Below are 972,020 nucleotides of genomic sequence, written 5' to 3'. Positions count from 1 at the left end.
CCAAGTTCCTATTACAGAGGCCACGCGGAGTGCAACCTGGTGCCCATCACTTTTGGGCTATTGGGTTAACTCCAGTTAAGACTATTGTCTAAGGAGTTTAGCCCTTTCTTTTTTTTTTTTTTTTTTTTTTTTTTTTTTTTTGAGATGGAGTCTCGCTCTGTCGCCCAGGCTGGAGTGCAGTGGCGCGATCTCGGCTCACTGCAAGCTCCGCCTCCCGGGTTTACGCCATTCTCCTGCCTCAGCCTCCCGAGTAGCTGGGACTACAGGCGCCCGCCACCTCGCCCGGCTAGTTTTTTTGTGTTTTTAGTAGAAAAGGGGTTTCACCATGTTAGCCAGGATGGTCTCGATCTCCTGACCTTGTGATCCGCCCGTCTCGGCCTCCCAAAGTGCTGGGATTACAGGCTTGAGCCACCGCGCCCGGCGAGTTTAGCCCTTTCTGTGGCTCCGCTCTGGCCTTGCCTTAAGAGTGGAGAACGGCTTTCCACGCAAGCCTGTGTCTTCATGTCCCTCCTTTCTAACAAGAGGATGTCAGCCTGGCTGCTTGCTAGTGCCTGGTAGCCACCTTCCACATCACTGTTAGGAGTTCACCCACAAACCCAACTGCAAACCATTTACCACCCAAAGCTCAGCTGAACCCTGCTAACTCAGCGTGTGTGGGGTCACTATAAAAATGCCAAAATCTAAAAAATAAGGCAAAATCCACTCTACACTTAAGCTGGACAAGCAGATGACCATTTACCTAGAGTGGGTAGTAATCACTCCCTGTAGAGCTGCCTTTATCCAATTGGACCCCGTTTAGACTGGAGAACGCACTACGAAGTGGCTCTATGCAGCTCATTGTATCTGCTGTGTGTTATTGTATGAAACAAGGTCCTATTCATGTGGGATAAATATGGTCAAATGCTAACATTAAAAGATGTAAGGCAGGAAACATTAATTTATCGACACATATGGCTGGAGAAGTATGCAGGATCAGAAAGCATTTGACTGGTGTAGTATATTATGAAACGTGACGCCAACAAGACCTTTATCCCGGTTGGGTTTTCCCTAGAAGCAGACCCTTGAGCCAACAAATTGGGTGCAAGTCGCTTGCTAGGGAGTGACCCCAGGAAGGACAGTGAGGAAGGGAAGGGAAGCAGGTAAGGGAGTCAGGGTGAAAATGAGCACTAGGCTCTGTTCCCCTAGGGGTCCTTGAGAAACAAGTGGAAAAAGTCTCAGCACCTTCTGGCCAGAGGGCAGGAAAGCTGACTTTACCCATGGACTCTGGATTGAGGGCCGCCCCCGGCAGTGACCTCTGGTTCAGCAGAGCCCACCGTATCTTTTGGGGGACAATTCAACTGCAGGCATTAGCGTTATTTCATGAGCCAGCGCCTCCACTGCACCTGCTCCACGTGCCAGTTCCGCACAGGTGAGAGGCACAGTCACTCTGATGGTACAGAATGGGCATGGGAGATTGACACTCACGGTGCATCAACAATGGCGTCTGTGACAGTGAGTTTTATGTGTCAACTTGACGAGGCTACAGGGTGCCCAGACATTTGGTTAAATATTATTCTGTGTGTGTCTGTGAGAGGGGGTTTTGGGATATAATGAACGTTTGAGTAAAGTAGATGGCCCTCCCCAATGTGGTCAGCTTTATCTAATCAGTTGAAAGCCTGAATACAAAAAAAGACTGACCTTCCCCAAGTAAGGGAGGATTTTTCTCTGGCTCTTCAGCCTGTGGGCCCCCTGCAGAGCAGATGTGCCCACCTCCATAGTCACATGAGCCAATTCCCTGTAACAAATCTCGCTCCCCTCCCTCTCTCTCTCTCTTTGTCCCGATTGATCCATTGGTCAACAGAGAGAGATTCTATTGGTCTGTTTCTCTGGAGAACACTGACTGACACAGTGTCCTAAGGCCATGCCATCTGGCTGGGGAGAGATGTGCCTTGGGATTCTCTTCCTGGGCATCTGCTTTCCAAGGTCTCCTCTGATACCATCTGCCTTGGTCTGTCCTCTCCTGTCCCAGAAGGCAGACCCTGAACCAGGGCTTCAGTGCAGGCTGCCTATTTGGGAAGAGACCATGAAAAGCACAAAGGAGAAAGTGGGGAGATGGGACAGGAAAGGGGAGAAGCTAAACACAAGGCTGCCTTGATGGCAGGGTATTGCTATAGGCACATGGGATGCAGTCCTGCTGGGACCTATGCATTTCTGGGAGCTGCCATAACAAAGTCTCACGAGCTGGGTGGCTCAAATAAATATATTCTCTCCCATTTCTGAAGTTTGGAAGTCTGAAGCGAAGGTGTGGGCAGGATTGGTTCTTTCTGGGGCCCAGAGGGAGAATCTGCTGCAGGTTTCTCTCCTGGCTTCTGTGGGTGGCCAGCCATCTGTGGGGTTCCCTCCTTGGATTGGGTATGAATCACCCTAATCTCTGCCTCTGTGTTCACATGGTCTTCTCTCCCTTTCTGTGTCTGTGTCCGAATTTCTCTCTTCTTATAAGCACGCTAGTCACTGGATGAGGACCCACTCTGACCTGGGATGGCCTCATCTTGACATGATTGTATCTGTGAAGAACCTATTTCTAAATAAGGTTGCATTCACAGGTAGTCAGAGTTAGGATTTCAACATAACTTTTGGGGGACAATTCAACTTACAATAGTGCCCTTTGAGAAATCAGGACCCTGCCCCAGAAATATTACATGAGAGGAAGGGGAAATGGAATTCCTATCCCATCACTCAGGAGGCACGTGGTGTCCTGGGATCTCTGTGATACTATGATCGATTGGTGTGTTCTGGTGTTTCTATCCAGATGCATCCATTACGATTCCACCCATCATCATCCATTTGCTTCAGCAACTATTCATAATTCCTACTGGATTCAGTGTTTCATTCGGAATTGCCGTATCTTGATAGTCCTTCAGTTATATTTCAGCTACAATTCTGCAAGAGGTGCTGTTCTTTATCAACTATATGTGTACTCTGAAATGTAGTCCCTGCAGGAAAGGCAAAATAAATGCTCACTCATTTTCTGTTGTTTACCACTTTTCAGCATCACAAGTTGGTACTCCAGCATCCTACAGAGGAGACCAGTGATTTTTCTGAATATCATTATGAATTCACAGACTTTGAAAAACACATTTGATGCATTTCCATTTCTTATTTCCCTCTTCCTAATTTCTCTTTCTGGACTTCTTGGGAGACCTTTCTCCATGAGTCTCTCCCACTTCTGAATATCTGAGCGGAGATAATGACAGCTTTTGTTGCAGACTGTCTTTTCAAAAGACTTTTAAAGTGAACAGCCTTGGAAAGTAGATATATTGTTCCCCTTTTGGGCAGGGGACAAATGTGCTTGCCAACCAGTAGATTAAAAAAAAAATTCTGTCTCTAGGAGAGTTTGAGCAGATTTGCTTGCAGTGCCTTTAAAGACTAGGGTTGCCCAAGCTTGGAGTCCCTTAGCTGTGACACAAGCCCACCATGCCTGCAGCCTTCCCCTGGGCCACCGCTGCATGGCCTCAGGGGACTCAGAAGCAAGGAGCCTGGTATGAACCTGAAGCCCGTGCTGCCTGCCCAGTCAGGGCTCACATGGTCCTTTGTTTCTGACCCAGAAGTCTCATGTCTTCTTCCAGCATCTGTGAAACTGGCTGACTGCATTAGTCTGTGAGTAGGGTAAAATCTCAGATCCATTCTAGTTCTTCACAGTGCCTTTATTCATTTCTCAAGATGAATGCTTAATTACCCTTTTCCTTCTAAATATAACTTTCACTGTGTCCCACGAGTTTTATTAGAAAGTACATTCTTTTCCGTTGCTTCCAAGGGGATTTATAAGTTCCCTTTTGATTTCCTCTTTGGCCAAATCCTTTCAATTTTTTTAATAGATAAATAATGGATGTACATATTTTGGGGTTACATGTGATAATTTAATACATTCATATAAAGATTTGTTGTAAAGATCAAGTCAGTGTAATTAGGATATCCCTAACCTTAAATATTCGTCTTTCCTTTATACTAGAAACATTTGAATTATTCTCTCCTAGCTATTTTGAAATATGTAATAGATTATTGTAAATTATGGTCACGCTACTGATCTATCAAACATTAGGTCTTCTTTCTCCTATCGAACTATATTTTGGTACACATCAAGCACCTCTCTTCATCCCTCGCTCCCCTCCACCCTTCCTATCCTCCGCTAACCACCAGTCTACTCTCTCTCTCCATGAGATCCACTTTTTTAGTTCTCACATGTAAGTGAGAGCGTGCCATATTTGTCTTTTTGTGCCTGGCTTATTTTACTTAACAAAATGACCTCTAGTTTAATCCATGTTACTACAAAAAATTGTCATTCTTTAGTATGGATGAACAAAATTTAAAATTTCATGGTTGATATATACCACTTTTTTAAAAAATTCATTCATCTGTTTTTTGTTTTGTTTTGTTTTGAGACAAAGTCTCACTCTGTTGCCTAGGCTAGAGTACACTGGTATGATTACAGCTCACTGCAGCCTTGACCCCCTTGGTTCAAGTGATCTTACCACCTTAGTCTCCCAAGTAGCTGGGGCTACATGAATGTGCCACCATGTCTGGCTAATTCTTTTTGTATTTTTTGTAGAGATGGGTTTTTGCCATGTTGCCCAGGCTGGTCTTGAACTCCTGACCTCAAGCAATCTGCCCACCTTCGCCTCCCAAAGTGTTGGGATTACAGGCGTGAGCCACTGCACCCAATCTTATTCATCTGTTGATGGACATTTAAGTTGATTCCATTATCTTGGCTATTGTGAACAGTGCTACAATAAACATGGAAGTGCAGACATCTCTTTGATATATTGATTTCCTTTCTTTTGTTGTTTTTTTTGTTTGTTTGTTTGTTTTTTGTTTTGTTTTGAGGCAGAGTCTCACTGTGTCACCCAGGCTGGAATGCAGTGGTGTGATCTCAGCTCATTGCAACCTCCGCCTCCCAGGTTCAAACAATTCTCATGCCTCAGTCTCCTGAGTAGCTGGGACTACAGGTGCCCACCATCATGCCCCGCTAATTTTTGTATTTTTCTTAGAGACGGGGTGTCACCATGTTGGCCAGGCTGGTGGAACCCCTGACCTCAGGTCATCAGCCCACCTTGGCCTCCCAAAGTGCTGGGATTACAGGCGTGAGCCACCGTGCTTGGCTCGATTTCCTTTCTTTGGGATATATACCCAGCAATGGGATCACTGGATTGTATGGTAGTTCTATTTTTAGTTTTTTCAGGAACTTCCATACAGTTTTCCACAGTGACAGTACTAAATTACATTCCCACCAACAGTGTATGAGGGTTCCCCCTCTTTGACCAAATCTTTATCTAGGAACGTGTTTTCTTAATTATCAATGAATTCAGAGTTCCTTGGCCATTGATTAAGATTAGGCAATCAAGCCTATATATTCCTACTTTCTAAAACTTGCTAGGATTTTAAATATTTCATGAAGTTATGAAAAAATGTGTATACTGTGTTCAGGATAATATGAAATTATATTATGAAAAGTTTTTATACTTTATTAAAAAACTTTTTATCCTGAAATAATTTTATATTCACAACAGGTTTCAAAAAGTAGAGAGAGTTCCCATGTGCCCTTCACCCAGCTCCTTTGATGATAATGTCTCACATAACCAGAGTATGCTTTCAAAATAAGGAAATTGATGTGGGTACAACACTATTAACTAAACTATAGACATTATTTGGACTTCACCAGTTTTTACATGCACTATATGTCTATGTTTGTAGATAGTTCTATAAATTTTACCACATGCATAGATTCTTATAACAACTACCACAATCAGGCCACAGAATTGTTCCCAAAACTACAAAAACAAAAACAAAAAACCTCCCTTTAGTTACTTTTTCAGACTCACACTGTGCCCCATTGAGGTTTTTTTGTTTTGTTTTGTTTTGTTTCTGTTTAGACAGTTTTTACTTTATTGCCCAGGCTGGTCTCAAACTTCTGGGCTCAAGCAATCCTACCATTTTAGCCTCCCAATAGCCAATTGAGTTTTTAAATTTTTTCCTGTTCCCACCTTTTTTGTCTATTAGAAATGTCAATTCTCATGGACATACTTTTTTTTAACTTTTATTTTAGGTTCAGGGGTACATGTGCAGGTTTGTTACATATGTAAATTACATATCATGGGAGTTTACAGATTATTTCATCCCTCAGGTAATTAGCGTAGTACCTGATAGGCAGTCCTTTGATCCTCTTCCTCCTCCCACCTTCCACCTTCAAGTGGGCCCCAGTGTCTGTTGTTCCCTTCTTTGTGTCCATGTGTATTCAACATTTAGCTCCCACTTACAAGTGAGAAAAAGTGTAGTATTTGGTTTTCTGTTCCCACATTAGTTCCCTTAGAATAATGGCCTCCAGCTCCATCCATGTTGCTGCAAAGAATGTGATCTCCTCTTTTTATGGTTGCACAGTATTCCATGGTGTATATGTACCACATTTTCTTTAACCAGGCTACCACTGATGCACATTTATGTTGATTCCATGTCTTTGCTCTTGTGAATAGTGCTGCAGTGAACGTGCATGTGTATGTGTCTTTGTGGGAGAACGATTTATATTCCTTTGGGTATATACCCAATAAAGGCATTACTACAACAAATGGTACTTCTGTTTTAAATTCTTTGAGAAACCATGAAACTGCTTTCCACAATGATTGAACTGATTTACATTCCCACCAGCAATGTATAAGTGCTCTCTTTTCGCCACAACCTTGCCAGCATCTGTTATTTTCTGATTTTTTAATAATAGCCATTCTGAATGATGTGAGATGATATTTCGTCGTGACTTTAATTTGCATTTCTCTAATGATTAATGATGTTGAGCATTTGCTTTGTATCCTTGTTGGCCATGTGTATGTCTTCTTTTGAAAAATATCTGTTTACATCCTTTGCCCACTTTTTAATGGGGTTGTTTTTCGCTTATTAGTTTAAGTTCCCTATAGATTCTGGATATTAGACCTTTGTCAAATGCATAGTTTGCAATTATTTTTTCCCATTCTGTAGGTTGTCTGTTTACTCTGTTGACAGTTCCTTTTGCTGTGCAGAAGCTCTTTAGTTTAATTAGATCCTATTTGTTGATATTTGCTTTTTTGCAACTGTTTTTGGCATATTTGTCATGAAATCTTTGGCAGGGCTATGTCCAGAAGGGTATTTCCTAGGTTATCTTCCAGGGTTTTTAGTTTTAGGTTTTACATTTAAATCTTTAATTCATCTTGAGTTGATTTTTGTATATGGTGTAAGGAAGGGTTCTAGTTTTGATATCTTGCTTATGACTAGCCTATTTATTGAATAGGGAGTCCCTTCCACATTGCTTGTTTTTGTCGACTTTGTTGAAGATAAGATGGTTGTAGATGTGTGGTTTTAGTTCTTGGCTCTCTATTCTGTTCCATTAGTCTAGGTGTCTGTTTTTGTACAGTACCATGCTGTTTTGGTTATTGTAGCCTTGTAGTAGAGTTTGAAGTCAGGTACAGTGATTCCTCCAGCTTTGTTCTTTATGCTTAGGATTTTCTTGGCTACTTGAGCCATTTTTTTGATCCATATGAATTTTAAAATAGTTTTTCCTGGTTCTGTTAGAAGGTCATTGGTAGTTTGATAGCAATGGCATTGAATCTATAAATTGCTTTTGGCAATATGGCCATTTTAACAATATTGATTCTTCCTGCCCATGAGCATGGAATGTTTTTCCATTTGGGTCATCTCTGATTTCTTTGAGCAGTGTTTTGTAATTCTCATTGAAAAGATCTTTCACCTCCCTGGTTGATTGTATTCCTAAGTATTTTATTCTTTTTGTGGTTATTGTGAGTGGGATTGCATTTGCTTTTTTTTTTTTTTTTTCCTTTTTTGAGACAGGGTTTCACTCTGTCACCCAGGCTGGAGTGCAGTGGTGTGATCATGGTTTACTGTAGCCTCAACCTCCTGAGCTCAAGCAATTCTCCCATTTCAGCCTCTCACGTAGCTGGGCCTACAGGCACAGGCCACCACACTCAGCTAATTTTTAGTTTTGTAGAGATAGGGTCTCCCTCTGTTGCCCAGGCTGGTCTTGAATTCCTGGGCTCAAGCAATCCTCCTACCTTGTCCTCCCAGAGTGATGGGAGGACATCACGCCTGGCCAGATCATGTTCTTGATTTGACTCTCAGCTTGGACATTGCTTGTGAATAGAAGTGCTACTGATTTTTGAATGTTGATTTTATATCCTGAAACTTTGCTGAAATTGTGTAGCGGATCTAGGAACTTTTGGGCAGAGACTATGGATTTTTTAGGTATATAATCATATTTTCTGCAAACAGAGAGAGTTTGATTTACTCTCTTCCTATTTGCATGCCTTTTATTTCTTTCTCTTGACTGACTCCTCTGGCTAGGACTTCCAGTACTATGTTGAATAAGAATGGTTAAAGTTGGCATCCTTGTCTTGTTCTGGTTCTCAAAGGAAATACTTCAAGCTTTTGCCCAGTAAGTATGATATTGGCTGTGGGTTTTTCATAGATGGCTCTTATTCTTTTGAGGTATGTTCCTTCAATGTCTAGTTTATAGAGGGTTTTTAACATGAAGGGATGTTGAATTTTATCAAAAGCCTTTTCTGTTTCTATTGAGATGACCAGGTGGTTTTGTTTTTGGCTTTGTTTATGGAGTGAATCACTTTTATTGATTTGCATATGTTGAACCAACCTTACATTCTAGTGATAAAACCTAATTGATTGTGTTGGATTAGCTTTTCAATATGCTACTGGATTTGGTTTGATAGGATTTGACAGAACATTTCTGCATCTGTGTTCATCAATGACATTGGCCTGAAGTTTTCTTTTTTTGTTGTGTCTCTGCCAGATTTTTATGTCAGAATGATGCTGGGCTTGTAGAATGAGTTAAGGAGGAGTCCCTCCTCCTCAATTTTTTGGAATAGTTGCAGTGGAATGGTACCAGTTTTTCTTTATACATCTGGTAGAATTTGGCTATGCATCCATCTGGTCCTGGGCTTTTCCTGATTGGTGGCCTTTTAAATATTGATTCAGTAAGAACTCATTATTGGTCTGTTTAAGGATTCAGTTTCTTCCTGGTTCAATCTTAGAAGGTTGTATGTTTCCAGGAATGTATACATTTATTTTAGATTTTCTAGCTTGTGTGCATAGAGGTGTTCATAGTAGTCTCTGAGGGGATTTTGTATTTGTGTGAGTTTAGTGGCGATGTCCTCTTTGTCATTTCTCATTGTGTTTATTTGGATCTTCTTTATCCTTTTATTTATTAGTTTAGCTAGCAGTCTGTTAATCTTATTATTTCAAAAAACCAGCTCATGGATTCATTGATCTTTTGTATGGTTTTTCGCATCTTGATTTCCTTCGCTTCAGCTCTGATTTTGCCTCTTCCTTGTCTTCCACTAGCTTTGGGGTTGATTTGTTCTTGTTTCTTTAGTTTCTCTAGGTGTGATGTTAGGTTGTTAATTTGAGATCTTTCTAACTTTTTGAGGTGGATGTTTAATGCTATCGACTTCCCCCTTAACAATGTATTAGCTATGTCCCAGATTGTATCTTTGTTCTAATTAGTCTCAAAGAATTTCTTGATTTCTGCCTTAATTTCATTGTTTACCCAAAAGTCATTCAGGAGCAGGTTGTTTAATTTCCATGTAATTATATGAGTTTGAGTGATTTTCTTAGAATTGATTTCTATTTCTATTTTTATTGTGGTCCAAGAGTGTGTTTGATATTATTTCAGTTTTTTAAAATTTTCTGAGGATTGTTCTATGGCCAATTGTGTGGCTGATTTTAGAGTATGTGTTATGTGCAGATGAGAAGAATGTACATTCTGCTGTTTTGGTGTGAAGAGTTCAGCAGATATCTATTAGGCCTATTTGGCCAAATGTCAAGTTCAGGTCCCGTATGTCTTTGTCAATTTTCTCCCTCAGTGATCTGTCTAATACTGTCAGTGGGGTGTTGAAGTCTGCCACCATTATTGTGTGGTCATCTAAGTCTCTTCATAGGTCTGTAAAAACTTGCTTCATCAATCTGAGTCTTCCTGTGTTCAGTGCATATATATGTAGGACAGTCTTCCTGTTGAATTGAATCCTTTGCCATTATCTAATGCCTCTGTTTGTCTTTGTTGACCGTTGTTGGTTGAAAGTTTGTTTTGTCTGAAATTTGAATTGTAACTTCTGATTTTTTTCTGTTTTCCATTTGCTCACTAGATTTTTCTCCATCCCTTTACTTTGAGCCTATGGGTGTCATTGCAAGTGAGATAGGTCTCTTGTAGACAGTATATGGTTGGGTCTTAACTTCTTTATTCAATTTGCCATTCTGTGCCTTTTAATTGGGGCATTCAGTCCATTTAATTGGGGCATTCAGTCCATTTACATTCAAGATTAAATATTAATATGTGCAGGTTTGATCCTGTCATTGTGTTGTTAGCTTGTTATTATACAGACTTGATTGTGTGCTTGCTTTATGTCAGTGGTCTATGTATTTAAGTCAGTTTTCATGGTGGCAGGTAATAGTCTTTCCTTTCCATATTTAGCATTCCCTTAAGGACCTCTTATAAGGCAGACCTGGTGGTGGCAAATTCCCTTAGCATTTGCTTGTCTGAAAAGGATCTTGTTTGTCCTTTACTTATGAAGCTTAGTTTGGCTGGATATGAAATTCTCAGCTGGAATTTATTTTCTTTAAGAATGCTGAATATAGGCCCCTAATCCCTTCTGGCTTATAAGGTTTCTACTGAAAGGTTTGCTGTTAGCCTGATGTGAATCCCTTTGTAGGTGACCTGCTCCTTCTCTCTAGCTGCTTTTAATATTTTTTCTTTCATTTTGACCCTGGGGAATCTGATGACTATGTGTCTTGGGGATGGTCATTGATATCATTTAAATATTTGTCCCTGCCCAAATCTCATGTTAGGATATAATCCCTAATGTTGGAGGTGGGATCTTGTGGGAGGTATTTGGATCATGGGGTATAAACCCCAGTGTTGGAGGTGGGGTCTGGTGGGAGGTATTTGGATCATGGGGGTGGATCATTTTACTCACCATGAGTAAAAGCTTCCTGAGACCTCCCTAGAAGCAGATGCCGATGTTATGCTTCCTGTACTACCTCCAGAAACATGAGCCAGTTAGTCCCCTTTTCTTATCAATTACCCAGTCTCAGGTATTTCTTTATACCAATGCAAGAACCACCTAATACAGTCATCTTGTATACTATCTCACAGGGGTTCTCTGCATTTTCTGGATTTGAATGTTGGCCCGTCTAGCAAGGTTGGAAAAATTTTCATGGATGGTATCCTCAAATAAGTTTTCCAAGTTGCTTGCTTTCTCTCCCTCTTTCAGTGATGCCAGTGAGTTGTAGATTTAGTCTCTTTCCATAATCCTATATTTCTTGAAGGTTTTGGTCATTCTTCTTTGTTGTTTGTTTGTTTTTTGTTATTTTTGTCGACTGAGTTATTTCAGAGAACCGGACTTTTCAGATATTTTAGATCTGAAATTCTTTCCTCAGCTTGGTCAATTCTGCTGTTAATACTTTACATTGTATTATAAATTTTTTTTGAGACAGGGTCTTACTCTGTCACTCAGGCTGGAGTGCAGCGGTGTGATCTCAGCTCGCTGCAACCTCTACCTCCCAGGCTCAAGTGATTTTCCTACCTCAGCCTCTTGAGTAGCTGGGACTACAGGTGTGTGCTACCACACTTGGCTAATTTTTGTATTTTTTGTAGAGATGGGGTTTCTCGATATTGCCCAGGCTGGTCTGAAACTCCTGGGTTCAAGTGATCCACCTGCCCCAGCCTCCCAAACTGCTGGGATTATAGATGTGAATTACCATGTCTGGCCTGTATTATTGTTATTATTATTTGAGATGGTGTCTCACTCTGTTGCCTAGGCTGGAGTTCAGTGGCGCAGGCTCAGCTCATTGCAACCTCCGTCTCCTGGGTTCAAGTGATTTTCCCACCTCAGCCTCCCAAGTAGCTGGGACTACAGGCGCACACCATCATGCCTGACTAATTTTTGTATTTTCAGTAGAAACAGGGTTTTACCATATTGGCCAGGAAGGTATCAAACTGCTGACCTCAAGTGATCCACCCGCCTCAGCCTCCCAAAGTGCTGGGATTACAGGCATGAGCCACAGCGCCCAGCCATGTAATTCTTGAAGTGAGTTTTTTAGCTCTATCAGTTCAGTTCAGTTCTTTCTTAAGACAGCCATTTTGTTTTTTATCTTCTGTATCATTTTATTGTATTCCTTAGATTCCTTGAATTGGTGGTTTTCAACTTTCTCCCGAATGTCAGTGCTTTTTATTCCTGTCCATATTCTGAATTCTTTTTCTGCCATTTCAGCCATTTCAGCCTGGTTAAGAACCACTGCTGGGGAACTAGAGCAGTTATTTGGAGGAAAGAAGACATTCTGGGTTTTTGAGTTGCCAGAGCTCTTGCCCAGTTTTTTTTTTTTTTTTTTTTTCTCATTTGTGCAGCCTGATGTTCTTATAATCTTTGAAACTGGTGTCCTTTTGATGGGGTTTTATGCTTTTATTTTCTTTGATGCCCTCGGGGGTTTGTTTGTGGTATAAGGTGGTTCCGTCAACTGGCTTCGATTCTAGTCCACTATTGGGTCTTGGTGCAATCTTACTCCTCCCAGGTCCTGCAGCTGTGGCTCTGTTGGAGCTGTGGCACCAGTGCTGGTCTGCTCTGGGACCCAATGCTTGTAGAGGTGCCCTTGGACTCAAGAGTTGTCCCCCACAAAACGTTCAGGTGACTCTCTGCCTGACTCTAGAAGCACAGTGGGGGTGTTCGGGGGTACCAGGGGGATTCTCCCATTTCCAATCTTAAAAACAGGTCCCTGTGGAGAATGTGAATCCCTCGGGGGTCTCCACTCACTCACTCATCTTTTCCCATATTGGAGAGTTTCTCCTGGCTACTCACTAAGCCTAGACTGGTTGGGGCCCAGCTTTGCTCCTCTAAGCTCTCTGTGCCCCACTGCTGTCTTGATGGACCCCGACACGATTTCTCAGATGATCGACCTGCAGGGTCAGTGTTCACCAGCCCTTTTGTTTCCTGTCCGTGAGAGTTGCGCACATGAGCTGTTTCTAGTTCACCATCTTGACTCCTCCTCTCACGGACATAAATTTTTAAATCATTTTCCCTAAATTCCAAATTATTTTAAAAATTACATAAGATGTTTGATGAACAGGTTGGTTGAAAACTTTTACATCTTTCTCATAAGTTATGCCTTAAATCAATTCATGATGTCCCTTCCTCGTTCTTCTGTTCTTAATTTCAGCATGTCTGATATTTTTCTATCCTTGTTTTCTTTTTTCTTGTATTTACCTGATAATTTTTTGTCCATATCTTTATTTTCAAGCTTTTTTCGAGACTTGGTTTTAAATGAGAGTGCATAAATAGCATGAAATCGGGCTTATTTTGTGTACTTACTTGACAGTGTATTTTTTTAAAGAAAAATAGTCCATCCTGTATTGACTGATACATTCATTTTATTCTCTTTTTTAATAAATTATTATTTATTTTACAGTGTTGTTTTCTATTTTCATTTCCCATGTTTTAGTTCATTTGTTCAAATTACTCTTCTTTTCCATTTTTGTCCTTTTGTTAAAACTTAAAAACAGCATTATAATTTTCCATTTAGAAAATGGTTATCTACCCTTTATTGGCTTACAGTCAGACACATATTCCTTTAGTTTTAAAAGTGAGATACCATAATGCACTGCTTTTCCACCAATAGGTTCTTTCTTCTTCCAGCTCACCACCCACATGAGCAGGAAGAGACATGCAGAGGGCCTTGACCTGTGCTCCTGGCACCACCTCACCCACATCCCAGAGAGACCACTGGAGAGCTCTGGCGTCCCCTCCTCTTTGCCCCCAGTGCCTACATTTTGCAATCAGTTTTAGTCATTTTAGTTTTCAATTATTGTTAGAGTTTCACTTGTAGAATATCCCTTCTTTTCCAGGAGTTTTAATTTAGCACTTATATTACACATGCTCAGGGAATTTAATCAAATGTGCACTCTCCCCTAATCTATGTAAATAACATGGGTGGGTGGGTGTCTGTCTACTGGTGCTCACATCATTTCTTCTTCCTCATCCTTTCATACATCCTAAGGCCCCGGTTCTGGTTTGTGTGTTGTTGGTGTTATGTCTCAGAGATTCACCTCCAGTGGGACATATGGGTGATGAACTATTTAATTTAATCCATGTTTGCAAAACTGTTTTTATCACCCAACCAGTGATTGCTATCTTGGCTGGATAGAGAATGACTAAGATGCAGTCTGTCTTTCTCAGTAATGGCAGGATATTATTTCATTATCTTACAGCTTCTGGTGTTGCAGATAAGGAGTCCTATGCTAGTTTGATCCTTTCATTCTTTGTGAATAACTGGTTATTTGGTCTAGAAATTTATAATATTCTCTCCTTATCATTAGATATTAGAACTTTCATGAGGCTGTGATTACCGTGTACATGCATGGGTGTGCACGTACACCTGTGTGTACCTGCATGTGTGCACATATCCATGTTTATCATCGTTTTTGCCTGAAACTTCATGAGTCTTTTCAAATTCCTGACCCAATTTCTCTTCAGTTTAGAAGTATCTTCTTTGATTATTTGTTTAATACCTCTCTCCTTCATGTCTTCTTTGTTTCTTTTAACATTTTAGAACTTTTATTGTATGGATGCGAATTCTTTACGTGTTTTCAGTGTCTCTGATATTTTTCCTAATGATTTCCATCTCCTTCTATTTTCACTCACTTTTAAAGAACCAGGGAATATTTGTCAGCAGAAGAGGTGAAGAAACCCATCCCGAGGACAGAGAAAACAGAAGAGGGATGGGAAGGTTAGCAGAATACCATCCAGAGGACAGGAGCGAGAGTTCTGGTGTGATAAACACACTCACCAAATTTGAGATGGGCAAGGTATGTGTGTTTTGATAAGCAGTAAATGGGGAATTGGACAGATGAAATTATATCATTTATCACCCACATGTCCCACTGGAGGGAAATCTCTTCAGACGTCACACCAACAATGCACAAACCAGAACAGGGGCCTTAGGCTGCATGAAGGGATGAAGAAAACAAAGCGGTTGTGAGCAATGATAGATGGACACACACACACCCATGTGATCCGTGTAGACTGGGGAGAGAGTGAAAGAGAGCACGCGTGCACACATTATGTTATGAATTGCTTAAACTGTCTGAGATTTGTGCTTTGAGATTTGTCTTCTCTTTTAGATGCTAGTCCAATCATTTGGATGTTCTCCTCTAATTCATCAATGATTTTGTTCTTTTAGCTTCAGAAAGTTGTGTGTGTGTGTTGCACTTAAAACTCCCTAAGCGTATTTTTGTCTTGTGTTTATAATTTCAGGAATAAATGTATATTTGCAGAACAAAAATTCTCTCCTTCACAATCAGGGGTTTGTGGGGGTTAAAACAATTGTTCCATTATTTTATGGCCAAAGTAGAGGGAAAGAAGGCTCAGGAGGCTTAGGGCAAGTGGCAGCCCCTCTCCTATTTCACAACACAGCTGCCCCCAGCGTTTCTGCCCTCCCCAGACCCCACACTCCAATTCTTCACTTCCTTCTTTCCAAGACACAACCCAAATTTGGTGAGTACGTTTATCACACCAGAACTCTTGCTCCTGTCCTCTGGATGGTATTCTGCTAACTTTCCCATCCCTTTCTGTCTTCTCCGTCCTCTGAATGGGTCCCTTCACCTCTTCTGCTAACAAATATTCCCTGGTTCTCCCCATCTCGCCTTCCACACCCCTACTTTCTCCACCTTCCCTGCCTCCACTCCCAACCTTTAACAATGTCTCCACAACCCTATCAACTTCTCTTCAAGTTATTGTCCTGTATTCTCCCTCCCCTTCCTAGTTCCTCAGCCCTCAATCGCGCTTGCGTTGAGTAAAACTCCTTCACTAGTTTGCTAAACGAGCCTCAGAACTAGGAATGAAGCATATTTTTTGTGGAAGTTATAATTACCCAGCAGGTACCAGAACCTCCCCAGGGCTAAGTAGGAAAGGCTCTCACACCATTTTACTTCCAGAAAGAGCATGAACAAGAAGGTCCAAAACAGGATTATAATACTCATTCTTAATGGTCTTGGGCTAAGAAGCCTCTTGAGAATCTGGTAGAAGCTAAGGAAACTCTCCTCCCTCGCAGAATGTTTCACAGGGCACTTGGATGCCCTGGGGTATAGCCATGGGCTTCAGATTAAGCAGGTGCTAGCTTAGGAGCAAATGCAAGTGGAGGACACATGAGCCTGAAGGATTCCATGGCCCAGAAAACCTACTCAGGAGAAAGCAGCAGGCACTGGAAGATTAAACCAGTCCAGTGAGCTCTTGTTTCTATGCGTCATCAGGTTGCCATGATAGACAAGGCTTGCTGGAAAGTCAAATGTTTTACAAATAAAATCTGTTTTCTTCTCCATGTGAATGTACCTAAGAGAGGCTTGCAAGTGCTGTCCTCAGTGCCCTTGCCTGGGTGTAAAATAGCAGAGACCGAATCCGGGACTGGGTGCAAAAACTGCTTTTCTGTCGCAAAGCCTGAAACAAATCCTGCTTTAGAAGTGAGCGGTGCTGTGATTCTTCTTTTAAAATGCCTGTTAATGCTTTATCTATATTCTGTGCAAAACTAAAAAAAAAAAAAAAAAAAAAAAAAAAAAAAAAAAAAAAAAAAAAAATTATACTGGAGAAGTACTTTTTGAAGCAGAACAGAAGCAGATACCCACAAATAAATATTTGGTGACAAAATTAGTTCCCTGCCATATTTTGTACCTGGGCAGTAAATCAATCTTCCATGAACAGTTTTTGTCTATATGGCTTTGGCCATTAGAATGTAAATTTTACTTCCAAAGGGAAGCATTTTTAATTGCCCTGGTTACTGTTTTGTTTTTATTTTTATTTATTCCTGGAAAAAAAGGCACATAAATTAAATTACGAGTTTGATTAATTGGAAGCTAATTTCAGAAGCCGTGTCTTATTGAATATACAGAAGACCCTTAAGAAATAGGGATTTTTGAGCTTGTCCTGGTCCTGAATTTCATTAAGCGTCTACCTAGACAGTGTGAGCTAATTAGCCCGGGATGAGAAAGCCTCATCCCCACCAAACAACTTCCGGTGGAGGGGGTTCCCTAAGCTCAGGAAACTGGTTAGAGATGAAGGCAGTAAGATGAAACGGAGGGTTCAAAGAGGAGTTAAGAAAATAAGGAGTGGAACAACCAGCCCAATAAAGAAGTTATCAGTCAAAAGGGTTGAGAACGAAACGCAGAAAGGACAGAAAGAAAAAGAGAATAGGCTCACGGTGATATACAAGCACAGGAGGTTCCCATAAAATGTGAATGTGGAATGCCAGCTAATTCAAATGTAAGGCTAAAGGTGATTTAGAAGTAAAGTGTTAGGATAAGGAAATACATCAAATGAAGAAAAGGCAGCACACAAACCTGTGTTCATAGCGGTGTAATTACTTCATGTGGGAGCCTGGAAATATTTGTGTCACTGGGAAAGGGTGTGGTAAACAGGGTAGAACCTTTACAGACCGTTGTGAGGTCAGCGTGAACGTGAAGAGTGTGAGGTCAGTGTATAGAAAATAAGCATGACTGTTTCTACTGCAACTACGGCCACACCACAGAAAAGCAGGGGTCCGTGGCCCCCACAGCCGGTGGCCACATCGAGCCCTGGGCATAGGGGAGAGTTTGATTTGAACGCGGTCCAGGAGCGCGCTTAATCCTGTCAGGGCTGGAAGACAATGCAAGTGTTTCCCATGGCAGGACGGTGACTCTCCCCAAACACGAATACTGATCTGAATTACAAAATCCCCTAAAAGGCAGGTCATACCTGTTCTGGCGCTGTTCTCTCTCAGCTCCCAACACGCCCTGCTGTGCTCTTCTTTTCCAGGAGTTTTAATTTAGCACTTATATTACACATGCTCAGGGAATTTAATCAAATGTGCACTCTCCCCAGTGTGCTCTGCTGTGTCACACTGCGCGGGGGCCTCGCAGCTCTGTTCCCCTGAACCCTGGCCAATCCCATTCCTCCCCTGTAAGTGCTACCAAGAGTGGCACCCAGAGGGACTGAAGCTGCGCTCCTCCTCCAGGCTTGCTGCCCTGCTACCCTACTCCGGCAGAGCTGTCTGTCTTCTTTTCAGTGCCCCCCCACCCCATACTAGCCCTTTGCAGCCTCTGGAGGCCACACCGCCAGCCAGCAGCCTCCTCTCCCAGGCCGGCCCCATGGACTGGCCAGCACCCCCTGGGCTCCAGCAGCCTGGCAGTCCCTCCCTGTCGAGCCTGGGCTCCAGCAGCCTGGCAGTCCCTCCCTGTCGAGCCTGGGCTCCAGCAGCCTGGCAGTCCCTCCCTGTCGAGCCTGGGCTCCAGGTCCACAGGGCCTGGCCCCGCTCTCAATTCTGATGGCTACCTTTTCCCTCCTGCCTGCCCTGTAGGCGGTGGCCTCCTGTGGGTCACCCCATGGAAGCTCAGAGCCCCCTTCACCTGTGGCCTCCGGTGGGTTCTATTGAACAACCGTTCCTCGGTGCAATCCTACCTGGCAGACAACCATGCCGCTTCCCAGGGGACCCCAGCCAGCATGGGCATTGAGGAGGGGACAGCACACAGAAGCCAGGTGAGGGCTGGGTTAGATACAAAGAGCTGAGGAAGATGTTTAGTGAAATGAGGAGTCAGGGTTATATGGAACGGGGTAATCAGCTTTGCCAGAAAAAGTATTAGGCAAGGAAGAGAAAAGGAGAGAAGGGAGTAGAATTGCTCACAGAGACGGCATGAGGACCAGGAGCCGTGCAGAGTGCTAACAGTCTATGCAGTCGTGACTGTGCTAGTTGATTAGCTAGCAGTCTATGCAATCACAACCACACTAATTGATCAGCTAGCAGTCTATGCAATCACAACTACAGTAATTGATCAGCTAGCAGTCTATCCAGTCACAACTACACTAATTGATCAGCTAACAGTCTATCTGGTCATGACTGCTCTAGTTGATCAGCTAGCAGTCTATGGAATCAGGAATGTTCCAATTGATCAGCTAACAGTCTATCCAGTCATGACTGTGCTAATTGATCAGCTAACAGTGTATCCAGTAACGACTGTGCTAATTGATCAGCTAACAGTGTATCCAGTCACGACTGTGCTAATTGATCAGCTAACAGTGTATCCAGTCACGACTGCTGTAATTGACCAGCTAGCAGTCTGTGCAGTCATGGATGCTCTAATTGACCAGCTAGCAGTATATCCAGTCACAACTGCTCCAATTGATCAGAATGCCATGAAGCACAGAGCAAGAGACTCAAACCATGCTGAGTAATCAGATGCACAATTAAAAACCTCCCTTCCTTCTCCTCTCCCCAGAAAGAATGTCTGCTAAGATTTTTTCTTTATCCTTCCATACACTTTTTCTGCATGTATACAGGATTAAAGGACTCTCTTCCTGCCTTGAGTTATATGAATAAAAACAAGCGCTCAGAGACCCCACATTCTAAACTAAAGTGCTGAGGTGCCCCCATGAGAAGAGTCTTCCAGGCTTCCCTCCTTCCCCAGCTCCAGGTGACATGGGGGCTGGGATAGTCAGGGGAGCAAGGTCTGCAGGGCAGGTGCGCTGTGGCTCTCTCCCTTCTTACCAGGAGGGGGTGCTTCACCCTGCCAAGCTAAGAGAAGGGCTTGAGGGACCCCTCAGAGCATCACACCACCCCCCAGATCTGTAGGGGGTTCAGGGACAGGTAGCAGGGAGACATGAGGCTGCCTTGGGAATATGGTGGGACGAGGTGTGCTCGTGTCTCCCTGGGGCTGGACGTGGACCCTGTAAGAGGGATCCAGACCTGAGTCCTCCTGAAAGGGACATCGGGAGAGATGCAGCAACTCCAGAAAGAGTAGGGGGCATCCCTGATGCCCAGGGGCTCAGGGGCATGCAAGGCTACTTGGAGGAGGCTCCATCCTCATCAGGGAACCACAAGCTGGAGATCCCTGCAGGGACGTCTCAGGAGAACCTACAGAAGCTCTGCGCTGGCCCGAGATGCCAACTCTACAGCAAGGGAGAACCTTCCTGCCTTCACCTCTCTCCCCTCCTGTCCCTCTCTGGAGAAGCCAGAGGAAGCATGTGCTGGGGGAGGTGAAAGATGGGGCTGAAGAGGCCAGTCACGCCGCACCCCCTCCCCACTGCGTCTGGAGTCAAGGTCGGAGCTGGGCGGGGAAGGAGAGAGGAGTCGTGGAGGTTTCACATCGGGTGACTGGGTGGTTTCATACCCAAACGCTGTGATGCTCGGCTCATACCTGACAGCGACCAGCGAGGCCAAGGCTTGTGCCCTAGATCTGCTCCAAGCGTTTCTGGGATGCCTGCAGAGAAAGAGTGGACAGATCTGTTTAAAGGGGCTTTGGAGAGAAAGAATAAAGTAACGTTCTGTTTTCATCCCATTGAGGGCAGCGTATTAATAAACTGGAGACTCTTTTCTGTAGAAAGAACATCCTGACCAAATGGAGAAGTCAGCATGAAGCAGGAAATGGAGCCAAGGTGCAAAAAGCCGCCTCGGACACCAGGAATGGTCGGGGAAGACATATCCAGGCTCACAGGCCACCATCCACTTGGCCGGCCCGTGGGAGTGTGGGCACCTGGTGCCTTCAAAGCCTGATGACACCCACTGGGGCCCATGCAGGTACCGCTCCTTGTGCTGCAGCAATGCTTGTGGCAGCATCTGTGCTGATGCAAGGGGGGGTCACCGTGCTGGCAAGAGACCTCACTAGCTGGTCCCCAAGACCCCTGTATTCTTAGTTCAGAATTAGCGATCTGATTTTCACATCAGTCTGTTGGAGGTTTGGTTCACTTAAGTCCTCACCTTCCCACACAGTACCAGGTTGTAGCTCCTGGTCCTGAAAATTTCAGGTCTAGGCTTTGAAACAACATTTCTGCACATCAGTTACCACCTGTCTCAGTCAAATACCACAGCCTTCAACAACACACATTTACATCACACAGTTCCGGAGGCTGGAAGTCCTAGACCTAGGTGTCTGCATGGTGGGGTTTTGGTGAGGGCTCATTCCTAGGTGCAGACGGCCGCCTTCTCACTGTGTCCTCACAGAGGGGGCAGGTGGGGCTGGATGGGGGGAGAGAAAGGGGGAGAGAGAGGTTGGTCCCCTTGTGAGAAGAGGAAGAGAGGGAGAACTTTCTCTCTATCTGTCTCTCTCTCTCTACCTCTTCTTATAAGGCAACCAAGCCCAAAGAATTAAGACTCCACCTTAATTCTCTGGGCTTGGTTGCCTTATAAGAAGAGGTAGAGAGAGAGAGACAGATAGAGAGAAAGTTTAATTTTAACCTTAATTATCTCCTAGAAGCCCCATTTTCAAATGCAGTCACACTGGAGATTGTGGCTTCAACCTGTGAATTAGGGGGACGCCCTATTGGAAACACTGCTTCCCAACGGTATATCTCCTGACACCCTGCCCCACCTCGGGCTGAAAATACCCCACCTCCTCCTGTGCCTCCTCCCAGCAAACTCGTTTACCTGGATTTTGTGGGTCAACTACAAGCCAAACCTAATGTTTGTGGCTAGGGATCAAAAATGAGATCAAGACAGGGATCAGCTCTTTCCTTGGCACAGGCCTCTCCCTGATTCCAGTCGACCACAGCATCTGTACCCATGAACTGAGAGGGGCAGCCTCTCTTACTCTCCTACCTCTAGGCTGGCAATTTCGGAGGGCCAGTGGCCGGTGGAGACAAGAGCTTCAGGGAAAGTGTGGTGGCAGATGCAGAGCGGGGCAAGCCCAGGCACGATGAAATCAGTTTTCAGATATATCAACTTCTTCTTCTATTCCACATATCACAATTACCTCGGCATTCGGGACAAGCTGACAGAATGGATAAAAGTGTTGGGAGGGCTTACTCGTCAATTCCATGATGCTACTGTTACATAGAAAATGCTCAAGCTTTGTGGACAGTTTTCATAACAAAGATATAGCAAAGTTAAGATGGGTACGCAGGTTTTTACATCAGAAATTTATTAGCAACCCATGTCTGAAATGCAGATTCACAAACAAAACATGACTTTTAATTTATTTATGTTGACACTTTACAATTATTCTTGGCATGCCTGTATATTTTACATCTCAATAATTTTTAATGTTCTGCCCCCCAGCTAACTTAGTAAAACCTTGCTGCAATTTACTCTTGAAAAACAACAGAAGCATCAACACAGGTCCACTGCCACCTTGCTGAGGCTGAGAGCCGCCCAGGGTGGTTATCGGAGTATAAATGGAGCACTTATATTTAGCTGGGTGACTCAAGCTACATCCCCAAATACAACAACCAAACTCATGAAAGTTGGACCTTACAGCAGTGCTTCCCCAGTGTATGTGTGTGTTTAGAGATGAGGTCTTGCTATGATGCCCAGGATGGCCACAAGCTCCTGGATTCAAAGAATCTTCCTTCCTCATCCTCCCTGGAAGCAGGGATAGGTGTGCGCCACCACACCCAGCTTTCTTTAATATTTTTTACTAATGGAAAGCTACTATAGCTTTTCATTTTTTAAATTGACATCTAAAGGCTTTCATCATAAGTTAAAATAGTTGCAAAGGATTTAACTTTCAGTGTACTATAAACATTAATGTATCAATCTTTTAACTGTATTGAATTTTTATACTATAAAAATTTTATTCCCACCATTATCCATTTTAAAATGCACCAAGTTCTTCTTTAAAACTTTGAACTTTACATTTTACCTTTTTCCCAAAATTGTATTTTAAATTTTCTCCATCAAATTTATCGTAATGTAATATACTTTTATACTTGCAGGACTTTTATTAATCAGTCTAGCATACTTTGCAGCCAAAATGCATATATAAGTAGAAATATATATCTTTTAAAATGTGATCGTAAAGTTCCAAGTGTCAAAAACATTTCTTTTAGATTGTTATCATTATAATTTTTATCAGGTCCTGACTGATAAAAACAATGTAGCATACCAATTTTACAACAGTATTAACAATAAAAATGACTCTAGAAGTGATTGTTTTAATGAGATAGGGCTTTTTTACTTTTCAGTTAGTTCACATGTCCGTGGGTAAATATTTCCGATGGCTGATGTGAAACAAAGTTCAGCTTTTATGTTAAAGTTTTTCCTTCACTCTAGAAACCTGACCTTGCGCTGACTTCCCAGCTCTGCCCCTGAAACCCGTATCCAGGTGCGTGTCAGCTGCGTTGTCGCGAGACGAGGTTGCCCGCGATGAAAGTGGCGCTGGTTGGTTCCCTTCATCTGAACCGGGAAGGTGTGAATGCGGGAGGCTGCAGTGCAGTGAGACACCCACCCAGCGTGCTGCACCCTGTGTGTCGTGAAATGCTCTGACTTAGCATCTTTGAGCCTCGCAGGGCTCCAAAGTCCTCACCAGATGTGCCTCCCCTCCCGAGGGAAAGGCTGCCCGCCTGGCGAGTCTAGACGTCTGCTAGAGCCCAAAATGACCGCTGAGCACCATTGCAATCACCAATTTTGTCCCTTTTAACATTTTTATCAACGTTAAGTGCTGAGAAGCCTTGTTCACAGAAAGAAACAGCAACACAGGAGTTATGTGCCAAAAATAACAGATTAAATGGACAAATTCCTTGAAAGACTCAAACTAACAAAACCCATTCTAGAATAAACAATGAGTATCCCTATATTCGTTAAATAAATTAAATCCCTAATTAGAAACCTTTCAAAAAATAAAACAAAAAACAGAAAAACTTCAGGCCCAGATAGTTTCAATGATGAATTCTAGCAAAGGTTTAAAAATAATGCCACTTTTAAACACACTCTTCCAGAATACGGGAAGAGGAGAAAACACTTTCCAACTCATTGTATATCAAGCTACCATTACCCTGGTGCCAAAGTCACACAAATACTTTATGGTAAAGAAAAACTTCAAACCAATACCCTTTCCTGAACATAGATCATCAAAATATTAGCAAATCAGATCTAGCAATATGAAAAAACAACAATATATCATGACCAAGTTTGGTTTATGTGTTCACACAAACCTTGGAATGCAAGGCCTGTTTAGCATCTGAAAATCAAACCATTCAATCCATTCTACCAACAGACTCAATAGACACAGAAAATCACTTGACAAAATTTCATCGTTCAATCTGTCAACAAACTAGAAGGCAATTCCTAAATCCAAGAAAGAATTTCTACCTACAAATCCACAGCTGATGTCATACTGAATGGTGAAAAACAAACTGCTTTTTCCCTAATATCAAGAACAAACACTTCTTTTAATATAGTACTAGATGTCCTAGCCAGTGAATAAGAAAGAAAAAGAAATAAAAGGCATACAGATCGGGAAGAAAAACTAAAACTCTCTCTACTTGCAGATGACATGTTTGCATAGATAAACCAAAAAAATTTGCCACTGTGTCCCCACCCCCAAAAAAGCTCTGACATAAAGAGGTTCTTTAAAAGAAAACCGTATTTCTTGGGGAACAGACATTGCAACAGGCGTAAGCATGCTTATCACAGTAAACTATGTGCATATCTAGGGAGGTAAAGGAAGGCAAAGGTTTTTAAAGGAAAAAAATGAGGAAGCTTACATCATTTTATTATTATTTTTAAAGACAAAGTCTCGCTCTGTGGCACAGGATGGAGTGCAGTGACATAATCATAGCTCACCGCGGCCTCGACCTGCGAGACTCCAGCGATCCTCCCACCTCAGCCTCCCAAGTAGCTGGGACTACAGGCAGCCACCATGCTCAGCCCTACCTAATTGTTTTGGACAATTATCCTTGGCTGCAAGGATACAGGATGACTCCAGTCCAAGATTGAACAGGCAGTTGCTGGACAGATGTCCTTAGAGAAGCATTTTTTTTTTTATAAGGTTGTGATGGCCTTTGTGCAAGGTTGTGTTTTTTGTAGAATCTTTTGTGATAGTTTTTGTGATTAGTCATTTATGCATGAGAATCTTCTCTTCATGGCCTTCCTCAACTGTATTTTTCAGGGTTTTCTTTTTTCTTTTTTTCTTTTTTTTTTTTTACAGAAGTGACTCCATTTTGATCCTGACAACTTTCACAGCTCTTACAACTCATATGTGAGTTTAGCAAGAATACCAAACAAAAGGTCAATACAAAAACGTTAGTCATATTTCTATATCTAGCAATGAATAATTGGAAATTGAGATTTAAAAAATAAGGCCATTTATCATAGCACCAAAAACTGTGAAATACTTAGGGGGATAAAATATATATGAAATACATTATATATAAATTTTACAAAATATGTATAAGATCTGTGTGCTAAAAAAAATGACAAAACAGTGATAAAACATGCAAAGGATAAAAGAAAACCTAAATTAATGAAGAGATAGTCTCATACTACATGAAAACATCAACTCAAAATGATCATAGGCCTAAGTGGAAAACCTGAAACTATAAAACTTTTCAGAGAAAACTTTGGGGGAAATAATCTTTGCAATCTTGGGTTTAGGTGAAGATTACTTAGATGTGGCACCAACAGCCTTACTAATAGTAAAAGAAAAAAATTAATAAATTTAGGAAAATTAGAAATTTTGTTCTTTGAAAGACACTGGTAAGAGAATGAAAAGACAAGCCACACACTGGGAGTTATTATTTGCAAACTATATACCTGATAAAGGACTTGTATCCAGAATATATAAAGAACTCTACAAAATCAACAAGAAAACACTCCATTATTTTAAATGGGCAAAATGTTTGAACAAACACTTCACTAAAGAAGAAATGTGGGTGGCAAATAAGCATGTATTCAAGATCGAGAGTCATAAGGGAAATGCATGCTAAAACCTCAATGATGCGGCCATAACATAGAATGAAATTATGTCCTTTGTAGCAACATGGGTGCAGCTGAAGGCCCTTATCCTAAGCAAATTAACACAGGAACAGAAAACCAAATGCCATGTGTTCTCACTGGTAAGTAAGAGCTAAATATTGGTACATGTGAACACAAAGAAAGGAACAATGGGCCGGGCGTGGTGGCTCACACCTGTAATCCCAGCACTTTGGTAGGCCGAGGCAAGTGGACCACGAGGTCAGGAGTTTGAGACCATCCTGGCCAACATGGTGAAACCCCGTCTCTACTAAAAATATAAAAATTAGCTGGGTGTGGTGGCAGGCACCTGTAATCCCAGCTACTCAGGAGGCTGAGGCAGGAGAATTGCTTGAACCTGGGAGGTGGAGGTTGCAGTGAACCTAGATCGTGCCGTTGGACTCCAGCCTGGGCGACAGAGTGAGACTCTGTCTCAAAAAAAAAAAGAAAGGAACAATGGATACTGGGAACTACTAGAGGTGGGGAGGGAGGGAGGGAGGCAAGGGCTGAAAAACTACCTATTGTGTACTATTCTCACTACCTGGGTGTATTAGTCTGTTCTCTCACTGCTAATAAAAACATCCCAGAGACTGGATAATTTATAAAGGAAAGTGGTTTAATTGACTCACAGTTCCACCTGGCTGGAAAGGCCTTGAAGTCATGGGGGAAAGTAAATGGGGAGCACAGTCACGTCTTATGTGGCAACAGGCAAGAGGGCTTGTGCAGGCGAACTCCCATTTGCAAAACCATCAGATCAGATCTCATGAGACTTATTCACTACCACGAGACCAGTATGGGGCAAACCACGCCCGTGATTCAATTATCTCCACCTGGCCTCACCCTTGACATGTGGGGGTTATTACAATTCAAGGTGAGATGTGGGTGGGGACACAGCCAAAACGTATCACTGGGTGACAGGATAAATCATACCTCGAACCTCAACAACAGGCGATATACCCGTGTAACAAACCTACACATGTACCTTGAGTCTAAAGTAAAAGTTGAAATTATTTTTAACAAAAGCCCCACAGTATCTACAAAGCACCGTAAAACAACATAGCTATACCTGTACTTTAAAAGGGTGACGTGACTTCTATCATATGTGAATTACGTATCATCGATAAACCTGTCACAAAAAACCCACCATGAGTTGTCAATGAGAAAACACACAATGAGTGATGAGTGTGTGCCTATTCCAATGGCTTGAAAAAGACAGTGTCAGTGCTGAGCAGGGTCAGGTGCACTGGTGCTCTCGAATGCTGCTGGTGGGGGAGCAAAACAGTGCTGCTACGTTGGAAACCACTTCGGCAGTTTTTTTCCAAAGTTACACATACATTCCCCAAAAGCCCCAGATTAACTCACTCCTAGGTATATTTACAGTGAAATGAATACAAGTCTACACAAAACCCATCCCTAAATTGTTTTTTGGTTTACTTATATTTTATTCTTTTTAGAGAGAGAGGGTTTTGCTCTGTCACCCAGGCTGGAGTACAGTGATAACACCATAGCTCACAGTAGCTTTAAACTCTTGGGTTTAAGTGATCCTCCTGCCTCAGCCTCCTGGGTAGCTAGCTAGGGCTACAGGTATGCACAACTATGCCCAGATACTTTTTAAAATTTTTGTAGAGTTGAGGTCCTGCTGTGTTGCTCAGTTTGGTCTTGGAACTCCTGGCTTCGAGCCATCCTCCCACCTCAGCCTCCAAAAGCGCTGGGATTACAGGCGCGAGCCACCATGCCCACCTGCATACATGAATGTTTATAGTGGCTTTTAATCACCCCTTCCTGGAAATAACCCAAATGCCTTTCAAGTGGTGAACTAGTAAACACGTTTTGGTTTATCCATACAATGGAATACTAGCCAGCAATGAGAAATAATGAGGTATTGATACGAGAAAACCGTGAATCTCAAATGCATTTTGCTGAATAATAGAAACCAGTACCCCCCTCACCCCAAAAAAGGAGTGCATGCCATATGATTCCATTTATATGACAGAGAAAAAAATATGAGCAGGAACCAGAGGTGTGTCGGGGAGCTAAGGGAGGGGAGGGGTCAGCTACAGAGGCACCAGGCTACAGAGGCTATAGAAGCCTGCCCTGTGTCTTGATGTCAGTGATGGCTAAATGCCTGTATGCGTATGCCAAAATTCTCAGACTAGACTACAAAAGCTGAACTTTGCTATATGTGAATTATACCTGAATTTCAATAATAAGGAAGACAATACCACATTCCTTCAGGAATGTCAAAGACTGGTGCCGTCATCAAAGATCCGATGTATGCTTGGGCTGTGATTCCTAGCACATCCTTAGTCACTTCTACCTGGACTGAGCCAAACACAGATACATCTCAGAAAATGACAGTGGATTATCTTGAATGGATAATCTGTTGACCCAAAGGTACCTAATGATCCAGATACAGTCTCTTTCTTCAAGCGTATAAACACAGACCATAGTAGGCAGCTATTGATCTTGCAAATTTCTTTTTCTTTTCTTTTCTTTTTGAGACAGGGTCTTGCTCTGTCACCCGGGCTGGAGTGCAGTGGTGCAATCACAGCTCACTGAAGCCTTGACCTCCCTGGCTCAAGCAATCCTCCCACCTCAGCCTCTTGAGTAGCTGGGACCACAGGTGCAGGCTACCATGCCTGGCTAATTTTTTTTCTTTTTCCTCTTTTTCTTTTTTTGTAGAGATAGGGTCTCATGTTGGTCTCAAATTCCTGGACTCAAGTGATCCTCATGCTTCAGCCTCCCAAAGTGCTGGGATTACAGGTGTGAGCCACTGTGCCCGGCCTTCTTTTCCCTAACGCACATTAGAAACGGTCTCCGGAAGCCATTTACTTATACTCAGCAGGAGCACTACTGCCTCTTCACTTGCACTCAGTGCCACGGCAGCTGTCCAGCTTGGCCATAATCTAATCTCGGGGCCCTTCATTGTTTTGAAAGACATCAAGCTGATCCTCTATATTGATGACCTCACTGAGTGGGTCTTTTGGGTGGAAAATAGCAAATGCATTAAACCAACTGGTAATGTTCATTCATGCCAGAGTAAGTGAAATAAACTCCATGAAAATTTCAGAGACCTGTGATACTGATGAACTTTGTAAGTGTCCACTGGTCTGGGGCACCCTACAAAAGATGAAAAAAGAGTTGCTACATCTTGTCCCTTCTAACACCAAGAAGAGGCACGAAGCCCAGCAGGCTCCTCTGGATGCTGGAAACACAATATACCACATCTGGGCATGAAGTCTCACACTTTTTCCAGGGAAACCAGCAGTGCTGCCAGATGACACCCCCTGCAAGTGGACGCCTGCAGCATCAGGACAGCTTCATTCGGGGCAGCCAGGAGGTGCTGGGGGAGCTTTTCTTCTCTATGGAAATAATTGAGAGCAGTGCACCTAGTTTTTCACTTCTCCTGGTAAGAGATAAGAGATGCAGAGATACGGATTGATATGGATTCTGGGAACTGGAAAGGAATAAGATTGGGACTTTGAGGACAGGGAAGTCTAAGGTAAAGGTAATACAGACGGTTTTTCCAGAATGGAATGAGTGTGTGAAAGAGATACGTGTGTCCCATGGCAAGGGTCTCCAAGGACAAGCCAACCATAGTAGGCAGGTGCCCAATGATGAGGTGGACATGGCAATCCATGTTAGGGGTGTCAGCCTCTCTCTTTAGCCCCGGGTCCTTATTGAGTGGGCTCACAAAAAAAAAAAAAAAAAAAAAAAAAAGGCCTGTGGTAGCAGGGATGGTGGTTATGCACCAGCTCAATGCCACAAGCCTTCCTTCATCAAGGCCCATCTGGCTGCAGCCCCTGTGGAGGGGGCCACCCATCAATACTGTGGGGCACCATGCCCTAGGAGGACTGGGTGGCTACCTGATTACAGTGGTCCACAAGGGAATGGGCAGTGATCTGTCCTCACTGGAAAGACAGCTTTGTGGGCCGGGCATGGTGGTTCACGCCTGTAATCTCAGCACTTTGGGAGGTCAAGGCAGGTGGATCACCTGAGGTCGGGAGTTCCAGACCAGCCTGATCAACATGGAGAAACTCTGTCTCTACTAAAAATACAAAATTAGCCGGATGTGGTGGTGCATACCTGTAATCCCAGCTACTTGGGAGGCTGAGACAGGAGAATCGCTTGAACCTGGGAGGCAGAGGTTGTGGTGAGCCAAGATGGTGCCATTGCACTCCAGCCTGGGCACCAAGAGCGAAACCCTGTCTTAAAAAAAAAAAAAGACATCTTTGCGGATGTTGATTTGTTATTTCTGGCTATTTCTACCAAAACATCGTCCCTGGACTTATGGAATTTTAAATAAATTCAAAAAACCTGATTTTCTAGTGAGTTCATTGTGAAAACGGGTGCCTGCCCTGCAATGCACTGGTCTGATCATGGACTCCAACCCCGAAAGCGCCTAAAGTAACACAATGGCGAAATGGCTTATTGAAGACCGAGTTACTGAAGGTGGGTGGCCATCCAATGGGGCTGGAGGAAAGTCCTAGAGGATGTGTTACGAGTCAGAGTTGAAATATGACCAGTCAGCCTTGGTGTCGCATGCCTGTAGTCCCAGCTATTTGGGAGGCTGAGATAAGAAGATCTCTTGAGCCCAGGAGTTAGAGTCCAGCCTGGAGAACATATGTATATATATCTCCAGGAGGTGGTGCTGTTTTCCCTGCAGCCAGAAAGTGTGGGTCCAGGAACCAAGGGATGAGGTAGGAGGGGTCCGTCTCACTCAGTACCCACCTCGCGATCCACTCACAGGGGTTTTACTTCCATTCCTGCAACTTTGGCCCTGCTCCATCAGGGTCGTAGTTCCCAGTCACAGAAGGAAGACACGCCCTTCCTCTACCGGAGGACACACATTCATGTGTTACAGCATTGGAGGACACTGGCCCTGGCCACTTTGGGCTCCTCGTGCCAACGAACCCATGGGAAAGAAGAGGGTTCCAGTTATGACTGGGGTGACTGATCCTGACTATCAAGGGACATTAAGACGACCATTCCACACAGTGAGCGGGGGAGGGTGTCTGTCTCGCAGAAAGTTGTCTGTGGCAAGATTTACACTTCCTGCAGTCTGGTCTCCTTGGACTTGTGCAAAACGGGAACACTCCCCACTCATATGATTTGTCTAGCATCACTTTGGCATCTGAACCCAGCAAGGATTTGTGTGAGAAGGGAAATTTGCAGACCCACGTCACTCCCAAACACGAGCATCAAAACTGTACAGAAGGCCGGGTGCGGTGGCTCACGCCTGTAATCCCAGCACTTTGGGAGGCCGAGGTGGGCGGATCACAAGGTCAGACGTTCGAGACCAGCCTGGCCAACATGGTGAAACCCCATCTCTACTAAAAACACAAAAATTAGCCAGGCGTAGTGGCACTCACCTGTAATCCCAGCTATTCAAGAGGCTGAGGCAGGAGAATTGCTTGAACCCAGGAGTCAGAGGTTGCAGTGAGCCGAGATTGTACCACTGCACTCCAGTCTAGGCAACAGAGTGAGACTCTGTCTCAAAAACAAAAACAAAAACAAAACTGTACAGAAATCATTTGCAAATCGATGTATACAAAAATAGCAAACACAAGTATTCAGGTTTATCCCTTGAATTCCTGGTCAGTTTAATAGGATGAACTTCAGTGGGTGAAAAAATAGATCATTAGCATTCAACATTCATCATAAAAACTCTGCAAATTATGAGTGGAAAGAATCTCCCTTAGCATGTGAAAGGGTATTATCTCCCTCAGCTTGTGGTTGCTATCGCAGAACACCTGAGACTAGGCCATTTACAAAGAACGATCATGTATTTCTCACAGCTTTGGAGGCTGCAAGTCCACGATCAAGGCACTGGAATTTGGTGTCTGGGGAGGGCTGCGTCCTCTGGAGAGGAGGAATGCTGTGACCTTGCGGGGCAGGAGGAACAAGGCCAAGGGGCCAATCACTAAGTGAAGCCTCCTTTTCAAGGGTTTTAATCACTTCCAGGAGGAAGGAGTTCTCATGGCCTAATCTCTTCTCAAAGGTCTGCTTCTTGGTATCACCACATTGGTAACAGCTGAATTTTGGAGGGGACACATTCAAACCAGAGGAGACGTCTACCAAGAGTTTACAGCAAAATCATGCATATCTGTGAAAAAAAGTGGAAATTACCCCATGTACAGGAGGGCTGAAATATCCATTGTCTCCAATTCTATTCAACAATATATAAGAGATTATAGCCAATTATAACAGGCAAAAATAAAAAGAAATAGAAGGCATAAGATTTGAAAGAAATAAATAAAATTGTTTCATTTACAAATGATATGATTATCTACATGAAACACCTTGAAAAGTGTTCCCATCCCCCAAAAAACTCTCCGCCACCCAAAAAACTAGGAATAAGTGAACAGCATAAATAAAATGTCTAAGGTTACTGAATAGAAAATCACATAAGGAAAGTCAATTTTATTTGTATATTCCAGTAACAAAGATTTAAGTATAATCAAAAGGTATAGATAGCTACATTGTGATAAAAAATATTTAGGACAGCCGGGTGCAGTGGCTCACATCTGTAATCCCAACACTTTGGAAAGCCGAGGTGGGTGGATCACTTGAGGTCAGGGGTTCGAGACCAGCCTGGCCAACATAGTGAAACCCCGTCTCTACTAAAAATACAAAAATTAGCTGGGCTTGGTGGTGGGCGCCTGTAATTCCAGCTACTCAGGAGGCTGAGGCAGGAGAGTCGTTTGAACCCTGGAGGTGGAGGTTGCAGGGAGCCGAGATCGCACCATTATATTCCAGCCTGGACAACAGAGCAAGACTCCATCTCAAAAAAATAAAGAAAAAAATACCTCCGACTAAATGTAAACAAGAGATGTGCAAGAATGTTCTGGAGAATAACCTATAAAATGAGTTGACATTAAAGAAGGCTTAAATGGAAATATACCCTGCCATAAAACTATCATTTTCCCCAAATTGATCCACATAGTCAAAGTAATTCCACTAAGAATCCCAGTTGGAAAACTGATTCCAAAAGTCAGGTGGAAAAGGAAAGGGTGGAAAGCAGCCAGGACACACAGGAGGGAGGGCAGGGCGAGGCGCTTGCCTCTAGGGCTGTCAGGAATGAGTGCAAAGCTGCGTTGGTTAGCACAGCAGCACTGGTGCGATTGCAGCCCCGCAGGCCAGGCGGACTGGTGGGGTCTCAGCTCACACTCACGGATGGGCCCCTGATGTGAAAGAGGCACTCCAGGCCAGAGAGGGAGGTGGCCTGTTCAGCAGATGGTGCTGGCCTTGGTTGTCCATGTGGAAAAAAATCAGAACACAACCCCTATCTCATTTCACAACCGAAAAATAAAATTCCTGAGGGATTTAGAGCACACTTGAGAAAGGCAAACCCAACATTCAATGAGGGAATCCTCAGTGGCTCAGGAATTGAAAAACAGTCATATAAAGGCATTTTTGAGACAACTCAAAGAATTTGAACATGAACTGTCTGTTAGATAATATTATTGAATTAAAGTTAGTTTTTTTGTGTATAATAATGACATTGTGGTTCTGTGAGAGAATATTCCCATTCATAGAAAATGCATCCCTGAAATATGTAGGAGTGAAATGTGATGATGTCTACAAAGAATTTCACGTGGTTCAGGGAGAAGAAAATTACTGGAGAGAGAGAAGGCAAATGTGCTAACACATTACTGACTTGGGAAACTCGGTGAAAGGCATATGGTGCTCATTGTGCAATTCTTTCAACTTTTCTCTAGTTTTGAAATTTTTTCAAGATAAAAATATGAAAGTTAGAATGGATTTTAAAAGAGTTGTGATATATCCACACAATGGAGTACTGCAAAGCAGTGAAATGTGAATATGACACAGTTCTACAAGCAGAATGCATAAATCTCAGGCATAAGATGAGCAGAAACAACCATGTCACTGAAAAAATATGATATAATTCCAGTTAAATGTAGGGTAAAATTAGGAAAAAATAAACAATATACTGGTTAGCATTTCAGATATATTAATACAGCTCAAATAAAAAGGAAGAGAATAACAAACCCACAGTTTGGGGTAGGGTTACTCCTGGTGAGGTCAGGAAGGCCGCGATGGGGTCAGGGAAGGGCACATGGGGAGCTCCATGCATTGGTGACTTACTGCTCTTTACCTGCATGGTGACTGTTGACTCCTCTGTATTGGAATTCTCTGTGACTTAAATATATGCACTTTGGGAGGCCAAGGCGGGAAGATCACTTGAGCCCAGGAATTTGAGACCAGCCTGGGCAACATAGTGAGACCCTTGTCCCTACAAACAAAATTTTTAAAAAATTAGCTTGGTTTAGTGACTCACACTTGTAGTCTCAGCTACTTGGGAGGCTGTGGTGGGAGGATCTCTTGAGCCCAGGAGCCCAAGAGTTTAAGTCTACACAGAGCTATGATCACACCACTGCACTTCAGCCTGGGTGACAGAAACCTTGTCTCTAATAACATTTAAAAATCATGAAAAAGTAAAATTTCATTTTGGCACACCTGAGTTTGTGGCTATAAAATGCCTGTAATCGATACACTGTATAGCTGCAAGTTTGCAAACTGCTCCAGCATTCACCCCAAAACCCAAGTCCGTGCATTTAGATGGTATTACTTAGAGTTCATTTATCAAGAGAGATGCTTAAGTTTAAAACGTCTCATGAGTACTTTAATAACTAAAAATCTCTAATATCCATTCGTGAGACTGAAATTTACAGAATGTTTAACTTCTTAATAAAATGTCTATATTTAAAAACAATAAAATCAAATTTTTATTTTTGCCTAAGAGTCATACCCCTTGGTCAGATTTTCTTTGTAGTCCTAATCCCATGGTCAGCCCAGGATACAGTGGCTGAGATCAGTCACCGGACGTGTTTTCTTGGGGAGAAGAAACACTCCTCTCAGCCCTGAAGCAAGTGCAGGACCTAGTGGGCAGGGCCATCACTTGGCTCATCACACCACATGCCAACAATGAGATGGTGTTTCTTCCCTCTCTTCTGTTTTTCCAGAAGTGTTGGCTGCAGATGCAACGGGCTCACACTTGGGAGGAGTCAGAGGGAGCTGTGCCTTGGCTTCAGAAAGTCAACAAAAAATGTGATTCTTTGCAGAACATAGGGATGTTTCTAAAATGCCAAAGACAAACACATTTTGTTACTTGATTTAATCATTATGTTTAGTTAATGTAGTGTGCTTGCTTTTTACTATGCCATCTATAGATGTCTGTAAAAATCAGGTTCAAGAATGCCATACCAGGGCCGGGTGTGGTGGCTCATGCCTGTAATCCCAGCACTTTGGGAAGCCAAGGCAGGTGGATCATTTGAGGTCAGGAGTTCGAGACCAGCTTGGCCAACATGGTGAAACCCCATCACTACTAAAAATACAAAAATTAGCAGCGTGTGGTGGTGCATGCCTGTGGTCCCAGCTACTTGGGAGGCTGAGGCAGAAGAATTGCTTGAACCCTGGAGACACAAGTTGCAGTGAACCGAGATCATGCCACTGCACTCCAGCCTGGGTGACAGAGTAAGACTCTGCCTCAAAAAAATAAAAAAAAATAAATAAAAAGAATGCCACACTGGCATTCTGACATTTTGTAAATACGACTTTTAAAGAAGGTTCTAGAGCTGCTTCAAGATGGCTGACTGGAGGCACCTGGCACTTGCCTCCTCCACTAATAAACAAAAGAGCGAGTATAGACTCACACTTAGAATAGATCTCCCAAGACAGAACACTGAGATTCAACAGAGAAGTGACAGGAAGCACCAAAGGCAAGGGAGGATAGGGACCAAGGCAGCCTGCTCTGCCAAGACTCCCCAGGCAGGGGAAGGGTAAGTGAGAGGCCCCGGCAGTCCACATTCTCTCCATGGACACCTGCAATCCTAGCCATAGGAGACGCCCTCAGCCCTCTTGGGCCATGATACTAACATAGGGAGCTGCCTGGAGACCACGTGAGGGTCCCGCTCCAGAGAGGAAGGTCTTGCTGGGTCCTACGCCCCCCACCTTCATAGCCGTAAGCAGCTACAGCACAGTACCGTTTTAAGAGGCTCAGCCCCCACCAGACTGCATCCTGCCTGAGGGCCCAACAGCTCCTGTATCTCCACATTCCTGGAGCCCCACTGATAGCCTCCATCTGTGGCCACTGCTACCGCTGCCTGCTGCAACCAGGGTCAAAGTGCAAGCCCTGGTGACTGACTCCACCACCCCCAGTAGTGGGGCTGTTGTGCACTTACAAGCACCAGGAGGACAGACTCCCCACTCACAGCCTGCGCCTGGGGCTGAAGCCCGCACCACCAGCTGCTTGTCAAGGGCTGCTGCCACTGAAAGCAACCCTGCCCTTCCCAGCAGCAGGGCCACAATGCAGCTGCTGATGCTCCCACACCAGCATCCCGCAGGGGGGTTGAGGAGCACCCTGCCCCTGCCTACCACAGCGAGTGCCCACATGCACCACCGGGCGGCCTGAGGACAGATGCCAACTCCACTCTCCCATAGTGCCTGAGCACACTGTGCTGGGGCCTGGGGATTGCCCTGCTCCATTCACCATCATTGGCACCTAAGCACTCTTCCCAGGGCCTGAGGATGGACCTGCCCAAACTCCCACTACCACCACCACACACTACCACCCCTTCTCACATGCACCACATGAAGGCCTGGGGACTGGCCCACCCCATCGGTCTCAGCCACTGCCAACAGCAGCACAGATCACTTGGGAGCCAGAGGGTTGTCCCACCACTGCTACTGCCGTCACCAACACCTCACTCACTGCCAAGGGGTCCAAGGATCTGCCCACCTTGCGCAGCCTACTCTGCCACTGCTGGCACCCAAGTAAGTCACCTGGAGGACACCAAGAATCAGCCCAACTGGACCTGCTAACAACAGTGCCAGCATGCACAACCCAAGCCCAAGGACAGACACACTTGGTCCATCACTATCACCACTGGGTCCCAAGCATTGGCCCACCTGGCATCTCCAACCCCAACAAAACTTAACCATAGCATCCACTAACAACCACACCCTAAGCCACTGAGGAGATCACAGACACCAATGACACTGTTTACAGCTGAAGAAACCATACAGAGACTTCACTACGGCACATACTCAGAATCAAAACCAAACTTCCCTTCCCAACCTACTCAACAAACCATAAACACATCTTCAGGAAAAAGTCCATCCCTACAAAAGCAAACTCAAAAAATTGGAAGAAGTAACTGTTATACCAGATGTGCAGATAAGGACACAAGAAACATGAAAAAGCAAGGAAATATGACACCTTTAAAGAACACAATAATTCTCCAGCAACACATTTCAATAAAAAGAAATGTACGAAATCCTGGAAAGAGAATTGAAAATAATGAGATTAAAGCAGCTCAGTGAGATATAAAAGATCATAGATAAACAATACAAAGAAATCACAAAAATAATTCAGGATATGAATGAAAAATTTATCAAAGAAATATATATTATTAAAAAACAAACAAACAGAAATTTTGGGCCAGGCCTGATGACTCACACCTGTAATTCCATTGGTTTGTAAGGACAAAGCAGGAGGATGGCTTGAGGCCAGGAGTTGAAGATCAGCCTGGGCAACATAGCAAGATCTTGTCTCTTCATAAAATGAAAAAAATTAGCCAGTCATGATGATGTATGCCTGTAGCCCTAGCTACTCAGGAAGGTGAGGCAAGAGGCTTGCTAGAGCCCAGTAGTACAAGGTTACAGTGAGCCATGATCACACTACTGCACTCCGTTCTGGGCAACAGGGTGAAACCCTGTCTCTAAACAAACAAATAACAACACACAAAAATAAAACTGCAACTGAAGACTTTATTGAATGAAATACAAAATACATTTGAAAGCATCAACATAAACTAGATAAAGCAGAAGAATTTCAGAATTTGAAGGCAGGTTTTTGAAATAACCCAGTCATATGAAAAGAAATAAAAGAATGGATAAAGCCTATATAACATATGGGACTCTATAAAGTGACAAAATATTTGAATTTTTAGTGTCCTAGAAGGCAAAGAGGAAGCAAAACAGAAAGATAATCTATTTAACAAAATAATAGCTGATAACTTCTCAAATCTAGCCAGACATTTAGACATCCAGATATAGGAAGCTCAGAGATCTCCAAATAGATACAATTCAAAAAGGTCTTCTCCACAGCACATTATGGTCAGGGTAAAAGCCAAAGACAAAGAAATCTGAAAACAGCAAATGTGTCTAGTCACTTATAAGTTAATCCCCATCAGACTAACAGCAGATTTCTCCGCAGAAACCTTATAGGCCAGGAGAGAATGGGATGATATATTCAAAGTAACAAAAAAAAAAAAAAAAAAACCTGGCATCCAAGGATACTAGACCCAGCAAAGTTCTCTTTCAGAAATGGAGGAGAAATAAAGTATTTCTTTGACAAACAAACACTGAGAGAATTCATTATCATTAGACTAGCCATTAAAAAATGCTTAAGGAAGTCCTAAACCTGGAATTGAAAGGACAATATCTACCATCATGAAAACACACAAAAGTATAAAACCCACTGGTAGAGCAAATACGTAAGGAACAGAAAGGATTCAAATGTTACCACTATAGAAAACCAGCAGACAACAACAACAAACAATAAAAGAGATGGAAAGGAACAAAAGATATACACAACAGCCAGTAATCAATTATAAAATGACAGGAGTAAGCTCTCAGATATCAAAAATAACCTTGAATGTAAGCAAATTAAACTTTTCAATTAAAAGATATAGATTGGCTGAATAGATTTTTTAAAAAATGACCCAACCATATGCTGCCTACAAGAAACTCATCTCACCTGTAAAGATACATATGGGTTGAAAATAAAGTGATGGAAAGATATTTCATGCAAACAGAAACTAAAAGTGAGAAGGAGTAGCTATACATAAATCAGACAAAACAGACTTTAAGTCAAAAACAGTAAAAAGAGACAAAAAAGACTCTACAGTGACCACAAGTACAAGCAAACTTGCATGACTTCTAGATTCTTAAACTGCAGAAATAAGGAGGTGATTATGTTTCCAGTACGGACCTGTCACTGCAGAAATTTACAATGGAAGTTCTTTAAATATGCACCTTTCCATTATATTATGATTGTATACATTGCAAAGACTTCATTGTGAATCTCTTGAATAAAATGTGATCAGGAGACCTAAATACAATTAGATTTATTTTCAATCTAATCATCAAGCTGGCAAATAATCCTTTTATTTACCAAAGCCATAGAAATTTAGACCAAAATAAGCCCCCATGTGCTGCTCCAATCACAATTCCCTTCTCCCTCTCTCAGGAATAATCAGAATCCTGACATGATAATTGATTGAAATAAATAAATACAACTATGTGCAACAAAGTGGAAAAACTTTATAAACATGTTGGCCAAAATAAGCAAGACATAATAAGTTCAATATGATTACATTTCTATAAAATCAAGCAAATTTCTCTAGGCAAAATTAAGCTATATTTTTTAGGAATGCATACACAGTAAGTTCTAAATATTTTTAAATTTTCATGATGATTGTTAATTCAACTCGAAAGTTCTTCTATATTGTGTTTGTGAGGCCTCAGCCTCACAAACATAAATTGTGAAGATTTCATTTTAATATGGACATTTATCAGTCCCCAAATAATACTTTTATAATTTCTTATGCTTCTCTTACTTTAATCTCTTAATCCTGTTATCTTTTAAGCTGAGGATGTATGCCACCTCAGGACCACTGTGATAAGTACTGGGATTACAGGCATGAGCCACCGCACTGCATAATTGTTTTTTAAAATGTTTCACATGTGCTTGGAAGTGTGGCCCTCTGCACATCTCTACGGTTTGCTTTGCTTTGAATTCTGGTTACCCATCTCTCTGGGTCCTTGGCCTTCTTGCCTGATGCTCACTATCTTGAAAATGTTTTGTATGTTTTTATTTTTAGGTTTTGGGTTTTTTGCCTCATGGGATGGTTAATCTTGCTCTTGTTAGTTCATCTTGGTCAGAAGCTGAAGTCTCCTATTTGCCTTTCATTTCTGAAAGATTATTTTTGCTGATATAGAATTCTAGCTTTAAAGGCATGCTGTTTTAAATGCTTTAAAATGTTCTGTCTTGGATGGTTTCTGATTCAAAGTTTGTGATTTTCTCTTTGTTCCTCTGTTTTGCAGTGTCTGTTTTCTGTTTTTCCAGCAGCAGTTGTACTATGCTTCATCTAGGCAGTGTTTATTATTGTTGTGGTTATTAGTATTATTAGCAGTGGTTGTCCTCCTGGGTGTTCTCTGAATAGTGGTTTGGTGTCTTCCATGAATTTTAAATATTCTTGGACATTAACTCTTCATGTTGCAGGAAGTCAGGGACCCCGAATGGAGGGATTGGCTGGAGTCATGGCAGAGGAACATAAATTGTGAAGATTTCATTTTAATATGGACATTTATCAGTCCCCAAATAATACTTTTATAATTTCTTATGCTTCTCTTACTTTAATCTCTTAATCCTGTTATCTTTTAAGCTGAGGATGTATGCCACCTCAGGACCACTGTGATAATTGTGCTAACTGTACAAATTGATTGTAAAACATGTGTGTTTGAACAATATGAAATCAGTGCACCTTGAAAAAGAACAGAATAACAGCGATTTTTAGGGAACAAGGGAAGACAACCATAAGGTCTGACTGCCTGTGGGGTTGGGCAAAAACAGCCATATTTTTCTTCTTGCAGAGAGCCTATAAACAGATGTGCAAGTAGGGAAGAGATCGCTAAATTCTTTTCCTAGCAAGGTATATTAATATTAATACCCTGGGAAAGGAATGCATTCCTGGGGGCAGGTCTATAAACGGCCACTCTGGGGGTGTGTGTCTTACACGGTTGAGATGAGGACTGAAATACCCCCTGGTCTCCTGCAGTACCCTCAGGCTTATTAGTCTGGAGAAAAACTCCGCCCTGGTAAATGTGTGGTCAGACCGGTTCTCTGCTCTCAAACCCTGTTTTCTCTTGTTTAAGATGTTTATCAAGACAATACATGCAGATCTGAACACAGACCCTTATCAGTAGTTCTGTTTTGCCTTTTGTCCTGTTCCCTCAGAAGCATGTGATCTTTGTTCTGCTTTTTGCCCTTTGAAGCATGTGATCTTTGTATCTATTCCCTGTTTCACACACCCCCCCCTTTTGAAATCCTTAATAAAAACTTGTTAGTCTGAGACTCAGGCGGGCATCACGGTCTTACCGATATGTGACGTCACCCCCAGCGGCCCTGCTGTAAAATTCCTCTTTGTACTCTTTCTCTTTATTTCTCAGCTGGCTGACACTGACGGAAAATAGAAAGAACCTACATTGAAATATTGGGGGAGGGTTCCCCCAATATCTTCAAATATTTCTTCTGCTGATTTTCTTTTCTTCTGGAATTCCAGTTACACATCTGTTAACATGTCCAATAATTTCCCAAAGCTCTTGCATGCTCAGGGTTTTTTGTGTGCTTGTTTTAAAAATCCCTGTTTCTGTTTGTGCCTTGCTTTTGGTCACTCCTATGGCCCTATCTTCGTGTTTGCGGATTCTTTCTTTGCCTCTGCAGAATCTCCTGAATTCTTTGTTCACCTTTGCAGAACTCCCCATCTCGGCTATCACGCTTTTCAATGCTCACCTTTCCACCTCATCCTTCCTCACGGTCTCCATCACCTCTGGATCAAAGAGTGGGGTGTGGGGTGTCCTAGAGGCCAGAGGAGCCATCTTTTTGCCTTGGATCTTGCTGTACCACCCATTTCTAGGTGTAAAACCTGTGAAAATCTCAGCCATGCTGGCATCGCTGGTCCTGACTTCTTTTGAAATAACTCTGAAAGCCACTTGAGAATGTACACAAGCCATAGCAAATGGAAGGTCCCAGTGACACAAGGAGAATTCTTCACCACTGTGGAAGATAGTACAGCAGCTCCTGAAAACAATTAAACCTAGAATTATCATAGGATGCAGCAATTCTGCTTTTGGCTAATTGCCCAAGAAAACCGAAAGCAGACTCAGAAAGATCAGTACACCCATGTTCCTAGGAGCATTATTCAAAATAGCCAAGAGTTGGAAGCCACCCATGTCCACCAACAGAGGAATGGATAAACAAAATGTGGTCCTTCATACAATAGGGTGTTATCCATCCTCAACAAGCAAAGATGCTGTGACATGTGCCATAGCATAGGTGAACCTTGAGGATGTTATGCTAAGTGAAATACACCAGCCACAAAAGGACAGATACTGTATGACTCCAGACAGATGAGATCCATAGGAGGCTCAAAGTCACAGAGACAGAAAGTAGAATGAGGGCTGCCAGGGTCTGGAGAGAGGGGGAAGGCGGAGTCAGTGCTGAATGAGGACAGGGTTTTAGTCTGGGAAGAAGAAAAAGTTGTGGAGAAGGAAGACAGTATAGTGATGGTTGTGCAAGAAACAATGTAAATGCACTTAATACCACTGAACTGTGCACCTAAGAATGGTTAAATGGTAAATTTCAGATAATGGACATTTTACCACAACAAAATTAAATGAAATCTTCATTACAACTAACTTTAAAACAATAGGAACAATTCATTTCTTATTTTGGTTCCAAAAAGCATGCTCTAATCAACTCATCTAGGTAGCACCTGCTAGAACCTGGCTCTGCTCGATCAGATCTTTGTGGGCCTGCATTCAAGCTGGGAATCCTGCAAACATGGCCCTGTCTACAAGATGAATGGAGAACATTTGAAGAGTAACACTTGGCTTGGGAAAACCAGCCTAAAACTCCTGAGAATCTCCAGTTTAGTGTTAATTGGCTCATTTATCACATGGGGCAGAGGCCAGGAGCAGCCCGTGATGAGAGGTGGGGTCTCTTTCAGAAGACCTGGCAGAAGATTCACCTCTACTCAGAGAACATCTGGAATTCTCAGAGGAAGCTGGCCTAGGAGAAGTGTGACTCTTGAAGTCCAGGAAAGACATTCTTCATTTGTATTAAAGAAGAGTGAATTTAACCATTCTGCTGATTCTAGAAGTTTCTGTAACTCTCCAGTGCTCATGAGCTGAACCTGAATAGAAAAGACAGCCTTGTCATCTGTGTCAAGTCCTGCTTGCTTAGACACTGTCAACCTTACACTCTCCCCTCCCACAGCTCCATCACCTTCTGGCTTCATTTGAGGACAGAATTGAAACAATGTTGGAATGGGTATACATAGGCCACCTCTGAGAGGGTGAGACATGACAGGGACACTGGGTGCAGCCTCCTGTTGAGCTCTGAGAAAATGAGGACTTGGTTCAGATGCGTAAGGTTAGACTCTTTGTCATCCCAACATTGACAGTCAGTTAGGACTTGGGGATAAATTGCTGCAGCAATTTAAACGTACTATGAGATTACTCTGTGCAGAAATAAAGCAAAAGAATTTTATCCACAACACCTTCCATGCATCAAGAATAGATCTTCCTAATTTGAACAGCATCTTAAGATTTCTGTGAGAATCCTGCGTGGTAAATACATATTCTGAGTGCTTACAATTTACATAGTTCTTACATCTTAATTACTCTTTTGCTAGTATCTGGCTAAGATTATCCTCTTTGGAAAACCCTGGAAAAGCTATACATCAAGTACTATAATAATTCCATGCAATAAAAATACATTTATGGTAGCAAATGTGAGCAACGGAGCTCTCATATGCAGCCCGTGGGAGTGTAAATTCGTACAACCATTTTGGAAACCTGTTTGGCAGCATCTTCTGAAGTTTAGTATGTGCACACTCTATGGCCCAGCAATTCTACTCCTAAATACGTGCCAGTCAGAAATGCATATGTGTGTGCCTAAAGACATGCACGAGAAGGTTCATAACAGCATCCTTCATCACTGCCCCAAGCCCAAAGCAGCCCCGATGCTTGGGAGCGGCTGTTTGGAGATGACCCTCCTGGTGTATGCATACAGTGGAGTGCTGCATTGCAGGGCAGTACGCACAAACTACACCCCCATAATATGGCTGCACTCAGAATAGGGACAGTCTGACGAGCAAACACTGAGCAAAAGAATCCAGATACATTATATAATTCATTTATATAAAGCTTAGAACAGGCAAGGTTCATCTACGCTGGAACAAGTCGGAAGATGGCTACTGTCTGAGGTGGGATAAGAGCTGGGAAGTGTGTGAGGGAGTCCCCTGGTGAGATTCTATGTCCTATCCGGAGGCCTGGCCCCATGGATGTGTGAGCCTTTGTAAAAAATATATCCAGCTGAACATTTATGACTTGTGAACTTTTCTATATATATGCTATACTTCCAGTTAAAAGTTGGCTGAAAACGACATCCATATCCTTTAAAGTTTATTTGTAGACATTTAGGTCAACTAGTTTTGAGACTAAAACCAGTATAACTGGAAGCCCTGAGAGTGATAAAAGTCCTATAAGATTCAAGGAGTTAGTTAAATCTTCGTTTTAAGAATTGAGTTGAAACTTGAGCTTTTAGGATTTGCTGTCGTCAATGGGCAGAGTATCGATTATAACTAACAATTAACACCCCCTATTGGTCACCAGCAGCAAGAGCAGCGGTGGAACCAATCAATGAAATTGCACAAATGATTGCTAGCTGTAACACTTGTCTTTTTGCTCATAGGCGCGAGAAACCGGTATTAAAACTTAATAGAAAATGTAAAAAAGAGGTTGGAGCTGTAATAATTTCGTCTAGTACATGATACGGAGCTGTCATAACTGCAGGTTTCAGAACATTCCGGGTACCTCCTCGGACATGGAACTCTCTGGGTTCTCATGGGATCAGAGTCCTCCTGTTCCCCGCCCTGGGGGGCAGGTCCACTGCCTCTAACGGGCGGCAGCGCTGTCCGCAGCCACGTCTCCGGGACTCGGCGCAAAGCAGCTGCCCGGGACCGCGTGGGCTAAGACGGCAGAGCCGCCGGGGAGCCGCGCACCTGCGCTGTGAACCTGGGTCCCCTGCGCACCGCTTTGTTCACGGCCGGCGGCCAGGCTCCGCGCTGCGTCCCCAGTGTCCGGGCTCCGACCTCAGCAGCTTTGCGGGTAGCGATCAGCCCGGCGCCTCCTAACGCTGGGTCAGCCCGTGAACCCGGATCTCACCCGGGCGCTCAGCAGCGGCAGCTTTCACCCAAGGGGACCGAGGCGGCGTCCTTCGTGTGGGGATGAAGGTCGTCCTGGTTTAAAGGCACAGTTTGCTTTTTCCTCTGTCCTTGACTTTTTTTTTTTCTTTATTTGAGACGGAGTCTCGCTCTGTCGCCCAGGCTGGAGTGCAGTGGCGCGATCTCGGCTCACTGCAAGCTCCGCCCCCCGGGTTCCCGCCATTCTCCTGCCTCAGCCTCCCGAGGAGCTGGGACTACAGGCGCCGCCACCACGCCCGGCTAATTTTTTGTATTTTTAGTAGAGACGGGGTTTCACCGTGTTAGCCAGGATGGTCTCGATCTTCTGACCTCGTTATTCGCCCGCCTCGGCCTCCCGAAGTGCTGGGATTACAGGCGTGAGCCACCGCGTGGGGCCTGTCCCCTAGCCCTGACTTCTTAACCGGCAACACTGTAGACAGGTCTCCCACGAGGACCGCCTGCCCCAGAGCCTGTGGAGGGGGTGAATGGGGGGGGGGTGTCTGGGGCCCCTCTGAGCTCCCGCAGAAGCTCCGCCTCTGACCCCGCCGGCCCCGGGGAGAGCGGCCTCCCTTCCCGCGCCTGCAAGGGCTCTTCCCCTTGGATACCACGTTCGCTTTCCATCGAATAAAACAGTCCCTGCCTCCAAGCTGGCCCCAGCTGCTGTGCTGGGACTGGCCTTGACTCCCCAGCGTTCTCTCCCGGAGGCTTCGGAGAGCTCCTCTTCCGTGGATAGGACTGGGGTGCCAAGTTCTCCACGCAGCACAGAACCAGAAACACCGAACGGGGCTCTGTCCTGGAAAGGTAGGCACAGAGGCCAAGGCCACGCCGCTGTCTGTGGACCTGAAGAACGCGTTATACGTTTATTTACTCAGTCTTCTTTTTTACGTTTTTAAATTGTGGTAAAAGACACATAACAATTACCATTTTAACCATTTTTAGGCATTTCGGTGTATTCACATTTTTGCAGAATCAATAGAACGTTTTCATCTTGCGAAACCGAACTCTGTCCCCCTTAAATAACCACTCACTCCCCATTGCCCTCCCCAGCCCCTGGCATCCACCATTCCACTTTCTGCCTCTCTGAATTTGATTGTCCAGGGGCGAATACTGTTAGCAGCAGGGAATCCCGTAGGGTCTGCAGGAACAGAGAGATTCTCTACAGGAACAGAGAGCAGGACTGAGAGATTATTACAAAGCTTTAGAGCAGGAATTAAGGGAAGTAAAGTACACTTGGAAGACGGTGAAGTGGGTGACTTGAGAGATCCAAGTGCGGGGTCCAACCCCCCACCCTGGGTTTGATACATTGGCATGGTTCAGGGTTTCGGTTTCCCCTCCCTTGATATTTCCTTGGGGTGGGCTGCCCGCATGCGCAGTGACCTGCCAGCGCTTGGGAGGGGGCCGCATGCGCAGTGTGTTTACTGAAGTTGTGCACATGCTCACTTGAAGTATTTTGCCCTTACCAGTCTCGTGTTTCTGGAGGAAGGTCACGCACCAGTTAAAACTCCATTTTGCCTCTTAGTGCACATGCCTAAGCCACCTCGCCCCACTCCTGAGATCTTATAGAAAGCTGCTGATCAGTTTCAAGTGTTTTCCAGCTATTGGGAGACCACCTTTCCCTGGCGGGACTGCAACCAATTACTATTTTAGAGAAACAGTTGAACCACCGCCTGAGTATCACCTGATGGTCTCTAGACATTCCTGGTGGGTTGGGCCCTCTCCTGCCCTGCTCATGTCTGCCTAGCCACCGACTCTAACAATGAGTGGAGTTCCACAGTACTTGTCTTTCCGTGACTAGCTAATTGCTTTATGTTTATTTTTAACAAAAAGTCCTGGACAGTGTTTTGATAAACAATTTTCATGCAGCCTGATTTATAAATTCCTTGGTTCTTTCTGTGATTGCTATCTTTCTCTTCCTCTCTGCTTAAATGTTTCATTCTACTCTTTCTTCTTACTTCTTGCTTCAGTGCATTTTGTTCTTCCTTTCCTGTTTTTCCTCTTTCTTCCTGTTTTCCATGATGTAACTGGAAGGCAATGTTAGAAATCAATGAGCAGGAGATCCCCCCTGAGAACTAAGCACTGCAGCAGGGAAGCCACCCGGGCATTGTTTTCCGCCACCGCAGACTCATCTGGAAGAATCAGTGTTTTCTCCTCCTCAGCTAGGTGGCCACCTTTGCATTTCTGCCATGGGCTTTCTCTTACCCATGAGAGTCTCTTTCCTGCTTTGAGGTAGAGGAGACCATGCCAGGACTGCCATGTAGGCTGCCCTGAAGAAAACTGCATGGACTTACTGAGGCTGCCACATGTTTTACTTTCTAAGAAGATGAGATGAGCCCTCCATGTTTCAAGGCTGAGAACAGGAATGTGACCAGGAGCTGGAGCCTCCAGGACAGTGAGAAAAGGGGTTTGGGTCCCTGCTCAGCCCTGAAGGAAAAGGAGCAGCTTCCAGAAGGCAGGAGGATGTGGGTACTGTGACGAGCCATGCCAGCTTGGTCCTTCATGTGGTTAGAAAACCAGGAGCCTTGGCCACCCAGATGGAACCAAAATCTCCCATCCCTGTCTTGTTCTCTTTGCACAGTGTGGACAAAAAGAATCAAGCTCTGTAAAATATTTGAAGAGGTTTATTCTTAACAAATATGAGGGAAAAATGACTCGTGACACAGCCCCAGGAGATCATGAGAACATGTGCCCAAGGTAGTCGGGCTACACCTTGGTTTTATACATTTTAGGGAGACTTAAGACATCAATCAATACTTGTAAGGTGAACATTGGTTGGGTCAGAAAAGGTGGGACAACTTGAAGCAGGGGCTTCCGGGTCACAGATAGACTCAAAGAATTTCTGATTGGCAATTGGTTGAAAGAGTTTTTATCTAAAGACCTGGAATCAATAGAAGGGATTTTCTGGGTTATAATAAGAGATTATGGAGCACAAGGTTTTATCATGCAGATGAAGCCTCCAGGTAGCAGGCTTCACAGAGAATAGATTGTAAATGCTTCTTATCAGACTTAAAGTCTGTGCTGATGTTAATGCTGGTCAGCTGTGCCTGAATTCCAACAGGGAGGAAGGTATATTGAGGCATGTCCAATCCCTGCTTCCCATCATAGCCTGAACTTGTTTTTCAGATTAACTTTGGAATGCCCTTGGCATTCCAAGAAGAGGGGTTCATTCAGATAGTTAGGGGCTTAGCATTTTATTTTTTATTTACACCAGAAGCTTCCCTGAGGGGCCTGGGCCCTGGGCTTCAGGGCCTCTGCTCTCAGGCCTTGCCCAGAAGAATGGATGTGAGGGACCTGGAGGAGAGTGGACTGCTGTGCGTGGGCTTTGCGGCACATAGGGAAAGCACAGGCTCTGGGTGAGTTTAAATCCTGGCTCTGGTGCCTGCAAAAGATGTAAGACACCAGCACATTATTTAATCTTTCTGCGCCTCTGTCACCCCATAAATAAAATGAGGTAATTTCTAGCACACAGGATCATTGACATGAATAAAATAACTGATGTTTACATGGCACTTGCTACATCAGTGGCACTGATTGCTGGTCATATAACGCAAGGAAAAAAGATGTTTTCTCTTTTTATTCATTTCTACATCCTGCCAGTTTCCCTACACATACGCATTATGGACGAGGAATAATTGCAAAAATCTGCAAGGACAAAGCTAGCATTCTTCCTGACCCATTTCTTGTTCAGAGTATGAGGTAACTTGTGCCGCATGTGTACCCAACATGCTGTGGGGTTATAGGATGTTAAATCGGACATTTACATGATACAATAAATAATGACATTCCAGAGTGATATTCTAGACCAAGATTCAAATCTTTAAGGAAGGGATTTAACCAAAAGTTGATTACATAAATATTGTTAGAGTGACCCACACTTTGTTATGCACGTCCATGTGAAGAGACCACCAAACAGGGTTTGCGTGAGCAATAAAGCTTTTTAATCACCTAGATACAGGCAGACTGAGTCCGAGAAAGGAGTCAGCAAAGGGAGATGGAGTGGGGCAGTTTTATAGGATTTGGATAGGTAGTGGAAAATTACAGTTAAAAGAGGTTTTTCTCTTGCAGGCGGGGCGAGGGTCACAAGGTGCTCAGTGGGGAGCTCCTGAGACTCATTGTCCAGGAGAAGGAATGTCACACGGTCAATTGATTGGTTAGGGTGGGGCAGGAACAAATCACAATGGTGGGATATCATTAGTTAAGGTAGCAACTGACTATTTTCACTTCTTTTGTGGTTCTTCAGTTGCTTCAGGCCATGTGAATGTATATGTGCAGGTCACAGGGGATATAATGGCTTAGCTTGGGCTCAGAGGCCTGGCACACTTGAGTTACATCCCCAAGTGGGTAGGAGACCAGGAATATAGTCAGGAGTTCCATTTTGTTTAGGATAGGATGGATGTTTCTACAGGGGAAACCAGTATCTGATTCATTATTTAGAGTAATAAACAGGTCATTCAAAAGATCATCTATAAAGCACAACTTTAGATACTTATTACTTATAGATTTGCTTCTTAGGTACCCTACTTGGTCATCCAGACAACTAGAAAAACACGTTGATTTTCTAATTGACTCAATTAGAAATAAAAGTAGGGCAACTTGATCTTTAGGAAAACAGAGTGAGCAGAGATGGGGCAGAGCTTCACCCTCAACAGGGATGCTTGGCATCATCAAGCCTGGTGCACTTCTGCTGAACCAGACAACAGGCAGCCTGCAGCCTGCAAAGCCCTACCAACGAGGAGAGATGGACCACGAGGCAGTGACCACCACTGCCTGCTCTAAACTGTGGGGAGGAATGGAGCAGTGACCACCGTCTGCTCTAAACCCCAGGGAGAGATGGAGCTGTGAACCACTGCCTGCCCTAAGCCCCAGAAAAGATGGAACAGTGACCACCACCTGCTCTAAATCCTGGTGAGAGATGAAGTCATGATCGCCAGCTGCTCTAAACCCCGGGGAGAGATGAAGCCGTGATTACCGCCTGCTCTAAACCCCAGGGAGAGATGAAGCTATGATTGCCGCCCACTCTAAACCCCAGGGAGAGATGAAGCCGTGACCACCGCCTGCTCTAAAGCCTGGGGAGAGATGAAGCCATGATTGCCGCCCACTGTAAACCCCTGGGGAGAGATGGAACAGTGACCACCACCTGCTCTAAACCCCGGGGAGAGATGAAGCTCTGACCACCGTCTGCTCTAAAGCCTGGGGAGAGATGAAGCCATGATTGCTGCCCGCTGTAAACCTTGGGGAGAGATGAAACAGTGACCACTGCCTGCTCTAAGCCCCTGGGAGAGACGGAGCATGACCACCGCCTGCCCTAAAGCCTGGGAGAAAGGGAGCAGTGACCACAGCCTACTGTAAACCCCGGGGAGAGAAGGAGTAGTGACCACCACCTGCTATAAACCTTGGGGAGAGATGGAGCTGTGACCGCCGCCTGCTCTAAACCGTGGGGTACAGACTAGTTGTGACCCAGCCTCACAAGTGCAGGTATGGTAGGCCTGTGGGGTCAATGCAGTTCAAGGAGGTGCCTTATAGGGGCAAGCTCTATGCTAAAGTGACCAGAAGACTAGGGCAGCCACTTGCAGGCTGGGGACAGTGAGTGAATGCTGCCACTTTTATTTGGTTCCAGGGTAAGGATGAACCCAGCCAGCCTTTCTAATTTAAGAGCCCACCTGGCTTCTCTGAGAGGTGAGCTGTATTCCCAGGGCACTCACACCATGGCCTTCCCCTCTGAGTCAGGCCCCACATGACCAGCAACAGAATCCAGGGACCCGCACACAAGCTGGGATATACACTTCCTCACTTGGATTAGAACTTCGGCATTACTAGCAAATGGGAATGGGGTTTCCAAGTCTGCATGACACATTCTTGCTTCATGACTGTGTTCTCTGAGATGAGATTTGTGATGCATTTTTCCATAAATAAAGGGTGCAGTAGCATGTAAGCCTGGATATGCAGACACTTGACAAATGCCCGTTAACTGACCGACACAGCCACATGGTGTTCTTGTGGCTGGTGATGGCCAGTGCCCAGAGATGGTGTGACAAGTCTGAAAATAACGTGTGGCCAAGAGGAGATTAAGTGCTACGTTCCTAGTCATTCTTTTTCACATTTAATTTATATTAGTACATTCACATGCAAAAAAAATCCCCCAAACATGAAAAGGTTTAAACAGTTATTCTTCCTCTAAGGAGGGATTCCCTCTCTCTTTCTCCACAAACACCACACAGTAGACATGCACGCTGCACCCTGATTTGGCCACTAAGACACAGCGCAGACACTGGGCCTCATCAGACCCTTAGATCAACCACATTTGTCTTTTTCCCTCTCAATACTCATTATTATAAAATATTTTTAAAACTCTGGAAAGTAAAACACATGAAGCTTAGTTTCACTGGATACAAAATTCTTGGCTGATAATTGTTTTTTAAGGAGGCTAAAGATAGAATCCCAATTCCTTGTAGTTTGTAGGATTTCTGCTGAGAAATCTGCTGTTAATCTGATAGGTTCAGGAAAAACACAGTCTTTTTCACACAAACAAATGCTGAGAGAATTCACCACTACCAAATCAGCACTACAAGAACTGCTAAAAGGAGCTCTAAATCTCAAAACAAATCCTTGAAATACACCAAAATAGAATCTCCTTAAAGCATAAATCTCACAGGACCTATAAAACAATAACACAATGCAAAAAAGAAAAAAATAAGATATTCAGGCAACAAATAGCATAATGAATAGAATAGTACCTTGCATCTCAATACTAACATTGGATGTAAATGGCCTAAATTCTCCCTTAAAAGATACAGAATAGCAGAATGGATAAGAAGTCACCAACCAAGTATCTGCTGTCTTCAAGAGACTCACCGAACCCATCAGGATTCATATAAATGTAAGGTAAATGGGTGGAAAAAGATATTCCATGCAAATGGACACCAAAAGCAAGCAAGAGTAGCTATTCTTATATCAGACAAAATTTTAAAGCAACAGCAGATTAAAAAGACAAAGGGACATTATATAATGATAAAAGGATTAGTCCAACAGGAAAATATCACAATCCTAAAAATACATGCACCTAACACTGGAGTTCCTAAATAGTTACTACTAAACCTAAGAAATGAGACAGCAACACAATAATAGTGGGAGACTTCAGTACTCCAATGCCAGCACTAAACAAATCATCAAGACAGAAAGTCAACAAAAACAATGGACTTAAACTATAGCCTAGAACAAATAACTTAACAGATATTTACAGAACATTCTACCCAACAACTGCAGGATATACTTTCTGTTCATCACACATAGAACATTCTCCAAGATAGACCGTATGATAGGCCACAAAACAAGTATCAGCAAAGTTAAGAAAACTGAAATTATATCAAGTACTTTCTCAGACCACAGTGAAATAAAATTGGAAATCAACTCCAAAAGGAACCCTCAAAACCATGCAAATACATGGAAATTAAATAATCTCCTGAATGATCTTTGGGTCAGCAATGAAATCAAGAAGGAAATTTAAAAATTATTTGAACTGTACGATAACAGTGACACAACCTATCAAAACCTCTGGGATACAGCAAAAGCAGTGCTAATGTTACCAGGGGGTCCTTGCTCCCAGAGCTTCCAAGATGGTGTGGGCCACTTCCAAGATGGTGGCAAGCCTCTTGTTCTCTGACCTAGGGTTCTTGGCCTCACAGATTCCAAGGAATGGAATCTTGGGCCATGCGGTGAGTGTTATAGCTCTATTAGAAGCTGTGGGTCATGGAAGAGAACCATGGAACCCAGTGACTGGTGTTCAGCTCGATTAGGATGAACCCGGGCACTTAGCCATGCAGGAACAATGGTAAGCCTTTAGCCCGATCAGGAGCGGCAATGGGCACCTCGCTGGATCAGGAGCACAGCAGACACCCTGCCAGATCTAGAGGGATGCAAGTCAGCGGTGGGTCTGCAATGACAGCAAACAGCAGTGATGGACAGTGAGCAAAAGCTCAGCTTGAGCCGTAACAAACACAGACCAGAAGAGTGTGCAGTTGCAAGATTTAATAGAGTGAAAACAGAGCTCCCATACAAAGGGAAGGGACCCAAAGAGGGTAGCCATTGCCGGCTTGAATGCCTGGGTTTATATCCCAATCATTGTCCCTCCCACTGTGCTCTCAGGCAATAGATGATTGGCTATTTCTTTACCTCCTGTTTTTGCCTAATTAGCATTTTAGTGAGCTCTCTTTACTATCTGATTGGTCGGGTGTGAACTAAGTTGCAAGCCCTATGTTTAAAGGTGGATGCGGTCACCTTCCCAGCTAGGCTTAGGGATTCTTAGTCAGCCTAGGAAATCCAGCTAGTCCTATCTTTCACTAAGATGAAAGTTCATAGCATTAAATGCCTATGTGAAGAAATCTGAAAGAACACAAATATACAATCAAAGGTCACACCTCAAGGAACTAGAGAAACAAGAATAAACCAAACCCAAACCCAGAAGAAGAAAATAAATAATGAAGATCAGAGCAGATCTAAATGAAATTGAAACCAAAAAGTACAAAAGATAAATGAAACAAAAGATAGTTCTTTAAAATGATAAATGAAATTTATAGACCATTAGTGAGATTAATCAAGAAGAGAGAAGATCCAAATAAGCTCAGTTAGAAGTGAAATGGGAGATGTTACAAGTGATAACACAGAAATACAAAAGATCATTCAAGGTTACTATGAACACCTTTATGCACATAAACTACAAAACCTAGAGGAGATGGATAAACTCCTGGAAATATACAACCCTCCCAGATTAAACCAGGAAGAAATAGAAACTCTGAACAGCCCAGTAATGTGCAGTGAGATTGAAATGGTAATTAAAAAGTTACCAATAAAAAAAATCCAGAACCAGACAAATTCACAGCTGAATTCTATCAGACATTAAAAGAAGAATTAGTACCAATCCCATTGACACTATTCCAAAAGAAAAAGAAAGAGGGAATCCTCTCTAAGTCATTCTATGAAGCCAGTATCACCCTAATACCAAAGCCAGAAAAAGACATAACAAAAATAGAAAACTACAGACCAACATCCCTGATGAACATAGATACAAAAACCCTTAACAAAATACTAGCTAACTGAATCCAATAGCATATCAAAAAGATAACCCACCATGATCAAGTGAGTTTCCTACCAGGGATGCAGGGATGGTTTAACATATGCAAGTCAAATGCCAATCACCACATAAACACAATTAAAAACAAAAATCACATGATCATCTCAATAGATGCAGGAAAAGCATTTGACAAAATCCAGCATCCCTTTGTGATTAAAACCCTCAGAAAAAAATAGCATAGAGGGGAAATACCTTAAGGTAATAAAAGCCATCTGTGACAAACCCACAACCAGCATTACACTGAATGGGGAAAAGTTGAAGGCATTCCCCCTGAGAATTGGAACAAGACTAGGGTGCCCACTTTCACCACTTCTCTTCAACATAGTACTAGAAGTCCTAGCCAGAGCAATCAGACAAGAGAAAGAAAGAAAGGGCATCCAAATCAGTAAAGCGGAAGTCAAACTCTCACTGTTTGCTGATGACATGATTATATACCTAGAAAACCCTAAAGACTCATCCAAAAAGCCCTAGAACTGGTAAATGAATTCAGTAAAGCTTTAGGTCAGTAGCTCTGCTATTCACCAACAGCAACCAAGCTGAGAATTAAATCAAGAACTCAACCCCTTTTACAATAGCTACAAACAAAATACTTTGCAATATACCTAATCAAGGAGTTGAAAGACTTCTACAAAGAAAACTACAAAACACTGCTGAAAGCAATCATAGGTGACACAAACAAATGGAAACACATCCCATGCTCATGGATGTGTAGAATCAATGTTGTGAAAATGACCATACTACCAAAAGCAATCTACAAACTCAATGCAATTTCCATCAAAATACCACCACCATTCTTCACAGAACTAGAAAAAACAATCCTAAAATTTATATAGAACCAAAAAAAGAGCCTACACAGCCAAAGCAAGACTAAGCAAAAAGAACAAATCTGGAGGCATTACATTACCTGACTTCAAATTATACTATAAGGGTGTAGTCACCAAAACAGCATGGTACTGGGGTAAAAATAAGCATATAGATGGAAGGAACAGAATAGAGAACACAGAAATAAAGCCAACTACTTACAGCTAACTGATCTTCAACGAAACAAACAAAAACATAAAGTAGGGAAAGGACACCCTATTCAACAAATGGTGCTGAAATAATGCCACATGTAGGAGAATGAAACTGGATCCTCATCTCCCATGTTATAAAAAATCAACTCAAGATAAATCAAAGACTTAAATCTAAGACCTGAAACCATAAAAATTCTAGAAGATAACATTGAAAAAACTCTTCTAGACATTGACTTAGGCAAAGACTTTATGTTAAAGTACCAAAAAGCAAATGCAACAAAAGCAAAGATAAATAGATGGGACTTAATTAAACTAAAAAGCTTCTACACATAAAAAGAAATAATCAGCAGATTTAAACAAACAACCCCCAGAGTGGAAAGATATCTTTACAATCTATATTTCTGACAGGGACTAATATCCATAATCTACAAGGAACTCAAACAAATTAGCAAGAAAAAACAAACAATCCCATCAAAAAGTGGGCTAAGGATGTGAATAGACAATTCTCAAAAGAAGATATAAAAATGACCAGCAAATATGTGAAAAAATGCTCAACATCACTAATTATCAGAGAAATGCAAATAAAAACCACAATGTGACACTATCTTACTCCTGCAAGAATTGATATAATAAAAAAAAATTTTTAAATAGATGCTGGTGTGGATGTAAAAGGGAACACTTATACACCGTTGGTGGGAATGTAAACTAGCAAAACCACTATGGAAAACAGTGTGGAGATTCCTTAAGGAACTAAAAGTAGATATACCATTTGATCCAGCAATCCTACTCCTGGGTATCTACCCAGAGGAAAAGAAGTCATTATACAAAAAAGATACTTGCACATGCATGTTTATAGCAGCACAATTCGTAATTGCAAAAATATGGAACCAGCCGAAATGCCCATCAATCAACGAGTGGATATAGAAAATATGGTATATGTATAACATGGAATACTCCTCAGCCATAGAAAGGAACGAAATAATGGCATTTGCAGCAACCTGGATGGTATTGGAGACCATTATTCTAAGTGAAGTAACTTAGCAATAAAAAACCAAACATCGTATGTTCTCACTCGTAAGTGAGAACGAAGCTCTGAGGATGCAAAGGCCTAGGAATGATACAATGGACTTTGGGGGCTCAGGGGAAGAGGTAGGAAGAGAGTAAGGGATAAAAGACTACACATTGGGTACAGTGCACACTGCTCGGGTGATGGCTGCACCGAAATCTAAGAAATCACCACTAAAAAAAACACTTATTCATATAATAAATAAATAAAAGGAATAAAATGAGCCCAATAAAAACCATGAACAGCTTTAAACACATTAAATGGTGAAGAAATACATAAGAACTAGAGAAAAAATACCACTTTACCATGAAAAGCCCTGACGTTTTCCTGTGGAAGTGGCCGGTTGGAGTGGCTGCCTGTGACCATTGTGAAGTATGGGGGCAGTTACCGGCTATCACATGGAAAGCTGTGTAGGGGAAGAAAAATACCTGTTTCTTCTAACCACCTTAGGTTCATCAGCTGGGCCCCTGTAACAAAAGACAGATCGCCAAGAGAAAAGCAGAAACACTGGTTTCATGTAAGTTTTACATGACTCATGAGCCTTCATAGGTAACTGAAGATCCTAGCTTTGGTGAAGAGTGGGAAGTCATGGGAAAATGTGATGGGACTAAAAAAGTCTGTGCTGAGTGTAGCAAACTGTGGAAAGCAAAGCATGTTCCTCCAGATTTCCCTTGGTGTCCCTCCAGACATAGGGAGGCCCCTCTACATGAGAGTCTCACGATCTGCTTCTAGGGAAGGTCAGAAAATCCTTCCTGCATCTGCCACCTGAAAACATCCAACTTGAAATGTCCAGTGTGCAAGGCGCCCCAGTGTGTGGGTAGTGTGTCCTGACCCTGTCAGTTGTAACACAGACAGGGTGGGGTGGCTCATAACACCTGCAGCGGGCTGAGGGGGCTGGCGAACGCTTGAGGTCCAAGCACGTGTGTGTTTTGTATTCCCACTTTCACCTAGTGCTTCTAGTGGATGAAATCACACAGAGACAAATGCAAATCTTGTATTATGCTCAAAATGTTTTCTAATTCTTCAAATGTCCTGAGAAAAACTTACATTTTCAAAACAAGTGCTCCAGCAGCACTGACCAGCTGTCTGCCAGCTGCGCTACAGTCCCCACCCTCCTGGCTTCTCACCAGGCAGAGACCTCCTGAAGGCAAAAGGGGTAGACAGGGAAGAGATGCAACCCCTCTCTGTCAGAAATTCTCAAAAATTCTCTCTATGCTCTTCCCCTAATTTCTTCTTGTGGGCAAGAGAGATGTAGGGGTGTGTGTGAATATGTGTGCATATGCCTGTGTGTGCATACATGCATGTGAGTGGGTGCATATGTCTATGTGTGCATGCATGCATGTGTGTGAGTGAGTGCATATGCCTGTGTGTGCATACATGCATGTGTGTGAATGGGTGCATGTGTCTGCACATGCATGCATGTGTGCACACACACATGAACTGCATAGATACATGAAGAAGAGCTGGGCCACTGTGAGCCCTGGCATCATGGAAGCTGTTAGGAGACAGCCTCCCTTGCTCTCGGAGGGCTCTGTGGTGACCTTGCTCATGGCCTGAGTGGGCAGAGAGGTGCCTGGTCTTTAAGGTCTCCTGTACAGCAGGACAGACGACCTGACAGAGCGATGACCGTGAGAATGAGGCCTCTGATGGGTGATGACGTTTCCTGGTTTTTATCCAGGAGACTGATTTTTTGGCCTGAGGTGTCTGGACATATTGCAGAAGGTAGACCCTGAGGATGAAAGTCAGACATTTCCAAAATCGAGAGATGAGGGCTCAAGGTCACCCTTACTTTAATAACAAAAGGACTGTGACCTTGTTTTATAACCCAGGCTGGCTGAGGAATGTTTAGCAAACTGAACACACTTTGCTTCCCCAGTTCCCATCGTTGCCGACAGAAATCTGTTTGCTTCCTCTGTAGGTTGTGTTTCCAGTGAGTAGGATCTTGTTAGAGGCTTCCTTCATTCATAGCCACAACAAATGTCCAAGTCCCCCCAAATTGCCCCAGTTTTCTAAGTGAGTGAGTTTCCAAGTTCTGGGAACTTGGAGTCAGAATAAAAGGTGAGCCACCAGAGGGCACCCCAGGCATAATTAAATTGCTCAGGAATCCCCCCCCCTTCGCCACTGTGCACCCCAATTCTGAACTGGATGGCTGGCCGCCCACCAAGGGCAGGTCTGGTCAAATGTGCAGTTAGAGGTCAGTGCTGGTGTGGCCCCGCCCCAGCTCCAAAACCCCTCCCCTGAGTGTCCTTTGGTTTTCCCACAACCTCAGCCTCTTTGCACCCTGCCACCCCTACTCCACACACACGAACAGGTGCGCACAAAACGCACACATCTGCACACACACGCACACACATGCATGCGCACCCCTGTAATCCCGCCCTTCCGCCTCTATCTCCCGGGGACAGGACCAAAGCGAGTTCAGTTTCTCTCATGGTCCCTTCATCACCAGTGCTCTTTGGGTCAAAGAACCAGGCAGCCCAGCCTCGTCCCCTTGGGCAGCTCGATGTCACAAGAAGATGTGGAGAAGCTCCGGGTCCTCACAGCCTCTGCAGAAGTGTCAGGGGCAGCTGTGTCAACCAAGATGCAGCAACCCACGAGCTGAAGTCAGGTGCAGAGACCAAGACAAACTGCAACTCTGCTCGTTCCATAGAGTTGTACTTAAAATTGCCAACTTTATCAAAATTGGTGAGAATTCTGATGCAGCCCTGCCTTAGAAATGGGTATGGTGGCTGGCTCCAAACATCGTGCCATCCTTGCCCATGGCTGGCCTGGCACCCAGTAATTCCACATGGACCCCTTTGCTCTGGAAGCCCACGTCATGGCAGCGAGGCCATCTGAACTTGACTGTGGACTAGACTGGGCAGCATTATTCTACTCACATTATGCACCTGCAGTCATTAAACTCGCAAACACCGGGATGCTGCAGTGTTGTGCCCAAGGGCACATGGGGCTGGGAGTCAGTTGCAGAGAGATGACTCTTGAGGCCATGCATGGGTGAAACTACTCACAGAGGGTCGGGCACAGTGGCTCATGCCTGTAATCCCAGCACTTTGGGAGGCTGAGGTGGGCGGATCACCTGAGGTCAGTAGTTCAAGACCAGCCTGGCCAACATGGAGAAATCCCATTACTACTAAAAATACAAAAATTAGCCAGACGTGGTGGTGCACGCCTGTAGTCCTAGCTACTCAGGAAGCTGAGTGGTAGAATTGCTTGAACCTGGGAGGTGGTGGTTGCAGTGAGCCAAGATCATGCCACTACACTCCAGCCTGGCCGACAGAGCGAGACTCCATCTGACAAAACAAACAAACAAACAAACAAACAAAAACACTCACAGAGACCAAGTGGAATGGGAAACCTGAGAAGAGAACACAGCTTAAGGAATGAGGCCATTCAAGTCCCAGGTCCTCCACATGCGGCAGGGCCCTCACTGGTGAGAGTTCCCCAAGAGGGAGGCGAAGAGGGTAGACAAACCCCAGGGCTGTGTGGTGAAGCCTTCTTTCTTTCGAAAGGATTTTCTGCAGTTGCTTTCCCTGGAATATTTAGGCTTAAGTTTACATGGGGCTGGTTGATTTGCTTACAGACCCATAGCTGTTTTCCATCATATTTCTGTAGGTGGCATTTAATGACATTTCTCCATGATGCCTCTAGGAGCTGATATTGTGAAGGATGTCCCTACAGCTACATCATTTCTACTTCTGCTGAAAATGTTTTGACAAGGATGTGGTCACTGATGGACTTGTATATCCTTTTTATGGACTGGACATTGCTGCATGTGGACTTATCACTACTAGTCTTCATGTAGACGCCTTCCACTAACACGCCATCTCTCCCACCAGGCTAGCCGTGCCTTCTGCAGTTTGAGAGTGTGCATGGAGCAAGCTGAGGTGGCAAGATGCCAGAGCTAGGTCACAGTGCCGGAGCCTAGCCCACGGTAGCAGAGCTAGCCCACAGGAGATCTGCCCTAGATCCTCTTTCCAGGTTTTCAGGGAGTGACTCTCTGCATCCTGACTTCCCCCAGGGCACTGCCTGGTCACTTGTCTGCTGTCCTCCCTGACTCACATGAGAGCCAGTCTGTTCCCCTACAATCACTTTGCCACTCTAGAAAGAACCTTAAAATTAATTTTATCTAAAGGGAAATAAAAAGACCCTCAGTCCTCTCAATTTTATTAGGAACTTAATGATTTTAAAAATAAATACACTGTCCTCTTTTTCTGATGAAGAGTGAGAACCACAGGACTCCACTTTTCTGAGTCTCACTCTCATTCCAGCATCAGCATGTTTACCTGGATCTCCCTAACTGTACATATTGTGAAGCACAAATCATATTCCTAAGAAAGAGAGAAAGCTGAAGACTTTTCAGAAACTCTTTTTTTCTTTTGGGACAGAGTTTTGCTCTTGTTGCCCAGGCTGGAATGCAATGGTGCAATCTTGGCTCACTGCAACCTCCGCTTCCCAGGTTCAAGCGATTCTCCTGCCTAAGCCTCCTGAAGAGCTGGGATTACAGGTGCCTGCCACCACACCCAGCTAATTGTTTTTTGTATTTTTAGTAGAGATAGGGTTTTTCAATGTTGGTCAGGCTGGTCTTGAACTCCCAACCTCAGGTGATCCACCCACCTTGGCCTCCCAAAATGGTGAAACTCATATTTTAAATAACAAAGTAGAGAAGATACAGACACAGAGCTTAGATTCATCATGTCATACTTTGCATTTTCTCACCTCATTTCTATGTTTACAACCAGCTTTTGACAATGAATTCGTATTTTCTTGTAGATAGATAACAGATTTTATTTTCTATTTGATGTACAGTCAATTCATGAACAAAAGAAACCAAAGTGGTGGCTGGGCTTGTGCTCTGCTGTCTGTTTACCAAGTGATAATTTAACGAGTCCTGATTGGGGATCTACTGCATGCCAGGTGTGGAGCCAGAGCTGTGGACAAGACCCTGGGTGAGGTGGCCCAGCCTGTGGGGCTGTGGATTAGAGGGTGGGCAAGGTGGCCTGGCTGTGCCATCACTGGCCCATGTTTTACTCCCATTGTGCCTTGCACTTCCCTTTTCAGTTCTCACTTTTCTTATTTCTCGTTTAAACTAAGTGCCTTAATAATATTATGTCATATTTTATGTAATCTGAGGCAATTCACTAATTCCTGGTCTTCAGTTTATTGTAATGCAAGAGTCAGCAAGACAATTTCTGTATTTGACTATAGAATCATCTGGGGGCATCTTGGATCATTTATTTCATATTTAATATGAAATGAAGTTGCATAAATACAGGTGATTGGACAAGTGAAGAGATTCAATGCACTGGTTTCCATTTTATGGACCAAGAAGGAAATAGCAAATAAACTGTTATACTCACCATCTTTCAGTTTCAAATTTCTGCTTACTCTTAAGGCAGTGAGATGAAGTGAAAGATGGCTGAGCCCTGTGCTGCCACAAGGGGAGCTTAAAAGGGGTGAGTCATTGTCATGTGGACTTTGTTCTAAAAATATGGGGTGACACCCCCACATCAAAACAAAAAGATCCAGTAAATAGAGAAAACAGAAGCACCAATGAAGTCATGTCTCCGAATCTTCTCTCAACACATACTTGAGGAAGAAAGTGCATCAACTGTTCTAAGGTGACCTAAGTTGACCAGGGGCTATTCGGGGTCTTAGCGAAGAATCCTAAAACATGAATGGAAGGGTCATGTGCCAGGGATGTGGGAGTGAGAGCAGCTGCGACAGCTGCAGCTTATGACGGGACAGCTGTCCCACCGGAACCAAGTCTGCAGAGGCCCAGGAGGTGCCCCTGTTGCACGTGGTCCCTTTGAGCAAGAGCGGGACAGCAGGACAGGCCAGAGCCATGGCCAGTGGTCAGAACCACACCACCAGCTACAAATACAAACCCAGTGAGCAGACCCCTGGTGCCCACACCATGTTCAATAGTATCATTACTCTTTAGATTCCTCTTCTATTCCCCAGTGCTTTTGAGGCATAGTTTGTGTACTATGTTATGCTGGGAACAGCCGGGGTAAGAAGGGGTTCTGTCGGCTGCTGAGTGTGTCTGTTTCACTGATGCTCCCCAGACCCGGGGAAGGAGCCACAAGATGGGGACCTACTGGGCCCACTGGGAGACAGACTTGAGCTAAGACTCCACTGACCACCTGACCTCCATAAGCCCCTACTCTGATTGGGGGCCACAGACATTTCAAGTCTTCTGGAATCAGAGTCAGTTCAGAAGCAGAGTCCAATAGTCCTGGAAAGTTCTGATTATTTCCTTTCCCATGCACAGCGACGTGGGTGAAAGCTGTCCCTTCGGGGGAGTCTGGGAGAAACAGTAACCGTATAAACTCTGGGCAGCAAAGCGGGGTACTTCCTCAGGCTTCTTCTTTCGAGGCCTCTGGGTCTGTCAGCTGGCTCAAGTCGGAATGGATTTAGGGGCAGCAACACTCTGTTTTTATGATTCAGATTCGCTTTCATTCACTTGGTCTAGAACTTCTCTGTTTATGCAGGTCAAGAAGGAATTGAGTAGGCTTCCCTCCATTTCCCTCCTAGGAACACCACCATCACCAGCCAAGGCCACGGGGCCCTGGGAGCCGCCCTCTTCTGGCTGCCACTTGGCCTCTGCTGTGCCTGCAGGCACCACCTCACCCTGACACCAGGTTCTGATGACGCTCGCTGCCTTTAGCTTTCCGACGGTGGCTGTGGCTCTGACTGTGAGGCCTGGCCTGCAGAGAAGGGTTCTTCAACAGTGCAGATCCCCTCCCAGGTTTGTTCTCACAGTCATGTAGGGTTTCCAGACTCTCCTAGGATGAGCAGGTCTTGCATGGCAATCCTCTCTGCTGGTCCACTCTCCCCTCGCTGCTGTGAGCTGCAGCTTCTTTCACAGCATCCTCTCTCCTCACTGCTGTGAGCTGCAGCTTCTTCCAGAGCATCCCAAGGCAGGTCACATGCTGACTTCATTTAGGATGGGGCACCCCTAGGCCCATGTTTTAGCCAAGCAAGCCCCTTAGCCCTTTCTGGCTTAAACTAGAATGCGGAGTCTGCAATCGCCACATAGTGAGCACACACCCATGGGTTCAGCCTGGCCCAGCATCACCCACCATCACCCCACGCCCTCACTGTCCACCCCCACATGGGCTCCCCGCTCCCATTGTGCAGATAGGAAGAGTCACGTGGTCCCTTTGGCATGGCCCCTCCTCGTGGGCCCTACTGGGGCTGGCCTGGCTGCAGATGTAGATGCAGGGAGTGCTGGGGGGCCTCGGGAGTGTAACAGAGCCCACGTTTGTTCATGGAGGGGGCTCCCTGCAGAGGACCCAATCTGTGCCCCTGCCTCTCCAGGACCTGCATGCACGCCCCTGTCCAAGTGCCAGGATTCCATCAACACGCATCATGTTATCCAGTGTGCAGGGGCCGTGCAGAGAAGACTCACGTTATTCCCGGAGCGCAAAGGGGTCCCTAACTCAGCTCGGAGAGAGGCAGAGGAGCATCTTGTGAAGGAGTCCTGAGCTGTGGGCGGCCAGGACTCAGGCAGCCAAGGGGGCAGTATCTGGCCAGGGGACAGAGGAGCAGAGGTGAGGCTGGGGGTATGTGTGTGTGCATGCTGCATATGTGTGTATATGAGGTGCATGTGTACACGTGTATGTGGTGTATGGGCGTGTGTCTATGCACATGATGTGTATATGTGTGTGCATGTTCATGGTGTGTGTTCATGTGTGTGCTGCGTATGTGTGTATACATAGTGCATGTGTACACGTGTATGTGGTGCATGTGTGTATGCACATGATGTGTATGTGTGTATGTGCATGTGCATGCTGCATATATGTGTATATATGGTGCATGTGTACACACGTATGTGGTATATGTGCATGTGTGTCTGTGTGCATGATGTGTATATGTGTGTATGTGCATGATGTGTGTGTGTGCATGCTGTGTATGTGTGTATATGTGGTGTATGTGTGTTCATGTGCGTGTGGCGTATGTGTATATGTGTGTGTGGTGTGTGTGAGGTGTGTATGTGCATGGTGTGTATGTGTGCATGTATGTGTGTGCTGGAGCAAACAAGTATTTCTATAATTGCTGAAGTTTAAACTGTGAGGCAAGAAATCGTAAGAAACAACACTGGCCCACAATATTGAACTCACAGAAGATACTGACACTATTGTAAATTGAACATGCTCATATCAATTCACGTGGCCCTCTCGAAACCCTGATGTGTTTTTCTTCTTGTTGTTGTTGCTGCTGTCACTTGTTACCATGGTACCCGTTTTGAAGATGAGGAAAAGAGCCCACAAGGTGGTTCACTGCCCGGCCATCTGGCCCCAGGGCCTCAGGGCTTTCCCCAGGGGAGGGCGTGTGCAGAGGATGGGCCTGGAGGGCAGAAAGAGGCTGACCGTGGGTCTTCACATGACATGGAGTCTGTGCTGTCATCCATGATGAGCACAGAAGCTCCAGAGACACGCACATCCTCCAGACACTGCACACTCATGGCATGGGACGGTGCACTGGAGAGCAGCGCAACACAGAGGGACCAAGTGAGGCCACGCAGGGGTCGTGTTCCCACAGGGAGGCCACAGTGGAGATGCCAAAGGGGGCGGACTTGCTCAAGATTTAGGTGACAATACTTTCAATACGTTCAATACTGTCATTTGAACATGGAGTGGAAGGAAGGGAGATAGGGTGTGAATCCCACACTTCATGACAACTCAGACATATTTGTTTATAGCCACTAAGACTTTTTTTTTCCCTGTTTTTACTGTTGCTAATTAAAAGTATTATAATGTTTACTTCTTTTCAGCTTCCAAATGTCATAAACACCAGGCTCTTTTATTCTGGGGGGGATCAATTTGACTGATATATCATTTACATACACATACCAACTTTAGGAACATAAATTGATGAGTTTCAACAGATGTATACAGTCATGAACACTGCTGACTGTGCAGTCATGTAACAGAACATTTTCACCACTGTGCGCATCCGTGGAGGCTCATGTATATTTTACTGGAAAGTTCTGGAAACTAGAGGAGAGACTGTTTGGCTGCAGGCCCATTGGCAGGGTAGGACACCGCCCTCAGTCGTGCCTTTAGCATGCATTCACTGACCACCTGTTCTGTGTCAGAGCAGGTCAGATTCCTGAGGGGGCGCGTGCTCCACACCCATTTCATCCTCAGGGCCTGTCTTATCTGCTGAGGGTGAGTTCCACGTGACCTTTCTTTAGAGGAGAGGGCACTGATGCTAGAGCCTGATGAACCCCGCTGGTGCCAGCCCCTCCTCCTGTTTGCTGGGTGCCTAACACTGGGCTGGATGGGTCCCAGCCACAGCCTCACTTCCCCTGTGAACCTGGACTCTGAATGGATTCAGCCATTTAGGTGTCCAGGCAAACAGGGACTGATTGCCAAGATGTTCAGTGTTCAACCACACCCTCAGGTGACAGAGACCCAGGCCGCTTCTGAGCCTCTTGGTGGAAAGGCAGCCTCAGATGACAAATTCCACCTGGATTGGGCACAGATGTGATTCCTTCTCATCCTAGGGACCGAGTCTCTTGGCCACTGTGGAGAGAGACAGCTGTGCCGCTGCCCCAACCTCCGGGGCTTAACTCTCCTCTCCCCGAGACCAGCCCAGGTCCCCGTGTGCCCCACAACCAAGGATGCAAAGTGTGGGACAATATCATAAACACAATCAAAAGGCCTCAGTGAGCAGGTGGATTTGGGGAATAAAGAGAGTAGAAATTTATAGTTATGAATTTCGAGTTTGGACAAGTAGGTAAGAGGAGAGGGAATTGGGGAGGAAAAACAGATGTGGGAGGGAGAGCAAGAGAGGGAGTAGATAATGTTTTCCTAGACAAACGTTCAGCTTGGGACACATTATGCTTGAAGTCTCTCAGGGTAAACAAATGAATATGTTTGATTGGAAGTTGAAAAACTCCACGATGGGAATTTGGAAAATTGAAATGAGAGACCCCTTGATGAAAAGGTGGTATTCATATTTCAAGTCATTGGGATAGATGGGCTTATGGGACGTGGGGAGTGCAGAAAGAAAACTATTACAAGAAGGACCCAGGGGAGGTCCCAACATTTAAGAGATGGGCAACTGCAGGGAATGTCATGGAAATCAGGGAGGAGAGAATGTTGAGAAGAAAGGAGAGGCTGATGGTGTACAATATGGAGAAGGGTTTAAGCAGAATGAGGACTGGGAAGAGAAGCCAATTGGATTGGCAAATTGAGAAGTGATTAGTGCTCTTAAAGAGTGTGGTTTCCATTCCATAATGCATTAGAAGTCACACATCATGGAGTTTAGGCATGACTGACAAGTGAGGAAGAGGAGGGAGTATGCCTTGCTTTTAACATGGGCTGGTGAAGGGTGGTGAGATATAAGACAAGATGGTGTCTTTATTTACCTTACAGACCACATGCTCACAGACAAGACAGCAGATGAGCTCAGCATCAGAAGAAATAAGGCAAAATCATCCACCTGTGGCTTTTTTTTTTTTAGACGGAGTCTTGCCTTGTTGCCCAGGCTAGAGTGCAGTGGCACGATCTCAGCTCACTGCAACCTCTGCCTCCCAGGTTCAAGAAATTCTCCTGCCTCAGCCTCCCAAGTAGCTGGGATTACAGGCACCCACCACCATGCCCAGCTAATTTTTGTATTTTTTAGTAGAGACAGGGTTTCACCATGTTGGCCAGGCTGGTCTCAGACTCCTGGACTCAAGTGATCTGCCCACCTTGGCCTCCCAAAGTGCTGGGGTTACAGGCATGAGCCACCATGCCTGGTCCACCTGTGGCTTTTAGGACAAAGACTAAATAGGAGAAGGCTTGTTTATACCCTGCTGTCTTCCAAAATCTTGTGAAGCGAAGTGTTACAGGGCAAAAGTATGCCTATTTTCTCTTGAACTACTTAGAGCTAAAAGGGTGAAAAAGAGCATCTTATACTCCGAAAAAACACTGTTATGCTTAAACGTTATGAACAAAGTGCTAAGAGTCCTAGGTAGAAGGGGGGTCGCTGTGAGCACGGTGGCCTGCCCCTCCGTGCCCTGCCTTCCCAACCCTTTCCCTGTGATGTGCCCCTCCGGTCACTGTGCTGTGTCTGAGTTAGCGCGTCTAGTATTCTCAGTACTGAGTGACCCCGAACTGTTAGTTACAGCAGCTTTGGCTGCAATTCGTGAAAAACCCTGACTATAAGTGGTTTAAGCAATAAGATATTTATTATCTTACCAACAAGAAGTCTAAACTGGCTGGATGGGGCAGCTCACGCCTGTAATCCCAGCACTTTGGGTGGCCAAGGTGAGCAGATCACTAGAGCCCAGGAGTCTGAGACCAGCCTGGGCAACATGGTGAAAGCCCATCTCTACAAAAAATACAAAACTCAGCAGGGTATGGTGGCGTGTGCCTGTAGTCTCAGAGAGAGACCCTGTCTAAAAAAAATAAAAAAATGTCTAGACTTAGTTCAGGTTGGTTCAGCAGTTCCATTAGGTTACTGTAGACCCTGATGGACCTATTTCTCCCTCTGCTTGTGAGGTTAATGTCATCCAAGGCTGACTTATCTCATGGCCAGAGGATGACTGCCAGAAATAAATAAAAATATGTGATGACAAAGTTGTTTTATATTTTACATAAAGTGGCACAATAATAACTAAGTAGACAGTAGGAATTTACAAACCGATATTGCTAACTTTATAGCAATCACGAAAAAATGCAGAAGGAGCTTAGTAGAACAATTAAAAGATATTAAAAGATAGACCATATGGATGCTGTCAGAAATCTGGAGGGGCTCAGATAATAGACTAGGAACAATGAGCTGTGTCAAAACTGACTTTTCCCCAGTCCTCATTCTACCAAAACTCTTGTGTGTATTTTACACCATCAGCCGCTTCTTTCTTCTTGAAGTTCTTGCCTCCCTGATTTCAGTGGCATTCCTTGCATTTGCCCGTGTCTTACATATTGGGACCTCCCCAGGGCCCTTCCTATAATACTTCTCTTCCTGCACTCTCCAACCCACCACAAGCCCATCTATCCCAGTGACTTGAAATGCTGCCTTTTCATCAAAGGGTCTCTAATTTCAATTTTCCAAATTCCCACAGTGGTGCTTCCAACGCCCAATCTAAGTCCACACCGTCTGCAATACATACATTGCCCGTACAGTAACATGACTAGGTTGATAGTGACAAGACATTAAAAGATCTACCCTGCGGATGGTGTTAGAAATCTGCAGTGGCTCAGGTAATAGACCACAAGACGATGAGTAGTGTCAGACATAGAGATGTTTCGTAGCAGTGAAAGTCACTTATCAAGAAGACATGACCGTCATAAATGTGCAGATGCTTAAGACTTTCCAAATACATGAAGCAAACATTAAAAAAAGTCAAGGAAGAAATAGATGAACTCGCACTTATAGTTGGAGATTTTCACATCTCTTTCACAGTAATTGGTTGATCAATTAGGTGAACAATCAGTGAGGACATGGGAGATCTGGACAATGCTATCTGCTACCTCAATCTAATTGATATTTATAGAATCTTACACAACTGCAGAGCATACCGTTATCTGCAGGTGTATATTTTTGCTTGTATTCATAGTCTTTTGGGTAACTTCCTTTAGGAGATTATCAATTCATTAAAAGCAGAGTCTATGACTTAATCACCCTTTTCGCATCCATAGTTTCTGTCATAATGCTTTGCATACAGAAAACCTCAATAAATACTTGACAAATGAGTGAATGAACTGTCCTTTCTAGGAAGATAGGGAGAATTAGCAAAGAAGCAATTATGTAGGGTAAAATGTCAGGGATTGTCAACAGGTTGGTGATGAGAAACAGGTAAGGAATCATCTTTCTTTCGTTATCTTGAAATAAAAGTTCATAGGAATACATAAGTTCTCAAACACACACACACGCACATACACAGGGCCCAAAACCACTGGCTTATGCGGCTCTATGTGGGTAAACAGATGTGAGGAGTCAGCCCACATTCTCCACCACTGTCTTGCACCTTCATTTCTGGAGGTCAAATACCTGAATCTGTAGAGTGTGCAACCAGACAGCTGTGGGTGCAGGGAGAGGCCCAGGAGATCAGCGTCAGCCTGAACATCTCCTAGATACAGCAGTGCTTACAGCTTTTGATCCAAACGAGAAAGGCCAGTCACTCATGGATGAGCCAAGCCTTGGGTGTCTCCTCTGTTTGGACACCATTGCCTAGGGCTGTCTAGATGGGAGTCACAGCACTGTCCAGATCACAGGGGCCCCGTGGCTGTCTCAGCTCATTTCTATGTTAACTCTCTCTAGACCTAGATAGATACAAGTCTCTCCAAAGGTGCAGCCTCAAGGAATCTGTGTAAACCTAATGTTCATGTCTGTTTTCTTGCTCAGAAACATTAAGCTGTTTCCAGGCCAGTGATATCCAGTAGGATTTCCATGGTGAGCTGGAGCGATTCCTGTCTCCAAGGTATCTCAAATAAGCACTGCTAATTTTCTAAAACACAGATCATTTTAATTAGTTTTGTTGATAGGTCAAACTGCCCTGCAGGAGTATTTTGTGATGCGTTGCTAGGGAAGTTTTAAAAAATTACAAATTGTCACTGCTCCAAAAATTTTTTGGAGCAACTGATCAATGGGGCAAGGATTAGGTTTCTCTTCTATGCCAATAATAATTATACCGTCATTATGGGTTGAATTGCATCCCCTCCAATTCACATGTTGAAGTCCTTAGTCCCCAGTGTCTTGGAATGTGACTCTATTTCTAAATGTAATAGGTCAGATATTCAGAAGCTTTTATAAATTCATCTTTGGGGAGCTTTGCTACCACCATTTATGGACAAAGGTAAGTTACATGAAACCGAATAGAATTAGTTAAGACCACACATTTCAGTCAAAAATTACCTCAGCGTAAAGAGTGAAGCTGCGTTTTGCCGGGAGATGGAGGCACTTCACCACCAACGCAGCCTAAACGCAGTTCCGTGCATCTCAGCCAAGGTCTGGCGCTGATCCGCGTCCGAGCTCCAAGCTGTGGATGATTTTATGTACTCGTTTCCTTCTCTGAAGATCTCCAGGTTTGCATTTGAGTATCAATAATTACCCAACCGATATATCAATGCTAGTCCTTGCAAAGTGTCTCTGGGAATTCCAAATGCAAAGAGGTAAGGAGAGGAGTGAGACCTGCAAAAATCCCATCTGAGCTGCAGCATTTCCTTGGCTTCCTGCCTGTTATTAGAGCTGCCCTCCGTTTCTTCTTCCATTTCCTATCACACGAAGATAAAGCACCCTAGCATGCACCTGCAAAAAATCCGCCCTGATCCCTCCAGTCCCAGAGCCCCTGGGCTTTCCATCCACAGTGCTCTTTCAGCCCAGGAGACCTGCGTGCAGAGCCTTCCTCGAGTTAATTATCTCGTCTGCCAGACAGGCTGGTGAGCTCCACACCAGGCATCTTTAGGGAGGTGGGAAGAGTTTACAGAATTTTCAGAAGTGGGGTTTGGCAAGATGCTCACCACATCTAAATGCAAAGTGTTTCCATCTGAAGGGTTATTACCAGGTGTGGAAACAGGTTCCACGCAGGCTTCCTAATGAACAGATGGTCCTCTGACCCGGTGTGGGGGCTGTGCCTGGCTTGCAGAAATGTGTTTGAGCTGCAGAATGTTTTAAATCTCTTTTAAATTGGTTAGCCACATTTAAAAATAGGAAAAGTTCACATAAAATATGAATTTCTGACTTGTCTTTAAAAATAGGGCCATCTGTCGATATGGGATGCACACTTGTGCATGAATTCCACAGTCCCCAGAGCTGCCCCCACAATCCCTCCCAACTGCCTCGGCTGCTCCCCTCACTTCCCAACCTCACTGGGCCTTAGAGCACTGGAGCCTGCAACCCCTTGTCTACAGCCTGTTGTCTTCCTTTAAGTCAGCACATGTGAAAACCTACAAGTCAGAGAGAGACACAAATAGAGTAAGATAACGATTAAAACAAAACCCAGAGTAAACCATCACACCACAAAGGAGCATGTTGCCAGGCGGGAACCAAGGGTGCAGCAGGGCCTTTCCACATGCACTGACTGCTGCGAAGTTATTGGGTGGACAGGAATAAAACCACAGCGGGGTTACCTTGACAGAAAAGAATGATCTGGTATCTCTTAAGGATGTTTCTCCGACTCCTGCCTTGGGCATTTTTGTGCTCACCGCCAGAAATGTCCTTAGCTGCCCGTCAGAGCCTCATTACTCAACTCTCAGGTTCTTCTTTCAACCATTCTTTCACCTGGAGAAAAGGAACACTGTTTCAGCTGCAGTTCATGTTCAGACCAAGAGTAGGAGATGTTCCTCTGGGCTGTATAAAAACCCAAGTTGTCCACCTGAGGTCAGGAGTTCAAGACCAGCCTGGCCAACAGAGTGAAACCCCATCTCTACTGGAAAAAAAAAAAAATACAAAAATTTAGCCTGGCATGGTGGCATACGCCTGTAGTCCCAGCTACTCAGGAGGCTGAGGCAGGAGAATACCTTGAACCTGGGAGGCAGAGGTTGCAGTGAGCCAAGATTGTGCCACCACACTCCAGCCTGGGTGACAGAGCGAGACTCCATCTCAAAAAAACAGAAACAAAAACAAACAAACAAACAAACAAAAAACAAAAAACCCAGGTCATCATTTTAAAATTTAGTTGGAATACTTTTTACCAAGAAAAAAAAAATTCATTTTGAATACCATGAATGAATAATTTTACCCCATTTTATAATTGCAGGCTGAAACTTATTTCTTAATAATATTCTATCAAAGAGGTCATGGACCTCTCCATCTGATTCTAGTGATGTAATATTTCATGTATTACATGTCTAAACATAAAAGTATTACAAAATTAGGAGTGATTTTGAAAATGGAGTACAAATTAGGTGAAGAAATGGACAAGTCTGCTTCCCTAATTGTGAAAAACAATGCTGCTTTTAGAGCAGTGGTTCTTAACTGGGGGGATTTTGCCCCTCCAGACACCTTTGGCAATGTCTGCAAGCATCTTTGGTTGCCACAATGAGTGCAGAAGGGCTCCTGGCATCGAATAGAGGCCAGCGAGGCTGCTGAGCGCCCGCCAGGGCACAGGACGGCCCCCCGACAGAATTCTCCAGCTGAAAGGTCATCCGTTGAGAGATCCCATTCTAGAAAATTAAGTAGTCGAGAGATAATTATGTTAGAATTTGAAGTTAATCAATCATCTGAATAATGTAAGCAAAGAGAATAATCTTTATTCAAAACTACCCAAATTGGCAGAGCTCTAAATCACCTGATAATCGTGTCTTCTGCGGAGAGGTGAAAGAATGGCAGGGGAAGTTTTCAAGCCAGGGCACTGTTCATTCTGGAGAATGTGGGAGTCGAATCTGACCACTGCATACCCTACGAAGCTGCTTTGCAAAACATACGTGCTCATTAGTGTGTCAACAAAAGTGTTTTTGGATATTTTCAATATTAGTTCAGTCACCTCCTTAAATTTCATTAAAATATAGTAACTTTGTTTACTATTTCATTTACAACTACACTATCACAGCTTAATTTTTAATAATAGTTCTGAACTATTTGTAAGTAATAGTGTTTATCTATTTATAAGTTAAAAAGTGAAAAATACAGTAAAGTCCAAGTAGAAAATGAAAGCATTCATAAGCCTACCTACACAGATAAGACGATTGTTAATACTTTGCATAGGTGTACAGAATTTCTACCTAAAAATAGAATCATGCTGTACACAGTTTTGTAATCTGCCTTTCATTACTCATATGATTAATATTTCCATACAAATAAATATCTGTTTATAAGGATTAAAATATAGATTTTCTAAAATTGTTACAGTCTTCGTCTTACGGAGGTACCATCGTTTATGTTTGACATATTTTATGGATGAATATATAGGTTGTTTTCAACTTCTCACAGACTTGAATAATCTTAATGAGATAACGATAGACAAATCTGAGTAAACATCTTTGTAACTCCTTAGGATAAGTTCCTAGAAGTGGATGTCATGAGCCAGACTTTGGAGATACTGCCAAACTGTTCTCTGAAAGGTCATGTGAGGTACACATTCCCTGGGCATGAATTGCCCTCTCGTCAACAACATGCAAGTCATTGTCTGATATTTGCTACCTCAATTGGGGAAGATACACTATTTTCATTTCATTTGTTTGATTATTTGTGAGAAATAATGTTTTCCATAGGCTTATAGGATGTTTATTTTCTATGCTTTTTGTGTATTAGCTGTTCCTGTCCTTTCCTCATTTTCCTACTAATATATTTGTCTTTTATTGCTCTGTAAGCATTCTTCCTGTGTTGTTATACTGTCATCTGTCATTACTCCTCCAGTGTGTGTTTGTTTATAAACGTAATTTAGGCAATTAAAATTTTCCTTCAATGTCTCTTTGGTCCTTTATGGAGTCTACTTTTACATGTATGCTTAGAACCACTTAGTCTCTTAATACTTTTTACCATAATCCTTTTACATTCTGAAACTGATTCTTCACTGTTTTACTAGATTGTTTTTAATTTAATTAATTGATTAATTAATTTTTTGAGGTGAGATTTCACTCTGTTGTCCAGGCTGGAGTGCAGTGGCATGATCATAGCTCACTACAGCCTCCAACTCCCGGGCTCTAGTGATCCTCCCACCTCAGCCTCCCAAAGTGCTGGGATTATAGGCATGAGCTACCACACCTGGTATTTTTTTTTTTTTAATTATGACTTATGTCTGATTTTTGATGTTTATTCAGTCCAACTTAACAGATATTTTTTTCCACTCCAAGGCTGAGTCTAGCCAGGAGTTGGGGGTACAGAGAGGACTTCCAGGGGAGAAGACCACCTCAGGTTCCTTTGTTGAAGTTAAGTGGGAGAGACAAAGAGGAACAGACCACGACAAGCTTGTCCGGGAGAAGAATTAAGACATGAAACGGCCCACACAAGTGATTTTGTGATCAATTATAAGCATGGTACCTTTTCACTAATGGTTTCAGTCATATTAAAATGCCACTTGATATTAATAAAAACAACAGTTTAAAAATTACTTTAAATGCCCTGAAATCCATCCATGGACCCTGAGAGCTGCCCCCTCTCGTGGGCTCCTCTGGCGGTGGCAGGAGCCCTTGTTCAGCCCGCCCCATGTGGCGGGGCCCGCCTCCTCCTGGCTCAGGGCAACAGGAGGTTGCACAGGCTCGGGGACTGCTTCCAGAAAAAGCCGTTCTTCCCCGTTGTTCTCTTCTCTTTTCCCACCTATAAAGTCACCTCTAGGATGCAATGAGCATAGTATTGGAGCTAGAGGCTTATGGTGGGGAAATCCTCAATCACCTCCAAGGAGGAGTCTATTGACTTCCAAATACTGTGAAATCAAATGTCATAACTTTAATACAAATTGTGACTCCATATTGTGACTCACTATTCAGAGGCAAAGCGGTTTCATGGAACAGATTGTTGGACGCGATTAGGGAGCACAGTGCCCCTTGCAGATACCTTAGTGAGGACCCTGGCACACGGAGGTGACTGTGAGCAGGAGCACCTCCCGATTCCAGCCGCCCGCTGCCCTGTACACGCACTGCCAGGGGAGAGGACCCTCTCCTCCTCTTCTCTCTCTCCTCTCCCACCCTTTCTTCTCTCTCCTTCTCTCTCCCTATTTCCTCTCTCTCTCTCTCTGTCTGTCTCTCTTCTCTGTTATTCTCTCCTTCCTCACCTCTCTCTCTGTCTCTCTCTCTCCTCTCTCTCTCTGTCTGTCTCTGTATCTCTCTCTCCCTCTCCCACCCTCTCTCCTTCCTCTCCTCTCTCTCTGTCTGTTTTTCTCTCTCTCTTCTCTCTTTGTTTCTCTCTCCTCTCTTTCTCTCTCTGTTTCTATCTCTCTTTTCATTTCTCTCTATCTTCTCCCCCTTGTTTCTGCCTTGGCTTGTCTTTTACCGTCCCAGAGCAGCTGTAACAAAGCAGTTTTTTCTCAGGGTTCTGAAGGTCAGAGTCTGTGTGAAGGTATTGCATGGCCGCACTCCCTCCACGGGCTCCAGGGATGGTCCTTCCTGGCCTCTGCCGGGGTCTGCTGTCCCCAGGAGTTCCCTGGTCCGTGGCTGTTTCCCTCCAATTTCAGCCTCTGCCTTCATGGCCTCCTCCTGTGGTGTCGTCCCCTCTTCTTACGGGAACAACAGTCATTAGACTAGGGCCCACCCTACATCTAGGATGGTTTAATCTCAAGATCCTTAGCTGAGCACACGTATAAGACCCTATTTCCAAATAAGGGCACATTCTGAGCTTCTGCGTAATCATGCACATGGGGCTCGAGGAGTATTCAACCCCCCCAGAGCTTGTAAGGCAGACACGACAGCTTGAGGAGGTACTGGGGGAATGCTGTTACCTCCCCCAACTCTAGGCCATTCCTCCTGCAAGAGGATGTCCTTGGTCTGCGGGACCTGCCACTCTTCACACACATGCAGTCACTCTCCCTGTCAGGGACCCCCCTGGGCTGGGGCAAAGTTACCCCACCTGTGGCTCAGTGGATGAGCTGATCTGGGGTGCAGCGACTGGTAGGAAGCTAGTGTGGGCCTGGGTCCAAGCACTGTCCTGCATGTATCTCTCAGAGAGTTTGCACCAGAAGTTGGGGGGATGTGACAGGGAGGCTTGGGCATCCCCAGCAGTGGTCTCTGGTCATGGAAGAGATACCAGCAGTTCCTGTAGGAGGCAGCCTGGCCATCATCCCAGTGAGAGGATCCAGAGGCCCCAGCAGGCCTGTGCTTGCTCAGCCCCGATCTCTCCAGCAAGGCCCAACGACTCAGACGAGGGTCAGGCTAGGTCTTCGAAGGTGCAAGCCTGGGGTGGTCAGGAGCGTGGGGTGTCCTCACAGGACTGGATTATTGGGAGAGGAGTGGGGAAGGGGCACCAAGCCAGGAACCCACCCACCATGTTTCTCTGGCTGGTCCCAGGTTGTTCTACACACATTCCCCTGGAGGAGTAGGGTACATGTTATTTTCATTTCAAACCTTGGGCTTTTGGTGCAGAGTCCTGTGCCCTGAGACCCCGTAACTGTGGATAGATCCATGGAAGTTCACTAGATTGCCCAGTGGTGAGTAGTGGTGTGAAGCTTGGGGACAGCTCTCCATCCCTCCACACTCCCCAGCCAGCCCCTTCCTCCATCCTCGAGCTAAGGCTGTGGGATGCGGCACCAACCCCAAGCCAGACCTTCCAGGAGCTAATTCTCCCCGAGAATAAGTCGCTCGCCCCATCAGCTCTGATCACAAGTAAGAGTTGCTGAGCAATCGACCGAGGTACTTGGGTAAGCTGGTGTGATTCCACGGATTCGACCACAGCAAAGGTGTCTCAGGGCACAGGATGGCACTGCAAGCCCGAGTTCTGAAATAAAGACCACATGTGACAGGATGTTTCCACTGGCTGTTGGGAAGACTCTGGATTCTAAGTCACTGACTCACATCAGGACTAGGACAGCTGGCGGTAGTGCCTGCCCGCCCGCCTCAAGGTTGTAGGACAGGAGTGAGCTGCTTCCTGGGGACAGGTGTCTCCACCACCATAGCTCACTGGCTACAAGGGAAAGGCCAGAGCTGGGCCTACAGAAAGAGCCACTTCACCTTCCAAACGCACCAGTGCCTGGCGTTATCCAGCATGAAGTCATGTGACTGCAGGATTTGTCATTCAGCAAACAGACACTCATTGGTGAAACAGCTGTTAACGATGAATAAATCTATCTTAAGACAACAAGAATGAGCCTGCGATAGCAAGAGCATTTCCAGTAAACATGGCTGCCCAAATGATCATTCGCTTAACATAGCCTGTATTTGAGAAGTGTGACTTCTTTGCAAGAAAGTTGAGATTTAGACCCAGTGTAGCCCACTGTGAGGAAGACACAGAGGCATAGAGAACTGGCCAGCACACAGGAGCTCTCCACAAAAGTTGTCTGTGACGACGCAGAGGGCGATCCCCACACGGGAACTATGACAGCGGCTGGCATGGCAGCTGGGGAGCCTTGGATGACTTAAGTCTGGCTGCCTCCTGGATCACCTGCGTTCCCTAAGCACATGCTGGTCTGCAGGGGAAGCCCAGAGAGTCTAGTGTTCATTCTGAGATTAAAACTTTGATGCATGGAACTTCAAAACTGAGTAATCAAGGCGCAACTGGATATATAAAATTTAAACATTAAACCTTAGATGATTGATTTAAATTCATTTGGTCTACTCAGTAATTTATTCTAAAATTTCTAATAGCTGTTAGTTTTCAGATGTCAAAATCAATTACTTTACTTAAATGAATTGGGCTTTCTCTTGTGGCCATAGTTGTCATTTGCCAATGGGGAGAGAAAAGGAGGAAAGAGATAAAGGATTTAGGAGCAGCATCTACAAAACGGTCTCAATTGTTACAACCACCACATTTGGGAGGGCTTTAGGCCTCCTTTAGAGGCTACGGTTAAGACCTAAAATTGGTCCAGCTGGGTGTTGGAGCAGCTCATTTTTCTACCCCAAGACAAAGAGGAAGAAGAGGTTAAAGTCAGCCTTTATGCCATGTCTATCAGTGTCATCCCAAATGCCACGAGCTTATCAGTGTCCTCCTGGCTACCTGGGCTGGAGAGCATCTGTCCAGAGGAGATGGTGCCCAATGACATTCTTGATCCAACAATGGCATGGGTGCCAGGCTAGGAAGACAGTCTCCACGGGCAGGCTGAGAACCCTGTAGGCAGCATCCTTCAGCACATCCCAGATGTGTTCTCTGTGCACCGGGCATCAGGGCCACCAACTGCTCCAGCCACACTGCTGCAATTCGATGGCACAAAGCAGCAAGTCCACGGAGGCTTTGCCCACGAAGACAGGGAGTTCTGTCCTATAACCATGGCTGGAGCGTGGGGATGGCAGGCACTCTCTGGAGAGAGTGGCGACCCAGGATGGCAGTCCCAACAGCTGAGGGCAGTGAGCCCTGCAGCCATGCTGTGCCCACACACCCAGGGAGTTCCACAGAGCTGGGCAGCCGGCGGCAGGGACTGCTTGAGGCCCATCGTGGCGATGTGGGACAAAGACACAAGACTGAATGTAGGTGTGCAGCCTCCAGCAGAGCACGGGAGGATTCGGAAACAGCCTGTCATGGGTCTTCACCCCATCAAAACATTTGTTGGCACTGTGTTAGAATCATTAGGTCATAGAAGCTGAAGTCATGCCTGTGAGTAAGGAGGTCCCCCAAAATTGAGAAGCGGAGGTAACAGTTGGCTTTTTGCTACATAATAAACAAGCATTGATTTGGCACATAAATCTGTGGGTCAGCTGTTTGGGCTGGACTCGGCTGGATGGTTTTATGGGTCCTGGTTGGGCTCTCTCAAAGGTCTAGGTTCCGCTGCTGGTCAACTAGGTAACTGTATTTCTAGGGCTGCTGGCAATTGGTTGGGACATGGATTGCAAGATCAAATAGCATCTGACCCTGCAATTGCACAGCTCGCCAATAAGCTCAGGCTTGCTCCATTGCTGCTAGGCAGACTCTAAGACAGAGATGATGCATGCAAGGCCTTGGTGCAGACCTAGTACAGAATCAGTTCCTCTGCACCAGCCCTGATTCTAGGAATGAGGAAACAGACTCCACCCTACAAAGTCACACTGTGAGGGCTTTGGGTGGGGTGGGTAGAGGCAGAATTCGGGCCATTTTGGCAACTCACACAGGGACCCAGAACTGAGCTCGATGGACATCAATACTTAAGAAACAGGCAGAAGAAAAGAATAGCAGGTAAAAGAGGCCAAGGAATTCATAGAGAAATAAGAAGAGAGCCAGAGATGCTAGCCTCATAGAGCAAAGGAGGAACTCTCAGCAGAACCAGCGTCTAAGAGAATACTTAAAAGGTCTGAAAAATGGCTCTGAAGTTTGGCAACTGCCATGCCTTTGATGGATGTGGCAGGAGCAATTCCAAAGGCAGAAGTCAGATCACAGCAGGTTGGTGAGCAGCTAGGGCTAAGGAAACCTCTATTTTAAACACACATGACATAGCAATAATAAAGAAAAACAGAGCTGATAGGAATGGGAATGAGTAGAGATTGTAGTTCCAGTTTCATTTTAATGATGGAAGTCCTCATTTGAGAAAAGTGTGTGCCGGTGTCCCCAGAACACCACGTGTTTCAAATTTTTATCAAAGTTCCTCTGGATCCAGTCTGCATCTCACATTCACTGAAGTCCTGAGTTGATCGTACGCTGGTGTGGCCGTAGGAAATATTTCCCTGGTGATAAGAAGATTATCTTCTGTTTCTCCCAGAGTTGTAATAGTTCCCATTCAGACCATCTTCAATGCTGTTGCTACAAGTTGATGTCAGTTGGAGATACATGAAAGGACAAGAATTTGTCCTGTTTTGATCTCTACTGCTTGACAAAAGGAGAGATTGTTATTAAATTAGCCTTTCAGTGACAGAAGCACTGCAAGTGCATTTTAAGGTAATTCAAAAAAAACCAAAACATACTAGATAAAGCTAAAGTTCTCCTTGAATACGTGTGTCTTCCCAGTGCCTGCCTCTGCTTCCCACAGGTACCCTCTTATCAAGTGGTGTGGACTTTTCAGATCTTTTATGCAGTTATATGCTGTATTCTCATAGAAAACACAGTCATGTGGTAATACATTCTGAGAAATGCATTGTTAGTCGATTTTGTCTTGTACATCATAGAGTATGCCTACACAAACCTAGATGGTACAGGCCACCACACCCCTAGGCTAGATGTTACAGCCTATTCCGCCTAGACTACAAACTTGTACAGCATGTGACTGTACTGAATATAGTAGGCAATTGTAACACAATAGTAAGTATTTGTGTATGTAAGCATAGAGAAGGTACAGTAAAAATACAGTCTAAAAGATTAAAAATGGCGCACCTGTATCAGGCACTTACCATGAATGGAGCTTGCAGAACTAGAAGTTGCTCCGGGTGACATGTGAGTGAATGTGAAGTTCTAAGACATACCGTATACTCCTGTAGACTTCGTAAACACTGTACACTTAGGCTACACTAAAATTATTTAAAATACTTTTCTTTCTTCAATGGTAGATTAACCTTTGCTTACTGTAACTTTTTTTACTTTAAAAACTTAATGTTTTAACTTGACTATTGTGAAAATGCTTAGCTTCAAACACAAACACATTGTGCAGCTGTACAAAAATATTCTTTCTCTAAATCCTTATTCCATAAGCTTTTTTTTATTTTTCTTTTTTTTTTTTTTTTTTTTTGCTAAAAATTTGGCACAAACACACACATTAGCCCAGGCCCACACAGGTCAGGATCATCACCGTCACTGTCTCCCATCTCCAGGTCTGTCCCACTGCAAGGTCTTCAGGGGCAGTGACACGTATGGAGCTGTCATCTCCTCTGAGAACAATGCCTTCTTCTGGATACCTCCTGAAGGACCCACATGAGGCAGTTCGACAGTTAACTTTTTTTTTCATAAGGAGAAGGAGTATGCTCCAAGATAATAATAAAATGTGCAGTATGGTAAATACTAGGCAATGGGAATGTTCCAGCTTCATTATAAACTTATGGGACCATTGCCATGTTTGTGGTCCACCATTGACCAAAACATTGCTCTGCAGTACATGACTGTACCTGGTGTAGTCAAATCATGTATGTCATTTTATGATATTGTGTGTTGTTTCTTTAACACATAAATTTAACGATTTTATAGAAGTCATTCTGCACTGTCCGTTTTTATTTTTATTTTTTTAACTAAACAGTGTATCTTCCCTCCACAACTTCATCCATTACAAGGGGAATTTACTGCCTACAGCAGCTCTTTCTCCTGTTCAGAGCATTAGGGCTTCAAATGTATTCGTATTTTGTGTAATACAGTAAGCATTTCTGTTTCTTATTCTTTCAGCTTTGGGGCCATTTCTGAATAGCTAAGAGGAAATATCCAACTTTATTACATTTTCTTAAAACCGGACATCTTTTATTTATTTTCCATTCAGTGTGTTAGGGTTATATCCCTAGTATAGTTTTGCCATTGTGAGGGGTCTTCAAAAAGTTCATGAAAAATGCATATTGTGAAAAAAAACTATACATGAATTCAATTTTTTGCACTAAAATAAACTCATACTGACTTGTTATAACATGTCTGGACAGGATATAGTTTGAGTCACTAAGAAGGACAAAACATCAGTTTGAAAAGAGCTCCCGTCAGAGCAACATGAATTCTGCTAAGACAGAAACAAGAACAAACAACTTTTTAAATTTTTTGGTTTTTTTAGAGACAGGGTCTTACTCTTTTACCCAGGCTGGAGTGCAATAACATGATCATAGCTCACTGTAATCTCAAACCACTGGGTTCAAGTAATCCTCCCACCTCAGCCTCCCCAGTAGCTAGAACAACAGGTGTGTCCCATCACACCCAGCTATTTTTAATTTTATTCTTTGTAGAGGTGAGGTCTTGCTATGTTGCCTAGGATGATCTCAAAATGGTCTTAGGTAATCCTCCTGCCTTGGCCTCCCAAAGTGTTGGGATTACAGGTGTGAACCACTGTACCCAATCTCAAATATTTGGGTGGAAGAATGGTGAAATCATTGATGCTTTATGAAAAGATTTATGGAGATGCTATTCCCAAAGAAATCAGCAGTTTACGAACGGATAACTTGTTTTAAGAAGTAATGAGATAGTTCTGAAGATGAAGCCCTCTGCAGTCAATTTTTAAGGAAAAAAAATTGTTTTCGTTCATGTAATAATTAAACAGGACCAATGATTAACAGCAGAAACAACAGCCAACACTATAGAAATCTGAATGGGTTCAGCTCCACAATTCTGACTGAAAAAATCACGTTGAGCAAACTTTCCACTCCACAGGTGCCAAAACTATTGTTCCCAGATTAGCTGCAGACGAGAGCAGAGCTTTCAATGGGAATTTTAAAGAAGTGGGATCAACATCCAGAAGCATTTCTTCAAAGAATTGCCACAGGAGCTGAAACACAGCTTTCCCCCATACCATCCTGAAGACAAAGCACAATCAAATAAATGGCTACCAAGGGTAGAAGTGGCCCCGTCCGAGCACAAGCAGACCGGCCAAGAGCAAAGGTCGTGGCAACAGTGTTTTGGGATGCTCACGGCATAGTGTTTGTTGACTTCTTGAAGGGCCAGAGAACGATAACATCTGCTTCTTGTGAGAGTGCTTTTAAAGAGTTAGTCAGAGCTTTAACAGAGAGACACCTGAGAAAACTTCACCAACCAGTCCTACTCCACCACAACAATGCTCCTGCTCATTCTTCTCATCAAGTAAGGGTGATTTTGCTAGAGTTTTAATGGTAAATCTTTAACCATTCACCTTACAGTCCCGATTAAGCTCATTCTGACTTCTTTACTTCCTAATATTTAAAAAATCTGTAAAGGGCACCCTTTTTTTTTCCAGTTAATAATGTAAAAAAGACTGCAGTGACATGGTTAAATTCCCAGGACACTTAGTTCTTTAGGGATGGACTAAATGATGGTATCATTGCTTACAGAAGTGTCTGGAACTTGATGGAACTCATGTTGAGAAATAAAATCATATTTTAAACTTTTATCTCTTAAATCCATTTTTTCATAAACTTTTTAAAGTCCTCTCATATGTGAGAAATGTTCTAAATTACATCTTACATTTAGTTATCATAGACATATGGAAAGGCTATTTACTTGATTCTATTAATCAGTATATACATCATCATGCTAAACTTGGGGCTAAGGATTAATGCCAAACTGGGCCTAAGGATAAGATAGTGGTAATGGTTCTGAAATTTATTATTACATAATGTATAATGTAACAATGTTATTTTCCTGACTTGGATAGGCATTTTGTAACTGTGTGGGAGAAACCCCTCATAAAAAATGCATAAAAAATGTACACTGAGGCCATTTGGGGGGGATGGAACATCGTGACCTCAACTTATTCTCAAATGATTGGGGTGGGGGAAAGCATTTTATTGTAGTGTAAGGGACAATTTTTTTATATGTTTAAGATTTCCTAAAGTGTATTAAAAATAATATTTGGATGGGTACAACATACGTCATTCTAGTAATGGATGCTCTAAATACCCTGACTTCACCACTATACAAGGATGCATGCACTTGCACCCTGATATGGTTTGGCTCTGTGTCCCCACTCAAATCTCACACTGAATTGTAATCCTCGGTGTTGGGGGAGGGACCTGGTGGGAGGTGATTAGATCATGGAGGCGGTTTTCCCCGTGCTGCTCTCAGGATAGTGAGTTTTCACGAGATCTGGTGGTTTGAAAGTGTGTAGCGCTTCCCCTTTTGCTCTCTCTCTCTCTCTGTCTCCTGCCCCACCATGCAAAGACCTGCTTCCTTCCCATGTGTAGTCTACCACAATTGTAAGTTTCCTGAGGCCTCCCAGCCATGCTTCCTGTACTGCCTATGGCACTTTGAGGTGATTAAACGCATTTTCTTCATATATTACCCCGTCTCATGTAGCTCTTTTTAGCAGTATGAGAACAGACTAATACATATCCCAGAAACCTACTAAAAATAACAAAATCCCTTTGCAGCGCCTCCTGCTAAGAAAAGGAAGTCTTAAAGAGAGGACAGGAATGAGAGTGTGTAGCCAAGGGCTTTTGAGTGTGTGTTACTGCGAGGTCGGCCAATCCAGGCCTGGTGGGAAGTCTCCCGCTGACAGTACAGTCACCTCTGACTCAGCCTCAGCCAGTGAAGGTTCCAGAACAGCTGCAAGGTCCTCGTGTGCAGCCGTCAGTCCCACAGACAGACTCCTTGCCTTGTTCCCATGGCTGCCTTTGGCCCCTCGTATAATTTCTCCTCCCACTTGACTTTTCTGGAAGTTAGAATCCTCGATCAGCTGCCAAGTAAGATGATTGTGGTCTCAGCGGAACTGCTTAACGAACAATGTAGACATACTCTTCCAAGGAGAGGGCTGGACAAGCCCCTTTTTGGGGTCCTTCCCAATTCTGTGACTTCTGACAGAAGAATCAGGCACCGGGCAGAGAGTGGCCTGGGCACTGAGTCCAGCCACCTGTTCCTGCTCCCACCCGCTGCACTGAGCCGGAGCCTGGAGGACCTCATAGTTAAACCAGCTCAGCTTTCCGGGCAGTTGATTTCAGGGAAATCTTTAAATAGGAGCAGCTGTTGCTTTCTGAAGGCAGTTTCTGGGAATGTGTCTCCTTAGTTCAAGTAATATTTTGGAATTTTGTTTTAAAATACTGTATTTTTAGAAATACTGAACAGTAATGCCATAAATCAGTTTAGTCACATATTAGGAATTATTATTATTACTTTAATACATATGGAGAAACTAAGTGCACACATGGACAGTGGCGAGGGCAGACATAAAAACAGCTTGGACACAGCCTGCAGCTGCTGCCCCGGAAGCCAGCCCTGGGTGGAGACACAAAGCCCAGCCCCAGCAGCCGACTCATGCAGGTCAAACTTGCAGGAAATCAGATTGGAAACAATAATTCTGTAACAATCGGCCTGATGGCCCAGACGTGATTAATAATTTCCCTAATTTGTGTCCCTACTTCCAACTCAGGAGCAAGAATAGAAAGCCAAACACACTCCCTCGCCGATCACACGGCATGCCTCATTCAGCCACAGCCTGCGGCGTCCTCAGACCAGCAGCCACACTAAGGGCATATGCCTGCAGGAGCCTCCCCCTGTCTTCTTCATAAATCCCTCCCACTCCCCTGCCTGCCTTCCAGTACCTGTCAAACTCTTGAGATGGCGGCCGATGCCCTCGCTACAGCAAGCCCCTAATGATATGCTCTGCTTTTCTCATCTGGGTCGTCTCCATTTACTTCCACAATACTTAAATACATTTTGATGCACATTATCCCACCTGATTCTACACACCCCTGCAAGAAGGGTACAGCAGGCATTCCTTGTGCTTTTGAAGGCTTGAAACTTCCAATTACTCAGCTAAAGCTACGGTGAAAGAGAAAAATGATGCAATGACACTTGCTGAAGGAGGAAAGCAGAATTTACTCAAGGGGCAGTGGCCGCAGGTTCCGGGACTGCTGCCGTGGGTCTCACAGTGGAGGGAGATGAGCTCAGCCCTGATGACAGCACAAGCACTGGGAATTTGTAGCCAAGGAGTAGGGTGGGGTCAGTGGATGGAAAATGAGTAAGCAGAAATCTCAGGGCCACGGGGGATTGTGGCCAAACCCACCTAGCAGGATTCCTGGGGAAGGCAGGAGGGGTGCTTCGATGTCACCTGGGGAGAGTAAAGGCTGAGGAGCCCACTCAGACATCGAGGGTGATTGAGAAGGGAAGATGACCCTACATATTGTAGGGAAAGGTCAGAAACAGTCACCACAGACAAGCCCATCAAAATTCAGTGGCCCTCACTGAGATTTTACACATTTCAAGGCTTTTATTTTCAGATTCAGATATCATAAAATCAGGCAAATAAAAATCTTTCCAATTTTTGTCCTTCATGCTGATCCTAAATATTCTGAAACAGATCTCAGAGAGTCTACGCGGTCAAAATTGATTTTGCAATAATACTGAGATTTCATTTACGTTAACATGCAATGTGTTTATTATTGCTGTCTTCCAATGAAACAATAAATATTTTTTAAAAGTTCTCAACCTCTGTGTTGAATGTAATAAATATGGCTATGACCTACATAAACAGAAGCTGAGGTCTTTGTTAAGTTCTAAGAGTGTTACAAGTGCCCAGAGATCAAAAAGGTAAAACCACCATTTGAGGACAAAACTCCCTTTCTCCTTGCCGAAACCACAGGCATGCCTGGATGCGTCTCCCTGCTGTTACCGCTATGAGTGTGTTCACCCGTATTTCAGAATAGACACCTGAGGGCGAGGGTGGTGCTGCATTCTGTGTGCTATCTTGACTGGGCCGCAGGCTACCCCGTATTTAGTCAAACATGACTCTGGGTGTGTCCGTGAAGGTGTTTCCGGAAGAGACTAACATTTGAATCTGTGGACTGGGCAAAGCACATGGCCCTCCACAATGCGGGTGGCCTCACCCAACCAGTTCAGGCCTGAATGAGACAAAAAGGCTGCCCCCCGCCCATGCCAGGTCAGAGGGAACGCCTCTCACTGCCTCCGGCTGAACATCGGTCTTGTCCTGCCATTGGACTCAAACTGAAACATCGGCCCTTTCGGGGTCTCAAGCCTGACAGCTTGGCCTGGAACTTACACCGCGAGGGGCTCTCCTGGGTCTCCCGGTTGTCGACTGCAGACCTTGGGCTCGTCAGCCTCCATGATCACGGGAGCTCAGACAGCTTAGATAGCAGGCAACCACAGCAGTATTGATGGCCGTCCCTCCCCCTACATTTTTATTTATTGTATAAATAAAAATATATACAATTTTTATTTATGATTTAAAATACATTTTAAAAACTAAAAAATGAAAAAAATAATGTTTTTGTCATAAGACATTCTTACTAATATAGTAAGTTTTCTTTTTACAACAGAGAAGAAAGGGAACCTGTCTTGGTCCATTTTGTGTTCTTATAAGAGAATGCCACAGAGTAGATAATTTATAAAGAAAAGAAAATTATTTCTTAAGGTTGTGGAGGCTGGGATGTCCAAGATCAAGGTGCTGGCATCTTGTGAGAACCTTCTTGTTGTGTCCTCCCATAGTGGAAGTTGCAAGGGCAAGAGAGCGTTTGAGAGAGCATAAGAGGAGCCAAACTCACTTCCATAACAAATCCAACCTCTCAATAAGTAACCCACTCACTCCATAAGACATTACAGCCCTCAGATCTAATCACCTGTTATTAGGCCCCACCTCTCAACACTGTTGCATTGGGGATTAAGTTTCCAACACATGAGCTTTGGGGGATACATACAAACCACAGCAGAACTTATTTTAAAAGAAAATGTAACTGATTCTAAAAGTCAAATACATGGCCTTCTGGTAATTAAAGTGGGATGAAATTTTAGATACTAAGATGGAGGCTTACTAAAATGTATATAAGAATTTTATATGCAATTTTCCAATAAAATTTGGCATTTGTAATATATTTAGACTTGAATACTGTAATGATTTTACTCTCCAACTGCTTATATATTTATTGTTATTCTATTTTCAAAATAAGCTCTGCTAATAAAAGAGCTACATCTTCATAGAATAAGGCAGGAAGGTAGCCTGTCATATTAGGGACAAAGGATATATTTTATGTTAAAAAGCAAACTTCTCTGCCCCACGACTGACCAGAGTGCCCCTCACTAGGAAGGGGCCAGGGTCTGTCCCCGGGATTGGCTAGCACCTCCCAGACTCAGGTGGCCCAGGGGGCTCCCAGGCTTCAGTTTCTGAGATGGAGACAGGGAGGGGAGGGTGGTAGCCGCAGGGCCCTGCTCCTGGGCCCACGGGAAACCGGACCGAGGACCCTGAGTGGCTCTGGCTGGCACCTCAGAGCAGAGCAGGGATGGGGGAGCGGGGGTGGCCTCAGAGCCAGAAGAGCCCAGGACCGGAGCAAGCTCCTGCAGGAGGACATTTGCAGGCCCGGGTGTGTGGCCTGTACCGTTGGGGGTGGGGCCAGAGGCCACCATGGAGAAAGACGAGGTGCTTTAAAAGCAGGCCAGGGCCTGCACCGGGCAAGAGACGGGGCGGCGCTGGCCGGGCAGCCCTGCAAGCCTCCGGGCCCGGCTTGGTCCTCCTCGCCGGGAGCCTGCGCTGCGGGTGCAGGGGGCTGGACTGCGGGCGGCCCCTATCTCCAGCAGGCGGGCTCTGCTGCTTCCCACGGTGGAAGCCAGAAGGAAGGACACCTGCACTCCTGCCCCTGGGTCTACTGGAGACCGGCCTGGGGTCCTGCCAACCAGCCGCACCTGCATCCCTGCAGCAGGGCCCCTGCAGTCTCGGCCTCGTTTTCTGGATGAGGACGCGGCACCCCCTGGCCTGGCGCGCCCACCCCTGAGAGGAGCTCTCCTTTATGCACAACCCCAGTGTGCAGTCCCCCAAGTCATCCAAGCTTGGCTGATGCTGGCTGTTGGGGCCCTGTCTCCCTAAGGGGCCTGACTGTGCATCCACAATGACGGGGAGTGGGTCCCACGCAGCTCCTCAGAGGCCTCACCCCTTCCCAGCTCCCACCCTCCAGACCCGCAGGCACCCCCCAGGGCCGCACCTCCCGGAAGCCTTCCATAGTCCACAAATCTGACCTAGGTCTTGGTGACTCCTACACTCCAATGGAGTCGTAATCCCTAAAATCGGGGGGAGGCCTTTGGTAGGTTGGTTTCTACCGAGGATTAATCCCTGGAACAACTCTCTGAGTAGAATAAAATAAAAACTGGCTGCATGGTCAATAACCTTGGAACTTTTCTCTTGGAGACACACAATAAGCCATAATTTCTAGGAAAACTTGCAGTGGAGAAACCTGTTTCAAATTTCTGATTTTATGAATTTTAAAACTAACGTTAAATTGTTTTTATCCTAAGAATTTCTGGCCTTTGCCGTGGAATCATTTCTGCATGGCCAGGATTCCTGATGGCCCCTTAGTTTTAAAGGGAATCCACACCTAAAGGAGTCAGAGGCGGATTCAGATAACTGAAGCACCGCTCCTGAGGCCTGAGTGGTGGCATTGCCTTTGTTTCTACACCGAAAGTCGCACAAAATCTAATTTATTGGTTTCTAATTATGATTAAATAATTCATATGCTGTACTACATAAAATCAAATCCTGTCAATCCCCACCCCCCTGGCAAATGAACTGTCACTTAATAGACTATTCAAAAAAACAGCCAATGCTCTGAAAGATAATTGCTTTCAATTTTCTAAGTTTTCACTTCTACAGCATAATAAAGACAAACTGATACGACCTGACTTTTTACAGACACAGTTCTCCCCAACGTCTGGTCAATAGTATATAAATATTTACAAGGAGACATTAGTTGAAGAAAAAAGCAACCTTCATTATCCAAATCGATTTCTTTCTAATGCTCATCAAAATTTTAAAAATAAAATAATTTGTTAACTTTCCAGTCATTCCTGTTGCCACACTGCTTCAGCTGGTGGTGTCAAGAAATTTAAGTTTAAGGATGTTTTTGTTCCACAACACTCCTACTCCTGTTCTGTACTATTTTAGAAGTTATCTAGAATAGTAAATTAAATATGTAAGTGTAAACCTTGAAAGGAGAGAGAAAAGAATAGATATATGTAAGATACAAAAATTTTCACACTTTACAACCTTGAATACCAAGATAATAAAATGCTCCCTATATTTTCTATGTATTTCAGTTTAATTTAATAATATTGCAAAAAAAGGTTTCTGAAGAGGATACTAAATAATAGCAATGACATTATCACTTTATAAATATACCCTTGCCCTAATTTTTGCTGAACAAACTGTTATTTTAAAGTGACAAATATAAGTTATAACAAGGAGCACTTAAGATTCAGAAGCCTCAGCAAATTGTGGTATCTTTTAGCGATGAAGACTTTTAGAGACAAATGTGAACAGGGCAGCCAGCCTACTTGACTTAGTGATTTACAAATGCATTCGACTCCGACGTGAGAAACACGCGTGGCTTCTCCCGCAGGCCGCTCCGCTGAAACATGGCGCACTCGTGGGCGGAAGGGCAGGACACCCGCAGGGTGCAGGTCCTGGAGGACGTCGATGGGAATTTCGTGTCTAGCGGTGCAACGAACATCATCTGCAGCTCCCTGCGAGGACCGCGAGCTTCACGTGTGGGAGCTGCGCCGCCCCCTGGTACCCAGAGACACGCGGAGCCTGGGCTCCCTGGCCTTCTAATGCTCGTTAGAGTCTAGCCTGAAGCTGAGAAACCGAAGACTGAGTCAGAGCTGCTCTTCAGTAACACCAAAAACTGCTGCACGATACCCTGAAAAGAAGCAAAAGGAGTGAAATATTGTTGCAGAAAAGAACGACCCACAAAGGTATTCCCTCCACCCTTTATCACCTTTGAGTTGGGTTTGTCTTTCCAGATCAACAGGCCCTTAGTAAATGCCCACCAGGGCAGGTGTCCAGGGAGCCAGAGCTGCTGGGACCCTGGAGTGCACACGGCCAGTGCACCTGCATTAGGAACAGGTGCCCTTTTACAAGGATAAATTAGCGATGAATACATTTTATTTGAAACTAACAAATAGCTTTTTCACGTTGTTCTTAAGTTCCACAAGAATAAGCAAAGTAACAGATGTTAGAACATTCTATTCTTTTTATTCTGAATGCAGAACTCAGTGCCACACATTTCATCTTTCACATGACTCATGAAAGAGGATTTAGTCCTAGAGCCCTCACTGGAAGACAAATCGAGAACATTGGACAGGTCTACATTCCCAGCCATGACCTTAAGGTTCAACACTGTTGGGCGTGAGGCTGCAGCTGCCTTCCTGACATTCAGGAGTCTGTCTACTCAGGTCTCTCCTTAACAATTTTGTTAGCTGCAACTTAATGAAATATTTGAGAATCGCTTTCCTAGAATCACTAATATTCACTAGCCTCACTCTTTGCATGACCTTTAACAGCAAATCCATCTTCCCAAGTTGAGATCATTAACTCAGTGATTTTAGGAGTAACAGGGCCTTGTGCTCTGAATGAATCTATAAGTCTACCTGCCTTCACATTTAACTCTAAAGTTGTATTAAAGCATCACTCAAAAGTAGGCTTTCATTTTCTTGGCCTCATAATCAATTCTCTGTAATTATTTAACATTGCCTTTGTGGTATGAGTGGAAAAAGCACACAACATAAAATGAATGACTGGCACCATTATGTTACTCTACACTTAAATTACCACCTGGAAATCTAGGACCATAACATGGGACCACAACAACCACCACCTTTAGCTACACGGTGCATCATCCTACAGGACTTAAAATTACAAAAATGTCCGTCTTCCCCATGTGCATCCTAGAAAACAGCACAAGACATAAAATTCTATCAAATTTATCAAAATGTATTTTGTCATATAACCAGTTAACACCCTCCATGTCTTTACAGCAGGCCAGCAGCTTATGGGGTGAGCTACAGGGTTCCACAGACTTTGTCTTCCCCATTGTTTCCCCAAAGACAATTCAGAGCATTGCTGTCTTCTCTTGGCTCATGTAAATCTGAAAATTTTTATTCCAGTGCTGTCCCAAAAAAGACAATGCGGAAAAGTCTATCTCCAGGATTAAGATCTATGTATTAGTCTGTTCTCACACAGCTATAAGAACTACTGAGCCTGGGTAATGCATGAAGAAAAGAGGTTTAATTGACCCACAGTTCCACAGGCCTAACAGGAAGCATGCCTGGGAGACCTCAGGAAACTTACGATCATCGCAAAAGGCGAAGGGGAAGTAGTTAGTAAATATTATTTCATTCCACTTAATTGAAACCATCGCTTTACACTGTGGCAGGAGAGAGGGACAGACAGTGAATGGGGATGTGCCACACAATTTTAACCATCAGCTCTGGTGTGAACTCACTCACTATCATGAGAACAGCATGGGGGAAATTCGCCCCCATGATCGAATCACCTCCCACTATGTCCTTCCCCCAGCATTGGGAAATATAATTCAACCTGAGATTTGAGTGGGGACACAGAGCCAAACCATATCAATCCGTTAAGATAGAAACCACCAAAAGAGAGAGGCAGTGAATGAGAGGGAGAATGTTTGTCTTCATTATCATTTTCCTTTAGCCTAAAATGATTTAAGCACCTGGGACACAGAGAACCTGACTCTGAGAAGTGCGAAGTGAGGATGTGGCAAAGGAAACCCTTTCGTGCTTGTGCAACAAGACCAGCATTTAGGAAATGGTGGCAGCAAAGAGTTTTCTCCAACTGTAACAAGGACAGACACTGATCGTGTCCAGACTTGGTTTTATGAGAACATGTGCTATAAGAACAAATCTTCAATGAAAATACTGGCTCCTAGCTATAATCAAGCAAATATCTATACATGTCCGTAGATGTACATTTGTACAGAATCGACTTTACTGAAATGTTCTTAGGAAACAGGACTTGAATAGCATTCCTTCACTAATATGTTTAAGCACCTTTCAGTGTCAAGTTTCTGAGTTGAGTGCCAGAGGGAACACAAATTTACCTACCACAGAACCTGTTCTCAGGGAGCTCACCGGAAGACATGGTAAATGAATGAATGAATGCAGTAAGATGAAGGAGGTGATGAATTATGTGTGTCAGCCTGAAATCATAGAAATGATCAGAATCCAGTTTAAAAAGCTTATTCAGGTGAAAAGCTGGGAATGACCATCTGGAAGACAAAGACACCAGAGAAATGGGGTCAGCACTTAGAACTTGAAAGTTGTTTTGCTTTTATATATAGTGTTATTTGAAGAATCGTGAGGTTCATAAATTTGGAAAGGAGAGCTTTATTTCTCATAAAGGGTTGCAGCCTGTAGGCTGGGCATCCTGTAGGCTGGGAAGCATAGCCTCTTTCAGAAGCAGGAAGCAGACACTTCAAGGGAGGGAAGGATAATACAGGATCTTATGTTGAACAGATTGACTAGGTATACATATTCTACAGGTTATAAGAGGAGCTCTGAATATTTACAAAGGGGAGGCATAGGCATGTGTAGTAGAGTAACATATAAGTAACATGTGTCCCACGTTCACTTTGGGGTAGAGACTTATCACTTAAATGTATTATTATAATTAGATCCTATACATCAAAAGGTAAAGCAGACGACCTGAAGGCCCTCATTGTGCAACCTCTTTAAACTGATCAGAACCACTCCATGGTTGGTGGTCTCTTATCAGGAAGGAGTGTTGATCAGTTCTGTCCACCAGACCGGGGTAGTGTCAGGTGGTTGGTTGAAATCAGCAGTCAAGTGAGTCTTTCAAGAGGGCTGGTTTTTGTTTAAACCTTAGGAAAAGAAAGTCTAATGGCAGTTAGCAAAGGAGGGTCCATCATGAGGCCCATCTGACCTCCTATACTGTCATGGCTGAGAGCTGTTTTTTTTTAAAGATTTCTCCAGGGTCCTCTTGGCTAAGAGGGGGTCCGTTTAGTCACGTGGGAGGCTTAGGACTTTAGTTTTTATTTCTCATTAGGCAGAAAACAAAGAAGTTTAGTAGGATTATAACATTTTCTGTGCAAGGCTGGTTTATTAGTTGCAAAAATTTAATCAGTACAGTTTGCTTTTTTCTCCATGTGACACATTTTCTTTTCTTTACAGCTAGTTTTTGTTTCCAATTTAAAAATGTATATTTAACATTTTATTTTAAGCAATGTGATAGCCAAAGTCTTTGTATGAGAAAGGTAAGAAGGATGTTAATCTATAACAAAGATCTGTAGTGAAGAGGGACGGGGTCTTTCTTGTCACTCTTTAGTCATTTGCAGCATTTTACAAAACACTGTAGGTAAGGAAGAAGGCTAATCTATAATCAGAGAAATAAAGATTACAGCTGCCTACATTACAGCTGCCTGTTTGCATGACTCAGATCCCATAATCACATTTCCTTAGGGCTCAAAATATTTCAAAGTTTCAGTAGCTTAGATTTTGAATTACTTATTTTCACATGTGAAGCTAAAGTCTTACAGAAATTCGGAGAAGGAAGCTATGATATTATGAAATACATATAGTTGGTCTTTGCCAGTTTTCCTGGCCTACAACTCCTAAAATCCTTGGAAACTTCAGAGTGCTGTCTTTTTGTTTGCTGATGTTTACTGATAGCTTCAGGGTATGGTTGGCCACCAGAAAGACAAAGGCATAATTACAGGGCTAGGACTTTCAGTCCCACCTCGTAATCTCCAGGGAGGGGAAGAAGCTGGAGGTTATGTTGATCATCAATGGCCAATAGTTTAATCAATCATGCCTACATAATGAAGCTGCCATAAAAACCCACAAGGACAGGGTTCAGAGAGCTTCTAGATGGCTGAGCCTGGGGAGAGTCCTGGAGTGTGATGCCCATGGAGGGCGTGGAAGCTCTGTGTCCTCCCCGATTCCTCACTCTGCATCTCATTATCTGTATCCTTGATGGATGTATCCTTGTAATATCCTGTACAATAAACTGGTAAACACAAGTTGGTGTTTTCCTGAGTTCTGTGTGCCACTCCAACAAACTGAACCCAAAGAGGGTTCTGGGATCCCCAATTTATAGCCAGTCAGTCAGAAGTTTCAGAGCCTGGACTTGCCACTGGTGTCTGAGGTGGGCCGTCTTGGGGACTGAGCCTCAACCTGTGAGACCTAAGGTTACCTCCAAGCAGATAGTGTTAGAACTGAATTAGAGGGCGCCCAGCTGGCGTCCACTGCTTACCATGTGAGGAAACCAACCCTGCCACATTAGGTCACAGAAGTATTCTGCGGTGATGGCTGCTGAGATGTGAGAGGAGAGGAAGAACAGGGTTTGAGAGATTTTCCTAAACAGCTGAACACGTGGAGGTGCCTAGAGGGTGGCACGCCCCTCTCCCACGCCCTGTCCTGTGCACCTCTTCAACTGTAGTCTTTGTAACATCCTTTGTAATAAACTAGCAAACATAAGAGTTTTCCTGAGTTCCATGAGCAGCACTAGCAAATTAACCCAAAGAGGAGGCCGTGGGATCCCTGATTTATAGCCGGTCAGTCAGAAGACAGGTGAAACAACCTGGGGCTTGCAATTGGCACCGGAAGTGGGGGCAGTGTTGCGGGACTGAGCCTTCACTCCGTGGGGTCTGACGCTATCTCCGGTAGACTCAGCACTGACTGGGCTGGAGGACTCCCAGCTGGCATCTGCTGTGGAACAGATTGATTGCTTGGTATATGGGGGGAAAAACGCACACATTTGGCCATAGAAGTCTTCTGTGTTGATTGTGGGGTAAGAGCAGAGGAAAAGCAGTCTGTTTTTTCCCCTGCACAAGCCTAAGTCCAAATGGGAACAGTCACTTATTCACTGAACAAATTCTTAGCACCTATCATGAGCCATGCATTGATCTAGGTACTGAGGATACAGCAGTGAACAATTCAGAAACAGCCACTATCCTCCTGGGCACTGTTCCAGTGGGGAGATAGACAAGCCCATAAACAAATGAAGATGAAATTGGATGCATTTGGCACTCCTGGGCAATGAAAAACAGCAAAGGCAAGCTAGAGATAATACAAACGAAGAGGGTGTATGGAGGGAGGCCATTTTAGATTGGGGGATTCACCTAGAAAGGTTGTGAAGAGTATACATGTGTTTATGTGTCTGTGTGTATATGTATGTGCGTGTATGTGTGTTATATGTGTGGGTGTGTATATATGAGTGTATGTATATGTGAGTATGTGCACACACGCACACAGGGCATGTTAATGATGTCAAGGTCTTATGTTTGATTGCTGTAAATAAAGGCTAGATGGTATCAATTATGTACTGTCAAGCTCCTTTATAAGTAGGCATATGAATACATGTCAAAAATTTTGATGACCATAGGGAAGAGATTTCTACATTTATTTTCAATTGCCATGTCTAATCTTTAGAGAACAATTCAAATTATTAAATCATTAATTGATCTTTTAAAAAATGTTTACTTCCTAGGTTTATAGTCACTTTTAAATTTTAAAGAAGTAAACTAATAAATGCTTTGAGGAATAAACAAACTACTGTAATGAGGTTATCTTTAGCATATAATTAAAAGATTTCTGTTAGAAGCCAAAACATTTTTAAACTCAGAATGAATAATCTGAAAGATTATCCTACCACAATCATTGCTCTGTAATTTGCCACTGAACAGGTTAGACTAATTGCATATATGCTTTTTATCTGCTCTTTAAACAGAAGAGCTAGTTTTACAGGCGACATACAAATGTATCTTGACAGTTGGAATGCAGCCATATTTTTATCCATATGAACAATAAGAAAATGTAAACCATTAGAACCTCAGACCATTCAGGTATCTTCAGAGGTTATGAAAGCATTGCTTCATCTAAGGGCAAGGCAACATACAGTCACTCCAGCAGCATACATGAGGAGCTCGGTATGCTTTAGACTATAATTAACCTGTGAGAAATATATAGTTATAGAAGGAAAAGCCAAGGTCAGAATATAATTGCAATATGCTTTTATTTTATTGATGCGTTTTCCATTCAAGTTTCTTTTTCATCATTATATCAAACACAGAAAGAACTGAGAAAAAAGTTAAATATAATTATGTAATAATTTCTCATTAACTGTTGAACAAATGCCAACGACCCCTCGCAAAAAGCAGAAATGAAGAGGGTACTTTTCTTAGGAAGGGAATTAATCTCTAAGAATCAGATCCATTAATACAGACCATAAAAAATTCCAACTTCAGGCCGGGCGCGGTGGCTCAAGCCTGTAATCCCAGCACTTTGGGAGGCCGAGGCGGGCGGATCACAAGGTCAGGAGATCGAGACCACAGTGAAACCCCGTCTCTACTAAAAATACAAAAAATTAGCCGGGCGCGGTTGTGGGCGCCTGTAGTCCCAGCTACTCAGGAGGCTGAGGCAGGAGAATGGCGTGAACCCAGGAGGCGGAGCTTGCAGTGAGCCGAGATCGCGCCACTGCACTCCAGCCTGGGCAACAGCGTGAGACTCCGTCTCAAAAAAAAAAAAAAAAAAAAAAAAAAAAAATTCCAACTTCAATTTGCCAATCATACAGGCAGCTACCAAGAGATTTCTTCAAAGAGAAATCTCCTAGAGAAAATAAAATGGCAACTGGACCAGGGGAATGGGTGAGTTGGTCAGATTCTCTGTATAACAAAGGATAATTTACAAGATAAACTTACAAATTATAATATTCTAAGATGTATGGTATAAAAATGTCAAGGAAGTAAGATATTTTATATGGTAAACATTTAAATTTTTAAAATTCTTAGCAAAACAATAGAAGAAATAAAATAGCAAGAGTAGCCGGGCTCAGTGGCTCACACCTGTAATCCAAGCACTTTAGGAGGCCGAGGTGGGTGGATCACGAGGTCAGGAGTTCCAGACCAGCCTGGCCAATATGGTGAAATGCCGCCTCTACCAAAAATACAAAAATTAGCTGGGCATGGTGGCACATGCCCATAGTCTCAGCTACTTGGGAGGCTGAGGCAAGAGAATCGCTTGAACACGGGAGGTGGAGATTGCAATGAGCCGAGATCGTGCCACTGCACTCCAGCCTGGGCGACAGAGTGAGACTCCATAGCTAAATAAATACATAAATAGATGAATGAATAAATAGTGAGAGTGCTGAATGAATCCACAGAGATATTCCAAAAAGCAGTAAATGCGTTATTTATAGTTCACTGATCTTCAAATTCAAGGATGTCAGTTTTTTAGGGTATGAGAGCAGTTAAGTAAACACTAGAGACAAATGTAAACATTTTCTAACTTGAAAGCAAGAGTGCTTAATTCTACCTTTCCCCTACTTTTTTTACCCCTGTTTGAAGCACTGATCCTTTCTTGCTCTGGTAACTTTGTCTTAAAATCTCACCACCCTCCTATTTACTTAACACTGAATTAGCTTGATCTGTTTGCTTCCATCAGTTCATAGGGTTCAGAAACAATGTTAGCTACAAAAAGGCATAAGGATATGACATCTGTAGTTAGTTTAGTAATACATGAGAGAAAATGTGGTTTTCTTACATAATACTGCCTTTTCTTCCAAAAGTAATTAGAATTTTTCCCCCAGATTTTGAAAGTACTTTCCAAATTAATAATTTAGAATAATGCTGAATTCGTATAGCCCTCTATTTTTGCCTGGCTTTGCATTTCAACGTAAATACAAATGTAGGGAATAAAAATATATATATTTTCTCACTCTTTGCTAGGTTTATGCCTGAGGCTCTTATAAGACAGAATAACAAGAAGAAAGCGTGCAAGCATATTTAATATAATTTGTAAGTGACGTGGGAGTCTTCAGAAATAAAGACCCAAAGAAACAGGGAAACGTGTTTTTTATGGTAGGTTTGATGAAGAGTGGACAGTCTTGGGGAATTATGGCTTTCTCGGGAGCGTGATCTAACGGTAGTAACCTGGGAGGCATGGGATGGCTCAGCAAGGTCAGTGTGTTCAGATTATTCTCTGTGTCTCTGTGTCTTCAGAGATAAGAATGGTTCTTTTCTTTGGTTATAGGGTATGTGCTTCTTGAGTGAGGGTCTCATGACCCGCTTCAGGGTAGAAGGGCAGAGGAAGAGGAGAGACCTTTCTGCTTCTGCTGTTTTCTCAAATGTCAAAGTGCCATATGCTTTGGGTTATTGTGTCCTGAACCCCATTATGAGACACAAATAAAATATATACATAAAATAAAAGTTGGATATCATTCTCTGCACTATTGCACTAACAGTTCATATCTTTTTTTATATTGAAAAGTAAAACTGCAGATGCTAGACCGAGGCAGCTTTTACTGACACCACACCAGAAATAGCAAAGCCCGGATGCCGTCTGAAAGTTTCTCTTTCGTATTGAGGTTGAAAATCAGCCACGCCCAAAGGGAACCGGGCAGGGAGGCAGTGCAGTGCTCAGCCATGGTCGGTATTCAAAGAGCTTCTGGAAGGACGACAGGAGAAAGCCTTCACAAGTGGAGTGAGCTCTGATGGGCCGTCAACAGAGATACCAAGAAGTCCCTGAGACTGGCAGGAGCCCAATGCAAGGAAGTCCCTAAGGAGCAGCTCTAGACAGAGACAACCAAGAGGAGATGCATCCCTTCCAGTGGATCCAACGGGCATTCGCCAACTTCCAGGCAGGAGGAACTGGAGGTCGAGGTGAATTCAGGTTTCAGGTCACTACAAAAAGTGCAGCTCTCACACCAGCACTATGCCCAATTCATGCATCCCTTGTGTTTGCAAAAGCCCAGGTCAAAAAAAAGCCCTGGGTACTGTTCCCACTTGGGCTTCCCTTAACCAGGGCCCATGGACAGAGAGTGTGGCAGGGGGCAGGAAGGTGGGATTGGGAGGGGGTCTGTGAATTTGGGATAAAAAGTAAACTCATGTTTATTTTTGGTAATTTTTATTTGAAATTTAGCTCTTCCTTTAATTATAAATGCAACTAACAAACTACGGTACCCATATCTGTCACCAACAGAAACCACATATTTCACATGTTAAGCTGTTGCAGGTGTTTTGAAATAGCCACTAATCCTTATTTAATGTGTTAATAAAATAAGCCCACATATTACCACAGCACTGATTTGGTATTAAGTTTGGAAACACTAGATAGAGCAAAGTTAAGCAGAGTTCTTTCCAAGTGAATTTCTTGGAGCCTGCACTACTGCACAGAGGAGTGTGAGTGTGGAGGGGAGATGAGTGTGTGGAGGTGGAGTGGAAGGAGATAGCACTCTGAACTCAGCCCCCTCTCGTCACCTCAATTTTAGAACAAACTTTGCAGGTCCCCACCTGACCCTGGGGGTGCTGCAGAGAATCAGAGGTTGGGTAGGCTGTGGTCCTCAAGTTTCACTGCACGGCAAACATACCATGGGGCTCTGAGAATCCTCATGCCTACATCAGTCCACATTAAAACTCCTGCAAGGCCCCTAAGGGGCCTTCAGATCTGATGGTTTATAAAGGGCAGTTCCCCTCCACATGCTCACTTGCCTGCCACCATGTAAGATGTGCCTTTGCCCCTCCTTCACATTCCACAATGATTGTGAGGCCTCCCCAGCTATGTGGAACTGTGAGTCCATTAAACTTCATTTTCTTTATAAATTACCCAGTCTTGGGTATTTCCTTATAGCAGTATGAAAATGAGTTAATACACTACCCCACTGGAAATTAAGTTCCAACACATGAATTTTGGAGAGACAGATTCAGACCTAACGTTTCTATCAAGTGAATGGTTACCAACCACACAAATTGCTATTTAAAATGGATTGTACACTTGAGGAAATAAGATATTTCAATCCAAGATACCACCCACATTAGCCATATTGAGGAACAACTAACCTACATAGGAACTGAAAAGATAAAATTCTCAAGTTTTAATTATGTAAAGATCAAACATACAATTATCTTTAACTACTAACTTCCTACGGTAAATACATTATTTTGAGTAAATTGAAGAAAAAATTCACTAAAATTAATCAAGACTAAATAAAAGCTTAGAAATGTGGAGCCTATCAGAAACTCAAAGAGCAGAAAATTGCAAATAAATAAGAGAAAGGCTATAGACATTTTAGAAACAGAAGGTACTCAAATTTTATCCAATGTTCTTTTTAGATTAATGCTACAATGGACAACATACTGAACACTTCCTATTTGTCTGACTCAATCTTCACACATACACAAAATCCTATGAGATAAGCATTACCATAGGCACATCTGGAAGATGCGGAAGGGAAGGCCCAGGGAGGTGAAGGTATTTGTCCAGGATTCAGGAACTAAAGCCAGGAGTCAGACTCAAATCATCTGACTTCAGAACCTAAGCTCTAAACAGCTACTTCACAGAGATAAAGCAGTCAGATGAGTTATAACAAGATAAACTGGTAGGTGGTATAAACCCACTGGCATTGCAATACTAAACATAGCAGGCCCATGGCAAAGAACACAATATGCTTTATGTCAAGAAAGATTAATTTTAACTCTATCAATCATGATGCATTTTTGAAAAATCCCACAAGTGAAACTAGTGAGGCAAACATAGCAGTTGAAGTCAAAGGTGTCACCTGAGCAAAAGCCATTTCCAGATAAAATGATGAGGGATCTTGAACTTTCCAAAGCTCTACCTAAACTCAGATCCTAAGTGTCAGGTTCAGTAATTGTACTGAGAGAGAGAGGACGGAGAAGAGAGGAGAGGAGAGAGAGAGGGAATGCTAATGTAGGAATATTTCGGGAATGTAAGTGAAGAGTATTTAGAAAATCTTTGTACAATTTTTGATACCTTTGTGAAATTCTGAAATTATCCAAATAAGCATTTTAACTAATAAAGTTATGACTTTACAGATGAAGCAAGATTAAGATATTTAATTGAGAATTTGAAGTGCTTATCTTAATATTATATTGAATAGATATGAACATTTATATAGTGGTTTATCGTTAAATAACTGAAACCTGAAAGTTTGTCTTACGTTTTCACATGTGTTAAACAATGTGTTATAAGAGTTCAAATAGTCAAAATGAGAGTGTGCACAATACCAACACACGACCCAGACATCACTGAAGAAGAAGGCTACCTGGGTGTGCTGTGTTCAGGACAAGTGGAAGAGTGCACACAGCTGGGTTAAGGTGATCAATAAAGCAGAGCACACTGCCCAGCATGCAGAAAATGGGCGTGATGGGGGGGAAGGGGATGGGAACAGACCTATGGAGATCATACCTCGCGAGTCTAGGATGAGACTAGAAGCATTTGGACATCAATCAAGATTTTGACAGCAATGCTCAGCCAATAATAGTAGTCTCTGAGCTCTCACGGCGTACTCCTCAGAGGGGCATGCAAGGTTGTTTCATTCCCCAGTTGCTCCACAAAAGTGAGTAAAGTTCTATTTCCCGATTCACAGTTGCAGCTCATGTGTCCTGTGGCAAACAACAAGGGAAATTGTCATACAGAGGTGTATGCTACACAAACACAGATACAGTGTGCATTGTAGGGTCGGAAAACATTTTCTCCATCCTCTTTTGTTCAGTGGCTGGAACCTGTGGACACAACTGACAAAAGTCAGATTAACAGGAGAAAAGGCATAGAAATAGTATTAATCTTTTGAATTTTGTGTGCACAAGGGCTTCACAAAAAAAGAAGTAAAAAATTTAAAAAAAAGAAGCAGTTAGACAAGAGATTACATACCATTTTAACAAAAGGCAATGCATTTCAAATAAGAGACTAGACAAAGGAGAGGGGTTTTAGGCTTCAAGGGGTGATGACTTGTGGGAAAGTGATTAGCAAATATATCAGGGAACTAATGAAAGTAAGGGTTATTTTAGTAAGGTCTTTTTATACTGACACATCTTGGTGCTGGCTCTCCATCTGTGGTGACAAGGGTAGCTCTCTTCATCCTGGTTCAGGAGAGGGAAAAATTCATGTCGTTTTCACAAAGATAAGTTTATGCATTGCTTTTAGGCACAAAAGAAAGGGTAGAGAATTTTTCCTGCATCTGTTGATTCTCAGTTGCCCTCAGCTCAAAACAATCCTTATGCCAAAGAGGGTTTTTTGTGGAGCAGCATGTTCTGGACCCTTCAACACCTTTCCCCTCATGCCTGAAACTCCAGGTTCTTTATCCCTAAATGACTGCATTGGCCTGTTTTTGGCATGAGTTTGATTTTGGAATAAAATTAGTTCTTTGCTCCTCAGTAAAGTGAAGTTGTATGGGTCTTCCTCCCCATTTGCTTAATAGTTTCTTCACCGCAAAGCTTCAGTTCAATGACCATGTCAGCCATCTCCAAGAGCTGAAATTAGATGTACCTGGTAAAAATCAATAGAAAGAAAATCAAAAGTAAAAGGCCAGTGTCTTAGTCTGTTTTTGCTGCTATAATAGAACACTATGGACTAGGTAATTTATACAGAAGAGAGATTTGTTTCTGTCAAGGTCCTGCAGGCTGGAAGGTCCAAGACTGGGGCCACAGGTGGTCAGGGCCTTCTTGCTACATCCTAACACGGCAGAAGGCATCACATGGCGAGGCAGGGTGCAAGACAGAGAGAGAAAGGGGCTGAATTCTCGCGATAACAAACTTACTCCTTTGATAATGGCATTAACTTATTCATGAAGGCAGAGCCTAATTAACTCTTAGAGGTCCCATCTCTTAATACCATCACAATGACAATTAAACTGTAACATGAGTTTTGGAGAGGACATTGAAACCATAGCAACCAGATTATTTTTACAGACTTCTTTGTGTAAGACAAGTTTGCATTGAACTCCTGGACTACCTGGAGACTCCAGAACAGCCTGCATTTCAGTCTCAGGTACACAAAGGCAAAGAAGCAAATTTTATAAGCAGAGATTAATGATGAGACCTATTAAAATGGAGTCACTTGGTCTATTCACTCCAAGAGCTACCGGATTTTCAAAAATAGAAAATTCCAAATCGGTTGTTAAATGTTCAATTTCAAATTGAAAAAAATTCTGCATTTGCAATTATGTCTCAGTTACCTCTCATTGCCTCCAGTTACCATATTAATTCATTTCAATGTGATTTTAATGCATTGCTTTCTCAATTAGCCAGTAAGATGTATAAGGAAGAATTGGGTAACATAAGTAATGTTTCTCGAAAGATATTAGATGTTTTGTATCTAGTTCTGATGATTGTTCTCTTAGCACTTAATTAGTACTTAAATCTCTTTTTTCTTTTTAAATTTTAAGCTGCATCACAATATGTTTTGTGTATTATATTCGGTTTTGTCAAAACTATTTGTTAACATTTTTATTGAATTTCTTATTTGTATTTAACAAGAAGAGGCCAATACAAAACAAAGCCCAGAAAAATCAAACTGAGTTCAGTTAACACACCAGTACTGATTTGTCTGGGTAAGTCACGGCTTTCTTAGAGTTCTGCAACTGCACGTAACTTGTTTTAATACTGAGTGTATGAGTTCATTTTCACACTGCCGATAAAGACATACCAGAGACTTGGTAATTTATACAGAAAAAGAGGTTTAATGAACTCACAGTTCCATGTGGCTGGGGAGGCCTCACAATCATGGTGGAAGGCAAGGAGGAGCAAGTCCTGTCTTACATGGCTGGTGACAGGCAAAAGGAGAGAGAGCTCATGCAGGGAAACTCCCCCTCATAAAACCATCAGACCTCAAGAGACTTATTCACTACCACAAGAACAGCATGGGAAAGACCTGCCCCCATAATTCAATTACCTCCCACTGAGTCCCTCCCACAACGCGTGGGAATTCAATATGAGATTTTGGTGGGGACACAGCCAAACCGTATCACTGAGCTTCTAAACTTACTGTTGAGAATAAAAGGGAGATGTCAAAGGCTTTTCTTTTATTGCATATAGAAATTTAAAATTAATCTGATTTCCTGTAACAGCAACATGGTAACCTGAGCTCATAAAACATATTCTATGAGAAAACAAGGAAAATAAATGAATGAACAAAGGAAGGAAGTATGTATGAATGTAGGAATGTTTCATGTATGAATGTATGAATGTTTGGATGGACACAGAAAGCTTTTAGGAGATTTTCTTACTCAGGCAAATCTTCCACTGTTGCTTCCCCAGAATGGAGAGCATTCCCAATTTTGCCCTCTTCACTTTTGTCGCTAACACTTAGAATTACTAGTAGAGAGATCTCTGACCACTGAGGTCAAGGTTGATGAGTCCAAGAAGATGTCATGCACTGAAGTGGCCTTGGTCTGGTCAATAGCAGGTCTTCCTAGATAGCATTTGTGGATTCTCTTGGGCAGGAAGGACCATTGGCCACAACCCTACTGTGGCTCTCCATGATGGATCTAGGTCCTTCTGTCTTTTAAAACAGCAGCATAATATCTCTACGATTAATCTGAAAAGCACTAGAACTTTGAGATTCTGACACAGTTAATCACTCCCAGTATCTGTATTCAATATTTTCTAAAGACAAAACTTAAAAAAGACAATTAGGCCGGGCGTGGTGGCTCAAGCCTGTAATCCCAGCGCTTTGGGAGGCCGAGATGGGCGGATCACGAGGTCAGGAGATCGAGACCATCCTGGCTAACACGGTGAAACCCTGTCTCTACTAAAAAAATACAAAAAAATAGCCCGGCATGGTGGCGGGTGCCCGTAGTCCCAGCTACTCAGGAGGTTGAGGCAGGAGAATGGCGTAAACCCGGGAGGTGGAGCTTGCAGTGAGCTGAGATCCGGCCACTGCACTCCAGCCCGGGTGACAGAGCGAGACTCCGTCTCAAAAAAAAAAAAAAAAAAAAAAAAAGACAATTATACAGATTACAGAGACCAGAGTAAGAGAAACTTGGAGAAAAAAGAGAAACTTAGAGTGCCAACAACAATATAACATAAACAGACGAGCAAATAATAATGCAATTTCCCAGCTAATAGGATTGCTTAACAGCTGAATACATTCACACGCCTGATTAAACAGTAACAACATACACTTAAAAAGAAAGATTGTAAGTTGTAATATGTCTTTTCAAGAAGCAGCATATTAACCACTGTTTATGCTTCTCTAATTACATTCCTTTAAGTTCTTCATTTAGAAAACAGTTTACATTATAATAGCCAGCATCACTTCTGTTTTTAAAACAATTGGTCACATTTACAGTGCCAAATTAAGGATCTACAGGATGTTTTTGTAAGCAAAAACAAGTGCAAATGTGCTTTGAAAATGATGTTTAACTGAGGAGTCTGGTTACATAAAGATGAAGAGTCTAATGATCTCATCTCTTCCCAGTGGTTTGAAACCCTCTATTTTTTCTTATCACATTTTTCGGGAGCAGAGATTTGTTCTACGAACTTAGAAATTCAAAAATATGTGACATTATTACAGAACCTTCTTTGTTCCACCCTCTTTCCTCAACTCCATTTCTTTAGGCCATAGAAAATGAGGCAGCCTACACAACCCAGTCCTCAAACTCTTGCTTAGAACAGGGTATGGGAATGTGAGGAGAAAACAAATATGACTTAAAGAAGATTGGAAGGGGATCAAGTAGTCATTCACTGTTTATCATAATAACATCTGAGAGACCTGCCCAAATACAAGCAAGGTGAAAAGAAATACACGGAATAGCACAAACTTATTAAAACAATAGCAATCAAAGAAAAAGAATACCAGGCAAAAGGCCAACCAAAACAACAACACAGAGGAAACACAATACAAAAGACAGAGGAAAGTCCTCTCAACTCTTCATGGGATGGAAAAATTGACATATTACAAAAAGCCCAAAGATGAACAAAACACAATATATTGATCAATTTTTCTGTTAACCTAAAACCACTCCAAAAAATAAAATACTATGTTTAAGAAATTCTGAGGAAAACACAGCCTGAGTCAAGCGTATCATTCCCAATCATTTAGTTGTTAGAATAAAAACTCAATAGACCTGAACTCTCAAGCATCAATGAAGTCACAGATTATAATATCCATGAGCTCATTTTAAAGGAAATGAAAATGTAATAATAAAACATAAAACCTAGCTAATTGAAATTGAATCAAACAAGAATTTCGAGGTGAGAAATAATGTTTAAAGTGGGAAAGTCTTTTCATACCCCCATATCAGCAATTAAAAAATAGAGTCAAAGATCCCTGATGGTCAAGCCATCCTTAGCATCCTGACCTGGTCTCAGGAGGCACTGTTGTAAGTTCAGGACCACTTCTTTGTCTCTCTCTACCATGGAGCTAAGATTTGAGGGCTGTTCACCCGGGACCCCACTGCTGGCCCAGTTCAAACCAGGTGCCCCACTGTGAGCCCTGGACATAGGAGTCAGTCCAGGGGTGTGATAGGATCCAGGGGAGCCAACCAAAGTGACTCCTTTGGGGTTTTGTCATTTGCTGATGGAGAAAGCTCTAGAAAGTCTAGGAGATCGAGCTGGGAGGATGATAACATGGAAATGCAGCCATGTTCTCCTCTTGTGATGAAAGTCTCACTGCCAGAGAGAGATTGGGGCTGATGCTGGGAAAGAAGGTTTGGGGGAAAGGATGCTGAAACCTGGGTCATCTGTCTCCTGTTCTTTACCACCATGGAACTCTGAGGGTGGGAGAGAGTGGGAGGGGATATGGGGCCATAGGCCTCTGTTCTTCAAGGCTCTGTTCCTCAAGGGGCCTTTAAGAGGTGATTAGACCCTCTGGATCTGTTGGTTCTGGCACTTGCTCTGTAACTCAATGACCTCTCCAGCATCCTTCCACTATGCCTCTTTCCATGGGAGCAGATTTTGTTGGCTTTTAGCCACCGGCACTTAGAGTTCTAATTAGTATCTACCCCTTCAGTCCTCAGGGTCCTCAGGATGGAGGAAGTCACCATAAAAAGCAATGGGAGAGAGGGCATCTGTTACCTTAAGACCACTACCAACCTCCTCCCTCCTTCCCAGTCACAGACTGGATGGAAACTCTGCTCACCCCAGGCAAGATGCCAGCAGCTACCTTCCTGGTCATAATGTCACAGGCCCTGACATTCCACACTGTCCTGGAGACCAAGGCTGGGAAGCTGAAGACTTCTATAAGGTCCTTCTCCCTCAGCTGGAGGGAGCATGGCAGTAAGCCAAGAAGACAGGACCCTCTGCTTTGTCCTCCTGCTGTGCTGCTGGCAGGAAGTGAAGACCTGACCAATAAGAATGAATTCAGATAGAGTCCCAAGTAGATGGTTGGGCAAACAGAAAACCATGGGTCTGAATCAGGTAGATGATAGTCTTTTCTCCCTTGAGTCCTTCTCTGCTGTGGTTTGAATGTGTCCCCTCAAAAATTCAGGTATTGAAACTGATAGTGATAGTATTAAGAGGTGAGAGTTTTAAGAGGTGATTGGTCAAAAGGGTGCTTCCTCATGAATGGGATTAAGGCCCTTATGAAAGAGGCTTTGTGCAGCATTTGGCTCTCTTGCCTTTCACCATGTGAGGACACAGGGTTCCTCCCCTCCAGAGGACTCATCAACAAGGCGCCATCGTGGAAGCTTAGAGCAGCCTTTGCAAGACACCAAACAAGCCAGTGGCTTGATCTTGGACTTCCCAACCTCCAGAACTATGTGACATAAATTTATGTCATTTTTAAATTACCCAGTCTCAGGCATTTTGTTATAGCAGAACAAACAGACTAAGACACCATCCTTCCCTATCTCCCTGAATTTGTTACCATTGGACATTTATTCCTTGGGCAATGGAGGAATTTAAGAAGTTTTTCTGTTTTTGAAGCCCTTTATAATTTCAGAACTCCATGCATACATTATATATTTTAACCTTTTGTTAATTTATGGAAATGTTCTAACTTGCAGGAAGTCAAGGAAGAATACCATGAACAACCACGTAGTCATCCTTCAGTTTTAATAATTGTGCACTTTTTTCCGTCTTGCTTTTTCTACACACACACACACACTTTTGTTGTTATCAGGAATATTTTAGCACTGTCCCAGGTGTCTTATCACTTCATGTAAAATGTTTTCTTGCTAACAGATTAAAGCACTGTTTTTATGTATCCACAATGACATAATCACACTAACAAAATCAACAAAAATCCTTATAGCAGCTAACACTCAGTCCACATTTTAATTTCTCCCCCATCTCTGTCCCTTAGACATACAAAGTCCCTATACAACCATAAACTCTGAGAACTGCATCACACATGGCCTGGGGCCCCCAATGGATCCTCTGATGTAGTTGGGGTAAGAATTCCCTCATAAGGGGTTTATTCAACATTTCTCTCTGGTCTGGCAGTACCCATTTTCCTTCTGAATTCTTTTTAGCGCCTATTTTTATTAGTTTTTCTTTTTCAGTGGAAGAGAAAATGGGGATTATGGTAAGAGGAGGGAGGCAGGGAGTTAAGTGAAAAATACGCATTTCGGAAGACACAGCAGCCTGCTTGGCTATCTGATCTGCTAGGTTATTTCCTCGACTTTCAAAAGAAAGGCTTTTCTGGTGTCCGGGAACATGGACAATAGCTATTTTTTCTGGCAACTGAAGATTATTCAATACTTGAGTGATCAGCTCCTTGTGAATGAGGTCTTGACCTTTACTATTAATAAGACCTCGTTCAGTCCAAATTTTCCCAAATGTATAGGCCACTCCAAAGGCATACCTGGAATCTGTATAGATGGTTCCTTCCTGGTTCTGCAAGTACTTTAAGGGTTGACTGAGTGCAAACAGCTCACACATTTGAGCAGACCAACTGTTGGGCAATTTTCCTGATTCTCTTTCTTTTTTTTTTTTTTTTTTTTTTTGAGATCGAGTTTAGCTCTGTCACCCAAGCTAGAGTGCAGTGGCACAATCTCGGATCACTGCAACCTTCACCTCCCGGGTTCAAGTGATTCTCCTGCCTCAGCCTCCTGAATAACTGGGATTACAGGCGCCCACCACCACACCCAGCTAATTTTTGTATTTTTTTAGTAGAGATGGGGTTTCACTGTGTTGGCCAGGCTGGTCTCGAACTCCTGACCTCATGATCCACCCATCTCAGCCTCCCAAAGTGCTGGGATTACAAGCGTGAGCCACCGCGCCCGGCCTTCCAATTCTATTTCCACAAGAGTTTCTCCATCAATCACTGAATACCCATTGTGTCTTTCTCCCTCAATCACCTGGGAGGAACCATCTATGAATAAATGCCATCAGGAAGGGGGTTTCTCCTAGATCTGGTCTAACCTTTGTACGGTAATCAATTAAATCTAAACATGTGTGTTCCCTCCCTAGATTTGGATTCCCTGTTAGGAAACCTGCTGGGTTGAGTGAATAATCAGTGGTCAATGTTAAATCATCCTTTTCTAACAGAATGGCCTCATACTTTAAGATTCTTGAGTCAGTAAGCCATCTCCCTGCTCTCTGGTTTAAGATAGTTCTAGCTTGGTGAGGTATGCTTACTGTCAATTTGCCTCCAAACATTAACTTTCTGCTTTCCTGGACTAGTATTGCTGTAGCCACGATGGACTGGATGCATTGAGGCCATCCACAAGTGACTGGGTCTAAGACCTTTGATAGGAAGGCTACAGGCTGCCAGTGGCCTCCATGTTCTTGAGTCAGCACTCCTAAAGCTACCCTACTGTCCACATTAACACAAAGGTGGAATGGCTTTTCTAGGGAGGGTAAGGCTAAAACAGGGGCAGTTATGAGCCTTTCCTTCAGCTCCTTGACTTGATCAACTTCCTCAGAAGTCCACAGGAGACGGTTAGGCTTCTCCTGGGCAAGTTTTTGATATAACAGTTTACTGTGTAGTGCATATGAGTCAATTCACAAGTGGCAGTATCAGACTAATCCTAAAAATTTCCTGAGTTCTTGTTAGTTTGAGGCAAGGGTAGGGACACGATTCCCTCAATTCGTTTAGGCCCTATTCTTTGCTTGCCTACACTTATCACGTGGCCTAAATATTTAACTTTGAGCTCTACATACTGAAGCTTTCTTTTTGAGACTCATAGCCCCTCAAACTGCAGATGGTTAAGAATATGTGTAGAGAAGTCAGTTACCTTCTCTGTACCTTCACCAGGTATAAGAATGTTATCCACGTACTGAAGAAGGCTTATTTGTTCTGGGATGACAACTTTTTTCTAGTACTTGGTCTAAAATTTGACCAAAAAGATCAGGGCAGTCTGTGAACCCTTGGGGCAAGACTGTCCATCAATATTGTTGTTTCCGCCCTGAGTGGAGATCCTCCTATTCAAAAGTAAATATATCTCGGCTATTTTCAGCCAGGGGACACACCCAAAAAGCATCCTTCAAATCTATTACAGTAAACCATTGATGATTATATGGAATCTTGCTAAGAATGGTATAAGGACTGGGGACAATGGGGTGGGTAGTCTGGACTATTTGGTTGATAGCTCTAAGGTCCTGTACTAGTAGGTATGACCTATCTGTTTTCTTGACTGGCAGTATTGGAGTGTTATATGGGGACATACAGGGCTTGAGAAGCCTGTCCTTAATAAAGTCTTTGATTATAGGTTTCAACCCCATCCTACCTTCTAGGGGAATAGGATATTGCTTCCTTCTTGTTACTTCTCCTGGGGTTTTTAGCATGATGTGGATCAGAGGGACTTGGAGTTTCCCTCAGTTTCCTTCTTTGGACCAGACATTAGGATTAATTCATTTTTCATCTGCAGTGGTGAGTAGGTTTCATGAAGTGAGGAATCCTCTTGGGCTGACTTGTAGACCCATGCCCAATATTAACATTAAACCCTTGCCCAGTAAATTAGTTCCTGCTTCAGGGATTAACAATAACTAAATATGAGCTGAATGATCCTGGTATCTAACTTCTGGGCTTTCTATAATTTTTGCTCTAAATCCTTCCCCTTTTACCCTGGAAACTAAAAGTTCCTCTGAGGAAGAGACAACATTAGACGGGGGGAAACAAACAGAGGAGTCAGCAGCCCCTGAATCGACTAAAAAGGTGATAAGCTCATATTTAGGTCCCACCTCCAAATTTATCAAGGGCTCCTGGTGGGACTCAAGATAAAAGAGACAGCCCCTGACCTCACTATCTTCCTCAGAAGACATGAGTGGAAGGGCTTCTTTCTCCTTTCTTAGCTCAGGACATCCTCCCTTGAAGTGGCCAGTTCTTCCACAGCTATAGCACCTATCTTGTCCTTCCTTCCTCTTAGTTCTGGGATTCTTTAACCCTGCTCCCCCATACTCTTTAGGGGGCCTGGCAGATGAGGACCTCGATCCTCCAGATGGAGGCTGGGGTCATTTAAAAGAGGATTCGGACCCTTTATAGTTTCTGGCTCCCTGGAAACTCTGTCTAGAAGTACCTGGGTTTGGAGCCATCTGTTGGAAGGTGGAAAACATAAGTTTTGTCTTTTGTTTCTGTTTTTCTTCATCCCTTTTCACATATACTTTCTGAGCTTCCCTGAGGAGCTCATTTAGCAGACGGTCTTTCCAATTGTCTATCCTTTGTAACTTTTTTGAAATGTCTGGCCAACTTTTAGTGACAAATTGGAGCTTCAACATTCCTTGCCCAAACGGATCACCCAAATTGAGGCCTGCATATTGCCTCATTTGCTCCCTCAGTCTGTCTAGGAATCTCATAGGCCCTTCATTCTTTTTCTGTTGTATATCAAATGCTTTAGAAAGATTTTGGGTTCGGGGTACTGATTCCCAAATTCCTTTTATTATCATCTCCCTTAGATGCTGCATATTTTCCCGGTGACCTGCATTGTTATTGTCCCACCAGGGGTCTCGGGCAGGGAATTTCTGGTCCGCGGTAGGAAAGTTTTTTCACCAGGAGGGTGCTCACATTCCTAAACTACCATAGCAACCCTACAAATCATAGTCCTTTCTTCCCCTGAAAAGAGGATGCCCAAGATGGACATTAACTCGACCTAAGTGTATAACTGAGGTCCTAAGTATTGGTTGGTTTGGTCTGCCACTCCATAAGGGTCATCTAGTAGTGGTTTAAGCTCCTTTTAAAAATTCTGGACTTCTGAACTGGTTAAGGGAGTATTTACAAAGCTAATGGCCCTCCCCCCGCTTATGGTATCTCTTTCAAAGGGAAGAGGGTCAGGGTTGACCTCTTAGGTACAGAGGGAAATGGGAAATTCTGAATATCTTTTTTACATTGTTCTACCTCACACTGGAGTCCTTTTAGACAGGGGAATTTAGATTTGGAAGGGAACAGGCTGGTGGGACAGTAATTCCCAAGATTCAGGGTTATAAGGAGGAGGGATAGCATGAGTAGAGGGGAAATTTGGAAAGGGATCTGAGGTGGCAATGGCTGTCTGAGGGAAAAGACTGAGGACACTGAATGGAGGAAGATAGTCTAGGGGATCCCATGCACTGGAGTCTTTAGGCATGAGAGCTGGCTCCTCTGACTTTTCATTTTGGTGTGCTAGATTGGGTTCTTCCCTATTTGTTTTTAAGGGAAAAATGAGGGCAGGTCCTTGCCTCCAACAAAGGGCATAGCCTAGTTTTTCTTGAGACACTGAACTTTTATCATTAACATATCAGATTAGAAGCTGACACATTACATCTTCATTCAAACCAAACTTTGGCCAGAAGATTGAGGGTTTGAGGATGAGTCCCTGAGTCCAAATAAAACAGCATTTTATCATTTGTTGCTTTTTCCTATGTTTAGTCCTTTCATTATCCTTCCAGTATTTTAGCATGAGACCTAGGGGGCTATCTGGGGGGATATCTTTGTTACCATCTTTATCCCTCTTGCTCCCTGTCTTGCTTGGGGTATTTCCCCCAAGCAGCCTGATGGTTTTGGGGTAAAGTTCAAGGTTCAATTTCCCTTACTGGAAATTTCTCGCCTTTTGGGGGGAGGCTCAACTTTCCCCACTGGAAATCTCTTGCCTTTTGGGGTGAGGTTCAATTTCCCCCACCAGAAATTACTTGCCTTTTCTACTACTGGAGGTTTCTGTGAGGTTCAATCCCCTCCCACAATGGGGATGTCTCTTCTCTTTTTAACCTCTAAGCCACCCCAACCAAGGAGTACTTCACCACCCCCTCATGGCTTTCTTACCTTGGTCCCGACCACCAAGGAAATACTTTACCGGCTCCCTTGGTATCTTTTCCTTGGTCCATGCACAGACTTGCATGGCTGTTATGGAGGATCCTTTAAGCTAGGTTGCTGGCCAGTTTCTGTCCATGTTGCTGAGAGCTCGGGTTATTGTTCTCACTGGGTGGGTCTTGATTTCTCACCCCTGAGGCCACCACAGTGGGGCGGGGTACACGTCCTCACAAGAGAGAACCAGAGACCACCCTCGGAGGGGAAAGTAATCCCGGACAAGCCCCCAAATTGTTATAAGTAAAGTTTTGGTGCCGCAAAAGAAATAGCACTTGAATACAAAATTTTCTTTTTAATTCTCAGCAAGGCAAGGGTGCACCCTTACAGATGGAGTAATGGTGAGTACACATCTGGACAAGGGAGGGAAAGGGGTTCTTATTCCTTATGCACGTGGTCCCTACTGCTTTGTCACTCCCCCATTGGCTAGGGTTAGACCGCATAGGTTAACTAATTCCAATTGAGTAATTTAAAGAGAGTGACAGAGTGAGTGATTTGGTGGTAAAAATGGTTATGAAATGAGTCAAGGTGGAGAATGAGTCAGGGTGGAGAATGAGTCAGGGTAGAGTAAGTAATCAGAATGAGTCACGGTGGAAAATGAGTCATGGTGGAGTAGGTAATCAGAAAAGGTTGCTTTACAAGGAAGTTAAGTTTAAAAGTAGAAGGCAAATAATTGAACACACTCTCATATTAATTCTTTGAAGAGAAATTTGTAATTCATATTTAACATCATGATTATACGGCATGCGGCATCTTAAAACTGTGAGGCTGAAGTCAGAGGTGACAGAGGAAGGATATGGCAAAGCCACTCCACTTGACAATGCACTTTAAAAACCACACTGATGATATAAAACCCAAATATTTTACCGCACATGCTTATTGGCTGATTTGCACAATACTTCCATTATAATTATGGGACAGACACAAAATGAAAAGAATATTTTTAACAAAGCACTTGCACGATGCAGCCATACCCATTCTTAATGATCATTAATGTCTTATCCAAAGAGAACTGTACTTTGTTTGTTTCATTTACTGAAGGTCAGTATACTGGAAGCAATTGTCATCACATCTCAGACCTTTTTGCATATTTTTCCACATTGTTCTGAGCCTGCATGTGCGCAGATGAGTCGATTGGTATGCAGATTGTCTGTCATTAAAGCCATTTGGAAATCAGCTTCGTCACTGGTTTAGTGTTGAAACTTCACATCCTAGAAGACACCACTGGAAAGCTCTGTGCACTCAGAAAGGGAAGGTGCGTGGCCCTGCTGAGCCCAACCTCAGGGCTGGAGGAAGAGGCTGACCTTGACCTTGAGCCTAAGCAATGCCCCAGGACACTGAGACACCACACCTCCAATAAAGAGAAACCATGAATGGCAGAAGGAAGAAACCATTGTGTGGGGGCTAACAAGGAGAAAGAAGTGCTCAGAACCACCACTCACTGTCAGGGTCACTCAGCAGGGTCAGCTCCTGTCAGCCAGGCAGTCAAGGTTACAGGTCAGGAGGCCACAGGTCCTGTGAATAATCCACATTCCAGACATCAGCATTTCACCCACATGACTCCGCCTCTTACCTGCAAATGGGACCACCCTGAAATCACTTTGCTTATGAAGGAGGAGAAAGGGGGGTGGCCCATCTCTCTGAGTCCTGCCCCTCCAAAAACAGAGCCATGAAGCCAGGTCTTCATGATGGAGCCATAGCATTGCATACTGTTTTCCCATTTCCCTAGAACATGTTTCTAAGCTTCCAGGTGTTACCAGAAAGGGGTCCCAATCCAGAGCCCACAAGAGAGTTCTTGGATCTCACACAAGAAAGAATTTGAGGCAAATCCATAGAGTAAAGTGAAAGCAAGTTTACTAGGAATGTGAAGGAATAAAAGAATGGCTATTCCATAGACTGGGCAGCCCCAAGGGCTGCTGGTTGCCCATATAATCAAGAAATGGTTATTTCTTGATTATATGCTAAACAAGGGGTGGATTATTCATGCCTCTCCTTTTTAGACCATATATGGTAACTTTCTTATCTTGGCATGGCATTCGTGAACTGTCATGGTGCTGGTGGGAGTGTAGCAGTAAGGATGACCAGAGGTCACACTCATCGCCATCTTTGTTTTGGTGGATTTTGGCCATCTTCTTTACTACAACCTGTTTTATCAGCAATGCGTTTATGACCTGGATCTTGTGCCAACCTCTTATCTCATCCTGTGACTTAGAATTTTTAACCTACTGGGAATGCACTCCTGCAGGTCTCAGCCTTATTTTACCAAGCCCTTACTCAAGATGGAGTTACTCTGGTTCAAACACCTCTGACATTTCCCTCCCTCTCTTTTATAGGAGAACCCTTAATCCCAAGGGTTGTAGAGGGTTGAAGACCATCTTTTGTAACTTTTTTAGGCTGAATAGGGGCAATGATATTCCTGCCTAACTATTGAGTTTCTTGCATTCAGGGTAGAGAGAAGTTTAGTTAGAAAGCACTGGTGTGGCAAGGGCCATTCATAACTTTTGAGTTCCAGCAAAAGGTGATATCTGGAAGATTAGTGTTTAATTTAAGAAAACATTTGGTAAACTTATTCTGCTTTTTACACAAAGAGTATGACGGCAATATATTTTACAACAGTAAAGCAAAATAAGTAAAATTATCCCAAGTAAACTAAATTAGAAGGCTTTTTATGAACTGGGCAATTGTTGAAACTGAGTTGATATGGGGTTGGTAGCTGATTTTAGTACATGCCCAAAATTAGAATATTGATTTAGACTTTTATATTACCCATCCCTCTTGTTTCTTCTGAGCAGCAGTCAGAGATCACTGGTTGGTTCACAAGAATAAGAAAAGTTAGTGTAAATTGCAGGAAAAAACTTAAAAACAACTGATGAGACTAGAATTTAATAACAGGTATACCACAGTTCTTGAAACATAATGCTTTTTCTCTCCAGTCTCCCCATTTTTACCAAAGACAAATTGTGGTATGACTGATTTTCTTTATTATACTAGGCCTGATTATTTGTATAAAGTGCAGCAAGAATAATTATTTTTCACACAGGCTTTTAAAATTGGCTTTGATGGAATTTTGTTCTATAGAAGGAATCTCAGTTAAGACTTTTTTTTTTTGGCAGAGTTCAGACATGGGTTTGTATCCTCAAATATCTATATGAGTTGGGTGAATTTTTTTCTTTTTTTTTTTTTTTTTTTGAGACGGAGTCTCGCTGTGTCGCCCAGGGTGGAGTGCAGTGGCCGGATCTCAGCTCACTGCAAGCTCCGCCTCCCGGGTTTTTACACCATTCTCCTGCCTCAGCCTCCCGAGTAGCCGGGACTACAGGCGCCCACCACCTCGCCCGGCTAGTTTTTTGTATTTTTTAGTAGAGACGGGGTTTCACCGTGTTAGCCAGGATGGTCTCGAACTCCTGACCTCGTGATCCGCCCGTCTCGGCCTCCCAAAGTGCTGGGATTACAGGCTTGAGCCACCGCGCCCGGCCGGGTGAATTTTTTTCTTTTGAGGTTTTAAGATAACTTGGAACTCCTGGGCCTGTCAGAAAGTGACATTTTTTACTTACCACAGATCAGGAACCCTGCACAGGGACTATGTAGACAAGGTGTGAGGCCAGTTTTACCAAGGGGATTTTTCTTTTCTTTTTTTTTTTTTTGAGACGGAGTCTCGCTCTGTCGCCCAGGCTGGAGTGCAGTGGCCGGATCTCAGCTCACTGCAAGCTCCGCCTCCCGGGTTCACGCCATTCTCCTGCCTCAGCCTCCAGAGTAGCAGGGACTACAGGCGTCCGCCACCACGCCCAGCTAGTTTTTTGTATTTTTTTTAGTAGAGATGGGGTTTCACCGTGTCAGCCAGGATGGTCTCGATCTCCTGACCTCGTGATCCGCCCGTCTCGGCCTCCCAAAGTGCTGGGATTACAGGCTTGAGCCACCGCGCCCGGCCTCTTTTCTTTTAAGACAAAAGTCTTGCTCTGTTGACCAGGCTGGTGTACAGTGGCAAAATCTTGGCTCACTGAAGCCTCCACCTCCCAGGTTCAAGTGATTCTCATGCCCCAAGTAGCTGAGATTACAGGCACATGCCACCATATCCAACTAATTTTTGTATTTTTAGTAGAAACAGGGTTTCACCATGTTGGCCAGGCTAGTCTCGAACTCTTGACCTCATGTGATTTGCCCGCCTTGGCCTCCCAAAGTACTGGGGCTACAGGCATGAGCCACTGCACCTGGCCCCCAAGGAGTTTTTATTGGCTCTATAAGTTAAGCTTGATTCCTTAAAGGAAAGCACATCATTCCAGTGAAAGCCTTGGTAAAATAACCAGTTTCTTTAATTCTGCCCTGTTGCAAAAGAAATCAGATTTTTATTGCACTTATGCAAATAACTGTATTACCATAAGAATACTTACAAATAGTTTCCAAATTCTGGAGAAATCAGGCAGAGAGAGACAAATATTCTTCAGCTTTTGTTCACAGGAGTAGACTTAATTGTTAAAAGTTGTAAATAGCTTAAAAGAAAAGTTTCCTTGACTCTGAAAAACAAAACAAGGGATAAAAGACTACTTTAGACTTCTATTAGTTCAGTCCATGCATTTAACTCTGGTTTGACATTTATGAACATTTTAGCTGTCTATGAGTCCTGAAAATTTTTTTCCTCTGTTCTAATGTTACAATATCCAAAGTTATTTGAAACCTGCATTTAAGTGTATCTGTTAAAGTCCTATAGTTGATTATACAACAACCTTTTGAAGGGGATTAACACAAGACAATCGTTTGCGGATGGCAAAGTCTTAGGGCAGCCATGGTCAAAACTACAACTGACAAATATTTTACCTCTGCGTCACACAATAACTTAACATAACAATTATAATTATTACTGATAATGTACACAAAGTCCTATTCAAATTATAGGAGTTCCCCATAATTTTGGAACACATACCAATATTTAGTGCATGTAAGATTTTTCATTTGCCGGTTGTTTAATTTGATTACTGGCTGCAGTGTGGAGCCCTTGGAGGAAAAGGACCAGGAAAACATGCAGTTTCTACAGCCTAACAAGCAGGCACAGCTGGAAGACAAAACAAATCCCCCAAAATTAAAGGTCCCATTTTTATATCAGATTTTTGGATTCTAAAAAGAGAGAATTAGCCCATTCTGTGATTAACCTATCCCGCATGGGAGTCTTATCTCTTAGTGTGTGTGTTAGGGGAGATATTTCCATAACTTTTAGATGGCCAAGAGTGTGCTTCTCTGATCCACATGTGCAAAGAGCATCATATCCCCCCATAACTGCCATTAGCCATTTATAAAATTACATTTTTTACCTAGTTATTATACACCAAAGCTTTTTTATGACGTGAAGTAATTTTTGATACTCCCAAAAGTCATAAATGTCAGATAACACAATGCAAAATAGAATAGAGCCTTAGATTTTGAGAGGGACGTATCCATTCTTAATTCCTGGGGTTTTATGAGAAAAACAGAGAATTTTTCCAAAACGGTATTTGCGGTACCTCCTCTGTTTTTCCCAAGGAGTTCCAGGTGGTTAGAAATTGAACATCTGCTTTTAATTAAGCTGACTTTTAACCACAGAGCTCTTTTTTTTTTCTTTTCTTTCTTTCTTTTTTTTTTTTTTTTCTTTTGAGATGGCATTTTGCTCTTGTTGCCCAGGCTGGAGTGCAATGGCGCGATCTCAGGTCGCCACAACCTCTGCCTCCTGGGTTCAAGAATTCTCCTGCCTCAGCCTCCTAAGTAGCTGTGACTACAGACGTGTGCCACCACACCCGGCTAATTTTGTACTTTTAGTAGAGACAGGGGCTTCACCATATTGGTCAGGCTGGTCTTGAACTCCTGACCTCAGATGATCTGCCTGCCGCAGCCTCCCAAAGTGCTGGGATTACAGGCATGAGCCACCATGCCCAGCTGAGCTCTTAAAAAAAAAAAAAAAACTTTTAAATTTCTTATTACCCAACTTTAGCCAGGCCAAACAGTCAATATTTCTGGCTTTTGAAATTTACCAAAGGTAAACACCCCAGGAGCTTAGAGAAAGGAAAATTTAAAACCATTTGTGGAGGGGAAGCGAATTAACAAATGTTTACACAGATATTAAACCAGAAAGGACTTATTTTTTAAGGCAGGAATTGATCCCTGAACCTGGGCCGCCACTGTGAAGAGACAAAGCCTTAGCTACTGACCTACAGCCTTGGGCAGTCTCCATTGCTCTTCCGAGAAGGAGCTCAGAGCAGCCGATTTTGAGCTTGTAAAGGCTTTTAACTGAGATGATTTTTAGGGCTAACTGACATGAACTCCAACATTCCTGTTCTCCACATGACAGAGACCAAGAGAAAGTACCGCCACATGATTACAAGAACAAGCTCCCAAGGACATGAAACAAGATGAGAGGAAAACATTATTCAGTGTTTTTTCCTCAGGAACCTGCAGCAAAGTTTGTTACTGACCAGTTTGCAAGGCCATTTTGAACAGCAGGCTTATGGCGTCCTAAGCCTGCATTCTATCCTAAGGTACCCCACTTTATGACAGAACAATAGAGAAAGATACACAAAGCACACCAGATTTACTACAGCTTAAGACTAGCCTTACAAATCCCTTTTCCTATTAATCAAAACTTTACAGAAGAGGTAAACTGATTTTTACCATTCATTCAATGGGCACAGAGAGAGAGAGTAGCTTGCAGAGAGAGAGAGAGAGGACAGAAGTCCGACTGGTAAGAAATCCTTTCCCTTTTGCTGGCATGCCAGGTTTCTGTGTTCCCTTTCCCTGAATGGCCCTACTGATCTGGCTCACTACTCCACAGCCCTGGGGGCAAAGCCGCAACACAAAGGAAAATTATCTTTTTCTGTTCTGGCCAGAGCAAAATACGTGTGACAAAACACGGACATTAGCGTCTCTGCTTAGCACTCAATATCAAACTGGCAAAGCTCAAGCTTCCCCCGGTTGGGCCCCATCACTTTTAATCCAACCTCCAACCGGGAGTTTCAACTTGTGGTCTCTGCCCAAGACGTTCGCCCTGAGTAATACAAAAGATAAGAAAGGAAAAGGAGAGAGAGAAAAATAATCGCCTACGGCAGGGTGGGGAAGGTGAAGAGCTCAGGGAGGCCAGAGAAATACCCATCCAGTGTAGGGACACTGAAAAGTTCAGGCAGCCACTTGTCAGTAGCACAGGGATCTTTTCCAGCAGTCCCATCAGCTCTCGAGTTTCCCCCATTAGTGAGCAAAAAGCCCCCCGTGTCCCATGATTCTGTACATGCATAATTCTTAGCCATCAGCAAAGAGTGCAAGGAAGATTAATCCAAAGAGAATAGCAGTTAACATCTCTTCGTGCCAAACACGTTCTTAGCCGAGAGGGACTTTACTGAGAAGGGCCTCTCACCCCCTAAACCTTAGGAAGAACTCTAACCCTCCTAAGTTGGGCCTTGAACCCAAGTTTGGTCAAGCTTTCTTGCCTTTTATTAGGAGGTGCCTTTAACCCACTGTGTCTTAGGAGAGACTCTAACTCCCCTAAGTTGGGCCTCTAACCCAATCCCATCCTTCACCCGGGTAAATGCAACCGACTTACCCAAGGTCAGCCAATCGGTGTGCAGTCTATTTCCTTTGGGTTGGGGGTCTCCTTAGTAACATCTCTTCCACGGTTCACCAGAAAGATTTTACCAGAAAGTGGTCCCAATCTAGACCCCAAGGGAGCGTGCTTGGATCTCACGCAAGAAAGAATTCAAGGCAAATCCATAAAGTGAAAGTAAGTTTATTAGGTAAGTACAGGAATAAAAGAATAGCTATTCTACAGACAAAGTAGCCCCAAGGGCTGCTGGTTACCCATTTTTATGGTTATTTATTGATGATATGCTAAACAAGGGGTGGATTATTCATGCCTCCCCTTTTTAGACCATACAGGGTAACTTCCTGACATTGCCATCGCATTTAGAAACTGTCATAGTGCTGGTTGGAATGTAGCAGTGAGGATGTCCAGAGGTCACACTTGCCATCTTGGTTTTGGTGGGTTTTGGTCATCTTCTTTACTGCAACCTGTTTTATCAGCAAGCTCTTTATGATCTGTATCTTGTGCTAACCTCCTGCCTCATCCTGTGACTTAGAATGTCTAACCTCCTGGGAAAGCACTCCAGCAGGTCTCAGCCTTATTTTACCAAGCCCCTACTCAAGATGGAGTGGCTCTGGTTCAAACGCCTCTGACAGAGGTGCATGCATTGTGGGAGCTGTCACGAAGGAGGTCAAAGTGTTGCTTTCACAAAAGGAGATGTGCCCTCTTACTTTGCTTACCTCAAAACAGCTGGGTGAGCCTAGACATCCTTGGGACCAGGACATTGTCTCGGCCTCTCAAGGGGTGATTCCAGGGACAAGGAGGGCAGGTTCAGCTCAGAGCTCCTGGGCAATCATCCTCCATCCTCACAGCCACCCCGGGGATGAACACTTCCCCCCATTTTCCAGACAAGATGCCCAAATCCCAAAGAACTTTCCCAGGGTCATCTCTCATGGCCTGCAGGAGGGACTGGAACTCAGGCAGGGCTCTGTCAGGCCTCTGAGCTGAAGCTAAGCCATTGTAACCCCTGTGACCTGCACGTATACATCCAGATGCCCTGCAGGAGCCAAGAAGTCTGGAGCAGCTGAGAAACCACAAAAGAAGTGAAACAGCCAGTTTCTGCCTTAACTGATTAACCAACCTTATGACATTCCACCATTATGATTTGTTCCTGCCCTACCCTAACTGATCAGTCGACCCTGTGAGATCAGTCGACCCTGTGACATTCTTCTCCTGGACAATGGATCTCATGATCTCCCCACCATGCACCTTGTGACCCCTCCCCTGCTGACAACAGATACCCACCTTCAACTGTAACTTTCCACTGCCTACCCCAGTCCTATAAAGCTGCCGCTCTCCTATCTTCCTTCGCTGACTCTCTTTTCGGACTCAGCCCACTTGCATCCAAGTGAATAAACAGCCTTGTTGCTTACACAAAGCCTGTTTAGGTGGGCTTCGATAAAGACACGCCTGACAGGCTCTTTCCTCTAGAGGGGGCTGGTGGGCACCCCCAAAACCATATCCATTTAAAGAGAAGCAAATGCAAATTCAACGAACATTGTTAAACTATAGGGCTTTTATTTACCCCTAGGTTCAAGTTCTGGCCTGCCGTCAAGTTTGTCAAGTTTTTAAAAATATGGATGACGATATGGCCACAGTATTTGGTAAGGAAGCCCCTCCTATCAACCTCTGGCCTGTATATGAAGGGGGCTGGATGGTTGTCTGTGGCTTTTTCCAAGATAACCTGGTACAAGCTGCGGACAGTGGAGGGAACTGATTGGTTTGAGGCTAGAATCACCTTCCCATGGCCCATAGATTTAGTGCTGACATCTTAGAGTCAAACTCAAGAAAGTAAGGAAGACAGAATTTTAGACCATTACACCTAAGAAGTGCCTGGGAGCCAAAGTGACGTCCGAGGACCCGCGGCATCTGCATCACCTGGGAGCTTGTTAGAAACGCCCAGCGGCAAGCCGGGCCCAGCCCTCCAGCACCAGCGCCACATTCAACCTGATGCCGCTGATTCCTTGCACCTGAGAGGCCCCGTGGCTGAGCTGTCCCCTCCTCCACTGCCTCAGCCCTACGAGCCCCCTGAGAAGATGGTGGAAACCACCGACCGCCTGGCCTCACCCCGGGGATGCAGACCATGCTGATTTGGCTGGACCTGGTGCCTCTGTGCTTCTCTAGAGTTCTGCAGGTAATGCTAAAATACAGCCGCTGTGTTTCTATTGGACGGCTGGGCCAGGGCCACTCAACAGAAACACAGCGCAACCCACAGATGTGCTTTTCATTGTCTAGCGGCCACATTAAAAAGACATAGATGATGGCCGGGCGCGGTGGCTCAAGCCTGTAATCCCAGCACTTTGGGAGGCCGAGACGGGCGGATCACGAGGTCAGGAGATCGAGACCATCCTGGCTAACACGGTGAAACCCCGTCTCTACTAAAAAATACAAAAAACTAGCCGGGCGAGGTGACGGGTGCCTGTAGTCCCAGCTACTCGGGAGGCTGAGGCAGGAGAATGGCGTGAACCCGGGAGGCGGAGCTTGCAGTGAGCTGAGATCCGGCCACTGCACTCCAGCCTGGGTGACAGAGCAAGACTCCGTCTCAAAAAAAAAAAAAAAAAAGACATAGATGAGGCCAAAGTGGGCAGATCACGAGGTTAAGAAATGGAGACCGTCCTGGCCAACATGGTGAAACCCCTGTCTCTACTAAAAATACAAAAATTAGCTGGGCGTGGTGATGTGTGCCTGTAATCTCAGCTACTTGAGAGGCTGAGGCAGGAGAATCCCTTGAACCCGGGAGGCAGAGGTTGCGGTGGGCTGAGATTGCGGCATTGCACTCCCACCTGGCAACAGAGCGAGACTCTGTCTCAAAAAAAAAAAAAAAAAGACACAGATGAAACTCACTGTAATAACACTTTATTTCGTGTGATGATTTCAACATGTGATCAGTGTAAAATCATTACTGAGATGCTTCAGTCTTTCCATCACGCTGGATCTCCACAGTTTGATGTGTCCTTTGCACTTCACGGCCATTTCCGTGTGGACAGCCACACTCCAGTGTGTGAACGTGTGGCCAGTGCCCGCAGTTCTGGTCTGACCTCTCATTTTACATGTGGGGAAACTGAGGCCTAGAGCGCTGGGACTCAGAGCACGCAGTCCTGACCCCCACTCACATCGATGCCCTTGGGAAGCAGTCAGCTTCCAGGACCTCTCTGCCAGCGTCGCCTGTGCAGTGGGGTCAGGAGTAGGGGCTGGGGGCCACCTTCCACCCGGCCGGGCCTGGGACTGCGGCTGCGGAGGCTGCACGGCCTCGAACAGGGGCTCCCATGGGAACGCAGGGGCCCCCAGGTGCTGGGCCCCTTTCCAGGAGCTGCTGCTGTCAGAAGTCAGGCTTTGCTCCATTTCCACGTCTGGGTGGGAGAGTCTGGGAAAAGCTCTGCCTGCAGCGTTCTGATGGGTTACGTGGATGGATGAGTGAGTGCCCCCGTGAATGAATAGACGTTCTCATTCTCGCTTCTGCCGCCCCGTCCGCTTTCCGGGTACTCAGTGGAACTGCCCCAGGTGGGAGTTAGGCTCCCCAAGGTCAAGGAATGGCTGTGACTGGACTCACTTTCCTGGTGAATCTGGCGGTTGCCAGATTCTGAGTTTTCGTCCTGAGACCAGCACCTGCTCCAGCCAGTGGCTCAGTCACCACCGACGAAACAGCGGCCTCAGGAAAGGACTCAGGAAGAGGAAAGACTGGCTGGAGTTTCTGATCGTTTTCCTGGGTCCTGACCAACTAAACCTAGAAGGAGGCGGCAGCTCCTACCCCCATCTGCACCCCCAAATTTCCTCTAGTTAGAAAGCTGAAAGCGTTGACGTGAGAATTCAAATCCCCATGGACGTCAGCAAAGCCCACCCAGGCAGGCCAGGCCCAGACTGTCTGTCCAGAGCTTGCCTCGGCAGGGGAGTCGCCACCATCACCTGCAATTTCAGAGCCTCCGAGTCAGGCAGGGGATGAGGCCTCACTAGGGCAAGAGAAGCCCAGGTCCCAGGCAGGCTTTGGCCAGGGGCGCTCGGGGCGGCTCATCAAACAGGCAGCGGGTGTTGGTGAGGGAGCGTGTGTGGATTTCTCTGGTCGGCTCTGAGTTGGAAGCGAGGACAAAAGCCAGAGGAGCTGTCGGTGATGAATGCACTCCTGGCCCTCTGGAGCTGGCTGGCACAGGGGTTGTGGTTTGGCTGCCTGAGTTATTACTAGAGGAGCTCTGATTTCCTGCAATTTGACTGTGGAGCAGGCCAGCCCCCTGGACGGGCTGCTGCAGATGTGATCAGCTCTGTTTCAACGGATGCGCTCGTCATTGTTTGTATTTTAGCCTCTCCTCTCTCAAAAAATTCAACCATCAGCAATTAGACATGGTTTTTAAAACCTTGTTCCACCTGCTAGCTTCATCTCTACCTAAAGCATTTTTCTATCCCTGACCAATCTTCCCGTGGGTGGGAGGCCTGTGTAAGGGTCCAGGCAACCTGTCACTGTGGGCAGCTCACCGTGGGTTGGCTCGGCCTCCCGCCTCTCCTTGGCCCCCAGACCTGTGGCTGCTCTCCGAGCAGGAGCGCACCTCCCGGCAGCTGGGCCTCTATCCACCCATCTCAAGGACTCCCAGGGTGTCTGCAGCTTGAGGAGTTTGGGTCCCCAGGAGGCCACTCCCAGCTTCGGCCATGGAGTGGACTGGTTCACACTGGGCCAGGTCATGGACTGTGGGTGCAGTTGTTAGAGATGAAGAGTTGCAGAGAAATCCCATCCTCATGGACAGGAGTGACTCCCAGTAACGATGGGGTAACTGAAGCCAGAATTGGCCAGGAAGTTCAGACAGTGCCCCAGGAGGACCCACTTCTTTTTTTTTTTTTTTTTTTTTTTGAGACGGAGTCTCACTCTGTCGCCCAGGCTGGAGTGCAGTGGCCAGACCTCAGCTCCCTGCAAGTTCCACCTCCCATTCACGCCATTCTCCTGCCTCAGCCTCCTGAGTAGCTGGGACTACAGGTGCCACATCGCCCAGCTAGTTTTTTGTATTTTTTAGTAGAGACGGGGTTTCACCATGTTAGCCAGGATGGTCTCGATCTCCTGGCCTTGTGATCCACCCGTCTCGGCCTCCCAAAGTGCTGGGATTACAGGCTTGAGCCACCGTGCCCGGCCGAGGACCCACTTCTTAGCTAGTCAGCTGAATCCTGTCCTCTGCCTGCCCCCATCTGCCCTGGGGACCCATCTGCCCTTGGTGGGTGTTCTGTTACTGCTGACCTGCTGTGCCTGCTCACAGCTATAGAATCCTGACTCCTGGACATGGCTGGCTGGAGTGGAACAGAGACCAGGGACCAAGGCTGGGCCATCCTTGGCACCCCAGCACCTGGGCAGTGTCTGGTTCAGATGAGTGCCCAGTAAATGCTTGCCATTCAAATGCGTATCCACTCTTCTCCAAGACCCCTATCTCACTGGACACCATGACTGTTTAGGAACTTGGAATTCCTAAGATTGGTGCTTCTGTCCAATCACTGGCCAAGGTCTCCTCAAGGTGGAGGCCAGTGTTGCCAGGGCAGTGCCCCAGCTGAGACCACAGCCGGCCCCAGTGGACAGAGTGGGTCCTGAGTGGTAGCACCCAACCCCCTGGCTGGGATCTTGGAGCACCCGAAGCTAAGAGGGAGGTGGTGCCGCCTCTGGTCTGGCAGTTCCACAACACGAGGGCACGTCCCTGAGGTTGTCCTGGCCTCTCCTCAAGCTCATGCCTCATGATCAAGGATGGTATCCACAGTGCCAGATACCTCATCCACTCCCAGGGCAGGAGGTGGGGGTGCAGGCCTGGACACTGGTTCCCCTTTTATCAGGAGGAGCAAATTCCTCACAGAGCTGGTGGACTCTTGCCGACCTTACAGGGCTGTAGCCCACATGGTTGCAGGGGCCTCACTGGGGGCACACATTGCCAAAACCCAGCGCCGGGAGCGAGGCAGAGGGAGAGTGCGGCTGCTGGACGAGACATCGAGAGCCCAGGACGAAGCATTTTTCTCAGGCGTGTTGGTGGCATCTTCATTTCCAGTGGCATTTTCAGCCTCTTCCCTTTACCCTCAAATTCCGCATGAGCTGGTCCTGGGGTGACCAGACGCCCGCTTTGCCTGGGACTGAGGAGCTCCTCATTGAGGGACTTTCTGTGCTAAACCCGGAGGGCCCGGCAAACCAGGACCCACTGCCCAGGCCAGCACTGCAGCCTGGCCTGGCGACTATGCTGCAGAGACAGCGGTGATTGTCAGGTGCTGCAACACCTGGCCATGGCCCAGGCTTCGTGCTGAGCGCCTCCTGCATACACTGCTTTACTGGACCCTCAGAAAAGCCCACAGGCAAATACAAACCCCTGTTTTACAGACAGAAAACCGAAGGTCAGAGCCGTGAGGACGCTTGTCCAAGATCACATTCTGGTGGGAGCAGAGCCCGTGTGATTTTTCTGGGTCTGTCAGACACAAAGCTCAGGGCTCTCATGGTAAAAGCTCCCCAGGAGGACTCATAGGGATGTAAAAGAAGAAAATGAGGCCGCGTTGATGCAGAGATCAGGAGCGACGTTCGCTCACACGTGGAGGGCAGCTTCGGGAGAGCCTCAGGGATGGGACAGAGGGACCCAGGGCAGGAAGGAGACTTAGGACCACATGTGGGCCAAGCGTCCAGCCTTGTACCTTTGGGGGGCAATGTTCAGTGTCCAAAACATCCCCGTGGTCTCAGTTTTTCTGAAGTTATTGAGGGAGGCAGCAGCCTGCCCACCCAGAGAAGGTTCTTTCCAAAGTCAAGTCCCACATCCCCTGGGGTCCCGGAGTTCCTGTTTCCCATTCACTGTGTGCACAGATGACCTTGGGGGACAGGAGCACAAGGGCCAGCCCTGCAGGGCCAGCTCTAACGTGCTCTTGTGTGCTTCTCCCAAGATGAAATTCTAGTCCAGGAGATTTTGGATCTGAATAAAACAACATGGACCGAAATGCCAAGCACAGCATCGATATTGTCAACAATACATAAGGAAAACCGCGAGCACACCCCTTTCTAACCTGCTAATCGCACTGATTCCTGGAGCTCTGTGCTATTGAGTACATGACCTACTATTTGAGCATTAAGACCAGCTATTTCCGGGGCAAGGGCACATGGAGATGTGAACAATATGGTGTCTAAAACCATTTCTATAGCTTCCCGAGACAGAGGAAGTCAACCCTAGACTGGCAGAGATAATTCCCTTTACTCTGGGATCTCTGGAGTGCAGGTTCAGGCACGTTCTCGCCCTTGGGAGCCACTGCAGAAACGCAGGGCACAGGAACGTGAGAACCCTGCACTAACCAGCAGTTTCCAGTTCCTCCCACACACGCCCATGCTCTCACTTCACGCTCACCTAAGGCTTCTGAGAGAGCAGGGCAGTTATCATTACCCCATTTGACAGAAGGTAAAACCAAGGTCTAGCAAATGACTTGCCCAAGGCCACACAGTGAGTCATGAACAAACACAAAGAATGTGCCTTCACATGGGCAAAGACATATGCAAGTAAATAGAACACCACGTTTAGAACCAAGACAGAGTACTGAATCCATAGTTGCCAAGGAGAGAACTGGGAATCAGAAATCCCCACACAGTGCATGCAAATGTATTCAGCAGCAGGAAAGTTCAGCCCTCTCTTGAAATCTTGCGTCCAGATGTAAATTCCAGTTCCTAGGATTGGTTCACCTGCCATCTGCCAAGGTCCACACTGCTGGTTCAAGGGAGTCAGAGGACACCTGACTCTGTTTACACATTCACTTGCCAACGCACATGTCCAAATAGAGCTTGCAAATCATATTAGCATCCCATCCCTACATTTTAAAATAAAGCATGGGCCAAAAATGTTTATACCTGTGTAATCACGAAAACTTTTCCCCATTTTTTCCACGGTCTTCATCAAAGAAGTCCATATTAAAGAGGATGATGACAACAGCACTTCTCAGAAATATCAGAAAAAGCAACCCTCTTCTGGGAATACAGGCAGACTTTCCTTTGATTGTAATTTCAGCCTTGCAATTACGCCTGCCCAAGTCCAGCTGTAACGGAAGAGGCATGAGGCAGGCAGACGCAGGCAGAAACATCTCCTTTGTGAAGGATAAACCCTTGGTGGGTGAACGTGCCTGCTGCCCCCCGCTGGGCAGATCTCCCGGTCTCTGTCAGGACTGAGGGACCCCTAGCACCCCCCACCTCCTGCCGTGGGGCCAACCCTGGAAAAACCACAGCCCAGGGAAGCACAGCAGAAATGTCTCATGGGCAGGCAGATGTCAAGACAGGGAGGCAGGCACTGCCACAATGCCTGGCCCCCTCTCCCAAAGCTTCAGCTAAGTTACTTCTCCTTCCCAGGGCAGGTGCAGAGAAAGTCAGAGTGTCCCTGGAGGGTTCCCTCAGGAGCAAGGAAAAGCCTCCCTCCAACAGATGAGTTTGCTGCAAAAAATACAAGTGTGCAAAGGCTCAGAGGGTGAGGCACTTAGACTCCATAGGGTGTGAAATATCTCCTCTTTACCCTAAAGATTTAAATCCAGAAAGGACATCAGTGTATAGCCAGAACACATGTGCAGGATGTCCGTCGTATACCCCACACTCAGCACCAGGTCACAGCTCCCGAGCCTAGTCATGCTCCAGGCACCAGGGAGGAGAGCTTACTAAATACACATCCCTGGGTCAAGCATCTCTGTTGGAGCCCAGGAATCTGCATCCCAACCCATTCCCCAAACAGTCTCCCAGTGGGACAGCCTCCAGAGCTGGGAAGGATTGAACTGGAGATTTCCTGGGCTTATGCAAGAATAAGATTCTATTTAAACCTACCATTCTTAATATCTCTGAATTTTTCCCACTCATTGGCTTGTGCAAATTGCCTGATGGTTATCGGTTAAATATCACTGGGCATCTTCTTGCCGGTGGGCCCCATGGCAGGCGAAGTCACAGGCGAGTCTACAGGAGGGACCTCAGGATCCAGCTCTGTGAGTCAGACCCATGAACACACTGAAGGAATGAGAGGAAATAAGAACAGACTGAGGCCCTGAGGCCGAGGCTAAGATGGAGGCAAGGGGGGAAGGTCTGAGTCTGGGGAAGTGGTGGAGGAAGAGGGGACAGCATAAGGCACACCTTGCTGTCAGAGAAGCCACGGAGAAAGAGCCCTCCAGGGCCCCGGGGCCACAGCCACCCTCCGAGGGCACGGTGCTCATGAGGGCAGCCCAGGAAGTCAACCCACATCGTCCTGAGCCTCCACCATGTCGTTGCTGCCTCCTCTGCTCAGCCCTAGAGGCCGCTTCAAGGCCTCCAGGTGGAGCCTCCCTCCCTACGCAATTCCTGAACTCAAGACAGCACCAGACTCCTTTGAGCCCCAAATGCTACACTCTAGTGTAAATGAATCAATTGAATTGAATTGTTTTGCTCCTAACCACCAAGCCAAGACCAGCTGCATTAGGGACTGAGAGAAAAGAAAGGTAAGTGATGAGTTTGGGATGATGGGGAGGGCCAGTCTAGAAGAGGACGTGGGGACACACAGAGGCTAACATGACAGCCTGGTAGACTGGGGAGAGGGAAGGCGTGGTGCCTAGAGATACCAAGCAAAGGGAGGACAGGGGAGATTGGAGAGGAGGCTCCCCACACAGGGTCTGTGGTGAGGAACAGATACTCGGTGACATGGTGTTTCAGTCTGTTCTCGCGCTGCTATAAGGACATACCTGAGACTGGGTAATTTATAAAAGAAAGAGGTTCAACTGACTCACAGTTCTTCAGGGCTGGGGAGGCCTCAGGAAACTTACAATCATGGTGAAAGGGGAAGCAAACACGTCCTTCTTCACATGATTGCAGGAAGATGTGCTGAGCAAAAGGGGGAAAAGCCCCTTATAAAACCATCAGATCTCGTGAGAACTCACTCACTCTCATGAGAACAGAAGCAAAGACCTTCTGAGCTTCCCTCAGTAATTCCTCAATCGGTTTCTCATTCCATCCATCAGTGTTTTGTAGTTTCTTAGTAATTTTACTATCAGGCCAGCTTTTAGTTACAAAATTAGCCTTTAAAACGCCTTGCCCTACTGGGTCCTCTGGATCTAATCCTGAGTATTTTTTCATTTGATCCCAGAGCCTCTGCATTTCTGTCTCCTCTTTTTCTTGTTGAATCTCAAATGCTTTCAGGGCATTTTGTGTCCTAGGAATGGACTCTTTAATCCCCCTGATTATTTCCCTAAGGTCTTGCATTTGGGCCTGATCCCTGGGGTCATTGTTATCCCATCTGAGATTCGCATTTGGGAATTTCTGCTCACCCGGCAGGACTCCTGGCCCGGGATGATGCTGTCTCACCCAAATGGTCATGGCTGCCCTTCTCATTATTGCCCTCTCTTCTTCAGTAAACAGGATATTTGTGATAAACATTATCTTAGCCCAAGTATAAAAATTGGGTCCTAAAAATTGATTTAGCTGTTCTTCTAATCCAAGGGAATCTTCTAAAAGTGGCCTCATTTCCTTTTTAAAATTCCTAACCTCAGTACTTGTTAAAGGCACGCTCGTAAATCCAACTTCTCCCAGTCCCATAGGGCCTTCTTTAAGAGGAAACATGTTGGACATCTCCTATTTAGAGCGAATAGGGAAATTCTTAACGTTCTTCTTACATTGCTGTAATTCTTTGCTTAAGTTCAGATAAGGATTTAAGGGAGCAGTGGGTTTAGTTTCCTCATGGCCCCCAGATTTCTCTTCCTCCAGCCTTCCTGTTGTCCCCTGATCTCACTGTTCCTTATTTTGTGAGATGTATGGTGGGCGCGAGGGGAGGGTGCCCAAGTGTGTTAGGGCATCCCAGGGCTTTTTATCGGGTGAGGGCTCTTTACTATGCTCTTTTTCTTTTTCTTTGAGGGGAGCATGGGGGCTAATTCCCTGACCCAACAGATAGCATAACCTGTCTTTTCTTGTGAGGATAAGGTTTTATTATTCACATGTAGAATTAAACCTTGGCACACCCAATCCTCATCTGAGCCAAACTTAGGCCAAAAGACCAAAGGCTTACGAATGGGATCTTTGGGCTCAATAAGACAGCGATACTTTATCATCTTTTGCTTTTCCTTGTCCCTGGTTTGAGGGTTATACCTGCAAACCTGCAGCATTCTCCCCAATGGACTATCTGTGGGAATGTCAAAGGGAACCTCCTTAGTTCTCTGTTTCCTTTGTTCCCTAGGCCTAGAATTCCTGTTTCCTATTTTCAGTTAGTCTCTGTGTCTTTTCCCTCGCTATGCAGCCCCTGCTACAAGAGCTTTCTTGCACACCCTGAGAATTGCTTCGTCTGTCTCTGGCTGTTTCCCTTTGCGAGAGAACAGAACCACAGATTGGGACTCCACACTTGCTTTTTATTTAAGATACGTCTCAGTCACACACACTTGACCTCCAAAAATGCCCCACCACCAAGGCAATACTTACAGTCCGATTTTCCGACCTTGGCTAGTGCAAAAGGTTGCCTGGTTTCTGAGATGCCTGCTTTTTTCCCCGTGTCATCTCCACTGCCTCCTGGATAACAGTCTTGGGTTTGTCTGTGACTTCTGTGGGGAGCTGCTATCCCCAGACAGAGTGGGCCACCTAAAGTGGGTGGGACGTGTCTCCCCTCTAGGCTGGAGTCCCACTCCATGCAAGCACAGGTGTCCCAGATGAGCCCCCAGGTTGTGAGAAACAAACTCAACCCTTCAAACCTAAAGAATGGACTTAGAGACACAGGGAGCAGCAGAAGTGAGACTTTTAATGACAGTCTTGCAAGATCGAGGGTCTGGTGGACAGGCACACTCAGCACGGTTACCACAAGCAATTTATCCCCTAGTGTGCAGGTCCTTCCCCTGATTCCTCATAAGATGAGTACTATGGGGTCACAGTCTTCCCAGATGTTGGCTATTGGTCATTGGATAGGGGCTTTTAGGTATATTTTTTAGGGTCACCTCACTACATTCTGTTGCAGCCCACAATGCATTGCAGTTATAGTTAGCTCAGGGGCTTTTTAAATATTTGACCTATGACCTAGGTAGGCAAGCTGGTAAGAATAGATAAAGCGAGCTATTTTGGAGGCTAATAAACTTTTATTCTAGACTAAACTTCTTTGGTTCAGGTGAGGGCAACTAAAGGGCCACAGCAAGCAGGCGCTGGCTATCAAAGCAGAGGCCTTATGTAGTGTGTTCTTCAGTAGTTTGCAGATCCAAGCCTATTCAAGGCACTTTGTCTTGGAAATGGACCACCACATACATTATTTCCTTCAATACCTATTAGGACAGCTAAATTAAAATACAGTGATAACACCAAATACTGGTCAGGAGGCAGAGAAGCTGGACCTCTCATGCATTGCTGGTGGGAATGTAAAATCGCACAGACACTTCGGAAAATTATTTGGCCATGTCTTATCAAATGAAGCACACAAATACCATACAACCCAGCAGTCACACTCTTAGGCATTTATCTCATAGAAATAAAAATTTATATTCACACCAAAATCGGTACACAGATATTCAGAGTGCTTTTATTCATAATTGTAACAACCTAGAAATAACTCCAAAATGTTCAACTTTGGTATATCCATACAACGAAATACTACTCACCAGTGAAAAAGTAACAATCTATGATACCAACAATCTGGGTAGATCTCAAAGGCAATTGTGTTCAGTAAAAAAATCACAGGGGCATTACTCTCAGTGGAAAAAGCCCACCTTAAGAGGTTATATACTGTGTGATTTCTACAACATTCTCAAAATGAAAAACCAACAGAGATGGAAAACAGATTGTAGTTTCCAGGAGCCAGGGACTGGGAGTTGGGGTGCAAATATAAAGGGGTATCATAGCCTGGGAAACATGGTGAAACTCCATCTCTACAAAAAAAAAAAAAAGAAAAGAAACAGTATTCTCCTAGCAGAAGAAACAAAACAACTAGTTATGTGATTTATTGATAGATGAGATACACATTAGTCTCCAATATCCCAGTGCCATTGTATTAGAGTTCTCTAGAGGGACAGAATGAATAGGATAGATGCTCGTATAAAAGGGAGTTTATTAAGGAGTACTGACTCACACCATCGCAAGGTGAGGTCCCACAATAGGCCATCTGCAAGCTGAGGAGCAGGGAAGCCAGTCCAAGTCCCAAAGCTGAAGAATTTGGAGTCCGATATTCGAGGGCAGGAAGCATCCAGCACGGGGGAAAGACGGAGGCCAGAAGACTAAACCAGTCTTCTCTTTCCATGTTCTCCCGCCTGCTTTTATTCTGGCCACACGGCAGCTGATTAGACGATGCCCACCCAGATCAAGGGTGGGTCTGCCTCTCCCGGTTCACTGATTCAAATGTTAATCTCCTTCAGTAACACCCTCACAGACACACCCAGGATCAATATTTTCCATCCTTCAATCCAATCAAGTTGACACTTAACTATCACAGCCACCCAATAAAAATAAAATTTGAGATATATATGTTATTTAAACCTTTTCCCTAACCACACACCAAGAAAAGAGAAACAGGTGAAATTAATTTGAATAATATATTTTCCTTAACCCAGTGTATCCTAAGTATTATCAATTTATTATATCAACATATTTACACTTTTTTTTTTTTTTTGAGACGGAGTCTCGCTCTGTCGCCCAGGCTGGAGTGCAGTGGCCGGATCTCAGCTCACTACAAGCTCCGCCTCCCGGGTTCACGCCATTCTCCTGCCTCAGCCTCCCGAGTAGCTGGGACTACAGGCGCCCGCCACCTCGCCCGGCTAGATTTTTGTATTTTTTTAGTAGAGACAGGGTTTCACCGTGTTATTAGCCAGGATGGTCTCGATCTCCTGACCTCGTGATCTGCCCGACTCAGCCTCCCAAAGTGCTGGGATTACAGGCTTGAGCTACCGCGCCCGGCCCTATATTTACACATATTAACATACATTCAACATTTAAAATCATTAATGAGCTGTTTCATATTCCTTCACTTTTACTAAGCCTGGGAAGTTCAGTGTGTGTTTTACAGCACATCTCAATGGGGCACTAAAGTTTCACTGAGAACAGTGGAACCTTACTTAGATTTTAGACCATTACATTTGAAAGAGTTCCACGCACAGATCTAAGTTGTTCCAAACCTACTTAAGAATTTTCCAATAACTGAATCAGGCTTCAGTTTTTAAGTTCACATTTAAATAAGTTAAAATTAAATAAAATTTAAAATTTAGTTCCTCAGTCTCACAGGCCACATTTCAAGCGCTCTAAAGCACCCTGTGGCCAGCAGTTGCTACAGACCACACAGCTTTCTACTGTCCCTTACAAGCAATTGAAAGAGATTTGCAAGTGTTACAGGAAAGGGGTCCCGAACTCCAAGAGAGGGTTCTTGGATCTCCTGCAGGAAAGAATTCAGGGCAAGTCCCTAAAGTGAAACCACGGTTTTTAAGAAAGTAGAGAAATAAAAGAACTGCTACTCCATAGACAGAGCAGCCCTGAGGGCTGCTGGTTGCCCATTTTTACAGCTATTTCTTGATTATATGCTAAACAAGGGGTGGATTATACATGCCTCCCCTTTTTAGACCATATAGGGTAACTTCCTGACGTTGTCATGGCATCTGTAAACAGTCACCGCACTGGTGGGAGTGTAGTAGTGAGGACCACCAGAGGTCACTCTCATCACTATCTTGGTTTTGGTGGGTTTTAGCTGGCTTCTTTACTGCAACCTGTTTTATCAGCAAGGTCATGACCTGTATCTTGTGCCATCCTCCTATCTCATCCTGTGACTTGGAATGCTTTAACCACCTGGGAATGCAGCCCAATAGGTCTCAGCCTCATTTTACCCAGTCCCTATTCAAGATGGAGTTACCCTGGTTCACACGCCTCTGACACAAGGGCAGTTTTGACTGGGAAACAAGCAGCAAATGATTTGAATTTGTCACTCAATCCCTAAAGGCACAACTCCACTGTAAATTTAGTTTTACCTAAATTTATTCGTTAAAGCATTTAGTTAAATTCTGAGTATCCGCTGTGAAGGAGGCCTTGTCTCTCTGGGCCATCCATTCAAGGGGGCCAGGACAGTTAGTGAGAAATCAGATCATTCCAGAGGTATATGCTGGGAAGAAAGCAAAGCAGGCGCTGCAGAAGACGACTCGGGCTGGGGTTCAGGCCATACCGTTCCTCCGAGACGACATTTGAGGGGAGGCCTGAAAAACAAGGAATCAGCATTGTGAGTCTCAGGTGACAGCATTCCCAGCAGATGGAGCCCAGTCCAGGAACAGGAAGCCCGAGGCCTGCATAACCCCAGTGAGGGCAAGAGAGAGCAGTAGAAGGCTGGGCCAGAGGGGCTGCAGGTGCCCAACAGGGCACCAAGTCTCTATGCCGTTTGGATTTTGTTCCAAGTTCAATGAAAGGCATAGGAAGGTTTTAAGCTGGCGCTATTATTAGATTCATATCGTAAAAAGATCCTCTGCCTGCTGGACAGGAAAAGCCGAGAGGCTACCATGTCAGTTGAAGTGAGAGAGAATGGGTCAGGGAGATAGGAGGGGAGAAAGAAAGAGGCACGTGGACTTGAGATATATTTGGAGGTAGAACCCACTTGCAGGTGGTTTGCACGTGGCAGTTGGGAAGGTTTTGACCTGCAGGTGCTGGACTCAAAGCCCCTGGATAGGTGGTGGTGTTATTTACAGAGTTAAGAGAACACTATGTATGTGTGGGATGGGCAGCAGGTGTGGGGAGGGTGACTCAAGAATTTCATTTGGGGCATGAGTAGAGATGCCCCTCAGAGATCCAAATAGAGGTATTTACTAAGCCATGGGATTTGAGTCTGGAGCTCAGAGGTCAGGTCTAGACACATAAATGTAGAAATCACCAGAATGTAAGTAGTGTTTGGAGGTGTGGGATTAAATGACATTGCTTAGGAAGAAAATACAGAAAATGGAGGATTGAGGACCCAGTCCTGGGGTCTTTAAACATTTGGGGGTCCAGCAAGAGAGTTGATGTGTCATGGAAGCCAGGACAGAGTGTTTCAAAAAGGAGCTAATGGTCAACTTGTTGCGTGTTCCAGCAAGATAAAGCCAGATAAGAATAGAGAATTGACCATTTGGTTTGGTAGATTTGAAGGACTATGATGAACTTCCCTGGCTATCCCTGGGAGTGTTGGGGGCTGATGTCCAGTTGGAAAGGGTTGAGGAGGGCCTGGGAGACAATGGCTGCAGACAATTCTTTGAAAGGGCAGAGGAGAGATGGGCAGGAGCTAGAACAGAGTATGATGAGAGCGTGTGCTTATTTTAAGGTAGAGAACCACTGTAAGTGGTTGCAGCAGCTTTGCCTGGTGAGGGTGTTATGCCCAGACCGTTTATTCCCCGAAGAAGACCACCAGAGTCCAGAGTCAAAGCTAAGCAGCAAGGATCTTTATTACAGGTTTGAACCTGGAACTCTCCCTCGCTCGTGAAACGAGACGGGCAGGAGAGCTCCCCCACTCAGCTCCGAACAATGTTATATAGTCTAAGAAAAGTGGGCATAGAGTTATTATACAAATCAGATATATGATTGGCTAGTGTTTGAACAAGGCGATTTGGCTAACTATGATTGGTTCCTGCCATTTCTGATATTTTGGTTCAAACTTTGAGGCGGGAGAGCAGGTTTATGGCAGCAAGAGTTTATCTTACTTAAACACGTCTTGTGACCTTGCCTCAGAACTTACAAAATCTCTGGTATGCGCAAAACAAAATCTCTGGTACGTGCAGAAAACCAGGTACTCACAGAACTTACGAAATCTCTGGTATGTGCAAAGATTAGAGAGCAGAACAAGGGTGTAGCGGGTGGGGGGCGGGTACACATCTATCTTTGTGTCCTTTCATTTCCCCCTTCTCATAAGTAACTGGATGTCCAATCTTGGATTTCCAGAGTCTTATAATATAGCCTCACTTTCTGGGTGCAGGAGAGGCTGGTGATGGCTACGGAGGACCATTAGTTGGATGGTATCAAACCTTTCTCTGACAAATTGTAAAATTTTATTTACCACACAGGGGCCTATAGTGAATAGAAGGAGTAAAGACATTAGGGGGCCTAAAAGGGGTGCCAGAAGGGAAAACATTGAAGAGCTCCACCAATTGTTAGCGGCTGTAGTGAATTGTTGCTTTTTCATTTCTAAGCTTAGTTCGTGTAGGCGTTGGACTCTTTCCTCAACTAACCCTGACTCATTTATATAGAAACAGCATTCTTCTTTGAGGAACATACAGGTACCTCCTTTCTCAGCCGTGAGTAAGTCTAAGGCTCTGCGGTTTTGAAGGGTGACCTGGCTAGGGAGGTGAGCTGCCGCTGAAGGGAGGCTAGGGAATAGGCGGAGTCTTCCATAGCAACAGAGAATTGTTGTAACAGCTTGTCATTTTCTATCATGGAGTGTTGTAGGGCCCCTCCTGCTAACCCCGCTGCGATGACAGAGGTGGTTAAGGATATTCCGGCAATTAGTGGTAGAAAAACTGCTCGTCTATGTCGCACAGTTTTAGTTGGGGCGGTCCCTGCCCAGCCTATGAACTCTGCCGGGGTTAGCAGTGTCAGTCGAGGAACTAGGGTAACAGGGATACACAACTGTCCGTCAGAGATGCTTTTGGACAGAGTTTTTAACAGAGTCATATTACACCAGAAGAACACACCAGGGGGAGCATATATGGGACTATTAGGGTATGTAGCCGATTGGTTACAGAGGCTATTGCTAAATGCCGAATAACAATAGGGGTATTTCTCTTGGTATGGGTCACAGTACAGGGCCACATCGGGTATCGTGACTATCGATGAGTTAAAACCTGTATAGTTTGTGGGAGGGGAGGATAGAGGAACAGCCGTTAATGGTGGTCTTCCTAGGGTTGCACACATAGAGCAAGAGGACAGGTTGCCTAAACCAGTGAGGTTGGCGAATGCTAGCCCTTCCCGTAATAGAGTTAGCCAGGAGAAGGGCTGCAAGTCTTGTGATAGCTTGGTTTCTTGCCTGTGGATTTGTGTGTGGATTAAGGGTTGAATCTGGACTAGACTTCTCCACAGATATAAATGGCTACTGCGCCAGGTACTAGTTGATGAGTAATATACTCCCCCATGTTGTGGTGTTGTCCACCGAGAGTCCTATGGGTCTCTAATTATCCAAGTGTAAGTGACGGGAGACTCAGTTTTGTAAAAATACCACCCTTGTCGTTCTCTCCAGTATCGGACAGAGTGCGTCTTACAGTAACTATATGGGCAACCTGCACTCTGGTGCCACCAATAATTTTTACAATTATATTCAGTTTGATCATATTCAAAACAGATCATGGGTATTGCTGGTTGGGCAATCTGGAACCTAGTGAAATTGAGGTAAACTATAGTATTACACCCTGAGGGGGGGCAGTCTGCGCTAGCTAGCAGTTTACCCGCTTGGGGGGTTTCCCCGGGGTGAGTTTTGTTCTCATAGAGCCAGAACCTCCAGACATAGGGATTAGATGGCGCAGCAGTGAGGAGAGTCAGATGCATAAGGCATAAAAGCATAGGTAAGCTAGACATGGTTACGGCTATGGGGATGACGGCGCAGGGTTAGCTTTAAGGGATTGTTCTTAGCTTTGTCTACAGTCCATGTAACCGGTGCTCCAGACGGCTCGAGAAGGTCGGATGTTGGGCCCACTGGTTTGACGTGTGTGTAGTGGATCCATGAAGCGATGCCTTCTACTTTGAGAGCGGTGGGAGTAGTCAGGAGTACTTGCAGTGGTCCTTTCCACCTGGGTTGAAGAGTTTCTTGCCGGTGGCGCTTGACTAGGACCCAGTCTCCCGGCTGGAACGGATGAGGCGTCGGCGGAGGTCCTGCCTCGTATAGTTCTCGTAGTCTGGGCCAAATTTCCTGGTGAATTTTCTGTAAGGCTTGTAAGGAGAACAGGAGCTCAGAGACATTTTCAGTTTCAGGTTTGAGTAAGTCATCTTTTAGACTGGGGACCAGGGGTGGGGGTCTGCCATACATGATTTCATATGGTGTGAGGCCTAGTCTGTAAGGGGTATTTTGGGCCCTGAACAGAGCGTAGGGGAGAAGTACTACCCAATTAGCGCCAGTCTCCATGGTCAATTTAGTTAAGGTCTCCTTCAGAGTCCGATTCATCCTTTCTACCTGTCCTGAGCTTTGGGGCCTATAAGCACAATATAATTTCCAATTTTCCCCCAGAATGGAAGCCAAATCCTGACTTACCTTAGCAATGAAGGCTGGTCCATTGTCTGACCCTATTTGGACGGGAAAGCCATACCTGGGGAGGATTTCTTCCAAAATTTTCTTTGCTACAACCTGAGCAGTTTCTCTCTTAGTTGGGAACGCTTCTGTCCATCCTGAAAAAGTATCTACAAAGACAAGTAAGTACTGATACCTATATTTTCCAGGCTTTATCTCAGTAAAGTCTATTTCCCAATAGATACCAGGCCTAGTTCCTCTACACCTAATTCCTGCGGTGGTCTGGGTTTGGGGGCAAGCGTTGTTTAGTTGGCAGGCTTTGCAATTTGTTGTGACATCGCTGGCCAGTTCAGCTATGCGCCTGATTCTAAACTTGGCGTGCCTGATTAAGTCCATCATTCGCCGGGCACCCAGGTGGGTTGTCCGGTGGATGTGTTCCAACACCTGCCGTCCTAATTTTTCTGGTAGGATGGTTTGGTCATTTATATCAGTCCACCACCCATTATTAACCTGTTTTAGGGGAAGCGTGTTCATCCATTCGCGATCCTGTTCGGTATAGTCGGGAAAACATGGCAAATTTCGCGGGCCAGGATCGGGGAGCTGGAGCGCGAGGAGCTGACTGGGAGCTTTTGCTATGCTCCTTGCGGTTTGGTTGGCTAAGAAGTTGCCTCGAGCAATTGGCGTAGTTGGTTTCTGATGCCCAGGGCAATGTACGATAGCCAATTTCTTTGGTTTCCACAAAGCAGTTAACAGAGCTAGGATCTCTTGCTTGTTTTTTATTTCTTTGCCTTCGGCTGTTAATAGTCCCCTTTCTCTGTAGATGGCCCCATGTATGTGCGCAGTAGCGAAAGCATAGCGGCTATCCGTGTATACTGTTAGTTTTTTCTCTGCCCCTAGGGTGAGGGCCTGTGTAAGGGCTATCAGTTCGGCTCTTTGGGCTGATGTCCCTGGAGGCAAGGGTTCCGCCCAGATTACCTCAGTCTCTGACGTTACAGCCGCTCCTGCATACCGCTGGCCTTGGTGGACATAGCTGCTGCCATCAGTGAACCAGGTGAGTTCTGTGTCGGGGAGCGGACGATCTTGCAGGTCCTCCCGCACCCTATGCACCTGAGCCAGTATCTCAGTGCACTCATGGGACGGGGCGTCCAAGTCTGGATTTGGCAGCAGTGAAGCAGGGTTTAAAGAGGTTGGGGGCAGAAAAGTTATTCTGAGGGGGTTTAACAGCAGTCCTTGATAGTGGGTGAGCCGGGCGTTACTCATCCATCGGTCCGGCGGCTGCGGGAGGACGCCTTCAATGGCATGCGGGGTTATAACGCGTAACTCTTGCCCCATGATAAGTTTATCAGCGTCTCGGACCATTAGGGCGGTCGCCGCGATTATCCGGAGGCAGGGTGGCCAGCCAGCAGCCACTGAATCTAATTTTTTTGACAAATAGGCAACTGGCCTCTGCCAGGGGCCTAGGTACTGTGTTAACACGGCTTTTGCAACACCCTTACTTTCATCCACGTATAAGTGGAAGGGCTTGGAGACATCAGGGAGCCCCAGCGCGGGGGCTGATAACAAGGCAGTTTTGATTTGCTGAAAGGCCAGCTCAGCCTCTTCCGTCCAATTGAAGGGCTGCCGTTCCTTTGTTGCCTGGTATAGGGGCTTGGCTAACTCAGCAAATCCGGGTATCCATAACTTACAGAACCCTGCCGACCCCAGGAATTCTCTCACTTGCCGTGTTGACTGGGATCTAGGGATGCGTAGGACTGTTTCCTTTCGGGCTTTGGTTAGCCAGCGTTGCCCCCCTTTTAATAGGTACCCCAGATAAGTTACCTCCGACTTGCAGATCTGAGCCTTTGTTGCTGAGGCTCGGTAGCCTAGTTCCCCCAGAGTCTTCAGGAGGTCCTCAGTCCCTTGAACACAAGTTTCCGGGGACCTGGCCGCTATTAAGAGATCATCAACATATTGCAAAAGAGTTATTTCAGGGTGTTGCCGCCGGTACTCACCCAGATCTTCATGAAGGGCTTCACTGAACAGGGTTGGCGAGTTCTTGAACCCTTGTGGCAGTCTGGTCCATGTTAGCTGACCGTTGATGCCCCTCTCAGGATCCATCCATTGAAATGCAAAGAGTTCTTGACTTTTGGGAGCCAGAGGAAGGCTGAAGAAAGCGTCTTTTAGATCAAGAACGGTATACCACTGTTTTTTGGGATGTAAGGCACTCAGAAGGGTGTATGGATTGGGCACAGTGGGATGTATGTCCATGACCCTTTTATTAACTTCTCTTAAATCCTGTACTGGCCTGTAGTCCGTACTGTTGGGTTTACGAACAGGTAATAGTGGAGTATTCCAGGATGAGTGGCAAGCCCGTAGGACTCCCTGGTCTAGGAGTCGGCGGATATGGGGCGTAATTCCTTCTCTTGCCTCCAGGGGCATAGGATATTGCCGAACCCAAACCGGGTCCGTCCCTGGCTTAACTTCCACAAATATGGCAGGTCGATGTTTAGCTAGCCCTAAGCCCCCAGTTTCTGCCCACGCTTCAGGGAAACGCTGGAGCCAAGAGTCAATTCCCTAATCGGGGGGCTTTTGCTCTTGATGGAGTCGGTACTCATCTTCTAAGGTGACAGTCAGGATAGATATTGGCCTGTTTTGGGAATCAGTTATCTTGGGCCCTTCTGGCTCAAAGTGGATTTGGGCCCCCATCTTTGTCAGCAAGTCCCTCCCTAGTAGAGGGCAGGGGCTCTCTGGGATGACTAGGAAGGAATGGGAGACTTTTCCCGTTCCTAAGTCTACAGTCCTCTGGGTTGTCCAGGGGTATTTTTTGATGCCTGTGGCCCCGTGCACCCAGGATGTTTTCTTAGACATTTTTCCAATTGGTTTGGTTAGGACTGAGCGTTCCGCCCCAGTATCGACCAAGAAGCGAACTGGGGACCCCTCCACTTGCAAAGTTACCCTGGGTTCGGGGAGGGGGTCCGAACCCCGTCCTCCCTAGTCAGAGTCCTGGGTAACGAGTACGGAGGTAGGGTTAGCTGGTCTCCGTTTCTTTGGGCAGTCTTTAATCCAGTGGCCACATTCCTTGCAATAAGCACACTGATCTTTTTCTAATCCTTGCCTAGGGCCTTGCTTTTTCTGCTTTCTGTTTTGGCCATTTCCTGCCTGGGGGAAAGCTGCTACTAAGACTTTGGTCATTTCTTTGGTTGCCTTGAACTGTTTTTCTTCTGGAGTATCCCTATTATTATAAACTCGCTGGGCCATCTGAAGGAGGTCCTGAATCTGCTTTCCTTCTAAACCTTCTAATTTCTGGAGTTTTCTTTTAATATCTGGTGTTGCCTGGTTTACAAAGGACATTACTACCGCTGCCTGATTTTCCGGTGCTTCCGGGTCCATAGGGGTAAACTGTCTGAAGGCTTCCATTAATCTCTCTAAATACACAGCGGGGCTTTCTGTCTTACCTTGTAACACAGAATATACTTTAGCCAAATTGGTGGGCTTGCGAGCTGCAGCCCGGAGACCCGCCATTAGAGTCTGGCGATAAATGAGCAGTCGTCCCCTACCTTCTGCCGTGTTGTAGTCCCATCTGGGCCGGGTCAAAGGGAAAGCCGCATTAATGAGGTCAGGATTTGCAGTTGGCTGGCCGTCATCTCCTGGAACCAGTTTTCTGGCCTCAACTTGGATTCTTTCCCGCTCCTCCATTGTGAACAGGATTCGGAGGAGCTGTTGACAGTCATCCCAGGTCGGCTGGTGAGTAAACATGACACTGTCTAACAACGAGGTTAGATCTTTGGGATTATCTGAGAACCGAGCATTTTGGGACTTCCAATTGTATAAATCACTGGTGGAAAAAGGCCAATACATGAGACGGGAGAGCCCGGTATCATCGAGCGATCCTATTTCTCTGAGAGGCAGGGCTACAGTGGAGTCAGGGAGTCGGGAAGCTTGGTCCCGCTGTACGCGGCCTCGTGTTCGGCCGGCCGGCCCCCCCAGGTTACTTTCGCTCTCGGCTGCTTCCGCTTCTTGGTTTCCCTCTACGGAAGCACCACCCTGGGGGACTGGGTCCTGCGGGATAAGGTGCGGATATGGTGGGGGAAATGTGGGTTCTAACGTTAGGGGGTCCTGGCTGTCCGGCAGCACAGGGGCCGAGGGAGCAGAGGGAGTCTTTTGTCTTGTAGGTCGCGTTACTAGGACTTTGCAGGGCTCAGGGATGAATGGAGTTATCCAGGGTGGTGGGTTTTCCACAAGATCCTGCCACACTAGAATATAAGGGATTTGATCAGGATGTCCTGACTGCCCTGGCAGGAAAATCTTAGTTTTTACCTTAGTAATAATAGAGAGACAGAAAGTTCCTTCGGAGGGCCACCCTACGCCGAAAGAGGGCCACTCCGAACGGCAGAAAGTAACTAGCTTTCCCTTCTTTAGTTCTACGCTTAAGTTACACCCCCGAGCCTTCACATCCTTAAAATTGGTAACAAGGAGTGAGAGCGGCGTGCTCTGGTTGTTGCCCATCTTTGGACTGCTCCTACAAAGAGAGGGGGGACGAAAATGAGTGTGAAGCAGAGGGGAGTATCCGACAGGTCCGGTCTTGGAAGGGGAAGAAAAGGTTTTATGTTTCGTTTTGGGCTTACACTTAACACTTAACAATAACGGACAGACAGTAATAACGATGAGCATTCGCGAGCGCGTGTCGGACTTCCGACCTGAGTCAGACGGGGCAACCAAGGATGGAGGCCCCCAGATGGGCACTGGGGAACGTCTCCCACCAGTCCCGAGTGGCTGTCTTCTAGCGCATCCGCCAAGACCGTGCCACTTATAAAACAGACCAATACAGATTACAGATTACGGATTTCGCGAAATTTCAGGGAGACAGACAGAGACAAAGTCAGAGACAGTGACAAAGCCGGCTTACCTACAGATTAAGATCCATTGACTTGGGGGTCTGGTGGGCTTGGGGGAAATCCTGGACGAGCCCCCATTTGTTATGCCCAGACCGTTTATTCCCCGAAGAAGACCACCAGAGTCCAGAGTCAAAGCTAAGCAGCAAGGATCTTTATTACAGGTTCGAACCTGGAACTCTCCCTCGCTCGTGAAACGAGACGGGCAGGAGAGCTCCCCCACTCAGCTCCGAACAATGTTATATAGTCTAAGAAAAGTGGGCATAGAGTTATTATACAAATCAGATATATGATTGGCTAGTGTTTGAACAAGGCGATTTGGCTAACTATGATTGGTTCCTGCCATTTCTGATATTTTGGTTCAAACTTTGAGGCGGGAGAGCAGGTTTATGGCAGCAAGAGTTTATCTTACTTAAACACGTCTTGTGACCTTGCCTCAGAACTTACAAAATCTCTGGTATGCGCAAAACAAAATCTCTGGTACGTGCAGAAAACCAGGTACTCACAGAACTTACGAAATCTCTGGTATGTGCAAAGATTAGAGAGCAGAACAAGGGTGTAGCGGGTGGGGGGCGGGTACACATCTATCTTTGTGTCCTTTCAAGGGGACTAATCCATTCAGTAGGGCAGAGAAATTACTGATTTCTGAGCATCTTGCTTATTGGACATTTAAATCTCTTTCTGGTAAATTGCCTGTCAATATCCTTTGCCCCTGTTGTTCCTCTCTCTCTTCTTGATTTGTAGAAGTTCTTTTTATATGCTGAATAAGAATGCTCTACAGTCACGCCCTTCATGTAACCTTTTGGTCAATGGCAGGCTGCATATACAATAGTGGTCCCATGAGCTGATAATACTATTAATATATTTTGACTGTACCTTTCCTATGTTTAGGTATGTTAAATATGCAAATACTTACCGTTACGTCACAATTGCCTGCAGTATTCTGTATGGGAACATGCTGTACATGTTTGTAGCCTAGGAGAAACAAGCTCCACCATCTAGCCTTGGTGTGTGACAGGGCTGTACCATCCAAGTTCGTGGGGACGCACTCCAAGATGCTGAAATGAGGAAATAGCCTAATGGTGCATTTCTTAGAACGTATCCCTGCTGTTAAGCGAGGCATGACTGTATGTGTTAAATGAATTGCAAACAATTTCCCTTGTTCTGTAGCTTGTCTTTTGCTTTGAAAGAAGTTATGTTATTAATTAGTAACAATTGAAAGACATTATTATATTATTACTTATAACATAGGCAAGTTTGGACATTTCTATGGCTGTGCTTTATGTGTCTTGTTGAGAAATCCTCCACCCCCCTAAGGTCATAAAGATGTTCTGCTATGTTTTCTTCTAAATCTTTTTCCATTTTACTTTCACATTGAAGTCTAATCCATGTGGAACAGATTTTTTAGTGTGTTTGAACTCTAATTGTTCCTCTGTCCTTGCCCACTACTCCTTGGAGTCAGGCTGGAGTGAAGCAGTGGGAAGGCACATCCAAGTAAACAGAAGCAACTCTGGGTTTGTGGCCCTGGTTATTCTCTGTGGAGTGACACATCCTTGCCAGCACACCGAACCTGCAGTAAGTGTGGATCAAAGTCACAGGCTGAGGGCTGCTGCACATTGGAGAATGAAGAGGAAACAGCCATCCTACAGGGATGAACTCCCCACGGCCAGAGGTCAGAATGCTGCAGCCTCGGCAGCCTGTGTAGAGGACAGTGCCAGGTGAAGCAGTACCCCGGGGGCACTGGGTCCAAGGAGCAGGGCACAGGAGCACAACAGGCACTGGGGACGCTCTCAACAGCTGGCCTGCACTCAGTGGTGCCCGTTTCTGACAACAAAGCCCCTAGCAGCCATTACCACTGCAATTTAGCCTTCATGAAAATGCAAAACGAACAAAAAAAAATCTAATAGCAATACCTAGTATCAGAAAGAATCGGGAACTGGGATTTTGGTGAATTGCTGTTGGCGGTGTAAATTCATAAAGGCACTTGGGAGAACAATTAGTACCCAGCATCTTCCTGGTCTAGAGATCCTTCCACACCCAAAAGTTCACCTGACCCTCACAATGACCTTTACCTGGACAGGAAAATTCTTGTCTTCCTTTAATAAATGAGGAAACTAAGGCAGGGCAGGGAGGAAACCCTTCCTCCAGCAGAAGAACCCCCTGTGCAATGTTGTTTGCAATATTCTTTTCAACCCAGCCTTCAGAAACAGGGAAAAGAAAAAGAAGGCTGTCACCACGAGAAACTGAACTGTCCCAGTAGTCGCCCACGGGCTCTGCACCGGGGCCGGAGCTGTGCTGTTTTCTTGTTTCCATCCCTGCTTCTGGCCGCTCCCTAAAACACTTAGTTAGCCAAGCTTATAGAGTCAGCGCTCAAGTTTGGAAGAGCCAGGAGGGATGCAGAAGGTTTTAGGCGCTACAGGAAAAAGGGAGACAATCAAACGTTTTTCTGCTAGGCAGAGCCCACACTGTGACACCAGTGATTTGATCTCTGGCTCCCCACGCCCTGGTGCTTCTGCATGGCTGGGACTGTTCTGCAGTCACTGTCTTATGCTGTGAGGTGTAAGTGGTTTTAAGGTGACATCCACTTCCTCTTATAATGAGACGGGTGGATTATTTTATCCTAGGTCATGAAGATTCCTATCAGGGTAAATGCTTTTGTTTTTAGAATGGTCTTAAGGAATAAATACAATAATGGCAATTTCAGGAAGGGTGAGGAAGATGTAAATCCCTTGAGTCACACAAGGTACCAGGGCCTGGTCCAGCTGGGAGCGGGTCAGTGGGCCCTGCCTCGAGGCTGGGCGCTCGGCTGGTGGAGGAGAGCATGTGTGGGGGGTGGGAGGGCACCAGCACCGCTCCCAGGAAGATTGGCAGAAGCCATTTTAATAACAGCAGTGACTCACTAGGGACTTTCCTCTACGGTAGCCACATGAGGAAGTTAAGGAATCGGTTGAAAACATTTTCAAGGACTGTATGGTTGCTAAATTAAAGGTCAAGATGTCAGCAAACCACCTGCGGGTCATCCTCCCCCAGCAGCTCCTCCAGCGGCTTGCTCTTTCTTTGGGGGGCAGGGACCAGCGGGTAGCCTGTTTCCTTTTCCTTCCTCCAACACCCTCGCCCATCTATCCCTCCCCACTCCACAGTCAGTCTCCCGCAGACAGGCCTGCCCTTGCTTCTGAGTGGAGCTGCGGACTTTTCCTTTTTTTTTTAAATGGGTAATCGCTTTTGCTAACTTAAAGTGATTTTGCTAATCACTTTTTTAACAAGACAAAAGCAAGACACAGGATGATTAGTAAGATTCTAGAATCTTCACATTCTTTATATTCAAGATCCCTGGTCCATGGTGCTTTCTCCCTTTCTGAAGGGAGCTATCAACTGATTTGAAGCTCAGTCTTCCATTTCAATTTCATGCCATTCAGGACATAGGCATTAAGGACTTAATATGGGCTGGGCACTGTCCTACTTCCTACGTTCGAGGGATACAGTAATGATGGAGAGAGAGAGAGAGACAGACAGAGATCCGTCTGTGACACTGCTCAGCAGAACACGGAGCATCAGCCAGAAGTATTTAATATTTTCAGAGCAGTCTCTTCTACCTGCTTAAGGGGCTCACCAAGAGCTCCCCTCCAGAGCAGACAGGGAGCAGCTGGAAAGACAACTGTTGGTTTCCACACTTAAAGCCCCCAGAAGCAAATCTCCGGTATGTTTCTAATCACAAGAGTATATGAATAGGGGGATGTAGTCTCAGGCACGCCTCTCTACTGTCAGGATTTTTTTAAAAATCAATCTCTTTCATGATTAGAAATAAGAGTAACATTTACTTGTCTGGTTTTTTTTTTTTTTTTTTTTTTTTTGAGACGGAGTCTAGCTCTGTCGCCCAGGCTGGAGTGCAGTGGCCGGATCTCAGCTCACTGCAAGCCCCGCCTCCCGGGTTCACGCCATTCTCCTGCCTCAGCCTCCCGAGTAGCTGGGAGTACAGGCGCCCGCCACCTCGCCCGGCTAATTTTTTTTTGTATTTTAGTAGAGACGGGGTTTCACCATGTTAGCCAGGATGGTCTCGATCTCCTGAACTCGTGATCCGCCCGTCTCGGCCTCCCAAAGTGCTGGGATTACAGGCTTGAGCCACCGCGCCCGGCCTACTTGTCTGGTTTTTAAATTGTTTCATTTGGAGGTGACAGGAAATCCTGTGAGGGTAAATGCTTTTCTTTCTAGAACGTTCTTAAGGAATAAACACAATAATGGCAATTTCAGGAAGGGTGAGGAAGATATAAATCCCTTGAGTCACACCAGGTACCAGGGCCTGGTCCAGCCAGGAGCGGGTCAGTGGCTGGGCACCCGGCTGGAGGAGGAGAGCATGGCAGGGCCACCAGCACCCCTCCCAGGAAGATCGGCAGAAGCCATTTTAATAACTCGCTAGGGACTCACTAGGGACTTTCCTCTATGGTACCCACATGGGGAAATTAAGGAATCAGTTGAAAACATTTTCAAGGCTAGACACCTGGATCCTCCCGGGCCTGCCTGCAGGGGACGGAAGCTCCTGTCTTAACATGGGAAACAGCTTTGGAAAGGGCAGTGAACAGCACCGGAGAAGCCAGTGCACAGAGGCACCCAGGGGGTGGCTGGGGCCTCCACACCTCGGGCGAGAGAGATGGAACCCAGTAAGGACCAGCGTGTTATTTCCCGGAGCCGGACGGCTTCACAACAGAAATGTGTTGTCCTGCAGCCCCGCCAGCTGGAAGGCCCAGATGGAGGTGTCAGCCGTGCTGGTTCCTGCTGGGGCTGTGAGAGAAGGATCTGCTCCAGGCCTCTCCATGGCTTCTCGTGATTTGCCCTTGGGGTTCCTTGGCTTGTAGAAGCACCACCCCCATCTCTGCCTCCATCTTCACAGGGTTGTCTTCTCCCGTGTCTGTGTTCAAATGTCCCCCATCCCTTTTGTTTTGTTTTGTTTTGTTTTTTGAGACGGAGTTTTGTTCTTGTGGCCCAGGCTGGAGTGCAATGGCCTGATCTCGGCTCACCGCAACCTCTGCCTCCCGGGTTCAAGCGATTCTCCAGCCCCAGCCTTCCGAGTAGCTGGGATTACAGGCATGTGCCAGCACACCAGGCTAATTTTTTTTTTTGTAGAGACGGGTTTTTCTATGCTGGTCAGGCTGGTCTCAAACTCGTGACCTCAGGTGATCCACCCACCTCAGCCTCCAAAGTGCTGGGATTACAGGCATGACGAATGTCCCCTTTTTATAAGGACACCAGTCATATGGGATTGGGGGCCCACCCTACTTCAGTGTGACCTCATGTCAACTATTTATATCTGCAGTGACCGTATTTCCAAACAAGGCCACATTCTTAGTTCTGGGGGTTAGAACTTCAACACATAAATTTGGGGGGGACACAATTCAACCCAGATCAGAGGGAGTGGACTCTGGGACAGGGCAGGGAGCAGTCTTCCAGGTAGAGGTAGCCCTAGTGTCAAGGACGTGCTCTGGACAGCCCTGGGCAGTGACATAACAAGAAGTCCAAAGACAGGCAGTCGGCCCTGGCTGTAAGGACATCACCCAGCCAAGGGTCTGATCTGGGACTTTGCTTGCTGGGAGCATTTTCCCAGGTGTGGTCTGAAAACCTCAAATGGCAGAAGCCAATTTGGAAGGTTCACAGAACAAACTCTATTTTGATATCTATTTGTTTAAATGAGTAGGGAGAAAATGTAACTAGCACCACAAAGTAATGTTTTATTAATGAGAGGATATGAATGAAGTAGCTAAGTTTTAAAAAGGTGAACCAGTTTTAAGAAAAAAATATCAATCCTATGTAGATATAAAAGTCCACATAGGGCCAGGAGCCGTAGCTCACACCTATAATCCCAGTGCTTTGGGCTTTGGGAGGCCAAGGCAGGAGGATCTCTTGAGCCCAGGAGGTCAAGGGTGCAGTAAGCCATGACTGTACCACTGTACTCCAGCCTGGGTGACAGAGTGAGATCTTGTCTCAAAAACAAAAACAAAAAAACAACAACCCACATGCAGATGGTATCTGAACAAGTTTTGGAAACTGTTCTTGCATCCATTTTTAAGCAGATTTGCCCTCTCAAAAGATGGATCTGCCAGCGTAGTGGATGTGGATAGGAATCGAGAAGGGGCCAAGGAGAAAACAGCAAGGCTTGGAGGCCCACGTTGAGTCCTGAAGGTGTCATCACAGTGGGCTCCCTGACCTCCATCCTCACAGCCAAGCTGCAAGTCTGACCCGGGTCCCCCCACTCCTCCACCCCAAGTCATCACTCCCTCCCTTAAATGGCACAACAAAACCCCTCATTGGTTCCCAAACGTTTTGAAATTAAAAAGCCACTCCTTAGCATGGCATGCTTAGTATGGAACATCAGCTGGGGCTTGCCTTCCTCTCCAACTCCACGTCCCTCAGGGCGCACTGCTCTGGTGTAATAACGACGCTCGAGATGCCCATCAAGGTCTGTCACACGTATGGACACTGTATCACTGTGCCATTCACACAACAGAGCCCTGCCCCATTTCTACAATTGCTCACACAATACAATCCTTTTTTGAAAAAAAAAAAAAAAGAAGAAATTCCAATCTAAAGGCAATCTTAATATGTTTTGAGTTTTCCTGTTTTCTTTCACAGATTTGGATCGTATCTTCAAATGCCTAAGTTGGCTTGTGTATGGTTGCTTCATCAGATGAAAAAGATGTTATGACTCTACTCTTTTCTTCTCTTTGGAGCTTTTTAAAAATGAGAGTCCCAAAGGAAATCTGAGATTGGTAATGATTATGTTACAGGAAAGGGGTCCCAATTCAGACCCCAGGAGAGGGAGGGTTCTCGGATCTCACTCAAGAAAGAATTGAGAGTGAGGCCACAGAGTAAAGTGAAAGTAAGTTTATTAGGAAAGTAAAGGAATAAAACAATGACTCCTCCTTAGTGCAGCCCGAGTGCCTTGGTTGCCCATTTTTATGGTTATTTCTTGATTATATGCTAAACAAGGGGTGGATTATTCATGCCTCCCCTTTTTAGACCATATAGGGTAACTTCCTGATGTTGCCATGGCATTTGTAAACTGTCAAGGCGCTGGTGGGAGCGTAGCAGTGAGGATGATCAGAGGTCACTCTTGTGGCCATCTTGGTTTTGGTGGGTTTTAGCTGGCTTCTTTACTGCAACCTGTTTTATCAGCAACGTCTTCATGACCTGTATCTTGTGCTGACCTCTTACCTCATCCTGTGACTTAGAATGCCTCAACCCTCTGGGAACGCATCCCAGTAGGTCTCAGCCTCATTCTACCCAGCCCCATTTAAGATGGAGTTGTTCTAGTTCGAATGCATCTGACAATTATAAGAGTTGGGAAAACCTGCGTGACCAACCATTTAGACCACTGGCATTGGGAATAGTCAGTAGACACCATCCTATCCACAATCCTCCTGCCACAGTTACAAGATCTGTCCTGGGGATTCATCACCATGTATATATGTCAGTCTACTCCAGTAGAGCTACATAAATATGTATACAGTCGAAATAATCTTTAAAAAAAACCCAGTCATCTGAAGCCAGGAAAGACGTACACTAAGTATCCCATCACTACAACCTATTTTATCTTCCTAGCCTTTAAGACTCGATGCAAAATAAATTCCAAAGTTAAAAAAAATCTAACAGTGGGTTGGAACCTAGGTCTGGATAGTATTCTAAGCTCTGCTGCAGGCATGCAGTTTGCCCTCGGGCAAACTGGCTGTGTTTCACCATTCCCAGAATGCAGCCTAGCCAGTAATCCCTCCCTTTCATTATATGGAGAACAAGATACACTCATGTCCCTTTGCAGAATGGGACGCCTCTTTCCTAAGAAAGATTGAAATCATTATCGGGGGACATATTTTAAAGAGATTAGATTAAAATAAACATGACATGTGAAAAGAAAAATGATTAAGTTCTAGAGTAAACAAAACCTGAAATGAGTTTATAGTCTATTCTCACCCTTTTGGTCCAAACAAAAAAGTATTGCTCGATTATTTTTTCCAGCCTCACTAATAGATTACAAACTCCTTGAGAGAAGATAGATTCTGTGTGTCATACTTTCCATTCATTAGCAATTGCTCACTGAACTGAAATATTTGCTACTTCCTCACTAGAGTGCTTCTCAATGTGTTTCATTCAGCATTGTACTCAACAAATGTTTGCTGTATGAAGAAATGTCTGTGTTGAGTAGTTACACCACTAGTTAACAATTTCCCTTTGTTAAATATTAGGTTTCTATTTTTTGTTTTACTAACCAATGCTGCAATATGCCTTCTCGTGCATCAGTGTTTCCCTATACATCTAATTGCCTTGTTAAAGTTCAATTTCTGTGACGTAGAATTTTGCAAAAAGGAAGGAAATTTACACAGCGGAAAACTATATATACAAATGAAACAAAATACATGATTTTAAAACACCGCATATTTAGAAGGAAAGGAAATATTCATAAACATTGCGGTTATTCCTCAATAATGAAATCACTGATGCTTTCACAATCAGAATAAAATTACATATGTAAAAAAGTCCATGATACTGTCATTCGAAACAGGGAATTTAGTATTCCCTTACAGTTACACAGTTCTCAACAAGCCTTTTATTTTTTGCTCTGTCTGGTCTTCTGGCTCATCTCTTAAAGCTGCAAAAGTATAGTGTAGCCCACTGCACTTCGTTCCGAGGAAGGCGTCCCTCAGACAAAACCGAGGACTCTGTCCTGCTCTGTAAGGAACTAGGACTTGTTGATTCTCAGATTTTAATGCGAAGCCCTGCTCTCCGTAGGCGCTCCATAAATTTTAACCGGACATCTTCACCTCGCTCTACCGGGCCTCGGGGAGACCCGTGGCTCCCATCTGCTCTGGGCGCGGGCCCTCCGAGCCTCAACCTGCGCCCCGGGCAGCCGGGACACCCCGCCCAGACCCGCTCCCACGCTGGAGACATCACGGTCCGCACCCGGGGCGCAGCCGAGACCCACAGCGCGGGCGGCCACCGGCCCCGCTGAGACCAATGCCCGGCCGCTCTACGCTCCCGAGCCCCCACACAGCCAGCCCCGTGACCTCAGAGCCCCGGAAGCCGCCGTAAGCAGCGGCCCAGCCAGGCCCCGCCCCCTGTACCAGAGCTCCAAGCGTTGATTCTAAACAGGCCCCGCCCCCGGCCGCCCCAGGCGTGGACCCAAGCCAGGCCCCGCCCTCTGTCTGCCTACTCCAGGCCCCGCCGCTCCAGGCCCCGCCCCCTGCCCGGACGCTTCAGCCGTCCCCTGGCCCAACCCCCTGCCCCGCTGCTTCCAGGCCTCCTCTGGTCCAGGTCCCGCCCCCTACCCGGCTACTCCAGGCATCCTCTGGGCCAGACCCCGCCCCCTACCAGCCGCTTCGGACGTCCGCAGCTCCAGGCCCCGCCCTCCGCCCGGCTGCTCCAGGCGTCCTCCGGCCCAAGAACCGCCTCCTGCCCGGCCGCTCCAGAGTCCCGCGGCTCCAGGCCCCGCCCCCTGCCCGGCTGCACAAGGCGTCCTCTGGCCAGGCCCCGCCCCCAACCCGGCCGCTCCAGGCCCCGCCCCGCCCCCTCTGTGCGCGCTCCGCTCGGCAGCCTGTGGGACGCGACCGCGGCGCCAGTCTCGTTCCTTTGTGCTTCGGCGGCGGCGGCTTCTCGAGTCCTCTCCGACGCGTCCTCTCGGCTAGACAGCCCCGCGCTCTCCAGTGACGGACCATGTCGGCGGCGGGAGCGGGCGCGGGCGTGGAGGCGGGCTTCTCCAGCGAGGAGCTGCTCTCGCTCCGCTTCCCGCTGCACCGCGCCTGCCGCGACGGGGACCTGGCCACGCTCTGCTCGCTGCTGCAGCAGACGCCGCACGCCCACCTGACCTCTGAGGACTCCTTCTATGGCTGGACGCCCGTACACTGGGCCGCGCACTTCGGCAAGGTGGGCGCGAACGCTTTAAGGCGCCATTTTCCGCGGCTGTCCAGTGGGGGTCGGTGAAAGCGGGTCTGAGGTGCGGAGGGCGCGGGGCGTGCCGGGATCGCGGGGCGGAAGCGGGGTCGGCGGCGCCTGTGCCTCGCGGGGCCTAAGGCGCCTGTGCGGCAGCGCTCGCCGTCAGGGGCCGCGGCGGGGCAGCCGGGGGGCGCGGGGCGTGCCGGGAGCGCTGGGCGGAAGCGGGGTCGGCGGCGCCTGCGCCCCGAGGGGCCTAGAGCGCATGTGCGGCGGCGCAGTGTAGCAAGTTTCTAACAAGGCGGGCTCCAGGAGTCCCGGCGCCTGTCGGCCGGAGCCTGTGCGCGCGCGATGGCGCGGGGCCCTCCAGGCCGGGCGGGTGGCGCGGGCGACTTCGCAGAGCCGGGTATTATGCCGCGCAGTCGCCGCGGCGGCTTACGGGGAGCCGAGGCGGGGTCGGAGGCGTCTTTCGCCCTCGCGGTGCCGGAAAGAGGCGCGCGGGGAATGCCCGGGCGCGGTCGACGTTCTGGTTCGGCACACCCTCGCCGGGAGCCAAGGGCCGCGCTGCGGACGAGCTCAGCCGAGGACCGAGCTCCCTGGCGGGATTGGAAAGCTCGGGCAGTTGTGTGGGATGGAGGCCGGCTCTCCAGCTTCTGGGTTTGCCTTAAAGCTCGTAACTGGCCCCGCTTCAGGAAAATTAGTGACGGCTGTGTTTATCTGGGATCTAAATTACTGCAGAAGTGGTTAAATTAAGCAGAATTCTCTTCCCGTGGAGACTTTACGTTCCCCTCTTTTTTTAAACTGAAAATTGTGAGGGAACACAGTGCTGCTTTAAGGTTTTAAAACATAGCTACAGTTTCCTCCTCTGTGAAGTCGCTGGGGTAGTTGCTCAGAGAAATCTTAAAATGAGATTTCACCGTCCTTTTCAGAAGTGGCTGGTTTTAATGATTTTTTTAATGATTAATATTTTTAATTCACTAAAATTCAGGAATATTTATAGTGTTTTTCTCGTAAATGATGAGATGGGGTTAAATGGTTTTGCAGAAATATGTGGGAGATAATGTGAAATAAGTTATTTTAAGAAGGCCTGGCCCTGGTAATGTCGTTACCAGCTGACAAAGTTGCGCTTTACCTTGCTGCCCCTGGTGCTACATTCACAACGCAGTTGTATCTTTTGGGAAGCAGTTTCTGATTCTCCTTTTAAAGTGGAAAAGTCACTTTTCTTTCAACAAAAGAAATGAGAAGGAGTTTTGAGTATCGGGGTGGGACAAGCAAGTTAATCCACCCTCAAGGGCTGTTAGGTTCCTATGGCACTGTCTCCGAAGTTGTGCAACCGTAGTACCAGCTGGAGGAAACAGGTGCCCAGGGGAAATGAGTTTCTTAACAAACAAAAGTAAAAAAGCCGCCTCCCTGCGCTTCTGCCTGAGGCCTTACATTTCCCGAGGTAGTCAGTAATCTGAGGATTTCCTCTCTCCAGAGTGTCTCTTGCTGTGGTTTATTTTTACACTAAACTTTAGGATTCCGTGCTTGCTATCCTGGTTGAGAATGACACATTACTGGGTGACAGTCAACAACGATCTGTAGAATGCTTAAAGCTTCATTACAGATGGTCACTTACAAAATTTAACCCAATGGCGCCGCCACTTGTCTCTGGGGATTAAAATAGCCATAACTGCTTTAAAATGGTAACTTTTAAGGTGTATTTTATCACAATTTTTATAAAAACACCAACTGAAATCACTTTTCAAAAGTCTGCTTCTATGGGACTTTGAGTAGTAGCTTTACCTTGGTCATCAAATGTTATAACAAGCAGTTACTTCATTGTTTCCAGCTGTCTGAATCATAGGGCTGTTTGGTCTTAGATACCGAAGGGGCCTTAGAAAGCCCCTGTCCGGGGTCCAAACATTCCCTTCTGAGAAGAAGCTGTTAGGACAGAAGTCAGGCCAGGACTCGGGGCTGCCGCTTGCGAAGTCTAGGCTTTCTCCCCAGCCCTGCAAACGGCTGCCCTCTTACACAGGTTTCAGGCTCCTGTGCTTAGAAATGTGCCAGTGCTGCACAAGATCCCTAACCGCTGCTAAGACTCGTTTGTTTCCAGAGGACTAAACGGGTTGTTTAAAATCTCCGTTGTACTTTTTATGATACCATATTGAACAGTATTTTTCCGGAATAACAAATTCAAGTTTCTAAACTAAACCCAAGGGTAACGGGTTTAAGCCCAGCGAGCCCTCAGTGGATGATTTTTGGTACGCCAAGTGATTTTCATCCGTTTTATTTTCATTGGATTTGAGACTTGTTCATCTTATCGCTAGTTAATACTTCTATTTTCACCCAGTAAATTAATAAAGGCAATAAATAAAAATAGACGGCCGGGTGCGGTGGCTCACGCCTGTAATCCCAGCACTTTGGGAGGCCGAGGCGGGTGGATCACGCGGTCAGGAGATGGAGACCATCCTGGCTAACACGGTGAAACTCCGACTCTACTAAAAATACAAAAAACTAGCCGGGCGAGGTGGCGGGCGCCTGTAGTCCCAGCTACTTGGGAGGCTGAGGCAGGAGAATGGCGTGTACCCGGGAGGCGGAGCTTGCAGTGAGCCGAGATTGCGCCACTGCGCTCCAGCCTGGGCCACAGAGCGAGACTCCGTCTCAAAAAAAAAAAAAAAAAAAAAAAAAAGAGAGACATCAGCCTGCACTCCCAGGTCCAAGTTGGTTGAAGAGGGTGTTTTGAGTCTGTGTACCCTTCATCTCACAGGAGTGTGTATTGAAAGCCTGACAGTGCTTAGAGAGATGGAAAAGGAAACCTTGAGGTGGGATGGGAGAGTGTCAGGTGATTTTGCTTCAGGTGAGGTCTCTCCTCTTCAAGAGACTTGCTTGCGGTCAGGCATAGCTTGTTCCCTAACTGCATTGTGATTGGAGTGAGGGAAAACGAGCCAGTGTAGGATCAGAGAAGGTGGGTTGAACAATTGCTTGGCACATGGTAGGCACTTGCTAAATTTGTTGAATGTGGTGAATTATTTTAGCCAGAGGCTATCATAGTATTGGTGCCTGGCCACAAAGTCTTAACTTGCCAGTGTTAGTCACCCACTAGGTGTGCTGCTCACTTATGCTGTAGGCTTTTTTTGGGGGGGTTTTAAAATACAAATCATTTGAAAAGAGTAAAAAAATGTGGAGAATGGGGTCTCAATTGAGTAATCAATGAGTATTCAGTGCTGGCTTGTGTAAAAGTGCACAGTTGTGCACACTATAGAAAATAGTGTTTGACTATGAGGAGTTTACTGTGGCTACACAAAGTTTGTGGGGTTTTTCGTTGTGTTTTGTTTTTTTGAGACAGGGTCTTGCCCTGTTGCCCAAGCTGGAGTGCAGCAGCGTGATCTCTGCTCACTGGAACCCCCACCTCCCAGGATCAAGCGATTCTCCTGCCTCAGCCTTCTGAGTAGCTGGGATTATAGGCATGCACTACGCGCCCAGCTAGTTTTTTGTAATTTTGTATTTTCGAAACGCCAACATGGGGTTTCACAGTGTTGGCCAGGCAGATCTTGAACCCCTGACCTCAGGTGATCCATCCGCCTTGGCCTTCCAAAGTGCTGGGATTACAGGCTTGAGTCACTGCGCCCGGCAGTACACAAAGTGTTTGAGATGGAGACTTGCTCTGTCGCCCAGGTTGGAGTGCAGTGGCGTGATCTCAGCTCCCTGCAAACCTCCGCCTTCTGGGTTCAAGCAATTCTCCTGTCTCAGCCTCCCAAGTAGCTGGGATTACAGGTGCCCGCCACCACGCCCGGGTAATTTTTTTGTATTTTTAGTAGAGACGTGGTTTCACCATGTTGGCCAGGCTGGTTTCGAATTCCTGACCTCAAGTGATCCACCTGCCTTGGCCTCCCAAAGTGCTAGGATTACAGGCATGAGCCACCGCTCCCGGCCTACACAAAGTTTTTTAACCCACCAATCCCTTTAACATTTTTGTTTAGAATAGTCTGTGCAACATACATTTTTGTTGGAATTCTTGGAACAGCGCAGTCTAATATTTTCTGATTTTGGCTTATTCAATTGTAGGGAAACCAAAATATTTAAATCTGTGTAGTATTATTAGTCTTTTTGCATTTTTCTATTTCTATCTTCCATTTTTTTCATAAGGACAAGGGAAAATGTTATTTTAAATGCTCTTTAAAATTTGCACGGCATTGGGAAAGAGTGACTTAATTTGATCTATTAAAAAACTGGTAACAATGCCATTTGTCACCATTATAGAATTTAGATTATTCCTGTAATATTGAACAGTGTACTGACATGTCTGCGTGTCTTCATTACCCCTCTTGTTTTCGAAGTTGGAGTGCTTAGTGCAGCTGGTGAGAGCTGGAGCCACACTCAATGTCTCTACCACGCGGTACGCGCAGACGCCAGCCCACATTGCGGCCTTTGGGGGACATCCTCAGTGCCTGGTCTGGCTGATTCAAGCAGGAGCCAACATTAACAAACCGGTAAGAGTGCTGGTGATGGACTTTTGCTTTTGCTTTTGGTTTTTGCAGTTGTAATTATACATGGTATTGCTTTAAATGGAGGCCTTAATTAGTGATATCTTTACCTGAGGGCAAACTGGAGTTTATGTTTCTTCACTTGTTTGTGAAGGATAATAGACCCTTTCCATAGGAATGCTTTCTGTTCATAGAGTGCTTTCACCTGTTATGTGATAAACTGATCCAGGGTGATGTGCCCAAGGTTATAGCTTGTAATTAAAGGAGCCTGGCCTTAAGCCCAGGTTTCCTGGCTTTCTACTCACAGCTGCCTTAGCCTCATTTCCACAGATAATTATAAAAACACTTTCATCCTAGAAAAAGCATGACTATTAAGTCAGCTCCAAAGTGAGCTTTAGATACAAGTTGATGCCTTGATGCAGATAAGTAGCTAAGTATCATTTACTAAGTGGGAAGAGTAAGTGACTTGAGGACTTGGTATTTAAGATTAAGCATACAAACAGGAACATAATCATGCCAAATTTTTTTCATGGTGTGTTTTCGGTATCAGTTCACCTAAACCATACACCCGAGCGTTCAGATTGTTGGGTACTTGGTTGTGTAAGACAAGCAGCATCTGATAACCATCAGGTTGTCTGACTGGGAGCAGTCCCTGGAATCAGTGTCCTTTGCTGAAGATGGATTAGTCCTTAGACTAATTTATAATTTTCTTCTCTTAAGACTCTGGGAGCTGTTTTTTATGCCTCTTTTACTCCTATTTTTAAATGCTTTATAGTCATCACGGTCTTGTATGCAAAGTCGTCTTTGTATTTTTCTGTCTTTCCCAAAATTCAGTCCTTGATTATAACCAGGTATAAGGTTGTTGCTAGTCCCTCTCCTAAAAACTCAGCTGCCCATCTAAGCAGTAATTGAGAAAGAAGATGTGTTTAGCCATGATTTAAAACAAGGATCAATGGGAAAGTGGGGTAAGTGATAAGAAGGCAGTTTGTCGCCTTAAGAGATACGAAGTGTAAAAAACAATGTAAGGGAAAGTGGCCAAGAGTTTAGGCCTGTTTGTTACTAAACTGAAACTTGGGATGTGGGACAACTCTTAAGGTTATGCTGCCACTTCCCTCTTTCCATCTCTGCATGTATGCCTTTACATAACGTATATTTCTCTGCTGCTCTGTTGCTTGTATTCATAAATTCAAGAGTTATGAATTAACCTACTCTATACCCTACGTGCTGGGCATCGCCTTGTTTTTTTCCTTCTTCCCTACCTCTGTCCCCTGGTAGAAAGGGCAGTGTGGGCTTGATTCCTGGGGCAAGTCATTAACTTGATCTGTGGCTCAATCTCCTTATCAGTAAAATACGGTGAATAATTCCATGAATGGCAGTAATTAGTATGGAATTTGTATAATTTTTGTATGTTAATTTTCATGAAATTGTTACATAGCATCTTATTTAGAAAGGACTAGAGAAATTGTCTAACACTGCTTTCCAGACCGTTTTAAATGGAGAAGCCCCCTTTTCAAAGTGTCTTACGGCAGTTCAGTATTTTCGGTAGATAAAGGGAGTAGGGCAGAAAGTGTGCCGCTGTGTCCCCCACCTTCCTCTCAGATGCCTCTAGATAACACAGATAACACCTTCTGGAAACCTGTACCACACTCTGCTTCTTCCCAGGCAGGATCCTAAAATCTTTTTCTTTGCAGCCCTCCCTGTCTACTCTGGGTAGACATTTCCAAGTCCTCACATGTGCCTAGGGCGTATCATTTGGCATTGTTAAGCATCCTGGAATTTCTCCTTAGTGGGTCTTAGGTAGTTGTGGTCTGCTAGTATGTGGAGTTTACATCCGAATCTCAGGCATCATCTCACTTTATTATGTAGTGGGTGAATTTCGGCACCCAGTGACTCTTGAGGACACAATAGCCCTTTTGTTAGCTCCCCACCCTGCCTACCTGCTGACTCATCTCCAGGCAGATGGTTTCTCATTTCTCATGGAAACTCAGGAGGCCAGATCCAGGTCTTCTTTGTTGTTTGTATCCATTTAATTTTTTGAGCCTGTTGATGCAGTGTTTTAAGACAATTTCTAGTCTGTTAATCTTTTGGAGTGTTAGCTACTAACAGTTCTAAGTTCATTTTCCTCAAGGTTAATACCACAGACTTTTTTGGCAATCTGTAAGGTGAGCCTGTGAGATTACCAAAGCTCATATGCTGCCTGGAGGCCCATGTTCTCGGTTTCCCCAAGAGGAAATGAAGTCAGCTTTCCTGTGATTTTGTTTTTAGTGAATCTATATTGACTAGCCTTGGTGTGTAATTAGCAAACATTCTCTTTCATATGCCTCTTATAGAATTTTGCTGGCATTTGATGTTATCTTTAATTTTTCATGTCTAGATTAGAAATGAAATTTTTCTTTATGAAAACCCAGGGTGCCCAGCCTGTCTTGAGCATTCTGGCACTGCTCCCAGTTCCCTGTATCACTCAATTTGCCGTGGCTGTGATGTGACTGGGCTGAGCTGGAGGCCCGGGCACCTTCACCTGGCTCTTTGCTGGAAGTATCTTTTCTCTTGGCTACCTTCTCTCAAGGTGCCCGGGCTTTTCTTTAGTGTTTGCTCTGCCCTTAAAGATTGTCCCTGAAGAGCTTGGTAGTTTTGCTTTTTCTTTGTCATCTGTTAATATCCCACCATGACAGACCCTTACTTTTTTGTCTTGTTCCAAGGATAACTTTAAAGACCTTTTTTCTTTTTTAGCTTTTTTCTTTTTTGGCAAAACGGTATCTAAGTCTCAGCTCCAGTTTTCCTGGGAATGTTTTTATGTAATTTTTATTTGTCTTTATTTTGTACTGCTTCTCTCCCCTCCCCACCTCTCTTTTGGGGAGGTTAGAGTTAGGTTTTCGCTTTTTAAGAAATCCGTGTTGGCTGGATAGTTTATAGCTGCATGGTTTTCTGTGTTTCTGTCTTCAAAAATGGATTTTTCTGTTTAGAGCTTTACATTGCTCTATATTCTCTTTAGACCTTTGTTTAAATAAATGTGCACACTTTTCCCTCCACCAAGCACTCGAGCCTTTCATACTCTTATTTTTCTGTGAATTAATCTACCGCTGTTTTTTTAACTTTGGGTGGCCCTCACCTCATGTTTTTTCCTGTGAGTACGCGTTGGTGAAGGAGCTTAGCTATTTACTGAGTTTAGGAATGAACTGTTTTCTAAGTGACCCACAATTACTGCACTCCTTTTTATCTTGGTCTCTTAATTGTGTGGTAGTCTGCCCAGTTCAGCTTCCAGTGAGGTTTCTGTGTGAGTATTCAACAGGTGTTGCTGTGGAGCCCCCCAGGATTTCCCAGTCTTCATTTTCCACCAGAAATCACTTTCTTCTCTTGATTGCTGTGTCTGATTGCCTTTCCTCTCTCTTGCTTAGCTGATAGCCTGTGAAGATGGTCTTTCACATTGTTTCATTCATGCAACGTAGACCTGGGTTGGCTGCTGATGTTCCCAGTGGCTTTCCTGGGTCTGCTCGCCTTCCTCTGCTTCTGTGTGTGCTTCACCTCCCCTCCGCCCCAGGGGCGGAAGTGCATTTTCTGAAGCAGGAATTGAAGCTTGGTTTGCTTTGCCTTTGTGTTCTTTTCCCTTTCCTCTAATAAATACTGAAAATAGACTGGGAATATCTACTAACTATTCCCTCTAGTAAATATTGAAAATAGATCAATCATTGAACCTTAAGCCATCTTGTCTAAGTTGTGGTCCCACTTCAAGTTCAAAGCAGAAGATTTATGATCGACATTGATGATGTTGACTCGGGTTGGCCTTAGGGTAGGCATAGGGGAAAGTGGGTAGCTGAGACCATACGTCAGCTCTTACGTGCCATTTCTTGGCCTCGATGACTATTTTAATGTGTGTGTGGTTGGTTGGTTTGGTTACTTATTCTGGGTTTATATAAAATACACATGTGCTAAGATCTGCTAACATCCAGCATAAAGTGATTTATAAATCACTGTTGAGAGCATTCACGCTGTCACTACTGGAGAGGCCCCAAGATACTTGGTCATTGACCAAATTTTGCTTTTTGTTGTTTCAGGATTGTGAGGGTGAAACTCCCATTCACAAGGCAGCTCGCTCTGGGAGCCTAGAATGCATCAGTGCCCTTGTGGCGAATGGGGCTCACGTCGAGTAAGTGTTTTTCGTTTATTCTTTCCAGCTGAAGATGTAGTCGAGGATGTTTTGTTTAAAGGTAGTACCTAAGCAGCAAAAATCCTAGAACTTTGTTTTCAAAATTAGTAATGTAATTTTGCCTTTTAGAACAGTTGGTGTTAGTGAGGAAAATTGTGTGGATTAAATTGATCTCTAGAGGAGGGGGTTTGATTTCACAGCAGCCTCAATATTCTTGCCGAGAGAGTGTATTTGAACTGAAAGAACAGTTAACTATTTAGATTTGGAACTTGGCATCATTACTTTGCCACCATTACTTTGCCACTAACTAGTTGTGTCACTGTGGTCTTTAAACTTTTCTTTGCCAAGTTTTGATTTCAAAACAAGAAGCTTGGATTGGATTAAAATATCTTTTCAGGCCTCTCTGGCTCAAAAGTTTCTGAAGAAAATTCACTTTTCTTTGTTTTGATTTCCACATCTTAGCAGATGTGAGAAAGTTATGTTTTAAAGCCTATTATAACTTAATGGTTGATAGTTCCTTGTAAAATAGGATTATTTCATTAAAGACCTCAAGCTTGCTGTAAGCTTCTGGTACTGGTGGCATTATTTTAAAATATCTTTTGTTTTAGCCCAGCTTACATCAGTTAGCTTATTTATGCTTTGATAGGACAATCTTAATGTTTACGTGTATTCTTTTAGAAGTGAGATCTTATATGCAAATCATTAGCTAGCCATGGCATTATACATTTATTTTAACTATTAAATTTATTTGTATTAACTTTTTCTTAAAGATTTATATTATAAAAATTTTTTTTCTGCAGTTCACAGCATTAACAAAATGGATGCGGTTTTCACCCTTAAATATTGAGTGTAAGCTATAGAGCCATAATAACCAAAATAACTGATATCAGCTTTTTTGTTTTACCTTAAATGTTACGAATAATTCATAAAGATTAATTATAAACCTCATTATTCTAATCAGAAATGTGAACATTTAGACTTTGGAGGAAATAAAACCCACAAAACTAGTTTAACCCTTTGGTTTCCATTTCATTGCTTTGACTCTGTATTATAGTAAATATTGAAAATAGATCCTAGACAGCAAAACCATACAGGTTCATGCACAACATGTGTAGGTACCAGAGGCTGTCAATCATCTGTGAATATCTTAGCTTCTGTTTTGTTAAGTTTATTGGCAAGATTCGCCATTAGTTTGGGCTGTGATCCTTATATAGTGATTTAGTATTATAAACATGGCCTTTATTTACTGTTACATTGCAGGGACTCTCGCGACTTCATGTATAGTTGTGACTAAAGGTAATGTTGAAACAATTGATAGTATGTTTTATACAATAGTAGAACATTGAGATGATTCTCAGTGAATTGCTTTAAAGCAAAGTTGTGCATTTTTCTTAGCTGTAGTTAGATTAAAAACTCATCTTTAATTTTAATAACAGAAGCTTTCATTATAAAATACGGAGTCATATGATTAAATTGCTTGTCATTTATTGAAACAGTGGATAATTAGAAGGTGATATTTTAATGACTTTCTAAATAATACTCTAATTGGTCCTGAACATTTTATTACAAAGGTGTTATATTCATTTTATGGATAGCTTAATCTTTTTAGCCAATAAATATCACAATGTCCTTTTTTCAGTAGGTGTCTTTTTAAAAATGAGAATCTTTTATTTACAATTCTGTCCTTGGTTACAGGGCCCTCAAGTGTCTCTTTTCCACCAGGTGTGGCTGAGATGGGCTCAGGTGCCAGTCTGTTTTTCCTTCTCAGTATAAGAGCCACCCCTCAAGACCCTGCATTATGGTGACTTCCCTGGACTGAGCTTTCATATTTTTTTTACAAGAAATATTTAGCCTGAGCTACCTAGCCAAAAACAATTCTCAAAGTTATAAGCCTTTGGCCTGGAGATAGAGCACAAGTAATCATTATTCATTGCTATTGTATATGTGGTTATTTCATTTTAACATCTAGATAAAATGTCACTTTTGTCAGTAAGTTAATTTGTAAGTTGCTTCTTGATTTCTGCACATTTTTATACTTTACCCCATTTAGTCCACCAACGTGTAACAGTTTGAATCTCCAAAATAATGGTACTAGGTCTATTTTATTCCCTGTAATGCTGCTTATATGGTAAAGTGTAGTCCTAGCAAATCATAACCATTTCTTTTTTTAAGACGTTCAAGGAGCATAGAATTATTTAAAGTTACTTTTTTTTTTTCATTCAGAATGGACCAGATTATTAACTCTTCATATTACATGCTATAATATTTAGGAGATAACATAAATTTTTCCTTGTCCTGTGAATAGATTAAAAGCTGCCTTATATCAGTATTATTAAATTAATTTGCTCTTAATTCCTGCTTTGCTTTTTATATATCTGCTACATAAAGTGCCCAAAGTCTTCAATTGTTGTGCTTTTTTGGACATCAGGTACATAATTATAAGGGCAAGTACACTAAGTGTCTGTGGCTAGAACGGTTTGTTATATAACTTACTTGTTAATGTAGGTTGCATCTGTAAGATAACGCATTTCAGCTGCTGTGCATCGTATTAAATTTTCTAGCACCACACGTGAGTATGTTAATGGACTTTCTTTTTCTTTTCTTATTTTAAATCTTGAGTTTTGGTGCCAAGTTTTCTGTGTGTGAGGCTGTTTCTGGCTTATATGTTGGTCATTATTATTTACCATTGTTTAAATCTAAAAATTAAAATGCACAGGATTAAATCTAACTTGTGACCAAACTCAATGTTTGTATACTTTAAAGGACCTAAATCTCTGTGTGTGGAGTTTTCAGCAAGTACGTGAAGTTGTCACCATCCTTAATCTTGCTTATATAGTAGTTCCATTTTTCCACTACAGCCAGTATTTGAGTGCTGCTTGCTTGATATTCAGGTTTTGACTGGAAGAAGAGGATATATTACAAAAAGATTGTCATCTCATTTTTCTTTTGGACGATGGAACAAGTAACAGTATAACATTAAGTCTTAATGTGATTTTGGAAAAAGACTTGAAAACTTACTATCTGCTGATAATTAAAATCTTTTCACTACTAACATTGTAAATAGCAGAATTCGAGCCTTGGATTAGCTGTACTTTTAGTAATTTGGTACCAATTAATTTTGGCTAATTCGTCTTTATTTTCTTGAGATAAAGTGGAGGATGTTTCCATATCAACCAGCTAGTAAAATAGCTTTATACCACTGAGTAGAAATAAAGAGATTCAGAATGAAACCAGCATTCGTTGCATCTCAGGCAGATTTGTAGATGCATTTTAATACTACATTATACGGATGCCAGTGTTTAATGGCAAAGTCTCAGAACTTTTCTATAGGAGAAGATTTCTTTGGAAGCCATTTATTCTGTGGTAACCAGAGCTTCAGCTGGGCTACCTGTATTTTAACTTAATTATTTTTATCTTAACTGGGATCATTAGATAGCTTGAGAAGCATCAATAGCCTTATATAAGCAAATTCAGTGACTAACTCTAGAAAAGTCTCCCCTGCCTAGTTTAGAAAGTAGGCACAGTTGGCTATAATAACAAAAGCCTAGAATGTGATGTTAGTAGACTATTTTAATGCCACGAAAACTGCTTCACTTGTAGACATTTTAATTAAAATGGAATTGTCTTAGTTTGGATCATAATTGACCATTTATGACCCACCTTTGTTTACCATAGAGCCCGGTCTAGAAATCAGATTTTCATTAGGGCAAATACAGGTGATGAGCATATTTAATACTAGTGTTAAATTCATTTGTGACTTTTGCCCTTGGCAAAATGTAACCTAGATTTACTTTTAGCCGTTCATTTTGAAATTTGTGGTTTATTTTCATTTGTTCATTTTTTTTGCCTGTCAGAATAATATTTTAGTTACAAAATCTACCAGAATTATGACTCTGAATTCATATTTTCTGATTTTAGGTCCTCTGAATTCTGGTCATCCTCACATCCTACTTTTTGCTTCTGTGTTTTTTTTTTTTTTAAAGAGACAGTCTCACTCTGTCGTCCAGGCTAAAGTACAGTGGCATGATTATAGTTCACTGCAACTTCAAACTCCTGGGCTCCAGTGATCCTCCTGCCTCCGATTCTTAAGTAGCCAGGACTACAGGCACATACCACCATGCCCAACTAATTTTTAAAAATGTTTTGTAGAGATGGGGGTCTTGCTATGTTACCCAGGCTGGTCTCAAACTCCTGGGCTCAAGCAGTCCTTCCACCTTGGCCTCCCAGAGCACTGGGTTTACAGATGTGAGCCACTGTGCAGCAGCCTCCTTTTGTCTAGTTGTCACCACAGCACACTTGTCTGGTCTTGGCTATTTTCTGGTTGTTAAAGTATTTCAGGATGGAGGAATCTCTTCCTGAGATAGCTGTTAAGTTCTGCCTGCTAGACAGGGACAGTAAGTGGGTTGATACCATTCCAGACTTAAGAAATTAAGTTTAGAATTTTGATTGTTTTTCACAGCAGCTTGATTAAAATACAGATAAAATTTCTTTACTGCTTTTGTAGATAGTGCTTTCAAATAAAACCAATGATTTCTAAATCCAAATGTCTTTTTCCCTTGCTAAATTATAGCAGGAGCATGCTAAATATTTCATCAAACTCCTGGAATGATGGTTTTACATTTTAATGTATGCAAACATAATTGTGGTTCAATTGCAGTGTAAAACTATCCTCAGTAACTTTGAACTTGAAAACTTGGCACCAAATTTATTTAGGTAGAAACTCTTTAAAATAGTTTCTTCCTGTTATTAACTGAAGGATATATTTAAGAAAGTCTTCATAATTAAATAAGATTTTGGATACCAAAGGGTTAAAAATACACGTGTTTCTTTTGCTGAAGATATCTTAGATGTTTGCTAATGTTTTGTCTGTACAAATGGACAATTTAGTAATGTTTTTTATCTTTTTTTAATGATTCCATGTATTTGCTTATTTCCATCTAGGAATAGTTACTAATGTATTTGAGATACAGCATACCAAATTTTAAAGTAACCAGAATCGTGAGTTGATGGTTTTTAGTCCATACTGTTAAACTTATGTTGAAATATTGACATATTTAAATTGGCTTCATGCTAAAAAAATTACCAAAGGTAATTTAAAAGGCAGTGTTTTAGAGCAATAGCTCATGGTCAAGGTGGTCACATGACAATGGCTTAAGCTCAGTCAGTGTGCTTCTGCACATTATGTGTGTCTATGTATTTTTAATCCAAATGTTGCCTGCAAATATGTGATCCCTTATTATTTAAGTTTCCTGTATTATGAACCATTGCCCGTTTTAAATCACACAGAAGATTCTGAATCTGTAAAAACTACACATGTCAATGTTTTACAGCTACGTAATTCGAATTGACTTGATTTTTTCAAGTAATCCTAGAAAGGGGGAGCATTCCATATAGAAACTGCTGAAACTGCCACAGGTGCTTCTCCGAAAACCTTACAGTTGTGGCATTGAATGTTCAGTATCGCTTCCTTTCTGCACACGAGGCATACTGTTGAGGTATTTGTTGCGGTGATTGGTTTTAACGCTAATCTAGGAATTCAGATAGAGATGCTTTAGATTTGCATGCTTTGCTTACCTAATTTATGATATCTACCTTTCTATTTGTAAACTAACAATAGCTAAGTTGAGATCAGAATTTTAACAGAAATATTATTTATATAAAAATTGTTATCTTTTATTGTCACATGGCATTAACAATAAGAAAACATCCTGGAGGTGATGTGACAACTTGGATTCTAAAAATTAAACTTCAGGTATTTCCTCATCCGTGGTTTTTCAAAATTAAAACAAAGTCGTTCTCATCAGAATGGCTTCTCCTTTGTTCTGGAATTGTGGCACTATAAGTGGAAACTGGTGGGACCCTGGCTGGCTTCAGAGTAGAACCTGATTTTTAAAGTTCTTTGGGGGAGAATTCTTAGATACAAATTTTAGTGAAAGTTCTTTTGGGGAGAGTTCTCAGATATCAGTTTGAGTGTTAGAAGAGACAAGGTCTTCCTGTGTTGCCTAGGCTGGTCTCAAACTTCTGGCCTCAAGTGGTCCTCCTGCCTCTGTCTCCCAAAGCGCCAGGATTATAGGGTTGAGCCACTGTCCTTGGCCTAGAGGTAATAAATTCTAATATTCTATTCAGAATAAGAAAATATAGCATATCAGCATTTGTGTCTTTAGTAAAGTTAATGCCGGTTTGATTTGTTTTTGTCCGTTATTTAACAGAACATGTAATTCACAGTAAAGATGATTCCGTTTTGTCCCACATTTTAATATTCCTGTTTTGAAAGAATAGTAGAGAGCATATGGGTGGCCTGCTCAGTGACTGCTTTTCCTAGTCTTGGTGAATGTTACAGGGAGAGAATTTATAGATAAAAGCCATCATAGTTTCCACAATAAATTGCAGCACATTTAGCTTGCTAGCCTAAAAATCTGATCATGCTGAGTTTCTTTTAAAGAAAGTTAATTTTAGAACTTCAAACTAGAACCAGTTTGAACCGCAAGTTGACCGTTGTCTGAGTTTTAAAAATCTCTTCCCATTTTCAAAGATTTTTCAAATGGATGTTGGAGAGGACCAGGGAGGACAAGGCTATAGCTGTAGAACGACAGACTCCTATTTTCAGAAATGAACAGACACGCATTTTAGGTCAGGCACAGCCCGTGTATCCAGCTGCATCAAACTGGGAGTGCTCAGTTCAAAAGTGCGTGTTTTGAAGATTTCATCTGAAAATAATGTGTACACCTTCATTACCACCAGTTTGCATTCAAAATCGTTTTTGAATCTTTTTAAACTCTTTCTTCTGGGTACTTTAATTTTCCCTTTGGAATAGTGTGCGTAAACACAGTCCAGATGAACTTTTGTCTTTACTACTGATACCTCACTTGAGGTTGACAGGAGTGGCCAGCAGTTAGTGCCTATGGTCACGTAATACACTAAGTCGGTACCTGTGGAGTGAAAATCCGGTCTCCATAAAAAACTTAAAAACAATGGCTGGGCGCAGTGGCTCTTCCCTGTAATCCCAGCACTTTGGGAGGCTGAGGTGGGTGGATCACCTGAGGTCAGGAGTTCAAGACCAGCCTGGCCAACATGGTGAAACCCTGTCTCTACTAAAAATATAAAAAATTGGCCGGGTGTGGTGGTGGGCGCTTGTAATCCCCGCTACTTGGGAGGCTGAGGCAGGAGAACCTGTTGAACCCAGGAGGTGGAGGTTGCGGTGAGCCGAGATCACACCATTGCATGCCAGCCTGGGCAACAAGAGTGAAACTCCGTCTCAAAAAAAAAAAAAAAACACCCCAGAAAAACTAGTTGGGCATGGTGGTGGTACCTGTGATCCCAGCTATTCAGGAGGCTGAGGTGGGAGGAGCACCTGAGCCCGCGAGGTATAGGAGGCTACAGTGAGCTGTGATTGCACCAGTGCACTCCAGCTTGGGTGACGGGAATGAGACCCTGTTTAAAACAGACAAAAAACCTGTGGAGTTGAAGGATAAAGGATGGAGTATTTAAAAAGTACTATGACAGAACAAAGTACTAGAAGTACTAGGTTTGAGTGTAGATAGAAACATAGAACCTGTAAATCAAGTGTTTCATTTATGTGTCCAACTCTTGCTGAATTTTAGCAATTAAAACATGAAAATTGAAATATTGCTTAACAAATAGGAAAGCACATATGATATGAACATAGAATTTAAAGACCTGAACCTCTTTTATGATCTTTAATGATTATTTGCTCTAATCTTTGACTTGGAAACCCAAATTATTTTCAGTCTAACGTATTTGAAATTTAACTATTAAAAAAGTTTGAGGAACTCAGACTTTGAAGTTAGGGCTCCCTTTTTCCAGATAAAGCACATTGCCTGGTTTATTGCAAGGCACTTAGAACATGTAACCAAAAACACTCAATTTAGGAATAGGAATGATTGTTTCACAGCTAAGTGCTCTCTCAGGGTCTTTTTTTTTACACCCCTCTCAAGTTTACCTTTATATATTTTTCTTGTTCTTTAATATTTTGTGACAGATTTGGCAACTTTTAAGAAGTTACTGTTTTATTTGAGTTGAATAGTGCATAAAATTAATAGATGTTTTCAGAAAGTCCATTATTAAGAGTAGAGGAATATTAAGAGGAGAAATATTATTCTAAAGAGAATCAAAACCACAATGAGAGACCGTCTCATCCCCGTTAGAATGACAGTTATGAAAAAGACAGTAACAAATGCTGATGAGAATGCAGAGACAAAGGAACGTTTAAACACTGTTAGTGGGAATGTAGACTTGTACAGCCATTGTGGAGAACAGTATGGAGGTTCCTGAACACACTAAAGATAGAACTACCATATGATTCAGCAGTCTTACTACTGGGTATATATCCAAAAGAAAATTCATATACTGAGACATCTGCACCTGCCATGCTCATTCCAGCACTGTTCACAATAGCCAAGATTTGGAATCAACCTAAGTGTCAGTCAGCACATGAACAGTGGTATGTGTACCCAGTGGAATACTATTGAGCCATTAAAAAAACAAAATTTTGTAATTCTCAGCAAGATGTATGAGCTTAGAAGACATTATGTTAGGTAAGCCAGGCACAGAAAGATAAATACGCCATGTACTGTACTTACGTGGAAGGTAAAAAAGATCTCATAGAAGTAGAGAGTGGCTCATGCCTCTAATCTCGGTGCTTTAGGAGTTTGAGGTGGGAGGATCACTTGAGGCCTGGAGTTTGAGACCAGCCTGAGCAACATCTCTTTCAAAATTAAAAGAAAAAAAAGTAGCCAGGCATGGTGGCACATGCCTGTATACCTAGCTACTTGGGAGGCTGAGGCTAAGGAGGATCCCTTAGCCCAGGAGTTCCAGGCTGCAGTGAACTACGATTGTGCCACTGCACTCCAGCTGGGGCAACAGGGAGATACTCTGTCTCTTTAAAAAAGAGTGGTTACTAGATGGAAAGAGTAAATTCTAGTAGTGTTACCTTGCCCTGTAGGGTGACTAGTTAACGGTAATTTTTTATTTTTATTTTTTATATAGCTAATTCAATACAAATGAAAAGTGTTTGAGGTGATGCATATGCTATTTTGTTTTTTTTAATCCCTGTATGTTGTATTGGAATTTACAGTGTACCCCATAATAACAGAGGAATATTTACAGTATCTATTTGGTTAAATGTTATTCAGCAGTTCTGGCCTGCTGCCTTTTTTTGTATGACCTGTGGGCCAAGAATGGTTTTTACATTTTTAAATAGTTGAGCAAAAATCAATAGAATAATATTTTCTAGTATATAAAATCAGATGAAATTTCAATTTTAGTGTTCATAAATAAAGCTTTATGAGAGCATAGCCATGCTTAATTGTCTTGAGGCTGCTTTCAGCCTACAACAAAAGAATTGAGTAGAACTGAGAATGTATGGTCTTCAAAGTCTAAAATAATTACTACATAGTCCTTTTTAGAAAAGTGCCTTCTGGAAGATGATACTTAATGATCATTTCAGGCCAGTTTCTATAATGTGCACTACACAGTTGAGCGACCACTTGCAAGGTTTTTACTGTGAGCAGGGATAGTGGAGGTGATGAATGTAGGTAAGGAGAGGAAATGAGAATGAAGACTTTCAGGGGCAAGAGATGGTGGTGTCGTTTTGTGTTGTGTTCCTGAGTCAGGTACCAACAGATTTCCTCAGAGAAGAATATAAATGCTATCAAGTTAAACTGTATGTTGTATACATTCAGCCCTTGGTAACAAGGGAAATGATGAGTTGAAATGTTCTTGTACCTCACTAGCAGCAGAGAAAGGGTGCTGGATATTTCTGTTTCTGATAATGCTGCATAGATAGTGCCACTTAAATGTAGAGCAAAATTACAGTCTCCTCTAATTCCTCCAATTACCGTGTATCCTAGATTCTGATACCTGTCCAGTACAATTTCTAGAACTTTTTGATCTCCCCATCATGTCTGCCTTCTAGTGCCCCAAAATTATGTGAGCTGCTAGAAGTTGTTTGACCTGTGATTGTTCTTGCTTCCTTGGTCCTTACACACGAGTAGAGTATATAGCATGAGTGGGCCATAATCCATCTTTTGAGCTCTTTTAGTAAAGTAGGTTTTGAGACCCCATGGAAATTTGGTTGGTCTAAGTAGAGGACAAGCACATGTTTAACTACTTTTGGTAGGGGAAAAAGTGAAGTGGGAGAGCTTACCAGTGCTATCTGTGTGTAGGCTAACACTCTCAAACTTCACAGTCTCCAGGAATCTCCATATGTTGGCACTATTTTGTTGATTATTTTTCTTTAAGGTTATATTTCTTTGGAAGATCAGTAAACTTGCTGTTTTAACCCAAATTCAGTGTAGTCTTCAGCTTCTGAATAAGGAATAAAAGTATTGAATGTGCTTTGGATGTTCTTTTAACAACTTCAGAATGTTGGCATGCCCGTTGAGCATCTAAACTTCCCTCAGCGAATTGGTATTTATTTATTTATTTAGAGATAGAGTCTCACTCTTGTCGCCCAGGCTGGAGTGCAGTGGTGTGATCTCGGCCCACTGCAGCCTCTGCCTGCCAGGTTCAAGCGATTCTCCTGCCTCAGCCTCCCGAGTCGCAGGGACCATAGGCATGTGCCACCACAACACTCAGCTAATCTTTTGTATTTTTAGTAGAGATGGGGTTTCACCATATAAGCCAAGCTGGCCGCAAAGCTCCTGACCCCAGGTGATCCACCCGCCTTGGCCTCCCAAAGTGCTGGGATTACAGGCGTGAGCCACCGCGCCCAGCATGGTATTTATGATTCTAAGTGCCATTTCAAAAATCTGTTTGCTCTTTTTTATCCTCGGGTCCACTAAAGAGGAATCTTTACTGTGGGGTTTGTTTCATATTTTTATTTGTTCTAATACTAAGTAGTAGCTTCTCATGTCTCTATTTCTTGATTTTGGAGAGCAAGTCTGTGCTTATCTGTAGAAATAATCAGTTTATAAACTTATGTTCTCCTTGAAGAGTTTTTGAATTTTCATGTGGAAACTTATTTTTCTGTTCACATTCTTGACAGAGTAGACCCTCCCAGGTCATCTGCACTTCTGATATCTTTTGAAAGTGAAATAACACCATTAATAAAAAGTTCAGCTATATGATTAAGCTGTCACTTAATATTAGTATATTTTCTATTTCAATAACAAGGTGATCTGATTTTGTACAAAGTGTAATTAATGTAATTCAGTCTGCCCAAACTTTGGTGCTTCCTTTTCATTGAATTCATATATCAAAATAAAAATATGCAATACTAGAAAATACGGCCGTTCATAGCCATGAAGTCTTACTGGCTAATAAAAATACCGACTTTAGTCTCTAATCATCCTGCACGTAGCTGCCTGACATTTTTAAGAATTTTGTTGGTTTCTGAGATTCTCAATTCTCTTACACCTGATCAAATAGGATTTGGGTCTTTTTTCAAAATGTGTAATACATTTATGCTTTAAAAAGTAGAGACACGTTTAGTGAGTGTCCATGCCCACTTTTCATTTCTGAGGTCAGAGCTTTATGATGTCCAGAAATAACGAATACAAGAGTATTGTTCTTATAAATAAAATATTACTTGTCCCTAATTCTGTAGTTTTCACTCTCAAATGCAGGGTTTGTTTTTGTTTTTGTTTTGTTTTTTTGCATTAACAGTAACCCCAAGAAAAGCATCAGGGTTTGAGAGACACAGCACAAGGCCTTTATTTTATCATGCTTTTGCTGTGGATGTAGTGTAGCTTGTTGAACAGGTATGGAAGGTGATTTTGCTGTTAAGTACTTCTCCAGTTTGTTTATCAACCTGCAGCTAACAGGATGTCTGCTTTTTTACAGGTTTATTTCACAGAGCAGTGTACATTCTTGTCTTCCAGGGGAACTTCAACATGGAGTTACCTTTGATCCCTCAGTTTTAATTCAGTGTCTAAAGGTTTACAAGTTCAACTTACTCTATTTTATTCAGCTCTTTCACTTATTCTGCCATCACTTCCTACTTTAATCTGAGTTTTAGCTACTGTAGAAATCCCAGACCTTTCCTTTTTAGTACTATTAGCCAGGTAAAACTTTGGTTCTTGTGAGTGATAAGGATGAGTTTTTAGGACAGTATTCAAAGCCTTTTTAAAGGAACCAACTACTCAAATGCTCTAGAATGCCAAAAATGTAATACTCTTGCAAGTTTTTCCAAGCAAGGCCAAAACAATCAAAATCTGACAGAAAAACACAGCTTTTCAGCTCTGGAGTCTGGTGATAGTTACTTCAATGTCAGGACATCCTTCTAAACTTCCACTTACAGTGTCACATATACGCATAAAGGCTGGCCTGTTGGTAAGCCATTACTTTTATTTTTAGGAAGACAGTTATGAATGCCATGGACAATTTCAGTACATGTTTGTTTGTTATGATTTTATTCACGCTAAAGGAATGGGTTATTAAAATTAAGTGCAGATAATATATAATTCAGTTTCAAGTCTGAAGTTAGCATAAATTTAGATTCTTCAGACTAAATTTAAACATAAAACATGATTTTGAGAAGTTAAATAGGAAGATGCCTTTTTAAAACGTTTAGCATATTTATTTTATCTCCCAAATCTTGCTTAGAAATCAAATGTGTATAAGAGAAGTTAGTTACAGAGCTAGATTGATTAACTACTTCTTTAATGAAGATTTGCTATGAATTTGTTTACTCTTTCATACCACCCTCAGATAGCTAGTCAGTTCAGCAGGAGCAGAGACCAGGTGAGCACGCGGACGGGGTGTAATTCAGTGTTTTTGTGTTGTACAGCCTGAGGAATGCCAGTGGCCTGACAGCAGCAGACATTGCACAAACCCAGGGTTTCCAAGAGTGTGCCCAGTTTCTCTTGAACCTCCAGAATTGTCATCTGAACCATTTCTATAACAATGGCAGCTTAAATGGGGGTCATCAGAATGTATTTCCTAATCATATTAGTGTGGGAACAAATCGAAAGAGATGCTTGGAAGACTCAGAAGCCTTTGGAGTAAAGAAAGCTAGAACTGAAGGTGAGACCACTTTGTGGGTGGGAAGAGCACACTTATTTTTCCTTTCTTTAATATGTTTTCTTTTTATGGCTGAACGCACCTTCGAGATGAGACCTTCACTTCAGGTGGTAATGTGCCTGGTGGATTGTGCGGTGACGGTGGAGATTTCTCCTGTACTGCCACTGCGAAGATGGGACACTTAACAAAAGGGGATGTGAGGGAAATATAGCCCAAGTGTAAATGTCTGTGTGGAACTTTTTGAGCACCCATGTTTACCTGCCGTGAATTAGATTTTTTAATCTGTTGTATCTGTTCGAAATATATCTATTAAAGAAAATCTGCCACTGTGCCTGATTTTTTTTATTTTTTATAATTTGTTTCTTGTAAATGTTCCTGGGCTTATAAAAATTGCTGATGGTCCCGCAGTAAAACATTTTCACATTCGGGAAGGTAAATGTTTTCTGTACTATGATTTGACCTCAGCTGGTCTCTGTACCCCACATGGTAATACGTGTTCATTTATCACAGCAAGATCTGGTGTATAATTTGATCTTGAGGATTTAAGTCCCTAAGGTAAGTTATTTTCATTGTAAGTATTTTTCCACCCTTTTTTAAAAAGATAGTCTTGCTCTGTGACCCAGGCTGGAGCGCAATGGTGTGATCTCAGCTCACTGCAATCTCCGCCTCCCGGGTTAAAGCAATTCTCCTGTCTCGCCTCCCAAGTAGCTGGGATTACAGGTGCATGCTATCACGCTGGGCTAATTTGTATTTTAAGGTATGTTTGAGTTTGCAAATAAGCAGCCAGCCAATCACTCTTGAAGTTGAAAACATCTCCCTTTCCTATAGGAAAATCATCTGTATCTATAAGATGTCTTAGGCCAGTTGTCATGGCTCATACCTGTAATCCCAGCACTTGGGAGGCTGAGGCAGAAGGATTATTTGAACTCAGGAGTTTGAGACCAGCCTGGGCAACATAGTGAGACCATGTCTCTTTAAAAAAAAAAAAAAAAAAAAAAAGTCTTAATAAGGTAAATGTGACAGCTTGGCAGGCGTATTTAGTGGACATGGAAAGGGAGAGGTGGGAGTGTAAAGTAATGAACCGGATTGTGAGCTCAGATTTGCTGAGGATAAGCAGTTTTGCCTGTTGGTTTTAAAAAAAATCAACTGTACAAGTTATAGCATAAGAAAAACTGAGTGACTATCAGTTAAGCACTTAAAAATGTCGAGGTCTTGGTTAACTTTAAATTTCATGAACCAATATCATCTTTTCTACCTTATTTTAATGAGTGTGTCCAAGTGAAACATTTTTTTCCCTATAAAGTTGATAAAATGTCAGTATTATGTACTTCACAACTATTTAAATCTTGTCACCATAAAAATTCCTGTGATAAGACTTTTTGTAGTAATGTATAAACTTAACAGTTTTATAAAATTCAAGATTTTTATGAGTTAAGCATTTCCAGAAAGATGCTAAAATCGTAAGCATGACATGAAGATCTGCGTTAAATTCAAAATGGTCTTTTTTAATGGTGATGTATTCAGCATTGTCATTTATTTGTACCATGTTTTAACATATTTTTTCTAATGTGTTTTCAAAGCCTTTTAAAGAGCATCCACTTTTTTAAAAAATCCTTTGTCTTTTCCTTTAAAGCCTGGTTAATATTGTAGAGTGGCCTTGTGCCCTCATGCACGAATTGTACATGTCTGTCCGTGTATGTCACTGTATAGTCCAAATGTCCTTGAAAAATGATTTATGCTTCATTTTCTTATTGCTGATAAATCTTAAATTCTGTTTAGTATTTTTAAAAAGAGATCACTTAACATGCTAATTGGACTCAAAATGCACCTAGAAGAGTTTGTAAAACTAGTCTCAGGGTTTCTAAGGTCAGTTGAATTGGCCAGTACCACGTTGCTTAATTACCCTAAAAAGCATTTCTGAGGATTCCTTGTTTCCTAATCCTCGATAACTACATACATTTGGTTTAAAGAGTCCTGCTGATTTCCGGGGATTTAATTTTCTTCCTTTAGAAGGAGGATTTGTTTTGGTTGACCAGTGATTAGAAGTTCACATTTTGCACATTAAACTCGCCATGCGGCCTTCCCAGACCATACATTCCTGGTCCTAAGCCTGAGGGTGCTAATTTAGACAAACATAGGGTTGGAGCCGGCACTTCTGCTTCAGTGTTGCAGGTAATCCGCAGACCTAACAGGTTGAGCCACTGTTCCAGGTACACAGGACATGACTGATGTTTCTGTGATTATCACAGTAGAAATATTTCAGCCAACATGCACATTACTTTAAAGCCGCTCATCTCTGGTTTTCCTAATTTGCATACTGACTGTGACTTGACTGATTTCCTGGAACTTCTAATGGTTCTGTCTTTTATGTAGTTGACAGTCCTTCGATTTGCCCCGCACGTCACAAGAGTGTGTTGTGTATATTTTTTTATTTTGTGTTTGTGTGAGTAGAGATGGGCATCTTCAGCTTACCCACACTCCCACCACTCTTTTCCCTGTGGGAAAAGGTGATTTTTCCCCCCCTTTTACATTGCATACTGAATGTGGTATGTTAGGTATTGGGAATCATTCTTGATCATTGAAACAGGATTTTTTTTCTCCCAATTACCTGAGTGTTCTGCATGAAATTGTTCTTGGTTTCAATAGATACATAATTATTTCCATTATTTGGCCAGTTTTTTAGTTTTGAATTAAAGATACATTGCTTTAGTTTTAATTGTAATTTCTGGCATCTTGTTTTGATTTTGTTTAAATGTGTGTGTTTTAAGTTTTGCTTAATCTGAATTACTAGGTTTTTGGTTCTCATGCCAGAGTTTAAAAAAAAAAAAAAAAAAAGATAAATTGTTTTTTCCTCATTTAACACATGCATATAAAATACTTTGAGTAACTTCACATATAAAAATATTTAGAAGAATTTAAGCTGGGTTTTTTGTTTTGTTTGGCTTTAAAAACAAGTTACAGGTGCCAGGGATAATATCGTGGCTGCATAACTTTTACCAATAAAACGTAGTCTGTTCCGTTTTCCTAGAATTTAAGAGTTAACAAATATTGAGGCTGTTAGTGTGGAATTTATATTTACAAAAGTAATTACTTTAGAAAGTTTTCTCTCTTGAGGAGATCCCTGTAAAATTCACTCTTAAAAAAAAGCCAAAACAGTTGTCTGAATGTTAACCACTCTTCCCCACAAAAAGTAGTATCTCTGCTTTTAGTAAACTACCTTCAAGTATTTTAAATTGGAGGAATTTTCTTTTGGAAACTGATCTAAAAGATCTCAAGTGAAGAATAAAGACTTGGCCTTTCGTATTGCTTGAATATTACCTGTCTTGGAAGTTATGCTACAAGAAGTCAGACTTTAACTTTCATAAAGTTATTTGCATCTGTATCAAATGCAGTTTAGTCAGAACATATAATAGGTGTAGACATGAACTCTGGAGGGTGAAATACAATCCACAGTTACTTAAGCAGTTTGTTTTGATGGAAAGTATCTTGGGATAATACTTTACCCAGTGTGGGATTTCGTTCATTTTAGATGGCGCAAGGAAGTATCAGTCTTTAAATTTTTGTTTTCTGTTTATCAATCATTTGCTCTGATGGTATGACGCATGGGCGTCGGGATTCCAGCTGCACTGTATAAAACTGAGTTCAGGTTTGCTAGTGTTCTTGGTTAATCTTCAGGAATAACCCAATGCAATTATTTTTATATGTACTCCTTGGAAGCTTGTCAAGTTTTTCAGTGATCCTGGTTAGAAAAGAATGCCAGTCCCTTCCATGAGTGAAAACTTCATTTTGCTGATTGATAATTGTTTTGGATGGAGCTCAAGAGTTGTGGGGAAGAAGTGGGGGAACACAGTGTGAGTTTAAAAACTGACCCAATAACTTCAATTTCACAATTGGGACAACATTTGCCCCAGAAGTAGGCTGTGGTGACAGCAGATCTCAAGCGTTAAATTGACTTAACAGCTCGGTTTTAATCATAGGCATATTATTGATTGTAGAATCTCATTCATACTGTGAAGGTATTGAATATAAAAACACCTTACAGAAAGAAATATCTACAACCTGATGATATAGAGGTAAAGTTACTGGTGGAAAGTGTTAACACTTTCCCAGAATGGATTTAACCTGGATAAAGGATCTCTGCCTTTTGTCCTTAACTGTTCGTGTTGAACAGGGTTAAAGACTATTGGTAAAGGTGGGCAGATATGACCGGCTGGTTTGTTAAATGATAGATGGTAATTGCTTGAAACTTCAGAGGAAATAAAATGCCTCCCAGGGGTAAATTTGTAATTTAGTTCCTTGTAGTTTAGTTACATATTAGAGCACTGTAACTGCTGACATCCTTACTGTTTTCAAATTTGCAGTATATTTGTTTATAAAAATTTGGCCAGGATGATAGAACACACCTACCTAATTGTGTTCAAATAAGGAATGATTGTTTTTTGTTGATCCCTGAAGATGTGACGTCTTGAAATACAGTCTGAATTACTTCCAGTCCAGACAGTGTCTGCGTTTTCCACTGTTAAACGTCTCCATTTGAGCAAACTTAACGGGCCTGAGTTGTCCTCAGCACAGTTGTGGACACCCCAGTGGGAAGCAAAACCAAGACTGGCACACTTGATCACAAGCTGCTTTTGTATTTGAGCCAAACCTCCAGTCCGCCCTAGTCTGTCCAGAGCGCTCACTGCCTTCCTCTGTCCTTGGTTGCTGCTGCTTCCTGCTGCCTGGAGTCATCCCAGCCCTCTGCACTGCTGGAATCTGGGCCCTCGTGGGTCCCACAAAAGGTCACCTTGTAATAGAAAAACATTTTGGTTTTAACAGGACCTTAAAAAGTTGAGTAAAATGTGCTCTACAGCAGAACAAACAGTAGTTCCAGGTAATGACTGGTGGGAAACCGGGAAGGCAAAGCATCTTTACTTGCTGCTTTAATGAGAGGACATTGAGGCTTCCCCAGCGGAAGCAACAGCAGGATGCACTCAGTTCAGTGGAAAGGCCACAGGCGGGAGGGGTCCTGGGCCTTTTGGCCACCATTCAAGGGTTGTGGGTCAACACCTGGGACCCACACAGCACCTAGAGGCACAGTAAAAGGTAGATTACAAGTCTAGGTCATGTTCTCAAGCTTCACCTAAGTTCATTGTGTGAAACTACTTGGCAGTTTTTGACTTGTAACATGTCTCCTGCTTTACTCTTGGGAAATATAACCAGTATGGCTCGGGTCTTGGGAGTAATGTCCTGTTGGCTGATTGGAGCCCCTATATCCCAAAATATGACTGTTCATAGAGTGCCTTTTTTTTTTTTTTTAATGTAAGATTAAAGTTATGATCAGGCATTTTTCCTAAACCTTAGATGTATCTGCAGGCATGCCTGTCAGTTACAGTCCTGTTTCCCTGTGTGTCGGTATGAGTGGTGCCCCCGCAGTGTCTTCACCTGGCCAGCACTCCCACAAGCCTCTGTAGTGGCACGACCTTGATGTCCAGGTGCGTTACTTCTGTAATGCGGCAGACCTTCCCGAACTTGAAACTAAGACTTTTTTCATGGTTTCAAGCTGCTGGATCCTGAATAGCTCATAGTTGCAGTTACTGGGAACTGCCTTTAGGGGTTTTGTGCAACCCCCAAATTTCGGATGAAAATACAAATGCAGACTGTTTAGTTGCCCTGGGCATCAGCCCCAAGTGGAGCATCTCTGTGTGTCCCCCAGGGTCAGGAATGTGGGTTTCTCAGCCAGAGGCATGCTCTACTGGCTTTAGTTCTCACTTAGGAGGTCAGGCAGTGACCACACCTGGACATGGCTGTATTTGTGAGCAGGGAGGCTGGAGGTTTTGAGCTAGTCCTAGGTAGGTTTCCATCCTGAACGTTGTCTCTCAGGTGTACTAGAAGCCTGTCTTCCCAACAGACACCTGCTTTTACAGTCAAGTAAAGACCCTTTGTAAAAAGTGGTCTTGCTAACATTTTCAGAAATAATCATTGTTTAAGAGTCAATAGGAAGATAGGAAAGGATAGTGCTTCCTGAGTAAACTGATGACCTTGGAAGACATGTTTTTCTGAAATTGTACAGGCCACCTTTCTCAAATGCAAGATGTAATTGATTCCTTCAGCAGTGGCAACAGGTGTGTGGGAGCAAATGCCACAGTTGGCAGGGTCTTGGTTGTGGGAGGAAATGGGTCCAAATCCAATGTTCTTCAAATTTTGAGAGGCCAGTTTCAATTTTATGGCTTACAGCATAATTTAAAGAGAAAATTGCAGGCTTAGTATCTGTACCAGCCAATTGAGAACTTATGTATAGCTACTAGGAATGAAGGCGGCACTCATGAAACAGCATTACCCAAGGCTCTGGGACAGCTGGTTGTGGGAACTACACTGTATAGAGAGGCCATATCTATGGAGATAGAATGAAATTCTAGGGTGTCTGTTGGCATGATTCCCACAATCGGAATCTTGCTTGGTAAAAGATGGAAGCCTTTCATTCTTACCCTGTTTTGTTAGAGAAACCATCTGCATTAATAAAAGATGCGGCTACTCAATGGAGCAGTTTCTGAGAGGTCCCTGGCCGCTGTGAGCCTTCTAGTTACAGGATGAATTGCTGGGAGCTAGTGTTTTGCCCACTTTCTTTTCCCTGGGCTGCCCTTGGCGCGGCTCTAACGGCCGCCTAGTGGCGCCTCCTGCACCTGCACCTGGCACGGCCAGGCCTGCCTGGATGGTTGTGATTCCTCGGGTTGTATTACAGGCGGCGCCGGCTACTGATCATTTGTTTTTGTTTACCTTGTGTTTTTGTTTCTCCTGGCTAGTGAGTGGGCTTCATCTGTTGATGTGAGTACTATGTTAGGTACTGGACCTAGTGAAGAAGACAAACACCCCAGCTTTCGTGAAGCTCTTCTCTGTTGGGGTTTTCTAAGCTGCTTTTCAGAGGTGTGAAATTGCAGGCAACCCCTAGTTGTCACTTTATCTGGGGAACATTGGCATCTGAATGCCAATTGAGTGTGTAGGTATTTTAAGCTGTCTGCATTGTATTCCCATCAAAGTCCACCCTTTTGTGCAAACCGTGTTCGTTGTTGGCTTTGCAGGATTGCAGCCTGTGGGAGGAGCGAACGCTGACCTGCTCTTGGCTGCAGGTTCTCCGTGTATGCATGCCATGAAGGCTCCTGGAGGTTGGGACGACTTTCGCACACTTGGGAGATCTGCTCTTCCACCACCCCACGATCCCTTTTTTTTTTTTTTTTTTTTTTTTTTTTTTTAAGACTGAGTCTCACTCTGTCACGAGGCTGGAGTACAGTGGCATGATCTCAGCTCACTGCAACCTCCGCCTCCCGGGTTCTAGTGATTCTCCTGCCTCAGCCTACCAAGTAGCTGCGACTGCAGGCACTCGCCACCACACCCGGCTAATTTTTGTATTTTTAGTAGAGACGGGGTTTCAGCATGTTGGCCAGGATGGTCTTGATTGCTTGACCTCGTGATCCACCTGCCTCGGCCTCCCAAAATGCTGGGATTACAGGCATGAGCCACCACGCCCAGCCCTTTTTTTTTTTCTTTTTTTCAAAAGATGCCCTGCTTACACACTGATCTCTTAAAAGTGCATGCCTGAGTCACAGTGAAAGTGGAGCCTGGCCTGTGGGAGATTTTTTAAAGCTTTGAGTAAGGACTAAAATCCACCATTTGATGCCTCTGGTTTTAAAGCACCTGTATTTTAAGGCGGCTTTTGGCCTCCTACCTATTCAGACTTCTGACTACCCCCAATCCCCCCAGCTACACAAATCACACTGCTCTGTTTCTCTCCCAGATACTAATTGAGAAATCGGGTTTCTCATCCTGTACATTAGCATCTTTGTAGAATAATCCAGATCTAGTATATACAGTATAATCAAAAATGAGTTGTGTGCCTCTAAAATTAGAGCTAATTCAAGCTGCAAAGTTCCGTTCTCCCTATTTTTAAATGTTTATATGAAAGAGGTATTTAGCACTGAAAGTTGCTATTTGTGGTGTGTATTCTTTGGCCCAGAAATAATTCTAAGTATCTGAGTTAACCAGAAATACACACAAAAATGCATTTATGAGTATGTTAATTGTGGTGTTCATGATAGGAAAGAAAAGGGCTAAGCAGCCCAGACAGCTGCAGGGAATTGGGTTAGGTGAATCGTAATACAGTCATAGGGCAGAGGAGAGATTGTTTTGAAATTAACTGATACAACATTTATGCCATGGTAAATGAATAAAGCAACGTGTAACAGTGATTTGTTAGAATCCTTTTTGTTTAAAACACATTTTTAAACACTAGAAGCCGTTCAGACACGTGGAGCTGCTTGTAAGAAGTGAGTCTTGCTAGGATTCGGAGGCGGAGGTGCTTGTGCAGAATGTATCACATGGGGCATTCGCATCTCCACAGTGCAGAGGATGGTAATCTTGTAAGTGAAGTGCCCATGTAGCTTTAACTTCACATTTCTAACTCTTTCTGTATTTTGGTGTAATTATTTTACTGTATTTTGGTGCTCAGATCAAATGCCACTCTGGGATAGTGCTGACATACTAGTCTTGAGTCTCTCAGCCTTTACATTATTTTTTTTGTTAATGGAAATAGTGGATTTTAAAAAAATCAGGATTGTTTTAATTGTATGTTAATTTAAGAATTGTCTTAGTATTTTTGTTTTTAAAGTCTACTGAATTTGAAAATGGAGTTTAGAATTGTTTCCAGGTTATATAACCACTTTATGTCCTCTAAATGGCCAGAAAATTAGAATTTTTGCCATCAAGTAAATCTATAATAGGTATCTGAAATTCCATGACTTTAAAACACTGCACATGTCAATAAATTTTTTTGATTGTGGAAAAGTTTTTCAGTCGTGTGCTAAGCTCATTAGTGACCTGTCAATTTTTTTTTTATGTGATTGTTTAAAGTGTTCAGTGCCCACACAAAATAATGTAAACTGTGTGTCTGAACACGTATCTTGTTACGGACAAAGGAATCTGAAACAGTCTTTGTTTTCTGTGCAGCTCAAAGCTTGGATTCTGCCGTGCCACTCATGAATGGCGACACAGAAGACGATGCTGACAAAATGCACGTTGATAGGGAGTTTGCTGTTGTAACAGGTGGGAGTGGACAGTTTCCTGTTAGCTGCAACAACAATCCAATGGTCGAAGACACCAAACAGCAGGAGAGTGGTTCTGTTGGACCAAAAGAAATAGAAATATATACTGTATCAGCAATGCAGACCCCGTGTCGTTGCAAGAATCAGTATGCGTATTATTTCTAACATGAGTTTTTCTCAGATGTTTTGCACTGTGTTGTCCAGTGTCTTTTTAAAAATGTTACACTATAATTTGCATATCTTGGGCAAGTTTGTAGATACAAGGATCAGTGTTTTGGGTATATTCTATGAACATGAAAAATGTAAGTGCAATCTTTCTATTCTGATTTGAAGCTGTTGCTTAATGTGCCTTGCTTATTTTTAATGAGGTTTGCATTTTTAATTTTCTGACATATGGCCTTTGGGTGAATATACCGAACATGCTACGGTTAATATTTTCAAACCAATATACCGCAAAGAGGACGACTAGCAGTAAACACTGAGAACTAGTCAGTGTGGTTCTGACTCCACCCGCTCACTCCAGCATGGAATCTTTTACCCAGGACTTGGTTGCTTTGGTTTCTGTGGTCTTCATTCTGAGTCTGTTAAAATGGTAAACACTGTGTTTCACAACACACATTTTATACATTAATGTTTTTAGTATATTAAAACAGTATTCCTATTTCCAATTTTTAAAAGGCAGAAGAAGCTCAGTTCTTATAGCATTTAGAATATCTGAAATGATTTGTCCATTTAGCTATTGCTTTTTTTCTGCTGCTCTTTTATTCAGGTAACTACAAAAACATTTTTAGCCATTCTCTTAACATGTAAATATATTTAGAAGTAGATTTTTTTTTGAGTTTATTATGTCTTTATGCAAAATTCATAACTGGGGATGAAAAAAAAAAGAGTATGTATTTTGTTCCCAAACCCACATGAAAAAATCATTTCTGTTCACTAAAGTTAAAAGAAAATGTGTTCATCTTTCTGAAAGCTACAGAATTGCTGGGGTCACCTTTTTCCCAGTAGAGAAATTCAGATCAGTTAGTATATTTAAAATAATAGGTTTTCTGTAGTCAGGGACTATTTGACCTTAAAGATCCATAACAAAACTCAAATCCTGCGTTTTTTAAAAATGACCTTGCTACCTGCTTTTGAATTGGCAGAAGTGGCCACCCTTTATTCATCAGACATTACTTCTTTGTTAAACTATATCCAAGCTGGAACGTACTTTTGAAAAACCCAGCCCATCCCATTTACCAGATGCCAAGTACATACACCCCGTGTTTCCCGTCCTTTGATTTATGACACTCTGACCGAATAAACAATGTGTTAAATCACTAGAGATCACTCGAGGTTTTCCTTATGGGACACGGCACTCCACGTCCACTAGAAGCTTGAGGGAGCTGCCTCCATAGTCCTTTGAGAATCAGACCAAAGGCTGCTCTCCTTTAAACACCTAAGTTCAAATTTTTGTTTGGCTAAAATTATTTCCAAAGAATACATTTTTGAACAACTATGTACAGCTATCTTTGCATTTTAAATGCCCCTAGTTTGAGACTCAGGGGAGGGTCAAGTGTCCTCACCCCTGGAAAGGACTCGGGTAGTAGGGTGCTTGCTTCTAAATCCCGATTTTCTCTATGGGATTGGCTGGAAGGGAAGTAGGATCTTGTCTGAAACCTCATCCCCAGCATTGTGTTTGGATGTTGGTGGGATCCGGGGGCTGGCCAGGCACACAGTGAGAAGGGAAGTGCGGGTCTTGGCCGGCAGCTGGGAGCAGAGGAAGGGAGAGCGTTGGAGGTTGTGATGTGTGTGCTGTGCCTCGGTGGGTCTGAGGTGCCCGCTGTTTTATGCTGTTTTATTAGATTCTCTAACAACATGAGCTTACCAACCAGCCTTGATTTGGAGATTAAATAATAGAACAGATTTAGTTTAACTGGGCACTGAAGTAAAATTCTACTTACTTTATTCTTAGTAAAAACTATACATACAATAAACAACTGTCAGGGTTGCCATCATATTTGAGTTTTGTCACCTAGGAAAACATTGTTTATACTTTGTTTTTGAAAAAAATCGTATGAATTTCCCCTGGAAATAACTTGTTTTATTTCTGTTTTTATTTTCTATTTAGTCCTTGAAACACATGTTTTCTAGTCTAGGATTTTAGCCAAATAGAAAAGCTATCACTTAATTTGGGGGAAAAAAAATCTATTGACCTATGAAGAATTTATAGCAATTATTAAAACTATGTTGCTTAAATATCCAAAAACTGGACAATTAATGGAATATTTAGATGTTTCCATTCACTGAACAAGCCGTGATCCTTTATTGGCAGGAAGACTTGCAGGACGTATCAGAAAGCTCTGTCAGAGGTACGCAGGCGGTGAGATGGAGGGAAGCCCTCCGTGGGAAGAGTCGCGCAGTGTGTGACGTGTTAGGGTAATCGGATGTGTTTAAGCTGCGTCCTTATTCTAAAAGTTATTAGAACTGAGCTCTTCTAGATTTAATATCATGCTTTGCTTTGGTAGTGAAGAACATTGAGATAAAATCTAGTATTACCAAGTTAGAGATAATTTTAGATCATCCCTTATACTGTTATGTGAATTGTTGTGAACATGAATATTACTGATTCTCAAGTTCCAGTATACAGAAGAATGACTTGTCGTTGCCTGTCCTGGTGTGCCCAGATGTTCCGTGATGGACTGTTTATCCCATAAGACATCTCCCTCTTGATAGATGTCTGTATATGCAGATTAAACTATCAACATTTTTTCCAGCAAAGGTGGTTTTTGAAAGTAACCTAATGAAACCCTGGCTGCCATGGTCATTTTAATTGCTGGACTGAGAAGAAGCGACTACATGTTGTGCTGTTGGCCCAGGCCTGCAAGCGTGAGGACTGTTGGCCGTTACAGTTCCTCGCTGTGGTTGCCGGTTTCTCTGTATCCTGCCAGTGCTCTCATGTGGCATTTGGCAGAAGTACGACGTAGATTTCTGTGCTCCTGAAAAAAAATAAAAATAAAAACTTAGGGGTTCCTTTTAATAGCCCTGATTTGAGGCTCAGGGGAAGGGTCAACAGTCCCTACCTGATTTATGAGATTTTTTAAAAACCTCATGTGATGCTGTTGTACGTAGTTCAAAGAGCTTCCTTAATTTGCTTAATTTACCTTTTTTCCCATTTTCGCTTGAGAACTAGAGAAGTTTGTGTTCTATTGGAACCCTCTGTAGAACACTTTACACTCAGTTCTGATGGACCTTTTCAGGGGCGATTTTTAAACCACTCTCGAAAGTAGTCTTAAAATGAGAGCACTTTATTGATGGCTTTTCAGGACTGTGTTGGTATTTTTCATGCAGTGTATTTGTCAGCTTACATTTTTCAGTTGAGCTACCCGATGCTACTGACATGCATGTGATTTTCCTATCTTACCAGGCAAATACTACTGTTAACGTTTTAATATTAAGTCTACTTATGCACATTCATTTTACTTTGAAAAAAACTGGTTTAAAAGGGAAAAAAAACCCAAAAACTAAAATTCTTTAAAATTGTAATGGCAATGAAGCGTTTTATAGTTTCTCCTCTCTCACTGGTTCTGAATTTTGGTGACAGGTGTATTTCTTAATGCAGATATGAAAAACAGTAGCTCCGTATCGAATACATTGACAAATGGATGTGTCATCAATGGACATTTGGACTTCCCCTCCACGACCCCGCTCAGTGGGATGGAAAGCAGGAATGGCCAGTGCTTGACAGGATCTAACGGAATTAGCAGTGGATTAGCCCCAGGACAGCCGTTTCCAAGTAGCCAGGGTTCTCTCTGCATTAGTGGGACTGAGGAGCCAGAGAAGACCCTGAGAGCTAACCCTGAGTTGTGCGGTTCTCTGCACCTGAACGGGAGTCCAAGTAGCTGTATAGCCAGTAGGCCTTCCTGGGTGGAAGACATTGGGGATAACCTGTACTACGGACACTACCACGGGTTTGGGGACACTGCCGAAAGCATCCCGGAACTGAACAGTGTGGTCGAGCATTCCAAGTCTGTGAAGGTGCAGGAGCGGTACGACAGTGCCGTGCTGGGCACCATGCACCTGCACCACGGCTCCTAGAGACACTGGCCTGGCTCTTGGAAATGCAGGAGTCCTTCCTGGTAGCCAGCTCAGAACACCGATGTAGCAGCAATTTGAACGAATGGTCACAACTTGTACTATTTTTTTTTATACTTTAACTTTCTGAAAAAGTAAACTTCGACAAGTTCCCAGCGACTGCTTGTTTGTGCATGAGTAGGGCTTACTAAGTGCATAGCTGTTTCTACAGTGAGGTGTCCTTTTTATAAGATGTACTTTTGGAGTTTTTCTGATGCCAGTCTCAACATTGTCTTTTTAATACTGTCACCAGATATTGCCGTTTTTCCTTTTGTTAAAACATTATATGATCAAGATAAATTGGGGCGGTAAATGAGGTGCCTGGTAATTTATCTCTTTGCACATGGGCATCATTTTAAAAAGCTTTTGCTTCCACTGTTTTCTGTAGAATTTGACAGAACCCAACTATTTCCCTATGCAAGGTACAGCCTTACAAAGATTTCTGCAGTGATTTGTGTGAAGAAGAGAACGTTTGTCTTTTTCAGTGAAGCTTTGCAGATCACCATGTGGTTGAAGGTTTTAGTTGTAGACGGTGGTCCCTCCTTGGTGGAGATCACTGCCTTGGGCTTCATGAAAGCAGGCCCAGCCTGGGGCTGCGTTCTGATTCACTGTTTTTAATTCCACATTTCCTACTTGGTCTCTGGAAATTTTACCACACGTAACAGATTCCTTTATATGTAGTGGAAGTTACTATTTGTAGGAACTGTCAGGTCAAAGTATTTAACTGACTTTTGACATGTATTTTCTTTTTTCCTTGTTTTTGTTTTTTGGGGTTTTCTGCTTTAAGATATATACCACTATGTATATCCAGTTAACTGAGAGAATTTTTACTCTCTTCATAAAACTGCATTAAGTTTTTGATTTTGTAGAAATTAGCTTTGGTCTAGGCAACTAGTGGTTATACTGTGCAAATATTGTAATGAATTTTTACTTTTTTGATTTTTGTAATAAAAATTGGTGCAGATAGAGAAAATGTCAAACGAACAAACCAGTGTTCTAAGAGTGTTACTAACATTTTGTTTTGAAACTGTCCTTCACAAATTGAATAAAAAACTCTCACACACTCAGTTTGTCCCTGGGGTTTCTCTCCGGGCTTGGGGGACAGCAGGGTGTGGATACCTGTGGAAGGAATGGGAAGGGAGGAGGAGTTGACTGTTGTTTCCTTTTGCTTATAAGATTTTACTTGACTCTTCTGACACTCTTCATAGGGTGTTTTTTCCCATTTTTGAGTTTCTACTCTAGTTTTATGGGCCCTGTTGGTGCTGAGCCTCTGTGGAGGAAGGATGAATTGCATGTCAGTTCAGCATCATGCCTGGGTGCTTATTTTCATAAAAGACAACAACCATCATGTTCTAAACTTCTTTGGTTTTAGCAAGTGTTCATTAATGTAAGCCTTTTAGGAATATGAATTACAGTTATAAATAGCTCCAAAATAGCCATTCTGGCATGCCTACCTATGTTATTTAAAACATTCAATACATCATGCATATTCTTGTAAAAACTTAATAGACCACAATGAGAGAGCATTACGCTTTGGTAGTTTTGCAAAAATTACAGTGAGAACAGGAGGAGAATGCATAGTGCTGTCCAGGCCACCGCCCCCATCCTATGGCAGACACTAGTAACCAAGCTTACAACTGAGATTTGGCCTCAGACTGATCCAAGAAGCCACCCAAACTACTGAGTTTTTAAGAGATGAAACTTGATGCCGTCCCGTTTGGACTGTTTTCTAAGGTATTGCAGATATTCTATAGTGAGTTAATTTGCTGAAAAACGTTAAGTGAATCTCTGAAAACACACTAAACATACTTTTGATTAGTCTTGAATTTTTGGACAGAATATGACTGCTTAGGAACAAAAACATTGCACAGAACCTAAAGTAGGGCAACATCCACACTTGAGTGGATGACTGAAGTAGTTTGTCATATTCTAGTTTAGAGTCATTTACACTAGTATATTCAGTTCTTATTTAGCGATACATAAGGAAATGGTGATGATGGAATTAATACTATGCCTGGAATTTGCTTCAAAATATAAAAATATGAGTGGAGCCCATGCTCCCTGGTGAGTGGAGACAAGGATCAAACACAGTTGGTGCGAGCTGATGTTAAAGCTGGGTAGTGGGTATGTAGAGGTGCATTAGTCTGTCTACTTTGTATTTATTTGAGACAAGTGTTTTTGGGGTATTTTTAGGACTTGAAAGAAAAATGCTGTATTAAAAAATATGGTTGTCATTTTAACATTGAGAATAAGTTTAGGTTTTTCTGTGTCCACCAGAATTGACGTAGCATACCTAGGAAATTATCTTAAGATGTTCAAGACCTCTACACTGAAAACTATAAAACATTACTCGGAGATAGAATACCTAAATAAATTTTTGGTTGAAGTGTGTGGAGAAAATCTGGCCTTACACAGATAGGTAATTGCAAAAAGGGATATTTGACTCGTCTTTGCAGTTAATTGTGAGTGCTTGATGCCACGCCCAAACTCTGTAGTGGTCGTGGGGCAGGAGAATAGGAAGTTAGGGTAACCAAGCGCTAAGGCATAAGCAAAAGAACAGCAGGTACAGCCAGTTCTAGGCGAGATGAGGCAGCACTCAGGCCACAGTCTCCTACCTGTGATAAGACAGTCTCTGCTTCAGCCTGATTGGTTGCAAGCCAATCTGTCATAGGATGCAGCCAATTGGAGGCCTCTAAAGGGCACCTAGGGGTGTTACCAAATTCTTTAGCTTAGTGACTCTTGAGCCTGGCTCAAGTTGGCTCCCATTCTGTGGAGTGTACTTTTGCTACAATAAATCTGCGCTTTTTTTTGCTTCTTTCGTTGTTTCCTTCTTTTATTGCTTTGTGTGTTTATTCAACTGCACCAGGAACTTGGACAACTCGCAGTCAAGACCTTCCGTCCAGTAACAGTAGTTTCTTAAAGGCCAGTTGCAATGTTGAATCAGGACCCACATCAGTGAGCTTCTTGTATCAGGTTGCAGTAGAGTCCATCTATCTTTCACTTAGAAAGGACCTTTAACCCATGCGTAATTTTGTAACTTTATGCATTATTTGCTTGGGAAAGATCTTTTAACTGACTTCTGCAAGTCTTTCAAGTGTTGAAACTTTCATTAATATGAAAACATTGATCACCGGCCAGGCGCAGTGGCTCATGCCTGTAATCCCAGCACTTTGGGAGGCCGAGGTGGGCGGATCATGAGGTCAGGAGATAGAGACCATCCTGGCTAACACGGTGAAACCCCATTTCTACTAAAAATAAAAAAAAAAAAATAGCTGGGTGTGGTGGCACGCACCTGTAATCCCAGCTACTTGGGAGGCTGAGGCAGGAGAATCACTTGAACCCGGGAGGCAGAGGCTGCAGTAAGCCGAGATCACGCCACTGCACTCCAAACTGGGTGACAGAGCAAGACTCCATCTCTAAAAATAAATAAAACATTGATCACCAATAATCTCAGGAAAGTCAAAAGTTGGAAATTGTCAAGCACATGGTACTGGATATAAGTTTTACAACATTCTGACTTACACTGAAAAACTCAAATTTTATCACTGGACACAAATACTGTCAGTTTTCCTTGAAGTAGAAGGTTCACTGGGTTAATTTCTTTGTTTTTTTTTTTTTTTTTTTTTTAAGTGGAGGCAGGGTCTCACTCTGTCGCACAAGCTGGAGTGCAGTGATGTGATTTTGGCTCCTTGCAGCCTTGACCTCTTGGGCTCAAGGGATCCTCCTGACTCAGCCTGGAAGGTAGCTGGGACTACAGTAGTGCACCGCCATGCCCAGCTAATTTTTTTTTTTTTTTTTTGACATGGGGTCTCACTATTTTACCCAGGCTGTCTCGAACTCCTGACCTCAAGCAATCCTCCCACCTTGGCCTCCTAAAGTGCAGGGATTACAGGCTTGAGCCACTGCATTATAACCTTGTTATTTTTTTAAAAAATCACATAGCTTGTCAATCATTATTTCAAATGAAAATGACGTTTCTGAAAAAGCGACTGGATACACTTATCGCACAATCAGCCAGAGATGTGCTTTTCCTGGAGACAACCGTACACAACAAATCCTTTACGCACACTTTCTTTACATCACACAGAATGCGTGCTGTCAAAATTTACTCATTTTTGCTGCATTGAGGGCATTCTTAAATGAAATTGACTTTTTTCTTTTTTTGACTGCACAGCAGTGAAGAATATAAAGGTGACCAGGTCGGGGCCGTTTTTGCTAAGGTGCTAGTAGCTTTACCCACAGTTTCTTTTGAACCCTCACAGTGCAGATGTCAACACTGAAAAAGGCAAGTCACATCTTGGTAATGAGACCGTTTTGATCTTGGGGACCCCCTGAAATGGGGTCCTGGGGACCCCGGGGTTCTGCAGGCCACAGTGAGAGAAGTGCTGGAATGTTTCGAATGATGAGATCTAAGCAACTAGTGATAAATACTGGAAAATGTAGACTGGGTATTCATTGAATTACCCTTTTTGACTTTTCCATAGGTTGGGTTTTTGGGGTTTTATTAAGGACGAGAAAAAGGTAGAATAATTTCGAGACAGAACGTGGGACACATTGAAGAGTTTCCCGGAAAAAGGCGAGTCAAGAAACAGGCAGCGGGTGGAAGGGGAGGAGCCATCGGGAGGGCGGGAACCGGGGGAGGGGCGCAGGTGCCGGTGGAGGGGGCTGAGCCGGGCGGTTCCAGCGCGGCTCTGCTTGGGGGAACCGCAGCCGGGGTTGGGGCGAATGGGGGGTCCCGGGGCAGTGGGAGGGTAGTGGGGGCTGCGGCAGGGCAGGGCTGGAGCTGGGAGCTGTAGGTAGACACCACCCCAAGTGTCTGCACTGAGCAACGTGAACAGTGACCCCGGACACAGCTGCAGCCAGGGAGACCCTGAGCGTGCGAGTGTGTGATGATGCGTATCAGTGTGTGCAAATGCATGAGTGAGCATGAGGATGTGTGTCCGTGTATGAATGTGAGTGTGCCAATGTGTGCAAGGACTGTGGGGGTTTGAGAGTGTCAGTGTGGGAATGTGGGGGGAATGTGGAGGGAAGTGTGTCGGGAATGTGTGAGTGTGCAGATGCGTGTATGGGAATGTGAAGGGAAGTGTGAGTGTTGTGAGTGGGAACCTGGTGTGTGTGAATGTGTGAATGTTTATATGTGAATGTACGTGATGTGTGTGGATGTGGATGTGGTGCACGTGTGAATGCTGATTTGTGTGACGTGTGCGCAGATGTGTATGTGTGATGCATGTGGATGTGTGTAAATGTGTGTGGCTGCTGTTCATGTGTAAATGCTGTGTGTGACGTTTATGAATGCATGTGTGCAGATGTGAATGTTTTATATGTGTGGCTGGTGTGCATGAGTGGTTGTAGTGAGACTTGTGTTATATGTGTGCACGTGTGAACATGTGTGTGACGTGCATGTGTGGATGTGAATGCTGCATGTGGGTGTTGTGTCGAGGTGTGGGCATGTGTGCGAGTGTGACGTGTATCTGTGGATGTGTGTGAACGCAGGTATGTGAATGTGTGACTTGTGTATGTGTGGATAAACGTGTGTGCGTGGGTGAATGTTACGTGTGTGACATGTGGGTGTGGATGTGTGAATGTATGCACTTGTGTTAATGTGTGACTTGTACATGTGTGGATGAATGTGCATGTGTGAATGTGACTTGTGTGGGTACGGATGTATGCACTTGTGTGAATGTCGTGTGACTTGTACATGTGTGGATGAATGTGTGTGCGTGTGTGAACGTGTGACTTGTGTGGGTGTGAATGTATGCATGTGTGTGAATGTTATGTGTGTGATGCGCAGATCTGGAGAATGGATGGAAGAGCAGGCGCTTGGGGAGGGGGGAGGATCAGAAGCCATGGGGAAGGGTGGAGGGAGAGGCCGTGAGGGAGGGGAGAGGCAGAGAGGCCATCAGGGAGGGGAGGCCGGGGTGGGGGGCACCTGCACACCATGAAGAGGCCCCTGAGGGCAGCTCGGCCTCCTGTTGGGGGGCAGGAGGGAAGGGCCAGGGTGGGCTCCGGCGGGAAGGCCCAGGCAGTGCAGAATCATGGGGCTCAGGGGCCCTGCTGGGGCCCGCTCAGGAGCCTAGGGGCCTTAGGTCTCAGGAGATGGGCAGGGGAGATGGGGCCGGAAAGGGGCCATGAGGACAGAATGGGTTCGGAATCGGAGTCTGCCGGGCAGGAGTCTCTGGGAAGGTGGGCATCTCAAGCCCTGGAGAAGCTTCCACTCCGCGGAAAGAGGAGAGGACTGCAGCTCCTGGGTGTCTGGGGCAGGACGTGGATGGGGTCACATTTTTCTCTGTTGGGAATAGCACGTGCGAGGCGTGCGCTCGGGCTTTGAAGGTTGCAGGGTGGGGAAGGGAGGCCGGTGAAGCGCTGAAACCATCCCTGAGGGACTCTGAGTGACCACTTTGTGGTCAATCCACAGGGAGAGCTGAGGACAAGGCGGAGGCCCCACAGGTGAGGGCCAGGTGAAAAGTCCTACAGCTGCTGCGTGGCTGAGCCTCGTGGGCGGGCAGGCAGGGAAGGGGTGGGCAGAGGGAGGGGCGCCATGGGTCCCCCAATTCTCTGGGCATTCAGCAGAAAAACCGGCAGGGCTAAGCCAGGGAAGCTGAACTAGAAGTTTCTAACCTGCACAAGCAGAGCCACACAGGTCAAGAGGACTCTGGGAGGTCCCAGGGCTCCGGGAAGTGCAGGCTTGGGAAAGGGGTCTCCACCGGGAGTTCAGGCCTCATCCCAGTAATGGTCGCAGCCCCCGCATGACCAAGTGCCCCAGTACCTGGGCGGGTCCGCAGTGCAGCAAAGAGGGATGTGTGCCTCTTCCGCAAGGTCTGGCAGAGGCTGGGGGGTGGGTACCCGCCCAGTACCTGTGCTGAAAGGTCACCTCGAAGGGGTGCCCGGGACATGACCAGGGCTGCAGAGTCCCCAAGGTTAGAGCTGGTCAGTGCAGCACGGGGCATCCCCCTCAAAACACAGCACTGACAGCAGCAGCAGAGCATTCAGCTTTGAGGCAGGACATCCCACCCGGGGAGAAGCCCCTTCCTCGGGCTCACGTTCTCGTGAGATCGTAGTGCAGTGTCAGCCAGGGCTGCAGTCTCATCTGAAAGCTCCCCTGGAGCCTCTGCATCCAAGCTCATGCCCGTGGCTGGTGACTGGACCCAGTTCCCTCCTGCTCCCCCAGGTCACTGAACTGAGGGCCTGAGTTCTTTGGTGGTTATTGGCCTAAGGCCACCCCAGCTCCATGCAGGGGAGGGCAAGGGCCTCTCCACCAGGCACCCTGAAGAGTGCTCACCCACGGCAGGTAGAGGCAGGAGGGCTGGGGAAGGGCAGAGGACACATCGGGTGTTTCATTTTATTGCCTTTTTTGTTTTCAAACAGAAAGATCTGAAGCCAGTTTTCTTAAGAACATTCAGCAAGTTTTCTTAAGAACAAAATAAAAAAGACAAACTAGAACAGTCCTGCTTGGCTTATCTTGGCCTCACCTTAACCCTCCCTTTCCTGCCATCTTTCTATGGCTCCCCTCTGCCAGGTGCCCCCTGAACTTTAAGATTCCAGGACAGTTTGAGAACTACTTCGATTTTTCTGTTTTCCCATTTATGAAGGCCACTGTGCTCTCACCAGGGAATTTAATTACAAGGTTTTTAGAAACAAAAATTGCAATTCAGATGCATCAGTGAATCAGTCCTATTCCCTGTCTGCTAAAGGATGTCTTTTCATTACCATCATCTACTGTAGGGCTTTTCTGACAGTTCATATAATTCAAGATAATTGAAGCCAACTTTGCAAGCAAAACGACAGGAATCACTACATGAAACAGCACATTAAGTCTCTGATTCATAACAACGGCACTATTTCCTTAGTGGTTTTAAAATTCTCTCGGCTGGGCGTAGTGGCTCACGCCTGTAATCCCAGCACTTTGGGAGCCTGGGATGGGCAGATTGTTTGAGCTCAGGGGTTCAAGACCAGCCTGGGCAACAACGTGAGACCTTGTCTCTACAAAAATACAAAAATTAGCTGGGCTTGGTGGTGCATGCCTGTAGTCCCGGCTACTTGGGAGACTGAGGTGTGTCAATTGAGAAAAATGACAAGTCTCAATCATTTTAAGAGGTTTATTTGCCAAAGTTGAGGACGAACACCCGGGAAACAGTCTGTACCTTTCTCCGAAGATGATTTTGAGGGCTCCAAATTTAAAGGGGAAAGGGTGGGATAATGACAAGTACACAATTTTCATGTAAGAGGCAGGTAGAGAAAAATAGTCACGCCTTTGGCTCATTGAATCTGCATTATTTTTACACAAGATAACGTCTTATTTAGGGACCAAAAGGGGAGGCAGGTTTGCACGACCCAGTTCCCAGCTTGACTTTTCCCTCTGGCTTGAGTTTGGGGGCCCGAGATTTATTCTCCCTTCACAGGTGGGAGGACGGTGTAAGCCTGGGAGGCAGGGCTGCAGGGAGCCGAGATCGTGCCACTGCACTCCAGCCTGGGTGACAGAGTGAGATCCTGTCTCAAACAAAACAAAACAAAACAAAACAAAAAACCTCTCTCTGGGCGAGGGAGGGACTGTGAAAGCAACCGAGGAAACAGGCAGCTTTCATTCCCAGCAGCGTGGGATCCTCGCCCAAGGCCGGGAAAACACAGGAGTGAAATGACAGCTATAGAAGTACACTCCACAGGCTGCACAAAAAGAACAAAAACAGTGCTACACACACCAGTAAGCAACGGCACTGGCATGCTCCACCTCCTGTGGGCAGCCTGGGGATGAGGTCATTTTCCAAAACAGGGAGCTGGTCAGCATTTTCCATGCCCAGGGCAAGTTCCCCTTGATGGGCAGCGCCTAACGACCAGCGCTGAGTCAGTCTAGGAGCAGAAAGACTGGAAACCCTGGAGCAGGAGCCACGTCAGCGTGACTCAAGCAATGGCAAGTTTTCACAGCAACAACATGAAACGCCCAACAGGGTGATGACTATGGGAGGAAGACGGACCGGAACCTGGATAGTGCGTGCACTGCACACCCTCCTGGTTAACAGCCCCACGCCCCGAGAGCTGTTCTTTACACAAATTTCTTCTGTTAAAGCAGCTCGTGTGGCTTCTGCAGCCTGGTGGAGCCAACACGTGCCTGTCACGGAGGTGAGGAGTGGGTGCCCACCAGCATTTCATGCTGACCTTCCAGAAACACGGTGTCCCTCAGAGCCTTCAGCCTGCAGGACAGAGCCACCCCTGGTCGTTCTGTTGGAATTTCGGCGTTCCTGTCTTTAGGCGACATCCGCCAAGCGCAGTTTGTGTGAAGAAACGCATTCTGTCGTGTCTGCCGGAGCCCAGCGTGGCTGCTGTGCACGAACCAGCTTTTGTGGCCCACAGAGCGATGACTCAGTCTGGAGCTCGGCTACTCTCCGGCCCGGGGTGCTGGCATTTCCCTGGGGCCCAGTGCCTCTATTTTCCCCATGAGGCCTCAGCCAAGAGGAGGTTCTGGAAGAAAGGAAAACACTGGTGCCGAGAGAGAAGGGCTGGCCAAGAGGCACCACGCCATCAGTGCTGATGGGGAGAGGCGGCTCCAGCCCGGCACTGCTGTCCTTACGAGGCGTGTTTCCTTTTTATTCAGAGGAAGGGCAGCAGAGGAACACGTCATGGAGACGGACCGAGTGGAAGGAGCCAGGGATGGCGACAAGCAGAAGGAAGTGTATTTTGTCCCCAACCAGGGAAACTTTTGTTTCATGAGACTTACTTGCACACGTCTGATGGCCGCCCTGGACGTTCATGGACTTTTGTTTTCACTCAGATTTTGTGGTTCAAGTGACACAAAGCATGAGGACGTCACTGGGTGAAAGGGCCAGGTCACCCCACCGCGGAGGGGCACGCCCCAGCTGTGGACCGCGGGAGTGGGCTTGTCCAGTCTTCAAACACAGGGACAGGATGTGCCCATCTCATGTTAAGACGTGAATAATAGTAGAAATTTCTGTTACAGGAGAACTCTCTGCATTATCCTCACCATTTTCCTGTAAGAGTAAAACTTCTAAAAAATTATTATGAGCACACTAATTCCTCACTTAAGGTCATCATTAGGTTCTTGGAAACGGCAACTTTCAACAAAAGGACAGACAGCAGGTGCTCAAATAGCATTCTTTCCTTCAACATCATTTCATCCTAAGGAGAAAAAATGGATTTTGTTACATGTCTTTTCATTTAAGGCTGCACTTTCCAAGAACCTACTGATGACATCAAGTAAGGACCTACTGCACCTTACAAGTTGCTGGCATTTGCAGAGTGCACCCCAGGTGGGCCTGGAATTGACCTAAGGTGGAGGAGAGCAGGTGTGCTGCTCCGTCCCGGCTGTGTGGCTCCGTCCTGTGGACTGATACGGGTGGACAGTCAAGAATGCTTTCAGGAGAATGTGGGTGGCCTGCCAATGGGACCTATTCCAGAGGTCTGAGAAGAAACTGTCGTTTAACCTAGAATCCTATGAGGAATCAAACTAGCTTTGACATGAAAAGGAAAAAGAATGACGACTCTGAATAGGTAGAGACTCAGAACAATTCTTACCCACTCATCGTTTAGGAAAAATTCTTACAGCACGTGCTTCACCAGGGTCACCAATTGTCCCAATTTGCTTGGGACTGAGGATTTGTTTTTGTTTGTTTGTTTGTTTTGAGACAGAGCCTCTCTCTCTGTTACCCAAGCTGGAGTGCAATGGTGCGATTTTGGCTCACTACAACCTCCATCTTCCGGGTTCAAGTGATTCTCCTGTCTCAGCCTCCCTGAGTAGCAGGGATTACAGGCACCCACCACCATGCTGGCTAATTTTTCAATATTTAGTAGAGATGGGGTTTCACCATGTTGGCCAGGCTGGTCTCGAACTGCTGACCTCAGATGATCCACCTGCCTCAGCCTCCCAAAGTGCTGTGATTACAGGCATGAATCACCATGCCCAGCCTACTCAGGGGGTTGTATGGACATGGGACTTTTAATGCTAACACTAGCATAGCCTCTGTCAGACTGAGATGATGGTCACTCTTTAGCCAAACATCGCCACCACTGTCCCCCAACATCCACAACAGCAACAGTTTGAGTAAAGACGCAAGTACCACCTGCGGTCCAAATACTTGAGTGTGTTAACGGTGTGTTGGGTGCGCACGGTGGTACCCAGAGTCTCCAACTAGCTCCTCGTGAGCTGGGTGGGGCATGCAGGGGAGGAGGCAGAGCTTCCTGCCTGTCTGGGGAGGCTGCGGGCTCCAGCTCTGCAGACTTTGGGAGGAAACCAGTGTTCACACACTTGTAGTAATGCACGTGTAGTTTAGGGTTTCTTTGGAACTCAGCTGTGGACAAAGCACAGAACTCAGTTGTCTCTGTAGAAAAGGGTGGCCTTTCACCCGGTACCAGCTGAGGGGAGTGCGGTGGTGAGAGCACCTGGTGGTGGCCGAGAGGAGGCACGGAGCAGAGTCAGGGTCCCCTCACAGAGTGAGTGCAGAAGACAGAACCACAGAGGCAGTCGTAATGACATTACTTCATTTGGGGTTAAATTAGGGTGCACATCACACAAAATCCCCAAACCACAGGGAATGAAATGGAAGTTGTTTCTCTCTCGTTCTCTCTCATAAAACAAGTCTGAAAGCTGCAGTGTCATCAGATCCACGGCCCTGCATCTCTGCCACACCCCACCATGCACCTCCACTCCTCCCAGCCTGGGGCTTCCAGAGCTCCAGGAACTCGGGAGAAACAAAGACACTGGGATCTTCTGCCATGGAAGCAGAGAGGAACGCTGGGGAAACACAAGGGCACTTGCTGCCACAAGTGCCTCCTGGAAGACCAAAACCCAATGCCATGACTGCCTCCCTCCAGCAGCGCCAGCATGAGTGAGCCAGATCCCCACCTTTGATCATCGAGGCTGAGAGGTAATATCTGAGGTCGACAGATCAAGAACTAGAGATAAAAGCAAACCACGCTGGTGGTAAAGAGGAGGAATGACCGTAAGATGCCTCTGAAAAGTGGGACTGCGGGGAACCTCCTCTTGGTTTCTGGTTGCACGTGTGAATTTGTTGAAAACTGAACATATTAAGATGTGAGCTTAGGAGTTGGCAGCCTGCAGCATGGGGAGGTGTGGGAAATGGACAGTCTCAGGCCAGGTTGGGCTGGAAAGTGGTGCCACCTCGAGAACAGTAGGTGAACATCTACCCCCAGTGACGACATTCAGACCTTCACCCAGCATCCACTTCCAGGGGAGATTTTCACAGAAATATTCACGAGTGCACACAAAATATACAAAGGATGATGAGGGTTGAACATTGTTATGACAAAACATGGGAAGCAACTTAAATGCCATCCGTGGGAAACGGTCTACTGGTGGAACTGTGGGGCTGTGGGACACTGTGGGTGGGTGAGAAATGGAGAAGCGTCTCCAAGCATCAGCAGGATAAGACGGCTCTATCTGTTTTCAAAGGAGAAAAAGAGCAAGCCCCAAGCTGTGCATTTACACAGGGACATGAGTGCATCCATCTGTAATGCGTCTGTCACCCCACACCAGGAGGGTTTACCTCTGCATGGGGAGAGGGTGAAGAAGGGTTTTCAACTGGTGCTAGACTGCCTGGGTTCAAATCCTGCTCCTACTTAGTGCTGTGCATTTGGGCAAAATACCTAAACCTCTCTGTGCCTTCCTTTCCACCTCTCTGAAGCAGGGTCTGTGACAATGCCCACTCCTCCTTCATAAGATGGTGGTGAGGATTAAATGAGCTGATGCCCTCACAAGGTGTTTGTCCACCAGTGATATGGTTTGGCTGTGTCCCCACCCAAATCTCGTCTTGAATTGTAATCCTCCTAATTCCCACGTGTCGAGGGAGGGACCCCGTGGGAGGTGATTGGATCATGGGGGTGGTTTCCCCCATGCTGTCCTCATGATACTGGGTTCTCATGAGATCCGATGATTTTATAAGGCAGCTTTCCCTGCTCTTGCACGCTCTCTCTTGCCTGCCGCCATGTAAGATGTGCCTTTTCCCTTTCCACCATGATTGTAAGTTTCCTGAGGCCTCCCCAGTCATACAGAACTGTGAATCCATTACATCTCTTTCCTTTATAAACTGCTCTGTCTTATAGCAGTGTGCGAATGAACTAATACAGTAAATTGGTACTGCAGAGAGTAGAGTACTGCTATAAAGATACCCGAAATGTGGAAGCAACTTTGGAACTGGATAATAGACAAAGATTGGAACAATTTGGAGGGCTCAGGAAAAAGACAGGAAAATGTGGGGAAGTTTGGAACATCCTAGAGACTTGTTGAATGGTTTTGACCAAAATGCTGATAGTGATGTGGACGATGAAGTCCAGGCTGCGGTGGTCTCAGATGGAGATGAGGAACTTCTTGAGAACAGGAGTGAAGTTCTCTCTTGCTATGCTTTAGCAGAGACTGGTGGCATTTTGTCCCTGTCCTAAGATCTGTGGAACTTTGAATGTGACAGAGATGACCTGAAATTGGAACATATGTTTACAAAGAAGCAGAGCATTAACGTTTGGAAAATTTGCAGCCTGACAATATGATAGAAGAGAAAAACCCATTTTCTGGGCAGAAGTCCAAGCTGGCTGCAGATATTTGCATAAGTAATGAGGAGCCAAGTGTTAATCACCAAGACAATGGGGAAAATGTCTCCAGGGTATGTCAGAGGACTTTGCAGCAGCCCCTCTTATCACAGGAATGGAGGCCTAGGAGGGAAAAATGGTTTCATGGGCCAAATCTAGGGCCCCACTGCTCTGTGCAGCCTCTGGACTTGACACCTTCTGTCCCAGCTGCTGCCACTCCAACTCCAGTAGTGGCTAAAAGGTGTCACATACAGCTTAAGCTGTTGCTTCAGCAGGTGCAAGCCCCAAGCCTGCACAGAATTCAAGAATTGAGGTTTGGGAACCTCTGTCTAGATTTCAGAAGAAGTATGGAAACAGCTGGATGTCTAGGCAAAAGTTTGCTGCAGGGGTGGAACCTTCATGGAGAACCCGTTAGGGTGGTGAGGAAGGGAAATATGGGGCTGGAGCCCCCATAGCAGAGTACACACTGGGTCACTGCCTAGTGGAGCTGTAAGAAGAGGGCCACCATCCTCCAGACCCCAGAATGGTATACCCACTGACAGCTTGCACTGTGGCCTGGAAAAGCTGCAGACACTCAACGCCAGTCCATGAAAGCAGCCAGAAGGGGGGCTGTACCTTACAAAGCCACAGAAGCAGAGCTGCCCAAGACCATGGGAACCCACCTTTTTCATAAGTGTGACCTGAATGTGAGACATGGAGTCAAAGGAGATTATTTTGGAGCTTTAAGATTTAATGATTGCCTCACTGGATTTTGGACTTACAAGGGGCCTGTAGCCCCTTTGTTTGGCCACTTTCTCCCATTTGAAATGGAATAATTTACCAAATGCCTGTACCCCCATTGTATCTTGGAAGTAACTAACTTGGTTTTGATTTTACAGGCTCATAGGTGGAAGGGACTTGCCTTGTCTCAGATGAGAATTTGGACTTGGACTTTTGAGTTAAGACTTTGGAGGATGGTTGGAAGGGCATTATTGTGTTTTGAAATGTGAAGACATGAGATTGGGGAGGGGCCATGGGCAGAATGATAATGGTTTGGCTGTTTTTCCACCCAAATCTCATGTTGAATTGTAATCCCCATAATCCCCACATGTTGAGGGAGGGACCTGGTGGGAGGCGACTGGATCATGGGGGTAGTTTCCCCCATATTGTTCTCATAGTAATGAGTTCTCACAAGAGCTAATGGTTTTATAAGGCATTTTTCCCTGCTCTTTTTTGCTCTCTCTCGCCTGACGCCCTGTAAGACATGCCTCTTCCCCTTCTGCCATAATTGTAAGTTCCTTGAGGCCTCCCCAGCCATGCAGAACCACGAGTCAATTAAACCTCTTTTCTTTATAAATTACTCCGTCTCAGGTAGTATCTTTATAGCGGTGTGAGAGCAGACTAATACAATCAGCTTCTATGTTGTTGGCAGTTTTACCATGAGCATGGATTCCTGTATTCCTTCTGAAATTTTCTTTAAAAGTTTCAGCTTATATAGAAAGTATATTTGACACTCACAATCCTTCCCAGCCATAAAAGACAGTGGGGTGTGAGTGTGTGGGGTGGGAGGCAGCAGTGGCAGCCCAGTAACAACAGCAGTGTATGCCGGGAACAGCTCAGCAGCAGGGCAGGTCAGGGCTGACCTGAATTGCCAGGCTCGCTACACCGAGTGATTTGGTTTGCAAATAAATATTATTTGTTTCTGTTTTAACGTGTAAATAGAGCACCTGAATTACCCAGTAATATAACTCTGAAAATGCTACATTTCTACCTGACTTTATGCCTAGGAGAAACAGTCTGGGAGCTGAGGACCACTCACCCTACAGGGGTTGCAGCAGAAGGAAGGGCAGGCACAGACATTGTAGGGCCCCACTGAACAAGGGTGCTCTGGCCATAGCACTGCCCCGTGTCAAAAGCAGGAGAGAGGTTCTGACAAGCACTGCTCACAGCGTTATTTGATCCCAATGCTTTCTATCAAAGATGAACTGAAAAATATTCATTTTGTCAAAAATATTTTATCTTCCTATCATTATACGGAGTACTCCACATTAAAGAAAAAAGCCAGGTATGTGATACCGCCGCTGCTATGGCCACTTGGAGAGGAGATGCTGCCCACCAGGCCTGCGTGTGTGACGACGGGTGGACTCAGGTCACAGCAGGAAATGGGAGTGGGCCTGCAGGGTTAGACTGGATCTGCAGGCATGGGCCTGAGCTCAGGGTTCCCAATACATAAAAATAGGCCCAATAATGAATGCAAATGTGCAGACACAAACATTCACACACACAATGGGGCACATGCACACATGTGCCTTCCAGAACATTCCTTCCAGAGGCACAGACCTTGACCCTGACTCAGAGCAAACACCAGAGAAACTCAAGTTGCGACCTTGACCCAGGAACTGGGAGCCTGTGCCAGGGTTGGAAAGGTTAAAAGCGTCTGGGGAGCGTCCCAGCAGCAGGAGACCGAAGAGACCTAACCGTGGTGCTCCCTGTCTTCTGAACCAGGTTCTTTCTTTCATTTTTATTAACTTTTATTTTAGGTTCAGGGGTACATGTGCAGGTTTGTTATACAGGTAAACTCATGTCACAGGGGTTTGTTGTACATATTATTTCATCACCCAGGTATTCAGCGCAGTATACAATAGTCCTCTTTTCTGCTTCTCTCCCTCCCCCCACCCTCCTCCCTCAACTAGACCTCAGTGCCTGTTCTTCCCTTCGTTGTGTTCATGAGTTCTCATCATTTAGCTCTCACTTATAAGTGAGAACATGTGGTATTTGGTTTTCTGTTCCTGCGTTCGTTTCCCAAGGATAATGGCCTCCAGCTCCATCCATGTTCCCACAAAAGACATGATTCCTTCTTTTTTATGGCTGCAATAATGTCCTTTACAGTGAACCAGATTCTTCACTGCAAGGGTTATCTAATATCAACCCCACTCAATGAGTAAAATCTTTGGGAGGATTCACTATCGTTAATTTTGTTCTCAGTATAATTTGTGCTATTGGTTTATTGTTCATGTGTAAAACTGGAAAAAATATTCTTCAATCCAATCATGATCAGTGCCAAGCTATGATTGCTATGGCTCATTTAAATCAAAGAAAAGGGGGAGATGTAGGGAGACCCCCTGAAACTATTGCTATGGAATAAAAGATGAAATGCTCCTGATTATTGTAAATACAAAATTGCATGCAGGATTGTGTAAAAACAATGCCAGGTTGGGCTGCCAGAATGAGCCGACAGCACGAGATGTGCTTCCCCCTGCAGAGAGCCTGTGAATGGACGTGCAGTCAGGGAGGTTTCACATCACCAAGATTCCTATCCCAGAAAAGCAGATGTTCATCGCTCTGGGAATGGAATGCAACCCTTGTGGAGAGCCTATAAACGGACGCATGGGGCGGGGGGCACCTGTCCATATGGATAAGATAGGGCTATAAATGCCCTCATCTTGCCACAGCTCTTCCAGACCTCTTTAGGGTTAAGGCATACTCCCTTCTGAGAATTTCTGGTCTAACCGGTTGTCCAGCTTCACCTCCTATTTCTATGGATTGTTTGTAACCAGCTTTTGCTGCAACTGTTACTGCTGATTAATATCTTGCTAATCACAGGTTATGGAAAGACTGTGTTTCTGTTTTAAGGCTCTGTTAGAAATTACTGATGCACACCCTATACTGTAAATTCTTATCTCTGTATACTGTACTTCTGCATACAGATGTTATGTTAAAGAATTACTTCATCCCCATCTGACCATCTCACCTCATAATCAAAGGACCCCGAATTCCTCACTAACCTACCCCCACCCTCACCCTCACTAAACTTAATAGTAAATGCTAGTATATCCAGTGCACTGGTGGCATTGTGGGACCAGGAGGTGGTGACCCCCCTGGGCCCAGCTTTCACTATTTGTGTGTGTCTATTATTTCTTGACCTGTCAATCCACCTGGGAACAAAGAAAGAACCCTGTTGCATTGTGGGATGCTGGCCAGATCCCTCAATAGAGGACATTATTGTGACACCTGGAGACATGTGAGTAAAGCCTGTAGGTGGGTGGGGTGGTGGTCAGCACAGCTGTCATGCATGGTGCCCAGGGGTGACTATGGAGGAGTGTGTCCTTGTTTCTCAGAATCACACCCCAAACTTTTGGGGCATGATAGAGCAGGAACTTCAGATTGTTTGGGAAAGAAAAATGTGTAAAGCCAGATCAAAATGAATAAACCAGAAGCTGACCAATGAAAAGGGGAAATTTATATATAGTGTTATCAGAAATCAGTAGAGAACGGATTAAATATCATGACTTAGCATTGGGGGAAATAAGTTTTAAATCACTACCTCACACCATGCTCCAAGGTATATTCCACATGGAATAAAAAAATGAATGTCACAAGCTAGACCAAGGGCTAATGTCCTTCCACATATAGAGAATATTTTAAAAATTAATCAGAAAGCCTATCAAATCCCAAAGGCATTTTTGCAGAAATAGAAAAATCCATCCTAAAATTCATATGAAATTTCAAGGGACATTGAATTGCCAAAACAATCTTGAAGAAGAACAAAGTTGGAGGCCTCACACTTTTGGACTTCAAAACGTATTACAAAGCTAAAGTAATTTTCAAAATATGGTATTGGCATAAAGATATACCTATAGACAAATGGAATAAAATACACAGCCAAGAAATAAACCCTTGCGTATATGGACACATGATTTTCAACAAGGGTGCCAAGATCATTCAATAAGGGAAAAGACCGTCTTGCCATCAAGTGATGTTGAGAAAATTGGACATTCACATGCAAAAGAATGAAGTTGGACCTTTACCTTCTACCACATACAAATAGTACTTGATATTAATTACCATATATGTATACATTTAATTATAGTTTAGCTCTTATTGTTATTTTGTAAGATTTAGCTCTTACTAAATGTAACACTAAAACTATAAAACTCTTAAAACACACTTCAACAACTTCATGACATTGCAGTTGGCAGTAATTTATTGAATATGACACTGAAAGCACAGGCAACAGAGGAAATGAGATAAAATTGACCACAGCAAAATTTAAACCTGTGCACCAAGGGACACAGCCATCAAAGGCAACTCATGGGACGCAAGAAAATATGTGCGAATCAGATACCTGATAAAGGGTTGATATCCAGAATATGCAAAGAACTCCCACAACTCAACAACAACAAAACATTTAAAAATGGGCAAAGGACTTAAATAGACATTTCTTCAAGGAACATCTACAAATGGCCAATAAGCACACGAAAAGATGCTCAACATCACTAATCATCAGGGAAATGTAAATCAAAACCACAGTGAGACACCATCTCACACCCATTAGGATGCCCACCATAAAAGATGATTCGAGTTGAAGGACATGGATATTTTCTCTCACCACAATGAATTAAACTAGAAATAAGTAATAAAAAGACACTTGAAAAATCCTCATGTATTTTAAGTAAGATATATACATCTAAATAACCCATGCGCTACAGACGATAACATGGTGGAAATTTAAAAGTATTTTGAACTAAATGATAATAAAAGTACTACATTTCAGTAGCTTTTAGCTTATAGTTAAAGCCTTGCATGAAGAAAAGCATGAAGATAGAAATATGTATTATGGAGTAAAAAAGCCTAAATAAACTGAGTATGCATTTTAAGAAGTTAGAAAATAAAAATAGAAGAAATTAATGAAATAGGAAATAAATGTATAATAGAGAAGATCAATTAAACCATTACTTGGCTCTTTGAAATAACTAAAAAATTTAAACATCCATTGGTGAGACTGATCAATGAAAAGAGGGAAGATATAAAAATTTCAAGACTGTAAAAGGTCATATTGAATCTTTCTTATTAAAACGATAAGAGGATATTGTAAACATTTTAAATCAACAAACTTGAAATTTTAGATAGACAAATTCCTTTAAGAAATACAAGTTTTCAAAATATACACAAGAAAGAAATCTGTATAGTCCTAATTCTAAATTTACTGTCTGAAGATGCAATGTAAAACCTTCCCACAAAGAAATCTTTAATCCCAAATGAATTTGCCTGTAAATTCTTGTAAACATCTAACAATAAAATGGCAAACACAAATTCTTACAGAGAATAAGTAAAGAAGGAGCACTCCATATTTATTTTATGAAACCAAAACAGCATCGATGCCAAAACGTGACATTCCAGGAAAGGAAAACTGCAAGCCAACTGTGTTAGGCCGGTTTGGCATCACTGGAAAGAAGTACCGCCAGGTGCGGTGGCTCATGCCTGTAATCCCAGCACTTTGGGAGGCCGAGGCGGGCGGATCACGAGGTCAGGAGATCGAGACCATCCTGGCTAACACGGTGAAACCCCGTCTCTCCTAAAAAATACAAAAAACTAGCTGGGCGAGGTGGTGGCGCCTGTAGTCCCAGCTACTCGGGAGGCTGAGGCAGGAGAATGGTGTAAACCCGGGAGGCGGAGCTTGCAGTGAGCTGAGATCCGGCCACTGCACTCCAGCCTGGGCGACAGAGCGAGACTCCGTCTCAAAAAAAAAAAGAACAAAACACAGAAATACCTAAGACTGGGTAGTTTACAGAGAAACAGGTTTATTTAACTGGCTCCTGGTCCTGCGGGCTGTAAGGAAGCTTGGCTCCAGCATCTGCTCCGTTTCTGGGAGGCCCCAGGGCGCTTTCACTCAAGGCCGAAGGTGAAGCGGGAGCAGGCACGTCACTCATTGAGAACAGGAGCGAGAAAGAGAGGGAGACGGAAGGTGCCACACACTTTTAAACAAGCAGATCTCGGGAGAACTGATTCACCATCTTAAGCGTGCACCAAGGGGATGATGCTCAACTACTCCTGAGAAATCCACCCTGTGATCCAATCACCTGCCACCGACCCCACCTCCAACACAGGGGATTACATCTCAACATGAGATTGTGCAGCACAAACATCCAAACCACACCACTAACTACTCATGAGCCTAGATGTAAACCACGAGCACGTCAGGTTTATTCCAGGAATACAAGATGGGTTAACGTTTGGAAATTAACCAGTATAATCCATCACGTTAACAAGAAAGAAAAAAGAAAAGTCATCTGATTATCTTAATCCGCGCAGAAAAGTGTTTAATAAATACACATTTGTAATATAAAAATACGAAACTTTCTTATCCAAATTAAGGGAAACTACAAGACAGAGCGAGACTCCATCTCAAAGAAAAAAAAAAGAAGAACAAGAAAACTATATACATATAAAAGCAATCGGAAATCAAATGTTAAGCAAGAAGCCTGTTTTAAAAACGCATCTTCCCCTTGCCTGTGGGCTCCGCAGTTCCGAGGCGCCCTCGTTACTCCCTGGTTTCTTTCCCGAGCCTCCCCAGTGTCTCCTGCAGCCAGAATAACGCCCCCCACCCATGTCCACAACCTAATCCCCAAAACCTCGCCTGGCAGCAAGGACTTGGTAGACTGAGGGAGCTGGGGACCTGGGGGTGGTAGAGCAGCAGGGACTTGGCAGACTGAGGGAGCTGGGGACCTGGGGGTGGGAGATTCTCCTGGGTGATGGGGCAGGCCTCCTGGAATCACGGGTGGGAGGCGGGAGGGTCGGAGGTCAGAGCGACTGAGGCCAGGTCCTAGGCCTGCGGCACCCGCTTAGAAGCTGGAAGAGGCAGGGACAAGGATTCTCTTCGGGAGCCCTGCGGACAGGCTCTGGCCTCTGACCCCCGGAGCTCTGAGATGATAAATCTGTGCTGCTTTAAGTCTGCACAGTTGTGTCATAGCGACCCAGGAAACCAGCACAGGCCTCCTTGGGGCTTCGCCCCGTAGCTGCCAGGCACTGAGCCCCACTGGAATGCAGCCTGGTTTGGACGCGGTTTCGTGGGCTGACCTTAGCGCCCCATCTAGAAGTCAACTGTATTCGCATTGCCTCCGAGTCCCCATCACTCCTCCCCAGCACTGATGTCTCACTCCCATGTGTGGGCGACAGGACGGCAGATACGACCTATTTTTAAACCATTTTCTCCCATCCCCCATGCGAATCTGGCCTCATGGACCGTTTCTGAGTTATACCATGGCAATCCTTAAATGAGGCCTCATGGCTGGTGTGAACACTCTACTGTAAGACGTTCTTTTGGAATGGAGCTGTTTTCTTACTTTCATATTCAGATTGTTCATGACCTGTTTGTGGAAAGACAAGTGAGTTTTGTATACCGACATCGTGTCCTGCAATCCAGCTATACTCATGCATTCTAGGCGCTTTTTGTGGATTTCTTAGGGTTTTCTACATATGGGATCAAATCATCAGAAAATAAAGAACATTTATTATTCTTTTGAAATTTGGTTACATTTATTTCTTTATTTAGCCTTATTGCGCTGGCTAGACCCTCCAATACAGTGTTAACTAGGAGTGTCGAGAGAGAACATCCGACTCCTGTTCCTGGTCTTACAGAGCACACACTCAGTCTTTAATCATTAAGGATGAAGTCAGCTGTAAGCTTTTCATAGTTGTCCTTTACCATTTGTTTTTATTTGGTTAAGGATGTTCTTTTTCACTCCTAGTTTTTGAGAGGTTTTTTTTTCTTTTATCATGAATAGTTCTTTAGTTTGTCCAAAAATGCTCTTTCTCTACCTATTGAGATGAATGTAAATAGAATGTGGTTTTTGTCCTTTATTCTGTAAATATGGTATACAAGGGAATTGAAGTTTGCATGTTCATTCAGTCTTGTAGTCCTGGAATAAATAACATTAGATCATGTTCATCTTTTTTATGTTTTCTGGATTTGGTTTCTAACATTTTGTTAAGAATTTCTGTATCTATGTTCAAGAGGGATACTAGTCTATAGTTTTCTTTTCTTGTATATTTTTCTTGTATATTTCTTTTCTTGTATATGTTTGGTATCAGGATAATACTAGCTTCATAGAATGAGTTGGGACTTATTTCCTCCTCTTCTCTTTTCTGGAAGATGTTGTGTAGAATCTGTGTTGATTTTTCCTTAAATATTTGGTAGAATTGTCCAGAGAAGCCATCTGGACCTGGAGACTTCTTTAAGTTTGATTGTAGCAGTGTGGGGATAAAATTAAAATTTAATTTTCTTAATATTTATAGGGCTATTAAAAACAAATTTTACATGGTGTGAGTTTTGGCAGTTTGCATCTTTTTAAGAAAAATTCTGACCCACTTCTCCTAAGTTGTCACATTTATGTATGTAGAGTTGATCACACACTTCCCTAATGTCCCTTTGATGTCCACATGGCCTGTGGTGATGTCTGTTTTATTCCTGATACTGGTCATTTGTGTCTTCTTTTTTTTTCTGTGTCAGTCTTGCTAGAAGTTTATCAGTTGCATTGATCTTTTCAAAGAACAAGCTTTCTTTCATTGCTTGTATTTATTGTTTTACTGTTTTCAATTTCACAGATTTCTCTTTTCTTCATATTTTCTTTTTTCTCTTTGCTTTGAGTTTATTTTGTTCTTCTTTGTCTGGGTTCTCGAGGTGGTAGCTTAGATTACTGATTTCAGATCCTCTTTTCTAATGTGTACATTTAGTGACTTCAATTTACCTCTCATGGTGCTGTGTCCCATAAATTTGGATATGCTGTATTTTCATTTTTATAAGGTTTATTATATTACTTTTGATGATTTCCAGAGCATTAAAATGGTTGTTTTTCACAGTTTTGTCCAATTTTATAGTAGCTTTTTGGAGGAACAATCTGTTAACCCTCACTCTGTCATTTCAGAAGTGAATCTCCCAACTTTTATTGAACATAACTGTAATCATAGTATACCAGTAACCTGGAATACTGATGAATTTTTAAAATTTTATTTTATAAACATTTTCTTGTGTTATAGTGTCATCTTCATTAAATTATGGAAATGGCTGATTAATGTTTTATCCGCTGGGTAGATGGTTGGCTTACCATTTCCCTACTCTTGGACATACAGCTAATTTCACATTTTTGCTTTTATCACTGTACTCATTTCCTTCCCCACCTTCAGCACTGCGTGGTTTCCCTCTGCACTGTTGGCCTCCCAGCTGCTCCTCCAGCTCCAGAGCCATGGTCCCTGCACAGGGTGCTGGTCCTGCTCCCAGCCCCGTGGCTGAGTGTCCAGTGTGGTTTCTTGTTCTTCCCATCCTGCTGAGCGCACACCTGAGTTCCAAGCAGCCTCAAGATACAGAAAGGCAGGTGGTGCGGCCAGGAGAAGCAGGCACTGAGCAATGGGAAAAGAGATCAGAGGGCGGCCAGCGGCTGGCCCCCTCCATTTTCAGGGCCTGTGGTGCTCTGGGGCGTGGCTTCTTGCAGCCCTCACACCAAGTGGATGCACGTGTGGTGTGAGCTGCAGGGTGCACAGGGCTGCGTCACTCCACATGGCCTCCTCCTCTCCCTGCCTGCAGCCCTGCACCCTCACCCTTGCTGCCCCAGGTCTGTGCCTCCCAAATAAGGCATAGTCTCTGTTTTCAAGGGAACCCAAGCAAGGAGGTCCAGTACCAAAAGAAAACATTTCTACTGAATGAATAGGCACGTACAGAGTTGAAAGGACTCAGAAAATCCTTTGCTACTTTTCCCCTTGAGGCACACCAGCCCACTGGGGCATCTGGTCTACCTTCCTCTTCTCTCATGTTTTTCAATCCCTGTGGTTCCCCGCACCTCCCACCCCCAACATTTTTTTTTTTTTTCGGTCGTCTCCCAGGATCTTTTGTGCTCTTCTCAAACTTGGTTCATGACAGAGACTCTCAGCCAACAGTTTTCTTTCTTGAAGGAGGAGGGCTTCAAGTTCTCCAGTATATGGCATAGGAGGGGAAAAAGAACACGCTCCCACAGGAATGAGATAGCCGGGAAAGGAGTGAATCTTATTGTCAGCCGCAGTGTGTTGTTTCACTAGTAGAGTCTCTGTTGTTTTCTCTCTTTTACAAAAGACCCCATTGTATTATACGCTTTTGGAATGGCCCAGATACCTTGTAGAGGGGTGGATACGTGCTCTGCCTCAAAGGCAAGGGGGGGCAGATGAGACACTTTCTTAGTGCATAAACAATGGAACAGTTTATATCTTTGAACGTGTGGCTTTTTCCATATTTGGTATCAGCTCCGTAAGACAGAACCCCAGAGGTAATATGACTGCATTATAATGTAGGAATATTTCCAAGCCCTTTGACACACAAACTGATTTAATCTCCAGAAGGAAGATGACATTTAAATTCTGGCACACTCATTTTGTGTGTGTGTGTGTGTCAGGAGGAGGGATTGGGAACCAAGGAGTGGGGGAGGCGATCTGGATGCAACCTGTAGAAGGCTGTGATCAAGTAAGGCTACTTTTGTTCTCACAGGCTCTCTAGAAAGGTGACAACAAATTCTTCCTTTCTCAGAGGCTAGTGCCTCAAGGGGAAAAGTAGCAAAGGATTTTCTGAGTCCTTTCAACTCTGGACGTGCCTATTCGTTCAGTAGAAATGTTTTCTTTTGGTACTGGACCTCCTTGCTTGGGTTCCCTTGAAAACAGAGGCAAGGATGAAAGTGGTTATGCCTTATTTGGCATGGCACGAATATCCTGCCATGCACCTGGTCGGTGTTTGTTATTGGAAATTAAGTGATCCAGGTAATGTGCAACTGCAAATATTTAAGTCTTAAAAAGAGACTGAGAGCTCCTCATGCCTCCCCAAACACATAAGGGTTCATCTATCATATACATATATATATATATATATCTCCAAGTCATAAAATAAATCTCTTTTAAAAGACTCTAAAAACTGGCAGAGATAGGGGGAAACAAGAGGACAGAAAAATTAGTATATCATAGGAAGTCCAAGACCAGACGGGTGCCAAAAGTAATTTTGTTCCAGGAGGACAGAGTCAAGGACAAGACCTGTGAGCAGAGGTGTCACTCTCATGATCAAGGATGCTGCCCAGAAAGCCTCGGGGAAACTGCAGTTTCTCTGATTTGCCCAAAATGCCCACCGTGATCTGGTCCACCCTTAATTTCATCATTTTATTCAAATTGCCTCAGATCTCAATCCTGGAAACCAACGTTAATTGGCCCATGGAATGTGTGAGGATTTTAAAGGCCGGAATGGTGATCTTTAAAGCATTAGTGGCTATTTTTGAAACTACCAAGGGAACAACTCATTTAACCTTGAAAGAGGCAGCTCATGGAAAAGAAATTAGAAACACACTAAAAGTGAAATTAAAATGCAATTGATGTCCAACCAGCAGCTTTCCTGATGTGACACATGCTGTCCTACGGTAAGTCTCATGCTCTGCTGCCCCATCCAGCTTTTAATTTCTGTGCTTAGAGAATAGGAACATTTTTTAAACCTTATTTAACTTATGAAATGTGACAAGAATGCGTTTCTGCCAAAATCAGGAGAGTGCTCTTAACATGATGAGACAACTTGATTGATCAATCTACATAATCAATAAAAATTTGCAAATTAAGAAAAAAAAGAATTGTCATTTGTACCTGTCAGACTTGATCAAAATTAAAAGATCAAGTAACAGATCAGGTAACAGCCTCAAATACAGACTTTCCAGAATCAGTTTCTTAAAACTTTAATACTTCTTATCGAGCAAAATATTTTCAACAGAACTGAAACAAGGGCTTGAACAGAATTTTAAGCCAGCCTCAGTACAGGGAACCTTCACTGGCAGTATTTTTATATGCTTATTGGCCATCGGAATTATTTTTCTATGACTTGCTTGTATGGTCTGTCTAGCTTTATGCCAAACTGTCTTTATTGATCTGTGGTTGCTTTCCTAAGCTACTGATATGGTTAGGCTTTGTGTCCCCACCCAAATCTCATCTTGAATTGTAATTCTCATAATCCCCGCATGTCAAGGGAGAGACCAGGTGGAGGTGACTGAATCATGGGGACGGTTCCCCATGCTGTTCTTGTGATAGTGAGTGAGCTCCCAATGAGATGACAGTTTTATAAGGAGCTCTTCCCCCTTTGCTCGGCACTTCTCCTTCGGGCCGCCCTGTGAAGAAGAGGCCTTGCCTCCCCTTTCCCTTCCGCCATGATTGCAAGTTTCCTGAGGCCTCCCCAGCCATGCTTAACTGTGAGTCAATTAAACCTCTTTCCTTTATAAGTCACCCAGTCCCAGGCAGTTCTTTATAGACTGATACAGCTACCAATCATGGCTTACATGTGGCATGTATTCTCACCTTTTCGTCCCTTGCTTTTAACTTTGTTCTAGTGTCCTTAACCTGTACGTTTTTGTCTTCAGGTAGTCAAATCTGTCCCCATCTTCTTTGTGGTTTCTGAACTTAATTTCCTATATAAAATTGCTTTCCTGACCACAAAATTTCAAAAATATGCTGCTACATATTCTTTATTCATTTGTGACTTTGTTTTATGTCAAGTTCTGTTTTTTTTTTTTTTTTTTGAGACCGAGTTTCGCTCTTTCACGCAAGCTAGAGTGCTATGGCATGATCTTGGCTCACTGCAACCTCTGTCTTCTGGTTTCAAGTGATTCTCCTGCCTCAGCCTCCCGAGTAGCTAGGATTATAGGCGCCCACCACCACACCCAACTAATTTTTGTATTTTTAGTAGAGATGGTGTTTCACCACATTGACCAGGCTGGTCTCGAACTCCTGACCTCGTGATCCACCCACCTCAGCCTCCCAAAGTGCTGGGATTACAGGCATGAGCCACAGCACCTGGCCATATCAAGTTCTTAATCCATTTAGAATTTATCTTTGCATGTGGTATGAAGGAAGCATCAACTTTCATTTTCTTCTACATATATAGGCACTGCCCCCAAAATATTTATTGAATGGCTTCTTCACACTCTTGAAACACCTCCTTTACCATGTACTGAATTCTGTGTGTGCTTGGGCAGGCCACTGGGTTCTGCTGTGTTCCTCTGGGTATTTGACTATGTTTGTGCCAGCTTCCTACTCTTTTTTGTCTAGAACATTCTTGGTATTCTTATACATTTATTTTTCCTGCTGAACATTGGAACTAAGTGATCATGCTACCCAAAAGCTCTCCTTGGAGCTTCAATTAGAACTGATCCCAGTACTTTGGGAGGCCGAGGCAGGAGGATCGCTTGAGCCCAGGAGTTCGAGATCAGCCTGGGCAACATAGGGAGATTCCCATCTCTACAAATGACAAATTATTTTCAAAAAGGAGCCAGGCATTGTGATGTGTACCTGTAGTCCCAGCTACTTGGGAGGCTGAGGCTGGAGGATGGCTTGAGCCTGGGAGGTCAAGGCTGCAGTGAGCTGTGACTGTGCCACCGCACTCCAGCCTGGGCAACAGAGCAAGACCCTGCCTCAAAAAAACCTGCATCATATCTCTATATTAATTTAAGAAGAACTGTTAATTTTTATGGAAAATGTCTTCGATATTAAGAACTGGAAATTTTGGAAAATGTCTATTATAAGAAAACAAAGTACCCCTCCCCACATGCATGCGCACACACACACACACACACACACCCCATCCTATTTAAACCCTGAGCGTTTGTGCATTTGTTTCCCGATTAGTCAGATTCTGAGGGAGGAATGTTAAAGTTCCCCACGATTGTATTTTAACAAGTTCTCCTTGCATTTTTGGTATTTTTGTTTGTGTATGTGGTTTGGTGCATGCAAGTTCTTGGTGGTTTACTTTTTTAGTTGATTATTCTTTTTAACTTTGCAAAACATCCCTTCCCTAGTGACACTTGTGGATGTCACATTGGTCCCCCAGGATCCCTGCCCCTGCTGTCTGCCCAAAGAGGCTGACCTGCACCCTGGGGGGCTTTGCACCTCGGCCCACAAATTGTAGAGAGGCTGCTCCTTTTCCAAGGGCTCAGCTCAAGTTGGTGCCAATGTTTCCCCAATGGCTTCAGAGTCCTTCCCACTGACTCTTCCCTCTGGTCCTGGTAGCCACTCCCTTCCCTACCCTGTCAAGCCTTGGCAGAGGACAGTTCCACAATTGCCACTACAGAGTGTCACCTGCGGGATCCTCAACACTACCCCACCCTTGAAAACCCTCCTCAGACCCTCCGAATTTGAGGATGCTGTCTGCTTCCTGGGAAATTTCCCTTTGGCCTTAAATTCCACTTTGCCCGCTGTTCTGTTCTTTCACATGTGCATGTTCCTCTTTTTAGTTATATCGTATTTTTAGGCTGCCTCATAAAAATAATAGAGCTCAGTTTTCTGTTTTCAATAATCTGAGTTTTTGTCTTCTTATAAAGGAATTTACTCACTTCAGATGTACTGTTACCAACTCATTATATACTTCAATTTTAGTCTTTTTTCCTGTTTCCTGATATTTATCAAATTATTCAAAAGAATTTTAATTTAGGTTTTGATATTAGTAGTTGATGTCTTATTAATATAACGTCTCTGGACCAAGAGTGATTACCTTTCTATTTCTGAGTGTCATATCATACCTCTACTTCAATGTCAATGCACCAAAATAAATACTTCTGCCTCCTGCCTTCTGCTGGAGATAAGCTCAGTAGCCAGCTTTGACTTGTCAAATGGTGCTGAGACAACTGGATATTTATACGCAAAATAAAGAACACGACCCCTACTCACCCCACATGCAAACATTAACTCAAAATAGATTAAAGGGCTAACCTGTAAATTCTTAGAAAAAAGACGTAAGTATAAATCTTTGCAACCTTGAGTTAGCCAGTGGTTTCTTCATTATGACACCACAAGCACAACCAACAGCAACCAAAAAATAGACATGTTGGACTTCATCAAAATTAGAAATTTTTGTGCTTCAAAGAACAGCGGCAGGAAAGTGAAAACATAACCCACAGAATGAGAGAATATATTAAAAAAAACAGATATCTGACAATGGTCTAGTGTGCAGAATTTATAATGAATTCTTACAACTCGACAATAACATGATAAATAGCACAATTAAAAATTGGGCAAAGGATTTTAATCCAAATTTTTTGTTTGTGCAAACAATATATGCAAATTGTCAGCAAACACAAGAAAGATGAGCTATGTTATCAGCCATGAGGGAAGCGCAAATCAAAACCCCCATGAGAGACAACGTCACACCCACTGAGATGACTATAATCAAGAAGACGGACAAAATCATGTGCTGGAAAGAGAGGGTGGAAGAGAGAGAATATGGTACAATCTCAACTTGGGTGGAGTCTGGGTGAAGAGTAGGGGAAGAAATACATAGCTGCAATTATTCTTTAAGTCCGAAATTATACCAAAAGTAGAAAGTAAAGAAGAAATGATATTCATTCCCTTATCCTTCTCCAACCTGTGTGCCAGCTATTTTGCTCATGTATCTCTGAAATAATTCTGAAAAGCAGTTCTCTGTACACAATGTTAAGTTGTATATATATTTACATAATCCAATGAGTTTATTTTTGGGATTATGTATTCTATACATGCTTTAAATTGTATTTTTGTCAACATCTTGGAATTCAGGTTTGACTCACTTAGTTCATGCAAAATATCTGCCATATGACCTAATTGGCAAGGCCAGCCCCCACTGTCAAGTCAGGATGCCAATTAGAAAAAGTCTAACCTTGTTTTTCTAACTCAAATACACTCATTACTATTATGTATTTGTGAGGCAACCTTTTTACTTCTGAATTCTAATTTCAAGATGAAAGAGAAGAGGGGAGGGGAGGAGAGGGGAGGGGAGGAAAGGGGAGGGGAGGGGAGGGGAGGAGAGGGGAGGGGAGGGGGGAGGGGAGGAGAGGGGAGGGGAGGGGAGGGGAGGGGAGGGGAGGGGAGGGGAGGGGAGGGGAGGGGAGGGGAAGAAAGGGGAGGGGAGGGGAGGGGAAGAAAGGGGAGGGGAGGGGAGGGGAAGAAAGGGGAGGGGAGGGGAGGGGAGGGGAAGAAAGGGGAGGGGAGGGGAGGGGAAGAAAGGGGAGGGGAGGGGAGGGGAAGAAAGGGGAGGGGAGGGGAGGGGAAGAAAGGGGAGGGGAGGGGAGGGGAAGAAAGGGGAGGGGAGGGGAGGGGAGGGGAAGAAAGGGGAGGGGAGGGGAGGGGAGGAGAGGGGAGGGGAGGAAAGGGGAGGGGAGAGGAAAGGGGAGGGGAGAGGAAAGGGGAGGGGAGAAGAAAGGGGAGGGGAGGGGAGAGGGGGAGAGGAGGGGGAGGGGAGGAAAGGGGAGGGGAGAGGAAAGGGGAGGGGAGGGGAAAGGAGAGGGGAGGGGAGAGGAGGAGAGGGGAGGGGAGAGGGGGAGAGGAGGGGGAGGGGGGAGAGGAGGGGGAGGGGGGAGAGGAGGGAGAGGGGGAGAGGAGGGAGAGGGGGAGAGGAGGGGGGGGAGGGGGGAGGGGGGAGGGGGGAGGAGGTAGAAGTAGATAGTTAGCCAGGGTGAACACAGAACCCGTCAAGGTTTGTAAATTGAATGAGATACGGTTCCTGCACATTCAATTTTTCTTATGGGAGTTCGAGATTCTCCCTCCCAGGAGTGATGAACTTTGGTCACCATGGTTCGTGTCCACGTGTTTCTTATTTCATATTTTCTATCTATCCATCCATCTATTGATCTATCTACCATCTGTCTATCATCTGTTCATCTATCTGTACTATCTTCTGAATCACTGGAGAGTGAGTGGTAGACATAATTTATCCCTACATTTGGGCCTTCTTTTACATAACTCTGGTATAAATATCAATGTCGGAAAATTTAACATTGATATAAAATGAATATCTAACATATAGTCCATATTCAAATGTCACCACTTGTTCCAATAATGTTATTTACAGCAATTTTGAGAAGGCTCCAATCCAAGATTGTGCATTGCAGTTGGTTGCTGGTTGGTTTTTGTTTGTTTTTGTCACTTTCAACCTGTGGGAGGTCCTCAGCCTTTCATGGTTCCTCATGACACTGATTCTTTGTTATGAGTACAGATCAGTAATTTTGTAGAACGTCCTTCAGTTTGGGTTTGTCTGAAGTTCCCTCATGAGTGGATCTGGTTATCTATTTTTGGTTGGCATCGCCAGTGGATGAACATCTGATTTATGGTGTAAATGATGTTGGGCTCCCATCAGCGCATCGTTGTCAGAAGACACGTGGTGTTGATTTGCTTCTTACTGTTGATGTTAACTTTGATTATGTGGCTAAAATGATGTCTGCCAGCTTTTTCCACTGTAAAGTCACTGTTGTTCTATTTATAACTAAGGAACAATTTGTGTCTGTGGAAGGGGTGTAACTCTTGTAAACTGTGGGAGAAATAAAGAGAGATCAGACTGTTACTGTGTCTATGTAGAAAAAGGAAGACATAAGAAACTTCATTTTGATCTGTACTAAGAGATATTCTTCTGCCTTGAGATGATGTGAATCTATAACCCTTGCCCCAACCCTGTGCTTGCAGAAACATGTACTGTATTGACTCAAGGTTTAATGGATTTAGGGCTGTGCAGGATGTGCCTTGGTAAAAATGTGTCTGCAGGCAGTATGCTTGGTAAAAGTCATCGCCATTCTCCATTCTCGAGTACCCAGGGACACAATGCACTGCGGAAGGACCGCAGGGACCTCTGCCCAAGAAAGCCTGGGTATTGTCCAAGGTTTCCCCCCACTGAGACAGCCTGAGATATGGCCTCGTGGGAAGGGAAAGACCTGACTGTCCCACAGCCAGACCCCCGTAAAGGGTCTGTGCTGAGGAGGATGAGTGGAAGAGGAAGGCCTCTTTGCAGTTAAGATAAGAGGAAGGCATCTGTCTCCTGCTCATCCCTGGGAATGGAATGTCTCGGTGTAAAACCCAATCATACATTCTATTTACTGAGATAGAAGAAAACCGCCTTATGGCTGGAGGTGAGACGTGCTGGCAGCAATACTGCTCTTTACTGCACTGAGATGTTTGTGTAAAGTCAAACATAAATCTCGCCTATGTGCACATCCAGGCACAGCACCTTTCCTTAAACTTATCTATGACACAAAGTCCTTTGCTCACATGTTTTCCTGCTGACCCTCTCTCCACCATTACCCTATAGTCCTGTCACATTCCCCTTGCCGAGAGAGATAGCAATCAATAAATACTGAGGGAACTCTGAGACCAGTGCCGGTGCAGGTTCTCACTTGCTGAGCGTCAGTCCCCTGGGCCCACTTTTCTGCCCCTATACTTTTTCTCTGTGTCTTATTTCTTTTCTCAGTCTCTCGTCTCCACCTTGGGAGAAATACCCACAGGTGTGGAGGGGAGGCCCCCTTCAGTAAACTAAAAATAACATCCTAAACCCCCCAACTGACTGAACGGACCCCTTTTTGGCCAATGGAACCCCAGAGAAACCTCAAAATCTGAGTTCCCAGCCATGATTGGGCGGGAGATTGGACATGTCTCATTACACTCCCTCCTTTTTTTCAGTTAGACACAACTGACCAGCATTAATGTTGTAATAGAGATCGTAAGACTGATGGAATGAACTCTTTGTAACAATAAGATATCAAATTATAAACTAGACCTCAGGGCATGCCTGGCAAAGGTTAAGTCACCTACTCTTACACTTAAAGAATAAGTCTATGTTCTAGTTGGCACAGGATTTTTTTTTTATATATAAATTCCTTTTTCTCTAGCAGCTAATCAAGCACTGGCCTTGAGTTAAGCAATGTTGAAGCAGCTGCAGCCCACCCACCACCAGACTCTGACTGACTGTCTCCCAACTCCACCAGCTATAGCTACAGCTTTGACTGGACAAGAAACTGATTTCAGTAAGTTTCTCCTGGTCAGAGACCACTGACCATGGCCTGGTTCTGGTTGGTTTACAAAGGCTGCACACTCAGTGCCATTAAGTCCCTGCCTCAACTTTTGACATACAGGTGAACGTGTGATACATGGAACATACATGTTTGCTCATGATACATGCACAGAACTCCCCTTCATGAATATTCATAACCCCTTCTATATCTTGTTGAATATGTATACTCGGCCAGCCTACCTCACCCCTCCCTCCCTAGAAGTGCTTGCTTTCATTCTTTTAGCCGGAGACTGTGCTTCCTGCTTGCAGGTTGTAATTCCCTTCTTAAGAAATATAGCTCTCCTTTCTAAACGTCTAAAGTGTGTGATTTTAAGTTAACACCATACAAATATGTTGCTTCTCATTACTCTTTGCAGAATAGTTTTAGTATGTATTCATGAATCTTGCTCAAGTTACGTATTAACATGGTGTTTGCAAAATGTTGATTTTCTAACCCCGTCAGTCCTTCCAAATTTATTAATTGGCATTCTACTTTAAGTAATGTTCCCTCCTTCCCTCCTCCTTTACCTTCCTTCTTCTCTCCCTCCCTCCTTCCCTTCTTTCCTCCTTTCTTTCTAAGGTGGATCATTAATTCTTATTTTGTTTAATGGCTTATACTCTATTACTGTTAGCATTCATTTTTATGTGGCTAATTGCCCCAGCTTTAGCCAGTAGAAAACGTCTCCTAGCTGACTTCTATGCCATTCTGACACGTCCCTTTCACTTTTTGAGCATTTCCTACTTTATAGACCAAGACATTCCAGGATTATCTTGTACTTGGCCCATCTTTTCTCTAGAATCAGCCATTTCTCCAAAATGCCACAGTTCCTTTCACTATGGAATGGTGTTTAGAAATCAAGATCTACATGCAAAATGTGCTCACTGCTGCCGGGCTGCCAGTGTTTCTAGGCCCTTCCATCAGAAAATGCCACTTCTGACTCTTATTCTAAAAGTTTGTAATGATACCCATGTATCCTTCCTTGCCTTTTCCCTCCTATAGTTCTCTCTCTCTCTTCAACACTAAGAATGCTGGCTTCTAATACAATCAATATGGTTGCTCATTTTTCTCAATTCTACAACTTACCTAAGAGTTTCAGAATCACTACTGTATCGCAAAATAAACCTGCTGAGATTTCAAGGTTTGCTTGCAGTATTGTTTTCTCCCATCAAATTGAAGACATAGAGTAAACTACTGTGTTCAGAAGTTGTTTAGATTAGTTTTTTTTCCCATCACTGTGGTTATGTTACTCACCTGAAATACCATAAGGTTTGTTTCTGCCTGTATTCAATTTAGAGTATTTCTCCCTATCTTTAATTATTTCATTTTATTTTTGTAAGCAGATGAATCATTAACCACAATTCCAAAATTCAAAACTACAAACAAGATATATTCCCCATCCCTTTCACCCTATTCCCATCCACATTTATACAAAAATCATTTCATTCATTTTGGGTGATCCTCCCTGTGTTGCTTTTTGCAAGAATAGTAGGTATTTTAAACTCCAGAGCAAAGCACCATAGAGAGAGGTGGGATGGGTGTGAGTGGTGGCTGCCTTGTGAATGGCGGCAGGGGCTCAAAAGTGAAAGGAGAGATGTGGCAGGAGAGAGGTGTTCTCAGAACAATTTTAAGAAAGAAAACGTGGCCGGGCGCGGTGGCTCAAGCCTGTAATCCCAGCACTTTGGGAGGCCGAGGCGGGCGGATCACGAGGTCAGGAGATCGAGACCATCCTGGCTAACACGGTGAAACCCCGTCTCTACTAAAAATACAAAAAACTAGCCGGGCGAGGCGGCGGGCGCCTGTGGTCCCAGCTACTCAGGAGGCTGAGGCAGGAGAATGGCGTGAACCCGGGAGGCGGAGCTTGCAGTGAGCTGAGATCCGGCCACTGCACTCCAGCCTGGGCGACAGAGCGAGACTCCGTCTCAAAAAAAAAAAAAAAAAAAGAAAGAAAGAAAGAAAGAAAACGTATGTGTGCAGGGTTCCCCTAAAGCTCTCCATGCCTGTGAGGCCCAAGAAAACTTTGTTTCCCCAGGAGTATGTGGGTGCTCAGCCTAAGGACCCACAAATTAGCAAGAGAGTTGTCAGCAACCAGGGCCCACGATACAGAGGTTTTCTTCCCCTCTATTTGAGACTGTCCTGGCCATAGGGAATTGATTCCACACATTTGGCCTCCCAAGTGCCACACAGGGGCAGAGCAACACCTGCACGCCTAAGCTTCTCAACCTTTAACGTGCACAGCAGTCCCGAGGAATCCTGTTAAAATGCAGGCTCGAATTCAGCAGGTGTGGAGTGCCCCTGAGAGTCTGCTGTGCTAACGAGCTCCCAGGTCGCACTGATAACACTCATCCAAGAACCACAGTTCACATAGCAAAGTAGAACACTGGGTCTCAGGTTTGGCTGCACATTGGAAACATCTGGAAGCTTAAAAAAAATACAATGGTCTCCACAGTCGGTGATTCTGACATAGGTGGTACAGGGTGCAGCCTGAATATCGGAACTTCATAATGGTTCCCCAGGTGAGACCAAGGGGCAGCCAGGTGAGGAACACCGCTCTGGAAACCAAATTTGGGAATTATTTTATTATGTGTAACTTTCCATCAAATGTTGACCTTTGGTGAAGGGAGATGACATGTCAATGATTTCTGCTGAACTGCATTGCTCCCTGAAATTCCTCCCAAATGAGGCTGTAATAGGATCTTCAGGATGGAGAACATCAATTCTAATAAAGGAATATGTTTGGCCTCAAATTGACACATTTTGCAGCATATTGCTGTTAGGATGTGTTTACTGAATCACTTGCCATAGACAACACTTCTTTTATGATGATGAAAAATCTTAAGCGTCTGCCTTTTTGTCCAACAATGAGTAAATTAAATGACGTTTTCATAAGGAGGAAGGGCAAGTGTTCAATGAAAATTCTGGCATGGTTTGTGGAAATAATTCTTGGCTCCACTTCCTAAAGGTGCCCTACCAGGTGTCCCGTGTGCCTGGATAACCTACCTGCATTGAGATTGTGCACACGCACACACACACTCCACAACACACACACACACTCCACAACACACACACACTCCACAACACACACACATACACTCCACAACACACACACACTCAACACACACACTCCACAACACACACACACACACTCCACAACACACACACACTCAACACACACACACACTCAACACACACACTCCACAACACACACACACACTCCACAACACACACACACTCCACAACACACACACACACTCCACAACACACACACACACTCCACAACATACACACTCCACAACACACACATACACACTCCACAACACACACTCCACAACACACACACACACTCCACAACACACACACACACTCCACAACACACACACACTCCACAACACACACTCTCCACAACACACACACACACCCCCCACAACACACACACTCACACACTCCACAACACAGCAACATACATAAGACACACACACACAACACACAAAAGCAATTGTGTTCTAGCCTGGTGGCACAACCCTTGTCCACCAGCCTGGTGGCCTCCTGCAACCCACATTTATGGCAATGATTTGTTGAAGTGGCACCACCAGTATCCTGAATTACCTTGCCTTTAAAGGAAAATGTGCTAGTAAGCTTTCGATCCACCATGGAGGATCTATAATTTGGAACCATTAAATTTATGTCTTTTTCTCAAAACTATTTCATGTTCTTCGTCGTGAGACTAACAACATGACTGAACCTCATGGTTCTAACTCCAGTTATAGATATTTCTAGAAAAATGCTTACAACTTGAAATGGAAGGTAACCTTGGGGCACAGTTACTGTACTGTGCTCGGCGCTGGAATGTGGTGTTGCAGGGGCTGTTTTATTTGCGCTCGGACCTTAGATGCAAATTCCTGTTTAAATAAATATTCTTAACTTTTTGTTACATCATTTCAGTCCTTGACTCTTCATCAAAAGCAAACAAGACTCTTAACCAAAAGTGGAGCAAAACTGTGCATGTGTTAAATAGCAATATCTCTGCATCTGTTACTTTTCATTTTGGCCAAAAGACTCAATTTATGCTACATCCTTTCTCCAGACACGTAGAATTGACTTGCTTGTATGTAACATTACCATGTGGGATGTTTTTAATGCTTTTGAAGTCTGTGCCAGTAAAATGCCCTCAGCTTACAGGCAGGTGTGGGCACAGGGCAGAGACAGCCCGTGCTCAGCGTCCTGTCTGGAGCCTCCGTTTGCTGTGCCCGTTGGGGCCAGAGAGGAGAGAGGCGAGCCACGGTCTCCTTTCCTGGCAAGGTGCTTCTCACCGCCCTCAGCCCAAGCTGGACCACGCACTTCCTCGTATTCTCCTGAAGGGCTCTGCTTGCAACGCAACTTCTAGTGCTGAATTAGCTTCCTGGGGCTGCTGTAACAACGAACCACAGACTAGGGGGCTTCAAACAACAGGGATGTCTCATCCCCGGGTCTGGAGGCTGGAAAGTCTGAAGTCAGCAGGGCCGCCTCCCTGAGACTTGGAGAGTCCTTCACGGCCCCTCCCCAGCTCCTGGGGGTGCCCTGAGTCTCAGGGTTCCTTGGCTTTAGATGCACCTCGTCTATCTCTGCCTCCATCTCAGGACTTCTCCCGTGGGAGTCTCCACACAGGGTTCTCGCCTCCCCATAAGGACAGCATCATGTTGGACTCAGGCCCACCCTCATGACCCCCATGACTTCATCATGTTTGCAAGACCCAATTTCCAAATAAGGTCGCATTCACAGGTACCGGGGTTTCAGGCTCCAGAACCCTGGTTTTCAGGGGACACAACTCAACCCATAACAAATAGCAAGTCTGCGCTTTTCCAAGCTGTGAAAACGCCACTGCCTTGGCTCCAAGTTCATGCAGCGTCCTCCACATGTCAACCAAAAGGGACCCTCTTCAGAGCAACCAACAGACCAGCACCTCTGAGAGGCTCTCTTCAGGGAATGCCAGGGTGGGGCTGCCTCTCGTGTGCCCTTTCTCCCCTGCCTTCCCTCAGCCCTGGGAGGACACTCTTCTTCCCCACGCTCCTCCCCAAGCCCAGCATCCTCCTCAATCCTCAACACCCTTCCTCCCCCAAGGCACCTTTTCCTCCTCCCGCAGAGCCCCCCGGGTGGTATGAATCTCTCCTGTCCCAGCTCACGGACCCCATCTCTGGCTGCTGTGAGGTGGGGAAGGAGCCTGATCTCCCGCTTGGGCAGTGAGGGAGGGAGGAAGCCGTGACTCTCGGGCACTGATTTTTGTCCCTGCCACCCATATCACAGAGACAAACCCTGGTTATTTAATAACGAGGCTGAGGACTCCTCAGTGGGAGGACAGCCCCTCGTGGAGGCTGAAGCCCATCGCTGCCCACTCGGTCTCCCGGCTCCCTCCCTGGACGGCCCAGCCTGCCTGCCACCTCCTGCCGCCTCCCGCTGCCTCGCCTGGGGCCTGCTAGTGTCCACCACGGTCATCACCATGGACAGGAGGGGCAGAGGCATGGGAAGCCCCTTGCGGCCTGGTTTCCCTCTTGGTTTTCCTCTGCCCTCATCCCCTGGGTGAGAAGAGCCTCCTGGCTGCCACCCACCCACTCACAGGCACCTCTAGGTGGTTCCCTCGCTGTGTCTACCGGGACAAGGCACCGCAGCCTGGGTGGTTCACACATCAGAAAGCTCCACGCAGTCTGGAGGCGGGGAGGTGCGATCAGGGTGAGGAGGGCTGCGCTCCCTCTGGCTAGGCCTGGGAGGTGAACTCACCCGGGGGCTGAGAACTGGGCAGAGGCCTCCATGGGGGGCTGGGCTGGGGGCAACTGCATGGCAGGGGCAGGAGCTGGGCTGCAGGATGGGGAGAACCTGTGTGGGGCTGCCGTGGGGTAGATGGGGGTAAACCAGGGGGCCCTGCTTGGACGAGGAGAGCAGGGAGGCTGCCCACAGGGGTGTGCCATGCACAGCGTCTCCAGATGCTTTACACGGTGCTCCACCCGGCGTTAGGTACGTGGAGTGAGAGCCTGGATTAGGGAGAGGAGCAGGAAACACTCTTGTTCCATTACAGCCCCGGCCCGGGACCTGTCCTTGACTGCGGGCAGGGCCTGAGTATTTCGCACTCACCCTCATCTCTTCACTTCTCGGTCCCTTGCTCTGGCAGAAGATGCTCAATGACTAACCCTAGATTGATGGATTTTGCCTACAGTGAGATGATTTCTCTTTAAGCAATTTGTTCCTGTCAGTGGATCAGCTTTAGTCTGTGAAAACTTGATTTGCTTAACACCTTTGTTTGAGAGAGAGGAAACTGTCTGGCATCGCAGGGTTTGACGAACGACAGAGCTGCACAGTCACAGAGGAGAGAGAAACGGTTCTGAAGCCTAACCACCTGTCTGCACCCACCCCTCACCCCACCCGCCGCCAGGTGACCGTCCACAGAGGACAGGAGTCAGCCGTGCATTTGGGACAGCAGAGCCCGGCAGGAAAGCCTGAGTCTCACGGGGTGGGAGTGTTGCTGGGGGTGGAGAACAAGGGCCCCACCCGGAAAGGGCAGAAGTGACACGAGGGGGAAGGCAGATCCGCCAAGGCAAATAAGTTCAAGTCAGGATGGGCAGACAGGCGGCAAAAGGAGCTATGCAGGAGCCACCCCCGGGGTGGGAAAGAGATGACCCTACTGGGCAGCTGGGCTTCTGAGCCCACCGCCTCGTTTCCCTCTTGCCTCATCCCACCCCAGTGAGAAGTGACTCCACTGCTGTCCACCTCACATTTATTCGTGGGTGGACCTGCCTGCTGCCTCTGCTGGGACGAAGCACCATAGACCAGGTATTTGCACAATGGAATCTCTTCTCTCCCAGCTCTGGAGGCTACAAGTCCAAGATCAAGGTGTGGGCCAGCAGCACTTCCTCCAGGAGTCCCTTCCTTGTCCCTTTAGCTCCCACAGGGGCCAGCCATCCTGACTGTGCCTCGGCTTATAGACGTCCGTGCCTCGCTGCAGCCTCTGCTTCCAGTGTCACGCCACCCTCTTCCCCGGTGTCCCTCTGCGTGTCCTCTCCTCTACTTATGGAGACACCAGTCATTTGATTTCGGGCCCACCCTACTCCAGAATGACCTAATCTTCACTCATGACATCTACAAAAACCCTATTTTCTGTTTCTTTTTCTTTTTGAAACGGAGTCTTACTCTGCTGCCCAGGCTGGAGCACAATGGCATGATCTTGGCTCACTGCAACCTTCGCTTCTTGGGTTCAAGCGATTCTCCTGCCTCAGCTTCCCAAGTAGCTGGGATTACAGGTACCCACCACCATGCCTGGCTAATTTTTGTATTTTTAGTAGAGACAGGGTTTTGCCATGTTGGCCAGGCTGGTCTTGAACTCCTGACCTCGGGTGACCCACTCACCTTGGCCTCCCAAAGTGCTGGGATTACAGGCATGAGCCACCACGCCTGGCCAAAAAAACCCTACTTTCAAATAAGGCCAGATTCTGAGGTTCTGGGTAGACATGGATTTGGCGGGGACACTATTCAAACACACTACAATAAGTGATGTCATCAAGGTGGAGAAATAGAAAAACAGAAAGAGAAAACCTCTGTCTCTGTGATCTTATGAGAACGTCCCAGAACAATGTATTCGTCCTTAAATGATGTTAGCTCCAGGCAATTCAGCCCAACTCCGCACCTAAGCATCACAAGACTCAGCGGGACCCATCGCCTTGTGTGCTAAAGACTCCAGTGCAAGCAACTGCCCTATCCTGCTGCCACTGGCCCCACCACCGCCGCTGGCTCGATACACACCAGGGCTGCCCTATCCTGCTGCCACTGGTCCCACCACCGCCGCTGGCTCGATACACACCAGGGCTGGGGCTGGTGGCGTCACAGTCACATCAGTGGAGATGTCCACTGGGGAGTGTGTGGGAGACCTTGGGGGCTGACCAAGGCTGTGATAAATAAATAGGTGAAGACAGTTAGCTCTCAGTCCTCTCTCTGCTGCGCACTAGCTGTGCAGCCTTGGGCAAATCTCTGAACCTCTCAGAGCCTCAGTTTCCTTATCTGGGAAATGGAGACATCAATGGCTACTGTTTACTGGGCACTGTGACGTGCAGCAGTGCTCTAAGGCATTCCCGTATTAACTCGCTTAGTCCCTGTAACAACTGCAGGAAGAGCTTTCCATTATTACAGTCATTTCAGAGACAGGAAAGAGTTTAAGTGACCTGTCCAAGGTCATACTGCCTTAAGCAGTGGGTCTGGGTTTTGAACCAGAAGTCTGAGTCCTGACACTGAGCAGCTACTCCTATGGCTTCCCACGCATGACCATCAAAAGGGGACAACTGAAACATCATGGCACCAGGCAGCCCGAATGAGGCACCGCCATCAAATAGACGCTGATGGCAGACAACAGATGGCCCCGTGGGTGTGCTCACAGCAAGACCTGGTGAAATCACGAAGGCAAAGGTCTCATCGAGTTTGGATGTGTGTCCCCTCCCAAATCTCATGTTGCAACGTGATCCTCAGTGTGGGGTGGGGCCTGATGAGAGGTGACTGGATCATGGGGACAGATCCCTCCAGAATGGCTGAGCACCATCCCCTTGGTGATGAGTGAGATCTGGTTGTTTAAAAGTGTGTGGCACCTCCTGCTCTCTGTCTCTTGTTCCCAATCTTTCCATGAGACGTGCCTGCTTCCGCTTTACCTTCCACCGTGAGTAACAACTCCCTGAGGCGTACCCAGAAGCTGAGCAGATGCCGGTGCCATGCCTCCTATACAACCTGCACAACCACGAGCCAATGAAACCTCTTTTCTTATCAATGACCTAGTCTCAGGTGTTTCCTTGTAGCAATGCAAGAACGGCTGAACAAGGTCCCATACAAAGTTGCTAATCTTTTCTTTCTTTCCCTAGAAGCTCTACCTTCCTCGCCAGGAGTTTGTGTCTCCTGTAAAGGCTTCCAGGTCTAAGTGGTGAGCAGTCTGGACTTTTTGGGGGGTGTGAATGGAATCCTCCCTCTAACTTGTGATAAACATATGAAGAAAAGTTGAGCCATTCATATACCCCAGCAACCATCCATCCATTAACACCGCTAAGGACCAGTGCTAGGAGATCCAGAGTCTAGGGGCTTCAGTGGGTCCAGCCCATGAGCAGCCTGAAGTGTATCAGGGAGGCCAAAAAGACAAACACCTATGGCAACAGGTGGAATGCGGTGAGGAGAAAAGTGTTCTCTGATTGGAGGAGCAGTCACAGAGAGGACTCCATAGGCCAGGCAGCTTGTCCCCAACAGGGCCGAGGTACTCCTGGCTCTTCACAGACCCATGAACAAATGCCCCACCATCAGAGGACACTGGGTAGGGTGCCCATACACCCTCAGCAGACACTGGGCATGGTACTTGTCCACTGTGTTAGACCTTTCTTGTGTTGCTATTAGTAAGCACCTGAGGCCGGGTGCCGGTGGCTCATGTCTCTAATCCCAGCACTTTGGGAGGCCAAGGCGGGCGGATCATGAGGTCAAGAGATGGAAACCATCCTGGCCAACATTGTGAAACCCCGTCTCTATTAAAAATTAAAAAAATTAGCCGGGCATAGTGGCACACACCTGTAGTCCCAGCTGCTCAGGAGGGTGAGGCAGGAGAATCGCTTGAATCCGGGAGGCAGAGGTTTCAGTGAGCCTAGATCACGCCACTGCACTCCAGCCTGGGCAACGGTGTGAGACTCTGTCTCAAAAAAAAAAAAAAAAAAAAAGTACCTGAGACTGTGTAATTTATAAGAAAAGAGTTTTAATTGGCTCACAGTTCCACAGGCTCTACAGGAAGCATCGTAGCTTCTGCTTCTGGGGAGGCCTCTGGAAGCTTCCAATCATGGGGGAAGGCAAAGGGGAGCCAGGCACATCACACGGTAAAAGCAGAAGTAAGAGAGGTGGGGGGCAGGTGCCACACATGTTTAAAGGACCAGATTTTGCAAGAACTCACTCACCGTCTGGAAGACAACGCCAAGCCATGAGAGATCCACTGCCATGATCCAATCCCCTCCCACCAGGCCACACCTCCAGTACTGGGGATTACAATTCAACATGAGATTTGGGTGTGGACATCATCCAAACTCTATTATTCCCCATCATTAGACACTGGGCATGGTGCCTGTCCATAATCATTGGATACTGGGCATGCTGCCTGTCTACCATCACTGAACACTGGGTATGGTGCCCGTCTACCATCACTGAACACTGGGCATGGTGCCCATCTACCATCACTAAACACTGGGCGTGGTGCCTGTCCATAATCATTGGACACTGGGCATGGTGCCCACACACCCTCACTAGACAATGGGCATTGTACCTATCCACCACCTATGGACACTGAGCATGGTGCCCATCTACCATCATTGGACACTGGGCATTGCACCATCCACCATCACTGGACACTTGGCATAGCACCTGTTCATAATCATTGAACAATGGCTATGATGCCTGTCCACCATCATTGGGCATAGCATCTGTACACCCTCATCAGATACTGGGCATGGTCCACCATCATTGAACACTTGGTATGTCCAATGACTATAATCACTGAACAATGGGCATTGTGCCTGTACACCATCACTGGACACTGGGCAAGGCACTTGTACACTTTCATCAGACATTGGGCATGGTACACCATTATTGGACACTGGACATGGCGCCCATCCACCATCAACTGACCCTGAACATACCTGTCCATCATCATTAGACATTGGACATGGCACCCATTGATCATCATAGCACACTTGGCATGGTGCCTGTCCATAGTCACTGGACACTGGGCCTGGTGCCCACCCAGCATCATTGGATACTGCGCATGGCACAGTCCCCACCACTGGACATGGGACACTGTCCATCCACCATCGAGACCCATAGCACTGGACATGGCACTTATCCATTCAGGCCTTTGAGAACACCCAGGGAAACAGGTTCCTTGGGCAGCAGAGCAGCCACGGGACTGAGGGAGCCATGCTCGGTGGGAGTGAAGGGCAGGTGGTGGGCAATGTGGCCAGAGAAATGCCTCACTGGGCTGACCTGTGTTCCCCAGCAGCTGACGGCTTTGTGGGTCAGTTTCCACCCTCTCCATGGGTTCAGCTGGCCTCAAGTGTTGGGAACCACCCCCTTTTAAATGGATTAATCAATAAGCTCACATTAGCAAATTCACAACACAGCAAATTGAACCCTCACTGTCTATAGGGGACATAGTATGAGGAGGAATCAGTTAATTTATGCAAACAGCTAATTACTCCTACAAGTAACCAATTACAAAGCCGCTGTTTCTTTGGATGAATGCTGAGCCTGCCCACTGACATCTGATTAAAGACACTGGACCTGCACTTGACTGCGGTCTGATGGAGGAAGCACCCGGGGACAATTCCAGCTGGTACAAGAGTTCACTCAGGAAAGCAGGGCTTGGAGAAGGGGCTACCTCTGCTCAGGGTCAGTTCCCCTGCTACCAGTGTGACCCTAACCCTAACCCTAGCAGTGACTAATGTGAGCCTGGGCATGTGGACGAGAAGGAGCTTGAGGGGTGGGTAGGAACAGGAGCCCTGCCCCAGAGGCTGTGGCCACAGGTAGAGTTGGGAGAGTCTGAAGGAGCCCTCAGCTCGAGTGTTGTTGCAAAGGATTGTGAGCTCCCTTGAACGATAAGCCACACTGGGGGAGCTCCATTCCACACCCCGGAGCTGTGGGCTCAGCCTCTCAGTACCCCAGGCTCAGCCTCTGAGTCCCGGCATGGGGAAGACGACGCCCGTGTACCACGATTGTTGGCGGATTAAATCATTCACCAGGTGTCCATCTCCATCTGCAAGTCACAACTGGCTTGGTGGAAGTTGTTCTGTCCAAGCCACAATATTTGTGATTCCCCGCTCTTTAAATGAATTAATCAATAACATCATTGTCGGATTCACCATCAGCAAATTGAACCCCAAAATTAAACATCCAAAACACAGACTGACTCAGTGGTGGTGCCAAGGGGGGCTTAGGCAGAGATGTTCACATTTGTCGAGCACCTTCACCAGGGCGTGGCCATGACTGGCACAGGACTTCCAGCCCGTCTGACCTTCTCTGCAGGCGCTGAACACTGCCAGCCTCCTGCATTTGGGTGGGGCCGTGTGATTCCTTTCAGGCCAATGGACTGCAGCCAGAAGTGACAAACCCACTTCCAGGACTGGCCTAAAAACTCTCACAAAACCATCTCCACTCACCGCACCCATCAGTCTGCTGGGAGGTGGTAAACTGCGATCCCCAAATCACCTTGTAGAAAGTAATTTGCAGAAAATCAGACTGGACTGTGATGTAAGCTGGAAATCAGCCTGCACTGGATTCACCCTTTTCCTGTTTAGCAAAAAACAAAAAAGTGCTGATGGCTGCCAGCGCTCATTTAATTTCACACAAACACGCTGAGGCTGAAGCAAATCAGATTTTCAATGTGAAAGTAAAATATAAAAACCGTTCTTGGAGTTATTTCTAAACAGAACTAGCATCAGAATGGTCTGAATCATCGGAATCTTCTATTTTTGAAAAATCAGATTCATCAAATGAATCTTCGGCCAAAAACTGTTTGAGAATGATGTTAACATCACGCGGAGTCATGCTACGTTTTCTAGGATGTGACGTTTTCAGCGACTGAGAATTACTATATTTTGTAAATGGAAATACCATTACTAAAAACAGAATGCTATAAATACAGTGATGCCTTTTGTTTCCGAAGTCGATACACTCGAGCACTGTGAAAATAATAAAAGCAAGATATTGGGTGGCAAAGTTATCTCGGGGTAAACGCAGCCACAAGCACTACCGGTGAGTATTCTTGGGGCAAACAGGAAAGCGTTAAACTGCTGGGATCCGGGGGTTATCTGCCACCAGGGTAACGTCTGCTCAATTCGAATATGGAGCATGTATTTCCAAGAAGTTGCTGCCTGCATGGAACAAGCAACAAGTCAGCTGCGCCCAGAAGCCACCCCCATTAGATTCCACAAAGCCTTAGTGCGAAGGATTGGTCAGCAGGGGAAGCTTAGAAATTGGACCAGCCGCTGGGCGCGGTGGCTCACGCCTGTAATCCCAGCACTTTGGGAGGCCGAGGCGGGCGGATCACAAGGTCAGGAGATCGAGACCACAGTGAAACTCCATCTCTACTAAAAATACAAAAAATTAGCCGGGCGCGGTGGCGGGCGCCTGTAGTCCCAGCTACTCGGGAGGCTGAGGCAGGAGAATGGCGTGAACCCGGGAGGCGGAGCTTGCAGCGAGCGAGATCGCGCCACTGCACTCCAGCCTGGGCAACAGAGCGAGACTCTGTCTCAAAAAAAAAAAAAAAAGAAATTGGACCAGCCTGACCAACATGGTGAAACCTCATATCTACTAAAAATACAAAAATTAGCGCAATCTTGGCTCACTGCAACCTCCACCCCCTAGGTTCAAGCAATTCTCCTGCCCCAGCCTCCTGAGTAGCTGGGATTGCAGGCACCCACCACCACGCCTGGCCACTTTTTCTATTTTTAGTAGGAATGGGGTTTTACTATGTTGGTCAGGCTGGTCTCAAACTCCTGACCTCAGGTGATCCACCTACCTCGGCCTCCCAAAGTGGTGGGATTACAGGCATGAGCCACCACACCCACCCTGAATCTCCAATTTCTTAGCTTCTTCAGAATGAAACCGTATTCCTTAGGCTATTTTAATACCAGTTCTCTTGTGTCAAAATAAAGCACAAACACACCAAGTGACACCACTCCGTTAATACTGGATTCAGTTCACTGCAGCTTGGATGTTTAACTTTTCAAATTATAAGAAATGAGCCAGGCACAGTAGAGTATGTCTCTACTCTCAGCTACTCAGGAGGCTGAGGCAGGAGGATCACTTGAGGCCAGGAGTTCAAGGCTGCAGTGAGCTAAGATCGTACCACTGCACTCCAGCCTGAGTAACAGAGCAAGAAATAAAATTATAAGAAATGATCATTCATCATAAAATTAACTTTTGATATCCAATATTAAGAGTTAGGCCGGGCGTGGTGGCTCACGCCTTTAACCCCAGCACTCTGGGAGGCCGAATTGGGCGAATTACTTGAGGTCAGGAGTTCAAAACCAGCCTGGCCAAGAGGGTGAAATCCCGTTTCTACTGGAAATACAAAACTTGCATGGTGTAGTGGTGGCGGCGCCTGTAATCCCAGCTACTCGGGAGGCTGAAGCACGAGAGTCTTTGAACCCGAGTGGTGGAGCTTGCAGTGAGCTGAGATCACGCCACTGCACTCCAGCCCGGGTGACAGAGGGAGATTCTGTCTCAAAAAAAAAAAAAAAAGAAAGAAAGAAAAAGAAAAAAAATATTAAGAATTAAAGATGTTTGAACGTCCTGACTTCTTACACAGGCATAGTTCTTACAATATCAAACAGACGAGCACCACCTGCCGTGGTCATTCCCATGCTTGGGTTGAAAAAGACAGAAGCACGCTCAGGCTGGAGCGAGGAAAGGACACAGAGAGGTTTCGCATGAGGGCCGTCTCAGGACCCCAAGCCTCAGGAAGTGGCTGCAACCCAAACTGCAAAGACCCCAGCACTCTTGTTCTCAGCGTTCAGCCTCCACCTCTGTGTATTTGCTTTGCTGCCCCGTCTCTAGACGGCTTTCACTGCTTGCCTGGGCTCCAGGCTACACGAAACGGTTCCATCCAGGCAGAAGGCAAACTTTATTCCAGATTTGCAGAGGGTCTAGCCTGAACCAGTCTACCACGGATGGGAAGTGGGCCCCAGAAAGCACACAGGGCATGGGGCTGGGTCTCCCCAGATCAGGGACCCTGAACCAGGAAGCCATTCCCTGAAGGAGCCACCACCCTCAGAGGACACTCAGTTCCCCACAAAGCCCTCGCTGTCCAGTTCCACTGCTGTGTTCCCTGGACACTACGTGCCCATTTCACAACTAAACAGATAAATCCTCGAGGGAATCATCCCTTATTTTTAAGGGTTTTCTTAGGTGGGCAGGATGGATAGGCGGGAAGCAGAGTCCTCAGTGGAAACATTAACTGCAGAGATAACCGCTTCAAAGTGAGGCAGTCCTTAAGCTCCCTGTGTCTACAGAGTCCGCTGACAATGCCATCAGACACCTGGAAGTCATCCCCACAGTAACCATCAGCCGGCAGCAGCTGGATTAGTGGCCCGTCACCAACAACCAACACACCTGCTGGCACTGGAGACGTGTCAGTGCCACCCAAACCACAGGACGCTTTTTGAAAAACAAAACAAAACAAAAAAACCTTAAGCATTTATGTACTGAAAGCTATTTTCAAGAGATATTATAGGAAAACACGGGCATAAATAAGATTATGTTGTATATTGGAATCTGGTTGAGATAATAAGTTTTAGATATGTGGTAATTTTCTACTAAACCCAAAAGAGAAAAATGGAAAGCCACATAGCTAACAAGAAATACGTTGTATTTGTAAATAGAAGTATATAGGCTGCAAGTAAACACAATAAATTTACTTGTAAATTTACAAGTACTTCACATATCATATAAAAGCAAATATAGACATTGTATTTCAGGAAATGTCAGTAAATAGATAGCAAGCCATAATATGAAATGAATTAGAATAAATTTATATAAGATGCATACTGACAAGGTAAATGCATTACTAAGAATGCATACAAAATATGGAGCAAAAAAATAAATTTGAATGAGTCGTTACAAAGGTATCCACAGTACATGTGAAGAAAAACATAGTCCAATAAAAATGAAACAATATAGAACACAAGAATTCATTTGAAATAATTACAATGCCAGGTAACAGAAATGTCACTAAATATTTAATACCTGGTGAGTAGCAGGGAAAAAAGTAAGTTCTGCTTGAACCTAGCAGCAATGTCGCCATTGCTTTAGGATCACACCTCTGGACGGTATTCAGTTCAAATCTTACACATTGTAGGAAAATCTCAGGTTCTGTATCCAATCAACTGTGACCTACAGCAGAGGCTGACGCTGGAGCCTTTGCCCAGGTGCCTGATGATGCTGCCCATCACCAGCAGGGGGCAGTGTTGTCACCCACATCCCAGGAAACTCATGTCCCCAAAGAAAGCCATGGAAGGCAGGGACGTTCCAGGACATATTTTTGAGAAAATAACACGTATGGTACCTAAAACAACATCAAACCTCAGTTCATCCGGGAACGACGCTTGGGGGAGTCACCAATAACTTCGCAGCAGCATTCAAGTCAAACCACAGCCCCTCCCAAGCACTGGGGAGCATGGAGGTCTCTGGAACCTGTACCTGCCTCCAACCGGTCAATCCGCAGAGCAGCCCTCTCCTCCCCGTGGCAGTTGCGGCATCAGTGCCATTGGCGGAGGCCTGCAGTGGACTGTGCCAACCCACCCACCAGCAATTCGTCTGGCCCTTCATAGAATCAAAGACTACCATTCGGCTAAGAGATCAAAATTGTCCCCCAAACTAAAAAGCTGCTCTCAACGCTGAGAGTTTTCATTTCGTACCTGTCAAAAGAGCAGTTTTTACTTATTTAGACACAGGTTTCTATTAATATCACTCCTTTGTATACTTAACTAGGAAAATAAAGCAAAAACCATTGGTCTCGATTCCTCTGAGCTTCTTCGGGGTACGTCTGTCTTCCCAGTCACCGCTCCGAGCAGGACCACATGGCTGGCCTCCTTGTGCCACATCCTCTCCTGTGGCCTCAGGAGCCTGAACTGGGGGCATTGTGAGGGTCCCCACCACCATCTGCCAGTGGCTTCTGTCCCACAAGTTTCTATGCAGACAAGGAGACAATGCAGCTAGTCATGTCCTGAATCCAGAGGTAGTAAAACAGGGACAAACAGGCCTCTTAGAGCTGGGAACACATGGTGTGTGGCATCTATAAATACATGTGTATGCAAATGTACACCATGTATGCATATATTTATTAAATAGATATTTTATATATAATAAAATATATATTAAAGATAAAAGACATTAAAATGCTAGCAGTGTTGTCTGGTGGTGGCAGTCGAAGTGATGTAGTAACTGCTTTTTTCCCTTATTTCACCGTGTTTCACTGTTTTCTACGTGGAGCTTACATTTCTTTTAGAGTAAGATTACTTTAAGAAACAACAATAACAAAGTAGAAACCACCTCCTGTAGAGTCAATACAATTTCATCTAAATCACAGTGAGGTTTCTTTTCTTATGGACCTTGAAAAGCTGATTCTCCAACTTACATGGAAATAAATGAAGGACCAGGTACAGCCAGGACCCTTGTTCTTCAGGAAGGACATGGTTGGGGATGTGCCCCCTCAAAGCTCAAGACAACTCCAAAAGCTAAGTCTTTAGAACAAGCAGCTGGGCAAGACCATGAATACACGGGTGGTGCCACAGAGCAGGCCAAGCCCACTGTCACCCAGAAAATAGACCTCCATTAAAGCAGGCCTGCCCTGTTTAATAATAGCATATGCATAAGTATGTAAGCAGCAAATAAACACTACTCAATAAGTAGTACTGAGGCAACGCACTAAACAAAGGAAAATGAGATTACATCCCTACTTCACATTATATTTTTAAAAATCAATTCCACATGGATTAAAGATTTCCATGTGAAGAAAAAACCACTATGAAACTCTTACACGATGAGATAGAGGCTATCTCCTAAACCTCACAGCAGGGAGGGCTCGTAATACACTCACACACACACACAATCATGAAAATAACCAATAAACTGAACTATGTTAAAATTGAGAACTTCTACTCATCAAAGGACACCATCCCACCAAGAGATTAAAAAGACAAGCCAGGAAGTAGAAAAGAATACCTGGGCATGTACCTGACAAAACATTCATATCCAGCAGATGTGGAGAATTCATATCAGTCAACAAGGTAAATGACAAACAACCTAATAGACAAGTACTCAAAAATCCCCACCAGACAATTCACAGAAAAGGAAACAATAAGCTACCATTTTATACCTAAAAATCGGGCGACAGCGAATGCTGGCAGAAATTTGAATGTAGCAAAATTCTGGGGAAGATGGAAACTTGGGAGACCACCTTGGAAAGAACTGGGCATTATCTGGTAGATGTGAGCATGTCCGTTCCATGGCCCATAACAGCCTTTCTTTGTTGTATGCGTGGAAAAATTCTGGTCCTTATGTAGTAGCGTAGTAGGGATGTATAGAAGAATGTTCACACCAGCATTGTTTGTAATAGTAAAAACATGTAAGCAATACAAACAACTCCATCAGTAGTAAGCTAGATAAATAGATTGTGGTCTGTTCTGTGTTAGAACACTCTACAGCAGTGATGCAGAATGAAATAAAGCCACTTGAATTCACATGATGTATCTTGAGCAAAGAGAAGTCATAAAAGACTATGTAATGTAAGATTCCATTTGTGTAAGTTTCACAAACAACAAAACCGAGCAGGATGTTTCTACACTGAGACATACATAGTGGAAAACGCAAAGGAAAAGCACAGGAACGGTTGCATGCCCTGCAAGTGGTGCCTCCTGTCCAGGGGCAGGTCAGGGTGCCCACAGGTAGGGGTGTGTCACCGGGGGTGCATATGCAGGTGTTTGTCCTTATTCTTTTTCCTTAAACAGATATGCAAATTTTATGTACTCTTTACATATGTATAATCTATTTTGCAACATAAGGGGAACAATAATAAAACATTTGGTAAGGAATATGTATTCTTTTTCTTCAATGTTGAAACATTTTCTGTACAAGAAGAGGAAGAAGAGGCTGATGAAGACTATTTTTAAGGGGATTAATTGATATCCTTGAGGGCTTTGGGGTTTGGTGCTGCTGGTTGCTATTTTTATCTTTTCCAAGCCTATGGTCTCCGTTTGCCTTACTACACCTTAGCAATGACTGTGGACTTCAGGGCATGTGGTTGTGGGAAGCAGCAGGAGGGGGAGCTGCCAGCCAGGCCACACTGGCAGGGACTCTTGTGGGACCTGCCAAGCCCATAAGGGCCTCCTCACAGTGCCACAGAAGCCTCGGTTCTTGTAGAGGGACCACTGCCATCAGAGTTGTCCAGCCTCAGCCCCACCTCCACCCAACTCACACCCAGCAAGCAAACTCCAATCCCACAGCAATGGTCACTTGGCCCTGCGTACAGCTCTGCCTTTAAGGAAGGAGCATGGGAGCCCCGGCCGCTTCTGTCCTGTCCACTTGGTTACCACTCTTGCTGTAAATTAATACTCATCTCAGATTCTTGTGAGTTCTTTTAGCATCCATTCTTAGGTACTTGATCAATTATTCTGTACTATCTACTGACTTACTGGGCCTATAAAATTGAAGCCAAACCCTGAAATGTGGCAATATCACCCTGTCAAGGCAAACATCACAGTGGGAACCTGTGTGGTCCCACACAGGTTTGTACAGGTGACAACTGGCTTTGCTCCCTGCCTTTCCAACGTGTTGGAAGGAGCTGCTGCAACATTTCCATTTTGCAGATGAGAGCACTGAGGTGGCAGGGAGGTTGGGTAAATTGATCAAGGTCTTTCGAGCTGGAAGTGGCCACACAGACTGGTTCCAAAGTCAACATCAGAGTGAATGGCAGATGATGGGGCCCCTGCTGTTCGTGCACCAGGGTTGCCTGTGAATCAGAGCTTTGTGGTTTAGGGAGTGAGGCTGCCACACATTTTTGGTGAATTTGACAGTGGAAATGTTCCAGCGTAGACCCATCTTGTTTTTGCATGATTCCCCCTCTTGCCTTGATGAGACGATGCCCAGCTGGGCCAAAGGCCCCATGACCGCTGCTTCTGGGATACTATTTAGTCACTTCCCAGAGCAATATTTATTCCTTAAGTAAAGAGAAATGGATCCATTTACACATTTGTGACCACAGGGAAAGGCACCTGATGCTCAGGAATAGAGCTCTGCCCTCTCTTTTCACCAACAAGGACACAGAAGGGTCACGAGGCCATGAAATGCACTCACCCTTCTGTCACACTGTTCTGAAAAGCCTTCTTAACCGTAACCTACCCCATAGGCCTCTCAAAAGAAGTCGATGGAAAATCCCGTGCAGGACACGAGAAATTGACTAATGTTGCAAAAACACACCTACTTCTGAATGATCTGGTTACCAGAAGACTTTTCCCTCGGGAAATTCTCCGAGGCTGCCTGGCCCCAGGGCGGGGGTGAATCGTAAAGTACCAAGGAGCCCAAAGCCTTAGAGCACCTGGCTCAGTGATTAAAGAAAGCAAGATGGCGATGACAGGGTTGAGGCTGGGAAAAAGAGGGAGCAATTAAAACAAACAAACAAAAACGCAGAGGCCAGAAAGGTCAGAGACCTAGGAGCAGCTGGCAGAAAAGAAAGCTTCAGATGTGAGCAGCAGGGCAGATGCTGCCGCCAGGAAGCCCCTTCTCAGACACAAAGCCCTCCACAAAACGATGCTCTAGGTGGATTTTCTTCTGCAAACCTTACCCCATCCCCAATTAGAAGGATTCGAAGTACTGAATTAAGGGTTTTGAGCATAGTAATACATTGAATATTTGGAAGAAAACTAATAAAAGCTATCTCTTACTATATTACCCATCGCAGAATGGAATGCATACACACCACTGCAATAGCAGCTTCTCTAGAAACAAGCACAAACAAAAAACCAGAACCAACAGGATATGTGTATACGTATATATAGATTACTTTGAAGGAATTGGCTCAGGCGACTATGAAGGCTGGTAAATTTGAAATCTGCAGGCTGGGCCAGCAGGCTGGAGACCCTGGGAAGACCATGTCTGCAGCTCCCGCTTGCTCAGGGAGGTTAGTTTCTGTTCCATTCAGGCCTTCAGCTGACCTACTAGCAAGCCCACCCACTAGCAAGGGTCGCCTGCTTTACTCAAAGTGCACGGGTTTAAATGTTCATCTCATCCAAAAACATCCCGACAGGGATATCTAGAGTGAGGTTTGACTTCACATCTGGGCCCAGCCACGTGGACACATAAACTTAAGCATCAAAACCATGTAGACGTGTGTTGTTGACACTGAGAGGAAGGCAGGGCTTGGCGCACAGCTGTGACTGCTGTTCGTGGGTTTAGTGTGCTCCAATGTCATCAAAGCTTCATGAGGACAGAGATTTTTTTTTTCTTCACTATGTTTCCAGTGCCTAGCATTTAATAAATAAAACAAAATAAAATAAAACACTGTTGACCACATGACTGTGTTGCTGTTGTTTGGAATTAGTTCGGCTGTGCGTACACTCATTTGGGAATTGGTCCCCCTGCTGGACAGACTAAGGTGGCACCAGGGTCCCCACCTCCTGGTGTGTTCGTGTCTTGCTGGAATTCTCTGTCCTTGATGTGGGGGGACCTGTGACTTGCTTCTGACCCACAGAATATGGTAGAGGGATAGCATGTCTCTCCCATGATCCAGGGACATTCCCTGGCCTCTACCCACAGCTGACTTGCTCTGCTGGCTGATGTAAGAGGCCGCACTGGGAACTTCCGTGTGGAGAGAGACTGAGGGCGGCCACTGACAAGCAAGGACCTGGGGCCCTCAGAGAGAAAGTGAACTCTGCCAACGGCCTGTGGGAACTTCCAAAGAGGTGAATTCTTTTCCAGCCCATCCTCGGATCCTCCACATGAGAACGCAGCCCAGCCAACACTTGACCCTGCCTAGTGAGAGCCTGGGCAGTGCACCCAGCACAAGTGCCCGGAAACCATGAGTGAACGCATGTATGTCTGGCTCCAAGCTGCTCAGCTGGTTACTCAGCTACTGAAAATGGATGCAGCCCCCATACAGTTGCTCCTGTAGGAGTGGGAAGACAGCCGGCTGGTGAAAGAACCCAAAGAAGATCCATGTCTGAGGCCTGGGTTTGCCAATCCGTGTCACCTTGGGCAGTTCTCCGGCTGATTTCTCTGGAGATCTGGGCTCCAGTGGATCTGTCCGAAACGGCCCTCACTTAGCCGGGCAGGAGGCAGCAAGTGTGCACTGTGGGCAGGAGTGGTTTCTGCAGGAGGGAACCTGCCTGAGCGAAACACCCAGAAGAGGGCAGGAGGCAGGAGGCAGGAGGCAGGAGGCGAGACGGGGAAAGGAAGATAATCCGGAAAGTTCCACTGCAGGAAAGACAGTCCTGGTGGCCAGATGGCCTCTCAGAGGCCCCTTAGTACACTGAAGACTTGAACCCTTACGGAAATGGAATTGAGACAAGCACAAAGCAGAGTGGAACGAAACAGAACAGGGCAGACGCGGGCACAGGGGAGTGCAGAGGGATCTCTGGGTGCTTAAGGAATGGAGACTGCGGCAGGCCAGCGGGGGCCAAGTCCCGGGGCCGCAGATGCCTGTGTGTGGGGACAGGTGCTTGCGTGCGGGGCTGACAGAGGCTGCTATCCCGGAGCTCCGTCTCCACGTGTGCTGACTCGTGGCTCAGGCGTAAGTGACCGCCCCAGCCCCTGCTTGGCAGAAAGGCCCAGCATCCAGGGGCCTCTGACCAGAGGAGGTCTCGTCATGTGTCAAAGGACCAAGGCGAGGGCGCTGGGCTTCCCTGTGCTTCGCTGCAGGCCTGGCCGTGGAGGGAAGGGCTCGGAGAGTAAGCGCACGCTCTGGGCACTGTCATGCATGCAGTGGCCCCAGCACCCGTGAGTGTGTCGGCCAGGCCGTGCGGCAGCGGGGACCACACGTTTGCAGCTCTGGCTTCAACCGACCTGGGCTTCAATTCCGAGTTCCACCTCTTTGGAGCTGTGTGGCCATGAATAATGGCTCAACCTTCCCGAATGATTTTTTTCATCTGCAACTATGGAGAAAATTTTAACAGCCACATGAAAGGATTGTTGAGGGCTTGCAGTGAGTTTTTTCAAAGCACTAAGTAAACATCCTACACAGTTCTCAAACCCCGGCTAAATGGGAAAAGCCCCTTAAGGATGGGGCCGTGTTAGTAGGTTACTCTCAGTCCTCAGCACTTCCACATCCATCATTTCTCTTAATGAATATCTGTGAGGCAGGTGTTATATAAATAATATTCCCTAACTGCATTCAAAAGGAGGGCATCCCGGGAATTTCAGGCTTTTGAAGGAGTGTGGCCCTTGTCACCCCAGGTAGCAGGGCCGCTGCCGCCAGAGCTGTCAGCCAGGGTGAGGATCTCTTTTCTTTGAGATCAGGACTAAACTGACGAGCTGAAGCCAGCTTACCTTGGACGTGGATCATTTTGGCAGTGTTCAACTTAGAGACAAGGAAGTCTGCGACATATTGTCAGGGGAGGCTCCAGGCAGAAGGTCACTTCCTGAGATGTCTGGGGAGCACTGCGGCAGGAGACCCCCATTTCCCAGCAAATGCTTCCTTACTCAATCTTTCGGCTACCTGGACTTTACTACATCTACAGAGCCATCATTGGCTTCTAATGATGAGTCTGAGGCACTGGGGCGCCTTCTGAATCATCAGAGCCAGACGAAATTGTGTGTTATTGAGACGTGCTATTCCCATCTTTGTAAAGAGGCCATGGATGCATGCAATGAAAGCTTTTGCTGAGCCAAATACACTGTTAGCACGACCATCTTCCCAGCCCTGACGTATTGCACCAGACAAACACGAGATGTCAACGACGCTGGGAAAGCACGGGCATGTTCAGCCAGGCAGTGTGGGGACAGACCCCCGGTCCCGAGATGAAAATCTCCAGCCAGCCCAGCGTTTCCCAGCAGGGAGCACAGAACACCATGAGGCCTCAAGATGTTGCTTTCCTAAAACAGACCAGCATGGCTCATGGATTTTGGGCTTTAAGTGCCCCCATTTCCCTTCTCCTAGACCTCATCCCCAGCACCGCGACGCTATTCGGGCTTGAGCACCCAGTTGGGAGGTTAAACTTTCCCAACCTGGGCTCAACCTTGGTTTCGTCTCTCAAGTCTTAATTTTGCTTCACCTTGGTCTGTCTTGCTGGTTTATGCTGTCATCTAATAGATGGCCAGCAATGAAGATGCTTAGTAAAAGCTGTTGAAAAGATAAATTTAAAGTTTTTAATTGTTTTATTTTACTATTTTATTTTTGTCACTTCTTGAATATATAACATGCACTGGCACACCCCTCTACTCCTCCAGCACTTATTTCTACTATTCAGAGATGAGCGCGCTTACCAGTTTCTTGGCAATGCAAGTATTATATAATGCATTATCTGCATAAAAATGTCATATATACACATACATGTGTATACACATATATATTATATGAGCGACAGTATCCTAAATGTACTTCACATTGTTTTCATTGTTCTTTTTTTTTACTTCTTCACATTAGCTTTTTAAACTTTCTATATTGGAAATTGTTTCATTTCAGCACATACATTCTCACTCTTTGAAATGGTTTCATAGCATTTTATCGTATGGCAGTACCAATATTTGTTGAACCATCCCCACTAACAGACATTCAATTATTTCCATTCTCTTGCTTTGACAAATACCACCATGCTCAGTGCACTTGTGCAGGAGTCGTTCCGCACCCTTGGGGTAGATCCATAGGCTAAACACGTAGAGTTGCCGGGCTGAAGACTTCATGCATATTAAATTTTGTTAGCTGTCGTCAAAGAACCTTCCATGGAAATTTTACCTGTTTACAGTTCCAGCAGCAAAGATAAACTGCGATTCCCCTCCCCCTGCCCCAACCATCTTTACAAATACAGTGTGGGAACAAACTTTATTTGTACTATTCCTTGCCAATCTGATAAGCAAACAAAATTATATTTCAGTGTTGTTTTAGTTTGCATCCTTACTGTAAGGAGTTTGAGCACCAAGGAACTGGTTATGTATGTGTGTAGTCTTCAGGTACTTTTCCCATCTTTTTATTAAGTTATTGTCCTTTTTAAATATTTTTAGGAATCAATATTTAAAACACACAACACAGTTAACCGTGTTGGCCATCTTCCTCTGATGTGAAACACATGTATTTTTCCTAATTTATTATAATTTAATTTTGTTTCTGGTGGTGTTTGCCATTCAGGAATACTCAGTTTGAGAGTTTGGGGAGTTGATCAAATTTCTCAATCTTTTTTCTGGCTTAAAGATTTTTGTGTCAGAATTAAAAAGGTCCTTTCTGAATCAGAGATCATTTAATAATTCTCCCAGTTTTTTCTGTTACTTTGGTTTCATTTTTTCATGTGTAAATTTTCCATCCATATGAAATTTACTTTGTAAATTTGAGTAGTTGGAATCCAGCTTTCTCTTTCAGATGATCACACACTTCTCCCACCAATTTCAAATGCCACTTTATTACATAATAATATGGCATCATTTTCTGGACTTCCTAGATAGTTCCATCCTTCTATTCACGAACTAATGCCACGTTATAATACGTTTTAATATATGGGATCTTTATTGTTTTAAGTATTTTCCTGGGTTTTCTTGATTGCTTAATATCTATACTACTATTTTAAATGATTTTCTATTTTCAAAAATTATATACTCATATAGTTCAAAACAAATCAAAATGAGAGCCAATGAAATAAATCTCCCAGTCTTTCCCCCAGTCATCCTATTTCATTCCCAGGGAGCAGCCAATGGACTGCATTTCTCCTGCATTTTTCCAGAGACAGTTCATGTAAATCTCATACTTATGTGCCTTATAAAGTTTATAATTGGTTTTTCTCATTTTAAAAAATCCTCAACACTTCTCATATTTCAAATGGGATCAAGCTTAACTTATAAATAAACTACAGAGAAGAGATTTCTGTATGATGAGGTAGATCCCTACCCGTGAACATACTATGGTTTTCCACTTGTTTTATCTTCTTTATCCTGAAGTACTGTGAAGTAGTAGCAGTATCCTGTAGTATCCCGAGTAGTTGTTGTTATTATAAAAGCTGTCCTTTATTCCATCAGGTCTTCTGTTTGTAGTTGGCATGAATGGTTATTAATTTTTGCATATTAATTACACATATAATATATGAGATCCTAGCCACCTTATTAAATTCCCTCAATTGCATGAAATTCTAATTAAAACAAGCTGCCCTTCTAGGGCTCTGATGACTTCTGTGTGGGGTAGCAGGAACAAATAAACAAGGAATGATTACATCTTGGACAATGCAGCACTTTACTGACAGTCATCTTCTGAGAACCACACACCACACAAACCAGGAGACCCCTAGGGACCCCCTGAGATCAAGCCCTCTCTGGCACACATAGCCCACTGCCCACTGTATAACAGGATTTGGTTTCTGCAGTTTAACCATGGTGTGTCTAGATTTCTTTGTATTAAGGCTGCCTAGGTTTTGTGGAGTTTCTTAACAGACCTGCAGTGATTACAGCAAGGTTTGAGAAGAAACAGAAACGGGGACTCTGAGTCATTTTGGAAAAGCTTACCAGGATCCTCTAGTTCTTTCCCTAGAAAGGTCTTGAAAAATCAATATAAATTCTTGGCCACGTTTTTGGGTTATTTCCAACTGGAAAATCAGGTACTTTTTCTGGGCTCTACTGACGCTTTGCTTATTTTATGGCAGTTTTTTTGTCTCTCCATCTGAACCTGTGCCAAGCCACCAGGCACCACTGCTCTCCAATGTCCACTTAACGAACCCCCCACAGCTTGGACAAGATTCCACAACCATTTCTTGGAAAGCGTATCATGACTTCTGCCTAAAAGTAACTTTTTTTGTGGTGAAAACTTAAGCATATGGCTTGTCATTGGCACAGCTTTCCTTGGTCATGGTCTAATGCAGACCAAACTAGAAATAACCGAAGTTAATGATTCTATTTGGTCATCCTCAAATACTCAAGTGAATGAGGTCTTTTAGTGACAAAACTGCCCATGGAGGTAACAGCTACTCGCACATCCTTGACCAACACAGGCTTCCTCTGTCCCTGGCACCGTCATCCTCATTGACTGGTTCTCAGCTTCAGGAGAGACTTCAGTAGCAGAACAGGAGAGGGGGACCAGTCAAGCCAGGGCAGGGCATGGGTTGGCAAATGGAGTTGAACAACTTGGGCTGTCTGTGTGTGGACACTGGCCTCTCCCAGCCACATGTTCACAACTAGTGGCCCAATGCACCCACCTGCCTGGGCCTAGGTCCCAGGTTCCCCTTCAGGTCCTGATGTAGCCACTGTCCAGCACCACATGGGGCAGCCTCCCCAGATCTGGAGGGGGCTCCACATGCACTTGGGAGCCGCATACTCTGTCCTCCCGGACAGTGCGGGGTTTGTGTACAAAAGTGCCAGGGCAGGTATGCCTGTGCTTGTATTAGAGTTTCAGAACAGTCTTAAATATACTCCCTGAGCTGCTCGGAATGGTAGGCATTCATTTATTTATTTTTGTTTATTTTAATCTAGGACAGCTGCAGAAAAAAAAAATATATTCTCAATGCTAAATATACTCTTCCTGTTTAAATATGGGTTAAGTTACAGGAAGCAAACTAAAGTCCTCCTTTATCAGAAAGAAGGGAGAAGAAGAAATGAAAGAATCAAATGGAAATGGGCCCATGTGCTTTAAACACACATATGATCTCATTTAACTCTCTGGATGGCCAAATGAAAAAGGCATTTTACTCTATTTTATAAATAAAGAAACCAAGGTCTAGAGTAGTTTAGTGACTTGCCCAAGAAGGTAGGAGAACCAAGATATGAGGTCAGGTACATCCAATCACAAAAACTTCCCAAGACTCCGTGACAACTTTTTAATAAGTACTTTTGCATGTGGGCAGAGAGATAAAGAACAAAAACTTCCAAAGCAGAAGCAGTCCCAAGGCACCACTGAGAGTTCGGAAAGGGACCTCCGTCCACTTCCCAGGGGAAGTCTGGACCCTGACACCACTGCACAGGGAGGGTCTGAACCCTGGCTGTGCACCTTGGAGAGGGGGGCTCTGAGCGCCCTGCTGTGTTGTCTGTTGCTGAACCTGGGTGCAGCTTTACATTCTAGGCTCAAATACTCACAAGCACAAGGTCAAGTCATTCTGCATGAATGTCCAGCTGGCCTTTAGGAAGCTGGGCAGGTGCAAGGCAATTCTTCCTGTGTGGAGATGCCTGGCACATTCTAAAACCTCCATCACTTCTAGCCCTGCCCACCAGATATCCTACCTAGATACCAGCAGCACTGCCAATAATCAAGATGGCAAAAGTGTCCCCACAGACACCAAACAGCTCTAAGGAGGCAGAACTACCCCTAGTAAGAGCCACCGAAGTCAGGTATTAGCAACAGAAATGAAAAAGTAGACTGATGGCTGGGCACAGTAGCTCACGCCTATAATCCCAGCACTTTGGGAAGCTGGGGGATCACTTGAGCCTAGGAATTTGAGACCAGCCTGGGCAATATACTGAGACCCCATTTCTACAAAAAAAAAAAAAAAAAAAAAAATTAGCTGGGTGTGGTGATGACGCCTGTGATCCCAGGTACCCAGGAGGCTGAAGCTGGAGGATGCCCTGAGCCCAGGAGGTCGAGGCTCCACTGAGCTGTTGTCACACCACTGCACTCCGGCCTGGGTGACAGAGTGAGACCCTGTTCCAAAAGAGAAAAGGGGAAAATAAAGTAGACTCAATGTTTGTAGGGACCTCTTAAGAGTTGTGTGACCTTGAGAAAGTTACATTAGGTTCCCTTCTGAGCCTTAGTTAATTTATCTGTGAAATGGCGGCTAAGAATCACCTCTTCTCCTCCTTCATTAGGTTGGTCTAAATACCAAGAGTGACTTTTGAACTTTAAACCCTGCTGCACCCTCCAAATCCCTGCAAGGCCCCTGAGCCCTGGCCCACTTTCCCTCTCTGCCCACAAGATCATAGGCATGGCTCCTGTCCCATTTTCTTTGGCACAAAATTCTATTCATTTGATGATTTGGAAAGCAACCTAATCGGTTAAATAATACTTAGGCATAAATGGATGATAGCCACCATCTCTTCCAAAGTGTACCTGCGTTCTAAGAGATGACTCCCACAGGCAAATCTACTACACGCAGAAGGAGATTCTCTGAAGTGGCTGCGCAGAAGTAACTAGGTGTCTGCTGCACCTTGGGTTGGAGATACACCATCCAGTGGGCAGAGTTGAGATCAGGGACAGAGAGCTCTAGGATTGGCCGCTCAATGGCAGTCAGCTTCTCTGTGCCTGGGTCTCCTCTCCTGTAAAATGAGGGTAAGCAACGTTCCATCTAAGAGTACCTGTGATGAGATGAGCTGGTCACATGAAGGTGCTCTACAAACGTGAAGCAGTAATTAGGATTCATAATGCTCTCCTGCATGAGGAATGAACTGCTTCGCATGCTAAGAAGAGTGGCCTTGCTTCTCTAGGGAATGGCTCAGAGGAGGACTGTGTGCTGTTTATTTGTTGATGTAAATTTACAAGTACAACTTCTATCTTTTGGACACCCAGCATGTGAAGGCGCATTGGCAAGCATTCCTTTAAGGGTCACTGCTGATTTTACGATTTCAGGCTGCATGTTAAGCAGAAAGTCCTTTTTAGAACACACCGTGAAGCCCTGAGGACGGTCTCCATTCTGAGTCACAACCATGACATGAAAAGAGCCACAAGCTTTGGTTTCCAGTCCTGGAAAATCCCTCACTGCTTTGAAAACACAAATACATTTCTTAACTTCTCTAGGTTTCAGGTTTCCTGAACTAAAAACTAGGCACAACTATTGCCTGAAAAATAGTACCTGCATCTCATTGTTGTGAGAATTAAATGAGATAATGCATGTAAAAATTCACTCTGCGATACAGTCAAGATAGTATTTGGTTTACCACCTTCAGTGCAGTCGTTTATAATGTTTTTTTTATCTTACACCCCCCCATCTGCGAAAATGCTTGAGCAAACCCACCCAATGCACACATAGGTATCTATAAACTATACGTCCCACCATGCTGGCATATGATGTATATTATAAAACAATAAAAGGTCTAAAGTATGATTTAAAAATTAAACAGTACTCTAAAGTAATTTTAGATTATTTGTCATATTAAAACCTTTTATGCTTACTAAAATAGTACTGTTGTTCATACTTTTAGTGGCAAGCAGTGTGATTGAACACACCTCACTATTTTTGAGAATCTTCCTTTAACATTTTCTGATACAGCATCTGAAGGTCTGATTCTCAGTTCTGTTAATTTCAGTACTTGATTTTAGTGGCTGTCAAACTGATCTAAAGTACTTCTCGAAGAAGCACAGATCCAGATAGTAATGCATAATGGACTTATTGAATCGTGTTACTCATGTTTCAATTTCATCTTCCAATTATGTAAACATTTTTTGTTGAAACTCAGCTAGTAAATATTTTTCCTGATACCAATTAGCTGTTCTGGCAAACTAATCAGAAGGTTTACATTTCAATACGGTCATGTACCAGCTAATGATGTTCCAGTCAACAACAGACCACATATACCATGGTGGTCCCGTAAGATTATTAACACTCTATTTTTCTTATTCCTTTTTCTATGTTTAGGTATGTCTACATACAAACTTACCATTGTATTACAGTTGTCTACAGCATTCAATACAGTCACATGCTGAACAGGTTTGTAGCCTCGGAGCCATAGGCTGTACCATCCATACTATGTATGGTACATACTAGTGCAGTGATACACAGCCTACTGCACACCTGTTCAGGTTCGTGGCCTAGAAGCCATGGGGGCATACTAGGTGTGCAGTAAGCTGTATCACTAGGTTTTTGTAAGTACACTGTCATTTGCACAATGACAAAATCACCTAAGGACATATTTCCCAGAATGTATTTCCATCATTAAACAATGCATGGTTGTGTTTTTTAACAAATGGACTTAAACTCACCATTGCTGGGAGGATTGTAAGATAAGATAGAAAATGATAACACTATTTTTTCAAGTATGCAGACAGGAACATTTTCACAGGTGACATCATTTTTGGCAATAAGAAAAATTTTAGCCCATCTGCTTTCAAGAGGTTCTCTCGTTTTTTTCCCCAAAAGATGTTACTTTCTTACTCATTATTTTTTAAAATCACATATTTTGAAGGAACAAATTAACTGTTTATTGTGATTTTTTTTTGCATTTGCCAAGAAACATACTTTTAACAAACATTTGTTTTTCTAATAATACGTCACAAATTTTGAACAACTGGGTTTTTTGTAAAAGAAAACTGTGTAATTCATCTTTAAGTTCAACACCTTTCTAACTACCCTGCTACAATTTATCCAGAATAACTTTGCGTGTTACACAATATTTTCATGGTCATTCCCACCTCATTACAAAGTATTATAAATAGTTTTATATTTAAATGTCTGTTTTTTATCTTTAAATCAACATATTGGTGATGTGTGGCACCTGGCTCACTCTGCTTGCTGTAACTTCATGCAGCACACAATGGGTGAGTTTCACGTGTCTTGTAGCAACTGTGATCTCACCCCAGATTCATTGTTTTGTTAACTTCAGTCCATGAAGCTAATAGTTTTTTCATCAAAAACTTTTTGTTGTAATAAATACTGGTAAGAACATATGTTCTAGGCCGGGCGCGATGGCTCACGCCTGTAATCCCAGCACTTTGGGAGGCCGAGGCGGGCGGATCACAAGGTCAGGAGATCGAGACCACGGTGAAACCCCGTCTCTACTAAAAATACAAAAAATTAGCCGGGCGCAGTTGTGGGCGCCTGTAGTCCCAGCTACTCGGGAGGCTGAGGCAGGAGAATGGCGTGAACCCGGGAGGCGGAGCTTGCAGTGAGCCGAGATCGCGCCACTGCACTCCAGCCTGGGCTGGGCGACAGAGCGAGACTCCGTCTCAAAAAAAAAAAAAAAAAAAAAAAAAAAAAAAAGAACATATGTTCTATGGCACATATAGGGATAAATATATCTTTTTAAAATTTTGCTTTTTAAACAGAATACAGCAAATATCATGAGTCAAGACACATTGGAGATATATACACACACACACACACACACACACACACACACACACATATATATATACATGGCCTTGATTAGAAACAAGATTATAAGATATTTGCAGTCTCAAAGTGTTTCCCCACAAGATACTTATTAATTACAAAAGGAAAAATATTAACTTTATAGGAGAAATCTGCCAGACAGGCCCTTACCCCAGAGATCAAGTTCAACATCACCAGCAGATCCTATCAACCTCATGTACCCGCCACCTCCATGAGAGGAGCTGAGAATGACTGTCCAAGTTGGAGAAGTCAAAGGAAGCCCCACAACCAAACACCACGTGGGATCCAGGATGGGGTCCGGTTGGAAAAGGACTTGAATGGGAACCTGTTAAACTTCAGATAAAGCCTGAAAATTCATTCATAGTGTGGTGTCAGTGTTAATTTCCTTGTTTCAATTGCTGTACTGTGGTTATGTAAGTGTTAACCATTAGGGGGACTGGCTGAAGGGTATGTGGGAACTCTCTGTACTCCTGCAATTTTCCTGTAAATCTGAAATTATTTTTAAAATAAGAAGTTAAAAAGGGAACATCTATACTTTGCTCCAAGCATGTGGCAAATCTCCCACACGATGTAGCCTGTTCTATCCTATTTCCTTCAGTCTTCAGCGACGTTTCCCACATGCGTTCCAACAGTATTTTATGACAAGGAAATGCATTTTGGTTTGCCACTCTGTTATTTTCTTTGTATTTCAGCAATTTGAACCACAGCTGGAAGTGTTTCCTCAATAGTATTCGACTAAAATTGCTACTAAGTCCAAAAACTCAAAAGAGGCTTCTGGAAATTTATCACACGCTTCCTGAATTTTTATCATGTACTGTAGTGAGGATCTTACAAATGGTAAGAGTTTGTCTCCATCTCCAAGTGTCTAGTACTAGACTGTCTTGTTTATCTTGATTTGAGACTGTTAGTATTTCAAGACACAGCATATAATTACGGAGTGGGTCACCCTTGGCGACCGGGCATGTAAATCCAGAACTCAAATAGTCTTGGTCATTGTGATCTGTGCGGCCTTCTTGTCAGACGTGATGAGATTGTCACTGTTGAAACCTGTAGAGCGGCCAACACCAGCTCGTGGGAGGGGTAGAAAGGCCATCTTTGTCGTCCAACATTGTTTGCTTAAGTTTGCATCTTCACAAACAGTGTCAGTCTGTGATTGTATGCAGGTTTCTGTTTAGCTTCCCTTAGCAAGGATTAGTTTTCCTTAAAACCAGATAATTTGTAAATCCAGTAAAACAAGTACCCTTCAGCTATTTATGAGATCCCAAAAAAAGCCACTAAGGCACCACTGCCCCTCTGTGGCTGGGGACTTTCCCCAGGACACCCGCCCATCCGCATGGCAGTGACCACCGAGACACAAATGCAGCAAGGGTCCCAGTGTTGCTCTGAACATCACATATTGGTAACGTTAATTTCCCCATTTCTTAGATGAAAATAAACGTAAATAGTTCAGATTCTTTTCTTCCCATTCTCCAAAGCTGTACTTCCAATAAAGTAGCCATCAGACACATGTGGCTATGTAAATGTGACTGTAAACTAATCAAAAATAAATACAATTAGCATTCAGTTCTACATCCACACAGGCCACATCATGAGTGCCCAACAGCACAGTCCCAACCTGAGGGCCACACGTTGCAGAGCAGATGCGAACCTCTCCACTGCTGCAGAATATCCTGCTGGAAACTGAAGCTCCAAAGCTTGTCCTGCACATTGCCCTCTGAAGCTGTGACTTGATAGTAGCATCCCCTCAGTCGAACACTGGGGTGAGCTGGTGACCACCAAGCGCTAGTGCACAGGCTGTACCCAAAAGCCCCGGGCTGGGGAGCCTGCCATGGCAGAGGCACTCCTGTCAGCCTCCCTGGGCAAGGTTTTTCATGACTTTGCTTCTCCCCGCTGCTGGAGAACCCAGGCAGGCCCTAGGATGCCCTTTTCACCCTCTGCTGTGCTTAGCATCATCTGAGAAAATCATTACCTCAGGTCTAATTCCCCATAAAGGTAAATAATAGCTCAAACTGTCAAAACAGATACAGGATTATTTGCCCTGTGGTGTCTTCTGGGGCAGCTTATAAGAATGTCAAAGAAATACAATTTCTTGGTGAAAATCCTTTAGAAGGTGTAACTACGTCCACAAAATGGGGGAGAGAGAGAGAGAGAGAAAGAGAGCGAGCGAGCGAGCGTGAACACCTTGAAGGAGAGGGGAGGGGCATCCTGGCAGGGGGGAGGAGGGCTGCCACTGCAGGGGAGCGGGAGGCGAGGAGTGAGCAAAGCACTGCAGACAGATGCTGCCCACGGCACAGGGAGCCGCCTGGGTGGTTGAAAGCATCGCGTTAGCATCTGCACATCTGTATTTCCAGCAGCAACTCTTGTTTGCCTGGACAAAAAAGCAAATGCCACTTTCCAACACTGGACAAATTACATGGGTGGGAGCTGAGATACAATCAGTCAATCAATCAGCCAGCAGCCCTGATCCCCTCACACCTAATGACAAAGAAAGTCCTTCCATGAGGCCGGGTGCAGTGGCTCAAGCCTATAATCCCAGCACTTTCGGAGGCCAAGGCGGGTGGATCGTGAGTTCAGGAGTTTGAGACCAGCCTGATCAACATAGTGAAACCCTGTCTCTACTAAAACAAAATACAAAAATTAGCCGGTGTGGTGGTTCACACCTGTGATCCCAGCTACTCAGGAGGCTGAGGCAGGAGAATCACTTGAATCCGGGAGGCAGAGGTTGCAGTGATCTGAGATCGTGCTACTGCACTCCAGCCTGGGCAACAGAGCGAGACTCTGTCTCAAAAGAAAAAAAAGAAAGTCCTTTCGTGAACAGCCTCTGTGCTCTCTGAATGTACGGTGGAGAGGAGTCTTGGAGGGCACCGGCATGACATTTCCAGCTGCTATGGCGAAGGGAAGGGAAACAATGATGAAATATAGTGCAGTAGGAAAAACATGTTTTCTGTCCACTTCTCACAAGGCGAATGACAGAGAAGATGAAGTTGGAATTCTTTCCATTTGCTTTTGCCTCATGGATCGGATCCTGGAGGGAGAACGAAATGCGTGGGCTGCCAGTGTGTGTGTGGAAGATCTACAGCTCATTTCTGTAACAGGAAACAACATCTGTTTCTACTCAGGGACCAAATCATATTTTTCAAAGTCTGGCTGAGCAACTGGGTTTCCTTTTACTGGCAGACCCAGTGTGGCGCCTCATGCGCTGGAAGCTCAGCGCTTTTTCCTAACTTGCCCTGTCTGCTGACCTACCAGGAAACCGGAAGGCTTCTACCCTTCCATCCACTCATGGTCCCACAGTTTCCTCAGCCCTGGCCGGAACTGCAGTCAGCGCTGGCGGGGAGGACTGGGTGCCGTGCCCAGCCGGTCCGCCTCTCATGCTGAGCCCGACAGCGTGATCCACTCTCTGTTCTGACGCTACGCTTCCCTTCCTTGGGTGCCCAAGCTGAAAGAAGTCTTTGTCCATCCAACAGGGAGAGAAAAGTGCGCTAAGTTAGTTTTCTAAACGGAGGGCCGGCACACATACCACCCAGTACAGAAGTGCACAAATCTTAAGTGCACAGCTCTGTGACCTTCCCATGTGTGCCTCAGGTCCAGACCCAGGACATGCCCAGGGCCGAGAGCTTCCTCTCATGCATCCCCCCAGCCCATGACCCATCCACCCAGAGGCAACGCAACTGCGATTCCCAGAAGAATCCATTCTTCCTACGCAATGTTTTGCATCTGGCCTCTCCATGGACCTCCCGGGCAGCCTGTGGTGTGGGGGACTTGTGAGGCTAAGGAACCTGCTCAATGGACCTCTAGGTGACCCCTGCCAGAGCTGACTAGGAAAACGCTACCAGCTGTCACTTACTGAGTGTCTCTATGCACTGGAAAGCGCACTGAGGGCTCTAATCTTTTTAACAGCCCCCCAAGTGGACACTGGCTATTTCTCGTGGCCAGGCTGCATAGCTAGTGCGTGATGGATTCTGACTTGACCCAGGTCTGTGGCTCTTTACTCTGCCCCACCAGCTCCTGCACTTGCTTTCTCCTTCCCGCCTTCTCCCCGTGCCAGGGCTGACCTGTCCACTGCACTTAGGGCTGACCTGTCCACTGCACTTCGATGGGTGCAGAGTGTTCCCAAGGAAGTGAGAGGTAGACTTGAGAGCCCAAACCCTGCCAGGGCACGCCAGCCACAGTTCCCAGGATGGCTAGAGCTGTTAGCCCCGCCTCCCTACTCCAAGTTCAGTGCCATCAGTTTGGCAGCTTGAAATCAACAAACACTATCCCACAAGGCTTCTACTTATCTCAGGACAAAGGTGAACCTGAGGCTTCGGGATCCCGATGGCCACGAGGGGATGCCCAAGCTTTGTCTGAGGATTTGCAGTGGATGCCTGCTCAGCAGGACTACCCAATCGCAGATTCTTCTTTCTTCCATTTTAAGCCTCTGTTCTATGCTGGGCCACATCCATACAAATGCTTTTCTTCCCTCCACTGGGAAACGTACTAGTATTTGTTCCAGTGCAATCTGATCTCAAGACACGGCCCAGTGCTGCATCTTTCTCCAATCTCCTAGGCTGGCTCTGACGCCCCCACCCAAGTCCCAACCTCGAGGCTCCTAGCGTGGCTCTGGGCCCATCGAATCCACTTTGGGCCCCTTCAGTTTTGCAACCCCTCTGGACTCACTTTCAAATGTTTTTCCATCTCAGCACCCACCTCACTCTTCTCATCCAAGAGGTTCCCTAGTCCTTAGAAGAGGACTTGGAAGCAGCTCTAGGACGACCCCCAAGCCAGTCTCTGAATCCCTGCCACGGCAAGAGGCCATAGGGCTTGGAACAGCAGAACAGAAAGTGAGTTTGGGAGGCTGGCATGTGACGAGAACAGGCTTGGGAGGCAAGTGCAGGTGGGCTGGGATCCAGGCTCTACCACTTTCCGGCTGTGAGACCATTGGCAACTTATGTAACCTCTCTGAGCTCCAGGGACTTTTTTTTTAATTTGTTAAAAAAAAATTAGAATAACTGTTTCATTGGATTCTTGAGATGATTAAGATCATCATTAGGATATGTTTAATATATTCTGTATTTTTAGTAAAAGATAGCTATTTTTTCTACCACTGACTTCTCTAAATGTATGTATTTCCTTTCCTATAAGACAGGAATAATACTCTACAAAGTCGTCCCAGAGGAGGAGTGAAGTCAGTCTGCAGTGGGTGGACCGGGTTCTGTGGTGAAAAAGGATATCTTCCTCCCCGTGTGTGGCTTTCACCGGCACGAGTTTAAACACTCGATCACAGCAACCGACTAGGAGCTAATCTCTCAGGGCAAGCACATGTTAACTAAGTCCATGAGGCAGGTGTATGAAACTGTGATGCCAGTTTACTCATTTGCAAATGCAGTTTCCATGAGAACTCGCTCTCCGCTGGCAAAGCCTCTCTCTTGCCTGGATGACAAGAAGTACTCACAGCCCATTTCCTAAGCCGATTCCCCTGAGCAAGGTCAAGGTGAGCATTACTCACGTTTCTTCAATGATTCTCCTTGTTGTAAGCTTCCCTACCCCAACAGCTCTAAAAATGCAATAAACCCTAAACTAACATAAAAAAGACAGACAGTGCCAAGTGCTGGTGAGGAAGTGAATCAGCTGGAGCTGGCACACGCTGCTGGGGGAGTGCAGATTGGCAAAAGGACTTCGAGAAACTGCGTGGCAGTATCTATAAAACTGAACAAATGCCCATCTATGACAAGCAAACCAGTTCTCACATTTCTGGCTAACAAAAATGTCACATGTTCACCAAAGAACATGGACTAGAATATTCACAGCAGCTTCATTTGTGATAGCCAAATGCTGGAAATTGCCAAAAGCCCATCGGCAGAAGAATGGATAAATATAATAAAATACTATTCACCAGCGAAGCACCTAGATGACAGTGACACATCTAGCGAGTGGCAGGGCCAGGGTTTGAGCCCAGGCACAGCAGTGCCAGAACCTTGCTCTTAACTGTGAGATGACCCCCGCCTCTGGTGCAATGTGCCAGCCACAGTACTTACAGCAATGAGCAACAGAAACTGAAGCTGGCTCTAATCAGAGTACAATTTATTCTGAAGAGAAAAAAGATAGAAAAAGAAAAGAAAGAAGAAAATTTAAAAAAGAAAAGAACAGAAAGAAAAGAAAAAGAAAAAGAAAAGAAAAGAGAAAGCAGGCTGGACCTCCTGAGAACTTGGGTGTGGAAAACCATCCCAGGGACCAAAGAGGTTACTCTGACCACACTGGTCCTTTAGCTCTTCCCCGCTGGCCACTGCTCCCTTTGCCTCTCTATAGATTCTGTCCCTCCCCTGGTCATATTTCCTGCTCCCTGCTCACAGGCTCCCAGCAATGCTGGCCCTGGCTCTGAACTTCCATTCATTCAACTAATGGCAGTTCTTAGGACTGACTGGTCTCAGTTATAGTAATTTGTAAATATTAATTTACCCACCTAAATAATTCATACATGCACATGATTTTCTTTAAATCAGAAAGGGATACATAAAAAGTTTCCTGACTGACCCCAAGACACACCTCCCTCCTCCAAGGTCACCCTTATGTTAATGCTTGTTATACCTTTCTACAGGCATTCTGGATATAAAGAGTAATTTTTAAGCATCCAGGTCGGTGAATAGAAAAAAATCCAGAATAGCCAATGAAAATCCAAAGACGTGCCCAATCTCACCAATAATCAGGGAATGGTAAATTTAAAATGTAAGAAACCAGGCTGGGTATGACGGCTTACACCTGAAATCCCAGCATTTTGGGAAGCCAAGATAGGAGGATCACTTGAGGCTGGGAGTTCAAAACCAGCCTGGGCAACATAGCAAGACTTCATCTCTATAAAACATTTAAAAATTAGTTGAGTGTGGGGGTATGCACATTCCTGGCTCAAGTGATCCTCCCATATTCAGCTTGGAGGCTGAGTATGAGAGTCTGGGAGGATCACCTGAGCCCAAGAGTTTAAGGCTTCAGTGAGCTGTGATCATACCACTGCACTCCAGCCTGGGTGACAGAGCAAGACCCTGTCTGTCTATATATACATATACATACACATACACATATACACATACAAATACATATACATATAATGTCATGCATTAGATTTTTTAATGTCATGCATTTTTTAGTGCTTTGTCATAAAACCTAGAAGTTTGTCCACTAAGATATACTCTGACCAACACTCACAGTTTACACAAGACATGTGTGCAAGCGCAGTTGTAATAGAAAAAGGGGATAAACTATCACATAATTATAAGATAGAATGCCATATAGCCATTTAAAAATAGGTCTACAGGTATCTATTCAACATATAAACAGGTTTCTTTCTTGATCTACGAGTTCTACTCAAAAGCATAGGTAGATTTCAAAATCCAAACGCCATCCCAGTTTCTACTTGTGGATGTCGAGAGCTGGAAAGAATATTTATCGCTTTCATCCTTATAACAAGAAGAAAGGCGAACTACAAATTTATGACTCTTCTTGAACCCATGAGAACACTGAAGTCAAAGGACATGGCTTCACTAGGAATTGGAGGAGAAATGGGGGCCCAAGGCAGAGGCAAGAGACAAGACACAGGTACCTGCTTACCAAGGGCAGATGCAGCCAGACACCATGAGGAGAAGCCGCTGGGAGAGCACAAGCCCTTGGGGGCCAGATGTAGACTGTTCCTACCATTTTGTAGTTTTTCCTACATCAGACCAATCAGACACTCAGGAAGAACAAGAGGAGTCTTGAGCAAACTTCCCTCACAGCATAAGCTTAGAAAACTTGTACTGAAGCATCATCAGAACGTCAGCGAACACATGCTCTTGGCCAGCACAGGCTAAAAAAGCGCTCAGTAAAGGCCAACACTGGAATACTTCTGGGCAGCGGGGGAGCAGCCTCTGCAGGAGGAACACAAAACCCCACCCAGACCCTTCCTGTCTCCTTTGGAACAAAAGCCTTAATCTGGGGAGGGGAGCACCAAATTAGTTATATTTTAAAGCATTTGTCAAATCCACTGCACCTGGGGTTAGAGGGAGGGAAGAGAAACAAAACAATCTACCTTTGGGAGGACAGGTGTACATTCTGGGTCCAGAACGACACCTGCTGAAGGGCAGAAGCACGTCTGAAAGCCACACCCGTGAGACCCAGGCAGGCAGGGTCTGGATTCGGTCCAGCCTAACACTGAGCATGATGAGAACATTGCGGGGCACATTCTTTTTTTTTTTTTTTTGAGACGGAGTCTCACTCTGTCGCCCAGGCTGGAGTGCAGTGGCCGGATCTCAGCTCACTGCAAGCTCCGCCTCCCGGGTTCACGCCATTCTCCTGCCTCAGCCTCCCAAGTAGCTGGGACTACAGGCGCCCGCCACCTCGCCCGGCTAGTTTTTTGTACTTTTTAGTAGAGACGGGGTTTCACGGTGTTAGCCAGGATGGTCTCGATCTCCCGACCTCGTGATCCACCCGTCTCGGCCTCCCAAAGTGCTGGGATTACAGGCTTGAGCCACCGCGCCCGGCCGCGGGGCACATTCTTTTCCCTTTCACCAGGTAGCAGGCATCAAGTCAAAGTCACAGTGGGATACTTCTGAGAGAGCTGCAAAGACAGACTCTCACGGAGACCCAGGGCCAAGAAGCCCCACAGCTGAGGGTATAACAGACACAGAGAAGAACCCTCTGGAAAACCAGCCCTACTCTAAAGACAAGCTAATGTCACAAGATCTTTTGGGTGTCACTTTGCCAGCCGGAAACCTCTGTGGCCAGCAGCACCTCTGCTTGGGTTTTGCTCACACCAGCTGGGCTTGTCTTACCCACTCAGCCTAGCAGGCTGCGCTCAGCTCATGATACTGGCCCAGATTCCACACCTGCTAAAGGTGAGCCAGGCGCAGAGTGGCGAGGGGTGTGTGGGCGAGCACACGCAGGGTCCAGCCACTGTACACAGCCTGGCATGTTGGCTGCTGTGGCAGGGCAGGCAGCCCCAGGCGCCAGCACAGATGCCAGCTCTGTGAGAGGCTGAAACTGGACCAGACGTATCACAAGCACGTTCCATTGCAGGCACCAACATCTGGACAAGGGGGATGTGGTGGCACCTTAGCAGGGACACCAGGAACTCCAGAGCCCCAAAGAGGGTGTTACAGCATATCACAGCCCTCAGTCAGGGAGCCCTGAGGTCTGGGCTCCCAGAAGAGCCACAGCTCTTCTCACCTTCTGTTTGCAACATGGGAAGCCGGGGACATGTTTCAGCCCTGCTTGTGTTACAGCCCATTCAGTCCCGCCATTTGGTTGGTGCTGAGTTCTTGTCTTACATCCAGGAAGAATGAGGTATGAGAATAATTGGAGGGCGAACAAGGCAGGGAGGAGCTTCACTGAGCGACAGGACAGCTCTTAGGAGACCTGGAGTGGGTAGCTGCTATCTGCAGGCAGCTCATCGTGATGAGTATCCAGCTCTCAGTGGAGAGGAGACCCAGAGTGGACACCTCCTTTCTGCAAGTGGGTCATCTCAACCAGTGTGTAGCCCTCAGCAGAGAGGAGGCCCACAGAGGGTAGCTCCTTCCCACAGGCCAGTTGTCCTGACTAGTTGAGGAGACCTGAAGTGGGTAGCTCCGTCCCACAGCTGGTAGTCCCAATGTCTCTGAGTCTGGCTGAATCCAGGGTCTTTATGGGCTTCAGAAGGGAGAAAGCGCATGCTGATTGGTCTATGGGTGGCCATGGGTGGGCAAGAAAAAGCACCATAAGTTCTCACTCCAGGCTGTGGACTCCACTCAGAACTGACAGCCAGCCCCCATGCTTCAGGCCATCCCTGACTTGAAGGTAGGGCTTCACCAGGGACCCACCCCTTTCTGCCAAGGAGCCTGTCTGCCTCCTGCCACCATCAACATGTTGTCCACATGCTCACGCTGTTTGTGCTGAAGGGATGCCCAGAGGCCCATACTGAGGTGCCCTCAGCACCTCCTCAGCCTCCCTCCCATACTCGTTGGCACCCAAAGCTCGGAGGAAGCCAAGACAACAGGGGGCTGGCATGTCAGCACAGCCCTGAGTGTGTGCAAACCCAACCAGGTTGTAACAGCACCCAGGCTTGGCCACAACTATGCTCCAGCCCCAAATGGGTGCTGGGAGCAGGGAGAAGCCAGGTGGCAGGAGCAGGAACCTTAGAGCCTGTGGAGGAAGGCGGCTTCCTGGGCCCCCAAGAGGTCAGCGATACCTGGGTCTGGAGCCATGGCTGGCAGGTGCAGTTGCGCCCAGGAGTGCAGGGCTCCCACCCTGCCAACTTGGTAGGGGGAAGGGCTCCCGCCAACTTCACAGAGCATGCAACCCTGGCCATGCTTACCCCTGTTGCAGGTGGTGGTATCTTTGCAGGAGCCACTCCAAATGGGCCACTACTGCCATCCCTAACACTAGACCAATTTGAAGCATGCAGCACACCATGGATAACCATAGCAATGACAAACCTCAACCCCAGCCGAACTGACTAGACTAACCCAAACCACCACCCTCAACACCTAGCCAAAGTAAAGACATCGTCATTTTCTAACTTTAAAGTACTTTCCTTAGTTTCTGACCTCCCGTTCAAGATGTCTAGCATTCAATACAAAATTATGAGGAATAGAAAAAGGCAAGAAAAACAATACACGCCTAAAAGACAAAGCAGTGAGCAAAACCAAATAATTCAGATATGAGTGTCATATGTTGGATGGATGTTGGAACTAAATGATGGGGAATTTAAAGTAACTGTGATTAACACGTTAAAGGCCCTGACGAAATAGGAAGACAATGCAAGTTCAGAGAGGTAATGTTATAATCCGGGTGTTTTCATTCCTCCCAAATTTGTATGTTGAAGCCCTAACCCTCAATGTGATGACATCGGGAGAGAAGGTTTGGGAGATAATTAGAGTGGGGCCCTTGTGAGGGATTATTGTCCTTATATGAAGGGAACAAGATCTCTCCCTCATTTCCTTCCTCTCTCTCCATGTGCATGCACCAAGGAAGGCAATGTGAGAGTGCAGTGAGAAGATGGCCACAGGCAAGCCAGGAAGAGAGCCTTCACCAGGAACAGAACCAGCTGGTATCCTAATCCTTGACTTCCCAGCCTCCTAAACTGTGAGAAATAAAGTTCTGTTGTTCAAGTCATCCAGTCTACGATATTTTGCTATGGCACCCTGAGATGACTAAGACAGGTAATTCTAGCAGAAATAAAGAGTGCTGAAAATTGAATAAGTGAAGGTAAAATAAAATTCATTTTTTCTTGTTTTTGAATGCTCCAAAAGATAATTATCTAAACCAGAAATAGTAGTAGTGTATTGTGTGCTTATTTATGAAATATCATAGCACCAATGGTGGGAGAGAGGAATTTGGGACAAAGAATTACAGATTCTTACACTACACATGAAGTTGTAGACACTATAAGAAAGGATCAATTGGAAATGCTAGATATGAAAAGTGTCACAATAGTGATGATGAATGCCTTTGAGGACCTCAGTAGTAGAACTGACACAGTCAGGGAAAGAATCAGTGAGCTTAAAGACAGGTAGAATTACCCAAACTGAAACACAAAAGAAAAATGAGTAAAAGAAAAAATGGGACAATCTAAGAGCTGTAGGAAAATGTCTAACAAGTACATTATTGAAATAGCAGAAGGAAAAGAGAAAGAAAATGAGACAGAAGAAAATTCAAACAAATAATGCTGAATATTCTAAAATTACCGACTGACAGTAAGGCATACTTCCAAGAAGCTCAGAGATCACCAAAAAAGATTGAAAACAACAATAACTAGGCATATGCTATCCAAATAGCTGAAAACAAAAGGCAAAGAGAAATTTGCAAAGGCAGTGAGAGAAAAAAAGACCTCTAACATACAGAACAAGCAAAAATGCAGCAGACTTCTCATCAAAAGCCATGTAAGTCAGGAGACAATGGGTGATATTTTTAAGTGCTAAAAGAAAGAAAACTGTAAACCCAGAATTCTATACCCAGCAAAAATCTCTTTCAAAATGCAGAAGAAATAAACAAAAACTGAGAGAAATCATTGACAGTGATATACACCACAAGAAATGTTAAGGAAAGTTCTTGAGACAGAAGGACTATGATATCTGTGATTGACAGAATGTCCCCCCACCCAAGATGTCCAGGCCTTAATTCCTGAATCTGTGAAGAGGGTATGTTACATGGCAAAAGGGAGTTTGCAGATATAGTTAAGATTATGAATTTTAAAATAGGAAGATTATACTGCATTATCAGGGTGGCCCAAATCTAATTACAAAAGCCTTTAAAAACAGAAAATGTGGCCAGGCATGGTGGCTCACACCTGTAATCCCAGCACTTTAGGAGGTTGAAGTGGGCCTACTGCTTGAGTTCGGGGGTTCCGAACCAGGCTTGGCAACATGGTGAAACCCTGTCTCTACAAACAGTACAAAAAATCAGCCAGACATGGTGGTGTATGTCTGTAGTCCCAGCTACTGGGAGGGCTAAGGTGGGAGGATCGCTAGAGCCCAGGAGGCGGAGGCTGCAGTGAGCTGAGATGGGGCCACTGCACTCCAACCTGGGTGACACAGCAAGACCCTGTAAAAAAAAAAAAAAAAAACGTAACAGAGAACTCTCTTTAGTCGAGGGCAAAGAGATATGGCAAACAAAAAAAAAAAAAAAAAAAAAAAAGGAAGTCAGAAATTCAAAGCATGGGAGGAGCCTGATCTTTTATTGCTGGACAGGCAACTCATGGCAAGCAGGAGAGAGAATGTGGGCAGCCTCCAGAAGCAAAGTCCAGCCCCTGGCTGACAGCCCACTGGGATCTGGAACCTCAGTCCTACAACCACAGAAATTACATTTGGCCTGCTACCTGAATGAGCTCAGAAGTGGATTCATGCGAACAGCAGCCTTCTGAACCTGCATGGAAAGCTGTGAAATGTTACATGAAGCCACACTCTGAGTAACTAGGGATGTGCATCGTAAGCCCTAGGGCAACCAACCACTAAAGATTTTCTTGAGGGTTTATAAATAATAAGTCGGCCGGGCGCGGTGGCTCAAGCCTGTAATCCCAGCACTTTGGGAGGCCGAGACGGGCGGATCACGAGGTCAGGAGATCGAGACCATCCTGGCTAACACGGTGAAACCCCGTCTCTACTAAAAAATACAAAAAACTAGCCGGGCGCGGTGGCGGGCGCCTGTAGTCCCACCTACTCGGGAGGCTGAGGCAGGAGAATGGCGTGAACCCGGGAGGCAGAGCTTGCTGTGAGCCGAGATCCGGCCACTGCACTCCAGCCTGGGCGACAGAGCGAGACTCCGTCTCAAAAAAAAAAAAAAAACAAATAAATAATAAGTCAACAGTGAAGATATATTGAAATTATAAAAGAGTTAAGACAGAAAGAGAAAAGAAGAAAAGACAGATGGAATGAGTGAGTAGAAAATAGCTAACAAGATGGCGGATTTTAATTCAAACATATCAATAATGATATTCAACATGCACGGTCTAAGCGCACCCATTAAAAGACAGAGACTGCCAGCTTGGCTAAGAAGCAAAGCACAACTATATGCTGTTTACAAGGCCCATTTTAAATGTAGGAATGTAATGATGAGGAGGAGAAAAGCTATTGGCAGAGACAAGATATACTTGTTGTAAATTTTTGTGAACACAAAAAGAAGACATATTGTGTGTCATGCTATACGGGCCGGTGTGTTTTTACGCAGTAAAATTATGATAATATTGACTGAACAGAGATACACATGAGGTTCATGATAGTGATTCCCTCCATGGAGAGGAGGAAAATGAGCTTGGAAAAAGTCACTAAGGAGATTTCAACTATTTAATTACCAGTAATGTTTTATGTGTTTTATTTTTAAACCAAAGTAAATATGATTCATCATTAACATTTTTTAATATTCAGGGTAGTGAACACAAGAATATTTATTACATCTGTTGTAGGTTAAGTTGTGTTGATATCTTTTATTCATACACATTTTAGTGTGTATTTCAAAAAGAACTCCTAAATATAAAAATATGATCACCAAACTTAAAGTAAGAATTGTTCCTTAGAATCATCAAATATCTAATTAGTGTTTGAATTTTCAGTTGCATCATAAATGTTATAACTTCTTTTAACAGTTTGTTGTTTGTTCGTATTAGGATCTTAATCAATTCCAGATATTCTGAATGGTTCTTAGTCTTTCAATATGTAAATCTTTCAATCTTACAATTTATTTTTTCCAGGAAACTAAGTTATGAGTTATAGTTTCAATGTATCTTCACTGCTGACTTATGATTTATAAACCTTCAAAGAAAGTTTTTTAGTGGTTGCCCTAGGACTTATAAAACACATATGAGGTTCTAACTCTTGGAACCTCAGAATGTGTCCTTATTTGGAAATAGGTCATTGCAGATAAAGTTAGTTAAGTGAAAATAAGGTCATACCAGAGTAGGGCTATGCCCAACCCAGTATGACTGATGCCCTTATGAGAAGAAACATGGAAACAGGCAGCACAGAGCAAAGGTTATATGAAGAAACAAGGGAGGAAGCCAAGTGACGGCACAGGCAGAGACTGGAGTGATGCATTTAAAGCCAAGGAATGCCAAGAGGTGCCATAGCCACAGAAGGTAAAAGAGGTGAAGACAGGGCCTCCGTAGAGCCTTCACAGGGAGCACAGTCCTGCAACGCTCTGACTTCAGACTCACGGATTCTAGAGCTGGGAGACAACCCATGTCTGCTGTTTAAATGTTTTTCTCCAAAATAAGAAAACAAAGAAAAACAAATGTTTCTTACTATACATGCTCTTTAGCACTTTTTAACATTTAAGAATGTATGTTGGAAATGTTTCGTAAGTGTGGCTAGAGCTCCATCACGTCCTACCATATGGAAGCACCATAATGATTTAGTCAGTTCCCTATTGGTAGACACATGATTGTTCCCTAGTTGTTGCCATGTAAAGTATTTTTGTACCTCTGGATGGAAGCATGGCTTATTCTTATGTAGCCTTGTCAAAAAATAAAAACCTGCATCTGAGTCTAGCTATCAATTTACAGAAAATCCCAGGGACAAAAGAATCCATCAAATGGAGGATGAAGATGCAATAAGCAAAATCTAAACTGTGGGAAACTCCATAGGGCAAAAACTTAGTTTCCTGAAGAAAGTAAAGATTTATGGATTGAAAGACTAAGAACCATTCAAAATATCTGGAACTGATTAGGATCCTGACACAAACAAACAAAAAACTGTTTAACAAGTTACAACATTTATGATGCAATTGAAAATTCAGAATCTGATTAGATATTTGATGATACTAAGGGATAACTGTCACTTTAAGTTTGATGATCATATTGTTGTTTTTAGGAGTTCCTACTTTTTCGAAATATATACAAAAACACATGGATAAAAGATGTGAAGTCTGTGATTTGTTTCAAAATATTACGATGCACTAGGAGAAGTAAGGAAATCGACAAACCAAGATTGCCTGCAAGTTGATAATTGCTAAAGTTGGGATACAGACACTCACAAATTCATTATTATTTTTTCTATTTTTGAGTAAGGTTAACATTTTCCATAATAAACAGGTTTTAATGTTGTTTCAGTGAACATCCTTGTGGTTCATACATCTGTTGCCATTTGTGTGATTAAATCTGTAAAATAAATTTCTGAAAGTGAAAATGACAGGTCACATTAATTTCAATGTTTATAGATTTTGTCAAATTGCCCTCCACAAGAATATACAAATATAAATTCCCACAAGGCACGAGCATGGGTGAGAATGGTAGGGCATGCAGGAAATCTTTATATATGAGAAACACTGTTTGTCTGTGACACTACCTTTGTTGTATAGGGGTAAACGCAAAACAAAAAATATTTAAAAATTAATTTTTCCTGCCACAAAAAAGGATAAGAGATTCCTCTCTCCCTTTTCTTAAAGCATTCACTTTAGATAATTTGTTATTTTATATTCTCTGTCTGTTTCAGAAGTGTGTAGCTATTTTTTAAATCTGTGTTAGTCATTTTGCATTGCTATAAAGGAACACCTGAGGCTGGGTAATTTATAAAGAGGCTTATTTGGCTCACAGTTCTTCAGGCTGTACAGGAAGCATGGCTCCAGCACCTGCTTCTGGGGAGGCCTCAGCGAGCTTCCAGTCATGGCGGAAGGCAAAACGGAAGCAGGTCATCACCCGGTGAGAGCGAGGGCAAGAGAGATGCCAGGCTCTTTCAAACAACCAGCTATCATGTGAGCTACCACAGGGAGAACTCATTCATTACCACGGGGAGAGCACCAAGCCATTCATGAGGGATCTGCCCCTAAGACACAAACACCTCCCACTAGACCACACCTACAACATGGGGGACCATATTTCAGCATGAGATTTGGTGGGGACAAACATCCAAACTATATCAAACCTAAATAAGCTTCTTGCCAGCATTACAACACAGGAATGTCTTTCCCAAGAACCTGGAAGCCATCTCTTTAAAATGCATCAAGGAAGAGAGCGGTCCCTCTCCCAGTTTCCATGGGAGAGCAGGAGCTGACTGGTGGGTGCCTGGCTCCCAGCTGCAAGCCTCTCTCCTGTCGTGAAGATAGTTTTCTTTTTCCTTTGGATAACTACAATTAGCAAACAGTTGGCCACCCGGTTACCAGGTGAGCTGAAGATGAGCTAAGTGTGACAAGTGGTGCTGTCAAATCCTCCTACCTTGTCTCTCCTGTGAACATGAATGTGCAGGTGGTATCGCCTAGAAGGAAAGGGGGAAATTTCTTTCCATCTTTGCCATCTCTTGGCGAAAGCCTGTGATGCACATCACATTATGGTTTCATGCTTATTCAATTAAAAACACTGGTTTTCTTCTCTTCTACTTTTGTGGCACAATCTTCTGGGTTGGCAGGACACTTTGTTTTTCATTACGTTTTCCCATAAGTTGATGATATTTTTCCATGAAGATCTTTTTAATTTTTTATGAAGTTGACTTATCAATCTATCAAAGCTCCTGCTATCAAATCTTATTTTTAAAGAGAAGTTTTTTTTCTTTCTCCCCTCAACAATTTTTTTCTACTTACAAAAGTAATATATACTCATGGAAAGTGCAATCAGCAGACATAATATATTGACGAATGATACAACGTATGAGGATAGAGGGCATCTGCCTCGTGTCTCAACCCTAGAACCACAATGACCAGCTCGGGGAGAGGCTTCCCATCCTCTGTCCTACACATTTTTGAAAGAAATTGACTGTACTCTTTGTATTATTTAATAGCTTTATTGCAATATGCTTTATTGCAAAATTATTCACCTATGATAACGTTCATTTTCAAGTTTGAAATTCAGTAGCTTTTAGTGTATCCAGAGAGTTGCGTGATATCCCACTATCTAACTTCAGCACATTTTCACCCCACAAAGAATCCCTTACCCTGTAGCAGGCATGCCCACTCTCCCTCTCGCCGTCCCAAGTGCTAGGCAGCCCCTCATCTGCTTTCTGTGTCTAGGTATTTGCCTATTCTGGACATTTCATATGAATGGAGTCATACAACACGTGGGCTTTGGCCTCCGGCATCCCTCCCTGAACACAATGTTTTCCAAGCTCCTCCACACCATGGCACAGGTCAGTGCTCTATCCTTCTTTGTGGCAGGTAATAGTCACCAGATGGACAGACCACACTTCATTTATCCACTCACCAGTTGATATGGTTTGGCACTGTGTCCCCACCTAAATCTCATCTCGAATTGTAATCATGTGTCAAGCGAGGGAGGTGACTGGATCATGGGGGTGGTTTCCCCCATGCTGTTCTCATTATGAGTGAATTATCACAAGATCTGATGGTTTTATAAATGGCAGTTTTTCCTGTGCTGACACCAACTCACTTTCTTGCCTGCCGCCATGTAAGATGTGCCTGCTTCTCCTTCCATCATAAGTTTCCTGAGGCCTCCTGAGCCATGGAGAACTGCGAGTTAATGAAACCTCTTTCCTTTATAAATTACCCAGACTGGGGAAGCTCTTTACAGAGTGTGAGAAAGGGCTAATACACCAGTTAACAGGCATTTGGGTTGTTTCCACTGTTATGAATTGGGTTGTATTCCACTGTTACAAATAAGGTTGCTATAAACATTCATGTGCAGGCTTTTGTGGGGACATGTTTTCAATCCTTGTGGGTATGCACCTAGGAATGGAAATGCTGGGTCATATGCACTGTGAGTGTAGCTGTCTGAAAGCTGCCAGCCAGCTTTCACAGCAGCTGCAAACATAATCATCTCTAGTTTTTTCTCTTCTCACAACTGTTCATGTCAGGGCAGTAGATTCTCTTCACTCTTTTTGACAGCTGAGCTGTATGCCATAGTGTGAATATGCTGTACGTTTTTCAACAGTCCTTGAGTCATAGTTTTTTAATTGCTTACTGCTATTAATGATGCCTCAGTGATTTGAATACACATTCTTGGACAGTGGTACAATGGTTTCAGCAGGACAGAAACCTAGAATTACTGAGTTAAGGGTGCATTTACAATTTTGATAGCTACTGACAGTTTTCAAGTTCCTTATGACTTAAAGTTTCAGATGGCTTGAAAATTCTCTCACTATGATACAGCCCAGGCTTTAATCCTGAGAGTGCATTCAGATTAATCAATTGTCATGATCTGACCACCACGGTTATTCAGAAACTTTGAATAAGTTCATGAGGAGATCATTCTGATCTGAATACAGGTTTCAAGAAACTCAACCAGAAGCTAAAATGTTATGCAATTCTAATATTTTGATATTAGGCTGTATATTAGGTGAGAAAATAGTTGTTTTTGAAGAGAAGTTACAGTGTTTTGATTCTGAGTTAAAAAGCTAGATAAACGGTGAGTCCATGATGATGATCCTCTCAGGCACGGAACATGTGCACCAACAAAACCTGGCTTGCAGGACAATGTCACTTGTTGTCACACATCATCTGTCTGACAGGCAAGACAGTCACACAGCACTCTGCACTTACACACCCAACCTGCCTGAAGCACATTTGGGATTTTCCACCAGAAACTGTATTTTGGACCCATGAGGTATTCTAATAGTTATAAAGCTTCTTTCTTTGAAATTAACTTTTAATTTTTCAAAGACTCAAAATAACTAAAAACAAAGACTAATAAAGTGATTTATTGTACAGAATGAGGCATTTTCTTTGGGACAGGGGAGAAACTTTGATAATAGGGGAGGCTGTGCACACGTGTGGGGAGTAATATGGGAATTCTCATATACCCCCAAATACACCTCGATTTTGCTGTAAACCCAAAGTGCTCTAAGAAACTGAACGTTTTTTTAGAAGAATAGTGTCCTGAAGACTGGCCTGAAAAAAATTTTCCAAGAAAGAACTCCCAAAGCATTGATCCTGGCAGCACCATGAGGTAAATATTCACCTTGCAAGCCAACCATCTGGACAAGAACACGGTGACTTGGATGGGTCTGTACCAGTACCTTTGTTCAAAACCACCTGTACTTTGTGATATGGTTTGACTCTTATGTCCTCATCCAAATCTCATCTTGAATTGTAATCCCCATGTGTCAAGGGAGGGACCTGGTGCAGGTGATTGAATCATGGGGGCGGTTTTCTTATCATAGTGAGTTCTCATGAAATGATTGCTTAAAGTGTGGTACTTTCCCCTATTCTCTCTCCCTCTCTCCCGCAACCATGTGAAGAAGGTCCTTACTTCCCCTTTGCCTTCCGCCATGATTGTAAGTTTCCCAAGACGGCCTCCACCATATGGAATTCTGAGTCAATTAAACCTCTTTTCTTCTTAAATTACTCATTCTCTTGTAGTTCTTCACAGCAGTGTGAAAACAGACTAATACAGGAAATTGATACTGGGAGCTTGGGGAGCTACTACAAAGATATTTGAATGTGTGGAAGTCACTTTGGAACTGGGTAACAGAGGTTGGGACAGTCTGGAAGGCTCAGAAGACAGGAAGATGTGGGAAAGTTTGGAACTTCCTAGAGACTTGTTAGATGGTTTTGACAAAACTGACCATAGTGATATGAACAATAAGTCCAGGGAAGTGGTCTTAGATGGAGATGAGGACCTTCTTGGTAACTGGAGCATACGTCACTCTTGCCATGCTTCAGCAGAGAGACTGGCAGCATTTTGCCCCTGCCCTAGAGACTTGTGGAACTATGAACTTGAATGAGATGATTTAGGGTAAGCTGATACGTTTCAACTGTGTCTCCACCCAAATCTTATCTTGAATTTCCATGTGTTGTGGGAGGGACCCAGTGGGGGGTAGGTGAATCATGGGCGGGGGGCAAGTCTTTCCCATGCTGTTCTCATGATAGTAAATAAGCCTCAAGAGATCTGCTGGTTTATAAAGATGAGTTCCCCTGCACAAGCTCTCTCTCTGCCTGCTGCCATCCATGTAAGACGTAATCCTTGCCTTCTGCCATGATTGTGAGGCCTCCCCAGCCATGTGGAACTGTAAGTCCATTAAACCTGTTTCTTTTGTAAATTGCCCAGTCTCAGGTCTGCCTCTATCAGCAACAAGAAAATGGACTAATACACTGGCAGAAGAAACTTTTAAGCAGCAAAGCCCTCAAGATATTACCTGACTTTTTCTGAAAATATACAGTCATATACATTCAACAAAGCGATGATCTAAACTTGGAACTTATGTTTAAAAGGGAGGGAGACGATAAAAGTTTGAAAAATTTGTAGCCTGACCCTGCGGTGAAAAAGGAAAACCCACTTTCTGGGGAGAAATTCAAGCCACCAGCTATAGAAATTTGCATAAGTAAACAGAAGCCAAATGTTAACAGCCAAGACAATGGCGGAAATGTGTCTAGGGCATTTCAAAAATTTTCAAGGCAGTCCCTCCTATCACAGGCCCAGAGGCCTAGGAGGTAAAAATGGTTTCATGTGCCAGGTCCAGGGCCCTACTGCTGATCTGTTCAGCCTCAGGATTTGGTGCCCTGTGTCCCAGCCACTCCAGCTACAGCCATGGCTAAAAGGAGCCAAGGTACAGCTTGGGCCATTGCTTTGGAGGGTGCAAGTCCCAAGCCTTAGTGGCTTCCACATAGTGTTGGGCCTGCAGGTGCACAGAAGGCAAGAGTTGAGGTTTGGGAGCCTGATGCATGGAAACACCTGGATTTCCAGGAAGAATTCTGCTGCTGGAGTGGAGCCCTCATGGAGAACCTCTACTAGTTTCCCACTTTTGGAATGGAAGCATTTATTCAATACCTGTACCCTCATTTTATCTTAGAAGTAACTAGTTTTTTTATTTTACAGGCTCCTAGGCAGGAAGGACTTGTCTTGTTTCAGATGAGACTTTGGACTTGAAGTTTCGAGTTAACACTGGAATGAGTTAAGGCTCTGGGGGACTGTTGGGAAGGCATGGTTGGTTTTGCAATGTAAGACATGAAATTTGGAAGGGGCCAGGGGTGACATGATATGGGTTGGCTCTGTGTCCCCAACCAAATTTCATCTTGAATTGTAATCCCTGGCCAGGCACAGTGGCTCACACCTGTAATCCTAGCACTTTGGGAAGCCGAAGCAGGTAGATTGCCTGAGCTGAGAAGTTCGAGACCAGCCTGAGGAACATGGTGAAACCCCATCTCTACAAAAAATACAAAAAATTAGCCAGGCGTGGCAGCGTGTACCTGTAATCCCAGTTACTCGAGAGGCTGAGACAGGAGAATTACTTGAACCCAGGAGGTGGAGGGTGCAGTGAGCTGAGATCGTGCCACTATACTCCAGCCTGGGCAACAAGAGTGAGGCTCTTTCTCAAAAAAAAAAAAAAAAAATAGAATTGTAATCCCCATATGTTGAGGGAGGGACCTGGTGGGAGGTGATTGCATCATGGGGGCAGTTTCCCCATGCTGTTCTCATGATAGTAAGTGAATTCTCATGAGCTCTGATGGCTTCAGTGTGGCACTTTCCCCTTCATCCTCTCTCTCCCTCCTGCCACCATGTGAAGAAGGTCCTCACTTCCCCTTTGCCTTCCACTATGATTGTAAATTTCCTGAGGCCTCCCCAGCCATGTGGAACTATGAATCAATTAAACCTTTTTGTTCATAAATTACCCAGTCTCAGGTAGTTCTTTATAGCAATACAAAAATGGACTGACACACTTTGTTCCTTTTTTTATATTGAATATGGACAGTAAACTCCTAAATAATGGGGATTTAAAATGTGTAAATGAGTAATTTCTGCTTCCAGTAATGACTGAATGGGTAATTTGGACCAGGCTGTCTGTGGAACACAACTAGAAAAGCTGGCAAAACATGCAAACATCTGCTTTATGGTTCGAGAGAGGTAACAAGGTGTGTAGAATGGCCAGGCCAATGAGTAGGCCTAGGAAGGGGAAACCGGGGCTCAGGAAGTCGAAAAAACATAAACACAGAGAAGCTAGATGGAAGAACATAATAAAGACCTTAATAAAAATTAGTAAAATATTAATACACAATAAAGAGAACCAAGAAAACTAAAACTTGGTTCTTGCAGAAATCTAGTAAAATAAATAATCCTCTGGCAAAAGTGACCAAGAAACAAGTGGCAGGCAAGTAGGGTGGACAGGGCGCAAAAAAATATTCAACGCCAAGAATGAAAAGGGAGTATTTCTACAAAGCCTGCAGAATCAAACATGGCAACAAGAGGATGTCGTGTGTAATTTTATAATTATTTGAAAATTAAATGAAGTAGACAAGCTCCTATAAAGTTACAAACTACTGTTGGTACAACTTAATCCTTTACCGTTCGTCTGAGAATACTCGCTGGCTATGCTTGCAGATGCAGCATTTACCCCGAGATAACTCTCCACAAAATATCTCACTTTTACTATGATCTTTGCACACCTCAAATACATCAACTTTGGAAACAAAATACATCATTCTATTTATAGCCTTCTGCTTTTAGTAGTGGTATTTTCCATTTACAAAATACAGTAATTCTCAATTGCTGAAAATGTCAAATCCTAGAAAATGTAGCATTCCTACACATGATGTTAACATCGTTCTCAAACAGTTGTTGCTGAAGATTCATTTGATACATCCGATTTCTCTGAAATAGATTATCCTGATGATTCAGATGATTCTGATGTTAGTTCTGTTTAGAAATAACTCCAAGAAGAGTTTTTATATTTTCACATTGAAAATCAATCAGATTTGCTCCAGCTTCAAAGAGCATGTTTACGTAAAAGCAAATGAGTGCTGGCAGTGAGCTGGACTTCATTTTTCTAAATGGGAAAGGGGTTAACTTACTTATGACTTCTATTGAACATTTCAGGAAGAAGCTAAAGCCAATGCTAGGAAAAGAGGGGCCCGATCTCAGCTCATTTTACGAAGCCACAATAGCTTTGTTACTTAGTTCTTACCGTAAACTAAACGTTTGTGTTCCCCCAAAATTCATGTGTTAAACTTAATCACCAGTGTGAGAGATAATGTTCAGAGGTAGGGCTTTTGGGAGGTCCTGAGCTCATGGGGCAGATTCCTCATGAATGGGATGAATGTCCTTATAAAAGAGACCCCAAAGAGCTCCCTCACCCCTTCCACCACGTGAGCACACAGCAGGAAGGCTCCATCTATGAACCAAGAAACCCTCACCAGACACCAACTCTGCCAAAATAATTAAAGCTCGATCTGGGACTTTCCAGCCTCCAGAACCGTGAGAAATAAGTTTCTGTTGTAAAAAGACCCAGTCCATGGTATTTTGTTACAGCATCTGGAAGACATTTAGACAGTCCCATAAACAGTATTAACAAATTTAACTCAGCAATAAATAAAAAGCATAACACACTGTGATCAACCGTTGCCTATAGCAGGAATGCAAGGTTGTTATAGTATTCGGCGATCCAGCTGGGCATAGCGGCTCATGCCTGTAATCCCAAAACTTTGGGAGGCCAAGGTGGGAGCATCGCTTGATGTCAGGAATTCGAGACCAGCCCGGGCAACATAGCAAGACCTCATCTCTACAAAATGTTTTTGAAATTAGCCAGGTTCAGGCCCGGTGCAGTGGCTCAGCCCTGTAATCCCAGCATTTTGAAAGGTCGAGGTGAGAAGATCACCTGAGGTCAGGAGTTCAAGACCAGCCTGACCAACACAGTGAAATCCCGTCTCTACTAAAAATACGAAAATTAGTCAGGCATAGTGGCAGGCACCTGTAATCCCAGCTACTTGGGAGCCTGAGGCAGGAGAATCGCTTGAGTGTGGGAGGCGGAGGTTGCAGTGAGCCAAGATCACGCCATTGTACTTCAGCCTGGGCAACAAATACAAAACTTCATTTTGAAAAAAAAATAGTAATAATAATAATAATAATAAAAATATAAAATTAGCCAGGTTCAGTGGCATGTGCCTGTAGTCCTAGCTACTCAGGAGACTGAGGTGGGAGGATTGCTTGAGCCCATGAGTTCAAGGCTGCAATGAGCCAGAGAGCTATGACTGCACCACTGCACTATAGCCTGGGTGACAGAGTGAGACTCTGTCTCCAAAAATAAAACAGACAGTAACAGAATAAAGGAAAAATATCATATGATTAGCTTAATAGATGTATATATAAATAGATGCCTTTATTAAAAGTCAACATTTATTAACGATTTTTAGAAAATCTCTCAGTAAACTTAAACTGGAAAGAAACTTTTATAATATGACAGTAAGTATTTACAGAAAGCAAGCCTACTGCAGACGTACTCAACTGTGAAATGCTGAGAGCTTTCCCTTGGAGACCGCGAGAAGGTAAGAATGCCTTTTCTCTCTCTTTTCAGCCTTGTTCTGAATGTCCTGCTGGTGCAGAAAGGTGTGAAAAAGATGCTAAATGTATAAGTATTGGAAAGGAAGAAATAAAACTGCCGTTTTCTCAGGAAATATAATTGTGTGTGTAGACCATCCAAAATAATCTATGAATACATCATCAGAACCAATACATTGGTTTATTAGATGTAAGACCAACAGGCAAAAATCAACTATTTCAGTACATCAATAACAAACAGTAAGAAAATCAGTTTTAGAATAGCTAAAACAAGCTAAAATAGTCTTGAAAGAACATCAAAAAGTTAGAAATAAATCTGACTGACACACAGTATCTCTGGACAGAAAACCATAAACTACAAGTGTGACAAATGGAAGAAAACCTAATAAAATGGAGAGTTCAACAAGAGGAAGCCTCATTTTTGTAAAGCTATCAACACTCGCTCAAGTGTTCTATAGATCACTGAAATCCCACAATTCAAACAGATCTGTTTGTGGAATGTGACAAGCTGTTTCAGAAAGCTTATGTGACTCACCGTGCTTGGCTTTCGAACATCATTCTTCTCTCTCAGGAACCTGGACTCTGTGGGAAAGGGGCTGACTTTAGGCCAGGTATGCAGAGAGAATAACGTGGACCTGACACACCCTGAACAAAAACAACAACAAGGCAGGTCCAGAGGACACGGCACCAGCGTGTGGGATCTCCTGCCCCATCTAGGACAATGCAAGCAGCAAAGTCCCCTAAGTTCACACCGATCAAAGTAACTCAACCAATAAGGGAGGCCGAAGAGCTCTTCCTTATCATAGAAAACTGTTTCCTAGGACAGCTGTGACAAGAGATCACAAACCTAGTGGCCTCAACAACAAAAATGTATTATCTCACAGCTCTGGAGGCTGGAAGTCCCAGATCAAGGTGTCCATAGGGTTGACTCCTTCTGAGGCTAAGAGATTGTCTGTTCAAGCCTCTCTCCTTGGCTTGTAGATGGCTGCTTTCTCCTGGGTCTTCCTATCATCCTCCTTGTGTGTGTCTCTCCACCTAAATCTTCCCTTATTATAAGGACACCTGTCTTATTGGATTGGGGCCCACCCTAATAACCTTATTTTATCTTGATCACCTCTGTAAAGACCAAACTCCAAATAAAGTCACATGTTGAGGTGCTAAGAGTTACGAACTTGGGTGCTGGGGTTATGAACACACAATTCAACCCATAACAGCAACAAATAAATGTAGCAACAATGGGGTTAGAAAAATCATCATTTGAAAACCACCATGTTAACAATCAACTCAGATTAGAATCATCAACAAATGCTAAAACTAATGGATTAAAGAACGATGTGTAACAGGGTATTTACATAGTATCAAAGTATCTCCCTCTCAGAATAAATACTAATTTACAAAAGGAAAAAAATATTACCTGTACAGGAAAGAGGACTGTCAGACATCTCCTTAACTGTGTGGCGCTGGGAAGCATGTGTTCCATAGTACAAAATTCTTTGTACTATTCTCGCAAATTTCCTGTCAGATTGAAATTATTTCAAAGTAAAAATTTACCAACTTTTTTTAAGTAAGTTATTCAAAAATGCAAAAGGACTGGAAGAGCCTTGCAAGATCCAGGCAGGAGCTTGCTCTGCTGGGCAGTCACACCGCTCAGAGCTGAAGGTCACAGATGCCGTGGAGGTGGCAGACCGTCTCAGTGTGTCCTAGCTGTTATAACACAGCACCACGTCTCAGTGTGTCCTAGCTGTTATAACACACCACCACGTCTCAGTGTGTCCTAGCTGTTATAACACAGCACCACGTCTCAGTGTGTCCTAGCTGTTATAACACACCACCACGTCTCAGTGTGTCCTAGCTGTTATAACACAGCACCACGTCTCAGTGTGTCCTAGCTGTTATAACACAGCACCACGTCTCAGTGTGTCCTAGCTGTGATAACACAGCACCACGTCTCAGTGTGTCCTAGCTGTTATAACACACCACCACGTCTCAGTGTGTCCTAGCTGTTATAACACAGCACCACGTCTCAGTGTGTCCTAGCTGTGATAACACACCACCACGTCTCAGTGTGTCCTAGCTGTGATAACACACCACCACGTCTCAGTGTGTCCTAGCTGTTACAACACAGCACCACGTCTCAGTGTGTCCTAGCTGTTACAACACACCACCACGTCTCAGTGTGTCCTAGCTGTTACAACACACCACCACGTCTCAGTGTGTCCTAGCTGTTACAACACACCACCACGTCTCAGTGTGTCCTAGCTGTTACAACACACCACCACGTCTCAGTGTGTCCTAGCTGTTACAACACACCACCACGTCTCAGTGTGTCCTAGCTGTTACAACACACCACCACGTCTCAGTGTGTCCTAGCTGTTACAACACACCACCACGTCTCAGTGTGTCCTAGCTGTTGTAACACACCACCACGTCTCAGTGTGTCCTAGCTGTTGTAACACACCACCACGTCTCAGTGTGTCCTAGCTGTTGTAACACACCACCACGTCTCAGTGTGTCCTAGCTGTTGTAACACACCACCACGTCTCAGTGTGTCCTAGCTGTTGTAACACACCACCACGTCTCAGTGTGTCCTAGCTGTTGTAACACACCACCACGTCTCAGTGTGTCCTAGCTGTTGTAACACACCACCACGTCTCAGTGTGTCCTAGCTGTTGTAACACACCACCACGTCTCAGTGTGTCCTAGCTGTTGTAACACACCACCACGTCTCAGTGTGTCCTAGCTGTTGTAACACACCACCACGTCTCAGTGTGTCCTAGCTGTTGTAACACACCACCACGTCTCAGTGTGTCCTAGCTGTTGTAACACACCACCACGTCTCAGTGTGTCCTAGCTGTTGTAACACACCACCACGTCTCAGTGTGTCCTAGCTGTTGTAACACACCACCACGTCTCAGTGTGTCCTAGCTGTTGTAACACACCACCACGTCTCAGTGTGTCCTAGCTGTTGTAACACACCACCACGTCTCAGTGTGTCCTAGCTGTTGTAACACACCACCACAAACCGGGTGGCTTCCAACAACAGAAATGTGTTTCTCACAGTTCTGGGGACTGGGAAGTGGAAGATCAAGGTGCTAGCAGACTTGGTGTTGAAGCCTGGTTCCTGGTTCAGAGAAGCCATCTCTTTGCTGCAACCTCACATGGCAAAAGGGATGTGGGAGCTCTCTGGGGCCTCATTTACAAGGGCACTAATCCCATTTGTGAGGATCTACCCCCATGAGCTCCTCCCTCCCAAAGGCCCCAGCTCCTCATTCTATCACATTGGGAATTAGATTTCAACATATGAAATTTGGGAGGACACAAACATTCAGACCATAGGGCAGACAAACAAAACACTGAAACAGAACAGACTCAAGAAACCCACTGCATGGATGGCCTCCTGCATTGTGACAAAGGAACAGACTCAAGAAACCCACTGCACGGATGGCCTCCTGCGTTGTGACAAAGGTGGCCCCACAGAGCGCAGGAAACGCAGGATTTCTAACACGTGAGATGGGAAAATTAAGTATTTATATGAGGAGAAAGAAAGGAGGAGAGAAAGAGAGGAAAGAGGAAGGACGGGCGGAAGGACGGACAGAAGGAAGGACGGACGGAAGGACGGACGGAAGGACGGACGGAAGGACGGACGGAAGGACGGACGGAAGGAAAAGAGGAGGAAGGGAGAAAGATGTAACCTCCACTTACCACCATATACAAAAATCAATACCAGCTTACCAAAATGTGAAAAGTGAAACAACAATGCTTTGGTAAGAAAACACAGCAAAATACCTTCATGACTTCAGAGTAGGGAAAGACACTTAAAAAGCAGACACAAAAAACTCTACCATAAATGAAAAAGAGTATGTTTTGGATGACATTTTAATGAACAACTCTGTCCATTGTAAGAAACCTTAAATGAGCCAAAATCCAAGCCATAGAGTGGGAGAAGATATTTAACTGACAAAGAGATTGTATCTCAATGATACAAACAACACCTACAGGTAAGAAAAAAACAGACAACCCCATAGAAAACCAAGGACCTTAACAGGTGCTTTGCCGAAGAGAGTATCAAAGTTGCCAATAGCATATAAAAAAGTTCTCACCCTCATTAAGATGAAAATGATTACTTTGAGATACTACAACACACAGAATGGAAAACATTAAAAAGAATGACAGTAGTACATTGCTGTGGTCCAAATGTATTTCCCACCAAGTTCGTATGTTGAAATCCTAACCACCAATTTGATGGCATCTGGAGGTAGGGCCTTTGGAAGGTGGCTAGGTCATGAGGGTGGAGCCCTCGTGAGTGAGACTAGTGTCCTTATGTAAGGGCTGAGGGCCAGGCACAGTGGCTCACGCCTGCAATCCCAGCACTTTGGGAAGCTAATGTGGGTGGATTGCCTGAGCTCAGGAGTTCGAGGCCAGCCTGGACAACATGGCGAAACCCTGTCTCTACTAAAAATACAAAAATCATCCAGGTATGGTGCCACATGCCTATAATCCCAGCTACTCAGGAGGCTGAGGCGGGAGGATCACTGGAACCCAAGAGGTAGCGGTTGCAGTAAGCAAAGATCATGCTACTGCACTCCAGCTTGGGCAACAGAGCGAGACCCTGTCTCAAACAAAAAAAAAGGTGGGAGGAGGGGGGGGGCCTTGAGGGAGCCTGTTTGGCCCTTTATCGCTCATGCCATGTGAGGACACAGCAGTGAGGCACCATCTGTGGAGCAGAGATCAGCCCTCACCAAATGGCCTGCTGGTGCCTTGATCTTAGACTTCCCAACCCTCCAGAACTGTGAGCAATGTTTCCATGGTTATAAATTACCCAGTCCAAGATCCTTTGTGATAGCAGCTTGAATGAGCTGTGACACACCTATGGTGAGGTTGGAGGGAAACAGAAGCTTTCAGACACTGCTGGTGGCCTGTAAATTGGACTACCGCCTTGGAAACTGTTTGACTCTATCTACAGAAGTTAAAGATACACACACGCACTTTCACAGCAATTTCCCTGCTAGGTAAATGCACAGCCAAGATTCATGAACGTGTGTACCAGAGAAGGACACTTCACCTCTATTGTGTTATTTCCAAGAGCCCAGAACCCCACTTCAGTGGTGAGAAAACAGACAAACCCAGACTGAGGGACATCCTGCAAAATACTGACCTGTTCTCCAAACTGTCAAGGTCACTTAAAAGCAAAGAACATCTAGAAAACTGTCACAGACCAGAGGAGGCTGGGGAGACATGGTAACTACACATGAGGTTTCTGAATGGGACTGTGACACAGATAAAGGGTATTTGTGAGAAGCTGACAAAACCCATGTAACGTGCAGAGTGCATAGTCCATAGCAAGGTGCCATTGCCGGTTTCTCGATGCACGATGATAACATAAGATGTTGCCCATAGGGGAAATGGGGTGTGGGCTCTCCATGCGGGAGCGCTCTGTACTATCTTTGCATTCTCTCTGCAAATCTAAATTCATTCAAAACCTAAAAATTTATTTTAAAAACAGGTTAGTGAGCATCCGCCTGTGTATAATTGGCCGTTCTCTTTGGGTCTAACTTAAGGAGATATTTTCTTTTCTCTCTCCACCTCCACCAATGTTGTGTGTTATCTATTCAACGAAATTTCATGGAAATATATTCCTCATCTCACATTAGGATCCATCCTAAAAGTATGAATCTATAGAAGGGATTTCCTACAGGCTCACATTGAGCTGCCATTTCTGTTTCTCTCACCCTGGTGAACCTTCGTAACTTGAAGGAAAGGGGCAGAAACATTTATGGTGAGACTAGTCGAGCGTGTGGGGATTAGAGAAAGAGTTTTCCAAATGGAAAAGGTCTAAGAATTGATCAGTAAGAAAAAAAAGTAGAATTAAGGATGTGGACTATAAAGAAAGCTATAGCAATCTGAAGGTTGAAGCCATCTACATTATAATTATTTCCCAAAGCAAAAAATGTAATAGACAGCCCCATCTGTCTGAATCGACTTTTACAAAACCCAGGGAAGGATTTCCGGTCTGTTTTTTTCTGTATGGAATCTCATCCACAGATGCTCAAATAATTGCAGCTCCCAATATTGTAATCCTGCAGGGGGCCATTTGGGAAGTCCCTTCCAGTCACAGAAACAACAAATCAGGCTATATATTGAATCCGATTTGCTTTAATATGTGGTCATTTCCCAAAGGGATCAATCAGGCTCAGAAACGGCCACAGCTGACTGGGCCATGCTGAAGTCTGACCGGTCGGTCATCAGCACAAGAGAGGCTCCCTGTGCTCCATCCCCGACCTTGAGTCCCAATCCCCCTGGTCTGGTCCAGCAGCCCCTGTTGGAGGTTTAATAATCAAATCCGACAGAGACTGCACCTGAGCAAGCTGGGCAAAGGCGCTATCCCCAGCTCACTTCAGAATGAGGAAACTGAGCTCAGTTTTCAGTTCGGGGCCAGACAGAGCAAAGCATAGCCAAGAGGGGCGGAATTCTCTTTCCACTGTTACTGGAACTTTTTCACCCAACGAGGAGAATCTGGTAAATTAATTTGCATCACGTGCCCTTGCAGGGGTACAGAAGTGAAGGATTTTCCTTGATTTCTGTCGCCATTGAGATACCTTTCATTAAGTACTGCTTACAGAGTCACAAATCTTTTACAGTCACACGACAGTGGGTGAGGAGCCTTCTGTGGCTGATGGGACACCTGCACATTCCCTGAGAGGGCAGCTGCAAACTTGAAACTGGACTTGCTCCAGTGGTTCCCAACTGTGTGCTAAGGAACAGTGGTGGGACCACAGATTCCCAGGAGTCCCACAGGACACTTTCTGCTTTCAGAACACACAACCACATTCCCGGAAACTAGTAGATGATGCCATATCTTTGTGGAGCTGGGTTTTCTTTAGCTGCTACAAAAAAAGCGAGACTCAAACAAAAGTCAAGGTGGACCAAGAAATGAGGGTGACTGTGTCCAACGATTCCAGAGATAGGGAATTGTGCGTGACCAGCAGCTGTGCTCACTCATGAGCAAGTGGCCCTCGCTATTTAAGGATGAAATGAAATATTTTCTTTTATTTTGATTTATGTGTTATTTTCGTAAATTATACCTAGTTGTGAGGACATGGATATTTATTGTCTGAGCATTACTACTTAGTAAACAAAACTGTTAGGTATTACTTTTATCCAAGGGGTGCCACGAAAAAAGTTGCCATGCACTAAAAGGGTGCCCTGACTTAAGTAACCTCGGGAACCTCTGGAGCAAGCAATGTTGTCCTCAAACAAAGAGGTGAAATGACTTATTTCCTTTTGAAATTCTTCCTATTATTTTCTACAAGTTGAATGGCTCATTGAGCTTTAGCCGTCTGTATCAAAACCTCAAAAACATACTTTAAAATGTTATTACAGAAAAACATTTTTTTAAAATGGAAAACATTCCCCATGACTAAAGAACGATATTCAGTATCAGATTTGCAATTTCAATTTCCCAGTCCTCTATTAACTGATGGGTGCCTTGGCTGGCCACTTAACCGGAAGTTCCTTTTGCCACAGATCAGCACATCCTTCTCCTTGTCACATTAACACTCTCTTAGATGTCAGGGGCAGCCGGAAACTCCCCTGTACGGGCAAGGTTATAAATGAAAAGCAGGCACACACACACACACACAAAAAAAAAGCAGTCCAATGGCTGGGCATGGTGGCTCATGCCTGTAATCCCAGCACTTTGGGAGGCTGGGGTGGGTGGATGGCTTAAGGCCACCTTGGGCAACACGGCAAAAGTCATCTCTACCAAAGTTCAAGACCAGCTTGGGCAACACAGCAAAACCCATCTCTACCCAAAATACACAAATTAGCCAGGTGTGGTATCGCGCACCTGTAGTCCCAGCTGCTCAGTAGGCTGAGGCAGGGGGATCGCTTGGGACCAGGAGTTTGAGGCTGCAGTGAGCCGAGATTGTGCCACTGCACTCCAGCCTGGGTGACAGAGAAAGATACTGTCACAAAAAAAAAATAAAAAATAAAAAATAAAAAAGCAGCCAGAAACCATTTAGTGACAACTCAATTAATGAATTGTTTGGGGACAAAAATCTACATGAAAACACTGTCTCTGATTAAACAAAAAGAACCAGAGAGGGCAGCAGACACCTCATGTCACATCCACAGTCCTGCAAGTCATGAGAGCTGGGGCTGAGCAGGGGACTGACAGCTCCTCTCCCACCTCTAGCCTCCACACACCCCAAACATGAATGCGAGCAAGACTGTTGCCTCACCTGCTGAGCCCGTCCCCGTCAAACTCACACACACATCTGCGCCAATGACAAGAACCTCAATTTTCAGTACATTCTACTCTACACCACTACTGCCGACTAAAAGCACTAAAAGCCATCTGAATTCAGCCATGCAGGCTGAGAGATTCTCTCCAGTTTTCTAGGCTCTGTGTTTTTCTTGCCAGAGACATAAGTCAAACTTCTCAACACCCGAGCCGCTCCTCAAACCATCCCAGGAAGGGATGAGAAGCTTCCACAGCCTACCCCTTACCCCTGAGCAGCTCCCCTAACCACCCCTTACCCCTGAGCAGCTCCCCTAACCACCCCTTACCCCTGAGCAGCTCCCCTAACCACCCCTTATTCCTGAGCAGCTCCCCTCTAACCATCCCCTATTCCTGAATAGCTCCCCTCTAACAACCCCTTATTCCTGAACAGCTCCCCTCTAACCACCCCCTATTCCTGAACAGCTCCCCTCTAACCACCCCCTAATTCCTGAACAGCTCCCCTCTAACCACCCCCTAATTCCTGAACAGCTCCCCTCTAACCACCCCCTAATTCCTGAACAGCTCCCCTAACCACCCCCCAATTCCTGAACAGCTCCCCTAACCACCCCCTAATTCCTGAACAGCTCCCCTAACCACCCCCTAATTCCTGAACAGCTCCCCTCTAACCACCCCCTAATTCCTGAACAGCTCCCCTAACCACCCCTTATTCCTGAACAGCTCCCCTCTAACAACCCCTTATTCCTGAACCGCTCCCCTCTAACCACCCCCTATTCCTGAACCGCTCCCCTAACCACCCCCTATTCCTGAACCGCTCCCCTCTAACCACCCCCTATTCCTGAACAGCTCCCCTCTAACCACCCCCTATTCCTGAGCAGCTCCCCTAACCACCCCCTATTCCTGAACAGTTCTCCTCTAACCACCCCCTATTCCTGAACAGCTCCCCTCTAACCACCCCTTATTCCCGAGCAGCTCCCCTAACCACCCCTTACCCCTAAGCAGCTCCTGTAACCAACCCTTACCCCGATCAGCTCCCCTAATCCAACCCTTACCTCCTGGGCAGTTCCCCAACCTGCTCTCTTAACCCTTGTGTAGGAGTGGCACCTCTTTAATTGTGAAAGGTAAGCAATCTCCCAAAATGAGATTTTCTTTTCCCTAGGGAGATAGACTCTTAGAAGTTTGCAAAGACAGGTATAAAAGATGGAAGTCAACTACAGAGCAAGGAAAATGTTAAAGCAGCAAGATCAGGAAAAAAAAAAAAAAAAAGAAGAAGTGATTTGGTAGGCCAGGTATAGTGGCTCAACGCCTTAATCCCAGTTGTTTGGGAGGCTTGAACAAGAGTTCAAGGCCGCAGTGAGCTATGGTCACACCACTGCACTCCAGCCCGGGTGAGAGAGCTAGACCCTGTTTCTATTTTTATAAAAAGAAGTATAGGGGCCTAAGCTATGAGGATGCAAACCATGATGTAATGGACTTTGGGTAATAGGGTGGAAGGGCGGGAGCAAGGCGAGGGCAAAAGACTACACATGGGGTATAATCTACTCTGCTCGGGTGATGGGTGCACCAAAATCTCAGAAATCACCGCTAAAGAACTTTTCCATGCAACCAAACACCACCTGTTCCCTAAAAACTATTGAAATAATAATAATAATAAATGTTTTGTTTTAAGCAAAAAAAAAATTTCAAAGATGAGAAGTTATTAGTCCCTCCCAAATATAGTATTTACCAAGGGGAAATGAACAACTATGTTCATACAGTAAGTTTTACATGACTGTTCACAGCAGTTTTGTAATACTTATCTCAAATAAATACTTGAAAACAACCCAAATATCCAACACCAGGTGGTGGATTCAGACAATGGAATACTATTCCACTATATTAAAAAAAAAAGAAATGGACTAGGATGCAAGCAGTAACATCGATGGATCGCTGGAGAATCATACTCAGTGAAAACAGCAAAAACGAAGGGCTATGTATGATTCCATTGATGAGAACTCCTAGGTAGGCAGAATTGTAGTGACAAAGTGGATGAGTGATTGCCCACGGCCAGGTGTTGGGGAGAGGGACTCTACCACGGAGGAGTTAACAGGAATTGCTCAGAGGCATAGAACCGTTCTTTATCTTCACTGTGATGATGGGGACATGACTGTATCCAGCTGCCAAAATTCATTAAACTATTCACCTAAAATAAGTCCACTTTAATGTGTGTAAATTATGCTTCCAAAAGTCATTTTTAAAGTAATTGGCTAACATTTGTTAAAAGAAAAACCTTTTTATTTAAGATGATATTTATTATTTTAATTAATAAGCTTTATTTTTAGATTGGCTTTAGGCTCAAGGGTGAACTGAGTGGAAAGTACAGAGTTCCCATGTGCCCGCCATCTCCGCACACACCCCACCTCCCTGGCATGGTCAAGATCTCGCATCTCCATGGCATATTTGTTACGATCCATAAATCCACACATCATTAGCACCTAAAGTCCATGGCTTACGTTCGGTTTCACTCTTGATGTTGTACCTCTATAGGTTTGGACAAATGTACAATGACATGTACCCACCATTGCGTATCATGCAGAACAGTTTTACTGCCCTAAAAGGCATCTGTGCTCAGTCTGCTCACCCCTCTCTCCCCCATAACACCTGGTAACCACAGATCACTTTATTATCTCCATATTTTTCTTTTGCAGAATGTCATATAATTGGCATCATACAGTCTGCAGCCTCTTCAAATGGGCTTCCTTTTCTTAGTATGCATTTAACTTTCCTCCATGTCTTTTCAGGGCTTGTCAACTCATTTCCCTTTAGTGCTGAATAGCATCCCATTGCCTAAATGTACTACAGTTCATTCACTCACCTACTGAAGGACATCTTGGTAGCTTCGAAGGTTTGGCAATTATAGATAAAGTTCTATAAACATAATGTGCAGGTTTTTGTTTGGACATAAGCTGTCAATTCATTTGAGTAAATACCAATGAGCATGACTACTGGATCCTGTGGTAAGAAATGTTTAGTTTTGTAAAAAGTGTCAAAGTGTCTTCCAAAGTGGCAGCACCATTTTGCATTTCCACCAGCAATAAATAAGACTTCCTGTGGCTCCATGTCCTTGCCAGTAAAACATAAATAAATATATAAATATATTAAAAATTAAAAAAACAAAATAAAAAAAGAGAAAGCTGAAATGGCAATTTTAAACAGAAAAAATGTGTCTTAGAGAAAGACATCAAATTTAATTAAAATTAAAAGGAGAAAGTCAAGATAAAACAGATGTCATGAAATTTATATAAATAGAAAATGAGCCCCTTTGTGTATGCATTTAAAAAAGAATTACATGTAATAGATGAAGAAATGCTGGCATGTAAAGTGAAAAAAAAAATAAAGTCACTTATAAAGTATTTTAACATTTTATCCCAGATGGTATTATGGAAAAAAGCTGAGGGGAAAGAGGCTTAACCTAAAGAACAAAATCAAAATATACAAGGATTGAGTGAAAACAACCAGTGTCCGGGAAGTGCAATGGACGCTCACCATCGGCTAGCATTTTGTTGAGGGTTTTTATGTCCCTGTTCATAAGAGATACTGGTTTGGAATTTTCTCTCTTTGTAAAATATGTGTTCATTTGGTATCAGGGTAATGCTGGCCTCAGAAAGCGAGTGGCGAGGCATGCCTCTCTTCTATTTTCTGGAAGTGAGTGAAGAATTCATACTAACTCTTCTTTGAATATTAGTACAAGTAAAGGGTGAGCCATGTGAGCTTTTCTTGGGAAGTTCTTAGATTCCTGCTTCCATCTCTTCCTTTGTCCCCTGAAAACCCCCGGACCTTGCCCTCCCCAACCCGGACCTTGCCCTCCCCAACCCGGACCTTGCCCTCCCCAACCCGGACCTTGCCCTCCCCAACCCTCCTGTCCTCCATCAGCCAGCCCTGCCCCAGCTCTTCATCCCAGCTTGGGCTATGTCCTTCTCCATTTGTGATGGAAAGCCAGTAATCTGAGCGCTCACGTAAGCAGGACTCCATGCCTTGCTGTCACTCACATTTGCATGCTGCTGTTTCTGGACCCCATACACATAGGGAAAAATTTAGACATCAACGCAGAACAGTCCCCAGGGGCATATGCTCCCTGGCTTTTACCAATGTGCTTATCTGTCAGTGGGCCTGGGACATGCCACTTTTTGGTTTGAAAAAGCCAGATGGGCCTTTTCACAAGAACCTTCAAGAAATCAGAACATCCCTGAGGCTGAAACCATAGTGGAGAAACTTAGAATCAGTTCCCATTGTCATCCCTCAAAAACTGATTAGTCAAAGAGACAAAAGACTGCAGGCAACAGAGATGAATGTCTCTCCCTAAAGACACAAACTAGACAGTATCTAGAAGGACTGCTCTGGTCTCATTCTGGACATCCAGATGGCTCCTGCTTTGGTCACTAGGTTCATAAATGGCTTACGCCAGTAATTAGGATGTTAGCCAAAAACACTATGTAAATTAGCAAAATGTTCCTCTCTCTGAAATGCGTGCACTAGGCCAAAAACATGAGGATTCCATTGCAGAAAAAGTCAAGTAAACACAGTGCAAACTAATGGTTTCACAACTTAAACACTTCAAAGAAAACAAGCCAGGGCAATCTGTTCCCTCCAAACCCCCCCAGATAGGGATTCTTCAAGTTACTGTAAAGAATTGTAGATATTGTAAAGAAAGACTCTGGATTGCCTAGCCTTAAGATGCAAAAAGGAATAAGTGTCCATCTCCCCACACTATTTTTTCCATGGGAACTTCCCCTGTGTGTCCACACTAACCAGATGCATGAAAGGAATTCATCAGCCCACTGATGGCCACACACCACCTTCCTCGTGGACTCAAGGGCAATGTTCCACCATAAGCGCCTCTTACTTTCCAACCATGCTTAGAGCACAGAAACCACACTTGGTCACCTCCTACTTTACCTAAACCTCTTCCTTTCTGACTAGGACCTCTGAGTGCCCACCACAGCTTCATGCTCAGCTTCACGATCCTGAGCAAACCTTCTGGGAGGAGAGCTACTCCCCAACCTGAATTCCAGTATTCTTGGCGCTGCCAAGGGCCCGCCCCTGAAGTCCCTGACTCCATGTCTGTGCACCTTTGTCCTTGTGTAACTCTCATTGACCACCTACATTTTCTTGCTCCTGTTCAAAGCCCCTGAACCCCCTTTAAACTCTCAAATACAGATTATATTCACTACAGATTATATTCACTACAGATTATATTCACTACAGATTATATTCACTACAGACCATATTCACTACAGATTATATTCACTACAGATTATATTCACTACAGATTATATTCACTACAGACCATATTCACTACAGATTATATTCACTACAGATTATATTCACTACAGATTATATTCACGACGACACCTGACTTCCTTTGGGCTACTTACTCACCTGATATAGGCCAAATTCGAGAGGCTGAAATAGATCTTTCCATGCCCTCCCAACATGTTTGCATAATTCAAGGCTTTGAATTATGGGCTCTCTGTCCCCACGCCCAATCCCTATAATAACACCATCTTGGTGAGGGAAACTACCTATTCCCAAACAAAAACAATAAGCAAAATAGTCAAACCCAGAACTCCTCCAGTTCCTAACTTCAACACCATCCTGGCCTCTAGCTCACCTGGCCACTCACTTCAGTCAGTGATACTCTTCTGACTTTTTGGTATACTTCTTCACCTCAGCTTACAAGACTTGCTGTCTTCACATGGAAAAATCAACAATGCAGATGGACTTTCGTGTCTCAGGGGCTTACTGAGCCCTACTTATTTCTCTTGAACCCTAGATGCAAACCTGAGGGATTTAACCTTTCTCTAAAGCCCTGTCCTCATTCAGTGTGTAGATGTCTTAGTCCATTTTGCATTGCTGTAGAGGAATACCTGAGCCTGGGTAATTGATGAAGAAAAGAAGTTTATTTGGCTCACAGTCCTGCAGCCTGCACAAGAAGTATGGCACCAGCATCAGCTTCTGGGGAGGCCTTGGGAAGCTTCCACTCAAGGTGGAAGGTAAAGGGAACAAGCATCACATGACAAGAGGAAGGGAGCAAGAGAGAGGGGGAAGAAAGGACCAGGTTCTTTTCAATAGCCAGATGTCATGTGAACTAAGAGTGAGCACTCACTCACTACTGGGAGAATGCAACTAGCCATTCATGAGGCATCCACCTTCATGACCCAAACACCTCCCCACAGGTCCTGCCTCCAACATTGGGGATCACATTTTAACATGATATTTGGAGGCGATAAACATCCAAACTGTATCAGTAGATGACTATCTTCTCTGCTTTCCTGATTTTGGCAGCTTGCAGTTGACACCCAGCATTTACTCCAAGCTCTCACCCACAAGGACCACAAGGTCTCTAAAGACAAAATGCAATCATGCAGCATCCACTGCATTACCTGGGACACGATATCTTCCCTTCAGGGGAGAGTGTATTCCCTAAAGAAATTAACACTACCACCCACTCCCCTCTTCCTGAGACCGAACAATGACACAGGCGGGTTCTAAAATTGGCTACTGCCAGAATTGGATCCCTGACTTTCCCCCATCTTATCTTCCTTGGATGCCATGACTAAGGAGACTGTCACTGAATCCTATACCTGGGACTCTCCTTCCATGTCTACATTTCAGACCTCAAATCTTCTCTTTACTAGTCTGTTCTTGCAATGATACAAAGAAATACCTAAGACTGGATGATTTATAAAGAAAAGAGGTTTAGTTGGCTCATGGTTTCACAGGCTGTACAGGAAGATGATGCTGGCATCTCCTCGGCTTCTGGGGAGACCTCAGGAAACACAATCATGGTGGAAGATGAAGGAGGAGCAGGCACATGACACGGCCAGAGTAGGAGCAAAAGAAAGAGAGCAGAAAGGAACTATACACTTTTAAATGACCAGATCTCACAAGAACTCATTCGTTATCGCAAGAACAAAGCCAAGAGGATGATGCTAAACCATTCATGAGAAACCCACCCCCATGATCCAATCACCTCCCACCAGGCCCCACTCCAACATCAAGGATTACAATTGCATGTGAGATTTGGTGGGGACACAGATCCAAACCATGTCACTCTCCAGACTTTCTTCCCCCAGTTAGACTTCCCATCACCCATGGCCAATCTCCCTTTCTACACATGAAAGGGCAGGACCTGCCTCAGTGGTCCTCACTGAAGAATGCAATGGCGGCCAAGGGCCGATTAATCAGGCACTTCAGCCTTGGAGTCTGTGGCTCTGGCATCAGCCTCTTGGCTGTGTGCAGTTACCACTGCCCCAAAGTCAGTCCAAGCCACTGCTGACCAAGTTCTGAGCCATTTACTTGGCCTCAGCATTCCCCATACGGTTCAGACCTGGGAACACCCAACACTTCTGCTTCCAGACTCACTTGCTATGAAATCCCAGTATGCCCCCCTCCTATTGCTGTTCACCACCTTCCCAACCTCAGTGCAGCCCCTCCCTGTCCCCTGAGGGATGGCCTCCCCATGCCTCACCATCCGTCTTCCACTCATCCTCACCCCAGCCTTGCCAGACTCCTCTCAAACACCACAAGTCACCCTCTTAGCAGAAGACTCCAACCTCAGGAACACAAAGAGGGAGTGTCAGACAGGACACACCCCACAGCTCCCCACACCCACAGAGGGCCAGTTCCTGAGGCTACATTAGCCTGAGTGGCCACACAGACACAAGCTCACACCTAGGCATAAGGTGAGAGGGCCAACAGTTACTCAGAGGGCAGGCAGACGCCTGGGCTCCAACTTGATTTGGTATGCTATGGAAACAAAGAAAGTTCAGGACAGTGCCAGGGAGTCCTCAACACAGAGCCCAAAAGGAACCGAGAACAGGACTCAAGCAGGTAACTGCACCCCCACGTCCATAGCAGCATTGTTCACAAGAGCCAATATTACTCAGCCTTAAAAAGGAAGAAAATTCTAGTACCTGCTACAACCTGGGTGAAGCTTGAGGATGTTACGCTATGTGAAATAAGTCAGTCACAAAAGAACAAATACTGTCTGATCCCACTTATATGACATCCCTTATGTTGTCAATTCGTAGAGAGAGGAAGTAGAATGGGGCTGCCAGGGGCTGGGGTCAGGGGAGGGAGACAGGAAGTGAGTGTTTCATGGGCACAGAGTTTCACTTTGGAATGATGGAGAGGTTCTAGACATGAATGTTGGTGCTGGTGGCACAGCAATGTGAATACATTTAATGCCACTGAAGTATACACTTAAAAATGGTTAAAATCATCAATTTTGGCCTTTATAGCCAGGACCGCCATCTTTCAGTAATTCGCCAAAATGACAAACACAAAGGGAAAGAGGAGAGGCACCCGATATATGTTCTCAAGGCCTTTTAGAAAACATGGAGTTGTTCCTTTGGCCAAGTATATACGAATCTGTAAGAGAGACGATATTGTAGACATCAAGGGAATGGGAACTGTTCAAAAAGGAAGCCCCACAAGTGTTACCAAGGCAAAGTTGGAAGAGTCTTTAATGTTCCCCAGCATGCTGTTGGCATTGTTGTAAACCAACAAGTTAAGGGCAAGATTCTTGCCAAGAGAATTAATGTGTGTATTGAGCACATGAAGCACTCTAAGAGCCAAGATAGAGATAGCTTCCTGAAACGTGTGAGGAAAGTAATCAGAAAAAGAAACGAGCCAAAGAGAAAGGTACCTGGGTTCAACTGAAGTGTCAGCCTGCTCCACCCAGAGAAGCACACTTTATGAGAACCAATGGGAAGGGCCAGTGCTTCTGGAACCTCTTCCCTATGAATTCATGGCATAATAGGTGTTAAAAAAAAAGATCTGTGGACCGTAAAAATGTTTCATTGAGTAGAAGTGTGGTGTCCTCTCCCCCAAATTAATATCTAAAGCAAATTTTAATTGTGTCCTAATTCATAGGTAATGTCTTTACTATTCACATTTAATGTATCTCTTGCTGAAAGATGTGATGTAGCTTATTGTGCAACAAATTACTCAATTGGTTAGAAAATGGCCAGATACTATTTATGAAATATTTGTACTGGTTTGAAGATAATCCTGTAAATCATCATGGAAGCAATGAAATAATTTATAAAAATTAAAAATAATAAATTTTCTGTTATATGTATTTCCCCACAATAAAAAACAATTTTAAAAATGGAACCCAAGAGGCTAATTTACAAGAGGCTTTACTGTTACTCAAGAAATTAGCTATCCTCAAATGAAAGTTCACACTAACACCCTGACGCACAAGGAAAGTCCTCGGCTGACAAATATGCTAAGACAGCCAATTGCTAAGATGACTCTTCCTCAATTCACCACTGACTCTGGTGGTGACTCTGCCCCCACTGCCCAGTCTCCTCTAGGGACGGTGGCCTGGCTTAGGAGACTCAAGGCATAGTGGTTGCTGGCACTGAGGCTGAAAGAGGTCCTGGAAACCAGACTCGGTATTTTATCCACTCAGCTGGGGCTTGGAGATACCCAGATGACTGCTCGGTCTCCCAGGTCCCTCCCCTGAAATACGGTTGTAGCAGGTCAGTCTTGCATTGCTATAAATAAATACCTGGGACTGGGTAATTTATACAGAAAAGAAGTTTAGTGCTGGTATGGTGGCTTAAGCCTCTAAATCTACCAATTTGGGAGGCCGAGGCAGGCGGATCACTTGAGGTCAGGAGTTTGAGACCAGCCTGGCCAACATGGTGAAACCCCGTATCTACTAAAAATACGAAAATCAGCCAGGTATGGTGGCACATGCCTGTAGCTCCAGCTACTCGGGATGCTGAGGCACAAGAATCACTTGAACCCAGGAGGAGGAGGCTGCAGTGAGCCAAGATCACGCCACTGCACTCCAGCCTGGGCAACAGAGTGAGACTCTGTCTCAAAAAAATAAATAAAAACAAAAAAGAGGTTGAATTGGCTCATGGTTCCACAGGCTCTACTACAGGAAGCATGATGTCGGCATCTGCCTGGCTTCTGAGGAGGCCTCAGGAATTGTACAATCATGGTAAAAGGCTAAGGGGGAGCAGGCTCGTCACATGGCCAGAACAGGAGCAAGATGCTGGGTTGGGGAGGTGCAGGAGTGCCACACACTTAAACCAGCAGATCTCCCAAGAAGTCATGATCACAGAGACAGCATCAAGCCATGAGGGATCCACTCCCCGGATCCAAACACCTCCCACCAGACCCAGCCTCCACCATCGGGGATGAAAATTCAACAAGAGATTTGGGTGGGGACAACATCCGAACTGTATCAGCAGTCCAATGGCCTCCACAACATTATACATCCCAGCAAAGGAAATCCACAAGTACTGGTGGGGTCCAGGGAACCTCAACTTGCCCCGACTGCCAGAAACAGTCCTGGTCACAAGCAGAGATGGGGCAAGGGTGAGGGGGACGACAGCCAGTTCTCCGGTCCCTTTCCACTGGCAAATGGATTTGTTCACCTCCCGAAGTTTCCTGGGCATGAACACATTCCAATCTCAGCCTGCACGTTTTCAGATGAGAGGAGCTTTTCCCCGCACACAAGCTACTGCCATCACTGAAGCCAAGCTGTTGCTGGAGATAATTATCTCCACCGGGGGAATCTCTCCGTTCCTCTCCAGCAAGAGACTCGCGTCTCCAATACGGCCATTTGAGTGCTACCACTCACAAGAGCAGCACTGGCCTCACCCACTCAACCCTCTGGAAGCACAGAATGAGCCAAGGGAGCTCTTCAGCTCCAAACAACCAAACTCCCAGGACCTCAGCCTGCCTTAGCCCTCGGTCTGCCTCTAGTCCTGAAGATCCCCCAATCCGCCCCTCAGTCAACGCTGACGATCCTCTTATGAAGTAACTGCCACCCACCAGTGCAAGTCTGACTCCTCCTGGACCTTAGGAGACCTGAATCTGAACCAGTCGCACCCTCAGTACCACCAAGTTCTCATACAGTGCACTCATGCTTGTCCCCCCATGGTCCAGGCTGCCTCTCCCCAGATGTCCCACCACAGCCTTCATACATCTCAAGGTTAGAGACCTGGCCTTCCAGAAAAGACACCAATCAAAGACGAACCTTGAACCCAAATGGAAGGGACCCAGTGCTGTCCTGCTGTACTGGCTTCCTGTGGCTGCTCTCACACAGTCCCACACGCTCTGGCTTAAAACAACTCGTTTATTTTCGGACACTTCTGCAGGGCCGAAGACTGAGGCCGTTTCATTGGGTGAATGTAAAGGTGCTGGTTCCTCCTGGTGGTTCTGGGAGGAGCTTCTCCTTGCCTCTCTCCAACCATCACTTCCTCCTGCCTGCTGCTTCCTCCTCTGATCTCCCCCTGTCCCTCCCTTGAGGACCCTGATGACTAGGGCCCACCCAGATAATTCATGACAGCCTCCCCATCTCAAGACCTTTAATTTAATCATATCTGCAAGGCCTTTGACAATGAGTACAGAAACATCCAGTTAAAGGGGATTCGAACTCCCAAGGTTTCCTGGGAATCAATTTATTTCAATCCTAGTCTGCACATTTTCAGAATGGGGAGAGTTTTCCCTGCCATTGGTAGGAGGCATTACTCAGCCTACTGAGTCACTAATGACACAGCAAAGCTACAAGAAGTGCAACCTTGGGCTCATGTTTCACAATATTAAAAATGCAAGTCTTCCTCCAAGTGGAAATCCACCCCCAGCAGAAAACCTTAAACTGAGGTTCTTGCAAGAGCCTCCAGACACAGATGACAATACGAAGTAAACTGACCTCCAAAGACCGGCAGAAGCCTCAGATGACATGAAGTGGTCAGCTTCCACCCAAGACACTGAAACAAGGCCCTCCAAGATTCCCTACTTAATCCCCAGGTCTCCTTTCCAGTCCTTCAGCCTCTGACCCCAACTTCCCTCAACATCCTGCACCCTAAGATAATGTTGCCCTGGACGGGCCTCGGTGTCCTATATCCCAGGCAACCCCACCACGCAAAGAGGAAACAGGCCAGGTGCAGTAGCTCACGCCTGTAATTCCAGCACTTTAGGAGGCCCAGGAAGGCACATCACCTGAGGTCATTTGAGTTTGAGATCAACCTGGCCAACTTGGTGAAACCCCGCCTCTACTAAAAATACAAGAATCAGCCGGGTTTGGTGGCAGGTGCCTGCAATCCCAGCTACGTGGGAGGCTGAGGCAGCAGAATCGCTTGCAGCCGAGAAGTAGAGGTTGCAGCGAGCCAAGATGATGCCACTGCACTCCAGGTAGGGCAACAAGAGTGAAACTGCGTCTCAAAAAAAAAAAAAAAAAAAAGTAAAACCCCCGGCTTCAGATTCGCGGAAGTTGCGCCTCTCATCTCCTGTCGCTGGATGCACTCCCCATCCTCCTTAGCGTCCCCCACTGGCTTCTAAACTACCCCAGATCATCAAGCCTAACACTCACGGAGCCTGAAGTCCAACATAATTCACTTCTCTTGAAGTCCGCAGGGTCCCCGACCCCACATCCTCCGGATTGGGTGTAGAAGGCAGGGGCGCTTTGATGCCTGATAACCACCACTTTCTCCTCCACAATTCTCTGCCCCGCTCATAGACTAAGTCCACACACAGACTCTGCCCTCCAAAGGGTCCACCTTCGGGCCTGCCTTCCACCGTGGTGGGCCGGGTGGAATCATAAGTCTAGGAAGAAAAAGGCAGGGACCTTCCGCCTCCTTTTGCCCGTCCTGAGGCCTCGGCGGTGACAGCAGCAGGTCATCACAAGAAACCGTGGCCCAGGAGTGCCAGGAAGCAAGGTGCAGGGGGCTGGATGCTGGGGGGTGGGGAGGTCTGGCGCATGGGTGAGACAGCCCTCCTAGCTCCACAGGTACCCTGGGGAGAGGCGATTTAGCATGGGTGGGAGAATATCGATATTGGAGTAATGACAAAATAAGACCGAGACTTACCATTTTTTCGTCCCTCCAGGCTGTGGGAGACCAATTAGCTGGTGGTGATGTATCCGGAATGGGTGGGTTCTTGGTCTCACTGATTTCAAGAATGAAGCCGCGGGCTCTCGTGGTGTTACAGTTCTTAAAGATGGTGTGTCTGGAGTTTGTTCCTTCAGACTTTCAGATGTGTCTGGAGCTTCTGCCTTCTGGTGGGTTCGTGGTCTCAATATCAGGAGTGAAGCTACAGACCTTCATGGTGTGTTACAGCTCTTAAAGACAGCGCGTCTAGAGTTGTTCTTTCTTCCCAGTGGGTTTGTGGTCTTGCTGGCTCCAGGAGTGAAGCTTGCAGACCTTCGCGGTGAGGGTTACAGCTTATAAAGGGAGTCTGGATCCAAACAGTGAGTAGCAACAAGAATTATTGCAAAGAGCAAAAGAACTAAGCTCCACAGGGTGAAAGCGCACCCGCTCAGTTTACCGCTGGCTCCGGCAGCCTGCTTTTATTCCCTTACCGGGCCCCACCCATATCCTGCTGATTGGTCCATTTTACAGAGAGCTGATCGGTCCGTGTTGACAGAGTGCTGATTGGTGCGTTTACAATCTTTGAGCTAGAGATAGAGTCACAGAGTGGTAGTTAGCTAGATGCAGAGTACCAAGTGAGTGTATTTACAAACGCTGAGCTAGACACAGAGTGCTGATTGGTGCACGTAGGATCCTCCAGCTAGATATAAAAGTTCTCCAAGTCCCGTCCAGTTCAGGAACCCAGCTGGCTTCACCCAGTGGATCCTGCACGAGGGCTGCAGGCGGAGCTGCCCGTCAGTTCCGAGCCGTGACTGCACTCCTCAGCCCTCTGGCTGTCGATGAGACCCGGCGCCACGGAGCAGGGGGCGGCGCCCGTCGGGGAGGCTCAGGCCGCGCGGGAGCCCACCGCAGGGGGAGGAGCTGCAGGTCCCAAGTCCTGCCCCCGCCGGGAGGCAGCTAAACCCGGCAAGAACTTGAGTGCTGCGCCGCCGCGGGCCGGCACTGCTAGGGGACCCGGCGCAACCTCCGCAGCTGCTGGCCCGGGTGCTAAGCCCCTCACTGCCCTGGGCCGGCGGTGCCTGCCGGCCGCTCCGTGTGCGGGGCCCGCCGAGCCGCGCCCGCGCCCGCCGGAACTCACACGGGCCCACGAGCGCAGCCCGGGTTCCCGCCCGCGCCTCTCCCGCCACACCTCCCTGTAAGCAGAGGGAGGAGGCTCCGGCCTCAGCCAGCCCAGACAGGGGCTCCCACAGTGCCGTGGCGGGCTGAAGGGCTCCTCAAGCCCTCGGCCAGAGTGGACGCCGAGGCCGAGGAGGCGCTGAGAATGAGGGCTGCTAGCACTTTGTCACCTCTCAGTGAGATCAATCAAGTTCCCTGAGTGCCAGGGCTTAGTGGGCACGTGTGCATTCCAACAAGGCCACTGTCAGCCAAAGGCGGGAGCAAGCTTGGACCGCCCCAGAGGGACTCTCTCCCTTGCTGTCCTAGTGCATGAGCAGGGCTCTATGAGAAGGAGATTAGGCCACCTGAGGAGCTCCGTGTTTCCTGAGGAAAGGTGATCAATACAGAAGCATCAGAGGGGACTGGGCTACTAGGTGAAGGCCAGTAGTCACAACCCCTCCTGCTGAGCTGACCTTCAGGTCTTGGGGTCTAGTTATGCATGGACAGTCTGCCTCTGGTTTTCAGGGGTATGTGTCCATTCATTTCTCCTCTGTCGTGTTCAGCATGTTTGATGGCACCCAAGGAACACAGAGGGTCTCCCACGGCGACATTCTTATCTCTGAGCTTGGACTGCTGCTAACCTAAGACTCTGTGGTCTTAAGGGAAAAGGCTTTGCGTCAAAATTCAAAGCCATTGAGTTCCAATCCCGTCAAAGTCAAATTTTTCATTAAAAGTTCTAGTAATCTTTTCCTGTAAGAGTAACTTTAAATTGATTCTTAACCCATTTTGAAATATTGAAAAAGTACTAATTTGATCCAAGGTGTTTCACGTACGTGAGGCCATCCCTGCTACTCTCAAACCCTATCCTAAGGAGCAGTTTCCCCTGCAGAGAAGCCTGCAAGGGCGTTTTAAGAAATGGGAAGCAACTGTGAGCGTGGAGGAGCAACAAGGGTCAGAAAGATCACTCGTACTTCTACTACTTACAAGAAAAATCTTGCTTACAAAACCGATTTTGTTCAAATCATTTCATCTCACTGTCCCTGAGGTTTTCTGCAAATTGCGTTGTACTGATGGACTTACAAAAGGTTAAGGTAATAACTGCAAAATATAATGTTGATTGTTTCGCTCTGATTATAAAAGCAACATACATTTATTTTATAGGCAATTTACCTGTAGAAATGACAAGGAAGACTTTTACTTTTTATAGAAAATTTGTCAATATTGTATTTAAATTTTTTAAGCTGAAAGAACCGCTAATACACCTTTTAAAAACTCATAAAAGCAGCCACAATTGAAACATTAACACACAAATGCAAATGAAAACGAATGATAGTTAGATTTGCCAGCATGGTGGCATGGTACTTAAAGTGACATTTTCTCTGAGAACAATCTGACACTTTATACCAACAAAAATCTGAAGAGCAGCTTGAAATAAAATGACTTTTGGATAAACATGTGGCTACCCATCTCCGCATTATTTCAGAGACAAAATATGTTTCATTATTTCAGAGGCAAAAACGTCTGTAGCCCAGAAACAAGTTGCCCAAACTGGCTGGTAGAACGGATCTTGTATGTGTATGCTGACTCATGGGTTAGTCTACACACCGATGTTTCCTGGCTTTGCTTGCTAAGGGGGCCTGGAAACAGTGATCACCAACAGCAACAGGCACACCCAGCACCCAGATCTTGGTTTCTAAACATCACTCTCAAATAAAAGGAAGCAGGCCCACAAAGTGAGGCTCCGCGCGCCCAGGACACCAGAGTGGGAGAATGTGAGAGGAGCACTGGCGCCAGCCCCAGGAGCAATGGATGGTCAACACGGGAGCGATTTGAGCAGTAAATAAACAGCATAGTCTTGGGTTACAACCGGGAGTATACAATATTTACGTGCTAACATCTCTAGACTTCCAGTTTTTTCTCTGCACACATACACTTCCATGACACACAAACACAAACATACACACACCACAGATTGGTTTTTATAGATTTGGAATAACACACAATATTCTGCACTTGCTTTACTTCATTTTGCAATATATCTCTGAGATCTTTCCATATCAGTAAACAAAGATTTCCTGCATTCTTTTAATGTGGCTGCATATTATTTCAATGTATGGACATTTATATTGCATTAAATATTTTGTTATTGCAAATAATGTATGTGTACATCTACATGATAAATTCCTAGAAGTGAGATTGCTGGCTCATATTTCGAAAATTTGTGACTGTGATGGTGAATTTTTTTTTTTTTTTAACTACTTGCTTTTGTTAAATTTAGCATAAAAAGGCTGGGCACGGTGGCACACACCTGTAGTTCCAGCACTTTGGTAGGCCAAGGCGGGAGGATCACTTGAGCCCAGGAGTTTCAGACCAGCCTGTGTGACATGGCAAAACCTCGTGTTTTCCAAAAGTACAAAAATTAGCCAGGCGTGGTGGCTTGCCCCTATAATCCCAGCTACTCGGGAGGCTGAGGTGGGAAGATCGCTTGAGCCTGGGAGTCAGAGGTTGCAGTGAGCCAAGATTGCGCCACTGCACTCCAGCCCATACGACAGAGTCAGACTCTGTTTCAAAAATAAATAAATAAACAAACGAACAGCATCAAAACAAATCTTCTCCTGTGTCCCTGAAAATACTAATTTGAGCTTGTACAGATTCTCTGCTGGATTAATGCTTCGCACGGCTGTGGCCTCTGCTCGCTTGCCTGTTCCCTGAATGTCTGCCTGATGGCTCATCTCACACAGCCAGCACTCTCTCATTGTCCGGTCACTTTCACATATGAAGGCTACAATTTTATTTTAATTTTTCTTTGGTCATTTAAATTGGTTTTCCAGAGAAAAGAAAGAGATATACAGACCAAAAATTCCATCTTGGAACTGAAATGTTTACATATACTTTTGCGATTAAAAAATCCTGTAAACATGGCCAGGCGCGGTGGCTCAAGCCTGTAATCCTAGCACTTTGGGAGGCCAAGACGGGTGGATCACGAGGTCAGGAGATCGAGACCATCCTGGCTAACACGGTGAAACCCTGTCTCTACTAAAAATACAAAAAAAAAAAAAAAAAAGCCGGGCGAGGTGGTGGGCGCCTGTAGTCCCAGCTACTCAGGAGGCTGAGGCAGAAGAATGGCATAAACCCGGGAGGCGGAGCTTGCAGTGAGCTGAGATTGCACCACTGCACTCCAGCCTGGGCGATAGAGCGAGACTCCGTCTCAAAAAAAAAAAAAAAACCTGTAAATTATGTATATTTGCGTATGTATAGTATTCTCATTATCCTGCTAAGCATAAATTTTTACAACATTTTCCTATTATTATTTAGTTGCTAATTTTTATTTAAAATAATTATCAATAGTAGTATAAATTATTTTAAAAAACTACAATGTAAACATCTCTGATTATTTTCCAATGAAAAACTTTTGGAAGTGATATTGTAGGCACAAACAGGAAGTGCATCCTAAGGGTTTGAAACACAACGGCAAATCGTCTTCTCCATTGATTACATCCATTTACAGCCCACCCCTCTCCATCAGAGCAGAAGGTGGAACCTAGAGGTTTCTCTAAGCTTGTTAAAATAGGATTCTAGCAAAAGATTTGGCTAACAATGGGTCTTGGTGATCCAGAGGGGCTTCTCGGAGTCCAAGGTCTAAGGAAGCTGACGTAGAGCCACTGAAAGGCCAATGAAAGGTCACACTCTCTCCCTCACGCTCATCTGTCTTTCCTGATCTGGAACTCTATTGCATTTAAGCTATGCTTTGGGTGAAAAATCTGAAAATAAGACTAGAGGTGAAAGATACTGAGAATGACAAGTTTCTCGGGGTGGGGAGGTGCTAGTTGGGAGGAGGAAGAGGGTCTGTGGGGTGGACCTTGCTACTTGGAGACGGCAGATTTGGGTGAACAACAGCACAGTGACCCAGGAACTTGGAATTCCCTGCTGAGGGAATTCCCTGGGAAAACTAGGAGATAGTGAGGAAATGAGAGCTCTGAGGCTTGTCAGCTTCACGAAACTGCCTGAGGTTAGGTGCCACCCAAGCAACTGAGCATTAGAATTTTTTTTTTTTTTAATGATCTCAATGTTTTAGAATTATTTGTGCTTGATTGTGATCCAGCACACAACTGATTTTCATAAACATTTCACACATACTTGAAAGGAATCCAAAGCCAGGCATGATGACTCATGCCTGTAATCTCACTATTTTCAGAGGCCAAGGTGGGGGGATTGCTTGGAACCAGTAGTTCGGACCAGCCTGGGCAACATAGCAAGACCCCTGTCTCTACAAAAAAATGAAAATATTAGCCTGACATTGCAGCATGTGGCTGTGGTCCTATCTACTCGGGAGGCTGAGGTGGGAGGATCATTTGAGCCCAGGAGGTTGAAGCTGCAGTGAGCTGTGATCGTGCCACTGCACTCCAGCCTGGGTGTCAAAGACCCTATCTTAAAAAATATATACGTACGTATGAATTTGTCGTTGTTGAGTATAGTTTTCTATGAATGTCAGGTCAAATTAGTTAATTATCATACTATGATCTTCTATTTTTTTTAGATTTTAGGGGTACATGTGCACATTTGTTACATGAATATATTGCTGATGCTGAATTTTGGGCCAAGTATTCGAATTTAACAAAAAATTAGCTGGGAAAAGGCATCTAACTTGAAGTACAATAAATAGCAACTTGAGATTATAAACTTTATAACGTACAAAGTATGTTTGTTCACACCTTTGTCATTTAGTTTTCATAACAACCCCATTAGATTAAGCGTGGTGGGTATTCTTAGTCATTCTTTAACCCATTGTCAGGTTAAAACACGAAGTCTTTGGTAAGAAGCCCCTCTGGGAAGTGGCAGAGGCCCAATCCCATCAGTTGGTTTCAAACTTCACGCTGTAATTCTTCACAGAAGGGCGACTGCTTCAGAAAACCATTCTGTGTGGATCTGATGGAGACTCACAGCCTGACTAGTCACAGCGACTGGTGGCCAGCATCTCCAGGCTCCTGCGTCCCACTGTCAGGACCAGCCCCTCCTACCCAAAGGTCAGGCCTCATGGCTGAGCCATAAAGAGACACTCATGGGTTGGCTGGAAAACTGCTCTGGCTTCACTGAAGGACCTAGCAATGGCGAAATGAGAGCGGAGAGATTCACAGGCGATGAAAGCCAAGGAGCCCCTTCCTGGAGGCGCACTAGCACCTGCGGGTGTTAGCAAGGAGTTGGGGATCAGGCAAGAAGATGAAGGGGCATGGGGCAGAGGAACCAGGCAGTCACTGGGCCCATACAGTTTGCCACGTCCTAGGGTGGCCACACTTTCTTACCTGTAAAATAAAAAATGTGGAAATATGCAAGTTACGTTTGAAAGATCAAAAACCTTATTCAGGAATGACTTGTGTTAGAAAGGCACCTGAACCTAGCTAACTTTCCTTAATTTGACGCAGATTCCAAATCGTAAATGATCAAAGGGCCAAGATTCCAAGACGTCTTTTCCTCGGAACAGCAGTGTAATGGGCTTCAGCAGACGCTTCAGTGTTTAGCCCATTTTAAAATGTGATGAAGAGAACTTCACAAGAAACACAAGAGACCTGTGACCCTTTGGATGAAGTGAGCCTCCATCACCCATGCTGGAATGTATAAGGAGTCACAAAACTCATTCTGAATTCTGAATAAGGTACATGTAACACAAAAAATTCAACTTGACATTAAACTTGTAAAATGTAGTTCATTTCCCACTGAATTGGCAAAGAAAAGCAAAGTAGGCTTTAAAATTGTTCAAACATTTTTTTAAGTAGAGGTGGGATTTTAAAACTTCTAAGCCCATGAAACGATGGTGTAGGCATTTGTGAGGTTTACAAAGAGGCACTTGATTAACTCGAACTAATTATCAGGGCAGAAAAAGGCTTCACCCCTGAGGTCTGTCAGTCAGGAAAGACCCTTCAGTTCCAAGGCCACAAGGAGTCCACGTCAATAAATGCTCAGATGACGTGATTTGAGGGAGGAACTGCCAATTCATGCTGTTCTCAAAGTGTCTCCCCCACCACCTCCCAGGAACCTCCATCCTTACTAAGCAGCTCCGAAATTCTTGGCGTTAGAAAACACGTTCAGAAAGACAGCAAAACTCTTATCACTGAACAAAACGTTAGCAAGATAAGGCTATGTTTATGATTCAGATTTTTCACCCCTTTAAATCTTATGTTAGGCAGAGCTGCTGAGAGGATTACGAAATGGGGGCAGTTGCCTGGTGGAATAGTCTCTAAAACCAGAAGCATTTGGCCTGAGAACAGGATTCAACAAACCAGTCCACCCCACAGCAAGTAATGTCTGGGCACGCACCCTAGCTTAGCATATTCGCTTATAAATTATGCCCATGAAATATACTAACATGTATCACAAAACGTGCACAATAGCCATTCTAAAAAGATAAGATTAAAAAACTACTTTATAAATATTAGTTCTAATATTTTCTTCCTGCACGCAAATGTATAATTTTGGAGAGTCTACCAAAATACTATAGGAATTAATGGAAACCTGCATTTTAATTCAGAATATAAGAAATGCAAGTTGAAGAGAGGATGGATAAGTGAAAACAGGAAGCATGCTCTTGAGGGACTAGAAACATGTTTCTAGTTGGGGACACTGTAGACTGGACATTCGTATTGTGTTTTCTCTTGGTTTGTATTAAATTTTATCCCTTATGTTTCTAAATTGAGACGGCAATTTGAATTTACATTTATTTCAAATATTACATTTCAACTTAGCTCTCATAAGAAGAGAGCTATAGCAAAGAATAAAGTAAAATTCCATATGATATTAAGAGAGAAACGGAGGGAGGAAGAAGAAGTAGGAGAAGAAAGGACACCAAGGCCAGAGGTATGTGAAAATGCACACTGTCTAGGAAGAGCGAAGACAGGAGGCAGGCCATCTGTTAAGCACCTGTCACCTTAGAAGAGTCAGTGAACATAGTCCTGGGAAATTTTCAAGAAAAATTAGGACTTCTTGAGTGGTCAAGAACATCAGAGCACTGGCCGGGCGCAGTCATGCCTGTAATTCCAGCACTTTGGGAGGCTGAGGCGAGCCGATCACTTGAGCTCAGGAGTTCAAGACCAGCGTGGGCAACATAGTGAAACCCCATCTCTACTAAAAATACAAAAATTTGGTGAGTGTGGTAGCATACACCTGTGGTCCCAGCTACTTGAGAGGCTGAGATAGGAAGATTGCTTGAGCCTGGGAGGCAGAGGGTGCAGTGAGCCAAGATCACACCACTGCACTCCAGCCTCGGTGACAAAGTGAGACCCCCATCTCAAATAAATTTTAAAAAAGAACATCTGGGCATGCATGAGCATTCAGCAGCCTTGTCCGTCACAGGAAGGCAACCTGGGACCCCTAATGGGGAGACCGGGCCAGACACTGCTTCCTGCCTCCCTGGTTTCACATTTCTCCAGCTTCAACAAAGGACTGTCTTCTCCAGGGAAACCTTCCCAGCTGCTCCTAAATATAGTAGCCCACTCTCTCCTTTGTGCCACTGTTGTGCCCCATATGTACTTCTACTGTTGTTTTTTTAATGGTATTGCGATTATTAACATGAGCCTCTGACTGGAAGAACATTGAAGGCAGGGAATATGCATGACCTTCGTAGGCCCAGTGTTTAGCACAGTACATGTGATGCACACTCCATAAAAGTTGATTGAAGAAATGAACACTGAATTATGAAGGAATGGACCAATGGGATAATCCAATGATCATGGCAAATATCAACACCAAGGATGAAATGTAAAATATCATTGGAAAGTAGAAGAAGTTAAAAAAAAAATTATGCCACGAATACTTTTCTAACCTTTGCAACCTGATTCATATAATTAGGCAATTTAGCTACAACATAAACTTTTCTACTGTCCTAATGGAGTGAATCCATGTGATTCAAATTAAAGTACAAATTGGGCATATTCCCAGTTAATTTAACTAAAACAGATAGCTCATAAGGATAACCAACTTCCCAAGGAATTCTGTAATCTACATTATGGTGTTGAGTTAAAGCCTTGAGAGTTTTCAGAAAGGAAATTGCCTTGATTGTGTTTAGAATTTCAAACCAATGGCCAGGTGTGGTGGCTCACACCTGTAATCCCAGCACTTTGGGAGGCCAGGGCGGGTGGATCACCTGAGGTCAGGAGTTTGAGACCAGCCTGACCAACATGGTGAAACCCAGTCTCTACTAAAAATGCAAAAATTAGCCAGGAGTGGTGGCACATGCCTGTAATCCTAGCTACTTGGGAGGCTGAGGCAGGAGAATCGCCTGAACCTGGGAGGCAGACGTTGCAGTGAGCCAAGAACATGCCATCGTATTCCAGCCTGGGCAACAAGAGCGAAACTCTGTGTCGGAAAAATAAAATAAAATAAAATAATTCAAACCAATTTCTTGAACTTGAAATGATTGGTTTTGGCATTTATTCAAATAATACCTGTGCATCCACTAATGTGTGTCAGGTCCTAGGGTATAAAGATGAATCAATCACAGTCCCTCATCTCTAGGAACTCAACATTTATTGGGCAGGAGGGAGTTGATAAAAGACTTCTATATACAGCAATATAGCAGGCTACATATCCTGAACAACTCTCAGACTAAAGTGCTTAATATGCTAAAATATGTTTTCTTCATGCATTGCTGAAACGGCAGGTTAAAAAAATCCATAAGGCTGAAACTTTAATGAAAACAGAAATTCTTGTTTGTTAGTACCAAAAGTATCTTTCATCTTAGGCCAAAGCCAGAGCTCCTGGGCTTCTTCCTGGATGGCTGTGCAGGGCCCAAGGTGCCAAGGGGAATGGGGAAGAGGTCGAACCCCAGGCAGAGCTTCCCACCCTTTCTCATGGCTCACAAAGGCTGAGCAACATCACTTGCAAGGCTCTGGCCCAGATCCTGCATCAGTTGGAAAGTCTATGGTAGCCCATGCTCACAAAGCTAGAACTTTACTCTAATATAAGGAAAATGAGAATAAATTTGCCATGCAGAAAAGAACAATAAGGAAGCTTTGTCTTTTTCAACCTCGTCACAACATACTGTGTGATGTGGGAAATTTTAAGACACAGCCAACTTTTATGTGTGTTTACAGTCTGCATTTATACTACTCACTGAAAAACCCCAAGCTAAGATTTTAACTTGGTTTCCAGATTGTTAGTGACCTCAATCAGTTGGTAGAATAAAAGCAAATCCCCAGGGAAGAAATTCACTTTCAACTGAGACAATAATAATCCCTACAGGTGAAATTGCAAAGATATTGGCTTCTCACAATACAAAGAAATAAGCAAATACATTTTAAAAATTGCAAAGCATACAAGGGAACAAGGTACTACAGCTGAGAACCAGATAGACAGTAAAGTAAAATCCTCAAAGACTTCAGAAATTAGAACTAGCAAGGATTATAGAATAACATTTTTAATAGGATTTTTAAATACTAGAAGCTCAACAATACGATCAAAGAAGCAGGAAATCTTAAAAATAACCAAGTAAGCTTTAGAAATAAAAACATAATTGAAAATTTTAAATTGATCGGGCCCAGTGGCTCACGCCTGTAGTCTCAGCACTTTGGGAGGCCAAGGCAGGTGGATGAGTATTTTCTAATGCTGTTGACAGCTTCCAATCTTCAGATCAATGAAGCTCAGTGGATCCTTAGAAAAATTTAAAAACAAAATAGACCAATCAAAGTAAAATTACAGAATTCAAAAGGTAAATAGTTCTCAAAAGCTGGCAGAAAGAAAAAAAATAGATCAGCATAAAGGAAGGGCAATTGAATGAACTATTGACTTCTGTACAGTGGCAATGGAAGTCAAAAGCCAGTGGACGAGTCCCTCAAAGTGTAGAAAGAAATAAAATATGTCACTCTGGAAATCTTTGCCACAAGCAACTGCCTTATAAAAATGAGGGTTTTTTATATATATATATATATACATTTTTTTTTTTTTAGACTGAATCTTAAAGGGTAAACTGATAGAATTTCATTAAAGAAAATCCTGAAGTCAGTACTTAAGGCAAAAAAAGCACTTCTGAGATGCAAGAAGGCATGCTAAACAAAGATATTATTATTATAAGTTTTAATGAAAGCCAAAAAAGTTGACTCTATAAAACAATGTCTGATTTATGAGAAAAAAATATCAAAATACTGGATAACAATGCATATAAATTGCTCTTTATATTATTGGGAAGGGTAAAGATATTAATTTCGGCCGGGCGCGGTGGCTCACGCCTGTAATCCCAGCACTTTGGGAGGCCGAGGCGGGCGGATCACAAGGTCAGGAGATCGAGACCACGGTGAAACCACGTCTCTACTAAAAATACAAAAAAAATTAGCCGGGCGCAGTGGCGGGCGCCTGTAGTCCCAGCTACTCAGGAGGCTGAGGCAGGAGAATGGCGGGAACCCAGGAGGCGGAGCTTGCAGTGAGCCGAGATCGCGCCACTGCACTCCAGCCTGGGCGACAGAGCGAGACTCCGTCTCAAAAAACAAAACAAAACAAAACAAACAAAACAAAACAAAACAAAAAAAAAAAGATATTAATTTCAGGTCTTGCAAGGTCAATGGCTACAGTAACTTCCAGAAAAACAAAGAGTATGTATAACTTCTAAACAATAAAAATTGAATAATAAAATATTTTTAATTTTTTGAAAGAAAGCAGGAGTGATGGATAATATTTGTTTAGCAACATTTTTTCTTCTATACTCCTCTCCGAGTATAGAAGTGGGAAGCCAGGCTCCTTGCTATCTGGCTTGCTGCTAAATTTTGCCAGAGGAAAGCACTTTTGGGGATTGAAGAGTAGGAGGGAAAATTCATTTTCCCCCTAGTGTTTGGTGGCAACAAGAGTGGCAACTGTCAGCTGGGTGGCTCACACCTGTAATTCCAGCACTTTGGGAGGCCAAGGTGGGTGGATCACCAGAGGTCAGGAGTTTGAGACCAGCCTGGCCAACATGGTGGAACCCCATCTCTACTAAAAACGCAAAAATTAGCCAGGTATGGTGGTGCATACCTGTAGTCCCAGCTACTTTGGAGGCTGAGGTGGGAGAATCACTTGAACACAGGAGAAGGTTGGAGTGAGGAGATCGCGCCACTGTACTCCAGCCTTGGCAACAGAACAAGACTTCATCTAAAAAAAAAAAAAAAAAGTGGCAACTGTCAAGTGTAGCAGGCAGCATGGTTTCAACTTCATTTTCTCTTTGGCCTCTTTAGCTCTAGGAATAACAATAATCATTTTTAGTTACTAATTTTGGGGTAACCTCATACTCCCTTTCTGCTCCAGTACTTCTAATATTTTTATAATAATTTCCCTTTATGTGAAATATGTATGGTATTTTCTGTTTTCCTGACTGGACATTTAAATGATATAGTAAGAAAGAAAAAAAAAAAAAAAAACAGAACAGAAAGAGCAGGATAAATAGCACATAAGCAGATGGCATACATAAATACAAATCAGAAATCACAACAAATATAAATGGACTAAACTCTCAAGTTAAAAGACAATGTTAGACTGGATTTTTAAAAAGTAAAGAACATGTAGCTATATGCTGTTAAGCAGAGACATACCTAAAACAAGAAAAGGCTGGGTGTGGTGGCTCACACCTGTAATCCCAGCACTTTGGGAGGCCAAAATGGGAGGATCACTGGAGCCCAGGAGGTCAAGACCAGCCTGGGCAACATAGTGAGAGCCTGTCTCTACAAAAAAAAAAATTATTTAAAAAATTAACCAGGCATGGTGGTGCATGCCTACAGTCTCAGCCACTCAGGAAGCTGAGGTGGGAGGTTCACCTGAGTTCCAGAGGTCAAGGCTGCAGTGAGCCATGATTGTGCCACTGCACTCCAGCCTGGGAGACAAAGCAAGATCCTATCTCAAAAAATAAATAAGTCTCAAAAACTAAAACAAGAAGATAGAGAAATATTAATAAGTATAGGATGGTAAATCATATAATAGAAAAGCAGAAATTGAAAGAAAGTCAGCTACTTGTATTAATATCAGAGAAAATTGATTTCAAGGCAATAAAAGTACGGAGATGGATAGGGTTGACACCTAATGATAAAAGTTTCCATTGAGGCTGGGCGCAGTGACTCATGCCTGTAATCCCAGCACTTTGGGAGGCCAAAGCGGGTGGACCACGAGATCAGGAGATCGAGACCATTCTGGCTAACACGGTGAAACCCCATCTCTACTAAAAACACAAAAAAATTAGCCAGGCATGGTGGCACACTCCTGTAATTCCAGCTACTCAGGAGGCTGAGGCAGGAGAATTGCTTGAACCCAGGAGGCGGAGGTTGCAGTGAGCCAAGATCACACCACTGCACTCCAGCCTGGGTGACAAAGCGAGACTCCATCTCAAAAACAACAACAACAACAACAACAACAACAACAAAAAGTAAAAAGCATAATTTAAAAACAAAATAGAAATAAACAAATCCACAAACATAGCGAGGAATTTTTATATCTCTTAGTAAATGATAAGCCCCCCCCAAAAATAGTAATGATATAAAATAACTGAACAGCTTAAATAACAAATTTAATCCAGTGGATTTATGAGAAAGTTGCGCACTTGCTGGTTATTCTGTGTTCTTCGATCTCAGATCTGTTGTCTGCCCTTCCTTCCATGCTCTGTGTCCTGGGGGTGCTAACTCCACAGACGGCATCACCCTGATTTCATTAAGCTCCGCTTCCATATTGAAATCCATGTTGAAATCAGCCAAGGGCAGTCACTAGTAGATGGTCAGAGAATGGAGAAATAGAAAGGTCAGAATACATCCTCCATTTCCGGCCTACTTCAGCAACACAATTCTGGCAATGTAATGTCTCTATAACAATGGCTCCATCCTTTCACCTCCGCCTTGCAAGTAGCTGGGACCACAAGCGTGTGCCACCATACCTGGCTAATTTTTGTGTTTTGTGGTTTTTGTTTTTGTGTGTGTGTGGAGATGGGTTTTTGCCATGTTGCACAGGCTGGTCTTGAACTCCTGAGCTCAAGCGATCCACCTATCTCGGCCTCCCAAAGTGCTGGGATTACAGGCATGAGTCACCACTCCATGTATTAATTTTGAAAAGGCAAAAATTTTCAAAAAAATTTTGAAAACGTAAGACTCTAGGAACAAAGCTAACAAAATATGTACTAGTCTATTGCAGGGGTGGGGGAGGGGGGAACTAGAAAATTAATAGAGGACCAAAGTAAATTGACAAACATTATATGTTAAGAATGTTTGTCCAATTTATGTATACACTGAATGCAATTGCAAGTAAAATCTCGACAGGGCATTTCATGGACTATAAGAGATTCAAAAATATATATAAAACAGTCAATAACCAGGTGACATAGCAAGCCCTGAAAGAAAGAAAAGAAAAGAGAGAAAGAAAGGAAAGGAAGAAATGAAGGAAGGAAGGAAAGAAAGAAAAGACAATAAAATATCTAAATATCAAGATTTTTTTTTTGAATGTGGAAAAAAAACATTTCTCATGTAAGACAAAAGAGAAGAAACTATAAATAAATTTGACCACATTAAATCTGTAAACTTGTATTTCTGAGTTAGGTGGAAGACATATGCTGTTTTAATACATTACTTCCTCTACCTCTGATATGTTTCAATTAATTCATAGAAAAAAGTGAGGCACCTGTATGCGGAGACGCGTAGTGTGGGTGTAGGATCTTAACAGAGAACAAATAAAGCCTGTTAACTTCAAGCACCTACAAAGGAACATAGCCAAGGCAAGATCAGAAAGACACCAGATTTCTCCCCAAAACTCCTCAAATACATCTCTCATTACATTTATAATGTAATATATAATAATAAATCCCTCATTACATTTACATCATTAAAAATGTAAAAGCTAGCCAGGTGCAGCCATTTTACATTTTGCATTAAAAATGTAAAAGCTGCCGGGCATGGTGGCTCATGCCTATAATCCCAGCACTTTGGGAAGCCGAGGCTGGCAGATCACTTGAGGTCAGGGGTTCGAGACCAGCCTGGTCAACATGGCGAAACCCTGTCTACTAAAAATAGAAAAATTAGTGGGCGTGGTGGCACATGCCTGTAGTCTCAGCTACTTGGGAGGCTGAGGCAGGAAAATCGCTTGAACCCAGGGAGTAAAGATTGCAGTGAGCCAAGACTGGCCACTGCACTCCAGCCTGAGTGACAGAGCAAGACTCCATTAAAAAATAAAATAAAATAAAAGTAAAAGTTGGCCAGGTGCAGCGGCTCATGCCTGTAATATCAGAATTTTGGGAGGCCAAGGTGGAAAGATCACCTGAGGCCAAGAGTTTGAGACCAGTCTGGGCAACATAGTGAAACCCTGTCTCTACAAAAGATTTAAAAATAAAAAATTGGCCGAGCATGGTGGCGTACGCCAGCTACTTGGGAGGCTGAGGTGGAAGGATTGCTTAAGCCCAGGAGTTCAAGGCTGCAATGAGCTATGATCACACCATTGCACTCTAGCCTGGACAAAAGAGCGAGATCCTGTCTCTATTTATTATTTAAAAAAAATTTTTGGCCGGGCACGGTGGCTCAAGCCTGTAATCCCAGCACTTTGGGAGGCTGAGACGGGCGGATCACGAGGTCAGGAGATCGAGACCATCCTGGCTAACCCGGTGAAACCCCGTCTCTACTAAAAAATACAAAAAACTAGCCGGGCGAGGTGGCGGGCGCCTGTAGTCCCAGCTACTCCGGAGGCTGAGGCAGGAGAATGGCGTGAACCCGGGAGGCAGAGCTTGCAGTGAGCTGAGATCCGGCCACTGTACTCCAACCTGGGCGACAGAGCGAGACTCTGTCTCAAAAAAAAAAAAAAAAAAAAATTTTTTTAAGTTACAATATTACAGTAGGTAATGGTAAAGAACAAGTAGGGGATATGGAAAATATAATTGGAGAAATCTTCCAGAATATATAGAGCAGAAATAAGAGAAAATATAAAAGATAAGTTAAACAAAAAAGAATTATCATTATTATTATTATTGGCTTCTGATAACAGTAGATTAGGTAATGCAGATCAGGTCTCCAACTCCTAGGCTGGACGAAATATAAAACAATATCCACTCGAAGCCTTGAGAGAGGCCTAAAGAATTACGGGACCAACCTGGAAGAAGTAAAAAAAAAACAAAAAACAAAAAACATAAAATATATATGAAACAGTAAATAACCGGGTAACACAGCAAGCCCTGAAAGAAAGAAAATAGGAATTAAACAGGAAAATAGGAACAGGAATTCCAGAAGGAATAATTTTTTTTTTTTAAATGCAGGAGAATAAACAATTTCAGACATGCAAGAAACTGAACCACCCAGCAATCATCTATTCTGAATTAACAGATGTAACTGGGAAAGTCGATCGTATGAATTGGGTCATTCTTGTCATGCCCAACTAACCCAGAGTCAAGAAGCCCGGGGTGGGCAGCTCTAAGCACACATGACATTGTTCCAAGAACTGAACTCTTCTCACGCCTGGCAGCTGAACTTCTGCTGTAACCTGAAACCAGTTTTACCTAATAGCTTCTGAAACAACATGCTGCCCCTCTAAGACTGGTTTTACCCACTTCTGTCACTAACCAATCAGAACTTGCCAGCTCCCCAAAGCTTAACTAGTGACAATAATCGAAGGTAATACATAGCATTTCTCCTTTTCATAAAATCTCCAACCTCAACTTTATTCTTCGTGTATGCCCCAAATTGCAATTCCCATATCCCAAATAAAATGTTAAATTTAGAGATTTTTCTCTACCTGTTTTATCTGACTTTATCATACACAGCGTCATCAGTAAAATCCAAAGCTGACTCACCTCAGGAAGAATTACTGGTTCTTGGAACAGCGGCGTGAGGTACCCACAGTGGAGCCTTTTGAACCCTGCTGCATCTGCAGGTGGCCTCTTCTCCCCCGCGATTTTGTTTGAGTTCCGTTTTCTTCGTGATTTGCTTGAGAAGGTTTGTCCCACTCCTGTTTGAAAGATCTCCTGTTGGGGAAAGTTATTTTCTTCCTTGACCTAAGCTCCAAAGTTTGGATGAGGGAATTTTCTCCTTCATTTGGAGAAGGCCTATCGTCCTTCCTGGGAAGTACATACTTTATTTTCCATCTGCACTTGCATTTATTTGGCCTCTGCATATTCAGTGCTTGCATTTAATTGGCTTTGTGTATTTGGCATTAAACTAGAGCACCCATAAAATGAGCTCTCAAAGTGCAAAGGCATGCCAAGATATTTTCTGAGGTTCCAGCTGGTAACATGTTCAAACATTATAGGGATCATTCAAACAGTCTGTTGATCTTAAAATTAAACTAAAAGACTATGGCTATATGATCATACGCTACAAATAGGATATGCATATTTCATTGATATCTTGAGGCTAAAAAAAATTATTCAGGACTCAAAGATTCCCTTGCTACAAAATACTATCAAAGCCAGCTGAGGCTCTTTCCAGAGCTGTCTTTTTCCCTTATAATTCCTCCTCTTAGAGAATTTACCTTCTCTAACCTAAAAGCTTTTCTTTTTTTTTTTTCAAAATTCCTCAGCTATTCTGGCATATTGACTATTTAAGTAAAAACACTTAAAAATCTGCAGATATAAAAGAAAATCATTTTGACCTTCATGCTGTTTCTTAAAAGCAAAAGATGAAATTCCCTTCTAAAAGACACCTTCCCTACACTAACATGATTGTCAACATTCTTATCTTCAAGGACAGGGAATTTACTCCAAGAAAACACTGTACAAACCTTGTTAGAATTAATCTTATCTTGTGGGCCTCCTTACACAACTCAGTCACATTTTCTCAGTTAACTATTCTTTCTCCAAATCAGTATATTGGTAACTGACTCAAACTGCTTTACCTAAATTTGGTCACAGCCTTTATAAGATTGCCTATTTTGAAAAATCTTAAACTGAGAATCAGTTGAGACCAGGAGTTTCAGACCAGTCTGGGCAACATAGCAAGTCCTCCCTTCTATAAAAAAAAAATAAATAAAAATAAAAATCTTAACATTTAGCCTTATCTCATTTTGTTAGAAAAATAATTTGGGTCCAATTGTCTTTTATAAACTGATAGGCTTATATGTTTTACTATCTCAAGATTAAAATTCTAAAATAAAAACTACAAAATCTTCATGTGTGTTTAGACATGTTTATGCATATATATGTATTATATTGCATGTTGTGTCTATGTAATAAAATATGGGTCAGATGCAGTAGCTCATGCCTGTAATCCCAACACTTTGGGAGGCCAAGGTGAGAAGATGGCTTGAGCCCAGGAGTTCAAGAGCAGCCTGGGCAAGATCTCTACAAAAATTGTTTTTAAATACCTGGGCATGGTGGCGTTTGCCTGTAGTCCCAGCAACTTGGGAGGATGAGGCAGGAGGATCACTTGAGCACAGGAGTTCAAGGTTGCAGTGAGCTGTGATCATGCCACTGTACTCAAGCCTGGGCAAGAGAGGGAGACCTTGTCTTTATAATTAATTAATTAATAAAAATCTGTTGTCAGAAATGTCTCAACAAATGTTATTCTGATTAGTTTAAGGAAATGAGCACTCATATAAAACATATAGTAATTAACCCAAATGGTTTTCTTTTTTTTCATTCATGTGACTTAAGTAAATATTTGATAGATTAATTGGTTTTAAAATTGTCAGTAAAATAAGATTAGAAATGTCTTCAAAATTGTCAACATACATTTTTTGCTTGGGTTTATTAATCAGACAGTTTTACATTTGCCTCTACTAGGTGTTTTAAGGTTAAAAAGCTATAAACTCAGCCTAAAATAAATGGTCTTTGTTTATATAATTATTTAATAAGTAAGATTAATTTAATATTGTTGATATGATTAAAATGGCTGCAGTTGTCAACAGGATACCCTTATTTATTTTTTTTTTTTTTTGAGACAGAGTCTCGTTCTGTCGCCCAGGCTGGAGTGCAGTGGCCGGATCTCAGCTCACTGCAAGCTCCACCTCCCGGGTTCACACCATTCTCCTGCCTCAGCCTCCCGAGTAGCTGGGACTATAGGTGCCGCCACCTCACCCGGCTAGTTTTTTTGTATTTTTTAGTAGAGACGGGGTTTCACCGAGTTAGCCAGGATGGTCTCGATCTCCTGACCTCGTGATCCGCCTGCCTCGGCCTCACAAAGTGCTGGGATTGCAGGCTTGAGCCACCGCGCCCGGCCTGGATACCCTTATTTTTAATCTTAAGGTTTTTATCTAGGTAAACACCTGATATTAACAGGTAATCTAGGTGTAACTGTTAAAAAATAAAGAAATTAGATAATTATAAATAAAAATAAATAGTTATAAATAAACTTTTCACGTAAATGTTAAAATTATGTTATATGAAATTAAATAATACTCATTAAATATCTGGATTATAGCTAAACAAGATTTTTAAAAATGGAAACAAACTGCTAAAGAAACATAACGTCATTTTTGGCTTCTTAAATTTTATAAAAAGAGTAAATATATTTAGATCTGTTAATTAAAATATGAATTTAGGAAAAAATAATTTTGCATGAGAATTTTATGTAGTAAATCTTTGTCCTATGACAAAATAATTTGTTGTTTAAAAATAAAATTATGGGAACAAGACTGGAAGTTTTAAGAAAATGATAAATAGTCTAAACAAGTCAGAGGATTTATAAAAGATGGGCCTAATGAAGTAAGTTACATGTATAATCAGGTTGTCTGGGATTGGAAATAAATTATTTTTATAAAAATTAAACATTGGTGTCAGTGGTACAGTGACACAGGACCAGAGTCTAAACCTCTATATTTAAAATGAAAGTTTTCTTAAAGTATTGATCTGCTCTGAATTAAATTTCAAGAGATTTTGATTTTTAATTTTAAAAATCTGTTTCTTTAACAGCCATCTGCTTTTTGAGATTAATTTCCCTAGTTTTAGATTTAAAAGGCTGTCCTCTTCATTTAACATAATTTTTTCATGAGCTAGAGTTTTGTTTTTGAAATTTTTCAAATTTGTATCTCAGAAGTCTAACTTTTGCTGTATTTGCTACACATAATTTGCAGTCACACATCATTGCCTCCAACTTACTCTCCTCTTGAAAAGTCCTAGGATTATAACTCTTTCCTTCAACTTTCTTGCCAACTCCTGTAAGTTTTCCCCCTCTGTTCTAACTCTGTTGCTATGGCCTGACACTGAAATGTTTATCCTGAAGACCCAGAAAAGCAATGTTTTGTTTAGCATAACTTGATTCTGTACTCCTGGCTTTTCTTGATATGTCTGAATTGTTCCATTCAACCAAGAAACTTCCCATGCTGTTACTAAAAGCCTTATATTCCTCTGCTTAAGCTGCTGGTTTTCTTGTTTACATTCCTGCATGATGTAGTGTACACTCATAATCTTGGACACATTTTTCCTCTGTCTAATTAAATTCAAGTACCCTTTTTTTTTTTCTTTTTTTAGTCAAGTTTGACTTCCAGGTTATCTAAATGAGCTTTCCACAAGGAGAAATCATCACGCTGTACGAGGTTCTTTGTCTTTTTGGTAGCTGACCTAAGAAACAAAGACTTAAAGCTTTACCAAGATAATTTCCTGTGTTGCCTTTAGTAGGTTTTTGATTACTTAGGAAAAGTAAGCTTGGAAGGGTTAATATTTTTACATTCATGTAACTTTCCATATTGCTTTTGAAGTCTTTCAATTGTCACTCTGGTTAAATGAATGACTATTATTTTATAGTGACCTCTGATTCTGTTTTGATCAAGTGTTTTGAGCCTTTTTTTTTTTTTTTTTTTTCCCTTTTTGAGACAGGGTCCCACTTTGTCGCCCAGGCCAGAGTGCAATGGCACAATCATGGCTCAATGTAGCCTCAAATTCCTGGGCTCAAGTGATCCTCCCACTTCGGCCTCCCTAGTAGCTGGGACCACAGGTATGTACCACCACACCAGGCTAATTTTTTAGTTACTTGTAGAGACAGAGTTTCATTATGTTGCCCCAGCTGGTCTCAAACTCCTAGGCTCAAGTGATCTGCCCGCCTTGGCCTCCCAAAATGCTTGGATTATAGGCGTGAGCCACTACACATGACCTGTTTTGCACCTTTCGACATCTTTGACAAATGTCCCTAATATCAAATGCTAAATTAAGGTTTTTTTCACCTTGAATTAACTCTGATATTTTCCAGTCAGACCTGTGGAAAGCTTCAAAAGATATACTTCTCATCTTCTAGAGATATTAAATGATTAGGCTTATTTGGGAAATTGTGTGAAAAACATTGTCAAATGATAAATGATACTAGATCTTTTAGTTATATTTATGGGTATGCTATTTATATGTTTCTAAAATTATATAGTCATAGAAATCTAATATGCTATCAGTCAGAATTCTGGTTATCTTAAAATACTATATGTAATAGAAATAACTAAATGTCCTTGTTGATTATAAATGTTTATCAGATTTTTAACCATGACTACTCTAAGTTTTTGTCATCCACAGTTATTCTTTAAAATTCTTCTCGGCCAGGCAAGGTGGCTCACACCTGTAATCCCAGCACTTTGGGAGGCCAAGGTGGGCGGATCACCTGAGGTCAGGAGTTCAAGACCAACCTGGCCAACATGGCAAAACCCCATCTCTACTAAAAATAGAAAAGTTAGCCAGGTGTGGTGCTACTCAAGAGGCTGAGGCTGGAGAATCGCTTGAACCCAGGAGGCAAAGGTTGCAGTGAACTGATATCATGCTGCTGCACTCTAGCCTGGGAGACAGAGCAAGACTCTGTCTCAAAAAAAATAAAATAATACAATTCTTCTCAAAAAATATTTATAATCAGATTCGTGGAAAAGACTCCAGCAAGTACTGTTAAATACAGATTTCTGACACACCTAAGATGAGGATTTCCAGAACTTTAATAAAGAGATGGAGAACTCATGGAACTTTAATAAAGAGATGGAGAACTCACGGAACTTTAATAAAGAGATGGAGAACTCACGGAACTACTAATGGAGATCAAGCAGAACGAAAGTTGACTACATGAGATTGAATAACTGTTGAAGATAATGCTTTTATGACTGTTATTTGAAACATCGTTCTCTACTTAAATGTTTTCATTTATGGATTTAAGAAAATTTTCTCTCTTAAACCATCCATAATTTATAGCAATTTGGTGAAGTATGGATATGATTTGGCTGTGTCCCCACTCGAATTTCATCTTGAATTTTAGTTTCCATAATCCCCACATGTCATGGGAGGGACCCAGTAGAAGGTAATTGAATCATGGGGGCAGTTACCCTCATGCTGTTCTCATGATAGTGAGTTATCACAAGATCTGATGGTTTTATAAGGGGCTTTTTCCCCACTTTGCTCTGCGCCGCTTCTTGCCACCACATAAAGAAGGGTGTATTTGTTTCCCCTTTGCCGTGATTGTGTTTTCTGAGGCCTCCCCAGCCATGCTGAACTGTGAGTCAATTAAACCTCTTTCTTTTATAAATTACCCCGTCTCAGGCATGTCTTTATTAGCAGCATGAGAATGGACTAATACAGTAAATTGGTGCTGGGTAGTGGGGCACTGCTATAAAGATACCCGAAAATATGGAAATGACTTCAAAACTGGGTAACAGGCAGAGGCTGGAACAGTTTGGATGGCTCAGATGAAGAAAAGAAGATATGGAAAAGTTTAGAACTTCCTAGAGACTTGATGGATGGCTTTGACCAAAATGCTGATAGTGATATGGCAATAAAGTCCAGACTACGGTGGTCTCTAATGGAGATGAGGAACTTTTTGGGAACTGAAATAAAGGTGACTCATGCTATGTTTGAGCAAAGAGACTGGCAGCATTTTGCCCCCGCCATAGAGATCTGTGGAACTTTGAACTTGAGAGAGATGATTTAGGGTATCTGGCAGAAGAAATTCCTAAGCAGCAAAGCACCCAAAAGGAAGCAGAGCATAAAAGTTTGGAAAATTTGCAGCCTGATGATGTGCTGGAAAAGAAAAACCGATTTTCTGGGGCGAAATTCAAGCCAGCTGCAGAAATTTGCATAAGTAATGAGGAGCTGAATGTTAATCACCAAGACAATGTGGAAAATGCTTCCATGGCATGTCAGAGACATTCACAGCAGTCCCTCTCATCACAGGCCTCAAGGCCTAGGAGGGAAAAATGGTTTCATGGGCTGGGCCCAGGGCCCGTCTGCTCTGTGCAGCCTAGGGACTTGGTGCCCTGAGTCCCAGCTGCTTCAGCTTCCTGCCGTGGCTAAAAGGGGACAAGGTACAGCTTGGGCCATTGCTTCAGAGGATGTAAGCTCCAAGCCTGGGTGGCTCACATATGGTGTTGGGCCTGTGGATACACAAAAGTCAAGAACTGAGGTTTGGGAACCTCCACCTAGATGTCAGAGGATGTATGGAGACACCTTAATGTCCAGGCAGAAGTTTGCTGCAGGAGTGGAGCTCTCATAGAGAACCTCTGCTAGAGCAGTGCAGATGGGAAATGTGAAGCTGGAGCCCCCACACAGAGTCCCCACTGGGGCACTGCCTAATGGAGCTGTGAGAAGAGGGCCACTGTCCTCCAGACCCCGGAATAGTAGATCCACCAACAGTTTGCACCATGCACCTGGAAAAGCCACAGACACTCAACATCAGCTCATGAAAGCAGCTAGGAGGGGAGCTGTACCCTGTGAAGCCACCGAGGCAGAGTCACCCAAGGCCATTGGAGCTTACCTCTTGCATCAGCGGGGTCTGGATATGAGACATGGAATCAAAGGAGATCATTTTGGACTTTAAGGTTTAATGACTGCCCAATTAGATTTCGGACTTCCATGGGGCCTGTAGCCCCTTTGTTTTGGCCAATTTCTCCCTTTGGAATGGATGTATCTTCCTAATGCGTATACCCTCATTGTGTCTAGGAAGTAACTAAATTGCTTTTGATTTTACAAGCTCATAGGTAGAAGGGACATGCCTTGTCTTAGATGAGACTGGACTTGGACTTTTGGGGTAATGCTGGAATGAGCTAAGACTTTGGGGGACTGTTGGAAAGGCATGATTGTGTTTTGAAATGTGAGGACATGAGATTTGGGAGGGGCAAGGAGCAGAATGATATGGTTTGGCTATGTCCCCACCCAAATCTCATTTTGTAGTTCCCATAATTCCCATGTGTAGTGGGAGGGACCTGCTGAGAGGTAATTGAATCATGAGGGTTGTTACCCTCATGCTGTTCTTGTGAAAGTGAGTGAGTTCTCATGAGCTCTGATGGTTTTTATAAGGAGCTTTCCCCCAACCTTGGCTCTGCATTTCTCCATCCTGCTAGAAGGGCATGTTTGCTTCCCCTTCTGCCATGATTGTAAGTTTCCTGAGGCCTCCCCAGCAATGTGGAACTATGAGTCAATAAAATCCTTTCCTTTATAAATTACCCAGTCTCAGGTATGACTTTATTAGCAACATAAGAATGGACTAATACATGTGTACTTTTGTAAACACAGATAAAAGCATTTGTTTTTGTTTCCTTCTTACTTGATTCCCAGAATTCAAAAACTATTTCTGGGTATTTTTATGGCAATATGATTATTTACCTAACTCCAAGAAAAATCTGCTCTCTCATTATAGCAGAATACAATAAAGAATATTTGTTATATTGCCAAGGCTTCAACTGAAATGTCATATTTGAAAATATAGGTCAGTTGTGGTGGCTTATACCTGTAATCCCAGCATTTTGGGAAACTGAAGTGGGAGGATAACTTGAAGCCTGGAGTTCAAGACCAGCCTGAGCAACACAGCTAGATACTGTCTCTAAATAATAATAATAATAATAAGCTAGGCGTGGTGGCGCACACCTGTAATCTTATCTACTTCAGATTCTGAGGTGGCAGGATCACTTGAGCACAGGAATTCAAAGCTTCAGTGAGCTATGACTGTGTCACTGTACTCCATCCTAGGTGACAGAGTGAGCCTCTGTCTCTAAAAAAATAAATAAAAACAAAATATGCATACACCATCTGACTTCAATGGTTCTCAGCCCCACAGTGAGTAAATAAAAACAATCACTCACTTCCCGGCAGGCCCAGGAACCTTAAGACTATAAGTAAAATCTAAAGTTTGCCTCTGTTTGCCTTCCTAATTTCAAGATGTTTTTAAATCTGAGGTTCCCATAAGATCAATGTGGGGGGGGGGGGGAGTCATGTCTCTAAAGGAGAGCTATAATACAACTGTGATTAAATTGTAGCTCTGAACATTTTCCAAATTCTGTTATGTTCATCTATTCCAACATCTTCTATAAAAATAGTAAAATGGGAACTTCTCTGTTCCTAAAGCCCTATTAGCTAAAACAAGATGAATTTTAAGGAACAAGTCTCATGCCTGATGTATGAGCCACGAAGAAAGTTCACTAAACTGTCAATGCTATACCAAGAGACATTCAAACTGCAAATCAGAGTGAGAAGTTGACATTTTCCACACTGCAAACAGCTCTTCCTAAAACTTCAGAACAAGACTCTGTATCATAATGAGACTTTTACCCACCTTAATACTATCTTTCTCATTTGACAGGATAATGGTATAATTAAAATTTCACAATCAGTAGCTTCTGCTGGTAACTTGACAAAATCTGACCTAAAAAATTATTATGCTCGGTGTGGTGGCTCATGCCTGTAATCCCAGGACTTTAGGACGCCAAAGCTGATAGATCACTTGAGGCCAGGAGTTAGAGACCAGCCTGCCCAATATGGCGAAACCCCAACTCTACCAAAACACATCAGTTAGCTGGGTGTGGTGGCACACACCTGTAATCCCAGCTACTTGGGAGGCTGAGGCACAAGAATTGCTTGAACCTAGGAGGTAGGGGTTGCAGTGAGCCGAGCTTGCACCACTGCACCCTAGTCTGGGTGACTGAGCAAGACTAAGACTCTATCTCCAAAATATATATATATACACACACACACATACATATATATATATATATATATGTCCATATAGTGAGAAACTTTAAAAATATCCCTAACACAACTTTTTGTTCTAATTGTACTAGTGGTCTCTTTTGTAATTTGGCATTCTCTGCATTGATTCAACCCAGTCATAAAATGCTACTGAGTAGCTACAGCAAGTCTCACCAGATATGCCTGGACTTTTTAATCCTTACAGTTGGTTACCTTCAAAATTAGATTCATGACTTTGAACCATTATACAAACTGGATTTATTATATAGTTGCTGATTATTTTTTGTAGCATAGTCTTTAAGCTTTGCTCTTATAGCCTGTCTAATCCTTGTAAAGCCAACTCTCTTAATAGAATAACATTGGCCCAGTGCTTCAAGATGATTGCTGATGCCTATGGAACTGACCATATGGAACTTGATGCTGGATTCCAAACAAACCTGTCCTGAGAGTTTTCCTTCTGGCCTCTTTGCTATTCATATGTGGCCTGGGACCCTCATATAGACCTCCCTATGTTCCCCCTGACATGGGACAGAGACAATTGTGACAGGTCCATCCTGGCACTGAAGGAAAATTAAGCCTAACTTCAAAATGCTTGATCAGTGCTGCGTTCAGAGAAAGATTTTGATCAAAAGGGGGAAGTGTTAAAGTTGATCATATGAATTGGGTCATTCTTGTCATAACCAACTAAAACAAATCAAGAAGCCAGAGGAAAAGACACCCAGGGCACATAACATTGCTCCAAGAATGTAATTTTCTGCAAGCTTGCCTGCCGAAGCTGCCGGCTATGGCCTGAGACCAGTCTTATCTAACTGCTACTGAAACAACCTGCTACAACTGTAAGGCTAATGACTACCATTTTCACTCACCAATCAGAGCTTGCCAGCTGCCCCAAACTTTGGTAGCGCCAATGAACTTTCTCAAAGAGGAATACACAACATTTCTCCTTTTTATAAAACCTCCAATCTCCTTTTTATTCTTCAGATATGCGGAGGACCACCCATCTGTGTGTATGTCCCAAATTGCAATGCTTGTACCCCAAGTAAAACATTAAATAAGATTTGTCACTACACATTTTATTTAACTTCAACAGAACCCAGAACAGAGTGACCATTTAGAATGAAGTCTAAATAATTTTTATGGATATTTGCCTATGGAGAAAAAGTTACAATCTCCCAAAAAGATAAAACAATAATGAGCAGTTAAGCATCTTGCGCGCACACACACACACACTTTACTTTTTTTTTTTTTTTTTTTTTTTTTTGAGATGGAGTCTCGCTCTGTCACCCAGGCTGGAGTGCAGTGGCCGGATCTCAGCTCACTGCAAGCTCCGCCTCCTGGGTTCACGCCATTCTCCTGCCTCAGCCTCCCGAGTAGCTGGGACTACAGGCGCCCGCCACCTCGCCCGGCTAGTTTTTTGTATTTTTTAGTAGAGACGGGGTTTCACCGTGTTAGCCAGGATGGTCTCGATCTCCCGACCTCGTGATCCGCCCGTCTCGGCCTCCCAAAGTGCTGGGATTACAGGCTTGAGCCACCGCGCCCGGCCACACTTTACATTTTATAAATATATGTGTGTGTGTACACCATATACATATATACACCATTGTATTAGTCCATTTTCACACTGCTGTAGAGAACTACCTGAGATTGGGTAATTTATGAAGAAAAGAGGTTTAATTGACTCACAGTTCCACAGGCTTAACAGAAAGCACGGCTAGGAGGCCTCAGGAAACTCACAATCATGGCAGAAGACAAACAGGAGGCAGGCACGTCTTACCATGGCAGAGCAAGAGAGAGAAAGAGAACAAAGAGTGAAGTGCCACACACTTTCAAACAACTAAATCTTGTGAGAACTCAGTCACTATCATGAGAACAGCAAGGAGGAGGAAATCTACCCCCATGATCCAATCTCCTCCCACCAGACCCCTCTCCTGACACATGGAGATTAAAATTCAAGATGAGATTTGGGTGGTGACACAGAGCCAAACCATATCGTTCTGCCCCTTGCCCCTCCCAAATCTCATGTCCTTGTCACATTTCAAAACCAATTATGTCTCCCCAACAGTTCCCTAAAAAGTCTTAATTCATTCCATTGTTCACTTCATAGTCCAAGTCCAAAGTCTCATCTGAGACAAGGCAAGTCTCTTCTGTCCATGAGCCTGTGAAATCAAAAGCAAGTTAGTACTTCCAAGACAGAATGCGGGTACAGGCATTGCATCGATGCTCCTATTCCAAAAGGGAGAAATTGGCCAAAACAAAGGGGCTACAGGCCCCATACAAGTCTGAAATCCAGCAGGATAGTCATTAAATCTCAAAGCTCCAAAATAATCTCCTTTGACTCCATGTCTCACATTCAGGGCATGCTGATGCAACAGGTGGGCTCCAAAGACCTTGGGCAGCTCCTCCCCTGTGGCTCTGTAGGATACAGCCCCCTTGGCTGCCTTCACAGGCTGGTGTGGAATGCCTGTGGCTTTTCCAGGCACATGGTGCAAACTGTTGGTGGATCTACCATTCTGGGGTCTGGAGGACAGTGTCCTTCTTCTCACAGCTCCACTAGACAGTGCCCCAGTGGGGACTTTTTGTGGGGATTCCAGCCCCACGTTTCCCCTCAAAGTTCTCCATGAGGGCTCTGTCCCTGCAGCAGACTTCTGCCTGGACATGCAGACATTTCCATACATCCTCTGAAATCTAAACAGAGATTCCCAAGCCTCAATTCTTGCCTTCTTCTCACCCACAGGGCCAACATCACATAGAAACCACCAAGGCTTGGGACTTGCACCCTCTGAAGCCACAGCCCAAGCTGTACCTTGGCCCCTTTTAGCCACAGATGGAGCTAGAGAGGCTGGGACACAGGGTGCTATGCCCCAAGGCTGCACAGATCAGTGGGACCCTGGTCTCAGCCCATGAAATCATTTTTCCTTCTAGGTCTCTGGACCTGTGATGGGAGGTGCTGCCATGAAGCTCTCTGAAATCCCTTGTAGACATTTTTCCCATTGTCTTCGCTATTAACATTTGGCTTCTCTTTACTTACGTAAATTTCTGCAGCTGGCTTGAATTTCTCCCCAGAAAATTGATTTTTCTTTTCTACCACATTGCACAGGTTGCAAATTTTCCAAACATTTTATGCTTTGCTTCCCTTTTAAACAAAATTCCAATTTCAGACCATCTCTCTGTGAACATATATGACTACTGTTAGAAGCAGCCAGGTTATTTCTTGAATGCTTTGCTGCTTAGGAATTTCTTCTGCCAGATACCCTAAATCATCTCTCTCAAGTTCAAAGTTCTACAGATCTCTAAGGCAGAGGCACAATGCCACCAGTCTCTACTAAAGCATAGCAAGAGTGAGCTGTACTCCAGTTCCCAACAAGTTCCTCATCTCCATCTGAGACTACCTCAGTCTGGACTTCATTATCCATATCACTATCAGCGTTTTGGTCAAAACCATTCAATGAGTCTCTAGGAAGTTCTAAACTTACCTACATCTTTCTGTCTTCTTCTGAGCCCTCCAAACTATTCAAACTGCCCATTACCCAGTTCCAAAGTAACCTCCACATTTTCAAGTGTCTTTATAGCAGTACCCCACTCTGGGTACCATAATCCGTATTAGTCCATTTTCACAGGGTTATAAAGAATTACCTGAGGCTGGGTAATATATGAAGAAAGAGGTTTAGTTGACTCACAGGTCAGCACGACTGAGGAGGTCTCAGGAAACTTACAATCATGGCAGAAGGTGAAGGGGAACCAAGCATGTCTTACATGAGGGAGCAGGAGAGAGAGTGAGCAATGGGGGAAATGCCACACATTTTCAAACGACCTGATCTTGTGAGAACTCACTATCATGAGAAGAGCAAGGGGAAGTCTGCCCCATTATTCAATCACCTCCCACCAGGCCCCTTCCCAAACACATGGGGATTACAATTAGAGATAAGATTTGGGTGGGTACACAGAGCCAAACTATATCCACCATATACATATAGCATATACATATACATATATACACATATATACACACCATATACCATATATATACACAGATGCATACACATATATACATGTATAAAATGTGGGTATATATGCATATGTATATATACATATATATGTATATGCATATAGCACATATATACACATAGAGTAATATATATGTACATGTATATATATAGGACACACACAAAAGTGAAAACTTGTAGAAATAAAAGAAACAAATCCACAACCATAGTAAATTATATGAATATACTTTTCTTAGAAATTGACAGATTAAATAAATGTGGCTACACAATGTCTAAATAATAGGAGATTGACCACGTGCAAGAATATCAGAGGAACAAAAAGATTTCTAAAAAGCAGAAATCAAGCCAGGTATGGTGGCTTATGCCTGTAATCCCAGCACTTTGGGAGGCCAAGGGGGGCAGATCACGAGGTCAAGAGATCGAGACCATCCTGGCCAACATGGTGAAACCCCGTCTCTACTAAAAATACAAAAATTAGATGGGTGTGGTGGCACGTGCCTGTAGTCCCAGCTACTCTGGAGGCTGAGGTAGGAGAATCACTTGAACCCAGGAGGCAGAGGTTTACATTGAGCTGAGATCGTGCCACTGCACTCCAGCCTGGTGACAGAGTGAGACTCCATCTCAGAAAAAAAAAAAAAAAAAAAAAGCAGAAATCATGAGGACCAGAGAACGTCTGGCCACAGCATCATAAAATCAGCGATAAAATTAATAAGATAGCTAGAGGAGAGTATTATACCTATGAAAAATTTAAAACGTGCTTCTAAGTAACTTCTGAATCACAGAAAATATAAAATTAAAAATATAGGCTATTAGAAACAAATGACATTATAAATATGCAGGATGCAAACAAAGGAGTATTTGGATGAAATTTTATGGTGTTAAATTCATGTATTGGAAAACCAGAAAGATTGAAAATACAAGAGGCTTTTAACTCAAGAAGCTATGAAAAAAACTGAAAGAAAGATAAAAATCAGGCTGATGATATAATAAATCAGTAAAAGAAAAACAATAACAAGCCAGGCACAGTGGCTCACGCCTGTAATCCCAGCACTTTGGAGGCCAAGGCAGGTGGATCACCTCAGGTCAGGAGTTCGAGACCAACCTGGCCAACATGGTGAAATCCCATCTCTACTAAAAATACAAAAATTAGCCAGGGGTGGTGGCATGTGCCTATAATCCCAGCTACTTGGGAGGCTGAGGCAGGGGAATTGCTTGAGCCGGAGCAATTGCATGAGGCGGAGGCTGCAGTAAGCCAAGAGCTCACCATCACACTCCAGCCTGGGCGACAGAGCAAGACTCTGTCTCCAAAAAAAGAAAAGAAAAGAAAAGAAAAAGAATAGATTTAATCAATAAAACCAAATACTGGTTTATTGTAAAGATCAGTTAAATGGACTAGTATGTGACAAGCCAATTTAAGAAATCAGAGAGAAGATACAATCGATAATATTAGAAATGAGAAAGGTGATACAACCAGAGTCATCAAGGTGATGAAAAAGTAAGTGATATGTTCAATAGTATGCCAATGCATTTTAAGACCAGATGGAATAGAACATTTTCATGAAAAATATAATACAGAATAAAGAAAATAGAAAGTGATAACACTGAGTCAAGAAGAGATAGAGGCCAGGCACAGTGGCTCATACCTGTAATCCCAGCACTTTGGGAGGCTGAGGCAGGCGGATCATCTGAGGCCAGGAGTTCAAGACCAGCCTGGTCAACCTGGCGAAACTGTGTCTCTACTAAAAATACAAACATTTTCTGGGTGCACTGGCACACACCTGTAATCCCAGCTACAGGGGAGGCTGAGGCAGGAGAATCATTTGAACCTGGGAGGTGGAGGTTGCAGTGAGCTGAGATCGAGCCACTGTACTCCAGCCTGGGCGACAGAGCAAGACTCTTGTCTCGAAAAAAAAAAAAAGAGATAGATAGAGACCCTGAAGAGAAGAAATTGAAAAGGTAGTCAAAGACTTACTGCTAAAGTTATTGTTTGCCTGTTATTTCCAACAAATCTTCAAGGGACAAATAATTCCTTGAAGAGGAATTTGCCCTTGAAGGATAAATAAATGCTTCCAGGGCATTTAAAAAAAAAAAAAAAAAAGGTAAACCTCCTACATTCATTCCATAAGGTTAATATACTCCTGACACTGACACACACACACACACACACACACACACACACACACACACACACACTACAAGAATAGTTTTTTTAAAAGCCCCATCTCAGAGACACAAACTTACTAATAAAATATCAAATCAGGCCGGGTATGGTGGCTCATGCCTGTCATACCAGCACTTTGGGAGGCCGAGGCGGGGCAGATCACTTGAGGTCAGGAGTTTGAGATCAGCCTGGCCAACATGGCGAAACCTCGTCTCTACTAAAAATACAAAAATTAGCCGGGTATGGTGGTGGGCAACTACAATCCCAGTTACTGGGAGACTGAGGCAGAAGAATCACTTGAACCCGGGAGGTGGAGGTTGCAGTGAGTCAAGATCGTGTCACTGCACTCCAGCCTGGGTGACAGAGAAGACTCCGTCTCGAAAAATTATCAATTCAAATACAGTAGTGACTAAAAAAAAAATCTATTACAGCCATGAAGAGTCCATCCCAATAATGCCAAGATTTTTCAAAATTCATTTATTATTATTATTTTTTTAAGCTACACCTGCTGGAATGCAATCAAAATTTATTGAATTGAAAAAAAAAAAAAAAAAAATAAGGCCAGTATGGTGTCCCACGTCTGTAATCCCAACTACTCAGGAGGCTGAGGCAGGAGGATTGCTTAAGTCCAGGAGCTCAAGGCTGCCGTGAGTTTTGATCGTAACACTGCACTCCAGCCTGGGTGACACAATGAGACCCTGTCTCTAAAATAAATAAATAGAGAAGATCTGCACACGTAGCTATCCCCAGCCTCAACCCCAAAAAAGTATTTGATAGAATTCAGCATTAACTTCTGGCAATACTCCAAAAATACCAAAAACAATAAAAGAAACTTGCCTGTACCTGACAAAGCAATATTTATTGGAAATACCTGGCACATCAGAATAATAGTGACATATTCAAAGCATTTCCATGTGAATCAGAACAAGACTCTGATGCCTGCTATTGCCAACTGTACTTAACTTTTCATTGAAGTCCCAGCTCATTCAGTAAGAGGGAATTAAAGGAGGAAAGGAAAGGAAGCAGGAATGGCCACTATCGGTCATGGGTATGGCACTGGCAGTGTTCTACTGACAGTCTTCTACCTGGAAACTCTACAAGAGTCAACTGACAAACTTCTAGAACAAATGAGAAATATCAGCAAGGGGGCCAGATCTGAGATCAACCTACAAAAATTAGCTTGTTATTACATGTAAATAGGAACCAATAGAACAAAGTCATGGAAAAAATGATCCGTGTGTGGTAGCAACTAAAACACAATACGCCAGAAAGAAATGTGAAGAAAACTGTAAAATATAACTGAAGGCTATCATAGATAGCATGAATAAATGGAAATACCTCATATCTTGCATGAGAAGATTCATCTTCCAAATGTATAGGTGTTCTCCAAGTTAATCTATAAATGTTAATGAAAGTGATATTGTTAGGATCTGTGTTCCTGCCCAAATCACAGGTCAAATTGTAATCTCCATTGTTGGAGGAGGGGCCTGGTAGGAGGTGACTGGATCACGGGGGTGGATTTCCCCCCTTGCTGTTCTTGTGATAGTGAATTCTCACAAGATCTGGTTGTTTAAAAGTGTGTAGCACCTCCCCCTTCACTCTCTTTCTCCTTCTCTGGCCATGTAGGACATACCTGCTTCGCCTTTGACTTTCGCCATGATTGTAAGTTTCCTGAGGCCTCCCAGCCATGCTTACTGTACAGCCTGCAGAACAATAGGCCAATTAAACCTCTTTTCACAAATTACCCAGTCTCATGTTGTTCTTTATAGCAATCCAAAAATGAATACAGGAAGCAAACAGAGTGCTTGCCTTATCAAATATTATAAAATACTATAAAGCTAGTAAAATGAAAACAGCGAAGATTTTTCACTGGAATAAATGAATAAATCAGTGGAAACTAATTGAGACGCCCATGTGTCTATGAAAATTTAATATATCATAGAGTTGACATTCCATGAGTGAGAAGGTAAAGGAGTATTCAATATAGGGTTGAGACAATGACCATCTATTTGAGGAAATAGAGGAGTTAATATACATCATTAAGTTACGGCCATTTTTACATATGTTATCTGATATGGTTTGGCTCTGTGTCCCCACCCAAATCTCATCTCTAATTGTAATCCCCGCATGTCAAGGGAGGGACCTGGGTGAGTCATGGGGGTGGATTTTCCCCATGCTCTTCTTGTTATAGTAAGTGAGTTCTGATGAGCTCTGATGGTTTAAAAGTGTGGCACTTACCCTTTGCTCTCTCTTTCTCTCTCCTGCCACCAAATAAGATGTGCCTTGCTTCCCCTTCATCTTCTGCCATGACGCCATGATTGTAAGTTTCCTGAGGCCTCCCCAGTCATGCAGAACTGTGAGTCAACTGACTCTATTTTCTTCATAAATTACCCAGTCTCAGGCAGTTCTTTCTAGCGGTGTGAAAATGGACTAATACATTATCTCATTTGAACTTCATATGAATTAACACTCTGAGGGGTAGGGATCATTACTCATTTTATAAATGAGGAACTGAGGGTCAAAGAAATGAAGAAATTCCACCCAGATCACACAGCTGGTACACGCCAGAGACTGAAACCAGGTCCTCTGGCTTCAGGGCCAGCACTCTTTCCTTACACCACACGGCATCCCTCACATTCTTCCATTTTGTCAAAGAATTTCAGTGACTTCCCACCCTAAAAAACAAAATAAATTCCAGATAGATAAAAGAGATATTTGAAAAACTGTAAAGACTGTAAGAGAATATTTTATAATTTTGGGGGTGGGGACGACTTTCTTAAGCAAAATATAAATTCTATAAAGAAGAGAGCTCAGAGATGATGATCCCAAAATGTAAAGCTTTGTTATGACAAAGATGCCATAAACAAATATAAAATAACAATAACAGACTTGGAGAAAATATCTCTGTAATAAATAGAAAAATGAATCATTTTAGAATAAATACAAATGGCCGATACACATCTGAAAAGTTGTACAAAGGCAACAGAAACAAGGGAAGTGCAAATTATATATTCTTAATACATATGTTTATATACCTAAAATATACAATATGAGCCAGCTGTGGTGGCTCACACCTGTAATCCAGCACTTTGGGAGGCTGAGGCAGGTGGGTCACCTGAGGTCAGGAGTTCGAGACCAGCCTGGCCAAAATGGTGAAACCCTGTCTCTGCTAAAAATATATATATACACACGAAATTTAGCCGGGCATGGTGGTGGGCACCCGTAGTCGCAGCTACTCAGGAGGCTGAGGCAAGGGAATTGCTTGAACCTGGGAGGGAGAGGTTGCAACGAGCCAAGGTTGTGCCACTGCACTCCAGCCTGGGCGACAGAGGGAGACTCTGTCTCAAAAAATGACAAAAATAAAAATAAAATAAAATATACAACATGGATATATATGTATGTACTATATATGTAATTTTTTATTATAAATATAATGTATTATATAACTGTGTATAAATGTTTTTTTCTCGGCCGGGCGCGGTGGCTCAAGCCTGTAATCCCAGCACTTTGGGAGGCCGAGACGGGCGGATCACGAGGTCAGGAGTTCGAGACCATCCTGGCTAACACGGTGAAACCCCGTCTCTACTAAAAAATACAAAAAACTAGCCGGGCGAGGTGGTGGGCGCCTGTAGTCCCGGCTACTCGGGAGGCTGAGGCAGGAGAATGGCGTAAAAACCCGGGAGGCGGAGCTTGCAGTGAGCTGAGATCCGGCCACTGCACTCCACCCTGGGCGACATAGCGAGACTCCGTCTCAAAAAAAAAAAAAAATAAATAAATAAATAAATAAATGTTTTTTTCTCAAGATAGGAAAAATTCTATTTGGTTAATATCCAATGACAGCAAAGGTAAGGAGAAGTAAGTACTCACAGATGCTGGTGGGATGTATCTTAAAGTAGATAACATAGAAATCTTAGAACTGGGCTTAATCAGATGTCAACATGGTGGATTAGCGTCTAAGAATAGAGTTGCCTTAGCCTCTACAGATGGTGTGAAAACCTTTTTTGCTAAAATTTTATTTCTATGTATCAATCATAGAGAAATATTCTTGTGCAGGATGGAACCAATACACAGATATTTATCTCAGAATGGTTTGCCATCAAGAAAAGTTTGAAACACTCTAATCATTAATCAATAAAGGAATGTTTCAGTTACGGCATATCCATAGGACATAATTGTTTGTAATAGTTAATAACATGTCAATTAATTTTTATGTATTGATATGGAATGACCAACAGGGCAAAGTGTTACACAGGAAAAAAAAATTGCTTATTGCAAATCAATACATAGGGTATGATCTCATTTCTGTAAAACAAAAAGTAAAGCAAAACTGTATCTTTACGTAGGTATTGTTCTGGTTATCTACTGCAACATAACAATTCACCCCACAATGTAATGGCTTAACATGATGACATTTAATTTGCTCATGAATCTGACATTTGGGCGTGGCTGGGAAGGGACAGCTTGTTTCTGCTCCACTGGGTGTCAGCTGGAAGCTGGGGCTGGTAGCGCCTTCAAGCTGGCGTGTCCATGTATCTGATGGTTGGCACTAGCTACCACTTGGGACCTCAGCTGAAGAAGTGGCTGGACCACCTGTGTGCAGCCCTTCCAGAAGGCAGAGTCCCAAGTGTGAGCATCCACAAGAGGAAAGGATCAGTCAGAAACTGTGTCTGATTGTTACCCTGCCTTAGAAGTCTCACGGTGTCATGTCCCATGCATTCTCCAGGTCAAAGCAGGCATACAGGCTCATCTGCAGTTAAGGGCGGGAAACCAGGCTCTACTCTTTCATGGGAGAGGTGTGAGGTTTGTGCACATTTCAAAACCACCCTAAAAGTGTGTGTATCATTTTGTAGAAAAAGAGCTATAGGTGTGGTGGCTCAAGCCTGTAATCCCAGCATTTTGGGAGGCCAAGGTGGGCTGATCACCTGAGGTCAGGAGTTCGAGACCAGCCTGACCAATACGGTGAAATCCCGTTTCTACTAAAAATACAAAAATTAGCTGGGCATGGTGGTGCACGCCCATAATCCCAGCTACTAAGGAGGCTGAGGCAGTAGAAGTGCTTGAACCCAGGAGGCAGAGCTTGCAGTGAGCTGAGATCCAGTCTGGGCAATAGAGTGAGACTCTGCCTCAAAAAAAAAAAAAGAAAAGAAAAAGAAAAGGAGCTCTAGAGATAGATGCCCACCAACCGCTGATGATTGTTGACTTGGTGAAGTTGGGAGGATTGGGAAGTAGAGGTGGTGGGTGAATTGGTTAGTATGCAAACCCAGCTTGAACTAGCTTAAGAACAAAAGGATTTATTGACCTCCATAACTGGCAGTTCCAGGGTTCAAGTGACTTCAGGGGTTTCAACAATGCCATCAGGACACTGTATTTCTTTCCATTTTCCAGACTGACTCTCTGTGTGCTGGGTAAGATACCACGAGAAGTCCAGGCATATATCCTCACGGTTTAGCAGCAACAGTGAAAAGACAAAAGGTATTTTTGCTGGTGGCTCCAGAAGAAAAGTCCCAGGAAAGATAGGTAGTGACGGATGTGGGCTAACTGCCCATTCATACGCTGGGCACTGTGGTCAGCAGGGTAGGGCACCTTGATGGACACACCTTGGTCACGTGCCCACCTCTTCAGCAACTACTTGCCATTTTTGCTCTGATTTCTTTTGTTTTGACACACGGAGAATTCTCTTGTGTTTCCTCTTGGGTATGTATTTAAAACCTTTCCCTTCCCCCATATTTCATACAAAATTTGTATGTGTTTGGGGACTAGTGCAGTCCACCATATTGAAAAGACGCCCTTCATGGCTTCTATAAAATTGAGCTGGGTAACATGGTAAAACCCTGTCTCTACAAAAAATGCAAAAAGACTAATTAGCTTGGCAGGGTGTTGCACGCCTGTGGTGCCAGCTACCAGGGAAGCTGAGGTGAGAGGATCGCCTGAGCCTGGGAAGTGGAAGCTGCAGTGAGCTGAGATCTTGTCACTGTTTTGCAGCTTGGGCGACAGAGCGAGACCCTGTCTCCAAAAAAGAAAAAAAAAAGATTGATCATCCCAACTGACTTCCTGCTGTCTGTCTCATAGCCATCGCTCTCCAGATCTTCGTTTCTAGGGTTGACACTCTGCTTTCTCTGCACTAGAAGAATGTTCGCCTGGCACCCTAAAAAAGATTTCAAGTCGCCCCATCACTGAAGAGAGGAACACAACGCCTTTGGTAATGGAACAATATTTTACCCCATGAACACACTCCAGTGACGTAATTTCACAGTAAAGCCAGAAATGCCATTCATTAACTTCTTCCCTATGCTGGATATTAAGAGTACAAATAAAACTGTCGCAAGAGTCATTCTACAAAATAACATTATAGAAATATAAGAGGAAGTAAAATGAGTACATCTGTCCATGTATTTTGATTCCTCAAGACACAGTAATCCTGGTATTATTCAATTTGTTCTTCTATGGTCTGGTCTTATATTTTTTAAAAATTAGGTTGCACTGCAACCTCAGTGGCAGGAGTTGTAACCTCATGTAAGATCTGCCTCACACCAGTGTCCTGTGAGAGCTTGTTACAGTCCTCCTGTGCTGCTTTCCTTTGACCTTTCTAGATCATTCCTGAAATGTGGAGCCACGTGCAGTAAGCCTCACAAGCTGTTTCCTGATTATCTTTACATATTCTATTCCCATTCCTCCCCCTGCAGTGCAATCTAGTTTTCGCTTCTGTAGACTGGGTTCTCAGCCGCTCATCTTTTCATTCTCCACATCCGGCCTGGCACTTTCTAAAGAATTAAACATCTTGGCCAGGCGCAGTGGCTCACGCCTGTAATCCCAGCACTTTGGGAGGCTGAGGTGGGTGGATTACCTGAGGTCAGGAGTTCGAGACCAACCTGATCAACATGGCGAAACCCCGTCTCTACTAAAAATACAAAAATTAGCTGGGCGGGGTGGCAGGCACTTGTAATCCCAGCTACTCGGGAGGCTGAGACATGAGAATAGCTTGAATCCAGGAGGTGGAGGTTGCAGCGAGCCGAGATCATGCCATTGCACTCCAGCCTGGGTGACAGAGCAAGACTCCATCTCAAAAAAAAAAAAAAAAAAAAAAAGAATTAAACTTTTTGGTCAAGTATAGAAGGTTTCAAAATTTGCAAAGTGAAATGGTCCTTACCAGCCTTCCAAGATGGCAGGAAGGTCATCCTCGTATATCTTGACTTTCAACTACCTCATATTATTGAAGATCTTTGTGTCATAAAAGTATTTCATTGTTAGTTGACTTCTAATTTCTCATGTTTATGGAACAGACTGATGGTGCAAAGAGTCATAAATATTTTGAAAATTGTGTATATTGGCCATGGATAACTATAATTTCCCCTCTTCCATCTAATTTTACTTACCTTAAAATACAAAAATTAGGCCGGGCGCGGTGGCTCACGCCTGTAATCCCAGCACTTTGGGAGGCCAAGGCGGGTAGATCACAAGGTCGGGAGATCTAGACCATCCTGGCTAACACGGTGAAACCCCGTGTCTACTAAAAATACACAAATTAGCTGGGCGCGGCGGCATGCACCTGTAGTCCCAGCTGCTGGGGAGGCTGATGCAGGAGAATGGCGTGAACCCGGGAGGCGGAGCTTGCAGTGAGCCAAGATCGCGCCACTGCACTCCAGCCTGGGTGACAGAGAGAGACTCCATCTCAAAAAAAAAAAAAATTAATTTCCATTCCCTGAGCACCTCCCAATTAAAGGGAAAAGAATGAAGCCAGAGCCAGTATTGGTCGTGGTGGCATAACTGTCCATTCAAACACAGCATCTATCAGGGCAAGTGTTTTTTTTTTTTGTTTTTGAGATGGAGACTCTGTGGCCCAGGGTGGAGTGCAGTGGTGCGATCTTGGCTCACTGCAACCTCCGCCTCCCAGGTTCAAGTGATTCTCCTGCCTCAGCCTCCCGAGTAGCTGGGACTACAGGTGCGTGCCACCACGCCCGGCTAATTTTTTGTATTTTTAGTAGAGATGGGGTTTCACCATGTTGGCCAGGATGGTCTCGATCTCCTGACCTCGTGATCCGCCGCGCCTGGCCGGGCAAGTGTTTTTAAAATGGAAACATTCGCTCTAACATAGCACCTGACTGTCCACGACAGGCTCCAGCAATTTAGTGTCCACCACACTATCTACCCCTTGGCCACTGCGTGCCTCACGGATCGATCTCCACCTGGTCCACACTTTCTGAACATATCTGTGCTGCACAGAAAAATCCTTGCTGCGGTGCCGTCATTGCTCTTCTGATTCCTGAATTTTCTGACACTTCTGTTATCTTTCTTATCTTTGCTTGAGACAGAGTCAATTATTGTTACTTGTAACCAAAAGATGCTCAAATAATATAGAAAATAAGTATTTATCAAACAATTTCTTATGTTAAACACTTTGGGAGACAGCAAACTGTTTCCAGGCATCTTTGTAAATGGATACATTGCTAAACTCTGTGAATGATTATTTACATTTGTTTTTATAAAATTTTATAATAAAAATATTACATTAATTGGGCGATTAACATCTAACCACATTAACGTCTTAAATATTAATCATTTAGAAATACTGCATTTCCAATGGCATACACATTTATCCAAAAATATTCCCTTCACACAAATCAAACTGAAATTCTCTTTTAGGTGTGTTTTTAGAACTGGTTTCCAAGTTAGAAAAGAAAATGTTTCATGTTTAAATGTCAGTTATTGGATTCAGTCTTTACTCTACACGTCTTTATTAAAGGCCTATGGCTTAACACGAGAGACCCACAGTTCCTAACGTCTGCATAAATGAGAACAGGTGCACCCACGAAACGGCAGGGCTGATGGAGCGGGGCAGCGGCGCCGGCCTGAGGTAACGGCACTTTATCCTGCTGGCAGCCCCGCCGCCAACCCAGGGAGCACCTTTGAGGAAGCGGCTTCATCACCCGTGAGCCTCAGTTTCCTCACCCACACAGTGACGAGACTGAATGAGATTTTCTGCCTACTCTGAATTCAATCAAGAGGTGAGTCAAAATGAAGTTTAATAGGCTCTGATTGCTGCTAAAAAATAAAAATTTGATGTATTTACTTCTGTGTTCTACAAAGAGAAATGGAATTGTTTACGGAAAAGCAGCCATGGAGGGCTTCCTCCTCGTGCAGCAGGGACCTGGCAGTGACCACTAGAAGCTAAGGGCGGACTTGATTCTCTTCAGCTGTAAGGAATCGCAAGTCCATTTTTTAATAATACATGTGGTAAAATAGAATAATTTGACCAAAAATATTACTCAAATTATTATCTGTACGGTGCTCTAGCATTTCCAAAGTATTTTCAGACATTAACAAGTCTGGGCCTCCACTCATGGGATGGGCATTATCACTGTCCTTATTTTGCTTCTGAGGACACTGGGCTGAGAAGAGTGACTTCCTTGAGGTCAGCCTGTGATAAACTAGTCCTGATTCAAATCTGACTTTGACTCTCATGCTGATTCTAGCACCATGCATGGCTCCTAGTGAACTGCTTAAAACCTTGCAGGTAGGCTGGTCACGGTGGCTCACACACCTGTAATCCCAGCACTTTGGGAGGCCGAGGCAGGCGGATCACCTGAGGTCAGGAGTTTGAGACCAGCCTCGCCAACATGGAGAAATCCCGTCTCTACTAAAAATACAAAATTAGCCAGGTGTGGCGGCACATGCCTGTAATCCCAGCTACTCCGGTGGCTAAGGTAGGAGAATTGCTTGAACCTGGGAGGCGGAGGTTGCGGTGAGCAGAGATCATATCATTGCACTCCAGCCTGGGCGAAACTCAATCTCAAAAAAACAAAACAAAACAAACAAACAAATAAAACCTTGCAGGTAAATTACCATCCTAAAATTCACTGTAAAGCAAAACAAGAAACTTGAAGTTAGCATCCTGGTTTACCTGGAGGAAAATCAGAAGCATGAGAACTTGGTAGTGCAAACATCCATGGCTCCTGCAGACCCCTTCATTCAGGAAAAGAAGCCCAGCAATTACGACTTTTTCGCTCTCTCCTCCCGTGAGACCATGAGCGTTTCTTTCACCTTCTACACCTTTCTCAGTTGTAAGACCTCCGCAGAGCTGGGAGGACAGCACGCTCCTGGCATGTTAGGCGTTCAGGAAACACCAGCAGCAACATCAGGTCCTGACCATGAGGAGGCCTCTGGGTGCTGGGTGGTGGTCGAGGATGCCGGTTTTGGAGCCAGATGAAGGACGTTGGCCTTGTGCAAGTCAGGTCCCTGACCTGAGTCTTGGCACCTTCATCAGGAAAAGCGTCCATTTTTTGGCAGGGTTGTCATAAAATATAAAGTATGCAGTGCTAGCAGTGTCTAGCATATAGAAGGCAATAAATGGTGGCTATATTGATATACGTACACCGTGACACTGAGTACCTTAAAGTTGCTTGCTGAAACAAGCATTTTCTTGTTTCGTAGAAAATTCTACTTTAATATAAAATATTATAGCATTGAAGAACTTGGATGTGTAACTTGCGATGCCTTAGAAAAATATCCTAAGGGGCTAGGTGCTCATGCCTGTAATCTCAGCACTTTGGGAGACTGAGGCGGGTGGATCACCTGAGGTCGGAAGTTCGAGACCAGCCTGACCAACATGGAGAAATCCCGTCTCTACTAAAAATACAAAATTAGTTGGGTGTGGCGTGGTGGCGTGTGCCTGTAATCCCAGCTGAGGCAGGAAAATCTCTTGAACCCAGGAGGCGGAGGCTGCAGTGAGCCAAGATTGCACCATTACACTCCAGCCTGGGCAACAAGAGCAAAACTCCATCTCAAAAAAAAAAAAAAAAAAAGAAAAAGAAAAAGAAAAAAAAATCCGAAGCACAACATAAACTTTTCTAACCACTTCAAAAAAAAAAAAGAAAATTTCTACTTTAGCCAGGCACGGTGGCTCACTCATGCCTGTAGTCCCAGCACTTTGGGAGGCTGAGGCAGGTGGATCACCAGAGGTCAGGAGTTCGAGACCAGCCTGGCCAACATGGTAAAACCCTGTCTCTACTAAAAATACAAAAATTAGCCGGGCGTGGTAATGCACGCCTGTAATCCCAGCTACTTGGGAGGCTGCGGCAGGAGAATAGCTTCAACCCAGGAGGCGAAGGTTGCAGTGAGCCGAGATCGTGCCATTGCACTCCAGCCTGAGCAACAAGAGCAAGATTCCGTCTCAAAAAAAAAAAAAGAGAGAAAAGAAAGAAAAAGAAAAAGAAAAAAATTGCTTTAATGGAGCATTGACTGGCTGCAGTCAAGATTTAACCTAGGCTGGGCATGGCGGCTCACACCTGTAATCCCAGCACTTTAGGAGGCCAAGGCAGGCGAATCATGAGGTCAGGAGTTCATGACCGCCTGGCCAACATGGTGCAACCCTATCTCTACCAAAAATACAAAAAAATTAGCTGGGCATAGTGGTGTGTACCAGTAATCCCAGCAACTCGGGAGGCTGAGGCAAGAGAATCGCTGAACCTGGGAAGCAGAGGTTGCAGTCAGTTGAGATCAGGCTACTGCACTCCAGCCTGGGTGACAGAGCAAGATACCATCTCAGGAAAAAAAAAAAAAAAAAGATTTAACCTGTTATTCAGTTTGTAGTGACTTCTTTTCAGATTGGGGGTTTTAATTGGAAAAATACCAACCCCATCTTTATGAAAAAAATCAGGTAATACATAGTATTGAGGTAAGGAAAGAGAACTGACTTAATGATTTTCTTCATTCCAGTTATAGAATTCCTGTCATTCTTTTGGTGGCACAGGCGGCACAGCTCACTAATGTTTGGTTTGTGAGGAAAAAAAAAATGTAATAGTTGGATTCTCATTGATGAGCTGCTTAAAAAACAAAGACAAAATAGTTAAAATAAATACTCTGAAACAAAGCCCCTCATAAAAAAACCTCAGGAGGCAATTTTGACTTAGCAACATAACACACATTTGCTCTCCCACCTCCTTCCCATTAGCCGTGTCTTCCTAAGCCCTCCACATAAATTCAGAATGAGAGCCTGTGCAGAGAACACGAGTGCCTCAAGAAATGCAGTCACGGACTAGCAATTTTTCCAGATTAAAAAAAACCCAGAAATCTAGCCCCCAAAGTTCTGAGAACTGCCTGGATCTGCGATGAAGAGGTACATTCTACATGCTAAAACAGAGAGGGAGGCGGACAGTATCAATAAAACCTTGTTCCATATATGCCAAGGATTCCAGAGCCACAAATTATGTTAGATAGAAGGAAAAAAGCTAGATGTCCTCGAGAGCACATCATGCCTTTAGATGTGCACAGATGAAGCTCCTAATCATTATGCCTAATAAAAAGATTTAATACTTTAATGAAATATTAAAAGGTTCAGGTAAGTTCCAGGTAACTTATTTTACCTGGGACACTACATGAACGTGAACTACAAAAGGATGTCACAACTAAATGTGTACTTGTTCCAAAATAATATATAACAGGAAATGGCTTTTACTTTGATAAATGCTTTATTCAGCATTGGCAACCACCGATAGTCTCAAATATTGAGACAACTCGCATAGCTGTAACCACACCAAAAGAAAACCACCAGCCGACATCCCAGTCACCGGCAAGTAAGTGCCTGTAGGTCTGTGACTCCTGAAGCACCTCTCTCAGCACCCGGGGAGCCTGTCCCAGGAACAGTATGGCTGCTCAACACTTCCTTGAACATACAACGTTTCCTTAGTCCAGTTTACAATACTAAGTATTACATCATAATGAAAACACTTTTTGGACCCTTTATCCGAACTGTAAATAACCTGGTTATTATACAACAAATATGCATTGAACATCTAAGTAAAAGCAACTGTTCTACATTAGATCGCTTTTCACTAATCTGCTCTTCAAAAAGAATTCAGTACCATTTTTGGTCCTCATGTCGGAATTCCAGGATCTTTCTACTGTAGCTAATCATGATCTAAATCCCAAATCTTGAGTGTTTTAAGTACTTATCTGTGATTTTTTTATGTCCACTGGAAATAACAAGAGTGATTTAAGACTGCCAATCCAACAAAACATGACTCTGTATTGTATCTAATTTTTAAAAAGAGTAAGTGGCTACCCACCTGTCCTTATGAGAAACTTGAAGAAAGCTAGAGAAAAAATATCCAACATTTGAATATGCCAGTGCCTTACTCACTTAACCTCATGTATTTCTCAGAACCACCGTCTGTGAAACGTATTTTAAAAGTGTAGAACTACAGACCAAGTGTTAAGCAATTTATTCAAGATCAAGCCCTTAAGGACAGGGCTGGGTTCCTAGATTGCAAGGCTTGGCCTCCGAGCTGTCTCTCTTCACCAGGTGCCCACACCAAAACTGAATATGAAGAAATCCAGTATTAGCAACTGCATTTCATTGAATCTTCATTTCTATAACTTAATTTCCATTATTACCTCCAATTAATATAGAAGTGAAAAATTAGCATAAAATGTTATATAAGCAAAGACTCCAGCTATTTTTATTGTCACTGGATTTTTATTATTTTAATTCTATAACTTATTTTCATAAACTCTTTTTGTTCACTATTTGGGTAAGTCTCAACAAATTTAAACACCCAAGACTCTTAAATGTTCTGGAGTTTTGCAGGAAAGTAAACACCTATTTGTAGATATTGATATGTAAAAAGTTCAAATTTCAGTGTATGACCAACTACAGTTTGCATTTCTCTACAGAGTACCCCTCTGTGATGGAATTTCACTGGAAAATAGTCAGCCACTTATGTCCAGCACAAATAAAGTTCACAATAATTGTTTATCCCAAGTAAACAATCAGCAAACTTAATGTTTTACTTACAATAAATATATGCCGTATACTTAGCTTCTATAATGTCATCACTCATTGCTTCTTCATGGCAGCTTCACAGAGACTGTGAAACAGATCATGGAAAGAAACTGATTTTACCACGTACGAAGTTAAAGTGAACCATGCGTCACTTAGGGTGTGGTGGCTCACGCCTGTCATCCCAGCACTTTGGGAGGCCGAGGCGTGTGGATCACGGTCAAGAGATCGAGACCATACTGGCCAACATGGTGAAACCCCACCTCTACTAAAAATACAAAAATTAGCTGGGCATGGTGGCACGCACCTGTAGTCCCAGCTACTCAGGAGACTGAGGCAGGAGAATCGCTTGAGCCCGAGAGGCGGAGGTTGCAGAGAGCCAATATCGCGCCATTGCACTCCAGGCTGGAGACAGGGCGAGACTCTATCTCAAAAAAAAAAAAAGAAAGAAATTAAAACTCCGGCCAGGCACGGTGGCTCACACCTGTAATCTCAGCACTTTGGAAGGCTGAGGTGAGTGGATCACCTGAGGTCGGGAGTTTGAGACCAGCCATGACCACCATGGAGAAACTGTGTTCTCTACTAAAAATACAAAATTAGCCGGGCGTAGCGGCAGGTGCCTGTAGTCCCAGCTACTCAGGAGGCTGAGGCAGGACAATCGCTTGAACCTGGGAGGCGGAGGTTGCAGTGAGCCAAGATCGCGCTATTGCACTCCAGCCTGGAACAAGAGCGAAACTCCGTCTCAAAAAAATAAAAAACAAATGAAAACTCCACTGACCCTTTCAATATGTGGGCAGATCAATGTTAGATGCCAGTTTAAATCAGAGGTCAGCAAACTCTTTCTGCAGAGGGCCTGAAAATAGTTTTGGCTCGTCAACTCAAAAGGTCTCAGTTGCAACTAATGAACTCTGCCATTTTGCAAAAGCATCCACAGACAATACATACGCACATAAGCACAGCTCTGTTCCACCGAAACTTTATTTATGGACACTAGAATTTAAACTCCATATAATGTTCAAACAAGTGGTGGACTGGACTTGACAAGTGGGCAGTAATTTCCTGACCCAGGGTCTGAATACAGATTCTGTTTTGACACGTATTTATTTGCTGGCAATTAGGTAACTTCATTATTAATAAGTGAGAACAATAATACAAAATTTACTTAAGGCTTCGTCTAAACTGCTGGTGTATAAATTTTTAAGACAAATTTTAAAAGTTACTTATGTCAAAATTAAATATACTACTAGAGGAACAAACTGGCCAAGTTTCATTTATTTCTTCACGTAACATTTTTACAGCTCACATACAGCAGGAAGCACACCTTTGCACATAATTGTGACATTAGCTTCACAACAGCATCTGCTGACTGCACTTCCAATCATAATATAGCAAGTGCAAGTTCACTTGGAAATGTACATTTATACATCTGATATAAATTAAAGATGGCTACACTATGATTCGTGATAGCAAAAGCATGACTTGAGGTTCCTTGACTAGACCGCTTGTTTAAGAGAAGTGTACCCAAGCATTTTAAAATGGCCATTTGGGGAACAGGCCAAAATATAAAATATCTATCATGTAAAATTTAACCATTTACCATTTTAAAAAATAATCTTCAAACTTGAAACCTTTGTTACTGAATTGTTATATGGATATACATCATGGCAGCAAGAACCACATTTACTATAGGCTGTATTTTTGGCGACCGGCCAATTAAAAAAATTTGTTCGTAAAGTAATATTACTTTTATTAAAATAAAAAAGCTAAATGAAGTATTTTCCTTCCACATTTAATGTGTTAGGTTGAGTTTAGTCCCCCTCCTCCCACAAGAAATCAGTCTGAGACTTCAGTGTTTAATCAAACCTATATTTGTAGTTTCTAAAATGCTGATCCACAGACCACTTTGTTACACGTGTACCAATGAAAACAAAAGGCAAACAGAATCACTGCCATCCCTATGAAAGGAATGGTTCCTTTTCTAACATTCTTTAAAAATATACATTTTACACTCCCTGCACCTCAACAAAGGCGGCAATGTCATAAATACACGGTTTATTTTGTCCTCCTCACTACCAGGCGCCTGTCCACAAACTACCTGTTGTAAGCCCTCTCTCTTTTGGATTTCTCCAGGGCTTTGTCCATGGTCTTCTCGTTCTCCCCCCGGCACTTGGGACAGTACCACTTGCCCTTGGGTTTATGATTGAGCCCCACGCACGAGAAGTGGAACCACTCGATGGGACACTCGTCGTTGTCACAGCCGATCATCTCCCCGTAGGAGACCTGGTTGCACAGACAGTACGTGGGTTCGTTGGGGTCGATGGGGAGGTCGGCAGGGGACGCCTCCCGCTCCGCCTTGGCCTTGGAGCGCTTCTTCTTCTTGGAGGTCTTGGCCTTCTTCTCCTTGGGTGTGCCCGAGGCGCTGTCCTCGTGGTCGTGGTTGCTGGACGCGTTCTCGCGGTTCTCGTTGTTGCGCTGCCTTCGCGAGCGCTTACTGTTGGGCTTCTCAGCCTGCGCTGCCGCCTCGCCTTTGGGCCTGTCCGCGCCAGCCTTGCCGCTGTTGCCCGCTGTGTCGCCCAGCTCCTGCTGCGCCTCGAACAGCTCCACGTGGCTGTCCACTTGCCGCGTGCGGTTCTCCACCAGCTCCACCATCTGGCTCACGATCTGGATCTTCTCATCGCCCAGCTCCTGGCTGCGGATCAGCGCGCGCTGTACACAGTGCAGCATCCGCCGCTTCTGCGCCCCGTCCGTCTCGCGGCTAAAGCGCTCGTAGCACTCGTCCAGCTCCTTCAAGATCTCTGGGGGCAAGAAGGACAGGCATCACTCGCGAGCAGGACATCGGGACAACCCACACGGCCCCGGACCCGGGTCTACGGAGAGGGCTGGCAGGGGGCCCAGGGGCCAGCGCACGGCTTGCCCAGCCCACCAGCCACAGGCCCTCCAGGGCCTCTCTGTTCCTGTGCCCTGGAACTAAATGCAAATGCCAGAAGAGCTCCCACAGGAAGAGGAGCCGCTCCAGCCATCCCAGAGAGAACCACAGAACAGTTCCTACGCACGGGTGACAATGCCCGAAGCCATTAAGAGGAAACATTTAAATGAGGTGCAGTGCTCGGGACCCAACCTGTATTAATACTTTCTATTAATGATTATGTCCTATACTGCCATCATTTTTACTCAAATGTTTCTATTTGAATGCAATTATTAATATACATATAACGTTATATATAAACATGGTATTTATTACATTATACACAATATACAAACGATAAAATATAAATTATTTGAATATTTCAAATAAAAAAGGTCTCTATTTTAACATACCAACATCTAGAATATCCTGTTAAATTAGAGAACGTGTATAAATGTATATAATAGCTCTCTATGATTTAAAGAACCGGGTTAACAGCAAAGGTCCAGGCTACTTTGTGTTAGGTCCTCAGTTTCAGTCCCCACATTTATTCTAGCATGTTATTCCTCTGTATTAGTGAAAGCAAGAACAGTTCTGCCACAATAATGCAGAAAAACCTAGCTTTGCTTTATTATTATTATGACTGTTGTTATTATTATTTTAGGGGCAAGGTCTGTCTCTGTCGCCCAGGCTGGAGTGCAGTGGTGCAATCTCGGCTCACTGCAGCCTCGACCTCCCAGGCTCAAGTGACCCTCCCACCTCAGCCTCCTGAGTAGCTAGGACTACAGGAGCACAACTGTAATGGGTCATTATTATTATTTTTTAACTGCAGTGAATGTACTAGCCTTGCTTTAAAACAAAGCTGGTAGATTTTACTTTTGCATCTACTGCTTAAACAAAAACATCTTCACATCTATTAAAGTCAATGGACTTTAAAATGCCATCAAAAAGAAAAGAAAACCTCTTCAGTATTTAAATATAAAACTTCTTGGGCATGTTAGAGGACAGTGCATATGATTTTAAAGTGTAATTAGGCAATTTCTCAAGAAACAAAAGCTGTTAAAAAAGTCTAGTTGAGGCCGGGCGCGGTGGCTCAAGCCTGTAATCCCAGCACTTTGGGAGGCCGAGACGGGCGGATCACGAGGTCAGGAGATCGAGACCATCCTGGCTAACACAATGAAACCCCGTCTCCACTAAAAATACAAAAAAAATTAGCCGGGCGTGGTGGCGGCGCCTGTAGTCCCAGCTACTCGGGAGGCTGAGGCAGGAGAATGGCGGGAACCCGGGAGGCGGAGCTTGCAGTGAGCCGAGATCGCGCCACTGCACTCCAGCCTGGGCGACAGAGCGAGACTCCGCCTCAAAAAAAAAAAAAAAAAAAAAAAAAAAAAAATCTAGTTGAAATAAGGGCAGTAAACAGTCTTGCCAAAAGGCTACTCACAAAGAAATTCCAGAGCTCTTTTTCCTCAAACAATAACCATTAAATTAAACAGTACCAGATTATTCTCCTAAAACCTTTTTGCAGTCTCTTTAAACAAGGCAACAATACTACTTTTTTTGTTGAGACGGAGTTTTGCTCTTGTTGCCCAGGCTGGAGTGCAATGGCGCGATCTCGGCTCACTGCAACCTTGGCCTCCCAGGTTCAAGCGATTCTCCTGCCTCAGCCTCCCGAGTAGCTGGGATTACAGGCATGCAACACCACGCCCAGTATTTTCAGTAGACAGGGTTTTCTCCATGTTGGTCAGGCTGGTCTCCCAACTCTCGACCTCGTGATCCGCCTGCCTCAGCTTCGGAAAGTGCTGGGATTACAGGAGTGAGCCACCGTGCCAGGCCAACAATACTACTTGTAAACTAGGAAGTGTATGGGGAGGGGCTGGGAGTGGGAGGGATTGTCTAAAATGGTACCCCCTCCCTTTCCAGATCTTATCTCCAAATAGTTATAAGATATATACCTAACACTAGAGTAAACATAAGAAGTTGGGCCAACGCTGAAGCTTCTCTAAATGGTATTATTTTCCAGAGTATATTCTCAAGCTAAAGACAGCTCTGAAGACATTTCCTAGAGGAACAATGCAGGCTGCCTGCCACCAGGAGGAATGCCCTAGTCTCAAATAGTCACTAATTATAAAAATAAATAGCTGTGTTCAACGTATCCAAGTAATACCAATTTATCCAACTTATTTATCATAGATGTTAAAATATGAGTGTGTACCATTTATTTTTAAATGGATTTAGGCTTATAAAATGGTATCACTTCTTTTCATCAGTAATCAAAGTTCTAAAGACAGTATTGTCATTTGATGGAAAAGAAAACCATCATATAAATTTAAAATTTAATAACACAGAGGTTATTTGGCATCACAAGCAAGCTTCCATCCAGACGAAGCCTAATTTGTGGGGAAGAGAAACAGATATCCCATTGCAAAATTACCAAGAAGTATTTCTGTTACCTAATAGTTCTTTGATACCCCAAACAAAGTATTTTATCAACAAAACCACTAAGTACAAATATTTATAGACAGGAACACCACCACTGCGAAATAGGAAGCCATCCTTCCAGACACTCTGCTCCTTGAATGCCAGCAACTCAGCTTCAGACACACTGCTACCTTTCTTCCAAACATACTCCACACCAACATTACCATGGAAAGCAGCAACACATGGAATTTACAGATTAAATGAGATTGTAGCAACATTGAAATTGGTTTGTCCAATTATTTTAAATGTATTTTAATTTTACGTAAGGGTTGCCCTGAAATTCTTTATGAAGCGGACTTCCCAGGGGGTGGGTAGGTATTTTTATAATAATGTTTGAAAAATAATTCAAGCAATCTCAAACACCATTTTAAATCGATAAACTAATTATAATCCATGTTTACGAATTAACAGACAACCGATGCCTACTAAGCAAAAGACGTCTGACTTCCTGTAGAGTAGATCTGTGAAAACAAGCTTCGTCTTTCAGAACTACGCAGCAGAGCTCAGCATTTACAGCGAAGTCCAAGGAGCTGTGACCCTTGCGACAGATTCTCGCGCTTCTCAGCGCTACCAGTTGCACGGCTCCAGTACTCCCGCAGGCGCGGGACTGTGATCTTTCCTGAAGCCAAAAAGTTCATCATCCTAGGTGAACCTGAAGCAAGCAGCAAGCCAGGCTCTCCCCAGCAACGACAGGAGAACAAAGTGGCTCCGTGAACTTTGCTGTCTTGACGGCTGGGACCCTGCACCCCGCCCCGCGCTTTTTTCTATCGTTGAACGATCAGAGTGGTCTCAGCCCCTGCCTCCCTTCCGTCCGGAGCCCCAGGGTCACTCCACGGAGCCCGCCCGCCCCGAGGACAGCACCTTCCAGGAAAGTTCCCGCGCCGAGGGTCCCGCTCGTGGACGCAGCCCCAGTCACTCACGTTTCCCCGGCCACGCGCGGCCCCTCCCTCGGGTCAGCAAAGATGCGGCCTGGGACTGTCTGCGGGCCGGTCTCGCGGGTCGCGGGAGGCGGCCCGAACTGCAGCCCCGGCCCCGAGCCCCCAGCCCTGGGGTCCCCGCTACTGCCATAACTCCGCGCCCAAAAGTGGCAGTGCTGAGTGGGGGCCTGGGCGACACCAGCCGGCCCTCCAGCCAATGGGGAGGAGGCCAGCGGGAGACTCGCCGCGCCCCCCGAGAGCCGCCGCATATGGGAATCGCCGATTTGGAGGGCGGAGGCCAGGAGGAGAACCAACCACACCGCAAGGCGGAAGAGCACAGCCCGCCCCAGCAGCGACAAGGCCCAATCCGAGGCTGGAGGCCGAGCGACCCGAAGACGTTCAAATCAACCACACTCCACCCCGCTCCTCCCCGAAAAAGAAAAAAGAAGACAGCGGAAACACAGACCCATGCCAGTTATTGCGCTACACCCGCCTTCATCCGCCTCAGCGACCAATCGTTCCGCAGGGGAATGATAAGGACATTCCACGAAGGACGTCACAGCCAACCACCGGAAGGCTGAGGCGGGACGTTCCACAGTATGCTAATGAGATTCCTATAAAAGCAGCTGCGAAGCTACGTCTTGGATAGAGCGCGCAGGGGCGCCTTCCCGGTAGGGGTATCTGGTGCTTTCGGGCATGGCGATGGATTTTTTTTTGCCCCCACCTAACTCTTCCGTTTCCCTACTGCGTAGCTTTGTAAACATTAGTAAACTCGGAGTGGTGATCCACATTCAAAACAGAGCCCCCAAAGCCTTGACTGACCTCGCAGAAAACTTTCCCCAACAGCCAACAATTCCCGGCGGACACGAACTCGCCACCTCTCTCTGACACCCTGGGCGGCCAGATCTGCAGAGAACGACCCACAGGTCCTCTCATCTGCCACAATCCTCTCCAACCCAGCGATCTGCCCGCGCCCCCCCGAGCGCAGCGCTGCGCAGATGGGCGCCTTCCCCGCCTCCGCTCCTCCCCTTCCCTTCCCCACGGCACACAGAGAAAAACCCTCGTCCTCCGCAAACTACAACCGGCGGCGTCGCCCCTCGCAGTCGGCCCTTACTCGGTGTCCAGTGCCAAGTGAGGGCCGGAGGGGACTGGGCGGGGGCGACCGAGCTACCCCGAACGGAGTACTACCCGGTACTTTATGTAACACTCGGATTGGGGACTGGGTGGGGGGCGGCGAAGAAGGGCCAGGGGAGCGGCGTTGCTCCGGACCGAGGCACCGGGTCCGCGGGAACCCCGGCCCACAGCCGCCCTCCTCCTGCAGCCACATCTCGGCGTCCTACAGCCCCAGGCGCCGGCACATCCCTCCATCTCGCGCCGTAATCTGCACCCCCTCCTAGAGGACGCGGCTTGGACCCGCCGCCCCCTCCCCCGCAGCACCCGCCTCATCACTTCACTACAAAGAGCGCTTTGGTCGCGCAGCCTTGCAGCGAGACCTCTCGCGCCTCCTTCCTCCTCCGTGTCCCGGGCTTTGCACACAAGGACCTTGGCGAATCAAAGGCGCTCCAGACCTTTTGTTCCTGCCCCTGCCGAGGGCCGCCGCTGCGGAGCCGGCCGCTTCCTCCGCTCCACGGCAGGACCGGGCCGGCTCCGCGGCGCGCCCGGACCCGCCGGGATGGAGGCGGCCGCCCCCGCCCATCCATCACCCGGCCGTACCTTGGTATTTCGCGTCGATCTCCCGCATCAGCGAGACATTTCTCTGCAAGTCGAAAGGCAGGGACTCGATGGAGTCCAGGTAGTCCTCCACATAGTTCACCAGGTGGAGCTGCTCCCCGTTGGCAGGACTCAACATGGTTCACCCCGGAGGTCCCCGGCGACTCGGCGCGGCTTTCCGCTTCCTCCACCCCCCGCCCCCCTGAAAAAATAGCACTGCAAAATGCAAAGCCCTCGCTCTCCCGGCGCCCCCCGCCGGCTCCTGCTCCGGACCGGCGGCTACATCTGCCGAGCCCGTCCGCCGCCTCCGGGTCCGCGGGTACCCCAGCGCCTGGGGGCGCGGGCCGCGGTGGCGGTGGCTCCCGGGCGCACGCCCCGGCCGGCGGCGCAGGCCCCCTCTCAGGCGGCGGGGCTGGCGCTGGGGGCCGCGCGTACGAGCGCGCACACACCGGCGGGAGAGGGCCCAGCGCAGCGGCCGCCGCCGCCCACCCGCCCACTGGGCTGAGGAGAAGAGAGGAGCTGAGCGGGCAGCAGGAAGGGGCGCGCTCCGCCGGCCGCCGAGCCGCACTTGTCCAACGTGGAAAACCCAAATACCAGTTTCAAACACTTGGGAAACATTCAGCCCCGCTGCGCAGCGCGCATGCGCCTCGGCCCCCTCCCCCGGCGACGGCCCCGCCCCCCGCCGCATTCACGCCCCTCACCGTCCCGGGCCCCGGGGGCTGCGGGCCCGAGGCCGGCCCGCGAGGGGGCGTGGCCTTGCCTGTCACTTCTGCCAGGGGCGAGGGTCGCGGAGGGGACAGCGTCAGGGCCGCTGGGGCGGGGACGGCGGGCGAGGCGCAAACTTTACTAGGAGTTTTTGGCACTTGGAGGCAGAGCCCGTTGGGTGGCGCAGCACGCCCGCCGGGAAACGCAGGGGAGCTGCCTGTTTCGCTGAAAACCCGACCAGGACCTAACGGGCCGCGGGACAGCAGCCTCCGAGACCATGGCACGCAGCGACTAACAGAACCCGCTCCTCAGCCCCTGACTCTCTTCGTCCCCGCCCCACAGCGCGGTATAAGTATGGCCCGAAACAGAACTGGCAACCACAGTAGCCAATCCACTTGCCAACCTCACTTTGACAGCCCAATCAAGATGAAGAGGAGGCGGGGAGACCGTGAGTAATGCCCCCCGGACTCTTACTACTAGAAACCCAAGTCCTCCGGGAGGCGGAAGGAAAAGGAGGGCCGGGCACGGGCGGAAGTGGCGGCGCATGCGCACTGGCACCCTCTCGGTGTCCTCCGAGCTGAGGCCGCGGAGTGCGCGGGAGACCTACCAATTCCTCGGCGGGACCACCACTCCCAGCAGCCTAGGCGGCTCCCGCGCCTGCGCCATCCGTCACCGCCCTCCCTTTGTGTCGCCTCCCGGTACTCAGTTTGGAACGGCTTGGAGACAAAGGGGCACAAGAGGGAAGCTGCTTCCTAGTGCCGAGCCCCATAAGAGGTGGATAGGCCCGAGGGGCGCCTTCCCTAGCCCTTATCTCTTCCCGCCCTGTGCCACGAACACCGCTCTCGGAGGCTGCTCCCCACATTTGGAAAGGCCGCCAACAGAATGCAGACATCCGGTCGGCCGGCGTCCTGAGGCCATTCGGCTCCCCAACCGCCCCTCCCCGCACCCCGTCCCCATCGCCTCTCTGCCCTCCCGAAGCTCCCGGATTTTGGGCTTTCTGAGAAGCCCGGACGCCACGCGAGCCCGTTGCCTAGGCGACCGGCCCCGCGCGCCGCCCCGCCCCCTTCCGGTCAAAGGGCCGGCCCCTCCTGGGCGTGGCCTCGCGTCTTTGTGCGCTGCCCGCCAGCGCTGCGGTTCCTAAGCGGCCTCGGCCTCGGCCTCGGCTTCCGCCTCCGCACGGCTGCAGTCGCCGCGGGTCCACTCCGGGGTGGACCCGAGAGCTGTGCTCGCCACGCTTGGCTGCCTGGTTTTCGCTAGTTTTCTTCCGCTCTGAACCCTGGTCTGTTTGCATTGGGTGTTTTTCACCAAGTCGGAGAACGGTGCCTTGTCATTTTTCACCTTTCTCACCGGACTTTCTCTTTTCCGGAGAGCCGGGTTGGTGGTGCTGCCTGTGTATTCCACGAACCTAAGTAAGCCCTGTCCCCAGCCCTTGCAGTGTTTCTGTGTCAACTCCACGCCAGCGCGCTTCTCCACTTTTTCTTAGCCTTTTAATTTGGACAGGGTCGGATTTCAGCTTTTATCCACCGGGTTTATCCTGTTGCAAAGCAGAGTGCACAGCTTTAGACACAAAATAACTGCAGTTGAAATGGATACACATTCTCGTGGTAAGATTTGGAAACGTGGTATTTGATGGAACCCTGTTGTGACATCTAAAACTATTTGCATTTTTTAAAAAAAAGTATTCTGTGTAATCCAGTAAAAATTTGGATTCGTCCAGTATTTATAGAGTAGATTATTAACTGCAGTGGTGCTCATTCAAGCGCCCTGCAGGGTATTTTGTGCTATGGATGTGAGTACGGCAAAGAGACTGAATTTAGTTGTTTTGTACTTGGAATCGGATTGTTCACGTTGGAACGTTGCTGCAATGATAAATGGATGGATACTCTTTACACTTTGAAGTGGGTTTAATCTTCACTTTTAAGCCCCTTCATCTCACCTACACATCAGGAGAGCTTTTGCTTTGATATGTGGGGAAATGGCTGTTATTTTACTTACAGATCACGCTATTCTAGTCTTGGCCCAGTTAAAAGCAAATGAGTACTTTCGTTTCTACAAGATTTATTGGCCACTACTTGGTCTGCACTAAAGACTGTAACACTTGGCCGGACGCGGTGGCTCACGCCTGTAATCCTACCAGTTTGGGAGGCCGGGGTGTGGATTACCTGAGCTCAGGAGTTCGGGACCAGCTTGGGCAACATGGTGAAACCCTGTCTCTACTAAAAATACAAAAAAATTAGCAGGGCATGGTGGCGCGTGCCTGTAGTCCTAGCTATTCTGGAGGCTGAGACAGGAGAATCACTTGAACCCAGGAGGTGGAGGTGGCAGTGAGCCGAGATTGCGCCACTGCACTTCAGCCTGAGCGACAGAGCAAGACTCATCTCCAGAAAAAAAGAAAAAAAAAGACTACGACAAGATAACATTATGTGGAAACAAACATTATGTCGAATAGAGAGTATAGAGGGAGTACAAAGTTGAATAAGGAAAATAACGCCTTTCCCTCTAAAAGCATATAAGTAATTTAAAAGTACAATAGTAAGAAATAGACTGGTTCTTCTATTCCTAGTAATCATTGGCTCTAGAATGAATAGTGTTTATCTGAACTCAAGAATAAAGTTGGAAGTAATTTACCCCTTACAAAGATAAGATGGAGTTTAACCTAGGTTATCGTTTTTTTAAAAAAATCACAATACAGTACAATCTGAATAATGAATTTGTTCCTCTCTTGTTATGTATTCTCTTCACACACATATAAACCAAAAAGGCATCTTATGCATTCAATGTGCCAACTACTGGTCCGTGTGCTGGGGATACAGTAGTAAAAAGTTTTTTGGAGCTTTACATTCCATAAAACTTTTAGCCCACCCCTTGGGATAAAAAGTCAAAAAATATTTTGTCTTCTTTGGAACAAACTTAGAAGACCAAGCAATAAGACATAATTAACTGTGATAACGAATTTTAAATGTCATTGAAGAAAGGTGCTTAATTTTGAAGATACGTTGTAGAATCTTGTCTGTTTCAGTTTTGTTTCCTGTGGAGTATTGCAAAAATGGATGCTAAAACTTTTCTGTAGAACAGAAATTTCAAATGGATTTTAAAAATAAACATTTAAAAATGAAATTTTTTTCTAAAATTATATTTCCAGACTAATTGAAAAAGCTCAAACCTATGAGAGTCAGATATAAGAGATGAACATACAATTCTTTTTCTTTTTTTGAGACGGAGTCTTGCTCTTGTCACCCAGGCTGGAGTGCAGTGGCGTGATCTCAGGCTCACTGCAACCTCTGCCTCCCAGGTTCAAGCGAGTCTCCTGCCTCAGCCTCCTGAGTAGCTGGGATTACAGGTGCCCGACACCATGCCTAGCTAATTTTTGTATTTTTAGTAGAGATGCAGTTTCGTTATGTTGGCCAGGCTGGTCTTGAACTCCTGACCTCAGGTGATCCACCCACCTTGGCCTCCCAAAGTGCTGGGATTACAGGTGTGAGCCCCCGCGCCTGGCCAAGCATAGAATTCTTTAAGTTTCAAAGTGCTTAAAAAAAATGCAAACTCATTTATCTTAAACTTGAAAACCCCTAAACCATATGCTACCATAATCAACTCTACTTCAGATTTACAAGATTTTGCCTTGAAATAAAATGTAATACCGAGAACTCGATTTTGTTATTGTTGTCATTAAAGACTAAGAAATGGCATTAATGATATTTTGGAATCATTAAAACACTTCCTTGTTCTAAGCTAGATTGGAGAGGGAGGTGACTTCAATTAAACGGATCCTCTTTTTAGGTATATATGGTGTATTAGTCACGGTTCTCTAGAGGGACAGAACTAATAGGATGGAGATATATATATATATGTCTATTAAGTACTAACTTACATGATCACAAGGTCCCACAATAGACTGTCTGCAAGCTGAGGAGCAAGGAGAGCCAGTCCGAGTCCCAAAACTGAAGAACTTGGAGTCCGATGTTCAAGGACAGGAAGCACCCAGCACGGGAGAAAGATGTAGGCTGGGAGGTATGGTAATGAAGACCATTAGCAATCTATTTTACTTTACCTTAATATTCAACTTGCAAATATTCAATATGCAAAAAGATCACATTTCTAGCCATCATTAGGTATTGAGTTATGTTTATCCGTGTTTTGATGATCCCCAAAAGCCTTAAGAAAACAGAATTGGCTGCCGGGCACGGTGGCTCATGCCTATAATCCCAGCACTTTGGGAGGCCAAGGTGGGTGGATCACCTGGGGTCGGGAGTTCGAGACCAGCCTGACCAACATGGAGAAACCCCATCTGTACTAAAAGTACAAAATTAGCTGGGGGTGGTGGCACATGCCTGTAATCCCAGCTACTTGGGGAGACTGAGGCAGGAGAACTGCTTGAACCTGGGAGGCGTGAGAGAGAGGCAAGAGAATCGCTTGAACCAAGGAGATCACGCCATTGCACTCCAAGAAAAAAAAAACAAAAACACAATTGGCCAGGTGTGGTGGCTTAGGCCGGTAATCCCACCACTTTGGGAGGCTGAGGTGGGTGGATCACTTGAGGTAAGAAGTTCCAGAGTCCCAGACCAGCCTGGCCAACATGGTGAAACCCCGTCTCTACTAAAAATACAAAAATTAGCCGAGTGTGGTGGCACGCCGCTGTAATTCCAGCCACTCGGGAGTCTGAGGCGGGAGAATTGTTTGAACCTGGGAGGTGGAGGTTGCAGTGAGCCGAGATCGCGCCACTGCACTCCAGCCTGGGTGACAGAGCGAGACTCCGTCTCAAAAATAAATAGATAAATACATAAAAATAAAAATGCAAAAATTAGCTGGGCAGGGTGGCGCACGCTTGTAATCTCAGCTACTGTGGACGCTGAAGCAAGAGGACTGCTTGAACCAGGAGGCAGACGTTGCAGTGAACCCAGATCAGGCCACTGCACTCCAGCCTTGGTGACAGAGCAAGACTGTCTCAAAAAACAAAAAAACAAAAAGGAAAGAAAACATAATAGAATCACTGCCAGTGAGGGGCTAAAAACATTACATGAATTTTATGAAGACAGAAGATACTATTGTTAATTTAAAAATTATGATCTATGAACAATTGAAATATGCCAGATGTCCAGATTCATGTGCAGATTTGATCTTCAGTGTTACTAAGCTGCTTTCAGAATCTGTGCTCCAGTTATTTCCTTGAATCCATGCGTTCTCACAGATTGCAGCTGAGCTTTTGTTAATTTGCTTTATTTACTGGCACATCTAATATCTGAATCAGCTTTATCAGGTATTTTACTATTCAGATTTCTTCCCACCTGCTCAAGTAATCCCTTGTGTAAGGGATTAATTCATCAACATTCAACAAGCCCTTTTCTTTCTTTTTAAATTTTTTTTCCAGCCACAGCAAAACAAAACAACAACAACAACAAAATAAAACCCAAGTCCTTTTCTGAACTTAGTGCAGGGCACAGTGAGAAGTTCAAAATAATGTACAATTTAAGATACTCAGGGAGATAAATATACACACAGCACTAGAAAGTTACAAAATAACAAAGCAGTAAAGAAGTGATAATATTCAGGAGAATTTAGAGTAGTTAGGTAAGATGAGTGGTTAACATTGATGTAGACAATATGGTCTCTTAATTCTAACATTTTAACCTTGTTAAATTAGACCATAGATTACATTAGACTACAGTTAGCTTGAAACAGAATTGCAGAGTTGGACTCCAGGATATTGAGAAACTACTCTAGGTACATACTTGTTTGTCTCTACTTAAACCTTTGCTTTTCGATAAAACACCAAAGCAAACTAAAAAAAACAAACAAAACAACAACAACAACAATAAAAAGCAGGAACCTCTCCTGTTTTGACAACTGGAAAAGCAAAGGGGACTTTTTCTTTTTTTGAGACATTGTATTGCAAGACACCCATAGAGGCACCTTTTTTTTTTTTTTTTTTTTTCAGATGGAGTCTCCCTCTGTTGCCCAGGTTGGAGTACAGTGGCGTGATCTCAGCTCACTGCAACCTCCACCTCCCGGCTTCAAGCGATTCTCCTGTCTCAGCCTCCCCAGTAGCTGGGACTACAGGTGCACGCCACCACGCCCGGCTAATTTGTGTGTTTTTAGTAGAGACAGGGGTTTCCCTGTATTGGTCAGGCTGGTCTCGAACTCCTGACCTCAGGTGATCCGCCCACCTCAGCCTCCCAAAGTGCTGGGATTACAGGCTTGAGCCACTGCGCCGTGCCCAATAGAGGCACATTTGTCAAGGTAATTTGAGTAACTTTCAGAATGTTTTTGTTCTCAAGATACCTGATCATGGAACTTTTAACCTTAAGATGAATCACAAGCAGACATTTCTGCTATACATATCTGATGAATGTAGTTTCCTAGCTTTGGTCATTTCATCCAGAGACCCCAGGAGAGTGTTGAAGTGCAGACATGGTATGTGTGGTGGGGGGGATACACGCTGTGTATTGGAGTGCAGGTGTAGTGTGTGTTGGAGTATACACTGTGTATTGGGGTGCACACTGTATTGGGGTGTAGATGTGTGGGGGCCCACACTATATTGAGGTGCACATTGCATTGGGATGCAGATGTGTTTGCTGGGATGCACACGTGCTGTGTTGGGGTGCACACTGTACTGGGGTGCAGACATGGTGTTAGAGTGCACAGTTTATTGGGGGTACACACTGTGTATTGGTGTGTATACTGTACTGGGGTACAGACATGGTGTGTGCTGGGGTGCACACTGTATTGGAATGCTGACGTGGTGTGTGCTGGGGTGCATCCTGTGTATTGGGGTGCACACTTATTGGGATGCAGACTGTGCTGGGTTGCACACTGTGTATCGGGGTGCACTGTGTTGGGATGCTGACGGTGTGCTGTAGTGCACACTATATTGGGGTGCAGATGTGTGCTGAGGTGCACACTGTATTGGGGTGCAGATGTGTGTGCTGGGGTGCACACTGTATTGGGGTGCAGATGTGTGTGCTGGGGTGCACACTGTATTGGGGTGCTCATGTGTGTTATGGGGTGGACACTGTGTATTAGCGTGTTGACCTGGGGTGTGCTGGGACGCACACGTGCTTCGCTAACAGGCCGGGGCCCAGCAGCAGAAGCTTGCACTGTAAACGCTCCCCCGGGCGCCGCGCACACAGGTCCAGGCTGGTACGGGGCGCACACAGACGCCTCGCAGGACCTGGGCTAATAAGGAGAGGAGATCGGCACGGTCCCGCCTCTTCCTACGGCCTCCCGGCGCGGCACCGCCCTCCTCCCTACACCCCTGGCCTTCCCCGCCCCCACCCCTTCGGGCCCAGGTTCTCCACCCTGGCGGCGGGCGACTCGAGCCAGGCCAGAGGCAGGCGCTACCTGAGGACCGCTTCCGGGAGTGGGCGTGGCCCCAAGGGCGTGGGAGGGGCGGGGCCGTGCTGCTTTTGCGCGCCGGCCGCGTCCTCGGTGTGGCTCCTGTCTCCGCCCAGTCGTAGGCTCTGGCCGCTGACATGCTGAGGACGCGCGGCCGAGGCCTGGGCGCCCCGCTGCTCCAGGCCGCGCTGGGCCTCGGGCAGGCTGGGTGGCACTGGCCTGCGGGCCGGGCGGCGAGCGGGGGACGCGGGCGGGCCTGGCTGCAGCCCACGGGCCGGGAGACGGGCGTGCAGGTGTACAACAGCCTCACTGGAAGGAAGGAACCCCTAATCGTGGCGCACGCCGAAGCCGCCTCCTGGTGGGCCGCGCGGGACTGGGGCACGGGCGGGGGCCGAGCGTGGTGGAGACTTCCCACAGCTGAACGGGATCTGGGCTCGGGGAGGGCGTCGTTCTAGAAGCTGGGAATGCGCAGTGCATTTGCAGGTTTGGGTATGAATTGAGCAAGTATGATAAACCCCGGCTATTCATCCCCCAGAAGTGGTTACTTTAAAAATTATATGATAATTATAACTGAGAATCGAAAGTCCTTTCTTGCAAGTATGTTCCACACGATGGATTTTAACTTTTTTTTTCAGGTATAGCTGCGGACCAACTGTATATGATCATGCGCACCTTGGCCATGCTTGGTGAGTTTCCTGGATTTGAATTTTCAAAGGACCATTTATTTTTGAAAGCCTTTTGCTGATTTATTTTATCTCTTAAGTGGCAACTTAGGGATGTAGAATAATTCCTACATTGCAGGCATTGTGGGAGATGTTACAACCTCGTTTGGTTCTTACAGTGATTCTGAGCACTTACGCTCATTTTACAGGTGAGGAAACTCAGGGAGGCAATGTGGAGCGCTGTAAAATGACCTGTTTTGAAACTAGATGTTTTTTGCTGGGTTTGGTGACATCAAGAGGCCTTTGCGGGGTCCCAGGGTCCTGCTGGTCAGTCATTCCTGGGCCCTACCACTTCTTAGCTTTTCAGCACTGGGCAAGTCACTTTATTGCTTTGAGTCCTGGTTTCTTCATCTTTGTGATGGGAATGATAATTTGGATCTTATAACAATTTTAGTAAATAATGCCCATAAAATGCTGCTTAACACAGTACCTCACATGTGAGATGTCACAGGGCTCGATAGTGATTAACTTTCCTAAGAGTACACGTTGAGGAGGTATTGGAACTGGGGTGAGGCTTGGTTTACCTGACTGCCAAGTAGTTGCTCTCTTAACCTCTTAACCATAAGATGTACTGCCTCCTACATTTGCCAAAATTACCACTTTTCCTAATATTTTGTATATTTACAAATAGTGTACAAAAATTACATATTGTAGATTTTTTAAAACTTAGTATTGTTCAGTCCTAGACTAAAAGTAAAAAGTTACATTTACTCTGTATACTTTTGTTTTTCTTTTTTTGAGACGGAGTCTCTCTCTGTTGCCCAGGCTGGAGTGCTGTGGTGCAATCTCGGCTCACTGCAGCCTCCGCCTCCCAGGTCCAATTGCCGCCTCCTGGCAGCAATTCTCTTGCCTCAGCCTCCGGAGTTGCTGGGATTACAGTCATGTACCACCATGCCCAGCTAATTTTTGTGTTTTTAGTAGAGACGGGGTTTCAGCATGTCAGCCAGGCTGGTCTTGAACTCCCGACCTCAAATGATTCACGTGCCTTGGCCTCAAAGTGTTGGGATTACAGGCATGAAACCCCGTGCCCAGCTTACTCTGTATACTTTATATATGTGTGTGTGTGTGTGTGTGTATGTGTGTATATATATATATATATCACGGAGCAAGATCGGAGCCTTTTTTTGTGTTTTCTTATAACAAAAATAAAATCATCTAGGAGTCATTTTTCCCCTTTACTTTGGGCTAACATACTGTTAATTATCAAAAGCATATTTTGACATCTTTCTTGAATTATAAAATATGTTGGGGAAATGTTAAAAACAAAACCCCCATCCTGGAAAACCTCTCCACAAAGGTAGAAGAGAAAGAAAAGAGGAAGAAAACAGTTCTGTTACTTGAATAAGCCTTAAACCAGAAGGAGATGAGCTAAAATAACTGCAGAGACAGAAAGAAATCTCATCCTTCTATAGAGCTTTGAGGACACAACCTGTCTCAGTCTATGAGTCTGCTATAACAAAATATCCTAAAATGGGACTTATAAATAATAGAAATTTCTTTCTTTCTGGGGCTGTGAAGTCCAAGATGAAGGCACCAGCAAATTTGGTGTCTGGTGAGGGTCTGCCTGCTGTGTCCTCACATGGTAGAAGGTAGAGGGAATTCTCTGAGGTGTCTTCTGTAAGCGAATTAACCCCTGTCATGAGCTCTCTGCTGCCATGACTTCATCACTCCCAGAAGCTCCACCTCCTAAAACCATCACCTTGGGGGTTAGGGTTTCAACCATGAATTTGGAGTGAAGACAAACATTCAGACCACAGCATAACCCATTGCTTCAGGTGAGTTACAGTGTGGAGTCAGATGACAAGGTAGGCCCATCTCCTCCCAGGACACTGGGAAATGGGGCATTATTTTCCTTGATTACATTTCAGAGGTGGGTCCCAGGTTTTGAAATTTTCTTGGGTTGTAAAACTGCCAAGAGGTTTATTTAGCCATTTAAAAGACTGACATGCATTTGAAGAGGACTGAGGAAGAAATCCTAAAAGTTGTTAGGGAGGGAATCTCTTCTCATTTCCAACTAGGATAATCAAGTCTTGCAGTTTTAATTTGTATAATATTTACCTTTATGAATACAGAAATGAATACGCATCTCAAGTGCGCAGCTGAATACCTGTTACAAGCTGTGTCCACACAGGGCCTTCCCAGGGGCTGGTGGGAGCTGGGACTCTCCCCTTGACCACCTTCCTGTCAGCCTGGCCAACCCCTCCAGGCCTTCGCTGGGCTGGCCTGCCCCACCTCCCTCTCCCCGTCTCAGCTCTCCTAGCATTGTACTCCTTCAGTGGTTATTTATGCAACCATCTGACGTCGCTAGCATGATCTAATTATTTCAGCTCCAGCAGGGCAGGAATCCACACGGTGCCTGCGGCAGAAAGGTAGTATTTGAGCAATGGGTAGGACTCAGTTCACTGGAAAGAGACACCCTGAAAAATAGTCTCCACCGTTTCCAGAAGAGGTCAGAGGGATGGAAACCCTGTTTGGGGAAAACAAATAGACCAGTTTGGTGCTGGTGGAAAGGAGCAGGGGAAGGGATGGGGCGTCAGCTGCAGCCGGACTGGGGAGGGTGCTGCGTGGTCTGGCCCAGAGAGTTTGGATTTCACGCCATGGTAGATGGAGTCACCCTGGAGCATTTTGAGGGAAGACTCTTAGCAAATGAATCATTTCAGCAATCACCCAGATGAGCGCACTGGGTTCACCCAGTGGATGGAAAAAACGGGGTAGAAAGAGTCGGGCTAATGGTCTCATGGTTCATGGTGGAGTCACAGAAGCAAGTAGAGGTCTCCTGATGCCATGTTCTTCTGACTCGGCTGCCCGGCACTTGCAAGGGGTGTGTGTGCGTGTTTGTGTATAGAGCGGCCCCTGTGGTCACAGCCTGCCTGCACGTCTCAGGGTCTCAAGTTGCTCATGGCCCTGCATTCTGCCAGCTCTGCCAAGCTGTGGAGCCTCTGCTGTCTCCAAGGGCAGTTCCGGGACTCAGCCTGGGCTCCTCTGGGCCAAGCAAGGGACTTGACTCTTGTTTTCATTTGCTTTAGGTTCCTGTAATTTTATTCTTGTAAATCTCACATCTTTAAGAGTCTTTCCCAACTTGAGGGGAATGAAGAGCATGGTGATGAGAATGGTAATAATAGCTTGTGCTTTTAGAATTCATGCTGCACAGGCAGTAAGACTGGACAGCAGTCCTGTGGGGTGGTGGGACTTTGCCCAATTTATAAGCAAGCAGACTGAGCTGTCAGAGGTTAATTATCTTGTTGAGGAGTTTTGGAGATAGTTTTGTCCCTGGAATCAAGATTTGGTCTCAGCTGTGTTTGGGGAGGGGGCGTGTGGGAGGTGAAAGTGATACAATAACATGGCTAGGATTCCCACACACCACCTTAAGAGAAAACAATTTTATGAACTAAAATTTAGAGAGGCCACATGGGTAGCAGAGGTGAGCGTGACATTAGGTAACCTTGAGTTTTAAGGTTACTTTTACGGGAAAACAGATGCTTGTGATGCTGAGTAGATTTTAAACCCTTTTAGTTTTACAAGTCTGAGTTACCCCAGTGTAGTATATAAATAAGCTGGCACTTTAAAATATCCTACACTAGTGTATGCATTCTTAGGAGTAATCTTATATGGTTTCAGTGGAATTGTACTTGTTTGGATTTGGTATTTGCTTCTGTGTGTTTTGTCATAGTGACAAATTAGAATTACTCTAGAACATGAACAAGAATGGTGAAAACACTATCTTAACTGAGAGATTGTATTATGAGTGGATTTTTATACAATTAAATAGACAAACTCACTTAACAACTCCAAAATTAAAAATGCTAATATTGTGTCCTGAAATGGATGCAATACCTTTGTCAGTTTCTCCTGAGAACCCTTGCAGCCCAGGCCCTGGTGTCATCAGTGAGACAGAGTTTCCTTGTACCTGCTCTGCTGAGCTGTCCATCGTGTTACACAGTGGAAGTTATGGAGCAGCATGTTAAAATGTAATGGATTTTTTACAAAGATAACTGAGGACTTTGTGTATGAAAGACATCCTGACACTTTTTTTCTTTCAGCTCGTATGTTAGATTTGATATCATTCGAAGGATCCTAACCAAGGTTTTTGGATGCAACATAGTCATGGTGATGGGTATTACAGATGTAGATGATAAAATCATCAAAAGAGCCAATGAGGTAAGTGGAGAAGAGCTACGTTTATTGATAATGCCATTGGTTAGTGTTCTGAGCCCTTCCTGAAAGTGGTTCTTGGCTGGGAGCGGTGGCTCACGCCTGTGATCCCAGCACTTTGGGAGGCCAAGACAGGTGGATCACTTGAGGTCAGGAGTTTGAGACCAGCCTGACCAACATGGTGAAACGCTGTCTCTACTAAAAATACAAAAATTAGCCAGGTGTGGTGGCAGGCTCCTGTGATCCCAGCCCCTCAGGAGGCTGAGGCAGGAGAATCACTTGACCCTGGGAGACGAGGGTTGCAGTGAGCAGAGATTATGCCTCTGCACTCCAGCCTGGGTGACAGAGACTCTGTCAAAAAAAAAAAAAAAAAAAGAAGGTGGTTCTTCTTTGCGTTTTACAAGTAGTTCTCACATCTTACTGTCCATGTGTGGCCAGCGGGTGTAATCTGAGACATGAAAGAGTGGTGGCTCACCAGGGCATCTTTGGTGTCCTAGTAAAGGAAGTGAACATCTATCGTATTGTGTATTGTGATAGTGTTGTGTATTGTGATCGCTGAAGCCTTTTCTGTGGCCTTGTGTCATTACCTCCTTCTGTGGTCACCTGGCTCGAATCTTACTCCCTCCCCTGACCCCTCAGCCTCCAAGGGAAATGACTTGACTTTCTCTTTACTGAGGGAACCAGGACCACTGTTTGGACATACTCATATTTGTGCTAATGATGCCTTTCATGTCTGTGTCTTTATAGTTTAAAAAGTACTTTTTGTATCTATTTCTATTTCAGTCTCAGAACGACCCTGTGTGCTGCGCAGAGCAGACCTTACTGTGCTTTTTTAAACACATTTTATTCCGTGTTAAAAAAGTATTTGAAGTGATTTGAGATCTACAGAAGAATGACAAGAATAGTACAGAGATCTCCTGCCGCCACCCTGGGTTTCCTCGTGGCCATTGTTGCGCTGCGTTGGGCCATCATCTCCCTGTTCTAGACTTTTCCCACCAGGCCGCCCTGCCTCTCTGCACACGCCATGCAGGCCTTCAGAGCAAGGTCACTGGCTCTCGAGGCCCGCACAGCCCTCCCAGCCCTCCCAGTCAGGAACCGGACATCGATGCAGTGTGCTGGTGTGGGTAACATGGATGTCAACCCACGGGTGTTGTCCCTGTCCCCCAGCGCCTCTTTCTTTTCTGTCCCAGAACCCATTCCAGAGTCCTGTTGTCTCCTCGGTCTCCTTCAGTCTTCAGTGGTTCCCTGTCTCATGTCCTTGGCAGTGTCAAGGATTATAGGACTTTGATTTTGTAGGTGGCCCTCCACTCAGGTTCACTGGATGTGTCCCCATCTTGAAGAAGAGTCAAGAGGTTAAGGTGATCGCATCTTGAGGTTGCACAGACCTTCAGGGGCAGGACTGCTCCCAGGGCTCTGACGTCAGCTATCTCCGGGCAAGTCCCCCTGCCAGGTGGGAATGGCCTGCGCGTTTGTGGCGGGTAGCAGGGCTCTGACGTCAGCTATCTCCGGGCAAGTCCCCCTGCCAGGTGGGAATGGCCTGCGCGTTTGTGGCAGGTAGCAGAAGTCTCTTTCCCGTGCAGGCCGAGGCCCCACTGGAGTGTGGCCCGCACCTGGAGTGTGGCCCGCACCTGGAGTGTGGCCCGCACCTGGAGTCTGGCCCGCACCTGGAGTGTGGCCCCCACCTGGAGTGTGGCCCGCACCTGGAGTCTGGCCCGCACCTGGAGTCTGGCCCGCACCTGGAGTGTGGCCCCCACCTGGAGTGTGGCCCCCACCTGGAGTGTGGCCCGCACCTGGAGTGTGGCCCGCACCTGGAGTGTGGCCCGCACCTGGAGTGTGGCGCCCGGCAGGCTTTGGGAAGACACAGTGGATGAAGTTGTACAGGTAGGTGAGACATTGGAGGCGCCTCCTCAGGCTCTCCCTGATGGCCGGGGGCCAGTGCCCCGCACATCACTTCTACCGGAAGAGCTTTGGTGGGTCCTTTGGCTTGACCTGCTGGTGAGGAAGACTTTTCCTAAAGAAGCCGTTCTGATGAAACGCTGTCGCTATTTGCCGCACGTACTGTCTTGCGTCGGCTGTCTCCATTGTGGGTGCTTCTAATCACCATTCTCTCTGGACATTTTTGCCCATTTTCACAACTCACTGTGGTTTAGCATACAAGACAGTCTATTCATTTGTGTGTGTGTTAGGATGACTGGCTGTTTCCTTTTCCTGAATCTGATGAAGGAATTTAAGTAAAGCTGACCTAATTTTGATGTGAACAGTTATCCTAGACGAATTGTAGTCTTGTGATAACCTTTGCCAGTTAGCACTGCTTTTACCAGCATTTGTTACAGTGGAAATGTTCTAACATATGTGAAGTAGAGAGAAGAGCATATGAACCATGCACCTGTCACCGGCGTCCATGGTCAGCACCTGTTCCACCCCTGTTCTCTCTGCTTTTTGTGCAGATCACCTGTGGAGTGTCCCGTGGTGGGCTGCTGTTTGGCAGTTTAACACTCCAAGAGCAGATTTTTCTATTTCGTTTTCCAATGTGGTGCTTTTCTGAAGTCTGGCTAATTAGACGGTGTTTGTCTTAGTCTGTTTTGTGCTGCTATAACAGAACACCACAGACTGGGTAGTTTATAATGAATAGAAATATATTTGCTCACTATGCTGGAGGCTGGAACACTAAGATCAAGGTGCCAGCATCTGGCAAGGGCCCTCTTACTGCATCTTCCCATGGTGGAGGGCAGGAGGTCAAGGGGAGAGAAAGAACCCCTGCCAAAGCCCCCTGCCCCCACCCCTCCTTTGTTTTTTCTTTTTTTTTTTTTTGGAGACAGGGTCACACTGTCGCCTAGGCTGGAGTGCAGTGGTGTGGTCATAGCAGAGTGCGGCCTTGATCTCCTGGGCTCAAGCAATTCTCCCATCTCAGCCCTCCTAGTGGCTGGGACTCAGCTGTGTACCACCACACCTGACTAGTGTTTTTTTCTTTTTTTTTTTTTTTTTCTATTTTTAGTAGAGATGAGGTTTCTCTGTGTTGCCCAGGCTGGTCTCAAACTCCTGAGCTCAAGCAATCCTCCTGCCTCTGCCTCCCAAAGTGCTAGAATTACAGATGTGAGCCACTGCACCTGGCCGGAAAGCCCTTTTAAGAAGGCATTGCCGGGCGCGGTGTCTCACGCCTGTAATCCCAGCACTTTGGGAGGCCGAGGCGGGCGGATCACAAGGTCAGGAGATCGAGACCACGGTGAAACCCCGTCTCTACTAAAAATACAAAAAATTAGCCGGGCGCGGTTGTGGGCGCCTGTAGTCCCAGCTACTCGGGAGGCTGAGGCAGGAGAATGGCGTGAACCCGGGAGGCGGAGCTTGCAGTGAGCCGAGATCGCGCCACTGCACTCCAGCCTGGGCGACAGAGCGAGACTCCGTCTCAAAAAAAAAAAAAAAAAAAAAAAGAAGGCATTAAGCCCATCCAAGAGGGTGGGGCCCTCAGGCCTAATCACTTCTTCAAGTTCTCACCTCTTAATACTGTTACAAGGGCAAATCAATTTCAACATGAATGTTTGACAAACATTCAAACCATAGCAGTATTTCTGGTGGTTTTTAAAAAGAACTTGCTGGGTTTTTTATTTTTTATTTTTTTGAGACAGAATTTTACTCTTGTCGCACAAGCTGGAGTGCAGTGGTGTGATCTCGTCTCACTGCAACCTCCACCTCCTGGAGTCAAGTGACTCTCCTGCCTCAGCCTCCTGAGTAGCTGGGATTACAGACACCCACCACCGTGCCTGGCTAATTTTTGTATTTTTAGTAGAATGGGGTTTCGTTGGCCAAGCTGGTATCGAACTCCTGACCTCAGGTGATCCGCCCTCTTTGGCCTCCCAAAGTACTGGGATTATAGGTGTGAGCCACCACACCCGGCCTGGATTTCTTTTTTTGAAAAAAAATTTACATATACATACTTTTTAAGTCAATGAGATATGAATTATAGCATTTGTCTGTCATTGTGGCTTCCCTTCCTCTTTAACCTCCTGTCACACCCATGCATCTTCCTTTTGTGAAATGGAATGGAACTAGTGACTAAAGATTTGGATTGGAAGTCAGAAGCCACCTTTGGGCTGGGGCGTTTATCTGAAAAGAGGCTGAACTTTGTCATTTGTTGAGTGAACAGAGCCTTCCCTTGTCTCTTAGGCATGAGTCAGAGGAATGGTGTGAGGTCCTTGGGGAACATTTTCACTGAGGTCGCTGTCTTCCTATTTTCTACTGATGTGTCTTTCTCATCATTGGGTAGTCTCCCACCGTGTGGGACTGTTTAGCAGTTCCAGCCTTTTCCCAGTTGTTATTTGTATTGCTTTTGGCTGTTAAAAAGAGTGCTGCTATGAACATACATGCTTTTGTTTCGTTTTCTTATATTTCCTGTGGCTGGGCGCAGTGGCTCACGCCTGTAATCCCTGTACTTTGGGAGGCTGGATCACTTAAGCCCAGGAGTTTGAGACCAGTCTGGCCAACATGGCAAAACCCTGTCTCTACTAAAATACAAAAAATTAGTTGGGTGTGGAGGTGTGCACCTGTAATGCCAGCTACTCGAGAGGCTGAGACACGAGAATCGCTTGAACCCGGGAGTTGGAGGTTGCAGTGAGCTGAGATGCCACTGCACTCCAGCCTGGGCCACAGGGTGAGACTCTGTCTTTAAATAAAAAGTTAATTTTCCAAAGCGGAATTGCTAGGTCAAAGGGGAAACAGTTTATTTGATATCTTGCAACTGAGAGTCAGATCATTTGAGAGAATGGCAGTGCTGGAAGTCGGCTCCCACTTTAAACATATTTCTTCACATCCTTACCCCCAGCCTGTAAGAGTCTGGTAGGCTGCATTTAGAAGGCAAGTGCGTGATGTCTAAGGCTGTGCGTGAATGCATAGTCACCAGGTAACCCTCAGCAGAGGTGGTGTTTGGAAGTGCCCCGCTGGTAAAGAAGGAAGGTCAGCGGTTCAGGGCTTTCACCTGCCGTCCGTCGGGGCAGCCAGAGCCTGAAACAAAGGCACTTGGTAGCTTCGTGCCTCTCATGCACCTTCAAGATCGGAAAGATTGTGTCAGTCCCCATGTCCTGGTGGCAGGGAGCTGGTAGAGGCTGAGACACCGGCTGAGTTCTGGAGGGAGCCCCGTGTTACAGAGAGGGGGCCCCGCAGGGGATGGGAGGAGAGGTGAGGACACAGTGTACTCGAAGGGTGTCATGGGAGCGATGGGGAAGGTGAGGCAGGAACATTGCCATCAGAGAAGTGGGACAAGAGCCCTGAATCCAGGGAGGAGAGAACTGCAGGAAGGAGGAGGTGACCAGCATGGTAAAGGGAGGAAGAAGCAAGAATTAATTTTACAGATGCCCTGAAGAAGGATTGGTTGTTAACTTTTTAAAAAATGTTATGATTAGAATATGAAAAACTTGGTAGAATTGGTGTAAACATTCTAACTGTAGAGAGTATTTAATTTTTGAACCAGAGAATTTCCATACTTGGTACACAGCAAGATCCTAAGATGGTATTGAATAGTTTCTTTCCTTAAAATAATATCTGACTTCAGTGTGATAAAACATGTATCTGAAACCCATAGTTGTGAAAACCTCTGTTTTTTAGTATTTAGTGAAAAGGTAATTCTTTAAGAAATGCAAATCAAAACCACAATGAGATAACACCTCATGCCAGTTAGAATGGCGATCATTAAAAAGTCAGAAAACAACAGGTGCTGGAGAGGATGTGGAGAAATAGGAACGCTTTTACACTGTTGGTGGGAATGTAAATTAGTTCAACCATTGTGGAAGACAGTGTGGCGATTCCTCAGGGATCTAGAACCAGAAATACCATTTAATCCAACAATCCCATTACTGGGTATACCCAAAGGATTATGAATCATTCTACTATAAGGACACATACACATGTATGTTTATTGCAGCACTGTCCACAATAGCAAAGACTTGGAACCAACCCAGATGCCCATCAATGATAGACTGGATGAAGAAAATGTGACACATGGAATACTATGCAGCCATAAAAAAGGATGGGTTCATGTCCTTTGCAAATAAATAAAGCAAGAATAGGAAAAGTCTATAAAAGAAGAATATTGAGAGGTACTAGCCCTATCAAATATGAAAACTTTTATTTCATTTTATTTATTTATTTTTTTTGAGACGGAGTTTTGCTCTTGTTGCCCAGGCTGGAGTGCAATGGCACGATCTCGGCTCACCGCAACCTCCGCCTCCTGGGTTCAAGCGATTCTCTGCCTCAGCCTCCCGAGTAGCTGGGATTACAGGCATGTGCCACCACACTCGGCTAATTTTTTGTATTTTTAGTAGAGACGGGGTTTCTGCATGTTGGTCAGGCTGGTCTTGAGCTCCTGACCTCAGATGATCCATCCATCTCGGCCTCCCAAAGTGCTGGGATTAGAGGCGTGAGCCACTGCACCCAGCCACCAAATATGAAAATATTTTAAAAGCTATAGAAGGTTTTTGTTTTCATATATATGTATATATACATATATGTATATTATATATGATATATTAGGATATATAATATATAACATGTATCATATTACATCATAACATACATCACATATATATTATGCATTATAATATATTACATATATTGCATATATTATATATAATATATATTTTCTGCACAGCTATATGTGGTAGGATATATATTATAATATATAAGGCATATTATATATTTTATATTATATACTATATATCATATATTATGCCTATTATAAAATTAATTATATAATTATTATATAATTTATATTATACTATATAACATATATACTATATATTACTATATAAGGTATAATATATGATATATATCATATAATGTTATACATTATACATTATATTATATATTATGCATACAATACATTATGTATTTTATATATTATATAATACATAGTATATGTTATGTATTATATGTGTTATGTATGTAATATATATTTTATATATGTATATATTTTCTGCACAGCTTTATGTGGTAGGATTGACCTACAATAGATTGCATGTATTATTCAGAAAAGTGCAGTTTGCCAAATGTTGACCTAGGGGTGCCCCTGTGGACGCATCCATCGTCCCTGTGTCTGTGCCCCTCGTGATTCCTGCCTGCACCCTGTAACCCTTGGTGCCCAAAAGCCTGCAGAAATTAAGCTCCTGTACAGAGCGTGCATAAACAGACGATGGAAAACACCAAGAAGTCCAGAACCAGCCTCGATAATTAACGGGAGTTTGTTTTATGATAAAAGATGGCATTTCAAATCAGTGGGGGTGGGAGGTGGATTATTCCATAGCGTGTTGGCAGCTAGGGGTCATCTGGAGAAAAACAAGCCAGAGGTGGATAGAGGCCTCACAGCCACATTCGTGGCAGGTCGGAGATTTAAATATAAAAGAGACCCCAAGGCAAATTTGATAGCCTTATATTGGGGAAAGCTTTGTAAGTTTATTTCCAGATCTAGAAGCCATTTATGAGAAAAGATTCAGAAATATGAAAGATTGCTAAGTATAAGAATGACAGTTTCTACATTTCATGAAATAACCATAAAGTTGAAAAAAACTGTGGAAAAATGGAAATTATATCAGCGATAAAAAGTTAATTTATTTAATATAAAAATACTTCCGGCCTGGCATGGTGGCTCACACGTGTAATTCCAGCACTTTGGGAGGCTGAGGCAGGTGGATCACCGGAGGTCAGGAGTTTGAAACCAGCCTGGCCAACATGGCGAAACCCCGTCTCTACTAAAAATACATAAATTAGCCAGGCATGGTGGTGTGTACCCGTAGTCCCAGCTACTTGGGAGGCTGAGACAGGAGAATCGCTTGAGCCTGGGAGGCAGAGGTTGCAGTGAGCTGAGATCGTGCCATTGCACTCCAGCCTGGACAACAAGAACAAAATTCTGTCTCAAAAAAAAAGAATTCCTAGCATCCAATAAGAAAAAGACCTACACCACTCAATAGAAACACAGGCATGGATAACTACAAGTCATTTAATGCAGACGGTTCCTAAACATGTGAGATGTTCAGATTTACTCAAAATAAAAGAGTTTAGCTTAGAGCAAAGCACTTCTCAGCTGTCACGCTGACACCATCTGAAAGTTGGCTGACCCTGCGGGTGAGGGCAGAGGAAGACAGACACCTCCAGGTGTTGCTGGTCGGGTGTAGCTGGCACAGCTTGGAAGGCAGCTTACATGAGTGGCCCAGTCCATGAGCCTGTGCCCTCTGTCTCCCACCTAGGACTGTAGCTCAGAAGTGCACTTGGGCTGCTGCGAAGTGACCTGTACACGCTCGTGTTTGTCATGGTGAGGATGGGATGTACATTGGGACAGGACTGGGTAAGCACGTAGTGACACATCTGGAAGGGGGAGTAGTGGCCACTTTGGAAGGAGCGAGGCAGCTCAGTGTGTCCAGCACGACGGACGTCCCGGGCTTCTGTGTGCTGCGAGGGAGAGAAGCCAGCAGTGCAGAGCAGAGTGTGGAATGGGCTGCATTTGGGGATTCCAAGAAAAAGATGCAAATGTATCTATAACCACGTTCGTGCTTGTGAGAAAACTGGTCACACTATTTTCCTTCTGGGAGGGAAGCCAAGTCTGGGCACCCCTTTATGCCATTGACTTCTCCTGGCAATAAATTACCTCTGCAGAAAAATATAGATGAAGCAACCCGCTGATTTTTATTATTTTATTTTTTATTTTTTTGAGACAGAGTCTCGCTCTGTCGCCTAGGCTAGAGTGCAGTGGCGCAGTCTTGGCTCACTGCAACCTCCACCTCCTGGGTTCAAGCGATTCTCCTGCCTCAGCCTCCTGATTAGCTGGGATTACAGGCGCCTGCCACCACGCCCAGCTGATTGCATTTGCAGTAGAGATGGGGTTTCACCATGTTAGCCAGGATGATCTCCATCTCCTGACTTCATGATCCGCCCACCTCGGCCTCCCAAAGTGCGGGGATTACAGGCGTGAGCCACCGCGCCCAGCCAATCCACTGATCTTTAGGCCCAAAATTGTGTGGAATTTGAGACTTCTGAAGCGGCAAGAAGACACAGTATTTTTGGGCTTTTTCCTTTGATCTTTTGTCCCCTGGATAGACGTATATTAACTCATTTATTGTTGTAAAGGTCTGCTTTGCCACAAAGCTGTACCTCAAGATAGGGGCTGAAGTGTTTTGGAGTACCCACTATGTGCTGGGTGCTGTGTATTTTCTCTCTTTAATGTGGTGTTTATGTAATGTTTTCTTTTACAAAGCTGTCCTGTCCATATATACACACAGTGGTTCTTCTAGCAGTCTAAGGGGGTTATTAGGTAGAATATCTCCATGCTGTAAAGAAATTGAAGGCTAAGAGGTTTGATTATTGATTTGCCCAAGACCCCAAAGCTTAGCACCTGGGTAGCAATGCAGAGTTTACCAGCTTGCTTTCTTCAGTGAGTATTCATTGGCAGGGGTTTCTGGGTTGACTGTGCCACTCAGAGCCCTGGGCCTCAGGGTGACATGGTTGGGACCTGGCCCCACGTGTGGCATTGTGCTTGAGAAAGTTTCTCAGTATTCTGGAGTGGTAATTCCTTCACCTGTGAAATGGGGAGACTTGGTTCCTGAGGCTGCACGGAGCGGCTCAGGGAGACTAGCAGGTGGCAGGTGCTGGGCTTGGGGGGGCCACTTGAGCAGGACCAGCAGTTATGATGCCCAGTTCCATTCCAGAGCTTCACAGCGTCTTGTGCATCAGTTCATGTAGAGTTTTTCATTGAAATTATGAAATAACATGAGCACACCTCGTCTTGTGTCCCAGCCTCCTTGGATAATGTGGCAGGGGCTGCAGATGCGTGCCCCCAAGGCACCCACATTCAGAATTGATTGTACTGATTTGGTGGTCTATCTCCAGAAACCCAGCCATGGGACCCGAGGGAATGAATATTCCATTAAATCCCAGTTGTAGTGTGTTAAATTACTTCCAAAATATTTCTTTAGAGGTTCCTTTTTAATCTTTCTCTCTTTTTTTGGAACAGAGTCTTGCTCTGTCACCCAGGCTGGAGTGTCATCTTGGCTGACTGCAACCTCCGCCTCCCAGGTTCAAGCGATTCTCCTGCCTCAGCCACCTGAGTAGGTGGGATTACAGGTGTGCACCACCACGCCTGGCTAATTTTTATATTTTAAGCAGAGACGGGGTTTCACCATGTTGGCCAGGCTGGTCTCGAACTCCTGGCCTCGTGTCATCCGCCTGCCTCAGTCTCCCAAAGTGCTGGGATTGCAGACGTGACCCACGGTGCCCAGCCGCCTCTTTAGTATATTTTTGACTATTTTTTTTCTCCTGAGGATTAAGGGATAAAATAGGAACCCAGTTTCTTATCATACAGACTAGACTAAGATGATTTTGCCCTTGTCTTAGAAAAGTGGAGGATCCTTGGTATGTTTTGTTTTCTGTTTTACTGTATTTTTATTTTTGTTTTGGAGATGGGGTCTTGCTCTGTCGCGAAGGGTGGGATTGCAGTGGCGCGATCATGGCCGTTTGCAACTTCAACCTCATGGGCCCAAACAATCCTCCTGTCTTGGCCTCCCAAAGTGTTGGGATTACAGGCGTGAGCCACTGCACCCAGCTGGTTTGGTTTTTTTTTTTTTTTTTGAGACGGAGTCTCACGCTGTTGCCCAGGCTGGAGTGCAGTGGCGCGATCTCGGCTCACTGCAAGCTCCGCCTCCTGGGTTCACGCCATTCTCCTGCCTCAGCCTCCCGAGTAGCTGGGACTACAGGCGCCCGCCACCGCGCCCGGCTAATTTTTTGTATTTTTTTTTAGTAGAGACGGGGTTTCACTGTGGTCTCGATCTCCTGACCTTGTGATCCGCCCGCCGCGGCCTCCCAGAGTGCTGGGATTACAGGCGTGAGCCACCGCGCCCGGCGCTGGTTTGTTTTTTACTATGTTATGGAAATTGTGACATTATTTCTTCTCTAACCAGACGACAAGGTCAATAAGCCTTTTTTCCTAGCTAAGCTACTAGTGTAAATTCAGTACCTAAAATGAGTGCCCCCGCTTTGGTGAGTGGGCAGGGGCAAACTGAGGCCGAGGCACAGTGGGGCCACGGCCAGCCCATTCACCGGAGGTGGCCGGGGTACGTTTGCTGTTGTGTTGCGCAGGTGGGCATTCTTGTGTCTGGGTGGTTCTGTTGCGAATGCCCCAGCCTCATTAACGTGCACATCTAATCCTTCTGCAGATGAATATTTCCCCCGCTTCCCTCGCCAGTCTTTATGAGGAAGACTTCAAGCAGGACATGGCAGCCCTGAAGGTGAAGTGTGGGGCTGGTTGTTCCTACCATGAGGGTGACAGGGGTGAGCAGTGACAGCTGGTGCTGGCTGACCTGTGCTTCTGCACAACGGAAACACGGTCATGTCTCCACTTTCTTGCAGGTTCTCCCACCCACGGTGTACTTGAGGGTAACCGAAAATATTCCTCAGATAATTTCTTTCATTGAAGGAATCATTGCTCGTGGGCACGCTTATTCAACGGCAAAAGGTAGGGTTTATGTTCCTTTTTTTTTTTTTTTTTCCTGAGACAGTCTCACTCTGTCACCCAGGCTGGAGTACAGTGGTGCGATCTCAGCTCACTGCAGCCTCTGCCTTCCTGGTTCCAGCGATTCTCCTGTCTCAACCTCCTGAGTAGCTGGACTGCAGGTGTGCACCACCATGCCCGGCTACATTTTTTTTTTTTTTTTGTATTTTTAGTAGAGATGAGGTTTCACCATGTTGGCCAAGCTGGTCTTGAACTCCTGACCTTGTGATCCGCCCACCTTGGCCTCCCAAAGTGTTGGGATTACAAGTGTGAGCCACTGTGCCCGGCCAGTTTATGTTCTTAAAACTAAAACATTACTAGGATTTGGAGAAACTGGACATATTTATGAGTTGCAGGAACATACTGAAATTTACTGTCTGTCTTGGTAGAATTCCAACAGCAGAGCTATTGTGGGGTTTTCTACGATATTGTGTCTCTTTGCAAAATGGTTGAATTAATTCTTTCTAAAAATCTTTTGCAGTCACAGGGAGAGGCGAACATCTGGACAGCTAGTCTTGGTAAGAGTCATGGAATCTAGGTGATAGGTATACAGGTGTTCAATGTGTTATTTCATCTTTGTTTAGATATTTTCCTCGCAAAAAGTTGGGGACAAACACAGTACCTCCAGAGACCTGCTCCCTTCTTGTTAAAAGTCAGCCCAGGTTATCCCCCTCTGTTTGGCTATCATTTTTTTCACAGGCCATTAAGAGTGAGTCGCGGGAGTCGGAGGTTGCAGTGAGCCGAGATCACGCCACTGTACTCCAGCCTGGCGACAGAGCAAGACTCCGTCCCCTCTCCCCCTGCAAAAAAAAGAAAAAAAGAGTGAGTTGCAGGGTCAGGCTTGGTGGCTGACGCCTGTAATCCCAGTACTTGAGGAGATGGAGGCAGGTGGATCACTTGAGGCTAAGAATTTGAGACCAGCCTGGGCAACATGTTAAAACCTTGTTTCTACTAAGAAGACAAAAAATCAGCCGGGCCTGGTATCGCATGCCTGTGGTCCCAGCTGCTCCGGAGGCTGAGGCATGAGAATTGCTTGAACCCAGAAGGCATAGTTTGCAGTGAGCTGAGATCACATCACTGTACTCCCGCCTGGGTGACATTGTGACACTCTGTCTCAAAAAATAAAAATAAAAAAGTGAGTTGCAGGGCTGGGCATGGTGGCTGATGCCTGTAATCCCAACACTTTGGGAGGCTAAGGCAGGTGGATCACTTGAGTCCAGGAGCTCAGGACTGGCCTGGGCAACATGGAGAGATCCCTTCTCTACAAAAATAAAGTATAAAAATTAGCTAAGCATGGTGGCATGCTCCTGTGGTCTCAGCTACTCAGCTACTCAGGAGGCTGAGGTGAGAGGATAGACTGAGCCCAGGAAGTTCGAGGCTGCAGTGAACCGTGATTGTCCCACTGCACACCAGCCTGGGAGACAGAAAAGAAAAAAAAAAAAAGCGTGAATTGCAGATGTTCTGACGCATCAGTCTTGACACTTCAACATGCATCTCTGCATAAAAGGAGTTCAAATGTCATGGTCAGACCTAAGACAGTGAAGAATTTGCAGCTAGCTTCGCGTGTCCTCTCCATATTAAATGTACTCACTTGTCCCCAGGTTTCTTTTATGCTTGACACCCGCCTCCCCCACCGTCATCTAATGAAGGGCATGTGCTGCGTATGCATTTGTTGGTTGAGTCTCCTCACTTTTAACCCTCCTCATAGACTCTTTCTTTTTTCTATTTTTCTCTTTTTCATTTTTCCTGGGTAAGCACATGTAGACTCTTTTCGAGACTCCGACAGGTCAGTTTTCCTGCGCAGCGGTCTGTGTTTAGATTGGCATGTTGCTCACTGCCGGTGCTTTCCTCAGATGGCGGATACTAATCTGTCTGGTGGCCCCCAGGCAAGGCTGGCGTCCTGCTGTTTTGCTGCTTCCATGATGAAGCATCTCCATAAATCTGAACTAATCCCACCCATCCCGGCCACAAACCCTGACCACGGTCTCATCTCTCCATGAAGTTCTCCTTCCACCAGCACAGCTGAAAGTGAACTTACTTTCTCAGCCTTGATATTTCTGCTGTACCATTTGGCAGCCAGTTCCGCGCTGCCATAGTTTACTGTTTAATGTATTCGTATTTTGTCCCCGTCTAGATCATAAATTCTCAGACCATAAAAATCTTTTGCTTTATTGAATGACGCCTTAGACTATCCAGCCTACGGCTGAAGATACGCGGGTATTGAATGTTTGTTGCAGTGAGTCAGAAAACATGAAGTACTGCCCTGGACGTTCCTGTCCTTCCTGAGTCCTGCCTGGGGGCATAAGATGAGCACCTGAGGCCCCGAGGACCCGTTCAGTGTGCTCTGCGTATGGAAGTAGCTTTTTACTTGTTCTAATGTAGTATATTTAGAGTTTGTTTCCAAGAAAAACTTTTTTTTTTTTTTTGAGACGGAGTCTTACTCTGTCACCTAGGCTGCAGTGCAGTGGCACAATCTTGGCTCACTGCAACCTCCGCCTCCCGGGTTCAAGCAATTCTCCTGCCTCAGCCTCCCAAGAACAACTTTTTTAAGGACTTAGGTGGTTGAATTAGATTTTGCATCAGAAAACACAGGAATTAGTTTTTTGCTTTCGTGTAACTTGGAATAAGATATGTGGGCCTGTGCTTCTATTTTAGGAATAAACTGATAAATGTTCATGGGTCTTTAGGGATTCTCGTCTTCACAGGCTTGAGGAATGAATGCTATTCGTTGTTTTATTATTGTGTTTTATTATAAACATTTAATAATAGCATAAATATAATTAATTCAAAATACACTTACATTCACTCAAACCCCAGTAATTTGGACTTTGTGACAATTCCACAAGGGCTTGGTTGTAATTTGATCTTTGAACTCTTGCTGAAAAACAATTTGTTCAGCAAACTGATAACATAAACCAAAGTGAAGGGGGAGTGTTTCCCCTGTTTAAGGGAGTGGATTCTCTCCAGTGAAGCCCTCTCAAAGCACTGTTTGTATTCTGACTTTATAGAAAGCAGCTCCCAGGGCCTGGATGTCTCCGTACTGTCCTCTGGTTCATCCCCAGCACCGAGCGCCAGCTTAGTGGTCAGCCCTGAATGACCAGGGAGGACGCTGCAGAGACAGGGCAGCATTTTCTGTTGAAACATCTCCTGGCTTTGTTTGCCCAAGCCACCCTGCCCTTTCCTCCCACCAGTGACCGCTGTGCTCAGGGGGGCCTGTCCTGTTCCTGTGCGCCTAGGACTGGAGGCAGGTCCTGAGTGCAGCTTGTGTTTGCCAGTTGCAAAGTTTCCTTGACCTTACCAAGACCAGTGTCTGCAGTAAGAAGGACAGTACTGATGCAAAATAGTAGCTGCATTAGTAAAGAAGAACGTGAAGGCTCAGACTGTGTAAAGGCTAAAAGTTGCACCCACACCTGGGCCCTGAGGACAGCTACATGCTGCTGTGTGGTTCGAGGGTGCTGGATGGTGACTGCAGATCTGTGGTACTGAGAGTGGCCATAGTCGCAGCCCAGGTGAGCATTGCCTCCTTCCCAGGGAGACACGTGGCCTGGAACACACAGCGGCTGCAGCCTGGCAGCTTTGGAGCATGGGTTGGTGGCGCTGGCTTCCTGACAAAGCTCCCACTCTGAGCGCCTCCTCCCCAGCTCTGCTTTCCAAGGCTTTGTGGTGGAAGTGGCAAGGGCAGCCCAGGCTTGCAGGAGGCTCTGGCGAAGGTTTCTGACCTCAGTCTGCAAAGTGGACCTTGGCGTTCAGCCTCACAGATGCTTCAGTATGCAGATGATTTTGTTTTGTTTTGTTTTGTTTTGTTTTTTGGTAGAGATGGGGTCTCATTATGTTGCCCAGGCTGGTCTTGAACTCGTCAGCTCAAACAATCCTCCTGCCTCGGACTCCCAGAGTTTTGGGATTGGAGGCATGAGCCACCGTGCCCAGCCAGGTGCTGTTTTCAGTCTGAGTGAAAAGGTGGTTTTAGAAGATGACTGGGGAAAGCAGGCGTGTCTTTGCCAGCTGGTGTGTGACATAAAGAGAGAGTGTCTTTGTTAACTGGCAGGGAACACAAAGCCCAAGCTCTAAATGAAGGTCAGTGATGACACTTCCTTTTTTCTAATTAAATAATTGTCTCAGCAGTTTCCAGAGAACTTACATTTGTGTTTTCACTTTCATATCTGTGTACTCATGATGTGTCCAAATCGTGCATTTATCGTATAGTATTGTTTTTAATTCTGGTTAAAAAATATATTAAGCCAGGCCGGGCGCGGTGGCTCACGCCTGTAATCCCAGCACTTTGGGAGGCCGAGGCGGGCGGATCACGAGGTCAGGAGATCGAGACCATCCTGGCTAACACGGTGAAACCCCATCTCTACTAAAAAATACAAAAAACTAGCCGGGCGCGGTGGCGGGCGCCTGTAGTCCCAGCTACTCGGGAGGCTGAGGCAGGAGAATGGCGTGAACCCGGGAGGCGAAGCTTGCGGTGAGCTGAGATCCAGCCACTGCACTCCAGCCTGGGCGAGAGCGAGACTCTGTCTCAAAAAAAAAAAAAAATATATATATATATATATATTAAGCCAGGCATGGTGTCCTGCCTGTAGTTCCACCTACTGGGAAGGTTGAGGTGGGAAGACTGCCTGAGCCCAGGAGTTCAAGGCTATAGTGAGCTATGATTGTACCGCTGCACTCCAGGCTGAGCAACATAGCAAGACCCTGTCTATAAAAATATAAATACTATATATGTATATTGGGGCCAAATGCTATGTTCTGTATTTACATTCTAATTACTTGTTAGATGTTAAGCTTGTCTATATGCTGATATTTAGACTGAGAAGTGATGGATTCATAATTGCCTTTATAAACAGGCAATGTCTACTTCGATCTGAAGTCTAGAGGAGACAAGTATGGCAAACTGGTCGGCGTGGTCCCTGGTCCAGTCGGAGAGCCAGGTGGGTTGGCCGGGCTCAGCCCTGTGGGTCCCTGACCTCTGCCTCGGGTCCCAGTTCTGGGGAGATGAGATCTGGAGCGCAGATCCCTCCATTTGCTCAGACACTGGCGGTACCCAGGTGCCACCTGTGTTTTAAATTTAATTCGGTTTCTCTGGATGACTCCAGCTTGTGAGGCATAAAGTTCAAATGGCAAGTAGGGCATCGTCCACCTCCGCCACCAGTGCGCCTGGCTGCACTCCCTGGAGACAGTGCTGGTCTCCTGTTTCCTTCCCAGGATGCAAACCTCATACACGTACACATGCAACATACACATACACATACACATGCAAACCTCATACACGTCCGTCATATTTCCGCATTCTTCTGTGTTTTGCTGTTACCGTACGTTTAATTCCCATATGTGTCTTAACCATGTGTTAAACTTCCAATCTATTTGAATCTCTTCCTTGCTCTATTCTATTCCAGGGAGTTATTAGGTCAAAACCATTTTTATGGAGAAGAAATAGTAAGTGCAGTATATGGAACTAAATTTAAAATAATTTGAAAAGCGTTTAACGGAACCAAACAAGAATAACAGGGACAAACCCCAAAGATTGTTCAAGGTGTTTCTGGTTGTAGGCACTGTCTTTCTGCCCCATAAACTGTGCTGATGAATCCTGATCATCCACAGCACTGACCCCTCCGGTTCGTTCCTTCACCCTTTGTGCTGTCCTGTCCCACTCCCTGCACGGGCCGGAACACGGAAGCTCATGTCTTCCACGTGTGAGGCGTGGCTACCAGCAGGCCATGTGGGCTGTGCTTAACACATGTGGAGAAGTTTCTGAGAGTTGTACATTCTGGCATCAGGAAGGTTTTTAAAAATTATTTATTTAATAGATTTGTTTTTTAGAGCCATTTTAGCTTCACAGCAAATTTGAGAGTAAGGTATGGAGAATTCTTCTCTACCTGCTACCCTCCACATCGTCCCCCACACTGTCAGCATCCCCCCCGCATTGACACATCAGGTTCGCCCAGAGACCGGAGTTGGCGTCAGGGTTCACTCTCGGCGCTGTGTGCTCTGGGTTTGGGTGAATGTGTAGTGACATGTTTCCACCGTTACAGCATCATACAGGATACTTGCACTGCCCTGAAAAATCCTCTGTGGTCCGTCTGCTCATCCCTCCCTCTTTCCCATCCCTGGAAATCCCTCGTCTTTCCACAGTCTCTAGTTTTGCCTTTTCTAGATTGTCGTATAGTTGGAGTCATATACTGTGCACCCTTCTCAGAACGGCTTCTCTCACTTAGGAATACACAGTAATTTTCCTCCATGTCTTTTCATGGCTGAGAGCTCGTTTCTCTTTAACACTGAGTCACATCCCAGTGTCTGAATTTACAGCAGCTTACCCACTCACCTACTGAAGGGCATCTTCACTGCTTCTGAGTTTTGGCAATTATGAATAAAGCTGCTGTAAACATCCATGTGCAGGTTTTCAGCTCATTTGGGCAAATACCAAGGAGCACAATTGCTGGGTCCTCTGGGAAGAGCCATATTTGTGTAAGAAACTGCCCAGCTTCTTCCAGAGTGGCTGCACCATTTTGCATCCCCACCAGTGAGGAATGATTCCGTCATTCCACATCTTCACAGCCGTGCTTTTTAAAATAAATATTTTCTTATGCAAAAGCAACATATTTATATAATTTATAATGGTACAAAATTAGGAAATAGACTTATACAAAACAAAGATAATAAAACCACCATTTTTACATATGGTGAAAAAAGATTTTAATGCGTTAGTGTATGTTATTTCCAAAGCAATGGTGTTTTCTTTTTAATTTTAAATTTAAATTGTTATAATAACACAATAGAAAACACTATTAAAAAATGTCCAGCTTGGTTGAGCATGGTGGCTCACACCTGTAATCCCAGCACTTTAGGAGGCCAAGGTGGGAGGATCACTTGAGCCCGGGAGTTCAAGACCAGCCTGGGCAATGTAGTGAGACCCCTTGCTGTCTCTACCAAACAAACAAAAATGCCCAGCTCAGTGAATTTGTGTTCAGTGGAGACCCTGCGGTCACCCCCTAGTGGAAAGAGACAACAATGGCAAGGGAGTGAAGGCACCTGGGTCCTCCGGGTCCCACGCCCTGGCCACCAGCCTCCCTGCCCTGCTTTGGGGGCAACTACTGCCCTAACTGACAGCGGCTACCTCCTCATCTTTCTGAGTGGGTTTAATTGCTCAAACACGTGTCCCTAAACACGACACTTAGCCTTAGCTGTTTCTTATTTGTGTCTTCTTCTTTTTAGTCCTTACGTCCCTCCCCTGGCTTTTCCTCCTTGCTGCTCATTTGCGGGAGAAACATCATGTGTCTCACGGTTCCTGCAGTGGGATTTCGCCTGCTCTGAGTTTTGGAGTGTCTGTAACATTGCCCTCTGTCCTGTGTGTTTTTTGCAAATTGGTAGTTGAATCTAGAGGCTTAATCCAGTTCTAAATTTCTGGAGAAGGCTACTTTGTAGTTGGTGTATTCCTCACTGGGAGACACCTAAGGGCTGTACCTCTCTGTGTGTGAGCAGCCCTGGCTGCTCTAGGCTTAGATCCTTCACTGCAAAAAAGAGGTTGCACGGTGGCGCGACTCCCATTCTATCATTTCTGCTTTATTTGCTGGAATGCCTTTTTTGTTTGTTTGTTTGTTTGTTTTTTGAGATGGAATCTCTCTCTGTTGCCCAGGCTGGAGTGCAGTGGCATGATCTCGGTTCACTGCAACCTCCACCTCCCAGGTTCAAGCAATTCTCCCTGCCTCAGCCTCCAAAGTAGTTGGGATTATAGGGGCATGCCATCACACCCAGCTAATGTTTGTATTTTTAGTAGAGATGGGGTTTCGCCATGTTGGCCAGGGTGGTCTTGAACTCCTGACCTCAGGTGATCACTCCCCTTGGCCTCCCAAAGTACTGGGGTTATAGCTGTGAGCCACCGCGCCTGGCCCATTTGCTGGAATACTTTTATACAGGCAGACTGTCATCTGCTTACTCAGTGGTACAGTTTGTATAAGAAAGGTAGGACCTTTTCCTTAATTGACCAGTTTTCAAAATAAGGAGTTGGCTTTCATATCTTCCTGTGGCGGTGACCAGTTCCTGTTCTTTCATTGTTAAGAGCTCGTGGGCTTCACTACACGTGCTGTTTTAATCCATTGCTGCCGTCACCTTATTGAGCCTCGGCTTGCCCCCGCTTTTGCTGATGGGAGCAACTCTCAGGTCCCTAACACTCAGCCCTGTTGTAGTTGATAGTTTTGTGGCTGTCCGATAAGATATTCGTGGCTCATCTTGAAATAAGCTGTTTTTCCTGGGAGCCCCATTTTTCTCTTTTCTTTCTTTCCTTTTCTTCCTTTCCCTTTCCCTTTCCCTTTTCCCTTTTCCCTTTCCCCTTCCCCCTTTCCCCTTTCCCCTTTCCCCTTTCCCCTTTCCCTTTCTTTTTCCTTTTCCTTTCCTTTCCTTTCCTTTCCTTTTTTTTTGAGACAGAGTGTCACTGTTGTTCAGGCTGGAGTGCAATGGCGTGATCTCGGCTCACTGCAACCCCTGCCTCCCGGGCTCAAGCGATTCTCCTGCTTCAGCCTCCAGAGTAGCTGGGATTACAGGTGCCTGCCACCATGCCCGGCTAATTTTTGTATTTTTAGTAGAGACGCGGTTTCGTCATATTGGTCTGGCTGGTCTCGAACTCCTGACCTCAGGTGATCCACCCGCCTCGGCCTCCCAAAGTTGTCCTGAGTTTCTAGGCGTGAGCCACCGCGCCCGGCTCCTGTTTTTCTTTTGATGGGAAGCGGTGTTTTGAGAACACAGCGTGGGCACCACGGATGCTCGTTGCTGCCGTCTGTCGTTGTTTCCTGGCCTCTCCCGTAGACTGAGGTGATGAACACATGTGCTCCGTAGGTCGCACTGATACTCAAATTCCGGGCCACGGGGTTTCATTAATCCCTCTGTCTGTTCACATGTGTGGTTCCCTTTTCCCCTATGGCAAATCCTGGCCTTTTTTTTTTTTTTTTTTTTTTTTTTTTAGACGGAGTCTCGCTCAGTCGTCCAGGCTGGGGTGCAGTGGCCGGATCTCAGCTCACTGCAAGCTCCGCCTCCCGGGTTCACGCCGTTCTCCTGCCTCAGCCTCCCGTGTAGTGGGGACTACAGGTGCCCGCCACCGCGCCCAGCTAAGTTTTGTATTTTTAGTAGAGACGGGGTTTCACCGTGTTAGTCAGGATGGTCTTGATCTCCTGACCTCGTGATCCGCCCATCTCGGCCTCCCAAAGTGCTGGGATTACAGGTGTGAGCCACCGCGCCCGGCCGTAATCCTGGCCTTGAAGGACACCAGGCGTGACAGGATACCCAATGGGCATCCACCTGCTTTAGTCCATCATGGACCAGCCGTGCCCTAGGCTTGACCACGATTATAAGGTTCCCATGCACGTGCCTCCTCCCCACCCGCACGTGTCTGTGTGTCGGAGTGCCCAGCCTCTGCCTGCGCTGCCTCCTGCAGCCCCGTCCACTCTCCCCCGTTCCTGCCGTCTCCAGGTCTGCGTTCTCCCTGTTGTTTTTGAAGCTCATTCCCCAGCACTTTCTGAAGAAAGAGCCCTTTCTTGGGAACAGTCTTCCCTGAATTTGTGCCTGTGGATGACAGTGTGCTGCCTTCCACCTCAAAGTCAGTTTGGCTGGAAATACAATCCTTGGCCACATTTTCTGTCCTTAAGTATTTTCCTTCAGCATAAGGTGTTCCTGATGCTCTCATTTTCCATGCACTGTGTAGGAATTGTTCTGTTTGCTCGGGTGCCCACAGGATGTTATCCTTACTGAAATGACTAGCCATGAAAACATAGCCCGTCCAGTCCGACCCAGAAAAAGCATCCGTGTCCACCAAAACGGTTCAACCTCTTTAAATGCATCAAAGGTGTGGACGCCTGTGTCAGCGCTCCCGGGTGGAAAGGGTGATGTCAGGATGTTGTGCACATGGGGCATGCCTGTCCTGGGCAGATGGGACAGTGGGTTTTGGTGAGCATGCACCCCTGGCAGCCTCGCCACATGGTGACGGGCACGTCGCTCAGAGTCTCGGGTCCACCAGCCGCGTTACCTGACATGATCACACGCTTTTCACTCTGTGTGATTAGTATCTTTTTGGAAAAAAACAGCCCTGAAACTCAGTTACTGATAAACAGAGCATTTCTCGTCAGACAGAATAAGGAAAAATGGGAAAACCCCACCCAGTCCACAGTACACTCCTGAGAAATGAGCCTCTGTGGGTTCCCGGCCGCCCACCTCTCCCTGTGCGCTGGGGCATCTGAGATGAAAGCGTTGCCAGTGCTCCTGTTCCTCACGTGGGTGGAACAGGAGTGAGCAAGAAGTGCAGGGCTCCTTCAAAGAGAAGCAACCCGGGGCGCGCTGCCCACCAGCAGCTGGAGGGGCTTCCGTCGGGGTGGCTGGCTGGGTTTCCCTGGTGAGGGTGACTGGCTGGGCTTCTCTGGTGGGGGTGACTATCCGGGCTTCTCTGGTGGGGGTGACTATCCGGGCTTCTCTGGTGGGGGTGACTATCCGGGCTTCTCTGGTGGGGGTGACTATCCGGGCTTCTCTGGTGGGGGTGAGGTGGTGGTGACAGCCTCGGCTTCCCTGGTGGGGTGACAGTCTGGGCATCTGTGGTGGGGTGACAGTCTGGGCTTCCATGGTAGGGGTGACTGGGTTTCCCTAGTGGGGTGACTGTCAGGCTTCCATGGTAGGGGTGACAGTCTGGGCGTCTGTGGTGGGGTGACTGTCTGGGTTTCCGTGGTTGGGGTGACTGTCTGGGTTTCCGTGGTGGGGTGACTGTCTGGGTTTCCGTGGTGGGGGTGAGGTGGTGGTGACAGCCTCGGCTTCCTTGGTGGGGTGACTGGGTTTCCCTAGTGGGGTGACTGTCGGGCTTCCATGGTAGGGGTGACAGTCTGGGCGTCTGTGGTGGGGTGACTGTCTGGGTTTCCGTGGTGGGAGTGACTGTCTGGGTTTCCGTGGTGGGGGTGACTGTCTGGGTTTCCGTGGTGGGAGTGACTGTCTGGGTTTCCGTGGTGGGGGTGACTGTCTGGGTTTCCGTGGTGGGGGTGACTGACTGGGTTTCCGTGGTGGGGGTGACTGTCTGGGTTTCCGTGGTGGGGGTGACTGACTGGGTTTCTGTAGTGGGATGATTGAGTTTCCGTGGTGGGGTGACTGGGTTTCTGTGCTGGGGGTGAGTGTCTGGGCTCCTGTGGTGGGGTGACTGGGTTTCTGTGGTGGGGTAACTGTCTAGATTCCCATGGTGGGGTGACTAGGTTTCCGTGGTGGGGTAACTGGAGGTGTGGTAGGGGTGAAGATTATCCATGGTGGGGTGACTGAGCTTCCTTCCGCTGATGCACTGTTTGTCATCTGCAGCGGACTCTGACAAGCGTCATGCCAGTGACTTTGCCCTGTGGAAGGCAGCCAAACCCCAGGAGGTGTTCTGGGCCTCTCCCTGGGGACCCGGGAGGCCGGGCTGGCACATCGAGTGCTCTGCCATCGCTAGGTAAGGTGCCTGCCGCTTCGTGGGGGTTGGGGCTCACGTTTCCCTGGTGCCTGCTCAGGGCAGCAGAGGATGTGCATGGGAACAGGTGCAGCCTGGCATGTGTGCCCACAGGTGGTTTTTTGGGAAGAGATTTTCCTGGAGTGTGACAGGCCATGGGAGGCGGTGAACCAAACCCATGACACATCAAGCTTTCCTGACCTCAGCACTCTCCATTTAGTGGAGGGGCTGCTTTTTGGTTCATACTTGCAGCTGCCCTGTGCCCTTACCCTTCTCTGCAGTTGCTGGTCTTCGGGGCCCTGGAGGAGAGTGCTTGCACCTACATCCCCCCTCGCTCTGCACTTCTCTAGCCCCCAAATCCCTCTCCGCCTTCCCGCCAGCTCTTCTAGCTCAGGCAACTCATACGCCAGGGTGCTCTCCCACAACACTGCTCTCCTGACCCACTGTGGCATCCCCTGCTCTAGAAACACCCTCTCTGTCCCTATTTCTGCCTCTCACCGGAGCCTTCTCCGCCTTCTCTCTGGTCCCCTTTGGACATGCCTCAGGTGTCCACACCCTATGGCTCTGCCCGCAGCCAGGGGCCCATTAGGTGGGGCCTGTGAAAGGCAGCATACCACCCGTGCCCTGTGTCACGCAGCTGCCCATGGGGCTTGCCACGGTTAGTTTTCTTTCTTTTCTTTTTTGAGATGGAGTTTCGCTCTTTTTGCCCAGGCTGGAGTGCAATGGCGCGATCTTAGCTCACCGCAACCTCCACCTCCCGGGTTCAAGTGAATCTTCTACCTCAGCCTCCTGAGTAGCTGAGATTACAGGCATGCGCCACCACCCCGGCTAATTTTGTATTTTTAGTAGAGATGGGTTTCTCCATGTTGGTCAGGCTGGTCTTGAACTCCCGACCTCAGGTGATCTGCCTGCCTCGGCCTCCCAAAGTGCTGGAATTACAGGCGTGAGCCACCGCACCTGGCACACGATTAGTTTGTTACCGTGGTGCTGGTTTGTCTGGCCTGACCCTCTGCAGGGAGCAGGGTACCCGGCTGCACGTTTAGACTGTTCCCAGTGTTTCACTGTTACAGATCTCCCTAGTGAATAACTGCGCGTATGTTTCCTATTTGTAGAAATGGGGTTGGTTTGTTTTGTTTTTCCATTATACTTTAACTTATAGGGTACAGGTGCACAACGTGCAGGTTTGTTACATTTGTATACATGTGCCATGTTGGTGTGCTGCACCCATTAACTCGTCATTTACGTTAGCTATATCTCCTAATGCTATCTCTCCCCGCTCCCCCAACCCCATGACAGGCCCCGGTGTATGATGTTCCCCACCCTGTGTCCAAGTGTTCTCATTGTTCAATTCCCACCTATAAGTGAGAACATGCGGTGTTTAGTTTTTTGTCCTTGTGATAGTTTGCTGAGAATGATGGCTTCCAGCTTCATCCATGTCCCTACAAAGGACATGAACTCATCCTTTTTTTATGGCTGCATAGTATTCCATGGTGTATATGTGCCACATTTTCTTAATCCAGTCTATCATTGGTGGACATTTGGGTTGGTTCCAAGTCTTTGCTATTGTGAATAGTGCTGCAGTAAACATACGTGTGCATGTGTCTTTGTAGCAGCATGATTTATAATCCTTTGGGTATATATCCAGTAATGGGATGGCTGGGTCAAATGGTATTTCTAGTTCTAGATCCTTGAGGAATCGCCACACTGTCTTCCACAATGGTTGAACTAGTTTTCAGTCCCACCGACAGTGTAAAAGCATTCCTATTTCTCCACATCCTCTCCAGCACCTGTTGTTTCCTGACTTTTTAATGATCGCCATTCTAACTGGTGTGAGATGGTATATCGTTGTGGTTTTGCTTTGCATTTCTCTGATGGCCATTGATGATGAGCATTTTTTCATGTGTCTGTTGGCTGCATAAATGTCTTCTTTTGAGAAGTGTCGTCTCTTCATATGCTTCACCCACTTTTTGATGGGGTTGTTTGATTTTTTCTTGTAAATTTGTTTAAATTCTTTGTAGATTCTGGATATTAGCCCTTTGTCAGTTGGGTAGATTGTAAAAATTTTCTCCTGTTCTGTAGGTTGCCTGTTCACTCTGATGGTTGTTTCTTTTGCTATGCAGAAGCTCTTTAGTTTAATTAGATCCCATATGTCAATTTTGGCTTTTGTTGCCATTGCTTTTGGTGTTTTAGTCATGAAGTCCTTGCCCATGCCTATGGCCTGAATGGTATTGCCTAGGTTTTCTTCTAGAGTTTTTATGGTTTTAGGTCTAACATTTAAGTCTTTAATCCATCTTGAATTAATTTTTGTATAAGGTGTAAGGAAGGGATCTAGTTTCAGCTTTCCACATATGGCTAGCCAGTTTTCCCAGCACCATTTATTAAATAGGGAATCCTTTCCCCATTTTTTTGTCAGGTTTGTCAAAGTTCAGATGGTTGTAGATGTGTGGTATTATTTCTGAGGGCTCTGTTCTGTTCCATTGTTCTATATCTCTGTTTTGGTACCAGTACCATGCTGTTTTGGTTACTGTAACCTTGTAGTATAGTTTGAAGTCAGGTAGCTTGATGCCTCCAGCTTTGTTCTTTTGGCTTAGGATTGTCTTGGCAATGCAGGCTCTTTTTTGAACTTTAAACCGTATGAACTTTAAAGTAGTTTTTTCCAATTCTGTGAAAAAAGTCATTGGTAGCTTAATGGGGATGGCATTGAATCTATAAATTACCTTGGGCAGTATGGCCATTTTCATGATATTGATTCTTCCTATCCATGAGCATGGAATGTTCTTCCATTTGTTTGTGTCCTCTTTTATTTCATTGAGCAATGGTTTGTAGTTCTCCTTGAAGAGGTCCTTCACATCCCTTGTAAGTTGGATTCCAAGATATTTTATTCTCTTTGAAGCAATTGTGAATGGGAGTTCACTGATGATTTGACTCTCTGATTGTCTGTTATTGGTGTATAGGAATGCTTGTGATTTTTGCACATTGATTTTGTATCCTGAGACTTTGCTGAAGTTGCTTATTAGCTTAAGGAGATTTTGAGCTGAGACGATGGGGTTTTCTAAATATACAATCATGTCATCTGCAAACAGGGACAATTTGACTTCCTCTTTTCCTAATTGAATACCCTTTATTTCTTTCTCCTGCCTGATTTCCCTGGCCAGAACTTCCAACACTATGTTGAATAGGAGTGGTGAGAGAGGGCATCCCTGTCTTGTGCCAGTTTTCAAACGGAATGCTTCTAGTTTTTGCCCATTCAGTATGATTTTGGCTGTGGGTTTGTCATAAATAGCTCTTACTATTTTGAGATATGTCCCATCAATATGTAGTTTATTGAGAGTTTTTAGCATGAAGGGCTGCTGAATTTTGTTGAAGGCCTTTTCTGCATCTATTGAGATAATCATGTGGTTTTTGTCTTTGGTTCTGTTTATGTGATGGATTACGTTTATTGATTTGCATGAGTTGAACCAGCCTTGCATTCCAGGGATGAAGCCCACTTGATCATGGTGGATAAGCTTTTTGATGTGCTGCTGGATTCGGTTTGCCAGTATTTTATTGAAGATTTTTACATTGATGTTCATCAGGGATATTGGTCTAAAATTCTCCTTTTTTATAGTATCTCTGCCAGGTTTGGGATCAGGATGATGCTGGCATCATAAAATGTGTTAGCGACGATTCCCTCGTTTTCTGTTGATTGGAATAGTTTCAGAAGGAATGGTACCCAGCTCCTCTCTGTACCTCTGTTAGAATTTGACTGTGAATCTGTCTGGTCCTGGTGTTTTTTTGGTTGGTAGGCTATTATTGCCTCAATTTCAGAGCCTATTATTGGTCCATTCAGGGATTCAACTTCTTCCTGGTTTAGTCTTGGAATAGTGTATGTGTCCAGGAATTTATCTATTTCTTCTAGGTTTTCTAGTTTATTTGTGTAGAGGTGTTTATAGTATTCTTTGATGGTAGTTTGTATTTCTGTGGGGTCGGTGGTGACATCCGCTTTATCATTTTTTATTGCGTCTATTTGATTCTTCTCTCTTGTCTTCTTTATTAGTCTTGCTAGCAGTCTATCAATTTTGTTGAGCTTTTCAAAAAACTAGCTCCTGGATTCATTGATTTTTTGGAGGGTTTTTTGTGTCTCTATCTCCTTCAGTTCTGCTCTGATCTTAGTTATTTCTTGCCTTCTGCTAGCTTTTGAATGTGTTTGCTCTTGCTTCTCTAGTTCTTTGAATTGTGATGTTAGGGTGTCAATTTTAGATCTTTCCTGCTTTCTCTTGTGGGCATTTAGTGCTATAAATTTCCCTGTACACACTGCTTTAAATGTGTCCCAGAGATTCTGGTATGTTGTGCCTTTGTTCTCATTGGTTTCAAAGAACATCTTATTTCTGTCTTCATTTCGTTATGTACCCAGTAGTGATTCAGGAGCAGGTTGTTAAGTTTCCAAGTAGTTGAGTGATTTTGAGTGAGTTTCTTAATCCTGAGTTCTAGTTTGATTGCACTGTGGTCTGAGAGACAGTTTGTTATAATTTCTGTTCTTTTACATTTGCTGAGGAGTGCTTTATTTCCAACTATGTGGTCAATTTTGGAATAAGTATGATGTGGTGCTGAGAAGAATGTATATTTTGTTGATTTGGGGTGGAGATTTCTGTAGATGTCTATTAGGTCTGCTTGGTGCAGAGCTGAGTTCAATTCCTGAATATCCTTGTTAACTTTCTGTCTTGTTGATCTGTTTAATGTTGACAGTGGGGTGAGTCTCCCATTATTATTGTGTGGAAGTCTAAGTCCCTTTGTAGGTCTCTAAGGACTTGCTTTATGAATCTGGGTGCTCCTGTATTGGGTGCATATGTATTTAGGATAGTTAGCTCTTCTTGTTGAATTGATCCCTTTACCATTGTGTAATGGCTTTCTTTGTCTCTTTTGATCGTTGTTGGTTTAAAGTCTGTTTTATCAGAGACTAGGTTTGCAACCCCTGCTTTTTTTTTGTTTTCCATTTGCTTGGTAGATCTTCCTCCATCCCTTTATTTTGAGCCTATGTGTGTGTCTGCATGTGAGATGGGTCTCCTGAATACAGCACACTGATGGGTCTTGACTCTTTATCCAGTTTGCCAGTCTGTGTCTTTTAATTGAAGCATTTAGTCCATTTACATTTAAGGTTAATATTGTTATGTGTGAATCTGATCCTGTCATTATGATGTTAACTGGTTACTTTGCTCATTAGTTGATACAGTTTCTTCCTAGCAAGGATCGTCTTTACAATTTGGCATGTTTTTGCAGTGGCTGGTACTGGTTTTTCCTTTCCGTGTTCAGTGCTTCCTTCAGGAGCTCTTGTAAGGCAGGCCTTGTGGTGACAGAATCTCTCAGCATTTGCTTGTCTGTAAAGGATTTTATTTTTCCTTCACTTATGAAGCTTAGTTTGGCTGGATATGAAATTCCGGGTTGAAAATTCTTTTCTTTAAGAATGTTGAATATTGGCCCCCACCCTCTTCTGGCTTGTAGAGTTTCTGCTGAGAGATCCGCTGTTAGTCTGATGGGCTTCCCTTTGTGGGTAACCCAACCTTTCTCTCTGGCTGCCCTTAACATTTTTTCCTTAATTTCAACTTTGGTGAATCTGACAGTTACGTGTTTTGGAGTTGCTCTTCTTGAGGAGTATCTCTTCTCGAGGAGTATCTCTGTGACGTTCTCTGTATTTCCTGATTGTGAATGTTGGCCTGCCTTGCTAGGTTGGGGAAGTTCTCCTGGATAATATCCTGAAGAGTGTTTTTCAACTTGGTTCCATTCTCCCCGTCACCTTCAGGTACACCAATCAGATGTAGATTTGGTCTTTTCACATAGTCCCATATTTCTTGGAGGCTTTGTTCATTTCTTTTTCCTCTTTTTCCTGTCAACTTCTCTTCTTGCTTCATTTCATTCATTTGATCTTCGATCACTGATACCCTTTCTTCCACTTGATCAAATTGGCTACTGAAGCTTGTGCATGCGTCATGTAGGTCTTGTGCCATGGTTTTCAGCTCCATCAGGTCATTTAAGGTCTTCTCTATGCTGTTTATTCTAGTTAGCCATTCATCTGATCTTTTTTCAAGGTTTTTAGCTTCTTTGCGATGGTTTCGAACATCCTCCTTTAGCTCGGAGAAGTTTGTTATTACCGATCGTCTGAAAACTTCTTCTCTCAACTCGTCAAAGTCTTTCTCCGTCTAGCTTTGTTCCATTGCTGGCGAGGAGCTGCATTCCTTTTGAGGAGAAGAGGTGCTCTGATTTTTAGAATTTTCAGCTTTTCTGCTCTGTTTTCTCCCCACGTTTGTGGTTTTATCTACCTTTGGTCTTTGATGATGGTGAGGTACACATGGGGTTTTGGTGTGGATGTCCTTTGTGTTTGTTAGTTTTTCTTCTAACAGTCAGGGCCCTCAGCTGCAGGTCTGTTGGAGTTTTCTGGATCCACTCCAGACCCTGTTTGCCTGGGTATCACCACCGGGGGCTACAGAGCAGCAAATATTGCAGAACAGCAAATGTTGCTGCCTGATCATTCCACTAGAAGCTTTGTCTCAGAGGGGCACCTGGCTATATGAGGTGTCAGTTGGCACCCAATGGGAGGTGTCTCCCAGTTAGGCTACTCGGGGGTCAGGGACCCACTTGAGGAGGCAGTCTGTCCGTTCTCAGATCTCAAACTCGGTGCTGGGAGAACCACTGCTCTCTTCAAAGCTGTCAGGCAGGAACGTTTAAGTCTGCAGAAGTTTCTGTTGCCTTTTGTTCAGCTATGCCCTGCCTCCAGAGGTGGAGTCTACAGAGGCATGCAGGCCTCCGTGAGCTGTGGTGGGTTCCACCCAGTTCGAGCTTCCTGGCTGCTTTGTTTACCTACTCAAGTCTCAGCAATGGCAGACGCTGAGCCTCCCCCAGCCTCACTGTTGCCTTGCAGTCAGACTGCTGTGCTAGCAGTGAGTGAGGCTCCATGTTCATGGGACCCTCCAAGCTAGGCATGGGATATAATCTCCTGGTGTGCCGTTTGCTAAGACCATTAGAAAAGCACAGTATTAGGGTGGGAGTATCCCGATTTTCCAAGTACCGTCTGTCATGGCTTCCCTTGGGTAGGAAAGGGAATTCCCTGACCCCTTCTGCTTCCTAGGTGAGGCGATGCCCCACCCTGCTTCAGCTCACACTCCGTGGACTGTACCCACTGTCCAACAAGCCCCAGTGAGATGAACCTGGTACCTCAGTTGGAAATGCAGAAATCACTCTTCTTCTGCGTTGCTCACGCTGGGAGCTGTAGACTGGAGCTGTTCCTATTTGGCCATCTTGGAAACAACACCAGAAATGGGGTTTAAAAAAAATCACTGTTAACTCATGGATTTTAGTATACTTGATAGCAAATATTTATTTTAATGAACAGTTTTAAAAAACTTACAAACACAGGAAAGGATGATTAAGGTAAACATTTTAAGCTATTAGCTACATCAAAGATTTTCAGATGGATAAATCCAGTCACCCCGAAACCTATGGGCATCGTATCGGGGATGTGTTTCCTGGCTGGGTGTAGAGGGGGTTAGGTGGGGATAATTATCTCCCATGCGAGGACTTTGCTCCATTCATGGACTCCCAGACTGCTTGAGTGAGTATTCAGCCCTGAGTGGGGTCTCTGCATTCCACCAGGAGAGAAGCCTTGTCCCCCACGACCTGCCTGTCTGAATTTTGGTGGGTCTTCTTTAAGACCCAGAAAGAGATTCCCTTTGCTGCTAAGCCCCCACCACTTGCACTGTGGTTATGCAGCTCATCTGGAAATGCTTCTGTCATTCCTCAGACCTCAAGCTCTGTTGTTAGTAGGAAGCATGGGCCTGACTTTTGATTAAAAAAAAATTAAAAATGTCCAGTCACCAGTCACACTTTTCTTCTGTGTGTTTATCAATACTTAATAGCAGACCGTGGCATATAAACTGGGTTGTAGATTCGTTTTTTAGATTCAAATAATTTCTCTAAAGCAGGTAGAAAACATTTCGTGAGTTTGACGTGTAATGTTACTGTGAAATTCCTTATTTTTGTAGAAAGATTAAATAATGAAGAGACCATTGTTGTTCCTTCTGAGCCTTCTCTGATTTTAAAATAGGTATTAATGTAGATATCAGGAGCGAGACTAACATCGTGAAGGCTGTGGCCCCATCATTCAGCTTGTGAAACTTTCACGTCGTTGTGTTGGCTGCAGATCTTCGTAAAGGAGAATTGCCCATCCAGATACAAATGAGGCCCCTCCCATCTCCTCCCCAGTCCTGGTCCCACGGTCTCCTTCCCAGCATTTGAACTGCAGGGAATGTTAGAGTTACCCTGAGACGACCCATCGCTAAGATGTAAAAATCTTAGAACGTCATGCTACAACGTGTGTTTCTGTGATGCCCGTTTCCTCAGGCTTGAGACCTGCGTGTGCAGTCCTTCCCCGAGCACGGGGAGCCAGACCAGTGGGAGCAGGAAGGACCTCCACGGGGTGCTGGCACCTTAGAAACTTCTATATCTATCGTCTTTTTTTTTTTTTTTTTTTTTTTTTTGAGACGGAGTCTTGCTCTGTCGCCCAGGCTGGGGTGCAGTGGCCGGATCTCAGCTCACTGCAAGCTCCGCCTCCCAGGTTTATGCCATTCTCCTACCTCAGCCTCCCGAGTAGCTGGGACTACAGGCGCCCGCCAACCCGCCCGGCTAGTTTTTTTGCATTTTTTAGTAGAGACGGGGTTTCACCGTGTTAGCGAGGATGGTCTCGATCTCCTGACCTTGTGATCCGCCCATCTCGGCCTCCCAAAGTGCTGGGATTACAGGCTTGAGCCACCGCGCCCGGCCTATCTATCATCTTAAGAAACTCCACCAGACTGCCGCATCGCCATGCTTCTGCAGCTGGTCCAGGGACACAGCTTCGACTGGCCTGGCCCAGCCTCATTTCCCCCATCAACCCCATTAATTTTAGTGTGTGGGTTTGCAAAAATGCGGTTTTTGTGGATGCATAGCACAGTGCTGTAGGAGAAATGGCAACATGTGTTGCTTTGAACTCTCTTACCTTGTTATTCCCGTGTGACTGTTAGTTACCTTTGCAAAAGCCAGATGAAACATTGTCACGATTTTATAGTTCCATCTCTTGTTAAAGTTGGAAAGTCACTAAACTCTACCTATTGAAAGGAAGTAAAGGTGGGCCAGGTGCCGTGGCTCACGCCTGTAATCCCAACACTTTGGGAGGCCAAGGCGGGCGGATCATGAGGTCAGGAGATTGAGACCACAGTGAAACCCCGTCTCTACTAAAAATACAAAAAATTAGCCGGGCGCGGTGGCGGGCTCCTGTAGTCTCAGCTACTAGGGAGACTGAGGCAGGAGAATGGCATGAACCCAGGAGGTGGAGCTTGCAGTGAGCCAAGATCACACCACTGCACTCCAGCCTGGGCAAGAGAGCGAGACTCCGTCTCAAAAATAAATAAATAAATAAAATAAAGAAAGTAAAGGTAACTTTTTGAGTTAAAAAAATAGAGAAAGAAAGAAAGCAAAGAAAAGAAAAGAAAGAAAGAAAACAAAAGAAATGAACAAACCTGGAGCCAAAAGAATGTCCCTTTACTAGGATGAAAAGTCCTGAATTATGGGTTTGTGATGACAGGATTTCAGTTTTCATTTGAATCAGTTAAATTATCATGCAAATTGCTTTAAAATTGCGATTCATTTATTCATTGAATTAAAAAGGCTGGAAGGAGTAAATAGTTGAGGTTAGAAGAAAATATGCTGCTTGATTGAATGAATTCACTACTTTGTACTGTGTCTTGCAGTATGGTATTTGGAAGTCAACTGGATATCCATTCAGGTGGGATAGATTTAGCTTTTCCACATCATGAAAACGAAATTGCACAGTGTGAAGTCTTTCATCAGTGCGAGCAGTGGGGAAATTATTTTCTGCATTCTGGTAAGTACTAACTTCAGATTTAATTTGTTCTGTTTCAATGCTGGCAGTTCTGCCTTTGTCGGCGGAACAGCTACATTTGGAAATACATAATAGATCAGCTAATAGGTCAAGAAATGGATTTGCCTCTTAAATTATTTTTGAGTTTCAATCATTTGGACATGAAATTCCTTGGATTGCAGCAATGATTATACCTTTTTGGAACTGACTAGAATATGGAAAATGTTTGGCAATGCTGTTCTATATATGTTTCTTTCAAGTAAAACTATTAGGAAGGAACTTCAAGTAGTACAATGTAGTGATAATTATGAACACTCCTTTCTGAAGCTATAATGTTGTCACTAGACATCTCTGCCATCTTCTAAAAATATTGCCCTTTCTTCCACTGTTCAAACCCCTCATTGATGAACCCCAGCTGTCTGCTCTCAGAAGTGGATGCTACACCATGAGTTAAGCAACACCTCGAACCCAGCAGTTTTGGAATTCACCTGGATGCACTGGAAGAGTCATTTCCAAGTTTACAGGGCCAGAATTAGCTAGTCTTACTACGTTTTGGGAATGGCCAGCTAAGGTATTTGAGACGAAGAAATATAAAGAGTGATAGGATTTGGAGATGCAAACTTCGACATCTAAAATACAGAAAATTAACAAGTACTAGTTTTTGAAATCCTTGAAAGGGAAACTAGGATGTCACAGTGAGGTGACATTAAATGCAGAAGTGCTCCGGTTTTCTGGTCCGCAGCAGGGTTCACTTGGGTTTCTTCATGAAAGTAAATAGATGAGGCTGATTGCCCCAAAGTCACTTCCTCAGTGACTTCGTTCAGGGCTCAGTTCAGCACCCGCTGAACTGTCTGAGGAGCTGGCGTTGCTCCCTCCGCAGGCGCGTTTCTGTCTGCAGATTTATCCTCTTCAGTGGGTCAGGGTTTGTCATTGACACCACGACCTGCCATGAGCCCTTCAGCGAGTGTGGAGCTGGGGGCAGAAAGGGCAGCCTTAGCTGTGTGATGCTTGGCCCTGTCAGGTAATGAGGAGGGCGGGGGTCTAGAAACGGAGGTCGTCTTCACCTTCTAATGTGGGAATGGGAAAGCATTTGCTGTTGTTGTTGTTGAGACAGTCTCGCTGCATCCCCCAGGCTGGGAGTGCAGTGGCACTATCTGAGCTCACCGCAACCTCTGCCTCCTGGGTTCAAGCAATTCTCCTGCCTCTGCTGTCGTAGTAGCTGGGACTACAGGTGCACACTACCACACCCGGCTAATTTTTGTATTTTTAGTAGAAGCGGGGTTTCACCCTGTTGGCCACGTTGGTCTCGAACCCCTGACCTCAAGTGATCCACCACCTCTGCCTCCCAAAGTGCTGGGATTGTAGGCGTGAGCCACCGCACCCCGTGGGAAGGTTTTGTTGCTATCTTTCCAGTGATTTTTGTTTTGTTTTGTTTTTTACCACCTATTAAGGTACCAGGAATCTTTTTCATCCTAGTTTGGCCCCAAACAAAACATCAGTGTCTCCTGACACAGGAGAAGTTACACCTGTTCTCCTGTACCTAGTGGATGGAAGAGCTACGTGGGCAGACGCTATCCGAGCCTGTTAGGGCTGCTATAGCCAAATACTAAAAGCGGGCATCTTATGAACAGCAGCAATGAATTCCTCCCGGTTCTGCTGGCTGGAAGTCCTGCGTCCGCGCACTGGCAGATTCGGTGTCCTGGAAGGGCCTGCTTCCCATTCATAGATGGCTGTCAGCTCTCCAGGGGCCTCTGTTATAAGAGCACTGATTCCATTCACACTGGCTCTGCCCCCTGTGACCTTATCACCTCCCACAGGCCCTGCCTTCAGTTACCATCACCTGAGGGCTGAGGATTTAGACAGGAATATGGGAGGACATAAACATTCAGGCCTTAGCAAATGTGTTTCGTTTTCCAAATACCAATTTTGGTGTAATCACGTTATATAGAATTACATATTCAAAGTTATATATGTTTTTTGGAAATCACAATCTAATCAGTTTGTTTGTTTGTTTGTTTTTGAGGCAGAGTGTCGCTCTGTGGCCCAGGCTGGAGTGCAGTGGCATGAATGTAGCTCACTGTAGGCCCAACCTCCTGGGCTCAAGCAATCCTCCCACCTCAGCCTCCTGAGTTGCTGGGATGTTGGAACTGCAGGTGTGCCCCACCACGCCCAGCTAATTTTTAATTTTTTTGTAGAGACCGGGTGTTGCCATGTTGCCCAGACTGGTCTCCAAACTCCTGGGCTCAAGCGGTCCTTCTGCCTTAGCCTCCCAAAGGGCTGGGATTACGGGTGTGAGCCACCATGTCTGGCCTGGAGCACTGCTATTTGTGTCAGAAAAAGAGGAACAGTCTTCTGTTAGAAACAGAAAGCACTTCTCTTGGACATGAGCCTTGTAAAGCTACAGGCCAGGGAGAATTTCAGGGTCAGATTTAGGAATTCCTTAAATGGGTTTGGTTTTCCTCCTGTCTTTCACATACATAGGGGATGAAATAATACCCGTGTCATCAAAGTCTGTGAAAACAACTGCACAGAACCTCTGATTCTTCCCACTCAGAGACCCACAAGCACCACTCTGTTTTTGGACAACGGTCAACAAGCTTCACCGCCAAGTGCCTGATTTGCCAAATGAGAGCTTTGTCTTTTCTTCGGATGCTGTCCGTTAAATCAGTATCTCTGAATTACAGGAAAGGGGAAAATAGATGAAATACTGCTGTCGGCACCACGGTTGCTGGTTCTTGTTTAGCTTCTGAGTCAGCTGGGACACCCCTGCCATCCGCCCTTGGTGTGGGGCTGTGTCCCTGAACCATGGAACAAGGGCAGGTCGTGTCTTCCCAGAAGGCCCAGCACGGGTGAAGATTTGGGGGCAGGTTTATACCAACATACACCGGTCTGTACATTGGATACGTGCAGGTTCCCATTCGTTTCCCGGGAAGCCATGTGTCCCTGAGGCCAGAGAGCCTCCTCACCCAGCTCACACTGAATGCTTTTGTTTTTGTTTCAGGGCATTTGCACGTGAAAGGCAAAGAAGAAAAAATGTCCAAATCGTTAAAAAACTACATTACTATTAAGGTAATGTGCTTTTTGTACAGTATCTCTGAGGTGCTGATAGCTTGTGGAACCCATCTCAGAGGCTTCTGTGTCATTTGAGAACCACAGAAACCCATTCCCAGTGCCCTCTGGTCCCTTTCCTAGGACGAGACCTGCCTCACCTCCCTCCCACGTTACGTGGCTCTCCGCCTAATCGCTCTCTCAGCTGTGCGCCTCCTGCGGGTTTCCTCAGGCTCTTCTCGGTAGAGCTTACCTTTCTCTTTCCGGGTTTCAAGGCCGGTGCCTTCTTCCTTGTCTTTTCCTTTTATAATGGTTGTTTCTCTCTTGGCACATCTGCTAACTTCCTTCCCTCCCTCATCCACTGCCTCCTACTAGTGTGGCTTTGGGATTTGTTTGGGTTTTGCTGTTTGCCTTTAATAGGCTCAGAGCTGGCTGGATCCTTAACCAACCTGAACAATGTCATCGTGCTGTGGTGCTGACACATGGAATGGGAATTTCCGTGTGTGAATGAAAACCAGGCGCACACACGGAGGGCTCTGGCTGACATAGTTTGAGCTCCTCCTTTGTCTTCTGGCCTGTCTTTAAAGCCAGATTTAATTTAATTGCAAAATAAATGGAGAAGAATAGTATCCAGATCTCACCACCTAAACAGCAAACCAGTGAAAGCTGTACCCGTCAGATTTAGGATAAACCAACAGGGACTGCTCCTCACAAAATAATTTGTATATAGTTTCCTTACGTAGACTTTTTCCACTTTATCCCGGGCAAAATTTCAAACCTACAGAAAAGTGGAAAGAAACGTCACTACGGCTGCACCCAGATTCAATGGTTGTGATTATTTTGCTGTATTTGCTGTGTAGGATCTTTTCCTCCTACCCAGCTTAGATTCTCTCGCCTAAATTAATTAGTAAATTAGACTGGCCAAAGACAGATTATCAAGAGAAGAGAAATGTATTAGCGCATGCACAGCACACGTAGAAGTGGAGCAAGGCAGTTGCATGACGCAGAGGGGGGTCGGAGCCCGGCCACAGGGTTGCATGATGCAGAGTGGGGTCGGAGCCCGGCCACGGGGTTGCATGACGCAGAGGGAGTCCCAAACCAGCCACGGGGTTGCATGATGCAGAGGGGGGTCGGAGCCCGGCCACGGGGTTGCATGACACAGAGGGGGGTCAGAGCCCGGCCACGGGGTTGCATGACGCAGAGGGGGTCCCAAACCGGCCACGGGGTTACATGACGTAGAGTGGGGTCGGAGCCCGGCCACAGGGCTGCATTACGCAGAGGGGGTGGGAGCCCGGCCATGGGGTTGCATGGCGCAGAGAGGGTCGGAGCCCGGCCACAGGGATGCATGGCGCAGAGGGAGTCAGAGCCCAGCCACTGCAGGGACCTTGCTTTATTGAGCTTCACTTTACCACACTTCGCAGATGCCGTGTCTTTACAGATTGAAGGTTTGTGGCAGCCCTGCACCAAGCAAGTCTGTTGGCATGATTTTGCCAACAGCATGTTCTCACTTCATTTCTGTGTGTCATATTTGGGTAATTCTTGCAATGTTTCAAAGTTTCTCATTATTAAATCTGTTATGGTGATCTGTGATCAGTGATCTCTGATGTTACTGTTGTAATTGTTTTAGGGCTCCGTGAACCACACCCATGGAACTTAGTATGTGTTGTGCGTGTTCTGACTGCTCCACCAACTGTCTGTTCCCTTAAATCTGCCCCTCCTTGAGCTCCCCTGAGACACAAGGTTCATGTTTTTCATTTGTATGTTGTGTCTTTTTAGTTGTTTTTTTAATGTGGTTAAAGAAACCACGTAGTATAAAAGTTATCGTCTTAACCATTCAGTTCAGTAGTGTTAATATGTTCACATTGTTATGCAACAGATCTCTAGAATTTTTTCATCTTGTAAAACCAAAACTGTGGACTCATTGAACAACTTCCCATTTCCCCTTTCCCCAGGCGTTGGCAACAACCCTTCTACTTTCTGTTTCCATGATTTTGGCTGCTCTAGATCTCATGTAAGTGGAATTATATAGTAATTGTCCTTTTGTGACTGGCTTATTTCACTTAGCATGGTGTTCTCAAGATTTACCTGTGTTATATTCCATGTCAAAATTTCCTTCCTTTAGGCTGAATTATATTTCATTGTTCTTTCTAGGTTTCTAATCTAATCTACAGCAGTATCCACTTTTGTTTTCCCTGTGGTGTTGACTTTTTGAAGAGATTGGGCCACTTGTCTTGTTGAACATCCCACATTTTGGATTTGTCTGTTTCGCTGTGGTGTCATTTAGCTTGTTCTTCTATCTCCTGTAGTTCCTTTCACTGGAAGTGAGGGTTAAAGGGTCAGTTTGACCCAGAGAGAAGCTTTTTGGCAGGAATACCTTGTAGTTGATGCTGTGAACTCACAGTGCATTCCCTGGGGGCTGCAAGGTCAGGTTGTCCTATGATTCATGATGGTGAGTTTTACCATTTGTTAAGGAATGACTACCAGATCCCTGTACTGCAGAGTTTATTTTCTTCTTATGAATATTAAGCATCTGAGCAGTGGCATGCTGTGTGGTATTTTGTACCCTAATAAGCTTCCACCCTATGGTTTTAGAGGCTTCACTTTGATCATGTATTTCATTGGTTATTGCAAAGTCATGGCTGTCTTATTGTTCCCTCTTTTACATTTATTAGTTGGCATTCCTCTTAAAGAAAAGAGTTTTGTCTTTCTTTTTGTAGTAGACAGAGTCAATGATTTATATTTATTCAGTGTATTGTCAATTCAGTCGTTATCTTTTTGGTGTTGAAATCATCCTGGATTTAGCCAGGGAAGGTTCTTCTGATTGGCTCCGGCCCCCCAGGGACAGGCCCCTTGGCCTCTCTTGTGCCCTCCTGCACCTGCCTGCCTTTTGCTTTCCTACCCAGACCTGCTGTTTCTCCAAGCAGCCTCCCTGCCTTTAAGGGGAAATGGGATTTTGAAGGCAAGATTTGGGCACTGCGATGTTGATCGCTATCAGAGTGACACTGCATCTAGGCTTTGTCAGGGGTCAGAGCTAGGGGAGAGGAAGATAAACCTATACATACAAAATAGATTCATTATTTGGGTTACTTTTGATATATCCAAATAAAATTTAATATCACAGGGCTTTTTAGTTTTAGCTCTTTATTTTCCTCTCTTAGAGTAAACATCTTATAAGAGCATATCAACTTTTTGTTTTATCTTAAAATACACACAAAATAAATTTAAAAACTTAATACCAATATTACTGTTAAAAGTAAAACTATTGAGTAAAACTTAAGGCTTCTTTTTATTTCTTTTTAAACTAATAGCTTTATTGAAATACAACACACATACTACATAAGTCACCCTTTTAAATTGTGCTGCTTAGTGGTTTGTAGGATATTCACAGTTGTGAAACCATCACCACTATGTAAGAACGTTTTTATCACCTCAAAAGAAATGCCACACCCATGGGCTGTCACTTTTCACTCCCACCTCCTCCTAGCCCCTGACAACTTTCTGTTTCTGTGATTTGCCTATTCTGGACTTAAATTTCTTTTTCTTGTAGACTGCATCCCACTAAAGCTCTGTGGTCTGAACATATACTCACAGTGTGTAATGATCTCCTTTCATTAACACAAGAGGTTCACTTGTTCTGTTTGTTTCTGGTGTGATGGTCTCTCTCTTCCCCTTTCCAATTTACTTTTTGTTTTGTTTTGTCTTTTTTTGAGAGAGAGTGTTGCTCTGTCACCCAGGCTGTAGTCCATTAGTGTGATCTCAACTGACTGCAACCTCCGCCTCCCAGATTCAAGCGATTCTTGTGCCTCAGCCTCCCAAGTAGCTGGGATTACAGGCCCATACCACCACACCCAGCTAATTTTTGTATTTGTAGTAGAGATGGGGTTTCACTATGTTGGCCAGGCTGGTCTTGAACTGCTGACCTCAGGTCCACCTGCCTCGGCCTCCCAAAGTGCTGGGATTACAGGTGTGAGCCACTGCATCCGGCCCCAATTTACTTTTCTTTGTCATATCTGTGAAACATTTGCAGGGTTCAGCATTAACACTAAAGAGAGCATGGAGAAGGCCGGCCTGGAGCCTGCCTGCACCCATTCCCTCCCCAGCAGCCACAGTTGTGTTCTCTGTTTTGGATTCACTTTCCTGTGTTCCATTGTAGGAATATGATAGGCCAATATGCATAAACCTTTCTCCTCCGTCTCATTCATGAGGCAGTGTCATATGCGTGCCGCCTTTTCCCTAACAATTTAAGTGAGGTTTTAATTTGATTAGTGACGTGATGGGTTTAATTGCAGAAAGTTTGGAAACTGCAGACAAGACAGAGAAGCAAACGGTAGAAAAATTCAAAGGTACTAAGGAAGGAAAGCGGGCCTCCTGCCCGACCGCATTCCCTGTTGCCCGGCTTCTCTCCTGAAGCAGCGGTTGGTTGGTTTCTTCGGAGCAGGTGTGTGTTCACACATCTCCCCATAGCTGTGCTTCTCATTTTCTCTTCACACACAGCGGTGTCGCTTTGCGCTTGCTTGATTCACCTCTTGGCCTCCGTCGGTTTTCTACCATGTGGAGTTGGTTCATTCTTTCGAATGGCTGAGTAGTCCAGTGTGTGGGTGCCGCTTAATTTAAAGAATCCCCTACTAATGGTCATTTAAATCCCACTGCATTTTCCACTAGGGTATGTGCATTTTAAATTTTCACAGACATTGCCATGTCTCCATTATTTTTAATCTAGCGGCCACTTAGTGGCTCGTGGCAGTGAGGCACCACGATTTTATTTCCCCGTTGTTGGACTTGTTTGTGAGACCTGTACTCTGCAGGCTACAGTGCTGTGATGAATATCCTTTAGCTAAATATCTGTGCACATCTAATGATGAGTGACTTGAGAAAAGTGCCTTGAGGTAGAAATCCCACATCAGAAGATACAGGCACATTCAGAATGTTCTGGACACAGCCCCTGGTGATTTTATCGAGTGTCATTTACATTCCCACTGGCAGTAGATGAAAATAATCTGTTTCCCAGGTCTCTCCAGCATCAAATTAGAATTGTAATCAGGTTACCTTTTGTCATTTTTTTTTTTTTTTTTTTTGAGAGAGGGTTTCACTGTCACCCAGGCACCAGGTGCAGTCCCAGCTCACTGCAACCTGAAACTTGTGGGCTCCAGCAAACCTCTCACTTCAGCCTCCCAAGGAGCTGGGACCACAAGCGTGCACTACTGCACCTGCTAATTTTGTATTTTTTGTAGAGACGAAGTCTCACTGTGTTGCCCAGGCTGGTCTCAAACTCCTGGGTTCAGGCAATCCTCCTGCCTTAGCTTCACAAAGTGCTGGGATTACAGGGGTGACCCACGGCACCTGGCCCATTTTTCTTGTTAATTTGTGAAGAACGACAACTGGATTTTAAATTTCTATGCCTTTGTCTATTTGCTGTGTTGATTTGTCTGTATGTATTTACTGATGATTTTTCTTTTATATTTTTGGTAGCTCGCACCTACCCTCAGCCCATAGTTCCTTGGGAATGTTAAGGTATTGCCTGTATCTGAAAAACACACGCCAAATTCCTGGTTTCTAGCGTAAGACCCTTTTCCTGCCGGTCCTCTTTGTCTTGGAGATAGACTTTAGAGTAGCCTGGGTGGAAACCCAGTGCTTTCTGCGTAATCCAGGCCACGGTCCACGTAGAAGGAGCTCAACCCTGGAGCTCAGATGATGGTTTAAAACCTGCTTTCTGGTTACTGTACCTCTCAAAGCAAGCTAGGGCCTAGCCCAGAAGAGAGGCTCTGGCGCCCGCTTCTGCCCAGGGGCTCCAGGGGTGTGTGCAGCGCTGGCATCATACGAAGTCCCTCGGCAGCTGGCATGTGCACCCAGCGGGCTCCCTGGGAGTGTGCATCCTGTTACCTCGTGAGCTCACTGGGGCTCACATGGCTTGTTACCGTCCCCACCCGAAGGCCTCTGGCCTGGGCTCTGGGAGTTTGCTTACCTCCTGGAGAGTTCCAGCGCGAGCTTACCCTGCCGTAGCCACATTTTGCCTCTCAGGTAGCCGTGGCAGGTTGCACGGTGGAACCAGAGTAGTGCAGAAACTTGCTGATATCAGCTGGCACAGAGCAGGAACACGCTAAAAAATTAATGTCCATGAGCACCCACAGTATTCAAGAGTTTCACATCATTGTCAGAATACTGGGTAATGAAGAAGTTATAATATGTTTCCCCTTTCTGTATTATTAGGAAACAGTCCATAGAAACTCAATGCTCTAGAAAGATTAGATTCCAGATTTCTGTTAGAACTACTGTAGCTCGCTGCAGTAGCTCCCGCCCCCCCAAGAGCGGGGAAGATAAGCCTTTAATGTTGTTGGGGTTTCAAAGAACTATTAGATTTGTAAAGCACATTGAGGCTAATTCTGCGTATGTTTCCATTCTGAATGAGAGGAAAACGCCTTTGAAAGAAGGCCAGGTGGAATCCTCTTTGGAATGAAGTAGAGAGCATTGGAGCCTGTATGCGGAGTGGTGTTTCCACACCGAAACGTGGAGACCTAAATAGGGCGCAGCCTGAACCGAAACCAGCAGGACCTGGCTGTGTGTGTTAATTGGAACCACAACACCTTGGGTGAGGGAGGGTCTTGAGTGAGCCTGCGAGTTGCGAATTAGAGGACCCAGGAATAATACCGCTTTTTTCACAAGTTGGGAAGGAGCACCCAGGAGATGGACAGACGGAAATTGAATTCCAGTGTGATTACTGATGAATTACTGTTGGATTGGACAGGGGCTCTTCACACACACGCACACACACACATACCCCCCAGCCCCCCTCCCCACCCCGGGCCCCTGTGGCTGCCTGGTGAAGTCTGTGGACCCAGCCTTACAATTTGCTTTAAATACATAAAATAAAATACATAGGATCCCAAAGGCCGTCGATACTGAAGTAGAGGAGCATGTGCTCTGCTTGACTCAGTGGTTAGCTCAGCGTGGGTGGGGTCTGATTGCTGCCGTCCTCTCGTGATTTGTGGCGTGTGGTGTCATCCCTGAGGGGTCACCTGTGACGGCTGTGGCCACCGCGCCAGGCTCTGTGCTTCGTGATTTGTGGCGTGTGGTGTCATCCCTGAGGGGTCACCTGTGACGGCTGTGGCCACCGCGCCAGGCTCTGTGCTTCGTGATTCGTGGCGTGTGGTGTCATCCCTGAGGGGTCACCTGTGACGGCTGTGGCCACCGTGCCAGGCTCTGTGCTTCCCGATGTGTTTGCTGCCTGCACTGACCATCGAAGGAAATGCCCATTTTAGTGCAAGGCCGGCAGAAATAAACACATAACTGTTTAACCATCCCAGTTCACAGATCTCCCCGCCCTCCCACCTTCTCTCTGTGGGCCCCTAGGAGGTCTGTGGACCCCAGGTTGAGCACCCCTGTGTTAGGGGATTGGCCCAGCAGCTTTCTCATTATGCCACCCCACATGAGAATGCCTCTCACTGCCTCAGGCACAGGCAGACCGGGGTTGGGCTGTGCGGTGGGGGCTGACCTCCTTCCTGGTGGAAAGCAGACCAGACCCGCTCAGTCCTCTGAAGGGAATGAGCCCCGGAGGCAGGTGGAGCAGTGTCCTCCTTCTTCCTGCTCAGCAGCCCAGGGAGTCTCCTCCTTCCTACCGGGTGGGTGGGTGAGGCCGCGGCAGCCTGCCGCAGGGACGGCCCCTTCTACCCCAAGACGCTCTTCAGTTGCATTTGTTTTGCTCTCAGTACGGTTGTTGAGCAGCATGGCCTTAGGCCAGTCTTTTATGCCTTATAAAATACCATGCGTTGAGATACAGTATTTTGAGCTGGACTCCGCCGTCTCCAGCTCACTCTCCCCGGCAGCTCTGTGCTCCCACGACCACGCTGCGGAGGACGCGGGTGTCCGAGCTCTGGCGAGCGGGTGCAGATTGCAGGCTGGAGTCAGCCCCTGTGCTGTGGGCTTGTGTCGCTGCCCATCAGCCTAGAGATGAGGGGATCAGGTTTACCCGAGGGAGACGGAAACGCAGTCCTCACTCCAGCAAGGCCGGCGACAGCTTCCTGCACAGAGGACAGGCAAGGGGTGAGCCAGTTCTGTCTTCTGAGGTGGTGGCAGGAAAGGGGGCTTTGGTCAGAGCTGGCAGCATGTGCTGCTGATCCAGGCAGGGAGCCACGCGGGCTCCCGTTGGAGCGCGTCCCTCGCCGGGGGTGCAGCCGGAGCTCAGCTTGCTTTCTTGGGGCCACGCTGGAAGCCCAAGCTGGGCAGAGCCCTCTTCCTTCTCTCCCCCGCCCTGAGTCTCATCTCATCTCTTGAAAGTAGCTGCCAGAGCGGAGCCCTGAGCGCCCCACAGGAGGCTTTGCCGAGTGCCGTGCTGCTTTTGCAGTGCCTCTAATGACCTCTCCTAAGCCTCCTCATGCAGAAAGCTCCACTTCTTTCTGGACAGACGTTTTCTAAATGATCTACAGGACCATACTGGTTGGGTTCTGAGTTTTACTTATGTTTAATCAGAGGCAGGGCGGTTTAGTCTTCAAGAGACAGACTTAGCACATGCTTTAAACTCAGTGTTTACGAGAACTGTGCCACCAAATAGGATGAGTGAGGCTGTCGCCCCTTGGCTGGACTGAGCCGGAGGTCAGCTGGGTCTGAGGTTAACCGCAAGCTTCTCCTGGGGGCCTGCAGGCAGCCAGAGCTGGTGTGCCTCCCGCCGCCTACCTGGTCTCTTCCTGAGCATAGCATCCCTCCATGCGGTCTGTCCCACGTCCCTGTCATGTAGAAAGAGAGCCCAGGCTGAGCACAGCATCCCTCCATGCGGTCTGTCCCACGTCCCTGTCATGTAGAAAGAGAGCCCAGGCTGAGCATAGCATCCCTCCATGCGGTCTGTCCCACGTCCCTGTCATGTAGAAAGAGAGCCCAGGCTGAGCATAGCATCCCTCCATGCGGTCTGTCCCACGTCCCTGTCATGTAGAAAGAGAGCCCAGGCTGAGCATAGCATCCCTCCATGCGGTCTGTCCCACGTCCCTGTCGTGTAGAAAGAGAGCCCAGGCTGAGCACAGCATCCCTCCATGCGGTCTGTCCCACGTCCCTGTCGTGTAGAAAGAGAGCCCAGGCTGAGCACAGCATCCCTCCATGCGGTCTGTCCCACGTCCCTGTCGTGTAGAAAGAGAGCCCAGGCTGAGCACAGGACACTCCTCCCGGAGCCTGCGCAGGTGGGGAATTTCAGGCAAACCGGCTTTCTCCTCTTGCTCTTTCCACAAATACTGAGATCGAACATGGAAAGTTCAGTGAGGAAGGAAATCACCAGGAAACAGGTGGTAATTGTGTTTGGAGGGCTCATTTTCATCAAGATTCCTGATTTCTTGATAAGTAGAGATAAGTCCTGTAATTGTAGTAAATAACATATTCTCTGAACAGTGCAAAGCGTAAACGCAAAGCCTCGTGACTGCCTGTCTCTCGCTTTACCAGGACTTTCTGAAGACCTTTTCCCCTGACGTCTTCCGGTTCTTCTGCCTGCGGAGCAGCTACCGCTCAGGTGAGCCGGGCGCACGTGGAGTGGACTCCTCCCCAGCTCGGAGACCGTCATTCCGACAGGACTGAGAACAGCAAAATGCAGGCCAGAGAATAGGCAGAACCTTGTGAGTGCAGCTGCTGGGGCCTGGAGGTTCAGGTTGAGAGTGAACCCAGAGGACGAGGGATCCCAGCGCTGGTCCAGGCTCAGCCCGTAGTGGATGTGGGCTTCCTCGTCAAGCTCGAGTCCTCTCCACTCCTTCTCTGTGGGTCTGGACAAGTCGTGAACCCGCAGCACGTCGGCTTCCTGCTCTGTGAACTGGGAAATTGGAAGGGGCCAGCCTGGCATGGCCCCTGAACATGGGAGCCCTCAAACGTGACCCTGCCTGTCCCACCCAGGGACAGCGCTTCCCTGAACAGTGTGTAGCAGAGCCAGGTCTCCTGGATGGGTGATGACGGTTCCTCCCATGCTGCACGATTTTGTTGCTGCCCCAGGCTAGGCTTTTGGCCAGGAGTTGTCTAGCACTGGCCTGGCATGGTGGCTCACGTGTATGATCCCAGCACTTCGGGAGGCCAAGGCTGGCAGATGTTTTGAGTTCAGGAGTTTGAGACCCGCCTGGGCAACATAGCGAGATCTCGTCTCTACAAAAAATACAAAAGGCCTGGTGCGATGGCTTGTGCCTCTAATCTCAACACTTTGGGAGGCTGAGGCAGGTGGATCACTTGACGTCAGGAGTTCGAGACCAGTTTGGCCAACATGGTAAAACCCCATCTCTACTAAAAATACAAAAATTAGCCAGGCATGGCGATGTGTGCCTATAATTCCAGCTATTCAGGAGGGTGAGGCAAGAGAATTGCTTGAGCCTGGGAGGCAGAGCTGCAGTGAGCCATGATCATGCCACTGCACTCTAGTCTGGGCGGCTGAGCAAGACTCTATCTGAAAAAAATACAAAAAATTGGCTTGGTGGCAGGCATCTATAATCTCAGCTACTTGGGAGGCTGAGGCAGGAGAATCACTTGAACCCAGGAGGTGGAGGTTACAGTGAGCCGAGAAAGCACCACTGCACTCCAGCCTGGGTGACAGAGCAAGATCCTGTCTCAAAAAAAAAAAAAGTTGTTATCCAGAGCTGGATCCCTGGTGACGGGTGAGGGCTGGGGACAGTGGCACTGCCTGCCTGGCTTGACCACCTAACTGGCAGTAAGGTCCCAGTGTATGGCTAGTGCTGCAGGAGCAGGGCCGGTGTCCTCTGGAGATGGTGACAGTTCCTTGCTGGTGAGCGAGGGTTGCTGCCCTTCTGGCCTCTGGTGTCCCCTCTGCTCCGTTGACACTGGCGTGTCCCTGGGCCACTGCTGTTGCCACGCCACCTCACTCTCCTGCTTCTTGTCCTCCTACATAGCACTCTTGCTCTCAATTGATGATTTCACCTTTTTAATGAAGACGATGGGGGTGGGGACATGCAGCCAAAACAGTGGATTCTCATTCCCCCACGGGGTGAGTCTATCTGGCCAGATAGATTTTATCTTTATGTCACACACAAAGCTTTGGCGGGTTTGGGTGAGCCCCTGGGCTGGTCCCATCCGTCTCCCTTCACTGTGCTGTGCCTGCAGAATCTCACCTGGGCCACGGCCTGGCACAGGCTCCCCGGCCTGCGGCTCTTGTCAGCTTGAGTGGGGCACACAGACACCTGCATGTTTGACCACCGAAAGGCTACCTTGGGCCATGTCTTTATCCTGGCTTCGACACCATGTTGGCTTTCTACTGCAAGTTCAGGGTTTCTGAGATGGGGTCTGAACCTGTCCCCTGGGTGGAACTGCAGTGCATCAGCCTAGGGGACCTGTGCTCACAGGCGCACCAGCCTGAGACGGAAGTGTCACCAGCCTCGTGCTCACCTGACCTTGTGCAGCATCTGTGTGTGGTGTGCACTTATACACAGTGAACACAGACCAACCACGCCGTGAGAGGAAGAGTCGGGAGGCGAATGGGCTGGAGAAACTGTTTCTGCCTGGCTCCGTGTTGCTGGAAACGGGCAGAGGCGGTGGGGATGAATCCCGTGTGCAAGTGCAGAGCTTTCTCCCCGGCTCGTGCTTGTTCCCCTTGTGGCTGGGGGCTGTGGTCCTTTCAAAGCTGTTCCCCGTGGATCCCTTCCCAGGGGCTCTTTGCCCTCAGAGGCCCCTGCCCCCCTTCTTCTCGCAGATTGTGGCAGGATTAGGGGCAGCGCCTTGCATGACTGTCCTAATCGTGTGCAGTTCCTTTCGAGCTTTGAATATGAAGTTTGGTCTGAAAAGCAGCTTTCTCAAGCCTGGGCAGCTCTTTCCGGAACACATTCCCAGTGGGAATTGCGGGTGGGATTCAGGAGGCACCGATCTGCCGGTGAGGGATTTCTAGGAACACAGGGTTAGCGGGACGTGGATCCCCACGGTGGGCACGACACCCCCTCGAGGTCAGAGGTGGCCATGAGGCGCTGGGCCGTCGCTTGCTGTCTGAGCTTCCTGCGCGAGTGGTGTGGGAGTTCAGGATCCTCCCAGACATGCTTTCTTCACCTTTGGGAAGACGGAGGGTGACAGTGGTGGCATTCCCGTGCCGTCTGTGCTGTGCTGACACTTTGGGGAGGCGTCTCCCGTCTGTAGAGCAATCCTTGTTGGAGGAGTGCAGCTGTCCTTGACTTTGAGGCACAAGGCGTCTCCGTGCTGGACATCTGTCTGCCCCGCCCCTCTGATGCCCCATCGTGCTGTGTCATTAATGGTAATCTTATTCTAACAGCCTCCCATGTGTTTTAAATGTTGTCAGATCGCTTTGTGCGTTTCTGGCTTTTTCTCTTCTGTCAAGCTATTCAAAGCAAAAACTGAAAGTGAATTTGGAAAAAAAGGAAAAATGTTAAGTGAGATATTAAACAACCCTGGGGGAGATTTTCACTGTGTTGCTTCCCGCTTGAAGCCGTGTCTGACTTTGGAATTCTCGTTTTGAAATCAGGACTTGTAGGCATGTTAGGATGTAATTTTCGGCATATGTGTCCAGATAGGCTCTTTTTATTCCTGTGGTTTTCAAAGAGCTTTTTGAAGCAGCGCTCCTCAAAAGCACGGACTGTGGCCTCAGACAGTCTGGGAAGCAGAGTAGGCACAGAAACGAGAAGAAGGTTTTAGAAATGTGTGACTGGCTCTGCTGATACACAAGGATGTGTGATCACTGTGAAGCGATTCATTCCTGTTGTGTCTCACTCATCAGAATGCAGTAGACTAGAAACCACCAGAAATGAACAGATGTAAACAGAAACACTGGCCCCTCATCCAGGTGGCCTAAGCAACACCCACAGACTCTAAAGCTAGGTCTGGGGACTGCTCCTCCCTTCCGCTATGGGCCGTCCCATCACACACGGGCACTTTCCAGGGGGCGCCTTCCCTAGAGGTGCCTCTGACCCCAGGGCGGGGCTCCCTCCATCCAGAGCCAGCTGTTGATCCGCACCTCCATCCATCCGTCAGCGGAAACGCGCCTCTCAGCTGGAAGCCCCGGGAGCATTTCTCCACCACCACCTTGTTCTCCTAGGGCAGGTGACACTGAGCTGGGACAGACCCTGTGGTCTGTGTCCAGTGGGCCTAGGGACTCGCGGTCACTGGAGGGCAGTGAGGGCCGCATGTCCCGCTCTCCGTGTGGTCCCCGGGTGGCAGTGCCCTCAGAGAACACTGTGATTCTGCTGGACGAGGGCAGGGGCACAGCATGGTGGGCACCGCCTCAGGGACCATCTCTTCCTCCTCAGCCATCGACTACAGCGACAGCGCCATGCTCCATGCCCAGCAGCAGCTCCTGGCGCTGGGCTCTTTCCTGGAGGACGCACGTGCCTACATGAAGGGGCAGCTGGCCTGCGGTTCTGTCAGAGAAGTGATGCTGTGGGAGAGGTAAGAGACCCGCCCAGCACGCGGCGTGGCGCCCCTCCTGCGGCCTGCTAGGCGCTGCTGGTGGGCTCCTGAAGGGGAAGAGCGGCCCCAGGAGACAGGGCGCTGGACAGGTTTAGGGTCAGGGACTTTGCGGAGCGGCCCCAGGAGACAGGGCGCTGGGCAGGTTTAGGGTCGGGGACTTTGCGGAGCGGCCCCAGGAGACTGGTTGCTGGGCAGGAGGTTCAGGGTCAGGGGCTCCCGAGACGTCCCAGGGAGACAGGGTACTGGGCAGGAAGTGTGCCTGGGGCCCTCGGGCTCTGAGCCCCCTGCTCAGAGTGGCTTTGGGCTTGGATTCCCTGTGTGAGGAGCAGAGCTGCTCATCCCTCCCGGTCCTGACCATGAGGAGCCAAAAGCTGTGAAACACACAGGACTGGGCCCACAGCATCGCCTCCACTCCCCACCCACGGGTGTCCTGGGCAGTGCTGTACATTCATCCCAGTGTGCAGAGTCTTCCAGATGGTCTTGGTGACAACCCACCCCTGCCGCTTCAGCAGGGCAGGCTGCCAGTGGCCACGGGAGGCGGAGATCCAGGAGCCCTGGGCCAGGCCTCCCCAACCTCTCTTTGTGAGTGGTCAGCCGTGCTGTCTATCCCCCACCGAGTCTTCCCTGCCACTCCCCTCAGTGTCTATTGATTTTTAAAACCATCATGGAAATGCCCACGTGTATCTTGTGTGTTAAAATACAAGTGTCACAGGTGACTCTGCTCTGGGACTTTTTCCTGGGGTAACATGACAGTTTGCAGTTGATGTTACGTAATTTTCTGCTACTCAGGAACTCACAAGTCTGGGAATATGACCTAGACAGAGTCCCCAAATTAAGAGCCCCCAGCGTGTCTGCCTGGGGAAGGACTGGCACAGGGGCCTCCTGGGGAGGGTGGGGCTCCCTCTGCCGCAACTGTTCCTCTCCTCTTCCCTCAGGCTCGCCAGCACCAGGAGCGCCGTGAAGGAGGCCCTGGCAGATGACTTTGACACACCCAGGGTAGTTGATGCCATCCTGGGCCTTGCGCACCACGGGAACAGACAGCTCAGGGCGGCCTCGAAGGTAGCTCAACGAGGAGGTGGCCTCGCGGTCCCGCTGCCAGGGGCATGGGTCGGGTCCTCTGGTGGGTTTTTCTCATGTCGGCTGGGCGGGCTCTCTGCTGATTTCGCCTCCCGCAGCAGCTTCTGTGGAGGAACTCGTGGAACCCGAGTCTGCGGCTGACACAGGATGGCACCCAGCTCGGGGCTTGACCCTCCCAGGCCTCAGGGCCACCTGGAGAACAAGCTCTCGGGAGCCCCTGAAGCTAAGAAATTATGTGTGCGTGATCCTCAGGGGACACATTTCATGTCCCCACTGCGTCCATGGCACTTTCCCAGAGAGCTTTTGTGGGGAACTTTTAAAGGAAAGACCCATTTACCCCAATGCACTGTTATGCAGTCTGCACCCCAGTGTGACGACCACACCAAGCACCCCGGGGTCTCAGCCTGGACCTGAGAGTCACTGAAAGCGTTTGGGGGGGTGGGACAAAGACCGTGGAGGCGGCGGCAGGCTTTGGTTCCTGCACTTCTCAGGGTTTCCCCTGCCAGGCTCTGGGAGGCGCAGCGTCAGGAGCCCTGTGACCTTTCATGACCTGGGAAGCCGAGGCCATCCGTGCCTCTCCCATCTCTGGAAACACCTGTGAGTTCTGGCCACGTCCTCTGCTAGCTGAGCATCTCTGTGGGGGTCTCCATCCCTGGCTGCCTGCAGTGTTCGGTTTCAGAGCATCAGCAGGTGGGGCAGGGTGCCATGTGCCTGTGCCAGGTGCCTTTGGTCCAAATACTGCAGACGTGTAGGGCTCACCTCTGAGGGGAGCGGGTATTTGAGTCACAGCTGGGTGCAGGAACAGGCTGCCGCACACTGAAGGCAGCCAGGCCAGGCTGGGGCAGGTCCCGGCCAGGCTGCTCCTGCACGGGAGCTCCTCCTCCTCAGCCGTCCGCCCGCACACTGCGGGCACTACCAGGCTGGCCCAGGTCTAGGGCAACAGGGGCCTCTTGTGGCAAGGGGTGGGGACAAGTAAAGAGGCTGGCGCCTGCGCTTTTCCTTCCCAACCTTTGCAATTTTGGGGCACCCGCGAACTACGGCTAGTGGGGGTCTCTGTGCTTGGTGACTGACGTGAGCCACATGCCAGGATTTCCTTGTTTTCTGAGAAACCCAGCCCAGTGCCCACTCAGCCTCCACCTACCATGCGCCGCCTGCCATACTCCACGGTCATGCTTTACCTGCAAAGCCTCATGGGCTAGTCACCACCCACATGACTGGTGGGTAAAGTGAGGCACAAGAGATTCCTCATGCACCTATAGTTGTATGGTCTGCAGTGAGGTAGCCGATGCCAGAGCTGTGTCCTCCCTCCATAGAAGCCAGGAGAAAGGCCAAACTGGTGACCTGTTGAAGCCTTTGTCTTTTGACGTTGAATTCCATTCGCCCACTGCCATCAAGACGGCTTTTCAGGAGATTCCGCTGCATGGTCTCTTACAGGAACCTGGAGTGCCGAGAAGTCCTGCTGTGTTTGGTGCCATCATCTCTTACTTTGAACAGTTTTTTGAAACTGTTGGAATTTCTCTGGGCAATCAACAGGTAGGTCGTATTATTTTAAATGCTTAATTCTGGAATTTTCTCCATTTTTGTCCTAAAAGGGTAAAGGGACAATAACCTTTACCCTTTTAACTTGGAATAGATCACGATGATGCCACACTAATTTATTTACCTGTTTAAAAACATGTTATTTTCCTGGAAAAATAAACACACTCAGAGCCAATCCTTATTAATTGGAATTGCGCAGTTCTACTTCTGCAGTTGGCAAACTCTCGTGCGCAGAACCAGAGATGAGTCCCTCTTATCAGCGGTGTCGCCAGCTCTGCACACACGCTTATGTTGAAAGACTCTCAGAATGTGCAGAAGTCACAGGCACACCGGTCACATTTCTTCCTGACCCATTTGAGGACAAGTTGGCGGCCTGAGCCCCCTTGCCTGTCGCATGCTTCCTATGGACAGGACAAGCCCCCCGACAGGTACGAGTTGCACCTGCACCTTCCCAGCGAGGCTCACCCTGGCTGCGCAGTGAAGGTGGACATTGCCAGGCTTCTCCACATTCCTCCTCTTCCCTTGTAACTGGAGCATTTTTGCAGAGAGACTTGGATCCTATGAAAATACCCCCTTCCTTACCAGGCTCACCTGGAACTTGATTATTGCATCAGTACGGATTTGAGGTTTCCTGCCTTATTCTTGAAGTCCCCCCCAATCGCTTTTTATGAGTATATGGCTGAGGAGGCCCCTTGGAACTGGTGCTGTATCCCTGAACGTCCCTGTCATTCTCTGGACGCCCTTGGAGAATTCTCAGCACAAGGCGCTCTGGCTCTGTTGGGGTGTGGCTTGGCGGCTGCTGCCTGGATGGAGGCTGCCACTCTAGACCAGCTGCCCAGCACCCCAGGGTCCCGCTGCTTGGGACTGGGGCCCGAGCAGGTGTGCTGGATGCCTGGCTCTGGGCTGGACACGTCTCGCTGGCTCTCAACAGAGAACGATAGTGTCTTTTCCAAGTTTGGCTCATTTATATACCTGTTGATCACCTGGTAGTTTCTCTTTCTGGCAGTCCAGCGTCTGTTGCCATTCACGTAAGAGTCTACTGGTGTGAGATGACCAAGTCTTTGCAATGTACATGTTCATTTTTAGGGTGGCTTTCCAGAGTCTGTATTGAGTAAGAAAAGTGGGATCTGGCCAAGCTCTGCCTAGTCCTTGTCAAAGATACCTCATTCACCTTCCTCCGGCCACAAGGGCTAACGTCTGGGCCCACTCTGGGCTCATATTTTTGTAATAACAAAAATCGTCTTTTATCATGGAAGCACTAACTGAGGGGTGTATGCACTTAAGTAGTTTGACACCAAAGTATAAGGTTGTCTGTCCGTTTCTTTTATTTATTTATTTATTTATTTATTTATTTATTGAGACTGAGTCTGGCTCTGTCGCCCAGGCTGGAGTGCAGTGGCCGGATCTCAGCTCACTGCAAGCTCCGCCTCCCGGGTTCGGGCCATTCTCCTGCCTCAGCCTCCCGAGTAGCTGGGACCACAGGCGCCCGCCACTTCGCCCGGCTAGTTTTTTGTATTTTTTAGTAGAGATGGGGTTTCACCGTGTTAGCCAGGATGGTCTCGATCTCCTGACCTCGTGATCCGCCCGTCTCGGCCTCCCAAAGTGCTGGGATTACAGGCTTGAGCCACCGCGCCCGGCCGTCTGTCCGTTTCTTATTTTACACACATGAATTTAACAAACAGGTACAGCTGCCCCTTCCATACTGCCCCAGGATCCCTTCTCAGTGGGAGGACAGCGCACAGGCCTTCCGCCCCAATCCCGTCCTCAGCACCTGCCCCTTCCACACTGCCCCAGGATCCCTTCTCAGTGGGAGGACAGCGCACAGGCCTTCCGCCCCAATCCCGTCCTCAGCACCTGAGGCTGTGACTCTCAGACCATTTGCCGAAACACATCTGCAAGCGCTCAGCCGCTGCCCCCAGCCTCATCCTCAGGTTGCTCCTGATACCTCGGCCACACTTGTGTGGGGTCTGGAACCCAGGGAGCACTTGTGTTCAGGGCAGGGTGGTGTGCAGCCCCCAGCCCATCCTTCTAACTCCCAAGTGAGCATCAGTCAGCCTTGCTTGGATGACAGATACTCGGAGTTGAGAGTGGAGACTTGCCCAGAGCCCAGTGCTTGTGGGCTGTACCCAGCCCTGCCAGGCCCAGAAAGAGGCCCAGCTGTAGGCAATCAGGGAAGCCCAGGGCTGGGTGGGTCTCAGCCCAGAGCCCAACCACCTGGGGTGTCCACAGTCTCCAGGGGATGTAACCGTGCCCTGCCGGCTTCAGTGTGTTTCAGGAGACGGCAGCGAGGCCACCTTGCGTGGTGTGGTGGAGGAGCTGGTGCGGTTCCGGCAGAAGGTCCGGCAGTTTGCGCTGGCCAAGGCCGAGGCCACGGGGGAGGCCCGACGGCAGCAGCTCCTAGAGAGGCAGCCCCTGCTGGAGGCATGCGACACCCTGCGCCAGGACCTGACCGCCCATGGCATCAGCATCAAGGTGAGTGCTGCACCCAGGTCAGGGACATCACCTCAGGAGCTAGGCAGATCAACAGGTGTCACACAGACATGGAGCCATCAGAGGCCCAGACATCCCCCGTGACCATGCTTGTTTTTCTTTTTTTTGAGACAGTTTTACTCTTGTCACCCAGGCTGGAGTGCAATGGCACGAACTCGGCTCACTGCAACCTGTGCCTCCCAGGTTCAAGCGATTCTCCTGCCTCAGCCTCCCGAGTAGCTGGGACTACAGGCATGCAACACCACGCCCGGCTAATTTTTTTTAGAGAGATGGGGTTTCTCCATGTTGGTCAGGCTGTTCTCAAACTCCTGACCAGGTGATCCTCCTGCCTCAGCCTCCCAAAGTGCTGGGATGACAGGTGTGAGCCACCATACCTGGCCCATGCTTCTTTCTGAGAAACCCATCCCTGTGATAAATGAGGTGGGAGGGCCGTGACGGAGGGGCCAAGTTGGCTGGAGGGGACGCTGAGCACGGGCACGTGGGTCCTGCTCAGCCCCCGCCACCTCCTACAGGTGCTGCACAGCTCCTGGCCTTCTGCGGGAGGCAGTGGGGCCCTTTCTAAGCGCCCGGCCAGCTTTTTAGGACAGGCCGGTGAGGGAACAGGCATCCTGAACCTGGTCACGCTTGTCAGCCCCCTGTGCCACGTGACGTGGTGTCTGCTCAGAGTTGGACCTCACTTTTCTTCTCCAGGACAGAAACAGTACAACGTCCACGTGGGAACTGCTGGATCAAAGGACAAAAGACCAAAAACCAGTGGGCTGAGGATGCAGCACAGCCATGAACCTGCTCACGACAAGATGCACCTGTGCTTTATGTTAAAGGCTTTATGTTAAAGCTTCCTGTCGGGGCTGCTAGATCAGCATTAAAGTAAGGGAACCAACAGTGTCCCACTGGCATCTGTTAGTAATTAAGCCTAAACATTCACTGCGTTCTGTGGCTACAGACTGTCGACTGAGTGAAGTGGTGTCAAACATTCAGTAGCATCCAGCAGCACATGTGCCTGTGTGTGAGACCCACTGGCCCTGTGCCCAGGGAACAGACAACACAGGAACAGAAGAGCAGGGACCCAGGGAGGCGGCAGGACGCAGCCTGTCTCCTCCTGAGGGAGGGGCTGGGGATGGGTGAGGTGGGTGGGCCACGCAGCAGCACAGTCAGGCAGAGCAGGGACGCCAGGCCATGCTAACTCTGGGAACCCCTCCCCCAGCAAGAACACAATCTTAGTTTGTTTCTGTGGTTACAAAAGTATCACATTCACCATAGAAAAAGTGCAGCTGAGAACCTGTCTGCAGTCCCGCTGCCGTCCTGACAGCCGCAGGCCATCTGGGTCATCATGGTCTAAGCACAGCAGTGACGGGTCCAGCTGGGCCTGGGAAGGGTGGTTCCAGAGGAGTCTGGGCAGCCAGGCTGACAGCCAGCTGGCGAGGTGTGACAGACAGGATTCCTGAGCGGGAGGTGGTGGCCAGTGCACAGCAGGCTGCCTGGGCTGCAGGTGGCCTCCTAAGCACCCGCCTTGCGCCGGACCTCGCCTTTCTGTAGTAAGCCCAGCACCACAGCTGTCAGTGACTCAGCAGGGCGACCCTCTCCACTCTTCCCGCTCGCAGAGCCTGGGCCAGGCCTCTCCCTGTCGCACTGGCATCTCAATCCCACGGGCACAGGCAGCAGCAGGACCTGTGACTGGGGGTACAGCCTTGCTCATCGTTTAACCTGAGGCACAGGTCTCCTGTCTACAGAGAAGAACGCCAGTTCAGAAGTCACTCACCTAGAAAATCGCCCTAGTAAAGCTACCCACGTAGAAAAAGTCCCCAGAGGGCTCCTTACAATGAGGCATCTCGACAGAGCTGCTCAGTACTGGGGCACTCTGTCCCCCACAGCCAGGCCACTGCCTCATGGGCTGCCCACCCACCCGCACACACTTCCCCGTTGGCTCTCCTGGTCCAGGGAAGCTCCTGGGAGCCTGTCTGGCTGGAGTGAGTGCATGAAATACGTGGGTTTGAGAAAGAACAGGGAAGCAATGAGCTGATCGTAAAAAAAACCCATTCTCTCCTTTAGGTAAAGGGATGTTTTACTTAGAACAAAAATTTAGTCATAAAAACCATACAAATAGTTCCTGTGACTGCTGAATCCTATTTCCTAAGGAAAGAAGGGGCTGCCCTGGGCTTATCCTTCAAGGCGCTTTATCGAAGCCATCATGGGGGGGAGGCGCTGGCAGTGAGGGCAGTCACAGACAGGCTTGTATACTTTTATCTCCCTGGTAGCTCACCATATCCTCACCTAAGAAAGTTGAAAGGTGAGCTTTAGCTGTTTAAGGAAAAAAATACAACGCTCAATTTAAATTAACCAGATCTGTCTTTTAATAGTTACCAGAATCTGGATGTTAATTCCCCAAAGGAAAAATGTCCATAGCACAGTTTTTCTGGAAAAGTTCACATTAGACGTGAAGCTTCTTAAGTTAGGTGTCAGATTAGTAGTGACAATCTATTTTTTAATCTTCAAAGTTCCTAGTTTTAAAGAAAGTAGAATCCATTTGGGGCGTGCCTACATCGCAGGGTATCACTCAAGAGTCATCATCAGGCCAAAAAGACTCTGAAGGGAACCAGGAGGGTTTGGCCCTTGCAGTGGAAAGGCGTTCCAGAAAGTATAAGAGAACACCCTAATGCACGCGTCAGGCACAAAACTGTACCAAGCCCCACTAAGACATGGGACCAGAGAACATGTCAATGTCAGGCCGCGCCAGGAAAACCACCCATAGAGACAACAGAAGCTAACCCGAGGTCGACACTGCCATGAAGCGTATTAGCTGAAGTGCAGTTACTACTGTCTTTACTGGACGCAACCATCCCTGAGGACACGGCCGCGCTGCTTCCTAAGCACACAGGACCACGACACTGTCTCTCCCCGGGTCTCCTTAGTGCCATCGCTGCACCAGGCCCAGCATGCCCCAAGTCCTCCAGAGCCTTCTCCTGAGACAGCGCTAGGGGCCATGTCAGATTCCAGGCTGCAGCCCTCCATGGTGCCCGTCCCCGGTCAAGTCTGCTCTGCTGGGGCTGGTGGGTGTCATGGGGACCTCTGTGCAGACATGGACACTGGAGAGCGTGGGAGAGGAGGCATCTAAGCTCCCCGCCCACCCACTCAAGGGTCAGCGTCACTCATGTTTCCTTCTGTTCCCATGGTGCCTCCAAAACGGTTTCCAAACAAAGTGATCACTGATTACCCTGGAGGATGTCAATAAGCCAACCAAATACCAGCAGCCAGATACCACCACGCTAATCACCACTTGAAAAGACGACGAGCTGGAGAACGAAGAGCCCTCTGATGGGCCAGTCAGAGGAGACGCAGTCAGTGCAGTCAGGACTCGGAGACACCCGGGGACCCGTGCCCGGCTCCCTGCCGGAGGAAAGACTAGGGGAGGGAAGCAGGAGAGAAATGAAGGGCGTTGGCAGAGAGAGAAACAAGTAGAAACTTCGCTGATTTGGGAGCACGTTCGAGAAATAAAGAATTCTCTAGCACGTTGAGCTGCTAAAGAATTCTTCATTCTCACGTGATTTTCTTCATTTGTCTTCTCAGTTACTACCAAGGAGCTAAGGAGAGTTCAGGAATACTTTGTTTAGTGTCACCATAACATCTCCAACCACGCATTAAGTTTAGCCCAAAACTGCAATATTCCAAATTCTTAAATTCTCAACAGCAACCAATTTATGCTCGAGTTGAAACTCTGGCAAGCACTGTGCGCCTTCAGCACACACGTGGCTCCGGATTTTCCCATCACACACACGCTCTCCCCCGTCCGAGGTGCCTGCTTCCTTCTGGTCTGCGTGGGCTCAGGTTTCGAAGAGCTTGCGGAAGGCGGCCCCCACCTCGGCGATCATGTCGGAGGTGGTGGTGGAGCGACCGTGCTTCTGGAAGGCTTGGTGGTTGCACTGCCTGGTGAGAGAGCAGGCACCGAATGCAGCCACCAGGAGAGGGCTGGACCTGCGGAGAGGGCGACAGCGGGAGGTGTGGGGAAGTGGGCGCCGTGGTCCGGGGGCCACAGCCACCCTGGGCTCTGGTTTTGATTCCTGTTTCAATCTTGGGACCCCAAATTGTCAATTTCAAGTCTAACATGCCTCTGAGGAGAAAGCAGCTTTATCACAGCGAAAACCACCATTAACCCTCCACTACTCCCTGGCAGGAGGCACACGGGAAGTGTCCATGTCCTCAGAGACGGGGCCAGGGCCCGCGGCACGCCAGCTGTTCCTGGGGAGAGCCAGGCGGCACATGCTGCTCAGCCCTGTTTGTGCTCTCAGCGCCTGGGTGTGGAGGGCATCTGAGGTCTGAGAACGTGGATTCCTGCTACCAGGGCTCCATCTCCCGGGAGAGGGGCGGAGGGAACCAGAGTGAACCCAGCAGAACGAACGGGAAGACTCCTGCCCTGCCCACGCCCCGACCTCCTCAGCTCTCAAGTTCATGTGGGCACACCTAGTTTGGGGGCTGGTCCCAGACTCTGCCATCCCGGCAGTGAGGACAGACGGGGCCACTGGATGACAGGCCTGCCCACCCTCCAGAAGCCCAGGCCTGCCGCACTCAGCGCCTGCAGCCGCCGCCCTGACGGGCTCACACCAGAGCGACAGAGGCGCCCAGAGGCGTGGGGACTGCTCGCATTCATAAAGTCCTAGAGTTCTGCCGTCTCTTAAAGAAAATTCACATCTTTAAGAACAAGTGTCTAAGCCAGCCTTGACCCTGTTTTCTATGTAAACCACTCAGCTTCCTAGAACAGCGTGCTGCTGGGCCTTGATTGCACCTCGGAACTCTCTGGAGCACTCTGAAGACCACCTCTGCCCCGGGCCCCATCCACAGTGAATGAGGGACAGGCCCAGGCCAAGTGTGGGGTGGAAATTCTGCCAAGAGGGTTCGCCTGTGCCCTGAGATCTCTCCAGTGAAGCCTAGAGTTCGTTCTCAGTGTTTCCAGAGCTACTTATTCAACACGTGAGCTACTGAAATAGCTTAGAAAAATCAGACGGCTTCAAAGTAGAATAAATGAAGACATGTGGCCTTACCCATTTGTTTTCTCCGGTCCAGCAAGGAGCGCCCAGTGTACCAGGACACCCAGGGAGCCCGACAGGAGGTCTCCTTGCCCTCCACACCTGCGGCTGCTGCCTTCCTGGCTGCACACAAGCACTGCACAGGGCAGAAGTGAGAGCAGGTGTCAGCATGGCCATGTGGATGAATGTGACAGTAGCCATGCGTGTGGAAGGCCACACGGCAGGCAGAGCCACACCCTCTAGGAGCAGCCCGAGGCTCCACTCACATCCTGCCCGCTACGGCTTTTCCCTGTTTGTTCCAAGGGTTGGAGGCAGCCTCTGTTTTACAAAAGAGGAAATCAAGGCACACAGTGGTGAGGCTGCCCCAGACCCGGCTGTGTAGCACAGCAGGTTGGTGGAGACACCTGCAGCTCAGAACCGCCTCAGACAAGCCCAAGCAGGCGGCTCTGAGCAGGGCGGCACCAGCCTCCAGCTCCTCCTACCGGCTCCTGGAGGACGAGCCCTCGCCTGCAGCCCACACTCCAGAGCGCACCTTAAACCACAGCTCAGTCATAAAGCGCAACACCAAGCAAGGCCTCCACTGGCCTCATAACGTCACCTGTGCCTGTGTATGTGGGAATTCTCTGTTTCTTTGGAAAATGTTTTGAAAACCAGGTGTTACACTGTCTGAACCTGTTAGACCCAAGAGAGCCTTCCAGTGATTAAAAAACCCTCATCTCAAAGGTGTCAAGAGTCCCTCTGAGAACATCTGCCCTGTGTTCCTCGTGCACAGCTGTGTGTGAATGTGTGAATGTGTGTGAATGTGTGTGTGAATGTGTGTGAATGTGTGTGTGAATGTGTGTGAATGTGTGTGTGAATGTGTGTGTGAATGTGTGTGAATGTGTGTGTGAATGTGTGTGTGAATGTGTGTGTGAATGTGTGTGTGAATGTGTGTGAATGTGTGAATGTGTGTGAATGTGTGTGTGAATGTGTGTGAATGTGTGTGTGAATGTGTGTGAATGTGTGTGTGAATGTGTGTGTGAATGTGTGTGAATGTGTGTGAATGTGTGAATGTGTGTGAATGTGTGTGAATGTGTGTGTGAATGTGTGTGAATGTGTGTGAATGTGTGTGAATGTGTGTGTGAATGTGTGTGAATGTGTGTGTGAATGTGTGTGAATGTGTGAATGTGTGTGAATGTGTGCGTGAATGTGTGTGAATGTGTGAATGTATGTGTGCGTGAATGTGTGCGTGAATGTGTGTGTGAATGTGTGTGAATGTGTGTGAATGTGTGTGAATGTGTGTGAATGTGTGAATGTGTGTGAATGTGTGTGTGAATGTGTGTGTGAATGTGTGTGTGAATGTGTGTGAATGTGTGTGAATGTGTGTGTGAATGTGTGTGAATGTGTGTGAATGTGTGAATGTGTGTGAATGTGTGTGTGAATGTGTGTGAATGTGTGTGTGAATGTGTGTGGGAATGTGTGTGAATGTGTGTGTGAATGTGTGTGAGAATGTGTGTGGGAATGTGTGGGAATGTGTGGGAATGTGTGGGAATGTGAATGTGTGTGAATGTGTGTGAATGTGTGTGAATGTGTGTGTAAGGACGTGTGCGAGGCTGCGAGCACGACCGTGCGTGTGTGGAAGTGCATGAGTGTGCGAGGACGTGTGCGAGGCTGCGAGCACGACCGTGCATGTGTGGAAGTGCATGAGTGTGCGAGGGCGTGTGCGAGGCTGTGTGAGCACGACTGCATGTGTATGAATAAGTGCATGAGTGTGTGCAAATGTGTGCATGTGAACGTGAATGTACAAATGTGGATTGGGCACACCCGCCCACAGATGCCTCAGTGTTCTACCCTGATTTTGGTACCTACTCAGCAGCCTCACAGCTCAACAGGTGAGTACATTCGCTATTCATCATCTCTTCAGGCCTGAATGGAGGGGGGCTTCCATTTTCAGAGCTAACAAGGGCATGGCTCCCCAGATGCCTCGCTGACGCTGGGCCCGGCCTCCGCCCCGCTCTCACTTGGCTCTTGCGGAAGCCTCCCCAGGCTCTGGCTGAGACTCGCCACACTCAGCGCCTGAGATTCCACTACCAGCAGCCCCAGGGCTTTCTGCACTTTCCAGTCACTTTGATAAGAGAATGAAATGCAATACAATACAGAATAACTGCAGGGATCATGGATGCCACAGGTGAGACGAAGGTGGCAGCTGGGGAATGCCCTGCTGTTGCACGCACCCTCCCGCCACACTGCCTCTCATAACTGAGGCATGGGAATTCAGCCGGCGGGTAAGGCCCATGGCTTTCACCACGGTCACCTCCCCCGGCAAAACAGTGAGAAGTCAAAACATGGACTCCGGAGAAGGTGTGGGTGACAGCAGGAATCCCTTTGTGCGAATGCGCGTGAACACGTGTGCACGGGAGAGGTCTTCCAGGGCTCGCACTCAGCACGGCCACGCTGACTGACCTGGCACCAGCCCATGCACAGAGGGCAGCCGCCACTTACCCTGCTGGCCATTGGAGAGGATGTCGCGCTCTCCTTTCTGGACCACCGTCACATTGCCCAGGGCCTGGCTGAGTCTCAGCACAGATCCATGGCGGTCATCGCTGTCCACAGGGCCTCTGAGCTATGACAACACAGGAAGACACAGAAAAAGCAAAGTCTTCCTCAGACACACGACACACGACGTGACGGATGGCCCTGTCCCGTCCGCCACGAGACGCACGCTCTCGTGCCTAAAGGGATCACCCAGGCACCTGCTAAAGGCCACGTAGGTGGAAGGAAGCCCAGAATGTCGCCTGCAGCGAGTCCTCCGGGCAGACGCCGACACGGTGCCTGCTGCAGTGCCCGTCCTCTACCTGGTCAGAGCAGGCTGAAGGAGGACCGCCCAAGGCTGGGTTCTGAGAGCTTTGTAGGAGTAATACGAATTCCAGTTGTACTGGACGCTAACACTGACGGGACACTCACCGTGTGGGACTCACAGCTTCACACAGGTTTCCTCATCTCATCCTCACAACCCCGTGAAGTAGATGCCATCATCACATTATAGACGAGGCACTCAAGACACAGAAAGTGATCTGTCCAGTGTGCTGCAGGAGGGGCTGGCTGACCCGAGTCCCTGCCTGTCCCAAGCCCACTACACCATCATTCATCCAATCCAAGAGCACTAATGCGAAGACGGGCCATCCACCGGGAGAGGCACAGCGATTACTTGCAGGTCTGCATCCCTGCAGAGATGTGCCCACAGGGACAGGCTGGGCAGAAGCATGGAGCGCGTCCTTCACCCTCTTCAGGACGAATGGGGCTTGCATCCACCCTCCAGGGAGTCCACTGACTCACCACAGCATCATACAGTCTGCTGAACTCCATGTGGTTGGGGGTGAGGACCGCCTTCTGGTAGCCTTGGATGAGGGCTGGCTGCTGAGCGACCAGCCACAGGCCGTCCTGCACAGAACAAGGAGCCGTGCTCACTGCACAGGCCTTCCGGGAGTCCGAGCCAGGAGGAGAGAGGTCAACTCACCGCGTCAATGACGACAGGGATGTCCCTGGCCTTTGATGCTTCCAAAATGCCCTGCCAGAAGAGAAAACCAGGCTGAGTACCACACCTGCTGCCTCTGCTATGGTGTGGATGGTGTCTCCTGAAAACTCACGGTGAAACTTAATTGCCAATGGAAGGGTCCTGGGAGGTGGAGCCTTTAAAAGGTGATGTGGCAGTGCCCTCATGGGTGGGTTTAATGACCTTTAAAAGGGGCATAAAGTGTCTCTCTCCTGCCCTTCTGCCCTCGCCAGATGGACATCCACCTCCAGAACTACGAGCCAGTAAGCGCCTGTTCATTGTCAGTTACCCAGTCGGTGGCACTGCTATAGCAGCACGAAACAGACTAAGACGCTTTTCCCAACAGCAGTGAAAGAACATTGAGCAGACTCTTAATTAAATGCAACATCAGGTCATCAAACAATAAATGGAAAATAATCAAGTAAATGAATAAAATAGAGAAGCAGAAAGACCCAATGAACTAGCAGAGCCCCTAAATAAGGCAGGACACTGGGAACTCTGAAAGGCGAAGCCCAGTGGAAATGCTATAAACAAGAGCTGGGCTCTTAGGCTAACTCATGAAGACACACCCCCCGCCCCAGCGAGGGCTTCCAGTTCTCCAACAGATACTAATCCGCAGCATTCGGAGGCGAGAAATCTGAATTCCTGAGAATTCCCCAAATCATTAGTCATGATGTATTTTTCATATCACTTTACTTACATATTTTAAAGTAGTAAGTGACAATAATAAACAGAATCATTTTTCCCTGATAGGATTACAGTGAAGGTGTCAAAGGTTTTCTATTAAAAAAAAAAAAAAAAAAACTAGATGTATAGATACATACACGTATATGTAATCAATATTTGGTGGCTTTTATTATTATGAACCAATATATTGTGATAAGATTATATGCCGCAGTAGCATGTAAAGTGATCTTGACTTGATAGACACCTGATAGTAGAAAACATTAAGATAGAGAGCATTAAACAAAATACATGCCAAGTCAGAATAATTTAAGGTATTGAAAACTAACGTCAGGTATGTGAAATGAAAGCTGAAAGCTGACAAAGCGTTAGCTGCTCGCCTAACGAAGCGCTCGTTCCAGCTTGTTTGTGACGCCCATTCCAGCTGTGGGGAAGCGTATACCTGGCTCTGACACGGGTCGGAGCATTAGCAGTGTGTCCTGAAGCCCGTTCCCAGGAGGTGGGTACCTGAGACTTCCTGAAGCTGCTTTCCTTTATTAACAATAAAAATTCTCTGCTTGCCCTGAGTTTGGCTTCACCGGTAAAGCCGGCAGGCTTCTGCTAGTTCAGATTTTAGATCAGCTTCTGATTTTGTGTTGCAGGATTTGGCAACAATCTGACATTTTCATCTGTTTCTGTGTTTTCTTTTAATGTATTCGCAAAGAGTAGTCAAAAGTGAACATTCAAACCCTGGAAAATGCAGTGTTACATGGGTCTCCTAGAAAGATACGTGCATCAGAGCACCCAGCGCAGCAGGGTGTCCCCACCCGTGGGAAAGCAAACCACGGTATGCTAGGGAGAAATCTGGAGGCATCTCTCCAAAACTGAAACGTCCATACTCTTCGATTCAGCAACGGAACTTCTAAAAATTTATCTTCTAACACCCAAAAGAGTGGATAAAATACATAGGTTCAGGACACCACTGATGTTAACACAAAAAAAGCGGAAAACAGTGTGAATGAACTAGTTAAACACACTGCAGTAGATCCGTAGTAAATTCTGATGTAGCTGTTAAAAATAATGAGGAATATCACATACCCTGCCGTGAAAGTCCCCAGGACACACTGTTAATGTGTGTGAAAAGAGCACAGTGTGAGGACCAGGACACACCGTTAATGCGTGTGAAAAGAGCACAGTGTGAGGACCAGGACACACCGTTAATGCGTGTGAAAAGAGCACAGTGTGAGGACCAGGACACACCGTTAATGCGTGTGAAAAGTGCACAGTGTGAGGACCAGGACACACCGTTAATGCGTGTGAAAAGTGCACAGTGTGAGGACCAGGACACACCGTTAATGCGTGTGAAAAGTGCACAGTGTGAGGACCAGGACACACCGTTAATGAGTGTGAAAAGTGCACAGTGTGAGGACCAGGACACACCGTTAATGCGTGTGAAAAGTGCACAGTGTGAGGACCAGGACACACCGTTAATGCGTGTGAAAAGTGCACAGTGTGAGGACCAGGACACACTGTTAATGCGTGTGAAAAGAGCACAGTGTGAGGACCAGGACACACTGTTAATGAGTGTGAAAAGAGCACAGTGTGAGGACCAGGACACACCGTTAATGCGTGTGAAAACAGCACAGTGTGAGGACCAGGACACACCGTTAATGCGTGTGAAAAGAGCACAGTGTGAGGACCAGGACACACTGTTAATGAGTGTGAAAAGAGCACAGTGTGAGGACCAGGACACACTGTTAATGAGTGTGAAAAGAGCACAGTGTGAGGACCAGGACACACTGTTAATGAGTGTGAAAAGAGCACAGTGTGAGGACCAGGACACACTGTTAATGAGTGTGAAAAGAGCACAGTGTGAGGACCAGGACACACTGTTAATGAGTGTGAAAAGAGCACAGTGTGAGGACCAGGACACACTGTTAATGAGTGTGAAAAGAGCACAGTGTGAGGACCAGGACACACTGTTAATGAGTGTGAAAAGAGCACAGTGTGAGGACCAGGACACACCGTTAATGAGTGTGAAAAGAGCACAGTGTGAGGACCAGGACACACCGTTAATGAGTGTGAAAAGAGCACAGTGTGAGGACCAGGACACACTGTTAATGCGTGTGAAAAGAGCACAGTGTGAGGACCAGGACACACTGTTAATGAGTGTGAAAAGAGCACAGTGTGAGGACCAGGACACACTGTTAATGAGTGTGAAAAGAGCACAGTGTGAGGACCAGGACACACTGTTAATGAGTGTGAAAAGAGCACAGTGTGAGGACCAGGACACACTGTTAATGAGTGTGAAAAGAGCACAGTGTGAGGACAGGTGCATTGGTCAAGAGCCTGCGCTCTAGATTCAGACAACGTGGGTTCAAAGTCAGCCCAGGAGCCAGAAGACTTAATGTTGTTAGACATTCCCCAACTGATCTTCCGTTTCAACATCATCCCTACCAAAATCCCAGCTGCCTACTCCACCAATCAGCAAGCTGATCCAAAACTGGAACGCACAGGGCGCGGGAGAGCCGAAACAACCTTGAAAAGAACGAATGTGGAGGACGCGGGCTTTCTGATGTCCAGGCTTCCTATGCAGCCACAGCAGTCAAGACTGGGCAGTTGCAGGACAGCTATACAGACCAACAGAACAGAAACAAGAGTCCAGAAATAAGCCCTCACATTTAGGGTCAACGGATTCTCAGGTAGGATGACAAGACAAGTCGGGAGGAAAGAAGAGTCTCTCCAACACAGGGTGCTGCAACAATGGGACACCCACAAGCAAAAGCCTGATGCCGCAGCCTTCCTTCTACCACACCATCAGCTCAGCACGCACCACAGAGCTAAATGTAACAGCCAAAACAATAAGGCTCTTAAAATGTAGGAGTAAACCTTGGGTTAGGCATATGCTTCTTAGATAAGACACCAACAGCACAAGGGACAAAAGAAAAAACAGCTAAATTGGACTTCAAAATTAAAAATCTGTGTGTAAACAAAACCATCAAGGAAGTGAAGAGACAACCTACAGAATGAGAGGATATCAGCAAATAGTCTGATAAGGAACCTGTGTCTAGAATGTATATGAAGAACTCCTAAAAGTCAATAATAAAAAGGCAGTTTTCAAAATGGGGAAAGGGTATGAGAACAGACACTTCTCCAAAGAAGATACCCAAACAGGCCACGCATGGTGGCTCACGCCTGTAATCCCAGCACTTTGGGAGGTTGAGGCGGGCAGACACCTGAGGTCAGGAGTTCGAGACCAGCCTGGCTAACATGGTGAAACCCCATCTCTACTAAAAATACAAAAATTAGCTGGGTGTGATGGTGGGTGCCTGTAGTCCAAGCTACTCGGGAGGCCGAGGCAAAGGAATCACTTGAACCCAGGAGGCAGAGATTGCAGTGAGCCAAGATCATGCCATTGTATTCCAGCCTGGGTGACAGAATGAGAATCTGTCTCAAAAAAAAGAAAACAAAAAAAGATACCCAAACAGCCAATGAGCCCATGCGAAGATGCTCAACAGTATCAGCGGCCAGGAAAACGCAAACCAAACCACAGTGAGGTCACTCCACGCCCACTAGAGTGGCTGCTAATAGACAACAACAGTAACGAGTGCTGGGGACAATGTGGCGAATCAGAGCCTTGCACACTGCTGGAGGGAATGGAAAATAGCGCAGCCACTATGGGAGACAGTGGCAGGGCCTCAAATTGTGAAACACTGACACCCAGGAGAGTGAAAACACATCCACACAAAAAGTGGAAACCAATTTTCCATAAATTAGTGAACAGATAAAGCAAAGGTGGTGTATCCATGCAATGAAATATTAGAGGTAGAAAAAGGAATGAAGTACTGATACATGCTACTACACAGGTAACTCTAAATATAAAATTATGCAGAGTGACGTAACTAGTCACTAAACAGCACACGTTGCGTAATTCCATTCATATGAAATGTCCTAACAGGCGAATCCAGAGGCAGACAGCATACTAGCTGAGTGGCTGCCAGGAACTGGGGAGACTGGGGAGCAGGGAGCAGATGCTAACGGGGATGGGCTGCTTCTGAAGGCAATAAACATATTCTAAGGTTGATCATGGTGATGGTTGCACAACTGTGAATATACTTGAAGCTACCGAATAGTTCACTTTAAATGGGTGAAGGGTATGGTAGGTAAATCATCTAAATAAAGTCGCTTTTAAAAAACCACCTCTGCAATTTCCTTGCTATGAGACCCTGCGGGCGTCTTGAACCCTTGCCAGGACTCAATTTGTCATCAGAAGAATGGGGATATGAATAGAAATCGACCTAATTGGGTTGTTTTCAGGCCTACACCAGATGACGACCTCATTCAGGAATGTCGACGAAGTAGGAAGCCTCTGCTCCGCGCCAGGCACGAGCTGGAAGCTGACGAGGCGGCGGCGGCCCACACTAGATGACCACGGTGAGAGTGTGCGGGAACCCGAAGGCAAGGTCCGGAGTCTGGGCAGCAGGGGCAGCGATGGACGCCCTCACCTCCCACCTTTCACACTTCCGCGCTGCAGAGTGGCTTTCTAAGACACCAGTTTTTAAATTATGAACTAAATTCACAAAGAAAAGAACCTGAAGCAGAGAACTCTGGCTTGTTCACCTTTAATTCATCCGCACCCCCAGGATGCAGAGCTGGACAGGGAGCAGCAGCCATGTACCGCAGACCCACAGCTTGCAGATGGGACTCCCCACTGACAGCCTCTCCCCGGGGATGACAGAGGGTTCTCCTGCTCCTAAACACCGCCACCTCCTACTTCTTGGTGAGCGGGTGAGACCTTAAAGCTCAAAGTCGGGCTCCAGTGCTAACTCCATGCTGCTTTCCCTGGTCTGTGCAGTGCCAGCCTGCGTCTGCCTGCCTCTCAGATGACTCATTCTGCACTGCTTGGCTCCGTCACTCGCCGCCTTCAAGCCCCGCAGCCTCAGAGACCCCTCCGTTAACTAAGCACTCAAGAGAGTGCCATGAGGATGGTTGGCATTTTCAGGGTGACTGCTGATCTGAGGAACACAGAATGGCCAGGCACTTTCTAAGGGCTTTAAGCACAGTCCCTCACTAATGCCCGGCCTCTGATCCCCATGCAAGCACCACGCCTTGCACATGTGAGCGCCCTGCGGCACCAGGCTGTCTGGCACACTGTGTCTTCCCCCAGGAGCTCTAACAGGGGTCCCCTGGAACTCGAGAAAGGGCCTCAGAGGGCAGTCCCTGAGATGCATCCCCACAGGAGCACAACCCCTAGCAGAGACAGACACCAGCCCAGGGAGCATCAGAGGATGCAGGGAACACACAGCTGACAGCCATCCCATGTTTTTACTGCCCCTGATCCCAGGTGGTATTTATTTACAGCAGACACAAAGTGATCAGAATAATTTTCATCTTTTTGGATTCAGGTGGGCATAAGATGAACTTGAAGAAATAAACAGCAGCATCAATGAGAGTACATGTGCATGCATGTGGACACGGACAAGCTGGCCGTGTCACCTCACAGCCTGATGTCAGCAGAGCATGGCACCAGGGCTGTGCGGGGAGGAGGCTGAGGGAACCCCACGGTCCCCAGCGAGAAGGGGGTGGCCTGGGAGGTACACTCAGGCCTGACCCCAAACATCTGTCAGCTCCTCAATGCTGCTCACCCTCTCCTCACATCAGGCATAAAACATCAGAGCAACTCCACACACACCTGCAGCTGCTCCGTGAGAAGCAGTTGGGCCCGGAGGGAAGCAGATGTCAGCACAGCTTCTCACCACCTTTGCACTGTTTCTCCTCCGTCCCTCAAATCTTATCTCAATCATGCCATGAAGAGGCGCACAGAACACTGTTGCGGGAAGTCAGGGACCCCGAACGGAGGGACCGGCTGAAGCCGCGGCAGAAGAACATAAATTGTGAAGATTTCATGGACATTTATTAGTTCCCCAAATTAATACTTTTGTAGTTTCTTAAACCTGTCTTTACTGTAATCTATGAACATAAATTGTAAAGATTTCATGAACATTTGTCACTTCCCCAATCAATACCCCTGTGATTTCCTATGCCTGTCTTTACTTCAATCTCTTAATCTCGTTTAATCTCTTAATCCCGTCATCTTCTTTGTAAGCTGAAGAGGATGAATGTCGCCTCAGGACCCTGTGATTGTGTCAACTGCAAAAATTGTTTGTAGAGCATGTGTGTTTGAATATGAAATCTGGGCATCTTAAAAAAAGAACAGGCTAACAGCGATGTTCAGGGAACAAGAGAGGTAACTTTGAACTGGCCGCCGGTGAGCCGGACGGAACAGAGCTATATTCCTCCTCTTTCATAAGCAAATAAGAGAAATATCGCTGAATTCTTTTTCTCAGCAAGTAACATCCCTGAGAAAGAGAATGCGCCCTGAAGGTAGGCCTATAGACAGGCCCTTAAATAAGCCCTGGTCTCCTATAGTGCTCCCAGGCTTACTAGGACGGGAAAATTCCCACCTAATAAATTGTGGTCAGACAGGTTGTCTGCTCTCAAACACTGTTTCCTGATAAGATGTTATCAATGACAATGTGTACCTGAAACTTCATTAGCAATTTTAATTTCTCCTCATCCGGTGGTCCTGTGATCTCGCCCTGCCTCCATTTGCTTTGTGATATTTTATTAGCTTGTGAAGTATGTGATCTCTGTGACCCACACCCTATTCGTGCACTCCCTCCCCTTTTTGAAAATCGTTAATAAAGACTTGCTGGTTTTACGGCTGGGGGAACATCACGGATCCTGCCGACATGTGATGTCTCCCCTGGACACCCAGCTTTAAATTTCTCTCTCTTGTGCTCTTTCCCTTTATTTCTCAACCCAGCCGAGACACTTAGGAAATAGAAAAGAACCCGCGTTAAACATCGGGAGCGGGTTCTCCCGATAGAACACTACACAAAAAGGAAGAGAAATGCCTCTGTTCCAACTTCACGCCTACGGGCTAAGCCTGTCATGAGGAAAGTGAGTGAGTATACACATTACCTGGACATTTCTGAGAAGCACATCATCTCTACCCAAGCCAGGTCCTACGACAAGAGCGTGCAGCCGGGGGAGCCACTTCTCCACCTCATCAACAGCACTGGGGCTGTCGCTAAAGAAGGAAAGGAAGGCCAGGATGGTTACCCACAACTCCTCATTTATTTACTGTCATGTATTTGTTTACATTTTATTTTGAAAAAATAACTTACAAATACTAATGACTTTTAAATAATTTCTGTAATTTAGATTTATTATTTAATCAGTACAGAAGGCTCCCATGTACCCTTTGCCCAGCCTCCCCTGAGGTTAACGCCTCACACACCCACATTCCAGATCAGCATAACTAACTTCACATTGGTTCAATACCATTCATTAAACCACGGCATTTTCCAAATTTCCCGTTTCCTCTTGATGTCCACTTCCCGTTTCAGGACCCAAACCAGCCCCACACTGCATGTGGCCATTGCCTCTCCCTGATCTATCTTTTAATGCCCAGATTTAGATGCCCAGCTTTCAACAGTTAAGTCAGAAAAAGAGTGATGGCTATTTTCAAAATAGCCAGTTTGTTTCTATCACATACACGTGTGGCTGTAAAGCCTATGTTGTGTGCTTACACACCAGGCCCCACACAATGCACTGATCCTGCTGCAGTTTCTCATTCAGAACAAGGCAGGGTTTTGCTTTTTCTGACCTCCTTCCTGTTTGGTGTGTCCTCTCCTTGAGCCCACTGTTAAGGCTTCTGTCCCCTTTCCTCCCTGACAAGCTCCCTTCTCAGGGTCACCAAGAACCCTACACTGTGAGATGCACCATCTGTTCTCAGGCCTCATCTCAAACTGACCCAGAGTGGCACACATAGGCCCTTCTAGTACTGTCTGGAAACAGCGGCTTCACTGACTCCTGAAGCCCCTGCTGCCTCCTCCCCAGCCCATGCTCCCAGCATCTGAGTGCCAAGCCCCCTACCCAGCACCCCTCTGCCTCTTACTCCCTCATCTTCCAGTTTTAAGCACCGTCCACATGTGCATGACTCCCAAGTCCATGTCCCCACTGTCCAATGCCCACTAGCCACATCCCTTGGATGTCTGACTGGCAGCCAAACTGCACCCCACACCCAATGCCTCATCTTCATCCCACCCAAGCCCGTTTTTCCACCACGTGGAGTGACACCTCGCTCAGACCAAAACCCTTGGTGGAGTCCGTGCCACCTGCCTTTTCCAATCCAATCTGTCAGCAAATTCCGCCCCCAAACTTTCCAAACATACCCAGAATCTGACCCCTCTCACCATCTAACTGCACCCTTCCCTCCCACAGGCCCTTAACACAGCCTCCACCCCGGCCCCAGGGGCCCAGCCCAACAGCCGCCAAGGAGCCTTTATGAGCCACACTGGCCCTGCCCTGCCCACTCAGTGCCACAGCCACAGCCCTAACAGCAGCCCCACACCCTGTGGGGCCCAGCCCTGCACCTCTTGGTCACCCGACACATCACAGCGCCCCACCTGGAGCTCTGCGCCGGCTCCTCCCCGGTGTGGAGAGGCCGGGCTCTACCCAGGCGCCATCACACTGTGCTGCCGCCCCAACCACCCCCCTGCCCACTCTCACAACCCCCTCCCTGCTGCCGCTCTCTGCGGTTCCTTCACCACCTGACATCCTGCTCTCCCTTGTCTGTCTCCAGAGCAGCGCAGCCCAATGCAGTCTATGTGAACACACACAATTAAAAGCAAACAAGAGCAAACGCTCCGCTCCTGCACCTCCCAGCTACATTTTAAGCACTCAGTGGCCACAATCCTGGACGGCAGAGAGAACACCTCCACGCAGCAAGCTCTACAGCACAGGCTGTCTGGAGGAGCCTCACGGGGGCAGGTGTTTGCCTGCCCAGTTTGACGCTGACCCATGGAACGCAGGCTACGGCCTGGCACCAGACATACCTGCTGAGTGCACGAAAGGTCTTGTTACTGCTCAGCCCTTCGTTTCCACCTTCTGCAAACCTGTCAGACACAGCCCACAGGGCCTCACTGCCTCTGGAGCTGGGCCCCGGCCATTTCCAACAGGCCCAAGTCCCCCCAACCCACCTCTCACCCCTCCGTGTTTGTCTTATTCTGACCACAGAAGAATGGGCTCTTTTGTTCCCTACTTCCTTTACAGCACCTGCTGACAAACTCAGAGGATGGAAAATCCATCAGACACTTCTGGTGTCAGTGCAAAAACCCCAAATGGTGCAGGAGGGAAAGAGAACCCACGAGAACCCGGCGCAGAGCGACTCACAGAACTGGGTGGACGATCAGCTCCGGGCTGTAGGCCTTAATCACAGGCGCGGCCGCACTGGCGCAGAACACGTGGGACAAATCTGCGCCCTGAAGAAGGAGCACAAGAGGCTGACTCAGGAACCTGGTCCACAGGCCCCGGAAGGCTCCGGCATCGCTGCCCACCCACCAGACACAGGTGTCCAGTGCCCTGGTGACATGCGCGAGAAACGTACTAGTTCGGGTTACACCCAGCCAGGTGGCTTAGCAAAGGGCCAGGGCGCATAGCACAATACAAGAAAGACTTTTGCCGCCGCCACAGAGGCAGGGTCAGAGCCACACACACCAGCACAGCCCAGCTCAGCCTGGTCACCCTCCAGGAGGAAGGGTCACAGAAAGAGGCCGGTCATTAGCACTTGCTTCGTGCATGGGAAACTGCAGGATCAACTGCTTCAGCTGGGACCTACAAAGGCATCCCAGGTTCACTTTGGTGGAGTACAATACAAATCACACTTTAGGTTTTAAAAATGGGCTTCAATTGAGGCCAGGTGAAGTGGATCATGCCTGTAATCCCAGCATTTTGGGAGGCCAAGGCGGGCAGATCACGTGAGGTCAGGAGTTTGAGACCAGCCTGACCAACACAGAGAAAACCCATCTCTACTAAAAATACAAAAAAAATTAGCCGGGCTTGGTGGCAGGTGCCTGTAATCCCAGCTACTCGGGAGGCTGAGGCAGGAGAATGGCTTGAACCCAGGAGGCGGAGGTTGCTGTGAGCTGAGATCGTGCCACTGCACTCCAGCCTGGGCGACAAGAGCAAAACTCCATCTCAGAAAAAAGAAAAAAACAAAAATGGGCTTCAATTGAAGTGATCTTGTTCATGCACAGGATGTCAGGATAGACTTAAGGGTGTTTCTATTATCTATGATTACCTTAAGAAGTTATTTAGATTTCTATCAGAAAACATTTGCTTTAATCATTATTTAATCAAACTCTCCACCAGAAAAATCCCAATGAAGAACTTTTAAGTAAACATACCACTTTGAGAGCTGAGATTGCTGCAAAATATGGGGCTCCAGTGTACCTAAAAAGAAGATATTTAGAGTCAAAAACTTCTCAGAATAAGGTAAGCATACCTTGATCAATAGTTTATCAATAAAAAATAGGCATAAATAATATAGACATGGTTTATCAATAAATAACAGACATGAAGCACAGAGCACAAACCCAACGCCTAGAAGATGCTCAGTAAATGTTCAACGAACATGAACTGGGTTAGACTAGAAATGTCTATCTTTTCTTTTTTTTTTTTTTGAGACGGAGTTTTACTCTAGTTGCCCAGACTGGAGTGCAATGGCGCAATCTCGGCTCATTGCAACCTCTGCCTCCTGGGTTCAAGCGATTCTCCTGCCTCAGCCTCCCAAGTAGCTGGGATTACAGGCATGTGCCACCACCCCCAGCTAATTTTGTATTTTTAGTAGAGACAGGGTTTCTCCATGTTGGTCAGGCTGGTCTCAAACTCCCGACCTCAGGTGATCTACCCGCCTTGGCCTCCCAAAGTGCTAGGATGACAGGCATGAGCCACAGCGCCCAGCCAGCAATGTCGATCTTTTACATAAAATCTTCATGCATTTCAGGAGAGGGAATCTCTGGCTTATGTAATGCCTGCAGTCTCTCTGCAACGTGAATGTTCAAGGTAAGGAGCTGACCGCAGGCTTCTGCCCAGAGAGAAGAAAGTGACAACCACATGTTCAGAGCAGTCGGGCATGGAGAGGGTCCCAGATCGGGCAGACCCCGTCCTCCCAGAGTAACAGTCAGCAGAGGCCGGACGGGGGCCACTCAGGACAAACAAGAAACAGCACCCACACCCAGCTGCCTCCACCTCACTGTTCTGGACTCGCTGCACTCCAGGTCTAAGGGCACTTCAGGCACAGAAAGGAAGAGCCTTGTCCTGGCATCAGATGGGCAAATGCAACCTTTATGCCCATTCCGAGCAGTGAAATGTTTTGCTAACTCAAGAAAAACAGACCTGGGCAAATGCTGACACAGGTCACCTTACATGGCCTTCTCCTGCAAAGCGGTGTCAACAGAAAGTGTTGTAAATGCAAAAGAAAGGACAGACCAGGCAACATACATGCACACCCTCTCACATCATGTGAAAACGAGCCTCACTAATAAGAGAAATGCATGAACACAAGAAGTCTGTCGACTTGACTAGCAAAGGTTGTCCTCCAAGGGCTGCAGGGCAGGTGCTCTTGGGAAGCAGCTCACAGTAACACAATGGAGGTCCGATTCAGCAGCGGCACCAGCATGTAAATGCATGCACACCTGATCCAGTCACAACTCTCAACACACCCGATGGCACGACCAACAGCTGCAAATGGAGGGATGGGCAAAGAGAGATACCACACACATGCAAACAGAAAGCAAGCAGCAAGAGATTTCCGTCAGAGGCAGAAGGTATCCTTCACACCCAAGGACAACTTACAAACAGCTACGCACCAAACACAGCAGCAAAACAGAACGGAGGCAAGCTGGGGATTTGTCAAATTTCGTAAATGACTTTCAGTAACATCTTTAAATTGACAAAGTAAACCCACAGGCTGCTGAGCGTTTCTATCCTAAACACAAAAAACATGCCTGTGGTATGAAGTCCGGTTAAATACGGAAAAGCAAAAAGTGGAAAAACAGGCTCATTCCCCCACTACAAGCAAAACTTAACACTGACACACACGAGGGAACACTTCAGGCAGAGCTCCTCAGAGTTGTTTCCTAGTTAATGAAAAAGTGGATCACTGAAAAATACTGAGTGTCCTATCAGGCTGCACTTGGAAATGATTACTGAGGTCAAACTAGACGGCGTGAATGACAGGCAGGTAAGCAGCCAGCCAGCAGCTGACTTTAAACACCAACGTTGCACATCAGTTACTTACTCCTGACAGCCTCCAACTACGCCTATTCTTCCATCTTGTCCTTTGTGCTTTGTGGAAGACAGAGGAGGGATAATATTTCTCACCAGCTGCAAAGTATTTTCCATATCCTTTATCGAATGTACTTTACGTAGCGAAAACGCTCTCTCTAAAACTGAAAGACAAGAAAGATGAATAATTCAGAAAGGTAAACAGATACTGTTAGTACACATCATAGCCCATTAGCCAAAACTCTCTCCAAAGTTAGTATGAATGCTATAGATTTTTACCCAGTGGTTTTATTTCTGTAAGCAAATACGATGTTCAAAATTATATTAACACATGTCATTTTTTTTTTCTTTTTTGATATGAACTCTTGACTCCGTCACCTGGGCTGGAGTGTAGTGGCGTCTGCTACCACACCTGGCTAATTTCTGTATTTTCAGTAGAGATAGGGTTTCACCATGTTGGCCATACTGGTCTAGAACTCCTGACCTCAAGTGATCTGCCAGCTGCAGCCTCTCAAAGTGCTGGGATTACAGGCGTGAACCACTGTGCCCAGCCTGAACACATGTAATTAACACATATAGTAACATATGCTATTTATTTATTTATTTGAGACAGAGTCTAGCTCTGTCACCTAAGCTGGAGTGCGGTGGCACGATCCTGCTCACTGCAACCTCCGCCTCCTAGGTTCAAGCGATTCTCCTGCCTCAGCCTCCCGAGTAGCTGGGATTACAGGTGCCCACCACTACGCCCAATTAATTTTTTGTATTTTTAGTAAGGACGGGGTTTCACTATGTTGGCCAGGCTGGTCTTGAACTCTTGACCTCATGATTCATCTACCTCAGCCTCCCAAAGTGCTGGGATTACAGGCATGAGCCACCATGCCAGGACAACACATGCTATTTCGATCAGGTTTATTTTTCAAATGTATGAGAAATTTTGGAAGACCATTTAATTTTCCAGAAAGTTTTACCATTTTATCAAGTCAAAAATGCATTATTACTTAATAAACTATCTTACTTCATTTCAATTTCCCTTTAGGATTATTAGGTCTTTGCTCTCCTCACAAACTGGAAAGCAAGTTCCCACCTGTAATCCACTGGGATGCTCAGAAGCCTGCCAGATTCCTCATATTACTCCCAACTGTATTCCAATACTCCACTGGATATTAATTAAATAACCTAAAAATTGCATTCTAAATATGGCACACTTCTTAAATTGGGTTCAAAGTGGCACTTAAAGTAATTTCATCATCTTGAGTTGTCTCTAAACGGCTACACTTTAATTGGCCTTTCTTGAAGAGCTTCCTGTGTTGTATATTTTACCTTAATATTTAAAACAGCTCGGCTATGAGAGAAATGCTGGTATGTTCTATAGAGCTCAATGAATACATAATAAAGCATACATTCTCCCTAGAATGAAAGGATCTTTGCAAATATAAACAGTATTTTTTCAAACAAGGCGCTCAATATTTTTATCCTTCCAATTATCTCAGCAGCAGAGAGAAACCAGATGTGTCACAAGTTCCACCGACGGCAGCCCAAAGCTGACTGAGCGCCTCATGGCAAAAGAGCTTCATCTTTTAACTCTTACAGTTTTACTTTTTACTCAACACAATTTTTAAAGGAATTTTCTTTCTGAGTAGATGTAACTGCCTTAGCTGACAGAGCAGATGCGGAGATCCCCCAAGATAAAAAGATCCTATGAATCCCCATCAACCCAAAACCCTCAATCTCCTGACCTTGTGATCTGCCCATCTCGGCCTCCCAAAGTGCTGGGATTACAGGTGTGAGCCACCGCACCCAGCCCAACCCCAAACCTTTTCACCTTCTTCCAGACCAACACACGCTAAGACCCGGCACAGAATCACTATAATCTGTGGACCTAGAAGAGACACAATGAGGCTTTCTGTGCTACCTGCAGGGGACTGATGCGCCCATCCTTGAAATTCCTCCAGGCAGGCTAAATTATGGTTTTAAAATAATACACTTGTCTAGAAGAGACATTAATGGGGTCGGGTGTGGTGGCTCACAGCTATAATCCCAGCACTTTGGGAGGCGGAGGTGGGTGGATTACCTGAGGTCAGGAGTTTGAGACCAGCCTGGCCAACATGGTGAAACCCCATCTCTACTAAAAATACAAAAATTAGCTGGGTGTGGTGGTGCACGCCTGTAATTCTAGCTACTCAGGAGGCTGAGGCAGGAGAACTGTTTGAACCTGGAAGGTGGAGGTTGCAGTGAGCCAAGATTATGCCTGGGTGATACAGCGAGACATTGTCTAAAAAAAAAAAAAAAGAAAAAAGAAAAAGACATTCATGGATATCGATCAGCACCCTGTCTCTGTCATGGGGAGCTGTTCTATGCACTGAAGGATGCTAAGCAGCATCCTTGGCCTCTACCCAGTCAGCAGTGCATGCACACACACCCAGTGGTGACAACCAAAAATATCTCAACACTCCCAAACGTCTTCTGCGGGGGGCAAAATGAGCCTGAGTTAAGAACCACAGTAGAGATGCACGCGTGTAGTTTTAGCACCTTTAAATATACCAGTACTTCAAATTAAATCATATTTAAGCTCATATAAAATATAAATTGTGACTTATCACAGAGAAAAACAATTTAGTCAGACTTCAACTTACAGATATTAAAAATTAACATCTATATCAACGCACCCTGCCTGATGAAACCAACTCCGAAATGGTAATACTCAATAAATGTGTGTTTCTCACAATAAGGAAAGGAATAAAATGGTTACACCAGATAATACTGTACATTTTCCAGGAAGCTTCTTTCTTCCAATATGCAAGATTCATATCTTATGAACATCTGTATCTTAAATTTCAGATTTAAGTCTTAAAAAAAGTACTAGAGGTGAGGTATGAAATATTTAATGTTTATATCAAAAAGGGCAAATATCATAAACCGAGATTTAACTACTCATTTGCACTTTGCCTCATAGTTGAAACAACCCACACATTACCAAAAAGGATTTGACACAAGATTAGGCTGCATCCGCGAGTCGAGGTGGAGCACCTGTCGGGTGGAGGGGAGCACTGCTGCCCCCGTGCAACCAGTGTCACCCAACACCCCCCCAGGAGGGCAGGGCCGGGCCGCCTCAGGGCCACAGCTGCAGCGCCAGAGCTCCCAGGTGTGCTGTGTTCCAAGTGCTTGTCCTCTCCACACCTGCTCCTCAGAGCGGAAAAGCTTCCCTTCTGCACCACACTTTGCTGAAAGTCCTCCCAGTGCTTTGGCACAGGGGTACTGGGATAGTACCTTTTTGATCTCTTTGGTTATGAAAGAGGAGATGTGCTAGTCCAGGCATGGATATGCTTAAAGCCTACAGGTTTTAAAGCAAATAATGATTTTTATTGTTATTCAAATAATGACAAGAACACATACAATTTTTCTTCCACTTCAAGGTAAGCCTTATTAAAATGGCAAGATATCAGGGGACTTAACATCAAATACCATATACAAATATGGGCCACTTTCTAAGGCAGATTTACAGTAGGTTAAGCATTAAAGTCCCATTTAACACAAGCCAAAAATGTCAACTCTGATTTTGTGAAAACACACTACATCCACATAGCAATCTTTATAATACCTAGAAAGAAAACATGGGGGTAAATCCTGTTTTGAGCTATTCTTTCATCTTATATAGAAGGTAGTGTTTTGGAGCCCAAAATGTGCAAATCACCTTCATAGCAACTTGATTAACCCATCAGCGGGAGTCGCCTCCTCCTCCTGTTACGTTGTGAAATCTGAAGACTTTGTCAGATTCCCAGTTCCCTGGCCATGATGCTACTGTAAGGGCTGGGTCTAAGAACCTGGAGAACAAGCAGCATCATCCAGAAACTGAATATTTAAAGACTTACACATGAGAACAATGGTTCTCAAATGTAAGCTAGCTTAAAATTATTTTAAAACCGTAACATAATTGATAGTAACTTTTTTGCTATATAATTTTAAAAATTCAAAGTGATACCAAAAGTAACTTTTATTACATGTGGGGTTCTGAAACCTTTCAAGCACACAGACAACCTACATGGTAGGGGTTGACCTGGACATAAGAAGGAAGTTCTTATGTCTGGACTGGTGGAGAATCACCACCCTACTGTCTGCCCGCAGGAAATGTGGCACCTTCCGCACACTGCAACACTGACTGCTTCCATATGGGACTCTATCACCTCGAACACAGCCTGGCACAGAACAAGACACTTGATAACTATTCGATGAAGTAAAGACATCGCGATTCACTCTCCTCACTAACAGCCAGTTTATCTTTCTTTTACAGAGAAGGAAACTGGGGCCCAGAGAGAAATCTGTGCAGATGCTATGGGTAGTAACAAGCCAGGCCATGAGACACTATTTTACCAAAGTGCTGCCATGTTTTTGTTTTTATTTTTGTGGACACATAATAGGTGTAAAATGCTGCCATTTTAAGGCAAAATAAGAAGTACAGCATTTTCACTTAACTAGAATTGTATTAACGCCAAGTAAAATCCAGGCTGCTCACCAGTGTTCACCTAAGATAAACAGCTTCCGTTAGCAAAAGGGCCAAAGCAGGTCAACTACACTTGCCAGCATTTGGCAGTGAGGCAAGTTCCAGCTGGCTTACTGACGTCACCATTTGAACTTATCCACAGAAACATTTACATATAAACATCAAAGCTCTGAAGGATAAAAAGGCCTTGACAATAGGTGGCTTCAGATTTATCCCATTCAGTAACTCTTCAGCACAATTCTGAGTCTGGAATAACAGGTCATATCTGTTTGGCTTTTGTTTTAAGGAAGCATGTCTGGGGAAGACTATCATTGCTGCTTTGTGCTAAAAGTGCTTTTAGTACTAGAAAATTCTACCTAAAAAAAAAAGTACTTTAAATTAATGTGAATTATAACTAATTCAGAGCATCTAACAACAATTCCTAAGGTAACTGAAATATTCCCTAAAGCCTGGATGGGAAGTCAGTAATATACAGCTCTACATGGCTTTTCGTAAATGTTTAGCAAATCAGTCTGATAATAAATGCTCAACCAAGTGCAATGAAAAATCTTGCTACTAATCATGGTGTGTGAATTTAAGGTAAAGAGCTACAAATAAATCTCTAATTAAAGTGGTGTTAACAAGCCTCCCTGCTGGTGTGACTGAGGTACAGTGTAGAGTACCCTCTCAGCGCCACCCAATGCATTCGGAGTGTGTGATGAAAACAAAAAGCCAAAACTCTGACGATTCCCAACATATACACAAGGTAAAATCTGTCTAACGACTACAGCAACAAATGGTGCATTTAACCATTTCGGCCACTTACTGGCTGGAGAATCCTGGCTAAGTCACTTTCTCTGAGCTTCTATTTATCTTCTATACCAAGATGGATAACACCAATCTGTCCTTATGAGAAATGAGATATACAAGAGCTACTTCCTATATAAAATACGTTAGATACACCAATACCCACAAGGCAAACAGAAAGAGAAAAAACCCTATGAAGAGATGGGGCTCCAAGCACTTGCTCAGCTCCTGCTTACATTCTGTCTACATAATCCGTTCTATTTGAAAAGGCATCTCAGCGTGCAAGGACCAGCCAAGGCCAGGGCAGAGCCCTCGGGGGCATCTGGTCAGCGCTCCAGGTTCTGGGGATGACTCAGGTGAGCCTCCCTCCCCAAGGGACCTCCTGCACGCACATACACACCCTGGCACGGGGCGGGCGAAGGAGGCCTGGCTGGTCGAGTCCTTTTCTGCGGTCCTAGCGTCGCAGTATCCAGTCCCTCTCGTCCAAGGACGTGGAGGGTCTGTACTTGGACAGTGGCACTGGGGCTTCAAGCTGGGGATGTAGACGCAGCCCTGCTCCTGGTGTGCGCGAAGCCCGCTCAGCCGGGCAGCTCGCCTGCACGCCCGCCGCGTCCCTGGACCCCAGGAGGGCCCCCGTCTCCACCTCGGACCAAACAGCAAGTCCGGAGTTGGCGAGCATCTTTCCCAGACCGGGAGCGGGGACACAGCAGAGCAGACGGATCCGACCAGCGCCCCACGGCGCCCCAGGGTCCTCCTACCGGCCCTCGGCCCCCCGTTCCCCGGCCGCCGCGCGGGCTCCGCCGCTCACGCCCGCTCCCGGGACGGGCACGGGCTCCAGCCCCGGTGCCACCTTCTGCCCGTCTGTCACCCCGCGCAGAGGCTCCCGTCACCCCGAGCCGCGCCCAGCCGTCGCAGCGCCGTTCCAGGAGGCCTCCCGCCTTTCCCTACCCCGCCCCGCAGGCCACACGGCGCCCTGGCCCAGCGCGCGGGCTGCCCCTCGGCGACGCCTCCCCATCGCGAGCCAGCAGAGGCGGTCTGCGGTCGGGTACCTGCGTCCAGTGGTGGCCTGTACAGCGCGAGTGCGGCCGAGAGCAACGCGACAACAGCCGTGGCGGCGACTGCAGCCCCGGCCCCCGCCCGTGTGACCATCCCCGGGCCAAATGGAGTCGACCTTACCTCGCCTGCAAGCCCGGATTGCCCCACAGCGAGGACTCAGGGCCATCGGGCAGCATTCCGGGTTCCCAGCTGCCCCCGCGCCGCCGCCGGAAATACAGTCATTGGAAGCTTTTTCCGGTTTCCCGACCGCCCCCGCGCCGCTGTCGGAAGTGGGATCCCAACTCGCTCAATCACACCCGGTTCTAGATGATTGACAAGCGCGACGCCCAAACCGGCCTGGCCCCAGCTCTGGCCTAAGAGAGTTCGGCTGGAAGGCAGGTTGAAGAGTTAACAAGGGTCTGGGTCTGGTTTGTGTTTATTGGCCCATTTTCAGGCATGCGGCGTTATAGAAAATGATTTTGCCGGCAGGTGGAGTGCCGAGGCCCACTATTTGCCCCCAGCGTGGCAGTCAGGTGCCTTTCTGCTCCAGGCGCGGCCTCTGCCTTGAACCTCAAACCAGCTCACCGTGAGGCCCCCTCAAAGACTTACAGCCATTTAAATAGTCTAAGCCAATGGAATGGAAGTGAGCAGGCACTCATTAGCCTTCAAATCTCTTTTAAGCAACATAAGAGCCAAAAACCAAAAGTCAAAAGACAAGGTAACAAAATTGACTTATTTATAAATTATGTGCATTGAGCCACCATAATCTGTTCGTAGCAATTAGCTATACAAAACACAAGCATTTTGTTAAGCTGCTGAGGCATCTCTGTGCCCATCCTTGCTTTGGAGGATCTGAATTAATTTTATTCCTCAGAATTGGCCCTTACAATCTCATGCTGGGCCTGGAGGGATTGTATAGTTCAAATTCTGGAAGTACAACAAACACAAGGAACTAACAATATTTTAAATAAAAAGGTCACAAGCCCTGCCTAGATGATAGAAAAAAATTAAACCTTCAAATTATTTAGTATCTAGGCATAGAATAAATTACATTATTTCAAATAAAGGCAAAATTATTAAATGAACCTTAATGTTTTTGAATATAGGCCTGTCCCTGTGTTTTATGAAAGCAGTTTACTTTGAGTGTCACCTTTGCCCGGATCTAAAGGTGAGGCTTTGGTCAACTTCAGTTTGGTGTCAGTTTCTGGTAGGAGTCAGTGCCTTCTTTAGATGTGATATGTGTACCCAGGAGTCAAGGCCCTGCAACTTAACAGCACGAAAATTAGTTAATAGACCCTGATAAGTACTCTCTCAAGGGGCTAAGGGAGTTCTTCAGCTGATTTGCTTCCAGTAAATGTAATTATCAGGCCAGAAGTCGTGATATTGGAGTTCATGGTCTGACTGGAAGCTGTGAAAAGGTTCTACAGCTGGGCTCTGCGGCTCGTGCCTGTAATCCCAGCACTTTGGGGGCCGAGGTGGGCGGATCATAGGTCAGGAGTTCAAGACCAGCCTGGCCAATATGGTGAAACCCTGTCTCTACTAAAGATACAAAAAATTAGCCAGAACATGGTGGCACGTGCCTGTAATCCCAGCTACTCGGGAGGCTAAGGCAGGAGAATCACTTAAACCTGGGAGCCGGAGGTTGCAATGAGCCGGGATCTTGCCATTGCACTCCAGGCTGAGCAACAGGGTGAGACTCCATCTCAAAAACAACAACAAAAAAAGGCCGGGCGCGGTGGCTCAAGTCTGTAATCCCAGCACTTTGGGAGGCCGAGACCATCCTGGCTAACACGGTGAAACCTCGTCTCTACTAAAAAATACAAAAAACTAGCCGGGCAAGGTGGTGGGCGCCTATAGTCCAAGCTACTCGGGAGGCTGGGGCAGGAGAATGGCGGGAACCCGGGAGGCGGAGCTTGTAGTGAGCTGAGATCCGGCCACTGCACTCCAGCCTGGGCGACAGAGCGAGACTCCGTCTCAAAAAAAAAAAAAAAAAGGTTCTACAACCTTGCAGCAATTAATTTTTATAGTTTTAATAAGCCCAGCAATAAGACTACCTCAGAGACTTAATTTAGGATTTTGATTTTGAGGACGTTTATTAAAGATGTTAAAAGGCTCAAAACATCTGATCCAAACAGAAGCACAGGTTATTGTAAAATAACAGTTACTTACTTAACAAAAGTAATAATCAAAAGACTTGAAAGACAATACAGAAGGTAATATGGATGTAAAAACCTTGACCCTTTTACATTTCAGTTTGTGCATTCAAAAACCTAATAAAGACAGCATCAGAATTATAAAATCTTGTCTCTTAAGCCAGTTACCAAAAAAGCAAAGAAAAATCTTCTGCAGTGACTGCTTCTCCTTATGAGAAGCCCACTTAGATAACCTGGAAGTCAAGTTTGATGAAAAAGTACTGGAATTTAATCAGACACAGGAAGAGTGTGTTCAAGGTTATGAGTATACCAGGGGAATACATGACTCTTAGGAACAGCATGAGAAGTTTCTTGATTACACTGAAAATTTAGACATATCAAAAAAAGCCTAGAGTACAGAATGGAGGAAAACAATGTTTTCTGTTTTGACCTTCAAGATAAAACATTTCAGCCTTAGGCCATAACAGTCAAATTGAAACCAGAGGAAAAAAGTTACAAGAGCTGACAAAAAAGCTGAAGGAGAGAGTTATCATCTCAGGCCTTCTCAAGAGAGAAAAGTCAGAAACATTATAGAATTATTATAAAAAGCAAAAGTTCAATTAATTTTATTGAAAGCAAATCGATACTTCAAGGAAGCTTTGTTTTAACATACAGGACTATTATAAATGATTTCCTTTTTTAAAACTTCCATTAAAAACAATTTTTAAAAAATTTTTTTTCTAAGACAGAGCCTGACTCTGTCACCCAGGCTGGAATGCAGTGGCACAATCTTGGCTTACTGCAACCTTCGTCTCCCAGGTTGAAGCGATCCTCCTGCCTCAGCTTCCTGAGTAGCTACAATTGCAGGCATGTGCCACCATGCCTGGTTAATTTTTAACTGCTTTTTTTTTTTTTTAGAGACAAGGGGCTTGCTGTGTTTCCCAGGCTGGTCTCAAACTCCTGGCCTCAAAGGATCGTCCTGCCTCAGCCTCCCAAAGTGCTGAGATTTCAGGCATGAGCTACCACTCCCGGCTGCAAGTTTGATTTTGAGGTAAAAACAAAACGAACCCAAAGCAACAAAGCAACAGGGAAATACTTGCATGTGCTGCAGTTTCATAGCTACTGTTTCTGAAGCTGTATTTTAAAATCTTGCTCTTCTCTCAAAGTGCACCGACTCCTGGGAGGGGAGCGCTTTTCCCCTCTGCAAAGCCAGCTATTGCTGGGGCAAAGGACACAGGAGGGTAAAAGCCCTGGGGCTGGCTGGGTGGGAGGGAAGGAGGGCTTCCTGCTGTAATGGTTAATCCTATGGTCAATTTGTCTGGGACACAGCAACCAGATATTTGGTCAGACACATATGAAAATTGCTGTGAAGGCATTTTTAAGATGAGATTAACATTTAAATCAGTTGACTTTGAGTAAAGCAAATTATCCTTCACAATGGGGGTGGGCCTCATCCAATCCGCTGAAGGTCTTAAGAGAAAAGAACCACCTTTCCTTAGAAGCAGGGAGCTCCGGCTGCAGACTGCTTCAGGCTCCCTGGCCCCCAGCCTGGCCCCTGCCCTACAGACTGTGCATCTGCCAGCCTGCATGATTGCATGAGCCAGTTCCTTAAATCTTTCTCAACACATGCACACACACATGCACTTGCATGCACACACACCCTACTGGTTCTGTTGTTCTGGAGAAGCCTCTCCAATACAGCCACCAAGCGTGAAAAAGGGATAAAAAGGCAGAAGGCTGAGTACAGTGGCTCATGCCTGTAATCCCAGCACTTTGGGAGGCCGAGGCAGGTGGATCAGCTGAGGTCAGGAGTTTGAAACCACCCTGGCCAACATGCTGAAACCCATATCTACTAAAAACACAAAAATTAGCCAGGCATGGTGGCGGATGCCTGTAGTCCCGGCTACTCAGGAGGCTGAGGCGGGAGAATCGCTTAAACCTGGGAGGTGGAGGCTGCAGTGAGCTGAGATCATGCCACTGCACTCCAACCTGGTCGACCGAGTGAGACTCTGTCTCAAAAAAAAAGAAAGAATAAAGAAAAAGTAGATAGGCAGATAGCACCCCAAACAAAAATCCGACAGGTGAGGTCTGGGGTAGAGGAAAGAAGGTCCAACTAGGAATTGGGGGCTGTGGGTTTTAGTTTACGCTCTGCTAACAAAAGGGATATGTGATTATTTTTCTTATTTTTTCTTTCTTTTTTGAGACAGGGTCTCACTCTGTCACCCCTGGCTGGAGTCCAGAGGGGAAATCAAAGCTCACTGTAACCTCAAACTCCTGGGCTCAAGCGATCCTCCCCTCTCAGCCTCCCTCTGCTTTCTCATGTGTAAAGTTAGGAGGTGGGGTTTGGTATCTGTGGCCTTTCTTGCTCTGAATGTTGTGACTCAAGCTCTCATTGTTCCTCCCGTGGCCAGTCCTGTGTGTGGCTTCCGCCTGCTCCGGGCAGTGAGGTAGGTCTGGTGCTGGTTGGCCCCTCAGCTTCAGTCTCCGTGTGAAAGGCCTGGCACCTCATTCTTCAGGAACAATATTCAGAAACAGATGGTAGAACTTACATTTTCTTTGTGATTGAAACTTGATCTTGCTATATCCAAGCGGAGGTCACATAGACTAAAGATTAGCCATTCGATCATAGATAAGAGAGGACATGTGTGACCAGGCATAACACAAAATTAAAAGCAAAAGAGCATCTTCTCATCCCAGGGAGTGGGTAGCTGGTGGTGAGGTCCGTGGGTTCGTGATGGAAGTCCAGCTCTGTCTCCAGAACCTTCTCCTAATCCCAGCCCAGTCTCCCCCCTAGCTGTGCTCTGTGTACCCGGCCTGAGGCCACATTCTCAAAGTTCCTGAGCACGCTGGCCCTAAAACCCTGGCCCCTCTGGGGACTCTGCTTACGTTTTCCGTTTTCCCGCGGTGCTCAGGAGTTCCTCTCAGTACTTTCCCACGGCCTGTGGGAAGATGCCCTCCACAGAAATGGTTCAGGCCAAGTTCCCAAAATTGATCTCTGGGGCCGAGTTTATGGGGAGACATGGCATGCCAGGAGCCTGCTCAGGAAGGGGGACCCTGAGCGACCTCTTTCTGGCCTTGCTTTGCTCCTTTTGTCTAAGCCGGGGGTGTCCGATCTTTTGGCTCTGGGGGCCCCATTGGAAGAATTGTCTTGGGCCACACATAAAATGCACTAACACAAAAGACAGCTGATGAGCTAAAAAACTCAGAACGTTTTAAGAAAGTTTATGAATTTGTGTTGGGCCTCATTCAAAGCCCTCCTGGGCCACATGTGGCCCGTGGGCCTCGGGCTGGACAAGCTTGGTCTAAGCGTTTTGGTTCTCGACAGAATTTCTCTGCATTTTCCCTGTCCACGTTTCTGCCAGGCCACCTCTCCTGTCACGTGGGACGCCTCCTACGTATTTATTTGCAGGCCCATGATCTCCAGGTTTCTCGTAGTTTTAGACAAGGACAAATCTGGGGAAACCCTTGGCTGCAGCTTGATTCAGCAGAACCGCGGAGCATGTGCCCTGGCAGGTGTTGGCTCCCCGGGTGGAGAGCCGCAAACCAGATCTGCCCCACCTGGTTCTCAGGGCCTGGCAGGGAAGGCACCCGGACCTGCTCAATTTCTTTTGAGCGCATTTTCTTGTACAAAATAGCCTTTCGGTGTATTTAGTGCAGTTTGATTTTTTTTTTTTTTTTTTTTTTAATTTAGAGACGGGGTCTTGCTATGTTGACTGGACCGGTCTTGAACTCTTGGCCTCAAGCAATCCTCCCACCTCAGCCTCCCAAAGTTCTAGGATTACAGGCATGAGCCACTGCACCCAGACTGATTTTTAAAAATTATTTTATTATTGTGGTAAAATATACATAAGATAAATGTTAGCATTTTAATCAGTTTTAAGTGTACATACAGTTCAGTGGCATGAACTGCCTTCACACTGTTGTGCAACCATCACCACCGTCCACCTCTAGAACTTTTCATTATTTTAATCAGAAACCCTGTACCCATAAAACGCCGACTCCCTGGTTCTTCCCTCCCCCAGTCCCTGGTCCCACAATTTCACTCTCTGTCTCTATGAGCATGACTGTAATTTTTCAGAATTAAGGGGAATTACTGAAGAAAAGAAACCAAACATTGAGTAAGCACAAAGGGACTGGAATTAGCAAAACACTGACAAATAATTGCATTCTTATTAATTTAATTACGTTGGTGGGAGGTGCTGCTTTTCCTGCCTAGTGAAAACCGGGAGACAGTGTCTTTGTTGTCACACCTTACCCATCATTTTCAGCTTTATGATGAAGGAGAATATGGTTACTGGATACAGCCAGAGGAAAAAACAAAATTTATTTCCAGGATCAGGCAAACTTTATCTTTCAGACTTAAGGAAAAACCGGTCTGGCTTGGGTAGACTTCGTTCCCCTGGGGGCTTTTTTGAAAGGCAGAAGCACAAAGGTACATGCTGTTACCCATAAAAATTAAGTCGTCTATTTTCTGAGTGATTGCCATGATTCATCATCTATTTCAAAAGCACAAATGATCAGCGAAAATGTTGATGCAGTTATGGATCTGCTTGGCCGTGACTGGGATGCTTCTCTCCTCAGCCTTCTCTCTCAGCTGTCAGTTGCAGCAGAGGCAGCACCCTCAGGGGCGGTGCGGGAGACACAGGCAGGGCCCCTGGAGGAGCACAGAGCTGCCTCTGCAACTGCACTCCCACTGCAGCTCCACACGTCACTGTCACCGTGCTGGGGCCAGGGAGCGATTCGTTATCAGCATCTCAGACGACCACGGCCCTTCCCATGTTCCTCACACGTGTATGTGGTGCTGTCGGGGTATTCTTATTCATTTTCTCCTACATCAGACTGCCACTGCACCTGACCTTCATGTTAATATTTTAATATGTTTTAATTTTTTGTGTGCATGGAGGACTTCACAGGAAAGAAAGGAGGATGCACAGGAGCAGTTAAACATGGGGCTGGGAGCCGGGCGCGGTGGCTCACACCTGTAATCCCAGCACTTTGTGAGTCCGAGGAGGGCAGATCACCTGAGGTCACGAGCTTGAGACCAGCCTGGCCAACGTGGTGAAACCCCATCTCCACTGAAAATACCAAAATCAGCCAGGCGTGGTGGCATACACCTGTAATCCCAGCTACTCAGGAGGCTGAGGCAGGAGAACTGCTCGAACCCAGGAGGCAGAGGTTGCAATGAGCCAAGATTGTGCCACTGCACTCCAGCCTGGGCGACAGAGCAAGACTCTGTCTCAAAAAAACACAAAAACCAAAAACCAAAACAAACCCAAAAAACAAAAAAACAAACAACAAAAACCATGGGGCTGGGGTTCTATGCCCTTTTAACAAAGGGCTATAAATTGTGGAGACATGACAAGACAAAGGAAAAAGAGTTTGGGCTTCTAGAGGTGGTAAACTGTGGAAAGGTGAGCATATGAGGAAAACGAACAGAAGGGAAGGGTTATTTAGTAAAGCTAGTTCACGCAGATGCATCCTGGTGCTCTCTCCATCGTCACGGATAATGCTGTTCTTCTCTTCCTGGTATGAGAGATGGGGACACCCTCATGAGAGAAATTTACGCCCAGCTTTTAGGCAGAGGGGGGAGGGCAAAGAGCCTTCCTGGTGTCTACTTTTTCTCAATTGCCTTCCAGTTCAAAATCATCTTTACGCCACAGTGGCATATCTTGAGCTGGCATATTCTAATCCCCTTCTATTGTAATATATAATGGAAACTGAGACTTCAGCAGTGCTACTAGAACTTTCTGTGATGACAGAAATGTTCTATGCCCGCACCGTCCTATATGGTAGCCACTAGCCACGTATCTATTGAGCACGAGAAATGTGGCTTACAACTGAAGAGCTGAATTTTAAATTTTACTACATTTTCATTCATTTAAATGTAAATACACATATGTGGTTGGTGTCTGCCATTTGAATAGTAGAGCTCTACAACATTAAGAACTTAATCAAAAAACACTCACTTAGCTTTGAGCATGAGAAATTTTACAGCGTTGTGTTACCTACGACACCTAATACTCCAGGTTAAGTTTCCTGATGGGACATTTACTTTTTAGTTTAATATTTGCCTGTAGTGCCCTCTACTGTCTCTAGGATCACTGTGTTGGGAAACGTCCCCAACTTGAGTTCCTTCAGATGACATTCGGTTCCGCAAGCCCTGCAGTTTAGCCCAGAGCTATCATTATCAGATGGTTTGTATCTAGGTCTGATCCTTCAAACATAACTTCTGATGAAGATAACATTTAAACCAATAAAGAATTATGGGATTCTATCTTATTAATGAAAGGATCATAGACCTTTGGGGATTTTTTTTTTTGGAAGGAGTTTCACTCTGTCACCCAGGCTGGAGTGCAGGGGTGCGATCTTGGCTCACTGCAACCTCCACCTCCCGGGGTTCAAGCAATTCTCCTGTCTCAGCTTCCTGAGTAGCTGGGATTACAGGCATGAGCCACCACACCCAGCTGATTTTTGTATTTTTTAATAGAGATGGGGTTTTGTCATGTTGGCCAGGCTGGTCTTGAACTCCTGACCTCAGGTGATCTGCCCGCCTCAGCCTCCCAGAGTGGTGGGATTACAGGTGTGAGCCACCACGCCCAACCTGGGATTATTGATTCTCCATTGTTTCGTTCAATCTTTCCTTCTTGACAGAAGTAATAACACTGGGCATTGTTAAGGGCTTATGTCTAACATGCACGTTTATATTCTGTGTTAGAGTAAAAACAGCCAGGAAATCTAGGACTTGATTTGCACGGGTCTGAGGCATATGTGGGGCAAAACCGCAGGAGGCTCTGAAAATGATGTCAAGGAAATCAAGTCCAATCCAAAAAGTGTGGAAACCCAAGGAGTCATCTTCAGGAGGGGGTTACAACTGCCATTTGTTTTATAGATATATTAATTTTATGAGTCAGAATCATTTCTCATAGTTGACTCAGAGGCAGGGGAAAAAAAGAGAGAGAAGTCAGACTGGGTTCTGCTTAGGGGATATGGAACTATGAAATTCAAAACAGTATTTGGCATAGTTAAACTTTCATGGAGAGAAAAAATGATGGATTTTAGGGAGGAAGATCATTTTCATACTCAGTATGCCACATGAATCATTAAGTAAAAATTCAAATATCAAAGTTTTATTAACTTCCCTCTAGAAGACGGGAGGACAATTGGAAACATGAATAAACTGAGCATGATGGCTCATGCCTGTAATCCCAGCACTTTGGGAGGCCAAGGCAGGAGGATCGCTCAAGGCCAGGGTTTAGAGACCAGCCTAGGCAATATAGTGAGATCCCATCACTACAAGAAAATTTAAAAAGTGGCCGGGCGCGGTGGCTCAAGCCTGTAATCCCAGCACTTTGGGAGGCCGAGACAGGCGGATCACGAGGTCAGGAGATCGAGACCATCCTGGCTAACACGGTGAAACCCCGTCTCTACTAAAAAATACAAAAAAAAAAACTAGCCGGGCGCGGTGGTGGGCGCGGGAGGCTGAGGCAGGAGAATGGCGTGAACCCGGGAGGCGGAGCTTGCAGTGAGCTGAGATCCGGCCACTGCACTCCAGCCTGGGCGGCAGAGCGAGACTCCGTCTCAAAAAAAAAAAAAAAAGAAAGAAAATTTAAAAAGTTAGCTGAGTGTGGTAGCATGTGCCTTAGTCCCAGCTACTCCGGAGGTTGAAACTGTAGGATTGCCTGCACCCAGGAGTTTGAAGCTGCAGTGACTGCACTCCAGCCTGGGCGACAGAATGAGGCCTCGTTTTTAAAAATAAATAAATAAATAAATACACAAAAGCAAAAACAAAAGAAAACATAAATAAGAGTACAGAAATTCATATAGGTTTAGATGGATCACAAATAAATATTTTTATTTTATTTGTTGTTTTGAGAAATAGGATCTCACTATGTCACCCAGGCTGGAGTGCAGTGGTGTGATCTTGGCTCACTGCAGCCTTGACCTCCAGGGCTCAGGCGATCCTCCCACTGAGCCTCCCAAGTAGCTGGGACCACAGATGGCACTCCACCACGCCTCGCTATTTTATTTTACTTGTTTGTTTATTTTATTTATTTATTTTTTTGAGACAGAGTATCACTCTTGTTGCCCAGGCTGGAGTGCAATGGCATGATCTCGGCTCACCGCAGCCTCTGCCTCCCAGGTTCAAGCGATTCTCCTGCCTCAGCCTCCCAAGTAGCTGGGATTATAGGCATATACTACCACACCTGGCTAATTTTTGTATTTTTAGTAGAGATGGGGTTTCTCCACGTTGGTCAGGCTGGTCTCGAACTCCCAACTTCAGGTGATCTGCCTGCCTCGGCCTCCCAAGGTGCTGGGATTACAGACATGAGCCACGGCATCCGACCTATTTTATTTGATTTGTAGAGATAGGGTCTCACTATGTTGCCCAGACTGGTCTTGAACTCCTGACCTCAAGCAAGCCTGCCTGGGCCTTCCAAAGTGCTGTGATGACAGGCATGAACCACCACACCCAGCCAGCAAAGAAACATTTTAAAGAAAAGCACAAAGAGCAAACAATAACACTGTCTTGTCTTCACCTCAAAATGCCAGATGAATAAATCAAACGTAGGAGTGCTCAGTAGAGCAAGAAAAATTTGCAGCTCTGCATCTGCGGAAATTAAGAGACACTCTAGGTAGCAGACTTGGCGCCTGATGACGTTTCTAATCTGGACCATCATGATATGGTTATGGGTATAGATTTAATTAGACATCTGAGAGGCAGAATCAATATAATGAAGGCTATTGAATTCAGTTCAACAAATATGTAACTATGCTTCATATGCACAGATCATCTGCAAGATGCTGAGGATAAATACATGAACAAGCACAGTTTCTGATGTTGACCCGCTTAGATCTGGTGGGTCCAGGAAACACAACTCAGGTGCCCAGAGCCACGCACGTTAGCCCTGTGGAGTCCTGAGAAAGGAGGAAGAACAGCTTCGGGGGGCCACCCAGAACCTTCACACTGGCTGACATGGATAGAATTCTGCCACTTGAAGCAGGAAGGCTAGTTCTGCCTCCAGGTCTGGAGGTAAATCCATTCGGACCCAACCTAAGCACTGAGCTCACTTGAGCTCAGGAGTTTGAGACCAGCCTATGCAACATGGTGAAACCCCATCTCTGCAAAGAATACGAAAACTAACTGAACATGGGAGCGCACACCTGTGGTCCCAGCTACTAGGGAGGCTGAGGTGGGAGGATCACTTCAGCCCTGGAGGCAGAGGTTGCAGTGAGCCGAGATCGCGCCACTGCACTCAAGCATATGCAACAGAGGAAAACCCTGTCTCAAAAACAACAACAATGAAGAAGTACTTTCATATGCTACAACACGGATGACCCCTGGAAGCATTATGCTACGTGGAAGAAGCATGACACAAAAGTCACATGTTGGTTCAGTTGTTGTGAAGTATCCAGAATAGGTAATGTATGGAAACAACGCTGATTAGTTGTTGCCTAGGGCTGGGAGGCAGTCGCTGCTCATGGTTTCTTTTAGGAGTGATGAAAATGTTCTAAAATTGAGAAAACAGTATGAGTGGACTTGCCCTACTTGCTGCTAAGAGCTGTTATCAAGCTATAGCCATTAAAAGAGTGTGTCATTGCCGAGAAGACAGGTATACAAACGGAACTGAATAGAGAGCCCTACACAGACGCATACACCTACAGGAACTCGGTGTCTTCCCTTTCACTCCACGACTTACTTCTTGCCTTTCTAACTGCCTGCCTAAACAGGGCTAGGGGCTTCTCAGACATCTTCCAAGTGGTGCCATGATGATGAATTTGACCCTTATGAAAGCTGTATTAGCCTGTGCTTACGTTGCTATAAAGAAATACCTGAGGCTGGATAATTTATAAGAAAAGAGGTTTAATTGGCTCATGGTTCTGCAAGCTGTACAAGAAGCATAGAGCCCATATCTGCTTCTAGGGAGGCCTGAGGAAGCTTCCAATCATGGTGGAAAGTGAAGAGAAAGCAGACATGTCACATGTGGAAAAGCAGGAGCAAGAGAGAGAGAGAGTGAGCCAGGGTCAGGGGCGGGTGGGTGGAATGGGGGGGCACTCACACAGTTTGCAACAGCCAGATATTGAGAGCATGCTATCACGAGGACAGCATCAAGCCATGAGCGCTCTGCTTTGTAACCCAAACACCTCCCACCAGGCCCCACCTCCCACACTGGGGATTACATCTCAACATGAGATTTGCGGGGGACATCCAAACCATATCAGAGGCGTTTTACTTTTGCAAGGAGAATCAACACTTTGTTCCAGCCACAGATTCTGTAGCTAGCTCACAAATTCTTACTTTTCTCATCTCTACTGAAGAGTGTCCTAACACTGTTGAAGCCTTTCACCGCAACTGCAAACATAATTTGAGAGCCTGGAAGATGTGTGAATTGCATTGTTCTCATACTTGAGAAAGGTGCCAGATGCCTGTGTGTGTGTGTGTGTGTACACGTTTTCTTTACAAATTTAGAACCAACATGTGACCTTTGTGTCACACTTCTTCCATGTAGCATAATGCTTCCAGGGGTCATCCATGTTGTAGCTTATGAAAGTACTTCTTCGTTGTTGTTGTTGTTTTTGAGAGAGGGTTTTGCTCTGTTGCATATGCTTGAGTGCAGTGGCGTGATCTCGCCTCACTGCAACCTCTGCCTCCAGGGCTGAAGTGATCCTCCCACCTACACACCCAGAGGTTGGCTGAACCCAAACATGATAAATCAAAAAGAAAAAAAGAAAAAAAAACACGGGCCGTAAGACAATGGTGCGATGAGAGGTGGATGGAGAAGGTCTCATCACAATGAATCTTCCCACCCGGTCCACGCATGTGCTGTGGCTTGGGGTTTGCAAACTCCTGCAGTGAAATGTTGATCCTTGACCTAACTAAATCGCTGTGGTAAATCAGCTCTGATGTGCATACAAAACGGAGTTAACCAAAAGAAAGAAACATCAGTCTGTAATACTCATCCATTGGTGTGGCCTCCAAAACCTCCCTTCGCTTAATTAATATTTTAGAAAATTATTTGGTTGAGGAAGGTGAGTCCCAGAGGTGTTGAGTGGGATAAACTAACTGGAGCAGGAGCAAGTCCCAGAGGTGTTGAGTGGGATAAACTAACAGGAGCAGGAGCAGGGAAGGTCTGTCCTCAGATCCCAGCTCTACCGCTTCTTAGCATGATGCGTGATATCCACGCCTCTAGGACCTCCGAATGTGGCCTTGTTTGGAGATTAGCTCGTTGCAGATGTGACTGGTGAAGCTGAGGTCATGCTGGGGTGGGTGAGCCCCTGACCCCACGTGTCCTTACAGGAGGAGTTGGTGAGAGGATGCAGACAGGGGAGAAGCAGGCGTGGAGACGTGCGAGAAGGCAGATGTGAAGGTGGACAGCAGAGGAGTGTGCTACAGGCTGGGAGCATGACCAGGAGCCACCAGGACTAGAAAGAGGCATGGAATTCCCCTGCAGGCTTCAGAGGGAGCACGGCCCTGCTGGTGCCTTGATTTCAGACCTGCGGGACAATAGATTTCTTGGTTTTAAGTCACGCAGCCTATGGGACTTTGTCACAGTGGCCCCAGCACACATAGATAATAGCATCTATCTCAAAAAGTCACTGTGGCCGAAGATGAAGTGGTTCCACCGAGTCCACCTGCAAGCTTCCTCTGCAAGGCATTCCACAGACAACCAGCCTGAGGAGGCCCTGGAAGCTGGAAAGGAGAAGGCAGCTGCCAGCACTTTGGGGCCGGTCCAGGATGTGCTGGCGACTGCTTGGGTTTTCTCTTTGCTCCTTGAATCCCAGACTTGGTGTTGAAGCAGCAGCAATCCAGAGAGGCCAAGGGACACAGTCAATAAGAGCCCCTGAAAGCCAGCTCTGAAACCAAAGCCCCAGGAAAAGGGCACTAGCGGGACCGAAAACGCAGACAATTATTGTTCTCTCGCAGCCAAACACCTGCGCCAGAGAAGGCCAAGAGGCGGGCCGAGGCTTCGAGACCTCCACCCTCACCAGGCTGCGGTGAGGCCCCCAGACCCCCACCCAACCCCTGACCTGCTGGGGTGGCATCAGAGAAGGCCAAGTGGGGAGCCGGGACTGTCACCTCTGTCAGGCAGTCATGAGCCAACCCACTGCACTGTCAGTGGAGACCATGCTGGGAGCTGCCACCCACTGAACAGTAATAGGGAGCTGTTTCTTGGGTGTCAGTAGAGCGCAGGTGAGGACCTTGGATTTGTAATCCCCCCCTTGGGAGGCACCTGTGTGCCCTCCCTTAGCTCTGAGGGAGCAGCATCAGGGGAAGCCACAAGACAAGGCTTCATTAACATCCAGACTGTCGTAACATGACGTGCAAGCATACGGCATTTGCCAGACAGCCACGTACCACACCCAGACCAGGAAGCACAGCATGTTAATGAAGAAAACCGTGAACAGGTGCCTGCTCTGGAAGGACAGAGGTGGGACTCCCTGAAAAGGATTTTTTGAAATAAATGAAACATTCGGCTCAGCAAAGAAATAGAAGTTATAAAGAAGAAGCAGATAGAAATTTTAGAACTGAAAGATCCAGTAACCAAAATTCAAAATGTAATTTATGAACTCAATAGCAGAACAGAGGGGCTGGGGGTAGAGGAAAGAATCAGTGAACTTAAAGACAGAAAAATAGAAATTGCCCCATCTGAAAAAAGGAGAAAACCTACTGGGGGAAAAAAGAGAGAGAGAGAGAGAGAGAGAGAGAAATGAATAGCACCTTGGAAACCTGCGGGACTATAAAAAAAGATGACATTTGAGTGATCAGAGTCCTGGGAGGAGACAGAGGGGCGGGGCTTAAAAGCTACTTGAAAAGTGACTGAAAACATCCCAAATTTGGCTAAAAACATCAACCTACACACCCAGAGGTTGGCTGAACCCAAACATGATAAATAAAAAAAAAAAAAAAACCCATGCCAAGACACATCGTAATTAAACTTCTGGAAACTTAAGACAAGGGAACAATCTTGAAATCAATGAGAGGGAAACGAGAAAAACAGTTCCAATAACAGCAGAATTCTCCCCAGAAACCTGGGAAGCCAGAAGGAAATGGTGCAACAGGTTTCAAGTGCTGGAAGAAAAGAATCCAGTGTCCTAGACCCAGTAAAAATACCCTCCAGGAATGAAAGAGAAATCAAAACATTCTCACATGAAGGCAGGAGAGTTTGTTAGTGGCCAAGCGACCCTAAGTAATGGCTAAAAGAAGTTCTCTCCACAGAAACAGTTGTTCAATAAAAGGAATCCTGGAACACCCACAAGGAAACAAGAACACACTGGGCAAAAATCAAGGCAAATGTGACAGACCTGCCTTCCCTTTTTGAGTTTTCTAAACTACATTGGATGTTTGAAGCAAAAATCATAACACAGTCTGATGTGGTTCTAATTGTATATGTAATTTTAAAGGACATTGCTGGCTGGGCTTGGTGGCTCACGCCTACAATCCCAGCTCTTTGGGAGGCTAAGGTGGGAGGATTGCTTGAGCCCAGAAGTTGGAGACCAGCCTGGGAAGCGTAGTGAGATCCCACCTCTACAAAAAATAAAAAAAAATTAGCTGGGCATGGTGGCACATGCCTGTAGTCCCAGCTACTTGTGAGGCTGACACAGGGAATTGTTTGAGCCTAGGAGGTTGAGGCTTCAGTGAGCTGTGATTGTACCACTGTACTCTAGCCTGGGTGACAGAGCAAGACCCTTTCTCAAAAAAAAAAGAAGAAGAAGAAGAAGAAGATTACTCAAGGTGGATAGGAGGACATTATATAATAATAAGACGGTCAATAAATCAAGAAGACATAGTAATTCTAAAAGTATATGCAGCAAACCACAGAGTTGCAAAATATGGGAAGCAATGCCTGAAGGAGCTGAAAGGTGAAATAGACAAATCCATAATTATAGTAGACTTCAATACCCCTCTCTCAACAATTGATAGGACAATTACACAGAAATAAGCAAGGGTACAATAAAAGAATTAAACAACACCGTCAACCAACAGGATCTAACGGACATTTACAGAATAACAACAGCAGAACACACATTCTTTTCAATTGTCCATGGATAGACTATATCCTGGACTATAAAAGAAGCTGCAACAATTTAAAATAATCTAAAACATACCGGTATATTTCTTTGACCATAATGAAATCAAACTAGAAATCAAAAGCAAAAAGATAATAGGAACATCTCCAAACACTTGGAAACTAAACAGTACACTTCTAAATAACGCATGGGTCAAGCAGGGAGTCTCAAAGGAAACTAAAAAAGACATTAAATGGCTGGGCAGGGTGTCTCACGCCTGTAATTCCAATATTTTGGGAGGCCGAGGTGGGTGGATCACTTGAGGTCAGGAGTTCGAGACCAGCCTGGACCACCCAGTGTGGCAAAACCCCAACTCTACAAAACATGCAAAAATTAGTTGGGCATGGTGGTGCGCACCTGTAGTCCCAGCTACTTGGGAAGCTGAGGCAGGGAATCATTTGAGCCTGGGAGGTCAAGGCTGCAGTGAGCCAAGATCATGCCACTGCACTCCAGCCTGGGTGACAGAGTTAGAGCAAGACACTGTCTCAAAAAAATACAAAAAATAAATTTCCTGTTTTATGCCAGGCATGTTGGACTTAGGGCCCATACTACTCAAGTATCTTAACTATCACATCTGTAATCCCAGCACTTTGGGAGGGCAAGGTGGGCGGATCACTTGAGATCAGGAGTTCAAGACCAGCCTGAACAACATGACAAAATCGTCTCTCTACTAAAAATACAAAAATTAGCCAAGTATGCTGGCATGTGCCTGTAATCCCAGCTACTCAGGAGGCTGAGGCAGGAGAATCACTTGAACCTGGAAGGTGGAGGTTGTAGTGAGCTGAGATGGCACCACTGCACTCCAGCCTGGGTGAAAGAGCGACACTACATCTCAAAAACAAAACAAAACGAAACAAAACAAAATAAATTAGTTATATCTGCAACAACTCTCTTTCCAAATGAGGCCACAATCTGAGGCACTAGGATTAGGACTTCATTGTATCTTCTGAGGGACATGAGCCAGCCCATGGCAGGCGGCCTGAGTATGTGTCCCGCTCTCACTTCTGCCAGGTCAGGGATGAGCAGCTGCCCACGTTGCTCTTCCTTCCTTCACCCTACTGGCCCCATCTCCATGTGCTCCAAACTCCCAGTGTCTATTTCCATGGCTGGTCTACAGCAGCGGGCTGCGGTTATCATGAACTCATGCCCACGAGTGGCTGTAACTCAGACCCAGGGGACCTGGAGTACACAGCGCCCAAACATCCAACCTGGAGGAAGAGGCTGGAATCTTCACCGCAGAGTGACCTGAAGGAACCCCCTCCCATTCATTCCTTCAGAGATGATGGTTGCTGACAGTTTAGTATTCACATCCCATACTTTTTCTTTGCGTATCCAAATATACGCCACGTAGAATTAAGAAAAGATTTTACTGAATCATCATTGCACAACTTTGGAGAAAATAAAGAATTCAAAAGTTTTCTTTTCTTTTCTTTTTTGAGACGGAGTCTTGCTCTGTCGCCCAGGCTGCAGTGCAGTGGCCTGATCTTGGCTCACTACAACCTCCGCCTCCCGGGTTCACGCCATTCTCCTGCCTCAACCTCCCGAGTAGCTGGGACTACAGGCGCTTGCCACCACGCCCAGCTAATTTTTCGTATTTTTAGTAGAGACGAGGTTTCACCGTGTTAGCCAGGATGGTCTCGATCTCTTGACCTCGTGATCCACCCGCCTTGGCCTCCCAATGAGCTGGGATTACAGGCGTGAGCCACAGCGCCCAGCCCAAAAGTTTTCTTTTAAGTGAAAGAAGCCGATCAGAAAAGGCTACATACTGTATGATTCCAACTATACGATATTCTGGAAAAGGTAAAACTATGGAGACAGTAAAAGGATCAGGGGTTGGGGGAGGGAGGGAAGGATAGGAAGAGCACAGAGGATTTTTAGGGCAAACTATCCTTCATGAGGGCCGGGTGCGGTGGCTCATGCCTGTAATCCCAGTACTTTGGGAAGTCGAGGCAGTTGGATCGCTTGAGCTCAGGAGTTTGAAACCAGCCTGGACAACACAGAAACCTCATGTCTATAAGAAATAAAAAAATTGGTTGGGTGCGGTGGCTCACAACTGTAATCCCAGTACTTTGGGAAGCCAAGGCGGGCAGATCACGAGGTCAGGAGATTGAGGCCATCCTGGCCAACATGGTGAAACCTGTCTCTACTAAAAATGCAAAAATTAGCTGGGTGTGATGGCGCGCACCTGTAGTCCCAGTTACTCGGGAGGCTGAGGCAGGAGAATTACTTGAACCCGGGAGGCAGAGTTGCAGTGAGCCGAGATCACGACACTGCACTCCAGCCTGGTGACAGAGTGAGACTCTGTCTCAAAAAAAAAAAAAAAAATTAGCCAGGCGTGGTGGGCACATGCCCCTGGTCCCAGCTACTTGGGCGGCTGGGGTGGGAGGATCGCTTGAGCCCAGGAGGCAGAGATTGCAGTGAACCAAGATGTCACCACCGCACTTTAGCCTGCACAGCAGAATGAGACTCTGCCTCAAAAAGAAAAAAAAAAAAAAAGGAAAAAAGTGGCAGAGTGAGACTCTGCCTCAAAAGAAAAACAAAAAGGAAAAAAAGAGAAGAAAAAAACAAATTATCCTGCGTGAGACTATAATGGTGGATACAAGTCATTATACAGTTGTCCATACTCATAGAAAATACAACGTGAAGAATGAACCCTAACTTAAACTGAGGACTTTAGTTTACAATTATGTATCAATATCAATTCTGCCATTGTAATATCTGTGGCAATAGTAATGCAATATTGACTCATCCACTGTAACAACTGTACCACACTAATGCCACACTGTTACTCACAGGGAAAACCGCGACAGAGGGAGTGTGAGGGGGACATGGGAACGCTGTATTTTCCACTCGATTTTTTTGCAAACCTAAAACTGCTAAAAATCTATTTATTTAAAAAAATTTTAGGCCGGGCACGGTGGCTCAAGCCTGTAATCCCAGCACTTTGGGAGGCCGAGACGGGTGGATCACAAGGTCAGGAGATCGAGACCAGCCTGGCTAAATACGGTGAAACCCCGTCTCTACTAAAAAAAAATATACAAAAAACTAGCCGGGTGAGGTGGCGGGCGCCTGTAGTCCCAGCTACTTGGGAGGCTGAGGCAGGAGAATGGCATAGACCCGGGAGGCGGAGCTTGCAGTGAGCTGAGATGCGGCCACTGCACTCCAGCCTGGGCGACAGAGCGAGACTCCGTCTCAAAAAAAAAAAAAAAAAAATTTTTAGTGGCTGTGCATGGTGGCTCATGCCTGTAATCCCAGCACTTTGGGAGGCCAAGGTGGGAGGATCACATGAGGTCAAGAGTTCGAGACCAGCCTGGCCAACATGGCGAAACCCAATCTCTACTAAAAATACAAAAAATTAGCTGGGCATGGTGGTGCACACCTGTAGTCCCAGCAACTTGGGAGGCTGAGGCAAGAGAATTGCTTGAACCTGGGAGGTGGAGATTGCAGTGGGCTGAGATCACGACATTGCAGTGGTGCAATGTTGGTTCACTGCAGCCTCAAACTCAAGGGCTCAAGTGACCGTCCTGCCTCAGCCTCTGGAGTAGCTGGGACCACAGGCATATGCTACCATGCCTGGCTAGTTTTTAAATTTTTTGTGGAGACTGCATCTTGCTATGTTGCCCAGGCTAGTTTCAAGTGATTCTCCCCCTTCAGCCTCCTGAATCACTGGGGGGAAATGTGGACAACTTTCTATGTAACCAGCACAGAGATGAAACTAGCAAGGCACGTGGCAGGTGTCTGCGGAGTTTATTTAAAGAGCAAACCCACTTGATCAACGGGAGATCCCTCGGGAGGTAAAGGATCCTGTGGTCAGGTGGGTTGGGAAGGCCCAGGATCAATTTTCAAAAAGAAGGAAGTGGGGAACAGGGTGCAAGACAAGTAGATTGAAAGGCTAAAGCGACTGCGAGACTGGTCCCTGCCAAGGTCGCAGGTGACGTTGGTTTCAGTGTCTGCTGTGTAGGAGCAGGTCCCCCAGAGTGGGTGGGGGGATGGACAAATGGGCAGCGGGACGCCCAGCTGCTGTGATGACCTCTGGGGCACGTGGGAAGGGAGGGAAGGAGAGAGGTGGTTGTGTTGGGGAAGAGGGACCTCTGTCTGCGAGCCCACAAGTCGCCCTGTGGTGGTTTCGTCCCCACCGTTTCCTTCTGGGTGAACTTTTCTATTTCACGTTTGGTGACATTGGGGAACTGACATTGACCTCCCTGCTCTCATCTGACTCAGCTCTCCCCTGCGGTGAGGGCAGGGCTCAGCTTGGCCGTCTCTGCACAAGTTCTCCATCCAGCAAGAGAAACTGACCTGCTAACCAACGAAGGCTGAAAGAGGAGCCAGGGCCAGGTGATCCTGCCAGCGGAGGTCACCACGGAGCTTCCCCAGAGGCTGCACAGAATGAAGCGGCTTGCTGGGCAACAAGGCTCTGAGGTCAGGGCTGACATCGGGGGCAGGAGGGTGAGGATCAGAATCAGCATCCGGTGACGTCAGCCTGCATTTGGGAGCCACCCAGAAGTTCCATGAGTGTCAGGGAGAGGCTGGAAGAGCAGATGGTAGCCCCTGGGGAAGGCATCCTGTCCAGCGAAGAAATGCGTTCCTTCTCCTGCAGGTTGTGAAGAGCAGCAGCAGATTTAAATTTAGTAGGAGCAGATGCATTGCTTCAAATTCTGGTTTTGAGTCGTGTTGAAGCCAGATACACTTTTCTCTCAAAAGTAGAAAAAATGCCCCTAAGTCCAGCATAACGAATTTGCTGAGTGCACTGCAGCCATCTGAAGATACACGGATGTGTGAAGCACAACCACATTGCACATCTTAGAATGTGGAATGATTTTGCACACCAATTCCTGGTGATTCCACTAAGGAAGTAAAAATAAAGGACTGTGCTCTTTCATCTCTGGACCGCGGGGGTCTTTGTCCAGGTACTGGTGGGCAGCTTGGACCAGTGGAGCCTGTGGGAACTGCCGCTCAGCTCTGTGGCTCCTGCCTGATGTCCTTGGTGGGGGACGTCACCTCTCATGATCGGTTTCTTCTGTAAAGTTGGAAGACAAAGCTTGCTTCCCAAGTCTATTGTGAGGATTAGCCTGATAAATGTATCTTCCAATGCTATTGTTGAGTCTTTCTTTTTTTTCCTAATGTGTAAGTAGTCACTTCAGATCTTGATTAAGGAGTGGTTCCTGTCTGCAGGTTTTGGGGGGGTCTGTGTGCAGTGTGAGCTAGTCTGTGACCTGTGTGGCTCTACCTAGAAGGGAGTAGATCCCCTCTGCTAAAATTGATTGAAAAATCACAGTGGCTGATTGTTTAGCATCCTTGAAATTTGTAAAATCTACAGCAAACCTAACTCTGATGTGTCATACTTCACATTGTCAATATGCTCTTCTATTGCCTTCTCAGAGTCCACGTACTGTTAGTGAGGGATTTTGGCTTTTCCAACAGGTAAGACTAATTTTGGTGCACACTGAGTATGCCACAGTGCTTTACTAAATCCTCTGGATCTTTAACGGTATGTTAGTTCTCAGAGGCTGCTGAAACACGTACCACCAACTGGGTGGCTTAGAACAATGTCAGCGCCTTGTCTCCCAGCCTTGGAGGACAGAAGTCTGAGGTGTCAGCAGGGAGCCAATCTCCTGAGGCCGCGTAGGAGCCTCTGCCCAGCCTCTCTCCCGCTCCCGGCACCTCCGGTGTGCTGGGGCTGGTAGATGGCGTCTTCCTCTCAGTGTGGCTGTGTCCAAATCCCTCCCTTTAATCAGGGTGCCCACCTATTGGATTGAAGCCCACCCTAATGACCTCATTTTAACTTGATTGCCCTGTAAAAACCTTATTTCCAAGTAAGGTCACATTCTGAAGTACGGGGGGTAGGATTTCAAAGTGTCTTTTTTTTGGGGGGGGGCACAATTTTACCCATAATAAAGGGCATCTTTGCTTCTGAACCATTAGCTGATTGTCTTGCTACCATTTAATGAAAATTCATTTGTAGTTACAGTTGTGCCATCATTTCATTTTAGTGTTTATCTCTAAAGAAACTAAGTTTGGCCGGGCGCGGTGGCTCAAGCCTGTAATCCCAGCACTTTGGGAGGCCGAGACGGGCGGATCACGAGGTCAGGAGATCGAGACCATCCTGGCTAACACGGTGAAACCCCGTCTCTACTAAAAAATACAAAAAACTAGCCGGGCGAGGTGGCGGGCGCCTGTAGTCCCAGCTACTCGGGAGGCTGAGGCAGGAGAATGGTCTAAACCCGGGAGGCGGAGCTTGCAGTGAGCTGAGATCCGGCCACTGCACCCCAGCCTGGGCAACAGAGCAAGACTCTGTCTCAAAAAAAAAAAAAAAAAAAAAAGAAACTAAGTTTGGTTCTTTATTTTCTTTCTTTATTCTTTTGTGATGTGAACATATCATCATTTAATTTTTATATGGCTTTTTAAGTGGATGTGACTCTTAGTTCTTTTCTTCCAGCACTAGATTCACTCTAGAAAATGACACAGAGTGCATCGCACAGAAGTGGGTACAATCCTAACTGCAGATGAAGTTTTTCTTAGTAAAGTGCTGTATTTTAAAAATAAATGATTAGATCTCACATAGAGGAATCCTCCCTTACATTCTGGAAAGAGCTTGCAGTCTATCCAGTTGAACTGACCTTCACTGATGAAATTAAAGTGTAATTCAGCTGGAGAGCAAGTACTCAAACGGAGAAGAAGAAAGGCAACCCCTCTGGGCGGGTTTGTGTTTTTCAGCTGAGTGTGGGGATTGTGAACAACGGATATGTCCTTGTGTGGAACATCGGGCCTCTGTTTCTTAGGAGTTACAGATGTGGGGAGAATTCATCCATCTTTCACCCAATTATCTATTGTTTGTCTTCAAAAGGTTTCTCTTTTCTCTTTTCCTTTTGTTCACTTGAGGTAAAAGTGTCTCTTGTCGGCCGGGCGCAGTGGCTCACCTCCGTAATCCCAGAACTTTGAGAGACCGAGGTGGACCTATTACTTAAGGTCAGGATTCGAGACCAGCCTGGCCAACTTGATGAAGCCCTGTCTCTACTGAAAATACAAAAATTAGCTGGGCATGGTGGTGCATGCCTGTAGTCCCAGCTACTCTGGAGGCTGAGGCAGGAGAATCACTTGAACCTGGGAGGTGGAGGTTGCCGTGAGCCGAGATTGCGCCACTTCACTCCAACCTGGGCGACAGAGCCAGACTCTGTGTCAACAAGAACAAAAAGTGCCTCTTGTCGAAGATTAGGGTCATAAAATCAGACCTGTTTCAATAATTTAGTTATTCAACTGCCTTAAACTAAAAAAGACAGAATCCCTTAGGACCTAGGTTAAGGCCCTGGACAGCTAATAGGAAGTTGTCTCGGATGTCTCGGCATTGCTGTGTTACCCTTTTGGGTTTACATCTGACATCGATCACCTTTTCACTTTTTTTTTTTTTTTTTTGATGGCTCTTAAGTTAGCTTATCCCTTACTATAGCATGGTCCAGACAGTTAAAGTTCTCAGGGGCTACTTTGAATTCTTCAGCTACTCTGGTAACAAAACCATGAGTGTGCCTTTGAGTGAAGGGCTCTCCACCCTACCTCCCCGCACTTGGGAGAACTTCCTCCGTCTCTGCTGTCCATGCTGCAGGAGTAGATCCTGCAGTGCAGGGACACCTGGAGGCTTTGCCATCAGCACCCTGCCTGATGCAGGCGACGTGGACTCACAGAACACGGGCAGGGGGTCAGCTCTGTTGGGCATCGCCGTGCACTGCGGCTGGGTAGGGACCCTCTTGCCATCTGCCCTGTCTTTTGCCTGCAGCATCCCTCACTGGTGCAGACGACCTGGTGCAGACACGTGGACATCTTCCTACCCTCTTTTGTACAACGTCTTTGGTTCCATCTCTTTAACTGCAGTGATCAGCTCACTCCTTGCCTTGCTTCTTGACTGATTTGCAAGTCCCAAGATCCTCCAGGGTGTGCCTTGGGAGGGGATGTGTCTCAGGAAGGACTTTGAGGGGCTTCAAGAGACAAAGAAAGAAGGATGCTGGTGTCAGCGTGGCAGCCGGGCATGCTCCTGGTCAGAGGCAGGGTCCAACCTCGGGTTCAGGTTTGGGGGCTGCCCCGGCCTCTCCCTGCTCCTCGCTCTCTGCCCTCCCGGTACAAACACCAGGCGTCACCGGGGTGTCCCTGAACTCACAGGACACCTCTTCAGTTTTCCTCGAAGACTTTGGGTCCTTAGGGTGTGGGCCATTTCTTTCAGAAATCTTCAGGTCCTTATAACCTAGTAATCAGGATGCTTTTCCTCTGGGTTCCTCAGTCCGAGAACATCTTAGAAACGTGAGTTCTCTGACCACAGCCCAGGCCTGCTGAGGAAGTGCTGGGTGGAGCTGGGCTGCCTCTGTTTTAAGGTCAGCTGGGAGCCTCTGCCCTGGGCCAATACCTGGGTTTATCTCACAAATGGTCCCTGGTCCCATCCCCCAGGCTGGGGGCCCTGTTATCCATCCATCTCACATCGGCTCCCTCACCAGACATCTTTGCTCTTGTTCTAAGCAGGGCAGGTGTGCTCAGCAGGGGAACCCAGCAATTTCGCTCCCTCAGCCTCACTTATTTCCAATGTCTGAGATGCCCATCGTCCGCATGATGTTTGCCCAGGCTGTGTTCCTGTTTCTGCTTCTCTATCCACGGGCCCTCAGCAAATTTCTTCCAGGAGGCCTGGCTTCCCCTAGTTCTAAGCATCACCGCATCTACAGTGCTTTTGAAAACATTCACAAAGCATAACAGAGTGAGAGAAGGGTCCTCCCCTCACACAAGTCCCAGGTTTCTAGGATTTGAAAGACTTATGTTAAGAAGGTTTTAAAATAGTTACATATTTTCCTCTTTTTGTTCTTCTACCTCCCCTCCAAATGTGGGCAATTCCTTCTTTATTCTTCCCCACAGTTTATTTTTATTTTCTTTTTTTTGAGTCGGAGTCTTGCTGTGCCACCCAGCCTGGAGTGCAGTGGCGCGATCTCGGCTCCGAAGGAAATGAATGAAGGAAAGGAAAAGCATGAAGGGAAGATTATGCTTATCTACATGGATATCTGTGTTTAATAAGGAGAATAACAGCTACCAGATATGAATTGCTGGATAGTGGAAAGTCACAGGACTCAAAACAGCTTTCGTAACGGCTTGCTAACTGCAACTTCTGTCTCCTGGATTCAAGCGATTCTCCTGCCTCAGCCTCCAGAGTAACTGGTATTATAGGTGTGCCTTGGTAATCCGCCCGCTGTGGCCTTCCAAAATTCTGGGATTACCGATATGAGCCACTGCACCTGGCCCTTCCCCATAGTTTAATACTTTAGGCTTAGGTTTTTCTTTTAACAGTTCAAATTCCCCTTGCTAAGCCCTGTGAATAGTCCTTTGCAGATGCAATAAGGAACTATTCCAAAGTACTTGCTGGCCGGACACACTGGTGCACGACTGTAATCCCAGTACTTTGGGAGACCGAGGCAGGAAGATCTCTTGAGCTCAGGAGTTCGAGACCAGCCTGGGTAACATGATGAAATCCCATCTTTACAAAAATACAAAACTTAGTCAGGCGTGGGGGTGCACACCCGTAGTCCACCCCACTTGTGAGGCTGAGGTGCGAGGATGGTTTCAGCCTGGGAGGCAGAGGTTTCAGAGAGCGGAGATCATACCTCTGCACTTCAGCCTGGCCACAGAGCCAGACCTTGTCTCAAAAAAAAAAAAAAAAAAAAAACTTGTTGAGAGCTGCGGTCTCACTGTGTTGCCCAGGCTGGAGTGCAGTGGCTATTCACTGGTATGATCATAACTCACTGCAGCTGAACTCCTGGGCTCAAGCAATCCTTTCACCTCAGCCTCCAGAGTAGCTCAGGCCACCACGCCGGGCTGAATGTTTTTAACATTATACCTACAGGTCTTTTTTAAGTTGTGCAAATTCATCCACTGTTACCTCGTTGACTTACTTGTCTTACCAGTACTGCAGCCACTGGCTAGAGCATCAGATTGTCTCTGACCGAGGAGAGAAGAGATGATGGTTTGTCTTCTCTGTGAAAGCATTGCCTTCTCTGGTGTTTTGTGGATGTGCCCATGTTGAAATATTTCACTCCTTACTTTGTTTTTGAGACGGAGTCTAACTCTGTCTCACCCAGGCTGGATCGCAGTGGCGTGATCTCAGCTTAGTCAGCCTCTGCCTCCCGGGTTCAAGCGATTCTCCTGTCTCAGCCTCCTGAGTAGCTGGGACTACAGCCACCCACAACCACGCCTGGCTAATTTTTGTATTTTTAGTAGAGACGGGGTTTCACCATGTTGGCCAGTCTGGTCTTGAACTCCTGACCTCAGATGATCCACCAACCTTGGCCTCCCAAAGTGCTGGGATTTCAGGCGTGAGCCAAGGTGCTTGAACACTTCTTCCTTTTTACATCTCTTGATTTTGTATTCCTCACTGACTCCCGCTCGAGTTTTCAGACTCATTCAGTCCACAGATATTTATTGAGCATAAGTGAGTGCTGAGAATGTTGTCCACCCCCTCTCCCTTTTCCCTGACTTCAGCCCCTGGCAGTGTGGACCACACGTGATGCCCATTATGTCTCGACGCTCGTCCACACATCTGTCTCATGATGCATGTGGGTCTTTATGTTTGATTTACCCCAAATGGACGGCCACCTCCTTGGGAACAAGGACAGAGGCCTCTTTTCCCCCTAGTGTGCCTGCGCTGCCACAACAAAGCATCCAGACCTGGTGGCTTTGAAGCATCTACATTGTTGTCTGGCGTATATACCCTGGGGTTCGCTGTCACACACCAGGAAAATTTAGGACATGGATGCAGAGCAGGAGTTTAGGAGGGGAAGTTTACTAGGCAGAAGAGAAAGAGAAACAGTTCTTTCCATAGAGAAAGGGGTCTCCAATCGGAAAAGACTGGCTGGTGGTGAATGCGCTGGTTTTATAGTCCAGTTTGAGGAGGCAGTGTCTGATTTACATAGGGCTCACAAAATGGTTTGATCACGTATGGCGTTTACATAGCATACCAGGAAGGCTGGTCACCCCACCCTAATCTTATTATGCAAATAGGCTTTCCAGTTGATGGGCGATCGGTGCCATTTTGTCTGCTCCTTTACCTTACACGTGGCTGGCAGAGAAGGGAAGATGGAGCTGCCATCTTCAACATTTCTAGTCCCTAGTTCCTGCTAGCATTCACCTGTGCACGCTCCCAGCCTGCTTGTCCATGTCTGCAGCTCCACTTTACAGGCTGCTCTTTGTTAGAAAATGATTTGGGGCTGCTTTTCATTAAAAAGAAAAGCCTTATTGAGGACTCTCATACCCTTACTATCTGCCTAAGTGATTTCTTAACTCTTATATCAGCTTCCACAACAGACCTTTGTTTTCTCACAGTTCTGGAGGCTGGAAGTCCAAGATCAAAGTGTCGGCCGGGCTGGGTTCACCTTCCCACCCATGTGAGGCCTCACATGGCTGCCCCTTGGTCCATGTGTCTGTGTCCTAATTACTTCTTATAAAGACACCAGTCACATTAGACTAGGACTCTCTCCAGTGACCTAATTTTAACTTAATCACCCTTTCAAGGCCCCCTCTTCAAGCTCAGGCTCAGTCCGTGGTGCTGAGGGTTAGGGATTCAGCGTGAATCTCAGGGGGACTCAATTCCACCCTCAACACCTGTATTCTCTAAGACACTCGTGCCGTGAACAATAACATGGGCATTTAATTGATTATGCTCTCTCCGTTTTTCACTATTTTTAAAAGATGTGTTTATTTATTATAGTATTCCAAGCCCTGTGCTCAGTGCTGGTGCCATAACGAAAAGACAGACGTGCTTCCTCCCACAGAGGGGCTCAGAATTCCTTCAGGCACCGCTCACTTTTGGGATGGGCAGAGCAGGCTAGTGCTGCAGAAGAAAAGATTTTCTAAAACTGTTAAGCAATATACGAACATACAATTAAACATTATTCACGTCCCACTGAAATACTGAGGGTCACTGCTGTCTCACTATCCATCATTACGGCTTTGGTGATTTTTAAGCAGGGGAAGTGGTTTCCACATGGTCTCCGTTGATTTTCTCCCACCTGTGAGTGGATGTTTATGGCTCTGTGAGTCAGTGTGCCCAGCAACCCCGTAAAGAGGACAGAGTCCTGGATCCCCCATTTTGATGATTTAATATAAGTTCTTATATAAAATTATAGTTAAAATGTCAGCAAACCCAAAAATATTTTCTTCGCTCCAAGCTGTCCTTGAGGCCATTATCAAGTCCCAGTTCCTAGTGCGGGACCCTCTCTCAGACCCCAGATGTGGGCTCACGCCTCTAGCACTCGACCGGAAATAATAGCAGATGCTTTCCCCCCACCTCATTCCAGCACCCCTTTGAATAAGACAGAATGTGCGGGCAACCTCCATGAACGAACGTCAGAGGGGGCCATGGCGTCAGGACTGCACTAACGAGTGCTTTCCTCATCTGTGGTTGTCACGCGTTCTACACAGTTTGCTGTGCCTCATTATTGAACAGAGGTGCGGAGAGGAATGTTTCTGTTATCAAGAGAGGAATGTCTCTGTTGTCGGTTCAGTTTAACCTTTTTTGGGGGCGAAATATACATATGGAGGCTAAAGCATCTCCACCTGGGATGCGATCTGCCAGGTTCACTTCTGACTAACCCCAGTTCTGGGAAGGCCTCTAGGATTTCCAGTTTATCTTGTGCTCCTTGAGTAAGAGCAGGTCCTCATTGTAAATCCTGCCCCTAGGCTGAAACAACCTTGATGTTATCATCCTTCAGTTGCCTTGTACATCCCCTCTGAGTCACCCTTTTGCTTTAGTACAGAAGGCCTGTGTCTGGCAGGTAAGGGCACCCAAGACACAGACACGGTTTCTGTTTGTCAATCTTGATTAAATGTTTCTTTTCTCTTCTCTCCTCTCCTCTCTTCTTTCTGTCTCTCTCTCTCCCTCCCTCCCTCCTTCCTTCCTTCCTTCCTTCCTTCCTTCCTTTTCTTTCTTTCTCCTCCCTTCCTCCCTTCCTCTCTTTCTCTCTTTCTTTCTTTCCTTACATGGAGTTTCACTCTTGTCACCCAGGCTGGAGTGCAATGGTGCAATCTGGGCTCACTGGAACCTCCACCTCCCAGGTTCAAGCAATTCTCCTGCCTCAGCCTCCTGAGTAGCTGGGGTTACAGGTGTGCGCCACCAGGCCCAGCTAATTTTTGTATTTTTAGTAGAGATGGGGTTTCACCATGTTGGCCAGGCTGGTCTTGAACTACTGACTTCAGGTGATCCACCCACCTCAACCTCCCAAAGTGCTGGGATACAGGCGTGAGCCTTCCCGCCTGGCCTTAAATGTTTATTTCTAGGAAACTGGGTATGTCAGCTCTTTCTTCAGCCTGTCAGTTTCCTTGGACTTCAAGGGTAGGTTTGCACAGACCTAGCCACTGCAAAACAACACTGATCTAAAATTCACCACTTTGGCTGGGCGTGGCAGCTCATGCCTGGAATCCCAGCACTTTGGGAGGCCAAGACAGGTGGATCACTTGGTGCCAGTAGTCATGGCAAAACCCCATCTCTACTAAAAATACAAAAATGAGTCAGGCGTGGTGCTGCACACTCGTGGTCCCAGCTACTCAAAAGGCTGAGACACAAGAATCGCTTGAACCTGGGAGGTGGAGGTTGCAGTGAGCCTAGATCGTGCCACTGCACTCCAGCCTGGGGTGACCACATGAGACTCTGTCTCTAAGAAGAAAAAAAATTATAAGATTGTCTTTATACCCGAAATCCACCTTTTTGAAGCTCGTAGTCACTTTATTTCCATTTCTATAAAATTCCATTAAATTAGCTTTGAAGACCTAGGATAATTTTTATGATAAACAGAAAATGAACTGAAGGAAGGCACCAGTGTTAAATCAAATGAAAACAATTTCTGAAATCTAAGAAAAAATGGTGCGGGCAGATTGTTGATGTAAGTCCTTACCTCATTCTAGCACTCACTGAAATTCTATCTTTGTCGACATCCTGTTTAAAATGGAACCCCCTGCCACCGCCTCAGCCTGTATTCCTCCCGTCTCCTCCTCCCTTTTCTTCATCTAGCGTTTAATCAACACCAAGGGTGCTATATCCTGTGTGTTGCTGTGTATTTTGCTGGCTGTCTTTCTCCCAGCAGGTGCTGAGGCCCAGGATGCTGTCAGTTTCCCTCACTGCTCTATTTCTGGGTTGGGACTTAAGAGTAGAATGGGTGCTTTTGCTCCTATCTGCTGAATGAGTACATAATAAATGGGCAATACATTTTTTGTTTTTTTTTTTTGAGCCGAAGTCTCGCTCTGTCCTCCAGGCTGGAGTGCAGTGGCGTGACCTCGGCTCACTTTACAGGCTGAGGTAAAGTAACCTCCGCCTCCTGGCTTCAAGCGATTCTCATGCCTCAGCCTCCCAAGTAGCTGGGATTACAGGTATCCACCATCACACCCAGCTAATTTTTGTATTTTTAGCACAGATGGGGTTTCATCATGTTGGCCGGGCTGGTCTTGAACTCCTGACCTCAGGTGATCCACTTGCCTCAGCCTCCCACAGTGCTGGGATTACAGGCGTGAGCCACCGTGCCCGACCTACATTTTGTTTTTAAGAAAGAAGAAAAGTAGCTTAAAAGATAGTTGTTCTACAACAAAGTACCTAAAAATGCTCCTTAGCCATTTTGCAAAATCTAACAGAAACAATCATATTTTCTTATTTCTTTTATGAGACTATTAATGGTCACAGAATTTCTCAGTTTGCATCTATTTACAAAAAATGAACTACATAATTTTCTTGGCCTCACAGCACATTTCACTGATGAAACTGGAAAATTAATTACCCTGTTAAGCCAGTGGTTTAAACCAGACAGAATAAACATCTAACTTGGTGCTAAACAGCTGGTTTAAATAGACCCTTAACCCTGTACTACCTCCTTCCTCAACACTGCTTCCTGCATGTGAATACGGTGATTTAGACTTTAAGGCATTTTTGTAAGGAGTGCCTGAAATTCGACACGGAGACATTCTCTTGGTTTAGTTTTTCAAACTGCTGGAAAATTCCTTTAACGTTTTCAACAAACTTGCTCGGTGAATTCCAGGTGCCAGGCACTGGGGTAGGTGCAGGGAACAGTCCCTCCCTCCACAAACTCTAAAAGCAGCAGTGAGTGTTTCACGTGGTGTTTCAGTTCACTAGTGAATTTATTAAAATGTGTATTGATTGAGCATCAATTGCCTTCCAGGGCCAGGCACTTGGGAGACATCAGAGAAACAAAACACAAAGATTCCTGCCCTCATGAAGCTTCTTCAAACATTTACTGAGTGGCAGAATGTGCTGAGAAAGGGACAATGCACTCGGTGAGGTGTCGAATGAGGTTAGGACCTGCTCCCTGACCCGAGAGAAGTTTTAAACTGCTAGAGATGATGACAGTCAAATGAGTCCGTGAGTCATTGTCAGGGGCTAAACTGCATGGAAGAGGCTAGCAGGGTGGTAGAAACTCAGATGAAGGAGCAGGAAAGGGCTCCCCAGAGGGAGAGGATTAGAAGGGGGTGTGCCTGGGCTGCACCTCATGGAATTCCTGAGTCCTGCACAGAATTCCAAACCTGCACAGATGAGGGGTTGGAGGGCTTTTCAAGTGGGCAAACTCAGTGAGCAATGAAGTGGAGAAATAGCTGGTCATGATATGCTTATGGGATGTTGCTTCTGGCCTCACCAGGGAGGGGAATTCATTCATTCTTCTGCGACTCAGTGCTTTCTTCAGTGCCCATTGTGTGCTGGGTGCAGTGGTGTTCACCAGGCACAGTGGTGAACAACACAGAGGTTTCTCCCCCATGGAGCTAACACCCTAGAGAAGGAAACGGCACCATCAAACCTGTAAATGAGCCACATACAGGGCAACAGGGGGTAAAGTAGGTGGGAGAGCAACTGTAAAAAAGGGTGGTAAGTGTGAGTGCGTGTATGGAGGGGGGCAGGATTTGAACTTGTGGAGATAGAAAGTAGGGAGCTGTGGCAGGTCTCTGGGCAGAGAAAACAGTGGTTATGAAAGGTTAGTGTGACAGTGATTGGGACGGCAGGAGCTTGGCGTTAAGGAGACCAAATAGGAGTGGATTCTAACTATTTCGGTGTAAGAAGGTTCCAGACAAGTGGGTGTCTGTGGGAAAAGAGAGAGAAGATGTTAGAGGGATTTATTTAGAAGGGAAAATCCATTGGGCTTGGTGATGAATTGGATATGGTTATAAAGATGGTGAATGAATGAATGACTCTGCATTTAGAGAAGGGCAGATGAATGATATGGTGGGTTGCCATATTGAGAGATCCATGTGGAAAGGCTTAGTAGGTGGATGAAGAAATGGACAAAGAGCTCAGGTGAGAGAAGCAGACGGGGGGTAACATTTGGAGAATCAAAAATCATGCTCCAGGAAGTGATTCAACTTCCTGATGGTAAAAAAGTAGAAAGAAGTGTAAAAATTCTAGGCGAGCCTTGAACACCTGCTGAATAAATGGAGAGGTATACCATGTCCATAAATGGGACATTTTCATATTATAAAGATATCCACTCTTCCTAAATTTAACTATACATGTCATTAATGTGTTTCCTAAGGTTAGATACATTGATTTCAGAATTCAGATGGAAGAGTAAAGGTTCCAGAATAGTCAAAGGGACTTTGTTAAAGAAGGATGAGGGGAACCCGCCCTAAGACAGTGTGGTGCTGTCCAAGGTTAGAAAAATATAGGAGTTGGACAGATAGAGGGTCCAGAAATTGATACTTATGTAACTGACTTTAGCTGATGGTTTAAAAATCAGTGAGAAAGGATGAGCTGTTTAATAAATGGTAACAGGTCAATTTGCTTTCCAAATCCATAACATAAAAATAAACTTAAGTCCCTACCTCCTCCCATAGAATAAATTAAAGATGGGTTAAAGCTTCACATATGAACATTAAAACCTCTCATAGACTAAAGAGGGCTACAATTCTTTATCATTCCTCCCATGCAGACATAGAGTGGACTTCCCTGGCCCTTGAAGCTGGACCAGCACTACACTTTCTTGACCCACATGGAGAAGTCATGCTGAGACTTCTGACTAGGCTGTAAGAGGCCTCGTCTCTTCCACTTCATCTCTTGGTACATGCTCTTTGGAGCCCTGAGCTGCCTAGCAAATAGTTCAGCTGCCCTGCCGGAGAGGACATGTAGAGGGTCCCGGGAGCACGGTCTTGTGGGGATGACGACCACATGAAGGAGCATTGGAACAGCAAGTGTGTGAGTGAAGAGTCCACTGGGGTCCTCCAGCTCCACTCACCTCCAGAGACTCAGTCCCAGCTGCTGTCTGCTTGCAGCTACATGAGAGGCCCGAGTGAGATCAGCCGAGCTGCCCAGCCAGACCTCGTTACCAGCGGAACCACAGACAGAAGAATTGTTTTAAGTGACTCCATTTGGTGGTGGTTTGTTGTGCAGCAATGGGCAACTGAGATGACGCCATACATTGTCTATAACTGCTGTTGTGTGCTGAATTGTGACCCCAGAAACACGCTGAAGACCTCGCATCCGATGCTGTGTTTGGAATATATGTGCACCTCCAAAATTAAGTTGTGTTGGAACTTAAACAACAAGGTGATGGTATTGAGTGGTCTTCTGTCTCTTCTGCCATAAGAGGACACATGGACAGCATCATCTATGAGGAACAGGCCCTCACCAGACACTAAGCCTGCCAGTGCCTTCATCTTGGACTTCTAGCCTCCAGAACTGAATACATTTCTATAAAGTATCCAGTCTCAGGTATTTTATAATAGCAGCACAAATGGACTAAGACACTCAATGTTTCAGAATATGATCTTATTTGGAAACAGGGTCAATGCAGACGTAACTAGTTAAGACGGGGTCATACTGCAGTAGGGCAAGCCTTAATCAAATACAATTCATGACCTTATAAGAAGACAGAAACTTGGACAGAGAGAAGAGACACACAGAAAGAAGACAGCTACATGAGAACAGAGGCAGAGGCTGGAGCCACAAGCCAAGGAGCTCCTGTGGCTCCTAGAAGCTGGCAAAGGCAGGAAGGACTCTCTGTTCGAGTCTTCAGAAACAGCATGGCCCGGCCGAGGCTTTGATTTGGATGCCTAGCCTCAGAACCGTGAGACAATAAACTTTAGTCGTTTAAGCCATCCAGCTCATGGTACTTTGTTATGGCAGCCCCAGGAAATGAATAAAGCTATGAGTATACATGGTAAATTACCTTTCAAATGGAACTGAAAGGCATGTACCGAAATCAGGAACATGATTACCTTTGGAGGAGGAGAATGTTAACCTTCTGACAAAATCAGTTCTTGGAAGTAGGGACACAGCTGGCATCTTTCATATTATTCTCTACTTTAAATATATTTTCCAAAACAAACAAACAAACAAACAAATCTCCAGGTGAAAGGATGAGAGGATTGAAGCTATGTGAGAACATGGAGGGATGTGAATCCCAAGAGGGAATGCCAGAGGAACACTGGAGACCCGGAGGGCACAAAAGCACATGAGGATGGAAGGAGCTCGCTGGATTTAGAAACAAGCCAGTCCCGGCTGGTGCAGTGGTTCGTGTCTGTAATCCCAGCACTCTGGGAGGCCGAGGCAGGAGGATCACTTGAGGTCAAGAGTTTGAGACTAGCCTGGGCAACATAGCAAGACCTCATCTACACAGAAAAAAAATAGCCAGGCATGGTGGCACACACCTGCAGTCCCAACTACTCAGGAGGCTGAGGTGGGACGATCACTTAAGCCTGGGAGGTCGAGGCTGCAGCGAGCCATGATTGCACCACTGCACTCCAGCCTGGGTGACAGATGAGACTCTGTCTCAAAAAAAGGAAACAAGCCAGTCATTGGCGGCCTTAGGAGGCAGCTTCTTTAGAGAGAGGTGGGCACAGAAGTGAGATGGCGCAGGCGCAGGAGAAGAGGGTGCTGAGGGAAGTCTGGCCCTGAATGAAAGGTGACAGGGAAGATGGTAGTGAGAGGAGGCTGCAGCAGTAAACACAGGTGCCTCAGCTCCCAGAAGGAACAAGGAGGCAAGGGAGCCGCCAGCTGCACTCCTCAGCGTGTAATGAGCACAGGGCCCCGTGCAAAGGAGAAATCAGCTCCACTTGGAATCCAAGTGATTCCAGACCATTATTACCAGTCATACAAGCATGAGAACTCTCTCCTCTCCTCCTGTCACAGACCATCCCTGATGTTTGTTTGGTGCTTTTTACCCTTCCAGCACTTTCCTGGGCAGGACTGCGCTTGCACCTCCAAACACAGGATTGGGCAGGATCGATGGGATGACTGGCAGATGAGGAAACAAAGTCAGAGCTCCAGCCTTCATACCCGCTTCCCTCTCTTGGTCTCAACATTCAAAAAGATGTGTGCGCTTCATGAAATTCCAGGGCTTTGCTTCCTCACTTTGTGGCCAGTGACTCTGTGGGGCTGGGGGTAGTGCACATTGATCCGTGTTGGATCACCTGGTCTCCAAGCTCGAGTCCCAGCCCATCATTGTCCCTTTGCAGTGGGCCATTTAGACCTACTCACAACCTTGTGGCCTTGGTTTAGTTTGTTTAAACAAAGCTATTCACGTTCTATTTCATTGTGACCCTCTCCAGGGCAGAAATGAAACTTTTTTTTTTTTTTTTTTGAGACAGGGTCTTATTGTCTCCCAGGCTGAAGTGCAGTAGTGGCACAATCACGGCTCACCGCACTCTTGACCTCCTGGGCTAACGTGATCCTCCCATTTCAGCTTCCTGAATAGCTAGGACTGCAGGTGCACACCACCATGCATGGCGAATTTTTTCTGTCTTTTTTGTAGAGACAGAGGTCTGCCCATGTTGCCCAGGCTAATCTTGAACACCTGGGCTCAAAGGATCCCTCTGCCTCAGCCTCTCAAAGTGCCGGGATTACAGGTGTGTGCCACTGTGCCTGGCCAACAGGAACCAAACCTGATTCATGTTTGTGTCACCCCAGGCCAGGCACTGTAGCTTGTGTGAAAATTGTCAGAATCGAAATGGAGTCACTAATGTTAAGAAAACCCTGACAAATAGAGCCAGGGAAGGCCATGAAGAGAGGGTTCTTTTTTTTTTTTTTTGAGACGGAGTCTCGCTCTGTCACTCAGACTGGAGTGCAGTGGCGCAATCTTGGCTCACTGCAAGCTCCGCCTCCCGGTTCATGCCATTCTCCTGCCTCAGCCTCCCGAGTAGCTGGGATTACAGGCGCCCAGTAGAGACGGGGTTTCACTGTGTAAGCCAGGATGGTCTCCATCTCCTGACCTCGTGATCCACTTGCCTCAGCCTCCCAAAGTGCTGGGATTACAGACGTGAGCCACCGTGCTCGGCAAAGAGAGGGTCCTTGTGCCTGGTAACAAAAAGGACTCTCTGGAAAAACCGCAACCTTGCACAAAGGTCACTGCAATCTCCCACAAAAAACAAGTCCTGCAAGGACATGGCCCAGCCACTCGCTGTCCTACTTCGAACTGACATTGCCTTCGTTATGGATCTTTGTAGCCACAGATAATTATTTTCAAACAATTGTGCAGTCCGCCTTATTTTTTTTTTTTTTTTTTTTTTTTGAGACGGAGTCTCGCTCTGTCGCCCAGGCTGGAGTGCAGTGGCCGGATCTCAGCTCACTGCAAGCTCCCGCCTCCCAGGTTCACGCCATTCTCCTGCCTCAGCCTCCCGAGTAGCTGGGATTACAGGTGCCCGCCACCTCGCCCGGCTAGTTTTTTGTATTTTTTAGTGGAGACAGGGTTTCACCATGTTAGCCAGGATGGTCTCGATCTCCTGAGCTCGTGATCCGCCCGTCTCGGCCTCCCAAAGTGCTGGGATTACAGGCTTGAGCCACCGCGCCCGGCCAGTCCGCCTTATTTTTTAAAAAACCTTTGCTTTCTTTGCCTCCCTGAATATGCACAAGTTTACTATGGCATGCATATTTCTATTGCAATGCTCTATTGCAAAATAAGTATCTTTTTCTTTTAGACATCCTCTCTGTTATTTAGGTTGTCACTTGCATGCAACAGGCATTGAATAAATGCCGAATTGACTGAAATTTGTTCTGAGGATGAAGCAGTGCTGGCTGAGAAGGAGCCGGGGTCTCCTGGTGCATTTTCCATGCCCCAGAAGGTCCACTTCCACCTCAGCCCCACACTGCTCAGTCTCAGCAACCTGACGTGCCAGGGCTGAGCAGGTATGATAGGCCTTGGCATTCCTGCCTTGTCGGAGTCTCAGGGCACCTACCGAAGGAGGCAACGGGCCTATTTCCCTTTACAGGACACCGGTTTTAACCTGCTCAGGGTCTCACCGCCTTTCTCAGCCAGGCCAGCGGCCAGAGCGACACTGTCCCCAGGGTTCAACTTAAAGTCCATTCTACCTCTCATTTTCTCTAAAAAACCCCAACCAACCAACCAACCAACAAACCAAATTCCACACGCTGCATATTTTAAAAGCATTTCAAGGTTTACTCTAAAAAGGAGGACTTGAGAGGCTGGGGCGGGTGGATCACGAGGTCAGGAGTTCGAGACCAGCCTGGCCAACATGGTGAAACCCTGTCTCTACTAAAAATACAAAAATTAGCCGGGCATGGTGGCTCATGCCTGTAATCCCGCCTACTCGGGAGGCTAAGGCAGGAGAATCACTTGAAACCGGAAGGCGGAGGTTGCAGTGAGCCGAGATAGCGCACTTCTCTCCAGCCAGGGCAACAAGAGCAAAACTCCGTGTCAAAAAAAAAAAAAAAAAAAAAAAAAGGAGGAAATATTTCTCAAGTAGCGATTGCAACTGCCATAGTCAAATTTTCATTCCAAGCCATAAATGGAGATGACTGTCCACTTTTCAGGTACAAAATAGGATAAAAGGCTTCTTGCAAAAGTCAAAGAGCAAAACCAAAATCCTCCACAAGCAAAACCCTCCACTAGAAAGCGCCCCCATCTCTAATCTCTAACAGTGAGAGCCTCAGGACGGGCTCCGCAGACGCTCATTTAAAGCAAACTTTTTCAATGACCTTGAGGGTGGTTGCACTTACACGCACGCGGAGAAGCAAATCGACCGCAGCTGGAAAGGCGCTGGGTCGAGCGTGAGAGGAACACGCTCTCACGTGTTCCTCTCCTAAAGGAGCGTGGAAGAGAGAAGGGGGTTCCCCAAGGGCCCCGGCCCTTCCACCTCGCTCGGCCCCGCGGCCAGGCTCCTCGCACCGCAGCCCCGACCGTGCAGAAGCGGAGAGGCGGAAGGTGCTCCCAGAACTTTCATTTTCCATCCTGCAGCAGTCCCGAGCCTCGGCTGGAGAACTCCCGTTCTTGCGAAAGCGCGAGGTCCGGCAGGGGCGGGGTGGGGGCGGTGGGGGGAAGGGGATGGGGCGGGGCCGGGGCGGTGAAAGGGCCCGGGGGGCGGGGCGAGGCCGCCGCGGTCCGGGCCCCCGACGTGCGCTCCGGGCTCCGTAGCCAGCTCCTGCCCGGGCGCGCACACGCGCTTCCTCTCTTGCGCTCCCGGGCGTCCGGAGGCGAAGGTCCCGGAGCGTTCCCGAGAACCGGGTCGCGGCGAGTCCAGGGTCCGCTCCACCAGCTGCGCGCGGGGCGCACGAGCCGGCCAGCCTCCGGGAAAGGGTGCGGGGCGCCGGGGGTTCCTGCGGGAAGATGAGGAAGCCCGACAGCAAGATTGTGCTGCTGGGGGACATGAACGTGGGGAAGACGTCGCTGCTGCAGCGGTATATGGAGCGGCGCTTCCCGGACACGGTCAGCACGGTGGGCGGCGCCTTCTACCTGAAGCAGTGGCGCTCCTACAACATCTCCATCTGGGACACCGCAGGTGAGGCCGGCGCCGCCTGAGCCACGCCGCTCTGGGGCTCCGCCGGGGACCGGGGGCGCGGGGCTTCCAGCAGGGCACCCGGCGGCGCACAGGGTCCCGGCCTCGCACAGCAGATGCCTTCTTCTCGGGGTTTCCCACTCGTCCTCCCTTGCTGGTTGGGCTGAGCTCTGCCTGCTGAGCCACTCAGTGACCTCAGCGACAATCCAGTTTGCAGAGAACCCGCTGGTCACTTGTGTACCTAAGCGGCCTTTGCTCCCGAGCCCCGCGTTCCTGCTCTGCTGCCCTGGGAACCAGAGACGCTCCTCGGTGGCTGCTTTGTTGGGTATTTTCAGTTTTTACGTACCCGTAGGAACATGATCTCCTTTAAGATTCACTTGAGGGAGGCCGGGCGCGGTGGCTCAAGCCTGTAATCCCAGCACTTTGGGAGGCCGAGACGGGCGGATCACGAGGTCAGGAGATCGAGACCATCCTGGCTAACACGGTGAAACCCCGTCTCTACTAAAAAAAATACAAAAAACTAGCCGGGCGAGGTGGCGGGCGCCTGTAGTCCCAGCTACTCGGGAGGCTGAGGCAGGAGAATGGCGTAAACCCGGGAGGTGGAGCTTGCAGTGAGCTGAGATCCGGCCACTGCACTCCAGCCTGGGCGACAGAGCAGACTCCGTCTCAAAAAAAAAAAAAAAAAAAAAAAAAAAAAAAAAAAAAAAAGATTCACTTGAGGGGTGAGCAGAGCTGGTGTTATTAGCCCCTTTTTAAGAAAGAGTAAAATGAGGCACAGAGTGGTCCCCTGCTGGGTTTACTCAGGAGAGAGGAAATAGAACTGGAGCCTCCGGACCTCTCAGCCCGGAGCATATCTGCCTTTTACAGTTAATCTTCTGCTTGATCTTGGCTCAGATACGTCATATGGGTTTGGAGTGACTTCCGGTGGAAGCATTTGTAAGATAGGTAATGAGTTATTTTTAGTATGTAGTATTTGTGACTTTTCAAAAGTACAACTTAGAAGATCTCAATTCAAGCTTTCTGTTTAACATTGGAAAATAACACTGGTGATTGTAGCATTGCAATGGAATATATTTCCTTCTCCTTACAAAAGAATAAGATATTGTAAGTGAAGAAACTGGATTCGTGTGACACATTTTCAATGAGTGTGAGTTTTTAGAAGCCTGAAACTCTGAAAGTTCTGACTTCTTTTGTGTCAGCATTTTAAAAAGTCATATACCCAAAGGCCCCGTCCAGAGTTCTTAAACTGCCATCTTGGGTGCGACAGTATGCTGAATAAACAAGATGATAATTAATTCTCTCTTTAAAACTGAATTAACGAAGCTCACAGAGGTACTTCCAGTTCTCCCCCTCCCTTTTGCCTTCTTTGATGCTTGCTTTTTCATTATTATTATCCCAGTTAACATCGTGACTAGTTTATTGGCAATCATCTTGTGAAAACAATGTCCCCGGGTAAAGAGGTGCATTTCCCGGATCTTTGCTCCAATTCTGTCTTCCGCCCCAGGCTGCAGGGTGAGGTTTACTGAGCTGACTCCCTCACACTGAGCATTTGTTAACGATGGAACGCATGCTCTAGAAGTCACATCGAACCCACTTCACGAACCCAATTTGCTTTTGTACAAAGTCAAATGGAACCTAATTTGCTTTTGTACAAAGATTTGCCCCTCTGCTGCTTTCGCTGGCTGGCTGGGATTTACTGCTGCCCTTGGTTTACAAGTAGCAAGGTTAATGTAGGAGTGTTATTGGGGGACCCAAACCGAAACCCCTGTAGTGGCTGCCGTTGGAGGCAGACTCTTACCACACGGGGTGTTTCTGGAACAAGAGCTGCCCTGCAGTGCTAGAACAGCCCCTGCATTGGAGGGAATGAAGTAGCAGTTTTGTTTCGACTGGCCTCTTGCTTCTTCAGCACCAAGGACATGATGCAGCTGGAATCTTGATCACCAGAGGATTTTGCAGTTGTGCTGATGTGATGCCCTAGATGTCTTGAAGCGTTCCTGGGGGCAGCAGCTCATTTCCTGGCATCCGAGGCTGCTGCTGCTTGTTCGAAAGATCCTAAGGGTGAATTACTAGAACTCCTCAGAACAGAGGGTGACCAGGCCCCTTCTCCACATTCCTGACTTCCTGTGTACTCAGGCGGCCCTGGCCCAGAGTTGGCAGGGACACAGGCCACCCTTGCCTGCCTCCTCAGTGGTCTGTGGCCTGACTGGGTACTTGAAGGAAAAAGAGAGGTAGGAACAGATACCTTTTCTATAATTATTGGAAATTCAGAATTTAACTTTTAGGGGACCTTATTCTTTTCCTTCTTTTGTTTAGCTCCTAAACTTTCTCTCCATCACACAGACATTGCTTTTCAAGTTGTCTTTGTTGTAATTGTCATAACCGAGGCAGAACGATAAGGACCAGCCGGAGGAGGAACCATTTTCAAAGTTGCTTTTAGCAACACAAGGCAGGGTGGGCTGGGGTGGAGGCGCAGGTGTGCGGAGGGTGACAGGATGTTTAATAGTAAAAACGATTGCACGGGGGTCGGTGTATACCCAGTGCCTGGCTGCTTGTAGCCTGTAAGGCAGGATGGAGCTGAAGAGGGAGAAGAGAGTTGGCAGGGTAGACGTACATTACCCTATTCCATTGACACAACAGCCCTCCAGAGGGAGGTGTGATTATTTGCATGTTAAAGATGGGGCCGGGCGTGGTGGCTCACACCTGTAATCCCAGCACTTTGGGAGGCTGAGGTGGGTAGATCATGGGGTCAAGAGATCAAGACCATCCTGGCTAACATGGTGAAATGTTAGCATAAACATAAAAAATTATTAACATAAATAATTATTATATCCTAAACATACAAAAATTATCTGGGTGTGGTGGCACACACCTGTAGTCCCAGCTACTCGGGAGTCTGAGGCAAGAGAATCACTTGAACCAGGGAGGCGGAGGTTGTGGTGAGCCAAGATCGCGCCACTGCACTCCAGCCTGGCGACAGAGCGAGACTCTATCTCAAAAAAAAAAAAAAGAAAAAAAAGATGGGAAGACAGGGCCACATGGTGGCTCCTGCCTGTAATCCCAGCACTTTGGGAGGCTGAGGCGGGCAGATCACCTAAGGTCAGGAGTTCAAGACCAGCCTGGCCAATGTGGTGAACCCCTGTGTCTGCTAAAAATACAAAAATTAGCTGGGTGTGGTGGCTGGCGCCTGTAATCCTAGCTACTTGGGAGGCTGTGGCAAGAGAATCGCTTGAATCCTGGAGGAGGAGGTTGCAGTGAGCCAAAATCGCACCATTGCACTCCAGCCTGGGTGACAAGAGTAAGACTCTGTCTCAAAAAAAAAAAAAAAAAAAAAAAAAAGATGGGAAGACAGCAGAAGTTAAGTGGGATTTAGACCTTGGTTCAGCCAACTCCAACTCACTTGTCTCATTATGCCGTTTTAGGGGGCACTTGTCACTCCCAGCCCTCGTCACTCCCAGCCCTCGTCTAATTGGGCACACACATGTGGAGTGGTTGCTGTGCATGGGTGGGCGCATCCAGGAAGCAAAAGGAGGTTGCCCAGCGAGGAGGCAGAGCCCTAGAAAACATACCCCTGTGCTCCTCTCTGTCTGCTGGTTGCTCAGGACAGTCTAGGTGTTGCCTGTTGTTGGCAAATATAAACTGAGCTTCCCTGGTGCCAGATACTTGTTCCACAGCAGTGAGCAGGCCGGCTGGCTGCTGCTCTGCAGGCTCTGGATTCCAGAGGAGGGGGAAAGGCAGGCAAGAAGTGAGTGGTACAGCTTCACATCTTATCATTACTTTGAAGAAAATACGACAGGCTGATGAGAAAGCGGCTGGTGTGCCCAGCACAGACCTGGTCCCCAGAGCCCTGGAGACAGAATGCCCTCCGCATTTGTTTTCCTTCCCTTCTCAAGGCCGTGGCCTGGTGGGTGGTGGGAGGGGGGGCACTACCTGACTCACATTTGCATCCCCAGCACGTGGCCCCTGAAGAGCCAGCTTGGAAGGCAGCGGGGAGCCCAGACTTGAGCCGCTTCCCTATGCTGGCATCCAACTCCAGCTGTGTCTCTGGGGACTGGGTGTTGGAGAGGGTGAGTGCGTTTTGCATGTGGAATGGAGGCATGTCTGTGGGAGCCTGAAGCCAGGCTGTGACAGACAGAATAGTGGCCACTGCAAAGGTGAGACATCCTGGTCTCTTGAGAGTCCTCTGGCCTTCGGGTCCTTCTGAGGCACCAGCAGAAGGTTATGTGGCCACACCAGGGCCTCCTCTCCAGCACAGGCATTCTGGATGGTGGACCTCTTAGTGTGAGCCTCCCAGCAATCTGCCTGAGGACTTCCCACATCACCAAGTCCTGCTCTCTTCCCTCATCCTATCTGTTCTTCCTCATCTTAATATAAACAGCCAGAAAAATCCATACCTTCAACACTTTGCTTGGAAATCTCCTCAGCTAAATATCCAACTTCATCACACATGGTTATGCTTCCCTCACAGCTGTGGGGCACGACTCAGCTGAGCTCTCTGGCACCCCATCCTCACTCCTCCACTTCCGATAACGCAGTCCTCATTCCGACCCCAGGCTTCCACCTGTAATTGGCTCCTCCTGGTGGAGGTGTTCACTCTGAGGATGCAGGTTTTCTCTGCCATGCTTCTCGCTTCCTTCTGATTCCTCACCAGCAGGGCTGTTCATGTGCATCTTCCTGCCAACCATCTGTTTAGGCCAATCCAGGCTGCCTTCTCATGATCCTCAAATCCTCCCAGATCTGCCATTGCCCAGTTCTAAAACCACTTCCATGTTCGTAACAGCCTCTCTCTGCTCCCAGTTCCAAAATCTGTGTCAGTTTCCTATTGCTGCTATAACAAATTAGTTACTTAAAACAACACAAATTTGCCTGGCATGGTAGCTCCTGCCTGTAATCCTAGCACTTTAGGAGGCTGAGGTGAAAGGATCGCTTGAACCCAGGAATTGAAGACCAGCCTGGGCAACACAGGGAGACTGTCTCTACAAAGAATAAAAATGTTAGCCAGGTGTAGTGGGGCGCACCTGTAGTCCCAGCTACGTGGGAGGCTGAGGTAAGAGGATTTCTTGAGCCTGGGAGCTTGAGACTGCAGTGAGCCATGATCATACCACTGCACTCCAGCCTGGGCAATGGAGCAAGACCCTGTCTCAAATAAATAAATAAAAATTAAAACCATAGATTTATTGTCTTTAAGTAGTCCAGAGGTCAGAAGTCCCAAATGAGTCTCTCACTGGGCTCAAGTCAAAGCTTGCAGGATTGCATTCCTTTCTGGAGGCTGAGGGAGGAACCTGTTTCTTAGACTTGCCTGGCTTCTGGAGCCTGCCTGATTTCCTGGCTTTATCCTCTCTCCGAAAAGGCAGTCCGGTTAGGTCTGTCCTCTACAGCATCCCTCTTCTAAGGGTTTAAAGGACCCCTGTGATTTTGTGGGATCCATCCTGGTCCTTGTTTTCAGGGTGGCTGACTGGCAGGCTCAGCGTCCCTCACCCACGTGACGTGGGCACAGGTTCTGGAGATCAGGGCATCTGCTGACCACAGCTGTGGCCGTGGCTGTGTCACCTCCTTTTGCATCAGACTCCTCCTGTATAATAAGGGGAGAAAGGGGCACCTGTCTGAGCATTATTAGGAGTCAGCAAGTTAAGACTGGCAAAGTTCTCAGAACAGCGGCCAGAATGAGGAAGCACCATGTGAGTTTTGCTAAACAAACATTTGTCTCCTGGCCTTGGGTGCCTGTCACTGAGATTACACCAGCAGGCATGTTACAAAGGGAGGAGGGAGGCTCAGCTGGGCCCCCAGCAAACAAGTCTCTAATAAATGGGGAGGCCATGGCGAGGGGAGGGAAGGTGGGGGACACTCGCGGTGGCCATGGTAAAGAGTGAGAATAAAAGTCGTCGTCCGCCATCCGAGGGCTCAGCAACCTGGGAGACCCGGCCATACTGAATTTCTTCCTTCGCTGTTTGCAGTCGAGCAGGGGGCTGGTTGATGACTGGTTTCACCCACAAAAGGCAAAGGCTGATTCACGTTTGCACTTCCCTGGCATCCTCTGCCCGAGCTGCGAGGAAACAGTTCCTCTATCTGTCTCAGCTGAGCTTTGGCGTGAGCCTTGCAGACCCCAGCGTTCTTGGTGCCAGAACCCAAGGATGGGTGGATGGCAAAGATGTGGAAGAGAGATGGGCCCAGCCTCTGGCCTCTTTAGAGGATGCTGATGGCTGACCCACCTGAGAAGGGATCAGGGTGCAATGGCCCTGGAATCTGTGTCACAGAAGGCAGGACTGAGAAAATGGGGGGGTTCTGTGGTGTGGAATAGAGAGGACTGGAGTCGCAGTCCCAGGAACTGTTTGCTGGAAGGTTGTCATATGGAAGAGGAATTCAAGCCTCATTTGAGTTCTAATGGGGCGTGTTAGAGTAGTGGGGGGATTTGTGGCGGGAGAGCAGGTGTGGCCTGTGTGTAACGGCTGCCTCCGAAACTCGCGCTTCCAACACTTACAGTAATTGCCACTGTATGCGGCTTCCTGCCACGTGCCAGGCCCTGTGCAGGCTCCACACTCCTGGGCTACATCCTTTTCTCACATCTCTGCCTGGGAGGCGTCAACGTTGCCGTCCTACAGACTGGGAAACAGCATCTTACAGAGGGGAGGCGGCTCCCACAGTCGATCCCTGACAGTGCCAGGGCCGCTCAGCTTCACAGCCTGGTCTTCCTGCCCTTGGGAACCCAAGGTCTCGATGCTGCTTGGCTCAGGACCTAGAGTACGGGTTTCTCCGTGGATCAGGTCCCTCCCTCCCAAGCCGAAATGCAAGGATTTTTCAAGGAAAGGCTCATGATGGATTTAGGGTCTCAGGTTCTCCAGGTCCTCTCTGGCCTCAGAGATGCTGTGAACCCAGGCTGGGCTCTGCAGCGAATGAAGATGCTGCTTTGCTCATGTAGGCTCTTTCCTAAGCCCCGGGCGAGATTCTGAGCAATTGGTTTAAGAACTTTCTCTTTACTTGAACAACTGCAGTGCAGCCCAGGAGAGGATGCTGGAGTTTTTGGTTATGGAATCTTGGTGCCTGGAGGAGGGAGAATGTGAGTGCTCATTCAGGTGAAGTTAGCTAAGAGATTGGCCTGCATCCTGTGAATGCAGACTGCTGTCTGCCCAAGGCAGAGCCCAGGTGGCTTTTGTGAAGGACAAAGGTGGCTTGTGGGTGAAGGTGCCGAATGAGAGGGACAGTTCAGCTCTGAGGACCGCGAGCCCCCACCTCTCTCCTTCCAGTCCACATAGAAGCCTCAGCCCCCAGCCCCATGACAGCTGCTCCTTAGGGAATGGGTGGAGGCTGTGTCATATGTGTTGCTGCTTCAGGTTGGAATTGTGGTGATGCTGTGGGTGGGCCTGGAGAACAGCTCTCTTTGGCAGGGACCACAGGGGTGGCTGAGGGTCCACACTTTTGACTGACCTGCGAGGACTGCACATTTTTTAAAAGCCTTGAGAGATTGGTGCAGAAGTGAATGCACAGCCTGCAAAACACGTGGAGCCAGGGGGATTTTATTTATTTATATCATTATTTAATGTTTTTGAGACAAGGTCTCAGTCTGTTGTCCAGGCTGGAGTGCAGTGGGGTAACCACAGCTCACTGTAACTTCAACCTCCCAGGCTCAAGCAGTCCTCCCACCTCGGCCTCCTAAGTAGGTGGGACCACAGGTGTGCACCACCATGCCTGGTCAATATTTAAATTTTTTTTTTTTGTAGAGACAGGGTCTTGCTACATTGCCCAAGCTGGCCTTGAACTCCTTGGCTAACGCGATCCTCCTACCTTGGCCTCCCCGAGTGCTGGCGTTACAGGCGTGCGCCCCTGTGCCCAGTCCGGAGTCAGATTTTAGCTGTGGCTTTCCTATTGTGTTAGTTCCTGTTTTCGCCTCACTCAGGAGAGGTTTCTGAGTGGTTTTTGGGGTCTTAATATGGTGACCCTCAACCTGACAATTAGTGTTTGTGTGACTGGAGACCATTTGGTCAATTACATGGTCTTTCTACAGATCCGGGGGCTGACGCAGGCCTGCTGCTGGTTGTTGTAAATAAAGTTTTATTGGCACAGCCACATGCATATGCATACAGTTAAATGCATTGTCTATGGCTGCTTTCACCTTGTAATGGCAGAGTTGAGTCATTGCAACAGAGACCAGACAGCACTGAAAGCCAAACATATTTACTGTCTGGCCCTTTGCAGAAAACATTTGCTGATCCCTGGTTTAGGTTGTGTAAAGGAGATAATGCTTCTCTAGAAGTCTATTCCCATAGGTATAGACACTTCTAAAAAGGTTTAACATTCAGCAATTGTAGGACCCCAAGATTCAGTTCAACTCAACAAGCAGCTCTCAAGTTTCCACTGTGTGTGTGTGCTGAGCTAGAGTGGAGTGAGGGTGGATTTAAGATGAACATCAGCTCCTACTGAACGAAAGATCTTGGGAAAAATGCCAGTTAAGGTTTGTATCTGGAAGGTCAACCTGCAAAACCCCAGGTGCATGTGGGTCCACATGGTCACCTCTACGGAGGACTCTGAACGGGTGCCTTCTGGGTGCAAGGCTTCATTTGTAGAGTTCCTCTGCTTTATTGGCCAGCAACAGTGGCCTGAATATGAATGTGGGTATTAAGATAGGGGAAAGAGAATTAAGTGATTGTCCTGGCCTCAGCAGGAGTGGACAAAGCGACATTATACTCGGAGATTGCAGAGCACAGTGGCCGCTTGCGAGCAGTGTGCGCTGGGACGCTCGGCCCACAGCCTCCTGGAGTGGCGCCTGGGAATCCCGGGGTGCCAGGGGACCTTGCGGGCTCTTCAGTGCGCTGTGGTTCAGGAGAAACTTAATGAAGGTCAACTGTGTTTGTTAACGAGCACCTGAGTCACATTGAATGCCTTTGGGAGACACTTTCACGCTTTGTTATCTTTAAGTTCTCTGGAGAAATAGAAAATTTTATTTATTTATTTATTTATTTATTTATTTATTTATTTATGATGGAGTCTCCGTCTTTCATCCAGGCTGGAGTGCAGGTCTCGGCTCACTGCAAGCTCCGCCTCCCGGGTTCATACCATTCTCCCGCCTCAGCATCCCGAGTAGCTGGGATTACAGGCGCCCGCCACCACGCCCGGCTAATTTTTTGTATTTTTAGTAGAGACGGGGTTTCGCTGTGTTAGCCAGGATGGTCTCGATCTCCTGACCTCGTGATCCGCCTGCCTCAGCCTCCCAAAGTGCTGGGATTACAGGCGTGAGCCACTGCGCCCGGCCCTATTTATTTATTTTTAATTTAAATTTTTTTTTTTTTGAGACGGAGTCTCGCTCTGTTGCCCAGGCGAGAGTGCACCGGTGTGATCTCGGCTCACTGCAAGCTCCGCCTCCCAGGTTCAAGCGATTCTCCTGCCTCAGCTTCCCGAGTAGCTGGGATTATGGGCTCCCACCACCATGCCCGGCTAATTTTTGTATTTTTAGTAGAGACAGGGTTTCACCATGTTGGTCAGGCTAGTCTTGAACTCCTGACCTCAAGCAATCCACCCACCTTGGCCTCCCAAAGTGTTGGGATTACAGGTGTGAGCCACCACGGCCATCTTATTTATTTATTATTTTGAGACAGGGTCTTCTTCTGTCACCCAGACTGGAATGCAGTGGTGTGATCTTGGCTCACTGCAGCTTTGACCTCATGGGCTCAAGCAATCCTCCCACCTCTCAGCTGGGACTACAGCACCACCACCTCTGGCTAATTTTTGTATTTTATTTTATTTTTTATTTTTGTAGAGACACGGGTCTCAGTATGTTGCCCAGGCTGGTCTTGAACTCCTGGGCTCAAGAGATCCTCCCTGCTTGGTCTCCCCAAGTGCTGAGATTACAGACATGAGCTACCATGCCTGGCTGAAAATTTATGATGCCAGATCAAAATTGCTCTTCTTTCTGTATTGAGATTTCATATAACATCCCTCTCCAAGAAAAAGAAATTTTGTACAAACATACACACATGTACACACACACACACACACACACACACACACGCCTAAACAGCTGTTGATTCTTAGGATAATGGATTCATCACTGCAATGACAGAGTTCCGTGGTCCAGCTGGCTGCGAACGCTGGCCCAGGCAGGTTCCAGCTTCGTTTCAACCCTGGCTTCCCTGGTGCTGTCTCCTCTGTACCTCACTGAGGGGTCTTTCTGCCAGGCCTCCTGGATCTGGTCAGCTTCCCTGCCCAGAGCCCCTCCAGCACTCCCCAGCTTATCACTCCTCTTGTCTGGCTGCTGGCACCTGAGCCCTGATGCAAGATTTGTAGTTCGTCCTGTGTGCTCTTTTCTCTGTTCTCACAGGGGCTTACAGCGTTTCTGTCTCCGGGACTGTCCCCGCTCCTAGCAATTCCCAGCTTGAATTTTATCCCATCTTTCAGTGAAGTATTTCTTGGTCTTTGTAGCAGAGGGAAGAATTCCTCCTTTCACCAGACTGCTACAAAGTGACCTTGCACCCATAGTACATACTGCTGGTTGTCTGTTTTTCTGATCTCTTTTTCTTTCCTTGGATTTATAAACTCCTTGGGTTTTACTCACTTCACGTTTTCCATAGAATGTAACATTTTGCTCTGTGATATTTTTGAAACTAAGTTTTTGCTGAAGGAAACTTTTGAAAACGGTGGGAAAAATTCAGAGAGTGACATTAGCAGTTTCATTTTCCTAGTGATGTATTGACCTTGAATGATAAAATTAGTGTGGAAATATAATTGTCCTGAGTGCTGTGACACAATAGGCCATTGTGTGCGTGGTAGGGAACTGTTGGTCCAGGGCATTAATTATATGGTATCCTAAAAAACTTCTTTAGTAGCTCTTGATTTCTTTTGAGTTCAGTATCATTACAAATCTATTGAAAAGACTAACACACCAGGACCGTGCTTCTGGGAAGATGGAAAAGATGTATTTTCCCCTACTATTCCCTCTAATTACAGCCAGAAACCTTGGATTTTATATTAAAAGCAAATGTAAGACTCTGGCAGGTGGCAAGGAGAAGGCAGATCCACTAGGGACCTCGGGAATGTGTTTCAGGAAAAACTCTAAACCCAAGTTTCTCCTTTGCTCTCAAAGCGCCACAGTAATCATTGACCAGGAAACTCCTGTGACCGAAGGTGGAGGGTTTTCCCACACACCACGCAGTGGACACCAGCTGGGTGTCCTCCAGTTTAATTCCAACACTATCCACCTGGAGGCAGCGTCTCATACCACGGGGTGAGGGCTCAGTCCCACAAGACGGCCCCTTCCTTCCCCTCAGTCTCAATTCCAGGCCTCTGGAATTTCTGATCCACCGGCTTCAGGTGAGGGTTCCCACGACCCCCTCTTTGGGTTCAATTACTTTGCTGGGAAGTGGTTGCTTATGTTTGTTTACTGGATATTAGACAGGATATTGCAAAGGATACAAATGAACAGCCACATGAAGAGACACATGGAGCAAGGTGTGGAAGGGGTGCCACGGAGTTGGGGTCCACGGAGTTGGGGTGCCCTCGTGGCATGGGGGTGAGTTCTTCTTCACCTTCCTGTCGGCCTCCATGTGCTCGGCTTTCCGGGAGCTCCCTGAATCCTGTTTTCAGGGCCTCTTATGGAGACTTCATTGGTTGTCTGTGATTGAGGCATGGGCATCATGTCAAAATGTGATTGGAAAGGCCGGGTGTGGTGGCTCAGGCCTGTCATCCCAGCAGCTTGGGAGGCTGAGGAGGGTAGATCACTTGAGGTCAGGAGTTCGAGACCAGCCTGGCCAACATGGCGAGACTCTGTCTCTACTAAAAATACAAAAATTAGCTGCGCATGGTGGCGCGCGCCTGTAGTCCTAGCTACTCAGGAGGCTGAGGCGAGAGGGTTGTTTGAACCCAGGAGGCAGAGATAGCAGAGGTAGTAGTGAGCTGAGATTGTGCCACTGCACTCCAGCCTGGGCAGCAGAGCAAGACTCCATCTCAATTCAAAAAATTAAATTAAAAAATGAATTTAAAAAACGTGACTGGATAAAAAGGGTGCAATCTAAGCCCAGCAAGGCCTGTCTGTTTAGGTTCCTCAAGGCTCTCTGCAGCATTCCTTCCTCTAGGGTATGGGGCAGGCCCTCTCTGGAGGGAGGGTCTAATGACCCCCTGTCAGATTAGAGTCCTGCCTGGGCCAGGTGAAAGGAGGGCAGGGGAAGGTCAGAGAGAAAGATTTTGTTCCTGAGGCCTAAGGCACCCAACATTATAACAAAAGACCGTAACAATGGCTGTAAGAATCCTGAGCTAGGTGAGTTCCCTGGATTCCAGATTCAGGGCTGAAGAAGCTAGAAATTCAGAAATGCCAAAGGGCACAGGCAAAATGAATCTGCATTCAGGAATTCAGCTTTTGTCTGAAATATTCCTTCCTGCTTAACCCAAGCTGATACAAATCAACACACTTAACTTTTAGTAACTTATATTCTAACACAGACCAAGCTAAGCTTGTAGTTCCAAGCAAAGCATATCGTAAATGTCAGGCCTCTGAGCCCAAGCCAAGCCATTGCATCCCCTGTGACTTGCACGTATACGCCCAGATGGCCTGAAGTAACTGAAGAATCACAAAAGAAGTGAAAATGCCCTGTCTCCCTAACCGATGACATTGTACCACAAAAGAAGTGAAAATGGCCGGTCCTTGCCTTAAGTGATGACATTATCTTGTGAAAGTCCTTTTCCTGGCTCATCCTGGCTCAAAAAGCTCCCCCACTGAGCACCTTGTGACTCCCACTCCTGCCCACCAGAGAACAACCCCCCTTTGACTGTAATTTTCCTTTACCCACCCAAATCCTATAAAACGGCCCCACCCTTATCTCCCTGCACTGACTCTCTTTTCAGACTCAGCCCGCCTGCGCCCAGGTGATTAAAAAGCTGTCTTGCCCTGTAATCCCAGCACTTCGGGAGGCCGAGACGGGCGGATCACGAGGTCAGGAGATCAAGACCATCCTGGCTAACACGATGAAACCCTGTCTCTACTCAAAAATACAAAAAACTAGCCGGGCGAGGTGGCGGGCGCCTGTAGTCCCAACTACTTGGGAGGCTGAGGCAGGAGAATGGTGTAAACCCGGTAGGCGGAGCTTGCAGTGAGCTGAGATCCGGCCACTGCAGTCCAGCCTGGGTGACAGAGCAAGACTCCGTCTCAAAAAAAAAAAAAAAAAAAGCTGTCTTGCTCACACAAAGCCTGTTTGGTGGTCTCTTCACACGGACGCGCATGACAGGAAATATTTGCTGATTTGTTTTGTGGACTCACAAGATGCTGATGGCAACGGATGTCTTTCCTCCCTCTGGCCTGGCCGCTGTCCACACACTGGTCTGAAGCCTCAGCTACCTAGTGCTAGGGTTCTGCAAGGAAGTCAGGGCAGTGTCCTGTGAAAAACTGGCCTGGAAGGTTTTGAATCATCACACACATGTTCAGGCCTCTGGGTTCTGTAGGGACCCAGCCCTTACCTTGCTGGGACCCCTGGGCTGTGAGAGTAACAGGCATTTATCGTGCTTCTGGGTGCCAGACATCACACTCAGTGCCTTCTGGCATCGTCTGTTGTTCCGGCATCCACTTTGTGTGCTTGGTGTTATCCTCACCTCTCGGTGCACATGAGGAAGCTGAGGCCCAGCGAGCCTAGGGAGCTTGCCCCAGTTGCACTCCAGGTTGGGGAGTGCAGATTTGAGGTGGGTTTTTGTCAAAGTCCACCCTTCCTGGCACTGAGCTGGTTAAGAGGCTGCGATGGAGCCAGGACCCCTCACATTGGAGCAGTGCACACAGACACACCCCACGTAAAACAGGAACAGACCTAACCAAGAAATCAGGTGTGCCCACCGTGCTCCCCTGGTGCCTTCATGAGGATGGAGGCGGGTGAGACTGAATTGCGGACATTTCTAGAATGACAGGAGTTTTTTGCGGTTTTTTTGTTTTTGTTTTTGTGTTTTTTTGAGACAGAGTTTCATTCTGTTGCCTAGGCTGGAGTACAGTGGTGTGATCTCAGCTCACTGCAACCTCCACCTCCCAGCTTCAAGCAATTCTCCTGCCTCAGCCTCCCGAGTAGCTGGGACTACAGGTGCGCACCACCACACCCGGCTAATTTTTGTATTTTTTGTAGAGATGGAGTTTCACCATGTTGGCCAGGCTGGTCTTGAACTCCTGACCTCAAGTGATCTGCCCACCTGGGCCTCCCAAAGTGCTGGAATGACAGGCGCGAGCCACCGTACCCAGCCGAATCATGGTGTTTTCTAATCTATCATTCTGCCTTGCATTATTTAAAATTAAAAAAAAAAAATTGTTGGATCAAAAAGATGTAGCATTCTAACTGAAGTTGCCTTGAGGATACAGCGTCTTTTATTTTTGTACTCTGTTGACCAGGTTTCCTATTTATATTTTGAAAGTTCTTAATTTTATTACTAAGAGCCTTCACGGGCATAAAGAGTTGCTCTGGTGGTAGATACACAGTTATAGAATACCTGCTACAGGAAACTGTTTTTGCTCCAGGTTATATCTGAAATGCTTACCTATATTTGAAAGTAAGTGTTTAGATACAAAGAATAAATGGGACGGCCTATTTGCAATATTGTTGTGTGGGCTGATTAGCCAGCATTAGCCTGTGGGGTCACGCAGTCTTCCCAAGACTGAGGTTCCAGTCTGCAGACTTTGGCCTTATATTATAGCTTTGGCCTTAAATTATAGCCGATGCTTCCACAACACTTAGTATGTGCCAGAGGCTATGCAAAACGCTTCCCCATTTTAGCTCCTTTAATCCTCTCTGGGACTGTAGTAGGTAGCAAGGTTTTTCTCCAGGAAGTGGTGGAATGGGATCTGATCTGGGCAGACCTGCCCGAGGGCTTATGTACTTAATCTCACCACGCCTGCTGTGTCCTTCATAGAAGTGACTTCTGTCCTAAAGTGAGAGTGAAACCGGAAAAGAATTGCTCCAGATATGCAGTTACTCACACAATGTAATAAATGTACGTCGGGCTACATTCTGTTTTGTGCATGGGGTGCCTGTGAACTAGAAAAGTCCTGCTGCACCCAACGGTGGTAAATGAAAAATAGTTTCAACCTGTGGCCTGTCTCATCACTAACAAGATCAATGTATTAAGATTCCTGTTAACACTTTCCCCAGGTGGAATTACATGCACTTCATTCACGTAGGAAGCTTGCTGCACCTCGTGTCTGAGATGCGCTTTCTCATTTATGCAGAGCCAGCTGGTTCAGTGTGTTCGAGGCAGGGGTCCGTTCCCTTCCCTGACCTTGGCTGCTCTAGCTCAGGACAGTCTGGTTAGAGGAGGCGCCGTGTAGACCGCTGTGATTTGGCACAGCAGTCAGCTTCCTGGCCTTGACTGGTGGCATTCCAGGTTTCTGACATATGAGTCCTTGAGAAGGAAGAACACTTTCTATTGTTTGTGGTACAAAAGTTCAGCTTGGCCAGGCGTGATGACTCACGCCTGGAATCCCAGCGCTGGGGGAGACTCAGACGGGAGGATCCCTTGAGGCCAGATGATAGATACCAGCCAAGGCAACATAGCGAGACCCTGTCCCTACTAAAAATTGAAAAAAAATTGCCAGGCATGGTGGTGCACGCCTGTATGTTCAGCTACTGGGGAGACTGAGGTGGGAGGATCACTTGAATCTGGGAGTTTGAAACTGCACCACTGCACTCCAGCCTGGGCAACAGAGTGAGACCCTGTCTCAAAAACAAATAGACAGACAAACAACCCAAAGAACAAAAAACAGAAGTTCAGCTTGTACTGTTCACACATGCTCCAGGTCGGTTAAGATTTGTGAGCCTGTGTGTCACCCAATGCCATGCCATGACACACGCTTAGTGGCCCTGTCACACAGACCAAGGGTGGCCTGCAGAGCTGCTGAGTGCATCAATAAAAAATGAGGCATATCTACTTAGAAATGGAAGACTCGTGTAACCGTGCTTCCCTGTGGGTTGGAACTGCCTTTCGGGACGCTACCATGTCATGGCATAACTTGAAATGGCTTACGTTGCCCAGATAGATGAATTCAGGGGTCGTAGCTTTCCCTCACAGCTGTATTTGGCATCAGCAGGTTTTCCTTTTAGATGAATCAGTTGGAGCACTTGTAGAAAACATGATGAAGATACGATCCTGTCTCTGAGTCTCAGTGATCTCGTCTTAAAACTGCAGTAGTAAACTTTATTTCCAGGGACAGCTTAAATAAGATGACAGATGTACAGGGGCCTAGCATGGTTCTCGGCTCTCAGTAATACAATGTCATCTTCTTTCTCCTGGCACATCGTAGGTTCCCTTAACCTTTGTAAAGGGTGATAAGGATTAAATGGCTGAGGCTTTTTTTTTTTTTTGGTGCCTGTCTCATGGGGTTTCTCTGCTATATGAAGGAATCACTTTCAGAATTATGGATTGGAACGGCTCTGGTTGGACATTGACGTTTCGTCTGCCTTACTGTATGCTTGGTCCTGGTTTCCGAGTGAAGACTACGGGATCCACGCTGTTTCTGTGGAGTCAGATCATGAAACAGGAATGTAGAGCTCAGAAGTAAATGCAACATTTTCCCCCATGTCAAGGCTCTGTAGTGATTAATTGCTTAATAATAGAGAATGAAGGACTGTAAAGAGGTCCTTAACATTACAGGGCGTATTTTATAGACTCCTATTGTGTCCTTTTTATATGTTGCTTTGTATTTCCTTCTTTTTGAGGGGGAGTGCAGGAATTTTATCCTCTTCCCGAGGCGGCACTGATGCACTTCTCTGGACTTGTCCAAGCTCCGGGGGGCCCATGTGTCCACCTCAGTCACCACCTCAGCACAAGGAACTTCAAGCTCCTTCTAGTTTTAATATCCTGATGTGTGTAGAGTGAACACTCAGTGAGTGTGAACTTGCTCATTCGTTTATTCAGCACTTTTTGGAGGACTGCCCATAAATCAGACGCTCTGCTAAGCGTGGGCAAGTGGCAGCAGATGGAATACACAGCCCAGTTGGGGAGACGGACCACAGACAAAGAGCATTCACAATACAATTTCCAACACGGGCTGTGACGAAGAGTAGGGGGTGCTAGGATGGGCACTAATTTGGGAGATCTAATTTATTTATTTAATAATTTTTAAATTTTTGTGAGTACATAATAGGTGTATATATTTATGGGGTACATGAGATGTGTTGATATAGGCATGCAATGCCTGATAACTGCGTTGTGGAAAATGGGGTATCCATCCCTCAAACATTTATCCCTTGTGTTACAAACAACCCAGTTAACACTCCTAGGTATTTTTTAATGGAAACTGTGTTAGTTTTCATGCTGCTGATAAAGACATACCTAAGACTGGGAAGAAAAAGAGGTTTAATTGGACTTACAGTTCCACATGGCTGGGGAGGCCTCAGAATCATGGCGGGAGGCAAAAGGCACTTCTTACATGGTGGCGGCAAGAGAAAATGAGGAAGAGGCAAAAGCAGAAACCCCTGATAAAACCATCAGATCTCATGAGACGTATTCACTACCACAAGAGTAGTGTGGAAAAGACTATGCCCCCATGATTCAGTTGCCTCCCCCTGGGTCCCTCCCACAACATGTGGGAATTCTGGGAGATACAATTCAAGTTGAGATTTGAATGGAGACACAGCCAAACCATATCTAAGACCTACTTGAGATTTGAGGGTGTGTGGTGCGTCACTTTCCCTCAGTGAGGCGCTTTGCCTGTGTTTCCACTCTCACTGTGGCACTCCTCTCTGGTTCTGCATGTGTCTTCCTAGATGTCACCCTCCACAGGCTCTGGTATTCCTGTTTGTCTATGCCACACGTCTCCATGCCTTCTTGACTTCTTTGAGCTGGTTATGACCTAGGCCTGGCTCCTGCATTGAATGAGTTAAATGAGATCTTTAATGTGTCTTTATTTTTACATCTGTATTAGAGTCATGATTTTGCCCTTTTTGGAAAATTATTTTTTAACATGTGTTAGTGTAGACTTGCTTTAAAATCCCACTCATAGATTCAATGCAATCACTATCATCATTCCAATGGCATTTTTTACAGAAATGGAAAAAAAATTCTAAAATTTATGTGAAACACAAAAGACCCAAAATAGCCAGCAAAATTCTTGCTCAATTTTGAGCAATAATAAAGCTGGCAGCATCACACTGCCTGACTTCAAAATATGCTACAAAGCTATACAAAACAGCATGACCTCAGCATGAAAACAGACACATTGACCAATGGAACAGGGTAGAGTGCCCAGAAACAAATCCACATGTTTACTGTCAGTTGATCTTTGACAAAGATGCCAAGAACCTTTGGGGAAAGGACAGCCTCTTCAATAAATGGTACCAGGGAAACTGGATATCCATATGCACAACGAAACCAGACCCTTGTCTTACACCATATACAAAAATCAGGCTGGGTGCCTGTAATCCCAGCACTTTGGGAGGCTGAGGCAGGTGGATCACTTGAGGTCAGGAGTTTGAGACCAGCCTGGCCAACATGGTGAAACCGCATCTCTACTAAAAATTAAGAAATTGGCCTGGTGTGGTGGCAGGTGCCTGTAATAGTAGTTATTTAGGAGGCCAAGGCAGGAGAATCACTTGAACCTGGGAGGCGGAGGTTGCAGTGAGCTGAGGTCGCACCACTGTACTCCAGCCTGGGTGACAGAGTAAGGCTCCATCTCAAAAAAAAAAAAACAAAAAAAACAAAAATCAACCCACGTTTGATTAAAGATTCAAGCATAAGACCTGAAACTATAAAACTATTAGAAGAAAACATAAGAAAAAAGCTTTGCTTGGTCTGGCTAATGATCCTTTTTTATGTGACTCCAGAAAGTACAGAGAACAAAAGCAAAAATAGACAAATGGGATTGCATCAAACCAAAAAGCTTCTGCAGAACAGAAGAAACAATCAACAGAATAAAGAGAGAACATCCAGAATGGGAGGAGATATTTGGAAAGCATATAGCTGATAAGGGATTAATATCCAAAATATATAAGGAACTCAAACAACTGAGTAACAAGAAAACAACCAGATTAAACAACGAGCAAAGGGCCAGGCGCCGTGGCTCACACCTGTAATCCCAGCACTTTGGGAGGCTGAGGTGTCAGAGGATCACTTGAGGCCAGGAGTTCAAGAACAGACTGGGCAACATAGCAAGACCCTGTCTCTACAAAAAAATAAGAAAAAATAGCCAGGTGAGGTGGTGCACGCCTGTAGTCCCACCTACTTGAGAGGCTGAGGCAGGAGGATCGCTCGAGCCCAGGAGTTTGAGGTTACAGTGAGCCGAGATCACACTACCGCACTCCAGCCTGGGTGACAGAGTGAGACTTTGTCTCTAAAATAAAAATTAAAAAAAAGTAAAATGAGTAAAGGTCCTGAACTAAATAGACATTTCTCAAAAGAAGACATACAAATGGACAACAGGTATAGGAAAAACATGTTCAATATGACTAATCACAGAGAAAGCCAGGTTAGAAGTACAATGAGCTATCAGGTCACATCTGTTAGAATAGCTGTCATCAGAAAGGCAAAGGGTAAGTGCTAGTGAGGATGTGGAGAAAAGAGAACCCCGCACGCTGCTGGTGGGAACGTGAATGGGTATGGCATGGTGGAAGACATGATGGTTCCTCAAAAAATTAAAACTAGAACTAACAAACGATCCAGCAGTCCTACTGCTGGGTATCTATCTAGAAGAAAGGAAATCAGTATTTCTCAGAGACATGTGCACTCCCGTGTTCACAGTAGCCAAGATACAGAATCAGCCTAAGCTTCCATTGATGTGCACGGATCAAGAAAATGTGGTAAATATACACCGTGCAGTACTATTCAAGCTTAAAAAGGGGGGAAATCCTGTGGTTTGTGAACCTGGAGGACATCATGTAAGTGAAATAAGCCAGATACAGAAAGATGAATACCACGTGGTCTCACTGATGCCTGGCATCTGAACAAGTTGAACTCACTGAGGCAGAGTGGAATGGTGGTTACAAGAGGCTGGCAGGTGGGTGGGGAAAGGGAATTGGGGAGCTTTTAATCAAAGGCTACAGAGATTCAGTTCTGCAGGCTGAATCAGTTCTTCAGGTCTAACACAGAGCCCCAGGCAGGTGACTGTAGTTAACAGTACCATGTCATAGGCTTGAAATTGGCTGAGAGTGTGGAGTTGAAATGTTCTCACTGGACACCCATGGTAACTATGTGCAGTGATAGATGTGTTAATTAGCTTAATAGGGGTAATCATTTCATAATACATCAAAATATGTTGTACATCTTAAATATGTACCAATTTTGCTTGTCATTTATACCCCAGTAAAGCTGAGAAGAAAATACAGCAAGTGTTCTGATTAAAAACAACAACAACAACAACAACAACAAAAAACCAACAAACACCCTTATTATTTGGCAGTTCCTTCCCCGGGCTGATTGCACCCTGTTCCTGTTGGTGGTGATCACTGGTTACTGTCTCTGTGGGTGAGCATCTGGGGTCTCTCATTCCAGATGTGTAAAATGTGGACACAGATAGTGGGGAGAAAGAAATGCAACTGTGAGTACGTGTATGTGTGTGAGTGTGTGTGTGTCTTGACACTCTGCCTGACCCATGAAGTAAACTTGCAATCAGCTCTTAGGGAAGTCTGTGGAAGGAACACTGACTTGGTTAAAGGAATCAGATCCAGTTGATTCAGGGACACTGAGGAAGCTGAGCCCCAGGCAGGCGAAGGGCTCTGGCCCAGATAATTCCACTTATACCAAGATTAGGGCAGGCAGTTCCCTGCTAACCTGGCTGTTTGTCCTGGAAAATGAGAAGTCAGAAGGAATGGAGGAAGTTTTAAATACTTTCCAAGTTGACATTGTCACTGGAACTCTTCTGGTGAATCTTGTGTGAATGAGAAGATAAGAACAAGGTGAGCTTTCAGTGTGGCAGTTGTATTGCTATTGTGCCTGGGCTGATAACAATTTCTGGATTGTTTGAAGACACTTTGTTCCCATTTGCTAAAGCTGTTGCCCTATTGTTTACTTAGCCAGGCACTTTTCTACAGCAGTTGCAAAAGCACATTCTAAACCTAATTAATTCCAAATCTGATTAACTCTGGCCCTACCCTGTGCCACAGCCCCAGGCAGAAGGGATGTTCCTAAGGCCTGGGGTCAGCTTTCACTGCTTGAGGAATCTGTTGCTGTGCTGTGACCTGCTGTGACCTGTGACCGTGACCAGGTAGACAGTATCAGAGGAAGGCAGGAGAGTGGTGAGGTGTGAAAAGATCTACTGTCAGGTTTTATTTAGAGTGAGGGGGGTGGTCGACTCTCACCTTGGGTTGATGAGAGGCTGAAGCGTGGCTGTCTCCTCCTCTGCAACGTCCTCAGGCTGGCAGCAGCAGAACCCAGGACCCAACCAGGCCTCCTGAGCCAGATTCTGCACTTTAACCCGATGGCCAGGTGACTCCCATTCCAGGGGTGTAGGCAGCTGCGCAGGGCTTGCTGCAGCCCAGCAGAGACGAGCCCCGTGAGGGTTGGGCAGCGGAGAGCATGCTGTTCCAGCTCCTCGCCTTCTTCGTAGACACTATTTTGCATGAGAGAGAGAGATACGTACATATTCCATATATAATGTGGAGGTTTTTATTGTGGTGTAATATACATAACAAAATGTACCATTTTAACTTTTTTTTTTTTTTTTGAGACGGAGTTTCACTCTTGTTGCCCAGGCTGGAGTGCAGTGGTGCGATCTCAGCTCACTGCAACCTCCGCCTCCTGGGTTCAAGAGATTCTCTTGCCTCAACCTCCCGAGTAGCTGGGATTAGAGGCACCCACCACTCCGCCTGGCTAATTTTGTATTTTTAGTAGAGACAGGGTTTCACCATGTCGGCCAGGCTGGTCTCGAACTTCTGGTCTCAGGTGATCCACCTGCCTCGGCCTCCCAAAGTGCTGGGATTACAGGCGTGAGCCACTGCACCTGGTCTCCCTGTTTAGATTTAAAAAGTTTTCTTAATATGATATTTATAATTAAGTCTTGACTTTGAAACAGGTTAGAACGTGCTTTGAAAAGAGCTGAAATAATTTTAGTTTTACTTTATTTGGAGATGTTAGCAAATACCTGCACGTTTGATAATCTCATTCTAAAAATTCATTGTTACAGGATAACAGAGTATCTATTGAAAGTAAAGGAGATTGGATTAGATATGCTGGCATGTGCCAGTGTGTGTTGTAAAGCTAAATCTGTTATATAAGTGTATTTTTTGGGACTTGCCTGTTTTTGTTAATATCGGAGTATTAAAGAACATCTCTTTGAGTAATTTGGTTTTGTCATTGAACTATTTTTAGTAAATTCATGTCTGAAGAGTGACATGATTTGAGAACTAAGCATCTTATTGCTTTACATTAGTCATTTTTCCAGAAGCCAAGTAATGAGCCACAGGATTGGAACTACTTTATCGGCAGGTAGTGATTTGAGTGGTTCATATGGCCTAGGACACTTGCTTTGTTTTTAGTTTATCCTTCAAATCATTGAGCAGAGACAACAGAAATGACACATGCAGGTTTGGGTAAAAATGCATTGTTGTGGCCAGGCGCAGGTGCTTGATTGAGCCGCTCGTTACGTCTAGGACATGGTGTTGGTCCCACCCTGAGGTTGGTCTGTCCATGACGAGACATTTTCCTCCTCATGTTTAATGGCAGCTTCCTCTTCAAGGCGTGGACAATTGATGGCTTCTTTGGCTGGACAAATCATTCGTTTTTCTTTGATAACTTTTTCAGTCATTACCGCCTCTTCTCATATTTCTGAAGAAGGACAGTGAACTGGACAACTTCTTGTTGTGTAAATTGGGTTAGAGGGCATTGCTTATTCTTAAACTAGTGGCATGCGGTTGATGTACAACAGTGAAGCTGCCAGGCGTGGTCGCTCACGCCTGTAATCCCAGCACTTTGGGAGGCCAATGTGGGAGGACTGCTTGAGTACTGGAGTTCCAGACCAGCCTGGGCAATAATAGTGAGACCCCATCTGTACCAAAAAAAGTAAAAATAAAAATTACCCAGGTGTAGTGGCGCCAGCCTGTAGTCCCAGCTACTTGGGAGTCTAAGGCAGAGGATTGAACCTGGGAGGTCACAGCGGCAATGAGCTATGACTGCACCACTGCACTCCAGCCTGGGTGACAGAGCGAGACCCTGTCTCAAAAAAAAAAAAAAAGTACAAGTAAAATAAACATAAAAACAACCCCCCACCCCGAAAAAAAAAAAAGCCATTTTAGATATTTCTGTGCATGTGATTTCTGTGAGCTGTAACTTGTTTCCGGAAGCGAGCAGTTCTGCTGATGGGCCTGGAGGTGACCCTGCCTCCTCCGCTCTGAGCTTTGGTTGTCTGAGTTCAGTGTTCTCTGGCCCATCCTCACTGACTTCTCCTTTAGTGGAGTTCACTGAAGTTCATCATCATCTTGATCTTCCCCCCGCTTTCCTCGGGGAGAGGAAGTGGGGAGGCAATGGAAGCAGAAGCTTGTCTTGGCCGCCTGACTCTCACATGGACCTTGGTGAGAGGAGACGTCATTCTTCCTGACTTTCGGTGCCTGTCTAGGGGGAGGCCATCCACCTGCCGCCCAGTCCATGCTTTAGTAGGGGTCTGAGTCACCAAGCCCCACAAAGTGGGGGGCTTCAAACAGCAGAAGCTCATCCTCTCCCCATCCTGGAGGTGGGGTCTGAACTGGCATCAGCAGGGCCGTGCGCCTCGGGAACCTCCAGGGAGAGGCTGTCCCCGCCACTCTGCAGCTCCTGACTCGTGCTGGCCGTCCTTGCCTGCGGAGCGGTGGCTCTCATCTCTGCCTCTGTTTCCCTGTGGTCTCCTCCCTGGGGGTCAGCCTTCACCTCATCTTCGCCCGTGTGTCTCTGTGTGTCTTCTCTAATAAGGACACCAGTTAGATTGGATTAAGGGTCTGCCATACTCCATGGGGTCACATTTTACCTCATCACTTCTGCAGAGACCCTGTTTCCAAATGAGGCCACATTCACGGGCCTTCATCAGAGATGAAGACTTGAACATATATTTTTGGAACCCATAGTAATACATTTATGATTTCATTTTTAAACAAAAGTGGTGTTTCCTGCCCTCTGGCTCACCTTCAAGGAGAGAAATGAAATCCATTTCTGTGTTCGAAGGTCCTGCGCGGCTTCAAACAGGACCCGGAGCCTCGGGCACTGCTGCTGGGCTGAGAGCTCGGTGTGGTCCGTGGGCGCTTAGCAGCGCGGGTCCAGCCCCTGCGTGGAAGGCCTGGGCCCGGCGTGCGGGTGCGTGCGGTGCTTCACGGCTGCCTGTGAAAAGTTAGTCACTGCACGGGCGTTTTATGGAAGGGCCCAAGCTGTGAGGCGCTCAGAGCAGGCAGGAGGAGGAGAGGTGGAATCTAGAGAATGGGCTCTAATCCCGCCAACAGAGTCTCTGAGCCTCGACTTGCTGATCTGCGAAAATAGCAGAGACTTCCCAGGGTGATCTGAGGATCCACGAAGACGCGACCCACGCAGTGGTTGTATGAATTAGCCCCGTGCGTTATTTATTCATTTCTGTAACTTCACGTCTCCGTCATGCCTGTTCCGAGTAGCCCGTGAGTGTCTGCTGTGGTCCAGGAGCTGTACCTGGCGTTCGGGGTGGGTTCCGGTCGGGGGTCTCCGGCTCTGAGCAGAGTCTGCTCTGTGCTGTCCAGCATGGTAGCCACTGGCCACACGTGGCTTGGACTTAGAGATGTGGCTAGTTCTAGGTGAGATGTGTGCTTTTCACGAGGAAGAATTCTGAATTTAAATTCCTCATTACATTCTCCGTTTCCCTGCCAATAAAAGATGTTCCTGGGCTGGGCACGGTGGCTCAGGCCTGTAATCCCAGCACTTTAGAAGGGTGAAGCAGGTGGATCACTTGAGCTCAGGAGTTTGAGACCAGGCTGGGCAACTTAGTGAGACTGCATCTCTACTAAAAATTAAAAAAATTAGCCAGGTGTGGTAGTACATGCCTGTAGTCCCAGCTGCTTGGGGGGCTGAGGTGGGAGGATTGCTCGAGCCCAGGAGGATGAGGTTGCAGTGAGCCATGATTGTGCCGCTGCACTCCAGCCTGGGTGACAGAGCGAGACCCTGTCTCTATTTAAAAAAAAAAAAAAGATGTTGCTGGATATGTCTTCTGCTGTTCGTTTTGGAAATCACATTTTTCCGATTTTACTGTGTCGTTGTTGAACAGCTGGCAGGAGAGGACTTGTGCATTTATGGTGAGGTCCGGTTTTGTGGAGCTCACACTCTTTTTGAAACCTGCTAGGAAGTCCCCCAGGGTGCACAGTAGGGGAGGTTCCTATTGGATCAGCGTTTAGAAAGATAACTGCCCGGGCAAGGAACCCTCAATGAAGAAGTGGCCAGTTTGGGTCAAAGTGATTCTTGCAGTTTTCTGAAAAGCCCCTCTCATGCCACTTCCCCTGCCCTGGACATTTGGCTGAGGGGCAAGGCAGGCATCAGGGTGTGGTCGGCACCCTTGGCCAGCACACCCGTACATCGTGGTGGCAGCACCTCTTTGCTTGTGGGGGGCTTGGCCTTAGGAGACAGCCTGAAAAGGGGGGAGCTGCACGGGCCTCTCTGGAGAGCGTCAGCTTTGCAGACAGCCTCCATCCCAGGGAAGCAGCCAGGCTTCCCCAGAGAAACAGACCCAACAGGGTGTGTGTGAACTGAGGCAAGGTTGCTGTGTCGCTGTCTGGGGGCTGAATTCCTTCCTCTCTGGAAGAGCTCAGTCTTTGCTTCTCGGGCCATCAGCTGATTAGACACGGCCCACCACATCACAGAGGGCCATCTGCTTTCTCACGTCCACTGATGGAAATGCTGATCCCACCTAAAAAACACCTTCCCGGCCATGTCCAGGCTAGTGCGGGACCAAACTGCTGGGCACCGGGGCCCAAACACATACAGTTCCCCATCACGGTGGGTGGAGACTGGCAAGCCCGTTGGCTCTCTGGAGGCGCTGGTGCATGTGCGTTCTTGGGGGAGGGCCTGCCCACTGCATGGGGCCTCTGCCTGCTGGCTCTCCACTTTCCACATACTGGCGGGGACAGGTGTGTCCAACCAGGCCCTGTGCTGGCTCCAGGCAGCCCAGCTCCATTCATGCACCTGGGGACTCTCGTGGGCCCTCCTTATTGCACTAAAATCAACAAGCAGTTGAATACAGTGTTGGTTATAGTAATCAATTATTCTTTTCTAATGCTTCTGAGGGGATGGTTACTTCCATATCCCATTCTCTCTTTTTGAGGTAGGGTCTTGCTCTGCTGCCCAGGCTAGAGTGCAGTGGCACTATCACAGCTCACTGCAGCCTCAGCCTCCTGGGCTTAAGCGATCCTCCTGCCTCGGCCTCCCTGAGTAGCTGGGACTACAGGCACATACCACCATACCCAGCTAATTTAAAAATTTTTTTGTAGAGACAGGGACTCACTGTGTCACCCAGGCTGGTCTCTAAAACTCAGGGACTCAAGTGGTCCTCCCACCTTGGCCTTCTGAAGTGCTAGGATTACAGGTATGAACCACTGTGCCTGGCCTCAACACACCATTATTTAACCAAGTTCACTATCAGATAGTTTAAAACAACAAGCCTAGAGGGAATGTAGATCATGCCTGTGGAGATGGCCCCATGACTCTAAACTTTACCCAAACCTCATCAACTTTACAAAATAGAACTAAAATAACCTTTTGGCTTGTGTTTTTGGATGCAACCTGCAAACACGCGAAAAAACATGTATTTTTGAACAATGTCTGATGAGAAGTACGTCACAGCTGCTCTAGGCTGTGCTGCTGCTGGTGCCATTGCTGGAGTTGCTTATTTTGCTCCCATCTTTGGTCTGAAAGGAAAAGATTCACTTTTCCTTTCCTCAGGCTGTCACATTGATGTTTTGTGAGCTCCCTGCCAGGGGGCTGTCCGATCTGGCAAGGCAGAGAACTCATCTTAAAAGTTTCTGTTCTCTGCTGGGCACAGTGGCTCATGCCTGTGACCCCAGCACTTTGGGAGGCCAAGTTGGGAATATAGCATGAGCCCAGGAGGTCAAGATTAGCCTGAGCAGCATAGTAAGTCTCCATCTCTACACAAACATAAAACAAATTAGCTGGGTGTCGTGGTATGCACCTGTGGTCCCAGCTACTGGGGAGGCTGAGGTGGGAGGAACACTTGAGCCCAGAAGATGGAGGCTGCATTGAGCCATGATTGTACCACTGCACTTCAGCCTGGGTGACAGAGCAAGACTCTGTCTCAAAAAAATAATAATTAAATAAAATAGGCCGGGCGCAGTGACTCACGCCTGTAATCCCAGCATTTTGGGAGGCCAAGGTGGGTGGATCACTTGAGGTCAGGAGTTCGAGACCAGCCTGGCCAACGTGGTGAAACCCTGTCCCTACTAATAATACAAAAATTAGCTGGGCATGGTGGTGTGTGCCTGTAATCCCAGCTACTAGGGAGGCTTAGGCAGGAGAATTGCTTGAACCCGGGAGGTGGAGTTTGCAGTGAGATCGCATCGCTGCACTCCAGCCTGGGCAACAGAGGAAGACTCTGTCTCAAAAAAAAAAAAAAAAAAAAAAAAGTAAATAAATAAATAATAAAAGTTCTGTTGTCTCAGTGTTTGCATTTCCTGGTAGGGCTCACTTTTCAATGAATTGGAATACCAAGCTTTCTAATTCTTACATTTCAATAGCTGCCCTTTGATTTCCCACTTGCATTGGCTAAATTGCTGATTTTCACTCCTGGTGCACGTGGTACTCACCTGGGGAGCTTTTAAAGCTGATACCAATGCCAGCCCTACTTCTGATCCTGGCAGCTGGGTCAGGGTCTGAGCATCAGCACATTTTAAGTCTCCCCACCCCATGCTTAAGATGTGAGCCAAGGGTGTCTGTGGTTTCTGATGGCTGTCTCAACCCACTCTCTTATTTACACCATTAGTAAAAGCGACACAACCCTTGGGGTAGAAGCGTGGCTGTGTTTGGCTTTGGGAAGGCTGAAGAGTGAAATGGAAAGCACTTGCGCAGTTTTCAGTTCCCCAACAGCAGATCGGGATTACTGTGGCTGCTGACTTCCCTTCCTCTTGTGCCTGAACCCTGGGCCACGTCCGCTCCACTGATCTGGCAACATCCGGAGCACCCCCAGGACCAGAGAGAAGGTCATCATCTGAGAATAAGAAACGTAGAAGACTGGTACACTGCAAACGTGCCCAGTCGGCCCCAGGAGGTAGTGTGTAAATGGAGGGATGACGAGACCCGGGACATGGGCAGCCCTGGGATGGTGGCGTCTATCCTTAGGTTTGGGAAGAATCTCACGATTTATGGAACAAACATTTCTATTATAGGGCCCAATATGCTGGGCACAGCTCCAGGCAGTTTACCTGTGTGCAGATTCTGGTTTCTCAGCCACCCTTTGGCAGGTGCGACCCACAGTTTAGTGACGGGGAAACTGAGGTACCGCTTGTCTAAGTGACTTGCCCAAGGTCACGTGGTGCGGATTTGAATGTAGTCTGTCTCTAGAGTGGGGGCCCTTTACCGGAATGCTCTGCGGTTCCTGCGCAGTGAATTAGCCGGCACTTCCAGGATAGTTCTCTGCGTAAAATGTGGAGCTCCCGGGAAGGCGGCTGCGCTCTGCAAATGCCTGTGCTCTGTGGGATCACAGGGTGGAGGGAGGCTTTTCTCCTGCCAGGCAGCCCACCTTCCTCTGCTTCCAGGGGTGGTTAGACCAGACTCCCTGGGGTGCCTGTCGCCAGTGTGCTTGTCAGGGCTCCACCCCTCCTGTGTCCGTTGCCTACTTCCTTCTCCATCTGTGCCTCAGTTTCTCCTGTGAAACATGGGAAGGGGAAGCCTGCATGAGCATCATAAACCCTGAGGACTCACACTGTGCTGGCCATGCTGCTTCCCATCGCTGATGCAGCGCTTCCTGTCCTTGATACGGGGACGGGATTGTGGAAGTTAACAGCTCATTCCCTGCTATAAATTACCAAGTCCTGTTCTGGCTTCCATTTCTCTTGTTTAGACAGAACGTAAACCTCATAAAGTGAGTGGAATTAGCTCTTCAGGTGAACAGACACAATTGTGTTTTTAGATCTGTAAATTCCAGAAACAAACCTGGTGGGACCTGCCTCCCCAGGACCTGTGTCTGTGTAGAGGTGGGGCAAGTGGGACCTGCCTCCCCAGGGCCCTGTCTGCAGTTGGGGGCGGGGCGTCTTCAACTCTGGCCGCTCTGGACTCGCCAGTTAAAATCCTGGTCAGTTTTGCTGCGCTGCAATGGTTCGTCTAACAGTGTGGCTGATCAGACACTGGAGGCGTTATTACAGATTCAGGCTTCCCTCACCACCAGGGGTAACTGACGTCTTTGTCTGTATGTGCTGGTGACATAAAGCTTAGCCGATCACTTATGGATTTGCTACATAGACGAGTAATAATTCCTGCACAAGTCGAACCTAGAGCCCCAGGCTCCTGTCACTCACCCATCTTCCCATCTGCTTGGCCCGAAGACAGCCCAGGCTAAAAGGCGGGAGAGTCTGGCGGAAGGCTGGGCTCCCTCCTTGGGATCAAACCCCTGCCCCCAGCCCTGATGATGTGCTGGAGCTCCGTTCACCAGACCAGGGTTGGCAGCTCACTGATCCTTGGCTGCACTGGTTGAATTTGAACCCATTTGTGATTTTTCTCTTTTGCCCTGTTTCTGGGGCAGCCTGAGGCTCTGGCATCCCCAGAATTGGATGTGAGGCGGTTTATTTCTCCAGGAAAGTCCAAGTAAACTATCAGAATTCTTAGCGCTTTGGCTTCAGGATTGGTACTGAGGGACTCCAGTCTGGGGGAGAAGGCAAGAGAGAAAGAGATGCCTGATCCTGTTTCCAGGGAGAGGGACTTTGAAGTAGCCAGATTAAGCCCATACTTGTAGACAGGAAATCAACACTCTGAGAGATACAGGGGCTGACATATGCATGGGGTGGGCAGCAGGGGCTGACGGCCCAGCTCAGAGCACGTTCACAAACTACCAGAAAACGCATGAGGGTCCTTGGATTCAAATACACTGTAAATCCATCAAAGCCAAGTGCAAAAGGTCAAGTTGTAGTGACACTATCTTATCTTCATTGTCTTATGTTCACTGTCATGCCTTAAATACCAGAGCCCCTACCCCAATTCAATTAGGATTAAATTCAGAACTTCTGTTCCCCACGGGACTGGCCCTTCTTGGTGTGGACAATGCGTTCATTGACAGCAGCCTGAATATTCCATTAGCAATCCTAAAAGCTATACATTATCTCCAAAGCAGTATTTTAGAATTTCAGATGTGAAAACTGCTTGCTTGTAAATTCTTTAGCTGGGGCAACTGCATTTAATTGTTTTGCATTCATTAATGGGGAGATAACAGATTATAGAGTTCAAGCAACAGTTCTTACTTTTTTCTGGCTAGCATTTGTGATTCTTCAGTGGCCACTTCCTTTCATTACTAAGATCTTTCCTTTTGTATTATTATTTCTTTTTTTAGTTTCTTAAAGGCGAAGCAGACATTTTTATGCGGAATGAAAAACTATTTTCGGCATAGGCATCAACAGTTCTCCCTTTGGTCCTAGTGAATGAACTATGTAACAGAGACTTGAAAAAAATTCTTCTGGGGTAGCTGGAATGTCCCTCACTCCACGTTCCCATAGTCATACTCTTGTGAAATCTGGTAGGTAGAAGCTGATGACATTTTTAGCTCACGTAAAAACCTCGTGATGCCTGGACTGTTATCTATGGGATTAGTGTGCCTGAAACAAAAGTCTTAGTACTGTGGCAATTATGGAGAAGCATTTTTCTTTCTTTTCTTTTTTTTTTTTTTTTTTTTTTTGAGATGGAGTTTCACTCTTGTTGTCCAGGCTGGAGTGCAGTGGCGCTATCTCAGCTCACCGCAACCTCTGCCTCCCAGGTTCAAGCAATTCTCCTGCCTCAGCCTCCCGAGTAGCTGGGATTACAGGCATGCACCACCACGCCCCGCTAATTTTGTATTTTTAGGAGAGACGGGGTTTCTCCATGTTGGTCAGGCTGGTATCAAACTCCCGATCTCAGGTGATCCACCCGCCCTGGCGTCCCAAAGTGCTGGGATTACGGGCATGAGTCTCTGCCCCCGGCCTTTTTCTTCTCTTTATTATTACCATTTCAAATTTATTTTAGAGATGGGGTCTCACTCTGTTGCTCAGGCTGGAGTGCAGTGGCATGATCGTAGCTCACTGCAGCCTCAAACTCCTTGGCTTAAGTGATCTTCCCTCCTCAGCCTCCCGAGTAGCTGGGATTACAGGCATGTGTCCCCATGCCTGGTTAATTTAAAAAAAAAAAAAAAATATATATATATATATATATATAGAGAGAGAGAGAGAGAGAGAGAGAGAAGCTGGGAGTACAGGCATGTGTCCCCATGCCTGGTTAATTTAAAAAAAAATATATATATATATATACCTATATATATACACACACACACATATATATAAATTTTATATATATATAGAGAGAGAGAGAGAGGAAGAGAGAGAGATAAGAGCCTTGCTGTGTTGCCCAAGCTGGTCTCCAACTCCTGGCTTCAAGTAATCCTCCTGCCCTAGCCTTTTCTTTTTTAAGCTAATGCCTGCTATATTGGGGTTTAAAGGCTCTTGATCATCATCTTCTGTAGTGGGAGAATGACTGGATCTGGGGGACACTGTTTGGTTTCTGCCTGCTGGGGTCCAGGCCAGCTTGACCGGAAACGGACTGACTTCTCAGTCTGAAGCTGACCCCGGTAGGCATGCGGAAGGGAGGAATGTCGCCCTTCAGGTGCTGAATTCCAGCGCACAAGCTGCTTGCCAACAGGGTGGCTCTGTCGCCCAAACCACAGCATTCCCAGGCTGGCTTTTCCCAGAAGAGGGAGGTGACCCGGCTAGCTCTGGCACTTTGACCCTCAGACTGGCAGCAGGGCACATTCTTCTGCCTCCTACCAGAGCTGGTCTGGGCTCAGCTCCCAGCTCACTTTCCCTCCCATCCCCGAAGGGCACACTGTCGGCTTTGCTGAAGGGGAGCTGGAACCCACGCTCGGGGCCTGGGAGACCACAGTGGTCAGTAGTCAGGTCCGTCTGGCTCTTCTCGCAGGACATGAGTGTGTGTCTCTGTGGGATCCTCTCCCCAGGGTTGCCCAAAGGGTGACCAGCCTGCCTCAAAATTCAGGCAGCATCGCCTAGCAAGGTTTGAGGACTTGGTGTCATCAGAATGTGGCCATTTCAGGAGACTGGGGATGGAAATGGGATGAAATTGGGTTGTGTTTCTTGGCTATTTGGCTCTGAGCGGTGGTTTATTGGCAAAGGACAGTCTGCCTTAGGGAGCCACATATGTGTAGGTGTTGTGCGTTCAGTCCATGCTCCAAAGCCCCACAGACCAAGCGTCCTTAACTTCATTTGTGTCAAGATCCCCTTGGCCCCCGAGGCATATGAGCCAAGGACCCCTTCTCAGAACGCTGTGCCCAAGTACGTGTAGCCACATACAAAGGTAACCAGCTGTCCTTAAGTACAGTCATCCAGAGCCTTTTAAAATTACGATTGGTATGTGGTCCATGGTCCACATATTAATGAATGAAGGCGTGGCAGGCCTGAAGGGTCGTCGACATCGCACTGGAGTGTCTGAGGCGGCTGGCATGCGGATGGAGGCACCTGCTGGCCTTGTTGGTGATGAGTGCCCCTTACCGCCATTTCTGCCGTTTGCTGCCAATATTTATAGTGGAAGGAAGTGGTAAATTTCAGGTAGAGCGTGGTGAAAACAAAGATGACATTTTCTCCCACATTCAAGGTCATGGACCCTATGAATTTGGTTTATGACCCCAGTGGTTAAGAGCCCTTGCTACTGGTCGATGCTGTCCACACACTCAGGGGAAGTTGCCCTCAGAGTGACATGGGACTTCTATAATTTAGAAGCTGCCGATGATGGGCCAGTGTTGCATTTTGGTTTGCCTAAATGTGATCTTTAGAACATTTTGAATTAGTTTTGAATGCTTAAAACTTGGGAGATTAAAATCCACATTGTTAGCTTCTTTTTAAAAAATCAAAATCAGGCTTACTTTTCCCAGGGAAGGGATTGGAATGGGGCCTGGACACTCCCTGGGTGCCACCTCTCTCTGCGCCAGCGCCCCAGCAGCCTCATCCTTGTTCAGAGGCACTTGACCTTGCGTTCTGAGCTTGAGAGTGGAGGCCAGTGCTGTTGTCAGTCGTTCCCAGCTCTCCCTCCTCTTGGTCTAAGGGCATGGCCCGGGAGGCTACACACGCCCCGGGGAGGAGGGGAGGAGCTGGCCTGCAGCTTCCAGGGCTGTCTGCAGAGGCTCCTTGGGATGGCGTCTGAGCACAGGTCTCAGTCTCATTCCTCTTCGAAAGCGTGCCCCTGGCAGGTGTGGTGGGGAGCAGGTGCTTTGTGGTTGGAAGATCTCACTTAGGGTTTGCTCGTTGGTGATTGAAACAGATTCATCACCAGGAGCGCCTGTGAAACCCCTTCCTGCCAGCAGGGAGGGTCCATGCCACACACAGCCTGCTCGGTCCGCGAGAGGCAGGTGGGGGCCATAGTGCATGCTGCCGCCTCTCCCACAGCTGCTTCCTGAGAGCTCATCGCCCCATCGCGGCAGATGTGCCCAACGATGAAAAGCATGCCGAGGCCTGGAGGACATACCAGCAGGCGTGCTCGGCTGGGCCCTCCCTGCTGGGGACTGTCACCTGCTGTGTGCACTGCACCTGTCCCAGGAACACCTCCCCTTGTGGGAGTCTGTCCTCCAAATCTGAGTATGCAGAAAGCTTGTGCTACAGGCAGGAGTGTAGAATTCTGCCAGAAAGTTCCTGGGTAGCCCTTGAGTGGACTGGCAGGGAGCTGCCTGCCGGTGGGGAGGTGAGCAGGCCCCCTTGGGGATCTGTGCACTGCTGGTGGGATAGAAAGGTGGCCCTGGGGCAGATGTCGGGAACAGGACACCATGGATGTGCAGGTGTTACCTGTGGGGAGTGTATTCTGACCCGGGTTGGTTTGGTTAGATGATTGCATTGTAAAAGTACACAGAGACCAGGACCTTTTAATCCCCCTTTTTAGCCATCAATTTGGGGGCCTCTGCATTTATATACAGGGTGCTGGCGGGTGTTCCAGTGCCCTGGCCCAGCCTCCCTCGAGCGCTGCTGTGCCTGACTCCCCCACACTTCAGTCTCCTCGTGGAAGGCGTGTGTGCCCTCACCGACCTTGTGAGGCCGAAGTGCTGGGGGCACGGGGAGAGCGGAGGCCCACGCTCCAGGCACTGCAGGGTGTGTGCCAGCTGGTCCTGTTCCCTGCCAGACCCAGCGACAGACAGCACCTTGTCAGCAGCCAATGTGTTGGCGTTGAGCCGTGTCCCGAGGGTTTGATCTCGACCTGGAAATGTTTTGGGAGCAGGCTCCCAACTTGCCTGCAATTGCGCGCACCTCTGTCTGTTTTAAAGCCTGGAGGGCAGGTGGGGCTGCAGCACCCGCAAGAAGTGCAAACGCTGAGGCCTGGCTCCTCAGGGATTCAGATTCCAGTGAGGGAGAGAAGAGGTCCGCTGTGTCCTAAAAATACTGTGAACACTGCAAGGTGCTGTGTGACTCTGGCAGGTAAGTGCAGGTGTGGTTTACAACCCCTGTTGCGAACTCAGAAGCTCTCCCCGCAGCGCCTCCTGGGCAGGGCAGCACGGGGCAGCTGGGAGCACCCACGGGCTGTAGGAGGAGGAGGGTGAAGGGACATGAGCACACTTAGCTTCCAGAGCCTGCATTCCTGAGTCAGTTTCTATCTCAGCAAGGGCCTTGGCCGTCGCTGCCTTTTTCTGGATATCGGTTCTTGATTCCTTCCATCTCCAGCCACGGCTGGGGCCATAGCTCCATTGGAGTTGGTACTTGAAGGCAGGGAGGGCTGTGTGAATGCCTGAGGCCTGTTCTTCCTGAACATTCTTAGATTCGATTTCCCATCTACTCTGGGCACCCAACAGCTTGTTTTCTCGAGGGGCTTCCTGCTCTGGGGATGGTGCCCATGGGGGGCACGTTCTCCATCAACTATGTTTAAGCGTTTCATCCTGTATGTATTACCCTAAAAATAAACATCCCTGTGGGACGCTCCCTTGCAGTGTGGCTGGTGGCTGTGTTCTGAGATGAGAGATAACCAGTCTTTCTGTCCCTCTTCTCCCACCAGGGCGGGAGCAGTTCCATGGTCTGGGCTCCATGTACTGCCGGGGGGCAGCCGCCATCATCCTCACCTATGATGTGAATCACCCGCAGAGCCTGGTGGAGCTGGAGGACCGGTTCCTGGGCCTGACAGACACGGCCAGCAAAGACTGCCTCTTCGCCATCGTGGGGAACAAAGTGGACCTCACTGAGGAGGGGGCCTTGGCGGGCCAGGAGAAGGAAAAGTGCAGTCCAGATACGGATGCCGGGGACTGTGTCTCCCCCAGGGTGCCTAAGCAGGTGCAGCTGGAGGACGCCGTGGCCCTTTATAAAAAGATCCTCAAGTACAAGATGCTGGATGAGCAGGACGTGCCGGCCGCTGAGCAGATGTGCTTTGAGACCAGCGCCAAGACCGGCTACAATGTGGACCTCCTGTTCGAGACCCTGTTTGACCTGGTGGTGCCAATGATCTTACAGCAGAGAGCCGAGAGGCCGTCACACACAGTGGATATATCTAGTCAGAAGCCGCCCAAGAGGACCAGATCTGGGTGTTGTGCCTGACTTTCCAGGGCCTCCTGGACTCAGACTGTGCATGTGGGAAGGGGACTGACCAGGCAGGCTGTGATCTGAAAGGAGCAAGCAACACCAAGGAATTATTTTTCCAGAGTGACACGCAGCAGAATGTTGGAGTGGAAACGATGGCTGGCTATGAAGAGGAGGGCAATGTGCGTGGTCTCCTCGGTCTCTGTCAGAGGGGTGGGGAGGTGGGGAAACGGGAATCTTCTGCAAAGCCCAATCTGCAGAGTCGAGAGCCCTGGCACTCTCTGCCTCACTGCCCGGCACTGGTCCTTTGCAGCCAGCCTGCGACGGCCCCTCACCCTTGCACAGGCAGAAACCTGCAACTGCACCTGCACCTCTGACCCTTTCGGCACCCTGGCTTGTTACCACATCCTGCAGCTTCGACATTTCTTGTTCCCAAGCGTTTCTCTTCACTGTGAGTTGCCTTTGGTCCTCCCACTTGGTACTTGTATCTTGATGCTTGATAATCCTGACTCTAGACATGCTCATTTGTACAAAATCAGGAATAACTGTTTTTATACTGATTGCGGCAATGTGGGTTTCATGTATTATTAAAGAGGATTTTGGGAAACACTTGAGTATTGAGACTGAACTGACTTCATTTGCACCCCCAGTCCCAGGGACTCTTTTTGGGGTAGGGTGGGGGGCGCTGGGGAGATGGCTGCGAACTTGAGATACGTCTCTCTTTCTGCGGAAGCTGTGTGAAATCCTTACCAATTGCAGAATATTTAGATTGGCCCATCTGCCTAGTTTTCTTGATGACTTGAATTCCAATAATAGTAGCAAAGCTAAAAGCTCTGGTTCTGCTGAAGTGTGGGGCACCCGAGCACCCAGGTCTCTGAATCAGAAACTCCCCTCGGGTCTGCTGCTGCTGGCCATGGGGTGGCTACTTTATTGGAAGATGCCAGACAGAGACGCCGGGAGACAGTAGATTTGTTTTCCCAGAAATGTGACTGAACGAAAGCAGGCCGGGGTCGGGGTTATGTGTTGGGAGGCAACATGGGGTGGATGGCGCTGCGCAGCGGGTTTCATGAGTGCTGTTTTTCTTTCTTCCATCCTTCCCTTCCCTCTCTTCCCTCCCCTCCCTCCCTTCCTCCCTCCCTTCCTTCCTTCCTTCCTTCCTTCCCTCTCTCTCTTGCTTTCTTTTCTTCTTTTTTTTTGTGATAGGGTCTTGCTCTGTCACCAGGCTGGAGTGCCATGGCGTGATCTTTCACTGCGGCCTGTACCTCCGGGGTTCAAGCAATTCTCCCACCTCAGCCTCCCAAGTAGCTGGGATTACAGGCATGCGCCTCCATGTCCCAGTAAATTTTTTTTTTTTTTTTTGTAGAGATGGGGTTTTGCCATGTTGCCCAGGCTGGTCTCAAATCCTTGAACTCAAGCGATCCTCCCAACTCAGCCTCCCAACATGCTGGGATTACAGGGGTGCTTTGTTTTCTGGGGAGCTGTTCCTAATTTGCTGAAGGCCTGTGCTCTCCGGTTTCTGGGCTGCTGCAGGCCTAACTTCTCTGCTCCTGTGGAGTGAGTGCTTTTCAGGCAAGGAAGGGAGCTTGGACCCCAGGAGGAAGCACTGAGGCAACCCCTGCGATTGCAGGTCCTCAGCCCCGCTGAGATGCGGTTTCAGATTTAAAACTTCAGTTTTGCAATAGCAGCCCATTGAGAAGTGAACACAGGTCAGCCTGACTCATGACTTTTTATTGACTTGGCTGAATATACCACTTAGGGACAGAAGTTATATTCATTTTCTATAAAGTGCATCTTTACTAGTGACACATCTAGGAAATATGCTAACCAAAGAGACTTTGGAATCTTTTTTTTTTTTTTTTTTTTTTTGAGGCAGAGTCTCACTCTGTTGCCCAGGCTGGAGTACAGTGGCACAATCTCAGCTCACTGCAGCCTCAAACTCCTGAACACAAGTGATCCACCCACCTCAGTCTGAGTAGCTGGGACTACAGGGCTGTGTCACTACACCTGGCTAATTTTTTATTTTTATTTTTTGTAGAGATGAGGTCTTGCTGTGTTTCCCAGGCTGGTCTGGAACTCCCGGGCTCACGCAGTCCTCTTGCCTCGGCCTCCCAAAATGCTGGGATCATAAGCATGAGCTCTGGCCAGGCCAGAGTCTTTATCTGAAGGCTGTGGAGGGAGAGAAAGTATCATACGGCATTGTCTTTGCAGTTGGTGCTTGAAGGCAGGGAGGGCTGTATGAATGCCTGAGGCCTGTTCTTTCTGAACATTCTTGGATTCGATTTCCCATCTGCTCTGGGCACCCGACAGCTTGTTTCCTCGAGGGGCTGTGTGCTCCGGGTACGGTGCCCACGGGTGGCACATTCTCCATCAACTCTGTTTAAGCATTTCATCCTGTACGTGTTGTCCTAAAAATAAGCATCCCTGTGGGCTCCTTTTAAACGAGTTCCTCTGAGCAGTTGGTGCTGCAGTCTCTCCTATGCTAGAACTTCCAGCTGCCCTTACAAGTGCTTTTGTAAGGGCATGAGGGGTTCATTCATTCGGCACATCTCACTGAGCAGTCACTCTCTCCTCAGCCCTTCCTGGAGCTGAGCGATTGGGACAGTTTCAATGACGGTGTGCCACAGGTACCCTGTGTCGTAGGCTGCATTCCAAGTGGACTTCGGATGCCAGCCTGGCTCATGTGGCCCGTTTCCTTCCAGAAACCACGTCAGTTCTTGGAAAGCTTGAAATCTCTCAGTTGGGCAACTCAGCCGTTGGAGATGGCGCAGATTTCCCCACTGGGTGTGGGTTTGAGCGCGTGACCTCGAGCATCCGTCTTTCCTTTGTGCAGAGCAGCCACTCCAGGGAGGAGAAGAGCAAGTGACGGTCCAGGGTTAATGGCGGCGTGTGGTCTCGGAGCTCCCTTCTGCACATTTCCAGCTGTCTGTGTCCCCGTGCAGATGAGAACCCTTTCCTCAATGACACCTCATATTCAGGTATTTCCTGGTGCCCTTGAAGCTTCGTCCCTGGCGGTGGTGTCAGGGAGTCTTGGGGTTGGGTATGTGGTAATCTAGGTGCTGTCAGTCAGAATGTCCCCTTCCCCAGGCTCCCAGGCCTGGTTTCTTAAAGAGTATGATGTTGCCATTTCTGGACCCAACTTCCTGGTTTAAACAGCCCCTGCTGTGCCAGGAAAACAATCTCACATGAATGTTCCCAGCACACAGATCCCCCCAGCACATGGGTGCCCCCCAGTACATGGGCTCCCCCCAGCACACAGATCCCCCCAGAACACGGGTGCCCCCCAGTACATGGGCTCCCCCCAGCACATGGATCCCCCCAGCACATGGGTCCCTCTAGCACATGGATCCCCCAGCACGCGGGTGCCCCCCAGTACATGGGCTCCCCCCAGCACATGGATTCCCCCCAGTACATGGGCTCCCCCCAGCACATGGGTCCCCCAGCACACGGGTGCCCCCCAGTACATGGGCTCCCCCCAGCACATGGGTCCCCCAGCACACGGGTGCCCCCCAGTACATGGGCTCCCCCCAGCACATGGATCCCCCCAGTACATGGGCTCCCCCCAGCACATGGGTCCCTCAGCACACGGGTGCCCCCCAGTACATGGGCTCCCCACAGCACATGGATCCCCCCAGCATATGGGCTCCCCCCAGCACATGGGTCCCTCTAGCACACGAATCCCCCCAGCACACCGGTGCCCCCCAGTACACGGCCCCCCCCAGCACACAGATCCCCCCAGCACCGGGTTCCTCTAGCACATAGATTCCCCCAGTACACGGGTCCCCCCAGCACATGGGTCCTCTAGCACACGGGTCCCCCTAGCACACGGATCCCCCTAGCACACGGCTCTCCCCAGCACACGGTTCTCCCCAGCACACGGGTCCTCCCAGCACACGGGTCCCTCTAGCACATGGATCCCCCCAGTACACGGATCTCCCCAGCACACGGATCCCCCCAGTACATGGATCCCCCCAGCATATAGGTCCTCCGAGCACATGGGTCCTCCCAGCACACAGTTCCCCCCAGCACACGGGTCCCTCCAGTACATGGGTCCTCCAGCACACAGTTCCCCCCAGCACACGGGTCCCTCGAGTACATGGGTCCCCCCAGCACACAGTTCCCCCCAGCACACGGGTCCCTCCAGTACATGGGTCCCCCCAGCACACAGTTCCCGCCAGCACACGGGTCCCTTCAGTACATGGGTCCCTCCCAGCACTCGGATCCCCATAGCACACGGGTGCTCCCAGCACATGGATCTCTCCAGCAGAGGCGAGCTGCTGCTCAAGGCCCATGAGACAGACCCCATGAGACACGGAGATGGTACTTGTCTTCCAGAGAGAAGGGGCAATGGCTGTGGGCTGGGCCTTCACTCCGTGCTCCTAGGAGACTCTAACCAGGCTGAGTCCCTACTGAGCAATGACCACAAACCTCTGAAGGAGGAAGAAGAGTGGGACCCGGACCCAGAGACCCTGGTGGAAGTGCAGTAGGGTGGCCTCCGGGTGTTTGGAGGATTTCAAAGGCACAGATCCTCCCAGACCTGGTTGGTGGAGTCCGGCTCGTATCTTCCTTTCTGTGGCCAGGCAGGGTGGCCTGTGCCCCTCGTCCTCTTACGTGCCCTTATTAGGAGCACAGCCTCTTCTCCACAGTGTGCAGCGGTCTTCCATCCTCCCACTTCGCAGAGCTGGATCTTTCGAGCCTCACTGTTGAAACAGGACAGAGGGGCTGGGTGCGGTGGGGTGGATACACAGCTGAGACCCTGCTCACACAGTGGAGAGACCCTGCATGCACAGCCGAAACCCTGCACACACGCACAGCCGAGACACTGCACACACAGCCGAGACCCTGCACACACAGCCGAGACCCTGCACACACAGCCGAGACACTGCACTCACAGCCGAGACCCTGCACACACAGTGGAGAGACCCTGCTCACACAGCCAAGACACTGCACTCACAGCCGAGACCCTGCACACACAGTGGAGAGACCCTGCTCACACAGCCAAGACACTGCACTCACAGCCGAGACCCTGCACACACAGTGGAGAGACCCTGCACACACAGCCGAGACCCTGCACTCACAGCCGAGACCCTGCACACACGCACAGCCGAGACCCTGCACACACAGAATACCGCCTGCACTCACAGCCGAGACCCTGCACGCACAGCCGAGACGCTGCACACACAGAATACCGCCTGCACTCAGCCTCCTCTGTACCTGCTCTGGAAGCTCTTCGGCCCAGTCCTCCCTTGTGGTCCAGGCTGCTTCCTTCAGGGAGAGCAGATGCCTTCAGAGCAAGCGTCCTTGCGTGGTTATGAAGCTCTGTGTCCCTCCCCTTCCCTTTGTGTTTGCCTTGAACCCACTGGCCCAGCCCTCAGGGATCAGATCTGGAGGGCACCTTGTTTGAGGATGTGCGGACCCAAGGCCAGAGAAAGTGTGTCCTGGGCCAGGGTGTCAGTGGCCGGAGTAAGACACGCCCAGGCCTTGGCTCCAGCCCCCCCCACTTCCTCACCAGGCCCTCCCAGCTCAGTCTACAATGGCTGTTTTCCTGGGATGTCAAAATATGTGGAAGGTCCTGCCTGGGGCGTGGTGCCTTGGGAATATGAGCCTCGGACTTTCAATGCCATGTTCCGGTTGCTGCTCTGTCTTTCCTCCCCTAAAGGTGGGCTTGGTTGATCGGGCTGCAAATGGTGGATACCCACGGGTCCAGGACAAGCCTCAGCCCTACCTTTTTTTTTTTTTTATCCCCCATCCAGATTTTCCCACAGGGAGAAGGCATTGGGGCCTGGAACGCTGTCTCCTGGGAGCTGGTCTCAGTTAAGTGAGCAGACTTGGCTTGTGCCTGCTCTCGGTCTGAAGGTGGCAGGCCTGGGACTGGTCACTGTCATCCCCAGTAGCACCTTCAAACCCTCTCCCTCAGCCTCACTGCATGGCAGCCTCGTTCACCAACCCCTGTGTGGCGGGCGGCTCCCATGGCCGGGGGCGAGCTCTCCCTGCTTCGAGGGAGGTGTGAGAGCCCCCTGGACAGAGTCCTCATAATCCGAATGCAAGAATTCCTTTCCCGGGAATCCTGCAGATAAAATGGATTATTTTTGTGAGTGTACAGTTAAGAATAAGCCAGTTTAAGGCAAAGGATTGGGTCCCACCTGGAGGAGAGGCGGGATCCTGTCCCATGCAGGATGAAACGGCCTCTGTAGGAATGGCTCCAGCTTTAGGGCTAGTTTATGTTGTCACGGGACCCACATCTTCTAAGCGGGCTCCACCCCATCCATCTGCCCTTTGTTCTTGTACTTTGGCCATGAATGGGAGGAGAAGGTCCCTGAGTCACCCCTGCATGTGGCAAGGTCCCCTCAAGTGTGAATCTGCAGGTGGGGTGGGGGAAGGGGGCTCCTGGGCGTATTTTAAACTCGGGAAGACAGCAGTCCCCTCCTGCCCCATCTCATGTGGCTTTGCAGCTGCAGCCTCCCATCTCTAAGTGTGTGTTCCTGGCCTCTGAGAAGAACTTAGTTAATTAAAATGGGCTTGTACAGTGAAATTGTGAAATACCCCTCGGGTGCAGGGACTCTGGTAGTATGCGGAAATGACCCCCACTTTGAGGCTTCTGAACCGCGCAGGTCATGTTGTGTGAAGTGCCTCGGGTGCCTGGCACATGGTTGATGCTCAATGGTCGCTGTTTTTAGGAAGTCAGCCCGGTGTAGAGGTTTGGCTTGAATGCTCCCTGAGTACATGTGTTGTGTTATCTTGTGCAAGTTGATTTACCATCTTTGGGGAAAATCTCTTTATGAAATGGGGAATATCGTTCCTACTTCACAGAGGAGTGGGAGGCAGGAAAAGCAGCCGGGAGACCCTTTGCAGAGGGGCTGGACCACAGGAGGAAGATGACTGTCCTCTTCCACCTCCAACCCCAGCGGAGAGATGTCACCGTGAAGCTGCCACTAGAGAAAAATGGCCAGAAAGCAATGATTTTCCCTTTTTCAGTAATGGCAGAGAGAAAGCCAGCTTCGCTTTAAAGCACATTGCCTTGGGGCTGGGCGGGGTGGCTCATGCCTGTAATCCTAGCACTTTGGGAGGGGATCACTTGAGGTCAGGAGTTCAAGACCAGCCTGGCCAGCATGATGAAATCCCGTCTTTGTTAAAAAATACAACAAAATTTAGCTGGGTGTGGTGGTGCACACCTCTCCCAGCTGCTCGGGAGGCTGAGGCAGGAGAATGGCTTGAACCCAGGAGGTGGAGGCTGCAGTGAGCCAAGATCCTGCCATTGCACTCCAGCCTGGGCAACAGAGCCAGACTCCGTCTCAAAAAAAAGGGCACATTGTCTTTGTGACATTTCGTTTTTCATCTCCCTTGGTTTTGGCAGAATTGTGAGACGTGCCTGACGGGGAGGTGTAGGAGCAGGAAAGGTCCTTCTTTTCTGGGGAGGGTGCACACGTGCCACACGCGCCACTGCACAGCTGCACACACACGTGCATCAACATCGGAGCCGTAGCTGCCCCGCACAGCTGGGCACAGGCCGTGCAGGAGATACGCCACCCATGAGCCGCTCTTCCTCGGACACCGTCCAGCCTTGAGGACCTCGCTGGGCGCTGGGAACAGCAGGTCATCCTTAGAGAGGAAGGCTGAGGACTCAGAATGGACTTATGGATATTGATTTTATACTTTGGGTTGTTATCTAACACTTTCTTACTTTCTTGTTCAGATGGCTTCGTCTTGGGTCTTAGGGAGCTCTTTCAGATGGCTCCCGTGTCACTTCCACATATCTCCATTTGGGGTTTTATTTGAGCACTTCCTTACTTTCTGGCACTACAAGATGTTCCAGTCTCATCGTCTGTATTTCCTGCCCCAGTCTCAGAATCAGCCATCTCCCCGAGGCGCCTCGGGTCCTTTTATTGGAGAAGAGTGTTAGAAACCCAGATCTGGGGCCAGGTGTGCTCACTGCTCCTGGGGGCTGCTTCTCTCAGGCCCTCCCAGCTGACAGAGCAAAGAAATACATGCGTGTGTACTAACCCCTATATATACACACACCTACCCCTATATATACACACACCTACCCCTATATGTACACACACCTACCCCTATATATACACACACCTACCCCTATATGTACACACACCTACCCCTATATGTACACACACCTACAGATATTTCTTTATGCGACTATAGGTGTCTATAATAGGCTAAACCTGAGTTCTTCTGATAGCTCTGACTCTAATCATTGTGTCATTTTCCCACTTTGCTGTAAATTCTCCTCCAATAAGAAACATGGCTCCCACCGACCATCCACTTAATTAATGGTTCAGTTTTTTGTTGTTGTTGTTTTTTTTTGGAGACAGAGTCTTTCTCTGTCGTGGGATTACAGGTGTGAGCCACCGTGCCCAACCAATGGTTCAGTTTTAGCATGAATGCAGTGTCAGCACTGTTCACCAGTACTCCTGCAAGAAACAACTTTATCCACTAGAGTACAATGCTGTGTGCAGTTCTCTTTGCCTTTGGTCTTAGAGACGCCACTCATTTCCAAATTACTTATATTATTAACAGCACCTTTCCCCTACTGGCTTCAGTGAGCTCCTGAAACTTCTGCAGGGTTTTCTTTTTAAATAAGTGGATGGCCCTTTTCCAGGAAGGCGGCCTCAAGGAAAAGCCACCTCCAGGTGTAACCAGAAACACTGAGCATTTCTCAGCGGGGAGGGGGAGGACAGCCTGACATTTTATTGTCTGAGCTGAACTTACGCTGTATGAATACAAACAGCTCCTAGATATTTGTAGCGTGGTGGCTTCCTGCGTCTGCAGAGTGAGGTTCTTGCTGCACCACGTGTGGGAGGTGAGGATGCTGTTCCCTCGTTGCCTTCAAGACATCTGCTTGGGTTTGGTCTGTCACTTTAAGATCCTCCTGGTGGCTCGTGTTACCCTTCCCTCCCATGTCTAGCATGCCGTGGAATTTACTTTCCAAATCATTCTACTCCCTTCCCTGTACTGTGCATTTGAAATCATAGTGCTCAACCTCAACACATTTAGAACTCCCAAGTTGCAGCGATTCTCTACCTCCTTCCTCTTAGGTCCTGGACACGTACGAGTGCATACATGCCTGCAGCTTAGGCACGTTCACGTGTAGTGACTGATCTGATTCTCCTGACGTCACTCTGATGCACAGGTACTTCGATGCATTTTACCGGAGGCCCGGCTCACTGAAGCAACCCATCCAGGCCATCCTTGCCAACTTGCTTTTCTTGGGTGGATTAAAGGCTGATGTGCTCTCCAGGGGCTTGTGAATCTTCTGGGTACCCCTACCCAGTCAGGATGACTGCAGATGCATTTTTATGCACGTTCCAGCAGCATCTCTGCCAGGGGTGCTGAAAGTCACTGTCTGAAGCAGCTGGGAGGCAGAAGTGATTCTGACTTTGGGGCACCCACTCTCTGGAAAATGTGGCACATCATTAGTTGATGGTTCAAGCACGCTCAGCTCTCAGGGGGCAGTTATTCCTGGCACCAAGAAACTAGCTTGGAAAAATCTGTCTTATGCAACATGCAGGGTCCATGAAGGGCAGAGCTCTGATTTTCAAGGTGTGGGATAGCCAATGGTTCGATTCCAGATGAGGCATCTCCACTCGCTATACTTCAGCGGGATCGTGGGGTCCTTGGCACAGATGTCGGGGTTATGAATTGTGATTGATTTATATTTTATAATCCACATTTTGGAAACCAATTGTGTTGAGGATCTTCGTCTTCTCATGTATTTTAGGTCTAAGGTGAAACATTTCTTTGATGTTTAACACTGGGTACTGACGCTGAAGTGTGACCACCACACAAGGTATCCAGCCTACCCCAGTCGAGCAGGGGTCTTCAGGACCGCAGCATACTTTGTGGTTGCCTCCTTGGCAGTGGGGGTGGAGTCTAGAATGACTTGCTGCTTCCCAGCTTCTAGAGTTGCTGTGGTTGCAAGCTCTGGTCTCTTGATCTCCGTCTCACACGCTCTGGGCCCACCGTTTTGCTGCAGCTATTGCCGTGGTGACCGGCCACGTGCAGGTGTGGCCTGACACACCGTGTCTCAGCTCTGCCTGGTTCTCTACCACCTCTACCTGGCATCTGGCAGGAGCCCGCTCAGCCGTGGTGGTGTGTGGCGCACCCGGGAGTGTGAGGGAATTAACACCCTCAGGCAACCCCCGACCAGTCGAGACCACAGCTGATGGAGAACACTTCCCTTTCCAAGCCATGCCTGGACCATCTGAGGCTCCTTCCTTGGTGGATCCCAAGCAGGATCAAGCCTAAACCATCCACATTGGTAACCCCCTTAGTCTCACATCTTTGAGTTGGCTTTTCTTATTCTTGGTTTCTCCCCCTCCAGGTCCCACTCAGGCTTCCTGAAATCACCTTCCCACATAGCCCTGCTCTGTAGAGGTCCTGGCCTCAGCCAGCTTCTGGGGGAACATGAGCTACGGCAGCTGTTTATCTGTTTCAAATTACATTATAAGGTAGGATACTTATTTCATAATGTGAACATTTTTCTTAGGAAAACTTCAATTTGAGCTTGCATTTCAGAGAGTCAAACTCTGTGAGCTGAATCTTGGAGACTGTTTCTTTGAAATACTGAGCTTTGACTTGGGAAGTTATGTGGGAACTTTTTTTTGTAGACATGGGGTCTCACTATATTGTCCAGGCTAGTCTCAAACTCCTATGGCTCAAGTGATCCTCCCACCTCAGCCTCCCAAAATACTGGGATTACAGATGTGGGGCACTGCACCCAGCCTATGTTGGAACAAATTGAATGACTTTGGAAATACATTTGTGAAGTGCCCTTTCTCCAAATTCCCACAAGTGCTGGTTGGGGTGTTTTTCTTTTTTTTTTTTTGAGATGGAATTTCACTTTTGTTGCCCAGGCTGGAGTACAGTGGCACAATCTCAGCTCACTGCAACCTCTGCCTCCCGGGTTCAAGTGATTCTCCTGCCTCAGTCTCCCGAATAGCTGCGATTATGGGCGCCAGCAAATTTTTACATTTTTAGTAGAGATGGGGTTTCACCATGTTAGCCAGGCTGGTCTCGAACTCCTGACCTCAGGTGATCCACCTGCCTCGGCCTCCCAAAGTGTTGGGATTACAGGTGTGAGCTATAAACATAAACACATTCCCTGAGAAATGGCTGCAATACCACGAATGGGTTCAACTCTACTGAGATGGATAAAAACAGCAGCATGGGTGGAGGCAGTGCCTTGCATTCATCAAACATTTTGCTCTGTGAACACGATAAGATTAAGGCAGTCAGCAACGTGGGGTTTAAAAATATTCAAAACTAGTTTTATTTTGTAGTCGTTACACAGGAGGGGGTAGTCAGAAGAGCACAGCTCACCCCCAGCAGTGGAGGGTTAGATCTCAGGGACAACGTGGGGCAGTGGGGACAGCACCTCCGACCCTATGGGGTGTACCTTCAAGTAGCAGGGCTGACAATGACGCCTAGAAAGGTCTCCACTTCCGCCTGAGTTTGGCCAAACCCAATGGTCTATAGGGATGTGGCAAAAGAATGACCGACCGCTATGTGATTATCAGTGTTTTTTACAATAAAGGGCACAGTTTTGCCTTGAAGATAATTCACATCAACGGTATTTGGGAGAACATAGAGCTGGCATAACACTGGTGTAGAAAGCAGGGCCAGGCCCACCCACAGGGCCCTCATGTGGGGACGGGTGCCTGAGCCCGAGCCCCTCGAGCCCCTGGCCACGGCTGGCTGCCTGTGTGCTGTTGTGTCGTCTATCCCACCCCGAGAAGTGAGTTGAACAATGTGAGTTGTCTGTGGCATTTGAAAGTGCAGTGGTTACATGGGTGTGTGCGAAGTGGTTAGCTGTGCCTCCAGGCGGCACGTCTAGCAGGGGTAACGGGGGCCAGGGTTGCTCCTGGCTTTCTATGGGCAGGGCTTGCCCTGCAGGGGTCCCGAGTGCTTGCACCCGCTCGATGACAGTGGCTGGCAGGTCTAAGTGCTGCTGCTGGATGCAAATTCCTTTGGTAGACTTTTTTTTTTTTTTTTTTAAGAAAAAATAAAACCAATTTTTGGGTTGGCACCTGAGGTAATAAGTTAAGAATAAGCACCAAAATGGCCCTTCCTGGCACGCGCTGGCTCACAGGTTCTTCATGCACACCTGGCAGCGGCTGATGTGTGTGCGGATGAGGCCGGCCTTGAGCGTGTCAGCGGAGGGCGAGCCCTGGAAGCTCTGCTCGGGAATGGTGGTCAGCCAGAAGCTGTACTTATTGGCGTAGTAGTGGCAGGTGCCGCGGCCTCCATTGCACTCGATGAATGGCGTGGCGCGGAAGTCCTCCAGACAGCTGCCCGGTGACACCAGGGACTGGCCGCCGCCTTCGTCTCCCGCCGCCGTGTGCTGCACAGACAGGGGGCAGGACAGGGTTAGGAATCACAGGCTGCGGGTGGCACGGGGTCAGGGCATAGCCCTCTTCTGTGCGTGTGTTTTTACTGAACAGCAAACCATGACCATCCGTCGGTGTCAATACGGACATGCGGCATCCTCACGAATGCACCTTCAGCAAGAGGGGGTTGGTGAAATACACCCGGGCCCCTGCAGGAGGCGGCCCCAGGCACGAGGATGTGCTGCGGAGGCAGGTGCGTGGACACTAATTCGCAGCCAGGCTGGCCGTTCAGTAGGAACTAGAGCAGGGACAGCAGGTATGAGCCGCAGATGCAACTGACGACATTTCAGTAACAAAACAAACCATCTACCTAATCAACCATTCAGATAAAAATACCTGGCAGAAGAGAGAACACAATGTTTACTCTTTTTAAAAGAAAAAAATAAAACGTAGGCTAGCATCTGAGGCTAATAAGTTAAAAATAATCACCCAGCCAGGCCTCCCAGCCCCTTCTCTGAAAATGCTGATGATCAGGGAGGAAAGAGAAGTGGTTTTAGTTATTTTTTTAAAAATCTGTACTTGAGGCCGGGCGCGGTGGCTCAAGCCTGTAATCCCAGCACTTTGGGAGGCCGAGGTGGGCGGATCACAAGGTCAGGAGATCGAGACCACAGTGAAACCCCGTCTCTACTAAAAAAAAATACAAAAATTAGCCGGGCGCGGTGGCGGGCGCCTGTAGTCCCAGCTACTCGGGAGGCTGAGGCAGGAGAATGGCGGGAACCCGGGAGGCGGAGCTTGCAGTGAGCCGAGATCGCGCCACTGCACTCCAGCCTGGGCAACAGCGTGAGACTCCGTCTCAAAAAAAAAAAAAAAAATCTGTACTTGCTGATTTTTCACAATAAATATGTATTACTTGTGTAATTAAATAATTGTTTTTTCAATCAGAGGTTGTTAAATAGTTAGTTGATCCTGAGGCTGGCTGGGAGGTGGGTGAGGTCTTCAAGGGAGCCATATATATATATTGTTTTTCATTTTAAGGTTCTACTTTCTGTTGTGTCAACATGTTTAGCCTTTCTGGAACTGCATGGCAGGCCTCCTGGGCCCCAGAGTTGGTGTATAAGTGCCATTTGGCTTGGCCGAGCAGGCTTTGAGGGGTAAGTGGGCTTCGGAATCTGTTTACTCAGAATAGAAATATCTCAGTTTGGCCAGGCGCGGTGGCTCAAGCCTGTAATCCCAGCACTTTGGGAGGCCGAGACGGGCGGATCACGAGGTCAGGAGTTCGAGACCATCCTGGCTAACACGGTGAAACCCCGTCTCTACTAAAAAAATACAAAAAACTAGCCGGGCGAGGTGGTGGGCGCCTGTAGTCCCGGCTACTCGGGAGGCTGAGGCAGGAGAATGGCGTAAAAACCCGGGAGGCGGAGCTTGCAGTGAGCTGAGATCCGGCCACTGCACTCCACCCTGGGCGACATAGCGAGACTCCATCTCAAATAAAAAAAAAAAAAAAAAAAAAAAGAAATATCTCAGTTCAGTTTGCGGGAAAAAGGGGCTGTACTATGATGTATTTGGGCAGGGGCCCTAGTTTAAGCTTTCCTTTAAACACACAGAAACCAAAAATCCTTTAAAAAGTGTTCTGCTCACAGAAGGCAGAAGCCTGTCCAGCCCTGAGCTGCCTGCTCTTTCTTGTCTGCTAATGAGCAGGTAATAAGAAGTGGAGACGTCCTCCCGGGCACCTCTGGCTTCACTGCGGTCTGAAGGAGCTGAGGCCTGCTAGGAGCTGCCCAAAGCAGACACGTGGGACTCCCAGAATGAGCTCAGAAGGGAGCGCAATGTGTGAAGTCTTAGAGGCTGGCATAGCCAGGTAAGAGCTGAGTTTGCTGCACACACACACACAAGCATACACGCACACATGCACACACATGGTGTACACTCATGCACACACAAATGCACACGTGCACACCCATGCATGTACACACACACTCAGTACATGCTTGTGTACACACCCCTGTGCACACACGTGCATAAGTGCACACAGTGCAGGCACACGCACTCTTTCCAATGTGCTCCTCTCAGTGGGCAAGCCTCTGGCTTTGGTACTCACAGCAGCTCATATATCTTAAGAGAACTGCCTGGATGAGAGGCTGACCTGAAGAAGGGGCTGTGAGGGCTCCAGATTGTAGCCAGAATTGAAAAAAGAGGAACTAAAATAACGGCCAGCTAGATACTGTAGCTTCCACCAGACCAGCTTTGAGAGAGGCCACCGAGGGGAGGGGAGGAAAATGACTTTTGCTGCTCCAGTCTGCATCCGGGGCTCTGCCCTCGTCCTCCCTCCCACGTGGTGCTCGCTTGTAGGGAATGCAGAAAATGCATCCTCTGGGGCCACCTATCCTCATGGACAAAAGAAGGGTGAGCCGGGTGCTAGCCTCGGCACTGTTCTCGCCTTCTGTGCATCCACTGGGGACAGTGGGGCAGTTGCTCTCAGCTGAGCTGTCCTCTCCTCTCCAAAGTCAGCTCTCATTATGCTGAGATGCCAGCAGCCCTAGCGGCACCATACGCTTGTCACCACACGGAAGGGATCAAAGAGTATTTAAAGCACAGACGAGGCACACAGCTGTCTTGGTTTAGGTCCTGTCTCCTAGACAGCAGTCAGGACACATCTGGAGGGGGCACATCTCCAGTACACAGATGTGTCTGCTCACTTATGTGTCCATCGTCAGGGCCAGTGGGGACTTTCTGTTGTTCTCAGAAGTCAAGGTACTTCTGGCCCATCTGTTCTGACCCCTGCATCTGTCAGCAGGGTGACAGGAGCCATCTCAACCCATGCCTTTTGGGGCTGTCAAGTTCCAGGCTTGCTGAGGCTGTCAGCCATTTATTTGAGCAGAGAGTTATGTGTGCAGAGGATAATGCCTGCTTATCTCGTGACAGTAACTTGAAACCTGATTGCTAATGGAACAGGGGATGCCTGACCTTTTTGGATACTGTGTAATCATGCCCTTCACAAGCGAGAGGCTCATTTATTTTGAATTTAACAATGGAAGTTAAAAAATAGGAGCAATCAAAGCTTACTTCCTCCATGACACAGGAGCACCCCGAAGGTCACTGTGAAACAAAAGAAGGTTGCTCCAAAGTCACCTTCCATGATATGCTTCTGGAAAGGCAAAATGTGTGCCTGTCCCAGCCCAGGATTTAGTATCCTGTTGCTCCAACTTATCATAGCAACAATACCTGTTAAAATGCCAATACTGTTTGTCTTTTCCTTCCTTTCCTAGAATCTGGATTTTTTTTTCCTGTTGTTTTGAAAGATTAGCAATCATTATGTAATTTATATTTTATGTTGTGTATATATATAATTTGTGAAATATTTAACATGCTGGGCATCTGATCCATGTAGTTGGAGTTATGACAGTTATAATCCCTATAAATAAACTCAATGGAAGACCCACTGTGCTCAGCAAGACTCTCTTTTCTCCCTACAAGAGTATACAGATGGTCCCCGATTTGCCATGGTTAGACTTCAATGAGTTTTGACTTTTCGACGGTGCCAAAGCAATATGTATTCAATTCACTATTGGATTTCTGGTGGGGCTACATCCAGATAAACCCATCATAAATTGAGAATGCACTTTCAACTTAACGGTATCTTCATCTTACAATGAATTTGCCTGGACGGGACCCTACTCCAAGTTGAGGAGCCTCTGCTTTAAGACCTAATATTGCAAAAGACACTACGGTGCTGTGATCTCTTCCCTGGAGATTAAGCTAAACCTGATCTGGCCAAAGCTGAGGGTTCTCTATTTCATACCCAAAGGCAAACTGGCAGGGTGGGCGGCACCTTCCCAGGTCCTGGTTGTGCACCTTCTCCTGGATTTCAAAGTACACAGGCTCTCTGTTTTATACCCAAAGGTATTCCAGAATTTTCCTCATGAATGTATATCCATTTTAAGCCAGACAGTTAATAGGTATTTCTTGAAGGTATTTAAGGTTCCAGATAGATTCTAAATAAGATCAGGATTCTGGAGAAAAGTCTTCCATATATTTAGACTTCTGGTAAACCCAAAGCAACTGTACCTTTGGTGTTGGTGTTATACTAGTAAGACGGATGACAGGCAAATTCGTCCTGGTTACACTCCTTACGAAGGCCTGGTGGCAAATTAATGAGCCCTTTCTGGGTGGGGGAAGCCCTGTGCCCAGCATGTGGTTCAGCTAGCAAAGTGTAAGCTGTATTCCAGCTCTCTCTCTCTCCCTGGGCCAAGTGCCCTCGTGCAGTGCACACCCTGAACTGCCCTGTCCGATTACTCTTACAAAGGCAGGGGTTCTTGCCGTGTCCCCAGCCAGGGTGTGGCTGAGGAGGGGAACTGGGTAAATGCCACGTACCATGAGGAAGGAATATCCGATCCACAAGCTCCGCCACCCAGCTGGGCAGTGTGGAATGGAGACATCCTGACTGTGGACGGCGATGGCGACGGCTGGGGCCTCACACACCGAGCAGCGGCTGATGTAGGGCTTGATCTCATCCTCGGCCACAGGCATCATGGGCAGCGGAGCCGTGGTAGACAGCCAGTAGGACTTGTCGTTCCGGCTGGCATAGTAGCAGACATCACCAGGGTTGCAGTACAGGAAGGGCATGGTGCTGAACCGCGCCAGGCAGGAGCCCGCCAGCCCTGCGGAAGGAGGGGTCATGAGATCAGTGTTGTGTGGCTAGAAGACGCACCTGCCAGCCCCGGCCAGGCCCAGGAGGCTCCGTGTCACAGACTAGTCCCAGGACACCTGGTGGAGTTCAGCCACCTACTGGAGGGCCAGGCTAAGGCTTCCCAATTTCTTTTTCTCTTTCTGATCAAACAGACTACACTGGCATTTCAGAACAGCTCTGTTCTTCTACAAGATCTCACACATACTGGGCCAAGTTGGATCAGCAGGGAGTGGTGTCTTCATGGAATAGCATTTTGGGTGAGCCTTACCTTAGTGGGGTCTTAACAGCACTGGCCCCAAGAAAACTCTGATGGCCTCCAAGGGGTTGCTCTTTGACCCCAAGGAGCCACCCCAGAAGGAGCCCTGGCCCCTCTCCCTTCCATGTAGCCTTACTGCTTCTAGAGACGAAGACAGCCTTTATCTCCTGGCCACGGTGAATGATTCCCTCTTCACAGGGACTACGGAAAAGCTCAGACCCAGAAGTGTAGCCACCTTTAGCAAACATGCCTGGGCTAGGCCTGCCTCCTTGGCCCTGTTCCCAGATCTATTCTAGGCCCTTATCCTCGGTGGCCTTTGCCTCACTGTTCTTTAGAAACTCATTGTGGAAGTGGGGCGCACAGGCAGGAATGTGCTGGCGCCATGAGCCAGCTCCACGCTTTCCGGGGGCAGAACGCCTGGTGTAACCTGCACTGAGGAGGCAGAACGCAGCCAGTGTCCCGGAGACCCTTCCCGTCACCCCCTCAAAGAGGACCTCAGACTAAGCCACCTTCACTTGTAATTTGTGTGTGTTGCGTTTTCTGTATTCAAAGTCACATTAATGCCTTTTAAAGGCTTCCTTGAATAAGAGCGTGCACACGTGTCCATGGGTCCATTTTCCTGGGATCCTGTATGGGAGAGTCTTATATGAACCCCAGCACCTTATGGCCCCTGCCTGACTCCAAGTCTACAGAACTTGGGTCAAAAAGCAAGAAGGAGGTGAAGTAATTGGTGGTCTCCACTGGAGAGGGGTCAAGGGTCAGACGGGTCACATGGGAGCCTGCGGAAGTCGATACCAAGTTAAAAGGCAGGTCCCTGGGTTAAGGTCCTGAGGTTTAAGGGCTTTGTAAGGCTTCTGCTTCAAAGGCCTTTTTAATCTTTCTGCACTTCCAGGAATGTGGGTGGACCCTTCATCAGGGGAACTTATCAGCCGTGAAGGGTTTGGGAGTCTCGCTGTGGCCCTTTGACCTTAGCCACTTCCAGGCCAGCCCTGAGCAGATCATGGGGGCCAGGTGGGGGAACCTACCCAGGTCCTGGTTGTGTGCCTTCTCCTGGCCCTCAAAGTACAGCAGGCTGTACCCACTCCAGAGCTTGTTCATGCCCACCGGGCACATGGGCTCCTGTTCCGTCTGGCTGTGCTTCACCAGGAGGTAGCCGATGCTGACGCTGCGGCCTGGCATACCCGGCAGGCCCGGGCTCCCTGGACGGCCTGGTGCACCTACAGCCCGAGAAAGAGAGAGAGAGCAGCCCCCTTTACAGCCGCCCCACAGAAACCTGGGGACCCAGCGGTGCAGGGCAGTTTCCAGGTGCGCCTAGCACCGTTGCTTTCCTTCCCCAGATGTTGGCACTGTCTGTTGAGATCAGGAGACTGTTGGGAAGGATTTCATCTACACTTTGTGCTTAGCAGCATGAAATGATGGCAATGAGGGCACTGGGCACAGAGGAGTGGTCCTTTCTATAAAGGACCAGAGGAGTATCGCAGGCCAGCCCCCACCCCCAGCAGTGGCCTCCCTCCGCTGGACACTTCCAGGAGACGTGGCTCATTGCAGGCCACGCTGATCGCGCACTTGACCACATCCTGGGTTAGAATGTTCTTTCTCTGCGCAGCTGAGATCCGCCTCCTATAACTCCTACCAGGGAGCACATGGGGTGGCTCATCTGCCTCTGGCAAAGCAGCTGTGTGAACGTTTCTCAGCTGTCCCTGGTGAACATTTCTCCCACTGTCCCCTCCCCTTCCAGGGGACACCCATGGTCATGGCCCTTTCTCCCAGGACACTTCCCTTCCGCCGTCCCTAGCTTGTCTCCTGCCCTGGGCGGGCTCCGATTTGCCGGCATTTGTTTTCAGGTGCACACCACACTACCCATAATTTGCCGGCTGTGGATCTGACCCCGGGGCAGGGGACTGCTATTGCCTTTGACTCGGACACCAATAATGCTCCCTATGTTTAATTTTTTTTTTTTTGAGATGGAGTCTCACTCTGTCACCCAGGCCAGAGTACAGTGGCACAGGATGGTCTCGATCTGACCTCATGATCCGCCCACCTCGGCCTCCCAAAGTGCTGAGATTACAGGCGTGAGTCACCGCGCCCGGCCCCTATGTTTAATTTTTTTTTTTTTTTTTTTGAGACGGAGTCTCGCTCTGTCGCCCAGGCTGGAGTGCAGTGGCGCAATCTCAGCTCGCTGCAAACTCCGCCTCCCAGGTTCAGGCCATTCTACTGCCTCAGCCTCCCAAGTAGCTGGGACTACAGGCGCCCGCCACCATGCCCGGCTAATTTTTTGTATTTTTAGCAGAGACGGGGTTTCACTGTGTAAGCCAGGATGATCTCGATCTCCTGACCTCGTGATCCACCTGCCTCGGCCTCCCAAAGTGCTGGGATTACAGGCATGAGCCACCGCGCCTGGCCTTAATTTTAATTTTAATGCTGAGACCATTGGCTCAAACTGAGCTCAGGTTAAGAGAAATTTTGAGAATTTTTTTTTTTTTTTGCATGAATAGCTGTTATTTCTGGCCTATTTCATTCTGCATATGTGCAAATAATTTAAAAAAAAATAAGACGACTGGGCACGGTGGCTTACACCTGTAATCCCAGCACTTTGTGAGGCTGAGGCGGGTGGATCACTCGAGGTCAGGAGTTCAAGACCAGCCTGGTCAACATGGTGAAACCCCGTCTCAACTACAAAAACAAAAAAGTTAGCTGGGTGTGGTGGCACATGCCTGTAGTCCCAACTACTTGGGAGGCTAAGACAGGAGAATTGCTTGAACCTGGGAGGCAGAGGCTGCAGTGAGCTGAGATCATGCCACTGCACTCCAGCCTGGGTGAGGCAGAGTGAGACTCTGTCTCAAAAAAAAACAACAAAAAAAAGTAAGACAGGGCTTTGCAATGTGGCTCTAGTAAATTTTAATAGTTGGTTTTTGGCTACTTGTCTAATCCCGATCCTTGATGTCTACTGATCCCTGCCGCCCACTCCGCAGCACTGCAGGTGTCCCAGGAAAAGGAGGGAGGCTATCCCGGGACTCGGGATAGGTGTTCTGCTGCGCACAGGAGCGAAGCAGCATGCTCAGACTGGGAGCAGGAGGGTGGGGCAGCGCCTCATTTCTGGCTTTTCTGGGCTCTCACGTGTCCCTTTCCTGCAGACCACAGTCTGTGAGTCAGACCCATAGCACTAGGACCTGGGAAGGTCCTTCCCCACTGGTCACTCACCTTCTTGGCCAATCGGCCCCTGGTGGCCTACGGGTCCTTCATCTCCCCGGAACCCGGGAACAGCAGACACGCCACCTCTTCCTTGGGGCCCGGCTTTCCCTGGAGCCCCACGGAAACCTGCAAGCCACCAAAGAAGTGTGAATGTGGCTGGAAACTGTGACCACGCCTGGCAGAGCTGGCGATCAGCAAAGAGAACACAAGAGGACGTAATGCCAGCAGGCCCTGGCCTTGCCCGGGCAGCCCTGAGGGGCTCCAGGCCCCAGCTCAGCACTCTACCTGGTTCTCCGGGGGGGCCCTGGGGCCCCATCTCCCCTGGTGCCCCAGGGGGGCCTCGCCTCCCCTGCGGACCCACTGTCCCTGGTGGGATGGCAATCTTCTGGGGGATTCCTGCAATCCCGGGGGCTCCCACAATCCCGGGGGCACCTGGAAGGGAAACAGAGAGGCCCCAGTAAAACAAGGTCATTCCACTCTCTTGCTCTGAGTGCTACCGCGTTTCTCACCCGGGGAGGCCCCTTTTGGAGCTTCCGGACAATTGTGCTTTCTAGAGATGAGCCAGACACAAATGGGCCTGAGCCGTGACTCAGCGCCTGCCGTTTGAATACTAAACTTTCCATTCACCAAGGCCCTGTGACAACATCCGAGTCGCAGCCTTGGTTTCCTCCCTGCTCTTTACAACATGTGACCCATGCTGGAGAGGATCCTGGCCGTTTGACCTTCAGGATGTCCCCAAGCCTGGAGAGGCTGGGCTGAGCCACTAGCTCTGCAGGTATGCAGACGGTCACTTACCAGGGAATCCTGGGTCTCCCTTGGGTCCCTTGGGTCCTCTGTCGCCCACCGCACCGGCGGGTCCAGTGTTCCCCATAAAGCCTTGTTCACCCCTGGGCCCTGCAACACAAAGAAGACGTTAGGGACACGGAAGTCTGTGGGGATGGGGCTTCTCTCACTGTGGCTAGGGCACTGTTACCTTTTTCTCCCGGGAGACCGAACACACCCGGCCTGCCCTGGGGCCCGGAGTCCCCGGCCCATCCTTTGGTCCCTGGGGTTCCTGGAGCTCCTGGGTTCCCTGCGTCACCTTTGCTTCCAGGAAGAGCAGCAGACCCGGGTGGCCCTGGCGGGCCCCGATAACCTGTTGGCATTAGGGACAAGAAAGGAGGGTTTAAACAGGACCCCAAGGCCCCTGGGGGCAGTCAGGTACTCAGTCACCCATTCAGGGGACAATCTCTGACAAGTCTGTGGCATGGAATGACTTTGTCTTTGTGTTTAAAAAATTGTCATAAAATACATATAACATAAAAGTTACCATTTTAATCATTTTTAGGTGCACTGCTCAGTGGCATTAAATATATTCACCTTCACCACTGACTATCTCCAGAACTTTCTCATCCTAAACTGAAATCTGTCCCCGTTATACACTCACTCCCCATGCCCTCTCCCCTCAACCCTCAGCAACAACCATTCTACTTTCTCTTTCTATGAATCTGATGACTTCAGGGGCCTCATATGTGTGGGATCACAGGATCCGACCTTTTGTGACTGGTTTCTTTCACTCAGCAGAATGCCCTCAAGGGTCATCTAGGTGGCAGCGGGTGATAAGAGTTCCTTCTTTTTAAGACTGAATAAAGGCTGGGCGCCGTGGCTCACACCTGTCATCCCAGCACTTTGGAAGGCCGAGGTGAGAGGATCGCTTGAGGTCAAGAGTTTGAGACCAGCCTGGCCAACATGGTGAAACCCTGTCTCTACTAAAAATACAAAAACCAGCCGGGTGTGGTGGTGGGCACCTATAATCCCAGCTACTCGGGAGGCTGAGGCAGGAGAATTCCTTGAACCCAGGAGGCGGAGATTGCAGCAAGCTGAGATTGTGCCACTGCACTCCAGCCTGGGCAACAGAGCAAGACTGTTCCAAAAAAACAAAAAACAAGAAAACAACCAAACAAAAAAGACGGACTCCTCTTGTGCTAGGTGCGTACTGACTGCATTTTGCTTCTTAATTCCTCCGTCGATGGACACTGGGGTTACTTTCAGCACTTCGAGCTTGTGAATAGTGCTGCTGTGAACCCTGACGCACAAATGCTTGTTTGATGGGTGGCTTCATCTTTACGCCATCTCTTTCCAATATTCAGCTCATTTGTGATTAGGATATGCAAATTAAATTTAATATTTGTCTAAACACAATACAGTGAGGAAGAAGAAAGCCGTTCATATTGCATATTTCTGAGTCCCCTGCAGTTTGAATATCTGCTATTACAGCAAGTAAATGACATGGCCTGTGTCTCGGCTTCCCGGGGACCAGGTCGTACAGGTGATGGAAATGACACCGGAGGACCATGATGGCCCCTGCCCCTTTGACCGGAGTCTGGGCACGGTGTGGAAATGAACGTCTGTTCTCCCCCTAGATTAAGTGGGCCATTGCCGGCTCCTGCCCCTAGAGATGTCGAAGCACAGATGCATAAGTCCTGCTTACCTTTCAGGCCAAATATCCCTGGCGCCCCTTTGTCACCAGGTGCCCCAGAGATGTTGGAAGGGGGCGTGATGCCAGGGAACCCCTGAAGTCCTGGACTCCCAGGTGGGCCTCGTTCTCCTTAGGATGAAAACAGAAGACATTATTTTCAGCATTAGCACCCAACTTTTCAAATCTACTGTTTTCCCTCCACACCATCACCTGTGGTGGACCAGAGCCTAGTGAGTGAGACAGTGATGGGAGGCGCCCTCAGGCCAAGGATCATCTCATGATGGGGCTGGGGAGGCTCTCAGGGTGGGGTTTGGGAGGCAAGGGCTGTGAACCCCTCCCCCAACTCCAGCCTTTCTCCTGTGAGGAGCCCTCCACTGGGATCCTTCTGCCTGTGCTCCACTTCCCCAAGGCACTGCCCGATCATGCTTAGATGGAGCCTCAGCCCCAGGCGTGGCACAGCCGCTCAGACTCTGATCCTGATACATGTGGACAGTGGTCAGCACACGTGATGGACGGAAGGTTGAAAATTGCTGCAAATGAAGCTTGCGATTGACATCAGTATGGTCAACTCTCCCTGTGGCTGTCCTCCAGTGCCTTGGATCCCAGCTTGGACAAAGTGGGTCCTCATTATTCACAGATTCTTTATGTTCCAACTTGTCTGCTCACTAAAACTCACTTGGAGTCCCCCCCAAATAAACACTGGCATTCACAGTTACACACAGAGGTAAAGTGAGTCCCAGCTGAGGTCCAGCAAGGTGACACTCCTGCCTTCTCGCTGCAGCTCACACTGTACACACATGTCCTTGTCTTGGTCTCTGTAGTGCCCTGTTTTCCACATTTTCGTGCTTTATGCTGGTGATTTTGCCGTTTCAGATGCCCCCTATGCATTGTGTTGAAGTGCAGCCCAGTGTTGGTAAGTGCAAGAAGGCTGTGAAGTCCCTTATGGAGAAACACGTATGTAAGAGAAGCTGCGTTCAGGCACGAGTGACAGTGCATGTTGAGTGTTCATGAATCAGCAATCCACACTAAACGAGGTGCCGTTACACAGAAAACCAGGTTACATATTGATCACTGATAAACATCTTGTGAGCAGAGGCTTGCAGGAACCTAGCCTTGTATTTCCCCTAGGAGCAATGGTTCAGTATTCACAAAGTCAGGGTTCTTGGTGACTTCAGAACATAACTACGGTGAATAACGAGAACCAACAGTTTTTGGGTCAAAGATTGGAGCTCTTTGGCACTAATAGGGGAGTAAGAGGGAAAGGGCCACATAAGGAAATCTGTGGAAATTCCACTCCTTCCTGTGCTGTCAGCCAACAAGACACTAATGGAGCTTTGTGTGCTGTAGGGCAGTGGTGGGTAGAAATCAGTGTGGACCTGAGTCTGGGCAGATTAAGTCTACTTTCTCTCCTAACCACCTGCAGTCTTTTGTTTTTCCTGAAGGGCTGGGGACCAACATTAGTATTAGAACCCTGCAAAATGTCCGAATGTCCAAGTGGGCAAGGAGGGCATCATTTCCGCTCTGCAGGAGTGAGCTGGGCCAAACAGTGCAAATCTATAAAAATGAGAAAACGTAGCAACAGTGGTTTTCTGTTTCCCCTTTGGCTTTACGACTAATCTATACCCATCAGTAGCAGGAAGAGATTTTCCCTTTGGAAGATCCTGGTATCCATTATCCATCCCATGGGAAAGGTTCCATTCATGCGTGCTTCCAAGTAGGACAAAACAAACAGCAGGAGAAATATTGAGAGAGGTGAGGCTTGTCTCACAAATCACAGACAACACGCAAGTGGGTTCATTAGCCCTGAGGGCATGAGTGAGCCACCATCTGTGGTTTGATATAAAATGACACCAATTGAACTGCTTCTAGCTATTGTCACAAACTCCCCGAAACAGATGGTGAGTGTCAGTAAATAATGGCAGACTCCTGAGTTAGATGATCCAGTGCAATCCCCAGACTGGCAGATTCCCATGAAAACATAATTAACTTAACTGCAGTGATGAAGACTCTGTTAATGAGAACATTTAGCAAACATGAGTCAGTTTGCTGGAATCTAGATGAAAACCATCAAGATTTCTCAGTAGCCCCCATGGATCGTCCTAAGTACTGACATAAAAAAGTCTCGCTAACAGGGGTTCCATGAAGGGCCATGTTGCGTGACTCAAGGCCAAATCAGGAACTGATGCTTGAATGTCAGCTGCAGACACAGGTGAGGTTGCAAATTCTGGCTTCAGTGAACTGTGATATGGTTTGGCTGTATCCCCACCCAAATCTCATCTTGACTTCTAGTTTCCATAATCCACACATGTCGTAGGAGGGATCTGGTGGGAAGTAATTGAATCATGCGGGTGGCTATCGTCATGCTGTTCTCCTGATAGTGAGTTCCCACGAGATCCGATGGTTTTATAAGGGGCTTCCCCCCACCCTTTACTTGGCACTTCTCTCTCCTACTGCTAGTGAAGAAGGACGTGTTTGCTTCCCCCTCTGCCATGATTGTAAGTTTCCTGAGGCCTCCCCAGCCATGCAGAACTGTCAGTCAATTAAACCTCTTTCCTTTATAAATTACCCAGTCTCTGGTATTTCTTCAAAGCAGCATGAGAATGAACTAACACAAATGAGATGCAACTCATGCAAAGGAAGATAATGGATTCAAATTATTCCCATATTTTCAGAGAAGAGTGTATCCTGAATGACATTGTATCAGTGTGTGAACATCATCATGGAAAGTCGTCTTTCCCTCATCACTAGCCAGAGGCAGTGGCCTCATATGCCAAGGCCCAGTGGCACTGGGCAGTGTCTGCTCTGGTCTCCAGGACCTGCTCTGAAGTCATCAGCTCATGGGCCCACTGTGATGTTCGTGCAGGTCGAGGGTGGGGGCATGGCTTACAAAAGTCAATATGCCTCACGGTGGCTTGGAAGCCGGGGACACCGTCCAGGTCCCTGGGATGGAATGCAGGGAGTGCCACAGGAGGTCACATAGAGTTTAGATAAATGGGTCCCACACAGATCAAATGTGTAATAAGGCCATCAATGTTACCTTAGGGGTGTTCCGAGCTACATATAACTCTCCACTGATGTCAGAAAATTATCCTACAATTTCACAATATTCTTCTCCAACAAGTATTTGTTGAGCACTCACTCAGGGACAAGCATTTTGCTGAGGTGTAAGTGGAAAATAAATGAGGTAAATTTCTGCCCTTGGGGATGGAAATCTTAATTTTTTTTTGTGGTCAAGTACAGGGCCTGAACATCATGCTGTGTGAATCAAACTTTAAAAATGCATGGTCATGCGAAATGCCAGCAGCTGTGCTCTGTGACCCCCGCCTACGGCCCACTGTGTGCACCCTGTCGAAATCCCATCTCAGTTTCCTCCACCCCTCCCTGTGCCGGATCTCCTCTCCACATCTCCTGGCCAAGTCTTCCCCATTGCTGAGTTCCCAGATGGCTTTCAGGTGACAGACTGGTAAAGTGATCATCATGACACTCTGAAAACAATGCTGTTTCGAGGCCTTTAAAAATAGCAGACATTTATTGCTGGCCTCCTGTGTGCAAGAGCTTTACCTGTAGTATCTCATTGTATCCTCCCAACACTCACAAGCGCATTTTTATTCTCATTTTACAGACAACGCCAGAGACATTCAATACCATGGCCAAGGTCACATGGTGAAAATATGGCGCATGTGAGATGCAGAACAAGAACCCAACAGGTGTCTGATTTAAAGGTCATGGGCATGGTCAACTCTACTGTTGGGCTCCTGGGAGGCTTATGCTAGTGGACTGACCCTAGATCGTCACCCTTGACTGAGGCTGTGCTGGTGGACTGACCTAGATCCTCAGTCCTGAGTGGAGGTTGTGCTGGTGGACTGACCTAGATCCTCAGTCCTGAGTGGAGGTTGTGCTGGTGGACTGACCCTAGACCCTCAATCCTGGTTGAAGCTGTGCTGGTGTACTGACCTAGATCCTAACCCCTGAGTGAGGCTGTGCTGGTGGATTGACCTAGATCCTTACCCCTGACTGAGGCTGTGCTGGTGGAGTCACCTTAGATCCTCACTCCTGGGTGGAGCTTCTGCTGGTGCGCTGACCCTAGATCCTCATCCCTAGCAGAGGTTATGCTGGTGGACTGTCCTAGATCCTTACCCCTGACTGAGGCTGTGCTGATGGACTGTCCTTAGATTCTCACTCCTGAGTGGAGCTTGTGCTAGTGCGCTGACCCTAGATCCTCATCCCTGACTGAGGCTGTGCTGGTGGACTGACCATAGATCCTCACCGCTGACTGAGGCTGTGCTAGTGGACTGACCCTAGATCTGCAACTCTGACTGAGGCTGTGCTGGTGGACTGACCCTAGATCCTCAACTCTGACTGAGGCTGTGCTGGTGGACTGACCCTAGATCCTCATCCCTGACTGAGGTTGTGCTGGTGGACTGACCCTAGATCCTCATCCCTGACTGAGGTTGTGCTGGTGAACTGACCATAGACCCTCATCCCTGACTGAGGCTGTGCTGGTGGACTGACCCTAGATCCTCAACTCTGACTGAGGTTGTGTTGGTGGACTGACCCTAGATCCCCATCCCTGGCTGAGGCTGTGCTGGTGTACTGTCCTGGATCCTCACCCTGACTAGGGCTCTGACAGTACCACGCAGCCTCCCAGGATAGTCTGGCTCCTGTTGGCAGCACCCCTCCTCTTTCTCCTATCTTCAGATCAGTGCTGTGGAGTTCTGAGGCTAGGGGATTCCGGAGTTTCTAGCTCTTGATGAGGGGAGAGGGCAGGCAGCAGATCCTGGAGAGTCAGATGTGATCTGCAAGCCTTGAGATATCCCTGCAACCCAGGAAAAGTCAGGGTTGCTGGCCTCCTTGGTTCTGACTTCCTTTCCTGTGGGTGTCTGGTTCTAGCTTCATGGGGGAGTTGGCACTAGAAAAACTCAGGCTTTTGTGCAGGGAAGCCAGAGTTTTTGTTTCCACCATGGAGCCCAGGGTGCCCAGACTGTCCGTCCAGGTGTGCTGCCCCGCTCCCATACCTGAGCCAGGAGATGCACCTGGTCGGGCTGGTGAGGTGGGTGGGGTGGGGGAGAGGCCCACTGATCTCAGAAACAGACTCTGGGGCTGTGGGATCATGCACAATGAGACCACAACACGCTTAGCACACTAGCTCCCAGGAAGGTCCTGGTTTCTGTTTTTATTTAGGAATGCTTCTCACTGCCATTTAGACTTCAGCCCACCTTGACTGGTAAGCAGGGAGGCTATGGGGTGGGAAGACAGGTTTCTGATTATTTCCTACCCAAGTATGGTTCAGCGTGGCTCTGCTGGGAGGTTTAATGCATTTATTTATTCGCGCATTCACTACGCAGAGTGCTTGTTATGGCAAGGCCTGTGCCAGTGCCCCGGGCACACGGAGGGATCTGACGGGGTCTCTAGGCCAGGGAGCTTATCAGTGACTCCTTGCGATGGCTGGTCAGTGCCTCACCAACACAGACGGGAAGAAATAAATTGCCTCACAAACTAAGACTAGCTGGCAGATTCTGCAACAGGTAGTCCTCCCCGGAAAAACCAGCTCTTTCCTGCACTTCTGAGCAGCCTCTCCCACCCCACAGACACTCCATGGCCGCCGCTCTGGGTGGGTTCTGGTTATGGGGACGGCAATGTTGGCTTTGGAATGTGTGGCCTCACCTGGAGCTCCTTGCTCTCCTTTCTGTCCTGGGACTCCCACAGGGCCTGGAAGGGTGTTGGCGTCTCCTGGGTCACCTCTGTCCCCAGGAGGGCCTGGGAAGCCTGGGTCTCCGTGGATGTCGGCACCTGTGGAAGAGTTATAACAGCAGCTGAGGTCGGTGTTTCCAACCATACAGCTGACTTTCCTAAGGGAACGAACAGCTTGGGGTGCCTCGAAAGCAGAGAAACAGAGGCAGCCACGGCGGTTTCAGCTTGCATTACAGTGTATGGCCTCCAGGTCGCAGGAGCGGAGATTTGGAAGGGATCTCACAGAGATCACAGTGGAAGCCCTTGGCTTTATGGATAAGAGGATCGAGGCCCATCAGAGGGTCCAATTTCACAGAAACAGTGGGTCAGGGAGCTGGGACCCGTCCCGGGCCTCCTGGCTCCTGGGGGCTGCTCTTCAGGCTATGCTTAATTATGTTTTCAAAGTAAACACTGTCTAAAGTCTTCCCCGTTCTCGTAACAGGTGTTCATCGCCATCGTGGCAGGAAACAGCAAGACAACTTGACAAGGATCTCCTGCCACTTGCCCATTGGAACTGGAACGGAGTGTTAATGACGCAGGAGTGCGTGAATTTACATGTCATATACACACATACAAATTCACCTGTAGACAGAGCAATATTTGGTTATATGAAACGTCTACAAAGAGCACATTCTAAAAGCAGCTTTAGGATTATGGGTGGTTTTCTCCCTCTTAAATGTGTTAATTTTTAAATGTGTTTAAATGTGTTAATTTTTTTTCTCCACTGAACATAAATAATTTGTATACATTGAAAAGAAAACAAGGTTATCTTTTGAAAAAAAGACACAATCAATAATAAAATGATTCCCCACTTAGTGCCTGATGTCCTTCAAATGTTATTTTATTAGTCCTATAATAGATTACAAAATTAAATGAAAAGAGAAGGACATTAAGATTTAGGGTGAAAATAGCTGAATTTAAAATAAAGAAGTTTCAACAAGCTGCCAAGCCTTCCTGTGCTATTGCTATCTCAGCTTCTTGGGGAGGACAGGGTTAAAGGGAGGCCTTCTGTGGGAAAGCCTGATGATCCTTGTGATGAATAAATCGACATCCAGCTGCTGTTATTATATCCTGGAAGGGCTCAGGATGGAAACCTTATCCTGCCATTGGTTGTTAGAAATAATGAGGCTTTATATCCCCTTCAGGGAAAAAAATGTGCTACAATAGTTTATAAAATAAGCCAGAAAATGCTATGAAACGTGTCAGTTTCTTTTTCCTGTGGAGTAAGAAGCCCTTGGTTCGCCATTGCTGTGGACTGATGGTGTCATTCTCCCCAGCCCCAAAGTTCATAAGTGGAAGCCCTAACTCCAGTGTGATGGCATTTGAAGGGGGGGCCTTTGGGAGGTAATTAGGGTTACGCCGTAAGGTCATGAGGGTGGGGCCCCAAGATGGGGTTACTGCCCTTATAAGAAGTGACAGGGGAGAGCGGGTGCTCTCTCCTGTGAGGACACAATGAGCAGCCAGGACGTGGTCCTCCCAGAACCCGACCACGCAGGCATGCGATCCCAGCCTCCAGCCTCTGGCCTCTGGCCTCCAGAACTAGGAGGAAACCCATTTCGGTTGTTTTTGGCTCCCAGCCTGTGGGTGCCCACAGACTCAGCAATCACTGTCTCCAGCATCAGAACTGCCCCGGGGTAGGTGGAGACCGCGGGCTTTCTTATGCCAATGAAATGAAAGATCACAGACACACACTGGGCAGAGCGAATACTCTGGACGCCTGAGGGGTGCAGGTGCGTCCCACCCTCCACACAGTGCTGCTGGAAAAGCAAGGACTCTATTTCTCTTTCTGTCTAAAAGCCTGATGGGTCCATTCAACACAGCAACTGGCTTGAGAAACCGATTCTTAGGGATCACATCTTAGCAGCGTACAGGACCACAGGGCCCGGACCCGCCTCTCAGGGCCCATCACATAGCACTTCAGGAAGCCCACCCAGCTCTCTGAGACCCTCCTTTCCCTGAAGTCTGGAGGGCAGACTCAGCACAGAGTACCTGGGGATCCTGGAAAGCCTTTGGTGCCTGGCAAGCCGTGTAAGCCGCGGATCCCACGGAGTCCTGGAAAACCTGTGAGGGTGTCACTCATTGTTATTTCACGTGTAGGATGGCACAGGGAGTTCCGGGTGGGAGAAACCCTCAAGATAACTCAGATGTGTTCTGTTGGCTCTGAAACTGTCACCTGGTACCGTCACCCATACAGTCCTGCTAAAGCCCCACAAATAGGAAGCAGCTAAGCCATATGCTCAACTTACACGACATGTAAACTAACTACTCTTATGTTACCTAGGAAAACCACTGAACTGGGACACTGTCTTCATGGAATCTTTTTAACAGACTCACTAGGCCAGAAGGGGCCTGGGGAGGGGTGACATGTCCCATACCTCTTCTTGACGCCTGGCCACTGTTGTATGTTTGGTTTGTAAAAGCTGCTTGGAACAAATAGCCCAGTGTCATTTCCATTCCCTCTGGATTTCTGAGGGTAAATATTTCTAAAGCAGGACACAGCAAACGGGTGGCAATTCCTTCTGTGACGTGGGCAGTAAGCATGGCAGGGTGGCCCATCTCGGGGTTGCAAGGGGGCTGTAAGGGGGCCCCGGGGCGGCCTGTGCGGCACAGTGGGACACTGAGGCTGCTCCTGCACCCTGATCTTGCTGTGCATCCCTGTGTGGCGATGACAAGTGGACCCTGAAGCCTCTCTGGGAGGCTTTCATTCATCCTTCTGGGAGGTGAAGTCCTGGGCAGATTTATGCGTCTGGCTTGATTCCCAGTCGCTGGGGGCACCAGCATACCCTGTGCTGCTATGTTGGTGCAGACCACCGCAAGCCACAGCAAACCTGCCTTTGCTCTCACATGGGCCTTCGAAGTCACCCTGCGAGAGGCTGGCCTGCTCAGCGGTGCCTCCTGCACAGCTCACGACTCTGGGTCTGGGTGACCGTGTGTTTTGCGTGGCCTTACCTGGTAAGCCTGCAATTCCCGGCCAGCCATCATCTCCTTTGCCACCAGGCAGTCCAATCCGCCCCGGCTCTCCCTGTGACCCTGGAGGCCCAGTTAGCCCTGGAAAGCCTGGGAGTGAACACAGCAGTAAGTCTGAGCACACAGGACACCTTGGGCACTGCCTGGTGAGGTCCTGGCAGAAGGGGCAGCTGCTCTGGGAGGGGCTGAGGGCTGGAAAGGCTGCGGTGCCAGTTGGAGGAGAGATTAGACCTGTCCCTCAAGCTGGGGATGCAGGTGGTCTTAGACCCCACAAACAAATTCAGTAGGATTTGCTCAGCCTTGCCAGAGAGAAAATAGCGTGTCGTTTTAATTCTCGCCCTATTATCCAAATAGACGTCTGGAGAGGACCCCGAGGCAGAGCCTAGAGATATGAGCCTCCTGGCGTTCCCCGGTGCTGAGTAAACACAGCCAGGAGCAGCAGCAACACCGTGGGAAGCCAGCCCACTGTCCGCTCTCCTCTAACCGAGGATGTTCTTAGGGGGTTCTGCGTATTCAACGCAAGCAAAGGGATCCCTTACAAACTGTCGGCTTCTATATGATAAACAGAGGCTCGGCCGAAAAGGCACTTCTCATTCACCCCCATGCTTCTCTCCAGTTCTCAGGTCTCCCCCCAGCCCAGGCGGTTGTTTCTCTCCACGCCGTCAGCCCTGAGGAAGGCTCCTAAGCGGGCAGCAGGCATGAGTGAGTTTCCAGGGTTGGGTGTGATTGGAGGAAATTGACAACATTGGCCGCCTTTGTTCTGGGGTCTCTGGAGGGCCCGCCTGAGGAAGGCTGTGTGGCTGTGGGAGATTTTACCTGTTTGTCCTTTAAGCCCAGGAGGGCCTTGGACTCCAGTCACGCCTGTTATCCCAGGGAAGCCGATGTCACCTTCTGTTCCCTTCTCTCCAAAGAATCCCTTCAGACCTGCAACCACAGACATGCTGTTGGAACAGACACCGCACCCCTGTGGGCTCCAGGGAACCCCAGCTCTAGTATGTACAGAACCACACTGCTGCTCCTCCAGGAATGGAGAGAGGCATCTAACCGTGCTCCTTCCTCAGCTGATTTTTAACCTAGTTCCTCCCTCTGAGCCTGCACTAGCCAGCCTTCAAGGCAGCACCCATGCACCCCTCACTGTCTTAGGGAAAACAGGACACCCCCAGGGACGATGGGCACAGCTGGCCCCACACTTCCACTGTGGGACCGCAGCTCTGAGATACTGTCTCCTGGTGATGGACACAGGGGAGGCTCCACTCTAAAGCCTTTCTGGCCCCAGAGTCTAACAAAAACCAAAATGTGGGTAACACCAAAAATAATTCTTGGGTGGGGGTAGCGTCTCTTCCCTGACACATTTTCAGTTGAACACGTGAAGGCATCATTAGAGACACATGGTAATGATGGTCCACGTTTCTGTCTTTATAAACCAAATGGCCAGAGCGATGGCCTAGGGTGGGAGACGCAGCCAGCCAAGCGTTGGATGGCTTAGCAGCACAGAGCTCCCCAGTCACTCAGGAGGAAGCCACTGGGAGCCCAGGTCACAGATAACAAAGGAGCCCGGGAGGGCTGGTAAACAGGGGCGCCTATTTCCCAGCGGCAGTTCTCTGATCCTGTGCTCAACCAAACACATCTTTGCATTCCAGAGCAATTTCTAGACAAAGAACTAGCCCAGCAGTCTCCCCACTGGTCAACCGTGGACAGACTCCTTTTCTCCCACCAGGGCCAGCCCTGCAAACACCTGGGGCTCCAGCAACTTGAGCAGCGTGGGGTCCCCCCAAACGAAAATCCCCAGAAAGAAGAAAACTATCACAGGCCCCTTGAGACGTCACTGCAGGCAGGAATTTAGGAGTGGAACCTCAGTGATGCGCAGAAGGGAAGGGAGCCACTGTGCCATCCCAGCCCCTCCCAGCTCGCTCGGGCTGGTCACCTGCCTCCGTAACTCTCTTAAGCGATGGCCTGACTGCCACTCCCCCTTTCCTGGACCCTTCGCTGTTTCTGAGAAGCTCGGCTCAGCGACCACCTGCTGCACCCCCTCAGGTGTTCCGGGAGCCAGGGTGCTAGTTGGATTTTCACCAGTTACACTTTACGGGCTGCAGTGACTCTCATTCACCGAGTGTCCATTCTGGCTATTTTCAGTATCAACGAGAGACACACAGAGAGAGAAAGGCGTCTTGATTTTGCCTTCAGATTTAACTTAATTAAAACTGACGGTCTTTCTTGCACATTGGGCTTGAAAACCTCATTCCCTATCAAGTGCTTTCTGGTTGTTACCAAATTTGATCTGTTTGGCAAGTCGGGCTCCTAGACGAAGGCTCAGGGCTGCTGTTGAAGATGAAGACACGGAAAATAACTCGTGTACCTGGGATTCCAGCGGTGCCCTGCTCCCCCTTCAGGCCTGGTCTTCCTGGTAAATTTATAGTGTCCCCAATGTCACCTGTTAAATGCAAAAAAGATGGCTAAGAACAGGACTTTCCACCGGGAGGCCGTGAGTTTTCCAACTTCTATTTTGTTATATTCCTAACAAGAATAATTTGCTTTAAAATACCTAACAGCACTTGCAGGTCTGATACTGGCTCACGTGCTCAGAGAGCTCTGAATCGTGGACTCCCTGTTTTCACTGGACGGGCAACACTCACCGAAATCACCGGTCGGGCCGATCTCGCCATACAGGCCTGCTCTCCCCGGGGCGCCTTTGTCACCCTAAGGACAGACACGAACCATCGTAGAAGGCTGTTAGTGAAGTCAGCTGTCACTCTGAAGTTAGCTCACTTGTTTAACTACCCAGTATGCTAACAACTATACTCAAGGTGTGTGATCTCGTCATTTTGCAGAAAACTTGAGTTTTTCAGTGTGTATCATAGGTGGTTTGCTTAGCTGTTCTTTTTGTTTATTTATTTTTTTCTTTGAGACAGGATATCACTCTGTCACCCAGGCTGGAGTGCAGAAGCACAATCATAGCTCAGTGCTGCCCTGATTTCCTGGACTCAAGCCATCCTTCCGTCTCAGCCTCCTGTGCAGCTGGGATTACAGGTGTGAGCCACCAAGCCTGACTAATATTTTTTAAATTTTTAGTAGAGATGGGGTCTTGCTATGTTGCCCAGGCTGGGCTTGAATTCCTGGGTTCAAGTGATTCTCCCTCCTCTGCCTTCCAAAGTGCTGGGATTACAGGACTGAGCCACTGTGCCTGGCCTTGCTGTTCTTATGGAACTGTGAAGTGATCAAATGAAACAAGCTGGCAACTGCATCATAATTAAGAGCCCAGGTCTCGATCACGACGGTGTGGTGATGTCAGCAGCGGCGGTGACTCTGACCACATGCTCGCTGTGCCATGCCTTCCCGCGCACACATGGTGGACCCCATCTCAACGGCGTATTCACGCCTCATGAAAACCCTGCCAGGTGGGCACCGTTACTTCCCAGCGACAGGCAAGGGAACTGAAGCACAGACAGGTTTTGTTTAAGGTCACTCAGCCAGCAAGTGGCAGAACTGGGATTTCCATGTGGGCGGCCAGACTGCAGAACTTGCTCCCTAGATTGTAACAGAGACATGGGGCTGTGCGCTTCCATCTGTGCACAGAGGGAGACTCCTCCAGAAGGACGTAGGTGGCTGGTGAGGAGGTTGGGAAGATGCCTGGGGTGCTTGGTGGCTTCCTAGAAGCCCTAGTTTTCCTCTCCAGAGGGAGCATGAGAATTCTGGTCTGCCCTGGTGCCACGGGACTTCAGTACTACAGCATCAATGCCCCAGCATGGCCTAACATGAGTCACTGCAGTATTAACATAGCCAGGCTGGGCACGCTGGCGCAAGCCTAGAATCCCAGCACTTTGGGAGGCCGAGGCAGGTGGACTGCCTGAGGTCAGGAGTTCAAGACCAGCCCGGCCAACATGATGAAACCCTGTCTCTATTAAAAATACAAAATTAGCTGGGCGTGGTGGTGCATGCCTGTAATTCCAGCTACTTGGGAGGCTGTGGCAGGAGAATCGCTTGAACCAGGAGGCAGTGGTTGCAGTGAGCCGAGATCATGCCATTGCACTCCAGTCTAAGTGACAGAGTGAGACTGTCTCAAAAAAAAAAAAAAAAAAGCTCCTTTGTTGGAGGAAGGCGGAGGGTATCCACAGGTACCTTTGTTTAGATAATGCTCTATTCTTCTTTCTCAAAGTTTACTTTTCTGAGGCATAACTTAAATACAGTAATGTCCACTCATGTTAAATGCACAGCTCAGTGCATGTGAACCGTGTGTCACTGAAAGACACAGAACACTGTCAGCACTCTATGATAACCCCACCTAAAGCTGCCGTGCTCCCAATACCCCATCAAACAGCCTTGTCAGTTCTTGAACTGCACATCAACGAAACTGAATCATGTGTCCTTTGCTGTTTCTGGTTTATTTTGTTCAACATAAAGTTTGGAAATGAAGTTAGGTTGTTGGATTTTACCAAGAATTCTCATTTATTGCTGCGTATGGAGATAAAATGCACAGATAATGCTGTGTCTGGTCAGAATATACCATGTTCATTTATTCTTTTCCCTGTTGGTGGACATTTGGGCTGTTTTCTAGTTTCCAGCTGTTATGAATAAAGGTCCTTTGGACGTTGTTGGAGGTGTCTTTGGTAGACACAGGCATCTTTCTTTTTTTTTTTTTTTTTTTTTGAGATTGAGTCTTGCTTTGTCACCCAAGCTGGAGTGCAATGGCGCAGTCTCGGCTCACTGCAACCTCCGCTTCCTGGGTTCCAGCGATTCTTCTGCCTCGGCCTCCCTAGTAGCTGGGATTATGAGTGTGCACCACCAAATCCAGCTAATTTTTTATATTTTTGGTAGAGACGGGGTTTCACCATGTTGGCCAGGGTAGTCTCGACCTCCTGATCTCAAGTGATCTGCCTGCCTTGGCTTTCCAAAGTGCTGGGATTATAGGCAAGAGCCACCACAACTGGCTGGCATCTTTCTTTTTTAAAGTGACCTGAATAGCACACACAGACTGTCTAGAAGATCCTCTCGGCTGCAGATTTTGGGAGTGAGGGGAGGAAGACCCTTGAAGAATTCTGTACACCAAGGTGGGCCAGACACACAGGCAGGCCCTGGCCTGCCACTAAGGGTTCACACCAAGGGGCCCAGACCTTCTGATCTGCTCCAAATGTGCCCATCCCCCTGGGAACGCCAGCTGCGGGCTGGGGACTGTGAGAGTACACTATCCTTACATGAAAGAGGCTAGAAATGGAATTCTAGGAAATGCAATCTATGGGGAGCCACGCTATGCTATGTTATATACACTGTTTATACAGCACTCAAGAAAACTGCAAGGTAGCTACCACCTTCATTCCGCAGCTGAGGGAGAAGATGTGGAGAAGAGAGCCCTGCCCAGGGTCAGGGCCATCATTGTCACCATCACAACAGGGTGTGTGGCCCACGTCAAGTGCTCAACAGACATCTGCTGAACAAAGGCTGACTGGATGGCGGCCCGGATGGGAAGCCAGGCTGCCCGGCCCCAGGTCTACACTGTGATTCAGCCATGGGCTCTCAGGCCTGGTGTCACTGATGTGCTCAATTTCAGAGCTCCGATCCCTGAAAATTCAAGTTTTCTTCTCTCAAGGACCCCATAAAAATGCAGACAACATGCTTCACCCAGCACAAGCCCACAGAAGGGCCACAGCAGCTGGGTGGCCTCACACCACATCCGCACAGTGTCCACGTGCAGCAGCTCCTTACAGGGCTGTGTGGACCGCGCCAAGCCTGAGGCTGCCCTGAACCTGCCGCTGACACTCTCACCCTAGCAAATGCCAGACCAAAGCATGTTCATTAACAAGCAAAGGGGAGAGGAGCTCACAGAACAAGGGGAGTTCCACTCACCCGGCTTCCTATGAATCCTGGGAACCCTGTAATTCCAGGGGGGCCAGCCACCCCAGGGAATCCTGGCAAACCAGGGATGCCCGGGGCTCCGATGTCTCCCTTGACTCCTTTGATGTGGCCGGGCCTCCCAGGCAGCCCAGGGATTCCTGACAGTCCTGGGATGCCTGGCATTCCTTGGATACCTGCAGGAAGACCCTGGTGTGTAACACTCTGGTGAGGACGCAGCACCTGCCCTCCCGAAGCTTTCAATGTTGCAGCCTGGATGCATTCTGCTATCCTAAGTGCTGCAAATCTTAAGATGGGAAAGCGAGGTTACTCAGGCATCAGAGAACAACCCTGCATGGGCTGTGGGCAAACGGGGTGCCCAGAGACGAAAAGCACGAAGAAAGCCAGGTGTAGGGCACGGGCGTCTCTGGGGACGGAGAGCAGCAGGAGCTGGGGCAGGCTGGGGCAGCAGGGACGAGGGGACCCCTGACTGCAGGTCAGAAGACTCACCTTTTGCGCCCAGGTATCCTTTCAGTCCCATAGGCCCTTCGTCTCCTTTCTCTCCTTTAATGTCTTTCATTCCTGGCAGGATGATGGGAGGTGGTCCTGGGGGCCCAGGGTCGCCTCGGCTGCCTGGAAGGGAATAGAGTGCTGTCATTTTCTGGGGGCTCCAGACCATGCAGGAGAACACAGGTGGAGACGTGGTCCCTGAGGCACGGGGGCTGCGCGTCTCCCGCAAGCGGGGAAGCCTCGGAGAGAGACCGGGCGCCGGAGAAGCCTCTCCTGCGTCCATCGGAGTAGTCGGAGTTGGGGGCGGCTCCAGGGTCCTGGGCCTGGGGCCGGAGTCACTGAGCACACAGCACCACAGTGGGTGGATGTGCCTGCCAGCGACGCAGAGGGAGCGGTCAAAGCCAGTGCGGCTTCCAGAGGATGTTTTGTGACAGGGTCATTTTGCCATGTGTGCTCCGATGGGACTGTGATGGACCTCAGTCACAAGTAGGAAGGCCCATGAGGAGGGTGCCAGCTCCGTGCCCTCCTGTAGGCACCTTCACAGGGAGGAGAAGCACGGAAGGGACGTCCTGGGGGCGTTCTGAGGAGCTGAGGAATTCCAGGAGGGGAGGGGCCCAGAGCTGCAGGTGGGGCGGGAAACTGTGCTAGTTCAGGCTGGGGATGCCCCGGAATCCATCCTCATTGGAGGAGTGAGTGAAATCTGGCTGAGTGAAAATAACTGAGTTTCATTCTCTAAGCATTTACTCTGTATTCAGTACTTGGCTAGAGGCGGATGGGATCAAAACCATAAATTGGTCCTGACCCCACAGAGCATGCCCACCAGTGGAGGGACAGACACCTCCACGGTTAACTTCACCCCAAGGAGGCTCGAGGAAATGATTACAGTGGAGCTGAAAATTACTTAATCTTAAAATGCCATTTTTTTTTTTTTTTGCGTGAAATAGCCTGAAATCTCTGTTAACATGAAGACTATTTGAAAACGCAAGTGTGAGTAAAAATCTTAACAAAAGTGAGCACCCAAGATTGCAATTTTTATTTTGCTGAAAATCTGTAAAAGCTGTAACTCTGGAGAGTAATTAAGATTTTCTAAAACAGCTTATTGGGCCGGGCGCGGTGGCTCATGCCTGTAATCCCAGCACTTTGGGAGGCCGAGGCGGGTGGATCACGAGGTCAGGAGATGGAGACCACCCTGGCTAACACAGTGAAACCCCGTCTCTACTAAAAATAGAAAAAATTAGCCGGGCATGGCGGCGGGCGCCTGTAGTCCCAGCTACACGGGAGGCTGAGGCAGGAGAATGGCGTGAATCCGGGAGGCGGAGCTTGCAGTGAGCCGAGATCGCGCCACTGCACTCCAGCCTGGGCGACAGAGCGAGACTCCGTCTCAAAACAAAAAAAAAAACCCGCTTATTGATGTATAATTTATATGCCCTACAACTCACTCCAGTAAAGAGAACAGTTACGTAACTGCAGTGTATTCACAGAACTGTGCACGAGCAGCACTATCTAACTTGAGAATACTTTATCCCAGAAAATGAAACCCTGGAACCACTGACAGCCATTCCCTAATTCTCCCCTAACCCTCAGCTTTAGGAAACTGCGAACCTACTTTTCATTTCCGTAAATTTGCTTACTGTGGACATCTCATATACACGCGGTCAGACGACACGTGGTGCAGTGTTCTCAAGGCCTGCCCACGCGCCATGTCTGAGAGCCCCATCCTTCTGCAGCACTGCATGTGCCCCTGCACAGCTCTGCCGTATTTTACTCATCCATTCATCAGTCGATGCATTTTCAGGCTGTTTCCAATTATGGCTGCTATGAAGGATGCTGCTATGAAGGATGCTGCCATGAGCATTTGTGTCCCCATTTTTGTCTGTACCTATGTTTTCAATGATCTTCATCTAGGAGTAGAACTTCTGGGTAACTCTATGTTTAGTTTTATAATTAACTGCCAAACTGTTTTGCACACTGACCGCAGCGTTTTACACTCCTGCCGGCAGCCTATGAAGGTTCCCATTTCTCCACCTCCTCACCAACACTCACTCTCAGTCATTAAGTTTTTAGAGACCACTGTGATTATTTCAGAACAAAAGCATCTGAACAGAAGTCACGAAAATGTGACTTCTTAGTAATAAACTCAATGAACGAGCGGCCTGACCTGGGGGGTCTTGAGATGCCTGTCCGCGTGGGGTTTGAACCCACCTCATGTGTGGCCCGTGTTCTCTCTGGCACTGTGTTACATGCTTCCACTTGGAAAGCTGTGTCCTCCTGCACCGGATGGCACTCCCTTCTCTTGGAACTCATCTGTTCCCTGCTTTTCACCAGCCCCCCTTTATGTTTACCACAATATACTCATGGTGGAATATGTTTTCATGACATACTTGGTTCTTAGCGATGCCATCATTTTGGTTCTCAAGAGTTTCCTTTGGTTAGGATTGTTCCCTTATCACATGGTCAGTGTGTTGAGGCAGGGATAAAGCCTTTGAGTTTCTGTTAGTTCATTTTGTTTGTTTCATCTAGCTTAGGGTTCCTGGACGCATGGGTTTTCAAAAATTCATTCTGGGCAATGTCACGCCACCACGAAAGGGTTAGGAGGATGTTAAGAGAGGGACATACCTTTAAAACCTGGCTCACCGGCCAGACCCTTCAGACCGGGTATTCCGAAAAATCCAGCCTCGCCTTTGCTCCCTGGAAACCCGGGTCTCCCTTTGAGTCCAGGCATGCCTTGGAAACCATCCATCCCAGGTGAGCCTCTCTCTCCTTCAGAGGAAAAGAGAAAAGTGCTGGGTTAGACATGAATAAAACACATGGGACATTTTAATCTCACGTCTCTGTAACGTTTTGGCAATGTGACTCAAGTAAGAAGATTCTGAACCTAAAACAGGGATTTCCGGGGACACCATCTTCTGAGCAACTCTCTCTGTTGATCTCTGCTATTAACAGACAGTATTCCAGAGTCAGCCTGTCTTCAGACCAGACACTGGCAACAAGGAAACACACAAAGGTCAGGCAGGAAGACTAGGAGGGAAATCTGAAGGTGATGCAGGTCCACTGGCCCACAGGCCCATCAACACAAAGGCAGAGGGGCGCGCTGGAAAGGAAGGCAGCAGCAACACTGCACCTGGCACGGAAACGCGACACAGGACCATGGAAAGGCAGACCAATGTCTCCAGCAACGTAAGGACAGACCAAGGTGTCTCCAGCAACCGAAAGACAGACCCATATGTCTCCAGTAATGGAAAGACCAACCCATGTGTCTCCAGCAACGGAAGGACAGAACTGTGTGTCTCTAGCAATGTTCACGGCTGGAGGGCTCTGCTTCTAGACTGGCCTGCTTGTGCTGAAATAAACCTATCCCTGTAACCAACTACTTTGCTTTGCTTTGGTTTCCAATGACCAAATAACCTCTGGATCTGAATCCAGGCTCCTGAGTGGACCTCTCCACACATCTCCCTGTGTGTGTCACATTTACAGTAAGACGGTCACATTTACAGTAAGATGATGCTTCCCAGGCAAGAGCAGTTTGTCTTGGCAAATTCATAAACTGGCTTTGTCAGGCACGTTGGTCCCACCAGCGTCTAAGCAGCATTAACCAGCCGTCCTGGGGCTGCTGTCTCCTGGGTCAGGAGAGTCCCAAGGCCTCCAATCTGCAGACGTGTGAGGCCAGCCCCGCGGCCCACAGAGGTGCCCAGCAGAGCTGTCTCAGGTCAGAGTTTATCAGACCCAACCTCCCCGCAAAGTGATTCCTGGTCACAGTCACACAATTACCTTTTAGCCCGGGGGTCCCAGGCATTCCATCAATTCCTTTAAATCCAGGGCTTCCTGGATGGCCTCGCTCCCCTGCCAAGCCAGCATCTCCTCTGTCACCAGAGACCCCTTTCATGCCCACAGGGCCAGGAGCGCCTATGTCCCCAGGGTCCCCTCTATCTCCAGGCAGACCTGTCGGGAAGAGGAGCAAATCAAAGAGGGTGGACAAACACACACACAGAGGAAATCTCTCTTCTGCTTTTACAGCAGAAAGAACATCATCTTACTTTTGAGTGTTCGGTAAGAAAAGCTTCTTGGAAGGAAAGTGGAACGCTGCCATGTTGGGGTGAGTTTCCAAAGTGTGGCCTGAGCGGGACCCTGGGGCTGGCCTTTCAGGAGAAGTCTTTATCTGGAGATTGAGGCTGTGCTGGGGGGTGCCAGCCAACATGGCTTTCCCACTGCATCCTTCAGAAGCCAAGGGACGAAGCTGTTTGGATGCTGATGTGAGCGGGGGGCCCTGGTCACTGGGGCTAGTCAAGAGCTGGCCTGTTCCTCGCAAACATCACTGGCTCCAGCCCGGAGTTAGTCTGGGGGACCCTCCAGCTGCCCACTGGCTGCCGCTGCCTCTTTGGTCTCCGTGCTCCCATCTCACCAGTGCCACTGTCGTGAGCCTGGCAGCTCCCAGCCCATAGCTGTCCTCGCGCCTCCCCCGACTCCAAGCCGTCCGAGGACTGCCTGCTGGGTCCCTAAAATCCCTTCTTAATGCATTTCTCTGTTAAAAACTCCCAAAAGCCCGCTCTGCCTGGGGGCTGTAACTCCTCAGCTCCAGCATTCACTCCTCCCAACCTTCGGCTCAATCTTCCCATCCAAACCCCCAGCCCCCCCATACCAGGTTCTTTTCCCCAGCCGGTTTGGGGGATCACAGGCTCCAAAGTGTTCCCTGGGCAATCCTGCCTCTGCTGGGGTGGTCCCCCTTTCCTAGAGCACACCCTGCATTTGAGTCCCAGCCTTCTCTCCTGCTGGTGCCAGGTACTTCTCCCCTTGGGCTTGCTCTGACCTGCCTGTCCCCGCCTCCTCTGGGTCACTGGGGGCCGCGTGGCCTGGTCACTCTGCTGGCTTGCCCAGGGCAAGTGGGAGCCTTTTAATGTGTGTGTCTCTCTCCCCACATAAAGTGTAGGCTTTAGTTCAGGACAGGCTTTCCCATGGGTCTCGTAAGCACCACATGAGGCTGTGTTCAGCAGATTCTCAGTAGTTGAGAACCAGCACTGCCCTGTCAATACTGAGATAGGAGCCTGAACCTCTGGTTCAGGTTTGCTACCCCGGGAAGCCAGTGGCTAGTGCGGCAATGGGGGAGTGAGCCCTGCCTGAGTCCAGCCCCCAGCTCTTGGACACAGGCGAGGCCCCACATGGGGGAAGCCAGTGTGCGTCTTCCAGTGGTGCGGCAGTTCCCTAGAAAGACCTGCTAAGGTCCTGGACAAAGTTGTTGCCTGACTGGCAAACCAGAGAAGTATGCTAAGACTGAGAGTTTCTAGATTGTGGTCCATGGAGACCACTCCTTACTAAGCAATTGCATCTTTCCCACTTTTCAGTTACAGTGTCCTTTGGTGACATAAGACACTTCCTTAAAAAGCTGTTTTTCTGGACAAAACAAAAAGGTGGGAACGTGTATTGATTCCTCCAACCTGCACTGACAGTTTCACTGGACCATGAAGTGTGGAAGTCTGGGAAACTGGCTGTGCTGAGTGCTGGGAGAGTGGCCTGGCCAGTGGTGGGTGATGCCCATGGATGCTGTGCCCTGCTGTCTTCCGGGCCACCTCTGCCACCTGCCTTGGCCTGTGTGTGGTGGGCATGCAGCTGAGGCTCCCCTCCCCGCTACTCTGCTCCAGCCTCCCCACCCCAGTTTTCTACCTGCTTCCAACCCACACCTGCACTTTCATAAAACAATTTCTCCTCTCCACATCAGAGCGGCGATTCTGAACTTTTGCAGTGGGAATTTCTTCCTTTTTCTTTTTTCCTGATGAAACCTCCCCTAGATCCTTAATATATATAACAGGAACAGAGGATGAGCCGATGTCTCCAGCTGTTTATGTCTCCTTGTTAGGCGAAATACATGTTCTGGTTTGGGAACCCCTGCAGCTCTTAAGGGGTTCCATGGAACAGAGTTTGAGAGCTCCACAGAGAAGGCAGTGCTAGTTCTCTTGGCAGGACCAGTGAGGACCCTACTCGTTTATGGGAGGGCTGGAGTCTTACCTTCAAGACCTGGGATTCCTGGCAGCCCCAAGGGCCCCTCTTGGCCAGGAGCTCCTGGGAATCCGTGCTGTCCTGGAGGCCCGGACAGGCCTGGCTGGCCGGAAGCTCCCGGGAGGCCCGGCTGGCCCTTCAGCCCTGGCATCCCAGGCATCCCTTGACTTCCTGCGGGAATCAGAGACAAGAGCTGTAGGGGCCGACTCTGGACTGTTCGTCACAGACAGCATCTCCCTCCACACACTCATTCTGTTAAAAGAGTACTTCATGCTTTTCTGGACTCTAGAGAATCAGGAAAATGCAAAGAAGTATAAAGGATAAAATCAAGATAACACACACCATCACTCAGGGATAATGACTACCACTGGGCATTTCCTTCCTGCCCTTTTCCATTCCTACAAATAACTAGACACTGGCAGAGTGGACATGGCACAATAAGTACAGTTTTAACCCAGTTTTCTTCACTTGACTATATTTTGAACACTGTGCCACATTTAAAAATAGTCTTTGAAACATTTAAATAACTACATGAATAAAACCCTATCACTGGAGACATTTAATGTATTCCATCCCCACTTCTTTCACCCAGTGTGAACACCTGCTGTCCACGGCACCATCTTTCATTAAAGCTTGGGGCTGGGGTTCCCAAAGCCGATTTGGCATCAGTTGAACCCTTAAAGTCACCGGGTGCCTTGTCACTCATGAAACGTGGGTGCTCTGTCTACTTTGATAGAGATACATTGATAACATTGTAAACAACATTAACACATTTAAAAAAAGTATTAAGTTTTACACCAATAAAATTGCATTTCAGATTATTCCTATTTTCCTTCTTCACCTCTGACTAAGCATGGTCAGGCCCATCATCTTTTCCTCATACCGACTGTACAGATTCTGCCAAGGAAACCGGTGAGCCTGTCACGGCCCCCGTCACGGCCAGGCATATGCAACTTGACAACAGATTACATCAGTTAATCCACACCTGTCAAAGTTCTCAGATGGCCAGACTGCACCGACTACCGCAGGTATCACGGTGTTGTCACAGACACTTTCTAAAGGAGCACTGGAAGGCCATGGGAGAAGATACGCATGGCTGGCACCATAGGGTACCGTTGCTTCCTACCAAATGCCCTGGAAGGGATTGGGGTCGCCCTTGGAGGCCCTGTGCAGCTGGGATGGGGCCCCTGGCTCCCCGATGGGGCACTTACCTCTGAATCCAGGGGGGCCTCTGTCTCCGGGAAGGCCTTTAAACCCAGGCTGTCCAGGCACACCAGCATCTCCCCGTGGCCCGGGCTGGGCTCCCAGGACTTCTCCAGGAAGGCCCCTGTCCCCAGGGGGCCCGTCTGGCCCTGGCAGGCCGATGGGACCTGGGGGTCCATCTGGGCCAGGGAGGCCCACCGCACCTTTGGATCCTCGGGGTCCTATGAACCCTGAAAGGAAACATGGGTGGGCCCCAAACCACAAGTTAGCATGGTGACGTTCTAAGAGAAGTGTCAAAAAGAGGCTGGAAACAGCAAACGTTTGGCTATGGGGTCCTCAGAAGGCATTCCTCAGCTCGAGCCCTTGTCCCTGTGGCCCTTCTTGGAACCTACAACCTTTGCCACGTTGTTCTTTTGGTTACGTTTCTTCTGCTTCCCCCGCCATCCAGCCCCCAGCCCTAAAACTGAGCGAAGGTGGACAAGCCCTTAAGAACGCCTCCTCGGACCCAGATTTGCATAATTCATGGGTTCCCCTGCTTTGCAAATAAGAACAGCTTTTTGTAGGACCTTCTAGGTTGTGGTGAGTGAGGAACAGCGAAATCCCAGGGAGGCAGGAACGAGCAGGGCCATCAAAGCCAAAATGCTGCCTGCCGTAACATCTCCCTGGTAGAAACCCATCACCGTCAGTTTGGAAACGCTTCAAAGAGGAACGACACCCCTCTGTTGTATGGACCATGAAAATCACCAAGCCCCATCTGTGGATGGAGGGAAGGTGGCTGTCCTGTGTCTCTTGTGGCTGCCACTGGATAAAATGATCTCATAGGTCACTTCGTTTTTCGGTGCAGTCAGCCCTGACGTGGCCTCAGAATGAACTCCCATAGCTGACAGTCACGCTGTGCTCAGAACGAAAGGCTTCTGAGGTCACCACCCCCACTGTGCATGCAGGAGAGAAGCCTGCAACGATGAGACTGGCAGGTGATTCTGTGGGACAGGATCAAGCACACGACAGACTCGGCACTCCTACGTATGGATATGGAAAAGGGAACGTTCTCTGTGTTCTCTGGGGTGTATCCCACCAAAAAGATCCAATAAGCAGGGCCTTGGGCCCTCGTGGGCCTGTACAGCCATCCCCGCCTGTGAGCTGGGAGTGACTGGAACACAGAATAAAGGATCTGGATTAACCTGATGTTAATCAGCTAGACCGTACTCAGAGTTTTAACGGTGTGATTTACTCACAATGAAGAGACATGACTTTCCCTGGCAATGCTACAAACTGTACCCGGGGAGCCGTGTGCTTGGGTGTGCACGTGTGGGTCTTAGATCTGGAACAGACTCTCTCTGATTTTTGCAATCCTTGAATTGGGCGTTTTATCCTCTTCTGCATGTGGCGACAGAAGTGCAGTATATTTCAGCACCATAAAAAGTGACGTGCGTTTCAGAAACCGGTCAGTTCCTCAATCACCACCCAGCCCTGGCCTGCCTCAGCCTCCCTGTTCATGACGTAAGGGCTCACATTTGATGGTGGAACAGGCTCCCAACTCATGTGGGCAACTGTCCAAATTGCCTGACAATGGGCACATCCCATCCATTCCCCGCTACAGGGGAGCCCCGTATGGCGTTCACACACACATGGCTGTGCACTCCAATCATAATTACCAGAGAACTTTCATACTCACAGCAGGAAAATGTTCAAGAATTATCATCCTCCTCTCAAAATCATGAATGCTTAAACTTAGTATATATGAAATCATGAGAGTGGCAATGTTGCACTTCTAAATACTAAATAAATACCACCAGAGACCCATCCCTGGGGCAGAGGCACGGAGACTTCCTTTGCTTCACTCGAATGCAGAGCTGTTTTGACCAGGGTCTTGATACAGACACAGAAAGTCTGCTTCCCAATTTTGAAAAACATGGAGAAACCATCATAGGAAAGGAAACAGGGTCGGGGTTTGGAACAATCCCTCTGGGCTGCAGCACAAAATTCAGAAAGATACCATCTATCAGGGACTGACAGACACTTCTGCACTGAGGCTTAAACCAGCTATCTGAGTGGAGATCAGGGGAGGGGCAGGGTTCAGTCAGTCTTCACTGGGAACATCTGCAGGATGCTCAACCTAAGGGTGCAACAGTCCTGACGTTCTGTGTGATATTCCAGATATGGGGAGCGCTTTATTCAGTTTCTAGAGCCCAGCTGGAAAGGAATCTTGAAAAGTGGGGGTCCTAGAAGGTTGCTCAGAATTCCAATGGCATGGAAAGATGTCATTACAAGAAAGTGTGTGTTCCCGGGGTCAGTTCTGCCTGTTCATGAGACGTCTGTGGGAGATGTGGCCCCTCTCTCAGGGTGTGTGGTTACGAGGAAGTCAACTGTGTGGCTCAGGAACAGCCCAGTGAGAACTCTCTGGGAGGCAGGCTGTATTCCAGGGAGGAACTTTCCAGCAACAAGAGGGTTCCAATGTGCCACAGGTTCTAGGTGACAAGCGAGATTCCAGCAGAGGCTGGAAGAACCTGCCCAGGACCCTGTGGAAGGATGTTTTATCTTGGGTGGAAAGTTGTCCATAATGGCTTCCATGGTTTCACTAGACACACACTATTGAAGACGTGTGTGGCCGGGTGCAGTGGCTCACGCCTGTCATCCCAGCACTTTGGCAGGCCGAGGCGGGCAGATCACCTAATGCCAGGAGTTCAAGACCAGCCTGGCCAATATGGTGAAACCCCAGTCTCTACTGAAAATACAAAAACCAGCCAGGTGTGGTGGCATATGCCTGTAATCCCAGCTACTTGGGAGGCTGAGGCAGGAGAGTCGCTTGAACCCTGGAGGTGCAGGTTGCAGTGAGCTGAGATTGTGCCATTGCACTCCAGCCTGGGTGACAGAGTGAGACTCCATTTCATAAAAAAAAAAAAAAAAAAAAAAAAAAAAAGACGTGCATGCCCCTGCAGTCAAGGCAGTGCCACCACACTCATGCACATCGCCTGTGGCACAACTGCAGGACACCTACATCTGTGGACGCCAGGCTGCATTCCAGAGCACACTGACATGCAAGTGGGTGCTCCTCACCAGAGCTGGTTAAGGGAAACCTCGTTTTCCTCCACATACAGATTAATGCCTTAAGCTCTTGCAGCCACATCGTGAGAGGGCTATTTATGCCTTTAAGGGTTCTCTCAGGAGAGGATAACTTTGTGTTGCCTTTAGAATGTTTAACATTAATCATGATTAACACTGAGGACATACCCGGGAGACAGGTGTTGTGGAGGACAGCCATTCTGCAACACCTGTCTCCTTTTCCCTGCAAGATCTGTTAGGTAGCTTCTGCAAAAAGCCAGTACAATATCAGTGACGAAAAATCAAGAATTTCTAATCTCCCAAGGACAAATGCAAAAGTTGTCAAGTATCTGTCAAAACAGTTTCTACAAACTGGAAGATAATAGAGCTGGATGCTGACGAACCACACACAGGTCCCCGCCCTGGAACCCAGGGGCTGAATGGGGGTCTGATCTCAACTCACCTGGGGGTCCTGGGAACCCTTCACGACCTGGGTCTCCTGGCAAACCCTTGGGCCCTGGTCCTCCATCAGCTCCTGAGAAGCCTGGGATTCCTCGGAGGCCTTTGGCACCTAAACACCCAAATAAACCACAGACCACATCAGGTCCCACGAGGATAAATGGGTGTGGTCATGCTTGGCATCCGACTTAATGTGGATCTCATGAAACTGGGAAATAACGGGGCTGGGGGGAATGTCAGCCTGAAACAGCACCTCCAGGCTTACAGAATGATTTTCAGTGTTTAAAATCCTGTTTACGGACTGGAACCATAAGAATAATAATATCCAATATTTACAGTGCTCTAAATGAGGGCTTTGGCGGTGGGGTCAGAATGCCTGGTTGTAAATTTTGGCCCTACCTATTCTATCCATTCGACCACTGACAACTTTCTGTGCCTCAGTCTCCTCATCTGTAAAGTGGGGAGAATGACTGCCTGCTTCATGGGGACGCCATGAGGACTATGAGTTGACTCTTCTCAAACACTTGAACCCTGCTTGGCCCAGTGTGTGGGCTCTAGAAGTGTTTTCTGATAATTGAAGGGCTGAGGTTCCTCACCAATGTCACAAAACCCAACTGCCACGCTTTTTCATCCCCGTTCCTGGCGTCTGGGGAAGGGGATGTGTGTGATGCAAACCCACCCACCACTCTTGGAAAGTGGTGTGCAGACAGCAGGAGTGAGACGGAGGAGTGGACGGGAGGCCAGCAAGGGGCTCCCAGCAATGGGGGCCTGGGTGTGAAATGGAAATAACTGGGCATGGCTGGGGAGCCCCGAAGCCACAGAAACCCACACTCGGGCCTCTGAGGCTTTCCCGGTGACCGGCCTTGGCACACGGCTGTGGTCCGGGTGTGTGTTGAGCATGCTGGCCTCTGGTTCTCCCTGACCATCTGAGACATGCGGAGTTGTCACCATTTTGGGGGTTGCTGTATGAGTGACGGTGTTGAAATCCAAGAATGGAATTAGACTCGGGGCAGGTCTAACGGGATGCGGAAGATACAAGCTCAGTTCTCAGAAGACAACACAAGGAGCCTTTACCTCTGCTCATGGTGCAAATGATGCCTCTACATTTGTCCTGTGGTTCCCAGACCCTGTGATCATGGTGAACTCCGCAGACGTCCTTAGGCGCAGGGCACACACAATGTGTCTATCCACTTTCCTAACTCTCAGTGCTGTTCGGACTACACTGGTGTCACTCTTTACAGTTTATCACGGGAAGCGGTGAGGGCATGATTTGTGCAGCAGGAAGCGTCTAGAATGCCCGTCTGCACTATTCGTCTTGCACAGGTGGGGACTCAGTTGCAGAAGGAACAAGTGAGAACAGCTCTGGCTGTGTCTCGTGCTTGCAACACTGTTATCCAAGTGACCTGCTTCCCCGGCCCCATCACAGGCGGAGTGGAAGAAACATCCAAAGGGGAATTCCTACCGCTCAGAGAACTCGCTTTCCTCAGGCTGATGGACACGGGCACAGGGCCACCTCTCAGGCTCCAGCCCTCCTCCGGCTTGAGTGGAAGCCCTGGCTCTGTGTTCCCCGATGCTCACAGGCCCACAGAGACCCTGGAGCGCAGGGCAGCAGAGTCTGGGTACAGGCAGGGGATCCCAAAAGCAGTGGTGGCTGGCCAGGGCCCCACCGCCAACACTGGACACGCCATCCCCGAGAAAGCATGGGTGGCCCCAGGCACGGGCTCTGTGAAGAGCGCCCGGACTCTTCCTCACACGGGCTGGGAGATGGCCCGGGCCAGCAGACTGAAGCCCAGGTCCTCCCAGGTGCTAGCGATAAACACTCTAGCCTTGTTTATTCCTGTTCCCCGTCAGGCAAAACCCAAAAGACAGAATCCTCTCCTGTAGGTTCTTCCCCTAGATCCTGGGATGGAAAGGCAGAAAGTGAAAATACATAGAGGTACAACCCCTTTCCAGTCCTAAACACGAGGCTTCCATCTCTGCCCCGGGGGCGTTCCCCTGCAGCCATGGCTGAATTTTCTCTTGTAGCCTGGCCCCAACTCACTGTCAGCTACCAGACTCCTTTTTCTATAGTGGCAAACGACAGTGGGCTCCCCATAGGTGCAAGACCAGTTTGTGCTGAGATGCTGGACACGATCATGTCTGGGACGGGGGATACAGGATCAGAGGAAAGATGCGCGAGGGAGACACAGAAGCGTGAAGATGTGGGAGGAAGGCTGAGTGCACTCCGGGTTCCCTCTGTGCATTACCTGAGGGTCCTGGGGGTCCTGGCAGGCCTGGCAGTCCCTTGGGCCCTCCTATGCAACCTGGGGACAGAAAGGAGAAAAGATGAGCCCAAGCAATCCCCAAGGTCAAAAGCACGAGCCGTGCAAACCGGCTACCATTCTGGGATCAGAGTAAGTGAATGATTTAATTCATCTTGGTTCTGATGTAAATACAAGTTTAACTTCATTGTGTAATGAAATCAAAATATCCGCATAAAATGCAAACTAAGCCAGTCTAGTCGAATAAAAACGGACACTGCGCTGGCAAACAATGGAGTCCCTCCTGCAGGGCAGTAGCCTGGGTGCAAACCGAGTTAACCCGGCTGCTACCCTGCAAGTCAGTGTGGATGCTTCTCTTTTGTCTGGAAGCGTCTATCAGCGATGGAGATAGCCTATGATTTCAAAATGAATTATTTGACTTCTCCTTTGGGACTTTATCTACTTTCAGAGTGAACCACAGCAATTAAGACACCTTAAAACATTAAATCAAGGCTGCGGGCACTTCTGGTTGGTGTGGCCGCGAGCAGTGACACTCCAGCTGGGGTACTGTGCTGTCTGCCCTTTGTCTAAGAGGATCTCTTGCAAGAACAGTTATTCTTGGAGCTTTCTTTTGTCTGTGAGCCTGGGAATCTGGACCAGGCTCCCATCTTGGCCTGACACCCTGGCCACCGCCTGTGTTCTGGGCTGGGCTCTTCTGCCTGGACCCTCCTGGCAGCACACGTGCCTGTGGAGCTGACTTGGAATGCACTGGCACTTTCCAGTGAACAAGGATTTCTGATGAGAGGGGACTGGTCAAATGTCTCGCCGTCTCCACCAGGTTGTTATTCATGCAATGTACAGTGTTCACCAGGCCACTGTGCTAGTGCCGTGGAAATCAAACGTGGCTTGCACATATTATTAATATTTCCTATCCCATGCACACTGCAAGAGCAAAACTAGCAGACCAACTGAGAGTTCCCTAGTGTCCTAAAGCCACCTGCACGTCCCAGAGTACCTGGCTGGACGGCCTCCTGTCTGTCACCTCCAATGGGCCTTTTCACATCCGTGTCACAATCTGGGGGGAAGACAAAGGACAGGGTGAGGCAATTTTGAAACAGGTAAGAGTGACCGGCTCGTGTGGGGTACGCACACGTGTGAAGGTATGTGTGTCGTGTATGTTGCTGGAGGGGGCAGGAAGGCTGTGGCGTGGGCAGGGAACGGGAAAGCCATCTCTGAACTTTTGGGCAAGGCCTCTACCACTGCAGTCCTAGAGGAGAGGCTGCGTGTTCCAGCTGCTGAGGGGAGGCTGGTGGGGGCCCAGAAACCCCACAGTTGGATCCTCCCTTGTACATGTGAGAACAGATGAGGCCAAACAGCATCCTCATCTGACTCTCCTGGGAAACGTCCACAATGACGAAGGAAAGCGTGGAACGTCTCGGGACTGTGAGAGGTAAATTTCTTCATACCTATTTGTCCTGGGGTCCCTGCGGGGCCAGGAGGGCCCGGGAAGCCTGGTGGTCCAGGTAAGCCGGCATCTCCAGGGAAACCACGCTGGCCTTTGAAGCCGGGAAGGCCCAGTCCTGGGGGACCCATTTCTCCCGGAGTACCTTTCGTTCCAGGAATTCCTGGATAGCCCGCGTCCCCGGGAGGGCCCTTGATGCCATCGCCCTGTGTGAAAATTCAGTTCATTTCTTAAAATATATACTAATGTTAAAGATCGCCTCGACTTCCCTGTTTCCTTTCCTGTTTCCTGGAATTCTGAGCTACGGATCCAGAACAGAAAGACAACAGAGATGAACAGGAACCTACTGCCACGGTCAGCCAGGTCACAGGAGCCAGTGACAGACTGTGTAGCAGTCTAAGCAACGCCACAGAAGCCGGTTCTGGAAGTCAGGTGCACACGTTTGAGCATTTCTCTCTTCCCACCCACCAGCTCCCCTGCATCAGCCTGGGCCTGCATCCCCAGAACAGTGACGGCCTGGGCTTCTGTTCTACTGCGGGTGGAGGGAGAAACACAGGATTTTGTTGTTATAATTCAGCATCGGTGAAATGGCTCCTATTCATAGGGGATGCTATGTTGTTAAGGGAAAGGAAGCTAATTTGGACAAGGAAAGAGCCGTGTGCCTCTCAGAAGTCAGGAGCGATTACAGGATTGGGAATGGAGAGGGGCCGCCCTGTGGATGAAAGCACCAACTAGGGGGTGCTGGCGGGAGGTGCAGGGATGGGGTCGGGAGACCGGTAGCAGTGATGCTGGTGTGATCTGTGCACACACCACGGCCCGGCTTGGTGCTGTCCCCACATGCTGGTGAAACAGCCGTGCACATAAACCCCAGCGCATCTGCCGAGGCATGGGACGAAGCTGGGTGTTCTCACAACAACGAGGCAGCTGCTTGTAAGAAATCAAACCCTGCTCTCCACCGGCACCACAGCCCCTTCTTTGTCAAAGGCAGGACGGAGCGGGACAGGGACACCAGTTCAGCCCTCTCTATTTATGGGACCCTGATTAAGTGGTGCACCCCTGTGTTTTAGCTTTTTTTCATAGGGGAGGGGGACACAAGGCTGTTGCAGAGATCACAGGGCAGATGCCCCGAACTTAGTGGACAGCGATGGCGATAATGCCACTGGAAGGTGGCGAGGGCAGGATCATGAGTTTTCTAAAGTCAGAAGTTGACATTCTTGGCTTAGAGATGCTACCGAACAAGGCAGGCACACAAGCACTGGGAAAAGCCCCTACACCCCGAGAATGGGAAGCTGAGGCTGCAGGGTTCTCCCTGACCCTAACCCTCACCCCTACCCCTACCCTGCTCCGACCACCCGCCCCCAGCTGGGCTGAGACTGGCAGCCAGGCTTAGGAGCTGCAGGGGTGGGTGAACCCCAAGGCTGGACAGGTGCACCTCCTGATCACCAACTTCGTAAGGCACCGACTCCAGGGAAGGCTACCACTACTGTAACAAATCCAGACTCAAACAGACCACACACACACAGAGCACACCACACACCACATACACACTCACCACCGCCACCCCACATGACACTGAACAGGCCAAAGACTGTTCCAACCACAGGAATCATCACTCATCCTCCTCTTCTGGCTAAAGTGACCAATTATGGCTTTGCCTCTTATTTAACCCTGTTGCCTCCCAGATAAGATTTTTAAGACACCCAATCATAGAATTATCTGTGTTCTCTAGCCCCCAAAAACTGCACTTAAACTGTAAAGATGTGGGCCAGGTGTGGTGGCTCATGTCTGTAAAACCAATGCTTTGGGAGGCCACGGCGGGAGAATCACTTGAGCCCAGAAATTTGAGACCAGCATGGGCAACATAGAGAGATCTCATCTCTGCAAAAAATTTTAAAAATATTAGGTGGGTGTGCTGGCGTGCACCTGTGGTCCCAGGTACTCGGGAGGTTGAGGCAGGAGGATGGCTTGAGCCCAGGAGTTCAAGGCTACAGTGAGCTTTGATTGTACCACGGCACTCAAGAGTGTTGCTACAGACATGACCCACATTAAAACTAGAGAAGACATGGGTTATGGAATGAGGCAAATAAGCTGCAAACAGGATTCAGGTGTGAGGCTCTGAGGAGGAGGAAGAGAATTATGAGTTCAACCGTCCTCCCATGATGCTGAAGTCTTAACCCCCAGGACTCAGACATGTGACCTTATATGGAAATAAGGTCTTTGAGGGTGCTCAAGGTCAGATGAGGTCTTTAGGATGGGCCCATTTCAATGTGACCGCTCTCCCTCTAAAAAGAGGAAATTTGGACCCAGAGACAGACACACAGAGAGGACAGATGATGGGAAGACACAGAGAGAAGACAGCCATCTATAAGCCAAGGAATGCCAGAGCTCCCAGAAGCCGGGAGAGAGGCAGGGACAGATCCTCCCGCACTGTCTCAGAAGGAACCAGCCCTGCAGACACCTTGATGTTGGCTTCCAGCCTCCAGAGCTGTGAGACCATACATTTCTGATGTCTAAGTCGCCCAGTCTGTGGCATTTTGTGACCTCAGCCCCAGGAAACCAGTACAAAGAGCTTAAGGAGGCATAGGCTTGGCGACCAGAGGGAGGAAAATGGAATCTAGACAATAAAGACGTGAGAAATAAGGTTGCAGGCTCCTGAGAAGAGAACGTTCCAGAGCTGGCAGTGGGAAAGGCGAGGTGGCAGGGGAGGCTCAGAGGCCGAAGGGTGCACAGGAGGGGGTATCGTCTCCCTCCGTGGCTGCCTCCCTTGCTTCTGACCCCAGCCTCCACCGAGGAAATGATGCTGGGGTCTCTGCAGGCTGCTAGATAGCCCCTCCTTCAACGCCAGTGTGTGTTAGTTGCAAAAATGAAATTGTGTATTTTACGATTTACCTTGGAAAAACAGGGTTCTGTCACCCATTTTAGAATATTCTACTTTTTTTGGGCGGGGGAGTCTTAGTCTGTTACACCACGACAAATACTTATTTGCTCATTGACTTTTAAATGTTCACTCGGAGCTTGGCTTCCAACTTCATTCACCGTTTCCTAAAAAATCTGATTTCTGCTCATTAAAAATAGAATGAGCAGAATGAGCAACCTGTCCTATGCACGGGTGGGTTTAGTGCTCGCGTCAATATTGTTTGCTTCTTGGGTGTTTGGAGAACCTGAAGGATGAAGAAGAGAGGAGGGAGCTGCCGCAGTCTGTGGCTACTCACGGGAGGGCCTGGGAGGCCGGGGAATCCATCGAGCCCATTGCGGCCTGGGCTGCCATCATCACCTTTCATCCCGGGCACACCTGGGACGCCGGGCTGTCCCCGCTCACCTGGAAAGGGATTTGTATGTGAAGCTGCCCAGGCAGGCGCCCACAGGAAGGCTCAGTGCCCCAGGAGCCACATGGCCAGAGAGGAACTGACCTTTGGTCGTGATTGTTCTGGAATCTCCTTTTGCTCCTTTGGGCCCAGGAGCACCAACGTTGCCAGGGACTCCCTGTGGAAAACAGACAAAAAAGTGTCTTCCTCCTTCATACTGTGAGGGCATCTGAGAAGATGGTTGGCAAGCTTTTTCATCTCACACAGCGGGCAGGCAGTCACCCGTCCCCAAGCCGAGCGCCACCCGAGGAGCACTTTCTGTGACGCTGGACACATCCCCATCCAGCTGCCCAGTGTGGGGCCACTGGCCGCAGTGGCTGTGGAGCACTGGAACTGTGGATGGCAGGACGGAGGAACCGGATGGTACCTTTTCTTTAATTTAAAATAATTACAATGCGTCTGGGCGCAGTGATTCACTCCTGTAATCGCAGCACTTTCGGAGGCTGAGGCGGGAGGATCACTTGAGGTCAGGAGTTCGAGTCCAGCCTGGCCAACATGGTGAAACCTCATCTCTACTAAAAATACAAAAACGTAGCTGAGTGTGGTGGTGGAATACGGTGGCGGGCGCCTGTAATCCCAGCTACTTGAGAGGCTGAGGCAGGAGAATCACTTGAACCCGGGAGGTGGAGGTTGCAGTGAGCCGAGATCTTGCCACTGCATTCCAGCCTGAGCGACAAAGCGAGACTCTGTCTCCGAAAATAAATAAATAAATAAACACAATGCAGTGGAAGTAGCCACAGGTGGTTGGACAGGGAAACCCAGGTCCTAGGCCCATCTTCAGTGTCCCTGGGCTCTGCCCAGTGGTGGAGATCTGTAGGCTCCAGCCCGGGGCAGCTGAATCATTGCCTTTGTGTCCACAGAGGCCCCAGGGATCCACGGGCTCAGCGCCTTTTGAGAAGCGCTGAACTAAAGGTCAAGGTGGCTTCCTCTAAACCACGGCTGTTTAGGAGCCAAGTAGGTTAATCCAGGTATGGAGGATAAAATTTTGTGATAATATTGAGAACAATAAATGGTATTTAATAGACATTTGTTTCCTGCACTGAGGTTAAGGTTGGGAGAAAAAGATACTTTAGAGAGAAGCTGCCTGCAGGGACTCTCAAATCGCAGCCTGGAAAATCGCGTCTAGCTCTTTCCACGATGAGCAGGGTACCCGTCAGGGTAGTGTTTTCAAATGTGAGCTGTGCTAGCTTTTCGCATATCTTGGTTGATGCTATTTCCAAGAATATGGGAATGTGTGGAGTTGCTTTAATTAAATGGAATGTTGCAAGTGATTGGGAGTTTCCCTTCTCCTAGAAAATTCCACAGATTCTTGATGTATTTAGCACTTTGCAACATTACTTTAGAATCTAGGAGAGTTCCTCACAGACAGACCAGGCCCAATCAATCAATACATGTTGGTTACATGGATGGAGGGATGGACTTATTGATCCACTCCCACACTTCAAGCACCCTGCCAGACTCTACCAGCACAAATATTAAAAACCAAAAAAAAAAAAAAAAAAAAAACCACCCCAAAAAAAAATGAACCAAAAAACTCCCAGATGGTCTCAGGTATTCCCACTGCAGTGGGGTTTCCAGACACACAATCACAGCATTCAGTGCAGGACACCAGGCACAGCCAGAGGCGTCTGAACAAAAGTTCTGCGGACGTGTGTGCTCGGAAGGTTTTAGACATTTCAGGGGTACAGAATGGGATCCATTTGGCTTCTAGGAAATATTCGGTCACTTTTTGAACAACTGAGGATCCTACTAGCTTTGCCATTGGTATATTTGCAGTTCTCACCACATGCACTTTTTCTGAATACTGGAGCCACTGTTACTGCTAGACAGCCGTGATTCGGAGACCGTATCCTTTTTAAGCTGGTATAAAACAGAGCACCTGCTATTTTTTGTTAAATTTTCCTGTTTGTTTTCTGAGAAAACCTAGGGCATGGATCAGCAAGGTGCCCGGGTCTCATTTTCACCTGCACAGCTCCGTGCTATGAAGCAGCGGGGAGTCATGACCGTCAGCAACACGGCTCTGTGGGGCTGCAGTTCTCTTCCATGCTGTGGACTCAGATCTGTTACATTTCCTTGGCCAAGTGTTCTGACCAACTGTTTTTCCTCTATTGCTGAATATGCAAAATAATGAACTTTTTGCTTTATAAATTTCCCAAAGTTCTTTTTTGAAGTTAAAAAATCAACAAAAAGTATAATTTGTCTCCATCTGAAATTCACTTTGAACTCTTTGGTCAGCTAAAACCTGCCATGGAAGAAAGGTCTGCTGCAGATGATCTTTTCATAAGGCACAGAATAAAGGCATGAGCTGATGTGTGTGGGGTCCACACCTCCACACAAGCACATGTACGGTTTAAAAACCAAAAGGTCTTGCTTTTTATCGGTGAAGGAAGCCTTCCAACAATGCTAAATCAGGTCTTGCTAAACTTGAGAAGGTGAACGTTTGATAAATAAATAATGTCTTTTACATGAAAAATGATAGGTTTTTTTGAGATATAATTCATATAGCACAAAATTCACTGTCTTAAAGCATAAAATTCGGTGATTTTTAGTATTTTCACAAGGATGTCCAACCATCACTCCTATCTAATTCCAGAACATCTTCATTACATCAAAGAGAAACCCCATACCCATTAAGCAGGTACTCCCCACCCCCACTCCCACCTGTGGCAGCCACCAATCAACTTCCTGTTTCTAGGCTGCCTGTGTGGACATTTCATGAGAATAGAAAGAGAGAGCATGTGATAGCACATGTCCTTCTGTGTGGGTCTCAACCCCCATGGCATAACACGTTCCAGGTTCATCCACAGTGAGGTATGGATCAGCACCTCGCTCCCACGTGAAGGTGAGCACTATTCTATGGTTTAGATGCTGTACAGATTTAGCTGATCCATTCATCAGGTGATGGACATTTGGATAGTTTTCACCTTCTATTTTGAACAATGCTGCTCTGAACATTGGTGTATGTGTGTTTGTGTGGACACGTGCTTTCAAGTCTCTTGGGGATACACCAGGAATGGCATTTCTGGGGCAAGTGGTGACCCCCTGTTGAACTCTATCAAGGGCTGTTGGCTGCGGTTCCCACAGCAGCGCCCCTTCTCAGTCTCACCAGTGGACGTGTACAAAGTCCACCCTGGAGTATGCGGGTTTTTGAATGGTTTAGCTATGCCTTGGGTCCATGAGTGTTGCTGGTCTGAAGCTGCATAAACTTAGGAGATAAAAGGCAAGAATGGGACACCTGGGGAGGCCTCACAGTGTCCTGCCAGCTTCATGATGAAGTTGTTCCTCACCTTGAGCCCTGGGAACCCAGGGAGGCCGTGTTGGCCGGGGTCTCCTTTGTCCCCTTTCCTCCCCGGCTCCCCGTTGATGCCTGCGAAGCCCTTGGGTCCTGGCAGTCCCGGAAGACCTCTGACAGCTTCGTCGCCTTCTGCACATCTGCAGTCCCCAGCGTCACCTGCAGAGGAGGGAGAGGAGGGCCTCCTTGTTCCGCATTCCTCTCAGCGTGGCGGGGAGAGTGGGGCGCCGCACTTGGTGCTTTATGGACACTGCCTGTTCTGATGGGCACTAGGACCCCCATTTCTTAGATGGGAAAACTGAGGCTCAGACTGAGCAACTCAAGTGTTCATTCACAGTCTCATGGGGTTCAGAATTTGACTCTGATGTTTACTAAAGATACTTAAAAACTGGGACCACACCCAGAGGCGTAGGCTGAGTTGTGGGGAGTGTGAAGGAGGTTAAGGAATTCGGCACTCGGAGCTGAAGATTGCCACCACTGGGCCTGCGGGCCGAGGGGAGGAGCTGGCTCCAGGGAGCTGTCAGGGAGGGCAAGAGCCCTGGCCTCCGAGGCCAAGGTCATGAAAGGTCATGGGTGAGCAGGGAAGACATGCCTGACCTCTTCCTCTGTTTTGCCACAGCTGAACCCAGGGAGCCTGGCGCAAGGGAGGACTATGCTGGCAGCAGGGGTTGGCTTCCCCTGCTGGGCAGAGATGATGCCCAGTGGGGAGGCCCCGCTTCCTCCAGGCCCTGTGGTGCCTGCTATCAGGCCATGCCCATCCACAGTGGGCTGCTGAATGCACCGCACATCCCACATATGCCAAAACGGCCAGGGCGTGGTGAGTGCCAGGAAGTGCCCCGCCGTGTTCCGGGAGGGGAGAGCTGAGCAGGAGCACACTCTGCACCACGCCGGGCCCACAGAGCCTCACAGAGGATGGCCTCGAGCTAGGGGCAGTGTCCCTGAGGTGACTGGGAAGGGTCAGGTGCAAAGACCACCTGTTCCAAGTTCACCTCCTCATCAACAGGAAGGGAGACCCAGGCAAGCCACGTCACTCCACCAAGTCTCAGTGGCACCAGGGATGGTGACTATACCAGCACCTTGTCATGGACAGAGCTCTCTATAGACCTCTGTTACAATGCCTTGGAGCTGAGCCCTTGAGACATTACCTGAGTGCAGCTTAAGAAATAACTGTTGTCCCTTTTAACCCAGCACAGGACTCAGCATCGGGCTCAGTGCTGCTAGGAAGGTCAGTGAAGAGGAAGGAGAGCAGGGACGGTGAGCCTGGGGGCCAAGTGCTCAGACAGCACCGCTGGCTCCATGCGACTCCCTCTCAGTGTCACCGTCATGGGGACAGGAGGCTGGGAGGGACATGCAGGCTCATTTTCATCTCCAAACACGTGAGTGGGGGACGGATTTCACCTTCTGTAAGGTGAGGGAGTCGGAAAGGCCAGGTTGTCCTTATCCCATCCCTCCCAGACGTTCTTACCTTTCCATCCCTTCGGTCCGCGGGCTCCAGGGGAGCCGGAAAGCCCAGGGAAGCCTGGTGTTCCTTTTGCTCCTTTCCGCCCAAACAGGAAGCCTAGAGAGACAACCACAGACGCAGGGCATCAGCCCCTTGGATGCCTGGGGTCCCACACAGACGCAGGGCATCGGCCCCACGGATGCCTGGGGTCCCACACAGACGCAGGGCATCGGCCCCACGGATGCCTGGGGTCCCACACAGACGCAGGGCATCGGCCCCACGGATGCCTGGGGTCCCACACAGACGCAGGGCATCGGCCCCATGGATGCCTGGGATTCCACACAGACGCAGGGCATCGGCACCATGGGTGCCCGGCGTCCCACCCAGTTGTGGGGCACCAGCATCAAGGACACCCAGGGTCCCCCCCAGACACAGAGCATGGGCACCACAGAGACGCCCGGCGTCCCACCTAGCCCAGAGTGGCTTTCAGCCAAGCCTCCCCAAATGATCCATAAACCCCAATTTCATAAATAAAAGCACATTTTTTCAAAAGAAAATGTAGACTGTTTTGTGGCGACAGCCTTCAGGGTTGGAAAGAAATGTAAGAGTCTGCAAATTTAGTTTTTCCATTAAAGTAGAGGAATAACAATTATTCCTGTTGAGAAACATTGAGTCCAAAGAAAAGTTTCGATTTTTTGATCATGTAACTTGGATTCCAAGACCGCTACTCACTTCTGGTTCCCCCAAAAAAATTAAAAAAAAAGATAAACTCAGTTTCCCATTTTGATCTTTTTCTGATATAGGAATGGGGGCACACGTGTGCATCCCCCCAGAACACTGTTTCCTCTTTCACGCCTCACATGCACACACACGGAGTTAGCATAACTAAGTGTTAGGCTAATTAAATATTGTGGCCAATCTGGATTCAGCATGGTCAACCATATTGGATGACCTCACCCACCACCTTCCCTTTTTAACCCTCTCCCCACCAACTCCTGCAGGGCTCAATGATCCAGGCAGGGGCATCCCTGATGGTTGACGGTGCAAGAAATGCGCTCTTAACGCCAGCAAAGTGTGCACCGTCACATTGGAGAAGAAGAGTGCCATCTCGTGGCAGAAGGAGGGTGCACGTCTGCAGGACACACAAGCGGCTGCTGGGGCAGGCTCTGCAGGTGTGCCCTGCAGCAATCTGTTCTCCTCACTGTTCACTAATAGGGTGAGAGCTCCAACGGGCAAACGGCACTACCCCCAACAAATTACAAGGCATGTTGCTATACACACTACATGGAACCTGAGAGGAGCAGGGAATGAGGCCATTACACACAGGAAGGTGAGAGAACTCCAACCTTAAAGAACCCAGCTATCTGCTTGGAAAACAGCATGGGAGTTTGCATATCAGAGAACTGCCAGGTGAGGATAAACGTCTGAGAACGAGGACACAGATACCGTCCCATGCAGTTTGCTCACTGCACGTTTACCATAGCTCATTCATTCGTTCGCTCATCAAACCCTCATCCCGTGCCTATGCTGTGCCAGGCTGTGTGCTAGGTGCTGAGTATACAACTGGAAATGAAACCGACGGACTCTCATGGAGCTTACAGCTTAGATGTGGAGACACACATTCAACACACAATGCAGCAAACACACTAATGCGGATTTTCCAGTTATGGCCCGTGCTGTGAGAACAGGGGAAAGCAGCAGGGAGAGGCCCAGGGAAATGTTTTGGGGGTCGTCAGGGGAGTCCTTTCTGAGGAAGTGATGCTTAAATTAAAGCCCAGAGAATAAAAAGGAGCCCCCGCAAGTGGGGAGTGGGAGAGAATGCTCCAGAGTGAGGACGGCGTTTCTGAAAGGCCCTGAAATAGGGAGAAGGCCAGCGCCCCAAGGGTGGTGAGTGAAAGGCAGATCTGCACAAAAGGAGGGGAAGAAACCGGACTTGGCTTTTATCCTGAGGGCAGTAGGAAGCCATTAAAGGGCATCAAGGAGGGAGGCTACACGGTCTGCCATGTGGGTCTGCCATGTGGGTCTGCCGTGTAGACGACGGGCTGGCCAGGGGAGGAACAGCGGGTGTCATCCTAGCAGGCTGCGCAGGCGGTGGTGGTGGAGAGCAAGGGCACACACAGCATTGGAGAGGGCGACCCACCAGGATGTGCGAGGGAGCCAGTACAGAATGGGTGAGGTACGCAGAGCAGCCCAGGGTTCTGCTAGAGCTCCCGGGTTTGTGCAGGGGGGTGAGGACCAAGGGAGAGGCCTGCGGGGTGGCGGGGGGTGAGGACGGAGGAGGCCCAGAGCTCCATCTTGGACATGGAGAGCTTGAGGCATTTGTGAGACACGTGCATAGTGTTGACTCTGTGTCAAGTTAACGGTTTCTGTTAGTAGCTCAGAGCACAGAACAGGGCCGGAGAGGAAATGAGCGAGTGACCAGCACACACTGCAGGTACTTTCATCTGGAAGACGAGTTCATCTAGGCGGGGAGCGCAGGGAGGGGCAGGGACTTCAGGGGAGAGATGTCGGGGGGCAGCAGGATTTCCCGGGAGTGGAGGGGAGAAGACAGCGTCTTCAGGAGGAGAGGCTGCCGCACCCCACACTGCTGGGGACAAAGGGTGACCGGTGACCAGGTCAACTGCTGTGTCCGGTCAGTCGTGGACTTTGTGAGTTTTGCTCTATGTCTCCAGGCTCTCCCTCTGTGTGATGAGACATGCAGTGTCACAGGTAGAGAAATTTAACCACACACACTTCAGAGACGCCAGCAGTGTCAATCAGACACGTCATTCATTCAGGACAAAGAGCTTGTGGGCGCTCCTTACAATGGAAGCATCGGATGCTGTGCAAATTTAGTCCCAAAGGCACACAGTGGCTCTCTGAAGGTGACAGCCTTCCTCTGCCCCCTGCTGCTCTCTTTTTCTCTACTATATTAGTCATTTTAAATAAGTCCTATAGAATAGCAGTGTGCCTCTTAGATGTCTGCAACATGATTTCCACCAACAGCCCCTGGCCAAACAACCCAGGCCTATTTTGACTTATGCTACAGTGGAATAGAACTTCCCGGAACTCAATTCAGCTCACTGAACTAGAGCGGGGGGAAGCAAAATATTTCACCCAGAAAGAAAACTGTCTTCCTGGTTTGATTTTACTGGAGCTGCAAAAGACTAAACATTCTGGTTTGCATCAGTAGCAACCTATAAAACAGGACGAAACGTAGTTAACAAGAGAGGAATCTAACAATTGCATTCCAGGGGAAGAGTCAGAGAACTCCATAGGAATCAAGGTCATTCCTACTAAACTACAACCACACGCACATTTTCCAAAGGACATTATGGTGGACTACTTTTTGTATAAGAACTTGCTTTAAAAATGTTGATTTGGAAACCATGTGTCTCACAGGGGTGACACATATAATTAGAGGACTTAAGTTGTATGCTTTTAACATTTTCAACTGGTAACATTGATCTGATACCATTCCATTCATTTTTTTATTTTCCTCATCAGCCTACAATACGGATCAGAAATTAAATTGTTCGCAGTTGACTTACGCTAGTAAACCACGGATTTACCAAGCAAGACTTGAAAAGCAAGATGGCATATGCTAGGGACTTTATCAAAATGGAATTCAGTTACAGGAATAATGGCAACGTTAGCCTTTGATCACAGTTCTTTAAAGTGGAATATTCTTTTCTTTTTTTTAAATTGAGATGGAGTTTTGCTCTTGTTGCCCAGGCTGGAGTGCAAAGGAGCGATCTCGGCTCACTGCAACCTCCGCCTCCCGGATTCAAGTGATTCTCCTGCTTCAGCCTCCCGAATAACTGGGATTACAGGCACGCACCACCGCACCTGGCTAATTTTGCATTTTTAGTAGAGATGGGGTTTCACCATTTTGGTCAGGCTGGTCTCGAACTCCTGACCTCAGGTGATCGGCCCACCTCAGCTTCCCAAAGCACTGGGATTACAGGTGTAAGCCACCATGCCTGGCCATTAAAGTGGAATATCTGTATGCTTTTGTTTTTAACATGTCACGTTCTGCTCCAGAAAAAGAAAACTCAAAAGATACCATTTGCTTAGGAAATATAATGTTCACAGAAACTTAGCCTTTATCACAGCAGTCCAGGATAATAAAAAAATTTAAAGGCCAGGTGTGGTGATTCACACCTGTAATCCCAGCACTCTGGGAGGCCGAGGTGGGCGGATCACCTGAGCTCAGGAGTTCAAGACAAGCCTGGGCAACATAGTGAAATCCCCGTCTCTACCAAAATTACAAAATTAGCCAGGTGTGATGGTGGTGCTTGCCTGTAATCCCAGCTGCTCAAGAGGCTGAAGTGGGAAGATCGCTTGATCCCATGAGGTGGAGGTTAAAGTGAGCAGAGACCATACCACAGTACTTCAGCCTGGGACACAGAGAAAGACCCTGTCTCAAAAAAAAAAAAAAAAAAAAAATATATATATATATATATATATATACACACACACACATATATATATATATAAAAATAAAGTTCACACTGCTCAGACTCTTTGGCAGGTTCATGATCCAGGGAAATATCTGCACCTAAAAATTTTCAAAATAATGTGGGAATATGTGGATTTTCATTAAGTTAAAATTTTACTTTAGAATATAAAACACACACACAGAAGTGACTACTACTTTTTTTGTTTTTTTTTGTTTGTTTTTTTGAGATGGAGTCTCGCTCTGTGGCCCAGGCTGGAGCGCAGTGGCGCAATCTCAGCTCACTGCAAGCTCCGCCTCCCGGGTTCACGCCATTCTCTTGCCTCAGCCTGAGTAGCTGGGACTACAGGCGTCCACCACCTCGCCCGGCTAGTTTTTTGTATTTTTAGTAGAGACGGGGTTTCACCATGTTAGCCAGGATGGTCTCGATCTCCTGACCTCGTGATCCGCCCACTTCGGCCTCCTAAAGTGCTGGGATTACAGGCGTGAGCCACCGCGCCCAGCTGACTACTACTTTTAAAACAGAAGATATTGCCTCTAATAACTCCAGTGATTTTCCCTCTAGAAATGTCAGAGAAGTCATCTTCCAAAAACAATTAAAACAGAGGCTTTGAATTTGACCTGTAACTGAAACCAAACACTGTCCATTAGCAAACATATTTTTCCTCCCTGAAGGTAGGAGGCTGTGAGAGATTATTAGGGGCAATGTCAGGGAATTTAAAGTAAACTATTTTGGAAAGAAGAGGCAGTTAATTTTTGGTCAACGTCACATAGAAAGAGACTATGACCTCTTATTTTCTCCCAATGTCGCCTATATTTGCTCTTATGAAAGAATGAAATGTTCCCATTAGGCATTTCACAGTATCGAAAGCAGGAGTGTCCAATCGTTTGGCTTCCCTGGGCCACATTGGAAGAAGAATTGTCTTAGGCCACACATAAAATACACTAACACTAATGTTAGCTGGTGATATGGTTAGGTTTTGTGTCCCCACTGAAATCTCATCTCGAATTGTAGTTCCCATAATCTGCAGATGTCATGGTGGGGACCTGGTTCACAGGAGGTAACTGAATCATGGAGGCGGTTTCCACCATGCTGTTCTCATGATAGTGAGTGAGTTCTCATGACATCTGACAGTTTTATAAGGGGATTTTTCCCTCTTCACTCTTCACTTCTCCTTCCTGATGCCATGTGAAGAAGGACATGTTCGCTTCCCCTTCTGCCATGATTGTAGATTTCCTGAGACCTCCCAAACCCTGCGGACTGTGAGTCAATTAAACCTCCTTCCTTCATAAGTTACCCAGTCTTGGGTATGTTCTTATAGCAGCGTGAGAATGAACTAATACAGCTGATTAGCTAAAAAAAATTGCAAAAATGTTTTTAAAAAGTGTATGAATTTGTGTTAGGCTGTACTTGAAGCCGTCCTGGGCTGCATGTGGCCCGTGGGTTGGACAAGCTTGGTCTTTAAAGCATAATTCTTTGAATGCTGAAGCTGAAAGAACAGCCTTTTCTGACAGCAAGTCCCAAGCGGGACTGCATGTTTCCCTGCCGCCTGAGACAGATCATTCTCAACTCAAGCTGAGTCACTTAACGTTATAACCTGAAAGAGCATCTTTGCTGATTCAGGGATGCACTACCGGGTGGTAGGTGGGTCCGCACTCCTGTGCCTGCTGGCTTTATTGACCTTCATGGGCATTTGTCCGGGCCTTGGCCAATAGCTGTCACTTATTTTTGCAGATAATGCAGCCATCTCTTTTTGTCACCAGCTACTCCCACCTGTTCAGTTGTAGCTTTGACTGCACACGGGCTGAGAAGGCAGATTATCAAGTTGGCCTTAATGTGCTGGGGTAACAGAGGAGAGAGGCTGCCAGTCAAGGGTGAGGCCCCCACCCTGGATTAGGTTTGCGGAGTGTATCACCCCGACACAGAGGCAGCGATGTTGGCTCACATCTGTTTCCAAACTGCACAGCTCAGATGTTTCGCTGAAGGACGGATTTCACCGAAGCTGCAGCAACTAAACCTCACTGTGTGGCATCCATGGGGTTGTGATACTTACAGGCTTACAGGACTTCAGTTTCCACCCCCAGCTTCTGCGTGGACTCCAGAGAACACCCACTACACCCTAATCGACCTGGATCCACCACACTCTAATCACTGGCCTACTGGATTCGTTCGCAGAGTGATTTAGCAGAGAATTCCAAATCACCTCCGGCGGGGACCAGGCTTCATCTGAACATTAGCGTACATCCTCCCTTTTGTTGCTCTCCACTCACCATCAGGTCCAGGTGGTCCAGGGAGCCCGGGGGGGCCTGGAGGCCCTGGCTTTCCATCAGGTCCAGGTGGGCCCGGGTAGAGCGCAGGGATGCCGGGGTCTCCGATGAAGCCCTTGGGTCCCATCTCACCCGGCAGGCCTCTCCTCTGATCTGAAACCAAACAGCATTCACCTGCAGCGTGAGTCTCCCATACTGTACCGCTGCCTTTGTGTTCATGTCCAGAGGGGCCCACCGGCAGCACTAGCGGGCTGCATGGCCCTGTCAATAACTCTGACGGGTAGAAGCCATTGGTATAGTTCACTATCATTTTTCAACATTAAATACACCCCCTCCCTGCCCCTCAAATAATGGCTTGATAGTTGTGATCAACACTGGGCAATGGCACCTCATAATTCTCCATTTTCTTCCCAACCCACTGGTGGAAGCAGGCCAGTTACTCATCGTGGCACCACCTAATCTAGTTGGGGAGCTACTGTCATGTGTGCAGCGGTTCTGTGAAGGCGTCCAAAGCATGTGTGTGGGGCTCCTTAGAGTTGCTAAGACTAGTCAGTGGGGAAAAGTAACAACAACATAGCTACGCTGTCAAGGAAGGCTCACTTGTGTGTGCTAGGACTTGAGCGCAGGTGCTTTGGGTCTCCGGTGTTGATATCATGAAGCCACATTACCTTCATCTCCGATGGAGAGGCCAGGGGGTCCTCGGGGGCCCGGGTCTCCTGGCTCACCCTGGCTTCCTGGCTCCCCTTGGGCCCCTGGGAATCCCGGGTCACCTCTGGCACCTGGAAGCGAAACAAGTCCCACAATAAGAACAAGACCGTGGTCTACGGATCGCAGCTGGCGTTCGCTTTTTCATTGACTACATATTCACCAAACGCTCCATGTGCTGTGTGGGGCCTGATGAGGAGTTAAGATGGCTAATGCATGGGGTGGTCTCTTTTTATACGGGGCTCATTCGCCAGCAGGGGAACAGGATTTGTGAAAATCGGGTGAGTCCAAAGCTTGAATAAAGAAGGAACTAATGTGGTTGCCAATTTTACTGGGCGAGGAGGCCTCACTTCCCTGAACCCCACTCTGCCCCTCGACCCCAGCTTTAATCCCATTGGTCTTTTATTCTCATTCTTGCCTGCTGGATGAGTAACAAAATTTGGTTTTTACAAACTTTCACCCCGGAACAAACAAAGGCAAAGTGGCATAGCTATGTTCCTTTGCTGTGTAAATACCAACACTTTACTATAGAACACATTTTTTCTAGAATATAATTGGGAAAGATGAGAAGAAAGAGAAGAAAACAGGACTTTTTATCATGTAGCCATTAGGAATTTCGAGGAAAGCTTTCACTCTGCGTGCCATCTTACGAAGTTCCTTAAAATAAGGAGAGGGCTTGCTGGGCATCACACTGAAGACGCACTTGCAAGGGACAGAAGGCCTGACTTTCGTGTATGGCATCTCCTGCGTGGGCAGCTTCATGCCAAGTGTGCAGGGGGCTGTGCTCCGCAGCCAGAGGCCCTGGGCCTGAAACTGGCTCCTCCACTTAAATGCAACCCTGGGCAAGGAACTCAAATGCCCTGCACTTCCATCTCTCCCTTAGCAAATGGAGCCAAGTCCATCTCCACCTCGCAGGGTCACCCGGAGGGGTAAACACACTGAAAAGTACAACTAGGACAACTTGGAGCATCGTCTGGCACACAGTGCAACCTACACACCTGTTAGCCATTGTTATGATTCCATAAAAAGAGACAAAATCGAAAGCCACAGACCTCCCTTGGTTAGAAGAACAGCAAGATTACTTTTATTTCTAGTTACCTTGCAATCATTTAATACAAACCCCTCTCTCCTTTTTGCCTTTTGACAAGTTCATGCAATGTTACCTTGAAAAAGATACACTGACTGCCTCTTTTCCCTGAGGGAATCTGCTGGTTAGTCAACCTTTGACTTCAAGAAACCCTGGAATGTGAGTCAGTCACATTCCAGCTCACCATTAACCGGAATGTTGTCCAGGAGAAAAGGCGGCAGGCAACCTCCGCATTTCTGAATCCGCTTGTGGGGAAAAGTGAATTTTGAAAGCACCCGCCTTTGCAGTGTGACTTCCAGGAATACAGTGCGGTGAGAAGGGAGGGGCTGGTGAGAGCTAGGCTCTCAGTCAGCGACATTTTAAAAAAATGCAAAAGAAACATCGCCAGCATTAACTTAAAAATTATGTTCCTAAAATCTCAAAGAGAATATTTCCATTTTACCAAAATCATTAATAGTGAGTCAAGTCAAACGGGGCTCATGGCCCTTTTTAGTGGGTCTCAGGTTTGGCGGCCACATGGGCGCCATGGATGAGGCAGGAAATGCCAGCTTCACAGTTACGGGCATCACAGAAGCTGAGCACGGATTTCAAAACATCCCCATTCATGGCTCCACGCCTCCACAAACAGACATCTCAGGGGCTCCTCGAGGCACTGCCCGTGTCCCTGTTCTGTCCTGTATTTTGATCAGCATTGGATGAAGACATGCAAAGCCGTCATCGAACTGAGAGAGGGCTCGCGCCTAAGCAGGGAGGTGAATTCTTGACACCTAGGCTTAGAGGACAGGGAGACCAGGTGACCTGCTGAGTTCAAGGGGTAAACTCTATATTTAAAAAACCCTACCCTTCACAATGCCTGTCTGATGTATGTTTCGGTACGTCGTTCACTCACACAGTCAGGCATCTGCTGAGCTCCAACTCTGTGCCTGTCCTGTTCCAGGCACTGTGAATACAGCAGTGAACAAGACAGGATGAAATGTCTGTCCTCACAGAGCTGCCTATGACATGGGTAAATGATCCGCAAAGATACATATGCACGATTACCAGGAGGAGGTTCTCGAAACATTTTTTAACCTAGAAGGATGCGCATTCTACAAGGTTCAGAGCCAAGTGCTCTAGTTGGAGGACTAGGTTCAGATTTCCATATGATCTTGCCAATTTGGAAGGCTGAGCCTTAATAACAAGATAAGCATTAGTGACGACATGTGCAAAGTCCTTCATTTACACTCCAAGGTCAACTGTGACGGTAGGGAGTGGTCGTTACGTGAAAATATCTGGGAATTTAGCTGCCTTGAAGCCTGAAAGCACGTGACTGTTCACTGGTTATGGGTTATGATCAATTCCAGGTGTCAGGCTGGCAAACAGAGGGCTTATGAACCTTGGTACATTAGGAGAAAAAATCGGCAGGTGGCTGGGGTTGCTGCCCCTGGATTTCTTCAGTGATAGTCCAGACAGCAGAACTAGAACTCTACAAGTTAAGCAGAAATGAAAGAATTCCCCAATGGAGGAGATTTCTCACGTGTAGGTGGTGAGGACTGTCTCATGCACAGGCAACACGAGGTCTCCCTGTGATACATTTAAGCACGAGGGAAATTGTACATGAAGTTATGTTCCAAATTTCGTTTTTGCTTTGCTTGGAAAACCTGTCTTGAAAGTTCATGGCTCTGTGTCCCTAACAGGAAAGAATGTGTATGTGATACTGAACTACGCAGGTGAAATTGTTCACACACCTTTTGCTAGGGAAGGGTGAGGGGAGTAGGCAGGTAGTCCGGGGGGCCCTAGGTCTCCGGCTTCTCCCTAGAGAGAGAAAAGAGAAAAATAGGATGTGAGAATAGCTTTTGGAGTTTTTGACAGTATGCATATTTCCAAAGAAGAAACCCGAGCGTGGACCGTCAGGTTGGCAGAGCAGCTATTTCAACCAGTGGAACCACAGACAGTGCCTGGGGCAGCATCCCCATGCTAGGGTGGCAGAGCCTGGCATCCCAGCCACCAGCCACAGGTGCCCAAAGAGAACAAGACAGGCAGGGGCTCATCTCTTTTTGAAATCCTTGTCGAATGCCAGGAGACTGTGCTTTCTGTAGTTCAGACTATTACATTTTGGGCAGCGATAGCCGAGCCGCCTGGCGAGGGTGGGCTGGGAGATGATGCGGCCGCAGGACCCCCGTGGAGCGCAATCTGTGTCGTAAGGCAGCATTTGTCATAAGGCAGCACCCCACACACCGCCTTCACCTCTTTGAGCCTCACCAGGCTCAGAAGTCCTCTCCAGGTGTGCCCCGACCCAGGTTCCTCAAGGGTGAGTTCCCCTCTCAGCTGGACCAGCAGCACCCACCTGGTCCTCCACCTAATGGTCTCCCCTCCCTGCAAGCCCAGGACTTACTCACACAAGCCACATCCTCCCTTGGAAACCAGGGGCACCTCACCCTCTTGTAACTACAAAGTCTGCCTGCCCCAGGTCTGTTGGCCCCCTCTGTGCCTGAGTGCACCCCTGCGTGGCCCTGAGTGGCAGGCGGCACCCTTCTCCCTGGCTGGGAGCACACGTGGCTCAAAGGTCACCATCCACCTCGTCTGTCCAGTGTCAGGTGCCATGTGTTTGGGGATCTCGTACTTTTTAGGACAGGGGACGCCTCCACACGACACCATCAGGAGGGGAGTAAGGCCAGCCAGGGTGGGTGAGACACCGTAAGTGGCAAAGGCATGACAAACAGGCTCACCTTGGGTCCCCGGGGCCCATCAGGGCCTTGGTAGCCATCCAGGCCTCGGCTTCCCTGCAAGAAAGATGTATGCTTTTAATTTTTGTCTCTAATGTGTAACTCCAAAAAGTGACCATAATAGCATTATCGTATCTCATAAAATTAACAACAGTTCATTAAAGTCATGCATTAACCCAGTCTGTGTTCAATTTTCCCTGACTCTGGTCCCAAAAGTGTCTTTTGAAGGTGCTCTGCTTGAACCAGGAGCCAAAAAAAATCCAAATATAACACTTGGCTGCTATGTCTCTCAATTCTCATTTAATCCACAATAGTCCCTTCCTCCTTTCTTTGTTTTTAATATCATTTTGTGGCTGTTGAAGACACTGGGTCGACTGTGGCACGGATATTCTGTGTGGTGGGCTGCGGTCGGTCTCACCCCCGTGGGGTCGTACAATCTGTTCTTCTAACCCCATGTTTCCTCCACACGAGTCATTAGGGCTGGAGGCTGCCCTAGGTGCAGGTTCCCCTTTTCAGCAGGCATCGTTTGCAGAGGATGCTGGGCACCTTTTCTCCTACAGAAGGTACAAGTGCCGAGTTGCTTTTACGACTGATCAGTGGGGTCAGGTGTTGACAACCTGAACCAACTGTTGAAACCCTTCCCCAGGGGGGGATTTTGAAATTTTTCATTTGGTACCAAAATAGATGCATTAAAGTCTCTTAAGTTAGAGTTTTTTTCTCTTCATTAAAAAAGATCTCTGCTGGGTGTGGTGGCTCATGCCTGTAATCCCAGCACTTCGGGAGGCCAAGGTGGGAGGATCGCTTAAGCCCAGCAGTTTGAGACCAGCTTGGGAAACAGTGAAACCCTGTCTCTACAAAAAATACAGAATGTAATCAGGCATGGTGGCAGGCACCTGCAGTCCCAGCTACTTGGGAGGCTGAGGTGGGAGGATCGCTTGAACCCAGGAGTCTGAGGTTGCAGTGAGCTGTGATGGTGCCACTGCACTCCAGCCTGGGCAACAGAGCAAGACCCTGTTTCAAAAACAAAAACAACAAACAACTATAACACTAAATTTTGTTTTCTCATTCCCTTGAACATTTTTTGAAAGAAAAAGTTTACCACTGAGTCGTATCATGAGGTATCTGGATAGAAGAGTAAAGCTCTCTAAAAATCTAGCAATGTATTCCCTCTTTTAAAGAATATGCATGGTTCAGCTCCCAAAATTCAGAATGCCAGACGCCACAGGTAGAAGAAAGGTCCATTCTGTGATTACTTTCGAGGTTATCTTGACGCTCAGGAGTAGCTGTGCTGAAAGTCCTGTTGTTTAGACTGAACTGAGACGGGCTTCTCTCTGTGTGTTTTGTTGTGGTACTGTGGTTTGGACCCGGACTTTGTCTCACACTAGGTGGAGCTGAAGACTCAAAAGTAAAGACAAACTTGTGTGATTTTAAAAATGAGGTCCTGTTTAGAGGCCACGTCATGAGATAAGCTAGGAATCCTCTAGTACCTGCCAGGATGGGAGCTGGCAGCTGGACACTCCGCGGGAGCCGTGAGCACAGCCACAGACTGGCCAGCTCAGACGGTACCCTGGAATGTGTCAACTCTGAGCTTCACTCTGGGCCACAGGCATCACACACCCATGCTGTGGCATCCTCAGCAAACAAAACAAGCACCCCAGACACCACGTGTCACCATCTCTGCTGAAGCGTTCAAGACAGCACGGGCAGTCTGGAAGTACGTCTGAACCATGTGAAATGCACTGGGCATTATAGAAAACCCACTGGGGGAGGGGGACAACTTAAGGAGCACTCAGGATTCCTCTGAGGCAGCTGGAACCCCAAGAGCCAAAGCAATGAGCTAAAAGTCTCCAGGGGAGTTCCCAGCGGCAGGTCAGCAGGTCAACGGACTGGGGTTGGCTGAGGGTTATGCATGACTTAAGGAGAAAATGCACCCTCAGGGTTCATCTGAGACCACTGGCAGTGAAACCCAAATAGGCGGGAACCCTAAGTCAAAATGCCGATCGAAACTTTTTCCTTCTCTGTTTCTCAGTGGCAAACACAACAGGGTCAGGGAGGCGCAGGGATGGCCAAGGAGAAATCACCCAGGCGCTCCCAGAGTCAGGCTGGCGACCACCCCAGGAAGCAGCCAGCGGGGGCTCCGTGGGGCTCCCTGAGACCCTGCTTCCAGGCAAGGCCTGTACTCCTGCTAGCAAGCTCACCACAGAGCCCACGCTTAGGGGAAGCTGAGGTCAGGAGACTGACATGCAGATCACTATTTTAGAATGGATAATTACGAAGGGTTTTGAAACTGCACACTCCTTTCTCCCAGGCCCTCCCCCAAATCTAGTAACATCACTCATTTGAATTCAGTGAGTTCATATACATGATTCATGGGAAGTTCTGATTATGCAATTTTAGAAGTACAAGGTTGATTTTATGTTTTTCAAGGGTGGAAATAACTGGAGTAAGGAAAATCCTTAGGCAGAAGTCCTTAGGGACTAGCTAGAACAAACAGATGAAAAGAATGTATGGCTAGACTTTTTTAGGGAAATGCATGCTTCTACAGCTTAAAAGCAGTCTGCTGTCTCTCATGGTGTGAACTGGCCCCTGTTATCTTTCTGTTCTTCATTTGCCTGTTGTACCCTTTTCATTTCAGTGGTCGAGGGAGCACCTGCTAGGCTAAATAGAACGCATGTGCCTCCTGAAAGAGGGGTGTCTGCAAAGAAACGCTGCCAGCCTGCAAATGAGATGCAATTTAGTATAAAAGACGAAAGAGAGTGAGAGTTCCATAAAAGAACTCAATCTGAGGTCACGTCTGCCACTTCAAGCTCTGCAGAGAAAACCTACACACAGCCACAGGGAACACTGAGGCTGGATCTGGTGAGAGTCTAAGTCATCGGCACTGCCACCGGTGCAAATGCAGCGTCCCTGGAGTCCTGGACGGTCCTCACAGAGGACAACGGTCCTATTGAGGGGGGCTTCCCACAACATGACGCGTGCCGGTGCAGCATGTACTCCTCAAAGGAGACTAGGTCTCAGTGAACACTTTAAAAAATAACTCTGTGGAGTTATTTTAAAATGATAAAATAACACTGGGGACAGCATTTGCTCAGTTACTAAGGATACGTTTATCCCAGAAAAAGGAGGGGAAACCATCTCTAATTTCTCAGAAAATTGAATATAACCGAATTCATAAACGCGACGTCTCCATTCCTTTTTAGAAAAGGTTGGAACGAATAGAAGTTCTGACAATCTCAGTAGGGATGACAGGTGACCAATCCCGTGTTTACGTAGAGGAGGGCAAGTTCCTACCCAGGATATCTCTTTTTTTTCTGGTTCCTCCCATTTTGATGCACTGTTTACGTTACCGAGCAGTTGCTCCTTGGAGGGGCTTCTGGTGTCTGGGGGGAGGGGTCGGGTGGTGACAACTGAAAGTCGTGGAGTGACGCCACCTGGCCAGTGGGATGACAGAGGGCGGACACAGCTGCGGTGCAGAACGGTGCTCATAAGCAGGGTGGCTGCGTCATTTGTGTATGTCTGCCTGTCTCCCATTTCTATAGTTGAGTAAACTGCCTCCCCGTAACCCACTTCACTGGAAATATCTGCGTTTTCCCGGGTTGTTGCAACTGTAGAAAGGAAGCTGGGAAATGAAAGCCTGACGCCTCACCATCCTCATGTCTGGGCCCCAGCCCTGGAGCTGCCAGGTGGCCACTGTTTGCATAGCATCTTGTCTTTCATTAACTTTGAAGTTCCAGGGAGCAGTTCTGTGGAACTGCACCTTTTTTTTTTTTTTTTTTTTTGAGACTGAGTCTCACTCTCTCTCCCAGGCTGGAGTGCAGTGGTGCGATCTTGGCTCACTGCAACCTCTGCCTCCTGGGTTCAAGCAATTCTTGTGCCTCAGCTTCCCGAGTAGCTGGAATTACAGGCATGCGCCACACCCAGGTAATTTTTTTTTAAAAAATATTTTTAGTAGAGACAGGGTTTCACCATGTTGGCCAGGTCGGTCTTGAACTCCTGACCTCTATGATTCCCTCACCTTGGCCTCCCAAACTGCTGGGATTACAGGTACCTGGAAATGTACTTTTAAACACTACAACTCCCTTGTGTTGAAGATGGAAAACTAAAGATAATTATAATTTTACTAGCACATGGCAGGAAATTAACAGCAGCACTTCAATCACATGGGGTAGGTGGAAACGGGTTACTTTTGAATGATAATGTCTGCTTTAGCCTCTGTCCCTTTACAAGGTTTGCTTTTCCTAAGCCATGAACTAGAATGTGGCCTCGGGGTGGGGTGGGTTTGGATAGCTCTTGCTGTAGGTGTGCTGCCTTTGGGAGTACTCCTGATTACGGCAAAGCCTGGCACTGGCTCCCTGGGCTGAATTTAGCATAAAATAACAGGAATGGGAACAGAAAGATCATTTGAGGTTGCAGGAAGTCAGCAAGATCGGTGTTAAGTTTGAATGGTCAAAACCAGAATGCTGGGTCAAGACGACCATGCCTAGAGCCAGTGGAGGTCAGAAAGGGAGTCTGGGAGGCAGGTCCATCTGCGGTCCTGGAACAAGCACGCAGAACCCCCACCAGGCCTGCCGAGCTTCTGCACCAGCTAACCGCAGCCCGTGGGCCTCCAGATGCCACACTACCTCCGTGCAGCCCTGAGCAGGATTCAATGGAGTTGTGATTCCGAGGCTAGGGATTTTGATAATACTCTATCTCTATGCACCTACTAGGACTGAGCGATGGACATACTAGCCCGTGGGCAGGCAACCAAGCCCTGTGTACACCGAGGTGACTGCATGTTTGCTGGAAATACGAAAACCACCTCGAGGGGGCAAGGAAATACGACGCATCCACTGACTGCCATTCTCTGCAGCTTTAAAGAACGAGGCAGATGCGTACCTGCCAATGTGGAACACTCTCTAAGTGGCACTGGGCAGAGTAGCACAGACACGGTCATTTCTTTTGTTGCTCCGTTATATGCATGTGAAGCTACACGTCTGTGTGTGTATGTTGGCATGAGTGCCATGTGAGACCCAAGGGGCTGTCAGTGGTGGTGCCGGGGCAGTCTGCCGGGCCTGCCGTGGGAGGCGTGTGCTGTGGGCTGTGGGGTGGGACCCGTAGGCACAGCGAACAGTGAAAAGGCATCAACCACTGAACTAAAACATCGTGTATGACCTAGAGTTCAGACGGTTCTAAATCTGACCTAGATTCATAATACATCTCTTTTTTAAAATTTTATCATCATTATTATCTTGAGATGGAGTTTCACTCTTGTTGCCCAGGCGGGAGTACAATGGCCCGATCTTGATCTCAGCTCACTGTAGCCTCTGCCTCCTGGGTTCAAGTGATTCTCCTGCCTCAGCCTCCTGAGTAGCTGGGATTCCAGGTGCCCACACCACTCCTGGCAAATTGCGTATTTTTAGTAGAGAGAGGATTTCACCATGTTGGTCAGGCTGCTCTCAAACTCCTGACCTCAGGTGATCCACCCTCCTCGGGCCTCCCAAAGTGCTGGAATTACAGGCATGAGCCACTGCTCCTGGTCCATAATACATTTCTTACCTAACATTTTTCTCCTTAAAAAAAAAAAAAAGCCGAAAATCTGTCCACAGAACTCATGATAAAAATAATTGGGTTGTCATTAAACGTAAATGAAGTGTCAGAGTATGGGTCGATCTATAAAAACATTGAGGTGGACCCTGGGTTACCAAGTCCAGGACCTTCCTACGAGCGACAAGGACACGGAGGAGGGGTGTGGGGCTGGACGATACAGAAGCCACGGCTGGTGGGGTCGAGTGACGGACGCTTTGAAGGGGAGGAACCAAAAGACAGTTTGCAAAAATGAGAGCCAAGGTAATGACCCAGCTCAAGTATTGTGAATGACCTGGGAGGCAGGATTATCTGTGTGACTGCAAATACGAGAACCGTTTTCGATGTTTTTCCTAGAGATGAATTTTCTTTCCTGAGATGCCAAGGCCTACTTACTTAACCTCTGTGGGATGTCGTGGGCCCAGAGTAGACTGCAGTTCATGCATCCAGCTTACCTTCTGTCCTGGTGATCCTTTTTCACCACTCAAGCCAGGGGGACCCTGGATTGAACAAAAAACAGAAGCAAACAGCTCAGAATATGCAGTAACATTTCCAGAGGGCTTGACTACAGCACCTGGCTGTGACTACAGCAAAATGCTGACAGACAGACTGAACAAGTCTCAGGTCCAGACTTTGAAGAATAGGAACAAATTGTCAAATTCAATACCAACTATTAATATAATTCTTCCCTCTTTACAAAGTTGTGGGGGGTGGGGGTGGGAAATAATGACTATGATAAAAAGGCTCAAAGAAAGCAGAATCCATCCTAATTTCAAAGGTGCTTCACTACGGAAGGCATCAGAGCCATCCCAAGACTTTCATTTCCTGAGGGACATACATCATTTTAGCAATGCTTTCAGAACACGCATCATTGCTACCACTTCAAGAAATACAGAGAAATCCACCAAGACAGCACAATAAAAAACTAAAAATATAAAAAGGCTTGTACTCCAATGTTCTACTGTGTCTCTCTATTCTTATTTTTGGAGAATGTAAAATATGGTCTTTTGAGTGGTACCAACTGCCAGATAGTCACCAAAACTCTGTTCTCTTCCTGGGCCCAGGGCTCTGACCACCTGTCCCAGCCCTCAGCTAGGTGTGGTCGTGGAGTGAGTGGGGTCAGTCCAGGCTGGGGCTCTGAAGCTGAGGTCTGTCTCTCAGGTGGCTGAAACACCGTGGACAGGGACCCCTTCCTGCCCCTTACAACTAGGGACATTTTTGTTGGGCTCTTGGGACCGTCGGAAATCAGTGTGTGTTTAAGATATTCTACATTTTTGGTTACCAGACTAACTGAGCTGAACGCACACAAGCAGGAAGGTTTGTGCGGCACTCGCGCCTCCTCCACAGAGGGTGTGTCAAGGTGGTTCACGGGATTGTAGCCAGTGCAGCCCCCAGAGCAAGATGTTCGTGCTGGAGGGCTGTGTGTGTGTGTCGGGGGGGAGTAATAATGGGAAATCTCTGTACTTTCTGGTAAATTTTGCTGTGAACCTGAAACAGCTCTAAAAAGGAAAGCCTACCTAAAAAAACCAAACCAAACCAACAACTGCAGTAATAAAAGGCGTGGTTTACCCTCGGTCCAGGAAAGCCCATGATTCCTTCTTCTCCCTTCAAGGAAATGCCCTAGGAGAGAGCAGAAGGGGCATAAGGAGCAGCCCAGGGGTGGCCCCTCCAGCCGGCAGGGCCCACGTGTCATCCTCTGCTCCCGGGTTCTGTGTCCTCAGCCCCGATGGTGTCCAGACCGCCTGGCGATGCTCAACTCAGGCGCAGTGCAGGGCACGGTCCTAGGAGACCCGCCAGCCTTCCTGGGCTGTCACCCATCCAGGACTGCGTGTGTCACGTCACGTGGTAAGTGACCGTGAAGCTCTGAGGACAGGCAGTGACAGAGGGGACAGAGGGCAGAACCTGGTGGCGCCTGAATGGAAGCCACGCCCCTCTGCCATCTTCACGCTCCCTTCCCAAACCTCAGAAGATGATTAGCCAGTGTTTACGTTACCAAGAGGAAGACATTCTAGAACTGACTTCTGGAAACAGAGTGTAAAAATGCATGCTAATACTGTCCTGCTATGGACAAGGGGATGAGAGACTGACGGTGTGTGGGCCCCGAGCGCACGGTGCACCCCGTCATGCCCGGCAGAAGCCGAGCACCCAGGAGCCACAGGGGAGGGAGCAGGTGCATTACTCGACTTACTCTTATTCCTGGTTCCCCCTCACTGCCTTTTTCACCCTGTGAAGAATATGAAAAATAAGAAATGCTTATTAATTTAAGGATGGTAACGGGTAAAAATCAATCAAGGTTCATTACATGGGCTGAAAGTACTGAATCAATCCTCAAACAATCATTATCAATTGACTGCAACACACGACTCTTAAATTTTGCAGCTTCAAAGTTCAAGGGAAAAGATGTGCTATTTCTTCTAGATTTTCACAAGACAAATTAATTCATGTATTCCTCTTGGTACAGGTGAAAGTCTGTCTTTCCTTCTCTGTGTTTTCCTTTATCCCCCACACAGCTCCAGGCAGATGTTTACATCCCTATCGTGGGAGAACGTGCCCAAGGAAAAGCCTTAATGAAAATACTCTTTGGAAGAAAACGTTACTAGGACGTCCTCTGAGAAGATACACATGGAACATATTGAAGCAAAAGCGGCTGTTGAAAACCATGTCAGTATCATAGATCAAAAACACGATCTACGTTTTTCCCACTTCTCTGTGTCTAAAATGGTGAAAGAAACAGCAACTGGCGGGTCCTCTGTCCCCGTCATTCCTGGAAGGTACCTTCGATTCCTGCACCTCACAACTGTCCCTGCAGGTTGGCCATGCTCAGCCCTGGATCCCACCGTGGCCTGGGTTGTAGACAGGGTGGGAAGCCTGACTCAGAAGATTGAGCACCTCCACACACATCAACCCTGCTCTGGGCTCCCATCCAGAAGCTGGACAGAGGCCCTCCCTGCTGCCTCCCAGGACACTTTTGTCAACAGTCACTCATAATTTGGGCCACAGCCACCTAGGTTGATTTCCCCCGTAAGGCAGTGGTCCTGCCTGCCAAATCCGCCCCAGGACCCAGGACCCAGGACCCAGGACCCAGGACCCACGACCCACGACCCAGGAACCAAGACCCATCCTGACAGATGCTCAAGAGTTGGGAATCAGATTCTATTTGGAAAGATAAGATCTCCACATTTGGGGTTTCTATTTTAGTTCCCAGGTATTCTGTGTGCCCCACATGGTACTGAGTGTTTCACAGTCGCCTGCAACCTCCTCATCAGCTCCAGGTCAGTGTCACCATTCCCATTTGACAAGGAGAACAGGAAGCCCTAGAAAGGCTGCAGGACCTCCCTGAGCGAGTGGGTGGCACAGAAGCCTTCAAACCCAGGCAGAGTGGACGGCAATTCCTATTTCAGACTAAGAGCATGATTTCAATTAAGCAAAATGTGAATTGAACGATTCAGAAACTGTCAAAAACTGACTTTGATCCTCCAAAAGGTGCTTCATGTCAGCAAGGAAGTAGGTTTTATTTTGCTGAACACATTTTGCTAGATAGTTCTGTGATTCTGGCTTTGAATGACGGTATGACCATTAGCCTCCATCTACACTGAACGTAAGGATAGACGTGAGGTTTTTATTTTTTGATGAATTCTCATGTTGCTTCAGATTCATCACAATTGTCTGAGACGATGGACTGACGAAGCAATTGCACTGTGGATCTAGTAACTGTCCGCAAGTGTTGAAAACATTCTGGGAGGACTTGGTTATGTTTTCATGCGTAATTTTCCAAGTTGGTGGTGAGGCTTTTTCTATTCGGAATGTGACTGAATACAAGTGAAGAAATTTACTTTTATTCTCCTTTTTTCAGTTCAACTAGGAAAACAGTCAATTTTGCTCTTTACCTTGTACTGATCTGGGTGGAAGGTGACTCCCGTGGGCGCGACGATGGGGTGGAGGGTGTCCGATGGAATCCCATTGGGTCCCGGCTGCCCTACGTCACCCTGCAAGTTATTTAGCAAAAGCAGTTGTCTTTAAATAGAAAGGAAACCACAAAACTCGAATACAAACACAATACGGCCAAAATACCACAGTTTTAACCCTTTTTGCATATTACTTACCATATGTATACCTCTTTATAGTATAATAATCACAAAATAGAGTAATCCTGGTGTAAGCCTTTTGTATCCTCCTCTCATTAGCAATCATTTAGAATTTATGCATAAAGGCCATGTAGGTTGTTCACAATTCTGAACTGCATTTGTTTCTGTGGGGTTATTGCCTTACAATGAATTTCTACATATGGGAATTATTAGGTATGAAGACTTAATGTCTTCATGGTTTTTGACAGGTATTACTCTACTGGTTGCCAAGATGGGCACCAAGATAAAAGAAATGCTGAAGAAACGAAAGACTACTTCCCCAGCTAAAGATGTTGTTATATAATAAAAAGCAATCTTGAATAAAGATAATATCCCAAGATTGCTTTAATTTGCATTTTTATCATTAGCAGAAAACGCTTTTTGATGTGGTGCACAGATGGTGAAACCAATCTATCTAAAACATTACTGGACAACTATCCTTGCATAATATTCTGGCTTTACCTCCCAGAAACGGACACAAAAAGAACATTATTGTCTTTTCCTTTGTTTCCACATTAAACTATATCATACAAGTCTGAGCCCGGATATCACATAACATGGACAGCAGTAAAGGGGATGATGGATCAGCTGCAGAAAATGATACTCCACAGTGCACGCCGAGTGTCCACTAATAGAGTATCTTAAAATACCCAAACTGTTTGTTCTCCGCCCTTGTACCTGTTGGGCCCCTGATGTTCTTTGCTAATTATTTGCATAAGCCCTTTGTAGACTGTAGACTCAAACTTAATCTCCATTACATTCAACAGGACTATTCTCTTCTCCCACCAATGATTTCTTCCCAGATTTCTCGTTTTTATTTTATTTTATTATGTTGTACTATTTCATCGTATGGGGCTATACATTTTTATGTGTTTGGATCTTCAATGTTTTTCTTTCTTTTTTTCCCAGAAGCCCTCTGCTTGCTAATTGTTCTTTTCTGACTTCTTCTATGGCATTAATGTAAAGAAGGAAGAGTTTCCTCTTCAAACATGAGCAGGACTTGATTCAACTTTCTGTGCTGTTCCATCAAAAAGCAGAATGGAAAACAAAATAGAAATGTTCCAGGCATGAAGTCAAGGGACAGGTCTGTTTTACAGTGGGTACATGGCTTTTGTGGTGAATGCAATGGGACTGTGTTGGTGAGGTTTTGCTTGCGGGGTGTGGGCGCTGCATCAAGCCTGTCGTGCATGTGATCTCATATGTTCCTCTCAAAGGTCATGAGGTCTTTGAATCTTAGCACTGTTCTAAGATTCACTGTTCTAAGGAGAAAAGCCACATGGTCCTTATGGCTGCCTTTGTGGCCTACCAGGGCTGGTCCCTGAGATCCCCTGGTCCCTGTGATGGCTCCATGTCAGTCTCTGGTTCTAGTTTCAGTCCCTCAATCACCTCTGGGTTCCACACATGAGAAGATGCCCTCAATGGCATGTCCTCACCTCCACGTGCTGAAGATGAGCTGAGTTTATGTCTCTGTGTCAGAGTCTCGGCTAGCCTAGATGGTCCACGTTTACCATCTCGTTGATGCAGAATTAATCACTGGCATGTGGGTGACAACTTAGCACTTTGCAATGATTATTTCCCTACGCAAATGGTCTGTCTGCAGACCAACTCAAGGTAAAAATTTTACAGCATAGAACTTAGTAATTAAAATGATTTATTTCCTGGCTGAGAAATGCTGCATGCCTCTGCTGGAACTGACCAGGCTTCCTTTACCTTTTCACCCTTAACTCCGTAGAAACCAAGTCCTCTGTTGCCCTGAAAAGATAAATAATTTTTGTAAGTTTTAAAAAGCTAATAATCAGAGAGAAATAAAATTATTTTTCTTAGAAAAAGATACCCAAGACCTATGTATCGGCAACTTTACTGAGCAACTGTATTTTCATAATATTCTTGCTTTGCGTTGTAGAAACTAACTGACAGTTTGTCCTATCGGTTGACCGAGGCCTCAGAGTGAATGAGTGGGAGCTGAGATTGGACTCCAGGTGGTGCTGGCCCTCAATTGTGAGTATATGGTCTCTGCAGACTGTAGTCTGAGAGCATATCCCTGGGTTCTGGCCCCTGTAGATAGAGGAAGCAGCCCCGTTTCACTCCCTGGACTCTGCATTTGAAGACCATGATTTGTCTTTTCTTCTGGCTTAGTCTTCTCTCATTTTGGCAAAATAATCCTCATTTCATATAAACTCTACCCATCTTTTTAATAATCTTTGGAAATTTAAAATCAATCAGAATATAATGATTTTAGGTGATTCTCCGGGCTTTCTCCAGCCTTTCTGTCTCCCTTTTTGCTTAAGAAGCAAAGCTAGGCCCAGTGTCACAGTAAGGATTTAATCATTTCATGAACGCAGTAGCCATGTGTGGGAGGACTGACAACGCTGACCTCTAAGATTCGTGCATAGAAAAAGCAAGACGACAAATTTGTGCACATCATAGGCACAGTCCTCTTCTACTCCCAACAGCTTTGCTTGTTTCCCAGGGTTGCTGTGTTCCCACAGTGACAACAGGGTCACACAGGTCCTATCTGAGCTCTCTCTCTCTGCAGTCTACCGTCCGCCCCCTCCAATGTCCAGATATTTTCTGAAAACACAAACAAAGCCTTCAATGAATTTTTGCCTTTTGCTTCTTCCCCACCTGGCGGGGAGCTAAAATCAAAGCCCAGAAACACAGCCAAGCTAGATTAGAATGCAATTTGTGTGAGTCCCCCACGGTCCCTCTCTGCCTCCTGAGCTGGTCGTCAAAGTCACCAGGAAGTGACTTGGTCAGGGGTGAGGAGGGCTGTTTATGTTTGCTGCAGCAAGGGGAGATCTGAGGCTCACGCCTGGGCTCAGGGCTTGGCTGTTGCCTCCTCAGCCCGGCCGCCCGGTCCTATTTCTGCTGCTCTTGGCCTGCAGCCCATCTTATCCTGCTCCAGGCTGCCAGGCGGTGGGGCGTCCAGCAGCCTGCGCAAGCTCCCCATCCGACAGGAAGCCGTGTCACAGGGGACAGGAGCCTGGGGGCATGGGCGGTGGCAGCTGTGGTCACCAGGGGTCACAGCAATGGGCAGGCATGGCAATGTGTGGCCTTGGCGCGTCCTCCATCGGGACACAGGGCAAGGGAAAGGTTCCTAGATGCTTCCCGTTGGCAGCCCAGCATTTCTGAATTACGTCGCATTTTGATCAAATACTTCCCTTGTCAACTGCATTCGTTTGTCTTGGACATTTATCCAGCTTTCCCAGATAATAAGGAACCCTAGTTCTGTCCTCCGAGTTTCTAACAAACCACCTACTTTGCTGTGTTCCAACCAATTTAATAACCTTTCTGGGATGAAAACAGTACATAGCTTTGGGCTCTAGCCTAACTTGACTATCACTGAATATATCCCTAGAGGCTGACATTAGACTCCTGTAGAACCTAATTCTAGCCGGGTAAGAAGAATGACATTGGCCTCCCTACAACAGATAGAGTTACGTTTTATCCATTCTCGTAAATCAATGCACTTGAATAAATGTGAGCTGTCCCTAAATTGTTCTAATCTTCATTTTCAATCAAATATTCATCCGTTTGGTTTTCATATACCAACAGGCGTGTGGGAATTAATTTGCAAACAACAAATCATTCCACCTATTCACTTTTTTAATGTCCAGAGGCACCATGGATCTATCCTTGGAGTTTAACATTAAGTCTTAAAAACCTACAAAACCGTTTTCATCATAATATAAACAATAAATACTTGTTAACCAAGAAGTTTTATGGTAAAAAACAGACCCACAAACACCTAAGTACCCACTTCCCTCATCCTCAACCCCCAAAACCAACTTACTTGCTGTCCTTTTGGTCCAGGGGGTCCGGGTGGTCCCTGTACAAATACAAAGAAATGTGTAAAGTGTTTTCTTTACCCCAGGACCCAGATAACATCCGCTGGAAAGCTCTGGGAAAGCCATTTACTGTACATTTAGGACACTGTGTAGGATGCATGGAGGTTTCTGATGCATTTGGCTTGGCAGGGATGACATACTGGGGGAGAGGGACTCGGGTCAGCTCCAGTTCTCAGAATCTGCCGGCTGTCTACAGACAGCTGTTTCTGCTTTGCTTTTGTGTGTTTAGGCTTTTGACTTCACCCATGTCCTCTCTGTGTTTGTTCTGATCCCTTTGCAAGGTCCCAGGCCCTGTGACTGCAGAGACAGTTTCCCCAAGTTCCTCTGGGAGTCCCCACGAGACTCCATGCGGCACTTCTTCCTGGTAGCTTGGCCAGTGTTCATGGACAGAATGAATCTACAGGCTGGCACTGCAGGGTGGAAAGTCCATCTGCAATGTCACGGTGTGTCCTTCTGCAGCGCATTCGGTGTCAGCACCGTGTTTAGGAGTAAAGCATTTCAGACCAGAAGAGTGTTTAAATACAAATAAGTGGATACAAAGGAGCGGACAAGGAGGGGGTTGTGGATGATTGCCTGGCTCATGTGAAGAACCAAAAGCTGTCAGAGCAGCTAAGGACCTAGCAAGTACAATCTGTTGTGTCCGACTTCTCTGAGCTGTGCATTTAAAGTATGAAACCCAGGCATTGGCCGGGCGCGGTGGCTCAAGCCTGTAATCCCAGCACTTTGGGAGGCCGAGGCGGGTGGATCACGAGGTCAGGAGATCGAGACCATCCTGGCTGACACGGTGAAACCCCGTCTCTACTAAAAATACAAAAAACTAGCCGGGCGTGGTGGCGGGCGCCTGTAGTCCCAGCTACTTGGAGGCTGAGGCAGGAGAATGGCTTGAACCCGGGAGGCGGAGCTTGCAGTGAGCCGAGATCGCACCACTGCACTCCAGCCTGGGTGACACAGCGCGAGACTCCGTCTCAAATAAAGAAAAAAAAAAAAGAAACCCAGGCATGTGGCATGTGTGCTGTGACTCAGCCGACAACCGAATGCAGTGAAACAGCGAGGGCGCCTCGTACGATCCTGATTTCGGTCACCCTGACCAGGTCTTTCACAGACACGGCCACTTGCAAAAATGACTTTCACAGCACCAGGGAAATCTGCTTTGTAGAGACAAAATCTATTATTATTATTGTTATTCATTATAATCTGAAGAAAATAATAAGTACCCCCACCCCCAACTGTTAGTTTGACTGAGTCTCCCCAAATATATATGACTTCATTTTTTTCCTCAGTATCTGTCAAGGAATTAGTGGTAGTGTCCCTTGATAGCTTGTCTTGGTCTTGAGCGATGGCTTCCTGTGAGGAGGTCTCGTTTACCTGCAGCCCAGATCTCTCCTTGTATAAGTTAAGGCCTGTTTATCCGATTACTAACACATGTGGGGAATGAGAGTCAGGAGCTCTCGCAGTGGCCAGTTCACCTTCCAGGTCACTGTGCAGTGGTGGGAGTGGCCAGAGAGCTGCACAAGCCTTAGCAAGTGCCTTTTCCTGCTCTTTCCTACTTGCAATGAGCCCTCTAGGGCCATTTTGTTAAACAATGGCCAATATCTCACCTGCTGGAATGAGCCCAGGTGTGATGCGCCTGCTAGCACGGGCGTGGCCCAGGCCAACCCCATTTCCTCCTTATGAACCTGTGGGACTTTGGTTTGCCTTGCCCAGGGATGATGGGCTCTTTGTCACTGGGTAGGTATGGGGTGGGGATGGAAGGGCACCCTGCCAGGACCAAGTCAAAATTTGACATAACTGGCACTGAGCTGGTGACCATAATTTTAAGTTCTTATTCTTCAACCTTAACAGCAGCAGAATGTGTGCAAGGAATGGTCCGTTTTAATGTTCTCTGCTACACCTGTAAGCATCATAATTATTCTTAAAGCTCTCATCTGGATTCAACCCCTAAAGAAGTGGCATCTGGAAGGGATGACCTGATGATGGTCCCAGAGTCGGCACCTGTGTCCCAGCACTTACTGGTCTCCCTGGAGCTCCAACTGGACCCATCTGCCCCACAGGCCCAGGGCGGCCGGGAGGTCCCTATGGATAGGTAGCGAGAGAATGTTTTTAAGAGAGGTAAACTGGTACTTGGAGTTCTGAAGCTCTTAAACTTTTGCTTCGAATTTCGTCTAATAAAAATAAACTTACCTGGAAACCGACCAATCCAGGCTCCCCAGGTTCGCCCTAACGGAGAAGAAATAATTTTAAGAGTGATAGCTTTTAACCATCTTCAGATTTAGTTACCTTCTATTGCAGTTGGAAATAAGCATATCAAACAGATCAGCCCTATCAGGACTTAGTAATGTTAACTTACTAATATTAATTTTTACTAATATTGTGATTTAGCCAGAATATATTTTAGTAATATTAATATTTACTAATATTAAGTACAAATACTAACTTGGCTTGGAGTATTGTGAATATGGGAAAGAGATAAACACACAATTAAAAATAAGATTGAAAACATCCTGATCAGAAACAAGATGACTTTTACATTCAATGTGACTTGGGTTATGCTGCCATTCTCGGCATGCCTTCAGTACATTCATTCTTACATGCAAAGTTCACTTGGCAATTAACTTTGCTAGTTGAGAATTTATACTGGGTCCCTTCATTACCCCTCCCATCTCTTGCAAACGTACCCGATATCTGTCGCGTTCCTCTCTAGGCAGTGCATAAGGCTCACCTTTCTGCCCTTTTGGTCCTTGGGGCCCCTAATTAGCAGTATATTGTAAAAAGAAAAAACAAAAAAAAAAGTCCATTAACATTCGGTGCATCTATGATAATTTGGATGATGGAACATTGACTTTTGTAGGCAAGGTCTAATTGTTCTTATGGTTCATGGGGGTTATTCTGAACACCAGCCCCATATTCAGCAACAGGGGAGACACCTTTAATTTCCTATTGACCCAATCGTATCTTTCCTAGAGTTAGAACAGAAATACTTCGGGATTTAAATTATTTTCAAAACCCAAATGAATCTCTGTCAACCAACCCTCTAGTATGCCAATGTTATTTTTATTCTGATAATACTACTATGTGCTTTCTTTGGCATGAGTGTACTAAACGTATTAACTCAAGCAACCATTTGCGGGATAGATACTGGGTCATTCTTTAAAATTGGAATTGTGTCAAATATAAACGGTAGGTATATACATATGTGCATGTGTAAATATCTTTCAACACCTACTATAAGAACCACTTAAAGTAATAGATATGTTTCTTGATAATGAAATCGATGATATATAGAGTAGAAATTGATGTAGTTTATTGAAAAATTGAACCACATAAAACAGAAACAGCTGAGGAAAGGGGAACTGGCAGGTGGAGCTGGAACTGAGCAGGAGGAGAAATCTACTCGCTTCAGGTGAAAACGTGATGAAGGTGATTAATGACTGTTCCTCCCCCCCACTTTAGTTTTTTTTTTTTTTTAAATAAAAAGTCTCACCAAACAAAATTTTAGTAAAACCCTGAATTTGCAAGATTTTCTTGGAAATAAGGTAGCAACATACTACTGAAGACATTATTTCAGGACGTTTTACCAAGACCTTAAAAAAATAAATGAGGCTACAAAACAGATGACTATATAAAAGTTCCTCCATTAAAAAACAAACTCCTGCCTTGTATCTGCTGGAGAATAACTGCACTCCCACATCACAAAGTATTTCAGAATCTGATAAGGATGGTGATGGACAGAATTCTGTCAAGGTTTCAGCTTTTTAATTTTCATTTTACGACTCCACTATTCATCATGAGAATTTGGGAGAAAATGAAGTGACGCTTAGGAGACTGGGAGAGTGAACAACATCAACCACAACGATTTTCTATCTAACATTCAAAGGATATGAAAAACGAAGTTATTTGAATCCAGAAACATCATGTCTTGGGCGTCAACAAGCAGTTATGCTTCCGTTCTGGCCATAATGAGCGGGAGCCCCCCCAGGTTATAAAGGTACGGCTTAGCAGGGGTCTGCCTGTCCCTGGAGCACAGGCACTGTGGGGATACTCACGGGAGGCCCGGTGAACCCCTCAGAGCCGGGGGGCCCCTGTGGACCTGAGTCTCCCTGGGTTCCGTTGCAGCCATCATAGCCGGGCCTTCCCCTGGGCCCACCTTGCCCCGGGTGTCCCTGGGAAAGACAGCAGTGAGAGAATCAGCCAACCAGCAGGTTTCCAGTTGCCACGTAACTGTGTGATAAAACAGTCTTAAATATTCTCATAAGCCACGTTCCCGGCATGAATCCAAGGAAAAGACACCTCAAAAGTGAACAAATGAATGAATGAAAGATTAAATCAGTGAAGGCATAAGGTATAGTTCTAAGCAGGGAAAGGATTTCGAAGCAAAGTTCTGCTTTACTTGGGCTTGGGTAAGAAGTACACTGTTGGGGTTTCTTCTGTCTTACTAGTTGAGTGACTGTCTATTAGCAGGGACAAGTAAAATTACATTTCAGAAATTCTAGAAGAGATTTTAGAAGCAGCTACTTCCTTCTCAGGGGTAACAGGAAGGTCCTTATCCCTGCAGAAAACAAGTAAAGGTACATTTTAAAAATTCTGGGAGAGATTTCAGAAGCAGCTACCTCCTTCTCAGGGATAACAGGGAGGTCCTTATCAGTTGTGCCCAGCTCAATTTTAGATAGTGAGTTTCACAGATCCACATCCTAAACAGAGAAGACACACCCACAACATGATTTTATCAGTGGCCTTGGCATATTTAAAAGAACTGATTGGCTCTTGTTTGTTTTCTTGGGAAACATGACCTTTTAGATTTTAAACACGAATATGAAGCATGTCAGGTTTTCTGAAATGTCTGGGGTGGGGAAGGCAACACAGCCAAGTGTCTGCAGTGACTAGAGGGACTCAGGCTAAATTTGTGGGCATTTTCACTGCCTTAAGCTAGTTCCAGGAGATTACAGGGGCTGGGTTAATAATCTATAATTTATGCACTACCTGGCCACAGCCTGTTTTGCTGTTTTTTTAAACAATAGGTATTTAGCTACATGCTTTGTTATTGTGTAGTTACTGTTAAACTTTTAGTTTTCTTGATAATAAACCAAACATACATTCCAGAGTGATTTTTGAGATCATTGGGATGTCTTTTATATTTACTTTGAGGAATCTGGAAAATGTCAAGATAAAGAAACAAACTTGGCTGGGTGCAGTGGCTCGTACCTGTAATCCCAGCACTTTGGGAGGCCAAGGCAGGCAGATCACTTGAGGCCAGGAGTTCGAGACCAACCTGGCCAACATGGTGAAACCCTGTCTCTACAAAAAATACAAAAATTAGCCAGGCATGGTGGCGAGTGCCTGTAATCCCAGCTACTCGGGAGGCTGAACCATGAGAATTGCTTGAGCACAGGTGGTAGAGGTTGCAGTGAGCTGAGATCACACCACTGCACTGCAGCCTGGGCGACAGAACAAGACCCTGTCTCAAAACAAAACAAAACACAACACAACAAACAAACCTCCAAAACCCCACGCACGCAACCAATCCTACATACAGTGCCGTAACCTCAATGATACTAAGAAATACAATAAAAAAGTGGAACTTTTATTTGCACATCTCTTTGCTTCCGAGGTCCACAGCCATTGGTTGAACTGGTACCATCAGATGAGAGATCTGACGGGCTTCAGTAAAACGCTCTGGTGAGCCAGAGGAATCCCCATTTGTGGGCAGCTTCTCCATCTGTTTGCAGAGCTGGCACGCTAGTGGCCCTTGAAATAAAGACATAAGGGGCCCTTGCACTTCAGCTCGAGAAAACAGCTCTCCACATGTTCTGCTCCAGATTTTTAGTATCCTGTGATGCTTTTGCTTAAAATGAACTGTAACATTTAAATTCTTCTCTATTATTTGTCTGCTGTTGGTCTTTCTTACTTGCTTAGAGCTGATCTAAGTGATTTGAAATGGCATGTCAATCTAATCTTAGTTTGAAATTGTGCTTCAAAGAAAAATTTCAGTTCCATTGAGTTAAATGTTTGTCTCTGCTGAACATCTAATTAGATACTCTGTGATATGAGACCACGCTAAGATTTTACTGCATATCACTTCTTACATATAACTTCTAATCAGCTAAAATGATCCAGGTCCCTCAAACTCTACATTCATTAACTGATTACTTATGGCAGGTGACATTTATGTTAACTTAATTCGTAGGATCAGAGTTCTGCAGTTAAGAGAGACTGGATCCTTTGAGCAGCAGGTTCTGTCGAAAATGGTCCTCACCTGCTAACCACAATCATTCCTCCAAATTATGATTAGTTCTTCCCCAGTTTGTGAGACATTTGCCTCTGATATTAAATGAGTATAAAGTGGAAACATGAAGGAAACCTGGTACAGATGAGTTGCAACTGCTTTCCATAATGTCACTCCATTATAACTCAGATTTCAGATGGAGACAAAACTGAAAGACGCTCTAAGGAGTTCAAAAGAGTAGTTTAAAAATGTGTGATTTAGATTCAGACCATTAACATGAAAATACTTTCCTAATTTGTTTAATCTTTGGAAGGTGCAGATTCTTCATGTCTGTCCATTTCTCAAGATTCTGACTGATGTGAACGTTATTCCCTTATTTGTTCAGGGCTGTGTGAACCCAGGTGTCTGTCTGAGCCCACCATTCAGGTGACCCTGAGATCACTGGCTTGCAGCTCTTGTCTGGCAAATGCGACTTCCTCTATTTTGCCCTGTCTCCTTCTGCTCTGCAGATGGCTCCTTGACAGTGGGACTAAAGATCTGATGCAAACGCATGAAGACTGCCCCCCACTCACTCATTCCCTCCTTCTCTTTTGCAAGGCATGGCCCTACTCGTGCAGCCTGGGAACGGAGTCTCTCTCCCTGTGCGTGTGCGTGTGTGGGGATACACAACCTGCCTCTGCAGGACACGGGCACACACATCTGTGTATATGTGTGAGGTTTGTGGAGCAGATGTCTCAGAACCACAGCAGTAGCCGGATGGGAGGCGGGTCAGAATGTGCGATAAACACATTGATCCCTGAGGTCAGGTCTGGCCAGGAAGCCAGCCCTGGGAAATCTGCTTGTGGGTCCCTGTGAAGAAGGCTGTGAGTCAGGCTGTTTTGTTTATTTTTTTATGCCACAAGAAGTAAAGTAAACTAGGTTATAGAAACACATTTTATTGCATTTTGAGATTTTTCTCATGAACAAACCATGCCTTTTCTTTTTCTTGTTTTACGTGAGGTTGCTGTAAAGAACTTGAGAAGCTGCACGAATGCTCGGCAGGGCTTCATTCTGCCCATGCTCTTGGCTGAACGACTTTATATGCAGGTTGCTCTATAGTTCAAACGAGATTGCAAGACTGGCTCTTTAGGGCATATATCTGGATAGCACTCTAGCTTTTTATTCCCAAACAATGCGCAGTTTAGTAAAGTGGTCTCAATTCTGAAGCCAAGTCTATAAGGACTTTTACAAAGCAAACAATTTGTTCACTGTCTGACTGAATTCTGTGGGGAGAATATGCACGTATAGCCCCCACACATTTTATGTTATAAACAAAAAAGGAGGTCTCATTCAAAATGTTGCTTTAAGTCACAAATGTATTGCCTAGAATGCACGCAACGATTTACAATTCCAATCTTCCATAAAACTTACAGGAATTCCATCGGCACCAGGGAATCCAGAAACGCCTCTTGCTCCCTATGGAGAAAGCAAATGAAATTAACCACGGCTCAGATACCCGCCACCCTCATGAGGCCAGGGGAATACAACAGCGGTGCGTACCACGTCACCCTTGGGTCCTGTTATTCCGGGGGCTCCCCTTTCACCCTTGTCTCCTTTGCGTCCCTGCAGTCCTGGGAATCCTTGTAATCCTGGTGGCCCGTTGTACCCCTGGGGGCCCACTGGCCCAGGCTGACCCTGTGGGAACAACATAGGTTCAATTTCCTCAATTAATCACAATAAATACTCATGATCAGTTACGGTTACTTTCAAAACTACTTTTTTTGTTTGTTTGTTTTTAAAGAGTTATAATCTACAGGGAACATTATACGTAAACCACCATCTACTGCCATGATAGCTAACAAAAGAAGTCATAGAGTTTAAGAAGAGAAAATACGGAATGTGAGAAAAAAATTATCCTAAATTTCTAAAGTCATGTCTTTGTGAAATGATAATACTGGGTTGGGATGAAATAATTAACTTATTTGGGTTTTTTTTTTAAAAAGCCCTTTTCAGTATAAAAAATTTTCCAAATGAATTTCTACAATTTTATCTCTATTTTTCTCAATATAATGCATACAGTAGGTGTGGAAATGCATATTGCATTCAGATATCAAAATGACCCTCAGATGTTTAAGTGGTTAATCTCTCCTTTTGTTCACACAGAGGGAAAAAAAAAGAGCTTCTGAAACATACAAAAATGTTTGTCCAAACTAAATAGGATGGCTATTATTAAAAAAAAAAAATTGTAAGTATTTGTGAGGATGTGGAGAAATCAGAACCTGTGTGTGCTGCTGGTGGGAATGTGAAATGGTGTAGCGCTTTGGAAAACACTCTGGCAGCTCCTTAACACATTAAAAAAGAGAATCACTACAGGATCCCACGATTCCACCTCTGGGTATGGAGAAAGCAGGGGCTAGCACTGGTACGCTCTGTGCACGGCAGCTTGATTCCCAACCGCCAAAACGTGGAAACCACTCAAGTGTCCAACAATGGACAGACGCCCACACAATGGACCAGCACTCAGCCTTTAAAGAGGAAGGACGTAGTCACCTAGGCTGTGACGCGGAAGAACCTTGAGGACTCTGTACTGAGTGAAATGAGCCAGTCACGAAAGGACAAATCCTGTATAGAGTCCCCTTAGATGCAGTCCCTAGAACAGTCAAACCCACGGAGACAGACAGTAGCATGAGGGCTGCCGGCCGGGCCGAGAGGGGCAGGGGGAGTCAGTGTTTGATGAGGACAGAGCTTCGGTTTGGGAAGATGAGAAAGTTCTGGAGATGGATTGGTGGTGAAGGCTGCACAACAACATGAAATAACTTAATGCCACTGAATCAGACACGTCAATATGACCCAAAGGGTAACTACGATGTTATTATTTTATTAGTACCCTGGAACTTAATACAATAAAATATCAACCCATCACCTAGGTGTTAAGCCCAGCCTGCATTTGCTGTTTGTCCTGATGCTCTCCCTCCCCTCCACCCGCCCACAGACCCCGGGGTGTGGTGTTCCCCTCCCCTGTCCATGGGTTCACATTGTTCAGCTGCCACTCATAAGCGAGGACGTATGCATATTTTTATGCATAAATTTTTATGCATAAATTTTAACAAAAATTTTAAAATGTTACATTAAAAAGATTAAAAATAAATTTACCACAATAAAAATGTTTTAAAAATGAGAAAAGAGGGGAGGGAGAGTTCTGTCTCTCCTATGGATGGAACTAACTATTGTATTATAGTTCTGTTTTAACATTTTACAGGCTAGCACAAACTTAAAAAAATGTACGTCCTGATTTCCTCTTGAGACGAATGAGTCTGCTATTGATTCATCACATGGCACCTTTACCTGCCAAGGCCCATTTGCTATGAAATGTCAAATTCCTGTCTCACCCTGAGATTGAGGGGGACTTGAGCCATTTTTCTAGGCTTTTCTTCTGTTGCCTCCAGGTAACTTTTCCTGTGTAAACTGTTCAGCTGAGAAGTGTCTGTCTTTACAGAATGTTCATAATGCCATTCTCAGCAATCCACACAGTTGAAGTGAAATGGGAACTTAAAAACGCATCCCAGGGTACAATGTTAATGTCATCGAGGCGGGAGCATGGAGGGGTGTGGAGAGATCTCATCTCCAAATTCATCACCGTTCCTCAATGGCAATTCCTTGAGATGTCAGACTCCAGGCATCAGGGGAAGGAGTTAAGACGATTTTTTGGGGTGGAAGCTATTCACGCAGATTAAGGCTGTGGATGGAAGATGATGTATCCTGAATCTTGGGACCCCTGTCCCCTCAAACCAAGGGGAGCTGGGAAATCTCCCACAGGGCAACCTGATCTGGACCGAAGTCAGAGTTTTAGAGATGGTGGGTTCTCCTCTACCCTCCATGTGTCCCAGAGGGGTCCCGTCAATGACACATCAGTAGTCACCTCAGGCAGCCTGGTCTCAGGCCTCCTAAGTCATAGTGAAGCCTGGGCACTTTAGTGTCTTTGGAGAACATTCTACAGTGGAAGCTATTGCCACTATCTTTCCACCTAGATGAGGAGACTCACGGAAGATGAGTGGCCCTGGCCCTGGGCGCATGATATCCCAGGCTCGTCCCATCTCCAATGCTTAGTGGTTTCCTACTCGACATTTGTTGTAAGTTTGGGAACAAAGCATGTTTTGATTCCAACTTTTGTGGGTCCTTCCCAGTGGTGCTCATTTTTGTTTAGTTTGTGGCTATGCTAGACTATACCCTTCTTAAGATTACATACTATGCCACGAAGCTCTACATTCCCTCACTATGTTGAGGCTTGCGGTTTGTTAGTGTCTACCGGCTGTCTTCTGGGGGATAAAATGTTTCTTATCGGGACTGTTAACTTTTATTGCCCATAAATTCATATCTTTCCAGTGGGATTATTATTTTTTAGCCAACCAAACAAGCAGCAGTGACCAGTGGGATTATTTCATACAGCCAACTCAAAGGGAACATCTGCTACTAACCAAAATGGAAATATGCACGTCTTATTGATAAAAACCACATTCTTATCTGCATTCGTTAACCCTTCCTCAATTCCCTTTGATGGGGGAAAGTGGCTAACCACATCACGTACTCATTTTCCTTTCATTGTCAGTAAACTCCTTTCTCATCTTTATTTCTTGGTTAGGGAGTTTGACTTTGGAATGAAAAACTCTAGTCTTCCCTTTTCTGGAGCACGCTGTAACCTTTTCTTTTTACTGAAGTGAAATTCACTTAACATAAAGCTAACCATTTTAAAGGATACAACTCAGTGGCTTTTAATACATTCACCATGTTGTGCAGCCACCACCTCTATCTAGTTCCAAAACATTTTCCTCACCCCAAAAGGAAGTCCCAAACCCATTATCAATCACTCCCCATTCCCCTTCCTCCCAGCCCCTGGCAACCACCACTCTGCTTTCTGTCTCTACGGATTTACCGATAAACAGAATCAATCATACGATGTGTGACCTTTTGTGTCTGGCTTCTTTCAGTGATCATGTTTTTGGGATTCATTACCTCATTCACTGATGGCTGAATAATATTCCACTGTACGGACAGACCACAATGGGTTCATTCATTTGTTCCTGGACATCTGTGGCGTTTCTATCTTTTGGCTACTGTGGATAGCACTGCTGTGAATATGTGTGTATGAGGGACTACTTGAGTCTCTGTTCTGAATTCTTTTGGGTGTGTTCCTAGGAGTAGAATTGCTAAATAATGCTGCTATAAATATGTGTGCACAAGTATCGCTAAATTTCTTTTTCCACACTGACTGCACCCTTTTACATTCCCACCAGCAATGCGCAAAGGTTCCAATTCCTCTGTATCCTCACCAGTACTTGTGATTTTCCATTTTTTGGGCTATAGCCATTCTAGTGATTGTCAAGATGGCATCACTTCTAAACAGTCCATCCTGAGCTTCTGAGGAGATGGGACATTTCACAGAATTCCATCCAGCTTTCCCCACTGAGAGAGGGCCGGGAAGAGCCTGGACAGAATGTGAGTTAGACCTCAGTCCTCCCAGATGGAGCCCTCACCGCTGTGCACATTGCAAAGCCTGCATTGCTGGGATTAAATGGACATTTACAGCATGGCCCGAGGAGGCCACTCTTGGTCATCAGGATGGAGCTTTTCCCCAGGATTTCCTGCCCACTAAGGAAGTGTGGTGCATCTATAAAGAGCAGCTGGGAGGACCAGGTACATGCCAAGGGTTTTCCTTTGTGCTAATCACCGTCCTTATCAACTTCCATCCTCGGTCAGAAAGTCCCGACGGGAAAAGTTATTTTCATCTCTTTCTTTCCTTTTGCGATAAGTGACATTAAAAATAAAAATTACTCCCAGAAAGTGAGGAGAGTCTAGTTTAAACATCTTTGCATAAATCTCAAAAGCTTCAAAATTTCTAAAGCTCCTAATACCCCTCCAACATCCTTGAGAACAACATTTCCACAAAGTACTTCTCAGAAGCCAGCAGACGCTGTGGACCAGAGCGATAATGTCATGTCCCCTGTCCCCCGCCTGATCCCACCACCAGACCACGTAAAGGTACCATTTCCTAGGAAACAGGATAATGAACAGTATCGTTTAACTGTTTGTGTCTTTTGAGATGATGTGTTGTTACAGGTTTTAAACATGGTTTCTCTCATTTTATCCCCACGGCAACCGCTCCCGTGGAGAGGAGAGAGGACAGGGGCTCAGACGGGACCAGTGTCAGGGCTGGCCGGGGTGCACTCAGCTCTGGGGAGCTGGCTGACTCCACCAGGCCCCTGCTGCTCCAAGGGAGGTCTGTGTCAGTGTCACCTGGGGGCTTGCCATAAATGCAGAGTCTCAGGCCTGGCCCCAGAACTCCCGAATCCACGTTTGAACTGATCCCCAGGAGACTCCTTGGTATATAAAAGTTTGAGAACCACCGCACGAGACCACCATAACCCCCATCCTGGCATTCTTGAGGGAAGAGATAGGTGATTTCCAATAAGAAAAACCTCTTAAGCGTGGAGTTGGAGCTCAGTAGAAAGGTCTGGCTTACTGGGTCATGCAGAGGAACACACAGTATTTATGTGGGTTAAATATTATTTCTAATTAAATCAGTCTTGGCCTTGTACTTCAGTGATATCTACAAGACAGAATCCATTCTGATTACTGTGAGGACAGCGGGGGTTGCACATTGCTTTTCCCTGTCTGAAGTCATGGCTGGAGCGCACATGGGACATCCGGGTTGGTTTTGGAAGCTGCAGTCTGAAAAGGCGGAGACAACAAATCCAGACTTGAACCCACATTACTCAAATACCACGACTGTGGAGAGAATGCGCTCAGGGTCCTGACACTCCAGCATTCATGAATTGGGGAATTTCACTTCTGAGAAAAGAGGCAAAAGATGTTCAGATACGGGCACATGCAGTGTAGCTCTACAGCTTCAGACTTCAACAAAGGTGGACAGATGGATGATTCATCAGGGCCCCACATCACACAACCCTGTGGTTTCCATTCATTGGTCATTAACCTTAAAATATGCCTTGGGTAAGGGAGTAGAAAGAGTTTCATTTATCTGAGAAGGATAAAAACAATGTTGCCTAGGATAAAACTTGCTTCACTACACATCAGGATTTTTAATCTACAGTACAGTATTTTACTGGTAGAATAAGAATGAGCTTTTCATGACTTACCAGCCGAAATCTGAATAGTAGGAAATCCCTTCTCCTTCCTAAGCGGACTCTTCCTGTCTCACCTTTTATGGGCACTGGCGCCCAGCAGACGCCCATATCCTCTCCATTCCCCAGGGCGGACCCTCCCTCCCTTCCGCAGTGTGTTCCAGACCTTCAAGGCCTGTCCAAGGCTGCAATTCCTGGTGATCCTCCGGGGATTCCAACCTAAGTCCTAGTTAATTTCTGTGAGCTCTTTGCCACACATTTGAAATATGTAAAATGTCCCAAAAGGCAGAAAGGACTACTTTTTAGGCTCTAGAAAAATAATTCCACTAGCCACAATTTAGAAATATTCATTGTTCTTAAGGATGGTGAGTTAGCATTTCTGAGCAATTTTTAGACTACCCTGGCAAGAAGAAATTAGTAGCATGTTCCAAGGTAACAATAATGTAAAGGCTAGTATTTGTACAGTATATTACACAGACAGCTATCAGCAGCCTATTCCATGCAACACAGAGCTGAGGTTAAATTGGACACCTTCTGTCTCTACCTTCTTATTTACTATATAAAACATCTGTCCCACCCCTGGGTACTATTTATTAAGAATTTCAGTTATATGAGGTAGAGATGATATGGACCCTTAGAATTTCTGCCCTCCAAAATTATTTGATGCAGACTGTAGCACTAGTGTCAATACAAGGTAAATAACATCCACAGGTAAAGAAACACACCTTCACCTTCACCTTTATGTCACTCGATATGCGGACACTTAACTCAAAATGGACCTAAATGTAAGAGCTAAAGCTATATCGCTTCTAGAAGAAAACACAGGGGAAAATCTTTGTGAGTTTGGATTAGGCAAAGGTTTCTTAGATAAGACACAAGGATTACAACCTATAAAAGAAAAAGTTGGCTAGGTTAAAAAGGTTTGATTGTCAAAAGATACTGTTAAAAATAAAAAGGCAGGGGACAGACTGGGAAATGTATTTGCAAAATACATATCTGATAAACAACTTCTTCCGGAACATATAAAGAACTCTCAAAACTCAATACTAAAGAAATGAACAACCCAACTGCAAAATCTGGCAAAAGATTTGAGCAGACACTTCACCAAAGAAGTTGTACACATGAAAAGATGCTAAACTTCAGTGGTCATTAGGGAAAAGCAAATTGAATCCACAGAGAGCTGTAACTGTGATGGACTAAAATGGTGAATATACACAGAAAAAGGTGGCCATGCCAAGAGCTGGGAAGGATGGCACCTTGAATTCCACTGGCTGCCGGCAGGAACGCAAAAGGGTGCAACCTCTTCGGAAGACAGTTTGGCAGTTTCTTCTAAAGTTCACAGAACCCAGCAATCCCACTCCTAGGTATATACCTAAGAGAAATGAAGGCCTATGTCCACACCAAGACCCGTATGAGAGTGTTCATCCTGGTTTTATTAAATGAGCTTACTCCTGGGATTGCTATTTGGCAATAAAAAAGAACCAAGTGCCCGATGTGCACAGCAGTAAAGCTGAATCTCAAAGGCATTCTGCGATGTGAAGGAAGCCAGACACGAAATGCTACTTACCGTCTGATGCTATTTTTATGACATTCTAGAAAAGGCGAAACTAAAGACAGAAAACAGACGAGTGGCTGGCAGGGCTGGAGGTGGAGGGGAGGGACTCACTGAGAGGGTACAAGGAAAGTTTCTGGGGTAACGGACCCGCTCTATGGCATGATTCTCTATGGCTGTATACATTTGTCAATATTCAATGACTTGTATGTCAATTATGCCTCAGTAACCTTGACCGAAAAACAAACAAACAAAAGAGGAGCTGAGGAAAGGCAAAGATGAAGAAGACAAAGCGTGACATCACAGGCACGCTGCCCGGTGGCCGAGATTATGTCCCTTCCAGGTATCCCTGCAAGGGAGCTTACGCGACACAGAACGGTTAGAAAAGGAAGGAGAGTGTACACCTTTAAAGTGACATTTGGAAAAAACCGTCTGGCCGAATGCTTTTTAAAAATGTCTGCCAGGGGCCGGGCGGGGTGGCTCACGCCTGTAATCCCAGCACTTTGGGAGGCTGAGGTGGGCGGATCACTGGCCAACATGGTGAAACCTTGTCTCTACTAAAAATACAAAAATGAGCCAGGCGTGGCGGCGGGCGCCTGTAGTCCCAGCTATTTGGAAGGTTGAGGCAGGAGAATGGTGTGAACCCGGGAGGCGGACGTTGCAGTGAGCCGAGATCACGCCACTGCACTCCAGCCTAGTGACAGAGCGAGACTCTGTCAAAAAAAAAAAAAAAAAAAAAAAAAAAGTCTGCCAGGGAAATAATCTGAAGGAATCAAGACCTAGCTTTCCTTGTACGGAATGTGGTCTGTCTGACGGTGATCCTGACAGAAATTTCGAGAAACTGTCTGGGGCACAGCCCACGGGGCAGGAGAACTGAAAGTGGGTCAGGACCGAATTAGATTCAGGAGTGAAGGCGAAGTCAGGGAAGCCACTGGTTTCTGTCATACTTTATCTCCATAGACAAATCTTCAGATCTCAGAAGATACCACCTATAATTCTAAGATGCTATTATATAGTTTTCTCTGAAATGATTTGACTGGGGTAGGTGTACATTTTAAAGCAGAGAAAAAGTGGATGATCTCTTCTTCCCCACCCATAGTATCAGTGTCTGAAAACCCCTGCTCCTTATTCTAAAAATAGGCAGCACATGGGCACTTGTGCTCAATGGCTTTTAGCCCAAACTTTTTATAGTCTGGATATGATTTTGCCTGGCATGTGTTGGAAAAGTTGATTTTCTGGGAAAGCCTTTTATTATCTCTGTGCTTTTAGCAATAAAGACATTTCATTTGCCTAAATGTGAATCATTGCGTAATAGACTGACGTGATTTCCTAAGCCTGCTTGTCCTCTAAGAAGTCTTGGAGTCTGACTGTGGATGAGTTCAGGGCCCTGAGAGCCCAGACTGCACCTGAGGAAGGGGCCAGGAGGAAGCCGATTCTGGAGTCACAGGCTCCATGTGCAGAGAGCTTTGGCTGTCAGGCCTCGAATGGGCATGAAACGCTCTTTATAATTTAGCACCGCTGACATGGCGTGTTTCAATGCCCAGAGCATCACCCTCACGCAGCCTGGAAGAAGTAACGGATGCTGTGGTGGTGGCCTCCACTTACATGGTTAGAGAGTGACAGTTAGCATAGGGGACAACTACTGAGCTACCAATGACTGGCAATTACAAGAGTTAATTGTCTATACTGATGACCTCACTCGCGGGTTACTAATTTTCATGTGCCAACTGCACGTGCCAATATTTTCCTGGTATTCTTAGGTCATCTTCACACCCAAGAGCATGGCATGATTCACGGCCGAGATGGTGTGCTCCTACTGCACCATGTGCCTGCCATTACCCCATGCACCTCTGCAGGTAGTAAGCAGCTAACAGCCCCGCAGAGTCTGCCCCAGGTGGAAGCAGAGAGGAAAGGTGTGTGGGCAGCTTTCCAAAGGCGGGCTCCCGGTGAGGTGAGCAAGCAGGCCGCCTGTCTTCCAGGGTGACTGCTCAGTATCTGTGGCACAGCCCAAGGACAGGACCAAAAGTTATATCTATTTTGCATTTAGACTGAAAAGCAGTCTATATGTATGAGAGAAAAACATTCTTGGAGTTAGCATTATATTGAATTGGTTCTGCTATGATAAAACAAGCAACCACCACATTGGCCAACTAAGAAAAAAGGTTATGAGCCAAGGGTGGAGCGGTGGGCATGGGGAGGGGGTTTGAACTGGCTGTGATGTACAGCTTTTTTCCCCTCTTATCTTTATTTGAAATGTTCCTGAATAGGACATGCTTTAAATAGAACACCTTTTCTGTTGTTAGAAAATGCTTGATAACCACCATTGTCCTCCTTCTCCTTTGGCTACTGCCTACTTATCTGTTATTTTAGTTTGACTTCGTTTTCTTCCTCCTTTAAAAAATATTTTATCTTTTAATTTACATATAATAAAATTCACATTTTTGGTGTGTTATTTGGTGTGTCGTTAATAAATGCAGAGTTGTGTAGCCACCACTATTAGCAAGAGACAGAAAAGCTCCATATCAACCCACAGTCTGGGTGCTGCCCCTTTGTCATCAAATGCTCCCTTCGCCAAACCTCGGTCCATCCCTCATGTTTCTCCCTCCATGTAGTCTGCCTTTTCTAGACACTCACAGAAATAGAACCATACAGTGTGCAGTCTTGAGCCTGGCTCCTTTCACTTAGCACAATGCATTTGAGATTCACCTAGCGTGTTGCTGCTACAGAAAGACAGGGGAAAAAGATAATTAACAAAAAAAATCCTACCATACAGAAACTAAAGAGAAACACGGCTCCAAAGTTCTTACCTAGAGTATAGATTCATTTTATTTTGGATAAAAGAATATTTCTTTCTCATACATTATGATACAAAAACAACCTTTGTCTTCCTTAATACGCAAACATGAGCCTCATTCCCTAGCAAGAGTCTTATAGATTACAGACAGTGATAGCCATTTGAAATTAGACCAAGACAGTATCACTTTTCACATTTACATCTCCGCTCTTTGCATTGATAACCGATTACTTTCCCAAAGGCTTCATAAAATGTTGGACTTGGAAGGGACCTCAGAGAGCATCTGGGGCGTCTGAGAGAGATCGGGGGTCAGCAGCTTGAGAGTCGCCTGGGGGCTCATTAGCAATCAGGGCGCTTGGGCCCTCTCCCGTCCTGAATTTTAACAGGGTTCCGGGTGATCGTTCTGAAGTGGTCCCTGTCCCAGGACTGGCCTGGGCTGGCCGCCAAAGTACCAACTACGGGGAGTCTCAGTCTCAGACCTTGTGAATTTTCTGGTCTAGCAGTTTGGGAGTCAAGGGAAGGAGCCTGGGAAGAATTTACATACGTATTTTTCTTTTTGCTTGTTTTTTTCTTTTTAAGTTTTTCATGTGAGATGGGTCATGTGCTGACATCTTAACAAATTTTGAGAGAGGCATGTCTCACACATGAGTGTGAACGCCCCGGCATCATGCTGATGACCCACAAAAGGACAGGGAATTTATATATATGTAATACATATTTTTTGAGTCAGGGTTTTGCTGTTGCCTGGCTGGACTGCAGTGGCATAATCATAGCTCACTGCAGCCTCAAACTCCCGGGCTCAAGCCATCCTCCTGCCTCAGCCTCCCAAAGTGTTGGGGTTACAGGCATGAGCCACCCCCCAGTCAGGAACTGATGTTTTCGACAAGGCCCCCAAGCACTTCAGATTCACAGGCAGGTTTGGGAGCCACAGAGTGTGTCTAATTGTCACGTAGACAGGTGAAGGGACAGCCCCGAGAGATGAGCCTCTCACCTACAGCACCTCGACCCAGTGGGGCTCTGCATGCAGCAACACCTGCTTCCCACGCCCCGAGGGTCCCACGTCACGGTCCGGGCTGCTCCCCACAGCTGAGCACCGCCGGCTCATGTCTCATTTGTGAAGGGAAGGTGGGGGCGGGGGGCTCTGAGAGCCCTGTCTGCTTTGCCCCCAAGCCACCGTGTCAGCTCTGCAGGCTCTGCGAGTCACCACACCCCACCCCGCCATGGCCTTCGGGGTTTTTTGTCCCCTGCTGCCCTGGCACACCCCTTCCCATGCTGGCACAGTGTGCTCCACGCTCCAGTCTGCTAAGTGCCTAGCGGTTGGGCCAGTTTTTCTGGAACCTGGGGGCCATGGCACACTCAGACCTCACTGCCTGCGGCTCTCAAGGGCATGAGAGGATGTGACTCAAGCGCGGGCTCTCTGGGGGCATCTTCCCCTCCTCACAACTGGAGGAGGCGGCCAGAGCTCCTTCCCCAAGGCACACTGCAGGGCACTGCCACGTTACATCTCTGTACCCACATTTCATGTGGGACTGCGAGGCCCTTGGAGGTAGGGACCATTCCACATTCACACTCTGTCCCCAGCATCTCTTGCAGGATTTGACACACAGAACACACTCCATGTGCTGCCTGTAAAACACATGCATTATGGCACTGCTATTTACCCCCTCTGCCTGGCTCCAAAATTCATGTTCTTTCCACATGGAATCTTCTATTTTTAGACCATATTTCTGACCATTATAATGACTTCCCAATTTCTGAAGTCGAGCATCAGCAGTTCATGCCATGGAGGACTTACCCTCTCCTTTGGTCCCCCCCACCCTCCATTCAATTCCTTCGTTCACCTTCATCTACGGGAAAACATCATCCACAATCTCAACTCTTCTCTGAGCCCTGTGTCCGCCCAGTGGAATTTCTGATTGTTCGTTCCACCAGATGATCTGGTTTTATCACCTGCATTATCAGGGAGAATGTTTTCCAGGCCTCTCAAGTGGAGTCATAAAAAAGGAGACCACCAGACTTGTTTGTGGAAAGGAGGGCTGGGTCAGTGAGGCCCGCGCTCAGCATCTGATTAGATAAATCAGACCATCTGCTGGGATCCCGATAGAAAATGAGGCAAGGGCTCTGGAATGCCAGGACTCCCTCCTCCAGATTTAGTTCTGGTAATATTTGAACCAAGTGTTTTGAGGACAACTGTCAGTGATAAGCCAGACCTGCGTAAGCAATTCAGGGCAGCTACTGTGACTCAAGGGCTTAAAGGTTATGGAGGAAAGGGGTGAGTTTGCCAATGTAGGTCTGTGAGAAAGCTATAAAAGGAAGATGTTTAATGCTTACTGAATGTCTCTGTTTTAAAATCAGATTTCAACCTTATGTCCAAAAAAGACACGTTTTTGTTTGGTCTTTTTACCGTTCCTGTGCCGGGGTATGAGGGCAGCAGACTCATAGTGACGTGCAGTCCTGATGGTGAACACGAGGTGGCAGGCGGTAGCATCCACCGGCCCTTGGCTGGAGGCACAGATTTGCAAGCGGCAGTGATGTCAAAGATTTTGAGATTGTTTTGGGTTACAGTGACTCATCTCGGTGGGAGAGAGGGCAGCTCCCTCATTTGTCATGGGGAGCTCATGTCCCATGGGTAAAGTCCTGACTGCAGAGCTCCAAAGATGTCAAAAGAGCACATCAAATTCCATTTTCCTTTCTACAGGGTGGTTGAACAAACTCAGTCACTGATTTGTTCAACGATTCCCTTCCCTTTGACTTGCTTAAAGGAAAGTGTTCCAAATTTGTGTACTGGCGGACCTGTTAGACCCAGCCCATCGCAGAGGTCCATGAGACAGTGTTTCAGGTTATCAGCTTTGGCCCCTGGTTGGGACTAAGCTATAACAGCAGCTGACATTTTCAGGCTCTAGAGCGGTTCACTGTTTGGAGCACTTTCCAACAGTCAGCCTATGGAATCCTCACAAAGAAACGTCTACGAGGTAGGTACTGTCATTGTACCCATTTTATGGGTGAGGAAACTGAGGCACAGAGAGGTTTGGGCCATTCGGCTGCCATATAAAAGAGAGGATTCATATGGGGCTTTTCAAGAGTTCCATAGGGCATTGTCATCCACATACAGAATTCCCTTGAGGAACAGACCTGACTTTAGATTCTGAATATATCTTTTCCACTGATCTTCCTGAAGCGGGAATTAAGCCAAAAGTAGATGGACAAATTGTCTGTGAAAATAAACAATGTATGCCTGGGGTTCGTGGAAATCCATACAAAACCAAGCCAGCCACAGTCCTGCAAAGGTGATTTAAGAACATTGCTTCTCTGCTTTAACCCTACCCTGCTCCACTGTAGCCATTTCATGGCTCATTAATCCCCTTCCCTGCTACAGAGTGATGGGTAGAAAAAGAAGGTGAAACCCAAACAAGTCATTTCTGTTACTTTTTAGCAACGCCGGTCAAAAGGTATGCAGAGGAGGCCCCTGGAGCTGCAGGCTAATATTCTGAAATATTAACACACTCCAGGGAAATCTTTAGACATAACCTATGCTTTCTCTAGCTTCTCTGAACAGATTCGTTGTTGAAAACAGGCTGCATTAGGAAGATTTTCTAAACAGCTGTGGAGTTCTGCATGCTAAAAAGGTTGGCTGGTTAAGCATATTATGAAGCAGTGTTTAGCTGGACCTTGGAGAGGACGAGCTGTGTGTTCCAGGGGAGTTGTGGGAAATCAGGAGGCCACCTCGTGGAGGTACAGGTTCCTCAGGAGAAGGCTGTTGTGGCTGAGAAGACCTGTAGGGAGGCCTGGGTGCTGACCAGATAGGAGCTGGGATGAGACACGGGAGACAGTGGTAGAAGTCCCCGCAGTGACCCCACAGGCGGTGAGCGAGGGCTTAAGAACATCGGGAAGAAGGCAGCTGAGAGCAGAAAAGGGCAGAATGGTGGCCATCAGGTTTGTGAACAAACCGAAGTGATTTAACACTGGTCAGTTAAACACGGATTCACGGGATTTGGAGCCCCGTGCGGTCAAGAAGGAAGAGTACGGATTTGAAGTGCAACCTCGGTTGAATCCCAGCTCTGCCAGTTCTATGACCACAAGCAAGTCACTGCCCTTCCCCGAGCCTCAGTTTCTTTATTTGGGAAATGGAAATATTCACTGATATCACCTGGTTGGGTTTTCTAGGAAAGGACTGACATTACTGTTAAATCAGCTCTAATTATCTTTCCACCAGACGGAAGAAAGATGTCACTGTTTTGATTTCTGAAGAAACCAAACTGATGTAACAGTAACATCAGTGACATATTTTGTCGTGAAGAAAACACAAGGGTGTGTCAGTGGCTTCGAATCTGACGTCAAGAAGAAAAGGAAAGATAGGGGAGAAGAAGAACAGGTGCCGGGGACCATGTATGAATGGGAAGGTTTTAGGGAGGTGCCATACGATAGCACCAGTGGCAGAACCCCACACATCAGATGGTGAACTTGGAGTCCATGTCACTGAACACCAAGGGGCTGTCCGAGAACAGAGTCTCCCAGCGATCAGAATTATGTCTGTTTACAACCAGAAGACACTCTCAGGATGTCAGCAGCAACCTAAGGTATCTAAACATACATTTGGCTGTGAACATGTGAAATTATAAGCTTGGCAACAACGCCTAGAGAAAAACCTGGGCTGACTTTGAGTGTGATGACTTCAAGCCCTGCGAGGGGACAGAGGACGTGGCCCGTGAGTGGTTCAACAGCCTGGTTTCTTGCTCACGGATGTCTCACGCTCCGTGTTGCCTTGAAGCTTGGTGTGAGGAAGGTTAAATGGCGGTGAGTAAAAGCCAGATCCCAGTTCGGTCTTCCTCATCTCTGTCTTTAAAGGTATCTAATATTTTGGAAATCACCTCTCTAGGAATTTGTGCAAAGCTACTGTCCACAGTAACACCGAGTGTCTGATGCTGGTCCTGGAGCCACTGGCTACCAGGGCCACTTGATGGCCCTAACGCTGGCCCTGGGACGGGGTGTATGTGTGGGCCGGGTTTCACCACGCTGGGGTTTATTGTCTGTCATCTCTCTGGTTAACAAAGGGCTGGTGCTATCTGGACATCCTGTGCTCCCCTTAAGACTCCCCGGTTTGGAAGGATTATTTGGGCGAATGCTGAACAGACATCCGCAATTAAAAAAAGAACAACAAACCGCAAGAAACTGATCTTTCTTCAGTCTGGTGGAAAGATAATGCATGGCCCATTTGTCCAGACATGAAGCCTGGGGTTCTGGGTAAGAGGAAACCAAGTGACATTAACGTCCATTCCAGAGAAGTGACTCAGCTGGCGCCCTGTTCTCATGACACAGGCGAAAACAGCCTCCAGAACACTGGTTCTTCCCAACGGCACTTGTTAAAAGAGAAATCAACAGCAGTTTTCATCCACGAAATAGAAGGCAACAATGGAGTGCAGCCGTGCTGCGCCCGATATGCTTCTTGCGCATTTGGTGTTCGCAGAGGTGTAGCGGCAGCAGCGCAGACCACCAGAGATGCACATGGTTCATTAGGCAGCAAGGAGCATTATGGGGAGAGGGAAACTAGAGACCTAGGGTGGGTCTGCACTGATCACGGTACATTCTTGCTTTCTTTGGGGTTGGAATATCCATATTGTGATTTACCCGCCACAGCCTGAGTGGTCAGCTTTGTAGTAAGATTATTCCCAGAAATCTTCACCCATGATGTTTTTGTGAAATTTTGGTGCAAGAATGTGTGTATATGTGTGCATGTGTATGTGTGTGTGCATGTGTATATGTGCGTGCATGTGTATATGTGCATATGTGTATATGTGCATGTGTGTGTACATGTGCATGTGTATATGTGCGTGTATGTGTGTGTGCATGTGTATATGTGCGTGTGTGTGCGTGTATGTGTGCATGTGTGTGCATGTGTATATGTGCATGTGTGTATGTGTGCCTGTGTGTGTGCATGCGTGTGTATGTGTGCATGTGTATATGTGTGCAGGTGTATATGTGCATGTGTGTATGTGTGCCTGTGTGTGTGTGTGCACGCATGTCATGTGGCTGTTGTGATCTTCTGTTCTCATTATGACCTGAGTTTGTCTCACTGTGAATGTGCTGTTCAGCCAGGCAGGAGCAATGCTGCAAGGATGTTTGGAGCTTTCTCTCTGTGTCCACGCCCGGCCATATGAAAGGCCTTTCACACCAACACATTCTGCTTCCTCACTCCTAAAGGATCCATGACCCCGACGATGGCCAGAGGGCGGCCGTGCATGCCTGGAACTTTGGATACACTGCAGTGGCAACACCTCTCACATTGGACAGGAGCGGGAGAAGGGGCAGAACTTGGGGATGGTGCAGCCAACTATCCTGCCCTCACATCCCAGAGTGCGGGTTCACTCTCTTTTCGGGAAGCATGGTGATGGGGGAAATTTTTCTGTATTCAAATAGAACCTGGACATATTCCAAAGCCATTTCCTGCCCGCCATTCACACCATGGCAAGCTGGTTTCTGGCCTGACACTCTTCTCCAAGGGTCTGCAACGCCACCATCCCCAGCTGTGAGGGCACCTCCCCGCCCTGGGGACCCTTGTGGTCCCAGCACGGCTGCCTTCCCTCCCTCCTGGAATGGGCTCCCCTGGTGGCCACAGACCCGCCTGGGTTTCTCCTCACACCTCTGGCCCCTTCCTGATTCCTGTTCTGCTGAACGTCGGAGTTTTGCTGCTCTCTTTCCCTCTGAACTCATTAGGTGGGATGCCTCATTCACACCAAGCAGCTTCAGTGAACGCTCAGAGGCAGACGGCTCCTTCCTCCCTCCTGGATGCCTCTGATGAGAGGGTCTAGAGATACTTTAAACTCAGCAGGTTTCAAGTTGAACTTCTTACCTCATTTCCTCCAACCTTGCTCTCAGCAAAACTCCAAAAAACAGAAACAACCCCCCTTTCCTTCTCTGCTCCTTAACTCAGTGAATTGCAAGGCCCTTAAGCCGGGCTTCAGAACCTGACATGGGGGAGACACTGCTGACCCCCGTCCTCACACTGCACTGGGAGGGCACTGATTCCAATGGGCTTTCTGCCAAGCGTCTCCGGAGTCTGTCGTTTCCTCTGCATTCCCAGCACCTCCTTCCTGGCTCTGGACTTCCTCCTTACTTGCTTGCATTAACTCTGGAATCGCCTCCGCGTACCCCACCCCCCTGCACCCTCATGCATCCCCTCTCTTAGCTGCCTTCATTCAAATTCTGAAATCCAACGGTGCTCTCCAATTCCTTTCTAATGTAAAAACATGAAGGCCCCTCTGCTCCCTGCAGAGTGAAAGTGGGGCGGGTGGGTGTGATGCCCAGGCCTCCCGGTGCTGCCTGTGCCATGGGGCGGGTGGGTGTGATGCCCAGGCCTCCCGGGGCTGCCTGTGCCATGGGGCGGGTGGGTGTGATGCCCAGGCCTCCCGGGGCTGCCTGTGCCATGGGGCGGGTGGGTGTGATGCCCAGGCCTCCCGGGGCTGCCTGTGCCATGGGGCGGGTGGGTGTGATGCCCAGGCCTTCCGGGGCTGCCTGTGCCATGGGGCGGGTGGGTGTGATGCCCAGGCCTCCTGGGGCTGCCTGTGCCATGGCTTTCTAGGTGCAGCTCCTCTCTACCCTGCACTCTGGTGGCTGGCGCCCGCGTCCATGGTCCCTTGCTGTGTCTGCTGACATCTCCACAGCTGTGTGGCGCTCTCCTCGCTACGCTGGCCTTTCCCGCGTTCCTCCTGGTGAACTGAACTGAGGCATCATTCTTCCTCGCTCATTCTTCAGTGTCCCAGGAGGGAGCTTCTCCAAGCCCTCTCCTGCAGGGGTGGACTCTCCCACACCCGCTTTCCCACCGGCGCGGTGCAGTGCTGCCCTGGGCCAGAGAGAGTGCTCGTGAAGGGCTGGTTTCATGGTCAATGCAACTAAATATCGATTATTTGAAATTATCTCCTTCATCCCACTGGGTTTATATCACAGAGATTCCCAGCACCATGGAGAAGCATTGCCTCACAGCTGCCCTGCCCTCTTCCCTGGGAAGGCAATCGGGGTGGGCTGCGTGGATACCAGCCACCTTTTGCAGGATGAGCCCCAGGAGCAGGAGACCCTGCTGGGCCCCTGAAGGCATAAGGGGAGCAAGGCAGACTCCGGTCCTCTACCTTGCAGCCCGCAAGATTCAATTCCTCACAGTTTACCAGTCCTCAAGTGTTTAGTAATCACCAAAGGAATTAGGACTGCTGCCAAGGAGACATACACACACACGCACAGATGTATACATGTATACTTCTTAAATTTAGAAGTGTGAAGAATAGGTAATGGAGAAAAGACATGAGAGAGAACAAAATGTATGAATTCTATTAGAAGTTAACTTCTGGCACTGTAGTAGGAAAGGCATCTCGGCTAATGTATAAATTACCAAGAAAAAAAAAAAAGTCCCACTAAAAAAACCAGGTACTCACATCTAAATTTCTAATTAAATTACAATTACTTTCGAAGCTCATCCCCCACAGAGAAACTTCCGCTGGGATGTGCTCTAGGATAGACCTGAGTTTTGCTTCTACTGGAGCCGGTCATGCAAGAGTGAGAGGTGTCCGTTTGCAAACAGAACTGCATGCAGGGTACTGCTGTGAATATACTGACATGCTCCTGCTTCTGCCGTCACCTCCTGAAGACCAGACAGCCTGTGAACCTTGATGTGTATTTCCAGTCCTGTGCAGGGCTCTCAGCCTGGGACTGCTTGGGCTGAGCCCACTTCTCCCCGCATCTGCATCGATGAAGGAAGCCATCAGTGACCGTAGGGGCAGCAGATCAGCTTCTGCAGGCCTCTCCAACATTTCTCTGATTTCTGACAGTCCGCTGGTTATGAATGACAATGTACTATCTGGTTTACATTTGGGAATTATGGTGAATGCTGTCATAGAATTTACTGGCTGCTCAGTTTGGCAGTGATTTCTTTGAGCCAAATATTACTTTGTCATGTAAGACAGTAGCACTTTCTTGGAAGCTGTGGATGTGACGTGCCAGGAAAGAATCCAGGCGGCAGACACTTGATCACTGCAAGAGCGGCCATAGCTTCCCCCGATCGTGATTCATCAGAAAATGACCTTCAGCCACAAATGTGCTTCATTTTTTTCAGTTGTTCTTCACTCACCTTCCCAAGCTCATTCCCAGAGACCCCAAAAATGTGCTGCTGGGCTGATACCAGCAGGTTCCTGGGATGCTGGCTTAGAATCCACTGAGCAGCACTGAAACCAAGGCCACCTGCTAGTGGGCAAAGGACATGAGTCACTCTCCCCTCTTAGAAGACCCCAGAAACCAAAAACCAAGGGAAAAAGTGAGCTGACTTCGATTAGTATATAAATTGTTCAATATGTAAGTTGTCCGTACCTGCAGCTACCACCTCTTCACAAAAAGGGCAACTCAACCACGTTCACCTCCACAGAGCCAAGATCAGGTGAATGGGCCTGGACTGTGGGGCCATTCACATCCTCCAGCCTCTCCCCCTGCCTAACTTGGAGGTCCCCTCCTGGTATAAGTTCTATGCCCTTCTAGGAAAACGTTGGGTGATGGAGAAGGGTCTGGGAGCGGAGCAGAAAGCCAGAAGGGGCAGGAAGGGGGAACCCTGCTCTCATGCTCCTGGGGTGGGGCCCGCGGGTGGGTCCCACACCGGGACCCACTAGTGGACGTTTCCTGGGACACAGACTCAACCCAGGTTTCCAATGGCCTTGTCTAACACATCATGAGTCCCACCCTTCCCGAACCTCCACGATATCCACCAGCGTCTATTTTGTGTTGGTCCATTTCCCAGCCATAGTTCACCTGTTGACCTCTGAAATAATCTGCTGCGTTTGGATTTTACATGGATTTTCTAAAACGTTTCTCTCTAGCCCAGCTCTCCCTCCAGGTACCACCCTCTTCTTCTTCTCTCTTCCCAGCATGTTTTAATTTTATTTATTTCTTTATTTAATTCTGAGACAGTGTCTCACTCTGTCACCCAGGCTGGAGTGCAGTGGCACGTTCACAACTCACTGTAACCTCAACCTCCTAGGCTCAAGCGATCCTCACTTCTCAACTACCTGAGTAGCTGAGACTACAGGCATGCACCATCATGCCTGGCTAATTTTTTTGGATTATGTTGCTTACTTAGGCTGGTCTTGAGCTTCTGAGCTCAAGTGATCCACCTGCTTCAGCCTCCCAAAGTGCTGGCATTACAGTCATGAGCCACCACGCCCAGCCCCAACTCATTTTAAAGATGGTGTGGATTCTACCTTCGTCTCCCAGAGGCACTGGGTCCTGTGGACCACTCCCTCCTCCTAACCTCCTTTCTCTGGGAGACCTGCCTGTGGCTCCTTTCCTGTCTATCTACTTGGTCTTCATTTTCTTTTCAGGGGTTCCTTCCTGGACTGCCTAATCAGTACTATTTCTCAGACCCACCTCCCTGGTCCTGGTCTTCTTCTTACACACACTCAGCAATGGTGGGTCCATATGGGGACCCTCCGGTGAGCCGTGGTGGCTCCTCCTTGTTGTATTATACTCCCGGCACCTCCCTGTTGGCCTAGCACAAGTCATGCCTTGTGTCTTAGCTGGGAACAGCCTCCTGGCCTCCCCCTGCCAGGCAGTGAATTCTGAGAGAGTAGCTGCCTGATACAAGTCTGCACTCCCAGCCCATATCACAGAATCCTTCACACAGTAGGTCTCAGCATGTTCGCTGATTATATGAATGATTGGAACACACTGATTTTTATAAGTCTGGTATTGTAGAGGAGTAGCAGAACCTTCAAATATGAGTCTGCATCTAAATAGCTCAATTGACCCAGAAAGTTTACCTTAAAAAGGCAATGAGCATGACTAAAATAAATCTAAATACATCATACTTACATTATTTGCTAGCTTTTACTCCTTTGTTTTGAGCAATAACTGCTGTGGTCTGAATGTTTGTGTCCCTCCAAAATTCATGAGTAGAAATCTGATCCCCCAGTGTGTTGGCATTAAGAGGTGGGGACTTTGGAAGGTGAGTAGGTCCTGGGGGTACAGCCCTGGTGAGTGGAATTAGTGCATCTCTCAAAGAAGCCCAAGGGAGCCTGTTGTCCCTTCTGTCATGTGAAGACAGAGCATCAAGGTGCCATCTATGAAGCAAAGAGCCCTTACCAGACACCAAATCTGCTGGTCACTTGCTCTTCAACCTCCTAGCCTGCAGAACTATGAGCAATAACACTCTGTTGTCATCAATCACCTACACTTAAGGTATTTTTGTTATAGCATGAACTATGAATGGACTGAGACAGAAATTGGTACTAAAAGTAGGGTGCTGGGGTAACAAATACTTAAAAATGTAAAAGTGGCTTTAGAACTGGGTAATGGGTAGGGTCTGCAATAATTTGGAGGTATGTGCTAGAAAAAAATCTACATGGCCATGAACAGAACCTTAAGGGTGATTCTGATGAGGGCTCCGAAGAAGAGGGGGGGCTGTAGAGAAAGCTTCAACCATCTTAGAGATTCCCTAACTGGTAATGATCAGAATGTTGGTAGAAATGTGGACAGGAAAGGCCATTCTGATGAGGTTTCAGAAATAAGGAGTATGTTACTGAAAACTGAAGGGAAGGCCATCCTTGTCACAAAGCAGCAAAGAATTTGGCTGAATCATGCTCATCTTCTTGTGTTTTGTGGAAGGCAGACTTCTGAGTCATAAAATGGGATATCTGGCAGAAGAAATATCTAAGCAAAGTGAGGGTGTGGCACAACTTTTCTTGACTGCCTATAGTAAAGTGTAAACAGAGAGAAACAAATTAAAGATGGAATTTATCAAGAAAAAGAAAGCAGAACTGAAAGATTTAGAAAATTCTTAGACTGGCCAGGTAGTAGAAAAGTAGAAAACATGTTCAGGAGAGAACATCGAGATTGTAGTAAAGCAAACATTTGATAAAGAGATGAGTATGGTGGAAGGAAGCCAGATGCTGCTCATCAAGACAACTGAAGAAGGACCTCCGGAGGCAATCTTTGGGGCTGCCCCACACATCTTAGGTCCAGAATGTCAGGACCTTGGGGCCAGAACAATTTCAAGTCTCTGCTCCCTGCAATCGGGTGCAGTGCTCAGCTGCCCCAGCTATGGCTCCAGTGGGTCCAGGTGCAGATCAGATGGTCTCTCTGGAGGACACAGGCAGGAAGCCTTGGTGGCCTCCACAAGGTGCCAACTCTGCAGGCACACAGAGTGTAAGAGCTGTGAGACTGTGGCCACCTCCACCCAGCTTCCAAGGCATGCCCTGGAGAACCTCAGTGCCCAGGCACAGACCTGACACAGGAGCAGGGCCAATACAGAGAGCCCCCACGAGGGCAGTGGTGTGGGACTGGGGCTCCTCACTCCTTATGGTGAGGGCTCATAAGAAGAAGAGAGCTTAGAAAAAGCCTCAGTCTAGTCTATCAGAACATCACGAATAATATTCTGTTCATGGCAGTGTAGGTTTCTTCTAGGTGGGGAGGTGTGGGAGTGGGGCTGCACCCAGCACGCAGAATGGTGGAGTGATGAGTGTGTACCTCCACTCTGGAGAGCTGCAATGAAGGCTGTGCCCAGAGAAGCCATGGGAGGCAGGGCTGCCCCGAGACTCGAGGAGCCAATCCCCACCCCAGTGTGTCCAGAAGGTGGGATATGGAGTCAGAGATGGCTCTCAAGACTTAAAATCGAATGTTCTTTGCCCTGTTGGGTTTTGGACTCACCTGGCATCACCTACTCCTTTCTTTTTTCCTGTTTCCCCCTTTTGGAATAGAAATGTCTGTCTCATGCCTGTCCCACCATTGTATTTTGGAAGCACACAATCTGTTTGATTTCACAGGCTCATACTGGGAGAGAAATGTGCCTCAGGATCAGTCAGATCTGGACTCTCACTTGTATCTGATTTGGATGATACTTAGAAGAGACTGTGGACTTTAGGCTTTTTAAGTTGATTTTTGGAAAGAGTTAAGACGTTTGGGGGCTACTGGAATGGAATGAATGTATTTTGCATGTGAGAAGGATATAAATTTTGAGAAGTTAGGGGTGAAATGTTACGGACTGAATGTGTCCCTCCAAAATTCATAGGCTGAAATCTAATCCCCAATCTGCTGGTATTGAGAGTTGGTGCCTTTGGGAAGTGATTAGGTCATGAGGGTGGCGTCCTCATGAGTGGGATTAGTGCCCTTATAAAGAAGGAAGCATCTGTCCCTTCTGCCACGTCGGGACACAGCAGCAGGGCACCATCTACGAATTCAGGGCTTTCATCAGACACAAAATCTACTGGTGCTTTGATCTTGGACTTCCCAGCCTCTAGAACAGTGAGAAATAAATTTCTGTTGTTTATAAATTACCCAGCCTAAGATATTTTTGTCATAACAGCCCAAGTGGAGTAAGACAGTAATTGATTCAAAGAGATTTGGTTTTCAAGACCTTTTAGACCAAGAGAACCCATAAACATATAGGTGGATGTAAGCTGGTTAAATTATCTTGAGTTGGCTGTGCTGAGCATATCAGTTTCTAATGATACAAAGCTACTTAGAAAGTAACAAAGCTGAAAGTTCTTCTAAAACAAAATGAGAACTTTGAAGAAGCTTTTTAAAAATAAGTTTTGTTTGTTTGAGTTCCCCTGTGTAGGCAAACATATAAACAAAGCCCCATTGTCTCTTCAAAACCCACTTAATTAGGTTTTCTCAAGTTCATATGGTAAACACTTTTGTGGAGTTTATTGACACACGCCATACTTCATACTGTTTTAACTACTCTTATTCATTTTGAAAGATACAGACGGTACTAAAATGAGTTGGGCTGAGTCCCTTGAGCAAAGGCAATGCTAACAATACAAAGCACCAAGCCTCATCTACAAAATAGGTTTTAGTTTTGACAAAGTTCCTACCTGTGAGCTTGTTCTCTGCTCCTCCTCCACACCTCCCAATTAACAGAAGGTAACCAATACTTACGCAATAAATAAATGAGAATGAATTTATAATAAAGGGCAAAGCTGAACAACTGTTTGGATGGGACAGTCAGCTATAAAACTGAAAACTGCTGAAGCCAACTCACTGGTTAGGAAAAAAGTTGGAAACGCGTGGGTGTGTTCTCAAGGTCTTAGGAAAATTCCGGAAGTCCAGCAGATGTTTTCGGTTAGGAGGCGATGGAAGCCCCAAGAGCTACATCTTCTTCTTCATTCTCTTAATTATAAGTTTATTTACGAAACCATTTTTTTTCTTAAGTATTTCTCTGCCAATACTTACAAAATAGAAGGCTGGCCAAAGTGTTCAACTCATGAGCCTTCCTGTCTAACCAGAATATGTGCACGTGGGCATAAAATCTCTATAGGAAGCAGAAATCTAGGTCCATCATTATAAATGCTTTATCTTCTGAACAACTCTTTTATTTACTGAAGTGGAATCACAACTTTTTCTTTAATCTTATCAATTATAAAAGTATATTCAGATTTCACTGGTTATAATATTTCTCCCCCTTTGGAAAATGATGTAATTAATAGTCATCATAGTAATTTTTCTGTTTTTTTTTTTGGTTCTCTATATAAACATTAATAAATGGGGATAGATTCAAGGAATCAGAAGTTAGTGAAGCATATTTAGAACATTTAGACGTTCTGCTCTCTTAATTTTAATTTTGAATACACGTTTGTATACCTATGAGACGCTACTTTTCTTCCTGCATTTGCTTTACTATCTTCTGTTTTATGTAATCTAACCATCAACTCTTTAGGCAGAGGGAATGAACATTTCCATCTGACCAAAGTTTCAAAAGTCATGAGGTGAATTTATATTCAGAAAATTTCTAAACTCTTATTTAAATTTCTCATCTGCTTAAGAACTTTTTCACTTTTTTTTCCGTAGTAGGTATCTGAAGACCAACTTTTTCACTTTTATTACATATGCAAATGATCTCTAAAAGGTTTTTAAGAGATTGGGTCTATATATCAAAAGGTACTTTATGAATGAATTAAGAAGGGAGTTTCCTATCTAGGCTGGCTAGTTAGTGAGGTTGCAGAAGCAGTCGGCATGAAAACCTTGTTCAAGTTCAGGAATCCAGCTGGCTGCGTGTTTTGGAGAATTTGTCTGATTACTACACATGGTTACTAGATCTATTGTGAATATGGAACAAATTCAAGAACATTAGATTCTCTTGGCCTTGTGGAGATTACTCAATTCATCAAGAATTTTAATCGAGCATCTTACAGATGGAACTTCTGCAATTATCAAGCTTCAGAAGCCATGACTAAAGCAAACCTCACTCAAATCCTGCCTTCTCTTACCCTCGAAACAGAATGCTTTCCCCGGAAAGAAGCAGGTGGCCTGTCATTCCTGCCAGGAAGATCACGGAGGGCAGGCATAATCAGATTAAAATCAATTAGATAAATGGTGTGGGAATTCGTGTTTTAAACATTTTCATGGCACATCCCCCCAAATTTAGAGAATTTTTGAAAAGTTCCAATATTTTCATATATTTCACAAAACTCGATTGTGTCACCAAGGGAATGCTATGCATCTGGAGAATAAAAGGTTTCACAGGACCTAGGTTCAGTTCCACACATTTGTTTTTATCCTCTGTGGGAAAGGAAATAGGTAAAGTGGTTCAGAGATGCAAGACTTTAGGTCTGGGGCCAACCAAACTCAAAGAGCTGCTTTAAAGCCCATTATGGGTAAAGCTAGACTTCTTCATTCTCAGACCAAGTCAATACGGGAGCTCACTTATGCCCCACATGCCAGCATGAATATGTCACTAATATATGATGGCTGTCAAGGTTCTCCGGTGGTTTTGTGAATGTTATCTCTCAACGAGGTGTCTGACATCACAGGCTCTGAGGGCTTACGGGAGGAATAGATTTTATCTTCACTCTCCTTGGTGATCTAGACACATGGTTGAACCTTGGGCTCCTGTGCAGATGTGTGAGTTAAGTAGCTAGTGAGGGAAAAATGTGACAGGTGTTCAATACATTTTCTTCACCTTTCTCTCCGATGCCCTTTCATTCCTTTGACCTGCTTCTTAAACATCCTTCACAATAGTTACCAGAAAAATGGGCACAGAGTGGCCTGGCTGCTTAACAGCTTACACATTCTCCCAGTTTTCCTGCCAATAAAAAAAAGCTTCTTACAACTAAAAACCGGCAGGAATTTGTGGTTGATCTCTTTCGATAAAATGGTCTAAGTAAGCCAAAAAAGATACAGTTATATACAAATAAGGCTAAAAATAGTGTTTTTTTTTGACTTTGCTAGAAAAAAAAAATTGTTAAAAAAAAAATCAACCTAAATTGATTTGGTTGATGGACTAGATCTCCAACTCCATCCTGCCTCTGGGCTGGATATGTCTGATATCATATAATGCTGACTGTGCTTTTTGTTATTTTGTTTGTTTGTTTCTTCTTTCTTTTCTTTCTTTCTTTTTTTAAACAGAGTCTCACTCTGTCGCCTAGACTGGAGTACAATGACGTGGTCTCGGCTCACTGCAACCTCCGCCTCCTGGGTTCAAGCGATTCTCCTGCTTCAGCCTCCCAGGTAGCTGTGATTATAGGCATTTGCCACCACTGAAAACTAAAACCACTAAACTGAAAACGAAACACTAAAAACACCATTTGTGTTTTTAGTAAAGATGGGGTTTCGCCATGTTGGCCGGGCTGCTCTCAACTTCCAACCTCAACTGAACCATCGACCTTGGCCTTCCAAAGTGTTGGAATTACAGGTGTGAGCCACTGCGCCCAGCTCGTTATTTGACTCATAAAGGAAATGATGACTCTACACTTATATCTCTGATCTTTTGCTTATTCACATTTACTGATGTCATTTCTATAGGCGGTTGAGGTTTCCTCATAATAAACACGCATTTTATTATTTTCAAAAAGTTGCGCTTGAACGTATTTCACACAGTATCTTCCCCCCACCTAAAGGGACATGTAAAAACAGCAACAGAAACAACCAAGAAGGAGAAGGGACAAGAGAAGAAGAAAAAGGAAAAGGAAGCAGTAGGAAAAAAGAAAAAAAAAAGAAAAAAATCTGATTTTTGATTTAGATTTTTGAGCTTTTCTAAAAATAACTTCAAAGCCCTTCAAAATGTAATGGTGTGGAGAGTTATCGTTCACTGTAGCCTGCATCTGTTTGCGAGTTTTCCCAACATAGATGACTTCTTCTCCATATGATACGGCTGCTCTTAAAGCAAGGATTTGCCCATCTTTTCCGATCATTAGGGGGTTGTTAAAGTTTAACGCTTGCGAATCTTTCTGTTGGACTCAAAATAACATAAATAAACTTGTGAATATAAAATATGGTGTAAAAGCCTTCTTCTGAGTGTCCTCTAACAGCCCCCAAACACAGAGCTGATTCTTTTTCCTGCCCCCATACCCACCCACTCCCTCTCCTTCCTGCCCACAAAGGACTATTCATCCACATGCGGCTGACACGCCTGTCTCAGATCGCTTTCTGCGTGGTCCACATGATCCATTATTCCTTCTGCTACATCGATTTGCAAGTGGCAGTTCAGTTCAGAGCCAGTACTTCTGGCCTCCAGTTTCAATTTACTCCAAAAACGTCTGCCTTGCCAAGATTGTGAAATATGCCACCTACAATGTTCTTAAAAACTGAAAAAAGTTCAAATGTTTATTGATGGAAAAACGTGCATCCATTACTAAGTGGAAATGAGAAATAAAAATTCATTTAAAAAATGCTCCTATGGCTTATTTCCCTCCAATCAAGCCTACAAATATTGACAACCTGAAGCCTGAATCCCTGTTTAAATGACAGGGATACAGAGCGATGGCTTGTGATGCTCTGAGGGGTTCTTTGGTTCCGGGGCTGCCCAAACCACTTCCCTGTTAGACTTGTATTTGGCAGAACCTCCGTGCAGAAGTCCAAGACTGTTCTGACGCATTTGTAAGTAAACAGACTGTATAACTTATCTTCAGACAAATATCAATGGGGGCGGATAAACAGTCAGCCAGAGGAGGTTTTCCAAAAACTCTCCGACTGTCATGTGATATTAACAGGGCTACACTGTGGTCTTGGCAGGCCTGCTCGGGCCTTGAGCAACGTTATGACCAAGGATGGTAGTAGGCTGTGAATAAACTCCTATTAGTCATGTCCATGAAGCCTGGGTGCTCAGGAGAGAGAGCAAGGCTCAAGCCTTGTGGAATTCAGTGCTCTGGCTTCAAACTCAAAATAAAACCACAAAACATTTGCACATTGAAATCTCTCTATGCATACCATCTGACATGTTCAACAGCTTAAAAAATGAAAGGAGACAAAAATTTGCTATTCATAAGAAAGAAATTGCAATTCTCTACAATTTGATGCTGGTTTTATCATTAGGGATTGGAAACCGCCTTTAATTCTCTCCTCACAAGGAAAAAGGGTCCACTTAATCATTTCTAGTAAGACTCTGAATGACTTAATCTTAGACTGCTATGGGATTTAATGACGGGGTGGTCAGTCCTCATCATCAGCGATGTTAAAGGAGGGTATGGTGGGATGTCTCATGATCAAAGGGTCATGAAGGCATGTTCTCCAGAAAACACGAGTCCCATTTCACAGAACTTCTTACTGGCCAGATTCTACCACTCTCGGAGCTTTCTTGAGTATGAAACAATGCCCCTGCCTCAGCTGAAGTCCAGAGTAATTCGACCCCGAGGGCTGCTCAAGAAAAACATGGGGCGTGGAGTTGGACTATGCACGCTCCCCCATCTCCAATGCAAGCTTGCATGGGAACCACCTTGTCCCTCTTATTTCAGAGTCAGAGAAACTTCCACATGTTTTTACAAGCATGGGCTGGTTGTTAAAAATCGTTCGCAATCTGCAAGATTCAGTCACACAAATCCCCAAAGTCAGATTCACATTTAAAAGAATAATGGAAGGTCAACATTGGTATCAGTTGTAGCAAATGCAGCACACTAATACAAGATGTTAATAATCAGAGGAACCAGGGGTAGGAGGTAGTGGGAGGGGGTAAGGGTACTCTCTGAATATATATATATATATATATTTTGTAAATCCAGAACTGCTTTAAAGATCAAGTCTATTACAAACAATAGAAGAGACAGAAGAGTACATTCATTTGCATTAAAACCTTTTCCTTCTTTTGACTCTTTACTTTTTATGTATTTTATTCCATATCTCTCAAATGGAATTAGAAATGGACTTTTATTTTGAGACAGAATCTTGCTCTGTTGCCCAGACTAAAGTGCTGTGGTGCGATCTTGGCTCACTGCAATCTCCGCCTCCTGAGTGCAAGCAATTCTTGTGCCTCAAACTTCTGAGTAGCTGGGATTACAGGCATGTGCCACCAAACCTGGCTAATTTTTGTATTTTTAGCAGAGACGGAGTTTCGTCATATTGGCCAGGCTAGTCTCGAACTCCTGACCTCAAGTTACCCGCCCTCCTCGGCCTCCTAAAGCGTTGGGATGACAGGCATGAGCCACTGCACTCAGCCAAAAATGGACTTTCACATTTGCTTCAAAAGCATAAAAACTTTTGGGGAAAAAGTTTTCAATTAGAAACAAAATGTTATATCCAGTTGAATATAATGACCACATCTAAAAATGTAACATGAAAATCACAGGAAAAATGTGTCACACTCGCATTTAACTTTGCAACATGAGGAGTGGGGCAGGGAGTGGAGAGAGACACAGACAGGCTGAGCAAGCACTGAGACTGTGGGGCACCTGCCCTGCCATCCTCCCCGTCAGCAAATCCCCCATGTGCCTTCATACAGTATCTGTCCACAATGAATGAAACCCCTCTTTAAGGACTGTCCTCTGTCACACAACATGGCAGTGGCAATCACTTCCCAGGCAGTGCTCCGTAGAAGGAAGAGCGAGACTTGTTCTAATGTTGAAGGGAACTGGCTTTGCTGGACCTCCTAAGACACAACCACTGTGCTCCAAAACTGCCCTACCTGAAGGATTTGTAAGGGAAGTGCTGGCAATACCTAACTGTCATCTTATGCATTGATTTGAGACCCAGTCCTCCCAGGAGGAGACAGGTCTCCACTGTTGACCTCTGGGCACTAGGGCCAACCCTGTGGAGGACCCTTGGCTTTGCAGAAAATGGAGGCTGCCAGGAGTTCTCCAGCTCTGGCTCCCTGGAGACACGCTGCACCCTGTCTTTCCATGTGTCTCCAGCAAGAAGCTGTGGATAATTTGACATGTGTCTGCTAATTCCCTCAGATCTTTTTTACTTGTTTTGTATTTGTTCTGAATTGAAAATCAAATCTATGTCAGCAAGTTGTGGAAGTGGAGAAAAATTAGGGGGTGGCCAGGGGATCTGAGTGAAGAGCACCGGATGGGCCAGAACTCTGGTGTATGTTTTGATGTATTACATAATGGAATGCATCTCACTCTAGCAAAGGCAAAGGCAGGTAATTCACGGGCTTACACGCGAAGGTGCACACCTCTCCAGCAGCAGTGTGGGAGACAAGGCTGACTGAGGTGTGGCAAATGGCAAGGCGAGAACAAGGAACTGAATATTGGCCAGAGAATGGACTGAGAGGTCATGTGCACCAAGACCATCCTTGTGCAATTGCACACGTCAGGAAATGAACATAGGTCAACACAACTGGGGTACGGGTCATGCAGTCTGGGACGCATGCTTGGATTTCTGGCTGTGAAACATCTCTAAGGTATGACAGCGCTACCAGGAGACCTGTGACTCAGAAGTCAACGTTCCTCTCTCTACTCGTGCGAATGTCGTGTGACTGTCCTATCCTCCATGTTCAAATGCTGACCAGTCCAAACAGGTTAGAAACAGCTGACACGTGGCAAATTACTGAGCCTCTCTGCTCCTCATGTTAAGGGGGGAAAATAGTAATAGGCGAGTTAATTACACACACATACACACACACACACAGGGCAAAACAGTGCCTGGCACAAAGTAAGCACTACATCAATGTTTTCTCTTGTTTTATGATTATAAAATACCTATTTGCCAAATTGTCAAGGGATTTAAAAGATTCTTTTTTTTTTTTTTTTTTTTTTTTTTGAGACGGAGTCTCGCTCTGTCGCCCAGGCTGGAGTGCAGTGGCGCGATCTCGGCTCACTGCAAGCTCCGCCTCCTGGGTTTACGCCATTCTCCTGCCTCAGCCTCCTGAGTAGCTGGGACTACAGGCGCCCGCCACCACGCCCGGCTAATTTTTTGTATTTTTAGTAGAGACGGGGTTTCACTGTGGTCTCGATCTCCTGACCTTGTGATCCGCCCGCCTCGGCCTCCCAAAGTGCTGGGATTACAGGCGTGAGCCACCGCGCCTGGCAAAAGATTCTTAACCTAAGGACCTGTGAGAAAAAATTTTTAAAGTCAAGCACAGGTGTTTCCAGCATGGATTCTTCCTTCGCGCTTCCACTGTCCCATCTGACTCTTCAGCACACAGATATGGTGGAGAAAGTCCTGGTGTAGTGGCGGGGGCATGGCCAACACCTCATTCTGCTGGAAGGTTTTCACTATGAGTCCTATAGTAATGCTTTGGGCAAAGATACTTTGACCATCATTGTATCTGAGTCATGTAAAAAAGAAATTTTTTTTTTTTTTTGACAGCATCTCACTCCCTCGGCCAGGCTGGCTTGCAGTGGCGCGATCTCGGCTCACTGCAACCTCTGCCTCCCAGGTTCAAATGATTCTCCTGCTTCTGCCTCCTGAGTAGCTGGGATTACAGGTGTGCGCCACCACACCCATCTATTATTTATATTTTTACTAGAAATGGGGTTTCACCATGTTGGCCAGGTTGGTCTCAAACTCCTGACCTCAAATGATCCATCCGCCTTGGCCTCCAAAAGTGTTGGGATTACAGGTGTGAGTCACTGCACCTGGCCTTTTTTTTTTTTTTTTTCTTTATAGTGGGATTCTCTTAAAATGGTCTAGAATTTCAGCACTAAATATAGCTGAAAATTGAGTAATTAAAATCCAATAACAAAATCCTCACTACTCAGACAAAGAATTGAAATACATTTCAACAGAAATATTTCATTTTATATAGCCTTATGTTATACTGGACTGTATTCATGAAAATAGTAGTCCTAACATAATTTCCACATCCAAGTATTGCCATTTATAAATTCCAATCTCTTGAAATTATTCTTGGATGGGAGAGCAATTTAGCATTAAGAAATTGAGCCAGTGAGAGGTTCAGCTTGATATTTTAATTTTATGTTTCCCTTAAATAGCCTTTAAAATGAGCTTGTTAGAGAAAAGAAAGAGCTCAATTATACCTCACAAAAGAAAAGCACATGAGATGAACTGTATTCAGCATTTTTCATGAATCTACATTGCCAGAAGGGATCTGAAGCCAACTTCCACACTGTTGCCTTCAGCACCACCACAGCCACTCCTCCCAGGTGGGGGACACCAGGGGGAGATCACCAGTACCTCGCAGCTGTTGGGGGGGTGGGGGATACTTGCTGAATCATTGTGGAGTTCTCGCTCCAGCCTAGTCAAAATCCTCCACGTAAGTTTTTCCCTTCTTACTCTCTACATGGCGAGGATGAAAATCAACCACCTGCCCCATGGCTATCAGCCCTTTCTATACTTACAGACTCATACAATTATTTCTTAGCTTCACTTTCTTGGTCCTAAATTGCCTCAGTTCCTCTACTTCTTTCTTCTAGGACTTAATTTATAGTTAAAGAGGAGGGAGGATAGAGGGCACCACAGCAGACCGGATGGTTTCCAGAGCAGGAAATAGCCAACAATTATTCTTGACCACAGTTAGATAAGGGTCGGGAGGGGATTTTAAAGCGAGGGATTCTCAGGCATCCCCTGAGGAAACAGGAATGAGACAGGCGTTGTACTAATATGGTCTTTCTTTCTGCATGGGGCAGGGGACGTCTGCTGCTGCACAATACATTTTTGGGTGAACAATTCACAAACATTTTTCACATACTGAGTGGACACACAGGCAGAGGGGCCGGAAGAGCCCTGCGGACTCACAGCGCTGCTGTGACCTCCTCTCCTCCCACTGCCCTCGGGGGTTCCAGCTCCTGGTTCCTGCAGACTTTGGGTATTCTGTCCTGGCTTCCTCCTCTTCAAAACCCACTTTCCCCCCTGCATCTCGGAGATAAATAACCAGACCTCCTCCATTTACATTTCAACTATAGCACCATTCTTTGAGTTTACTTAAATTGTTTTGGAACGTGAGTGCAAGAATAAATAAAATAAACAATTCTTGAGACTCTTCATATTGGTTCTTTTAAATCAGTCAAGTTGTTGACTGACTTGTTTACTTGCTGATTCTTTATTTTACTCTTAAATTCTCACCATATTCAACCATGACTTTCAGTATTTCAGTATTTCTTTCAAGCTCCTCTTTTTTTCCTAGAATCTCAAATCTGAAGTTCTTCACCTCCTACCATTTGTTGTTGAAAACCTGGCTCTTTGTTACGACTCTCCTCCAAATCCACCCTGAGAGCAAACAGACTGCGTGGGGCCAAGAGGAGAGAAGGCCCCAGAGGAGACATCTCCCGGGATGTGCAAGACACGTGGGGGCAGAAAGAGCCCAAGAAACCCGGGAAAATATCCAGCAAGGGCAGAGTGAGATTTCAGGGCAAACTGAAGAGAACCAGCAGTCCACGCCTGCCAGCCGGGAACACTGAAGAATGCAGTGGTTCACTCTCAGGACGGTGGAGGCCACCTTTTAGCGAGCACCTGGGGACCAAAGATCACTAGATACTGAAGATTACTTCGTCTACCTCAAATCCCAACGACGACTCTGCAAGAAAGGTGTTGCTCTTCTGTTTTGCAGAACTAAACACTGAGGCTTACAGATGTTAGGGAATTCCTCAAGGGCATTGAGCTAGTAAGCTGTAGAGCCAATTTTCAAAGGAAGATCTGCTGGGCTCTGAATCTGTGCTTTTCACGACTCAATTTCTTCTTCAGAAACATCCTTAATGACTCAGACAAAGAATGCATTGTTATATCTCTGGATATTCTTTTAACTCAAACAGATCATGACTATGATAAAACATTTGCACTGGCAACAGCAGGCAAGCAACAGAGATCCTGGAACCCCGGCTGCAGGACTCCTCACAAATGACCAAGTCTGGCTACTCTTATTGGTAAGGTTTGCTGATAGTCACCATGTTGCTTCTAGTTCTTTTGTGAACTAAAGTCACATCCCTGCTAATAGCAGAAGGGGTTCTGTAGAGGCCCTGTAGATACTGCAACTATTTAATATTTTCCTGAAGTATGAGTTTGATACAGGCAGTGGGTTATGGACCCCACCGCAGCCAATCCAGCATTGTGGAAACAGAGCTTCCAACAAGACTCTTCTAGAAACAAAACCAAAGAACAAACAAAAACACACAATCCAAAGCACTACTAAAAATAAATGCATTAAAGCACTACTAAAAATAAATGCATTTTTTCATGAATGCGGGAGTATCGTAAAATGAAGTCTTAACCCCCAAGCTTCTTCCTTAAATTGATGAATTCATAATTCACTTGGGACCCAAATGATTGGATAAACAGTTTGAAAAGATAATGTCAGATACAAATGAAACAGCTTCCACTTGACATATGTCTTTTTAGAAAATGAATTCCAGGCGGGGCGCGGTGGCTCAAGCCTGTAATCCCAGCACTTTGGGAGGCCGAGACGGGCGGATCACGAGGTCAGGAGATCGAGACCATCCTGGCTAACACGGTGAAACCCCGTCTCTACTAAAAAATACAAAAAACTAGCCGGGCGTGGTGGCGGGCGCCTGTAGTCCCAGCTACTCAGGAGGCTGAGGCAGGAGAATGGCGGGAACCCGGGAGGCGGAGCTTGCAGTGAGCTGAGATCTGGCCACTGCACTCCAGCCTGGGCGTCAGAGCGAGACTCCGCCTCAAAAAAAAGAAGAAAAAAAAAAAGAAAAGAAAATGAATTCCAATATAAAAGATGAGGGTTGGATTCAGATTTGGTGATAACTGCAAGTGTTTAGGATACCATGGGAACAGGGAATCACCGGCCACAGCCCTAAACAAGCGGATTACTCAGTCAAGTGTAACTGCAGGCTGCCCTGTGGCTTCTCAGACCCGTACACAGCCCTGTCATATAGGATTCCTCTGGGGGAAAACATCCTGAGAATGTGTCATTTAGAATTAACATCAAGGAAGTCAAAGGGCATGAGAACGGACTTTCTGGTCCCTAAAGAATGGTTTTCAGCTGCCCTATGGAATAACTACTGCTGAGTTCAATGAAGTTCCCAAAAGTTTTAAAACATGGCTTAACAGCGTGTCAGTTTACCAGAGTGAGTGTGGACCAGGTTCTGCTCCTCACCTGTGGCACGGCGTGGAGTGCTACACATCACACTGGGGGTGCCACCCACAGACTCCCAGCGCTGGGCTAGAAGGTGTGTGGGGTCCCTCTGGCTCCAGCTGTAAAGGTTTCAAGGCTCCCTGTGCAGGGTCACTGCATGACCTTTGGGAATCTGTGGAGACAGAGGCTCCAGCTACCTTCCGTGGAAGTCTTCCCGGGATTCCCATCGAGCTCAAGAGCCCTGGTCCTCCTGTGATGGGACACGATCTAGAAACCCCCTGAGGGCAGTGGGTCTCTCCGAACTTTCCTCTTCACAGGGCATTAAAAGTGCACAGCAAAAAGTCCTGAGTGGGGTGACTGTGTCTTATGAATATTTACATCCTTGCACCTAGCATAGTAGCTGGCACCCAGTGCAGGCTCAATACATGCTTTTTGAATAAATGAATTGAAGCCGTAACACTGAGAGTCTTCATCTTAAATCATTCCATGCCAATAAAATAGGCAGTTAATAAAACTGAGTAATTTCATCAAGTGTGTAGTATACTTGGCCAAATGCTACTGACGAACTTAGGAAACACTGATGTTTTTGAGAAGGGAGTAAAAGTCACCTAAGAGGTAGGGTATTTAAAAATGTTTTTAAACATTTTTTTTTTTTTTTTTGCTTTAGAAAGAAAACCACCCACTATCACAATAAACATGAAAGGCTGCTTAAACCAAATGCCACGAATGCTTGTCTTGGTCAGCTGGAGTTCACCTAACCAAGGACTGGACCAGGCAAGGAGGCCCTGAACAGCAGCCTGATTCTGGGGCCAGCTTTCCTCTTGGAGCTGCAGTCCTGGAGAATCATGCTGAGAGGCGTCAGTGCTCGTGAGAGCGCACAGAGAAGAACAGCCTACAGTCGATTTGATGTCCATCATCTTTCCTTGCATGGAGAGTCTGGTGGACCATGGGGAAGACAGAGGGGTCTGAGAAGGACTCACTGAGCCGGGCCCTCCTGAAGGGAGGCGATGCTGACCACATCAAGCACGGGCTCCCCGGCCGTGACGGTCATCTTTGCTGCTGCTGATCGCTGCTCCATGATTTGTTAAACCACGAAGGATGGAGTCTCGCACACGCACACTCCTACAGATATGCACATGCACAGATTAGGGAGAAGGGTGATGGTGCTTCACAGACACGAAACATCCTCCAAATGATGCACTACTTTATGGAAAAGGGAAGTGATGTGATCTTCGGCCGGGGTGATGGCAGGTTTCAACTCCTGCTCTCACACTGCCAGGGCGGCCACCGCTCATTCACGGGTTGGGCTAGGTCTCCTTGAAGAAGCTGATCTGTGAGGATGCCCTGCATGGGCTGCGAGAAGTGTCCTGCCTTTATAAACCCAACCAAAGACATCAGACACAAAGGAAGGATGGGTCTGAGTGTCAGCTGCTTAAAGAAAGGATGAGGTGGAAAATCTGTCAGAAGGAGACAGGACAGAGATCACAGGGCCACAGCCACGACCTCAGAGGGTGGGGGCAGACCGTGAGGAGTGGAGACAGGGGAGCTGATGGGTCAGAAGGGCCCCAAGGAAAAGACACAGCTTCGAAGCAGCTGGCCTGTGAGATCACACGGGGAATCTGTCCCCTGGGAGGCAGCGGGAGGTCCCGGAAGCAATGGAGACCAGACCTTTGAAGTTTGAGCAACACAGTTTATCATGCACACATTCTGATGTCAGAGTTTTCCCTCAAGTTATATTTAAATTTGTGTCTGTGCTGCACGCTAGTAAAACTGCAATCAATGAGCTAATCAAACCCTCGTTTATGTGAAGGGTGAAATAATTTTTTTTTGCTGACTCATCACAGGGACACTTTTTCACCATGTGCCATATTTAAAGTTGCAAGTATTGTTCTCTGATGGATTAAAAACTGTCTGTCTCATAAACACATTCCTTCCAACAGCATTCATCTTGCTCTGTGGTCTAAAAATGGGGCAGCAGTTTGGAGCATGACAGAGCACAGGGCTCACTCTCTTTTTCGTTCAACAAGTAAAAATAAATCTTGAAATTTGGGCGGAGGAGAGGCCGTGGTGCCAGGAGTCCCAGAAACCTTCCCTTTTCAAGTAGTGTCTGGAGCACTGAGCCACGCCCACACCTACTGGCCAAGAGAAGTCAACAGCATGCTCCCAATGCCTCCCAAGGTGCTGGTATCTGCCTGGCTTCGGCTGGGGAAATGCAGACTGCACTTAAGGGCTTGCTTGCCACCACCCTGGAGGGAGGTTTGGTGACCAAGCTATTATTAAGCCTTGTTCTCAGGTTTCATATTGGACAGAAATGTTACCTTACAGCTTAGGAATTCTGTTCCCATCAAGCTTACATAGGCCCCTGTCCCTCAGCCTTCTGGGCCACCCTCTAAAGGTGGCACTGTGAAGCCTTCTTAACATAATCATCATTTCGTTCATTTTCAGTCATGTAGTCCACGGGGAAGCTTTAGAAACAACCAAAGCACACGTGTTTGGAATGCAGGTAACAAGAGCAGGCAGGAGGGAAAATACACTCTCAACGCAGTTCAAGCTCTGCTTCTTTAATACACACTGAACTGTCCCAAACCCAGGCACAGCCAAGCCAGGGCAGGCCAGGGCTCCGCAGAGGTGGAAGCCGAGGTGGCTGCGTGCAGCTGCAGCAGCCAGGCGGGAGGGGCCTGGGGAGAAGCCTCAGAATCGCCTTAAAAGAGGAAACCGTGATGTCACTCTTGAGGCTGCCTACTTGGCCCTATTGCCTGCCTCTGAGTCTCCAGGCTGAGGTGTATTTAGAAAAACCGAACTCCAGATCCCGGAAGCCACCTATTCTTAGAAACAAGTGCAGGGCTCCCTGGGGGCTGCAGCCGCCTGCGTTCCTCCCCAGCTCAGGGTCACTGACTGCCGGGCTGCCTCCTCCGGCAGGTGTGAGACTGCAGTGGACTGGGGGGGGGGGGCGGGGGGGGGTGAATGCAGCTGACACTTGGCTTCCCTGGCATGGGTCCTTGTCCCTGCACATTTCAGATCCCCTCTGGCCGCAGAAACACCCACATGAAAGCGCCCATGCTGCCCGGGCACCACAGTTCTGTCCGTGGGGACGTGGGAGGCCATTCTCAAGGCCTCCAGCAGCTCAGGGTCCGGCCCTCGGCAAGGCTGACCTTCCAGCCTTTGGAAATACTGGTTGTGCTAATGCACCTCGTATATGTGGGTATCAGTCGCTCCATTTTTTTTCCTTTCTTTTTTTTTTTTTTTTTTTTTTTTGATTTGGAGTCTAACGCTGTCTCCTGGGCTGGAGTGCAGTGGTGGGATCTTGGCTCACTGCAACCTCCGCCTCCCGGGTTGAAGTGATTCTCCAGTCTCAGCCTCCCGAGTAGCTGGGACTACAGGTGCCGGCCACCATGCCCAGCTAACTTTTTGTATTTTTAGTAGAGATGGGGTTTCACCATGTTGGCCAGGCTGATCTCGAACTCCCGACCTCATGATTCACCTGCCTCAGCCTCCCAAAGTGATGGGATTACAGGTGTGAGCAACCATGCCTGGCCTCAGTCGCTCCATTTAAGTGAGTTTTCTGGATAATGTTTCCTCATTTAGCACCCAACCGTGGGCCATTTTCAGTAGACCCCTCTAGCAGCCCTTGAGGGGGACGGCCCCCAGCGTGGGTTTTGCACGTCCTTTCCCAATTTAGTGGAAGATCCCACGCTTCTGTCTCTGTTCCAGATCATGGTCTTCTAGAGCTAAGCATCTCACTTTTCTTTTTTATCTGAGTACTCTCTACATAGAAGGGGCTGAATTTAGGTTTGTGGGCCAAAGTGGAGAAATAATAACAATGCTATTATTATTATAATTACATATTGATACATTACATATCAATGTATTATATACTACATATATTAATTACACAATTATAACAGCAATAGCATTTTTCCACTCCATATGGTGCACTAGTTGCCTCATAAACTCCACATAAAATCTATGAGTATTTTCATTTCCATTTTTACAGACAAAAAGGGATCAAAGATACTAAGGGATACACCCAAATCGCACGGCTAGAAATGATGGCTGAGATTGGAGTGGGGGTTGGCGATCCCCAGGAGCCATTGTACTTTTCTGGCACCATGACTTACATAAGAAACACACCCAAGTCTCTCTTCTTACAAAGCGAATCCTGCAGTTGTTTTGTTCTCTAACTTGAGCAAGTGTCTGAAAACCTTGGAGTATTTGTTACACCAAAGGTTGCTTGGTGCAATCAGGGAGGCTGAAAGTTACTTAGCATTTCTCAACACTCTACACACTTTAACCAGTGTATCCACAACTGCAACCACAATCTATCCATACAATGTAACCACGGTCTATCGACACACTGTAACCATGGCCCATCCACACACTGTAACCATGGCCTATCCACACACTGTAACCACAGTCTATCCACACAATGTAACCACGTCCTTTCCACATGCTATAACCATGGCCTATTCACACACTGTAACCACAGCCTATCCACACAACATAACCATGGCCTATTCACACATTGTAACCACGGCCTATCCACACACTGTAACCACGGCCCATCCACACACTGTAACCACGGCCCATCCACACACTGTAACCACGGCCTATCCACACACTGTAACCATGGCCCATCCACACACTGTAACCATGGCCTATCCACACACTGTAACCACAGTCTATCCACACAATGTAACCATGGCCTTTCCACATGCTATAACCATGGCCTATTCACACACTGTAACACTGTAACCACAGCCTATCCACACACTGTAACCACAGCCTATCCACACACTGTAACCACGGCCTATCCACACAGTGTAACCATGGCCTGTCCACACACTGTAACCATGGTCTATCCACAAGCTGCAGCAATGGCCTACCCACACACTGTAACCATGGCCTATCCACACAACATAACCATGGCCTATCCACACACTGTAACCACGGCCCACCCATACACTGTAACCACGGCCCATCCACACACTGTAACCACAGTCTATCCACACACTCTAACCACGGTCTATCCACACGCTGTAACCACCAACTATCATAATCACTGTGCTTCCCCAAGCAGACGCAGACATCCAGGATGAGGATTTTCTTCATGGGAACAGTCTCAGATTTCTAAGCCCTTTTAGTTCATATTGTGGTTTTTGTGTTTAACTTTTTTGTTCCTTGCTGTCAGTTGTGAATATCATTTCTTCCATACAGTGTACCCTCATCTCCTCTTTTCTCGGTTCCTTCTAAACCCCTATTTGCAGGGAAACTGGACCACCGAGCTTGCCGCGGCCTTCCTCACTAAGTGCTGCTCCGCATCAGCTCTATGCAGTCCACGGGGGGATGGAGAAGGAAGACAGCAGCTTTGGAGGCTGCTAAGGGCACAGGGCTGGGCTGTGATTTGGCCCGGGAAGGCAGGTGTTTGGGACCAGCGTCCCCCAGAAGGTGACATTGGGTGTGGGCTTCCAGCATGAGCAGGAGACAGTCAGATAGAGAATGAAGGCAGCAGCCAGGCACTCCAGGCACCAGAGGACATGGCACGTCCAGGGGACTGGGAGTAATATTAATAGCTGGACGGTGACCTTGTTGGAGGAGCAGGGGGACTCAAGCCACCACCTGAGAGCAAGGGCATGCAAGAGTCCACCTGGCGTGTGACTCCCCCCATGAAGGGTTGAAATTACTGGTTAATTCCCTTGGGTCAAGTGTGATAGTGCTTCACAACGAATCACAGAATTGGATACTTAAGGAGGGTTTTAGAGTTCACCTTGGACTTTCCCCTGTTTTAATAAGGTGTCAAAATTCCCCTAAGTAATTAAGAATAGATGAACCATCAAGATGGTAGCTATTTCTAGAATATCCTTCCAGGTCTTCCAAGTACTTCTCTGTCATCGATTTATGATGGTGACCTAATTTGCAGCTTTTAGGGCAATTTTGCTACTTTATAGATGGCTTTGGTATTTGATTTTCCTTCTCACACAGAGTGAGCCACAAGTCTAAGCACATTACCACTCTTTTGATCATATTTACTGTGTGTGGCAGTGACCAGGGCAGGAACCTTCATCTGTGCAGTCTGGCAGATGCCATTTACCGCCTGCACAGCAGTCCTTCTGTCCTCTGTACATCATCTGCCAGCAGTTCACCTCTCAGTGGCCAAGTGCATCAATGTGAGTGTTGCTTCAGTTTGAAAAGGGCTGACACAGCCAGGCGCGGTGGCTCATGCCTGTAATCCCAGCACTTTGGGAGGCCGAGGTGGTCAGATCGCTTGAGACCAGGTGTTTGAGACCAGCCTGGCCAACAGGGTGAAACTCATCTCTACTAAAAATATAATTAGTTGGGTGGCACGCGCCTGTAATCCCAGCTACTCAGGAGGCTGAGGCACGAGAAATCGCTTGAACCCGGGAGGTGGAGGTTGCAGTGAGCTGAGATCATGCCACTGCACTCAAACCTGGGTGACAGAGTGAGACTCTGCCTCAAAAAAAAAAAAAAAAAAAAAAAAAAGAAAAGAAAAGGCTGACACAAAATAACCACTGATTGCATCCTACTAGCACCTTGGTTTATTATGTGTATAAAACCTCCTTCAATCTAAAAATCACCCCACCAACAAAATCTATTCTTGATCTGATATCAACCTATCAATGTAACTCTCAAAACCATAATTGCACTGCAGTACAATATTACCTTTTATCAGACAAAAGTACAGTTGATTAATTTCTGAATCCATCAACCCTTAAAGGGTAAAATTTGTAAAAGATTAGCTTGCAATATTCAGATATAATTGTTCTTTCCCTCTCTTCCTTTTGTCCCCCATGAGTATTGTAAATGGTACATATGGGTAACGAAGTCAACAAGAAAATAACGAGTGTCCTATTTGTTTTTTCTGGACCCCATTCTGACAGCATCTTCCATAGCTCAAAAAGGCCACATCCTAGCGTGGATACGCAGAACGCGGCACTATCCCCACAAGTTTGAGCAAACATTAAAAAAATAAACAAGGGCCACTTAAAAAATGTGGTCCATTAAAAGTGATGCTTACAAGAGCTAGTTGAATTGATTCTCTGTCAGAATCCTACAGGTGAAATTAGATAAAATCATCAGTGGAATTTTGTGTACATGTTTTATACAATAATATCCACAACTCATAATGAAATGGCCACTCAAACTCCATTCTGAACACTTTCTTAAGGTTAATATAAACAGAAATTACCACTAAGCTGAGTAAAAACCTTTAAAAAATTATCTGCAGATTATTTTTCTGTTATCCAAAGTGTATATTTTCAAAAGGAAAAATGTGATGCAACATTTTTGACCTTCTCAAAAAACGGTTTGGGAAATAAATTATTCACTCATTCAGATAGATCGCTAGAGTTCCTTAAAGTCTGAATACAGGAGGAATCTGTGTTGTGGCTGATTTCTCCTATTCAAATTCCTCTTTCAAAATTGGACCAATTCAAGGAAACAATTTAACATAATTGTTAAAGTGATATTTAATAGATGCTTCAATTTTGTTTACTTTGTATGACATTGTATTTATTTTATATAATTCATTGTAAATAGAAATTTATGCACAGACTTACCATAAATACACGCTGTTTTATTTACAAAGTATCTAAGGAAAAAGATGATTCATGCTCCCTAGTCTCCAGCACCTGTTTTGATACTTTATTCATTTACTGCTATGTGATTCATGCATTTCTCTCTGGGGAAGTGGGCGGAAGACGGGTGCACATTGTTCTATGAAAACTTCAAGTCTTGTTTTTTTTCCCCCTAAGTCTTTTAAAATGTGCTATGGAAAGAACTTATTCTAGTTGGCTAATCAACAAGGATGCTATAGCACTATGCAGCTGTTTATGAGAAAAACCTGTCCTCAAATACGTGTCCACCATAATTGCTTTGTTTGAAGACATCTGGAGTGGAGAGGTTTAGTAATGGATAGAAGGGTTTGTTTTATTCTCTATTTATGATTCGATGAATGGAAATCCTTTTAGACTAGCTAAACTACTTCTATTTTCTCATCTCAGAGTAGTTGTCCAACAGCAGCAGGACACAAACGATGCTGGATTTACATATGGCAACCTTGAACAATTCAGTGATAACAAATACTGCAGTTCTAGTGCAAATTTGTCCCATTGAAATAAGTAATAATCCAGGCATAGCATCAAGCTTCTAGAGAAAAAATAAAATCCATCAGAAAAAGTGAGAGCATAAAATGTCAGTATGGGTACTGAGACCTAGGGAGTGGGGTTATTATCACCACCATCATTTTGGAGTAATAACAATGATGATATGAAGATGATGGTGCAGTAGGTGCTTGGCTGTGTGTTTTACAGACTTCCCCTTCATCTGTTTCTGAAGGGGAATGAAAAAGGAGTGGGGCAGATTCAATCCCAGACTCTGGGCCCAGGGTCACCCTTTCCACTAACAGGAGGATTCCCAAATGCAAATTCAAGGAGGTCAACAACAAACTGTTGACCCGAAGCTCCTTTTCTGACCTGTCTTTGAGAGTTCGATCACGTGTGCACTGGTATCTCCAGTTCTGCGAGAAAATCACTAATAGGGTCATAAGGACCCACTTGGCAGAAAGATGCATAGCCTAACTTGATATCTGGTGGCTCCTGTTGTCTGATGTCCCTGAGAGGAAGCTGCCCCTTTTCAGAAGCCCTGGTGCAGCCGCCTGAGACCAGAAGGTGCAGTCTCCTCTGTGCCTGCAGAACTAGGCAGGTGCGGATGGGTCAGGGCCAGGCAAGACTACAAACAGGGCCCAAAGGCCCCCAGCTCCATGATCTCCCCTTTACAGGAGCCGGAGGGTGCGTGAGGCAGGTCCTTGTGGGACATGGAGGCTCTACCTCCTCTGAGGCAGCTTCCATTCATGACTGTGTCCACCGACACCAACGCGGACGTCTCCACCATGAGCACACTGTGGAGAAGGAAATACACCGCGGGACCGAATTCCTTGTCTAAGGACTGTCTAGGTCAGACTGGGAACATTCTTCCCAGTGGTTCGAAAGGTTTTGCTTCCAAACTATCGTTCAAATGCTGTCTGCAGAGAATGCTGCGTTCAGGAAGTGCCCACTGGGGTGGCTTTTCATGCGACTTTTCATACAGATGGCATTTGCTTCAATTATTTCCTTGTAAAAGAAACTTTACTGATTATTTCTGTTTCTTGGAAACAACTCACTCCATTTAGTATTTTCTCTTAGCTCTTTAAATCAATCTTAAAGGGCCTCCTGATTTAGCTGTAATTCCAGAATCTTTCTCTATCTCAGTGAATCTCCTGAGGCGAGGGACCCGGAGGACAGGGCCTCGTTCTGTCTCATAAGGCCGCAGGTGCACCTCTGGACCATGGAGGGCCTCGGTTTCCTCAACCGGGAAAGGAGACTTGCTAGTGTATTAGGTCCTTCCTACAGCTACAATTCTCTGAATTTGTTCCGTACCTATTTTTTTTTTGGACAAAACTTTTATACTCCCTTGTCTCTATTTCCTTACATCTCAGTTTTATTTACAAATGATTTGACCAGCAAACCCTTGATACTTAAGGTTACGCCAGTGAAGACCTTGAATAAAGGGAGATACAATTAAAGCTGCATACATCTCATTTTAGCCAAGAAAGCAGAAATCTCTGCTCAAAAAGAACAAAAGCCAAATGAGGCCTGTTGAAGTTCTTCAGTTCACATTACATCTTGATTCAAGACACCTGGGCTATTCCTTTTGCCAAAACTGTGTAAAATGTGACTGTGGTTTTAATATTCTTAAAGGCCGTGGGTTATACTTCTGTTGAATTCCCACAAGTCCTGTTTGTTGTTTTTCAGAACAAACCACTCACTTTTCCAAACTGGGTTTTGATTGCTAACAAGAGAAACATTTTGAGAGTATACTTTTTTTTTTTTTCCAGAAAAGTTCTGCAAAGAAGAAAGTTTTACTGAAATATACTTGTGATATGTTCAAATTAGGTCTGAACAAAACCATTAAGTATTAGGCTGAATTTTATAAAGCATGTATTTGGATGATTTTACCTTCTTTAACATGTTTTTCTATTATCTCTATTTTTAGTATTGTTTCACCAAGGTTAGCTCAACATAATGAATTTCTCCATAGTCAAAGCCAAAAAAATGAAGGCGGGGGAGGAGTTTCTGTAAAGAGTTGGTCCTTGGGGATTATTCTGAAACTCTTTTCCTGAGTCAAATGATTTTAATGGCATCACAATTCCCACCCTCCTGATTCCCCATGGAAAGCCCATTAGTTCAGGGGAGCACCAATCCAAGTGGGGGTGGGGTGGGCACACCCAGGAGCAGCTGCAGGGATGTGCTGGGTCCTGGGATCGAGAAGGATACAGGGAGAGTTTGTGCCCTTGCTCAGTGTACCTCCAGAGCCAGCAAGTAAACTGGAGGGTCAGGAGAGTGACCAGGCAGAAAACGCAGGCAGGAGTGAGGGCTAGGCTCACCACAGAGGAAGGACAGCTGCAGATGAGCCAATAATGACAGATGCAACCAACGCTGCATCTGGATTAAAGCACTCTGACCCCAAGCAAGGGCAGAGATGGCATCCGTTGCCTGGAGAATAGAGATGTCCTAACCAAGAACCATCTGACAATGCACTCCAGTGACCATGAGCAGAATGCCACAGCTGGCATGGTGGTATAAGCAAATATCCCCACCCCACCCTAGCTCTTTCAGGTGTGCAAGACACACCCCATCCAAGTCTCAGCTGGTGGGATAATCAATAACCGAACATAGTGACACTCAATGTAAGAAGTAAAATTAAAGTTTTCCCCTGAATAAGATGAACCGCACTGGCCATTCCAAAGATCACTGAGTGAAGACAGGTCTAGTTCCATATCGCAGCAAGAAAGATCACTTTTAGGATATGTCTTCTAGGCATACGATGAATTATCTGCTTCATAACCTGGCCTCACCATGGCAGGCAGGATGTGTCAGTCTCAGGAGAACACCTGAGGCTGCACTCGGCTTGGCCTTGGCTCTCCAAGGGGGTTTCAGGAAGGTCCTCGGGGGCCTTGAACTCCAAGTAGAGCCCCTGGGCCAGCAGCTACCATGTCACTGGGGAGCTTGGGGCAACTGCAGAACTTCAGGCCCCCTGAGCCTGCTGCACTAGCATCCGTGCTTTACCAAGGGGCCCAGGCTGCTTCATGCACACTGCAGCGTGAGAGGCATTCCTGTTGATAATTTGCAACATGAAACAAATACGTAATGTAAAAATGATGATTTTTATTAAAAAAGTAGTTTCCGAAACCCAATAAAAAATTTGTTAAAACCCTCAAAACTATCAGAAAAATAGTGATTTTTTTTTGGGGGGGGCGCTAACGATTATTAAATAATGAATCACAATTCATCTACCAAGAATATGAATCGAGGCAGTATGATTAAAATGTAGTTAAGCAGGTCAGAGGCTCACGTGATATCAAGCAGCAAACAGAACGGTCACTCAATAAAAAGAGGCTCTCACCTTCCCACACAGACAGTTCCAGACTGTTGCTCTGCCAGCACCAGCGAAGGGGGTGGAGATAAGAGACCATTTCCTTGCTTATACCTTACCTAGTTCTTCTCAGTCAGATCAGAAGTGATACTTAAGAGATTTAGGAATGCATCTCATACCATCATGAACAAGCAGGAGGCCACTCTCGACTGCAAGCTATCGTGTCTCCCCAAATATCCCTAAGCCAGTGAATGTCAGATAGTTCTTTCCTTAGCAAAAATTTTGTTCAGCTGAAATCGACACTGTGATTCTATTGTTGCTTACTCTGCATAATGATGTATAAATTACCCAAATCAGAACAGAGGCTGACAAAGCCTTTATTTACTCAGGGAATGTCAAAAGCCCAGGAAATGCTTCTGCAGCACAGAAGAAAAATTAAACGAATAAAAACTTGTAGAGACTACTCCTGTATAAAGATGTAGCATAATCATGATGATTTTCTCTGTCAATTTTTTTTTTTTTTTGAGACAGAGTCTCGCTCTGTCACCCAGGCTGGAGTGCAGCGGCGTGATCTTGGCCCACTGCAGCCTCTGCCTCCAGGGCTCAAACGATTCACCTGCCTTAGGCTCCCAAGTAGTTGGGATTACCAGTGTGCATCACAGCACTAAGCTAATTTTTGTATTTTTAGTTGAGATGGGGTTTCGCCATGTTGGCTAGGCTGGTCTTGAACTCCTGACCACAAGTGATCCACCCACATTGGTCTCCCAAAGTGCTGGGATTACAGGCATGAGACACTGCACTCGGCTCTATCAAAAACTTAAAAAGACTCAAGATCCAAAATACCTCCTTTATGAGACTTTGATGGGAGCCTTATTTGCAGGGATGCTAGCCCACAAACCCAACGGCCCCCGCGATGCCCAACTGACTGGCATTTTCCGTCCCTTTGAGGATGACTGTTGTGCAAGTTCCACAGAAAGAGAAAACATGATCGTATCCAGCATTTGTTGAGCCTCTGCACAATGACAGGCATTGCACTGATCTCTCAATAACATCGCCACATTGGAGTTGCTGGAGGCAGTAACTATGATTCCATTTTCAGAGGCAGAATTCGATGGCAAAGGGGAACATGGTTCACCCAGGGGATGGGACAGAGGTGTAAGGGCTGGAATTTGACGCCGAAGTCAAGATGCTTACCCAGTGAGCCATCTTCACACCCGAATGGCGAGAAGTATCACATCTCAGAGTCCAATTGGGCAACAGCTCTAACCCCACACGTCTCATAGTGAGGAATGTCTTCTATGTGCCTTATCTGAGTAGATAAGGACTAAGGTAAAAGGGCCCCAGGAAAGAAAGGACTTAAAACCAGGAGCTATAAAAATTACTTTTAGGATTAAACAATCCTCTAAGGAGATTAATTGGCAGAGCTACACAATATCTCCCCTTGACCTTGAGGGTAAGACTTGAACAACTTCCAATGCATTCAGGGTGTTCCTGACTCAGGAATGCTTCTGAAGAGGGGAAAACTAACCACTTAATGAAACTACAGAAGTACAATCAGCATGAGGTTAACAGAGTCAGGGGTGGGGCAGTGGGACACAGCAGGAGAGCAGGAGGAGAGGCTAACTAGTATGGATGGAGATGAGGAAAGCATTTGCTGTATTTGGAGAACCTTTCTGGTTTACAAACAGGAGATTCCCTGTGAGCAAAGAGGAAAGCAAAAAGAGCCAAATCGATTTGCCAATTCCTGGAACAGAGCTGCTTCCAAAAGAGGAAAGAGAGTAGGACAAATGCAAACAGATGGGGAAAAGGATGGATATTTAATTCACAAAACTGTGGCCTTACAGACTTTTGCTTCTCTGGTTTAGTGATTTTGTTTAGGGAAAGAAAGAGTTGATGTGGAAGTTACAGGTTGACAAAGAAAGAATAATTCTGAACAACTGAGTTTCAAGGTACAACATCATAACCAGATTTTCAAGGATGCCTCTCAGGGAAAGTTAAGTGTTGGCTCCAGATCTCGGGTCAGAGTTTGGTTCCTTAACTCTCTAATGATATGATTTTGGGCAGCTCATGTCATTGTTCTTCACTGAATTTCCTCCTTGTAGAAGGGGGTTACATCAGGGAGCTGTCCTAAGGAGGAAGTGTGAATGGATGTAAAGTGTCCCCACCGTCCCTGGGCCACCGTAAGCTGTCAATCAATGCTGGGTAGGTATCATGACAATGCATGGTGACCCAACGGGGCATCATTTTCTCCTTTTTCCTCTAACTCATACCAAGTGCTAAAATTGGACATGACACGATTACGATGAACATTAATAAAACTTCAGTTCAGTTGAAAACTCTCAAGCTGGCTAATCGGTGGAGTTACTCCAGGGCGCCAAGTCTCTACTGTGGCCATACAAAAACCAACCACGGCTGCACAGGGCTGCATTATATCTTTGAAGAGCCTTAGGATCCAAAAGGGGGTACAAATAAAACGGATGCTGCACCTTGGCATGTGCCCGATTAACTTACACTCAACAAGGGATAAGGAAAACACAGAGGCAGAAAGAAGCCAACTCCACAGATGCTGGAGGATGGAGGCATTAGGATGTCATAGATTCTCAGGCAAAGTTTGGCAGAGTTTGATATAATTTTAGGGATACCCTGGATTTCTATGTCCTCACACACCCTGCGGCTTGGATATTTATCTCTCACATGCACAACCAAACATGTGTGAGCAGTGGCTGTACCTGGAGGCCACTTTATTCAACACAGGAGGCACCCCTGAGTGTGACTAAGCCACACATAAGGACAGGAGAGAGCAGCCTTTTGCTTAAATCCTAAGTTTTACCTAAGTCTAACAGCTGCTTCACATTTCTTATTAGCTGATCACATCAGGAGGACTGTTCTATAAGTTGTTCTGATTTTTGCTTTTTAAAGAAAAGTAGTCAAATATTTCACTACCCAAAGCCCTCTACCACAGATGCCCTCTGAAGGCGAAATTTAAAACGTTCTTAAAATTGTACTTGCTACCAATGGTCCAACTAAATATCAACTCTGTGAAGGTAAAGAAGGTTAACATTTGTAAAACATTTCCCTACCTATAAAATGCATTCACAACACAGTTGGTACGGGTTGGGTGGCAGGTAGAATGGAAATCCTACAGTTTGGGGTGCTCCAACAATACGAATATTCTGCAGCCCACATGTGCTATTCAAGTGGATCAGACACCCCAAAGGAGTCATAGTGCTGGCCGAAAAAACTTACAACGAAATCATTATGCTTCCTTTTAAATTGTGAAAACAGGTAACTGACATCCCAACTCAGAGAAATATTATGTATAAAGAAATAAACTGTTTAGTCACTAAACCACATGGCTAGTAAGAAATGGGTACACAGCCACACAGCAGCCAACATACATCAGAACCCATAGCAGAGCTTGGAAATAAAATCATGTGAACCAGAACAATGACCTTCCATGACACGCATTGTGCATGTCCCAGACAATGGGAAATTTAGATGAACAAACAAAAGACAAACAACAAAACCTGCCCAAAGGCATAGGAAACACCTGCAATTTTTAAAATGGAACAAGATACTAATGATTATTTCATATGAAGCTTTTAAAATAATATTTGCTTCACTGTAGTGGCCACAGAGTAAGATTTAAAGCACTGTAAAAAAATCAATTAAATGATATCTGCAGTTTAAGTTGGAAATTTTCTGTCTTTTCAGGTTCTCTCTCTTGGCAACAGGAGAAGAGATCTTTACAAACAAGAAAAAAGCTTGCCCGCCTTCCAGCAATAACACACATTGAGAAAGAAAGGCAATGATACACAAAGAGTAAAATGTCTCCAAATTTGAAACAATAGCATAACACTGATTATTTTTATTAAAAAATAACACAAGACAAATTCCAGAGAAGAGAAACTCTACAGGATGACACTTCTCATTTCCACATTCCTGACCTGTCAAAGAGAGACTTACGAGATTCTGAAATAGCTCACAAATCACATGAAAGAAAAATGGGTCAACTGGCTTGGGGTTCAAAGACGGAAACATTATTATTTTTTTAAACAAAAAAGTCTGTTGAAGGGTTTTGGGAAAGTTTACTCTTTGTGCTTGATCCCACCCCCACACAAGGTCCTCTGCCTCCTCTCTCAAGGAACCACCTCAACAGTGGAATGACGGCCGGCCCGGTGTGGTGGGCTCTGAAGACAATGGGATGTTGTCAGTCATTCATCAACATACCCCGTTGTTCATGCTTCAGTTATGTTTTAAGTTCCTGTCAACCAGAGTAAGGACAATTGGAAACCCCCTGAGTGGGATGCAGCATTCTTACAGAGAGAGAGAGAGGTGAGCGGAATCTCCCAGCTCCTCAGGGTGCAAATGTGGTTCCGGCCTTGTCCACCCACTCCTGCCTCCTTTCCCATCCATGAGCCAATTCCCTGTCTATTCATTTCAGGAGTTCCTATTGTCTCAAAGCCAACAGCATATAGAGATCAGTAGGATAAGAACTGAGGGAGACGGCAGAGCCAGCATCAGACCCCAGGCAGAACAGTCTGCAGCGCCCAGGCTCCCAGGCTTTCTCATATCCCAGAGGTCCCCGCCGCCCACCCTGCACTATTCTCAGTGAGCAGGGAGTATCGATGCTCACGGCAGAGCTATGAGGGGAGTGACTGATGGTTTGAAAACCAGCTATTGTTCAAAACACGTAGGAACATCTGGCACAGGCTTGATATAAAAACATGATAAATTTTAAAAAGCAACAGTGTCTTCTAATAAAGTTGCAGGACATTAAAAAAACACACACTGGGCTTCATTTTAAGTTCTCAGATAAGATTAAGTGCTAAAAATAACTAAAATCCTATATTGAGCACTAGAAGTTGAAAAGATTTTCTAGGACACTACATTGTTATTCTCCTGGAAACACACGCATACAGAAAATACATAAATACTTGGTAAATATAAGATGTATACAATTTCAGAACACCAATGTAAATAGATCTAGGTATGCGTACATGCACACACACATATGGTGCACATTATGTTCACTTTAAGATCCTGAGCTTCTTTATTGTGCTTTAATAGTGCTCTTGCCCGTATGTATCTTAATTCTAGGAATAATAATTAATTCTATGCAATAAGATAATTCCAAAGGCTTCTCTTACTATTTCAGCGGCTGCTAGAAAAGGATGCGGGGTGCTGGTGAAGAACCCTTGTCCTCCATAAATGCCAGTTTTAAAGGACGCATCTTATTCATCTTTGTGATTAAGGGATTTCCATTACTCATCTTTCCTTCCAAGATAACTGACATTTTTGAAGGGCACCCCTTTTGTTAAACTTTATTTCCTTTTACTAAAGAAGTCTTTTTAATCTTCTGGAATTAAGGAGCTCATTTCCATCCACAAAGTTCTTTTTGTTGACTTCCTCAGTCTGATTATTCGACTTGAGGGTATGCAGATGGCTGCATAGCTATCCCTTTTCATCCCTGCTATCCTCAAAATAAAGTCCCAAAAATACTAGTAGGAATTAACATTTAGAAATCTCCTTTTTGGTCAATAGCCATCTTCACGGACTGTCTATGAATCAGATCAGTATTAGACAAGCAAGAGAGAGGGAGAGAGAAAAATCAAGGGCAGAAGAACACCCTCTACTTCCCCATCTCCACATCAGCAACTTTAGCTGCATCTTTCCACAATTTAACAGAAATCAAAACAAAATCCTGAATCAAGTTCAAAAATTAAGTACACAAGTGGAAATCCAAGAGTGAAAAAGCAGAAATTAAAAAAAAAAAAAAACCCACAAAGCCAGGCGTGGTGACTCACGCCTGTAATCCCAGCACTTTGGGAGGCCAAGGTGGGCGGATCACAAGTTCAGGAGTTCAAGACTAGCCTGGCCAACATAGTGAAGCCCTGTCTCTATTAAAAATAAAAAAATTAGCCAGGCGTGGTGGCAGGCTCCCAGCTACTCAGGAGGTGGAGGCAGGAGAACTGCTTGAACCCGGGAGATGGAGGTTGTAGTGAGTTGAGATCGCGCCACTGCACTCCAGCCTGGGTGACAGAGTGAGAGTTTGTCTCAAAAAACAAAACAAAACAAAACACTTGTTGAAAGAAGAAAAAAAAAAACCTTGTTTTTTTTTTTTGTTTTTGATAGAAATACATTACTAGTGAGCCAATGCAATGCAATAACGTGCTTGGTAAAAGAGGGTGATGTGATTTGAGGACAGAGTTTTAGAAGCACAGCTTCCAAATCCAAGCGGAAATCACTTCACTTCACTCCATGTTGATCAGGCAGCAGCTAGAAAGTCAAGTTGAAATCTTAAGGCCAAGACCTAAGAAGAAAAGTGAGATGCTCAGAAGAAGGTGATTAGAATGAGGTACAAGTTTTCCTATGAAGTCAGGGTATATTGCAGCTATTGATAATTAATACTTTAGGATGGAAAAGATTAAAAAAATCATGTTCTTCCCTACGCTGTGCTGAGATCAATGAATTGAAGAAAGTAGGGTTGGACTGAGGGCTGGTGGGTAGATGATGGGAGAGAAAGCTCATCTGTGCGATGGGGAGCTTTGGGGTGAGGCTGGCTGGAGTCATCCGAGTATCATTGAGGTATCTGAGTTAGTGCATATTTGTAAGGTAGGGCGGGAAGGGTGGGATTCCTGAAGAGAAGTAGGCATGTGTCAAAGCTAAAATTTTCCTACGTTACAATTTTATTAACCATAGCCTATGCCACGGTGCCACCTGCTGAGTGCTGCTGATGGGCATTCTGGTTGGAAGCACCACTTGTCCAGTGTTAACAGTGCTCTTGCCCATAGCATTAATAGTGCTATTTCCCGTAGCGTTAACAGTGCTGTTGCCCGTAGCGTTAATAGTGCTGTTGCCCGTAGCGTTAGTGCTGTTGCCTGTAGTGTTAATAGTGCTGTTGCCCATAGCATTAATAGTGCTCTTGCCCGTAGCGTTAACAGTGCTGTTGCCCGTAGCGTTAACAGTGCTGCTGCCTGTAGTGTTAGTGCTCTTGCCCGTAGCGTTAATAGTGCTCTTGCCCGTAGCGTCAACAGTGCTGTTGCCCGTAGCGTTAACAGTGCTCTTGCCTGTAGCATTAATAGTGCTCTTGCCCGTAGCATTAGTGTTCTTGCCCATAGCATTAATAGTGCCGTTGCCTGTAGCATTGATAGTGCTCTTGCCTGTAGTGTTAATAGTGCTTTTGCCCGTAGCGTTAATAGTGCTCTTGCCTGTAGCGTTAGTGCTCTTGCCCGTAGCGTTAATAGTGCTCTTGCCTGTAGTGTTAACAGTGCTCTCTATGAATGGTGTGAGATTTTAATCACAATGATTGAAGCTCATCAGAAGGTGAGTGCTCCTTATCTGACATGCTTGGGACCAGAAGTGTTTTGGATTTGGGAGTTTTTTGAATTTTGAAACATCTGCATATACTTACTCGTTGAGCAACTCTAAACTGAAAAATCTGAAATCCAAAATGCTCCAACGAGATGACCTTTGAGCGTCACGTCGGTGCTCAAAAGGGTTCTGATTTTGGAGCCCTTCAGATTTTGGATTTTTGGATTAGGAATGGTCAACCTGAATGGCCATACTGTAACTCTAATTGCATTATTTATTCATTTATTTATTTATTGAGACAGAGTCTCGCTCTGTCACCAGGCTGGAGTGCAATGGCGTGATCTTGGCTCACTGCAACCTCCAACTCCTGAGTTCAAGTGATTCTCCTGCCTCAACCGCTCAAGTAGCTGGGATTACAGGCATGCGCCACCACGCCCAGCTGATTTTTTTTTTTTTTTTTGTATTTTTAGTAAAGACCTGGTTTCACCATGTTGGCCAAGACAGTCTCCATCTCTTGACCTCGTGATCTGCTCGCCTCGGCCTCCCAAAGTGCTGGGATTATAGGCGTGAGCCACTGCGCCTGGCCTAATTGCATTATTTTAGAGTTCTTGGATTTCACATTAAACATCTTAATGCTATTATTTAGCTCAGCCCCCCTTTTCTTTGGCCTTAGTTGATTGGGAAGTAGAAAAATAGCTTAAATATAATACATTAGGGCACTAATATAACTATTCTATCATTTGCAGAGATTATACATGTTCTCAGGATGCTTCTTGACAATACTGGCTTTCTGCAGTGAAACCTCGTCCGCTCAACTCCTACACAATCCTTGAAGATGAGCAGCTGGGTATCACTCCCTGGTCATCTCTCCCCTTCACTCTTTACAGTGAAAACAAACTCATGACAAATGCTGTCCAGACGAGCAATCATTTCTAGAAAGAGGTGAAACTGATACGGAAATAGAAAGAAACCTCCTCTCTTTCTATTTATTTTCTCTAGAAAGCATGCTTACTTTATGTCTAGTCAAAGGCATGTCTACCATTAGGTTTCATTTAGTGGAGCTGTGAAATGAAGCTTATTGCTTTGAAGTTTTAAGTGGGACTGAAAATCTCTAAGTAAAACCTTATTTTGAAGAAGAGGAACTTTCTTAGTTCAACTTTTGGGAGTTGGATATGTAATACTTTTAATGACTTGAGGCCTTTGTGAATTTTACTCTGGATATATTTAAACCTACGCCTTTTTCGTCTTTCATGAAGTTACCAGTAAAGTCTGTCCAATTTCTCTCCCTGGAGTCCTTAGAACAGAGTGGATATTCATTGGTCTCCAATGCATTCTTCTGTCCTTCCTGAATACGGGGCTGGGAGAAGACGAGTCAATGTTCTAGACCGATAATTCATCATTCTTCTAAGAAAAGGCCAAATATTTGTAAAATTTCAGGTGCTAAATGATGAGGAATTTACCCCAAGGCCTTCAAGTGCAGGAAGCCTGGCTTCCTGTTTCAGAGTTTTGCTTGAATTTTCTGGACTGCTTATTCAATCCTCTCTTTCTTTCAGGTTGCAATGGTATGGTCGGTTGGGGCTGTGGACATGCACAGTAAAATCTGTTAAAGATTTATGGATCTTGCCCTCTGTGGCTGGCATATCCCAGCTGCCTGAGGGTATAAGATCTGCCACTTCTCTAAGCGGGGTTGAAATGAGTAGTATGCTAAAAGCGACACAAACCAAAGCGAACTGCTTCCTCCAGACTCATAGGATTCTGTTAATTTTGCTCTAAATTAGTGGAAACTCATCAGTCCTTAAAGACCATGGCAATATTCCTTTCACCAAACCTGAGAAAGGCTGGTTTCATTGACAGATGCTACGCATGGGTGCAATGCACAAAACTGATTTTGATAGTAAGGTTCTCTTGACATACATCTCTTATTTCCATAAGACTTTTACAATGCCAAAATCACCACCTAAAGTGCATTTTCTTAAAAATAATTACTACCATGCAGAACTAAGACATGCCAGAACTTTAATTTTCATTAGAGAGAGATCACGCTCACTATAGAATTCATCCAACCTTCAGTTGCTTTATTCAAAACAGACTTTAAGAGGAAGAACTGTAATAATGCCTCACAAAGACAACAATTTAACAGAAAACACGGATGCTGACAATGGAGCCAAGAACTTGTTAGGCCAAAGATATTATTTACCCAACATTAATTACTTCCATTTTATTTTGTTCTTTTTCTTTTTCTTTATTTCTGGTTCCAAACCTCTAAGAGTTATTCACCCTAACAGTGTTTTAGACACAAAAACTTTTGTTCCTACGGCGGGGATTTTTCACGCGCTCACAGTGGCTTCGCAGGAAGCTGCCATCGATACGGGGCTGGCATCGGGTTCTTGGGAGGTGTCCGGCTGCTGCCATTCTCCTAGAATGCAAACTTCTAGGCTGGACGCAGAAAGGAAAGGGACGGGGTGTTTTAATCTTTCTAATCGGTGGGGACATGTGGCCTTTGGAAGACCCGCTTTGTCCTTCCCAGGTGAGTCAGACCTTGGACGCCTTGAGCGCTTCGGTTGTCTACACCACAATGAACAAATTTGGGTGAGATGCCAGAGGGCTCAGAAGTGCAGGCAGCTCAGGGCCTCAGGTTGACCAGTTTCCGAAGGACATTTTGAAACGACAGTTTCATTTAAAAATACACTTATTATATGTTCATTTACCCTAATGCCAATGATAGTAATACACAATGTACGCAGCATCTTCAGCGTTCGAGGATGAAGGACACTAACCATGTCCTTCTGATTTAATGATGGACAAAATAAAGCAGAGATGAAGGGACCCCCATTTCCTCCTCCCTGGGGTTCCTCCTTCCTGGTGTACCCACTGCGTGCTGCATTTAGGTGGCAAATTCAAAGGCCCCGCAGTGAGGAAAATGCGCGTACAGTTCCTTGGTTTGATCATTTCTGCCATTTTCTCCCCTTGGCTATTATTTTACTGTTTCCAGAAGAAAACAACCACCGTAATTTCAACATGTTGCAAAACAATCTAGTGGTTTTCTCTTTATTATTAAAGCAGTCTCGTAGAAGACTGTTTACAGACAGGAACGTTTAGACTCTTGTGTAGACCACCTCTAAAGGACTGCTGACACAAACCCCACTGGGAAGACTGACTGTGGACGCTGTTTCTCTACGAAGGTACCATAGCTTTAGACATTCTTCCTGCTGCATGAGGGAAGACAGATTCAGAGAAAACATTTCTATTCAAAGTAAGTTTTAGAAAGCATCTCATGTCTGGTAACTACTATGGTCTGGTCTTTTAGAAATCCTGCAATTGTTTACTAAGAATGAATTGGAAGCCAAGAAAACAAAACGATGGTCTTTGAAGATTGCCATTTCTTCTCTAACAGAGAGGGGGAAATGATTCAGTGCTATACTTGTCAAAACTTTCCATCAGATGGTCAGAAAGAAGGATTTCGAAAGTCAGCGTTTTCGTTTGGTTTATAAGAACGCAACTGTGAATTCCTTTTACTCTAGTTTATCAACAGTTCTTTGGAGTCTGTGTGAGGTTTTTAACCAAGACATGAAATAGCTATTATTATCTGATCCCAGCTAACCTGTCAATCTGATGGAGTGTTGAGCTTCGGAAGTGGCATTTTCTTTCATGTCCTCCATCCTAAGAAAGGTCCTAGCTTCCTTTTAGCAATGGAGTTTTACATTCCTTCAACACTCAAATATGTAGTTTCTATCAGCTACTGCATGTAAGGCACTGATCTAAGAGAAGGGAAGAGTCAATGAACCGGGAAGGAGGCCCCAGCAGCAGGGGCTGCAAGGGGACCACGGTGACTCTTGGAGAGCCAAGGGTATGCGTGGAGAAAGGGGAGGTGCAGAGAGAAGGATAGGGTGAGGAGTGTGCAAAGCTCTGGCAGGCCCATTTGAGCAAGGTGAGAAGCCCTCAGGAGACTCATTTAAAGAAGTCATGTGTCCTACCCAAGGTCACAGAGCCCTTTGTGACAAAGTCTCGAGGTTCATACTTTGGTGCTCCATTCAATGAGGATATAGTTCTAATTAAAGAAAATGCCAGGCCAGGAACAGTGGTTCACACCTGTAATCCCAGCACTTTGGGAGACGGAGGCAGGCGAATCACCCGAGGTCAGGAGTTCGAGACCATCTTGGCTAACATGGAGAAACCCCATCTCTACTAAAAATACAAAATTAGCCGGGTGTGGTGGCCCATGCCTGTAATCCCAGCTACTCGGGAGGCTGAGGCAGAAGAATGACTTGAACCCAGGAGGTGGAGGTTGCAGTGACCCGAGATGGCACCACTGCACTCCAGCCCAGGCAACAAGAGCAAAACTCCGTCTCAAAAAAAAAGAGAGAGAAAATGCCTTGAAAGACAGGAAACTTGGCCCCTAACACAGGCAGTGGATTATGCATTGCCACAGTTGGCTACTAAAATTTAAAAACAATATGTATTCATTCAACAAATATTTAGTGTGTATCTATCATGTGTCAGGCCCCACGTAGGCCCCAGGAATACAGAAGTAAACAGAGCAGTCATCTTCTGGAGCTGTGGCTATGCGAGTACTTGAGGTGTGGCTGGTGAACGGAAGAACTGAATTTTAAATTTCATTTCATTTTAATTAATTAGAACTGAAATTAAAATAGCTGAAGGTGCCCAGCAGTTACCACACTGAACATCCAATCTCTGTGAGTTTGCAGCCAGGGGTAGAGGGAGGATCTGGGGAGAGTGGAGAGACAGAAAACTCATAGAAAATGTGTAAGACTATTCTAGACAGTAAATCCTGGATGAAAAGAAAATACAATATAAAGTCAGGGTTTCAGGAAAGTAAGACCAAGATGGGTGACCTACTGGGCTTAAATATTTACAAAAAGAATATTTTCTGAAACTTGGAGCTTCAGAACATAATGCGGCTCTTTCTTTCCATTGAGATTTAACCATTTTCTTCATTTTCTTGAAGTGGGACTTTTAATAAACTGTCATAGAATTGAGTTAATTATGCAGCTGATGAAGAGAGAAGCAATTACAAATTTCTGGCCCCTCCTCCACTCGCCATCCCACCCCATATGATAAATATTTTATGTCAAAAGAACCATTATAACACCATTGAGGATTTGATAGAAAATGGGCCAGTTTGGAGCTCACCCACAGACCCAGTTGCTGCAGCACCAGTTGCTGCAGCCCCTGCAGTGCTGGATGAGCCAGGCCACCTTTGCTCCAAAGCCACACTAAAAATAACTGCGTGGTTCTGAAAGTGAGTGAGAGCTATGTGCAGACAGGGCTATAAAAGCCTGGAAGCCAAGTAGTGTTTCTGCTATGTCTGACTAATTTCTTGCCCTTTCTGTGCAGCGTGTAAAATGCTGGAGATTTCTTTTGCTAAGTATGCTGGGCGCACCATTAAAAAGTTTCTGTCTGGAAAAACTGCAGGTGGTTTGCAAAGAGGTCTGATCCAGCACTGACGTTTTTATTCCACACAGGCACACATCTTCAAAGAACTAAGACAGAGGCTGGGTGCGGTGGCTCACGCCTGTAATCTCAGCACTTTGGGAGGCCGAGGCGGGTGGCTCGCCTGAGGTCAGAAGTTTGAGACCAGCCTGGCCAACAGGTGAAACCCCATCTCTACTAAAAATACAAAAATTTCAGAACCCCTCCAGCCACGGGAACAGCCACATGAAAGAACCCCTGCTGCCCGGGCCTCGCAATTCTCTCCTTGGGGTTTTAAAATCCTGGCTCTCTACACAGAAGGGTAAGGTTTATGATTGGCAATACACAATAGAAGATGCCGTTGGCAAGACCACTGCTCTCCTTAGAGAGAGGTGCTAATGGCTTTGCTTCATATCTGTGTGGGGCACCCTCTCCTTTCCTTCCCGGAGGCTGGGAGCTCATTTTTTTTTTTTTTATCTCAGGATGACCCCTCTGAGCTGACAGCAAGAGCCAAAGACAAGGAATTTTCTTGGCTTCTCATTATCTGCCTCCATCCCACTCCGAGCACCCATTCCCTCTTCTCTTGGCGGCTTTTTCTGCTCAGTTTCTCTCTGGTTTCTTTTACTTTGATTTATATTGTTGAATTTAAGAAATCTGGTGAGGCTAAGGATTATTTGACCCAAGTCCAGGGACCCATAGACTGTGAGAAACTCTCAGTTACATGAAAAAATGTACTCACTAAACACAACTTGTTGCCCTGCACACTCAGCCGCTGCTTACTTGAGCGAGCTTGTCAATTGCAACCTTCCGGAAGCATGGTCTCCAGGCTCTCAGCTGCAGCTGCCAGGCCACAGGGGGCACTGTGGGTCCTGCTTGGATGCATGCTGAGTGATGTCGGGACCTACACTCAGCAGTTCAGGGGCTGACAACGTGGGTTCTCTTTTCCCTGTGGTCATGCGGCACAGCCATCTGCCCATCTCCCTAGTTCCCAACAAGTTGGAGTTATCCAACCAGTCTTCACATTTACTAATTTCTGGAACAACCAAGTGCCTTAGGACACAGGAGGTGGCCTGTGAAGGTCGATGTCCTTAAAAAAATTAAAACAATCTATCTGATCAGAGTTTATGGTCAAAAATCAGATGTTTGGGGGGAACAGGAACCTGGCTAAGTTATTGAAATAATGAACTAAAATTAACCTTACTTGGAAAAATCCAAGACTTTCACAATATTCTAGGTGAGTTAACAAGCAAAGCAAAGTCGTCTTCTCTGTTGACTCCGATTTCCTTCCTGCCCCTCTACTGCTTTCTATACTATTAACCTTTACATTGCATGGTGCTGATAACTCTATTAGAAATTCTATAACTGAAACTAACTTTGATGCTTTCCATTCAACTGCCTTCCATCTCCATGGTGTACAAAGAAAGAAAACTGAAAAGAGAATAGAAAAAGAAGGCTGGGTGTGGTGGCTCACACCTGTAATCCCAGCAGTTTGGGAGGCTGAGGTGTACGGATTGCCTGAACTTAGGAGTTCAAGACCAGACTGGGCAATATGGCAAAATCCCATCTCTACAAAAAAAAAAAAAATACAAAAATTAACCGGATGTGGTGGTGCATGGCTACAGTCCCAGCTACTTGAGGGTCTGAGGCAGGAGAATTGCTTGAGCCTGGGAGGGCTGCAGTGGAAGGTGCTAGGGGTGGGCAGCCTTGTCTGGATGATTGCCTGGTATTCAGTGGAGGGGTAAATCTGAGAACATGCAGTGCCAATGAATCAGAACTTATAATTTATAATTATTCCAATATACTTACTAGAGATTATTTGAAATACAGACCCTCACATAACAATAAAGTCCTGATCATTTGTTAAAGTTATTTTTTTTAATTCACAAAACAACTGAAGAGGTGGTTAGAGAGTTAACTAGGGAAGCATAACTCTTGCATAACGAGGGGAAACTCTCTTCTCATGCTGCCTGTGTTCTTCCCTGCACCCCGGAGAGCCTCACTCTTCTAGGCTGACACATTGGAAGAGGAGTACGGACACAAAAGACGACTATGCTGGAAAAAGAATTTGTCTAAGTCCCCAGACTTGAGTTTTGTTTTGGACTCTACCACAATCTGGGTGTGATATTTGCAGAAGCCATTTCCCTCCTGAAGTCAGTGTGCTCCTATGTGAACTACAGGACATGGGCTAGCTCCTGGCTCAGCTCCTCCCAGCTCTGCCCAGGGAGGGGAAGTGGGCCATGCCCAGCAGCTGGAACACAGCTCCCGCCTTGCCTCTTCATGCCTCAACTCTGTGGCTTGCTGGAATTATCTATGGGACCGGGTGGTTCTGTCCGGGAAGCAATTCTCTCCCTGCTAGGAGAGTCCATCACTCATCGCCCAAGGATAGAGAACAAAACTCCATAAATTTGACCCAAAGCTCATTCACTGGTCACATGAGAATCCATCTGGAACTGGAATCCATAGTATGCTTGTGATTTCTGCTTAGTGTCCAAAAGTTATCCAGTGACATACAACTTCCGATGTTGGCTGTCACCATAGTGATGCACAGATGAGCTGGGGTACCATGCCCATAAAAGGCTGAGCTAGCCAAGGGCTGGGGCGTGGAGAGTCTGCAGCCAGGCATTTCCAGGGCTGTTACAGTAGCACCACAGGGAAAAGAGACGGGAGTCACCCCAGGGGAAGCTGTGGGAAAGAACAAACTATGCACACAGCCCTTTCGACAGCAAGTTCTGTCCAGCTGCTATTTTTATGTATTATCTTACTTCAAAAAAATACTATCAATGCAAACGTAGGGCAGACAGAGCTCTGCTTCTGCAAGAACGCATTTGGGAAAATCTGTTAATTAAAAAATAGTTAAGCCACATGCACTGGATTTGTAGTCTTGAAATAGATACTCTATCTTAAAAATGTTTTAATACAATAGATGCAACAGTCCTGAGGGTAAATGTCTCCTGTAACATACAGGAGACTATCTCCAGGAATATACTCTGTAGAAAATGATAAATGGCATCACTGATCTCTTTCTTACCTTTTATCATCAGCCATTTCTATCGCTTTATTGGTGAATGTCCAGGGTCTCACCTGAATTAACAGGGCAGCCTGTGTGCTGATTGTTAACACACCCCAGTGACTGGCTCTGTGTGGTCCCTTGGCAGCATGGGTCTCGGCCCAGTGAAACGACAGTGTCAAGCATCACGCAGTACCCAGAGGTACAGGTACAACCAGATTTCAGGCCGCGTGAGCACAGTGGATCCCACAGTCCAGGCCTCGGGGCAGGGGTAGCGTTTGCCTCTGTCTTTTGTGCAACCCTTCACACAGCTGCCAATCACAGCCTAATTGGATCAGTGTTGATAACCCGTCTGAATAACAGGCGGAAAGCCAAGCACACACAGAGTTCTGGGTCACTCATGTTAATCACATTAACCAGAAGGTGTCGATCTTTCATTTTACTTGGCAAATTACAGAAAGAGACTCAAGGTGTTTCCTTCATTAGGGACACTGGGAAAGAAAAAGGTCTCAATGCCTGCACTGTGGCTTCACGAAACCACAGAGCCTTGGGCATCCTTAGAAATCCCCTCTTAATAACCTCATTGAAAAAACCTCTGGCATCACGTAACAGTACACTGCTATGCAGATGCCATTATATATTGAAATAATCTGAACTAGCTATGCTTGCTGAAGAATAAAATTCTCCTAAAGGCACTATGGAAAATGTTACTATGTTGATCCTGCATTAAATAATCACAGAAAGTGAAAAGGAACAGACCCGGTCACCTCTACTCAGTTTGTTTGGGTTCTGTTTGTCTGATGACATGGAGAAGAATGCAGAGTCCCGCTAGACAGTAACTCCATCCCACACAGCTAGTCTCGCAGATACGTGTATACCACCAATTCTATCCATGCCCATATAAGGCTGAGTCAGTCAAGGGCTGCGGGGTGGAGAGTCTGCAGTCAGGCATTCTCATCGCTGCAGCAGAAGCATCGTTGCGAAAATCTATAGCATGGGACCCGGGGGAATTTTACATCTCGTGAAATGGCTTCCATAAACTTAAAAATTATTTAGCCTTGTTAAGTGCTGATAAATGATCTTCAACCAGCAATTTCTAAACCATAAAGTCCCCACTGCAGGCAGAGGAATGCTTAACCAAAACAAAAACAATTGCTTTGAGAATTGCAACTAATAATGAACGTAGCAGGTGGAGAGACGGGAGCTTTGATCCAAGGGGCAGGAAGCCTCCTCAGTTGTGATTTTTGACAGTGAAATAATGATCGGTCACAGGTCAGCAAATAGGATGACAGCATTTATAAAGAGGTTCCCTATCACGAACTGTGGCCGCTTGATTTTGTCGAGCGGACACAGGAGAGGAGGCAGCGGCGTCGCACCCCAGCCCCGGAGGCCAAGCTCCAGCAGAGGGTCGTTCCTCCTGGCAGGTAAGGATGGGGAATGGCTACGGTAGAAACTGACTTCAGGATTCAACTTGGGGAAACTCATTTGGACACCCAAGGGCTGTTATAATTTCTGATTCCAACAACAACAGGGCAATGCAGGCAAGAGTTTCCAGTTGCCTTGACAACCTGGCATTTGCCAAACGAAGGTGTAGACAAGCATGAGTCCTAGGGCAGATGCATGAGTCCAGAGAATAAAGGCAAGGAGGCTGTGTCATAAAATAAAATGCTACTCCCTACACCTTCGCAGATGCAAGATGGACTTAAACGTGCACATATAAATAATAATTTTTAAACCAAGTAACACCAAGACTCAGTTTTAAAGGCATCAGTTTTAAATCCAATATTAAATCCAATATTAGGGCAATATTTCAAATTCTGCCAGATGTAATGGTGATAATTTGGGGTACCCTTTTTTCCTCTTACTTATCTATCAGATGGACCACATAAAAGACATTCAGGGAATGAGTATTTTCAAAGTGAGAATTGTTAGCAATGATACAACTGCCAGTGCCCTCTAGTTTGTATAACTATATTGCAGTATAAATGCAACTAATTACGCTTTTCTTTACAGAATATTTTTATGACATTTTTGCTTATGTAAAAGTATAAAACATCATTGCTTTATATATGTACATATAAACACACATGCAAACACACATATGTACTTACAATGAACAATGAACGAAAGAAAAGATGCTTGTGAAAATTAAAATTGTTCTCAATTTTGTAGGAAAGTGGTATACATTGACCCAATTTTGCATTATATTATTGTTTGTTCTAGTGGAAGAGAATACAATTGTATTAAATTTCTTAGCAAAGTATGCAATGACTTAATCAGGCAATTTAAGACACTCTCATTTCACACGGAAGTACAATTAGGCACCGCATCACGACTTTTTGGTCAACAACAGACTGCACTGAAGACAGTGGTCCCCTAAGATGACACCAGATCTGCCCAACGCATGACTCACATGTTTGTGGCGGTGCTGGTGTGGATAGACCTACTGCGTTCCTGGTTGCATCAGAGTGTGGACATGCAGTTACATGCAGTGTGTGACACTTGGTGATAAGCAACTGTGTCCCTGGTTTCTGCATTTACTATACTCTACCTTTTATCGTTATTTTGGAGTATACTCCTATTTATATGCTAAGTGTAAAACAGCCTCGGGCAGATGCTTCAGGAAGAGTCCAGAAGAAGGCATTGTTCCCAGAGGGGAAGACGGTTCCATGCGCGTTACTACCCGGAAGACTTTCTGGTGGGACAAGATGTGAAGGTGGAGGACAGTGATACTGATCATCCTGAGCCTGTGTAGGCCTCAGCTTCCATGTCTGTTTCTTTGTTTTTAACAAAAAAGTTTAAAAAGTAAAAAAACAAAAATTAAATAGAAAAATCATTGAAGAAGAACACAGAAAAAGAAAACACGTTTGTACAGCTGTACGACGTGTGTTTTAAGCTAAGTGTTATACAAAAAGAGTCAACAAGTTTAAAAAGTTTAACAGTTTGTAAAGTAAAAAAGTTATAGTAAACTAAGATTAATTTATTACTGAAGAAAGAAAAATATTGAAAACTTAAGTTTAGGGCCGCCTAAGATCCAGCGTTTACGGAGTCTACAGTGGTGCCAGTCACGCCCCAGGCCTTCACATCCACGCGCCCCTCACTCCCTGATGCAGACAGAGCAGTTTCTAAGTCCCGCAAGCTCTGTTCGTGGTAAGCGCCCTATACAGGAGTCCCATTTTAAATCTTTTTACTGTACCTTTTCTGCATTTAGATATACAAATACTACTGTGTTGCAATTGCCTACGTGTAGGTTTGTAGCCTAGGAGTGACAGGTTCCATCACATAGCCTGTATGTGTAGTAGGCCACACCACCTAGGTTTGTGTGAGTACTCTCTAGGATATTCAAGCAATGACGAAATTGTCCAGCCACATGTGTCCCAGAAGGTATCCCCGTCGTGAAGCGAGGCATGACTGTATGAGGAAGATAATATTACTTATTGCAATGCTGTGACTTACACGTCCACCTTTCTCAGGGTAGCACTGGCAGCCCCCGCTGCAATCTCTTCCTCCGCAGGGCACATCAAACTTCTTCACACCCTGCAACAGTAAAACACAAGGCAAAGAAAAGTTACCTAAAACACTGCCAACTACGACATGTATTCAAATAGCATCTGTTGAGATTCCTTCCAACTCCTGAAACTATTCATTCCAAACATTCAATAAGGCTTTATTAAAAAATAGACTAACTTTTAGAGCAGTTTTCAGTGCACAGCAAAATCGAGTGTAAGGTCCAGAGATTTCCAATATACCCCTGTCTCTCCCACTTCTGAAGTTCCCCACTATCGACATCCTGCACCAAGATGCACAGGTTGGAGCCAACCTGTACACTGGTTACAATCACTGAGTCCGCATGCATCACCGTCACCAGAGTCCACAGTTGAGACCAGGGTTCACCCTTGGTGCTGTATATTCTATGGTCAATAAGCCTTTAAATAGTGCCCACTAGGCCGGGCGTGGTCGCTCACGCCTGTAATCCCAGCACTTTGGGAGGCCAAGACGGGCGGATCACAAGGTCAGGAGATCGAGACCATCTTGGCCAACATGGTGAAACCCGGTCCCTACTAAAAATACAAAAATTAGCCGGACATGGTGGCAGGCACCTGTATTCTCAGCTTAGGAGGCTGAGGCAGGAAAATCGCTTGAACTCGGGAGGTGGAGGTTGCAGTGAGTTGAGATCATGCCACTGCACTCCAGTCTGGGCCACAGAACGAGACTGTCTCAGAAAAAAAAAAAAAAGTGCCCACTAAGTGCCAGATGCCAAGCAAAGTCCTGGACCTCCAGCATCAGGAGAACATTCCCAGAATCCAGATCCATGTGAAGAGAGGAATCAGGAAGGAGCAGGCCTGTGGCAGGCATGAGAAACTCCGGGGCACGGGCAGCAGCTCTGCCTTCTGCCTGGACATGTGGAGTGTGCGCCTGGAGAAAATGCTTTCGAGGAACCCAGAGAGGTGGGCAGGAGTGGACCACCATGGAGGGGAGGAGGCGGCGTTGGTGCAAACGGTGGCTCCCTCACGGGACAGACATCATGGTGATCAGAGAGAGGGCCGTGTGAGGAAGCGGGACTGGCAGGACTGGCAGGTGCATCTGGTGGGATGCCAAACCCTCGCCTGCACCACTGATACCACTTTCGACTTCAACGGAGGGGCGTTGGCAGAGTAAGTCCACTTCCTTTCCCCTTCGCCCTGTGAGACATACTTATGCTCAGAAAGGAGGAGGAACACCAGGAAGAGGCTTTTCTCAGGACCTATTCAGGCAAGTGGGTGACCCCACTGAGCGTTTCCTCAGAGAAGCAGATACAGCCCTAAGTGAGTCAGTGGGAAACGGAGGGAGTTCCCTGGATGGACAATCCCGATGGGGCAAAAAGGTGTTTCTCATCCTTGATCTCAACATTCAGATCAAAGATGGACTTGGAGATTGGGCTACTGGACAAGCACCTTAGCTCTTCCTTTCGGACTGTGACAGTATTAAACGTTTTGAGATGATGGCAATCAGAGTGACCCTCTTTTCTCCCCTTTCTGATCAGCCGGGCCTCAGCGCAGGCCTCCCCTCCCGACAGATGAGCTAGTACAACCTTCATTCTACAGGTGAGCCAGTGCTGCCCTCCCCGCTATACAGGTGAGCTAGTACAGCCCTCCCCCACACCCAGGTGAGCTACTGCAGCCCTCCCCCACACACAGGTGAACTAGTACAGCCCTCCCCCACACACAGGTGAGCTAGTACAGCCCTCCCCCACACACAGGTGAGCTAGTACAGCCCTCCCCCCACACACACAGGTGAGCTAGTGCAGCCCTCCACCCCACACACAGGTGAGCTAGTACAGCCCTCCACCCCACACACAGGTGAGCTAGTACAACCCTCCCCCACACCCAGGTGAGCTACTGCAGCCCTCCCCCACACACAGGTGAGCTAGTACAGCCCTCCCCCACACACAGGTGAGCTAGTACAGCCCTCCCCCACACACAGGTGAACTAGTACAGCCCTCCCCCACACACACAGGTGAGCTAGTACAGCCCTCCCCCCACACACACAGGTGAGCTAGTGCAGCCCTCCACCCCACACACAGGTGAGCTAGTACAGCCCTCCACCCCACACACAGGTGAGCTAGTACAACCCTCCCCCACACCCAGGTGAGCTACTGCAGCCCTCCCCCACACACAGGTGAGCTAGTACAGCCCTCCCCCACACACAGGTGAGCTAGTACAGCCCTCCCCCACACACAGGTGAGCTAGTACAGCCCTCCCCCACACACAGGTGAGCTAGTACAGCCCTCCCCCACACACAGGTGAACTAGTACAGCCCTCCCCCACACACACAGGTGAGCTAGTACAGCCCTCCCCCCACACACACAGGTGAGCTAGTGCAGCCCTCCACCCCACACACAGGTGAGCTAGTACAGCCCTCCACCCCACACACAGGTGAGCTAGTACAACCCTCCCCCACACCCAGGTGAGCTACTGCAGCCCTCCCCCACACACAGGTGAGCTAGTACAGCCCTCCCCCACACACAGGTGAGCTAGTACAGCCCTCCCCCACACACAGGTGAACTAGTACAGCTCTCCCCCACACACACAGGTGAGCTAGTACAGCCCTCCACCCCACACACAGGTGAGCTAGTACAACCCTCCCCCACACCCAGGTGAGCTACTGCAGCCCTCCCCCACACACAGGTGAACTAGTACAGCCCTCCCCCACACACACAGGTGAGCTAGTACAGCCCTCCACCCCACACACAGGTGAGCTAGTACAGCCCTCCCCCACACCCAGGTGAGCTACTGCAGCCCTCCCCCACACACAGGTGAACTAGTACAGCCCTCCCCCACACACACAGGTGAGCTAGTACAGCCCTCCACCCCACACACAGGTGAACTAGTACAGCCCTCCCCCCCACACACAGGTGAGCTAGTACAGCCCTCCCCACACACACAGGTGAGCTAGTACAGCCCTCCCGCCCCCCCACACACAGGTGAGCTAGTACAGCCCTCCCCCCACACACACAGGTGAGCTAGTACAGCCCTCCACCCCACACACACAGGTGAGCTAGTACAGCCCTCCACCCCACACACAGGTGAGCTAGTACAGCCCTCCACCCCACACACAGGTGAGCTAGTACAACCCTCCCCCACACCCAGGTGAGCTACTGCAGCCCTCCCCCACACACAGGTGAGCTAGTACAGCCCTCCCCCACACACAGGTGAACTAGTACAGCCCTCCCCCACACACACAGGTGAGCTAGTACAGCCCTCCACCCCACACACAGGTGAGCTAGTACAACCCTCCCCCACACCCAGGTGAGCTACTGCAGCCCTCCCCCACACACAGGTGAACTAGTACAGCCCTCCCCCACACACACAGGTGAGCTAGTACAGCCCTCCACCCCACACACAGGTGAGCTAGTACAGCCCTCCCCCACACCCAGGTGAGCTACTGCAGCCCTCCCCCACACACAGGTGAACTAGTACAGCCCTCCCCCACACACACAGGTGAGCTAGTACAGCCCTCCACCCCACACACAGGTGAACTAGTACAGCCCTCCCCCCCACACACAGGTGAGCTAGTACAGCCCTCCCCACACACACAGGTGAGCTAGTACAGCCCTCCCGCCCCCCCACACACAGGTGAGCTAGTACAGCCCTCCCCCCACACACACAGGTGAGCTAGTACAGCCCTCCACCCCACACACACAGGTGAGCTAGTACAGCCCTCCCCCGACACACACAGGTGAGCTAGTGCAGCCCTCCCCCCCACACACAGGTGAGCTAGTGCAGCCCTCCCCCGACACACACACAGGTGAGCTAGTACAGCCCTCCCCCCTACACACACACAGGTGAGCTAGTGCAGCCCTCCCCCCCACACACAGGTGAGCTAGTCCAGCCCTCCCCCGACACACACAGGTGAGCTAGTACAGCCCTCCCCCCACACACAGGTGAGCTAGTACAGCCCTCCAACACACACACACAGGTGAGCTACTGCAGCCCTCCCCCCACACAGGTGAGCTACTGCAGCCCTCCCCTCCACACACACAGGTGAGCTAGTCCAGCCCTCCCCCCCACACACAGGTGAGCTAGTCCAGCCCTCCCCCACACACACAGGTGAGCTAGTCCAGCCCTCCCCCCCACACACAGGTGAGCTAGTCCAGCCCTCCCCCACACACACAAGTGAGCTAGTCCAGCCCTCCCCCACACACACAGGTGAGCTAGTCCAGCCCTCCCCCACACACACAGGTGAGCTAGTACAGCCCTCCCTTCCACACACAGGTGAGCTAGTACAGCCCTCCCCCACACACACAGGTGAGCTAGTACAGCCCTCCCCTACACACACAGGTGAGCTAGTACAGCCCTCCCACACACACACAGGTGAGCTAGTACAGCCCTCCCCTCCACACACAGGTGAGCTAGTACAGCCCTCCCCCCACACACACAGGTGAGCTAGTACAGCCCTCCCCCACACACACAGGTGAGCTAGTGCAGCCCTCCCCCACACACACACAGGTGAGCTAGTACAGCCCTCCCCCCACACACACAGGTGAGCTAGTACAGCCCTCCCCCACACACAATGGTGAGCTAGTCCAGCCCTCCCCCCACACACACAGGTGAGCTAGTGCAGCCCTCCCCCACACACAGGTGAGCTAGTACAGCCCTCCCCCCCCACACACACAGGTGAGCTAGTGCAGCCCTCCCCCGACACACACAGGTGAGCTAGTACAGCCCTCCCACACACACAGGTGAGCTAGTACAGCCCTCCCCCCCACACACAGGTGAGCTAGTACAGCCCTCCAACACACACACACAGGTGAGCTAGTACAGCCCTCCCCCCACACACACAGGTGAGCTAGTACAGCCCTCCCCCCCACACACGTGAGCTAGTACAGCCCTCCCCCACACACAGGTGAGCTACTACAGCCCTCCCCCCACACACACAGGTGAGCTAGTACAATCCTCCCCCCCCACACACAGGTGAGCTAGTACAGCCCTCCCCCCACACATAGGTGAGCTACTGAAGCCCTCCCCCCAAACACACAGGTGAGCTAGTACAGCCCTCCCCCGACACACACAGGTGAGCTACTGCAGCCCTTCCCCCCTCACACACAGGTGAGCTAGTACAGCCCTCCCCCCCAACACACAGGTGAGCTAGTACAGCCCTCCCCCGACACACAGGTGAGCTAGTGCAGCCCTCCCCCCCCACACACAGGTGAGCTAGTACAGCCCTCCCCCCACACACAGGTGAGCTACTGCAGCCCTCCCCCACACACAGGTGAGCTAGTGCAGCCCTCCCCCACACACAGGTGTGCTAGTGCAGCCCTCCCCTACACACAGGTGAACTAGTCCAGCCCTCCCCCCCCACACACAGGTGAGCTAGTACAGCCCTCCCCTACACACAGGTGAGCTAGTACAGCCCTCCACCCCACACACACAGGTGAGCTAGTACAGCCCTCCACCCCACACACACAGGTGAGCTACTGCAGCCCTCCCCCCCACACACACAGGTGAGCTAGTACAGCCCTCCCCCACAGGTAAGCTAGTGCAGCCATCCCTCACACACACAGGTGAGCAGTGTCTCACAGGTGAATCTTAATCTAGCTTTTCACCCTCAGCCAGCCTTTGTCAGCCTGTCTGGAGCCTCCCTATTATCACACAGTCACACCCAAGGGACCCTGCACAAGGCTGGCTTCTGGTGTTCACAGATTCAAACCTTATCATGCAAGTAAAACTTACCAGATGACAGAACCCTTTCCAATGTAAGCAAATGTATTTTACCACAGCCTTTTCACTCTCTTCTGAGTTAAGTCTCAATGACTAAACGGGACTATCACCTGGGGACTCCCTCTGTAAGTTTTTTTGTGATAGCGGGTCTGCTGGAACCTTCCCCATTCCTGTCACCAGCTGAATGTCCATGTAGAGGTGAAGTGGCATGGCCAGGCCCATTCTGCCACTCCCACCCAGCAGAGTCTTCCAGACAGTCCAGGGCAGGTGGGCAGGACACGCAAGCTTCTGACCCAAAACCTGCTGGCCAGAGTTGGCCTTGGGTCCCAGCAATGACTCCACATTCCTTTTGTATGGGTAATTTTGCTTTTTTTCTTTTAACTAACAATTTTCTACTAGAGAAGTCTCATTTGAGAGTTTCACATTTTACGTTCTTCTTATAATTCTTTACCTAATATAGTATCTGATGCATCAGTCGCTACTATTTAAAAAAAAACCCAAAAGTTGGAAAGTCCCAAATCCTTTAGACAAAACAGTACCTTGAAAGCCTTTCACATTTCTTTTCAGTTATCTTTTTATCTTTTTGTCTTCAGTGAGGTAATGAGGCAGCTGGAGTTTATGGTGTAAAAGTAAACATATATAAAATCCTCTCATGCCCTTAAAATAGGATCCTAGGTATTTGCCAATTTTTTAATGGCTTCAATGTTTATCTGTAATGGGGCTCATAAATCCCATGATTTGAATATGTGATTTCTAGAAATCCGACTCCACACTAAGCCAGAAAGTTTAGCACCAAAGCTCAAGTCTAGATGGACTGGTGCATTCATGCCTTTTACTACACACGAGGGAAGCATGGACAGGCGCTTGGCAGAGGTCCTCAGTTGACCCAATAATTCACTGGCCAGTTGTCTGGGAAGGGCAGGCGGGCCTCCTGGGTCTATAGGGTAAAGCATCAACTCATATTCTCCATCTGCTGTTTCCCATGCTATTTTTAATTTTGATTTTAAAGCTACTTGCCAAATCCTTCTATATAAATGAAAGGTTGAAGTGATTTTAATGGTTTCAAATTGATCTAACAGACTCCTTATTCTAGGTTGAGGATATTCACTGTATTTAGTTGTAGCAAGTTATTCATAACCCACTCAAAACTGAATGATGCATTCTTACTTTTGGAACTAGGGCTTGTAGGCTGACTAAGATACCTCCCAGTAACACTTCTCTACACATAGCGATGGCTCCGGTGCTGTATGGTGAGGGAAGGAATACCTCATTGAGAGGCAGCCCTGCTCATTCCAAGCCAAGGCAGTTTCCATGGACATGCTAGCCGTGTGTGCACACATGCACGTGCATGTGTGTATGTGTGTTCCCACTGACATCTTACCTGTCCTCCAGAGAGACTCTTAGGAATTCCAACATCTACAAGAGCCCGAACTACCACACTTTGGAATGTCAGGCCTCCAGGAGGAACAGAAATATTGACTTATTAGGGCAGGGTGTGTGCTCCAGACAGTCTCTTAAAAACTGAACAAGTCTCTGACCTGAGCCTTGGCATTCCCCTGAGAAGATATGGGTCTCTGAAACAGTCTCGAGACACGAATGCCTTCCTGAGGACCTCACATGAGGAGTGTGAGAACTGCTATGTGGGGTCCCATGTCTGTGGCCTGGCCACTCCCTCCAGCAGAGGCATACTGACTGCACGTACCTGCCGCCACCCTGCTCCCAGCCCTCCAGCCTATCCCTTCCTTTTACTGCTTAACGCAAGTCAAAGACAAGACGCGATCCTATTCTTGTCAACTCCTTAATAAAAATGATGAGTTTCCTCCCGCTCTGCACCCTCCTCAAATCTCTGTTCACCCCCTTCATGATAAACACTGGCCCTGGTCCATGTTTGTAACTTCAGTCTCCATGAGGCCCGTTTTTCCCTATAAGGTCTGGTTCGCCTCAGTGTTTTTTAGAGAATCCTTCATGGGTCTCACCAAGCACTTGACATGCCTCTTTTTACAACAATCACAGACTCATAAAAGAAACATCAATTCAATCCTCCATTGATTTCTCATTTCAAGTCTGAATTTCCAAGGCAGCAATTGTGTAGAGCAATTCCAATGTCTAGCTCTCACTGAGGCCCCCTGCAGGTGTGCCTGGCTGCGGACCCCTCTGAAGCTCCCAGGGCCAGGAGGCTCCTGCAGCTCCCACTGTAGGTGTGGAACGTGCTCCGGGCTCTTGGGGCATGCTACAGCCGTTCAGTCCTGCTGGCCAAACTCCTGTGGTTGTCTGGGTGTCCTTCACCCCAAGGCAGGAAAGGACTCAAGGCCCGGTGGGACCAGTTCTCCAGAAGGCCTGAGAAAGCTGGTGGGGGCACCCCACTCCCGGGAGAATGCCTGACTCTTACCTCCTCATAGGCACACAGAACCTCCCTACCCAGGGAACTTGGGACCACCAAGGAACCTGAACCGTATCCTGCACCTTCCTTCAACTACACCAGTGAGAGGACACCTCACATCCCCAATTCCAAAGTAACATGACAAGGGGCAAGGGGCTGGGAGGTCCTTCATCCACCTTTCACTTTACAAATTCATTCACTCACGATCACTGATGTGAATTGCCTCTGAGCCATGCACTGTGCTGGGCTCTGGGTATACAGCAGGGGGCAGATTAGACATTGTTCCTGCCCTGTGGCAGGTGACCAAGTAGACAAGAAGGTGAAATAAGTAAACAAACTAAACCCACATAATTTAAATTCTGGTAAGAGCTGCGAAGAAGAGGATGGTTAGAGAGCAAATAAGGAACAGTGTGGGTCCTTAAGTATTGTGTTATCGTGTTCACAGAGAGGACTGGCTGTGCTCAGGCCTGTGCCCTAGGGCTCTGCTATGCTCCACTACTCCTTCTATGCCTACCCCCGAAGGCCAACCTCCCTGCCTGACAGCCTGAAGCTCTCACAGCTGGAAAGCAGAGACAGACTGGCTACCCCTAACCTCCAGGCCTGGGAGGGCACCAACTTCATGCCATCATCATCGTCATCATCATCATCATGATCATCATCAGGGAATCAGGACCATCCTGACTGCAGTGACTTGAAGCCCATTCTTCCTATGACTTTCAGGATGCTCCAACACTGCTGTGCACCCCAACGTGCAGCTCAGGGCTCTCCTTCAATCTAGTGCCGCTTTCGGTACCCACAGTTGAACATCCTTAGTCCCCACTCAGCTGACAGCCAGCTCAGTGGCTTCCCAGGCGCATGGCCAGGAAACTTCAGACCTAAATTCCAAATCATGGAAGGAGTTTGCCTAGGGGGATGAATCATGACTTCTCTCAGCAAACCTTGCCAACTATCTCATCACACACCAACCTGGAGGCCAGACCCCATTGGACTTATCTGCTTCTTCAAGAAAGATAAAGGAATTAAAGAAGCTGGCAGAGGCACTGTAGACAAAGGGAAGGGGCTGCTAAGTCTGATATTGTAAGCTCTTGACACCTTTAGTGTTGTGGAACCAAAAGGAATAGTCATGGAAAATAAATGTGAATTATAAATATTAGGAAATAAGAGAGTCCAAAGCAGCTTAAACCTAAGAAGTACAGTAGACTTGAAAGTCTCTGAGCTGCAAGGAAGAGATGAAGGACGGGCCATTCTTGCACCAGTTCATAGGGACAAAACCCATGCTGTCAAGGGAGGAGAGAGAGTCACAAGCAGCAAAGAAGCAGGAGAGAAGGCTGTGTGCGGGGGCTCACGCCTGTAATCCCAGCACTTTGGGAGACCAAGGCAGGCAGATCGCTTGAGCTCAGGGGTTCAAGACCAGCCTGGGTAACAAGGCAAAACTCTGTCTGTACCAAAAAAAAAAAAAAAAAAAAAAATAGCTGAGTATGGTGGTGCACGCCTGTGGTCCAAGCTGCTTGGAGGGCTAGGGTGGGAAGATGGCTTGAGCCTGGGAGGTGGAGGTTGCAGTGAGCTGAGATTGTGCCACTGCACTCCAGGCTGGGCAACAGAGCAAGACCCTATCTCAAAAAGAAAAAATAAAAGGAAAGAAAGAAAGAAACAAGAGAGAGAGCAGGTAGCAAAGAAGACACTGGATAGAGAGTTTGAGGAAGATTTACCTGGAAGTCGCACCACAAATAAAACGCGAGGGAATAAGAGGGAGAGAGAGAGGAATACTGATCAGAGGCAGGGACTTAGACACAAAGTCAAAGAGGTCACGAGTGCTTGTCTGAAGGGCAGCTGCTCTCCCAGCTGGCCCCCGCCATGGCAAGCGCGCTGTGTGGACAGGCCCTATCAGCATCACCCTGGAGCTAGTGAGGAATGCAGGCCCCACCCCACCTTTCTTGGAGCAGAACCTACTTTCTAGCATGACTTCCAGGTTAGCACACTGAGGTTTGCAAAGCCCTACGCTGGGTGGTCGGACGGGCATTGTGAAAACAGGCTTTGTCTAGAGATAGCAAGAAAGCTGGAAACCACTGAACCATCACCCTGGGTGCAATAGAAGGTAGGATTTGTTACAGATTCAGCATGTTCCATGACTCAGTGGACCCCTGGCCTGTCTGTCCTAGTAAAGTGATGGCCTTTGGACCTTGCTTTGACCTTTGTGACCTGCGCTGCATCTGGGGCGGCTCCAAGCCCTGAGGACTCAGTCACTGAACCTCTAATTCCTCCAAATGCAAAAAAAAAATGTAGTTCTCTCTTTCTATTCTTTTAAAATTCAAAATATCCTTCTAGAGCTCTTCTTTTTCCTCTTCTGAAACTGGTAGCCAGCATTGCCGTGCCAATTCAAAACTACAGGAATTGGAAACGTTAAGGAGCCAGTAGGCAGTGTATGTAAAGGCTAAGATGTGTTTTCCAAAAGCTTTAGATTACATTCTACTCAATGGAATGCAACAGACATTTTTTCCAGGTGCAGAATGGGAATCTTTGGGCGAGGGATTTCTTGGTTGACTTCTTACATGGGAATTCTCTTCCTTGGAGTCTTATTTAAGACTCCATCATTACATTTAGAAAGATGTGAAAACGGGGCCGGGTGTGGTGGCTCACGCCTGTAACCCTAGCACTCTGGGAAGCCTAGGCAGTGGATCACTTGAAGTTAGGAGTTCAAGACCAGCCTGGCCAACATGGTGAAACCCTGTCTCTACTAAAAATGCAAAAATTAGCTGGACACAGTGGCTCACGCTTGTAATTCCAACTACTCACGAGGTTGAGACACAAGAATCACTTCAACCTGGGAAATGGAGATTTCAGTGAGCCGAGACCGTGCTACTGCACTGTAGCCTGGGTGACAGAGTGAGACTGAGTCTCAATTTAAAAAAAAAAAAAAAAAGAAGATATGAAAATCCATCTGTTTGCATGGATAGATTTACCACAGACATCAAATCCCTCTAGATGTACAATCTAGATTCCTTGGTGAGTCTTTTACCTCTGGAAGAAGAAACGTCATGGAACCCTTTAAGGAAAACCAGGTTCTAGTTTCTTGAACCAGGCTCCTATCAAGATCGAGTGGAGAATTTCTTGCTTGGAGTCACCGGCTCCCTGGCTGCCAGCAGAGACCGTCATTTATCAATGGGATTCAGTGGAGTTGGAGCAGAGATCAAGAATGGCAGCTGCAGGATTAAGAGGACATCCGGTCCCCCCCGGTTGCTGCCCTGGCTCTTCTGTGAGTGACCCAATGACAGTGAGAAGAGAGTATCATGTTGCCTTCACCAGGATCCTGTGCCACCAGGCGGAGGGAGAGCCTTTCCTTTGCCACCTGGGAAAAGAGGGTCCTCCCCGGTAGATGTCTGAGGAATGGCCCCATCTCCAAACGTGGAGAAAACTGCCCAAGGTCACTCCTCTTCATGGCAGATTGGTCCTTATATTTAGGACACCAAAAAAATAGGTTTAAGTGACAACCTGAATGCCAGAAAACAAAACATATAAACAATGTAAACTCTTTGAGACTAGCTATTTCTCTACTACCACTGCAAACTGTCAACGTATAGCAAGGGAACAAACCATGGGAATGCACCCAGCCCTCTGCAGACATGAGTATCGTCTAAAGTGGATGCCATGTAGATGAATGAAAAAAAAATGCTGGTGATTGTTCTCAGCTTGCACATAGAAAATAAGCAGTAATCGAGTTATATGAAGTTGCAAGAACAAAACTCATCTGTCCCAAAACAAAGAATATTTTGTCCTCTACATGTTCCAAGAAACTTCTTGTCCAAGGAAGTCTTTTTAAGCCAATTTACCTCCAGCCAACAAGAGCCATCCTCTGAAGGGAATTTACAGATAGTTGACAACTGGATTGTGCCCAGCATCTAACCCAAATTCCCTCCAGAGAGGAATACTGAATAACCCACGCCAAGTGACATACAAGATCAACATTGCCTATTGTTAAAAAGCTATCATCTTTTTAAAAGCTAAAAAGTTAACATTTCAAGGCAAAAAAAAAAAATCTATACAATTCTTCATCTTTGACACAAGTCCAGTCAAGCCGGACTTTTAGAATTATTATTTTAATCAAAAAAGAGGCCAAAAGAAAAGAAAGCCAATTCGGGAACAAGGTTCTCAGTAAAGTTCTATTAGTTTATCAAAACAGGAAATATAAGCCATTTCCGCACATGCAGCTTTAGAAATTAAGGAAATAATTCCAACATGGTATTAGCAGGGCAAGGTATATGGAAGAGGAAGTGCAGGTCACAACTGCACCACCCAGAACAAATCCTTCTCCTCCATATGCCGGGCAGAAAAGTCAGCCAATTCAGCTTCCTTTGTTTAACAGTACTTCAAGGGCATCCTAAATAAATGTGTTCACTCTACAGAATGGGCTTGAACTAGTCACCAGCTCGAGATGGTGAAATGCCTGAAGGATGGGGTGCTCCCCCACATACAATGATGGAGTGCCAGTGAGTGCCAGCAGTTAGGACTGCGTCAGTGCGTCCTCATGGAACTGGGAGACTCAGAGAAGGAAGGAGGAGCTCAGGCTGTGTATCTGGAACAGGAGAACCAGAAAGAAATGAGAGTAGTTCAACAAGAGTCGGGCTAGACACTCTTTAGGAGGACAGACGTCCTTCCTGTCTGGAAGCGATCCTTTACTGTGTCCCAGACGAATACCTGAGGAATGGGATCATTCCCCGTCCTGGTTCAACACGGCGGCAAGACATAACCAGGAGGCATGACGTTCGGTGCCCTCCCGTGAGTCACCAGCAACAAGCCCCGTGTTTTCCTATCTGCACACCTATACATTTTAACAAGCAATGACTGGCCAACTGGGCCACCTTCCATTTCTCCTCAGGCAGCTTAACGTCTGGTGTTTTCCACACACAGCGTGCTATCGGCAGGGCCACCTCTGACAGCTGTACTTCAGTGCTGGAGCTTGGGTCCTGATGGGCAGGACTGGCTCAAAAAAAAAAAAAGAAGTCAGGAATTTGACTGCCAGGGCATGCAGTGTGTGGTGGGCCAAAGACCAGGGCCAGAACTCATCCCAGTGACATTAGTCATCCTGAGACATTTAAAGCAGGCTGAATGACAGTGGAGGAACGGCGGGCGGGGCCCCAGGTGGGAACTGCTGAGAACCTGGGAAGCTGAAGAGCAGGTGTGAGGGGCCGACCGGGAACATGAATGATGTGGCAAAGGGCAAGACAAAGGGCAGAGTTTAGGCAGAGAAGTGACTGGTCCTTCAGAGCCACAGCATCTCCTGCACAAAGGGAGGATGAGGGCACCCTTCCGCAGGGCAACTGTGAGGGTTTGGGGATGTAATTCAGCCCCATGAGCCTTTGCAGCTGAAGGGTCACCAACACCCGGCTCCCCGGCCTAGACTCCTGACACGTGACTGAGAGCTGAAGCCCAGACAATGTAGTCTGAGCCAACGCTGCCTTGGAAATACGTCGTCCTGGGCTAGAGATGATCTCAGAGCATGGGTGGGCCTGGCCTCAGGTGAAGACAGGTGGGCCATCTGGCTGAGCTAGGACAGGGGGCTTGGCATTTCCTGACACACGTCCCCTGCCCTGGCCACTTCTTCAGAATTCACACTCAGTGCCCTTCTAGAGGCAAAAAGCAGCGCTGAGATGTGCCTCCTCACCAGCGAGGAAGGCAGGCGTGCACAACGGCCCAGCATGCGGAGGCGTGGACCCAGGTGTTCGCACTTGGCAGTGAGCCATGATAAGCGCAGAGGATGAGGCTCTGTGCAGAGCCAGCCCTCTCCATTCTTTCATGACCTCCCCTTGGTCAACAGAGCACCCTGGCCTTCACCCAGGGAGGAGCTGAGCCCTCATTTATTGGGTGGTTTTATTAGGTGCTGGGTGGAGACTCACGGGTGCCTCATCTTGAGTCATCTGGTCTAGAAGCCTGGAACCTACACAGCAAACACCCAGGGTGTGGACACGGGCGTGGGGCCGTCATCAGGAGTCAGGGAGACAGGACAGCGACCACAGGGGCCGGGTTGAGCTGGGCAGCACATGTGACAAGCAGCCTTTGCAGTGGGCATACAGCAGGGTGCTGGAGCCACAGAACAGGGCACTGAAATGCAGGCAATTTCCATCTCAGAGCACTGGAGGGTGCCCGTCGAAGTATGAGTTGCCTTCATTTGAAGGTTTCCTTGCCTGTCTTCGAATGTCTTGGTCACTTAGAGTTCTGGTGCCCCTGCTTCTCTCAATCTGAGTTACTTCCTGAAATCTGTTCCATTACCCCTGCCATAGCCACTGCTCCTTATACTGTCTGTGGTGACTACGGGATCAGTGGCTAAGACTGCTGAAGATTTATTTTCATTGCAATTTAGATGTATTTATTAACCCACGGCTAAATTCTCCTTTGAATAGGGTCTTATTCACTGGATTCCAAAAGTTAATCTTAAATGACTTTCTGCCTCAGATTCCCAAGGCTTTGAGTTACACACGAAACACACCTCAAAAGCCTCAAGCGAGAAAGAGTTCTCTTTCTTTTCAAGTATTTTGATGCTGCTCCTTCGGTACCCCAGGAGAGCTCCCCATGTCCAAATTCGCCTCTCACTGGCCTTCACGGCCGGTTCCCGGCTCCCTGGTTGTGGTGACGGAGGCAACCCAGGATCCTGGCTGGGACTGCCTGGATACATCAGCAGCACCCCGGAGCTGGGTGTGGGCAGGATCCCAAAGCCTATCTTCTTGATGTCATTATGAAGTGGACACACAGGTGGCACTATTCTGAGAACGAACACGCACCCCAGCTACCTTGCAGAAGGTGGTCCCCCTGTACACAGGTACACCTGCCCAGGCACAGATGAGACGGAACAAGATGGGAGCCCGGGTGTTGCTATCTGAGTCATGTGACTTCTGTCCCACACAGCAGCTGGGGGTCTGCCAATGGTCCATTGCCAGAAACCACCTTCCCTTACCCCCTCTCCTTCTCTACCCTTAATATAGATGGCCACCCTTCATGTTTTTGTCAATCACTAACGGCTGGCTAGGTGGGTACTTAGCTAGCTGGGTGCTTCTGGTATTGACCCTTTAGTCGAGAGACCACATCGGGTTAAAAAGAACAGGTGGGGGCCGGGCGCGGTGGCTCAAGCCTGTAATCCCAGCACTTTGGGAGGCCGAGACGGGCGGATCACTAGGTCAGGAGATTGAGACCATCCTGGCTAACACGGCGAAACCCCGTCTCTACTAAAAACACACAAAAAAAATTAGCCGGGCGAGGTGGCGGCGCCTGTGGTCCCAGCTACTCGGGAGGCTGAGGCAGGAGAATGGCGGGAACCCGGGAGGCGGAGCTTGCAGTGAGCTGAGATCTGGCCACTGCACTCCAGCCTGGGTGACAGAGCGAGACTCCGTCTCAAAAAAAAAAAAAAAAAAAAAAAAAAAAAAGAACAGGTGGGGACAAGATGTGAATCAATGTGAGTCTGACTTTCTTCTTCACCAGGAGAGTGGCTGCTGTGTTTGAGAGAGTCTCAACTGCACTGACAGGGAAGGTGAGGGTGTGGAGCCAGCATCTGCTGTCCTCTGATTCCTCCACCCCACTGCTTCCCAGGAATAGCAGACTTCACTTCTCCCGAGACTCGCCAACTGGGGTTCTGCTCCCCTGCATCCACTGTTCCCTCCACTTTCAAAGTCTCTTTTTCTTTCAACTACAGCCGAATGCTTAATCACATATTTCACGTGCTGAGGGAATGTGAGGATTTTCAATGCATGGAGTATGAACACCTCCGGGGTTCCATCCTCGCAAAGAACTTGCCTTTGTACACGCTGTTCCTTCAGCTTGGAATGTCCTCCATACCCTCACCTTCCTTGTCAGTGCAGTCGAGACCCACTCAACACACCAGCTACTCACCTTGGGAAGAAGACAGTCAAATCACACTGATTCACATCGAGTCCCCACCCATTCTTTTTAAGAACAGGCATTTCTGCTGTAACACAGTATATGACTGTTTCTCAAACATTCTCATACTCTGCAAAACCACACACCAAACCACCGAGGTCCATGGGAAGAAGAGAGCTGGGGCAGACCACTCAATACCAATGCAACTTTGTAACTAGGGCCTTAATGAAATTGGTAACAATCCTGATAAAAATAATAGCACAGTTTAATAGCCATGTTAACTTCCCAAGCAAAGAAATACTGCAGTACATAAAGCACTTTATCTTAAAGAAAAGTGACAGCGTAGCTTTACAGAAGGGGGTGTAAGGAAGTGCTAACACTGCTATGTTGCAGAGAGCAAGGACAGGACAACCAAAGATTGGGAAGAGCCGTGGAGAAAGCATTTCTGAGGAGACTATGCGGCCTGAGCAAGGCAAGAGAGAGAATACTGGGGCTTGGGAGTCTCTACAGCATTTCATTCCTTGACAGTTTGCTGTGCTGATGTGTATTCTTCTACTTACCCTTCAGCTACCCTGTTACTCAGTGGGGCAAACACCACGCTGGGAAAAACGTCATGCATGAACTAACGTGACTTCCATCTCATACTGACATCATTCTCTTCTGTTCCAATTACCTATCAGCAAGTATGAGTTAGAGGAAATGTGCTGTAACAAACAGCCTACTTCAATATTCTCTCATTGGCTACTCATTTAAATGTCATGTTGTCACCAAATAACTAATAATAAGAAAATTGGCTGCATAAAAGACCATGTTTAATGAAGGCTATTTGTCATGTCGTCCTTTTAATCGCTGTAGGGATTTTGTTCTGTCTCCGTCTTGAGAAGAACAAGTTACAAGGAGTTTTTAACTCTTGTTCAAGAGGCCATCAATGTAATCATAGTTAGAAGCGAGTTTTCAGACTTGTAAGTGCACACGCAGTGAAGAGTTTTACATGTTACATTTAGAATAAATGCCCTTACATATTTGTGAGCTATGTTGTTTTTGTTCTGCTCAGTTAGGGAGAGAGTCCACCGAGACATCATCTAATATAAGCATTACCTCACACATTATCTACACTAAATTTTAATTATTTATATGGCATGCCAGTTCTTGGTATTCTTTGGCAATGAATGAAAATGTGTATGTTGTTAGTACTGGCATATAGGTCTAAGGTAAATATTTTGCACTGTTTGTAAGAAACAGAGTGGCTCCATCTCTTGAAGCTATTTATTCCAGAAAAGTACATTCAGTTTGAGAGTTCCGTTCAAAACCCGCCCTCTGTGCTAAATTTGGGAGAAAAGAAATCTGAAAAGCATGAAATGAAAGAGATCCAGCAATCCTTTTTCAGAACACAATAAGATTTCTGTTCTGGTTGGTGAAGGCTGGTCTAGGCAAGGAAGGTCCCGGTTTGCACCGGCACACAGAGCAGCGCTGCACCGCCCAGGCAGGCTCAGCCTCAGGTGTCTGCAGCTTTATCTTTGCAAACGTGACCATCAAAGTCCCCGGGGCCATGGGCAGCACCACACCCACGCTACAGCCACTTTACCTGTCTGCTGGCCTGGCTTCTGGGTTAGAATTTCTGCACTTCAGCCCCGCCCTTTCTCTTGGAGGTACGCTGCCAAGTGAGTCACACCTGGCAGCTTTCAGACGGCGTATACCTATGTCTTCCCACATCAGCAAGGATAGAGGATGCCTTTGCTGTGAACTCACACTCAGTAGTTTTTCCTTTGCCTGGAGGAAGGTCTGTGCATAAAATCTGCTCTAAGTCATAGCAGACGCCTACTCCTGGGGCCAGGAGAAGAGAGCACCCATTGAGTACGGACAGGCGCAGGCAGCACTCCGTTATTTGGCAGTGGATTATCCACCTGGATATTCCAACAGTGGATTTTCAATCCCACTCCTCTCTGCCCCTCAGTAGGTTGTTGAGATTTTAATTCTTGTGTTTGATGCACAGTCAGAGACCACAGTCATTGCAGTATCAAGCTACAAAGATTGCATGTTCCCCGGACTAGGTTAGACCAAGTTTTTGGACGCTAACCTCTGTCAATAAGGCTAATTCAGAATTAGCATGCACACATTTTTAGGTTTGAGCACAATTTTTAGAGTGTCCTGAGTGTGAAATCTTAGAAGCCAGTTCTACCCTACTCTCCTATACCAGTGCATGAAGACAGTTGACTTTTCTAGCCTTTTTAAGCTTAATCTGGAGTGTTTGCAAGAAGATGGGTTCTTCCTGGGCTGCAGAGTGCTCTGATCCTGTCTTGTGCCTTTGCCCTGCCCTAAGCTTCCAGCTGGGTGTGCGGGTCTCCAGTGCTGCAGATATGGTTTGTTCTGAATGGCACTGTGTTTGCGAGAAACTTGATTTGCTTTGGACCGAGGGTGCCTGGGCTCCAGGTCAGTGTTTTGTGGGTGGTCTTGTGAGGAATGCTCATCCCACATGCCCTGCAGTGCCCTCATTTAAAAAATGGGTAGAACTCACCGTTCCTTCCTCCTGGGGTTGCTGTTAGGATAAAACGAGATTAACCCATGGGAAGAGGTGAAGATAGTGCCTGGCTCCCGCCAGGATGTACCCAGCATCCATGGTCCATGTTCTTAACTTGCATTTTATCATCTTCCCCTAGTGGGGAAAGATGCTGGTTTATTTCCATCTCATGATACAGACCTGGAGAACAGCAGGTGTCAACACTGCTGTTCTTTATGGAGATACTGCTGCTCTTTATGGAGATACTTGCATGTTTTAGGATTTTCATTCAGTAAGCATGCATACAATGCTGACCCTATATGGCTTACGGAATTTACCTTAAAAAGGTCTTACTTGATTTAATGTTAAGTGCTAGGTACCATCAATTTCTCTGAAGTAAGATTTCAAAAGGAAAAAAATTTAGTAAGCTAATTCCTCTCTAATAAGTCAAATTCTTAGCTTGCTTTATTCTCTCTCTCTCTCTTTTAAAAAATTCAGTGAGTAGCTGGCTTAGGCACAATTTAAATGGCTCAACTATGCCGAACCTTGTACCCAAGGTCAACCAATGAGCCAGGGTCACTTGGGATCCAGGCCAAGATCCCCATTCTCTGTTCGTCACTATGAGCCTAAGACAAAAATTCATGAGTCCTGTCTAAGCAACAAGGCTTGTAGTCCTCCTATGTATCAAAAGTGCTCTTATCATATTACAAACAACTAACATGCTGAGATTATAAACATCCACAAATGCGGACTTCCTCCAGTATTCTATGTGATGTCATCTGGCCCTTCTTTCATATCCGCTTTTATTATGCTCCTGTCCTTTCAAAACAGACTCTGTGCCACAGTACAACAAAAGCCAGGAAACGTCGGCCCTCTGGCAGCGAGACAGAGCTGGAAACAAGGAGAAACTGATAAAGCAGAAACACCTCCAGATGGAGAAGTAAAGACTCAATCCTGACACAGCAACTCAGCCTGGCGTCTTCAAAGCCGGTGTCCCCTTACACACACCAACGGAAGGCTCCTGCTCTGCTCCTCTCAAAGCGGAGTTGTTACTGAGTTGCTTTCACCAGTGCAGGTGGACACTCCCCAGAAAACGTCCTCTAGAAAACACTTCTGAGAGTCTGCTAAGTGCTAAAGATCTAAAGGTCAACAGGCAGGCCCCCTGTCCTTGGGAGAAGACAAGCCAGTGGCAGAAACCAACAGCCCTGAACAGTAAATCCTTAACAACACCTAATCAGCCACAAACTATGTACAGTTTGTTCACCTAACCTGAGGCTCGCGAGTGAGTCCCACAGCTGCCCTTAGTCACTGCTCCACAGGGGCTGGACGGCCAGCAGCTGGAACTCCTGGCTATGGGTGAGAACACGACAGAGCAGGGAACACAGGGCTTTGGGCAGGGCGGTGTTGGTCTGACACTCTACCGGGGAGAAGTCCCTCGTCCCGATCACGCCACGCGCTTGGACATGTCTTAAAATGGGGTTCTGATGTGAAGGCAGCGCTGGCCACCGACCTTCTCAGGGAACACCGGAAGTGGAGGGCGGGCTTCTTTCCCTTCTCTGTCCTGATTTAGTGCTTCCTGTCACCCCCAGCACACCCCTCCCCACCCCCAGGGAAGCTACTGCCAGGAACCAGTTCCCTGACATACCATAAACAGTCAAACACTGACGACGCTCCCTCCTGCCAGGTCACTGAAATCTTTTCCCTTAATAGACAATACTCCTCCTCCTGTTGGGAGCAACCCAGACGCCCGAACACAAGTCAGAAAGGAACAGAGTCCTCTGAGGTCCCCAGAATCGCATGGTTGAAAACGCCCTGAGAGTACCCAGGGGTCACACGCACACACGCAGAGCCTGGAGCAAGCGAGAAGCTGGGGTTTGCTCTTGGGTAACCTAACAGCCAAGGCCATAGAGAGATCTCGAGACCCTAAAGAATCTCTGCTCCTGTGCAGTTCTTTGTGCTTCGTAATGTCTTCACGAGCTACAGGACTGCTCTCTTTTCTTCTGCAGCTGCCCCGGAAGACTGGATCTTTCTGTCCCTGGGCTAGGAGAAGCACCCTTCAGAAGATTCTGCCAAAGGAACTCCCTAAGGTGGGGAGGGGACGAACCTCAAACATTTTCTTTCTACACTTCCACTCTTCTCAAGTCTTCTCCATCCTCTTCCTTTATCCTTTTTCTTTCTTTTACATCTTTAGAATGAAGTCTTTGGATAGGTGGATTTGCTATGTCTGTAAGTCTGCTTAGATGAGGACCGTGGCCGTGTCTGTGGCTAGAGTAAATTGTCCTCGGCTGGGTGCGGTGGCTCACGAGGTCAGGAGTGCAACATCAGCCCAGCCAAGATGGTGAAACCCCATCTCTACTAAAAATACAAAAATTAGCCAGGTGTGGTGGTGTGCACCTGTAATCTCAGCTACTAGGGAGGCTGAGGAAGAGAACTGCTTGAACCCAGGAGGCGGAGGTTGCAGTGAGCTGAGACCACGCACTCCAACCTGGGCAACAGAGCAAGACTCCATCTCAAAAAAAAAAAAAAAAAATTGCCCTCTTAGACTGGACTCTGCAGGGGTACCAGGTGCCCACTGGACCAGAGGTTCTCAGGCTCTGTGAAACAGGAAGCCCATTTATTATCCACTCTACTTGCCACCCACCCTCAAGGATTCAAGCCATGCTGGCAACGTCATAAACCGCCGGGACGAACCTTCTTCCTTCCAATCAGTGTGAACAGTGTTAGTGTTCCGTACTGGGTTAGTCACAGGACACGTTATGAGTTTACACAGCTTCACGGAGTGCCACTGTTCCATTTCTGGAACGCTTCTGAAGTGCCACAGACTGTCATTATTTGGATGGTCCAGGTTAGCAACTCCTCAGCACCCAGCACCTCTATTTTAATTCCTTTTTTGATTTTTCCTCCCACCAAGTTTACTGAGCATCTATTATGGTCCCAGGTATTGTGCTAAGACTGAGGATACCAGGTTCAAATATCAGATTTCCAGAACTGAAAAAGATGAGCAAGATGATTAACTCTGGGAGACTCCAGTCTTTTATTAATGAAAGGCCTAGTTTTGACCCTGTTTTTGTTGTTTTCCCCGAAATCTGAGGCTTGTAAAGAAAGAGGCTGTCCGCTGCTGGGGACTGAGGCTGACACGCACTCCCTCTGGCTGAGTCCTCACAATTGGGTCAGAGGCAGTAAACTCGTTTGAGACTGACTGGCCAGGCTTCCGAGGTCAGGGAAGCCCCTGCTCCCACGACATTCCTCCCACGAAAACTGGGCACTACAGAGAGTTTAGGTAACTTCCCTAAGATGAGGTCCCAAATATGCAAGCACCAGTGATTCCCTCCATCCAGGAATCTCATCACAAAGCTGTTGCGATAACAGCACTGTCCCTCCCACATCCACTGTCATCAGAATTCAGTCCTCCAGTCTCTCCACGAAGGCTTTCTGCACAAAAGGTGAAAGAAATCCAACTGTCTGGCCCATTTAAAATCAAGTAACTGAACTTTCTCTGCACTCTGTCACACTCTCCATCTCTGGGGTTCATCTCTGTTCTCACCAGATGATACCGTGAAAAAATGGCGTCTTAAAGAGCTGACCCCATCAGCTCCCGAAAGGATGTTAGGGAAGGTCTGTGGAAGGCATGGGCCTGCAGTACTGAAGGCAGCGGCATCACTGCCAACCACAAGTCACTGATTACAATCCAAGAGCACCATTTTCTTCCTTTTATGGGGCATAGGACTCTTCCAAACATTGTCCTGCAGATACTTAAGAAAACAAAACAAAGCCCCAAACAAAAATCCAAGCTTCTTACTCCACATGTGTTGTGACCTCCCGGCTCAGGGCAGCAGCCAGTCGCTCTTGGCTGTGGGAGAGAACCTGGGAGGGCGGCGAAGAGCAGCCAGACATTTTTTCAGCTTGTGTCTTCAGGGGCCAGAAACGAGGCATTCTTTCCCTCAGCGAATCCAGGCTGCAGCTCAGGAAAACAATCACTCCTCTTCCCAGCCGCAGAGATGGCCGGATTGCCTTGGCTGCCTCGCACGTTTCTCCCCTCATCTTCCAGATAAACCATCCCTGGGGTCCCAGGTTTAGCTTCTCAGCAGAGGCCCGTCGTTTTCAGTGAGTGCTAACTGGGAAGGCCCAGGCCAGCTCCCTCCTGATCTAGTAGAATTATATGGGTTCGACGGGCTCCCTAGAGCCTCAGTGTGCTTCAGGGGGAGCATTTTACCCACACCCAACACACGACATTTTCTGTGTCTTTTCTCCTAGTTTTAATAATAGTTGGCCACATGGCTCCGTAACTGTGCTCTCTCCTCTCTTCTTTCTCTCTCTCTCTCACTCTCTCTCTCTGTCACACACACACACACACACACACACACACACACACACACACACAGTTTTCCATTGCATTTTTCTCTTTCTGCCAGCTCATGGCAGAAGCTCACCATTGGAGCCTTGCTAGGGTTCCTCAGCCCCAGCTCTTCCCAGGCAGTAACTGCTCAGCCTTAACGGAATATTCCTTCCTCTCTTAAATTGATGAAAGACACTTTTTCTCTAATTACTAGAATCAACTAGTGAAATATTTATAGACTATAATAAAATGTACATAAAATGGACTCAACAAGGGATCACGGAAAGATCTAATTTAAAAATCAGCTTAGGCCGGGCGCGGTGGCTCAAGCCTGTAATCCCAGCACTTTGGGAGGCCGAGGCGGGCGGATCACGAGGTCAGGAGATCGAGACCATCCTGGCTAACACGGTGAAACCCCGTCTCTACTAAAAATACAAAAAACTAGCTGGGCGCGGTGGCGGGCGCCTGTAGTCCCAGCTACTCGGGAGGCTGAGGCAGGAGAATGGCGTAAACCCGGGAGGCGGAGCTTGCAGTGAGCTGAGATCCGGCCACTTCACTCCAGCCTGGGTGACAGAGCAAGACTCCGTCTCAAAAAAAAAAAAAAAAAAAAAAAAAAAAAAAAAAAAAAAAAAATCAGCTTAGGATCCAAGTGAGCAACACACGGTCCCTATCGTGGTGGCGTAAATGGTTCCTTTGGAGAGTTTTGTGTGGTTCCAGAATGCTGTTAATCCGCATCCCTGGCCTCATTAACCCGCAAAGCAACAAGAAAAGGAACGTCAAAAGCTTTTGGCATCATGCTGTTTACTTTCAAGGCATGTTTACTGAGTGAATATATGCTCACTGCATATATTTCAGTGAGCACATATACCTTCACAAGTATCAGTGCTGTCTGTATTTTTAACAGGTAAAAAGTGTTTGCTTTTCCCAAAGCTGTCCTGAAGAATGTCTTGGGGACACAGACACACACAGCAGAACCTGCTGCAGGGACTTCCCCGGGACGGGCAGACTTCAGATTCTTAGAGCCACTAGTACTGTGTCGGAGGGCTGCTTGCGGTCAGTTGTGGAGCAGGACCTTTTGGACAGCAAGGGTGTAGCTAAGTGGGGACATCAGCCTAAGCCTTTAAAAGCCCCCAGACTGGACCATGGACCATGCTTTCTGAATTCCAAGGCAGCCCTCTCTGAGCCTGCCACCAGCACATCTGCCCTCTGACGCTGGTCCAATCTCACTTCCTTCCACTCCCCATCAGGGGCTTCCTGCCCGTGCTGCTCTGGCTTGAGCCTGGCAACAGCCTCCAGCCCTGGCAGACGCTGCTGGAACACCTCCTGGGCCCATCACTCTGGACTCCACTGCCCATCAGCTGTTGAGCCTTCACTGGCATTTATGGGTTAGGAAAATCCATTTTAAATCTTACGTTTATGATTCCAAACAGCAGGGTACGGTGTCCTTCACACGAGCCCAGTGGTTTCCAAACTTGGCTGGTGATCAGCATCATGCTGGGTGCTTCTAAAACACTCGGCGCCCATGCCCCATCCCAGAACTGCGGAATCAGAGTGCCAGGACTGCATCTGTCACTGCCCTACAAGCTTACGGATCGAATGCAGTGAGCATATATTATACGTCCTATGTCTATAAAACAGCATCAGCATCCACAGACACACGTAGTCTGTTTTCCTCATTTCCCCTCATTTCTCCTTGGAAATTGAAAACTGCATTGCTAACCAGCGTAGTACCCAGAGCGGCATTTGGGAACTTCTGATGTAACCTGTACAGGAACTGGTGTGAGTGTCCCATGAAGGAGCACAGAGGCAACCCAGGCCACCTGGGATGGATGCTGTCGAGAGGATGCCAGTCCCAGGCTGAATGTGGTGACTCTTCCCATGAACTGCTTTGGAGGCAGCAGAGGATGAACTGCCTTTGCTGGAGGCTTCCAAGCAGCGTTGCTGCTGATCAACGAAAGCTTCAGGAAGAAGGCTCTGGGGTCAAGGCTCTGTGTATAATATGTTCAAACATCCTCGGGAAGGAAGCTCCCAGATGAGCTGCTTGCAGATGAGACGCCACCCCCTGAGGTCCATGTCCTGCCTCCTATATTCCCCCAGCAAAACCCCTGATGCAGATAAAAAGGGACCCCCTTTTCCCCGGGAAAGGGAACAATGGTATGTTTAACTCCTTCCTCCACAACATAGTCCTTTACAGATAAAATGAGGCCTACTTGGCCAGGTCACCGTAGGGATCAGAAAGAAGGCCCAGCCCTGGGCAGCGTGCAGGAGCCCTCCTCCAATGGCAGCTATTGTTATCCCACCTCCCAGGCTTCTTCTAAGACGCATTTTGTTTTACGGAGCCTATAAAAACATACTTGTTCAACTTCATTTAGATATTCACTTCCCATTTTTTTGAATTCATCTATTTTCATGAATAGCACCATTATATTCAACTTTCCAAGTGCAGCGCCATTATGATTCCCTGCGTGTTCATGAAAGATCAGTTATGCTTGAGACAATCAGACATATTATCAAAGACAGCCATCAGAATATTTTCCAGGAAAAGAGGAAATGGCCTACTCTACTTCAATATACTACAGCAGTGGAGAAAATAGTTCAAAATAGCCTAGACCAAAAAAGTCAAAAATCAAACAACTCCAAGAAGATACCTAGAGGCAAATTTTCATAGTTTTTATTTTCACATATGTCAGCTCTGGGTGGAAAGGGGGGTTAGAAGTAACGAAGTGGCTGTCCACAGGAGACTGGATGAGTCTATGTTGCCAACAGAAGCCACGAGAGTCTTCTTTTTGCAAAGCACACTACAGGGGAGCAGACTTTTAGGATCTTGTGGAGACTTTGAACAGTGTGTGCCACAACTACCTGTTTCCCACCCTTGTTTCAAAAACGCAATGTGAAGATAGTGAAATAGTATATGTGAAGTAGTTCAAACTCCACAGAAGAAAGGCATCTTGTAATTTTGGACCCAGAATTTTATCTTCTTTATTTTGAGAGTAAAATGTCACCACCTTGGAGACGGGTGGCCAAGCCCTGTCATGTGATGGGTTTGTATCGGCCAGAGTGGACACCGGGGACCAGAAACTGGAGCTCCGTCACCACTTTGGGCACCAAGGGAGCTGTATTAGTCCATTTTCCCGCTGCTGGTAAAGACATAAGTGAGACTGGGTAATTTATAAAGAAAAGGGGGTTTAAAGGACTCACAGGTCCATGTGGTTGGGGAGGCCTCACAATCATGGTGGAAGGCAAAAGGCACATCTTACATCGTGGCAGACAAGAGAGAATGAGAGCCAAATGAAAGGGGTTTCCCCTTCTAAAACCATCAGATCTCGAGACTCACTCTACCACAAGAACAGTATGGGGGAAACCGCTCCCATGATCCAACTACCTCCCACTGGGTCCCCCTCAAAACATGTGGGAATTACGGGAGCTACAATTCAAGATGAGATTTGGTGGGGACCCAGCCAAACCCCATGAGGAGCCATGGCTGAAGCACTGCAAAGAGATCTCAGGAGTCGCCTGTGTTGGAGACACGGTTGCAGGCAGTGGAGGAGGTCAGCGGACTCCCAACCACAGGATCAATGAACAGGATCCATGAATGCCTGCACCTGAGCCCAGAGGGCCAAGGAGAAGCCCAGTGACGAGAACTGTGACACAGGCTGGGGGCTCAGCCTCTGCAGAGGGCAGATGCCCAGGGATCAGGGTGGCAGCACAGGTGAGGGACAGACAGACAATTGAGGTCACCTGGAGCTCGGCCCCCAGCTCTTTATTTTCCTCCTCCCTGGACTGAAGACGGACTGTCTGAATCTGACTGTGCTGAATCAGACCGAGAGGCGAAGCAGCCCTGCTCCAGGAGGAAATTCAGCATCTTTCCCTCGTCTTTTCCCTTGCACTTCTTTCTACATAACTCGGATCATACTTTCTATACAATTCTGCATCTTTACTTTGTCTTAACATTAAGCATTTCTCCATACTCCTAAATGCTCTGCATAAATAAAGCATTGATAAATACTGGCTGCATAGCATTTGTTCTTGGGGAATAGAATTTTCTTGACCTGTCCTACAATATCCTGCATGGAGGCTTTTCCAAGTTTCTTAGACTATAAATCCACACTGTAAGGAGCAAGTATGTTCAGCTCATAAACATCTTGAATGAGTGTGCCATGACCACGATACGTATGAAGGAAATGGAATGTGTTTCTACTTGGGAACGGAAGCAGCTCCCAAGTGCGAAACCTGGATTTTAGTAGAAATGAGCATGAGCACTCCCTCTGGAATGCGGCCGTGGGTCTGCTCCCCAGGCAGACGGCTGCTCTGTGGTCTAATCTAAGGGAAGCCTCTGGAACAGAATCCTTAGGGCATCTTGCAGACCAACAAGCAGATGGCGGTGGTGCTCATAATGAGTTAGATGCGGGCCACGTCTGCTGTGCTTGATAAACAAAGGAACAAACAAACAAAGCAGAGCTCCAAAGCTGGGTCAGTCTTTCTGAATGTCAAGAAGCCCAATTTTACTGCCCAACCTAAAGGCACGCGCAACTCAGCCCCAAAGAGAGGCACTGACTGTGCGTCATATTGTGCTTTTTTTTTTTTTTTTAATCAAACGCCTGTGTGTTCAGGCTGTATCTAGGCACCTGGGGACACAGGCTGCACCTGGGCGTGACCCTCACCCTCAAAGCAAGCATGGTCACCGTCGTCCAGCAGGAGCATGGGGCCAGCACCCGAGTCCAGCTGCGTGGGCGGTGCTGGCCCCACCATAACCTGACTTTCTGGACTCGGTTTCCTTGTCTGTGAGATGAGGATGACATTAGTTCCTATCTCAGAGGGTTAATGTAAAGGTCACTTGAGGTCATTCGTGTAAAGCACCTTGCCCAGGACCTAGATCGTGACAAGAACTTACCACACATGGTAAGAACTCTTATTATTTATAATCATAACTACACAGCAAAACAGATGGGACTGCCCAAGGCCCAGAATAAAAGCACAGAAACATGGCAAAGAGTTCAGACTCGCAGAGGGAGCGGTCGTGTCCCCATAGGAAAGGTCGTACGTTATTGGAGTGTGGGAGCAGAACCACAGTTCGTGGGCGGTCCTCTTCCCATCTCAGGTGCAGTAGGTCATAGCCAGGGGACACCTCAATCATAACCCACCTTAGGTAAGCTAGAAAATGTTTGGAGAGGAAAAAGTGCCACGAGAAATCGCCCCCAGGAAGAGAATGAGCGAAAAGATGGGTGAGGAGAGACAGCGCTCACAGAGCCTGTAGGTACCAGAACACACCCCCTGCAGAAAGCAAAGCTGCTTCCGGATGTCACAGCAAACAGCTCAGAGGACCTGGCTTGGATGAAGCAGACTGGATGTGGGATGGACATGGGGTCCCAGGACATCAGGGCTGCAAGGGGAGTGGGACTACTAATGTTTCCCAGGAATTTGGAGGTGGAAGCATCTCAGATTTCATCAACAAAGAGTAAGCAGTGGCCCTTCGGTGATGATGAGAGCTACACCTCGAAGCAGGCGGCATTCAAAGGGTGCACTTCCAAGTAACAGGGACAGGGGCCTTCAGATGGTCACCACACCCCTGGAGGGGTCCTAAGTCAGCGTCAGAAAGTGGGGCGCAGCAGTGGTTTTCTTGGACACTCAGGAATATCTCGTTAGGATGATGCGACTGACCACAGGTACAGCCGCAGCCCTTCCCCCTCTGCCCTCTCCAGAAGCAAGCCTGGCTGCCTGCAAGGACCTGCTGGGTTGGGACACCTCATGCACCTACTTCTTGCTGGCTCAGAGATACAACTTACATAGCAACCATGGGAATCTCGGCTTCTGGAAATATCACTGTGTGTTCAGATTATGAAGGACTTTGCGCTCAGCAGTGAGCTTCACCAGTGCCGAAAGTAAGCGTGCATTTGAGAATACTGTTGATGCAGAAATATGTGACAAGCCAATTACTAAGGAAACCAGGAACTACCGGAAGGACTCACTGGTCACCTTTCAACATAGAGCTGTTAAGGATGGCAACACATGGTATAAACATAGAAGGGGATTCCTCTATTAAAAGTTAACATAGTAGAAATCTGGATGAATTCGTATTTCCGTGGGCCCAACTTTTCTCTCCCTCTATCTGCCTGTGCCTGTCTTTTCAGGAACATCACATACCACCATCAATGTTCAAACTCAAGAGGACAAAAGGAAAGAAGAGGAGGAAAAGTGCTCTAGAAGAAGGTGCTATGTGTGGGAGCTGTCCCGTCTATCACTGCAACAGGAGAAGCACGAACTTGTGCTGCTGTCACTATCACTTTGTCCCTGGTTTACATCCCTCTCGCATTTGAATCTCTGACCAAAACCTAATTAAAGATGAGGAGGACTTGGAAAAAAAATTGTTTGCCATGGCCCTTTCCATTCAAAGGTAGTCCAGAAAGCTGTTTTGGAGATCCCACGATTTTAAAAGTGAGCTTGGGTTCTGCAAATAGCTTATGTAGGTTCCAATATGCATTTCAAAGTTTTTTGGTGAAGTCTACTTAATGTGTACTTGGCTAATAAACCTTTCTTGATTTAACATTGCTAATATATTCTAGACAGTACAGTAAGGTTAAAAAAAGAAAAAAAGCATAAAGACTAAAAAGATGTAAAACCATCATTATTTACAGATCGCATGATTTTATATATGGAAAACACAACGGAATCTATTGTAAAATTTAGAATGAATGAATGAGTTTGGGAAAACACGAACCATAAAAAATTGGTAAATTGGATGACAATAAAATGTAGGCATCCGCTTACTGGACATCATTAAGACAGAAAAGACAAGCCACAGAGTGAAACAAGGTCTTTGCAACGCAGGTAACCAAATGGGGGATTGTATTTAAAATATAAAGAGCTCCCCAGTGCGTATGGAGACTGACACCCAACAGAAAAATGGGCACAAGGCTGGAGCTGGCAGATCACAGAGAGAAGATCCAAATGGCCAGTAGATCTATACAAAAGTGCTTGACCTCACTAGGAATCAGAGAAAGGCAAACATTGTGAGAGTAAATACAAGATAGCACATTCTTTTGTTGGTTGCTTTGAGTCGGTGTTTGGAATATTGCCCCCATTCCTCCTACTGCCCTTGGTCTCAGAAACTTGGCTTTGTGGTTGTGAATGATTTGAATCAAGAGCTGCCCGGGGTCTGTAAACACATCACCCTCCCCACCTCCCATGGGCGGTGGGGTCTGTGAGTGCACCTCCTTTCTCACCTCCCAGCACCACGGAAGTCAGCGGCCCAGAATCGAGGGTCAGGCGTGCGTCTGCATGGGCCAAGGCAGCCATGGCCCACTGCCCTCCTGGCTCCAGGACTTCATCACTGTTGAGGTGAACAAGCCATAAAAATTAGGATGCGTCCTCTCTTTCCAACAGCATGGAAATCTGAGACGTGTAAAAGGACAACTACTGCAGAAAAATTATTATGGAGATTTGGGGTAGGTTTTCTATCTCTCAAATAACTTTGTCCTTACATCCACTTTTAGGATGACTCTCAAGTAATTGGGAACTGTAATATACGGCTTTCACCGTCCTTTGCAATGGCCTGGCACGGTCGCACGATTTTACTGGCATATTTTAAGACCAGTATAACATGTTCAAGCTGATGTTTGGAGGATGGTAAGACCATTGTGATCTTTCTAGAAGAAAATTGTATCAGTAAATTTCCTTTTCTTAAAGAAAAAAAAAGCGGCATGGAAAGAAAAGAATATTACTGACCCTAAGAGACTCTGAACACCCAGGGTTTATTTAAACAGCATTTCATGAGCAGCAATGGCATGGCGAGGTCGGGAAGATGGAAGACACACCATAGAGGAATGTGGCAGGGAAGACTCCCCAGCAGCCTAATAGCCTGATTACCAAACCATTTAGAGAGGAACCACTCAGCCAAAATAGGTCAAAACAGGCAACTCTGCTGGCAGTTACTGCTAGAAAACTCTTCTTAATTGCTGTTTTGGAAACTAATTGCTCTCAGCAAAAAGTATCTAGTAGGAGGTCTTGTATTTAAAGGAGAAGGGCCAAGTCAGCCCTGCTGCATGTAAGCACAGCCTGGGAAGGCACCGCAGGCCAGGGGTCCCCATCGTGCCCCGTGGATTGGAGGAGCGCTTCCAAGAGGAGAGGTAGACAGACACCGGACACTTGGAAAAACAAAGAGATGCACTCTGCTTTGAACCATAACAGAATCCCAGAAATACTGGCCTGAGGAGGTTTATCCTCTTTTCAGAGTTGCTTAGATGAATTGTGAACAGGCAGATGGGGAGTTTCAATAGACTTCAGGGGATTTGCCCCAATCAGACTGACATTCTGGCTGGGAAGAGCTCTGGAGTTGGGGCTGCCCCCCCGCCTCCACCCCACGCCTCCCAGCTTCATTCCGACTCGCCACCCACCTACACAATGAAGCCACCGAGTAAAACATCGTGTTACAGCAGTATCTTTCCACACTTGCCCCGAAACCTTACCCCTTCTAATCGCTGACACGTCAGTTGTCTGCTTAGTGACCGTTATAATACTGAAAATTCCTTTATTTAGCTTGCTTGAGATGAAGTCATGCAGCTATAAGAGTGACTCGCAAAACAAAATCAAGGTCCATTCTCAGTTAAAGGGGCCGTGGAAAGCCTTGAGTCCTTAATGGTAAAACTCATTCTCTGTCGAATTTCATTGGAAAACTGTCACAGTGCTTCCAAACTTTCAGAAGAGTAATTTGTATTTATCAAAAAACAAAATACAGGGTTCATCTGGCAACTTAAAGACATATACTTATGGAATCTGCCACACTCGGTCTTGTCCTTTAAACAGATGAAAAGTTGGCCTCATCGTACCGCATTTCACTGCAGGTACCAACTCCCCCTACACCCTCTGGAATTCTGCACTTTGCTGGGTGTGCTGCACCATCACTGGGCGTTTTTCTCTCCTCCTGCCAGTGCCATGGTGGTCATGACATTCCTCTGTCTCTTCCATGGGGTGGCTGAGAATATCAGATGGATGCATCCACCAAAGTACTTCTTTTTTTTTTTTTTTCTGAGACGGAGTCTCACTCTGTCACCCAGGCTGGAGCGCAGTGGCGCGATCTCGGTTCACTGCAAGCTCCGCCTCCCGGGTTCACACCATTCTCCTGCCTCAGCCTCCTGAGTAGCTGGGACTACAGGCGCCGCCACCTCACCCGGCTAACTTTTTGTATTTTTAGTAGAGATGGGGTTTCACTGTATTAACTAGGATAGTCTCGATCTCCTGACCTTGTGATCCACCCGCGTCGGCCTCCCAAAGAGCTGGGATTACAGGAGTGAGCCACCACGCCCAGCCCCACCGAAGCAGTTCAAACAGAGCTCTGTGGACCTGGAATAATTCGCTTGGGACAAACCCTTTGAGTAAAAGAAAGTCAGGATTCCAACACCAGCTCTTCACAAACCAGAGGCCTCAGGCATGTTACTGACTTCCACTGGCATTTTTTTCTTTGTATTTGGTCTGACTGCACCTGTGCCCTCTATTTCCAAGGATGCCATGAGGATAAAGTGAGATAACACCTATGAAACTTGTCTTTGACAAGAACAAAGAAACTACAACAAATCGAAGGCACCCACAGTAAGGGAAGAGGGTGGGAATGTTCGGCGGTATGGAGTGACTATTAGACACCTTTCCCTGCAGGGCATGTCCACCTATGGCTGGCTCTATCTTCCTTCTCCAGCTCCAGAACAACGGCAGCAAGTACGTTTTTAAAGTGTTGATTCGAGGTGATGTTAGTGGGGCGGTGGAGGGTGGCTGCTGCTCTCAGAGGTGTACTGAGAATGTGAGAGTGATTGCAGTGGTGTCTCACATTATTTCAAAATTAGTGTATCTTCGAAAACATTTGCATTAAAAAATTGAATACCCCAAGTATTGAAGTAACAAGTGACTTGCTTAAAGGTCTAAACTCCATTTATTTACTTATTCATTTTATTCAGATTGGCATGTTTTCTATTTCTGTACCTGATTATGGACTTTAAACATATTGTGCTAAAATAGAAGAGTTTATTTTTCGCCAGAATACAGGACCTTAAAGAAGTATGAAGTTTGTTCCATAATGTCGTTCTACAAAGCTCAATGGGTTTTGGCCTAGTAGAAGGTTCTGTTCATCATTTCCAAAACAAGATTTTAAAAACAGTGAGTCATGTAATTTTCTCAAAAAGTGATCTAATATATAGAGTGATTTAGCTAGTGAATTAGATGACAGCATGTTTATCAAGACTACAATGGACGAGGGCTCCACGGTAGTCTTGGATCTGCTAGGATCTCAGATCTGCTAGGAGGTGCTGCTGGGTGACGGAGCCCGTCCGTCTCTCTGGGCATCTCTGGGCATCTCTGTGTCTCCTCTGAGCCCCTGGCTCACCTTCACAGCAGTCTGGGCGAGCTGGTCTAGAATGAACCCTTCACAGAACAAGGTCCTTATCTACCATCCTTAGCACCACACAATCGTTGAATTAAACGTGCCCAGCAGCCCACTGAGCTAAATGTATCTGTGGCATCGATTTCTTCTGAAAAGTGCAATGTTCTATTTTCATATTTCATGAAACCAAGGGATGAGACAGAGAAAGGCAGTAAAATGCTCAATGGACACAAATCTCAGCTTGCACCATATCTGCTTCGGTTAGCAGTGAACTTGCCTGCCAGAGGTTGTCTCTTCCTCCATGCCAAGCCAGAGTGGAAAAGATTCCTAATTTTATTTAATGGTGGAACAGAAAAAAATATCTGAATTGGACAATTTTGAAAACAGAAACAAGGTTGAACTGATTTTTAAACAATCCAACAATTGAGCAAGGAACTCATGATCGTCCGACAGAGGCTCTTCAGGATGAATTAACACATTCGTAACATTTATCAAGAACATTTGCTTTTTGCCCACAAGTAAGTGTTCCAGAAGTTCCTGAAGAAGATTTTTTTCTTAAACAGATTATATTCCTGATCAACTTTTCCAGACTATCAATTTAACTGAAGACTCCTTCTTGCCTACAGTTTACTGCAAAGTCAGAATGATTAGTCTAGATTGATGAGGTTTGTGGTATATGATTTTGAGTTAATAGTTCTTCTCTTCATCACTTCATCATTTAAAAAACTTTCGTAAAAATATTTTAGGAAAATATTATAAAAACCTATTTAGACTTTACTAAGACTATGAGAAATGAATCATTTCGTGTATGTGACCAAAAGTTGCAAAGCTGCTTACAGTCACAACTTTTTTAAGTGTTAAGTTTTAAAAGATGATGGACAAGTGCTAAAACTTCACCCAGGACAACTGCCTGAACTCATGATGAAAACAAAATTAGCTGGGGTGTGGGCCACAGCAGGGAACTATTTCTCTGGAGCTGCTGGGGGGATTTTAATGCTTCACTGACACCCACAGAATGAATTCCTCTCCTAAAACAACACAAGCTGACTACTTCAAGCTGAATTTCTTTGTTTTCCAACCCAACACCCCACCCCAATCTCTTCACTATAGAAAGACACACACTTAAAAACCATCTGGGACTATTTAAGAGACTCACTCTAAAGCACATTCAATTGCTTGTCTTTTAACGACAAGAGTCAAATGTAAAATGCTGGGTTATGTTTCTGAGATTGACCTGCTGGGAGGGCTGGTTGGGTGGTGGAGGTGATATCACAGATTGTGTTCTGGATGGAATCAAATGTGGTCTGTGATGCGAGGAGAAGTTTGTCTGAAACACCTGGAGTGGGTGATTGTGTATGCTGAGCTCTTGGGGGTCGGTGAGGACCCCCGGGAAGGGCAGGAAGCAAGCCAGTGGAGGGGTAAACAACCCAACCAGAGCAACTGGTGAGGCCGAAATTCCATCGGTGGGGGCCCCCTGGGAATCATGAGCCAGGGAGGGAGCAGATGTCAGAGTATGTGTGCTGGGGACAGGCCAGCCTGGGCTAGCAGCTTGGAGCTGGAGCAGGAGGGGTGCGTGTGTGCTATGCACCGGCCAGCCCAGGTTAGCACCTGCAGAGGAGGAGCAGGGGTGTGTGTGTGCTGGGGACAGGCCAGCCCATGTTAGCAACCACAAAGCTGTAACAGGGGACAGGCCAGCTGAGGTTAACACCCGAAGAGGAGGAGCAGGGGTATGTGTGTGCTGGGGACAGGCCAGCCCGGGTTAGCAACCACAGAGCTGGTGTGGGAGCAGTGTGTGCTGGAGACTGGCAGAGGTATCTGGGTTGTGACTCTAAGTCACTAATTGAATATTTCTTAAAACTTTTGGGAATAAGAGAAGGGGATACATTATACAGGCTTATCACGAAGCCAAGCTTATTGTCTATCCCTGATCAGGTCACAAAGTGGTCACGTTCTTGAGAGGGCAGGTGACTGCCATCTGAGACTACGTGAGCTGCTCTGATGTTGGGAACCAACCCCACACTCAAGGGAAGGCAGTGCTGTCCACAGGCTGCAGAGCAGAGGGCCAGGTTGACCACCAGGAAATAGATTAGGAATCGAACGGGATGTAGGGGGTTCCACCGGGCACCTCCCACCAGACCAGGAGTCACTGACGAGGCAGCCAGACAGGCGCGGGGCAGCAGGAAGGGCCCAGTGTATCCCCTCTGTGTGACCTCGCCCTGAAGGCTGCAGGGCGTGAGAAGGGCCCCAGCATGCTGGGGTAGTGAAAGCTCGAATGACAGATGTCCTCAAACAGCCAGTCTCCACAATCCCTGGGGCCTGCGATGTGCTGAGGGAAAGACAGGCTGAAGAGTCACCTCTGCATTGAAACACTTTGGGGAGTACTTGCCAAGGCGCCGTGACTCAGGGGAGCAGCAGGCTGGGGGCTGCCACTAGGGAGAGAGACAGAGGAGGCTGAGGTTTAGGTGGATGAGGGTAGAGAGAAAAGTGCAGGAATTGCACCTTTTGGGCGTTTATTCTATGCCAGACACTGTGGTTAAGTACCTTATGTACACTGTAGAGTTTAATTCTACCAGCAACTTGCTGAGGGAGGATTATAAATTCATCTCACAGGGGATGCATTTTCCAATAAAAAAATGCAGATCTCCTCCCAGGTTGCACAGGGACTGATGGAGCTGGATTTGAACTGAGGTGGAAGCTCCTCACTCCTGGGCAAAGGGCAGGAACCACCTGGGTTCTGAGCAAATGACTTAAAATGAAATTTGGGGCTGGGCTTGGTGGCTCATGCCTGTAATCCTACCACTTCTAGGAGGCCAAGCAGGGAGGATCACTTGAGGTCAGGAGTTCAAGACCAGCCTGGCCAACATGGCGAAACCCCGTCTCTATTAAAAATACCAAAAATTTAGCCGGGCCTGGTGATGCACGCCTGTAGTCCCAGCTACTTGGGAGGCTGAGGCAGGAGAATCGCTTGAACCCAGGAGGTGGAGGTTTCAGTGAGCTGAGATCTCACCACTGTGCTCGGGCCTGGGCAACACAGTGAGACTCCATTAAAAAAAAAGAAAAGAAATTCAGGAACAGGACACATTCATAAGGCAGGAAGTGCCCGTTTCTCCTCCTTGACAATGCACAAAGCAAAGTGCAGATTCCGTGCCCCGAAGGGAAGGGCAGCACCTACTGCGGTAAGGAATCAGAGAAGACAGAAAGGCTGAAGTGATACGGGGATTAGAAGCCTCCAGGAGGAAGCCTCCAGTGATCAGGCAGCCTTAGTTAAGTGTTCAAGCCTAGCATCCTTTACCTCCGTCACTGATTTTCCAATACGATTTCCCTGGAAGGCACTTCTACGATATATCTGGCTACTGAACCTTTGCTTTTATCTCTAATAGGTGGTTTTCTTTCATGGAATTTTCCAAAGGACTCTGTCTGACAGATGTTTTAACTAGAGCCCATCAATGCATGGCAGACCATCACCAGGGAGAATCAAGTATCACTCCAGGAGAAACGGCTGCCTTTAACAACTTAGGAAGGTAACAGGTGGGGAGGAATGTGCTTTCGACTTCATTTCAAAGAGAAAAAAATCTTCAGGTAAACTCTCCACAAAGCATTAGTGTCACTTTCTGTTTCTGATCATTGGTTCTAAATGCTTATTAAAAATGTGTTGATTTCTGATTATTATTATGGACACACGTGGCCTAAACTTTGTTAAAAGGCTGAGCTAAGATGGATGGTGTAAGAAAGTCCATCTTTGTAGGGATGCAGATGTTTTCACACAGTCAGTTATGATACCTCTTCTTCCCATCCTCTTTGTGCCTGTAAAGGCTGCGTTTGCCGTGCTCAGGGTCGAGCTTGCTCTCAGGCATGACATGATCCTGGAAGGCTCAGTCCCACAAGTCAAAAGATAAAGAGCTTTGTAAATGAGAAACTCCTTAACCCTTCCAAAGAACAGATGAAAATTATCTTTCCCTCACCCAACTCCTAAAGCTGCATCAACCAGTAGGCAAGTGTAGGGTAGTCCTCACCGCGTTTTAAAGATTGGCAGTAAATTCCAGGGGCCGGCAGGCCCCACCGACACATTTTTCTGATTGCTAGAAAGCAACCATTCAAGGGAGAAACAGAATCCTGAGGCCAGAAGAGCCCTCCAGAGGCGTCTTCTAGGACTTGCTGCTCACTGTGGCCCCCTGGGCAGCGGCACCACCATCACCTGGAAGCATCAGGAATGCAGAGTCCCAGGCGCCCCAGACCTGCCTGATCCAAACTGGGTGAGTCAAATGTGCATCAGTTCAAGCAGTGCTGCTCTGGCCCATCTCTTCTGACCCCCAGCCAGGACGGGGGCTTTGTGTCCAGCCTGCTTTTTCATGCATGTAGGCGAAGAGACCTCCCCTCCCCTGTGGACTCAGATCCCTCTCCTCGTGGAAGTGCCTTCTCAGGCAAGCTCCTTCCTCCAGTAGCCTCAATATCAAGAGCCCGGCAGGACAGGTCTCAAGAAAGAGTGAGTCCAGTTATCACCCACGAGTGGGCACTGGTGGACAGTGACCACCACATTCAGGAACTGTGTGGTTCTGGCCACCAGACCACCTTCCACATTCTTACCCTTGACGTCCATGAAACTGAGTTTCTGGGAGTGCAAAGAAGGCCACTGGCCAACCTCTGCCTGCCCTGAAGAAAAGCACAGCTCAGCTCATAGACTGCTCACTGGCCAAATGCCTGGCTTCTCTTTGGGTTGAAGCTCAAGAAAAAAAAAAAAAGCACGCTATTAAATTGAAATAGTTTGGCACTCTGTCTTGCAGTTGAAGCATATTTTGCATTAGTTTGACTTTGCAGATAAGCCAATGTCTGTCTACCCAATAATTTTTTCGACTGTAATTCAAATCAAGTGAAACCAATGAGAGAGGAACCTTCAGTTGACCCAAGGTGCACATTTTTGAGGGTCATGCCTTTTGCACTGAGCATAATGATTTGTGTTGTGATTCTGAACAAAAAGTCCCCAAACCACTTAGCTTCGGTCCTGGCCAGGAATCTCGCCTTTCCCTCTCTCTTTCCTCCCACCAGCTCTGTCTATTGTGTGGCTTAGACTCCAGCTGCTACAGCAGATGCCCAGCTGGGCACTGGGGGCAGCGTGCCCATGGCTTGGTCCCTGTCCTCAGGGAGCCACCTGGAGCCTGTGCTTAGATTTGGTGTGGAGGAGGAAGCCCCTTTCCTTTGGAATTTTCTGACTTCACCTTTGCCTGCCCTCATTGTATGCAACACTGCAGGCAGCAGGTGGGGGAGGCTGGCACTGGGCATCCTGCACGCTCTCTCTGTCTAGAAGAGGAGCCCACAGGCTGGCTCCCAGCTTCCCAGACACTCATTCTCTTCAGCTCCAGGTTTTACAGCTGCAGAGACGTCATATTTAGCATGCGTAACTCAAAAAATATAAAAGCAAACAGCAACATGGGTGTCCAGCATCCACAGGGGAGCCCCTCATCGTGATGCCTGACATCATCTCAGGCAAGGGGCTGCCAGTAGATGCGCTCCTCCTCCCAGGTATCGGGGCATCACCTGGTTAGAGCTTCCTGACCACAGAGGGCGCGACAGAAATTCCAGAGTCACCAGTGGGCCTCTGGTGTCCAGTCATAGGAATCTAAGGCCGTGGGGCAGCAACAGGCCCTTGAACTCCAGGGAATGTAGCTCCCAACCCCTGTGGTATGGACTTCACGTGGACTGACACCCCCCTCAATCAGCTGCAAGTTTTCATAATCAATGGATCCATATCTTTGTCTACTTGCTCCTCCTAGACTGTGCAACAGTGCACTGGCTGGGTTGGTTATAACAGTTGGTGTTGGGGGTCATGCCAAAGCCTTCAAAATGTAAAAAGGAGATGGAAACACGCCCTTCGTTCCTGCTCTGGGCATCTGCCCTCCCGCTCCAGCTGACCTGACTCGGGCGGCCTCAGTAGTCTCTGATCATGCTGCCAGCTGCCCTTGCAGGGAAACCTTACCTATCTTGGGGTCGCCGTGGAAGAGTTAAATCATACACCAATTTAATAAAATTACTACAGCATCTACGTGAAGGTCCCTGCGCTGTGGGAGGATCTGGTGATGAATAAGCCAAGTTCTCAGCCCTCGGCAGCCTGAAGTGCAGCAGGGAAGGAGAACGGCGGTGACCAGAGGTGGACACCGGCTCACTGTCTCCACTCTCCATCTTCTGACCCCAGTACCACAGGAAGAGGGGAGGCTGGTGACCATCAGTTTGGTGAAGCCGTGGGGAAGATCTAGGCCTGCACCTGACCACAGCCTCCTCCCACAGCTCCTCCCAGGGTTCCCCATATGTCTTCTCCCCTTGTCTTGATGCATCCATCTCCTATCCTCCTCCTGAGGAATCTCACGCAGCTCTGGGGCTTCAGTAACTGCTCTAGGAGAACTGCTCCAGGTCTGGTGCCTGTACCTGTATGGGCAACCCAGGACCTCACTCACTGGCTTCCCACCCAGACACCCGGTTCCCTCCTGGACAGTTTCCCATGCCTGTCCCAGAGGGAACCAACTCAGCGTGGCCCAAGCCAACTTCCTTTGGAAGAGTGGTGAACGTTTACCAGAAAGCAAAACAAACGTCAAGAGGAGAGGCATGGGCAAGCTGCCTCTGAGAGACAGAGAGGCAGGTCATCCCCAGGCTCTCTTCCCCCGCTTCCTTCATCTGGACCTGGGCCTTGCATCGCCATTTCCGAAACCTCTTTGATTTGCAATTCCTGACATTAACCACTTGAAACCTGTCAACTAAAGGAACAAAACTGAGTTTAAAAATAAGAACTTTAAAAAGTATAGCAGTGTTACTGAGGTTTAAAAAGGAAGGAAATTCTGCCATGTGCTACAACGTGGATGCATCTTCAGGACTGATATGGTTTGGCTCTGTGTCCCCACCCAAATCTCACCTTGAATTGTAATAACCCCTACATGTCAAGGGTGGGGCCAGGTGGAGTTAACTGAATTATGGGGATAGTTTCCCCCATACTGTTCTCATGATAGTGAGTTCTCCTGAGATCTGATGGTTTTATAAGCAGCTGACATTTCCCCTGCTGGTACATTCTCTCTTTGCTTGGTGCCATCCATGTAAGACATGATTTGCTCCTCCTTGCTATCTGCCATGATTGTGAGGCTTCTCCAGCCACGTGGAAATGTAAGTTGATTAAACCTCTTTCTTTTGTAAATCGCCTAGTCTTGGTTATGTCTTTATTAGCAGCATGAACATGGACTAATACAAGGACATTGTACTAAATGAAATAAGACAGTCACAAAATGAAAAACACTGCATGATTCCACTTCTATGAGATCCCTAGAGCAGTCACACTCAAAGTGACAGAAAGTAGAATAGATTAACAGAGGGTGGGGGAAGGATGGGATGGAGAGTTATTTAATGCACATGGAATTTCTGTTTAGGATGACGAGCAAGTTCTGGAGATGGACAGTAGTGATACTTGCACAATAATGTGGTATGCTTAAGGCCACTGAACTGTCACTTAAACATGGGTCAAATGGTAAATTTTATGTCATGTATATTTTACCACAATTTAAAATAATGAAAAAAGTATTACAAATGGACACATTTGTAATATATATATTGCAATATATATATACACACATATACATACTCTCTGTGTGTGTGTGTATATGTGTGTGTATATGTGACATTAATAAGATTACCTTCAGATGGTTAGTTTATAAACACTGTGTTTGTAAGGTAGGTGTTATATTGATAACGTGCCAAGATTTTATTTTTTATTACAGGAAAGTTACCTAGTTTTTAAACACATGAAATATTTAGAAAGAATAAAGATCTAAGTTAATTTTTTTACATGTGAAAGACTAAGAAAAGCCCATGAAACAGACCTTTTTTCTACGTTTATTCTTAGACACTCTAGTTAATTAAACCCAATGAGGAAGAAAAATCAACATGAAGGCAAAAATGTTGCCTGAATCAACAGTTGTAGCCTTTTGTTCTCTCTCACTGATGAGCTAGAAGTGTTGAAAGCGGAGATGTTTTTGAAAGATGCTACAAAAAGGAGAAAAAGGCAACTTTTAAAATGGATGAATTCTATCTCTCTATGATCTTTCCTTTTAAATACATTTATTTTCTTTGAGACGCTGCTCCGTTTTTATATAAAGAGAAGCATATGGCCTCAGAGTTAGACTTTGTTCAGAGGGAACTAAACTTTCCAGTTATTTGAAATATCTATCGGCGTCATCCCATTTCTTGTTCTAAAACTTCTAGGCAGGATTCAGTACTATTCTTAATTGCTTTTACTTCTTAAGTAAAGAATTCTTGGATTAAAAAAAAATCAAGCGCCAGCATGACTAATCTGACTTCCTTCCCCCTCCTGAGTGAAATAACTCATTTGTTTCTAGATCATTAAATTCCAATCAGGTGAGAAGCAGATAACAAATAACTCATGTTGGAGAGCAGAGAAATCGCCCAGAAATCACAGCACTGGGAGCCCAGGGGAGGTGCCAGTGGCACCCACGCGGCGGGGGATCACCGTAGGGGGCCAATGACTGGGTCACCCAGTGCCCGGAGGTGACCTGGCAGTGCCACCCGCCAACCCCGCCTCGCCACCTTATGTAACGGGTTAGGACTGTTCCTGGGTTGTGCGGCTGCACCTGGCAAAAGGAGAGCCCAGGATGCGAGAACCAGAACCTTCAGGTGGACAGACACACATTCACAAAAGCCAAGGCAGACAACTGAAAACTCACTGCGCCGTGTGCCTTAACTAGAAATGTGTTGACTTTTCCAGCCTCTGATGCCTTGAAGTGGGTAACCACAACACAACCTGATGTCTGCACATACCGGCAGGAAATCGACATATCACCGAAGATATACAATTTTGGCCTACTTGCTGTTAAGATTCCTTGTTTTACAATAGGAAGGAGCAGGCTGGACAATAACAGCTGATGACTAAGACTAAGGAAATCCTGTCTGAGCTAAGACTGTCTTGGGAGGAGAAGGGAAGGGGGCACTGAAATCTGGCAGGAACAGCTAGGAAAGGAAGGTGGATTTCAGACAGGAAAGGAGATCACCTCAGGTCCCTACTTGGTCTTGAATTGTAACTTGGATGCTTGTTACAATTAGGACAATTACCAAGTAAGGAAGAAAGGGAAGGAGGTGAGGTTCTTCCCTGAAATTTCCAGCGGGAATCTTCCTCAGGGAATCCACGCCTTGGCCTGACTCACTTGGCTGTTGGAGGGTATAGGCTAGTCTGGGAGGCCTTTCCATGCTAATCTGAGAAGTAATTGCCCTGCTAGGAAACGGTATGGAGGGAAATCTTTCTGCTCTCTCAAGAAGGAAACTCTCTCCTAAGATTCTGTTTTGCATTTTTATATCATGTGGCCAAACCAAAGCCTCTTGAGTTTTCTTGCTTCACTAAATTATACCTGTGTCTCGTGGTTATTTGAACCAATTGTTCTTTGTTTATAAGTGTTTCCATTTGTTTTGGAAATAAGTTAGCTACACCTTGACTGAACTTTAATTAATATTAAAATGTTTCCTTTGGGTGACATTTCCTAACCTTAAGGAAAATGGAAATAACCATCTCAAGGCATTGGGAAGGCACATCTCCACCAGTTCTCACTCAGCGACCACCTGCTCAGAGTCACCAAGACACCGCAGGGTCTCAGCACTCCAGGCACCAGAATCGTGGAGACCAGAACTTCCCGCTACAGGTCCCCCACACCCGCCAGTCCTGCTGGCCCGCTTCCTCCTGTCCCAGTACCATGGTTCCCAACAGTAACTCTAGTTAACTTGGACTTCACTCTCTGTTCAAGTTCTCTAGGTAATGAGGATGAAGACCTAAAAAGCAACAACCTAAAGCCACGTAGACATGAACTAGTGTTGATCCTTTAAGGGCCCCTCCTGAGTGCAGTCATCTTAGCCTTCATTTTTCAGAGTTCATGAGGCTACTCAGTCACCCTCGTGCCTCTGTCCAATTTAGCAACGCTAAGATTGCTAAACTCTCTACAGCCAATTTCTTCTTGCTCCTCCAAGCACATGCATAAGAACTATTTTAACCCCCGTTTTACAAATGTAACTACAGTGTAAAGAGTTGAATACTCACACCAACATCACCTGACCAGGCGGGAGCAAAAGTTTCAAACCCAAGACCCCAGTTGGCCCTATTCCTGTGGGGCCCATGCTTGAGCCCTGATATTTCCTGTGAGCAGGGTGAGTGGGGGGGCTCTCACAGGTGCTTGCTGATGAGCACAACTGTACATGAGATCAATCGTACTGAAAGTCTCATATAGAACAAATAAAGTGGCTCTCAAATAGTGAACGTCTGCAGGTTGCTGTCTTACCATGAATAATCCCAGATGACATATTTAATGTAAAATTTGGTCAGATGGTTGGACAACCCTACACCATACACGTGCGCGCACACACACACACACACACACACACAGATCAGACTTCACGGTTCCTAGCTTGTCCTTGCTCTGACCAGACGTGAGTCCATGGGAGGATGGATATTCTAGAACTCGTGAGTGAATTATTCCCAGTAGCAATCAGACATGTTCATTTAATGAACAAATGTCACATACATGATCCCACTGTGACCCTGGGACATAGTTTTTACTACTCCCGTTTACAGATGAAGACAAGCATTCTCAGAAAGGAAAAGTGACTTTTCCCAGATGCTGGGCTTAAGCCCACAGGCTCCACCTCTTTTTAACAGACCACACCTGTCCTCCTGTTGGCCCATGGGGACGTCCCTGAAAAGCAGCAGCAGAAACACAAGGTAGTGAGAGAAAAGCCAGCGTAAGGAAGCTGGCATTCGTCCAGGGAAAATGGAATCCCCCTGTCTCTCTGTAGTGTCCACTGCGTTTCCTGCACGTCTAAGATAATTTTAGGAAGGTCTCTTTTGCCCACAGGACTTCAGTAAGTCTTTCTCTAAATTAGGACTAGCAGCATTTTCCAAGAGCCAAACACAAAGCTGTGCCTGCCCCTCCTTTTCCCCTTTACAGGGCTGCTGCAGCATCTACCTCAGTAGCCTGGGGTTTTAAGCCAGACTTGGAGAGGGCCGGTTGGGGCTTTTGTCTGCAGGACTCTTGGTTCTACAGGTGAAATTGTCCCTTTGCCCATTCTCACGTATTTCTTGGTCATCCTTTAAGGGCCTCTCCTGAGTGCAGTCATCTTAGGCTTCAGTTTTCAGAGTTCATGAGGCTACTCAGTCACCCTCGTGCCTCTGTCCAGCCTCTCTGCAGAAGGAACCCTAAAGAAACAGGTCTGTCTGATGCTCCCCAGAGGCAGAAACAGTCTCTCTCTGCCTTGGCTGTCCCCACAGAGAAAGAAACCAGGAGCATCCTCTAAGTGTGTGTGTGTGTGAGAGGATGTGTGTGTGGGCGAGTGTACATGTGTTTCTATGTGTGTGTGTGCGTGTGTGAGGATGCGTGTGTGGGCGAGTGTACATGTGTTTCTATGTGTGTGTGTGCATGTGTGAGGATGTGTGTGTAGGCGAGTGTACATGTGTTTCTGTGTGTGTGTGTGGGGTACAAGTGTGTCTCTGTGTGCATGTGTACATCCATGTGTATGTGCATGTGTGTGTGTGCATCTGTGTGTCTGTGTGTGTGTGTGGGGGGTGCAAGTGTGTGTCTATATGGGCGTGTGTGTCTATGTGCATGTGTGTGTGCATCTGTGTGTCTGTGTGTGTGGGGGGGTGCAAGTGTGTGTCTGTGTGTGCATCTGTGTGTCTATGTGCATGTGTGTGTGCATCTGTGTGTCTGTATGTGTGTGTGGGTTGTGTGTGTCTATATGTGCGTGTGTCTATGTGCATGTGTATGTGCACCTCTGTGTATGTATGTGGGGTGTAAGTGTGTGTCTATATGTGGATGTGTGTTTCTGTATGTGTGTGCTGGATGCATGTGTGTCTATGTGCATGTGTGCATGCATCTGTGTGTCTGTGTGTGCGGGAGTACAGCGTGCATACGTATGTGTGTGTTCTCTCTCTCTTTTATCTCTATCATCTATCTCTGTATATTCCATGTAGATTGATAACATTTTCTGCACATAATACACATATCTATGTTTTACATATACAACAATTTATGTATTTTAGACGTGTATATATGTTCGGTGGCTGGGGTTTATTCAGCTAGCCAGTGGTTAAAAGCAGAGTTTTTAGAATCATCAAGTTCTAGGTTTCACTCCCCACCTTGTTCCTACCGACCCTACCAGGTGCCCTCCGGCACATGCCTCAGTTTATCCAGCTGTGAACCCTCCATGGCTTAGAGCAGTTTCCAGCCCTAGTGGCTCAGCAAACAGGTGTTGCCGTGTTTCTTCCCAGGGTGTTTCAGCTGCTCCGAGAGGTTCTGGAATATGCTGGAAGCATCTTCAGGGATGCTCTCTTAGGTTTGGTTCTGGTGATCCCACAAAGAATCTCCCAGGGGACCCCTTCCTTTCACCCAATCTGGAGCCAGTATCACTGGAAGGCGGGGAGGACAGAGGGGGAAGGAGAGCTGGGCTGGTGGCCCCAGCGCCATCGCGTCGCTGCGATACTCCTCAACACCAGCTTGCAATGACTGCACCACGGCTGCTAATCAGCATTTCCTTCTAACCAGCATCTCCTTCTAATCAGCATCTCCTTTATCTCACGGACAAACCACAGCTTCTGACGCAGTCCAGGGCGTGTGTTTGACCCTGTGCACGAACAGAAACCCTTTCCCGGATCTCACAGGGTCCCATTACTCCACAGTCAGGGATCCAAAAACACTCAACATGCGGAAAAATATTGTTATATAATATCTACCAGGTACCAGATAATCAGTCCATGAAATTAAAAAACACACATTCTTCTCTAATTCCCACATGGGAGATCACTGAACTGGGTAAAAGCAACAAAACAGGAATTCTATGGGTGGGGTTGAAACAATCCCTTGGAAAAAATGCAAATCTTTCAGACTGATCCACTATCCCTTTATCATCATATACAGCTAGTTTTATCCAGTGGGAGAAAGCAGATAATTTGGGGAAAAAAACCCACAGTAAGAATAAATACATTTTAATCTCATCTTTTATTAATAGTTCCATGACTGTACTCCTCATCCAAAGGATTTGCTTGCATTGCTGCCCACTAACTGCATTTATTTATGTAACAAGCTCTGTTGACGGCCCACTGTATGTCAGGCCTCGGGCAGTTAAAGGTACCCGTGAATCATTCCATGAGGGCCGATGCAAGATGCCCCGAACTTGGACTGTGGGAACAGCAATGTCAGCTAAGGAAGACACGTTTCTGGAGAAAAAGTGGATGATGGCTGGGCGTGGTGGCTCATGCCTGTAATCCCAGCACTTTGGGAGGCTAAGGCGGGTGGATCACCTGAGGTTAGGAGTTCGAGACCAGCCTGGCCAACATGGTAAAACCCGTCTCTACTAAAAATACACAAATTAGCTGGGAATGGTGGCTTGTGCCTGTAATCCCAGCTACTTGGAAGGCCGAGGCAGGCGAATTGCTTGAACCCAGGAGGCAGAGTTTGCAGGGAGCCGAGATCACGCCACTGCACTCCAGCCTGGGTGATGGAGCGAAACTCTGTCTCAGAAACAAAAACAAAAACAAAAACAAACAAACAAAAAGGTGGATGGTGGGTGAAGACAAATGTTTCAAGTCTATGGGAGTTACAATCATGACTTATAATCCTTGATCCTAAAGAATATAAAATCCTATCCGTGGAGAAGACACTTTAGCTAGACCCTGAAATGGGCCTCAACTGCAAAGGACAGAGGCTCCAGGCATGTGCAGGTGTGTGATACCTGCTGCGGGTCACCTGGTAGAAAGGGACAGGCCATCCTTATCCCCCAGAGACGAAGGCCTGGAGTGCAGTCAGGGTGTGCAGAGCAGAACTGGCAGGGGTCAGGCAGAGGTGGCTCCGCTCATGCTTCTCATTTCCAGTTATCAATGGCAGGGTGATGACAGGCAACCATGCAAGGCAACCGCCACTGGCCACTGGCTATCCTCATTCTGGGCCCCTTTCCCTTGGCCCCTAATTAACACAGGAGCTGTGGCCACTGACAGGCTGGGACTCCGAATCCCACCGCCATGGCCTGCAGCAATGCAAAACTATGGCACATTTTTGTAAAAACTAAGAAATTAACATTATCACATTGAACTGCAGACTCCACTGGAATCTCATCGGTTTTTCCACTAGTGTAGTTTTTCTGTCCCAGGACCCGCCCCAGGATACCACACTGCACTTAAAAGGAGCAGGTTTTACCAAAAAGCTTGTTGCTTCAAAAGCCAGCCTCATCCAAGGCAACAGAAGACACTGAGGCAGGGCGCTCAGGAGCCACATGTGCAGGCGGCCTAAGTCCTCCACCAGCCACCTGCCAGCTGCCCGTCCCTGTGGCCCATGGGGTTTCCTAAGCAGGCGGGAAGGGGGCTCCCGTTCTGTGCTGCCCAGAAGGGCACGAAGGTACTGCCTGATGCGTTCCTAAGGGTGAGCGGGTATGAGCAGCACCGGGCTCCTCCACAGTCATGTTTTCTGTCCTTGCAGCAACACTCTAATACAAGCCTGCCCTTCCATCCTGGGCTCAGGAAAACAATGGAGCAGCCATTTCCCACCCCAGTGAGGAAGAGGCCCCATGACAGCTCCACCGGGCCTCCCACGCGGTGCTGAGAAACTCCACAGGGAAACCTCCTCATCTTCATAGACGACTCCAACCACGGTCAGGGGACAAAAATCCCTTTACTCAGGCTTCGCTTGGGTCTACCTCTCCTGTATTTTCCACTCAGCGAAAGGGACTTCTGTTCACTTACTCTATTAGAGAAAAGAATGGGAGCAACATTTTCCTCTTGCTGCCCACATCTGCTCACTCGAGAGTGGCTGTTTTTCAGCCTTCTCCACGCACTTGTCCATCTGACTCATGCACACCAAATGTGACTGGCTGATGACTTCTGGGAGCATTTTAAAATTCTGAAGCAACTGACATTTGCAGAAGAGTTGCAAAGAGAGTACGGAGAGTCCCTGTGTACCCTGCACCCAGACATCATGATGTCATATTGACATTTTATGAAACTATGGCACATTTTTGTAAAAACTAAGAAATTAACACTGGTACAGAAATTAACATTATCACACTGAACTGCAGACTCCACTGGAATCTCACCGGTTTTTCCACTAGTGTAGTTTTTCTGTCCCAGGACCCGCCCCAGGATACCACACTGCACTTAAAAGGAACAGGTTTTACCAAAAAGCTTGTTGCTTCAAAAGCCAGCCTCATCCAAGGCAACAGAAGACATTGAAGCAGAGCACTCAGGAGCCAGCCAGGAGCTCAGGAGACAGGGGAGGGGCTAGAACCCAGCACCTGGGTAGGAGCCTGCTGGGTGGATATGGGCTGTTCGCACTTCCTTTGAAATTCACTCTCTGACCACATCAACAGGACTGGAGACACCCATGAAGTCTCCCTAAAATTAGACACTGCCTTCTTCTTTCATGGGTAACCAAAATAAAAATTACAGTCCTCCAGAGTCACCAATGAACTCAAGAGCAGTGAGTCACCTAGGCCGTCACCTGTCCTGAGAGGGTCTCATTAACTGACGGGGGTGGCCACCAAAGGGAAACATCAAGAGGGGACTATCCAGGAACTCTGTCCTTTCTCTCATCTCAACTGAGACGTGTCACATATTTACTGGATTCCAGAAGCTTCTTGACACCATGAAGATAAAAAGTCCCATGTGGCATATTGATTTCTAAGCGAGGTCCTGGTGCAGGCCGGATAAATTCTATTCTGGAGCGTATCTGGAAGGGCTTTCTATCCCCAGCATCACAGCGGAGACCTCAGCTCACCCTCACAGGTCTTAGCACACCTGCACAGCCCAGCCCTCACCGCTGACTCTCTAACTTACTCATGGGATCTTGATCACCTGAGAGATCCATACCACACAACATTCTCTTCCAGGCTCCAGAGCCAAAGCACGTGAAGTGTCTTGCCCTGAAGTCAGAACCTGGTTAGCAACAGCCTGGATTAGACTTTATGGCCTCTCAAGACTATTGCGTCGTTCCTGGTCCCTGATTCACAAGCTGAATCAGCCAAGGCCGGGGGTTGCAGACGCTGCCTCCCACCTTCAGCAGTGATCACACAAGCAGACACCAGCAGACACAAAGCAAGAGGCCAGTTTCAGAGCTTTCTCTAACCCTCTAATGAAAGACAAACATTCTTCTTCAGATAAAAAGAATGAGACATTCCCAAACCACTTTCCAGGTGGTGATCTCTTCATTACATTATCAACAGTGTTGAAAAGTTAAATCTCCATGGCACTTAGCTTTTCCCTTGAGTTTCTCTATTATTTAAACTACACACTCGTTTTCTTTCCCTCTCCCCAGAAACACAATTAAACACAGTCCTTTGATTTTTATTATTTCAGCAAAATCTTTTTTTCTATTCTAGAACCTTTTCCTTGATCTTCACCTCTCTCTCTGATGGTAAACATAGCCTCCTGGTCGCACAAAGCCTCTCTCCTCTCCCGCGCTTTCCAGTTTGCCCTTCCTACCCACCTCTCGTTCTGGGATGCTGTTGACAAATCTCTGCTATTATTTATCGTGGCCAAGTCCTGCAAGCCACCCCCAGAGGAAGACTAGCCTCCAGAGAGCTGAGATACGCTCGTTTATCCACGAGCAGAGGAGGAATCCGTGCTTTTCTCTTCTCAGAGGGCCATCTTTTGAGCAATAGAGCTTTAGCTCCAGGAAATGTAGGAAAGAACTGTCCTTCCTGATCCTTACAGAAAGCTCTGGGCCTCATGCGGCACTGAACATCTCTTCCCTGTTCCAAAGTCTGCGGAAAGGACTTGCCACCGCAGCTGCTGGCTTGGAGGGCAAGGAAGGTGGTGGCAACCAACAGGAAGGTCAGGCGAATTTCTGGGGGCTGGAGCCCCGAGGACAGCCTGGAAACTAAGCGGCAGGCAGGGGCCCCGCACTGATACCTATGTGAACCCACGTCTTTGTGGCCCCAGGTTGCGGGCAGAGGTCCTCAGGTGACCACCCAGCTGGCTGCATATTTGATCCCTCAGGCTGCTGCCAGCCTCTGGAGATAAGTGACAATGCTCACAGCGGCTACAGTGAGTGCTTTTAAGCCTCCATGAAGGTTAGAACAGGCAGCCGAGGGGATGTCCCTTAAACAGGCCCAGGGGATACCTCCTGGCTCCCGGGCTGTGCCAGCCCCTCAAGGCACTTCACATGCACCCACACACCTCACGGCACTCCCATCTATGAGGTGGGTGGGATGAGTAACACCTCCGTTTTGGGGGAGAGAACTAGGATGCAGAGGCTTGGTGAGTACCCACCCTAGGCGGCAGCCCCTCAGTTGCCCACCAAACTGAGAACTGCACCCCGTCACCTGCCTCAAGTCTGGGATGGGACCCCTGTGTCACACTGCCTTACACGAAGGCACTCTGTGCATCTTGGCACTGCATTCAAACAAGGGCACCTTTAGAAAAGGCACCTTGGACAGCAGGGAGTGTGTCCTGAGGTGCCCACACAAAGCACCTGGGTTCACACTGAGTCCAGAGCCCAGGCTGCCCCGTGGGATTTCAGCTTCCTTTCCTCCCTTTGGGAAAGGTCTTGCTTCTCTCCTTCACTCGGTGCCCCTGATGCTCAGAGTGGGAGAAGCAGAGGAGGAAGGAGGGGGAGAGCCTCCTTCCTAGGAATCAGTGCCGGCTGCACTTAGTCCAAGGTCAAGACCAAGGAGAAAGCACCCACACCCCAGGAGACTCAAAGACTGAAACTCAGGAGTGCCAAACTCCCGGCCACCTTTCAGGCCCTGGGAAGCTCAGTATGGAGGAAGAGGCCTGAGTTCTAACCCGTTTCATTCAGTTACAAAGACAGGAACCTTGGGCAAGGGCTGCAAACCCTTTGTGCCTTTTCTCACCTGTAAAATGGGGGTAATAATAGTTACCTAGCTCATCAGTGTGCTTTCTTGTGAGGATCAGAAGCATTAGTATAGAGTAATTGGCACACAGGAAGTGCCCAATAAGTAATCACCCAGGCTCTTCACTACCCATCCTAGCTCAGCTCTTCTGAAACAAAACTTTTCAAGGACCCGGCGGCAGCCCTTTTTCCTGAACTGACCTACCCAGGAAAGAGTCTTTGCCATAATTAAGAAAAATTCTTAATTGATACAATACAGTCGAAAATTGAAACATTATTTCATGAGAAACAGCCTTTAAAGCCAGTGGTTACCAAATAAGTAAGCAGAAGACCGGCCCCTTGTTGAACATAACAAACTACAAGTCTCTTAACAACACATATTAGTAGGTCCCTAGTAAAATGATTAAAAAGATCTATTTTTATTTGTTGAGTTAGAATCTAAATCCCAGGGAAATGAAGTGAATTGGCAAGTAATCTCAACTGCCTCTCAACCCAGTACTCTAGCTCAGTGGTTCCCAGATTCCGGTATCATGTGGGAAGGCGGAGTCCTGGACTCCACCCCGGAATGTCTGACCAGAAGGTCTGAGATGGGGACCTGACTTCTGAACAAGCCTTTCCAGGTGATTTACGTCTGGGGCTCTAAGGCGCCTGCACTTTGAGAAGCTCTGCTGGGCAATCAATGTTCTTGGTCCTATCCCAAGATCAAAGAGTCAAAGAGACTGAGGGTGAGCCTGCAGCATTGATGAGGTTTTGGGGAGGCACAGAGGTGTCCTACCTGCCTTAGGGTACTTGGCCTCTGTAAGAAGCCGTACTTCTTCAGAGTATGGAAACTGAGGCTCTGGATTTAAGAAATTAGGGCAGAGCTATGTTTAGTACCTAGGGTTTTTTCTTGTTGTTATTTCTTTTTTTTTGTTTTGTTTTGTTCTGTTTTTAGACAGAGTCTTGCTCCGTCTCCCAGACTGGAGTGCAGTGGGGCTACTTCGACTCCCTGTAACCTCCGTCTCCTGGGTTCAAGGAATTCTTGTGCCTCAGCCTCCTGAGTAGCTGGAATTACAGGCACGCACCACCATGCCTGGCTAATTTTTTGTATTTTAGTAGATAAAGGGTTTTACCGTGTTTCCTCCAGGATGGTCTCGAACTCCTGAGCTCAGGCAATCCGCAGGCCTCAGCCTCCCAAAGTGCTAAGATTATAGGTGCGAGCCGCCGCGCCCAGGCTAATACCTAGGTTTTTTGAAGACCTAGGTGGTCGGTGGTCTTTCCACCAATTTTAGGATGAGTTCACAAAAGAATTCCTGGGACTCCCACCATCCTTAGGCACGAACATATGGAAATTATAAAAGCGGCTCTAGCGGACAAAGGGATGCGGGTGTCAGTACAACCAAAGCACACACAGCCCGATTTGGTATTTTCTATGGATCGCCCCCTTCTTTGAGAGTGTGTGCGTGCGCGTGCATGCACTGCTTCTGGTTCATAAATCTGAGACAAATCTTACACGCAGCACAGACATGTGCATTAGAATTCACAGGGTCACTGGGCTACTTCAAATATCTAGGTTCTGATCTTAAGTCGGGGCTGGGACGGAGAGACACAACTGAACTGGAAGAAAACTTTGGCCTGGAGTGCTCTGGTCAAAGTCTCCGAGTCCTCCTCTTACTTCCCAACCTGGGCTTTGAACCGGAGCCAACAGCAGCGGAAAAGTAAAGTTAGCAGCTCTTTCCCGAGTGGGAGTAGCTCCTCATCACTCACTGCCCTTAAAATCCTGGTTTGTTTTCCATTGGGGCAGAACGATGTAAAAACAACAGAATTCAAATGAAATCACGAACACCTTTCCCCTTAGTACCTGCGTGCTGCTCTGGCACGGTGCGCGCTGAGGAGGGGAGGGGCCGCTCCCAGGAGGAATCTACCTGGGCCCTGGCAGCCACAGGCAGAGCTACTCCATAGGCCACAGTAAGGCGAGGAGGGGCAGCGGACATCTCCGAAAGCTCCCTACACTTTCAGATCCTGTCTAAACATTCGAGTACTGCACTAAATTCACCCAGCAAACCTGTTCATTTAAGCCATGGTTACATAAAGCTCGGTAAAAGTGGCTCCTATTCTTTAAACGAAACGCATAAAATGTACAAAGCCTCTCGCAGTGCAGTGGCCAGCTGCACCCACGGTATCGGCAGGGCTGTGCATGGCCGGCGTGGAGGGGCAGGCTCCGCGAACAGGGGCCCAGAGTGGCGCCCGGAGCAGATCTTCCAGGGCCGGAACAGGACTTGGGAGAAAACGCGGTTTTTCTGCCATTGTTCCCTCGCAATGGTTCTATTCAAACAACACTAAGGTTGTCTTGTTCGCCTCCTCGCCCCGCCCCTTTACCCAGAGACTCCCATTTAAAAACACAAAAAACCCTCAGCCCGTGACAGAGCCTCCCCACCAGCTCCCGAGTTCCAGGAAAACATTTTTCGCCCGAAGCCTGGCGTCTCACTGCCAAGTGACTGACATTCTTTCCTGGCCTCTACGGCTGCGGCTTTTCCCAAAGCAACGAAAACGGTGCCTCAGGCTACATTTTAAGTTCTCAGCTCCCCTGAAAGGGCCGATGCCTGCAAAGCACAGGATTGACGCGGGGAACCCACGGGAAGGAAAGGTGGAAAGCACGAGGAGGGAAGAGCAAGCTTTCTCAGAACCTGGGTGGGCAGGCTGGCGAACACCCACACTCACACACACACTCGGGAGCGCACGGACGAGCTGCCTTCTCCACGGCCACTCAAACGTCCCAACCATTCTCGGGCGCGCAAGTCCAAGCGCGTGGAGCGGGAGCCAGGACTTACCGCCAAGACGCCCTGGGCAAGGAACCCCACGGTCACTGTCCCCAGCAGCAGCCACCTGCACGAGAAAGGGAGAAAGAGGCACGTGAGCGTGCGGGCCCGGCTTGTCCGTCCCCGAGAGTTACAGGGAAGGTCCATGCGCGGGGGACCCACGGGGACCAGGCAGAAAGTCGCTTACCGCCGTAGGGCAGGGCCGGCCACCGCGCGCTGGTCTCTCCCCATGCTGGCGGTTTGTCCACTCTGGGCCCGGGTCAGTCCCTCTTAGCCTAGAGGCGAGAAACAAAGCGAGTTTAGCGCAGGACGAGGGACGCAACCCATCCTCACCGCTGGTATCCGTCCGCGAGACGCGGAGACTGCGCGGTGCGCCCCCCGCATGCAGGCGTGACCAGAGGGCCGTTCCCCCCACGACCCGGAAAGAAGGAGAGCCTCCCGTTAGGCCCCGGTGGGTGCTGCTTGGCCGAGGAGCTCGGTCTCCGCTCCCCCACCCTCCCCCGTTCTACTCCCAAGCACGAGAGCGTGCAGCCCTAGCCTGCACAGGGCGCTCCAAGCCGGTGCTCTCGGGCTAGGGTCTGGGCGCCGCTCGGGGGTCGCTCTCACCTCGGGGTCGGCTTCAGGGGCAGCTGCCCGCGCGCATTGGCCCTTCCAGAAGCACCCGCCGGCGGCACACCGGCAGGGCGGCCGGCCTTGCTGGACTCCCTGGGCGGCGGCCCCGGGGCCTCAGGCGGCCCCTCTCGGTCCTCGGCCTGGATCCGCGAGCGCGCGGGTTGGGACGCGGGAGCCTCTGAGTGCGGAGCGCGGAGCCCTGGTGTCCCGGCGCACAGCGGCCACACTCCCGAGCCGCGCGCTCCCGCCGCCTCTTACCCGCGCCGCAGGGTCCTCCCCTTTGAGGCGCCGCCCGCGCACCGCCGGGGGGAGGGGGCAGCGCCAACAAATTGGGGAGCTCGGCCCGCCGCGCTCAGGTCTCCGCTTGGAGCCGCCGCACCCGGGACGGTGCGCAGCGCTGGAAGTCCGGCCTTCCGAGAGCTAGCTGCCCGCCGCGGCCCCCGCACGCCCGGCAGCCGTCCCCCGCCGTCCCCCGCCGCCTCGGGCGCGCCACCATGGGGCCCCGGCTCAGCGTCTGGCTGCTGCTGCTGCCCGCCGCCCTTCTGCTCCACGAGGAGCACAGCCGGGCCGCTGCGAAGGTGAGTCCCCGGCCAGCTCCGCTCCCCGCGTCCCGCCCCGAGCCTGGGCGCCCCGAGAGGCCCCTTTGTCCGCGCCAGGAGCCGTCCGCCTGCCCCTCGGCGGTCGCGCGTGGCACGACCAGGTGCATTCTCTGGGCCGGTGCTCTCTGGGGGTCCCTGTAGGCTACGATCGCGCATTGGGGGACCGAGCCTCCTTTGTTATGGTATGGGTACTGGAGAGTTAGGGAACTCCTCCGGGGAAAGGAGGAGAAACAGCCCGCGCTGTGGCGGGGAGAGGGTGCCGGGGAGCCGGCGGGATTTGAACCCGCGTCGCGGTGATGCTCGGCGACTGGGCGCCTTCACCCGTCCCGGGTGCGCGAGGGAGTTGGGGGCGGGAGGGGCGGGAGCGCCCACCTCGTGCTGCTCAGAGACCCACATTGGGAGCTCCAAGCTCCTAGCGCCTGGGAGCAGCTTTGGGTGTATTTCTCCTTGTCTGGAGACCCTGGTGGCTGAGGCTGAAAAGCTCTGGGCCCTTTGCCTGGAAACAGCTGTATCTGAGCTTTCCCACGACTGCTGCCTAAGGCGCGCTCCAAGGCAGAAGTAGGGCTCTTCTGGACGCCCCGCTTGAAGAAGCCACCATCCTCAACTCGTTGCCTTCTATTAATACATTTTTTAAAAAATTATAGCCACATTCATATTTGAGCATGAAACCAAAGTGAAACTCCGTGTCATTGTTCCATGCACAAATTGTTTTTCTAGTTTTCATTTCCTCTGGTTATGTGCTTGCCCAGAAAGGATCTGGGAGATCGGTTTGCAGGAGTCGAGGCTTCCAGCCGTGGACAAGCCTGGACTGACTGTTGTTTCCTTTTTTCCTTCCCCTCCGAGAGAGTAAAGACTTCAGCTGTTGCTCAGTGTCACAGCCATGCAGTCCCACAGCCCGGAAGGTGTGGCTTCTGAACACATTTTGCAGTTTCTCCCTCAAATGCTTAAAAATGATTTTTGCTACTTACCAGATTTTCCATACTTATTATTTTACTGTTCTTAATCTTGTTCTTTGTTTTCCTTTTTAAAAAATTTTTTTCTTCTCTCCTGCAAGAATGATATTCACTAAATTCACCTAACTGTATAGAAATTGTTAACTGTTACATGCCAGAGAGAACTACACACACATCTCCTAATTGAGAGCTTGTCTCCCTGGAGGCAGCTTCTCCATTGGGGGCTTTTACATTACATCAGCAATTAACTTGAGATTGTTCCTCCCAGCCCAGTCTCCCCAAATTTCATAGTCGGTTATTTAAACACACTTTGGTAGAGATGACAAAACTTTCCAGAGAGCAGGCTTGAGAGCACTTTATTTTGGTCTAGAAATATTGACCAAAAGATTGAACGCTTCCAAGGTTCGAGATGGTGAAGCCTGATGATGGTAAGGTAAATCAGAGAAAGTTCCTCACTGGGAAATAGGAGCCGTTTGCATTTCGATTTTCTGATGGATAATGTTAGCAAAGCAAAGCTAACTGTAAGAGCTGACTTTCCAAACATTCAGGACTGTAGAAAGAAAGAACCACTCAGTTACGCAAATCCTGTTCTCACCCGGGAAATCAAATGCGTTAATGTTGAGTTGGAGATAATTTTAATTCCCTTTAATCATTTCCTAAAGCTCAATTACATTCCCGGCCACTGGCTTTGCTGTGTCCCTTGAGGTGCCATGGACTGTTTTTAAGAGATGCAGCATGTGGGCAGTTCTGATCACAGCTGACCTCACAGATATTATTGTTACTCTGTATTTTCCCTGGTTTAATTAGAGAAAAGTGCTTAATGTGCAGATGACGTATGGGTATACAAGAAAATCACTTAAAAACTGAATCTGCCTAATTTTAAAATTTGTCTCACTTTTCATGCCATCAAGAACATTTTGGCTTACCTCCTTCCAAAATCAGCTGTTAGATATACCATAACACTGAAATAGCTTCAACACTGATCCAAGCAAAACATAATTTAAAAGTACATTTTGAATGATAAGATGCTGAGGATTTGATCAGATCCTAATTCAGAAGCCAGTGGAAGTGACTGTTGGCTTACCTCTCCTTTGCACTGTCTGAATCGCACTTCACCTGCATTTGTACATCCAGACATCACCTGCTGTGTGCCAGGCATGAATTGCACTTACTGTTTTTTCTTCATGAAAGGCTGTTTAATTTTATATTTGCTGTATCTGCTATGGTCATATTGTTTATGTACTCATGGGTGGATTTTCTAAACCATTGATTTCATCCCATGCTGAACCTACCACTCTACTCCCCGCTCCTCCCTTCCTCCACTTTTCTTTAGCAAGAAAGGAGGAATAGCTTGCAGGCTCCAGACAAACACGTGCCAGTAGTGTTCTGATGGCGAGCACCCTCTGCTCTTAGTCACACAGTTGCACTGGGTGGAATGAACCCTTCCTTCAGCAGCCTTCACACTCCCCTCTAGCTGGTTCTGTGTGATGCTTCTTAACAGATTATTTCTCAGGATTAGAAATGTGAACTTTCCCCTCAGTGTGGTGATGCTTGTCCAGCAATATTGTCATCTCCTGACCATTAGTCACCACCTCTGGGACTGAATGACCTAGAGTTCAAACTAAGTGAGATTTCATTTCCATATAAGTATGGACCATGTTCTACTGGAAATGTAGTTTAGATGAGAAGGCTGTTTTCTGAATCAGTCCCAACAAGAGCAGCATTGCCCAGGATCTCAGGAGTGATACCGGTGAAGCTATTCCTTACGTCTGCAAGCTGTTTATTAATAGATGGAATTGGACTAGGGTGAAGGGACATAACTTTAAGACCAACCAGAAGACACAGTGTTCATGTGCTCTGACTAGATTCACGGAATTACCAGTGCTATGCATTATTAATAGTTACAGGTACACAGAATGAGTGTGCTTTAGGCACCAGAGGATCTTACATTTATACCTGCTTTAAAAAGCAGAGGATTTGGAGGTACTCATTGAACTCTATACCTCAGTTTCCCTGACAGATCTGTTCCGTCCTCACACGGACCCGTTTGTGCCTTCCTTCATTCCACACGTGCATCTGGAACACCTCCTTCCTGCCATGACCTTGCCAGGTGCTGGCCATGCGGCAGGGACTCACCCCCACTCTCTGTCCGCAGGAAGGTCTAGTGAGAAATACTGGAAAAGAAACAGACAAGTCTAACTCAGGCTGGTAAATGTCACAATCAAGGGAATCGAAGGGCTATAGGAACACCGAATGCAGCTTTGAGGAACTCAGAGGAAACTTCTGGGAGGACCTTCTGCCTCTGAGATATGAGAGAGAAATAGGAACTATACACCAGCATGTCATTTCCATGTGCGCTGTGATGGTGTACCGTCCACAGAAGGCATGGCCATTCTGCCTGTCCACTCTCAAGTCTAAGGGTCTTTGCACTGAAAGATGACCTTCAAGTTTGCTCCTTTGAGATGCCAAGATGTCATTGTTTCTCTGGTTAACAATCTTGGTGGCTGAACTTTGCTCTCAGAGGGGTGGAAAGAATTGGAAGGGTAGGGTTTAGGAGACCAGTGATAAAAAAGAGCTCCCAGCTCCAACTGAGGCCCCAGTATGTGGTCCTGTCCCTTTTCTCGGAGGTGACAGGTAGGCAGGCAGGGGATGTTTGGAAAGTTGCGGCATGGATGACTGATTCTAGTCAGGAGTGCCTTTAGGAACTGACCCAGAAAACCTACCCGTACTTGAGCCAGGCCATGAGGGAATTCACAGAACCCTACATTATTCATTAACAAGACTGTTGGCAAATTGCTGAGAACTGGCAAGGATAGTCATAACAAGTTCAGTTATTTAGTTAAGAGCTGGTGAAGGTTTTGCAGACAAATGGAACCCACCAGTGATGATCTAAGACAAAACTTTGTAGACAGTGGAAGAACATCAAGAAGTGAATAAACGACAACAGCCGTTTTGATGAATTCTATGATATTTGTTATAATAATTGTTCCCCAAATTGAAGAAGGATTAACCTCATTAAAATGTCTCACAAGGAGGTTTGGTATTTTGAGTTCTTGAGCTAGAGTCAGCTCAAGCAACAATAGAATACCTAAAATAATGTTAGAGCATTGTTCTTCCTGCTATTATTAAACAACCACGAAAAAATGTCAACTATAGAACAATACAAAAGACATATTCCTACCATTCTTATGCATACAATGAAAAGGGATATAAACCAGAACATGTTTTAATGGTGAGTTTCTTCTGAGGCTTTTGACACTGTAGGAATGACTTTGGGGTGAAGACTTTGATAGTATGGTACACAGTGAGCTGGTTCCAGCCTCGTTTCCCTCCATTGTTCTCCTCGTCCTAACTCTGGGACGTGGGTCCCTCCTAGCGATCTTTCCGTGTCTCTGCTTCTGTCTTCTTCCTCTTCCCATGCCCCTCAGTGTGGGTGAGCCGCAGGGGCAGCCCTGCATGCTTCTCTTTGTTCTTTGCACTCTCTAACTTCCACCGGGGATCTGCTCCATGATGCACCTTTACTCCCTGAAGGGGACTCCAGACCTCTTTCTTGAACTCCAGTTCAATGTCTTCACATTTCCATGCGACACCTCCCCTTGGCTGTCTTGCTTTGATCTCAAACCGAGCAAATATGTTCGGGACTGAACTCTTCTTTTACCCAGACTGACCACCCTTCCCAACTCTGCCATTTTGGTCCTGGTGTGCCCCCTGATGTTTCTGGATACAGAGCCCAGAGACTATGAGGCTTTAGCCTTTCCTCTTTATCCTCCGTGTCTGCTCAGTCACAGAGTCTCCCACTTCTTCTTTCTGGATGCTTCCCAGAGGCACCCGTAGCTTTCCCTTCCCATGGCTGGGACTCCCTTCCCATGGCTGGGACTCCTTTCCAGCTCTCTTTGCCTTGTGCCAGGATCACCACCGAACCCCGGTGGCCCTGCCCCTCCTCCCAGCTCTCCTGCTCTCCAGCCCATCCCTCAGGGTGTGAGAGGCTAATTGCCTTCAATTCCCTCAGTTATGGCCATAGACTTGCTGGTTCAGTATCTGCCGATGGCCACCTACTGTCTCACTGGGGCTCCACCTCTTTTGGGCTTGGCTGTGCATTCCCTTTGTGGTACGGATCTGCAAATTTTTCTGGCCTCATTCCTTGCTACTCCTCGACATACGGCTTTGGTTACTGTAAGGAAGGACTCATCTCTGCGTTCCACAGAAGCTGTTTCATCTTCTCCTGCTCCCCGGCCTGCAGTGTCCTCTTGTCTTCCCTCGGCTTGCATGCATTCCACTGAAGCTCCTAAAACAGTTCTCAGCCTGCCTCTTTTCCATGCAGTCCCCTCTCGAGTCAGACAGTGGTAATGTGAAATATTGTTGACTATCTGGATTTTAAAAAATCCGGCCTAAATTGCAGTTCTTGCTCTGCCATTCAGTAGCAGTGTAATCTCTTTGAGCTTGGAGTCTCTAATACATACAGTGAGGGTAATCGCCATGTCTAGGGAGAGCATGCACACATGAAGTAAGAACTCGAGAAATGCTGGTTGTGGTTGCTGCCACATGGCTTGGAGTTACATTGTCATTTGTGTCTTGGTTCCAACACTTGCCAGGACATAATCTTCTTTTTAAAGCACCCCACCATGTTTGGGAGAGTGCCCAACACAGAGGAGGAAATCGGGAATTAATTACTTGTGATTGGTTCAATTTTCTAGCTGCCATTCTCTTGGGAGTCCCCCCTCCAACCCCCGGAGTGTCCTAGAGGGAGTGCCTGCTGGCTTACACTATCCACCTCTGTGGTATTATTAGTGAACACAAAGATGAATCTGGGCAAACTAGGGTGTTTCCCCTTAATTTGGAATTTGGAGTAGATATTCCACCACAGACTAAACATGACTTGGAAATATGTACACTGCTGAACACTTTATGTAAATAGTTTATTCCGTGGTTTAGTAATATTCTCTGTGGAAGCTTTGCTGGATTTGGTTTTTAATCTGCATACTATAAAAACATTTTATTTTTTCTGAGTTTTAAAGCTCACGTTATCTTTAAGGTACAAGACAAATGCCAAGTGTCCAAATCGGATATTAAAGCAATCTTTTCCAGGCCGCTTGGGCTTTTGTGTATCTGTTGTTGTACCTCTTACCTGATAAAGGAGGGCTATTCAACCTCCTCATCTTCCGTTGCCCTTGGAATCAGCACATTGTTCATTTGTAAAATTATCATTGTTTAGTAATACATGTACATACATATCTTAGTGTACCATGGCCACTTATTTTAGCAAGGACCACAGCTAGAGATACTGGCTGTGAGCTGGAAGCATCCAGTTTGATGTCAGTTGCTCTATTTTCATTTCACTAAATACACCAACAATTGGGGAAGCCATTTGTATATTCACTCATAGAGAGTGCAGCTAACTTAAATAAACATTGCCCAATTCAGCAGAAGATCTGGAGGCACAGTATTCCTGTATTGGACACAATTAAAATTGTTTAAAGATTTTATTAAGTTTCTGCTTTAGAAAACAAGGATATTCCTTTGTGAAGAACAAAACCCAGTGTGTTCTAACTGTAATTCAATGTTTTGAAAGCTATTTCCACAAACTTTTCCCAGCAGCCACACTCATCCCCAGAGATGATCCACATTCAGAAAAAAATGACAGATGATGCACATTCAGAGGAGAATACCATGTATCCTCATTGCAGACAGATAAACCTCACCTAACACTCACATTCAGCACATGGGGCGTTTTTGAAGGTACTAGGTCGATATTTGTTTCTGTTTCAGCGTTGTACAGATAAACCCAATGATGACCATTTTGGTATTTTCCCTTCATATTTGTTGAATAAATAATATTAATATCTGATCTAATTGGTGGAAGATTTGGTTTTTACATCTCTAATAATTATTTATATATATTACTATGTAATATAAGATAATCAAAATTTATTTTAAAATCCACAGTTCCCCTTGTATGCAAGTGATGCTTTATTTCTGAGCACAGGAGCATTTATTTTCACATCATCCAAGAGCAGCAGCTTTGAAATGTCATTTTAAAATATAAACAACTCTCTTTTATCATTAGCTTGAATTTTTGAGTTGCATTTTAGAATTTTTTAAAGAATGCAATGCCATTTTAGTGTTACAGAATTAATACGGAGTTGTGTGTGACATACTTGCTGCCACCAGACTAAGGACCCTACGATTAGTCTGGCAAAAGAAAAGTCTGTTTCTCAAAGAAGCTGGCATTAACAGGTCAGATGTGGACACAACTTTTTGGAAAGGCGATGGCAGTGCGTCAACTGCATCCAGAGAGGAGACGGTCCAGGGACACGCTGGTTGTGCACCAGTCACAGGCCCTGCAGGGAAATGTGTGGGCCCTGGTCTTCCTCATCTGTATGATGGGGATGAGGGCAGTTGCTTTCCTTAGGGAGCAAATGTAAGGATTAAGTGAGTTAATGTCTGTCAAGCAGTTATACCCAGCTTGCTTTGTGCCACGTACTACTCTTAAATTAAAGACAAATTCAGAAGCATAAACAGCAAAGTAATGACATCGAGACCGCTTGGGGCTGGAAAGGCCCACACAAGGATCTCCTTCACCAGCCGTTGTCCAACGTGAGCTCACATCAGCATCAGCTGGAGGGCTCCATGAAACAGCCCCAGAGCTTCTGTTTTTGGAGGTGTGGGGTATGCCGAGAATCTGCATTCCTAGCAGGTGAGGCTGCGGCTACTGATAGCCCGACTTCTTTCACTGCGGCGGCAGCGGCTTGTGCAACGTTAGGTGCAGGCCTGCACCTGTTAGTTTGCACTCACTTTGAGGCTGAACCCCTGCGTGTAACATGGCCCTCCCAGTTCTCTCTTTGTCCTTTTTTTCCATTGGTTTCTGCTGCTGCCGGCAATCCCGGTTCCAGCTGTGTGGTGCAGTTTGGAAGGTCAGATGGGCGGGGGAAGAAGGTTGAAGTGGAGGCTCCTGAGTGAATCTGGAGAGGGCAGCGGTGCCTGGAGCAGACTCTGCCCTCCGTGGCCTTCTCCCCTCTTCGGGAGCCTGGCATGGGTTTCTCAGAACTGATCTGCTTTCAGTCTGAGTTTTGCCATCCTCTGTGGTGAGCCTGTGAGCTCGCACACCTGCTCAGGATGCGCTCAGCGCCCTAGCTCAGAGGCCAACCCAGGGCAGAACCAGTCAGTGGGCCCTGGGACGCAGGACCCTGAGCATGGGTCCTCTACCTCCTTCCCACCTCTACCTCCTTCCCACCTCCTCCAGGCCTGGTGAGGAATCTTACGACTACCAAATCCGGTTTCTGGAGATTAAAGATCCTTCAGGGTTAGTGGTTTAAAATAACTGCTAAATTTTAGTCCAGAAATGGCCTAAACAATGAAGATAAACTTACCAAAGCAGGAAAATGGGTCAGTGATGGGGGGAAAATACCATCCACGGAATGGTTCGTTAAGCCTCAGCATCTGATTTATTTCGGGTACATACACAAACCCGGTCCAGAATCAATAATATTCTCTGGAAAAGGGGATGACACAGTTTTTATTATGTAGGATATGTAGTGGGCTATCTTCTTGAAGTATTTCTCATCCCTAGCTTATCTCTAACAAACATGTTTTTCATGTAAACATTATGCTAATGCCAGATGCTTTTTATCAATTGTTAAAGCGAGTCTAGTCTGACTAAATAGCCATTGGGCGCCTCCATAATAATTAGATTTTGTTTTCCCAAATACTTGAAAATAATAAGATTGTTATTTCTTCTGGAATTTAGGCTTTCAAAACTTTAAAAAAAATTTTATAATTCATACTTCTTCATTATTTCATGTTGATCATATTTTCTTTTTTCATGGAGGTTATCAAGTAATATATTACGATATATGGATTTTTTTTTCTCTTGACTAGATCATTTATTTAAAACATAAATAACTTTGGGTATTGTCCTAGGCCAGAAGCCAGTTTGTAACCAAAAGCCCATTTCTTTCTTTTCTTTTCATTTTTTTTCCACATCAATGAACGTAAAACGATTAAGAGTAAGAATTCAGATGAAAACAAAGTGGAAAGTCATAGTTTGAGAGCTCAGTATCTCGTTTCTGGCATTTAAAATTTGTTCAATAAATGTGTGTTCAGTGCTTACTCTGGATTAGGAAATATGCAGGTGGTTAGGATTGCTCTTCCACTTTGCGGTTGGGCATGTGCCCGAATTAAAGTGAGTAATTTTGGTAATGGTGTGATAGATGTTACGTTGAAAATTTAGCGCTTGCACAGTTCTCTTCTGGCTCCAGATCTTTTCATTTAGGTTCTGAGACTCTGCAAAGGGCATCATATGGTTTTGGACTCTGGATTCAGATGAGATGGATTTGAATTTTTGATGACCGTTTTAATGATGGATTTTAATAACAAAATTAATAAAAATAAATTTATTTGCCCAAAGAGCAACTAGCTGTTTGACCTTGGGCAACCTTCTTAACTTCTCTGTGCCTCAGTTTCCCCATTATCCATGAGGGATGATAATGTGTTCGTTTATTGTGTTGTGAAGGTGGAAGACAGGTGATACTGGTTAATGAGTGACAGCCATAAACATTTCATACTGTGAAGTAGATCTTTGGTCTTCCTCTTGTTTTTTGGCATACAACTCCTAAAATTTTTGGAATCTCTGAAGTGATAAGTGTCTTTGTATGTTAATGAATTGACTGGTGGCTGCCCCACCCACCCCCCACCACAGCTTCAGAGGTGGGCTGGTCCCTGGGAAAGACCAAGGCAGGCTAAAGGATGGATTCAGCCCCACTCACCACCTCTGGGGAGAGGGACGGGGTAGGAGGTTGAGTTAATTACCAGTAGCCAATGATTTAATCAATCATGTCCCTGTAAGGAGGCTTCCACGAAAGCCCAAAAAGACTGGGCTTGGGGAGCTTCCCGCAGCTGAAGATGTGGAGCTGTTCCTAGAGGGTGGCGTGCCCTGGTAGGGCTGGAAGCTCCGCCCCTTCCCCTACACCTTGCGCTGTGCCTCTCTTCCATGCTCTGGCTATTCATCTGTGTCCTTTGTAATACAGTAGCCTTTATAATAAATCAGTGAACATAAGGGTTTCCCTGAGTTCTGTGAGCCTTCCTAGCAGATTAATCAAACCCCAGGCGGGGTTCATGGAAATTCCAATTTATAACCGATGGACGGAAGAATAGGTGACAATTTATTCCTGGCAATGGGGTCTGAAGTGGGGCAATCTTGTGGGACTGAGCCTTCATCTGTGGGCGCTGATACTGTCTTCAGATAGATGGAATCAGAATTGAGTGGAATTAAAGGAAGCCCAGCTGGTCTCCCCTGAAGAACTGATTGCTTACTTGGTATGTGGGGAAACCTCCCACACAGCTGGTGTCAGAAGCTTGTGAGTGCAGAGGAAAAACTGTTGTGCCTCTCTGTGTCTTCAGATGAGCGTTCAAAAAATGTTAGCTTTTACTACTGGTTGCATGATTATGCTATTGATATTCATATGTACTTAAAACTATGAAGACTGAAAAACATCTTTCTTTTACTATGACTTTATTTCTTAAAATGAGATCAACTTCTTGGATAATTTACAAAATATTGGGATTATAATGATATTAAAACAATTAAATACATCTTGAGTGTGTAATTTTTGAGGGCACAATTCTATTCCTAACGTATTCCAAGATGGAGCCCTAGGCTTCGAGAAGAAAACAGTTTCTGCCTTTTATCGTGCTGAACTAGAAATTATTTAAAAGGATGTCCCTCTTTGCTATTTTAGGGATGGTTCAGCCTCCCAAATTCAGCTTTGTTAAAATAGTTGTAAATGTAAGGAAGACACTGGAGTCCTTTATAGGAAATTGTGTCTACATCGTGTCTCTAAAGTACATTCATGAGACTAACAGACATTGAATTGTTTCAATTTTTGGAAATTTTGAAATATCTCTCCAGTAGGAAATGAGTTTGCAGGGTTCTTCTGTCTTCCCTGGGAATTAAGCAAAGCTGGCCATGGGAAATACCACTTGGATTTAGGATGGATGAAACCATCAGATGTGGAAATACCAGATGTGGGAACGGGAGGGAGGCTGTGGACAGCAAATGTGTTTCTCCAACATGCAAGACTTCCTGGCACTTTGATGAGGATGTTGTGTGTCACAACTGTAATGATGCAAGAATGTTGTCCTTTGCCTTAAAATTGTGTTGCTCTTTGGCCATGTTAGCTGGACCCTGTGTGAAGGGGCAGGAGGCAGGCAGAGAGAAGAGATGCTTTTGTAATCATCAGGGACACACCCCAGACCTCTAGTTCCACAGGACCCAAGTGGTTGTGCCCCCGTCGCTGCACAATGGCAACCCTCAGGGATAGACTGTCACAATGTATGGCAGCCCAAGAAATTCGGGGCTTGTCTCCTCCAGCTCAGCACCTGCTCAAACCTGGAGGAGTTCTGGTCACAATGAGCACTTGAGCCCTTTTTGAGAGTCAAAATTAAAATGTGGTTCTGAGGACCAAGGCTTACAAGGTTTCCTGGGCAAAAAAACCCCTAATTTGTGAGTTAGGGATAAATGAATCAGAAACATGAAAACTGTTGCTGTGAGAATGCTCAGAGGCTTAAACAAGGAAACACAGGTCAAAGTTCTTGGCAAAATATGTTGGCGAATTGTCCTGGACAATTGGCAGTGCATGTCCCACATTATCCTGCAACAGTGACAAGCTGTTAATAAGGGAAAGGGTATAATGTGAAAAGCTCTGATGAACTGTGTTAGGTTACTGAGCCTTTTGGGTGGAAAATAATTGTAGAAATGGTCCTTAATTTGATTCCTTAATTGACAATTGTCTTCTTAAAATGTCAGAGTGAGGAAGATTAGCTGGTGTTTCCAATATGTTCAAGCAGCATGTTCAAACCCTGAGTTCGGGTTGCCGTATCTGAGCCTATCTGCCGTCTCCGAGCAGAGTCAAGTGTCATATCAAGTCAGATGATTGGCAGTAACTCCTAGAAGATAATGTCAAATTTTTAATACAACATTTTCTAGTCCTATATGATGTGCACTTGTGCCATTTCAGAAACTGTAGCATTAACTTGAAAGCTGTAGTTGACAAAGCAGTTAGGTTGAGTTTCTTATTATTCATAGCCTTCTAGGTAGATGCAGCAGCCGCTAGCTCTACAACATTTTACCGACTCTTCCCTGGGTCAGAGTGATGCCACAGGTGCGAGCCCCCAGCTTTGGCAGCCTGCAGACGTCCAGAAACACTTCTCTAGGTGCCACAGTCCTACGCATCTTTGGTCATATTTGCCTAAGCTTTGGGACTTTGCTAATTTGCATGGGAGGGCTAAGCTTCCAGCCCCCAGCGGTGGCACTGGGCAGTGGACTAAGCGTTCCTGCCAGGTGACCTTGAATGGTATCCAGCATTTATCACTAGTTGAAAAAGAGTGACTGCGCTTTTAGGGGGTACTCTGGGTAAGTTGTGTAGGTGGGAATTGAGATTTTAAAAAAATAACAACCAATTTATTTTCCCACAGTTCTAGAATATACTTATGAATTTGAGGCATGATATCTTTGGCTATTAAGTGACATACATTACCTGGCAGTTGCCTTTGCATGCTAGTGAGAACCCTGGACATGTCCTGTTTCTTCTGACCCTTTACGTAGAGATAATTGACTTGATGAACCATTGATCCCATCTGCCTACCTGCCAGTCATCATCCTTTGAGTTCCTGTCCCTCCCTATGTGTTGAGGGAGGGACCTGGTGGGAGATGATTAGATTATGGGGGCAGTTTTCCCCCATGCTGGTCTCATGATAGTGAGTGAGTTCTCATGAGATTTGATGATTTTAAAACTTGTACTTTCTCCTTCGCTCTCTCTCCTGCTACCATGTAAGACATGCCTTGCCTCCCCTTTGCCTTCCACCATGATTGTAAGTTTCCTGAGGTCTACCAGCTGTGCAGAACTGTCAGTTAATTAAATCTCCTTTCTTTATAAATTACCCAGTCTCAAGTAGTATCTTTATAGCAGTGCGAGAATGGACTAATAAAAACACCCATCCCCAGATTAGAAATATATGAAAAGTTGAGAGTCAAGAAACTATAGTCCAGTCTAGACCACAGCATGGCCTCTTTTGGGGGGGGGGGTCCGTGAACCCCTTGAGATCATATGCACATTTTTATGAATCTGTGCACAAGTGCCTTTTTAAGAAGACAATGCCTGGAACTTTTATCACATTCTCAGAGATGTATGCCACAGACTGCTGGTCTAGAGGGACTTGGTAGCAGATTTTTATAGTAAGAACTGTCGAAAATATTTCCCAAGGAAGAAGACCCTGAATTTGGCAGTAGATAAGAATAGAGCTAAATTTGACAATGCTTCCAAAGCTTTGGCTCTCAGCGGCAGGCAGGATGCAGGCACTTCTGAGGGTGGTGGGAAAGTCCGTTGGAAAGACAGTTTTGGCGAATGTTAATCTTATTGTTTGTATAAAATGTTTGGCATGAATCTCTCGAAAGGCATGTGTGCAGACCCCATCTTCTCAGCTGCATTTTGGTTTCTTTCTCCATGCCCCTCCAGGGATGGCACAGTATCTGAGCATCGCCATGTAGAATCTATGCTCAGTAAGTGTCTGCTGATTGACTAATTGGTTGTCAAGGTCATGCTAGAAAATGGAAATTTGAAGGTGAATCTAGATTGATTCATCTGCAGATGGTGGAACCCGGCGATGATGATGACTCTAGGAACCCAGCTCAGATATCTTGAAGAGGCAGACATGAAGTAAATAACCCACTAAAGAAGCTGGGTCTGGTCACAGGAGAGGTGTTTCTGTGAACACTTTTATGAAAAGTTGCTATGGATTTGGGGGCAGTCAGGGCTGTGCACACTTAGTGAAGGCCATTGCATTTTCAGCACTTGCTGTGGGGTGGGTGATAAAGAAACCGATAAGTCTAGTCCCTGCCACATGGTCAGCCTCGCAGGGCCGAGAAGGCGGTGGGAGAGGGCTGACTCATGGTCTGCTTTGCCCAGGCCAGCATGGTCCATGCCGTGATCTGGGTGAAATTACTAATGGTGCTCCCATGCACCCCTAGCACATGCCGACATGATGATGAGTTCTGTGGACAGCCAGCTGTGAGGAGATGGCATGGTTAAAGCTCCCTTGCCATTGCCACCCAGTTGTAGAAGAATATGGGAGATTCGTGGTTGCTGAGAAATGCTGAAGAAATGAAAAGACAAGATCAAGAGTTCGGACAAATTTAGTGCAAAATGTAAAGATGATCAAAGAGACAAGTGGGTGGTTAACGTGATGCCAGGCTACTTGGCATCGGTGCACTTTTTCTAGGCACCAGGTCCTCAACACACCTTAAGGTCAGGAGGGGAAGCCCCAGTGTTCTCGGACAGGTGAGGTGGGAGCTGTGAGTGTCCTGAGGAGAGGGGCGGGCAGGACACTCACGTCTGTGCACGTGCTTCAGGTCGGGACAGCCCCACCCACCCTGTGGGCACCTCTGTGTTGGTCTAAGTGCAAAGAGACCCACTCTTGGGGGATGTGCAATCACCCTTGGCTTCTGCCACTGCATGGTGACCCCCCTGCTGAGTTTCACTGGCCACCCCGGGCAAAGGAGAGTAGCAGACTATCCATCATCACTGGCAGGATAGATCCAAAAGTGACACCATCATTTTAAAAAGTAGGCTGGTCCGAATGCAGTGATATTGAGAGATCATTGATCACAACCAGTTACAGATTTCTTTGTTTCTTCTCCAATCTCCACTTGACTAACGGTGCTCTCATGCACCCAAGCTTCACTTGCTAAGCTTTAAAATGTAAAACAAAATAAAAACTAAAATAAAAGTGGAGTGGAGAGTGGGTCTGGTAGGGGTGTGGACAGGGATGATGAGCTGGAGGTGACTCCAGAGTGAGTGCTCAGAGATTTTGGTCACCTGGGGTGGTTGATGACTGGTTTGGGAGTGAAGCTAGAGTCCAAAGGGAAGGAAGGATTGAGGAAGCCGAAGAAGCCTGTGGAAGGAATGCTATGGGTTTGTAACCTTTTAAGGGAATCTTGAGTGTAGTGTAAGCATGGTGGTCATTAGATGCACTGATTAAGAGGGTAAATCATAAAAGAAATTATGACTTGGACATAAAATTTAAACAGTGCAAGGACATTTTAATGATAAAACAAATGCTACACAGTTTGTGTTCCCTCTGGGGAGTCTGGAAATCAAAACCCCAGAAGCCGCCGGCCGAGCGCTTGTTAGCTTGCAACGTGCTCACGTGTGCCTGTGTAGCTTAGTGTGTTCACACTGGTTGTCTCACCAGGAAAATTAACTTTAAAAGGCCTTCAACTAGGCTTTAATTAAGAGGAAAAGATGGCAAAACCTACATAGCAGCATGTCAAAATTACCCAACATGAACCAGGACTCTTCTGTTTAGAACAACTCCGAGTCACCTTTGGAAGGAGTGACGCCCATGCTAGGGTGCTGTGCCCCTCGGTAGTGTCCTTCCAGCCAACCCTTCCCTTCACGCCCCTTTTCAGAAGCAGACCCTCTCTTATTACTTCCCGGGGCCTTCAAACCCACCTGCTTGTCCTCCATGAGGATGTGGGTGAAGCGCTAACCCTCATTCCCTGTCCTGGATCTGTCCACTGGAGGCAGAACACGTTTTATTGGAAGACTGAGGAAGAAGCAGTGGGTGGTCCCTGCGAGCCGCCTTGAGGAGCAGCCTAGGCTCCTGAGCATCTCATATTCGTTTTCTTCTTGCGTTTTCCATGCAGCAGGAGCCTGAGACGTTGGTATTTAGCCCCGAAGGTGGCTGTGGGTATTCTCTATGCGCTTTTGGACTTTAACCCAACATACAGATAAGTGTAATTTGCAGTGTAACATCTGACGTGTTGAGCTCTTTACATATTCTGTAAAGGATGAATCTGCAATGCCACTGATTTGGAGTATCTCATCCGTTGTCTTGGGTGAGGAAACACTGACAACTGACCAAGAAATCAGTGAACTCAAGGCCTGCAAAGAGCTTCCTGAGAAGGTGGACAGGAAAAGTAACAGGGCAGCCTGGGGCGGTGGGGGGTGGGCGTGGGGGTCAGGGTGGGTGTGCAGGGCTCTGTCCTCTCACAAGAACCAGCTGATTAAGGTGATGAGGAGCCAGAGATGCTGGAGAAGAGGGGAGCTGTTCTTTTGCCTTGGGAAGGGTCTCCTCTTGGTCGGGGCAGTGAATGGCACCCTGGCCTGGATCATGTTAGAGCTGGAACTCATCACTCCAGCCCTCTACCTCCAGGCTTAGGCGCAGGGCCATTCAGACCCTGTTCTTTGAGATCAAGATCCCCTCTTCCATCCAGGAGAACTCAGGAGTCCAGCACTCGCCAAAATGAGGAGATTTGGGATGGAAGCCATTGCTCTCCCTAGATACTCACTGCTCTTAGTCCATTCTGTCCTCTCCCCTCCACTGAAGTGACATGCATATGTATATATATATAATTTTTTCTGAAATGGAGTCTTGCTCTGTAGCCCAGGCTGGAGCGCAGTGGTGTGATCTTAGCTCACTGCAACCTCCACCTCCCGGGTCCCAGTTCAAGCAATTCTCCTGCCTCTGCCTCCTGAGTAGCTGGGATTACAGGCGCATGCCACCACATCCAGCTAATTTTTATATTTTAGTAGAGACAGGGTTTCACCATGTTGACCAAGCTGGTCTGGAATTCCTGACCTCGTGATCCGCCCACCTCAGCCTCCCAATGTGCTGGGATTACAGGCATGAGCCACCGTGCCCAGCCTGACACCCATCATTTATAGGTGGCTCCTGAGGCTTGAGGCATTTCAACAACCTGTCCAGGGTTTTACACAAGGACATGGGAGGAATGAGAATGGAAAACCAGTCTGTTATGCTCAAATTGTCAGGGTTATTCAGTGCTCATTATTTCCTTTCAAATGACATACACATTTTTGTGATTTTTGATTTTTGTCTGTGCAAAGAAAATACATATACTAAATAAAAATAGGTATCGTGAAGTGGGAACAATTCTGCTAGTGGCTCTACCCTGTGGTTAGATAATCCTTAAAATAGACATTTTGGTTGCAAGAGACAAAATTCTGCTGATCTCCTGAACCATGGATTTTTCTAGAAGTGGCAATAGGACTCTCTTTTCAGATTTTGCTATTTTACCAGCAGGATCAAAGCCAAGTTTCAAGGCTCATAGCAGCGACTCAAGGCTGCAGTCAGGCTTAATTTTTCTTCTCTTTTTTTTGTTTTCTTTTTCTTGAGGGGGACAGAGTTTTGCTCTTGCTTCAGGCTGGAGTGCAGTGGTGCAATCTCGGCTCCCTGCAACCTCTGCCTCTGGGTTCAAGTTATTCTCCTGCCTCAGCCTCCCGAGTAGCTGGGATTACAGGTGTCTGCCACCACTCCAGGCTAATTTTTTTTTATTTTGTATTTTTAGTAGAGATGGGGTTTCACCATGTTGGCCAGGCTGGTTTCAAGCTTCTGACCACAGGTGATCCGCCCGCCTCGGCCTCCCAAAATGCTGCGATTACAGGCGTGAGCCACCGCGCCCTGCCCACTCAGACTTCTTGAATTCACCGATTTCTTGGTCTGTTGCCAGCGTTTCCTCACCAAAGAACTGATGAGATACTCCCAGTGGGTGCCATTGCCGCCACTGGAACGACTCTCTTCTGAGCCTGAAAATAGTTTGTGCTTCCTGTGCTGCAGGTAGTGTAGCTCCTGCATTAGCCCCTGAAAGGAAATGTTTCTCTTGGAAACACCAGTGTCGGGCTCTCTTGCGCTTCCCTCTTGTATATAGATCGGAAGTGTGTGTGATTTTCAACTTCATGTCCTTGAGTCCCAGACAGCTGCCCAGGCAAGGCCGTCCCACCGCATGGCGCTCAAGGACATGCTGGCTTCTTTCTGGGTGTCACAGCAGGGTGAGCACTCTGCCCAAGTGACAGCTCACGATGCCCAGCCTTCTGACCTCTAGAGAAGAGTTCATCCGATACCATGAGAGCCCCAAATGTAAACTCACTTCATTTCATTCCATGTTCCAATGGAAAAACCGAGCCTTGGCTCTGGTGGTGCTGCTTGTTTAGAGAGGAACCGGGAACTTCACAAAGATAAGATATTAATAGGACTGGATCCATTGTAGGCATGAAGTAGGGGAGTATTTAGATTCGCAGCTGTGTGCAGCCATTTAGACTAGATATCTGAGTGGCTGGCCTCCGGCTTTAGGGTGGGGACTGCAGGCTGTCTGGCTTGCCCCTGAGATGTCATGGGGCCTAAAGGAATTCTGTTACTATTGTTGAATGTCTGAATAAGAGCAAAGGAGGGCGTTCCTTCCCTCTGACACATAGTGGGGAAAAGTGCGTCTCCGCGTCTCTGCGTGTCCGGTGCCCTGTGGCTTAGCCTTGCAGCCCTCATGTCTACACCTGGGGTGCCCGGGGCCTCTCCTGCCTCTTCCTAGGTGGGTGGCCTCTGTGTGAAGAAAGACAAACAGCACCTCCGCGGGCCATTCTCCACCCTCAGCCTCAGGTTTTCCAAATGCCACTCCTGAATTTTCTGGAGTTTTGTGTCGTTTCCAAACTTGTTTCGAAGAAGAGCTTTGAACTAATGTTGCAGAATGCAAAGTGGAATTCTTCCCAGAAATGAATTCTGTTTAACTCTTCGGGTTGAGTGGAGCTGTCAAGTAGCTTGCGACAGTCAGAAGCACACGCTCTTTATCGTGTGGACTTGGGAAAACTGAGCATTTGGGATCTTCTGCTGGTCTTGCCCGAGTCCGGGCGTCCGTGTAATGCAAGCTGCTTCTCTGTGAGGCCAGCAGGGCCACAGAGCCTGGGCTCATGGTTCGTTCACCTTTGGGATCTGGGAACAGAGCTTTAGCCAGTCTCAGTGCCCCACGAAGTAACCCACTGTCTTTCTGGCACTGTGGGGTGCCTAGGATTTCTCTGTCCCTGTAGGCAGCTCCTCTGTATCCCAGCTGGGCGGTCTTACTGCCTCAGCCCCGTTTTCCTGGGAACTGTTCCTCCTCTTCCAGGAATGGATTTCTTGGCATGACACTTCTGCCTCCCCCCGCCCCCTCCAATCTAAATGCCACGCAAGGCTCTGGACCCTGAGGCTCCTGTCTGGGCCTGACCGAGCAGCTGGCCCTTCCATGCATGGTCATTTCTCCCTTTAGCCTCCTCAGCCCTCCTACTCTGCCTGCAGCCACCCTCCGGAGCTTCGGGGAGCGTTCAGCACCCTCAGGTGAATAAGCTAGATGGTTATCGGCCTGGGCATGATCCCAAGCCCCCATTTCCCTTCCAGTGTTAAGTGTGGTTAAGTCCCATTGGCTTCAGCATACCCTGAATCAGCAGCTGCAGCCTTTGAGCCCGTGCTGTCCTTGGTCTTTCTTGGTCTTGTCAGCCTTCTCTCTCCACGGCGGTTTCTCCTTAGGGCATTCCCTTTCCAGTCCTTTCCCTCCTTCCAAGCCTTTCCACACTCATGGCTCACTCATATGAGGGAGCCGATATTGCACCTTTGCCCTCTGTACTATGAGAATCTGGGGCAAAAATTAAACTGGGTCCCATTCACAGAGGGTCTAGCACAAGGACTCGGACAGGGGATGTGGTCATCGAATGGTAGCTCTGTGAGTCAGGTTTCCCAGAGAAAAGGTACCTATATATCCAGATAGTTGATAGAGATATAAATATTTATTATAAGGTCTTGACTCACATGTGATCATGGGGGCTGAGAGGTCCCACAGCGTGCTGTCTACAAGCTGTGGAACTGGGAAAGCGATGGTATGCAGGCGTGAGAACTGGCAGCACCAGGGGCAGGAGAAGGAAAGTGTCAGAGAGTGCTAACGCAACCTCCTCCTGCTTTTTGGATTTGTTCAGGCTCTCAATGGCTTGAGTGAGACCAGCCTACATCGGGGAGGATGGGTCTGCTTTACTCAGTGCACCAGTTCAGATGTTAATCTCATGCAGAAACACCTCACAGACACACCCAGAAATACCGTTTCACCACATATCTGGGCATCCCATGGCCCAGGCAAGGTGACACATAAAACTAACAATCTCAGTAGCTTAGCTCAAGTCCTGATTTATTATTAGTAGTACTTCTACTGCAGAAGACAGACCTTTACTAAGGGCTGCTATTCCTAATGTGTAAGGTACAAAGGCAGAGCCAAAGCTCTGTATTCAGGGATTCATGGAGACAGTCCCAGTGAGCGAAGCCCACAGGGTGAGGAAAGAGGCATGGGATTCCGCAGCACGCATAAGACATAAGAGCCCATCCTGTGCCTTCGCCATTGTAGATTCACGTTTTTGGAATGTGCATTCCCAATGGAAAATCGATGCCTCTTGGCTTCAACAAAATGGAAGACTGGCTAGTGCCCTAGTCTTCCATTTTGAAGATAACTCATGTTAGAAAATGGATCTATTGGTGACGTTTTAAACATGAAAAGATCCAAACACCGCTCCGAGTGTTCTTTCCCTGAAAGCCTCAGTCCAGACTGACGGCCAACCCCTGTGCTGCTGTGGGCCTGCGCCTCGCTCCAGAAAGCCTCAGTCCAGACTGACGGCCAACCCCTGTGCTGCTGTGGGCCTGCGCCTCGCTCCAGAAAGCCTCAGTCCAGACTGACAGCCAACCCCTGTGCTGCTGTGGGCCTGCGCTGCTGTGGGCCTGCGCCTCGCTCCAGAAAGGACCCTTGCCTTGTCATGGAATTATTCTGACATAGCCTTTAGACCACACCATCTGCTTTCCCAAGGGCACAGACGGTGTCATCTCTAGGCTCGTCTTCCTGGCCACAGCACATTGTCTGGCACTTGTCAGTGTTCAGTTCGCTTGGAGATGAAATAGGCAGAAAGTATTAGCTACAGTCAAGGGCTGCATCTTCTTTTCAGATGTTCAGGAGATGGTCATCTCCATCAGCATTTGCCTTGTTGTTCTGATTAAGTGAATACCAAGCCCATTCGAGCCTCTCTTTTTCGTATCATGAGGATGGAGCTGTGTTTCTGCTCATTAAAGGCTTTTACAAAAAGAAGACAGCTGGGGGAATAGTTTTTGTTCGCTCTGTCTGTGTTAGGAAGTTAGTATTCGTTAATCATGTGCTACTTTCCCATGTGTTTTGCACAAAAATTGGTGAAAAACGATGGCTTTCTACTTCTATATTCTTGAAACATGTGCATTAGATTTTTCTATTTCTTAAGGGACTGAAGGCTAATATTAGGATATCATGTTGACTTCTCAAAAACCAAAAGACCTCTGCAGCTTCCAAATCACGCTTACTGATTTCGGGATTATGCCTCCAGCCCCCAAAACCAACACATATAATTTAAAAGCCGTGGGGGTCACATTAGTCAGATGTTAGAGAGATGCCTGTGGCTTGTGGGTTCCCAGATTCCAGAATTTGGACTTTCCTTCCAGCTTAGCTCTGCTTGTGACACATGTTTAAGTCAGAGGGACACTAAGAAAACTTCTAAGAGGAGAGGAGTGAAATTTAGTAGCCTCTTTTTAGATGCTTCTACCTGGGAGAGCACATCATGTCTGGGTGTGAAATCGAGAGCTGTGTGTTTCCACCTGCACCTCGGCATCCAGGTGCACACTCTCTGGCAGCCCTGCCCATAGGTGGCCTGACCTACCTTATGGACAGACCCTTTGCTGAAGGCTCCCGGCCTGTGGCCATCACTGTCATAGAGTGCTGTTCCTTGGGCTGGAGGGAGAGCCTTTGCCACCTCATCCCCCATCCTGTCGACATGTGACAGCTTTGCCAGCCCAGCCACAGTGACTAAAGCCTTCAGGGTCATGAAAGATAACCCCACAAATGCCACCCAGTGCTGCTGTCCAAGATCAGCCCACCAGCCTGAGTCCTGGCTTAAAATGGTGGGACCTGGGCATGGTGAGCCCAGGTGAGCTCACAGATGGCAGGCAGTCTTTGAGGGAAAGTTTGATGTGCATGTGTGGGTGTGTGCATGAGTGTGAGCGCGTGTACATGTGCCTGAGTGTGCACTGTGTTCGTGTGTGCCTGTATGTGAGGGAGTGTACACGTGTCTGCATATGCAGATGTCTGTGTACACAGACAGGTATGTGCAGGTGCACATGTGCATGTGTGTGTGCGAGAGTATGCGTGTGCCTGTGGAGTGCCCAGACACCTTGGCCCTTCCCTTTGTATTGTTCTTGCTGTTCTTAGTGAGTTTACATCATGGCTCAGGCACAGTTCACCTTCTCATCTCCCTTCATTAGTGACATCAACACATTTCATTTTGGCATATTAGCCATTTCTATTCAATGTCAAAAAACAAATGTATGATTTAAAAACTAGCTGCTGACATAAAATTTTCTAGTCTATATTATTCTTTATTTTATTGAACCTCTCTTTTCCTGAAATCTCTGATTTGATAACTCATCTTTTCTGAACATATTATGTTATTTGATGACAGAGAGAATCAAGTAATTACTCTTCAGTCTCTGTCTTTCCTATGGAGAACTGAACGTCCTTCAAACTGGGAACACTAAATGAAACATGGTAAGGAGAGAACTGAATCACAGGCAAGGCAAAGAGAGAGAAAGATATCATGTAATTGCTTAAACTAACTCAAGCCTTTATGCTTGGAGGTGAGGCCTCTCCAAATATGCAGGTATTTCCAGCCTCAGGGGCACCTGGAAGTGACTGGGATCACTGGCCCATTTCAATTTTGAAATGTGCAGAGGGGCAGGAAGATTGGAGAAGATAATGTTCCGATTGCCACAAAAGAACAAGATTGAATTCCAGAAGTCACATATCAGTGAACTTAGCATGGACAGTTATATTTCCAAATGGATTTATTTGACAGAAAGCTTGTGAGTACTTAAATAAAGAGTTCATGGTCCCTGGAAGCCAACACAGGTGCCCCCAAACAGGTCAGGAGAATCAGTAGACACAGCAGGGATGCCATTCAGGGACATTTACGTCAGGGTACAGACCCTGTGCTTGGAGAAGCCATGCCCCGGGGTAGGACACACAGTTATGTGAGAGCACTTCATCTCAATGACCTTGGCAGGGCCTCAAAATTCTCCCCAATTCAGAGCTCCTACAGCCATCCTTGACTGGTAGGAATTGACACTTGTGTTGAAACCTGCTTGCCATTGCTAATCTGAAGGATTTGCATTGGAAGTGAGGACAGGGTGACTTGCATGGCTACAGCCATGCCAGGGAAGGTGCAGTAGGGATGAAGATGGCATTAAGGAGACATAATGAACAGCTTAGAATGCACGGCATGAGTAGGAAAGTGATAATACCTAAGAGCCACCATCAGCTTCCCGTGATGTGCCAATACTCTACCTGAGTCCCCCACAGTCCGCGCAATGACAGTGTGAGGTAGGTGGTCTTATTCCCATTTTTTTGATGAGAAAACAAAAGGTCAAGGACTTTTCTCCACTAGTATTCAAACTCAGGTCTGTCTGAATCCAGGTTTACAATATTGACATTGATATGCCACCTCTCCAACATGGTAGGGAATTCTGAAAAGCGGAGAGAGGTCAAATTGTAAAAGTTTTATGCACTAGAAACTGGTGAGTCATGGGTGATTTGTGGCCAAGGGTCTTTGCTGGGGAGAATACTCTAGTAAGACTAGGTGGATAATGCTAAGCAGGCGGCAAGGTGAGGCGAGGGCCCGCAGCCAGGAAAACTGAAGGGAGCTGTTGTGTTTCAGGCAGAAACTGATGGAGATCTGAGCAGGGAAGGTGGCCAGGGGAATGGGAAAGAAACTGTAGATGTCAGGGCCTTTTGCAGAAAACATCCACGGAACTGTGTGCCGACTCTCTGAAGGGCAGAGAAACAGATGGGCTGAGGGAGTTTACTGAAATGTGAGAGGGGAATTGATGCTCCTGACAGATTGGTAAATGGCCATAACATGAGAAGAAGAGTCCCTTATTTTGTAAAAATTCGTTGGCTGAGAGTAACTAATTATTCTAGACAGTGGAGGTAAAGTGGTGTACTCTTTCATCAAGAGCTCTGTGATTTGAGTCTACCCAAATCTGGACTAGTCTTCCTAATTACTTAATTTATAGATTTTTGATGAAATTGAATTTCTCTGTGAGCCCCCATTGTGGAAACCTAAGCTTCCTACTGTATATTTTTAAACATTTTGTCTCTATATTGCAGCAGGTATCCACTTCCTCTTCCCTTCACTGCAGTTTCTGAATGATCTGGCTGTTTTTGGCTTATGGCAAATCTGGGTTCTCCTTTGGTCCTTCTCAAGGATTAATTAATGTTCATAAAGTATTTTGAAATAATGTCAGAAAATGTCCTTCAAGGAGCACAGAGTACTTTCTGTAACATTGAAAAATTCTCAGTATTTCTGCTTCTCACGTTTTGTTTTGGGAAATAAGAATTCTGGCTGTAGGAGATGGCGTGGGGGGCGGGGGTTCTTCTTCCCAGAGTCATGTCATCGCAGAACAATGTTGCTCCTTACAGCTGTTATCCCAAGAGAAGAAAACGGGAGAGAGTGCCGGCCACGTTTTGTGGCTCACACAAGCCAGTTGATGGTGTCAAAGATGTTGTTGAGTTCTCTGGCCAAAGGATGTTCTGTTTTCTGAAAAAGTTTAGAGCTGCAAAATTGTTTTTATGCTCGAGTGGCTAAAAAAATGGGACACATGGTTGGGGTGAGGAGAAAAGCCATATTTTACTGATCCACACAAATTGGATCACTCCTGAGGCAAACAAAGGATAATATGGCAATCTAAGTAGATGATTGCATATATTGAACACAAAGGCAGAGCAGTAGAGTAAGAAACCTTCAGCCAGATCTTGGATGTATTTCATAACATGTATTCATGAAAAGAAAGAATGTAAGACAGGCTCTAGGTCTTGAAAAAAGAAAGAAAATCCTCCTCCACATTTATATTCATGTGTTACTAGCACGATTACAAGTTCTCAGAATAGTACTGAGATAAAAGAGGCGTACCAGAATTATTGAAAAGGGGATTTTTCGAGGCCACTTATAAAACCAACACACCAAATTTGGTGTTGCAGATGTAGGCGTGGGATCGTTCTCTGTCTTCAGAGGTGTAATACATAAAGCCCATGCCATGCGGTGCTGCTAGGCCAAAGCAAACCATGATTGGTGAGCAAGAACTTGAAGATTCTATATAATTCATTTTTTGAATACTTTCTCTTGTAATACAAGCATAGAATTGTTTTCGTTTTCAATGGCATAATGGTGACTTTGTGATGTATTCATGAGAATTATGAAGTTTGGAATGTGACTTTTATTTTAAGATTTTGAGGGAACTCCTAAAGGCATTTCACTTTTGACCTTTATCTGAAACTTGTGGCTTATTGTTGCTGGGTCTTAGGCACCAAGTGTGCATTTTTGTTGTGTCTGAAAATCTGGATGTGTTGTTCGGCACAGATGGAGTAAACATGTAGCAAACTAAGGACCGTCAGTGGCTTCCCACTGGCTCATGGAACAAGTTAACACCACTGCAGTATTTTAGTTATTTTAAAAACTAACTTTAAAGAATTCCAAGTTCTTTACACATGGCAAACTTCATCATTTGGTAATAGATTTAGAAATAAAAGTGAGCTCCACATTAAAAGAAAATTGCCAATAGAAACAGAAAATATTCATAAGGAAGGGTAAGACAGGAAAGGAGTATCAGGAAGGGAGAATCAAAGCGAATTCAGTAATGTGCAGACACTGGAGCTCACAGAACCTGAAGCAGGTGCAATGTGGACGCTCTCTGGAGGTGTCTGGCAGACCCAGGAGAAGACAGTGGCCACAGCAAGGAGGGCAGCCAGCCCTCTCAATGCTGGCCCGTGGGAAATAGGCCAGCACTGCGGAAGAGACTCACTGAATAGTAGTGCCAACAAAGTCAGTGTTGAGAATGAAGGAAAATACTGTGCAATGGGCACTGGTGAGAAAGTTGAACAACAACAGCAAAATTTAAAATATGAAGTCAGAGAGGGAAAAACTACCTGAAGCAAATCATGTTAAACACTTCTGCGTGGCTGGGATTTGATACTAGGAGGTTTTCCCCTGCAAGAAAAGACACACACGATAAGAATTGGGCGTATTTTGGTTTCCTCCTATAATCTGTATGTGTGGGTGGTCCTCCAACCTCCCAAAAGAATAGATTGAATGTGTCTAACACAGGTTCAGGATATGGGGAACCGAGTTTGAAAACACATTATATGGTTTGCACATTCAAGGAGCTTACAATCTTCCTGGAAACACGAGTCGTTGAAATGATATCACGATGAAACCAACCCGAGTGTTATGTACATGAGCTCAGAGAAGGAGCCCGTATTGTGGGGAGGAGCATACTGAGACGCATCACTGAGAAGGGCATCAGGTGTAGAATTGGACTCTGGAAAACCTCACCTTCCATGGGGAGTGATGGTTATTGATATGTGTGTGTCGTAAGAAGCAAAAATAGATCAGATATGCAGGGAGACATAGTTGGAAAAGGAAAGGGCGCTCCAGTGTATATGAAAAAGATTGGTTAGGTAAATGCCCCAAAAGTGCATGCAAAGCCAAGGAGGCAGAAACATAAAGAACAGTAGGATATTGAGAGCACCTGTGGCCTGACTCGAACCACTTATGGAATATGGAATTGGACGAGCCCGGGTAAAGCGCTGAGTTGCGTTACACAGAGGACCTAACTGTGACAGTGGGCAGATGAGGTGAAGCTGGGCCTGAGGGTTTCGTCATAGTCCTAGATTAAGGGAAGATATTTTACAGGAAAAAATATGATTTTTAGTTTGAGAAAAATGAAAAGAAAGTGTGGGATGCCTCTGAGCTGCTGAAACATCTAACGCAGCAAATATGTACCCAGCAGTCCCACCCAACGTTCCCACAGTCTAGGCAGAGGGAGAAGGTGAGCCTGTCAAGAGGCGTGGCTGGGAGAAGAGTGGCCATAGTTTGCAAGTCCAAAGAATACATAGAAAATAAAGAGGAGGAAATACCCATGAAGAAATCAGTTATGAAATCAATCAGGAGCATATTTGTTAAGCATTTACTGTGTGTGGAAAATAGAGATCCTTGGGAAGGAAAGCCTTTTTAAAAAGACCTTGAAGTTGGTACATGGTAGTTCGTAGATGTATATATATATGTGTGATGATTAGAAGAATTAATGAATGGATATGAATGGATGAGCACACCCAAAGGAAACGTCTAGGAAGTGCTTTCATAACCATTCTAGTGAGTCCAGAGTGTTGTATGAAGTGCAGTGCTTTCAAATTGTGGGAAAATATGCAGGTATTTCCAGAATCCAGGTCACAAAGACTAAAGAAGAATGAAAGGGCTAGGAAGGCAGAAGAAATAAGATAGTGCAAAGGGAATAAAAATCTCAGATGGGCGCATAACAATTCTGTGAATACATTCTGGAAAAAGCTAGGTGGAAAATAGCTTTGGAAAGGAGGAGAAGAAAATATAAAACTCCTGTCAATGTAGGCAGTGTCTCCTTGAAACTCACTTCACCTTTTATGAGATTATCATTTATACCCATCTGCCACAATTGTAAGTGGCTGTATTGAAACTTACTAAGTTCTTCTGAGTTATTGGGAGATAATATTATTCTAAACACATTAACATATGTACTTCTCAGTGAAGGGGGCTGGAAATAAGAAACTAGAGTTCCATTTGGGATCCTTTTGAAAGGGGAAAAACGGCTGGGGTAAATAGGAAAGAATTGTTTAAAAACTTTCATCAAGGGCAATAATGCTAGCATGGGTTACTTAATAATTATAAAAGATGATGTGGGAATTAAGGGAAATGAAGCCAAGTGGAGATTGGGAAATCTGAAGAAAATGAAATTGCTTGTTTGAAGTGAGAGTGGCCTTTAACTTACTCAACATGCAAGACGTGGGTCAAAAGATAGAGGGGGGAGGACAAAGTATGTCCAGGGGTCAGCTCTGCAAGGGATGGCCTGAGTCACCCAGAGTGAAACCGAAATGCCTGGTTCCAAGAGATTTCCGTTTTATTTATGTTTACAGATTTAGGGGTTCCGAGTGCGGTTGTGTTACATGGACATACTGTGTAGTGGTGAGATCTGACTGGTGGGCGCCCATCACCCGAACAGCAGTTCCAAGAGATTTGAGAGCAGAGTGCAGACCCTGGGAAGCTGGACGTGGGTCCCACACACAGCTGAGGAGGAAAAGGGCCGTGTTGCCAGTACCCTGGCTATGAAGTTATCATAGTACCTTTGCAGGGAGGGATTATTATATTAATTAGCTTAAAAACCTTGATAAAAAGATGTTCCGAAAAGGTGACTCATCCTATCAGAGGTTTCAGGCAAAGACAAATTGAAGAAAATAAAGAATGGCATAGACAGAGCATGTCAGCAGCCAGTTTTTAAATGACATGTTTGTCATGTGATATTCACAGAAATGGCTACAGAAAAATGAAATTAACATTGTTAATTTAGCAATTAACAATGTTAACAATGTTAATATTGATGATACGGAGATATCCAATAAAAATAGCTTAAGAGAGTGCTTTTATGCCCTGGAACATAACTACAGAGGACCGTACTGATAAATGATGTGGTAAGATTTACTGGGTTGCAAATTTCAATCATTTAAGCTCGATTAACATACTATACGTTGGTTATCTAAACTGGAGTTCAAAAACCCAATTGACTACTGAGGTCAGGCAGATAAGTAGGAGCAGCCAGCTCTGTGAGCAAACACACATCCCTGCAAAAGGAGCCCAGTGTATTCCTGCTTTTAAAGGTCTGGGAAGGAATCAGAAGCCTAGGGCCTCAATTTTAAAATATTCATTCAAAAACTGCTAGAATATGGTGCAGGTCAAGCAGGGCACATCTGTGGCCTGAATCTGGCCTGCGGGTCACCAGTTTTCAATCTCTGTTCCAAAGTTAAAGCAGCGAGTACCTTTATAGTGCAGAGGTTTGAACTGTGTTGTATGGATTATGTGGCAGTCGTGGAATTAAAACTGGTCACAACAGCAGGAGAGCAGGTTCAAGGCCAGCGTTTGTTCTGAGTGGTTGGTGTGGAGTATCACACTGAAGGCTAGGGGTTTTTGAATGTTATTCTGCCTGCAGTCAGAACATTTACATAGTTAATGGAATGCATAGAAATTGACACTGAGAAATTAATTATTGCCTGGAATATTTGGATTTACTTTGTAGTAAATATCCTACAAAAATTTGGAAACCTCCCATGCAACCTGTATAAAAACTCTCCGGGTGTGGTGGAGCCTCAGCAGAGGAGATGGAGTTGGCGGTACAACGAGAATCAGTCTTGAAGGCCAGGACGCATTCCCTGGTGGCCTAACAGGAGGCTCATCAACATCTGCAGTGATTTATTGAACCAGGGTGCTGGAAGGAAAATGACAAAATATTTGAGTCAACAATAAAACAATCCTGCAGATGTTTTATGAAGCTCTGTTCGACTGTTTCACAATTTGGGGTTGTACACATGCAGGTTTTTATTTTTTAATGGAGTTGATTTTTAGAGCAGGTTTAGGTTCACAGCAAAATTGAACAGAAAGTACCAAGAGTTCCCATGTACCTCTTCTCTGGCACACGCATAGCCTCTCCCGTCATCTGCATCCCCCACCAGAGTGGGTCATTGGTTATAGCATGTGAACCTGCATTGACACATCACTATCCCCCTGTCCATAGTTTACGTTGGGGTTCACTCTTGGTGCTGTACTTTGTATGCATTTGGACAAATATATAACGACATCTATCCATCATTATAGTATAACATAGTTGTTTTACTGCCCACAAAATTCCTCTGTTCTCTGCCTATTCATCCCTACCACCCTACCTCTGATCCCTGGCAAACTGTGGATCCTCTTACTGTCTCCATAGTTTTGCGTTTTCCAGACGGTCTTATAGTTGTCTTACAGTTGTCATCGTATGGTACGTAGACTTTTCAGATTGGTTTCATTCCCTTGGTAATATGCATTTAAGGTTCCTCCATGTCTTTTCATGTCTCGATAGCTCGTTTATTTTTAGTGTGAATATTCCATTGTCTGGATGTCCCACAGGTTGTTTATGTGTTCACCTAGTGAGGCATGGTGGTTGCTCCCGAGTATTGGCAGTTATGAATAAAGCTGCTGTAAACATCCATGTGCAGGGTTTGTGTGGACCTCAGTTTTCAGCTCATTTGGGTAAATAGCAAGGAGCATGATTGCTGGATTGTGTGGTGTGTTTAGTTTTATAAGAAACTGCCAAACTGCCTTCTCGAGTGGCTGCACCATGTCCTATCCCCACCCACAACGATTGAGAATTTTTGTTGTTCCACATCCTCACCGGCACTTAGTATTGTCAGTGTTCTGGGTTTCGGCCACTTTAGTAGGTGTGTAGTGGTATCTCATTGATTACGTTTGCATTTTCCCCATAACGTATGTGGAACACATTTTCATATGGTTATTTTCAACCTGTTTGTCTTCTTTAGTGAAGTGTCTGTTAAGGTCTTTGGCCCCTTTTTTAATTGGGTTGTTTGTCTTTTTATTGTTGAGTTTAAGATGTCTTTGTATATTTTGGATAACAGTCCTCTATCAATCAAATATATCTTTTGCAAATATTTTCTGTGGCTTGTGTTTCCATTCTCTTGAATGTCTTTCCCAGAGCAGAACATTTTGATGTTAATGAAGTCCAACTTATTAATTCTTTCTTTCATGGATCATGCCTTTGGTACTGTGTTTACAATATTTGGTCATCTTCCTTGGAGAATCAGTGGAAGGTGACAGCTGCGAGCAAGGATTTTTGGAAGAGGGAGAATGCATATTTTGCTTTCGCCTTTGAGGTGCTGGAAACATTTAAGTAGAAAGTCCCTCAGTGCTGCCATCTGTCGCTGTGGCCACAGCTTCCCTTCTAGGGCCTGGCATTGGCACAGTCACTGCTTTATGGACAGCAGTTCTCTGTTCTGCATGACAGGGAGGTTCAATTAGTACATCCCTAAGCTCTTGCTACCTATCCACTGTTACGATCTCATGAGCGGATACTGTGGCTATCAGTGCACAGCCAGACCACTCTTGGTTTCTTTTCCTGATACTCCTCCCATTGCATTTCAGCCTAACAATGGTGATGAGGTTGAAGAGAGCTCCGGGATGGGTGGAGTGCTTGCCACATCCTTTCACGTATGTTATATATCATTTCAACTCAGCAGGATAGATGATGCTGTCCCCACCTGACCGGGAGGAATTGAGAGGTGTAGAGGGTTAGTGACTTGCTCAAAGACAACACCAAAGGCAAGGAATGTGGCCAGATCCAAGTTCAGACCAGCCTCCTGAGGGCTTTGTGCTTTGGTTTGATCACCTGCTTCTCTCTGAATTATACGTGCATCAGATCAGAACATCTAATAACACTCACAGGAAAGGGGGTTTCCTAAAGGTGGAGTTACTGCAGGTATCCTGATGCCTGCTTTCCAACCTGCCTTGAATTTTCATTGACTTAAAGTTGAGCTACATACTATTGATTAGAGAAGAAAACCATGGACTTCTATCCCATTATAATAATTAGCTGATGATACTGTCATTATTCATACCACTGCTGTCTCCTCATTAGGTATTGTATTTGTTGAGAACAGGGCCTTAATATTTGCCCCTGTTTACCCCTAGTACTTAGCACATTTTATCTTTTATAGGCGTTTAATAAATATTTATCAAATATAAGCAAATGCATAATACAATAGTAACACTGTATTTTTAAATAAAATTGCATTTTAAATTTAACCAGGCCCCGGATCTTTTTGGTCTATCTTCTGAAGTCAGGGTTTTTGAAACGTACTAAGAAAGGAAGGGAAATGGGGTCATTTGGTGCTTTAAACTGCGGTGTAAGCACTCAGCGTGTCTCGGTTGTAATGCTCTTTTGGCAAATGAGCGTCTGCAACCCTGAACAAGTTTCAGCCTCACTTGACTGATTAGTTGTCCTCATTTAAAAGAGGATCCACATCTGTGCAGCACTGATGGACACTGGGGTCAGTCTGAATGACCCTTCTGACCTCAGAATTAGAGGGTGAGTTTTCTAGACTTTATACCCATTCCCTGGTGCCTATGCTTTTGAAAGAAGAAAGAAGAAACATTCTAGGTGTTTAGTTCTTTATTACTCAGTTGTCATAAACAATTTAAACACATTTTTTTTCCAGCCAGCCAGTTAACTGTAGGATCTGAGTTTGGGACACAGACTCTGTCCTAGGATCTGTGTGTTTAGGAGCGAGCTCTGCTTTCTGAAGACTTCTTCCCTGACTAGGTGAGATACGCAGAGAGGACACTGCTGGATGGAGTTGTCACAAGGTGATTTAGGTAAAAAAGCTTCTGCAAAATGCTGTGGATGGTGGTCTAAGATGCACTCAGCCACTAACAGAGCCTTTTTGACACAGGCAGGTCATTCCATTGATTCTCAAGACTAACTCATAATAGACCTTTAGGTCCTTCAAAATATACATCCCGCGTTAGCAGGGACCTTCTCCACTTTTCTCCATTCTGGTACTCACAACAGTGACCGACAGTTACAGGAGTTAAATAGACATTGCTGAGTTCATATGAGTGATTTGCCAGGCCCGTAATGCCCCAAAGACCCAGTAGGCAGTCGGATCTGAAGCACTTTGTCTTTGAGACAAGATCAGGCAGCCATTTACTGTCTAAAACTCTCTGAAAATTTTAGCCATGATTATTTAAATTTTGCCACACATGTGCACACACACCCCACTTATTTCCCCGGAAGGAAGGCGAAGGGGAAGGAGAACTTTACTTTTGCTTTAGGGTTCCCTTTGTGCATATTCGGCACAGAGGAGCGATGCTTGGGGTCCAGCATCCCTTATCAGTAAGTTTCCATGGGCACCTTATTGATGGTGAAAGGTGAGGGGTCAGACATTCTGACATCAGCCACGTCATACTTCCATAGTAGAGGTGACACTCCAATGTGGCTTCCTTTTTACCTGCTCAGGGTGTAGCGAAAAGCAACTTTTGCCTTGTCTCACTGTTGACATTTTATCTTGGCGAGAAAAGAAGGATTAGGCAAATAGGAAGTGATTCGTGTTAGGTACTGGCCTTCCCGGCTTTCTTCTTCCTTTCATTTGTAGCAAAGTGTCACCATTGTGGAACATCCATGTGTGCAATGCTGAAAAGAGTTCTCCCCCCTTTTTAGAGGGGACTTATGAGGGAGGAGGGGAGAAATGAGAATTTAGAGAGCCAAGCCTGGGCCACCTGCCACGCCCACAGCTGATGTGAGCTACATGCACGTGCTCAGAAGGGTTTGGGGGTTGCTCTGTGGGTTGAGGTGTTTCTTAGAAAGAAGTGTGCACTTTGGAGAGTGTTTCTGCTTCAATTTTGAGTCCACTATATATTGTGAGATGCAGAAAAGGCGGAGTCAACATTTGCCTTCTTCATGTGTGCACATATCTATGGTCTATGTGAAATTACAGAATTATTACTTTCTCTGTCTATGGAAAAATGTGTGTAGGTAGACTTTATTTTTTCTGAGTTACTGAAAGAGAAAAAAGAGGTCTTTTAGTTCAAAGCCATTTCTCCCCTGTGTGCTATACGTTACAGTTGTTAAAACAGAGTAAAACTTTAAAGAATATTTCTGGGGGAGACTTTTTTTGTTTTAAAGAGGCTATGACCAGAAATTTCTGGCCTAATTTATGTACTCCACTTTGATATTGAGTATTGACAAATATTACCTAATCTTACCCCTTGGATATGTCCATTCTTTGAATGGTGTATCTGTAAAATTGGCTTTGAAGACCACAAATAAGATGAGCTATTTAGGATTCATTTTTCAAGTAGTTAATAAAATTCTTAAATTTTGCAATAACTTCAGACTTAGAAAAAAGTTCCAGAGTATTCTTGTATATCTTTCATCCAAATTCCCCAAATGTTAACATTTTACGAAACCACAGAACAATGATGAAAATGAGGAAAATAAAATTAATATAATACTCTGATCTGATCTACTGACCTTTTTGGAATTTTGCCCTTTGTCCCGTCGGTGTCTTCTTCTGATGTAGGCTCCAGCCCAGGATTCCATATTGCATTTAGCTGTCACATCACCCTGGTCACCTCTACTCTAAACACATCCGCAGTCTTTCTGTGTGTATGTGGGTTGGGACCTGGGGCGGCGGGGGTTGACGTTGGCGAGTCCTTGCCAGTTGTTTTATAGAAAGTCGTTCAACCTGAGTTATCTGATGTTTCATGACTAAATTCAGGTCACGTGTTCTTGACAGAACTAGCACAGAACTGACGTTGTCTCCTCGGGAGGCGTGCAATGTCAGTTTCCCCAATGCCTGATGATGGGACTCTGAGGCTTGGCTCAGGTGGTGCCTACCAGGTCTCTCCATGAAGTTACTGTTTTTGTTTGGTTCCTAATATGTATCTTGTGGAAAGGGCCTTTGATGCAGTACAAATATCTGGCTGCTTCTCCTACTTTGCACCGTAATGTGACCATCCCTGAGAATTCTGGCCTGAAACAGCTCTTGCTGCAACGTTCAGTGGTTGGCACTGCTCCGTCTGCGTCCCATCTCATTTGTTAGCTGGAATTCTGCAGAAGGGAAGAGCTTTCTCTTTGCTCCCATTTGCTTACGTATATTCCGTTATTTACTTAGATCAGAATGGGCTCAAGGATTGGTTTTATTCTATGAATTGTAATTCATTTCCATCATTACTTTGTTTTTCACATTGTCTTCGATTTGTTCTTTTGGAGCTCCTTCCAGTTGGCACGTGTGTCTTTGTGACACGTGCTGTCATTTCATGAGCATGTCCTAGGTTTCCTGGAATCAGAAGTTTCAGGCTCACTTTGTTCTCTTCCTGCCCCATCCCTGAAATCAGCCTTTCTCTTAAGACTTCTGGAAGCTTCTATGGAAAAACAACATTTAGAAACTAAGTCAGGAGGGCTAGGCATGCCCATTGCTACTGTGGTGTGTTTGCTTTTAGACTTAACTGTAGGCTATATTCCCCAGTGACTCAGTAAATGGTCACTGTTACAGAAATGGACGTCTCCACTAAGGCAGTTTCAACCAGTGCTCCCAGCCACGGCACGTGTGGGTGATGGTGGAGAGGCTGTGTGGAGTGGTGGAAACGCTGGCCTGGGAGGTCAGAGACCCTGTTCCCATCTTCCCCACCCTAAGCCTCAGCACCTTCCAGTGTACACAGGGGCCATGAAACAACCCTACAATGATTAACCCTACGATGGTTGGTGTGAGAACAAATGAGATAATACAATACAAGCCTAAAACAACAGGAGAAACGAGAAACTGATAGCTTTTCCTTTTATCTCCTTTTCTTACTCATTTCCATCAGAAACTTGGGTCATTTATGGCAAAGGAGTTGCTTCTACCATTATTTTGATCATTTGAATAATTTTTCTCTTAATTAGATTTAGATTTAGATTCTCCTTCCTTGTAGTCTAATTAGAAAACTTTAAGAGGAAAGTTGCACTGTTATTCACTAAAAACCATATTTATCAAGGAAATCGTTAATGTACCACCACTGGGTATGGTAGGATGAGCACAAGTCAGTTTCAGGTAGATGAACTTTCCTGTTATTTCTCTGAAGAAGAAGGTCCCAGCCTTCATAGCAGCTTCACAGTCTTGCTAGGTGACCTGCGGTGACATCTGGCTGATGCAGACCAAGTATTTCAAGCCCAGACCAACAAGCAGCTGTTAGTTTTGGAGTGGTCTTCGGGGTGAAGGCGCTTCGGGGTGAAGGCTGGGGGTGCATGGAGAAGAATGCTCTAGTCCGTTACCAGGCCTGCTTTCATTTTGACATCTCCCCAAATCAGGTCACAGCCATTTTGGCATGTATGTGTTTCTGCTCTCACAGTGCCAGCCTCCTGCTGACATTGCACCCTGTATGTGAGGCTCCAGACCCCTTCACCCAGCTGAGGAGGCTAACACGTTTCTTCCCTTCTGCTTGAGAGTTTTGTACCTGAAATATGATCTTTATGGTATAATCACTTCAGAGTCTCACACAAAGTCCCCTTGAGGTTGATGGTGTCCAGGCATGCAATTGGGATGTGCCCTGTGGCCAGCTGGCACCCACCCTGTGGGGAAGGGGCTGCCGTTTGTGTTGCATCTTCCATCAGATGTCACCTGCGCTGGACACACATGGAGACCTAGCCAGCCCCGAGAGACCCAGTTCCAGGTGCAGCTTAACTTTGATATGCCTAGTGTGTTCCAGGTGCAGCTTAACTTTTGTAATTTCTTGTTTCTGACACTGATCATCATAAATACATAAGATAAATGTAAAATAGCATCACTATTTTCATAATTCCCAATGTACTTCATTACTTTGATTCTGTATTTCTTTTCTACGTGCCTATGAACTACAGGCCTATGCAACTACTTGCAGCATAATTCAAAAAGCATTTTTATGTTCTCTCTATGTCGTAGGAAAAATATGTATGCTTCTGATTTTATAAAGGTTTTTTTAATAAAGGTTTTTAGTTTACTTATTCTACATTTTCCTATATTATTAAATTATATCATTATATATTAAATTATATAATAAATAAGGGTGTTTTAACATATACTTGGAGCCCTGGAGAATAGAAAAGTCTTATCTCACTGGCATCAGGGAATGGATTTTTTTCTAGACATGAGTTAGTTTTCTGGAACTTTCCTTAAAATGCTACAATTATTTTTTAAAAATTTCCACTGATGTCTTCACTGAAATGGGTTATGCACAGCCCTTTGTTAGTAGAGCATGCTGTCGATGCAGCTGGTATTTTTCCAAGTGGCTACGGGTCATCATGGGGAGCCTGGGTCAGTTCTCAGTGCCCCAAGAGGAGGGCCGTGGTGCCGCAAGGCGTGTGGGGGTGCGGGGAGGTTTGGCTTTGGCACGTTGGACTCCTCTGCTGGGCTCTGGAAGGTGGTGTTTCCGGTCGCTCCTCCCTGGGTTCCTTTTCACTTCTCACTGCTTCAAACAAGTCCTGTCCTCCTTGTGTCTCACCTGCCCTCGGCTGGAAGATGGGCGGATGACAGAGTCAGATTTGTTGAGCCTCCCACGTGCCAGGCGTGTGGTCCCGGAAGTCAGCTGATTTCCTTGTCCTAGTTGTCTTAAGAGGCAGGTGTCATTCCCACATGGGTTCATGGACAAGGCACCCAGGTTTGGAGAGGTAGAGTCCCTTGGCAAGCCATGCAGCCAATGGCCGGCAGAGCACAGTGGCACGGCCAGCGTTTTAACTGAGGCTTGAAGCTCAGAATCATTTTCCCTGCCACACCACCCTGAAATCATCTGCAGAAGCCAAATGGCCAAGCTTTTCTGGCAGAGCAAAGTTAATGCTATCCCACTGTCATTCTTTTACTCAACACGTTTTTGTTAAAAGCTCACTTGGACTGGTGAGGATGGTTGCCTTCTCTCTAAAGAGAGCAGAGAGCTGGCCATGCCAGCTTCTGCGTACTCACCTCCCTCTCCCTGCCCTCCCCACCCGGGAAATCCCCTGCCATCTTTTGCAGTCAGGTCCAGGCTCCTAAGCCTGGCACGGCAGGCATCAGCGTGCTCATCACAGGCGTGTGCAGAGCCACTCGTCATCCGTCTGCCTTTCCGGGTTTTGGACTGCTTTCCGGGTGCTGGTGCTCTGAGGCAGGACACGGTTGGCACTGGCCCTGCTGAACACAAGCCCTTGTCTTTATATGCCAAGGGTTGACTGAGGCCAGCGACTGTCTTGTATACTGTAGGTGCTAAACAGCAGTCTGTCACACTTTCCTCCTGGAGTCAAGTGCCATGAGCTTTGTGACCACTTCTTTCCAGAGTTTCCTTTTCCTGTGTTTTTTTTGGGTGGGGCAGCTGTGTTCCAGGTGTTGATGATGTTTGGAGCCTAGCCTGGGAGTAACAGATGTGCAGCTCCGTATAGGATCTTTACGGGGTTTAAAATCCTGACCTACGTATTTTTTATGTATACATAAATACACATAGACATATAAATATACATATAATAATAATTACATATTGCTCTCAATGTTATACAGGACTATTTTTTAAATTAAACATCTAATTATGTGTCTTATTTTGAAGCTATTCCAGTGCCATTATTTGGGAACCATTGAACCTGAAAATGCTGAAATATTACAAATTTTATCATAGCTGTTATCTACTCCATGTTAATTTTCAGTTGTTTCCTGCTACAGATCAGTTTTCTTTGTCTAAGTGCTTCTTACACTCATGTCACTGAAAACCTGAAGAGTACAGAGCCCAGCCCCTGTTTTGGGTGCTTGGATAAGGGGAGTTTAGTGGTGGATAAGGAAAACTCAAGAGACTGAGAGCTCTCTGGAGTTATCGGGGCACTCCAGCACAGGGATGCTTTGCAAAGATTCCTCAAACCCTTCTGCTTGTACAACCACCAGCAGGTGCCTCAGAGAAGGAGGCACTGAGATGACAGCTATGCAATTCAGGATGCACCCAAGACAGAAAAAACACGTTCATCTTTGTGAGCCTGAGTTGGGCATCCTTACCGCCGTTCTCCCTCTGTCCTTCTTGGAGGTGCTGAAAGTGTGCATAGCTTCGTCTCCCTGCCCCTCCTCCCTCCACTGGGTCATGCAGGGGCTCCCTGGACGCCAGATAGCGCGAGGTCCTTCCCCTCGCCTGTGTGGATGGTGGGGAGGCTCAGGGCCCACTGGGTGACCGGAAATCCTTTCTCCAGTGGGCTCATTGTGCTATTTGTGCTCTGCTCAGCAGCCGCTGCCCTCGCTGTGGGTTTCCTTTGTGGTTAATCCTTATCTGCTCAAAAAGGCTTGCTTCACATTTGCCCTGGGCTGCTGGTCCCTGGCAGAGTGCAACTCTGCTGCCTTATGCCTTTTTTAAGTTTTTGGATTCCTTTCAAATTTTCTCAAATTTCATTACCCTGATTAAAAATTTTTTTGATTACAAAATTAAATTTCTAGAATTATGAAAATCAACGCTGGCATGCTTTCCACTTAAGATTCATCAGTTGCTAACATTTTGCTACATTTGTGGTTTTGCTCCCTCTCCATATGACTCTTGATTTTTGCTGTGCCATTTGAGATTAAGTCATAAAGGTCATATCCCTTAGCCCCCGAATTTGTCAGTGTTAGACCCAAGGACAAGGATTTCCTTTTACATAAGCATGGTACCTTTATTAAGTTCAGGAATTATAACATTGTTGCAATTTTATATCCCATGTCCAGTGTACGCTCACTGTGCCAGTTAGCCCAGCACTGCCCTGTCTGTTTCCCCAAGTTAGCATCTGGTCTTGGCGACGTGCACTGAGGCCCCATATTGCCCTGCCTTTCTTTGGGCTGCTGTTCTTTTGCTAGATGAGTTTTGAGTTTTAAGGTTTTCTTACCCCCATCCAGCTCAGTGGCCACATTTCTGCTAGCACGACTCCAGGGCGGGAGGACCAGGGGTTGGCAGCCTTCTCTTGCTTTTCCTGAGCTAGGATTCGTGGCGACAGAGTTGGAACTACTCCAGGCGGGTTGTGACACGTCCGTCTCCCCACATGGACAGCAGTGGCTTGCCAGCTCCCCTCGCGTCCCTTGGGCTGGCCCGGAGCTTGGTGCGTGTGGATGCTGCCGTCTGTGAGCCCATTGTGAGACCGCACGGCTGAAATAGCTGAATGGGGGAATAGCTTTCAGCTCTTTATCTCAGTGGCGATCTTTTGCTGTGTGCAGTTTCCCGGGTGCAGGCCGGGGCATGACTTCATTCTTTAGGTTATGCAGCACCCCCCGCGCGGGCTGCTGGCTCAGTCCCCTGCTTGCTGTATCTGCGTCTGGGGACCGCCACCACCCGCATCTGTCTCCACGCGGTGGCCACCCAGGACTCTCAGTGATGGCGCCACAGATGGTTGAGCGGGGAGCCCTCACACACCTGCAGGCATCGTCATCCCAGCAGGCATGGTGGAGTCTGGGAGGATGTGCAGGAATTCCCGTGGGCTCTTAGAATCTAGTGTTCAGTGGAAATCTGTGCTGGAGATAAAGAATGGCCCTGGCTGGGAGTGGAATTTCGATGACTGCCACATCATCTTCAGGAGCTCCCTTGTATTCTACGGGCAGCTCCCAAACCCAAGACTACTGGCAGCAGAGAGGCCTTCAGAAAGGCACCTAGGGAGGTAGATAACAAATCCGTTTTATGTGCCGCATTTCCTCATACGATGTGCACGGAGGGAGACAGGTTCTCCTTTCCTGAAAGCCAGGACTGGCGTGCAGCTCCCTGGTTTGGAACTGCAGCCACCTGTGTGGAGTCGGTTGGCTGGGCTGTGTCCTTGTCACCAGAATCAGCTCCCCTGACTCTCAACGTCACATACTTCCTGATCCCAGGCTCATGCCCTGTGAAGCCTAGTGCAAGCACACACGTGTCATCTCTCCTGGTTTCGCAGCCTGAGCTGGGAGCTATGAATGCGACCGCACACAGCTGTAGTTTAGGGTGCCTCAGTCTCAAGACTGTGTGGGACTTGTTTTTGACGACTTTAATACTCTTCATCATTTAAAATGTACTCTCACGCCTTTTCTGGCTTTGCGATGTACTCAAATTGCCTTCGTAGAATTAGGAAATCTGCACATGGAAAATAAACTAAAATCGTATTGCAGTCGGCGCTTTCCTCTTCCCTCTTTCTGTGATTTTCTACCTCCCTACCTTTCTTTATCCTGCCTTTCATCACACTCCACTCCTTCCCATATCACTTGAAGTATGTGGAGCATAACGGAGAATGGCGAAGGCAGCCAGAAGGTCTGTGAGTAGCCAAGGCCGACGATGGTGGGACAGCACCCACAGCCCAGTGCCTCGCAGAGCGGAGGTGGGCTGAGCTGCAGCAGCACTTGGCGATCCAGCAACAGGGAAAGAGGGGAAGAAAGCCCTCTTAAGACACAGTGGGAGATGATGGGAAAAGTGTAAATAGCATGTCCCAGACCTCAGAGCCTAATGCCCTGGGATCGCGTGGTGCAAGGGCCAGTGGGCCTGTCAGCTCAGGAACTCCAGCGGCCTTCAATCCCTCCATCAACCCCTGAGTAAGGGGAGAGGAAGGCAAGGAAGGAGAGATGGAAGGAAAGAGGAGAAAAAGAGGAACAGGAGAAAGAGAGAGAGGGGGAAGGAGGACACAGAGAGAGAGGAGAGGCAGAGAGAGAGAGAGTGGTGGAGAAAATATTATTTAATACTTTTGATTCAGTGGACCAAAGGAGCATGTCAAAACAATTTCCTTCTTTAAATGTGAATACCTTTTGGATTTAATGTACGGGACTAGAGCTGGCATTCTTTGGTAGATTCTGAAGCATGAGGCCTGAATGTGCATCCACTGAAATACATTATTTTAACCTTTCACTTCTTTCTCCTCCTCTCCTTCCCTCCTTTTTTCCTTTGTCTTTCTTCTTTCTACCGTCCTCTGTCTGTCCTTCTTAGGAATATTGGGAATTTGGATTTGGATTTGGACGCAGGTAGGGGTCAGGAGGGTGGTTGCCAAGCTTCAGTTTTAAGAGGTGATCTGCAACCAGGTTAGTTTACTCAGCTAACTCCAGAGGACAGAATGAATGATTCTACTGGGAATGGCAAACAGGGTCCTGAGAGCTGAAAATACACATTTTATGAGGTTTGCAACTCCTTCAAGTCTATGTCTATCCCCCCCATGAAGAAGGACCAGAGTCTGCAGTCCTTTGACCTCAGAAATAATTAACCTGGACTCCCGAGTGGTGGGTGTGGAACGCCTCTTCCCCGCTCAGCCTTCATTCCTGGCTGGGCGGGGTTGGGGACGCAGTCTAGGGCGTGTGTTGTAAAGCAGTGTCTCGGAGCAGGCTGGGAGCACAGCTGCCGCAGCAGCCCTCTCCTGCCAAGCGGTGCGAGGGATGAGGATGTCCTGAACTTTTGCTTTTGATACAGTTTTTACAGATGTGTTGGCTCTGAAAAAATGCTGGCCTACTTTTTTCTTTTTAAATAATATTAAACATTCAGCTGTTGAATTTTGAGTTTTCCTTTATTTATAATGAGGAAGTCATTTTTAGTTGGTCCTAATGTGGATAACCTAAACTTACATTTCTTTAAATTTATTTAAAAGCCCTAATAAGTGTTTTTAAGAAATGATCTATAAAATAATATGCTATTTAATGATGAAGTTTATATTTTCATTTAATGTATAATTGGTGAACTGTTATTATCCACACAAGAGGCAAAATCTACTTTTTCATTCATCTAGGAGATAGCATCAAATTCTATTTTGGTGATAAAAATAGACACAGGAGCTGGGCGCAGTGATGCACGCCTGTAGTCCCAGCTTCTTGGGATGCTGGTGCAGGAGGATCACATGAGTCCAGGAGTTTGAGGTTGCATTGAGCTACGATTGCAGCACTGCACTCCAGCCTGGGCAAGAGAGCGAGATCCCATATGCCAAAATTTTAAAATAATAATAATAATATGCAGCTTGCTTATTTTAGTGCATCTTTCAAAGTGGGTCTGTAAGGGGGTGGTGGGGCTCAGTTTATCTTAATAATTCGCTTTGTGCTTGATATGGTAAAGGGTGTCCCATTACTTCTTGGTTACACGCTGTATTCTGTCTTCTCAACTGAACCTCCGTTCCTGATTTTCAAGTATTGGATGAGGGGTGTGACATCATTCCTGGAGGCCAAGGCCGTCGTAAATTCACTGCAGACAGCTGTCTCTCCTTGCTCTGGGGTGGTTTGTCTCTGGGTTGGACTGAGAGGATACACTGTGTATTCTTGGCTTAGAGTTCCTTGACTGCTTTCTGCTGCGTGGGAGTTTTCCAGGCATGTTTGGAGAGTGGACGGGGTTCAGCCAACTAGACCTACCTGCCTGCTCTGGAGAAATTTGGTTTACTTGATCCAAGTTCACATTCACAATTTATGGTGTCCAACTCTGGTCCACACACTCAGGAGCTCCTCTAAGCTCACGAGGTCCTTGGGGGATCAGTGCTAGCAGCCACCTTTAGGGCACAAGTGTTGATGGACTCCTTGCAGCCCTTGAAATGAAATACTGGTTTTAAAATACAGCCGTAAACTGGAAGGTTATCATGAAGGAGACATAGACCCATTGGGGAACACGTGGAAGTGAAGCAGATCAGGACAGCTGGAAATTCCAGGCAGGGAGGATTAATCAGTGCGGCAGACTCAGGAGATGCGTGTTTCCCTGAAACGTATTGTTTCACTTTCCTTCCCATTGTATGAACTCCGGACCCTGGGGGTTAAGAGCCTGGGCCATGCTTCCTCTTCTTGTACAGTAGCAGGAATGTGGGATGAAAAGCACTCTGAGATTGTTGATCTTTGTGTGATTTTTGTCTAAATAAAAAGTAGAATTAAGAGGGAGGAAGATCAATAAGAAGATTTAAAATCCCATACTTAAGTTACGCACATGAAAGGAACTTCTGAAAATGCTGTTGCCTTCTGATTTGCTCTAAATATACATCAGCTTCCAGCTGGACAGCTTAATTACCACTACTCTGGGAGGGCAGGCGCATTTTGAAGTAGTAGCTGCGTTTTGCATGTTGTATAGTGGCAAGGCTGATGGTGGAGGGCGAAAGCGCTGGGTCCTGCCCTGGGCGGCCTCAGCCTCGCCTTGCTGGCGGGCAGGTGCGGGACGAGCTCTTGGCCTTGCTGACCTCGCGGTCCTTGCCTGTGGGACCCAGGCAATGACACCCACCTCTCGGGGTGCGGTTACCATTAAGCAGGAATCTGTTTCTGAAGCTCCTGCCACACACACGGAGTACTCAAAAACACTGGTCCTCTTTCCATTCCTCCTCTAATGTGGCGTTGAAGAAACCACACTCCACTCAGTTAAACCCTAAGGTGGAAGCACAGGCCTCCTGCATGTTTCTGAATTCCCTTTAAACAGGACCCAGCATTTCCCAGCTTCCCGCCCGGTCACAGCTAGATGAAGGGTCCCCACCTGCCCTGTGCACCCACTGTGTGTTGGCCTCAAAATGAGTCATTTGCTATCACTCTGGGGGATAGCCGGTGTCCCGGCTCTGCTCTGGCCTCGCAGAAGCTCTGAACGAACATGTGACAGGCACTGCACCAGGCCCGGGGTGGGCAGAGGAGGCAGAGCGTCCTTAGGAGATGTCTGGCAGCGCCCCTGCCCCTGTGCCGCTTCCCGCACTGTCTCCGCCTGGGGAGCTCACAGGAAGCACCCTCAGCTCTGATGTAAATCCCCAGATGACGAAGAATTCCCCTTGGGTGTGGTTCCCTGGGCACAGCACGATGTGAGTTCTCTCTAGGAGGATGGAACCTGGGGAGTCCATCGCTTCTGTGTCTTCCTTCTTATCTTCCGTAATTTGAACCTTAAATTTTGAGGAACTCCACTTGATCTAAAAGCTAAGGGGTCCTTGGGCTGCTGGGAAGCCGCAGAAGCAGCACTGGGGCTTTTGCTCCCCAAATCAAAGCAGCGGTAGCACTTCAGGAGAATGCAGCAGAGAACCAGTGAGCTAGCAGGCCCCCAAATCCAGGAGGTGGAAAGGAAGTAACGTCGAAAGCTGTTTTCAGAGAATCCAAAATTGCCCAAGAGCCAATAGCTTGGCTGTGACATTCCAGCAAAGGCAGTCCCTTCTGGGTGACGTTGTGATGGGTCGGGGGGCTTCCTGCGCCAGGGCAGTGTGTGGGGGCTCCATTCTCCCTTCCTGGGGGGGCCGGCTGCCTCTTGTCGTCTCCTGTGGTGAGCTCTGCTGTGACCACACTGGGGCTGTAAGGGGAGTTCATGGAATTGGTGAACAAATCTTTTTCACATTTTTAAAATTGTGGTAAAATGTATGTAACCTAAGATGTACCACTTTGACCATTTTTAAGTGTGGAGTTCACCAGCTGTGAGTACAATCATACTGTTGTGTGACCGTCCCCACCATCCCCTCCAGAACTCTTTTCCTCTTGCAAAACTGAAACTCGGTACTCGGTAAACAGAAAAAAATGTCGTACTGTATATCAGCACAAGAGGCATGCATTCCATCTTCATCTCTAGAAACCTTGGGCCAGAGATGGTCTTTTGTACCACCCTTGCCTTGGTGATACTTGGTTTTAGCTGGCTGTGACTACTAGGGATCTATGAGGTCAGTAAGTCACAAGCCTGTCCTGTGTGGAGAGGTTGCCTGTAATGGTGCGATGTGGTTTCACTGTATCCCTCCCAACATCTCGCCTTGAATTGTAATAATCCCCACGTGTTAAGGGCGGGGCCAGGTGGAGAGAATTGAATCATGGGGGCAGTCTCCCCCATACTGTTCTCCTGGTAGTGAATAAGTCTCATGAGGTCTGATGGTTTTATAAATGGGAGTTCCCCTGTGCAAGCTCTCTAGCCTGCCGCCATGTAAGATGTGGCTTTGCTCTTCCTTTGTCTTCTGCCATGATTGTGAGGCCTCCCCAGCCATGTGGAACTATGAGTTCATTAAATCTGTTTTCTTTATAAATTATCCTGTCTTGGGTATGTCTTTTTTAGCGTGAGAACAGACCAATATAGGTGGCATGGAGCAGAGGTGGCATGAAATAGAAGAATGGCTCCTGACTTCACAGTGAATGAGAGACATGTAAGATGAGGTTGCCTGGTAGCATGATCTATGCACAGCAGCCTTCAGAGTAACGGGGATGCAGCTTTACATCCATTACATAAAGAAGAAAGAGCTGTCTGGGAAGTGGATATTTTGGCTGTGGCCCTACTGTGTCGTGTGTGTCAGCTGACTAGTCCACCTACAGATTCAACTCTTGCACAAGAACAGATGCAGAGCCCAGAGGAGAAGGTGGCACTTAGCTCCCACTTCCTTTCTTGATCTGATTTCTGATTAATTATATTAATTTAATGGCCCATTTCGATTTTAAATTAGAATATTTTATCATGTTGCAAACACATTCTTAACAATACACTTTTAGTTTCGCTTGTTTTTGATGAACCAAAAAGTCCAAAAACTGGACAGTAAGCTCAGCACAGTGAATTGTTTCAGTAAAGATTCGCTCTGGTTTTGAAAAGGAAAATTTGTGTTAAGCCAGTTTCCTGTCTAGTCAGCAGAGTACAACAGAAAGGAAAGATGGACAACATTGATACCTTCACCTCCTTAGGCTAAAATAAGATTTCCCATCTTGTGTTTTGCTCCGCCTAGATTTTGTAGACACGCTTAAAAAAATTTTTTTTAAGTAGTATTGTTAATGAAATACTTTCAGTTTGTTTTAGATTTGCACAAAGTTTAGAATAAATATGTCCTGACTGGAGAGTGAATCATGCAATTAGTCACTGGACTGAGTGAGTTAGAACCACCTAATTAGGGTCAATGAGCTAAAAAATAAAAATAAAACAATTAAGGCTAGAAGGAAGAGGAGGAAATGGTGGTTCTTTGAAAAAAACAAGGTCTGGAGAGTATTGCCTTATAAAGGTAAAATGTGCAAATTAACAAGATGGAAAAAAACCATTGAGTGTGGTTCTGAAAACTGAGCAAAGGGCACACGCGTCAGAAATGACTTTGGAAGCCAAGGGCCTCACTCCAGGGGCCGGGCGGCCCTGTGTCATCTGAAGTCTTTGCATCCGCGAAGGATCCCGTGGGTTGCTCAGGATTGCCGGTTAATGAGATCCTCAGGTTAAATAAATACTTTGATGACAGACCAGGGCTGCATCTATCTATCATACATGTGTTTTCCGTTTTTAATGCTATGAAATGCAATTAAAGACATCTAATACTAAAACTGTGCTGAACATAATCTTTATTTTTTGAAGATATTTAACGATTTAAGGATTTAAACTATATGTATTGTGGGAACTACAGTGTATCAGCTTCTTTGCATGGTAAGACTACCAAAAGCTCTAGTTAAACTGAAATTGAAGTCAAAGCAACAACCAAAAAGTTAATATTGTTTATTACCTTATTTGCTAAATTATCATTTATATCACCTGGCAATTCCAGATTGACTATTTTTTAATAAAGAAGAGGCACATAGTTGGTGTAAATAGATGGAAATACATTTTCAAATTCAAAATATTTATTACCATTAACATTTTATTTTATTTTTATATTATTTATTTATTTATTTATATTTATTGAGACAAAGTCTCACTGTGTCGCCCAGGCTGGAGTGCAGTGGCACAATCTTGGCTCACTGCAACCTCTGCCTCCTGGGTTCAAGCGATTCTCCTGCCTCAGCCTCCCGAGTAGCTGGGACTATATATAGGTGTGCGCCACCATGCCCGGCTAATTTTTGTATTTTTTTAGTAGGGACGGGGTTTCACCATATTGGCCAGCCTGGTTTCAAACTCCTGACCTCGTGATCCGCACACCTCGGCCTCCCAAAGTGCTGGGATTACAGGTGTGAGCCATCACACCCAGTTTAAATTATATTTTCTTGAGTGCTGCCTGGTTTGCTTTGGCTCCACGTAACTGCTGCTCATTTATTAAGCTTCACAGTATGTGGTAGCAAAAGGTTTTCTAGAAGTTTCTAGATGTTAACGTGCTTACAAGTACTTTGTCTTTAGGAACCATATTTCTATTTCTACAAATCTTATAGCCTTGTTGTATTCATAGCCTTGTTGTATTGTATGCACTGTAGGCAATGGGAAAATAAGTATTCAAAGAATGTTAGTGAGAAAAGAAAGAAACGGGGGCTATTTGTGTATTACTCATTCAAATTGAAGGACCAGGGACATGGAACGAATTATATTTTCCATAGTTTATGTATTTCTTATTTATTTTTATAATAAATTATGAATGGCTTAAGGCTGCTAAATATTCTTCTTAGGTTCCTTTGGAAAAGACAATGGTTTCTGAAGTTGTAGCACATTGCTATAGCCACACAGTATTACGCTTGTCAATTAAACCATTTGGTTTCAGCGGTGCGGTAAACTCTATTTACGTATTCTCTGTTTTCATGTCTTAAGAGTGAGACTCCACTCTCAGGGTTATAGTGGGGAAGCGTGGTTTGGAAAGGAGGCCTCCGCACGCACTGGCCTTGTACAGTTGACCACAGTGTCTCACAGGGTCCTGGAGAGAGAGCTCCTGGCACCCTCTGCCACTGTTCACATACCAGCCTATGTCATTGAGAAACCATGGCTTTGACCAGCAGAAGTTCAACTGTTCTCTGTGGTATACCTCATTTTTTCTTCTTTAACCACAAATGTGGTACTTGTGCTTTTAGGTAGGTCCTTTGGAAGTAGCATTTATGGTTTGCAGAGTAGCATTTTTGGTTTACCAGCCATTATCTTCCATATTCTTATGGAGGATTTTAGTTGCTGTTCTGCTCATATTTGCTCATGACCTTGGAAGGATGTTACATGGAAGTCTCCCGGATGGATCTCTGACCACTTGTCAAATGCAGAGAGGGTTTGACGTGGGATCTCTTCCACATGTTCATTATTCTGTAGGGTTTATTACGTGCAGTTTCTATTTACATCATGTTTGAGTTTGCAAACCTGGTTTTAAAGATACAAATCAGATAATATTATCCTTAGAAGGTGATGTTTTAAAGAGTGATTTCTTTGGGTTTTGGGGGCTGTGCAGCAGCATTTCAGAATCTGTCATTTATAAATAGTATAAATTCTTCGATTTATTTTTGAAAAGTGGCTTGCAAGTGAGTGCAGTTATGAAAACTGCACTTTAGTTTCATTCTGGCTGGCTGGGATTAGTCTAAACATGAAGTTTTTTAAAGACATGTCTGGTGTCTGACAAAAGAGATGAACAGCTATGATTGCTATCATAGAGAGCGTTTAATAGTCCATCTGTGAAATGGAAGTAATATTAAATTGATCAATAGAATGCATTTGTTGAATGCATAGTGAGTGTGTGGTTAGATTCTCCCCCACAGGAAAGAATATCTATTTGCTATCCTTGTTACTGGAAGTATTAGATGGACACCCCCCTGGCCTGGGGCATGAATAGAGTATAGCTGGGTTTGAAAGGATGCAAACCCCTCACCACATGGCTGACCTCTGCATTTCCAGTTGCACCTGTAAATACACCAGGACTTCAACCCTCTTTAAACTTCCCAGTGTTCCTCAAACTCCCTGTGCATGTTCTCATCTCCATATTTGGTTCCCTTGCTTTCTCTTTCTGGAATTTCCTCCGTTGCTTTCCCGGGCACTGACATCCTTCCCGTGGTTCTGGGCTCTGAGGTCCAGTTCACCTGCTCCCTCGAGGACACACGTTCACAGTGCCTGCTGGTTCCTGACAGGGCAGCACCACTCAACAAGTGGCCGTCCTCCTCTGCTGTCTTCTCCTCTTCCTCCCGGGTATCATCCTCATCCCAAATCATTTTTCCTTCTCCAGCGTCTTGTAGTTTTGTTGCAGTCATCCTGTGGAGTCATTTAGTTTTTCTGATGTGTTTTTCCCCCTAGACTAGAATATACCAGAAGGTAGAAGCCATGCCCTATTCACCCTGTCATATGGGGCCCAGGACAATTCTTGAACATCACGCAGGTTTATTTAGGTGTCCTGTCTCTAGCTGGAGATTTCATGGGGAGGAGGCTGAGATGTTAGATACGATTTAAAAAAAGTTAGGTAAGATTTAATAGATAAGAAGAACATGAGATATACAGCTTGATTCGTAGAATAAAAATCTTCACATAAAATTTGTCTAATTGACAGTAAAATTATCAGTCAAGAAAATGAGACCTATTACCTTCTCCTGTCATAAGATAAGGTCTGTCACAGTCTTTTCTTTCCTTTGCCTCCTTCCCCCTCCCTTCCTGCCATCCCCCTTCCCTTCCTTTCCCTCCTTTCCCCCTGTTCCTGCTGGCATCACCATCCTTTCGGTGGTCCTCACTAGGAAACCTCCTGTCTTCCCCCCATGACACTGAATTGGTCCTTGAGCCATGACCTGCCTCCCTCCCTTGCACTCTTCTTCTCCTACCTTCCCGCAGCTGCCCTGCTCTCGCTCCCATCCCCAAGGGCAAGGACTTGCAAGTCTCCTCACTTCCCTTCCCTCCTCATGCTAATCCACTTGACACAAGTCTCACAGATGAATGTCACCAAAATCCAGCGAATGGGATTGGTCTCCCTCATCTCTAAACCTTTAGACCCTCCCCAAGGCCTGCTAGAAAATGAGGTGGAAGCCACTTGGCCTTTCGTGGTCACAGGCAGCTGCCCCACCCATGTCCTTGCAGCACTCTTGCCTTCAGGCAGCCCTGTGCAGGGCTGAAGCCAACACCTGGGCTGTTCTTCCGACACACAGACCTTCTCCCCGGGAAGTGTGCTCCTGCTGGCTTCTCTGACCACCTTCCTTGTAATGGGCTTAGCATGGTAGGGGCCACAGCTTCTCTCCTCTTAGCCAGCAAGCTCCTTGAGAACACATGTCTAAGTCATCCTTTACCCTCCAGATTGCAAGTACAGTGGCAAGCACATAGTAAGTGCTCAATAAATCGCTACCAAGTGAGTAAGAGTAGCAGGCCTGTTCAGTTGCATATTCCCCAGTTCTGTGGAAAAGGAGGACTTACCTAAGTCTGCTTTTTAGAAGAGGAATTTATCTATTTAGGATGGGGACACACAGAGAATGGCGGGAGGTCATATAACTTGGGTTACATTCCACATCTCCACTGGAAGAGATGAGTGATGTCACTCTTCTGGGGGAGAAGATGAGCACAAAATCAGCAATGATTTAAAATATTTAATTGTTTAAGAAAAGTGGTAATACTGCCACCACTGGTTTTTCTAAACTCTGTTTTTGAGATGCATGTCCGTCATGCTTGAAATATTTCACTAGTCACTTAGGCTTTTCATGTTTCCTTTTAAAGTGTGTTACAAACTGTAAGGCTCCTTAAAGGGTCAGCTGGTGGAACGCAGTGGGATAAATAGAACATGGGCGCTGCTGTGTCTTCCTCAGAGCAAAGCCACCCTCTTGCTTCTGTGCTGTGTATCACTTCCAGGGGCAAGTGGAGCCTTCAAGATATGCTTCAAAGAGAGTTCTGTTGATGGGAATACTATCTGCGTACTCCCTCTTGCTAGCCGTCCAGTAAACATATGGATCATGGTATTAAGCCAGACCATTTTTTTGGAATTTCTTGCTTAATGTGACAATATGCAGTGCACTTCCTGGACCACAGAGGGACAGACAGCAGCTGTTGGCTAAGTGATCCTCTGGTTTCAAATCTAGACCCAGTTAGGAGTTCTTCTGAAGGTTGAATGCCGTAAAGGTTGTGGGTGGGGTCAGAGGGCATGGAGTTTTCCATGGGTGGTATCACATCGATGCTCAAAAAGTTTTATATTTTGGATTTTGGATTTTGGGGTTTGGAATATTCAACCTGTAGTGCATTTATTTTACAAACCTTCTCCAACTCCAGTTAATCATGTTGATGGGCATGAAGACAACACATGATAGTTTTTATATATATATATACATACACACATATATGTATACATATAGTTATATATTATATATAAAGTACATATATACATATGTACAGAAACATGCTTTAAAATTAAATGTTATTATAAATTTGGAGATTGTAGATGGAATAGATTAAAATGTAATTTATTTGGCTGGGAGTGGTGGCTCACGCCTGTAATCGCTTTGGGAGGCTGAGGTGGGTGGATCAGCTGAGGTCAGGTGTTCGAGACCAGCCTGGTCAACATGGCAAAACCACGTCTCTACTAAAAATAGAAAAATCAGCCGGGCGTGGTGGCAGGCACCTGTAATCCCAGCTACCTGGGAGGCTGAGACAGGAGAATTGCCTGAACCCGGGAGGGGGAGGTTGCAGTGAGCTAAGATCACGCCACAGCACTCCAGCCTGGTCAACAGAGCGAGACTCCACCTAAAAAAAAAAAAAAGTAATTTATTTATGATGAGGAATTAATAAAGAAGACACTTCCATCCAGTTGTTGGAATTTCTGTAAGTCTTCCCGTAAATGTGTTGTCCCTTTCCAGATAGCGATTACAGACTCCTTTATCAGAGTCAGTGCTACTGGGACTAAGGAGAATTAAGGCGGAGAAGACTGTGCCTCTGCTGTAAGTCAGGCATGGGTTCAAGGTCTTTATGCTATCAGGCTGTGCGGCCAGGATCTCAAAAGTTAAACTCCTGTCTGCCTCGGGAATGTGCTGCCTTAATTCTGTACCGGCTCGCACCTGTGCCTGCCTGGCAGCCTGTTCTCGCCGTCTTTCCCTCATGCTGGGTTCTTCCTAGGTGAACAGCCCTGACTTTTCACAACTCGGCTGAAGTGCGCCCTACTTTGGGGGTCCCTGAGTCCCCCTCTGGCCTGCCTGTGGGTCTCTGCTCAACTCCCTTGCAGCCCATGTTGTATTGTAATTTCACTTTTCCTTATCCGGCTGGCTCGCACACTCAGCTCTGTATTCTTAGCAACGGGGGGTGCCTGGCCCATGCAGGCGTGCAGTAGATGGGAGGTAAATCTCACCACCTGTTAAGAAAAAGATGAATATGACTGGGCACTGCCAGGACCTGTGAAGGAGTGCCTGGCACAGGCCTGCTGGTGCTGCCCCTGACCCACCCGCTCACCCTAGTCTTGGGCATGGGGCCTTGGGGCTGTCTTGCGTGCACTGGGCTTGGGAGTCAGATGTTGAAAGTGAAGGCAGAAGCCCGCATGGCTGGTGTAGGCCGGGGTGGCACCAGGGTGTGGAAGGAGTGGGCCATGGAGGATGAAAACCGGGGATAGCTGGAAGAACTTCCTGCCCTTCAGCATAGCCGGGAGCTGCACAGTTCTCCAAAGCTGGAAGAAATCATCCAGCATCTTTTTTCATGCCTGGCTGGGTAAAATCTGCTGTTCTTCAAAGGGTGCCTGTAAAATAGGCATTGGTGGAATGGAGGGGCTAAAGATGAAAGTTACAAAGGATGGGAGCAGGGCTGGTGGGAAAAGAATCCAGGGAACTGGGAAGAGTAGCTATAAGAGTGACAGCTCTGTGGGTGGGAGATTTCTCCTCCGGGAGTTTGAGCTTCATTGAGAGAACAAAGTGTCTCTCAAGTCTACACATTTGCCTGGAGCCGACACTTGGTTTGGGAGGGGCTCCGTGGGACCCGGATGCTGGGGCCGCGCTGGCCTTGCCCCACTGTGCTAGTACGTCAGGCCAGTGACTCACAAGCACGGGAGGGCTCGTCCCAGGTCATTCCTCCCAACAGAGTTTCCACCCTTGGGTCCCAGCGGACACATACAAAGCCCACCAACTCATTTCACACACAGCCATCCGAGGAACCACTGACCCATAGTCTAATCGTAATCACATCTGCTTGCAGCTGGACAAAGACCAATGACCTCAAGGTGAAGTGCTGGCCTTCATGGTCATTCCCTCCAGGCCATCCTATTCCCCAGGCAAGAACATTTAATGTCCACCCCCGTTTAGTGGGAGAAAGGGAAGAAAAGAAGTGAACAATTAGTCAGCAGAATTGTCTGACGGGGAAAATGAGACCAGAACTGCAGTCACATGTTGATCCTAAGTGAAGCCAAGAAAGCACCCTCATTTCCTCGAGACGTGTGGTTTCTTGGGAGCCTTTTTCTCTGCAAACTCAGTCTCTGATGAGAAGCAGAATAGAGCGCGTACCTCACACGTACAAATCTTAGTCATGCTACAGCACAGAGGCATGTTACATATTAGAAATTCACTGTTTCTCACATTTTTTGTGCTTTTTTTTTTTTTCTTTTTGCCGAGAATGTATCAACTCTTGTTTTCAAATTAGGGCAGAAATATTGTGTAACTCTCAACAGTAGTAAGGACTATTTTGTTTCTGTGTGTTCCATTACTAAATGGAACCGAAATATTATTTTATTTAACTAAATTGTCCTTTCAAGGGAGTTAATGCTGAAGAATTATTTTCACATCTTTGGGGTCACATCTATCTTACGTTAGTCAAAACAAAATGATGATGATAATAAAACAAATGTAGATGAAAGCACATTGATTTTGAGTTCTGTGAGAATACGGGAGAAAAGTTAATGTTACCTTTAAAACCACAATACTAAATATATTTTTGGAAGTTGAAAAATGTTGTGCCAATGTAAGCTTTTAAGAAATCATTATTTGTACTACAACATTTGGCCTATTAGCAATTTTTAAATGCCATGGACACTTTTTTGGGGAGCTAACTTTTATTGAAGTTTAGAAACTTACAGAAACATATCGAAGGCGAAGGGTACAACTCAGTGCATTTTCCCCAAGGTGAACGTACTAGTGAACCCAGACTGCGAACCAGAACATTACCAGAAGGCACGAAGTCCCCTGGGGTCCTCCTCTAGTCATTAGCCCTCAAGAGTAACCAGGATCCAACGTCATCTTGTTAGGCTTTGACTTTTATAGGAATGGAGTCACCCGTTTGTCTCCTTTTGTGCCTGGGTTCAGCTTGCTCCGGGTGCTGTAGCTGGCCTGCCCCGGTGTGGCTGGGGACTCCCTTCCGTGAATATACACCATCGTTTCTCAGTCCCTTGACCTGTTTCCAGCTGGGGCAGTTGTGGATACTGCTGCTGTGAACAGGCTTGGGCATGTCCCTTTTTCTCTAATTTTATTGAAATACAACAAAGTGCAAAAATCACAAGTGCACGACTCGATGAGTTTTTACCCATGTATACACCCATGTAGTCACTGCCTGCAACAAGCAGGGAATGTTTCCTGCACCCTAGAAACCTCCCTTGTCCCCACCTTTGCCACCCCCTCCCCCCAGAAGGGCATCACAATTCTGACTTCTTTCCCCACAGATAGAGGCCCCTGTTCTTAAACTTAATATGATGGGATCATCAGAGTGTGCTCTCTTTGGAGAAGTTTTAAGGTTCTTTTTTAGGGCATTCCTGGGCCCTGGGGGTCCATGGAGATGGAAAGAGCCATTTCGCAGAACCTCACAGCCACAACGGTTAAAACAAGCGTGACACAAGCAGCACAGGCCAACAGGACAGAAGCTAGGAAGTCCGTTCTCCATATACAGTCTGTGAGGTTTCACTATCCGACAAAAGTGTGAGTGCCTGGTTCATCTGTGTGGTTATCTTTTACTCACCACACCAGCATTTTGTGTGTGTGTGAATGAAGTGGTATTTAAAGTAATAGAATTGAGGCCGGGTGCGGTGGCTCACACCTGTAATCCCAGGATATTGGGAGGCTGAGGCATGTGGATCACTTGAGGCCAGGAGTTCGAGACTAGCCTGGCCAACATGGCGAAACCCTGTCTCTACTAAAAATACAAAAAATTAGCCTGGCATGGTGGCCTGCGCCTGTAGCCCCAGCTACTTAGGAGGCTGAGGCAGGAGAATGGCTTGAACCCAGGAGGCAGAGGTTGCAGTGAGCTGAGATCATGCCACTGCCCTCCAGCCTGCGCGACAGAGCGAGACTTTGTTTTAGAATTGAAAAGATCAGATCCCGGCAGCACGTGATAAGGGTCAATGGGGTTTTGCCCAAGTTGCCTCAGTTGTAGAAATGTACCAGTGCGTCCCTGCTGTGTGGCCGTGGGGCTTATCCCTGGGAGTGGAATTTCGGGGAAGGAGCCGGGGCCGGGGCTCAGCTTCAGCAGGGGCTGCCAAGTGGCTTCCAGGGGGGTTGGGAATGTTCCGCTTGCAGTCCCCCCGGGAGTGTGTGGGGCCCGCACCTGCTGCGCACTTTTAATTCTGCCCGAGTAGCCCTAAGATACAGTCTCTGGTCTCCATACATTGATTTAGTCGGGTAGGTAATTATTTAAAAGACTCCCTGAGGAAGTGCTGCAACCAGGAAGAGCCCTGGACGGCAGTATCACCAGGAAAGTATTTTGACATTTTGCACAGCATAGGGAATGTGAGAAAGAATTTGAAAGATAAGCTGTTTAGACTTGGCAGATCTCCACATGTCCCTATTTGGTGGGATGTGAAACACATAAAAATTGTTAAAGCTGTGATGTTAAAGGTCTATCTTCCATCAAAAGCAGGAAAAAAATCAGAAAATTGAAGACTTCATCCTGTTTAACTCATTCCAAATATGCCTTCATCAGAAGACATGTCCTAGTTAAATTGTATAACACTGCACCCTTCTCCCCTCCCTCCCTGTCTCTCTCTGCCACACACACACACACACACACACACACACACACACACACACCAGTAGCATAGCAGCTGGAGTTCTTCAGTTCAGTTAAAAAGGCATCCTCCTAACAGAGTGAGTGAGCTTTCCTCTTTTTGCATCCTCTCGAATGGAATTCACTTTAATCTTGAGAAGAGCGCCCTCTTGGTCTATAGATCCGAGAAAACCAGAAATAGGCTTTATTTCATATTAAAATCATTGACTTCTCTTCCTCCCCTTTCTTCTTTGGCACTCGCACTGCGTATTGTAAAATCTTTGTGTATTTTAAGAACTTAATATACTTTATAACATTAATACTGATGGTAGATCTCTGAATATCTTAATTGAGCATGAAAGAAAAGTTTCACAGCATTAATTATTTTAACATATCCTGAAAAGTTTAAGAGACTTTCAGAGAATATAAAAGATATTTGGTTTAGGGATTACTTTGTAGTACCTTTGCATTCCTTTCATATTGTATTTTTTATTTTCGTTTAAGGTTGATCTCTGCTATTGGAGTTATGCATGCGTGTGTGTGTCTGACAAGAGTCCATTGGGGACTATTATTATTACTTTCTTTTCTGTTTCAAACACAGTTAATTCAGTTCAGCTTCCATTTAGAGATAACTTCTTATACTCTGTAGGCCACATGATCTACGGGGAAGAGGCTAACAGGACTTTCAAAAGTGACTTGGTTTTCATGAAGTTTGTCTACAGTTTTAGGAGCATAAATAATAAATTCACCCCCAACTCCAAGAGCTTTCTGGGATCCTTTTCTTCTGCATTGGTCTGGGGTACCTGTGTTGCTGTTGTCCGTGGCTGTTCTACTTCTATAAGAGAGACCGAGACCCTCACCTTTCTTTCCTTTGAGAACTCCCAGCCATATTCCCCGTCTTCCAAGTGGAGACTGCCTTCGTGACCGACTTTCGTCATCATGACCATTTGGGTTAAGTGTGTGCCTCACAGGCAGACAACACAGGCATTGCTCCAGGAACTTGGAACTCATTGACCCGAGAACATCAATGAGGGGAAAACCAGGAAGAGGACGAGTACCGCACAGAATGTTCCAGTTATTCCCGTTCTAGAATCTGAAACAGATGGGATGGGAACTCATCTGTGGGGTCATCCAGACATGGGGAGAATGCAGAGCCCTCATAAAGGCCCTGAGATGTGCAGCCATCAGGGGGCCGGTGGAGTCCACCAGTCTGTTTATAGCTTTAGATTTTTCTGGGAGTCCAGATACAAGATGTAATTCCTCAGGAAATGATGAAATGGTGACATCGCTTTTCACATGTCAGGTCACCAGTGTAATTGTGAACCTGGGTAACCTGCATTATTTATGTACCCCTTTTAAACATAGTAATTTACAACAGAGAATTAAGACTTGCATTACTTAAGGCTTTTATTTTGATTCACACCTGAGTGAAAGGGGTACTCAGGTCATCTTTTGTACTTTTTTTTTTCTTTTTAACAGTGAACCCTTGATTTGCAGCTAAAATACCTTGATATGCCAGGTTGAAACCCAGCACAGGCCCTTATATAACAGAAAGGACCAGAATAGTGATATTTCAAAACAGATTTTATTTAACCAAGTAAACATACATCTTAGGATATTTGTCATTCTTGTCATTCTAAAGGCTAGTTTTTTTTGTTTGTTTGTTTTCTTTTGTTTTGAACAAAACCATTTACATAAAATGCTAGACCACCCAGAATGTGACACAAAAATCGTGGTCTTAGACATCTTTTGTTCTGAAAAGTTGACCCTAATTTAGGTATTTCTGGAATGATCCATTTTTTAGAATTGCCTTCTGGGGCCAGAATTGATAATAAAGTTCCCTACACAAATAAAGCCATACCTGTTTTTGGTCTGGGATTAAAAAAAAATACTTGCTTATGAAAAAGTGTAAGGTGGTGGGGGAAGCCAGGGGTCGGGGGTCAGCCCTTTCTCATCTCTGATTTTCCTCAGTGTTCGTTAGTACCTGAAGTGGTCCCCAGGGTGAAACTACCCACCCGCCTGTCACCGGCACCTGCCAGGGGTATTTCTGTACCAAAAGCACAAGAAGCTTCTTGACCCCAGTGTCCACAGTCACAGCCCTGCAGCCTCTTACTTGCAGTCCCAGGCAATGGAGGCATTCACGGATGGCTTAAGGGCACAGTTCCAGGAAATTCATTTTTATAACCTCCCTCAAACTGCAGAAAGATGAGCTTCTGAGATTTTATCAACGTTTCGGAAAACTCCAGATCACCACATAGCCATGTTCAGCTTCAATCCCTTGAATCCCTGCTTAATCTGCTCTCTCCCAGAAAGCAGCAATTGACTCACAAGTCGAAAATCCACACTGCTTCAGGCTGGTGTTGAGTTTCTGCCAGCTAAGCCCAGATGACTGCTGGACATTTCCTAAATGGACTCAGCAGATACATGAGACTTAGCCTGGTGGGTTTTCCTTTTGATATCTGTAAGAGGGGGATGAAACACAGCAGAGTTTAAAGAACAGAGACGTGTTTCTGAACTTGGCTCAAACGCAAACAGGTTGTAGGCAGTAGCATAATCCCAGCAAAGAGGCTGTCCTGGAACCCCAGGGACTTGGAGATGACCTGGTGATGGAATAGCTGGTCCGGACAGCTCCAGGTGCCAGGTGCCAGGTGCCAGCGCACTCCCCAGAGTCTCCGGCTCTTCCCTGGCTACTCTGTGATGTGCAGCAGTCAGGCAATCATTGCCGAGTTCCCTGTTTGGGGCTTTGTTGCACAGCGCAGTTGTGCATGAATGCACCGTGAGTTGAGGTGTGCGGTGCCACTGGATTTCCATCTACAGTTGTTATTTAAGGTTGCTTACATGGGCAACACCAGTAACAGCACCAAGAATACAACTGTAATTGGGTCCTGATTTCATCAATTCTAAGATGTGCATTTATTGATGTTTTAACAACTCTGAAATTGGGATAGATCTAACAACTGATAATGTGTCATTGTTTAATTAGTGCCATTCTTTATTTCTTAGTATGGGTTTTACAGTTGATGTCATCTTAGATGAAACACAGCTCACATCAGGCTCAGTGCTACGGGAGCCGGGAGCCCGGTGTGAGCTGCAGGTAGGGCTGCCCCCGAAGCCCTCAGGGGGTGCCGCGGAGACACAGGAGTAAACAAGGAGAAACGTGATAAGCCTGACAGTAGAGACATGCAGTCAGCTTTTTGCAGGAGCCAGGTAGGGAGCAGGTGACCCTCACCTGGGGATTAGGCACATGGCAGTGCTGGCTGAGTTAGGTGCCTCTGGTGAGGTCTCTCAGTACTCGTATTTGTCCATTTTGGAAGAACGTCCTGGAGCACAGGTTACAGATTTTTCGCCTCATCTCTTTGGATGCCTCCCAGTGGTCACCACAACCCAGATTATGAAGCAAATCTGTGCACATGGATTGATTTAAAATGTTAGGAGGTTATGAGAGTGTAGGCTGAAAATGGCCTAAAATGTGAGTCAGAGAAAAACACAGACCCATCATCTCTGGAGTTTGCTTGGACTGTTGTCAGCTGTTCCCTTTTCCAAAATATAAAATTGAGAACAGCTTACTGTCTTGGAGGCACTTGTTCAGATTTAGCTTTACAAAATAAATATCTCCAGATGTGATTGTTTTATGCAGACGTCTCCATGGCAATGCAGCTGAGGCTTGGATATGTTGTTAAAAATATACACTTTGCATGATCACAATACTATTAGTGGCAAGATTTTGTTTTCAGGAAATGACAATCACCTGAAGTGGAATATAAGTAAACATTTTATATCAGACTTAGAGCCTCTAATAAAGCTTATTAACCCGATTATTCATCTCATACCTCTTTACATTCCGTCCACAATACCTGTGTCTGTCATGGTTTAAAACTGGGATTCTTCTAAGGAAATTGCAAATGCGTGTATGTACCGACATATTTCTGTCTTTTCATGTGATGGCAGTTTTACATAATGGAAGTTGAAGTTAGGTTCTAATTTCCACTTTGTTCTAGCATGTTATAATAAACCTTCTAATTCAGTTTCCACATCTGTAAATGGGGATGGCACTACCCATCTTGAAATGATTGTTATGATCATTAAATAGGACGATAGCTGACTGTGCGTGGCACCTGATAGGTGTTTGAACACATGGTAGCTCGCTTCCTCTCCAGCTTTTATCACATGCTTGGATTCGTGTCCTTGCATTTTTAACATTAAATTTTATGTTAGAAGTGAACTACAGGCTGGGCACTGTGGCTCATGCCTATAATCCCAGCGCTTTGGGAGACTGAGGCGGGTGGATCACCTGAGGTCAGGAGTTTGAGACCAGCCTGGTCAACATGATGAAACACCGTCTCTACTAAAAATACAAAAAGTTAGCTGGGTGTGGTGGCGGGTGCCTGTACTACCAGCTACTTGGGATGCTGAGGAAGGAGAATCACTTGAACCCGGGAGGTGGAGGTTGCAGTGAGCCGAGATCACGCCATTGCACTCCAGCCTGGGCAACAAAAGCAACACTTTGTCTAAAAAAAAAAAGTGAACTACAAGAATATTTTGTTGTTGACTGTTCTTTAATGGGACATTCAAGCTTTAATTGAATTCAAAAAGGAGTTCTTTAGGATTTGGGCTTAAAAATCAGCTCATTCCTTTATTCCTTTATTCTTTCTGTACAAACTTTTTTTGCATGCCCGTGTGCCCTTGGGACCACGCCATTGGAAGCTCTCAGCCTCCCATGGTCTTAGGTCTGACACCTCTAAATAAGAAGGATGGACATTTTGGTAGCTTTGCAAATAGGGGTGGTGCCCTGTTAAACTAATCCCCGAGGGAGCCAACTTCAAATAGAAATTAACAAAGGACAAAGTGTATAGGTGACATTGTTCACTCTTTGGACTGTGTAACACTTTGATTTGTTCTACTCAAGGATCTTTGTTTTGTCTATTTGGGCTGGGGATCTGCACCCTAAGTGGAACTGCATGATGGCCCCATGAAAACCAGTGCAGATAAGACTGTGTCCGAAGGACAGGGCGGGCTTCGCTTATAAGCAAGTCAGGATGCCAGAACCATCTCCATTTTTATATCAGCCTCGCTTTGAAAGTGTTCTTCTATTTAAAGATGTTTTCTCTTCCTTCCAGGGTGGCTGTGCTGGCTCTGGCTGTGGCAAATGTGACTGCCATGGAGTGAAGGGACAAAAGGTGAGTTGCCAAAATTTAAATCACAACATTTCTTTTTGAATTGGACAGTAAGTACTACACTAACAGTAACCAAATAATCAGCAATTCAGGTGAAAGCCTGATTACTGTTTTGATAATTTCCCCAGAGCAATACAAATGAAGCCCAACCAGGCTTGACATTACTTCTGAGTAGTAATATTATTATAATAGCTATTCTCCAAAGAATGTAACAGTATGTGGCAATTAACGTAGAAAAAGATATTTGGTTTATTTTCCTTTTTGACTCTAAGAGTAGCAAGTATATTGGCAGAAAATCTGTTGAATCTATTGTACTTTTTGGAATTGATGTGTAAGAACTAACTTTAGCATTTTTCCAGAAAAAGAACGATGTCCTATTTTACTTGAGGGCCTTCTCTTCAAATTAGTATTTTTAAACCATCTTTTAATCCATCACACGCTTGTCTAGATTTATTTATAAAAATATTGCTTGAGAAACTTAGTGTTTCCCAAATGTAAAATTAAAATATATTTCCAAGCAGACTCTTCCCCTCCCTCTCATTTAAGAATCAGGGCTCCAGATAAAGATAAGTTTCTCTGGAAGGCGAGTTGAATGTGTGCATTTCAGTTGGTCGGAAAGAGGGTGCCTGCCTGTTTTTTATTCAGGGAACAGTGCAGCGTCCTGGTACCATCTGTGGGTCACCGTGGAAACCAGGTGTGGCCGTGAGGAAACACCACCACCTTAAGCCACTTGGCCTCTGGTGCAGGTGCGCGCAGCAGGTTGGGACCCTGTAGAATGGAGTGTGCTCTGTGGGATACTGTTTCCAGAAAACTGAAGGTGTCATTCTGGCCAGCGTGTGAATTCTTACTTCCCTCCCTGGGATGCCAGAGATTTTATGGGACCACAGACTGATGCTTTTGAAATTCAGCAAATTCTAGTTTACAGACAATTCTGTGGTTTCTTTTTGGCTGTTTGCTGAAATGCCAACATTATTATTTTAAAAAATATGCCTGATAGTTGGTGGCAGTAGTGTCACCTGGATGGTTTTTGAATGAATGGAGTATGTAAGGAAAGTATCACATCTTTTCTTATCAACTCTAATTTATCTTCATGCTCTGTTTGTTCTCTTACTTTGGAATTGTTTCTAGTGGTTTCCAGTATGCATGTTCAAGAGTTATTTTAGGCCGGGCGTGGTGGCTCAAGTCTGTAATCCCAGCACTTTGGGAGGCCGAGACGGGCAGATCACGAGGTCAGGAGATCGAGACCATCCTGGCTAACACGGTGAAACCCCGTCTCTACTAAAAAATACAAAAAACTAGCCGGGCGAGGTGGCGGGCGCCTGTAGTCCCAGCTACTTGGGAGGCTGAGGCAGGAGAATGGCTAAACCCGGGAGGCGGAGCTTGCAGTGAGCTGAGATCCGGCCACTGCACTCCAGCCTGGGCGATAGAGCGAGACTCCATCTGAAAAAAAAAAAAAAAGAAAAAGTTATTTTAAAGTAGAGGCAAGTGTTTCTCATGCCACAGACATTTTGTTAAAAACCTAACTTGAAATATACATGTGAGCTCACCAAACTCATAAAAATGTCCTTAAAATTATACAATGGAGAGCTCTGGGCTACCTACAAAGACGAAGTTAAGGCCTATATCATGATTACTCTGTTTTCCATGTGCCTTTGAAAGCATCAGGGCTGCAGCCAAGTTGGCCCTGCTCCCTCCTAGGGAAAGGAGGGTTGATGTCCACCTCCATTTCCATTTACTTCTGTCCAGCCAGCAGGCCTTGGTGGCCCTTCCTCGGCTCTGGAGCTTTGCAGACTTTCTTATTCTATCCACATCTATAAACTTGTGTATATTTTTTAGGCCAGGCATGGTGGCTCATGCCTGTAATCCTAGCAGTTTGGGAGGCTGAGGCAGGAGGATCACCGGAAGATAGGAGTTTGAGACCACCCTGGCCAACATGGCAAAACTCAGTCTCTACTAAAAGTACAAAAATTAGCCCGGCGTGGTTGCTCACGCCTTTAGTTCCAGCTACTCAGGAGGTTGAGACAGGAGAATAGCTTGAACTCAGGAGGCCGAGGTTGCAGTGAACCAAGAACGCGCCATTGCACTCTAGCCTAGGCAACAGAGTGAGGCTCTAACTCAGAACCAAAATCCGAAAAACTTGTAATTTTTTTAGCCTAATTTATTTCAGTTTTTCCCAAAAATCCACTCATCAAGACATGACAAGGGAGAATCATAGGGTGCAGCCTTCCCTACCTGTCAACTGACATCTCCACAACCTGGTAACACCCCTCAGCGCCAAGCCGCTTCCACTCTGAGTGGGCTACGTGTGTGTGGGGGAGGCAAGGAAGGCGGTGTCCAGCACCTGGCCTGAAGGAAAGGGGCTTCCAACATTTTATCTCAACATTGCCCGAGGAGGAGCCCTTGCTGGGGGCGGCCCCCTCCGCCCAGGCGAGGTCTGTGCCTGTCCTGGCTTGGAGCCTGTGTGGGGCCTGCCCCCTGCTTAGGACAGGAAGGCGGAGAAGTTGTGGGGCCATATGGAAGTTGTGTCCCGAGGGAGGTTCCATGCCAGCTTCCTACAGGGGCCAGCTTTAGCCTTGACACTGGGAGTCAGCAGAGTCCAGGCCGGGACTGGGATGGAAGGAGCAGGATCCTGCTCTTCTCCTTGTGTGGCCTTAGCCAGGTTTCCCACCAAGGGACCCAGGCCAGGGAGCCCAGCACCTCCAGGACTTTTTTTAGCCTGATCTGCTCCTCTACACTCCTACTTCTCCATTACCAACTTTGGGGTTCTTACTGTTTAAAAAAAAATTTTTTTAATTCTGTAAAGAACATTTAAAATAAAATGCTAGCAAGCTCTACCTTAGACCATTCTGAATTTGTGACTTAAAAGGCAATGACGATTGAATGGGTTCAGAAGGCCTCTTGAAATCTAGGCCTAGGACAATAGCTGAATGGTTTAGTATTATATCATTTTAACAAAAATAGAGAAGGTCTATTTTTTTCTCATCTTGAGCATAAACATTTCAGGTCCTATGGTTCACACAGCATTGAGAAGGGGGAAGAGCCCTTCCTCCCACTGACAGAGGAAATTTTAAACTTCCCCTTATTGTCTTGGAAGCCCTGTTAAAATAATCAATTTAATGATGTGAAATGCCTCAGGCTTCACTGAGATAGAGTTTCAGAGCTGGTTCCCCTTCTCTCATCCCAAAGTCAGCCAAGAAAGAAATGTGCTCTAGGCTGGCAGGTCAGGAGAAGAAATGGATCCTCCTGAGTGGCCACCACCTTCCACCCACTTTCAGAGAGTCCCAGCCCTAGAAATGCCGACCAAGTGTGAAAACAAAATGACTAAAGGGGTTGGAATAATGGAATGCAAATCTACTAGTTTAAAGCACTGGTCTGCTGATGAGCTGCAACTGAACGCCTTCTATCCTCATAGAAATTATTTTAATACTTCCAAATGTCTACACATTAAATTGATTTTGATTGGTTGTTAAAACAGGACAGTAGGAGGCACAGCTCAGATGCGGCTGAAGTGACCAAGCTGGGTCAGAATGTCACAGCCTTAGAAATTTGGAAATTATTATTTCTGAGACATATTTTCCCAGGTCTCTTTGAAGAACACTTTGACACTATTAGTTGCAAACCATCAGTATCCTCAACAGAAACTGGAATATCTCCAGTACAAATCTCTTTTGACTAAGTTCTGCTTTCTATGGAGATATGACAGAATGGACAAAATGTCTTATATTCTGTAGACACTATAAATACATTTTAGTGCAACAGATCATTGCTAGTATTATAATCTCATAGTTTTCATGTAATCAATAAATACTAGGTAGCTTGATCTGAGTTCAGCAGTTAAATTCAGCAGACTTCTACTGGATTTCAGAGCATCTTTGCTGAGTTGTTTATTTTCCCACTTGCCTGGAAGGCCACTCGTATCTTCAGATGTTTTCTGTTAGGTAATTAGTTTGGCCTTGCACACAGTGGCTCTGTGCTTCTCCAGAGACTGCAGCAGTGTGGGAATGCTATCTCCTCGTACTGATTAGGGTTTTGAATGCTTGCCTTCACGGAAATAGCCAAAAGTTAAGCTCTTCTTTTGCTTGATAATCTGATTTTCTCAACTATTTAAGAGAGTAGGAAAGGTAACACATTCCCAGAAGTTACTGCTATCTGCTAAGGAAATTAACCATTTATGTTTTGCTAAAATAGAGTTTGTACAAGACGTCTTTCAAATAATCTAACCTGGGAGCCCACGTTTCCATAACACTATCACCATAGTCTGTGACCCTACAGTGTCCAAAAAAGGGAATTTAAAGTTAAACTAGAGATGGAAGACTGGTGCACATAAATAAATAACAAGGCGAGAGTAAATCATCAAATTCCAGGAGAAGCGGTTGAGAAAACAAATACAACAGTCTTTCTGAAAAGGAAGTGATCCCTGGGACCTGGAGCATAAAATCAAGGGACAACTTCCCCGATTCAGCAGGACCCCAGCCTCTCACGTCCTCACTAATTCACCAGGCTTGCTTGGATATAGACTAGGTTCATCTGTCACACACATGTGTGAAGACACATGTTAACTGAACTGCATGAATCAGAGAACACAGCTCTTGGGACCAGTCGATACAGGCTGTCATAACAAAGGTTTGAGGGTTTCTACTATAGTGACTCTCAAAAGGGACATTCTCAAGCCACAGTCTTGTGAGCAGAGTCTTAATTAAGCAGAATTGTAGCAATTCTAGTGAATAGTGACAACTGTGTGGGTATCTCACATCTTCTTGTAATACTTTAACCCTGCTGATACCCAGATCCTTGGCAAAGATGGAGAGAAGCAGCACATTATCCTGTTATTACTAATTAGATTGTCTATAAATCACAGCTCCTGTTCACATTGGCTCTGCACTGCAATAATATTGTCATCAGATAGAACAACCCAAGATTGCTTTCCAGGCAGAGAACTTTGAAAATGGCCTTGCTGTCTGTTTGTCTAAAATGTGTACCTTATCTGATTTGAAAGGGCTGGAGAAGTCTGTGGCCAATCTGGAAGTGATTTCATTTCTGGCCCAGGAAATCTGGGAAGAATTTAATGTTGTATAGGGCTGAGTTTGTACAGGATACCCTTTCGCTTGTTACGGCAAACGGTTTGTAGCTTTACCAGCCCTTTAGCGTCTGGATATTTGACACAATCGGTGTATGTCCATGCCATACTTCTGTATAAACCTGTCTCTCTGCATCTCAACATTCGGCTGTAGCTGCTGCTTTTACACAGCAGATCTAGGCCCGGACAGAAAAATCCTGGCTTGTGAGTGTCAGAGCAAGAAAGAGAAAGAGACTGTATCTCGGGCCAGGCCTGGGGCTGAGTGTGTTTTGTACACATTATTATAATATCTATGATCCAGTGGAAGAAACCAGCCAGCCCAGGCTTTTTCCACTTGGTGGTATTGACAGTTTGAGTGGGATAATTTTGGTTGTGGGTCTGGCTGACAATTGTAGGACGTTGAGCAGCATCCCAGCCTTTACACATTAGATGCCAGGAGCACCCCCACCCCAGCAATCGTGACATAAATATATCTCCAGCTGTTGCTAAATGTCTCCTGGCAGGGGCAGGGGGTGCAGACTCACCCTGGATTAAGAACCGCTGAACTAACCCATCTTCTATAGCTAATAAAAGACGAATAACAGGATTCAGGCACTAACCAGAGCACGACTCAGTTTCTACTTCTTCAGATAAGCAGATCCTAATCTGAGGGAGTTGGGCCTGCTGAAGACACGGCTCAGAATATCCCGAGGTCTTGAGCAAGTTCCTTTCCTCTTACTCTGTGGTGGACCCACCGCGCCCCTGGCCACTTGCCAAGGACAGCAAGCCTTCCGAAGCCTTCCTCTAATGGGTCGGGACGGGGAGGACTGCTGGAGGACCGCAGAGAAATGAGCCTACTCCTCTGGGGCCCTGGGCAGACCTCCCAGTTCCTGTTCTAAAGGAGTCAACCTGGGCCTCCAGCCTGGTTCAACAAATAACCCACAGCAAGCCCCTCACGTGTGACAAGGGGCAGGTCAGACAGTCAGCAGCCACTCCTGCCCCACTGTCCCCTCCTGAGACAGGTTAGGGGTGCCCAGCCCAGCAAAACGTGCATCCCACCCCATTCGGGAGTGCTTTTCCCTGTGCATTAGGAATAAAACCTCTCTAAGGGAAGGCATTTTGAAGTAAGCCTGTTTCAGGCCTGTGAGAGGGCTGCAGAAACACCCCCAGCGTGAGCACTGGGTCACCCCACGGCCCCTGCCTTTCAGAAATCCTGGTGTAGACTCCACTCCACAGGAAGCTCCTCGCTCTGCGTTTAGGCTGGTGGTCTTCACTGCGTCTCCGCGATTCCCCAGGACGCGGGCATGGCCTTGCTTCTCACGCATCCTCGCTTGGACTCACAGTCATCGACTTGTGCCTCTGCCTCCTCCACATCTGGAAAAGGCACCTTCTTTCCCCTTTTCACAGACTCCTTACAGCTGGAGAGGGATTGCCTCTGTCGATCCTTAGATACATGATTAATTAATCAACGCATGTTTTTCAGTTGTTACTTTGCTGGGCACTTTGAGAGATGCAAAATAAGCATTCTTGGTATATTTCTCTCAAGGCCATACAAAATAAGGAGAAAAATATTATCAGTAAGGAATGCCATAAATCTAATACCTAAATACAAGAAGAGGCCACATCTTCCAGTGTGTTGAGTTAGATATGCCATTTTACATTGATTATTTTTTATTAGCTCCCAATGCGAGAGACATTGCAGCGTCTACATGAGAAGGAGTTTAGGCTTGAGCTTGCATGCTGTTTTTTTAACACATCATCTACAACATTCTAGTCATTTTTGTGCTATATTGTAACAATTGTCAAAGTGCCTTAGAATCTAACATTGTCTTAAAGGTAAGGGACTCACTTTTCCCTAAGATCATAAATTTAGGGTATTTTCTTAGTTGTAATTAAATCTTAGGTGAAATTCCTTTTTGAGACAGGGACTGTACTTTATATTTTTGGAGAATTCAATAATCTTCAATTTATAAATATATTTATTTCCATGGTCTTTCCTCTAATTTATACATGGGTAACAAGAGACATAGTTTTAGCCATGTTTTCATTATGAAATTAAAACATACAAGGACAGAGTGCTTTAAATATTCCACTGTATAGATGGACTGGCTCTTCTCCTTTCATTCCTTGTTATTCCTAGTATCTGTGTAGAATAGATTTGCATCTCCAGTAATTATTAAAGAACAATCATTATCTTCTTGTGTGATTATCTTTCTTGCATGTCTTCTTTCTTGTATGTGTTGTTTTTAACAGAATATTAAAATTTTCCTATAAATTATATGAACCATTGTTTTAAATGTTATGCTGCTTCTTAGATATTAAATTATTTACTCAAGCACATGAAAGCAAATGTTTTTGTGTAGACTCTTTGAAACTTTGGATAAGTTAATTTATTTGAACTAATAAAGGTGAGTTATTAATAAGAACAGTAATTTATTAAGTACTTAATATGTGAGAGGCACTGTGCCAGATTTGACATGAGAATTTCAAATCTAGTCTATTTAAAAAGAAATTCAATTTTCTTACTTATAAGGTGTGAAATATATACCATAAAATCAAAACACACTGAAAATTACTCCTTAGTATACAATACTAAGGGGGTTTAAAAAATAAATATGAGATTTGTTTAGGTCATACATTAAGCATATTTGAAATTACTAATATTTTTGAGGCCCGTTGAACGCCTTTGTTTATACATGTTTTGAATATTCCTGAGAGACAATAGTATCTAGTTTAGCCTTTCCCAAAATATGATCATCAGACCATCTTTAGGATGTCAGCAGATGTTTCCTCCGGGATGGAAACGGGAAGAGGTTCCAAGGACACAGGCGTTTGGGGAAAACTGAGTTCAGGTTAAATGGACATTTGTTGTTTTGCCCTGGGATGTCTCAGAGCCTGTAATAAGATAGTGTATCATCTGGACCTTCCGTGGGTGCCCTGACCTGGAAATTCCCCAGAGTTGCTAAAAGAACTGAATGAAGGATACTGTACATAAAAACACTTAAGAAATTTAAAATATCATGTGGGGACATGTGCATGTCATGTGAATAGGAGCTGCATCTTGAAGTTGCAATAAATGTGAGGAAAGTGTGCTTGTTAGCTCAGTTCTAGATAGATCCATGGACAGAAAGACATAGACATGGATCCCCATCCAGCTAAGTATTTGCACTCCGCAGGTGAAGCCTGGAAACCCAGAGAAATGGACCTGTTCCATCTGTGACAGAAGCACTCCCAGGACCTAAATTAAAGGGATGTTAGAATGTTTTGAGAATCTTGGCAGGACCATTAGGTAGTGTTTGTAGCTTTTGGATGCTTTTGGTGGAGGGAAAATGAGATGGGCTCACTTGGGAGGTCTGCCTGCAGTTTTCATCCAAATTTCTAATCAACGTTGTGGTTTTATCATCCATTTCCGGAATCATTACCCCTTAAAATGTGAGGAAAACGACTCTCCTTTTCTTCAATTCCCCGACTTTTCCAAATCCTGCTGCGAGTTTGTGTTGCCAACAGCTTTTCCCGATGTGCGTGTACTTACAGACGTCCAAACCCCTCCCTCCCCTCAGCCGGCCTTGCTTGGTCTAGCTATTATTCAAAGGGGAACATGCGTGAGATGTCACTTTGTTGTTGCCATCTAATGGATTCCAACCCCCAAAGTATCTGACTTGGACACTCAGGCTCATCTGCAGGGCCCGAGGTTGTCTTCCCTCCCCTCCCGTGGGCTGGCTAAATGGGTTAATAGAATACATTCTCTTTCCTTTTCCGTGTTTTGTCTGGCGTTTGCAATGCCAAGATTTTTTTCCAGATGTCCCCTATTTCCTATTTCCACATACCGCACATGAATCATCATCTGGCAGCGGAATCGTGAGAATCCGTGTGATCAGCGTGGGTTCCCACATTCACCTACTTCTGTCTTTTTTGATAGTTCTTTGAAAACAATTAATTTTTTCAAAAAGTATGCCTGAATCCAAGGGTAAAATATCAACAACATACCCTAGAAAAGCCCCTGGAGGCAGATCCGTGCTAAATGGTTTATTTTATTCTGCACGTGAGGCCCACCCGTCGCTGGCTCCCCTCTGCCTTGGACGTCACTGACACACACACATCCCCTTCCCAAACAGGTAGAGTGAGCTGCACGTTCCCGTTTCCAGCTCCACTTTGTAGTTCTGCCCATCGCAAAGTTTGCCCTTTTGCCATGCGCTGTAGGACCTGTTAGACTCAGGAGGGACCGTCATACAAATCGATGGCTCTTGATTTACAGCTGTATCTGGAGCTCACTGAATCTAGCGCAGCTTTAAAAGTAGGGAGCTGATTCTGTTTCCCAGTTCAGAAGGAGCAGCAGAAAACGAAGTATCTTGAATGGCAGATCCCATGCCGTGGCTTTTAAAGCCCAGAGCACTCTCCGGGAGTACAGGCTGTCATTGGTGTGGCCCAGCACTGGCAGCCTCTGTCCTGACTATTTATGGGAAAAACTATTTTTTGTAAATATGATCTTGACAAAACATTGGCTGGCAGGAAAATAGCTTTCTTTTCAGGGGAGCAAAATGAGAGTGTATATTTTAATTCAAGATCAAAGACTTAACATAAAACAAACCCTGACAAATGAAAACTGGGCAATGGGATTTTCCTTCTGTTTGTTGGTAGAATACTTTGAGCGTTCAAAAACGTTTCTAGACAGCACGTTGTGATGCTAGATAATTATGTAGTGTGGGTGTGGAGAACTGCACGCTCAAAAATGGTATTAACAGAACCCTCATCCTCGTGAAGTGGGTTAACACAATGTGCAATTAAACAAAGGAAGAATTAGTCAGAGTTAATGAGCAAACCAGATAACTCTGGGGACGTGGTGCCCCTTTGTCAGATTTTTCTTCCTTTGGCAAATCCATTAAACATGGTAAAAGTATACTTGATATAGCTTAGCCTTGGTTAATCACATAGTTTTATGAGTTTAATGCTAACTGGCCCCAAATTCAGTGATTCTGGATTTCTTCACATGAGAATCTGACACGAGAAACTAACAGTGATTCCTGACTAATTTCTAAAAAGCTGTAATGAAATCAGAAGGGTTAAAGACCCTTGGTAGGGTTTCTCCTTTATTAGATATTTCAACAAATAGGTGAAGGTAGTGAATGATAGATGTGAATTTCTTACACACGTCTTGTTAGAGTCCAAGGACTTAACCAGAGAATTCTCTGTGGGTGTCCCACTGTAGCATGTTAGGGCCTTAGATTAGTTTGCCCTCCCAGGTGAGAAATCCACAACCCCAAGACTTGAGTTCCCAAGTCTGTGGCATGTGGCGATATGCTTGATTTTGAAGTGGTTTCCCCTAGAAGATTGGTAAAGGAATGACATCTGTCTATAGTACAGCCAGTAGCTGGAGAACCAATGTCCACTCATCCCAGTGCCTCCTTGTCCTGTGGGTTCCTGCTGTACCAGTGGGCCTGGGTGGTGACCAGTGGCAGTCCTGGAGCCTGCCCTTACAGGTTCATGATGGAAGATGCTAGCCAGTAATAGCACAACTGAACCCCTAAGTGAACACTCTGCTAAGACCTCTGGGGAGGGGGAAGGCACGGCTGAGAGAATGGATGTCCCACAGGAAGAAATTGATCTGCAGCAGGCCGGGAAGGGCAAACCGAACGGTCATTCACAGGCCCCAAAAGCTCAGGCAGCCACTCAGGTGCGGAGGTCCATGAGCTACGCCTCCAAACTCCATTTCCCTGTTTGTCATCAGGCTTTTCCTGATTTGGAAATGTTGGTGCTTTGAGAAATGTCCATGGACAACTGTGCCTCCTCACTTCCCCCTTCTCACTTCCACGCACAAGACTCTAGAACGTTAAAGGACACATCTCCATGAGTGTGAAACTGTTTGTCACTGTTTGTCTCTTTGTGTCCCCATGTGGGGCTCCCCAATCTCATCGATATGTCCTGGGCAAGGGCAAGAGGCACCTCGGTGGATCTTGTTCCCAGATTGACTGTTCCCTCACCACGCGGGCTGGAATGCCGTGTGTTTTTCTGAGTCACGGCTTTGGGATGCAGCACCCTGTCTCTGGGTTCTTGGAGTTTTATGGACGCAATGTCATTAATCATCCCGACAGGGCTCATGTGGGTGGCAGTTGTTGGATTCTGCCTACTGATTGGGAGGAGAGGCTGGGTGCCCTGCCCTGAATGTGAATGTAGAGGCCATGGGTGAAGGAGTGAGCCATGTCCTGCCTGTACCACACATCGGGAGCCCTGGGAGCAGAGGTTCTGGGCTGCTGGAGGCCGCTTCGCTTCCGCCTCTGCACGTGGAACCTGCATTTCTTCGCAGGAGACCGTGGCTCCACAGGTGTCCTGCCTGCCAGGGCAGAGGAACATAGCACGGGGGACTTCCAGCCAACATGAGGAAGAGCACACCGGCGTGACTGGGGCAGAAAGCAGAGTGGTGTTCTCTTCTTTGGGGGCCTTTGATAGGGACCTGGGCAGGGTGTGGTGGGGGCTGGAAGTGCAGTGGCTTCTACAGGAGGCTGGGGAGGCTCTCTGTGGTTGTAGAGGAGCTGGACCATCCTGCCCCACCTCACTTGCCCCCTTTACCCTTCTTTCCTTTATAAAATTTCTGCCCTTTCTGTTCCTCCCACCACAATTTCTCAATCTTGGAAACTGGGAAATTTCCCATCCACTTTTCCTTTCTCTTTGTTCAGGGCTCATGTACATCTGTGTGATTTTCCAGGGCATCACGACAAGCCCTGATGACTGGCGCCTGCCACCTGTGTGCTTTGTCCTCTCTACCTCACATGTGTGCATGCACACATCACGTGCATGCACACATCACATACATGCACACACCACACACATATACACACATCACACACACATATGCACACTTACCACGCACACATACCACACACACCACATACATACACATAGAACACACACCTTGCACGCACACACCACACGCACACACTCACACACACTTTCTTCGGGAACCCCCTAGCCCTCCACCATGTGGCCTGAATGGACTCCTGATTGTCCACCTGCTTCGGGCTTGGCTCTGCTCCTTTTTCCTGAGTTGGGGGTTTTGGAGGGTGCTGCTCTTGGGCACTCAGTGTGGATTTGATGCTGTGGGAGGGGATAGGAGAGCTGGTGGGCCAAGCTAGGAGGGTGGTGACTGTGGAGTGAGAGCCAAGGCCAGCTGGCAGAAGTCACCCACAAGAGGGTGAAGGTCAGAAGTGGGGCCCAAGGAAATTACTGACCTTTTACAGGGCATAGGCATAGGGTTTTTTCTTTTCCTCTTAGTCTCCCCAGGATGCTGTAACAGAATACCACAGACTGGGTGGCTTCAGCAGCAGAAATGCGTTCCTCCCAGTGCTGGAGGCTGGAAGTCCAAGATCAAGGCTCCAGCAGGTTCGAGCTCAGCTGTGAACCCCTTCCTCATAGGCAGCGCAAGGGCGGGGACTCTCTCTGGGGTCTTTTTTCTAAGAATACTAATTCTGTTCATGAGCCGCGTCACCTCCCAAGGCCCCACCTCCATGCCATCACCTTAGGGGTTAGAATTTCCACACAGGAATTTGTTGAGGGGGGCGGGCATGGACATTCAGAACACAGCACTTTTATTATCCTGGGATGCAGGACATACCACACATGTACAGTGATGTGTGATGACAAAATGCATCCCAGCTGTGTTTAGGTAACTGTGTAATTGGCTGGAAATTTCTCAATCTGAAAAAATTTGAGTCATTCAGATTTAAAGTTGAAAACCTCCTAACAGGAAAGAGTTGGGACTCTGACCTCTAAAACCCTTCTAAATGGATGTCCTCTGAGTTGAGATCTTTCCTGTGAAGCTGGAGGTACTTCAATGCTCTGCTGTTACTGGCCTTTCTACAGCTAAAGCTATTTTACCGAAAAGAACTTTGGTATGCAGTACATGTCAGAACTGTCCACTCATTTGAAGTGAAGGAAGGTCAGGCCCATAATGGGTGATGACTTCACAAGCAGATATATCCTCAGTGTCAGCTATGTTTTCGGTGATGTATTCTGAGGAAAGGGGAGGGGTGACTCTGCAGTATTGAGCCAATGCGCCTTCATCCTCCCTGTCTCTTCACATCTGCTGATGGGAAAACCAAAGTCTGTTGAATCCCCAATGCCATCTGATTTCCTCCCCTTTTTCTTTTCTGAAAAATCATGATCCCCAAGTCGAAGCAATCATAGCTGGGAAATTTTGTTACATTTTTTCACTGTCTGTGGTTTTTTTCCGTTTGCTAATCAATTTGGTTCTCCATATTTTACTCCTAAAATCATTTTATCTGGGCATGTGAAGTGGACACTAGTACTTGAAGTCACTCTATTTAAATCTTGCCTGACTTTCTTAACCAACTGTTCTGATTACTGTCCCTCCTGTGGAGACAATTGACCAGATGCCATTCCTTTGATCTTCCTATTGGATAAGAACATGAACCAAAAGGGAAGAGGAAATAGATGATAACTTCGGAACATGGGAGTTGGTATAAACATCCGTTTCCTTTCCTGTCTCACTCACTTGGCTTAAGAAGTTATATTCTTAATCCAAAATGTGTGTCTTCCCCGTGTTTAAAAGAAGAGTCCCCCAGCCTGGAGGCTGCTCTTTCGCATTCTGGGTCACGTGTTCCCTTCCAAGGCGTCCCCGTTCTCGCTGCCACGTGGAGGGGGCGCAGGAGCCGCCTGCGGGGTGCGACGGAAGTGGGTAGTGACAGGCCCGGAAGTGGGTAGTGACGGGCCCGGAAGTGGGTAGTGACGGACCCGGAAGTGGGTAGTCATTAAAAACCTTGCACGGAAGCTACTCAGTGTGTGCCCTTCAAAATTGGATTTTTAAAGGAATCTGCTTCACCCAGTGACAGAGAAGAAAGAACACAGTGTTCTTTTCCATCCTGTCCAATATTTTGTTCCTGATGTACACACCCCCCCTCCCGCCCCCGCCCCACCACTCCTCAGGGGCGTCCTGAACTTGATCGCGGGTAAGTGTCAGCTCTGGAAGCGTGTGGGTGATTTTACTGCAGAAGCACATGACTTGGCAGGTGCTCCGCGATGGTCCCGCCCAGCTGCGCTTCCTGAGTCCTGTAAGGCGCGTGTATGTCTCTGTGCGTGCCTTTCCCACCTGTCACCGTGCACCTCTTGCCCAGCTAGGGTGACGTTCAGATGGGCACCTGAGGACTGTGTGTGCAGCGAGGTGTAGCTCCACCCAGGACGGCGTATTTAGGGACCATAGGGACCAGGAAGAGCTCTGGGATCAGTCCCTCCACAGCGGGGCTCCCTGGGTTCCCTGGAGACCCGAGACAGGGCTGCCTCCCCGTCCTTGCCTTATTTGTTATCCCGAAATTCTGGGCCTAACCCACAGCAGGATATTTATGTGGAATATCAAATAGCTGTTAAAAAGATGACCACTTTCCTCGTTTCTTCACAGAAAGTGCTGATTCCCCCTGTGGAGAACCAAGGGTGGGCGCCTGTAGGGTTAGGATTCCCATGAGAGCTCAGAGTTTCCACCAAGTTGGCAATTGTATATTTGGGAGTCAAGGGAAGGCCATTTCAGGGTACTTGGCTGACTGGCCCTCTCTTGCCAAAGAGAAATTGCCTCAGTGATGTGTCTGAGACCTCAGACCCTGGGAGTGGGGAGTCAGGGGGCATGGGAATCAGGTTCCCCCAACCTGCCTCTTCGTGAAGCTTCTCTCTCTTTCTGTCTCTCTGTCTTTGTCTCTTCATTTCTCCCTCTGTTTCTCTCTCTCTCTGATTCTGTGTGTGTGTGTGTTTGTGTTTGTGTGTGTCTGCCGTACCCATGCTTGGTCATCTATCCTCCATTTGATATAACTTAAAAAAAAATTCTATATACATGGGAAAATATCACATGTTTATATACTCTACAATCTATTTTTGTTAGAAAGTTTATACCTAATAATTTACAAACTATAACCCAATTGGTCTGTTTCCACATCTTAGTTTCTAGCCAAAGATCTCAATATTTTAGTCTATTGACATTAAGTAGTTAAGAAAAAAAGGCAGGAAATGATACTGTAAGCTTAATCTTTAAAACATCTACAAACTAGGCATAGTGAAAATGGCATTAAGTAAGATCTTACTGATAAAAATTTTTAAATAATTGGGCCACACCTTGGATTAAAATATAGCTCCATATTATCTTTTGAAAACAGGCTTGCCAATTTTATGAATAGCATTGAGGTGAAGAGAGATTACCAGCTCAGGGAAGACCATTTTAAAGTATTTATGAAGTAGCTATTTATCGTCTTAATTATGCACCAATATTTTGTGTTGAGTTTGCAATTATATGCTTTTCTTATCTATTCAGTTTTAAAGCCAAGATTTTAAGCAAAACACAAAAGAAAAAACTTCAAGATGTTGGCTTAATTTCTTTATTTGGGTGAGTGTATATGTTTTAAAGCAATTAATGGTGTTTACTTAAAAGAGATTGAAATTCAGTTACTTATTAATTTAGATTGATCTCACTACTGCTTTTTCAAATTAATGAGGTTAGGCTAATAGTGGGTTTTGTAAAACCTCCAGCTCTGCCGAGATTACATTGTATTCTATGGGCAAAGTTGGTTTGTCAAGTTTTAACCTGGCAATTGTGTATCTGGGAGTCAAGAGAACTGTTCTTATCTCTTAGATTCCAAGTATGATTAATGGAGTATTGAAATTATTGCAGCATCCTGGGGGAAAATGTTATCAGTGATAAGATACAGACAAGTAACTTGCTTGGGGGTAAGAAAGTAATCTGGGGATTTCAGGCCTATGTATGTCATTAGCTACTTACAGACTTACCATGGAGGAGTGTGGTAGCTTTACTAAGACCCAGGCTGACCTGAAAGAATAAATGAATGTTCTAGGCTTGAACAGCATGAATTCCAGAGATATTTATTAAGGAGAAAACACAAAACCTTGAGTATAAGATAAAGGGGGGAGTTTCTTGAAACTGTCATCTTTTTAAAATACTCAAGAAATTCCAATTTTCTTATGTCTGTCTTAGCCACAAAAACAGGAATGAGATACTTCCTAGGTCATGACTTGTGGGAACACTAGCAGTGTGTCCTTTTAATTCTCTTTTAAAACACTGTGTGGCTTCAGAGGAAATGCAGCTGGCTTGCTGGACATAGAAATCGTGAGAATAAACACAAAATATTTATGTGTTTAAAAAGCAGTACAGTCAGACCAGTTTCTTTCAGAACCATTTGTGCAGCATTTAACTGAATACTAGAGCACGTTTGATTTTTAAAATCATGCTGCCAGGTGAGCCAGGCAGGTGGACTCATCCCTGACTTACAGATGATGGTAAAGCTGATTTTCAGAGCGTCCCAGGGGTTGGCGCTGGAGCCAGCACCAGAATCTTCTGGTTCCAGGCTTTGGTTCTTTGCCCATCCATGCAGTGACTGAAAAGAGAGCATGGAAAGCAGGGCGTCCAGAGCTCCACGTGCTCACTTGGAGTGCAGGTGCTTGTTTCTGCAGTCGTTTGAAAATAGGGTTCCTAAATCTGTACCCTCTTATAGATTTATATCATTTTCTTGGGATCTTTTCTGATTCACTCATGAAAATATTTTTATTTATTTATTTTTTGAGACAGAGTCTTGCATCGTCGCCCAGGCTGGAGTGCAATGGCATGATCTCAGCTCACTGCAACCTCTGCCTCCTGGGTTCAAGCGATTCTCCTGTCTCAACCTCCTGAGTAGCTGAGATTACAGGCATGTGCCACCACGCTGGGCTAATTTTTGTATTTTTAAGAGAGACGAGCTTTCACCATGTTGACCAGGCTGGTCTTGAACTCCTGACATCAGGTGATCCACCCGCCTTGGCCTCCCAAAGTGCTGGGATTACAGGCGTGAGCCACCGCACCCAGCCCAGTCATGAAAATATTGAGTACTTACCCTGTGCCATCTGTTCGAGGTGCTGGGGGAGGGAACTAGAGGGAATGCCAATCACTGCCTCATGGGTTTCAGCATATCCTGGAGGTGCTCTGTGTGCGGCTGTGCACGCCCTGGCAGGGGAACCGCAGGGGCTACGGGACCACTCAAAGAATGAGGACCTGGGATGTCCCCTGGCAGGGCACCTGTAAAACCCATTTTTTGTAAACAATTATATCTAACACATTTTTAAGAAAAAAAATTAAAGTTTTTTCTTAATTGCCAATGAGCAATTATCTCAGGGTTTAAACCTGAAGACTGTCTTGCATGCTTTTGTATTATTAACTATAATTCCTTTTTTTTTTTTTTTTTGAGACGGAGTCTTGCTCTATCGCCCAGGCTGGAGTGCAGTGGCGAGACCTCCGCTCACTGCAAGCTCCGCCTCCTGGGTTCATGACATTCTCCTGCCTCAGCCTCCCAAGCAGCTCGGACTACAGGCGCCGCCACCACACCCAGCTAATTTTTTGTATTTTTAGTAGAGACGGGGTTTCACCGTGTTAGCCAGGATGATCTTGATCTCCTGACCTCGTGATCCACCCGCCTTGGCCTCCCAAAGTGCTGGGATTACAGGCGTCAGCCACCATGCCTAGCCTATTAACTATAATTCTTAACTTCAGAGTATTTCCTCTGCATTTTTCAAGTTTACTTTTATCACAGACCAAAAAAAAAAAAAAAAAAATTCATCACCTACCTTGGGTGTTTCCTGCCTTTTCTGTGTCCTCGTTTTGTTCCACAATGCTGCCCCACACCCACATACATTATTAAGTTCTAGTTAATAACATCCTCAGCTATCTAAGTACTTAAGCACTAATTGGCATTTTTCAGCATTTCTGTTAATGTAGAACACGTCTTTCGAACCCTCAGGGTCCTTACTTTGGAGCTAATGAAAATAAAGCAAAGTGTCTTTATAAGAAAAAAAAATTAGGTCAGGAGCATTGGCACTTTGGGAGGCCGAGGCTGGCAGATCACCTGAGGTCAGGAGTTTGAGACCAGCCTGGCCAAGATGGTGAAATTCCATATCTACTAAAAATACAAAAATTAGCCAGGCATGATGGTGCGCGTCTATAATCCCAGCTACTTGGGAGGCCAAGGCACAAGAATCGCTTGAACCTGGGAGGCGGAGGTTATAGTGAACCAAGATCATGCCACTGCACTCCAGCCTGGGTGACAGAGCAAGACTCCATCTGAAAAACATATATATATTAATTTATTTTTCTTATACAAACTCAGAAGAGAGCTAACCTCTTATTGATATTTTGTTATCAATTATTTGTGTTCCTGCAGTTGTTCTTCTTCTCCCAAATCTTTAACTAAGTCATGACCTAGAATTGTGATAAATTTCATGGAACTTCAAAAACAAGACAGTTGTGCGGGTGAGCAGAGGCATGATTTCATGTGCAGACTCTCAGCAATCTTAAGTGTGATCATTCCTGCGATGGCAGGAGCTCAAGTTGGAAGCATTCATTTATGCCATGTTCATTTCTAGCTCTTTGAGGATAGTATTTTTATATATCTCTCTCTCTATGTTTTAATGGAGTAAGTAAAACCAAAACCAAAAGCCAACCAAAGTGTTGGCATTGGTGACTGGGCAGTTTAGCCCCTGCCCTGGATTAGGGCTCTCTTGAGGGACATTCCTCAGTTGGCTTCCCAACTCTTGGCAGGTCAGTACCAAGCCTCTAAAGTCTACATGGAGGCTGCCTCTTGGTTGGTGTGTCCTGACATCCTTGGGATGTCACCAAGGCAGGAACCCCCAGAGAGCTCTGTGCAACTTATTTGAAGGATGATTTTGCTGCCACTGGGCTTTTTCCAGCTTTGTCATATTAGATAAAGGCCTCCTGCTGTGCCAACACCTAGCTTCAGTGGCTGATTTTGGCCCCTGATTGCTGCAGTGTGCAACATGCGCAACCATCCATACCGTCCATAGCTGCAGCAAGTGAGGTTCCAAGCCTGTAGCATAACACTTGTTTTCTGTACTGTTTTTCTCGTTTTAAAGATATTTTTAAAAATACGTATTTGAGAAACAGAATGTTAGGTAATAGGTTTAGGTAGAGGCGTCTGTGATTTTGGTTTTAATGAGTGTTCATGTTGATAGGTTAAGCAAAGGAGAGAATGTTAGTATCTTTTTTGGTAGCCAAAAAACTGGATAGATTTTATTTTTCTTTCAGAATTGGCAGAACTCAGGAGAATGGACTGAATTACCTTAATGCCTAAGTTTTCTATAACCTTGCAGTGGAAGAAGACCAAAGAAGAACCTTTAAATAAGTTTCACTGGCAGTGGGATGTTTAGTAGTGGTTTCTTAGAGACCCTCCTGTGATCACATTTGTATCGATTTTATGCATGTTTCGTAGAATTTAATTTTTTCAGTATTTTCTATTTCCATACAGTTATTTTAAAAATTGAATTTGCTATTTTTTTCTGTATTGTCATTAGATTCAAATACTCTCCCAGTTTATAAAATGGATGTGAAAATGCTATCCAGAAAATATCCATCATTCTCATTATTTATAGGCTGACTGCATTTTACCTGTAATGCAGTAGCCTCAATATTCAGGTTACTAGTTTTTATATTTAATTTTAATTAAATTTTGAATCCTAATAAAAAATACTTACCATAGAGTTCTTTTAGGCCATATCAAAGTGATTTCTCTCACTCTGCCCACAGCATGTGTTCACTGGCACTGAATATTTAATATTTTTATAGTAATATATTACTACAATGAAAATTTAAGGAAAAGACTTAATACTTTAAGGTCCACCAGGGAGTTTTAGGTCATTTGGGGGAAAAATGTATGGTCCCAGAGCTCCCTCTAGTGGCCAGCAGCTGCAGCCCACGGAGGCTCCTCACCTAAGACTTGATTCAGGCCACTGGCTTTTCCCCTGGTCGTGTCACCGGCTGGATCCACTGTCTGCCAGAGTTTGGGTTTTCTCCAGATCATTCGGTGTCTGAGTACTTCTTCAACATGGGGATGCTTGGCTGAGATCCCATGGGTGTGTCTGAGGTGCCAGGGCCCGCCGGGGAGGGTGTGAATGTGCCTGTTTCAGATTGAGGCAGCGCTCTCCAATGTGCTGAGGGGTGCCAGGGCCCTGGGGTGCTGCTGTGTGGGTCGCAGGTGCCTGGAGGTGGATGAAGGGTGGGTGTCTATGGACGCCCCGGCCAGGAGCTTGGCCCTTCACATGGGCATTTGAATGTGTTGTTGATGGAGCCCAGAGCCAGGAAAATAAAAGGGTTTCCAGTGAACGCACTGTGTGCTGGTGTGGTTTGATGGGAAAACAGAATTAAGCTATTGATGAAAGATGCGCTGCCTGAGCGCAGGTACACATGGAATCTGACTGGGCAGGTTCACAAGCCTTTGGAAAAAGATCATCATCATATTTTTCTCCCTCTCCAACGTGGAAATCTGACTGCTTTGGGGGACTGACTTAACATGGTTCTGCTTAACAATATTTGAAATGGAGTACTGCCTTGGAGAAGAGTTAATGAGAGCGTTTAGGACTGTTTTTTTCTGATAGAAGATAAGAAACAAACTATTGAAGATAATAGTTGCTTCTGGAGGCCTTTGCTGCTGCTCACAGCTTTGCTGTGGGCGTCCATGAGTGAGTCTCGACCTTCATCACGGACAAATGTCTGGAACTTTGCTAAGATGTAAGGACCTTTGGAAATTTTTAAGATTTTTTTTGGCTGCCAGTAATTCATCAGCGCTCAGTTCTCCTAGAATGTTTTTACTGGTTCGGGGACGTCAGATGGTTTGTTTGCTTTTGGATGGCTTTCGGGGAACTTTTAAATTGTTTATAAGAAGACCACACTGAGGGCTCCCTTGAGTTATTCTTGTGTGGAATGATAGTTCTTTAGAAAGCATTTTGTGAAGGACTCTTTTTAATTTTTTTTTCTTTCAAGCTGATGTGCAAAGTGGATTTTCATGGATCAGAAAATATCTATGGTTTTATTTCTTTGTGAATATGGATCTATCAGAAATATTCACCATGCATCTCCTTTGTAACCATCGCTTTCGAGCTTTGGATGACATATGACTTGAGTGTTCAGCTCTGTCAGTCAACTTCATAGTGAATGTTAAAATTCATATTAGAATACTTAAGCCTAGAATTGTGCCAGAATTCATCATGGGCTTAGATAATGTTTCGACATCAGGATTTGTCCACCAGAAATCTCTCCTTGAGCATGGACTCCTGGAGACAGTTCTGCGTTCAGTGCTGCAGCTGCAGGCAGGCATTTGCTGAACACAAGGTGGACCTTCTCCATCACATGGACCTTGTCGTGAGGGCTTCGGATTTTCCACTCAAGAATCCTGGGGCCAGAAGTCCAGTATAAAAGTTACAGTCCAGGCTTGGCCATATGGAAGAAGGCGTTTTCACTTCTAGTTTATCCCAGTCCTCAGACCCTAGCCACTGTTCTTTTGGCCAGGAGGCTCCAGCACTGAGTTCTCTGCCATTCTTCACACAAACTTGGTCATCTCCATCATTGGCAGCCTTGGGAGTACTCAGAACAAAGCTAATGATGGTCAGAAGGAGGACAGTGGAGGCCCATGAAATGAGGAACTTGCCCACACAACCCCACATGCTTTCGAAGAGGACGAGTCCAGACGTCTCCTAGAAATAGGACAGCTCTCATGGTATCTGAAGGTCATGGATTTTGAAAGATCAGAATTCAAAATTCAAAATTTTGATCTTTTCCTGGGCTAACGTAGTGTGATAGCAACTCTCGCAATGCCAGTCAGGGGCCGCGAGCCGTTCTGGTTTTCACTTTTGATACAGAATTCAATAAATTACAAAAGATATTAAACATTTTATTATAAAACAGGCTTTGTGTTAAACAGTTTTGCCCAACATAGGCCAGTGTAAGTTTTCCGAGCATGTTTAAGGATGGCTAGGCTAAGCTACAATGTTAGGTAGGTCGGGTGTATTAAATGTGTTTTTGACTTAAAAATATTTTCTATTGGGCTGGGTGCAGTAGCTCATGCCTGTAATTCCAGCACTTTAGGAGTACAAGGCGGGCAGATCACATGAGGTTAGGAGTTCAAGACCAGCCTGGCCAACATGGCGAAATCCCGTCTCTACTAAAAATACAAACATTAGTGGGGCATGGAGGCGCAGTACTGTAATAGAGCGACTGGGGAGGCTGAGGTTGCAGTGAGCCAAGATAGTACCACTGCAATCCAGCCTCAGTGACAGAGGGAGATCCTATATATAATATATATAATATATAATATATAGTATACATAATATATAGTATAACATATATATGTAACATATATTTTATATATATATTTTTTGAGACAGGATCTCAACTTACAGTGGTCTTATTGGGACGTACTGCATCATAAGCCGAGGTGCATCTGTATGCGCTGCTCAAGCTCTTGCGTATACCCACATAGTTGATGGAGGGCCACTGCACACATTTCCTGATACTGTCTCAAGCTAGATGTCTGGGCTGGAGGGAGAAATAAGAGTTTCGGGAAGAAGATACAGATTTGCAGTCACACTTTTTTATGTGTGATTGGTTTAATCTTTGCTGCTTTAATGTTAAATATTTAGATGCAAGAAATAACAGTAATGATAATGCTGCTAAGTGCAACAATCCACATTGTTAAATTTCATTCACATACTTCTAATGAACACATATACATCTTTAAAGAGTTCTGTTGTATGTCTCATAGAGCAAAGGAGAGTGCACACTCACGCCTTCCTCTTAGGGAAAGCAGACCCTCTAGGGGATCTCCTTGCATCCTGTCCCCCCTCGTACTGCGGTGGCAGTATTCCTGCCCTCATGTCAAGCCTCATGGCGTTGGGGGAGCTCCCAACGGGGCCTCGCCACTGAGTTTTCCATGACCCCGCGGCACCGACCGCAGCCTTCCCACCCCTTTCCCAGCGGAGGCCTCCAGGAAATGGTCCCGCAGATGTGTCTTCTGATGGTGGTTGGGCTCAAGGAGTTGGCCTTGTGGAATTTCTGAAAGAGTTCCTCAGTCACATGCTGACTGTGACCCATCCTTGACATCATTTCCCTTTCACTGGGTACTTGGTGAGCTCTGGCTTCGAATGTGAGGGCTTTGGTTCGCTGAATGATTTGCAGTCTTGCTCGTAAATGGAAATCTCGAGGCGCTAGATGACAGAAAGCAGCAGCAGAGCCAGCGTGGTCCCGAATGCAGCCTGCCCTGCGCCTCTCAGCCACTGCTGCGGACTCCGGCCAGTCTGTAATGGTGCCCAGAATGCTTAGACTGCAAAGGTGATGGGGGCCGTGTCCTGCCCGCTAACCTTTGACTACCTCTTAAAGTTTTTAAGACTCATGTGTGGAATCCTGCCTCATGCTGAGCGTCATGTAATGCAATTGGCTAGTTCAGCATCCCATGACATTGTATTGAATTCAAACACCATGAATGAATAAAACAATTTCATTGCCTGTGAAGAAGTTACAGGGTCGAGGTGGAGAAGGAATTGCAGTCTCCCTGGTGAGCATTGCTTGTTTCTCGTGATTGCACCCAGCGCATGGAGGCTGCCATACCCAGTACACTCAGTGCTTAGTACCAGACCCGGTATCTGCACTCAGTCCGTGCGTAGAGAAAGCCCCCGAGTGCTGGCAGCATCTCTGTGTGTGCTTCAGTCCATTGTGAAGATCCATGATCCTAATATTTCAGATTGGAAAAATCCATTAAAATTTTGATTTAAAGATACGGATTCCATGTCGGCCTCTGAAACAGACGTCACAGGGCCTTTGACAGTAAGAATTGTGATGACTGCTTATTCTAGGTATATTTTGTGTTCACGTCAGTTTTTGTTGTTGGTAATTGTATTTTCCTCCCACATTTAGAAGCTTCATGCTATTTCAACTTCAGCTGTCCTGGGTACTTGATTTGTATTTGAATTTCTGACTTAGCTATGACGGAAGCTTATTTGAGTATTTGATTTCCTGAATCGTGAACTTGTTTCTACAAGCCTTGGAAGAGGAAGGGAAAGAACTGGGTATTTATAAAATGACTTTCTCTCCACGCATTTTAAGGAGTTTTTAAAAGTATATGTTTGCTTTAGGTAATGCATTAAGCAAGAATTTTAAGTTGCTCCATGCATGAAACCCTATTTCATGCCTAATTTAGAATGCCTAATTTTGGTGCCAAGATTATTCTCCATGTTGTATTCTTTCATCTTTATAGACAATGGCACTTTGTTCTCCCTCCACAAATTCTGAATTTCATCATTTGAGGACACAGCAGTAATCATCTCCAGTTTTGGTATAGAATTTTCCTCTTTTGATCAGTGCCCTACATTGCACTGATGTTCAGCAATGAGAGCACAAGGCTCAGCTGCATGAAAACTTTCTGTGTAGTATTTTTCAAGTTTCTTGTTTGTTTCTTCCACTTTAAATAGTCATTGCTGTGACAGACCATGGTTGTGGTTTTCATTTTGGCCTGGCATGAAGTCTGTGGCCGCCATGGAGTTTGGGACCTTGCCCTGAGTACACCAGGGGAAACAGACGATCGAGGGCCCTGTTGCTCCCTGCCTCTAACTGCTCACATTCTGTCTAGAGCTCCAGTGGGACGCGGGTCACGGTGGCTGTGGTTGTAGCATTGCTAGTTGCAGCTGCAAAGTCTGGCTTGGACACTACTAGCTCCAATAACCTTTGCACAACATGTCCAGCTCTTCGCTCTTCTTATAATCCTGGTGGAAATGTGCTAAAAGCTCGGAGGAATAATTTGGCCCCGTACTGCATGCTGGTCGCCAGCTAACTGTATAGCTGTTTAAGTGCTTATCCTGTCTGCTCTGCTCTGGTTCCCATAATAACCTTGGACAGGGTACAGAGTGTTAGATTATTCGTGTGCACTTTTATCTGGACAAAAGATTAAGAACATTAAAAAAATATGTGGGGAATGGCAAGAACCATGTCCATGGAGGAGTCACTTCCTTCTTAGCTCCTTCATTTCAAAGCTCTGGGGATACACAGATTGCTTAAGCTTTCTGGTGACATTTGGGAAAGAATGTGTTCTTGCGGTAAAAGCAAGGTCTGGGAATTTGGGTTTCTGTGTTCTGTTCCCAGCAGCATGAGGGGTCACCCAGTGACATATGACAAGTTAGTTAAGCATCGGAATCTTAATTTCCCTATCTGTGAAATGGACATAAAAGGGTGGGTACCTTGGGCTAACATTAAGTTGGTGAATTGTTTGATGTTCTGCTGGGAACCGACTTGCTCTAGTGACCCAGAAAAAACAGGGACTGTGGTGGAGGCTGACCTCATTTCTATTTCTGGCTGTAGTGCTGACTCAGTGAGAAACTTGTAGAAATCAGTTAATCTGGCTCTGGTCCTCAGTGCATTCCATGGTTAAATTGAGAATTATAAAATCTTATCGTCGCTGGTCTCATGGCGATACTGCCAATATTAATTAAGTTCTAAAAATACTGCACCAAATGTATTAGAAAGCTTCTAATGGACATGCCCTTCTCATTTCCTTCCTGTCTGATACTGGGTGATTCGGGGCTACACAACTCCGGATTTATTTATTTATTTTAGCCGCTGTTTGGAGTTCAGTCCTATTCTGGTTTGACTAGGCTTTTCCTACATCCAAAAACCGGGTGCCCCAGATTGGTGACCTTGTACGCCATAACTCCTTACAGCAGGACTTTCTGCCGTTGTGTCCTGGGGCCATCACTGCAGGCTGTATTTAAGGAGCTCTTCATTTGAACAAGTCCTGGTCTGGGAATGTTTTTCTTTCCTCACTGTAACAGGCCCCGGGGAGAAGGAGCCAGCCTTCCCTGTCAAACCCTGGGCTCAGGGCCCTCGTGGGGTCTGTCTGCTCTTCTGGCCGGTTCCCTGGATGCTGCTGGCCTGAAGGGGCAGTGCCACACTATGAGTCTTGAGGTTCTTTAATCCACTTACTGTGTGATTCAGTTCTTTAGGGTTTGAAACAATCTCTCCCATATTTATCCACATACTGTGTCTAGACTCCTGACGTATCCTTTCAATGAAACACACAGCCCTGTGGAGGCGTGGCGGTTGAGTCCCAGGTTCATAACCTCCTCTCTGCATGTGTAAAAATGGAGCAGGCAGTTAATTCACCAGTAAGTGCCAGGACTGGCTGAGTGGTTTGGAAAGAAGGACGACTTTGGATGTTTATGTTATGTGACGTAGAGCTTGTCAGTTGATTTTTACTTTCAACGAATGCAACTTTGGGAAAGGCACTGAACACTAAGTAATCCTGCCTGTGATCTCCAAAGTGCCTGCCTTCTGTTTTTAAATCAGCTAACAGTCGTCACTGAATCTACCCAATTCGTATGGTAAGACTGCATTAAAGTGCACATCCTGTAAATGGGTTTTCTCAATTTCTTATCATGGTTATGGGTTTGTTGTTGTTGTTGTTGTTGTTTTGAGACAGAATCTGACTCTGTCTCCCTGACTGGAGTGCAGTGGCACGATCTTGGCTCACTGCAACCTCTGCCTCCCAGGTTCAAGTGATTTTCCAGCCTCAGTCTCCTGAGTAACTGAGATTACAGGCATGTGCCACTGCACCCAACTAATTTTTGCATTTTTTAGTAGAGACAGGGTTTTTCCATGTTGACCAGGCTGGTCTTGAACTCCTGACATCTGGTGATCCGCCTGCCTCGATCTCCCAAAGTGCTGGGATTACAGACATGAGCCACCGCACCCAGCCCAAAAAACACTCTTGAAAGACATTTCTCATTAAAGCGCACCATCACCCCATGATGGCCCAGGGCAGGCTCAGCGTCTTGCGTGAGGTTCACACCGTGGACTCTGCCCACCCTCACCTCCTAATGCTCTCTAAAGAGGAAGGCGTCTTGGAGGATCCATCACAAAATCTCAGCACTGAGACTGTTGCTAACAGGAGAGTTCCAATGATTGAGTGAAATCATAACCTGTTCAGTGAAAAATGCCTCACTATTTATTATTTTATTTACCCAAGAAATTATTTGGCATTTAGTATATAGAAAGGATAGTGCCAGGAATGAGATAGAAGTATTTTCTGTCCTCAAGAGTTTGAAACGCAGTAGGGCGAAGCCGCCTGAAGTAGTCGTTGCTGTCTGTTTCCAGACACTCACTGTGGACTTGCGCAAGGCTGGGTGATACTTAGATTTATTAAGGGAAGTGGCTCGTAGGATTATGGAGGCTGAGGAGTTCCATGATCTGCCATCTGCAAGCTTGGCAACTCGGGGACTCCTGAAGTGTGACTGGGTCCAAGGCCAGCGGCTGGAGAGCCCAAGGGGTTAGTGGTACAAGTCCCTGAATCTGAAGGCCGGAGAACCCAGAGTTCTGATGTCTGAGGGCTGGAGAAGATGGGTGTCCCAGCTCCGGAAGGGAGAGAATTGGCCTCTCTTCTGGCTTTTTGTTCTATCCGGGACTCAGCTAACAATGGCACCTGCCCACCTTGGGTGAGGGCACATCTTCCTTACTGTCCATGGATTCAAATGCCAATCTCTTCCAGAAACACACCCTCAAAAACACACCCGGAAGTCATGCTTTACCAGCTATCTGGGTATCCTGTGACCCAGTCAACTTGGCACTTAAAATTAGACATCACAGAGCAGGCGTGGTAGCCCATGCCTGTAATCCCAGCACTTTTGGAGGTTGAGGAGGGTGGATCACCTGACATCAGAAGTTTGAGACCAGCCTGGCCAACATGGTGAAACCCCGCCTCTGCTAAAAATACAAAAATTAGCCGGCGTGGTGGCACGCACCTGTAATCCCAGCTACCCAGGAGGCTGAGGCAGGAGAATCCCTTGAACTCGGGCAGTGGACGTTGCAGTGAGCAGAGATCATGCCACTGCATTCCGGCCTTGGCAACGAGTGAGACTACATCTCAAAAAAAAAAAAAAAAAAAAAGCCATCACAGTTGATCTGCGATTCCTTCCTCTGTTTCTTTACTGCTGCCTTTTGCCTGACTTATGTTCCTCTTCTATAGGGCGAAAGAGGCCTCCCAGGGTTACAAGGTGTCATTGGGTTTCCTGGAATGCAAGGACCTGAGGGGCCGCAGGGACCACCAGGACAAAAGGTAACTGCGGCTGTGGGATTGGGGGTGGGTGGATGTAAGATTGCCTGCATTCTTGAGATAACGGTGATCAATGACAATGGCATTTCTATTCTGTTCCAGGGTGATACTGGAGAACCAGGACTACCTGGAACAAAAGGGACAAGAGTGAGTACAGTTGCCACTCACAATCGATGATTCCACCCGTGGGACAGGCCCGCTCCCAGAGTCGGGCACCTTTCCCCTCCTTTCTCCGAGCCCTCATCCTCCGTCTCCTCTCCCAGCTCACACAGCACGGGCAGGCAGGTGCGAGGCAGGCAGTGAGCAGCAGCCCATGACTCCCTGAGCCCCAGGCCTTCCCACGGGGCCTGTGCACAGGCTGAGCTCCTTAGTCCTTGGTTCTGCAAACTTGTTTTCCCCCGTTTGTTCTTCTTCAGGAATCTCTTCTGGGCATATTTTAATTTGGGGGAAGGTGTGATTGGTGATGCGTCCACAGTCATTAGACAGAGATGACTTCGTTTCATGGAAAAGTCGTGGTATTTTCAGAGCCAGCCTTGCTCTTCCTCCTCTCTGCCTCTTGGTAAAGGTGAAATGGGAGCAGAGTTATTTTGTGCATGGGCAGCCTTATGTTTGAAGGGATCAGCAGTCAGCTTTTTAAAAACTGATTTTTTTATTTTTTTATTTCAATAGTTTTTTTTTTTTTGGTACAGGTGGTTTTTGGTTGCAGGATAAGTTCTTTCGTGGTGATTTCTGAGGTTTTAGTGCACGTGTCATCCAAGCAGTGTACACTCTACCTGTTACATAGTTTTTTATCCCTCACCCCCTTCCAGCCTTCCCCTCACCGGAGTCCGGAAGTCCATTGTATTACTCTTATGCCTTTACATCCTCATAGCTTAGCTGCCACTTATAAGTGAGAACATACGGTGTTTGGTTTCCCATTCTGGGTTACTTCACTTAGAATAATGGCCTCTAGCTCCATTCAAGTTGCTGCGAAAGGCGTCATTTTGTTCCTTGTTGTGGCTGAGTAGTATTCCTTGGTACATGGATTCTACCTTTTCACTATCCACTCATTGGTTGGTAGGTACTTAGGCTGGTTCCACATCTTTGCAGTTGCGAATGGCGGTAGTGTGCTTTGGGTGTAGCATTGCTCCGTAAGCCTGGGCGATCTGCCCTGGCCTGTGCCCTCCACTGCCTCTTGTGCAGAGTGCACTGTCTGCTTTGTGTGTGTGTGTTCCAGACACCAAAAATGAGGGCACAACTCCGTTAACCAGGTGGATGCAGTAGGAGGAAGCGAGGCTTCCGGCTTTCCACTGACATGCTTTTCCTTCCACCCTCACAGGGACCCCCGGGAGCATCTGGCTACCCTGGAAACCCGGGACTTCCCGTACGTATAGAAAATGCACTCTACTTCTTTTAGGAAATATTTTTCCGTCAGGTGATTTTCTATTTGGGTTACATTTTCACTTTCTTAATTGCAGGGTATTCCTGGCCAAGATGGCCCACCAGGGCCCCCAGGTATTCCAGGATGCAATGGCACAAAGGTAAATCCAGAACCGAGACCCTCCTCTTCGTGTGTGTTTATGTAATTTTGCATATTAAGGAGTCAGGTAGTGTGACTCTGTTAATAGAGTTTTATTTGCCACAATTGGAAAGTTACTTGTCTTAAAATTTGCTTTATTTGGTAAGGAAATACAGTTTTCCCATATTTAGTATACCAGAAAGATGTAATTGTTCCTTTCTTTTTTGTAGACTTTTATCCTAAAATTTCATTTAAGCATGAAAGTTATTACCGGTAATCATTTACTACATCGTGTAAGAAAATGCCATTATGGACCTTTGTCCCTATTAATGATACTATCAAGTCTATTTCTTCTTTCATAAAGTGGTACCCAGTAGCAGAGCTTGTGATAAACTGTTTTTAGGAAATGATTTTAACCAGCAAGTGAAGGGTAGGGCAGAGTAACTCCTGCGGTGTCAGGGCTGATGTGTCTGCCGCACGCAGTGTGTATGAATGATTCTCTGCTGTCTCCCCAGGGAGAGAGAGGGCCACTCGGGCCTCCTGGCTTGCCTGGTTTCGCTGGAAATCCCGTGAGTAGAGGTTATTTAGGACGGAACCTCTTTCTTTTAGTTACAACTTCTCTCTTCTCATTCCATTTCCTTTTCTTTCTTTCTTTGCTTATGTTTTAATAACTTATATTTTACATATAATATTATATAATAACAATTTTAATGCTAATGATATTTTGAGAAAAACAAAACTAACACCAAAACTTTCTTTTTTAGGGACCACCAGGGTTACCAGGAATGAAGGTACATTTTATTTTGTTTTGCTTTATTGGATTCATTACAGGGAATCTGTTTAAAACAAGTGCCATTTTCTTTAAACCACTTTGGCTGATCGATTGCTTCTGAACACATTTCCCTAAACTCTGTTACATTAAAAGACTGTATAAGTAATACACAGACTCAGATTTTAGACTCTAATGTTCAGACACTTGAGTGTCTTAATGGGGAGTAAGCAGTGGAAAGAGGCCTGGTGTGGTGGCGAAGGCTCTCTTCGCCCAAACGAGGGAGGGCAGATGGGAGAATGGAGCTCCCTGGGTGCCTCTCAGACTTGCCAGGAGGGAACCTGTGACAGCTTTTCCCAGGCGGGATGTTGCTGTCTTGGGGCTCGGCTGCTGGCATCAGCCCGACCTCCAAATGTGCAGTCCTGTAGTGTGTGGGCTGTGCTTGGGCACAGGGTGGGGACCTCGGGTATCTGGGTGTTGGGAGCAGTCCCGTCCAAGGGAGGCTTGTAGGTCTCAGCAGCTGCAGTAGAGATAACCGCTCACCTGGATGAGGCTGAGAGTCCCTGTGCGCCTGTGATTCAGAACACATAGGAAACAGATCCTCGTAATAGCCCTGTGTGTTAGCGTGCTCCAGAGACACAGAACCAGTAGCCTATGTGTGTGTGTAGCCAGAGACAGGAGAAACGGCCTCTAAAGCATTGGTACTCATGACTGTGGCCGGCAAGCTCAAAACCTGCGGGCTGAGTGGGCAGGCTGGACACCAGGGAAGGGGTGGAGCTGTAGCCTTGAGTCCGAAGGCGGTGTGTGGGCAGAATTCCTTCTTCCTCCAGGGACGTCGGTCTTTTATCCTGTAAGGCCTTCAACTGATGGGATGAGGCCCACCAGCATTATGGAGGGCCATTTGCCTTATTCAGAGTCTACTGATTTAAGTGTCCATCTCATTTTAAAAATCCCTTCACAGAAACATCTGGACTGGTGTTTAACCCAATAATGTGGCCTGGCCAAGTTGACAGATAAAATTTACCATTACACCCTGCTCTTATAAAAGTATTCATCCTGAGCCTTTTCTCAAAAGAGAATTCTTGTTTTGTGAGAAGAGCCTGGGGTCACACAGTAGTCTTTTAACTAGAGACAGGGGGCCCTTGTCTAGAGTGGGGGATGGTCCTGTGCAGAGCGTTGCGGACCCCTTTGTTTAGCCGTCTCTACATTCAGTCCTGGCTGCGGCTGAGTCGACCATGCAGTGGTTGAAGCTGGTCATCAGGATGGCAATCATGATGGGAGGGATGCCAGGCTGTTGATTTCCAGTGTAGACGGGGTCTAAATCCCAGACTTAGGCTAGTCCTGTAACAGTAATATGTGCCAACTACTCAATGAGTTTTCAGTTTCTTTACGTGAATGTCAATATTTACAACTTTCTGTTTTCTTTGTTCATCCTCTAGGGTGATCCAGGTGAGATACTTGGCCATGTGCCTGGGATGCTGTTGAAAGGTGAAAGAGGATTTCCCGGACTCCCAGGGAATCCAGTAAGCATTTGCTGCATCATTATGAACATGTGCCACCTCACCCTCCCAGTTTGCATCTGAACTCATTTCTTTCTCATGCATTCTAGGGCCCACCAGGACTGCCAGGGCTTCAAGGTCCTGTTGGGCCTCCAGGATTTACCGGACCACCAGTAAGTTTTGGGGGCTGTCTCTCCAAGACAGTCATTTAAAGAACAACTATATTGAGGTGTGAAAATAAATAATAATTTAGTAAAAACTTTATACAGTTGTGGTCACTCTGAATATGGACATGGCAGGATCAGCTTCCCTCTTATTAAACGTTTGGCTGGCAGCCTGGTACCCGTGTACCCAGAACTGTGGGAAAGGGGTGATGATAGCACCATAAACTGATATCCTGAAACAAATAATGCAGTCATGGTTGTGGCGGCTGGCTGGGTACCACTGATAGTCACAGCCTGTGGGAGTGAGTTCAAAGATGGACAGGCAGGCTCTGCCCCGGGTGACTTCACCGTGGAGCAGGGGAGACGGATTGGCATTGATATGGTCACACCTGAGGGTCCTGCACCTGCTAGGAGTCGGGAGGGAGGGGAAGCCCAGGAAAAATATTCCACAAATAAATTATCATGTTGACCAGAGAATCTTAAGATAACATCAGCCTAAAGAAGGTCTTAAAGCTCCCTATAGTTGTGAATGCTATTTAATTAAAATGCTCTCTCTCCCAGGGTCCCCCAGGTCCTCCCGGCCCTCCAGGTGAAAAGGTAAAGTTTTTTTTCATTTTTTGTTCTTTGGCGTTAGTATAAGGCTATCATGAAATTGCTATAGCTCATTCTTTCTCATTCTTTCAGTCTGTAAAAAAATGCTGGAAAATTAAGACTATCTTTATCTAACTATACCTTTAAGTATCTATCATTTATTATCTACTGATTATCTATCAATATATTGATCTTTTCTTTCATTTGTCCCTTAGTCAATACTTTGGAATCACCGATATTTCCCTTAGTTTTCTAACGCAAGAGTTTAAAAACTGTAAATTTTTAAAAATGTCTTTAGAATTTTTGGTCAGTCATACTTTAAAAACTTTTTTCATAGACATTGAATACAGCATGATCGTTACTTTCTGGAAAATTTTATGAGAGTTGTGGGACAAAGCTATTGCCTGAAATCTACCATCTTATGCGTTTTGTGTGAGGTTTGTAGAATGACTTTGAACAAAGTAGACAAATCTAATAATGAGAGCCTAATTTTTAATCCACAGGGACAAATGGGCTTAAGTTTTCAAGGACCCAAAGGTGACAAGGTGAGTGCACATTGCTGTGGAGTGCTTTCATGTTGAAAACCACAGTTCTCACCTGACAGTTACCCACCTTTGGATCGACGTTTGGACTTATAAGTGTAGTTACTCTTCTCTGCATGTTCTTGCATTTGGTAGTGTTTTCCTTAAAATGACAGCATGATTGAATTTATTCTAGCTTATTCAATACTCTAGAATTTATGGAAGTGCTCCGTGATCTGACAAGCAGAGAACAACGGGCTAACTCCAATTATCTGTACAGAGAGTTCAATCAAACTCTTCTTCGTCAGTGATGAGGTCAGACCTAGGATTTTAAGAGTCAAATTTAGGACTTGACCATTAGATGCATAACCGTGTAAGCCCTGCAGAGTGGAAGTCCCCCACCAGGAAATTAGGACTAGCATGGTTGGCAGTGGCCCCTCACCACCGGCCTCTATTCTCAGAGGTGGACGCGTCCAGGGCCAAGTGGGTGTGAGGGGAGATGCAGTGTGGAGCTGGGAGGGCGCAGACCACAGCAGGTGGCTTCATCCTGCAGAGAGGAGGCAAGTGGTGGGTCCCTGATCCTCTCCAAGAGTTTCCCTGGATCAGACCAATGAAGCAGGCACTGACTGAGAAGGGATGCCTGCCATTGCGGTAGCCAGCCTGTGGAAGGCCAGATTTTCCTGACATCCAAGCTGGTGGAGGCAGTTACAACCACAGCGCCCAATGCAGTGGGGCCTGGATGAATCTGGATGTGCAGGTGGCCTCTGCTTGCCACCCTAGATTTTGGCCCAGTCTTTTCATAAACTTTGCAATATAGTGATGCTGAAGTGTATGTGGTTGTAATTTTCAGGTGTACCCAGCAGTTAGGATGCCTGAGGAAGGAGACTCTTGATGGTTGTCTCATTTTGGAGCTACCTAAAATGCCTTCTTTCTTCTCAGCCTCTATAAGGCAGTTTGTATTCCTGTCCTCCGTGCCATCAGGAGCCAATACACACCACACAGGTGCACGCAAGTCCAGAGGTGTCTTGGCAGGTGTTCAGATTCTGTGGTTATTCCTGAGCTAGTGATTGCCCATAGAAGAAGTGAAATTCTCCTCCTGGGTTTAGATACTGGTTGTATCTTCTTCCTATTGAAATTTGATTTTCTGCAGAGGCAAAGGATGAGTAGAATAGAATAGAATATAATTACATTTTAAAAATAGGTGTTTTATTTTAGGCTTTTATCTCTCTCTGCAATTTTTCATCTCTGCATAATTGTTTCCATGCCTAATTAATTTTACATTTTTATGTTGACAGGGTGACCAAGGGGTCAGTGGGCCTCCGGGAGTACCAGGACAGGCTCAAGTTCAAGAAAAAGGAGATTTTGCCACCAAGGGAGAAAAGGTGTGAATAGGCTTCATCCAGTGAATACTGGATTTTCTAATTTTGGACAAATTCCAAAGGACAAAGAGAAAATGGGTCAAAATTCAGTTTTTCCAGCTACCTTCAATCCTGATCTGGAAAACAGATTTATAGACTGTTCGTTCCATAAACTATGAGCACCTCTGAGAGCAGAGGCAGCTGGAACTGGGTTGGTCCAAGCCTGATCTGAGGCTCACCCCGCTGGATGAGGGCTTCTTAAATGTGCCCCAAGTTAGGGGTGGCTTGGTTAGCAGGAGGGAGTCGGGCTCGGGGGCAGGGGGAGGGCAGGGCCAGTCACCATGGGTCAAGCATGATAAACCCTGCCCGGCTGACATTTCTACCAGTCAATGCCAAGTGAGTGCTGGAGATCAACAGGAATTTATTTGTTAATGTATCAGAAAAGGTTTTTTTTTTTTTTTCTTTTTTTCTGTTGTGTGTTTAATGCAGCATATAACAATTGATATAGCTGTTTGATAGTACTGATCTGCCTCTCCAACTCTTTCAGGGCCAAAAAGGTGAACCTGGATTTCAGGTAAGTACTCAATTTCTGTCTATCATTTTTAGGTCAAAGACCATAAAGTACAGATTTAAGTTGCACGCTTATTTCACCTAAAGTTTAATATTTATCTAACTTAATATTTTGCTTAAATAGAACGAATGAATCTCATTGCCTTTTTGTTCATTTAAGGGAATGCCAGGGGTCGGAGAGAAAGGTGAACCCGGAAAACCAGGACCCAGAGTAAGTGCTTTCCCAAGTCCTTTTTTCATGAAACAATTCTCCTTTCATGCTGAAAATCGCAGATTCACAGAAACATAAGAATGGAAAAGGCTTGTAGGGACTTCTAGTTTATCCATTTCTTGCCCCAAAGGGCTTTTCCGAGACTCTCCTGAGCTATGTCATTTGCAAGGCCTCCCAGGCAGGCGAGGTCCTTCCCTGTTTGAGGATCCAGCACTGAAGGCGCCACCCCCGGCTGTGGAAAGAGGCTTCTGAAGAGCCCTAGTCTGTCCCTGAAACCTTCGGTCCTGCTCTATCTAAGAGCAGCGGGTTGGTTGGACTTTGCCACCCAGAACACCAGACGGTGTTTGCACAGCCGCAAGCCCGAGGGGCCGAGTTGCTTCTCACTTTAGGGATGGTGGTGACGTGAGACCCACCCCACTGCCAGTCCCCTGGGATGGTTCTGGTTTCTACCTGGAAGCAACATGCAGAAACCTGCATTCAATGAAGCATTTGCATAAGCTTGCAAATACTCAGCTGCCAGTAGGCAAACTTCTCTGATGTTAGCTTTGCTACCAAGATACAATCATATTTTAGAAGACTTGTAGCTCATCGGACTCTGCTCTTTAAAAATAGAGTTCTCTTCTATTGTAACTGTTTCATAATTATTCATCATATTACTATATTACTTATTATTGTGGTATTGTCAGCTTACATAGAGCGCTCATTTACCTTGCTTGTGTTTCATAGGAGAGACAACATATTAAGCTATCTGAATCAGAGCTTTGGTGTTTTATCCGTTATTATTATTATTATTATTATTATTATTATTATTTATATTTTTGAGACAGAGTCTCACTCTGTTGCCCAGGCTGGAGTGCAATGGTGTGATCTCGGCTCACTGCAACCTCCGCCTCCTGGGTTCAAGTGATTCTCCTCCCTCAGCCTCCCGAGTAGCTGGGACTACAGGCGCCTGCCACCACACCCGGCTAATTTTTGTATTTTTAGTAGAGACGGGGTTTCACCATGTTGGCCAGGCTGGTCTTGAACTCCTGACCTCAGATGATCCACCCTCCTTGGCCTCCCAAAGCGCTGGGCTTACAGGCATGAGCCACCACGCCCGGCCTATTATTTATTAAATACCAACGTTTACGTCTTTATTCTACAGGGAAAACCTGGAAAAGATGGTGACAAAGGGGAAAAAGGGAGTCCCGTAAGTATCTCTCTGTGATTTTTACCAGCAGGCTCACTGTTCCCGCCACTGCCCTCTGACGGTTACTACTTCTCTCTTTGGTTTCAGGGTTTTCCTGGTGAACCCGGGTACCCAGGACTCGTAGGCCGCCAGGGCCCACAGGTAAACACTGGCACCGTTGTGAGCCTTTATCTTCACTTTCCAATTCAACCCAGAGGTCTGTTTATTCTTTCCTAGAACTAAGGACTCTGTACTCAAGGGAAAAAAATCATTTATGCTTCTTCTGGGTAAAAACACAATTTAGCGGTTTCCTTTGTGTTCACGATTTTTTTTTCAAAATAAAAATACATGAAATGTACCACTCATTCAAATTTTTATGTCTTTTTTCGGTAGTAGATTATTTTTTCCCTGATCATAAAACAATAGAAAATACAGAAAGATATCATGAGGAAAACAAAGCTTACCTAATTTTTTCTATTACCTGTTCAGAAATGGCCAGAGTTCACCTTGTTCCTATGTGCATACACAAGCAGGCAGCTTCTAAAGGTGATAGTGAACAATACCTCTTGCTTTTTCACGTCATGATAGAAGGAGGATATATTTCAGTGGCCATCAATGTAGTTATGATACGAACATCCAAGCCTTTTGTTGCGTGGTATTTAGGCCATTTTATGCTCACAAGTATTTTTGCTCATTTGGTCATTTCTCTGTCAAATTCCTGAAAGCGTAATATTGGGGTCCACATTCAGACACTTGTTTTGAAATTTTTGCCACATGCAACCAAATTGCCCCAGAAAGTCCTTCTGCCAGACCAGGGCCCTTTTAGTTGGGGAACTAACTTAAAAAAAAAAATCTGAAAAATATTTGTCAATCTGACAGGCAGAAAAAAAAACTTCATTATTGCTTTATTTTTCTCTCTTAATATGAGACTAGGTAATGTAAATCTTTACTAATATAAGAAATAATTTTGGAATATTCATCACCAATGGCGGGTGGAAAGCTGCGGGGAGGGCCTCAGTAGCCCACAGTTAATTTCTTAAAGCCAGGGACAAAAGGAAGAAACCCTTGGCTGTAATTTTTTGAGGAAGTAAAATCCTGTAAATTGTAAATGGTAGATATATTTAGAATATAGTGGCTAAGATATTTATGTCCTCTAGATATTTCTAAAATTCTTCTGGTATTCATATAAGAAAAATCAAAACATTCAATTCTTGTTTACTGCCTTAATTTAAAAGGAAAAATATATACATTCATGGTATAATGTACATATCTTTGGACTGTTTTTAAGTCATTATGATGATGTTTAATTAAAATATTTGATATGAAAGGGTTAATTTCTTTTGAGTTTTTCATCTACTATGGATGAGATTAAACCTTAAAGTGATCAGAATTTATCAACTAATGTTTTCAGTTAATATTAGATTTTACATTATGACCTCCAATGCAAATTTGAGAAAATCTTCACCTAAAAACATCATATAAAACGATTTCCTTAAGAAAATATATTTGGGAATCATGCTTTTATATTATTTTATTTCATTTTTCTTTTTAAAATTGAAAAACCTTGGTTGCCAGTTCCACTCATCAATGATTCTGTTTTCTGAGGAAGTGTGTAATCGACGGGACAAGTATCTGGGCTCTTTTGTAAGGAGAATAATTAGCCCCCAACTTACGCTTTGCAGAAATCTTTGTTTTCACGTATCATGCGTATGCAAAGCAAAATGAAGTCTATTCATTTTTGTTGTAATCGTCACAGAATGAGAGATACTACAGAGAGAAAAATAGTTTTAATGTACTGTAGGCATACTCTGTTTCACCGGAAGAAATGTTTAATCTGCTTTCTGCAAGACAGTCTTGTAAGAATATGCAAGGAAAGTTATTTTTTCTTTTGTAGGGAGAAAAGGGTGAAGCAGGTCCTCCCGGCCCACCTGGAATTGTGAGTAAGAGTACTGTCCCTGGGTCTGTGAGAGCACTGGGGGAAGGAAGGAGAGGAGATGCAGGGCACAGCTGTCTCTAGAATTGCATTTGTTATGTAAAGTGGTTCATGCTACTTGAAATGATTTTCTAATTTGTATTGTATGGAGTTTAGTATTTATTATTTTTACTATATTTTGACATTTTCTGCACATCTTTAAATCACTAAAACATTTTCATGGATTTTGTACATGGATGAGAATATTAGCAACATATTTGACTCCTTTTTCTTGAAATAGAGTCCTGCTTTGTCGTCCAGGCGGGAGTGCAGTGGTGCGACCTTGGCTCACTGCAACCTCTGTCTCCTGGGTTCAAGTGATTCTCCCACCTCAGCCTCCCGTGTAGCTGGGATTACAGGCGCCCGCCACCATGCCCAGCTAATTTTTGTATTTTTAGTAGAGACAGAGCCTGACTATGTTGGCCAGGCTGGTCTCGAACTCCTGACCTGGGGTGATCCACCCATCTTGGCCTCCGAAAGTTCTGGGATTACAGGTGTGAGCCACTGTGCCTGGACTTGACACCTTTTTTTAAAAAACATGGTCCATTGAGGAAAATTTTTGTAAGAAAAAGAGGTCATCTACCATTTAACTATCCTGGCAAAACAATTTTTATTTTTGCAAATAACATTTTACTGCTGGTCAACATGCATATTTTGCATACTTGTCAGTGATGTGTGTGACATTTAAAAGTGGGCGTTCTCATGTTTGCAAGTATCTTCATGGTGATCGTTTATTTTCAGTGTCCTATCAGAGACTTGTGCTCTAATTTCTTTAGCCATTTTGCCCCCAGTCTTTTTTGAAATAATGAAAATGTTACTGTTCTCTCCTTTGCTGCCTTCCTTGCAGTGCCCCAGGTAATACGTTCACACAGCCCAGTTTATCTATAGATTTACATTGAAGGGTTTTACTTTGATTTTTTTACGGACAAAAATTGTATATATTTATGGTATACATCATGATGTTTTATATATGTAACCTGTAGGGATGACTAAGTCAAGTTACTTAACATTGGCGCATTTTAATAATATCTATTAATTGATACAAAGGAATTATATTTTAAAGGTAATATGCAAAAGTTGACTTTGCCACTTGTCTTGAATTTCATTAATTTAGAATCAGGGTCAGTGAATTTTCTCCTTTTTAATGAGCCAAAAGTGCCTCTTCTTGTCTTGCGACCTTAAGGAAGTGCCTACTTCTGGTCATCAGAAAAAAAAAAGTAAAAAAAAACTCTTCCAGTAAGAAAATTTGTGTGTTCCTATTACATACAGCCTAAGGAAATTTAAGAGTGTTCCTCTCATAATACCCTGTAAAGTAAAACATTCCATCTATGACTTGTATGTACAATTAGAAATTATAAACCTAAGCCTCAAATTGATGTTACTCCAACTTTACCTCACTGGGGTGATACAAAAGCTGCTGCCAGGCAAACTATTACAAAAGGAAGCAAAACCGCCTGCCTGGCAGGGTCCTTTGCAGGGATGGTTACGGCCTGTTTATTCCATATGTTTTTGTTGTTGTTATTATTTGTTTGTTTGAGACGGAGTCTCGCTCTGTCACCCAGGCTGGAGTGCAGTGGCGCCATCTTGGCTCACTGCAAGCTCTGCCTCCTGGGTTCCTGCTGTTCTCCTGCCTCAGCCTCCCGAGTAGCTGGGACTACAGGCGCCGCCACCATGCCCAGCTAATTTTTGTAGTTTTAGTAGAGTTGAGTTTTCACCATATTGGCCAGGCTGGTCTCAAACTCCTGACCTTGTGATCCACCTGCCTCAGCCTCCCAGAGTGCTGGGATTACAGGCATGAGCCAACGTGCCCGACCTATCCCATATGTTTTAGAGGCCTATCCTCTTCCTCCTTGTCCACTACCATTGCTGCTACTTCACTTTCATATTTCTTGAAATAACAAATATGTACATTTCTTCACTCATATTGCTTTACGCTACAGGACTAGCCACTCCCATGCCACGGGATGATCACCTTTTCCTTCTTGATGCAGGTTATAGGCACAGGACCTTTGGGAGAAAAAGGAGAGCGGGGCTACCCTGGAACTCCGGGGCCAAGAGGAGAGCCAGGCCCAAAAGGTAGCTTTCTTGCCTTTTTCCCCCCCACCCTCCTCCTCCGCCCCGCCTCCTCCTCTTTCTTTTCCTCCTCCCCTTCCTTCTCTTCCTCCCCCTTCTTCTCTTCCTGTCCCTCCTTCTCTTCCTCCCCCTCCTTCTCTTCCTCTCCCCCTCCATTCCTCCTCCTCTTTCTCTTCCTCCTCCCCTCCCTTCCTCCTCCTCCTCCTTTTTCTCCTCTTCCTCCTCCTCCTTCTTCTCTCTCTCTCCCCCCCGCTTTCTATTTCTTCCTCTCCTTTTTTCTAGTTTTGACCTGTGTTCATGCATATTTTGGAAGCATCTGCAGCCTTGTAGGACTGTCTGTGACCAGGTCTCCTCCAAGTTCCTGTTTCACTGTCACAGCGGGGTTCAGAAGCCGTTCGCTGTAACTTTGAGAGCAATGCATTTCTAGAGTGGGGGCTCGCGTGGTCTCCTGCTCTGTTTTCTACATTCCCTTTGGCCATGGGCACTTATCAATGCACCAAGCAAGACTTTCAGCAGAGAAATAAAAAGTATACAAATGGGTGAACTGTTCTGTTTGATCCAACACTCTCTTTCTCTTTTAAGGTTTCCCGGGACTACCAGGCCAACCCGGACCTCCAGGTGAGACTCCTTAGCTGCTTTGTTATAGCATACTTGCACACCTTCTGTGCTGTGTGTATTCCGAATATATAATTTATCATGAATGTTAGATATTTACACACAATGGGTAGCAATCTGATTACATCTTTTCTAGTTTTGAAAGCAGAATAGACAAGGGCTCGCAGCCTTTATGCTTTTTGCTTTGTTTTCGATGTTTACATTCTTTTTGTTTTTAATCCCCCTGTTTATTGTTTTATATATATTTTCCTTTCCAGCTGGTCTAAGTTCTTGCGGAGACCGCTTTTTTCTTTTTTTAGAAACAGACGACGCCCCACCCAGCCCACGCCTGGCTCAGGGCAGGGACTTTGTCCACTCCCACTCTCTCTCGTTTCTGTAAAAACTCTAAATCTACCCTTAAAAGCATCCCTTTTGTCTCTTCTTAACTCTTGGATTCTCCGGAATGTGTGACTTCATGATTCCTCGCAGAAGCCTTCTTTACTGTCTACAACCTTTTGTCTAACCCTTAGTGGTCTCTTAACCCAGACGCTTGATAAAAAGCCATTGAAGTTGCTCTGGCTGGAGGAGTTACCCATGTCCCCCTTCCAAAGTCGCTGTGCTCCTCTCTGTCCAGCCCTGCCCTGGGCTCGCCTGTGGCCTTGACCATTGCCTCCGCACCCCAGCTCCCTGACCGTTCTCCTCACTCTAAGGGTCTGAGTTGGCCTCATGCCCAGGGAGTTCCTTCATTTTCCTCTCCGTTAGACGTGCCACCCCTCCTCCTTCACCACTCAGGAAGGGCACACGGTATTTGGCGGAAGCCCACAGGGGCCGCCCGTCAGGGCCCTTGGCTGCCTTTGGGCACATTGTGCTTGTGGCTTTTCTCCCCGGTGACGGGCTGGATGTCTCAGACTCTGCGCCCCTTCGGTCAGCCCTCTTCCCTCTCCTCTCCATGCTTCTTCATTCACACCAAGTCTTCTTGCGTCCCGTTTGCCTCGACTGTCCTTTTCCTCACACTCCTCGTCACAGCCTGATGCTGGGAGTGGAAGCTGTCGCGTCCCTTGTGGGAGCAGCAGAGCTTCTCCGTGCAGCCTCCTGCAGCACCACGCTCTCAAGCGTCGCGTCCCGGCCTCCGCTCTCCCAGGGGCACGTGGTCTTATCCCTTATGGAGTTACCGTGGCTGAACCTGACCTGATATGTTCACACCTAATGGCTACTTTGACTTCAAACCCTTTGACAGAACCATCTTCTGTGTCCTTCGTTTTAATTTTCTGCTCTTGCCTCTAGATTGCCAACCCAGTGACCATCCCTTTGCTTCAGGTCCACTTTAGCTTTGTTGAAGGACATTTCTATGCCCTCATTCGCCCAGTAGAAATGCAGTGCACCCTCTACAGCCTGTTTTTATATGTTGGGAATACTATTTGCACTGAGGGAAATTCACAGATTTTAATGTCTATATAATGAGTCCCTTGTTCCTTGAAGTTAATTTGTAGGAAACATTTGACTGTTAGCATGAAATGGCCAGACGCCTGCCGGCTGAATATGGTTTTACATGTCTAAAGCAGTTCCCTTTTCAGTGATGATCTGGTTGGATTTTTACCTTGAACAGAGTTAGGAGAATGAGTTTGTGCTGTAGATGCTAAGCGGCCTTGAGGTTATTGATGTGAGCTTCTGTGTGATTGCAGGCCCCCCTCTACCTGGGCTGGCTGGTGCCCCTGGCTTCCCTGGTGAAAGAGGAGAAAAAGGTGACCGAGGATTTCCGGGTGCATCTCTGCCAGGACCAAGTGGAAGAGACGGGCTCCCGGGTCCTCCTGGTTCCCCCGGGCCCCCTGGGCAGCCTGGCTACACAAGTGAGTTCCCTCAGAGATGGTTTAATGTGGTGTCCAAGCAGATGCCAGGGTGCCGGGCAGACCCAGGCTGGGGGCTGTGACAGTCTCCCACAGCCAGAGTGTAATAGAAAGGCATGGATTCTTCTAATCATTCATATTCCTCTAAGGGAATCTTCACAGAATTAACCATGCTACAAAAAGCAATAGTTAAAATGAAAAAATAAAGCTGGTTTAAAGGAATAAAGAACACGTTAACCAGCTCTGAGACTCCTGGCATCTAACGTTAAAAAGCAAACCTGTTGAGTTATATATTTTTATTGAAAACAGAATGCATTCTTCTTCATCTAGAGATACAAGTGAATACTAGGACACACACACACACACACACACACACGCAAACACACCAAAAGCAAGGAAGACAGGATGACACGGGTAAAGATTACATTAGTAAAGTCCAGAAAAGCCAGATTTTATTCCAGAAAAGCTGAACGTGTAACATGGAACTCAATGAAGGTGGCCCTGTGGTCTCAACACAATACCAAAGCAAACTCGAAGATCTCCGAGGATTTAAGCCAACCTGTACAATGGGAGTGTGTTCAGACACCCAGAGCCAGCCTTTGGAACCTGTTCAAAACCAACATGTGCTCTGTGGGGCCCCTGAAACACGAATCCTCTGTGGGGTTGATTGAGAAGGGACTCACAGGCTTCAAGTCCCAGCAAGATTTATTTGCTAGAATTCAAGCACATCTTTATGAAAGGGAGTTCTCATGGATGAGGCCACTGTAGGGAGTTGGGCCAGGGCTAGATAGAGCCATGGATTCCAGCCTGGCAGCTTCGATGGGGAATGTGATCTGCATGAATTTGGGTAGAAGAAAGAACAGATCACACGTGACTTGGGGGAATTTTTCTCCTCTGCTCTTGTGATTGCGTGAAACATGGGAAATGAAGATAAAATATTGCAGTCCTGGAGACACTCAATCCAGAGTCTCCTTTTCTCTGTGTGTCTGAGAGAAGGTTGTGAGCCTGACCAAGGGGCTTTGGGTTCCGGATTCATTCAGCGGGGAAGGGAGTGCCTGGGAGGCAGCAGGCAGGGATCTAGCAGTGGTGATAAGACTCAACAGGTCCTGCTGTCCTGGAGCAAGCATTCCATGGGGCAGACAGGGGTTACCCAAGACAAGGGAATTCTCAGGAATCCTAGAGATGATAAGAAGTCCAGGGATAAGCATAAGCAGGAGAGTCAACAGAGAGTTCTGGGCGGGGGTAGGGTGGGGCAGGGGAGTGTGGTTTTAAGCAGAGAGATTTACAAAGACATGAAGGGAGTGAGGGAGCCAATGGTGAGGAAATCTGGGAAAAGGACATTCTCTTGGATATTTGTAATTTTGCAAGCGACGAAATATAAACACATATCATGTAAAAATGTGAACTTCACACTCTTGTTAATTGAATGAGATGTGTTGGCTGAACACATTGTAATATTTACTATTCCACATTTTCTAGGTGGCCTTTTTGGTCCATCTAAATTAAGTAATTCCCAATCACAGAGTATTAAGTAATAATTTAGCAATGAGATTTGTATTAAGATTTATAGCATATGTTAAAGAGGCTACATCTTAAAGCCATTGCTACCTCGGGACCACCGTGCAATGCAGCCATTTCTGCATCTAAGTTCCGCCACTGTGTTCTTGTCTCAAGTGGGTATAGCCAGCTCTAAACCATCCGTGGCTGCAGGTACCACTGCATAAAATGAATTTAAATGGACTTTGGTGAGGATGTACCTTTGTGGTTTTTTTTTTTTTTTTTTTTTGGTCAGGGATGTGAAGGGATTCTGGTTGAGCTGAAGCAGGCAGGAGTTACATTCTGGAAAAGGAATGTAACAGTTACATGTCTCTCAATATTCAGGAGCATACATTTCTAGAGTCAAGGAATTAGTACACCCGAGGCTGGCAGGGCTGAGAGATGCGGGTTCTTTCAGTAAAGTAATTTAGGGGCTGCTCTTGGAAACATAAACATGGACTCCAGTTTGTCTAAGACAGATGTGGATGGTGCCGGTTGCACCAAGGTCGAAGGACCAACGAGGAGCCAGGCAGGACCAGAGTCACCAGGAGCAGGTCCCCTAACGGTGGCTGTCGGGGACCAGTGGTGACCCCACTCAGGCTTTCTTACCTCCTGTGCTTTGTGAGGAGAAACTCAGGGAAAGACACATAAGCACGTAAGCAACAAGCAAAACAAAAGCACTTTCCCCTTGGTTCCTACGCAGCTGAAGCTACCTTGTTCTGCTGAGCTCTAAACCAAGTCATCAAACAAGGTTGGGGCTCCTTTTAGGCATTCCGGTTCTAGCTGGGGTGGGCACGCTGGAAAGTTGACCTTGGTTAATGCATCCAAGCCCGAGGGAGGGCCCCACAGCCCCACTCCACACGCTGGGGCCCTTCTATAGTCGGAGACTTGGGGTGTCCAGGTGACAGCTGGACAGAGACTGACCTGACCATGACTTTGTCATTAGGAGGAGACTCTGTAAGGGGGAGGGCAGGGCCTTCAGCGCTGGTGCATGAATGTTAGGATTATGCCTGGGCAGAGATGCTGGATACCAAGTTGTTTTGTCTTTTTTGTTCAAAGATCTTGGGGAAGGAAATATAAACTCCATCCCAATGTGTATCCAAATCGTAAAACAATGAACAATACTGATATTTTTTACTAGAACCTAGGACAGATGGTGTGTGCATTACTGCAGTTTATTTTTATGCTTCTTTACATAAATGATGCTCAGAATTGAATGTGAACAATTTGAGGCATTTCCTCACGGGCAGTCTGCCGCTCTAAGATAATGATTAGTTTTGCTGTAAATTGGGTTATAGGGGGAAAAAAGGAATAAAATTGTTCTAGTCTCAGGTTTGACTTAACAGAGGCATGACCCTGGACAAATCACTTAACTTTCTTGAGCCTCAGTTTCTTCATCTGTAAAATAAGAGTGATGGTTGGCTCTTCGCAAGATGAAATGAAACAGTATACAGGACAGGGCTGACGCACCTACAGATACTTCAGAACTTGTGAAATAGCAGTGTTAGCAGTGTTGGCAGTGATGGCGTGGGATGGTGAGTGGGCGGTATGTGGTGTGTGCTGATTAGGTCTTGCACGTGGTTGATAGCTTAAGATTATTTTGAAACAAACTAAAGCTGAATTTCTAACACTTATCAGCCTAAAATATTTGGGTTTTATATTTGAGTTTTATAGGTTGAGTTAGGAGAGGGTAAAAACACCTGGCTATGATCCTATAACTCTGAAAACTCAATTTCAGATGGAATTGTGGAATGTCAGCCCGGACCTCCAGGTGACCAGGGTCCTCCTGGAATTGCAGGGCAGCCAGGATTGATAGGCGAAATTGGAGAGAAAGGTAAGATACTTTGATTTGTTTTAAAATGGTGGTTGCGTCTGTGCATATGATTTTTTCCCACATACTTACTGGCTTTGGAGGCAAGTGAGGGTGGGCGGAGGTAGGGCGTAGGTTCCTTTTATTTGGAACCCCCTTCAAAATCTATTCCTAGAATCAGCATCTTCTGGAACTTAGTCGATGATCTGGGAGGGAAAGGTGGAGACAGCCCTGAAGGTCAGAGTTTTGCCCTTTCTCCTTTCTAAGGACCATGGAGTCAGTCTTGCTACGGTGGGCATGGTCAGCAGATAAAACTCAGACTGATTTGTTCTGCAATCTTTCCATTCAGTGTTTGAGAAGAGACTTCTGTTATCAAAGAATGCTCTTCCCTCCTTCAGGCCAAGTCAGAAATCTGCACATGGAATGCTTACCAATTCTTCCAGTGGTGTTTGCATTGTCAGTGTGAGCAAATCTGCCACTGATGCATTAACCAGCTTCACTCTGGCCTCTCAGTTCCATCTTTAATCTTTCCAAGTGTTTGCCTTACCACCCGCACAGGACACTTATTCTTCAGCCATCCTGGACACAGAGGTGGATTATCACTGCATCAACAGTCCTGTCTTAGAGGGGAATAAGCAATGGATATTCTGGTATTTATATGCCTGTTAGTAACCTGAGAGTAGGACAAATAGGCTGTCCCCCAAATCAGCCCCGCTGTGTACCATTTCTGCCTGTGGATTGTAAACACGTTTTAGTCTTCAAACATGTAAAACAGAAACGATGTGTGGAGAAGTGTCAGCCAGTGTCGTAGAATTCTGACAGCCACGTACGCTGCAGGACCTGAGATGGAAGTGATCTTGGGCGTCCTCACAGGGGTGCCACTGATCTAAGTCAGTGCGCAGTTTGGGTTTTAATGAGTGTCTCCACTCTAGTTACCAGGCTCTCAGTACTTTGTGAGATGGGCTGTTCCATTTTATGACAGATCCAACATCCAGAGGTTCTTCACACTTCAATCTTAGCTGTCCATTCCCCAGATCCTAGGAGAAGCATCTTTCTTCTCGAGTCTTCGCATTCCTCTTTCGACTCCTTCGTCTGCTGGGAATGCACCTCGTCTCCCCACTCACCTGAAGCCTTGCAAACAGACACACCCACGAATGCCCTGGTGCCCAGAACTTAGCTGAGTTCTCAGCTGTGTTGCCCTGTGCCCCTTCCACTGATGGGCTCCTGGTCTGCCTCCTAAAAGAGCTCGAAATGAAACTGTGTGCCTGCTCCCACACTTCAGGGGCATGGCCTACCTGCACTGGCCCTGTTTTACTTCTGACTGAGGGGCGTCCCAGGGCGGAGTGGTCAATAGCAGTGCCCACGTGGGGCTGCCAGCCAGGGCAGGGATGGGATGAAGATGGCCACACCGCCTCAAGGTCCCTGGCATGGACTTCTCTACGAGCACTTTTTGCCCTGTATTATGCCTGATTTGTACCTAGAAACCAGACATTTTAATATTTAAGACACAGGACTATCTAAGACACTGTAAGATCTCTGAGCTTGGTTTGAAAACCAAGACTTAAGATGTTAGAATTTCCAGAGACGAGCATCTCCTCCCCTCTTTCAGGGCTGCATTCTCTCTCCTCTTCTGTCCTGGATCACATGTGTGTTCTTGCTCTTGTGGCTTCTTCTTCCCAATCCACCAACCAGTGAAGTCCATGAACTGGACTAAGCACTCAACGAAAGAAAACGGGGACTAAGGCCTCCATCAAAGAGAAAGGGGATAGGTAGTTTTCACATGACAGACAAAATTACAGAAGTCAAGTCTTCTCAGGCCGATAGGCACAGTTGGATTTCTGGATCACTTTTTGCTGAGGCAGCCCCTGTCTTCTCCCTGGGAAAAGAACTTGGGTCTTTAAGCAGAGTGTCTGTGGTTACACGTGACGCCTGCTGGGGGCAGCGGGCTGTTCACTGACAGAGAGAGACGCGCATGTGACTGCAGTTTCCACCCGTTAGCAGAGAGCCATCTGGAGGAGCTGTTCAGTCACTGAGCAAACCTACGTTTGAATGTAATATGCTAGTGACAGCCTTGCCTTTTTCTGTTCTCTCAGTGCACTGCAGAGACTTCTGGTCACACGTTACATGTAAGCGCCTTTGTGTGTTCTTTTCTAGGTCAAAAAGGAGAGAGTTGCCTCATCTGTGATACAACCGGATATCGGGGGCCTCCCGGGCCACAGGGACCCCCAGGAGAAATAGGTAAGACCCACATGTGAAAAGGACCAGCTCAGCGTTTGCTTTGGTGTGTTGGCGTCTTTCCTGTGGAAGGGATTTCCCTCCATGAAAGGCCCGATTTTCTGCAGCCAGTCCTAGAGCATCATCAGAAGAACGCTGGGCCCCACTTCCAGGGTTTGTTCCCATTGCTGGGAGTGATCAAGATGGCCTCATAAAGATTTCCTAATAAAAGGCAGCAGCATGATCGTTCCCTCCGTGCCACACGTTCTGTTCTCTCACAAGCAGCGAACGGAATTTACGTTTTCCTTTAAGTGGTGCCCGGGTGTGTGGGCAGGAGAGCAGGGGAGGGTGCCGGAAGCATTCCTGCTTCTGGGTGTCCATGTGCGCTGGGCCACATGTTCCCTTTCTAAGTCCATCTTGGGCATTTTAGTTATTACTCTCTTTGGATTATCCAAGCAATCGTCCACTTCCTACACAGATTTTTATGCTGAGTCTTAAGAAAAGGCTTTAAGAAGTGTCTCATGAATGCTGTGTTGCTGTCTTTTTCCCTGTCTCTCATGAAAGGTTTCCCAGGACAGCCAGGGGCCAAGGGCGACAGAGGTTTGCCTGGCAGAGACGGCGTTGCAGGAGTGCCTGTAAGTAAACCTGTCTGAGTTCATGTACATATCATAAGTTGCCACCAAGCACATCAACAGAGTTGTGTCATTTTGCATTTGCAAGCGTAGCTTCTACCTTGTGTGGGAGCTGGTAAGTGTTGCTGTGTTGAGGGCTCTGGAGGGTCTCCATGTGGCCTTTGTCTCTGGAGGATGCGTAAGACTGTCACCTACAGAGCCCAAACTGCAGCCGCCTTTCTTCTCACCTGGTCGGTATTTCTTTGGCTGCTGCCGACCTGTGTTCAGCTGTGGCTCAATGGGAGTGTGTCCTTCCCGCAGGGTCTCTGGGATTTCTTGAAACAAATGGTGCCACAGGAGCCACCCCTGCGCAGCCACAGTGCAGAGCCAAAGTGCTGTCTTTCTGTGTTACCGGTGCTGGTAACATCACATCAGATCATCTAAAAGCTTGTTAGTCAGTAGGTTCAGCATCAATAGTTTCTATGGAAAGATCAAGGAAAGCAGATCTGTTTCCCTCTGAGGATTTGAAATATGTTTTTATTCTTCTTCTTACAGTTGAAAATTTCTGTTACAACATCTATTGTGTAGTTGCTTTTTCAAATCCATAAATGAAATATCTGGATCACATTAACACGAAACCTTTCAATGGGACAAAATACCAGCTTCTTCGCTTTTCTAGTTTGTTTTAAAAGAATCCATCAAATAGAAGAGCATAATAATCATCTTGAATTTTGAAGGGCATTATTTTCTTGCATATAATCGCTTCTGTTTCTGAAGCTTTTAAATCTCAAGGCATTGTTCCTCTCATACTTTCTTTGTCCTTCTGAGCTTTGCAAGCACGGACTGGTTTCCACAATTCCTTTCATTCCTTTTTTTCTTTTTGTAAGATATTGAAAGTCAGATTTCAGTATTACTCATTTCTGATGTAGCTCTTCAAACTTTTTAATTTTTAAAGATATTGCTGGAAGCTTCTACAAAAGAAAACCAGGGCAAAAGCAAGTTGAAATAGCAATGACCCAGCTGGAATTCAGCAATCGTTTTCTGCTTTTGAAGTTAGATCTTGGGCTTTTGCTCTGCAGAACTTCCCTGGTGCCTGGGGAGCTGAGTTAGAAGTTGCAATTGTTTAAAATATATCTAAATAAATTAGAAGTTCAAATAACTGGGTAGCCCTGACTGTAGTGGGGATCAAAGACCGAAGAACTTTGAAGGAAGCAGAAAGGACGTTTTTAACCTCTATCCACCGCCTCATCTCCTGGGTTTTCCTGGTGGACTTCCTGCCTCAACTCTGGCTGAAACGCAGTGCAGACAAACCTAATAAAGATGGAAAAAGAGGAAAGAGGTGAGAAAGAAGGAATATTGAGGAGAGATCATAATATAGAAGAAAAGAAAGAAAACATACAACCCAAATTCTGCTCCTTATGCCTTCATCAGGAGCTCCTTTCTTTCCGTAGATGGAAAAAGTCTCTAAAAATAGATTTATGGGTAAATAATTCAATGGAGAAGTTAGTAATTTTCGTTTTATTGGAAGATGTATTTGAAGCTCCGTGGTTTAACTGGCTCAGAAATGTGGTTCTCTTGTTTTGAATTTGGCCAGAGGCTAAAAGAGATATCCACAAACCAGCACACACGAGAGGAGATTAAAATTTAAAAGCGGTGAAATGCTCTGAGCTTTCATTTGACTTAGATAGCATTTCTGTGACATTTCCTTTTGAAAGGCAAGTGTTTGATTTTTGGGAAAGAATAATGGATCATGAAAGGCCGACTCCCTGAGCAGGTTGATGATGCCCAGGTTGATCTGAGCAGGTTTCATGGTTCCTGGTCCCTGAGAGGATGAACTGAAACTAACACTCCCTGACTTTTCCCACAGTGGCACCACTTTTTAGAGGCAGACAGCATAGGTGTCAGATTTTCTCCAATTAATGCCACCAATGCTAAATTTTCCAGGCAGTATTTGATTCCTCAGCATTTATTTTCCAGGAGATGGATCAAAAGACCTTTGAACTACTTAGAATCAAGAAGTTCTGTGGCAAAGAAACCACATGAGATGTCCTAGGGTCACCAGTGTCACTGTTTTAAAAACCCAGATTTCTCCCATAAATAGAATGATGGCAGGCAAGGTCATCATTGTTAAAATAAAAAATTATATTTTCTCCCCCTAAGATCACAGTATTGGGGAGCTTTATATTTTTAGGCTGTGAATAATCACTATAAAATAATGTTATGATGTTTCCAGGTTGAGAAAAATGTATATTGGTTATAATTTCTTGCATTGGTATTTTTTAATTGATGAATATTGCCAGGTCAGTGTATACGTCCTCCAGTATCTCTTTTGTTCTGGATGCCAAGGATACAAAGACAGGAAACCTTGGTCCTACCTCCAGAGCCCTAAAATGCTAGTGGAGAGACAGCTCTGCAAATAGACTGTCCTAATGAAGCAAAGTGATTTACAGAATGAAGACCATACAATAGACCAGAAGGCAGCCCGCGCCCACAAGAAAGGCTGCATAGAGGAGGCTCATTTTAGCTGGGATTGAAGGATGCATTGAAGCTAATATTAACTCAGAGAAACAGTTTAGAAATCCCACAATACCTTTCAAGTAAATAACAAATTTTCCATGACTCTCTGCTACAATTTCTGGCAGGTGGCTCATAGAAATAATTTGTTGCCTTTCCTGGGACCCAGAGCAAATAGACTGGGTATGTTCCACCTTTCCTGAGTAGGTCCAAGTAAAGTGTCCCAGGTCATAAGGGGCATTAGAGCATGGGGCCGGCTCAGACCACCAGTAGCCGTCCATGAGAAGCTTCTGCCATGACAGGAGCGTGCTGTGTCAGCACCATCTGATCTGGCAGCTGCTGGCCAGTGGTGGCTGTTGAGTCTTTGAAATGTAGTCACTGCTGGGTACGGTGGCTCACGCCTGTAATCCCAGCACTTTGGGAGGCCGAGGCGGGCGGATCACCTGAGGTCGGGAGTTCGAGACCAGCCTGACCAACGTGGAGAAATCCCGTCTCTACTAAAAATACAAAATTAGCCGAGTGTGGTGACGCATGCCTGTAATCCCAGCTACTCGGAAGGCTGAAGCAGGAGAATCTCTTGAACCTGAGAGGCGGAAGTTGCAGTGAGCTGAGATGGCGCCATTGCACTCCAGCCTGGGCCACAAGAGCAAAAATCCGTCTCAACGAAGCAAAACAAAACAAACAAAAAACGAAAACAAATGCAGTCACTGTGACGGAGGAACTGCATTTTTGTGTTATTTAATTTAACTTTCCAAGTCATATTGAACAGCGCAGAGAGTTGCCACATACTCTCTCTGTACTTTTGGAAGCCGGCTTGACAGGATTGGGCCAGGAGTCAGTGCATTGTGGTTGGCATGGAAGATGGAAACGGGAAGAAGAGCAGCTTCTCCCGTTCCTTAGCCTGCAATTTTTTAGCTCTTAGGAAGCAATTCAGGCAGGAACGCAAGTCAGCCCCATTTAGGTTAGTCCCATATTTGCAGTTTGTTTGACTTTGAGCAGGACAAAGAAGTCCTTCAAGCCTCACCTCTGCTGCTGTGTAACGGGCAGATTTTACTAACCATACCTAACTCTCCTTAGCACTCCAGGGGCACAGGCATAAGATACAAGTTTTGCAGCTGGAAATGCATAAATATGGATCCCAGTTCCAGCACTTTCTGGCTGGTTAGTCTTGGATCTATCACCTCACTTCTTTGAGTATCAGCTTCTTCCTCTGCTATGTCCTGGTTTCCATGCTTTCCTTGCAGAGCTGCAATAAGGGTCAGAGATGCTATAGAAAGGGTCGTAATGCCTAGCAGGCTGGTAAGCAATACTCGCCATATGTTCAATCTAAAGACTGGGCAAATGTTGGTCTGTCCTTGGTCTACCAACTCCCTCCTTTGAGAAGCACATAGTATATGCACACACAGAAGCGTGTGCATGTGAGTGATTCATATATATCTAAGAACCTTTTGAAAGGAAGTTTATGAAAAAGAATTCACATTAAGTGAATTGTGCCAGAGTTAAAATTCTGCCAAGTCAACAGGGAGTTTGAAGATGCCTTTCTCAGGCCTAAATGAACAAGTAAAAGGGACAATTACTTGAAACCTTTTCTGTGTTTTGTGTGTGTGTGTGTGTGTGAAATCCAAGTCTCAGGATGCTGGAGGAGAAACCATTGTGGGCATGGGTATTCTTTGCAGATTTAACTTTCCGGGAACTGAGCAATGTTCTAGTGTGAGTCTCTTGGGAAAGTCAGTTTGACTCTGCTGACTCGACATAACTTATTATAGAGCTGGCCCGGTGCCCACTCCGAGTTTCCTCTCTCACTGGTGCCCTGGAGGTCCTTATCTCTTCTGGAATTCTGGGCATGGGCATGAAAGGAAACCTGTTCAGTATTCACAGGAGTATTCAGCACTGGCCAGGAGGTGCTGACGGGTGGCTCACTGGGCCCAGAAGCTGGAGAAAAGGCTTCTGCGTGCCGGTGGGGCTGAGGCAGCAGGCAGAGCTGAGGACAGCGATTGTGCTTTGAGTCTGTCCATGACTGAAGCTGCATAATGAACCACACGTCAGTCAGCACCTCCTGATAGGTGCTGTGTGCTCCTGTGAATGTTGAGCAGTTGTTAGGGAAAGAAAGCTCCCTGAGGAGAGCTGGGTGCCCCAAGCCACACTGTAACTCCCTCTGCCCCATCCAGGTCTCTGTTTGAAATACCTAATTAAGATAAGTGTTTTTGTTAAAAACACAAGAAGTGCAGCAGACCAGGGCTTTGTCACAGAGCTCCTGGCTTGCATCTAGAAAATGAATGATGAGGTGTGAATGCATGACCATTTTCAAGAAGGCGGCTTCTTGATTCTGTGGTTGCCTGTGTTACAGTCACACTGGTGTGCTTCGTGGATGGGTTCTTCTGTGGATCACAAAGCTTTGTTCTTATAGGGGCCTCAAGGTACACCAGGGCTGATCGGCCAGCCAGGAGCCAAGGGGGAGCCTGGTGAGATTTATTTCGACCTGCGGCTCAAAGGTGACAAAGGAGACCCAGGCTTTCCAGGACAGCCCGGCATGCCAGGGAGAGCGGGTTCTCCTGGAAGAGATGGCCGTCCGGGTCTTCCTGGCCCCAAGGGCTCGCCGGTATGTTTACCTCCAGTCTTTGAATGTGCATTTTACAATGTGGATCTGCAAAGAATCAAGAAATGAGTAATTTGAATCATATCTATGTATTTCTATCTCCTTGATGATGGCACAAATGAACTTGTTTCATGGTTCATGGAACAACTTAAGTCTATAAACCTAGGCATTGCCAGTTATTATTGACAAATAATTAGATGATAACAGATCAGTGTCTTCTGATGCATTTGAGGGAAGGGAACAGATGTGTTTGTGTATCTTTTTGCTTTGGATAGGAGGTGAAATCTGAAGTTAATAGTATTCATGTCATTGTTTTCAAAAGATTCCAGGTATCAACATCTCGTTCTCTAAAGTATCTCCCTAAGTAGATGAGGGAGGGAGAATGCTCATCTAAGGGAGAAGAATGCTGGTTTCACTTATTAACTACAAGGTGGCCCTCCTGGGAGGGTAGATGAAGTAAATAATAGTGTGAACTAGTGAACTCTAGTACTTATTGACCACCGATGTCAGAAGAATGTGATAAGGACAGGGTGTTGGTTTGTCTCTGGTAACAGTGTCTTTTTCCTCTTCTCACGTCAGGGTTCTGTAGGATTGAAAGGAGAGCGTGGTCCCCCTGGAGGAGTTGGATTCCCAGGCAGTCGTGGTGACACCGGCCCCCCTGGGCCTCCAGGATATGGTCCTACTGGTCCCATTGGTGACAAAGGACAAGCAGGCTTTCCTGGAGGCCCTGGGTCCCCAGGCCTGCCAGGTGAGGCCTGAGAAACTCCTGGTGCAACATGAAATTGTAAACGGAGGCGGGCGCAGGCACCTCAGGTGCACACAAAGTCCCGGGGCTCGCATAGGCTGGGGCTCACACTTGGCTTTGATTCTTCCAGGAGTTCGGGTGGGACCTGGGCAAGCCTTTAGCCTTTTGTGCCTTCCTTTCCTCATGTATGTGATGGGCCAGGTAATATGCAGGTTCTCCCTAAAAAGAACTTGGGTTTACAGTCCTCATAAGTAAGCATACAGCACACACCAGCTAAAATCAGCCTTTACGTAGAAGTCACACCGAGGTCAAGTCATTTTCCTCTCCTTACCCATTGGACTTTTCCCGATGAGCAGCCCATTTTGGCTTCTGTGTAGCCCGAGTGGTGTGATCTCCACTTCTTCACAGTAGGCAGACGCCTGTGAACGGATTTACAGAGGCCGCACAGTGCAATGGCGATTTCATTCCACGGTGGTTTTAGTTGTCTGCTGTTTTCTGAGTGAATCACACACGAAGCTCTATGCTGAGCATTGACAAGACGTGGTCAAAACCACAGATGTGGTCCCTGCCCTCTGGCACAGCCTGTTCAGAGGGTTTCCAGAGAACCGGTAGCAGGGATGAGTGTGGACTCCCTTGTCATTCTCCTCTCCCATGACTTGCTTATTTCAGGGCCAGTGGGAGGTGGGTGTGGCGCTGGGCCTTGCACACAGCAGGTGCTAATAGTTGATTAGCTGACTGCGATTCCCAGTAGACATGGAGCACTCCTTGTGCTCCCATAATGAGAGCACAATCCCATAATGAGACGAGGAGAGGCCAGGAATGCCTTGTGTGTAGATGAGGGAAGTAAATGCACGTTGCTAGGAAACATTCAGAAAGTTGTAAAAGTGAGTGAAGGGACTTAAAGTGATTAAAAATACATAACTAGTAAACCTTAAAAAACATAGTTATTTATAAAGTAGCTGGTGCCAGGCGTGGTGGCTCACGCCTGTAATCCTAGCCCTTTGGGAGGCCAAGGTGGGCAGATCACCTGAGATCAGGAGTTCGAGACCAGCCTGGCCAACATGGTGAAACCCTGGCATCTGTAATCACAGCTACTTGGGAGGCTGAGGCAGGAGAATTGCTAGAATTCAGGAGGCAGAGGTTGCAGTGAGCAACCATTGCAGCATCGCACCATTGCACTCCAGCTTGGATGACAGAACAAGACACTGTCTCAAAAGCAAGCAAACAAACAACACACACAGACACACACAGTCCAGTTCCTAAGCATTCCGGCATGGGAAATGTCAGCCAGCGTTTGATGGAAGCCCAGGTGTAGTGTGCTAACATAACTGTTGCTCTTATCCTTCTCCCTGCTGTGTCATCAGTGAGTCCTTAGCATCAAGTTCTGACGCCGTTGATGGCTGTTCTTTGTTCAGAAGGGTCCCAGAAATGTCTCTTTTATGACTCCGTTAGAGGTAGGGTGATACCAGGTTTGATGGAGGAGGACTTTGGTGAACCAGGCATAGGGACTTCTGATCACTTTCCCTTGGGTCTCTTGATTCCACAATCAACAAATCAAGTGCCGTCTTTGTGCTTGTGACATCTGCAGGTTTTCGGAGCTGTTGAAGGGAATTAGCCTTTCTTTTGGCGAGAAACTACCATCAGAGAAACCAGCTGGAGTATTAACAAATATACACTAGCAGATGGGGAAGAAGGCTTCTGGGGAGGGGGGACAGGGCTGTTGATCCTCTGCCCACAGCTGTAGGGATCCTTGGCCATGCGGACCCAATTAGCTTCGAGATCAGAAAACAGACGTCTTTAATCTGCGAGAGCTGTGTTTAACTGTGGTGATCATAAAAGCCTGGCGCCCAGGGGTGTGTGTCACCAACAGCAGGTATTTCCTAGGGTCAGTCAGTTGATGTTTCCCACAGTCTATAGCTAAAGAATGTGCTGGCTGTTCTGGGGAGGCCCTACATAGCTTGAATCCTTACAAGGTATACGAAGATTCGGTGTATACATTCTTGAAGGGGAACCCTTTAGTCCTTTCTTAACAGCAAAACCCTGACACTCCAGTGGCTCTCCTAGGTATGAGTGCCCAGGGGACTGGGGCTGTGCTTCCTGGCTTGGGAGGAAGGATGGTTTTGCCTGTGCTGCTCAAGTGAGCACAGAGCTCTCCAGCTGCACCATTACGGATAATGAATCACTTGTAATCACCTACAGATCATGTTGTTTGGATAATTTACAACCAAAGGAATGTAATTTAGGTTAACCTCAAAGCAACTTAGATTTTGGTAAATTGAGAGAGAACAGCAAAAGTATTTTGACTTTTTGAGACCGACTCACTAAGAAATCACCCAAAGTCATCTCACATGTTGTTGTTGTAGATTTTTCAGCTGCTTGTGACTCTTAATTGTGGACTCTTAAGGGATTCTTATATCTAACAAACATCTTGGTCATTTTGGACATGCGTTTTGGGGAGAAGCGTAGCTCTCTGTGAAAGATCCTAGAAGCACTGGGGGAAGAAGTGGAGAACGCAGACAGAGGCTCTGCTCTCCGCGCAGGAAGAAGTGGAGAACAGACAGAGGCTCTGCTCTCCGGGCACTCGTGGTGCTGGGTGGGATGTGGTATGCAGCCCACCCGCTGCGTGTCCTCGCTCTGTTCCATGTGGTCCCCATTCCTTCATCTTTTGTCTTTGCTTTTTTTTTTTCCTAGGTCCAAAGGGTGAACCAGGAAAAGTTGTTCCTTTACCAGGCCCCCCTGGAGCAGAAGGACTGCCGGGGTCCCCAGGCTTCCCAGGTCCCCAAGGTACGGTTGGAATTCCAGCTCACCGGGACACCACAAGAGTTTCCTCACGTTTTTCTCACGCTGACCGTTGGTCTTTCTCACCACAGGAGACCGAGGCTTTCCTGGAACCCCAGGAAGGCCAGGCCTGCCAGGAGAGAAGGGTGCTGTGGGCCAGCCAGGAATTGGATTTCCAGGGCCCCCTGGCCCCAAAGGTAACCCTGCCAGACGGATGGGAGCCTTTGGTCTGCCTGTGACTTCCGTGAGAAAAGAGGGGGTAGTAGACATAAAAACACCACAGAAGCTGGTGACTGCTGTTCAGGGAGGCTTTCTGAGGAGCCCAAGCGGTGCTGAGCACAGCAATTTCAGGCGCTTCTATGCAATAGCTGCCTTGTAGTGTAGGGATTGGTTGGGAAGATGGGACACTAAGGCTGTGCAACCTGCATAGACACTGCCACCAACGGCGCCTGCTGAAACCCACCTTCCAGGTGTTTGCTTTTATCTGTGAGGAAGACTTGCAGTCCACCTGAACACAGCCAGCGTGGGTTGGGAGTTGCGGGAGCACCCAAGGGGAGGTGCAGGGAGTTGTAGGGAGGGAACTTTGCTCCGAGGGGAGGAGTCCTATGGGTGTTAGAGCCGTCACTTCCTGCTGAAGTGACACTGGAAGGAGGTAAGGAGGGAATTTCTTTTTTCCCTGCTTTTCACATTTCTTAGGTCTACTTGTCCTTCAGGTAGACTCTGATCAACACACTTGTCATCACATCCTTCTGTTCAGGACTGAGGAGAAGGTGCTGGGAGCACAAAAGGGATGTATTGTATAAGGAAGTTTGTCTTTGTACAACACACCATGCAGTCAAACTTAGGTTGAAATCTCCTCCAGGTTCCCAGGCTTCCTACCCAGCGGCTCCAGGCCCCATTCACCCTTACTGCTGTAGGCTGCTAGCTTGGAGAAAGGAGACGACAGCCCCTTTCCTCTGACAGCCACGCAATGCCCACCTACACCACAGCTGCTTCCCTCAGGCTGGGCAGGCAGCAGAGCGTCCGTGTTCAGGGCGGCCAGGCACTGAGGCCTCGCCACACTTACGACTCCCTCACATTCCCCCATTGCCTCACGCAGTGCCTCCTTCACTAGAGACCATGGCCCGTGTGACATGGAGTTGCTTGGCTTTGTGGCAGAAAGGAGGACAGCCACTCTAGGTCACACCCTATCTATGCAGCAGCCCTACAGGGGGTGTGATTCGGGCCTGTGCCATTGCAGACTTACAAATTACTGGACATCAGAGACCTCAGCGTTGCATACAAAGGGTCTGAACGAGTGGCTGGCCAGCTTCACGGCCCATCAGAGCTTCCAGGGCGGGGCACAGACAGTGGGCTGGTGTCCTTCAGTGACAGATCCTGTGGGATCTTGAAAAGTGGGCCTGCCTTATAGGTCCCTGGGGTCTGCATTTCTGATGAGATGATGGTGCCCCTGCCCCTCTAACCACACCTTGAGTAGATGAGTAAAAGTGCCCTTCTCATGGGCAGGCACCAAGGGGTTTATTTTGTTTGGGGAGAGTAGGATGGGAAAGAAAAGTTTGAAGAGAACAGAAGAAAAGGAAAGGAGAGAGAAAGAGGAGGGCAGAGGTGCTGGAAGAGGCGGCAGCGCACCTGACGCCCTCTGCTGGGCGGTCTCCCCTGGCCTCTTCCAGCCACCTCCGAAGGCCTCCACCATTGACCTTCTCAGATCAAGTCGGCATATTTGGGCAAGACTAAAAGTGAAGAAAGTGGGGAACAGCATTGTAATTGGAATTTTTTTTTTTTAACTCTTCAAAACAGGTGTTGATGGCTTACCTGGAGACATGGGGCCTCCAGGGACTCCAGGTCGCCCGGGATTTAATGGCTTACCTGGGAACCCAGGTGTGCAGGGCCAGAAGGTGGGTGCCAAGCATTCCCTCAATGACCCTTCTCCCCCATCCTTATTATTAGTTGGACAGAAAAAACGCAGGTTATGAACCTCCCAGGACATGTCGGGCCAGCAGGTTTCTGTTTTTGATGAAATAGCATAGAATAGAAATAGAGAATATAGCACATGGAAGTGAGTATTTTGAGGGGAAATATTTGTTTTGATTTTATGAAACATTTGTTTCAATTTTATGAAATTGTATGACAGACATGTTCTTGCCTGTGTAAGCCAGAACTCTGGGTAAAATATGTTTCTTACTGTGAGAAGTAGATGAACGCTGTTTGAAAGCCACTGTCCTGAAAAAAGCATAGTCACCCAGGACAGTTTCTCAGCCTCAGCACCACTGGCATTCTGGGTTCAATAGTTCTTTTCTGTGGGGCCACCCTGTGCCTTTGTAGTGCTTTTGGCAGGAGCAGCCCTCCCTCCACCGATGCGTCACCAAAAGAGCACCCCCTTCCACCCAGTCACAACTGAAAATACCTCCAGACATTGGCAAATGTCACTAGGGCAACCAGGTTGCCCAGCTTGAGAACTATTGGTACAAGGTGAAGTCAGGATTCTCCTTGCCCTCAAATATTCTGCTACCAACTTGCCTATACTTGAAATTCTGCTCAGCAAATGTGACTACCAGTTAGATCCTTTCCTGTCCTGATTGTAAGGAACCGATGTGAAACTGCTGGAAGGCATTGGTACCAAACGGGAGAAAAGGCCAACAGCCATTGATAAACGTCGCCAGTGACGGACCCAGGTGGGGCCTGCTCCCTGTCCATCAGGAGAGGGCAGGTGGGCACCACAGGGGCCGCGCCTCTGGGATCCCAGGGCGGGTTTCTTCCCGAGAAATACATGACAGCAGGGTGCCCTCCTCTGGTGGCAAGGCTGAAGAGAAACCTTTGGACCTTTGTTTTTGTACAACCCGCCACCAGCTTCCCCTGATAACCTACATTGCATTTGAACATTTAGTCAACCACGGCAGCATGCGAATCATCTTAAACTTAATGCAAGACTCAGGAGTTAGTAAATGCCTAATGGAATGGGAATGAAAGATTTAGTTTGTGATTTAAGATACTGTGCTTCTTCAAGAATCCCCTTAACGGAGTTCATTCCATTTTGAAAATTTCCTTCTGCGACGTGTAGAGAAGTTACCACTGCCCACTAGTGTCCAAATCCTCCCTCTCTGGAAATATCATTTGCAGACAGGGGACACCAGTGAAGCACTGTGACATCATGGCCACCTGCTTGCTTCAGAGCCTTGCATCTGTGCCTAATCCAGGCTGTTTCCAAGGCACCCTCACCCTTTATTTTAGTCATCTGTATCTAGCAAAGCCCAGTGAGTCATGCCATAGTTTAAAATGCTTAGTTTACTGTGAAACTTTCATTAATCCAGAAAACTAAATAACTGGTGTCCATGCTAGCCCTGGAACCTTGCCATCTCTTAGGAAGAACTCCATTAACTACTCACAAATCATATTTGGCATTTTACTGGTTACTTAGGGTCAGTGCTTTGTCACAGGCACCAGGCTGCAGAGTTGAGGGGACAAGGTCAGGACAGAAGACTTGAGAAGAATGTCATTTATCCATGGGGAGCCTTGCTTTTCGTCCTTTGTAAAATGAAAACAATATAAGTTACCCACCTACAGGGCTTGTGGTGAGATTGAAAAGATGTAATAGGTATGAGGAAGCTTTGCAAATGCTTGAAAAGGGTTGAACAGATAATATTCTTACTAAATGCATTGGCAGTATCTATTAAGTCTTCACTTACGCTATTGGTTTGATAAAAAATATTGACTTTGCAAATCAATTTGCTTCTCTGTGCTTTGGGGATTTTCAGGGAGAGCCTGGAGTTGGTCTACCGGGACTCAAAGGTTTGCCAGGTCTTCCCGGCATTCCTGGCACACCTGGGGAGAAGGGGAGCATTGGGGTACCAGGCATTCCTGGAGAACACGGAGCGATCGGACCCCCTGGGCTTCAGGGGATCAGAGGTAACTTCTTGCAGATCATTCTGGACGGTTTCAAGGATGGGATGTGCTTACTTTTGCATTCCCAGAGCCCCTACCGTGTATATTTGATATGTATTTGTTGAACGAATGATGCAAATCCTGGAGGCCTAGAGCTCCTGGCATTCTGTTGCTGGGGCCATTTGTGTGCGTGGGTCTCCTATACCGGGAAACATGCCACTGCTCCTGCACAGCTTATTCTCAGTTTTTCTTCTCCAGGTGAACCGGGGCCTCCTGGATTGCCAGGCTCCGTGGGGTCTCCAGGAGTTCCAGGAGTTGGCCCCCCTGGAGCTAGGGGCCCCCCTGGAGGACAGGGACCACCGGGGTTGTCGGGTGAGTGACATGCTTCTAGAATTATCCCTTCCCAAAAGCATGCTTTCCTGAAGGATGGGAGATGAGGCTGAGGTCTCTATGAAGGGAAGCTTAGCACAAGGTGTGAGATAAAAAGAGAAAAAATAAAACTCCAGTTTGTGAAAATAGGTTTGATTGTTTGCTTAAATGTAGTCCCAGATTTTTTTCCCACCCACTGAGATTATGTGCCAAAGAGACCTTTCCTTTATTGTATACTCAGTCACATTTTACATTTTATTCTAACTGATGTCTCTATATTACCTTTCCAGAGGAGGGTTCATTAGTTGTGGATAATTTAATTGCGTCCATATCTAGAACCTAGCTTTGCCTTTGATGGTAATAATCATAGAATTAAGGTGGTGCATGGAAATTAGAGTAAAACTAGCCCAAGTCCTAAATACTGCGGCAAGGCAGTGCTGGTGCTTAGGGTGGCGTTGCTGACTCTCAATGACAGGAAAGGGAGGTGCTTTTCTTTTAGAACAAGAGCCATTTGATTATCCTGATGACCCCAAGCATCAACACCTAACAGATGATCCATTGAAGCCCCCAGTGTGGGCATGTTCACGTGCTTTCTGCAGAAAGTCATAGTTAAACAGAGCACTGTACATTGTAGATCATTCTGTAAATTCTGCTAAAAGTTATTTGCGTTTCACCCAACTGCAGGCCCTCCTGGAATAAAAGGAGAGAAGGGTTTCCCCGGATTCCCCGGACTGGACATGCCAGGCCCTAAAGGAGATAAAGGGTCTCAAGGACTTCCTGGCGTAACAGGACAGTCAGGGCTCCCTGGCCTTCCTGGACAGCAGGGGTCTCCTGGGATTCCTGGGTTTCCAGGTAAGTGATTTTTGAACTTCTGCCTGGATCCGTCATGAGGACATGGGCCTCCCCTTATTCTTTTTATGACTCTTAGCATTTGCCGTCAGCATTCAGAGCGAGGAAATGTTCACAGTCCTTTCCTTTGGCCACAGGTTCCAAGGGAGAAATGGGCGTCATGGGGACCCCCGGGCAGCCGGGCTCACCAGGACCAGTGGGTGTTCCGGGATTACCGGGTGAAAAAGGTAGGGGAACTGATAACCCTAGAAGCTCATCTCGTGTCTATTTTTCGATACCACTTGGGAAATTCCCAAGTTGTCATAGATCATGTTTCACTTTTAGAGGCCCACAAAAGAAGTTAAGAACATCAAGCCAAAGGCTAGGAGACCCTCTTCTTCCAGTAGGATTCCTGGTGCTCAGTGCACATGGGGTTGAAACTGTGCTTGGCCAAGCAAATCAGAAAGAAACTGGGGCTTCCTTCTTGGCACAGATGAGATTCTTCTTATGAGAAATGGTGGCATCTTCAGCCATGCCAAGACACAGGGACCGAGTCCTTAGACTCAAATTAGCAACTTGCGCAAGTTTACAAGGCTTCGTCTTTATTTCTTATCTTGTTATTTGAAGTTGATCCAAAATAGTGTCTTTTAAAAAGAAATACTGCAAATATGACAGATGAAAAGGTCGTTTGTTTAGTAGAATGGTAACATTCCTGTTCTATTATTTTGTATAGAACTTGAGGGGCACTGTGAATAAGAGTGGTAAAGATACGTAGGAAGGAGAGAAATGTAAGTTATCTAAACCTGAAAGCCAAGTCACAAGCATTAGAGTTATTAATGTATAATGAATTGTAGACAATGGCTTTTTACTGCTCATTTACCTGGGGTTGGATTCTTCTGTGTCTCAGACACTGGCCATTAATGCCATTTTGGACACGTTATTAGTGCTTTGTAGCCTCTTTGTCAGCTGCTCTCCCAGTCAACAAGAATGTGAGCCTTCTGAGCATCTCTGCAACACTGGCCCAGGCTCACCGGCGCCTTCTCTTTCCTCTGCAGGGGACCATGGCTTCCCGGGCTCCTCAGGACCCAGGGGAGACCCTGGCCTGAAAGGTGATAAGGGGGATGTCGGTCTCCCTGGCAAGCCTGGCTCCATGGATAAGGTGGACATGGGCAGCATGAAGGGCCAGAAGGGAGACCAAGGAGAAAAAGGCAAGTCCAGGAAGGCTTCTCATGGCCAAGCTCAGAACCACTATGTGTCTCTCCTGATAAGACAATGTGTGTTATCGGGTCCCCCATTAATAATACCAAACCAACCTGTGTTTCTGCAGCAACTTGCTTGCGAGCAAATGCAGGTCATTGCTATTTTCTTCTCTGATGTGTAGGACAAATTGGACCAATTGGTGAGAAAGGATCCCGAGGAGACCCTGGGACCCCAGGAGTGCCTGGAAAGGATGGGCAGGCAGGACAGCCTGGGCAGCCAGGTATGGTGTGCAGTTCCGGTCCCCAGTGTGGCAAGGGCTCGGGATGAGGCCTGTGTTCGCCAGCTCTTTCTGTAGATGTCAACCTGCCATGTTGCTTTCTTCATGGTTCTAGGACCTAAAGGTGATCCAGGTATAAGTGGAACCCCAGGTGCTCCAGGACTTCCGGGACCAAAAGGATCTGTTGGTGGAATGGGCTTGCCAGGTAAACTGGGTTTAGAAGCGGGTTCTCTAGCATGTGTGCCTGTGGTGGTGGTAGGGCATGTCTGTAGAATGAGATCCTCTTCAGCTGAGACGGACAGAATCCAGGCAGCTGTGTCTTTCACACGAATTCGCATCCTCAGCTCTGAATGGTCTCCCGCTCAGGGATGGATGGCATTTGGCTGACAGTATGGCCATTGCTAAGAAAACTCACCATCTAATGTAATAAAACATGGGCTGTATACAGCCAACTTTTGATGATCTCCAAGTGACCATCCCCTTGGCTAGAACCCTAGGAGACGTTGGCTTCTCCATCCAGGCTTCTCAGCCTGAGTAGCTCATAGCTCCAGAGCCCTTTGTGTTAGTTCAGAAGGATTCTCTGGACTCTTCTGCTCCAAGCCTGGACTAGCCTTAATGCTTTGCCATCAGTGTCTATTGCAGTGAGAGCAGCCGGGAAGAGGAGGAGAGTGAGGGAAGGGCTGGGTGGTGATGGTCCTCAGAGCTCACTCAGAAAGGAGGAGAGTTCAGGTGGGAAGCACATCTTTCCATCTCCTCCTGAGTCTTGATCAGGTGCTGTTATCACTTTAATTAAAACATAGGCATCTAGGTTGCTGGTCATGCCTATGTGTGAATAAGCTTGGCTATCAACATGCATCACAGAACTGAGTGTGCACGGACTCCGGCCTGCCTGCCTCATGGTCCCTGTGATGTCTGGCTGATGAGAGCTGGCTGTGTAATAAAGAACATAAGATAGATTTGTATTCTGTTGAGAAAGTAAATATTCTAGGTAGTTAACGTATTTCTTCCATCTTATAATATGATGGTCTTAAAGGGCAGGAGAGACATTTCCTAGCGTGGCTCTGATGTGATCTGGGTGACTGACATGTGCTGGGTCATGAGCCGATTGATACAGGAGGGATTTGTGTTCTTGTGTCTCATTCTTGGCTCGTGGGGGATTCACGTTCTTGTATCTCATTCTTGGCTGACTGTGGAAGTGCTTTTCCATTTGTAATACCAGCACTAGCTAAGCCCAAATCAAGTTTCAATTGTTTGTGTTTATAGGAACACCTGGAGAGAAAGGTGTGCCTGGCATCCCTGGCCCACAAGGTTCACCTGGCTTACAGGGAGAAAAAGGTGCAAAAGGAGCGAAAGGGCAGGCAGGCCCACCTGGCATAGGCATCCCAGGGCTGCCTGGTGAAAAGGTAACCAGCACTCTGCATGGAAAGGTCCCCTTCTCGCAGCTCAGTGGAGATGCTGTCTGAGAAATGCTCAGCAAATATCTCAGCACACTCAGTGAGTCATAACACACAGGGATTCCCGCAAGGCAGCACAGGCTGCCTCTCCTTCCCCTTGTATTCACTACCTCTCCCCCAAGGAAGAATCTAGAAACTGGTGAGATGCTAAGGTGGGAGACAGCTGTCACTGGGATGAAACAGAGAGGATGGAGGGCAAAGAGGGATGGCAAGTAGAAACCAGATGGTTGGCTCTGCTGTGCTTAAGTTTTCCTCTCCACTCAGAAGTGGACTTTGATTCTTTGGCGAGAAATCTGGAAATGGAGTTTTGCAATGCAATATTCATTGCACCAAAATGTATACCATTATCTATAATATGCCTACAGATGCATGCCCATGGACAAGTGTAAAGTTAACATGCCTGACTTTTACTTGCAGGGAGATCAAGGGATAGCGGGTTTCCCAGGAAGCCCTGGAGAGAAGGGAGAAAAAGGAAGCATCGGGATCCCAGGAATGCCAGGGTCCCCAGGCCTTAAAGGGTCTCCTGGGAGTGTTGGCTATCCAGGTAGGTGAGCGGGGCTTCTCTTGGACTTGGGGATCTAAGAAATCAAAGAAAAGCCCCAGACTTATGGATAGTCTGGTGTTTTGTTTTTTTCTTTAGGGAGCCCTGGGCTGCCTGGAGAAAAAGGTGACAAAGGCCTCCCAGGATTGGATGGCATCCCTGGTGTCAAAGGAGAAGCAGGTAGAGGGCCCTCTTTGGGACACAGCCCGGGCACACAGAGAAGAGTGGCCAGGGGATGGGAGGCCCCAAGGGGTTCCCATCACAGATGGGGAGCAGGGAGGCCAACTCTCCTGTCTCCCATTTCCAGATGGGAAAACTGAGTCTAGTGCAGGTTACGGGGTCTTTCTGAGGTCTTGTCCCTAGCAGGATCTAGGACTCAAATCTCCAAACTGTTTTTGTAGCTGTCATGGAGTTTTTGTCACCAGCTTTTGAGGGTCAGGGTTTGGTGGTGTTGCTGAAAGCATGCAGGGTCCTTTCTGAAGGGAAGTCAGAACGGACCTCAGGAAAACCAGGTGTGCTTGGGAGGGAACGACTCCCTTAAAGGATATCAGCAAAGGACCATTTGGTATGGCAACTAGGGTGCTGTGAGAGGTTGTGCAGGTGTCTGATGTGACTTTTCTCTTTGAGGTCTTCCTGGGACGCCTGGCCCCACAGGCCCAGCTGGCCAGAAAGGGGAGCCAGGCAGTGACGGAATCCCGGGCTCGGCAGGAGAGAAGGGTGAACCAGGTATGGTCCAATGCCCCATCTATCAGAATCAGCAGCGTGCACTCCCAGAGACCTGCAGACTGCCTGTGTTCAGTGGACAGAGCTGGGCACAGAGCAGCCCCTAGACTGCCCATCCCTGCAACTATTTAAACACTGATGTGGACGTGTGGAGTAGAATGGGATGAGAGGAGGGGAAGAAGGGAAGTGGGATTTATTATCCCATAAATACTTAGGGCATCTTCCCCTGAAATAACCTTAGCTCTCAGTGGTGAGTCAGAGACACATAAAATACCTGCTGTCAGAACACTTGCCATTTCCCTTGTGGTTACTATGACAAAACAAAGCAAAGCAAAACAAAACTCTTTTCTCTGCCCAGCATTTCCCCATTTGAGGGGGAACGGTTGGAAATACTGGTTGGCCCCTGAGTCTGCTCCTGTCACAGATGGGCCTTAACTTGGCCATAACTTGGACAGAAGTGCAGGTGTGATGATGACAATCACATACACAGTAATATTCATATTTAATGCAAGAGAGAGAGAAACACACCATTTGAAGCAGGTTACCCCTGAGTTGAGGGGACACTGGGAAGACCACCAAGAGCTTCCACAGCTATTGGTTCTGGCCTCTTTCTTAAGTTCATTTTTTTTATTCCATAACTTTATATTACATACATTCGTTTTTCTATACAAACAATTCATTAAAATACCCCTGCACTCCTTTCCCCCCATTTGAATCTTCCCTCAAGCCCTTTGCTGACATTTGTCATCTCCCCAGCATCTGCTGCCCCAAATCTCTTTGGCTCTCCCCACCTCCCTGAGAATAGCAATTAGCTGGATGATTGTCTGAGAATCCCATTTGCACAGATCGTTTCTGCTAAATGCCATGATGGTTCTGAGCTGAAAGGTACTTAGGAAAAAGTACTAAATTAGGAACATCCAGTCAAGGGTATCTTATAATAACTGCAGGAATATCATTTTATTACAAGGGTGCAATTAACTAATATCTATGTAGTCCACAAATATACATAGTATTACTGCAGAGTTGATAGTGCTTTGTGTTGTACCTGCCGATGGATTGTTTAAGTAAAGAGAAACATTGCATTTTATCCTCATCTTATAGGTCTACCAGGAAGAGGATTCCCAGGGTTTCCAGGGGCCAAAGGAGACAAAGGTAATCTTTGCTCACTGTGCTCTTCCTTTTCAACCAACCGCTGCTGCCTGATGTAGCAGAACAAGGGGCAGTGTCTTCAGGATGAAGCCCCATCCTTGTTGGCCAGGCAGCAACTGGATGGAGGACGGGTGCTGGGCCCAGAGGGCAATGCCTGCAAGACACGTGTGGTTCCCCTCTAATTAATGGATCAAAATGGCGTGCAGTACACTCATGATCAGAATTATCTTTTACTTGGACTAATTTCATAAAAATCCAGCAGAGAGGGGAAACCCCTGTCATTTTTATGCCTAGAAGGTCATCAGAATATTGAAATTCTGACTTTCTAGAACTAGTTATACTTATGTGAACGCAGGACAGTATGTAGCACATGCCATTAGACAAAAACATGCCCTGCGCAACCATGATGTGCTCAGTACTAAGTGCAACTGAGAGTTGGCCAGGAGCTTGGGAAGTCAGTCTCTTCTCAGAGAGCTGAGCGTTTCATGGGAAAGCAGGGGGGACACAGAAAATACAAGGCATGTGAGCCGCACGACACGGAACAGAAGCCACAGGTGGCCGCAGCCAGGAGCTCACACACAGCATCCGTGGGCATGCTTATGACGGGTGGCTGGGCTGGCTGAGTGATCCCACTCAGTGGGAGGATTCAGAAAGCCCTGGAAGGCTTTGGACTTCAGCTGAGAAGGAGCAGGGGCACGGAGGTGCTGCTTCTCCCAGCCCCTGGTTCTCCCCGAGACCAGCCCAGAGTGTTTCCTTGGCAGGGGTGTGGTCTGACACTGGGAACCCCTGGGTTGAGAAGGATGACCTGGTGCCGGGTGGGCTGCCTTGGGAATGGGCACTTCCCTCTCTCTTAACTCACAGACTCCCTCAAACACAGAGCCCTGCAAATGCACCTGCTCAAGGGGTCGCTGTGGGCTGTTCCCGCCCTGCCTTTCCTACCTTGCCATACGATCCTGCATACTCCGTCCGACGTGCCGCACTGCCCTTGCACAAACTACACATGCGATCCTGCACGCTCCGTCCGACGTGCTGCACTGCCCTTGCACAAACTCTACACATGCGACCCTGCACGCTCCGTCCAACGGCTGCACTGCCCTTGCACAAACTCTACACAGCACCTTGTGTTGTTCACTCACTGCTGTGTGAAATATCAGGGAGATGCGCCAGGAGAAGAGAATCCCAAATGACCACTTTAGGTCTTGACCCTATTGCATTCCCTTTTCCTTTGTTCTTGGGATCCTGCACGCTCCGTCTGACATGCCCCACTGCCCTTGTACAAACTCTACACGTGCGATCCTGCACCCTCCATCCAATGCGCCGCACTGCCCTTGCACAAACTCTACACATGCGATCCTGCACGCTCCGTCCGACGTGCCCCACTGCCCTTGCACAAACTCTACACAGCACCTTGCGTTGTCCACTCACTGCTGTGTGAAATAACAGGGAGAATCCCCAGGAGAAGAGAATCCCAAATGACCACTTTAGGTCTTGACCCTATTTCATTCCCTTTTCCTTTGTTCTTGAAATAACCTGAGAATTTTGGCATTTTTATTGGTAAAATTTGGAAAATAAGTTTAAAACTAAACATGGAATTTTTTTTCCTACAAGCTGTTACTTTTTAATTTTTTAAACCTGCTCTATTGCGGTTTCACTGACAGGTAATAAACTACAAATATTTGAAGTGTACAATTTGATAAGGCTGACATAGGTCTACACCCATGAAAACATCCCCACATTCTAGATAACAAGCACAACCTTCCCCCAAAAGTCTCCTCTGCGGCTTCATAATCCCCCCTCCCGCCCCCTCCCCAGCCCCCAAGCAGCCGTCCATCTGCCTTCTGGTCCTCTAGGTTAGTTGGCCTTTTCTGGCAGTTTACAAAAATAAAACCGTGCACTTTGCAGTCTTTTCAGCCTGACTACTCTCCCACGACATAATTAGTTTGAGATCCAGCCCTATAGTTGCTCACTTCTTTCTATGACTGAGTAGTGTCCCCCTGTATGGATATAACATGATGGGCTTGTCCAGTCCATTCATTTGCTGGTGGAGTGAGGCTTTCGTTTAGCAGTGCAGTTGCTGCAGATGTCTCTAAACACAATTCAGATGCCTTTGCCATGGAAAACGTCTTTTAAGAAGTATAAAAATGGTAGCCGGGTTCCTAGCATTCTAAGCTCTTTTTCCAGCCAGGCCATGGTCAGATTCTTGTGTGTTATTAAAGAGAAGGAGGGATCGGAGCCCTTGCTGCAGTTTCCCCTGGTGTCCCGGAAGCCCCCTCTGAGGGGTAGCTGCAGGATGAGGCACGCCTCATCCCATCCCTGCCGTCCACGCTGGAGATTACTGTTCTGCTGCTGCGTTTCCCATCGCCTCAAACTGTTTTTCTTGTTTAGGTTCAAAGGGTGAGGTGGGTTTCCCAGGATTAGCTGGGAGCCCAGGAATTCCTGGATCCAAAGGAGAGCAAGGATTCATGGGTCCTCCAGGGCCCCAGGGACAGCCGGGGTTACCAGGATCCCCAGGCCATGCCACGGAGGGGCCCAAAGGAGACCGTGGACCTCAGGGCCAGCCTGGCTTGCCAGGTAAGGGCATCTCACCGGGGGCCAGGGCTGGGGACTGGGACAGAATTCACAAAAGGAAATAGTGTAAAAGAAATAGTTAAACGAAATAGTTAAATTCTCCACTGAGCTTTTTTATTTAGAAGGCTGCAGCATTTATTGCAGCTTGAAATTGTGTTTGGCCTCCATCAAGTCAAAGCTTTTCTTGTATCCTTTCTGTCAAGGAATTTATGTAATTAGGGAGATGCAAGAAAGGAAATGATTGGACAAGCCTGGACACACGTCCCATCTGTGGCGTTTGACTTAAGCCAGCGCAGCACTTGGGCCCACTTGTGGGTTCTAACGAAGACCCCTGTAGGGGTAGCACAGGTGCCCAGGCACCACTGACCACAGGCCATTTTGGACACGGAGCCAGTGGCATTTCTATGTCTATCTGTCCTTCCTCCCTCCCTCCCTCCCTTCCTTCCTTCCCAGACCTGCCTCAATTTCTGTCTCAAGGGTTCACGCTGTTGGTCCAGTGTTGTACCAGAGACAGTGTTGTTTCTATTTCCTCCCTCCCTTCCTTCCTTCCTCCCTTCCTGGACCTGCCTCGATTTCCATCTCAAGGGTTCTCATTGTTGGTCCAGTGTTGTATCAGCGAGGGGCCCGTGGGTGGCAGTATTGATAGCACCACAGCCCAGGGACACTTGTGCATATTTAACCCCAAATATGTGGCTTTCTTCTCTTCCATTAGGACTTCCGGGACCCATGGGGCCTCCAGGGCTTCCTGGGATTGATGGAGTTAAAGGTGACAAAGGAAATCCAGGCTGGCCAGGAGCACCCGGTGTCCCAGGGCCCAAGGGAGACCCTGGATTCCAGGGCATGCCTGTGAGTCATCGATTTGTAGATTTTTAGTTTTAAAGGAGTATTTTCTGGCCACAAGTATTCATATGTGTCTATGTGTGTATGTATTGTGTGTATGTATATATATATATGTGTGTGTGTGTGTGTGTGTGTTATACTCCCACATCCCCACTAAATCAGTTCTTTCTTTCTTTCTTGCCAGTAACCCACATCTTTATTGGCATCAGAGTAGGAAACTATTGTAACATTTTTTTTACAATCCAGTTTTCCAAGAACCATAAAAGGGAAATGTTATACTGCTGGAAATTATGGCTCAATGCCTAAATTTAAGACCTATTTACAAACTCAATGTAAAAAACAAGCCAGTGTTGTTTTGCAAAGAACAATTCTGTAAAACTAGCCCCGCCACCTCTTAGGATTGGCAGGAGTACTGGGAATTGCAGTTGAACAGTTCAAGTCATAAAAGATAACCAGCAATATCCCATCTTTCTTTACTGGCCTGATCCAGATACAGAGTCTAAGTGGTGACTTAGACAAGCCTTCAGAGGAGCACATCTCAGGGTGCAGTAAGCGACCAGCAGCCGTTTGTGTTTGCATGTGTGTGTGTGATGTTACTTTGGCTCTTTGCTGCACCTGAATATGTAGCCCTTCTTAGTGGTGGTCATGGATCTTTGGTTTGATTTTTAACTTAACCACATCCATGGCTAAAGGATTGTGTTTACACGGCTCGCTCATTCAAATAGCCGGATTAGCAGAGCTTTATTCTCTGTGTCTGTCTCTCTGTTTCCTCTCTCTGTCTTCATCTGTCTGTCTGTCTTTCTCTCTCTAACACACATTAGGAGAAAGAGAGAGTGCGTCAGGGGAGATCGGGAGCAGGAGGGATTTGAGACAGACCTCTGCAGTTACGTTGGAGCAAACGAGGTTCTTCTGTAAGTCAGCACATGTTCTCCCTTAAAGGGAGAATTTGAACTGCTCATCAGCAGCAGACATATCTTAGAGTCATCAGACTGCTTTCCCAAGGATGGACACAGAGTAGCTAAGCTTGCTAGGTGCAAAACAATCTGTGGCGCTGATTTACTTCTGAATCAGTCAGTTATGAAATGCTTATGAATAATTACACAGAACTGGCTAGAAGGAGTTGCAGTAGTCATGTTTCTCCACTCCCTGTCCTCAAAGCTGTGTGCATATCTCACAGTATAGCGAGTGTGTATGTGAATGTGTTTTCGGGCCCCTACTGCTATATTGCAGTTTTCCAGTCAAATATTCATGTATTCCCATTTTTATTCCTCAGTAACATAGAAATACACCCCATTCCCGGCTGGGCCTGGTAGCTCACGCCTGTAATCCTAGCACTTTGAGAGGCCGAGGTGGGCAGATCACCTGAGGTGAGGAGTTCGAGACCAGCCTGGCCAACATGGCAAAACCCTGTTTCTACTAAAAATACAAAAGTTAGCATGGTGGCTCATGCCTATAATCCCAGCCACTTGGAAGGCTGAAGCAGGAGAATTGCTTGAATGCAGGAGGCAGAGATTGAAGTAAGCCAAGATGGTGCCACTGCACTCCAGCCTGAGCGACAGAACAAGACTCTGTCTCAAAAAAAAAAAAAAAAAAATGTATCCCATTCCTGGTGCCAGTCAGTGTCTGTCTGTCTCTTTATATATACATATGTATAAATATGTCTTTGTATATATGTTTATGTACGTATATATTTGTTCATGTTATTTTGGTTTGACACTTTTAAAATAAGGCTAAGAAACAAATCTACGTAAGAAATAAAACAACTTGTTACATGTTGCTGTCCACAACTAGAGAAAGGAACGACTGTGTTGAAATGGAAAGAAAATGAGCCCATATTTTAAAATACAAGAATATTGCCATAGTGTAAAGGAAAATACTTGCTCTTTAGCATTTCTTAATTTTCTTTGTATATTTAAAATCAGTTTTCAGATAAGACATGAAACTAATTCTAAAGAAAACTGACTGCACTCGAGGGTTAAGCGGAAAGTTTTCAAAAAAGCTCGTTGGGTGGTGCTGGATGGCTGTGTTGCCATCACAGGTGTTGAGGGGCCCTGGCTCTGTCCATGGCATCGTGCTGGGAGCTGGAGGTGGCAAGGGTGGGACATTTGCCTGCTCCTCAGAGGCCTCCCTTGCGGATGGACAAGCAGAGGAGACACATGGGAGGGAAACAAACGCTTCTACTTTCCAGCTTCCCGATTGAGGCACATGCAGAGGTGGTGTTATTCTATCATTTAAGAAACCACAAGGCACCATTTGTTCACAAATGTGCTTAGCAAAACACTGAGGGGCTGTTTCAGTTCTCCAGCTAGCAGGTGACGGGACAGACTTAGCCTACATATCCTGAGCAATTTCCAACCTCCTCTTTGTGTGTCTAGGGCATTGGTGGCTCTCCAGGAATCACAGGCTCTAAGGGTGATATGGGGCCTCCAGGAGTTCCAGGATTTCAAGGTAAGACAGCACAGGTCTTGCTGCACAGCCTTTGCAGCAGGAGGTGCTGTGTGAAGAGCTTCCTAGCCTCGGGCACTTTAGCACCGATAGCACCGGTGCCATTACAGCGCGAGATACTGTTCTCTGAAAATTAAAAGCGGCATTTCTGTGTGGCAGCCCAATTTGTATAATCTTATGGATGCCAGTATAAAGACATTCTGGTTTTCTTATTAAGAATCAGTGGATCATTAACATCTCACTAAGAAGTCATGGATTTGGGCTATTCATTAATTTATTCATGTATTAAACACACATTTTTCGGGATGCTTACCAGCTCCCACTCACTGCAGTTTTTACTGCCGAGTCAGATACACATGAAAGGCGAATAAAACAGGTCTCAGCCTCAAGGTGTCTTGTGGTCCCACTGGGGACATGTGTGAATCACATCAGGACCAAAAACAGAGCCCTGTGCCCCTCCACTAGTTGGATCATTTGACAGTTTGCTGCATGTTTATAAAAATGTAGCTTCTGGGTTCTAGAAAAAAGAGTTTCATCAAAAGTTTTACACAGGCGACCAGAAATAATGCTGTTTTCTTCCTGGAAGATAAATTAGAAATTTGTTCACCGTCTATGTGTGTCTATGTGTGTATATGCATATATGTGTGTGTATGTGTGTGTGTGTATCTGTGTGCATATGTGTGTATATATGCATATATGTGTGTGTATGTGTGTGTATATCTGTGTGTATATGTGTGTATATATGCATATATGTGTGTGTGTGTATGTGTGTGTATATGTGTGTATACATGCATGCATAAGCAGCTGTGTGAATGTGTATATATGGGTAGGCATATATGAGTATATGTGTGTATATGCATTTATCTATACATTGGTGTACATGTATGTGTGTGCACTAGAGAGATATATACACACACATATTTGTATATCATTGGGAATTCTGTGCAAGACAATGTTTTCCCTCTGCTTAGGTCCAAAAGGTGTTCCTGGCCTCCAGGGAATTAAAGGTGATCAAGGCGATCAAGGTGTCCCGGGAGCTAAAGGTAGGAGAATTTGTTAATCTGTGAATACCTTACTGGTGCTTTGTGAGAATGTGAAAGCCAGGAATGCACAGAATTGAGGTGTTTGCTTTTTCATATGTAAAATGACTCAAAAATTATTCAAAACAGTTGATTGAGAATTCTTTGCAGCAAGTCAGGATTCCTGTAGTTGACATTTGAACCAGCAACTTGTCTGGAAGTAGAATCTGATAAATCCAGGACTGAGGGAACTCCAGGGGAGGGGTGGCTGAGGGTCTCGCTGACAGGCTCAGAATTCAAAAACTCCCCAAGGCTCTAAAGTTAACCTGAAATCAACCACTGAAAGTTATAATAGGAAAGAAAATCAATCTTGCACTTAGAGACGGAGCACATTCCTGCTACACAGCAACCAATTCTTCCTGGGAAAGGTGCTGTTGGCTTCTCCACCGGTGGGAGCCCACAGCATGAGGGGCGCTGAAAACCACAACATCATCTCAAAAGGGAATGGTTTAAGCACAGTATTCATCCTGCTTCCTCTCTGTAGAGCAGACCATATTTCTAGGGCATCATTTAATTTTCAAAACCATGTTTTGGGAGAGAGAATGAGAAACCACATGCCCTGAGACGTGGAACCCAAGGAAGGAGAGGGGAGGGAGGGTGCGTGGAAGGGGAGCGAGAGTTGAGGGTATTGGGCTGAAGACGGGGAGGCCGAGGGGTCCTCACACTTTGTGTGGTTCTTACCACACGCCGAGACCTGTCATGCAGAAGGATTAAGTTCATTCATCGCTCAAAGACGAGGACCAGCGTGATACTGTACAGTAAGGCAGGTTTCAGAGGAGTGTGGGAAAAACGTCCTAATCGCAGAGGGCACTCTCCGTGTCAGAAGCGGGGGCTGCCTGGGAAGAACAAGCTTCTCTCCCCACTGGGAGGGCTGGTGTGAGGCTGCAGGGCAGTGGTCAGGGGTCCCAGAGCCCAGAATGCGGTGGGAAGTTACACTGATGCCCCAGTGCCTTTGCCCGAGAGTTCAGGATTTCAGGTTAAATAACAAAGATGTGCAGATTGGACATGTTTTGTGAAGATCTGATTACTTGGGTTTTGATAATGACTTCACCTTTGAGAAGGATGTTCCATTTGGACAGCTTCACCTAGGACTCTCCTCCTACAGTTGTTTCCTCCCCAGTTGTGGGCAGTGAAATTGATCAATGCCTTCCCTATTCCCACAGGTCTCCCGGGTCCTCCTGGCCCCCCAGGTCCTTACGACATCATCAAAGGGGAGCCCGGGCTCCCTGGTCCTGAGGGCCCCGCAGGGCTGAAAGGGCTTCAGGGGCCTCCAGGCCCCAAAGGCCAGCAAGGTGAGAAAGCTTGGCCTGTGCAGGGTGGTATGGGGAGCCCAGAGGGGTGGTGGGCAGAGCTCCTCCTCACCCATGTATCTAAAATAAGTTTCTGGGTAATGATTATACACACACATACGAATATGAGTTTCTTAACCTCCCTTCAATGCATATCAAAACCTATGACATTTTTAAAGGGGCCTAAAAAAAATCCAGAAGAAAATCCAGGAAAAGCTAGAGGAACATATAACAACACATCCGTGTTCAGTTAGAAAAACATGGGCTCAAAGAACCAGATCATTACCTTCCCCCTCCTGCCTCCCGCTCCACATGGGGGTGGCAGGTAGCAATCTGGAATGGTAACGATCGGTGCTCTCCATCCATGCCTCCAGGAGCTCTGCCTGATTGGTACCGTCTGTACCATTCTCTGTTATTTCCCAAAACCTTAACCTAGCCTTCTGCTTATTTGAGCTAAACATCTCCTATTTTAAGAGCTACTTATAAGGAGTGGGTGGGAAGTAAAGGAGAATGAAAACATTTAAAGTTGAAAGGTAGCATCAATGAAAATTTAAAGATACTTAAGAATAAGCCGGCCAGGCTCACTGGGTCACACCTATGTAATGCCGGCAATTTGGGAGGCTGAGGTGGGAGGATCACTTGAGCCCAGGAGTTCAAGACCAGCCTCGGCAACATAGGGAGAGTCTATCTCTACAAAATAATAATAATAAAAAAAATTAGCCAGGGATGGTGATGCATGCCTGTAGTCCCAGCTACTCGGGAAGCTGAGGTAGGAGAGTCGCTTGAACCCAGGAGGTCGAGGCTGCAGTGAGCGGTGGTCACACCACTGCACTCCAGCCTAGGTGACAGAACGAGACCTTGTCTCAAAAAAAAAAAAAAAAAAAAAAAGAAGAAGAAAAAGAATAAGCTACGTACATGAAAACAAAAAACTGTCCGTGTCAGTATATCTTTGCCTAAAAATTGAGACCCCAGTATATGGCCGAGAGGGAAAGGCTTATCCAGTCTCCCATTCCCTCCACATCACCTGCCTTCTCCAAACCAATCTGCCAAACAGCGAGAAACCAGGGAGAACTCAGAACGAGGTGCCCAAACACACCCCCAGCTGAATATCCAGCTGCTTTTGCCAAGTCTGTACTCGGCTTTGTGGGAAGCAGCTCCTGTCTGTCCAAGAAAACGTTCTCGTCTGCATTGAGACTATGCTTGCCTCCTTGAATGCTGAAAAGGACATTTAAGAAGAGAAGAAAGAGATACAGCTTACTGCCATACGGGATCATAAATTATTTTTCCTCTGCCTCAGGTGTTACAGGATTGGTGGGTATACCTGGACCTCCAGGTATTCCTGGGTTCGACGGTGCCCCTGGCCAGAAAGGAGAGATGGGACCTACCGGGCCTACTGGTAGGTTGTGAGACTTCCAACCTAATTACCCTCGACCGGGATCTTTGGGACAGAAGCAGCAGACCCAGGCATGGGGGGGCTGCAAAATGAAGTTGGGTGTATTACTTGACAGATTTCCGAAGAAGTCTGTTTCTTAGAAGAAATAGGATCAAACAGAAGAGCTGAGGAAGTGTCCTTCTTTCTGTGTAGAGACAGATATTGATCAAAGCATACGCTTCCCAGATGTTGTTGAAAGGCAGCCAATAGTGGCGGCCCATGTGGTTTCCTAAGTGGGATGTGAGCTGCAGCTATGAAAATTCTATTTCAGCAAAGGACAAGGGAAAGTCGAAATGAGTATAATGCCATCTTTGGCCCAAAGGCATGGGATAAACTTGATCTCCTTCCTTAGGAGAAGGGACACTCGAGTGTTCCATGAAGGCTGTGATGCAGAAGGCTGAGGCTGCTGACTAACTGAACAAAGAGCTCAGCCCAGCTGACCTGCGCACAGTTTGGCACGTGGCACAGTTAGAGAGGGGACAGAAGCAGGCCTTGCCTGAGAGGTCCCCTACTGCTCCATTTCCACACGTAGGCTTTGGGCTGCTGTAGAAGAGAAAACGCCTTAAGATGAGGTTGTTTAATAATTCTGTGATAATCCTCCCCAACAGGAGCCCCACACTTCCATGTGAATGACATGCACAGAGTCACGTCATTCATTTTCATTTATTCATATGTCCATTTTCATATATGTCACATATTCATTGAACTGAATTGTTCAGGCATCTGCTCTGCACCAAGGACTGTGCGTATAAAAATGTTTTGAGGTGGCAGGTGAAAGAAGAAGTCAAGACACCACGAAGGAGGCAGGCGGCTGTATTTAGTTAGCCATGCATTCTTTTTAGACTTTTTTGGTAACATGAATAGGTAGGATACTTTGTGGAAATATAAAATATTGAAAACTCTTTGGAGCAAATGATTTTGAAAGCCTTCAGGGGAGCGTGTTTGCAATTAGAGAAACGAATTTGTCTCCTGTCTTCCAGGTCCAAGAGGATTTCCAGGTCCACCAGGCCCCGATGGGTTGCCAGGGTCCATGGGGCCGCCAGGCACCCCATCTGTTGATCACGGCTTCCTTGTGACCAGGCACAGTCAAACAATAGATGACCCACAGTGTCCTTCTGGGACCAAAATTCTTTACCATGGGTACTCTTTGCTCTACGTGCAAGGCAACGAACGGGCCCATGGCCAGGACTTGGGTAAGAAGCCTGCAGATCCACACATCCATTCAGTGTGGGTGTGTTGAGTGCCTTCGGTGCGCAGCGCTGGACTCGCCTCTGCTGCTGCACTGAGGGCAGTAGCCAGTGAAAAAGCAGCCCGGCCCCATTTCTCTCCATTGATTACAAATAATCAGTTCAACAGCTGCTGTGTTACTAATGGCAAGCCAAGAAATGTGGAGACTGAATGTTCAAAACTCTTTAAATTAATAAAACTTTAGATCTCATCTTCAAATTATCAAGTAGGATCAAGATTCCTGGAGTGCACTTAATATCTTGCATTAATGCAACTTAACCATTGCTCTTTGTAAAAAATGTCCACGTTATCCTGTCTGAAATTCTGTACGGCTACTGAGCTTTGAGCTCTGCTCCTCTAGTTTAGGTCAGCAGAAAGCTACATATCTGTCCTCATTATCTTAGTCTGCCCCAGATAACCTCCAGCAAACTGTGTTTTAATTTTCTCTACCTTTAACTTTTATCAGGGTTAGAATCAGCAAGCTGCTATAGAAAGAGCATCTCTGCATTTTCTGCAAAACTATTGTTAAAGACATTGCCCAATTTGTTACTGTCCATTGTATAATGAACCGTATGTTAAGTTCCTTCTAGAATTCAGCTTTAGGAAAAGGTTTCTTTGTGCTGGTAAACTGGTTTTGTTTCCTTTCATCAAAAATGTCCTACAGAATCCTTTATACATTTCCATTTCCGTGATTATGTTGATGACATGTTTTTGCTTGTTGTCCGGCTGAAATCTACTTTACATAGAGATAGATTGTGAATGATAAAGAAAACATCTCACATTGTCTTCTCGCTTGTCTAGGCACGGCCGGCAGCTGCCTGCGCAAGTTCAGCACAATGCCCTTCCTGTTCTGCAACATTAACAACGTGTGCAACTTTGCATCACGAAATGACTACTCATACTGGCTGTCCACCCCCGAGCCCATGCCCATGTCAATGGCACCCATCACGGGGGACAACATAAGACCCTTTATTAGTAGGTGAGTCGAGCATTTGTAGGAACAAATGCATAATTGAAGAGGAAAAGTGTATAGTCTGGACAAACGTATTTTTTCTATTTTTCTCCAAAACATTCAATCCATTGCCATTTAGTTTATTATTTGTGATATCTGAGTTTTGTAATGGAAATCAACCATAAAAATTACTTGACGTAAAAGTCAGTTGGCTGGGCGCAGTGGCTGGTGCCTGTAATTCCAGCACTTTGGGAGGCTGAGGCGAGAGGATCGCTTGAGCCCGGGAGTTCAAGACCAGCCTGGGCAACATGACGAGACTTCATCTCTCCAAAAAATACAAAAGTTAGCTGGGTGTGGTGGCGCGAGCCTATGCTTCCAGCTACGAGGGAGGCTGAGGAAGGATCCCTTAAGCCTGGGATGTTGGGGCTGTAGTGAGCTGAGACCACGCCACTGCACTCCAGCCTGAGCAACAGAGTGAGACCCTGTCTCAAAAAGCAAAAAAATAAAAAGTCAGTTATTGTGTTTTAAAATTATGGTGCAGAACCATGGTGAGATAATACCGGGCTTGCAGAGAGAATTTCTGTTTTACCTCCTCACTGTGCTGGTTAGCTTTCCTCCTACAAGTAAAGTGATGTCACTGGATTCTTCAGCCAGTGTTGGAACAGTGTTTCTCAATCTTTCTTTTTAAAAAAATAGTAACTTCCCCAAGGAGCCTTTGAAGACATTGTTTTCTGAATCATCCCTGCCCCTATGAATTTTTTTAGAAATTATTTTTAATTTTGGTAAAATGCACATAACGTAAAATTTACCATCTTAATAATTTTTCAGTGTGCAGTTCAGTGGCATTAAGTACATTTGCATTGTTGTTTAACCATCACCACCATCCGTCTCCAGAACTTTTTCATTTTCCCAAACTCAAACTGTCCCTATTAAACACTGACACCATATCCCTCCTCTGGTGACCCCAGTTTTACTTTCTGTCCCTGTGAATTTGACCCCTGTAGACACCTCATGTAAGTGGAATCATATGATATTTTGCCTTTTGTCAGTGGCCTATTTCACTCAGCATAATGTCCTCAAGGTTCATCTACATTATAGCGTGTGATAGGATTTCTTTCGTACTTAGGGCCAAATAATATTTTGTTGTGTGTAGGTGCCACGTTTTGTTGATCCATTCCTCTTGTCAATGGACACTTGGGTTTTGTCCACACCTCAGCTATTGCGAACAATGCTGCTATGAACATGGGTGTGAAAATATTTCTTTGAGAGCCTGCTTTTAATTTTTCTGGATGTATACCCAGAAGTAGAATTGTGGGATCATATGGTAATTCTATTTTTAGTTATTTGAGAAACCTCCATGCTGTTTTCCACAGTGGCCGCACCCTTTACATTCCTGCCACAGTGCACAGGGTTCCAGCTGCTCCACGTCCTCACCAGCACATGTCGTTTTCTGCCTTTTTGATAGTAGCCATCCCAATGGGTGTGAGGTGGCCCCTGTGAAATTGTAGTACCGCAGACATACTGTATATCTCCTCTGTTCGTGTGTTGTATGTCTATCTGTGCTTTATACATAAAATTATACAGATTTATACATTTAAAAATTATACAATAATACACACACTCCCAGTGCCACCAATTTTTGCTCCCTTGGGTGATATTGTACCCATTGAAAATGCATGTGTTTGGCTCAGCGATTTCCCTTAAGTGTTTATCCGCACTAATATCTGAAGTATGTTTTCAGACCCCAGGAGCCTCCCTGATAGGAAGTAAGATGGGAAACTGAAATTATTACGACTGAAAGTCACATGACTGTTCTCTCTTTGCCTCTTTCCGTCTAATTACAAGTTTATTGCTGGCCGGGTGCAGTGGCTCACGCCTGTAATCCCAGCACTTTGGGAGGCCACGGCAGGTGGATCACCTGAGATCAGGAGTTCGAGACCAGCCTGGCCAGCATGGTGAAATTCCATCTCTACTAAAAATACAAAAATTAGCTAGTTGTGGTGTTGCATGCCTGTAATCCCAGCTACTCGGGAGGCTGAGGCAGGAGAATCGCTTGAACATAGCAGGCGGAGGTTACAGCGAACCAGGATCGCACCATTGCACTCCAGCCTAGGTGACAAGAGCAAAACTCTGTCTCAAAAAAAAAAAAAAAAGCTTATTGCTTAGAAATACTCAGAAATAATAGGAAAGTGGCCAGTGAACAAATTCATTTGACTAAGAAGCTATTCTGTAATATTACTTTTTACGTATTAAGATAATAAATGATAAAAAAGATTAAAAGGTTTTTATATTCCCTTTAAAGAAATCGGCAGTCTTTGAATATGAAGAAAGATGTAGCAGTATCAGCTAAGAAGTGCCCTGCATTCAAGAGAAAAGGGAAAAGGAAAGCAGATGCTTGGAATCACTCCGGAGCTCCTGCACAGCTGCCCCAGGCTGTGCCTTTAGCCCAACTCCTTTCATTAGATGAACATGCCCTGTTTCGGGGAAGACTAGGGTTATGTGCCAGGCAGGTCCTGGCAGATCACAGTTTAGTGAGAGAGCTATGTCACGTGGGACCATGGACCAGAGGGCTGGAAGGCGCCTCCTATGTGGGAAAATCTTAGATCTTTGATCCCCTTACATTAAGCTATCTACTGACCATTTTGTTAGATTTTTTTTTTTGAACTATGAGAAAACTTATTTTATTGATGTTAAAATGGAGAATATCATTCATGACACTTCCTGAATGGCGCTTTTCAGAATGCAGGCAATACTTCACCTGTGCAAGTGGCTGCCAGATACTGACTGTTTTGAGACTTTTCTTGCTCAGAACCATGCCTGATAACTAGAAGGAAAAGTAACAACTTTTGTGGGTTTCTCTTTTTAGCTTCCTTTACTCAACAGGTAGAAAAAGACTGTTCATTGGTATGTTTCCTATTTACTTTCTTGACGTTAACATTTGACCTTGATTCCGAGCTCCTTCACAGGAGCTCTGGCATGCCTTGGTGGTATTCCAAAAACAGGTCTCAGAGAAGCTGCGTGTCTGAGACCGGCATTGCTCTGATGCATTCCTTTCAGTAAAACAGCCCTGGTCTGTGGGCACCAAGAGTCTGAGGTTTCTGTATGTTTTAATCCTCAGACGGGCTTGTAAAACCAACTTGGAGCTGCTAAACCTTAGAGTCTACGCAAGGGGCACGGCCTTTCCCACTTCATGTGTAATTGGACCAGAAAGTCCTGGAATGTCCCAGGACTTTACATTTCCAGATTTTTACGTCTGTTAGTTGACATCTCGAAGCTCAGCAGGAAGAGACCTTCCCAGGCGTGTACTTGAAGCCGCTGCCTTTGCATCAAGTCTGCCTCTACTTCCCTGTTGTAGAGAGGCTGCCCCTTTGTCCCTGTCTCTGAGCAGGCAGGTTTCCATGGTTACTGAACTTAGTGGTTTCCCACGACTTCTCAGGACTTACAGGTTCCTTCCTTCCCAGGTCTTCCCTTTAGGGAGGTCTGAAAGCTAAATTTTAGAAACAGCAAATGACACAAAAGCCTTCATTTTCAGCAGAAAAGGTGGCAGTTCCACTGCTTTCATCCTGATAGCAGGGCACCATTTTCTAAGTGCTTTCTGGCTTTCTGCAGACAAGACTCACGAGATAAATACTGATTGCTAATTGCTCTGATGAAAAGACCACTGGATTGAGAGCAAGGAGAAGCGCATTTTAGTTCTGTCTTGGACACAACTAACCCTGGCCTTAGTTTCTTCATATGCAATATGGAGAATGTGGCCATGTGAATTTTAAGGAATCACACAGCTCTTTAAGCCTGCAGTGGGGCAGGACCACCCTCTCTATGGACCCTTGAAGCCCTCAGCCCAGAGACCGTCTGAAAAAGACAAAACGCTTCGCTCCAGGCTGTATTTCTAGGTCTCGTGTCTAGCAAACAGATGGTGGCAGATGTATGAGGCCAATTTCAGTCACTGTTGTTTAAGTGAACCTTTTAATTCATCTGCATTTGGGTGAATAAAATAGAAAATTGCACACACCACACATACACACACGCACACACACACATGTCCATGGAAAATCAAATGACTCATTCAGCCCTATTCCCCCTTCTGATCCACTTTCATGCAAATGTCCCAATATAACTAGGTGTAATTATTAACACCGTTTATAGTCATTTATCAGCATTGTTAACACTCTGTTCATTTTGTGACTCGAATGTAATTATTCACTGTTGGTGTTTAATTTTTTTTTTTTTAAACAAAGCATTATCCCACCATCAAGGGTTCCCTTCATTGAAAGGGTCTTAGTCAGAGCACTGTGCTGTGTTAATTTATTTCTGGTGCAGTCCCAAGCCTGAGCTGAATCAGCCTGGCTTGGGGGGCATCCTGTCCTTGGGAGGGTCCTCTGCCGGTCACTTCAGCTGCAGTGGATACTGATGGCCTCAGACCTTGGACAGCTGAGCCAAGGGGGCAGACCAGAAAACAAGTTTCCCGCAAGAGGCCCACGTGGACATGCAGCCTCAAGTTCATTAAAGCATGCATTATTTGTCTTAGTTACTCAACTCACTAAGTGCATTTCTTATACTAAAGATTATTCATAGCTTCAAACAAACTGTTGCATTCCAAAAGGAGTAGCTCTTGGATTTCACCAGCATTTTTTCTGAAGCATTTATTGTGCTTGTGGAAATACATACTCATTGTCGAAAGATTGGAAAACACTCAAATGCCCGAAGAAGAAAAGCCGCCTGTAACCCCAGCCCCTCCGGGAGAGCCACTGTTAGAGCTTTGCCTTCCTATTTTTCCCTTCTACAAGACAGACAGTTAAATAACTCGTGTTGGATCTATTTTTTAAACAATTTTTTAGAGGCAGGTCTCGCTTTGTTGCCCGGGTCAGAGAGCAGTGGCACACAGGCAGGCCAAACATAGCTCCCTGCAGCCTTGAACTCCTGGCCTCAGGCAGTTCTTCTGCCTCAGCCTCCCTAGTAGCCGGGAGTACAGGCCTGTGTCCTGCTCTAATTTTTTCTTCTTTTTTTGAGATGGAGTTTCACTCTTGTTGCCCAGGCTGGAGTGCATTGACACGATCTCAGCTCACTGCAACCTCCACCTCCCAGGTTCAAGCGATTCTCCTGCCTCAGCCTCCTGAGTAGCTGGGATTACAGGCATGTGCCACCACACCCAGCTAATCTTTTGTATTTTTAGTAGAGACAGGGTTTCTCCATGTTGGTCAGGCTGGACTTGAACTCCTGACCTCAGATGATTCGCCTGCCTTGGCCTCCGAAAGTGCTGGGATTATAGACATGAGCCACCGCACCCGGGCATCCTGCTCTATTTTTGAATTGAATGTTTTAATCCTGAGATAGGCTTATAAAACCAACAGGGAGGTGCTAAACCTCAGAGTCTAAGCAATGGGCACGTTTCCCACTTAATACGTAATTGGACCAGAAAGACTGAGTGAGGGCGTTGAGTGTTGGTCATGGGGCAGTGCATGGAGGGCGGCCTCTGCCCTGTGCCCTGCTGTGCTGAGTGTCTCTGCTCCACTTCCAGGTGTGCTGTGTGTGAGGCGCCCGCCATGGTGATGGCCGTGCACAGTCAGACCATTCAGATCCCACCGTGCCCCAGCGGGTGGTCCTCGCTGTGGATCGGCTACTCTTTTGTGATGGTAAGTGTCTGGGGAGACGCTGTGTATCCTGGGAAGAGCCCCACTTTCACCCCATAGTCGCCTCTGTCTGCTGCCTCCACACCTTGGGGTTCTCTGCATCTCGCTGCTTAAGCCCCTCCTTCTTCCTCCAACCGTCCCCTTCCAAAGCATGCCTGGAAGCCTGGCCTGCTCTGCCTGGTGACAGCAGGGGTCTCCAGCACCAGCCAGAACACTCCTCTGCTCAGAGCCAGGGTAGCTGGGATGAGCATCTTCCTGGAAATGCAGGCCCAAGCCTCTGCTTCCCTGTGGCTGCTCCACTCAGGTGCTCTACAGCTCTGTTCCAGCACCAGCAATATGAACAGCTTCTCTATACAACCTGCTTCTCCATACAACCAGCTTCTCTCTATGAGCAGCTTCTCCATATGACCAGCTTCTCTACATGACCACCTTCTCTATGCAAACAGCTTCTGTATATGACCAGTTTCTCCATATGAGCAGCTTCTCTATATAACCAGCTTCTCTACACAAGGTTGAGGCCTCTTTCAGGGGAAGGAGGAAGAGAGCCTGCACATAGGGAGTACACATTCTACTACAACACGAACGAGCTGGAAAGCAGAAGCTTGAGTTAGGGAGAGAACACCCGAGGGCTGGCTGTGGCCTCCACGAAGGCTCTCCTGGGCCGGTGCCGCCTGGGACCCTTCCCACGGGGCAAGGACTGCTCTCCTAGCCGCAGGGCTTCCCTTCCCCACAAAAGTCAATTGAAACGGAAAACAAGGCCCCTGTTTGATACGCTCATTGTAGCTTGTTTTATTCTGTTACCTCAGTTGGCAGTATTGATTAAATATATACAAGTCGTGAACTTGTAAGATCAGAGTTATCCCGGAATTTGCCAATTCCCAGTAAACGACTCTACACACACATCTGCATCATCACTGGAAGTCCTAGTCCCATCTTCACACTGTCAGGAATGGGCGAGTTGTACATTTGACCCACAGATGAACATTATTTATCATCTGACTGACAGGGAACAGGGCTTCATAGCTATTTTCTTCTGTAAATTATTCCAATTGTAGACAAAATTGGCAGGAAAACATTTTTTTTTAATGTTTGAGTGAGGACGCTGAGCGAAGATAACGAGAAAACTGATGGGTGGTGTGGCGTCTGCCCTGCGCCCCAGCCATGTGGAGGGTCTCTGCTCCACCTTCCGGACGTGCTGTGTGCGAGGTGCCCACCATTGCGATTTCCTTCTACTGGATTTTTCTTGTGCTTTTCTACGCATTTTTCCAAGTGTAGAAAAAGTTGACAGGAAAGCAGTTTTTAAAATGTTTGTGCACATATGCAAGTTTGATTGTATGATTTGCTGGGTTGATTGTACTACAGTTAGACTCTTCACGTTGCAGCACCACCACCAGATTAACAGGTTGTTCCAATAATTTGAAGTGCTGCATTGTAACTACTTTATCGAGAGAGCCAAAAAGGTTGAACATGCAGTATAGAGAAATCGGGACACTAACAATGATATAAGCATGCCATTTTCATTAAAAGGTAGATTGGATTTGCCACTCCATAATTATAAGAAATACTGAGTGGAATCTCGGTGTGTCAGGGAAAGTCCGGAGTTGCATTGAGGAACCACGGGAAAGCCGTTGTCACCCCAAACCCTTGTCCGGGTGTCACAAAGACCTGAAACAGTGATTGCCCATAATTTCTCGAAATCAGGAGCAAACAAGAATAATGACGTTCTAGAGAACAGTGTCTCCCAGCACCTCCTCTGAGTTCTCAGGACGATGGCTCTGGTCTGGAAGTCCCTGTCCTTGCCTCTGCTCTGCCTTCAAGCTGTGTGATCCTGGTCAGATCCCAGACTGTCCCCATCTGGGAATCAGTGGAGTTAGCCTTATCCTCAAAGGTCCCTTGTGTCTCCAGAATTCCAGAGTTCACATTTCCCATACCTGAAATAATAGTCATGGGGATCTGTCGTAATGTCTTAGTCAAGGTTGTATGTCATTCATTTTAAGGTCTTGATTTCTGAGTACAGGAAGGTCCTACTTAAACCTGCTAGACCAAAATGCAATTTGATAAAGTTATAGTAGTCGCTATTTTTTTCTCTTACTCTTGTTTTTCTCTCTTTTTAAAGAAAAAAAAAATTGAATGATTATTCTTTACCTTAAGATAAATAGCCTCTAATATAGCAAATACAGGAATGCATTTGTAAAATCTGATTCCACATCCGTTGTTTGCAACATTATTTGAACATTTTGGCTGTTGTCTCATGCCCCACGTTAGAATGGGTTGGAGTGTTTCAAATCTAATACATAGTGAGCTCTTCTTTAAACTCTAATAAAGCTGGGCTGGTCATCTATTTGGGGAGCAGCCGTTAGAAGATCCCTGGGGCCATGTTGAGCACTATGGGGCCCCAGCCATGCAGGCACTGGCTTGGCGGCCAGCCCGAGAATTTGGGCACAGAGTGTGTCTTGTGGTGACCACATGAGGCTGCAGTGTGTGGCTTTCCAGAGGGAACACCCTGGCGCCTTCCTGGGAAGGGTCGATCTCTCCCGGTGTTTGAGGAGGGAACCTCTGACTCACGGCTTGTCTGTTCCGCAGCACACCAGCGCTGGTGCAGAAGGCTCTGGCCAAGCCCTGGCATCCCCTGGCTCCTGTCTGGAGGAGTTTAGAAGTGCGCCATTCATTGAGTGTCACGGCCGTGGGACCTGTAATTACTACGCAAATGCTTACAGCTTTTGGCTCGCCACCATAGAGAGGAGCGAGATGTTCAAGTAAGTGGGAGCGCTGCTTTTTGGCAGGGTGCTGGCCCCTTTGTGACTTTATTTTTTAATCATCCACGATCCATAACATCTTCCAAAGCAAAGTCTCGAAGAACAAATGTAACGAACATTTGATGCTGTTCGACATGGGCAGATCACCGAGACGATTTTCAAAGGCAGACCTTGAGTCATAGGTTTAATTTTTTCATAAACTGAAGAACCGTGAAAGAAAAAGGTCACTTTCCATTTTTTCTAGGTGAATGTACTAAAATGTAATTAAAGCAACTGAAATCTCCAAACAGAGCATGTTTGAAATACAGTATATTTAATAATCCCAGGAAAAAGAAGTGAGCAGCATTCATTTTCATGCCATTTATAACACCGATCGTAATGTACACTTGGTGTAAGTTCTGAGTGACTTCACAAGGTATTTTTTTAGACTTGTGCAAATAAAAATTCATTTCAGCACAAATTCAGCTGAAATTGAGAGGGAAGACCCTTCCTTCCTTTTCCATTACCAAAATCTCACCTTTAAAATGACTGTCCCAAGTGGCTACTAACCTTGCTGGAGTTGACTGGGAGCCGGGCCGGTCCCCGAAGGCCAGGAGCGCATAATGAATCCTCTATCCAGAGCCCCAGCTGCAGCCCTGCTGGAGCCAGTGCAGGAGGCTGACAGACCTGGCACAGCTGCTTACTGTTCGTTTCCAAAACAAGTGCTTCTCACCCCTGGAGATAAGCCTTTCGTCTTCACCTTTTTGGAGAGAATCATATGGAACTCTGCTGTGATCCTGTCTCTTTCTAGCTTAGATAGTAAGAGACAGAATGACATACTCACTCCTCTAATTCGTTACTCATCCAAAAAGTGCCGCGTGCCTAACTGGTGGTTTATTGGAGCCTTTCAAGGCACTGGAAACTTGACATCAATGCTGCAGATAGAGTTTAGCCATTCACTACCAAAATGAGCACGCTTTGTTCATGCCTCAGCCCCTGCAGTGTCCTCTTATAGGGTTGATAGTTAATGATGGGTTTTGTTTTTTTTTTAACCAGCAGCCTGATACAATAAACTAAAATGTTTTCCCAAAGCAAATTAGGTAAGATCCCATTAATTTACATAATAAACTTGAGGGTACTGGAATTTGCACCGAAAGTTGCTAAAACAAGCAGCCTCAATTTTAGGATGAGGCATTCTCATAAATGGCTACTTTAATTTAATTTTATTTTTTTAAAATTTTAATAGAATTTTCTCAGTACCAATTTTAGTTCAGATTTTACCTTTTCAACAATCAAAATAATGCAGAGTTTCTAAGCTTGAGAAACATTTGGGACATTAAATGTCTTTCCCTCTTTTTGGCCTCAAAGCAGACCACAGAAATCCTTCAAAAGTTATAAAAGTATTTTGAGGTCTAGGGAATTACTCCAGATTTATTACTCATCACATCATTCCACAAATATTTAGTGAACACTTACTGTGTGTGTAAAGTGTTGCAGAGAAGAATAATATCTTCTTCTTACCTTGGAGGAGTTTATGATCTAATGGAGGAGAAAGGACCAAAAGTGAAATTGTAGTACAAGGAGGCAGGTGGCACAGAGGGGAATGGCGAAGGCTTCGGAGCCAGACCGATGTGGCGGGACTTCAGCTCTACCCTTAGGGGCTGTGGGCACTGGGGCAGGTGTTAGGGCCTGGGTGTGCAGATGGTAGGTAACCCTCAGTGTTCTGTGTGCCCTGCACCCAGCACATGCCTGCTCATGGTAAGGTGGACAGCAGTCACTGGGTGGTACCAGGTTGGGGCCTGATGCCAGGGGCTGGGCCGACCCCTTAGACATTTCTGAGCAGGGCAGGACTGCCATGTTTCTGATGTGTTGTGAAATGATGGCCAGTGGTCTGTCTCTGTGTTGTATTTTAGGAAGCCCACGCCGTCCACCTTGAAGGCAGGGGAGCTGCGCACGCACGTCAGCCGCTGCCAAGTCTGTATGAGAAGAACATAATGAAGCCTGAGTCAGCTAATGTCACAACATGGTGCTACTTCTTCTTCTTTTTGTTAACAGCAACGAACCCTAGAAATATATCCTGTGTACCTCACTGTCCAGTATGAAAACCGTAAAGTGCCTTATAGGAATTTGCGTAACTAACACACCCTGCTTCATTGACCTCTACTTGCTGAAGGAGAAAAAGACAGCGATAAGCTTTCAATAGTGGCATACCAAATGGCACTTTTGATGAAATAAAATATCAATATTTTCTGCAATCCAATGCACTGATGTGTGAAGTGAGAACTCCATCAGAAAACCAAAGGGTGCTAGGAGGTGTGGGTGCCTTCCATACTGTTTGCCCATTTTCATTCTTGTATTATAATTAATTTTCTACCCCCAGAGATAAATGTTTGTTTATATCACTGTCTAGCTGTTTCAAAATTTAGGTCCCTTGGTCTGTACAAATAATAGCAATGTAAAAATGGTTTTTTGAACCTCCAAATGGAATTACAGACTCAGTAGCCATATCTTCCAACCCCCAAATATAAACTTCTGTCTTTCTGCTATGTGTGGTACTATGCAGCTGCTTTTGCAGAAATCACAATTTTCCTGTGGAATAAAGATGGTCCAAAAATAGTCAAAAATTAAATATATATATATATATTAGTAATTTATATAGATGTCAGCAATTAGGCAGATCAAGGTTTAGTTGGACTTCCACTGTTAAAATAAAGCTTACATAGTTTTTTTCCTTTGAAAGACTGTGCTGTCCTTTAACATAGGTTTATAAAGACTAGGATATTGAATGTGAAACATCCGTTTTCATTGTTCACTTCTAAACCAAAAATTATGTATTGCCAAAACCAAGCCCAGGTTCATGAATATGGTGTCTATTATAGTGAAACATGTACTTTGAGCTTATTGTTTTTATTCTGTATTAAATATTTTCAGGGTTTTAAACACTAATCACAAACTGAATGACTTGACTTCAAAAGCAGCAACCTTAAAGGCCGTCATTTCATTAGTATTCCTCATTCTGCATCCCTGCTTGACAAACAGCTCTGTTGAATCACAGTATCAGTATTTTCACACATAAGCACATTGGGGCCATTTCCGTGGTTTGTCACGAGCTGTGTTCACAGACCTCAGCAGGGCATCGCATGGACCGCAGGAGGGCAGATTCGGACCACTAGGCCTGAAATGACAGTTCACTAAAAGTCTCCAAAACATTTTTAAGACTACTAAGGCCTTTTATGTAATTTCTTTAAATGTGTATTTCTTAAGAATTCAAATTTGTAATAAAACTATTTGTATAAAAATTAAGCTTTTATTAATTTGTTGCTAGTATTGCCACAGACGCATTAAAAGAAACTTACTGCACAAGCTGCTAATAAATTTGTAAGCTTTGCATACCTTAGATCATTTTCATTTTGCACTTCTTCCAAATGAGAGTCACAGACTGGGGGTGATTTATAGTGACTACAACAAGGAAAAAAAGATTGGTGTTCTCCATCTCTTCCTCTTTCATCGCCTCCTCACTCCCTCCTTTGCATCCTTCCATCTGTCCCCCAAGACAGCTGTCATCCATCTCTCCATCCATCCATTCATTCACTGTATAAATGCCACTTCCCAGGCATTGGTTAAATACAAGATAAACAGAGATGAATAGCACGCATATATAGCCATTAAGTGTGAATCCACTGGGGGGGTTAGAACTGAGATTTTAGTTATATTAGGAGTGAAGCAGAGGGCTGGATTCCAAGTATTACTTGATGAAGCAAAAAAAAAAAAAAAAAAAAGATGACAGATCTCTTTTCCCTAATGACTAAAGCTTCAGTTTGAACTGGATCAGAATATAGTCCACGGAGAATGAGTGTGTGACTGAATACTCAGAAAAAAGCTCTCAATATGCTGATGTTCTCAGTTAACTCACCCAGAGCCATCGTGAAGACAAAGGACAGAATGTGAGCATGCGGCACAGTGCTCCAGGCAGGTCATGCGGCAGGGACCCGATTCGCCACCTTTTCCGCACTTCTGACAAAAACAGCGAAAAGTGTTCTTTGGTCTCCTTAGTATATAGAAGGGTAGAGAAGAAAATTAAAATCATTAGGCTTAGTTTCTACTGAAGTTACTGAGAGGTAACTGAAGTTATTAAGAGCCACTTTAGAGCATTTCGTACATGTAGATATATTTTGCGTACAAAATTTTGTACACTATATATATATGTATAAAGTTCATTTATCATGTCTGTTATATGCAATTTAGTATCTCTAGGAAAGTACAAAGAAGATAATATGACACTGTAGATCTCAATATTCAAATCCCATGCATCTTATACCCATTATTCGGAAAGCAGTTTTTATGTTTTTTAAATTAACTTACAGTAAAACTGACTTATTTTGATGTACAGTTCTATGAATTGTGAACTTACAAATAGGTTCACATACCCATAACCAAATCAGCACGCAGAACAGTTTCATCACCTAAAAACCTTCAAACCTGTACTATGTAGAACAGTCAGGCACCCTAACCTGGTCATCAACCATGGAACTCTCCCCTATCATAGATCGTCTATTCAAGAATGGAAGAATAGACTTGAAACTGTCTTCTTTTACTCAGCATAATGTATTTGACATTTTTTCAAGTCGTTATGTGTATCAATAGTTTATTCCTTTCTATTGCTGAGCGGGATGGCATTTTATACACATACCACCCTTCACTTACCTATTCACCTGTTGAAGGATATTTGGGTTGTTTCTGGGTTTTGGTGATTATAAATAGGAATAAACATTCACATTCAGGTTTGCCTGTGAATGTAAGTCTTCATTACTTTAGGATAAATGCCCAGTGCTAAGACAGCTGTGTCATAGGGGAAGTATGCATTTAATGCTCTAAGGAGCTGCAAAACCATCTTCTAGGATGGCTGCACCATGCTGCCTTCCCTCCAGCAACCAGTGGGAGCTCCAGTGGCTCCACATCCCCTCCAGTGTTTGGCATTGCCAGCAATGTGTGTGTGTGTGTGTGGTCTTCTCACAAGTGTATAGTGGCATTAACTATGGTTAATTTGCATTTCTCTAATGATTAATGATGTTGAACAGTTTTTGGCTGTCTGTATATCTTGTATATACCTTTTTTTTTTTTAAGTGTCTGTTAAACCTTTGCTCAGTCTTTTTAAAAATTTTATTTTATTTTGTTTTATTTTTAGATGGGGTCTTACTCTGTTGCCCAGGCTGGAGTGCAGTGGCATGATCTCGGCTCGCTGTAACCTCCACCTCCTGGGCTCAAGTGATCCTCCCACCTCAGCCTCCTGAGTAGCTGGGACTACAGGTGTGTGCCACGCATCCAGCTAATTTTTTTTTGTATTTTTGTAGAGACTGGGTTTCACCGTGTTGTCTAGGCTGGCCTCAAACTCCTAGACTCAAGTGATCTGCCCACCTTGGCCTCCCAAAGTGCTGGGATTACAGGTGTGAGCCATCATATCCAGCCCCTTTGCTCAGTTCTTCAGTTGGGTTGCTCATCTTCACACTGTTGCATCCTGAAAGCTATTCACATATTCTGGTTACAAGTCCATTTTTGGATAAGTGATTTGCAAATTCATCCACTTAATGATGTCTTTCACAGAGCTAAACTTTTTTGCTTTTTAAAATTTCAGCTTTTATTTGAGACACAGCGGTGTACATATGCAGGGTTGTTAGATAGGTGTATAGTGCCAGATGGCGAACATAGTACCCAGTAGGTAGCTTTTCAACCCAGGCCCCGTCCTCCCTCCCCGCTCTAGTGTTCTGCAGTGTTGACTGCTTCCCTGTTTATGTCCATGTGTAAAGCTAAAGTTTTTAATTTTGATGATACCCAACTTACCAATTTGTGTTTTCTTCCACTGGACATGCTTTTGCTATTGTGGTTGAGAACCTGCTGATACACCCTAGCTCACAAATATGTTCTCTTGCATTTTCTTCTCAAAGTGTTAAGGTTTTACTTACTACATTTAGATTTGTAATCCATTTTTTAATTGATGAAATTCACATAATGTAAAATGCACCATGTTAAGGTGAACAATTCAGTGGCATGTAGTATATTCACAATGCTGTGCAACCACCTGCGTCCAGTTCTAAGCCACCTGCTTCTAGTACTAAACCAGCTTCATCTAGCGCTAAACCAGCTTCATCTAGCACTAAACCACCTACATCTAATTGTATACCGGCTGCATCCAGTACTAAATTACCTGCACCTAGCATTAAACCAGCTGCATCTAGTGCTAAACCACCTGCATCTAGTGCTAAATCACCTGCATCTAGCACTAAACCACCTACATCTAGTGTAAACCAGCTGCATCTATTTCTAAACCACCTGCATCTAGTTCTAAGTAACCTGCATCTAGTTCTAAACCACCTGCATCTAGTGCTAAATCCCCTTCATCTAGTTCTAAACCACCTGCATCTGGTACTAAACCAGCTGCATTTAGTTCTAAACAACCTGCATCTAGTGCTAACTCACCTTTAGTTCTAAACCCCAGCATCTAGTACTAAATCAACTGCATCTACTTCTAAACTAGCTGCATCTAGCTCTAAACCACCTGCATTCAGTTCTAAATCAGTTGCATCTCGTACCAAACCACCTCCATCTAGTACTAAACCACCTGCATCTAGGACTAAACCACTTGTATCTAGTACTAAACCACTGTGTCTAGTTCCAAAACATTTTAATCACACCAAAGCCCCATCCCCATTCAGAAGTCACACCCCATTCCCTCCCTACCCCTCCATCCCTGGCAAACACCAGTCTGCTTTCTGACTCTATACATTTGCCTACTCTGGATATTTCATACAGTGCATGACTTTCGTGTATGCTTTCTTTCAGTTACTATGATGTTCTCAAGGTTATCCACATTGTGGCATGCATCAGTACTTCGATCACTTTTATGGCTGTATAATTTCCGTCATGTAAATATGCTACGTTTTGTTTATCCACTCACCCATTCATGAACATGTGAACTATCTTGATCTTTGGCTACTGTGACTAGTGTTGCTGTACACATGCATTTGTTTGAGTTCCTGTTTTCTTTCTTTATTTATTTTTTGAGACAGAGTCTTGCTCTGTCACCCAGGCTGGAGTTCAGTGGCATGATCTCGGCTTACTGGAAGCTCCGCCTCCCGGGTTCACTCCATTCTCCTGTCTCAGCCTCCTAAGTGGCTGGGACTACAGGCGCCCGCCACCACACCCGGCTGATTTTTTGTATTTTTAGTAGAGATGAGGTTTCATCGTGTTAGCCAGGATGGTCTCGATCTCCTGACCTCGTGATCCACCTGCCTCAATTCTCTAGGATATCCACCTAGAAATGGAATTGCTGAGTCTGTGTTTAACTTTCTGAGGAATTGCCAAACTCTTTTCCACAGAGGCTGAACTGTTTTACACTCCCACCAACAGTGATGTGGGCTCCAATTCCCCTACGTCCTTGCCCACATTTATGATTTTCCAATTTTTGATTATAACCATCTTAGTGGATATGAAGGGGTCTTGGTTTTGATTTGCATTTTCCTAATTTTTCATGATGCTGTGCATCTTTTCAATGTCCTTCTTGGCCATTTATACATTGAGTAGACATTTGAAATGTTTACTCAATTTCTTTTCCATTTTAAAGTAGGTTGTCTTTTTGTTATTTATTTACTTTTGAGAGGGTCTCACTCTTTCACCCAGGCTGGAGTGCACTGACACAATCATGGCTTATTGCAGCCTCCACCTCCCAGGTTCAGGTGATCCTCCCACCTCAACCTCCTGAATAGCTGGGACTACAGGCATGCACCACCACACTCAGCTAATTTCTCTAAAGTTTGTAGAGATGGGGTCTCACTATGTTGCCAAGAATGGTCTCAAACTCCTGGGCTCAAGCGATCCTCCTGCCTGGGCCTCCCAAACTATTTGGATTACAGTTGTGTGCCTGATCCGTCTTTTTGTTGTTTACTTGTAAGCATTCCTCATATATTCTGAATAGTAGACCCTTATCAGATACATGGTTTGCAAATATATTTTCCTATTATGAAGATTGTCTTTTTACTTTCTTAAGTGCACAAAAGTTTTTAATGTTGATGAAGTACAATTTATCTATTTTTCATCTGTTGCTCATGCCTTTAGTGTCATATCTAAGAATCCATTGCCAGATCCAAGGTCGAATATTTATTCCTATGTCTTCCTCTTTCTATTTCTTCCTTTTCTTATTTCATCCCCCTACACACACACACCTCTTTTTCTTTTTCTTGCCTTTTTTGTACTCTCCAGAATTTTTAGTACAACGTTAAATTGGTGTGGTGAATATGGGCATTCTTCCCTTGTTCTTGATCTTAAGAAAAAAGCATTTAGTCCTTCATCATTAAATATGATGTTAACTACAGGGTTTTAAAGAAAAAAACCAAAAAACAAAAAACAGATACCTTTATCCCTGTAAGTATCATGAGTGGATATCAAATGTTGTTGAATACCCTTTCTGCATCAATCGATATGATTGTATGGACTTTCTTCTTCAGCTTGTTGAAACAGTGGATAATAGTGATTGATAATCAAAGATCAGACCAGTTTTATATTTCTGGGATAAAGCCCACTTGCTCATGGTATATTATTATTTTTATATATTGAGCATTTCATTTGCTAGTACTTACTAGAGTTTCTTGTGTCTGTGTTAGTGAGAAAAATTGCTTTTAACTTTATTTTCTTATATTACCTTTGGCTTTTCTATCAAATAATGCCATTTGCAAAAAAAGAAAGAAAATGAGCTAGGAAATGTTCCCCCATCTCTTCTGTTTTCCAGAAGACATTATGTAGAGTTGTTATTTCTTTTTAGATATTTAATAGAATTTGTCAATAAAACCATTTGGGCCTGTAAATTTCCTTTCTTGGTAGGTTTTCAACTATAAATTTAAGTTACAAATAGTTATAGGACTATTCAGGATACCTATTTCATCTTGGATGAGTTAGATTACTTTTTCTTTCAAGGATTAGTTCATACTAAGTTGTTGTATTTGTGTCTAGGGTTATTCCTAGTATTCTATTATCTCCATGTCTGTGAAGCCTGTAGCAGCATTTATTATTTCTTTCCTGACATTGAACATTTTCATCTTCCATCTTTTTCTTTCTCAAATTCATTAGAAGTTTGTCAATATTATTGATCTTTTCAAAGAACCAGCTTTTGGATTTATTGATTTTTTTCTATTTTTCTGCCTTCAATTTCATCAATTTTTTTCTCTTATCTTTATTATTTCCTTTCATGTTCTTATTTTGTGTTTATTTTCCTCTTCTTTTTCTAGTTTCTTAAGCTGTAAGCTTACATGATTAATTTGAGACTTTTTTCTTTTTAAACATAAGCATTTGATGCTATATATTTCCCTCTAAGCACTGATTTACCTGCACCCCATGAATTGTGTTATGTTGTATTTTCATTTACATTCAATTCAAAATAAGTTTTAATTTCTTTGATTCTTCCTTTGATCCACAGCTTATTTGGAAGTATGTGGCTTAATTTCCAAATGTTTGTAGATTTTCTGTTATATTTCTGTTTTTGATATCTGGTTTAATTTCATTATGATCATAGTACATACTACATATGCTTTCAATAATTGTGCATTTGCTAAACTTTCTTTTATTCTTTCTTGGTGAATGTTCCATGTACAAGTGAAAAGAATATATATTCTGTTAGTGTTGGATAGATTGTTCTATAAATGTAGTTTATGATCCACTTGGTTGATGGTATTGTTCAGTTTTTTTAATATCCCTATGATTTTCTCTCTATAGTTCTGTCATTTACTGAGAGATGAATGTTGAAGTTTCCAGTGTTTTTTATGGATTTTTAAATTTCTCCTTTCAGTTGGAACAGTTTGCTTTTTCTATTTTTAAGTTCCATTATTAGGGGTGTGCACAGTTAGTATTGTTCTGACTTCCTGGTGAGTCAACTCTTTTACCATTATACTATCTGCTATTTTATGTCTGGGAATTAGTTTTTGCCCCAAAATCTACTTTGTCTGATATTAATATAGCCACTCCATCTTTCTTTTGATTGCTATTTGCTTGATAAGTCTTCTCTATTTTTTATTTGTATCCTATCCATATTCTTATATTTGAAGCGAGGCTCTTGCTGACAGCATATAGTTGGGTCATATTTTTCAAATCTGTTCTGGCAGTCTTTGTCTTTCAATTAGTGTGTTTAGACTGGGCTTGTGTTTAAAGCAATTATTGGTACGTTTGGATTTAAGTCTAGCTTTTTATTATTGGTTTTCTATATGCTACTGTAGATTTTTTCTTTTTCTGCCTTTTTTGTTATTTACACATTTTCTAGTTTGCTATTTTAGCTTACTTGTGTTGTTTCCTACATTGATATATTTTTAAAACCCAAAAGAAGAAGTCTTTCATATTTACCCAGCTATTTCCCATTTATATTTTACTTCCTTTAGTCTTGATATTTCAAAGTATCTTTTAGTATCATTTTTCTTATGTTCAAAGAACTTCCCTTAACAATTATTTTACAGAAATATATATTCTTTTAGTTTTTCTTCACTTCAAAAATGTCTTTATTTCACCTGTACTGGGTATTTTTTCCACTGGACATAGAATTCTAATAGTTCTTCACCTTCAACAATTTAAATCTATTGTTTACTTTCTTTCCTTCTGGCCTCTATTCAGTTTCTGATAATAAACCCTGAGTCATTCAAATCAGTGTTCCTCTCTAAGTAATGTGCTATCTCTGGCTACTTTTAGGATTTCTCTTTCTTTTTAATTTTCAGACATTTAATTATGACATGTCTGTGTGTGGACTGGGTTCTTTAGCTTTGTGCATCTGTAGATGTATTTCTTTCTCTTATGGAAAATGTTAGTGTTTGGGTGTTTTTGCAGGCAATGATTGGGTCAGGTTCCGGGCTGCAAGTTTCAATTCACCTTTTATAGGTACATCTGTTTTTGCAGTACTATTCAGATCTGTCCTGCATGCGTGCCTGCCAGTGGCCTTTCTGGGTGTGGGCAGTGTGGGCAGTTTTCAGTTTGGGAGCTGTTTAGAGTCAGATCTATGCATGCACACATCAAAGATGAGTCCAGGAGTCCATGAACAATTTTACAGGGTCTCCTTCCCTCATTCCACCCTCCCCCTGAACTCCCCATTACTTTTCAGTTCCTAACATTCCTCTTGTTGACACCTTGTTTCTAAAATTGGGTCTTTACTTACTCTGCACATAATTTCTGTGGCTGCAGCCATATCTGGGCTAAACAGCAGGAGAACTGGAGAAAAAATATGGTAAAATTCTCCTGATTTGGTGGTACATCTAAATCTGGTGATGGTTATAAACAAAAGAAAATAAAATGGTTCAACTTTGGTCATTTAAAAAATCTTTTCACTCTCTTTTCTAAAGCTTGAACACACCATAATCTACTGATTAAGTTAACCATCATTCATGGGCTTCTCCATTTTAATGGCTGTATGCTGGCTCTTTCCATGCATTTTTTCATTCTAGCTAACTGGACTTTAAATTACATGCATTGGCTTGTACTCATTTGGGGTACCATCACTTTCACACCAGAACTCTTAAACCCTAAGGCTCAGTGCACCCATCCTGTATCTGAACCCGAGTCATTTTGTTGTCCTCATGAAACTAGACAAATCTGAGTGCAAATTCTGACTCTGCCACTTACAAACTTGTGACCTTGGGTAAGATATAAAACTTCACAGAGATCTGCACAAATTAGGTCATTTTTACTTGTAATTCTTCCAAATCAGAATCATAGACTAAGAAGGATTTACAAAAAAAGGGAAAACCTGTTTGGCTGTATCACTCACCATCCTTTTACTCATTCTCTGCTCCCTTCCATCTGTTCCTTCCATCCACTCATCCATCCATCCATCCATCCATCCATCCATCCATCATCCATCCATCCATCCATCATCCATCCATCCATCATCCCTCCATCATCCATCCATCCACCATCCATCCATCCATCATCCATCCATCATCCATCCATTCATCCATCCATCCATCCATCCATCATCCATCCATCATACCTCCATCCATCATCCACCCATCATCCATCCATCCATCATCCATCCATTCATCCATCCATCCATCCATCCATCCATTCATCCATCCATCCATCCATCCATTCATCCATCCATCATACCTCCATCCATCCATCCACCCATCATCCATCCATCATCCATCCATCCATCATCCATCCATCATCCATCCATCCATCCATCCATCCATCTATCATCCATCCATCATCATCCATCCATCATCATCCATCCATTCATCATCCATCCATCATCCATCCATCATCCATCCATCCATCCATCCATTCATCCATCCATCCATCCATCCATCCATCCATCCATCCATCCATCCGTCCATTCATCTGTTCATCCATCCATGTATCTATCTATCTATTTATCCATCCATCCATCCACCCATCCATCTCTTCATCATTCATATTCTGCATGCTTATGATTTCCCAAGTACTGAATTAGGTACAGGATAAATGGAAATCAATAATGTGGGGTCCTTAAGAAGTGTTGTGCAAAAAATAAATAATTGTGGAAGAAACCTGTAATTTGTCAGGTTAAGGAAATAAAAAAGTAGTTATGCAATAGATAGAGGGAGGTTGACGGTTGGATTATAAATGGAATAACAGTTTCCCACTTCAGAATGTTGCCTTGAAGATTAAATGAGAAATATGCAAGACGAAGTGCACACGGCAGCTCTTCCTTCATCCAGGCCTCGAGCAAAGCCCAGGGATGCAATGTCATGGCACAGCCCTTGCCTCAGGAGACTTTACACCAGTGTGGATTGTTTTCCTCTCTCTTTCTGCATTTTCCTTTACACATGTGTCTAAATTATTCTGAGGATAATTTTGTGGTAAACTTCATTTCTACCTGAATGACAAATTCCCTATATGTAAATCCCACGAAGCAAAAGTATCGTTTAGTTTTATTGGACCTAAGATGATCTCTCTGCAATATTAAAAGTTGTCCCCTAAAGTAATTATTAAGTATCTGGGGTTTTGTTAATAACCTTTGTTATTCCAGATTTAAGAGATGTTTTCAAGTCGTGTTCTAAGAAGCTTCTTATCCTTATCCTTCTGATCATTTGAGTTATACCTGTCTGACTCTACTATATCTCCCTGCTGGTTTGATGAAAGACAATTTCACATACTGTGGAGGTCATCAGTCAATCTAATGTTTATTAATCATCCCCTCCTTTCACATGGCCTTCTCTGGACCCCTTGGGAGGAGACAAGGTAATAAATCCTATCCTCCCTCCCAGGTTCATGATCATTTGGATAGACAAGGTATATATAGAGAAAATATTTAATAATTAGAGTCCAGAAGGATAGACTTGCAGTGAACTTCAACATCTCAAGCCCCCTTCTTCTCCCATTTCCAAACCACACTGAATCACGCGGAGAAGTGAAAATATCTTTTAAACACATCAAGAGAAAAATATTTCACAAGCCTGTTCGATAATTTTCTGAAAAGTCATTGTTCAGGGTGCTGCTTAAATGATCTTTCTGCGTCTGCCCACGGCAAGGCCCCTCCAGCTCTGAAAGGATCCAGAGGGCAGGCCGTTGTTCCCTTAAAAGCCCACGCATCAATCACCTGGTCATCCAGCACTCAGTCAGCTCTGCAGCAGAACGTTTCTAAATGATTTTGACTGCAAGATTTTCCGCCAGCGGGTCCACGTGGGAACCTCTCCCTCTGGCTCTCCTTACACCTCCACATGGGTGCACACATGACCCCAGCCTCTGGAGAGATGGAGACGGAGGGCGCTTCTGGAGAGAGGAGATCTGTTGGGGCTGGGGTCTCTCCAGCCCTGCACGTGGCACCCTCTGAACTCACAGACTTTCATACCAGCTCCTTCCCTGGTCCTCAGCCGTTTCCTCCGTGCAATTCAGGTCAATGGTCACCTGAACATTTGTTTTGACAGTCACAAATTCCCAGAAACAGGGAAACGGAACTCGCTAGCGACGTTCTGTGGATGAGTTTGCTTTAGGCTGGAACAAGCCTTGCCTTTGGGTAACGGGCTTCCGGGTGCGCTCTGGCACGCTGTGTGCGCGCGGGAGGCGGTCACCTGAGTCCCCAGGGCGCGCGCGCCGCCTGCCTGCCTGCCCCGCGCGCACCTGCAGGAGGCTCCGGCGCGCTCCCTCCCTCCCGCGCTGCGCTGCGAAGGGCGCGGGAGAGGGGGATTCTAGCAGCGCTGAATCACTTTCCCACAGCCTCTGCGTGGGGAGCGCTTCCTCTGATGCACGCCCTATTTGTACTTCCTGAGTGCGCGTGGACTGCGGGCCCTGCTCGCCGCAGACTTGCCCGAAATAGCAGCGCGCGGGCTCGGCTCCCCGCGCCGCCCGCAGCATCTGCCTCCCCCTCCCGCCTCGTGGGCAACCGGGCGCGGCTGAGTCACGGTGACACTGAGTCACTCGCTAGCGTCAGGAAATGCCTTTTTTAGACTTCCAGTTTGAAATGGAGCAGCAGGTGACTTTTTAAATTCGGTTTTGTGTTTTATCTTCAATTTCCCTGGGGGCAGTTCTTGCTTGTTTCACATTTCCCCACGACTTGCTGCTTGGGGCAAGTTCCGCACCAAATGTACCTAGGCTCTCCGCCTTAAGGGATATTCATTTTTTCCGATGCAAATGAGAGAATTCTGCAGACCGGTTTTGAAGCAGTCTTCGCTAGACACTCCATGCAACAGTGTGTATTTGCACGTGGGTGGACGGCTTGCTATCTGTGACGCCTTCCCAGGACAGACTGCAGGTGGCACCCGGGTCCCCTGATTGTGAAGTTCCACTTCTGCAGAACGGCTTAGGTGCAATTTATAGCAGCATTGTCCTTTTTAATTCAGTGTTTACCAAGGTTACCCTGAAGCAGGTTACTAGGTGCTCATTAGGATCTGTGGCCAGGTCCATGCATTTTTTTTTTTTTTTTAAACGGGTAACTAACTGTGTTGGAAAGAACGTGGATGGAGAATTAGTCCAAATACACTAAATGAAGCCTTTCACCAGAGTTTGCAAATATGAATTATAACAGTAAAAATACAATGAGAACACACATTTTTAAGGAATTACAATGAGTATCCGTGGCACTGTATGCGTCCTTACTGTCTTTGGGCGGTTTCTTCTTAAAGAAAGAAGCCCTCCTTGGTACTTAAAGAAATCCAACCTCTAGCACCTTGTGCCTTCCACCGTTTCACTGTTAACAGCTGCTGCCACACATGTATCTAGTATAGGAAGGATTGGCAGCCTCACCTTGTTGCATGGAGGGTGAGCGTTCCTGGAGCACGTTAAGGAACTGAAGTTGCGAATGTGGTGAGGAGGACTGCCCTCAGAAGCAATATGGCAGGGGAGTCCTGTGAGGATGGCTTTCTCAGCTTTTCTGAGGTAACAGGACACATTGGCTGAGACTTTCCCCATTGTCCGAATTCCTAATTAGAGCACCAGCTAAAGCAAAAGAGGCCACAGCACTGCATATTCTGAAGAGAGCTGCCAGCCGTTGGGGGCAGAGTTCCCATCCTGCTGAAACAGCCCAGCTCCATCAGCCGCCTGAGCCCTCTCCAGGCCTCAGCCCTTTCTGGAAGAAGAGAGGAGAGTGGGGGAGGAGGCAGGAGACCCCAGTCTGCGGGTCACTGTGCTTTCCCCTCTGGGAGGGTACATCTTTCTTACCAAGTACCCTGCCCCCACGCCCCAGGACCACGGGAACATCTCAGACTTTGTGGGTGTCTTCGAAGAAGAATCTAGCTCCGGCTGGATTCTGCTGTCACCCCCAACACTTATCTGAGGGGCCAGTGTGGAGCTGGCGGAGCAAGGCACACCCACAGCTTTGCGGGGGCCCGGGGCTGAGAGCTTTGTCTGGGGGCCTGCAGGCTTAGCTTGAGCTCTCCTGGCCCTCTCTGCAGAGTCTTCTCTGGGGAAAGCTATGAGGCATGCTTTGGGGTGTGAAAGGAAAATTAATCTGAGGCCCCCCAAATCACTAAGCTAAAGGGAAAAGTCAAGCTGGGAACTGCTTAGGGCCAACCTGCCTCCCATTTTGGAAAGGCTCATCAGAAACTCAAAAGAATGCGACCATTTGTCTCTCACCCGCCTGTGACCTGGAAGCCCCCTCCCTGCTTCGAGTTATCCCCTCTTTCCGGATGGAACCCATATTCATCTTACATGTATCGATTGATGTCTTATGTCTCCCAGCCACCTTGGGCACATGTCGTCAGGACCTCCTGAGGCTGTGTCACAGGCGTGCATCCTTAACTTTTGCAAAATAAAATGCCTAAATTGACTGAGACCTTTCTCAGATATTCCAGGTTCACAGTGGGGAAGGACCTGAAGCTGGAATGGAGAGAGAAGTCTGAGGGCTCTCCAGGGTGGAGGACCTGAGGAAAACTCATCTGCAGACCCTCCGTCCCACCCCTGCCCAAACAAGGAGAACGCCTGGGAACCACAGAAGGCTCAGGGCAGTGTGGGGAGGGCCTTCAATTCCACAATTCAGCTGTGAAAGACTGGTCCCCTCTCCCTCGCCCTGCCTGGACAGCCGGGAGGAGCCCGACGGGAGGAGGAAGAAGGAGAAAGATGCAAAGAAAGGCTCCGCCTGCTTCCTGTCCCTTCAGCCCAGGGTTCTTGTTTGTTTATTTGTTCTGTATGTTGTGGCAATTCAACAGAGCCTATGGAAATCTTTTTAGAAAAAAAGTTGATTTTAAAAAGGCATGTGCTAAAATATATAGTATTATAAAGAAAACTACTATATTAAAATGCACTTATCAAAATATTTTAAAAATTATCAATAGAGTGATATACATATTTCTTTATTGATACATTAAATCATACTGTCTAGAAGGGGACACATTTTAGAACACTGCTGAGCACAAATAATATTTCATAATACCTGAAATTATTGTGATATGATACCTATTTTTTCTATTGGTGACAAAGCCTCAGATGCTGCTAATACTCTAGTGGTTTGTGGCCTTTAGTCATAATTGAGAGAAATGCTACATTTCGGAAGGTTGGTGAGAGTAACTGTGCTTTGTCCCCATCTAAGTTCATGGATGCTGGACTCCATGGAGCTGAATCTGAGGGTTCTTGAAACAAGAATGGGTACCCAGCCCAAGAATGGTCAGGGCCTGGGGGTGGCACAAGAGGATAGCTTTTATCTAGACAGGACTGGACTGTCCCTAGTCCCTAAAAGGAATCCAAAAGCTCAGGGGTCTGTCCAAGTTGGTATTAAGGGATGGGAATGACCACTTTGCCCAGTGCAGCTTGCATTGAGGGCAGGAAAATGAACACTTTCGTGCGCATTTGCTGTTGAGTTCACACGGAGCCCTCAGATGTCTGTTTCAGTGTATTCAACAGAAATGTATGGGCTTTGAAACTGGACTGCCTGTGTTTGAATGTAAATGAATTTGGACAATTATTTACTTACTCTGAACTCAGTTTCGTCACGTGTAGAACTTTGTACGTTGTGGATACATTAGATGACCTGTGTAATGCGCTCAGAACCGAATGTGGCAAGGGTTCGAATGTGGGCACCGGGCAGTGTGACTCCCCCACAGGGTCCTTCCCCCACACCCTTTCTCAACTCCACGAGGGTCTTTGGGTTAACGAAGAATCAACACGAGCCCTGTGATTTCCCAGCAGATGTGATTGTTCATTTCTCATCATGTTGCCATTGCTAGCAAACTGGTTATAAATAGAAGGAAACTCATGTCCTCGTTGCTATGTGATCCCCGTGGCTCATATGACACAATGTCCCAGGGAAGCCAACCTTCGTCACTACAAAATAGCTTCCTAAATAGGCCAGCAGGCATTATTAGCATCCTAATAGGTTCTGTGGATGAAGTCATCCTTATCAGGTAGTATTCCAGGGGCTTTGGGTGGCATCATTCAAACACAGTCAACCCAGCAATGGTCCATTTTAATTATTGCTACCCCGAGCCCTGACTTAGAAATGTTGGCTCCTCTGAATGTCCAGCTTTGTAACTTAATATTTGTAAGACAAGGACAATAACACCTTCATGGCCTTTTAATTTTCCCAATTGTTTTGCATGAGTTACGTTAAGGAAAGTCTCTCTGAAGATACTAAGATTTCCAGCTGGCTGCTCTGTGTCTAAGGTATTCATGCAGGAACAAGGTAAATGCAAAAACCAAACACAGCCCACTTATTAATACTTTGTGCTTTATTTTGTTTTACTTCAGTTATTTAATGATAGATTTCCTTGTTCCACTTTTGTATTCTATTTCCTTCTGTCCTTTCCAAATGGGACGGTTCCGTTTAATTGAACACAATTACATGAAAAACGCTTATTACTTTTAAAAAATTAAAAATCATCGCTCCTTAGCCCTTTGGTTAAGATTGAGTGTAATATCTGTTCTCATCAGTTTAAAAAATTAACAAAAAAAGTAAGAATTATAATTTTATAATAAAAGTATAAGAACATTTTAAGAATTATAAGTAAAAAATTAGGCAGTTTCAAGTAACCAGTTTTTCAATCATATTGAAACTTATTTTCGAAGTAAGACCCATTCTAATAGATCTCCCAAATGAAAATTACAACTCGTGACACATCCCTAAGTATCCCTGCGCCCTGGCCATCCAGGGAACATGAAGAGCCCAGTTCTGCTCCTGGGGCTTCACACCCCCTTCCTGACTCTGTGTTGAGCGTCTGACCTTTGTGTTGGACTTGATCATGACGTCAGACATGAGAATAAATCTCTGTATCCGTTAGCCTTGGTTGAACAACAAGCCAACCCAAACACGACTTAAACCATTTTATCTGCTGACTGTTGTTCAGATGTGCACAGATCATTTGAGCTGGGCTCTCTATGGTGCTGGTTCATTCAAGCGCCTATCCGTGGATGGTCAATTGCCTCATTTATGTCTGGCATTGGCTGGAGGGCCGGAGGCATATCCTGCTAATCACGCTGCAGCACAGCCTGTCCCTGTGTGTCACACAGAGTTCCCAAGAGCAGCAAGAGAGAGGCCTCAGTGCAAATGCACTTTCTTCACCTCTGCTGATGTCACATGTGCTGATGCTTCCTTGACCAAAGGAAAGCACATGGCCAAGCCCAGATTCAGGGCTTGGTGCCATGAATTCTACCTCTTGAGGTGGGGACAGGGGCTGCAAAGTCACATTGCAAAGGGATGTGAATATAGGCACGGAAATAATGTATTGTTTTTCTTTTTATCATCTGCCATAATATACTTACATGATATCCTTATCTACCATAATATCCTTAACATAATGTTAAAGATCGATCATATATTCCTAAGAGAGAAATATGATCATATAATTCTAACCTTTCACAATATTTTTGACATTTTACTTGACTTTCTAGACATAAAATGAAATTCTGATTCCCAAGGGTTTTTTCCCCCAGTATTTAACATTCTTTTCGGGCTAGGTTTTTCTCCAGTCTCCCCTCTCCTTTACTACCAGGTTATTGAAGCTGTTCTTTTAAAACTACAAGGAAGAAGAAGCAGAGCGGTCTCGGGAAATGTTGAAAAAGCAGAACCCCATTCATCACAGCACAGGCTGAAGAGACCAGCTCTCCACGCCATTGCCAGAATTTCCATCACAGGTGAGGGTGTGCGTCCTACAGCCCCAGTATTTCACTAAAAAGCAGCTCTGTGTATGAGCTTTACGAAAAGGCAGAAAAGAAGTGGTGCCCGTAGGGTCTCCCTCCCTCGCTCTGCCTTCTCCTTTCACATGCAGCTCTCTCCTTCCTGGGCCGGGATGATGTGGAACCGTTACATGCGAGGGTTTCTAAGGGGGCGTTGTGAGGAGTCATCATTAGCAACCAACACTGCCGTTCTCACCAGTGTGAAACAGGCAGCCCCACCCCGGGGGCAGGCCCTCTTCCCCTGGACCCCGGGCTCCCTGGCTCCAGGCATCCTGACTCCAGCCGAGAGCCCCCACCCTTTGCTGAGCTCTGGGTCCTGTCCAGCCGAGCTCCCCGGGGGGCTGTGAGCTTCTTCCTCTCTTCCAGCAGCCTCCTGTGCCCTTGCAGGTCGCATCTCTGCCACTCTCCTTAGAGATAAGCCTACACACTCATTTTCGGTTTTTTTCTCCGGACAAAGGAATAAGCTTTTGAAAAGCAAACTGATGGATGAGAGCGGTGAAATCCACTGAGTGGGCTGTGGAGAACAGCTGTGTTTGAGAGGCAGCTCAGCGATGTGAATGAGGCCAGGAGGAGCCGTGAAGACAGCACTGCCTGTGGGGCCCCCAATAAATGATGGCACTGAGCAACTGGCAGGACTGAGGTCATGGGAGGGGGTCCCTAGGCCCCACCCCTCTCTACTCCTGTTTGTGTAATTAGCAGCCTGCTTCCTATCAGGGGCTCTGCCTTCAGTGCTCTCTGCTGTGACTCTTACCAGCGAGGCCTGGAGGGGCGGCTCCTTCACCTGCCCTGTCCCGATTTTTGCCCCGTGAGCCAGGAGATGCATTCACAACTGCTCTTTTTGATGTCTCTTTTTAAAAAGAGGCATTCCTTTGTGATTGCCTGGGGTCCTGTGGTTTACTGGATAAGATTCAGTGTGGGGAACCGTAGACTCTTCCCGAGAAACTCAATTCCAAAAGGAAAAGGAAAATGCCGACTGGGATTCCCTGATAGGCATTCGTTAGCTTAGCCACTGTCTGTGTCCACTGATAACTGGAGCTTTTAGAAAGGCATCCTCTGCAGCCCAGCATCAGCTTTGCCGCCTGCTGTCCCCTCCAGGAGGCAGCCCACGCCGCAGAAGCAGACACCATTGTGCCTGGGGCCAGTGGGGTCTGGCCAACAGGGGCTGGATGGGGGGCAACAGCGGCAGGAGGACAGAGGAGGTGTTTACTCAGGGTCTCCTGTTAGGGCGCTGTGGGATGTTGGGTTTCTCTGCTGGAAGCTGCAGCTCTGGTCACCACCTTCTCAAACTACAAGGCTGCCCACCGGGCGTGGTGGCTCACGCCTGCAATCCCAGCACCTTGGGAAGCCGAGGTGGGTGCATCACTTGAGGTCAGGAGTTCGAGACGAGCCTGACCAACCTGAAGAAACCCCGTCTCTACGAAAAATACAAAATTAGCTGGGCATGGTGGCACATGCCTGTAATCCCAGCTACTCAGGAGACTGAGGCAGGAGAATCGCTTGAACCCGGGAGGTAGAGGTTGCTGTGAGCTGAGATCACACCATTGCACTCCAGCCTGGGCAACAAGAGCGAAATTGCATCTCAAAAAAACAAAACAAAACAAAAAACTATGGGCTGCCCTCCAGGGCCATGGATAAGACTTCTCCCCCCTCTCTGCAGCCCTGAGGCTGGAGACCCCTGGTCTAGCGGACTAAACATCACTGGCTTTCCTAAACCCTGTCCCCGTCTTGGTAAAATGTCCCTTCATCCTAAGGTCCTTAATGTCAGCTGTTTGCTGCAGCACCCTCACTAATGCACAGCTGAGAGGCAGTCAGAAGCCAGCAGCAACGAGGGTGATTTTAAAAGACCATGACGAATGCGTGCACGGAATACTCAGCGGCCCCAATCCCATACAGGTGGGCTACGAACTGCATACTAAGGTTCTGTAGGGAAATGAATTAGGATTGGTGGTAGATTTTCCACTGAATCTTCTTGTAATATGGCTAAGAGCTTCCCTGTAGCCACAGTCCTAAATGATCCTCAGTGGAGAGTATTTGTCTCTGTGTGTGCGTGGGTGCCTTAATACTTCTGGAAACATCCTTTTAACCCACTGTTTTCATTTATACACGTATCACCTGTTTCATGGCTAGGACTTGGTAGGATTAGACATACATGGGCCAAAGGTAACTTCAGTCAGACCTTGTTTCGTTATAAAATGGCAGAGTGAAAATAGATCTAATATATTAAGGGACACACCTTAAGTTAATTCAGCCTGAACAACATTAATGGTAAGTAGAAACAAGCGAACGAAGGAAACCTTCTGAAGTGGCAACAGATGGGAGGGGTGGGTGTTGGCTCCTATTGAGTTGAGGACAGAGCCATTCCTCTCACTGATGTGCTTCTTCCCTGGAGGTGAGTGTGGGGTGCATGTGGGTATGTGTGGGGTGGATCCCACGCTGGCGCCAGCACCGCCAGAGTGTGTGTTGGTGGGGAAGAGAAGGAAGGGAGAGCAGGATCCAGTGTCCATTGTGCTGATTTTTTGTGGACACAGAAGTGAGAAGGCAGAGAAGATGTCCAAGTCTTTCGTAGGAGAGCTCACCCTCTCCTGGGTAGTTAAGGTCAACCACACTGCGTTCGGATCCTGCCAGGAACTTGGAATGCCCAGAAGGCTGGCGGCGATGCAGTGCTGGACATTCCCACCACGCTGGGGCAGCCGCGCTGGTGGCAGCAGGATCCACAGAGCTGCAGAAGACGTTGTGGGAAGAGACCATGGGGGAGCCACAGAAGCAGAAGCACCTCCCTCCCCACTCCCTGCACACTCACCCCCTAAGCTGGGAGTGCGTAACATGCAGCCAGAAAAAAAAAAATCGTTGAAGGCCAGTTCACATCTACTGCCTAGAGAGCAAAATCCTCAGCGATGTTGATTTCACGTATATGTCTATATTCGCTTCCTAGGGTTGCTGAAACAAAGTGCCACAAACTGCCTGGCTGAAAATAACAGGAATTTGTGTCTCACCGCTCTGGACGCTGGAATCCGACAATCAAGGTGATGTCAAGGTCAGGCTCTCTCTGAGACTCGGGGCGGAAGCTGTCCTGCCTCTTCTTTGGTTTCTGGTGGGGCCAACGGTGCTCACGGATGCTCCTGCAGGCTTGCAGATATATCGCTGCAACCTCCGCCTTCCACCTCACACCGTGTTCTTCTTGTGGGTCTCGGTCTTCATGTGGCGTTCCTCTTTGTTATACGGACAACGGTTGTATTGGATGCGGGGCCCACCCCATTCCAATGTGACCTCGTTCTGATTAATTACATCTGCAAGGACCCTATTTCCAAATAAGGTGACATTCTGAGGTCCTGGGGGTTAGGACTTCAACATCATTTTTGGAGAAAACAGATCGACCTTTAACAATGCCCAAGTAAAATGGTTTCATTTTTAGCAAGTGGACGTTCGAGTTCTCTATTTGAGGCATTTTTCTCGAGGATTTCTAACAATAGCTCGTGTTATAGGTTGCATTTATTTTTCACCATAATGATTTTTAAAATGTCAAAGCCTTGGCCCAACGACATGGGTGAGTTTGTTTTTATTGTTAGAAAGGATTCTATGCTACTTTCAAATGTCTGCAGGTTTATTTTTAGCAGGACAGGAAATGCATCTTACGCTCATGTTCATTTGTAGGCTGCCCCCTTTTTTGGAGGAATGTTATTGTTAGAAAACCACATTCAGTTTGGAGATGATTTTGGATTGAGCACCACGCAATCTAAGTTATAATTATACTACTCTCTGCTATAGATTTCCCAAAATCAACTTTCTGTTCATCAGAATTTGAAACTTTTCAAATAATGGCTCCATTTGTTATTCACAATTTCGCGGCCCAGCAGCTGCCTTTGATTTGTATTTAAGTGAAAGGTCAAGAGGTCTTGATTTAACCTGGGGTTGAATTGAAGGGAGCCTGTCCATGTAGTGAGATGTAAAGTGAAAAATAAAAAGCATAAAAATGCTATGTTGTGACCACATGATACCAGAGTCATTCTTACTTGTTATGACTAAACATCCAGTTATTTCAAAGGGAGGGAAATAGTTCAATCCAGACCTTACCTAAATTTTTCATTGTTTCAGCAGAGGGGTCTGTGATTTGGGGGAAGTTTACTTTTTAAGTGGAGGACCTTTCCATCAGACAAGCTGCTTGTATTTGTCGCTGGCGCCAGGGATAAGCTAGAATTTCAGAAGAGAGCAAGGTAATTCCATCCTAATGCCGTAATGAGGGTGACAGTGAGGTACAGGAAACGGTGGGACTTTCCACCTGAAAGTAACCGCCAGCAGTTATATTGTTGGGTGGCTGCGATCTCCATCTCCAAACGGGAACCTTTGGGGCGGAGGTTCTTTGACCTTCCTTGGTGTGATTGCCTGGGGAAAAGTGATCATTTCACGGAATGGTATCTGTTTCTCCATCCTCTTCTTTGAGGGACTTCTGAATGAATAAGGTATCGCTCTCACACCCCAAACCAACACTTTAACCCTCTGTTGAAATGCTATTTAAAGGATGGTTGCATGAGGATGGATCCTATTTTTGCCTGTGACCAAATGCAATGAGTCTCAAAAAATAGCCTAGATTTCTTTCTGCTCTGCCTTGAATGATGACTACAAACACCCCAGCCTTTCATGTTGGTAAGCGCCACTCTTAGGTTCAGTAGTGTATCTGATGGTGACCAGTTACTAAGGTGCCTGCTGTGAGCCGGGCACATGTCATGCGTGTGGCACGTCCCCTCTCATTTAACCTTTACAACACCCAGATGAGTTACAACACCCAGATGGTGCTCCCTATGTCACCTTCACAGAGAGGTGACATGGTGGTATGGAGGTAGCCAGGATACACCGTGTGGAGGCTCTGACCATCCATCTCTTTGCCTTAGGTCTGGGATTACTTGCAGATGAACCATCTGCCCCCTCCCTTGGGCTTTCTGGAGGGATGGACAAAGTACAGTATTAAGGTTACAGCTTCTCTCTGTGCAAACAGCCCTCTTTCCGTTTTAGGAAGGGAGTTGTCTATGCTGGAGAGACCCCCATGAACCAAGGAGCAGCTCAAAGCGAACTTCCATGTCCTTCCAGGGGTCTGCGGATGGGTCTGCTCCTGCTTTAGCATCTCTGCTCTCCTCCCGGTCCCAGGCTCTGATAGAAGCCTGAGGGCCTCACTTCCCTTGCTCCTGGACTTGCAGCTAGGAATACATTTAAAAAGTCTCCTCCCTCTAGAGGAGCACAATTCCAGCTAAGCCAGTCGTCCATATGAACCTTCGCATCTTGGGTTATCGGTTTTCTACTGCAAGGGACGCACCTCGTTCCTTGGAGGGTTCCATGGGATTTGTTGATGTCATAATTGATTGCCCATGTGATTTGGAAAGACGGACTCCGAGGGTTGAAGCAGGATGTATCCTTCCACATTTTAATTGCTCCCAAGAATGATCAGATAATTGCCTTCCTTTGAAGGATCCATGAGAATGTGCTGAAGTGTCCCAGCAAAACAAAAGAGAGTCTCTGAGAGGCTTCTATTCTTGTCTGGCTCTGTTGACAGCGATTGAATGCTCTGGGGAAGAGAAAAGCCTGGCAGAGAGCCTGGGCCCAGAGGAACATGAGGAGAGCCCGGTCCCCTCCGAGAGACGTTAGTGTGCTGTGCTCATTAGAAGGAGAATGTGCCACTTGTGCTGCCTTCTGCTCACTGCCCCTCCTCCAGGGAGGACTTGTTGAAGGCATGAGAAAATATGAAGCCGGACCCTGGGGCTGGCAGCTGCCACCGCACCACAGAGCCTGCCTCCGGGAGCCAGGGTCGGGCCGACCTGAGCACACACTTCCTTCCGAGCCTTGTCACAAACATTCCTGTGAGATGGGCAATTCTAAAAGGCTTGGCTGGCTTTAAATGGAGATTGTGAAAAGGCTTAAGCACTTTTGTTAAGTCAGATGTGACTCATCTCCTGCCTGTCCTTATGACCTGCTGGTCCAAACAAGTGGATGTATTGGTGAGAAAAGAAAAAGGAAAGAAAAAGGAAAAAGAAAAGAAAATACAACCTTGGTATTTACTGTTTTGGTGGTTTCTATGCTTGATTGTCAAAATCCCTGGGGAGATTGGCCAAAGCTACAGTTTCTGGTGTGACTGTGTACCCTGGCTGCATTCAGGTGCTGGTGTCTACGTTTCTAATGGAGAAGATATTTCTTTTTGTGTCCAAGAGTCATGGGTTGGGTGGTCTGGGGTTGAGATGACGTCAGGGATCAGGCCACAGGGTGTAAATGCAGGAGGACCTCGACATTGTGGACTCCAAAGTCCTACAGCCAGGCTGGGCACAGGCAGCCCCAGCACAGTGCCTGAGACGGACCCTCTGCATCTTGAATAAGATCACCAGTCCCGCTGGGTGTTTCAGGGTTGTTATAAAGTCAGGCAATGGGACCAAGACAGAAGCTTTGAGGACCAAAACAGTGGTTCTGTGAGTAGTTCAGTAATGCAGAATCAGGGCCACAGGAAGCTCCGTTTCTGCAAACTGGTGGCTGCCTCCATAAAAAAACAGGTCTTTACAAGGTTCATGGCCACTGCAGTTACCTGGGATGTGCACTGGCTTTTATTCTGATCACTTATGAGTCTGCCTGTCTCCCTGTGTATTTAGTTGCCCTTCTGTTGTAAAGGGTTTAGGGCTTGGGAAGGGCTGAATTCCTGTCTCCAAGTCCTCACCCCTCCCTTGGACTAGTGCCATTGGACTGTGCCTTGGTTGTGTCCATGTACAGTTGTGCCTGTGAACAGACTTGATCACGTGCCCAGTGCACCAAGACATAAGGGCACCAAGTGCATCTCCTCCCCCTCTTGCTCTACTGAGCTCTGTCAGGAGACAGTGTGTCTCACGTGGCCCCCTGGCAGTGAGGCTGATGGGTGTGGAACACACCTGAACTGAGCCCAGCCGAGCTGCACCAGCCCCCTTCTGGCCTTCAGTGCCAAAAATAAAGGCTGTAGACCCATGAAGGTTGCACAGGCAATCCTGACCTAATGGCGGGGATGGGCTGGTGCCCTCTACCAAAGTAGGAGGGACCTCACAGTCCGGGATGAGCGTCTAGTTCAGGGAGGGTGAGGGCTTGGCAGCAGCGATCCCGTCCACCCCGCTGAGCCACAGAGACTGTAGCTGCCGAGATGTTCAGAATTCATTTTATTAAGTAGCACAAATGGATGAATAGAGCATCTTCAGGTCCCACAGAGTCCTGGGTGAGCCTGGGTTACATGGAGGGTTAGCCGGGAGGTCAGAGGGACCTCAAGATGCAGAGCTGGGCCTGTCAGGACAGGAGGTTCCTGGCTGTAGAGACTTCGACAGGGGAAGGAGAAGGCAGGGAGCCCAGCCAGTCATGTTTTTCTCAAAGCCCGCCAATAGCAAAAGCAACAGCAGCAGCAGCAGCAAAACGCACAGACCTCATCATTCCCGTGGAGCTCCTTTCTGGAGTCCAGCCACCGCGACGCGTTGCCTTCCTGTCATTTGGGTGGTGTGTGCCGCATTCATGGTCATCATAGGGGGGGCGTCTCAGGAACCCCGTCACATCGCTGTCCCTTTCAATTACCCCCCATTTGATCTCCCTCTTTGAAGTGGAGTTTTAAAAGCACATTGACAGCATCATTTGGGTGATTGGCCCCGCTATTGTACAAAGGTTTAAGGAGATTAGCTCAGCCCCTAGACAAGATGGGTGGACTTCATTGCTCCTTGGCACCCAGTCATTAATCTGTTCTCAAAGCTGCTTCTTGAAGTGGGGAGTGCCTGGGAGACAGGCTGCAGAGCTCAAATCGTGAGGTCCTTTGTCAGACACACATTCTCAACAGCACTCAGCCTCCACTGTGCACAACAACAGACATTTTCCTGAATTATGGGAGGCAAAGTCCATTAAGTGCAAAACTACAGTGGAAGAATGGCTTTCACGCTTTCCTGGGAGGTAGCCCCTGTGATTCCAAATCCCACAAACTTTCATACATGAGAATTCAGCAGTAAGCCCTGAATTTCCCGGGGGACTGTCTGTTAGTTTTTGTCAGTCACAGCCTTTTGGAGTTCAAATGGTCTTCCTTGTGCTATCCGGAGTACTTCACCACCTTACAGTGCCACGATGCTGCCGTGGTCCATTTCTGAGCAAAACAGATACTCTGCAAACGACGTAGGTTTCCATCCTTTTAGGTCTTACTCTAATGTTGGAGAACCTACATGCACATGTTTTTAATATATAAATGCCATGAGAAGAAAATGTACTGATGAATTGTGTTTCAAAGCTGTTTTCAATTTTTACAAAAATTCCTACAGCGAAGCACTCTCTTGTGTAGACTAAGTTGGGGAGGGTGCTTGTCTTCCTGGACCAGCTCACACAGGCTAGATAAACCATAACCGCTGAGTTAGGATACCAAATCCTGCAGGAACTAACCACAGTATTGACAAAGCTTCTGTCTGCAGAAAAAGAGCTACACGTACCCTCTGGGAATTAGGAAAACATCCTCCTTGTTTCCTCTAGATTCCAAACTCTCTCCTAGTTTCCCTCCTCCTCCCTCCCACGGACTTCGAAGGGAGAATGGAAGTCAGGAGCCGTGGCTGCTAAGACACGAAGGGCAGAGCCCTGGGAACACAGGGCCTCCCCAACAGCCCCAGCCCGGCTGAGCAGCACGATGGGGACTCTTGCGGCGCTATTGCAGTGGAAAGAAAGATTCAAAATCGCCGGTTCTGATGGGCAGCGGGAAGCATGGCTCCCAGGGCTATTTGGCAGGGGTTTCCCTGGAAGTAGGATTGGACGCCTGTGGGTTTTGCCAGCACCTTCTTGCTGAGCAAGGTCTGGCGAAGCTGTAGAAGCCGGGGACCTTAAGTCGGTGGCCCTTTGTCAGAGATTCTGAATGGCAACCTGTTTCAGCTGTGCTCCACAGAAGGCAGTTCCCGGCTCCCGCTGGGCTCCAGCCCAAGGTCCCTGGGTCCTCCCTGAGTCAAACTTGGGCGGGGGTGTGCTCGCCTTCATGTTCCGCTCTGTTAGAAGGTTTCCAAAGCAGCGCTCTTTGTGTCCCTGGGTTAAAAAATTCTTTCCTGGAAGAGCTGTTGCAGTTTCAACTTAAGCTTTCTTTTTCCCCTAAGACCCAACTGTGTGCCCACAGGACTGGACTGCGTGGGTGTCTGCAGCCAGCTCCCTGTGGAGTCTTTGTGACCAGTCCACTTTACACTTGGCTTTTCATTTTCTCAGAAACTGTGGTCTCCCAGGAGTCACGCCAGCTCCGGGAAGGTATGCTGTGTGGGTCGGTGCCACCATGAAAGGGGCATGCCCAGGGGCGTCTAACCCCCACGGCTGCCTTAGGTTCACCTGCTTTCCATTGGCAATTTGATTTGGCTGACAGCTCAGGTGCTCTTTACAACTTCTGTGGGGAAAATTCGAATCCTTATCTCATCAATTACATGAGGGAGCACTCTCTATGGTATCAGATACATCACTCCTTTTACATGTTCTTTAAAATTAGCAGCAGAGATGAGTGAAATACTATTAATAACTTAGTGGCTCAATCTCACTGACACAGAATTTCCAGACCCCTGATTATTTTCTGTGATGAGCTGAACTGTGTCTCCCCAAAAGTTCAAGTCCTAAGTAGGATACCTCTGAACGTGGCTTTATTTAAAAATAGAGTCATTGCAGGTATAATTAGATGAGGCCATATTAGAGTAGGGTGGATTCTAGCCCAATCTAACTGCTGTCCTTAAGAAAAGAAGAAAACATCGTATGAAGACAGAGATGCACAGGGAGAGCGCTGTGTGAAGATGAGGGCAGAGAGTGCAGAGATGCTTAAAGAGCCAAGAACACCAAGGGTCGCTGGCACCACCAGAAGCCAGGAAAAGGCAAGGAGGGTTCCACCCAGAGTCTTGGAACATGGCCTCCCGATGCCTCGATTTCAGACTTCTAGCCTGCAGGATAATGAGACAGTAAATTTCTGTAGTTTTAAGCCACCCGGTTTGTGCTCTTTTCTTACTGAAGCCCTAGCAAATGAATACACCATTTGTTGTGCACACTCACCTAGACTGGTAGATCTTTTATCTCCATTTGAGGATAAGAACACCAGCCTCGGAGAGGTTGAGCAGTCTATTCAGTGTCAAACAGCTTTCCTGGAGGTAGAAGTGGTGCTTGGGCTGGTTGCTGTAGTTCTCGCCCCATCGTTTTGTTTGTTTTCTGCTTACCAAAAGATATATTCCCCTGGTTTGTGAAGCAGGTAATGGAAAGGACCAACAAAATGATTCAACAAAGTTTTGAGGTGTAATTTCCAGACATTAAGTGTTAAAATGAGTTTTGACAAGTGCACACGTCCATGTAACCCAAATCATATCAAAATATGGAACTTTTCCGTCACCCAGAGGGTGTTCCCATCAATTCCAGTCCTCCCACCATTGACCTGACTTCTCTCCCTACAAGTCGGTTTTGCTGGTTCCTGACCTTTGTAGAGGAGGGGCTCACTCTATCTGCTTGGCTTCTTTGTTCTGCATGGTTTTGGATCATCCACACCGTTAAGTACGTAGGGAATTTGTTTCTTTTTATTGCTGAGTAGTTTCATGATATGAATTCACCACAATTTGTTTGCCCATTTGCCTGGTGATGGACATTTAGGTTCTTTCCAGCGTGGGGCTATTATGATTAAAGTGGCTATATACATAGTCACACAGCCTTGTGGATATTGTTCCATTTGTCTTGGGTAAATACCTAGAAGTGGAATTGTTGGGTTACACAATGCAGGTTTATTTAACTTTATAAAGCAAATGAGAAACCATTTACAAAATAGTGAAATCATACGAAGATGAAGGTGCTTGCTGCTCTGTGACGGCCCCTTCTTCCTCCCGTGACACAGGCACAGTCTAATCATGGTGAGAAAGTTAAATGGGTACGTTTGACTTGGTATCTTGCTGATCTACAACCACACGCAGACAGGTCCATGCAGGTGCTGCTTTTCACTGTCATGTTTCACAGATGTCTCTGGAGGGACACATTAGAGTCTCTGGAGGGACAAAGCTAATACGGGAAAATTTTATTTAGAAGTACAGTTTTATTTAAAGATAGAATTTACTTAAATATAGAATTTGTACCTAAACATAGCATTGTTTTACTTAAATATGAAATTTGTTTTACTTAAATATAGAATTTTACTGAAGTATAATATTTGTTTTTACTTAAATATAGGATTTACTTAAATATAGAGTCAATTTCCTTGATTTCAAAAATAGCCAGCTCCTTTCCATAGAATTCACAGATCACAGAAGCTACCATTAGAAAATAACATGGATTTAGGGAGCTTCTTGGCATTTCAGTTTATCAAGCACGTTGGCAGAATGGGCAGTTTCTTCCACATTCGATCTTATAGAAGGCTGTGGAGGACAACAGAGGAACAGCGGGTCGTGTCTCTAAGGAGTCTGGCACAACTGCTAGTGGGGAGAGGGGAGAAGGATGGAAGAGAGCGAAGGAAGAGGAGAGGAAAAGACGTGGGGAGCCAGGGGGAGCGGCAGGGGAGGGCCACGGGAGAATGAGACGAAGTCCAAGAGAGATGAAGAGGGGACAAGCAGCAGACACAGATGCTGTGGAATAGAAGGACATGGAATGCTAGTGAAACACTCACAGAAGGTGACTCACAGAGACTGGGTCAACATCTCAGGTGGATGCCACATAAACGTGGTGAATGACGTGGCTTACCCCATCACTGCATCAGGGACTCACCAGTGGACACAGAGGTCTGCCCTGCACACACTGGTGTGGAGACGCAGTGAACGTCCACAGTGGGGGGCTTGGTTTCATCTTTAGCTTTGTGGATGACGAATTCTTGATTGGGAAATCCAGCATCTCCCTGATGCTGACTACTCTAGAGATGAAACATCCACGGAGCACAGCAAGTCCCCGATTAAGTTTTTCATTGCAAGGTGGATTATTGCCCCTTGGGTAACTGTGTGTCCCCAGAGATGGCAGAACGCCACGGCAGCACAGCACCTGCAAGAGACCTTGCCTTGCAGTGTGGCGGGGCTGGTCCTGAGCATTGAGTCTGTAATAACCAACTGTGAACCTGGGGCTGCGTCTCTGCCTCTCTATGCCTCAGTAGGTTCCTCTATGAAATGGGCATTATAATCATGGAGTAGACAACATAACACAAACCACTGAGCCCTGTCCCCAGCATACAATGTGTGCTCCAAGGACACCAGCTCTTATCAATACTTCTCTTTACTCTTTTATTATCATGAGAGGAGTAACAGGAACACTTAGCACTTAGCTACAAAGCATTCTATCTTTAGAAAGGTTGCATGATACAGGGTGGGTCCATTTAAGGTCTGGAATCTACCAGCTGTGACCTAAACTTGTTTAACCTGTTATTTATTTTGTAAACCTACTCACATAAATTTTTGAATAGGTAATATTCATGTGGTTCAAAAATACATAAGAAGTAAAACATTGAGAAATCTCTCCTGCTCCATTCACTCATCTCCTGCTTGTGCCCATCTTTACCTCCCTAGAAAGCCACAATAATTTGTTTCTATGCTTCTAATATGTATTAATGCATATAAAATAAGTATATTTTTATTCTTCTTTCTTGAGTTTTTTAGACAAAAGATTGCACACAATTCACATGTCTGACATTGCTTTTTATTATTAATTTAATCCACCTTGGAGATCTGTAAACACCAGTATGCATAGAATTTGCTCCATTCTTTCATTACAGTTGCATATATTGCATACTATAGATGTACCATACTCTAACTAGTCCTCTTTTATGGACTCTTGAGTTGCTTTTCTAACACTTCACTGTTACCAAAAATCTTGCCATAAATAACTCTGTGCAGGCATATCTGTAGGGTATCTTCCCAGAATGGGTCAAAGAGTATCAGCATTTTAAATATATATATATATATATATATATATATATATATATATAGTAGATAGAGTCTCACTCTATTACCCAGGCTGGAGTGCAGTGTTATGATCTCGGCTCACTGCAGCCTCTGCCTCCTGGGTTCAAGCAATCCTCCTGCCTCAGCTTCCCAAGTAACTGGGACTACAGGCACGTGTCACCATGCCTGGCTAATTTTTGTATTTTTAGTAGAGATGGGTTGGCCAGGCTGGTTTTGAATCCCTGCCTTCAGGTGATCCACCCACCTTGGCCTCTCAAAGTGCTGGGATAACAGGTGTGAGCCACCATGCCTGGCCTAGCATTTTAAATTTTGATAGATATTGTACATATTTTCCCTCTAAAATGGTACTAATTTACATTCCCACCAGCAGTACACAAAGATGACTATTTCTCTTCAGCCTCAACGACAGGGTGTACTATCAAACTTACAGAAATGAATCTAGGTCGCAAATACTATGAGTGAAGTTGAGCATCTTTTCATCTGTTAAAGGATCCTCTGATTCTTCTCTTGTTCATGTCATTTTCATACTTTTTTATTGGGTGGTTAGTCTTTTTTAAAAGTATTTTTTAAAATAATATCTGTGATGAAAATTACCTGTAATTCTGACATTCATTTTGTCCTCAATTTTGTTTATGGTATTTAAAATTATTTTAATTAATATTCCATGTTGGCACATAGAATTCTTAATACAAATTCAAAATTTTCAACTTTTTAAAGGCTTGTCTATACTGAATCACTAGTTTGCAAGTTCTGCTCTATCCCAAGACTGTGGAGGAAGTCCCCCATGTTTCCATGGCAAACCTCATGGTTTCCCTATTGACATTTGGGTCTGCAGTCAGTGGTGCGCTTGTGAGGGCCTGGAATCAGCCGTGGCAGAGTATTTTTGCCATGAAATTGGCAAATGCCACATTATCCAGGGTTTTTTTTTTTTTTTTTTTTTTTTTTTGCCATTTAGTAAGCACTTGTGAGCATGCTACTACCTTTAATCGACTTGAATTTTTAACCAGATGTCTGCCACTTCACCACAGCAGGGTTAGTGCCTCGCCTGGGACGGGAGGCAGTCAAGGGCAGGCACCGAGCCCATGAAAGGCTCGACACAGGCAGCTCTGCTCCCCTACGAGCTCCAGCAGGAAGCCTGCAAGGACCCATTTTCCCAATGTTCACAAAGCTGGACTGGAAATCTAAGCTGGTCCAGCCAGCATGGGCAGTCGGAGGTTGGAAACTGGGGGGCCTCCCACCTTTCTGCTGGATGCTGGGGCCCAGAGCATTGCACTTCCCTGTCAATGACAATGTTGTGACAAGGGGAATATTGGGGGTGCATCTATCACCTCAGGGGAAAAGCGTGAGTTTAATGGTGGAGGAAAGGTTGACCTTAGTATATGACAAATTGTTTGTTTGTTTTTTTCAATTGTTTGGGAGACCTAGATTTTCTGTAATGTTCAGGTAGGTGGGGACCAAGGAGGCAGCCAGAACAGAAGCAACCACAGGTGTTGAGAAGGGCTCAGGTCCCAGGCCGGGTGCTGTGGCTCATGCCTGTGCTCTTAGCACTTCGGGAGGCCGAGGTGGGTGGATCACTTGAGGTCAGGAGTTTGAGACCAGCCTGGCCAATATGAAGAAACCCCATCTCTACTAAAAATGCAAACATTAGTCAGGCGTGGTGGTGCACACCTGTAATCCCAGCTACTCAGGTGGCTGAGGCATGAGAATTGCTTGAACCGGGAATGTGGAGGTTGCAGTCAGCCGAAATTGTGCCATTGCACTCTAGTCTGGGCTACAGAGCAAGACCCTGCCTCAAAAAAAGAAAAAAAAAAAAAAAAAGAAGGTCTCAGGTCCCCCAATTCCTGCTCAGCACCCGGTACCCAGCTCCCATGGGAGACAGCAAGGACACCTCCCACCTTCTGAACCTCCTGAGAGTCCATTTCATGTTACCGCCTTTCTTTTCGTGCTTGCTATAGATTGATCAGGGTCATTTAGTGGCTGTTTTTCTTCATATTTTATTTAAGCCAAATTCTTAAATAAACATACCTTGGAGGTGCAGGCAGATAATACCAGTGTGAGATTTTCCTGAAGTCCTGAAACTTTCTAACAATGGCCCTATGTGGAATTGTGTTCAGCACAATATTTTTAAAAAAAATTAGAGTAATTCTCATAAAAATAGCCGTTGACTTACGTTCATACAAAAGAATTTTGCCTCTAATTTTTTTCCTTTCCTTATTTTTTTCTCTTTCTGCCTAACTCTTCTGCTCCCCACACCCCAGAGGAAAACTTCGTACAATTCTTCCCTTAAGTAACTGTTTAAAGGATGATGGAGACGCTCCTGGGGTGACCGAAGGACAAAGGGGAAACCCACGGAAACATGAAATGAACTCTCAGGAGGTTCAGAAATTGTGTCTTGGGATATTTAAAGCTCAGCTGGGAAGAGCGTTAGATGCCTTACAGGGACTTCCCCAAAGGGCAGGGAAGTGTCAATTTGGCGCCTCGCTCCGTGCCTGACTCCCGGCCACACAGGGCATTGCCGCACCTCAAGGGCCCAGCATGGGCATTCCTGCCTCTGAGCCTCTCTCCCTGCTGCCCTTTCTGCCCAGCCAGGATGGCCACCCACTGCCAATGTGGGCTCACATGTCATCGTCTGTCTGGAGGGTCCTAGTTCCCACCCGGCCTTCTAGGCTGTATTGTTTCCCTTTTCCGTTCCCACAGCACCTTTGCTCATTTCTGTGAAAGCACCGATCCCATCACATGCAACACTTGCCCCCCGGCAGCACATGTCCTATTGCGGTGCGCTCTTGAAGAGTGGGCCAATCTTATCGTTTTAAAAAATTTCCTGTGACTCCAGCTAAATGCACATGGAATATTCTAAGCAGATGTTGAATGCATGAGCTTGCATGCACACGTGCACACACACACACACATATACACAGCCTTCCGTAGAAAAATGTATCACTTTTTCTTTATTTAAAACATTTAGATAATTCTGGCAAAATTATGCTCTGTTTTTCCCCATGTTTTCTTCCTTGTTTTGCAATCCCCTTGTCTACCAAGGATCTCAGGAAAAAAAAATAAATAAATAAAAATAAAAAATGAAGAAAAGGTCTTTCCCTTGGATAATGCTCGTATTAGCTTCCTATTGCTGCTGTGACACATGGCGACACACTCAGGGGCTGAACACTGCACGGATGCATTGCCTTCCGGTTCTGTGAGTTGGAGTCTGGCGGGTCTGTGGCTGCGCTCAGTTCTGGAGGCTCAGGTCGGGGAACCGCGTCCTTCCCTTCGCAGCCTCCAGAGGCGCCGGTGCTCCTCGGCCGGTCACAGACCTAAGCGTGCGCCTAGCCTAGGAGCGCTTGCGCCAAGTCCCAGGACTACCCGCTTTTAGCTGGAGGAGGATCAAATGATGGCGGAGGAAAACACGCACGCACAAAATGAAATGGAAATGATAGACGTTTCCCATTAAAAGAAAGAACTCACTATTTTTCCTCCTGTATCTTCAGTATCTGTGCCTTCTTTTCTAACACAACACAAAATACAAAACTGTATAGAAAAACAAACGCGAATTTTTTAAAAAAGCAGTCAACTTGACTTATCACAAACATACGTGCAAGTTATGCTTTAGCAAATATATGACGGTGTATTTTATGTTAGTTCAAATTACGTAAGTCACACAATAGAAGGAAATATTTCAATTCTTCATGGTCTTCTATAAAGCACATAACTTACTGGAATTGTGAGTGCTCTACCATTTGCACACATTTGAAAATTTTGATCAGATCCATTTGGTTTTCTTATATTGCATCCTTTGGTTTTCTGATGCAGGGCCTGCAACTGCATCTGCTTAAATGCTGAACATTTCTGGAAACTCCCTTCAGACCGCGGCAGCTTAATTCGCCGGTAGCCACATCAAGATTTGAGGTGCTTTTCTCCTGTTGGGCAGTCTCCGCCCTTCCTGTACCTTTTTGCTGCTGGCCACGCCCCACACAGCACACCTACGCCTTGCGCTGTTCCTCGAGTGTTGGTGAACAGATCAATTGTCTTACTGTGGCTGCTTCTCCTCAGCCAGAGAGAGAGACCACTGAGGCATAGAGGAATGAGAGGAGTCCAGCTATGGACCGGGCAAGTTGCCTGGCCTCTTGGACCTCAGCCTATTTGCTAACAGAAAAAAAGTACTGCCCTGCACACGTCATGTGATACGATTGGAAGGGATAATGGTCACAAAAATAGATAGTCTTTTTAAAAAGTAGAGGAACTATCTCAGGTTCTTTAACCTTTCCTAACAGTACCCATAACCTATTCCACTGGACAGGTCCAGCTAGTTCAGAGTGCAGTGAGACTGTTACACCTCCCACAGCCTGGACATCACACTGAGGACACCCTATGTCTGTCATTTTCTTTAAAAATTGCAGGGACATTATGCAGTTGGATCACCTCTGTAGACAGCAGGTAAGCGGTGAACCTGCTAAAAACATCAATCAAGTCACACACAATTGCTAAATGCTCAATAGAAAAACAAACCCTGCTGCAGGGAAGACAAAATTGGCAGAAGACATAGCACCACTGTCAGGAATTTATGGAAGAGTTGAGAGATCAGACGAAGCGCATAAAACCACCAGAGAGCAATATAAGACAATATGTAAAAAAGGATAAATCACCTGAGGAAAGGCAGAAACTCCATTGGCCTCAGAGATGGGAGAATGTCAAGGAAGACTGCAGAGAGAAGGAGAGGGCACAGTCCAAGTCTGAAAGGTATGAATTTGAGCTGGAAGAGAGAGAGAGAGAAAAAAAAAAAAGGCCGAAATGCCAAGGAAAAAGAGAATAGCACATAGACGGGCTATTTAACAAACATCTTGAATGAAAACAAACCAGTTCAAGGAGAGTTTATATAAGATCTGTAGATAAACACACAGTTGCAGGAAGTTGAGCTTGTTTGAAGGATACAGCTAACATGTAGGAAGTAAACCTGCCCTTTTCCCCAAATATCTCTTGAAGATGCTCTCAGAGAATGACCGTGTATCATTCCCTTAGTCATTCGTTTACCAATACAACTCGGTCACCCCCAGGTGACAGATGCAGGGGCATTGTGTAAATGGGGCACAGGGTCTCTCTCCCCTTGGGGGATTCCCAGCTTAGCTAGAAGGAAAAGCACACACACTCTGCTTTTATCAGCACGTACTCTGGGCTTCACCAGAGCGCTGTCTGCAGTGATTTGGGCGCACTGAGAAAGGAGCAATTCATCGTGCCAGGTGAGGGCTCTGGAAAGCATTCACATTGCAGGGGGCATTGCAGCAGGTTGAGGAGGGCACAGTGTTGCCCACATAGACGGGGACAACAGGCATTCTGACAACCCTGCCTGGGACATCCACGGAGAGGCCAAGCACACAACAAATGTATGCAGTGGCAGACACTCCAGTGCGTCCCAGGGTCCCGTTCCAAACAGGGAGCTCATCAGGTAACATGGAGTACTTTCCCCAAATGCACAGGGCAGGACCCCTCCTCTGGAGGTTCTAAGTGGCTGGATCCTGGGCTTGGGGATTTGAAAAATTTCCCTACAGGATTTTGGCACGAACCCTTTGTTAAAAAGCAAGACGTGGTGGAGAGGGTCATGGGCGGCTGGGCGTTGAGAAGGGAGGCTGCCCCAGCCTGTATGGTGGCCCTAACAGTGATTCACATGCTCTCTGACATTCTCCCTTTCAGGAGGTGTAGCTTAATTTCCCTCTTTTTGAGTGTGGTTTGGACTTAGCAATTCGTTTCTAGCAAACAGACTCAGGCAGCGTGAGGATGTGCAATGTTGGAGATGGGGCTGCACAAAGGCCGTGCAGTTCCTCTTTGCTTTCTCTCCTGGGCCTCTTACCCTGGAGAAGCGAGGTGCCTTCTCATGCAGACACCCCACAGCCCTCTGCAGGAACCCAAGTGGGAAGGAACTGAGGCCTCTGGCCCACAGCAGGGGCATGACATTAAACATGATCCTCCAGCCCCGGCCAAGCCGCCCAATGCCTGTAGCCCTGGCTGACATCTGGATTGCAACCTCATAAGACAGCAGGAGCCAGAAACACTCTGTATTCATCATATCATTTTAGTTCTAATGATTTGACACATCTCCTTGCTGACACAAGACAACCTGCCCCTTCCGGAGATAGCTCATTCCTAGAGACAGCAAACACGCTTTGAGCACGCTGTGGGTGCAAACCAACCTGGAATCCACACCACAGCCACCTCCTTTATAGGGCTTGCTCACTCTGGGCCAATACCCACCCTCCCTAAGTGCCCCAGGGCCAGCAACAGACAGTTAGGACAGACACCTCCAAGTGTGCTGATGGTGCCTCACCTCACTTTTCCCACAGAAACCACAGTAGAGGCAAGAACCCAGGTCTCTTCTGTTCTCTCTGCCCCTTGACCCACCTGGAGCTTCCCTATGTGTCCCCCATGGTGTGGCATGACTCCTTACTATGGTATGGTGTGCCCCTGTGCTTCTTTTCCTGGGAACTGTGAGAAACAAACTTTCAATGGCAATCATCTCCTGCCCCACTGGCTTCCTCATCCTTATAAACCACACATTATACAACACCCAGCTCAGCTGCTCTCGAATTCCCACCCCACAGAATGTGTGAGGTCATGAATGTAGGTTGTCTGGAGCGGGTAAAGTTTGTGGTGGTTTATTATACAGCAGCAGATAACTAACACAGCCTATGAAGGCCTGGAGGTTTGGAAATTAGGGAGATACTACAGTTTTCAAGGACAGCAACATGCTCAGTCTTTGATTTATTATTAGTTTTTAAAACAAAACCATTTATATTCTCAGTTTTTATAGGTCAAGACTTTAGGAGCCGTGGGGCTGGGAGGCTCTGACTCAGGGCTTTTCACAATGTTGCAGTCAAGATGTTGACGGGGGCTGCAGTCATCAGAGGGCTCGACTAGGGCTGGAGGACTCAGTCTTTGTTAGATAAGGTATCTGGTATAGCTGCCAAGGGGATGGTAAGGGGGTGAGCAGACATGGGAAAGGGCCATGTGGGACACTGTTCTGGCCCGTCACCCAGCCCACCACCCAGCCCACCACCCAGCCCATCACCCGGCCTGCCACCCTGGCCAGGCTTATCTTCTTAGTCTATTAATCTTCTGCTAATATTGTTTGTTTGTTTTTCTAAGATGGAGTTTTGCTCTTGTTGCCCAGCCTGGAGTGCAATGGTGCAATCTCAGCTCACTGCAGCCTCCACCTCCCAGGTTCAAGTAATTCTCCTGCCTCAGTCCCCCAGGTAGCTGGGATTACAGGCACCCACCACCACACCTGGCTAATTTTTTATATATTTTTTGGTAGAGATGGGGTTTCTCCATGTTGGCCAGGCTGGTCTCGAATTCCTGGCTTCAGGTGATTCACCTGCCTTAGCCTCCCAAAGTGCTGGAATTATAGGCATGAGCCACTGTGCCTAATATTCTGCTAATATGACTATCCTAGACTCTGTAGTAAGAGATTCTAACTTTGAAAACAGCAGAGAGTTTGCCTGATTTTATTTGCTATTTTTCGAAACCTGCTGTTTCATCAGTGTCTATGCAATAATGTCTACTTTCCATCGCGAACCTGTCAATACCGGGTGAAAGAGGGACACCTGTCAATACCAGATCTTCTTGGCCACTCTACAAGAAGATCTGGTATTGACAGTGCCCCTCTTTCAAGCTCAATCCTTGTCTGTTTGGAGTCTAAAACAACCTGCGGACTTTCTTCTTCCCTGTGGGTTTTGCCTTGTTTAGTTTATTTACATCAGAAGACTCCACAAAGGGATCAGAGCTCACAGCTTGGGACTGAAGGACACGTGGTGTCTGACTGGTTAGACAGTAGGGAAATAAGAGCTCCCCAGAGGGAAGGGAATGGAGTAGCTAGTGCTTGGAAAGAGATGGCTGGGGGTTGACTTGGCAGCTTCTGGGAGTACATGGCGGGCTTATCCCTCCGTGGAGGACAGGCCTGACTCAGCCGCCTGTCTCCATAGGGGGAGGAACAAGGTGGAGGCGTGCATGGCTGGCCTGCAGGACAGCTCAGCAGTGGGAGCATCGAGGGCTGCCAGGGCCCTGCAGAAAGCACCACTTCACCACAGAAACTGTCTTTTACATATTAGGATCATGCTCCTCTAAAGGTGCAGCTGCTGCACCATGCTAATGAGCTCTTAAAATCTGTATTGCAGCACATAAGAAAAAAGTCTGAACAAACTGTCTTAAAGAAAGAAGAAGAATGAACCATCAGTCGCTGTTGCGAGCACTCTTTGAGGAGAAGAATGAACCATCAGTCACTATTGCGAGCAATCTTTGAAGAGGCAAGGAGAAGTGGGTTTTTAGAATTGACTGTATTTTAAAGGACACAACGCCATTTTCTTGGAATTGGAGCAAGATAGAAATGTATGAATTTGTTGTTCCAGAGGGTGGTGAAACTGTCTCTCAGGCAGAGTTCAAAGACCCCGAGGGACCCAGGAGATCTGTGGGAAAGTCAGTCGGTGGGTTTCCTTATTCCTGTGAAAGGCTCCAGTAGTTATCCAGGCATATTTAGGAGCATGGTGATGTGAATTTCCAAGACTCCTCAGGGTAGCACTGCAGTGTCTGACAACACAACAAAATGAAGCTTCCTCAATTCCAAGACATTGTTGGAGACTTAATCTCCAGTAAGGATCAGTTTGGGGACACATAAGGGAGACAGGCCACGCCTCCGTCCTGGTGTCCTCTAACACCCTTAGCCAGCAAGCACCTTACACTGCAGGAATGGGGACGAGGTCCCACTGATATGGATAGATGGTCCAGCAGGGGTGTTTCTGAAGCCTGTGCCTGGGGTCTTGGCACTTTCCCCTTCTCTCTGCTGGGGCTAGTCCCTGACTCCCGGCCCCTGCACCCTATCTGTCCTTTCTTGTCTGAGCCTAGAGACAGAAACCACCCAAGACCAGTGTCAACTTGCCATGTCAGCCAGGAGCCTTCCCCTGGGTGGCAGCACACTCCACACAAAGCCGGCAGAGCAGGCCCGCCGCAGCATCCAGGCCCCGCTGGGAGGGGATCCCTACGGGAATCGTACTCACTGTGTGATCAGCCTCATTCCTGGGCCTCTTGAGGTTCCCATCCATTTGCCAGAGCCTGCCCACACTTGCACTCCTACACTCACTCAGAAACACACACACACGTCCCCCAACAGTCACACACACACTCACATGTGCACAACCACATCAACACTCACACACTTATTCACAAACTCACACACACACTCATACATGCACACAGGTGCACACTTGCTCATCCACACTCACAAATGTACATCCACATCCCACACAACCTCATGCACATACTCACATGTACACACGTTCACACACATCTCTACCCACACACATGCACACTCATTCACAAACTTATACATACACACACAGACAGGCCCACATTCACACACACCCAACACAGGCAGTCACACACGCACACACCGTCTCACCCTTGCACATGCACACACATCCTCACACACACTCCTATACTTATTCACACACGTGCACTCTGTGACACACTCATGCTTGTACACACATGCACACTCGCTCATACCTAACACACGATGTTACACACTCAATCACAGCACGCTCACGTTCGCCTATGCACCCACACACTGTCACACACGCACACGCGCGTGCTCTGTTGCACACTCACATTCTCACACTGGTGCAGTGCCTCCCTTGGGCCCCTGCTCTCTTTGGCGCTAAAGCTTAAGGAAGTGGTGGCCTTGCCCCGGCCAGGCCTAGTTGCTTGCTAGGACCTTGTTAATGGCGCCTCAGTGTGTAGAACAGTGGGAAGTACGTTTTGCTTCCCAGGGTGATTGATCCTGGGACCACAGGTTCCAGCCTGTCCAACGCCCCAGGGCGCTGACAGGAGCTGCCTCCTCTGTGGTTGCGTGCCATGTCCATATTAAATTAGGGGTCCTCATGTCCCCAAGGCCCACTCCCCGCTAGGCTGTGCCCCGATGTTCACAGAGGCAACACCCTCTTTGATGACTTACCAGCGTCCATAGAGAGAGTGACTCTGAAGGCCAGAAGTGCCGACAACTGAACTGGGCACTTGGCACCACACCTGGAACCTCTGACTGCCCCAAGCGTGTGACCTGGGAGCCTCCTGCATCCGTGCTGCTGCAGCAGCGCCCTCCAGAACTTCAGGTCCCATCGCCAAGGGATCCCTGAGCACAGGGCTGACAGAGAGCCCCGGCCACATGAAATGCACGGGAACACCCTTGATGTCCTGTGTGTTTTGGGAAGAGGAAGGACCTGGCGTTGCCGGGAAGGTCTGGGCCTGGTCTTAGCAGTGCTACCTCTTTGTGGAGGGACAGTGTTCTGAGACTCGCTATCCTCCTACAGAAAACAAAGGTTTTAGGACTTCGATTTTAGGGCTCATGAGCCACTGCAATGAATTGCCACAACCTGTGGGGCTTGACGTGAGAAGTGTGTTTTCTCAAAGTTCCGGAGGTTGAGGGTCCCAAATCTTGGGGTCCACGGGTCGTGCTCTCTCTGAAGGCTCCGGAAAGGGACCCCCTGCTTCCAGCCTCCAGTGCTGCTGCAGTCCTTGGCATTGCTTGACTTCCAGCCACATCGCTCCCGTCTCTGCCTCTGTGGTCACTCGAGGTCTTCCCTGTGTATCTCTGTGTAATTTTCCTCCTCTTAGGAGGACCTCTGTCATTGGATTAAGTCCCCAGGTAAGCCAGCATGACCTCATTTTAACTCGATCACATCCAGAAATACCTATTTCCAAATAAGGTCCCATTCACAGATACGGTTTACAACTTGAACTTGGCTTTCTGGAGACACAACTCGTCCCTAACGCTGACCTTCAAGACTGTGACATCTAGAGATAATGTGTAACCAGAGATTATTAATATTACAGTAAATGACATGAAGAAAAGGAATAAAGTGTTAGGTGGGGCTGCCCACCAGCCTATGCCCTGGGTCCTGAGCACATTTCTGAGTCTAACTGGCAGTTCAGTTTGGGGCAGTTCTCACCCTCATCTGATCTTCTGCTGCTCAGGACTGAGAGTCCTGTTTTAGAATCTGCTGAGCCCTAACATCTCAGGGCCCCGCAGAGGCTCGGCATTCCTTCAGCAAGGCGGAAGAACCCGGGAGGTCTCTGAGATGAGGTATGGGGGAGTGCCACTCTGCTTCCTTATTAGGGGACGAGCTGTCTTGGAGCTGGTCTCAGTAAAAAGCTGTCTCCGTTCCTGCCCCCAGCCTGCTCTGCCATGCGGTGCCTCTGGGCAGCTTCCCAGGGCTCAGGTCCAAGCTGCAGCTCCTTGCCTCAGAGCACGCACTGCCTTTAGCTTCAAAGGCATGATCAGCACTCCAGCCCCAGCTCTCTGAGCCTGAAATTCAAAGCAATTCCCAGAGTCAGCGTGGCCTTTTGGAGGCACCCCCCATTATTCTTCGATGGAGCCCCCATTACCATGCAACGGACAGCCACATAATCACAGCTCCATCCTGGGCCAGGCCTCGGGGAATGAAGTTCATCCTCATGTTGGACGGCCGATGTCCTCCATAAACATTCCGCAGCTTTGTAAACTCATGGCTATCTCTGAACATAGGCTGTTCCTATCAGCCTTCAATCTTCAACTCTTCCCTTGGGCGACCCCTTCCCAGAAAACCTGGCGTTTCTACACTTCCATCTTTAACTGGGTGTCTTTGATATATGTTGTCACTTCTGTAATATGCTTGTGAAACATTTACTATGACTATTGTCGTAAAAGAGGAGACCAGTCCTCAAACCATGTAACAACAGCAAGAAGTCCATTGACCAACATGAACATATGTCTACATAATTGATGCCGTTTCCTCTAAACAGCTGCCTTGCATGTGAAATGAATGAGAGGCGCTGATAGTGAATTGAGAAGTAGTCGCCATGCGGCTAATGGTTCAAGGACCTGTTGTTGGCTCTGGAGACAGAGTGCTGAGTTAGGTATCATGGCTCCATCACCTGCTGGCTCTGTGGCCTCATGGAAGTGAGTTAACTCATCCAAGCCTCAGTTTAGGCATCTGTAGAATGGAAATACTAGTAGGGCTCATCTCCTAAATGGATTCTCAGCTTGCCCTGATGCTTCCGCTGCTGGGCTGTCCTGCGGGCTGGCCACGCACCCCTCTGCCTTGCCCTGAGGTAATTCACGTACAATTCCTTATGTGTTACTTGGTTCACAGAGGCACTTAGTAAATGTTAGGCATTTATTCTTAGCAATCACACTATTAACAGAAATAAAGTTAATGTTTCTTTATTTACTTTGGAACAATGGAACAGTGTTTCATTGGAACGGTGATAGAAAATGGAACAGTGATAGAAAAACCTGGAACTTGGGTTCAGAGTGAGCTCTTTCATGTTCTAGTGAAGTTTCTTCAGAAAAGTCAAAACTTCTTCCAGCCTCACCCACTGCACCTCTAAAATAATGACATTCCCTCACACGGATGCCGTGAGACTGCAATGCACGGAAAGATGTGGAGATGTTATTCCAAAGTTAGTTATCACTAAAGTCATTCAAGCTCTGTTTTATTCCCAAGAAATAGGCAGGAGAGTTAGAAACATCTTGACTTTGTAGAATGAATGAGACTGCGTCTGCTGAAGTCCTTTAAAGTTTGTCAAACTTTCACCATGTGGGGCACCACGATGGTTACTAAGGAAACACTGGGCCATAGACGTGGCTTCAAGTGTAGGTCTTGAAAAGGAGCAGGACTTGTCCATGAACCCAGGCTTGAATTCTGGCCCTCATTCCTGTCAATTAAGTGTCACCATGAGTGGCTGGGCCACTTTTGCACAGAGTTACTTTTGGTCAGCTGCCTCTTCCTGCCGTTGCTAAGTTCTCAAGAGAGCAAATGTCACAGCAGGCTGTGCCCTGGGAACAGGGAACGGGCCCCACACTATCCCTCCCACCCCATGGCCCCTGTCCTGTGCTTTAAAATATGACATTTAAGAAACGCAAACCTGCCAGTACACAGTGGAGTCTAATCTCATGACGTCAGAATACTTGGCAGGCCTTGAGATATTGTTGAAGATAAAGCTGAAGGGGGCACTATGGGAAGTGCTCCTGCCATACTGTGGGGAGAAACTTTTTCTAAAATAACATAGGAACTGTTTGTCAGGGATGGGAGACTTTTGGTGGCGGTGGTCGTGGTCATGTCTTGGACACCATCAAAGAAGTGGGAGGAAAAATCTGCAGAGGACCTGCTGAGACACCATGGGAAGCAGCTGCACGGGGGCTGCCCTCTGGGAAGGAGCAGGCTGTGTCGGGCAACTTGCCAGCTCCAGGGCCTGGGCACAAAGCTGTGCAACATGGGCCAGACTGGACCTCTCCTCGAGGGACCAGCTTCTCACTCACCTGGCAAGGCCCAGGCAGAGGAGCGTGAAGGTGGGCCCCCACAATCACAGACCCAGTGCATTTGGAAACAAACAAACAAAAAACAAAACACCAGCTCTGGCTCCCAGATGTGGATGAGATGTTTCCGTCCTCCTCCCAAAGGCATGTGCAGGGCTTAATCCAGGTGTTCTCACAGTGGTCCCTGCACCAGCAGCTGCACCAACACCACCATCACCTGGACACTTGTTACAGGTGCAGATTCTGGGGCCCCATCCTGCACCTCATGAATTAGCAACTCTGGGCTAGGCCCCAGCAATCTGCATTTAGCAAGCTTGTCAGGTGATGCTGATACCAGTTCAATTTGGAAGCTCCAGGCTTGTTTAAACATAAGTCTGAAGATATATGTATACATATTTAAAGTTACAAGGGGTTAAAAATAAACTTCTTTTTCTTCTAGTTATTCATTTTCTAGGAATTTATTGCACTTCTAGAAATTTATTCTATGGATACACTCATGTAAGTATGAAAAGATGTGGGCATGAGTTCTATAAAAAATGAAAGTAATATAAAGGTTTATCAATAGAGCAATGGTTAAATAAGTTGTGTTATATATAAGATGAAAACTAGCTTCCCAAGTCTACGTCTAAGTATTAAAATAATGAGGTAGATTTATAGATACTCATCTATAAACATGACTAAGATATGTTGTTAAAGGCAAAAAACAAGTATACAGAATGTAATCCCCTAGTGTTTGTAAAAGGAGGCCACACACACACATACATACACATACACACACATACACACACACAAGCATATTAGTTTGTGTCTGGAAAATACACAACATGAACTTGTATTAATCTAATAATATTACAGCTACCCCATGATAAGAAACAAAAGTCAAAACATTAGATGGAGAAAGTCTCCAGCATTTCTCTGGGCATTGCGCTTCCTTAAGCACCCCACTCTCTGGTCTGTTATTACCATCATCCTCCTCAGACCAATACATAAACCCACTTCCTGATGACTGTCCTCCGTGAAAACCACGATGGAAGGTTACCTGATGCTTGAAGGCGTTAAGTAGCCCTTATCACCTTTATTTCCAGACTAAACAGTTTAATCTCATCATCTAATTTCTCCTCAAAAACCTTAGTCATCTCCTTAGTTTTCCTGTGGAACTGTCTATAGTTGTGTCAATTTAGAGATGTCAGGCTAAGGCATAATTAGCTTCCCCAGATAGATTCATGTTCTTAGGGTAGTTATGAATCAATGGTTAATCATGATTGTAGTGCTCACGGTCATCATTGGCTGAGGTAGATATTCAATTGACAGGTATGACAGGAGGACTTTTTTTTTTTTAACCTTAAAATAAGTGTGGTGTGAATAAAGAAATGAAGGACATTGAGAGAGAGACGTGAATGTTAAGGTTTTCAATAATCAGCTCTTGCCCACGAGCCTTGGTTAAGACAGGGCTTGACAGAGCCTCTGTACAGGGTTGATGTCCTGGAGATCAAAGGTTGTGCAATGGGGTGCTCACGCTGATAAGATATTAAGACCATCTGTGAATCTCTGATGTGGTCAAATTGCAAAGTATCAGCAAGGACAGCTGCCTCCACAGAGGAGCATGGATTCCTCAGGCTTTCCAGAGCCTTCCAAAAGACTGGCAGAAGAGAAACTGGGAGGAGCATTCTATCAAAACCACTCCTAAAAGCACTGCTCTCTGCTCCAGTTGGGGGTGACAAACCACATGGGCAAGGATGAGTGCTTGCATGTACCTCTGCATCTGAGACCGAGTGCAAGGGAGAAGAAGTGAACTCAGCCATGAGTAGATGTGAAGAAAGCACAGTCAGCATGTCAAATCTGAGTGCTTTCTGTCCTTTCACCATTCTTTCTGAAGTTCTTTCATCACAAAAGATGTATTTACTCATTTTGTTTGGGGAAAAGAGAAATATGGAGATTGGAGTTAGTTTCCATGGAATTGTGAAAACCAAGTACAATTTTCATTTGGGTCCCGACTGTGTCACAAATAGCTTGGCAGATGACCCAGTGTAATAACATCTGAATGGGGTTCTTCAACTTGGAATTCGGTAAGGAATGACAGAATTGTGAAGTATTAAAGCACAGCATGGGTAATGGATGAAAAATAGTGGTTGCATGGTGTCAAGGCCACATGGACTTTCCCCAGAGGCTGGAGGAGGAGTTGTGAAGACATCATCTCCACATCCAGACTGAGGTCCCATGGTGTGAGGAAAAGGAGCAGACTTCTCCTGTTGGGGTGTTGGGACAGCTGGTTCTTCAGGGAGACAATTCCGAGGGAACCCAGGCTGAGATCATGGGGGAGGTTGTGTTCATAGAATAGGAGCACCCAAGAGAACCATGGAAAAGGTTGGAGATGCCAAAGGAGCATTTTCTAGAATGGTCTTGAGTTGGGTACACAGAAGACATGAGTGGCTCTGGCTTATGTCTGTTGTAACATCTGAAGAATAAAGCATCCATTTACAGTGGGGGTGGTGGCAGTGGAGGTGCATCTTGTGGAGGACAGAGTGGGCCCGACAGTAGAAACACAGGTCTTCAACACTGGAGGGAAACTTGTTGGTCAACGGATTCAATTAAACCCAAACTTTCAAGTCAATTTGTTGAAGTATGGTTGACATACACTAAAATTCACTCTTTTGAAGTGGAGAGATTGATGAGTTTTGATAAACGCATGCCTTGCATAACCACTACCACAATTGAGGTAGGAAAGTTTTCCATCATTTCTGACATTTCCCTCATGCAGTCAGTTGCCCCACTGACCCTCAGTGCCTGGTGGCTACTGACCAGCTTTCCTTCACCCTAGTTTTGTGTTTTCTAGAGTGGTATAGAAATGTAACCATGCAGTACAGTGTTCTTTGTGCTGGCTTCTTTCACTTCACATGATGCATTTGATTTGCAGCCACCTGGTTCTGAGATTGTAGTCCTTTCCTTTTCATTTCTGAGCAGGATTCTATGAAATGGACATACCACAGCATGTGTAGGAATTCACCCGTGAATGGATATTTGGATCATTTTCTGTTTTGAGCTGTTATGAATAAATCTGGTATAAATATTTACATATGGGCCTTTGAATAGAAATAGACTTTTCTTTCTCTTGGACAAATACCTAGAAGTGGGATTGCTGGGTCAAATATTAAGTGTAGTTTTAACTTTTAATAAAGTGCCAAAATATTTTTCAGAGTGGTTGTTCCATTTTGCATACCCACCAGCAATGTGTGAGAGTTCCAGTTCCTCCACATTCATGTCAACACTTGGCATGGTCAATCTTCCACATTTTATACATTCTAGTAAATGTGTAGTGTTATTTCATGTAGTTTAACATGCATTTCCTGAGTGACTAAATGTATTAAGCGTATTTTAATATATTTATTTGCCATCTTATTTGGTGAAGTTAGTCTTCAAATCTTTTCCTCATTAAAAAATGGCTTTTCCTTTCCTCCAAACCCTTCCCCCATCCTCCACCTCCTCCTCCTCTTCTTTATTCTTTTTCTTGAATTACAAGGGTTTTTCGTATATTCTTAGATTCAAGTTCTTTATCAGATATGTAATTTTGCAAATATTTTCTCCCAGTCTGTAATTTGTCTTTTCATTTTCTTAATACCATCTTTTGGAGAGTATAGGTTTTTCAGTTTGATAAAGTTAAATATTTGCTTTTTAAAATGTTTTTTGCTTTTTGCGTCCCAAGAAATCCTTGCCTATCTCAAGGCCAAATATATTTTTCCCCTGTGGGTTTTCTTTTATATACCTACCGTATTGGTCAGGGTTCTCCTGAGAAACAGAACCAATATGAGATTATATCTATACCTATACCTGTCTTTATCTACCTATGTTTATGTCTGTATCATCTATATCTATATCCATACTATACATATATCTATATCATCTCTCTATATCTATATCTAATCTATGTCTATGTTATAAGGAATTGACTTGTGTGATTATGGAGGCTACGTCCCAAGATCTGAAGTTTGTGAGCTGCAGACCTTGAAGAGTTGACGACATGCTTCTAGTCCAAGTCCAAAGACCTAAGACCTGAGAATCAGGAGAGCCCATGGTGTTGTTCTAGTCCAAAGGCAAGGAAAAAACCCCAGCATCATATTTCAAACGCAGCCAGGCAGGAGGAGCATTCTCTTATTCGGGGAGGGTCATCCTTTTTGCTCAATTCAGGCCTTCCATTTTTGGATGAGGTCCACTGCATTAGGCAGAGCCATCTGCCTTACTCAGCCCACTGATTTAAATGTCAAGCTCTTCCAAAAACACCTTCATAAAAACACCCAGAATAGCATTTGACCAAATATCTGGAACCTCATGTCCCAGTCAAGTTGACACACAAAAATAATAATTGCACCTACTTTTCAATGAGAAATAAAACCACCTAGCCAGGTATGGTAGCTTGTGCCTATAGTCCCAGCTACTCAGGAGGCTGAGGCAGGAGGATCTCTCGAGCAGCCCAGGAATTCTGAGCTGTAGTGTCCTATGCTGATCGGGTGTCTGCACCAAGTTTGACTCAATATGGTGACCTCCTGGGAGCAGGGGACCACCAGGTTGCCTGAGGAGGGATGAACCGCCCCAGGTCAGAAGTGGAGAAGGTCAAAACTCCTGTGTTGATCAGTAGCGGAATCGTGCCTGTGAATAGCCACTGCACTCTCACCTGGGCCATATAGTGAGACCCTGTCTCAAACAAACAAACAAACAAACAAACAAAAAACAAACCCTGAAGCCTAGAGAAGTTCTCAAATCATCCAGGAAGTTCAAGAAGTTAGTAGCATAATTAGTATTAGAACACAAATCTCTTGGCCCTTGGTTCTCTGCCCTAGTAATATCTAGCTGTCACTTTTCTTTTATTCTAATACATAGAGTTTTTGGCTATACATGCTGCTCTCAGTCATTGACCTTTTACCCTTTCACCCTGGCTTTTGCATTTTACATATTTATGCACTGTGCCTCTTTGCTACGCTGAAGACACTTCAACCCTTCATTCATTGTGTGTTGGCTCAGTTACTTGACCTCTGCTAACATATGTTCATTTTTTGTGGTGCTTTTAAATCTGCTTCTCATGGCAACATGGTCCCCTTACCACACAGTCGCAGGATTTATTCTCTAGGTGGTCATTTCTTTCCTGTCCTTCCAGGCTCTGTGGCCAGTAGGAGCATTATCCTGCCTGGTATTAGTGTAAGTGTGTTGTTTCCATGATTGCCACAATTCACCTCTCAGCCAGGTCTCTTGGCTCAGTGCTGTGGAAGTTGCCTCCTTTGCGTCTAAGTCATTTATAGAAGTGCTTCTCAAAGTGTGACCTGTAAACTCCTGTCAATTCTTGAACTGTTGGCTGTCTTTCCACAACAAGACGTAAGTGTAGAAATTGAAAGTAAACGTGCAGAAACGTTTCCAGCAATCTGACATCACCATGACATCCAAACACACCTACCAAACTAGGTATTGGGTATTGTCGGATATGCGAGGTAGGTTGAGTGTGGCATGAGCTGTTTAGTAGCCTGGTAGTACCACATGTTAGTTCACGCAGCCTTGGGAATTTATAAAGATACAGATTATTCATTTACCGCACCTACTTTGAGAAGTACTGACCTGTGTCTCTTTCAATGCTTATAATAGCATTTTTTTTCTGACTCAATCATAAATGGTTGGCAGAGGGTGAAAGATACTGAATGATGAATGGATGTGTTCGGTGTGTTATTTATCTGTAGATTCAGATTGTCCCACTTATGGTCCTGCTTCCTTTAAAGATTCTATTTGTTCACCCCCAGACAGTCTGATTTCATAGGAGTGGGAGGGGCCTGGGAATCTGCATTACCAGCCCCCATCCCTAGGGGATTTTGATGCAGGCATATGGAAGGTTCACACTTTGAGAAGAGGTGACCTACAGGAAGAAGAAAATGAAAATGATACCAGCAGCCTCTCAGTTGTTAGGATGTTGGGGAATACTTGAGGGCTGCCATGTTATAAGTTGTGGGGGTCACTGGATTCTGGCCCTGCTTGGTACCAGGAGATGCTCTGGTTGCCACCTGAAGTCCCAACACAACCACAATATTTCTTTGGAAGAGCTGACTTCCTATATGGAAAGAAAGAGGCTTTATGCTGCTTAACAGTAAAGTTTTCAAAAAACACCATGCCATGTTGGTAATGAGGTCCTACTCTCAGTTATTGGAGAACCCATTAAAACAAGGTGGGCACGCTTGGTCTTACTTCTTTTTCCTTTTTGGTCTCATTAGTATCATGACATGAGACACAGGACCAGCCAGCTCTTTATAGTAAAGTCGTTTCAAACAGAAAACAGATTTTACATGGTCTGACTCTTTTGCTGTCATGGTTTTCCTAAAGCAAAATTAGTATCTGGTTAAGTCACTTTCTCCGATTGTATTGTTTCTAGTGCCAGTTTTAAATATACACAAAAATCCCTTAATTATTTGGAGTTCAAATAACAAGAAAGGCCAAACAACCAGACCATTGTTTGGGGAATTCTCCATTTCTTGTGTTCTTGTCCTGCTGCTATTGAGATGCCAGATGCTGGTCCACCTGAATGATGACCAGACAGCATGGAGCAGTGGGGAGGAGACGTAAAGGTGAGCGCTGTTCACACCACCGGTGCTCATCCAGCCCCTAGAATAAGTCACACTGGGGTATTTAATATGGGGGTGTGGGTAAAAAGGAAATCTTCCCCCAAAGGCTCTGTAGAAGAAGCAAGGCTCTTTCTCCAGAGCACAAGGGCCTTTTCTCTATTTTTTGTTTGTTTGTTTGTTTTTGCTTTTGTTTTTGAGATGGAGCCTGGCTCTGTCACCCAGGTTGGAGTGCAGTGGCACTGCAACCTCTGCCTCTTGGATTCAAGAAATTCTTGTGCCTCAGCCTCCCGCGTAGCTGGGATTACAGGCGCACACCACCATGCCTGGCTCATTTTTGCATTTTTAGTAGGGACAGGGTTTGACCACGTTGGTCAGGATGGTCTTGAACTCCTGACCTCAGGTGATCCACCTGCCGTAACCTCCCAAAGTGCTGGGATTACAGGTGTGAGCCACTACACCCGGCCCCTTTTCTCCTATTTTTGATAGAAGGAATTTTGAGAAATGGGATTACAAGTGTAACCCAGTTCTAAGAAATTTCCTGGCCAAGCGCAGTGGCTCACATCTGTAATCTCAGGACTTTGGGAGGCATGGCTTGAGGCCAGGAGGTCAAGGCTGGGGTGAGCCGTGATTGCCCCACTGCACTCCAGCCTGGGTGACAGAGTAAGACCCTGTTTCAAAAACAAACAAACAAACAAACAAACAAAAAATCCTAAACATCTTAAAGCTTTGAAAGTAAGCTCCAACCACAAACCCTAGGGGCAGAGCAGGCAGGATGATCAGAAGCACAGACCAGACATGGTGCTAAATAGAAGTGAATGCTGGTCAGATCAGCCTTTGAACATTTACGACTCTGGCATTTAGCAGACAAGGGCAGGCATGAGAATGATTGGCAGCCTGCTCACTCGCAGCAGAAATGAAGCCCCTGACATCAGGTTGCTGAAGGGGAAGCGGGGGCTGTGGCCTCTTCTCGAGTCAGGCAGACAGCGGTGTGGGTATTGGCTCACCAGGCACACTGGCGCTGCGATCCGGTTCTAGCACAATCACGCCTTGTTCTGAGAGTTCCAGGCCCACGTTGCATCAGCTTTCAAAGGACTCTGACTAATATGTTCCAACTGCAGTGGAAGATTCTGAGAATGAACATGAGGGCAGTAAATGTCACTATTGTGTGGGGCTGAGTTTTTGTTTACCGTTTCAAATAGACCTGGTTGGACTTGCTAGTGGCTCGACTGACAAAGCATTGTGCAACCCCGAGGGAGGTGCTGAGCTGGCGGAAGGGCTGCATCCAGCAGTCACACAGGAGGAATTGCTCTGGTTAACTATGGGAGCCGAGGTCAGCACACTGCAGTCTTAAATCCAACTATTTTTCTTCAGCCAAACCCCCTGTATTAGCTTCCCGGGGCTTCTAGTAAGAAGCACTACAGACTGGGTGGCTTAAACCACAGAAATGTATTTCTCACGGTTCTGGAGGCTGGGAAGTCTGAGATCAAGGTGTCGGCGGGGCTGGTTTCTCTTGAGGCCTCTCTCTTTGGCTTGCAGATGGCTGCCTTCTCCCTATGTCCTCAAGTGGCTGTCCCTCCGTGCCCTTCTGTGTTCATATTTCCTCTTCTTATGAGGACTCCAGTCATATGTGGGCCCATCCTAATGATCTCATTTTAACTTCATCAACTGCTTAAAGACCCTGTTTCTAAATATAGCCACATTCTGAGGTACTGGGGGTTAGGGCTTCAGTGTATGAATTTGGGAGGGAAACAGCCACCACATTACCAAATCATTGTTGTCCCTAACACACAGTGAGCACAGAGTGAGCACGTGCTGTGAAACTCACTCGTTTGGTGTACAGTTCTAGGAGATTTGATGAAGGCATAGTTGGGGCATATTCTGCAGGCCATTCATATCAGGTACCTCATCATTAAATAACCTACTTATGACAAATGCTACCAGAATACAGGACTCCAGAGTGTTCCCATTGAAGGGGTCCTTCAAGAGTCTTTACTTCAATTAGCCCCTCTATTGATGAGAAATGGCAGTGTGGAGAGACATGAAGGCTTACCCAAGGTCACAGGCAAGTTAGGAGCAGAGGCAGGGCAGCCTCGGTAGCCTCCCCATGCCTGTCATTCTCACAGGCAGGGTGGACTGCAAGGCGGCCTCCCTGAGAACTTTCAAAGTTTACCAATTCCCCTTGGGGGTGGGATTCAGTAGGCTGGAACCCTGGAAGCTTCCATGGGGTTCTGCTACCCAACCAGGATTGAGAATCACTGCTCCTTCTACGGCAGAACAGCGGTTGGATTTCCTGCAAAAGGCCAGAGAGTAAATGTTTTTGGCTTTGTGGGTCATACAACCTCCATTGCAACTACTCAGCTCTGCTGTATGGTTTTGAAACAACCATAGTTTTCAATCAAAAACTATCTATGAAGATATGGATTCAAAAAAATAGAAGAGCATGAAAAGAGTTTGGGCCAACATGGAAGGCAAGATAAGGTGTCTATGAACAAGCGGGGACAAGACCTGTTCACAGAGCCATGAGAAAGACACCCAGCAGTGCCAGTAGCTCAGGACGCCCTTCAGAGAAGAGGGTCCAGCCCTGACGGCCGCGCAATCATCTGGTCGATGTGAAACATTCAGTATCTCCATCCACAGCGGCTCTCAGAGAGAGGCTCAGCCTGTGAAGACTCTGTAGTTTACCAATTCCCGCGTGTGATTCTCGGGTTACCAGGGTTCAGATCCATATAAAGGGATCAAGCCGGGCCTGAATAAGCACTTGAGAGGCATGGAGATGGGGGAACGGTTGTGTTGTGAAGGTGTCAGAGAGGACTTGGTGGAGATGTTGCTGGAGGGGCAGTCGTAGGCTTGGGAGAGTTGAGTTAGGATGAAGTGCTACACAGAGGCTGCGCCAGGCAGGAAGCTCACTGTCCAAGATAGGAACATGTGGCCAGAGAAGCGGGTTCTTGCTGTGGAGTTGACCAGTAGGCTGGAGAATCATGTGGCCATGGGAATGCAGGCTGAGTCAGTTAGGGCATATTCTGCAGGCCAGTGATGCGGATTGTATAAAGCAGATAAAAGCAGAACTACGCTAGTTAAAAGAGGGCTGGGGAAATAGCCAAAAAGTAGAAATTGAAAAAGAAGAAATGCAGAGGACTCACATGATGTGACTTCAAGATTTACTCTAAAGCCACTGCAATCACTCAGTCTGGCACTGGCAAAATAATAGACACATCAATCAGAGGAACAGAATGGAGAGTCTAGTAAGAGACCCACACAAATACGGTCCATTGATTTTTGACAAAGGTGCAAAAACAGATCAATGGAGGGTGGAGAATCTCTTTAAAAGTGGTGCTAAAATAATGAGAAAACCATATGTAATAAATACAAAAGTAATCTCAAACTGTATCATAGAACTAAGTGTAAAATGCAAAATTATGAAATTTGTAACTGTAAGAAGAGGAGATATATGGGAAATTCTGTACCTTCCACTCGGTTTTGCTGTGAATCTAACACTTCTCTAAAAAATAAATTTGTGTGTGTGTGTGTGTTTGTTTTTTTGTTTTGTTTTTTTTTCTGAGACAGGGTCTTGCTCTGTCACCCAGGCTAGAGTGCAGTGGCATGATCTCGGCTCACTGCAACCTCTGCCTCCCTGTTCAAGCAATTCTCCCACCTCAGCCTCCCGAGTTGCTGGGATTACAGGTGTGCACCACCACACCTGGCTAATTTTATATTTTTAGTAGAGATGGGGTTTCACCATGTTGGCCAGGCTTTTCTCCAACTCCTGACCTCAAGTGATCTGCCCGCCTCAGCCTCCCAAAGTGCTGGGATTACAGGCGTGAGCCACTATGCTGGGCCGAGACTTTTTAAAAATGGGCAGGCCGGGCGCGGTGGCTCAAGCCTATAATCCCAGCACTTTGGGAGGCCGAGACAGGCGGATCACGAGGTCAGGAGATCGAGACCATCCTGTCTAACACGGTGAAACCCCATCTCTACTAAAAAATACAAAAAACTAGCCGGGCGAGGTGGCGGGCGCCTGTAGTCCCAGCTACTCGGGAGGCTGAGGCAGGAGAATGGCGTAAACCCGGGAGGCGGAGCTGGCAGTGAGCTGAGATCCGGCCACTGCACTCCAGCCTGGGCAACAGAGCGAGACTCTGTCTCAAAAAAAAAAAAAGAAAAAATGGGCAAAAGACTTGAAAGACACTTCAAACAGGATACGCTGATGGCAAATAGAACATGAAAAGATGCATTAACATCGTCAGGCATTAGGGAAATGCCAATTCAGTCTACCAGGTGGTGCCACCACAAGTGGGTAAAGTTGAAAATCTGATAATACCAAGTCCCAGCTAGGATGCAAAAGAACAGAAGCTCACACACTGAAGGGGCCAGTGCAGAGCAGTGCAGCCACTTTAGAAAGTGGTTTGACTACCTCTTTTCAAGTTAAACATACATCTACCAAATTAGCAATCCCACCTACCTGTTTAATCAAGTAAAAAAAAAAAAAAAAGGAAACAAGGAAAACGATGCTTACACTTTTTAAGTATGTAAATATTTACAGCAGCTCTATTCATAATGGCTTCAGACTGAAAACCGATTAAACTGAACTCCTCTGCGGGCAAATGGATAAGCAGGCTATGGCACATCCATGAAGTGGAGCACTGCTCAGTAATAAACAGGAACACACTGTTGACGCATGCAACAGGATTGATGGATTTGCTGTACGCCACTGAAAGCAGCTAGACTCAAAGATGTCCTTCTCTGTGGTTTCATTCTGAAACCTTTCTTTCTGGAAAAGGCAACAGAGGTGGAGGATAGATGAGTGGGGGCAGGGCTGGCCACAGAAAGGCAGCATGTGGAATCATCTGGGGTCATGGAGTTGTTCTGTATCTTGATTGTGGTGGTGGTTATGTTTCTACGCCTTCATCAAATCTCTTAGAACTGTATACCAAACAAGGGGATTTTACTGCATGTAAATTCAAAACTAAATAAATAAAAACTTAAAAGAAGACAGGCATCCCAGAGTCTCCCCGGTCAGCTGTGCCCTAACCCTCCATGCCTCTTTCATTGAGATTACTCCAAGGACACAGGGAACACCCTTGCTGCAGACCACGAGCTCCACCTCCACGTACTGGTGCCATGATTTGTTTAGAAGACAAGAGTGTTTTAGGAAGAAAATCATGGTGGTGATAAGTGATGTGCCTTGGTGCTGCTCTCTGCTATGAATTGAAGAGGATTAAGAAAAGTGGGAGGGGAGGCAGGACCTCATCTCTCCTGTCTGAGAACTGTGGAGCCTCAGTGCTGCAGAGATTTTTTTCAGTGGCTGCTCTGGTTTCTTTCGGTGAAAGCTCCCCTTTTGCGTCCTCCCTAGGAGGGGCCAGACTGACTGTTCGTCGCCTTGGCAGGAGTCTATGGAGGAACTGGAGTGCCATGGTGTCCACGTCCTGCCTTGGCCACTGCCTGCTACTGGGTGGATCCCTGAGCAGCTCTGGGCCTCATCTTCGATTTGGAAAATTGATTTTGAAATTGGATTTGGGCATCCTGCAGGAGTAGTTGAAAAGCTGGAGGTATGTGTATGTTCGGGAACAGATGGGGTAAGCTTGTGCACTTCCATACATACATCCCCCAGAATAATTCACACCTCTCTGTTTTACATACTGGGTTTCAAGTGCACCACTTACTAACAAGATGACCTCAGTTTCCTTATCTGTAAAATGGGTCCACTAACGGTGCTTGCTTCATGGAAGAGTTGTAAGGATAAATCATGTTTGCAGAGCACTTACTTCTAGCCCATAGGAAGAGTTTATAAAATTTAGCAATTATGATTCTTGAAAGTTTTCATTAGAGGTAAGTGCCCGTGAATAAAATAAGCCGAAAATCACCCCGCTAGTTACTTTCTAAGGCCCCGTCTAGCTCTGTCATTCCATGATTTTATGATTTCACTTATGAGAAATTGGTAATAAAAAGCTGTTTGTCTCTCATAGACGGTGAAGCGTTTCATTTTTATGCTGGCATTTGCCCCCTGCAGTACTACTTCTTCCCACTGGGATACTATGAAAACCTATGTCTCCTTCCCCAGGTCATCAAATATAGAAAGACAGTCACCGTGTTCTTCTTTTCTGCAGGCAATGTGGCCCTGGCTCCCTGAGTGCCCCACAGATGCCCACATACCCATCACATTGTCATAACAGCATGATTGAACGTTTGCCATGTCCTGTGCTGAGCATTTTACAGAAAGGATCTCATTTAAGCTTTCCAAAATATGTGGGAGGCAAGCATTAATACTACCCCTTATTACAGGAACCATTCTTGCATCCCTGGGATTAATCCCACTTAATCATGGTGAACAATCTTTTTGATGTGTTGTTGAATTTGGTTTGCTAGTATTTTTTTGAGAATTTTTGCATCTGTGTTCATCTGTGATATTATTCTGTACTTTTCTTTTTTTGTTGCTTTGATGTGTCTTTGGATTTTGCATCACGGTAATGCTGGTCTCAGAATGAGTTTGCAAGTATTCTTTCCTCCTCAGTTTTTCTGAGAATAGTTTGAGTGGAATTGGTATTGGTTCTTCTTTAAATATTTGGTAGAATTCTGCTGTAAACTCATCAGGTCCTGGGCTTTTCTTTGACGGAAGAAGACTTTTTATTGCTACTTCTATCTTGTCACTTGTTATTGGTCTGTTCAAGTTTTCTCTTTCTTCATGGCTCAATCTTGGTAGGTTGTATCTGTCTAGGAATGTGTCCGTTTCTTCTAAGTTTGCCAATATTTTGGCATACAGTTGGTCACAATAGTCTCTGATGTTCCTTTGAATATCTGTAGTATTAGCTGTAATGTCTCCTTTTCTACCTCTGATTTTATTTATTTGGGTCTTCCCTCTTAGTCTAGCTAATGGTTTGCCAATTGTGCTTTTTTTTCTTTTTTTGAGATGGAGTCTCGCTCTGTTGCCCAGGCTGGAGTACAGTGGCACAATCTTGGCTCACTGCAAGCTCTGCCTCCTGGGTTCACGCCATTCTCCTGCCTCAGCCTCCTGAGTAGCTGGGACTACAGGTCTGTGCCAACACATCTGGCTAATTTTTTTTGTATTTTTAATAGAGGCGGGGTTTCACCATATTGGCCAGGATGGTCTCGATCTCCTGACCTCGTGATCTGCCCACCTCAGCCTCTCAAAGTGCTGGGATTACAGGCTTGAGCCACCACGCCCAGTCCAATTTTACTTATTTTTTTCAAAAAAAAAAAAGTTTTCTTTTTGTTGATCTTTTGTGGGTTTTTTAGTCTAAGTTTTATTTATTTCTGCTCTAATTTTTATTTTTTCTTTTCTTCTAAATTTGAGTTTAAGTTGTTCTTGCTTGTTCTTTAAGGTACACTATTAGGTCGTTTAAAGTTTTTCTACTTTTTTGATGTAGGTGTTTATTACTTATAAACTTCCCTCTTAGTACTGTTTTTGCTATATCCCATAGCTTTTTGCTACACTGTGTTTCCATTTTAATTTGGTTATCATCAATATCAATGTTTTTTCTTATTAGTCTAGTTTTGTATTAAGAATATATTGTTATCATAAATTGATTTGGGGAGAATTTCTTCTTTTCTGTCCTCTGAAAGAGTTTGTGTTAAGGGTGGAATTCTTGATTTATTAAACATTTGGTAGAATTTACTTACAAAACCCACATGAAATGGTTAATCCTTTTTGCAGAAATTTTTAAATGACCAATTCAATATCTTTAACAGTTACATGATGATTTAGTTTGTTTGTTTGTTTTTCCTGAGTCAGCTTCAGTGATCTATATTTTTCTAGGAATTTATTTGCTTTTTCCTGTTTTTGGCTGTATTGGCATAATGTTGTTTGTAATTTAATCTAACTTTTAAAAAATATCTTTTTCATCTCTAACATGCTCCTTTTTGCATCCAATCTTATGTACTTGTGCCTTCAATTTTTTAACTGATAATTTTGTCAGAGATGAGTCACTTTCTTCAAAATATCTTCTTTTTTTTTTTTTTTTTTTTTAGACGGAGTCTCGCTCTGTCGCCCAGGCTGGAGTGCAGTGGCCGGATCTCGGCTCACTGCAAGCTCCGCCTCCCGGGTTCCCGCCATTCTCCTGCCTCAGCCTCCGGAGTAGCTGGGACTACAGGCGCCGCCACCTCGCCCGGCTAGTTTTTTTTTTGTATTTTTTAGTAGAGACGGGGTTTCACCGTGTTAGCCAGGATGGTCTGGATCTCCTGACCTCGTGATCCGCCCGTCTCGGCCTCCCAAAGTGTTGGGATTACAGGCTTGAGCCACCGCGCCCGGCCCAAGATATCTTCTTATGTCTAGCTTAATCCTCTTTGTTATATATACATACATATAGGTATCTTTCATTTATATCCCTTCTTTCTATTATTTCTTTCTGCTTTGTTTCATTTTTTTGGTCTTTTTCTAACTTCTTAAGTTGGATGCTTAGCTAATTTCTTTCTAGCTCATCTTCTTTAATAAGTTCAAAAGCTTATGAATGTCCTTACACTTAATGTCTTACTGCATTCTACATGTTTAAGTCACATAATAATATTTTTATTATCATTATGCCCTAAATCTTTCTACTATAATTTATTTTGGAGTCACAAATTATTTAGGATTAGGAGTGTTCTCATTTGTCCTTGATTTCTAATTTCTTTGAATTTAGATTAGAGAATGTGGTCAAACTGATCCTCTGAAATTTGTCTCTTTTTTTGTTTAGCCAGCATGTGACCAATATTTATATATATTCCACGTATATTTGGAATGAATAAACATTATCCAGTTTTGGAATGCAGCATTCTTTATTACGTTCATTAGATCAAGCCTTTCAATTTCTTTATCCTTCCTTATGTTTTGCCTGCTTAAGCTCTTGATTATGAATATATTTTATTAAAATTCTGAGTTTATCTTATTTCAATTCAGAATTTTGAAGATACATTTATTGTTGCCTGACTTCCACTGTTGCTTTTGAGAAGTCAGCTGTCTAATTACTATTGTTTTACAGACATGTTTTCTCCCCAGCCACGTAAGAACTCCTCTGCATCTTTGGTGTACTTTCATTTTACTGTGGTGTCCTTATTATGAACTTCTCTTGACTACACTGCCTGGAAACTCTTGGGAATTTCTGAATATGAAGGTTTGTGTCTCTTATCAATTTTAGAAAATTGACAGTCATTCTCTCTTTGAGTATTGATTCTCTCACATTTATTTATTCTCTTTCTAGGACCCTAATGAAATGCATATTATGTCTCACTCTATGTCTCTTAACCCCTGTTTTATATTTTCTACATCTTTGTCTCTATTAACTGCATTTGGGGTAATTTATAAAAATCTACTTTGTCGAGCAATGGCTTTCTTTAGGCTATTTCGAATTGGCTATTATTAATTTTTAACTTCTGCAACATCTCAGTGTTTGGTAGAATGTATCTGTAAGACCCACCTGAAGCTGATGTTTTCTTTGTGGGACTACGTAAATATCTTTAGTGAGTTGATGACTATTCAGACATTTTAAATTTCTTCTTGAGTTGGTGTTGACAATTTGTATTTTTCTATGATTTTGTTAGTTTCTCCATTTGTCAAATGTGTTGGATAAGTTTGTTTATAATTTAATTTTTAAAGCTTTTCTTCTCAACACATACTTTTATTGTTTAAAAATATACACTTAAAATATTAAACACATTTATTTTGGTTCTTTAGATAATTGTTTTAATATCTGCAATTTCAGTCAGCTTTATTCTACATATAGTCAGTGTGTTCACTGACTCTTCCTCATGATAATTTTTTTCCGTATGTTTTATAATATTTGCTTGTGACTTCAGGATCTTTGTAACTTTATTTATGAAAACTTTTAAGGTCCCTAGAAACACTTTATACCAGTCTATTGCCTTTTTTAAAGTTTTTATTTTTTTGCTACAGAAGTTGGATGAAATGAGACTTCAGGCTCACAGAAGGAGGGGCTTGTCATTAGAGAGTTTTCTTTTCTCTTTTTCTTTTTTTATTATACTTTAAGTTCTAGGGTACATGTGCACAATGTGTAGGTTTGTTACATATGCATACATGTGCCATGTTGGTGTGCTGCACCTGTTAACTTGTCATTTACATCAGGTATATCTCCTAATGCTATCCCTCCCTGCTCCCCCAACCCCACGACAGGCCCCAGTGTGTGATGTTCCCCACCCTGTGTCCAAGTGTTCTCATTGTTCAATTCCCACATGTGAGTGAGAACATGCTGTGTTTGGTTTTCTGTCCTTGTGATAGTTTGCTCAGAAGGATGGTTTCTAGTTTCATCCATGTCCCTACAAAGGACATGTACTCATCCTTTTTTATGGCTGCATAGTATTCCATGGTATATGTGTGCCACATTTTCTTAATCCAGTCTATCATTGATGGACATTTGGGTTGGTTTCAAGTCTTTGCTATTGTGAATAGTGCCACAATAAACATACATGTGAATGTGTCTTTATAGCAGCATGATTTACTATCCTTTGGGTATGTGCCCAGTAATGGGATGGCTGGGTCAAATGTTATTTCTGGTTCTAGATCCTTAAGGAATTGCCATACAGTCTTCTACAATGGTTGAACTAGTTTACAGTCCCACCAACGGTGTAAAAGTGTTCCTATTTCTCCACATCCTCTCCAGTACCTGTTGTTTCCTGACTTTTTAATGATCATCATTCTAACTGGTATGAGATGGTACCTCATTGTGGTTTTGATTTGCATTTCTCTGATGGCCAGTGATGATGAGCATTTTTTCATGTGTCTGTTGGCTGCATAAATGTGTTCTTTTGAGAAGTGTCTGTTCATATCCTTTGCCCACTTTTTGATGGAGTTATTTCATTTTTTCTTGTAAATTTATTTAAGTTATTTGTAGATTCTAGATATTAGCCCTTTGACAGACAGGTAGATTGTAAAAATTTTCTCCCATTCTGTAGGTTGCCTGTTAACTCTGATGGTAGTTTCTTTTGCTGTGCAGAAGCTCTTTAGTTTAATTAGATCCCATTTGTCAATTTTGGCTTTTGTTGCCATTGATTTTGGTGTTTTAGTGATGAAGTCCTTGCCCATGCCTGTGGCCTGAATGGTAATGCCTAGGTTTTCTTCTAGGGTTTTTAGTATAACATTTAAGTCTTTAATCTATCTTGAATTAATTTTTGTATAAGGTGTAAGGAAGGGATCCAGATTCAGCTTTCTACATATGGCTAGCCAGTTTTCCCAGCACAATTTATTAAATAGGGAATCCTTTCCCCATTTCTTGTTTTTGTCAGGTTTGTCAAAGATCACATGGTTGTAGATGTGTGGTATTATTTCCGAGGGCTCTATTCTGTTCCATTGGTCTATATCTCTGTTTTGGTACCAGTACCATGCTGTTTTGGTTACTGTACCCTCGTAGTATAGTTTGAAGTCAGGTAGCATGATGCCTCCAGCTTTGTTCTTTTGGTTTAGGATTGTCTTGGCAATGTGGGCTCTTTTTTGGTTCCATATGAACTTTAAAGTAGTTTTTTCCAATTCTGTGAAGAAAGTCATTGGTAGCTTGATGGGGATGACATTGAATCTATAAATTACCTTGGGTGGTACGGCCATTTTCACGATATTGATTCTTCCTATCCATGAGCATGGAATGTTCTTCCATTTGTTTGTGTCCTCTTTTATTTCATTGAGCAGTGGTTTGTAGTTCTCCTTGAAGAGGTCCTTTACATCCCTTGTAAGTTGGATTCCTAGGTATTTTATTCTCTTTGAAGCAATTGTGAATGGGAGTTCACTGATGATTTGACTCTCTAATTGTCTATTATTGGTGTATAGGAATGCTTGTGATTTTTTCACATTGGTTTTGTATCCTGAGACATTGCTGAAGTTGCTTATCAGCTTAAGGAGATTTTTGGCTGAGATGATGGGGTTTTCTAAATATACAATCATGTCATCTGCAAACAGGAACAATTTGACCTCCTCTTTTCCTAATTGAATACGCTTTATTTCTTTCTCTTGCCTGATTGCCCTGGCCAGAACTTCCAACATTATGTTGAATAGGAGTGGTGAGAGAGGACATCCCTGTCTTGTGCCAGTTTTCAAAGGGAATGTTTCTAGTTTTCCCCATTCAGTATGATATTGGCTGTGGGTTTGTCATAAATAGCTCTTATTGTTTTGAGATTCATCCTACCAAGACCTATTTTATTGAGAGTTTTTAACATGAAGGGCTGTTGAATTTTGTCAAAGTCCTTTTCTGCATCTATTGAGATAATCACGTGGTTTTTGTCTTTGGTTCTGTTTATATGATGGATTACCTTTATTGATTTGCGTAGGTTGAAACAGCCTTGCATCCCAGGGATGAAGCCAAATTGATCGTGGTGAATAACCTGTTTGATGTGCTGCTGGATTCGGTTTGTCAGTATTTTATTGAGGATTTTTGCATCGATGTTCATCAGGGATATTGGTCTAAAATTCTCTTTTTTTGCTGTGTCTCTGCCAGGTTTTGGTATCAGGATGATGTTGGCTTCATAAAATGAATTACGGAGGATTCCCTCTTTTTTTTCTGATTGGAATAGTTTCAGAAGGAATGGTACCAGCTCCTCTTTGTACCTCTGGTAGAATTCAGCTGTGAATCCGTCTGGTCCTGGACTTTTTGTTTTTTTTTTTTTTTGGTTGGTAGGCTATTAATTATTGCCTCAATTTCAGAACCTGTTATTGGTATATTCAGGGATTCAACTTCTTCCTGGTTTAGTCTCGGGAGGGTGTATGTGTCCAGGAATTTATCAATTTCTTCTAGATTTTCTAGTTTATTTGCATAGAGATGGTTATAGTATTCTCTGATGGTAGTTTGTATTTCTGTGGGATCAGTGATGATATCCCCTTTATCATTTTTTATTGCACCTATTTGATTCTTCTCTCTTTTCTTCTTTATTAGGCTTGCTAGTGGTCTATCAATTTTATTGATCTTTTCAAAACACGAGCTCCTGGATTCATTGATTTTTTGGAGGGTTTTTTATGTCTCTATCTCCTTCAGTTCTGCTCTGATCTTAGTTATTTTTTGCCTTCTGCTAGCTTTTGAATGTGTTTGCTCTTGCTTCTCTAGTTCTTTTAATTGTGATGTTAGGGTGTCAATTTTAGATCTTTCCTACTTTCTCTTGTGGGCATTTAGTGCTATAAATTTCCCTCTACATACTGCTTTAAATGTGTCCCAGAGATTCTGCTATGTTGTGCCTTTGTTCTCATTGGTTTCAAAGAACATCTTTGTTTCTGTCTTCATTTCATTATGTACCCAGTAGTGATTCAGGAGCAGGTTGTTAAGTTTCCAAGTAGTTGAGTGATTTTGAGTGAGTTTCTTAATCCTGAGTTCTAGTTTGATTGCACTGTGGTCTGAGAGACAATTTGTTATAATTTCTATTCTTTTACATTTGCTGAGGAGTGCTTTACTTCCAACTATGTGGTCAATTTTGGAATAAGTGCGATGTGGTCCTGAGAAGAATGTATATTCTGTTGATTTGGGGTGGAGAGTTTTGTAGATGTCTACTATTAGGTCCACTTGGTCCAGAGCTGAGTTCAAGTACTGAATACCCTTGTTAATTTTCTGTCTCGTTGGTCGTCTAATATTGAGAGTGAGGTGTTAAAGTCTCCTTCTATTGTTGTGTGGAAGTCTAAGTCTCTTTGTAAGTCTCTAAGAACTTGCTTTATGAATCCAGGTGCTGCTGTATTGGGTGCATATGTATTTAGGATAGTTAGGTCTTCTTGTTGCATTGATCCCTTTACCATTATGTAATGCCCTTCTTTGTCTTTTTTGATCTTTGTTGGTTTAAAGTCTGTTTTATCAGAGACTAGGATTGCAGCCCCTGCTTTTGGTTTTGCTTTCCATTTGCTTGGTAACTATTCCTCCATCCCTTTATTTTGAACCTATATGTGTCTTTGCACGTGAAATGGGTCTCCTGGATACAGCACATTGATGGGTCTTGACTCTTTAACCAATTTGACACTCTATGCCTTTTAATCGGGTCATTTAACCCATGTATATTTAAGGTTAATATTGTTACATGTGAATTTGATCTTGTCGTTATGATGCTAGCTGGTTATTTTGCCCATCAGTTGGTGCAGTTTCTTCACAGTGTCGATGGTCTTTTCAATTTGGTATGTTTTTACAGTGGCTGGTACCAGCTTTTCCTTTTCATATTTAGTGTTTCCTTCAGGAGCTCTTGTAAGGCAGCCCTCGTGGTGACAAAATCTTTCAGCATTTGCCTGTCCGTAAAGGATTTTATTTCTCCTTTGCTTATGAAACTTAGTTTGGCTGGATATTAAATTCTGGGTTGAAAATTCTTTCCTTTAAAAATGTTGAATATTGACCCTCACACTCTTCTGGCTTGTAGGGTCTCTGCCGAGAGATCCGCTGTGAGTCTGATGGGCTTCCCTTTGTGGGTAACCCAACCTTTCTCTCTGGCTGCCGTTAACATTTTTTCCTTCATTTCAACCTTGGTGAATCTGATGATTATGTGTCTTGGGGTTATTCTTCTTGAGAAATATCTTTGTGGTGTTCTTTGTAATTCCTGAATTTGTGGAAAAAAGCTCATCATCCCTGGTCATTAGAGAAATGCAAATCGAAAACCATAATGAGATACCATCTCATGCCAGTTAGAATGGCGATCATTAAAAAGTCAGGAAACAACAGATGCTGGAGAGGACGTGGATAAATAGGAATGCTTTTACACTGTTGGTAGGAGTGTAAATTAGTTCAACTATTGTCAAAGACAGTGTGGTGATTCCTCAAGGACCTACAACCAGAAATACCATTTGACCCAGCAATCCCATTACTGCATATATGCCCAAAGGATTATAAATCATTCTACTATAAAGACACATGCACATGTATGTTTATTGCAGCACTATTCACAATAGCAAAGACTTGGAACCAACCCAAATGCCCATCAATGATAGACTCGGTAAAGAAAATGTGGCACATATGCACCATGGAATACTATGCAGCTATAAACAAGGATAAGTTCATGTCCTTGGCAGGGACATGGATGAAGCTGGAAACTATCATTCTCAGCAAACTAACACAGGAACAGAAAACCAAACACCATATGTTCTCACTCATAAGTGGGAGTTAAACAATGAGAACGCATTGACACAGGGAGGGCAACATCACACACTGGGGCCTGTTGGGTGTTGAGAGGCTAGGGGAGGGATAGCATTAGGAGAAATACCTAACATAGATGACGGGTTGATGGGTGCAGCAAACCACCATGGCATGTGTATAGCTATGTAACAAACCGGCATGTTCTGCACATGTATCCCAGAACTTAAAGTATAATAATAATTTTAAAAAGTTATCTTAACACTAAAAAAGAAATGAAAAGAAAAGAAAACCACAGAACAAGCATTTGAGATGCTTGTGGGGATTAGGGCACTGTTGTGTGTTTATGGGCTGTGTTAGCAGTATATACACACACATCCAGGCATGGGCCACCTCATCTCAGGTACTTGTGTGTGTTTCTATCTGAAGTTCTCTGCAATGAAGACAGAATTTACTTGAACTCTAGGTTTTATCTTGTAATGCTGATGATATGTCCTATGCCATAATATAGCCAGGTTTTAAAAACAGAAACTAACATTTTCCCTCAATATTTTTAAGTAAAAAACCAGAAGTTCCAGAGAGCTGTTCCATGCTTATCTTGAAGCACCCTCTATCCCATTACCCACTACCACAGTGTGAGGGCTGTGTAATTTATGCCAAGTTAAAAACTAAAGTGAAGTCACATTTTCCCCTCCCACTTGTTTTAGAGTGTACCAACAACTGTTTTTCAGAGTCACCTCTGAAATGTTATTTGAAAACTTTGTCTTGAATTGTTAATCAGAGGTGAATACCTCAGCAGCTGTCAGTCAGAAGGTGGATGCTGTGTGAATTTTTGTCCATGAGTCTATTAGTAATGAGATTCTCGGAAGATATATAAATACAAAGGAATGTATTGATGTATAATCTTTCGGCATTGCCAGCGGCCTCAGGGTATCTTGTTAAATGCCCTTGCATCTACTTTTTTTTTTTTTTACACCACTAGAAGTGATAGCCATTTTTGCACACAGAACACTGAAATCTTTTTTACCGGCTCACAGTATCAGAGACCAGAGTTCTCTTTATGAGAAACGCAGGTCAGTTGTGCCCCGTGCATCACCTGGACATTGGGAGCCGTTCCCTCATTTGCTAGAAGGCCCAAGCTCTTGGCGCCCACCGGGAGAGTCTCCTTGGAAGGGCGCCCTGGGCTCACGCTGTGCACAGGCACAAACGACAATGGGCCTAGTAGTCTTCATCACAGGCCACATGCCAGCGGCAGGAGAGCTTCTTTTCTACTGCAGGGAAAGCCAATTAGTGCTGTTTAATGAAAAGCGACTTCCTTTTGTTTACTTTTTAGAAAAGCAAATTAAGTGTTCTAGTCATCGTCAATTTAAATTAAGAATAGGAAACAAAGACCAAGCTAAAATTAATAAAACTATACTTCAGTTATGTAATATGACCGGATAGAAAGAAAAGGAAGAGTATAATAAAGAGAGAGGAAAGCAGACAAAAGTATGGCAAGGCACACGGGGGAAGAGGCACTCGGGCAATCAGCAGACAGACCCTTCTCGGACACAGACACTCGGCACATGAGGTCAACAGAACACGCAACAGCGTGTCACCCCGTCTTGCGTCTTTTGGGATACTGGCAATTGACACCTGAAAAAGTCAGGTTGCGTTTTCACAGCTACAGTGATCAAGCTCCTCTTGGGACCCGCTCCATCCTTCGGGAGACGGATTCGTTTATCAGCGGAAGTTTCCCATTTGTGGCTTTATGGTCTTGGGAGAAGAATTGCAGAAATATTATGTAGCTAGGAGACAGCAAATGCCCGGACATCGGTGAGGATGAAAACAGGCTCAGAAGCTAATTTTACAGGAAAAAGACTCCAATTATTACAGAACTACAAAAATGAAGAGAAAAAATTCGCACACATAGATATTCAAATTCAAGGGGAATACATTTAGGAAAAGGTAAACCTTAACCCAGCATTAGGCTTAGCCATATCTTCTAGAACACTTTATGCTAATACGGCTCCTTCAGATGCTACATTGAGTTTAGGTACCAAACATTTAAGTCTCTCCTGCTCAGAACACAGGGGATCAAGACCCTCAGAAGGGGCTGGCCCACCCTTTGCAGGTTAAAGAGCTTTATGCTAGAGGCTCCCTCACCTGGCACCTCCTATGTGTTTCTTCTGGGACTGGCGCTAGATGTTGTTTTGGACACTCTTTCATTAATGAGTACCCCTTTGCAGGCTTGAACTCTTCCCCTTCCCTTCCTTCTGAAACATTGCTTTTCCCTTTTACAGGTCCCTCCCTGTAGCCCTGAAACTCTGCAGCCATCGTCTTCGCCTCCAGACAATGACGGCCACCTTTCTTTCTCTGTAAGGGTGGGTTCTTGCGGGCCAAATGCATGACTAGCTCTGATGTGTGTTAGCTCGTGGCCTCTGGCTGATTGGATGTACTCATGGGTTTTCCATCTGCCAAGCAGGATTATTCCTCCCCCCTGACATGTGTTGAGAGGACAGAATGAGACAAAATGTGTGTGGGCACTTGGCTCAGTGGCTGGCGGGAGGGCACCCCATTCTTCAGCAAGCCGTAGGCCTGCCTGGTCCCCCTTCCTTCCCCTTCCATTCTCTGCCCACCATCGTGTCTCTCCCAGCCCCTGCTTCTGATGTCGTGGTCGTTCTGGCTGCAAATATTACCCAGGAAACAGCGACAGGGAAAGGATGCCCTAACCCACACAGTCCTGGGGGCTGTCATCCAGGCAGAGCTGGTTTGTAAACAGGAGACCTACCTGCCTGCAGCAGCCTATGGGGAGTGAAGGCCTCTCTCTCCAGCTCGCTCCAGCACCTCTTTGGTGGACTCTTGGCTGGAACCAAGTGAGGAAGGAGATTCTAGGAAGGGCGGCACTGGCTTTTCCTCAGGAGTAGAGGGAGTGGCAATGTCAAAAGGGAGAGTCCAGCCAGGATGGTGGAGTGGGTGAAACACCCCAGGTCCCGACTGATAGAAACCTGCCCGAGACCCGCTTCCTCACTGCACCGTCCTTCCCAGCCTCAGGGCTTTTTTATGTGCTGAACACAGCACTGTGAGTGTGGCCCTGAGCACAGCGTGTGCAGGTGCCCGTACTATTTTTTGTGTGCGCACATACACACACTCACACACACTTAGTCCTGAGGATCATACACACAATGCTAACAGCGATCATCTTTAGATCATAGATTTTAGTTTTTATTTTTAATTTTAGATGCAGGGGGTACATGTGCCAGTGTGTTGCATGGATATATTGTGTAATGCTGCAGCTGGGGCTTTCCTTGAACCCAACACCCAAATAGTGAACACAGTACCCAGTAGGATTAATGCAGAATCAGAAAATCAAATGCCACATGCTCTCACTTACTAGTGGGAGCTAAACAGTGGGTACCTGCGGACATACAGATGGAAATCACAGACACTGGAACCCAAAAGGGGAAAAGAGGGAGAGGGGCAAGGGCTGGATTTTGAATTTTTGTTATCTTTTTTTCTTCCTTCTCACCTCTGTATTTTGCATTATTATTTTCTACCCCAATTAATACTGTGTTACTTGTTTGACCAAAATATGAAGGGAGACATTTCTAAAAATTAGATCTATACCCCTGTTATACAGGAAGTTTAAAAGAGAAAACATTCTTTAGGACAGCCACAATTCAATTATAAAGTATTAGCATAAAAAGGTCATCGGCCATTGATCACACTCAGAAAAAAATAAAAAAGAAAATACTAAACTCCCTCAGAAGTAGGAAAAGGCGAGTCCACTTCTGCCGACTTGCCTGCCAATGATGGGAGTAGATAATGTGACCATTTTAAGATGTTTCTTTATGTCAGGAGAAGATGCAGGATTTGAGCTCTGTAGGCATCAGCATCTCTCATGCTGATTGGGTGAAGTTTCCAACATCACACTTAGATCTGCTGAGATTCTAACTTTTCTGGAGGTATGAATTGAAATGGAAGTCTTATGAGCTACCAGAAGAAAAGAGACTATTTTTTTTAATTAACAGAATCATTATCTTTCCAATGTTTTTGTTCTACCAGTTGACGATGGATGGTGAACAACTGTTGCAGACACGCATGCGTGCACACATTTGCGCACACTTGCTTCTTCGGGTCTCTTTGAGCCCTTCACTTTTTTAGTTCAGCGTGTTCAGGATGAAATGAAGCCGGCGATCGGCAATTTGGTGGGTGGAGTGAGAGGGGAAGGAAGTGGCAGCTTTTTAGAGGATTTCTTGTAAGTAGGCTCGACTTGCAAGTTAAATATCTGAATAACAGCACTGTTGATAGAATGGGAAATGAAATTATGAAACAGAGAAATAGAAATTGAGAAACAGAAATTATGGGTTGGTTTTTCAAGAAGCACATGGGTCTACCTTGTTAGGCGATGACACCATTCTGCCTGGCTGACGTTCGGGCCCAGACCTGCTTGCTGATGTCATGGCCTGAATAGCTCTGCAAGGCGTGGGAGGCACGTTCGCGCTGTCTTTTCACATTGCTGGTCTAATTGTGATGGTTTCTTCTTGGTACATATTGTTATTTGGAAATAAAGTCAAAACAAATTCGCTGTTGTTTTTCTTTTTTAAACAACAAAATACTAAATGTTCACCTAGAAGTCAGATGATGTTGTTAATTGTAATTGTGCGGCCTGGCTGAGTAATTTCTCATGAATCATTAACCACAGAGCATCCGCTGCTCCTGTGTGCACAGAATGATGTATTTAGAGTCTAGAATCTTGTACATGGTTCTAAAGTTCAGAAAAATATATCCAGAAAAAAATTTCAAACATTTAAGGAAAATTGTCATGTTTCAGAGCCCTTAGTGAGCTTTCAATGGCTGGAATATGAAGATTATTCATTTATTTTTCAGGCCTGTTTGTTCTGTCAATTAATATTCAATAATGGAGGAACTGGGTTACCCTCCCCTTCTCTTGTCAATCACCAGTTTGAATGACAGGAAAAAAATACTCCTAAGAAGGAACAAAACCATAACAATGCACTAGGAAATAAGACAAGATTTTCATAGGCAAGACATCGTGAGGAATTCCTGCAAGAGAGAAGGCACAGGGATTAGAGGGGTAGGGAAAGGAGGGCAGAGGGAACTGCAACCCCAGAGCATCCCAGGAGGGTCTCAGGGAAGTTTCACTTTCTGAATTAAATATGCAAATACTAGAAATAATTAGTTTCAAAGTACTTTATTTAGTGCAGTTACTCCTTAAGGCCTTCTGTTAAAACGTTTAGCTAAAGGCTGAGAACTCTTCTCTAAAGAAAGCAAACCCCATGACTAGAAAGGGCCCTGAGAAGTAGAATGCAATGTCCAGTAACCCCAGTTCCCTGCAGAAGAAAGGGAAGAGAGAAACATTGTTTTTTGAAAGAAAAGCAGCTTTTTTCTAGGAGAGAAATACACTGAGCAATCATGCCCCAGAGTGAACTGTATCTTGGGACGGCCAGTGTGGGCCATTGTTATTCTGGCAGGTTCCTCTTATCCATGCTCCGAGCGGCTTCCAAAATTCACAGAGGTCCAGGCGCCGTGGAGACTCACCGGGGGTGCGGATCCACACCACCACCAAAGCACAGACCCACGAGTGGAGTTCCTCATTCAAAACTCTAAGAAAAGCAAGAGTCGCCAGATATTTGTAAAGATGAAGAGCATGAAAAAGAACAACGAAGACCATGAAGCAGAGCAACTAACAATTGAGAGCAGCGGCGATTCGCAGAACAGAAACGAATTTAAAATGTTCTAATTAGTGTTTAGCGAGCAGCGAGAGGATAATTCCTTCATAAAACATGAATAAGTTGCCTTGAAAGAGGAGCTGTCTGAGAACAAAAAAAAGAGTTCTTATTAAATGTGCTAAAATTAAACATTTCTGGATGCATGCAGCAGTCACAGAATGGATGCGATGGACGAACCAACCACGAGCTGGAAAATAACGTTGAGAAAATTTCAGCTTATAGAATAAAAGGAAGGGAATTATCAGATACAGTAAAGATATGAAGAATAGATTCAAGACTTTCAGAAATAAGAGTGAAGTTGGCCGGGCATGGTGGCTCACGCCTGTACTCCCAGCACACTGGGAGGCCGAGGTGGGTGGACCACAAGGTCAGCAGTTCAAGACCAGCCTGGCCAACATGTTGAAACTCTGTCTCCACTAATACAAAAATTATCTGGGCATGGTGGTTCATGCCTGTAGTCCCAGCTACTCAGGAGACTGAGGCAGAAGAGTTGCTTGAACCCAGGGGGCAGAGGTAGCAGTGAGCTGAGATCACACCACTGCACTCCAACTTGGGCGACAGAGCGAGACTATGGCTCCAAAAAAAAAAAAAAAAAATAGGAAGAGTAGATCAAAGAAATCACAGGCAATTCTTGTCCTTGAGCTGCAGATGATTCAAGTTTTGATAAATGAGTTAATGGCTAAGCAGAATAATTTACGAATACTGAGCCAATTCTTGGAAACATAACATGTAATTTTAGACGAGCAAAGATGGAGAGCTAATCCCCAAAACTTACAGCGTGAATAAAACACAAACAAGCACCAGGTTATATAAGAAGGGACAAGGCAGGCATAAACACTAGACCCTTCATCTGTGAGACGATGCTGCCAGACCACAGGGTGGTGGCGTCAGGGTTGACTTCACCAATCAGCAGATACCTCCTCAGTATGTTCTATGAGCCAAGCACTGTTCTGGACAAAGGTTCCTGCCTTCACGAAGCTTGGATTCCTACTGTGAGAGGACCAGCAACAAACAAGATGGACGAGTAAAATACATTGAGTGTTAGATGGTGTTAAAGGCTTAAGAGAGAAAAATAAAGCACGTAAAGGAGAAATGAAACGTTGAGTGGGGAGAGAGGTGGCAGTGTGGAGAGGCGTCGAGACGAGACCTCTCTCAGAAGCTAGCTTGGAATGAAAATTTGCAGGGGGAAAGGAGGCTGGAAGGAGGTCGGCCTGCACACTCCAGGACGTTCTTGGCAGAGACAGCAGTGAGCATGAAGTCCCTGAAGCAGGGATTTTTTAATCCAAGTTTTGAGAGAAATGAGCTTCAACCTTGCAATGGTCTGAATATTTGTGCCTCCCTGAAATTCCTATGTTGAAATCCTGATCTCCAAGGTGATGGCATTTGGAGGTAGGGTCTCTGAGAGATGACTGGGTCATGCGGGTGGAACCCTCCTGAATGGATTGAAGAGGGCCCAGAGAGCTCCCTCGCCCCTTCCACCATGTGAGGACCCTGTAGAAAGAAGGCCTTCTATGAACAGGATGTAGCCCTCAGCAGCACCTTGATCTTGGACTTCCAGTCCCCAGAACTGTGAGAAATAAATTTATGTTGTTTATAAGCCACCTGGTTTATGGGATTTTGTTACAGCATCCAAAATGAACTAAGACAAACCTAGAATTCTATGCTATGCCAATATCCAACAAAGTGTTAGGGCAAAATAAAAACATTTTTAACACATGCCAGTTTTCCACCTACACATGCTATATGTAAAAACTTACACACAGATATTCTTGAGCAATATAAACAGGAATCTGAGATAGAACATGATCTGAAATATAAGAAATGGAGACAGCTGAGTAGGTTTCAGAAGGAAAAATAAAAACAAATTCAAAATGAAATAAATGTGATGAGAACAAACTATTACAAGACTTCAGGATGAAATTAGCAGTCTCTGAGATTACTCAACATGCTAAAATGAAGGAATGTAATAAGATAACTAAAAGTCTGACGAAAGAGCAACTGTCAACTTATATGAGCTATCCACAGAAAGTGCCAACATCTATCTTAATTAATGAGACTTTTTTTTTCAATGTTGAAAAAAAAAGTTGAGACAACTGTGGCTAATTTACATCAGGTTATAAAAGCCCATTTGTAGCAAATCCAAGCTGATTTCAATAAAATGGGTTGCCAAGCCGAGGATGGATATAGGAATAGCCAGGGAAATTGTAATGGGGTTGCAGCCTTAAAGGAGGGGATGTGTGTAAAGTCACGTACAGAGAGCATCTAAAGCAGGAATGGTTTAGTGAGTGACCAAAATGTTCAATGCTCAATGGCATTTAGTTGTTGGATGGGTATGAAAATGCATGCTGGTTTGTATAAGCAGAGAGTTTATTGAGCCATTTCAAATGCCTTATGGATAAAGATATTCTTGCAAATTAAAAAAATCAAGTCATCAGTTGTTTTGATGGCAGAAATTTTATGGAAACACCATTCACGACACTCTAGTTGTGCTGCTACTGCATTTACTACTGATTTTTTCAAAGATCCCGTTTAAAACCATGTAAAAACATGCTGTCATAATTATTCCTGTCAACAGGAAAACACCACAGCAGTAGCAATGGCATTTTGATAGCATGTTGCCATTGATATATCTTGGAAACTTTCATTCTGTAGAACTTCGTAAGCATGACAGGTAATTGTATTATAACAACCATAAGGGAATTCCACCCTTGTACCTCAGAGAGATGATGTGTTTAAACACTGTCTAGGAAAGCAAAGAGTGCTTTAGTTCTTTGTGTGTCCACTTTGTTCATGTCTTAAGGTGTTTCAAGGAGAGGAAAGGCAGGATGTGAAAGACACTTGTTAGAATGGGTAGATTGGGCACTCTGTTAGAGGTATTTATTTTAGGAGAGAGACACCTCCGAGTTGACAGCAGGGTTTCTGCATTTGTTACGCTGAGTGTTTGATGACATTATTATACAAAACTTACGGTAGATATTCTACTAGAGAAGAAGTCCTATTTGGACCTATTAAGTTAGGCACTGAAGGAGTTCAGGGTGCATACATGGCTGATAGATGCTTGCAAGTTCTCTGTGGAGATCTAGGGAGAGCATTGGGTTAAAGGTCAGGATTCGGTGCCGCTATTCCATGAAGGGTTGTTAAAATCATGGCGGATAGAATCAGCTGGAGAAATAAATGCCGCCAGACTGGGTGGGACTCAGCACTGCCTTCTAGAAACTATCAGGTTGGGCACTGGCAGAGACAGAAGGAAAGGAAGCATGAAAGACAGAGATTTCAGTGAGGGTGAGTGTGTGTGTGCGCAGGGTGCTGGCAGGGCCAGGCCAGAGTGGGCCACTGCGTAGGAAGCCCGCAAACACAGGCTTTTAGGATTCTGTAATAAGGGACCATTGGATTCCTTCCTGGGTCCCATCAACTCTAAGATTTCCTGCATCAAACTACTCTTAATCTTTCGTTTGAAAAATACAGCAGTAGTAGAATTAGGTGTATTTTCTTCTCCCACAGTATCCAAGATCATAGACAAGTCGACCAATTCCTTGAAATTAAAGAAAACACATGCTATTAGGTTAGTGCAAAAGTAATCAGTTTTTGCCTTTTTTTTTGTTTTTGAGGTGGAGTTTCGCTCTTGTTGCCCAGGCTGGAGTGCAGTGGTGTGATCTCGGCTCACTGCAACCTCTGCCTCCCAGGTTCAAGTGATTCTCCTGCCTCAGCCTCCTGAGTAGCTGGGATTACAGGTGCCTGCCACCACGCTCGGCTAATTTTTTGTATTTTTAGTAGAAAGGGCGTTTCACCATGTTGGCCAGGCTGGTCTCGAACTCCCAGCCTCAAGTGATCCACCCGCCTTGGTCTCCCAAAGTGCTGGGATTACAAGCGTGAGCCACTGCGCCCGGCCGGTTTTTGCCATTTTTTTAAGGTAATAGTAAAAACTGTAATTACATTTGCACCAACCTTTCAGGTAGGTGAGGAGGACAAAGCAGAAATCATATAGTGGTTGGGTTGGCCAGGATAATCGTCCCCCAGGATGTCCACACCCGGATCCTTGGAGACTCTGACTCTGTGCATCCACATGGCAAAGACATCGTGCCAGTGTGATGACGGTCAGGATGCTGGGGTGAGGGGGTCGTTCTGGATGGTCCAGGAGGCCCACTGTCATCACATGACACCTTACCATGGCAGAGCCTCATGCTGGGAAACCCGAGCCCAGCATGTGAGAGACCCAGGGCTGCTTTGAAGATGGGGGGAGGGGCTGTGAGCCAAGGACTGGGCTGCCTCCAGAATTGCCAAGCCAGGGACCCACTTGGCCATGGAGCCCAGAAAGAGCCAACCCTGACGACACTTCTGTCTTAGCCAGCGGGACCCACGTTGAACTTCTGACCTCTAGCACTGTCCTTAAACAGGGTACCAAGTGTGTGGTAACTTTCCACTGCAGTCCAAGAAAACTCCTAAGTGCTTTTTAAACATACAGTGTGGTGAAGTTTGTATTCTTAAAGTTTATGTTTAAATAGATATGTAATGGCCTTGTTTGGCTGGGTGTGGTGGCTCACACTTGTAATCCCAGCACTTTGGGAGGTCAAGGTGTGAGGATCACTTGAGGACAGGAGTTCAAGACCAGCCTGGTCAACATAGTGAGACCCTGTCTTCACAAAAATTTAAAAAATGAATAAATAAAAGTAAAAGGGCCCTGTTTAATCCTACATGGCTCTCTGCATATACAATAAAAATACCGTCTCGGCTGGGTGTGGTGGCTCACGCCTATAATCCCAGCATTTTGGTAGGTCAAAGTGGGGTGATCACCTCAGGTTGGGAGTTCAAGACCAGCCTGGCTAACATGGTGAAACCCCATCTCTACTAAAAATACAAAATTAGCTGGGCATGGTGGTGTGCACCTGTAATCCCAGCTACTCGGGTGGCTGAGGCAGGAGAATCGCTTGAACCCAAGAGGCAGAGTTTGCAGCAAGCTGCAATTGTGCCATTGCACTCCAGCCTGGGCAACAGAGTGAGAAAAAAATTTTATATATATATATATGTATGTATATATATGGTTTCAGATCTGGGAAAAAGAGGAATCACTGTTTATAGGAGGAGTTCTTATTCTCAAACAAACCTAGTACTTTGCTCCCAAGGCGAGAAAAACAAAACCTGCCCTAATTTTGGGGCACCTGTGTCACAATGTGATCATGTGATGCTGAGAATATTCCGGTTCCTGGGCTAAAAATAAGCTGATGACACTGTGTTCTATTAATGAGTACACGATTTTATCAGAGGACTCCGAGCTTTGATCTGAAGTTCATCAGCTTAAAGCCTTTATAATTAGCTTTCCTTGGGAGTGCTGGCGTTACCTCTTTAGTCTTTATTTTTGCTTCTCATTGAATGATCAGTTAGAAGCAAGTACCTCTTACCATCGCACAGAGGGATGTTGTTTTTCAAAAAGGAACATTTTTTTCCTCTAAAGTCTTTCAAGTAATAATTCTTGTTCCTGTTTTATTTATAACACTAGTGATTCCCATTGCTGTAGGCACAGATTATGCCAGATTGTTTTCTTCACTGGGGTCAGATTAGTGCTCTCTTGTCCAGGCAGCTCCAATTTGCAAATGGGTTGTGTACCGCAGCTCATGTTTAAGTCTGATGTTTGGAATTTGGAACAGATTTTCCCAGACAAACAAGGTAATAAAAGTTGATTTGGTCTCCAGGCTCTTTTTAATGCACAGTTGAATGGCCCAATCCTAAGTGCTAGGATCTGGGGTTAGAGGCCACGCAGTGCAGCAGAAGAGGAGCTAAACAGACCAAGAGACTCTTTGCCCTATTTCTGGGCATGGAACTGGTAGACAACATGCCAAAGAGGAGAGGCCCATTTTCTTCCTCTCCCCAGCGCCCCTTGCCAGCCAGTGCTCTGCTCCCACAGGCCCTCAGCCCCTCCGGCCGTGGCCAGCCTTCTCCTGTGAGGGTAGCCCCCCAGCTACTCCAATGCTCATTTGCAGGCGGCACCCAGAAACTGTCGTCTTCAGAGCAGGGGCGCCTTCTAGAGGAGTCCCTCAGGAATGTTGCCTTCCCAGACGTGACCCTCCTTTCCCCACGCTCCAGGGAGTTTAACTGGATGGAGCCCACGCGGTCTCACTCGGTGAACAAGCTCAGCACGCATTGCACAGACGCAGCCGCTGCTGGACGCCTGCCAGCTGTGCGGACACCTGCTGAGGGTCCTCCGAGTCCATGCTACACCCTCGCCTAGTTGTGGGCTGGGATGCTTTACACCTGCTGGCTCTGTCAGCCTGACAACTGCGGGCTGGACCAAGGATGGACACCTGTCCCGAAGAAGCCATCAGCAGAGGGCTTGTGAGCCGGGAGGGCAGCCCTGCAGGAATGCTCCGCACTTGGGCTGATGATCCTGTGTCCTGGGTCTCCTGGGATAGCACAGTTCAAATGTGTGCCTTTAACCCCTGAATGAATTAATAGTGCTTCTCTTCATACTCACAACTCCCCAGCAGTCAATTCCACGGTCACCGTACCTGCACTGTGGGGGATGTGGCTGAGTCGTGAGTTCTGAATGGGCAACACAGGGAGGGAGGTGGGATTGTTGGCACTTGGAAGGAGCAGTGGCAGCAAGGCTGGAAAGCCCACAGACTCACAGCCATAAGAAACTCCAGACAGAATCCCCGGACATCCTCTTCTCAAGGGATGACCTCAAGATAGATCAATCTGCTCATTGATTCAGCAAATATTTATGGAACTCATCATGCATGGCAGACACTGCCAAGGTCAGGGGGGACTGCCGTGCATAGCTCAGTATGTCTCATCTTCCCAGAATATGTGGCCTCTTGGCCAAGGTGCATGTGACCACACCTTGTGGGGAGAGCAGGCAGCACAGAAGGTCCCTTCTACAAGACACCCAGATTTGTGGTGTCAGAAAAGTCTTTGCAGGAAATGGCATCTACCCTGAGCCCATAAAGGGTAGTGATTGCAAATCAAATGGAAGGAGAGGATGGAGTGGGGTGGGGGTCAGAGTGAGCAAGGCAAACGGGAAGAAGGGGAGTGGCTGCCGAGTCACCAGAGATGCTCCCGACCCACAGAACCCAAAGCCGGGTCCCAGACCAGCAGCGTCGGCATCGTGGGACCTTGCGGGAAGTGCACGTTTTCAGGCCTGAGCCCTGACCTCCTGAGTCAGAAACTCCGGCAGGGCCTCCACACCTGGTTTAACCGAGGCCTCAGGTGGGTCTGAGGTCTGCTCGAGTTGAGAGCTCCCTGCTCAGCTCTCAGAGCAGCTGGGCCTTCCCTGGACGCCTCCGTGCAAAGGTCTCTGGAAGGCCCAGCTCCTGGGGCATCCCAGGTACCCTCCGCCACTATGGGATTTCTCAGGCATGACACTCCTGGCCTCTGATTTGGCAGCCCCAGACTTTCTCACCCTTTCTGGGACATCCTCATGTCCACACTCAGTGGGGCGATGACGAGCACTCGTCTTTGTGTGCACATTGCCTTAGCAGAGGGAAGGGAGAAAGAATGTGGTTCCACTGGATCCACGGGGCCTCTTTTCCACGATGCCAACTTCTTGACATCTATCTGCTGTCTGTGATTTTTCACTAACACAAGCCACAGAAAGCAGCCTGGTGCAGGGCAAAGGGCACAGATTCCGGAGTCAGCAGGCTTGGCTTCGGCCTCACTTTACCACTTGCTTGTGTGTGGCCAAGGACAAGACATCCCACCTCCTGCTGCCTCAGTCTCTTTATCTGTAAAGTGGAGATAATCTTACCTACCATATGGGATTATTGCGAGTAATAAACCGGTAAATGAATGCAAAGCCCTTTATACAGGGCCAAGTGCAGAATATGTATCTAGAGACATTCCCTATTGTTTTGGGCTTGATGTCATCTTTCCATATTATACGGTTGTTACTGCCTGTTTCCCCAGAAAATTCCTGGGGCCACAGCCTTCTGCCTGCTGCCTCTGGAAGGCGCTATTTCCCACTTACATGCAAATACCTAGTGTACTCTGCTTTTCCTTGACTTCTTTAGTCAAGACATCCCAAATCGCCAAGATGGACCAGCAGTTATCTGGAGGGCCACCTGATGAACTAGTACACTGTAGCATGCAATGGTTCCAGCACCCCACCCCTCACAGGCTGTTAATGACTGTTTGTTAAGGTAAAACCCCATTGCTTTGCTACACTTTTGATCTAAAACTGGCGTCTTTTGTCACTGTGGATGCTATTGCAGACTTAGGAATGTAAGCTGTTGGTGGCTGGGTTTTGATGAGACTTAACTTGGTGGTATTATGCCTCCATGGAGGGCAAGAGAGTTGCTGAGATGTCCATAATCTGAACTTTCTCCTTGAGGGCTCTTTATTGTCCCACGGGTTCGCTCTGGCAAGTAGCAGATCGCTTCATTGCGATGGAATCTTACAGAATATTATTCCTAAAATGTATGTACTGAGAGCAGTTCTGAGGGAACGCTAAGAGGTACTACCTACAAAACCTTCAGAGGTCAAATAGCTTTAGGAACAGTGGAGTGAAAGATAGGTTTGCTTTCTTTTTTCCCCGCGGAACTTCTCAGGACCTTTGTATATAAATATAGTGGACATGATATGCGATGTTTCCCACAATTATTTGTTCTAAAACACTTTTGGGTAGGAGCATCTCAGGGCATAGTATACTGCGGGCCACCCCCCTCCCCCACAGAAACACCACTTCTGCTGGCCCAGGCGCAGGAGCAGTGAGGGGTGTGTGTGGGGAGAGGCTGCCTCTGTCCCAGGAGTTGTCCTGACCCATCACGGCAGGCTGGTACGCGACTGGGTCTTTTACACCCAGTTACATCCTTGACTTCTGCTGAAGTTTTCTGTAGACCCACGGATTCTGAACCACAGATGGGAAAAGGCAGTGCTGGGAGGAAATGGAGGGATTAGGGGAAGAGCAACAGCCAAGGTCTGCTGGAGAGGCGAAGCCCGGAAAGGCTGCTGGCAGAAAGGCACGTGCAGAGTCCTTTCACCATTGCTTCAGAAGAATTCTGGCGACTACGAGAGCAGTCTCCAAGGACCGTGATCCAAACTGAAGGACGGACTGGGGGGTGCAAACTCAACACGCCAGGTGGTGGAGACAGTCTGAGTGCTGCCACGAAGAGACGAGCTTGCCTGGACACAGCTGTTGCCGGCCGAGTTCTAACACAAGCGCTCGTGGCTTTTATTAGTACTCTTTTAACGTGGTGAAAAACCTGCCCATTTCATTTAATTTTCGTATTGTAACAAACTTTTTTTTTCATGCTGTGGGGAATTATGAAGAGTCTGTTTCATCCTCACCCCATTTCCCTTGGGTTTCCGATCAATGGACACTGTGAGGACACCCACACTCCTCTTGGGGCGCGTGGACGCTGAGCTTCATTGAACCTGTCGGTTTGGGCATGGAGCACATTGTCAGGTCTTTCTTTCTCATCTGTATCTTTCCAAGAAAACACAACATCAAATATGAAACTGTCTACACCTTGTATGACATGCCGAGAACTTCCAGGTTACCTTTGCCAAATTGAAAAACGTATTTTAATTTTTCCAAATCACTGGAGGAAAAAAAAAAACAACAAAAAATCCTCCTTAAGTCTATAATTAAAATTATTTTATGAGATATTTTCTACCTTTAAAGCAGATGCTATGCGAATGTTCTGCCGCTTCTGTGAGTGACTCTCACCCTGGGAGCCGGAGTGAGGTGGGTAAGTGGATTATTCTGGAATCCCCTCTCCAGAGAATTTGTTCCTCCCTCAGGAGAGGATGGTAGGCCTTTTAATGTGCTCTATGTGGTGTGTTCTCCAGGCTCTTCAATCTCAATAAAATGTTGCGAACCAGTCACTGCTGATGGGCACATCTAAAATAATGCTTTATATTTTTAATTGCCTAAAATACTTTATAATTGATTTCTTATAAGAGGTGAGTCAGGTCATTGTTGGAGATAGTTTTCCTATTTTTTCTTTATTCCACCTTCAACTCTTTTGGGGGATTGAAGTAGAAGAAATAAAGAAGTGCCAGGCCCAGGAAAGAAATTAACTAATGAGCTAAGCCTGGAAGTAGTGGGTTGGAAGATTGATTGAACTGTGACTACAAGCAGGAAATGCAGGAAATGCAGGAAAAAATGACTGGAGATTGCTCTTCTTATATTCCTATGAAGAATCACAGTCACCATTTGAAATCTTATTTATTAAGACGTGCAATGCCATGGACTGGCTAGCTTAGGAATAGACTGTGAGCTCCAGGAGTAAGGAACTAGGTCCACCTCAGAGAAATCTACAACTTCCCAAATAGTCTGAATATGCTTTGCAGAGAAGAAAAATCTACATCATTTTCAAAAGTCCCTTTGGATAAAAGGTTCGTATCTGGCAAAATGAAAGAACTGTGATGGCGGTATCATTTTTAAGAGGGAATAATAATGTAAAATTTAAGGTAAGGTGGTAAAATAAATTGCCAGTAACTATGACAGATCTCTTCCTTCAGTAGTGAAGTGCCTTCAGCAGTGCCTTCAATAGTGAATCAAAGTGTTGCAAATATTAGTAAATATTGTAATGCAGAATATTAAAGGGGGGCTTCCATTTGAGACGGAGTCTACTCTGTCACCTAAGCTGGAGTGCAGCGGCTCAATCTCTGCTCACTGCAACCTCCACCTCCCAGGTTCAAGTGATTCTCATGCCTCAGCCCCTCGAGTAGCTGGGATTACAAGCATGTGCCACCATGCCTGGCTATTTTTTTTATATTTTTGGTAGAGACAAGGTTTCACCATGTTGGCCAAGCTGGTCTCGAACTCAAGCAATCTGCCTGCCTCAGCCTTCCAAAGTGCTGGGATCACAGGCATGAGCCACTGCACCCAGCCGGGAGAACTATATTAATATTTATCTTTCTATCCCAACTAATAGTAGTGGGTATCCCACGTAACAAGGGATTCTGCTAAAAATATCATATTCAATAGTCTCTTTTCACCCTTAATGGCCTTTCAGGCCAAGACATTTCTCAAAATTCAGAGCTTTTAAAATATAACAGTATGTTAATATACTTTCAATATCTGTTTTATTGTTTTAATTTTTAAAAGTTTTAAGTTAGTTTTTATTATAAAAGTAATGTATGTATGCTTGTGGACAAAGTTTCAAACGTTACTGAATGGCACAAAGTGAAAAGTAACATTTCTTTCTGAATCCCTGCCTTGTCCCTGCAAGCTTATCACTCTGGATATTTTTCGGTGAGCATCCTTCCAGAAATGTTTGCTCAAATGCTCTTCTACTTCTGCAATTTGCTGCCTGCCTTCACGGAATATTACTTAGACCATTTTCCATGTCAGCAAATATATGTCTACCTCATTCTTTTAAAAGACTGTGTGCTGCTTAGGAGGATGTTCTATAATAATTTTAACAGACATCTATATGTGAACACTTAGCTTCCTTCCAACTGTTTTTCCAGCTTCAGAAAATGCCGCAGGGAACATTGTACAACATATACCTGCAGCCTTGATCAAGTATTATGTACATTTCTGTAAGTGGAATCACTAGTATAAGGGGGACTTGCATTTTGAATCACTGATTCCTACTGTAAAAATGCCCTGGGTGGGGGCTGTAGCCAATTCCACTCAAGTGAAGGATGTTTGTTTATTCCTGGCCTTACTGAAAATTGCCAAGCTCTTTATCTCGTTTTTTATCTAGCAGGTAAAAACCTATGTCTTCTTTTTATTTAAATTTCCTTTATAATGATACGTTAAATGTGTACATATTTTAATGTTTGTGTTTTTAAACTTTGCTTATTTTTGTGTAAGGTGATTTAAGTTTTTTTCCTCTGTCAATTTGTGAGTAGTGTTTGTATAGAAAGGAAATTGGGTCTTGATATGTTTTCTATGTTGTAAATATTTTTAAATGGATTTCTAATTTGTTTGCGGTATTTTAAAAGCATGCATTAGTTTAATTTGTTTGGTGTTGGCATAGTCATATATACTAATCATGTTCTTCCTGACTTCTGGGAGATGATGTATTTTTAAAGCTACTTTGATTCTGTTCTCCCACTCTTTTCTCTTGCTATGTTGGTCATATTTTTTATTTGCAAGAAAAAGAAAAAAGGTTTTTGCCGATTTTTTTCCTTCAATTCTTTATCTCATCAAGGACAATTTTAAGGGGTGCCATAGCCCTGCCGTACGCCGGAGGGGTGCAGTGAACTAAGGCTTTGCGTGTGCTGAGGACAGGATTACCTTGTTGAGATCCTCACACGTGTATACGATCGCAGCCCAGGGAGGTGGGCAGCACAGCCAGGCGGCAGGCGAGGGCGGCCTAGGGCTTGAGAGATTCCTACATTTCAGGATGGCTTTGGTGTCTGCAGGTGACATATAATTTAATGTTTTCAGTTACATCGTATCAACTTTAAAAATAATTAGGTGAGGGAAGGAACCTCGATCTTGGCGTCCTGGGGTTCTGGGTTCTGACCTCTGTCCTGGCTCCCCGAAGGGTTTGATGATGTCTGCTGGATGTGCGGCAGCTCCAGGGCTCGGCTGCATCTTTTTGGTTATTTGGTTTCTTGTTCCTCCCGGTGACTGAAAACCCCTCCCTCCTTGGCTTTTTATAGAAGCTCAGAAACGAGCTTATTTTGTGACTGCAACTGGACCTTGAGTTCTTTGGCTCTGGTGTGAGTGGACGGTGATACCAGGCCAGGCAGAGATTCTTCTCAGGCCGGGCTCACAGGCTGGGGCTGGGTACACGGAGCAGCTGTGGGAAAGGGATCTGGACACCAGCCCCCAGCAGGTCATCTACAGGAAGGTGAGGTGGGAACGGAGTGACGTCCAGGCATGTTCAGGTGAGGCCTTGGTCTTTTCTTTGCTTGCACAGTGGGACTTCATGCTCTAACATGCATCAGGTGATCAGAAAATGGCAGAGGAGCCCCACCCTGGGCAGTGATTTTAATATTACGATGACATTAAAATGAGGAGAAAGGCGTGAGGGTCAGGCTGCTGTCCCTCTGGTCTTTAGGCAGCTGGATCTGCTCAGGTCCTTATAGGGAACGCCAGAGTCCGGTTTCAGTAACCTCAGAAGGCATCATTCAAAGAGACAGATAGGTCCTTCCTTGTATGGTCAGGAATTCAGCTTTG

At 46.1% G+C, this 972,020-nt stretch overlaps 9 protein-coding genes, 7 long non-coding RNA genes, 1 other non-coding gene and 1 pseudogene across 140 annotated transcripts in view; 10 read left to right on the top strand and 8 right to left on the bottom strand.

Annotated features, from left to right (window-relative positions):
- Positions 1 to 139,460: 139,460 nt before the first annotated feature.
- On the bottom strand, positions 139,461 to 144,242 carry LOC135968153 (uncharacterized). The gene is made up of 3 exons (XM_065533482.2): positions 142,998 to 144,242; positions 140,437 to 141,389; positions 139,461 to 139,631 (listed from the first exon to the last, which is right to left on the bottom strand). Exons 1-3 carry the CDS (start codon positions 144,109 to 144,111, stop codon positions 139,572 to 139,574), a joined length of 2,127 nt encoding a protein of 708 aa, XP_065389554.1. The 5' UTR covers positions 144,112 to 144,242; the 3' UTR covers positions 139,461 to 139,571.
- A 9,687-nt stretch (positions 144,243 to 153,929) lies between these two features.
- Positions 153,930 to 190,082, top strand: ANKRD10 (ankyrin repeat domain 10). 26 transcript variants are annotated; one of them, XR_012426576.1, is made up of 8 exons: positions 153,930 to 154,235; positions 158,561 to 158,713; positions 162,760 to 162,851; positions 174,692 to 174,747; positions 175,600 to 175,835; positions 184,099 to 184,225; positions 184,812 to 184,907; positions 188,508 to 190,082. XR_012426576.1 is itself a non-coding variant. In XM_005586257.4 (6 exons), exons 1-6 carry the CDS (start codon positions 154,026 to 154,028, stop codon positions 188,981 to 188,983), a joined length of 1,263 nt encoding a protein of 420 aa, XP_005586314.3. In that variant the 5' UTR covers positions 153,930 to 154,025; the 3' UTR covers positions 188,984 to 190,082. The 26 variants fall into 26 exon arrangements, 9 of the variants coding, with proteins under 9 accessions (XP_005586314.3, XP_015295011.3, XP_065389555.1 ...); XR_012426570.1 differs by having other exon boundaries at positions 174,654 to 174,747; XR_012426565.1 differs by lacking the exon at positions 174,692 to 174,747.
- Positions 190,083 to 197,855: 7,773 nt separating this feature from the next.
- Positions 197,856 to 201,991, top strand: LOC102136673 (putative uncharacterized protein encoded by LINC00346). The gene is given in 1 exon segment (XM_065533481.1): positions 197,856 to 201,991. A coding segment is annotated over 1 exon segment (489 nt). The 5' UTR covers positions 197,856 to 198,447; the 3' UTR covers positions 198,937 to 201,991.
- A 144,499-nt stretch (positions 201,992 to 346,490) lies between these two features.
- ING1 (inhibitor of growth family member 1) lies at positions 346,491 to 355,250 on the bottom strand. Of its 6 annotated transcripts, none has more exons than XM_005586245.4 (2): positions 354,850 to 355,250; positions 346,491 to 348,325 (listed from the first exon to the last, which is right to left on the bottom strand). In XM_005586245.4, exon 2 carries the CDS (start codon positions 348,252 to 348,254, stop codon positions 347,622 to 347,624), a length of 633 nt encoding a protein of 210 aa, XP_005586302.2. In that variant the 5' UTR covers positions 348,255 to 348,325; positions 354,850 to 355,250; the 3' UTR covers positions 346,491 to 347,621. The 6 variants fall into 6 exon arrangements, with proteins under 6 accessions (XP_005586302.2, XP_065389060.1, XP_065389062.1 ...); XM_065532988.1 differs by lacking the exon at positions 354,850 to 355,250 and adding an exon at positions 353,541 to 354,157; XM_065532990.2 differs by lacking the exon at positions 354,850 to 355,250 and adding an exon at positions 352,650 to 352,793.
- A 96-nt stretch (positions 355,251 to 355,346) lies between these two features.
- CARS2 (cysteinyl-tRNA synthetase 2, mitochondrial) lies at positions 355,347 to 421,705 on the top strand. Of its 40 annotated transcripts, XM_074021409.1 has the most exons (17): positions 361,689 to 361,932; positions 362,210 to 362,260; positions 366,337 to 366,454; positions 376,437 to 376,546; positions 377,635 to 377,706; positions 377,828 to 377,933; positions 378,451 to 378,487; positions 382,817 to 382,900; positions 389,283 to 389,412; positions 399,165 to 399,298; positions 402,297 to 402,364; positions 411,761 to 411,827; positions 415,555 to 415,693; positions 416,650 to 416,773; positions 418,226 to 418,324; positions 420,596 to 420,802; positions 421,511 to 421,705. In XM_074021409.1, exons 10-17 carry the CDS (start codon positions 399,166 to 399,168, stop codon positions 421,580 to 421,582), a joined length of 909 nt encoding a protein of 302 aa, XP_073877510.1. In that variant the 5' UTR covers positions 361,689 to 361,932; positions 362,210 to 362,260; positions 366,337 to 366,454; positions 376,437 to 376,546; positions 377,635 to 377,706; positions 377,828 to 377,933; positions 378,451 to 378,487; positions 382,817 to 382,900; positions 389,283 to 389,412; position 399,165; the 3' UTR covers positions 421,583 to 421,705. The 40 variants fall into 40 exon arrangements, 27 of the variants coding, with proteins under 27 accessions (XP_073877491.1, XP_073877492.1, XP_073877505.1 ...); XR_012426519.1 differs by lacking the exon at positions 378,451 to 378,487 and having other exon boundaries at positions 361,521 to 361,932; positions 418,105 to 418,324; XR_012426520.1 differs by lacking the exons at positions 376,437 to 376,546; positions 378,451 to 378,487 and adding an exon at positions 367,232 to 367,898 and having other exon boundaries at positions 418,105 to 418,324.
- Positions 355,714 to 361,949, bottom strand: LOC135968004 (uncharacterized). The gene is made up of 3 exons (XR_010582424.2): positions 361,581 to 361,949; positions 358,114 to 358,246; positions 355,714 to 355,776 (listed from the first exon to the last, which is right to left on the bottom strand). It is a non-coding gene; the product is annotated as an uncharacterized lncRNA (long non-coding RNA).
- Positions 368,327 to 370,273, top strand: LOC141408912 (uncharacterized). The gene is made up of 2 exons (XR_012426561.1): positions 368,327 to 369,580; positions 369,881 to 370,273. It is a non-coding gene; the product is annotated as an uncharacterized lncRNA (long non-coding RNA).
- NAXD (NAD(P)HX dehydratase) lies at positions 419,633 to 486,904 on the bottom strand. 47 transcript variants are annotated; one of them, XR_012426529.1, is made up of 15 exons: positions 448,502 to 448,728; positions 442,182 to 442,332; positions 440,907 to 440,966; positions 440,287 to 440,332; positions 439,274 to 439,362; positions 438,937 to 438,996; positions 437,018 to 437,126; positions 429,335 to 429,385; positions 429,154 to 429,258; positions 428,320 to 428,440; positions 425,854 to 425,974; positions 423,587 to 424,789; positions 422,076 to 422,544; positions 420,185 to 421,543; positions 419,633 to 420,101 (listed from the first exon to the last, which is right to left on the bottom strand). XR_012426529.1 is itself a non-coding variant. In XM_065532986.1 (12 exons), the coding sequence occupies exons 2-12, from the start codon at positions 442,283 to 442,285 to the stop codon at positions 424,639 to 424,641; spliced, it is 1,017 nt and encodes a 338-aa protein (XP_065389058.1). In that variant the 5' UTR covers positions 442,286 to 442,332; positions 486,642 to 486,904; the 3' UTR covers positions 423,148 to 424,638. The 47 variants fall into 47 exon arrangements, 17 of the variants coding, with proteins under 17 accessions (XP_073877513.1, XP_073877512.1, XP_073877515.1 ...); XR_012426528.1 differs by having other exon boundaries at positions 419,633 to 420,018; positions 420,102 to 421,540; XR_012426527.1 differs by having other exon boundaries at positions 420,185 to 421,540.
- A 148-nt stretch (positions 486,905 to 487,052) lies between these two features.
- RAB20 (RAB20, member RAS oncogene family) lies at positions 487,053 to 523,617 on the top strand. 3 transcript variants are annotated; one of them, XM_074021422.1, is made up of 3 exons: positions 487,053 to 487,420; positions 521,772 to 521,922; positions 522,494 to 523,617. In XM_074021422.1, exon 3 carries the CDS (start codon positions 522,523 to 522,525, stop codon positions 523,024 to 523,026), a length of 504 nt encoding a protein of 167 aa, XP_073877523.1. In that variant the 5' UTR covers positions 487,053 to 487,420; positions 521,772 to 521,922; positions 522,494 to 522,522; the 3' UTR covers positions 523,027 to 523,617. The 3 variants fall into 3 exon arrangements, with proteins under 3 accessions (XP_073877523.1, XP_073877525.1, XP_005586295.1); XM_074021424.1 differs by lacking the exon at positions 521,772 to 521,922 and adding an exon at positions 489,324 to 489,645; XM_005586238.4 differs by lacking the exon at positions 521,772 to 521,922.
- A 1,102-nt stretch (positions 523,618 to 524,719) lies between these two features.
- Positions 524,720 to 528,440, bottom strand: LOC141408913 (uncharacterized). Its single transcript, XR_012426562.1, has 2 exons — positions 528,220 to 528,440; positions 524,720 to 527,705 (listed from the first exon to the last, which is right to left on the bottom strand). It is a non-coding gene; the product is annotated as an uncharacterized lncRNA (long non-coding RNA).
- LOC102130822 (uncharacterized) lies at positions 525,828 to 546,947 on the top strand. Of its 6 annotated transcripts, none has more exons than XR_010582421.2 (7): positions 525,828 to 525,983; positions 532,056 to 532,150; positions 533,342 to 533,468; positions 536,382 to 536,497; positions 537,045 to 537,204; positions 540,186 to 540,290; positions 546,813 to 546,947. It is a non-coding gene; the product is annotated as an uncharacterized lncRNA (long non-coding RNA). The 6 variants fall into 6 exon arrangements; XR_012426555.1 differs by lacking the exon at positions 546,813 to 546,947 and adding an exon at positions 535,461 to 535,599 and having other exon boundaries at positions 540,186 to 541,014; XR_012426556.1 differs by lacking the exon at positions 546,813 to 546,947 and having other exon boundaries at positions 540,186 to 541,014.
- COL4A2 (collagen type IV alpha 2 chain) lies at positions 534,266 to 736,385 on the bottom strand. The gene is made up of 48 exons (XM_005586239.4): positions 736,151 to 736,385; positions 735,732 to 735,819; positions 735,557 to 735,611; positions 681,700 to 681,780; positions 615,961 to 616,095; positions 615,832 to 615,876; positions 612,245 to 612,361; positions 610,877 to 610,948; positions 610,383 to 610,418; positions 610,212 to 610,274; positions 608,147 to 608,182; positions 606,064 to 606,105; positions 604,117 to 604,215; positions 602,418 to 602,453; positions 601,799 to 601,849; positions 600,685 to 600,729; positions 594,668 to 594,721; positions 593,687 to 593,753; positions 590,836 to 590,946; positions 590,171 to 590,320; positions 583,486 to 583,578; positions 582,016 to 582,179; positions 578,774 to 578,846; positions 578,576 to 578,682; positions 575,368 to 575,569; positions 574,917 to 574,976; positions 573,908 to 573,964; positions 571,666 to 571,773; positions 568,169 to 568,390; positions 566,967 to 567,128; positions 564,738 to 564,908; positions 563,586 to 563,729; positions 560,970 to 561,092; positions 560,475 to 560,656; positions 557,270 to 557,333; positions 556,993 to 557,067; positions 555,453 to 555,560; positions 554,619 to 554,726; positions 553,659 to 553,730; positions 551,604 to 551,729; positions 545,952 to 546,068; positions 544,455 to 544,616; positions 544,277 to 544,375; positions 543,767 to 543,913; positions 543,491 to 543,607; positions 541,315 to 541,506; positions 539,718 to 540,004; positions 534,266 to 535,360 (listed from the first exon to the last, which is right to left on the bottom strand). The coding sequence occupies exons 2-48, from the start codon at positions 735,773 to 735,775 to the stop codon at positions 535,103 to 535,105; spliced, it is 5,139 nt and encodes a 1,712-aa protein (XP_005586296.3). The 5' UTR covers positions 735,776 to 735,819; positions 736,151 to 736,385; the 3' UTR covers positions 534,266 to 535,102.
- Positions 549,257 to 552,248, top strand: LOC141408911 (uncharacterized). Of its 2 annotated transcripts, none has more exons than XR_012426559.1 (3): positions 549,257 to 549,391; positions 549,562 to 549,646; positions 552,112 to 552,248. It is a non-coding gene; the product is annotated as an uncharacterized lncRNA (long non-coding RNA). The 2 variants fall into 2 exon arrangements; XR_012426560.1 differs by having other exon boundaries at positions 549,263 to 549,402.
- LOC107128030 (uncharacterized) lies at positions 576,117 to 584,078 on the top strand (annotated as a pseudogene).
- LOC123569915 (small nucleolar RNA U13) lies at positions 626,472 to 626,575 on the bottom strand. Its single transcript, XR_006693797.1, has one exon. It is a non-coding gene; the product is annotated as a small nucleolar RNA U13 (small nucleolar RNA).
- A 125-nt stretch (positions 736,386 to 736,510) lies between the features above and the next one.
- On the top strand, positions 736,511 to 889,095 carry COL4A1 (collagen type IV alpha 1 chain). The gene is made up of 52 exons (XM_045377065.3): positions 736,511 to 736,734; positions 797,518 to 797,577; positions 825,457 to 825,546; positions 825,646 to 825,690; positions 826,862 to 826,906; positions 827,001 to 827,063; positions 827,557 to 827,610; positions 827,806 to 827,832; positions 829,250 to 829,333; positions 829,420 to 829,482; positions 830,035 to 830,070; positions 830,568 to 830,609; positions 831,881 to 831,967; positions 832,491 to 832,517; positions 832,674 to 832,724; positions 833,869 to 833,913; positions 834,001 to 834,054; positions 835,787 to 835,828; positions 837,856 to 837,940; positions 838,520 to 838,555; positions 840,214 to 840,378; positions 843,650 to 843,745; positions 845,876 to 845,959; positions 846,500 to 846,570; positions 851,468 to 851,659; positions 852,236 to 852,404; positions 855,093 to 855,185; positions 855,272 to 855,376; positions 856,977 to 857,074; positions 858,932 to 859,082; positions 859,317 to 859,430; positions 860,112 to 860,279; positions 860,414 to 860,503; positions 861,311 to 861,463; positions 861,637 to 861,735; positions 861,848 to 861,937; positions 862,996 to 863,135; positions 863,604 to 863,730; positions 863,827 to 863,907; positions 864,355 to 864,453; positions 865,552 to 865,602; positions 867,985 to 868,170; positions 868,880 to 869,013; positions 871,383 to 871,455; positions 872,424 to 872,495; positions 873,695 to 873,823; positions 875,118 to 875,216; positions 876,233 to 876,445; positions 877,281 to 877,458; positions 882,950 to 883,064; positions 885,645 to 885,817; positions 887,710 to 889,095. The coding sequence occupies exons 1-52, from the start codon at positions 736,651 to 736,653 to the stop codon at positions 887,789 to 887,791; spliced, it is 5,010 nt and encodes a 1,669-aa protein (XP_045233000.2). The 5' UTR covers positions 736,511 to 736,650; the 3' UTR covers positions 887,792 to 889,095.
- A 14,838-nt stretch (positions 889,096 to 903,933) lies between these two features.
- LOC141408910 (uncharacterized) lies at positions 903,934 to 908,587 on the bottom strand. Its single transcript, XR_012426508.1, has 2 exons — positions 908,392 to 908,587; positions 903,934 to 908,117 (listed from the first exon to the last, which is right to left on the bottom strand). It is a non-coding gene; the product is annotated as an uncharacterized lncRNA (long non-coding RNA).
- Positions 908,588 to 971,542: 62,955 nt separating this feature from the next.
- LOC123569821 (uncharacterized) overlaps positions 971,543 to 972,020 on the top strand; it is a 20,349-nt gene continuing 19,871 nt past the window's right edge. Inside the window, exon 1 of the long non-coding RNA XR_006693630.2 lies at positions 971,543 to 971,728. This is a non-coding gene — a long non-coding RNA (uncharacterized lncRNA). The remainder of the gene's footprint in view (positions 971,729 to 972,020) is intronic.

Source organism: Macaca fascicularis, chromosome 17 (genome assembly GCF_037993035.2).
Source record: "Macaca fascicularis isolate 582-1 chromosome 17, T2T-MFA8v1.1".
NCBI classification, from domain to species: Eukaryota; Metazoa; Chordata; class Mammalia; order Primates; family Cercopithecidae; genus Macaca; species Macaca fascicularis.
Note: the sequence above shows the minus strand (reverse complement) of the source record. Positions and strands in the feature narration are given on the sequence as shown.

What these genes read in the sequence shown, in the direction of transcription:
- LOC135968153 (XM_065533482.2), bottom strand. Translation starts at nt 144,111, where the DNA reads ATGCTCATCGTTATTACTGTCTGTCCGTTATTGTTAAGTGTTAAGTGT. An exon ending in GGACTACAACACGGCAGAAG is followed by an intron (nt 141,390 to 142,997) that starts GTAGGGGACGAC and finishes ATCTCTTAATAG; the next exon opens with CGGCCAGGTCCCCGGAAACT. An exon ending in CTGTAACGTCAGAGACTGAG is followed by an intron (nt 139,632 to 140,436) that starts GTAATCTGGGCG and finishes TTGTCTTTGTAG; the next exon opens with ATACTTTTTCAGGATGGACA.
- ANKRD10 (XM_015439525.3), top strand. Translation starts at nt 154,026, where the DNA reads ATGTCGGCGGCGGGAGCGGGCGCGGGCGTGGAGGCGGGCTTCTCCAGC. An exon ending in GAGCCAACATTAACAAACCG is followed by an intron (nt 158,714 to 162,759) that starts GTAAGAGTGCTG and finishes TTGTTGTTTCAG; the next exon opens with GATTGTGAGGGTGAAACTCC. An exon ending in GGAGTTTGCTGTTGTAACAG is followed by an intron (nt 184,908 to 188,489) that starts GTGGGAGTGGAC and finishes TTTTGGTGACAG; the next exon opens with GTGTATTTCTTAATGCAGAT.
- ING1 (XM_065532987.1), bottom strand. Translation starts at nt 351,978, where the DNA reads ATGGCAGTAGCGGGGACCCCAGGGCTGGGGGCTCGGGGCCGGGGCTGC. An exon ending in CCGCGCGTGGCCGGGGAAAC is followed by an intron (nt 348,326 to 351,830) that starts GTGAGTGACTGG and finishes TCTTGCCCCCAG; the next exon opens with AGATCTTGAAGGAGCTGGAC.
- CARS2 (XM_045377430.3), top strand. Translation starts at nt 361,712, where the DNA reads ATGCTGAGGACGCGCGGCCGAGGCCTGGGCGCCCCGCTGCTCCAGGCC. An exon ending in GAGTGCTCTGCCATCGCTAG is followed by an intron (nt 389,413 to 399,164) that starts GTAAGGTGCCTG and finishes TGTGTCTTGCAG; the next exon opens with TATGGTATTTGGAAGTCAAC. An exon ending in AGCTCAGGGCGGCCTCGAAG is followed by an intron (nt 416,774 to 418,225) that starts GTAGCTCAACGA and finishes GGTCTCTTACAG; the next exon opens with GAACCTGGAGTGCCGAGAAG.
- NAXD (XM_045377440.3), bottom strand. Translation starts at nt 448,601, where the DNA reads ATGGTCACACGGGCGGGGGCCGGGGCTGCAGTCGCCGCCACGGCTGTT. An exon ending in CAGGCCACCACTGGACGCAG is followed by an intron (nt 442,333 to 448,501) that starts GTACCCGACCGC and finishes CTTGTCTTTCAG; the next exon opens with TTTTAGAGAGAGCGTTTTCG. An exon ending in TCCCTGTCGTCATTGACGCG is followed by an intron (nt 429,259 to 429,334) that starts GTGAGTTGACCT and finishes TGTTCTGTGCAG; the next exon opens with GACGGCCTGTGGCTGGTCGC.
- RAB20 (XM_005586238.4), top strand. Translation starts at nt 487,249, where the DNA reads ATGAGGAAGCCCGACAGCAAGATTGTGCTGCTGGGGGACATGAACGTG. An exon ending in CTCCATCTGGGACACCGCAG is followed by an intron (nt 487,421 to 522,493) that starts GTGAGGCCGGCG and finishes TTCTCCCACCAG; the next exon opens with GGCGGGAGCAGTTCCATGGT.
- COL4A2 (XM_005586239.4), bottom strand. Translation starts at nt 735,775, where the DNA reads ATGGGGAGAGACCAGCGCGCGGTGGCCGGCCCTGCCCTACGGCG. An exon ending in ACCCTGAGAAAGGTGGACGT is followed by an intron (nt 616,096 to 681,699) that starts GTAAGTCACAGC and finishes TTGTTCCCACAG; the next exon opens with GGTCAGCCTGGGCCAGTGGG. An exon ending in GGGAGACCCAGGATTCCCTG is followed by an intron (nt 543,914 to 544,276) that starts GTAAGTGACCGT and finishes TTTCCCTTCCAG; the next exon opens with GTGCCCCCGGGATTGTGGGA.
- COL4A1 (XM_045377065.3), top strand. Translation starts at nt 736,651, where the DNA reads ATGGGGCCCCGGCTCAGCGTCTGGCTGCTGCTGCTGCCCGCCGCCCTT. An exon ending in AAGGACCCAAAGGTGACAAG is followed by an intron (nt 830,610 to 831,880) that starts GTGAGTGCACAT and finishes TTATGTTGACAG; the next exon opens with GGTGACCAAGGGGTCAGTGG. An exon ending in ATAAGACCCTTTATTAGTAG is followed by an intron (nt 877,459 to 882,949) that starts GTGAGTCGAGCA and finishes CTCCACTTCCAG; the next exon opens with GTGTGCTGTGTGTGAGGCGC.